This window comes from Alligator mississippiensis, chromosome 1 (genome assembly GCF_030867095.1).
Source record: "Alligator mississippiensis isolate rAllMis1 chromosome 1, rAllMis1, whole genome shotgun sequence".
NCBI lineage: Eukaryota > Metazoa > Chordata > Crocodylia > Alligatoridae > Alligator > Alligator mississippiensis.
This window is the reverse complement of record NC_081824.1, coordinates 59,180,648-60,170,710: the sequence shown is the minus strand read 5'-3', so window position 1 is coordinate 60,170,710 and position 990,063 is coordinate 59,180,648. Positions and strand designations below refer to the sequence as shown.

Genomic DNA, 990,063 nt, shown 5'->3' with positions numbered 1-990,063 from the left:
ATAAAAAATTAATTCAGATTAAACACAAAACAAAGCAGTAAATTCCGAAATGTTTCAATTTCTAGGACCATTTGACTTTAAACTCTGAACCCAGTAGGTGAAGCATAGATGGGGTTAAAGATTATAGGATCAGAACTAATACTTGAAAAGGATTTCCAGGTGCATGTTCAAGACTATTCATCTGATTGCTTGTGGTAATGTTGCCCACAGCATGTAACATTTGAGGGATGAGAGTGAAGACACTGTTCAGATATATATTTTGTGACAGGAGGATATTAAATTGTACTAGGTGCTTGGTGGTAAATGCTTTGCCAACTGTTTGAACACAACACAGACCATTTGTATGCATCTGTCAACCTGTTAAAATGAGGAGAAATGTGGGAAGATCTCCATTGGTTGTTTTTCACCCCCAATCCCTCTCAAACTAGGGTGGGGCAAGGGTTTATCAAGTACCTCGGATCCAACTTAACCAATTTAGTGCTTGAGGTGCACCAATACATTGGTTTGATATCAGTTCAGCACCAATATAAAGAAAAAATGACTATCAGAAATCAGCCTGACGTAGCCAATACTTTGGCTGATTTTTAAATGCCTGTGCAGGCAGTGAGGAGCACAGCCCAGCAACTTGGAAAGCTGCGTGCAGCTGGTAAGTCTGTTGTAGGGGGGAGGGAGGGGACGTGAGGGGGACAGATTGAGGCCCCTGTAGTGAGGGAGGGAGTGGGGCTGGGGTAGGCATTTCCCAGCTGGGGTGGGGTGGAGCTGTGGCTTGTCCAAGGGGTGCAGAGAGGGGGAGCGGCTCCTGCTGCTATGTGCACCCCAGGGAGAAGGGGGCATGTGCCCCCAGATGGGGGCTGGGGCCAGGGACCATGCTGGGCTCTTCCCAGCAGAGGGAGAGGAGCGGACTGCGGACGGCAGCAGCAGCACTGAGAGGGGAGCTATGGTGAAGTTTGGGAGGGCTGCAGCCCCCCTTAACCCTTCCTCCCTGCACCCCCTGGACAAGCTGTGGCTCTATCCCATGCCTGCCCCAACCCCTCTCCCTCCCTCATCATGGGGGGGAGGGAGGCATTGCTCTGCCCTCATGCCCCTTCCCTCCCCCTCCCCATCCACCACAACAGACTGCCAGCTGCACACATCTGTATCCGAAATCGCATCAATATCAGCTGATATGCCTCCTTAAAAATTGGCTATCAGTATTGGCCCCCCAAATCTCTGTCGATGCACTCATAATCAGTACACATAACCAACAACTTCAAGCTTGCCTACATTGCCCTTTCCCTCCTTATCTCCATAAGCATCAGTTCCACTGCAGTTATGCTGGATGCCACAGCTGCAGCAGCCAGCTCTAGGTAGTCCTCTCCTTTTGGTTTGTGAAAAAAATTTTCAATTCCCCTTTCCCATAGAATGGGTTAGCTTGCAATATCACTTGCCCAAAGGTCACTCTTTCCACAGGCAACCAGCAAGGAGACAAAAGAACAAACAGATTTATATAGGGGAAAAAAATATACAAGCAAAACTGATCCTAGCTCTCCTGGGTGTCCTATCAGTATCTTCAGAAATTGGTTCCCCCCAACCCATGGCTCCTGGGGCCTTGGATCCTTCTTCAGGCCAAGGGGAAAAAAATCCAAAGATCAATTGTATCATAGCTAGACCCTTTTAGTTGGCTAGTTAATTACGTTTTTAACCCCCTCATGAAGCCAGCCACTTTCCTTGCTTCCCCCTGCCCCAACATTTTTGTAATTGGTCATGAGTCATCAGAATCCTCCAGAATTTTCTGGTTTCCCTGAGATCCTTGGAGTTCCTGTGGTTGGGCTGTGTTTCTCGCATGCTTTTTTTCTATAGAGATGACTTATTCCCACTGCAGGCAGATCAATGCTTTGGGTGTTCAACCCAATAATATCCTCTTCTGCCAGGTTCAGGGAGTGGCATTTGTCCTTAAGTATGCATTCCTAAATTCCTTGCCTAAACAATGTCCAAAATAATAAATATAAAGTTGTCATGCCATCTGTACAATGACAGCAGTAACATAATTGGATTCAGCATAACATTAGCTTTCCAATGAAATTGCACATGACTTCAGTACAGAAAGACCCAAGAAAATATTAATTGCATCCTAGGAAACCCCAGAAAGAACATCATGGGGTTCAAGGAAATGTGGTTCTCAAATTCAGGCAATGTTTGTAGGCTATTTTTTCTACTCATTTTTGTAGGAAAGAAATTATGTAAAGGCTGTTGGTACTCCACTTCCAGGGGTCTTATTGACAATTGATGGTTGGGCTTTTTGGCTGCGAACAATGTTTCAAGACAAGCCTTTAGTTGTGAAAGTTGTTTGGGTGTCCTCCCTATACAGTTCTATATCTTCATACATGCTTTAAGTATAAGCATGTTACTATGCAGTAAATGGGGGTTTTAGCATAAGTCTTTGGGATAATTCTATATGCCTGTAATAGTTTAGCCTAAAGTACTATGTACTTTTAGTTGTAATTCCATTGCAATTCAGTTGTAATTTTAATGTATGTTATTGTCTGGGTATATAAAAGTCATGAAAGCTATGTGCAGAAATATCAAATACTGGTTTTTAAGCTAACAGTTTCCTCAAGTATCTTTACAAGCCCTGTCTATTACAATTAACAGAATATTGGAAAGTAAACCGTAGGGGATAGATCAACATTGACTGCAAGATGAACTGGGTAAGAGTCTTAACTAATCTCAAAGTACTATTTTTCTAAGAAAATTCAAACAGTTTTCTATAGTTTAAGTGGAATGTTCCTTGGAAACTCGGTAGCTCTCAAACTGGCAGGTTTTTCTAAGCTCCTTCAAGCCTATTGATTCTGTGATTTGAAGCTGGTCAACAAGCTTTGCATTTTCTGATGGAAAAATTTAAGCAACTTCATCAAAAACAACTTTAAGCAAAAGTGTACCAATTTTGATATTTTTTTAATTTTCCATGAGGAAAATATGTATACATCTTTGTTAAGGTAACTTCAAACCATTGTTTCAGTTTTATCAGTTAGATTGATTAAAGTTGTACTATTTAATATTTGATGTTATTGGAACATAATGTGCAACTCTGAACTAATTTTTTTCAGGATTTTCGTTCCATAAAAAATATTAAAAATTTCAGCTTTTCATTTTACTAACTAGCAAAGAGGAGTTGCATCTCTAGGCTCTGATCTAATCTCCATAGGTTTAGGAATAATGGATTGCTGGTTCTCTCATTCTGTATCCATGTGCACTGTACCTACTTGTTTTGCAGTATCCTATTTATTTAAATCGGGACTGACCAACTAGTGACCAGTGAAGGGTTAATATGTAATCCCTATCCTTCTTCCTGTCCACTGTTCTTCCCCCATGATTGTTCCAGCTACAATATCAGCCAGAGTCTCTGGGTTTCCCCTGAACCTATGCCTTTCCAAGCTGAAGAGTCTCTTGCCTGTATCTCTCCTCATAGGGCCTGTGCTCTTGACCTCTTATCATGTGTGTGGGGCTCTCCTCTGGACTCTCTCAAGCTTCTTCAAATCCTTTCTAAAGTGTGGAGCCCAGAATTGGATGCAGAATTCCAGCTGCAGCCTTACCAAGGCTGAATAAAGTGGGTTGACGACGTGCACCATGTTGACTCAGTTCCATCCATCGACTTTAACTCTTTGGGTCTGACCACAAAGCCAGTTCCCCAGCTGTTGGACCATAAGGTTGTCGAGGCTGCAGTTCCCCAGTTTTATTATGAGGACATCATGGGAGACCAAATCAAAGGCTTTTCTTGAAATCCAAGTAAATGACATCAGCCTTTGAAATCCAAATAAATTACATCAGTCTATGATGTGTCACCTGGTCATAGAAGGAGATGAGGTTGGTCAGGCACAACCTACTTGTAACTAAGCTGTATTGGCTGTCTTGCAGAATGATGCCTTTTGTTAGCCTGCTGTTGATGGATTCTTTTAATAATTTTTTCCAAGGATTGAGGTTAAACTGATTTGGCCTGTGGTTCCCCGGATCTTCCTTCATTCCTTTCGTGAAGATAGGCACCACACTGGTCCTCTTCCAAACTTCAGGAACCTCTCCTGAGCACTTTCCTGGGTGGTAGATGTCAGCTGCTCCATTGGATTTAGCAGGGGCCCAAAGTTGCCTTTATTTCGTTTTTGACTTCCCACATATCTGAAGACGGACTTTTTTATTGTTCTTGATTCCCATAGCTAGTTTGAGCTCAGTTTCGGCCTTGGCTTTTCTGGTCCATTCCCTACAGGTGTGGGCCAGTGATGCGTAATCCTCTTTAGAGGTATTTCCAATCGTTGTAGGCTTCTCTTTTTAAGATTCAGGAGGTCCATGAGTTCCCTATTGAGTAAAGGAGGTCTCCCAGTCCTTTTACTACCTTTCCTATGGGCTGGAATGGACTCCCCTTGTGCTTTTTAGGATTGCGTCCTTAAGGAGCAATCACTCATCTTGGATTCCCTTCCCTGTCAGATCATGGTCTTTCAGGGCCTGATCATTTAAAATAATTGATTAATATCTTACTAAGGGAATCCCAGGCAAAATTATTATAAATAATAAAGCAGTTGTAGTGTGACACCAGCAAAACTCTAAAGTTTAAAGTAGAAGCCAAAATGCCCAGAACAGCCCTGGTTTTTTTGGACAGTGATGTTTATACAACACTGTAACTATGTTCTAAAAGTCACTTCCATATATGCTTGCCAAGATTTGGGACTATGATGGCTTCAAAAGCAAATTTTATATAGAAGTAGCCGAAATTTATTATTGGCTAAGTATGTTAGCTTAGTAACAGTTCTCTTTCTTAGGTTTTTCTTCAATTTAGAGAAGACTCATTCAATATCATGAAACTTCAGGACAGAATATACACCAAATTAATGCAATTTAATCAATTATGTCTACTTTACACTCTGAACAGAAAGCTCTGAGCCCCATCCCCTTTTCTTGTCTGAGTCTTTTTTTTTTTTTTTAAAGAAGCATGTTTGATTTCACATTCCTACTCTTGTTCAGATTCAGGTAGTCAAAAGAGGATCATGGTATATTGTCTCATTGCTTTCAACTTGGAATGAGAAAGCTGCTCATATCACAAGGTAGCAATGTTTTCTTCAGGGTAAATATACCTAGAGGGTCACCAGTTCATCATGGTTTTCTTTTTATAGATGTTACTAGAAATTGTCATGAAAAATGGTTTGTTCTAAGAAAAGATCCTTGGGGACAAAATAGCTCTGATCCATTTAAATCAAGGTCTGTTAAAAAAATCCTTGGCTTTAAATTATGTTTTTTTTTCTAAGTGATGCATGGACTTGCACAGTCCTCAATGCATCTTGTATTAAAAAATATTAATAATTGTTTTTCACTCTTGAATTCTCTTGCCCAGTTTTTGTCCACATTTTAAACACTGTTTCAGACTCTGCGCTTATATCTCTGCCTGTTTGTCTCACCTTCTGTGAGTAGAAATGTAACATTTCTATCTATATTTCCATCAGAATTACAGTTCCACTGGGAGAAACAAGGGTATAAGCATTTGAGGAGTTTCTACCAGCCCAAAAATGGCAGGTCTGGTAGAAACCTCTACCTCCATTCAACAAAAGTCACTTCCAGTAAAAATGAACTCTTGTACACTTACATCTCTAATAGAAGTCTCTGTGCTGCCTTCCAACATCCCAGCATGCATTGCTCAGGCCCCCCATCTCTCCTCCACAGACAGTCTGTGATTTGGCCAAACTAGCCAAGTCACAGACCAAACCCTTCTCGCTGTCAGCTTCAGGGCTGGGAAAGCCCAGCCCTTCTCTATAGCCCCAAGATATGCAACTGACAACCTCTAGACTGGCCCCTGGGCTTTAAATGCCAGTCTCTGCCACTAGCTGAGCAGCAAGGGGCAGCATTTTAAAGCCCAGGGTTGGGAACCTGAATGTGGAAGTTACCACCACCCACACCCCAGACCAGAGTCCCCCGTGCAACAAGTGAGCAGGTAGCTTTGTCTGCTCTGCTTCAGTCCCTTTCCTGGGACCAATTAGGGAAGGGAGCAGGGGGTAATGCCCCATATCTCTTTCCCAGACCAGGGACTGCCTGATCTGGGAAATGGGTATGGGGGGGTTGCTCCTGTTCCCTCCACTCCTAGATGTGGACTGGATCTGGCTTACGGCCCTGATCTGGCACCCAGGCACATAAAGTGGGTTTACGTTTGGCCATGTGGAGAGGGACAGGAAAATGTGCAGGAAGACTAGCAAGTATGGCAGAAGACCAGCTTGGCTTAGCAAGGAACTCTTCAGTGATCTAAAACACAAAAAGAAAGCTTACAAGTGGAAACTTGGACAAATGACCAGGGAGTACAAAAGTATTACACAGGCATGCAGGGATGAAATCAGGAAGGCCAAAGTACAATGAGTTGCAGCTAGGAATGGATGTGAAGGGTAACAACAAGGGTTTCTACAAGTATTTGACAACAAGTGGAAGATATGGGGAACTGTGGGTCTTTTACTGAATAGGAGTGGTGACCTAGTGACAGATGATGCAGAAAAAGCTGAAGTACACAATGCCTTTTTTACCTCAGACTTCATAGGCAAGGTCAGCTCCCAAAGTACTGCACCGGGCAGCACTGTTTGGGGAGGAGGTGAGCAGCCAACATTGGCAAAAGAGCAAGTTAGGGCAGGGGTAGGCAATGTCTTTGCCCGGAGTGCCGACCCCCTTCCCCCCCCCCCCCCCCCAAAAAAAAAAAAATATATCTACGTTGTAAGGTGCCGGAGTGCTGGCATGCCATAAAGATAAAACCAGGGTGGGGTGTACATGTTAGGATGAACTGCATATTAATATAATTAATCATACATGTTACTTTTTTACAGTAAATACCAGGTTTTCTACGAATTCTAAACCTGGTGACAATAAGTAAAACTTCATATACTACTTTTGTGTATTCTTTTTTGGTTAAGCATGTTGGGATGATGAGAGAGAGAGGAAAAAGACAAAGGGAGGGAAAGGGGGGGAAGATAGAGGAGAAAAGAAAAAAAAAGGAGAGTGGGGAGAGAGAGAGAGAGAGAACCAGCCACATATGCATACACAGAGAACAAGACCTGCACACACTCGCTTGCTTTCTCGCTCGCTCTCTCACTTGCTCAACCAGACATAGACTCACATGCACACATACAGATGTACACAACTGCAGGTGCATCCATGCCGCAGGGCCGCAGAACAAACCATCCCAATGATGCCCCATGCCCACCGCAGCCCTTGTGCTTCCCAGGGAGTTGGCCCTCAACCTTCAATGTGGCCTCTCAAGGCCCCAGCCTTTAGTCTGCCCATCAGCCAGCTGCCTCCTCCTGGAGGTGGAAGGATGCCATGTTGGGCTGGGCTGGATGGGGCCCCCTGCCCTGGGGCTGCAGCTGTTCTGCAGCAGGCAAAAGGCAGCACAACGGGTAGGGAGCAGAGGGGCATGGGGGCAGTGCAATCCTGGCCCCACTGCTCCCATCTCGGGCTCTCCTCAGCCAAGTGTCTGTGATGCAGCTGCAGAAGCCACAAGGAGCCAGGGTGATGCTGCTGCCCCCTGCCCCGCAACTGGCTATGCCTGGCATGATGGGGCAGGATGCCCCCCCACCAGTGCCATCCTGCTCCCCACCCTTTACTCTTCCACACACAGGCACCTACCCCCAACAGTCTGTGGGAAGATGCATCAAGGCAGGCCAGGCAGGGAGGAAGAAGGGGGAAAGTCTGCTCTGCTGGCAGTAGTACAGCAAGAGCTGCAAAAGGGGCTTTTACCCTGGCCCTAATAGCTCTTCCTCAGGCCTCTTCAGGCATTATCTCCTGAGTCATTTGAAAGAGCCTGGAATAGCAACTTAAAAATCTTTTTTTGAATATTGTCTCTATCTGTGCCAAGGCTTGCCTTTCCTTGAGTTGGGTACTATTTTAAAAAGCTGGAAATGTGCAAGTCTATTGGCCAGATACAGTGCATCCAAGGGTGCTGAAGGAGTTGGCTGTTGCAATTGCAGAGCTGCTGGCCATCATCTGAAAATTCATGGCAGGTAGGAGAGGTTCCAGACAATTGGAAAAGAACAAATATAATGCCCATCCTTAAGAAAGGGAAAAAGGAGGATCCTGGGAACTACAGACCAGTCAGCCTCACCTCAGTCCCTGGAAAAATCATGGAGTAGGTCCTCAAGGAATCCATGTCTAAGCACTTAGACGTGCTTTGAAGAAGGTGATTATGAACAGTTGGCATGGATTCACAAAGGGGTCTCGCCTGAAAAGGTAAACCATGACCAGCTGGGGCTGGGAGTCCTGCAACTGAAGCTGCCAAGACCCAGCTAGGTTCTGGTAGCCAAGGGGTGTGGCTGCCACAGAGGTGTGTGAAACCCCTAGCCTTTCACCAAGTCATGCCTGACCAACCCAATTGCTTCTGTGATGAGGTGACTGGCAACGTGGATGTGGGGAGACCAGTGGATGTCGTGTACCTTGATTTTTAGCAAGGCTTTTGATAGGGTCTCCCCCATATTCTTGCAGGCAAACTAAGGAAATACAAGATGGATGAATGGACTGTAAGGCGGATAGAAAACTGGCTGGAGCATTGGGCTCAGAGGGTAGTGATCAATGGCTGTCTGTCAAGTTGGCAGCTACTTGATATTGGAGTGCCCCAGGGGTCAGTTCTGGAGCCAGTTTTGTTTAATATAGTCATTGATGACCTGGAAGATGGGATGGAATTCACCTTCAGCAAGTTTACAGAAGACACCAGGCTGTGGGGGGAGTACTAGATACACAAGAGGGTAGGACTAGGATTCAGAGAGACCTTGGCAAATTAGAGTGTTGGACTAAAGAAATCTCACAAGGTTTAATAAGGAGAAGTGCAAAGTCCTGTACTTAAGACAATCCCATGCACTGGTACAGGCTGGCAACCAACTGGCTAAGCAGCAGCTCTGTAGAAAAGGACCTGGGAGTTACAATGGACAATAAGCTGAGTACAAGTCAGCAGTGTGCCCTTTTGCAGAAAGCTAACGGCATACTGGGCTGCATTATTAGGAGTGTTGCCAGCAGAGTGAGGGAAGTGATTCTTTCCTTCTATTTGGCACTGGTGAGGCCACATCTGGAGTAGTGTGTCCAGTTTTGGGCCTCCCACTACAAAAAGGATTCTGACAAATTGGAAAAAGCCCAGCAGAAGGCAACAAAAATGGTGGGGGGGCTGGGGCACATGACTTCTGAGGAGAGGCTGAGGGAGTTGGGCTTATTTAGTGTGAAAAAGAGAAGACTGTCAGGATTTCAACAGCAGCTTTCACCTACCTGAAGGTGGTTCCAAAGAGGATGGAGCTGGACTGTTCTCAGTGGGAGCAGATGATAGAACAAGGAGCAATGTCTCCAAGTTGCAGCAAAGGAAGTTTAGATTAGATGTTAGGAAACACTTTCCCATGAGGAGGGTAGTAAAGCAATGGACCTGGTCACCCAGAGAGATTGTAGAATCTCCGTTCTTGGAAGTTTTTAGGACGAGGCTAGACAAAGCCTTGGCTGGGACGATTTAGTTGGAGGTGGTCCTGCTTTGAGCAGGGGGTTGGACTGGATGACCTCCTGAGGTTCTTTCTAACCCCAATTTTCTATAATTCTATGATGAAAAAAGGGGCAGGCTGGCCCTGATCCAGCCACATGGGGTGAAGAGGATTTAGCCTGGTCCCAACCCAGTTCTGCAAGGGGAGGGGGCATAGCCCAGCTCATCCCACCTGGCTTCCTGCAACTTCCCCCTGCCACTTGACACTTCCTTCCCCCCATGCCTGCATCCTCTGATACCTGCCTCTCCCTGTAGTGTATGAATTTTGGGCACCTGCCCCTCCCACAACTACTTTCCCTTCTTCCTATGTTCCTCCCCCACTGCTGCCTGCCCTCTGCTGCCATTTACCTTTCCCTTGCTCAGGCCCCGCTCCAGCCTAGAGCAGGGAGTACAGAGCATAAACTTGTTCCAGCTCCACACAGCTTGCTCCAGCTCCACACAGCAGCTATTGTGGCAGCAGCAACTGCAACTCTGGTCCCTGTCATGTGGCCAGAACTGCTATCACCACCACTATTGGCTGGGCTGCAGATGGAGGCAGCACATGCTCTCTGCCCCTAGAAGGAGCCAGAGCCCTAAGGGTAAAGTGAGCAGTGGTGAGGAGGAAAGGCAGGGGGGAGCAGAAGCTTTGCAGAGCATATGGAATGGGGTAAGGGTGAGCAGTGCCTGGGTCCAACTTGACCCTTGGCTTCGAGTTGGAGTTGCTGCCACTGCCCCCCTCTCCCCACCCTACTTGTACTTGCATCTAAAATAAGGGGCTTTTCTTTCCATGCTGAATAGGGGGAAAACTTTGTCTTGGATTCTAGCAAATACAGTAAAACAAACTAAACTAGCATGTGAGTTATGTAGTTGTTTATACCATATAACATTTTTTTTTAATTAGAAACTGACTAAGGAGAGAGAATTAAGAAGTGAGAATTGGGACATGCAGGAGTCTGTTTTATGAGTCTCAGACAACCAGCATCATGATCCGGGCCCTGTTGTTCTTGACATTCTGCAAACATGTCAGTAGAAATGACTCGTCTTCCAAATAGCTTCCAGTCTGATAGTACAAAAATGACAAAGGGAGGCAGATCAGGAGAAAGTCATACCTTGTGAAGGGATGGAATGGAATAGGGTTCTGTGGGAAGAAAGGAGTATCTTTAGAATGGGTATAAAAGGCCATCATTTGCTGAGAGATACTCATGAATATATCTTTTATTTCCCATGGAATCTGAGAAAGGATTAGGGTAAGACTGAAAAACAATTGGTACACAGGGAGACAGTTAATACAGGATATTTCATGAACTAATAGGGGGAGATAAGGGGCACATGCAAGCATTCAAATGAACTGGTGGAAGTTTAGCAGTTTAGTTTGAGCAGTTGTAAATCCTACTGGTGGAAAACTGTAGAAGTGTTACAGGGTCTGAGTGAGTCCTGCAGACACCCTGCCCCATTGATAACACCCATGGGGCCCCCCACGTACACATTCTTACATGCCTTGGAGGCTCCCCTTTCTGCCTGGAGACCACTGACAGTGGCTTAGCACACAGGTAGGGGCTTATTTGGTGGTCAGTCCAAGGGCTTATGCCCCCACCTTTCACACAATACCTCCTCTTTCCCCATCTGTCAGGCAGTAAGACAGCAGGCCTGGAACCTGTCTACTATCTTTTCAAGCCTCCAGCAGTCTGCAGTGGATTTTTACTTCTCCAGCACAAGCCAACAGACCCAGTTCCAGTGAAGGACAGGTGAGTCTGGTTGGGGCTAGATGCTAGTAGGCTGGGGTTGATGAGCTCCATTACTGGTGTGGGCTGTGTTTGGGCCCAGAGGGGATGAGATCAAGTGGCTACAGTGGCATGGTTTTGCTCAAAGTGCTGCTGAAGCTGCTAGTACACAAGCTCTCACGGGGGCTCAGGCTGTTTCCACAAGGAAAGTGTTTCAGGGCTTCTCTACATGTATAGGTTAAGGCGTGATGGGGTCTAATGCACAATCTGCAAAATCATACCTCCTGCTATGCCACACATGCATAGCAGGAGGTGTGGTTTTGGGATTGTGCATTAAATCCAATTGTGTCTTATTGCCAGTACAGGGGGAACCCGGTCCTGGGCTCCTTCTGCACCAGCAAGAAGCAGGTTTCTGCAGCTGAGAGCCTCAACTGAAGGGGCTTCCAGCTCCCAGGTGCTCCACACAGCCCTGTGGCTGAAAGACTGCAGCTTCTGCAATCCCCCAGCTGTGGGGGTGTATGAAACCATGGAGGTTGGGGAATCATGGTTGCTGCAATCCTCCAGCCTCAGTGGTTTCTAGCACCCCAAGACAGCCACAGTCCCCCAGTCCTGGGGGTTTCACGCACCTCTGTGGTAGCCACACCCCTTGGCTGCCAGGACCTAGCTGGGTCCTTGCAGCTTCAGTTGCAGGACTCCCAGCCCCAGCTGGGCATGGTGCACCTCTTCAGCTGAGACCCCATCAGCTGACGGAGCTTCTAGCCACAGGGGAGACCCTTAATTTACACATGCAAATTAAAGTTCAACTGGAACCAGCTATACAATTAGAGCATGTTGTCGAGGTCTACCTTTTATAACGGGTTGGAGCTTTTTAGGGTTTGATGGCTCCTTTGTACATCTAAGTGGTCTCAGGGTAACTGCTCAATTAACCAGTTAATTGTGTGATTCCTGTGAACACTAGAGGAGGCATGAAAAATGTTGTCATAAGCATGAAAAATGTTGCCTACATAATTAGTTGCCTTTTTCTGGAAAGTAATGGCACATTTCTTTAAAATGTCACAAAAACAAAAACTATACTCGATGTGAAAATATTTATAGACTGGAAGGGGCCTCGCAAGATCATCGGGTCCAGCCCCTCTGTACTAGGTAGGAAAGACAACTGGAGTCAGCTGACCCCAGCAAGGTGACTGTCCAGTCTTCTCTTGAAGCTCTCCAGGGTATGTGATTGCACCACCTCTGGAAGGAGTTTATTCCACAGTCTGGACACCCTGACTGAAGGAATTTTTCCTAGTGTTAAGCCTGAAACAGTCTTCCAGGAGCTTGTGGCCATTACTCCTGGTTTTCCCCAAGGGTGCCCTGGTGAACAGTTGTTTGCCAAGCCCTTGATGTCTTACCTTGATGTAGCAGTAACCTGCTACCAAGTCCCCTCTCAGCCTTCTCTTTTTTAGGCTGAAGAGTCCCAAGTCCCTCAGCTTTTCCTCGTATGGCTTGCCTTGCAAGTCTCTGATCAGACGGGTGGCTCTTCTCTGGACTCTCTCAAGCTTTTCCATGTCTTTGTTGAAGTGCGGCGCCCAGGACTGGACACAGTACTCCAGCTGTGGTCTTACCAATGCTGAATAAAGCAGAAGAATAATTTCCTTGGTTTTGCTTGAGACGCATTGGTTGATGCATGCCAGAACATTGTTTGCCTTGCTGGCTTCAGCATCACATGGATGGCTCATGTTCATACTATGGTCTGTTATTACTTCTAGGTCCCTTTCAGTTGTGGTGCTAGTCAGTTTGGCACCACCAAGCCTGTAAGTTGGGGGTTGTTTGTCCCCAGATGGAGCACTTTACACTTCTCAATGTTGAAGTTCATCTGGTTCTGATCCGCCCAACTTTCCAGCCTATGTCTGCCTGTATCTGCAGTCTATCTTCAAGCATGACCACGCTCCACCATAACTTTGTGTTGTCTGTGAACTTGGCCAGTGAGCTTTTCACCCCCACACCCAAATCATTAATAAATATGTTGAAAAGCACTGGACCAAACACAGACCCCTGAGGGACACCACTGGTCACTTCTCTCCAGGATGACACAGATCCATTCATTAGAACTCTCTGGGTCCTACCCTGCAGCTAACTTCATACCCACTTGACTGTTAAGCCTGCAATCCTCCAATTTTCCCATGAGAACATCATGGGATACCAGATCAAAGCCTTTTTAGAAGTCTAGGTATACAGTGTTGGTATGCAATGATGAGAGTTAGATGGAAAACAGTTTCCCCATCCCAAAATATTACTGAGATCTTTTGAAGATTTATGTATAAAACCAAAGTTAGTAAGACCCTTGCCAACCCCAAAATATCCAGTAGCGCTGTTGGGCTACTTACCAGCTATATGGTGGAGAACACTACAAAGCCCTTATCTGAATTTGTCAAGGCAAAGATTGTAACCTGAGATTATACTCATGCAAACAAAGAACCTCTGTATTTCAGTAATTTCAGGCTTGGAAAGTCCACTGATTCGAAGTCAGTCAGCAGGATATTTGAGGTCTTGGGTCAGTCTCCAGAAATTACCTCAACCCTTCTATAGAATTCCTGACTCAAAATATAATTTAAAAAATGCCAGGCTAGCAGAAGTTGGAACTGATGTCCTAGAAAAATGCCAATCATACATTCACTCAGCCATGTATGTAAAGGAGCAGTGCTTTATTCTTCTGTTTTTCCTGTTTTGTAGACAGATGCATACAACTTCCAGTTTATATGTTGGTACTCAGCAGGCATGCTTTGAACAGCAGTTTTAACACAAAATGTAAGTGCAGAATTACACTTTAAATTGGTCAGAATAAAGTCCCAATGCGAGTGGGGGTTCAATTTTTATTTGAAGCTTGTTTACATCACAAATAGCTTTACGGAGCTGCTATAAGGACTTCCTCATCACATGCAGTAAGACTTTTTGAAGAAAGCACCTGTAAGAGTTGGCAGTGGCATAACTATGGCAGGGCAAATGGGGCAACTGCTGTAGGTGCCAACTTGAGGAGGGAAGTAAAAAAAGCAGAAGTCACCACTGGTCCTTTGCCTGAGAGGCCCATCCATGTCCCTACGCTACTGGGAGTTGGAGACATATTCAAATAAAAAAAAAATTCTACATTTCCAGCGTGCCTTTTGGGAAGTTATGTATACTTAGTTTGTATAAACCAGAAACTATAATGCAGAAACAGAAAGGAAATTTGGGCCTCATTTGTAGAATCACCCTGTATATCATGGAAAGTCCTTACATATTTTCTGCGTGTCTGTCTGTCAGAGAAAGTGAGAGACAGATACTACCATGTTATCAACCTAGTGATTTACTTGGTTGGTACAAACTGTCCAGCCCAGGGGCACCTAACGCTATTGGGAGGGGAGTGTGGAAGAAGCATCTTACCTCTGCTACTGTTGGTGTACAGGCTGCTTATGTGGCAGCTGCTACCACAACAGTAGCAGCACCAGAGGTGAGACTCTTCCAAGCACAGTACCCTGACTCTCTGGCCCTTAGTTTCTTCCATCTGGGCCCTCAACCTCACAAAATGGCTCAGCGACTTGCTTCACCCTCTTAAGAACAACATTTTCAAAAACTAAGGGCCTGAAGCGTTTTTGTAGTTCCCTCAGCAATCAGTTTTTTTTCAGAAGGCAGAGCATAAAGTAGCTTCCACTAACTTCAGGAGGAATTGAAAATAAAAAAATGATGCTGCTTATTCAGGTGCCTAAGGCTTGGTATTCATTTTGTGAAAATGTGTGGGAACTAGTGTATACAAGGACACAGACCTTGTAAAGACCTTAAGTATTTTTTTCTTAAATGGGTATCTTGATAAATTTTTAATTAATTTTCTTTTACAAAATGGATAATTTCCAAAGATAGAAATTGCAAAGACAGTTGACTCGCAGACCAGCCCTTTAAACTGCTAATCTGTCTTGCTTTCAGGTAAAGATGGTGACCTCTGTCATGGGATGTCCACATTTATTCTTAATGTTGCTGATGTGTGCGTTTTGAGTGGCTGGTGGGTTTTTTCCCTGAAATCTTTAAACCAATTGTCTCACTACTTTACAGTGATTTAATAGAATTGAAGGCCCTTCCTATAAGAGTTCTGGATGTCAGCTTAAGTTCTTTCTACTCTAGTATGGGACCTTTAATTTCAAAAGTGGTCTGTGGTGCTTATCTTCCTTTTGATACTTTTGGGAGGATCACAATCTTACAGCATCTGTTGTATGCTCTACAGAATATTTTTTAAAACTGTTTAAGTAAACTTTTACCAATTGATATAGCCTAAAGATTGCCTAATTAACGCTAACAAGGTCATGTTTTCAAGTATCAGGTGTATTTGTTCCTAATTTGCCTGAAGGTAGTAGGGTACCTGATGGTGGTGCAATTTAGGGCAGGAGCCCCAATCACTGCCTTTGGTGAGGGTGGAGAATGTGTGTTTAAAAAAATAACCATGTTATACCTGTAATAGGGTGTAGATGCTCTGTTATGCCTCTGCCTGAAGGCCTAGGACAGTGCTAATAACCATAAAAAAATCAAGGTTAAGAGTGAGAGCCTTAACTAGTAGCCATATAAGAAGAAGCTATAGTTCTGACCCTAATGCTAGTTTAGGAGTAGTTAAGGGAAAACCACAAATAAGGTTGGAGTTACACATTGCATTTAAACCATGCTAAGGTCACTTAAAACATGAGCATCCGCACATTTAATTCTCGTTGACTCATGCTAAGTTCCCTCTGAGCATCACAAAATAACATTGCTTCAGGCAAGTGTTAACTCTGGGCCATGCTACCTAGCTTGTGTTAGGGTAGCTTCAGTCTGCTCCATGGTGATAAAACAAGCAATTTACAGTCCTTTAGCATCCCAGGATGCACTGCTCCCAGCCCTGCTTTCTGCCTCCTCCCCTAAGCAGGGATAGGGCTCTCATGTCCTGGCTGCTAGCCACACCCCTGCTTGACAGCCTTCTAGAGGTAAGCTTAGAGCTGTGCAGGCAATAATTGGTATTAACCCTTAACATGCAACTGCTCACAGCATTTTCTAACTGTAGCATCACTTAACACACCACAGATTTAGTCTGGTCTAAGCATAATATGTAACTTTACCACAAGCTTTATCTAATCTTCCTGTATCCTGAAGGCCTACCAACATTGCTCTCTAGTTCCTCAACCAGCTCTCTGGTAGTGCCAGTTCCCATTTCACAAGATAGGCAGGAAAGTCTGTGAATCCCATTACCTTTGCACTTTATTTCCTTTTTTAATTGTCTTTTCTGAAGTGGGAGATATTCTAGCATTTTTATTATTGTTTTAGCTTGCTTCTGGGCATGCATATGAACACTTCCTATGTTTAAGAATTCTAAATCCTGCCTCAGAAAATATTCAAAAGTCTTCCATGCTGTGTGTAGAATCCTAAGAAACTTTAAGCTGCCACCTGTAAATTGTTGAAAAGTTGCTCAATTTCTGTTCATTAGAGTGTTCAATGAAGGATGTACTGTCTGTGGTAGAGGAGAGGCAGTGAGAGGTTATCCATCACATAAGTTTAAATATAGGAAGGAAACTTGAATTGGCATTGAGGTTGTGGCTCAAATCTAAATCAATATTTTGGTTATATATCCTACTTTACCAATTGCAGTCAATTCAGATCTTAGACATTTTAATATTAAATTTCTCTTTAGGATTAATATGGATGGATTATTTGCTTTACTAACTTGCAGATTTAACTAATTTATTATTTGATTCAAATCCACTATTTCTGCTAGCATATCAAGCTTGGTATGAAAAATTGTATTGCTTAGTTCTTGGTTTAATGTAGCATTGTTAGTAGTAGGTTAGTTTTTATTATATGCTTTCTGCTTGTATTTTTATTTGTTTAATAGCTTTAATTCAGTTTATAAAAAGGTTCCTAGACTTTTCTTTCAATAAGTAACATGGCCTAGAATCACTGAGTGCTCAGCTGGATATCAGCTGGTCCACCCCAGAACCTAGCTAGTACATTCTTAAAACCGTTCCCATTCACAGTAAACCTCTAAATACTAGGGCTAGGGACAGACATTACACAGAAACCAGTTTAAGTAATCAAAAAGTGGTTTAAACCTGTAATAGAACAGATGTTCAGTGCACATAAACCAATTTGAAAATGGTGAAACCATTTTGAGATAAACCTGGTTGAATCTAACTTAATTGATTTGGGTCAAACTGGTTTATGCAATGTCTGTCCAAGATCCCTTCCTGGTTTAAGTTAAATCAGAGTCCCCCAGCATCCCAGTTGCTTTACAACCCTTGTCAGGGCTTTCTGCTCCCTCCCCTCTGCTTCCTGGCTGCAGCCTGGCAGAGACTGCATGTACAGTGGTGTCTCCCTGGCTTCCTCCTGCTCCTCTTCCCCCCCCCCCCACTCCCTCCTCGAGCAGGGATTCCCCCATCCCCTCTGCCTTACACAGACACCTCTCAGCATTAGCTAGCATACCACATGCTGGCTACAGTCCGTAGTGTGGGAGACAGGACAAAGGCAGACAGGACAGTGTCAGCTTAGGGCTTTTTGGAGTGAATCAACAGGTAGCTGATAATGTCCCTCCATTCCTTCCTTGGAAAAAGTTGTTTAAGAAGAGTTTGAACTAATGAGAGAGGCTGTTGTTTTGTTTGATGGGCTGATAAATGCTAACAACTCCCTGTGTAACTCCCTGCTTTGTACCTCAGTGCTCTGTTATCAACAGCAAGGCGGGGAGAACCCCTCCCTAATCAGAGCATCCTGGTAGGGCCTAGCCATGCCCCCCATCAGCTTGGCACTATGGAAGGGAAAGGAGGGCTACTCTAGCACTCCCCTGGCTTCTAGCTTGAACCACTGCAGAGACGTGCTGGCATTTCTTCAGTGCAGAGGGGATGTCTGTACAGTTACAAACTGGTTCAGCCTAACCAGGTTAGACTAACCTGCAAACATTGAATCAATTCAGGCTCAGGCTTTTTGAATGTCTATCCCTAGCCTAGTATATCTTTACTAGCTAGGATCTTTTTCACACCTCCTCATCACACTGCTTTGCCCATCACCTAATACTTGTATCACCTGCCAGAAAGCATCCTCTTCCACTCTTCATCTTCCATCCCATTCAACACTAACTCTCTCTCTTTTTCATACATGTGTGAATGCATGTGTTCTCTCTCTCTTCATCTGTAATATACACATTTCTTTCCTTCTTTTTACTTGAATTTATGCAAGAAGTTGAAACTGAGAGAGATGGACCACACCAAACTCAGCACATTTTAAATTAATTTACCATATGCATTTTAAATTAATACAGATCTAAGTGGAGATATTTTTACAAAAGAAAAACTTCCTTTTCAGCAGCCTCCACATCACCCTGCAGCATCTATCACTGCACATAGGGTCATGTATGAGAGGGGTACAAAACAATGAGTTATCTTACGTCATAGATGTGTTGCTCCAGCTGGCTGAGAAGGGGTGGGGGTGGGAAACCCTGCTCAGGACTGCAGCCTCTGCCAGGCTTTTCTCCACTCAGGTGCAGAGTGTGTGGCGAGACCCCTTTCCAGCACCCTCAGGCAAAGTAGGGGACGGAGGAGGGATTAATTACTCCTCCCTCCCCTCTCCCACTGGCATGGGTCCCCAGCTGGGGTCTGCCTGGCAGCAGTGTAGCAGCCCCTGCCAGGCTTCCCCCCTCCCTGCTCACTGCTTGGCTGGGGTACCATACTGGTGAGAGCAGGGAGGGAGAGGGTATTCATTCATCCCTCCTCCTTCCCCCACCTTTGCCTCAGGGTGCTGGCCCATGGCTGAAGACTGGCATGCCTGCCCCCCCCCCACACACTCAAGGGACAAGTGGGGAAAAGCCTGGCAGGGGCTGCCTCTCACCTTCCCCTGCAGGCACATGCCAGCTAGGGTCCATACAGGCCAGTATGGGGGTTTAAACTCTACTCCCCCCTGTCGTACTCAGCAGCCTGCCAGGGCCTAGCCACCCCCCACCCACTCTCAGCTCAAGCAAGGATAGGGGAAATGCCTGGAGGGCTTCCCTCCCAGCTTCCCTCCACCCTTCCTGCCACTGCTGAAGTGAAGGGAGGGCTTGCTCTACCACCCCCCAGCTTCTAGCCTGAACCACTGCAGGTATGTGGCTGCATTTCCGGAATCAAAAGTGAATGTCTATTCATTTGGTTCTAGGTCCAATCTATGGAGTTTAGACTAACCTGCAAAGATTGGAATAGATTCAAGCTCAGGCTTTTTGAATGTACGTACTTAGTCAATATGGCCTCCAGAAATCTGTGCTGAAATCATTTTGCTATTGAAATATGAGATTATGCTGGTATCGTCCCAAGGATGACACAGATCTACATTCTAATAATGCACCATGATGAAATGGTTTTGGAGTCTTGATATGCTCACATGAAAATTATTTTACCATTGAAATTAGACATAATTAGAGCTGCTGAAAACTGTTTTCCACCTAAGAGTGCAGAACGCTTCCTTTGAAATGTTTCCTCAACAATCAGTCAATTCGTAAAAGCACCCACGAAACACTATGTAATAATATGAAAATTCACTGCACAGATCTAGAATAGATTCAGTTTTGTTAGGAACTTGCAAAGGGAATAGTGCAAGTTTTGTAATGTCTAGAACTCCTGTGGTGTTGGATATATTAAAGGCACAGATACTTCCACACTCCTTTCAGTATCTATGTCCAATATTAGGCTCTCTTCTGCCTGGGAGAACTTAAATCTAGAGACAGAACTTGACTCTTAGGAGACAAGTCAAGTGTCAGAGTTCTCTCAGTCCATCCAGTTGGAGCCATGCCATTTTGTATATAATTTATAAACATTCATGGGCTGAAAGTGGGACAGAGTGTGAACAAAGGAGCATATGACTCCAGTGCCTAGTATAAGGTAGAACAGGGTGGCACCTAGTAGTTTTGACACTCCCATGGCAGGCAGTAGCTACTCAAATGAATACTTAATATATACTGGTAAGTGGGTTTAGAATTTGGCCCTTTAACTGCAGATGATGGCAATATTAGGCTGTGAAACAATCAGGCTGAAAATTAAAATGAATTAAGTCCTGTGATGAATCTATGGAAAGAAAAACCCTGCATCTGCTACATTATATGCAATTAATTGGTTGTTAGGAAAGACTCAGAAGAGAATTGACCATCAATAACAGTGAAAAATGTCTTTCTGGGTTTTTATTAAGTATTTAAAATCATGCATATTTATTATACTTTAAGATAGTAATGACTTATTTCCATATCGTTAGAAATTGTGGCCATAAAAATGAAAGTGTGCACATGCATAATGGGTTAGTCAATACCAGAATTTAATAAGAGATTCCAAAATATTCAATCAATTAGAAGAAAACAACAAATTGGGTTCTTTTAGAAAAGGAATCACCAGGCTATTTGTATCATGCTGAGAAGTAACAACCACTGAATTCATTTAGTTGTGTTGGGAAATTTGTTATGCTACAAATATCATAAAGTACGTGACAGCCAGCAATACATTACAATTCTGATTTTCAGGATAGTAGAGAGGATCACCGCATCTTTTTTGTGAGGGGCTGTATGAAGCTCTGAGTAGGTAGTAAGTGATTAACTCATGAAAATGGGCTGTTGGTCTCAGTCCAGTTGTTAATAGGTGGGCAGGTGATCAGATACTGGTGTGATGCACATGGTATAAACCATGGATGGGTCTGCCACAAAAAAGTGACACTGGGATTGCCATTAAATGGAAGGTTTTGTTAGCAGCCTCTGCTGAAAAGTCAAAGACAAAATGGACAAAAATTAATCTTTCATCTCACCCTTAGATAATGATAGTAATTATTTTTATAGTTTCTCCTCCCTTTTCATATACCTACTGGAACATTGTGTGGCAGTTTTTTAATTTGCATCTGTCCAAAGCTTCTTACTATTTCAAATTGGATGTGTTGGTAGTGTGGATCAGTTGGGTTACCATGCAGTGTGCATGTAAGGATTATTAGTAACTTTGGTTCTACCAAATTACCTCATGGTTGCTGTTCTGCTTGTTTTAAAGCACTGCGTGTGGGCTTGCTGCCATATAAATAGTTTTAGAAGCCAGGTTTATGTAACCTCAGTAGTTACCAATTAAAGCAGACTAAACTGTTATTTGGCAGTAATAAATTAAGTTAAATTCACACTTTTTCATGTTCACAAATTATCGATAGAAAGATCATAACAAAGGCATTCACTAAAACATGTTTAGGTAATTCTGACAAAATTTTAAGCTTTGGCTTTTTCACAAACCATTCATACAGAATATTCACTTGATCATTTGTTGTTCAGAAATCAGAAGTTATTATTTGAGCTTTGCTATGGATTGCTTCGGTAACCCTAATGATTATAAACCAGTTTGGTCCAAAACATATGTAACTGTGTTACAAAACTAATGGGTGATAAGTTGCCATGGTGAATAATGGATAAGTTCATGTTTAAAAATAGTGGGTTTTTTTCTTTTGAATAAACCTGGACTGCAGGCCTTTTCATATGAACAAAACTTTGATGCATGAAGGTTCTCAAAGTGACTGTGATGGATATGACGGTAGCAAAATGTGATTCAGAATTTGGAAAAATATTCTGAATATATTTCCTTTTATAAGCCCCACTGTACTAAAAATGAATTGTCCTGCACCTATCAGCCCATGGAGGACTTTTCTATTGAAGACATTAAAAATGTAGTACCATAAAATAATTACATTTGAGTTTTTGTTGCATCCTAGTGAAGCATTTGCTGTTAATCACCATTAGTGCTAACTTTTTTGTTTCTAATCCTTGAGGAAACATTGATCACAGTAAGGACAACTAAATGTACCTTTCTTTAAGTTTCCATGAATATGAAATCATCTTGCTTTTGGAAAACTTCAATCAAAAATGGAAGGAAGAGGGAGGAGTGCATGACTGAAGTGTAAAGAAGGTCAGTTTTAAGTTATAGAATCACATGGGTGTGGAAGAGACCTCAGAGTACCCTAATCCTAACTCCTTTCCAAGCAGCAGCAGCCCTATTTGAATACTCCCAGCCAAGTGACTGTCTAATTTCTAATTTCTCTTTTAAATTTCCAGTGTTGGATACTGTGTACTCTCTCTGGGTAACTTGTTCCAGTGCTCAACCACCCTCATAGTTAGAGCCCTTCCTAATATCCAGTCTAAGGCATCTTTTCACATGCTCCAGGGTGTGTGTTTTAATTAGAGTGGCTCTCAGTAGCTGCTTTAATTAAAATGCATACAACATCTCATGTGTTCAGCGTCCTATGCTTCAAATGGCAGCAGGGGCGCTTTAACTAAAGCTTATTTGACAAGCTTTAGTTAAAGCACCCCTGCTGCTATTTTCAAGCACAGGGACTCTGAATACGTGTGACGCTGAGGCTGCTGGAGCACACAAATTAGCACACTCTAGCCAACTCAATTAATTGAGTCTGTTCCTACACATACTAATTAGTATGCATTGGAGCAGGCATTAGGCAAATGTATAGGTGCCCTAAGTTTCCTTTTTTGCAGTTTAAGGCCTTTACTATATTTATGCATCTATGATATGCACCTTTTTCTGAAAAATAGCTATTTAAAATTGGAGTACATGCCTAGAGCAAGGAAAATGTAGCTAGGAACAGATCCAGGACAACTGCAATGATGCAGTCATATCCCCCTTAAATCCCTCCTTCACTCCTGGGTGCAGAGAACCCAATCACTACTAGTTGAAAAGTGGTGAACTGGGTACTTTTGTCCTCCTTTATGTAATTATGGAAGGCCAGCAAGCAGAAATTTACCCCACAAGCAAGCAGATACTACCATTTATGTCTTAAAAGGTCTATTATGCTTAATGGTATAAATGTTGATATGTTGGAGTCAGAAGTATTGAAATAATTTGTATCAGATGGTGAAGTTACCGAGTTAAAACATCTCAACAGTAAATGTTCAGAAATAATTTTATGCAAATTTGCAGAGACCAGATTGGGTTTCGGACTCAGTATTGGTATTCTCTAAGTAAATTAAAAGACACACGGTTAACTGTACCAGCTAATATTTTTTTTACTCTGCACAGAGTGGATGTTGAAGAGGATCCCAAAAAGTATGGTGACAATTCTATGAATACAGCAGAAACAGATAGTGAAGCTAGTTATGTTGCCTCTGCTGCTTTCAAAATTTTGGGTCATGGTTGAAATCAAAGTACCAAGATCACCCCTAGTAGAGAGTCCTGCAACAATCCCTGAGTCCACCTGTTTACTCTAATCCTGCCATTCCTATCCCTTTTTAGGGGCAGAGAATAATTGTTGAACGTTTTAAAACCTCAAAGTAAAAAATACAGCTATGCTTCTTACAAATTTCAAATTGTTAGTGGTACTAACCCTGGACCTAGTGGAGAAGTAAACTTCAGTGTCTGAAAGCTGCAGATTCAGCAAGTTCTGCGTGATCCTGAATTGACCTCAAGCAGAAAGAAGGGAAAGGTAATGGACAGTCTTCTCCCATGAGCTCTAAATGTAACTTTATATGTGGAATCCTCCACTACCTCAAGGAAAATGTATCCGGAACTAGAAAGGGTATATATTTCTGTGGTTAGTGCAAAGATATGGTCACAGTTTATCTCAATTTTTCAGATGCCAGATAAAAAGCCTTCTCAATATTTGACCAGATTGAGCTGTTGCATTACAAAAAAGGCAATAAAGGAAGTGTGGTGGGTCAGGCCCCTGATCAGGAAATAGTCCAACAATGTGTGAGTGGCTGTTGGGATGAAATCCTAATTACCCAATTACAACTGCATGACTACTTACATTTTTACATTTTATTTTATTTTGATTAGAGGCTAATAAGTGTTTTACATATATAGATGATGATTTTATAGTCACGACATCATAAACCATGTTTCATAAACCATTGGATGAATGTCAAACCATCATTTATGTATTTTACTTATTCCTCCTTCTGAAATGCTCCCAGAGCACTGGAGGGGCACCTGTATCATAACATTTAAATTACATAATAAAGGAAGGGCTGTCCATAAGTATGCCTGCCTCTGCCCACCCATTCAGATGAACTAAGGAGAAAGAATGGGAGTTTGTTGTCATGCTGAAGGCCAGCAGACCAAAGGTTAGAGGAAGTCCCAGAACTGAGGATGCTTTGTCAGTAGCTTCCTCTCATTTTTATTGTAAGAGCTCCAGCTTGAGCAACTTTGCACATCCTGAAGGTAGATAAAAATACCAAGGAAAGAGGTGATCTCCAGCCAACTAGATCCCAGATCATTAAGGTTACAAAAAAAAAAAATATCTTTGAGTTGTCCCTGGAAGCTAACTGGAAACGTTTACAGATCCCAGTGTACATGGAATATTGTGCTTTCACTACAAATCTCAACAGCATTCTTAAGGGGTTCAACTGCCTTATGGTCCCAAAACATAGCCACAGGTAATGTGCATTTTAATATTCTCATCTTGTGCAAGAAAGATGTGGCCAATTGTGGCAAGGTCTGCAATGAAGAGAAAATGTGACACTTGCATTTTTAGGTACAAGCAGACAAAAGCACTCTTGAAGGCAGCTGCTACAGGACTGTTGGCTACAAATGTCCAACTCGGGATCCTTAAAATTCTAGTTTATTAGGCAGATTGAAACACTGTAATCATAAACCTTGGGGCTAGTCCCCACACACACACACACACACACACACACACACACACACACACACACAGTAGCAGGCTACAGAGTCAGGTATACCTATCCTACAAGCGCTGGAGTCTGCCGTTGAGGCTTCTTTCAGTGTGGTGTTATCTTCCAGAAGGGGGTCGCCGGCTGGTCCTTCTGGCTGGACAGGTCTGGTCGAGTTGGAGATCAAGAGGCCGTGACTGAGGGTCACTTTTCACTGCCTTTTATCTGTCCCTGGCAGACTTTGGTGACTCCCCAGTTTTCAGGTTTGCCCAATCCAGGGGTCATTGACCCTCGTGGGACTTCCCCCCAGTGGCTACTGGACAGCATCTGTCAGCCCAAAGGGGTCATCCGCATGTACGTGCAGGTTTGCGAGTCCGTTGATGAATTTAGAATAGGGCTCTGGGAGTGGTCGATCTGGAGACATTCAGCCCAAAAGTTGGTCTCTGGCGTTGATTAACTCATCCCAGAGCTTCTAGCCTTTGATCAGTGACGTTTAGAGATTTCCTGGTTGTTACATTGTCTTCTATTGAGTTCTTCCATTGGTTGATCTGCAGCTTCCCAGGTGTTAATTGCTGTGTGCTACCTTGTTACATATTCAATCACTGATTCACTCGCTCTTTCAGGGGCCAGCCTGATACAGAGAAGGACAGTTTGATTCCTGCCCTTGTTAACATTGTTACAATGTATAACTTACTAAAACACATTTAGTTGAAAGCTGAAAGGTGAGGAGTATATAATATAAGCTACAAATGCCATGGCACACAAATAGATGAAAATACCAAACTACAAGGGGAGACACAAAATGCACACATACAAATTTTAAAACACAATTCCTTATCTTAAAGTGAAAGAAAGAGGAAGGAAGAAAGGTAGAAAAAAGAGAAACATATCCAAAGAAGGGAGAGCAAATGCAGGCAAGAGGAAAAGGGGGCTTTCTGCTACAGGACATCTTAGAACAGCTGAGGATGTGATGGCGCCCTTAATTCATATACCTGTTTAGAAATGGTGGTCACACACAGTGTTTGAAGTGTGCAGACATAAGGTCCACATGCTTTTCTGGATACTTCCTCTAGCCAGCTTGAAATGAGTCACCACCTATTAGTTCTCACTGAAGTCTCAAGTTCATTTCACAGCAGATAATTTGTTAGTTAAATGGGGTATCATTGATACCCCACTGTAGCTCACATCTTAGCCTTATCCCTCCTACCTACCCATCATATCAGTCCCTTCAGCATTCCAGAACAGACTGTCCTTGGAGTAGAAGAATAACTGTCCCTGGCCCTAGATTTGCTAAGAAAAATAAGAATGGAATTAGGCTAGAGAAATTTCATCTGCTCTGCTAGTGTCTGGTTGGTAGGGAGTCAACAAAATCTCCTGGTAAACTGTAACAAAGGCTGCTGAAAGGCTTAAAAGATTCAACATGGGCACTTTATCTTCATCTGTTGCTAGGAAGAGATCAGCGGCTAATGCAACCCATGCAATTTCTTGCCTGTAACGAGAGATCACAGTCAATAAATCTGAAATGTGAAGAAATAAAATAGTTTCTCCATGGGTGTTTCATAAGATTGCCTCTCCTTTAAGGAAGGTTTGAAACTAAACAACTTGATAATGTCCCTTAACGCTTCTTTTATGGAGGGAAAAAAATCTAATGCCTGGTTATTGAAAAAGTAATTGAAAACAAGATGTTGTAAATACCCTTTTTATCACTTTACTTATATCATTTAATTAAAATACACCTTGACTTTATACCTGCTGCATTTCTGGTACAATTCTTTTAAGAATTTAAACCAAACTGGAAGATTTATTGAAACATGTTCCTAGACACTAAAAACAATGTATGGTGATAATTTCCCTTTTGTGGTGCTAAGGTGGATATAACAAGACAACAAGTGAGCTACAACATCACATTTATATGGCACATCTATTGGACAGTGTCTCTGTAACATAAAGAAGATTTTTAGTAAAGGCCTGTATTCTGCTATCCTTGTCATGTTCAGCAGTGATTAGCAAACAAACAAATCATACCACTGCAAAAGTATATGTTAATGGTATATGTCACGGCGGGGTCCTCGCGGAGGGCCGTGATCTCCTTGAGGCCCTCTCACCGCGCTACTTCGGCCCAAGGGCACCCTCCATTCTCGCCCACCATGTCTTGATGGAATATGTAATAGGGAGGCTGCCTTGTGTTTCCTCGGGCACGTAAGCTCCTGGACCCCTCGTGGGTCTCCCCGTACAATGGGCACTACCCAAGCGCCCCAGCCTTATGGGCTATGCGTGGCTCCTACCTCCCCTGATACCACGCCCCAAGCCTCGCAGATGTAATGGACGTTGTCCGGTCTGTCTCTCTCGTGCCCAGCCTCCCGCTGGGCCTCCCCTGATGGTACGGTCCTGCTCAGGGACTCCCTAACGGGCCCCAGTCCTATGGGCCAACTGCACAGGCACCCTCTCTGACCCTGGCTCCCCGCGCTGCTACTCCCTGTCTTCTCGGGGCAACCGCAGCGCCCTGCCTCCGTCTAAGGGGTGTTACCGCACTAGCCTGCGGCCGGGCTCACTATGCCCGTCTCGGGCTCCTCGGTAATTGCCCTTCTCTCTAGGGCTCCTTAGTATGGTGCTCCCCCTCTCTGGGGCTCGCTGTACCCACACTGGGCTACTCAATAACATACAATGGCGCTCCCCCTCTTTGCGGTTCACCGTGCCCACACTGGGCTACTCAACAACGTACAATGGCTCTCCCCCTCTTTGGGGTTCGCCGTGCCCACACTGGGCTACTCAATAATACCGTCCCTTTCCTGGGGCTGGGGTCTATGTTCCCCCACACGCAATCCGGGGTCTAGGTCCCCGTCCGCAACCTACGGGTTGCGCCCGCGACCCACTGGCCACGCTCCTTGCCGCCAGTTGCTCACGTACTGGCGTGCGAGCTGCGCCTTCCCTGGCGCTATGAAAATAATGCGCCCTCTTGGCGCTAGGGCACCCCACACTCTATGGGGTCCCTATAATTGAGGCCTCCTCCAACCCCTACAGCCTCACCCAAGCCTCCGGGTGTAATAGCACAAACACAAAGCAAAACCACAAGCCCCTAGGCTGTAACCTAACCACAAGCCGCATGGCTAAACTCTAGTGCCCATCCTCTCAGGGCTATCATGAGCTGTACTTGCACGTCCTGCTCCTTTCTACATCTTCACTCCCAGAGCTCCTGCCTCCCAGGCTGCTGGCAGAGAACTGCCAGCCTGGCCTCAGCCCTGAGCTTTATAAGGGCCAGGCCCTGCCTCCTACAGGCAGCTGGTTCCCCTTGGTTGCTCCGGCAACCCGCAGCTGTGCTCATTACCTGAGCAAGCCTCAGCTGGGCTCGTTATGTCAGGCCAGGGCGCGCTCGCTCACTCCCTGGCAGTTTCTCCTCTATAGGAGCAGGGGCACTGAGGTGCCCTGCGACAGTATACTATTAACCAAATAGGTGTCTATTGTACTGGGGTAAGAGCCTTTGCCATACATCAAATGCCAGAAGAAATACTAAACTGAGAAAGCAAAGAAAGAACCGTTCCTCTTGACTGTGCTGTATATGAGCACTGAGGTTCTCTCTCAAAGTGCAGAAATACCAGAGAAGACTGACAAGTGGGACCAATGACCCATTTAGTGCACCAATCATAAAAACAGAAAAAAAGTAATATACAGAATTTTTTACCAAATGAAAAACTGGCATGAGTAGACATGCTCGAGGTAAGCTTTCAATGAAATATGGAAAGCACAAACCTTGGAACTATGAGCAATTTGAGTACACCAAACAGGGCTGCTGCCATCTGACAAGTCTATTTCTGCACTTTTCTGCAGCCTCATTTCTCTTGGCAAATGTGAAAATCTGATGCCTCTGGAGAGCTGGGCTTGTCGACATGCCCACCAACCCCTTGCAATAGTAAAGCAATTTAGGTGAAATTAATCTTCATTCAGCAGGGCCAGTACAAGTAATTTCTCAGTTTTAAACAGAACAGTTGTATAATAGATGCTTTACCAGGGTACAGTTCTGCACATTCCCACTCCATAGCTCTTCTTGCTCACTTTGTTAACTTGTTGTTTCAAGTGGGCAGTGACTCGCATCTCACCATCCCAATTCTAGCAGACCATCCTGTAAGTACTCTTCTGACAGCCAGTAGAGCTATAAGGCAGCCAATTACTATACTGTTCAATAATTCCTCCAATTATTTCACTGGGAAATTAGTCATGCTCTTCTATTCCATTGGTAATGCAAACCATATTTTTTACTTTTTTATTTTTCAAAAATGTCTAAGTGGTTCTCAAGGGTTTTGTTATTGACACTTAATGTCATGCACCTTACACATTAATACAGAGTTCTTTAAATTAACTACCTATCTCCAACACCAGAATCAGCAGTCTTGAACTAGACCTTTACCAAAGAGGCATTGGCACTCAGTTTCCTTGCTACCACCCCAGGCGATGCACAGACCTATCATCCCAAAAGAGAAACTGTTTTTTCCCTTCTATAACTAAGCTACATGCCCTATAAACATTTTCTTCCCCATATCCTTCCTAACATCCCCTGACCTGGCTTTACTTGCAGCTCACTCCCTCCTCTCACTAGAAGGACAACTAGTATATACTGCAAAGTAGAGATGTGTAAAAGATGACTCCTTTGGGTGGCGGAACTAGAGGGAATGGAGTCTGTGGTACCATGCACATTCTGATCTAGGCTGTACTGGGAGGCTTGTCATGGGGATGGAGGATGGGGATCTATGCAGCAACAAAAAGTGTGAGTCTGAGAGGTTAAGAGAGGCCATAGGAGCCATTAGGGCTTGTCAATAAACATCTGCATTCTCCAGATTATGGGCCACTCTGGGGCTGGAATGTCCACTGGCATAACTTCAAGAGCACTGGAGGGCAGCATTAGTCATAGTAATGCTACTCAGAATTGTTGTGTTGGTGCAATCTGAGGTCTTCCTTCTGCCCACACACTGTAACAGGGCTTGCAAAGGAGACTGTTAACTGACTCTCTTAGTTCCTGGTATGGGGGAGGGTTATTTATAGCTCTGTGTGTGTGTGTGTGTGTGTGTGTGTGTGTGTGTGTGTGTGTGTGTGTGTGTGTGGGAGGGGGGGCAGGGGGTATAGCTTTGAGTTCCTTTACCCTGCTTTGTGTTTAATCATCCCAGAAGGGGCTAGAACTGGGATGAGAATCTCAAACCAAGCCTACAGGTCAAATATTGGACTATTTGCAAAGCTAAATGAACATATATACCTCAATTCAGTGGCAAGAGACAGAAGGCCTTGCAAAGGATGCTTTATGTTATGATTGTATTAAGCTACGAATAGACATTGCATTTGTCCCTGGACAAGTTGTACCTGTGTTTGTCCTGGAAAAGAAATGTCCCAGGATTGGAGTGTACATACACTGCCTTTCTACTCAGGGTTTAGTGAGTGGCTGAATGTACTGCCATTTTCCTGCCATTGATGCATGATGCAATCCTGGGACAACCATTGAGGCACATTTTGCAATGCCACAGGAAAATCTGATAGTACTACTTATCCAATTAACCTTTTTTTAGGATTTATCCTGGGAGAATGGACATGGACAGCTGAATGATTTCACTTTGTCCCAGGATAAACCATTAAAAAAAAAAAAAGAAATGTCTGTTTGTACCTTCATTGTCATAAACAGGCTACCTGGGGCTTCAGTGGTATGTTGCAAGGTTGAAAGGGACATTTAGCTTTAACAGCAGCCTTGCTATTTTGTTTGGGGTTCAGATACCTGGACAAAAGTGTTGGGCTTGATTGAAAGTCTATGCATGAACTGATTCCACTTTTTGAGAACCATTTGTTGTCTAGTCAGGATTATGAACAGGTACCTTTTCTATAGGTATAGCATTATGGAGCAGGGCTTACTAAAGGGATAGTGCCCAAGCAGAAGTGCTCGTCATTTTGCATATGGAGTAGCATCTCATGGAATAAGTCAGGATCTCAATCTTGAATCAGTCTTTCTCGCAACATAATAGTATTTTAAAAGGAGCATCATTCTTCTTGTAATTTGAAAATTGTGAGATTAATATATGGGTACTGCAAGAGTGATATTATAGCTATGATGGTACAGAAATTATGCTAGAGGCAAGGATTTCTTAGGTTTATATCTTTTATTGGACCAACTATATAATTGGGATAAAGTTAGATAAGCTTTTGAATAAAAGGCATTCTTTGTCAGGTCTCTGATCACAGGAAGTCATGCACAGCATAGTGAAAAAGAGCAGAGGGGAAGGTCTGAGGGAGATTCTCAGGGGTAGCAGACATGAGTAGCAGAAGAAAATATGCTGATTACTGGGAGATCAAGGTCTATCAAAAGAAAGGAGGATCATTCTTATATCTTGTGTGGAAAGAATTCAGGAGTTAATTAAAATATAATATGCCACAAATGTAATATCAGTGTTTAGCCCTTGGTTCTTAGGGCACCTGTACACATGCAGGGAGGCTGCTCCAATGCATCGCAATTACAGTGTGTTGAAGCAGACTCGATTAATCAAGTCTGCGGGAGCATGGTAATTACCATGCTCCACCTCACTCTACTGTCATGTGTATCAGCATTCCCGTACTGAAAAAATGGCAATGGAGGCACTTTAAGTAAAGCTCATTCAATGAGTTTTAGTTAAAATGTCCCCACTTCCATATTTCAGTGAAGGGACACTGATGCACATGACGCTTTGGGCGCTTTAATTAAGCTCTTGGAGCTGCTCTAATTAAAGTGCCTCCCAGAAAGCATATCTATAAATGCCATTAGTCTCCATCCAGCTTTCCAGCTTTTGCATTTTTATTCCCAAGTTTACCTTTTAAAGGTGTTGGGTAGATTTCTCTTGAGCACAAGGATAATGAAGTCAGAGAGGGTATGGTTGTTCTGTGAGAAATGTGCTCCTAATGGCATGTATGTCTCTGGCCTTTATGTGTTTTCTTTGAGAGTTCATTCTGGTGTGTAGCTGCTGTTTAGTTTCACCTGCATAGTTGCCATAAGGGCACTTGGTGCAATACATAATAAGTCATTTAGTTTTGTCATTTGACTTCTCAGATTTGACTTGAAACTAAAGAACTGATTTTTTTTTTTAATGTAAGCCTTTGTTCACAGTCAAGAGGTCTCAAAAATAATGGTTGGAACTTTTTTTTCTGTTTTTGTTTTGTTATATTTTTAAATCAATGCTGGAATTCTGGTGTATTCATGTGCCCCAGGGTCTAGGATTTAAAAAAAACTGCACACACCAATTTATGTGATTACAATCAATGAGTGTTTTGCCTCTGTTGCTGAACAAGGGTCAAGACCAGTCTCCTAATGGGTTCTTAGATGGTCATCAGAGGGACACCAGCTTACCAACTGTTGACGCTGACTTGATGCAGAGTCACTTGGATGGACTGGATGTGTTTAAATCAGCAGGCCCGAATGAGCTGCATCCAAGGGTACTGAAGGAATTGTCTGGTGTCATAGCAGAACGACTGTCACGGCTATTTGAGCACTCATGGCACTTGGGTCAGATCCCATTAGACTGGAAAAGGGCTGATGTGGTCCCTGTTTTCAAGAAAGGGAGGAAGGAGGATCTAAGTAATTAGAGGTCAGTTAGTCTCACCTCTATCCTTGGAAAAGTCTTTGAAAAAATTATTAAGGTTCATATTTGTGTGAGTCCAGCAGGCCAAATAATGCTGCAGGGCAACCAGCATGGATTCACAGCAGGTAGATCATGCCTGACTAATCTGGTTTCTTTTAATGACCAGGTCACAAAATGCTTAGCTGCAGGAATAGAGGTGGATGTCATTTATACATGTGATTTTATGTTATGTGATTTTAGGAAGGCCTTTGATACGGTATCTCATCCCATTCTCATAAATAAATTAAGAGGCTGCGACTTAGATGATTACACAGTCTGGTGGGTGGCAAATTGGCTTGGGGGTCGCACCTAGAGAGTCGTGGTGGATGGGTCAGTATTGGCCTGTATGGAGGTGGACAGTGGGGTCGCGCAGGGTTCGGTTCTTGGACCTGTACTCTTCAATGTCTTCATCAGTGACTTGGATGTGGGTGTCAAGTGTACTCTGTCCAAGCTCACAGATGATACTAAATTGTGGGGTGAAGCAAACACATCGGAGGGTAGGGAACAATTGCAGGTGGATCTGGCCAGGTTAGAAAAGTAGACAGAACACAGTAGGATGCAGTTCAATGAGGACAAGTGCAGAGTGCTGCACCTAGGGTGTAAAAATATCTAGCACACCTACTGACTGGGAAATAACCCTCTCCATAGCACAGAAGTGGTAAGGGATCTCAGAGTCATAGTAGACTCTAAGATGATGTAAGACTGAGGTAAGAAAACTAGTGGGGGAAGCACAGAGGTCCCAGAGCTGGAGGGAGTTGAGTGTCCAGGAGGAGTGGTCGCTCCTTAAGGAGATGATCCTCCAAGCTCAAAGGGAAGTAATTCCTACACAAATCAAAGTGGGCAAGAGGGCGCAAAGGCCCCCATGGCTCACCAAAAGCATCTGGGAACGTCTCCAAACAAAAAAGGAGGTGTACACCCGTTGGAAGCGAGGGGCCATCACAAGAGAGGGCTATACTTCGGTAGCTCGGGAATGTAGGGGGACGGTCAGGAAGGCCAAGGCGGAAATGGAGCTGGGACTAGTGACCCAGATCAAGGACAACAAGAAGTTCTTGTGCACAGGGGGGCAAAAGAAGGTGCCAAGTAATGTGGGGCCTCTGCAGGACACGCTAGGAAATCTGGTCATCTCACCTGACGGTAAAGCTGACATATTCAACAATTTCTTTGCCTCCGTATTTCTGAGGAGGAACCCGGATATCTCCCCCACTGCCCTCCCCCCCACCCGAGGGTCCTGTGAGTGGCACACCCAGGCCTAGCGTTAATAAGGACCTTGTCAGGGAACTTCTGGAGGGACTAGATGTATTTAAATCCACAGGTCCTGATGATCTCCGCCCCAGAGTGCTGAAGAAACTAACAGGGGTCATTGCAGGACCTCTGGCACAGCTCTACGAGCACTCATGGCACTTGGGCGATGTGCCGGAGGACTGGAAAAGGGCCAATGTGGTCCCCATCTTCAAAAAAGGGAGGAAGGGGGACCCAGGAAACTATAGGCCCGTGAGTCTTACCTCGGTCCTGGGGAAGCTTTTTGAAAGAATTATCCTGGCACATGTCCAGGAAGGGCTAGCAGAGGAGGCTATGCTCAGGGGCAACCAGCATGGGTTCATTAGGGGCAGGTTTTGTCAAACCAACCTGGTGGCCTTCTATGACCAGGTCACCAAGTCCTTGGATGCAGGTGTCACAGTGGATATAGTCTTTCTGGACTTCAGGAAGGCCTTTGACATGGTCTCTCACCCCATTCTCAGTAAGAAACTAGGAGACAGTGGTGTTGATGCCTACACAGATGGGTCACTAACTGGCTGGAGGGCCATACCCAGAGGGTGGTGGTGGATGGGTCTTATTCGACTTGGAGGGATGTGGGCAGTGGAGTTTCCTAGGGCTCAGTCCTTAGGCCCGCACTATTCAACATCTTCATCAGTGACTTGGGCAAGGGGGTAGAAAGCACCCTATTCAAGTTCACAGATGACACTAAGATGTGGGGTGAAGTGGGTACGCTAGTAGGAAGAAACAGGCTACAAGTGGATCTAGACAGGTTACAGGGGTGGGCCGAAGAGAACAGGATGGGGTTCAACACTGACAAGTGCAAGGTACTGCACTTGGGGAGGAAGAACCGGCAGCATACCTACAGGCTGGGGAACTCCCTTCTCGCCAGTGTTGAGACAGAAAAGGATCTTGGAGTCATCAATGATGACACAATGAACATGGGCCAACAGCGTGGGGACGCGGTCAGGAAGGCCAACCATACCTTGTTGTGCATCCACAGACGTATCTCAAGCAAGTCCATGGAGGTGATCCTCCCCCTCTATGCGATACTGGTCAGGCCGTAGCTGGAGTACTGCGTCCAGTTCTGTGCGCCGCACTTCAGGAGGGATGTGGCCAATATGGAGAGGGTCCAAAGGAGGGCCACCCGCATGATCAGGTGTCAGCAGGGCAGGCCCTACAAGGAGAGGCTGAGGGACCTGAACCTGCTCAACCTCCATAAGAGAAGGCTGAGAGGGGATCTAGTGACAGTCTACAAACTAGTCAGGGGGGACCAGCAGGCAATGGGAGAGTCCCTGTTCCCTCAAGCAATCCTGGGAGTTACAAGAAACAATGGATACAAGCTAGCAGAGGGTAGTTTCAGGCTAGACATTAGGAAGCGCTATTTCACTGTCAGGGCAGCTAGGACCTGGATCCAACTTCCAAAAGAAGTGGTGCTGGCTGCTACCCTGGGGGTCTTTAAAAGGAGGCTGGACGAACATCTGGCCAGGGTTGTTTGACCCCAGTACTCTTTCCTGCCACGGCAGGGGGTCAGACTAAATGATCTCCTCAGGTCCCTTCCAACCCTACCAACTATGAAACTATGAATATGAGTCATCGGTTTGACTAAACCATCAGCGAAGCTAACCACACTTTATCATGCATTAGCAGATGCATGACAAATAAAACAAAGGAGGTGACACTTCCCCTCTGTGCGGCATTGGTTGGAGTACTGCATCCAGTTTTGGGTGCCATACTTTAAGAAGGATGTGGATAACCTTGAGAGGGTCCAGAGGAGGGCCACTCGCATGGCTAAGGGTTTGCACGCCAAGCCCTATGAGGAGAGACTAAGGGACCTGGACCTCTTCAGCTTCTGCAAGAGAAGGCTGAGAGGTAATCTTGTGGCTGCCTACATATTCATTTGGGGAGGGGGCGCAGCAAGGAACCAGAGATGCTCTGTTCACCAGGGCGCTTCTTGGGGTAACAAGGAACAATAGTCACAAACTGACAGAGAGCAGATTTAGGCTGGACATCAGGAAGAACTTCTTCACGGTAAGGGTTGCCAGAATTGGAATGGGCTTCCAAGGGAGGTGGTGCTCTCCCCTACCTTGGGGGTCTTTAAGAGAAGGCTGGATAGACATCTGGCTGGGGTCATCTGACCCCAGAACTCTTTCCTGACCAGGGTAGGGGGTTGGACTCAATGATCCGTTGAGGTCCCTCCAACCCTAGCATCTATGAATCATTAGTCTCATATGAGTTGGCAATGCAAAATATTGGATACAAAGTTTAATGCTAAACTACAACTCTTGATATAACCTATGTAGAGACATGGCCTAATTCATTTTTCTCTTCTTGTGACTGAAGTTCTAGTTAAGTGACAGTTTATTAAGTGATTGTTGCAATAATTCCGTTTTTTGTAACAGCTGTGATAATATGTAAACTTGCTTTCCATTTTTATTAGAAATTCATTGGCCCTGATGAGCATGGCTTAACTTCTCTGCACAGAAAAGAAAAGCATTTTTCCATGAAGAATTTGTTTTAAAGTACAAACTGCAGTGAGAATTTTAAATTATTGATTTCTACTGTGAATTATGACTCAAAGATTTATGCTTAGAGCCATGCATTCAGTGTTTATGTCTAATGCCAAGTTGCAGGGAAATATTTCTGACAATATTTTCCTTGTGCTCTGCACTGACTGATCTAAATTTACAGTTGACCTCTTTGACTAATTCTGTCAGTGGATAGGTCCTTTAGGCAAATTGCCAGTTCAGATCTGAAACACTGCAAATGGAAGAATGCAGAAAGTCTTCTGAATTAAAACTCTAGTGTGAGTAGGAGATGTAAATTTTTCCTGACAAAGCTGGCATTACAGTTCCTTTTTCAACTCTCTCCTTTATCACTTTTCTTCCAACCAAGGGGAAAAAATTGATTTTTTTTCCCCTTCTGGGTAGAGTCCAATCATGCTAAAATGCTGATGTACTAAATGCCAATTACTCATTATTACTCTTGAAACTTTGCCCTCATAGATGAAAATTTGTGGTCACTAAGAAAGTTTCAGTTAGTTCTTCACTCTAAACTGAAATAGTTTTTCTACAAACTACTGGAAAAGTTTAATTTTGGATTAGTCTGGAAGAAGAGCATTCTTAATAATAATTTGATGCAGGGGTCTATGGGCTATATATTAATGTTGTAATTTTAGGAAATTATTTGACTTATGTCTGTGTGTGTGTTCCATGCAGTTACAAATATTAATCTTAATCATATTTGTACCATATTTGTATTGTTTATCAGTTTGTTTTCTTGGCTACACATTCACTATTACAAATGAGCTATTAAGATGTTTTTCACAACGGTAATAACAAAAATAATTATCATTCCCTAGTGATGATAGCTATTTTCCATGACATAAAAAGAAAGCTTTCAGGGTATGTATAATTAGTATACATAGATAAGCATTTGTTCTGGCATCCATTGTTCACAGGTTATCCATGCCAAGTGGGAATGGTCAAATACGCTTGACAGGTTAGGACTCTCAATCTCTAACTAGTTTCTAGCTAGTGAGTAACTTAGACTTCATAGACAAGAAGCCCTTAATAACATAGCTGGATATAAAATGATGATTATTACTGACACATTTTCATAATTTCATATAGGTAATATGTCCATACCTGTTGAAATCTAGCTGTATATTTGCAGCCATACTGCTATCAGATCTCAAAATCAGCCAAGAGGGGTCAGGTTATTATTAAGTGTTTCATTTTTGTCTCTCTACAAAGTAAGTATTATAGGAAGAGGTGACAGTGATTTACTAGGAGATACGCTTTCTCAGTGAATGGATGCAATTGCATTCTGCTGCTGTAGTTGTTGTCTTTCAGATGGGCTGTAAAAATAGGACTCCGATTAAATCTTTAAACATCTTGGGTCACTTTGATAGATTTGGGTTTAACCCCAGTGTCCTAGAGAAAAACGAGCTTAGATAAATGCATTTTGCTTTCCTCAGATTCTCCTGTCATATAATTAATGCTTTACTTCAGGATCCAAGCTATTGTGTGATACAAGGCACAGGATGAATTATGTACCTTGGGTTGTGCTTCACCAGATCCAGCATTCACAGAGGGGAGATAGGTAAGTTAGCCATAAGAACTGACAAAAGGATCCATTTTAAATTCTGCCCTTTTGTGATGCTTAGACACTTTATTCAGGGAAGTTCTTTTCTCCCCTCAGGATTCACAGCCCTAAACTCAAAGTATTTTCATTCAAAACCAAGCAAAGGTCATGGTATTCTATATAAAAATAACCCAAAGTTGAAGGACTTGTATCTTCAGTGTTTGGAAAACTCACTCAGAATGCTGAAAACTGATTCCATTTCTTTTCCCTGCCTAATGGCATTTCAACCCACATTTCCCACTGCTCAGGAGAGTGCCCTAGTCACATTCTCAACCCTTCCTGCTGAAGCTTTTCCTCTTGGCATCAAAGAATTCAAGATGCATTGGGGCAGGTTGAGCTAGAGAGTGAGCATGATTCTGAAGGGGCAGGCCTGCAGATGTTGGTAACTAAAAGTGCATCAGACTAGTTTTTACAGTTTTTACAGTCTTAAACTAATACATTTATTTAAGTCAGTGGGGCCTAGTTAAACTCATCCTAGGGCACTGAAAGAATTGGCTGAAGAAATCTTGGAGCCACTGACAATATTATTTGTTGTCATGGATGGCAGGTAAGTGGACATGATATAACTATTTTAATAAGGATTTTCATACTGTCCCACATAATGTTCTAATAAGCAAGCAAGAAAAATGTGTGTTAAACTGAATTTTTATTAGGTGAATACATAATTAGTTGACCATCCATAGGCAAAGGGTAGTTATAAATAGATAGATGTCAGAGTGGCAAGAGGTCACCACAGAGGTCCACTGGGGGCTTTTCTGGTCCAGTGCAATTTACAATTGTTAATTGGTTGGATGCAGGAACAGAGCATTTTCTAATCAAGTCTGCAGAAGAAACTGAACTAGAAGGACTGGCAAGCACTTTGGAGGGTAGGATTAGAATTCAGTAGGGCCTTGGTAAGCTGGAGAACTGGACTATAAGGAATAGAATGAAATTCAAGACAGACAAATGTAAGGTGCTACCTGTAGGAAAGAAAAACACAATGCACACATCCAAAATGAGGGAGAACTGGCAAGGTAGCAGTATTACTGAGAAGGCTCTAGGCTTACAGTAGATCACAGATTCACCATGATTAGAGGTGTACCGATACATTGGTCCAATATCGGATTGGTACTGATATAAAGAAAACTGGCTGTATTGGATATTGGCCCAGTGGGGCCAATAATTTGGCAGATAAATGCCTGTGCTGCACACAGCTGCAGTGCAGCACTTAGGTAGTGAGGAGCACAGCCAGCAGTGTGGAGAGCTGCCTCCAGCTGGTAAGTCCAGTGTGGTGGAAGGGGAATGGGGAGGGAAGAGACATAGGGGGGCAGATCAATATCCCCCGTGGTGTGGGAAGGGGCAGGGGCAGGTGTTACCCAAGCAAGGTGGGGGGAGCCAGAGCTGTGGCTTGTCGCGGGGGGCAGCTCCCACCACTGCTTGCACCCTGGGAGGGCATGGGATGGAGTGCACCAGATCTGGGGCAGGGTGGGGCGGGCTGCAGCTGGGGCTGTGCAGGGCTTTTCTCGGTGGGGGCTGGACACAGAGCGGGTGCCAGTGGTGCTGGGAGGATACTGCATCCACTCTAAGTTTTGCTGCTGCTCTGCTCCCAGCGCCACCACTGCCAGTCGCTCAGCACAGCCCCAGCTCTTCCTGGCGTGTGGGTGGAGGCGGGGCATTGAGCCAGGGCTGTGCCAGGCGGCTGGTATTACACAAATTGCCAATTGCCTAAATCATGAGCGAGACTTTATAAAGGGGGATAAGGCAGAACGCCACGTTTTTTGATTACATGAGTTAGACATAGAGGTTGTGACACATCATCTATACAAGCACACAGAAAACACCATGCACATTATCACACACAGACATACATACACACAAAACAACCATTCTATGCATACAGACAGACACGAGATATAGTTACCAGCAATAGTTGCTCATTGTTAACATGGGGTGGTCAACCTGTGTTCACTGAGTAGCTGAGATGTTGTAGCTGATGATGGTGGTGAGCTGGAGCAAGGTGAGAAGCAGGCATGCCTGTGTTCCGGAAGGAAAACAGAAGATTTCTCACCCAACTTGGCATCGTTTGTGTTCTCCTTATATATGGTTTTTAGTCTCTGTTTTACTTCTTGGGCGTTTTCCATGCTTAGTCTGTGTTTCTAGCAGCTGCTCTGCATCCGTCTTTTCCTTATCTCACATTGAGTTCACTCCAGTTGTAAAAGATGGGTCTCAGCCTTGAAGTTTTCTTGTTGCCCACATGGCAGCATTTTTGCTTCTGTTATCTCCTTTGTGCCCTCAAGCTTCAAAGGGATTCTTCAGCCATTTGTTAGTTAGTTGCTGGCTGGTGGTTTACACCTCTGGTGCCTTATTACTTACATAAACAATTACATCCTCTCTCCTTTTCTCATGCAAGCTCCCATTCACTCTTCACTCACCCCTTGCCCATATCTCTCTCATGCCCAGGGCATACAAAGTTCATTCACTTGTGTCAAGCTGGAAGCATCACAGAATATAGACAAGCAGCTACTTTTTAAAAAACAGAAATCAAATTATTGCATTTGTGCTAGATTTAACTATACTAAGAAAAGTTTAAACAAATGCTACAAATGCTACACTGGTGGCAGCGGTGCTGGGAGCAAAGCAGCAGCAAAATTTGGGGTGGATGCAGCATCCTCCCAGTACTGCCAGCGCCTGCTCTGAGCCCAGCCCCCACTAAGAAGAGCTCCACACAGCTCTGGCAGCAGCCTGCCCTGCCATGCACAGAACTGGGTGGCACATGCCCCCCCATAACCTCCCGGGGTGCAAGCAGTAGCCCCCCATGAGCTACAGTTCTGCCTGCCCCTGCCCCCTTGCTCACTGTGGGGGGGATGTTGATCTGCCTCCCCCATACCCCTTTCCTCCCCACTCCCCTTCCACTACACTTGACTTACCAGCTGAAGGCAGCTATATCAGAAATTGGATCGGTATCGGCCAATATGCCTCCTTAAATATCAGCTATCGGTATTGGCCCCAAAAATCTCTATTGGTGCACCCCTAACCATGAGTCAGGAGTATCATGCTGCAAAAAAGAAACAAAACAATCTTGGGTTGCATTAATTAGGGGCCCCTCTACACATGCAGGTGAATGCGCAATTGGATCTAATGCACAATCCATACAGTTGCTCCTCCTGCTATGCCACATGCACATGGCAGGAGCCATGGTTGTGGGATTGCATTAGAGTCCATCATGCCTTATTGCTGGTGCAGGGGCAGCCTGATTCTGGGCTTCCCCTGCACCAGCAAGAAGCAAGCTCCTATGGCTGGGAATCCCCACTAATGAGGTTCCCAGCTGTGGGGGTGTCCCACACACCTCCATGGCTGGGAGACCAGCTGTTGCAGTGATCTCCCAGCTGTGGGGGCATGCCATGCACCTCTGTTGCTAGGAGATTGTAGCTGCAGTCTCCCAGCTGTGAAGGTGCGTGAAGCCCCCCTGTGGCTGGAAGCCTTGTCACCTGTGAGCTCTCAAGCTCTGGGGATACATGTACCCCTCCCCCTCTACCCAGCTGATGGAGCTCCCAGCCACAGAAGCCCTTGGCCACACGTTCAATTAATGGCATGATAGGAAGCAGCTACAAAGTTATCACCATATTTTGTGCAATAACTTTGTAGCTTATTCCTCTTTTTATCACACCATTAATAAATTGAATGTGTGGCCAGGTGACCACTTAAAGCATGATTAACTGGCAGTCCATAGAGAGGAAACTGGTTAATCACACCTTAAGTGTAATGTGTAAATGGAGCCTGGCAGTATAAGTAGGGCCTGATATAAGTAGGGCCTGATTTAAGTCATGGGCCCAGCTCAATAATTGTGGCCCTATCATGGTGGAGGCCACCATTGTTACCAGATTTGCCTATTACTTTGGGGTGTGCTCATTTAAGGGATACATTTCTAGGGTCTTGGTAATTCTGTCAATGTGCTGCTTGTGTTACTTGTGTTTCTATATGGAGCTGTATATCTCCCTTCTGCAAGTCCTCACCCCCAATGGAGCTATCTTGCAGGACTCTGTTTCAATGGGGCTGGGTTCCTCCAGTCACCAAATCAGTCATACACACAAACACACACAAATTAACGTGACACGCCTGACCCGGCCGGGTTGATCAGCATGAACAGGCTGACACCCTCATATGCCAAGAATCAGTTCATCAGAGCAACAATAAATTGCAGTCAGACACAAGCACACAAGTAAGCAGAATCCCTCTGAATCCGGCTGGGTGTCCAGCTGACACCCTCATGGGCCAGCATTCAGTTCATAAGGGCACATGTGAGTCAAACTGGGTCAATCAGCCTGTACAAGCTGATCCCCTTATGTGTTTCAAACTCAGCACGTCCCAATCTTTGGCTTCTTGATGAGCAGACCCCACAGTATTTTTGGGTTTCACAGGGATCTTTAGCTTAGGTAAAAGAAGTGTTGCTACAGAGCATGTGAGGAAGGAGAAGTAGAGAAAGAAAAATGTACCCAGTTACTATCAGTTTGACTATAAAAGTTATTTATTGCTAAGTATATGAAATATATAATGATACTAATAGTAATAGATGTGCAAAGGAAAAACAAACACAGACAATTACAATACTAGCCTGGTTTCACTAAGTATTTGGGGAAACTTAGCTCAAGCTTAAATAATACAGTTTTGGTTCAGATATATATGCCTAGAGAGAAAAGAGAGAGAGAGAGCGCTGGGATCTCACCAGTCCAAGGTACTCGGGTTGCAAAGCTGACAGGTAAAGTTCATAATACAATCTTTGAAGGGAGACAATGTTTCCTCCAGACTCTCGAGAAGAACAGTGGATGGTATCAGAGAGATTTTTTTCTTCTTGAAGCACACACACTGCTGCTTTTTACAGATTTTTATACCCTCAGTTCAGCTGCTTCGAAGCATTCTCAATAGTGTGTAAATCATTGTCTTTTCTATTGACAAGGGGTTATCTGGTTTGGAACATCTCAAGAAACTGATTCATAATCAGGAAACACATAAGATTAGGGAGTAACCAGATACTTGGGAGCCAGCTTGAAATTCCTATAGATAGCAGATATACTGATGGGATATCTCATGGTTTCTTCAGAAACAATAGATAGCTTGCAGCATCAGGATTTTGGATTTTCACTTGTTGTGAACAAGCCTCAGCTTAGCATGACTTTTCTAGATCTTACTATAGTCTTTTAACAGACTTAAGGCAATTATTGGAGTGTTCATAACCTTTGGGCAGGAGGACTTCCACCAGTTGTCCTGGGAAAAATATGACAACACTTGTGGTCAGGGCTCCAACGGGCTGGACGCTGTGATGAACCCGTTACCATTGTTCAAATGTTGCCCATACGCCCTATGACTCCGTCTCTTCCCTCAGCATTCCCTAACCCAGCAACTGAGTTTTAGTCAATCAAATTTAAATAGGCCTCCCATAGTGGGACTGGGGAATGTATGGTGCTAGATGCCTATTAAACTTAGAGGTGTGTGTGCGTCGGGGGGGGGGGAGAGGGGGAAGGAGTCCTTTGTAAATCCATATTAGAATTGATCTGATTAAATGCTCAACTGGGTGTGTGTAAATGTGGGTTGATTAGCATTTGGAGCACAGATTCCCCATTATGCAGTACTCCCCTGCTTCTCTGATCCCAGAATTCACTGCAGTCTCTGCTTCAGGCTTTCTGTTCTCCAACTTTCATGTAAATGAATGGTCATCTGGTTCCATCTCGGATGCAAATGAGACCTAGGGCAGTTGTTTCACTCTTGTCACCCTTATCTGGAGGGTTTTAGGTGCGTCTCCCACTGCATCTTAATCAGTTTCATTTATGTAGAGGAGGGGAGGGGGGTGAGTCCTTTGTGAGTCAGACAGGCTGTGTCCTGTGCCAGTTTTCCCTAAGAACACAGAGCTGAGACGTAACACCATTTTCGTGTCCATTTTCATGCCCTCTGCGTGCCCATTTTTGTGCCCTCTGCATTTCCCCCCCACCCCGATTGGCTGAGGGGGCAGGTTTAGGGCCATCTGGATAGCTGAGCCTGGCTCCCAGTGTGAGACTGGGGTTAGGGATCAGGGGTATCCAACAGGGAAGGGTGGAGGGATAAAGCTTCCAACTCACCTGGGGACCCACCTGGCTGCTGGGAAGGGGGGCGGGGGGTGGGTGGATTCACCTAGTAGCATGCCCAGCACCAGGCAGTGGGGAGCTTAGCAGGGGGGATGTCAGAGGCAGCTCCAGTGCCAAGTCTCTCTGCCCACCTCCTCTCCCCAGTGCTGGCAGAGCAGGGCCCCTCAAAAGGCAGTGGTAGGTGGAACCCCATGGTACTATGCAGTGGGTAGCGGGCAAGCTGCACACCAGTATGGAGAGGGATAGGGACTGAGAGCTGCACAACAGCTCAGGCACCCCCCCCCCCCCGACCCCCAGCTCATAGGGAACAGGCTATGAGGTGGAGCACTGTGCCTGTGCTGGTTGCCCCTGCCTGGGCATCTAGCATCATGCACCTGCCTGAGCCTTGGGGAGCTCAACTCTTGAGCTTCTTTTCAAACAGCCCCTCCACTACCCAGTGCCACCTTTGTGTACCTTTGTGGCACTGGCGAGAGAAGTTGTTTGAAAGGAAACACAGGGACTGAGCCCCTCAAGGCTCAGGCAGGCGCATGTGCAAATCACAGTTTTCTTGAAAATCACTTAATTTTGTGATTTTTCATGAAAAATGAGAAATTGTGATATAAACCAGATCCTATATATAAGATACACAAAGGTACTGCTCATCAGCATTGGTTAAATCAGCACTGTATCCAGTTCTTGACACCACATTTTAAGAAAATATAGAGAAACTATACAGGATCCAGAGGTGAGTGAGTAAGGAAAATTAGTAAAGGGGATGGAATTGAAGCCATATGAGGAAGGCTAACAGAACTAGATATGTCTAGTCTTGAGAAAATGAGATTAAGAGGGGACATGGTAATCATTTTAAAATATTGAAAGCTTTGATAAGGAAGAGGGAGAATAACTGCTCTCCCTTGCCTTGGAGGGTAGGACAAAAGGTAACTGATTTAAAGTGTAGCAACACAGAATTAAATTAAACTTCAAACAAACAAAAACAAAAAAACCCTCTTCCTTGGTTTCAGAATGGTAGGAAGATAGAGCAAGCTCTAAGAGAATCCATTTTCTGCCACAATGAGATGCAGGATACTGGGCTAGGTCCATCTGCAATCTGACTCACTTTGGTATTTCTTATACTTGTATATCTAGGAAAGATTCAGAATCTCCTTCATTGAAGGTTTTCAAGAGGAATCTACATAGAGATTTGTCTGTGATAATACAGGAATAGCACATCCTACATTCATGCAGGGGAGGAGCATGCAATTTTTTTTATATAGAAGCTACTGCTGTATAGAATCCTGATCTTCCCTGAGATCCCTCGATGTTACTGTAATGTGAATAATTAGAAATAATAATGTAAATCTAATTTGTTGTTTACAGATTAAATGGATACAAGATCATTTTATTAATTTCTTTGTATACTTGTTTTGACATGCATGAGAAACATTCCTGCTTCAATGAATTTCCCTTTTCATAAAATATTTCAAAACTGAGTAAATATTTATTTCACCAAATAAATCTTTTTATATAAAAATAACCTATTCCTTGACACATTACATTTATTGTGCAATTAACTGCTTAATTGTACAATACATTTAGACATGTAACATGTGCAAAATAATTATCACATGATAAAAATAGCCAGTTAGCCACAAAAATAGCCAATCAGCTCCAAATACCTTCCTTGAAAAATATAGAACACTTTTATAGCCTGTTTCTATCAAGCTTTAATTTCACACATTGTGTGATAGGTCTTTGCTGGGGCCTCTGGTATTTTAAGGTGCACTATGCCTTTCCCCACTTAACCATCCATCTATCTGCTGATGCCCCTACCCTGCAGGGGCTCCAGAGTAAGAAACTTTAAAATGCTTGGTTGCTAAGGAACTGGGCTGAAGATATGACTTTCAGATATGCTGGGCCCTGGGGAATGGCCCCAGTATCCTGAGGCTCTGGGACTTCTAAAACACTGAACATGCAGTTGGGCAGTCCCAGGGCCAGCTAATAATCAGCTGATTGTCACCAGGAACTGGACAGCCCAGGGACTCACACCTGCCCCAGGACTCTGGGATTGGGTCTATCAATCAGCTGATTGTCAGATCCAGCCCTACACAGTCTGGGGTCTTCAAATGGCTCTGAAGCTATCCCAAACCAAGTCCAACAAGCAGCTGATTGTCAGATTTGACTCTGGACAACCCATGGTCTTGAACCCTGGACTAGGGACAGCTTCCCTCTGCCTGATCTGAAGGACTGGGCTTGAGGCAGCTTCTGAAGGGCACAGCTGGGATCAGAGGAATTTATGTCCTATCCTAAACTTTGCGCCTCCTGCCATGCGTATCTGGCAGTTGAGATATGATACAGAGGATTCAAGTGTACATGGCTTTTAGCATAAAGACTAAACTAGATGTTTAAAATAAAGCCACAGTATGATCCCACATTATTGAAAAACGGATAGGCGAAGTGTGTATTTTAACCAACTTTAAATTCTTAAGTTTCTTTAAGTTGTGTCTGACAATGAGAATGGAATGCAATATGAGCAAAGAACTGGGTAGGAGAATTAATATAAATTTTAGACTGACAGGTAAAAATATTTAGAGAGGGGAAGTCAAGGAGAAATTAGCATCAGAAATATATTAAAAATAAACACTAAACATCAAGATGAATAGGGAGAATTCCCTTTAGTGCTAATTAGGAAAGTGAAAAGTCAGGACTATAAGGGTAGATAATAGTAAAAAATAATTAAAACAGCATGAAAAATGTCCAAAAGTTTGTGCATCAGGAGAGCTGTGTTCTCTGCTGTCTGCCTTCCCATTTAATTTCTTTTTACTCTTTAGTCATCTTATCACTAATAGATCTGGTCTTGAACTACAGATTTCAGATTAATTCAGCCATTGCTAAACTGGGGTTATATTTTTAGCCACCTCCAGTTTTAGAGAAGCTCTGCATATTTCAGTGTCTCATTTAAATACTAGCAGTCTCATTTAAATACTATCTATGCTTACCGAAAAAAACACAATCTGTTATAAAGTAACACGTCAATCATAATCCAGGCCAAATCCACTTCTTGCATCATCAGGTACATAATTTATAAGGGTGTTTATACACAAGTTCTAGGAGTAGGGCGGGGTGCTTTAATTAGAGCACCTCTGAGAGCCACTCTAATTGAAGCACCCTGAGTGAGCCATGTATCAGTGTCCCCATGCTGAAAATTGGTGGTGGGGGTGCTTTAACAAAAAATGGCAGTGGGGGTGTTCAAGCTTTACTTAAAGTATCCCAGCTGCCATTTTTCAGTGCAGAGATGATAATACACGGCACGTTGGAGTCTTCTCAATTAACTGAGTCTGCTCCAACGCGCTGTAATTACAGCACGTCGGAGTAGTCTCACTGCATATGTATAGGCACCCTATCAGTCAGTTTCTCCCAGTCTGTCTTGTCCTGGGCAGGTTCCAGTAATCTGCTCAAGTTGTTAACTTGTAAGGTTGCTACTTTAGACCTTAATGTACTGGAAAGATCCCTCTGCATCAACATCCCTTCCTTTTGTATTGAGGCTGCCAAAATAGGTCTTGTATGGGGAGCCCATTCTCAGAACATAGCCAACGTAAATACACCTTCTTACCTATATGTTTTGTGTGTCTGGTAATAACTGAGCAGTTCCAAGATCTCGGCATACTCAACTATATTCTGTCCAACAATTTTACTTTGACTATCCATTGTAGGCCTCCATAAAGAAAACTGTATAATATCTTCTGGATAGGCTTGTTTTTTCATAGCTCCAGTCCATACAAGACTATGCTTAGAAAGTACATGTATACATGCCAATTAATGCCCACAGTTATCACACTTAAAACACTATATTGCTAGCTGCCTATAAAGAGTGAACATACATGTTCTAATCCATGTAAATCTGAATCTAGTAAGAATAATGGCCACTTCTTACTACTGTGTACTAGTCAATCTATTTATTAGAAAACAGTTAGGATCACTGAGAAATGTTCCTAATATAGTGTAATATAATTAAGTGCACACACAGATGGACATAACTAGGACAGGTCAAACAGGGCATCCATGCCAGGTAGTGACTTGAGGGGGGTGAATAAATAAATATTGACATCCCTCATCTACATTGTAGTATAGTTAATAAATATTGTCTGTTTTTTTGTAGGTGTTATAGTAGAAGTGTTCTTGTAAAGGAATTTGAACAGTATGGACTATTGATCTGCATGGTATGGTAGCTGTTATGGTCAGATTATCCTATCTGTATAGAACCCTGGTAATGTCAAATGTAATGCAATGGAATAAACATATTTTATATTCTTACAATAAATGTCTCTCTCACAGGAAGCTTTTAGGCTTTTGCCTCAAAAGCATCTCACCTTTAAAATATCAGCAATTCCTCCCTCTCCTTTGTCTCCCCACCTCACCCAGTGAAAGCTGTTCCATTGAATAAAGAATTCAAGAGGCATTGGTTCAGAAAGACAAAAAGCACAAAAGCAAGTGTGACTATCAGTTAAGACACTAATCTAGAAGAACACATCTTTTGTTCCCATTCCCATAAGTTTTTATGCAATTTAAATAAATTAATTATTCCAACGATATTTTTACAACAGATCAATATATTTCTCTTTATTTTGATAGGTTTATTTAGAAAATAGAATACATATTAAGAATTTCAGATAAGAATCAGTAAAAATAGAGTAGTGTGCAAGATACAGAGTGCAAAATAACTTCCATAGATTATTATTCTATACAATGCACTGCTCATAAAGAATGTGTGTCCAAGACTAACCTACATGTAGAATATTATTCCATGACCAATAAAAATTGAACAAGAGAAAGAATTCATCTATTAATTTCTGGCCAGCGATAACAACCATCTTGCCAAGCCCACTAGAAAATTAATCTATCAGGTTCTTTGCTAATTTGAAGAAGATGCCCAGCCATGGCTCTCCATTTCTGGGAATAAAAACAAAAACAAAAATATTCTTAGCCAATGGCCAGAAAATGCATGAAACACTAACCTGGGGGTGCGATTTAGTTTCAAATTCTTTTAATTTTTCTCATATAAATAAGCCCATTGACATCAGCACAACTTGTACAGGTCAAATATACAAAATCACTCATACAAATAGTTGCAAATTTCCAAAGACTGCATCTCTATTAAAAATAAAATTCACAACTGTGCTTTTCATTATATGCCATATAACATTCATTCAAAAGATTTAGTTGAACTGTATAAAGTCAGATTAAAAATATACTTTCTTCTGAAACGGGTCTTCATATCAGTTCTTGAAATGCAACAGGCTTTTTCTGTTTCATTATTGTTGACCTATTGTATAATCACATGTTGGTGGAAAGAGACAGCAACCCAAAAGAATATTCTGTGTTGAACAGATTTTCATTGTAAACTCTGCTTTCTCTTCCCTCCCCCTCATAAGATGCAAAGCCTCCATGCTGTTATGCCAGATGAATGCAACTAAGTTATAATTGTCTCCCATTTTTCATGAAGGCCCGAAAGGACAGCGTTATGTTGATTTAATTAGGTATGGAAGGAATTCAGCATTGTTATGCTATATGGTGATTGTTAATATACAGCAGTTTTGGGGGGGAAGGGGACCATATTTTACCCATGTCTATGAATCCCTTGCAATTCTTAAAACAATGGCAGGAGGTTAAAAGAAGCATATGTCAAAGCAGCCTACAGGCAAGAACTGGGAAACTCAAAACAAAAAAAATGGCTAGAGAAACGAAGACAGATAATTTGGTCAGGCTCCTGACAGACCAGGGAGGGAAACCAACTTAGAAAACCTAAATACAGTTACATTTGCTTAGAAATGAGCAAAGAGAACATTTTTGTGGCAGGGAACAGACTACACCAGGCAAGAACAGGGGAAGCTCCTGTGGTAGGAGAGGAATAAAAGAGAAGCAAAACTCATTGGCCTCCAGAGGCAGAAGCAAAGCTGGTGTGATATACCCAGCTCCACATTCTGGGCTAGCTGTCCAAGTAGCTATTATAGAAAATGCTTCCTGTCAGAAGGCATAGTGTAAGGAAAGGAGCTGGTACTTCAATAGCTGCCAGCTATGCCTGATAGTAATCCAGTTAAAAGCCAGAACCAGCAGGGCAGAGGAGAATAGGAAAGATGCCCCAGAAATTCACAATCAAAAGGAATTCACTCAAGAAAGAATTATATAGCCAAAAGAAAGAATTATATAGCCAACCTAACACTGAGACTTTCTTACGACACTAGGGAGTATAGCACAAGTGTTTAGTTACATAGGAAAGAATTCCTTAGTGATAAATTATCTTGACAAACAGATCACTGCTCCTGAGTGTCCTAAGTACAATGCCATAAAAAGTCTCATAGACTACCTACAAGATTTTCCAAAATACACTGTTGATATTCAGGGTGGGTCAGCCAACAAATAGAGTTGGCAGAATTCAGCAGCATTGGCAGGCACAAACTGTGATGCCAATGCTACTGCACAGTAGCAATGAGTAGCTCACTGCTACTACGCCGTAGGGTCAGAAACAACCTGTATGCCTCCAGGACTGTGCAGTAATGGCAGTTACTGTGCAGTCATTTAGTACTTGTTAAAATAAGTACTAAATGACTGCCCAGTAACAACTGTGCAGTCAGGCACACATGTAGAAGCGCTGTGTAAGTATGAATGAGGGGCCTGAAAGACGGTGTAAATTATAGCAGTTCAAACTCCCCTGCATTTACTTGCAATCACCACTGAATTAAGCCCAATGAAGGCCAAATTTAATGAGCTGTGCAATGCAGTCTTACAACGCTAATGTAAACTTTTCCAACGTTGATTAGCAGAAGCAGCAACATATTAATTTTTAAAAGGGAATGTTCTGTTTAGTGAACCTTTCTGTCAAAATATATCTTGAAGTCCTTGAAGATGGAAAGCTAAACAAGGTGTCAAAGTAAAACATGAAATAGGCTTGTCAGCTACCTTTAGCAGGATAGACTGCATGATAGAGATTTCCAGTAATATTACATTACAATGAAATCCTATTCTAAGAATTACTGATAAAACAATAAAATATTTATTAGAATCAATTATCTATGTCTCAAACCATTTTATCTACCTATCCATTTAACAATAGCTTTGAAATGAATAAAAATGGATACATGCATTAAAAAGCCTCAAACCTTTATTCCTTCATGAGTTTTGCTCTCTCAAAATTTGAATACATTTTCCAAAAACCTCTGTTCTGAGTGAGCATATAGAGGCAATTTGAGTGTGCTCATCTGTGACTCTTCAGGAGGATTGAGATGGGAACAGTAATGGCACACTGAACTCATATGAGCTAATCACATTGTGCTTCATTACAGCATTGGTATAACTTGTAATGTTCAGGGAAAATGTGGCTGTCCAGGATAATTTGTAAAGTTCTGATCAGTGTGAGAATGAAGGATCTGTTCCAGATGATGTCCTTCTCCATAAATGCAACTGGGCAGGTACAGGTTCTTGTTCTGGAATGGGAGAATGTGAATAATAACTTTTTCTATGATCAGACACTTACATGGAGCAGTTTGATGTAAGGCAAAAATTGTTTCTGGTAGTTATGAGGATTTCTGGAACCAGTTCAGCCAGGTGCTTGTGACATAGCTGCACAACAACCTTCCAGTAGGGGGGAAGGGAGATGGCTGTCCATGTTAGAGGAAGGGGAGGGGGAAGAGGGTCAGAGGAAGAGAACTTACCAGGTTAAAGAGCACATATCTAGGGGAGAGTGAGGGAGAATAGGATGAAGAGAGTAAAGCAGTACCTGCTGGAGGGTAGGATAGGTGAAGAGAGCAAGGAGGACTGTGGATGGGATCAAGAGCATGGTGCAGGGCAGGGAAGGAGACTCGATGGGCTAAGCTGCTTGCTGCTGATTCCTTGTACTCATGGGCCAGATCCAGTCACTTCAGGGGCCAGATCTGGCCTGTGAGATGTAGGTTGAGTACCATGGCCCTAAAAGATTACAATATGTAGCAACATGTCAATGGCCTGGTACAGCATTCTTCTATGGTCACTCTTTTTCTCAGATACGCGTACAGTAGCACCTAAACATCCTTTTTCTGTATGTCATCTACACAGATCACTATAAATTTCTATTATATATTGCTTATATGTCAAGCTGTGCAAATTATGGTATCGTTGTGGAGGGAAAGGCTGTTCTTGAGATCTCTCTGAGAAACAGGCACAACTTGTTCATCATGGCTGTTGTTACGGAATTATCCACTGTACTGGTTGTTGATCATTCAATAGTAGATTTCTGCTTAGGACATGCAGGTTCGGTGACAATGTTGGAAACTGCATTCCATGTCTGACTGGCAATGGGAAAAAAGGAAAAAAAGAAATGAAAAGAGAATTACAATCCTGCTTTTGTCTGTGCTTGAGGCAAAGAAAATAATTTTCATTTACACCACTACATTTATGGAGCCTCGTCTAGTAGAACTGTTTCACAGGGAAGATGCCTGAAAAATTCAATGATCTGAATGACAACCTTTTTTTTCCTGTCTTAGTCATAGAAAAGTAGATCTGGAAGGGACTCCTGGAGGTCATCTAGTCTAAACCTTCCTGAGGCAGGATCCATCTATACAAACCATCCCATACCAATCCTTGTCTAACCTGTTACTAAAACTCAACCCCACAATCAGTCCTGTTCACAACTTCAGCTGCAAGGGCTGTTAAGAGAGATCCAAGAAAGAGGTCCACCTGCCCCCTACAGTGAAAAACAAAATCCCACAGTCCATACCAATTGACAATGGGGTACATTTCCTTCCTAACCCCACATGGTGGTTGGTCTAACCCTGAACAGAGGGGCAAGGTCCTCTAGCCAGGATCCTCTGGGTTTAAGTCCCAGCAGGAACACTGGCACACTCCAGTCACCAACACCCAATGCTTTTGAAGTAGTGGCATAACTAGTTCAGGGTGACAGGGTAAACTGCCCTGGACTTCAATGGGTGGGGGGGGGGAGGTGTATACAAACCTTTTACCACAGCTATGTAATTGTGATAATGGCAGCAGCAAGAACTAGTAGTTGCTTTGCCCCTGTGTGCAGCAGGGACCTGACTGTTTTCTTATGCTGTTCCTTCTGAGGAAGACAAAAAACCCATCTTTACACAACAGGAGGGAAAAATTCCACCCTGGCCCCATGTGGCAATCAGCAAAGCCCAAAAGCATGGGAAATACCCATAGAATAGCATAGGCACAACCTCTCCTAGATCATCCCTGACCAATGCTTATCCAACTTGTTCCTGAACACCTTCAATGATGGAGAGTCCACAACTTCCCTAGGCAGTCTATCCCACTGCCTTACTGTTCTAACAGTGGAGAAGTTTTACCTGATATCCAATCTAAATCTACTTTGCTGCAACTTCATGTCATTGGCCCATGTCTTATTTTCTGCAGCAAGAGAGAAACAACGTTTTCCCTCTTCTTTATGGCAACCCTTCAAGTATTTGAAGACTGCTATCATGTCTCCTTTTAATTACCTTCTGCATGCTTAATATGCCTATATCCTTCAGCTTCTCATATGTGAAGGGGCATATCTAGAGGGGTGCAGTGGTGCAGTCACACCTACTTTGGCTGTGCGCTACATGCACTGTGAGCTCTGAGGGCATGTCAGCAGAGCTCTTGCTGGGAGCTTTGCATGTGTGGTGAGCTCCGTAAGTTCACTGGCTGGTCTGCCTGGAGTCCCTGCTTCCAAGCCTTTCAGAAATCTGTTGCTGTTTGGTCTTCCCTTCCTTCCACTTGCCTTGAATTCAGTAGCGGGGAAAGGCAAGAGGAGGAGTTGCATCTGCAGCAGCATCAAAGCTCAGCCCCTGCTTTCTCCCACCTCTGGACTCTTTCTAACTTATCCATATTTTTTTTTAAATGTAGAGCCCCAATCTGCACACACTATTCTAGATGAGGTCTAACTGGTGCTGAGTAAGGTGGCACTATCACCTCCATTATCATGTCTTGCATCTAATGTTTCCATTGATGCATGTCAAAACTGAATTCACTTTTTGTGCAGGTCCTATTGAGTCTGTGATGAACCAAGAATCTCAGATACTTCTCCCTAGAGCTGCCATCCAGCCAGGTGTCACATTTTGTATTTGAGTTTTTGATTATTTTTCCTGGGATGTAGCACCTTGCATTTTTCTGCATTAAAATTCATTCTGTTATCTCCAGGCCAGCTTTCCAATCTGTCAAGATATTTTTGTCCTCCAATGTGTTCACACTCTTTCCTAGTTTCATGACATCTGCAAATTTGCTCAAGAATTGCTTTATTCCAGTGTCTACGCCATTAATAAACATGTTGAACAGCACTGGGCCCAGGACAGACACCTATGGGACTCCACTCAAAGCTTCCTGCCATTTTGACACTGATCCATTTGTAATGATCCTTTGCTTGTGGCTTTTGAACCAGTTTGTTTATCCACTTTGCAGTTAGATCCAGCCCACAGTTCTTCAGTGTATTTGTAAGAAGGTTATGTGGGACTTTGTCAAAAGCTTTTCTGAAATCCAGATGCACAATATCCATAGCATTCCCTTCATTCACCCAACTAGTTATCTTGTTGAAAAATAAGATCACATTTTTTGTCATGATTGTTTGTAGTAAATACATTCTGGTTGGTTGTGATAAGCCTTTCCTTCTCCAGATGCTTGCAAACAGATTTTCTTATAATATGTTCCAGTAAATTCCTGAGATGAGGCTAATAGGTCTATAGTTCCCCAGGTTCTCCCTTTTTGCTTTTTTTAAAGAGGGGCACAATGCTGGCCCTTTTCCAGTCCTCTGGTACCTCAGCTGTTTTCCATGACTTGGCACATATCATCACCAAGGGCTCCGCTGCCAGTTCCTTCAGTACGTGGAATGAAGTTCATGATGCCTGGCTGACTTGAATTCGTTCAGACACATGAAAACCTCTCTGACCATCTCTCTTATCTCACGTCTCCATTTGTGTCCTTCCTTACTGTGACAGGGCCCTTGCCCAGTGGCACTGTCATGCCCCTTGGTGTACAAGCAGCTCCTGCTCACTCAGATCCCTCAGAGTGCTCTTCCCTGTTGCTCATCTGCCCCTTTGTTGTTCAAAAACGGGTTGGGAGGCTGCCTCGAGAGTCCAGAGTGAGTCCAATCCACTGCAAATTTGTCTTCAGCCATATCCAAGATACAAGATAAATGATCTCAAAGTTGTATCCTCAACTTTATGAACCAGGTTAGAAACTTGCTCATTGTTTTATGTTTGGCTGTATTATTATTCCAGGTATCTGGAAAATTGAAGTCTTTCATCTGTACCATCTCATTATTTTTGGATAATTTTGTCACTTCCTTCAAGAGTGCCTCATCCATCCTTCCTTCCTGATTTGGTAGTCTATAATAAATGCCCATCATTTTATTGGTGGTGTATCTTTTGCCTGTTATCTTCACCTAAATACATTCTGATCTGCTATCCTCTTTCTCCTGATCCAGAGATAAGGTGTATGATTTTTTGATATATAAGGCAATGCTACCACCTTTTACTCCAACCCTGTCCTTCCAAAACAATCTACCCCTCAGTGTTGACGTTTCACTTGCAAGGGCTGTCCCACCAAGTCTTTGTGATATCCATCACATCATAGTTCTTTTCACAAGCTGTGACTTTCAGCTCACCTAATTTGTTCCTCATACTTATCACTTTTCTATATATACATAAGACATATTTTGTGTTCTGACCTACTTGTTTCCCTTTTGGATGCCTTATTGTTATTATATGACTCTCTGATCCTTTCCCCGAGTTGATCTGCTTTTTCTGGCCCTGTCTGGATTGCTTGTTTTGTTGCTGGATGGTTTTGTTCATCATTCCCCAGGAACCTAGTTTAAAATCCTCCTTACTAGGTTGGCCAAATGACACTTGAAGATCTACTTTCCAGTTCCGGTCAGATGAATCCTCTCTTGATAGCGGTCTTTCTCCCAAGAACATCTCCCCACTGTCAAAAAATTGAAAACCTTCATGGTGGCACCACCAATCTCAACCACACATTTATTTTCATGATACAATGTTTCTTGTCTGGGTCCTTACCTTTCACTGGGATGATTGACAAGAGCACCACTTGTGCTGCAACCTCCTTTACCCTTCTGCCAAGAGCTTCACAGTCTCCTCTGATCTGCTCACTGTTATTCCTGGCAGTGTCATTGGTGCCTACATGGACAAGCAGGAAAGAGTAGCTGTCTAAGGGATGGATGAGTTCTGGCAGTCTTTCTATCTATCTTCTTCATAAAAGAGCTAAGTTGTTTATAGACCGAGGCAACAGGTACAAAAAAGTCTATTTTTCTGGGGTTGAATTTAAGTCAGTGTTAGTCATCTTCATCCTAATCCTTAACTGGATAAATTGACATTCCTCCTCTAAAACCAGTAGAACTAAGCTAACTTGTACCAGCTGGGGATCTAAATGAAGCTGTGCCAGTTTACACTGCTTGAGGAGTTGGTCTTAAATTTCTGAATAGTTTGGGAGTTTCCTGTATTCATTTATTGGTCATGACTTAGTATAATTAGGTGAAGGGGACTTCAGTCCACTCTTGGTTAAGAATGTCCTTTCCTCCCTGTTGTGGGACAGGGTGTCATCTTTCATTAAAGTCTGAAGTTCATAGGTCTTTGCTCAAGAAGTCTTTTCATGGTATTTAGGATCTCACATGTACTAGCTGCCTATCTGACAGGTGTTCAAGGCTCCTATATATTAATACAAGGCCCCAGGAAATTCCTACGTAATGGTCTTTAATTATGCAAGTAAAATTGTTGTATCTAGAAATAAAATTAGGAACACATAAACAGCATAAAACCACATTATTACTTTATGTATGAAATCTGCATGAGAGGAACAGCCAAGAGAAACTTGATCAAGCAGTGTGTATACAACAGCTAAAACAGAACTTCTCTATTTACTTAGGTCAGTGGTTCTCAACTTTTTTGTACTCAAGGCACCACCCCCCATTAGACTCAAAACACCCCTTGGGAAAATGCCAGCTCTTAGTTTTCACTCATTTTCTCACTACAGAAAAAGAATGGAGCAAATCTTCTGTTGTAAAGAACTCAAAAAGCCCACAACAGGTCAGAATGTTTTTAACAATATTTAAACCTCTGGGTTTGTCTTGTGAATCAGGTCTGCGCACCTAACAGTGCTAAAATTATTTGGCCCTGCGGCACCCTTGAAAGGAACCTGCAGCACCTCAGGGTGCTAAGGCACCCTGGTTGAGAAGCTTAGAGTCAGCAATAAGTCTGTTTCCTTAGGTAACCTACCACTTATTATATATAGTCAGCTAGCCTCCTGCCTATTTAAAAGGAATAAAGACATTGCCTAGAAACTTGGAAAAATGTTACACACTGCCATGGGCCCACTGAAAGAACTTTTCCCCACTGCCCCAATTCATATTTTGCTCCTGGCTATAGCAGTATTAAAAACTCAAGCTGATACTTCATTTGGACAGTTCAGTTAGTGTTGACTGAAGGAATGATGTGGAAGAAATATGCAGTAATGGCAACACGTTCCCTCAAGTTAGTCTTCTGCCTGTTAGTAGCAGAGGGTGAGGACTTTGAAGTACTGGCTTGCTTTTGGTGAATAAAACATGGTACAGACATTGTTCCATTTTTACTTCTACGGAAACTTATCGAGCATATGGCCACTGAATATGTGGACATGACACTTCTGCTGTTATCAACTTCATTTTCCCAGTTCCTGCTTTTCACATCTGTACAGCATTATGGTGATTGGACAAGTAGCCTGATGCTTTTCAAGGAGGGGGAGATTACTGGCTGATGAGTGTGCATTACTGAATGATTTATTGGTTGCTGAGTCTATGTCCACAGTCCTGCAAACAAACCACTTTCTGAGATTGTATTAGCTGAGGAGCTAAATGAAGCTTTGCATACAGTGCGCACATGGTGGGATAACTTTTATAAAAATATAGCAAGCCTATAAGTATTTGCAGGAGTGAGAACTGTATTAGAAAGATGAAAATGGTTCTCTTGCCAGTACATATAGAAAAACTTCATAGGCAAAATATATCATGCTTAAGAGCCTTCATCATAATATCCGGGGCACTACTCATTTTTATATAAGTAAGAATGCTTCTTGTAAGAGTATTATGTAGATGGGTAGGATAGTCAGGTACTTAATGAACCAGCCTTGGTCTTAAGAGACTGTGGTTTTGTCTGACTTTGGGCTTATCTGGCCCCTCAGTGCCTCAGTAAAAGTGGGAAAATAGTATTTCCTTACCTCAGATATAGGTAGTGAACATAAAGTCATAAAGGTTAGAATGTGAGGTGCTCAGATTCTGTGGTAATGGAGAGCTGGGCAGAGAAGATTAAAACAGGTTTTCTGCAGCAAACTATGTTACATATTTACTGTCATAACCCAGTGAGTTTGGTGCCTCAGCGCTATGGAATTTTCTTGACACACGAGAGCCTCTTGCACAGCGAGGGTTTTTGCTGCATAAAGAACCCGCGTGCAGGAGAGGGTTCCCGCCAATTTGCAGCTGTCTTTGCAGAATGCATTTTCTCTTTGCAGCACACAAATGCACGGTGCAAAGAGTTCCCGCCATTTGGATGTAAATTTGTGCCCCGCAATTGGCTAGTGCTAAATTATTCACAAGTGGTGGCCGGTAATTGGTTTGCTGGCCGTTTAAAAACTAGCGCGACTTCCGCCCAAGTCGAAGAGCTTTGAGCACACTGCAGAGTGCCTCTTAGAGATCTGACTTGCGGCTAGCTGATCGATAGACTGATCACCTATCGATCCCTCTTCCCGTCGCCGAACGCAGTCCCAGACGTACCCTTTCCCCGCCGGCTTGAATTACGGACAGATTTACTGGCATTGGCCTCGCCAGCTGGAGCAACTCACATTGTTGTCCAGACGACCGAACTGTTTCCGTCACAGCCACCCGCGACGTATGTAAAGTTTTTTACAACCATTAAACCTCATCTGCCTCTCTGTTCACCAGCCCGCCCTGATGAAAGAGTAATTTCTGAATCCCCTCGAGTCGGCTCAGCCCGGCCGAGACATGGCGAAGAGGATGGGATTAAAGGGCACGGTGATGGAGAAGAACTTAATTGGGTGCTGCCCCTGGCGCACCGGGAACCGCCACGTAGAGAACGCTAACGATCTATGGGCGCATATCGCTTACCACCAGGCGGTAGAAGGGGAGGAAAGAAGTATTGATGGTTACTTCTCCGTAAAAAGAGAAGAAGCCGTGGTGAAAGAATGGAGAACAAAGCTATCCCTAGGGGAGTTCGGATGCATAATGGGGAGCGACCGGGTTTACTATCGGCCCCCGGAGGAAACATCAACAATATCTCTAGCCGGAGTGAAAGTGCGGAAGGCAGAAAAGCTGACCCCCGCTCAGGAGTTCGCCCAATGCACCCGATACTTAAAGGAGGGGGGGGAACCCACCCCCACGGACTGGTTCAACTGTCCGGATTTGGTGCCTGAGTCGCGGGGCCATGAGCTCCTCGTTCAGCTACGGGAGGATTTGGAAACTAAGGGCCGTCACAAGCCGAAGTGGGGTCTAATTAAATGGAAAAAGGGAAAGATGATAAATGTGCTGTTCCGTGCAGTAACGGGCCTATTAAGGGAATACGCGAATCTGGAGGCTCAAATGTATACTGCGGGAAAGGAATCGTTGGAGTGGACAGCAAAGGGCTCCGGAGCAGCGTTTGTTAACAGTGCCAGCCACATGATGCTGTTAGCAGAAAATGGCGCCGAAAGAAGCGCGAGCTACCCAGGGAACCCGGAAAGGAAGGGCGGAGTTATGGAAGACCCGGCGGGGATTCCCTTGGTGACTCCACCCCCTGAGGTGATGTCGTTCCCTGCAACCACGCCTCTTTACCACGGGGAGGGGGCAATGGGAGGAGGGATATACCCAATGCTCCCAGATGCAGAATTTAACCCTTTCTCTGCCGCAGCTTACCCGATAGCTGTGATGAAGCATGTTGAGGATGAAGATGGTGCTACACTTACCACCACTATCTCTCGTACACGCACCAGACCAGAGATACAAGAGCTTTGTAAAGAATCCAAAATAAGGCCGGAAGAAACCTTGGCCATATGGTTAGGAAGACTGATAGTGGAATTCGGATCAGACACTCTGGATAAGGAAGAAGCGAGTGCCCTGACACGACAAGCAGCGTGGAGTGGAGGGAGCGCTACTGATTTGAATGTGGTCACGGACAGTGCCCACTGGCCCATCCCGCTCCCGGCGCTTGTGGTAGGACAGGTAACCCACAAATTTCACACCTGGCACGAGGGTTGCCCGAAGAAGGCTACTGCAGAACAACTTCTCCTGGCTATAGTTGGAGTGTCGTATCTCTCATGGAGCCCAAGAACAAATCCAATGGGACTAACAGCAGTCCAGCGTAAAGAGAGATGGGCTCATCGTCACCTATCGGACCCCGGGGCAATTCCAACACCCTTGGAAGCTATAGATGCCTGCGTGGAGGTATACGGAGGAGCGAATGCTGTTACACTCCGACTCTTTTTGAACCCGATGGCAGGTCAACCAGTGGGAAATCTTTTAGGCCATCTCCCATGATTGCAGGCACTTATGAAGCAAGATGAGGAAGCTTCTAATGACACAAGGGATCGACCTTCAGCGTACCTGGCTGCAACACTGAGGCCTAGGCGTCCAGGGTATACCCCTCGACGAAAGCCATGGGGGTCACCTCCAAGGACCCCAAAAGAAAGAACCTCAAAGGAAAGAACTCTGAAGGAAAGAACTATGTTCAGATTTCTTCTCGCTCACACCGGACTAACAAAGGCTCAATTGAGACTTTTGGGAGACAAGGCCCAGACCAGTATGGCTGAAGCATTGGGATTTAATTTTGAGGATCCGTCAAAAAACGAGTAATGGCCGTCGGCTCCGCCGGCAGCCTTCCTCAACTCAGACCTGTTCCTACTGATTCTCAACCATACGCTGAACTCACTGTTTACAACCCTACCGATCCAGATGACCAACAACAGGTATTCTTTCTTCTTGATACTGGAGCTCAGACCAATGTGATCACCTCAACGATACCTCATCAAAAGACTACCAAGACGATCAAGGTACAAGGGCTTAATGCTATCGCTGTCACAACGAAGGTCAAGTTTTGGGTTCAGGATCACCGATATCCCCTAGAGGCCGTTCTAGGGGGCATCAGCATTTTAGGAATCCCAGGGATTAAAACGCTTGATCTTAAGGAACAAGTGCTACAGGCATTACCCATAATTATCCCAGAGCAGGACTGGCATCGACCAACGCTTCGTGACACTTCCACCTGGCAATATCGACCGATCCCAACTAAGGATTCTCTGAAACAGTCCCTTACTAACCTTCTGCAGCGACTTGAGCGATGAGGCTGTATTAAGACCATAACAGCCAGCACCTACCTATCATCAGGATGGGGAGTGGCGAAACCTGGGAAGCCTAATGAAGCCCAGTTGGTTGTAGACTATCGAGAAGTCAATAAAAGATGCCAAGTACTTCAACAACCTAATCCGTCTACTCTGCCACAGTGCATGTTTGAGATGGCACAGTTCCAGCAAAGTCCATGGGTCGGAGTTACATTAGATCTAAAAAATATGTTCTTTTCTATCCCAATAACTGACCCGGAAGGAATACTGAATATGTGTATTGATGGCATCATGTATAGGTGGATAGTTTGTCCGCAAGGATATCGCAACGCTCCATCATTAGCTACTGGTGCCATGAATAACACCCTGAAGAATTTTCGAGCATTGCATTCTCTTCCCCCAGAAAAAGAATTAAAAATTTGGAGTTATGTTGATGATATTGCCATCATGGGTCATGATAGCTCTGTAGTTGCCGGTGTAGTAAACCAACTGGTTGCTCACCTTCAAAGTGAGGGATGGACAATCAACGAGGAAAAGTCAAGCCTACATCCTGTAGATGACATTACGTTCCTTGGCACTCGATACATCGGTTCCATTCGCCACGGAGTCTCGCATGAGGGTCCTGACATCGATCCACTAAAAACATTCCACCCTGTCACTAAGAGGCATTTTCAACAGCTGTTGGGTCATTTAAATTGGTATCGACATTATGTTGAACCCAGCAATTTGGCACTCCTCACTAAATTACAGCGACAGATTCGTGACAAGTCCCGAAAGTTCACGCCTTGGACGGAAAAGGATCAGCAGAATCTGCTTCGCCTGCTAACCATGGTTAAAGGTACACAACTCCATGCTATCAATATGGGTGAGTCACTAACCGTAACCCTTGGATTCACCACCAATCACGTGTGGGCTGTCGTGCACAACCCCCGCGATGAGTTAGTATACATGGCCTATAAGACGCTCCAAGCGGCGCAACATCGATATGGAGCTATGGGAAAGATTCTCCTAGCTGAACAACTGGTGGAGCCATTAGCAAGGGGGCATGGGACGTTGCACGCTCCTGGTGCCACATTGTTACCCTTGCTGGACGCGGGAAGAATCGACCCACATTTTCAAGGGGAGTCTAAGACCTGGAATACACTAGTACTTACCCACCATTATAATTGGCATTGTTGGAGGTTGGAGGACACGGTACCTGATCCAAGCCCAGAAGATGAGGAAAAGGTTCCTACACTGTATGGAACTTCAGCCCCAGCGTGGATGGCCTCGGATGGAACCTCCTGACATGAAGGAGGCTATGGGTACTACTGCAAAGCTTGTCACGACAAGGAAATATTTCAAGCCGACCCAGATGACAATTCGTCCCAAAAATGTGAATTATTAGGATTCCTGAAGGTACTAGAACATTGTTTGATGTATCATAACGATACACTCCCAGTTCCGATCATCGCAATTGATTCACAGTATATCTACAAAATTCTTACGGGTATAGCTTTTCCCACTGAGAACTTGGATGATTGGCGAGACATCTGGAGGACATTAACTAAATTTGTACGCCTTCCGTTGATTAGGCATACTAAGTCCCATCATCCGGATACTGATCCAGTGCATGGGGTAATTGATAAGCTCTTGGAAGATCCACTCCGGACCGACATAGCTTTGCCTGTCACATCTACCACTGATCCTGAAGCAAATCCATTCCTCGCGTGGCTTCACGAAAATTGGGGTCACCCAGGACCACGGGCTTGTCATCAACATTGGTGCCGAACCATTACAGAGCCGGCCTCATATGGAGCCAGGTGGGATTGGGAAAAGGTAGCTCAGGCCTGTGAAACGTGTGCTAAAGAAAAGTGTCATAAAACCAAGCATCAGATCGGAGCTTTCGATTCTTCGCAGTTTCCGGGAGGAAAAGTTTGGCAGGTGGACCTGCTGGGACCCCTCCCAGGGTCTAAACCACCAAATAAAGGACTAGTTGTGGTTGATTTGGGGACCAGACAGTTACAGGTTATTCCCTTGCGAAAAAGCAATGCCACTGCTGTTATTACTGCCTTGACTGCTGTGTTTGCCACCTGGCAGCCTCCTCATGAAATTCAGTCTGATGGAGGACCTCCGTTTAACTCTAATGCTCTGGATAAATTTGCTCATCTTCACAATGTGGCATGGCATCTTCAACTGCCGTACCATCCGCAGTCCAACGGCGTTGTGGAGAGACACATAGGTCTATACAAGGAGCAGCTTCGCCTTAGAGGAGGAGGGACGTTTAAAAATTGGACTAAATTTAATCACGATGTCCTTATTTCACTAAACACTGCTAAACCATTATGGGATGAAGCTAATGTCCAGAAACCCCCACCTTGGGAGCCTAAGTTCCAACCTGACGAGTTAGTGTGGATTTCAATACCTCACCCTCATCAGTCTCATCCACAAGTTCACAAAGGGACAGTTCAACGGCCGGGACAATATCCCAATACCTATTCTGTCCAACTGGAAGAGAAGCCTGATTGTCCCCCTATTATTGTTCATCACAACTGGATGACTCGCCGTTCCGACGTTCACCCAGTATCCTTACAGTAAAGCCAATTATGATTCTTTCTTGTTGTGTTTTGTCTTGTTATTCTGTTTTCTTCACAGGTTTAACCCCAGCAAAAGCGGTAATTCACAACTACCTGATTGTGAGACCAGACTGCAGTCCATTCGAAGCCAAAGAGTGATGGTTGTGAGGGAGGCACTGAGACGGCAAAGAACCCATCTGCTCAGGACTTGTTATGGCACTATTTTCATGTGTTAAGTGTTTCATTGTCTGCTATAGGAGAAGACGGACCGAAGCGGATGTTGACCAATCAGACGATGATCAACAGTTGTTGTTATGTGTTCAAAGTTATTGCATGTTGTAATTTGTTAAGAAGACCAGTCTGTCAAGTTATTTGTTTATGTATTTATATATATATATATTGGTTGTGAAGGCTTTGCCAAGTCAGTGAATCCTCTAACAAAGATGCCGTATGATGTGCTCATGTGTCGAAAGTTCTAGTTGTGCCGTCGGCAAGGGGGCATGTCATAACCCAGTGAGTTTGGTGCCTCAGCACTATGGAATTTTCTTGACACACGAGAGCCTCTTGCACAGCGAGGGTTTTTGCTGCATAAAGAACCCGCGTGCAGGAGAGGGTTCCCGCCAATTTGCAGCTGTCTTTGCAGGATGCATTTTCTCTTTGCAGCACACAAATGCACGGTGCAAAGAGTTCCCGCCATTCGGATGTAAATTCATGCCCCGCAATTGGCTAGTGCTAAATTATTCACACGTGGCGGCTGGTAATTGGCTTGCTGGCCGTTTAAAAACTAGCGCAACTTCCGCCCAGGTCGAAGAGCTTTGAACACGCTGCAGAGTGCCTCTTAGAGATCTGACTTGCGGCTAGCTGATCGATAGACTGATCACCTATCGATCCCTCTTCCCGTCGCCGAACGCAGTCCCAGACGTACCCTTTTCCCGCCGGCTTGAATTACGGACAGATTTACTGGCATTGGCCTCGCCAGCTGGAGCAACTCACATTGTTGTCCAGACGACCGAACTGTTTCCGTCGCAGCCACCCACGACGTAAGTAAAGTTTTTTACAACCATTAAACCTCGTCTGCCTCTCCGTTAACCAGCCCGCCCTGACGAACGAGTAATTTCTGAATCACCTCGAGTCGGCTCAGCCCGGCCGAGACATTTACATATCAAATGCCAGTCATTTGGAGATGAGCTCTGTAGCAGTGGGGCAGCTGGGGATGCATGCTGGCCTCTAGTAGAGTTCTGAGAACAGCGTGTTCTCACAAGGGGTTGCAGGTTTCTTGTTGCAACTTGTACATATCCTTCCTTCCCAGGGAAAATGACTTCTGAGGTGTTTTGTTTTTTTTTAATAACAGAGCATCAGTGAGATAAAGCTTGCATAATAATACCTAGCATTTCTATATACCCTTCAGTTAAAGATCTCTGCGTGCTTTAAGGTCATTTATTAGTGCAAGCACAGGCACCTCTGCACAATACAATACAACACTTGCCATAAAAAGTTAACATTTGCCAGCAACTCTCTTACAGCAGTATTTAAGGGAGAATGCATTTCCTGTTATAGCAAAGTACAGCAGGATCTCATGCCTCACAGTGCTAACTGTAAATTCAGTGTTTAAATGGGGACCATTAAAGGAAAGTCCTTTTGCAGAACCTTATTAAACAGGGGAAAATATTGAGTTTCAGGCCAGATGCAAATGAAACTTGCATGTGCTCCCATGTGGCCATTGCAATATATCAAACTTGGGTGCCTCAGTTCAGGGTGGTGATCAGATTGACAAGATCAAGTGCCTAAAATCCCTATAAAGGCTGCAGTCTTTCTGGTTCCATTTATTGGACTCCTAGCTGTCCAGTGGCCCAGCTTCTGCAGGAAGGGTGGAGGGCCCTCCATCCAAACTATAACCTCTGTCCTATAATCCAGCACTCAGGCCTAATAGGTCCTTCTTGGCCTGAATAGGCCCCTGTAGGGCATTAGTATCCTTAAGGGCAAATTGCATGGCTCCTTTTCCTTCCCTACACCATGCCCCAAGCCTCACAGATGTTCTCTCTCTTTGACTTACTTATACACTCAGCCCCCTTGGGCCTGTGGACCCCCTGGTCCCTTATACCATCTCCCTCGAAATTCTTGGACCCCTGGTCCTGCATGCAGCCCCTCCTCTAGGCTCTTGGACCCTCTGGTCCATCTTAGCCTACTCAGGGCTCATGGACCCTCTGACCCAACTTAGCCCTTCCCTGGGCACATGGACCCTCTGGTCCAGATCTCAGCCACAGCAGGGCTCAAGGCTTAACTACCAGTGTAACTTAAACAAAGAGCATCTCAGCCCTCTGGTAGATGCCTCAAAGCTCCTATCAGTGTAACACAAACAAAGGCCACTTGCTTGTAAAACCCAGTGATGTTTAGCTAACTCTAGGTCCCTGCAGGAGCCCTGCAGCCAGGAGCTCCTCACTTTGTAGTTGCCAGGAAGAGACTAACTGACTGGTTCAGGCTCTGGGCTTATATAGCTCCAGCCTGAGCCCTCTTCTCATCAGGTGAGCCTCTCAGGCTGCTTGCTTTATTAAAGGAGCAGGCACATCCCAGTGCCCTGCTACAGTTGGGACCAGTATTTTTATTATGAGCTGTACATGCTGTCGCAACATGTATGCTAGGTATGTTCTGTGGCCACCTAAGCAACTGAGGACTTTGGCAGACTTTAAGCATGTCACAACATTGATCTGGATCTCAACAGGGCTTCAGGTACCTAGAAGCCCAATCTGGATTGCTTCTGAGCATACACAGTATCCTAAGAAAAGTTGCCAAGTCATCTTTTCAGGCCAAATTTCAGGCAATTGTATTGTTATGGCTGCAGGAGTGGAATCCTTCTGAATTGCTTTTTATGATTAAGGAGCCTAAATTCCATCCAAATCCAGTGAAGGTGTCTGCAAGGTTGATTTGGATGAGAACATGCAGCATGTCTGTGGCAGAGCTTTGCTTCTCTTGTCCAGTTAGAATCTAGGCTCCTTGGGGCAGCAGCATCTCTTACCCTTGTCTGCACAGTGCATGGGACCACTAGTTAATATCATAATAAAAATCGAAATGGTTAGAAACTAACTTATGATATCCAATACTATGTTACACTTCTTCCCTGAGAGACCACACATAGAGAGGTGCTTAGCATCTGACAAAGTGGGCCAGTGGTGCCCAACCTTTTGGCCCTTCTTCAGGTAGGATAAGTGGTTCTAGGCTGGTCCGTGGACTGGATCTGGTTCATGGGCCTGATCTAGTATGTGTGGGGACCTGTCCCTTGAGCCATAGTCTGCCCATGGCCCCAGCTAGATTGGGCACACCATGCCAGCCCCAGCACTGTGCATGCTGGATCAGGCCAGCCATCCTACTCCCAGTCCCACACATACTGCCATACCCCCATCTCCATACGCACTGGTTCGGCACTGCTGCCACAGCTCTAGCCCCTTATACACCCACCAAGTCCGTGCTTAGGGCCTTATCATATGGTCTGTGAGCCTTGGAAATTTGATGGTGGGGGAACAGTGATAGCATTAATTAGCACTGCTCCCTCACTGGAAAATTTCCATACCTTTGGGGGCCTGCAGGCCAGATCACACAACTCTACAGGGTTGGAGGTTCTGCATCCCCAAAGTAGGTTGCTGTCTATCTGTGAAAGTTCATGCCTATCTGAACCAATTGGTCTCTAAGGGTGTTTCCAGATGAGTGGGAATATGTGTGTCCTTGGGGACAAATAGCAGCAGCCCATAGTTGTGCTGCTGTTACTTGTCCCTGGGGAGCGCCCCTGCATGCACACTCTGGTGCATGGCAAATTGCCCCAGGTCGGGTAAGGGAGGCTGAGGCAGCACTTGGGCTGGCCACAGCAGCCTTACCTGGGGTCCTGAGGGACTCTCAGGGCTACAATAGTGGCAATGCAGGAGTGCAGAGCCTAGCTGGCAGCTGGAGCATGGCTCTGGCCAGCCAGGTTCCATATTTGGGCAGCATATGCTGCAGCCACATGTGCCACCTTGCTCTTTTTTTGGTGCATTTTTTAGAAACTGGGATTTCCCAGTATTTAATTTTGGCTCTGCCCTGCAAATATGCAGCGCAGAGAACCTTTCCATGTGCACCATGGGAGTTTTGTGGCACCTCAAAAACCTTTGAGGTGCCACAAAGCGCATATTCCTGCTCATCTGGACATGCCCTTAAGTGCCATCCTGACCTACCTTCCACACTTGTATCAAGCAACAGAAGGGTGAAGACAAGATGCAGCTTGGCCAAACTGAAATAAAATCTCTTGAAAGGTGGAAACAATTGTTTGTGAGCTTGACTTACGCATCACAAAGTACATGTTCTCCACCACAATTGCAAAGAACAAACATCCTATTGTAAAAATAATTTAAAAACCTTTACTACTTACAAATATTGCTTCAGCAGTGACATTTTAAGACTGAGCTCCAGAACGTTATTGAAAACGATAGCCAGGAGTGATAAACAAATGACTCAGCTTTGGTGCTGTACAGAAAAATGTCTTTCTGGAGCTGAACATTTGTACAGTTGGGTTCACAATAAATGGCGACAGATGGGGACTTCTACTGCTTTAAATATGGAGCAGGAAACCACAACAATGCTGTGGAGAGCTTGCCAAAGAAAACTCCACATTGGAGAAAATATTCTGGGTTTCCCAGAGATGTCAATACCAATTTCAGCTGAAGTGCTGGTGCTAGAAGTTAACAAACCATTGATTCTTTCATTTTTGGATGAGAATTACCCTCTCCCTAACAAAAAAGCTTATAGCCTTGAGGCCTTCTCTGTATCATAGGGTCTCCCCCTCCTATCCCCTTCACAGGCAATAGCAAAACTCACAAAGGAGCATGAAAAAGCCCTTATTTCTTATGCCACTCGACATTTAAAATACCCCGTTCACATGATCTTGCTGGGAATTTGCCTGAAGCTCAAATTTGAGCATGGAAGCTCAAATTGTATGAATTTCTACTGCTCTAAAATTAACAGCACTGTAAATAATGTGGGTCACAATTTGCTCTTTTCATTAACTGCTGAGTTTAGGGGTGTTATCAGAAGTCTCACTTTTATTTTCTCCAGCTCAGGAGATGCCAGACTGTGTACAGAATGCTCAGTAGGCATATTGGGCTGCAACAGGAGGAACAGACTGTGAAGGTTTTTAATAAGCCAGTGACACACGGCTTTCTAGCTCCATTTCATCTATTCCATGCAATGGGATTGAATGCCCAGTCCAGCACTGAGGGAAGTTCGGGACATGGATGAGAGCTAGTTCAATCAGATAGTAAGTACCAAAATGATGCTGATAGGTTGGTGAAAGCATGAGGTAGAGATGGTGAGGCTGAAATGTAGTCCTTTGGCTGAGGGGTGGGTATTTTCCTGCTTGGTTTTTTTGGTTGCAAATGTCCAGTTTGAGGATAGTCATTTTGGAGCAGAATCTGGATCACGTTTCTATGGAAATTATAACCAGTGTTCCAGATGCGGGCCTTGATACCATTATCCATGCATCTGTGATATCAAAACAGCATTATTTCGCTAAGACCATATTAACACCATGAAAAGAGTGTGTTAGACATAAACAGTAGAAAATACTGACTTCACACACTCCAGCAGGAAAGCCTGGAACAAGATCAAAAGGCTCACTGGAGAAGGCAAGCCCAAACAGCAATGCCTTGTGAAGGCAGACTCAATAGCAGCACAACTTATCCAGAACAGCAGGTTCACAAATCCTGATAAGAACTTCTTCAAAGAGATCAGACACCACACAACTGGAACGAAATGCCAGCCCACTGTGGACCTGCATCTCACTGGTTCATTCATACACCTTGAAATGAAAACTGCCATAGCCTTGATCAAACCTCATAAAGCTGCAGGATTGGATAATATCTATCCAGAATTTCTCAGGAATATGGAGTCCTGCTGGAAAGACTGAACCTAAATAGGATAACTGACATCACTGATCCACAGTTACCACCAGAACAGGCAGGGTTCTGCAAAAATAGATGCACCACTGACCAGGTAGTAAGACTTACTCAAGATACTGAAGATGCTTTTCAAAGGAGAGACAAAGCAGGTACTGGGCTGGTAGATCCAACAGCTGCATATGATCCCATCTGGCTGAAAAGGACTAGAGCACAATCTACTCAAGATTATCCCATATAGGAGAATGGTAGCCTTTATCACTAATATAATATCAAATAGATCCTTCATCCTCTCTACCAGTGGAAGAGATAGAAACAGATACAAGCAACTGTGTAATGAGGTACCACAAGGACCAGTGCTAGCACCCACCCTTTTTAACATCTGTATATTGGACATTCCACCCACTGCAGCTAAAAAGTATGCCTATGTAGATGACTTGGCCCTGTCCACCTTTGACACGTCCATCCCAAAAATAGAAACTTCCTTGTCTCAGATATGAATACAGTAGCCTTTTACCTGCACCATTGGAGACTCAAGCTCAGTCAAACAAAAACCATTGCATCACTGTTCCACCTCTGTAATCCTATGGCACATAAAGATTGACCTGAATGGTAATGAACTTCCCTTCACAGATAACCCAGTGTACCTGGGAGTAATTTTGGATAGAAGCCTTACCTACAGAGAACATCTACTGAAAACATCTAAGAAAGTCAACGATCACATTGTTGCCCTGAGTGGCAGGAACAACCTGGGGAGTCAGTTTCACCACTTGAAGGACATAGTAAATGCACCAGCTGAATCCTGCTGTCAAGCCTGGGGGCACAGTAGCCACGCCAGCAAAGTTAATGTTGCCCTGAAATCAGCAATGAGAATAGTAATGGGGTGTTTAACAAATTCTCCTGTCTATATGCTGCTAATACTATCAGGGACACTACCTCCCCAACTAAGATGACAGATGGCAACTCTTGGCCTTGTCCAGCGCATTCAACAAAACCAGGAGCACCTGCTTCATGAAGTCTTAGAGCAACTAGTACATATGCAACTAAAGTCAAGAAACTCATTTAGATGGGAGGTGTGGGTACTGTTGCATCAGTGTGGAGATGGAAGCAGTGCCCTATGGGCACTTGAACACCACCACACAAAGTGGAATGAGACTGATTCTCATCTCAAGCACTTCATAAGAAACCCACCACCCTATCCACCTGAGTACAAGCTCCCCTGCAATTCATGGAATAAACTTGGAGCTGGACGCTTTAGTACCACACTCTGTAAGACTGGCTTAAAGGACAGTTCAATATGTGAATGTGATGATGCACCACAGACTGCTGACCACCTCCTCATATGCGGCACACCTGCGCACCCAGAATGAGGATCTGGCAAGCATCAATGACAAGGCTGTTGTCTAGTTCTGCCACAATGATGTGTAGAGGGGTAAATAAAGTATACGAGAGAAGAAGAGTATTATTTCAATGCACAGGGGGGCGGGGAGAGGGGCGGAGGGTGACAGGGAAGCTGGGGGAAACATTTTAAAATCTGAATTTCCTGGAAACTCATTATCAAAGCAGCCTCATTCAGTTGGGGCACGTTACCAGTGCCCCAGTACTTGTCCTGAATGCCTGTTGGTTTTTAGGGGAGTTTAAAATATTGGTTTGGACCTGTAAAATATTGATGGCTTGGGATCTTCTTACTTAAGACATTACATCTCTCTGTCATGTTCTGCTACTGTTATGGTCAGGAGAAGCAGCTGAGCTTGATTCTCCTCCTTATGGAGCAATATAGGCCGTTGTCAGAGTGTTCTCTGCAAGGCTGCTCTACTTGGGTTATAGAATAAGTGGTATCTGGTGAAATTACAAACATACTGCAATGACTACCTGTTCAGTGGGCACTAGAAGAGGCAATGAAGGGTGGGATTTCTCTGTCATGGAAAAGTGAATGTGAATAAGGTTGGGTTGTAAACTGCATTGCTCACTTGACAGATCAGATTACATATAGTACAGTGTGAGTAACTGCTAATGCTTTGATTTTTTTCCCTTTTGTACGTGCTGTTTTCCTGCTTAAAATGTACTTCAGATGGGCAACCTTTGAGGCTGAACTTGTATGCAACACGCAATGAACTAAATCATTGGAATAGCTTAGAAGTCACTTCTGCCTGTGGAAATTAACACAATAATAAGCCTATACATATGAAAAAACCAGGCAGCAGCTATATAAATGTGCTACTAAGAATGTAGCCTGACTATAGTACCACTTATCTTTTGGGGAGTAAAACTCATTTATAAAAGACTTTAGTTCATTGGGTAGCCACTCAAAATGGCTAACACCTATAAGCATTATCCAATACACTCTCAGAACAGTTTTTTTCTAGTGTGTACTCTGTGTGCATTTCACTTATCTGATCCAAAAGAATGTGTGATTAGCTGGTATGTTCTGGATTAGATTAGATAAACCGGTGGATTCCCTGTCCTTCGTGTGAGCAGCAATGGGATAAATTCAGGTAATCTTTACCATCTTGGTATCTCAACTCTTTTTTTTTTTAATTCACACATTACTATGCAGCAGTGGAGCCATTGTTTATGTCTTAAATTCTAAATATATTACTCCAATCATAAGCACGTTAAATTTAACTCCTTGTTGGTCTGTCAGCAGTGGCATAACTAAAGGTGGAGGGAGAGGTGACCAGGGCATCAACACTGGGAACTGCCCTTGTGGGAAGGTGCAGAAGCAGCCACCACTGCTACTGGCACAGCAGCAACTAGTGTTGCTCAATGTCCTGGAGCAGCCCTGCTACTTCTCTGTCTATCAGGAATAATATACTGCAAAGTACCAGTGAAAACTAGTTTCCTACTTTTTAAAGATGATCCTTTGTGCCAGGTGTTGTTTAGTTACTGAAGCACTTATTTGTATTACTGCAGGACACCTGATGGGCCCTGTATGAGACCATTGCCCTATTGTAGTGTGTATTTTATACCTGCAAAGAGCAAGAAACTATCTTGCCCTAACCGGATTAATCCAAATAGATCTGACAAGGTCTCAAAGAAAGGAAGCTTTTTCAGCTCTTACTCAGGCATGTGATAAGTAACTTGGTCAAGCTAATGTACAATGTCTGTGGCAGAGCAGAGAACTAGCATCTAATCTCGCTAGTTACAGGCTAGTGCAGGGGTTGGCAAGAATGGCTCTTGGGCTGGATCTAGTTATGGAGCCATTTTTCATCCCACCCGGAGCCAGAGGGCCTCAGCCAGGCAGTGGGCTGCTTCTCAAGGCATGACGGAGCAGCCAGGAAGAGTGGTCATGGCAGCCACAGCCAGGTCCTAGTGCCAAGCAGCTTCAGACCTGAGGTGGGTTGTTTTGGCCAAAAACGTTGCCAATTGCAGGTCTTGTGTTTTACAAGATCCAGTGAAAAGTTTCTTCCTCTTCAGCTGCTCTAACCATTAAAAGAACACTAACTTATGCCTCACTAGTACATAGAAAAGAGTCCACTTTAGCTGTTAATATATCAGATACAATGCTGCTGCAGGTTAAGCAGAGAACACAAAAAAATCTAATAACCCCTTCCACATACATTTACCGTACCTACACTCATTTGATAACCATGAATATGCTAATTACTTTAGATAGGTATACTTTGGCTGGTGCATTTTAAGGGTTGTCAGCTGGTGCTGGAAGTCATCATCTTTCTGCATGGGAGGAAAACTAACTACAGTACAACATGATCTGAATTCCCATACGGAGTGAGCAAAATAAGCAAGAACTCTGCCAATCAGATAATGAAGCTGTGGGTGGTGGAAAATATCAATAAAGAGTCATCAAAAGCTGATCTAAGCAATGAGCTAATGAGCTCCTATTTTATAGCATTTGACTCTTTTCCTTTAAGGAGACACTGTCAAATAAATAAATCTCAATGTGATCTTTTATGAAGGTCATTTAAATCTGGTGGGACTGTTCCCTTGTGTTCAAGTATATAGTCTGTCTTTAAAATCCCTCACTCCATGAAAAATTTGAAGAGACTGTAACTGCTCATAAATAATGTTATGCCCTTGTACTCCCTTTAAAGTCTCCCCTCATCAGCCAAGAAATGTGCCCAGATTAAAAAAAAAATAGTAGTTTCATTACTGATGGAAACCAAATCGATTTCTTGTTGTTTACTAAGGAATTAATTATGGTTTAGAAATTAATAAATGGAAATGTCCCACAACCCATCCATCAAACCTAAAACCCCTGATTTTGGGCCAGGCTAGGGGCAGTGGAAGAATACCCCCTTGATTCAGTTGGAGCTATGGTGTTTCTGGTTCTAACCAAAATGAAAGTACTGAGAAGCACTTTCTGGTGCCCATTTATATAGGGTCTGTTGCAAGCCCTTTATTACAATGCTACCCAGCACCTACTTACTGTTACTGCTTTCTCCTCTTGTGCCTGCATCTTTTCCCCCAGAACCCTTCTTTCTGCTTGAGGGCAGGCGATGAAGAAAACTGGGTTAGGGAGGAAGGGAAGTGTTATGTTGTGAGTTCAGCAACAACACTCCTGTGTTGAACTAACAAGTATTTATTAATATAACTCTCTGAAATCATATCCAGGATGGATCTTAACAGTTGCCCTAGTATGTATGCAAGACTTATACTTGCTCTGTCCCTGACCTTGACCTGGCCCAGTCCTGGTGAGCAAGCAGAACCAAGAATATGTTCCCCAGCTCCTTGTGGCAGGGAAACATGGAGTCCCCAGTGCTGCAAAACAAAGGGAGCCCTGCAGTGCTGAAAATGAGGGCTTTGGCCTTAAAGGGACAGTGCAAGGAAACCACAGTAAGACGCAACAGGAAGCATGAAACTACCTTTTTTTCCATGCTGGCACCCCACTCCCTCCTCCCCACCCCACCTAAAGGGATAAATCTCCCTTCAGCCCCAAACAACTCAAGGGTCTTCTTACTTTCACTACCCTCTGGGTAGGTTGAATTGCTCCCTGTGAGTCCCTCTTTCCTGGAGGATGTTCAGGATCATTGATGTTGCTTAAGCACTCAGAAATTCCCCACAGCAGGCTATGGAATGGATAAACTCACCATAGGGAACTTCAGTACAATTTGGGGGAGAGGAAGAAGAGAACATTATCTTGCACCAGAAAGGCAGAGCTCTTTGGAAGGGAAAGGAGCTATGAAAAAAGCTTCCCATGTAGCAGAAGTTGTCATCTTTCTCCTCCTGATGAGGCTTTCCTAGAGAATCACTGCACCCCTGGGACTTTACTCATGTGGCAGCAATTAGTGAGCAGGAAAAGCAAATCAAGAGGGTCAGGAATTCATCCCCTGCCTTCAAAAAAAAACTGCACCTTACAAACGTGTGCCTCCTTGTGGGGATTTTCTGTCCTGTTTAGCTGTCTGTCCTCACTAATGAGCAATCGTTTCTAGCTACATATCCACTCAGAGGGTATATAAACTGTTGGTATTAGAAGTCCAACAAGAAGCTATTCTGACACGATGGAAGCACAAGAAGAATGGAAAGAGACTGATGTGGTAGCACAAGGAGATTCTGGGGTGCCATAGAAGAGGAGAAAAGAGCACAGCTCCACAACAGCTTAGTCATGAAAGAAGATCAAAGGAACTGGGATATGTTTATGGAAGGGATAGGCTTACAGAAAAGGAAATTCAGGCTTTCTAGGTGGAGGGTGTGATGTATGGAGTTATGTTTGTTGTACCCAGGATGCAAAACAGAATGGAGGGTGCTTGGTGTTTCCCACGTTTCTGGGCTTTGCTAGTTGCCACATGGGAACAGGAAGAAAAAATTTCCTCCTGCTGCTACAGGTGTCTGGGTTTTTGTTTCATTTTGTTTTTAATTTTCCTCAGAAATGGGTGTTGGGCACAGCTAAAACTTGGGGTTTTGATTGGGATGTGCCAATGCTTCTGCTGGGAATAAAAGCCAGAGGTTCTGGCTAGTCAGTCTTGCCCTTCTGCTCAGGCTCAGACCCATTGCCACCTTGGGCTCAGGAAGGAATTTTACCTTATGGTCAGACTGATATGGACAGTGGGGTTTTTGCCTTCGTCTGTATTGGGGGCATGGCTCTCTTATTTGGATCTCTCTATTGTATTTTAATAACCTTTGCAATTGCAGAACATTTTCAACCCTCGTTCCTGTAGTTTACCTGTGACCGCGTGGGATGCTCTTAGTGTTTTGGGGCAATATGCCTTGCAGTTGTGTAACAGGGTTGCTTGTGTTGGTTCAGAAATAGATTAGATAAGTATGTGTATGGGGTAGTTTGGGTATGACTGATCAGGGGTTTGGATTAGATGATGTCTCTTCCAACTCTACTTTTCTATGATTCTATGAATTCTTCCCTTGGGTAACATGAAGCAGTGCACTTGCTCTGTGTTCCCTTTATCATTCTTCAATAACCTCATATTGGGTAGGTCATACCTGAGGGTTTCCAAAGGGAAGGAAATTGGGTAGTTATGTGGCCCTAGAGGTTCTTTAGAAGCTTCTAGTGGTAGCTAATAAGCACAGGATTCTGCCTATAATGTGCATTTGCAAGAAGCAGCAATCGAATAGGAATTTTATCTGCGAGTTTTGCTTGTAAAACCTTAAATCTAATGGTGCATTAAGCCACTAACAGTTTTTTGTAGCAGGTTAGCTTAGGTTTTAGGAAAGCAATAAGTTTCAAAGGCTAAGGGGTATCTTTAATCCGAAAGACTTTTAAATGGAAGAACCGCACTTCTATTTGTTCAGTCATTAATCTGAATTGAGTTTCAGTCTCTGGGACTTGTTGATTCATATATCAAAGCTGGACTTAGAGGTAAAGGTTTATGGCTGTAGGCAAGGTCAGTTAATTGCTAACCAATGGTCTGAATCCTAAGTACCCTGAAAGCTGATTTAAGAGATGGATAATGGTGATTAATTAATAGATAGACAGGCTACAGTAATAGCAGATAAAAGAGAAAAAATCCCCCAGCAATATAATGAAAGTGAGCAGTTGCGGTGGCTCTATAAAGAAATATTTTCTTGTTTTCATCTCTGCAGAATCTGACAGGCAACTAGCGAGTCTGAGAATCCCTGAATTATTTGTAAATAGACCAGTATTTCTGTAACAGCGTGATAACTTGTTTTCTAACAGGTTACAAACACATCTGCGGAACTGGTTATTGGGCCAAGCCAGGAAGATAAATCTAGTAAGTCTTAGTTCATGAATATCAATTGTCCTCAATAGCCAGATGTACATTGATTTATTTTTATCATTTATAGTGACATTGTTGTCCCTCCCATGAAGCCAAAATTCGGTGGCTTTGCAGATGCAATGTAGGATCAAGGAAGACAATCACATGCCATTCTTATGATAATTGTAAGCAGGAATGATTTAGACTCATTATGGAGGATTTTGCCCTTTTTGAGTATTTAATGAAGTAAAATAATTTTCTAAAAAATATCCCCAAAATTTCTGTTTATATTTTGTCTGTTTACCTTTCTCTTTAAAGATTGAAGCCTCCATATTTGGAATGAGACTGGTGCATTTTGGGTGGTGTCATAATATGAATAATACTGATGAACCACTTTGTGAACAGCTCAAAGCATTGGTTTTTGAATGGGCATCCAATCTGCAAACTGATTAGCTGGCACTGCTATAATTTATTACAATGAAAATAATTATAGTAAAACATGTGAAAAGGAAAAGATATATATTAGTAGAGCTCGATGGACCCTCAAAATGACTCCATCCTATTATCCTCCTGGAGGCAATACCTGGAAACATTGATGGAACACATGTGGTGAGTTAAAAGCTATGAAGGCAACCTCAGGTGGAAATGCGCATCTTTCAGTACACCAAAGTCTGAAGTGACCACGAATAAATTAGTTCAGAAAGGCTCTAAATTGTCAAGGATATCTATTACTATTTTTAAATGCAGCCTAGTCTCTATAGAGAACATAAATAATGGCATGTATGGTGGATGCAAAAAACACTCTTTTCTAAATTCAAGGGACATTATATAGAATGGGAAGTTAGTTTCTCTCTTGTCCAAACATGATGTAGAACTGGAAATTTAGTTTCTCTCTTGTCCAGGGCAGAATTGTCTTCTGTTGAATATTTACTGTGGACTTGGTGACAATTATAACTAGACTAAATAAGAATTGGAGCTCTCAAGCTATGTTTGGAATGCCACTACAGCCAAGTAGATTTTACTGTCAGAGATATTTTGGTGATTCCTAGATTTTCCTTTCCTTAATTTGATTCTATTACTCCTAATGATCTATAATCTTCTCTTAATGAAGAGTTAAGCCTTGCTTAAGGCAGAGGTTGGATAGCAGTGAACAAAGCCATAGAATTGAATGTTGATTTCTTGCTAATGGTCCATGCTATTGCCATTTTTAGAGTGGATGATAGTATTTTTTTCCTGTAAAGAATGCAATGATTAACATTATTAGTAATGTATTAAGATCTGCTTTCTGCTTGGTTCCAAATTCTTGTAATTACTGGGGAGGCAGGAATTCACTCAAAATTGACTTCCACACAGATCTCTCATTAAGCCTTTATTATGAATACAGAACCCTAGTGTTATGGCAGAGACAATGCCAGGACAGCTTAATTCCTGGGTGCCTAAAGTAATTTAACCTCCGGGCTGCACAAACAGTCCTCAGACTTATGATGCAATTGGTTCCTGAAAACAGTGTCTTAAGTCGAAACTTTGTAACTGAGAACCAATTTTCCAATAGAAACAATGTTATACATGGGTGATTGGTTCATTTATGCTCAATACAGCTCTGTCCAGATGGTAAGTCTGTTGTAGTAGAGGGGGAGGGGAGAGGGAAGGGTTGTTGGGGTGGGGGCAGATCAGTGTCTCTGCAGCGAAGGAGGGATTGAGGCTGGGGCTGGGACAGGGGCTGGGGCAAATGCTGCCCACCCAGGGTGGGGGGCTGTGGGATGAAGGCACAGCTTGCCCAAGGGGTGTGGGGAGGTTGGGGGCAGCTCCCAATACTGCATGCTGCTGGTCTGGGAGCTGTTCATCTGGTGGCTCCCATCGCTGCTCTTGCCACTTCTCCGGCACGGGGAGGCATGTGCCCCCAGATCTGCATGGGGTGGGTGTGTACCATGCTGGGCTCCAGGTGGGTGGCAGGGGCCATGGGTGGTGCTGCGGTGAATTTTTGGCTGGCTGCAGCCCCCCCCATATCTCCCACTCAGCCATGTGCCTCACCCTGATCCAGAGACACATGCCCCCCACCCCATGCTTCCCACCACTCACCCAGCCAGGGTGGGGCAGGGGGGTGCAGGACAAAGGTACAGTTCATCTGGCAGGCATGGGGAGGTGGCAGTGGCTCCCGCCGCTGTGCACAGCTTGTCCGGAGGCAGCACAGCAGCTCTGTCCTGCTCCCCCCTGTCCTGCCCCAGTTGGGTGAGTGGCAGCAGGGCATAGCCCCCATTCCCAGCACTGCCACACCCACCTGGAGTATAGAGCAGCAGCCCTGGCTCCGCCTGCCCTGTGCAGATCCAGGGGCACATGCTTCACCCCATGCCCTCCTGGATGATCGGTGGGAGCAGTGGTGGGAGCCACTGGACGAACAGCTCTGGGACCAGTGGCATGTAGTGGTAGGAACCACCCCCCTCCCCTGCATCCCCCACATGAGCTGAGCCTTCATTCCATTCTCCCCCCTCCCCAACCCTGGCTGGGCAGTGTGTGCCCCAGCCCCAATCCCTCCTTCATTGTGGGGTGTTGATCTGGCCCCTGAACACCCCTTCCCTCCTCCCTCCCCTTCCAGACTTACCAGCTGGATGCAGTTGTATTGAGCGTCGTAAAGTTGAAACCTGAATTGGAACCTCGAAACATGGTGTCGATTTATAAAGGTTTTCAGTGCCGTTCATCATAAATTGAAAAGTCATAAGTCAAAGACTGCCTGTATTGACAGCAGGTCCAGCCTCAGCTCCTTAGTCCCAGATTAAGGCACCTTGTTTCTTTTTTGCAGTGCTGTTCATTTTGTATGCAAGTAGTATATGTTCAGGCTGCTACCTAGAACAGTTCTCTAGCCTCAAGCTTGGACTCTGCTGTTCCTGAAAAAAAAAACAAAAACCCTCTATTTTGGCTTACAGTATTGAAGGTCATTCCCCTATACCAGTTACAGGGGAACTGGCAGCAGCACATAGGGGCAGGATTTCTACTAGCTCTCTAGAGCGTTGGATAGGCCTAGAGATGACTTCTCTAGCCTGTTCATTTGTAGGCAATCAAGGTCTAGCCTTCACAGCATGGAATCTTTTCCATGGAGTAGGGGCTCCATACCAGTTAGAAGGCTTTCAGCAGCCAAAAGAGAACAGATCATTTCTAATAGGGGCAAGGGTTTCCATTATTACAGAAATGCAGAAGTGGAAGAGGGACCTCAAGAGAGCATTTAGTCTAATCTCCTTTACTGAATCCAGCAGGTGCTTCCCTCACTAGGCATAGGCTAGGTACAGGCATTCAAAAACTCCAAGGCAGAATATTTAAACCTTCATGGGTTACTCTAAGCTGCATAGATTGGATCAGGAGCAAACAGAACATGTTCACCCTTTGCGGGAGGGCAGCACACAGATGCCTGCACTGGCCAAGGCCAGCAGGCTGGGGGTGCTTCTGAATGCCTCAGTGTGCCAAAGACTGCTGAGGGTACCTGAATGCAGCTGAGTGGTAGGCCACCCTGACTGGCTGCTGGACACATTCCCCTAACCCCTACTGTCAGATGCAGGGAGGGGGAGCCAGTACAAAATCTCTCCACAGCCAGTGGCAGTGGGGAGAGGGGAAAGTGGAGACCCCCACCAAAGATACAGACCCAGGTCCCCTAGACCCAGCCAGAACCACTGGGGGCAGGAAGGGCATGTGGCAGGTGCTTCCCCTCTCCCCCACTGCCTGGCCCAATGCAGCTTCTGTTAGGTTTGGTGGGTAGAGAGGGGAGAAGCAGAACCCCCTGCCACATGGCACCTGGCAGCTGTTATGGCTGGGTCTGGGGGAGGTCAGATCCATGCAGTGGGGGGCCTTTGCTTGTCCCAATTCTTCCACTGGTGGTAGGGTGGGGCTTGACAAGCCATGCAGCCCAACCCTAGCCTGCCTGCCCTGCCAGAGTGGGGTTAGCAGGGCCCACAAAGCAGCTTGGGAGGCTGAAACCTAACTTGAGATGGGAGAGGATCTGGTACACAAGTTTGATAAACTGATCTAACCTAAACTGATTAAATTTGATACTACATCTATCCAGCTTTATCCTAGATTGAGTTCTGCCATTTTTAAACTAGTCTGTGTGCCCTGAACCTCTGTTTTGTTACAGGTTTAGACCAGTTTCTGATCATTTATACCAATTTATGTCTGTACCTAGCCATAGGGTACTTTTGATCACTGTCCCTTGTATAATATTAATGTATTGGAAGACTGCTATCAGGTTCCTCGTTTTGTCTTCCCTTTACTAGACTAAACAATCTCAAATCCTTCAATTTTGTCTCATAGTCTGTTTCCAAACCTCTTATTACTCTCTTCCTGTTTTTCCATATTCTGGTTTGGACGCTTATCTTCTTGTTAAAATTTAGTTAAGTGGCTCGATGATTACAAACTGAAGCAAAACCAGCTTTGAAGATTTTGGCCTTCTCTTAATTTTCTGTGGTTTGCTTTCCTTCTCTATTAAAGAGTGGATTTTTACTTTCCTAGGTACAAGATTTCCCTCAGGAGCTGTGTAAGGCTAAGTACAGACATCCAAAAAGCCTGAGCCAGAATTGATTCAATCTTTGCAGGTTAGTTTAACCTAAATAGTTTCATAGTTGGTAGGGTCAGAAGGGACCTGAGCAGATCATCAAGTCGACCCCCTGCCATGGGCAGGAAAGAATGCTGGGGTCAAACTACCCCAGCTAGGTGTCTATCTAGCTTCCTTTTGAAGACCCCCAGGGTAGGAGCCAGCACCACTTCTCTTGGAAGTTGGTTCCAGATCCTAGCCGCCCTGACTGTGAAGTAGCACCTCCTGATATCTAGCCTGAATCTACTCTCCATTAACTTATGGCTGTTATTCCTTGTGACTTCCGGTAGTGCTCGGGGGAACAGGGACTCCCCCATTGCTTGCTGGTCCCCCTTGGTCAGTTTATAGATGGCCACCAGATCCCCTCTCAACCTTGTGGAGGCTGAACAGGTTCAGGTCCTGTAGTCTCCCCTCATAGGGCCTGCCTTGCTGCCCCCTGATCATGCGAGTGGCCCTCCTCTAGACCCTCTTCATGTTGTCCACATCCCTCCTGAAGTGCAGCGCCCAGAACTGGACACAGTACTCCAACTGCAGCCTGACCAGTGTCACATAGAGGGGGAGGATCACCTTCTTGGACCTGCTTGTGATGCATCTGTGGATGCATGACAAGGTGCAGTTAGCCTTCCTGACCGCGTCCCCATATTGTCAGCCCATGTTCATCTTGGAATCAATAATGACTCCAAGATCCTTTTCTGCCTCTGTGCTGATGAGAAGGGAGTTCCCCAGCCTGTAGGTATGCTGCTGGTTCTTCTTCCCCAAGTGCAGTACCCTGCACTTCTCAGTGTTGAAACCTAACCTGTTTTCATCCGCCCACCCCTGTAACCTGTCCAGATCTAATGGCAGCCTGTCCCTCTCCTCTAGTGTGCCCACTTCTCCCCACATTTTAGTGTCATTCGTGAATTTGAACAAGGTACTTTTCACCCCCTTGTCCAAGTTGCTGATGAAGATGTTGAACAGTGCGGGCCTGAGGACTGAGCCCTGGGGAACCACACTGCCCACAGCCCTCCAGGTTGAAAATGACCCATCCACCACCACTCTCAGAGCACAGCCCTCCAGCCAATTAGTGACCCATCTGACTGTGTAGGCTTTGACACCACAGTCACCTAATTTTTTAATGAGAATGGGGTGAGAGACAGTGTCAAAGGCCTTCCTAAAGTCCAGAAAGACTACGTCCACCGCGACACCTGCATCTAAGGATTTTGTGACCTGGTCATAGAAGGCCACCAGGTTGGTCTGACAGGACCTGCCTCTAATGAGCCCATGTTGGTTGCCCCTAAGCATAATTTCCCTTGCTGGTCCCTCGTAGATATGCACCTGGATAATTTTCTCAAAGAGCTTCCCCAGGGCTGAGGTAAGACTAACAGGCCTATAGTTTTCTGGGTCCTCCTTCCTCCCTTTTTTGAAAATGGGGACCACACTGGCCCTTTTCCAGTCCTCTGACACCTCACCAGAACACCATGAGTGTTCGTAAAGCCGTGCCAGGGGTCCTGCAATGACCTCTGCTAATTCCCTCAGCACTCTGGGGTGGAGATCGTCAGGACCTGCTGATCTGAACATGTCTAGGCCCACCACAAGTTCCCTGACTAGGTCCTCACCAACCCTGGGCCTGGCTGTGCCTCCCCTGGGACCGTCAGGGATCCCGGCAGGGGGGAATGACCTGGTTCCTGCTCAGAAAAATGGAGGCAAAGAAATTGTTAAAGAGATTAGCATTGTCGTCTGGTGCGACCACCAGATGTCCTAGCATGTTCTGCAGAGGCCCCACATTACCCAGTATCTTCTTTTTACCCCCTACGTATTTAAAAAAGGATTTCTTGTTATCCTTGATCCAGGTTGTTAGTCCCAGTTCCATCTCTGCCTTAGCCTACCTAACAACCCCCCTACAATCTTAAACCAAGGAGGTATAATTCTCCCTGGTGATGACCCCTCCCTTCCATTGGGTATACGCCTCCTTTTTAGCTTTGAGACATTCCTGGATGCTTGTGGTGAGCCATGGGGGCTTTTGAGCACTCTTGCCCCCTTTAATCCGTGTTGGGATTGTCACCCTTTGGGCTTGGAGGATCGTCTTCTTAAGAAACGACCACTCTTCTTGGATTCCCAACTCCCATCCCTTCCGGGACCTCAGTGCCTCCCTGACTAGTCTCCTTACCTCATTGAAATCCTCCCTCCTGGATTCCAGGGCTGCTGCCTTGCTGCAGGCCTTTGCCACTCTGCGCTGGATGGTGAATTCCAGTAGGCAATGATCGCTATCACCCAGGTGGTCAAGCACCCTCAGTCCCCTCACCAGGTCATTGCCTGTGGCCAGGACCAGGTCCAACAAGGCATTTCCCCTGCTGGGACTTTCCACCTCATGGGTTAGATGGAGGTCCTGTAACTCGGCTAGGAACCTACATAAGCGGTCAGACCTGGCTGACTGCTCTTCCCAGCAGATGTCCGGAAAGTTTAGGTCACCCATGATCACCACATCCTTGACTTAACTGCCTCCGCAAGCTGACCTGAGAATTCCTGGTCTATCTCTTCTCCCTGGTTGCATGGCCTGTAGTAGACACCCACCATTAAGTCCCTTTCCCCCTGACCCCCTTGTATTCTGACCCAGAGCACTTCAGTCTGCCCCTCCTCTGACCCAGTGTTGTTTGTTGAGGATGTGTATTGCTCTTCAACGTAGAGCAACACACCCCCACCTTTCATCCCTGTTCTATCCCTCCTGTACAACCTATAGCCCTTGATGTTCACTGCCTAGTCATGTGTTGGATCCCACCAAGTTTCAGTGAGCCCTACTATGTCTGGGTTTGTGTTAGCTAGCAGGAGTGCAAGTTCCTCCTGCTTGTTCCCCATACTACGAGCATTGGTGTAGAGGCATTTAAGGCCTCCTGAAGGTGCATGCACCACCCCCCTAATCCCAGGACTATCTGGGCCTCTGTCTCTTACCTGGGTATTTCTTGTGCTCGTCACCTGTCTTAGCTGGGCTGTTCTTCTGGGTGACTCTTGGTTCAGTGTTCCGTGGCTCCCTCTGTCCTCATCCTCCCCTTCCCCCGATGAGCCTAGTTTAAAGTCTGCCGAAGGAGATCAGCCAACCTGAAAGAGAACACATGCTTACCTTTGGGGGAGAGATGAAGAACATCCCACCTGAGCATGTCTCTTGTCTTGAAGTATGGGTTGTGGACCAAAAAACCGAAGCCTGCCTCGAGACACCATTTCTGAAACTGCAGGTTGACCTCTCTGATGCAGGTTGCATGGCATTGTCCATGTTCGCTAACTGGAAGGACAGATGAGAAGACCACCTGTGAAGACCACATAGATTGAATGGAGAAGCAAGTGAACAGACATTTACTTTTGATTTTGGAAATGCAGGCACATGCCTGCAGTGGCCCAGGATAGAAGCTGGGAGGCACTAGAATGAGCCCTCCCTTCCCTTTGGTAGTTGGCCAGAAAGCTGGAGGAAAGCTGAGCTGGGGGGGGGGGGGGGGGAGGCATGGCCTGCAGGGACCCTAGCCAGGTTGTGCCTGGAGTGGGAAGGGGGAAGCAACCATTGCCAGGTTTGTTCTTGAGCAGCAGGAGGGGGTGGCCATCTGGCGGCCCAGGCAGCACCTCAGGCAAATGTGAAGGATGGAGGTGGATTAAATCCCCCTGCCTCCCCTCTTCCATTGGCATGGGACCCCAGCCAGGGTCTGCCTGACTTTCCCCACCCACTCAGCAAGTGTGTGTGGGGGAAAGCTGAGCAGACCCCGACTGGGGTCCCATTCTGGTGGGAGAGGGGAGGCAGGGGGGTTTAATCCCCTTCCCTTCCTTCCATCTGACCCTGCTGTCCCATTTCCTTGCCCCTTTCACTCCAGCAGGGAAAAGTCTGGCAGGGGTTGCTCTGCCCTCACCAGGCAGACCAGGCTGCATCCCCCTCCTTTGTCAGCCAGCCCTCACTGCTTCACTGCTCTGGTTGGAGAGCAGAGGAGCAGGGCTAATCATGTGCCGATCACAAGCAGACAACACAGCCCAGCCCAGAGCTGTAAAGCATCCTAGGATGCTGGGGGACTGTGATTTAACTTGAACTAGGAAGGGGTCTGAAACAGAAGTTCCATAAACTAGTTAAACCAAATCGGTAAAATCTGATACTACATTCACCCAGGTTTATCGTAAACTAGCTTTGGCCATTTTGAAACTGGTTTATGTGCACTAAACTTCTGTTCTGTTACAGGTTTAAACCAGTTTCTGATCACTTACCAGTTTCTAACCAACTACCCTAGTTAAATGAAGGCCAGTATGACAAAAGAAAATAAGCCACCCAGTACTAATTAAGAGTGACTTCTGCCAGTTAGGACTGGCACTGGCAGAGCCTTACCTTATTCCCACTGTCTTGTATCTTTCATGTAGATAGACGACTTAGATCTAAGTTCTCTCTTTGTGAGCTGGTTTTATGAGCACTACATTCATTTTAAGTTTTAGAATTTTTTTAGTCCAACTAACTAGCTAAAAGAATGTTTTCCTAAGCTGACAGCAAACATGCCTTGTTTGAGCCTAAAAGGGTTGGGTTTTTTCCCATCAAGTTATATAAACCCTTGAAAATAGACTTTGTAGCACATTCTATCCAAAGATATCTAGGATTCAACATTAACTGATTTAGCCTTAGTGCTCCTGTGAGGTAGGAAAGTAATATATATACTGCATTTACATGAGGGGAAACCAACGGGGAGGTTAAGTAACATATCCAAGGTCACAGAAGGCACATCTACGAGATGTTTACTGCACAGTTAAGTAATTAGCTGTGTAGTAAACATCTCAGCGTCAACACATGCACCCCTGTTAGGCTGGAATAGATTAATTTACTCAACAGCAGGATAGTACTTGTAAATACAAGTACTATCCTGCTGCAGAGTAAAAAATTCCACAGCAGCACATGTGTACACACTGTGTTGGCTGGCTAGGACATGAGGCTGTTTCAATGTAGGGGCTTTCTGCCAGCTAGCCCCACACTAAAGCATCCTTGTACCCCAGCCAGCCCCTCCGCAGTACACTGAGTCAGGGGTAGCAGCCCTAGGCTGCAGGCTGACCCCTGGGGCCCCCTGCCAGCTGGGGTTGCTCTGAACTGGCTCAGTGTGCTATGCTTCTGGGCACACATGTAGACACACACCTGGCAGTAATAAACTCTGGGGCAATAAGCTCTGCAGTTTATTGCAGCGCATTAATAGGCAAATGTAAATGCACCCAGAGAAAACCTGTTGAAGAGTTAGGATTAAATCTGTGCTCCCAACTCTCAATCTTTTGCCTAGGTTGCCTAATTTATTAATCATCCCCATTTTAAATATTTGCTTGTGGCAGAAGTGCCTTCCATATAGCGGATCTTTGCTATAACAATATTTGGAAACAGTATATGTAAAAATAAATTTTCTCTGTATCAAGCCACCATAACTACTTTTTATTCTTCTTTCAAGGACTACTCTGCCAAGAGGCCTCATTGAGCTGTTCTCTTTTAATTAGAACATTAATATTCCCGCTGTTTCTCTTCCAACTAAAACTAGTTTTAATTCTCCCCCTCTCCAATCACTTGGCAAAGATGAGCTTCTGTGCGCAAAGCTTTCTGAGTCACAATGTATAGGGCTGAGTGTTACACCTGTCAGATTTTTCATCTGCTTGTACCCATGCAGACAAATGTCACATTATCTCTGCACCACAGCAGGACTTCTTTGCTTTGCTCCTTTGCTCCCTTCAGTAACATTCTCCTTTATTTTGAACTGGAGGGAATTATGTAACGAAAGCATATTAAAACTGGTTGCAAGGTAACAAAAGTTTACCTCTCCAAATTAAAAAAATATGTTGTGCAACTGAGTACGTTGCTAAGCAACATGATACCGCAATTTTGAGCTACTGCTCAGGTCCATTGAAATTGACAAGGGAGCCACAGACGAGCCACTGAGCTCTGCTATTAAACAATTCTGAGAGCAGGGGTGGTGGGAGGGAGAAAGCAACAAAAAAATAAAGCTGAGAATAAAGAGAGGGGGAAGATCATTGTGAGAACAGGGAGAATGGGCACTCCAGAAAATAAAGAAATGGCAATAGCAGGAAACCAAAAGAGAGCGGGAAATGAAAAGATAAAAATTAAAAAAGAAGATGGCTTGAAGAAAAATTGTAAACATTGATTTTAGCCAGGTGATGTATTTAATGTGCATTTCTTAGCACTGCTGCAAACTTCACTTGATATGAAATGAGGTGAGTATGCAGGGATGTGGACAAAGGTGTTTGATGCATGTGATTAGGCCTGTACTCACTCGTGTGATTCACTTTAAAATGTAGCTGCGAGCTGTGTTGTCAGCACAATCATTGAACTATTAGTTGGATGGGCATTGATGAAAGTTAACAACCTGCATAAGCACTCTAGCCTAGACCCTTCATGAAGTTTTGCAAAGACCACAAATGCACTGAAGTAGCATATTTGCTATTTCATAGAATCATAGAAAATTAGGGTTGGGAGGGACCTCGGGAGGTCATCTTGCCCAACCCCCTGCTCAAGACAGGACCATCCCCAAATAGATCATCCCAGCCAAAGCTCTGCCAGGCCTGGTCTTAAAATCCTCCAAGGATGGAGCTTCCACCACCTCTCTCGGTAACCTGTTTCAGTTTTTTACTTCCCTCCTTGTGAGAAAATTCTTCCTAATAGCTAACCTTAGCTTCCCTTGCTGCAACTTGAGACCATTGCTCCTTGTTCTGTCATCTGCCACCACTGAGAACATCCTCTTTGAAACCTCCCTTAAGGTAGTTGAAGGCAGCTATTAAATCTCCTCTGTCTCGGACTAAATAAGACCAGTTCCCTCAGTCTTTCCTCATAAGTCAAGTCCCCCAGTTCCCTCATCAATTTTGTTGCTCTCTGCTGGATGCTCTCCAATTTGTTCACATCCCTTCTGTAGTTGGGGCCCAAAACTGACCACAGTACTCCAGATGTGGCCTCACTTGTGCTGAATAGAGGGGAATAATCACTTTCCTTGCCCTTATGGCAACACACCTACCAATGCAGACCAGTATGCCATTAGCCTTCTTGGCAACAAGGACACACTGCTGGCTCATATGCAGCTTACTGTTCTCTGTAAACTCCCAGGCCCTTTTCTGCAGAGCTGCTGCCCAGCCAGTCAGCCCCCAGCCTGTACTGGTGCATGGGATTATTCCATGCTAAGGGCAGGACTTCACACTTGTCCTTGTTGAACCTTGTCAGATTGCTTTTGGCCCAATCCTCCAATTTGTCTAGGTCACTCTGAATTGTAGCCCTACCCTCCAGTGTATCTACTACTCCCCACCAGCTTAGTGTTATGTGCAAACTTGCTGAGGGTGCACTCGATGCCATCTTCCAGGTTGTTGAAGACATTGAACAAAATCAGCCCCAGGATGGACCCCTGGGGCACTCCACTTGATACTGGCTGCCAACTATACATTGAGCCATTGCTTGCTACCCTCTGGGCCCAATGCTCCAGCCAGTTTTCTATCCACTTTATAGTCCATTCATCTAGCCCATACTTCCTTAACTTGCCTGCAAGAATGTTGTGGGAGACTGTATCAAAAGCCTTGCTAAAATCAAGGTATACAACATACACTGGTCTTCCCACATCCACAGAGCCAGTCATATTGCCTTTTATGGCTATCAAGTTGGTCAGACATAACTTGCCCTTGGTGAATCCATGCTGATTATTCCTAATCACCTTCTTCTCTTCAAAGGGCTTAGAAATAGATTCTTTGAGGACCTACTCCATGATTTTTCTGGGAACTGAGGTGAGGATGACTGGTCTGTAGTGCCCTGGATCCTCCTTTTTCTCTTAAATATGGGCACTGTTTGCCCTTTCCCAATCACCCAGGACCTCTCCTGGTTGACATGAGTTTTCAAAGATGATGGCCAATGGCTCTGCAATTTCATCAGCCAATTCCCTCAGCACACTCAGGTGCATCCCATCTGTCTTCATGGACTTGTATACGTCCAGCTTTTCTAAATAGTCCCTACCCTGTTCTTTTGCCTCTGTTGGCTGCTCACCTTCTCCCCAAACTGTGCTGTCTGGTGCAGTAGTCTGGGAGCTGACCTTGCGTGTGAAGAGTGAGGCAAAGAAGGCATTAAGCACTTCAGCCTTTTTTGCATCCTCTGTCACAAGGTTGCCTCCCCCACTCAGTAAGGGACCCACACTTTCCCTGATCCTCCTCTTGCTACTGACATACTTGTAGAAACCCTTCTTGTTACCCTTCACGTCCCTTGCTGGCGCCAACTCTTATTGCACTGTGACCTTCCTGACTTCATCCCTGCATGCCTGAGCAATGCTCTTTATATTCCTGCCTATTTATTTGTCCAAGTTTCCACTTTTTATAAACTTCCTTTTTGTGACTTAGTTTACTGAAGAGTTCCCTTCTAGGCCAAGCTGGTCTTCTGCCATACTTGCTAGTCTTCCTGCATATCAGGATGGTTTGTTCCTGCACTCTCAATAAAGATTCTTTAAAACATAGCCAGCTGTCCTGGACTCTTCTCTCTGTCAGACTGGCTTACCAGGGGATCCTGGCCATGAGTTCCCTGAGCAAGTTGAAGTCTGCTCTTCTGAAGTCCAGAGTCCTTACTTTGCTGCTCTCCGTCCTTTCTTTCCTCAGGATCCTGAACTCAATCATCTTGTGGTCACTGCTGCCCAAGTTGCCATCCACTATTATACTCCCTGCCAATTCTTCCCTGTTTGTGAGCAGCAGATCAAGAAGATCATAGCCCCTAGTTGGCCGCTACAACACTTTTACCAGAAAGTTGTCCCAAGTGCTCTCCCAAACCTTCCTGGATTGTCTGTGCACTGCTGTATTGTCCTCCCAGCAGATGTCAGGGTGATTGAAGCCCTTCATCAGAACCAGGAAACTTGTGATCAGGAAACTTCCACTAATGGTTTGAAGAAAGCCTCATCCACCACTTCTTCCTTGTCTGTCCTTCCTGAACAGTATGCACCCATCCATGACAGTCCTCCAGTCATGCGAGCTATCCCACCAAGTCTGTTATTCCAATCATGTCATAGTTCCATGATTGTGCAAGGACTTCCAATTCTTCCTGTTTGTTTCCCAGGCTCCATGCATTTGTGTACAGATACTTGAGGTAACTAGTTGTCCTGATTTCTCAGGAATTATGAAAACACCTCCACTGTTGCCCTCTCCTGCTTGCACTTTCTTGAGGTCTCCTGCTTCCCCACTTACATCAGGGCTTTGGTCTCTATCCCCTGATGAACCTAGTTTAAAGCCCTCCCCACTAGGTTAGCAAGCCTGTCTGCGAAGTTGCTCTTCCCTATCTTCATCTGGTGGATCCCATTTCTTCCCAGCAATCCTTCTTCTTGGAACATCATCCCATGGTCAAAGAAGCCAAGTCCCTGCTGGCAACACCACCTGCATAGCCACGTATTGATCTGCAGGATGTTCCTGTTCCTGTTCCTGCCTGGGCCTTTTCCATTGACTGGAAGGATCAAAGAGAACACATCCTGAGCCCCAGCCCCTTCACCCTTGCACCCAGAGCCCTGTAGTCACTTTTGATCTGCTCAGAGTCTCCCCTGGCAGTATCTTGGTGCCCACATGGATAAGCAGCATGGGGTAGTAGTCAGAAGGCCGGATGAGTCTTGGTAATCCCTCCATGGTATCTCGGATCTGGCTTCCAGACAAGCAGCAGACCTCCTGAGATAACAGGCCAGGTAAGCAGATGGCTCCCTCCATCCCCACAGAAGGAAGTCTTGAACCATGACCACCCATTGCTTCTTCTTGGTGGCAGTTGTCTCAATCCTTTCCACCTTGATGAAGTCTGGCCTGTCCTTCTCCACCAATGGAACGTGCTCCTTGCTGTCCGTTGCCAGGGCTGCATATCTGTTCACTAGATGAACTGGTGGAGGTGAAGATGAAGATTTCTGCTTGCTGCCAGAGCTCACAAGCTTCCAGCTTCCAACCTCCTGGGAGTCCATATCCTCTCTCTTTTCTAGCACTGCCTCTGGCACTTCTTCCTCCACAGTCCTGGAAGTCTCCTTCAGCATTGAATTGATGAACTCCTCATGGCAGAGAATGCTTCAGAGCCTTTTGACCTCCTCCTGTATCTCTCTTGCCTGTTCCCTGAGAGACACCACTAGGATGTACTGCTCACACCACAGGCACCCCAACCTGACCATCACTGGAAGGAACTTGCAAACCACAGTTCCCACAGTGCCAGACCCAGACCTGGGTGGAAACCTTGATGGTAAGCAGTCCTGCCTATACAGAAACCTCACAGATATAAGTAGAGGCAGTAGCAGTGGCTCTGGCATTGGAACGTCCTCCAGCCATTTCCCTGGGTCTCTTTATCTGCTTCTTCTCTCTTACTGCCTTTCTTCCAAACACACCTTCCCTAGTGAAGTCACCTGGAAGCTGGCCTGTTTACTGCTCATTGGCTCCAAAAGGTTTTCTTTTCCTGCTTCCTCACACCAAGGTGGGGAGGGAAAACTGTCCTGCAAATTGCTTACCCTGTTTGCTGGCTCTTTGGTTGCTCAGGGAATCTCCTATTTATATCCTGCTGGGCCTGGACTGGCTTCACCCCTCGTTAGGGCTTCTGTCAGGTCCAGGGAGCAATCACTCGGCAATCAACCCTCCCAGCTTCTCGGAGCACATTCCCCAAATACACACAGGCCACTAAACAAACATTCAGCAAACCAGAGGCACAGGCAGCTCTGGATCACTTACCTTTCCTGGGCAGGATTTGGTGCCTGGCTTCTCTTCTTCCTCCTCTTGCTCCCAGCAAGCTGCCTGCAAACTGCTTACCCTGTTTGCAGCCCTTGGTTGCTGGTCCCTATGCTTTGTAGGTTTTAGCATTTTGAACAGACTAAAACGTAGGCTAAATCAGCAGTTATCAATTAATACTTTGCAAAGTAACAATTCAGTGAGCACACAATTCAAAACAGTGAGGGGCCAGCCTGTTTTGGCAGATGTGCTACAAAGTAGCCCCATACCATTCCCAAGTGCTACTTAGATCCCTTTTCCTGCTTGTTCTGCTGCTCTGCTTTCTGCTTCTTGCTCTACTGAGGTCTACTGCTTGGTAGAGGTCTGCTGCTTCTTGCCCTCCTGAGGTCTACTGCGTTCTGCTGTGTGAGGGAAGATCATTCTTATCCTTACAGACTCCAAATTGCTTTATACTTTTAACAGTATGAAATATGCACTGCACCAGAATCTGCTTTCACTTAGACTAAGATCAATCCACAATAATTACATAGATTTTCATAGCTGCTTCAGATTTACACCACAAGTATGACCAGTTAATGTCTTCATTTATAGCTTTGGAGGTCCAATGAACGTAGCATTGAACCCTGAATCCATACAGGTAGCTTCACTGTTTCCTGAAAGATAATCATCTCTTGAGTTAAGTGTGACAACTCTTTAACAAAACACATTTTAGCTGTTTATATAACCCATAATCCTTTGGACAATGATTACAAAAACATGCTGTTAAATTGTCTTCCTTCAAATAGCTTAGAAATGTTATATTTTATTTCTGTTGATTAATTATAGCAATCCCTCTAGTGCTTCTGAAGAATGACATTTTACATCACATCTGTTATCGTTTTTAAGGATTGAAGTTGACTTAATATGTTGACATGATTTATTTAGATCCTGAGGTAAATGTTTTATTTTCTGTTGGTTCAGTCTATCCTTTCTGTTAGAGACAGAATATCATGTACATACATGCACTGTTGACTATTGCAGAAATATGTATAAAGAAAAAGCCACTGTTTTCCTTTCAATGTTATATCAAAGTTAAATCCATGTTCTATAAGTCTTTATTACTAATAAGGTTACAGGTAGTATCCTATGATTTTCAACATATTTTCTTATGAATTTTGGTAAAAAACTAGAAATTGATTTTGAAAAACTGAGAACCATGAAGATACCAGAGGGCTAAGGGGGAAAAGTTGGTTATTCTATTTTTGAAATGTGAAAGGAGGTCAATCCTTAGTAGTTACCATCTTGGTAAATCAATCATTATTTCATTCTAAATAATGGAATAAATAAAACAGGGAAAACTTCTGTAAACAAGTAGAGGTTTTTTTGTCTTCTGCCAAATATGAGTTCAGAGGAAAAAGTCGGCCATTTAGCTCATGTAGCTGGTTCCTTTCTGCTAAACTCCTGGAAGGTGGCATCTCTGAAAAATGCTTTCTACCATCTCTGATTGATTGGCTAGAATATTCTGTCCCATTCCAGTGAGGATGATCTGGCTTTGATTATATATGCCTTTGTGACTTCTTTTCTGATCTATGGCAACAATCTATCCCTGGATATACAGCCATCAGCCCTGAGGAAACTCCAACTAGCACAGAAAGTTGTAGCACATCACAGCCACCCAAGTGATGATGAACACATCAATTATAACTTTACTGGTTTCAGTTCAAGGACGTGATCTTTATTTTCAATGTACAAAATAGGTTATCTATCTACAAGATTTCCTAAAGCTTTGAGATCAAGACCAAAGTCATCTATTTATCAGGTAAAATGTAGCTTTATACCATCTGTGGGTCCAACAATTTTTTTCAGAGGCAGGTCTTTGTGAAACAAGTCTTCACAGGATCTAAGGATCATCCTTTTCTGTTCTAAGTGCAAGGTGCGCTTATTTGACTGTCATCTCCAACAGAAGCACATAGCAACATGTACATTTATAAAACAAAACAAAAACAAACTTCTCTACCTGAGAATGTGGATGAGAAACAACATACATTGATTTACATATGTTAATAATACTCGGGTACTAAGATGAGGGCAGTACAAGAACCTATAGAAGCTATTTAACTTCCCCTGTTCAAGTTTGATTTAGATAAATTCCGATTACTGATAGGATAGCTTACCCAGGATGTATTAGCGGGAACAGTAGATTATTATGAAAGTCTTGTTCTTTGCATTAAAATATAATTGCATGGGATAATGTGTTTTGCCATGGTCACTTTTCAAGGAGCAGCAACTTTTACTTCATGCTGTCTGAATATTTCATTTCCTATTGTATTACATTTATGATTGATTTAGTAGAAGGCTGAGGAAAAAGAATTTCCCTCTCCTCCCACCCCAATCCTCTTCTTCCTTCCCTTTCTCCTCTGCTTTCCAAATGTTTAAGTGATGAGCATAAAGGTCTCTCCCTTACATTTTGCCCATGATTCTGGTATACAGTAATTAGATATATTTAACAGTCTAGCATCTTTGCGCTGTGGTAGAGACCAGAGCTCTCTCTCAAAACTATTGGAGACAGTACACTTATTTAAAATATAGTCCAAATACTACCTCTTTGAAACACTACGTAATGAAGGCAATCTTGGGAGATCTCACAAGCACAGAGCTAATGGGAAGGGACATTTGGTGCTTTTTTTTTTTTTGAAGCAGCACGTCCTAGAACAAGTAGATTTTAATCTATTCAACCAATAAAAGACCCATACGCTATAATACAGTGTTATGAAGGGTCCTCTACATTAGCCACTTTAAAACAAATAAATAAATGAATAGAACTACCCTGTAGAGGGAAGTGAGTGCATTATTGGCATCTATTACATTGTCAGGGCACACTGCACTAAAGACAGATTTTTAGAAAGCCATCCAAAAAAAGAAAACCTATTTGAAGAGGTATGAGAAGCAATAATCAGATCTACACTTGTTTCCAGTGACTATTCAGGCGTAAACTGGAAAAGGATCATATGTTCATAGAGAAAGTAGGGCTAGAAGGGACGTGACAAGGTCATCTAGTCAAGCCCCCCAGCTCAAGACAGGATCATTCCTGACTAAAACCGTCTGAGACAAGAAATTCCACAATTTTTCTAGGGCCACTGACAGACATGAAAAAACCAAACCAAACAGAATTTTACTGAAAGAAGAAGAGCGTTAATTTGACCTGGCTTCCCAGTGTCTGTATCAATTGGGCGCTTTAGCAGGGTTTTTTTGGTGCTTTTATTTAATAGCTGATTCAATCAGCTCCTAGATAAAAGCACCAAAAAGCCCTGTTGAAGCCCCCGATCCATACAGAGGTTGGACAATCTGGGTCAAACTAACGCTATGCCCTGTCTAGGCATATGCTGCAGTAAAGCATCATTTTTTTCACACCTCTAAGCAGCCTAAGTGGCCTGTTCCAATGCCTGACCACTCATAGTCAAAAAGATCCTCCTAATCTCCAGCCTCAATTTCCCCTGCTGTAGCTTGGGACCATTGCTCCTAGTCCTGTCCCCTACAGCCACAGAAAAAAACCCATCTCCACCCTCTCTATAACTGCCCTTCAAGTATTTAAACATGGTTTTTAAAACTGCCTCAGTCTTTTCTTCTCCAGGCTAAATAATGCTAGTTCTTTCAGGGTTTCCCCAAAAGTATTGTCTCCTAGGCCCCTGATCATTTTTGTTGCCCTGTGCTGCACTCTTCCCAAACTGTCCACATCTTCCCTGAAGTCAGGGGCACAAAACTGGTCATAGTAATCCAAGTGAGGCCTCACCAGTGCTGAACATAAGAGGAAGAATAACTTACCTTGATTTGCAAGTGACACTCCTGTTAATACAACCCAGGATGCTGTTCACTTTTTTGCAAGAAGAGCACACTGTTAGCTTATATTCAGTTTATGGTCCACCCCTAACCCCCAGTCTCTGCAGTACTGGAACCTAGCTAATCATTCCCCAGTCTGTATTTGTGCATGCAGTTGTTCCTTTCCAAGTGCAGGACTTTGTACTTATCCTTGTTGATCTATTTGAATTGAAAAGGCTGTGGGCCCAGCCCACTAAAAACTGGGGGTCGCCACTGGTTGGGCAGGCCAAAGCCTTTAAAAATTCAACTGATTACAGGGGACAAATCATAAGAAAACAGGGTGTGCATGTGCAGGGTCAAAGGGCCAAAACAAGTGCTCCCTGGGGGGGACACTGAGCAGAGCATGCCAGACAGCGCCCACCAGCCCTTGAACTCAGAGTGCCAGTAGCTACTGCCCAGCGATGCTCCACCCGGAGACGTGTGTGCAGGACACTGAGGAAAAACGCCCCAAGATCTCCAGGAACCTTCCCAGCCAGAGCATCCCACCTGGATAACCAAATAGTGAGCTTGGCCAGAGCCAGGAGGAGGTTGACCAGGAGGTCCCAGGAATTCGTGGGGCAATGGGTGGGGAATGCGTAAACAAAAAGGTGAGGGGAATAGTGCAACCAGAACTTGAGAAGCAAGTTCTGGAGGAGGAGGTGCAGGGCTTGCAGCCTGGCGCACTCCAGGAACATGTGTGCCAGGGTCTCCTTCTGATGACAGAAGTGGCACTGGTCAGAGGCCACTTTGAAGTGCACCAGATACACGCCCATTGGGACGGCTCCATGCAGGAGCCGCCAGCCTAGGTCCCCGGTGGCCCTTGGGATGAGGGTGGAATACAGGCTCAGCCACCAGGGCCTGTCGGACTTGTCCTTGTTGAATTTCATCTCATTGATTGTGGACCATACCTCTAGTCTATCCACGTCATTCTGAAACCCAGCCCTACTCTCTGCAATTCCACCTAACTTGGTGTCATCTGCAAATTTGTTAAGTGTGCACTTGATCACATTATCCAAATCATTACTGAAGATGTTGAACAATACTAAACTCAGGGCAGACCCATGGGGAATCCCACTTGATACCTCATCTCTACTAGACATTGAGCTACTGAGGACTACTCACTATGTATGATGATCCAACCTTACAGTGCTTTCTTCTAGTCATAGAATCGTAGAAAATTAGGGTTGGAAGGGAACTCAGGAGGTCATCTAGACCAACCCCCTGCTCAAAGCAGGTCAAGTCTCAACTAGATCATCCCAGCCAAGGCTTTGTCTATTCTTGTCTTAAAATCCTCAAAAAATGAAGATTCCACAACCTCTCTGGGTAACTGGTTCCAGTGCTTTACTAGCCTCCTAGTGAGAAAATGAATCCTAATATCTAACCTCAACTTTCCTTGCTGCAGCTTGAGATCATTGCTCCTTGTTCTGTCATCTGCCACCACTGATAATAGTTGAGCTCCATCCCCTTTGGAATCACCCTTCAAGTACTTGAAGGCTGTTATTATATCCCCTTTCAGTCTCATCTTTTCCCTCATCTTCTCCATATTAAATAAGCCCAGTTCCCTTAGCTTCTCCTTAGAAGTCATGTGTCCAAGCCCCCTCACCATTTTTGTTGCCCTCCTCTGGACTCTCTCCAATTTGTCTACATCCTTTCTGTAATGGGGTCCCCAAAACTGGACACATTACTCCAGATGTGGCCTCGCCACTGCCGAATACAGGGAATAATCACTTCCTTTGATCTGCTGGCAACACTCCTACTAATGGAGCCCAGTATGCCGTTACACCTTCTTGGCAACAGGGGCATACTGATGGCTTGTATTCACTTGATTATCCACTGTAACCTCTAGGTCTTTTTCTGCAGAGCTTCTGTTTAACCAGTCAGTCTCCAGCCTGTACTGGTGCATGGGATTAATCTATATTTCCTTAGCTAGTTAATGAGGATGTCATGAGGGACAGTGTTAAAACCCTTGCTAAAATCAAGCTATGTCCACTGCTCTTCCCTCATCCACAGTATCTGTCATGTCATAGAAGGAAATCAGATTTGTCAGGCATGACTCGCTCTTGGTGAATTCAAGCTGACTGCTCCTCATCACCTTGTTCTTCTCTAAGTGCTTCACAATGGATTTCTGGAGGACCTACTCCATGATTTTTCCAGGTATAGAGGTTAGGCTGACTGGTCTGTAGTTCCCCAGAATACCCCATTACAGTCCTGAAAAGAAATACAGGCTTCCTGGTACACATTCAATTTCATAATTAAAAAGCTATAGTGCCGAAAGCAGTATATAACTTACTGTTTGAGTGGCTGCTGCATTTATCAAAATAGGCACTAGTAACACTGGTATCGGTCTTATTTTGGGGAATACCTTTGAGATATCTTCACAAGGAAGGGCACTTAGTGGCAAAGCCCAACTATTATTAACTGTAAATTATAGTGATAGAAGCACAACTTTGTTGTCTTCCTGTGTCCTTTTTGTCCCTATTTTTGACACATCCTCCATTGATTTCCATGTACACCTACACTTTTTAAAAAATTATTAGACACACACACAAGTCTCTATCACAACAACCACCAATAAACTGAAAGGAGAGGTAAGGGATATATTTTATTCAAAGAAAGCACATTGCTAGCCCCAGCAGCTTGAAAAGATTACACTGAAGCATTTTATAATTGCCATGAAATATAACTCATATTATGGTTCATTTATTTTTTCTTTAAAAAAAGATTTCTAAACTTTCATAAATTGGATTGGAAGGGTGTCTGGCATATTGTAAAACTGGCAGATAATGATGCATCTCTTTATAAAACTAAAGATTAGTAATTGGGGGCAGGGTAGGAGGGGGAGAAGGAGAGAAAATGCTAAATGATATTGTATATTGTCCCCATCCAATTCTGCACTTTGAATATAATAAAGTGACATGTCCTCAACCCTTTAAAATAGAAAGCAAGCATATGCCTCCTTTCTAATCTTGCCCTATGTCAGCCATTTACTTTTGACCTATGATATAAATCTATTGTATCTGCTCAACATACTGATTTTATTTCTTTCCTTGAAGGTTTTTTAACTTTGTGGATGGCTATAACAGCTTGCCTTATATTTTCAACTTACTGCCATATGTAAAAAGGATCAGTGATGCAACATAAGGTTGAAATTTTGGCTGTGTAGACAAATGAAGGATGAAAAATGACCTCTCTGCAAAAGACTGAGCTTTTCAGCCTTGGAGAGGGAGCAGACCAAGAGACAGACTGTGCAAGATTGTTGCTAAGCTAAGTACTTAAAAATTAGAAAATGCCAAAATTAAGGTTTCTTGATAACCTAAAGATTGTAAGCTTGAATAACTAAAGATTGATAATGATACAATCTTTAGGTTATCACATGCTGATTTTTCCCCACAGAATGCTTGCCTCATTCAGGACACAGGGTAGCTAATGCTTTCTTAATGCACAGCTTTTCAATATTTATCTTAATTGTTCAGTATGAAGATGCATCGACCAGTGCCTGCCAATACATTCATTTGTAGGCCAAGCACATGATCTGTTTGTTAGCAACATTGGAATGAAGAGAAAGGTAAGTGAAAATTATTATTTTATTAAAACAATGTAGGGCATATTATGAAAGCACAAACAAAAGACGGGCTATGAATATTATAAAAAATGTGAGACCCAGTCTTCTTAGATGTGCTTTCTGTAGGAAAGAATTGGAGCCAGAAGAAAGGCCTATTTCTGTAATTATTTCTTTTTATACTTCCTTTAGTGCACTATATGTTATCATTATTATTATTAAAAAGGATGATCTGTTTCTATCAGCCTTAGTTGATGTGTCAAACCACAAAAGCATAAAGATGATGGTACCAGTAACACTTGCCCCTGGTATTACCCTCCGGTAGGAATGATCATACTCACAATAAGGGTTTATGGATGGCAGTATGGATGTTTATTCAAATTGCCACTTGCTAATTCACTGATACTTGCTCCTGGGCTTATTGGATTTCACTCAGTCTGTCTGTTACCTGAGCAATAGTCTCCAATTTAATTAATTACTGACCAGTCCTAGCAATATCTTTTACTCTATTAAATTAATCAACTGTTCTTTCTTCAAAGCTCAGCTGGCTCTCTATAGCAATAAAGCATTATTTAACTTAATCTAAACCTTTTTACCATGCTTATCACATTCAATCTTTCTACCAGAGGATCTGTGAAGTTGACCTGACATCTTAAAAAGACTACTTCATTCCTTGGGCTGATTTCTTGAGTAATGCCGCATTTGCTGAGAGGCAGTGTAATTCTCCAAGGGCTCCTTAAGAAATTAGACACTTTCTTAATGGAGGGCTGAAGATGTCTGAGTGGTTAGTCTCCTTACTTGGCATTGTTCCACTCTTGAGTGATGGCAGGTTCCTCAGGCACTGATTCCACTGGTTTGACATCTACAGTCTTGGCCTTTTTACGAACTTCTCTTCAGTCTCCTGGGAAGTGTGGCTGCAGACTGTGCAAATTTATGATGTTTTGCTTGGCTGTACAATCTTTGCTGGGTTATGTCAGGCAAACACAGGGTCTGCTTTTGTGTGTTAAAGTTCCTTCATTTGTCCTTTGGATTTGCAGAGCTGGTGATCAGTTCCAAAATGGAAAGATTTATCAGGAATTTTAACACCTCAGGTTTCCCTCCACCTCGTCCTGCCCCTGGTAATTTTTGTCTTAGTTTAAATGCCTGTGGAAAAACTTCTATTTCTATTAAGTATTAACATTATAGTTCTTCACAGTCTTAACAGTCCAAAATAGCCTTTAGCAATATTTCTTGAGTCCTTCACAATTCTGTAAGGTTTCCCCAATGATGGGACTCAATGAAAGTAAACACTGCTTTTATAAAACCAACATTTAGGGTGCATCTACATGTGAATGCATGCTTAAATTTAATGCACGTTAAGCTAATGTGCATTAAGTGATTTTTGGCAGGTATCTACACATGCTACGACTTGGGACTAATTTTAGTGCCATGTCACTCCAGCTCTGCCATGTGCCCCTGTGGCCACTAGGGGGAGCTCCAGCCTCTGGCCAAATGGCTGCCAGCACTTGGCAGCCATGCTGAAGCCAGAGCCAGCTGTTCTGGCAGCCATCTTAAAAGCACACCCCTCTGCACTGTGACCCCTGGGCAGATGCTTCCTGTGTCAGAGGAGCAGCATGGCATAGATGAAGGCAGGATGTGCCAGTTGTGCTCCTGCCAAATCTGCACTTCCCAGCCCTGGCTGCTTCAGCAACTCACCGTGGCACCCCGGGACAGGTTCCCCCACTCCTCAGGGCCTCCTCAGCTGTACTGCTAGCCAGACACCTGCTGCCCCCTGTTGCCAAGGAGGACATTACTACTGGCACTGATGCCTTCCTTGGCATGTGAGAGGCCTGTGCCCACTCAGCTATGGGGACATAGATTCATAGAGGCTAGGGTTGGAAGGGACCTCAACAGATCATCAAGTCCGACCCCTGCCCTGGGCAGGCAAGAGTGCTGGGGTCAGGTGACCCCAGCAAGATGCCTATCCAGCCTTCTCTTAAAGACTCACAAGGTAGGGGAGAGCACCACCTCCCTTGGAAGCCTGTTCCAAATTTTGGCCACCCTTGCTGTGAAGAAGTTTTTCCTGATATCTAGCCTAAATCTACTCTCTGTCAGTTTGTGACCATTGTTCCTTGTTACCCCAAGAGGCACCCTGGTGAACAGAGCATTTCTGATCCTTTGCTGCATCCCCCTAATTAATTTGTAGGCAGCCACAAGATCATCACTCAGCCTTCTCTTGCGGAGGCTAAAGTGGTCCAGGTCCCTCAGTCTCTTCTCATAGGGCTTGTTCTGTAAGCCCCTTAGCCATATGAGTGGCCCTCCTCTGGACCTTCTCGAGGTTATCCACATCCTTCTTAAAGTATGGTACCCAAAACTGGATGCAGTACTCCAACTGCGGTCTGACCAATGCTGCATAGAGGGGAAGTATCATCTCCTTGGATCTATTTTCCATGCATCTGCTAATGCATGATAAAGTGTGGTTAGCTTTGCTGATAATTTAGTCAAACTGATGACTCATTTCATCTTAGAGTCTACTGTGACTCTGAGATCCTTTCCACCTCTGTCCTGCAGAGAGGGTCATTTCCCAGCTAGTAGGTGTGCTGGATATTTTTGCACCCTAGGTGCAGCACTCTGCACTTGTCCTTGCTGTATTGCATCCTGTTGTGTACTGCCCACTTTTCTAACCTGTCCAGGTCTGCCTGCAATTGTTCCTTACCCTCCAGAGTGTGCACTTCACCCCGGAATTTAGTATCATCCACAAACTTGGACAGAGTACACTTGACACCCACATCCAAGTCACTGATGAAGACATTGAAGAGTACAGGTCCAAGGACTGAACCCTGCGGAACCCCACTACCTACATCCTTCCAGGTCGATACCAATCCATCTACTACCACTCTCTGGATGCAACCACTAAGCCAATTTGCCACCCACCAGACTTTGTAAACATCCATGTCATACCCGCTGGACTATGTAAACATTTATTTATGAGAATGGGATGAGATACTGTATCGAAGGCCTTGCTTAAATCCAAGAAAACGACATTCACCTCTACTTCTGCATTTAAGCATTTTGTGACCCAGTCATAAAACGAAACCAGATTGGTTAGGCATGATCTACCTGCTACGAGTCCATGCTGGTTTCCCTGATGCATTATTTTCCCGCTGGATTCCCACAAATATGATCATAATCTTTTCAAAGACCTTTCCAAGGATGGAGGTGAGACTAACAGGCCTATAATTACTCAAATCCTCCTTCCTCCCCTTCTTGAAAATAGGGACCATATTAGCCCTTTTCCAGTCATCCAGGACCTAACCCGAGTGCCATGAGTGCTCAAACAGCTGTGCCAGTCGTCCTGCTATGACACTGGCCAATTCCTTCAGTACCCTCGGATGGAGCTTATCTGGGCCTGCTGACTTGAAGACTTCCAACCCATCCAAGTGACTCTGTACCAAGTCAGCTTTGACAGTCGGTAGGCTGGCATCCCTCTGATGCCCATCTAAGAACCCATTAAGAGACTTCTTTTAACCCCTGTTCAGGAACACAAAGGCAAGAAGCTCAGCCTTCTTCCTCCTGTCTGTCACTAATTGCTCCTTCTTGTTTAGTAGGGGTCTTATGCTGCCCTGCACCTTCCTTTTACTCCCTACATACCTAAAAAAAAAAGACTTCCTGTTGTTTTTAATTTGTGTTGCCAGCCTCAGCTATGTAGTTGTTTTGGCTTTTCTAACTGCCTCCCTGCAAGTGTGGGCCAAGTAGGTATACTCCTCCTTAGTAGTTTCCACCACCTGTATACCTCCTTTTTTGCCCTTAGGTTCTCCTGGATTTCCCTGTTTAGCCAAGGAAGTTTTTTGGGTTCTTTCCCCCTTTTCCCTCATGCTGGAATAGTCTCCCTCTGCACCCAAAGGATTGCTTCCTTTAGAAATGACCACCCTTCCTGGACTCCCATCTTGCCAATACTCTTATCCTGCAGTGCATCATTGACTAGACTTCTAAGCACACTGAAGTTAGTCTTCCTAAAGTCAAGCATTTCCACCCTACTAGTTATCTTACCCACTCCATGCCGTATGGTGAATTTGATTGATTGAAGGTCACTGTCCCCAAGGTGACCACAAATCTGCAGCTCTCCTACCAGGTCCTCCCCCATAGCTAACACCAAGTCCAGTAAGGCATTCCACCTAGTGGGACCATATACCTCCTGCATTAGGTGAAGGTCCTGCACAGAGGTTTAGAACCTACATGAATGGTTGGATTTGGCTGACTGCTCCTCCCAGCAGATGTCAGGGTAGTTTAGGTTCCCCATGACAACCATGTCCCTAGACTGTACAGCCTCTGAGAGCTGCCTCAAGAATCCCAGGTCTAGGTTTTCCTCTTGGTGTGGTTGTCTATAGCAGACCCCGCCACCAAGTCCCTTTCTCCTTGACCTTCATGTATCCTAACCCACAATGCCTCAGCTTTCTCCTCCTCTGATCCCATTTTGATTAGGGTAGAAGTATAATGCTTCTTTACATAGAGAGCAATGCTGCCCCCTTTCCTCCCTACTCTGTCCCTTCTGTACAACCTGTAGCCCTCAATGAGTACTGCCCAGTCATGGGTAGGGTCCCACCAGGTTTCCGTTAGCCCCACTAAATCAAAGTTATTTTCTGCAAGCAGGAGTGTGAGTTCTTCCTGCTTGTTCCCCATGCTCCTAGCATTATAGATTCATCGATTCATAGAAGTAGGGTTGGAAGGGACCTTGTAGATAATCGAGTCTGACCCCCTGACCCGGACAGGAGAGAAAACCGGGCTCAAATGACCCCAGCCAGGTAGCTGGGTAGATGTTAAGCCTCCTCTTAAAAACCCCAGGGTAGGAGCCATCACCACTTCCCTTGGAAGTTGGTTCCAGATCCTAGCTGCCCTGACTGTGAAGTAGTGCCTTCTGATATCTAATCTAAACCTACTCTCTAACAATTTGTGGCCATTATTCCTTGTTACCCCGGGGAGTTCCCAAACCCTGCTAGTCCCCCCTGGTGAGTTTATAGCTAGCCACCAGGTTCCCCCTCAGCCTTCTCTTCCAAAGGCTGAACAGGTTAAGGTCTCGTAGCCTCTCTTCATAGGGTCTGCCCTGCTGTCCCCGGATCATGCAGGTGGCCCTCCTCTGGACCTGCTCAATGCTGTCCACATCCCTCCTGAAGTGTGGTGCCCAGAACTGAACACAGCTGCGGCTGGACCAGTGTCACATAGAGGGGGAGGATCACCTCCTTGGCCCTGCTTGAGATGCATCTGTGGGTGCACGACAAGGTACGGTTAGCCCTACTAACCGTCACCTCACATTGTTGGCCCATGTTCATCTTGGAGTCAGTAATGACTCCAAGATCTCTTTCTGCCACCGTGCTCTTGAGAAGGGAGTTTTCCAGCTTATAAGTGTGCTGCTGGTTCCTACTGCCCAAGTGTAGCACCCTGCACTTGTCAGTATTGAAACCCATCTTATTTTCATTAGCTCACCCCTGTAACCTGTCCAGGTCTTGCTGTAATCTGTCCTTTCCTACTAGCGTGCCCGCCTCACCCCAAATCTTGGTATCATCAGCAAATTTAAACAGGCTGCTTTTTACCCCGTTGTCCAAGTCACTAATAAAGAAATTGAACAGTGCGGGCCCAAGGACTGAGCCCTGGGGGACTCCACTGCCCGCTTCCCTCCAGGTCGAAAAAGACCCATCCACCACTACCCTCTGAGTATAACCCTTCAGCCAATTTGCAATCCATCCGACTGTGTTGGCATCGATGCCACAGTCACTTAGTTTTTTGATGAGAATGGGGTGGAAGACAGTATCAAAGGCCTTGCTGAAGTCCTGAAAGACTACATCCATGGTGACACCTGCATCCAATGCTTTTATGACTTGATTGTGAAGGCAGTCAGGTTGGTCTGACATGACCTGCCCCTAATGAAACCATGCTGGTTGCCCTTGAGCATCATCCCTGCTGCTGGCCCATCACAGATGTGCTCCTTGATGATCTTCTCAAAGAGTTTCCTCAGGATTGAAGTAAGACTAATGGGCCTATAGTTGCCCAGGTCCTCCCTCTTCCCTTTTTTGAAGATGGGGACCACATTGGCTTTCTTCCAGTCATCTGACACCTGGCCAGAGCACCATGAGTGCTCGTAAAGCCATGCCAGGGGCCCCGCAATAATCCCTGCCAGTTCCCTCAACACCCTGGGGTGGAGAGCATCTGGACCTGCTGATTTGAACACGTCCAGCCCCTCCAGAAGCTCTCTAACCCGTTCCACCCTGACCTTGGGCCTGGTGTTTCTCCCAAGTCCATCTGGAATCCTGGTCAGCAAGTCCTGGTCCCTGCACAAGAAAATGGAGACAAAGAATTTGTTAAAGAGGTCTGCTTTCTCCTCTGGTGCAACCACCAGATTGCCAACCATATCGTGCAGGGATTAGTATAAAGGCACTTGGGACCTCTGAATGATGCTTTTGGTGCACCCCTGTTCTGTTGCCCAAAGGGCCCCTTGGTACTTACCTGGGGTGTACTGCTGCATGTCTTGCAGTTTTTAGGTTCTAGACTCTCCCCATCTCCTGCCTCCCTGGGTTGCTCAATAAAGTTTTGAACTGTGTCCTGTCTCTCTGCATGCTGTGGGGGGGAGAATCTGGGGCCAGTGGAAGTGCGAGTGGGCTAGGCAGGGTTTAGGGACAGGGGCAGGGCCAGGTACCGGGAGGGTCATTCTCCAGTTCAGGACTCACCATGTGTCTGGGGCTCACGAGTCTGGAGGCTCAGTTCAGGGCTCTCCATCAGCGATAGCATCTGGCTGTGCCTGGTGTCCATGTGTGCCCCTACTGGGGGAGGAGCTGGCAGCTGGTGGTGACATGGTGGCAGGGCGTGGGGCTGGGTCGAGGGTAAGGCAGGTGCTGGGCAGGGCTCCCTGAGCTGCCAGGGGGGCACACAGGGCCTGCTGGGCTTCTGCACAGCATTCCTGTCCAGGCTTCTGAGCAGTGTGCCCCAAGGCACAAAATGGCTACAGGCTTTTATAGTTTGCAGCTGGGGCCTACCAGAGAGCAGCCCAGCCCTGGGGGGAGAAGAGGCACCCAGCCAGGAGCCCTGGGGCTGGGCTCTAGCTGGCCCCTTAGTGGCTGGGCAGACCCAGCACTAAAGTCACTCTGTTAATTTGCTTTAATGTGTCTATATGTGCATTAACACAATTTAACTAATCACACCTAAATTTGATACCTGCTCTTGCAGGTATCAAATTTAGGCATGATTAGCCTCAATTCACCATTTTAAAGGTGCATTAAAGGCACACATGTAGACGTGCACCCATAATGTGCTTTAAATTGGGCTAATGCTCATTAAATGCACACATGTAGACATGCTCTAAAGGCTGAAATTTTATCAGTTTAATAATTAATCCTGAGTATCACCCAGTTTATCAATTGCTCATTTTGAGAAATAAATGGCCCCACTCCCAGCCAGAGTAAGTTTTCATAACTTTTTGTTAGTGAATCAATACCACCTTACATCACCTAAGGATCTGGTCCCATATTTCTATATGGGTTTATCCTGTTATGTTCACACCTCTGTCTGGCTACCTTAAAATAATTGTTCCCTGTCACACCCTGATGAGGTATTACACTAGACGCCTTTCTGAATTGCTAGGCACCAAAATACCTTAAAAAGACATTCCATGATTTGTTAAAGATAACACAAGATGTCTGTCAGAAATATCAGACCACATTTTAAAATGTATTCAGTCACCTGAAGAGGCAGTGAGAAGCCGAATGGGATTTTCCAAAGCACATAGGCACCTGACTGACTCTTTCAAATACCCTTACAAATCTAAGTCTTTCCGACTCTCATTCATTATCTTGCTCACAGGACCACAGAATGAATGTAGGACTGCAGAATGTAACTCTAGCTGCCATTGAATGCCATTTTTAGAGAAAAAATAAAAGATATAGATTAAAAAAATTATTCAAGCTGAGGGGTTTGTATGTGAGCTAGCAGACATACCAGGCTTTGTTTTGAAGGCTATATAATGATTGATGGCCTGCCAAGTTCTGTCATTAAAGAATACATTATAGGATTATATTATAGTGCTTGAAAAACCTCTCAACATAGATAGTTCTGACAATTGGTTTGTATTCAAGTTGTTAACATTTCCAGTCTTTGTTCAAATAAATACTTCTAGAGATTCAGACAATGACTTAGAAGAATTGTATTTTTTGTAATATATTGGGTTTTTTTGTATGATATTGGAATTGTTTTATATTAAGTTCCAGATATAAATGCTTGAATTTATTATTATTACTACCACTACTACTGCTGCTACTACTACCAACTACTCCCATTAATTTTGATAGTTTACCATATATCTGTTCCAAGGCTGTAGATGTCAATGCAAACAAGGTCTCTTTATTGAACTTAATAGATCAAATGGACATTCTCTTCAAGCAAAAGAGAAAAGAGAATGCATAAAAATCTCTCTACAGGGACATTAATAAAGGAATGAATATTCTTCCAGTATATTCATGATTATGTACTAGCCCTCTGCACTGCCTGGTACACGTACCCTAATGCAAGACTTGAATTGTGAGGTGTCTCCCTTCCTGATGCATCTCACTATAAATCATTCTATGTCTCCTGCACTCTCATTATGTCTTGGACTGCATTTCTGTGATATGCAGAGTAAGCATTAAAAAAACTCCATGTAACTGAAGAGATTGCTTGTTCATGCCCATAATAGCTATAACAAGAATATGACAAGATATTATATTTGTGTACTTTGAACACATAGGAACTCAAATATATATGTCAGGTGTGATAAACAATGTGTTATTTACTGTAAATAAATCAATAATTTAGGGTGGATTTCACTTGAATTTACCAGTGTCAGGCTGAAACAATGCAAGAAGTTGGAAGCATGTTTCCTTTCATGTTTACCCTACTCAGGCTTGAAAAAATTACAGGTAGGAAATTTCTAAAGTGTTTAAAACAATTTTTAATTATGATTATCCTGCTGGAAGGAATGTGAAAACTTACCAGAGAACTACATGGGAGCATCCACACATGCAGACACGTGCGCTTGCAGCAGCTCAAATAGGTGTGGCCCAAATTTGTGCTGGGGATTTTTGCCTCAGTGCACATGCCTGGACATGCACTTTGCTGTGGGGCAAGTTGTGCCACCTGGGGCAAAATAACCCTGCCCAGCTCCTCCCAGATCTGCAGCCAGGGGGAGCTAGAGCCTGGGGCCAGCACCTGTGCTCAGGGCTACTTGCCCTCAGGAGCTTCTGGGAGGAAGTTGGTCACACCCTTTCCTGTTCCAGGATGCTGTTGCTGCAAGCTTGGTTGCAAGAGCTTCTGGGGAGAAGATGGCCAGGCCCTCTCCTGTCTCTAGCTACTGCTAGCTTGGTCTCAGAGCTTTTGGGAGTGAGTTGGCTGCACCCCTTCCTGCCTTGGGCTGCTGCTGTTGCTGCCCTCTCCACAGTGGAGGTCCTCTGCTGCATACTGCTACCCCCCCTCGGGGAGGGACCCACTGCACTGCACCACACTCCAGCACCAAACCCCAGCTTCTGCAACCTTGTTCCAGTCCACTGCCAAGCCGTGGTCAGGGGACAGCCTAGGAGGGAGCCTGCACTGTCTGTGGGCTCCTTCTCCCTCACCATCACTGCTGGAGCCTGAAGGTGACTTGCCTGCCCCAGCTGCCTTGGTAGGCCACCCCCACCTTCATCTCCACTTTCACTAGAAGCACACCCTGAGTAGCTGAACTGGATGGCTTCCACTTTTGCTGCTGCCGCTATTGTTTCTGCAGCTGCCCCCTCTCAGGAGAGAGGGAGATTCCCTGCTGCACCACCTTGCATCACCTGACACCACACCTGCCCTTGATTACTTCCTAATTGACTGACTGCTCCTGCCCTCCCCCACAGCTACCTCACTGCATCTGATCCTGCTTTGTCTTCCTGCCTACTGCTCTGCTGCTGAATGCCTGGCTACAGACCTGAGGGGCTTCTGGACAGATCTTCAATAAACAAAGCCCCTCCACCAGTCCAGCCATCTTTTACATCTACCTTCATCAGCCTTCTCTGCGTGTTCTTGCCCTTGTGTGGTAAGTCCTGTGGTCCAATCCCCCTGCCCTGGTGTTTGTTGTATGGCTGAGTAAGCCAGCTCAAGTTTTCCCAGCCTGTGTGTGTGTTTCCCCTCCCCCACATTCTCAAAACATAGGCTTCCTGGGTTTTTTTTGTCCTGTGGGGCTGTAGCTCAGTGAGCTTCAGCTCCCTTTTTCCCTACCCTCCTTCTCCCCCACAACCCCAGCCTGCCCCTACTAGATTCACCAGCCCCACTGGATATTTTGTTTCTCTTTCTTGACTTCCCTGTCCTCATGTGAAACAATGGCAGGGCAGGAACCTTTGGGGGGGGGGCAGATGCCCCCACAGAGCTTCCTTCCACCCCACTATGGGGGTGGATCCTAGCCAAGCCCCCAAGGGGGTGCATGCCCCTGCAGCCTCTGCCCTGGAGGCAGAGTCTGAACAACCTCCTTTGGGGGTGGTTAAACCTGCAACCTCTGCTGCAGGGGCAGGTGGGACTCCAGCAGGGAGCCAACAGGGCCAGGGGGTCTCCCCTGGCCAGGCCTTCCCCAGAGGGGTTCCCAATCCCCCTCTCCTGTCATCGGGGACCAAGGCCAAGGGCAGTAGTAAGGGCTCCCTTCAACCTCCTTCACAGCTGTGGGTGAGAAGGGCAAGGGCCCTGCCCCCATGCCTAGACCACCAGCGTCTGAGGAGACCAGGTGCACTACACCAGCCAGCACACCCACTCAGCCTGTCCCTGGCCCTTGCCCTGGCCCCACCAATGTGACCCTCTGGAGGGAGAACCACAGCTATGCACAGGCAGCTGTGGAGAGACCTGATACCAGGGGCCTGGACCCTCCACCGTTGGCCCTTCAAGCTTGTGTGGCGGGGCCCCCTTTCTGGCACTCACCCGCAGGCATGGGGTGAAGTGCCAACTGCCCAAGAGGGAGAACCTGCACTTTGAGACCTGGGTGCAGGCCCTGGCTCGGGTAGTGGGGGCGCCCCAAGATTGTGGAGGCCTCCCGCTTTCATGGCAAGGGGGTCTTTTTCCTTGCCTCAGAGGCCACTGCACAAAAGGTGGTGGAGAGGGGACTCATGGTGGAGGGAGAGTACATCCCCCTCAAGCGTTTAGAAGAGCTGGGGACCAGGGTGGTCCTCAGCTCTGTCCCTCCCTATATCCCCTATTGGGCCCTGCTCCTCCAGCTCCAAACCCTGTGGAGAGTTATCTCCCTGGTGGTGGCCCTCTCACTGGGGTGCTGAGACCCTGACCTCTGCCATGTGCATTCTTTCTGTCAACAGTTATGATTCAGCTGGCAGTGGGAACACAGCTGGAGGCTGAGGGGTTCCTGGCAATTCTTTACCAGGGGGCACTGGTGAAGATTTTCTATACACTGGGGGACTGTGGTGCTTCTGGTGCTGTGCCCTGGGGCACTTGAATCATGAGTGCCCCATGGGACAGGCAGGGAGGGCATCTGTGGGTCCCACTGGCAAGAGGGGTGCCCTTACCACCAGCACCCCTTTCCCTCTCAGACCCCCCTGGGACCCCAGCAACAAATACGAACCCCCCTGTAAGTTCAAGGGACGCTGCCCTCAACATAGTTTTGTGGAGTCCTGGGGAGGGTAGCAGCAACCAGGGGGAGAGAGGGAGTAGGGCCCTGCTGCCCCTAGTCATGCCCCTGTTGTGGCTGCCCCCTAACCCTCACCTTCTACTGGAGTCTGTCCACCTGAGGACCACCCCATGGCTGAGTAGGTGCAGGTCCCCTCTGGGTGTAAAGGCAAGAGGAAGACCTGGGTGCAGCTGGAGCCTTCTGATGTGGAGGACTCCTCTCCCTCTTCCAAGACCACCACATGGTGAGGAAGGAGAGGCCCAGCCTCCGGGGGGCTTCCTCAGCTGTGCCTGACACCCCACCCCAGAGAAAGATCAAATGGGTGATCCCCGTGGAGGAGGTTTCGAGGCTGTTGGATATTCTCAAACAGGAGCCCATGGAGTAAGTCCCTCATTCTGCTGACCAGGGCCTACTCCCTGAAACCATGGGTGCTGAGGCCTTGGCCTACCAAAAGGAAGGCCCGGAAGCAGAGCCTCTTCCCTCTGATCTAGGGGATACAGAGGCCCTAGGGCTCACCCTGGTGAGTCCTGAGGGAGGAGGTCCCCTTTCCTAGGACCCTAGGCAGATGCTGAAGCCACCCCAATGCCTGATGGGTCTCTTCCCTTCCCCTCCCAAAAAACCTCACCTCCAGCCTGCCCCATAGTCCTGCACCAGAGGGGGTCACAGTGGGGTCCCCTAATCAACAGGCCGATCTCTTGTCGGGGACCAGGAGGAGGATGCCTGAAAACCAGCAGGCTCCATGGAGCCTGAGGACCTCTCAGTCCTAGCAGTCTCCAGGGGTGAGCTACTTATATTTCTTGACCATGACTATCTCCACTGGTCTACCAGCAAGGTACAGCTGGCCTTGGACCACTGGGAAGATTTTGACAGAGTCCTCGCCAGTGTGAGGGCACTGGTGGGGGAGGGCAAGGGGCCCAAAAGCTGTAACATCCAGATCTATAGGCAGGCCTGCAGTTTCATAGATGCCCTTTATACGTATGGGAGGGTGCTATGTGAACTGGCAGGTCCCACACTGAGCGTTGAGATGTGTGAGGCCCCTACTGAAATATCTACTCCATCCCCCCAGCCACGAGGTCTTTTAGGATCATGACCTCAATGCCCACAGCTCTAGGAAGTGTCTCTGGAGATGCTGGGTGCTCTCCTTCCCTCAGGAGGGGGGGTACCCCATGGTATTCTCGCAGGGGACCCTGACGACTCTTGCCAATGAGCCTAGCTGGCAGCTGGAGTGGGGAGACGGGGGCTTTTTTTAGTCACCACTCAGCCACCTCCTGAGCGGTGGCCACCCTGTTCTCCTCAGGCCTGCATCCAGAGGTTCTCCAGAAGGTTGAGGTGGCGCCAGGCTACCTGTTGCACCTCTGGGTCCAGGTGCAGGGGCTGGTCCTGAACTTGTATGCCCCTGTGGGGGACCTGGAGCTGGCGGATTTCTTCCAGGCAGCCACATATATCAGCACCCTTAACCCTCACAAGTGCCTGGTCCTTTGTGGGGACTCTAACATCATCCTAGATGAGTAAGACAGGTCGGGCAGAGAGCGGAACCAGGCCACCATGGGCGTCCTTGGGGAGATCCTGATAGACTATTCCCTGGTGGATGTCTGGCGTGCCTGTCACCCTACCAACCCCCTCCCTGCCTTCACCTATGTGAGGGTGGGGGAGGAGCAGGTATGCCACTTCCGGTTGGACTGGGATTATTTCTCTTTGCCCCACTTTGCCTGGGCCCATGCCTCTGGCATCTGGCCAACCCCTTTCAGCAATCACCACCTTGTCTGGGCCCAGGCCATGCTAGGACCTGGGTGTTCAGGGTCAGCCTGACCTGTGGGAGTCCCTCCTACAGGGTTCAACAGGCTTTCACATTGATAGGATCCTTCCCCCATCCCAGAATAGCCTTGCTACCAGCCCGCCCTATGGTCCCACCCCAGTGGGGGATGAGGTAGGGTCCCCTGACCAACTGGCTGATTTTGCCAGGGACCCCACACAGACCCCTCCCAGGGTTCCATCTTTGCCCTGCCATCTTGTGAGGGAGGCCCACCCCCACCCTTACTCCTGCCCCTATCCCATGGGGCTGCAGAGCTCTCCTAATCCCAACCTGAGTCTGGGGCCTTAGCAGATTGGGGGGTTCAGATGGTGCCCGCTCAGCCCCAGGACCAGAAGGAGGATGCCTGAGAACTGGTGGTCTCCATTGGAGTCTGCAGACTTCTTTGTCCTGGCGGTCCCCAGAGGCAAGCTACTTGCATTCCTTGATCGCGAGTCCACCCAGCGGTCTGCCAGCAAGATGCTGGGAATCTCAACCACCCTTACCTGCCCCCCTGTCCCAAGGGGCTGCAGAGCTGTCCCAATCCCAACCAGAGTCTGGGGCCTTAGCAGACTGGGGGGTTCAGATGGTACCCGCTGAGCTTTCTGCTTGGCTCAGAGATGGTGGGATGTGGGGAAGGTGTGGATCCAGCTTTTTTGCCGCAACTAAACTCGGGGTGGGGGGGCATTCCTGGCAGAGGGTGGTCTGGGAGCAGCTTGAGCGTGAAGTGCTATAACTGGAGAGGTGCCTGGCCACTGACCCAACCAACCTGTCCCTCTGTGGAGAGTTTTGGGAGAAGTGGGAAGAGCTTTGTGCTCTAGAAGACCACTGAACCCACGATGCGTTTCTCCACTTGCGCATCCAGCTCCTTTAAGAGATTTCTACCAGTACATCCTCTGGGCTTGGAGGCTGGTCTCTGCCTCCAGGTCCCCCCACAACAGTCACCCAGGGTGCTGACCTGCATCTCAAGCCCTTCCTCTGGAACCCCCCAACTGGAGGTGCTAATGGCAGAGGCATCCCACTTGCGACAGAGTTTGATCCTGGCTTGTGTCACTCATATTGGAGACCTCCTGGACTATAACAGGTGGAAGTGGGTGCACCCTGCTGCACTGGCCTGGTGCTTGGGTCTACCCATGACACATGCAACCTGCCATCTGGTCCAAGAGGTAAAATCTGCCCTCTCTTCTGATGCCCTTGCCTTTGTTGACCAGTCCTGTGTGGCGGCAGCCCCCACCTCCTCATGTCCTCCAGCCCACAGGAGTTTGTCATGGGGTTGGTGCCTTGCCTGGCTTCATGGCACTCCCCACTCCACCACCTAAGCCAGCTGGAGGACACCAGACTGGTCTGCTTTTCCACCATCCATCACTGCCACCTCTACACACTCATGCACTGCACTGTCCATCATGTTACCCTTGCATCCTGCCCAGGCACCAAGTGGTGAGACCTGCTCAGCAAGGGCATGACTGGGGCACCCCAGTGGCTGAGTCTGTACTCCACCATCATCCCATGAGCCACTGGGGACCTCAGCTGGTGGCTTCTCCATGGAGCCATCGCCATGGGTGTGTATGTGGTGAGCTTCACGGACACCCTGGTCTTCTGCCTCTTCTGCTGGCAGAGGGAGACCCTGGAACACATGACCCTTGAGTGCGCCAGGCTGCAACCCCTCCACCTCCATCTCCAGATCCTCCTCTTGAGGTTCTGGTTGAATTTCACCCCCCACCTTTTTGTTTTTGGTCACCCCATCCACAGCCCCACCAAGTCCTGGAACCTCCTGGTCAACTTCCTCTGGCCCTGGCCAAGTGGGCCCTGTATGTGACTACAAAGGAGACTGTGACTAGGATGTTGCCCAGGTACTGTGGGGCCCCTGTCCTCTCATTGGTCCACACACACTTCTGAGTGGAGCACCACTGCTCGACATCCACCAGCTCCTTGGATGCCTTTGAGGACTGGGGGGCATGGCCTGGTGGGCTCTGCTCTGTGTCCCTCTCGGGAGCACTGATTTTCATGTTTTGACCTGTTGGCCCACACAGCACCCTTGTCCTATTTTTCTTTGCCTTTGTTGTCCCCAGAATTTTGTTGTTTCATTCATCCATTGACTCTAGTACAGCAGGAGCTACTAGTTACCTGGGTGGGTCTTAGGGCTCCCAGTTATTGAATGAAACAAATAGACAGGAGCTTCTAGGGCCCGGCTAATTGGTATCTGGGGACACTAGCCCCTTGTGCCAGCTGGACTGCTGAACCAGCCCTAACCTAGAGTTCCCTGCACTCTCTACCCACTGCAGCAGTCTGACAGTGGGGGCTGCTGCCTGGATATGACCTGCTGCCACCTGTGATGGCATGTGGCCCCAAGGCTGCACACCTGCCAGATTTGGATGGGGATAGCACAGCTGCAGCAGAGTTGTCTGTACCTCTGGGCCAGCTGCCAGTGGGCTATGGCAGCACTTCTGCCAAATGGCCAGGAGATCAGCCACCTCATTTGCCCTCCATTTGGGCCCCGAGTGCCTGCCCTGAGCATGTTCCTCTGCCTGGGTCCTGCCACTTGCCTCACTAGCAGGAATCTCAGTGTTCCTTATTTCTGCAAATTCTCTGATTAAAAAAAAATTCCAAATTCACTCTTTAAAATCCATGTTCTTGCACAATTCAAACAAAAGACCTCTCTCTCTCTCTCTCTCTATATATATATATACACACACACACACACACACACACACACACACACACACACACACACACACAGAGATCACTTGGGCAATGTTTCATTGATATATTTACTATTTTAAAGCAATTTGGAAGCCTACCAATGTCTCTATCATCATAATAAAATAATTTCTAAATATCTGTATGCTTTGATGCTTACTTTTGGCTTTCTCATCATAGGAAAAGTAGAGACCCCTTCACTAACCAGCATGTGGGGACACCTGCTGCAGTGTCCCACTGCAGTGCCCCTGCAGCCACTGCTTCTTCCAGTAGGTCTCATCCTGTCTAGCAGCTGGGCATGCTGGGTATGTGATGGGGGGGATGTGAGGTTTGCAGGATGGGGGTGGGGGATGTGGGGGGATTTGGGGTAGTGTTGGCTGTGTGGGTGGGTGTGGAGGCATTGTGAGGTTGGGGGGGCATCACATACCTGCACTCCCACCCCATGCAGTGCCAGCCAGGCTATGCCCATGGCAGTACTATGGGACCTGCAGTCTGTGCTGGGAGAATGGGCCCGGACGGACCTGCCCTGATCCAACCCAACCTGGCCGGGCACAGCCTGCTAGTGCACCTCTGGACAGGACTGGAATGCATGGTTCCAAGACACGTGGCTCCTGTCCAAAGGTGCATGCTAGCTGGGTGGGCTGGGCTGGGCCAGGTCACATCTGGCCCATTCTCCATGAGGGTTAGGTGACGATGGCCCACTGTAGGCACATCTGTGCCACTGCGCATTGCTGCCTAGCCTTCATGAAGAATGGGCCCGACCCACCCAGCTAGCATGCACTTTTGGACAGGAGCCGCGCATCCCAGTCCTGTCCAAAGGCATGATAGCAGGCCATGCTGTGCCGGGTTGGGTTCTGCCAGGCTAGTTCTTCCCACACAGACCATGGGTCTGGTAGTGCTGCTGTGGGCATAGCCTGGCTGGTGCTGTGGGGGGTGGGCATGTGGTGCCTCCCCTCACCACTCACCACACACCCACAAACCCCTCTAGAAACCACAGAGCTCCCCCACCCCAAGACCCTGCTTACCTGGGACAGTGCCTGGGGCTGGGTCCCGCTGCAGCCTTGCCCTGCTTCTGTTTGCTCCACGTGCAAAGGGTGTGTGCTGGGGCAACAGAAGCACTATAGAGACACTCTGGCCAGATACCAGAGTGTCTCTGGAGAACCCATGGCTAGTTTGCCTCGGCATGGTCCTGGACCATGCCTTCCCTGCTTTTCTCTCCACAGGTTTTGGGGTTTGTTTGTTTTTTTTGTTTGTTTTTGTTTTTTTGATACCTGGATTTTCAGGTACCAAATTTAGAGTCGGTGCTGCAAATATGCAGTGTGGGGGAATGTTTGTTTTTTTTGTTCCCAGTGTGCCTCTTGCAGTGTATCAAACTGCTTTGAGATGCCTCAAGAGGCATGTGCAGGCTTGTCTGTGTGTGCCCCATATGTCCTTATTTGTAATTTATGCTGATAATGTTTTCTTTACATTATCATGTTTAGTTGAGGGATGTAAATCCCGCTCCAAATGGATGACCCAGTGTTACTTAAATATGGACTAACTTGGCTACCATGGAACTGAGATTAATATAACTTAAATTTGGAATATATGCTTTGAATATTTTCAAATTAAACTACTGTATTTAATTTGCACACCTTCAGATCATTTTAAAATAACATAATTGCCTTGACTGACTCCTAGACTTCTGAATCATGCATTAATTCCATAATTAAAGAATAAAAAGCTGCCCTTAAGTTTTGGAGTTTTTTTTAAATTATTTTTCACTTGAGAGTATTTTTCACTTGTGTGGACTATTTCCAGGGCTAAAATCCAAAGCACTCGGAACTGAAAGAAAATGTACAGAAGGTAGCATTATTATTAAATTCTTTAAGCTCTTGTTTTCACTCAAGGAGTTGCAAAATAAGATATGCCTAAACCTGTGGGACAGCTGTACTTCTACATTTATATTTTCAAAAAATCATATTCTTGAAAGGTTATGGAAGATGAAATTTTTTACTATTACAAATCAGTTATGTCTCCTATACATTTGACATTTCAAATACCTTTACAAAGATCTATATCGCATTCAAGTGCCTCAGTTTTAATCTGCTCTATGTGATCAAGTTTTGAAAATGCATCACTTGCTTTCATTAGTAACGTTGATGAAGCTCTCAGATTGCCTGCCATTGCTTGTCTCAAAAAGCTTTTTCTTGACATTATTGTATGATGACTTGTGCACAGCTTTCCATCACAAAGCCTTAAGAACTATCAACTGCAACACACACAAATTATGCTACCACCTCTTTCCTTGATTTCTAAACAAGTTATACACTCTTAGAGAGAGCTTTCTGACACTGCTTTTCTGTATCTTGTTACAGACCCTTATCTCCTAGACATTCTGTGATATGCCTAACACCATCAGATATGACAACCTCATCCCCTTCCCCAGATTTACATTTTGAAGTATAAAAGTGAAGAATATCCTGATGACCTTCTTTATCCTTCTCTCTCCTATGAAAATCATAGGTTTGGAGGATTTTTTTTCTTTATTCTTTTTAACACCAGAAAGCAGCTCACTGATTAAAGCCACTATTAGCTTCTGGGTAAGACCCAAGGAATGGAAGTGACAAGGTGCTGTTTTTCATTTTTCCATGAAACTATAGAAAAGACATAATTAATTCTCCAATTTAAATTCTTCAGTGCAGAGCTTCATAGGCAATGCAAATGTAGGGAGATAGCTCACATGCATTATGTGCCAAAATCCATATTGTTTCACACATTGTAAAGTTGAACTCGTTTCAATAGGTTGCATGGGCTGTGTAACAAGCTAAGGTGAAACCTGACATATATATTTGAATTCCTATATGTTCAAAGTACATAAATATAATATCTTGTCATATTCTTGTTATAGCTATTATGGCTGTAAACAAGCAGTCTCTTCAGTCACATGGAGCTTTTTAATGCCTACTCTGCATATCTCAGGAATGCAGTCCAAGTTATTATGAGAGTGCAGGAGACGTGGAATCATTTATCGTGCAATGTTTCAGGAGGGGAGACGCTCACAATTCAAGTCTTGCATTAGGGTATGTGTACTAGGCAGTGCAGAGGGCTAGTATCATGAATATATTGGAAGAATGTTCACCCTTTATTAACGTCCTTGTAGAGAGAGTTTTATACATTCTCTTTTGCTTGAAGAGAATGTCCATTTGATCTATTAAATTCAATAAAGAGACCTTGTTTGCATTGACATCTACAGCCTTGGAACAGATATATGGTAAAGTATCAAAATTAATGTAGATTTATTGAGTGTAGTTATCTTTAAATTCCTCTTTCATTTCACGGTTGCTGTTTGCCATAATTCACCAATAAAAACAATCTTGGTTAATGTGATGAAAATGGATTTTTCTTTTAAATAACAGTCTATACTGCATTGTACCCTACTCCTTTTCATTCTCTCAAATGGTTATGAAGGCCTTAAATATCAGTTATACCAGACCAGGTTCTAAACCCTTCCTTATATCAGTGAATAGCAATTCATCCGAGTAGTCTCAAGTTGTGACTCTCAGTGTGCATGTTTCTGGTTATCAATGAGAATAAAGGAAGCAGGTTACAATCCTGCTAATCACTGAAAGGGGCTTTTGTAAATAATTCTAAATATAATACAATATGCCCCATGGCATTTCAAAGCTATTTAGAGAGATTCTCAATTGCTTTGAATAGGCTTCATGGCAAGATTAGCACAAGGAAGAGCAGAATATTTCATTGGTTTAACTCTGCTGACACTAGAAAGGAAGTGTGATCTACTGTATAGGGCACTGCCATGGAGCTCAGGATACTTGAGTTCTAGTTGCAGATTTTTCCGTTCCCCTGCATGATTTACATATGCCACTTTGGTGTGATATTTAGAGATGCTCAACTCTGCTCTGTTTTCCCAATTATGTGTATTCATGTAAGTTCTTCAGAGCATGGACCATCTCCCATGTGGCACAAGTACAGTTCCTAGCAGAATAGGTACCTGACCTCAGTGGAAGCATCTAGATGCTACCATAATAGTGATTATTCCAGATTTATACTGGTTTATTTGAATTCAGAATCAGTACATTTATTGATGTAAGACAACTGACTTAAAGGTGTCATTGGGCTAGGTAGGTTCTATATTAACACAGGAAGATATGGCGTGTCTCTGCAGAATACAGTTTAAAAATGATCCATACAAAGAGGGTATGACAATTATAAGAGGAAGATGTGGAGGGAGGATTAGAATAAGGAAAAAAATCGTAGGTTGACCCTACAGACTACTTAGTAGTTTCTGTGACTTTAAAATGTTGGATTCTCTTTTAGAAAAGAAATGCATTTACGTCAGCTATCCCTGCCTGCCAAAGGTCACAGACAGATGTGTGTCTTGAGGAAGGTCTTGATGTAGAGATGGGATTAGTGGGGTGCACTGGAGTGTTGCATTCAAGTTTTGTTATTGCAATAATTAATATAAGCAATGATGACCTCCAGGTCATGTGGATTCTTATAGTTAATGACTGCCTGAGCATTGAATGTTGCATCAGACATATAATCCCTCCAAACAGTCATTTGGGTGACTAAACTTGACAGTCACTATTGCTCAGTCGCAATACACACATTTAGCAGGTCTCTCAGGCTTTTAACGCGAGGCCATGGTATACTTTCTTCTACCAGCTACCTTTTGAAAGCATGAGATACTCTTTCTATTTTATTTACACTTTGATTTTTAGGCTATTAGCTTAGCTTGTAGGAGGGTGGATAAGCAATTCATCATTTCCTGATATCTATTCTTAATTTGATGAAAAAACATGTTGGAATGAAAGGATTTTCTGTAATAAATAAACTTCCAATGGCATTATCATTAGGAAGATAGCTGAGAACTAAACTTTATGACAATATTCATCTTTTCTTGTTTATTTGTTTCCATATAGGCAGACATTATAGTCATATCAACTTAATGCAAGTACGGCATGAAGTGTTTTAATTCTCTTTTAAAAAACATAGGTATTGGATCCTTTCCTCTGTAGATTTAACATATAGTTTAGGATAATGTGTATTCCATTATACTGCATCTGCAAATCTTCCTATGATTCCTGAAAAGGTCTAGTATACTTGAAAAAATGTCTTCTTGTTCTGCAGCAAACAAACGGAAGTTATTTCAATAGACTGGAGATTAGATGGCAAGATAACATTTTCAAAGGTCATTCTCAGTATTTGGTATGGGACAGTTCACAACTGAAGGTGATATTTCTCTTATTACTTTGCCAGTTCAGGGTCTACTAATCAGGCTAGGTACCTCTGTATTCTCAACTAAAGATGAGCAACAATTAATCTTTCCTTCTTTAAAAGGAAATATTTCTTCTTCTCTCCTTGTCTTTAAACAAAGCAAGCTGAACTTCTCTCACTGTTCTTATGAAATAACTCGGGGAAACCTGTGAGAATGTAGATAGCTTAAATGCAGTGATATAATTAGAAGACAAGTTTGACAGCTTTTTTTGTCTGAAACTATATGGTAATGTCTTTACCTCTTGGTGAAAGGAGGAAAGCTGGTAACAACTTACTCATATTAACTGGGTAGTTCAGTTCTGTTTCAAATAGGAAAGACCTTCAATCATTTATTGTTTGTAAAGCTTGTAATGTTGTTGAGATTAAAAATTCAGTTCAGTTGTTTATTTGGCAATGTTATCAGGCATCAAGCTTCAATAGAAAAGAATTAAAATAGTTTGAAGAGGTTTCAGGATCATTCTGAAGAATGGACACTGAAGTGTATTAATGAAAAATCACTAATGAGGCTTCATTGGGAAAAAAAAAAGGTATAGATTATTACAAGGTAGGAATGAGAGGGTGGGTAGGGCAGGAAGCTTTTTGGTACCTCCGATTGTGCATTTTCTCAGGCAGAGTAAGTACCTTCATAGAAAAATAACTGCCAGATGAATTTGTCAGGCTTTAGATCCATGGTACGTGCCATGTTTTACATCATTCTCCTAGCAGTAATGAGTGAGTGTCAACACTCATGCAATATAACACTACATTTTCTCATGCATAACACCCACTTCCCCGAATTAGACATGAACCTGGTTTTTGAAAAGCAGACTGAAATCAAATAGATCTTTCCTTGAAAATACTAGTAAGTAGCAGTAAGTAACTGAGTAACAGATTCTTCAGTGGGGCTCTCTGACATCAGGGTGGGGGTAGTGAGAAAGTGTCCACAGCCAGCAGCTGTGCAGCACTGCAGCAGAAGTAGAAATTGCTATTACCATATTACTGCTATTGCCTCACTTATAATGCATATCTCAATTTCCAGAAGCTGAATGTTGGAGAAAAGGTGCATATTGTATGCGAGAAATATGGTATCTCTTCCAGCTGCACTAGTATAGGCTTCCTCAGTGTACCCAACAACTTTCATTCCTCTCCTCTTTCTCAAATTCCTATCTGAAACAAAAACCAACACATTTTAAAAATAGTTCTGCAAATGTGTCAGTCATTTATCAACAGCCCAACCTTGCATCCTTACTCAGTTACATTACTTATTTAGGTAATAATTATGATAATGGCTGAAGACAGCAGGATTGAATCTCAAATGAGACATTTGCTCATGGGGATATGAGAGAGAGTTAATTACCCAAACACCTTTTTCAGTTATCCAAACACAGGATGTCTTGGCAAACTGTGCGGTGTGTGGTACAAGTGAGAACATTGTCAAATAACAGAAAAACATTTTAGTGATGGAACAAAATATTGAAATAATAAACTAAAACTGAAAATATTATATACATGTTTGGAATATTATCTATATAAATCTTTGTTTAACATGTGTTTCATTAGCTGAATAATTTTATTTTATGTATAGGTTTCATTCATCCCAATTAGTGCCAATAATTGACTCTCTAGTATACTTTTATCTCCTTTAAACAGTATTAAATGCCCTCACAATGTGATCATGATTGTGGCCAAATTCTGTTCCAACTATTAGGCATCAAAGTAGATTTAGAGTGGTACAGATTACATTTAAGCCATCATAAAGGCATTTAAAATGGGAGTGTTTAGCCATTAAAGGGTGTCAACCTGCACTAAGTGCCCTCTAAATGTTTTGAAGTTATACTAATTCAGGTGAGGGTTATCTCTGATTTGTTTTAATCAGGTCATTCCAAAGTAATGTTGGTTTGCTCTTGGGTATAAAATGCTCTATTTTCATTCCTCCTGCATCTTAGGATGCAACATACCCATTCCTTCACACTCCTTTGGTCTGTGGCCAAACTTTCAACTCTTCTGAACTCTGCTTCCGAGTGGGTGGTGCTGGCCCAAACCAACACTCCCTCCTGTCTTTGGGGCATATAACCCCAGCATATCCTGACCCCTCTGAGCACCCAAGTGCTGCTTCCCAGTTTGCTGGTTGCTCTAGCACCCCTGTGCACTGAGCTGGCTGGCCACTGGTGCAAGAAGAGTGGCTAAAAAGCCAGTTAACTGCTAATGAGCTTGAGCAATTGGCTTTTAGCACTGGGCAACCATTTCCGTTCCCACCTATGTCACCTCTCCCCACAGCTGCCAATCACCATTTCCCTTCCCCCATGGTATGCATTTGAACTTAACAGCTATTCATTTGAAATGGCTCTGTCAGCAATGCCCCCCCCCGCCTTTACCCAACCTGTGAAGCGAATTTGCTGGGTCTCAGTTCTGCCTTGGTGTGGCATGCATGCAGCAAGCCCACTGGGTCTCATATCTATCCTGGTGGAAGTACTAACCCAACTCCCCTCCAACCCAAACCCAATTCAGTGAAACGTGTAAGATTTTAGTCTTTACAATTTTTCCCAGTCCTTTTGCTTTACTTCTTTTTACTTCTCCCCTCTGCCCGTTCACTTCAAACACTTTTTTCCCCAAGTTTCCCCCTATTCCACCCCCCCCCCCAATGGCTCAAGCTGGCTCCAGGTGGCTGCAGAGTGAAGGAAGCCATAGGTCTCATGTTGCTTTGTCTACTCACCAGCTACATCCCACTCACTGCCCTCCTCTCCCACCCCAGAGCAGGGGATAGGCTTCTTCTTGCTCCTGTTCACACCCCTGCACAATAGGCCTTTTAGTGGCAATTCACAGCTGTGCAGGTCTGAGATGGCATTAAGCCTTAACCTGTGACTGCTCTGAAATAGTTCTCACTCTATGATGGCATAAAATTGCACAGATTTAAAATGTTTTAAAGGTAAACTTTAACAGTGTCCAAGTGCAGTTCTGTTTCACCCTGTTCAAGGCCTAAAAATGCATGGATGGATCTACATTTGGAACACACCTGCTTATAAAATAAGATCAATCCAGGTTTATCCAAATCCTCTTGATGAAATTTAAATTAATACATACCATTTACAGAGGGGGATAGTTAGAAATTACTTCATTTTCTTAAGATATGTGGTATGTCATCATCACTATTCTGGACTGTGCTTTGATATAAACATGATAGGCTCCTTAAATATACCTAAGCTAATTACTTAATATTTAAATTGAAGCATTTTGAATAATTATCTATCACACATATGGCCAAAGTCAGTTATTGCTACTTTGGGCCAGAAGGACTGCTTTTCTATTTCAGCTAAGACAGCCAACATTTCAAGCCAATATGAAATAAACCTCTTAACTTTAAAGAAATGATTTTATTAGGTTTGTGAATCTTGGTCAAAGGATACATTACTGAAGAAATATAAAGGAATATTATGAAGAATGTACTTGTCATACACATGCCTACTTCTACATCAAACTCAAACATTTAACTTCTCTTTCAGACCTACAGGATGCAGCTACGTTACTGGTTTCACCTGCACTTGCTTCATTTTGCTATAACCATGCTCTACACTCGCCCACTTAAGCTTGTCTGTATGTCCTTTGTTCCTTCACAGTAAGAACTCCCTGCTTTTCTCATGCTGCCCTTTCTGTCTGGAACATTCCTTCCACAACCATTGTGCTATGTAAACTCTTGCAGGTCCCTCCCATTCTTTCTCTTTCTTGCAAAAGTCATTTTTGGCAGCCCCTTGATACACAAATGAAGGTCTTCCAGCAAATAGGGAAGTCATTGGTGAGTCTGTAGATGACTGAGGAGGCTGGTCTCAGATCCATAAGTTGAACTGCAGATATGGCAAATAGTTTCAGGAGGAAGGAATAGATCCTGGACATTTCAAATCACAATCTTTCCCTTTGTCTCCCTTGTTTATCTGCCTCCACAGTGAGGTAAATTTGTTTGAAATGATTGATGCTTTGTCATACATCATGGTGTGATTGGTGATGATTCATTGCTCAGATCTCCTGGGTATTAGTGTTAATATTGCATTTCTTCAGATTGGCCTTTAAGGTGTCCTGGATTCTCTTCTTCTGCCCACCTCTAGAGTGGTGACCATCCATGAGTTGGGAATATAGGACCTGTTTCTGAAGCCAGTTGTCAGGCATCCTTATGACATGTCCAGTCCAATGGATCTGTTGCTGTATAAACATGGCTTCAATGCTGTTGGTATTTGCTTAAGCAAGGATGCTGACATTTATTTTTCTGGTTTGGTTTGATGTCACAGTCATCAAAGACATGATTTTGAAGATGTGCAAACTCATGGCAGATTTTATCTGGTGCTGAGTATTATTGTCTGTGTTACTTTTTGGGAACAGTATATACCTAGATAGGGGAAATGCTCAACATTCTGAAAATAATATTTTGGGAGAAGAGCAGGCTGGTTTTACAGAAGGCTATTTCTGGATGGACCATTGCTTGGTATTACATTACTTGGCATTGAAATTATGTCTTGACAAAATCATGTGTGTGTAGCCTTCATAGATGGATTGAAATTATGGAAGAAACTGGCAATAACATCAGTAGACAGAAGTCTCTTACAATTACAGGCAGTCCTTGACTTACAACGTTCCGAGTTACAATGTTTTGCATGTACACCGTTTATAAATTGACACCGTGTTTCAACTTTATGACATCAGTTTCGACTTTACAACACTTGATCTGATGCAATGCTACGCCAGCGAACAAGTTTGCTGTGTTGCTCATCTCCCTGGAGAACATCTGTCCAAACTTCCTTGGACACTTTCTTTAAGAAAGCAGACAAGACTCCACAAAAACCTGCAGCCAAGACTCCTGAGAAGATTCCAGCCAAAAACCCTTCATAAAGTCCAACCAAGAGCCTTTAAAAAAGTCCAGCAAAGTCACCTTAAAGAAGTCCTTCCAAATCAATATGACTGCTATTTACAATATAAATACATTAATGTAGCTATATTACTCATCTATAATTGATCGAGTACAAAATTCTGGGGTAGTTTTGGTGAAAATAAGGTATCAGGCCTTGGTTCAGGAATCAATCCCCCATTTATAAAATTGTTTCTTATGAGAAAATTGGTTCTGAGTTACAACGTTTCGACTTCAGACATGGTTTTGAGGAACCAATTGTGTTGTAAGTCTGAGGACTGCTTGTACTTATCACTTTCTATTCAAACACAGCATCTAGGGTATCTTAAGGGATTGGTGGTGTCTTATCAATAGTTTCCCAACTAAGACAGGGGTAGAGAAAGGATGTTTGCTTGCTCCGCCACTTTTCAATTCCATGCACCCATGATTTTGAATGATCCTATCCCTCTCTTGCTTTATGTAGATGACACATTAATTCCATCACAATCCCAAATAGGTTTCCAAAAATTATTAGATACCTTTCAACAGTATTGCAACTCAAATAGTTTAGAAATCAATAAAGCTAAAACAAATTTACTGGTCTATGGAAATGAAAGAAGGAAGTATGGTGCTGTTGTGGAAACACACACAGAGTACTTTTGGGTCAGGTCAGCAGAAGCTTTTATTCAAAAGAAACTACAGCTGTAGGGGGAGTTCCAAAGTGACATGGATTTCCCAAGCACTTGGAAGGGGTCCCCCCCCAAGAGCAAAATCAGGAGGCTTACATACTTTTTAACAGTCGCTTACAACTCACGTGATCATATAGTGAAATTAGCATGAAAAGCGGCTATAATATTACTTCATTATTTCTTTGCTGTAATCAGGATGGGAATTATGGGGGAGGTGAGGTTAGTTCACAAACCTCCTTCTTGCACCTGGAAATCTACTTTGTACATACTTTTTTTTGCTACCTTCAAGGCTGCGGTGAGCGAAGCAGTTGCAGAAGAGTTACAAAGAACAAACACTTGCCCTTATCTGTTCTACTGTACAGAGCCAGCAATTCTACACAAAGCGGTTATGTCATCTTATAACTAAAATAATCAAAGTTTAAGGCATATATTTTTTCTGATTCCACAGCCCCCCCCTTTGAGACTATTTAGTCTCACTTTAGCCTTAAATTTCCATTCTCATGAGCCCCTCTATTTCATCATGCAGCCTTTCATGTTTTCTTTCAATCTGCTCACACTTTCGTAACACCATTATTCTAGGCTCTGCTGTGGGTTTTCTTGCCTTGCTAAAGCTTCTCCTGCTGGCTTTCACGCAGCAGAGGATCAGTTGCATTAAGACATAGAACATTATCAGAACTATCAAGACAAACAATATTCCATACAGGATTTTCTTGCCAAGGGCCCCGAAATCTGGGAGCCAGGAGGTTAGCCAAGACCACATTTCTTCTAGACCCCAGTCAGTATTTTCTGAGGCCACTTGATGTAGGACCCTTAACTGATTTCGGATTTTGCAAATGTCAGTTTCGATTCGCATGTCCTGATTGACATAGACACAACAGGTGGAGTTTACTAAGGCACATACTCCTCCCTGGGATACCAATAAGTAATCTAGGGCTATGCGGTGTTGTATAGTTACTTGTGAGATCTGGGAGATCTCTTTTTGCAGAGCCTGAATTGCACCCGCAGTGGCATTTCCCATAGCTTCCATTGTGGCTGAAATGTTAATTATGGCTAGTTCCAATTCTGTTACTCCAAGCCACGGTATGAAGGTTCTCACAAATCGATGGAACCCTGTGTTTCTGGTAGCTAAGGGGTTAACCGCCCTTTTCATGTGATGGTTGAAATTTTTTACTTGTTCCAGATATATTGCACTATGCATTTCGAAACCAGGGATAACACGTCCAAGAGTGCATGCCCCCACCCAATTCCAGGGCAAGATTTTATGAGCCCTGTTTCCGCAGAGCCAGTAAAGGCCTGGGGCAGAAAGGGTACTCAAATCTCGACAGTTGTTGTGCCCTATCCGGCACTTTCAACTGATATGCATCGTATAGGACGGTCCACGTTCAGCTGCTATCCTGCTGGACCGAGATATATTACAAGAAGTAAAATTGGAGTCAATGTAAAATTCCGATCTGTTTGCAATGAGAGCAACATGAGGTTCCTTAGAAAAGTTGTAGACCATGAATCCTGTACAATTGAGAGAGGGTACGTTACCCAACAGGATTCCACTGGTGATACTAGGGCTATAATCTAGAGTAGTTAGGCAATGAGGGTAGTGTCCTACAGGTGTGGCTTTATTATAAGCTCCAGTGTTGTTGGATCTGTAACAGAAAGGCGCCTCTACTCTTGGGGAGATTATCCAGTTAGCAGGGGCGGCCCTCCATTCTTTAGGAGCGGACCGATGGGCAGCTAACAAGTAGAGTCTAACAAAGCCGCTGTTTATTGTTCCCCATTGGGATTCCTTGGTGTAGGTGTGCTGGGCTGTGAGAGCATATCCAGCAGTCACTTTTATTTCCAGCTTGAGCCACTGCATGGGAGATCTGCAAATACAAATTTTTCTCCCACCCCCCTTGGGTGATACTGAGATACCCAAGTGTGATATATAAGGATATCAGCCATTTTTAGATACAGGAGGGACAAAGAATCTTAACAACAAACATAACCAGCACCAGTAAGAAAAAGAACACTACCAGCCAAACCCAGGATGGCAGCCAAAGTCTTTCTTCGTCCTCTGGGCTCAAGTTACCTAAAGGACTGATAATGTCAGCTCTTGGTCTTGATCGAGGTGGTGATCTTCCGAATGGGAGCATTCACTTTCTTCGAGGCCGAAGATGATATCTTTGTTCTTCAACTGATGAATCCGGCTGGGCTGAGGTGTTGGGTGCAGGGGAGAGGTTATTAGCACTTGCACCCTGATGCTCCTCACTTGCCTGAGTGAGGTCCTGAGGGTCTTTGTCCTTGGCCTCAGGGAAAGATCCCAACCTTGGTTGGAATACAGCTGCTTCGGGGTCCAATGGAGGTGATACCTTCTTGCAGTGCGAGGCGTGAGTCCACGTTTGGTGACCTTGGCAACGAACAGCAGAATTAGTGGTCAGAAGTACCTGGAAAGGTCCTTTCCATCTGGGTTGAAGTGCGTTTTTCCGTTGATAGACCTTTACGTAGATCCAATCCCCTGGTTCGAGGTTGTGACAGGGAACATCCAGTGGTTGAGGTAAGGCTTCTTGGACCTGTGAATGAACAGACCTGGCATACTTCATTAATGCCTTGCAATAATTTAGTACAGTTTCATCAGTTAATTGTAGGTCTGTTTGGTGAGGGGCAACAGGTGGTGTAGCTGGCATCCTCGTGGGTCGTGCCATGAGTATTTCATAAGGGGTTAGGCCATGTTTTCTGTTAACAGTGTTTCTAATGTGCATAAGAGCAATGGGCAGTGCATCAGGCCATTTGAGGCCTGTTTCAGCACAAATCTTCGAAATGCGCGTTTTTAAATCAGAGTTTTTACGTTCTACAGCACCACTTGATTGTGGATGATAACTACAGTGTAGGTGTTGCTGTATGTTGAGTGCTTGGCAGATGTTTTTTACTATCTGTCCTGTGAAATGGGTGCCACGGTCACTATCTATTGTGAGGGGCAATCCAAATCTAGGGATGAATTCTTTGAGCAATTTCTTTGCTACAGTGATGGAATCAGCATGTACGCATGGGTAGGCTTCCACCCATCCAGAGAACACATCAATAATAACAAGAATGTACTCATAAGAACAGCACTTAGGTAGCTGCACAAAATCAATTTGCAGATTTACAAACGGTCCCCATGGAGGGGGATGGGCTGCGGGTGTCGTTTTTACCCGTTGCCCAATGTTGTGAGCTAAGCAGATGGGACAGGAGCTACAGTACTGTTGTGCCATGGAAGGAAAATTTGGGGCAAACCAATTTCTTTGTACTGTAGCAATCATTCCTCCTTTGCTCGTATGGGCCACAGAGTGGGTTAAACGAGCAAGATGTGGCAAAAGCTCTCTAGGCACCACCAGGCGGCCGTCCGGGGAGCGCCAGAGAGAGTCGGGGTGCAGTGAACATCCTGCACGCAGCCAGTCATTTATTTCCTTCTTTGGGGCCTGATTTTGAAGAAGGGCCAGACTTGAAAGGCTAGCCAAAGGAGACTGGTCTGCTGAAAAACAAACAAAAACAGAGTTAGGAGCCTGTGGGCCAGAAAGGGCCGCATTTCTGGCAGAACGGTCTGCCAGATCATTTCCTTGTGTGACATCATCAAAGGGTTTCTCAGCTTTACATTTAACAATAGCAATAGCAAGAGGCAATTGAACAGCTTCTAAGAGCGCTTTTACATAACAACCATGACTGATTTGGGTCCCTGATGAAGTGAGGAACCCTCTTTGTTTCCAGATTTGTCCAAAATCATGAACAACACCAAAAGCATACTTAGAGTCAGTATAAATGGTTGTGGTTTGATTTTTTGCAAGAATGCAAGCACGTGTTAAAGCAATGAGTTCAGCAACTTGAGCAGAACGAGCTTGGGGTAAAGAATAGGCTTCCAAAACAGCATACTGAGTGCATACTGCATATCCCGCAACTAATTTGCCTGCATCATTTCTAAGACAGGAACCATCAACAAACAAAACAAGGTCAGAGTTCGGGATAGGAATGTCCTTGAGGTCAGTTCGAGGGGTTAACAATTGAGTTGTGATAGACAGGCAATCATGAGGCTCACCATCAGAGGCGATTGGCAGAAGTGACGCAGGATTCAGAATTGAACAGCGATTTAAGGTTACATTTGCAGCTGACAGTAGAAGTTTCTCATATTTAGTAAGATGGGAATTGGAAATGTGCTGAGTTTTGCCCTTGAGCAGAAGGGCCATCACAGCATGTGGAACTGCAACGGTTAAAGAGTGTCCCAAAACTAGAGAATCTGCCTTTTCAACCAACAAGGCAGCAGCTGCAACTGAACGGAGGCAAGGAGGAAGTCCCGCAGCTACGGGATCAAGGGCAGAGCTGTAATATGCAATTGGGTGATGCTTTTCACCATGCAGCTGAGTGAGTACTCCTAAAGCGATTCCTTCCCGTTCATGACAAAACAAGGTAAAGGGTTTCTTATAATTAGGAAGTCCAAGAGCGGGAGCAAGAGTGAAGGCTTGCTTAAGGGCCACAAATGCTTGTTCGGCTTCAGGAGTCCAAGGGAGGGGTTCCGGGGTGGTATCATGAGTGAATGCTTGCAAGGGTTTTGCAAAAGCAGCATAACCCAGGATCCAAAGTCTACAATAACCCGTTGCACCTAAGAATCCCCTCATCTGTTTTCTAGTCATAGGTTTGGGAATGTTGAGGATAGCTTCAACTCTACTAGGGGAAAGGTGTCGTTCTCCTGCTGAGATATCATGCCCTAAATAATGTACCTTAGACTTGCAGAGCTGCAATTTAGATTTTGAGGCCTTGTGGCCTTTCTGAGCTAAAGCTGTGAGGAGTGTCAAAGTATCTTGCTCACAGGCCTCTAAAGTGGGTGAGGCTAACAATAGATCATCAACGTACTGGACAAGGGTGGACCCCCTTTGAACGTGATAGGATCCAAATCTTTTTTTAGGATCTGGGAAAACAGGGTTGGGGACTCTGTATATCCCTGAGGGAGTCTTGTCCAGGTATATTGAAATCCCTGATAAGTAAATGCAAACAGATACTGGCTATCCTTATGAACGGGGATAGAGAAAAAAGCAGAACAAAGATCCACTACTGTGAAATATGTAGCATCTGAAGGGATACAGGAAAGAATAGTGGCAGGGTTAGGGACCACGGGGAAAGCGGGTAACACAGCGGCATTTACAGCTCGAAGATCTTGCACAAAGCGATACGTATCTTTACCAGGTTTTTTGACAGGTAGGATAGGTGTGTTGCAAGGGGACCGTATTGGGACAATAATCCCTTGCTCAAGGAGTGAGGAAACGACGGGCTTGATCCCTTCCTCAGCTTCCTTTGAGATGGGGTACTGTGGGACACGAGGAAGTGGCTTGGCAGGGTTCAGGATGATACGCACTGGTTCAGCACTCAGCATGTGCCCCACTTCATTCGCATGGGTGGACCACAGCTGTGGAGGTACTCGTGCCAACAGTTCCTCTTGCAAGTAGGAAGTGTCAGGATCAGAGTACTCCTGGGTTAGCAAAGCCACAAGCTCAGTTTCCCTTTGTTCCGGTACCTCAAGGTAAACACCATCTGGGCTACAATAAATCACGTATCCCAGTTTACACAGCAAATCCTTACCAAGAAGGTTGACAGGTACACAGGGGCTAAGAAGAAAGGCATGATTTTCAGACAAAGGGCCAATAGAGATGAAAACAGGTTCAGAGACGGGATGTGGGATAGGTTGTCCGCCTATACCGACAGCATTTACAGTTTCAGGAGAATAAGGTAGAAAAGGAAACTCAGCAGCCTTTAGCGTGGAGTGGGACACTCCGGTGTCGACAAGACAGGAGACAGGTTTACCAGAAATAAGGCATTCAACAAACGGACCAGATTGGTCAGTAGCAAGCAAAGGAGCAATGATGTCACTGTCCCTCAGGCTGTCCTATTCAACACTGGGAAAATTGACAGGAAGTGGAGGTGGGGGCTGGGGTCTGGGTCCTTGGCCGGGGCGGTTGGGGCATTCTGATTTCCAATGTCCTTCTTGCTTGCAATAATGACATTGGTTCCCATAGCCTGGGTTTTGTGGGCTCAAGGATCTATCTCTTCCCCTCAATCTACCCGGGCCTCCCCTTCCCCATCCTCATCCACTTCCTCTACCTGGACCCTGCAACTGAGAAATCTGTAAGGCCATTAACTTAAACTCGGCACTGTCTTTAGACCGTTCCAATTTGTTATGAAAATGGTTAGCCGCAGCAAGGACTTCGGTCAAACCTTTAGTTTCCCAGCCAATAATTACTGTTTGAATTTTCTCAGCAATTTTAGGGTTAAGTCCCTGGACGAATGCTGCCACTATTGCTTGTTTAGCATTTCCGACTGGGTTATCCATTCCTGAGTATCGTTCAAATGCCTGTTTGAGGCGTTCTAAATAGTCACTGGGGTGTTCATTTTTGTTTTGTTTACAGGTATTTATTTTGGTCCAGTCTGCCTTTTTTGGGCAAATTGTGAGAACTGCCTGAACCAAAGCATTTCTCTTGTCAATAAAGTCTTGGCCAATCCCTGGGTTTTGATCTGGCCAAGTACAGGCAGCGTACAGACGTAGCATAGTTTCCTTGGGCAAAATGGATCGCATGAGCTGATTAATGTCAGCCCATGTTGGATTATAACAATTTATAACAGTCTGCAATTCTTCCTGAAATTTTTCTGGGTCTTCCCTGATTTTTGGGAACTTTTGAGTTAAATTGTAGAGATCACCTGGAGTCCAGGGTGCATGCACAGTTACTATATTTTGTCCATCGGTGCCAATGCCTGGCATTTGTCTTAGGGGGTAAACTTGTGCAGTTCGGGATCTCAGATTGATGGGAGATCTTTCCATGCCTATTCCCATTCTTCTAAATACACCTGTGGTGGGTTGTGACCCAGGAGTAAATTGCCACACTGGTGATGATTGAGTGGCAGATATGGTGGATGAGTCCGGACTATTAAGCTCCGTGGATGGATTTACTGAAGGAGCTTCAGCTAATGGGTCACTAGCCTGGGCTGCAGCCTGATGTTGAACCGGTTGTTGCTGATGTGGGAGTCCCAGGAGAGCAGGGTTCGAACAAAGGTCAAGGATATCCTCTGCTGGCTCCGGTGGTGGGGGCGCCCCGGGCAATGCTGGATACATCGGAGTGGTGGCCAGCGTGTAATTTGGGGGAGCAGCCAATTTCTCCCAAACAGCTTTTAACTGCTGTTTTAATTTTTCTTGAGAGTCTTTTAGGCTCCTAGTTTGAGATTCTGTCCGCCTTTTGGACATTTCATCATACCAATAAAAGAACGCGTCCCACTGGTTTTGTGGTGTTTTGGATCCACGGGACTCTAACGCCCCTCTCAAGTGCACTATTTTATCCTGATCAAATGTTCCTTCCTGTGGAAAATGTTTCACAGGATCATCCCTAGTATACCAGTTCCACTTATCCAGGTACTTGCAAGTCTCGGGAGAATAGTGTGTGTACATAAAGTACGCCGGAGTCCCCTTAGGGGGGACAGGAACCTGTTTAGACTGACTTGTTCCCATTTTCAGTCACACAGGGAGACGTAGGAGAGGCTTATTTAGGATGTCCGGGCCGCTCAGTGCCCTGCCCCGCAGTTTTTCACTGCCCAGACAAAAGGCTTCTGACCCGACACCAGCTCATAAAATGGAAATGGGGAGGGAAACACTAGAGGGATCCTTTCACTCCTGCTTTTGGCAGAAGCTACTGGGACAAGGGGTTTGGAAAAGACAAAATCACTCAGACGCCCTGTCCACTGGGTCACGAGGTTCCAGTTGGGTCCCCTTGCTTTCAAAACTGCCCTGTCAGGCAGAATTGGGGCAGCTGAACCCAACTGTAGTCTCAGTCCTGGTCAGTGGCTCATATTTCTAAATACACACACACATTCATTCAATAAGCCCTGTCCACTGGGTCACGAGGTTCCAGTTGGGCCCCTTTGCTTTCAAAACTGCCCTGTCAGGCAGAATTGGGGCGGCTGAGCCCAACCGTAGTCTCAGTCCTGGTCAGTGGCTCATATTTCTAAATACACACACATGCACATTTATTCAGTCAGCCAGACCTCCTACCCCACACCGCCTTAGTTAATTAACTACAAGCCCGATGTGCTGTTGGATGAAGGTGCCTCAAACAGTTTCTCCCTAAAACGTACGTTACCAGACACAAAATGGGATCCTTTACCAGACAGAAAATTTTAGCCGGCAGTGAGGTTCAGACTGACCTGTTTTAACAAGGTTCAGATCCAGTTACCACGGCCAAGTTGGGAGCCTACAGGCAGTCCTCCTCCGAAACCCCAATAGAGATTTTGAATTAGGTCTCTTACCTCTCAAGTTTGGCGCCTCAGGGTTCGGGGGGGGGGGGCAGGTAGCTTGCGGTCCTCCTTCCTCAGCCTGTGTTCTGGATCCGAGTCACGGCACCAGGAATTGTCGTGGAAACACACACAGAGTACTTTTGGGTCAGGTCAGCAGAAGCTTTTATTCAAAAGAAACTACAGCTGTAGGGGGGAGTTCCAAAGTGACATGGATTTCCCAAGCACTTGGAAGGGGTCCCCCCCCAAGAGCAAAATCAGGAGGCTTACATACTTTTTAACAGTCGCTTACAACTCACGTGATCATATAGTGAAATTAGCATGAAAAGCGGCTATAATATTACTTCATTATTTCTTTGCTGTAATCAGGATGGGAATTATGGGGGAGGTGAGGTTAGTTCACAAACCTCCTTCTTGCACCTGGAAATCTACTTTGTACATACTTTTTTTTTGCTACCTTCAAGGCTGCGGTGAGCGAAGCAGTTGCAGAAGAGTTACAAAGAACAAACACTTGCCCTTATCTGTTCTACTGTACAGAGCCAGCAATTCTACACAAAGCGGTTATGTCATCTTATAACTAAAATAATCAAAGTTTAAGGCATATATTTTTTCTGATTCCACAGTGCGTTCTTTTAAATACCTTGGAGCATATTTTAGCAAAAAATTGAGCTGGAATAAGCACATTAAAAATGTAAATATTAGAGCAAAACAAGCTTTGGGTGGAGTTTTATCCTTTTACAATAAAAATGGCAAAGAAGTGGTTTTGGAAGCACTAAGGATCCAAGGAAGACTCCATTTTATTATATGGAGCAGAACTCTGGGGTGCTGACCCTGTGGTCCATGTGAAAACTGAAAAAAAGTCTAATTACTTTTTAAGGCAGCTTTTATCTCTGCCTAATTCTATGATGGGGGGCACATATGCTCTGAAACTTGACTGATAAATGTGAGCACTTAAGCTCAATTAAGAACCCCAAATTACTGGATGAAAACTAAATATTTTACATCTCCCAGATACCCCAAAAAGTCCATTTTAGAAGCCTTTCCTTTGCCAAATAAACCCTAGTGGATGGTTAAAGAACATTTATATGCTCCTGCAGCCAAATGACCTAGGAAATGCACAGGGGATAACTGACTCGGTATTTCCCCTGTGTTTAAAACAAGCATAGCTCCAGAAGTATGGCCTTCATAAACCAAAAATTCTATCTTCTGGTCATCCTATGTTTCCATGAGTGTGTAGTCCCACTACTGTCTGCTTTAAAACCTAATCCTGAACTGCTGCTGAATGTAGTGTATGTCTTTTCCCAGATGGCATATGATTGGAACAAAGCATAGATACCTAGATGGTCATATTGCATTGCTTCTGGCAGGTACAATGGACCACGTCTAGTGGTATACATGGTAATGTAATATGGTATAATGGTGCAAAGCAGCCATTTTTAAGTTGAAATAAGATTATACTCAGTGATTTAGCTGCCCCAAAACGCCCTAAATAGCACTTTAGATTTGAGTCTGTGTCTAATACTATTGAGTATAATGCTAATATCCTCATGAGGCATAAAAGCATGCTAGTGGAATAAGATTATTATTGCCAATACAGGACATATCTACATGTCATCCTACAGCATGCTACAGAGACATAATAATCGTGGTTCTACACGTGATCAACAGCTACATTGCTGTAGCGGTGCACTTTCCCAGTATACCGCGCCGCTATGGCAACGTAATGGCAATCTAACTGCCACCCACATGGCGCAGTAACCACCTGCCAAAAGGAAGTACTAAAGCATGGCACCGTAGCAACGTCGCTGTACAGCGATGTGTAGATGTGCCCATAGTCATGCTTTCTGGTGCTACCTGGCATAAAGATAAGTTTGTCAAGACTGACTTGACTGTGATGTGTACATTTTCTCAGTCTGTAAACTAAACTTGGGCCAGGGCCTTTTTTATATTTGTCTGTAAATTATCACACCTATATAGCACTGATGGTTCTCTATTAACATTAAATTAGCTTAGAAAAGATTAATTCAGCTACTTTGCCTGCACATTCGAGATTGTGGAACACTAAATGGGAGACCCCCCTTCCCCCCAAATATTAGTTCATTTCCTTCAATGAACTCTCATGATTGTTTGGAACATTTTTCATGATTTATTATCTACCAAGTGCACCCTATTCCCAGAAAACTAGCTCTCTTGACTAATTCCCAGCCACTGGGAAAGAAGTTTCAGCCATTGCTTAAGACATCAATTAATACATGGGTGGTGTACAGTTGTGTCATGTACTCACTATCACTTCTGCTATGTCCTGGGTTCTTGCAGCTTCTTCTCACAGCTGACTACCACTGTACTTTCTGTCTCCTTTTCATTTTTGTCTGAGTCATCTTTTTTTTCTGTCTACTGCTCACTCTGTAGTGTACTTCATCTACTGTACTGTTTGTCATTTTGTCTTGCACAGCATCTTGCCCAGCACCATATATATTTTATTTTCCAGTGACTCTTACACCTTCTTCTCAGAGGCCCTCATTTGTTTCCTTGTCTCTCTGCACTATTCTCATCCTGCACCCTTTTATATTAATCTCCATGTAGTTGCCATTTTTGTTTAATTTTTTTAAGAGCTTCTGTGCTTCTAATCCGTAAATCGCTGAAGGAAGGACACACTGATTGAAACCCTCTCTCTTCAGGCAGAGTAGTAAATTGCTTTTTATGATATTATTTAGATTTCTTGAAGTCTCTAGTTCCACCTAGGTCTTTGTTGTGGAAAAGGAATCCCATACTTTATTAAGAGTCGGAAAACATTGTGGAGGTAAAAAATGTTTTTGTATAGGTTTAAGTACGATTTAGTGCAGGAGTGGAAAAATGTGATGTTATGACAGTATTTAGTACTGAAAGCAAGAATTCAAATTTCCTGGCTAGGGAAAGAAGAAGAAAAGAACATTTCAGCAGAGGTCTTCTGCATAGCTAGAGAGGATTGTACCTAAGGAGTAGGCTGTTGTATTATTCCCACTACTATACTGTTAGCATCTTACAAACCTGTGGATATGCTATGCCACACAGTTTTTCTTTGTAATTTGAGCATCACAACTATAAGGCAGGTGGGGAGAGCTGGGGGAGCATTGCAAGAATAGTAATTCATACAGAGTTTTGTAATGAGATGAGCTGTTTCAGGACAGAGCTAAATAATCCATGATGGAAAAGAAATCTCTAGGCAATAATATCTGGAAGAAATGTCCCACTATCTGAACCAGATCCTGCATCCATTATTGTTCCTAAGCCATACTGTAATTTCTGAATTCAGTGGGTTCGTTCTGCCTCTCTTATAGAGCATGCCCTTGGAACAGTGCTAGGGATTACAATGTCATAGCTTAGTAGTAAGGTATTACTTGATGTGGGTGAGGCCAATGCTACCTGCTTCTGTGGAGCTGCTCCTAGAGTATGATGTTGATGCTACACAACATGAATGAGAACTGGATCTTGACACCTTGTATAATGGTGTGTTTGTTTTTTTTTTATTTCATTGCCTATATGATAATGGAATTTTTTCCAAAGGAATGCCTGCTTTAGCATACATACAGTTATGTAACAAAAATAACTGTTTCTTGGTTGCTGAGGTCTCTGCTTATAATAAACGTATCCTCCTCCTTTATTCAGGAGCCCACAAAGGCCATGGAACAGATTTTCACACAGAGCTCACTGATTCACTGTCAAATTTGGCAGGGCTGAGAAAGCACATTTTGGCCTCTTTCCCAATGGCTTTGTGTAGAGAGGCAAAAAGGCCAGAGAGATGATTTTACCAGCTCTTTATCTATGCCTAGGATATTGCCTGATTTACCAGTGTCAAAATCATACCTCACACAGCTGTGGAAGTTAATTTTTCCTTTTTAAAAAAATTACTGGCATCTAGCCCACCTCTAAGAGACGTGGAGGATCCAGAGTAATTTTGTAGCACTTAATTGGGAATCATCATGTTTCATACATGCATTGTTTGTTGTTGCTTAGCTCTGATATTCGTGCCAATCCGTTAGGATGGCATAGGGCCTATTTGCAAGTTGGTCAGGCCTTTGCCCTTAGGGAATCATATAATCAGCCAAGATTGGTATAAAGCAGCAGGCAGGAAACTACTAATACTCACTCTCCTCTTCAGAATGCTTCTTGTCTGTGACAACACCATATTGGAGACACATTGATCTGAATTCTGCTCTGTTCTGCTTGTTATTGATTGAAGTAGTCTGTGATATTTCATACTTGCTTACACTACTTGATATGTATAGCTTGACTTTTCAAAGAGACTTTTAAATAAAGCTAGAGCCACTCAAAACTAGCATGTAGCAAGTTCTTGTTCAGCTTAGAGATCACTCAAATTTGTAAGGCTACCACTTGGGGGGGAAAAATCTTCCTCTTTCTGCTCAGAATATTGAGAACTGAGTGGATTGAAGGTTGAGTGGTTCTATTCATGAAGGAGACACACATACAACATAATTCAAAAGAATGGTGTCTCAGCTTTGTGGAGCTTAAATTTTGACACCTAGAGTAACAATTTTGTAGTTTAAGAGGTTTTATCTTCCTGAGTTACAGAAACTGCAAATGCTTGGGAAAGAAGTGTTTATCAATAAACCAAGAAATAAAGTAGTATACCTATGATACACTTTTCTGAAAACCACTGTGATATTCATGCAGATATGTTAGAAACAATAATAAATTGCTAAAATCTCAACCATCATGATGGAAATTCCCATGTTTCAAGCCACTCCGAGCTTTCCTGGATAGGGCAGGATCTAAATCTAAATAATAATGAATAAATATATGTAGGAGGCTAGAAGAGAGGATCTACAGCAAAGTTCCATCATTGTCACAAATAGGTGGGAAAATGAGGAGAAAGATTGCCATTTTCCTTCTGCTTTTGGTGCAGGGTCCATGCAGATGAATGCCTTCCTTGTCTCATGAGTTTAAAAAAAAAAAAAGAGTAGAGCTGCTTTTCTATTCTCAACTTGCATTCAAGAAATGTGGAATAATTGTAATGAGATAGTTCAGTCTAATAAATATAGTTCAGAGAGAAGCAACACAAGTGCCAACTGGAAAAGGAATGGATAGTAAAACCAAACAACAAACTCTTGTGTTTCTTTTCCAAGAGGAGAGAAAAACCTGGAAAAGGTGAGACAGGTGGGAGAAGCACCAATCACTGAGCTGCCACTATTCTGGTATGGTAGAAACCAGATTCTTTATACGGCTAAGTTCTTTAGCTCTCTGCAAAGATTAGGTTTTGTAAAGTGTGTGTGTGTGTGTGTGTGTGTATGTACACATGCAACCCCCCCACACACAGAGCAAACAGCTGAATGGAGAAGCAGTGTCCATTGAAGTGAAAGCTGCAGCAATCATCTGAGTGGCTCATCCTGAATTTGGCAGTTTATAGATTAAGAGGTTGCAGAGCATCCCAATATGAAAAAAATTGAGTTCTGCTGTCTGGAGTTCCCAGTGGAACAAAGCTGGATGGCTGATTTTGTAACATTTGTGCTCTCTTCATTTACATTGAATATCTCTGCCTTCTCCTTAGGTATATTCCTGTGCCCATTTATTTTGGGGTTTTTACCCCCTATGATTAGCTCTTTATTTATATTACTGTATTTTCCCACATACCTTCAAATAAGATATGTACTTTATTCTGGGAAAGGCAGGATGAAGAAAAAAAGATTTTTCCAGAGGTATGGCCACATAGAGCAAGGACAGAGTCTCATCTTCAGCTCACTCATCCTCTCTTTCCTACTTGAGCAAAAACTACAGTTTTAACCCTTTTGCAGCTGAATTGGCTTCATTTACCTGAGCAGGAAAGGGACGATAAGTGTACTGAAGATTAGGCTCTATCCCTTCTGCAATTCAGCTGTAAAAGGGTTAAAACTGTAGCTGTTGCTGAAGTCTGGACTTTCCATCTCCATGCTGCCATGGTGCAGTGGGGAGGGGGAAAGAGAAGGAAAAGAAGCAGGAGCCATTTTACAGCATTTCTGTACTACTACTGCAGGCAGAAAAATCAGCCTCCCCACTTAATACATGGACTCCAGTTTTGGAGTGTTAATTTTTTGGGGAAAAGTTCATGTGGTATGCAAGTAAATATGGTATCCTCTTTAGCATCTGCACCAGTCAGTTACCATATTATCAATAAGAAGCATTGTGGTTAATACTTATACCAGGGGTGGGCAAAATACAGCCTGCTAGGCAATTTCATCTGGCCAGTGGCAACATCTAACAAATTATGCCCCACTCTTATGGATGGAAGGGCCCAGCCTGGCCAGTGGCAGCTTCTGGACGGGGCTCCTGCTTCAGCTGCCTGTCCCATGGGAACCTGCTTAGCTTCCTATACATCCAGCTCACTGGAGGAAGCATGTAGGGAAGTGGCAGGGCTGGTACTGGGAAGGTAGGGGTGTAGTTGCAGCTGGGCAGAAGCGTGGGGGGCAGTAGGAGTGCAGAGCTTGGCTAGGCAGGGTGTGAGTATGAGGGAGGGTAAAGGGTGTAGGGACTGCCCCCACACTCCCATGCAGCCCCCGCTGCCAGCAGCAGCAGCAGGCAGGTGAGGCTCAAGGCACTCTGCCCAGCCTAGCTGCTGGTGCCCAGTGGGGCACGACTCCAGCCAGTGCTGTGCAGGGTGGGTAAGGAGCACAGCCTGCCAGGTGGTTTCATGCTACTCACCTGCAGCTCCCGCAGTAGCACTGGGGGAAGCCCTGCGCTGGAGCTGGCTGCCTTCCCCATCCCTTGCTGGGCAGGTCCCTGGACTCTGCTGGGAGTGGAGGGAGGCCCACCACCTACTTCTCTGCAGAGTCCAGTGTGGTGCTTCCCTGGTACAAGTGTGGAAGGTGCAGTTGCGCACTAAGCCTCTGTGTTAGAGATGTCTGGGCAGGCTTCGCTCCTCGTCCCTCTCCCCACAGCACTGGCCGGAGCCATGTCCTACCAGGCATCATCACCTGCACCAGGCCCAAGTGTCCTGAACCTGGCCCCCTGTCTGCTGCTGCTGGCAGTGGGGGCTTCGTGCCATGTGGGGGAGTGTGTGTGGGAGGGCCCACACCTCCACCCTCCCTCACACTCCAGAAACCTCACACAGCCACTCCCTGCCCCCACAACCCCCACTGACATGTGTACATACCCCAACATACCCTGTCCCCTGCACACACCCACACCCCCTCAAAAATCCTACACCACACACACACACACACACACCCTACCTTACACCCCCCCACACCCTCCTACCATGCACACACACAAACACACCCTCCACCCCACAACCAAACCCTACACCCCATCATACACACACAATATAAAAGAGTGAGACTTTATTTTTGAGTTGTTACGCATCTTCTACATACAGTACACAAACCCAAATCAAGATAAATATTTTTTGTTATCAAATTAAAGTATGTTATAGTAGATGTTTGACTTCTACTGTATGAGTTGGTTTTTTCTGGTTCTAAGATGGCAACTCCCCCGCCCAAGGATTACTGGGAGGCAAGATGAGGGACTTCCGGTAGCAAAGGTCAGGGGTTAGTGAGTGGGATTTCTGCTCCCAATATGGTGACCAGGGGGCAAGACAGTTGTCAAAGGGCAGGGCTACCCATGCAGCCCTTGACAACTCACCAAAATTTGTTAAGTGGCCTTCCACATGAAATAATTGCCTGGCCCTGGCTTGTACCAAACTATTCTAAACCCAGCCTCAGAACATTAGTGTCCACATCTTCATTAACGATGTGGACACTGGAGTCAGAAGCGGACTGGCCAAGTTCGCTGATGACACCAAACTTTGGGGCAAAGCATCCACGCCAGAAGACAGGCGGGTGATCCAGGCTGACCTGGACAGGCTCAGCAAGTGGGCGGATGAGAATCTGATGGTGTTCAATGCCGATAAATGCAAGGTTCTCCACCTTGGGAAGAAAAACCCGCAGCATCCTTATAGGCTCGGCAGTGCTATGTTGGTTAGCACTATGGAAGAAAGAGACTTGGGGGTCATCATTGACCACAAGATGAACATGAGCCTGCAATGCGATGCTGCGGCTAGTAAAGCGACCAAAACGCTGGCTTGCATCCATAGATGCTTCTCAAGCAAATCCCGGGACATCATTCTCCCCCTGTACTCAGCCTTAGTGAGGCCGCAGCTGGAGTACTGCGTCCAGTTTTGGGCTCCACAATTCAAAAAGGATGTGGAGAAGCTTGAGAGAGTCCAGAGAAGAGCCACGCGCATGATCAGAGGTCAGGGAAGCAGACCCTACGATGACAGGCTGAGAGCCCTGGGGCTCTTTAGCCTGGAAAAGCGCAGGCTCAGGGGTGATCTGATGGCCACCTACAAGTTTATCAGGGGTGATCACCAGTATCTGGGGGAACGTTTGTTCACCAGAGCGCCCCAAGGGATGACGAGGACGAATGGTCACAAACTACTACAAGATCGTTTCAGGCTGGACATAAGGAAGAATTTCTTTACTGTCCGAGCCCCCAAGGTCTGGAACAGCCTGCCGCCGGAGGTTGTTCAAGCGCCTTCATTGAACACCTTCAAGATGAAACTGGATGCTTATCTTGCTGGGATCCTATGACCCCAGCTGACGTCCTGCCCTTTGGGCGGGGGGCTGGACTCGATGATCTTCCGAGGTCCCTTCCAGCCCTAATGTCTATGAAATCTATGAAATCTATGAAACATGCTAAAATATCCATCCATAGCTTGTGCTCATAACAGTCAACCTTTGATTATTCATTGTGCTTTAATCTTATGTTTTACAGTCACTTATTTGTCACCTATATCAAATGATGCCTTTGCCTTTGGCCTTTTAACTCATTCTATGTCTATACCTATGCTAATCTTACCCTCACACAAGTCCTTAGGCCTGCTGATTTGCCATTTCCTTGACAAAGCTATCACTTATAACTATCAAGGGGAAAAACCAAGAACACAATCTGGATCTGGAACTAATTTCCTTGCTACTATCATAATTTTATCTGTAATTTTTTTTTATAAATTTGGGAATACATCCATATTATTGTTTGCATATACAAGACAAGTTATATTTGTCTCCAGTAGTGCTTAATGAATGTCCAATCTCTGAATCAATGTGGAGCAAAAATATCAGTGGCAAATGTCACATCCCTTGCTGACGCAATCAGATGCTAATGATGCTCTGATTGAATGGGTTCCAAATTTTGCATGTCTATACCTGCACCTCCCAGGTGAGATTTAATCCCAGATCTGACTGTATTAGACCTGACAGGCTTCCTGGACCCTCCAGCTGTCACAAAAATAGATTCTATACCAGCCTTTTTATCTGTCCCAACTTCCTTGGTCAGCAAGGAATGCGCATTTCTGGTTCTTGTTCATCCGTAGTGACATGGAACAAAACAGGGTTGTAATAAAACTGAGAGTTGGTCTTCCCTGACATGATAGACTCATAGATTTTAGGATTTTTCTCTCATGCATGGTGTCAGAGTTTTCATGAGGTCCAATTCTGACATCCTGCTGAATAGCATAACACTAAAAAGCCTGTCAACTTTGCAAATAGGTGCCTGAGATTGCAAGAGCAATTGTCAGTTGAAGATGGATACCCGAGTTTAGTAAAACATTCACATCCCAGAGTAAATTGTATGCCAGTTTTTTACTGGCTTTGATGAGGAAGCAGTACTGACGAGTGTGCAGTAGTCTGTTTTTAAAGACATCTGGGAAATCAAGGCTAATCCTGAGACACAGACTTTTGAGGCTGTAGTGGACTTACGGATGGTTACTCCTTGAGCGTGGAAATCAGTGACTAAGGTTTAATTTCTGAATGGGAATCCTCACTTCTTGCAACCTCACAATTTTGCTGTGACCAGTACTTTAAAAACCCTGTCACCTCCACATGGGACCTTGAGTAACTAAAGTTATTTTGGGAGTGGGGGAGGGAGGAAGTGGTTTCAAGCATACAAGGCATTTTAGCACAGTAATTTACACTTCTTTAAGTCCTTATGTCCTTTCAAATTTACTTGACATTGAGCACTTTCTCTCCCATCAGGCAGCAAACCTCTTTTCAGGCAGCAGACCAGTGAAGGTGAGTCTGAAAAAGCAATTTATGTGCCTTTACCCTTCCCAGACCCTCAGGAAGGAGGAGAGGATATTCAGCTGCATGACACAAAGAATGGCTGGTGCACCCTTCAGGTCTAAATGAGTGGTATCACTAACTTTTCTACTGGCTTTGAGGCCTAGGGGAAAGTGAATGTCAGGATCTTCAGCTTTCTAGGCAAGGGCCTCTGCTATCTTTCCTCTTCTTCCTACCTGGCCTTGGAGCATGAAGGCAGTGCTTTTGGGATCTTTATTTCCATGAGGAGTGAGAGAATCAGGTTCTTAAAATCACATATCTTTTCACACCAGAACCACTAATCTCCCTCTCCACAGAAGGTAGTGCATGTGTAGCAAACCCCCCAGTTTTTTCTTTATTTTTTATTTTGAAACGCTTTTCCTCCTTTCCCCAGCTATTTCTGACTTTTTCTCTCCCTCTGTATTCCCTATCGATAAGTATGAGTAAACTAAGACATAGGATAAGCTTTAGCATTTTTGTAGCAAGTTTTTTTTCGTCTTTCTCTCCTCCTTTGATCCACTGTTTATCTTGATTGTTACTGTGTATTTACTGTTTTACTGATTTTTCCTGGGTTTTTTTAATTGATACTATATGATTTAGGCCTACATGTGTAAGTTAGCATAAGTGGTGTCAAGTAATGTCAAGTTTCCATTTTGAATGTCAAGCCTCCATCTTGTGTCCTCTGCCTGAGTGCAAACTATGACTCATGTCTAACCATGTGAATTGGTTCCTGAATGAATAGGGATGAATGAGGGTGCTTGAGATACAATGGTAGCAGGCCTCTACTGAATAATCAACTCAGTGACCAGGCCATTGCTTTCCATTGACTCACCCAGGAACCCCGGACTCAGCATTTGAAAGACAAAGACCCTACAGAAATCAGCCAACCCACTATTGCAACACAGACACCTGGAACTGCACGTCCTTGCCTGGAGTGCACATGCTCAGTACAGCAGGGCTGACCCTTGCCTGGGCATGCCTCTGCCACTAGGGTCATAGAAGGTCTGTCAGTTTGCTCTTGAAGGTGTTCAATGTAGGCTCTTGAACCACCTCCGGTGGCAGGATGTTCCAGACCTTGGGGGCTCGGACAGTAAAGAAATTCTTCCTTATGTCAGCCTGAAACGGTCTTGTCGTAGTTTATGACCGTTCGACCTAGTCGTCATCCCTAGGGGCGCTCTGGTGAACAAACGTTCCCCCAGATACTGGTGGTCACCCCGATAAACTTATAGGTGGCCATCAGATCAACCCTGAGCCTGCGCTTTTCCAGGCTAAAGAGCCCCAGGGCTCTCAGCCTGTCATCGTAGGGTCTGCTTCCCTGACCTCTGATCATGCGCGTGGCTCTTCTCTGGACTCTCTCAAGCTTCTCCACATCCTTTTTGAATTGTGGAGCCCAAAACTGGACGCAGTACTCCAGCTGCGGCCTCACTAAGGCCGAGTACAGGGGGAGAATGACGTCCCGGGATTTGCTTGAGAAGCATCTATGGATGCAAGCCAGCATTTTGGTTGCTTTACTAGCCGCAGCATCGCACTGCAGGCTCATGTTCGTCTTGTGGTCAGTGATGACCCCCAAGTCTCTTTCTTCCATAGTGCTAGCCAACATAGCACTGCTGAGCCTATAAGGATGCTGCGGGTTTTTCTTCCCAAGGTGGAGAACCTTGCATTTATCGGCGTTGAACACCATCAGATTCTCATCTGCCCACTTGCTGAGCCTGTCCAGGTCAGCCTGGATCACCCGCCTGTCTTCTGGTGTGGATGCTTTGCCCCAAAGTTTGGTGTCATCGGCGAACTTGGCCAGTCTGCTTCTGACTCCAGTGTCCACATCATTAATGAAGATGTTGAACAGTATGGGTCCAAGGACAGAGCCTTGGGGGACCCCACTGGTCACAGGACACCATGATGAGTGACTTCCATCAATTACTACCCTCTGGGTCCGACCATGGAGCCAATTTTCCAGCCAGTGGATCGTGGTGGACCCAAGGCGACAATTGGCCAGTTTCTCCAAGAGGTGATCATGGGATACCAGATCGAAGGCTTTTTTGAAGTCAAGATATATGACATCAATCTCTTCTCCCTTGTCCAGGTGATAGGTCACCTGGTCATAGAAGGAAATGAGATTGGTCAAGCAAGACCTACCCGCAACAAACCCGTGCTGGCTATCCCTTAAGATGTTGGCGTCGGCCAGTCCATTAAGGATGGCCTCTTTAATAAACTTTTCTAAGATCTTCCCCGAGATAGAAGTCAAGCTGATGGGCCTATAGTTAGGCGGATCCACTTTCCTCCCTTTCTTGAAGATAGGCACCACACTGGCTTTCTTCCAGTCTTCGGGCACTACACCAGAGCGCCAAGAGTTTTCAAAGATCCATGCTAGAGGCTGGGCTATGATGCTTGCCAGCTCCTTGAGTACCCTGGGGTGAAGATTGTCAGGGCTGGCTGACTTGAAGGTATCCAGCTTCTCAAGATGTTCCTTCACGAAGTCAGCATCAATGGAGGGCAGGGGATCACCCTCACCCGGACTTTCCTGTCCCGTAGCAGGCATGAGCGTCCCATGGGACTGATGAAAGACCGACGCAAAGTACTTATTTAATAGGTTGGCTTTTTCCTGGGCATCAGTTGTCAGTTGCCCCATCTGGTTCAGCAGGGGTCCAGTGTTGCCCCTGCTTTTCCTCCAGCTCCCCACATATCTGAAAAAGGACTTTTTATTGTCCTTGATGCTCAAAGCTAGTTGGAGTTCAGTTGCAGCCTTGGCTTTCCTGGTATGCTCCCAACATGACCGGACCATTGCAGAATAATCCTCCTTGGAGGTGACTCCCATCCTTTGTAGGCCTTTCTTTTTAGCCTCAGGAGGTCTGCTAGGTCCCTGGAGAGACAGGGGGGCTGCTATGCCCTCTTGCTGCCTTTCCTTCGAGATGGAATAGACTTAGTTTGTGCATTGAGGATTGCTCCCTTGAGGAGCAACCACTCTTCTTGAACTCCCCTCTCCCCGTGGTCATGGTCCCTTAGGGCCTCACTGACAAGCCTCCTGAGCTTGTCAAAGTTGGCTTTCCTGAAGTCAAGGACTTCCGTGTTGCTGACTGACTTGCCAGCTTTTCGGCAGATCGTGAAGATGATCAGCTCGTGGTCGCTGTCACCCAGCTTCCCATCGATCGCTAGGTCGCCGACTAGGTCATCCCCAGTAGCCAGTACCAGGTCGAGCAGCGCTTTGCCTCTCGTTGGCCCATAGACTTCTTGAGTCAGGTAGAGGTCATCCATGCACGAGAGGAAGCTTTGCGAGCACTCAGATTTTGCTGAGCGATCCTCCCACAAGATGTCTGGGTAATTGAAGTCACCCATGACAACCATGGTCCTGGAGCATGCTGCCTCAGCCAGTTCCTGGACAAACTCCTGGTCAAGCTCAGGACTTTGGGTGGGAGGTCTGTAGTAGACTCCCACCATTGTGTCCCCTGTGCCGTGTTCCCCACGGATTTTAACCCAGAGGGTCTCCAGTTGTCCACCCTGGTCGCCAATATCGGCTTGCAGGGACGTGTAGCTTTCCTTAACATAGAGAGCTACACCCCCGCCCCTTTTATCTATACGATCCCTCCTGTACAGGATATAGCCATCTATACCTGTGGTCCAGTCATGGGTGGAGTCCCACCAGGTCTCTGTTATCCCTGTGACATCATAATTATTTGCACTGAGCAGGAGGATGAGCTCCTCCTGCTTATTCCCCGAGCTCCTGGCATTTGTGTACATGCAGGCAAGTGTCCCCTGGGGGGCTCCTTCCTTGCCCACAGATTTTACCAGGGCTGGGGCAGGGGTGGGCTCCCTTAAGTGCCTTGACCTGCTGGCTTTGCAAGGATTGCTCAGCGGGCCAGCAGTGGCGGTAGTCCCCCCGACCCCCAGCGGGCTCATTTTAAAGCCCGGTGGAGCAAGTCAGCCAGTCTGGCTGAAAAGAGCCTCCTCCCTAGGGGAGAGAAGTGGAGGCCATCTCTTCCCAGCAGCTTGCTGCCTCTCTCACCAAAGAGCAGGCTGTGGTCATGAAAGCCAAAGCCTTCCCGATGACAACAGCGCTGCAGTCTTTGGTTGACCACGTGGATCCTCCTCTCCCTCCTCAGCCCATAGCCTGAGACTGGGAGGATCGACGAGAACACCACCTGTGCCCCCAGATCCTTTAACCCCGTTCCCAAATCCCTGTAGCGCCTCAAGACCCAGTTGGAAGCGCTGCGAGCCGTGTCATTGGTGCCCACATGAATAAGGAGCATGGGATAGTGGTCTGTGGGTTGGAGGAGCTTTGGGATCCTCTCCGCAATGTCCCGCAATGTCTTATTGACCTCCTGACCCTTCTCCTTGATTTCCTGGCTATCTCCCAGCTTTCTGCCTCTTGGTCTCCTCCTTGCCACCGGGCTTTTCCCCTTGCTTGCATCCCGGCACCAGGTGACCCCGGGTAACCCTGGGGCACATTAACCCTAAGTAACCCCAAACCCTGGTGACCATGAGTAACCCCGGGGCACTTGACCTTAAGTAACCCCAGCTTCCCCTCCATTCTGCCATTTCTAATCCTGGCCCCAGCAACTTTCACTCTCTTATTTTTCCCTCTCTCATCTTAACCCCCATCCATCTCCCTCTTTCCCCTCCTTCTGGAAATTTTTGATCCTTGATTTCCCCCTCCCATAGTCACCAAGCACCCTAGGTACCCCAAGTACCCCAAGCACACACATACACACCATACCACCCAACTTAGGAACTCACCTGTGTGTATGTGCAGGTGGGTGGTGTGTACTGGCAAATATATATATCATTGTGTGCATGATATACAAATTAGTGATTCATGTATGTGTATTGAGTGTGTGGGTATTGACAACTGATTTTTGTCTAATTTTTGGTGTGTATAGTGTGTATGTGCTTGAATTGGTGATAGGTGTGCATGTGCCTAGACTAGTAATCTTGGATGTGTATGTGCCTGAGTTGGTAGTGTGTGCACATGTGCCTTGTGTGTGTGTATGCACCTAATTGATTTTTGTGTGTGTATATGTGAAATTGTGTCAGACCCTCCGATCTAACAGTGACATTTTGAGATCCTAAGAGTTGGCCTGGCCCTACAGGACAACACATGAAGGAATTATTTTAAATTGCAGCAAAGCAGGTTAGAATCATAGAAAGTTAGGGTTGGAAGGGACCTCAGGAGGTCAGCAAGTCCAACTTCCCACTTAAGGCAGGACCAGCCCCAACTAGATCATCCCAGTCAAAGTTTTGTCCAGCCAGGTTTTGAAACTCCCCCAAGGATGAAGCTTCCACCACCTCTCTGGGTAGCCTGTTCCAGTGTTTTACTGCCCTCTGAGTGAGAAAATTCTTCCTAATATCCAACCTAAACTTCCCTTGCTGCAACTTGAGACTGTTGTTCCTTGTTCTGTCATCTGCCACCACTTAGAATAGCTTAGCTTCATCCTCTTTCAAACCTCACTTCTGGTAGTTGAAGATTCCTATTAGATCTCCTCCCAGTCTCCCCTTCTCTAGACTAAATAAGCCCAGTTTCCTCAGTCTTTCCTCATAAGTCATGGCCCCCAGCCCCCTCACCATTTTTGTCACCCTCTGCTGGACTCTTTCCAATATGTCCACATTCTTTCCTGTAGTGGAGGGCTCAAGACTCATCACAGTATTCCAGATGTGGCCCCACCAGTGCTGAATAGAGGGGAACAATTATTTCCCTTGACCTACTGGCAACACACCTACCAATATGGCCAGTATGCTGTTAGCCTTCTTGGCAACAAGGGCACACTGCTGACTCCTATTCAGCTTATTGTCCACTGTAACTCTCAGATCCTTTTCTGCAGACCTGCTGCCCAGCCAGTCAGCCCCCAACCTGTACTGGTGCATGGGATTGTTCCATCCTAAGTGCAGGACTTTTCATTTGTCTTTGTTGAACCTCATAAGATTGCTTTTGGCCTAATCCTCAAATTTGTCTAGGTCACTCTGAATCCTGGCCCTACCCTCCAGCATATGTACTACTACACTCAGCTTGGTGTCATCTGTCATCTGATTAGCTATCAGGAAAAAGAATTATTACTTACAGAACAAAAGCTTTCTTACAGTTAATGGAATGGGTTGTCCAGGGAAGCTGTGGTTTCTCCTTCATTAGAGTTTTTAAAGATAATATGTTGGATAAGTATCTGACCTGGGTGATTTAGGAATAGCACTTCTGAATTGGTGTAGGATGTTGGACCAACTGAGCTTTGAGGTCCTGTCCAACTCTATGATTCTATGGTTCTGTGAAATACTCACTCCCTTGGGGAAAGGAGGTTATGGTGGAGGTAGTGATATTCAGACCCCTGTGCTGTAGATAGGGGATAGAGGCCAATATTGACAGATTCCTTGTTAGAACACCCAAAACACCAAATTGGTATCGCTCCCCCGTTTTCTGATCTGATTTAGGTTGGGGGTAATGGGCCCAACTCATTGAAATGACCAGGGTTTCAGACTTGTTGGGTGCGTCTACATGTGTGCTCCATTGTGCAGTACTTCTGGGTACTGCATAGTCCCAGCAGCTCATGGGTTGCTTCTGATACTACTGCTCAGTAGCAATGAGCTACTGTGCAGTAGCTTGTTCCAACTGTGAGGTAGTGGTGATGTTACGGTTATTGCCCACTGACTCTATGTCACCATAGCGATGAGCTACATTGTTGTAGCTTGTTGCTACAGCAACATAGCATCTTGTATAGACGCATCCAGTAAGGAGTTCTTCGGGGCTCAGGTAACTGCTGTCACATGCCCAGATTTTTATCTTTATCAGGCTATCACCAAAGAACTTAGAATCTGAACAGAGCTTCAGATCCAAGAAAGCCCATCTTACTGAAGAGAGTTTTTACTCAGAAAAAATATGTTTCATAAGATTTGTGTTGCTTCTAAATGCATTTTAAGCTATCAATAAATATAATCATTTGAGCTTAAATAGAGTTTATATTTAATAAAGAAACCAAGAAAATAGAACTAATGTGGCATTATCTCTATATTTGCTGTCTTAGACTGTAAATTCTTCACTGCAAAAGTCTTATTTCCTTTTTGCCTGCAAGACATCTGCTACTCTTTGTATGCCACATAAATAGTATCTAACTATAATACCTGCCCAGGGTTGTTTATTAGATTGTAACTGAGCATCTGAACGCTGCATCTCTGTATACGCAAGTACAATGAGGTTTCTTCCTACTTACTGGGTCTATTGTATTACTCCACTTACTAGTGTAAGAAAAATTAGAGTCAATCAAGGTTGTACCACACTTTATTATATACAGTAGTGCAAATATACATTTCAAATCATATTCTTTAGTTAAAAATAATGAGTTTATACTTTTTAATGTATGCATTGACATTCTACATAAATGTGAGCAGTACAACATAAGTCTTCTAACATATAGTAAAAATTGTCAATGGGTCCTTAATATTGCATCATGATAACAATTATCATTCAGCCAGTTATTTTCTGTTTTAAGAACATGAAAAAATTAGCCTAGAGCCCCCATCCACTATATATGAGACTTCACTATAGTGAATGATTTTTTAATAATATCTGTATTTTCATAGATTCATAGATGCTAGGGTCAGAAGGGACCTTGTAGATCTTCTAGTCTGAACCCCTGCCCTGGGCAGGAGAGAAAACTGAGCTCAAATCACCCCAGCCAGGTAAATGTCGAGCCTCCTCTTAAAGACCCCCAGGGTAGGAGCCATCACCACTTCCCTTGGAAGTTGGTTCCAGATCCTAGCCACCCTGACTGTGAAGTAGTGCCTTCTAATGTCTAGTTTAAACCTACTGTCTAGCAACTTATGGCCATTATTCCTTGTTACTCCGGGAGGCGCTTGGGGGAACAAGGTCTCTCCCAAACCCCGCTGGTCCCCCCTAGTAAGCTTATAGATGGCCACCAGGTCCCCCCTCAGCCTTCTCTTGTGAAGGCTGAACAGGTTAAGGTCCTGTAGCCTCTCCTCATAAGGTCTGCCCTGCTGTCCCCAGATCATGCGAGTGGCCCTCCTTTGGACCCTCTCAATGCTGTCCACATCCCTCTTGAAGTGGGGTGCCCAGAACTGGATGCAGCACTCCAGCTGTGGCCTGACCAGTGTCGCATAGAGGGGGAGGATCACCTTCTTGGCCCTGCTTGTGATGCATCTGTGGATGCACAACAAGGTATGGTTAGCCCTACTGACTGTGTTCTTGCATTGTTGGCCCATGTTCATCTTGGAGTCAATAATGACTCCAAGATCTCTTTCTGCCACCATGCTTTCAAGAAGGGAGTTCCCCAGCCTATAGGTATGTTGCTTGTTCGTACTGCTGAAGTGCAGCACCCTGCACTTGTCAGTGTTGAATCTCATTCTATTTTCATTAGCTCACCCCTGTAACCTGTCCAGGTCTTGCTGTAATCGTCTTTCCCTTCTAGTGTGCCCACCTCACCCCAAATCTGGGTGTCGTCTGTGAATTTAAACAGGCTGCTCTTCACCCCACCATTGAGTCCGACCCCCTGCCTAGGCAGGAAAGAGTTCTGGGGTTAGATGGCCCCAGCCAGATGCCTATCCAGCCTTCTCTTAAAGACCCCCAAGGTAGGGGAGAGCACCACCTCCCTTGGAAGCCCATTCCAAATTTTACCACCCTTACCATGAAGAAGTTTTTCCTGATATCTAGCCTAAATCTGCTCTTTGTCAGTTTATGACCATTGTTCCTTGTTACCCCAAGAGGCACCCTGGTGAACAGAGTGTCTCCAATTCCTTGCTGTGTCCCCTTAATGAATTTGTAGGTGGCCACAAGATCACCTCTCAGCCTTCTCTTGTGGAGGCTGAAGAGGTCCAGGTCCCTCAGTCTCTCCTCATAGGGCTTGTCCTGTAAGCCCCTAACCATACGAGTGGCCCTCCTCTGGAATCTTCTCGAGCCTATCAACATCCTTCTTGACGTATGGCGCCCAAAACTGGATGCAGTGCTCCAACTGTGGTCTGACGAACGCTGCATAGAAGGGAAGTATCACCTCCTCAGTTCTATTTGTCATGCATCTACTGATACATGATAAAGTGTGGTTAGCTTTGCTGATGATTTTTAAAACTTATTTTACAAGCACTGGTAATAATTAGCTTTAATTCTGTTTTTTTTTTTCCAACTTTGGAAACAAGAATTACGTCTCTCCCTGCCAGGATAGTGTTTGCCTCCCTGGGCCACAGAGTCAGATTTGTTTTCTTTCTGGTCCTATGACATTTGCACATGTTTGTCCGGTGGACCAAGTTCAAGATGAAGTGTTCACAGCCAAGTCTGTGGGGGTTAGGACATTCTCCCATGGCACAGAAGTTATGGGTTGAGGCCCCAGAGTCTGAGAGGTGCATAAAACCCAGATTTGCTATGTCCTGGGCAAGTGATCAGTCACTAGGCCATTTATTGAGGAGGAGGATTCTTAAGTTATCCATGAAAATGTCTAGCTACCAAGAAAAAAAGCCCTGCTAAGAGAAATCTGCCTTAAAAAGTCAGAAGGAGATAATATTCAGCTCAGCAGAACGTGCCTTGGCAGAAGCTGTGTATCTCTCCTGGACAAAGTAGGATTTGTTCTGGAGATGCACGAGCTGAATGCTTATGCCCATTGATACATAAGAGATAAGGATTTTTTAGTGATATCTCTTCTTGGCATGTATCGCTGTGAGAGCTGACGGACAAGCTTTTGGCATTTGCCACTCATAGACTTCCTGGATCATCACGGCTACAACACACCAACCTTACAACACCTTGAAAATATAGGAAACCTACACATACACATAAGAAAAATAGATCGATTCCACCTTGGGCTTTTTGAATGTCTGTACCTAGTCCTAATGTGCAGTAGCCACCAAGGTCCTTATTTAGTTGACTATAATCAAAGAATCAAAGTTATTCAGTTTTCTGTAAGTGGCATAGTTTAGATAAGTAGTGAACAGAACACACATTTGGGTTTGAAATATTGGGGAATGGGGGGGCTGAGCATCCCATAAGAGTTGAGAGCCCCTCCCCCCCATAAGAGTCCCTAGCTTACCCCACGCCTTTCTAAGTAGCTCAGGTAGTGGCAGCTCCTTCCGACTTTTGGCTGCTTCCACCACAGATCCCTCTTCCCTCCCTCCAAGAGTCAGAGTATAATTTGGACCCTGCACACATTTGCCCTTAGGTGGTGGGGGCAAATCTTAGACTGGGTTTCACCATTTTTAAACCAGTCTGTGTGCTGTACTACTGTTCTGTTACAGGGATAAACTGGCTTTGTGCACCAAACTTCTGTTCTGTTACAGGTATAGACCAGTTTCCAATCACTTATACCGGTAAAGTGTAATGTCTGTACCTGGCCTAGGTATCTAGGGTGGTTTTCTATTATTTAGTCTGGGCATCTAGGAGTGCCATAACTAGACAACTACGATTTTTGGTGCTGTTCTGTTATTTTTCCTTTAGGTGTCTAGGTGTGAGTCCTGGTGTCTAGACCTGGCTATATATTTTTGTATCTACAAGGAGAATGGGTGGGGGGCAATGGCTCCATGTCCCCCAGGAGAGCAAGACCAACAGAGGTGGTCTTTCTAGGGGTCATAAGAAAGAGGGCTATAGCTGGATGGCTTCCAGTGCAAGAAGGGATTGTACCCCCATACTTGGAGCAGGAGCAGGTCTTCAAGAAGCAGATGTAATAGTATTTACTGAAAACATATTGTGGGGCAAGGCTGAAAATTGCAGCGGCATGCTTGCCTCAAGCACAGAAGCCTCCAAAGGAACACAGCTGCACAGGGCTGGCAGGTAGGTCAGAAAGCAGGCTGTGGTGGAGCAGTGTGCCCTGATGGCATCAGGCCCTTAGAGAGGGCTTAGAAAGGAACGGGGCAGGCCAGAGGCTCTTATTTCTTATGGGGGGGGGCTTATGGGAGACTCTCGTCTCTTATGGGGGGGGTTCAGCCCCCCCGCAAACTCACCCATATTTTGAACCCTGAATGTGTGTGCTGCTTTCCCCACACAATGGGCATCTCCCTCCTCAGACAGGTGAGATACCTGTTCTGGTATGCCGCATAAGAACATTTGAGGCAGCCCCAGTGTCAGTTTGGTGGTCCCCAGCACTTACTTCCAGGCACTGAGGCAGACAGCTTCCTCTTTGAGTGCCTAAAACCATCAAGGCACACTGCTTCACCGCAACCATGGTGAGCCCTTGCTGAAGCTGAGAGCTCTGCTCACTGTTCTACTAAGAGACACAGCTCTGTCCCCTACCTGATCCAGAGCTCCATCAGGGGCATCGCACCTAACCCTGGCACTCACCTCCCCATGCCCTGGTTTATTGGATGCAGCCTGGCACCAGATGACCCACTAACACCCCAAACCCCACCTCTATCTTAAGGGCAACATTCCCTGAAGTACCCAGCAAGCCATCACAGGGGGCATGAAGATTGGGGTGGACATGTGTGCTTGTCTATGATGGCAGCCAAGCACACAGTACTGCCTTCATGCAGACAGCCCCAGGCCAGAAGTCTGGCTGGTCCATGGGTGTATTCTGGGGGGCAGGCAGAGACAGGAAGGGGCTTCAACAAGACAGGGGAAGTGGAGGTATACACAAGCATGCACACATGCACACACACACACACACACCTCTCCATCTAGAAGGTTTTAATTGCAAGAGTCTATGCAAGCTGCCAGCACACATGGCAAAAGGTGCTACAAAGGGGCACACACACACACACGTCCCTCACAGCCACTTAAACATGCAGGCATCTAAACAGGCTCTGTAGAAAATGGAGTCAAAGTGGCATTCTATTGCAGTTTGGGCATCCAGACTTCTAGTTCATTAATCTCTGGGCACCCAGATGTTGCCCTGTGGGGTCAGGCCAATGCTCAGGATCTCAACATTGTGCTGTTAGACAGGAGGGCATGGTGTACATTTGCACATATACAAACACACAAATCAATTAGGTGCAAACACATCCAAACTAGCCTAGGCACATGCATACCTATCACCAATTCAAGCACATACACCTCAAAAGTTAGACAAAAATCAATTGTCTGTACCCGCACATTCAGTACACATATACAGATTATTAATTCATATATCATGCACACAATGACATATATATACACATACACACAGTCACCAGTTCACACACATACAACCCACCTACGCATACACATAGGTGAGTTCCTAACTTGGATGGTACGGTATATATGTGTGTGCTTGGGGTACCTGAGATACTTGGGGGAAAGTTAAGGTGAGAGAGAGAGTTAAAGCATAGGGAGTGAAAGTTACCAAAACCGGTGGACTAGAGAGAAGCTGGCTGAGGAACTGAGGCTTGGGTTTACTTAAGATCAAGTGGCCCCAGGGTTACTTGAGGTCTCTGGTGCAAGGGAAAAAGCCCGGTAGCAAGGAGCAGACAGCCAGGGAAAAAAGAGACAGGCAGAAACCTGGGAGCTTGGGGCTGGAAACTGAGGCAGACAGATGAGATATTGGTGGGGGGCAGATAAGTGGTGGCAAGGAGGAGACAGCCAGGAAAGAAACTGAGGCAGAAACCTGGGAGCTCAGGGGAAAAGGCAGTGGGGATAAGACAGTGGCAAAGAAACAGGGGGTTTGTAGGCAGAGAGGAGCTCAGGACAGGTGCTAGAGGTGGCAGTGAGAGGGAGAAATGAGACAGAAGTTAGAGGGGCGAGGAGCAGAGATTGGAGCAGGGCTGGAACCGTAGTAAAGCAAAACCCAACTCAGGGGTCCAAATAACAGTTTTATTAAACAGACAACACACTACACAGGCCCATGAAGTTATTGGTTCACACACACACACGCACGCACGCACGCACACACACACACACACACACGCATACAATGGCAGCAGGAGAAAGACTCAATGGAAGGGTTGGAGTCCAGGTGGGAAAGAGAAACAGAGTCTAAGTCCTTGGTTGAAGAGGGGATGGGGGATGATAGCTACCTATCCAGGCTGGAAAGAGGTCTTTGTCTAGTAGGTGTTGTCCAGGGGGGTCACAAGCAGGGCCTCTTGGTGGATAGGTGGCGTGGCATGGCGTGGGTCCAGATGGAGAGGGCATCCTAAGGAGTCAGTCTTCACTACCCCTTTTTATGGGGCAGACTACCTCTGATCTCCTATGGGGACGGCTTGTCCAGGCAAGGTCAGTCCTGTTCCAGAGGGTTCCAGGTGTTCTTACTGAGCATGTGCAGCCTTGGAACAATGGTGGGTTGCCTCATCTTTTGTTTCTTGAATACTGAGGATGGTTCCAAGGGCTGGGTCATTGGTCCAGGTATTAGTGTTGATGGTTCGGTCATTCAGAGGGAGCTATTTTTAGACCTACTGCCATTGTCTCTCAAGCACCCTCAATCATCCCCATTCATTCAGGAACCAAGTTACATAGGAGGGGTAGGTGTGAGTCATAGGCCAGGGGGCACAAGACAGAGGCATGACATTACAAGATAGAAACTTGACATGACTTATGTTAACTTATATATGTAGGCCTTAAATGGTAATCACACAATATAAAAGCAGTAGAAAAAATCAATACAAACATAATAATTATCATTTATAAAACAGTGGATAGCTATATCAAAATAGCAGGGCACTTATTTGCAAAGAAGGGAGAGAAAAATAAAACTTACTACCTAAAATAAAATGTTAAAGCTTATCCTACATCTTAGCTTACTTATACTTGTCTATAGGGAATAGAGAGGGAGAGAAAGCCAGAAATGGTTGGGGAAGGGGAGGGAATGCATTTTAAAATAAAAAAAAAGAAAAACTGGGGGTTTTGCTACACAGAGTCCAGGTGGTGTGGCGGGTCTCTGTAGTCAATCAGGTATATCTGTCTATTAGCAGGGCCCACCCAAGGGGCTCTTATTGGCTGCTCAGCCCAGCCATGTTGTCAGGCTTCCCTTAAAAGATTTAGAAGGCAGGCTACTCACTGTTGACCAGGTAATAATCAACATGGGTACACTAGTGCCAGCCTTAGCATGCCCAAAGCTTTCAAAACAATGGAGGGACCTCAGGTAGTGGGCAAGGTGGCACTTATTGGAGGGAAGGCAGAGGTAGGCAGCAGTGGGGAGCTTCAGCCAGGAGTTTGCTACCTGTACATACAGACTCCACAATCTCCATCCCAGAGATCAGGGTAGAAGCTTCTGAAAGGAAACCTCTGAGATGAGGTGGGTACATGGGAGCCTAGCAGAGGCCCCTTGCCTTGCTTTCCCTTATTGGCACTATCAGGCTTCTCTCTGATTAAGCGTGCCCAGCATGCCAAACACCCGAGTTACCACATTAGCCCCTGATCCCTAGAAAATGCAACTTCTCCAGTTCTCTGCAGGTGGACTGGCTGCCAAAAGTGCAACTCACCCCTTATAAGCACACCTGCAGCCTCAGGCTTCAGGCATGCCTTGACAAAACTTCAGTCTGTTCCGGCAAGCCTCACATTCACAACTCTTTATGGTTCTCCTCACTTCTGACCTTGGTTTGACTTCCTTAACCCTGATCTTGGATTTTCCCTAGAACTTGGCACTGGCTCTCTGGCCCCTAGATCCTGACCTCGGCTTACATCTCAGACCATGTCTCTTGGATCTCCCCCCTCAGCTCCCCAGGAGCCAGGTTGTACTCTCTCTGCTCCACTGACCTGATGATCTGATCACTTGTGCCCCTATCCTGATGACCTCCTAGTTGTTCCTCAGGGCCTAGCTGCATGTCCAGCTGCCTACATCCAAGCCTAACCCTCACAGACACAGGGCCTGGCATATGGTGCACCTAGGAGAAAATTAAGAACATCCCATAGGGAAGTATAGCCTTAGGGTTGCATGCCCATCTCTCCTTAACCTCCTACCTTACACCTCTAGGTAGGGATCCATGACCCTCTGGTTCTTGGATCCAGACAGCTCTGAGCCTGATATATTTTCTCTAGCTACACAGGGCCCTATAGGGACATCCTATAGACCATCTCTAGACACATAAGAACAGTTGATTGTGGAGACATGCAGCTGTTCCATGCTGCTCTTTTAGCAGCATACCAGGCAATGTATGCATAAGTTCCCTAGATGGGAGAAGACAAGTAGAAATAGAAACTAAAACTTGGATTTAGCCATGTTAAGTCACCTCTGCCCATGAATAATGTTCTTGAATTGGATAACAGAATGGTACCCCTAATTGGTAAAGTAGGAGTCTACCCTAAATATATAGCTGTAGAAAAAAAATAATATGTTTTTGATGCATGTTGTGTTTTAATTGCATTAGCATTCTGGAACATCCTTTAGGCTAGGGTCATATTCTCGGGGCTGATCCAGCATCCTTTTTAACAGCTCATATCTTGGCTTCTTACCAAGGAATTTTTTTCAGCTTATCTCAACCTCTCCTGACTTTGGCTGGTTCTGCAGCTTAAATCACTTCAACACAAAAGCTCAATTTTCCCCTCTACTTTCTGCTCAAGGCTTTCTGTATGCCCCTGTGTAGCTGTCCCCCAAACCCTCTTTCTTAGATATATTTTTTCTTACCCCTATCCCTTCATTCTACTCAGGGATTTTTCACTTCTCAAATCCTGTCCTGAAAAGGTCAGGAAAGGTAGGAAAAACTTATTTTCCAAGTCCCAGCTATCCAATTAGCACAGTATTGTTGGTTAAAGCCATGGTTGATAAAGTAGATGGGGCTGGTACATGATAAAGATCTTGCAACAAAGGTGGTTACAAAGGTGGCAGAGAAGCATTTTATAATACAGCAAACTTCTAGAGAAGTGAGATAAATACCACGGATGACAGCTGCAGACATGTGAGAGGTCACCATGCTAGATCAGATTAGTGCAGAGTAATCAGTATGATATCTGCTTCCTTGTTCCGCCTCTTCCACAAGGGCCTAAGGAATAGATTAAAAAAAATAAGAATATCAAGCTTGCGGAGATTTCTGTTTTCTTGGATATTGGCGTAGATCATATTCAGCTATACTGTAAATTCCTGGTCAGTGAAGTTTTCCCCTTGCTATAAGCAGTATTACTAAATAAATTGGAGCATATTTGTTAATAAACTGTTCTCTAAGGAGCAGGATTTGGTGAATAAGCTAATCTACTTGTTTACAGCCACATGCATAACTCCTGTAGAGAGAAAGGATGTGACTCTGTCTATAAGATAATTCTGAAGACTTGCTTGTAAATACTTCTGCCAATACATGTGATACATAGAGCCACAGATCAGGATTGAAAAGTTGCACACTTGAACTCTGAAGAAAAGCAAATACACTGAACTTCCCTGTCACATCAAAGTTTTGCTGCCAAATGATGTGCTCCAAATTTGATCAACTTGGAACACCTACCTTATTGAGACCACCACATGCAGCACTGCTACAAGAGTAGCAAAATTCTTCCAAAGGTGATTTATTTGAAGGTATTTCTGAGCTTTTCGCTTCTGAGCTGACTGGGGAGTGGAGCCTCCAAAAGATATTGTGTCTTTCAACTTTTCCACTGAGGGGGAGTACCTTTTGAACCAGATATCAGTGGAAAGGCCAGATTTATTGAAACTCATCATGTAATGGGGAAGATGGTCACTCCCGCCCACACCATGAAGGATCTATCATGTTGATGGATGAGGTATCTTTGATGTGTCTTACAGATGTTGTCTTCTTAGCTCTTATGTTATGCTGAACTAGAGTTAACATGGTGAGATGGGATGATGGTGCTCTTCTCTGGATTGATGTAAATTATTTGGTGGAGAAATAGATTTCTATATTGCCATGACAGTGAGGGAGGAGAGAGGGAATTATTGGGCTCCAACTGGCTTATTGTAAAGTTAAGAAAAGGACTGATGCGAAATTTCTGTTGATACAGAATAGGTGCCATAGTGGTGATCAGCTTCTGAGCTGGTTATTTTTCACCAATAAAAGTCAGATGGAAGTACTGTGTATGTCCTGTCAGGTATTGGGGAACAAAGCTGCCAAATTTTATCATGGTGATAATGATGATACTCTAGAACATTTATATTTTGGAAACATTGTATGATGCAAATTTATAGCACAATTTCAGATCAAGGATTGAGTTTGGCCCTCTGTATTTTGACGGTCTCTCAGAAAACAATTACTGTGATCACAGGAACTTGTCTTACAAAACTCTCTGCTCCTTTTATTTCCTTGATTCCAATGATATTATTCTAAAATATGTTTTTGGGGAGAGAGATTTCTATCTAGTACCTGAAAGAGACTACTTATAACACTATTCGTTTTTGTGGTGTTCCCTGAGGGTGTTTATACACATGCTCTGGGAGGTGGGAGGAAGGGAGGGGGCAGTTTAATTAGAGTGGCTTCAAGAGTTGGTGATGGGAGTGCTTTAACTAAAGCTCGTTGAATGAGCTTTAGTTAAAGAGCCCCTGCTGCCATTTTTCAGTGCAGGGATGCTAAAACACGTGATGACGGAGTCTGCTGGAGCATGGTAATTACCACTTGATTACGATGAATTGAGTCTTTTCCGACATGCTGTAATTATAGTGCATTGAAACAGCCTCGATGTAAGTGTATAGGTACCCTGAGGCTCACTGAAGGGGAGAGAGAAGGCCCTCTGCCCTTTCCTTCTTTTCCCATGCAGAGAAAGATCACTGTCTTATGGTGTGATAAGTTAATACTTTATATTTTGTTCTAATTTCTTGGCCCTGCTTCTGAAATCTCAGAATGCCTATGATTTGTAAGATCTCAACCCCAATCTAGATTTGGAAGAGGATTATTCAGTCTTAGTGTTGTTTTTGCAAAATTAGCATGTATAGGTCACCTTTTAGTTTGTTCTTTCCCAAAGAGCATATCAGAAAAGATATTAGTTCTTAAAACCATAACCAATGCTTGAAAACCTAAGTACCCTAAACTGAGTCCTAAAGTGCATCTTTTTATTACAATTTTGATAAAAAGGGCAGGTGATAAAGCAGTCATGCCCAGGGATACATTGGATAAGAAAACTAACACTATGCTAATCAATGGTTTCTTTTTTATACTATTAGGACTTTCAGGCATCACCATTTGCAAGTTCTGGAGTCAACAGTCCAACAATATAACATAGTAAATAATGGCATGAGTCAATGCTGGAGAAACACTCAAGAACCTTTCTTAAAATTGTTTCTAGTGATTAGATTTTTCTGAGAATGTAGGTGTCTAAAGACTAAGTTAGTGGTTCTCAACCTTTTAAGAGTCAAGGCACCCATCTTTAGACTCAATGCATCTCCCAGAAAATGTCAGCTGTTCGTTGGAAAAGTGGCCTGAGGAAAAGCTGAGTGTGGGTTGGGGGAAAGTGGCCCCCTCATCTGCCCCGTGGCCGACAATCTGTGCTGCAGCCTGCATGGGGCTGCCTGTGCCTGCTCTGGACAGCCCCACGGGCTGCCAGCAGCTGCAGTGTGGGGCGCCGGCCACGAGGCAGGGGAAGGGCCGCTTTTCCCTGCACTCAGCTTTTCCCCAGGCTACTTCCAAGTGCAGAGGAAGGTGGCCACTCCCCTGCCCCATGGCTGGTACCCTGCACTGCAGCCACTTGCAGCCCATGCGGGGCTGTCCAGAGCAGGCACAGGCAGCCCCATGCAGGCTGTGAGTGGCTGCAGCAGTCAGCACCAGGCACGGGGTGGGCTAGGGGCCACTTTCCCCCCACCCCCCATGCTCAGCACCACCTTGTAACTAGGCCCCACTGCCAGCCTGGGCTCTGCCCTGGCTCTGGGCTTGCCCGTCGGGGCTGTGCGTGGTGACAGCAGCTGTGGCGCCCACGCTTGCCGCGCTGGGCAGTGTTTGCCACCATTGCCTCTGGGCTGCCCAGCACGTGCGCTCCGGGCGGGCAGCAGCAGCCAACACTGCCTGACGCAGCAAGCAGTGGGGCCACAGCTGCTGCCGCCGATGGGTGAGCCCAGAGCCGGCTTGGAGCCCAGGCTGGCAGCAGGGCTGGGTTACAAGCTGGTGCTGAGTATGGGGAAAAGTGGCCCCTCGCTTGCCCCATGGCCAGTGCCCTGCACTGCAGCACTTGCAGCCCACATGTGGCTGCCTGTGCCTGCTCTAGACAACCCTGCATGGGCTGCAAGCACCTGCAGGGAGTGCCGGCCATGAGGTGGGCAAGGGGCCACTTTGCCTCATGCTCAGCACCAGTTTCTTCCCTGCCAGTGAGAAGGGGGTCGGGCCTGTGCGCTGCCCCCTGCCTATACCACGGGGCTGGTGGGCACTGGGTGTGTGTGGGTGCAGGAGCCAGTGGGAGCACAGGGCCCACACTGGCGTCCCGGGGCCAGTGCTGGCGAGGTCCATAGCAGGGTGGCAGGAGCGCAGGGTCCCAGCCGGCAGGGGCTCTATGGAGCTGGGCCAGCTCCCCACTCTCCCTGCTGGTGCAACCCAACCCAGCTCCACAGACCCCTGCCACATGCTTTGGGCCCCACCGGTGCTGGCCGTAGGACATTGGTCCCAAGATGGTGACCAGGGGGCGGGGCACCTGTCAAAGGGTGAGGCACCTGTGAAGGGGCGGGGCTACCCATGCGGCCTTCAACAGCCTGCCAAATCTGGGTAAGCGGCCCTCCACCTGAAATAATTTCCCGCCCCTGCCCTATGGTGTAGTCATTTAGTGTGCCTCAACACACGTGTGGATGGTGACTGGGGCTGGCTGGGGCACGAAGGTGCTATAGTGTGGGGGCTATCTCCACACAGTGACACCTTTGTGACCCAGCCCTCCTCTCCACCACCCAGTGCCGCTACCTGGAACACAGGGCTGACCACCCTGGCTCCCTGCCAGCACAGGGCTATTCCACCCCAGCTCAAACAGCTGTGGTTCCCCGGTGCACATGAAGATGCTGTGCCTGGGAGCAGCTGACTTCAGGGCAAACTGCACCAGAGTTTCTTTCCCAATGCTAATTGCACATGTAGATACATCCAGAATGTTTTTAACACTATGCATTTCCATTTGAAATCTCTGGGTGTACTCTGGGGTGGTGGGTGGGCACTTTAATTTGAGCAGCTCTTGGGAGCGCTTGGGAGCTGCTCTAATTAAAGCTCCCATTGCATCTCATGTATTCACCATCCCACACTTCAAAATGGTTGTGGGGGCGCTTTAACTAAAGCTTGTGAGATGAGCTTCAAAGTGCCCCTACCACTGTTTTGAAGTATGGGGGACACTAAATACATGAAACACTGAGGCTGGTGGAGCATGATAATTAGCAATCTCCAGCAGACTCAGTTAATTGAGTCTGCTCCAATGCATGCTAATTGGCACATGTCAAAGCAGGTGTCAGGCACATATATAGGTGCCCTATAGGTTTATCTTGTGAATCATGCTTGCATACCCAGCAGTGCAAACATTGCGTGGCATGCTGTGGCATCACTGAAAGGATTGCAGTGCACCCCGGAGTTGAGATTCACTGGACTGGAGCTGCAAAGGTCTTACACGTTGCAATGCTGAACATCACATTTGGATGCCTCGCTCCTTTAGGCATAGCCCTGGGTTAAGTGTCAAAGTTCCCCGCTGAGGCCAGTTAGCTACCTCAGAATGGGATTCACACAAACCAGTATACTGACTCATTCACTACCTAATCTAACAGGCACATGCTGAGTACATGTATATGTACCCATTTCTGGGCCTCTGGCGGGCTAGTTGTCAACATCTCTGAACTTGGTTGTTAAGTCAGTTAAGATTCACTGTCCATACTCCACCTCATACCCTACCTGGAGTTAGAGACATGTCATTTCTTTAAAAATGAAATGCAGAGCATTTCTTTTTTTTAAGCCTCTTTTCTTTTAAGAAGAAAAGCTCCTATGTAATAAAGGAACCCAGGTTGTTGCAGATCTGTTTATATAGCCACCATACCAGAGGAGATGCCAGCTCACTTCCCTCATTCCCCCCTCAGAGTGCCCTGCCTATAAGGTTATTTGGGAGAAATGACACTCTCTACCCCTTCTCTTGAAATTGTGTCACTTTGGAAAAAAGAACAATTCAAGATCCTTTGGGCCAGCACAAAGAAGCAGGTGGGACCATGATTATAACTAAGGTTCTCACCTGCAAGAGGGGGTGACCTGGGGAGTCCAAGCTTTGCCCCAAGGACTGCTAATGCCTTTAACATTCAACAATCATTAGATGGAAAAGCCCCATCAAAACTGAACTACTTCTGGTGCATTTCTTCTTCTGGATTAAGGAGCAGAACAGAGTTTTCTTAAGGGAAAGCTGCTTATGCTGAATTTAGTATGAATTATATGCATTTGGCTGCAAATTGCTGTCTTTCTGAGGCTTGGCCATCTTGGAAAAACAGGATAATAACCTATGAGCACTTCCTGTCTTCTGACAAAGAGGAGAAGCCTACTCTCTTGCTAGTTGTTAGCCCATGTATACCTTTTCCTAGTGTCTGACGGAAGGGCTATCAGAGGGGAGAGAGATTTCCTAAGTTCCAGTTTCATGGGAATTCATGCCTCAAAAAAAAGAAAATTTTCTTTTAAGTGCTCACTAGCACTTGGAAGAGGAGTGGGAGGCAAGCTGCAACTGTATAAAAGGTCATCTGAGTGGGAGTGCAATCAGTAGGTCTGAGATCCCTAGTGTGTGCTTTTCTTGAAGAAGGAGAGGGATTCATTTTAATGTTCCTGAAAAGCTTGAAGAGGAACAGGGAACATGAAGGATAAAAGGGCCATATCAAATCAGGCCTGCCTGGAAAAGCTGTCTCCTTGGTTAACAGCCTCCTGGATCCTTTTGACAGACTCACGCTCAAACCCTTGATACGCCAAAATGCCTGCTGTGCTCCCTGTAGAAGTTTCAATAAGTGGGTTTATTACATCCATACTTAGTGGGGGCGGGGGGAGGGGGCCCACAAATAGCGACTGTATCTTGCCTCTGCATAATAGAGATCATCTCCTCAGAAGTGGTAAGTTTTCCTGGTGCTCAAACTTGCATCTTCTGGCAGTGCAGAAGCAGCACATTATTTCCAAACTGGGGAAGTTTGAACAGAAATTGATATTTTTAAAAATGTAATCCATATAAAATTAATCCATTTTTAAATAATCCTGTCATCTGTTTTCCCTGCCACATCAGAAGAGAGTTTTCTGGCAGGAAAGTCTTGGCAGTCAGGCTTCTCGGAGAAACACGACATTGCTTCTCTGGGGCAGACAGCAAAACAGATAGCTGCTAGGACTCTCATCTGTCTCTCAGGATTTGTATGCATCTCAGCTATACAAGCTCAACAACACTGTGCCTGTGTTCAACCAGGCCATTCCCCTCCATGGCACTATCAGAATGGTGAAATTATCATTCTACCTATGGTAACTTAGTAGCAGCCGTCTTCACTTATACTCTTCAGTGCATGTCACAGAGCATGAAAGGAAATGTTCAACTGAATGACTCACAATTAACCTTCCTGGAAAATTCTGGATACAATGACATCATTTTGTACACTGCCATGGAAATTGTGCAATGCAGATCTAGTTTTTCCCCCCTAGTTCCTTCAGCTTGAGCACTTCCCCACTAGCTGTACCAAGTAGAAAAGACTTAGCTGTCTTGTTTTTCTGTCTGACTGATGTGGATCTGTTGAGGGCAATGTGCCCTGTAACCTTGGCTCCCCCATACAACAGCAGCTGGGCCACAGTTGTACAGCAGTAAACTGCTAGAAATCACTCCCTCACTCTGCTGCAAAGCTGTGATACATTTGCTTTTAAAGCACACATTTCAGGGATTCTGTTTTTTTAAACTGAGTTGTTATATTTTCATATAATGTTTACTGTTTAGAACAACAAAACCGACAAAAACTTTCTAGCATCTAAAATCTAACAGGTTGGGATGCCTAGACTGTTGAACTTTCTAATGTGTTTTTGGTCTTAAACTTGGTTTTTAATAGAAGAAAAAGCTATACATTTATAAAAAATATTACCAGCATCAGCTCCCTCTTTTAGTTTTTCCAGTGTCCTTGGTCTTCTCTGGGTCTAGTTTTTTGGCTGCAAACCCTTTAGGGCAAGGCATGAATTTTTGTTTGTCTATAGCATAGGTGCCACACACACACAGAGACAGTGCTTTAAAAATTATTAATAAATAACACATTTATACAGTCCATTTGTTCTCTTAGTGCTGCAATATTTCAGAGACAGTGAGAAACCACCTTCTCAAAGACTTGGCTGCATGCAGAAGACAGGAGAGCTCTGGTTTAACATTACACCAGACAAATAAATCATTGAAAGTGTTGTGCTCTAACATGCGCTTGAGGCCTTCAATTACTATAACTATGAAATATATTAAGACAATATTAATATATAATAATTCTTGTGTACACATACATGAAGAAAGGTAATGCAGCCAACAGGTTATCAATAAAAATGGGTCTGTGTTTAAGTACATACTGCAGAACAGAAGCGACTACAGTGCGCTGTAGAAATACCTGTCCTATCTTTACACTAGCTAGTTCAGGTACTGGCAGCAGCAGAGCTGCAAAAGCATAGAGCTCAGTGCAGTTAATTTACCCTTCTTCTTGGGTGGGTCTTGCAGCCTGCAATGAACTCTTTGCCACTGCAGCTACCAGTATTTGTGCTAGGTGGTTTATAGCTAATTCAGGGCTCAGTTGTCTCTACACTACACTGCAGTCACTGTGATTGCAGCATAAATGTACCCCGTTTTCCACATTGGGTTTAGGATTAGGTACAAATATTAGTTAGGGACTGGACTGTGGCTGGTGCCTGAAAATGGCATTGGATGGCGCAGAAATCTCCTGCACTGATGTTTTCATAAAACCTATTCCCTCTGAGGAGCTTCCATTCTCTTAGGCTGTACTACTAGGGGGCTGTACCCCCTATGCAGGGGGTCAGACTTGATGATCTATTGAGGTCCCTTCCGACCCTAACATCTATGAATCTATTGTGAGAATATGAATTTTTAGCAGCATTTGTACCCAAAGTGGAAAATAAGGCCTTTCCTGGTTGGTGTTTGATTCCAAAAACATAGGGGCATATCCAAATCCAGGACTTCTAATCCAAACCCACTCCTTCAAAATGTGAAGGAGTTTACATTCAGGACTAGGCTTTGGCCTCATCTTTCAGTCTGACCACAGTGATTTTATTAAATCACCCACAGTCAGCTCCCTCAGTCTTTCTCTTTTGATTCAGGATAGATCCACAAAGGAGACTTAGGCATTGCAATGCTGAATATTACAGCACCTAGTTGTTAGGCATCCACCCACATAACACAATGCACAACCGCCAAGTTAGGTGGCTAAGCTCTCTATACAGCATATTGGTACATTTAGGGTTCCATATGAGGTAGCCATTAGGGATGCCAAGACCAGGGCTGTATTTTTAAATTTTACCTTGAGATGGAGGGAGAATACAAAGAGTATAGAGGTAGATTTTTTTTTTTCCTGTGGCAATAGAGGACAGGAGTAGGAACAACGATCTCAAACTATGGCAGAGGAAATTTAAGTTGAAAGCTAGGAAAAACATTCTGACTATGAGGGTGATTGAACATTGAAACTGGCCATCTAGAGAAGCTGATAAATCTCCATTACTGGGATTTTCAAGAGCAGGTTTGACAGTAAATAAATACAGACACTTGACTGGGATGATTTAATTAAGGGCGATTCTTTCCTGAGCAGGGGCTAGACTAGATGACCTCATGAGGTCCCTTCTAGCCCTACTTTCCTGTGATCTTATGATCCTACATTCTTCCTTCTAACAGGATTCATAGCCCTAAATCTTTTCTTGAAGTTAAATGTCTAAGCCTTCAGTCATTTGATAAAGGAACTGGGGACATGCTTTCTTTTCTAAAAATGGCCAGAGAAAGAGTGCTTAATACCTTGGTGGCCTTTTATCCAATAGATCTTTTTTCAGAATACTGCCCTGAGATGTGGGAGACCTAGGACCTTTTCTGCCTGAGGAACACTGAATGCACATTTCTTTCCTTGCAGGAGTGTACCCTAACAACCAGATTAAAGGAATCAGTCTTCTAGTCCAAGCTACATTGAATATTTCCCCACTTTTGAGTAGTCAGTGCAGCAGGGACTGAGGCACTTTTAAGCATGCTCAGAATCAGACCTTTAGACACTGATGGAAGTTTAATCTCAGAAATGTATAGATTTTGGGTGTCTGTAGGTCAAGTGGTACCAGAGCAGGGATGTTGATTGTCTAAATATGAGATGTAGGCACTAAATATGGGATGAAGCAGCTGGCTGCCTACATCCATTTGTGGATTTAGTTCTAAATTTATAGTTCTTGATATAAAATAAATTACGTGTCTTTATTTATAATATGAAGCACACTCTTTTTTCCCCTTAAGAAATATGTTTGATTTTTGATTGTTAATTAGTGCAAAAGTTTTTCTTGTTGTTAAATAGCAACAAGAAGCACAAATGGCTTTCTTCTCATTGTGTACATGCAGAAAATTTAATGATTATCAATCAACATTTTCCTTTGGGTGTAGTGCATAGTAGCTTACTTATTTTCTATTAGTTGTCTTTCTGCAACAAGACAGAAAAAACATAATACTTATATAAAAGAACAATTGGAGCAGTATTCTGACACGTCCAATTTACATGGTACATTGTCTCCAAAGAATATCTGAGTAGAAAATACAGAATAGCTATACAAACCTACTATTACATTTGAGAAATTATTAGCCTCAAAGGAGTTATAACAGTATGCTATTACAACTCTGAATACATTTTCAGTATCTGTTTTTAAAGAAAACTTTATAAATATGCAAATTTCAGATCAACAAATCCAAAATAAAATGCACTAAAAAAACTGATATGTAGACAAAAGTTTATTTACACCATACAACATTTTAAATATTTTATACACAGCTGCAGCAGAGAAAGCTAGTCTGAGCTTTCCAGAGAAAACTGCAATAATAAAGATGTGAAATATATTATTCATATAAAAGTGAGATTATTACTTTATTGCATTTAAAGCAATGAAGAATGTAGCTCAACAGACATTCATTTAATGACAAAAACTTTGCTTTTATATTATAAAGTAAAAAGTGTAGTAATGGCCAAACAGACTGTTATAAACTTTAAAAACTGCATAAATATATACATTGTGCTTCATGGTGAAGTTTTTTGAAAACTAAACCAAATGAAGCTGTTACAACATGAATCGTTGCTTGAGGTTTATCTATAAAGATTACCTTACAAATCCATTCCACGGGTACTTACAACACACGATGGTAAGAATTGTACACCTGGTTCGCCACTAGCTTTACCAGTGGGAATATACTGTACGAAAAAAACCACTGACATTTGGCACATGAAGATCCTGACATAAAATAGTCACAATGTTCAGACAGGAATGTCAGGCTTCCCAAAGTCTCTTTAGTGTCAGTGCAAATAATTCATTGTGTTTGTTCAGTTTGTTTAAATTTTGCTAAACTTCTGTTTGAAAGTCACCTTCTTGCACATCTAAAGGCAAGTTCAGACACTTCTCCCATTCTGCTGGTCTTAGTTCTAAAGCATCTTTTGCCTCTGTGTCTAATACGTTTATCGTAGTATAGTGTTGGTATTCACTTGTGTTTTTGAAACTGTCCCATGGAGCCTTGTTCGGTGTTGGGTTTTCCTGAAGAAAGAAGAAAAGAGGAAAGGGAAATAAATCAAAGGAGGAAATGAAGTGCTTTCTGTTTATAATTTTGATCATTGAGGTAGCCTCATGAGATGATAAAGTCACAGAGAGGAAGTGACTTTGAAGGGAGCCAAACTGGCTGGTGTTCAGCACTACTCTGTCTTTCCCTCTCTGTGAGCAATCAGTACTTTGGCAGCCTCATTACCTGAGCTGCCAGCTAAACCCTTTCCTTCTAGCAAGTGCCAAGTTTGAATAGAAAATGGCAAGGGCCATGGTGTGGACTAGCACTGAAAGCTTTAATTCATTAACACTTTGATAGAAAAGGAAACAAGGGAAAAATAAATGAAAAGACATTCTGATCTTGAATTATAGAATTATGCAAAATAGAGGTTGCTAGCTTGGTTTGAAACTGGAATAACTTGGTGATCTGTTTATGAGATACCAGTAGAACTGCTCCCAGCTGGGATGTGAAAGGCCTCTTCCTGTAGACTACTAGGAGAATTGAGGGCTCTAAACATGTTGCAGGATGAAGCTGTTCCTGATGGGAGGAATGAATTTTGAGGCTAAAGGCTGACCACTATATTACCAACATGTTACTATAATTCCACATGTTAGAGAAGGGTTTGTTTGGGACTCCAATATTGGCCAGTTATGCAATCTAATATCTCATCTAGCACCTGAGAAACAGAGGTATAACACACAGAACAGCTTCCAGTTGCCATTGCACTGTGCAATTGTGTTTGTGCGGCTGAGTAACAGCTATTTTTCATCTCCCTGTGCCAAGTTTGTGCCCGGGGCAGCTGCCCCAGTTACCCTGCTCTAGACACACCACTGCTGAGAAGTGGAGCATTCCATTTGTCTGCTGCTTATTAACAAACCCTTCATAAGCCTCAGGCCAGTTACATGTTTCATATCAAAATCATCTTGGATTTGTGCAACAAAATTGTTCCAGCTAAGTTTTCCTTTGATAATTCAAGTTGGTTCAATTCTTTAAAAAAAAAAAAAAAAGGCATAATTTGAATTGGAAGGGAATGCCAGAATCAGATGTGTGCCTTCATGGACCACAGCTAAAACTTAACTAAGCCCCGAGGAACAAAAAATCTGGAACAGATTTTGGCTGGTGTAAATTGGTGTAGCTTCACTGACTTTACATTGGCTGAACATCTGTCCCTCAGAGCTGAGTGCAGCTCTAGGCAAATAGATAAAAGAGAAAAGACTTTGAAGCCAAATATTTTTTAACTTGCATTTTTATACTAGTATAGTATTATTTCTGATTAATAAATGTGGCTCAGTAAGTTAGCTATTTTAATTAAGGAGAATCAACTATTCCCTTTCCTACTATTAATCAAATCTAATCAGATTATAATTTACTTTTTCTTTCTATTTTGCTGTGCACAGACAACATTTAAGCAGGAATGACTGCCTTTTTTTCAAATGGTAAATATTTATAGATCTCTTGCAGACAAGAGACAGTCCTACAGGGACACTGTGTACTTCACAGAGTGTGTTAACTGTGAGTGAATTTAGCTGAAGATACTTTTACAAATGATATAATACTCATTTGACTATTACAAAAAAAAAGAGAAAAAACACAACTAACACCTCCCCCCCACACTGGACACATTAAACCATTCAGACACTTTTTTTGTGTTACATGGTAAATTGGGGTGGCTCCTGGAGCTCTTAACACCTTCACTGTCTGCACATTAGCACCTGAAACTAGTTCTGAGCACATGTTAAGTGGCTCATCCCAGGGCAGGATTTGATGTCCCTCTAATCTGTTTTACTCAGCTCCTGCTATATTAAGGGGTAGCCGCTCAAGCCTACACCTTAGTGTAAACACACCCACCACTGACTTGGATCAAACCCACTGCCCCCACTGCCCTCTCCATGCCCCAGATCCCTGCTCACTACCCTCCCCCCCCAGCTTACTTGTGTAAGCATGCTGTCTGCCCTAGGGGAGGGATAACAAGCCTGCCTGGCTACTGCAGCCAGCCTGCTGCTCTCTGGGTGGGCTCAGCTCAGAGAAAAGTGGCAGCCTAGTGTAGGGGGGAGGTAGGGACTGGGTAGGCAGGTTAACCCTTCTCTGCCTGCTACCTGGGGTAGTCAACATGGGCAGCCAAAAGTGGGCAAAAGGGAGCCCTGGGGGGCAGGGAAAGGCGGGGGGGGGGGGATGACCCCAAGGGACAGGGGGGAGTGCCAGGGGCAGGGGAACTGGGGGAGCTCTGGGAGGAGGTGGAGCAAGAGGGTAGGGGGGAAGCCTGGAATAGGCATTCTTACCTTTGAATCCTCAAGCTGAGCTAGCACTAACACCAATCAACATTTGAGTGGCTCACAATATAAGGCCATAAATCTTTTGGATCTGGTAGATGAAAACTAATTTTAAATGTGCTCCTATCAGTTCAGTTATTTGTCAGCCATATAAAAATGCAACATAATACTCACCATACTTCCTGATTTTGGTACATCCCGAAATCTGTCCAGAGTCTGAAACTTCTGATTTAACTCCTGAAACAATTCCATATGCCTCTTCCTTGTATGCATGACCTTCTGTAAAATAGAATGCAATTGCTTAATCTTTGTAGTTGAATCTGGGCATTTTTTAAAGCACCATTATTTTCCCCAATATAATAAAGTGAATTTGGGAGTACTGTATTTCCCCTATAGACTCAATAAATGGAAATGAATTGCTCTCAACCTCCTACCTGCTCTGTTTAATGTAATGCCCATATACAACATTTTTGGGTTTTTTTATCCTTGCTGTTATCAAATTGCTGAAAGCAGGAGATGCTCCCTTTTGTGCTAGTGCAGATGTATTATGTATGTGATGGCAGTCTCTCTGGAAGATCTTAGTCACTCACAAGTTAAAATTGGTTTCTAGAAATGCCTTCAGTGTTGAAGTTAATATTTTAATTTCAACATGAAGGGACAATAGGGTGCGAATGCAGCTTATAGGCATAATTTTTTTGAAAACATTGTTGGTGGGGACAAAAATCATAACTTTGATGTTATGGAAGGCTTGATTCGCTAATGTATATTGTCATCTCTGAATAATCCTAAGGGTCTCAAATGTTATCTTTCCAATCAAATGCCTTCAAGTCATTCATACATTCACAAAATGAAGTTTAAATAACATTTCAATTGTGCTCTGGAGGGGAAGATTTTCAGCAGTACATTGGGTTTGTATTCCAAGAGCCTGGAATGATCTGCTGTGCGAGCCTGTAATTAGCACTGCATCTGTCTGAGCTATGGGCCACATTCACTGCTGCTGAAAACTGGTGCAGTTCCACTGACCTCAATTGAACAGTGCCAAATTAATACCAGCAGACAATGTAACCCATGAAACTGTTAGAATAAATAGAGTTTTAACTGTTTTCAGAAAGATGCTACCCCTGGTTTAGTAGGCAGTCTTAAAATGTAGTAAACCCTTCAATTTTATTTCAATAAAGTAGTGAAAGAGCTGATTTTTTATTTTGTGATATCAAGGTTTACATGCAAATAATGGATTTGTGTTGTTAAAAGTGAAAAAATAACTCCATCCACCTCCAAGAAATATATGTGACACACTTGTATGTGGAACAGCTCAGATACCACATGTGTACATGGACCCTGCTTCTTTTTTTTGTGGCTTATATAAGCACTATTCATAGCTGTAGTCCCTACACTTAAGGGAGCCTTTATACTCTTATTATGCCTGCATTTGTTCTCTCACTAAAAGCAAGTAGTAGTCACTGCATGGAGTTAAGGTCAGCACTACTTAATACAGGCTGGTAGTAGCTGGCCCTGAAATAATAGTATAGCCATATGAAATTTTAATTGTTTTATCTTCCATTTCTAGCATTTATAAATGGCATGAAGGGCACCTACCTACTCTGTTAGCCATGCAATTTTACCCATGCAATATAACAATCATGTTATTCCCACCACTGCTACTCTGGGACTTGAGGAGTTGTTGGATGATAGATCAGACTTCCAAGGTCTGGAAATTGGCAACATTATTCACAGTAGGGACATGAGATATAGCTAGTAATTACAGACCGATTAAGTTAACATGAGTTGTATGGAGAACAAGGGAAACAATTTTGAAGGATTCTGTGAGAAATTCCTTGTGCAACATAATTTAGCTGGCAATAGATGACCTAAATTTATGAAAGAGGTCTCACTTAAGCAACTTGATGGACATTTTTGAAGATATTACTTCTATGGTCAGCAAGGAATATATAGCAAATTCCATATACACAGAATTTAAAAAAGGCAAGGGTCTACTTCTCAGATTATTTGACTAAAATAAAAAACTATTATAGTGAGAATAAAACAGATTTTGCAGGTTAAAAAAAATGGCCTTAGACCAGGAATTAGTATAAGTGTGTGAAACCCATGTCTCCATTTGGGAGGTTTTTAACCACAGATTAGAACGTACTGAATGCTTTTTGATATTTGTCCGAATCATTTACCTAAGTATTTGTTAAATAGTAAATGTAAATAATGTAAATGCCTTACTCAGTTTGTTACACTATTCCTGAAGAGAAGCAGGTGGGATGGGAATTTAAATACTTTCTGCAGGTTGTCTGCCAGAGAAATTCTTTAGATGTTATTGTTGTAAAATAATGAATACAATCCACATAAAGCAGTGGATCTCTTCTGTTTCTTTGTATTTTCATGGCCAGCTTTATTCCTTTCTCTCTAGTTCCCTATCCATCTCGGTGTTTGTAAAGAACAATCAATATGTTTAGCATGATGAGAATAAACAACACTGTCCATTTTTTCTCCATTGTTGCTTTCTTCCTTTAAATGCCCTACGTAATTCTTCTTTATATACTTCCTTGCTTTATCTACATTTCCTCAACCACATCCATGGCTGAAGTCCCCCATCCCCCTGAAAACAGGTAAGTAGAAAACAGGGTAAGTTAATATACTTTCTGATATATTAATGTATACCAGCTGCCTGCACTGAAAATGGGAAGGAGAAGGATCTTCAGAGGAGATGACCTGGCACCTCCCTTCACTCCCATCCAAGTCTGCATTGCGGTGTCTCTGCACAAAGCCTTCCTTAAGAGTGGGAGGATGGAGAAAAAAGCCACAGAAGCTGCATTCTCTTCTTCCACCCACTTCCCTCTGCAAGATGGAAAAAGCAGGTGGTCCTTTTCCCTCAGACAGGATTAGGTTTTTTTTTTCCCTTCATGACCTTTTTTACTGTTTCTATCTAATTTTCTCTCCATAGTTTTTTTTTTTGTTGCTTTATTTTTCTCATTTGGTTTCTTTGCTTTTGCTTGTTTTTATTTAGTTTCTCTCCCCTCCCAGGGTTTTCTTTGTTTTTGCTTCCCCGGTTTGGTGCCTCCAAATGTATTTCCAAAAATCCTTTTGATCCATCACAGTCTGGAAAGGTGACCTGAGCACAGTACTGGGATCCAGCAACTCTTGATTTCTAGCTCTTTTGCCTTCCTATTTGCCTCACAGCCTACTTAAAATATATGCCCTCTTCATTCCAGCTCATTACTCTCTACCAAACAAAGACCAAATTGTGGAACAAGACATAAAATAAGGCAAAAACCCCCACTGTTTATTCAGGAAAATTAAATCACAGTGGAATTCTTTAGAAAAGAACCTTTTTATAACTTCAGTTTTATGGCCAGGCCCTTGAAGATAGACTGTTCAGCCTCCACAAGAAAAGACTGAGAGGGGATCTGGTGGCCATCTATAAACTCACCAGGGGGGACCAGCGGAAAATAGGTGAGGCTTTGTTCCCCTGGGCACCACCTGGAACAACAAGGAATAACAGCCACAAATTGACTGAGAGCAGGTTCAGGCTTGATATCAGGAGACATTACTTTATGGTTAGGGCTGCCAGGCTCTGGAATGGGCTCCCAAGCGAGGTGGTGTTCTCCCCTACCTTAGGGGTCTTCAAGAGGAGGTTGGATACATATCTGGCTGGGGTATTATGATCCCAGCACTCGTTCCTGCCCAGGGCAGGGGGACGGACTTGACGATCTGTTCAGGTCCCTTCTGATCCTAGAAACTATGAAACTATGATTCTTTAATTCTGATATAAATATGTTTCTAAAGCTTTTATCAATAAAAACAAACTAACACCAAACTGGCATGGAACATGGATACTTTGGGATTACGATCAGTGACATACTATGACATGAGACAGAGTTGAAAAGTATGGTCCAGCTAGGGTCCTATAATAGCTAGATGTAGTAGTGCTATTAATTATCATGTATATTGGTACACAAGTTACCCTGCCAGATTGCTGCATAGTCTGTTAAAATATGAAGGATTAAGATGATGATCTTTTAATGCATTCTGAGATTACTTGCAACTGATAAAAACAGTTAGAGCCTATCAAAATATGAGCTGAATCCCATGTGACCAAAAATGCACAGGCTATTCCTTGCACTGATATAACCTGATGCTGCTGTACGAAGCATGACCCATATCTACTTATATTTATTTGCCCACCTACTAGAGGATGCTGTTTTGCTGTTAGGTTTTACTGTGTAATGTTTGTGAAGTACTTGGGAAATATGGGGTCCTAGTAAATCAGAAGTAATTTAACTGAAATGAAATTGAGGAAGAGGTAGAAAAGGGTAATAACTGTTGTCGTGTTGTCGCTTGTGACAGAGAGCATGACACAAAGTACTGAGTTTAAATAGAAGCAATTTAAATTAAATCACAGTGAAAGAAAAAACAATACCCCTTTCCTAACTGTAAGATCCATAGGACCAAGGAATAAACTGCTTAGGGAAGTTATGGAATATCCTTACTTGGAAGTTTTCAAAAAGAGGCTGAATAAGCAGGTGTCTAGGATGGTTTAGTAATAGCACATCCTGTGTCCGTGCAGGAGATTGCATAAAATACCTCTGAGTTCACTTTCAAACCTAATATTCTATGATTCAATACATTAAATATATATGAAAATAGTACAATTGAGTACTGCCCTGTCAAGCAGACTGCTAAGAACTACATAAAAGCTGCAGATATATTACTAAACTTGGAATCTCCATTTTTAAATGTTCTCATGGTCCCAGATGGGAAAGTAAATGTAAAATGTAGACAATCAGTGAAATATGGTATTGTTTAGTGAAAAACATGATCGAAAGATATTATGAAAAAACAAAGAAAAATAATTGATAAAATGAGCTATGGGGTAGGCTTATTTATAAACATGGTTCAGTTTTCTATTCCCATTGTCATTATGTCTAGTCTTATACTAGACTAGTTTAAAGTTGGGCATTTAGATTTCCATTGAGCAAATCTAAGTGCATATGAAACAGATAAAGATAGTAAAGAAAAAGATAGTCCTGTGTACAGTCAGACATGTTTCAGGTGATGCGTGGGATGCACGAAACCCATTCTTATGTGAATCCTGCCTGCTATTTTGGTAGCTAATTTTGTTTCATAGAGACTTTTAAACATTCTAAGTGAGGTGGTAGATTTTTTTTAAACAAGTGTCTTCCTAGATTGAGACCACTAAAGTCATGTCACTTTTTAATTTTAAATGGATTTGAATCTAGGTTTTCAGAATCTAAAGATAAATATGTTGCTCTTTTTGCATGAACTGAACTGACACAGACAGCATCTCTTGGGTATCATTAGTTACGGTGTTTCTGTTTTTATTTCATGAGCTTTGTAGGTCCTTTCTAAATCTTGTAAAATGGTGACTATAATAATAATTGGGAAGCAACAATACTCATATTTTTGGTTTTGCTCTTAGGATGGAAACATGGATAGTCGGGGGGACGTGCCCCCCCCCCAGTGACCAGTCAGGGACTGGGGAGGGCCCTGCAGCCAATCTCGCTGAGTGGGGGTAGGTGGGGGGGGTGGGGGTGTCAACCCGCGGCCAATCTCGCTGACCAGGAAGTAACCATGGTGCTCCCGGAAGTGGCCACAGCGCTACATCCAGTGCTCCCACGCCCTGGCCGACACTTGCACGTGGGGCACTGGTGCTCCCGCCTTTCCCCCTGCTTGTCGCCTAAGTGGGGAGCACAGCTGGTCTGGGGGTGCACCAGCTCTCTGAGGGGGTGCATGTGAACCCCCTACACATTGCCACTGGATGGAAATCTCTGCTATGTTTATCAGGAAAGATTCACAGTTAGTGATGTATCAGGAGTATTATTTCAGAAGATCAGAATGCTTTATTTGGTACACCCCAGCTCCTAGATCATCTACAGTGCTCTCTCAGAAGGTGTCCTTGATTTCTTAGCCTCCTTTCCTATTCATTTAATTAAATCTTCCTTTTTGTAAAAAAAGTGATTTAACTCAAACTCTTTCCTTGGGAGCAAATATTCTATTGCAGATTCTTGCCCAATGCCTACCTCAAATAACACGTTTTCTAATGTTCAACTTATCTGTGAAGTCTGCCCACTGTCACAAAGAAAGATGACTTCAAAGTGCAGTGGGCAATACCTAAAAAGTGCAAAGGAAATGCTTTAGTCTTCTATAATTGAAGTATATCATGCTTCCATAACATTGCGGGCCTTTCCAGTATTAAGGATGGAAAGCCACATTTCCCTAAGATCAGTAAGGCCATGGATGGGCTTTTTAACTTTCCTTACAGTGGACAATCCCTGAATATTGAACATGTGGCAAGGGGGCCATTTCGTACAACACTGGATGCAAATACATGTCTGTTATTTTTTTCTTCAGGGAGGGTTTATTAATTGTCCCCCTATGCTCTATTGACAGCAACATTTAAGATTAGTTTGTTAACCAGTAGTATGTGTAAATGTAAAAAAGACCTAGCGAATGGTTTTTAAAAGGTCATATTCTTGATGGTTCATAAGCATTCTTCATATACTTGCTATAGAAACATTTTCAGGAACCAGATATATTTTGTGATTGTAATGAAGTATCATGCAAAAGCCCATCTGGAGTTTTGAATAGGGATTTATGACTATCAAACCTGTTCTGTGTGATTTTTGTTTATAAAGATGGAGTATAAATACAGGAAAACTGCAACATTTTTATGGAGAGTATTCTGCCCTTAATTCCCTAAGGCAGACTGGCTACGGTTGGTCATAAAAATAAATAGTATGTGAATCTTATAGGTAAGAAGTATGATGCAGTAGAGTCCTAAATATAAATTCTGGCTGAGCCAGTAATAATTTCAACTTCAGGGAAAGATAGGAAGAAACATAATTCTAGTCTACACATAATAAAAACTGGCCATGTTTGTTATATTCTATTTCTTATTGCTTTTCTGTGATAAAATAGACTGCATATATAAATTATGGTAGAAAATTACTGATGAAAGACTGGAAAAATGCAGGATAGAAAGGGGTGAAGTGTTAGGATGAGGGGAGGCTTTAAGAAGTCTAAAACAAAGAACTAGCTGTACTTTTATGTACTAGGGGGACAGTTAGCTGTACTTATTACTATTAGTTCTAGTTTGTGTATAGGAAACCATTGAACTGCACTGAGTTAGAGGTACATATATGGTATCTTAAATCAATCTTTTGTAGCAGAGCTAATCCTGTGATTGGTCATTAGGAAGATTTCAAGAGTCAAAAAGATTGCATTGCTCTGTATAAACTATCAAAGCATAGTGGCAATGAAAGTGGCATTTTCCTCCTGCAAAATAAAACTCTTATGTTCTAGTCTGTGTTATAATCATAGTTCTAAGAACCAGCTGTGCTACCAAATATTAAACTGTTCACTGTGGAAATACAAGACACAGAGTGCCCAATGTGAAGATCTGACTCAAGGCAGGTTCTAGGAGCAGGGATAGCAAAAGGTTTAATATTACCTCTGATCCTGGTTATGGGCAGAGGTCAGATTCATCTCATAATGAAGCTCTGAGCAACCTAATAGCTATTCTAATGATTAATTTAATGGTTAATTCTATTAATTTAATGGTACAATGGGATCTGATCCTGGATCCCAACAATCACAGGTCCTGCTATGCTACACATTCATGACAGGATGCATGGTTATTGGGATGAGGGACCAAACCCCAGTGATGTATGGCTGTTCAGAGAGCCTGGCATGGGGGATTGGACCCCAAAGCCACCCTTCCTATGGTGCCCTTTCAACTTGCCAGCATGTGTGAAACCTAGTATTGCAATCCCAGGCTTGGCATGCACCTGAAAGTTGGAAGTCAGCCATGGTGCAGCCCTGCATGGGTCTGTCATATGCACGGGTTTGCAGGTGCTATTTGAGGAGAGTCAACTGGCTCCCTCTGATCAACAGGTTCAAAGCCATGCACCTAGCAGACCTGTATATGAGGCTATCCCACATGTGAGTCTGCACGTTCAAAGTCAAGGGCCCAGCAGCTCTAGTTGTGGGGTGTGCAGCTTTGAACTTGCCAAGAACAAAGAGCCAATTAACTCCTCCTGCCCAGCACTTGCAGATCTTTATGCCTGGCAGCTCCCATGTGTGCACGTGTGTGGGACTGCATGTGTGCTTCTTAGGGCACTTGGACCTTGATATTGGGGATAGGCTCTCTTATGCTAAAATCCCAGTGCTTAGGACTATTAAAAACTGTTCATGCAGTTTTTAGTCACAAGGTTTTGGAGGCCTGAGATCAGGAAGCCCCTCCCCCCCAGTCCTGGGGTCTCGGTTTGCCAGGGCATTTAAATATTATGTATGAAACTCAGCTGTGCTAATGGGCTTTCTGACATGCATGTCACATTAGCAAATTACAGTGTGATACAAAACAACCTTCAACATGTCCTACACTAAATTATGATTCAAATAAAAATTATTCTATTCTATTCTATTCTATTCTATTAAATGAGTCTCCCTTTGTGGGTATACAGTAGGGCTATATGAAGCTTTGGTCCCTGATTCAATCCTGTGGAGATTCGGCCTGATTTGGTGGCTGAATCTCCAAATCTGAATCAAATCGGAACCCTCCAAAGTGATTCAGAGAGATTCAGAAAGATTTGGCGATTCTGACATAGACACAGCTTTAAATGTTTTTTCTATACCTCAAGGTACCAGGCAGCTTGTGAATGCTGCGATGCTGGGGTGGATGGAGCATCCCACAGGAGTGTGGGGGGCTCCCCAGTACACTCAGCAGCAGACCCATAAGTGGACCAGAAGCACTTCCGGTCCACTTCCAGGTCCACCAGGGAGCATGCGGGGGTGGGGTGGGGTGGGGTGCCTCTTGTGCTTTTCTGGATCAGCAACTGGTGCCTTCTGGGTCTGGGGCGGGGGCTCCTAGGGTCCCCCCGTGGCCAAATGCCAAGCCGGGGGGGTGCAGAGGGGCCCACCGTGTGCTGCTTGGTGGATCCAGAAGTGGACTGGAAGTACTTCTGGTCCACTTCTGGCTTCACTGCCAAGCATGCGGCCTCCCCACCCCCCTGCACTCCTGTGGGATGCTCTATCCACCTCAGCATTGCAGCGTTCATGAGCCATGCCTGGTACCTTGAGGTATGTAAAAAAAACATGTAAAGCTGTTTTAAAGCTGGAATGGCCAAATCACTGATTCTCCAAATCAGCATCGAATCTTCAGATTCGGATTTGGACAAATCAAATTGGGACAGTGATCCGAAGCAAAGAATTGAATCACTGTCCCTGATTTGGGCTGAATCCGAATCAAATACGGCCCGTTTTACACACCCCTAGTATACAGCCTAGCTCAAAGCAACGTCAGAGATATATAAATGTGTGTGTGTGTATAAACATTATAAGTATTGCAGTAGCTGCTAACCAAACACAAGGAAAAGGTGTAGCATGCACTTTGTGAGTCAGTTGAAAATGTATAACAGGATAGATGACACTAGAGAACAGAATGTGAACAATATTGTCCCTGTTTGTGCTCAATTGACTGGTAGGAAGGATGCTTTAATACCTGTTGCCATAGAGAATGTTCTCAGAGAGAAATGCACTGAATTGCTGACCTTCTAAATGGAATTGTGTAATTCAGATTTCTTTTTTGTTCATACTGCTTTTATTTAATTTTAGAATTACTTTTCACCTAGACTTTGTTACTAATATATATTTTTCTTCCTCCTTTGTATGTGTGTGTATGTATATATATATCTATATATATCTATACGTATAGATATATCTATATATCTATATGTATAGATATATAGATATATATATATATATATATATATATATATAGATACATATACATATACATATCTATACATATACATATCTATATATATCTCCTTAGGAACTTTACTGATACTCTTTTCCTTTTTTTCCTTTTTTTGTGTGAATATATGTATATTTCCTGAAGGAAAATTGTATTAAATTGTGTTAAATTTGAGAGTCAATCTGGGGTGTGTAAGAGTAATTATCCACAAAACAAGCATTACAAACGCAACATATTTAGAGGTAATGTTAAACTTCAAAGGAATCCAAACAAGTTAAGATCTGAAAATGCATTTTAAAAGTCAAACAACCCTAACTCTTGCCTGCAGTGACACCATGGAATAACAGTGCAATTATGATTTTAGTGTTGTTTTCCAAAATGGAATTTAAATTGATTTATTAGAGAGACCTTTTTTGTACCTGTTCATATGCGTCCCCTCAGGGCATTCATATTTTCCCCCTCAAGGCACTGCCACAGGGCAAAATTAACCAATGAGATGAATTACTTCAGATACCACGATGGCTCCAAGTGCTAATGATCTGGGCTGTTGACCTGGGCCTGTCTAGATTCTATATAGTCACCCAATATGAAAGCACGGCCACTAGTAACATGGCTGAACTATGTCTTATGCTTAAAATGAGAGTTTTATAGGAATTTGAATTCTGTTCTGTTACCATTTAAAAAAAGATCTGAAATGCCAATTTTATTGGACCAAAACTGAAAATAATTTTACTACAGGCTAGACAATAGAGTTATTAGTAAATTCTTAGAAAATTCTGTAATTACACAGAAATGAATTTAACTTGTGGAGCTGGGTTTTTTTCATGTGACACAAAGGCTCTTTCTCATTCTAAGTGAAAAGACTCTGCTCTACATTAATGATTGGGTCCTGAAAAAATGCCTAAAATAATTATCTCTTTCACTGAATTAAGTTTTATGGAGGCACTATGGTACCCAATATGGTCTGTGCTTTAGGGTGTTTAAATGTTAAAGGTATTAATCCTGCAAATCTTTTTGGTTTAGTTGTCACGTTCATATTTTATGCTTCAAATTTCACACAACATATAACTCAAGAGCAAGCCATACCATCTACTAAAGGCGATAATAATGGTATTAATAAAGCTCTTGCAACCCATAAGCAATAAATGGAAGCCAGATTCTTAACTCTGATGCAAGATATGCCTCTCAACATAAAAAGAAAAATCCACTCTTGTGTTTGTCTCTGAAAACATATAATTTTTTTAAAGTTATGGTTGCTATATAGTGCTCTCTGGTTGTCAAAATTTGGCCTTGACTGACTGGTGCTCTATGCAAACAATATGAGAGTTCAGTTTCATTGGAGAAACGCATAATGAATTATATCAAACTATTAACATGCATGACCACACAGTTTATGCAAAACTTAAAATCCATAAATCATTAATATTCTGCTGAACGTTGTATGCTGTATTGCTTTGACTAGTGAATATAGTTACTTAGAGCCAAGCCCAAATAAACAGGAAACTGAAAGACTTCCACAGTGTTTGTGCCTGCATAAAATGGAGTAGCTAACAGCCAAAGCTATTTTTTTTCATAAATGACTACAATGTTTTTGAAGAAGTAGTTAGCTGTGTTAGTCTGAAGTCAGGCAGAAGGCAGGATAGATTTTAACTTCATAAATGATTTGAAGTAGAGATCTATAGCAAGAGCTTTCACAAACTGGAGCTTAAGCTCAAACTGTACAGCTCTGATTTAGTTAAAATGCAAATCTGTCCTGCCTTTTACAAAGTGTCTGCCTCTCAAATTTAGGGTTCCAAACTGAGAAATCCTAGAAAAACTCAAATTTCACAGAGCAGGAGACCAGTGATGGCCCTTGGGCATTCAGAACTTGACACAAGCAGAATCACTAATCAACTGTAAAATCTTAAAAGCCCAGTAGCCAGAAAAACCCCAAATGAAGAGATACTGTTAAATGAAGCAGATTGTCTTACTCACCATAACAGAGACAGTCTTTTTCAAAAAGAAAATCAACATTAACCACCACCAAAAATTAACAGATTTATAAAAAGGAAAAACAGACTAAACTTAAATGGTGCAGGAATTTAAGAACAGAAGCCACAATGACTCATTAGTACTATGCAAAGATTTGATCTGAGAACGTTTTACAAGCAACTCACACCAAAGTAATCTTAATTAAGTATCTATTGTGTTCTATGTAGCACCCAATTAAATTATCCTAATAATATGTACTATATCAGGTGGTTTAAAATACATTAACACTAACAGTTCACATTTTCTTTTTATTAAAACAGTTTTAATAAGTAGGAATAATTCAGTCAGACTTACTTCAAAGTCAAGGTCCGAGTAACGTGATTTTCTTCTCTATTAGACATTAGAAAAAGAAAGAAAATAGTAAGCGCATTAGCATGGGGTCTATTTATCATGATTTAAGTAACAACTCACTTCCTTTATTATAAATTTACATTAAGAGTTTCATAAGGAAGTTGAATATCTTGGTTTGAAAATTGAAGAATAACTCATGGCATCACAAAAACGTTTTTAGAAATCCATTAGTCTTTCCTAGTTTAAACATGATCAGACCCTTTATGCTATAAGATGCTGCAGGTGTTTGTGATCTCTATTGTATTTATCAGTTAGCTTTCATGGTTAGTTAGAATATATCTTTTTCTTACATCAGATTTATGCTAGTGTCGCTTTACTGATTTTAGTATAGTTGTACCTCATATACACTGAGGTACATGAAAGAGAATTAAGCTAAAGATCTTTGTATCTTCTATTGGGACTTCTGCTTGTTTGTAATAACTCCATTTGAATTCACATTAGTTTCACATTTATAACAAACCGTAGTCCAAAAATCTGATGAAAATTGATTCTTTAGTTGTGAGAATCATCAGATCTCACATGTAGAAGCATCTACAGATACCTGTGCTACAACAGTGTTACTTTTGATAGTGTGTTTTCTGTAAAATGTAACTCAGAATGCTTTACAGGTTTTATCATAGAATCATAGAAGTAGGGTCAGAAGGGACCTTGTAGATCTTCAAGTCCAACCCTGTGCCTGGGCAGGAGGAAAACTGGGCTCAAATGACCCCAGCCAGGTAGGCATCAAGCCGCTTCTTAAAGACCCCCAGGGTAGGAGCCAGCACCACTTTCCTTGGAAGTTGGTTCCAGATCCTAGCCGCCCTAACTGTGAAGTAGTTCTTACGGATGTCTAATCTAAACCTACTCTCCAACAACTTGTGGCCATTATTCCTTATTATCCCGGGGGGTGCTAGGGGAAACAAGGTCTCCCCCAAACCCTTCTGGTCCCCCTTAGTGAGTTTATAGACGGTCACCAGGTCCCCCCTCAGCCTTCTCTTGTGAAAGCTGAACAGGTTCAGGTCCCATAGGCTTTCACTGTAGGGTCTGCCCTGCTGTCCCTGGATCATGCGGGTGGCCCTCCTCTGGACCCTCTCAATGTTGTCCACATCCCTCTTGAAGTGGGGTGCCCAGAACTGGACACAGTACTCCAGCTGTGGCCTGACCAGTGTCGCGTAGAGGGGGAGGATCACCTCCTTGGCCCTATTTGAGATGCACCTGTGGATGCACGATAGGGTCCGGTTAGCCCTGCCGACCATGACCTTGCATTGTCAGCCCATGTTCATCTTGGAGTCAATGATGACTCCAAGATCCCTTTCTGCCTCCGTGCTCTCAAGAAAGGAGTTTCCCATCTTATAAATGTGCTGCTGGTTACTACTGCCCAAGTACAGCACCTTGCACTTGTCCGTATTGAAACACATCCTGTTTTTGTTAGCCCACCCTTGCAACCTATCCAGGTCTTTCTGCAGTCTTTCCCTCCCTACTAGCGTGCCCACCTCACCCCAAATGTTGGTATTATCAGCAAATTTGAACAGGTTGCTTTTCACCCCGTCATCCAAATCGCTGATAAAGAAATTGAACAGTGCGGGCCCAAGGACCGAGACCTGGGGGACTCCGCTGCCCACTTCCCCCCAGGTCGAATATGACCCATCCACCACCACCCTCTGAGTATGACCCTTCAGCCAATTTGCAATCCATCTGACTGTGTAGGCATTGATGCCACAGTCGCCTAGTTCTTTAATGAGGATAGGCTGGTCATCAGTGTCAAAGGCGTTGCTGAAGTCCAGAAAGACTACATCCACGGCAACACCTGCATCCAATGCTTTTGTGACCTGATCGTAAAAGGCAATCAGGTTGGTGTGACATGACCTGCCCCTAATGAAACCGTGCTGGTTGCCCTTGAGCATCATTCCCGATGCCGGCCCATCACAGATGTGCTCTTTGACGATCTTCTCAAAGAGTTTCCCCAGGATTGAGGTAAGACTGACAGGCCTATAGTTGCCCGGGTCCTCCCTCTTCCCCTTTTTAAAGATTTTACTTTTTTTTAAGTACAGTTCTAAAGAGTAACAGAAGGAAAGAGAAATTAGCGGTGTAGGGAAGGATAAAATATCTATTTCCTGTTGTATGTTGAAATGAGATAAAAGCAGAGGGAGGCTGGAAGGAAGTTCTAGATGGCAGGAGTAGCCGAGGCAGGATTTTGCTCTATGGTTGGGGAGATTTTGTGTAGGAAAAGAAAAGAGGTCACCACTAGACTGAATGAGGGGAGAAAAAGTTGAAGGGAAAGAGAAATTATTTCTATTGTGAAGAAATCAACTTGCAGTAATCTACTCTACACCTGTATATGGTGTCCTTAGCAGTTTTGCATCAACCATAAACTGCATACCTGAGCCTGGCCACAATTTTACTGATTTCATAAAAACATGCAGTTGTAGTATATCTCATTCCTGTTAATGGGACTTACTTGAGTCCTGGGAAGGTTGAGAATTTGTCTCAGACTCTAGTATCATGAACAGATCCATGATTTTGTAAAGGGAAGTGCAGGAATAGTGACTGGTGCTGCAGGGGTGGCTGTAGCTACTTCTCCCAGCTTTGCTTTTGCCAGGAAGTCCATACCATAGTGGCCTTGGACTTTTTAAGTTCCTGAATCAGGTAAAAAATCCAAACTCATCCCCTGCTTTTGGCACTTCTTCCCTTATCTTTGATGCTCAGCAGCATGTCCCCTCCCCTCACATTCCCTCCCTCCCCTGTCCACTGCTACCATTGTCTCTGGGTGCCCCAGGAGTGGGGAGAACCCCAGAACTGCTCCAACCCACTCCAGCTGGGCTGTGGGGGGAGTTGAGCTCAACTGGGGACAGTGGTGGTGGCAGGCAGTGTCCCCCTCTCTGAGCCTGCTCCTGGCCTGGCAAGGAACCCCCAAGGAGGACTCAGGCAGCAAGGAGGAACTTGCCCACTGCCATGCTGCCTCACTGCAATGGGACAGGAGTGGTTCTGGAGCTCCCCCTGCCCCAGAAAAGTGAAAGACAGTGGAGACAGCAGCAGTGGATAGGGGAGGGGAGAATGGGAAGGGAGCAAATGTGTTGTTAAGCATGAAGGAGGAAGGGGGGAGGGGGATTCTTACCTGATTCAGGGACTTTAAATTGTCCATGGCTGCTACTCCTATGTTGTAGTCTGAAAAGGACATGCAACCATGCCACTTCACCATCTCTGGATCCATCCCTATCTAATGCAAGTCCATTTTCCCACTCATCCCCAAAGACTTTTCTTGCTTTTCTCCTTTCTGGGCTACTTCCATGGTAGTAATTATGGGCATTTATACACATACCTTTTCATCCCGCAATGCACCGCTTTGCATACAGTGTGCTACTTTGCACTGCACTGCTTTGCACAGCACTGCTTTGTGTGCAATTGTATAAGTGGTGAAATGCGCACAGAAAATGGTATCAGTGTGCGTTTGAACCAAAACACCTCTGATGTGTTTTAGTTCAAAAGTGTGCCACCATCATTTTTTCAGTGCTGACATGCATTTCGCTGCTTATGCAACTGTATGCACCACAGCGCCGCGTGCTTTTAAAAGCGCCTGGCACTGCAGCGCAAACATGTGTAGAAATATCCAGCCTGGAGTTATATGATCAGTGGCTAGGTACAAACATTCAAAAAGCCTGAGGTAGAATCGATCTAAGTTATGTGATTTTTCTGTAAGCAGCATAGTTTAGATTGGTAGTAAATGGAAAACATGTTTGCCCTTTGGTGGTGGGGGCAAATTTTAAACTGGGTTCCTCCATTTTAAAACCAGCCTATGTGTGTTGAAATTCTGTTCTGTTACAGGTATAAACCAGTTTCTGATCACTTATACTGGTAAAAGTGTAATGTCTGTACCTGGCCATAGAGAAATAGGGCTTGAAGGGACCTCCAGAAGTCATCTAGTCCAACCCGCTGCCTTAGGCAGGATCATCCCTATCCAAACCATCCCATACAAACATAATCTAAAGTCTAAGGCTACCATCAACCCTGACACTACACGAAGTGCAGGAAGTGTAAAGTTGCATTAAAATTGAAAAGGGGAAGCTTGCTTTCTTCACTTGGGGCAAGATCCAAACTCATTAAAATTAACATAAAAACTCTTGTTGATTGCCACTAGGTTTAGATCACAACCTTCTGAGTTAGTTTGAATGCTTGCTGAAAAATACCATTCCTTGCTCATGCATTTAGGTGATGTCCTTTACATTAAAGTCCACAAGATATGTTAGCTAGGCCAAAATCTCTAGGTTTTAAAAAAGAAAGGTAATTTGAACAGTGTTCTGAGCTGACTGGCAATTGGCTGAGCATAGAAATGATGAGGTGCCACTGAAATGTTGATTTTCCCTGTGAAAAAGTTAGATGAAACCAATAATATTTTGTTTTTATTTAATATTTTTCTGTGTTTCATTAACATGTTTTATCATCTTGCAACTGAACACTGAAAGAAAAATGGTATAATAGAATTTTTTCACAGAAGTTTGATCTCCAAATGTTGGTGTCAAAATTCTTGACAAAAAAATGAAATGTTTTATTTTTCAAATATATTTCCATTGAGTGAAAAAGTCTTTTTTGGGGGGAGGGAGGGGGGAAGGGGGAGGAAGTATATCATTTTGGCTGAAACTAACTAGCTCCAATTTGTAACAATGTTAAGGAGACCAGTGTGGAATTGCTGGTATCTGGAGAATTTGGAAGAAGGAAATTATAATAGAATTTTTGAAAAATTCTAGATTTGTGGTTAGTCCTTTATTAAACTGCCAGCAAGGTTTGACTTTACTTGTCACAATACATAGATTACATGGGTTATGTAAAGACTAATTGGATCAGTTCTGTCACAACCCCCAATTATAAGAAAATCTAAAAAGAGCAAACATTTACAAAATAAAAAAACAGAAAGAGACTCTATAATTCTATAAAGGATTAGTATCGTAAGAGACCTTTATAATCCCAATAAGGAGGAATCTATTCTTAAGGAATAGTGGACACCTATGATATATTGCACTATTTTTGGTTCTATGGTCACAAAAGGGAAAAAACGATCCTTCAACAGATAATGAGGTAAAGTTTAGAAGAGCAGCTTTCCTTGAAAAAAACTATTTTAAGCCACAGCTCTGTAATAAACCTAATTTTACTGAACTGCTTCAGTGAGGATTTAAAGTCAAACATAGAATGTTTGCAAAAACACAGTTTGCCAGAAACAGCAGCTTGGAAAATTGGAGCATTGAAAAAAACATTTTGCATTTTGCCTGTGTGCCTGCTCATGGGCAGCACAGGCACTACTGGCATTATGTGTAAGCAGACCTGGGTGATTACCCTTCAGCACCCACACAGCTCTATTGTTGTGTGCTTTAAACTGACAGTAAAAGTGAGTAACTAGCATACTGCACCATATTTCACTGCAATATGATTGGAGAGATGTCACTGGTTTTGGATAACGCCAGCTCCTTATCACTCTGACTCAGCAAGCTATTTTGTCTGTCCGAATTGTTCTGAAGACCACAATGGATCCAGCATGAGGACATTTATTTTTTACCTGTATATTAAAGAATATTATTGCCATGCTTTTATTTTTTGATGGCTATATAAAATACAGATTCTTTCTAACAACATCAAAGAAATTCTCTGTCACAAATCAGAGTGGCAGTAGTGTTTCATAGTAGCTAGGGTCAGGAGGGACCTGATCAGATCATCTAGCCTGACTCCTGTGTTATGGTGAGAGTTTCTGAAAACAGCTCTGTTGGTAACAAAAATGGGATCAGGTCCTGTTGACCATTACACTGATAACATAAAACAATTTTAATGTTATTTTATGGACAGTAAATATGCTTAGGTGCCTGATTCAATTTGTACAGAAGTCATCAAGAATCTCTACACTGACATAAGAGAATCAGATAATTTCCTAACAAGCTAACTCAGAAGCTGTTATTTCTGGATCCCATTATTGCCATTTTAAATTTTACTGGTTTCTGTATGATGTAATGCAGGGATGATGTGGCATAGGTAATCTACCTCTTAAGCGTGTGTGTGTGTCTTAAATCCAGGATCATTATTCACTCGTGGGGTTTCCACTGGCAAGAAAAGGGCTGCATGCAGCCCACAAGCCGCTGGTTAGACAGCCGTGGCTTATACAGATATATAGTTTTTTTTTCAGTGTTCAGTGGTAGGCCCAGCACTATGTGGTATCTTTATTAATGATCTGGAAGAAATAGCATTCATCACATGAAGCAAAATACACTGATGATACCTATTCAGAGGTGTTGTAAATAACGGTGAGCTCTAAAGGGTCCTAGAGAGGGTAAAAATCATGCAAATATTCAGTGGCAGGGAGATATCTGAGAAGCAGTAAGGCTTAAAAAGGCCCAGGGGTAGTGTGGGCAATGAGTTGGATATCAATTTACAATTCAATGTGCTAACAGAAAAAGTCTAGGCTGCATGTTTCTCTGGCCAGGGAAGTGAATATCCCTCTCTACTCTGTTCTGGTGAGAGTGCTGTATTAATGCCCTGGACCTGGCAGTAATAAAGAAAATATCAGTAAATTGGAGAAAACACGAAAGAAAGCAATGAAAGAAACCAGTAAGGGTCTAACAAAACTGAATTAAGAGGAAAAGGTCAAAAAGCTATGTGGCTCCATTCAACAATGGTTTGTGGCAGAAAAAGACAAAACAGCTGTTTAAAATATTAGATGGGTATAAGCATCACATAATGAAAAAGAATACTGGTGAGGGAAATGTTTGAGAAGCTATAATTCAGGAGCAATCAAGGAAAATTTAGACTGGATGTGAACAAACTATTCCCCACCATGATGTTTGTTGACCTACTGTTCCTCCAGGAAAGCAGTGAAAGGCCCATCATTAGGGACTTTGACAATGAGGTTGGATAAGGAACTAGGGAACTACACCAGAAAAAAAATCTTGCATCAATAAGAGTAGCTAAAAGATGACCTGGCAGATGACTTTCCATTCCTAATTTGTACATCTGTCTAATTTTGATTGATAAAACCGACCGTATGCAAAAAGCTTTTATAGGAAAATCAGAGTAAAAGTCTGTGGAAAGAAGGTCTGCAGCAGTAATTCATTTTAAATCAATTTTGCTCTGTCCTAATTGTGTATAGCTTCTCTGTATAATTCCACAGCAACTTTGAGCTCCGTTCACTGGGGAACAAAAATAGAACAGTACTGAAGGATAATTTCCATACACCAACATGCCCTAATCTGCTGGCACCAGGAAGGAGCTGTTCCCGCTAAATGACTAATGCAATCCCTCTCCATCTGTGTAAACGGATGAACGCTTGGTTTTCTTCCTACTCCAGTCTGCAGTATATTGCTACCTGATTAATTATATAAGATATTCATATTGCTACCTGATTAATTATATAAGATATTCTTGAAGCTGTATTACATAGTGCAAAGCATAATTGAAACCAGGGATACCATATTATAGTGAAGGCTATATCTGTGCTTCCATTAATACAAACTGTTCTTATTAAGAGTGGTTTGCAATTCACTCTGAGATTAAATTTAACATAAAAGATCTCAGCCCAAGGGAGGATTTTTTTTTCTTTATGAAATAAAAAAACCCCAAAAAACTCACTTTAGGTATTCTGAAGATATAGAATTGCAATTTGAATAGAAGTTTTGATTTTTAAACTACCTTTTTATATGCATGTAACTGAAAAAAAAGCTCAGTTTTTCTATACAAGGTTGGGCAAGCAATTAGTCTTTAATGAGAGGTAGCTGTAAAGAATATTTTTATGGGGGAGAGGGACAAGTGAATAACTTCCTATATGTTGGAATTCTTGTGTGTTAAAATTTTAGAACACCAACCTATAGTGTAATTGCAACATCAAATAAACGTCAAATTCTAAGCTATTGTGAAAGGCTCCATTTTAAAAAGGCATATGTGCATTTAATTAGCAAACCATAAATATTTTTGAGCTGTTATAATCTTTGGGGAAAGTATGGCATTTCTTAAAAATTAATAAATTACTAAAATATGTTTTTTTAATGCCTTATTCAACTTTCAGTCCTGAGGAAAAAAAGACAGAGTTCTACTCAATCTAGATGGCCCATTAGCTCAGTGTAGTTAGGATATCACAGCTAATGGCACATGGAGGAGAGAGACCACAAGTAGAAAGTATTCTGTCTGGCTGCCTTTAACCCCCAGCCAGAATGGGCAGGTAACCATTTTCAGCTGAGCTGATTGAGAGTAAAGCATTGGCACAAGACTGAAGTTACACTTGAACTCATCTCTGGACCAATACCCCAACACCTCACTCCCTCTGGTGGCATGCCCTCTTGCTCTTGTAACAGTTACAGAAAAAGAAGTAATGGCAATTTTTGAACCGTAGCCACAGCCAACATTTATGGAGCTGTAATAGGAATAGACTTTCATTAGGGTTGAGAGTGACGTGGCTGACAAGCAGACATGCCTCTACAGCTGACTGAGAATGAAATGAGAAAAGGAAGGAAAGAGAGAAATCTGAGTTCAGAAGAAGATTTAAAAATAAAATCTGGAAGCACTTTCAGGCAGAAATTCCTATGATGCTTCTCCCTCTCTATTTCTCATTTTCATTCAATTCTTTTATGATAGGTCAAGAGAAGATGAGATTGCATTCTACTTCTGCACTGCCTGGTGCCTGAGTACTTTTTTGACAATTACAGTTTTACAGTATATTTCTTTTCCCCTTTCCTGTTCTCTCTCATTACCACCGTCTCTCTCATTTTCATAACATGGGTCTTAAATTTCTATTTCTAATTTCTATTTCTGTCATTTTAATTTTTAGATTCTTCCACTCTCCCCTTTGGTGTTCCTGATTTTGCCTTTCAAGTGTGTTTGCTTGTTGCTTCTACTTACATCTTTTCTATGTCTACACTCTTCTCATTTCTCTCATATTCTTGTCTGTAATAATATTCTCCTGAATCTAGACCTTCTCAGCCACATATCAGAACTGTGGTTGATGAGGTCTAGAAGGTCTTATTTTTTGGAATGTATTACTGTATTGAGTTAATTTAATGATGCAAATAACTTCCAAGACGCTGTATCCATAGGATGGATATGACTCCCAGGAGGCTGCATCAAGAGGTATGTCTATATCCATAGAACTCTCAGGATCAGGGACTAGAAAATGAATATGGGGAATGAGAGATGGAGAACTGAATCCCAGGATGGGATATAACAAACCAGATGCAGGGAATCCTGTATTTAAAGAGAACATTGAAGAAAGAATATGACAAATGAATATGTTGAAAGCTTGTCTAACTTTATCCCAACTACACAGTTGGTCCAATAAAAGGTATCACCCTAAGAAATCCTTGGCTATCACATAATTTCTGGATCACTGTGGCTACAACATCACTCTTACACTACCATAGCATGGAAGTTATATATTCTGGAGATTGTTTGCATAGATCCGCTTCTCCTTCCTCTTTAAGTCTTCCTAACCTTCCTCTGTATCAAAGTGGTTGAGAACACTGCTTCACTTCAAAGCAATTTGGTTTTAATGAGCACAGCACTTTAAAAGTGCATTTTCAAAACAAAAACCATTCCAAGAGTACATTCAGAGAGCTTTCTTCATTAAACTAAAAACACTTTGAACTGAAATAACATGCTCCAAGATACTTTGATGCTAAAATAGTAGTCATCTTCAATCCATATATATAAGGAAGGTATGGGAGATTAGCCAGATGGTAAATTACTCTGCAGAAGAAATTTAGTGGTGCATGAACATGCCTGCCATGTGTTTACAAGTATTCTGTGGTATGTACTTGCATGTTGATAATCTGCAGACTCCTAAATGTACATACTTTTGAGAAATCCTTCTGTGTAACTATTATAACACTATCAAAAAACTTTTTTCTTCTCTGTAATACAAACCATATAATTATTTTCCATCAAATGCTTTTTTCTTAAAAGAAAACATTCATTAGATAGTAGAGTTTCTAGTAAATTAGAGTGAAGCCTACGACAGAAAGAAGAGTCCATTTTTTATGATATATGCCTCATATATTTGACCTGAATTGCTGTTATGATAAAGCTGATACCCCTTGTTCTGCATGGAACATTATTGGAAGTTTGTAAACACAGAAACCTTAATAATGTTAGTCCCTGGTAGCAAAATACCTTCAATTTTCAAGAATATTATTTATTTTCTGTTATTATAGGTATGCTTGCACAGTATAAGACATTTGTTTGGTAAAAGCCAAGATTCTGATTTTCAGTAATAAGTGTGAAGAAGAATGTTAAAGTAAATGCTATATTTTGTTAAGGTATTTTAGCTACTAGCTTGAGTTTTTAAAATTTAACATCAATGCTAGCTCAATTGCATGGCCTGTAATACCTGTACCCATGAAAAAAAACAAAAATAACAGCGGGATATACAGAAACTACAGTATAGGTTTATATAAATTAGTTACCACTAGGCATGATTATTTTTGTGGTTCTGAATATTTGTGGGTGAAAAATTGCACCCACAAATCAGAAATTTAATCAAAATCCGAATCCTGCTGAAAATGGACTCTTAAAACTACTTCTGTACTGTGCTAAATAACTTCCCAGTTAATCAATCTAATTGCTTTATAAACAAACTTTCTTTCCTGTATTATGCATTCAATAATTACTGACCTTAATTGTTAAAATTTTGAATTTGACATAGGTCACAAATTATCCAAGTGTACTTTCCATACCTTATAACTGATGATTACTTTATAATTACATGGTAAAAATAATAGTGTGGCAGATGAATTACAGCAAGAGCATTACAATATCAGGGATTAAAGTAAGGAGGAGTGTACAGGAACTCAACTCATGTGTTGAATTTGCAAGTAGAAGTCTCCTCGACTTGAAGCATTCCCCCTCACTCTAACTGGTGACTGAAGAACCTGAAGTAGGAGCTCCCTGATAGAGGAGCTTCTGGATGTCAGCCAGCCCTTTCCTGATCTTGGTAGAACAGCAGCAGTATCTAATTGGGGAGGAAGGTTTTCTCATTTCTATTTGCATACTCTGTCTATGAAAAGCAGGGTGGGAGACAAAGATCACTTCTCTCCCCTCTGTAAGTAAAAGCAGATCAATAACATCTAACAGAGTTTTACTTTAAATCTGATTTTTGAAATGTCATAATATCTTCAACAAAGAGGAAGAGGGCATTGGATAAAAGATCCTCCACATCCTTACTTCAATTTGCCTTTACATCAATAAATTTTCATCCATTTAGTCAAATGTAATCAACGACATCTGTAGGAATCTACCTTGACTTCTTCCTACACACAATTTTTTTTGGTTAGCTACAGACCTGTTAGGAGTTCTGATATTCATTGGCATATACTTATTTTGGCCCCTTGTTTTACCTATGCTCTACATAATGTTGAAAACCATGATAAGAGCACAAAAGACAAAGCAGTTTCTCATTTTAGTCACTGTGTACCACCAGAGTCTCTATATTCTCCTATGTGTAGATTACATGTTAATTATTTTGGGTTCAATAAAATATTGTTTATAGAATTCTAGTAGTCTAAAGAATTCTGAATTGCAAATGCAATTGTATATATTTGCCAAATGTCTTATAATAATATGATGAATTGAAAAGCTTTTCTAAACGAAATAAATGTTTTAGAATCTAAAGGAGTAGAACAATATACTTACAGACTTCAATATGTATTTTCAAAGTAGCCTCAGGAACTGGGCCTATAAAAATGGGAAGTGTGCCTGAACACTGGATAACTTGACACATCTTTGAAAAGAGTGACATTACCCTAGGCTACAAAAGCATATTCTTTTTTTGCTTTCTCCCTTGGTACCATGACTCTTGCACAGCAAGTATATTTAGATGTGCAGTATTCAGCCTGAATCAGGTGCCCAAGTTCTGGAGAGGAACAGGATATCTCTGTCTTTAGTATGTCATATTGGATGCACTTAAGCCACCTCTAGGCTTTCTGAATCATACTCTGGTGGTGTCTATATTTACTCATTCTCTGAACAGAATACCTAGACACCTAAACTTGGTCAACTCGGATTGCTCTCTGGAGGTGCTTAAATTTCTCCATTGATTGTAATATCTAGGCCTCTACACCTATTCAAATTGGACTCCTGTCTCAGGGTGAGATGCCTACATTTTAGGCACTGGACTGCTTAAATGCATACAAAATTAAGCTAAATTTGTGCTCTAATTTATGCATGCATTCAACTGGGTGCATCTGAAAAAAAATTAAGAGGTTTGTCAAAGATTGTATACCTACATTTTAATACAGCTTGTAAAAAGTCATCATTCCTTTGCTTATCTAACAAGCCCTATATTCAATAATTGTTTTCTTTTAATTTATTTACTTACTGTATGCTTTGCATACAACAGTTTGTGATGTTACAAGCACATTACTATAGAAAGTGAAAGAACCGTTTTGTTTTCAAAGCCTGCAGAGACATCTCTTGAGAAAGGAAACTCATATCCTGCCCAAATTCTTCAGTCAATATAAATGTAAAACTTCTACTGACATCACTGATGGTTTGCATAAAGATGGCAGTATCTGATCTTTATGTAATAAGTAAAGAGAAAGTAGTTTTCACATATACAGTGATTAAAACCTACAGACTGGGTCTGGTAATGTTTTGGCATCTCTTTAAAAAAATGGGTCAGTTTACTTTTACATGCAGATTGACACCTAGGATACTCTGCATGATATGTATCAGCATCTGCTGTGCATATCAATTGTACACGTGTCTGCACAAATGAGCACCTATACATGCAAAGTGGATTACTGCATGGAGAGATACCATAGACCTGTGAACAAAATCATATCCAATATCCTAATTTGTTGGTAAAGCTTTATACACATTTAATGATAAATATAAATAAGAAATACTCTCTCTAGAATTTTGGCTGCATTTAGATTTTTCTTTTCTCATAGGAGCTCAGAGTAATCCAATGGAAATTATCTTATAGATCAATAAATACTTTGCAGCATAGATTAATTTTTTAGACTCCAAGACAGTATAATTCCATACTGAATAATTTAGGAACTTTACTTTGATATTTTTTCTAATTCTGACTGCTTTTAATATAATTTTATAGGACTGCAAACAGGAACACATAATTCCAAACAGTAATTTAGTCTTAATTATGATATGACCAGTACCCTTTAAATATAAACATGATTGTACTAAAGAAGCCACAACACTATTTTACTATACAATTAGAACAACTGAGCATGAAATTTGTTTATGTATCACTGACCTCTAAGGAACTCATTGATATCGTGGATCCAGTTTCACTTCTTGATAACCCCGCGTTGTCATCCAACTCTGAAGCTATGAAGTTCTTTACAGCTGTGCGGGGTTCAAAGGGCAAATTTTGCATATGTTCCTGTGTGGGAAGATGCTGATCTAAATTTATATTAAATTGGTCCATTACAGAGGGATTCATATTGAATTCTGGATTAACTTTGTAGTGCAACAGCCTTTCATGAGGCAAGGTATCCATGCCTATATTCATTTTGTTTTCATCTTTCAGTGATGGCTGGGTGCTTACAGAGCCTCTGGGCATAACAATATAGTCACTTTCCATCATTCGGTCTTGAGGATGGACTATGTCCATATCCGCACCTCTCAAGTTATCATCAGTACATAAATAAACAGTCCTCCGCAATTCACTGTTGTCTTTTTTCAAACATTGATTGGCAAGCTCGCTCATACTCATAGGCATATGGAGGCCTGTGGGCTGTTGAATGATGACTTTGGAAATGATGTTTCCAGGCAATGTTGAGTAGCTCATTCCTTCAGGGTTGGCTCCTTTCTCCTCTTCATCATCATTTAGTGATATTCTAGAGAGTGTTCCTGTTATTGTTGCTGCTCTACATGGTCCAATGTCTTTATGTAGAACTGTGAATAAGAGAACAGGATTCTAATAACAAGAAATTAGTTCTGGTTGCTGCTGCTCCTTTGACAGTGTTATGCTTTTGTTTACCCATATTACCTCCATGAGTATGATTCTGGTTCTCTTTTTCTATCCATTTAATAACTTTGTTTTATTTCCATACATATGACCTTAAAAGGGGTTTTATTTAATCAGTTTCTTCTAATCTACAGTATGTAACTGACTTGGATCTCTGCCTTAGACTGGATTATTTATATAGATTAAAATCAGTACTTCATTTATGTCTATTTCCTAACATAGCTCTTAGGTAACATACAGTTTAAGCAGAAGTCTATAATACGGACCTTATTTAAGGTCTTCCAAAAAAATAGTCTATGGTATCTGTGCTGTTTTTATCAACTCTGTATAACCCCTTGGTCTACAATCACGTGGCTTGCTTTAAGTGGTGTGACTGTAGATTGCGAGCAGTGTGTACAGGTGTTTGCTGGAGCTGGTAACCTGGTGTAAGTAACTTGGGTGGGAGGAAGGGCAGGAGGGATCAGTAGAGTCTAGCTGGTCTGGAGGTAGGGGTGATGGGACTGGGGCAACAGATCTATTTTGGGGGGGGGTGTTGGTGGGTGCATGGGTGGGGGGGATGCATTGTTTGTCCAGAGGTAGGAAGGATCAGGGAGCTAAAAATAGCCCAGTCAGGGTTGGAGGAGTAGACAGAATGCAGTCCCAGGGCTGAAGCGAGGAACTGGGGTTTCTCAGTCCGGGGACTGTGCTCTGAATGTGTGCAGACATTTGCTGGATAAGGTTAACCCATTTCTACTCAGGTGAACTAGCTTACATTGGGCCCACCATTTTTTCACCTCCTTTAACCTCTCTGAATGTCGGCACAGATGAGCATATGTGTTTTTCTGACTTTGCTCCTAAATGTTCTTTTCCACTCAATTCTGCAACCCTTCTATATTAAATTATTTTGTGAATACATGTAAAATTTAACTAAACAAGACAAGTAAACCTCTTACATCAATGAGATGTATTTCACTGTACCTGAAAAGTCTCTATATTATATAAACATGTATAATAAAACAGCCATTCTCTTCTTTCAATGCAGGTCTTGCTGGTCAAGGTTATAGTAGTGTTCAATTTTTTATGGGACACAGTTCCATTACAAAAGTTATCAATCTCTTCAGTGTCTACAAACCATTCAGGTGCACTAAAATGCCCAATCAAGAGTTGAGAAAAATGTATCCAGCCCTGTAACACTGTCATGAAGGTTTGTTTTTAAAAAAAAATTAAATGAAAGACTTGGTCCTAGGACTTGAAATGTCCACAAAATACAAAAAAAAAAAAATCAATTTAAAGAGTAATGCTGGCTGTCTTTTATTTGCATATGACTATTTCCCTCTTCCCCTTTTAAAGGTATGCATTAAAATATAATAGCTCTGGCATGGTCACCCAAATGAGGATTGTGTGGGTTAGATAACGTGAGGTCCAGAATTACCCAAAGTGGTACATTTAGTCTGTTTTCTGTATCCTGAGGCTCATGGTGCCCCAGATGCTACTGTATGTATCAGTTCCCTGATATGAAGAATAATAATCCCGTCTCTAAAACATCCCATTGTATTAAATCATACATGATTGTGTCTAATTTTTCAATTACAAGAATGAATTATTTGCCTTAAAGCGAAGATACGTAAGTGAGAACTTGGGGCTTTTTAATGATCCAATACAATTACATAGCAAAAATGAAAAAAATAAAAATAAAGTCTATTTTAGGTAATGCAAAGAGGTTATTACACTGTTACTAATCACACATGTCAAGCTACCTCAGCCAGTCACCTACTGTTAAATCTTTCATTATAAGAAACTGAATTTTAATCACTTAATTCTGCACTGTGAAACCCACTCATGTTTGCATTAAGAGCATCTTTCTTAAGGGTATCCTCACCATGACTTTCTGTGCTGCTTAGCTTACAAGTGCACCTACACAGATTAAGACTGAATGTATCTTTTCACAATGCAAGAGATAGGAATGCATTTATTTCTATATTTCATTGTTTTGCCTCCTCCAAAGTACATTGGTAGTAGTAAATATTAGTAAATAAGGAAAAAATGTTAATTGTGAAAAATATATCAGAACATTTCCAATGGAATGCAAAGATAATTCATTTTTTATTTTATTATATTTAAACTTTGCTGACTGGATAAATTACTGAAGAATAGTGTTTTTAAAGTGCACAAGCAGAAAGAAGCTGACCCAGTTATAATTCAGAGTGCTGAGATGCTGTAGCATAATAATTTGTACCTATAATGTGGAATTAAAAATACATTTTTTTTCCACTACTGTGCTGCTTAATCTGCCGTAAACTTTAGATAGATCTTGAGAAAAGTTGCCCTCTTTAGGATAAACACTGATTGATGTAGCCTCTGTATATTGTCTGCATAGATTTAAAAATGCCCTTTAGAAAACCAATTTTCCGTACTTTGTTTGCATGGCTGGTTCATATTTTGCATGTTAATGGGGAAGTAATTTTTTTTGTTTGTGTCAAGTTGACTGCACCTGTTTTCTAAGGTACAAAAATACTTGTGGAATGCTTATCAATTAACTGAATTCTATTAAAAGATACTTGGATGATCTTATTTTACAGTGAGAACAATATATCTGTGTAGTAGCATCGCTGCTGTAAAAAAATAAAAGAAAATATTTTTTTGTAATGAGGTAAACCCAGATATTTTTTATGTTTCTTTCCTTTATTTCCTAATGACAAGAATATATCTCTTTCTAATACATACTGTTCCAATATTCTTACCTGACCGACAAGCAATGTCCACATCTTTTTCAAAATCTGTCTGTAACAAGAACAATGAAACAAGACTTTTATTATTAACTAAAAACTTAACTGCAATATTGTCTGCCAACCTATGTTTCCAAAATGTCCTAGTTACAGAGTCATAGTATCTTATAAATGGTTTCCTGTTGCTAGGAAGATGGATTTTATTGTTTTATAACAGTAGAGTAATACAACATTTCCTAAAGTATAACTAGGTTGCTTTCAAAGTATGCTGCCTGACCAGAAAAAATAAATAGATGGAAATACTGTATATAATTTTGGTACGATGATACAGTGTATAGTTTTATATTTACTTGAAAGAGAAATTTCTAATATGCCATAGAAGGGTCATTTTAAAGGAAGCTTTTCAAAGTGATTAGATAAATAGGAGAAAAGAACCTGGACCACACATTATCATGAATAATCTTCATTAAATTAATTGACTATCTGAAATATTCTTATTAAATGTAGTATTTGTTATATTACATTCTATATATCCATGCAACTAAAGTAAGCTCATTACCCCCATTAATGGAGCTATTATTCATCTGAGGGGAAAAAGAGCCTGTCAGGTTTAAGAATAAAGCATGAATACTTAAAAATCCAAGGTCACCCTTCACAGTTAAATAAATACTATTTAACTTGAAACAGAGTCTAAGTACGTTTCAGTTTTGCCTTCATAGTTTGTACAGCTTTATTGATGCGCATATAATAAACAGCATAATGATAAATTGGTTCCACATAAAAGGTGTTTTTACAAAAAGTTGTTTAATTAAGGCCAACTCTTTCTTGTGGTATCCAAACACTGCCTTCCTTTGCTCCAACTGTTCTTTCAAGGGTATTTCCTAGGAGAGCATTGCATCTTCTAGGACCTGGCCACATTTGTTGAGAAACTCGCATTATCACCAGTAAGGTCAGTTTTTGGCACTACTATACATTAGGGCTCTGTAAGGCTTCAGGTGCTGATTTGATTCAGAGGAGATTTGGCCCAATTCAGTGGCTGAATCTCCAAATCTGAATCAAATCGGGAGACCAAGAAAAAGGCCTGAAACTATTTGAAGCCTCTGAATTGATTCAGAAAAGATTCAGAGAAAGATTCCGAGATTCAGCGAGTCCTTGCTCACCGTTGCAGGGAGCTGGACCCAGACTCCATCCCAGTAAGTAGGGGGTGGAGGTGGGCGACTGCAGGAGTAGGGATGGGACCTGGGGGGGACCCCCACCAGGCCCCATCCGCTGCCTGCTCCCCCAGCCCCCCTGAGTGCCCCCTACCCCTGCCTGCTCTCCCAGCACTGTCAATGGCTGCCCCGCTTGGCCCCAATGTCCTGGCGCTTTAAAGAAAAAAAAGCCCCGCACTCACCGGCTGCAGCCATAGGGGCTTCTGGGGATTCATGGCAGAACCCCCCCACATGGTGTGGATCAGTGGGGTGCAGCAGGGATCAGCCCCCACCCCCACCTGGTACCAGCCAGTGAGTGCAGGGTTTACTTTATTTTTTAAAGAGCAGGGATGCTGGTGTCGGGCAGGGCAGCCATTGATGGGGCTGGGAGAGTGGGCAGGGGATGGGGGCTTGTGGCAGAGCCCCCCATGCAGCATGGGGCAGTGGGGGCAGCAGGGATTGCCCCCCCTGCCTGGCAGGAACCGGTGAGTGTGGAGCTTTTTTTTTAAAAAAGAGCCAGGATGCTGGGGCTGGGCGGGGCAGCCATTGACAGTGCTGGGAGAGTGGGTGGGAGATAGGGCCTATTTGATTTGGAGACTTGGCTGATTCACCGGCAGCCAAATCTCCAAATCAGTTTTGGCTGAATCGATTCAGGACAGTGATTCGAATTGCTGGATTGAATCACTGTCCCCCAAATCAGCTGTATCCAAATCTGAAGCAAATACTAGAAGCTTCATACAGCCCTACTATATATCTAGGGTTATTAGGAAATCCAGAACAATGTGCATATGCTTTCAGTGACTCCAGCTAGCCAGTTCTCTACAATTCTCCTATAGAATCCCACCTCCTCCCCTCCCACCTTTCTCTCAGTCTGACAGTCCGATGTATTCTTTTATTTTTCTTTTGAAGCAGGGGAAGCAGGAAGCCTGTTAAGTTTCCTAGAAAGATTACTACTGAGCAATGGTACACTTGTGGATATAAAAATTCAGGAGGTTGCTCTCTTTTCTTCATTCAACCCTGACAAATCACAATCTACACAGATTTTGTTGTTCCAGTTTTCCACAGAGGCAGAATCTTTGATGCTTTAGCACCTTGGTATGCAGAGAATCAGAACAGGATAGTGTTATTCAACAGACTACTGAACCAACAACCTGAACTTTTCTAAGAGATTTCAGAAAACAGATAACAAGCTGAAGTCAGACTTATACTTACGAACTATATTAATATTTCATGTACACATACTTGATCTATGGCAGTACTGTATGTATGTTTTAATTTGGCTAGGAACATATATTTAGAAGTCAAGGTTAATATACAAACTAACCATAATTTGCGCATGCCCATTAGGAAAAGAACTTGAAGAATCTGCATTGATTGGATCTTGGCAGTTTCTTAATCGACATCTGAATGCATCTTGAACCTGTAAAAACAATATCAAGTTTAGTGTTTAATTTTGTTCCCATTTTTAATAATGTTATAAATGAAATTAAATGAGAAAATATAACCCTTAGCTTTACTCTAGGATACTTAGTATTCTCAGCCAATAAACACAAATGCTTAAGGCTACCATTTCACACTCTTGCTGTATGCTAGTGTTTTTTTTTTTAAATCTGTCAATATATCAGATCTGGTCCATAGAATTAAATGTTACTAAATGGACTAAGTGTTAGTCAGGGCAAAGTGGTTACTTGGAGCCAGTGTCTCCAGCAGTTATATTTGGTTATAGTCTCTTCCTCATTCTGGTATGGGGTCACAAGGCAGTCTTATAAAATGGACTTTTTCTTCACTACTATGAATGAAATTATATTGCATGCCTGACCAAATTTAAGACTCAGAGGGTACATCTACATATCGCCATATGGCACTGTTTCTATGGTGCTGTACTTTAGTACTTCCTTTTGGAAGTACTAAAGCAGTATGGGTGGTTACTGTTCCGTGTTCATGGTGCATAGGTAGATTTCACTGCTACATTGCCATAGTGGTGGACTATACCCAGGGAGCGTGCTGCTACATAGCTGGCAATCCCATGTAGTGTAGATGCACCCAAAGGGCAGCTATACTTCAGACATCAGAAGTACAGCATACTATTAATTACATTTTAAAAATATATTTTTCAGGAAGTTGCTAGTTCCTATTATATTCTTTAGCTTTAGGTAGAGGGAATAACCTTTAAATTTGTAGCACCAGTGACACCTTTCAAATGGGAAGAAATATGAACTATGAGCAGCTTGTTTGGTACTCAGTAAAGGTATACATTTTTACTATGTGCCTCTCTTCTAGAACTAACACACAAATGTTCATGCATCCTAATAAATACCACTTTTAGGGGGAAATATAAAGATTCATTCCAAAAACTTGAGCCTATATCAGGAATTACTACTTCATGTGAAAATATAGCATACACATTTTGTTAAGAATCCTTTGCCTAAGTATATTATTACCAAAGAGTAATTTCTAAAAAAAATGCATGTAAACAATGAGAAAAAGGGTAATGCAATATCTATTCTTCTGCCATCCACTGTAATCACATTTTGTTGCATGCTCTCAAATTCAAAATGGAGAAAGACAAAACAAGCTTTTGGAATGGGAAAGAACATGTTATTGTGGCTTGGGATCATAGCTGAGAATACCTCTGATAAAAACACTGTAATTTGTTTTACTTTGTTTCATGTCTTTTGTGTTCATTTACCATAAACTTTCTAGCCAACCACTTTACAGTGAAGAATATCTAAAGCTATGTGAGGTCTAATTACAACACGAGATTTGGTTTCCCATTGGAAGTCCTGGTGGAGCAGTTATCCAGGAACACATGACCTATGTTTAATCAAACCTAATCAATATCATTTCTATGATGAATATCATATGCTCTCAGTAAACTGCTTGTGAAAACTGAAAAGACCATCCCTTATCTGTAGAAATTATTTGGTGAAATCAGAGAAGATCATACTCTACTCATGGACATTTTTGAAAAGCTAAATTCATCAACTGAAGCTGAACATAAGGTCTTGTTTTCTAAATTCCATTATTTTCTGGTAAAAGGTCTTTGAGAGCTTTGACAGCTTTCACAGCAGGAGAAAAAAACAGATGGGAAACTTTTCCTTATTTTTGTAATTAGAAAGCACTGTTTTAAATTGTTCAACCTTAAATGAGTAAAAGTGCCTTGTAATCTTTATGTTTAAGTGAATTCTGCAGATGAAGTAGGACTAATACAGGTTAGAGAGAAGAAACAGCACATCCTAAAGGTGTGGGTTGATTTTAAAACACTGAGATTCCCCATATGTGATAGACTAGTTTAAAGTGGGCTTGACCTGGATTACAAATCAGATTTTGACTTTAGGCATTCCCTAACAAAATAGGGAATGTTATAAACCTCTCCTCAAATATCAAGCTAATTGAATTCAAACTTTTTATAACTTCAAAAACATGTTAGGTCACAACCTCTGAGCATATCCTCTCTCTTTAGTTAGATATACTCAAAGAGGTTTCCCTAACCCAGGGGTGGGCAATTATTTTGGGTGGAGGGCCACTTAACAAGTTTTGGTGAGTTGTTGAGGACTGCATGGCCACCCCTTGACAACTGGTCCACCCCCTGGTCACCATATTGAGACCCCAAATTCCACCCCCTAACCCCTGACCTTTGCCACTGGAAGTTCCTCTCTTTGCCCTGCAATACGCCTTTTGGGAGGGGGGTTACCATTTTAGAACCAGAAAAAAAAATCATACACTAGAAGTCAAACACCTACTATAACATTTGAATTTTATTACAAAAATATTTGTCATGATTTTTGTTTGTGTATTATATATAGAAGGGATTGCATAATAAATAAAAAATAAAGTCCCACCCTTTTATATTGTGTGTGTATGGTGGGGTGTGGTAGGGGGTGGAGGGTGTGTGTGTTTGTGTGCGTGTGTATGTGGTTGGGTATGTGTGTATGTGGTAGTGTGTGTGTGTATGCTGGGGTGTTGAGGTGTGTGGGGAGATTTGTGAGGGGGTGTGGGGGAAAAGGGTATGTTGGGGTGGTTGTGGGGACAGGGTACGGGTGTGTGAGGTTTGTGGGATGTGAGGGAGCGTGGGAGTGTGGGGACCACACACTCCCCCATGTGGTATGCTGCTCCCACTGCCTACAGCAGCAGCAGGCTCAGGACACTTGGGCCTGGAGAGGGTGCTGACACTTGGCAGGGCACGGCTCCAGCCAGCATTGTGTGGATGCCTCACACTGCACTCTGCAGGGAAGCAGGGGGCAGGGAAGTCCACTCCCAGCAGAGTTTGGGGACCCTGGCCAGCAGGGGGCAGGGAAGTCAGCAACTCCAGTGTGGGGCTTACCCTGGTGTTAATGTGGGAGCTTCAGGTGCACTGCATGGAGTCGCTTGGCAGGCTACATGCCTCACCCCCCTGTACAGTGCTGGCCAGAGCTGTGCCCCGCCGGGTGCCAGCACCTGGGCTGGGCAGAGTGACCTAAGCCTCCCTTGCCTGCTGCTGCTGCCAGCAGCAGGGGCTGCGGGAGAGTGTACGGGGGGTCCCTACACCCCCCACCCTCCCTCACATCCACACCTTGCCCAGCCGAGCTCCACACTCCCACCATCCCCCTGGTTGTGGGCTCCATGCTGCACCCTGTGCTTCAGCCCAGCTGCAACTCCACCCCCACTGCCCCAGCACCAGCCCTGCCACTTCCCCAGCTGCAGCCCCCAGCGAGCTGGACATACAGGAAGCCAATCAGGTTCCCATGGGGTGGCTTCAGCAGGAGCTCTGCCTGGAAGCTGCTACTGGCTGGGCCGGGCCCTTCTGCCCACACGAGTGGGGCACAATTCATTGGGAGACACCGTGGGCCAGATGAAAGTGCCTGGTGGGCCACATCCAGGCCACGGGCCATATTTTGCCCACCCCTGCTCTAACCTGATAGTTCTCTAGATGTCAAGAATTGCCTTTACTCTTTATTTGCATTATTAGCAATTAACTGATGTTATGACTTTATTAGATGCATTCTAGAATGCATCTAATAATAATCTAAATTATCTAAATAATCTTAAATACAAATAACATGTGATTTGGATGTTATCACTGAATGTCTGAGGTAAAATGACATAAGGTGCAACTTTTAAATACATACAGTAAAAATAAGTTAATTACGATTTTTGTTTTGTTTTTGTTTTTGTTACCCTATCTATCCACTCTTTAATCACTTTCAGGCCACCTCTTCAAGGCAGCACATAAGAGTTCCTCTGTAGCTGTTGAAAATTCCCACTGCTAGAATGATTCTGGGAGAAGGAGAAATACACCCATTCAGTCTGCACTTTCTCCTTTCCCTTGTTCCTCATGCCTTGCTCACCCTGGGATGATCCTGGTTTTGGAAAAGTATGGGGAGATGCAGCTACTCCAATTCTCCTGTTTTACAGAGTACTAAAGCAGTGGTGCAAAACCCCTGCTCCCCCACTGGGAACTCTCCTGAAACTATGGGAGTGGTCAGGGAGCAGCTGGGTGACTGGAGTGGCAATGAGAAGCTGGCAGATGCTCAGAACTTGGTGACAGCCTTCCTGAGTCTGATTCCTGGCCCCCAGGCTTGCAATCCCACTTCTGCCACTGAGCTGAGTGGCAGGGGCAGCAATAGGAACCAGAGGGAGCTGGCAAAGTCCCCCACCTCTTCCCCAAAGCAGAGACTGCTCAGTTTGGAGAAGAAAGAGCGAGCAGTAGGGGCAAAGCCCCCAGCCCATTCTGTTCCCCTTCCTTTCTGGACCAGACTGGGAGGGGAAGGGAGTGGACAAGTGCTGATTTCTGCAAGAGGAACGCTCTCACAAGTGAGAACTTTCAGGTTGTTATCTGGAAGATGTTCTTCAGAAAGGGACATTTTCTCCCTAACAGAAATTCAGTGATTGCTTGTACATTTCTACTAGGAGAATGGTGATTCTCCTGGTAATAATGGCACACTTGTTCAGTATTGGGGACAAAAATGTTCTGTACTTTAGTTTGCTAATTAAGAATACTACCAGTTTCCTTATTTGGATTAGGGTTGACTGACTGGTTTGGTATATTTGAGGTACTTGGTGAAAAGATGAAGTGATTGAACTTTTGTTCCCCTCTTCTGCAACCCAGGCAGAACCCTCACACAAGGCAGTGCAGAACAAAAAATGGGCCTCTTAAATACTTGCTTGTTTTCCAAAGTTGCCTTGTAGCTTATTTTGAAGCATAATCGTGTTTTTCCCCCTCCAACATCAAGCTGCAATATGTTCTAAGCGTCAGGCAGAGCAAGAGAGACAGATGTGATGAACGTGCTGGTACCAAGGAACTGGTTTCCCTAGCAACAGTAACCAATTTAAAGCTTCTGTTACTTACCCTTTCTCCCTACTCATGTACTTTTGCAATTTAGAAATGTGGGTTGTAGACTTAGACACCAAACATGTATTTAATCCAAATGTATTCAGTGAGTAGGAGCAGAGCAAAAGGAGAAAATACATGTGGGTTCCTCCCATCACCACAGTCTTTGGAGTTGTTTAGCATGACTCAAGCTAGCTTCAGAGGAGTCTGTGTTCAAGCAAGTCATGCAAACTGTACCAGCATTGTGGTAAGGAAGATTATTAACAGTAGGCTTTCTTATCCTTTTCTCCTTTATGACAGATGAACATATACCACACTCCCATTGTGTCTCATTAGTTACATTAATAGCAAGAATAAAATAATGAATAGTGGTATCTTCAAGTTGAAATACAAGGTAAAATAATATTACTTAACTCTTATTTAGCATTTTTTCAGCAATAGAAATAATTTACAAAGGAGGATAAAATATCATTTCTTTTCACTTTCAAGATGGAGAAACTGAGAGACAGAGCAGTGAAGTGGTTTTCCAAGAATCATATAACAGAGAGAGGGTATTCCAATTCCAGTTTATTGAACCATGAAACCCTAGCGCTTTATTCAGTGGCTCCACTGCCTCTTTAACAGGCTATTTTCATTACTGAGATGTTGAATATATATATGATAAAGTAGATATCTGTTTTGTAACATAACCATGAATGGGCATAGTAAAGCAGGCTGACCTTTACTTTTCTTTTTTAAATTTCATTGTGATATTTTTTTCATGTTATTTAGCAGTCAGAAGTATCATTTGACTTTGTTGCTACAATGTAAATATTAGATGAATCCTATGTAACATACAGTGAGATGGCTTCATTATCTGCATGTCTCTCATCATCAAAATGACAAAATGTTGGCAAGTTTTTAATGGCACATATGGAGGGGGAGAAGTGTCTTCTTTAGACCCTGTAAAATGACAGACTAGATTTCCAGGCATATTGGGCTAAAAACAAAAATACAGCTTGATTCACATTTGAGCATTTTGTGTTACAGCAAATCTCAGAGTTTACAGATGGACAAACCCATTGCCCCAATTTAAGTACCTGTGAATTATTCGAATTAACATTTTGTCTCAGAACAATCATGGCTAATTCGACTTAATTGCCATTTAAACCTAGCATGTAAATGGCTGTGTCACATCTGTTTTGATGTGAGTTGTATCCTGGCCTAATCAGGGCTGCATTAAACCATTTGTTTGTTTTTACTCTTAACTGATAGTGAGCACTAAACTGGGGACATCCAAAACTATAAGCTGAGACTATAGTTTGACTAAAGCTTGACCTAGCTGAAGCATTTTAATTCAAATTTTTAACTCAGGTTTTGGAGCTTTTGTTTTGATGCAGAATGAACTAAAAACTTGTTGGAATAGCCTATAGTTAGAAATTCTGAGTTCTGACTATTACAATATACAATTTATTGTATGTACCTTCCCTTCTCCCCCAGATAATTTTTCATGTTTCCCAACAGATGTGTCATACATTATGGGAAACATTGGGTAGATTTTCAGAATATAAATGTTCCCTTTCCCATTCTATTTGCTTTTAAAGGTAGTGAAATTGTTAATAATATTGATATCTAAGTAGCATCCCTTAATTACAGACAAGGTCTGGGATTTGCTGCAAGACAAAATGCTCAAATGTGAATCAAGCTGTTTTGTTTGTTTTCAGTCCAAGATACCAGCTCTCACATAGACATGTTCAGGGTGCAATACTGTCCTTAAATTGTATAGAGTACTGTACACCTAGAAATCTAGTCTTCCCCTAAGTTTAACACCTAAAAAAGTGAATGAGGTAATTTCTACCACAGAGCTATGATTTCATAGTTTCTGCAAACTCAAGCAAATGTCTCTGTCTTGGTTATATTAATTCATGGTTTGAAGGTTTTAATTGTTACTGTAATAGCCAGGGTGTTTATATTTTTTTTAAAGTTTAGTCTCAAAAGAACAGTGCCCCTGTCTAATCTTTGTTCCCTACTGAGGGGGATACAAGTTTGAGAGCCAAAGAACACCTAATCTATTTGAAAATGTCAGGGATGTTCAAATGGCTGGAGGAATGAGACATTGCAGCCTTGTACCACTTCACTGTAAGAATACATGTACATTCTATATGTAGGGATACATGTAAATTTAGAAATGTATGTCATATTGGGAAGGAAAGTATACTGTACAATGGGTGTGTGAATGTGCATGCATGAAGATAGCTCTGTGCCTGAAACGTACAAAATAGAACTGGTATCTATATTTTTAGGCCAGATACAGATGTTGAAAAAGCCTGAAGCAAAGGTGATCTAAGTTTTGTGCTTTACTCTAAATGCCCTGGGTTAGTTTGGGAGCAAACAGAACCCATGTTCGCCCTTTGGTTAGGAGGTAGGCACAGGCTGCCTGCACTGGCCAAGGCCAGCAGGTTGGGGGTGCTCACACCTCCCAGCGGGCTCCCTGTTACTGAGCACAGCCCAGCAGCCAGGCCACCCTTGATTGGCTGCCGGATCCATGCAGAAGAAGCCTCCATTCTCCCCTGCCCCTTGCCCCTCTGCTTGCTTGTGGATCACAGTTAGCAGGAGCAGGATTTGGGGCTAGGATAGAGATTCTGTGATTGCTTGGATCTGGAAGATTCTGAGCTGGGTCCTTGCAAGAGAACCCTCCATCTCCACCCCCTCACCTGCCTACCCTGACTGTCATGCGCATGAGCAAGTCCAGCATGCCTCCCTGCAAGGGGGGCTTAGCAGAGAGTTGCAAAGCAGCCTGGGATGCCAGAGGACAGCAACCTTACTTAAGTTAGTAGGGGATCCAGGACAAAAAATTGATAGAGCAGCCTAACCTAAATCAATTAAGTTTGATACCATATCAATCCAGGTCTATCTTAGACTGAGTTCTGCCAGTTTTAAACCAGTCTACATGTGCTAGACTTCTGTTCAGGTATGGGTGTAGACCAGTTTCTGCTCATTTATACTGGCTTATGTGTAATGTCTGTACCTGCCTTAGCTATCCTGTATGGATAGTCAACTGACAGTTGAAGTTAAACAAGTATACAATATACACTATAAAGATCAGTAACAAATGAGCAAAATGAGGCTGGATATATAGCTGAAGTAAAATGGAAAGTACTGATCTTTAAAGCACATGTATTCTTATAACTGTTCCTTTAAAACAACTGAAAACTTTAGTCCCCACCTCCATCTTACAAATGTACATTCTCAGATTTTAACTGAGCTCTCTTTGTATTTCCTATTTAATTAGCATATTTGGCAAGTTGACTTACTCTTCCCTAACAAACTGCATTACAGTAAGATGTATGAATACTGAAAAATAACTTTTGTAGAAATATATTTTTAAGTTCCACTCCTATGTAGTTGAATAAAAAAGTTTTCAGTCTGTTTTTTATGCATTAAGGCTGTAGGAGATTCATGCAGCAAATCCTTATGTGACTTTGTGAGTTGGAGGAGGTATTTTTGGCCTCTTGTTTACAGATGGGTAAATGGAGCCCACACCTGCACAATGTTATACCAGGAAGAGAATAAGGAAAGGTAACTCAGGAAACTCTTGCTTTAATCAGTAAACTTGATTCCCTCTTTTAAAATGTTTGCCTCTCTCCAGAGAACTGCTAACAGAACTCAGTAGCTCATAAAGTAATCTCCTACAGCCACCCCCACACACATATGCACACACATGTATGCACAGTGTAGGCTACCCATATAATACTCATACAGATTGGAACAGCATAGAAAAACTGAAACAGATTGTGTGATTCATACTGTTTTAGATGAATTGGGTGTGCCTGCATCCTTAGGACTGTGAATGATGGATAAAAGAATCACTGTGCAAGATTCCTCACTCAGCACTGCCAATAAACCTTAAGCATGGCCTGAAGTGTTCTGTTATTCCAGTCCTGGAGCTCCCTTGAATAACTGCTGCCAATCACTGGGAACTGTGCCAGACAATGTGGTATAGTTTAGTGATGTGGATGAAATATCCTAAAATAGGTAAATTGAAACCACACCTCTTCCTGTCACTCATGACTTAACAAGATTTGAACCTAAGTATGTAGAGCTGGAAGACAAATCCTTCCACCTACATTCTATCTAACTGCTTTTTTTCCTGCATTTTTTCAAAAGTGCTTTTTTCCCATTTAAGTTGAGGTAGGGTAACCGAAAGCAATTTTACATTTGAATCCATCTTTCATCATGTGACAAAACCCTAGACGCTATTCCTTTGGGAAAGGAATTGTGTTTTTAGGCTTGTCTATAACCACAATATCAGAGCAGCATAAATGTTAGCAATAGACAAGACCTATTGAGACTAATATAAAGGCCACCCTTAATTAAATTAGTTCATTTTTTCACTGACACTGACTTGGTTCATTTTGCATCTGAGATTAATCAATCTTCCCTGACTACCATCTACCTCTGCTCTTTCTTATTCATTCTGCTCTCTTCAGTCTCAGCCTACTATCTGTCCCTGTTCATTGAATTTCAACACTTGAGGGCTAGTCTCTTACATATATTGTGCTATCTATCTGGAACTATCTGCGTGTAAGAGTTTTAGTCACTTGTCCCTCTTCAAATCTCATTGCAAAAATATTTCCTTTCTCTCCTTTAGACAAATGCATATTTTTGAAGACTGCATTAAATAGTGAGAAATTAATAAAAAGCATAGGCATTAAGAGAATCAAGAAATTACTTCTCACCTCTCTTCGGAGAATGCAGTGGACCATGACAATAACAAAGCCTTGCAAGGAATCAAATACTGCAAAGAGTATCTGAAATAAAATTGATCTTTTGTCTGTCATGGCCAGAACTGCAGACATCCAGGTCAGAGCCAAAAGAGGTAACACAACACAGGAACTCCAAAGGGAAGCCCTATTCAGAGACAGAGAAAAAAACCACAACATTACATATTGCTACATGGGGACATATTAAAAACCCATTACTAAAACAAAACGTATTTAAAGACAGCAGTTAATCAGTTAATTTGGAAACCATAGACAAATATATAAGAGTTGGTACTTTATGTTCTAAAGAGTTTCCTATTTTCATTTAACAAACTCAGAAGCCAATTAAAAAAAAATAAAGGTCTATTTAAATAGGTTCAGTGTTCTAATACAGTATTAGCAAACACAAGTTTCATCATCATAGTATTTTCTCACATGCACTGTATAAGATTTGTAACAAGAAGATGTAAATGATTAGGACTAACATGGCATTACTGGCGGTGGTGGCTGACAAAGCTGTTGTTGAAACTACTCCACACTTGGCACATTTGAGCGTCAAACCGCTATGAGGCTCACTCATCTGACTGCAAACAAACAGAACACCCACAAAAAGAACAAAATATTGAATTTTCACCAAAAAAACGTTGCTACTGAAATTTAGCTTTTAAATATGATGTCATGCAGAAAAAGTAATTAGACTTATTCAGGATGAATGCTCTAGGTTGTTGCAAAACTCTACTTGTATTATACATTATTGTTAACTGTTAATGCTATGGGGCTGAATTTCATGCAGGTTCTTTCTATTTCTTCCATTTAAGTTAAAAAAGGCCCCAATGCCCAGATATCAAAGTTGCTCAATACATTGAGGTAAACATAAGCACGTGCTAGTGTAGACACACACAGTGAAATCCCTCTATTCAGACCATTTACAAATCTGAGGTTTCAATGCTGACTTACTTGAGAATGAATACAGGGCATACGCATTATCTGAGGATTAATAAAGGAAGAAACTTGCAAAATTCGTTCATGTCACTAGTTTAATGGGCTTAAGGTATTGTTAAGTAAGTAAATGAACTTGTACTAGTGACTTGAATGTGTGAGCTAAAATCTGGGGTCCCCAGGGTAGGACTTTGTCATGCTTTAGCGAGGTCTGAATACAGGGTTTGAAATGTATGGAATCTGATGAAAATAAATATCATTTGGGACTAAAAAAAAGGTGACCTGTTATTGCATTTTAATAAAACACAGTACACAAGCATTAAGCTTCAAGCATTTCATACAGACAATTGTGCTTCAAGCCCTGTCAAAGAGCTAAAGTGCAAAACCTGTATTTACATTTTCTTCTTGTTTTCAACATTTGCAATATTTCTTTGCAACATTTTTAAAGTTCTGATTAAAGAAAATATTTTACTGCTAGCCTATTTCTCTCCTGCCACCAGAACTGGATTTTGAAAATATAGGGAAAAAGGTTTTTACCTACACACAGCTGGAAACAGGGATTCTGTGTATAATGAAGAAAACCAACAATGGAAAAATACCCAGTATTTCATCTCACTTTGAGCTTTTTCTCTTAATTATATATATGTAATTCAAGGCAATAAAGGGATTGAGATAAATTGGCAAAATGGAGCCATGTGATCTTTCTGAGCTGAAGGCATAGCCTCTAGTCAGTTCAGCCAGAAAGAACTAAGTTTTTGTCTTAGTTTAGTCACATGACGTTAGAAACTTTGTTAGAAAATGTATCAATGGATTTATAGACAGCGCCGTCCTTTGTATACTACCAATGAGTGTTTGAATTACAAAAGAATGGAATATGTTTTCCTAAACTTAGAAAAAAAGCCACCTCAGGAAACACATTTCCACATAAAGAGATGTTTTGGTAACAGATGCTTATCTGGTGTAAATCACCATAACTGCAAAGACTCCCCTTCTCATTACATATGCCAGTTGATACCAGCTCAGGATCTGGCCTGTTCCTTTTACCTTCAGAGTTCATATACACTTCAGCAAGATGAGAATCAGTGGTTCTGTTAATGTGTCAACCCTATTTAAATGGCTTCAACTGCTGAAATCTTCAGTGAGCTTCAGGGGTGGGTGAGTGACCTTTGCTGGGATGAATGCAATTGTCTTTCTGAGTGCAGATAGCAGGAAATATTTGAGTAGTGAGTAAGGCCAAATGATACACACATTTTAGTGCTCCAAACAATGGCTTAAGAAACTGGGTTTGCCAAATTGTAGCAAACTATGCTGCTGTCAAGCCACCATCTCAGCCTATCATAGAAGTCAGACTGCTTCTTTCTTTGTTAGGACATTTTGTCTTGTCTTTTGTCAGGATTGTTTCTGACAGCATATTTTCTAGTGCTTTTTCCAATCTAGCTTTCAATAGACTGTTTTTTCTGTTGAGCTGCAAACTTTCAGAAAGTAAGCTGTTTGGTTCATCAGAAATGTATCCATCAAGCAAATAGATTTATAAGACATGCAGTGGAGTCAATAAAAAAAAATATTTGGTTGTTAAACATGACCTCCCCTACACCTTGATGTATTACACAAACCCCAACCCCCAGATTTGTAAGGCCAAATCCATCTAGCTATCAGAATTAGAGGTGTTAAAGCAGATGTGAATTTGATCTCTTGATGATCAAGTTCTCACCATTACTGAAACATTTTGGCTGGTTTTATAAGATTGAATATTTAATCAGAACACAAAGAATATATTGTAAAAGCTAGAAAGGTAGATAGAACTCTGTGGACAAGGGTAGAATTATGAAAGTAATACTTTCCAACAAGAAAAAAGAAAAGAATGAATGGTCCCTCTTCCCTCACCTACCACCAAAGAGAAAGGAAGGAGTCATAGAAGGTTTTAAAGCTTAAATAAACACCAAATGGCAATGTAATCCCAACAAAGTATCACATATGTATTGTTGTCTAATCAGTTCTCTGACCCAGTAAGAATGATACTATTACAGCAAATTATTCAAGTTCAGTGTTTAGAAAAAGTAGTGATATATTCATATAAGAAAGAGGCAAATTATTGATAGCATTGATAAATTCACCTACAAATTATCCAGAAGACAGACCACTGGAGTATGTGAGGAAATAAAAAAACCCAAACAAACCCTTATAGGATATCATTAGAGGAAACACTGAGATACATTTTTGCATACAATCAGAAAACAAGGCAATATTTGGAAAGGTTTTTGTTTAAGGTGGACCTCTGATCTGAAGCAGAACTTGAAACAAGAGCATCACACACTGAAGTCAAGGGCAATATTATTGTTACCTTTTAAAAGGATCCATACTGCAGTCCTTCCCTATTTTATTCTTGAAAATCCTGAATATGTATGTAGAAGTATGGAATATGTATGTATAAATGAAAGCAAATCATGAATATAGAAATGTAGAGAACTTTCTATTAATCATGTTTTTGTATTTATATTATTTTCATTTACATTCAAATTCTATTGTAACAATGTTAGACACACACACATATTCATATACAACCCACAGAGAGACAATTCTCAAAATTACAACAATGCCATTGCATTGACCTCAGTGGAACTATGCTTATGTAAAAGGTTGACTTTCACATTAATTAAGATGGAAAGAAAAAGATTTTGGTCTCCTTTGTAAGGACTCATTTATAAAACAATTTTCCTGATTCCAAGAAGAAAAAAGTGTGAAATTTCCATGAAATCTCTATTAGATTTGTAGTTAATCCTCATTCTTATTAACTTAATACTGTTGTACTTGTGTTTTATTATTTTCAGTTTGCTCAGTCACACTCCCTCAGGATAATGCAACTGCAACTCTTGAGATGAATGAAATCTGTTAGACACAACCATTACGCTGAGAAAAAAGTTCAAAGCTCAATCAAATGCATTTTTGGTGAATATCTGTAATTGAAAATATGTGATACATTTGTAATATGCTTAAAATATCCCAATTGCTGCTTACCCCGCTCTGTGTTTGAGCTTTTTATCTAGGATCCCATCTCTGGAAACAAGTTTATTAAATACCAAAATGCCAATCACCATGTTGACCTGTCAAACAGAAACAAACAGTTGACCTTTCAGTGACAGCGAGGGAAAATATTCTAACCCATTATTCCAGAAAATGGCCTCTCTTATATTGGCCAAGGTAATGGAATTGGAACATGGTTGGATGCTACACTTCTGAAGAATTTAGTCAGATATTATGTATCACATTAATCGCAGGACACACTAAGGACAAAATTCTACTTTGCCAAGTGGACTACAAAAGTGCAGCTTGAGACAACTCAGAGTTACCCAACCAAAATGTAGGAGTGATTATATTTCCTCCTCTCTATGTGTATAAATGTTGCCATTACAAGAATGGGGATATATCTGCTTATCTCTGGAGGGTGATTCTATTCCAGGGGCGGGCAATTATTTTGGGCAGAGGGCCGCTTACTGAGTTTTGGCAAGCCATCAAGGGCCACATGACAGGCAGCCCAGGGCAGATAAATAGTAATTTTCTACATTTTTAGGGGCCCTGCAGGCCGTATAGAATGGCCTGGTGGGTCACGTCGAGCCCCCAGGCCTCATTTTGCCCACCCCTGTTCTATTCCTATACGCTGTACTTAGGTTATCCACTAAGTAAAACAGAATTCTGTCCTAAAAGTGACAGGGCTACCCATGGCTTCCCATGCATATCCTCATATAGGGGATACAAACATATAAACCAACAACTGTATTAATTAAAGCCTAAATTATGTCTGGTATCCAGCCATAAATATGCATGCCTGCTAGCAAGAAGGTAGTGTGATGTGACTGTAAATATTGCTTAAATTTTAATTTTAAGAGTGCGATACAGGTGAAGTGTAGAATATTTGAAATATTTGAATTCTATGTGCAGCACAGTGGACCAGGATGACTTTAATCCTGTTTTTTCAAGAGATGTCATGCTCATGTTAGTCCATGTAATGTCTTTCTTTTGCTAAAACAGATTGTTTTTCCCCATTTCTCCCCTAATCCCAGAATTGATCACTGCTTTTCTCATTCACCAGAATGCCATTATGTAGGAAGGTTTCAGGGATGGAGCTGGGCAGTTGCATCCCCATTTGATTCCTGGGCCACCCAAAGTTTAAAACCCACTGCCCAGCAGTGGCATCAACATTTCTAGTCAGCCAGTGCTGAGGGAATTAACTGACTTCATGACTCTATAATCTACCTGATTCCTTCTAAACTCTTCATGCCACAGGTGTTAATGACTCTCTCTCCTTTTTAATGGTCTTTGATGGTTCCATTAAACAAGTTTTCATTTCTTCTGCAATTGTGCTGTCTGTTAGCTTTTCCTGGTAATGTAGCTCCTATTTTACAGCCCTGCAGACTACCTAGAATTATTAACTCTAGTATGGAAATGTTAACTCAAGTGAACATTAACTCGGGTGTGGAAATAACTTCCAATATGCATTGTCAAGATGCATATAATTCTGAAAAAGATGTATATCATTCTGAAAAAGATATATTTAATTATAATGACTAAAAGCTCATGAAAGAACATCTTTGGATTATTTTTGTTCATTTTATTGTGATTTTACACATATTATATGCTATAGAAAAAATAATGCACATTCCAATAAAGTTTTTTTTTTGCTTTGATCTTAAACTGAATCATATAACCCTAGCACTAGCCCTAACCTATTATTAAAGCTTCTAATTTCTTTTTAACTGAAAAAGAATGTGTTGTGTTATATGTGATGATGCACCACATCATCTGTACCCCTATTTCAATACACTAGGTCCACTCATGGAACATTTGCTTTCATTTTTCTTTTTTATGAGCCAGATGCTTAGATGGTATAAAATTGTGTCACTCTACTGAAGTGTATGGAGCTATGATCATTTATGCCGACTGAGGTGGTTAGCTGTGTTAGTCTGAAGTCAGGCAGAAGGTAGGGCAGAATGGCAATTTAGAGACTAATGAGCACTTTACAGATGCATGACCTTCTGTAGACAACAACCTGCTTCTTCAGATATTTAGTGTCTGATGAAATAATTTGTTGTTGAAAGAAGCACAATGCCTCTCTGAATCAATTAGACTCTTGGGCCAAATTGGAGTGCGCATGTTTCCTGCGGACATGTTTCCATGGGAAATATGGGCCACTGCTATTTGTCCCTGGACACACCTCTGCACATGTGCTCTGGTGCATGGCAAAGTAACCCCAGTGGGGTAGCAGAAGTTGGGGCCGCTACCTGTGCTGGCCCCAGCAGCCTTACCTGGGATCCTGGGGGTTACCCAGGGCAGCAGTGGTGCTGAGCTGGTGGGTAGGAGCCAAAATGTGTTATTGGATTCTGGCTAGCCAAGCCCTGGGTTCTGACAACGCAAGCTGCTGCTGTGTGCGCTGTGCTGCTTTTTTCAGTGGTGTTTTTTTTTTAACACCAGGATCTCCCAGTGTCAAAAAACCTGCCACATTGCAAATTAGCAGTGTGGCAAATGGGTGCATATATGCAGTTTGCAAGACCTCAGCTGAGTTTCTGGTGCTGCAAATGGCATGTGCACAGTTGCTGAGACATACCCTTGGGTGTTGCCCTGTGGATCTGAACCAAAAATCATGCAGTTCTGAAGGGTGAATATCCCCCTTAATTCATATTATATGCCTGATTACTTCCTTTTTTTGTGTAACTGTACTGCTTATGGCTTCCAGTCATGAAGCCTGGTCCATTGTTTGTGGCACTGTATTAAAATATACCATATTTTTAATGTAGCCTTTAAATGAATCTGGCAAATATCTTTGGTTAGGACTTTTGAGGACCTTGCCTATAAATGGTTTATATACCTTACCAATATTCCAACACTTTCTGCCTTTTTTATTTGTATTTTATTAATACTTTTACTTCTTTTTAAACTGAGCTACTTTTTCTTTCTTTTTTTCCTTTATATGCTCAGACCTGAAAACAGATCTGAAAACAGACCTAGATGAAACAGCTACCCCCACAGTTACTAAATAGTGGTAGAACAAATCATGTCTCTGAACTTCAGGCATCTTTGAATAAATATTGCCAATTATAAAGAGAACATACAATTCCATGTGGAAATTATGACTACCTTTTTAAAATCTCCTTCAATTCCCCATTGTGGATTATGAGTTGTACAAAAGGATCCTGGTTTGACTTCTAGAAATTGAGATGATATGCAAACAACAGCATCAGGATAATCTTCACAGCTACAGGCCTATATCTTTCATAAACTGTAGGCCTGATTCACCTCCCATGAGTGCTAATATAGGTTAAGTATAACTCCATTGAAGTTGATGAACTTATACTTGTGTAAAAATTAAAATGAAAAAAAGAAGAATCAGGCCCGACACTCTAAATTCCCTCCTGGGGAAAGGTCCTAGATTATGAATTGTATAACAACCAGATAAGATGCATAAGCAGGTAATTATTAGCTGATAGTGATAAATAGGGACTTATTTAAAAAGCTGTTTTGTGATTTTTTGCAGAAACCGCAAAAAAGTGATTTCTGTGATCACTGCGAAAAATGATGTTTCCCTCAATTTTATGCAGAATCACCCTCCAGAAAACAAAAGCTTACTGGGATACAAATAAAGTGAAGCAATCACTGAAGCTATAGCACACCTGGTTTGAGAGAGAGTTACTGAGAGGCTGAGCGAGTGATGCACTTAGTGAAGGCGCCAGTCAGGAAAGTGAAAGGGTTTCAGCACCAACTTTTAAGAAGCCAGATGCAATACTGCAGCAATGTTACACTCTGAAGATGAGTGATTGGTCTCTTGGCCAATCAGTGGTAAGGGACGGGGCTTCTGGGACCCCTCAGCCAATCAGTGGAGTGGGGGGAGGGGTCTCACTGCGAAAAGACCATGAAATGAATTCTGTGCACCTTGAGTAGCCTGAGAAAATCCCTTTGCTCAATGCAATTTAGGTAGGTCCCTAGCAATAAGACAGTACAGATCTTTGTGATATAGAAGATGGAATACTATTGTCAATGGCAGCAATTTTATCTGGTCATTTTTCTGAATATTTGAGCTTCAGAGAAGCCTGTTTTCTTCATGAGTCAGATTAACCAGTGTCTTGGTTAGTGTGTATGCATGTGAAAAAAAAGAAGCTTTATTGAACCAGGAGTGCCAGCAAGGATTATTACATATGTCTTCTTTTATGCATGAAATGAGACATACTACAAGAACAGCTCAGGAGGATGAGTTTATTTGTGAGATTGGAATTTAGCATGATAGGTTGAAAACATGAACAATTCCTGGGGACTGTCAGGCAGTCTGGTCTAACTCTATACTTCATCTCCTGGAACTTGTGGATTACATTTGGCCCTGTGCAAGGGTACTGTTATGTTAAACTAAAAGGGAAAACTGTCAATGAGGAAACCTAGAAAAGATTAATTATATTGATACAAGACCTAAAAGAACATTAATGCATTTTGCTTTATTGAGAAGATAGTGTGAGAAATAATGAGGTTTTAAAATTTATTTATTTATATTTATTCTATACAAGCCAAGCATGCACAGAGACACATTTTGGGGTTTGGAATAGTTTTGTAGCCAATAAATGAAGGTTTTTTTTAGCTAGAGTCAATGAGCTGCAAGGGATTAGCAAAACTAGGAGGCCAATTTATATTCAGAATATATGGAAAACCTAGTCATCATTGTATGTGAGAGCCAGGGGAAAGGATGGAGGAGGAGCAAGGTTATATGGGAATGTGTGACATGAGGGCTTTATAAGTCAAGTTTGCTTTGCCCACTCTGAAGGCTAATAAAAGAGGATCGAGAGGAATCACAGTCAGTACTTTCCTAGTGGTAAGGAGAATTACCCTATTAATATCTGCCTCTTCTTGGTAAAATATATATGCTAACTGATATGGTCCCTGGTTAATTTTACATGTATACAGCCAGATCTAAGAAAGGCTCAGATTAATATACAGGATCTGAAGATCAACTTTCTAAATGTTTCAAAAGTTTATGCATTAGTCTCAGTGTATGGACCTAGGTAAGTGTGCATGCAAATCCCCAGTTTACTTTCATGATTTAGATCAGGGCTGTCAAACTCATCCAGCTCTGTAGGCTGGATGAAGGTCTCTGAGCTGGTCTGTGGGCCAGATCAGGACCACATACCAAAGCCAGTGTGCAGGGCTAGTCCAGTGGGGCGTCACAAACAGCATATACCTCATGCCCACCTGCTGTATCAAGTGCAGCATGTGCAGCTGGACCAGGTCCAAGCACTGTGTGTAGCACACATTGGATCTGGCTTTGAGGGTGCTGCACATGGCACAGAAGGTCCAGGGTGCACGTAGTGTGCATTATCCCACCAGACCAGCCCTGTGTGCTGGCTTCAGGGCCAGTCTGGATTGTACCCCAGGCCATCAGTTCATGCCAGAGCCAGTGTATATGGCTGATCTGGCAGGGCACTGCATGCAGCCCGTGGCTTGTGGTGGCCCCATGCCCCATTCCCTACATACAGCACGAGCCCCAGAGCATAACCAGTGCATGCTGCACGTGGTGCATGGGACTAGGCTGGGTCTGGGCATTGCATACAGTACAGGGGGTTGGCACAGGGTGTGAGCTGAATGGACCAGCTCACACCCTATGCCTACTGGACCAGCCCTGTGCCTGAATGGACCAGCTCACAACTCACCCTGCTGGACCAGCCCTGGGTACTAGTTCTGGTGTGGCCCAATCCATGCCAACTCCAGAGCCAGTGCTCAGGGCTGGTTCGGTGCAGGTGCTGCACACAGCCTGTGCCCTTGACCAACTTCTATGCTGAATGCATGGTCAATCTGGGACCCACAGGCCAGACCATAGGGCTCCATGGGCTGGATCCAGCCTGTGGACAGTCTCTGGCATCTCTGATTTAGATGTTTTGTTAGAAAACCTTGTTATACAATATGTACACTAAAACCTTCTGTTCTGAGACCTTTGTAGGAGTCCAGAGATGATCAATTTACAACATTCTTCCAACAGTGCAAGATTTAGAATTTAGGAAAATTTCAAAGAAATGTTAATGTTTGCTTTATTAGTAACATACTTAGGAAAAAATAATTTCTCAGATGACCAGATACATTTTCAGACCTGTAAAAAGTGATAGGTAACATTTTTTAACTATTGTAAATTTTATTCTTTGAGGATAGTACTCCCAGAAGACCTGACCTCTAATTCTGTTCTTCCTGCCACCCCTGGAAAATAGTGTTACAGTGTCCAGCACAAGGCCATTAAGACTGTAACCAAACTTCTTTACATGGTGGCAATAGTTAAAAGGATGTGACTGACAGTGCTGAGAATTCTGTAATGCTAGTAATACATTTCTTGTGTCAGCAATCAGCATAACGCCTTTGCAGTTTATTTCTGACTGTATCAGGAACAAAATGCAGAAGGCATGTTTTTGTGGAATAATACTTGTTCAGATATACTCATAACCATTTTCTAGCATGCTGGCTTATGTCCTACTTTAAATATAATGAAATGTAGTTTTTTAATTCTTAAGTATATTTCCCCTGTCTTGTAACTAGGTCCTCTAGAGTAACAGTATGTTATTATGATGGATGACAACATTGGGTAAAATCTCAGTCTGAAAGTAATCGATAAGAGTTTTCCCAACAGGATTTCATAGTTTGTCCTTATTTTAGTAATGAACTTATGCCAATTCTCCTACCAAGAATTATTTTGAAATGTGTAGAGCACACACACTGCATAAACTTGTATGAATATATATGTACTAATACAAATGTATACACAGAGACATTTGTGCAGTGTATGCAAAAACATCTCTCATTATGCTTAATGTTCATATGAAACACGGAGAGATACACTATTGATGTAAAGCACATAATAAAATTGAATGAGAAAAAAACTGCATTCAAAACATCAAAGGAATCTTTAACTACTGTTCTGAGGATGCTTACAAAGAAATTTCATCCGCTGCACAGCTAACCACTCTCTACTTCAGATAGTGTATTCAACCATTTCTAATGAAAATACTGAAAATGACTGTTATGTTTACCAAGACAACAGCAGCCGCAGGTCCAACAAAAGCATAGAGTAACCCTCCTTCGAGAGACAGCCAGCAGCTGGAAAGAACATCAGAAAAGAACTAATACAAATTAATAATAAGTATTATACCATGAAAGTAATATGAAGAGAACATACACACTGGATATATGGTACCAGTTCTCCTGGCATAATGCATATATATTCATGGAGAGATTTATAAGCATAGAAAAAGAAATGAAATTACTTTGGTGATGCAATGATGCTCTGGGCAGTTGATAAGTAGCTTTTATTATTCAAACCTACAGTAATGCTTCCACAACTTTTTAAACACATTGTAATTATACTTAAATGCCTTGTGCTTATTCTGAGCCTGGAGTGAAATATATTTGGAAACTTTTGTGAATTTTCCTGTAGGTTTTTGAGTTAACGAAGCATGATAAAAGAGATGTTTCCATATCTCTTTGTCTGTTAAGACATTCTTTGGCAACTTATTTAGTTCATTTTTTAAATGTCAGAGTGGTCCAGAGTGCTTTCACTAAGGTCAAATAGCTGTGAAATTGTTGATGGAACCTGATTTAGAAAAACAAGTTCCCTATAAATTTTCATTGATGTCATTTGGTAATTAATGATGGGATAATGTCTTACATATTATATACACTTAGAAAACAAGAATGTCTATACCTTCTACGCTTGGCTTCTCTGGAAGGTTGCACAACTATTACAGCATTTAAAAATATATGAATATTATACATTTCTGGTGTGTTATTAAAGACCTAATGTTGCAAGCCTATTGCATCTCCTGAAAAGAAAGGGATTTAAAAAATACAGACATCTTGCAGAACTGAGTCGTAAATATTTAATATATCACCATGCTAAGCTTTAGAAATATCTACAAAGTATCTGGAGTTTCACTTACTAAAGTAAGTGCAGCTGCATTTTTTTTTAAATCAGTGATTATACATTAAAATGCATGTTTATTTGAATGTGTGAGCACACATACATATAAGAGCATGCAAGGAAATGCACTCAGATAATTTATTTGAATATCACTGTTAAACAACCTTGCATCAGAATATATCATCAGTACAGATCTCTCTATTCCCTATCCCTCCTTGTCTGCATTTCTTTTAAAAAACAAAAAGTTAAATACAGACCCGTCTTAGTATTACTATTCTGCTATGGCTGAAATTATGAATGCAAAAAATGGAAAAAAAGAGTTTTGAGATTCAGTCATTTCCCAAAGTAAATAAAACATATCTGGGCCTTGCCATGGACCCAACCGTATTAGTGTGTGAAATGCTAAAACAGTGACAATATGGATATATTTAATCAGTATTAAACAGTAAGCAATTGCAAATAGCTGCTGTGTAGAAAAAAGACAAAAATCCTAGTATTTCAAATGCGATTGTATGGGTTCTCCCTAGCAGAGTTTCTTATTAAAAAAAATTTCATTTAAAAATGTTTGGAAAAAAATCTGATTTTTTTTTCTGTTTCTCTATTAATTAAAATGTTGACATGACTTAACAGTTGAAAAGCTGGCACAAAGTTTTCACTAGAAGTGTTGAAAATATTTCTGCAATGTTTTCACCAGCTCTACTTCTTAACTGTGAGCATTGCACATAGAAATCCCAGTAAAACTCTCTTACAAATAAATTATTTTCCTTCCTTGCTCATAAAGTCAGTCCTTACATAACAGGATGTTACTTGAATTTTTTTGTCAGGAATTTTAACCCAGATGTGATTATACTGCTAAGATATCTAAGTGGCATTTACATGGTTTGTAGGTACTAAGTTACTAAATACATTCCTTGTTCAGCCAGCCCAAGACCTCTATAATGTCTAGATTCTGTATATATTCCTACTTTAGCTTGGGAAGATCCTGAAGTGACTAGACTTAGACAAATATGCATGTTGAGAAATAATCCAGAAAGGTACATCTGGGAAATTCATAGGGGCTCTTAATTCTCAGATGTAGAAAAAAACCCACTGAATAATTGTTTGAAACTGAGATGATGCATGCAGCAAAGAGACCAACCCATCTTTTGTATCCTGCCCACCGTACAAGTATCCAAGGGCCACATCCCATCCCAGCTGTATGTGTGGGAGCTGCATGCTGCTTCCTGGTTAGAATGCTTGCCTAGGAAGGAAGAGACCTTGGTTCTAGGCTCCATTCAGGCCAAGAATAATTGAACCCACATCTTTCATTTCTTAGAAAATGCCCTAATCACCCAGACTGTGGACTATGCAGCACCAAGAGTACCCTCTTTTCAGCCTGTTAAAGCTGGGTGACAAGGAGAAAGGAATGCAAGAGTCATGGGTTCAGAAGGAGAGCATGAAAGGAAGTCTGACTTCATAGCCCATCTCTGTGTCAAACATTCGCTGTCCCTAATTTTTCTTCTAAGGAACGTTGGTCCTATGTGGAATTTATGTTGATTCCCACGGATCACAACAATGCAGCAAAATACAACTGCAAACATATTAGATCACTTGTGAGCATGTGTGTCAAGTCTAGTCACCTATGAATCTTTTCAGGCTAAAAGAAAGGTATATCAGAACTAATACAACTCTGGCTGTTGCACGGTGTGCAATAGGATCATGTTTAGTGACTCTGAGACCTTAAAGCCATAAAAGTTCAGGGAGCTCTAAAAAAGGTAGTTTGAAAAGTCTCTTAAGTTTTCCACCACACCATACTGCCAATAGGGTTTTGTCAACAGAAAAAGTAAAGAGAAAAAAATCTGGCCACATGTAGTCTGAAAAGTTTTATAACTTTAAAAAAAGTTGCTAAATTTTAAATTTGTAGTTATAATTGTGTCTCTAAAGAAAGATTATACTAGGAGATATATATTACAGTGGGTTCAACATCAGTTCAATGGCAGTCATTTCTAACATTTCCTGCAGAGGAAATGGCCTTGTCCTTCCGTATAATTGTTGCCATCTTTTTGACCATTTTATCTGTATCCCATTTTTTTCTCTGGTGCTATTTTTTGCTTTCTTTCTTTTTTTCTGCTTCATAATTATTTTTATTTTTCTTCTCTACTTCTGTAGTGCCCTTGCTTTGTTTATCCCACAGTGGGAGTAGAGAGTACCTATGGTCAGTGCATGAGGCCAGCTCATATGTTCGTAAACTTTGGCTGGTTGCTACCTTGGCCTAAAGAAATAATCCTCTGAGAGAGGGCGGTCTAACAGCTAAGCATCCAAGGACTACATGCCACAAGGGCTATATTAGTGGGAGCTGCATGCTGCACAGGTGGCACCAGTGGGGGCTGCATACCATACAGGCCAGACTAGTGTGAGCCACAGGCCCCATGGAGTGCACACTATGCAGGCATCTCCCATACTGCACAGAGCTTCAGAAGTGCCCCAGCCCTCACCCTCAGCTCCCTGGCTATGAGCTCCCCTGGCACCACAGGCTGCACTATACTGAGTTGCTCCCTGGAGCAGTGTTAGGAAGCAGAAGGGGGAACCTGAAGACCTGACCTGCAGTAGTAGTAGCCAGAGAAATGGGGAGAGGAGTGGCTGGGTGGGAGATCAGGGCCCATAAATTAACCATTCACAGGCAGAATGTGGCTCACAGGCTGTCAGCTGGACATGCCTCTTTTGACCTATTCATGTTTTGAATAGTATGCCTCATCCTCAACACTGCTATAATGGAAACCCTTGCATCATCTTCAGTATGGTTATTTGTACCTAAAATTAAACTTTATGTCTAAATTTATCTGTAATGCCCAGTAATGCAAAATGTTATCAAGTAATGCAAATGGGCTGTAGGGCTCAGCTGCCCATCATTTGGAAATCCCTTCTGTGCATCTGAAACATCAGCAATAGTGTTAGTGGAATAATGGTGTTTTCATAAATAATACATAAGTAAATGTAATGCAAGTTACTTGTAATTAGGGCTATCTGAAAAGTTCAGGTAGAAACCTGAGCTCCTTTGGAACAAAATTAGGTGAAGCTGGCCATGTCTACATGCATGTCTGACTGTGCTGTTGTTACTGTGCGGTCATTTACTACTTGCTACAGCTGTAGCAGCTGCGCCGTAACTGCCGGTGCTGTGCAGTCCTGGCACTGCATGGGTCATGCTACTGTGTAGTAGCAGCAGCATCACAGTTCATGCCCACTGACACTACGTCACTGTAGCTCATTGCTATGGCAATACAGAGTCTTGTGTAGACACAACTGCTGTTTATCAAGCACATTAATTTGGGTGTACTACTGGTGTACTGCTCAATGAAACTGGTTTGGTGTGGCTTTTGAATGGCAATTTCATCCTTCCTAATCAGAGGTGCCTCTTGGCCACCCCTGCTTGGTATTTTCTTACCAGTAGGTCATAGGGGGTGAGAGGGCAGAATCAATTTTTCTGTTTCATTACTCTTTGTCTTGGAAAGTAAATGATAGAAACTAGGAAGACTGGTAATACGTTCTGTTTCTGCTGCCTTCACCTTTGCCACTGAATACAAGGCAAACAATGCCCATAGATTCCTTAGCAGAGAGTAGTTAGAGAATGCACAAGGGTGCCATACCTCCTGTGATCTAGGAAAGATGACAGAGCAATCCTGATGGATTTCTGTAGCCAAACAGGTATTAGTTATCTTTGCTGGGTTCTGAATGGTACAATTCCTCAATTCCCACTGTGTTGAATAAGGATGATATCGATTCAATGAGTATTTTTACACATGCTCTAGGGATGAGAGGGTTGTTTAATTAGAGTGGCTACAAAAACCTCTCTAATTAAAGCGCCTACAGCATCTAGTGCATTAACATTTCCACCCTTCAAAATGGTACCGGGGTGTTTTAACTAAAGCTCATCAGATGAGCTTTAGTTAAAGTGCCCCCACTGCCATTTTGAAGCACAAGGACACTGATACATGAGATGCAGAGGCTGCTGGAATGTGCTAATTACTATGGTCCAGCAGACTATTAATTGAATCTGCTCCAATGCACTGTAATTACAATGCCTCAGAGCAGCCTCCCCACATGTCTACAGGCACCCCAACTCTCTTTGCTAGACGAGGAGAGGTTGGGTGCATCTGCACGTGCGCTTTACTGGAGGGTTGACTCATTAGCTCTGCAGTAAAATAACACCGTCGACACGTGAAGTGCTATTTGGCTGTAGTAAACTAATTCATTCCATCGTAGGATAGCACTGCCTGACACAAGTACTATCCTATGGTGGAGTACTCACATGCACTCCAACAACTGTGAAGATGGTGTCTGGGGCTGGCTGGGGCATGAAGGTGCTACAGTACAGGGACTGCCTGCTGGCTAGCCCCATGTTGTAGTACCCTCGTGCCCCAGCCAGCCCCTCCGCAGCATGCTGAGCTGAGTCAGAGCAGCTCTGGGTTGCCAGGCTGACACCCCAGACCATCTGCTAGTCAGTGTTGTGCTGCCCCAGCTCAATGTGCTGCAGTCCCAGATGCACATGTAAACGCTGCACCTGGGAGCAATAAACGCCAGTGCAAACTGTTGGAGTTTATTCAAGTTAATTAATAGCACATTTAGATGTGCCCACAGTGGCCTTACTTGGGCCCCCCAAAATCAATAATGTAGAGGAATGTTCCCCATGTCAGGTCAGATGTAGAATTGGTGAAGTACTGGGAAAATGTATTCATAAACCCATTTGAAAAGTCCTTTTGTATTTTTGTTCTGCAAGTATTTGAACAGCTGATTTTTGTTCTGACTGATGCTCTGGATAAGACCTACCATGCATACAAATTCTCACATTCCCTTACATTCAGGGCTTACTCCTTATTACTGATGTACCATTCAATATTAATACTTCAGCTCTCTGTTTTAAAAATTTCATCCATACCAGCAGGAAGCAGGAATGAACACATGTGACTGAAGTAGCCTGTAACGCATGAATAATTTTAGCAGAATAAGTCAAGTGATACTAAAAATGGGCTTGATTCTGCAAGTAAGAGAGTCATAGATCCATAAAAGAAAATGCGGAGTGTTGTAATGCCTAGCTTTTAAGTACCTTGCAGACCAACGGAATCTATCCAGAGTGCCTAGGTACGCATATGATAAGGAGACTTAGGAACCTATCCATGGTATTCACAGAAGCCAGGAAACTGAGCAGGAGTCATGTAACCTAGCAAGTAGGAAATGATAAGGAGCAGGATGGGGGTCTATGCACTGCCCTTAAAACACTGGCATTTGAGGCACTTCAGCCCTTTCCATGAAGCAACAGATATATGGAGATACATCCCCACATTATTAAACCCAATAGCCCAACAACCCACCTAGGAGAGAGACAGAGCTGTATTCAAATCTCGAGTTTTCTAATTTGGATCAAGAACTTGAGCTCAGGTCTTCCTCATGGAGCAGAACACCCCAGCCACTTTCACTACTGGACTATGTGTGTAGGGAGATATTTCAATCTCTCTAATTGAAATTGCTCTTTATGTATATAATTAAACATTTACTGCAGAACAGATCTGACTCTGGTTCATCTACATCCCAAGTGAGTGCCATGGCACTCCAGGATATGGAATTACCCTCTCTGTTTTCTCTTACTTTCTGGCCAATGAATGGCAGGTGGGAGATGGAGATTAATTTATTGATCAAAATCAGGCAGAGGGGGATTTGCAAATGGTCTCTCATTTCACAGATAAGAGCCCTAATCTCAAGGCTGTTGGCTAAAGAAGCATGCATGCCAGCCTGCCATGAAGAGTCTTTTGGATATCTTTTATGAGAAGCCTGATCTAGAGGACGTGCTTTCAAAGTGCCAATTGGGTTGGCAAGCATGGGTGTGATAGGTAAGGGAATTTATAGCTTGAAAATTCCACTGGGCTTAGGTGTGAATTAGGAACCTGAGCATCCCAGCAGCATCCAGTCTTACGTGACTGTCTGCACACTCAGTGGCAGAAACTTAGGTACCTTCAGGGTTAGATGGAAACTCAGAAGAAGTTTAGAGGATCTAACTGACCTCGTTGTTGGACTTAGGTGCCTATAATAGCAGTTAGGTGTCTAAGTTCCTTTGTGGATCTAGCCTCAGGGTCCCCTGAGAGATGCTGGGTGACATAGAGGATTATTAGGATTGTACACAGTATATACTTTGGAGTATACTTTGTAGAACTAGCCCAATACTGGGTTCTTATTTTCTGATCTATTCAATGCAATACTCATTGACTTTGTAGGGGTGTTTTGCATATGAATGGATGTACAATAGGCCCTTGGACTGTGCTGTATGACTCCTGATGGGCATGGTAGCCTTGTTAATTAAAAACATATTTTGTCATTGAAGACTGACTTACTAGTGAGGCGTTCCATATCCTTTTGTCTTGGTAAAGCCTATCGAAATAGCCACCACTAATGCTGGTAAACCTGGAAAACAAACAGTAATTTCCATTAAGGCTTGGCTAAATAACCACTGTTCCCTCTCGGTAGGAAATGACAGACCCAACTACTTAATCTAAAATCACATTTTTGGTGGAATTAATACTTTCATATCTTTTTGCTGGATTTGTTTTCTGAAGCACTGAAAGGAGAGTGATCTCTTCAGTCTCAAATGCATCACTTGGATGTTGCTAAGTTACCAGTTTATTTGACATAGCTTAAAGCAAACTAATAACAGACATTCTGTGGCTATTCAGTGAGGGTTGTTTTTTTTTATTACGTTGCTTTGCAGATAGTCTAAAAAAATGAAGTTAAAAATACATGTTACAGCATGAAAAGTAATGCAAAATTCATTGCTTGTAACTTGAGCCAAATCAATAATACAACATTAATATTATATATTGCAATAAAATGACAAGTCTTCTGTACTAGCTTTCTGTGTAGTAACTGTGCTATCAATGACCAGTCAGGATTACTTCAATAAATATCAACGTTCCAAATTTTTCCTTTTTATTAAACAGTCAATACTAATGATTTAAGCTAAATGCTTTTTATGGACTTACCCCATCCAAGGCACAAGAAGCGCTTCCTTATAAGCCGTGTCCTAATTTTTCCAGTAACAGCCATATATGACTGCCACGCTTCTGTCAAAACCCAACAGAATGAAGCTAAGAAGAAGAAGTGTAAAAATGCAGTGGTTGTGGTGCAGATGCCCTGCAGGAAGCAAAGAAAAGCTCACGTTGAATACTAAGGGACAATCATTTCTCCTTCAAAGGGTTGTCATATTCTATAAGCTTGACCTTTTACCCTGTACATCACCTCTGTCTTTCTAGTGCAATTGCTACAGAGAGATGCTGATTTAGATTAGGTAGAAGAGCTCTGAAATACATGAACTGCATGTACATGGAGACTGGTTGAGAGATACTTAAATATAGAACAAAGCAAGTGTTTTTACATCTTTACTTTGGCCATTGAACATTGCAAAACTACTGCAGTGAACAAGTTACATTGTTATTGAATCCTGCAATCACACAGTATTAAGCAAAGAAAACATGGAAATACAAACAATCCTAAATGCCATTTTTATGGTCTTTCCTTCATGCAGACAAAACTTGACTGTAAAGCTAAACTCCAGGGGGCAGATTAAGCTTCTTGCCGTATTTGATTTTTCATTTCAATTTTACAGAATATAACCCCATGGGAAGTCTTTGAATAAATACCTAACATTCTTTTATTCAGGTTTAAGAAACAAAACCTTAGCAATTATTCTAGTTATTGTTTTTATGTGTGTCAGTCCTTTGTTATATGAAAGCTACTGTGAACTCATCCAGTACAGCCTCTCCACTGTCAGTGTAGACTTTAATTAAACTTGACATTGTGGCTCATCTAAGTGAGCTTGACTTTCCCTTGGAAGAAAATTGTGTTCCATCATTTTATTGCTTTGCTTTCAGTATGGAACTCTAGGTGTGGTAGTACTCGGACAATAAAATGCAGTTGGTTGAATGCTCAAGAACCAATATTATACCAATAGAGAGCATAAACAGCTAAGGTCCTTATTACAATTTTAGTAATGCATTAATCTGATCAACATTAAAAAATATAGCCCCAAAGACCAGATGTCAGCTGTACAAGAACATAGTTTAGAATTACTGGTGCTATTTTATTATTATTTAGATGGCTCAAAATAACTTTTAGTTATTTTAAATGCATATAATAAAAGATAAGCTCCTCATCCAAAGAATTTACAGGCTAAAGTGCTAGTTTAACAAACTACTGAGGAGGACTACTCAGATGCCTGACATGGCACTTGTGCTAAAGTACTGTGCTGAATAAAAGCCTAATATATAAGATACAGATAAGAAAGAAATGGGTGCAACACTAGATGATTTTTTAGTTTACACTTTTCAATTAGTTGTAAAGCATCCTAATTATAGGTTTTGTGATATGATTTGGGTTTTGATCATATTGATTTTGTAATCTCTCATCTGAAACCAATTACTTTCCTTTAATGTACTGCACATATTAGTTCTCTGGTTCTGCTTCTTGTTCATGGTTCAGTCTTATCTTCTATATTTTTTTCAAATACTTGGTTCAGTCAGACTTCTTAACTTGAACATTGCCAATATTTTTTACTTGCAAGACTGCATTCACAATTTATTGTTAAGAACTAAAGATTAAGCACTGAGAAGCTACAGAAGTATCATTTATGTATCTGAGGGTGGGGCAAAAGTAACAATTGAAACATTTTCAATATTTTCCACAGAAGACATGGGAGGGGAGGGGAGGAGGGGGAAGGGTTGGCAGTCATGTAGGCTGACTGACAGTTACCAGACTGTGCAGCTGTTGGGTCACAATCCCTGGTCCTGGCTGCTCCAACACTTGGAGGCTTACTGTTGATGCCTGTGCCTGGCTTTTCAGCACCAGTCAGCTCTATACCTCTGCTCTGATGACAGCAGGTGCAGAGAGGTGGAAGAGGCTGGAGAGTCGGAATCCCGGTCAAGGGGCAGAGAGCCCTTTTTACCACCCCCACCGACCTTCCAGAGACATCCCCTGCCCCCTGTGATGCCCCCCGGTAGAAGATTTGGATCTGAATGCCGATGTGGAAACCTTGAAAAGTACCAGCCAGAGTAGGGGAGAGCGGGGTTCTACATAGACTACATATGACCTCTTGCTGAAACAATGCCTATTTCACTTGGAAACATTTCACAAGTTATTTCAGTCTATACACTGAAAGGTACAGAAGAGGGATGGATCTGGTCATGCATTCTTTCCCCAACAATAAATCGCTGGGATCAAAACTGACCATACTTATACGGACTTCATACCAGTCTAACTCCAGTCACATTAAAAATAATACATTTATATAGGTACAAATTATATTAGATCACAATTAAGACTGTATGAGTCTGAGCACAGGGACATTTGTTGGGTTGAAAAAATTTGCCTGCTTCACTGAGTGTTTCTCTAACCTATCACACCATCCACATGAGAAACACTGAAGCTCTTAGCTTTCACAGTGATGTATCTGGTATAAGACATGTAATTGGAGATAAAAGCTGGTTTGAGGTAGCCTATAGAAAATCACATTGTCAAACAAAGACCTAAAAACAGGTCAAATCACAGTGTTGACCTGGTACATAGTGCTTTCAATGTTAGTTTAAAAAAAATAGTATTGCAATGACTGTAAGAGGCCTTTGTAATTCACATGGAAGCTAACAGAAAAACTCCAATTGTCTTCAGCAAATTCAGAACCAGACCCAAACTATACACCTCCATTTATTATCAGGCAGCAAAGACATAGTAAAATTATTTTACATAAAATTATTATTATTTGAAAACAACTCTATTTTATTCTGCTCTAGCAGGTAAGGATATCCTACTAAACACATGCCCATTCCATATTTCTTGGGAACCAATTACAGTGGTGGCCAGTGAACAAGTTTATTATCATTAATCCATCTATTTAGCTGTTCCAAAAGTATGTGAATTTATGAACTCCAACCAAATAAAGCCACAATGACAGCAATATTGTGCAATATATATTACAATAAAAGGTTACAATTTTATAATAGAAGGTTTGGCCAGATAAACAGATGAACTTGAAAGCAAATCAACAATAGTATCACAATCATGTAAGCACACTTGAAGTACTAAGATTATGAGGAACTAAAGTAATGCTCATGTTAAATCCTGGATGTCTATGCTTCAGAATTAGTTCTCTTTTAGTGTTACTATACAAACATACGTTATACACATACACACACACACACACACACACACATATATACATATACAAGTATGAGATTTTAACTCTTATTTCTAAATATGTTTCTGCAGACTTTAGATTTATCTGTATCCTCTACTGGTACATATAAAAACACTCCTGTAGGAAATTAAGTGGACACAATACTGCAATAAAAAAATCCTAAACTGTCTGGACTTGCTATTCAGCTGATGGAATTATTATGCAACATAACTTCAAGCCCCGCGATTTTGTATCATTAAACTAAAGCCCTTATGTCACTCACTTAACAAGAACTTCATTTTTTTTCAGGTCACTTACATCCAACCTCTCTCTTATTCCACAGTTATAAGCCAAGAAGTACATACAGTATCTGGGTTATCGCTGTCCTTCCAGCAGCTGTTGTTAATGGAACATCAACTGCAATGTCATTTTTAAACAGCAAAATAAGCTTTTCCTCTTTCTCTTTGATAAAAATCTTAGCTAATTCACTCACTTTCCTATTCCTTCTAAAAATGTCAGTAGAAGGGCTTCAGACCTCCTAGAACTTGTTGTTTAGGATTTCCCCTCCTGTTACTGATAAATTGGTTGGCAGGGAAAAACTGCCACATATAAATTGTTATTTAAAATCAAGAATACATAGAGAAATGTGAAGTATATAAAATGGCAGATAATACAGAAATGACTAGGCTCTATTATAAAGCTGGCTCACATATTATGAATATATACCACGTGATCTTATCATTCTTTTTGTAAAAACTGAGGCATGCTCTATGGAAGAAGGAATTCTCCCCTCCTCCAGGTGCATTTCCCAAGCAGAATCAATGTAGAATTCTTCACAAAAAAAATCACTTAGGTTGCAGTGGGCGCATTGTCACTGCACAGTCATTTAGCACTTGATTAACACTGGTTACTGCGCAGTCCTGATGCTGCATGGATATTTTTAGCAGCTAGTACACATAGCAATGAGCTACTGCACATAGTGTATTGTGTAGATTCACCTACAGAGTATTACTTATTTTGGAAGAAATCAAAGCTTACGACTGTTTATGTGAACATGCTAGACAGCTAATATAAAATGCTTATAGAGACTGAATCCTGCTCCTGAACCCTAAGTACTGGCTGCAGGATTTGCTCTGTAATTTATTTATGTATTGAAAAAACAATAGGGCTAGGGCCAGAAGTTACACATAAACTGATTTAAGTGATCAGAAACTAGTTTAAACCAGTAACAGAACAGAAGCTCAGTGCATCTAAACCATTTTCAAAATGGCTGAAATTAGTTTAAGAGAAACCTGGTTGAACGTAGTATCAGACTTAATTGATTTTAACCCCTTACTGAGTGGAAGGAGGCGGCTGAGTGGAGCCGGGCCAGGTCAAGCCCTGCCCAGGCCCCTACTTCGCCCAGCCCCACAGGGAGCCACACGACCGGAGCCGCGACTGGAGCCACGCGAACAGGCTGCGCAAACAGGCGTGCTTCTCTGCCGGCGCATGAGTTAGCGTGGAGTTCGCACGGGAGGGCCCAGGACCCTGCCAGAGCACCCCCCAGGGTAGACAGTCCCAGCTGTAGCCAGCCTCCCAGAGGCATGACACGGATGGGCACGCGCTGCACCCCGAGGATCCCCTCGGGCTCCACGGCCCCCCCCCTCTGGCACCTCAGAGACGGCCACCCAGACGGAGCCCCTGGTTCCGGGCTCCACGCAGACGAAGCCCCTGTCTCTTGGCTGCAGGGCTGCCTGTCCCTTTTTCAGGCTCTGGGGCCTGGGAGCATGGTTACCTCCCCTTGTGGGGTCTGCTCCCCTTTGGGGTCTCTGGTGCGCCAGCTGGAGGAACTCCAGGCCACAGTACAGAGACTGCGTGTCATCAGGAACTGTGAGCAGCAGATAGACTCCTACTGCCAGGCCCTTCTCCCCCGGGAGGCGGAGGGTAGACCACAGTTTCCCTCCAGGCCAAAGGAGGACTCCAGGACCGCCCGCTCTGTCCAGCCAGGGGCATGGACCAAGGTGGTCAAGGGCCCTAAGGCCCGCCGCACCAAGGCCCCTGCCCCGCCAGAGCTGAGCAACAGGTACTCACCTCTTGCCACTCCAGCAGAGCCTGCTGAGTTGCCAGCTCCCACAGGCAACATGGGCCCAACTGCAGCTCCCTCCCCTGCTCTCCCCAAGAAAAAACGTAAGGTGTTTGTTGTGGGAGACTCCTTCCTGAGGGGGAATGAGGCGGCAATCTGCCACCCCGACCCCTTAGCCTGGGAAGTCTGCTGCTTCCCAGGGGCCCACATCCGGGACATTGCGGAGAGGATCCCCAAGCTCCTCAAACCCACAGACCACTATCCCATGCTCCTTATTCATGTGGGCACCAATGACACGGCTCGGAGTGCTCCCAGGCGGGTCATGAGGTGCTACAGGGATTTGGGAGCAGGGCTAAAGGGTCTGGGGGCACAGGTGGTGGTCTCGTCGATCCTCCCAGTCTCAGGCTATGGGCTGAGGAGGGAGAGGAGGATCCACATGGTCAACCAAAGACTGCGGCGCTGGTGTCGTCAGGAAGGATTTGGCTTTCATGACCACAGCCCGCTCTTTGGCGAGAGAGGCAGAGAGCTGCTGGGAAGAGATGGCCTCCACCTCTCTCCCCTAGGGAGGAGGCTCTTCTCAGCCAGACTGGCTGACTTGCTCCACCAGGCTTTAAACTAAGCCCGCTGGGGGACGGGGGGACTATTGCCACTGCTGGCCCGCTGAGCAATCCTTGAAAAGCCAGTGGGTCAAGGCACTTAAGGGAGCCCAGCCCTGCCCCAGCCCTGGTAAAATATGTGGGCAAGGAAGGAGCCCCCCAGGGGACACTTGCCTGCCTGTACACAAATGCCACGTGCTTGGGGAATAAGCAGGAGGAGCTCATCCTCCTGCTCAATGCAAATAATTATGATGTCATAGGGATAACAGAGACCTGGTGGGACTCCACCCATGACTGCACCATGGGTATAGATGGCTATACCCTGTACAGGAGGGATCGTGTAGATAAAAGGGGCGGGGGTGTAGCTCTCTACGTTAAGGAAAGCTACTCATCCCTGCAAGCTGATATTGGCGACCAGGGTGGACGACTGGAGACCCTCTGGGTTAAAATCCATGGGGAACACGGCACAGGGGACACAATGGTGGGAGTCTACTACAGACTTGCCACCCAAAGTCCTGAGCTTGACCAGGAGTTTGCCCGGGAACTGGCTGAGGCAGCATGCTCCAGGACCATGGTTGTCATGGGTGACTTCAATTACCCGGACATCTCATGCGAGGATCGCTCAGCAAAATCTGAGCGGTCGCAAAGCTTCCTCTCGTGCGTGGAAGTCCTCTACCTGACTCAAGAAGTCTATGGGCCAACGAGAGGCAAAGCGCTGCTTGACCTAGTACTGGCTACTGGGGATGACCTAGTCGGCGACCTAGTGATCGATGGGAAGCTGGGTGACAGCGACCACGAGCTGATCACCTTCACCATCTGCCAAAAAGCTGGCAAGTCAGTCAGCAACACGGAAGTCCTTGACTTCAGGAAAGCCGACTTTGACAAGCTCAGGAGGCTTGTCAGTGAGGCCCTAAGGGACCATGACCACAGGGAGAGGGGAGTTCAAGAAGAGTGTTTGCTCCTCAAGGGAGCGATCCTCAATGCACAAACTAAGTCTATTCCATCTCGGAGGAAAGGCAGCAAGAGGGCACAGCAGCCCCCCTGGCTCTCCAGGGACCTAGCAGACCTCCTGAGGCTAAAAAGAAAGGCCTACAAAGGATGAAGTATGGAAGTCACCTCCAAGGAGGATTACTCTGCACTGGTCCGGTCCTGTAGGGAGCATACCAGTAAAGCCAAGGCTGCAACTGAACTCCAACTAGCTTTGAGCATCAAGGACAATAAAAAGTCCTTTTTCAGATATGTGGGGAGCCGGAGGAAAAGCAGGGGCAACATTGGACCCCTGCTGAACCAGATGGGGCAACTGACAACTGACGCCCAGGAAAAAGCCAACCTATTAAATAGGTACTTTGCGTCGGTCTTTCATCAGTCCCATGGGATGCCCATGCCCACTACGGGACAGGGAAGTCTGGGTGAGGGTGATCCCCTGCCCTCCATTAATGCTGCCTTCGTGAAGGAACATCTTGAGAAGCTGGATACCTTCAAGTCAGCTGGCCCTGACAATCTTCACCCCAGGGTACTCAAGGAGCTGGCGAGCATCATAGCCCAGCCTCTAGCATGGATCTTTGAAAACTCTTGGCGCTCTGGTGTAGTGCCCGAAGACTGGAAGAAGGCCAATGTGGTGCCTATCTTCAAGAAAGGGAGGAAAGTGGATCCGGCTAACTATAGACCCATTAGCCTGACTTCTATCTCGGGGAAGATCTTAGAAAAGTTTATTAAAGAGGTCATCCTTAATGGACTGACCAACGCCAACATCTTAAGGGATAGCCAGCATGGGTTTGTTGCGGGTAGGTCTTGCTTGACCAATCTCATTTCCTTCTACAACCAGGTGACCTATCAACTGGACAAGGGAGAAGAGATTGATGTCATATATCTTGACTTCAAAAAAGCCTTCGATCTGGTATCCCATGATCACCTCTTGGAGAAACTGGCCAATTGTTGCCTTGGGTCCTCCACGATCCACTGGCTGGAAAATTGGCTCTGTGGTTGGACCCAGAGGGTAGTAATTGATGGAAGTCAATCATCATGGTGTCCTGTGACCAGTGGGGTCTCCCAAGGCTCTGTCCTTGGACCCATACTGTTCAACATCTTCATTAATGATGTGGACACTGGAGTCAGAAGCGGACTGGCCAAGTTCACCGATGACACCAAACTTTGGGGCAAAGCATCCACACCAGAAGACAGGTGGGTGATCCAGGCTGACCTGGACAGGCTCAGGAAGTGAGCGGACGAGAATCTGATGGTGTTCAACGCCGATAAATGCAAGGTTTTCCACCTTGGGAAGAAAAACCCGCAGCATCCTTATAGGCTCGGCAGTGCTATGTTGGCTAGCACTATGCAAGAAAGAGACTTGGGGGTCATCACTGACCACAAGACGAACATGAGCCTGCAGTGCGATGCTGCAGCTAGTAAAGCGACCAAAACGCTGGCTTGCATCCATAGATGCTTCTCAAGCAAATCCCGGGACGTCATTCTCCCCTTGTGCTCAGCCTTAGTGAGGCCGCAGCTGGAGTACTGCGTCCAGTTTTGGGCTCCACAATTCAAAAAGGATGTGGAGAAGCTTGAGAGAGTCCAGAGAAGAGCCACGCGCATGATCAGAGGTCAGGGAAGCAGACCCTACGATGATAGTCTGAGAGCCCTGGGGCTCTTTAGCCTGGAAAAGCGCAGGCTCAGGGTTGATCTGATGGCCACCTATAAGTTTATCAGGGGTGACCACCAGTATCTGGGGGAACGTTTGTTCACCAGAGCGCCCCAAGGGATGACAACTACGTTGAATGGTCATAAACTACTACAGGTCCATTTCAGGCTGGACATAAGGAAGAATTTCTTTACTGTTCGAGCCCCCAAGGTCTGGAACAGCCTGCCACCGGAGGTGGTTCAAGCGCCTACATTGAACACATTCAAGAGCAAACTGGATGCTTATCTTGCTGGGATCCTATGACCCCAGCTGACTTCCTGCCCTTTGGGCAGGGGGCTGGACTCGATGATCTTCTGAGGTCCCTTCCAGCCCTAATGTCTATCAAATCTATGAAATCTATGATTTGGGCCAAACCAGTTTATGAAACTTCCGACCCAGACCCCTTCGTGGTTCAAGTTAAATCACAGTCCCCCAGCATCTCAGCATGGTTTCCAGCCCCGGGCTGTGCTGAGCTGTGCTGTCTGCTCTAGAGAGCAGGACTGGCTCCTCCCCTCTGCTTTCTAGCTGGAGCAGTGAGGGCTGGCTGACAGGTGGCGGGGGGAAGAGGGGCAAGCCCAGTCTGCAGGGAGGGAATTGCCCCCCAAGGCAAAAACCGTCTGGGGCCAGGGAGGTGGGTTAAACACCCTTCCTTCCACCCAAACTTACTGCTGGCTGCAACTGTGGACTACAAATCCCAGAGGCACCAGGAAGAGAAAGTGATGAGCAATCCGGCAGAGTCCTGCTACTATGATTCTGGATTGCAAATCTCAGAGATCATAGGAGCATCAGGAAGATAAATGAACACACAGCCAGAGAGCTGTGCTCTAGTGCCCCCTGGCTTCTGGCCTGAGGCACTGCAGGCATGTGGCTGCATTACCTGAACCAAAGGTAAAATGTCTGTTCACTTCTGTTTCAATTTAATCTGTGCAGGTTAGACTAACTTGCACAGACTGAATCATTTCAGCCTCAGGCTTTTTGACTGTCTGTACCTAGCCTAGATGCAAAAATTATGACATAAATATGGACCCAAGTGTTTTCAAGAAAAGGTATTATTTTCTTCATGATTTCTATGAAGTTGGCAACAAAACTTGAAACCAGGAAAAAAACAGTTATCTTTGAAGAGATGTTCATGACTAGCAATGTCTCAGGCTGAACTTTTAGGTCAGGACTCTGCAGTTAACATTTTTCATGTTTCTGAACAGTGTATGGGATATTTTATTATTTTGATAGGTAAAAACATATGTATCACCTATCCTATTCTGCCTGGTAAATGGTGCCTTCAGACTCTCTGAGGAGCAGGCATTAACTTGGTTCCAGCACCACTGCTGGTATTCCACCGCCTTCCTGTTGGATGAAATTTAAGATGGTGGAAAAAACAGTAGTGTCTGTACCATGTCAGACATTACAAACAACAACTTCCAATTGCACCTGTTTTAGGAGATGCTAGTCTGACTCATCAGGAAACAGGACCTCCAGCAGCGAATGCCTGTGTGCCTGGCAAGTTGTGACAGGATGAATTTTCCAGTCTAATCCAACTACCAGCTTCCTGTACTGCTGAGATGAAGGCAGCAGCTCCTCTTGCCATATACACAACCTTCCCAGTCAATCTGGAAGTAAGGGGAGCAAATGCCTTCCCAACGTCAAGGAAGGTAATCAGTTTCTACTTTCATTCTAAGGAGTGAATTTTCATGTGTAATTAATGCAAAGCAATAAACTCTGGTGTATATCATGCTGGATTCATAGATTCATAGATGTTAGGATCGGAAGGGACCTCAATAGATCATCGAGTCCGACCCCCTGCATAAGCAGGAAAGAGTGCTGGGTCTAGATGACCCCAGCTAGGTGCTTATCTAACCTCCTCTTGAAGACCCCCAAGGTAGGAGAGAGCACCACCTCCCTTGGGAGCCCGTTCCAGACCCTGGCCACTCGAACTGTGAAGAAGTTCTTCCTAATGTCCAATCTAAATCTGCTCTCTGCTAGCTTGTGGCCATTATTTTTTGTAACCCCCGGGGGCGCCTTGGTGAATAAATACTCACCAATTCCCTTCTGTGCCCCCGTGATGAACTTATAGGCGGCCACAAGGTCGCCTCTCAACCTTCTCTTGCGGAGGCTGAAAAGGTCCAGTTTCTCTAGTCTGTCCTCGTAGGGCTTGGTCTGCAGGCCCTTAACCATACGAGTGGCCCTTCTCTGGACCCCCTCCAGGTTATCCGCATCCCTCTTGAATTGCGGCGCCCAGAATTGCACGCAGTACTCCAACTGCGGTCTGACCAGCACCCGATAGAAGGGAAGTATCACCTCCTTGGACCTATTTGTCATGCATCTGCTGATGCACGATAAGGTGCCATTGGCTTTTTTGATGGCTTCGTCACACTGCCAACTCATGTTCATCTTGGAGTCCACTAGGACTCCAAGATCCCTTTCCACTTCTGTGCCACCCAGCAGGTCATTCCCTAGGCTATAGGTGTGCTGGACATTTTTCCTCCCTAAGTGCAGCACTTTGCATTTCTCCTTGTTGAACTGCATCCTGTTGTTTTCTGCCCACTTGTCCAACCTGTCCAGATCTGCCTGCAGCTGTTCCCTGCCCTCCGGCGTGTCCACTTCTCCCCATAGCTTTGTGTCATCTGCAAACTTGGACAGAGTACATTTCACTCCCTCGTCCAAGTCACTGATGAAGACATTAAAGAGTATCGGTCCAAGGACCGAACCCTGCGGGACCCAATGCCCACACCCTTCCAGGTCGAAACCGACCCATCCACCATGACTCTCTGGGTGCGACCCTCCAGCCAATTCGCCACCCACCGGACTGTGTAGTCATCCAAGTCACAGCCTCTTAACTTGTTCACCAGTATGGGGTGGGATATCGTATCGAAGGCCTTCCTCAAGTCTAAGTATACGACATCCACCCCTCCTCCTGTGTCCAGGCGTTTCGTAACCTGGTCATAAAAAGAAACTAGATTGGTCAGGCACGATCTGCCTGCCACAAACCTGTGCTGGTTTCCCCTCAGCATAATTTGTCCTGCCGGGCTCTCGCAAATGTGAACCTTGATAATTTTTTCAAAGACTTTACCAAGGATGGAGGTGAGACTGACTGACCTATAGTTGCCCGGGTCCTCCTTCCTCCCCTTTTTGAAAATGGGGACCACGTTAGCCCTTTTCCAGTCCTCCGGGACTTGGCCCGCGCGCCACGAGCGTACGAATGTTCCTGCCAGTGGCTCTGCAATGATGTCGGCCAGTGCCTTCAGCACCCTCGGATGGAGCCTATCCGGGCCTGCTGATTTAAAGGCATCCAGTTCTTCCAAATGACTCTGCACCACCTCAGGATCTACGTATGGAAGTCTGGTGCCTTGCTGCTGCCTCTCTACAACCCCAGTGAGAGACTTGTCGTGCCCCTCACTTAGGAACACTGAGGCAAAGAACTCGTTGAGGAGTTCAGCCTTGTCCCCCCTGTCTGTCACCAATTGTTTCTGCCCATTTAGCAGGGGTCCTATTCCTCCCTGGGCCTTCCTTTTACTCCCAATATATCTAAAAAACAATTTCTTGTTGTCTTATATATAGGACAGTGGTCCAGGTTACGAAATGCCTGGACACAGGAGGAGGGGTGGATGTCGTATACTTAGACTTCAGGAAGGCCTTCGATATGGTATCCCACCCCATACTGGTGAACAAGCTAAGAGGCTGTGATGTGGATGACTGCACAGTCCGGTAGGTGGCGAATTGGCTAGAGGGTCACACCCAAAGAGTCGTGGTGGATGGGTCGGTCTTGACCTGGAAGGGTGTGGGCAGTGGGGTCCCGCAGGGCTCGGTCCTTGGACCGATACTCTTTAATGTCTTCATCAGCGACTTGGACGAGGGAGTCAAATGTACTCTGTCCAAGTTTGCAGATGACACAAAGCTATGGGGAGAAGTGGACACGCCGGAGGGCAGGGAACAGCTGCAGGCAGACCTGGATAGGTTGGACAAGTGGGCAGAAAACAACAGGATGCAGTTCAACAAGGAGAAATGCAAAGTGCTGCACCTAGGGAGGAAAAATGTCCAGCACACCTACAGCCTAGGGAATGACCTGCTGGGTGGCACAGAGGTGGAGAGGGATCTTGGAGTCCTAGTGGACTCCAAGATGAACATGAGTAGGCAGTGTGACGAAGCCATCAGAAAAGCCAATGGCACTTTATCGTGCATCAGCAGATGCATGACGAATAGGTCCAAGGAGGTGATACTTCCCCTCTATAGGGCGCTGGTCAGACTGCAGTTGGAGTACTGCGTGCAATTCTGGGCGCCACACTTCAAAAAGGATGCGGATAACCTGGAGAGGGTCCAGAGAAGGGCAGTTCATATGGTCAAAGGCCTGCAGACCAAGCCCTACGAGGAGAGACTAGAGAAACTGGACCTTTTCAGCCTCCGCAAGAGAAGGTTGAGGCAACCTTGTGGCTGCCTTTAAGTTCATCACGGGGGCACAGAAGGGAATTGGTGAGTATTTATTCACCAAGGCGGCCCCGGGGGTTACAAGAAACAATGGCCACAAGCTAGCAGAGAGCAGATTTAGATTGGACATTAGGAAGAACTTCTTCACAGTTCGAGTGGCCAGGGTCTGGAACGGGCTCCCAAGGGAGGTGGTGCTCTCCCCTACCCTGGGGGTCTTCAAGAGGAGGTTAGATGAGTATCTAGCTGGGGTCATCTAGACCCAGCACTCTTTCCTGCTTATGCAGGGGGTTGGACTCGATGATCTATTGAGGTCCCTTCCGACCCTAACATCTATGAATCTATGAATCTATACATTTGCTTTTTTGATTGCAATGATTTTTAATGCCATCTGAAAGACTTACCCGCTATTATTAGTATCCAAAAAAGTTAGATCCATGGAATCAGAGTTATTATATACACCATTACTATTACTACTACTATTACTGTTACTACTAATAAAGTAACAGTGGTTTAGAATATAACAAACAAGAAGGGTCTAAAACAGCCTAAGAGCCAAAGTGGATGCAGAATGAACAGAACCGATGGCTAGAAAATGACATTTAGAGTTTTGTTTTGAGGAATTGGCTTGTAAATAAGATATATATGCATTAGAATAATGGTCTAGGGCAATGGCAAGGGTTAATTGGTTTCTAAAGGCCTGGTTCTCTCACAGTTTTACACAGCCTTCAAGGCAGACTGGGTGTCTAACCCAGGCAAGCAACAAGGCCAATGGATAGACACGTAGCCTGGGAAATTGTAGGCCTGTACCACACCTGTTCCATAACATGAGATAGGGTGGCACCATCTCACAAGGTCCAAGAGTGGGGGGCCTAAGAGTTCCAGTTTTGGGGGAACAGAGGAAATTAGGAGAAGACTGGGAAAGCCCAAATTAGGATCTGTGCATGCGATAGGCCTGTGAAACAAAGGAATAAGCTAACAGGACAGAATGTGGACAGAATGACAACCACAGAAAGACCAATCAGTGATGCCCATGGATGAAGAGTCATCGGAAGGAAAAAAGAATACAAAAGCAGAGACTTTACTGCAACAAAAGGCCACCGTTCCCAAAAGGGCCCTCCTCGAGAGGAAACCCGAGGCCGCATGGACAGAGGGCATACCACGAGCCCGTCTTATCCACCCCACTGGGCGGGAGGTTGGCTTTAGCCTCCGACTTCCAGGCTACTGACTTCTGACATTCAAGAGAGAACCTCAGAGTGAAGCTCACTTCTTGGCCAGATGTATTTTGACTATGATGACACCCCTAGGATTGGTAGCTACAGAATTGCTTGTATTATTTTTTCTGTTATCGCTGTGTATAAATACATTTGCCTACTATTGAATGGAAAGGTTATGGTCAGTTTGAAGGTTTTGGGTCCCTTCCGAACAAAGCATCTGGGTCCTAAATCCAGTGCCAACAGAACCTGCAATCTTAATAGGAATCAGGATCCATTTAATTGATTGGAAATGTGATGCAGCAGAAATGAAAAGTGAATCCACAGAAACCCATAAAAATGATGACACACCCTTTGAAATTAGAAAATTTACTTTCAATCCTAATTTAGATTTGTCAGTCAGGATAAGGCCTCATGAAAAACAATGAAACAGGTAGGAATTTTATTCCCAAGGAGCCTGATCATGGCAAGGACAAATTACCAAAAAGTGAAGTATAGTTTTGTGTTTAAGAGACTGGAGTGGGATTTCAGAGCCCTGAGTCCAATTCCCAGATCTTCTATATACTTCTTAGGCAAGTGAGGGACTTGGACAAATCTTTCAGTCTGTCATCTAACATCAAAATTATAATACTTTCTTTGCCTTATTGTTTTATCCAAACTAAACTCAACTATGCTACAGTCTCACTTGGTTAGGATCTTTGGACACTAACGTTATTCAAAAAACAAATAAGTGTTGGACAGATACCATTATAAATTCTGGACTAATATTTCACCAAACTATTAATAATGTTTCAGAGGCTGGGTGGCATTTATGTAAAAGTTTGCCTCAGGATTTTTTGGGGGGATGGTAGAAGATGCAAAAGTACCTCTGTAAGAAGTTAAAGCAAGAAAACATAAAGAAGGATGTATTTGATTCTTTTTTTACACTTTCACTATCTTAAGTTCTTGAGAACAAGGAGCTGCAGAATTTTTGGATTCTCAATGAGGATGACTATATTACCTAAAAGGTAACCTAAAAAGGGTTAAAAGAAACATTTCATTCCCCCCTCCCCATGTACTTTTCTTCTGTTGGATTGGAATGCTTATGGTACTAGTATGTTCCAGCAAAGGAAGGCTGTGGGTATATCTACATATGCACTTTACTGAGGAGTAGACTAATTAGCTCTGCAGTAAAACATCATAGTTTTACATGTGCGCCGGTATTGGGGTGCAGTAAACTAACTCCACCATAGGATAGTAGTCAGGGACAGTACTATCTTACAGTGGAGTACTTTACCACGCTGAAATGCATGTGTACACGGTGACTGGGGCAGTAAATTGCACTTGGTCAGCCCATCCAGCCAGAGGCCTGCTCCACTCCAGCTCAAACTGTTGCTATCCTGGGTGCATGTGTAGATGCTGTGCCCAGGAGCAGATGGCTCCAGCACAAACTGCTCCGGAGTTTACGTGTTGCATTAATTGCACATGTAGATGCATTCTGTAGGTCATACTTCTAAGGAGTATAGCATGGAGTTAATTTTCCTGAAATACAATGCTATTTACATTTTAAAACAGCTACAATAATCTCCTTTTCCAATGTTTTACAGATTAGCTTTTATATTTTTAGAAATTAGATTGGATTTTTAGAAGTACTGCAACTGATTTTTAAGGCTGCAATCTAAATTGATATGATTTTAGAAATATCTGCTATGATATCTGTATATGACAAATCTGACTATGTATATCATTTGGCAACACAGATGTTGATGCTGTGGGAGGCATGCCTCAAATGCCTTTTTGCGGGCATGCCACAAATTAGCCCAGGACTCTCCCTGAGTGCCACTCCAATCCCATTCCTGACTTATCTGCGGCTCTTCTTTCCATTCCCTACTTTGTGCTCCTTGACCCAACTCCTATTCTCTTTTCTACTTCTTGCCCTGTGCTCTTTGCTCTGTCTTCTGCTACCTGTCCTACCTGCTGCTGTCCTGCCTGTCCCATCCCTGATCTGCTGCATACCACACACAGGGGCTGCTCCTGCCACTTGCATCACTTGCTTCCCAAGTTGGTCATCCTTGCTATAGAGACACATACAACAATCCAGATTTGTCCATAGAGGCTGTGTCCAGGTGAATCTGGACATGTGATATGTGGCACCACAGACCCATCTGTGGCATGATACACAGCACATGAAGGCATTCTACTTGTAGGCTGCTACTTTGCAGCCCGCAGGGATGGGGTTTTTTTATTCATTAAATGAAGGCACAATTTGACCTGTAGACTCTTTATTGCTATTTATGATTCATGAGAAAGAAAAGAACTGACCCTCAGGACAAGTTTATAAGGCTGGTAGTTAGAAATAACTTTTACTTAAACTAAGCAAGTTAAGCTACAAAACTATTAATATATAAGAAACACAACATTCATTAATGCTATTTACATGTTGCTTTACAGGGTAGGATTAGCTATTAAGGAATTTAAAAAGGCTTTGTTTTGTTGGACTTGGAACATACGTGATACCTGCTGCCCTTAGCAGGCTTGAAGACATTTAATGATGAAGGCACATAATAACAAAACAATAGCTGTTTGACAACTGCATATTGAATGTGCTCTATATGTTAGTTTAAATCAATTTCATAAAGACATCAGGCTGTAATATTTATTCTAAATATTCATAGGTAGAAAGATTTTGTTGTATTCACATTTTCAAAGCTACGTATGACTGGAGAATAGTGTGGGATTCAATAGGCAACAACAAATTAGAGTTATGAGTAACCAGTTCTAATGAGTGTTCCTAGGGTTCTGAATCTTTTTTGTTTAAAAGTTCATTGTGGGGGTTGAGTGGCTGGGGGCAGTAAGCCAGCACCGATAATGAAGGGGTAGCTGAATTAAGTACTAGGGCAATGAATCAGCAATCATTGCCACTAGGTGAAAAAAAGCAGAGTAGTTTAAAGGAGAGTTCAGAGGGAGTTTCCCTAGGAAGCTCTGAGAGAAAAGGACTGAAATATCTGGGCACTGACAAATCCAAATAATTGAAGGAGCTCTCTTGAAGAAATGACATAATGAAAGCAGGTCACAGAATGGATATTGATGTGACTGAGATAATAAGATGTGAGAAAAATTCATTTTGTGAAGGAGGATCAAAAGCCTATATTTGCATCCAGAACAAGATGATTTTTTCTTCTGGAAGAAATAGTACAGGACTGAAAATTACTAGGAAAAACCAACACTGGGTGGGAAGACAATATTGCTGAGCATCATTCACCACAATGTGAGTGAAAACTAATCTGGATGTATCTTTTGTGTCTCAAATAAAACGATTTCTCTCTTTGAAAAAGTGTTATCATCACATCAGAAGCTCCCCTCTTTTATTTTAAATGGGGTCATCTATTTGCTCTATTGTCAAATCTGATCTTATTTACTAACAGAGAAATTGCTACAATTTTAGGCATTTTTCACAGCAATCAGAAAGATGCCTACAAAAAAGTTCAACAACAAAGCCTACAGTTGCCTTCCACTTAGTCTGACTGTGATGATTATAAGCCTACCATATGAAAACACTCTGTCTTCCTGTCCAGGCTATTGGTCTCAGGCACTATTCCTCCCCACCTTGTTCCCCCCTCCACTGTAACAATTTCATCGCTATTATTGATTACAATACAGTAAAGCAGTAGCAATGAAATTTCATTGCATGGCTATCTGCCATGACATAAAATTAAAATACTGTATTGATCAAATTGTTCAGTACAGTATGATTAAGCTCCAAATAATCTTTTGTCAGTGTGGAAAAAATAATGCCCACTTCTCTCAAAACTCGATGCAAACTACATATATTTCGTGATTTCTCATAGAGAAGCGACACTCTAAACAAAGATCTAAAGAGTTCCATAAAGGGGCCTTAAAATAATAACAAGAGTAAGCAATGTAATAAACACAAGGCCAACATTTTTCTCAAATGGGCTGAAACTATGAGGGCTGAGTACCATCAGCTTCTTTTAGTGGGATTTGTGATGTCACCTTATGTTGCTTTTTGTCTTATACAATCTGGGCTATAGAGAGTATGAGGCAGATCGTTTTCCAGAAAGCAGATTTTAAAAAGTGCATGACTGACTTTAATCTGCAAAAGGTCAAGTACACAAATTACTGTGATCACCACTAGCCTTTCCACTAGGTTTACTTACTGCTTATTTTTAAATAACTTATACGCATTTTTCAACAATAACTCTCTCATATGAACCCACTTTAAAAAAAATTATAGATAAGTGCTATTGAAAGTCACTATTATAACTTTCAATAATGAAATCTTCCCTCTAGTCATAGAAACAGTGTCTTTTACATAGTTGGGGTGAAAGCTTATCCTCTCTAATTTGTCAGTAAAAGACTAGCTCAGAAATAGAGTTAACATTATACTATCCCTAGGAGTCAGGAAAAGTTTAGTTAATCAGAGGAGAAGTGAGGAAGCTTTACCTCTGCTTTTAGGAAAAGGGGCACAACTGTACTCTATCTTCCGTTACATTAACCAGATATGATGCCAGCTAGCAACTGATCTAAGTTCATAAACTAATTTCACATAGGTTATTCAAGAGACATTTGGCAATGTTAGTCACCATTCATCTGGTCTGAACCTGAACAAGTGACCTAGAGGTGCACAGACGTTTAATTCATCATCATTTCTTTGAACAAGGTAGTCCCTTTTTCTTTTAGTTCAAACATGCTTTCTTCGAAAAATTATTCTTTGATTGTAGCACTAGAATCAGAGCAAACAATATTGCCAGACTTCAGAGAAAAATGAATGCAGAAAAGGCGCAATCTTGGATAGATTCTTTTTTCTTTTCTTTATAATGCAAAGGAAAAAAATGAGATAGGAAACAGTGTGGCATTTATATCATTATGTGAAATTACTTCATCTTGCTCTAGCTGAGGTTTGAAGTGCAGCCATATGGAAATTACAGCTCCTATAACAACAGCAGTCCAGGTGCTGGGCAGAGTCAGATCAGACTACAGCCCTATGAATTATAGATTCCTTATAGGATTTATAGTACAGTTCAAGATTCTGGCATGACGCTTCAAAATATCAACAAATTGGAGATGGGTTATCACCAAGACAGTCCCTGATTTCTCTATTCTTTCTAGTAGGTTACGTAGGAGCAACATGACGACTTCACCTCCAGGGTGTACTTGCAAAAGCTGGAGGCAGGAAATGCTTAACAGCAGGTCTGAGACTGTGGAAATCTAATAAAAGAAATCAGACTGAGCCTGTGTTAGCGTGCTAGGGGAAAACTGCAAAACTCCCTTTTTCATTAGTCTTCCTACCATGATGATAGAGATGAAAACTCAGTAGTTTTCACACAGGAGGAAGATTCTACAACAAGGCAGGCATGTAAAAGGCGCATCTACATGAGATATTTACTGCACAGCTGCCTAATTAGCTCCACAGTAAATGTCTCTGCACCTACAAGTGTGCCCCTATTAGGGCACACAAAACCATTAAACTCCAGGGCACGCTAATACTTGTAAACACAAGTACTAGCTTGTTCTGGAGTTTTTTTGTGCATAGCAGCACACGTGTAGGTGCTGCCCAGTTGGCTGGGGCACAGGGTATTTCAGTGCGGGAGCTGCCTGCTGGCTAGCCATGCACTGAAGCACTGTTATTCCCTAGCCAGGCCCTCTCCAGCACACTGAGCCCAGCTGGAGAAGTCCTGGGCTGCTGCCAGCTGGGGCTGTTCCAACCAGGCTCAGTGTGCTACACATAAATAAACTTTGGAGCAATATATCCTAGAGTTATTTGCTCCCAGGTACACATTCAACACGTGCATTAACTGCACATGCAGATGCACCCAAAAAGAGTCAATCTACTCTCTTGTGTTCTTTCCTTCTGATAGGTTGAACCAGGAAGATAAATGTCCTGTAGTAATGACAGCATGAAAGATTGTGATGAGCCAGCCTGGCCATTGGTTAGAATGGTATGAGACAGAAAAGAACTAAAAGTAATTATTAAACAATATTAGCTCATGTGCTGATTTCTGCAAAGAAATTTCAGGGGAAAACAGCACTTTCTGGGTCTTCCTTGCCCTGCTCTGCTTGGTTACCCATATGCCTTCTTAAAGAGCAATGGCAAAGAGGCTAGGCCAATCTGTTGTTGGCCTGATGCATATAGACTGAGGTCATATTTTTTCCTTCTCTACACAATCACTTGGGAAAGAACAGAGCCATTATTATTTGGACAGCATTGACTCTATGTTAGTTACATTATAGATAGCTATGAACACAAGTTTCATGCCCTGAGCTTAAATATATTCTAACTTAGAACAGGAATCCCCTAAGCATTAATATGTTATCATTTCTCTGCTAAGCCCTGATTCTGCTCTTTTTGAGTACAGTCTTCATGCTGAAATATCCATGAATACACCAGATCCCTTCTAGATGGAACAGTGGGAAGGAAGGATGTAGTATACATTTTGACCTGCTTGGAGGAAAGACATAGAATTGCATGTTACTTAAAATGGAACAACAGGATCAGTCACGAAGAGTGCTAGGATTCAAAACAGAAACATGTTTATCTAGGGCTAGGGACAGGCATTATACAGAAACTGGTTTAAGTGATCATAAACTGGCTTAAAACTGTAACAAATTTAACAGATGTTCACTGCACATAAACCCGTTTGAAAATGGCTGAAACCGGTTTGAGATAAACCTGGTTGAATGTAGTATCAGACTTAACTGATTTAGGTCAAGCTGGTTTATGCAATATCTGTCCCAGACCCCTTCCTGGTTTAAGTTAAACCAGAGTCCCCCAACATCTTGGCATGTTCTCTGGGCTGGGCTGGGCGGGGCTCTCTATGCCAGAGAGCTGGGCTGGCCCTTCCCCTCTGCTCCCTGGCTTCGGCTCTGGCAGAGACCTCACACACAGCAGGATCTTCCTCCTGCTCCCCCACTCTCCCTCACCACTCCCTGCTGAAACAGGGATTCCCCCCTCCCCTCTGCCTTACACAGACACCTGTCAGCACTAGCTAGCATACTACATGCTGGCTATGGTCCATGCTGTGGGAGATGGGACAAAGGCAGACAGCACAGTGTCAGCTTAGTTATTTTTGGAGTTAATCAGCAGGTAGCTAGTAACGTCCCACTGTTCCTTTCTTGGAAAAAGTTGTTTAAGAAGAGTTTGAACTAATGAGAGAAGCTTTGGTTTTCTTAATGGGCTGATAAGCACTGAGGTAGGGGTAATAAACACTGTTATTAACTCCCTGATGGGCATGTTCCTGCACTTCTGGAATGAAACGGGAATGTCTATCCACCTCCAAATTGGTTCAAGCATTGCAGCTTAGAGTAACCTGCAAAGATTGAATCAATTCAGGCTCAGGCTTTTTGTATGTCTGTCCCTAGCCTAGGTGGACTACTGGCCATGTCCCTAAAGATGTCTGCCATGGAGATGGGGAAGGTTGTACAACTTTTAATGAAAGGGCTTAATGGAATATGAAAAAAACACCAAGTCCTTCCGGAGGCCTGAAATTCCTGGTAGAGGGAAGAAGGCTATACAATCATATTGGAGAAGTCCATGTTTGTTTTTCAGAAATAAACATGAATAGCAATAAAATGAAAGGAGAAAGGGAAAATTATAAAGCCTTCTTTCTGAACAATTTTCTTGAAATTATTTTATTTTTGTGATCTATGAATTCTTTATGTCAAGAAAGAGGACAATTTTTTAGATGTTTCTCTTTTATGTTGTAACTATTTATCTACTTTTGGACTCCTGGTAGAACAGTGACCACTTGCATATGCATAGGAAAGAGATTAATGTGTATCAGGAAGGTATAATTTGTATTCCCTAAGAAGGATATGAGATCATTGTATGAATGGAATATATAAATCCTAAAGTTGGCCTTTCAGTGATAACCTACAAAAAAGGGAATGTACTTAAATGAAACTATATTTCTATCATTTTGAGTTTGGATAGTGTCTGATCTGTGTCTGATTTAGGCTGCAGTCTCCTTGAAGAATAAACTATTCAGGAAGGAGTTTATAGAGCTGAGCATTCATGGGGCACTGAATGAGTAAATAATATCAATGGTAGTGTAATTCTGAGAGATTCCTTTATAGCAATTTAATTTCAATATTGTCTTCCCCAGGGGAGATTTAATAGAGCTTTGTAAAAACATACATTTCCAATGAAGTCCAGGAATGAGAAGAGCAAGCACATTTATAGAACATTTGATTTTTTTAAAATCACTTAAGGGCACAGAAAGCAGCTAAGTTTATAAAATTGCTGATTTTTCTTTACACCATATATCAAAATGAGGACTTACTGCTTGTGCTTGCTTACCTAAATCTATCATTGCTTAATAAATTACTTATCTATTTTTGATTGCCTCTTGTCATTGATTTTGCTCTGCTTAGTTTTAAGTATGTTATTATTTCCTGACTCTTTCCCTCATTAATATTGCCTTCTCAATCTATGTTAGGAACACTGTTTCCAGGAGATAAATTGTTTTCAAGCCTTCAAGGTGGTAGCACTGCGACAGCTTTATGGTAAGTCCTTGTTACTAATTCTTCTAGAACTAAGACTACAGCAACTTCTGCTTGGTGAGGCTGATGGTTTGCTGCTTTTCTCTCTCTCTTCTGTAATTAACCTTGCTATTCTTAGCTGCTAACTACAAATCTTGTTTCAAGACTCTTGACTATTTTATTTTTCATTTGGATGGCTAGTTATAGGATGGTCTCCTCTCTAGACGTGGTGTATTATTATTGGGTAATATTATTAGTGAGGATGAATTGATTTTTTTTTACATTTATGCTGATGATATGCAACCCAATTGATTAATCAATTGATCTCACTAACCCACATCGACAGATACATTTCAGAATTGCCTTACACGTCTTCTTGTCCTGAATCACAAATCACCTAATACTAAACCTTTAATTAAGAAAATCCAATGTCTTAGCAGATTTGTAGCAGATCTGCTTGTTCCTAAAAGCAATGAATGCATTCTGAGGAAGATAAAATGCTGCTCTACATTTTGACATGTATTACTGTATTATGCCACTCACATGTAACAGATTGGAATATGAGACACAATAGACTACACTGTGAATCTTCAGTGCTGGACAGAGATGAGGGAAAAAATTAAAGGCAAAAGAACCTGCTTTCAGTTCTCGTTTTTTAATGTGCTTGTAGCTAACAAGAAGTTGAATATAAAGACAAGAAGCAGAAGTAGGTTTACTACAAAAAGCAATTACGTTTTAAGAGTAAAAACTAGGAGTCTTACCATAGCAGTTTAATGTGATATTTGTGTCACATCCTCTGAAGTAGCAAATATGCATATATATATAGAGAGAGAGAGGAAGAGGAAGAGGAAGAGGAAGAAGAGAACATCTTTTTGTCACCCCTTTACCCCAGTAAAACCTTGGACGAAGAGCAGGGTGTAGAAAACTCTACAAGGGTTCCTTTGCAGTGTTCCTCCCAAACTGTCACCTCTTTCCCACAGCTGCTCTAAGGAAACGCCACTGCTGATTCACAAAAAAAGTAAGGCAGCTCCTAATGCCTTTTCTTGAGAAGGTTTTCCTTGAGAATCTCTATTTATGAGTATGTCATCTGATTAATCATTGCCCTACTTCCCTATGCAGATCCTCACATGGGCAGAGCCCTACATGAGTCTTGCATTAGGAAGATTGCTGCAACAAAGGCTGCAAACCATGAGGAACCGGGTCTGTATCAAAGTGATAAAGGTCCCTTCCATATCTGCTGTGATGTGACATGATCCGGCCTTGGCATCATCACAGGAAAACTATGCTCTGCATAGGGTAAAATGTGAGTGCATGCAGTGCAAAATTCTAAAACTCTTGGTTCAGAGATGATATCAACATGGCCACCAAATACATCCCTGCAGCACAAATTGCACTAAAAGCAGATGTCTAATTCACTTTAACTGTTCCCTTGGTGGGTTTCAGAATTATTGCTTTCCCTCGTCTACTGAATGCATAAGTTTCATACCTCCTATTCTTACACAAAACACCTCAAATTACTATAACAGGAAGAGACTGGGTAAAAAAAAAAGCTCTTTTGTTTTTGTAGGGTTTTTTTTTTTCTCTGAAAACCTAACACTACTTTTAGTTCAATCAATTTCACCATATTCACTGTATAGTAAATTTACCTTGCTTTTATATGCATCTCCAGCAAAGCAAAGCAACAGACAAGAGAAAAACATTTAAAGAACAGGGACTTTTTATTGTAAACCCACCAAATATGGAAGGAGGACAAAAGGGTAAGGGGTAGTATCAGAACCAACATTTAGAATGAGATATTAAAGTTCTATAGATAAACTGCTGGACTGGGGGATATGAGGCCTGGCTTCTACTCCCAGCTCTGATTTATTGTGGGACTTTGAGAAATTAATTAGTTATTTAGCCTCTCTACAGCTCATGCCAACCCCCAAGTGTAAAAAAGGAATAAAAATTCTGGTCTATAGATGGCAAGTGATTTTATTTATCTGTCTATCTAAAATGCATATTTATTTAGATGAATTGGATTTCAAGTTAACAGTGTCCCTTAAAGATAAGCAAGGAAAGATCAAATTCTCATAATGCATCTATTGTAAAGAAACTTTAGTGAAATGCCAGGAAAAAAGCAAAACAAGGATAAGAAATTATTGCAAAGGTCTTACATTTTTATATAGCAAAATTTCCAGAGGTCCTTTTCTTATGATATGACAGTCAAGCAAATTATATAAAGAAGGAGGAAGGTGGAAAACTTAAAAAAACTGAAATGGGCGAAGAAGTGTTGCTACAGATACTGATTCACACACGATGGAAAGAGCATCACTTATTGTTGATATTGTTATTTCGATTTCTAGTATTCTGGGTTGTTGTAGCAACCAGCCACAGCAGGAGTTTTGGAATCTTCAAAAGAAAAGTAGCAAATCCATGCAGAATATCAGATGTTCATAACAGAGGCTATCTGCCAGTTTAGGTTAAAACTACCATCCAATAACGCAAACCTTAGAAACCAGCTCTAAACTTTTTGGCTCGCTACAGTTCCTTCAATATGTTCCAGCATCATGGAAGTTCTATGGATTGTTATATATAAAACTAAAGAGGAAAACAGGAAAAGAACCCTGTTTTGTCCCTTCACCTTAAAATTGGATTGGAGTCTTTTTTAGGGTAAACCTGTGTTTTTATTTTTTAGTGATTTGAAAAATAAAACATTATTCAGAGGCTTTCTGCACAGATAAATTTCCCAATTTTATGGCAAAAATCCTTGGATGACCTGTTAACATTATGTCCAAGTTTAATGAAGTGACAGACATGAAATAAATCTAAGCTAAATTGAATTAACAGATATATTGAATTTTCCATTTAACTCTGACAGGTCCAAATGACAAGAATAATTGCACACCCCCTTTCTGGTATGCTCTTGCTACATCTATAAGGAATGGCATTTCAATTTATTTTGTGTGTGAAACAAAATCATGTTAGAAGCAGGCTCGATTTGAGTCCTTTGAACCATGGACTGTTCTAGAAAGACAGACATGGTGGGAAAGATAGGCATATACATACTTGAAACAAACAATGCATAATTAAGTTGAATGCTACTCTGCTTCCCAATCTTATCTGCAGTCTATTTCCACATGGAGAGGCTAGGCAATGCCTAATTATGTTTTGTTTAACCTGACCACATGAATGACTACAGGTTAATATGACTTATCTGTTTTGGACATATAAACAATCAGTACTTGTTTATTTTCTACATGAAAACTCTAAAGTAGATAGCATATCTTTATTTTGTAGAAAAGTCATAAAACTCAACATGACTAAAATTGTTGAAAAATTCATGGCTGATTTTGACAAAGTAAATCCCCAACACAATTTAAACTCAGGACCTTAGTATAACTGTTTTTTACTGCTAGAGAGTTCTTTCAGCACAGGAAAACCTATTAAGATAACAGAGCATCATCTACTTCCTACACAAATGTTGAGGTATAGCCCTGATAAAGGGGTGCTTCAGGAGCACCCTTATATTCTAGAGAATTTTGGAAGGGGTTTTTGGATCCCTTGCAGCTGGGTGCAAGTTAGAACCTCTGCTGGTTACAGGATAGATGGGGGAGTAAAGAGGCAAAGTACAGTGGGGCTCAACCTGAGGAGCACTTTTTGCCCAGCATATCTTGCTAATAGTAAAGTGCCTTTGATGCAAACCATGGAGTAGTTACAGAATTCCCCGTCCCCTGCAGTACCCAGAGAGGTCTAGGATGTAATGCAGAAGGAGGAAAATAAGTTAGGGGAACTTGCAATAAGAAGAGTTTTCTAGTTACAATTCAAAACGTGGCTCTTCTTGTTCTTGTGGTCTCACCAGCTGGGAATGAAGCAATGTGATAAATTCTACTGTCTAAAGAAATACTAAAAAAAGAAAAGACCCCTTTTCATTCCCCAGAAAAATGAGCTAATTGGTAAAGAAAAAAATTAGAGAGTCCTATGAAAACTGCAGCAGGAAGGAGACAGCAATATTATCCATAGTGCAAATGGCTGTTAGAGGAGTCTTAATTATGTCAGACTTCGATGGGTCTGCAGAGCTGACCAGTACTAGCTTACTTCTAATTTAAGAGAGAAAGCACAAGAATAACAGCAAATGATATTTACCGTAGGTGATGTTACTGACTATATCTTTTAAATCCTAACTTTCACTGAGAAGGAAGAAAAAGGATACAACAAAGTAAATGATGCTTTTGATGCCTATTTCATGAGACAGAATATTATATATGCAAGAGCCAAAATTGATAGAAGGTTCCAGGAACAAGAGGAAACAGCTGAAGCTTTTATTGCAGCAGTTTCACAGTCTTGCTGAATATTGCAAATATGTAAAACTGAAAGAAAAACTAATAAGAGACTTGATAGTTGTTGGCATAAGAGATACCAAATTATAAGCACAGATTCATTTAGACTCAGTTCTTAAACACTAGCAGAAGTTATAGAACAAATGAGGAAGCATGAAGCAGCGCTGTTTGCAGCAGACAGGGCTAAGCTTGGTGCTTGGCTGGTACAGACCCATCTCCTGTGAGCAGTGCTGCAGCATGTGTCCATCCCCCAGGTGCCTGGCCTGCAATGAAGGTGCACAGGGGTCGGTATAAGTTTACCCCGTTTTTCTGATCCAAAAAGTTAGGTCAACTTCTACAACGGATTTACGAAATTCCTAACTTTTTGCATCAGAAAAATGGGGTCGCCTTATACACTGTGCCAACCTATACACCATGAAATATGGTAAATCTTAGACACTATACAACAGCATGCACAATAAAAGAACTACTAAGAAACAATGGTAGTAGCAGATACATCTTCATACTATCTAGGAACAATGTTCACACACGTGCACAGACAGAGAGAGAAAAAAAAAGTTGTACTCATATTGAAAAGCTTCACAAACCCATGCCGTAATACAGTCAAGAGAAAAAAGAATGTCTAGCAATCATTTGGCTCTGTAAAAACCTCAGTGCATTTTTTGGCTTGGTTTTTAACGCAGAGAGAGATCACAAGCCCTTAATGTCATTACTGAATGCAATACCACCAGATGATATTTCACCTAGCAGTCAACAATTTCAGCTTCAACTAATAGCATTTTTTGACATTGGACAAATACCAAGGGAACCACTCAGACCCTCTGTTTAGACCCCTGACTAAGCAGACACCAATGGAAGGAGAAAAGGTTATAGATAGGGATGTTAAAGTTTTCGTTGGCTTTGCTTTGGCAAGAATCCCAGCATCTGCCAGTTGATTGCAGCAAATTGGAGATGAGTAACTAAAGGATGAGTCTTGTCAGAAGCTGATTTAGTTCTGCCAAAGAGGGGTAGGATCAAGGGACTCAAGTTCCAATAGGCCTACAAACATATTGGGAAGACTTAAATAACTGATCCTTACAAGACTGACACCCTGCTTCGGAAAATATAACATTTTAAAATGCATTTGATACTTTAGAACAATTTGATCTCCAAACCTTCCAAGGGACAGCAAAATACAAGCAAGTGCAGGGCACAAGCACAGCAATCTGTTTGGTTTTCCACTAAAAAAGTAGTCAAATTCATACTCTACAGGCAGGATATGAGTAAGTAAGGGACAAGAGAACCAACCCCAAAACAGAACTGTCAGAATAATTTTTCTGTGCAAAGCTGCCTGACAGACCTTGGCAACAGATAGCACAGATTTGTATTTATGGAAAGGACACACAGGCATTTTTTAAATTGATTACTTCTCCTGATATATTGATTTGCTTACACTTATGCAACAATCTTCTGTACACCTTATCCAAAAACTGAAGTCAATATCTGCAAGACATGGATTTCCTGAAGTCCTTGTATCAGATAACGGTCCTCCATTTCCTTTTAAACCAGTGGTCTCCAACCTTTTTATGGTGAAGATCATTTTTTGTAAGTAAAGGGCACCCCAGGATCTACCACCCCTGCTGCACCCTAGTTGATTTCACTATGTCAGAGGCTTCATGATTGGGAGCAGTAGGACGCACATAGCTGGGCTAAGATAAGCCCCCTGCTGCCTGGGCTGCGCTGGGTGAGTGGGGTCAGAGCCCTGGTTGGTGACCACTGTTTTAAACAGAGGAACTTTACAGAACTTTGATTTTTTTAAAGTTTAACATTCTACATTAGCTTCCTAGCAATGAGGACATAGAGACAGCAGTGCCGTCTTTATGGACACTTCTCCAAAAGTCACTGAAACCCATATATAGCACTGGAGGTACACCAGTCAACGCTGCATCTATATTCTTTCTAGCAGAACTTTTAATGGGAAGAAGATTATGGATGCCTTTGCTTCTGGTAATGATGCAATTTAAGCATATATGGCATACGCTGAATAAATTTTGCAAATGGAAAGCTGAACTAAAAATTTTACAGCAACAAAACATCAGTGTTTGGTGCAGTGCTGAACCACTACCTGAACATAATGGAGACTTCAAGGTGACTTCTCTGGAGAAACTGGGCTGACCTTCACAATCCCCCAACACAGTAAGGGGATTTCTGGGCATGCTTGCAAGATATAAACTGCAGCTCCAAGAACTCTACAAGGAAAACTCAACTGAACTGAGTGGAAAACTGATCAATCCCTCTAGTATTCACTAAGGATTAATTATGTAGAATCAGATGACTAATACAATAATAGTGTAAATAGTTTATATGATTTGAAGTTCATTTTGAATTGGATTATACTATGTGTAATAATAGTTTAAGTTTATTATCAAGAAAAGGAGATAGGGAGACACAGAGTTCCTGGATTTCCACATTTATCAGAAGGACTCAAGATATTTTGCTGAGGAAAGGTAATAATAATAAGGAAAACTTCTTGAAAATGAGTTCTCATTGCAATGCAAAGTGTGGCTCTGTTTGTCTGTGTTCACATTATGAAAACACAATGTGATGGGAAGCATGATCCAAAGGCTGGGTACTAATCTGAAACACAGGTGATAGAATTCAGTTCTCTGCTTTGCTTGCCATTCACTTCCTGAGTGGGATCAAGGAAGTCTCTTAATACCAGATTCAAAGGGGTTTAAGTGCAGATAGGTTCTTAATGTTTTGAAATGCTTAGGTACTTAATATCTATTGAAATCTGTCAGTTGAATCTGCATTTATAGATTCCATTAAAATTTGGCTTTTAATCCACCGGCAGATCTAACATTTTGCAAAAGGAAGTGCAGATGGTTTGGCATGTCATCACATATAACAGCACATATTTTTCTCCAGTTAAAAAGATACTAGAAACTTTACTAATAAGCTAGGGGTCCGGGGCTATATTATTCAGTCTAAGATTAAAGCAAAAACAAATATAACTTTATTGGAACATGCATTAATTTTCTGTATTCATATATTATGTACACAAACTAAAACAAACTAGCAAAATAATCAGAAGATGTTTCATTAGTCATGTTATTCAAATCATATGTATATCTCTTTTTTAGATTAATTATATAAAATCTAGCCATTTTAAGCATCTTGACAATGCATCCAATGCTTCACTGAAAGTTATTTCTTCACCTGAGTTAATGGTTTTTTAACTAGAGTTAAAAACAGTCTGCAGGGCAGTCACATAGAAGCTACATTACCAGGAGCAGCTAACACACAGAAGAAACGCAGACAAAAGGATAGCTTGACTAGCGGAACATCAAGACCTTTAAAAAAGAGATGATCATTAATACTTATGGAATGAAGAGTTTAGAAGGAATCTGGTAGATATATGATGAGCCATGAAGTCAATTGTCTCATCCCTGCTGGAATGGAAATACTGCTGTCACTGCAAGGAATTTGATTTTAAACTTTGGGTAGACCAGGAATCAAAAAGAGGGGTACAGTTGCATCCCTGGATCTGCCCCTTTGTGAATTTCATTGCCCCTCTACTGCCCTCCCCCCCACTATAAAAAGGAGATAACTCCAATTCCCTCTCTCACTGGGGTAGTGAAGATAAACACTGAAAAGACTGTGGAACACACAGATATGGTGTTGGGGGTCACAGATTACTTAGACAGATGCTATGAATTATGATTCTAAATGAATTATGATGTGCCTTTTAAAATAGAAGGGATCCAATACTTAAATGAAGTGCATTACTTAATTCACAACACAAAGTCCTTACATGGCAAATTACACAAAACCAGACTCGATAGTCTTTGTTTTCTTTCCTAAATGAGCTGCAACAAAATATTGTTCCTAACTTTGGGCTGTATATCTTAATATATGTCACTTATTTATGAGACGTCTCTCCCCTGATTACCCATTGTATTCAGTTTTGCATAAACAGCAGTGCTCATGCTTTAACTTGGCTTTGCAACACTAATGTAGCTCTCACAGAAAAGTATATATGTGTTTGTTTTTTATAATGGCTGCTGTTTCTTACAGTAACCCTGGTAGAGCTTTTCAATCTAATTCACCACTACCCTGCTCCTTGTATAGGTACTTACACTTATATAAAATGTGTGTGAAGTGGGTGTAAAATTTTAACACTCTGGTTTGGCTGCTTTCTGCACAGGTATAAATGATTACAAAAAAGCCTGGCAGCAGAGAATCCAACTTTTCTATTTAAGGCTTTTAAAATAATTTTATGTCAATTTATTCAGAACACATTACTCCCTAATAAAAAGTACTGGAGGTCCACAATGCATTTGGCAGATGCCTGCCGATTAACTAGAGTTTTTCTTCACAATTATGTGGGAATGCTGTCATACTAAATGGAGGTTAAGCACTTAGCAAAATCTGTAGAGTGAATTCCTGCAGTTTGCTACTCTTCGCTACCTTTGATACTGTACAAAAGGTTTTGAGGTACCACTACTGAAGCAATTAACTTGGATGGTATGCAAAGGTGTGTTGACCTTTCCTATTAAAACCTTCATTATTCTTTTTAGTCAATAAAGGCAGAACAAAAAGCTTATGTTACAGCAGGGAAAATGGGGTAAATATTAGGAAAAAGCTTCTTGACAACAGAACAAGCTTTCAAATGATATAATTGAATTAGCATTATTCAAGATTGGACATTGCTTCCACAGGTGATGGTTTAGAATTAATGAGACCAGTTCTAGTGTAGAGTGATGGAGATGATGTCAAATTTAAGAGGAAAATTAAGGAAGTATTTTTCAAGCAGATTTTTTTTTTCAATTCTCTATGGCTAAATTGCACTTAAAAGGCATTGCAAACTGAAAGATTTTACACGTTTGAAAGATATTGCCTGCATCTGAAATGGAGATCACTTCTGGAGTTGGTAATCCCTCTCAAAAATGAGAGTGGTTAAATCCAGCTAGAATAAATACTACCGATATGTATAACATTGAGCAATGGGAGTTGGTGAATGATATAATTTAGTAAACAGACTGTATATTTCATTACTTTATTAAGAATCTTACAAATCACTTGTCACAAAACACTAAGAAGTTTGAGTCTTCAGTCTAGTCATCACTAGGTGCCTCTATACAAGGTTCTAACTACACAGTAGCCAAATAATACTGATCAGTAGCACATCCAGGACTGTCCCTGGGTGGTGCAAATCGGGGTGACCCTGCAGATAGTGCTATCCCTGGGCGGCGCTTTGGGGGCCCTGCAGATAGTGCTGTACAGGCCCTGCTGTGGCTGCTGTGTGCTGCTGGCTAGACACTCTGGCTGCTCCCCCCCCCCCACTCCGTGTTCTGGCCACTCGTCGCCCACCTCCCCCGCTTGCCACCCCTGGTCCTGCATGGGCAGATATGCCCCAGGCCCTGCACACCCCTAGGGATTGCTTTGAGCACATCACAGCATGGACAGTGCTAATATGCTACTGTGAATATTGTTAGGCTACTGTGCAGTAGCATCAAGAAAAAAGGCATTCACTAGTGCTATTGCACAGTAACTCCAGTTACTGTGCATTTATTTGGTACTTGATTATACAAGTACGAAATAAATGTGTGGTAACTACTGTGCAGTAGCATCTCACATAGACACACCCAGTAATTATACTTTTATCTTTTGCTGTACATTTATTCTGCTACTATGTGCAGTCATCCCAGATCCATGGACAGGGATGAGTCTTAAATCCCATCTCTCCTTGAAACTTAAATGCCTTTCTCTGGGCTCCAGTGAGGCACCTGCCTTAAACTGGGATTCATAGCTAGATGAGCAGGATGTAGAAGACTTGGGTTGAACTCCCTCCTGTGTCTAAAGGGAACTGAACTCCCTCCTATGTCTGAAGTGAGTTGAATCTATGTCTCCCATCCCCCAATATTGATGCTGTTTCATTTGCAGGGAGTGAGATAGCATGATTCTATAGCCTAGTGGTTAAGGTAATCAAAGATGAGGGGGAAGTCTTGGTTTCAATTTCTGCTCCAATGAAAATTTAAAATGAAATAGTGTAATATTCAATGAACAGGGACTAGGACAAGCATCTTTCCCCTTCCATGTGAATGCCTGAACCATTAAGCTACCAAGTCATGTTTATTCACTGGCTGCATATACATGTTCAAATGATCTGAGAGAATTCTCCCAGGTTTGTTTCCCAGTAGAAAAACTTATCTGGAAGTGCCTGAACAGACAGCTGAATGCTGAGCCACCAAAGAGCAGAGAGCATACAGTGCTGATGCTGTGCAGCGGGGTACCCCTGTGCACACATAGATTCATAGATTCATAGATCTCAGCACGCTCAAAGTTTAACTTAACTTTGTTTGTTCTTGGGTTATTTTTCGCCCGGAACAGCCATTTTTACTCTGGGAGCAAAAACCTGAACATCTGTATAGTTGTGGTTTCTACTGGGAGAGCAGAGGAGAAACTGAATGTCTGTACGTGGACACTGACTTATGTATATTAAATATTCCCATGAAGAGTGCAACAGTTTCAAGAGGATGGCACTATTTACAAGTCTCCTGTTCTCTAGGAGTAATAGGCCTGAGTTTGAATGTCCTCTGCCAGAATACAGTTTTGAACATGGTCTGCCACATCTTTGGTGAGTGTTCTAGTTTTTAGCTAAGGGGAGAGGTGTCTCATCCTCTGGATGTGTTGTGTCTAGTCCCCAGTCAATTTGATTTGCTCTGTGAAAGGCCTGCTGGATAGAGTCCAAGAGGTGAGAGAGGAGAAGGAATGCCCATCTTATGAATTCAAACTGCGTGAGGTGAGTCATTTTGCTGCTCAGCACTGTCAAGAGAGATGTTTCTAGGCATGCCCAGGGCAGCTCTGTAGATGCTTTGGGAACTTTAATGCCAGAAACTGATGTGCCTACATACTTCAGATGTCTCCAGTGATATGTAGTAGCTAAATAGTGGTTGAGGATAGACCTGTGTGAAGCAGCTAATATTTGCTTTGAATTCGGATTTGACTAATTCTGGGGACAGTGATTTGAGTCAGTGATTCAAATCACTGTCTCGAATTGATTCAGCCAAATGTGATTTGGAGATTCGCCTGCTGCTGAATCAGCCAAATCTCCAAATCAAATAGGTCCCATCCCCAGGCTGCTCTCTCAGCCCCGTAAATGGCTGCCCTGCCCAGCCCCAGCCCCTGGCTCTTAAAAAAAAAAAAAAAGCCCTGCACTCACTGGCTCCTGCCTGGCGGAGCTGGGGGGGGGGCAGGGTAATCGCTGCTGCCCCCCGCTGCCCCACACTGTGTGGGGGGCTCTGCCATGAGCCCTATCCCCTGGCCACTTCCCCTCTCCCCCCATGGCTGCCCTGCCCGGCCCCAGCATCCCAGCTCTTTAAAGAAAAAAAAGCCCCGCACTCATCGGCTCCTTCTGGGCGGGAGGGTGGGCATTCCTGCTGCACCCCACTGCCCCACAGTGCCTGGGGGCAGTCTGCCACAAGCCTCCAGAAGCCCTGGTAGCTGCTTCAGGAGCTGGTGGGTGCAGGGATTTATTTATTTTTTTAAAGAACTGGGAGCTGGAGCGGGCAGGGCAGCCGTGGTGGGTCTGAGAGAGTGGGCAGGGGATGGGGCTCATGGTAGAGCCCCCCACACAGCACAGGGAAGTGGGGGACAGCGTGGATCCCTCCACCCCTGCTGGCAGGAGCCAGTGAGTGTGGGGCTTTTTTTTTAAGAGCCAGGAGCTGGGGCCAATGGGAGAGCGAGTGGGGGTCAGGAGGCACTCAAAGGGGCTGGGGGAGCAGGCAGGGGATAGGGCCTGGCAGGGGTCCCCCCATGTTCTCCTCCTCCCTCTTCCAGCCCCTCCCCGCCCCCCATTCACCAGCACAGAGTCCGGGTTCAGGTCCCTGCAGCAGCGTATGGGGACTGCCTGAATCTCTAAAGCTCTCTGCATCTTTTCCGAATTGATTCAGAGAGCTTCGAGTTGATTCAGACCCTTTTATTCATCTCCCAATTTGATTCAGATTCAGAGATTTGGCTGCTGAATCAGACTGAATCTCCTCCAAATTGAATCAGCACCTGAAGCTTCGCATAGCCTTAGTTAAGGATATACGTTCCATCTCAAGTGGCTAATCAATCCCTTTGTGTATTTAGCACTTAACTCCTATTTGCATCTTCAGTGTCTACATACCCTTGAAAATCTGGCACAAAGCCACTTTTGAAAATGTGACTTAACTTTCTAATCTTTAGCCAATTTTCAAAATTTTACACAGGATATCTTTTCTTTTCTCCCAGTTTAAGGATAGACAGTAATTGTTTCAAACTAGGGCACTGCAAGTATGTAATTCATGGCACAATTTTTTATTTATAACATGCAGCAATATTACTTGAACTCAGTTACTGGTCTAGGAACTTCACACTTTAAAACACATTATTCTGTGATAATGAAATAATTTTTCATGCAGAGTAATTGTAAATACATCCTCTTTTTAAAAACAAAGTGCAGGATAGCTCACTCAACAAGAAAATCTAAACTGATGAAAGTCACATGGTTATTTCTACTTTTGGATATTTTATGCTGTTATTATTCCATTGTTACTTCTGGTGGGATTTCTTTTGCTTTTTTTCAGATTTTTATATTCTCTTTTCCTCATTCTGTCTGGTTCAGAAAATGTAGACTATATGTAAGCTCCTTCAGACAACAAAAATTGAAGTCTGGCTTTGGGTATTTTTATAGCTATATTTTTTTGATGTTTAATAATGCTTAAATATATCTATTGAATTCTGTTAGCCTTTTGCATAACATTATTTTAAATTAAATTTTAGATTCTTGTGTGATCTTTCATAATTAAATTTGATTTAATTTCCCAGTTTTTATCTAACTTCTATTATTGTACTCTTTCCTTTTTATGGCTATAATTTGTTTCTGAACAGATTCTCCTTTATTGCCACTTTTCCTCCTGTCATCCTTTTAGCTTCACAATCTTCAGGCATTTGCCTTTATCACCCAAAAACAACCTTGAGGATGTGCCAAAGAGCTCTCTGTTCCCTAATGCAGGGATTAAAGAAGTGCAGAATGAGGGCATTTAGATATCCATCTACTGCTCCAGTCCTAGCAGTCGTATTCACCCCTATGCAACTTCCGGCACCCAATGGGCATGTCTACACATGCATTAATGCAGTGTAGGTACTGCACATTAAGTTTAGTACCTGTAATAACACATACTAACTGAATGCACAGTAACCAGTGCCAGCATATGGCTTTTAAGTGATACTAATGCACAGTAGACTAATTCTACTGCACATTAGTGCAATAGCATGGCTTTTGCCATGATGTGTAAATGTGCAGTAGGATTAGTCTACTGCGCATTTACCAGTTCATGTAGATGCACCCAATATGTCTCATACAATAACTGTGACCATAAGCAACACATTCCTAGAACTGCAATGGAAAGACAACGTGTGCTTTAACCCTAATCTTCTGCCAACAGAGTTTGAGGCTTGCATCTTACTGGTGCTGCTAGCTCCCCCCTATTCCTTGTCAGAGTATTGAGTTTGCATTGGCTTCATGAGTGATGGATAACATATAATTATGTTGAAAGCCAAGTGGCTATGTTGTGCCTCTGTTTGTTTTAATGAGAACCTGTTCTCTTTTTTGTTCTTATTCTTGCATTTGTCCCTGGATAAGTTGTGGCCATGTTTGCCCCAGAACAAAAATGTGCCATGATTGGCATGTACACATATCATCCATTCTAATCAGGGTTCAGTGAGTGGCTGAATGCAGTGCTGCTTTCCTGCTGCCATTTCAATGATGCAGCCCTAAGATAACTATAGATGTACTTTGCAGTATCATGGGATAAACTGTTACTACCTCTTATTTGGGAAACTTTTTTAGGATTGATGCCAAGACACTGGACATAGACATTCTTGTCTCTTCTCATTTGAATCTCTGTACCCCATATGGTTGTCATCACATCATCTTGGACTTCTTTCACTTCCTTGTTTGCTTACTTTGGGTAGACACTTAAGTTATCATAAGTGGATACAGACACTCTTGCATTTTGTCCCAGGATAAAATGGTTTATCTAGGTATAAATGTGACATCTGTTTGCAAACTGTCTGTCACTAGTAAAATACTGAACCTCTGCATGAAACTCTTTTAGTACTTTTTAAACATATTTCATAAGGAAGAACTTTGGATTTCATTCAGCCAATGGTAATATTTTAAAAGGGGATCTGAATACTCTATATAATACTGAATTTTTTCCTAAAAGCTTAGAGTTGAAGAACACAATAATTCTAATTATTTTCTATTTGTACAAAAGTGAATCCAGAATGAAAACGAGATCCACGCACAAGGAATTTATAATAATCCTACAAACTGAGTGCAGCACGTTATTTAAGTGAAACCCTACCTCTAGTTCCATTCTTAATTGTGGCCTTATATTAGGACTTAAGAGATATTTTTGTTCTTCTCAAAACATATAGTTCTACTTTACTGAACAAGGTTTAATTAATCTTTGGTCCATTTATGAATACAATCTAGATACGGAGTTGGTAAAACAAATAAACAAACAAACATACATGCAATATTTAGGCCTTGTAGGTGCTCTTTGGGGAATCATTTTTTCCACCTTAAATATATTTCAGGCTACCAATGCTACTAAGTAGCTGTTAAATCCTACTATGACTTTCCATTGCACCAAACTGTTATGTTGTGCAAGATCTCATATTACACAGTGGGCATGTCTACATGCTTCAAGTGCAGGAGACTAATTTTACTGCACATTAGTATGGCGGGCAAAATCCATGTTAATGTGCTAATGCGCAGTAGATTTAGTCTAATGTTAATTTATGTCACAAAAGACCATTTGTTTGTGCTAATGGGCAGTAGCGCCGATTACAGTGCATTAAGTTAGTACCTGTCATAATAGGTACTAAACTTAATGTGCTGTAATTCGCATACACCTACCCACTGATAATCATTTATAACTCAGATACTGCATGAAGCAGACCTCTCTCTGTCAGATGCACTGGCTCCGAGTGATTTCCAAATACATGATATAAGGAGAAAAACAAAATAAAGAAAAGTCCTCAGTTAAAAGCCCATCAGAGTTGAAATTCTCCTGGAACGTGTTGGGCAGCTGGAGAAATTTTAAATGATATTTCAGTTTGTATCTGCAAGCATTGGGTGACTGCCAAAAGGAAAGTCATCAGAAGATGGCTCTATTTCTGAAGCCCCTGGTGTTTTTAATGATTCTGAGTTAATATAGATAGATCAGCCTAACTAGGAAAAAGTAATATATACATATGAGGAATACTGTGCTCTCCAGAAAAATCAAATATATGAGTGATACCTTTCTAAACAGGAACTTTTCTAGAGGGATGAATTATGGGACAGTTGGGCTCGTTCATCTCTATTCCCTATTCTGTCGAGAAGAGTACGAAATTGGACAGCTCTGAACTTGGGAGCACTGTGACACAGTGTAGCACCAGCTCCTACCATGCTGATTGTGGCAGTGTGTCCAGCCACTGCTGCAACATTGGCTGCTTTTGTGACCTTCCTAAAAAGGCAGTGCCAGGGGCTGTTGCCCCTGTCACCCCCTCAGTTATGCTACTGGTGAAAACATAGAATATGTGATTTATGAAGAGCCAGTCTTGCAGTTTTGGGGAGATAGATCAGCTTTTCACTGGGCTATCGGATGGCAAACCCTTAATTAATCCATCACAAAGCAATTGGAATTGGTAGGTGAAGGAATTTACTCAGTCCGGAACAAAGCTGTTGGAGGTTGGATAGTTCTCTGACCCTATAGATATAACAAAGGACATAAATTACTATAACAGAATACATTTCAAGCAGAGGCATGAGGAGCTTGAAGTCAAAAGTTCACAAAAAAATCATAGAGATTTGCATAAAGTATGGCAATCATCACAAGCCAAGACAACCTCTGGCATTTGGAAAAAGATGCAAGAATTACAAGGGATTGTATCACTTCCCAGGAATTTGCAAGTACTAACAGCGTGCATGAGCAAAGAGGACTATTACTTTAGTAGAACTGTTCATCGATTCAACTGACTACATTGCAGCAGAAGATGGATAGTTTGTCAGCCTGACGGAAACTGGAACCTGTATGAAGTTGGATGCAGCTAATCTGGTGCCAGAAATGGCATTAGCACTGAAAGCAGAATATAATTAGATGAATCTTAGGGCTGATAGTTTTCTACTTCCATATTTCCACTAACAAATTGGAAAAGATAATATTTGTAAATTGCTATAGAAACAGGTACCCAGGCTGTCAAGTCCTTAGTTTCATTTAAAAGGGTGCACTCATAAGAGATGCAAGGCCCTAGAGAGTTGAGGGAGCTCCAAGGAAGCTCTCAGCAGAATAAATAGAGATAAATGAGCCTCTAGGAAAGTTCCTTACATCAGCAGGACTGTAGTAGGTGCTCCTAGAGAAGCAGAACACATGTTTGTGCATGTTCACCACCCCTTTGGGAGAGCCTCAGCCTGCCACTTGGGTTGGTTTCAGCACTACAGGCAGATAAAACAATTTTTTGGTGGTGCAGATGGTACTAGGATCTACAGAGATGGCATTTTGATCTGGGAAAAAATTATGGTTCTGAGCAGCTTTGACGCTTGAGTTGGAGCTGCTGGACTAAAACTATACATTTTTGCATACTAGAAATAACTGGGGAAAAAGATGGAGGAAAAAATGTTAACACAGCAAGGTATACAGGCTAAATCTATTACCAACGTATAGTTGAGATGCCTGAATCCAAGGATGATGGACAAAATGGCTGAACCAGAACTAACAGACTGCCTGAAACTTGCAGTGCTATGCAACGTCAAGGAGGCTGTGTCTACACGAGAGGCTGACTGCAGAGTAGCCTGATACTACTGTGCAGTAGTATTAGGCTACTGCAGAGTCAGCAGCACAAAAAAGATGTTTGTTGATGCTATTGTGCAGTCATTTAGTACATGTATAAACAAGCAGTCATTGTCTCATGTAGATACAGCCAGAGCGTCTCAGGTAACTGAACCTTATTAGTAATTTTTTATATATTTAAAAAAAAAAGTGTTAATGCTGATTGATAATGGTTAGCACTAGTTGGCTGGGAAGGAAGGGAGTAGTGACTACACCTTTAAGGGACTTGCACAGAAACCCCTTGCAATCAGTTGTATCATGTAGAGCAGGGGTGGGCAACACGCGTCCTGTGGGCAGCAGGGAGGGAGGCGAGGGCGCGGTGGAGCTGCAGCTGGGCGGAAGCGGGAGCGCAGAGTGGAGCCTGCGCGCAAAGGGAGAGCGGAGCTCAGCTGGGCAGGGTGTGCATGAGGGTGGCGGTATAGGGACCTGCCCCTTGGCGTGCAGCCCCTGCTGCCTCGTAGCAGCAGCGGGAGGCGTGCTCATGCCTGGCACAGGCACCGGGTGATGCCTGCCCTATCGCCGGGGCTCAGCGCCACTGCCCGCAGCTCCAGCACTCGCAGCACGTGAAGCCCCGCACTGGAGCCTGCCGCTTCCCCCGCTTCTTGCTGCGCAGGTCTTTGCGCTCGGCTGGGAGTGGAGGGAGCCCCGCCTCCTGCTTCCCAGCGGCCAGTGCGGGCTGGAGGTGCGCGGTAAGAGGGAGCCCTGGGCATAGAGGTGGCCGTGCGGCTGCGCTCCTCGCCCCCAGCCTGTCACAAGGGCTCCGTGCAGCGTGCCTGCGCCCCCCATTGTAGCAGGGAAGCCCCGTACTGGACTCGGCGGGGGCGCGGGGGCTTCTCCCCTGCAATGCTGGAGCTGCGGCGATAGGGCAGGGGCCGCGCCCTACCTCACGGGTTCCCCACACTACCCAGGGTAGCTGGCGGGCGGGGGGCGGGCTGTGAGTTGAGGGAGCTCCAATCCACCTCCCAGCCCCGGCCAGTCAGAGCAGGCGACAGCTCTGCGCTGCCGCTCTCCCCGCTATTGCCCCCAACATTGACAACTCCACCGCCATATGAGAAATTAACCCTCGAGGGAACCCAGCTTCCCTAAAGTGCTCTGCTTTACAACCGCGTCTTAATCCAAGACCTCGTTTGGCCAGGGTAATGGCAACTGGCCATTTTAAAAGCACTCTGCATCCATGCACCTAAGTCAGGGCTGTAGAGCACTTTCAGGGGCCTGAGCACATGAAAAATGTAACTTATATAATCACTCTGTGTCAAAAAAACACTTCAGCATTTAAGAAAACTATTGACACTTGTTCCACTCATTCAGTTAGATTGCTGTGAGTCTAGGTTGCTTTCTTCTCCAAATGACATTTTCCTTTGTCATGCTAATTAATTGGCACACTGATACTTGTACAGGAAGAGAACTTTGAACAATCTGTATGTGGCACCTTTATTTGTATATACAATGGGAATCTCAAAGAGCATGTTGGTCTTACAACTCCAGTAAATGCTTTTCATTCGTTTCTTTAAAAATCAGTAACTTCCTACTACATTTGGAGGAACAGTCAGAAAAAATAGTTACTTGAGCAAATTCTGGGATTGCAGTTGTGGCTGGGACTTTTAGGGGTGGACATTCTCTTCAGACACAATGGGGTCTACTGCAAGAGAAGAGAGTTGAGATGTGCAAAATAGCATATTTATACCTGAGTCTTTTAGAACTCGTAGAAGCTGTGAATGGTGATGATATTACTTTCCACAGTGTGCACACTGAATTTTCTCAAAACGGGAGAAGTATCATTTTTACCAAGATCAGGAATACAATACTCTGCGGTAAATGCTCTCAAAAGTACTTTGTGTAGGTAATACATACTTATTAAAGCACAGACAGCCTGACTTTAAAATAGATTTTCTGGAAGGGTATATAATGCCATAGATTTGTTTCAGGTTGGCCTTCCAGCAGTGTCCTCTGTAATTCAAGACTTTTCTCATGGATTAGTTAGACATAAACTTGACATTTATGGAAAATATCCAAGCAGTACCTAAAAAATGACGGTTTTGTGCAAAGAATTGTATAAGAATATTTTCTCTTAAAAACGTCTGAACATTTTATTCTCCATTGCTATTACACCTGGAAAGGAACATGCAAACCTAGGTAAAACATCTAGATTGATATTTTTACTGATCAGCTTTGAGTGGAGGAAAACTAGAAATAGCCTGGCTGAGTTTTTTAAAAATTGCTCCTCTTCAAGCTTCTCAACCTCACCTGCTGCTATGGACCCTTTCAGTAATTTCTTTTAAACAAAATGTTAGTTCAGTCTTTAATACTGAACATCCTTGGCAACTGTGTGACTTGATTCTTTTGCTGACTCTCCCTTTGATTCCTGCATCGAGGTACTGAGCCCTGCTGGGTCACAATGGCACAATCAACTTGTTAAACTCACAGTAAGGTAGGGAAGAATGGTATCTACTGTCAGAGAAATCCAGTATTTGCCGCTGACACACTAGCAACAGCCAAAATAAGGGAGAAGGCAGGAGCTGGAGATTTATGGTTTTTTATTTTGCATTTAATTTATTAATAAAGGTGAGCTCCAGGAAATGAGTGAGCTTTTATTCAACAAACATATGCTGACTGTCTCAAATTCTGTCTCCGGCTCAGAATCTTAAATTGTCACTTCTTTTAAACTGCAATCAGAATCTAATAACCAGTTTGTCCTTTCTCTCTTTACTTTTATTTAAAATATGTTTTTGTCTTTTAAATTTTTTTCAAATACTATTTTAAATTTAAGCACATGTGTAATTTTCATTGTGGTGCCAAGGGATATTACTCAGTCATTTTCACTCATATTAAATGGGTTTACAAAGCCATTGATCACCCTGAAAATGTCCTGTGTTTGCACAAAACAGAGCTGTTTCATTGTCAGAAAAAATGGCAAAAGACCTTGCTACACGATGAAGTGCATGTTGGCTGTAACTGTGCATTTCCATTTTACTGATGGCTTTTTGACATTTGAGTGAAGATTATTACCTACAAAGGCAGGAAATTGCTGTAAGAGCTCAAGACAGGCAAGAGCTGGGTGGGCCTTGTTCAAGCTTTGCCATAATCAGCTTCAGTGGACCATATATTTGGCTTTCTTGAGCTGCCAATCACTTTATAGAGGTATCGGCTTTCTGGATATGGATGTGGTTAGAACTTCTAACCTAAGATGTTTTCTGGCAAATAATAGTTTGTGCATATATCTTGTTCCTAATGTTTTCATCCCAAGCATGTGTCCATACTCTTTGAGACTAGCAGGAATGGGTGTGTAATTTTTCTTTTTCTATTACCTTGCATTTTTAAAAGACTCTGGCGAGATTCTCAGCAGGCATCAAATCAACATAATTGTACTAAAGTCAGTGGAGTCCCTACTTAACACCTGCTGAGAATCTGTCCTTCAGGGATTTCCCCCTAATCCTTTCCACTAGATTTCTGCAAATATTTGGCAGCCATAATCTTAACCTATTCTTGTTTCCATCCTCTATGTTTGGATTCTGCCTGATTTCTCTTTACCTAGTTGGCATTTTTTTCTCTGCTTTTAACATAACATATCATCTATATGATCTCTTTCTTGAGGCCCATACCATGTTGTATAAGAATGAGGATGTTGTGTCCAGGTTTTCTGGCATGGTTCAGCCACATAGAGCCACACTGCTAGCATAATCTTCCCTAAACGCATTTTAAGCAGCGAGGATCATCTCCACAGGATCCTCTGAGTCCAAGAAATTATGTCTCAGGGGTATAGACTCATCTTAGGAATCCTTACTCCACACAACTTTTGTAGAAGCATGCTATATATACTACATTGTTCTGATAAATGGTACCAGTTTTGGCTCGGTTTTGCTACCTGATGTGCTTTAGAGAAAACTTCAGGCTATTCTAACAGCACGAATGAACCAACACCAAAATCAATGAAGTGAAAAGGAATGTTTTAAGTCATTTTTTCAAGCCATTTCCTTTCTGAGCGTTCCTCTCTATTGTTTTGCTCGACCTGAAGATCTGGCTCTCAACACTTGAGATTTATTAGATTAGATTTACCATATAGTCCTTGTCATGGGATGGGGTCCCTAGGGATGGCCATGATGCCCCTAGGGCCCTGTGATCTTGCCAGCTTTGCCCTATGGGTGCCCTGTATTTTTTCCTACCACGTCTTGATGGTTAAGATAATAGATGGTAGATAGGGAGTCTGCCCTAAAGGTGCTATGCAGTCACAGTCCTGGTGGATCCCACTAAACCACATGTGTTTTCAGACCCTTTGCTGGGTCCCACTCTAAGTAAGCACCCCAAGCCTTATGGGCTAGATGCGTGACTCCAAAACTGCCCCTTTATCACACCCCATGCCTCACAGATGGTATATAGACCTTGTTTTTCGTAATGAGGCCTCAGTTTAAGTTGGCCTCAGTAACTGCACCCTCTGGTGCTGGGGTCTCCTCACACTCTGTTGCTGTGCCCTCGGCGCTGGGGTTTCCTCACCCCGTTGCTGTGCGCTTTGGTGCTGGGGTCTCCTCACCCCTCTGGTGCTGGGGCTCTGCACGGTAGTGTGCCCCAATGAGGCCTCCTCCTCCCCAATAGCCTCAGTCTGGTCCACTGGATTAAAAGCAATAACATAAATATGAGCCCCTGGGCTGCCCTAACTGCCTTCAGTCCCAGCGCTGGAGCTTATATGGGTCCAGGGCCCTGGCTCCTTCCGGTCAGCTGACTGGTGCAAGTGTAGGCTAATTTTCTCATTAGCCTGCTGCCACAGTAACCTGCACCTGTGGGGTTTCAAATCAAATCAATAGGACTGTTGCAGGGCACTAAGGTGCCTGGCTCCTAGGGACCTCTCCCTAGGCAGTTTCTGTCCTTAAAGGAGCAGGCACCTTAGTGCCCTGCAATAGTCCTATATTACATTTAAAAACTATATGGATGACCATAAATAATAACTAGCTTAAGTTAAAGTTACAAGGTCAAGAGAAAGTCCGCCTACTTAATGGATGCTCTTTGTCAAATGAAAGAGAGAAACCAAATTCACCTCTAGTATCAACCAGTCCAACAGTGGTAAAAGTCAATGAAAGTGCACTTGCTTTCATCAGGGCTGCATGCTATGGGAGTAGTGTGGGGTGGGTCCCTACACCCCGCCCCCCCCATGCCCACACCCTGTCCAGCTGAGCTCTGCCCTCCCGCTGCCCCTCTGGGCACAGGCTCCACTCTGCGCTCCAGCTTCCACCCAGCTGCAACTCCAACAGCCCCTCCGCTTCCCTACCTCCTGCCCATGGTCTCAATACCATATGGGGTAATATTATTGTTGAAATTGCATTCTGTTTTAAAAGACAGAAGCTCATTATTCGAAAGCAGAAAATATGCATTGCTGGAGCGTGTTGTTACCGAGCAGTACAGAAAACAGAATACAGAAAAAATATTTATATTGGTTGGTAATAATTGGTAATATCAAAAACATATTAAGATACAAGGTAATTAAGAGATAATTTCAGTGGATTATAATGTTGTCACAAGATAATGGTCTCCCACTGCTAGATAAATCCTGAGGATATTTGCTTTCAAAGCAGGAGACATTTAACCTGTAACAAAATACTCAATTCATTAATTAGTTTCTACTATACCAAATCATGAATCAACAAATAAAAATGACTGATGGATGCTGGATATTGGAATGACAACCGCTGAAGCAAAGGCCAGGGTTCTCAACTGCCAAATTGCATTTTCTCTGGCCTAGAGTTCATAGCCATGGTCACTGACTGAGGAAGAGGACTACATCCCTCAATTTGAATTTGAGCAGAACTAGGCCATTGCTCAGATCCTTAAAATGGATCAGAAATGAAGTTGGTCATAAACAATCAAAACTGCTACAAGTTAACTGCATTTCATTTGAATGTTTCATTTTTTAACTGGCATAATATTATATTTTAAAGGTTTTACTATTGAACAGAAAATCACTCATTTGCCTGTGGGGCCAATTTGCTCTTTTTACTCACTCTCTGAAGATATCTAAATTATCTGAATTTCACTCTTCATTTGCATATATGGTTGAAAAAGTTGTTCCTTAAATTACCTGAGTACAATCCAATTATAATGTTTATGGGATCAAATCAATAGTGATTTCATGAATTAAGTTTGTGTGAATGCTTACAACACAGGATGATGGCTAAATTCACAAAAGAACTTTGTTGCCTAACTTCTGAGTTCAAAGTTCAAATCCTCAAAATCCTAGTCCTCTAGAGCCTGAAACATTTGCCACTGGTCATGTGAACAACTATCAAGTCCTGACGCTGCTCAATGCCTCAACCTGAGCAGGCTTCAGAAAGTATATGTTCCTCTACCTGTTTTACAAGTGGGGCCTGGCTTGGTAGGCATCTCCATAACATGCCTGTTAGATGAACTTTACACAATACACAGCCATGAGAGGCGTTAATCTCTTTTACCCAAGCACCCCATGATTAGAAAATTAACTTGGGATTTGAGAAACCTAGGTTTCAATCCCTTTGTCCAACTGAAGCAGCGACTTGACCTATAGCTCCTAAATTCTCAGAGTATGTTGATTACTGCTGTATAGAACAGTTTGAAGCAGGTGCTTTCAGCTGCCCTGAATGAAGCTGTCTCATTTTGTCTTCCAGAATATTTAAATACTCATTGATCCAAAAAAAAAGGGGGAAATGACTCTGGCCTGCACGCTGGATTCCAGTCTCTGTTCCAATGAATTTTTAAATATTTTGTAAAGTGTGAAGTCTCTTCAACGATAGAGAAAAACCAGTTCACACTACCTCGTAGTCCAGTGGCTAGGACAGTCCCTGGAGGGAGTACTGTTTCTGAGCTCATGCTCCAAGGCCAGGTACAAACAGTACCAGTATAAATGACTGGAAACCGGTCTATAGCCATAGCAGAACAGCAGCTCAGGAAAAAAACTGTTTATGCCAGTAACAGAACAGAAGTTCAGCATGCAGACTAGTTTTAAAATGGCAGAAGCAGTCTAAGATTCACCTCTTCCCCTTCCTCCCCACCTCCCCCACGGCCACCAAAGGGTGAATGTGTGTTCTGTTTACTACTGATCTAAACTCTGGCACTTACAGAAAACCATGTAACTTAGATTGATTCTGCCTTGGGATTTTTGAATGTCTGTACCTACATTGCTCCAATCAAAAAGGGGAGAGATTTGACTGCTTTAACTACAGGGTAACTGAGTGATGGCACCACATCATTATGTTTCTGTGAAGAAGGATGAGCTTGATTTAGACACATAATTCCAGACACTGATTCTCAAATATAGGGTGGTACTGTGTTCCTGAGAGATGTGGGACTCAGGCTTGTCTGCAACATTTCCCCTGGCTAGCTTAGACAGTTCCTGATAGAGCTTACTGGCTTTTATTGTTCCTGTTCTGAGGTGCCTAACTCTTCCCATACATTGTACATGGAGCTGTGGATTCCTCTAGTCAGCAAGGCATTTAAGAATGAGGTATTACAATGTTCAGTCTAAATTTCTTTTTGGATTTTGCTCTGAGATACTTCAGGTGAGTCAAATACTGCTTACTTTATTCAAGTCAACAGTCCAAAAAAGCTTTTGGTTAGTCAGCAAGTTCATTCAGTACATGGTCTCTAACATGAATAACAGAAAAGACTAATTTAAATTTTGCACACAGGGCATTGCAGCCATGACATCTGCGATCTGGCATATACTATATACAGATGCTATTTATTCTGCATATTTATTTAAGCTGCTTTTTCAACCTGACCATAATCATCAACTTAGAAATGAAGGACTACCATGCAAGATAGTTACACTATGCTATCTATCTATTCATAAATATATATATGAAAAAAGAAAAAGAATAAAGAAGAACTATAGGCACTGTGTATGCATAACCCAGGTACTTACCATATGAAAAGACATTATTTCATGAATGGTACAGCATGAATCCCCCAAATAAATAATATATTAAATTATTTGAATAGCTTAATGTAACTGTATGTTCTACTATATATTAAAGACTTTTAGAGAACTGTTTTTTTAAAACAATATATAAATCCTTCTTGTCTGTGTCCATACATGAATTTGTCTGCTACCAGCAATATGCCTGGCTCAAGGAAAGTTAATAATAAAGTTTAAATTCAAGTCAGCAAAAAACCCCAATGCTCTATACTCTACATACCTTTTTCTCTTTGTGCTATTACTACCTTAACAATAGTATGTTCATTTAGCATTCCACTGATGATTGTACTTGACATTATATACCAAAAGCTCTAATCATGAAAGCCTGAGTAATCTAAAACCCATCCCTGACAAGATTTCACTGCTGGAAGTCTAATTTCAAAATGTCAGCCAAAGCTGAGGAGCCATATATTGCATGCTTATTAAAAGTAATAAACTCATCACAAATGTCTAAAAATGTTCTATAATCTTGCCTGTAACCCTGAAATGAATGTAATACTGAGTCCTGTCACTTGTTCAAATTAAAGCTGGAGAAACCATGTATATAGTTGTTACACATTTAAAGCACTACCTTTCTAGCTGGTTGGCTCTTTTTATAGCTTTTTAACCATCTTTTTATAGATAGTTGTTTTCATTGTGTGATAAATAATTTGCATGTGTGGCAAATTATTATCTAAATTTATTGCGCAGTTAACCAGTTAATTGTGATAATTACTTTGCACGTGTGGCTGGTCTAAATTTATCACATGATTAACCAGTTAATTGAGTAATAAATGCAACATGTAGCAGGGGCCAATAAGAAAATGAAAAAAAAATGGTGCTTTTTATAACACGTGTTATATGAAAATGCCACTTAAGGGTAACTCCTTTTTCTGCTCAATTGTATAGTTTATAACCAAGTTTCACATTTTTGTGACTTAAATGATATTTCAAGTATTTATATGGCTAGGAATTTATAAAGTCTGAGACTTAACAGTCAACCTACAAAATGCCACACATTTTCTAAATATATTTTTTCACCCACATGCAGTATGCTGTATGTGCCCAGTGCCAGCAGGAAAAGAGGGAGCTCAGTGGAATGATAACATACTTGAGGAGGAAAGTGACCAGTGAAGACTTGATTCCTATGAATATTCCCTTGTATTCAACTAAAATGCTATTTGCCTTTGTGGCAGAAGTGCAAACAAATATTTTGTAACATGTCGTACCAGGGCATTTATTTTTTAAAATATTTTAGAAGATTCACAAAGTACAGACCAGGTTTTCAAAGTTCCTGTCTTACCTGCACATGCATTTCTTCTGTACCACACATGAAAACAGTCATTTAGGGACATGAACATGGGCAATGACTTGGAGGTAGATTTTGATTCAGGCTTAGTTATGAATGAGGTGCCCAACTACTCAGCCTGGTAATGATCAGGGTAGTTAAAAAAAACAACTTAAGACTGTAGCAGCAGCTGAACAGTTGTTTCAAGATTATAGTTTTTGATTTAGCTGTCTCAATCCCATGTTGTATAGCTCTTTCACTGGTTCTAGCTCAGAAATTGTATGCTAGAACTCCCACTGATTTCAAACAAATCAGGATTTTACCTTTCTGTCTTGTCACCTTACTTGTAAAATAGAAATGACATTTACCTTTAAGCTTAGGAGTATTCTGAGCATTAATTCATGACCATCTGACTGTTTTTAGCTGAAAAATTATATAGATTGAAAGTATCCTTATCTGCTTCAAATGAAACAGCTGGAAACACTGAAGTGGATGACAATTGCACTTGCATGTTATGATTTTCAAGTTAAGGAAAAATTATTAGCATGCTGCTTCATAATTAAATTCTCCAGTGAAATATTAAAAATTCATAATGAGACCCCTAGTTACACTTGAGAAAAAAAAACCAATTGTTTCTTCCTTAAAGGTACAGTAGATATGGAAAATGCAATTACATTAATGGTTTCGGTATGGCACATGAACTGCTCCAGTACATGATAAGAACCGCCACATTAAAGAAGTTTAATTTTTCATAAAAAATCAACACAACTGCGTCTAACTAAATATCATATTTCTTGCTGAAATCTAGGAATCCATAGCCTATGGAATAAAGGCAACAATCAGTCTAGAGAGCAAAACCTGTCATTTCTTTTTGTAGAACCATCGGAAAATCGACTGTCCCATGGGAGCCCGAAGACAAATCAGCTCCCCTTCCCACCCCCGGCTGCTTTAAAATGTTAATATGGCAACCTTGTCAGTATTGTGATTGCTCAGAGAAAAGCTTAATAGAAGAGTAAAAAATTCAGCTAGATATAATGTCATAACTACTTAATGTAAAACATCACTTGACTGTACTTATCCAGTACAACTGTTTCGTTGTACAAAATAAGACTCAATTTAAGCAGTTTGCTCATGAAAACGTAATATATTCATGTTTCTTTTTACCATGAAAACTACATATATTCACTTCTAACAAAGCCTAAAATACCATGAGTGTAAGACAAGTGATGCAAGGAATCACATGATACAGAAGACCAGATGTCACGTGCACAGTACTGTGTAAAACATGCTTTTACATTAAACACATTACCTACTACTGTCAGCATGGGTAAAAGACACAATCTTATTTGGAATGAGACAGAATTTCAAAGGAAAACAAGACACATGATTAATTGCATTTTAGATGATCAATAAACATTACTTTGATTTCTTCCAAATGCCATTAAAGGAATTTGTAAGTGATGGTATCTATTAGCTGAGAAATAACAAAGCTCAGACTCCTCTTTCCTTTGTAGGTATCCTTTAGTTTCGTTACACCGCCCACTTAAATTAATATTTCAAAAACAACTACGAAGCAGAAGGAAACCGTGTAAAATGATACATCAGTGACATGAATTCTTGCTTTATTAAGTTTTATATGTGGTAGGCCAGAGCATTGGATCCTTTAAGTCAATGATAAAGCTCCCATTTAAATCCTTTGAAATTCTAGCCCTTTCTTTATGGACTTTTTTCATTATTTGTTAATGCTGGAGTCAAAACCATGAATGGGGCCAAAGCAGTTTTGTATTTTTATTTCATACCGGTGAACTTTGATTGATAAAATAATCACTCAGACAAATTTGAGCCAATTATAGATTCACAGCTCCCTTTAGAGTCAATGGAAGCTGTATATCTGAAAGCAGAAAAATTCTATAGCAGTGATTCTTTCTTTTTTAGCATCAAAACATCCTTCCATAACTTTTCTGAATTTTGCAGCACCCCAGGTGAGAATCACTGAGCTAAAATCTAAATTCAGAAAAGATATGGAGGAGTGCCTTGAGGCTAAAAAGGTTGAGAACCACTGACCTAGCTGGTGCCATGTAAGAGCTGCAGAGCCTTGCTTTTTTTTTTTTTTTGCTGTGCCTTGCTTTTTCCACTGTTTGCCCCTGCCCCCTCTTGCATCTCCTCCCCACCTGGGGAGGTGGGGAGGGCAAGGGCAGCCTCCACTGCTGAGGCTGATCCTCACACACTGGCAACTACCCTTATGGCCCCTTCCACCAGCTGCGGGAGTGTGGTAAGAGCGAGGGGAAGATCCAGGCTCCAAAGTGTGGCTCTGTCCATGCATCTGCCCACTTGCAGCACAGTGTGCTTCTGGTAGCATGGGGCACGGGAGGGCAGCAACAGTGGCAGTCCCCAGAGAAAAAAGCCGCAGACACCTGCTGGAGTAGCTGGGGCAGGCACAAGGTGGCAGATGGGGGAAGACAGCTTTGCCTTCTGACATAGGGGCCAGGTGGTGCTATACTCTTAATAGGATCTTGTGGCAGTCCAGGGTGCTATAGCATCCCAGTTGAGAACTGCTGTCCTACTGGATGAAGCAAAAGGATTTCTATATACTTTAATAAGGTTCTACAAAATTTATCTTAAAAATCTCTGGAATTTAAGAGGGAAGAATATATTTTCTGTGGGCCATGCTTCAGCAACCTCCAACAGGGATATACTTTTACTTTAAATTCTCTAGGAAATGGTTAAAATATAGAATGCTCATAGATTTCTATTTGCATTATTAGGGATTTTCCATAAGGGTGTTTTACTATATGCATTGGTAAATATTACTCAGCAACGGTGATGTAAGGAAAATTGATTCAAAGACCTGTTTTAGTACTTTATAACTATAAATCATACATGCACTACTTTCTGCAGGTAGCCCTCAGCCACTGTGCAGCCCCTTTGAAGCCAATGCAGATTAGGACCCAACTCAATTTCATTTTCAGTGCCCTCCTACAAAATGAAGTGTATTTGATTACAGGGCCCATTTACTTTTCTTGTATAGTATAATGTTAGTACACTTGACATTGGACCCTTCTATTCCAACTCCCCGACACACTCAATAAAATAACATAGCAGTCACTACTTTAACAAGAATAAAAATGTAATCTGTTTTAAAAAAAGAAATCCTGGATAAAGACAGCTATCAGTAATACAAAAGCTGAGCATCTCTCAAATGAACAGATTAATACCATGACAAGCACAAACTCTGCTTTTATGTTCCAGCTGTCACAATTAATCTTTCATAATATTATCTAAAATATGAAATAACATGGGGTTGTTTTATTCTATCTGGAGCAGTTAGTGCTAAGGGATGCATCCATAGTGGCCCCTACACAGAATGAGCTGTGGTCCATTAACATTCATGGGATTTCCTGGGCTCACTTCTATCCTGATACTGCCATACTTTGCTGGAAATCTCTCTCTTGTTTTCATAACAGTGCATGGATCCTATTCAGTGTTATTCCTATTGTAATCAAGGGGCATCAAACAATTTAAAAACCTACACATTGTTTGGAAAATGTAGTCACAGATGAGACTTTGGAAGCACCTGATCTCATATTCTGGATTGCAGTAATGAAGGAACTAAATAAACTAAAGGAAAAGTGAGCATACCTTTTTGATAAGCAGCAAATGTAAATGAAAATGGCTAGGTTTACCAGTGGGGCTATTTTGTGCTATTGTGCTGACAGAAAGCAACCATAAGCTAGAGGTTTAATAAGGCAGTGGAGATGGATTTATGGTTTGTCTCTATTTCCAGTGGAAGGAAAAGCCACTGACTCACACATAGGGCTTGATTCTCAATGGTTTGCAGTTTGCATGGAAACTCCAACCTTCCCAAGATGAGTGCACAATTGTAACCATTCAGATCTGTAACTGTTCTACACTGACATGGCACAGGTGCTTGTGGCTATGCAAAGCACATGGCAGTGTCTTTGCTTTTTTTTTCAACAACCATACTGGATTGTAGCAGGCAGAATCTAGTGCACATGTGCATAATTTCCATGGAGAAGACAGACCAGGACAAGTTCTAATCACCATGGAATGATGTTCCCAATTTCTGACAGCTGCCACTGTGTGAAAGCCTGAAAAGTGGGTGTGCACCACAATCTGTGATTTATTTGACTGAATTTTTCTTGGGTTTTTTTGTAAAGCATGTATAATTAAAACAATGTTAAAAATAACAGTTCCATAATGGCAGGATGGATTAAAAATGCAAAAGATTTATTAATCAAAATATCTTGACTTTAGTTTAAAAGACCATCAAATGTCAAAAGATTTGATAAGCACAGGAGATGTAATCATAGAATAGGTTTGGAAGGGACCTCAGGTTTGGAACGGAGATCATCTAGTCCAACCCGTGCTCAAGGCAGATCTTGTTTGTTTAAACCATCCTTGTCAAATGCTGCATCTTGTCCCCTGTGGCCACACAGAATATCTCCATACTCCATATAAATAATCTTTGGATATTTGAAAACTATTAACAAATTCCCCCTTAGTCTTCTCTTCACTAGACTAAATAACCCTAGTTTTTTCAGAACATCCTCACAAGTTTTCCAGGCCTTTAATAATTTTTGTTGCTTTCTGCTAGACTCCTATTTTTTCACATCTTTCTTGAATTGTTGAGGGGCCCAAAACTGGACACAGTACTCCAGGTAAGGCCTCACCAATGTCAAATGGACTAGAAGAAGTACTTCTCTTGATTTGCAAGTGACACTTCTCTTAATACAGTGCAGTATCCTATTGGCCTTTTATGCAACAAGAGCACACTATTAGTTCAAATTCACTTATAGTTCATTGTAGCCTCAAGGTCCTTTTCTGCAAAACTGCAGCCTTGTCATTCCCAGTCTGAATTTGAGCATGTGATTGTCCTGTCCCAAGTGCAGGACTTTGCACTTGTCCCTATTGAATTTCATTCAATTGATTTCTGGCCATTTTTCCAGTTTGTCAAGGTCACTCTGAATCCTAATCTTACCCTTCACAGTGTCTGCAACTATACAGAGCTTGGTGTCATTGGCAAATTTGCTAAGTGTGCACTCAATCATATCCTCCGAATCATTAAGGAACATATTCAATGACATCAGAACCAGTATATATTCTTAAGGGATCCAACTCACTACCTCCTCCAACTAAACATTGAACCATTGATGACTACTCATTGAGCATGATGATTCAACCAGTTATTTATCCACTTTACAATACTTTCATCTAATATATACTTTTTTAGATTACTAACTCATAACCTTGTTGGCTATAGTATTATGAATAATTTGCAGAAATAAACTAGTCAGCAATACAAAACCACACATAGAAATAGGCTGATCACATTAGGGGATGGATAGACTTATGAATACGATACAGGACTTGGACTCTGAATTCAATTTCTGGTTCTTGCTATAGCCTTGCAGAAGTTACAGTTTATCTGTGCTTCAGTGCCCATCTCTAAAACGGGGATATTTATATTTCCTTAGGTATCATTAGCCTAAGCTAGTGTTTGTGATGTATTCAGATATTGCAGCAATACATGGAAAAACACTGGAATAAGATATTGAGCTAGTAAAACAGAGAGTTTTAATCAGAGTGCCTTTGACGAGTGCTATGCCATGTTAGTACTCTTTAGGTGTGGAATCACTTGCACATGATTCACAAGATGAATCCAGAGATTGCAAATAGGAATCCATGGTGTCAAAAACATTTTGACCTGTAGTGAACATTTTGATTTTGCTGAATTCTTTGCAGAAGAAGAACTGCTTAATTACTTTTCTGTATTAAAAAAACAAGTGAAAGCTAAGAGCTGGTATTTTCTAAGGGGTGTCTTGAGCCTAATGAGGGCTTGCTAGAGTTTAAAATATTGAGAATACACTAAGCAAAACAATTCTTTATTAGTTCCAGGACGGCAATGTTACCCCCATTTTCTTTTAAAGCACAGCTTATTTTAAAAAATTGGAAAAAAAAGGATATTTATTATATGGAAGCTGTGATCACCAGACCCAGACGGTCCCTTCAAGTCCTGTGTTCTTGTGCTCCTATATGGTTAAAATATCTCTCATCTGATAGGTCAACATTGGTGAACTGCTTGCACACAATGCATGTCCCACTGGCAGAAGATATGAGGGCACTGAATGTATCACAGCTTGTGACAGCAGCACTCTCCTTCATTTAGCTTTTATCTATCTGGGAAGGAGAGACGCTGTGGGTAAGTGAAAGTGGGTACATGCCAATAGAAGTCTTTAAGATAAAGGCAGCAGGATAGGTGGCCATCATCATAAAGAGTGAAAGCTGGATCAGGGAGCGGAAGACAAGACAAAGAGAAAGGATAAGAAAAATGCATAAGGACAAAGTGAAGGAAAATGTAATATGTTCAGAGAGGTAAGAGAGAAAGAATGTGGAGAAAAAGAAGGCGGATAGAAATTACAGAGTGAGCAAAAACATGGAACTTAAAATTAGGAAATACTGGAGGGGAAGTAGGAAAGACATTAAAGTAAAAAAGTCCAAGAAAAATGAAGGGAGAGATGAAAAAGGGAAGACCAAAAGGAGAAGACAAATTTTAAGAAAAAAAGAGATGAAGAGAAAAGCACTGAATGAAGAAAGAATAGAAGCTATAAAAAAGAGTAAGAAATAAAAGGAAGAGGGATATTTTCTCAGGAACGTGGGACTGCAAGGGGCCTACTAAGTGACTGAGTCTAGAAACACATGGCCTACTTATTTGTTTATTTAACTTCAAATCAAGTAACATCCTTTTCACTAGGTCCTGTAAGGGAACTCTCCAACAATTATGCTTGTGTCCTGCATAAAGGGAAGGGAACAGAAAGGAAAAGGTACCCCTTAGAAATAGGATTTTCCTTCATATGCCTCCCAAAGCAACACTTCAGCATTCAGAACTTAAGGTTGTGCCCCTAAATTTCAATCAGGCAGGTGCAAGAGAGAGGTGCTCACTTCATTTCTTTGTGCCTGATAGACAAAAAGAATGATCCATCCTCAATCTGTTCAGAATTTGAGCATTTGATCGCTCTCATTGCAGTCAAGGGAGATACAGAAACCTACTCTAGCCCTAAATTTACTATGAGTGGGAATCACTCTAAACGGACCATTCCCAAACCAATAATGTTACAGCCCTGCTTGCACAGTGATGATTTTCCCTTTGGGAAGGAAGTTAGGGTTTGAGAAGTGTTAGAGAAATTTGTGTCAATAAGATAGCATTTCTCCTGAACAGGGTGGTGTGCTGTGCATCTCTCATACTCTTTTTGGCCTGGAAGCCCAAGATAATTTAAGCTAGATAAACCTCATTGCTAGTAGCACATTATTTCAGTTTTTAGAAAATTTTCCCCTTAATTAGAAATCATTAGCATATATAAATATTCCCTTTCCAGAGTGCTTTGAGCTCTGTTCTAATTGGACTTACTTACTTTGCAAGGTAAATAACTACAAGTATTAAACAGAATTCAACACGACACATAATGCTTAAAGAAACATTGAAGGCAATCACACGTGGAAAAACAGCTTGAGGTTTGTAACCCCCCAAAACAAACAAACAAACAAACAAACAAACAAACAAATAAACAGCAAAACCGACTATAGTGTTTTCAGTTTGTGAGACTTCAAATTGCTTCTAAATAACACAATTATCATTGACTGAGTCTAGTGGTTTTATTACATACAAATTATGACTCACTACATTGTTCACTAGCAGCATTTTAAAGAAAATAAAATCCTTTTGGTTATTTTAAGCTGTTAACCATGTAATTAACCCCTGGCTTTTTGTTTGGCTGAATCAGAAATAAAACTAGGGATAAATGGAGTAAAAAGAGACCCCAGGAAAATTTATAACCTTTTTCACTCTGCTTACCCATAACTACTCTGTAAACTGAGTAAGTATAGTCCTTAAGGATATCCTTAGTGGAGCACAGTTCCCAAGCAAAGGTTTTACACTGATAACCTAATGTGCTGTAAGTTGTCTATTCTCAACTTGCAGATCCCAAAGGAAGTTGCTAGGGGGTCGGACTCGATGATCTATTGAGGTCCCTTCCAACCCTAACATCTATGAATCTATGAAAGTCAGATCCTCAGTCAGAACTTATCTACTTTACAGTTGGGGCTGCGAAGGTCCCCAGACTGTCCATGAATATGTTAAGTTCTTCCGAGCTTGAACTAAAATATGTCTGCTTTTATTTCTGTTTCTTACAAAATTCCAAAATAGTCTGGTTTATTTTCAGCAGAACACTGAAATTGCTACTTTATTTCTATGCATCAGTTTCTCCTGATGCAGATATAGCTTCCTGATCATACAGGTATCTGCTCTTTCTCTTGGAGAGTTTCCTGGATTTCCATGTAGCTGTTTTGGCCAATTCTGCCAGTCCTGTATTTGCATTTGGATAGGAAAGTGTTATTTTCTTTTCTGATTTAGGTTTCAGTAGTGTTCTAGCCTTTCACTACTGTAATGTGCTCAAACTGGGGTTCACAGTGTAGGCTAATTCTGAGACAAATCAGAGGCTTAAATTAAAGCAAAAGCTGGATCCTATTTTGTCTCTGATCCTACACTGCTTAAAGTCAATGGGAGTTTTGTCCTTGGCTTCAATGACAGGAGGATCACACTTTTTCTTAGTTGTCTAGCTATTGTACAATTCCTCAGCATAGACCAAGCTAGTCTTCTCTTTACTTAAGATATTTATTTTGTTCTTTAAAGCCTTGCAGAGTTCCAGCATTTGGGAAAGTCCCACCTGTGTGTACCATTATCTAGGAGAGACCAGTACATAAGCAGTCCCTAGAACTGAACTGCTCAGAACCAGAGTTAGGGCAATAGTGTAGTTGAACGTGTCCTCACCGTTTTCCCTCAAAGACAGCTCTGAAAAGAGAGCCGATAAAGCTCAAATATATCAATCTTGAGAGCACAAAACAAGCTTTCCTATGTGGGGGCTTTTTTGAAATGAGGTGAGTCTGTGGCAAGAGGGAAGAATTTTTAAAGAAGCTATAATATACATTAATGCATTAAACTGAAAGTTTATTTATGTTGGAAATACTCCCAGAGCTTTAATGAAGGGCTTCTTTTTACCAACAACAATAATAATTAATAATGAATCCTACAAAGCTCTCAGAGGCATTTGGGCAGCTAAAATGTCCAGCTTAAAATTATATATTTATCATAGATGCTTCATCTTGCAGACTCCTCAATACCATACCTGCATCCAGCTGAATCTTGCCAACATAATAAACTAAAATATCTCAGGAAATCTTGACCACACTGTGCTCTAGGCTCCCTTGGGAATTCCCTCAGTAAAGGGCTTCTGATCTGTGAAAGAAGACTGCTGCACCTGCAGACTGAAAACAAAGGGGCCCCGTGGGGGCAAAGCAGTCTTTCTGTGGAGATCCCAGTAAGGGATTCAGATATTTGTGTGTCAGTCTTCACTGGCAGCTTTCAGCAATGGGAGCTTTTTAGTTCAGGATTTCACAATGTGCAACATTCTAGTTCTATTAGTATATCTTGGCAGACATGACTGAAACAAAATCCTATCCCTAGCCATGAACAGAAAAACAGCTTGTCTCAGGAAAGTTTTATAATGTGAAATACATAAAAAGATGAAGAAGACATAAAGTAGAGTGTGCATTGAAAAGCTAATTGTTCTGTATGTTTATAATCATTCTCCCTCACCTTCATCATCACTTAGAGTTCCCTGCAAAAAATTAAGCTCTCAGAATACACTGGCAGGCTTCTGATTCCTACCTTCTATTAGCTGAAGTGCAATGGAGCCTTTAAAAACATAATAAGGACTAGAAGCAACAGTAGGTGAGACTCAGTAAAACCCTCATGGCTTTGGATGAAAACTACATAGCATAGACAGGCCAACTAGGTCACAGATGGATGCCTCCTGGGGATAAATGCTCTAAGCATATAGTTAATGGCATACTTCTTCAGCTATTCTCACCTTATCACACTAAAACTTACTTAAAGCAAGTTAAAAAAATTAGTCATCCAGTCCTCTACATGTTCTTAAAAATGTTTTGTCACTCTCTAAAACAAAGTATCCAAGAACCAACTTCCCTACCCACTTTGCCACTATGGCTAGGGACAGACATTACACATAAACCAGTTTAAGTGATCAGAAATTGGTTTAGACCTGTAACAGAACAGACATTCAGTGCACATAAACTGGGTTGAAAATGTCTGAAACTGGTTTAAGATAAACCTGGTTGAATGTAGTATCAGATATAACTAATTTGGCTCAAACTGGTTTATGCAATGTCTGTCCCAGACACCTTGCTGGTTTAAGATAAACCTGACTCCCCCAGCATCCTGGCATGCTCTCTGAGCTGTGTGGAGCTCTCTGCTTCACAGCAGGGCTGGACCCTCCCCTCCGCTCCCTGGCGGGAGCTTTGGCAAAGACTTGCAGGCACAGCAGTGTCTGCCTGGCTTCCTCCTGCTCTCCCTCTCACCTCACCACTCCCCGTGCCCTTTGCCTTACACAGACACCTCAGCATTAGCTAGCATTCTAAATACTGGTTACGGTCCCTGCTGTGGCAGACAGCTGTGTCAGCTTAGGCCTTTTTGGAGTTATGTCCTTCCGTTCCTTCTTTGTTTAAGAAGAGCTTGAACTAATGAGAGAGGCTGTATGTTTTCTGATGGGGTGATACATGCTGATAATAGAGCTGATAAATGCTCTGTTAACAAGGATGGGGGTATACCCCTCCCTAATCCTGCTGGGGCCTGGACACCCCCCGCTCAGCTCAGCCCTATGCTGATGGAATCGGGGTGACCACTCCAGGCCCCGTGCTTTGGGGGGCCCCGCAGAGCTGGGTGGAGTGGCCATAGTGACTCCATGCTGCCGCTGGCTTCATGCTCGGCTGCTTGGCCCCTCGCCGCCGCCGAATCTGCTGCCAGCTTCCTTGCATCCGGGTGCGGGGCCCCACACAGACTGATTTGCCCTGGGCCCTTTATCCTGCTTGGATCATCTCTGCCACCTGGAAATAAATGAGTTAATAACTTCTGCTTATTATAGATACGCAGGAGCTTTAAAGCTTCCTGTTTTTAAGTGAAGGAACATTTCCTAGCATTAAAAAGGAGTGTTTTATTCATATAAACCTATAAAAATTCTTAAGTGCCTATTGTTTAGTTAAGAAAGACATGTTGTTTAGATATTTGTGAAAGCTGAGTCAGTATTCTTTTTAGGGTTTAAAAATCTGGCTAGGATATATTTTGAATGGTATACAAAACATTATGGCTATGCTTGGATGGCAGGCCTTGATGATAAAAGTAAGGAAGCATCAGGGTGCTTATGGTATAATGGAAAAAGACAGTTTTTGCTCAATTGTTGAGGTTTTATGGATTGGTCACTCTAGGGGTTTTATGGGCAGGGGGATATGAATATATACAAGCAAATCTCATGACAGTTCTTGTATGACACTAATGCAGGCCTGACATGGATACTAGTCTGTGATTCATAGCAAAACCATTTTTATTCCTGTACCATACAATTGGAAAGCCTCAGTTCAGTGACATTTTATTACTATTCTGTATTTACTTTAAAAGATAAGCAGTCTGAAAATGAAGGTTTTATAGCAATAATTAAATTGGTAACACTTACGCCTGAATTCTGATTGACATGACATAAGAGGATATGCAGTAAATGGCAGAGACTTGAGAGTCCACTTAAATATAAGAAGTGTAAAATCTCAATGCAAATAACAACAGATTTAATATTAATCCCATCTTTTTAAAACCCAAGTTTCAATAACAGTAAGTTCTGACATGTTGGGCTTTGTTGTCCTGTATAGCTCAGCTAAGCTTGTTAAGGATACCATTCTTACTCTAAGCCCTTGCCTAATTTTAAATGGTATTTAAGGAATAATAAATCCACTTAGATGCCCTGGCTTGGGGAAATTATTTAATGAATATAGTATGAGATTGCGACTTTTACAAAAAAGAATCATTCACCATAAATTATATGCAGTTCTACTAATTATAGGCAGATATGTAATCACTTGCAGTACAACATATTGTGCCAACCTTACTCATACTTCCTTCCAACTGCTGGACTCCTTTTGCCAGCTACATTTCAGTTTTCTTCAGGAGAAAAAGATATTAAAATGTTTTTTCCATCCTGTTTTCAAAACCCACATGTCTAGTTCAAGCTGAACTTTCTAACATTACAAAAATTCTATCAGTTTTAACAGCTTGAGGCCTTTTTATTACAAAAGTGTAAGTTTCCCCACAGGGAAGTCTCATGGTTACATTCATTAAGAAAGGGCATGATTATAGCCAAATTCTATGTTACTTAACTTTACTTTGAGAATTTTCCTTTTACAATTATTTCTAGGACAATTTTCTATTCAGTTGCACAACTATCTATAATTATTTGCCCACAAAAGCCTACTTTGTGTAGATTCTGACAAACCCATCAAAAGTGGAAAACAATAAAACATAGCCACTGTCATGAAATTTAGATCCTAAACTTAGCCACATGAGAACTGTTATCATTTGGTGGGTAGTTTCCTTCACATTCTAATATTACTTTTGACTTCAGTCAATCAAAAATTAATCTATGTAAAACAAACAAACAGAAAACCCACTACCTGTGCAATACAAGGGCAATTTATCTTATGACTGCTCACTGCTGATCTTCCTGTGCCTTTCTGTGAAGCAGCTGGAACTGACTACTGTCAGAAGCTGTATACTGGACTAATTTGATTTAGTATTGCAATTCTTATATATATGGTTTTCTATGTTGAGATACTACAGAAAACAGAAATTCAGGCATAAAGGATTACTGATTAACTAGTAAGCTCTATTTCCAGAACTGGATATACAGAACTGGTAACTAAGAACAACAACAAAACAAAGTCCATTGTTATATTAGCTTATGATCTCCATCTCTGGGCCCAGGCTTGACAGAGATATACATGGCAAAAATCCGTGGTTCACATAAGCAGAACAATGTGCATGGTTAAGGATTATTAATGTAGCTAGGGATGGCAAGACCCAACCCTGGATCTGTCAGGCAATGAAGTACAAAACAGCTAAGGAAAGAACTATTATTTCCAAGTTTGTAATCAGTGCGCTCCAGTTGTCATTTCCCGTATAGTACGCTCACTTGAAACTACAAGATAAAGGGCCTGAGGAAATTGTTACTGAGATAGAAAACATATAAAAACAGAAATTTAAAACTGTAAAAATGAACTTGACAGTGTTTCATCAAGGTTGAATTTACCATATGTTCCTGAATACATATAGACACAACAGGGAGCTGTAGAGAAGTGCAGAAGGAATGTTGTACTGTAACCTTATTGCACTAAATTTACATTCTTTTGCATCTATATAATGTTTGTCTAAAAGGACTCCATATTTTTTACATTTGTTTTGGTTTGGTACACAGGAGGTATATTGATTTAGCAAATTTATTATTATGAGATCAGTTTACCATTAAATATGGCCTATATGATTATGTTTAATGTATTACTTTACTAAGCATCCATTTAAAAAGATTTGTGCTTTTATACTTATTTTGGTTTGTGTTACAAGAGTATTTATCTATATCTGAATATATGGAAGTGTGGTAATCCTGTTCCTTGAAGTGAAGGGTTAACAAGCAAAAATTTACCTTACCCAGCAGTACAAAAATCACCAAAAATTTGGATTGTTGGTGGTGGTGGTGCTGTTGCTGCCGCTGTTGGTGCTGTTATTACAATCATTATAATTATCATTATTATATGCACTTAAAAATCTTGCTCTACCACTTCTACTTTGGCAAAAGGTTCTTCCTCCACATTATGTGAATCAAAGATCATTTAAATGGTTCTAAGCTGATTCATAGCCCACTGATTACTCTGCTACTTAAACTGGAATCCAGTAAACAAGCCCAAAAGGAATGGAAGGAAGGAAGGTGTGAAACCAGATATAGCTATTTGAATCATCAACAGATTGCCTAAAATGACACAAACAGGTGTTTGTGTGGGGATGAGCTATTTCTCTTCAGGGTTGTGGGGATGACTTCCAGAGAAGAGGAAGCAATTAAAAAGAGGTCTTGAAGAACAGAGAGGGAGAAACTCCAGTTTCTGGAACAGAAAAACATAATGTCCAAGTGTTATGGAAGATGTGACCCTGTATTCTTCAGGGGTAAATGCTGATAACATTTTAGGATGCCTGAAATAAGGGCATTTCCCGTTTTGATACAGCTTTTCAGAACACCTAGCCAAAGTTCATAACAGGAGACTGAGTATTGTAGATAATTTTTACATTTTCTTAATTTCATTATGATATTTTTTTCTGTAACATGATTAAAGTGAAAAAAAGTCTAATTTGTTTAAGAAATCCCAAACTGACTGGTAAAGTTGACACATTTTGAGTAAGAGACTGACCAGCATTCTCAAAAACAATATTAGTGTCCTCTGAAACAGGTTAACGTTAACATGTTTACTGATCTTGGGTAAAAAGGACCTGTTCTCCAAAGACTCTTCTGAGAATCAAAGATTAGAGAGTGCCTTCTCCTGAATTAACAGGTTTAGTCAGAGTTTGACATGGTAAAGCAGTATTTTTAAACAGACTTACTTTTTTATTCATTGCCAAGGGCTCTATAGTAGTTAACTAGTTTGCAGTTCCTGAACGTGCAGAATTTAGTCACATATGGTAAATGCACACTACCTACAGCCCCTTGTACCTGGTAGTCCTTTCTTAAAGGATCTCACATAGTTTAATGACAAGTTGTATCTGCCCTTCAAAGAAGCCCACCATATTCTGCTTCCACAAAGAAGCAGTAGTAAGAATCAACGGGCAAGGAGTTAAAATAGCATCCGGGTGTTGACAAGAACAGGAAGATATTTGTGGCCAGATCTTCGGCTGTGCAGATGGGTGACACAGCTTAAATGACAATTTAAGATGTGAGTTACGGAATGTTACTTCCTCAACTGTAAATTACCTACTACTACATTGTTTTCTAACACAACCATAATGCTGTTTGAACAGTTATTCTGTATGTCCCAGCTGCTTGTGAGATCTCCCCTGAGGTTTTTTTAGATGTGCTGAAATTGGCTCTCCTAACTCCACCATATGTGGCACTGTCATAAAGAGGTGGCAGATATGGGTCAATTAACTCTGCTAGAAGAGCATGACTACCACATGGTATCAGACTTATGGCACATTATATTTTATGCAACTGCTAAATTCTTTCCACACAGGAAAGGTGTGAATGACCCTCCTCCCTTTCAGCAGGCCTTGATCTCCCAGTAACCACCTTTTTTTCTTCTGCTTAAGTGGGTGCATCTACATGTGCAATTCATGAGAAGGGATAAACTCCGGGGCTGTATGAGCAGGAGTACCCTGCTCCCGGGTGCATTATCTACACATGCCCCTGGGACAACAGCAATTTGAACTGGGCAGAGCAGGCACAGGCTGGCAGCAGGCTCAGGGAGTTAGCCCTGGGCTCTGGGTGCCCATTTTGGGTGGTGGAGGGGCTGGCTGGGGCATGAGAATGATGAAAGTGTAGAGTCGTGTGGCTAGGCAGCAGGCAGGTAGGGGTTAGGCTGACCTGGCACTATTTACACCCATGGTCACTGTCCCCCATGTACTTTTCATCACAATTAATGATTCTGTCATAACAGTACTGTCCCTGACAGAACCCACTGGGCACATCTACACGCGTGCATTTACTGCATGCGTCTACACATGTATGCCCATACTACACAGTAAATATGGTTACTTACGCTGACTTGAGCATAAATTTGAGACCTGCATCATGCGCAATACTGTTACTGCGCAATAACGCACGTGCAAAAACCAGTTGCTGTGCAATAACAGGTGTAGATACCTTACTGCGCAGTAACACTGCATGTGTGGACTGACTTTCCACACACAGAGTTAATGCACTGTAATACACATGTAGATGCTGGCCTAATCCCGCTTACTGTACAGTAATTTATTGTGCAGTAAATTAAGCTGGCATGAATGCATGTGGAAACACACCCACTGTGTCCCCAATGCACACAGTGTATATTTGCTACTCCTGAGAATTTCTCTCAGGCTGTGCTCCCCTGTGCTGTTTTTCACTATGCTGTGCCTGACTTACTGTGATGACAGCCTGATGAAGAATGTCTTACATTTGAAAGCTTGTCTAGCTTCTTCCTAACTACATAGTTGGTCCAATAAAAAGATATTACCCTAAGAAATCCCTGCCTTTTACATGGATATGGGTAGAATTCCTTGGGGAGTCTGCTTCCAATGCTAATCTAAACCTTGTGCAACCTTAATTACCCAAGGAGCTTCTTTAGAGAGTATGGTAGGGACATCCCATAGTGGAACCCATAGCGCTGATGGCTTTTCCCTTCATTTTCTTTGCTCACCCAGGTGCCAGAGTGGATGGGAGGGGCAAGGATTTCTTAGGGTGATATATTTTATTGGGATAGAGTTAGATAAGCTTTCAAATGTAAGACAGTCTTTATCAGGTGGATGGGAACATTCATTTTGTAAAAAGAAGCAATTTTATAGGATTACTTTGACCATTTGCTTAGAAACATCTAATGCAAATTACAGATTAATAACCTGCAAAATGTAAGGGGTGTTTTGCTTGATAATTAAGCTATCCTTATTCCTCATAAGCAGTTTATAGGAACTGCTGATTAAGTTTCTTTGTATTTTAGGCAGTCAAAGAGATTTTATTCAAATTTGCCGCCTTGTTTCTCCACCCCCTGATGTGCTCCAACTTTTAATAAGGAACAGCTTTTATGGCTGAATTAAAAATCATGAATGCAAAGAAGGGATTATCAACAAAATGGTATAACAGGCATAACAAATATGATGTTGCAATTAGACAAGGGTGACACAGAATATTAAGCATACTGTGATGATCTATCTACCTTTCACTGCCCCTGAGAGATACAGTCTCTTTCCCTGATAGGCACACATAACTCTTAATACAGTTAACAGAATCTGTAAGTGTGAACGAAGGGAAGAACATACACTCCTGAAGACACCTGTTTCTCAAGAACCCCCACACAAGCTCTATGTGTTAACTCTTAAAATCAGAAGCAGATAACAGAGAAAAGAATTAACTTCCCCCCATCTGTAGGATGTATCTTGCTGTTTATTTTAAACTTTATTTAGGACTGTTTTCTTCACAAGGAAAATATGCAAACAGTATTTATTTACCTCAGATGGCTAATGTGTTGTTATTTACAAACAACTGTTAATGAAACAGTGATAGTGTTTCTGACATGATCATTTCCAAATGTGCATACAGTGAAAGAAAAAAGGCCCAATACTAAGGCCCAATAACATACTGGATAGAAAAGAATCTCACTTGTTAAATTAAGGCTGGAGCATAATCAAGATTTTTAGCTTTAAGTAACAGTATCCATGTACAGAAGGAATCACCCATCTTTCTCAATTGCATAGAAAGCAACAACAAATGGATAATGTGAAAACATTTACATGATACACACAGGCCCTCAAATCACTTATACTTCCTAAAATAAATATGACAGTCTCTACAAAGTGAAAACACAGGATTGTGTTGACCTTCTGAATTCTAATCCTATTACAGACATTCTCAAGTTAAAGTAAAATAATGCAGTTACTATTTTAAACAATAGTTTTAACTAGGAAAAACACTACTTTGCAGAAAAAAGTATCCAAGTATTAAGAGTAATGCTTTCTATCTTACTCCATCTGCAACACTGATTATCAGAGCCAAATTAACCCTTTAGTGGCCCCTAGTAAACAAACTCTTGGGCCCCAGGCTGGTCAAGACCCCCCTCCTCACCCCAGCGCTGCCACCCGCAGGGAGCGGGGCTAGGAGCCACCACCAGGAAGCAGCCACCACAGTGGTGAGGCTGGTGGAGGGGATGGGAAGGGAGGTGAATGGGGTCATTCGCACAGCTGCCACAGGGGGTAGGACTGGGCTCCCCTGCAGCTCAGGGCACTAGGCATGTGCTTTGTTCGCCTACACCAGAGCTTTCCAAACTGTGTGCCGCGACACATTAGTGTGTCAGCGGCAGTGTGTAGGTATGTCGCGCGAAATGCAGAAAATTTTGCGGAAGGGCACCGCGGAGCTCCCTTACTCGCATCTGCTTCCCTTGGCCCCTCCCCCAGAACTGAATTACTGTGTCGCGAAATGATGCATATCTAAAAAGTGTGTCACCAACATGAAAAGTTTGGAAAGCTCTGGCTTACACATTAATCCAGCCCTGCTGATTATATTCACAAAGAATCATCAGGGAAATTTTAATCAACTTCAAAGCATGTGGGGAACCTTAGCTTCCAACAACCTGAACATGGGCTTAACAACAACATATCAAAAGTTGATTTATGCTTTAAGAGCATTTCAACAAGATTTTTCTCTATTTGGAAATTTTGTTGGAAACACATTGAAGAAAGCAAACCACTTTTCACTTAGGTCTTTCAATAAAGTTCATAACCTGTGCAGCTATGAAGGAATAAAAAGAACATGACTTTCTGCTGACAAAAGCTATTCTAACTCTTCCAATAGGTTCCATCCTTTGCTTGCACCAAATATCTTAAAACAAGTTAAAAGGCTTTATGGCCTAGGCCTCAGGTCTATTGTCTGAAACCTCAAGTAAAAAAAAAACAAGTTCACATACTGAGAAGGAGGAAATTCTGCCTTTAAACCTCAAGTATTTGAAATGTAAAAGCTCTTCCAGCTTTCAAGACTTTAAGCTACTTCTGCAGAACCTTATCTGTACACAGTGTGTCCATTTCTGCTGGTAGGAAATATCATGACCTTTTTTTTTTTTTTTTACTAAAAAAGACAGTATCTACTTTAAATAGAGAAAGTACAGCATTTCAAACTCGCTTAGTCCTCATGAATTTTTCATGAACATAGGAAAGTTATATAAAACCACAAAAGATACAATCATCCTTAAGATACGGTCGCTACAGCTAACATGCAGAATACTTGTGATATATTTAACAAAAAATAAAAATGAATTAATAACCTTCACTTTGGCAGTGCAGAAGAGCCAAATTTATTCATATATTGCCACAGAATGCACAGAAACTTTCTTACAGGAGCAGGGATTTCTCGAAGTTGGAGAAGTTTGTAAAGAAATCAAAACTGGTTTGTGAATTAGTTAAAGCAAAGAGAGAAATATACAAACTGTAGATCAAGACAGAGATATTCTTTCTGTAGCGGACACATCTTTGTTTTGCTTAAGTTTACATACTGCTCCAATTTATAATTAGAACTGGGTTCTCATCAGACCCAAACCTCTTATTCTCCATAAAGCACATGCATAAACAGAGAAATTCAGAACCCTGTTTCAGGTCTATATCCAATTATGAAAATCACATGTTGGCCTGTATAGCAGTTTGAATCAAAACATCAAATGTAATAAACATTCTCAAACTTTGTGGAAGTCATCATAAGCATACAGATACTGATTAAATGCCCAGATACCTGGGTGACAGTGGTCCTACAAGAATGAAAATGGAACAGAACAGAAGTCAAATCTAACAAATGAGGTCCATCTCTATAATACGTGGAAAAAATTCTTGTGCTTTCATGTTTTAATACTTCCAATTACTTTTTAAATACCAAAGCATGACTGTTCACCAAGAAACAATTCTTTCAGTCTTGAAATAAATTCTTCTCCTGAGTAGCAACTTTAGGATTTGCCACCCAAATCTATAATCTGCTCCACAAATGTAACTGGTTTTTATTTTTAGGGAATAGCATCAATATCAACTCAAATAAAAGATTAATTTCAAAAAGCCTTTTCTCTTCAATGTGGAAAAGATATAGTTCTTCTTGTAAGTCAAACTGATATTTCCCATTTAGCTGTTGTGGAAATCTAAACCTGGGGTCCAAAAATCAAACTATATTTTTCTCCATACATTAATATAAAAAATAAAGAACAAATAATTCATTCAAATCCAAGTTCAAGCAAACCACATTCTTAAGAGCATCGTCATTCAAAAAGGGACTTAAATATATGCTAAATTCACAATAATTTCATATGCTAGATATATGCACAGCTTTCTTTTCTGGAGCTTGGAAATGGGCATGGTGATTAAAACCCATTTTGATAAGTGACAAAGGAGATATGGCTTTAAAGAAAGAACCATGCTCGGCCCTTGATCCATCTAATATTCCCCCTTGTTATTGTCAATTCTGTAGATGTATCAGGGCAATTATGGATTGCAGAGAGTAGAAATGTACAGAGAAGAATGTATTTCTGTTGATTTGGGGTTTCTTTTTTTAAGATCACAGCATTTAAAATGTAAATTTTATTAGGCCTACATCACTACATCATTGATTGCCTTGGAAGATCCCCATTCATAGGTTCTCCTATTTTCAAAAAGAATTTGAGAAAATAGCCAAATATCTTTGGAGACTGAAAAACAGAAGTGGGAAGACTGAAGAGACATTTAGTAGAGTGAAGGTTTTCAAATGAGTTGGATTAGAAAGCGTGACACATTTCCAAGTGAAACACATTTCAAACATGACTTAGGCTCCTTAGTCACTTGAATAATTTTGAATATATTCTTTTTAAATCTGCAGTTGGACAGTTTCTGTTAAAGTCAGTGATAGTTGCATTGCTTCTTTCTGCAAACTCACAACAGATAATTATATAATAATTCATAATAATATATTAAAGTAATTTATATGTATATATTTAGTGGTATATTTTTCAAAGTATTACCATTTTGTCCTAATTGAATTGGAGCAATTGAGTTCCATAGCTAATTTCTTAAGTATTAGATTAAAAAGAATAAATAATTTGGAGGAATAGACTAAAGCAGTGGTTCCCAAACTCTGACAGATTGTGCACCACCAATTTAAAATGATACAACCTTAATTACCACCAGCAAATTTTTCAGTTCAACCTCGAGTACCACCAGTGTATTTTTGTCATATACAGTAATTATAATAAATCTATTAATGCATACCACTGACAGGTTGCCTGCGTATCACTGGTGATATGTGTACCACAGATTGGGATCTGCCGGACTAAAGGAAATTATGCCTGAACTTTAGGTTTTTTGTCAAAAATATATTGTGATTTGATAGCTGAATGATACATTTATTGCATGCTCAGTGAACTGTATGAATTTTATAAGAACAAGATGTATTATTTCTTAAAGACAACTCCTGTTCAATGCAAAATTTAACTGTATTCTATTACAATCCCACACAACAATTACATTATATTTTCTCAACCTTTTGAGCAGTTTTATTACATTTTAAAACAAGTGTTTTGTTTTTCTCAGAAAAGTTATCTGGTTTCACTTGGAAATGTGTGATCACCCAAAATATAGAAAGAACTTCAACTGGTAATGGTGGCCTGCTTTAGAGAAAAGGACAAATACTGATCGTGTCCACTAACAAGCTGAAATAAGGTTTTGCTGTGATTACTATCAGTTCAACAGTAAATAAGGTATACTACTGATCTATAACCATTTGCAAGCAAGTTTGAATAATTATGTATCTGTATTGTGCCCCTTCAGCCTTGCTATAACATTATTTTGTGCATGCGCACATTTTCATGAGTAGTACTCTTAACTTCTGAGCAATTTAAACCTGTCTTTGGAGTGTCAGGTTGTTAATAAAAAGAGAAAAAACATTGTAGCACAATCCTATTACAACTATTATAATGAGCCAGAATTTGTGCTTTTGAAGTTTCATGTCTTTGAACTTTTTAGGCTTTGAAATTTAGTTATAAAACACAAGTCTACCACAGAGAACACAGCTTATCCAGAAGGAATGGTACCAAAAGGGATTTTTGGAAGCAAGAAAAATATTAGGACATATGTTAAATAATTTCTTTGCCTGTTACTATTTTACCACAAAGATTTTCCAGTCTTGTTAGGATGGATTTGTGTCTAAATTTAATAAAATAAACACAAATAAATAAATAGATATTCAAACACAAATCAATATAATTGTTCATACCTTATTCTGTGTCTGGGTTTGTCCAACCAGTATAAGGATATTTGATGAGATAATAGATAGGCAGAAATTAATCAGAATTATTGATCTCTCAGATCTGATGTACCTGTCAAAATAGAAAAATACAGAATAAAACATTTCTAAAGCCATTTAAAATAAAAACAGCAGATCATTTATAAAACTTTAATGCAATTCGTAGGAATTCAGGCAATACTTTAAGCTGAAAGAGCTCTGTTGCCAGAATGTCAAAGGTAAATTTTCTATTAAATTGATACTATATAAACTTAGCATTTGGAAAGGCTATTTTTACATTACATAACCTCTGATTTTCTCAGTGTCTCAAGACATCATAAACAAGATTGTATTAGTGTTTCCATTAAGATCAGTTGGTATTCTTGATATGACATCATATGGATAATAATGTGACTGCATAAATTCAGATCAATAGTAAGTTTATATTGCTGCTCTTTAATGGGAATATTCAGAGAAAGGGAGGTCCACAGCTGGCATAAATTGGTATAGCTCCATTGCAGTAATTGACTTTAGTGGAGCTATGCTGATTTACATGAGTAAAGGATCTGGCCTACAATGTATAATTAAGATGTGGTTTAGTAGATTATACCATGGCAGTGCATTCTTAAACGCTTACTTTATTAGGGTAATTATAACACATAGATTAATCTTGAAGTTAAGCTACATTTAAAACATAATTTGTGTGCAGAAGCAGAAATACAGTAAGTCCTTCATGTTCATATGAGCAAATACCAAAAATAGCTGATTTTTGTATATATGTAGAGAGTAAATTATAGTAGTGAGCATTACATAGTCTCTATTGCCAACTTCTGTCATATTATTCATTTTACAAGTGTATTATGAAAATGGTTGATGGGATAACAAAGTACAAATTCTTCATCAGCTACTTCCTTACAAATTGTGAATGCTCTCATTTTAAAACATAATATATTATGTGCTAAAGAATACTAAAGCAATAACAAATATTTAACCTAAGCATATCACTGGTCTGCTTTTCAGAAATGCTGGTTATCAATATTGCCTATTATAATCAATGGGGGTTGTGAATGCCAATTTCCCTGAAAACTGTATAATTTAGTAATACAATTTGTCTTCTTAATATGGCTCAGCTGATCTGCACTTAGGTGCATGCTCATGAGTGAATTTCAGGGCACTAGTGAACATGGGCTGCATCTGTTTGAAGTGCTCTTTGCTCACCTGTTTTGATCTAAGTTAAGGATGCCATAACATTTTTCATAAAAGAGTACACACCAAGCCTGATACCATGGCAAGGGGATACGTGCTATTGTAGATAAATACAAAATAGTGCATTTGTCTATATAATCACTTCACTACCAATCTCTAGCTCATTATTAGTGAACTGGATCCCAACATCAAATATTGGAGCTCTAGGCAAAGCATAGGGGTATCTTCAAAGTGTGGGTAATTATAATGCTCATTAATTTAAAGACCCACAAGAGTGTTTTGAGCCAGGCAAAATCAATGTAAATTTAGCAAATGCACCTTATTCCAGTGTCTAGCCTTTCATTCCTAATGCTTTGGTTTTGTGAACAGTACCTGAAATGAAAATGAATGCTTTCTAGTTTTTCATTTGGATGAGGGAAAAAACCCCAATTTTTATTTTTTTATTAGATCCAAATAGAATTTTCCCCTGATTTTTCAAATTGGGGCCAAACCAAAAGATTCATTATTTATAGAGCACTACTTCTAACTAATAATACCACAGTTCTACAGTTGTTGATGTTTCCTGTGTGGTGTTTTGATTCAAGCCAAACTTCAGACATTTTCTGCTGTATAAAAATATGCCCAAGGATGATATGTTCATACTCATAGAAATGTAACAATAAGCGATGGGAAAATTATTAGCATCATAGTCTATCCTTCTCCTAGGGCAAGTCTGTTGACTAAAGTACATTCCTGCTTGCTCAATCCAACTTTAAATAATCAACATGAGGAGATGGCAAATCACCTTTGTACAGTTGAAACACTTAACTGAAAGGAAACTTTTCCTGATATCTGTCTAAACTGTCCTCTCTTGTGTTTCACTCATGCCATTGTTTAGGCCTTCCTTACCATTTTAAAAAATTCTTTTCCCACCTCGAAAGTAGTCACACTGGAAATCACCACTAGTGCCTATTCCCTGATGGCCTTTCACCAACAATAGAAATGTCAGAAGAGGCAGGAATAACCACAGAAAGATTTGGTATATTTATTAAATATCTGTCTAATTGTGTGTATATATGTGAAAAAGAAAGGGCATGTGTCAAATTCTTAAGCTGTTTACTTCAATACTTTCTGTTAGCATCAGATTTCATTGGTCAATTTTACATTTCTAAGTTTGTATTCTATTCATGCCTTTTTATCTTGTATTATGGAAGAGGGCAAACAGAAGCCAATAGTTCATTCCCACTCTAATATTCATTATTTTATCATGTGTTTCCTCTCAGTCTTCTTTTTCCACACTTATTTATCCTTTTATTTTAAATCCCAACCCAGATAAAATTTCTGTATGACTCTCAGTTGTATTTATATTCCTAGACAAGATTTGAAAGTAGGAAGCATAAAGCAAGTTCAATATTGGATTGTGCCAAATAGTCCTTCCTAAACATGTTTTTCAAAAGCAGACTGCTACATTTTGTGCCCTTCAGTGAATTATGTAGCTGAAATGGGCAAAGTAGGTTGAACATCTGTCAACCTCCAAAACTTGGAACTTCTTTGACTTTGAAATGCAGCTTTTTTATTACTCATAGACTTCATGTTCAAATGTAAATGGAGAAGTAGGTCAGGAAAAAGGCCATAGACCATGGATCAAGTGTAAACATTATTTAACTGTTTTACTTGTGAATGAACCCTGAAAAATGTTTATTTGTTGTATGACTATCTCACTGAAAGGGCAGTATCATTAAGTCTGAAGAACTAGGGGTGAAATTAAGCACTATATTGTCATTGACAGGCCAGGATAGACAAGAAAATCAGTTATACTAATTTGATTTGTTGTTGGTCAGTTGAAACATTCACAACATTTTATGAAAAGCAGATATTTTTTCTAAATAAAGGAGATAAACATGTAACTAATTGTGCCCTTAGCTACTAATTTAAATCCAGATAAGTATGCATTAATGTTCAATCGTATAAATGCATTACATACCTCCATAGTGCTGCATAGACAACTGCTAGGGTGATCAAGGCCAAACACGAAAGACCACTGCCTACTATTAGGGTTACTGAAGGTGTACCAGATGATTCCATGATCTGTAGGTTACAATAAACAGCTATGAGGGAAAACCATCTTTCAGAAATTAAAATGGCACATCAAACAAAAAAGAACAATATAAAGCAAAAAAGATAAAACACCAGTGTGTCAAAACTAGCCTCAGTACTATTACCTATCAAGCAGACATCTACTTCATTCCTAATCTGATCCATACACATCTTTAAGATCTCCTTAATTATTGATTATCATCCCCAAAGGCCTAGTAGCATTAAAATAATGTATTATACCACCTACATAATGTTTTGTAAAGTAAAGAACAAGAGTCATACTATAACTTAATAGGAGACTACAGCATAAATTTAGGTTTTAAATGCTGTGCTGTTAAAATTAATTAGAATACTTATTTCCTTTGGGGGAGAGAAATATTTTTAAAGTAATGTGATAAACAAGTAGCATGTTTTTATTGTACTCTGTTAAATGCCTTCTGGTAATTTGGCCAAAAATCTGATTCATGTTCACTGCAGCATTACCAAACTTTCTGACTTCTGATAACTTTGTCTTGAGTCCAGTATTCTCACACACTTAATTTATTTGGGACTCCACTCATATAGGAAAAATGGCAATATAAAGACCAGAAAATATCTTATACCCCTTATGAAGAAGCGGAACATCTAGAATTATTTAATTGAGCTTTCATTCATTAATTACAGCTGAAAATCAATTGATGACCTTGAAAGACAGATTTGCTTTTTCTGTGTGAAATGCAAACTATTCACTCTGATATCAATATTGTTCATTTTGTGCGTGTGTGTGCACTCTGAAATAAACCTGGTACAGGCTACTACAATCTAAAAGGTGTAGACTTAAAAGTTTGAAAGAATGTTCTGTATGATTAACCAATATGGTGTTTAAAGCCTCAGGGATGCATTGCAAATTACGTTTTATCAAGACATCTTTTGTCACTGAAACATGAGATAAAACTAATCTACTTTTAGGCCAGATTTTAGACAGAAAGTCACATTTTATTTCATCCACTTTGTTTTCAAGCAGCTCTGCTTCACTTCTAAAAACAGTCTCTGATCAGACACTTCCAAACAGGAAATCCCTTCTGGGGATAACTTCACAAATATTCCTTTTCCAACTATCTTAATGCAATGATGCTTAGATTGACTGCTCATACACTTGATGTCTCCCACTGTTTCATGCATGCTTGATTATTTTTCTTACAAGATGTCAACGGACAGCATAGAAAACCTGTGCTGAAAATGTCCAATGCAGATCTGCAATCTGTTTAAGTACAGTATTTAGGGTTTTCCTATCAGTAGCAATAATAAAACCTTCTCCATCACTCTGAGAGGTTTACATCCTTTTAAAAGCTGGCAAGTTGATAATGGTTTGATATGAAAGTTTCAAATGCATTTGCATTACAATTAGAAGCCTTTTCCTAGAAAATTGGGAGTTGTAAGAAACCTGAAATGGACTACGATTTAGTTCTAGCACAGATTGTGGAAATCATTTATCTGAGCTGCTGGTGTGAACAGGAGACGATCATCATTTTGCCAAACTGCAATATTAAAACAATCCCTCAATGCAACGTCTGAAATAAAGCTGGGAAGAATGCTACCCCCCCCCCCCCCGCCTTTGCATTAAACCTGGATTTTTGTCTTTGTTACTTACTATTTCTCTAGGTTGCTGAGCCAAAATGGCGAAGGTAGAGAGACGATCACATAAGCATTTCGTATGGGATGCATCGGTAAGCACAGTTTTACATCCCTGGGTGGACCAGGTTCCCAAAGAGTCGTTCCTGCAAAGGAGAGAGAGAGAGAAAAAAATCGGGATAATTACGCCTGACGGCCAATTCCGTGAGGAGCAAATGCAGTTTAATTGAGAGGCGAGTCTAGTGCAGCTCCCGGACAGAAGAGATCTACTTGTTGTTGAATAGGACTTAATTTAGATGCATCTCCAGCTGTACAGTAATGCGAGGGGAGAGGGGAAGGAGAAGCAGGCAGGCGGCTGCGCTGCGTGCCGGGAGCTGTTCAGCGTCCGTGGTGCTGAAACCTCGACTAGCTCTGTAGAGCCCTCTGCTAGCAGCAGCAGCCTTGTGCACTGCCAGCCACTTCCGAGCCTCCCCAGCTCGCTGCAAAAACTCGGAGGGGGAAGGCAGGGGGGAAGAAGAAGAAAACAAGGGGGGCCGATTTCTTTCTTTCATACCGGCTCTGTGTCTAGCTCCTGGTATGTGTGGCGGGCATTTATTTGTGTTGTCTCTTTTGTGTGCGTGTGAGCCTGCGTGCGGTTAGAGCAAAGGCAGATGTCTGTTCAACGTCTGCTTAGGTGACACTGGTTGGACTGGATGTTGTCGGATCTTCTTCTCTGCCGGCTATTTGTGTTGGGGATTTTTTGTGTGGTGGTTGTTTTCGCTGGCCAGCCGTGAAAATTTCACCCTGGAAACGGCAGCATCAGATGCTTCCAACTCTTCCCACTGCCTGGGCTCCAGAGGAGGGGTGGATTTCAGCACGGCAGCACACAACATCACCAAAGAGATGGGAGTTCGCCCTCCAAGCATCACTCAGTCCAACTCGCCTTTCGTATCTCCCTTCCCCCTTTCCCTTTTCTCTTTCTTGGGGTAATAGCACCGGGCTAACCCCAAGCCAAAGCGATCATTTGTTGGGACTTTCCACCGGCTGCCTCTACAGGAACAAGATTAAAACAGCCCCCGATTCAATTAGCCATTCAAAATGCTAAGGCGAGCTCTGAAACCCACCCCAGAAGAACAATAAAAATGGTATCAACCCACGTTTCCTTTGTGCGCGGGGAGGGGGTGGGGGGAGAGGCAATCACCTCCCCTTCCTCTGAACCATAGCGCTGGGATTATTTTTGCAGGAGAAAGGGGTCGTTTTCTACTAAATCAAACCCATTATCTTTACATATGTCATGTTTAGAGTATAACAATTGATTCTCTTTTTTTCTTCCTTTCATGTCTAGGGATTAACTGCAGGGACTCTGCTGCTAGCAACAGCATGTGTGTTGTCAATTCCTGTCAATTTCACCCTCGGTCACTAAGTGACTTGAAATAAGAAAGAAAACAGGAAGAAAGGGGGTAGGGAAATAATTTTATATTTAATCTCCTTTCACTGTGGTCAACCTTTGATTCATCTCTTCTGCTTCTGATAATCCCTCTTTCTGGGTGACCCTACAAACCAGGAACTTCATGAAGTGTTAATTTGTGATCCTAAATTGAGTGTCCGTGTACAGTTTATGCAAGCCCACTCTGACATCTTGCCTTACTAGCACTTCAATACCCAGCAGAGGCAACACTGGCATCATGTTGTACTCTAAACTGTCTCAGAAAAAACAAAGTAAACAGCTGAGGTTTATTAAATGAGAACAAACAACTGAATCTTTAAGCTTGTGAAGCTTTCTTTCAGATGCCTTCATTCACAAATTGTCCCTTGCACAAAGACACAATACAAAATCAACATCTACTTTAAGTAGTCATGCATTTTACTTAAAGTGAATACATTCTGAGACATATCATCTAGTTAACCTTATGAATTAATTTTATTAGCTTTCCTGCCTCTTATCTTATTGTGACACACAGCTAAGGCCAAATGAAACACATTTATCTGATTTGATTAAGTATTAAAGAAGAATGATAGTTTAAGAGAAATTGACATGTTTTAAAACATAAGGGTGATGTTATTCAGTTGGAGAGATTTAGTACATTGAATTTAACTTGTGTTGAAATGTATTGTATACACAATGTAGTGATCTAGCATTAAATCTTTCGAGATGGTATCCAATGCATAGCACTAGGCAAGGTATAATAATAAAAGGTAGATGGCCATATAGATCAGTTTTATTTAAAGTAAAATGGTTATGATTATGATCACAATTAAACAGGTGTAAATCAAAAGTACTCCATTGGCTTCAGTGGGTCTGATTCTGCTTTCAGATAACTAACGTAAATCAGAAATTAAAGTCAAGAATGAATTGAACAGGTCACTTTAATAAAGTCATTATGTCCCAACACACCATCAGGTATTCCATATGTGCCACATATTTCATAACACAACTATATTAAAAATACTGTAAAGATTTAGGATAGCATTTTAAAAAATATTCATTATAGAACTTAACTATTCCAATTGAACTCAAAGGCAAAACTCCTATTGATTTAAATTCAAATGTAAACATTTTTGACAACCTCATCCTACCTTTCTTTCCATCAAACTTCCACTTCTTGCCCTACAGGATTGTGACATACTGCAATTTCAACCATTTCATATTTGAGACTGACTATTGCTCATAGTTCACTTTTGAGCAGTGTAATTTTCTAGAGAAACACCATATTTTGAGGACAAGAATTACCATGTTTGTGGTAGGTTAATTATTTTGAAACTGAAGGTTGGTGAAAATTGTTACACTAAGCCCCCCAGAAGAGATGGGACAGTGATCAGATAAAAGAGGAAAATGATAAAAGATGAATGATGAATGTAGTTTAGCAAATGGTTCTGGTGCCTACATGTGTCAATATGTGCAGTTATATTCAGCTCACCTCTATGTACTTAATGTCATGTAATCTTATGTCTTGTGATCCCTCCCACCTCCTATTAAACTTTTCTTGTTCCTTTAAGACACATACATATAAATTTATAGGTTTTGTCAATAAGTCTATAAATCTCATTTGTTGCTATTTGTTTAAAAATTGATGCATGGGAAAGAAACCTATAGCTATCACACACACACCCCCAAAAAGTCCTTATCACTCTTTCCACAAACCATCATGTATTAAGCTATGGAGGAATTATAGGCATTATTAATACATATCCTATTTATAGCAAGGAGAGTTAGGAAATAAAAACCATAGTAATTCCTGCTATTAATAGTTTTGCTTTATTCTATTGTGCTAAAGATGATTTGTTCAGTCAGGATAGATTCACATGGTAAAAGAAAGGGAATTTCCAGGACCAGGAAGCACTGGTCCACCACTGCTGGTGCGCTGCTATGGATAAGCAAAAGGAGACTGTAAAGATCCAGGGTTACCATGACAAAGACAACTAGTACAAACAAGATCAATTTTTTGTCTTGAGACCTGTCTATTTCAGAGATTAGGAAAAGAGGCATGCAAAGGTTCCTTAACACCACCTTTACAAAGCTTCCCTTCTCACCCCCACCCTTTTGAGAGCAATGAGAACTCTTTGGCTATAATCAAAGATCAGGAACATAATGTGCCACAAAATGACCTTCCATATTGCTCACAGAACAGTTTTTATCATGCACAGAACACCAGAAGCAGTTATATTTTACTATTCAATAACTTTTCATGCAATATCTTATATATACTTAACAATTACCAAAAACAATGGAGCTAGTGCCTCAGATATTGCAGTGCGAATGCGTATTGTAAAGCAGTAGCATTTTTGTATAGTAAGAGTATGCAGATGTAGCTGCCAAACTTACATAGAATGATGATCAGGCCACATTTGATAGGCTAACAGCCACATTTTCCTTACTTTGCAGTATTCTTCCAGGTCTCATGACACAATATAACCATTTATTAAGATTTGGTCAAGTTAGTAGTATATATGTCTTATAAGTTCTGGTATTATTTTGTCAACTTAAAAATGAAAGATGAGTCAAAATCTGCATTGTCACTACTGTCAAAAGTTAGTGAAAATCTGCAATGTCACTACTGTCAAAAGTACTGTCAAAAGTGCACACTAAATAATGGATTTATTTTACAATGTATATCAGCTAACTTAGTTATTCTATTCTGATGAGCCCTATTCAGTAATAGAAAACAGGAAAGGTTTATTATGGGCCAGATTGTTAACTGTTTGGCCATACTGGTAAATAGCGACTCCAGTGGGATTCCTTGTCTGGGTAATTGATGACCAGTGTGAACAAGAGGTTTACCATTTGTTTTTGTGTATGCTGATGGTTTATTTTAGCAATGTTTGCTAGTGGATATTTTATATTCTAAGGGATGAAGAGAAACTTCATATTATTACACATATTTAAAACCTGTGCTATTTAAATAATGTGGTACAAAGTCAAAGCCTCAACTGTTAGGAAATGCCATAATTAACTTTGCCCCATGCAACCTTAATTCAGTCCCCTTCAGTTCTTGCATTATGATATACTCTTTAGTTACATGATGAGAAACCAGTGTTTCCACAGGAAATCTTTCTCCACCAGTGCTCACTTATAGACAGGTATTTTATCTTATTGGCTTTCCAGTTTGATGCTGACAAATAAAGGAACTCAAGAATCTGGGTTTAATTGCAGGTACTGCAGAGAAGTGCATTTTAAGGATTATAGATCTTTCTGTTATTGTATTCAACAAATCTTTCTCAATTCCCTGTGTACCTTCCCCTCCCTCAATTCTTCTGGTCCACTGTGCTTCCAGTCCTTCAAAGACTTTGAGGGACCTATTATATTTCCTTCTGCACAATGTTCTTTACCCTTCTGCATTTGATGATTCCTCAGTGCACTGAGCACTGAGAGCACAGATGAGATGGTATCCCCACTCACAGTTCTGGTGTCTAGCATTACAGCATGCTTATCTCAGTTTATCTACATGAGCTGTTTGGGAATAAGCATGCCTGGTTTTCTAAATGCAGCGTGCTTATTCCAGTCAATATGTCTGAACTGTTTAGGTTGGAACAAATTGAATTTGTTAATTTCCAGGTCAGCACAATTCTATCAAGCATGTGCAAACTGCAGTATTTAAGGACTTATACGTTATATGTTTAATCAGATTTTTAAGAACATGCCTAACGGGAAAAATGTGTTTACTAGTTTTTAGGTCTCTGATCTAAACACTTCCTTCTAAATTCTTACTCAGAAATGGGCAGAGTGAATTACTGAAATGAAACATCTGAAAAAATCCCCAACTCCCAAGTCTCTCCTCCTGCCAAACAAAAGAACAATGGCAACCTAAGCCATCATAACAAAATCACTGCCAGCTTGAAACAGACATTTGAAATAGAAAGTTTCTACTCTTAATGGCAAAAATTTGGTGAAGTTCTAAGCAACTGGAAAGATGGTCTTATAACAGAAAGTGTTAACCAACCTTATCTACAGATATTCCTACCAGTTCTGGCTGTCTAATATGTTTGTTCTGCTTATTACTTTTTGGAATTAAAACTAAGAACTGGAGATACATACATTGTCTTTGAGTTTTACCTAATATCAACTCAAATTGATACAAATGGAGACAAAGCAATATTTAGCCTTCAGCCTCTAGTCTATTCTTCATGAACAATACTACTACTAGAAAAACAGGAAAATAATCAGGCCATAGAATTTTACTCCCATCCCTTGCTCCATAAAGGTAGAATATCTATTTAAAATAGCTTCATGGGACAACCATTTGAGTAGATATGCTGCTGGCAAAATAGAGAGGAGAAAGCCAACGCTCCATTCATTTCCCAAGTCTTTTCCTATATGCTTACTCCTAACACACTTTTCCCTGAGGTCCACACAGGGTTGGCCTGGGAAAATAAAACTACATTGCTTTATATCTCTGCCTTATACACAAACTGGAGAAAGATCTAGCATAATTCTTACTGTGATCAATCTTCTCATGATCAATAAAATGCTGCAAGTATCTGGTTGATCACTGAATGCCTTGCTAGTTATAAAAAAATACAGAAACCAGACATTTGCACAACATTGTTATACAACAGGATTTTAGCAAGACAATGTTATTCAGAAGTAGCATTTCTATTAACATCAGTATTGGTTCATCCACTCCACTGAGTAAAAAAAAAAAAAAAAACCTAAGGGAAACATGAAAATGAAAGTAAATGTGCTGGACAAAAATACATTATAGAACATACTGCTTTCAAAATGCCCACTGACTTTGTGGGAGGCCAGCAGGCAGAACTGTGGTAGGTGGTGACTATGAAAATCTTGCAATGAGCTCCACAGTCAGACACTGCTTCTTCAGACACATAAAGAAATATGCCACTTTACCAATAGATACATGAAATGTTTTTTCTCAGTACTGTACTTGTAAATTTAGAAGTTTAACTTAAAAAAAAAAAGTAAAAATACCCCAAGATTTTGCTGATTTTGAAATAAGAAAGGAATCATCTTATTATTTTTTTCTCTTTTGTAAAACAAACATTGAACAAGGCTGGAAAACAAGTTTTATTTCATTGTGATTTGAGTAGACATATCTCCAGCACACAAAAAATGATTTATAATAGAGACACTACAATAATAAGCAAATAATAATTGTTACACTAACTGTCTCATAATCTCTGACCACCCGTTTTCACAAGGAAGATCCTGAGAGAAAATATCATGCTTGATTTTACTTCCAATATGGTACACAAAGGAAATCAGATTTGATGCAGCCAAAATAGAGCTGTGGAAGTGGGGAGTAATGTTTGGTTGGGAAGTATTTCACTCCCTCTAATACCTCTGCCTGTATCTTCTTCTTTTCTTGATCTTCTCACTATCAGTCATGGCTGTCCAACATCTTGACAAATGAAAGGAAATTCAATGAAATCAGTCAGTCAATGGTGCTTGCCAGTGGTGTGGGAGAAGAGCCAATGCATGAGTGGCAAGCCTTCCCACAGTGGCTACAGATCCACTTGCCAGATGGAAGTTGAAGTGCACTCTATTTTTGGCTCGCCTGTGGGCCTCAGCGTGGACTCTCTGGTGGCTCCCTGTGGTGACTGCACTAGGTTTGACCTGGCTTCTCCAGACTGAGCAGATGTGGGCAGGGTTGTCCCAGTTGTCAGTGGGAACGCTGATTTTCTTAAAACCTTGGTTGACCTTGTTGCTATAGTGGAGCATTGGCTTTCCTCTGCATAGTGGGTGGTTATTGAGTTGGCCATAGAGCACAGCCTTTGGCAGGCAATCTTGAGGCATGTGTTCCATGTGGCCAGATTCTTCTCTCTCAGTTGGGGTGGCCAGATTGTACTTAACCTGGGCCATATCTAAAGTATACCAGCTGCCTTATTGCCAGGAAAAAAATAAAGTGATTCTGTTATCTCCACTTTTCTGACTTTGCTAAAACTAGAATCTGAGCTAGGTTCACATACTTGGAACTTAAATATCAGTAAAAAGCTAAGATAACCTCTCTCCTTAGAAAAGGATTTCTTTGGACATGGGTGGGGGTCTCTCCACAAGTTCACTGCAGCTTGAGGAATGTTCCCTTTTCTTTTGTGAAGACCTACAGGGGCCAGACCTACAGGGGCCAGACCTACATTTCCCACATAACTAGATTCTTAAACAAGTCTCACATTTGCAAGTTCTGTCAGAACAATCAGCAGCTAAGTTATTTATTCTTTAGCTGGATGTCCCTATGAAACTTTGTTGTGGAAACACCACAGTGTTAACAAATAATAGGTAAAATTATACTGTCAAGTTTCTAACCTTATACTTCATTTCTTTGTGTAGTGAGGCAAATCTTCCCACAGATAAGATGTGTATTGATAAAATACTTCATATATGGCCAGATATACAGCTGTTGGTTTTCTTTGGGGTGCTAGTTGCAAACTGTTTCAGCTGTTTTGTCATTTGCAAATGAGTCTAGAATAAGAAACTTTTTTCCTGAAAATGTTGATGTTTTAATATTGTAAAGAGAGCTATCAACTTTAATTATTCTTGATTGCAACACCTAAAGTAGTTGTTGGCAGGCGGCCCAGCCAACCCACTTGCAAGACAGGAAGAATTCTGTTGCCCTGCCTTGGGCCAGCTGTTTTCAGGGTCTTTGCTAAGCCCATTTATTTTGCTTCATGCTCAAGAAGGTACCTCACCTGTAAGCTTTGACTCCTGATGATGCAATTCTCAGCAAGCAATCTCATAATTCTAATTGTCTACCCCTTCTTCATAGTGAGCTGCAGGTCAGCTTTAGAAAGGGATAAAAGCTTTCCCAGTAGGGGTTGGACTTCATGAGGGATCAGCTTCATGTCCCATTAGATGTAATGAGTTGAAACAACATGTAAGGGAAAAACAATGTATCAGGGAGCTTTGTGGCTGGATGCAGTGTCAAAGCTCCAACAGGCGTTGGCAAGGGGCTGGGTAAACTTCCAATATGGGGAGTGGACAGCAAGCAGTCAGAATAGAAGTGATGCTGAGTAGCAGGAGTGAAAAGGGCACTGTGGAAATGGAGACTAAGAGTCAATATCTTTTCACATAGAAAAGTTAAAGGCCCTGGGCATTACTGTAAGCAATGAAGGAAGCTTTGAAAGGGCTGTTACATGTTGGGTAATCAGTGAACATCCAGTGTAGTCTGCCTAGACTGTAGACCGGTCCTCTCAAGGATCTCATTGTTGGTGATCTGTTGGTTCCAACTGACTCCAAGGATTTTTCTGAGACAGTGAAGGTGGAAGCTGCTTAATCTCTGCTGCTGCTTAGACTACATGACCCAGCTTTCATAGCCATAAAGGAGGGTATTGAAGACACAAACTTGATAGATGGACACCTTTGTGTTCAGGGTTAACAGCTTGTTGTTCCAGACATGTAAGGTAAGTTTGCCAAAGGTGACAGAGGCTTTGCTGATTCTTGTGTTAAGTTCTCTGTCAAGGCTAAGTGAGCTGGTAAGAGTTGAACTGAGATAGCAGAAATGGTCTACACTGTGCACAGCTTCATTATTGACATAGATTGTGGGTGGGGTGTTGGTACCCTGCGACATGACAACTGTTTTCTTGATACTGATTGCCATGCCAAACTTGATGCATGCATCAGATAACTTGTTCATCAGGATCTGCAACTCATCAGGTTAGTTCAGGTGTTCTTACTATCAGTACCAGAGCATTATTCCACAGAAGCACCTCTGTAGCTATAGTAGTTAGGAGAGAAGATGACTCTCTCCTATTTTTCAATGTTTGGCATAAGGTAACGCTGACCTCTTCAGTATTATCTTAATCTGTCTGCCCTTCCACTTTATGATCTTTCTCTCAGGAGAAAGTTTAGGAGCGGAGGACAGTCAATTTGAAATGCAAATATTGCTCTAGAAGCAAACGTACTGCTTTGTAAAGGGATTTCCAGGGCAACTGTGCAATGACACTTGGGTAAAGGATCCATATAGATCTTGAGACTCATGTGGCATTTGAGAACTTATTACAAAGAACTCCAGGAAGATAAACTCTACCACATGATAAGATAAACAGAAGATGACATTATACGATGAAACCTTAGATGTGTCCTCTATGCCTATGAGTAATTCTCATACATTGGTATACTCATGAATAAAACTGAAGGACCCATGACTGTTCATATATGTCAAACCACTAATGGGACGACTAATCTCTACAAGCCAAAGCAACAGATACTGCCTAGGGGATAGTTGAGGCACAACATTGTCTCTAGACCTTGCTGACATTCTACAAAAAATCCTCTATAGGAACTCAAGCACGGTGAAGACTTCACAGAGATCTAGGAAGCAGTAAACTGATTTCTGGGGTTTGATTTGTTTCTGATGTTAATAACAATTCTGTGCTGAAGTTGTTTAGGAGTTAATTATAGTCCCTTCTGCTATGATAATGCTGTAAACAAGGAAGGGAACAGAACAACAACATAGGATGGTCCAGCCCTACTTCTGAGAATTTATGCTCCTTTTCTTTCTACAACCTTGGGACAAGACGAGATTATATACGTCTTTCTGCTCTATTCCCTCAGCATACCAGCCTCTACTCTTTTGAGAGGGAGGTTTATGTAGAAACCAGGGGTGGTCAAAAAAAGGGAAAATGTGAAAAAATTACCCTGGTTTTCCTTAAAACATAATTTAGAAATTTTTGCCCATCTCTACTACAAATTCCAGAGCTCCTTTGCTTCTTTCTTAGGTTTTCCACATTTGGGGATGGGTGAGTTGTGGTCATTATTGCTCTGACTGTTTTTTTTCCATAACAATACAGTTTTGTCAAGTTTGTTGACAGTTAAAAGGAGATTGTTTAAAATACCTGATAATGATTAACACAATGCTGAAGAATACTCCTGAGAGATCACACTGTACTCTGTAAGCATGTACTCCCTGTGTTGATGCTGAGAGATCTGGCACTTCATTTAACCCACATTATGAAATAGTTTGGCTTCTATGTGGCAAATACTGAAAGACTTGTATAAAGGATCTTGATATATTATAATATATCTCCTCTGATTTATATTTTTAGTGTTGAGTTTAGTGGCATTTCAGCTGTGATGGAAATCGTGTATGATTAATTAGGTCAATTTTTTAGGGGAGCATTACAAGATATTCAGTAGAAGAGTAATATGAAGTTCATGGTAGGAAAATCATTTTTATTAGCTTTTTCTCATCACAAAATAGGCATAATCTTTGGTAACCATTTGTTCAGGCTGTATAAATAATTATAAAGATTTATGGTGAGCTGAGGGAAATTTTGCAATTTGATATTTTCCCTATGATCAACCTGTGAAATCTGTCAAATTTTACCATTATTTACAAAGATCCTTAGCACCAAGGCACCTTGTTAAAATGCTTATTGCCAAGGGATGCAAAAGATTAGGTCAGAACTTCTTCTTGGAAGTTAAAAATGGAAAGTTTGCCAAAGATTGGAACAGGCCAGAAGCTTTCTTTAATGTTTTCTTCCAAATGACAAGATTAGCAATAAAAGTCTAGGAGTTATATCATTATGAAAGTTTTGAGGGCAGATATAATTAGCATGGAGAGGAATAGAGATGAATGGAAATAGAGGTGAATAGAGGTGAATGGAAAAGATAGAAAACCATGTTTTCTATTTTTGTTTTTTATAGTTGCACCGCTAAAGGCTAGATCCACAAAAAGTCTTTGTGTGTTGCCATGCCTAGCTAGTAGGTGCCCAGCTACCTTGTGGGATCTATAGTCCTGAGCTAGGCATCAGGGCTCTCTGTTAATGCAAGGGTAGAGACTGGAGCCTTAAAGAGGAATTTACAAAAGAAGGGAGACACCTAAAACCTACAGAAAATACTGAAAAGGCACGTGTCTTAAGTTTCATCCCTCTTAGGAACTTGGAGGCCTAACTAAACTTCAGAGACTCTAAAGTCACTCCACCCTAGCCCTCTTCTGGAGTTTGGTGCCTACCTAGACACTGAGAAGAGGATCAATACCTCCTTTTGAAAGATGGGCAGAGGTGAAGCAATCATTCTAGCCAACAGTTTATTAGAATACTCACTCATGATATGGAAAACCTAGATTCAGCTTTGTCCTTTTCCTGAGGAGATCCGAAGACAAACCTACTGGGTGAGTGCCCTCTTAGGATATTCTGGGATGGGGAAGGCATTTTCATTTCCTCCTGTTGAAGCTGTTCCATTTTGGAGTCACCAAGTCAAACATACACATGGCTCTCCAGCCCAGTGGTCAGGACCCTAATCAGAAAGAAAAGGACTCATAGGTTCTAGTCCCTATTCCATTGAATATTTGGGTTCTTATTATTAAATATTTAGTGGAACATGGATTGAAAATGAAGATTCCCCACTTATAGGTGAGAGCCTTAGCTCTATAAGCACATGGCCTATACAGTCATGTGCAAGCATGTGTGTTTCTCACCTAATGAATATTTAATTCTGCTACACAAAGTAGAACTGCTTCAACAGGAGCAAATGAATGTGCCTTCCCCACCCCAGAAGTACCTCCAGTCTAGTAGTTAGGCACTCTCCCAGGTGGTTTGTATGCAAATTCCCTCTGGCAGATGAGGGAATTGTACCCAAGTCTCTCATCTCTCAAGTGAATAGTCTGAGCTATTGGATAAAAAGAAGGCATCACCACTTCTAGTTGTTATGTTTTGTGTGGTACCTGAACCTTTAAGTGTGCTCTGAAAATGCCTATTAGTCTATGAGAACATTCCACAGTCAAGATATGTTGGGGAACAACTAACTTGTGAATCGCAGTCTTGGGACTTAGCCATGAGAAAGAGAAAAAACGCTGTCAGGACTTAGGGCATTCTAGGCATGCCAGTGGGGTAAGCCTTCAAAATTAGGTGGAAACTGATCAGAGACTGAGGTCTTCAATGTGCCTTTAAGTGCCTAAAGTAGCCATTAGGTGTCTATCTGACCGAAATCTCTCTGCAGACCTAGTCCCTGATTCCTTATTGAGATTCTTTAGAGCAGAAGCTGTATGGGTAATATGTGTTAGGAGTCTAGAATGAATTTCTGTATGTTCAGAGGGGTAAAGAAGTCATTATTAAAGAACCATTCTTAGGTTTAGAAGTAACACCCTTATTAGATTCACACAGCATGAATCTAAAACACGTTGTTCCAGGTTGTTTGCGGACTCTGGAAGATGACAGTATATGGGTCCCACTTGGCTCACAGACGGAAAGTTATCTTCACAGTCACACAAGCTAGAAATTGACATTTAAAAAAAAAAAAAAGATGTGGCTGACTTTGAGCAAAGCTGGCTGCATGTTTGACACAACTGTGTGAGACAGTGCTAACTTGCATGCCACATATAACATGTATGGAATGTGTGAACAATAGTGGCTGGAAAAACCTATATATTTCATTGGCCCATTTTATTTGTCCATAATCTCAAGTCTAACAATGCAATAAGGTATCTGTTTGCATGTAGCATGCCTCACTTTTTTGATGGAGGAGGGAAAGAACAATGATCACACACCCAAACAAATACATGGTTAGTTAACAGGTTCTCTTAAGAGCCAGAGATCTACCTGGCACAAGAAATAGAGACTGTAGACATCTTCAGTGCTATCTCAAACATTCACTTAGAGTTGTTGCTGGAAAGCTATAACACCACAGTTATCAGTTCCATAATAGAGCCTATGTTAGCAGAAGATAGGCACAGTGGAATAGAGAAGTAATTGCCCACCTCCCTTAAAGGCCCTGTCCAGATTCTGGAAAAAAATGTGATTAGTAAATGGGTGATTACAGTCATTACTGATACATTTTTCAGCACCACTTAGCACCTTAGACTGGGGTGGCCAATGTGTATCACTCAGGCCACAAATGGCACAGGCAACCTATGTGTGTGGCATGTGGGAGTGGGGGAAGGGACAGGTAGCACAGCAGAAGATAGGACAGGAAGCAGGAAGGAGAGCAGTAGATCAGGGCAGGGAGCACAAAACAGAGCAGGAGAAGGAGGAGGGGAAAGAAATCAAGGTGGCACTCAAGGAGGGTGCAGGGCTAATTTTTGGCATGACTTTCAGAAAAGTTGTCTCCCATTGCCTTAGAAAATGGCAGAAAAGTTTAAAAATGTGTTGCTAGTCATTTAAAATCCAAGAGGGCAACCTCTGGGTTGATACAAGTATGGTTATATACCTCAGTCTTTGTCTGCTTTTGAAAAATGCATCGGTGAACAAGCTTTAGCTAACACTAGCTAAATATGATTAATTTTCTAAAGCAGAAAAAGTGGTTAGGGATGAAGGACTGAAGCAACATATCTTTGTAAATATGAGTCAGCAAAGCAAAGATATGCTCTTTTTTCTATCATGCCTCTTTTGCTGGGTTGTTCTTGGAGGAAGCAACTCAGTAGAAGCCCTGATGCTCGTCGAATGCAGGTGATGTAATTCTGGCCACCCTTTCTGTAGGCGTAGAAGAGGAGGGCATTACAATGCTTTCTAATTGTGGAGCTGCAGAAGGACTGGCCAAAATTATTCTTCATTAATTAATAGCAACATTATTAATACTTTTACATTATGTAAGACTTTATCTGAAAATGAGGCATGAGGAATTTAAGTTTGAGAGTCAGGGGTAAAATATAAACTTTTAGAAGTTATGTTTCTTTTAGGCTACAATGAAAGCATAGCTAATACATACAGATATCCTATTGCTGATTTTTTTGTAACTTCAAATTATTCAGACCATACAAATGTTATATATCTGACCAACAGAAGTAATAACAGTAGGCAGTTGAGACTGCAGTATTTGCAGTATGCAACTAACTTTTCTCATTGAGATGAAAGGCATACCACAAGTTGGCTTTTTCTCTGTGAAGTACCCCAGGGATGCAATACAGTGCAGTTAAAAATTCAAACTCTGCCATGCCTTTCCCATCAGAGAGATGTAGCACTTCTGGAAACTGCTGTACCTTCTTATAGTTTGAGTAAATTGCATTCTGTTGTGTTCTCATAATTCATATTTCAAATTGTGCAATAAAATAAAGAATACAATTAATTTATATTAGGTAACTTGTCTTGAATTATATTATACTTAATATAAAACTTATTAGTTAGAATCTATTTCCCAGAAACTATATAATGATGATCATAATATATTCATTGCTTGTGTTATAGAGTATTTTAGGGAATGCCACAAATCCACTCCATGTCATTGAGCGCTGCATTAGCCTACTGACTTCAGTGTAATTGTATCAATGTGACATCACAATCTGACACTATATTTTTATCTCTGAGATAGATAAATAATATCTGAAATTACATGTAAATGGCCATCTTTGTATTGACTAGGTATCAAAAGAAGCTTACATTTATTTTTTAATTCAAGGATGCTATGGAATATGTCATAGATTCATAGATTGTAAGGGGCTGGAAGGGACCTCACAAGATCATCAGGTCCAGTCCCCCTGCACTAGGCAGGAAAGACAACTGCGTTCAGGTGATCCCAGTGAGGTGATCATCTAGTCTCCTCTTAAAGATTTCCAGGGTAGGGAGTTCATTTCACAATCTGGACACTGTAATTGTGAAGAAGTTTTTCCTGGTGTTAAGCCTAAAATGGTCTTCCAGTAATTTGTGGCTATTACTCCTGTTTTTTCCTAAGGGTGCCGTGGTGAACAGTTGTTCACTGAGCCCTTGATGTATTCCCCTGATGTAGCAGTAAGCTGCTACCAACTATCCTCTCAGCCTTCTATTTTTTAGAGAGACCCAAATCCCTCAGCCTTTCCTTATATGACTTGCCTTGCAAGTCTCTGATCATACGGATGACTCTTCTTTGGACTCTCTCAAGCTTTTCCACATCCCTGTTGAAGTTCAGCGTTCAGAACTGGATGCAGTACTCCAGTTGTGGTCTTACCAGTGCTGAGTAAAGTGGAAGAATAACTTCCTTGGTTCTGCTTGAGATGCACTGGTTGATGCATGCCAGAGTATTGTTTGCCCTGCTGGCTACAGCGTCACACTGATGGCTCATATTCATACTATGGTCTATTATTACCCAGAGGTCCTTTTCAGTCATGGTGCTAGTCAGTTTGGTGCCACTGAGCCTGTAAGTATGTTGGACATAATTTGTCCCAAGATGGAGCACTTTATACTTTTCAATGTTGAATTTCATCTAGTTCCAATCTGCCCAACTTGCCAGTTTGTCTAGGTCTGCCTGTATCTGTAGCCTATCTTCAAGCATGATCACACTCTCCCATAACTTGGTGTTGTCTGCAAACTTAGCCAGTGAGTTCTTTACCCCCACATCCAAATCATTGATAAAGATGTTGAAAAGCACTGGACCAAGCACCGACCCCTGAGGGACACCACTGGCCACCTTATTCCAGGAAGACACAGACAGTTCATAAGAACTCTCTGGGTCCTACCCCGCAGCCAGCTTCCTACCCACCTAACTGTTGAACAGTTAAGCCCGCAATCCTACAATTTTCCCATGAGAACATCATGGGATATCAGATCAAAGGGCTTTTGGAAGTCTACATATACAATGTCAACTTCCTCTTTCTTAGCTAGGTGGCAAGTTACCTGGTCGTAGAAGGAAACGAGATTGGTAAAACAAGACCTGCCTGCGATGATAAGCTTGCAGAAGGTAGGATTCTGAATGACAGCTGGCATGGCTGCCATTCAGAATCCTACCTTCTGCAAGCTTATTGTACATAGACTCCTTGATGAATTTTTCCAGGCTTTTCCCTGGGATAGAAGCTAGGTTAATTGGCCTATAGTTGCCCAGGTCCTCTCTCCTCTTCTTCTTGAAGATGGGCCCAACATTGGCCCTGAACCACATGGCTCAACATGTCAAGCTACTGAAATATTTTTCAGCTTTATTACTTTCAGAGAGGAGTTTGCAGTAACTATTAGGTAGGACTTAAAACTTTGTTTTCTGTTATATCACTTCTTGGTTTGGTGATCTTTGAACCTATGTATAGCAGCCATTTATATTTAAAACCATAAGGATCTTTGAAGGATGGAGTAACATGAGAAAGCAGCAGGGTTATAGTGGGAGTGTTACGATACCTATAAACCATGATTATTAAATTTCTTGGCATTGTACGTGGGGAGATACATAATCAGAATGGAACTTTAATGTTCAGAAGCAATTAACTAGTGTGAGTAAAGGATATCCTGGGCACGTCTATATGCGCATTAATGTGCTATTCTTGCTGCACATTAAATTTAGTACCTTACAGGTACTAACTCAATGTGCAGTAACCAGCACTACTGCACAGTAGCACCAGTACATGGTCTTTTAGTGATGCTAATGGGCAGTAGCCTAATTCTACTGTCCATTAGCATGGCTTTTGTCATGATGCACTAATGTGCAGTAAATTAGTCTGCGACGTATTTAAAGTCTCATGTAGATGATCTCCCAATTCTTTAATTTTTTAAACTGGGGAGGGCGGGTTCAAAATCGCTTTAATGATAACCCAACTTTACTAACATTGCAACGAATAGGAATGTTTTAATTGACTTTAGGATGTTACCACTCAGCAATTTTAAAATCCAAACTTGATTCTCTTTAATTCTTCTAACTGCATGTATCTTTACTTTCTTTCCTAAATGGATGTTGGAGGCTGTGTTTTCCCCATGAACAGAGTCTTTTCAATAAACTTGTGAAGTTTTAGGTCACTGCCCATATTCGCTACAGTGGGAGCTCAGGAAGTAATTGTTCCTTAAAGGTGTTTTTTGAGGGGCAAGATGTAAATATACACATATTTTATATCTATATGAGTCATACATGAAGGTGGTATCTGTCTGTCAGATTGCTGGGCCATGGGATAAATACCAATCATTTGCCCTGGGATTCATCCTAACAATAGCTTCATGCCTTTAAAGATAATAACAATAACAAACAAGAACAAAAATAATATTTTCAAAAACATTTTCTTCTCTGCAAGTATGGACTTTCTCTCCACAAGATTACACTTCCTTGGACCTTAAATTTGGCAAATTTTACATCTGGACCAATACCATTTTTTTTATGCTTAAAAAGGTCACTGCTTTTTAGCCCAATATTTTGCAGTTCTGCAGGGCTAGAGCCAATAGCTTGTAAAGGGAAGATTCCCACTTTTCCAATTGGAGACACAATATTTGCTTCTGATGGTGGAGGGCTGCAAGCCATCAGACCTTAAAGTCATGATGTTTTAAAGAAAATGTATAGAGAAGCTATTTTATAGGAATAGAAAAGTATTCTGAGTCATTTTGGGAAGTTTCTATGACTTGTCCTCAGTACTGTCAGTAGATAAGGAGCTAGCTTTACAAGTGGAAGAATACAAAAATATTACCAATAAAATGCGTTACAATCTCTATAGTATTCTAAATAAACATACTTATTGACATAACTATGTTTTATTTTTCATATTCAGACACACAAGTACACATATATGTATTCATACACACTCTTGTGGGGGGTATATATGTATGTGTGTATATTATGTATATAAATAAATATATGCATGCAAAAACAGCATTACTATAATTTAGAAACAGAGTAATCAAGAACTCAAAATCAGGCAACCAAAAAGAGAGACTGAGACCTCAACCTTCACTTCTTTTTACTTGTGCCTTAATGTTCCAATCTATCTCCCATCAAAATGAACTTAAATTTCTATCAGTACTGATTGAATTAGGCCATTTATTATATGATAATTAATATAATAAGTCGTGGATGTTTTTATATATATATATATATATATATATATATATATAAACACACACACACACACACACACACACACACACACATATATATATATATATATATATTACATTATAAGGAGTGCAAACTGAAAAAATGTCATTGAACTGATTTTCCTCAAACATGGCTTGTCTTTAGCTTGGATAATCCAACTCCAAGGCATCGCTTATCTATGAAACAGGATAATTTAAACATAACATTTTTACCTGATTAAATAGAAAAAAACTTAATACTTTTCTAGATATTGATTCAGACTGACACTTAAGTATCTCTTTAAGTTAAAAAATGTGAGTAGTTCCTTTGCCTTCAATGGGCTTACTCATATGCTTAAAACTAGCCATATACATTTGTATTTTGCCTAATCTCAGCTATAGTAATTTCCTTTTGAGAATCTCAAAATATTAATCTATTAAGTCTCAAAACATGCTTTGAAATAAATAAGGATCATTAACCACATTTTACAGATAGTGAAATTCTATGGCCTGTATTATATAGTATATGAGACTAGATGATCATAATGGTCCATCCTTAATGGCCTTAAAATCTGTGTCTATGAAGTCAAGGCACAAAAGGTTAATGGTCTTATTTACAAAACTATGCACATACAAATGACTACAAATCACAATATACAATATTGGTAATTGGTCATTTTCATGATCAAGAATGTAGATCTCATGGAGTTTAAAAAAAATCTGAAGCTTGCATGCACAGTAAAAAACACAGTGGTGTTAAGGGCATGCCACTTTGCACCCTATGGGCATTGACAGGCATTCATTTCTACCACTAGAAATTGACAGCATACAGGCATTCATGCAGTTTCTGCCATGGGAAACATGCTGATTCCAGGAGAAAAATCTTCCTTGTTCCAACACAGAAGATCTCCTCTGCAGCAGAAAGTCTCTTGCAGAAAGAATGCCTGTATGCTTCCCTCGCTTGACTCCTCCCAAAACTGGAGGAAGGTGCTGGGAGCAGTTGCTGCTCTGTTTCTCCCGGTTCCTGGAAGCAGTGGAGTGGCAAAGGTGGCTATGTTTTCCTTAGATCAGGGTGACCCCATCTGGAGACCCCACAGGGAGCAGTGGCAGCTCAACTCTTCCTGGTCCTGGAAAGAGTTGGGTTTCTGGGAAATGCTCTCTGTGTGTTTCCCAGACTGGCATGACTGCAGTTTGGGAAGGCATGTGGACAATTTCCCTGGACTGGGAAAGCCCAAGCAGGGAAGCATACAGGCATTTGTTCCTACAGGAGAGATCTTTGTTGAAATAAGAAAGATGTTTCTCCAGGGATCAGCATGTTTCCTGCAGGAGAAACTCCATAAGTACCTGTACATTCCTAGTTGCTAATGGAAGAGTGGAATTCCGCCCCCCTCCACGCCCCCCCCCCTGTAGAAATGCCTGTCCATACTCTAGGTTCCATTATTTCACACATACTTGATAATGATAAAAAAGAAGGTTTCCAATTGTAATCTGTTTGTAACAGGCACTTACTACGTGTATTTGTTTGCATAGCACCTAGCCTACTGAGGCATTCTGATTTGGGGTGTTCAGGGTTCTATTGCAATATAGATAAAACAGGAACATACTTCTAAGAGTGGCTCTAGACATTATTCTAATTGTGGCATATCTTTTCTTGCATGTTGAAGACATGGCGCTATGTGCATGACTACATGTGCATAGACAGGCTGTCAGGAGGAGGGAAAAAGAAATAAGAGGTTGTGCTGCTGCTGCTGAACAGAAGGGGTGAGAACTGGTCAGTAGCACCCCTGAAAGAATTAGATGACTCCACTAAAGAGTCATCCTCCAGGACTCCCGGGGTCTCCCCAGGAAGCGAGCTGCAGGGTGGAGGGAATCCTCCCTGCACTTCCTCCCATATGCACAGGGAGCTGGGTTAATTCCCCCTACCCAGCAGTGACAAGCAGGAGAAAGACTCTAGCCCCACTCACCATTTGATCACAAAGCAGGTGAGCACAGACATTCCTGGTATGCCAAACCAGGGTCCCCAGCTCCGTGTGCTTGTGGGATTCCTTTCCCCCCCCCCCCCCATTTTTGCTGCCACCCAGGAGAGCCTGGACTCAGGGTTGGCATAGCAGGGATGTCTCTGCTCACCTGCTTTGTGATCAAATGGTGGGTGGGTGTAGATTCTGTCTCCTGCTTGGCACTGCTGGGTAGGGGGAGTTAACCCAGGTCTATGCTGGGGCACAGGTTTTCTCCTTGACTTTTTTCAGAGAAGTTTACACTGGAGCAGGATCAATGTACCCTGGGATGCTGGAGGACCATCAGTTTGCTATCATGCAATGTATTCCTTGATACATGGGTAAATTAAAGCTGGATAGCTACTAGCTATAAAGCTAGTATACATTTTCAAGGGCCAGCTTTATAGCTGGTTGGAGCTTTTTATAGCATGATAGCTATTTTGCATGTATAGCTAGTCTCAGTTAATTGTGCAATTAACCAGTTAATTGCATAATAACTACAATGTGTAGAGGGGATCTCAATAGAAGATTGTTAATACTCATATTCTGCATGAAATATATTTGGTTCCCCTCTAAATTTCTCTTCTAAAATAACAAACAAACCAGTTTGTCCAGCTGTCTAGTTAATTCTGTAATGTGGAACTATTCAGCCTGGTGCCTCCTAAACAATCAACTTTAACGGAAGACACTTGAAGCCCAGTACTCTTAGCCAAGACCATGAGAACCCCCTGGTGTTGTTTATTGGATAACTGAGAAAAACATACCCTTTAATATTTGTTTGGTGCCTCTATCACAGGAAAGCAGAGATTAGAATTTCACATCCACTAAACACCTATTTAAACATTTGGCAATAGCCACAGTAAATTTATCCCCATTAAACAGAATTCATGCTAACACTGTCCCACTTAATTAGTAGTCATTGCTATTCACTGTTATTAGGCTGAATCAATTTCTTGGGAGAAGTCCCAATAAAGCTGTCAGACTGAATCAGCAGGTCCCAGTAAAGACTGTACTGTAATATTTTCTATATGGATAGGATAATTCATCCCCGAACAGTTTTTGAGTCCTCTCTATGCAACACCATTCAAGCGGCACAGCCTCTGGGGATGTATCTGCATTAGAAAAACTAGTGCCTACATAACATCTTCATTCAGCAATGGTATAGCTGCACTGGTACTTCCAATGGTGTAAGCACTAGTGTGTAGACAGGGCGTAGGCAATTTTGCTGAAACTTGATAGCAAAACCACCCAAAGTATGTACACACTAGCACTCACATTCTTAGCAGATGTACTTTTGTAGTAGATGTTGTACCAAGTGCAACAATTTGTTTTAGTGTATACAAGACTCCAAGACCTCTGAAGTGATTTAGGAAGAGTGTCTAACTGATTTTTGGTAGTGTAATGGCCCTGTTACACATTATTTTAGGTGATGCCTGAAGCATTGAACACTTGGATCATCCACACATTAACACTGGAAACTGGTTTTAAGCACTTGTTGGCAGCTCAATTTTATACCAGTCCAGGGCAGGATTATCTCTGATCCATGTTATTCAGCCCATGGTACACTTACACCTTAACATAAACACCCCACCCAGCACTCGCCTCTGGCCTGAATTTGCCAACTGCCTCCACTGCCCTTCTCAGCACCCCAGATTCCTACTCACTGCCCCCCTGCCCACTTGTGGCTGCCCACATTGTCTACCCCTAGAGAGCAGGAACGGAAGGGTTAACCTGCCTGCCTGGCCACTGCCGCACCAATCTCTGGGCCAGGATCAGCACAGAGAAGAGCAGCAGCCCAGTGGGGGTCAGGCAGGCAGTTTAACCCTTCTCTGCCTGCTTCCTGGGACACTTATACCTAAAACTGAATGCTGAAGACTTGTGCCTTCTATCAATCAAAACAGAGTTGAATAAGAAAAAGCAGCATAGTTTAAGTCTGTTTGTTTTTCTGACAGATCTTTTCCAGCTGACAAACTTATTTTAAAAAAGAAAAGAGAGACTTTGTGAATAGGTATTTGTGCAGAATGGTGAAAATCCAATATACTTATAAGGAAGTCTACATTTTCCCCTTAACGATAGCTAAATTGTATGTTTAAAAAGGAATTGATTTGATTCTTTAATCAATAATTGACATGAAAAGCATATCAGCTATTATTATATCTAGCACTTCCTTTTCCTTTAAATTAAATGTGCCTTCTTAAACCTAGTACCTTCTTTTCATAATTGATAAAAAAATCAGGAAAGCTAGACATAGACCTAAGGCTCTGATTATGCATACCTTAAGGTATGTGATTTCATATATGTGAGCAACCTGTTATTTATGCATGTTAATGTTTGATGAATCAGGGTCTATAATGTGGCTGATTACAGAAATTAAAACTATTTTAGGACTATATGCAGTGGTGAGATCTACTCATGTTCCCAGTTACACTTGTGAAAGTATGTGAAGAAACATATGTTGCCCAATGTTGAATTTGTGCCACCATAATAATTTTTATGGCAGCACAAATGCTGAGCAAATAGACATCAGTGGCATGACAAAAGGTGCTGTTTTATTATGGTCAACATGTATTTGCCACAGAGAATCCTAGGCACTATATGCCTCCATACTGGGGCCTGGGCCTCCATGAGACTCGTGCTGACCTATGCCTCATATGGAGGCATGGGTCACTGCAGGTCCTTGTGGGATGGGAGGGAATGAGACAGGTGCAGGAGCTGAGAAATCTCTCACTTCCATGCTAGGTGGAGACATGAGTCAGCCTGGGAACCTACGTGGAGGTACAGAGTGCTGGGGATTACCTAGTTTCTGTACCACCCTATCAGGATCCATGCTGAACCATGCAAGGTCCTGCACTGACCCATTTCTTGTTGTGAAGAATGGGTCCGGTCAGGAACCTATGTGGGGCAGCAAAGGAACTAGGAATCCCAGGGGAAGGGGGGACACTGCTTCTTATTGTGCATCATGCAGGGGGCCCAGTGAAAAGTGTACAAAGATCACATTACATTTTAAGGGAAAACAATTTGGAGAAAGTCCTTTGAATCCATAAGACAACATGCATGTGGCAAATGCATGTGCAGTGAGTACTTGTTTGTCACTACAAATAAAAAATCATATTAATAAAGGCAGAGGGCTTTTAGAAATTTTGTAATTTCTGCACTTTTTTTAAGCAATTGGCCGTGTTTTCATGAATGTACAGAATATTTTATATGCTAGAGTACTACAGTACTCATTGTTTTAAGTGACCCTTTCTATTTTTTGGATTAGTGTAGGGAGATGGCTGTATATAATGGCGAAGCAATATATAATGGGGGTTAGCAAGCTACAGTCCATAGGCTGAATCTGGCCTGAGGAACTGGCCTGCTGATGTGGGTCTTTGATGGCCTTTGGGAGCAGGGGACATCTTCTGCACAGACCACGTGGAACAATGTGAAATCTGGGACACCCCAGACTCCTGCCTCTCCAGTCAGCAGTGCTGCTGCAGGCAGAAGTGGGGAGGGCCAATGTAGTACAGCTTTAGTATTACTATTCAGGAAGCTAAGGGAGTCAATGGCCTATTAATGACACATTGTTCTTTACTATACAAGTTAGCAATCGTCTCCCCTTTTTAATGGTCATTCTCCTACTAATCAAGCTAACCTATTTTAGGGCAATTCTGCTGTTTTCTAGGACTTCCTATTTCACAGCTTGTGCTACTCTGCCTCCCTGCCCTGCTCCCTGCACTTGGGACAGTGGTTTTAATTTTCACTGGCTGTCTGGGACTGGCCTCTGAAATCTGGAACTATTCCAGCCAGACCCGAACATATGGGCATTCTCCCCATGCTGCTGAAGGGAAAAATTCTGGCTGAGGCTGTTTTCCTTGTGCTGTGGAGTCCTAGCACCCACCTTCCTGCCTTCCTCTGACCTAGGGTAGGTCATTCTGGCCCACAGCTGGAAAAGGTGGTATATAAAATAACCAAAGTTTTTCTTTGAAAAAGCCAATTCTTCACTGTCTCCCAAGTGAAAAGCTCATGAACTTAGAACATGTATATTGTCATGAGCCGAGCTATCAAGTTGCAGCCACATGCTATATTTCATTCCATATTCACTATCAATATAATTGCTCCTCTTCTCACCTAATCTTTCATTTGTGTAACTCCTCTAAGGAATTTCAGTAGATTTATAAATCATTAAAACATTGTTTGATCATATCACTCAAACACTTTTGTTAATCTATGTGTCAACTTTCTAACATAAGAGAGGAAGACCATTTTTCCATACCCTCTTTTACAATTTTTAAATATTTTATGTTAAGAAAAGATCTATTTCTTTCCACCTCCTCCCTTGTGCTCAAGGTAACAGGCATCTTAATTCAAGACTAATTTTAAAAGTGGCAAATTACACAGACTTCAAAGCTAGAGTCTAGCTTTGACTGACACACAAATATCAAAAACAACGCCTCTTCAGCAAAAGGCCACTGACTTATCTCTTAAAAAGAGATGTGTTACTTGTTCATTAGTGATAGCCAGGGGCCAGCAAAGGTCGGCACCACTGGTATAAATCGTTACTTCTTAGGACTTAACTCACTTCTGAGTTCCTCCATCCTCCCTTCTGCCCCAGAAGTTCTAAACCCTATATCTCAAATGTGACTTCATGATACAGCGAGGAAGGCAAAAAAGTCATTGAACATCAGCCAATTTGGATTAAAAAGGTAAAGTTCCTATAATCAGTGGGTGCATCTACACATTTATTAATGCACTTTTGCTACTGTGCATAAAATGTAGTACCTCAAATGTGAAGCACTAAATAAATGCACATTAGGCTGCCCTAATGCAAAGTAGAGAAAGCACACATTTTAAGTGATGCCTAAAGTGCAGCTATTTTTACTGCACTTCAGCGTATCAGGACAGTTTTTGATGTGACACTTTAATGTCCAGTAAAATAGGCTACTGTGCATTAAAGCACACATGTAGATATGCCCAGTGAGACCCAACAAATCCTGGGCACAGAACTCATTCTCTACCACTACTGCCATGATTGCTGGTGAAGATGAAAATGCAAGAGGACTGAGCAGGAAGAGGAAAAGATTTACACTGTCTGGGATGGGGAAAGAAATGTGACAGCTGATATTAGATACTATCCTCCAGCCCTGACCGGACAATGGAATGCAGTAAACCCAAGTACCATCTGTAACATGTCTCTCTTCTGCTCCCTTGCTCCTGGGAATATTACAGCCCCTTTTCTTGCCCCAACCTTTAAAATTCCTTTGATACAATAAGGTAGTTGGGAAGCTTCTTGCCCCCACCCACTTTTCTTCTGGAGACTGGACTTCTCTCAGCCGTCTGATGAAATATTCAACCTTAACTGAGATAAGCATGTTGTTCTTTGTGTTTGCACCGTGCTTTTTACTTGATTTCAGACTAACATGACTAACTACATCTCTTTATGCCTCACACCTATAGATGGAATACATATGAGTTCTATGTAGGTATAGAATTAATTTCCTGGTAAACGTATGAAGTTTTCAAAGCTAACAATGGGGTTCAGGTCATGACATCATTTGTTTTCCTTATCAAGTTGTGTTTGCCTTTTGGGAGACACAAATATGCTCTTAAATAGGCACTTAGAGCTGGATAGAATCTACAAGTAAAAATGTGAACACAGATGTCCAGGGCCAGAGCGAAAGCTCACGGAAGTCAATAGAAGTCTTTCAAATGACTTCAGAGAGGCTGTGGGTCTAGTTCTCAGTACATGTCTGTGTATATAAATGACATGGTCAGGCACTTTGCCTAACTTTGGAAATGTGGTACTTTGTGTATAATGTATTTAGTCTCTAATTCAGTAAGGTCCTTAAATACCTACCTAACTTTAAGCACATAAGTAATATTTTAATGAGAGCATTAACCAGAGTGGTGGAATTATTATGGTTTACAAAAAAGGGAGGTGGAGTTAAACCTTTTAAAAGGTCACACTGCATTTTTAAATGAGCCCAAATTATTTTATAAGATCAGAATAGTTCATCCAAAGTAAAAGAATTCTTTTGGTTAATAACAATTCAATAACACTAATGAGTTAACATCCTGAGAAACCCAAGTTTAAAAGCATTTCACAATCAAATCAATGAGAATAAAAAATAGTTTTGATAAATATTTTTATCTTTTATTGTTTCATAGAGGGGACATAGTAATCTTGCATAACATTGATTTTAAATGAGAAGTTCCCCAATATTTATTATAATGAAAGCCAACTGGATTTTAAAACAGAATTAAAAAATGGCTCAGGCGACAATAACAAGTTCTTTTCCCTAAGGAGTTAAACTTAGGTTGCTAGACTAAGTAATCAAGTGAGTTAGAGATCTAACTCATGAGTTTCTAAAACAAAGGTTAAAAATGGCCTATAAATGGCTTATCCCTGCATATATTCGGTACCTCCTGTGTAGTTCTGAGTGCCCTATGATATTATTTAGAAATGACAGACCATATCACCTCTAAGTGATATAGAGCCCTGTATGTGATATATACTATAATTTTGGGAAGCTTTATGGTCCACCTATTGTCATTGATCTGAGCGTACAGCTCCTATTGACTTCAGTGATAGCTGTTGAATACTATATGTCAGGGGTGCTCAACCCGTGGTCCATGGGCCAAATTCAGTCCACAGAGCCATGTCATCTGGCCTGCATGGATCCCCAGAGATCAGAAAATTTGGCAGCAGGGATTGATGGAAGCTCCACATGGCTCGATCCAGCTTTGCCTGGGCCATCGCCTATGCAGCAGCATCAGGGCTGGGCCTGTCCCCCATGCATTCAGATTGTTACAAGTTGCTCCTTCTTCCCCCGCATGTACAGATGGGGTTGGGGATGTCCCCTGCACACATCTGCATAGAGGTTGCTCCATCTGACCCCACCCTGCCCCATCCCCCACATATCCACATCGGGGCTTTGTTGCTCCCCCACACCATGTCCTGATTGGTGGAAGATCTGCCCCCCCACTCTCCCACAGAAGAGCAATTCAGAGGGATCTTGACAGATTGGAAACCAGGGCTGAAGTTAACAGGATGAAGTTCACTGCTGACAAATGCAAGGTGCTACAACTCAGAAAGAAAAGTAAAAAATACAAATACAGGCACTCCTCACTTAACGACCGAGTTCCGTTCCTGCGACTAGGTCGTTAAGCGAATTGGCCGATAAGCGAGGAGCTGCCCCTTGATACTGCGTGCCTTGGCTTGAGACGCCGCGCTGCCATTTCCACGACCAAAGTTCTCGTACTTACGACCAGTTCTCGCTGGTCATAAGTCCACGCGGTCATTAAACAGGTAGGTCGTTAAGTGAGGAGTACCTGTATAAAAAGGGGACATCCTTGGCTATATGGCAGCACTAAGAAGAAGGATCTTGGAATCCTAGTACATCACAGACACAATACGAGTCTGCAATGTGATACAGCTGCACAGAAGACAAATACTATTTTGGGATGCATTAACAGAAGCTTTAGGTGCAAGACATGGGAGGCGGTAGTGTCTCTTGTACTTCACACTGGTTGGGGCTTATCTAGAGTATTGTGTGCAATTTTGGACTCCACATTTTGGAGTTAAGCATGTTCAGCTTTCAGAAAAGGCTCTAAAGAGGGAACATGATAGCAGTCTTCAAATACTTTAGGGTTTGCCATGAAGAAGAGGGGAAACACCTTTTTTCTCTTGCTGCAGAGAGCAGGACATGGACCAATGACTTGAAGTTGTAGCAAAGTAGGTTTAGATTGAATATCTGGAAAAAAACCTTCTTCACAGTTAGACCAGTGAAGTAGTGGAATAGACTACCCAGGGAAGTTGTGGAATTTCCATAACTGGAGATGCTTAACAAGAAGCTGGACAGGCACTGGTTGCAGATGATCTAGGCATAGCTATGCTTGTGTTCTATGATGGGTATTACTTCTGCTTATGGTCTTTGCTGACTGTTACATGGGGCTGGGAGGGAATGTTTTCTCTTTCTGCTTCTACATGTGTCAGGGTTTTTTAAAGCCTTATTCAGGGGCTTTGGGTGTTGGCTCCCACCAAGGCTGGGGATTTTGACTGGAGTGTGCCAATGCTCCTGTTGGATCTTAAACCCAGGGGTTCTGGGCTAGAGGGTCTTGTTCGCCTGCTCAGGGAGGGCCAGATTGACTGTCTTATTTGGGATCAGGAAATAATTTTATCGCATGGTCAGACTGGTATAGTCTGTGGGGGGTTTTGCCTTACTGTGTAGTGTGAGGATGTAGCAATCTTTCTTGGATTTCTCAAGCATTTTTTAACAATCGCTACAGCAGCAAGACTTTGGTCACTGTGGTCCCCCTGCTTTACCTGTGGCAGGTTAGGGTATTGCTATTTCTTGCGGTTGTGTCAGAGTTGATCGCATAATTTTGTGAAGAGGTTAGATAATGGATTTGTATAGAATGGTTTGGACAGGGATGATCAAGCCTCAGGCAGAGAGTTGGACTGTATGACCTCTGGAGGTCCTTTCCAGCTCTGCTTCTCTATTATTCTATGAGTGGTGGACCCTGGAAAAATTCTGCCTGTATTCAACTAAGACCACTTATATATCACCTTCCTGGGTTCACCACTGAAAAAATCAGTCCTATCTATTCATAATGGGCTGCATTTGGAGCCTAGCAATCCCAGCCAATGTAAGTGGCTCACGATAACAGAAAACCTGAGCACAGTAATAAAAGGATGTGCTTGTATACAGGTTGTGGGGCTGACCCTGAGCTGGTTGCACTGTCTAATTATTGGTTCTGGTGCACTCCTAAGTCATAAGTGAATCTGGTTTATAGCCTCAGTGGTCAATGTAGCATTGATGGAGAAATAGTACAGCCATGGCCTTAGGGACACTTGGGGATTATAGCCTCAGCACTGCAGTTGGTGTGAACCTTATCAATCCAGCTTTGAAGAAAATTGTCACTTATTGATAGAGAAGCCATGTAACATGCAAGATGTTTAAGATGTGCATAGCTATGGTACTATAATGATTAATGGACAAATAATGGCTAATAATTAATTCATTAGATCTCATTTAATTAAAATACCTTTCCTACATCAAAAGCAATATCCAAGTTTGCTATGTAAATCTATGTCTGCTCTGCAGTCCTCGCCATCATATGAGATGATAATACAGTATAATTATTCAGACCTAGGTATCATTACTATACTGATCACACTGAACCTCTGAGCATGCCATTCTATCTGTTACCTATCTACTCTATCAGTGTGTGCAGGGTTTAGTCATGATTTGGCAGCTACACTCATCAAACTATAATAAGTTAGACTGTAACACTTCATTTTTAATCTGTCTCTTTAATGGAGAATTTAAAACTACCCACCCCCTACAGTTTTTCTTAAGGCTCTTGCAATCTTATTATCCTCAACTCAATGCTTTTGTTTTGTGTATATTACCTTTGCAGATTTGAATTCTTCAAGAAGGTGTTAGTCTCTATCATTATATTTCTAATACATAACTTTACATTATTTTCTTTGACAGCAGTGCTTTTTAGTGCTATTTAATGACAACAAACTCTAAATCATGCACTTGTAAACTGATGAGCTAGCTCCAATTTTCTTCAACATTTATTTAATTTTTTGTCATTTCAGTGGATGCTGCATGATTTGAATGGTGATGGATTGGTTGTTGGTGATTATTATCTCACATATGGTCCAGCTGGAGGCTTTGCTGCTTGACTCTGAAGTAATTTAGAAGTTCACATTCCTATTGTTGTCAAGGTTTTTTTTTCCTATTTATGGGTAATTTTAATTAACAGTCCTACTTATTTTGCTCTTCTGCATGGCTGCATTAAGGCAAGTTGGGCAACTAACTGTACCACAATCCAGGGCTCTACCAACATCCTGTCTACTTCCCATTTCGATCTGCAGTGGGCAAGGTTTCTCTTCTTTGAAAGGGGGGGGTGGCAGCAGAATGGGACTTTTTTCCAGGAGTGTAACCTGACAGCCCTCTAGCCTTATCTGTCTTGGGTCATTGCAAACGAGACATCTCTGTGATCAGGGAACTCTCATAAAGAAGGGTGCTGCCCAACCTGAAACTCAGTTTTTCAAGTGGCTCGTTATTCAGTGTGATATACATAGAACATAGGCCCAGGAAGCTGGCATCTGGCTTCATGTCACTTGAAAACCAAGCTTTGGGTCAGTTAGCACCCTGCCCAGGCTTCTTCTGGAATGCCCCCTGATGGCAGTGGTATATTGTTTGGGGTGACCCAAAGTAAATTTTGCCCCATAATCCCAGCTCAACTAGATTCCTTATTCAGCACAATGTTTTAGTTTTCTGATATAATATTACATTTTTATTACCAAATACACATGTTTGATGAAACCTGGAATTCTTTATCATCTCATTCACTGCTGACAAATTCATAACTGTGGAAAGAGCAAATTTAAAAAAGGAGCTGAAAGTGCAAATTCAGAACTAGAAGCTAGGAACCGGGAACGAGGAACCAATTTTAGCTTCATATTTGGTAAGTTGCGTGGAGCCATAAATGGAGCTCCTGGGAGCCAGCACAAGTGTGGCTCCGGTGGATGATCCGATCCACTCTTCTCTCCTCTCTTCCCTGTTCTCCTTCATGTGGCCAGCACTGCTGCTACTGCAATGAGAGAACAAACTGCCTAATATGAAACCAGTAGGGAATGTATTAAGCAGCACAGAGTCCTGAGCCATGCTCTTCAGCATAGCCAGCTGGGCTCATACCCCAATCTCTTGAAGCTGCACAAAGAAAAGCAGCAGTGGAAGCCCTGGCTTGCCTTTAAAAACAGCACTTTAAGGTGTCCCAAAGCCATATTGCTCTGACGCCTCCCTCACTACACTCCTGCCATGCTTGTTGCAGTGCTACACAGCACAGCTCTTACTCAGTCATGTTGATATTTGCTGCTCTTGAGGCAAGGATTTGTTGTGATATCATTTATTGGACTAGCTGTATAGTTGGGAGAGCTGTTGGACAAATTTCTGGTGGCATGAGGTCACTTTCTCCAGTGGCTCTCCCTACTATACAGCTGGTCCAATAAATTATATCACAAAAATCCTTGATACTTAAAACTTGGCTTTGTTCAGCGATGGGTGAAGAGTCTCTCAAGGAACTGGCCATGTTGAAAAGTAACTCAGATGTGGAAATAAGCTTGCAATGTATGATGAAATACTTTACAACATACATTAAATTTAAGACTTTCTTAAAACTGCAGTAAACTCTCTCTCCAGAGATATATGCACATTATGACTTATTTATATTTCTTTCGTCTTTCATATACTGCCCATTAAGTACACTGTTGACACCCATTTCTAATAAGAATGAGAGTAATTGACATGAAATTTAAGGTATGGTCCTGAAAAACTTTTTTTTTTTGTGTCCTTGAATAGAACAAACCTAGTTCTAGGTTTGATCACTGTACATTAGCACCCAGGCCCAGGTGGTTAATAGATACACTACACAGGTTAGAAGAGTGCAAAGGTGGGGTGTTTTTTGCTCTATCAGCCCAGGTTTGGGTGATGGTTTGCTTTTATAAGGTGACTCAGACTGTCCTCAAGGCTGCTCTAAATCATGCTAGCTCTCAAGTGGCTGTGGATCAGGGACACGCTGATAGCTCATGGCTCTTTTTCTCTACTCAACATGAAAGAAGGAAGGAACAGAAGCTTCTAGACTTACTTCACAATACAAGAGAATCCTTCTACATGGAGGTGATGTCCCATGGCTAGCTATGCTGATTTTAGGACTAATAATTCACTAGTCAAGCAATTCAAAGCAATAGGAATAGAACTAAAGTGAAACATTAGATTAGGTTTGTGCATATGAGTTATTTGACTTGCAAAAACAAACACAAAAGAATCCTGAAGGAAAATGTTCTTTTGAAAACTGTTTCCCCTGGTATACACAAAACACCAAATATTTATCAAGGGCTAATCACCTGTAAAATTCTGCCTTGAAGTGATAAATCTTTTTTTACATTTATAAGCTTAATAATTATTCAATGATACATATCATATTCTCCCTCTCTCTGGCTGTAATTGTACATTTATGATTGAAGCAATTAGGCAAGTTTTGATAAAGCTTTTCTTTAATCCATAGGTTATTTTGTTAATACAAGTTAATTTTAAACTCCCCATTTTTATTAATGTTATCAAGCATGCAGTTGCCATTCAAATTGTTGCCCTTCTGGAACGAAACTAAAAACATTTTCAATCTGGCTTTAAGGTCTCACACAGCAGCAAGGCTGCTCTTTTGAGAATAAAATGGTCTGCTGGTAAACAGTGCAAGAATTTTCCTTTCCTCCTTATTCTCTTGGAGCTTACTGCAACATTTGACATTACGAACCATGAAATTTTACTTTCTAGGACTGAAAAATGGGATGGAATTACTTGGATTACACTTGAATAGTTCCAATCTGATTTAACATACTATGGATATCTTCTAATCATCTATACAGTCATATTTGTAGCATCCCCAGGGCACAGTAATCAGTCTTTTATTATCTGTGATCAATATGTTTGCACTGGATACATATTGACTATTATAGTACTAATTTCCACAAAGATTAATGCTTGCACTTAAAGATATGCATTTGTTTCTGTCTGAGCCAATTTAATTTTCTGTCCTCAGTGCAAAAATTCAAGGTAACTCAGGAGTCCTGTTTGACACCTTGGATAAATATCTGCATCACCTCTCATTTTTGTAAAAAAATAACATTTATTTCTGTTTGCAAATTTAAGGTGATAAATCCCTCCTTATCTCTTACAGCTGAAAACAGCATTGCATACTCTCGCCATACTTTCTTCTCTTTTTGTATCCAGATTTATTTATGTTTCCAATCCTTTAAATACACCAGTCCTGAAAATATCTATTAGCTATTAATGAGCTAATTATAGCTTACATAGTTTACCTTTCATAACCAAAGAATGCTAAAGTGCTTCTCAAATTTAAATTGTAGGCAAGCTGTCTCTGCACTGTTCCACTAATGAGGAAATATTTACATATTACATATGCCCCTCATCTAGTCTGCTTTAGCTTCATGAGAATAATTTATTTCCATTTATTATGTACCATATTAATTTCTTCATCAGGGCTAGGGACAGAAAATTATACATAAAAAGGTATAAGTGATTAGAAACCAGTTCAAATCTGTAACATGACAGAAGTTCAATTTGCATAAACCACTTTCAAAATGACCAAAACCAGTTTAAGATACACCCAGATGGATGCAGTATCAGAATTAACTTGAGTTAGGTTAAATCAGTTTATTGAACTTCTGTCCTAGAACCCCATCAGGTTTAAGTTAACCCACAACCCCCAGCATCCCAGGATGTTTTGCACCTTCCCTGCAATGCCCCCTCCCCCCTCCCCCCCCCCAGGGTGGGTGGGCTAGGTGTGGCCCAAGCTGTCTGCTCCAGCCAAGCAGGAAGCAACCCCTGGGTTCTGGCTTGGGCCACTGTAGGCATGTGGCTGCATTTTTGGAATCAAAGGTGAATGCCTGTTCACTTGTTTATTAGTTCAATCTAAGCAGTTTGGAATAACCTGTGAAGATTGAGTTGATTCAGCCTTAGGCTGTCTGTACTTAGCCCAGAAATAGTTATTTTCATGTTCATGTCTGCAAACAGCTACATAGGACCTTGAAATTAATCTTAACTTCCATGACATCTTTAATTCTGAGTTTACAGCTAAACTGCTTACATTGCTTGTTTCTATCCAGTCTGCTTTCTGACCACAACTCAGTTCCAGGTCTATTTCATTCAAACTTGTCAGTGGTCTCTTGTACAATGCTGCAAAGTAAATTTTCTGCACTTAACCTCCTAGATATCATAGTTGCTTTTGACATAAGTAGCCACTTGATTCTCCTTAAATGGCTTGTGAGTTGTTTAGAGCTGGTGTGTTATTTTTTTGTTTCTGTTTCATTCTGTCCAAAGGAGAGCAGCCTACATCCTGTGGCTTGATCTGTTCCATGAAATCTTTTTTGCAGGTGTCACACTGGCTTCTGTTCTCAGCATCCTGATTTTTAATCTGTACATGCTTCTTCTACATAACCTGATCTGTCAACATGGGCTTAAATTTCATTTATATGCTGATGACAAACAGATTGATGTTATAAAATTAGCCCTTAATATTCCTTCTGCCACATCTGTGCTGTCTGCTTGCCAAACTGATGACAAGGTTTGGATGTCTAGAAATTTTCTACGATTTAATGCTTCCAAAATAGATATTACTTGGGGGAGATAGACACCACTTCACATCACCCTTCTCTGATAAGCTATCCTTTGTTGGCTATGAGTACATGTAATTCTCCAGTGATTTGAAACTTAATACTCCAAATGCTCTAACACAAAAATTATATGGTTGTTTAAATGATTTGCATTGAATTTGTGATGCCTTAGGAAACTAGTATTAGGTCTCAGCAGTGCAACTGGGTCTGCTTTAGAGGGCCTCTGTACCCACATAGTGCCAGTTGCTCAAGGTCAGACAATTTAGCATCAAGTCTTAAGTGTCTGGGTTGAATTAAATGTCACCTGCTATTTTGTAACAAGCATAAGACTACTTTCTAAATTGTCTTCTGAAAATTCAGATGTCTGTGGATCATTCTTCTAAAATAATATATAACTTACACAATTTCATCACATCTTTCGTTTTAGTTTTGAATAATTATTTTTATCACAATTTCATCACATACACAAAATTATTAAAATAAAGAATATACTAAAGGTAGCTGATAATATTAGGCCTGAACCAAGAAACAAAATCCCAAAGGGCACATAATTTGAATTGTGGAGCAAATATAATAGTTTCTGGTGAAGCTCTCTGAAATGATTGCAATTTCATGTGAAGCCATGAAAAACAAGCCTCATCTCATATTTCAGACCTGATGAAAAATGACTTGCATTCAAGAGCTTCTCTAACTCTTCTCCAACTATACAGCTGGTCCAGTAAAAAATATCACCCTAAAAATCCTTGCCTCTTGCATAATTTAGACCTGAAACTCAGCAAAGAGTTTTAGTAGGTTTAATGAGGCCTATGGATGTTTGGATGAATAGGGTTCATCTTTAAAATTTGCCTCTTTAATTCTTTTTCATTGAAATTATATGAAAGTTACCAGTTTGAATTAAAAAAAAATATTCAAAACTAAAAAGAAAGATTCTTACACCATTTGTATCACAATAATATTCTCACATGTGAGTGGAGACAAGATGATTTTAACCCTGATAATACAAATGAATGAATTATCCATAGCCTGAGTTGCCAGTTGTGTTACTCAATCTGTAATAGTATAGTACAGTAAAATCTCTGTTATCCGGCATCCCCGGGGATTGCCAGTTATGTAAAAATTCCAGCTATCTGAAAATCCCCAGCAGGGGTTTTCAGATAATGTGGAGCGGGGGGTGGGGAGGGAGGGTAGGGCAGCTGCAGATGGAACAGGGGAGGGGGCAGCAGCTGCACATGGAGTGGTGACAGTGCAGGGTGGTGGGTGGCAGCTGTGGCCGCCATGTGCAAGCTTTCCCCTACCCCTTCCCACCTCCCTCCCATATCCAGCCGGCTAGCCAGAAATTCCAGTTAATGGAATTTCTGGTTAGTTAAATGCTGGATAATGGAGATTTTACTGTAATATTAATCCCCATGAACATTATTATCCCATACTTCTAGGTAAAGAGAGGTCAGCTGATTACAATCCTCCATGTTACATATGAAGGATTGTATATGGTCACAGTAGATGGTTGTCTATTACTATGATACTCTTTAAATGCTTTACAGATTTACAGCTATGTATAGAAATATATAGTGATTCACCTACTAGAATACACATTACCTAGGAACCATGATAGTACATTTGACCGTTAAAAATCTTGTTTTGCCCCTTGGCTGATGAGTTCCTCTTGACTATATCCACACCATAGTGTTTGCATTCCCTAACTGGGATTCTGCTGGGAACTACTCTTCCATACACTCCCACAGGCATGCTTCAAAATCAAAGTACACTGGTAAGGCTGCTCCAGTGGCCTTTTGCAAAAACACCAAGATCAAAGTTTCAAAAGTAGCACAAAGTGATGCACCAAACAGCCTTGTGGAAGTATTCCTGGGCTTAGAACTTCTCTGCCTGTGGCAGTGGATGGGAGACACTCAGCAGTGCCAGACTGTGAAGCACCACCATGGAGGTATAGACATGACTTCTGTGGCTAAGGAAAAAGAAAAGAATGGGCTTAAAACTATACAGGCACAATTCATTCCTGGAGCAATTCTATTGATTGGATGGTTTTCTTCATATTTTTTGCTTGATACATTGATCTACTCTGCTACAAGCTGAGCTTCTTATTCAGATAGTTCTGGCTGTGGCACAATGTCAGCCCACATATGAGTTGAATTATTATTCTGAGGCTCAACACAAAGAAATAATTTAAAATGTAGAAATAGCATCACCTTCCTTTTTTGTCTTTGGGCCACCAGGTAGAGAGGTTTCTGATAGGACTGTGCAAATAGGGAAGTATTCAATTTGGATCTCGATTGAGCCAATTCAGGGGACAGTGATTTGATTTGGAGATTTGGATCACTGTCCCAAATTGATTTGGCTGAATTGGCTTCAGAAGATTCAGTGCTGATTTGGAGAGATTTGGTGATTTGGCCATAGACTATAATGGGGAATCACATAAATACCTATAACTTTGTAATTTTTTGGCAGATGTCGATGACAGCAGCAGGGATGGTAGCCCCTTCTGAGGGCATGAGGCCTGACAAGTTTCAAGGAGATAGGTGCATGGGTTCTTGGGAAACTGTACCTCAAACTGTTCAAAGCAAAACTTGTGATGTGTGACTTTGTGTGTGTGTTAAGGCACAGAGGGATGAAAACAGCAGGGATGGTAGCCTGTAAGAGGGGGCCTTCCCAGTGCCAGTTCTATCTCCACACACCTGTTTCTGGGCTAACTGCCTGCCTCTCTTTTGCTCAGGCAGAAACAGCTCACAAAAGGGACAGAAAGGCTGCAGACAGAGGCTTATATGCCTCACCAGAGCACTGTGATTAGAAGGGGACTCAGGGAAAGATCAGTCACTGGCCAGCTACAGATGTCAGTCTTCTCCATCCCCCTCCTCCTCTCTCGGTTTCTGTTTCCCTGCAAGACTGCCTTCCAAATCTCCAAATCTTTTTCTGAATCGATTCTAAAGCTCCACATTGATTTGGATGGTTTTTTTGTCTCCCAATTCAATTCAGATTCAGTGATCCAGCCTCTGAATTAGGCCAAATCTTCTCTGAATCAAATAGGTGACCGAAAATTTGCACAGCCCTAGTTTCTGAGGTTGTATCAGGTACAGAGGTATGAGATGACTCTAGAATATAAGGACTGCAAGAGGAATTTGGCAAGGCATGCAAAGAATACGAAGGGGAAAAAAAAATCACGATTGGGCACCCCAGAATAAGTACGGATGTTGTGGAAAAGGAGTGTCTTACTGCCTTGCTACACTAAAATTAATGAGAATGGAGAAAAGCCTACAAAAGAAGAAGGGGAGTCACTGGATACACAGAGCAGAACTATTTACACATAATGAACAGAGTGTAATCTGAAACATAATCTGACCAGGGCTTTCCATGTTTTGAATTCAGCCACAGGCAATTTAAACCAGCATTTGGGTGAATAACTGAGGAAATGTTTTCCACCCATCATTTCTGTAGGAAAGTCTTTTTCCTATGTCCTCAGTAATGGCAAATTGGAAGAAATATCCCCCTCTTAAAATGACAAATGGCACCAGATTAGTTACCATATATTCTCCTTTCAAGACAGGTTAATCATTTTTGATATGCTAATTATTTTTCAAATAGTTAGGTGGGTACCTCTTAGTCTTTCCAGTGGATTCTGTTTCTCTTTGTATAAAATATTTAAATGTTTATTAGTATAGAGAAATTCTATTCACTGGTGGTTAAGGCACCCATCTAAAGCACTGCTGAATTACTGTCCCTACTCCAAAGATTATATAAGCATCTTGGGCAAATAGCTTCACCAGATCAGTGCAGTGACTTGGATAACCTCCTAGGAAGGTAGAACTGAGGTTTAAAATTGCTACTCTTGATCATTACTACACATTACTACACATACTACACATTACTATACTACTATACTACTATACTATATACTATACTACACATTACTACACATACTACTACATAATCACTAGATTATTCAGGGTAACAGCACAATCCTATCCTGTGATTGCCTTTGTGTGAAGAAAGACATGTTCTGAGCATGCCTAAGGAAACCAAGCCCCTCAGGTGAGATAACTGGAGAATACCCAGTTTGCCTTTGCTGCTAAGCAAGATAGTACTGTTAAGACTTAGAGGTCCTTGTATACATCCACTGGGAGGAATGCAGGCAAGTCAGAACTTCAGGAAACTGAGAGTCAGGCAGGAGCTGAATGGGGATTTTCTGAATGCCAATGGCACTTAAAGGTCAGATTTAGGCACCTAAGTGCCTAACTGTCTGGCCATCTGTAGCTGCCTTTCATGAAGATAACCCATATGTTTAAAACAAAGGATAGCTTTGAGCTCCTAAGAGCTTAGGTGATTATGACAGATGGGGGAACACAAGGTGAAAGTGAGATTGCTAATAAGTGAATAGGTCACAGAGGAAAGTTTGTCTATGCTAAGTGTTTTAAGGGCTCTCAGCTGCTTGACTCAAAGTTGAACCAAAAGTTTAGCAGATTTATTTATTCTGTTAACAGAAATTAATTAAGGAAGTAATTGACCTAATTTATATTCATGTGTAACACTATGTTTTCATAGATCTTTCATCTTATTTAAATGCAAATGCAGAAACAACCTCATACTCTCAACATTATACCAGTCAATAAATATACAGAAATAACTTAGGAACATGTCTACTTTTAGGTAGAGTCATATTGCAGTCATTACTAGAAAGATAGTATATTCATATATATTTTCTTCTTTGTATCAAACCTGTTGTTTCCAATGTATGTGACACTGAGTCAGGTTTATTGATATACTCTGTCTAGTTTGTACCACGCAAGTGATATGCAACACCTATAAACTCAGTTTGGCTGCTTAGTACTGCTCTATACTAGCAGTACAAAACAGGAAAAGTCTACTGGTAAATCTGGTTCTCCAGCTTTGAAAATCCAACTTCAAATGTATCTAACTTGAGAATTCTCTTTCTCTCTTCTGCAATTATTCTTGTACTAGGCCTGTAGAAAATACGTGGCTCCTAACATTTTGATACCCAATGGTTTTGTTTTTGGCAACCATCAATCCTTCCAGATCCTGGCGCATGCATGAAAGGTCACCCAGACCTTCAATGCATATGCCTAGGCAGGAGTTTGGAGGAGTGGAGGCTGCCCAGACCTTCCATCCCCGCTTTAGACTGCTGGGACAGAATCTAAAGGCCATATTGACTCCAGATATTTGGTGTTTCCATGGCTGTAACTGCATAAGCATCCAGAAATCAAACCAAAGTTTCCTGTGTGGCAGACAAGGATTCTACCACTGAACCATGGTGACTCTAATACCCAATAGAGATGCATATTAATATGTATACACACATATATACACACAGAGTTATTATATACATGAAACAGTGTATAAATTAATTCCTTATGTGGATGTGTCAAATCAAGAAAACAATTTCAATCTCCACTCTCTCCACTCTCTCAAGTCTGTGAGAATTCAGATGATGGATTTTGGGTCCATTCATTATTGACAGAGTGAGGCAGAAAAAGTCTACTTGGGTGGGGATTATGAACCACACACACACGGGCTCACTGGCTCTCTTTGCCATGTGGAGAACTCGGGCACTCCAGTCCCCTGCCAGTCACCATGGGAGGAGTTACTGGGAGGGGAGGAGGGAGAGTGGCAGGAGCCCATAGGCTACATGATTCATAGATTCATAGATGTTAGGGTCAGAAGGGACCTCAATAGATCATCGAGTCCGACCCCCTGCATAGGCAGGAAAGAGTGCTGGGTTTAGATGACCCCAGCCAGATGCCTATCTAACCTCCTCTTGGACCCCCAGCGTAGGGGAGAGCACCACCTCCCTTGGGAGCCCATTCCAGATTTTGGCCACTAACTGAAGAAGTTCTTCCTAATGTCTAGTCTAAATCTGCTCTCTGCTAGGTTATGGCCATTATTTCTTGTAACTCCTGGGGCGCCTTGATGAGTAGAGCCTCACCAATTCCCTTCTGTGCCCCCATGATGAATTTATAGGCAGCCACAAGGTCGCCTCTCAACCTCTTGCAGAGGCTGAGGAGGTCCAGGTGCCCTAGTCTCTCCTTGTAGGGCTTGGCCTGCAAGCCCTTAACCATACGAGTGGCCCTTCTCTGGACCCTCTTCAGGTTATCCACATCCCTCTTGAAGTGTGGCGCCCAAAACTGGATGCAGTATTCCAACTGTGGCCTGACCAGTGCCCAATAGAGGGGAAGTATCACCTCCTTGGTTTTGTTTGATAACCCTTCAGGACGCTACAAGTAGTCTGCGGGCCATTAGTTGGACAGACCTGAATTAGACACCTGAAATATTTATACAGTAATGCAAGAATCATAAGGAAGAATAAGTGGTTCTAGTACAATCAATGAATTATTATGTAACTGGGATTACAGAGATACAGTGGGACTGGACTCCACATGACTGCAGCATGGTCAAGGATTGGTATAATTTGTTCAAGAATGACAGGCAGGTGAGAAAAGGAGGAGACGTTGCCCTATATATAATGGACACGTGTTTTGGGGTCTAGTACAAAATGGAAGGTTGGTTAGTTGAAAGCCTCTGAGAAAAGGTCAGAGGGGAGAGAAATACTGGGAATGTCATGGTAGGCACCTGCTAAAGGTCTCCAAACCAGAAGGAGAAGGTAGATTGAGGCCTTCTTTAATAAAACCTTATGAAAGCTTTTAAATTGGAGGACCTGGCTTTTAGGGCGGGCTTCAATTATTGGGGTATTTGCTGGGAGGGAAACAAAGCAGTGCACAAGCAATCCAGCAAATTATTGGATTGTACTTGGGATAACTTTTTGATACAGATACAGAGCTCTTTGTTACATGCTGCTCACAAACAGGTAGGAATTGATTGAGAATATGAAGGTGGATGGTACCCACCTGTGACCATGAAATAATAAAGTCCAAGAACCTAAAGTGGGGGAGTAAGGAGAATAGACCAAAGACACTGAACTTCAGGAAAGCAGACTTTAACAGACTCAGGGAACTGCAGGATCCTATGGGAGACAAATATGAGGGAAAAAAGTCCAAGAGAGCAGGCCCTTTAGGAAGGCCTTTTTAAAGGCTCAGGAGCAAACTATGTTGATATAACAGCAGAATGAAAACCTCCACAGGAAATGCAGACAAGGCTGAAGTAGCTAATCCCTTTTCTACATCAGTCTTCCCAAATCGAAGCAACTAACTATCAGATAATTGGCACATCCCCATGAATGCACATGTGATTTGCTGTGCCTCAAGGCCGTTTGAGGTGCTGCAAACCATACACAGCATACACACACCCATTTGCTGCACTGCATATTTGCAGCACAATGGCAAAATTAGATACTGGGAGTTCCCAGTATAAAAAACCCCATGATTTAAGAAAGCGGTGCGGTGCATGCAACAACAGTATGCACTGCCAGAAACTGGAGCCTAGCAGGCCAGAGCCATACTCTGGCTCTCAGCTAGGCTCCAAGTGACTGGCTCAGTGCTGCTGCTGCCCCAGAATGCCCCAGGACCCCAGAGAAGACTGCTGTGGCCAGCACAAGTGCTGGTCCCAGCTTCCCCTACTCCACCTGAGCCACTTTGCACACATGCAGGGATGTGACTGGGGTAAATAGCAGCAGCACAAATATATGCTGCTGCTATTTGTTCAGCGGGAAACATGCACCCCTGCACATACTTGCTCCTTGGGATGTGCCCTACAAGTGCAGCTGGCAGCAATGATAGGGAAGGAGTCAAACAGTTTAGAGTAATGGCAGAAAAATTTAGGGATTACTTAGAAAAGCTAGATGCTTTCAAGTTGGCAGGGCTGGATGGGCTACACTCTAGTGTACTGAAGGAATTGACTGAATTAATTTCAGAGACATTAGCTATTCTCTTTGAGAACTCATGGAGGTTGGATGAGGTCCTCTATGATTGGAAAAGGCTAATCTGGTGCCCATCTGTATAAAGGGAGGATCCAGGAATTTCAGCCTGTTACAGCCCATAATTACAGAATTAGTCTGACCGCAATACCTGGAAAAATCAAGGAATCTATTATGAAGCAACTAGAGGAGAACAAAGTGATCAGAAATGGCCACCATGGTTTTACCAAGAGTAAGTCATGCATGACCAATCTGGTTTTCTTCTATAATAACCTGAGAGGCTTGGTGGCTTGGAGAGAGGGCAGTGAATATGATATTCCTTGACTTCAGCAAAGCTTTTGACATTTTCTCCCATGAGATTCTCATTAATAAGCTAAAAAAAGGTTAAATGATATTACTCTAAGTAGATGCGTAATGTTAGATCACCATGACTAACAAGTAGTCATCAGTGGCTCAATGTCTAGTTGGGAGGAGGTTTCAAGTGGGTTTCCTCAAGGGTCTGTCTTGGATCCAGTACCTTTATGAATGATTTTGATGATATAATTAAATTTACATTTTGCAAATTTGTGAATGACATCAAGTTGCGGGGAGCTGCAGATACTCTGGAGGACTAGGATCCATTGTAATCTGGATAGACTGGAGAAATGGTTCTCAGTTGACCAGATGAAATTCAACAAAGACAAATGCAAAGTCCTGCGTTTGGGACAAAATAATTGCATGCACAAATACAGACTGGAGAATGACTGGCTAGGCTGCAGCACTGCAGTGAAGGACCTGGGGGTTACAGTACACCATACTGTGAATATGTGCCAACAGTGTTCTTTTGTCGCAAAAAAGGTAAGCAGTATATTGGCTTGTACTAACAGAGGTGTCACTTGCAAATCAAGGGAAGTGATTTGGCAATGATGAGGCCTCATATGGAGTACTGTGTCCAGGTAAAGAAAGGCTAAAAAATTGGGATTTTTAGACTGGAGAAGAGAAGACTGAGGGGGATTTGATAGGAAAGTTCAAATAACTGATGGGCAATTAAAGAGAGGATGGGGAAGGGTTTTTTTTCTGTGGCTGTAGGGGGCATGACTAAGAGCAATCACATTAAGCTGCAGCAGAGGAAAAGTAGATTGGAGATGAGGAGGAACTTTCTGAATACAAGAGTGGTCCAGCATTGGAACAGGCTACCTAGAGAAGTTTTGGATCAAGTTGAACAGATATTTGGGGTAGGTGCAGATATTCCTAAATCCCTAGGTGGAATAGATCTAAGTTACACAGTTTTCCGTAAGCGGCATAGTTTAGGTTAGTAGCAAACAGAACACAGATTCACCCTTTGGTGTTGGGGAGGTCCAAATCTTAGACCTGGTTCCATCATTTTTAAACCAATCTATGGGTGCTGAACTCCTGTTCTGTTATGGGTATAGACTAGTTTTGTGTACTGAACTTCTGTTCTGTGATGGGTATAGACCAGTTTCTGGTCACTTACATTGGTAAAAATGTAGTGTCTGTACCTGGTCTTGGTTTGAATGCTTTAGTCAGAGACAATTCTGCTTTGAGCAGGGGGCTGGATTAGATGTCCTTATGAGGTTCCTTCTGATCATAGCTTTTATGTGGCAAGACAGTATTCTTTCTTCCTATTTATAAATGAATTAACTAAGGATATGAGAAATGTTTCATGTCCTAGTATTTCCATACAATATATGTATACAGATACAGTGTTTGCATAACCTGGGAATTAGACAGAAAATTAATTATCAGTAATGTCATCTTTGTTGTTTCATACACATACACATGCACACATCTACCTGCTATTATACCTCAGCCCCTGGCTAGATATACTGTATGTATCTGAAAAGTACACATGAGCATGGCACAAATTGATGGTGGTGCCCATTCATTAGGAGATTATATCCTTGGGCATAAAACTATTTTTTCACAATGCTCTGACATTCACATAATTAAATAAAAAGTTTTGAATATAACAGAATTTAAAAAAATCTCAGTTTGATAGCATTGCCTTGACTTTATATTTAAACATTTTCTTTGGGTTACAAAATTTTAATTATGTATTTAAAAATAAAACTGAAATTGAAATTCAGGTCATGCATCTGGTATCTAATGATTAAAGGGTTTCAACTGTTGTATAAGCCTTTCACTTTGGAAAGATTGGGGTTTGGGATTTAGAGTATACAGCAATTTAAAGTTATTGAAGTGCTTCACAAATTGGAATTCCAATTTGAAAGAATGAAGATCTCCTAAAAATGTGAAGTACACCAATAAGTCTAAATTATTTTATACTTTGTAAGACCAGAACACTAACCATTTACTAAGAGAGACACTTATAATCTATAGTGCTACAATAATTCCAAATCACTGCATTCAGTGTAGAGCAATTTTAAGGCAGTGAAGTGCTACATGTTTTTTGGTAGAAGACCTTCAATCTGAAAGTAAGTTAGGAAGTCAAGGAGCTTTTTATCTGAGAAGATTCATTGCACATTGAATTTATTTGGAATGCAGGAAGCTGCATATTATGAAAGAGTACATAAAACTTTCAGAGGAAACTACAGAGAAGATACATATCTATAAATATGCATGTGTACATATAGTGTATACATATTTAGTTTTTCCTGAATTACATGTATACTCTTTATTACTCTAATTTATGATATACAGGTTTCCCTCAATATATGCGGTACAAGCGTTTCTGGAGAATGGCGCATAAATTGAATTCCCATAAAGTGAACCCACTTTACAATGTAACAAATAGGGATCGGTTCCCATGGTGGTGAAGGAGGGAGGAGGCTGGGACTTGGGAAGGGGCGGGGAAGGGGTGCCCCTCCCAGAGCTGCACAAGGCAGCAAAGCAGAGGGAGCTCACCCCAGCCCCGACTGCAGCGGCCCCGGGAGTGGCTGGCACTAGCTGCCTGCAGCTGCTGGGCTGCACCGTGCTCCACCTGTCCCTCTGCGCCTGGGCTCCGCTTATCCACACTCACCTCTTCTCCTGGGCTGTGCCATGCGCTGGTGCAGGCAGCTGGTGTCAGCTGCTCCTGGGGTCACTCCAACACGTGCTGGGATGAGTGCAGATAAGCAGAGCCCTGGGCGGCGTGGGGCATGGCACTCGCCCTAGCCCGTGCTGGAGTGGCCCCGGGAGCAGCCAACACCAGCTGCCTGCACCAGGGCATGGTACAGCCCAGCAGCTACAGGCAGCTGGCATCGGCTACTCCCGGTGCTGCTGCAGCAGGAGCTGGGGTGAGTGGGGACAGGCAGAGCCCCGGAGGGTTTGGGGCATGGTGCAGCCTAGAGGCTACAGGCAGCTGGTGTCAGCCACTCCTCGGGCTGCTGCAGCTGGGACTGGGGTGAGTGCTATGCCATGTGCCGCATGCTGTCCAGGCATCTGCTTGTCTGCACTCACCAGGGCCCATGCTGGAGCAGCCCCTGGAGCAGCTGACACCAGCTGCCTGCACCAGGGCACTGCACAACCCAGGAACAGAAGTGAGTGTGGACAAACAGAGCCCAGGCATGGGGGGAACAGGTGGAGCATGGTGCAGCCCAGCGGCTGCAGGCTGCTGGTGCCAGCCGCTCTTAGGGCTGCTGCAGCCAGGGCTGTGGTGAGTGGGGCCATGGCCCTTTCCCCTCCCTGCACAGGCTTAACTGCTTGGGTAGGAAGGGTGAGGGGGCGTTTATGCTTATTGTATAAGAACAAATTTACCTTGCATATAACGAATTATGGGTCTAAATATACCCATCACATAAGAGTGAATTAACATATAAAGAACCCGCATAAATTGAGGGAAACCTGTATTTAAAATCAGTTCACAAAGTCAGCCCCCTTTTAACTTTATTTCTCTCTGACTGACAAAACACACCATTGTGTATGTACACAGCTAGGTTATATATGAATGTAGAAAGCAGGGTAGATGTGTAACTTATAGACTAACTAAATCAGAGATACATAGCATAACCTTTGGTGAGCACAACTTACTTCATCAGATGCTGTGAAATGTTCCTAAAGAATTCTGGTGTTTAGAATGAGTTTTTCTTTGATAGACATTCCCTGAATAATACATAATATAGACCACTTTTTCACAGAGACAGGTTTTCAGTCTTTGCCTTCCGTTTGCAATATGCTTTTCCCATACATCTTGTGAGTTTGGAAACCACCAAGCAAACAGTCCATTCTATCTCCTTGATCTTCAGTCTACTTACCTACTGCCTTACCCACTCATTGTGCCCCCTCCTGTCTCTAGTCAGGATTTATTTTTCTATTTCTACTGACCCAAATAGCAGTAATTCATCCTTCCCTCTTATCTGCCTCTTCATGTAAAAGTGTCATATGATTGCTCCAATAAGAAACTGAAGATAGGCTTGTTGAAACCCTCTTGGTTACAGTCAGAGGAGAGAGCAACAAGGGTGATGTCATGGTGGGGGCCTGCTATAGATCACCAGACCAGGAGGAAGTGGTGGAGGAGGCTTTCTTTAAACAGCTAGAGGAAGTTTCCTGATCACAGGGCCTGGTTCTCATGGGGGACTTCAATCACCCTGACATCTGCTGGGAGGTGAATATGTTGGCTACAAATGTCCAACTCGGGATCCTTAAAATTCTGGTTTATTAGGCGGATTGAAACACCGTAATTAAGTCAAATCATAAACCTTGGGGCTGGTCTCCTCTCACACACACACACACACACACACACATGCACACACACAGTAGCAAGCTACAAATTTGGGTGGGGGGGAGGGGCACCAGAGTCGGATATACCTATCCCACAAGTGCTGGAGTCTGCCGTCAATGGCCAGTCAAGGCTTCTTCCAGTGTGGTGTTATCCTCCAGAAGGGGGTCACTGGCTGGTCCTTCTAGCTGGACAGGTCGGGTGCTGGTCAAGATGGAGATCAAGAGGGCGCCGCTGAGGGTCACTTTTCACTGCTTTTTATCTGTCCTTGGCAGACTTTGGTGACTCCCCAGTTTTCAGGTTTGCCCAATCCAGGGGTCGTTGATCCTCATGGGACTTCCCCCTTGGTGGCTACTGGATAGCATCTGTCAGCCCCAGGGGTCGTCCACACGTACATGCAGGTTTGGGAGTCCATTGATGAATTTACCACTGTTATGAATAGGGCTCTGGGAGTGGTTGAACTGGAGATATTCAGGCCTAAAAGTTGGTCCCTGGCATTGATTAACTCAGACCGGGGCTTCTAGCCCTTGAACAGTGACGTTTAGAGAATTCCCGGTTGCTACATTGTCTCCTATTGATTTCTTCCCTTGGTTGATCTGTGGTTTCCCTAGGTGTTAATTGCCACTTGTTACTGAAGCTTGCTACTGTGTTACGCATTCAATCACTGATTCACTCGCTCTTTCAGGGGCCCGCCTGATACATGGAAGTGGTAGTTTGATTCCTGCCCTTGTTAACATTGTTACAGTGTATAACTTATTCCTAAAACTAAAACACATTTAGTTAAAAGGTGAAGAGTATAAAATATAAGCTACAAGAGTAATGCCATGGCACACAAATAGATAAAAATATCAAAATAAAAGGAGAGATACAAAATGCACACATACAAACTTTAAAACACAATTCCTTATCTTATAGTGAAAGAAAGAGGAAGGAAGAAAAGGTAGAAGAGGAGAAACATATCCAAAGAGGGGAAAGCAAATGCAGGCAAGAGGAAAAGGGGGCTTTCTGCTACAAGTACAGTAATGCACAAGCAATCCAGGAATTTTTGGAGAGTGTTGGGGCAACTTCCTGGTGCAAGTGCTAGAGTGGCCAAATAGGGGCCATGCTCTCCTTGCCATGCTTCTCATAAACAGGAAAGAATGTGTGGGGAATGTAGATGATAGATGGCAACTTGGGCAGCAGTAACAAGACGACTGAGTTCAGGATCCTGAGAATAGGAAGGATGGAGAGCATCCGAGGAAGGACCCTGGACTTCAGAAAAGCAGACTTAAGCTTGCTTAGGGAACTCATGAGCAGCATCCTCTGGGAAGCTAGACTGAGGGGAAAAGGAGACCAGGAGAGTTTGCTGTACTTTAAAGAAGCCTTACAAGGAGTGCAGGAACAAACCATCCCAATGTGCAGGAAGACTAGCAAGTATGGCAGAAGACCAGTTTGGCTTAGCAGGGAACTCTTCAATAAGCTAAATCACAAAAAGGAAGCTTATAAGAAGTGGAAACTTGGACAAATAACTAGGGAGTATAAGAGCATTGCTCAGGCATGCATGGATGAAGTCAGAAAGGCCAAAGTGCAATTGGCGTTGCAGCTAGCAAGGGATGTGAAGGGTAACAAGAAGGGTTTCTACAAGTATGTCAGTAACAAGAGGAAGATATGGGTAAGTGTGGATCCCTTCCTGAATGGGGGGGGGCTAACTAATGACAGAGGATGCAGAAAAGGCTGAAGTATTCATTGCCTTTTTCACTTCAGTCTTTACAGGTAAGGTCAGCTCCCAGACTACTGCACCAGGTGGAACAGTTTTGGGAGGAGGTAAACAGCCAACAGTGGCAAAAGAACTTATAAGTGGTAAGCTGGGCATGTACAAGTCCCTGGGACTAGATGGGATGTACCTGAGGGTGGTGAAGAAGGTGGCTGATGCGATTGCAGAACCGCTGGTCATCATCTTTGAAAACTCATGGTGATTGGGAGAGGTCCCAGATGACTGGAAAAGGGCAAATATGGTGCCCATACTTAAGAAAGGGAAAAAGAAGGATCCAGGGAACTACAGACCAGTCAGCCTCATCTCGGTCCCTGGAAAAATCATGGAGCAGATCCTCAAGGAATCCATTTCTAAGTACTTGGAGGAGAAGAAGGTGATTAGGAACAGTCAGCATGGATTCACCAAGGACAAGTCATGCCTTGTCTTCTATGATGAGATGACTGGCTCTGTGGATGTGGGGAGATGGGTAGATGTGATTTACCTTGATTTTAGCAAGAAAAGGTACTTTGGGTAAATCAATTAGGTACTTTGGGTAATCTTATTAGACCTACTCAAATAGTTAGAGAAATTCTTCTTTGCAAGCTTTCAGATAAAATTACCCTTTGTCAGCTGAATCAGCATGGGGATTCCTGGGATGCGCTTTTCCTGCTTTTGCACCTTGATCCAAGGCATGCAAGTGAGGGAATCCACATGGAGGTTCCCAAGTTTCAGATGAGCATCCTGGGAATTCCCTGTTGGGGGAATCCTGGGGCATACAATAAGTGAACAGATATCCTCTCCTTTGCTCCAGCATAAAATATGACTAAGTTTGGCCACGTAAACATTTTGGGGCAATTGAAGTGTGACAAAGAGCAAGGAAGTCTTTTGCCTTGCAACTTGTGTCTCCATAAAAAAAATTATGGAGGCACAACAGTGACGTCTCTTTGCATTCTTAGTTAATCTTTACAATCAATTTATGCCTTCCAGTTTTGAGCTTCAGAAATTTCAGGTCTGCTTATTTATGAATTAATTAAACTTTATTTTTTGTTGTCTGTTTAAATGCATCCAAAGATGAATGTGCTTTGTGATATGCTTGTGTATACTGCTTATTCTCAGTGCTTCTGCTCACTTAGAACCAGTTTGTTATTCCTTACTGATACAAATTTCACTTCTAAAGGGAAACTAAAAACATTTTCTATTTACTGATTTTAAATATATGCGATAGGTTAAACTTTCCAGATATTTAACTTATTTGTGGGTGCATCATTTAACTCATTTGTGTGTGCAGGGTGGATTTATTCTAGAGTAAATAGAGTAAACACACCCTGGGCAGGCATCTATATGTGCAGGGATGCCGAAGCAGATTTTCTGCTCCCGGCAGTGGTCTCCTGGCAGGGGCTGAGAGATTACACCCTGCCCCCAGGAGCAGCCTGCTGCTGGGGTGGGCTCTGGTGATGGAACTTAGGTGGGGACAATGTCCCCTTGCCCTGGCAGCAGGAAGCTCCCAGACCTAGCTCCCCAGTTGGTGCCAGGGGGCTTGGAAAGAGATGCAAGGGAGGGGAAGGTCCTAGCTTGATGTCCCAATCCACTGGTGCAGCAGCTAGCAGCAAGCCCCCGGCTGGGCGGGAACTCGAGTGCAGGATTCCCCACCCAGCTGGGGGCTCACTCCTAGCTGCTCCACTGTCAGATTGGGGCAGGGGGCTAGGACCTGCCCCTCCCCTGCAGCTCTTTCCAAGCCCCTCACCTTGATCACCCAATCAGGGCATGGAGCTGCAACCTGCCCTTGACCGGGACAGTTCCAGGCCAGTCCCAGGCTGTGCAGGGAAATCTCCATATGCAGCTCAGAGCTGGCTGGGGACCGACAGAATTGGAATCAACTATGCTGTCACTATGTCACCATAGCTCATCGTTACAGTAACTTAGGGCTGGAAATGAGCTGTGTGGTGCTGGGACTGTGCAGTATTGGCAGGTACTATACAGTCATTTAGTACCTACTTTAGTACTAAATGACTGTACAGTATCAACGGCACAGTCAGGGGCAAGTGTAGACACACCCTGTAAGGGTCAGCACGTGTAGACGGCAACTCATACTATGCAATAATTAGCTCTACTCAGCAGTCACGCATCTCGTGTATATGTGCCTGTAAAAATGTAAACATAAATTTTGTATACTTGAAAAAATGTATTTGCACATATACATGTAATACAGTAGAAAACCACCAAAGGCCTGAGCCGAAGTCTATTAAATTTAGTAGGAGACTTCCAATTCATACTTGAAAATACCCATTTACACACATTACTGCAGTAATTGTTTGTGTCAAAAGATACATAAACAATTTTGCATTCACAAAATTACAAAATATTTTTATAAAATATAGTCCTTTAACATGTTTTATTGATTTGTTTTAGTGTAAAGACCATTGAAGTTAAGGGAGATAGAAATAAAATCAACAAAACACATGCTCATACACACATATATAATTAACATATATAAATGTGTGCGTGTGTGTGTGTGTGTATGCGCATGTGTAAGCCCACATGGAGTTCTATAAATGTTCTTGCAGTATGCTGCTGACATTTTGCTCTTCCAAGAGAAATCTTAGTCTGTTGACTGGGGAAAGCATTAGTTGTAATCATCTTATCTTGGGGAAGAACTTCTGAAGAGGTTACTTCTTTCTGCCCTGTCTTTTGAATGATACAAAGAATTGCAAATAGGTTGAACCAGATGGCAGCCAGAAATAACACCCCAGAGGTGACAATGTCAATGGACAGATTCAGCTCTAGTGTAAAGAAGAAGGTGTCCATAGGAGACTGAGTCACTGTAGAAAAATCTAAGCCATTATCAAACAATTTAGCAAAGGAAGATTGTTTTAATGATAAATAAAACATAACATTGTATATAGTCCATCTCCCATCCAACACACACAGGGGTCCTACTGAGAGTATTGCAATGGATGCAAATAGAGGGAAGCAACCAAGGGCCACAAGTGGCAGCTCAGAGAAACAAAAGCTGTAGAGGATCTAATGAGCAGGAGATCATGACATCAGGTTAAGTGTATTTAATCCTTTTCACTTTTCCTGGCAGCAATCTTTTTGTTATCTTTGTTTTACTTCTTGGATCTCCAGTGTGAATTCATTTCCCTGTAGTGACCTGACCAAAATTACACATGGTAAAAGCTTAGAAAACCAAACATTTTGAAATCATTTAATTAACTTGCTCTAGCCTTTTTTTCATATGGCCATTACTATATTATTTGGCCTTGTCAAACTAGCAGAACACATGAACTTAGATGATTTGAGCCTGGCAATATTCATTTGTAGTATAAGTGGTTGGGTTTGGGTTTTTTTGTATTCTTTTCCCATGAATACTAAAATCACTTAGGTAGCTTGCAGATGTGAAAAAACCCCATAATGGTGCTTTACTTTAAGCTTGCCACATTCCCGTGCTGAGCTCAGTGCATGCCCAGAAGAGGCATTATGTTAGTTGGACCCAGCTTTCCCAACATCTGTATAGATCGGGTGCTTTAGTGGGGCTTTTTTGTGCTTTTATCTAATAGCTGATTTATCTAAAAAACCCTGCTGAAGTGCCCAATCTATACAGATGCTGTGCAGCCAGGTTCAAGTAATGCGCTGCTGCTTTTGGTAAAGTGCATTTTTTCCCATGTCTGTCAGTGCCCTTAGAAAGGTAGTTTTGGTTATCCTAAAACTACTCATGAATTCTGGCCAAATTAGCTGAATTGTTGTACCTGGAAAAATAGGGGTAAATTCACAAAACTTCAAGAGGAGAAAGTGTCAACTCCTTTGAAAAGCTCAGGGACTAGAGAACTGAGATGGATTGCAGGAGACCCTGGTTATATTATCTTCATTGCCTGAGGGAATTTGAATGCACATCTCTCAGTTCCTTACATGTGAGGGCCTTATCAGGCTCTAGGTTATCCTGGGGCAGAATATCCTCAATCCCACCTGTTGGAGATATCAAATACTTAAATAGTCACCCTGACAAGAGTGTAAGACTAACTCTCTAGCCTAAGAGTCAGTACATTTTCCTGTATGGAAAGATATCTGGGTATTATTCTCAGTGGATGTTTAACTATTCATACAAAGTGGAATAGTACTAAGAGGATATATTTTATCATTCCAGAATACCCTTTTATTTCAGGGTTAGGACTCACTCTTGCAAGATACAGGCTTATATTCCATCAGACAGAGGAGAGAATTAAACATGGGTCTCCTAGATAGTAGGCAAGTGCTTTAACCCATGACCTTTTGGACTCTTCATTCTCATTTTTTTAACAAGTGCCGAAAATGACAATTTTTTATTTTAGGTCAAATGAAATTTTGCATGGAACAATTATTTTTTTTCAATTTTCTTTTTTGATGAGCAATACAGAATATCATACCTGTAAAATACAAGGATAATCTAACCTGAAGCTGAACCATGCATCATCACCACCACCACTACTACTATTATTACTCCTATTATTATTTTCTAGCTTGGCAGCCAAACTGAAAAAAACCCCATAATTTACACAACCAGGCCTAATTTGGATTATTTTAGTTTACAGTAATTACATAAGCAGTGAATTGCCTGTCAAGAATGATGGGGGGAAGGGTGGGCGAGGATGAAGCAATGCCACCAACCACCCCATGCTGCCGCTGCTTCCCAGGCGCAGTGGGGGAGGGGAAGCTTGCTCTGCCATCCCCTGTGTCCCCCTCTGCCAGCACCCTGCACTGCCTCCACCTCCAGGGTGGGGATGGAGTAGAATGGTGGAGCATCGCCATGATGGTGGGGATGGAGGGGACAGAGTCATGGCAGTGCTCTGCCATCCCATTCTGTCCATGCCGTCCCCTCCATCCCTCTATGCCAGCACCCTGCACTGCTGCCACCTCCAAGGAGCAGAGCCGGGGGAGGGGGCGAGACCAGCAGCACTGGCCTCACTCCCTGCCCCACCCCCTCCGTCCCCATCATCATGGCGACACTCCGTGGAACACTCTGTGTGGAGCACGCTGTCTGTGCGGAGTACTCTGATTGGTTGTTTCATTAAGCAATGTGATTGGCTGCCAAGACAACCAATCAGAGTGCTCTAAAAGCATTACAGACAAACACACAGACAGACAGACTAAGCCTTTTATATACATAGAATTTTGATTTCTATGGGATCATATATCTTTGGGAAGCAGATGTGTTGGCTTCCATGAGATCATCTCCAGAGACCTGGTATTTTAAATGCACAAATTACACTGATCTTCAAAATGTAGTGTTCGTGTTGCATGCAGCCTTTTGCAATATAGCACCTGGTAACACATACTTTTAATTTGAGTTTTTTCCCCCTAAGAGAAAGTTATGATTTATTCTTTACTCATTCTCCCTTTGGAATTTTAGAGATTGGGTGAAGCATATTGAAACAATGTAACAAAATAGTCATGAAATGGTATCTTGACATTGCACTAAAATAGCTGTGTGTCATCATGGCACACAGGCATGATTTTACATTGTGATGCAAAGACGTAAAACTGTGCAACACTGTGATACATGTTACAATGTGAAACATTGTGACAGTGCTATAATAGCAGACCACTCCCTCGTGACTTCTGCCATTCCATTCAGGAATGAAGTAGCTCTCAAGCTCTGCAAGGCTAGGGATCACTGAACAAAGGATTTAATTATAACAACATTTTTTCTAAGTGACTCAAATTTCTTAAGCAGCTAGCTTCAAATTTCTGATAAGAGTGCTCATTCTACATAACACAATACAAACATTTACCTTTACATGACTGCTAAGATGATAAATTATTTCCAATTATGGCCTGAAACAATCAGCAACACTTATGATTCTCAATTATAACAAATTTGTAAAGAATAATCAGCACATGCACTTTAATATCCTTCTACAGTCTTGTTTTTTGAAATAGAAAGGTAGATAGCTTGTGAAATTTAGTTACAACTTGGTTTTAGTTATACATATCTTGGAAGCCTTAGCTCAGACATTTCTTGCGTTTATACAATTTTTGTTCCATCCTTAAAATAGTTATATGGTAATTTTCTTATAATTAATATTGCAATCCATTTCCTATGTATAATCGTATAGTCAGCCAAACAAAATAGGTAGCTAATACTTAGAACTAAAACCACACTTTTGACCTATCAGTAGCCACCAATCAGGGCCATGGGAAGGAAGAGTTATCAGCAGTTATGAATGCTAATCAGCTAATAAACTATGGTGCTACTGAAATGCAGCTGGTCTAGCACCCAAAATGAGAGCTGCTATGCATGTTGGCCCCTGCATTTGCATTTATCCAGAATTCTGCATTGGAAAAGTGTGAGGATAACACAGCCACAGATAGCTATAGCATTTTGCCGCTTTCCTGGTACACAAGCAGTGCACTCTTTCTGAGATGTGCTCAACAGAAGTACAGCTATCAAATGCATGATACATCCTGTTCTGTGGCATTACTGGTTTTAGCTGCTTATACTGGGACATTTAAAATTATAGACTGTATTGGATCCTCAATTTCTGTTTAATTTGGAAAAGCTTTTTGCAAAAAGGTGATTTTTCATAAATGGCTGAATTAGGTCAGGCTTAGTTTGCCAAACAGATCAAGATTCTACAGATTTCTGAGCAATTCTAAGCCAACAATATATATCACCTTGGGTGTGTCTACACAAGACAAGTTATTGCGTGGCTGCCTAATTTGCTCTGGGGTATGGGCAAGTGTCTACGTGTGTACACCCTTACTGAGCAGTAAAAATGGCTACTTGCGACAATGAAGGTAGCAAATTTAATCATGATTAATTACTGCACAGTAACACACGGGTAGACGTGACCCAGCAGCAAATATGCTGCCAGGTCTGCCCTGCCACTAGGGGGCCAGACTGAGGCCAGCCCCAGGGCTCCTGGTTAGGAACCTCTCCTGGCCCGGAGCTAAGCTGTGTCTAGCAGCCCCTACCTGCAAGCTATAAAAATCTGAAGCCATTTTGTGCCCTGGGGCACATACCACAGACAACCTGAGGGTAGTGCAGGCTCTATGTGTTCTCCTAGGCAGGCCACAGCCTTGCTGTCCATGTCTTCCTGGAAGTGTATGCTGCAGCATGGCCCTGCTCAGGTTTGAAGCTTCAACCTGCTGCCTGGCTAGTAGCATGGACAACACTGCCTGGCTAGTAGCATGGACAACATTGCCAGCTTTGTCATCCCCCCAGGGCTGCCTGCAGACCACATCTGGCTAGCAGCAGCTGCCTGCTGCAGACCTCAGCAGTCTGCACGGAACCTGTAGCTGCTGTGGGGCATAGCTTCTGCCACCCGGCTGTCAGTTCCTTGCTGTGACCCTGCACTGGGTGCTGCTGGCAGCTACCCAGGGCTGGCAACATGGGGACAGCCACGTGGGGGCCCAGAAAGCTGGCATGGGACACAGTAGCATGGACTCATCCTTCCGTCCAGGTCCACCCCTGTTCATGTGTGCATACCAATGCCCTATACCCAGGGCCCCAACAGGAGCCAGGAGGAGGTTGGTGACCTCATGGTGCTCTTGGGCAATCCAGAGGTGCAGAGGCTGTTCTTAGATTCATAGAAGTAGGGTCGGAAGGGACCTTGTAGATCATCAAGTCTGACCCCCCGCCCTGGGCAGGAGAGAAAAACTGGGCTCAAATGACCCCAGGAGTCCTTGGCTCATTCTAGCAGGGTGAGAGCTCAAATGTCCACATTTATGAGGCCTTGTCAGGAGAGATGTGGTTGCATGGGCACTCCTGGTCAGTGCAGCAGTGCTGCATCAAGGTCAAGGTCTTGTGGGCACAGTGGGTGGCCATGACCAACAATAATCATTGGTCCGGTCATGCCCACAAGACCATGCCCTTTATGGGACAGATGACCCATATTTTGATGCTCTGGGACCCAGGCTGCAGCCGTGTGGTTTACAACAGCATGGGTGGCCTCCCTGAGTCCCTGCCACACCCTGACCCCTCCAGTGACATGTCACCAAAGGAGGGACTCTTGAGTGTTCAGTGTCACACACTGCCCAGCTCCTCAGCTGCTCAGTCCACTAGCAGCTTGGGGAGGGTTGGAGAGTGGCTGCCTCACCAGCTGAGTAGCCCTAGACCCTGCCACAAGGAGTGGCTGGCCATGACACTGCCAGCTGTCAGTAGAGCTAGGGAGGGTCCCTGGCTGGGTGCCTGCACACCATGCACAATGAGCCAAGGACACCAGGTGGAGCCAGACACCATCACCAATGGGGAGGACTGAACCAAGCCACCAGCCTTGCCAGCCCTGGACATGTAGTAAGCCCCACACTGAGGGGAGGGCTCTCCTGCCCTAGCCCCTGCCCCTACCCCCATCTCTGACTCCATCTCTTCCCCCCTTTCCTGCCTGGCCTGCCCACACTCCCCTGGCCCCAGGTCCCCCCCACCCCCACAGCATGCAGAGAAGCAGGACACAGTGCAGAACTTTATTGAGTGGCCTGTGCCCCTTGAGCTGGATGGACACAGGCCTCTCTCACCCCAAGGAAGGGGTCAATGCCAGTGGCAATAACCTCCTTGGCAAGGCAGGTGTCAACAGGGAGACGTGCCTGCATGTTGGTGTCCTGGCATTCCAGATAGGGCTGGAGCTGATGGATCAGGTCCCTGAAGGCAGCCCAGGTCAGCCAAAAGGCGTACACCCACTGCTTGTCATCCCAGGTGTGCTGCATCAGGTGGTACCGCCAGTGCTGTCTGGCATGGTGGGCCCAGAGGCAGCAGGACTGAAGTCCCAGGAAGGTGAGGGAAGCCCCAGAGGTGGCATCCTGAAGCCCCTTATTAGCATCCCTGGTGGCGGCAGCTATGCAGCGGTGGCAGGGGCAGTGGGAGGGTGCACTGTGGCCAGGCAGGCAGTCGCTTCATGTGGGGAAGCCAGGCAGGGACAGCTGGCCATTGGCCACCCATCAGTCAGCGCGGGGAGCCAGCACAATGACCAAGGCAGTCAGCAGGATCCTGGAAGCCTGTTCCTTGCTGCCAGGGCTAGGGGCTGGTGCAGCCATAGTGCAGGGAGGCACAGTGGGCACTAACATAGCTGCCGCGTACTGCCTCTGTACGTGCCACACTGCTCCTCTGAGCACAGGAACTGGTTGCCCAGAGAGCACAGAGTAGGCTAGGTTTTAAAGATGAGTGCCAGGTGCTGGCAACTGGGGCTGGCTTCAAAAATGGCTACCATGTGTTATCTGTGCTAACAGATGGGTTTAAAGACTCTTTGTGATGCTGAAACAGCAAGATGCCGCCAGGTTATACCAGTAAATTTGGTTCTAAAGCCAGAACTACAATGCATATTTTATGAGTTTTAAACTTATTGTCTCTTGTATTCACCAGCCAGTTTCTGAAAGAAAGGATGTGCAATTGCTGGGCACCTCAATAACTTTTCTAATCTGGAGAAGCCATCAAAAATTGCTGACAACATTACACTATTTTACTAGTCTATCAACAGTACGACTATCAAATGCATTTGCTAGTAAGTTAAATGGTAAATGAGAAGCTAAAGTGGTAAAAGCAAAAATACCCCAGTAACCTCTCTCTGCAACAATGAAAAGAACAAGGACTCATTATTTTTACATGTGTCATATAAAGGGTCATTATGATTGAGTAAGAATAGAGCAAGTCTAGTCATGTTGTATCATAGAAAAAATATTTCTTTAAGTGGAGGATAACTGAGGGAGGCTCTCTTGTTCTTGCAAATAGAATATTGCTAAAAGAAAGCACTTTGAAAGATATCTTGTAATCCCCTCAGAAATAATTCTCAAATACATTTTTATTTTTAATTTCTGGAGGCAGCAAATCTATTTTCTTTTTTTAAATAGTAGTCAGCACTCCATAGTCACCCACACTGGGTGCATCTACATGTGCAATTCAGTGTGCAGTAGCTTATTTTACTGCACATTAAAGCATCATATAAAAAATATGCAATTATGTTAATGTGCAGTAAAATAGGCTACTGTGCATTAAACATCACGTAAAAAACATGTGCATTTGTTACTGTACATTAAGGCAGCCTAATGTGTATTTCTTAATACCTCATATTGGAGGTACTAAATTTAATGCGCATTAAAAAAAGCACCTTAATGCACGTGTAGATGGGCCCACTGTGTTTCACCAGTATGTTGAACCCTGTGGACCAATTTACACCACTGCAAGGTAGGTATAAAATGCTGTTATGATTTAGTATTCATAACTATGCAAGGTAAGAGCAATGTTGACTGACACCCAAATAAAATCTACTGAAGTAGTCTGTAGCATACCCAAGCTCATGCTCTCTGAATGAGTTAGCCTATATGGTGCAACCCTTCCCCACCTTCTGCTTCACTTCAGGCTAGCACAGTTACCAACCTCTCTTGACTCTCAAATGCATAGAATAGGAGTAATCACGAAGAGGAAATAGCAAATACATTATAGTTTGCCTATAGCACATGTTGCACTAGAAATTACTATTCTGCAGTAAATATTTCACTCAGGTTTTCAAACAATGCAATTTAAAATAAAATGTGCAATTCTCACCACTTGTTATTTAGATACAACATATTCCAGATAATCGGCTGCTCTTTTCAGAGTGAGAGCATGCAACTCATGCTGAAGGTGGTCATGTATTTTCAATCTCTTTCAAAGTATTTTCAGGATAGCAGCCCAGAACTGAAAGGAATACAATAATGTCTCCAAAGAACATTGTGAGAAAAGCATTAAATTTATGTCATTCTCTTCAGTGGTGTGAAGAGTGGTTTATGACAAAAAGAGAAAGGCATATATTTTTCAAACCCCTTTACTGGTTTTAACAGTTTTGGAAGGCTATCTCTTGAAATAGGTAAGTGATTGTGTGTCTTTTATTTTATTGATATGGATTAAAAATAAACTTGCTGTCTTTTGTTTCCTCATGTGTGTAAGATTATACACCTTTTTATGAAGTTTTTCAACACAGTGGCCACATCTACACGATGCCATTTTGCCAAAGCAATGTGCTACGGCAACGTAGAGTCATAGTTTCGTAGTTGGTACGATCGGAAAGGACCTGAGCAGATCATCAAGTCCGACTCCCTGCCACGGGCAGGAAAGAGTACTGGGGTCAAACGACCCCAGCTAGGTGTCTATCTAGCCTCCTTTTGAAGACCCCCAGGGTAGAAGTGAGCACCACTTCCCCTGGAAGTTGGTTCCAGATCCTAGCCGCCCTGACTGTGAAGTAGCGCCTCCTGAAATCTAGCCTGAATCTACTCTCCGTCAACTTTTGGCCGTTATTCCTTGTTACTCCCAATAGTGCTCGGGGGAACAGGGACTCTCCCATTGCCTGCTGGTCTCCCTTGGTCAGTTTATAGATGGCCACCAGGTCTCCTCAGCCTTCTCTTGTGGAGGCTGAACAGGTTCAGGTCTCGTAGGCTCTCCTCATAGGGCCTGCCCTGCTGCCCCCTGATCATGCAAGTGGCCCTCCTCTGGACCCTCTCCATGTTGTCCACATCCCTCCTGAAATGCGGCACCCAGAACTGGACGCAGTACTCCAACTGTGGCTTGAGCAATGTCATATAGAGGGGGAGGATCACCTCCTTGGACCTGCTCGTGATGCATGCATGACAAGGTGTGGTTAGCATTCCTGACTGTGTCCCCACACTGGTGGCCCATGTTCATCTTGGAGTCTATAATGACTCCAAGATCCTTTTCTGCCTCTGTGCTGACAAGAAGGGAGTTCCCCAGCCTGTAGGTATGCTGCTGGTTCTTCCTCCCCAGGTGCAGTACCCTGCACTTGTCAGTATTGAATCCCATCCTGTTCTCATCCACCCACCCCTGTAACCTGTCCAGATCCAATAGCAGCCTGTCCCTCCCTTCTAGCGTGCCCACTTCTTCCCACATCTTAGTGTCATCTGTGAATTTGAACAAGGTGCTTTTCACCTCCTTGTCCAAGTCGCTGATGAAGATGTTGAACAGTGCAGGCCCGAGGACCGAGCCCTGGGGGATCCCACTGCCCACATCCCTCCAGGTCAAAAATGACCCATCCATCACCACTCTCTGGGTGCGGCCCTCCAGCCAATTGGTGACCCATCTGACTGTGTAGGCATTAACACCACAATCTCCTAATTTTTTTAACGAGAATGGGGTGAGAGACAGTGTCGAAGGCCTTCCTAAAGTCCAGGAAGACTATGTCCAGTGCGACACCTGTGTCCAAGGATTTTGTGAACTGGTCATAGAAGGCCACCAGGTTGGTCTGACAGGACCTGCCCCCAGTGAACCCATGCTGGTTGCCCCTAAGCATAATTTCCTCTACTGGTCCCTCAAAGATATGCACCTGGATAATTTTCTCAAAGAGCTTTCCCAGGACCGAGGTAAGACTAACAGGACTATAGTTTCCTGGTCCTCCTTCCTCCTTTTTTTGAAAATGGGGACCACATTGGTCATTTTCCAGCCCTCTGGCACCTCGCCAGAGCATCAGAAGTGCTCGTAAAGCTGAGTCCACAGAGAAAAACCATGATGCAGCAGCTACATCACTGTAATGATGAGCTCCCTTGTTCTAGCACACTGCTATGGTAACATAGTGCCTAAAAATAATCGAGCCCAAAAAGAAGTACTAAATGACAGTGCAGTAATAACAGCACCATGGGGGCACATGTAGACATGCCCTGCAAAGTCTTTAATCAAACTGAGATGTTCTTACAAACAGTTGGAGTCTATGTTTATATATTTTATTTTTGTTTTTTCAATTTTTGCTTCAGATTACTTACTTTAGTTGTTGCATTATATGTGGAATAAAAAAGTTTCATGTTATATGGTTTATAATTTCAAAGTTTAACTGTTTCAGGTAATTACTTTGAGAGGAAACAGATGTGGGAAAATGCGATAAATGCCCAGTACTTGTTGGGTGCTCATTGCTAAATGCCAATATCTGATTGCTAGGAGAGGACAACAAGCAGAAAGCAAATCAGATTTAGATCTACAGTTCTTTGGACTGGAGAGTTTAGATATTTTATTAAGGGGCAGCAATGAAGACAGCAATAAGGATTTATCATTTATGGCTGCCTATTAGACTAGGGACTAACCAGAGCTCTCTGCTCAGAACCCCTATAAGAGTTTAACCAGAATTAGTCTTATTGGATAAAAAATCTCACAAGAGTAGCAGTGATGTTGGCTTTACAAGAGACATATCTTTCAGGTTAGGTACAGACATTCAAAAAGCCCAAGCTGGAATTAATCAATCCTACATGGTAAGCAATGTAGGTTAGATCAGGAGCAAACAGAATACATGTTCACCCTTTGATTTGGGGGGCATGCAGGCTGCCTGCACTGGCCAAGGCCAGTAGGTTGGGGGTGCTCCTGCATGCCTGTCACAGAGCCAAGCCAGCACAGACTTTTTCCCCAGTGACTCTTGCCTCTGGCCAGCTGTCAGCCACACGCAGGTGGGGGGGGGGGAGGGAAGGAGTTCTGTGTTCCTGCACAAGTCCCAGCACCAGTGGCAGCCAGTGACAAGATGTGCCCAGTAGCCTGGGAGGCTCGCGCTGGGCAGTGGGGACAGGGAGACTCTTCCAGTGGAAGAATTGGGTCCTTCAGAGCTCAGCACTAGTGGCAGCTGGTGGCAGGACATACCCAGCAGCCCAAGAGGCTCATGCCAGACAGTGAGGAAAGGAGTGTTCCCTGGTTTCTTGCCACCACCTGCCATTTTCCAGAGCTTGGCAGAAGCCTCTTGGGCTGCCTGAAGTTTCCTGCCACCGGCTACCATTGGTACCGAGCTCCAAGTACCCAATTTTTCCCTCAGTGGAGTCCGGAGTCCCCCTGTTCCTGCTGCCCAGCATGAGCCACCAGCTGCTGTTAGTGCCATGGCTCATGCAGTGACACAGACTCCACCTCCCCCCAGCCTGCTGTGGTTGACAGCTGGCTGGAGGCAAGAGGCAAGACTGGGGAAAGAGTCTGTCCTAGCTCAGCTCTGTGAACCCAGGGGTGGAGCCTGCTGGGCACTCAGCCACAGAAGCCAAGCACAAAGCTAGTGCTAGTGCATCTCCCTGCAAGGCGGGGCTAGAGGGTGGCTGGAAAGGCACTTGGGATGTTGGCAGACAGCAACCCAACATGAATTGACAAGGGATCTGGTACAGAAGTTCAGTGCACTGGTCTATCCTAAATCAATTAAGTTTGAGTGCACACTGATTGAGGGCTATCTTAGACTGGGTTCTGCCATTTTAAAACTAGTCTATACGCACTGAACTTCTTTTGGATGTAGGCCAGTTTTTGGTCACTTAGACCAGTTTATGTATAATGTCTGTACCTGGCCTCAGTCTGAGGATGGGCTAATATTTGAAGAGCACCAAAATATTGGCGATCACCGTGCAGGAGTGGAGGTTCTTATGACTGCACATTTTTCCTATTTGAGAGTTAAGAAATCAATATGCAGATGTCTAGAAAATGGATCATCACTTCTGAAAAATGTGGATTTAAGAATAGAAGATTTTCTGTTCTTCTAAAATTTCTATTTTTCTAAACTGTGGATTTAAGAATACAAGATTTTCATTTATTTTATTAATTATTAATGAGGAGTACAGTTTAATCATGGTTACTTAAAGGACCTCTGTTAGTCTTTTAAAATGGTCAAGGAAGTTGAGTTTATATTTAAGAAATAGAAATGTAATTGTCTACAAAATGTGACTTTTATTAGGCAGCTGTTTTGTGAAAGGACAAGAGTAGGCACTAACATGTTACTTGTATTAAATGCCACTCATTTGTGTACAAATCTCACCTGCAACAACTATCAGATTAACAACAACAAAAAGGTAAAGTACAAGATTCTAACCCCATTTAAAACAGCAAGGAAAGAGGCATTAAAACAGCAAGGAAAGAGGCACAGACTTGAAATAATCTATTTATCCCTTTACAGTATGTTCTGACAAGAATGCATGTGCAGGGTTGCATATTTCCCGGGGGGACAAACAGCAGCAGCAAATATTTGTGCTGCTGCTATTTGTCCCTGAGCATGCCTCTGCATATGTGCTCTGGAATGCAGCAAAGGGACCTGCCCCAGCAGCCTTACCTCGGATCCTGGGGGCCTCCTAGGGCAGCAGCAGCATGGAGGAGGCTGCTCGGAGCCTGGCCAGCAGTCACAGTATGGTTCTGGCTAGCCAGGGTCAGGTTTCTGGCAGTGCACACTGCTGCTGTGTGCACTGCACTGCTTTCTTACACACCATATATATTTTTTTACACTGGGATCTCCCAGCGTAAACCGCCCCCCACTGCATTGTAAATTACAGCATGGTGAATGGGTACATGTGCACCACGTGTGGTTTGCAGTGTCTCAAACTGCTTTGAGGTACCACAAACCACATGTGTGCACTGATCAGCACATGCCCTTATGGGCTGATGAATTGAAGCAGGAATAGATATTATCCATTGTGTACATAGGTGATGCTGTGATGGACTGGAATGATGTACTACCCAAGTTTGAACACTGGTTCCTCCCACATGGTTTTTTGAAATCCCACAGTTTGGATATTAACAGTCCATAAGAAGCTACATATCCTCTTGAAACAAAAGGGTAAAGAGACAAAGTTTATGAAGCACTTTTCACTGTGAAACACTATTTTTCTTTTATTCAGCAAGTGCTCGAAGAACTGATTTGCCTTTCAGATAATAGCATTAGATTGACTGAGAAAGACTGATACAGGCTACTCTATGATCAAAATCCAGTGATGATTCAATTTTCTCTTGTATCTAATAACCTTTCTTTTATACACTGGCAGCTTAATGTTTTTTACAATGCAGAGTTTATAAAGCACTTTGACGAAGCAGATATGTTTATGGAACTTAATGACAACATAACATCAGTTGCTGCATCTTATGCAAAACCAATAAAGCCTGTTCAAGAAATTTATTATTTAGTTTTTGTCAAACACAGAAAACAAGTTTAAGCCTGTCATTGCCTTGGATAAAAATGGAGGACCTAGGTCTGGAATCTATTGGAGATTAAGTACTTTCTAGGGGTAGTATGGCTCTCTAGATATGAGAGCCATATTCCTAGCATATCATATGAGTGCTAGAAAAATCCAAAAGCATCATGTATAGGCCAGATTCTCACTGGTGTTAATGGTAGTATCTCAGGAGATGGAACATTCTAACCTGCTGGCTGAAGGGTACATGTACATTTCTGAATGAATCACAAGATGGCACTGAGAAATTAGAGATAGAAAACAATTTAGTCATCTGGGCTAGGGACAGACATTCAAAAAGCCTGAGCCTGAATTGATTCAATCTTTGCAGGTTAGTCTAACCTGGCTAGGACTGAATCACTTTGTAAGTGCACAGACATGCCAGACATGCAGGCACAGGCCTGCAGTGGCTCAGGTTAGAAGCCAGAGGGGGCGCTAGAGCAGCCCTCTCTTCCTTGTATAGTGCTTAGTTGAAGGGAGGTGGTTGGTGAGGCCCCAGCTGGACCTCTGATTAGGGAGGTCTGCCTGCACTATTCCAGGCTTTTTTTCCCCACTGGCTGCTCAAGGGGCAGGAGTGTTGCTAGAACCCAGCCTTCTGCTAGCACTCTGAGGCAAGGGGAGGCATGCAGTGCTTGCATCTGTTGCTGATACGGAGCTTTTCACTCTCCCTCCCTGTTTCTTTATACTGTCTGCAGCAAACTGACAGGCAAGCCAGCCAGCAAGAGACTGATAACAGTGTTTATCACCTCATTTGCAAAACAAGAGCCTCTCCCCATTACTTCAAACTCTTCTTAAACAGCTTACCTGCTGACCTATTAGCTCCAAAGAGCTCTAAGTGGTCATTGTTCCGTTTGCCTGTCCCAGTGAAACTGGAGCAACTCACACACAGAGACACCTCTCAGCATTAGCTAGCATGCCACATACCTAGGGTCTGTGGGGCTAGGGTTTGTGCTGTGGGAAACAGGAGGGAGGGAGGTGGGGATGGGGGGATCCCTGCTTGTCCAGTAAGTGGCGGGGGAGGGAAAGGGCGAGGCAGAGGACCAGGGCAGAGGAAAGCCAGCCAGACCCTGCTGTGCCTGCGAGCCTCTGCTGGAGCTGCAGCCAGGGAGCAGAGGGGATGAACCAGCCCTGCTGTGGAGCACAGAGCCCTGCCTAGCCCAGAGAACAAGCCAGGATGTTCAGGGAGCCTGGTTTATCTTAAACCAGCAAGGGGTCTGAGATAGACCTCGCATAAACTGGTTTGAGCCAAATCAGTTAAGTCTGATACTACATTCAACCAGGTTTTATCTCAAACCGGTTTCAGTCATTTTCAAACTGGCTTATGTGTGCTGAATATCTGTTCTGTTACAGGTTTAAACCAGTTGCTGATCACTTGAACTGGTTCATGTATAATGTCTGTCCATAGCCCTAGTCTACCTCACTTCTTTATGCCATCCTTTAGAATTTTTGTACAGTATACCTCGGGGCTTAGGGCCCCAAGCAGTGGGGCTTCTGCGTTATTTGGGATATTAATGCTAACAGAAAATTTATGCCATATCTTTTTCCTGTTTATTACTAAAAGATCATTTCCTTGGTCAGTGCAGAAGGTGTGGGGCTAAGGTTTACTGTCTCCAATCCTAGATTGGATTTATTTGAGGCATTATGTCACCTAATGGTACTATAGAGAAGATCATGAGATTATTATAGCAATGGCTATACAAGGACTTGTGGGCTATTCTGCCTAGTTTGACAAATATATATAAAAGCGCCTGTCACAAGTTAGTCTGAACAAATTCCTCACTCTTACTCCTTTCCAGTCACTACTGTTTTCCATATTTCTCTCCTCCAGTCAGCATGCAAGCATTTCAGATCTCTCTCCCCTTGAAGTGAATTAACTTTCATTTTTCAAAGATGAATACTGTTTGTTATTTCTGCCCATATTTGTAATCTGTCCAGGTCCCTTTCCTTTAGTTCTCTGTCTTACTGTTGTTTACATCTCCTTCCAATTTAATTTTATTTAGCAATTTCATTAGTGTGCTGTTTACTCCCTCTTCCAGATCATTAATAAAGATATTAAAAAAAACTCACACCAATCCCTGATGTACATGCTAGTTTCCTCCTCACAACATGGTATATTGGGGGAGGGTGGGGATTCTCTTTCTTTTCTTTCTTTCTTTCTCTCTTTTCTTTCTTTCTGTCTGCCACTGCTATTCCTTCATTCATGAGACAAGGAGCACTTTGGTATCCAGGAGTTGTCAGTGCACAGCAGTAAAGTCCATGGGAGCCGAATTAACATGACACTTGAGACATACAGATTTTCGAGGCGGGACGCCTGATCCTCGTTCTGTGATGCCACCGGCTGCTCAAGCCGCAGAGACGCGTCAAGCGGGCCGAGGCCCTGGACTTTTGCTCATGCGGGTCGACCCCGGAGGCCTCCATGGGTGTCCCTGCTGGCAGAACTGTAAATACTGTAAATAGTCCTTATGTTCGTTGTGTTGGTTGTTTTTTTTTGTCTAGCGTGTACGGGCAGGCCTTGCAGGCCATGAGCCCAGGCCTTGTCCATGAGGCCCAGAGCTTCGGGCATCCTTGTACATGCTTTTTACTGGCTCCGAGTCATCACCCTTCGGGGAATAAAGGTCTCTTAAAAGTCAAAAGTCTTTCTTTCTTTCTTGTGCTCGCTTCGGCAGCACATATACTAAAATTGGAATGATACAGAGAAGATTAGCATGGCCCTAAGGGGGCCACCGGCTTCCCCACCGGCCCGCCCGGCGTGGCGCACATTGTATAAGCCGCCGACCGCCAAGAAGATTGGCGACCTGCAGTGGCGGTTGCTGCACGGCATCCTAGCCACTGGCACGTTTGCGTCCCACTTTGACCAGCCGCTTCGACGGCCTGCCCCTTCTGCCCTGGGGGGCATGGAGGAGGATCTCTTTCACGCCTTCCTGGACTGTCCCCGCCTGCGGCCGCTCTTTGCCACCCTCGAGCTGCCGCTGCAGGCGCTGGGCAGGAGCCTCTCAGAGACCACCTACATATGCTCCTACCTGTACTGGGCGGCCGAGCGGGGTGCCATCTGCCTGGCCAACTTTTTGCTGGGCCAGGCCAAGATGGCCGTCCTCAAGAGCCACCGTAACTGGCTTGCCGGCACCGGCTCAGACGATGCCCCGCGGCTCTTTGGCCTCCTAGTGCGGGCGCGCCTCTCGCTGGAGTTTGAGCACGCTGTGCTCCGGCGGGGGGTGCCCGCCTTCGAGGCACTCTGGGCCCTCGGGGGAGCGCTGTGCCACGTGGAGGACGGCCGTCTCAAATACGCGCTCTGATGTCATGACCGGTCTGGGCGACCGGGCGGGCACGGTGGCGGACTGTGGCTTCCGGCTTGTGCTGGGCCCTCACCAGGCTGCTTTTGTTTATTTTCTTGGGGTGAGAAGTCGAAGGGTTTTGTACGTGTACTATGGGACAGGGAAGGGTGGAATTGTTCGTTTCTCGAGGGCTATATATATAAATAGCATGTTAGACACGATGTGTATTAGTGTGAAGGTGTTTGTCACGGTGTGATGTTCTGAATGTCCTGGAATGGTTTCTCTTTGGTGTGGTTTGATGGTTTTTTTGCTTTCTGTACCTGATCTTTTGTGAAATAAAGTTGTTAAAAAGTCAAAAGTCTTTTAGCCAGTTTTCATCTTTGCATGATCCTGTTGTTATCCAAGCCAGTATGCATCACATTTCTAAGCTGAGATTTCAGGAGACAGCATACCAAATGCTTCACTAATATCCCGATATATAAATCTACATCATTCCCCTTACTCATTAATTTTGTAATTGCATCAGAAAAATAACTAAGGTTGACTGATGAGATTTATTCCCTACAAATCTGTGCTGCTTACTGCTCATGGCTCCATTATCCTATATATTAATGATGTAATATTTATTCCAATGCTTTTCAAGATATTTAAGTTAGATTTATGGAATCAGTCTCATCTTTTCCTGAAATCAGTCCCAAATTTATTTTTTCTATCCATCTCCTTCCTTATTATCTAAAACTTCTTAAAAATGATTACCAGTAGGTTCGCTAAAGTTTGTAATTATTTGAATATCTAGAAAGCAATTCATCCAGACATGCCTGTTTGCATATATATTCCAAGTATGCTACTGCCATCTCTATGAAAAAAAACTTTACGAGTTAGTCTTCCTTTGTAACTACATAAGCACATACAACATAGGAATGGAAAAGACTCCTTGGGTAATTGTACCCCGGTATCCAGCTATTATTATGGCATATAATCATGTTTCTGTAGTCCTTGCAAAACTACTGATGATGTCTGCCCTTATTCATACTTGGAAGTGAGTATAACATTTCACTCCTTTGATAGTAAGTATATTTTAATTTCTAGCCTAAAATTTATTCACGGTCAATTTATACCCATTTTTACTTCTCCCAAAAGTAACTTAAGTTAAATTTTACCTAACTTCCCTTCTTCCTCCATGGTGTTTACTCCTTTTATCTATTTATAGAGGTCATATTGACTTTATTTTTGATTTTTATTTTCTTACTGATAGCATATTAAAAGTTCAATATCTCATGAATTTTGAATAATTATTCATCTTATCCCTGCCTTTATTTTTTTAACCTCTTGATGTATTTGAAGAACTCTTCTGAAACTCCTTCAGTAACTCATTGGCAGCTAAGGTTCATATTTTGTTCCTTAAAGAATGAACTATGAACCTGGGTACACACTGGTTAAATCTAAATTTGTGGATGGTTTACTTTTGTATGTACCCATTATTGTAAATTCCAGTATGTACAAGCATACATCCATATGTATATACATAGGCAAGTATTAATTTTGTTGAAGCAAGTTATTTTTAAAAGGTAATTTTTAAAGTTATTTTTAAGGTGCACCTTTTAATTTCTTGTACCTATAAATATTAAGAAAACAACTGACTTCTTCAAATCCAGTGCTGACACACACATCTCACACCTTTGTTTCAGGAAAACAAGAACATTATTGGCAGTATTGCTCCAAAAACCTAAGAGTAACTAAACCAGTAAATAAAATAAAGGAAACCAGAGGAAGAAAAAATTCCCCTGGTGTAGGATGTTTCCCTTTCTTTGGTCCATAGTGGCCGTTTCTAAATAAGATGTCCTGCTCCACACTCAGAGGCTTAAAAATTCTTCCAAATGTTTTCCCTGAAATTTAAGTTGGATCAGCTCTGTCTGCATCTTTTCATGACCCTCTTCTGAATTAGCATTATCTCTGCCTTCTAAAATTTCCTCACAAATCTAGGCTACATTATAATCTGTGAATTTCTTAAATTGTAGACATAAGTAATCTCTCCCCTCATTTCTTTTTAATCTGATGATGTGTGCTATCTGCTCAATCCAATGCTTTCAGAACCAATTGCATTGTTATCTGCATGCTCTTAACCTTCTCCACTTCTCAATCAGAAAATGGAAAGACTGACTTAAGGCAGTTCTCCATTCTTTTTCTCTTGTTCTGGGAAACTAAACTAAACTGTTTTAAAAATTGGTAGGCCGGATCCTTAGTTGCTGAAATTCTATGCAGTTCAGAGATGGCTAAGTCAATTGACTGGGCTAGCTCAATGTGAACAGCTGAAGAACTAGCCAGGTTTCTTTAGCTCCATCATAGATACCCATTTTCTATTTTAGTAGAAGGGTTTTCCACTTACTAGGTCTGTTAAAACTATTGGAAGAGATCTGTATTGTTAGTTGAATTATGCTCTACAATTCATCATTAAGTGTTTCTTTCCCCTCTTTTAATTAGCCTCTTAACCTGTTCCTCCTTGTTGTTATGGATTTCTTCCTCCCACCTATGTAGCCTGTAGTAATGTATCAATACTAGAGACAGATTGCTGATTTCTCTGAGTGGGAGTCAAACTGAATGTTCCTCTATAACTTCTATTAAAGCCAAATTTGAGGAGTACTTCTTTTACAAAAAATATTGGAGTATTTTATAGGGAGTTTTTCTATCAAAGAAACAAACAAGATGATTCTATCTAGTATTATTTACAACACTATCAAATGCACCTGTGATTTTTTTTTCATTCTGTTTTTTGAAGAAGGTAACAATATATTTAAACCCATCCTAAAATCTGAAAGAATAACTTTAGTGTAAGAGAGATGTTGTAGCCAGGATGGTCCAGAAATTACATGAAATGCAAGACTTTCTTAAGGTAATATCTTTTATTGGACCAATTGTGTAGTTGGGATAAAGTTAGACCAGCTTTCGAATGCAAGACATTCTTCATCAGCTCTCACAAAGAAGGTCTTGCAATAAAAAACATTCATCTAATTTTTTCCCAACTTCACAGTTGGTCCAATAAAAGATATAATTGTAAGAAATTCTTGCTTCTCAAAGAATAATATTTAGCAATATATTTTAATAATAATATTTTAGCAAAATATTTATCACTACATGTTCACAAGTGGCTGCTAATGTGTGCCTTGTGACAATTTTGCATATGCATTTAGCTGTAAGAACAAATCATGGAAACTAGGTAACCCATAACCTGAAATGATGGTACAAATTTTGCCCTGGTAATCAGGCAGTTATGTATGATGAGAAAGATTCTCAGCTAGTATAATCATGATAAAAATCAGGGAGGAGAACTGAATAGAACTATCTAATTTGTATCAATTGAGAACATCTGCCTGTTAGTCTTATATGTATCTGTAAATTGAATATTCATAGACTACATTTGTAAAACAAAAAAAACTTGCCCTAAAGCCTTTTAAAAATGGAGGCTCTTATATTTGACAAAAAAGAGAGATAGTGAGCTTAGTATTGTCCGCTCTACACTAAAGAATAATGAAAATAAAAATATCTCTACTTTAAACATAAAACTTTGAAGCATGGATATAGTCTGAGAAATTACTGTAAAATGGCACCGTGCCATCTCATATTTATTGTCTCAGTGACTCTATATCAAATATGCTCCATTTACAGCTAAAAAAAGGTTTCACATGTATCACACATTCCCTAATGGTTAGTGACAGAAATTACACATAAACCAGTATAAGCGATTGGAAACCAGTTCAGATCTGTAATACAGCAGAAGTTCAGTGCATATAAACTGCTTTCAAAATGGCTGAAACTGGTTTCAGATAAACGTATATGGATATAGTATCAGACTTAAGTGATTTAGGTTAAATCCATTTATTGAACTTCTCTCCCGGATCCCCTCCAGATTCAAGTTAACTCACAATTCCCCGGCATCCCAGGATGCTTTGCACCTCCCCAGCAAACCCCTCCTTGCAGGGTGGGTGGGCTAGCCTTGGCCCAAGCTGTCTGCTCCAGCCAAGCAGGGAGGCATGCTCTAGTACCCTACACCCTCTGGCTTTTGGCCTGGGCCACTACAGGCATGTGGCTGCATTTCCAGAATCAGAAGTGAATGTCTGTTCACTTGCTTATTGGTTTAATCTATGCAATTTAGACTAACCTGCGAAGATTGAATAAATTCAGCTTTGGGCTTTTTGACTGCCTATACTTAGCCAAGCTGGCTTGTGAAATCTTTATTGCTGGCAATGACATGTTAGGAATGAAAGAACTCAGTGGTGATCTTCTGCAGGGAGAATGGCTAAGAAAAATCTCTATATTTGTGAACTGGACAAAATTCATGTGGAATGTAAAACCCGACAATATTATCAGGCAGTAAGCAGGGTATGTTACAGAGTCTATTTTCTGAACAGCACTACACTCTAACTTTAAATAGAACTAATAATTTTGATCATGCAAGAGATGCTTCTGAAAATATGAACTTTTGAAACAGCTTTGGGAAAAAATAGGCTTCCTTTAAAACATTGTTTTCCAAAACATGGTCCACAGACCACTGTTTATTGAATTACCTTGCTAAATTGTTCAGGGATTGCATCCATTTCCCCAAAGCTTGTTAATTAAAGTTCCATGATGAAGTGCAGAGTGAGTTGTGAGAAACTCCGAGGGTTGACAATCATCCTTTATTCTAAATTTTGGGACGATTGTTTTAAAGCATCAAGGAACTCAGAGGAAAGAAACAGCATCTTTACATAAAAGTATAAGTCTACTTACTGAATGTCAAATCTCAATTATTTCCAGATAGATTAAAATTACCCCATAGATCCATAAGCTCTTAAATTGCTTTTATTACTTTTTTTATTTGCAGTATTTTAGGGAACATTTGTCAGCTAACTGTAAGTCAGGTTTTTATATCTGGTTATTTTGCTGATAAATATGATCCAAAATACTTCAAAATAAAGAAAATACATACTAAGCCAATTAAAGATATTAAGTCACTAAGATAATGTGTATGTAATCTTAACATTAAAATAAACTGGAAAAAAAATTTAGCCTACCAAAAAAAAAAAAATGGCTTCAAGGACCTGTTTTTTTGCTGCTGCCATTTCAAATCCATGAGTGGATGTTCCCTGTAATCCTATGACTGCCTAATTACGTTAAGAGCCTCTGATGGGGGATCTTGTCAAAGGCTTCTTTGAAGTACAAATACACTATGTCAATTAGATAGCCCTGATACACCTGTTTACTGACATGCTCAAAGAACTCCAGTAAGTTGGTGAGACATAATTTTCCTTTGACAAAGCCATGTTGATTCCTTCTCAGCAAATCATATACATCCAAGTGCTGGCTGAACCATTCTTTTTTTAATTATTGCTTCTACCAGTTTTCCAGAAACAGAAGTTAGCCTCACTGGCCTGTAGTTCCCTGTACCCTCTCTAGAGCCTTTTGAAAATATGGGTGTCTATAACAGAGAGCCAGAGGCTCCTGTTACTTTAAAGGTGAAGGAACAGCAGGGAGAGCCCCAGGAGGGGGAAAGCTACCCATTATAAGCAGTCAGGGAACAAGTACCTGGGGATTTACCTACTTCATGCCATTATTACAGCAGAGGCCAGCAACAGTAAGTTTCCCTGGAATTGAGCTAGCAAGCTAAATCAGAAATCATCTGCAGCAGCTCAGGGACTCGCATGACCAAAATGGGGTATGGCTTCTAGCCATATAAACCCAGGGCTTGAGCCAGAGGAGTCAGTTGCACTCTGGGAGCTGCTGACAGAAGAGCTTCAGGGTAGGAGAGTTGTAGAGGAGCTCCTGGCTGATGCCTGGACTACCCTGGGAGAAGTGCAAGTAGAAATGCTGCTGACTTTCAGGGGAATAGGATCAGAGTACGGGAGGGCTGAGTGATGGTGCCAAGGAGCTGGGGTTTTGGCACAAACCCAGTTGAGGATTTATAATATAGCCAGAAGGCTTATTTTTGGTTAGAGTTCTATACTGGTGGCTTGTGAGAAAGACTAAGGGGGATTTGGAGGTTCCAATAGTGCCTAAGAGGCACATGACCACCTTGAGTCCTGCCAGGGATCAGGTTTAAAGTATAGACTAAGGCTTGAGGGCCCAGGGCCCAGAGAAGGGCAGAGTTTGGGGCTAGAGGGCCCAGATCCAATGTAATCGAGATAAGAGCTCATGCCTAAAAGCCAAGTCTAGAACAGTGGGCCCAGGCTATAAGGGCCAGCTAGAGGAAAGAGGTGGAAGCTGGGAAGCCTAAAGTCCTGAGTTAGCCTGGTGGCTCTGGGGACAAATATCCCACTGGATGTGTGACATCTATGATGTATGGATATGGCTGTAGGGGAAATACAGAGGCTGTGATTCCATTATAAGGAGATGGGTGCCTTGGGGGCACATGTGGGCCAGGAGGGCTATCTTAACAGAAGAGACTGGTTGGACCAATGAAATCAGAGAAAGAGGGGATCTGCTGATGGGTTTTGACTACTGTTCACCCTAAGACCCGTGGGCAGCCTTGCTCTTTTAATCTCTTAATAAGATCAAGGCATGGCAGTTGAGGAATCAGGGGAGGGTATCTTCGAGATCAAGCTGAGCAGGAGCCATATGGCCACCAGGCTGCATCATGGCTACCCCTGGGAGCCCAGTTCTGTTACAGAGTCACATGGCAATGAATACCAGCCCAGCTTGCTTCCCAGTGGCAATTGCCCCAGTTTTCCCAGTATTCCCTGAAGAATAAAGACCATTCTTGCACTACACTAAAATCGGTGTGGTGATATACTGACTGGGGGTACTTAAGTGTATTTATGGGGGGAAGATGCCTTGACCCCCTCCCCTGCTCCTGGGTTCCCAGGAGCTGCATACACTGGGATTACCATAGCTTTCATGGCTTTCAAAAAACAATTTCCCCAAAGCCACTTATCAATTTAGTCCAAATCCTGGCAAAGTACCAGGTTTTGGTGTATTTCAGGCTGGTTTGAGGGTGAAGGGGTAGCCAGTTGGTAGGGATGGGGGCGTCCAAGGTCTCCACTTCAAATGCCAGAAATGGAATGAAATTGAGGAGTAGCTTAGGGGAAAGTGCTGTTTAAAAACTGTGAAGACTTTGGGCATCCCCCCCTGGGAATGGAGAAGCAGGGGGCCCCATCTATAATCCTAGACACCTTCTGTCCAAGTCCAAATCAGTGTGAGATGCAGTGAAGGTTAGTTGTCATCAGTGGACTGAAACTGACAAGTGGCTTGGAGGAGAGTGATGTTTAAAAGCTGCAGAGACATTGGGCCATTGCTTCAGAGCACTCAGCACCCAGTGAACCCAGAAAAAGGAGCATCTCTTCTCTCCACCTGACCACTCCCCTCAACCCAAACAAGTCTGGGACAAGTGCAGGCAATACTGGAGTAGTATTCTGACCATGTACCAGAGTTCCCAGTTGTCATGCATGGGTTGCAGCAGGGGGCTGAAGAGAGGTGCAATGTGGGATGGATGTCTAGAGGACTGACCAGATACTAGTCACAGAACATTTGATGCCTAAGTATAACACTGAAGTGGTTTGAGGAGGACCCATTGAAAATAATACTTGATTATCTTGGTATGCTGCTGAAATGTTCCAGGAGGTTCTAAACAGTCTAAATTGGCTTATAAACTGGACATTTGCAATTTAAACTGCTTTTAACTGATCTAAGTGTTGTGTCTGTCCCTAAACATTTTCCTTATTATTTTGGATAAATACATGTATGAACAGGAACTCTTCATCCAAATTCCTCTGAACTTTTGCTAGAAATGGATTCAGGCTTTGAGTCTACCCATAGGGGAGGCTAATATTCAGATTTGTGGATTAAAAGGGATAAAAACCCAAATCATTCTGCTTATGTTTTTCTTCTGACTCACCACTGTTACATCTTGGGAGAGATATCCCATACACCACCTCAACATTACCCTATTTCTTTCAACATCTGTTGGGAGGAGTTGATAACCTTAATCCCCTACCCATGTTATCTATTCCTTTCACTCCCCTTTTTTCTTCACCCTCATCTCTCTGCCTTAGTCATCTTTCTTTCCATCTTTGCTTTTCTCTTTCTTTCCTCACCTTTGTCTCTCCTCCCTTTCCTTTATTTCACCTTTCTTCTGTTTTTCTTTCTCTCCATTTTCAAGTGCTATAATAGAACATGATCGTTCCCTTTTTTCTCCCTAAAGTACTCGGTAATCATCACATGATCCTATAATTTAGGTGGGTAAGTGGTCGTTACCATTAAAACGGAAAGAGACTGACAAAACAAGGCCCCAGTGAGTATCAGGAATCACTGGCTTCCATCCCAAACCAAGACACTACTTAGCTTCTCTCTCAGCTTTCTTCCCTTCTTTTTTTCATTTTGTCTTTTGCTATTTGATTCCTCATATCCTTATTGCTACTCATTCATTCTATTTCTTATTTAGTGCATGTTTAACTCTTTCTCTTGTTTCTCCTTTTCACAATATCCATATTTCCTTCCTTACCTGTTACTTGTAAAGTTCAACTGATTGACTTAAACCGTTTGGCTACATCTGAAGGTTTACATCTCAACTGGTAACGTGCACTAAGGTCCCTTAGGAAGGGCTGAAAGCCCAAATGTTGACCCTAAAAGACTTTTAAAACAGAAGCTGTGTATCACTTAAAAAAATAAGAAAGAAAGGAAGGAGGGGAAAAAATGGCACCTTGCTGCAATTACTGAGAGTCTTTTTATCGATGGGCAAAGATGATATATATCAGGAAGTTTCCACAGTCATAGGTATGTAAAGCCACCTACGCAGAGTAACTGAGATTCTTTATGTCCTTACAAATGTTCTCAAGCTGCACTGTGATTCGAAAAACACTCAGATTTACCTTTTGAAAAATGGTTCAAGGAGGAAGTATTGCTACCACATTTACATTTTTATAGTATGGCTTGCTCTAAAAGTGTTAGAGTAGATTACCTGGCTTAAAGCCTGGCTCAGTGATTCCTGGAGGATATTTTTTTCCTTCAGTCTCCAACTACCATATGGACTGCCAAGTAGCATAAAATAAGATTTCAAAAGCAATTCTATGATTACAGTTACTATACATTAAAGATGCAGAAGGACTATTGTAAATGATCTGTATGGTTCCTATATAATAAATTATTCCCCTCAAATTGCAGGTGACAGACTTCCATTATAGCCCATTTTATTCAAATGCAAGACAATCTTTTAAAATAAATTACTCCTAACAGTTGAACTTTTGTGATTCTGGTAGGCTCTAATCCCAGCTTTGCCATTAAATGCCTGCTGTGTGACCTTGATCAAGTCATCTTCTTTCATTTCTCCCTTTACCCAGGGTTTGTCATGTGTGTTTAGATTGTAATTCTTTTGATACAGAGAGTATGCCATTATTTGTACAGAGCAGGATTTGGTATGCACCTTTATTTAGGCATTTCCCTACTAAGTCTTTGAGCATCTATCTCAGGACAGCAATTCCAAATGGCATGTTAGGTAGCAAGTAACCCCCTAAACCAATGGACAGACTTTGGAAATTAGAACTGTAGATTAGAGATGGAAAGGGAAGCTAAACTGAAGGTCTTCCCCATTAATGGGATGGCTACATACAACTAGACAATAGTGTTTAATCCAGGGCTATAAATAGAGTCATATGGGGGGACAGGAATAAAGGGTTGTGCTTAGGCCACCCAAAGTCAGGGGTGGCCTAGAAGCCTGAAGCACCTATAAGTCCCAGGTGGTCTGCCATCCAAGTATTACCCAGGTCCAGGACAGTTTAGCTTCTGAGACCAGACAAGACTGGGTGCATACAATACAGTGTTCCTGAAAGAAATAGACATTTTAACACCCCAGGACTGTACAGGGAAAATACAGAGTGGTATATACCTCCAGAGGGCACTTCAGAAAGACCAGAGGATTGTAGGGATATTGAATGGGAACTACTTACCAAAGAAACCTGTGTGAAGTTCTACCCCTCTCAGAAGCTAAGATGCATGGCTTAGCTTGTCTATTATACATCTGCATTCATTTATGTTTATAATGCCAAGTCTCACTTCTAAAGATAGTCATCATGGTGATTCACACTTTTTGCTTAATAGGTTGGAGCATTTATCCAGTAAACAGAGACTCTGGGTCTATGACCTCTCATAGCAAGGAGATTCCCTATGTTTCCTCTTTTTCCAGTTTCTAGGACAGTTCTCCACATCACCTAGCTACAGAATATGATGGGTGAAGGCATTCTCTATTTCTCCTTTAGAAGCTGGGCCACAGACAAACCAAGAGTATAGGAGACATAGGATTTAAATAGTGAAAAAGAGAGTCTGCTTATATAGCCTATGAATATGCCACTTTGCTGGGAGAAATACTAGAGAGTCTTGAGTTCTGGTCCCTGATCACAGCAATTGGCTACACAAGGTTTCAATGGTGGTGGTGAGTTCTAGGTGGACCTAGATGGTTCTGGGAAAGCATTCTAAGCAGTAGACTTCTGGGCAAAAGGAGTGGGTGGAGGAGGGCAATCACCACTGGCCTTGAACTGATTTCAATACTGTAGATATGAGTAAGTTGGAATTTTTAAGCCAGATATCTTTCTGGGGACTGGGCAGAATCCAGGTGACTCCCAGCAGCAACCTGAACCACAACAGAGCTTAGGCAGGATTTAGATAGTATAGAATGCCTGAGTCGTGCACTTGAATTGCTTCTTAGCATGGAAGTCTTAGTGTTGACACCTATAAAACTTTGCAGTGTAAAAAGAAGGTGGCCAAGGCATCCAGGCTGCTAGTGCAGGAACATTACAAATTGCTCTTGGAACTTTGGTAGCTAAGTCTCATTTAGGCACCTAGGTAACCAATCTATATTTGGTCTACAGTACCTAACTTCACAAAGACTGAACTGGATTCCAGGAATGACATGAACAAAAATTACCCATTAAAGTGGCAATATTAACAGGATAAGTTCTAGGATAATATATCTTGCAGAGTAAAGCAACAATCTAATTATTTATAAGATTTTCACATTGAGAAATTTGTGTAACCTTTTCCCTAAAAGAAGCTAACATAACACTCAGAAACATAAAAGGAAGCATCAAAACACACTGGGGAAGATTCTTTGTTCCTACCATTGGAACAGGAACAGAAATGTTGGAGGTATCAGAAAGAACCATAGCCTGAAATCCCCTTTGTATCTCCTATATTTTGGACCTAGACTTCAAAGAAATTACAGCAGCTTCCACATTGCCTTTAAGCTATGTGCAGGTATAAATGCCCCTTATGGGCACACCTTCGACGAAGGAAGAATTGGTACTAGCACACTTTGTATGCTTGGTGGCTGCACAGATTCATAGATTGTTAGGGGCCGCTCTAGGCAGGAAGACAACTGGGGTCAAGTGACCCCAGTGAGGTGACTGTCCAGTCTTCTCTTGAAAACCTCCAGGGTAGGTGACTGCACTACTTCTGGAGGGAGTTTATTCCATAGTCTAGACACCCTGACTGTGAAGGAGTTTTTCCTGGTATTAAGTCTGAAGCGGCCTTGCAGGAGCTTATATCCACTGGTCTTGGTCTTCCCCGGGGGTGCCCTAGTAAAAAGTAGATCACCAAGCTCCTGATGCACTCCTCTGATATAGCGGTAAGCCACTATCAAGTCCCCTCTCAACCTTCTCTTCTTTAGGCTAAAGAGGCCCAGGTCCCTCAGCCTTTCCTCATGTGGCTTGCCTTGCAAGTCCCTGATCATACGGGTTGCTCTTCTCTGGACCCTCTCAAGTTTTTCCACATCCTTAGTGAAATGTGGCGCCCAAAACTGGATGCAGTACTCCAACTGTGGTCTCACTAGTGCTGAGTACAGCGGGAGTAGCACTTTCTTAGTTTTACATAAGATGCTTTGGTTGATGCATGCCAGCATGTTGTTTGCCCTGCTGGCCACTGCATCGCACTGATGGCTCACGTTCATGCGATGGTCAGTCATTACCCCTAGGTTCCTTTTGGCCGTGGTGCAAGTCAGGCTGTCACCTCTGAGCCTGTATGTATGTTGAGGGTTATTTGCCCCCAGATGGAGTACCTTACACTTGGAAGTATTAAACTTCATCTGCTTCTGGTCTGCCCAACTCCCTATCTTGTCCAAGTCTGCCTATATCAGCAGCCTATCTTCTGGTGTGGCCACACTGCCCCATAACTTGGTGTCATCCGTGAACTTGACCAGCGAGCTTTTCACCCCTACATCCAAATCATTGATAAAGATGTTGAAAAGCACTGGTCCAAGCATGGACCCCTGAAGGACACCACTGGCCACTTCGCGCCAGGATGACACAGATCTGTTCATGAGAACTCTCTGGGTCCTACCCTGCAGCCAGTTTCCCACCCACTGAACCATCAGGCAGCTGAGCCCACAATCTTGCAGCTGGAAAAGAGGAATGGTAGAGCTGTTGCAAGTGATCTGTGGTGTCTGGGAGACCCTGCATGCCAGGGACATTCTCTAGAGACTGCTTTCACCATGTTTCTTGGGTAGAAGGCTACAGTCTACTGCAGAATCAGGATTACTATGGCAACATGAGCATTAATAACTAATTGTAGGTGTCAAAATAGCATCACTAGCAGAAGGGAAACTTCAGATTGTAAAAGAAATCTATTTTTCAGCTTTACCCAGAAAGAGCTGAAAAGACTTCACATTCCTTGGTCAACCTAACCACAGAGTTTACTACAAAGACAAGATAGAGGGTACATCTACACATGTGCTGACTGTGCAGGAATTTGCGATACTGCACAGTCCTGACACTGCATGTTTTTTCCCCCATGCTACTGCGCAGTAGCGTTGGCATCACAGTTTGTGCCTGGTGAAGCTATGTTGCTGTGGCAATGAGCTATGGTGACGTAGCTTGTTGCTATGGCAATGTAGCATTGAATATATATATGCCCAGATTATTTTTATTCTTAATGCTAGTAAGCTCATGAAGGGCTAGATTTAGGCCCCAAGTGAGAACATGTCTGATTTGTTTGGTAAAGAAGGCTTTCATGAGGAAACAGACTGCCAGGCTTAAGGGAAAGTTCTTCTCATATACTTACATTCCTTATAAAAAGGCTACACTGATAGAATATTATTAAGGTTGCAAAGTCAAGAACTTAAGGTAGGAAATAGCAAGTAATATTGCTTATGCTCCCCTTAAAATGGCCTCCCTGTGTATTTGTTTTAGGATACAATCTGTAATTACCTGCTTACATCCTATTTTTTTTCACAGGATCCCTGCCTCCTTCAGGGCACAGAATGGACAGTACTCTTCTCATGAATAGCTATTCAATATTTTGTTTCATTCTCACTGTTCAATGTATATATAGCCTTAGACTTTAATGCACAGATATTAAGAATTATTTTCCTCATGGACTTTTCTACAGCCCTCCCTCATCATGATGGTATCTGAATTTATCATGAATATTTAGTAATTTATTTTTACAATACCCCTATGAAATGTGGAAATATAAATAATCTCCATTTTACAAATGGAGAGTGGAAGGAGAAAAATGATTGTAGTCAAAAGTATCCATTCATTTTTAAATGCCCAATGTGATATGGCTATTAATTGATTTTTCAAAGTACTTAGCATTTATATTACTTTGTGGGCATGTCTAAATGTGAAATTAATTTGAACCAATAAACTCTGGCACATATTGTGCCACATTTACATGCAGGACTGCAGCACGTTGAGCTGGGTCAGAGCAGCCTCAACTGGCAGGTGGTCTGGGGAGTCAGCCTGTGGCTGTTCTGACCCAGCTCCACATGCTGTGGAGGCACTGGCTCGGGCGTGAGGGTGCTCCAGTATGGGGCTAGCCAGCTGGCAGCCCCTACATTGAAGCACCCTTATGCCCCAGCCAACCCCATCAGTGCCCATATGTACATTGCTGCATGGTAAATAATTTCCACCGCAGGACAGTACTTGTATGTACAAGTACTAATCTACAGTGGCATTTATTAGCTTACTGGGACCGAATAGAGCTGCACGTGCAGATGCAGACTTTACTGCACAGCTAAATAAGGAGCTCTGCAGTAAATGTGTTGTTAGATGCCCCATATATGGTTAAAACATAGCTGCCATTGAACTTATTTAAAGCTGTAAGGCAGGGGGTTTTGAACATTTTTGGATCAGTGTACCTGCAGTGGGAGTACGGGGGAGGGGTGCGCAGCCAAATGTGGCAGCAGGTGCCATGTGCGAGCTCCCCCTGCATCCGGCCAAGTGGGCAGCACCTGTGCAGCAGTGCGGGATGGTACAAGGTGGTGCTATGTCCCTGCCTGCCCACATATACCCTCTAGGACCTTCTCAAGTACCCTTGGGGGTATGTGTATCCCCAGTTGGCAAAACCTGCTGTAAGTGATCAGTACTTTTGAAACTCAAACACTGTGGTGTCATATCAGGGACACAGAAAATTAAGGAATAGCTAAGTGGTGGAACTGTGAAATGTGGTTTAAGTGATCCAATAAATAGATAGGAACTCTGTGGTGAAGGGAGAGAGAAAAATTATTTTTTCCAAGACAATATTCAACCATCTTAACTAAGAGATGGTCTTTTCTCTTGCTGTAGTCTCCTGCTTTATTTGCTCCTCCTTACAGTAAAACTTCTGTAACAAATGAAGCAGAAGCTTACAAGACAACAGCCTCCTTTACCACACAACCCTAGATTCAACTGTAGAGAATTTATCCTATGTTATCCTAGGATGAGAAATTGTAGGGAAAGTTTCTTTTTAGTATCTGAAGCTCTCGGTTGGACCATGCTCAGGACAGAGGGAATCTTTAGAGACCTTCACGCTCATACAAATCTATACTATACATGCAGAAACTGAGTTTTCAGAGACTTATCTAGCAAAATTTGAGCTGATTTTAGCAGTGATGGCTAAAAGCAAATATCTGTCAGCAGAATTACCCTCTCCTCCCCAGTGACATTTCAATTCTCTTCTCACAGACATGGAGGCACTAGAACTTTTCAGTGAAGAAGCCATATATTCTTTTTTAACCTGAGCAAAACAATATATTTTTCTATAGAATCAGCACAGAAGGTTTTGTTACACACAGAAGCTGATGGGTAGCTGGCACAATTATTTCTGAAATTTCCCCCAAAATTTCAGTCTGAAGGGGTCCACCTGGCATTCCAAAATTTGGCAAAGTTATACACAAGGAAAAAGTACTTTTTATAATGGAATGTACTGGGCAATTTCTAGCTGTGCTGTCAACAGTATACTGAAACAGACAGTCACTAGCTACTCTTTGTGGTTTAACTACCGCATTTACCTTTGCATTTGTATGACACTCATCACAACAATATTTGATTCTCTTTATGTGGCTGGAAGCTGAATGTGTAGGGTAATAATGATTAAAGCTTTATTTGTTCTCAAGCCTTTTCTAGACTGAAGGAGAGTGCCAATTACTTGAGATGCAAATCCCTTCTTTTGAAGGATTAGCTTCTCACATATCATGCCATCTCTTTTAGTATACTAAAAGAGATGAGACCTGTGAGAAAATGATTATCCCTTTGTCTATGGATAAGAAAAACACATCTAAGAACCAATTATATCCAACGCTGTCACACTGATGACAACTATGGCATAGCTTTATGTGTCGGAATCTTGTGAATGGAGGACTAGTCGAGGTACTGATTCTTTTATTTTTGCGGGAAAAAAGGCAAAGTCTTCAAAGAAATGTCTTTCTACTGCTCTTTAAATCAAGAAGTACACTTCTAAGAATTCCCAAAAAAGGCTGGGCAATCCAGAAGGAAAAGTAAAGATAAAAATACATACCAACCTCAGCATGCACAATTTGGAAGTGATTTGTACTGGGCTTTTATAAGGAAAAAATAAGTACTTGGAAAGTGGTTGGCTGAATAGCATGGCACTTTCAGGATTTTAAAGAGCCTACCTTTTGTTTCTGACTTGGAGTAAAATGCAAAAAGATGGTAAATAATAATTACCTATAGCTACTGTTACCTGGTGAATTTTAGAGGAAATTAGAGAGAATATCTAAAATCCTTTGAAGTCTGAAGTATTTTGTGTTTTACAACCTATAATGTTAAAATATGTAGGGAAAATGCTGTGGTGTGTTTTTATTAATAATAGGGAAATATTTCTGCTCTGACTGGACATTTAAATGACAAAATAATGTTTCAATTGTTTCAATATCTAACTTCAGAATGAAATATCATACTTGCTTTGGTAGTCAAAAATAGAACTGTAGTACAGGTTCATTTTTGGCCAATATTGTCTTCTCAGGATATACAAATAAAGCCACATGACTAGATAGGGTGATCTTGAAATGGGGGATCACTGTGATATTAGGTCATTAATGGGCTGTGGAAGTGAAATTGTATTCAGAATTTTTGTGCCTCAAAGTCATCTTGAAGATCACTTCGAATGTACTTCACCTGGAGCAGATATCTGAATTTCAAGAAATTTTAATACAATAAAAAACAACAAACTAATTGCAAGGAGTATGATTCCTACCCGCCCTCCCCCCATCCCCCTCGCCCCTTCCTGCTGTTGCATTTCTTTGAGCAAAAAGAACTAGATTTTGAATCCTCAACATCATCCGTAGTGACTCATAGGCCCCAGCAGACATTCATATAATCATGTGATTGGGGTCACAGGAATTTTATGCCGGGTCCCAAAAATCATGAGTCCTGACATGCCAAATGTGCATTGAAGGATATGTCTTGTTTGGGATCAGGGATAAAATTCTTCTGATCCCAGTCATGTGACTGCCGGCACAAGAAGCCCGGCACTAGGTACCTGGTCCTTGATGACATGCTCCCTAGACACCAGCAACTGGAAAGGCAAGCAAGCAGCCCAGTGTGGGGAAACCAATTTGTCTCTGGTAGGCTGCAGTTCAGCTTTGTTAAGGTCATGTGATGATGAGCCCAGGATCAGGGATCTGGGCTGCACATCTGCTTTTTAAAGCTCCTGGGGTACCATAAGCCTGACAGGAGACCCTGTCATGGTGCCCTAGGACTTTAAGCCTGGGATGCAGCTGCATGTTCTGGGACCCAGATAAATGGCCACTTTTAAAGGTCTCAACATGCTGTGAGCCCAACATCAGGGAGAGGCGTTGACTTTTATGAGCCATTATTAAAACAGAAATAACTGAATTTCCAGGGAGTTGAAGTAACTTTACTTGTCAATAAGGAGTTCTCAGGACAACAAAGACCTATAGACTTCACATCAGTGTGCAGCTTAGGAATTCTGGAACCACCTGATTAAAATCCATTGAAGTTAATGAAAAGATTTCCACTGACTTAAGTGTGGACATTTTCCTTTGTTTCCAGTTCTTCCCCCACTCCATCCTGCACACTGCCTATACAGTTTGAGGAAAATTCTTTTCAGAGACATGGTGGAAAAGGTATTTGTTTCTGTAGCTCTCCCATGGAGTGAGTCCATGGGAGCTCCAGTGGTAGTAAAAGGATAAAACTAAGAGTAAAATCAGATCTGAAGTCTTTAGAGATACTTATCAGATGCTTAATGAAAGAATTTATATTATTTCAGTTTATAACATGCTCTCTATATCCATATTTACTATTTGCACATAAATGTGAAAACCTGTACCAAGGAAATCCTTTCATGGACTTCAGGGGACACAAATACTAGAAGAACTCAATAGAGCTAGACAGAAAAGTAAATTTCATTTTTGTGAAAAATGTTGAGTTTTTGGAAAAAACATAAATCTTATAAAGACAACAAAGCCAAGTCACCATGTTTTCTGTCCCTCTTTCACACAGAACTATGTAATAGAAAGAGATCATGAAGATATTTCTTGTAGACAACTGTGCAGTGATACTAAATAATTCACTAGGTTACTTGTGCAGACCTAAGCAAAACTACCTGATTCTTTGCCCATTCTGGATACAACAAGTATAAAGGAACTAATTTAAGAAATCTGGATAATGTTGGGTTTGTGTTTAAATGAAATCAGAAAAATGAAGCAGGGAAGATTAATTAAAAAACTCTTAAATATTTAACATACAATATATCATTTGGCATATACTATATGATATAATGCTAAAAAAGATGCATGCTGGACAGTATCTTGGTCAATCCAAATGTTGTAAGATAACTACATTTTTTGCAGTTTCTTTTAGAAGGCATTTTTAAGGAGGCTACAATAATAAAATCTAAATAACTAAATTGCATATGTAAAAAACACTCTGCATATTTCAATAGGTAATAGGGTTGGGATTTCTAACAGAAAAACATACCAGATAGCAATAGTTTTTGTACCATTATCAGGAAAAAATGTAGTCTAATGGATGCTAGGAAATTAACAGATGGTTGCTTAATGATTAAATGTTGAAACATGACTAGATACTGCTCTGCTATCCAAGCAAACTTTCACTTTTTTGAAGCTCTGTTTTTCTTGCACCTCTTTATCTGTCTTGACTACTTAGACTGTATACTGTTGGGAAGGAACTGTTTACCATTCCGTGTTTGTATAGGTCCTGCCATTAGGGGCCACTGGTCTCTACAGCAGCAACAATAGGCCACAACTACTAGAAGCAACAAATGCACTAAAGCCACACACATATTCAAGATACGCATAAGAGAGTAGAGCAGGAGTCAGCAATGTTTTGCGGCAGAGAGCCAAAAGCACCCACAACCTCAGCTTGTAAGATGTTGGTGTGCCGGGGTGGACAGTGAGAGACCTGCAAGGGGCCCAATCCTTGTTGTGGCAGCACAGCCCAAACCTCTTCCCTGCTGTCTGCCCCAAGGTTTGCATGCCAAGCAAAAGGCTTCCACGTGCCATGCTCTTGCACCCATGCCAGGTGTTGCATACCCCTGGAGTAGAGTAAAAGTGAAGTCAGTATCTCTCTGAGCCACAAGAAAAAGAAAAGGTGGATTGCATTTTGGATCTGACAAATAACAAGGTTCTGAAAGTAATCTGCAAAATGTACAATATAACTTTGATAGATTTAAAAGGGTCAATTTGTCACAGGAACAAAGATCAAAATGTAAAATGACCCATCCAGATGAATCCTCAGACTATTTTATGCAGTATTTTAGGGGCACAAATGGATCTGGGGGCTTTTCCCCTTTATTTCAAGTCATAGTTCTCGATTCTTAATAAAACCAGCAGGAGAAAAGATCCTGCACTGATTTTAGAAGATATAACACTTTTGTGCTTAATGTCTTCTTTCAAGCTGTGAATAATACTGGTTCTCGTCCCAGTTTTTTCAGTCTCAGAAAATGTTAGCAATGGTAGAATGTAGGGTTCTAAAATAAAGTGCAGTTCTGGAAGACTGCTTTCATAGTATGTGGCCTGTGTAGGCTAACAGAGATTCTGCAAACATTTACTGGCAAATAATCTAAATAACTTGTACAGAAGCTCACAAATACATAATACTTTGGCACTACACAGCACAAACACTACGGGCCAGATTATCAGCTGGTGTAATTTGACTGCAAATAAATAGCATGAATTTTCATGTGTTGTCTATCTTTGCTATAACTCTTCTGTTCATTTATTAGAGATTAGTCTTTTGTGGAGATGAATGTTTCCTGTGGACGGCTGAAAGCTGCAGGTTTAGGGGGCATTCAACACGTAGAAGACTTGGCCTACAGTGTATTGTAGAACTAGTTAATATTTTTGCAATAGAATTTTTCTACCAAAAAACATCTTTTCATCAAAATATTTTTCCCTGGAACTCATCTATTTTGATTACATTTTTGACATAAAGGTTTTCAAGCGATTCGATTGGAAATGGATTTTTTTTTCTCATTTTATTTCATTTTGTTAAGATGTTCTTATTTCATTCATCATGATGTTATCTTTCATTGCACTGTATTAAGGTTTTAACATTATCAAAATACATTTTTTTTAAGTATCAAAGTGTTTCCTTTTGATTGAGGAGTTTTGATGTTTCTAAATTGGAATATTTCAGAATATTTGTTCTGGAAATATTGACAAAAATGTCAACTTTTTGGCTTAATTAAGGACAAAAAAAAAATTAAAACCATTAGGATCTCCCTTGCCATAGACTTCTACTTTCTAACCAGCCCTCCTTATGGAATCAATACTATGCATCTAATTCGTATAATTTAAAATGAATTATGTGCTTCCTAAATCAACATAATTCTAAATAGGAAGCTTTATAACTGGGTTATATTTTAGTCCTTTTAAAACTGAAAATAAGTTAATGCTAAAGATAAAAAAAAAAGATAATGCTAAAGATGACAAAGATAGCAAAGTGACAATTAAAAACATTTTCCCAGTGCCAGTGGCATGTTGTCACAAATGTTTGGACTCCTCTGGTACATTAGTTGTGTTACTCTTGCCTCTAGGTCTGTTATTTTCTAAGGGATCTTGGGTTGATATTGCTACTTTCTGAAATTAATTGCAATGAAAAAGTTGATTATTTTGATTGTATAATAGTCATCAGTTTTTTCTACTCAGAAAAAAAATATTTCTATAGCAAATATTAATCAAATGTGATCATTTGTTAAGGGAAAATTATTCTTGATATCCATCCTAAATATCCCTTGTTGCAACTTAGTAGTTTTATTTTTATCCAATTCCCTTTTAAGTTTCCCATCAACACCTAGAGATGAAAAGAAAGCCACAAACAAGCTGAAGTTTTGAAGTATTGAAGCTTTTTCACAAACAAGTGAAAAACTGGAAATTCCTAGGTCACCAAGTGTGATTCCTGTAGGATGATGAACTGATTACAGCAACCTTTAATCATTCCTTAACAGTTATTTTTACAACTATTTTAATTTTTACATTTTAACCAAAATATTTTGTTCCTTTTGACTTGTTCTTTCCCCCTCCCCCTGACTCAAAAATCAATTCTAGGGAAAAACAGATGTTTTTTCTCTACATTGATCTGTATGACTTTTGCTATATTTCCTTTGTTTCTGTTCTGCTCTGTCTGCTTACTGGTTATTTATGCAGCTTTGTCTGCAGCCTTTCTCTAAAAGTTCCCCTACTTTGCTTGGGGTTAAAGCTCCAGATATGTTTTTAAAATCTGACTTAAGGCTTTTTCAGACATCTTCCACATTTAAGTCCTTGCGTTGTCAGTTCAATTGACTTCATTAAATCTATTAGTTTGCATTTTTAAATAAAAAAGCTTAGTTGGCCAACTTTTTTTACTCTTAAATTTAATTTTATAGAATTACATCATAATCACTCAATCCAAGGCTATTGTCTATGACTAAATCTTCTGTGGCATCCTTACTGGTTACTGAAACAAAGGTGTGTCTACACAACATGCTTTACTGTGCAATACACTAATCTACTGCACAGTAAAGCATCAGCATGTAACTGTGCTCATAAACTGCTGCATAGTAAATTAGTCTACGCCGCAATTAGCTAGTACCTATAAATACAGGTACTAAACTAACTGTACAGTAGGGCTTCTGTAGACACTGATTGGGATCATAATTTGCTTCTGGCTCCCCCTAAGATCTGTAGGCTGATCAGCATGGCGATCGGGTCCCTGCCCTGACCATCCTGGAGCTGCAGGGAGCTAGGCAGCACTGGGACTGGGGAGCTCTTCCCTCTCTGCTCAGCCAGGGGCTGGCAGGATCTGTCCCACTGGTGGGGCAGCTAGCAGCGAGGCCCAAGCTGAGCAGGAAATCTGTCAATCAGGGCATGGGGCTGGGAAGCAGCAGGTGTGGGATGGCACATTTTACCAGCCCCATGCCCCAATCCAAAGACTGGGCACAGGGCTAGGAGGCAGCTACCCTGGAGGCAGGACAGCTTTCACCATGCTCTGGAGACCAGGGCCTGACTTTGGTGCCCCCTGCCAGCCCAGGGCTAGTACCCAAAGGATCCTGGAGCTCTCCCTGGATGCACAGTGGGGCTGGAGTAGCCCTGCACTGAATTGCTCCCCTCAGGAGCAACTTTGCTCACATCGGCCACATCCAGACAAGCATGGCCCGGCAGTATGGGGCGCTGCAGACACATCTGTGGCACTACGTACTGCATGTTCAGCTCTTTATACCACACTGCAAGGGAGCAGTGTGGGTGGGGCAGGGGGGTGCTGACCCCTGGATAACCAGGGGTCAAAAAACCCTGTGCAAAATAAAAGACAAGCGGTGCATGCAGGGGAATCATGCGCCGCTCATAACTGGAGCCTGACTGGCCAAAACCATGCTCTGGCTGTTGACCGGGCTCTGAATGGCAGGATCGCTGCTGCTGCAGCCCCAGGAGGCCCCCAGGACTCCAGGTCCAGTGCTGGCCCCAGCCAACCCTACACCACCCAGGGTAACTTGTCACATCCCAGAGGGCATGTGGCACAGGCGTTCCCTGGGGACAACTAGCAGTGGTACAAGGTGTCCCACTGCTATTTGTCCCTGGGGAACCAAACATCCACACTCGTGTAGACATGGCTATCCTGAGCAAACTTGCTCCCAATGGGAGCATGTGTAAGCACCCTGCTGAAGAAAGCTTTCTGGGCATTAACTGCATGTGTGATGTGCCCAAAGTGTACAAAAAGGGCCTTAGTTTTTGCTGGTTTAGCAACTATTTGGTGAATAAAAAATATTCAGATCTTATATCCTAGTATTATCCTATTACATCTTATTACTATTATCCTATTATTTCTAGAACTTATTTTCAAATATATATTTAGGATACAGTTTCCAGTAGTATCTTTCTCTCTAGTAATAGTAAGGAGAATGTTGTCTATATTTACAGATGACCTAGAGGTTAGCAAATCTTTAATCTTATGAGTCTAGCATCAGCCCTATCCAGTAGAACATCTTATGTCATCCTTTCCCAATGCAGTTTTGACCAAAGAAATTCTCTTTTATCTATGCTGGCACTTGGGTCTTTACGATCTACCACTTCATTAATGCACAACACTATACTACTGCACAATACTTGTCACCCTGGTTCAAGAAAGATTAATTCAAGCTGGAACAGGTTGAGGAAAAGGCTAATAGGACTAAAAGAGTTTGGCTTTTTTAGCCTAGAAGGTAAAGGAGGGATATAGTTGCTCTCTATAAACACTGATGTAACTAAATATTAGGGAAGAAAAGCTATTTAAGGGAAAAGACAAGAGAGACACAGAAACAAGTGGGTATGAACTGGCTATGTACAAATTTAGGCAGTAAATCCATAGAATAAATTAAACTATTACCACAATTGAGTTTTGGAATAGCTGTCCCATAGGAGAAGAGGGGCTAGGCAGTTTATTAGTTTTAATATGGAGGTCAATAAATTTAATACCAGGATTATCTGATGTGGTTGCCTGGAATAGGACTGTCAGTGACCTAAGAGGTTCCTTCTGGTCCTTTCCCCAGTGATGCACTGATTTACAGCCTGACATGGCAAAAAGTTATGATATCATGTTTTCATATTTTAAACACACTATTTTCTTGCTTTTTTGGCACTGTGAATTACACTAGAACTGTTTCTCATCTCACTTTTTATGAAAAGAAGCCTGTAGTATCAGAAATATTCCTCTAAATTTGGTTTCTTGAGAAATTAAGCATCCTTAATTAAGAACCCATACACATGAGAAACTTGTTAGTAGTTTACTGAACCAAAATAAATACTAGGGAGTTCAAAGATGTGTTTAAATTAGAGAATTTCTATGGAACAATTATTTCAGAGCAAAGAACATTTTCCCAGCACCATATGGATTTGAAATTTATTAAAGTCTGCTTGTCAAGAAGTCTCAATGCCTCAGTCTGGGTATCCACAACACTTAATGCTAATGTTTTATTTCAATTTGCTGTTAGAAGTCAGCAGCTGGAAAAAAATTATAATAATGTTTTAGATGTGATGAAGTTTAAAATTAATCTAGATAATTGTTTTTGAATGTAAATTTAAAATCAAATTTTGAAAACTACGTTTTGCCCTATTAAAATACATGCATTTGGGTCCAATTGGAGTATCTGTAATCCAACTGCTAGACACTATGCACATCTCTGAAATTCAAGTCTGTTAAAAGAAGCTGGTATCCTGGAAGACAATACGTCCTAAACAATCTTTCAGCAGACAGATTCTGGATCTGTCCCAGAGGCAGCATCACAATTACCAGTGTACCAATTAACGGAGCTAGGCACAGCACCAGATGCTTTTGCTGCTGCTTCTGTTGCTAGAAAATAATATATTCTGAATCTTGCCTTTGGGCCTTGAAATGTCAATCATGCCCTGTGTGTGACCTTGTGTACAGACTACATGCTTAGAAGAGGTAGGAGAGAAGGGAAAGAGGAGCAGGATTAAAAGTTTTAGCAAATATATCATGGCCCAGGTAGTCAATATTGATACTGTCTTCATATATCAAGAAACTATGATGATAGAGCTGTAAAATATGGATATTTGTATTATATATTTGGAGATTTGTAAATGTGGAGAGTTGAAATGGAGAAAGAACAGCCTCGGAGTCTCATGCATGTTGGCAAACTTAGCAAGAGACTCAAGTTTTGCTTACTGAAGAGAAATGAAAGCAAGCAGAGGGTACCCTGAGGGATGATACTCCTGTCACAGGAGGGCTCCCAGAGGCCACGTACAAACATTCAATTCCAGCAGTGGAAAATTTCTACTGCTAGAAATTATTCTAGGAGAGGCAGAAATACAGACATTCAGTCTGTACCTGTCCTCTTTCCCCTGCTTCCCTGACCAAGCCTTCCTGGGACAGGGGTGACTCCAGTCTGGAGAAAGTGTGGCCTGCTCCAGTTCTGCCATTCCCAGGGGACCAGAGCAGTGGGGCAAACCTGGTGTCACTGGTGTGAGAAGCTGGCAGTGTTTGTCTGCGGGGTGGAGGGAGCGGCACAGCAAAGCCCCTGCCTATGTCTTACACCAGGAACTCCAGTGTGAGAAGCAGATGGGGAGCAGCTGGTAGGTGCTTCTCTCCTTCCCTCCTGGTCTACAGAAAGGTCAAGAGCAACTACTCCCCATACCTTCTCCAGACTGAGGTAGCCTGTTCGTGAAGGCACAGAAGCCTTTCCTGTCTCCACTCTTCCCTAAAAGGAGTTAAACAAGGGGAAAGTATGCAGATGTTTGGTCTCCAGAGAGGAAAAAAACTCCCAGGAGTGATTTCAGCTTCACTGTAGTTGGCTTATTTTTCTCCTGAAGTGGCAATTTTTGTTCTGGGTGAAAAAGCTTGAAGGTTTGCACACTTTTGGTTTCTGCTGGAAAAACGATGATTCTCCTGGTAGAAACTCAACATCTGTGCATGGACAAGGAGAATTCTCTATACTAAAGAAATAAATTGCTCCTGGTTCCTTTACTGAGGAAGTTAATTTGTTTTGCTTGCTGTTCTTACAAAGTCCAGGCACTGTCTGCCATGAATGTTATTTATTTCTGCTATGATAAGGAGCAATATTTATTTCTTGTCATATTTTTGGTGTGAGATTTTGAATAAATTTGTTGTTCATTGTGATAAAACCTTGATAGATAAACCTTAATCCAGGTTGGGTGCATCTATGTGTGCTATGAATCTGCTCTAAGCTTATGGCACAGTAAAATAAGGTGCAATAAGTTTTCCCCAGGAATAGGTCTGCACATGGGCCTACTGGGAGCAAATTTTCTCCTGACAGGAGCAGTTCAGTGCCCTGGGCAGCATCTTGCTTCCCAGCCTCTGCCGATTTAGAGTAGGGGCTGGGAGGTAGCTGCCCAGGGGAGGGGCCAGTTCCCTTCACCCGCTGCCTTGGCTGACTGGAAGTTGCTCCTGGTCAGCTGTCTACACGTGTATTATTGCGCAGTAGTTACTGCACAGTAAATCTATTACCTATATATACAGGTAGTAGCCAACTGTGCAGTAAATGCTGTGTACATGTAGCAGATGATGCTCTACTGCGTAGTAGATTAGGCTACTGTGCAGTGAACTGTCTCATGTAGATGATGCCACTGAGGTATTAAAATGGGTATTGTTCATAGTAGCTTCAGGAATAGAAACCAAAAAAGTATCATTCTTATTTGTGCTAAAAAATACAAAGTATATTTATTCTGAGCACAATGCTCTGATGTTTAGCACTGCTAAATTGACTTTAATGGATGCATAAACTGGATCAGAAACAACTAGTGTTCAAATATTTGAATTCTCAAAGCAATACCATGAAGAGGCAAACATAAAAAGATGTCCCCAGCTACTATACAAGAGTGCTAGAAAGAGGTAACTTAGAGAAAAAAAAACTACCTGAAGTGATTGTTTTCCAAGAAAAGATTTTCTTAGGGAGAGAAATTCATTCACAATATCTTCAGCTATAACCTACTTCCACTCTCATATGGAACTTCTGGAATGCACCTAAAGAAATTGGGAAACTCTACACTTCAATAATCTGTTAGAAAATGTAGCAGTATGATATTAATATTTTGTTTTTATGCATATTAAAGGTAGCTCTAATCAAGTCTTGTACCACATGAGGCATAGAAATTGCTTGCAACCATGTTTTCTATTATTTGTTTTGTCTAGTTCTAAATTGTCTTTTGTAAGCTTGGAATTTTAGTAGAACTGTGAAATTGAGTTAAACAAATTGAGGTACTTCTGTGTGAAATACAGTATATATGAGAGGGAGAGCAAGAATGAGTGAGTGAGAGAGTCATTAACTGGAAGATTTCCCTTGTGTTTTATAGCAGAAGGGGAGAGATCATCATTTTATTGAAATTATACACACAAGTTTTAAGAAAGAAACATGAACTGAAATAACCGTAGAAAATATTGCTTATAGCAGCTTTTGCTGACCAAAAAGCAAATGTATATTTTGTACTTGCAGCAGACTGAAACAGATGACTTTTTTAAAGAACTGCTGACTTAGAAAGTTTTCTGGTTTTGTGTGCCTGTAAATCCACATATGTACAAGTTTAATCTTTAACGTTCCCCAGAAGGGCTGCTTTGAAATATTTAAAAAATTGTCCATAATGTGAAAAATGAAAAAGAAATGGCAATATTAAGAACAGGGTTATTTTTCCCCATTTTCTTATTGCAGCACTAGCAGTTGCCTAAAAATAATATTTACTATAGGCCTGATTATACTTTCATAGATAGAGAGAAAGATTCCTATTTACTTTAATAGGAGTACAAACAAGCCCTTAAATGGAATGGAACTCTTATTTTGATAGACTTTGATTTTTTTTCAACAAACTATTTCTCTCAAATTTGTCATTTTAGCCAGTTTTTTTCTATTCTACAATATTAATTAAGAAAGGGGGAAATATACACTATCTTGTTAGCCATGTACCATATATATACTCAATATGAAATACAATGATTGCTCCTTATCTCTTCAGAGTAACTGCTATTTCTGCCTTTAGACATGGTCCAGCAAACTGGGCTTCTTGATCAAAGGACAGACAACTATACAAAGAAGCAAGCCAAAGCTTCAGTTCCCACTATTCAAATAGCTAAGTTTCTTCCTATACAAATATTTTCCTCTCTTTCCAAACTCACATCTTTGGTTAGATTTTTAAAAATGAGGTATTAAAGATACAATAAGAAACAGAATTGGTATAATAATAATTTTCTGCTTCCTGCACATTTCAACAGTTGTTAGCTAACAGAGGTGTACAGAGGATTTTTTTTTTTAAATGAGTGATTATTAACTGCTGGAAGTAGGGATCAAAGAACTCAAATATGAAGGCAGAGCATATCCATATGTATACAAGAAAGATTTTGATCAATATAATCTTCAAAATAAAGGCTTGTATTATTTCAGAATATTATAGTAAAAAGAAACCTCTGAATGGTCTGTCTTATCTTCCTTAAAAGACCCCTTTACCTTTCATTCAAGGACTGAGTGGAAGCTATAAAGATATCTGAGTTATGTAAACTCTACTCCCATGAGAAACAGGTAGTTAAATCCATGAAAAGTTCATAATTGCTCAGATTAGTGTGTATGTTAGTCAAAATGTTTTTCCTGCAATGGAAACATGATAGCATATAGTCTCTTAAGAACTGTGCAGTCTTAACACTTACGTTTATTATATGAGGTACAAACCTTATGCTTCTTACTTGGGAAATATTCCAATGGAAAGAAAAAGGATTTTCACACAGTAAGGAATAAGAATTGCAAGATTTGACCTTTACTTATTCCTCTCTAGTAAATTTATCTTATTTAACAAATATTTATATAGCAGCTTTATACAAAATAAACACATTCCAATAAAAAAGAAAATATCTGACATAATTTTAAAATGATTGATACAAGTTAATAAGCAGCTACTTACATGCATCTAGAACCAGGAGAATGAAGCCTGAACTCTGGAAACTTGAGTTCTAAGCATTCACTTTCCAGACATAAAGCTGTAAGCACTAGTTTTGAGAAACAGCATCACACAAGAGTGCTATATTCACAACTGCATTACACAAATTATACCGGACAAGTTGAGGCGTAATATTAGCAATTTAGGCACCACGGACAGAGATGCTGTCAAGTGCCACCAGCTTCCCTTAAATTGCCTAAAAACTACCTAAGTGCCAGGGAGGGAATCCTGGGTTCTGCCTCCTCCTCCCAATGTTGTTATATATTTTAACCAATAATTATTTAATGTCAAGTGCACTGATGTAAATCTAAAGTAATACCATTGTAAGTAATGCTACCTATTCCAGCCCCACTGGGAGACAGTTTAAGACTTAAAAGGATAAAGTGAAGAAGCCTGCCCTCTTTCTGCAGTATTGTTTATACCTTTCCCATAACTATTTACTGTAAAATATACAAATAACATTAGAAGTCAGGGCCTTGCCTACCTAGATAAGGGCCACCTTCCTGGGCCATGGAGCCCAGCTTCCTCTTATTTGTTATCCTTCTTTTCCCAGGACTCCTTAATTCCTTGGCTTCAAGGAATTCAAGTTTATTATTCAAGTGGCCTAGATTCAACAAGATGTGCTTGGATTTACCTAGTCTGTAGCCTAGTGACCAGATCATTGTCCTGTAACATAAATGATCAGGTTTAAATCCTCTGATGGGGGGGGGCAAACCTATAGCCTGCGTCTCCCATGTACAAGGTAAGTACTGTAGTCAATGGGTACTAGGCAAGAAATGGAAACCATGACCACCATACTGCAAGCTGGGAAAAACAGGTACTAGCTATGGATTATTAATTATTATCCATTAATTTTGGGGCCTCATGAAGTTTTTCTGTATTTTTACAGTGAAACTGAATTGCAACTCAGTGTAAATGGAGCTGGATGCCTTTATGGCTATATGAAATCACTTCTGAGTATTTGTAGTAGATGAGCTTCATCACACATGGCAAAAACGCAGATGCATAAGAAATTTGTGTTATCGTAATTCATGCCGTTACATGGGCCAAAGCAGAATACTGTTTCCTGACTGAGCTGCCTAAAAACTAGGTAAGTGTCACTTGCATGCCTCATCAGTAAAGTGAGTTCTGCCCCTAAGTTTCTAAGATCTATTACAATTCTATATTCCTGAAGTTCCTGGAAAACTGGCATGCAGTCACTTCACTAAGGCTAGGTACAGACATTCAAAAAGCCCAAAGTGGAATCAATTTAAGTTACGTGGTTTTCTGTAAGTGGCATAGTTTAGATGGATAGTGAACAGTGCACACATTGTGGGATTGAGGAGGGAGGAGAGGGGAAACAAATTTAGACTGGGTTTGACCATTTTTAAGCCAGTCTGTGTGCACTGAACTCCTGTTCTCTTATGGGTATAGACTGGTTTTGAGTGCCGAACTTCTGTTCTGTGATGGGTATAGATTGGTTTCCAATTACTTATACCAGTAAAAGTGCAACATGTGTACCTGGCCTAATATAACTTCATCTTATCCTTACACCATACAGATCATGAGAAGGAGGCCCAACCACCTTTCATTTTTCTCCAGTAACTCAGTGACGAAGGCATTTCCCCAGGATGTTAGAGACCTGGATTCTAGGCCCTCAAAGACCTGAGAGGGTTTAAATGCAGTCCTACTTTTTAAAGGAGGTTATTCTAACTACCAGGCTTTAGGCTATGCAGGGCTGTGGGTTTCTTCCATCATTCCAATGGAACCTGGCACACCGAAGGGAAAGGAATGGAAGAGCCATGCGGACAGAACTAGCATATAAGGGTTTGACTCTATATCCCACACAAACATTCACTTTCCTAGATGGGAGAAAGTTATTGGGTCTTCTCCTCATCTTACCTTAGATATCTTGGCTGGATCTGGATGTGCAGGCACATGTGGTTTGTAGTAGTGAAACTCATCTCAAGGCACACCGCACCCCAGCAAGCTTCTCTGCAGCTGGCTGGGGAACAATGTGCTTCAGCATGGGGGCTCCACATGCCTCAGTACAGGGGCTCTGCAGTGAAGTCCCCAAGGCTGCCCAGTCCCCTGCCTCGAGGCACACTGTGCCCCAGCCAGGCAGGGAGCAGCTGGCTGGGGTGCACGGTGCCTTAGCATGGGGGCTTCACACTGCACAGAGATGGCCAGGCAGCAGACAGCCCTGGGCTGCTTGCTCCCGCATTCCATGTGCCATTTCCTGGCTGGCCAGGGTACAGGGTGCCTCAGCGCAGGGGATGGCTACTGCAGGATGGTGTCCCGGTGCCCTAGCCAGGCCAGCGTGCAGCACGTGGAGCAGTGGGACAACATGTCCCACTGCAAAGTACATGTGCAGGGGCAGGCACTGAGGCACCAAGTAGCGGCACAAATTTGTGCTGCTACTATTTGTGGGCATATCCCTGCTCATGTGGACCTGGCCCTTAAGGCTAAGATGAAGGTGGGTTATAATAGGACTGGAATCAGTGAGAAGAATACAGGTCTTCTCTTTCCTGGGCATATATTCTTGGATAAAAGGAATAGGGTTCCAAGATGATGGAGGCACGTAAGGTGCTGCCTAAGTGAGCAGTCTAATGGGGGGGATTCCCATGTCTAGCATTTTTGTTAGCTTCTTGAAGCTGTTTCCTTGTGTGCCTGGAGATGCCAGCTTCACAAGTCATGGGGTTTTGCCTTAAAACAGTTTTGTGACTTATGCTCACTCAAGTGCATACGTACAGAACCATGTACCTGCCTGGCCAGAGAACAGCCTACTGCCCATGGTCTGTAGCCATGTAAATGCCTATACATCCACACTGCATGTGGAGTAGGATTGCAAACAGTGATAAGTGCCAAAAATGGCAGTTCTGTGGCTGGGTAACTGCTATATGGGCATGTAAAGTGAAACAGGATTTTGCTGTATATGTCCAGCTGCATAGGCCTCTAAATAAGAAACGTAAACCTCTAAAAAGATTTCAAATAGCTTGTATACAAGAAAATATCATAGTTTGAAATATTTTGACACCTTTTGAAACAAAAATTCTGTCTCTATTAATAAAAATCTGACCATTTTCCTTTTTCAAGGGTGTGTAGAGTCATTTCTCACTCTGATAGGTTATACCTTCAATCTTTTATATATTTTAGGCCAGTGATAGTTTTTTGCCTGTTTTGTTCATTTGTGAGAAATGCACATAAGTTAGGAAGAGAGAATTTCACTAGAGACACCAAGAATGATGCATTTCTCTGAGTATCTCTTCACCATAGCACACTGAATGTTTGCAATGTAGACATACCTTTGAATGCTATTTCCCCCTGTGAAAGCTTATGCCTTCAGAGATGGCATATATCTGCAGTGATACTTGGAATATTGTGATCAATGTCACAGCACAGAGGAAATGAAAATCAAGGAAGCTAGAAATAGCAAAATGTGGGATGCATCTTGGTGGGTGTTATTTTGCAGTTCATCACAAGCAAAACACTGAAATTCTGCCAGTAGCCACATACAGTTGTTGCAATTTTTATACATACAAGAAAGACAAAGGGAAAAAGCACCTTTTTAGTTTGGTTCTCCTCTTAGTCCTTATTCCAAAATCTTTATGAGAGGAGTGAGCAGGAAGACAAAATGCCAGCATGTCTCTTAACTCAAATTTGAGGTGATTTGAAGACTGATTTTGAGATTTGGGGCTAATAAAAATGGATTTTAAACAAGGTTTGGGGAATTCTTTTAATTTTATTTTTTATTAGTTATTGCAAAATGTCTTGCCATAAATAGCAAAAGGCTTCAGTTCTGTTCAGCTATACACATTTAAAGTTTCCCCATTGATTTCAATTGGACTACTTATGGTATGTAAATTTAAGCAAGCTTACTTTAAAATTCAGGAGCCACTTTAAGACAGGGAAAGGCACGTTTGGGAATTTCCTTGCAGAGAATTAGAAATGTCAGAATGTTTTTATGGGCTCCATCTGTCTTTTAAAGGGCACCAAATGACAAGTGAAGGCATAGGCTCTGATCAAAGGAAATGTGAAGAACCTGATTCTGTTCATAGTCATACTGATTTCACTTCACTAAAATGAATTTTAAATCACTGAACTTATTGGAGTGACTCCTAATCTACATGGGAATTGTGTCAAGTCGCTAATCCTGATCCTTGCAAAGTCAGCCTTCAGGAAAACTAGGGAGTTTGTCAAAATGATTCTTTAAAAGTAGTAAAAAACCCCTCCAAAATGCAGTGTAAAACCAGTCAACCCTCATCAGATGGGCTCTTGCTGAATAATCCCATAGCCACTGGCAGCTAGAACTCCTGGTATCGTTTTCTTCTTCAATACCCTGTGACAGGGCTAGACATCAATAACAATTATACACATGCTTAATTATATACACTCTTAATTCCTGTGGCTGTGGCAACACTGTCTTACATAGAAAATTTTCAAATCTTTGCCCTAATGTGCAAGCTGATGTTGCTTCTTGCAACTTCTCCCTCAAAAAGTGAAGTACTATGGAGAACTTCAGATCTGATGCTTTCTGTCTAATCATCTTGACGTATTTAAATCTTTTTCTTTCTTGTAGCAGCCTTACCCTTTATCCTGCCAACTAGATCAACTTTTTCACAGTACTTTCAAAGAAAGTATTCTTTGTTATGTATTGTAGCTACTCACATAGGGCCTGATTAAAAAAATATCTAAGCATCTTAGAAAAAGCCAGAGGAATTTAGGCACTAAGGCTAGGTACAGACACTCAAAAAACCTGAGGTAGAATCAATTTAAGTTATGTGGTTTTCTGTAAGGGCATAGGTTAGATTGGTGGTGAACAGAAACCACATTCACCCCTTGGTGGGGGAGGAGGCATGTACAAATCTTAGGGTGGTGCCACCATTTTTAAACCAATCTATGTGTGCTGAACTGCTGTTCTGTTATAGATATAGAGTGATTTCCAATCACTTATCCCAGTAAAAGTGTAATGTCTGTACATGGCCTAAGGTGTCTAATAGCTTTTGAATCTGGCTCCTGGGCTAGAGATGAACATTACACATAAACTGGTTTAAGTGATCAGAAACTAGTTTAAACTTGTAACAGAACTGACATTCCATGCACATAAACCAGTTTAAAAATAGCTGAAAGTGTTTTGAGATAAACCTGGTTAAATGTAGTATCAGACTTAACTGATTTGGGTCAAACTGGTTTATGCAATATCTGTCCCAGACTCCTTCCTGGTTTAACTTAAACCAGAGTCCCTCAGCATCCCAGATGCTTTGCGGGGCTGTCTGCTGGAGCAGAGCGGGGTTGGCCCTGCCCCTCTCCTTCCTAGCCAGAGCACTATCACTGGTCTGGCTAGCTGAGGGGCTGCAGCAGCTGCCAGTACCCCCTCCCTCCCCCTCTGCTGGCTGCTCAAGCAGGGATCCCCCTTCCTGGCCCTCTCCCACAGCAGGGACCCCAGTGCAGGGACCCAGCATCTGGCCATGCTCCCCCCATGCTAGCTAATGCTGAGAGGTGTCTGTGTGGGTCTCCAATTTCACTGGAACAAGGGCAGACAGCTAGTAACTTGCACCCTGCAGATAAGGAGAGCTTGAAACTAATGAGAGAGATGTTTTCTTCTGTAGGGCTTGATGGGCTGATAAACTTTGTTCTCTCAAGCAACCAAGCCCATGGGGGGGCTTCAATCTGTAAGTCTTCAAGCAGGGACAGAGAAAAGTGTTAGAAATTACCTGGTTTGCAGACAGGCTGAAGAAGCAGGGAGACAGAGATTGAAAAACTTGATATCAAGAGATGCAGGGTCTGGCAACACTCCTGCTCCTTGAGTAGCCAGTGGGTAAAAGTCTGAGACTGCAGGCTTGGGGTTTACACCCCTCCTTAATCAGAGTGCCCTGCCAGGGCCTGGCCATGCCCTGCTTAGCTCACCACTGTTGAAGGGAGGGGAGGGCTGTTCTAGCACCCCCAGGCTTCTAGCCTGAGCCACCGTAGGCATGTGCCTGCATTTCTGGAATTAAAAGGTAGTGTTTATCTACCTCCAAATCAGTTCTAGCTTTGCAGGTTAGACTAAACTGCAAAGATTGAATCAATTCAGGCTCAGGCTTTTTGAATGTCTGTCCCTAGCCCTGGTAAATAATTGCAACTCACCATCTATTTTGCTTATTCTAGATTGCAGATTACTAAACGGGAGTTTTTAAAGTGATACAAAACAGGACAAAGAGGTTACAAGTAATAGGAAAAAGAGATGGCTTTTCTATTCATAAGAGAATGATCAAACTGTTTGTTGATAAAATGGAGAACTCTGCAGGCGTAGGGTTCTTTAAAGCCTCTTTCAAGGTGTGTATGCTTCTAGAATATTGAACCCCTGAGAAAAACCTGTGGAAACAACATCTTCACATATTAAGAGGTAGGCCTGCTTACACACAATGATAATGAGGATCAGAGTTGGTAAGAAGGTGACACACTATGACGGAGGTAAATGTGGAACCTCTTTTATAGCAACAGTGCTTTTTTGATTCAAGTGAAAGGAAAACAAAAATTCAATGACTTGTTAGAAACAAATGGAGAACGGTGGACACCATGTTTTCTGCAAGCAGTAGTAAAACAATTACTATCTCGCTGGTCACACAAGCTTAACAGAATGCTTTGGTATTTAAATAGTTCATCGGAGGCTACAGATTTGAGCCCTATTGCTTTATTGGAGTTAATTTGGAGGAATTGAAAGAACAGGAGACACTCCCTCACATAAAATAGGTTGGTGGAACAGGAATTCAGGTGGTTTGGAGAAAGTTATAGCTGCTTTCCTGGCATGGGGGAGCAGGTTCAGAGAAGCAGAGCTGTGCACCCTGCAGGAAAAAGAACTATGATTTTTGGCTGAATAAGAAACTCTGTTGAGAGTGTCTTATGACAGGTATAGGCACTAAATATTCTGTGTGCCACTAACACAACTACATTGTGTGTCAGATCACCTGACAAACATTGCAGAATCATTTTGGCTGCAAAGACGAGATTAAAAAAAGTATTACTATTATCATGAAAAAAATTACAAATGTTACAGTAACTGCACACCACAGGATAGGCTGGGGATACAGGCTGACTTGGACACACTCTCAAGGTGGGCTGATCAAAACCTGATGGCCTTCATTAGAGAAGTGTAAGGTAGTGCACCTTGGTAGGACGAACCCCCAGCACACTTACAGGTTCAGCAGTGCTACGCTCTCTAGCACCATGACCAAAAGGAACCTGGAGATCTTGATTGTCCACAAGATGAATATGAGCCACCAATGTGATGCTGTGGCTGGCAAAGCTAATCAAACCCCTGAGCTGCGCGTGAACAGAGCATGCAAACAGGCGCGCTCTGTAAGGGTGTGCCGGTGTTTGTGCCAGTGTTCACGCAGGCGGGCAAGTAGGAGGGGATAGGAAAAAGATTTCGGCAAGGGTAAGGTGAAGGCACCGCACCCAAAAAAAAAAAGAAAATGGTGTGGACACAGAGTCCTGCTAGGGCCCCTGCCAGGGGGGCGCCACCCACCCAGGGCTTCTCTGAGTCCTCCACCCAGACAGAGCCCATGGGGGGGCTGGTGTCACCCTGCCCCCTGGCCTGCGTGGGATGCTTGGTGGGACCAGTGGGGGAAGATGGGAGTCCCCACACCTGTCCCACAGGTGCCCATCTTAGGGCCTTGGAGGGGCAGGTGAGGGAGCTCCAGGAGGAGGTTAGCAGGCTGAGTGGGTTCAGAGAAGCAGAGGATGGAATTGACGGGTATTTCCTTTCCCTGCAGGGCCAAGCACCAAAGGAAGAAGAACCCCAGGAGGTGTCCTCCACAGTGGAATGGCAGACGGTTCCCTCCAGAGCCAGGGCTGCTCACAGCAGTGCAGTACCAGTTCCCCCAGTCCAGCTGGGGAACAAGTATGAGGCCCTGGCAGCATTGGAGGAAGAGGAAGGAGAGGAGGACACCTCTGGAGAGGGGGCCAGTCTATGTGCAGAACAGACTGAAGGAGGCAAGCTGACCTGGAAGAAGAGACACCGCGTGCTTGTCATAGGCAACTCCATCCTGAGACGTACAGAGGGTCCCATCTGTCGCCAGGATCCTATGTCATGTGAGGTCTACTGTCTGCCTGGAGCGAGGATTCATAATGTGACGGATATAATCCTGGCCATTATCTGGCCCACCGATTACTACCTCATGGTCCTAATCCATGTGGGCACTAATGATGCGGCCAGGAGCAACCCTGATCACCTGATGAAGGACTACCAAGCCCTGGGGAGCAAGCTGAAGGAGACAGGGGCACAGGTGGTCTTCTCATCTGTCCTTCCAGTCAGCAGACGTGGACAACGCCATGAGTCCTACATCAGGGAAGTCAACCTGCGGCTTTGGTAATGGTGTCTTGAGGCAGGCTTCAGCTTTTTGGACCATGACCCATGCTTCAGGACAAGAGACATGCTTGGGTGGGATGGGCTCAACCTCTCCCCCAAAGGTAAGCGTGTGTTCTCTTTCAGGTTGGCCAATCTCCTCTAGTGGGCTTTAAACTAGGCTTATTGGGGGAAGGGAAAGTTGAGGACGGAGGGAGCCATGGAACATCGAACAAAGAGTCACCCACAAGAACAGCCCAGCCAAGACAGGCGACAAGCATAAGAAATACCCAGGTAAGAGGCAGGGACGCATACAGTCTTGGGATTGGGGGGGGGGGCAGTGCATGCACCTTCAGGAGGCCTTAACTTCCTCTACACTAATGCTCATAGTATGGGGAACAAGGAGGAGGAACTTGCCCTCCTGCTAGCTAACACTAACTTGGACACAGTGGGGCTCACTGAAACTTGGTGGGATCCAACACAGTACTGGGCAGTAAACATCAGGGACTATAGGTTGCACAGGAGTGATAGAACAGGGAGGAAAAGTTGGGGTGTGGCACTCTATGTCAAAGAGCAATACATATCCTCAACAAACAACACTGGGTCAGAAGAGGGGCAGACTGAAGTGCTCTGCGTCTGTATACAAGGGGGTCACGGGGAAAGGGACTTAACTGTAGGGTTTTACTACAGGCCACCCAACCAGAGGGACGAGCTGGACCAGGAATTCTCAGGTCAGCTTGCAGAGGCAGTTAAGTCAAGGGATGTGGTCATTATGGGTGACCTAAACTATCCGGACATCTGCTGGGAAGAGCAGTCAGCCAGATCTGACTGCTCACTTAGGTCCCTAGCTGAATTACAGGACCTCCATCTAACCCATGAGGTGGAAAGTCCCACCAGGGGAAATGCCTTGTTGGACCTGGTCCTGGCCACGGGCGATGACCTGGTGAGTGGACTGTGGGTTCTTGACCACCTGGGTGATAGTGATCAACATTTACTGGAATTCACCATCCAGCACAGGGTGTCAAAGGCTTGCAGCAAGGCAACGGCCCCAGACTTCAGGAGGGCAGATTTCAAGGAGGTAAGGAGACTAGTCGGGGAGGCATTGAGGTCCCAGAAGGGAGGGGAATTGGGAGTCCAGGAAGAGTGGTCAGTCCTTAAGGAGATGATCCTCCAAGCCCAAAGGGTGACAATCCCCCCATGGATCAAAGGGGGCAGGAGTGCTCAAAAGCCCCCATGGCTCACCAAAAGCATCCAGGAACATTTCAAAACTAAAAAGGAGGCGTACATGCAATGGAAGGGAGGGGCCAAGGAGGATTATATCTCCATTGCCTGAGATTGTAGGGGGGCTGTTAGGATGGCTAAGGCGGAGATGGAACTGGGACTAGTGACCCGGATCAAGGACAATAAGAAGTCCTTTTTTAAATATATGGGGGGTAAAAAGAAGGTACCAGGTACCGTAAGGCCTCTGCAGGATATGTTAGGAAATCTGATGGTCACACCAGATAACAAGGCTAACCTCTTTAACAGTTTCTTTGCCTCCATCTTCTTGAGCAGGGACTGAGGCATCCCCCACACTGGGATCCCCAACAGACCCAGGGGAGGCCCTGCCAGGCCCAGGGTCAGTGAGGACCTAGTCAGAGAACTTCTGGTGGGTCTAGACATGTTCAAGTCAGCAGGTCCTGATGACCTCCACCCCAGAGTGCTGAGGGAATTAGCAGAGGTCATTGCGGGACCCCTGGCACAGCTTTATGAGCACTCATGGTGCTCTGGTGAGGTGCCAGAGGACTGGAAAAGGGTGAATGTGGTCCCCATTTTCAAAAAAGGGAAGAAGGAGGACCCAGGAAATTACAGGCCCATTAGTCTTACCTCGGTCCTTGGAAAGCTCTTTGAGAAAATTATCGAGGAGCACATCTGCAAGGGAACAGCAGGGGAGATCATGCTTAGGGGCAACCAACGTGGGTTCATTCGAAGCAGGTCCTGTCAGACCAACCTGGTGGCCTTCTACAACCAGGTCACAAAATCCTTGGATGCAGGTGTTGCAGTGGATGTAGTCTTTCTGGACTTTAGGAAGGCCTTCGACACTGTCTCTCACCTCATTCTCATTAAGAAATTAGGTGACTGGGATCGATGACTACACAGTCAGATGGGTAGCAAATTGGCTGGAGGGCCACACCCAAAGAGTGCTGGTAGATGGGTCTTTTTCGACCTGGAGAGATGTGGGCAGTGGGGTCCCCCAGGGCTCGGTCCTTGGGCCCGCACTATGCAACATCTTCATCAGCGACTTGGACGAGAGGGTGAAAAGCACCATGTTCCAATTCGCGGATGACACTAAAATGTGGGGAGAAGTGGGCACACTGGAGGAGAGGGACAGGCTGCAACTAGATCTAGACAGGTTACAGGGGTGGGTGGATGAGAACAGAATGGGATTCAATACTGACAAGTGCAAGGTACTGCACCTGGGGAGGAAGAACCAGCAGCATACCTACAGGCTGGGGAACTCCCTTCTAGTCAGCACAGAGGCAGAAAAGGACCTTGGTGTCATTATTGATTGGAAAATTAATGTTGGCCACCAATGTGGGGACGCGGTCAGGATAGCTAACCACACCTTGTCATGCATCCACAGATGCATCACGAGCAGGTCCAAGGAGGTGATCCTTTCCCTCTATGTGACACTGGTCAGGCTACAGTTGGAGTACTGTGTCCAGTTCTGGGTGCTGCACTTCAGGAAGGATGTGGACAGCATCAAAAGGGTCCAGAGGAGGGCCACTCGCATGATCAGGGGGCAGCAAGGCAGGCCCTATGAGTGGAGGCTACAGGACCTGAACCTGTTCAGCCTCCACAAGAGAAGGCTGAGAGGGGATCTGGTGGCTGTCTACAACCTGGCCAAGGGGGACCAGCAGGCTATGGGAGAGTCCCTGCTCCCCCAAACACTACCAGGAATAATGAGGATTAACGTTCATAAGTTGACTGAGAGTAGATTCAGGCAAGATCAGGAGACACTACTTCACAGGGCGGCTAGGATCTGGAATCAACTTCCAAGGGAAGTGGTGCTCCTACCCTGGGGGTCTTCAAAAGAAGGCTAGACAATCACCTAGCCAGGGTCGTTTGACCCTAGAATTCTCTCCTGCCCATGTCAGGGAGTCGGCCTTGATGATCTGCTCAGGTCCCTTCTGACCCTGCCTACTATGAAACTATGAACTCTGGCATGCATCCACCGATGCATCTCAAGCAAAACCAGGGAAGTCATTCTCCCACTTTTTTCGGCCCTGGTGAGACTGCAGCTGGAGTGCTGTATCCAGTATTGGGCCCCCCACTTCAGGAAGGATGTGAAGAAGCTTGAGAGAGTCCAAAGGAGAGCCACTCGTATGATCCATGGCCTGGAGGGAAGGCGGTACGAGGAGAGGCTGAGGGACTTGGGACTCTTCAGTTTGGAGAAGAAAAGGCTCAAGGGAGGCTTGGTCAAAGCCTACAATTATATAAGAGGGGTACATCAGGACCTGGGTGAACACTTGTTCACCAGAGCTCCACAAGGGATAACATGGTATAATGGCCATAAACTCCAGGAAGGCCGATTTAGACTGGATATAAGAAAAAAGTTCTTTATGGTGTGTGTGTCTGGAACAAACTGGTCTGGAACAAACTCCCCCCAGAGGTGGTGCAAAGGGGAGGGCTCTTTAAATAGAACTACTCTGAGAGCCACTCTAATTAAAGTGCCCGCAACACTTCATGTATCAGCGTCTCTGCACTTCAAAATAGTGTTGGGGTACTTTAACTAAAGCTCATTGAACAAACTTTAGTTTGCTGCCATTTTGAAGCATGGGAACACTGATACATGAGATCTGGAGGCTGCTGGAGGCATGTTAATTAGCATGCTCCAACAAACTTAATTAATCAAGTCTGTTCCAACACACTGTAATTACAGTGTGTCAGAGTAACCTTCCCCCCACATCTACAGGCACCTATAGATATATCCAAGTGTTAACAAAACAGAAGCTATAATTGCAATTCACCATATTCCTTACTAATTCTAAAGGGAAATTTTAAAGTTGAATTTCAAACATTATGACTGGGATAAGGCGACGGATTTTCCTGTTTTAATGGAATGACCAAAATGCTTGTTGGAGAAAAGAAGGATCTGTTTTTTGGGGGGGTTATTTTGTTTTTTCAGGCAGGTAGAATTGGTAGACTGAGACTAAAATTTTAGGCTGGACTTGACAACGCAGTACGATAAAACTCAGCAGACCATGAGATGTTAAGTTATATATGAAAAAAGGATAAGAAGTTTGTTTCCTATATGATAGAAGAATTGGAGCTATTGGAAAGAGTTAAGTCTCTGATTATCCATGAAGATGGCTTAGCAGCAGCAAATAAAGAGTATGGGTTCTGAATTTGCATTACATTAGAATGTGTTTTTTTCCTTCTGAATACCAGAATCTAAAGATGGAAGTCAGTTTTCTCATACATAAATTAGAGATTTGCCTTATCAAAACATTCTGAGATCCACAGATAGAAGCCGTATACATAAAAATCAATTTATTATTATTTTTACAAAAGAGAATGAACTAAAAAATAGCAGCAGCAGAACTGTGTACCCTGGTCTAAATTAAAAAAATCTTTACCTCATAGTATACAGAAGTACACACCTCTGGTGTACCTGACCACCACCTGTAATATCTCAATCAGAATGGATTTCCTGATGGGCTAGAAGGAACAAAACAATGCTTAACATTCAGTTCTACAGCTGACAGTTAAAAGAAATAACACTTTTTAAAACAAGCAAACAAACTATAAACTAAGCCAGTGTAAAACCAAGGTAATTGAAAGACAATAGATATGGAAGCCCCTGTACCACTTTCACAAAGTCATTTTTTTTAGTAGAACTGACTTCATGTCTCTTTATTTCAGTATAGGGGGTGTGTGTGTGTGTGTGTGTGTGTAATTTCATATTATATCTGTTTTGATGACAGTTTGAAACATGATAGTTTGAAACATGAATTCATGTTTTGTTTAAAAGGAACAAGAAAGGATTTTTATAGTTTTACTTTTCTATTCCCCACAACGAGTATGTAGGCTTTGATGGGTGGTAAAATGATGTAGCTAGAATATTATTTTTTTCCTGTGAAAGCATATCTTATGTAATTTAAAGCAAAAATATTTAAAATCAACACAGCAATTTATAAATTTGTAGTTCATCCTAACCTTATGGTGTAGTTGCATATATTTGAATCAGTTTAGATGAATTTGAACAAATAAAATGGGCATGGGTAGACTATTTGTTTCAGACCTTTGCTACAGTATTGTTTTCACTTATGTTAATGATATCCTACAGTTAAGCTTTATTTATTACCTATAACATGAAGTCTGAATCCAGAAAAGTATGGATTTAAACACATGAGCTGTCCTACTCATATAAAAAGAAAGTATTTAACATGTAGATATGAAGCTAAACTTATCAAAGTTAACATTAATGTGACTACTCATATACTTGAAGTTAAGAACATACTCAAGTGCTCTGTGACTTCTGTTCTTTATTTATCCACCAACATTTAGCTACATGGGCCAACTTATACTTTTATAATGAAGAACTTGACATCACTGATGACAACATTTGTAAAAAAACCACTAAAATGTACATCAAAACCAAACAAAAACCCACTCTCTTGAAAAGCTATTGAAAACTGTATTTTAAGCTTTGTATTTAGAAAAACAGACCTCATGCAGATGTTCAAAATGTTTAGAAAATAAAATATACACCATATGTCCTCAGTCCAAAAGGTAAGTTAGTTAGATATTTTAAAACTAAACGTCTGAATAAACAGGGGCAAAAATAATTAACTATGGAATTGTTTGGTACCCAAAGGAGATTTTCTGAAAATAAATTTTGTCCTTTATATGTTATTTATTTCCTTTTCACCACCCAAATAACTGCTTGGGAGTTTCTACACATTTCAGTGATTACATTATTGTAAAAGGCAAAATATCCCTCACACCAAAATGTCATTGTTGTCATACGTTCTTCTGGAAAGGCTGCATAAAATGCAATAAAAAAAGAAAAAATGTGATTTAACAATGATCCAAATTTATACTCTGCTGCACACTGAAAATAGGTTAAAACATGAGACCAGAAATGAGAACAACCAAAACCCAAATGTGATAGCATGTGGAACTATTCAATGCATGGCACAGAAAAACACAAGTTGAATATTTATAAGGCACGATTCATGAAACTTTCGCTATAATGCTCCTGATAATGTTTTATTGTTAATTAGTTTTCTTGCTATGTAGCCCTGTCTGCTGACACAGGTAATCCCTGCAAACAGGATGTTTGCCCCTTAATGGGATCTACTTTATATGTGTGAGTGTTATCTGTCTTGTTAAATTAATTTTAATACATAGGCAAACAGAGGTGCTAGTTTGGGAGGCAGAAAAAATGATGTGCCATTCAGTTCTAGTTCTTAAGTTTCAGAATACATTATTCACTCAAATTAAGAAAGATAGGCAGTGGAAAGGTTACTTTTAAGTTTTTAGGCTTTTTGGAGATGATTTAAGAGGCAATCAAAAACACTGAGATACAATTGTTATTAATAAAGCACAGATGGTTGGTCTCCTTTGTTTTCGTCACTAAGCAGAATGAGACTGGGTTTTTCTGCTCCACAAATTTCAGGCCACCTCAATATTAAGAAAATCTGACAGTAAAGCCATAAAACCAGAATATTTAGTCTGATTGATTCCTTCTCACATAAACTGATAAATGGCACATACTTGTTATGACAGCTATTGAAGCCTATGAAAAACAGCACTGTTTAAACAAACACACCAAATGCTGCTGTAAAAACTTAGGACTTTTCAAATATCTCTATTTCATGGGGAAGTTAGGGTCTATTTGCATATCAGAAGCATAGAAAATAGGACCTATGCTGGCTTTTAAAACTAAACTTGCCAGCTTTGTTCTATCCCAAGTATGGCAGTTGTGAAGTATCATAAAATTATAGTCTTCAGATTGCCATGAAAATGAAATTAGGCCACTTTATTTTCTGGTTACAATTGTTGTCATGAGAACAGATTGATTGTGTGCTTCTACTTTCATTACAATCTCTTCTTTGTAGGAAGTGTGACACAGTATAAGGCTGATATATATTACCCTTTAAGTTCTCTAATTATTCTGTCTCATGACAAAGCTTGTAATGAGAAGAGAAATTGCACAAAAGTGTTTCTGAAGCCAATCTGAAGATTCCAGGGTGACCAGTAAGTGCAGAAACTCTGTATTTTTATGCTACACAGAGAACAACAGAAAGGACATTTTGTTGTTGTTCTCACTCTTTGTTCTCTTCTGTTTCTGGCTGGCTGGAGCCACAATTGTTTGGACAGGTTGTCTCCAATACAAGGGAGCCCTAGTTGAGAATTTACATCTACTAAACAATCCCAGCATATTATAATAATCCCATTCCATATCTGTTCTTTCCTGATTTTGTTTTACAGATTGCTCTCTGACTGTATATCAGCCCTTTATTGTCCCCTGATGATTTTTTCTGATAGGGGATGCCTAGTATTCATCTTGGGTACGTACAAGTGTTACAGTATAATTGGCTGGGTGTGCAAGTAGTCACAAGGGCTTCAACCACCCTAAAAATGGTGCACCCCATCTGAAGTTAGTTTACCACAGCTCCAGGGCTGGGAAAGCCCAGCAACTCACCCCAGCTCCAAAGCTACTGTTCCTGCCTCTCCAACCCTGACTGGGCTATTTTTCACTCCTGACAATCTGCCCCCCACCCGCACCAGAAGGAGCAACTGTGCTGCAGACCTACCAACTCCATCCCAGATCTGCCAGCCACCCTGTTCCCTCCCCCACTCCCCACTGAGTTACGTCAGGCTGCCTTCAAAAATGTCTGTACATGTTGAACCCAGTTTAGGTTTAGGTGGCTTAAAGTAAGGTACTTTAAGCAACTGGGAATTCTTGTTTGTGTCCCATAACTGCAACAACCAACCTATCTAAAAGGTTTGGGAAATGACACTTTTGAACACATGCTACCCACAAAGAACTTCTGAAATTGCTTTTGATTCTGATTTCCCTGAAGCCTGCTCTGTCAGCTTAGCTTTTGTGATCAGTTTTTTTATATTTAAAAAATATTTTGATTTTTCCAAGAGTAAATAGTGATAGAGCTGTTCAAGAAGCCTTCTATAATGGAGATGAAAATAAAGCATGTTTTAATTTATTGAGGTTTTCCTAAACACAGTCTCTCTGAATGGAGCTAGGTCAGTTTATTTCCATATTTTTGCATAATATATATTACTAAAACTCATTTATAAACAGGCAAATATTATAGTAAGGGCTGCAGGTGGTCTATGCCCTCAAATCAAACAAAAAACAGAAAACTGCTGACTCTGTCTGTAGAAAGCACATTGTGAATCTCTTAATCCTTAAGTAATCAAGATGTCAGAATGCATAGTGTTGATCATAATCAAATGAAAACATTTAGGCCTGGATAAACCAAAAGGCTGAATGTTTACATAGGATCATGATGTGATATTCACACAATTGCCTGAGATGAAGGTAGTGGAGATCTATATCAAATTCACAGAGGAATCGTTTCTCCAGAAGGAAAATGCTCACTGTATATATAGATTCTCACTCTCAACCTGCTCACTGCATTATAGATTCTCACTCTCAACCTGTTTTTGCTTTGTGGGGGCTCTCTTTATACTTGTAGGATGATTGAAGAAGCCATCCCCTGTCGGCCCCTTCACTCTCCTGTGACTAATAATTGAAGTAGGCCTGTGCGAATAGGAAAGTATTCGATTTGGATCTGGATTCGGCTGATTCAGAGGACCATGATTTGATTTTGTGATTTGAATCACCAATCTCATTCAATTCGGCCAAATCAGAATTGGAGATTCAGCGCTGATTTAGAGATTTGGCTCAGCCAGGGAGAGGCAGGCACAGCCAGGCAACTGCAGGTTCTCCCATGGCTCCTCTGGCTGTGCCAGCATCTCCATCTCCAGAAGCCTCCATGGCTGCCCTGCCCAGCCCCATCCCCCACCTGGCCCAGCCTCCCGGCACTTATAAAAAAAAGGAAAAAAAAGTCCTGCACTCACTGGCTGTAACAGCGGGGATCAGGACCTTTGAGTGCTCATTGCAGAGTCCCTCCACCTCCCCGTGCAGTGCAGGGCAGTGGGGGGCAGCGGGGATCACCCCCCTGCCTGGCACCCACATGGGGGAGGCTCTAGGATGAGCCCCCAGAGGCCCCGATCGCTGCTGCCAAAGCTGGGGAGTGTGGGGCTTTTCTTTCTTTCTTTCTTTTTTTTTTTTTTAAGTGTCAGGACTAGGCTGGGGCCGGGTGGAGGATGGGAAGGGAAGGGCAGTCATGGGGGCTTCTCCCATGGCTCCCCCTGTTGGGGCAGAGGTAGGCACAGAGCCCCACCTGTGCAGTGGTGGGGCAGCGGGGATTGACCCTCAGCTTGGCACCCATGTAGCAGCTGCCTCATGGTGCGGGTGCAGCGCAGCTCAGCAGGGCACTGCATGCTGTCTGGGAGCTGGGGCGGCTCCACCTGTCACCCAGAGCCTGGCACCACTCAGCCCCAGTGGCCTGAGTTCCCAGACAGCACATGGTGCCCTGCCAAGCTGCACTGCACCTGTGCCATGGGGCAACTGCCATGCGGGTGTCAAGCATGGGGGGACAATTCCCACTGTCCCCTAGTGCCCCATGCTGCATGGGGGGGGAGGGGTCTGCCATGAACTCCCAGAGGTCCTGATCCCCGGTGCTGCAGCCGGTGAGTGTGGGGCTTTTTTTTTAAGGTGCTAGGAGGCTGGAGCGAGGTGGGGGATGGTCTGGGCAGGGTAGCCTTGGGGGCTTCTCCTGTGGCTCCCCCTACTCAGGGAGAAGCAAGCACACCCGGAGGAGCTGCAGGACAACCTGCAGCCTCCCAGCTGTGCCTGCCTCTCCCCAGCCGAAACTCCGAATATCTCCGAATCTTTTCTGAATCGATTTGGAGGCTTTGGATTCAATTTGGACCTTTTAATGGGTCCCTCGATTCAATTTGGATTTGGAGATTCAGCCACTGAATAAGACCAAATCTCTTCTGAATTGAATCAGCAACTGAAGCTTCACACAGCCCTAGCGACAGACCCTTTGCAGGCTACAAAATTGGAAGGTTTCCTTGCACTATTTCCATCACTCTCTTTTGCCCTTACACTATTGTGTTTCTATACAACTGTACAGAACAGAGAAGTGCTGTGACAATATCTTTTTTCTTTCATTTAATCACAAAGCAAAAGGAAGGCAAGGAAACATTCTTATTTTACTGAATACCTGGCGAAGTAAGTGGGACAGATCTGCACTTCTAAATGCCTTCTGCATTCTCACCTTTTATATGGGGCATTTGTATATAATTTTGATCCAGATGAAACTTTTCAAACCATAAGGTAAACCTCAGAGGACTGGAAAATCTGCATTAAATCTGAACATTTCTGTATAAATCAATTACAAATGAGGAAAAAAAACCGTATTTGTTGCAACCAAAAAACAAACGCACACAAATATCTTCAACAATTTACAGCACAAAAGAAATCAATCATAAAAGCTTAGTATCTGGCAAGTATATTATATTACTCCCCCTGAACTAGACTGAAAGGGATATAATGAAACTTGCATAACTGTGTGTTATTTCAAGATGTCAGTCTGCTATTATTCTTACTTACTGCTAAGAACATGCAGCATGTGGCATATAAGTATTGTATTCAGTCAAGCATGTCTTGCTCTGGAGTAATATTATCCATATTATATAATACCACTTTAGTACTCCTGCAAGGCCTAAATAAGTTCTACATCTTTCCTTTTGAACTAATTTCAGCAAGAGAGGTGTGTACGTGAGTTTGTGTGTCTGCCCATGCACACTGAGATGTATTGTGCATTAGCCATTATATATGATACTGTTTCTTTAAATGTGGTTATGCTGTGTGCCTCCTTAGCAGGGATCTGGGTTTTCCATTTCCTGTGGAAAAACATGGAGTTTACCTTTTAAAGGAGAAAACTTCAGATTTTCAGTAGAAATCTAGAGATGGAGCAGGAGCTCACAATGGATTAATTGCCTGGATATTTACCCAGCTTCTTGGGTGGATTTTATAAACCATGCTGAGGTCTATGCTGCCACATCTAGACTACTACTAGTAAGTGAGTTAATAGATTGAAATCTAGCTTGGTTATGTCCACAGTACTCTGAAATAACAATAATGCAGACATATCTGTTCTTGCATTATTGGGAAGCTCTAGTTTAGTTATGCAACTGAAGTTCACTCAGGGCTGCTTCTGCTTTGTGGTTGCTCTATGTGTGCCTGTGTACTAAACAGTGCCATTAAAATCAATGAAACAACCCATAGAGTAAGATAGCAATACATGACAATTAAGGTTAGATAGAATCTGGCTCTGTGGCCCCAAATATACTGTTTAAACATGCAATTTCAATGGGACAATATACATGCTTAATTGTAGGGGCACATTTATGCACATCAATAAGTTAAGGACTTTGTTGAGGGGCTTTTGATTCATAATTTGGTATTCAAATGTTACTGACTAATTTCTGAAATTAACATTTTACCTGTGTTTCAGAGAATAAGGGGGGTTGCAGTGGGACCCCAGATATACAGTATTAGTCTCATACAGACATTGAGTTTCTCCTGGGATAGTTACTGCTTTCCGAGAAAAAAACACAAGTGTACAGATATTCAGGATTTTTCTCTGAAATTAAAAAACTCCATTACAGAAGAAAAATAACCTGGGAACAACCAAAGTTGTTCACACTCCCAGGAGAGTTTTTTCCTGGGAGAGTGAATGTATGTATATACTGACAGATTGCAGCATTAGGATCCCATGTGCAAATGGGATTAACATCCATAATGTGAAATTTTAAATTATGATATTTTCTTCATTTCTCAGAATAATAACATAGATTGCAGAATGCTATTCCCTGCATGTGTACTTGAATGCATATGTATATTACATTAAGCTAACTATCTATACAAGAAATCTCTTACTCAACAGAATCAGAGATGATGTTGATGATAAAAAATAATCACAAATACACTGTGCTTTCAGTTGAAAATCTATTCAACCATAATCTTGCAGCTATTCAACATAGTATTTTTTAGGAAAATTGCTTTGCTTGAAGCTGTTCATCTAACATATTACTCTCCATTTAAACATATTTAAATCCTGAGATACATTTGTATTATTCTTATTAAGTCTGGTCATTCTGCATAGCTTAAGATTAATAAAAGGTCTAATCATATTAAATGGTAGTAGTATAAACATTATCCTCACTATCTTTAAAAATATGGAGATTTTAAGATGAATATAAATCAGTTATTTTTAATGTTTCATTCTTTTGCCAGTTATTTAATATTTATAATGAAATATATTCATAGTAAGTATATTCCTTTAGTCAAATGCTAAAAGATATAATGTTAACCTCTAGTATTTACCTTTCACAGGAATTACTCATGTGGAGAATGAGAAGTTAGTTAAAAAAAAAAAGAAAAGAAAGGAATTCAGTGAAAATTGTGTTTTGCTTCCTGGAAACAGTACAGTTCAGGGTTATAGTCAACTAAGGCTACAAATAGGTGTTATGTTGTCTCTCTCCTAGTAGAAGCCAGGAGCACACAAATGTTCAGTCAATGTCTGAGGGAACTTTCTTTTCTTTAAGTTTCTCAGTCAGATAAGGATTCTCCCTTCCCCTCCGTGACACGTAGTCTTCCCTCTCTTTTCCATGCCTGCCATTGCCATTGTCCCCATTGATCTGGGAGTGGTGCAGGAGGCTCCAGATCTTCTCCTTTCCTATTCCAGCTGGGCTGCATGTGGAGGCAGGCCCAGCCAGAGGCAGGAATGACAGTAGTGGTGGTGGTAGCAGTGTGTATGTTCCCTTCCCCTGTGCCTGCTCCAGGTGTCAGCCTGGAAAATCTCCCTTGTGAGAGGAAATTTATTTCAAGAAAGAATGGTTGTACTCTCCCAACCCAGCCGGGGAGGGGAGGGAAGGGGAGTGGAGCAGTGGGGCAAGCCCCTAGCCTGTTCCCCAGACTGGGGATTTCTAGTTAGGAGAGCAAGTGGGGAGTTTGGGGGGCTGCTCCAGCCCAAATAACTATTTGTTCTAGGTGGTCTGTTGAAATCAGCCAGACTTCTCACACATAGGCATGACTTCTCCTGTGACTTAAGCTTCACTAGACTGGCGAACCTTTTGTACGTATTTGGTGCTTAAAGTAGTCAGACAAAGGTAGTTAGTTGTATTAGTATGAAGTCAGGCAAAAAGCAGGGTAGAGTTATGCTTTAGACTAAATAAATCATAGACGTATAGTTTAAGCTTTCATAAGCAAAGAGCTTGCTTTATCAAATGCTGTGAAAGAACGGAGGACATAAAGGACAAAGCCACAGAGAACTCTGAAAAGCATGCAGGTCTATGCTTCCCTCTAGTGACTGGTCCCCAGAAAAGGTTTAATATGCTTGCTAGTACCTCCAACTAAAGGCCATAGGTCCTGATTCAGCAAGCATTTAAGTATGTGTTTAAGTCCCAAGCTAAAGGGACATAATCATTGGTTTAAAGGTAACTAAATGCTTAGGTGCTTTGCTACATATGAATTGTCTTAAAAAGGTAATCATGTGCTTATGTTCATTACTTGGGCCTTATGCCTTTTACTTAAGTAAAGGCACAACATTAGCACTGAAGGTCCTAGCACAAGCAGGTTCAGTTATGCCTGAAGGTATTGTGTAAGGTCCATCTTTTCTTTCAAAGTCCTGTCAATACACATCCTCCATGATCGCCACTCTTGATGTGCTATTCCTGGACTTTTTAATAAAGACTCTAACTTTTGTTATATTGAGTGAAGGCTTTGAAATCCAGAATAATGACTTGTTTCACCAGGTATTCAACCAGTTTTGGACCCAGAGCGCTGGAAATTAAAAAACAAAACAAAAGAACTCCATACGGCCTTAATTATTGTTCTATTCTCCCTACTTCCTAAAAATAAAAATATGTATGCTAGCTGAACTCCTGTTTGTGCTGTGATAGTATGCAATGAAGTGTAAAATTAACAGATGCACTGCAGTGCAAAATTGTGCACAATTTCACTTACTTATAAGCCATTTATGCACATGTTCTGTAATCCTGACCCTCACATTCCCATTCAGGTTTGAAACCATATTAAGTTATCTACATTCTTTTCTTTTCTTTTCTTTTATGCATGATTACCATAAGCTTTAGGTATAATGCTGATGAGGAAATTGAAATTGCAAAACCAAGAGACATCTCAGCATAATAATTATAACAAATACATTTATTTTCTGAGAAATGATAATTATTTTGAGGCACCAAAATTTATTTTATAGACTTTAGTAAAAATAGCTTGTAATATCCCTATCAGGCAGATTGCTATTATCAGCCATAAAATGATGGTATCTTAATATTCCTTACCATGTTGTTTATTGTATAACTACTACTTATATAGATGCAATTTATGTTTTAGTTCACAGTAAAAACCAAGATAGAATTTTATAAGGGGTTTCTTAGATTTCTAAATGTTATTCAGGGTTGTAAACATTTTGTTTCTATTGTAAGTGCTATTCAGACAAATGTTGCTTGTCTGACAAGTGAGGCTGAAGATGTGTAGAAAAGTCTTAAAAACCAATGGGAGACAAGGAAATCTTTTTATATGTGCTTTGAACTATCCTATAGGAAGTAACAGATTTATATCTAGGCTACAAAATTAAATAGAATGATTCAAAAACCTAAAGAATGTTCATTTGCTATTGAATAACATCTAGATGCATGATCTTAGTTTAATTTGTGTAGCTATTCTGTTTCTTCAAGACTAAGTCATTTTCATATCTAATACATTCCACAGGACTTTTTTTTAAGACTTGGAATAAATCTTTTGCTTCCATTTGCTGGTTTCCATAAAGGATTTGGGTAGAATACCTCCCCACCCTTCTGCTGCTGCCTAGCTGTAAACTCCAAGTCATGGAACCAGAAAGAAAACAAGTGAGAGAGAGTCCACCACTAGTCAGGAAAAGGAACCTGGTTCCAATCCCTGCTGCCAAGTTTATTTCTGTGTTTTTAACCACTAACTATCCTGTGTAAAATCAATGGTGCTGTGAGCAAGCAAAGGGAAGCTGCCTCTGTGACTGTTTAAGAACATAAGTAAACCTGGCAGCAGGAACTGTAACCAAGGACTCCTCATCAAGTGCCCTAACCACTGAGGAAGACTCTTGCTGCTACTTCTTCTGGCCTAATAATTCATTATCAGCTGTGCAGTGGCACAGCTTCAAAAGCAGGGAAGAGCATACTCTCACCTAACATATGCTTATTCTGATGGTTAGATCACTCTTCTAGTACAGTGGTTCAAATAGCCTCTGGTTGAGAAAGGCCTAGAATTTAGAGCACTGAGGAAGTGGAAGACCTAATCACTGAGAGCATCTTTACACATGCTCCAAGGTGGAGCAGGGCATGCTTTAATAAGAGCAGCTCATTTGAGCCTTAGTTAAAGTGCCCCCACCACCATTTTGAAGTGCGCGGATGCTGAATATACGTGATGTGGAGGCTGCTGGAGCATGCTAATTAGTATGCTCCATCAGACTCAGTTAATCTAATCTAATCAATCTCAATTAGATTAAATTAGATTAGATTAATCTAATTAGCATGTATCAGAGCAGATGTCTTGCACGTGTACAGGTACCCTGGCTCTTGGGCAAAACATGCATATCACCACTGATTTTGATATATAAATACTAGAGCCAGGGAATTCTTCACAAATTTATGAAGAAGATTAATCCCAGGAGCACTTTCAGTTTCAGTGCACTTCATGAAGGTGTTAGTTTCTTTGGTGCAGCTATCTACCTAACTGGTTTCTGAGCGGAAGCCCTAGTGCGGTTGCCTATGGAAAGCTGCAGTCCAAACTGGAAACACCTAATAATGTTATGTGCCTACTCAGTTTGGAGTTTCTGGCAAAGGACAGTTTTGAATTGCTCTTTGGCTCTTAGGGGTGTGTCCAGATAAGAATGCACATGTATTTCTCCATGGACAAATAGCAGCCTCACACAATTGTGCCTCTGCTATCTGTCCCTGGAAAACACCCCTGCACACACCCTTGAATTTGCATGGAGGAAATTCCCTGGGTGGGGTAGAGAAGGGTTGGGTCAGCACCGATGGGACTCCCAGGGCTGCAGCAGTGGCAATCTGGGTTCCTGGAGCCTGGACAGCAGCTGGAGGGTGGCTCTGGCTGGCCAGGCTCCAGTTTAGGGAGGTACATGCTACAGCCACATGCACTGCCTCACTTTTTTTTAGGCTGTTTTTAAAAATACCAGGATTTCCTGATATCTAATTTTGGCTCTGCAGTGCAAATGTGCAGTGCGGAGAATCTTTTCACATGCTTTGCATGCATTCTGTGGCACGTCAAAAGCACTGCAAAGTGCATGTGCACCCATGTCTGGATGTGTCCTAATTGCCTAAAATCCATCTAAATCCCATTAGGGGCTCAAGGAAACACTGAATCTTGTACCTTGTCAGAAACGCTGAGGAAGGGGTAGAACTTAGATATGTTCTTCTGCTCAGTATATTCTTGGATGCTACAAACCTTCCCCTAGCATTATATACCTAGACTGGATCAAACAGTTGTATGTGAGAAAGGGAAGTCGAAAACCTTCTGGTCATACCCAGTTCACTCTCTCTTTCAGCATCCACTCTCTGCCACTATGTGAGATGGGATACTGGGCAAGATGGACCTATGCTGTGACAGAGTAAATGGAACTTCTTATGTTCTGTTGCTTGCTATGAAAGGTGTGAAAGCTTGAAACTGGCTCATGTGCACTGAATTTATGTTTCGTTAAACCAGGTTTAAACCAGTTTCAGATCACTTAAACTAGTTTATGTGTAATGTCTGTCCCTAGCCCTATTGTATCCAATGTTCTTTGATCTTCGCTGTCTTCATAAGCCATTTGATGCAGGTATTAATTAGGCTCCATTGTTAAAATAAAGACTGAAAAATAGATCAAGAAGCCATCTTGCACCACCCAGTGCACAAGTGAAGGACCCACGCTCTGTAAAGCTGTACAAGAACTGCTACCTGCCTGCTGTGGGTAAAGATCTCTTTGCAGCTAAGATAATCCAAGGACTGTAATAACTCATTTATTGAATATTAAGGAAAATTCTTTTGTTTTTCATTTAGTTTTATAGTTTGTTGGGAGTTATTAAAACAAGCCTTTCTGCTATTCATCAACTGAGTGTTGTGTCAATTCTTAAAGTACTAGGTTTAGAAATTTGGTTTCTAAGTGCAACACTATGTTCTTAACCACCTCTTGTTAAAAAAAGAAGGAAGAGATTTTCTCTAAAAACAATGTTTAAGTCACTTTAGGGGGAAAATGAAACATCCAGATGCAACTCTTGTTTTCTACCTGATTTGGAGGAAGGATTTGAACCCTTATGCCTCACCATGCAGGTGGTGCCTAAGGAACAGCATTAGTGTATTTTGAGGTGGATCTCATCATACCTAGGGGCCCTCTACATGTTTAGGTAAAAGCACAATGGGATCTAATACATGATTCACACAAACATATCTCCTTCCATGCTACACATGCATGGCAGGAGGTGTGATTGTAAGATCACAGATCAGATCATGAATGACTGGTGCCTCCTGAGATTGTGGGGGCACCATTTGTAGGCAGCAGCGTCAGCAGTGAGCAGGGACCACCCACAGATGCTGGTGGTGGTGGTGAGGTGGGTGGGTGTAGCGAGCAGTAACCACCTGTGGAAACCGGCGGCAGCTGCAGTGGCAGCCAATCTCAGTGGGGACACATGGCCCCTGTGGCCCTCCTATGCATCGCCTATGAATCAGATATCATTGCGCCTGATTGCCACTTCAGGGGGAACCCAACACCAGATTCTCCTGCCCTAAATCAGCAAGAAACAAGCTCCAATGGCTGGAAATCCTATCAGTTGATGGGGTTCCCAGCTGGGGAGGTGTCCCATACACCTCTGCAACTGGAAGACCAGTAGCTGCAATCTTCCAGTCAGGGGGGTACAGCAGCTGCTGGAATGCATGGTATACTCTCGTGGTTGGGAGCTTGCAGCAGCAGTGGTCTCCCAGCTGTAGGGGTGCATTGGGCACCTCCACAGCTGGCAGATCACAGCATCTGGTCTCCCAGCCATGGGGATGTGTGGTGTGCCCCTATGGCTGGGTGATCACTGCAGCTGTGGTCTCCCAGCCACTGGGGTGCATGGTGCCCCCCCACAGCTGGGTAATCACAGCAGCTGGGTTTCCCCCTTTCCTCCCCAGCTGGGAGCCCCAATCAGTTGTCAGGGCTCCCAGCCACAGGGGTGTTTAATCACATGTTCAATTAATGTGTGATAGGAGGCAGCTACAAAGTTATTATACATATTTTGTGGAATAACTTTGTAGCTTATTCCTCTTTTTATCACACCATTAATTGATTGAATCTGTGGCCAGGTAACCACTTAAGGCCTGATTAACTGCTTAAACATGCCTTAAGTGTAATCTGTAGATGGGTCTTTTTACTGGCATACATCACTTATTTTAATGGTGTTGCTCATAATATTAAGCATGATACATTTGAGCAGAATCAAGACCCATGTTTTTTTGTGTGTGACTTCTATTATTGGACCAACTGAATGGTTGGGATAAGTCAGACAACCTTTGAATGCAAGGCACTCAGTTGCTCTAATGAAAAGATATCACCCACATAAATCCTTGACTCTCACAGTCAGAAAAATAGAAATTCTATTATATTTTTAAAAAAATATTTGAATTCTGTTTTGTTTAGAAGGAAGAAAAAAACCAATGACACAGGCCTCATCCAGTGAATGAGGCTGGGTAGATAATATACTAGACTGGACTCCAGGGCTCCATTCCTGGCTCTGTCACTGGCCTCCTAATCTTTGTCAAGTCACATTGCCTCTTCATGCCTTAGTCTCCCATCTCTACAATGACTGTAATATAAAGTACTCTAAAAGCAAAAATACAAACACAAAATGAGTGTTTTGGAGATATGGAACATATGATTCTGCATTCTTCCTATTTTATCCACCTTTATTGGTTACATAATGAACATATGCATTGTGATCAACTTCTGCCTGGTTGTGATTTTTATATTAACTGATTTGTCTTCTTCACGTCACATAAGGATATCATGTTTCCAAAAAGATTATATTTCAATCTTTAAAAGATGGGCACAAAGCTGTACCAGCTAACTATTTTTATCTACATTTGAACATTATAGTTGCCTGACATCTCAAGAAAATAATATTTTTAGTTCCCTAAAATTTACATTACACGCAGGCAATAAATAGCAATTAAACCCTTTACAAAATGGGGTTGATTCATCACTTAGCAGCAGAAATTAAAAACTTATCAGCAATAATTAAATTAATTTCCTTTTTTTGCTGCAATTCTTAGGAGGCAGTGAAACTCCCTATTCAGCATAGTGTAGGAGTTAGTGAAAGGCAATGTGACAAAAAGTGACTGAATTATGAATTCCACCCCAGATAAACTGATTCATTTTATAACAACTTAAATATATAAAAAAATCTCTCTCTAAAAAGACCCTCCTATTTCTCTAGTTCAACACACACAGAATAGTTGTGGAATAAGTACTTCTGCAAGACAGTACGATGCACCACAATCAAATTTTAAAGAATATCCTTACTGGAGCCAATTTTCATATAGGCCTGAATATGTCCTTTTCCTTATTAAGCAGCTGCTCAGAACTATCTAAACTGTGTATGCTATTGCTTGGAATTGTGGCATTAATTGAATCCATCTCAATACAGGAGTGTTCGAAAAGTTGTTATATGGTAGGGCATTATACAGATACAGATGATAGAGTTATATGCAGATCTCAAGAAAGAGAACTACTTGAAAAAAAAAAAAATTTAAATAGGGAAAAACCAAAACTTTAAATTGGGAAAGGAACCCCTTACCTTAGAAATACAAATAGTATATTTCATTTGCTATGCTAGAAACCAATGGTTTTGTTATTTATTTGTTTATTTTAAAGATGAAGTTATGTTTTACGTGCTGAACTTGAGACTTCTGGAGCTAGGCCTTCTTAGAAACTGGGCATTCACCACTCCAAATAATGTAAAAAGGTACTCATTGGGCATGTCTACATGTGTATTCATGCATGCCTAAACTTAATGCATCTTTGCTTAGGGTGCATTAAGGTAATTTAGGTGCACATCTACAGGTGGAGGCACTAAAGCACATTAAATCTAGGCGCAAGTAGCTAAGTCACATTAGGGCACATGCAGATGAGCTAATGCAGATTAACACTGTGTCTATCCAGTGTTACACATGCACTAATGCGACTTAGCTATTCGCACCTAAATTTGGTAACTGCTTTATGCAGATATCAAATTTAGGCTCACATAGACTTAAATTGTCATTTTTACAGTGCAAGAAGGACACGTGTGAGTAGACACGTGTCCTTAATATATGTTAAAAATGGCAATTTTAGGCTAAATTACTTAAAAGAGGAATGTGTAGACACTCCTATTTGGTATAAACGGATAGAGCTGAACTGAAACCAATTACAGACTAACTTTCATTTTGTACTTCAGTTTTTAGGGACTTGGCTAGATACACTTTGGCCCCAATTTTCCAAAAGCCTTCCTAACTCTTTTCAACAACTATTACAAAACTGGTCCTTAATAAAGAGTAGCAGTTATTCAGATGCGCTGCTTTTAGATTTTAAGCATAAAGATGAGAGGAGTAGGAAGAGGTAGTTCACTGTTCTTTTCAGCTTTATCATAATGCTAAGATAGAGAAATGAAAAAAAATCTCATGCTAGTGGGCTACACTTTTGTGGGTGCGAGCAGAACTGTAAGAACACATTTATCCTGCAGGCAAAATGTGATGAATTACATTTTAACTGGTAAATGTTTCTCTGTAAAAAACTATTTTCAGTGCAACACAGAATGTTTCTCTACAAAATTGAGTAAAATCAAATCAATGCCAACTTTTTGGAAAAAAAATTCTATCTGTTCTAGGTAAAGCTTCTTAAACATTATTTTTCACCTTAAATATTATTTTTTACTACCAGAATTGCTGAAATAGTCTGGATAATTTCTGAATTTGAGTAAAATCTCATGGTATTTATTTCATTTGCAGACAGGTATCATTTCTTAACTTTAAGGTAAAGATATGAATTCCCACAGTGTAAATTAGGAACAGGTAAACCTTTTGTGAAACAAAAATTAGTACTTAACCAGACAAAAAATGTTGTGATATTAAAAAAATCCAGTGTGTGCCTACCAGTTATATATTCAGTGGGAAAACGTATGGAAACATGAAAATCTGCTGTAATGTTGCCTCACCTTTGCTACAGAAGCTGGCAGGGAAGAGTTACCAAATACTGGTAAAAAAAACCTGATCCATAATCAAGTAAATGTATGTGTGTGACATTATATCATTCTATTTATCAATCCATCCACCCATTCATGTATTCATATAGCCCTCATAACCATAGTAGTTAAGGGCTACATCCACAAAGCATTTAGGTGTGGCAATATTGAGTGTTGCAACATCTAACTCCTTACTTAGTACAGGTGTTCACTGCTCTGAGTTAGGCTAGATCCACAAAGAGGGCATAGGAGTCACAGCACTTAGAGCCAGATATAAGAAAGTATTTAGGTACCATGTGTATTTAAAAGTATTTAGGTGCTTTGCAACCCATGATTTAATCATTCATATTCAAATAGCTGATTTCAACAAGAATTTTGAATGCTAAAGCACATAAAGTCCAAGGCTCACTAGAGCTTGAGCCTGGAATTTTTTCAATAGTACTGTAAAACTTTCCCATTTGGATAGGTGTTTGGTATATAAAGTTAGACTGAGATACTGTTTCGGGGTCTCTATTCTATGTTGATATCCTAGTCACTTTTAGGCTGTTTTGTTCTCTTATTGTAACTATCCTGAGCCTTCATTGGGAAAGGCTGCATATCAATCAATCAAACAAACACTTTTTAAAATATTCTCCCTAACCAAAAGTCTTGGATTCTGTATACAATGCCTGGAAAGAGTCAGGCTAGGTACAGATGTTTCACTTATTGTGTGTTAAGCATGCAGAAAGCACTTTACAGTTATAAGAGCATGGATGTTCACAGCACATGAAGTGCTTTAAAAATGGTGGATCCTGCTCTAAGTTAACCCAGGATGGATGTGGTCTCAGACTAAAGTGCTTTAAGTTAGGGCTGTTTATGACACATCTGTGCCACATCCCATTCTGAGTTAAAGTAGGGCACATTCCTCCAGCGTCCCGGGACCCCTCACTGAGTGGTTTGTTAACTTCGGCTGGTGCTCAGCTGCTCTGGGAGAGCGCTGGCCTAGCCCTGCCTCTGGGTTGTTACAGAGAGAAGACAAAAATGTCTCTGTCTCCTCTCTGCATGGCTGGGTGGGGGTGGGGGAACAGAATCTTGGAGGTGCATAGTCCTACCCCCAGGATGATGGGTCAGAGGTCTTGAGGGGGGGCTGACCTGGGTCCGTGTGGCAGGGAGGGCTTTGCCCCCCACACCCAGTTCCCAGCAAAGCCAAAAGCCAGAATTGGACATCCTTGTGCTACAGCTGTCAAGTGGGGGAGGGAGTCCCCCTGACATGAGCATCTGGTCTAGTGCCCTGGCAAGACCAAACCCAGCAATCTGGGGAGGGCCCATGTGGCAGGGGGGCTCCTTTCCCCCTCACTGCAGCCTCTTGACAGCTGCAGCCAGCAGCTGCAGCACAAGACTGCCTGCCCTAGCTTTTAGCCATGCCAGAAACTTGGGGTGAGGGAGTGAGTCCTCATGCCATGTGTGCCCTGCAAGACTGGTGGGTCAGGTCTTCAGGGAGGGGGCAGGCTGGGTCCCTGTGGTAGGAGGTTCCTTTCCCCGCCCCACCCCATCTTCATGACAGCAGCAGCCAGGAGCTGCAGCATGAGACTGCCCAGCCCAGCTTTTGGTTGCACTGGGAAGTGGAGGTAGTAGAAAAGAGCTCCCACCCCCCAATGTGGACTGAGCCCAGTCCCCCACAAAACCAACCTGGCAATCTGGGGGAGGGGAGCACATGGCACGGGACTCCCTTCCCCCATCTTAGTTCCCAGCATGGTCAAATGCCAGGCCAGGCAGTTTTGTGTTGCAGCTGCCGGCTGTAGCTGTCAACAGGCTGGGGCACCTGGGGGAGAGGGAGCCCCTTTGCTGCACAGGCCCCACCAAATTGCTGGGTCAGGTGTTGGGTGGGCCAAGCCAGGTCTGTGAGGTCCACTTCCTCCACCCCTTTTCTGTCTCCCCCACGTGCTGCTGATAGTCAACAGCTGGTGGGGGGCAGGGCTTGGGAGAGGGACCACTCTGGCAGCCTCCTGGGAGGAGTGAGGGACTGCCCCCCACCTGTTGGCCTTAGCAGTATGGGCAGGCTCAGCTGCCCCCACTGAACAGCAAGTGTTTGTTAAGTCTGCTCCCACTATAACTTATAGTGCTTTAAGTAAAGCACAATACTTATAGTTTCACCAGGGGCTTTTTAAATACTTTGCGTTAGGTGAATAGGAATGGAATCAACGCAAAACCCACCATGCTACGTGGGAGCCATTACACTAGCAGAGGAAATGCTGATGAAATACTGATAAGAAGAACATATTTTAAATCCTACCCTACTCAGATTCATGCACCTATGATCAGGCTTCAGAATTTCAAACCCTCCTTTTCTAAAACAACTGAATATTCATTTCCCTGGGGAAACCAAGTGTGAATTCCACTCTCTAGTTAATGACTAGGGCAGTCATCTGGGCTGAGGAAGAGATGCTACCTTTAAAGGAACTAACATAATATAGGTGAATGACAACTCCCAGATGGTTCCTCTATAATTTGGACTACTTGATGGTCTTATTTTATATCACACCAAAGCCAAGCAAAAAAATCAGCCAAAAATTGTTTTCTTCTGTGCAATATATTCGAATTGCAATTCAAAACATTCATATTTACTTGAACAGATGCTCTTCCCTTCCAATTGGCTTACCTGAAAATTGCATTTACAACTTTTGGCATGTGTTTTGTCCACAAAATTTTAAGTTTTTCTGATATATTCTTTAGTTTTGAGGTTGTTTAGTTAGATCACATTTTTCTTGTTTTCCTAATTTTTCTTAGCATACCTGTTATTCTCTAGAGGATTAACAGCTGTGATTTAGATTAGGGTTGTCAGTGGTATCCTGTGTTAGCCAAAAAACAAAAACCCTCTAGGCCCAGACCCTTTATGTACTGGAGTATTGTTTTCCTGCATGAATCAGTTTTCTTACTGCCACAAGTTCTCACCGAAGGGGCCTCCTGGGACATGAGAATCCATAGATAGCATACAGTTAGCATAAAAGCTCCCATACCATTACTTGTATTTGAAGAAAGTTTAGATTTCTATCCATCATATTCCACAGCAATTCCCAGATGCTATAATGGCTCCTTGTGGCATTTAATTTGTATTTGGGACACAAGCGTGGCCCAGGCATTGGGGCAGCTGGCATACATCAAGATTCAGTACTAAGGATGAGATTCACAAAGGAAATTAGAAATCTGGAATGGGACTCAGGTGAAATTCAGTTGCCCTAGAGAGAAACTTACAGAAACTCCACTTAAGCTGCGTATGTGCTGGAGACATCCCAGAAGACAGTTTTCAGGCATATACTGATTAGCTTCCTAAAAGTTGGCAACAAGTACGAAAGTACTGCCATCTTGGCTGAGTCAAAAATCTAGGGGCCTATGCCATCCTTGCATTCAAGACCTGAAAAGGACAAATCTGAGAAGTCACTTAGGAAAGGACAGCATCATAGGTTGGGTCTATATGAGCAGGGTTGTGCCCATAAATAGTAGCAGCACAAATTTTTGCCACTACTTTGTTCCCCAGTACACAACTCTGCTTGCATGCTTTGCAGCGGGACACATTGTTCCCATGAGCTCCATGTGCTCTGGGGGGGGGGGGGGGCATAGGGTGCCTCAGCAGGGGCTTGCCATCTCCTGCACTGAGGAACCCTGTGCCAGCGGGGGAGAGGCATATGGAAATGGGGGAGCTGGTAGCCCTGGGCTGCCTGCTCCCCCATCTCTGTGCACTGCAGAGCCTCCCTGTGTTGAGGCCCCTTGAGTCTTAGCCAGCGTCTCTCCACAGTGTGCCTCGAGACAGGGGAACAGGAAGCCTTGGACTGGCTGCTCCCCTGTTTCTACCTGCCTCTGCACAAGGGCTTTATTGCAGAGTCCCTGCACTAAGACACTCTGCACCCCAGCCAGCAGTGGAGCAACTCTGCAGTGAAGCCTCTGTGCTGAGGCACACAGAGACAGGGGAGCGGCTAGCTCATTGCTGCCTACTCTCCCATCTTGCAGTACACTGTGCCCCGATCAGCTGCTCCGTGGCTGGCTGGGGTGCAGGGTGTGTTAGTGAGGGGGCTCTGCAGTGCAGCCCCTGAACTAAAGCACATAGAGACAGGGGAACAGCCAGCCCAGAGCTGCTGAGTCCCTCATCCTGAGGCTCCCTGTGCCCCAGTCTCCCAGGAAGCAGCTGGTTGGGGTGCAGGGTGCCTTAGCACAGGGGCTCCATAGTGCACCAAGATGGAAGAGCAGGCAGCCCTGGGCTACCTGCTCCCCTGTCTCTGCATTTGTCCCAGAACTTGCCACTTTGGCATGGGTTGTGCAGCATTTTTTCCATGATTTTTTTTTGCTACTGAGAAATCCCAGTAGCAAATTCTGGCCCTGTGCTGCAAATTAGCAGCACAGCACACTGATTAATGGGCAACTTGTGCAGTTTGTGGCACTGCAAAGAGGTCTATAGCACCACAAACCACACATGTCTGCACATCTGGATCCAGACATAGGGTCTGTTCCCTATGCTATTGTGAATTTTATCCCATGATGACTAATGCAAACATGAATCTTCAGTCTCAAGGACTCAAGTCTCAAGGACTGGTGCCTAGGACTCCTCCTCTCCTAGGGGAATGCACTCCCCTCCTGCCTTTCTCTTGCTTGTTCTCTCTCTGGCCCCATAACAGCTGTTCTGGGAAACAGTCAGAGTTTCAGACATTCAGCTAGTGCAGTCATCCTCTCTTCTATGTATTGCACTGATTGGCTTAGAATTCCCAATTGATGCTTTTCATTTATAGTGCTAAACAATGTGAATCACCAGTCCAGGTGCTGAACTACCTCCATTTAAAGAAAAGGAACTCAGGCATTTGACTCACCATCCCCAAAGCTATTTCCCTTTGTGAAACTCATCCTGAGTGCCTGATATGCATAAAGTAGATGAGATTCCACATATATTTTTATTTCCAATTCAGGAAGGGAATTAAATTCATTGAGAAACTACAAAGTTTTCCTCTATTCTGTTACAGCATCAGAGGTTTTATCACAAAATGGAGAGAGTTGGCAAATAGTATCATAGTTGGGCCTGCATGCAGGAAAAGAAGCAGGCATTTTTCCAGAAGAGTTACTATTATCAAGGGGTTGCAGATGGATGCCAGAAGCCAGAGCCAGGAGTTACAGCAGAGTTTATGCAACACTGCTCGTCTCCTAGGTAGGCAGTTCTACTTGTCATCCCCAGAGAAGCTATATGCAAAAAATGTAGCTCTAATTTACCAAATGTTGTCAAGAAGTCCAAATAATCAGGAAGCACATATCTGCACTAGAAAATAGGAGGCAGATTGTCCAATGACTGCTGTCTATTTTGAAGGTGATACTTCTTATGTCATTTCATCTCAGAATAAATGATTATGCTGCTATTAAAGCCAAGTTTACAAAAGTAATGAGAAGCATGAAGAGGCTGAAGAGTGGAGACTCGATGCTAGTGGCCAAGGTGGCTGGCTATGACCTGATGATCAGAAGACAGGAAAGCAACCACAACAGATTATATGCACTGGGTTGCTATCTGTAGCTGATCTTTCTTGGCTTCTTTCTCTATCATTGTCAAAGATATAACACCAGTCCTCAGCAGCATAGGGCTGTGACTGAGTCAAAATAGTACTGATCTGATTCAGCAATGCTTCTAGGAAGAACAGTGGGATTCAGTGCCCTCAACACCAGGTTGGAGATGTGCTCTTCTTTCTCACTATGTCTCTGATCTAATTAATGATCCTTGCATTCTTGACTACACAACAACTTTCAACAGGAAGGCTGGAGAGTTGCCTCCCATCCCAAATCATCCTCCAGGTAGCTAGAGCAGTCTTCTGAATGGAGAGAGATGTAGGTTTGAATCCTGTCAAAAAGTCAGGAGGAAACTAAATCTGAATGTAGGTTCCCTGCTTCTTGGGCGATTTTTCTGTGTTAGGATAATATACTGTACTAGTAGTACTACTATCATCATCTGTTACTGAAATCAAGAGCAACTCAGTTGCCCATACCCAGAGCAATAACTTAAGTGAAGAAGTGGTTTTGGACTATAAATCCGCTCTCATGTAGATGCCTGACCCAGGGCTGGAAATAGGTGCTTAAGGCCACAATAGAGGTACACATACCTCCCTTCAGAGCTCAAGATAGTGGTATGGTTCAAATCTTTCCTTGTTTCCACAAAACTATTCAGAGCAATTTCTTTAAGGAATACTTCCAGGAAGTGGGAGCACTTAGGATTGTAATAAAAAATACTTTAAATGCTTGCAAATAATTTTTCCAACTCTTTGAGTTGGTCTAATAAAAGGGATTGGATTTACCCCCAAAACCTTGTCTGCCTTAAATGTTTTTCTATGCTTTAATGTGAAAAATATTTAGAATCCAAAAAATATTATAAAAAAATAGAAATTGCTATTTCAGGGCCAGAAATTTTCAAAAATAGAGATGCAGGTGTGGTAACAAATTTCTGAGAAAAAAATTGCACCACTTTATTCATCCTACCATGAATATTGATAGTCTCACTTACATTAATCAGCAAGGAAGGTGAATATACTGAAGAAGGATTGGTAATATGAGAGTAGTATGCAAGAGTAATATTCTATTCCATAGAAAGGAGTGAAATAAAATAAGTTTTCACCAAACAGTTAGATCAGATCTTCACACACCCCATAGCAAATTGTTTTTTAGATATATAGGGAGTAAAAGGAAGGCCCAGGGTAGAATTGGACCTCTACTAAATGGGCAGAAGCAATAGGTGACAGACAGGGGGGACAAGGCTGAACTCCTCAATGAGTTCTTTGCCTCAGTGTTCCTAAGCGAGGGGCAAGACAAGGCTCGCATTGGGATTGTAGAGAGGCAGCAGCAAGGCGCCAGACTACCAAGCGTAGACCCTGAGATGGTGCAGAGTCACTTGGAGGAACTGGATGCGTTTAAGTTGGCAGGCCCGGATGTGCTCCATCTGAGGGTACCGAAGGCACTGGCTGACGTCATTGCACAGCCACTGGCGGGAATATTTGAACACTCATGGCGCACGGGCCAGGTCCTGGAGGACTGGAAAAGGGCCAATGTGGTCCCCATTTTCAAGAAGGGGAGGAAGGAGGACCCAGGCAGCTAAAGGCCAGTCAGTCTCACCTCCATCCTAGGCAAAGTCTTTGAAAAAATTATCAAGGCTCACATTTGCGAGAGCCCAGCAGGACAAATTATGCTGAGGGGAAACCAGCACGGGTTCGTAGCAGGTAGATCATGCCTGACTAATCTAGACTCTTTTTATGACCAGGTTACAAAACACCTGGATGCAGGAGTAGGGGTTGACGTCATTTACTTAGACTTCAGGAAGGCCTTCGATATAGTATCCCACCCCCTATACTGGTGAACAAGTTAAGAGGCTGTGACTTGGATGACTACACAGTCCGGTAGGTGGTGAATTGTCTCGAGGGTCATACCCACAGAGTCGTACTGTATGGGTCGGTATCGATCTGGAAGGGTGTGGGCAGTGGGGTCCCGCAGGGCTCGGTCCTTGGACCGACACTCTTCAATGTCTTCATCAGCGACTTGGATGAGGGAGTGAAGTGTACTCTGTCCAAGTTTGCGGATGACACAAAGCTATGGGGAGAAGTGGACACACCGGAGGGCAGGGAACAACTACAAGCAGACCTGGGCAGGTTGGACATATGGGCGGAAAACAACAGAATGCAATTCAACAAGGAGAAATGCGAAGTGCTGCACCTAGGGAGGAAAAATGTCCAGCATACCTACAGCCTAGGAAATGACCTGCTTGGAGGCACGTAAGTGGAAAGGGATCTTGGAGTCCTAGTGGACTCCAAGATGAACATAAGTTGTCAGTGTGACAAAGTCATCAGAAAAGCTAATGGCACTTTATCGTGCATCAGCAGATGCATGATGAATAGATCCAAAGAGGTGATATTTCCCCTCTATCGGGCACTGGTCAGACCACAGTTGGAATACTGCGTGCAATTTTGGGCGCCACACTTCAAGAGGGATGTGGATAACCTGGAGAGGGTCCAGAGAAGGGCCACTCGTATGGTTAAGGGCTTGCAGGCCAAGCCCTACGAGGAGAGACTAGGGCACCTGGACCTCTTCAGCCTCCGCAACAGAAGGTTGAGAGGTGACCTTGTGGCTGCCTATACGTTCATCATGGGGGCACAGAAGGGAATTGGTGAGGCTTTACTCACCAAGGCACCCCTGGGGGTTACAAGAAATAATGGCCACAAGCTAGCAGAGAGCAGATTTAGACTAGACATTAGGAAGAACTTCTTCACAGTTAGAGTAGCCAAAGTCTGGAATGGGCTCCCAAGGGAGGTGGTGCTCTCCCCTACCCTGGGGGTCTTCAAGAGGAATGTTAGATAGGGATCTAGCTGGGGTCATCTAAACCCAGCACTCTTTCCTGCCTATGCAAGGGGTCGGACTCGATGATCTATTGAGGTCCCTTCCAACCCTAACATCTATGAATCTATGACTTCAGAAGAAAGATGCACAATCAAAATGATAGGAGACACAGAACCAGATATGATCAGACAACTCACAGTACAAATTCAGAACATTCTTCAAGAATGGATGGAACAAGAATTATCAGTCACTGACTAACCATCTGTGAAGGATGATCAAAACTCCTTCCCCCATTCCTGGAGCATATGTTAAACTGATAGCATCACTGGAGAAAGGTATTAGTTGCTACACACAGATTTGTGGTACACTGAGATAAAAATAATAGGTACTGGCCAGGTTAAGTAGCCAGAGACTTCAGAGGTTATGGATATCTTAAACAGATGCTGAGGGCAAACATTTAGAGTACTTGAAAGGCATTTAATTTAAAGCACCTCTCATTATTTGTGGAGCAGTGATTAGCTAAGCATCTCCATCTAAAGACTAACTACTTTCTTGCTGGATTGATTCCAAAGTGTTTGCCAAACCCGGATTGCAAAAAAAATCAGCCATTTTTAAAGGATGTGAATACATCAGAACTCCATGGGATATGCAACACTGGATCAGGCCATTAATTCATTAACTTTGATTGCTTGCCAATTCTTATTACTTTAAAGTGGAGGGGAAAAAAAAAGAACAAAACAAAGCTGCCTCAACAACACACCATCACTGTAATGCATCCAGCCAATTGTGTAGTGCTGTACATATTTATTCATTTAGGCTTATCAACATTAGGCACTCATCCAATGTGCAGGGAGCTTTCACAATAATTTTAAACTCACAATGTCAGAATACAAATTCCATAATATGGTCACAGGAACTCAGGTAAGGTGCACCAATGCAAGAAATTAGATGGCAAAAAATATTATTAATCATGTAATGACCACAAAATCTGCATTGTGGATTTTATCCCAAAATGAGTAAGAAAAAGAGAAGTATACAGCAAATAAATTCTCTTTCTTATCACCGGTGTTCAGTTTATATGCTGAAGGAAGAAAAAAACCACCAGCTTCATGAAAGAAAGTATACCTACACATATATACGCACGCATATACATACTCACACATATATAGAGATATAACATGGGGTTGAGGGCAGGGTATCTGTATCCAATGCACCTCATAGCCATAATAAATTGTACTTAAAATGAATCTTTGAAGGCCCTACCTATTCTTTCTTGATGGTTATCATTTCCAGAATATTCCTAATACTTCAATTTTTTGAGCAGCTGTAGTAACCATCATTAAATAAAATACTATAAGAAATATTTTTTCTTACCCACAACATGAACATGTCCCTTCTTTCCCCAAAGCTATGTTATATAAGTTATAAAAGTTTCAACAGTATTTACACTTTTCTCTTTTCTTTTGAATTCTTGGCTTCATATACAGAGAAATAGAGAAAAAAGTACTGAAAATATTTCTGAAATTTATAATAAATTAATTCCAAAATAAATGTTCTGTAAAAAAACATGGCACAGGAAAAAAAGAGGGCATCTGTTTCATGTAGTTTTACCACTAATTATTAACATGTTCATTCTGAACTCCTGTAGACTTTTTCATCAGAATGTCACATTTTAATCTCATCGTATATATATTCTCTTTACATAGAACTCGAAACACTTGGATCAAGTAAAGTCTCCTTTAATATGCTGGGTGCTGAAATTGCAGCATAGGCAAAGAGAAAGTGGAAATGGTAATTAGGGCAATACATCTAAAGAAAATTGGTAACTGAAGCATCACTGTGTCATTGTGTGAGTAAAATATTATAGAGACAATCAAAGAATATGCTGTAGCATGCTTAAATATACACATAAAGTAATATACTGTCATAGATTACATTAACTATTTTGAAGAGTTTATTCTACAGATATTTTACTTCGAGAAATGTGTTGGCACATAAACGAACTATGATCCAATCCTACAAATCTTTTTTCTTATATGAGTCATCTATGGAACTTATGGCATATAAAGAGCTTCCAGGATCGAGTGCATAGTTTTTGCTTATTCTCACACTGTCTGCCAACCAAGTTCGATTTAAATGTAGACTTAAAAATAACATAAATTATTTTTAACAAAAGACATACTATTTCTAATAAATATGTACAACATTCTGTAGCTAGATACAGGCACTGTATACTTAGAAAAGTTGTCATTAAAATAAATATAGCTGTAACACAGGGCCAATTTCTGAAGTCCTTAGTCAGTACTTATTCTCTGCAAATTTAATGGCTATTCTTATTCATGAAAAAAATAAATATAACAAAATACCTCCATCTCAAACGCCTTTTAAGCATATACAAAATCAACCTTTCTGCTTTGTTTCCGTTGACAGATTTCTTTATATATATTGTTACATTAAAAAAAGGAGTCACACAAAAAAAGTCTATCATAAGAGGTTTATACGTCTTTTGCTATTCAGTACAAAAGTTAAATGTTATTTTGCTTAAACTAAAATGGAACCTCCAACTGAACCTAAGTATCACTCAAGTTTTCATAATGGAAAATGGTATTCATCATACCAAGACTTGAAGGTAGATTTCCTTATTTATCACTCTGATCAATTACCTAATAAGCTTCCAAGGAACTAGCCATTCAGCAACTACAGTATCTAAACATAGTAATTTTAAGCTTTCTTATCATGACTGAATGGACAATCGAGGTAAATATACTTGTTGATGAGATATTCTGCTACTTCAATATTAGTTTGTTTTTCAGTCCGTGTAACAACATAACTGCAGAGTATAGAAAAGGAATATTTTTACTCTATAGATAGTACATTCTCCTTGCCCTCCTAATGACCTTTGTTGCCTGACTGGCTACTGAATTATTATGTGTTTTGGAGTATTGAATCTTTAGTAATAGAAGCAAAAAATCTGTGACTTACGTTCTTGAATCATCCCAAAGCACACAATAGGGATTCAGAGTGCCCTAAAACAAACAAACAAAACCATTAGTTGCTGATATACATGACAATAAAAGTGACCAGTACAGCAGTCCTGTTTAAGAGCTTGATCTAGCGAGACCATCTTCAGTTCACACTGAATTTGCCCATGGAATGGAACAAAGGGGCTGAAGCCCAGCACTACAAAAGGACTTAAGTACCTAGCTTCTGTAATGATGTACCTATTAGCCCAAAGGTGGGCAATGGTTTGGGCTGGAGGGCCACTTAAGGAGTTTTGGTGAGCTTGCCTGGCAAGTGGGAAGGGAGATATTAACCCAGCACAGTGTGATGGAGGGGAGGTGCCAGTTGATCCTCCACAGCCCTACACAGGAGCTAGGATTGTAGGGTGGTGACAGCGCTGGGCCAGGGGTCTGGGGCAGAGTCACGATGTGCTCCTTGCAAGGCCCTGCCCATGGAACCAGCATCCATGTCAGTGGGGTGTGGGGGGCAGATTGCAGATCGTAGCTCTGCCCTAGGCCTTCGCCCCATGCTGTCACCAGTCCATGATCCTGGCATGGCCCCAGTCCTGCCAACCTGTCCCACTTGTGGATGCTGCTCCCCACCCACCCACGGCCCCATCCAATCCACTTGGCTGAGCACAGCCTTCCTGTGGGGGTTTTGGGCTGGCCTCAATGGAGTCTCTACCTGGCCACAATCCACCCACTCTGTCTGGCACCCCTGGGGTTGGCGCAGGGTGGAAGGGCTGGGATGTCTGGGCAGTGGGGCTGGATCCAGTGGCAGAGACACTGGTAGCAGCAGCAGCCAGGCAAAGTGAGCTGCCATGGCAGGGGCTGCCAAGAAGCCAAGTCTGGCCAGCAAGCTGCCTTTACTCCTGCCCTGCTGTGCACCTGGTGGTGGCGGGGCCAGTTACAAGCACCTTGGCCTGGGCTGCTCCATGCAGCTGGCCAGGCAGGGCCAAGGGACCTGCCACAGGCTGGATCCAGCCCTCAGACCATATTTTGCGCACCCCTCTATTAGACTGAGAGCCATAAGTGAGGTAGGCAGAAGGAATTAGTTTGGGAACTTGATGCCAAGTAATTAGCAGCTTAGTCTTATCACAACAGTAGAAAAACAGTAAGCATCTGAAAACTGAGGGACCAATGGACTTGAGATGCTTCTAGAGCTGACTACGATTTACAAGCTTGCAATCATGGACTCAGACACTTAAATTTTATCTAGGTCACAGCTGTAGTGCCCAAGTTCACTTATGAATCTGAACATAAATCTTAGCAGAGATTCCGACCCAAAAATGTTAAATTTTTCTCTCATACTCTGGGCCCAATTCAACTACCATTGCAAACATTGGAACAGTATTGATTTGAATGGAAATTGAGCTGGGTTCTCTAAATCTCATTATCTCAAAAATCATTAAATTGGGGTAATGTTTCAGAAAATGGAAAACAATGTATTACTGCTCTTATTTACTTTCTCTTGCCCATTATGGGTTGACAAGCAATTAAAATTCATATTTTGAGACAAATTCTGCAAACTTTCCTCAGGCTAAACTGAGACTGATTTTAATAATGGCAGGACATTTTTCCTGACTAAAGACTACCATATAAACATTCATATGTACCAGGCCAGTTTTACACAAATGACAGTACATGAAAAAACCCGAACAAACAAAAGTTGAATAAAATACCAGCCATATAAAGAAAGAGCTGAAAGTTTCTATTTACATATGACTTGATATGACTTTTGTCATGATGTGAACATTATTGAAAAAAGAAGCTGGTACAAATTACTGGTGGTTCAAGGAATAAGCTATGCAATACTTTTTTCAAAGATAAAATGGAGTCATATTTCTTCACCCCACTACATGCATATGATTTTATACTACAGGTTTTATAGTTATAGAAATTGGCTACTGTAACTAATAAAAGAAAATATGCATTCCTTATTTTCTTAAATTCTTTCCAAAGTAATCCTTTTCAAGACCCCAACAACAGAAATATTTAGTGAAGTTCTGATTTTATAGACAGTTCACTCTAAATAACTTCATTACATTTTCAGGGCATTTAAAACAGCGTATTTCTGTAATGTATGTGTTTAAATGTCAGTAGTGCTTACATTCCATGCCTCAAAGAATTTATAATCTAAATAAGGAAGATTGGAAAGACACCTGTAAGATATAAAGATCAGAGTATGTGTGTTGTACAACTGGCCCAAAATATTTAAATGTATCAATAGCAAAGGATGTGGTAGAATCAAGAATAGGAACATTAGAATAAATAGGGAGTGATGACACATATCTTTCAGAGCAGACTCATTCTTTGTCTGGTGGAGTACGTTAATCCATTTTATGAGCATACATGAAGTAATCTGCGTATGTTCAGTGTTACACACTTATAAGCATATTTTAAATCCATGCCAATATCAGCTAAACTATAATCAGATGCCAATACGTAACTCATGTAACTGAGAATTTGGGTTTTTTTTCCCCTGGAGATAGATGTTGAACAATATAGTCCCTCTTTGCAAGGAAAAGACTTTCATATGCTTTAAGAAAAAAAAAGAGCAACTGTTCATACAGAGCAAAAGAGTGACAGTAAAAAGGAAAGGAATTTCAAGCAATGCTCCTCAAAAACAAACACAACTAAAAGACTGTTGGCAGGTTTGGGGAACTGATGCAACCGTGTTGCAGTCAGATCACAGACTGCCCCTTTTGGAGCAGTTTTCAAAAGCAAACAGTAGGTTCACTGGGTAATGACAAATAGTCTTAGGAAATGAATGTGTAATTTGAAAGCAGCACTGAAACTTGTCCTTTAGCTGATTTTGTACACCTTTTAATTTTCCCATGGATTTGAGAAATTATTATGTTAATAATAATTGTGGACCATGGATATTCCCTTGGCTGCTTATTGCATCCTCAGGAGGTTTCTGGGTTTAAACTCCTCAGCCATTCCTTGCCAAGCTAGGTGTAAAGAGTCTCCTTGAAGTAGTCTCCAACCTTTCTGGGAGCCAAGCCACCTTCCTAAGCCGCAGCCTTTTATCACAGCTGCTGGCAGATAGTTAATTAGCTTCAGTTGAATTGTCTATTAACCTCTTTGTGACTATTACTGGTAGGTTGTATACACACCAACAAAGGCTCTTGATACACTGGCAATAGATGTACACTAGTACTTTCAGTTAGCAAGGTGTGATCTGCAATTCTGGAAGGTATGCAAAACAATGCCATTGTGGCCTATGACAACTAGAAGGCACTATGTAAGAGGCAGTAAAGGTGGCACAAATTTTCACCTCCATAACATTGCTAGATTGCTGCTGTTATTGCCCCATGATATAAAAGCAGAGTCTCTGTAAAGTTATGAGTTATAAATTTAAATTTCTTGTAGGACAAAATGGCTTTTTGTTGGGGTCAATTTTGTGTCTCTTAAGGCACAGCATTATTGCCTCTTTCAACAAAACTAATGGAAAAATGTTTCTGATTAAACTAATCATTCACGCAATCTATGGTAATTCCTGATGGTGTCAGGTACTGTAACCTGGGCTAATCTATCTATCACACAGTACCATGGCCAGCCTTATTTTAAAGTTATCCTAATCCCAATATCATCTTGTATTTGAAAATACCCTACTCATCTGTAATTTAAATAAATATAAAATAATTTGATTTCTATGAATAACTGCCTAACTTGTATGTATAATATATAAATATTCACCTATAGAGGCATGTGATGTGGCTACTACCGCACAACACTGATCTCTTCCACAGCATCTTCCTCTGCAGTGCCCCACTTTTCCTGCTTTGTGTGCAGGCCTACTCTAGCACTCTAGTGCCCCCCTTCACTTACCCTAGCCATCAAGTACTGCTGATTTCTATTGCTAACAGCAATGTGGAGCTGCAAATTTGGTGGTGAAGGTAAATGGAGACTGAAGCAGTCCTTGGAATAGAACAGGAACTGGAGACTTTATGGGTGAATGCTGGCATGCAGCAAAAGAATGCACAACACAGAGCAGAGAAAATGCCTCTGTTGCCATGTGACACACTGATCCCCCTACCCAGGGACTGGTTCCAGTCTCTTTGCAGGCCAGATCTGGCCCATGGGCCATAAGTTGTCAACTCCTGACCTATATCTTTTCTGGATATTTTGAGTGGAATTTATTAGCAAATACTTTCTAGTTCAAAAGTAGATTCCAGTAATAGTTTAACCATAAACCACAGGTGTTATTACATACTGATAGGTCTTTTTCACAGTTACTTATTATCCACATTCTTGCTCTGAGCATTGCTGTATCTTGGATGTAGGCATAATGTTGTTTTGTTTGAGTGAGCAGGAGAGAAATAAATTAGCAAAACTAATGAAAGAACATACTCCCATACATACACAAATTTTATTGATTGTCTAAATAGTAAATTATTAATCCACTTAAATGAAGACATTTTGATTGGTGAAGGGCAAACAATAGCTAAATAGCAAAACTTTAAAAGGAACAGCAATAATAAAGTCCCAGAAATGATTGTATGGAATATATCGCCTGGATTTTAATTCCTGTTTATTAATTTAATTTAATTTAATTAATTTTAAAATTAGTCAATTTTATTGACATTGTGATTAATCCTTAAGAAATTAATGTATAACATTTTAGTGTCAACAGATGAAGTAAAACCACTTTCACTTTAATTTATGTGTGTGATGTATAAGGTTCAAAGATAGACTATTGTATATTAAAACAGTATAATTAAATAGATTAAATTGTAATTTTCAGCTGAGGTAAATTACAGCAAAAAGGAAGATGCAGATAACTCAGTCACAAAGTACAAAAAACACATATCAGGGAATGTGCCATTGCCTCTTCAGCAAAAATTCCTTAGGTAAAAAGCTTGAAAGCTTTCTTTGTGAATAGAAAACCACTTCAACGTTAAAATCATTAAATATTGTACTATCAGTTCCTGGTTCCAAAGTTTAAACCAGAGTTCTGCAGCTGGATCTTGAAAGACAAATTTTTGCATTCAGCTAGAATTAAACTGGGCAAAGAAGAAAGAGTGTTACTTTGGGGCTCAGAATAGGTGTTGCTTTTGTCCTGGGACAAGTTGTGCCTTTATTTATCACAGAACAGATAAGTCCTGGGATTGGCATGCATATACATTGCCCTCCTAATCAGGGTTTAGTACAGGGCCAGGGATGGGCAATTACTTGGGCCCATGGGTCACACAGGGAGTTTTGGTGAGCTGTCACAGGCCAGGTCAGCACTCCCTTCCCCACCCTTCCCTGCAACAGCCCACCAAAACTCCCTAACTGGCTCAGCTACATGATTGGCTGGGCAGCTGGAATGGGGCCATGGGCACGTAAGGAGTGGCAACCCAGAGCACGGTGGGCAGGCAGGGCCAGGGCTGGAATTGCAGGGCGTTGACAGCCAGGGGGTGGAGCCTGAGGTAGAGCCATGATCCACTGCCTGCACACCCCTGCAATGGGTGCCAGTTCTGTGGGCAGGAATGTGGATTGCAGATTGTGGCTCTGCCCTGGGCCCTAGCCCTGTGCTATCACTGCCCCAAGATCCTGCCCTGTGATCCTGACCTTGCCTACACATCCCTCTCCCTGCTTGCCTGCAGACCCATCCCATCTGTCTGGCAGCATTGCTTGCCCATGTGGGTCCCATCCCAGGCAGTGAGTGTGGGATGGACAGGTTGGGGTGCCCGGGACCTGCCACGGGCTGGACAAAATCCTTCAGTAGGCCAGATCAAGCCCACAGCTGGTATTTTGCCCACCCTTATTCAGTGAATGGCTGAATGCATGGCCAGTTTTCTCCCAGGAAAAATGCAACATCTATTTGTAGCTCGGGTATGTCTACGTTCACTAGTCAAGAGCCTGAAGAGGCATCACAAATGATGCCTCCAGAAAATTCTGCACATCAAATGGGAAGATCACTACACAAATGCCAGCATCCTTGCTGAAGCCAATGTTAGCAGCACTGAGTCAACCTTTTGTGGACTAAGACTATTGCCAAGGTTATTTTAGTAAGGTGATGATTAACTTAAATGGCTTCCACCTAATCACTTAAATCAGTGGTTACCAATCTGTCGTACGCATACCACCAGTGGTACGCAGACAACTCATCAGTGGTATGCATTAACAGATTTATTATAATTACTTTATATGACAAAAATTTGCTGGTGGTACTCAAGGTTGAATTGAAAAAATTGCTGGTGGTACTTAAGGTTGTATCATTTTAAATTGGTAGTGTGCAGTCTGCCAGAGTTTGGGAACTGCTGACTTAGAGGAAGAAATCACTGCAAATTAGCATTTAACAGGAGTTTGTTGATTCATCACCCTTGTATACCTGCTTTGAGGCATGGGAGCTAGGCTATGTCCAGAAAATGGTGAGTGTGCACTTTACAAGGAAAACTATAGCATGAAGTAATGCCTTGAAAAAGAAGAAAATTTCCTACTGAGAGGAAATTAGGAGACAGACAGTATACTGGATTATTGAATGTTCATGTCTCAAAGGATGCATATATTCCTGTGGTCTTAATGGTTAGGGGCAGACTTTACACATATATTGGTTTAAAGGATCAGAAACTGGTTTAAACCTGGAACAGAACATAAGCTCAGTGCACATAAACCAGTTTCAAAATGGCTGAAACTGGTTTAAGATAAACCTGTTTGAATGTAGTATCAGACTTAGCTAGTTTGGGTCAAAACAGTTTATGCAATGTCTGTCCCAGACCCCTTCCTGGTTTAAGTTAAATCAGAGTCCCCCAGCATCTCAGATGCTTTACAGCCCTGGGCTGGGCTAGGCTCTCTGCTCCAGAGAACAGGGCTGGCCCCACCCTTCTGCTCCGTGGCCAGAGCCCTGGTGGAGACTGCAGGCACTGCAAGGTCTGCCTGGATTTCCCCTGCCTCCCCACCACCCACTTTTGCCACTCACTGCTCAAGCAGGGATCCTGCCCTCCTTTCCATTTCCCACAGCATGGACCCCAGCTGGCATATGGTATGCTAGCTAATGCTGAGAGGAATCTGTGTGTGTTTATCCCCAGACTCACTGGGACAGGATAAAGGCAGACAGGACAGTGTTGGCTTAGGGCTTTTTGAAGCTAATCAACAGGTCAGCTGATAATGTCCCTCCCTTCCTATCTTGGAAAAAACTGTTTAAGAGCTTGAACTAATGAGAAAGGCTTTTGTTTTCTTGATTGGCTGCTAAACACTGTGTTATCAGTTCCCTGTTGCCTCCCTCACCTCTCAGGTTTGCTGCAGACAGTATGAAGTATCAGGGAGAGGGAGATTGAAAATCTCAGTATCATCAACAGATGCATGCACTACTCCACCGCCCCCCTTGCCTCAGAGTGCCAGGGGCTAGGGGATGACAACATTCCTGCCCCTTGAGTAGCGAGCAGGGAAAAGCCTGGGACTATACAGGCAGGGTGAAGGTTCAAACTCTTCCCTAATTAGAGCATCCTGCCTGAGCCTGGCCACACCCTCCCTCAGCTTGGCACTATGGGAGGGAAGGGAAGGCTGCTCTAGTAACCCCTGGCTTGTAGCCTGAGCCACTGCAGGCCTGTGCCTGTGCATTTCCTCAGTCCAGAGGGAATGTCTGTGTACTTGCAAACCAGTCTAACTTAGGCAGGTTAGGCTAACTTGCAAAGATTGGATCAATTCAGGCTCAGTCTTTTTGAATGTCTGTCCCTAGCCAATAGGAAAAAGGAAAAGCTTGTAACTTGGAAAAAGTGCACCACTGGGAGGCAAAAAGTTATTGGCATAGTGTAAGCCCCATAAAATTGAAGAGATGACATATGTAAATAGCCAAATAGGAAACTGTACTTAAACATGCTTTGAGAGCGTGGCTTTCCAGATACAGTGGAGTCTAGTGTTCCTTAGCCTGAGAAAAGCATGAGGGGAAAAACAAGCTCACAGGAGAACTTGCAGGAGGCCCCAACAGAAAGATCATAGTTAGGGTCTCCTTTTTAACCTGTTGAAGCTGACTAGGGACTGCACCTTTGGAGACAGAGGAAGAAGAGGTTATTGGTTATTGTTATGATATTTTCTCTTGCTTGTTTGCTCATATTTCTATCTGCATCTCAACATATGGTCACTGTTTTCTTATACTTGTTCTTGTTTTTTCTTTATAATAAGCCCTGTTTGTTACCTTTTTACAAACCACTTGCAGTCAGTTATATTTGTGATTCAAGAGTATCTGACCATATAGGCTTGCCTATTCTATAGAAAGAGGGATCCATCTTTTCTGACACATAATCAGACAAGGGTATGATCCATCTAGATGGCAATTCCCCTCTGCTAAGTGCTGGGCAGGCCTGAGCAAGACAGGTAGAGCTGAGACACCACAGGCCAATAAATTGACCTCTGGTACACCTCAGCTAGTTCTCAGTGGTCAAACAGTAGACAGCAGAGAGGGGTTTAGGAGAAAAGGGCACCCAATGTGTGGAAGTAGCCTGGAAATGTCTCAAAGGTACATCCAGGCTCCAACTAGAGCCAGGGCATGTCATAGTATCATTTGTGTCTGAGTGAGGAGGATTTTCACCTGGCAGGACAGAGCCAGACTCTGTTGCCAGGAGCGTCTATGTGTTTTACCTTAAAAAAGGTATTATTTAAAAAACAAAGTAACTCAAAATCTTTGAGGTTGATTAGGATCCAGCTCACTGACCTCAGCAAAGGGCTTTTTGTACATAGACTGAATTTCTGGAATAGGGCCTTAAACTGGATACAACTTTCAGATGTTTGGAACAAAATGTGTGAAAAATGGGCCAAAAAACAGTGCTAGTTTTAGCATCTATTGGCAAAAGTATTGTCATCTTGCTAGCTCAGCATTTCCTAGCCCTGTTCTAATACAGTAGATGTTAATATCCTGTTACAGAAAGATGAACGTAGCCAGATGACAATCAATGTCCTGCATTTCCGTTACTGAAATAAAGCTAATGAACTTTTTAAAAAGTGCTGGCAAATGTGCAAAAACTGGGTTTGTAAGTACTACAAAGAATAAGAGAATAAACAATCTGAAGAAAGAGGCCATTTTTTAAAGTCTTGCAGAGATATTGAATTAACCTTCCCTTAGCCTACCTTTGTTTGTGTTGTGCTGTATTTTATTGGTTGTGCTGGGTTATCAATTGATTTCAACACTGATACAAAGCTTACTGATATAACTGTGATTATTTCTTGCTTCTTATCTAACAGTAATGATCAAAGTCAATACAATCTTCTAATTTCCCTCCACTCATATGCCTTATGGTCTTGTGATTGACCATTCATAACAATTTAAGTTAAAAAACAATAAAACAATATTGTAGTGTTCATGATCCATGAAAGTAACATCAATAATGATCTATGAAAGTAACTCCAAAATGAATATTAAATTACTTTTAAAAAAATCCAATATCTTGATGCATCATTAGCTTATCTGAAGAACAGGGCAATCTGACATATCTAAATACTGTAAAGCAAACATATCTTGCAAAATAAATTCTAATAAATAGATATGAAGTCTTGGGCTCTAACTTCATGTCCCTTTTTGGTCCACATCACAAAAAATTCCAAATTATTTTTAGAAAATTTCTGGTCCTAGCACTACCAGATATCTATTTTTCCATTAACCCATGCTGGAACTAAAACACTGGCTACAAGAATAAACAGGTTTTATATGCTGCCTCACTGGTATGCATCAACACTATCTTAAACAGATTATCTTTAAAAATCAGAAGTTAACTCAGGTTCCATCCTTGTTCCATTCCTGACTTTTATGATAAAATTTACATTGAGGTTAGGGACAGAAGTTACACATAAACGGATTGAAGTGATCAGAAACTGGTTTAAACCTGTAACAGAACAGATGTTCAGTATACATAAACCAGTTTTAAAATGGTTGAAACCAGTTTGAGATAAACCTGGTTGAATGTAGTATCAAACTTAACAGATTTGTCTCAAACCAGTTTATTCAATGTCTGTCCCAGACCCCTAGCTGGTTTAAGTTAAATCAGACTCCCCGGCATCCTGGCATGCTCTCTGGGCTGGGGGAGGGGTGCTCTCTGCTCCACAGCAGGGCTGGCCCCTCCCCTCCCCTCTGCTCCCTGGCTGCAGCTCTGGCACAGACTGCAGGTACAGCAGGGTCTGCCTGGCTTCCCCCTACCCTACTCCCTTCACTGCTTGCTGCTTAAGCAGGAATCCCCTACTCCCATCTCCCACAGCACAGCCCCCAGTCCCATGGACCCTAGGCATGTCGTATGCTAGCTAATGTCAAGAGGTATCTGGGTGTGTCTCCTGTTTCACTGGGACAGGCAGACAGAACAGTGACTGCTTAGGGCTTTTTGGAGATAATCAACAGGTTAGCTGGTAAGCTGTTTAAGAAGAGTTTGAACTAATGAAGAGAGGCTATTGTTTTGCTAATGAGGTGATAAACACTGTTATCAACTCTCTGCTGACCTGCTTGTCTGTCAGCTTGCTGCAAACAGTATAAAGAAGCAGGGATAGGGAGATTGAAAAGCTTCATATCATCCACAGACACATGCACTGCACACCTGCTCTTGCCTCAGAGTGCTAGCAGGGGGGTGGGGGCTGGCAGCACTCCTGCCCCTTCAGCAGCCAGTGGAGAAAAGCTGGGGATGGTGCAGGCAGGGGAAAAGCTGGGGATGGTGCAGGCAGGGTGAGGGTTTACACTCCTCCCTAATCAGAGTGTCCTGCTGGGGCCTTGTCACCCCCCTCTCCCCCCCGCATAGCACAGCACTCTCAAAGAGAAGTGATGGCTGCTTTAGTACCCCCTGGCTTCTAGCCTGAGCCACTGCAGGCATGTACCTGAATTTCCTCAGTCCAGAGGGAATGTCTGTCCATTTACAAACCAGTTCAGCCTAGCTAGATTAGACTAACCTGCAAAGATTGAATTGATTCAGGCTCAGGCTTTTTGAATATCTGTCCCTTAGTGACAATTGTGATAGCCTTGATACCTGATTACTGGGAACTAAATGAGATCAGTAACTCCATTTCATGCTGCCCATGATGTTTTACTGTAGATATTTACAATGCTGTGTGCCCTTTAATACTAAGTATAACATTGCTTTTTTTTTGGTTTAAAAATACTTTGAACGGAAGATGAAAAAAAGAAGAAAAATAACTGCATGAAGGACCTTTTGAATTTATAGAAGTTGCAAACTAAACTAGAAGAAGGCTGAATTTTCATATTCTGCTAGTGAAGGTAACATATGAATTAGCTTTTGATATATCACATAATAGAAAGAAAGAGGGAGAAAGGTCTTGAGGTATGAGTTGTGCTATGACCTTATCTGGTAACAAAAGAGAAACCAATGAATAAATACCACATTTTACATTGTATCCATCAAAGCAGTTGGTATTTAAATGAAAATTTCAAAAATGCCAGAAACAAAGGCCAGGACTGTGCTGTATACATATATCATGCAAACATTCTATTTAGTATAGGAATTACTTCTCTGTGCTTTATTTTTACTAGATACATTGCTCTTGTTACTAGCAATACTTTTAAAAAGCTAAGATAAGGTGAATACAATTAAAGATAATTATTCACAGCATAAGTACTTACATTAGACAGGTGTGCCAACTCTATCTCTAGAAAGGAGTCAGTAGTTTTAGGTTCAGGCCTTATAGTGACAACGATGATTTTGGAATTAACAACAGTAAAATTTCTGAAAAATAATGATTAAAAGCAAAAGATTAAAGTTAGTATCAACAGGCAGTTATAATTTCATCAAATTAAAATGAATACCTTGTGGAAGTTTTCAAGCAGCATCAGTGCATAAGGATTAGGTTAGAAAATAAGTTTGTTTTAGACTGGTAAATATAGTCACTCATATTACCAACTGTACGAAACACAGCAAAGATTAGAGTGCAACCATAGTAACAGAAGTGCTATTTCTTGCGATGATTCACTGATTAAAAAGAAAGATTGATAACTCAAACCTTCAGGCAATCTTTAAATGCACTACATTCATTTATCTAAAGGTAGACCAAGTACTCTTGTTTTACAAGGGACAGAGCATCTTTCTTTCAAACTGCTTGCCTCGGCCTTTTTTTCTGATTGCTAACTATAAGAACGTGAAGATGGATGAAGGCATTGGGAAAGTCTATGAGGCAGATATTCTTGTGTATATGCAGAGGAAGGCTATTTATAATTATTGAAAAATCATTTTAATTTTAGTACATGTATGAGTGGCTGCATATTCAATAGTCCTGTTAGTGTGAAGTCAGGCAGAAGGCAGGGTGGATTTGCACCTTATAGACTAACTAAATCAGAGATGCATAGAATCAGCTTTCATAAGCAGAGGGTTTACTTCAGACCCATCATCAGATACTATGAAGGGACTGAAGGAGGTAGAGCTGATAAATAGGAAGTAGTGATTAGAACACAAAGGGCAGGCAAGGGGAAAGGAAAAAGGAGAGGAAGCTGCTGAGAGAGACAAGGTGGTTAGGAGAGAAAAAAGAAGTTAGCCTATTGAGGGATGTGGGATTTATAAAAAGATAATCCAGGTAATGGGATAAGAATCCATAACCTTGGTTTGGACCACACTTAACACAGTTCAGTCTGTGGATGATTTCTTGTTCTTGTTTCTGGTATTGATGTCAGATCAGTGTTCATTCATTCTTACAAGTAAGGATTGTGCAATGTAGACAGCATTTCTTTGTCACCTACAGCTGCCATCCTGAACACCTCAGACATATCATAAGTAACCTCCAATCCCTCCTGGAAAATGGTGACTATCTCAAGCCAGCCACAGGGGACAAAATGGTTTGCTTTCAGGCAGCTCCCCAACCATGAACAGCATCTCTCCAGGAACAGACAATGTAACTCTTATTCTCACCAAGGCACCAGGCCTTGGGCTGGATTGAGTTGCCAGGCATATCCCCTCATCAGTACAGGCTGAATCATCACTGGACCAAATAATATGGATTGTAATAGCCGATGTTCATTTCCCTGCACCTTTACCAATGTCACCATGTATGCCATAACCTGCTTACAGTACCTGACAGTATCCTCTGTTCTACAATACCTACATTGGACAGACAATCAATCCCTACGTGTAAGAATGAATGAACACTGATTTGACATCAATATTAGAGAGACAGATATGCCCATGGCAGAACACTTTAACCTTCCTGGACGTTTCATTGCTTATCTCAGGGTAGCGGTTCCTAGACAACAAAAATTTAAAACTAAATTGAACAGGAAATTGTGGAATTCTAAGCCTGTTACTTGGATTACCTATTATAAACCCTGTATCCCTCATTGGGTTAACTGTTTTATTTTCCTCTCTCCTACCTGCCTTGCCTCTCTCAGCAGTGCCCCCTCTTTTTTCTTTTTTCTACACATCCAAATGTATTTTAACAGCTAAATGTTAACATCCTGTAGTTTAGGAACCTGATCTAAGCCAATTAAAGACAATCATTGCTCTTCCATTGATATGTTTTAGATTAAGTTGATAATAATCTCACTTTAAAGTAGACTTGTTCTCTTAAAATAGTATTTTGTTATAGGTTTTCTATTTCTCATACCATCTCCATATCTGTCATTACAGAGAAAATATTTTATTGTCACCTTTTGTGACAGAATCCAGTACTTATCAAGGGATATCTGTGCTAGTGTACACAGATGTTTACATGATATCTATAATCCAGGCTGCCTGTGACCCCTCAGGCCCAAAGGAATCATCAGATGATGGCTGCAATTTTTCTGGTGACCCTGACACAATTTTGTTCATGCCTTTATGCTCCCGTTTCCCCTATACTCAGTAATGATAAGTCCAAATGTACATAGGAGCACATATTAATACAAAAGGCTTTACCATTTATCACAGAAAAGTCTAGATAATATAGATTTCTTTACAATAACAGGACATCAAAATGATATTCTATTTTTAAATTTGCCCTATGGGAGCAGTGTTTGGGAGTGGATTCCATTTTACTGGAGCACTGAGATATGAAATGCTATTTCTACAATATTAGTAATTTAGCACTACTAACAAGAAAGAATAAAACCATTTTTTTTCCAAAGCAGGGCATGAATTCTACGCTTTAAATTTATTTGGACAAATTATACAATGTGAGCTTGGATATTTAAATAGATACTAGTTCTTTAATGAAATAAAAAATGCCTTTTTGGTTAACCTCTGACTTTTTCATTTTGGTAACACTCTAGATTAAGACAAATCTATACACCTTTTGACAGTAACTTCTTTAGCACTATCACATAAGAGTAATAGGCAATTTTCAAATGCACTATATATAGAATTGTGAAGCTACTGAGATTGTTAATATGAGTATTTTTGTCAATTCTGCATGCATTTTGTAGAAAGTATATAATTAAATGCATGGTGTAATTTAAAGGAAAACAACCCTAAATCTTCAGGACATACTGATTTTCTTTTACATATCTACAAACTACAAAACTAGTTTACTAGCCTCTAAATATTACATCAGTTTTGCTCAGTTTACATAAGTGATTACTAATTTATATTTAGTCAAAAACTGTGACTGATTAATGTTTCCTGGCTGTGTCCAATATTGGGTTTATAATTTTATAGATTCAATCTTTATATACATATAAAGTATGTAATATATTTCTGCACATTCCCTGTATATAACTAAAGAGTGACATTATTCTTTGAAACTTTTGTTCAATGAGAATCTAGTTATAGTAAAAATATGTGAAACAGGAAACAAGTGAAAACTGGATGAAAGGCAGAGTAAATGAGTCAGCAATACATACTAAGCATGCCAAAATTCATCTTAGTGAAGAGAAAAATATCAGAGAAATATATGTAATATAGGTCTATTGGCTGTTCAGAGCAATGTATCACTGAGGATGAATCCTAGGGCATGTCCAGACGAGCGTGAATGTACAATATGCAGCACCACAGACCCATCTGCAGCACCACACACCTTACATGCCTGACACACAGGGGAGATCCCAGGGTCAAAAAAACCTGCCCCTAAAAAAAGCAGGGCAGTGCACATGGCAGCAGTGTGTGCCACTCAAAACTAGAGCCTGGTCAGCTGAAGCCACACTCTTGCTGTTGGCCAGCTCCTTGCTGCAGGACCTGCATGGCTGCAGCTCCCAGAGGGCCCCAGGAGCCCAGAGCATGAGTGACACAGGTGTTCTCTGTAGCAGTGATACACATTATACCTCTATGGTCTTTCTCCAGGGAAACACACATTCCCATTCATAGGGACATGCTCCTAATGTCCAAAGACCTTAGATATATTTTCAGATGTGAATTTATAATGGTATTTCAAAAAATCCACTTATGGCATCAAAACATTTATAGGTAAGCTGCATTTAGTACATAGATAACAGAATATTTATACCACCTCACTCTTATTTGTACCATTATAAGTAGAAGTAGAGATTTCATGATGATGTGATATAGATTGCAGAGTTTTTTTTTTTCCTTTGGAACAATGAAAGGTTAATCATGTTACTGAAGAGAGGCAATGATAGGAGCAAGGTTATCCCAAGCAAATAGAGCCATTGTTCATCACAATATCATCATGTATTATGTAAATGCCATATATATGCTTCAGGAAATGAATATTTTAGAAAGGTTTTAACACTCTGTCTCCAGCTCTACAAATCACCTGAACTGTCCTATGGGGCTAAGGACAGTGTAGCAAGGGGCAAGCTCAACACCAGATCTCCTGCTGGCCCGCCCACCTGTTTCAGTGTATCTACCTAGTCGTGCCTGCCACGTCTTTGTTGTTTTCATAAACTGTTGGTATAATGTGGGAGACTGCCCATTATTGCCCCAATGCCATGAGGCGCTATCTGCAGCTCTGTTCCTCCCCTGCACCACAACCCAAGCCTCTCAGATGGCATCCAGATTAATATTACTCCCAGTCTGAGACTGGAGGAACTGAGTCCAAAATTGGGCTCCACAAACACACACATTCAAACCACCTCCCCTTTCACAAGAGGCCTCTTCCACTCTGCCCCTCTCTCACAGGGGCCTCTGGCATACTGCCTGTTAATGGGTCACACTCCACTGCCCTGCTCCTTCTTGAGCGGCCCCTCTTGGGCCATCAGGCTTTGTTACTCCCATACTGGCCTTGCCACATAGAACCTTTGGTTCCTGCATGTTCCCCTATTCTATGTGGGCTGTCCTTATGCCAAACCCTGGGCTAATTCTGCTCCAAGCCTCTCACTGGGCACATCTTCTCATGGGGCTGGCCCTTGAGCCGTCCTTCAAGTTTGTTCTCATTCGACCCTACTCAGTACGCCCCTTGGGATGTCCTTCAGATCTACTCCAACTTCAGCCCTACAGAGCCCCCTCACACGCATAGTCCTTCAGGCCTACTCACACTTCAGTCCTACTCTGTGTGGGGACTCCCACTGTTCTCCATACTACCCACTCTGGGGTCTCTGGGACCTTATATCCCTGCTAGGCTCAGGTGCCTACTCGTGGGCATACCTGGCCCCTACTACTTCCCCAGCTGCCTCCAAAACCCACCTGAAGATGGGGGCTGGGGTTAAGGTGCCCCTCCTCACCTTTCACCGGGGAAGTAACTGGCCTGGCATTTCCTGGGGACTCCCATGCCACCAGGAGCCCCACCAGGCCACCCTTCCCAAACAGGGTGCAGTTTTAGGTCATGGCCACGACCAGGAGCCTCCAAACCATCCCTGTAAGCTCCTGCCCTTACCTTCAAGATTGTTCCTGCTGCAGCTCAGCTAGGCGATGTTTCTGTCTGGACTGCTAGCAGTGAACTACTCTGGTTATATAGGCAACCAGAGTTCTAAAATGGCAGCCATAATCAAGCACCTGCTGGCTGTTTGGCTCAGCCCTTAAAGTGGCAGGCACCAACAGTGCCCTGCCAAAGACAGACATTCAAAAAGTCAGAGCCTGAATTAATTCAATCTTTGCACTTTAGTCTAACCTGCCTAGGTTGAACCAATTTGTAACAATACAGACATTCCTTGTGGACTGAGGAAATGTGGGCACATGCCTGCGGTTGCTCAGGCCAGTAGCTGGGGGGCACTAAAGCATGTCCTCAGCTGCAAGGAAGCTGTGCTGGAGGGGTGTGGTCAGCCCGGGCAGCAGCCTTGGCTGAACTAGCCCAGGCTTTAAACTAAGCTTGCCAGGGGAAGGGCGGACAACCATCAGTGCAAGCTCACCAAGCATCAACCACAGGCTCAAGGGAACCCACTCCTACCCTAGCCCAGGAATGGAGATTTTACAGGAGTGCAAGGAAGCCTAGGGCCTCCAACAACACACTTGCTTGTCTGTACACAAATGCCAGGAGCTTGGGGAATAAACAGGAGGAACTGGTCCTTCTCCTAAACAGCAATGACTATGATCTTATAGGGATAACAGAGACCTGGTGGGGCTCCTCCTTTGACTGGACCATGGGTATAAATGGCTATACCATGTACAGGAGAGATGGTGCTGAAAAAAGGGACAGGGGTGTAGCTCTCTATGTGAAGAAGCAGTACACTTCTTTACAAGCAGAGATTGGTACCAAAGGAAGAGGACTGGAGACCCTCTGGGTTAGAATATGAGGGAAACATAGTGAAGGGGACACAATGGTAGGAGCCTACTACAGACATCCAAATCAGGAACAAGAGCTTGACCATGAATTTGCTAGGGAACTGGCTGAGGCTGCATGCTCTCCATGCATGTCTGTCATGGGAGACTTTAACTACCTGGACATCTCATGAGAAGAGCACTCAGCCAAATACTATGTCCTCAGATGCAAGCTGTGCTGAAGGGGTGTGGCCAGCCCAGGCACTAGCCTTGGCTGAACTAGCCCAGGCTTTAAACTAAGCTTGGGACACACTTGGGCTGTCCTGGGACCTATACTATTCAACATTTTCATTAATGATGTGGACATTGGTATCAGAAATGGACTGGCCAACTTTGCCAACAACACCAAACTTTGGGGTAAAGCGTCCACACCTGAGGACAGGAGAGTGATCCAGGATGACCTTGACAGGCTCAGGAAATGGGTGGATGAGAACCTGATGGTGTTTAACACTGAAAAATGTAAGGTTCTCCACCTTGGGAGGAAAAACCTGCAGCATGCTTATAGACTTGGTAGGGCTACGCTGGCTAGCACTATGGATGAAAGGGACTTGGGGGTCATGATTGACCACAAGATGAACATGAGACATCAATGTGATGCTGCAGCTAGTAAAACAAGCAAAATGCTGGCTTGCATTCATAGATGCTTCTCAAGCAAATCCCAGGATGTCATTCTCCTGTTGTACTCAGCCTTGGTGAGGCTGCAGCTAGAGTACTGCATCCAGTTTTGGGCTCCACAATTAAAAAAGGATGTAGGGAAGCTAGAGAGAGTACAGAGGCAAGCCATGCACATGATCAGAGGTCAGGAAAACAGACCTTATGGTGAGAGGCTGAGAGCCATGGGACTCTTCAGCCTGGAAAAACACAGGCTCAGGGGTGATCTGGTGGCCACCTATAAGTTTATCAGGGGTGCTCACTAGGATCTGGGGGAACATCTGTTCACCAAAGCACCCCAAGGGATGACAAGATTGAATGGTCACAAACTCCTCCATGACCATTTCAGGCTGGACATAAGGAAGAACTTCTTTACTGTCCGAGCCCCCAAGGTTTGGAATAGACTGCCACCAGAGGTGGTTCAAGCACCTACTTTGAACATCTTCAAGAGACAGTTGGATGTTTATCTTGATGGGATCCTATGATCTCTGCTGACTTCCTGCCACTGGGGTAGGGGGTTGGACTCGATGATCTTCCAAGGTCCCTTCTAGCCCTAATGTCTATGAAATCTATGAAATCTGATCAGTCACAAAGCTTCCTCACATGCATGGATGAGCTCTACCTGTATCAAGTTGATGGGCCAACAAGAGGTAAGACACTGCTGGACCTGGGGATGATCTAGTCAGAGATCTAAGAATCGATGGGAAGCTGGAATACAGTGACCATGAGCTGATCACTTTGACTATAAAGCTAACTTTCTTAAACTCAGGAGAAGTACCCAGGTAAGTGGCAGGGGTCCAGACAGCCCTAGGATCAGGGGGGTGGTGCATATACCCACAGGAGGCCTTAAATGTCTCTACACTAATGCTCATAGTATGGGGAACAAGCAGGAGGAACTTGCCGTCCTGCTAGCTAACACAAACCCGGACATAGTGGGGCTCACTGAAACATGGTGGGATTCAACCCATGACTGGGTGGTAAATATCAAGGGCAATAGGCTGTACAGAAGAGATAGAACAGGGAGGAAAAGTGGGGCTGTGGTGCTCTATGTCAAAGATCAATACACGTCCTCAACAAATAGCACTGGGTCAGAGGTCCCGGAGGACTGGAAAAGGGCCAATGTGGTCCCTATTTTCAAGAAGGGGAGGAAGGAGGATCCAGGCAACTATAGGCCAGTCAGTCTCACCTCCATCCTTGGCAAAGTCTTTGAAAGGATTATTAAGGCTCATATATGTGAGAGCCCAGCAGGAAAAAATTATGCTGAGGGAAAACCAGCATGGGTTCATAGCAGGTAGATCATGCCCGACTAATCTAGTGTCTTTTTATGACCAGGTTACAAAACATCTGGACACAGGAGTAGGGGTAGACATCATTTACTTAGACTTCAGGAAGGCCTTTGATACGGTATCCCACCCCATACTGGTGAACAAATTAAGAGGCTGTGACTTGGATGATTACACAGTCCAGTGGGTGACAAATTGGCTAGAGGGTCATACCCAGAGGGTGGTGGTGGATGGGTCGGTATCAACCTGGAAGGGCGTGGGCAGTAGGGTCCTGCAGGGCTCAGTCTTTGGGCCGATACTCTTCAACGGTTTCATCAGTGACTTGGATGAGGGAGTGAAGTTTACTCTGTCCAAGTTTGCGGATGATACAAAACTGTGGGGAGAAGTGGACACATCGGAGGGCAGGGAACAACTACAGGCAGACCTGGACAGGTTGGACAAATGGGCATAAAACAATAGAATGCAATTTAACAAGGAGAAATGAAAAGTGCTGCACCTAGGGAGGAAAAATGTCCAGCACACCTACTGCTTAAAAAATGACCTGCTCGGTAGCACGGAAGTGGAAAGGGATCTTGGAGTCCTAGTGGATTCCAAGATGAACATGAGTCATCAGTGTGATGAAGTCATCAGCAAAGCTAACTGCACTTTATCATGCATCAGAAGATGCATGACTAACAGAACCAAGGAGGTGATACTTTCCCTCTATTGGGCACTGGTCACACTGCAGTTGGAATACTGCATCCAGTTTTGGGCACCACACTTCAAGAGGGTCCAGAGAAGGGACACTCGTATGGTTAAGGGCTTGCAGGCCAAGCCCTATGAGGAGAGACTAGGGCACCTGGACCTCTTCAGCCTCCTCAAGAGAAGGTTGAGAGGCGACCTTGTGGCTGCCTATAAATTCATCATGGGGGTGCAGAAGGGAATTGGTGAGGCTTTACTCACCAAGGCGCCCTTGGGTGTCACAAGAAATAACGGCCATAAGCTAGCAGAGAGCAGATTTAGACTGGACATTAGGAAGAACTTCTTCACAGTTAGAGTGGCCAAAATCTGGAATGGGTTCCCAAAGGAGGTAGTGCTGTCTCCTACCCTGGAGGTCTTCAAGAGGAGGGAAGATAGGCATCTGGCTGGGGTCATCTGAACCCCTCACTCTTTCCTGCCTATGCAAGGGGTCGGACTTGATGATCTATTGAGGTCCCTTCCGACCCTAACATCTATGAATCTATGAATCTATGACTTGTTGTCAAGGCCCTGATTGGCCATGCTTTGACAGGGAGGGGCGTTCACGACGAGTGATCGCTCCTTAAGGAAGTGATCTAAGGAGCATAAGGGAAGTCCATTCCAGCCCGTAGGAAAGGTAGTAAAAGGGCTCAGCAACCCCCTTGGACCTTCTACATCTAAAAAGAGAAGCTTATAAAGGATGGAAGACAGGAAAAAGCCAATCTGCTTAATGATTACTTTGCATCAGTCTTTCACCAGCCCAAAGGGACCACCCTGCCTGACAATGTGCAGGATGACCAGGCAGAGGGTGAATATACTCCCACCACTGACATAGAGATTGTGAGGGAACACGTTGAGAGGCTGGACACCCATAAATCAGCTGGTCCAGAAAGATGGCACCCAAGAGTGCTAAAGGAACTGGCAGACATCATAACGTGGACATGGGCAAGGATATTTGAGAACTTATGGAGCTCGGGTGAAGTACCCGAAGATTGGAAGAGGTGCAATGTGGTGCCTATCTTCAAGAAGGGGAAGAAGTAAGACACAGGAAACTACAGACCAATCACTTTGACCTCAATCCCTGGAAAGATCTTGAAAAAAATTATCAAAGAAACCATTATCAACAGGCTAACAGAAGGCAACATTCTGAGGGATAGCCAGCATGAGTTTGTTGTGGGTAGGCCTTGCCTCACCAATCTCATTTGCTTTTATGACAAGGTGATGCATCACATGGACAAAGGGGAAGAGGCTGCTATCATATATATAGACTTTAAAAAAGCCTTTCACCTGGTGTTCCATGATATCCTCATGGAGAAATTGGGGAACTGCAGCCTTGATTACCCTACAGTTTGATGCCTGGGGAACCGGCTCCAAGGTAGGACCCAGAGAGTGGTAGTTGAGAGAATTGAATCAACATGGCACACAGTGACCAGTGGTGTCCCCCAAGGCTCCATTGTTGGACCTGTACTCTTTAATGTCTTTATAAATGATCTGGACTCTGGTGTCAGAAGCAGACCCAGGAAGTCATCTTCCCACTGTACTTGACCCTGGTGAGGCTGCAGCTGGAGTACTGCATCCAATTCTGGGCTCCACAATTCAGAAACGATGTGGAGAAGTTTCAAAGAGTCCAGAGGAGAGCCACACGCATGATCAGAGGACAAGAGATCATGCCTTATGAAGAGAGGCTGAAAGCCATGGGAGTTTTCAGCCTGGAGAAGTGGAGGCTCAGGGGTGACTTGGTGGCAGCCTATAATTACATAAGGGATGTGCATCAGGGTCAGGGGGAATATCTGTTCACCAGAGCGCCCCAGGGGAAGACAAGTTCCAGTGGTCACAAACTCCTGGAAGACCATTTTAGACTGGACATAAGGAAAAACTTCTTTACTGTCCGAGCCCCAAAAGCCTGGAACAGACTCCCCCAGAGGTGGTGCAAGCTCTGGACACTTTCAAGAAACATTTGGATGCCTATCTTGCTGAGATTCTTTGACCCTAGGAGACTTCCTGCCCCTTAGGCGGGGGGCTGGACCCAATATTATGAGGTCCCTTCTAGACATAATGTTTATGAAATCTATGAAATTTCCCCCTCCCTGTCCCACTGGCAGGGACCTGAGCCAGGTCTGCTGGGTGCTCCTCCTTCACTGCTGCATGGTGTGGCCAGGTGCTGGCCGACCTGGTCCCTGAGGAAGAGGGGATCGGTAGGGAGGTTGTTCCCCTCTCTACCCCCAGGGGACCACAGCAAGGTCTGCCCACCCTGACTGCCACTGCTGCTCACTCCCTGTTTTGGGCTAGCAGCAGAATAAGGCCCTTCCACTGGACGCTGGAGAGAGGGGAATAAACCTCATCCCTGCTCCCTGCTTAAGAAGCCCTGCTGGCTGGTATCTGGCTCATGAGCACTGAAACAGGGCTGATTAATGTAAGCATCGTAGCTCAATTAAACATTCTAAACTACTGAATAATTAGTAAATCTTTTATGCCTACCAGCTACCCTGGTGTTTAGAAGTGTGTTTTAGAAGTCCCTCCTTTTCCAAATAAACCCTTGTTTGGATGGTTAAATAACATCTATATTCTCCTCCAGACAAATGGCCTGAGAAATGAACTGGAAATCACTGACTCAACATTTTCCTTACATGTAAAATGAGATGTAAATTTATGATTTAAAGATGCTGGCATACATACAGATACACAGGAGGTGAGACTCTTGAACTTCCCCTTTTTGAGATTAATAAAGCTCTCCTTTGGCCTAGAAACCTACCTATCTGTGGTTCAAAACTAAAACAAGAGACCTTAGACTGTGATTCACTTGTATGAGCTCTGCATTGTAATGAGCAAGTGGTGTCAGACCCCATATTTGGACAAAATATGTTCCTGCAGGAGAATGTGAGATGCCTTAAATCACTATTTGCAGTCTTGTTTATTTTTTGAAGAAACAGGTGGAACATAGATTTTGCCATCAGTGGAAAATTTTAAATACTGGGCTACTGAAGAAAAAAACAATTTAGTCTCTCTCTAACAACGCAGAGCCTGTCCTATACTCAGCCTGTCCTATACTCCTTAGGAGCATAAGACAGGTTACTTGCACAAAGAATAATGGCCAAAATTGAACAGAATTCTCCAATTTATTTTACTTTATTGTACACTGCTTCATTTTATCTATTTTTGTATTAGCATATACCGTGTTTTGTTTTAATTTTGTGTAAACTGGTAGATTGGAAATTCTTATTGCTTGCAAAAATTATACCTCAAACTATACAAATACTATTGTAAAGGTGCTGGATGGTTTTTTCAGGGCTTGCAATTCCAATCAGGGATTCACACTGTTGGGAAGAGGATCTGCAGCAGGGAGTCCACACAGATGTAGCAGCTGAGATAACCAATTTGGAGCTAAAAGCTGAAGAACATGCACGTGATTGGACAGCTGGAACTCTGGGGTGGGAAGCCCAGAAGCGGGGCTGAGACCGTAGCTAAGGGCTGTGGCCAGAAGGTTTGCTTCTGAGAGGGCTGCTGCCAGAAGAACTGTTTGTAGGAGAGCTACTATGAGGGCAGAGGAGCTATAAGCTACTGAGTACCCAGGATCACTTGGTAGTCTTTGCTAACAGAGCAGGGTTTGTGCAAACCGTCTCTGCCCCCGCCCCCTTAAGTTCCCAGGGTGAAGGGACCCACAGACAGGGAGTCAGGGAAAAGGGTAGCTAGGGAAGATTCTCTGGGAGGGCTAAGGGAAGCAAAAAGAAATTGTGGCTTTGTGGGAGTTCTAGCAGAAATCTCAATAAAGTACAGCAGAGAAGGGGGATTCCAGGTGCCAAACACAGGGCAGCTGCTTTGGGAAAGTGTTTGGGGATGGTGTGATTGTTTGTAGGCACTAAGAAAAGACTGGGCAGAGGAAAGAAACCCCAGTCTCTGGAGCAGCTACACCTGAGGTCCTGACAGACAACTTCACTTTCTGATCAGATGGCAGCATTGCAATTTCGTTTCTGAGTCAGAGCGAGCACAGCTCCGATGGGTGCTCAACTGTAGCCATTACACAGTTGATTACTTTGCTGCTGGCACAGTGATTCTGCGGAGTTTCTGCTGATTAGGTGTATATGCCTGTTATAAGTTGCCTGAGTGTTGAAGTTAATTAATCTTTTTTTCCCTTCTATATAATAAGTACTTTCTTTTATTTATTAGTGTAGACTATTATTGAGTCTACTATTTTTTTTTTTTTTGATATCTATGTGATGTTGAACCTGCTAATATCTTAGTTGTTATTCTAAATAATAAATTCTTCTAAATAGTCATTCAGTATGTGATCCGGTGTGGAGAAAACCACATGAGAGCACTCCACTAAGTGGTGGCTCCCAGCCTGTAGTCGGGTTGGGAGCTGACTTATTGACACCCCAGGATCCCGAAAACTGGGCCGTGGCTGTGGGTAGCACTACAGCCAGAGTTACACTATTATAATATTATGTATATTTTTATTGTTCATATGATTGTATTATTTTAACAAAATATGTAAATAAACTACTACTGTGACTATCACTATCAAATCAGGTGGGTTTCTTTAATATGATTTAAACTGCTTTCTTTTTACAAGTGAAGATGCATCTTTGCATTTTCATATTTCACTATTACATGATTTCAATCACTACAAGTCTGGGATTTATTTAAATTAGAAATCTATATGGCTAGGGACAGAAGTGACACAAAACTGGTTTAAGTCATGAGAAACTGAATTAAACCTGTAACATAACAGCAGTTCAGTGCATATTAACCAGTTTCAAAATGGCTGAAACTGGTTTACGATAAACTTGGTTGAATGTAGTATCAGACTTTACTGATTTGGGTCAAGCCAGTTTATGAAACTTCTGCCCCAGACCCCTTTCTGGTCCAAGTTAAACCAGAGTCCCCCAGCATCCCATCATGCTTTCCAGCCCTGAGCTGGGTTGTGCTGTCTGCTCCAGCAGAAAATGGTTGTGTGGGGGAGGGGGAGATAGGCAGGGACTGCCCCTCCTCCCCCAGGCAAACTCCGGCTGGGGTCTGGGGCCAGGGAGGAGGTTTAAACCCTACTTCCCCTGGTTATCCTCCCTTTCCGCCAAGTACAGAGCTGTCCTGCCCTGCCCTGCTAAACTTACTGAAAGTTACTGCTGGCTGTGACTGTGGACTACAAAGCCCACATGCACCTGGCAGCAGGAAAATGAAATGATAAGCAACTCTGAAGAGTCCTGCTGGATTGGAAATCTCAGAGTCCTTGGGGCAGCAGGAAGAGGAAGTGTCAGAGAGCCCTGCTCTAGCGACCCCTCCCCCTGGCTTCTGGCCCATGCCACTGCAGGCATGTGACTGTATTTCCTGAATCAAAGGTAAATGTGTGTCCAGTTGTTTCTCAGTTTAATCTTTGCATTTTAGACTAGCCTGCAAAGACTGAATTGATTCAGTCTTGGGTTTTTTGACTTGTGCCTTACCTCAAGTGAAAATATAATTCCATACTACCAGTCTCCTGACATATCCACTCACTTTCCCCTATCCAGCAGCATTTTGTTGGACCAAAAAAAGAATTACATTTATAATTCCTCGTGTGAGAGAGATGAGTATAAAAACCATGAATAGAGAACAGCAAATGTTGCAAATATGTCACTGAATAATGCTTTGAAAATCACTCCTATTTGTCCTTTGGGAAATGCATGTTCTTGCTCATAGAGATGCATCCTTTGAGTCCAAATAAGGTGGCCTTTAGAGGTACCACATGTGGCTTCCTGCTTTGACTTAGATTTTGGTCTCTTTCTTTGCTTAACTTTATTTTCACTGTTTACATATTTTTTGGCAGCAGCAGCAGTAGCCATTTTATTTAGCACAATGCATTGTGGAACACTTATCCAACAGGATTTCTAAGCTATATTGTGCTTATTTACCCCACTTCCAGGAGTTATATAAAGGCAGACTGTATTCCCCTTGTTCATGATGAATAACACCTTGCATGCAAACAGCATCAGTGTGTTCAAGAAGGAAGGCATGACTCAACATGAGTAAGGCTTTCACAGTTCAGCTTAATACAAATGAATAAATACAATGCATGTAAATAGTAAGGAGAATGTAATCACAGTACCAGGCAGGTTTTTATTTAAAACCTAATCACACAAAAATAACTCACTCCAAGCTCCACTAGTCAGAAGGCTGCAACCTCTGCTTTAACATTCAAGCAATAAGGCTCAAGCAACTTTTCACTAAGGCAGTGGTTGCCAACCTTTTTGGGTAGGAGATAAATTTTTAAATTAAAAAGCAACCCAAGATCTACCCCCTCACAGGTCTACCCCCCCAACCAACCCCCCACAGGTCAGTCTGTGGGCAGAGAAGGGGGGGCAGATCTAGGTGGAGGGATAAAAAATTACTTGGGGATGCGCCCCCCCCCCAGCAGGTAAGTCTGTGGGGGAAGGCGAAAGGGCAGTGGGAGTGGTGGGGACATGGCAGGAGCTGGGGGGAGTGGGCCTGGCCAGGCTGGGTGGTGGGACAAGCAGAGACCTGGGGGACACATGCTTCCCAGGCCTCCGCTTGTCCCCCACCCTCCCCATCCCCTTTTCCTGCCTGTGCCCCACTCCCCTCACTGCTGGGGTCTCAATCTTCCCCCTGACCCCACAGTGGTGAGGGGGGAGTGGAGCAGGGGCCGGCACTGCACAGCCAGGGTGGGCGTGGGACAAGCAGCTCATCTGGGGGGTGTAGGGACTAAGGGGGAATGCTGCAGCCTGGGAGGGCACAGGGGGTATATGCTCCTGGATCTGCACACAGAGCAGGGCATGGTGGGCTGGAGTTGGGGCAGCATGCAGCGGCCATGCTATGGGGTGGGCTCCTGAAAATTCACCATAGTGCTCCCACTCCCTCCCAGCACTGCTGCCACTGCAGAGCCAAAGAGCCGAGAAATGTGCCTCCCCGGCCCCAGTCTGCCCCATCCCACATGCAGATCTAGGGGCATGCAACCCCCATGCCCTCCTGGGCTGCATGTTCCCCCTGCCCCGTACCCCCACAGATGAGCCACTCATGGCTCCATCCTGCTCCAACCCTGGCTCTGCATCACTGGCCCCTGCTCCACTCTCCACCTCACCACTGCACATCCCCCTCCCTAACCCTGCTGCAGCCACCTGAAGCTCGTGGCTGGGCTGCCTTGAGAACCTGCTGCCTATGCCTCCGTACCTCCTGCCACCAGATGAGTTGGGCTGTGGCCAGGCTGGGGGAGGGTCAAAGCCTGGGAAGCTCATCCAGGCACACAGTGGGCTCCTGCCACTGCATGGACCCTGATGGAGGCCTGGAGGACACATGTTCCCCCTGATCTGTGTGCAGGGCTCGGGGTGCAAAGCCCAATGTGAAGTGGCTGCTGCCTCTAGCCTACACACATATCTGGAGGGCACATGGCCCCTGGGTGTCCGCAAGGGTGTGTGCAGTGGCAGGAACCCCCTGCCCCCTGCATGCCTAGATGGACCGCCCAGGCTCTGAGCCTCCACTGGCCTGGCTGGGGCCCCTGTCCCTGTCCCTGCCCCTGTCCCTGCCCCACCCCTTCCCTCACCACAGGGCACTAGGGTTTGGAGGGGGATTGCCCCACCCAGCCCTGGTGGCAGGGGGCACAGCTCAGCCCAGCCACATGGGTCCCACCACCACTCCTGGACTGCGTCCCGGCCACTCGATCCTGGACCCTCTGACAGTCGATCTCAGTCTGGGGTGGCTGAACACATGCTGACTGAGATTGACTGTCAGAGGCTCTGGGATTGACCAGTTGATTGGGATCTGCTTGTTGGTGACCACTGCACTATGGGGATAGCATCCTTCACTTCATTCTGGAGTGGTAATAACCAGATCCTAAATTGGCATAAACTAGTTGATTTCCATTTAATTTAATAAGAATTGTTCTATTTTTCATTCCAGTTTAATGAATGTGTGTTTCAGCTCAGATTTTGGTTTGGGTTTTTTTTTGGAAAGAGTGTAATGGATGAAGTTATTCAGCACAAAGCATTAAAGGGTTTTTCTTTCAGAATTGGAGTTGTATCTGAATAAACATTGCATTAGAACAATTTAGAGCTGTTGTACCTTTGTTGTTATATCTTGAGGTCATGAAATCAAATTATAAATGTGGTTACCAAGGGCAAAAAAATCCCAAACACTTCATTACCTGATTAGTTGATAGATTTAAATTGCATATGTATCAGCAGTCTCATTTCAGTATAAATATTGATGAGGTGCAATGATGTATATAAGGCATTATTGCTGTAATTTAGAAAGGTTTATATATATACACACACACACACTAGAAAATGTGCAGTAATATTATACCACAAAATTAATCATGGCTTTTATTCCTGATTCACAAACACAATCGACATTGCTACTTTCATACAATTTGCATCAACATTCAAAATCAGCTCACAAGTTCATTCCAGTTATACCAAATACTTTAGAAGGAATAGGGAGGTATTATTTCTTCATATATGAACTTCCATAGCTTTTATTTATGAATCAATATATTTAGTTTACCAAGCCATGCAGTTCTGGCAGCTCTTGTAACCACTTTCTATGGGAGGCTGATATGTTCAGAGGTCCACCAGCCGAATGTCTTAAATGATAAAGGCAAAGAACGAATACAAAGAAGTCTATTCCCTTCATACTTCACAGTGCCCTATTTGCTTTACGTTTACGGCCTAATCCTACCTCCAAGAAATCTAGCTATTTAGGATTTTAACTTTAAATTTAATGGGAGCAGAAAAAGGTGAAAAATAACAAGTTTCCATAGATGGAAGAAACACTTTAAATGGCTTTGAATAGGCAGAAAAAATAGGCTTCAATGATCCAGACCTGTTTTCACTAAACTTAAATTATGGAGCTAGAAGTGCATGATCATTGATTGCTGTTTACAAAATACAGGTTTGAGAGATATGTGACCACTTCCACATTTTTTTCTGTGGCTGTCCCTGTCCCTAAGGTTTGCTAGGGAGTCCTAAATATTTTAGCCATTTCTCTCTGTTTCCCAGACTATGTAATAAAGGGATACAGCTGTTATAAGCACTTCCTCCTTCCTGGTTTATTTTAGGAATTGGCACATCGAACCGAAGATGCTCACCAACATTTTAGAACATTAAAATTCACTATTTAAGCAGTGCCAAAAATATATATGAGTCTTTAAGAATGCTTCCTGAGATGGTAGATGGTTTGTCACTTGAAGAAGACCCTTGGACAAATAAGGCTCCTTGGGACACAGGAGATAATTGTGTTATGTACCACTGTGGATATCACCCACCCCTCTATCCCCCTTTCCCCCCTCCTCACTACACACACATTGTATCCAATTGCTGTAGCTTCATAATACCTTAGAACTACATTAGGAGTAATTTGTATTCTTAAGCTCCACATGTCCTCCCCTCCTCCTCCCCTGCCCCCCAAGATTACCGCTGTGGAAAAAAAAATTACATTATGTTATTCTTCTGTCAAGCATGCCATACGAGGCAGGGCTGAGGGACCTAGGATTCTTCAGCCTAAAAAAGAGAAGGCTGAGAGGGGACTTGGTACCAGTTTACTGCTAAATTAGGGGAATACATCAAGGGCTCGGTGAACAACTGTTCACAGGGGCACTCTTGGGGAAAACCAGGAGTAGTGGCCACGAACTCCTGGAAGACCATTTCAGGCTCAACATTAGGAAAAACTTCTTCACAGTTAGTGTGTCCAGGCTGTGGAATAAGTTCCCTCTAGAGGTGGTGCAATTGCCTACCCTGGAAAACATCAAGAGGAGACTGGACAGTCACCTTGCTGGGGTTACCTAAACCCAGTTGTCTTTCCTGCTTGGTGCAGGGGGCTGGATCCAGTGATCTTCTGAGGTCCCTTCTGGCCTTACAATCTATGAATCTACAAATAAACCTGCTTCAAATATTTCAGTTTTTGGTCAAGATTTCCCCATTAGCTTTGGCTAAGTGAGAGGAGGCCTGCTGGATTTCTACTTCACTAAGATCTGTTGTGATACAATATACAGTAATTTGTTGAACAACACAACAACAGAGGTAGCAGTAGAAACTACTGTACAGGTTGGGCTAATGCTTGTGCAGCAAGAATCTGTCTTAACTGATGATCTGGGAAGGAAAAAGTAATGCAAGGGGATTATTTTACATAACTAGGAGTAAAATAAGCTCTTCCTCTCTGTTTAGGTACCTGTATTGGCCTAAAGAGGTGAATGATATATTTGACTGATATATTTGAACTGTGGAGATATGTGGATTTCTTCCTTCCCAGAAAGCTCCTTAATCCTAACGCAACCTGCTCTCTCATCCTAATGCAATTTTAATTGATAACATACTCGAAGAATAGTGGCTTTAGTGAAAATGAGGGCCAGCACTACTGGTATACCAGGTGATTCTTTCCTTGCTAGAGCATGTACACTACTAGAGAACAGCAGTATTAAGTCCAAGTATACGTAGCTTGAGTATTATTTTACAGCTGTTCATCAGTTGACATACTTACAAAGAAACTTTTATTTCAAGCTACAGTTCAGATAAAATGCCAGTTACATTATAGTAGAGTTGGAGTGTTATTGTAGCCATGATGGGCCAGGAAATGTGTAAGAGGTGAGGATTTCTGTGATATCTCTATGGTTGCAGGAGCTGTTAGACAAACTTTTGTCTTTCCTCAGGTTACAGTATACCAATTGGATTCACAGGTTCCTGACATCACATACCCCACAATACATAAAGGAATTGCAAATGTACATTTTTAAAGAATGGTACAAAAATGCAAATGATGAACACACATGTTCTTTGTTGACTGCTTTCATCTTGACATGCCCTAGAGTTATGCCCCTGAAGCAATGCAATCTATGGTATAAGCTGAAATAAATTCTTACCTTAAAGTGGGCAAAATAAGTTCCAGATTTTTGTACAAAACTGCTCCAAGCACGAATACAGTTGATTCATCTAATTCTTAAAAAAACAAAAAAACAAACAAAAAATTAATTGAATCCAAAAAGTTTAAATGTTTTAAAATATTGTCTTTACCAATACATTAGCCAGCATATGTCGCTAGGGATAGGTATGTGCAGGTATTTTATTTTAATTATATATTTTTTTATTTTAGCCCTTAAGAAAAATCATGTGCATGTTTCCTCCTCAGGAAACTGGCACCAGGCCTGGAGGTACTGCAATACCAGGCCAACACCAGGAGGACCAGAGCCAGCCCTTACACCTTTCTCTTGGTGCCAAAATTGCTACATTTGATGTGTTGATGGGAACCTACCACAAGGATAGGTTAATGCAGCCCATCTGAATAAGACATGTAGTAGTACCTATTATGCTCAATCTCCCTCAGCACTGACTCTATTTCAAGTCAAGGTTAGCCACTACATTGAATACATTTCAATTTCCTCTTCACTTTCACAGCTGAACTGTGCCTTTCTTCTCCTTGTCTAATGATTCGTGTTTCTTCACCAGCCTTAAATGCCTGGCAAACATTACCAAATGGGACCCCAAAACCATTAACTCAGAATCTCTCTGCCACCCACTCTCCCAGCCTGGAACATATGATTAGTGTAGTCCCACCCTCCATGAAATGAAGCCAGACCAGGTTGCCCTGCATCTCAAATTCATATAAACTTTTTAAGGATTCCAGGGCTTGTGACATGAACACCCAGTTCCAGTCATGAGTGGGGGGCTAACCAGCTACATTGATCCTTTGTGGGGTGCGGAGTATCTGAAGTACACACACATATTGAGCAGTGCTGAGCTGTGGGATCACCAAAGCTTGAAATGCTGTTGAGCCTGCTGGGGCCCAACCCAATGAACAATGTGGTAAATTATGAGCCTTTGGCTTTGGACTAATATCATGCGTAGTTTGTACGACATGTAATAGGTGCCAAAGTGATGCTCAGAAGTGTGTTTATGGAGTAAAGGTAACATGCATCAAGTCTGGATTAACTAAGTGTATGGGTATTATATGCAAATTACTATAACCATGTTTAATTTCAAGATTATTGTTTTCAAATTTGCTCCTCATTTCTCTGTGCTCAGGGAAAGTAGGCTCTGATAGTAAGGAGAGAGGGGAGGGGCTGCCAGGGGAAAAAGTTTGGGGGAAGCAAACAGCAAAGGGGCTACCTGACCCCTCAGATTTATTTTCCCTGCTGTAACAGTGGAAGAGGGACAAATTGAAAGGAAACCTCCAATAATTACATTCTGTGCTTGGAAAATTATAACAAAGTTATCATTTTTCCACATATAGTATTTAATTACTGGGGGTTTGTTTTATAATTGTCTTCTATTTGGGTAAATATGGTATGTGTATACTGGCATTTCATTTTGAATTAACTATAGGGGACATTTTTAACATGTAGGGGTGAGTTTGCAATATACTTGTTTAGGGTGGGAGAGTATATTGCATACTGGCCTTGGAACCACTGTGAACAGTTTAGAGAGGATCAGCCAGTAGAAATAAAATCAGTCTCTATGATGCTGTAATGTGGTGACAGGAAAATGTCCCTGAAAATGTCTACAGTAGAATCAGGAGAATACAATGTTGAGCTTTTTATTTTCTATGAACACATGAATGCTAAGATGCATGAATATTGTAAACTACAGGCAAGACAATGTAACTGGTAATACTTTGAATTTCTACAAGACCTTAAAAATCTCTTAATATATAAATCAAGCCTCAACAAATTCATATGGGGGATCAGTAAAGTAAAATATCCATTTTGGAAATATTAATACATTAAGAAGTAGCCATATGGGACAACAATTCTCAGATTCCTTAATCTAATGAGCAAAATTTCTCCTTCAATATAATATTGTGCCTGAATATTTATTTACCTGATGACATAGGGGTGAAGATATTTTTTGGAATGACAACCCTGTCTTCTGAGTTTCGCGCCCAGTCAACCATTCCTTTTCTGCCTTTCATTGGGAAATTGATGTCTGTTAGAACAGATGCTGCAGGAAGCTTCTGAATACTAGCCACTATTAAAAGAAATAATAAAATCAGATGAATCTCATGTTTTACACTTCAGAGCATTATGAAGAGATCATAACAGTAAACAATAACAAACATATGATAATGCAGCTCAAATAAGACAAGTTTATTACTTTAACTGGGGCCATACAGTTTATTTTTAATACTGTATTTAATCCAGTATAAGATAAGGTTTTTAACCCCCAATCAACATGGGGGAAAAAAATCCCCTCATCTTACATTCACATATGAAATGAAGGGGGGATCAGGTGGCTGTTGCAGCTCTGACTCTGGCCCTGAGCTTGGGTTGGGGCCAGAGTCAGACACACAGCAGCCTCCTGTGCCCTTCCCTCCACTTCCACTCTGGAGCTTCTGGCTTCCTCCCCACCCCTCATAGCACTGGAACCTCAGCCCTTACCAGCCAATCAGCACACTAACAGTGCTGCATGGCCAGGAAAGGGTTGAGTTTCTATCTGCTGTGCTCTGAGAAGTGTCTGACATAAAGGTGGGTAGGGGGAAGAGGCAGAGACTGGGAGGAGTTGGGAGAGAAGGGACAGAGACTGCAGGGCGTGGGTGGGAAGAGGCAGACTGGGAGGAGTGGGGGAGGAGCAGAGGGAAGGTGGGAGTGTGGGGTGCAGATGGCAGGGACTAGGAAGGCTGCAGAGGGAAGAAGTGGGCAGAACAGAGGGCAAGGGGCCCACCTGACTGTCCATCCCCACCACTGCTTCCTGTGCTGTTGCCGGGGGAAGGATTTAAGACAGCTCTCCAATACTTAGATTGTATACCTGGAAAATGGTAACAAATTTATAAATTCTCCATATATAGAAGCTAATTATTAGGGGGTCATCTTATATTCAGGATCATCTTATATTTGAGTAAATATAGTATATTACCTAATTTTACTGTGGAATAATGATATGGCATTGATTCCATCAGTCAGGTCATGTTAACTCTTTTCATGTGGATTATTGAATATATTAGCTCATGCCCTGAAATTCACATGGACAAACATATCTGACCTGTGTCTTCCTTGCAAATTATTCTAAAATGATTAAATGTGACAGTAGAAGAAAGGGAATGTTGCAAATTGTTTTGGGAGGCATAACTCCTGGATTCAGGCAAATGAAGCAATATAAATGCCTTTATCCGCTGCACAGGCACAATCATACTTGGGGGGAGACCCATCTAAGAGATTTACATAGTATACACACACCTGTGTTGTATCCACACAAGGCAGAATATTGAATATACCAGGTGACCTGTTCCCTTAAAACTGTAGCTCTTTGCCATCAAATATTAATTATACAAGTCTTTAATTGAAAAGCACCAAGTGACTATTTATAACATGATTGAGAAGGAAGGGCAGAGAGATACAGAAGGTATCCAATATTATAACAGGCCATTTGATTTTTGTTTACCCATCTTAGTTTACTTTCTGTTTATAACTCAGTTATTAACTAGAAATCGGTTTTATCTTTGCCTTGACATCTGAGTGCAACTCCATGGCAACGCTGTCAGTTTCTAGTGGGATGCAGGCTACTTTTAAGAAGCTGACATGACAGAGCTACTAGTCTTTTATGCACATTCAGAGAGATGATAAACAATCTGAGGGCACTAGCTTCATTCCTAATGTAAACCATGTTGATACTCATTTCCTTTGCAAACCTTTTCCTAATCAAGTTATGATAATATAATTGGTACAATTTGCACATGGAGTCTATATTGTGTTCTGCATAATTATTTCACTGCAATGGGCTCCATAGAGGGGTTAAAAAAAGACAATTTGGACATCTATAAAACCAATCACAACAGCAAAATTAAAGTAGAAAGCCATTATGCATCTTGTAAGTGGATTTCATTTTAAAGTAAACTGTAATTCAAATCTAAAAGAGGAGGAAAATTAAGATGTTAACAATATTAGCTGTACAAAAGTATTACTTGATAACTGGCTTTTAGCTCCAAATTAGACTGGTTATGTATTATAGCATTACATTAGTGAGACTGTACTTAAGGCTCTTTCAGGCTTTCCATTATAAAACTATCATCAGCACATTTACAGTGCTAGTTGCAGTCTCCTCTGGGTTGAAATTTGGCATATAAATGCACAGCCCTAAAGGGATGTTTTGTCTTGTAAAATTCTGGGGGGTGTACAGGAAAAAACAGTTCAGGTGTTTCAGAATTATTTGGAGCATAAAATGCACTGCATTTGTATCACATGCCTTTAACATTTTAATATGTTAAATACAATAGTCTTAAATACAATGCATTGTATTGGAGCCTAATTGGAATATTTTTTAAATTTTCAACAAAAAATTAAAACCATGGCTATTTAGTTTATAAAATTAAATATGTGGAATATTATCAGCATTTTAGACTACTTTAAATGTATATTTTAGTTGTAAAATATCTATCAGTTCATCTACAAATGTTTCTGAAGTTTCATTTATGAATTATCCTAGTCTCTACTTAGCTAGGAAGCAGGCACTGCATGAGCAACAGCTGTGGAAGTTCAGTTAGCAAAATGCCTGATTCTTGTTCTACAAAAACTTAAAAACTTAAAAACCCTTAAAGATCAGTATAGATCAGGCTTTTTCAACCTTTTTTAGTCTAAGTACCTCTGGTGGCTGGATGCTGAGTGGGGGGGGAGGGGAGAGTTAGTGTACGGCCAAACACCGAGGGGGGGGTGTTTAGCGCACACCCGAATGCTGAGTGGGAGTGGTGCATGGCCAGACACAGAGCAGGGAGGTAGGGACAGCATGCGGGTGAGTGGGGATGGAGTGCCAATGCCTCCTAGGAGCAGGGCCGGGGCAGGGAAGCTCATCAGGCTCGTGCATGGTGGTAGCAGCTGCTGCATGCGAGCTTCTCCACCCCACAGAGGGGCACCACTGCCCTTGCTTTGCCGCGGTGGTGCTCCTTCCCCACCTGTCTGTGCGTACCCGCTAGGACCGGTTCAGGTACCCCCAAGGGCATGCATACCCCTCGTTGACAACCCCGGTATAGATGGTTATTCTTTACTTATTTTGCTAACATACCAGCAGATTGTGCCCATTAATATAAAGTATGACAGTCATCTCAGATGTGGGAACAACTAACTACATCATGGATTGTGGCCTGTGGTTCAGCCCCATACTGAGATGCCTGCATGATATAAAAGGGTTCTGCTTCTATGTATACCATTCTTTCAATACCATTTTTCATTTGTACCATATTTTAGTTTCAAATCCAAATTTCATTCTTAGTGAATATTAATATATGACTCATCACTGAGAGATCTTGGAGCATGACCATCTGCATTTCCATTGTGAAACGAGGCTTCATTACTTTCAGACTAAATTTTAATTTGCAGCATAAAAATAATTGTTCACTGTAATGTGAGCACTGAAATCAGAAAACCATTTAGAGAAGAATACATGTAATTCAGGTGCCAGGTCATTCACATGCCAGAAACTCAAATGTCATTTCCTTACACAAGCATCAAACAGAGAATAAAATAGAATGGCATTTTATTCACTCTATATTGTGTTGTATACTCTGTATGGTATATATGCATTACGAAATGATGTTTCAATTACTGGTACTTGAATGAAAATTACCACGTTTTTATGCCCAAGCTCTCTGAAGTCAGCATTTTGTTTAGAGGAAAACAAAAATAATCCATATTTTTTTACCAAAATTTCATAACCTAAACATTAAACTTGTGAGACAAAAAATAAGACCAAAGGAAATTCACAGTAGCAGATATTTCAGTTATAATAATATTCAGTGGGAAAATATATGTAAAATACCAAAAATACAATCAAACGGCTTACATAGTTCCAAATACTTATGATATTCAGTGACTATATCAGCAAAAAAATAAACTGTAAAATGAATAAGATGGGAAAGAGAATAGGGAAGAAAGATCAAAAAAGAAGAGCTGTTTAGGAAATAGGAATGGAAAAGTGAGGGAGAACACATTGGAATAAAATCAATTTATCTTAATATATATAAAGTCCCCATGCATGTAGTTTATTCATTTTTTTACATAATCCAGAAAGTATTTAACTCTCTCAAATATGTTTCAGATAATGATGATCCTGATCCATTCTTTTCAGCTAGCCTGAGTCCCTAAACTTTAAATTTATTATATATTACAAACATAATATATACATATTTCCAGATTAGTTATTCAGTAAATCATTTTTATGGATTAATCACATCATGCAGTAAACATAATTCAGGGATGCAGGTGTTACATGACCATAATATGGCCAATTCTTATTTTTATTTATTTGTATTATGGGATACAATATGCCACTGCAATATACCAGGCAATGCTGAGAGAATCAATTGAGAGACAGAAGTGCACCAGCTAAAAGAAATACCTTAGTTTTGATGTAAACACCAGCATAAACCAATTAAAAGAAGGCTACCTGGAGGGTTTGGGGACAGAAGACTCGCAGCTAGTAGGACTGGGTGTAGAGATATGGCCAAGGTGTTGGGAGGATGTACTGATTTCCTGCATTTCCTTGACTGCCTGTTTTAATTGGTACTCTATAGCTTTCTGAATACAATTTAAATATAACTCCCCAAGGCAAAAGACCCAAGATATAAATTAAATCTCCTCTGGATACATGTAAACTGTCACAGAAGGAAATGGAAGGAATTGCCTGCACTTTAAAAGCATCACGATCATCCCTAATGTTCCAGATCAAATTCCAAATATCTTAAGTGAAAGTTCTGCCTGCACATATACTGCATTCTGGAGGAGAGTATAAAAAAGAGATCATTTCAATCAAAAGTTGTTTTTGCTATATGTTAGTATAAAGTATAAACCTAGAAGGATTAAATTCCACATATGTATGGATCCAAATACAAGGCTTCCATCATAATTATTGATTTAAAGCAGGGTTATTCAACTTCTAAGAGGCTGTGGATCTCATGCCCTAGGGGCTGCACACTGTTGAGGCTGCACTAGGGTCATTGGACCCCAAGCCTGATGCTGTGTGCAGACAGGCAAACACCCCCAACTCCAGAGCACCACATGTGTGAGCAGGTGCTTCCCCATGCCACTGCACTGTGTGAGCAAATGGGTGCTCCACCCTCCCACTGAGCCATGTGCATAGGTGGTGCTTCCCCACCTGTTGCACTGCACATGCAGGGGTGGGCACCCACACTGCTGCACAGTGAGGTGCCTTACTCCACCTGCAGCTTCCTGTTGGTTCCCCAGGGGCCCTTCACTGCAAGGCTGCTTCAGGCTACTGGCTCCTCCAGCAATGCAGGCTGTACTGTACTGCCCTGCCTCCTGGATCAGGCTGCAAAAACTGAGGGGGAGCCCCAGGACCCTGGCTGCTATTGCATCTGGAGGGATAGGAACAGTGTGGCTGAGTAGAAGCCCAGAAACTGCATGTTAAATCCTTGTGGGTCGCATGGAATCTGTAGGCTGTCAGTTTAAATCTTTTCCTATGTGTGCTCTAGTAAATAGAGCAATACTGTGAGCATTAAGTGATTCATTCTTAACAACTCTTCATTTCCCTTCATATTTTTGAAACCACAAGACTGGATAATCTGTGCAATATTCCTTTGTAGAAAATTGCAGAACACTGAGTTTGTTAAATTGCACAGGGTATAGCCAATTTAAGCATGAGAGACAGATTACTTAACTTGCTATAGCTGTGGGAAAGGGTTACACAGAAAGATTAAAGGGTCTACTGTTGGATACCCACTACTCCATTTAGCCCATGACTGAGGCCATGACTGTCAATGGCTAAGTACAGGAATTGAAAAAGCCCGAGATGAAATGGATCTAAGTTATGTGTTTTTCTGTAAGTGGCATAATTTAGATCGGTAGCAAACAGAACACACATTCACCCTTTGGTGGGGTAGGGGCAAATCTTAGGCCAGGTTCTGCCATTTTTAAACCAGTCTATGTGTGCTGAACTTCTGTTGTTATAGGTATAGAGTGGTTTCCAATCACTTACACCAGTAAAAGTGTAATGTCTGTACCTGACCAAAAAGACCAGGACATAACAATGTGTTCCTGTGACTCCTGAGTGCCAAAGAGAATGATTGAGGCCATAAGCAACCAGGTGGTATTTAGAGTAGCCTGAGGTGGCTTAAACTGTGGCAGCAGCTGAATGGTACCCCGCTGCCAAAAAACCCAAAAAGGCCTGAAGCCAACTTTGTTTCTTTTCTCATTCTGCTCCCATGCTGAACAGAGATTTGTTAGATCGAATAATCAGGCCCTTGGAGCAGTAGTGATCATATTAAAGCTACTTCCAGTTAGGGTATCAGATCCACAAAGAGGTTGATTTCATGGAGCTCATAGACAATTGACTTTAAGTATTTAGCTTTTGGTCCAAAATGCAACTTGGGCTTTGTGTCAGTGATCAGAATCTAGTTACAGATTTCACATTTGGCTCCTCAAATTCTATCAAGAACTGAAATGAAATCCTGATCTGAACACCACAAGAAAGGATGTTTGAAATCTGGATTTGAAATGTGCTTCTCTCCTCACTCTACAGTCACACGGGAACTGTGGCCCTGATTCTTCTCTCATACTGTTTTTACAACAGAGAGGAACAGAGACAATTCAATGCACTGGCAGTTTATTTCATTATGGAAACTAGATAGGAAAATGTATCTCCTGTGTGGCACGATGCGTACACAATACTAAATAGACTTAACCTCCATATCAGAACTTGAGAAAGAAGTTCTGTCCTTTGCAAGAGGATGGCTTAGAGAGCAGGGATCACTTGGTACTACTGCAATAAATAGATGTGCACAACCACAAACAGCTAAACAAAGGTAACAGTATGCTGATGCTGAAGAAAGTCCACATACCACATGTCAAAGCAGGGTGCATTTCTATGTGAAATTAATGCGACACAATAAACTCCAGTGCAGCTCATACCGGAGTTTATTGCACTTAGGCATAGTGTTTACATACGCACCTGGGACCGCAGCATATTGAGCCAAGGTGGTGCATCCCCAACTGACAGGCGGGGTCAGCCTGATAGCCTGGAGCTGCTCCACCCCAGCTCAATGTGCTGCAGAGGGGATGACTGGAGTACGAGAGTGCTACAATGCAGGGGCTGTCTGCTGGCTAGCCCAGCATTGTAGCACCCTCATGCCACAGCCAGCCCTGGTCACTGTTTATATGTGCATTGCGACAGAGTAAATAACTCCACTGTGTGATAGAACTTGTATTGGCCAGTACTAACCTACAGTGGAGTTAATTAGTTTACTTTTACAGAGACATTACTGCAAAGTTAATTAGTCAACTCCACTGTAAGTGTCTTGTGTAGATGCCCCCACAGCGTGAAAGAAGATTTCATACTTCTAAATATATTCCTCCAACTTATGGCCAAGATGAGGGGGAGCTTGGCTCATTTGCTATTTGAGTACCAAACTGTTCAAAATTAGACCTGCCTGCGGCTTCTGCCTGGGGGCAGCAGTATTGTAATAATTAAAAAAAGCTAACTTTTAAAAAAAGTTTCTATATTTTGCTTTTAAGAATAAGCAAAAATAAGGGCAGGGAATGATTGTTCACCTCACTGCCCTTGTTTCTCTTTTCTGACTTGCTCACCAAATGCATACTTGATATAGGTTTTTTCCCTCCTAATTGAGCAAGGTGATAACACCAATTGCTTTTGCTTCCTCAGATAGCCATCCTTTCCTTTCAGGCAAGTTATTTATAACTATGTGTTTATATTTTCTGGGAAAAATAGCCAACAGCAGACCTGTCATTGAAATATATTCAACGCATTTATTTTATTAAATTTCACAATACTGAGCGTATATATTTCTTTAATTATTTTATCATGTAAAATAAGCATCTGTATCACAAGGAAGAGAACCCACAACAACTGAACACATTTAGAATTATTCTGCTAACATGTCATGTAAGCTCCTGCTACTTCTACAGAATAAGTAAGCTAATTTTCCGTCTGTTCACCCTGGATATATAGGGAGATTTTGGCACATCATCAAAAAGCCAGATGGGTACATTAAAGATGATATTCATAGCAGATTTACCTTGTCCACTTAACAACCTTGCCTCCCCCGATCTTTCATTTTAAACACACTCTGTGATGACCAAAAATGGTCATTTACCTTTTCCACTTATGCCATGGATCCTCTCATACAAGTCAGCCCTATTTGGCACATAGATAATTTCACCTGATATTGTCCAAACAATAAGATATGAGAAGTGATGGAACTCAGTGCTGGAATAAACCTATATCAAAGCATTGTGAGTAACATTATCTCATGGAGCGATGTGCAAAGCATGAAACCTCACAATAGTATAAGTTTGTACAATGTAGCATTTTGTGCTGTGGTTAAACAGAAGCTATTTTTTTTTCTGATTGTAGCTATGTAAACAGTACCTAACTTTTAATGCAACTCTTAGGAAGTAAGACATCCCAAAGAACAGAGGTAGGAGTAGAGAGATCCATAGTACTGAACCTCTAGGCTAAGTACAGACAGTCAAAAGGCCTAAGGCTGAATTGAGTCAATCTTTGCAGGTTAGTCTAAGATGCATAAATTGAACTGACAAACAAGTGAACAGACATTCACTTTTCATTCCAGAAATGCAGGTACATGCCTGCAGTGACCTATGCCAGAAGCTGGGGGCCACTGGAGCACACCTCCCTGGAGCAGACAGCTTGGGCCACAGCTAGCCTGTTTATCCTGCAAGGGGTGGTTTGCAGGAGAGGTACAAAGCATCCTGGGATGCTGAGGGACTGTGAGTTAATTTAAGTCTGGATGGAATCTGGGACAGAAGTTCAATAAATGGATTTAACCTAAATCAGTTAAGTTTGATGCTACATCTATCCAGAGATGTGGGGTAGGTACTTTATTTTTCCATGGGAAATTTTCCATTTCCAAAAATTCATTGTTTCATAAAATTCATTAGTAACAATAAATGGATACCAATACAATATTAGGCAAGCTTGGCAGTTTCAAAGTTGTAATTAATGTTTTTCAGGTGATTATCCCATGGAAGTGTATGAGAGAGTACATATATGTTTTATTGATTTGTAAACAGGAGGGTAAATACACTCACATAATAATCCAAACCAAAAATCAAGTTATGAATTCACCTAATTGGCTCTGCAAGTCAAATAAAAACCAGAGCTAAAATTCTTATTTCATCTCAGACTGCAAGTGAAAGCAAAACCAGAATTAAAACTGCAATTATTTTTTGTTTCACTTTCAGTTCAGCAAACACACAGCACAGTGTCTCATTTCTTTTATGGATGTGGGAAAGTTTGAAGTGTTTGCATAAGTTCTGTTAGTTTTGTAGTGCTTTTGGTCTGAAGTAGTCATAATAATACCTAATCAGAAGAAAAATCTAATGTGTGGCATCATTACAATGAAGAAAGCTCTCTGTTGCTTCTCCTTCTCTTTCTGATGGATGATGCCAGACTAGAATAAGCTAAAATAAAAATCTTTTCCCCATTTTGTTGCAGGAACTTGGTAGCTCAAGTGAAATAGCAGATTTGCAAAAGATGGAAAATGAAAATGTTGAGCTGCCAGGTTTGGGGGAAGAAGAAGCAGGATCCTTGCTTTTAAGGTCACTGTCACCAGCTATGTGATCCACCATGAGAATACAGCCAAGACTGTCAACCTTTTTATCAAGCTTTGTGGACAAAATGTCAAAAGAAGAACAAGAAAAAGCAAATGAGACATTAGCATGAGCTATATTTGCAAGTGGTACACCTCTTTCTATAGCTGAAAATCAATACTGGAAGGAACATTACAAACTAATTTGCCTATCATATAAGTTACTGTCATATTATCACTTATCTCATTCTCTCTTAGACAGAGAGTATGACAGAGTTCAAACAATGGTTATTCAAAGGATTGGTCAAGCAGAATCACTGACTCTGATGTCAGATGAATGGACTGATATACAAGGAAATCCTTTATTGAACATTATGTTAGGAACACCTGAACCAACATTCCTGAAAGTAATTGTTACCAAATCTTCTCATCATACAGGTGAATACATAGCCAAATTACTGAGTGAAGAGATTGGAAGTGAAGGTCTCCAGGGTACAAGCCCTCGTAACTGATAATGCGCGTAACATGAAAGCTGCATGGTAAATATTAAAGGCAAAGTATCCTCATTTAATTGTATTTGGCTTTCTTGCTCATGGGTTGAATCTTCTGGCAAAGGACATAGTAAGTGTGAATACAATGAAGACAATATTGGCAAACTGTAAAGCAATTGTGAAGGTATTCAACAATCATCATATTGCTAATCAGACTTTGAAGAAACTACAGAAAGAGAAAAGGGGAAGAAAAGTGCACTTTTATTGCCAGGAGAAACTAGATGGGGCTCAGCAACAAAGTGTTTATATAGTTTGCTGCACACAAAGAACTGTTTGTAGTGTGCTTCAATAGATGACACAGTATCCCAGACTATTCCCGTGAACTTTTGGAAGCAGATTCTTGACAGCTATGTGTTCTGGGTTCAAGTTCAAGGAGCAGTCAGTTTGCTACTACCAGTTTCAGTGGCTATCAAGAAACTTGAAGGAGATACACCAAGCCTTTCAAATATTCCAGAGATAACTGAATGAAAATCTAATTGATTCATTTCTATCCAAAAAAGAAGTAAAACAAATGTTTACTAAGAGATCTGAGTATTGCTCTCATCCAGTTCATCTGGAAGCAAACTTTTTGGATTCTCAACACAGAGGATTTATCAGAAGATGAATTATCTACTGCTCTCGATACAGTTATAGAAGTAGTGAAGAATGTCCCCAACATTGACAAAATAGGTGTGATGACAGACATTGCTGAGTACCTTGCAAAAGAAAAACTTTGGAGCAAAGACATCATTTGGTGGGCAGCAGAGAATATGTCACCTCTCACATGGTGAAAGGGATACTGTAACACCCAACTGTTGTCCAGGATTGCTCTAAGGATCCTAAGCATTACACCAACAGCAGCTTCTTGTGAACAGAACTGGAAGGTTTTCAGCTCAATCAAGGCAAAAAAAGAGGAATAGACTAATGAATGAACACACCACTAAGCTTGTATCTATTTCTCAAAATCTCTTGCTTCTGGAGAATCAGTCAGAAGCACAATTAGCGAAGAAGATGCAGTGAAAGATAAGGTGCCCGTGCCCATAGACTCACTGGTAAAACCATCCTTTAGTGAAAGAGAATCTGGTTCAAGTAGTTCTGAATCAGATTTGCCTCAACCGGATTCTGAAATGGAACTAATAAGTAGTGCAAGTGATTCTGCAGATAGCGACAGTGAAACTGGAGGTGATCCAATGACCACAGTGGAAGAGAGTTAAACTCTGTTGGAGTATATGAGTGGAAAACCACAGCATATCATGAACATTTATTTGGGTGTGCTAAAATAGTGTAACAGTTTTCAGTGCCTTAATTTTTTACTTAAATTGAAACAAACAATGTAAGGAAAATATGTGCTACTGTATATTGTATTTACATTTTTACAAGTATTCCAATAAAAATAATTTTTCTTTTTTTAATTTGTTTGAATATAAAACTTAAAGTACATTAAGTGGGCTGTATTTAATTTTTTCCTAATCAAATATTTCAGTTGTAATGCTATTGGGACATCAAATTGTGCTACTAGGACATAAAAACTGGCTATTGGGACATAAAATTAACATGGGGTACTTTTTTAGTTTTGTGTACTAAATATAAGTCAAATAAACATGCTAAATCAGATCACGTTCTATTTAGGGCATTGGAAAATTTTCTGGAACATTTTCCAATTAACATTTTTCTGGAAAACCCACAACTTTGCATCCATCCAGGCTTATATTAAAACAGTTTTGGCCATTTTGAAAGTGGTTTATGTGCACTGAACTTCTGTTGGTACAGATTTGAACCAGTTTCCAATCACTTATACTGGCTTATGTGTAATTTCTTTCCTAGCCCTGAGCAGTTTCAAAATGGCTGAAATGGGTTTGAGATAAAACTGGTTGAATGTAGTATTTGACTTTACTCATTGAGCCCATTTATAGAATTTCTGTCCCAGATCCCTTCCTGGTTTAAGTTAAAGCAGAGTTCCCCAGCATCCCAGCATGCTCTGCAGCCTTGGGCAGGGTTGTGTTCTCTGCTCCAGCGCAGCAGGGCTGACCCCACTCCTCTGCTCCCTATGTGGAGCAAGGGTGGGAAGAGGCGGGGGCATGACCAGAAGCTAGCTCTCCTAAGGCAAAGGGGGCAGGGAAGAGGTTTATTTCCCTCTCTCTCTCCTGTCCCATGAGTATTTCTCCATTCCCTGCTCCAGTGGCAGGGGCATGGCTAGTCCTGGCAGTAGCCTCAAGTGAACTGGCCAGGGAGGGGGTTTAAGCCATGCATCCCTGTCCCACCTGCATGGATCTGAGCCTGGCACTCCCCACTCCCTGGTACAGGGGCAGGGGTATGGCCAGAGGCTTGCCAGCAATGCCCCCTAAGGCAGAGGGGACAGGGAGGCATCTGGTGGAGGTGGCTTATTGCACCACTTGCCCTGAGCACAGAGAGAGTGGCGGTGGTGGTGGCAGTGGCTGGGTGGGCAAACCCCACTATGATGCCATGAGGGCAGAGGGCAGAATAACCCCACTCCCTGCCACCCACCTAAGGGGCCCAGCTGGTGGCGCCTGGCCCTGCCCCCCCACCCGACTGCTGGAGCAGTGAGAGGGGAGCGACCATGATGGGACAGGAAGGGGGGAATTAAATCCCTCTCTGGCCAGTTCAGCCCAGGCTGGCCACGTTTCCCAACCCCCTCCCCCTCCCCCCTCCTGCCACCAAGGGCACATTCTAGCAGCTCCCAGCTTCGGCCTAAGCAACTGCAGGCATGTGCTTGCAGTTCCTCAGGCCAGAGGCAATGTCTGTGCTATTATAGACTGGTTCAACCTAGGCAGGTTAGACTAACCTGCAAAGATTGAATCAATTCAGGCTCCAGCTTTTTGAATGTCTGTTCCTAGCCTAATTACTTTTCAGGTATTTGAAGACTGTTATCAACTCTCCACCCAGTCTTTTCTTCTCCAGACTAAATAATTTTCTTTCAACCTTTCCCCATAAGTCATACTTCCCAGACCCCTAGTAATTTTTGTTGTTCTACACTGGACTCTTTTCAATCTGTCTACATCTTTCTTAAAATGTGGTTCCCCAGACTGGACACAATACTCTAGGTGAGGCTTCATCAGTGCTAAGTAGAGTGGAATCACTTCCCATGGTTTGCAAGTGACACTTCTGTTAATACAACCTAACATACTATTGGCCTTTTTTGCAACAAGAGCACACTGTTAGCTCACGTTCAGCTTATGGTCTACTGTAATCCCCAGGTTCCTGTCTCCAGTACCTGAGTCTAGGCAGTCATTCCCCAGTCTGTTTTTGTGCTTGCACTTATTCCATCCCAAGTGGTTGACTGCGGACCACCCTCCCAGTCTATCTATATCACCCCAGATCCTAGCCCTGATGTCTAAAGTATCTGCAACTCCATCCAACCCAAATTCCCTAAGTGTGCGCTCAGTCCTATCATCCAAATGTTTAATGAGGCATTCTTTAAAAATTAAAGAGACCACATTTGTTATTTTGAAAAATCTGTATATAAGGATGTATGATCAATTGGGCAAAATCTGAACTCCTCCCTTGTCCCTCAAATCCATATCTTGTTCCAGGTATGCGAAATAAAATGGAAAATTAAAAATTTAGCTTATCTTAGAGTTAAATTAATTATAATCTTAAAACATGTTGTTACAGACAATACAAATTTTATTATCCAAAAAACAAAAGATGATCTTGAAGGATGGAAACTATTAAATCTTAGTCTCTGGGGAACAGTTAGTAATATAAAGAGGGTCATGGCATCACAACTGAATTTTATGTTCCAGATGCTACAACTGTGCATCTCTTAACTCACTTCAGATACTTAGAAACAATCATCTTAGCATTTTTATGGCATAATTATTATTACTATTCATTCATTATCAATGCTCACCATAAGGTGAATATGTCTCTTTATGCTGGTCAATGTGGCGTATAAAAACATAATCTGTCATATAAAAACATAATCTTTTTCTCAAACCCACAAATTTAAGTCAGGAGTCTGTACAGTACACAATAAAGATGATTGCAATGCAAACACATTCCATATGCGTAGTCATAGAGGGGTGTGTTCACATGGTAGCTGAAATGCTCCATGAAACATGATTTTTCAGAGATTATTCTTAAATAACGAATGGAAAGAAGCAATCTTGGAATAATTGGAAGATACTTCCATGCATAAACAGGGATATTAAGGAATGTGTGAAGACAAGAGTAAAAGAATACGAGCCCAATCCAGCAAGTTGCTGGGTTTTTTCAAGAGGTACTGGGGGTACTCTATTTTCATTGACATTTGTGGGAATTCATGGTGACTTGCACCAGGTTTCTCTGGGTTTCTGACCTCCTCTAGCTACTCTTATTTTGTGTCCCTCCTTCTCACAGGGAGGGGAGAAAGGGGAGGTTTAGGAGGAAACAATTCTCAATATATCAGATGCTGCAGGATTATAGAGTGCCTTAGCATTTATGAGGATAAGTTCATAGACACAACAAAGGAATCAAAAGATGGGAGACATGGTAAGAATAGCAGAGCAAGAAAAGTGACCTTGACAGTAGCATTTTTAACCAACCACATATTGAAGGTACAAAGAACATCAGTTGTCAACAAAAATGGTGTCCCTTCAATATGAGCTCCCTCTGGCCCCCTTCCCACCCCCCCCCCCATTCTGAAAACAGCACAGGCTAGCAGGAGGAGAAGATATTGCTAGGAGAAACCATCTGCAGACTCCAAGACAGCAGCTGGATTCCCCTCCCCCCTGGAACCAACAGTGAACCTCTGTTTGGTTTGGGGGATCATTGTAACTCAGAACATTTCCTGCAAAGTGTTCTGAAACACAGGGGGAGCTGCACTTCTGTCTGCACTCTAAACTAGGTTGTTTGAAGGATGATGAAATCCTGATTAGACAAAAGGAGGAGGAGGAGGAGGAAAAGCTTGGGAATTTACTCATTCGTAAGATCTAGGGTGGTGATTGGACATTCATGATGAGATATTGAAAAACTCTGTGCCACTCAGAGCTGCCCCCGGAGTTGGAGATAGCTCCTACCTCACTCATAAGCCAAGCAACAGTTGTAGGCTCCTGCTGCCTGGGCTGACAGGGAGCAATTTGCTCTTGGGTAGGTAGCTACATGTTTGTTCAGGCACATTTATGTAAAGCACCATTGGCTAGTACCTGTATCTGTTGATAACAGCAAATTACTGCACATGTATTTAGTACCTGTATTAACCAGACTTACTATGGAGTAGCACTGGTGTACATATTTTAGGTGATGCTACTGTGCAGTAGCCTAATAATACTGTGTAGCAGTGTATTAGCACTGTCTGGGCTGTGACACACTACTGCACAGTATTTTTTGGCTACTGTGCAGTCAGCATCTCATGTAGATGCACCCATTCCATACAATGACACAGTTTAAACAGGTACAGCTTGATAGTAAGAGCATACTTCTAGGAATTTAGGTTTTAAACCTCTCACCCTGAGGAGGGAATTAAACCTAGAATGCCTGCTTTAACTACTAGGTTATTATATAAAAGTGGCATTTGCCCTACCTTTTCCTCCTGCCAACATACTATAAAAGAAAACAGAGAGCTCTACACAGTCTTTGAAAGCAAACTTGCAGGTGTCTACCCTGGGGGACTGTTATGGATCCAAAGGTATGGGAAGTGTTTAAGTGGGAGGCCTAACTCAGATGGCTAAATTAATGATAGGAGGGATCTTAGACATGCCCTAATGCTTTGGCATTGTCTAGTGCAGAAGTAGGCAACCCCCGGTACGGGTGCCAGGGTGTGGCACTCAAAGGCATTTTGCTTGGCACACGCACCTTGGGGCAGATGGTGGAGAAGGGGCAGGGCTGCACTGACACAAGAAGGTTTGGGCACCTCATGGCTCCCCCACCATTTGCCCCTAATGCCAATATCTTACAAGTTGAGGTCGCAGGTGTTTTTGGCACTCTGCCCAAAAATGTTGCTGACCCCTGGATTTGGCTACTTCTAAGAGGCCTTCTGCTCAAATGTAAGTTTTTTTTGGATTATGCCTCTCTGAACATGCTTCCTACTGAACCAGAAGCTATATTCATGTGTTACCACACTGAGGCTAATTAGTATTTCCATGATTTAATCTGGGCATACCACTGCATGAATTCATGCTATTTCTGGTTCAGAAACTAGCAGAACTACCTCTGAAACCCAACTCTGGGTACTGATTTCCACTATGAGGGCGAGGAATCTAAAAGGTGTTGTAGTACAGAAACTGAAAGCACCAAACTCCATAGTAACAATAAAACAAATAGTTATTCCCTGAGCATCCGAAACACATATTAAGTATAATCTAAACCAAAAGTTATGTCCCCAGATCCCCAGGATTTACAGACTAGATAAAAGATGGCCAAGAAAGAGTTTGTGTTTGAAACATAAAAGTTAATGTGGTTTCTTAAATTTCTTGTCCATATAACATGGAAATAATAATTTATTTCTAACAATCCCTATAATGCTGAAACAAAGTGATGATGATTATTGTTCCTTTTTATCAAGGAGAGATGGTGAAAGCACTTGGGGTTGGGCAATGGTCATATGGAAGTGGGGGAGTTCTAAAGAACAAAAAAACCCAACAAAAAACAGAGTTCAGAACGGGAATAAGTGGTGCCAGGGAAAGAATGTAGAGGAAGAAATGTATAAGGGCAAGAAAATATAACATGATGGACCCTTTCTGTGGGGAAACATTTGAGGAGAAATTTAACAGTTTTCTTGATGTTATAAGCCTGGTTTTATGAAGGAATTCTCCCCCTCTGCCTTAGTTACAGATGTTGGATAGTAAGATGGGTCTCTAAGGTGTGTTCATTTCTTAGAGTTTTGAATTTCTTTGTTCTGTATATGGTAGGGAAGTGAGAGCTCCTGGGATATTGTGTCTGATTGGCTTTTAGCTACGTAGTCAGGAATGGCAACTTATTTTCTCTTTCTCTCCCTCTGTTCTAGCTGCTAATATTTAGATATTAGTTTTGATTAGGGGTGTGAGAAACAGGCTGTATTTGATTCAGATTTGGCCTGAACTGGGGACAGTGATTTAATTCATTGATTTGGATCATGTTCCCTGATTTGATTCAGCTGAATCCAAATCTGAAGATTTGATGCTGATTTGGAGAATCAGTGATTTGGCCATAGACACAGTTTTAAATGTTTTTTCCACATACCTCAAGGTACCAGGCGTGGCTCATGAACACTGCGATGGTGGGGAAGACAAAGCATCCCACAGGAATGTAGAGTGGGGGCCCTGCATGCTTGGTGGTGAACCCAGAAGTGGGTTTCCAATGGGGGAGATCCCGGGTGCCCCTGAGAGCAAGGAGGCACCAGTCACCAAGCCAGGGGATGGGGAGGAGGGCCCCCCACGTGCTCCCCAGCAGATCCAGAAGTGGACCAGAGTGCACTAAGGACCCCCTCCACACTCCCATGTAACGCTCCACCCACCCCACCATCTCAGCGTTCATGAGACACCTGGTACCTTGAGGTATGTAGAAAAAACATTTAAAGCTGTGTCTATGTTTGAATCATCAAATCTCTCTGAATGTTTCCGCAAATCTCTCCGAATTGATTTGGAGGGTTCCGATTCAATTCAGAGATATTAAAGGGTCTCCTGATTTGATTTGGATTTGGGGATTTGGCTGCCGAATCTCTGCTGAATCGAATCAGCGACTGAAGCTTTGTGCAGACCTAGTTTTTGTTAACATGCAATGATCTCAAAACACCATGCAGATCAGATAATGAAAATGTAGCATCCCTACTAGACTTAATTATTTTTGTCACCTTTAACACCTTTATTATCCCTCATGGATAAACTGAAAGCTGAAAAGCTAAAATGTCTTGGGCAAGGTCACATATCAAGTCTGTGGTAGTGATGGAAACAGGAACAATCCCAGTTCTGTGTTTTAATCTCTTCCAATCTTTCTCCAAGGCATCTATCTCCATATCTTGTCCCATTCCCTCACTGAGACACCTAGATGCCATAATAAGACAACTGGTAAGTAATGCTAATTAGAAGGAACAATTTAAACTATCTGTACACATAACTGGATTTTAAATTCACTTTAATAACTCAGGAGAAAGATCCCAGTGTTATTATGGACATCTCAGTTAAGCATCTACAAATTGTACAAAGATAAAAAAAGACTAATTAGACATCTGGGCCTATGAAGAATGAGATAAAAAAATACTATATAGCATTTAACAATCTCATCTTGTAAATCGATGGCAAACTAACTTCTGTGCTAGACACCACACAGATAAATAAATATTTGGGAAAGGATGGAGCATAAGAAGAAAGTGCTGTTATTGATAAGATCCATCTGGTAGACAAAACAGTAAAGGTCTGTGCCTCATCTGGACAGGATTTAGTCAGTAATAAACAACCAAAATGTCTGAATACCAGTGTCAGGAGATCAAGCAACAAAATGCACAAACTTGAACTACAGGTGCAGAAGGAAAAAAAAAACATTATAGGGACAACAAACATAGTGGAATAGCACTCATGATTAAAACACATATACTGAAGGATAGGTGATAGACTGTGAAGAAATAAGTAAGACTGTAGTGTTCTTGGAACTGGTGCTGGGCGAGCGAAAAAGTAAGAAGCAAGATATATTTGGTAGTTAGTATGTGTTATTGAACTGGCTTTATCTTCACAAGACAGGTCTGGGAATAAAAATTCATAACTTTACTAGACACCAAAAAACATAGATTGAACTCAGACTATGTTTTTACAGCTTATTATACCCTATCTGCTCCCTCTCATAACCTTTCTATGTTCCATGGGTTATAACTTCCATTTCTCCCCTTGAATGATCTTATCTTTTTATATAAATAGATGTGTATATGTATTGTTTTTACTTTCTGATAACATCTCTTTCTTCTACAGGTTTGCTGCCCACCTTTCTCTTAAGTGATCCTTTCATTTTCCTAATAAGATTAAACAAAAGTACTGTTGTGACTAATATTTAGCTTAGGTTACTTCTTCCCCTGGCCTGAGGAAGGGCATTTTGTACCTGAAAGCTTATTTAACATCTCACCTAACTATAAAGTTGGTCCAATAAAAGATATTTGAAAACAAAACTTCTGATGATGCTAGATTGGAAATGGTTAGTTATAATGGAGACAATGGTGATAAGTACATTAATTATAAGGAGACAAGGATCTGACTATGGGGAGTCAGCAATGGTTAGTGCTGAAATATGCTAGAGGATAGTGTTGAAATAGTACTAGTGGGGACTTATTTAATATTTTATTAATGACCATGGAACAAAAGTAGAAGCATGTTGATGCCATTTGATGACACAAAGTTTGGAGGCATCATTGATATGGAGGAGGTATATCATCCAGAAAAGACAACCTTTAGGACTGGAAATGGCTAAGCTGTGTACCTACTCGTTATAGGATGACTACTAGCTGCCAATGAGAGACAGTTGAATGAAAAAAAAAAGGTCAAATGACATCAGAAGATGTATGAGGAATTCTGTTTCTAGTAAAAATAGGAAAGTATTAGTAACATTGTATAAAATCATGGCTAAATCTTACCTGGAGTAATAAGTACAACGTCAATTTGTTTCGTAATATCTTTCACTGGACTACTCATACAGGTTGGAGATACATTAGACAGAAAATATTGGGTATTTATGCACATTCTGTGGGAGATGAGGGGCGTGCTTTCATTACAGCAGCTCTGAGAGCTGATCCAATTCAAGTGCCTGGAGTCTCACATGTATCAGTGTCGCTTAGCTGAAAAATGATAGTGGGGGTGCTTTAACTAAAGCTCGTTGAACGAGCTTTGTTAAAGTGCCCCTGCCACCATTTTTCAGCATGGGGACGCTGATACACATGATGCTAGATCAGGGACAGTGCTGGGGGTGTTGGAAGCCTACAGTCCCCTCAAAATTCACCTTAGCTCCCCGGTAGCCACCCCTCTCAGCATCACCACTGCCTATCTGCCCACCCACTCTGTGCAGCTGAGCCTGCTCACCCACCCCACACAGCTGAGCCTGCAAAGGAGTAGAGCTGGGGTGGCACCAGCCTCTTCCTGGTTGGCGGGAGGCCGGGGCTGGGCTTGGAGCTTGGTGAGGTGGGCTCAGCTGAATGGGGTACGCAGGCAGGGGTGGTGGTGGCAGTGGCACTGGGATGGGTGTTGCCTTCTGGCCTGGCCCAGCCCCCCATTGGGAAGAGGCTGGTACTGCCCCTGTACTGGAGTCTGCTGGAGCATGGTAATTTGTATATTCCAGCAGACTCGATTAATCAAGTCTGCTCCGATGCACTGTAATTACAACATGTCAGAGCAACCTCAACGCATGTGTATAAGCACCCATCGTGGCTACAAAGGTATTACAATACTCATCATGAACACTCCAGATAGAAGAGCTGTAATGGATTCAGAGAAAAGTCATTAGAATAATCAAGGCAATGGAAAATCTGTTTTAAGAAAAGAGATTAAAAGAGCATGGCTAGTTTAGCTTAGATAAAAAAATGAAAATGATATGAGGGGTCTCTATAAATATACCAGAGAGGTAAGCATAAGGGACAGTATATAGTTTTAAAGCTAAATGTTAGCAAGAGAAGAAATGGCCATGAATTCATTTAACCTGTACATCAGAAGAATGTATTTTTATGGGAATAGCGAAGGCACTTAAGTCACCTTAGACACCCAATAGATGCAATAGAGCCTGGTCACTAATCTCAAACTGAATTTTGCTGATCTACTAGGTGAAATCAGTTTTGTGCAAGACATCCAGGATGTAAATGTAATCTGTCACAACTTTCAATCTCTAAATCCATTTCTTAGTTACTACTGTTTTGCTCTGCAACCTTTCTGTTAGCAGATATATGAGCAGTATCTGTACATAGTATATCCATCCACCATCTCTTCAGTGACTCTACATATGAAGTAGCTATACCCTAATGAATCCATCATAGATCTTTTTCTTCTTTTCTAGCTGTTTTTTAATTTGTTGTTCCCTTCATTTAATTCAAAATGAAAGAAGGATTGAGAATAGGAGCCCAGTGAAGTAGAAAACATTCCATTTTGGCCAACAGTATCCTTTATGTCTCAGAAGGTTTGGGCTCAAATGAATGCCTTGTTTACAGAAAATCCTTTTCTGGAATATGGAATGCCATAGATAAGGACAATTTCTGCATTGAAAATGAAACCAATGGATCTTCTTCACCAACTGCTCACAAACAGGGAAGAATTGATGGAGGATGTAGAAGTGGATGGCAAGTTGGGCAACAGTGACCATGAGATGACTGAGTTCAGAATGCCGACAAAAGGAATACTGAAGAAAGGTGAGCGGCCCAGTACGGACCCTGGACTTCAGAAAAGCATACTTTGAGTCTCTTAGAGAGCAGATGGGCAGGATACCCTGGGAGGCTATTTTGAGGAACAAAGGAGTCCAGGAGAGCTGGTTGTATTTTTAAAGAAACCTTACTGAGGGTGCAGGAGCAAACCATCCACATGTACAGAAAGGATACTAAATGTAGCAGTGACCAGCTTTACTCAGAAGAAAAATCTCCGGGGAGCTTAAACACAAAGAGGAAGCTTACAAGAAGTGGAAGCTTGGACAAACAACTTGGGAGTAGTATAGGAATATTGCTTGGGCATGCAGGGATGACATCAGGAAGGTCAAAGCACAATTGGAGTTGCAGCTAACAAGGGACCTGAAGGGTAACAAGAAGGGTTTCTACAAGTATGTTAGCGACAAGAGGAAGGTCAGTGAAAGTCTGGGTTCCTTACTGAATGGGGGAGGAACCCTAGTGATAGATGATATGGAAAAGGCTGAAGTACTCAATGCCTTTTTTACATGTCTTCACATGCAAAATCAGCTCCAACACTGCTGTACCAGGCAGCACAGTTTGGGGAGAAGGTGAGCAGCCCTCAGTGGTGAAAGAACAGGATAGGGACTATTTAGAAAAGTTGGACATGTACAAGTCCATGGGGCCAAATGCAATGCATCCAAGGGTGCTCAGGGAGTTGGATGATGTGATTGCAGAGCCACTGGCCATTATCTTTAAAAACATGGCAATTGGGGGAGGTTCCAGATGATTGGAAAAGGGTAAATAGTGTTCATCTTAAAGAGAGGGAAGAATGAGGATCCAGGGAACTACAGACTAGTCAGCCTCACCTCAGCCCCCTGAAAAATCATGAAGCAGGTGCTCAAAGAATCCATTTCTAAGCCCTTGGAGGAGAAGAAGGTGATTAGAAACAGTCAGCATGGATTCACTATGGGCAAGTCATGCCTGAACAACCTGATTGCCTTCTATGACAAGACAGCTAGCTCTCTGGGTGTGAAGAATGCAGTGGACATAATATACCTTGAGACTCCAGCAAGGCTTTTTATATCTTCTCACACAGTATTCTTGCAAGCAAGCTGAGGAATTATGGGTTGGATGAATGGACTGTAAGGTGGATGGAAAGCTAGCTTGATTGTCAGGTTCAGTGGGTAGCAATCAATGACGCAATGTCTAGCTGGCAGCTGGTATCAAGTGAAGTAAAGCCAGGGGTCACTCCTGGGGCCAATTTTGTTCACCATCTTCATTAACAATCTGGAAGATTGGATAGATTTCACCCTCAGCAAGTTTGCGGATGACACCAAACTGGGGGGGTGTTATAGATATACTGGAGGTTAGGGGTAGGATTCAGGGTAACCTAGACAAATTGGAGAATTGGTTCAAAAGAAATGAGGTTCAACAAGGACAAGTGCAAAGTCCTACACTTCAGATGACACAATTCCATGCACTGCTACAGCCTGGGGACTGTCTGGCAAAGCAGCAGCTCTGCCTAAAAGGACCTGGGGGTTACAGTGGACAGTAAACTGGATGTGAGTCAGCAGTGTGCCATTGTTGCCAAGAAGGCTAACAGCATACTGGGCTGCATTAGTAGGAGCGCTGCCAGCAGATTGAGGGAAGTAATTATTCCACTGTATTCTGCACTGGTAAAGCCACATCTGGAGTACTGTGTCCAGTTTTGGGCCTCCCTCTACAGAAAGGATGTGGACAAATTGGAAAGATTCAAATGGAGGGCATCAAAGATGGTGAGGGGTCTGGGAGACATGACTCCTGAGGAGAGACTGAGGAAACTGGGTTTATTTAGTATGCAGCAGAGAGACTGAGGGGATTCGATAGCAGCCTTTAACTACCTGAAGGGTAGTTCGAAAAAGGATGGAGCTAAACTGTTCTCAGTGGTGACAGATAACAGAAAAAGGAGCAATGGTCTCAAATTGCAGCAAGGGAGGTTTAATTTGGATATCATGAAAACCTTTCTCTCCAGGAGGGTAGTGAGGCACTGGAACAGGTTACCTAGAGAGGTAGTGGAATCTCTGCCCTTGGAGGTTTTTAAGGCCTGGCTTGACAAAGTCCTGGCTGGAATGACCTAGTTGTGGATGGTCCTGCTTTGAGCAGGGGGTTGGACTAGATGATCTCCTGAGGTTCCTTCCAACCCTAATTTTCTATGATTCTATGGGCTCCTATAGACATGCAGGGAGCCAGCTCAGATGCGCTGGATGCGCGTACCAGAACTCAATTAATCAAGTCTGCTGGAGCACAGAAATAAACGCACTCCAGCAGACTCTAGCATCACGTGTATCAGCGTCCCCATGCTGAAATACGGCGGCAGGGTGCTTTGAACTAAAGCTCATTGTACAAGCCATTTTTCAGCACAGAGACACTGATACATGTGGCATTCAGGTGCTTTTAATTAGCACGGCTGCCTAATTAAAAGCCCCCGCCCCCACCGTCCAGAGCATGTGTATAAATGCCCAATGATTCTATGAGGTAGCCATTTATTATGAGGTAGCCATTTATGTTGTTCAGCTGCAAAGAGGGCTTTTTTACTATAAATCATTGGTTTATTTTACTTGCCTTATGTTACTCAGCATTCAGCACCTTTTACCTGCCATTTGAAGTGAAATATCATACTAAGCAAAAACTAACTTTAATATTTAAGTATGAAATGAAGAGGTCAGAATGGAATTTCTTTTTTGCAACCAAACTAGAGTTTAGCCAATAGTAATAAAATACTATTTCTTTATTTAATTCTCTTTATTTAATTCTCTTTATTTCAACATAGTACTTTGGTCTAACTGAATTTATATGCCACATGAGCAGTTCATTTAGTAAAAACTTTTATAACCCACATTTTTGCTCTGAAAGAAAGAAAGAAAATGTCAAATAATTTACATCTGCATCCAGTTATACTATTACTCCTGTGCTATATTTGGAAACATCATTTTCTAAGCTATTGGCTCTATTATATAGTCAGAAAATAATTCATACCATTCTCCAATATTTGACCATTTGCCAATTTCAACCCATAATCCATGCATTTTTTTCAAACATAAATCATTCCCTTTTGAACTGGACAATCAAAAAATTCTATTGTATTTTAGCTTTTCCTTTTATGGACTGATTATAGAATTGCTACCTAATAAACAAGACTTTACAGAATGTTGGAAAGAAAATTGCTTTTGAGCCTTAACTTGCTTTTTTTCCTGTGCTGTATGTAGTTTTTACTGTGCTATTGCTTTTATAGAATATTTTTGATGTACTAAATTGGTTTTCTGTCCCTAATCCCAAAGCATCTAAATGGTACTTTATTGCAAACAAAGCTAAGTGCACTCCAGTGGCAAACATTCATAAAAACATTTATAAAATGAACAAAAATGGAACAAAGTTAAGGGTCAGTATAAGGCTATTCAGTTGTATTATTCCAAAGTAATAACTTTTTACACAAGTCCTGGGGTCCTGGATGCAATCTGGCCTTATTGTGATATGAACTGTACTTGTTAATTAAATCTTGATGATTTAAATATTTGAGTTCTATAGTTATGCTATATAACTTGCAAAAGGTCTGACTCTATTTACATAGTAATGAAGCATTCTCAGAAGGTGCTGAATGTCTCAGTTGGTGAACGAGACTTTGTGTGTATATGCTAAGGCAACATGCTGGTTGCACTTAGAGCAAAAATGTAATTGGAATTTGTGAAAATTTTTTTTTTCATAATGCAGTCCAGCACCCAAACAAACATTAAAATGGAAACAGACAAGTATTTAGCATAAACAAATATAAGGAAAGGAATCAGTAATGTACAACTGCTAATCTAATCAAACTGGTCTATAGGCAGAAATAAATTGAATTACTCTGGACTGATTCAAAAGAAGGATCATTCCATAATGGTGTATTATTTCAGTAAACATCTTATAGCCTTATCAGAAATATGGATGACCATCTTTGGAGTCTCACTTAACAGAAAGGCAAGAAATGGACGTTGCCAAATGAAGCAGATCAGCTGTGCCACAATGTGTCATGGCACAGTTGACTTACTTCATTGGGTGAGATACAAGTTGCCCCTTGTCCTGTCCTTGATAGTGCAGGAAAAGGGGTAATGGGATCTCCTCAGTGCTGTAGCAAGAGGAGGGCGAGCGGGGCAACTGCCCCAGGTGCTGAAGCAAAGGAGCACCAACAGGTGCAGCCCAGCCAGTGCGGGTGCAGGATGGAGCTGCAAGCGACTTATTTGGGGGGCTGTGGGAGGCCAGGGAAGGGAGGGCAGCTCCCGACGCTGTGTGCACTTCCAGGTAAGCATGGGGGGGGGGACATGTGTCCCCGGATCTGTGCACACGGTAACCACAGGCTGACACTGCAGGCTTTGCCCCAGGTGCCAAACTTTGCTGCTACAGAATTCGATCTCCCCACTTTCTCTGCTCATCCAGAGCTGCTCCCCAGGACAGATCTGACTGAGTGGTCTGAGGGGCTGTCCCTTTTATTAAGAGGCACTTCAAGATTCCTAAGAGTGCCTCTCTGTAAGTGGAAATAATGTGCAGGTGAGCAGCAGGCTGGAGGGCTCCTCAAGCCCCTAGAGCAGCTGCCTGGGTGGCTGGAGAGTATAAACAGCTCAGGCTGCTCATACTCTCCTGCCATAGAGCTAATAGATCTCTACCTCAGTAAAGTGGTGGAGTCTATTACTACCTTTTGTCTGCCACTGATTTTCCTCTGATATGGCATGACAAAGGGTAGAGACATGAATTTCTTTACAATTTGTGCTGCCATAAGAATATTATGACTGCACAAAAGAGACATCAGGCAACATCTGTTTCCATCTAAAGAGATCGCCTTTGTGTCTATCAGCCAGGGTGCAGACACAGAACACATTTACAATAGTGTGAGCTGCTTTTATGTAAAAATAAAGGTAGAGCAGATTGATGACATATAGCCTTTTCCTAGTGTAAGTTATTCTCCTTGTAGCAAAACCCCGTTTTTCTTTTTTTTTTAATTTAAAAATACATTCCCTCCCCTTACCCAACCATTTCTGACTTTATCTCTGCCCTCTCTATCTCTCATAAGTAATTAGAAGTAGTACTAGATAAACTAAGATAAGTTCTTATACTCTTTTATAGTAACAAGCCCCTTTTATATTGCAAATAGTGTCTTATTATGTTTGTATTGATTTTTATTGTTTTATATTGAAGTTATATGATTTAGGCCTGTGCCTGTAAAGTAATGTCAAGCAATATCAAGTTTCCATTTTGTATGTCAAGCCTCCATCTTGTATCCTCTGCCCAGGTGTAACCTATTGTATAGTATGTTGTAACTGTGACTCATGTCTAACCAGTCTCATGTAAACTGGTTCCTGAATGAATGGGAATGAATGAGGGTGCTTGAGGCATAATGGTAACAGGCCTCAACTGAATGATCAACTCAATGACCGGACCATCAACTCAACGACTGGACCATTGCCTTGCATTGACTCATCCAGGAACCACAGACCTCACTCAGGAATAGAGACAAAACCCAGCATTTGAAAGACAAACGACCTACAGGAACCCAACATTTGGAAGACAAAGACCCCACAGAAGCTAGCAACCCCACCATTGTGTCCCACCAGACAATGAGGACACCTGGATCTACACGTTTGCATCTGAGTAGGAATGTCCTTCCCTGGACATGTCCTTCCCATAGGAGACACAGGTAGCCCACCCCTATAAAAAGGGTGGTAGAGTGTGATCTCTTTCGGACACCCTCTCCATCTGAACCAGGACTATGCCATATCACCTATCCACCCAGCAGCCCTGCCGGCAACCCCTCTGGACAAGACCTTGCTGGAGAAGACCCCAACTGGCCATCAAGGATCAACTCACAGCCCAGGATAGATAGCTATCAACCACCTTCCTTTTCCAAACAAAGGACCTGGCCTCTGTCCCCACATGCCTTGACTCCAATTTCTCCACCAAGCCTTTCCTCTCCTGATACCATTGTGTGTGTGTGTGGGGGGGGAAACCAAGAAGTTTGTGGGGCTGTATAGTGTGCTGCTTGATTAATAAAACTGTTATTTTGAAACCCCAAGTTGGGTCTTTGCCTTATTGACCTCCCAACCCTTCTCCTTGATTTCCCAGCTTTCTCCCTCGGTTCTTTCTGCCTCATTTCAAGCCCTGATCTCCCAGATTTCTGTCTCTCCTTTCAGCCCTGATCTATCAGTTTTCTGCCTCTCTGTTTCCCGGCTGCCTCCTCCTTGCCACCAGGCTTTTTCCCTTGCTTCCACCCCTGGGGCACCTTGACCCCAAGTAACCCCAACCCCAATTTACCCAAAGTAACCCCAAAGGCACCTTGACCTTAAGTAACCCCCAGCACCAGGTTCCCCAAATGCCCAATATTGTTCACGCACAGCCACAGAAGTGCGTGTCTGTGTGTTTGTGTATGTGTATGTGAACTCAGTGGTGTATGTGTAGTTTGTGTGTATATAATTTTGTATCACCTCCTGTCCAACAGCGCAATATTGAGATCTCGAGTGTTGATCTGCTGTGTGCCAAGTGAACATACTCTAGTGTACAGTGAACTTGGAAAAAAAGAACTATAGCAACTATATATTGGCATAAGTTACACCACTGTATATATCATGTCAGCTGCCATTTCAAGGTTACCTTTGCTCAAGCTCTTACCTCCTCCATACCACCTACTCAACAGTCTGTTCCTCTTTGCTAACTTAGCTATTTTTCACACTAAATCCTGGTGTAATTTACATAATGGTACCAACACAATATAAATTACACTAGTGTAAAATGTATTGGATATTTGTACCTGGTATATAGAAAAACTGATTGTTACTAGGCCTGTGTGAAGCAGCTAGTATTCACGTCAGATTCGGATTCAACTGATTCGGGAGACAGTGATTTGATTTAGTGATTTGAATCACTGTCCCAAATTGATTCAGGCAAATCTGATTCAGAGATTCAGCTGCTGCCGAATCATTTGAATCTCTGAATCAAACAGGCCCCACCCCCTGCCTGCTCTCCTAGCCCTGTCAATGGCTGCCCTGCCCAGCCCCAGCCTCCTGGCTCTTTAAAAATAAAAGGCGGCTCCTGCCAGGTGGCGGGGGGCAGTCTCTCCTGCCCCCACTGCCCCATGCTCTGTGGGAGGTTCTGCCATAAGCCTTTATCCCCCACCTGCTCTCCCAGCCCTCTCAGTAGCTGCCCCACCTGGCTCCAGCTCCTGGCTCTTCAAAAAAAAAAAAAAAAGCCCTGCACTCACAGGCTGCTGCCAGGCTGGGGGGGAGGAAAAGGGGTGATCCCCACTGCCTCCCACTGCTCCACGCTGCACAGGGGGCTCTGCCATGAGTCCCCAGCAGCCTCAATGGCCGCTGCAGCAACTGATGAGTGTGGGGCTTTTTTTTTCTTTTTAAATGCTGGGACACTGGGACTGGATGGGACAGCCGTTGATGGGGCTGGGAGAGCGGGTGGGGGATGAGAGCTTATGGCAGAACCCCCCCCACACAGTGCGGGGCAGTGGGGGGCAGCAAGGACTGCCCCCCCCGCCTGGCAGCAGCTGGTGAGTGGGGGCTTTTACAGATTAGTAAAAGACACATTTCTTTTACTTTACTTATTTGTTGACTTTTCCAACCCCTTAAACAAATATTTTAAATACAGGCAAAATAAATTCTGAAAATTCCTGAATCTTCCCTTAATACTCTCTGATAGCATAAAATAATTATAAAAAACTGTATAAATATCGACTGTCCATTTCAAACTCTATACCTCTCTCTTTGAATAGCTTTGATAAATAGTCAAATCAACATAGCATTTGATCTCCTTATCCTTACCCTGCGTATGCATAAATCTCTTAAGGTTATATGAGAGTTGGATAGTTACATTGTTACATCAAAATGAATTCCAAATAGAATCATGAAAATGAAATAGATGATTCAATATAAAAATCACAAGCCATATTTTCTAGCAGTAAAATTACTCAGTTTGAGAGCAGTTGTAAGATAAAATTGCTAAAAGTAAATGGCAATGTTTTGCAGAAATTAAGTGTTCTTTGTATATAGTTTATTATGAATGAAGAATGTTGGGGGTGTTTTTGTTTATGCCACAATATAATTAAAAAAATAACCAGTCATTAAAATCTTCACTCTATGCCTCCTTAAAGATAACCAAAAGCAAAATAAGCTGCTCTCTTTAATCTTCATAACCGTATTCTCTGAGATAAAATCAGGAAGAAGGGTTCAATAAACTCACTGTGCTTTAGATAACTATTATACTCAGAAGGGGAGCAAATAAAGAATGTGCAGAGGTGGTAGACTGCAAAAGTACCATATTTGAAGTTATAACTACACTGAGAGGCTGCCCTTTTTTTCCTTTTTTTGATAGTGGGTTTTCTTCATTGATCTGTTCTATTGAAAAGAAAGTATTTTGGGATGATATAGTAAGGCAAAAATGCTGCAAAACATTTCCCACACATTAATACATGTGTGGAGAATCTGTCTTGGCTACTGGAGACAGCATGTTAAGAGATCAGATTCTCTCCATGTTCCAGCATATGAGGGCTCCAAGGTATGTACTACTATAGTACAGATATGTTAGTCCCCATAAACATTAGGGTTTCCTAAACCCTCTCCACTTGACTCCTCAGTAAGGCAGACATAGTATAGAAATCATACAGCTGGTTTCTATCTCAAAAAGAGTTTACAAATCATTAGTACTGGTAACAAATGACTAACTGACATCACAGTTTCAACACCCTATTTCAAAACCACAATCTAATGAAAAGTACATTAAAGATGTCGATTAGCTAAGAAATCTACGATCCCTGAATCGTAGGTTGGATTAAAATTCCGCCATTCATATTGTAAAACATGTGTGTCTTTTTATATAGCATGTATTCTTGAATGCTTATATATTTGCAGGTAAATATGCAAAATGTTTGAGTCAAGATGCCTTGGTTATAGACACTTTTTTTCTGAAAAAAAGAAAAAAAAATTGCCATACCTTTTTCATCCAAGGAAATCTGAATGATTTTGTCCCTAGCTGACTGTGGGCATGCCTATACGAGATGTTAACTCTGCAGTAGCCAAATAATAGTGCACAGTAGTGCATCACAGCACAAATAGTGCTAATATGCTACTGCAGTATTATTAGGCTACTGCCCAGTAGTGTCACTTAAAAGATGTTTGCCCACACTACTGTGCAGTAATTCCAGTTACTGCGCATTTATTTAGTACTTGTATAATAAAGTACTAAATAAATGCACAATATAATCAAGTACTAAATAAATGCACAGTAACCACTGTGCAGTAGTATCTCAAGTAGACCTACCTTGTATTGCCATTTTTCTGAAAATCAGAGGCCACACTTCTAGAAGTGAGGACACCAATGTGAGAACGCGGTCAGTAAGGCTAATCACACTTTGTGATGCATCTACAGATGCATCTCAAGCAGGTCCAAGGAGGTGATCCTCCCTCTCTATGTGACACTGGTCAGGCCACAGTTGGACTACTGCATCCAGTTCTGGGTGCCACACTTCAGGAGGGATGTGGACAGCATTGAGAGTGTCCAAAGGAGGGCCACTCACATGGTCAGGGGGCAGCAAAGCAGGCCCTATGAGAAGAAGCTACAGGACCTGAACCTGTTCAGCCTCCACTAAAGAAGGTTGAGAGGGGATCTGGTGGCCATCTATAAACTTACCAGGGGGGACCAGCGGGGAACAGGAGAGTCCCTGTTTCCCCAAGCACTACCAGGAGTAACTAGGAATAATGGTCACAAGTTGACTGACAGTAGGTTCAGGCTAGACATCAGGAAGCACTACTTCACAGTTAGGGTGACTAGGATCTGGAACCAATTTCCAAGGGAAGTGGTGCCTGCTCCTACCCTGGGGGTCTTCAAAAGGAGGCTAGATAATCACCTTGCTGGGGTCATTTGACCCCAGTATTCTTTCCTGCCCATGGCAGGGGGTCAGACTTTATGATCTGCTCAGGTCCCTACTAACTGCTTCTGACCCTATCAACTATGAAACTATGAAACCAGGAAGACCGTCCCATGTTTACAGTGGGACAGATTGCTCCTTGTCACTTTTAAAACCCAGGAAATGGAACTTAGCAAAGAAATAGATCAAGTTAATGGAGCTTCTCCTGAACTGCTCTGTGACAGGATAGAGTCATCCTGGCAGAATATACCTTAGCTTATCTCATTAAAAATCCTCAACCCCTGCATTGGACCCTTTGTATTGAGATGGAGCATCATAAAGGGGTCTAAAAATCAGAAGAAGCAGACATGAACTAGGTATACCCTAAAGTCTCAGAAACCAGTAGCAAACAAAAGGAATCCAAATTATATTTTAAAAACATTTCATGATTCCTAAGGTAGTCTTATGATTAGGGGAAGGCATGACATGATTTTATTTTATGCAAGTGTTTGCCAATATTGCATACTATTCCCTTAATCAGTTATGCCAGAGTGAGTTATTTATCACTCAAAGCCTGCAGAGGTATGTAAATACAAAATTTGGCTTGGAATGTTTTCTGAAAATAAGGTCAGAACCCAAATATCTATATTTTTTAAAGTTTATGTAGCGGCCTTTAAAAAATGGACCCACCTCAACAGAATGGGAAGGGCTGCCTGAGTCTGCCCTAGTTTCCCTGATGGGTGAGGGGCCCCAGGGGCAGGCAAAGCCCAGGGAGGGGCTGTATTTGCCGGGGCTGTGAGGCTGTGTAGGACAGGAGGGTTGTTACAGCCTGCAGCCCACACACTGCTCCAAGCAGAACCAGGGAAGGGGGTCAAAGGCAGGGGAAGGCTGTCTTGCAGGAACTGCAAAGGAGCTGCCGCTTGCTGCCCGGGGACTCCAGGAGCACGGAGGCAGACACCAGCGCCAGGGAGCATCCATAGACCACATGCAGGGACACAGACAAGCCCGCTCCCTGAGATACCCCGCCAGGGGCAGTGCACACGGGATCCCTAGTACGCTGTGTGCAAGTGAAAGACTGTGTAAATAAGTTCTTGAGGGTTTATTAGTCAGTATATCCATGTGCTTATTTAAACATTATTTGTTATGTTGTAAATAATTAAATCTTGTAAATAGTTTAAGAATTGTCTGCGAGGGTGCTTGATTGTAAAGGGAGGCTCTCCACTTGGCGGCACTGCAGCAGCTTCCCAGGGGGGCTGGGCAGGGCTACTGGCTACCGGGTACCCCAGGATCCCAGTATTCAGGTGAGGGCGCATGTAGTGTCATGCCCAGCGTTACATTTATATACATTACAAATTACACAATGTAATTTGATCAGAATTATGAGAGCCAAAAGATTTATAAAGTTTGGAAATTTAATCTTAACTATTTCTGTTACTGTATTACTAAAGCAATGCTAAACCGTTTATTAACTATAAAAGGGTTCTTGTCTTTATCTGACTGCATATGGCATTTAACCCCATAATGGAAAAATGAAAGGTGGTTATCCAGTTTGTTTGCACAATTGTTACATTTCGATTTTGCAGTGTGAAAGAAGGAAACACATTTTACAGTCATTTGTGATTAAAACCTACAATCATCACACAAGAACTAACGTTATAAAAGGACTTTTCCAACAGAGTGGATGGTTCTATTTCCCCCCTCTGTTTTATAAAAGACTATGATGCAAATGTAAAAGTTTAACAGATGGTAGGCTATATCACCAATTTAACTGACTGTAAATCACACTTAGCTCCACTGATTTCAGCGAACTACATTCAATTACACCAGCTGCAGATCTGCTTTGCTATGTTTAAAATATGTATTTTTATATTACATATGGAACTAATTTTCCTATGTTCATTTCTCATTCACTAAACAGTTCCTACTTGTAATTTTAATACTGAAATATTCAGGAGAACTTTCTCTGTATTAGCAAAGGATGAATAGTCCCAGTTACATTTCTTAGATAGCACTGTGCTTTACAAACTAAACTTAACATATAGTATTAATAGCAGTAGGTTATAACCAGAGTGGCCAATTAGGTTGCCTATACATGTGCTCAGATGTATTCTAATTAGAACACATTAAGGCAGGCTTTATTATGCATTCTAATTAGAATGCTCCCGTGTGCTATAGTGTTATGTGTATTCAGTGTCGCACATTTCAAAATGGTGGCAGAGGCGTTTTAACTAAAACTCATGAATGCCCCCACTGTCATTTTGAAATATGGGACGCTGAATACACATGACTCAGTAGTGATTAGATTAGAGCCACTCTATGGGAGTGTGACAGGTGAAAATTATGTCTGTGTGATAAAGGTGCTTGTTGAAGGCTCTATGAAGATTAGACCAAGTGTTTTTCTGTCACTTGTTCTGATATTAAGCTATATGTTGTTGCTAAGAGCCTAATTCAAATCAAAGGTTAATAAGGCCTTGTATGTAGTGAGGCTGAGTAAATTTAGCAAAGTCTTGTAGAAGCACAAGTAGGACCTGTGGAGTAATTAAAATTAACCTTATCAGAAGAATGCAAGGCTTGTACTGCTATTGGTCAGTCCTAAGAACAGTTTGAAGTAGGGAGAATCTGGATGGCTGTAAGTTGTCAGCATAGCTCAAAAGTTATAAATTGGCTAGTACATCCAAAAATCATTTAGAAGGAAGATGCAGCTCTATAAAAGAAACTACTGATTTGGAATTAGCTGCTGGCCTGGATTCATGGGCTAGTGGATCTCGAGGAGTCCGAGGACTGAATACCAGGGTCCTTCCGGTACCCCTTGGACATCGCTGATCGGGGAAGCCTGACTTTGCTGAGCTTTGCAGAAGAGAAACTTGTCATACATCAGGCATCAGAGAGGACTGCTGATAAGTTGCCGACATGAATTATTATTGTCTGTCATTGTAACATTATTGTTTACGTGTAGTTGTGTGTTTAATAAGTAAATAAACCTTTCTTACCTTTCTACCCGCCACCACACTCTCAATCCCGAACCCTCCATAGGCGGCTAAGACAGGGAACCACTCTCACTATAACACCCCCTTTCTCCCACTACCACCACCACCCCAGAGCGCACGTATAAACATCCTTAGGCTGGCTGCAGACATGAAAAACCAAACCAAACCACACTTTACCAGAAGAAGCAGAGTGTTAGTTCGACCCAGCTCTGCAGTGTCTGTATAGATAGTGCACTTCAGCGCAGCTTTTTGGCATTTTTATCTAATAGCTAATTCAGCCAACTATTAGATAAAAGTACCAAAAAAGCCCCACTGAAGTGCCCTATCTATACAGATGCCATGGGTTGAACTAACATGCTGCCTCTTCTGTATATGTGCTGGGCTTTGTGCAGGAGCACACCGAGTTTAAATTAAAGCACGGGGTTTTGTTTGTTTTTTTTAATGTCTGCAAGCAGCCTTAGGTATCTCCAACTTAGGCATTGGAATGTCTAAAAATTAGGCTACTGATTCCAAGATGCTGATTCAAAGAAATAGGATTAAGCATGCAGATTCTTGCATAGTCAATAGAGAAAGTGCACTCAGAGGAAACATGATCTAAACCATGGAACACTTTACTTTTTAATTAAAAATAGGAAATGGGTCTAATTTATTATAATATTTGGTACTTTTTAGCATAGAAATTATTCAACACTTCCTATTTGACAAGCCGTTATAGCTATCTAAACCATCCATTCTAATTGTATAGACTTTACATTACAGTAATAGGTGCATTAGAAATACACAGCGATACAAATGAGAGCTTTATATATGTTCTAGAACACTGGGCACATCTATACATGCCCCCCAACTGTGCAGTTGTTAGTTGCTTTAGAAAGTACTAAATGACTGTGCAGTAACTGCCATTACCGTGCAGTCCCGGTAGTGCACAGGTTGTTTCTGACACTACTGCACAGTAGCACTGGTATCATGGTTCATGCCTGCTGACACTATGTCACTGTAGCAATGAGTTATGTTTCTTTTGCTCTTTGTTACGGTGATATACCATCTCGTGTGGGCGTGCTCAGTGACTTTCAACCAGGGTGCTGTAGCACCTTGTAGTACATTGAAATACTTTCAAGAGTGGTGCCATGAAATGAAGCACTTTTAGCTGTGCAAATGTGATTCACAAGATAAACCCAGAGTTTTCAAATAGTGATCCATTCTGTCCTGTTGCAGTCTTTCTATGTTCTCTGCTACAGAAGAACTACTCTATTATTTTTCTGTAGTAAAAAATGAATGAAAAGTAAGAGCTAGCATTTTCTTAGGGGTGCCTTGATTCTTAAAAGGTTGAGAACCCCTGGTCTACATTGTTCTTAATTGTACATAATAAGTTTTTTGGAGACAAGACTGTCATTTTCTTATATTTTTGCAGTGTAACTCAGAGAACAGGGCTGGAGCCCTTTGGTGTCACTGTAGTAAAGAATAATAATAATTTCTTGGGTGTCCTATTTACCCCATTAAGTTGAGACAACCTATATAATGCTTCAGTTCCTAAGTCTAATGCTTTTTGGAGCTGCTGATGGAAAAACCTCAAGATGATGCAATTTGGGACAAATGAATAAGTAAACCCAGACCTTCCATTTCTCAGGGCAGCAATGAAGTGCACGTGTTAACACCTGAGCTATCATAAACAAGGTGCTTCTTTTTGAAGACATTTGCTTTTAATTACTCAGGACCAAAAGAGCTTATAAATAACAGCAAAGAAAAGATTTTACTGAAGCAGAAATTTAAGCAACAATATAAAAACCTAAAATGCATGAACTTAAGTGCTATAAAAGGTTATTTACACTAATGTATTGCGGATATTGCCTTCTAACTCAGGTTCAGTTATTCTTTTTGATTAGACTGAAGGCTGGTTGCCTTTATTTTTATAGCCAACACTTTCTTTAATTTGTTTTGAATCCTTTATTCTACTTCAAAATGATTTACTGAAGTTAGAGAAGGAAAACACATATTAGATCATGCTGGCTTAACGGGGTAGCCATTTTTAAATATTCAAGGATTGGCTTATTTAGATCCAGCTCTTTGCCAAAATAATAAATAGCCGAAGAAAAACTAACTGCTGAATTCTGTCTCTTATTTAGGATACAGCAGAAAAATTAAATTAGCTATATCTCTGTAGTTTTGCTGATGATTTTCATGAGATTCTGATAACTGTTCCCCTAGTTTTAGTCATTTCTTCTCTAAAGCCACAGTAAGTTTAGGTGATGAGTAATTTTATCCACAATTCTAACAGTGTTATTTCTTCAGGATCACAGATCAGACAGTTTTAGAAAGGTGAGGGGGAAAATTGCCTATACACTATTACACTATTACCAACTAAAAAAATCTCAGGTAAAATATCTTACTTATAATATGCTTGTTTGACATCAGAAAGGAAAAGAATTAAGGGCAAGGGATTAGATCCAATAAAGGATCTAAGTGCCTGAAAGTTTGTTGCCACAACACCCAATTTTTAGGCACCTATTGGATTTGTTCCTTAAGGGGATTTAGGCAGAGGAACACCCAGTTTCTGGACCATGACTGGTCTTAGAGAAAAGGCAGGCACTAAATCACTCTGACCACCCAGGAGTGGAACTCCAAAGGCAGAATCGATTTTTTTTACACATCCAAATAGCAGTTTTGCAGCTGCTTAATTGCCATTTTTGACACTTATACACAATTAGCAATCATATTCCACATGCACACTGGGTGCACAAGCATCCACAAGGAAACTGAGCATATTCTGTAGGCTGTGCTCTGCCTGAGCAAGTATATGAGACTTCATACATAGGTACCTACCCAAGTATAAATCCTAAAATTGTGACTGGGTAAAAACTCATGACAGGGAAGCACTCCCATATTTTAGATCAATAGACCTAGTACTGTATGGCATTTGTTCAGGAAGTGGAAGACTCAGGGTTAAGTCACCCACCCTCACTCTGGGGCAGTGGGGTACGGTTAAATTTACATTTCTTTGACTTCCCAGCACAGTGTTTTTGTCATCATTGGCAGTCCCTTGATATGAGGATGCCAGTGTTTTAACCAGCAGGCCACAGGTGAGACATGATCCAATTCCCACGTCCAACCCCACTTTTGGAGCTGGGATCCTGGGCAGCCAAGAGAAGGGGATATGTGGTTTAGGAGGAAGAAAGCCAGATAGAGATCATGTAGTTGAGCAAAATGGCTACGTCTGTGGAAGGAAAAAAGTCATATGTTCTGGCCTACACACTTCTAACGGGAAAAAACAACTTTCCCCACTACTCCTTAGTCATTTTACCCAATTAATATTATATCCAAGTTGTAGTGCCCAGCTTAAAGACAAGGGCTAGAAAGGAGACTGGTTAATACCTAAGCTGTGGCCCATGACTAAGAGCACTCTCTGGGTAAAAGAGGAAGGGCCTAGAACCTGCATCTCCTGCTTTCTAGGTGAGTGCCCTAACTATTAGGCTAAAACATAGGACAGTCTGCTTCTTCAAGGATTTTTGTCTGGCTACAATTTTGGAACCTATGCTCAGCTACATATGTAAGCATAGTCTACTGCACTTGCTCAGTAGCTGGGTGAATGCCTTTTCATCCATACTCCATATATAGTAGGATCACAGCATGCCAGTGTCAAAAGCAGCAGTTATATTTTGGCATGTAACTGCATAGAGAGCTTTGAATTCAGACAAGGAAGCAAAAGCTTTTGGATCAAAATATGGACTTAGGCTCATCAAGTCCTCCTAAATTTGTTTACTTGCTGAAGTTATTTATCCCCTGGTCTATGGACCAATCTGTCAGAACAAAGTGGTTAAATATAAATGAAGAAATGCTAACCATTGTTTAATAAGTAGTTATATTTTACTTTTTAACAATAAGAAAGGTTAAAACAAAAAGTGTAGATACTTTGTCTTAGAAGAGGAATTAGAAGTTGTCTTCATAATGGGTTCAGTCCAAAACCCATTTGAAATCAAGGGAATAAAGACCATGAATTCAGGTGTTTATGGTCTACAAAATAACTATAGGAACAAATTCAAAACAAGTCTCTGGCCTTATCTAGCCTTTTGGGCACACATTAAAAATTGTCAAGGTAGGTATCAATGCAAAATAGTACAGAGAAAAGAAGGTTTCAAAATATTAAATTGGTGTCAGAAACAAACCATCTGGCCCTGGCAGATTACAGACCTTCAAACCATGGAGAAGAGGTATACAAGGCTTTTTTTTTTTCCAAACAACTAACAAAAATACCCAAATTGCAGGACCTGGTGATCAATGGGGGACTTTAATTATCTGCTAGGAAGGTAACACAGAAGTGCACAGACAGTCCAGTAAGTTTTTGGACTGAGTTGTGTTGGGGATAACTCTTTGATCTAGATAGTAGAAAAGCCAACAAAGGTGGAAAGCTCTTCTGGATTTGCTGGTCACAAAAAGTGAGGAATTGGTTAAAAATGTGAAGCTGGAAGCCAACTTAGTTGATAAATGACCTTGAAATGATTCAGTCCAAAATTGTAAGGAAAGAAAAGGAGGAGAACAGCAGACTTTTATAAATCATACTCAGGGTATTGGTGGGTATGATCCCATGAAAGGCAAATCTGAGGCAAGCTGGTTGTTTTTTAAGGAGGCCAAGAAAGTGCAGGAGAAGGCTATTATGATGTGAAGAAAAAATAGGAAGAAGTTCAGCAAGAAACTGACCTGGTTGAACAGATAATTCTTTGAGGAATTGAATTCTGAAATTCAAAAAAAGAATCTTATGAAAATGGAATCCCAGCCATATTATTAGAGATGAGTGTAAGACTGTTGCATGGGTGTGCAGGGAAAAATCAGAAAGGCTGAGGCAGGCAATGAGATGCAGCTAGCAAGGGATATAAAAGTCAACAAGAAACATTCTATAGTCATGTCAGAAGTAAAAGAATTATGTTAAAAGTAAGAGGAAGACTAAGGAAAATCTTGATTCCTTACTAAACAGAGAGGGCAATCTAATATTTGATGATGCAGAGAAGGCAGAAGTGTTTAATGCCTTCTATACTTCAGTCACCATGAACAAATACACTTATCTCCCATGACATTCTCATTAATAAGCTAAGTAAATATAGTCTAGATGGAAGCACTGTAATGTAGATACATAAGGGATTGGAATGTTGTACTCAAAGGCCACGTACAGGTCTTTGAGTATAATGAGTACAGGGGAAACATTTCACCACTAGAAATCATTCCAGGAGCGGGCACAGTACAGGCATTCCGTCTCTCCCCTGCTTTTTTTTATGGGGAGCAGCAAGGCAAAGCTTTCAGAGTCTCTGGTCTGAGGAGCAAGTAGGGAGCAAGGAGCAGCTGCTCCTATGCTAGGCTCCTGGTACCCCATGGGATATCCATACCACCTCCAGCAGGGTAGCAGGGCAACAAGTGGAAGCCATCTATGTTTGGGCATGGGCTGGATTCCCAGTCTGTGGGTTTTACAATCCCCACCCTTACTGTCCACCACAGCAGCGAGGGTGGCATATATAGCCCAGGGACCAGGATCTCGACCAGGAATAGTTTCCCTGGGTCCTTGTTACCAGCTCCCAGGACTTTACAATCCCCACTCCTGCTGTCCTGCTAGCTAGTGGAGGTGGTAAGGAGAACCCAGAGGGAGCCAGCAAAGTACCCGCTTCTTCTCCTGCAAACCAAAGACTCCCCCCATTCTGGAGAAGAGGCAACTGTTGCTGCTTCCCTCCCAGACCAGACCTAGAAGGCAGTGTACAAATGTTCACTCTCGCAAGAGGGATCTTCCAGATTGGGACCTGGAAGATCTTCTCTCAGAAGGGACATGTTACCCCTGGAAGAAATTCAGTGAATGCTATATACTAGCCAATTCTACCTTGAGGATGGCAGTTCTCATGGTAGAAATGTTAATGCTATCTTATGTCTAATTGAGAGAGGGTGTTGAGTGGGGTTCCCCATGAGTCTGTCCTAGTTTAGTACTGTTTAATATCTTCATTTAGGATTATGAGGATGAGATTGGTTGCATGATGACACCAAGCTAAGTGGAGTTGCAGACTATTCAGAGCATAGGATTAGGATTCAGAATCATAAAGACGAAGGCAGACAGTGAAGAACTACAGATCTTGCAGACCTTTGTGAGTCAGCAACAGAATTACAGACAAAATTCAAAATTGATAAGTGAAAACTGATGCACATGGGGAAAAATAACCCAAAATATACATACACAATAATAGGCTCTACAGTAACTGTCACCGCCCAGAAAAGAGATCTTGTAGTTATTGTGGACACTTTCCTGAAAACATCAGCTCAGTGTTCAGTAGCAGTCAAAAAGAAAAACAAAACATTATGAATTATTAAGAAGGGAACTGAAAACAAAACAAAAAATATCATTATGCCCCTTTATAAACCTTTGGTGCATCCACACCTTGAATACTATGTGCAGCATTGCGATATAGAAGAACCTAAAAAAGAATATAGAAGAACTAGAAAAGGTACAGAGAAAGGAAACAAGGATGATCAGGGGTATGGAGGGGCTTCTACATGAAGAGAGACTTAAGGCCTTGTTACACGATAATTTTGGGTGCCTCCTGGAGCTCTTAACACCAGGACTGTCTGTACATTAACACCTGAAACTAGTTTTAAGTACTTGCTATGCAGCTTAAAGTTACAGCAGCTCAGGGAAGAATTGTCTGTGATCCATATTACCCAGCTTGTGTTACACTAAGATGTAGCTGCTAGTAAAAACCATACTCATCCCGCCTCCCCTGCTGGCCCAGATTGGGCCCACTTTCTCCTCTGCCGCTTACTTGTAACTGCCTGCACTGTCTGTCCCAGAGGAGCAGGGAAGGAAGGGTAAAAATGCCTGCCCAGCTGCTGCTGCTCCTCTGCAGCAGCAGTGGCTGGGCAGAAAAGTTAACCCTTCCTGCCTGCTCTCTTGGGGTTGCCAGTGCAGGCAGCCACAAGCAAATAATGCTCCAGGGCCTGGGGGAAGCAGGAGGTAGAGGGGAACCCCAAGGGGCAGGGACAGAGCTCCTCTGTCAGTCCTCCAGGACCCTGCTGGCCTAAAGTGTGACTGCTCCAAACTTGAGCTAGCGCTAACACCGATCAACATTTGTGCAGCACATATTGTAAGGTGTAACGAGGCCCTACGTAGGTTAAGACTTTTCTGCTTAGAAAAGAGATGCCTGAGGGAAGACATGACAGAGATCTACAAAATATTAAATGGCACAGACAAAGTAAATAGTGATTTATTCTTCATGATCTCTCAAAATTCTAGAACCAGACGACATAAAATAAAGTTACTAGGTGTTGGGTTTAAAACATTAACAAAAGGAAGGTCTTTTTGATGCAGGCTAACTCCAGACATTCAAAAAGCCTGAGGTGGAATCTATCCAATCTACGCGGGTTTTTCTAAATCTGCATAGATTGGAGCAAATGGAACTCACGTTTGCCCTTCGGTGGGGCAAGTCAGGTAGATAGATGCCTACAGTGGCTGAGGCCAGAAGACTGGGGTGTTCCTGCATACCTCCCAGGGTGCTGGGCATTGCTGAGGGCAGCCAGGTACAGTTGAGGCCATCCCTCATTGGCTGTCAAGCACACGCCTCCCCCCCATTGCCCTGTTATCTGTCAGGCAGTTCATAGCTGCAAACAGTCAGAGGAGGGAGGCATGTTCACCCCTGCTCAGTATCATGGAGGATCCTGGGCTTTATCTGGGGTAGGGGATATGGGGGTCTGCTACATGCAGGACAGAGGCAGGGAGGGAGTTGGGCTCATGTGCTGCTGAGCGATGGTGATGCCAGCAGTGCAGCCTGCATTCCTGACCAGGTAGACTGGGCACAGAATGTCCCTCCCTCATCCTGAGTTCTGGGAGTATGCACTGGAGTGGGTGGCTCCAGGAAGCTCTTGAAGGATTTCTGCCACCAAACCAGTGCCAAGTTCTTGGCTGAAAACCCCACCTCCTGTGCAGGCACGGGACTTCAGTTCCTGGAGTGAGGGTGTGCAGCTATGCTCTTGCAGCTGCAGCATTTGGCAGGTGGTGATTCTAGTGACAGCTGACAGCTGGACTGGCTCAGCTCAAGGAAATTCATTTTCCAAGGTTTGGGGAGGGGTGGCTGCCTGCTCATCCCAGCACAGACACCTGCTGCCCCACAAATCTCAGCGCTAGAACCATCCCCAGCCAGGCACTGTAGCTACAAGGGCATGGCTGTCCCTCCCCCCACCAGGAACCAGAGTTGCATGGGTGGAAGAAGCTTCAGCCAGAAACTTGGCACTAGCTCAGTGGGGTGGGGGTGAAGGGGTAGGGGATAATTCTCCAAGCCCTTACCAGAGCCACTCCAGTGCACAGACCTGTCTCTTGGGACAGGGGAGAGACATTCTGTGTCCCAGCAACTCAGTCAGGATTGCAGAGTGTGTCACTGGCATCACCTTCCTCCAGCAGCTTGCGAGCCCCGCTGCCCCCTCCTCCTGTATCCTTCCTGCAGCTGACAAACAGAGAGCTCAGAGGTGGGACTGACTAGGTGCTCAGCTGGAGCAAGCGAGCTATGGCTCCTTGTAAGGGGGGCACTAGAAGGGACTCAAAAAATCCCCTGAGATACCGGTGGACAGTTACCTACTTTCATTCACGAGCAGACCTGTCATTGATGTTTAATAGACTGGTATAACTTAGATAGAGTAAGTCTGCTAGATCAAGGAAGTCTAATACTACATCGATCCAGGTCCATCTTAGACTGGGATCTGCCATTTTTAAAGCAGTCTATGTGCCCCCAACTTCTCTTCTGTTATGGGTATAGACGGTTTCTGACTACCTAAACCACAAAAAGCATAATGCCTGCATGTGGCCACAATGTATAATTAACTTGTGGATCTCACTGCCACAATATATTGTGGAAGCTTGTGCCTTCATAGATTCATAGATTCATAGATGTTAGGGTCGGAAGGGACCTCAATAGATCATCAAGTCCAACCCCCTGCATAAGCAGGAAAGAGTGCTGGGTCTAGATGACCCCAGCTAGATACTCATCTAACCTCCTCTTGAAGACCCCCAGGGTAGGGGAGAGCACCACCTCCCTTGGGAGCCCGTTCCAGACCTTGGCCACTCGAACTGTGAAGAAGTTCTTCCTAATGTCCAATCTAAATCTGCTCTCTGCTAGCTTGTGGCCATTGTTTCTTGTAACCCCCAGGGGCGCCTTGGTGAATAAATACTCACCAATTCCCTTCTGTGCCCCCATGATGAACTTAAAGGCAGCCACAAGGTCGCCTCTCAACCTTCTCTTGCGGAGGCTGAAAAGGTCCAGTTTCTCTAGTCTCTCCTCGTAGGGCTTGGTCTGCAGGCCCTTGACCATACAAGTTGCCCTTCTCTGGACCCTCTCCAGGTTATCCGCATCCTTCTTGAAGTGTGGCACCCAGAATTACACGCAGTACTCCAACTGTGGTCTGACCAGCGCCCGATAGAGGGGAAGTATCACCTCCTTGGACCTATTCGTCATGCATCTGCTGATGCACGATAAAGTGCCATTGGCTTTTCTGATGGCTTCGTCACACTGCCGGCTCATGTTCATCTTGGAGTCCACTAGGATTCCAAGATCCCTTTCCACCTCTGTGCCACCCAGCAGGTCATTCCCTAGGCTGTAGGTGTGCTGGACATTTTTCCTCCCTAGGCGCAGCACTTTGCATTTCTCCTTGTTGAACTGCATCCTGTTGTTTTCTGCCCACTTGTCCAACCTATCCAGGTCTGCCTGCAGCTGGTCCCTGCCCTCCGGTGTGTCCACTTCTCCCCATAGCTTTGTGTCATCTGCAAACTTGGACAGAGTACATTTGACTCCCTCGTCCAAGTCACTGATGAGGACATTAAAGAGTATCGGTCCAAGGACCGAGCCCTGCGGGACCCCACTGCCCACACCCTTCCAGGTCGAGACCGACCCATCCACCACGACTCTCTGGGTGCAACCCTCTAGCCAATTCGCCACCCACCGGACTGTGTAGTCATCCACATCACAGCCTCTTAACTTGTTCACCAGTATGGGGTGGGATACTGTATCGAAGGCCTTCCTGAAGTCTAAGTATACGACATCCACCCCTCCTCCTGTGTCCAGGCGTTTCGTAACCTGGTCATAGAAAGAGACTAGATTGGTCAGGCACGATCTGCCCGCCACAAACCCGTGCTGGTTTCCTCTTAGCATAATTTGCCCTGCTGGGCTCTCACAAATGTGAGCCTTGATAATTTTTTCAAAGACTTTACCAAGGATGGAGGTGAGACTGACTGGCCTATAGTTGCCCGGGTCCTCCTTCCTCCCCTTTTTGAAAATGGGGACCACGTTAGCCCTTTTCCAGTCCTCTGGGACTTGGCCCGTGCTCCACGAGCGTTCGAATATTCCCGCCAGTGGCTCTGCAATGATGTCGGCCAGTGCCTTCAGCACCCTCGGATGGAGCTCATCCGGGCCTGCCGACTTAAAGGCATCCAGTTCTTCCAAGTGACTCTGCACCATCTCAGGATCTACGTATGGAAGTCTGGTGCCTTGCTGCTGCCTCTCTACAACCCCAGTGAGAGACTTGTTGTGTCCCTCACTTAGGAACACTGAGGCAAAGAACTCGTTGAGGAGTTCAGCCTTGTCCCCCCTGTCTGTCACCAATTGTTTCTGCCCACTTAGCAGGGGTCCTATTCCTCCCTGGGCCTTCCTTTTACTCCCAATATATCTAAAAAACAATTTCTTGTTGTCTTTTACTTGGGTTGCCATCCTCAGCTTCATGGTAGCTTTGGCCCGTCTAACTGCCTCCCTACAAGCACGAGCAGAGGAGGTATATTCATCTTTAGAGATCTCACCTTGTTTCCACTTTTTATGTGCTCCCCTTTTGGCCCTTAGGCTGCCTTAATCCAGTTAAATGGGATGTGACCAATTCTTGGAGTAAAGCTCCATCAGGAGGTATTGGACATAGTAGATAGGGGTGCAGTTTTGTCCTGAACCAGTGGCACCAAACCCTATGGTCCCATAGACCACATGAGTGGCACAGGGCTGGTTGACAGGCTAGATCTCACATTGGGCATTGTGCACAGGGATATGGCCCCCAAGCTGTCTTGCAGACCACCAGTCTTGCAGGCCAGCTGCATTCAGGACCAGGCCCCATGCACTCCAGTCCAGTCATGCACTAAACCAGCCTGGCTCAGCCCCATGCACCTTGATCTGGCCTCTGTGTGTGCACCAATTGGGCCCCAAGTGCAGGAATGATCAAGCACACTAGGCCACATAAGGCTCCCTATGGATCTGGAAATTTGGCATCAGAAGAGCAGCAATTAATGCTGCTACCGCATTTGACAGGAGCTAAGTGGATATTGTAAATTAGTGTATATGAAGAAAGAACATCTTGATTCTGTATGCAACCCTTTTTATTTGATCAAATATCTATCTCTAAAGAAACTTGTATTCCATCCATCTATCTCACCCAAGCATTTGGTGTCTGTCTTTGCAGAGTCTTGCAGCATTTCTGGTCAAAACCGTAACATATTACAAATGCCTCAATCTCATTTTAAGAATGCTTAACAATAACCTTCTCTGTTTATTTTTCTGCAGACTGAAATAATACCTTTGTACTGATTACTGGATTTTTTGTTGTCAGAGTTATTTCATTTCTTTCTAATTACAAAATTTCCTATTGTAAAAATTCTAACGCAAAGAATGAGCCTTGCATTTACTTCTGAATGTATCAATGCTTAAGTCAAGAATATGCATTATATTTCAAGAGTGAAAAATTACTTGTACTGTTCTGTCTTCAGCAGAGACAGAGTACAGAGTTACAATGTTGGCAGAAATTAAAGACAAGAAGGTGGCAACAAGAGCTGGTCAGAGGGTAATGGAAATCAGTCAGAAAAAAACACTAGCACGGAAGCAGGCTTTGCAAAGGGAGATCAAAGCATTGTTAGCAGCACAGGAGGGGAATCAGTAGTTAATGAAAGGTGATCTCAAGGCAAACATCAAACCTAGGCAGTCAGAAAAAAAAGCTAACTGCAAGATAAGATAGAAATGGTAAGATAAGATATAGAATTGCTTTTACAAAATGTCCAAATTAGAGTGGGAAAAAACATTAGATGGAAGATTGGAGCCTCAGTTTACTGAACAAGAAAGATAAAGTTTCAAGAAAAAGAAATACTATAAAAAATTCTCCCCAAGTCAAAGCTTCTTAATAGGAATGAGGTGAAGAGAGGATTTAAAGAGCATGAGAAGCATGAGGGAAAGAATATCTGAAGCTTACATATGTGACAAGGATGAAGAAAGCAAGCAAGCATGCAGGAGAATGACAACTATTTCAAGTCTTTTCTGTCCTATAGCACCCTACCAATGCACAGTGTTCGTGGCTTGGGACAGATATTACACATAAAGTAGTTTAAGTAATCAGAAAGCAGTTTAAACCTGTAACAGAACAGAAATTCAGTGCACATAAACTGGTTTCAAAATGGCTGAAACCAGTTTAAGATAGACCTAGATGAAAGTAGTATCAAAATTAACTGATTTATGTTAAACCAGTCTATAAAACTTATAAACTTCTGTCCCAATTCCCCTCCTGATTCAAGTTAACTCAGTCATCCAGCATCCCAGGATGATTTGCACCTCCCCTGCAAACACCCCATCTCAGGGTGGCTGGGTTAGCTTTGGCTTACGCTATCTGCTCCAGCAGAGCATAGTTGGCCTCACCCCAAGGCTGTCACAGAGCTGAGGCAGCAAAGCCTCTGTTCTGCAGTGCTGGTCCTTCCTACTTGTGCCCGTAAGGCCAGTGAGGCGGGGGTACAGACACCCTTCCCCAGCTCAGCCCCTGGCCCAGGCCCAGCCCTAAGCCCTGGTGTACAAGGGTTCTTCCCTAGGCCCACACAAGTCACTAATGCACAGATGTGAGGGGTGCAGTCTCTCCAGCCTGGGGCCAGCCCAGATCCTCAGGCCTCAATGGGAGGTACCCCCACCCCAGGCAGGATTTTGCAAGCCCTGCTGGCAGTGCAGAGGGGGAATTCCCCCTTTCCATCCCTCTGCATGGTCTGATGATGACTTAGCCCCCGCTTGTAGGTACAGGGCAGAACAGTCCTGGACTGGAATGGGATGGGGCAATTCCCCCTCTGCACTGGTGGCAGTACTTGGGGGACTCTGCTGAAGTGTAGGGATCCTCCCATGTGGGTTGATACTGAATGCCAGCTTGGTCCAGGGCTGGAGAGACTGTTCCCCGACTTGTACCTGTCAGGGCAGAGCTAACCCAGTACTGGATTGAACTGAGGGGTGGCAGGAGGGGAAGAATTCCATCTTTTCATAGGTGGTACAGCTCAGGGGACCCTGCCCAGGGGTAGGATCAGCCTCTGCTGAGGTGCAGAGATGCCCCCCTTTTAGGCTGATGCCTGGTGCTGACTGGGCCCTGGGCTGGAGGGACTGTTCCTCCCCTATAGGGGAGAAGGGGTGGACAGCAGGAGGTTGGGGGGCATGTGCTGGGCTGTTAATCAGGGGTGGGTCCTGCTTGTCTGCATTCAAGTGCCCTTGGCAGTGGTCTGGAGGCTGGGAGACATGCTCTAGTGCCCCTTGGCTTCTGGCCTGTGCCACTTGCAGGTATCTGACTGCCTTTCTGAGTTCAAAAGTGAACATCAATTCATAGAATCATAGCAAATTAGGGTTGGAAGGGACCTGAGGCGGTCATTTAGTTCAACCCCCTGATCAAAGCAGGACTATCTCCAGCTAGATCAGTCCAGCCAGGACTTTGCCAAGTCAGGCCCTAAAAACCTCCAAGGATAGAGATTCCACCACCTCTCTGGGTAACCTGTTCCAGTGCGTCAGCACCCTCCTCGTGAGAAAGTTTTTCCTAATATCCAACTTAAGCCTCCCTTGCTGCAACTTGAGACCCTTGTTTCTTATTTTTATTTTATTATTCACTTTAGTATTGGTTCAATCCATGCAGCTTAGAGAAACCTGTGAAGATTGAATCAATTCAGCCTTGGGCTTTTTGATTATCTGTACTTAACCCTTAGGTCAAGCTTTGCCTCCTTAAAAATATCTGAAAGGCTTATTTGACTCAGTCCACCATAAAAGGCCCACTAAATGGTTACAAATATAGGAGTTCTCGTCCCTGGATCAGAACGGTGCTTATTTCTATGTCTTTCCCATTTCTGATTTTGGCCAGATACCTCAAATGAAGGGGCAAGAGTTTACCAGTTAGGAGTTGGGTTATGTGCAGGAGCATGCTTTCATATACCTTCTAATTCATTCTTTTGATATGAATGCGGATACTCCCATTCTCCATTAAATAACATCTTGTTGTTTCAGCATTTTAATTCCAAGTCCTGATTCAAACAGCTTTTGTAGATACTTCCACTTAGGCATACCAGCACCTAAAAACTTGGTGCCTTCATGATACGTGCAGATTTGAATCACTTCAGGCTGAGAAGGGCCCTTCCTTCATGTGTCCCACTTCCTGTCCAAGTGTTTGAACTCAGTCCAAACCTGAAGCACTTGCACAGAGCCCAGTTGATCTGAATCACTTCTTGCTATACTGAACCAACATTTAGACACTTATAAGAATAATTTGGATCATGGCTAGAGAGTGGGGGACTGCACACCTTATGGGCTGTAGAACTCTACCCCCTCATCCGTGCCCACAGATTGCACAGCTTATCTGGCTATGCATGCAGTGCAAGTAACCTGGACCTTCCAGCCATGTGCACAGAAAGTAATCAGCCTAAGTCTCCAAGCTGTGCACAGAGCATGAGCAGCTTGGGTCTTCCACCTGTAAGCAGTGGCACCACTATATAGCCTCCTTCCTGATCCTGCTGATAGTGAAGGCAACTAGGACAGCCCACCTCTCCCCCTGTCACATGCAAAGCACCCTCCCACCACCCCACTTCTGGGAATGGGGGTGGGAAACAGAAGCTGGTGGAGTGAAGGGGAGTGTGAAGACCTTGGCCTCTGCAGCAGCAGGACCCAGTGGGAGGAGCATGGGGGATGGGGGCAGTGGGAGCCTGGGAACTGCATGTTAACCCCTCACAGGCTGCATGTGGTGACAGGTTGCCAGTTGGGCAGGACTGATTTGTACGTTGCCCAAAGTAACCAGAACTAAGCAGTTTTCTAGGTCATATGCATGTCATATATTCCACATTTCTCCTATGCTGTTCTTTTATACATCCTAATATTCTGTGTGCCTTTGGCCACTACTGAATGTTCATCTGGGCTTTCACTGAGTTATTTTGCAATACAGAAATATGTCTGCATAGTTTAACTAGCCCTTCCTACAGGTATTGTTTCTGCCACTGCATGTCCTTTCATTTTACCTTGTTATACCTCTTCTCATGGTCTACTCTAAACGCTTTGAACTATCTGCATTTGTTGCCATTCTATGATCACCTCCTTTAACATCAGTTTTTATTTAAAACAAAACAAGACACTAAGGGGCATGACGCTAGTAACCTTTTCTCATGCTGAAAATTGAAACCGTTTATTTTCTGTGTATTAGCCAACCACTGTGACAATACCTTTCATATCAGGACTACTTGGTTTCGTTAACAACCTCTTGTGAGGGATTAAAGCATTACACAGGGTTCATATAAATTTGTCAGTTGCTTCTCCTTTATCCATTCCTTTGCTTCTACTTTAAAATAAACTATTTGACATCAGAGGTACAATTTTCCTGTACAAAGCAATCCCACTTTGACCCTATCATATGAATATATAACTTTCATTGTTGCTTGAGAAAATTTATTTGGTCTAAAATAAAACTATAGTTTTATCCCAAGTTTGATCTATCACTTTTCTAAAGATTAGTACATTTGCTACACTCCAAACTTGTGGAATAACAAATGATTTTAACAAAAGATTGAATATTTCTTGTTAACAGCAGAGTAGATTTGCACCTTACAGGGCATGTCTACATGAGATGCTTTACTCAAGATTAGAGCAAATTACTGTGCAGTAAGCATCACCATCTACACATACAGACACTTACTGCATAGTAACTTGATCTTGCGAGTAAATTTGCTACTTGTAAATACAAGATACCTGCAAATGTGCTCTCCGTCAGCCAGGCAGCAGTTGGCAAGAGATTGCTTCTTGCTCCTGGTGGGCTCTGCTACTGGAGCCTGGGCAGGGACAATGTCCCCCTGCCCCAGCAGCAGTGAGCTCTCAGCCTCCGCTCTGTGATCACAGTTGTAGAGTGGGGGATGTTAGGATGTATACCAATTCCTTACTTCCCAGCCCCAGCTCTGTGATGGGGAGCAGGGGTTAGGAGATTCTAATCCCAGCCCCTGCTTCCTGACTGTGGAGCCAGGGATGGGAGGTAAGAGTCTCTCACCCCCACACTGCCATTGAGGAGCAGGGGCCAGGAGCTCCCTGGTGCTGGGGCAGAGGGACATTGCCTGCTCCTGAGCTCTTATGGTAGAGCCCACCTCTGAAGCAGGCAACTCCCAGCATCAAGGGAGCAATCTCCCAGTCCCTGCCAGGAGACAGCTCTCTACTGGCCCCATGCTCCCTGCCAGCCCCTGGGCTCCCTAGAGCTCCCCCTGGCCGCAGCAGGGGGCCAATGCAGGACTGGCGGGGGTGGAGCAGCAAATCTGTTCCCACTTCTGTGTACGTGTAGACTCCAGCCAGAGGTGGGTTTACTTGAGTAAATTACTCTAGAGTAAACCCATCCTGGAGCACTTGCGTGTGTAGATGCACCCACAGACTATCTGAAGTGCTCTCTCTCTCTCTCTAGCACAAGCTTTCATGAGCTGAAGCTCACTTCATCACATGTTGTGAAAGGACATGCAGAAAGCAGCATTTAATGAGAGGAACATGCCAGGACCCAAGGTCTAGGTAGCCAACATAAATCAGTAAAGAAGTCCAAGGACACACCACTAAATCAAACTCTGTTGGAAAACTGTTAGGTGTGGGAGAAAAGAGAATGGAGAAAAGAAACACTATGAAAGTTAGGTAGTTACCTGGTGTGGTGAGACAATTATATTGCTTTCAAGTTGGTGGGAGATACTGCTCATAAGAATGTTTCAGCTGATTATCTCAAATTGTTTTGCTTGTCTGCTTTTATCCTACAGTAAGTGAAGCTCAACCATAGTGATTTACCTCTGAATGAATTAGTATTAAACTTTCAGTTACTGCAGGATGGAGCTGACAGAAATAACAATTACAGCAGTTTCAGATGAACCATAGTAATATCCCTCTCTCCTCCCAGTTCCACTTCATAAGTAGAACTGTTTCATGCTCAGAGCATCCAGTGCAACGCATGGCTCTTGATTCTGTTAAATAGTTGTTTCCTACTTGACATGCTAATTTTGTGGAGGAAATGTACATGGAATCCTTTCATGCCATTCCTAAAGTCAATTTCCAGAACACAAATTTTCAGAACCCAAACAGATTAGGGTACAATAAAACATGCCAAAAAGTATGTAATAAACAATCACTTATTTTACTATATAAATTTCATGATCCCAATAATTGTGCTTCCTACCATGCCACATGTGCATGAGATCACATCCCAGGGGTGCCACTACTTCTTGTCAGTGGAGGAGGAGCCCAGCAACCCAGGCTCCCTCTGCACTGGCAAGTTGAAAGCTGGATAGGTGTAGCCCAGCTGAACCCAAGTGGTCCCAGGGCCAACATGAATAATCACTGCTAGTGATTGTTGGTCCTAGCCCTTGGACTGCACCAGAGCCAGTTCCAGACCCCAGTACAGTCCCAGGGATGGGACCAACTGTCAGCTGATGATCTTAGCCCTGGGAACACACTAGGGCCAGTTCGATACTCCCATGTGGTCCCAGGGCTGAGACTGACACCAGAGCTACTTCCAGACTGTCACATGATCCCAGGGCTAGGCCCAACAATCAGCTAACAATTAGTATTCACTAACATCCAACCAATACAAATCAATTCCTTTCAGGATTAATCCTACCCTCCCAACTTTAAAAGCTGAGAAAAATAAAGAAATATTTAATAATTTGTTAATTATATGTTATTGGCAATTATTCAACTGATATTATCAAATGACATGTATTATACTGATTTACATTGAGCATAAATCACGAATACTGAAATAAAGCCTCACATTTCTACCAGCACGACAGTATGATTACTTCGGTGATGTTTTAGGTTTTTCAGTAGAAACATTTCCTACTTTTTCTGTGATGTTTTCTAAAACCAACTAACTTTTAAATCATCACATATTCTGCCTCACTGTAATGACCTATCTTAAAACAGACTGATATTCATAGGAGGCAAAACATTAAATACTGAAACTCTGAAAGAACTTATTGATTTCAGTGTATTTACATCTTACATCTGCACTCAAGTTTGGAGACCCATTTAAAGAGAAGATTCATTTATAAAACATACTAAGCAAATGAATAATCAAGATAGCAAATGACCAAATATTAAAAGATAAGTTTAGAACAGAAAGAGGATAGCAATCTAAACTATCATATACTTGGCATCTGTAAAGTATGTACTTGCAATTTTTTATTTTTTATAGATAAAATATTTGATAATAGAAATTCCTATTTCTTACCTACATTTCCAGTCATTAGATATGAATTCTGAAAGTCCATCATCCCCATTCCAACAATGTGTATAAAATCTTCAATCACCTGCATTAGCTCTACTGATCCTGGATAGATCTAGTAAACAAAAGTAAGATACAAAAATAGCCAGAAGAACTTCAGCAATTCTGTAGCACTGAGATAAAACAGAAACTAAATGTAATAAAATGAGGTGGGACAGGACAAGAACTGTATACATTATGTTTTATTATCTAAAAGCTTAAGTGACTGAAACTACCATGTTTAGCTTTCAACTGACTTAAAATCTCCTGGTAAGTCAACATGGTCAGCCTTCAAGTTGTGGGAAAACAATTTAGGTTGGCCCAGACATCACTGCACTTAACCTAACAGGATTACAATGCTATATGGTGAGTACACCATAGCTCTCAGTAATGGTTACTATTTAAGACATAATTCAGGGGAAAAAAAGGCAGGGTTTTGGTTTTTTTAAACATCTGGGTAGGTAAACCCAATAATGTTGATAGAAGGGAATTTATAAATCTGAAGGCAAAATCTGGCCCTTAAGAATGGTAGTGTCATTCCGCTTTGTTGATTTAAAACAAAAGTTAACTAATAAAAATTATTCCTATGCTTTTAATGCTGTTATCATGGTGATTAAGTAAACAAGGGGAATCCATGGTTGTCTCTACAACACAAGAACCACATCCAGCTAGGATTTCCAAACAGGGAAAAGGCTAGCTCATTTACAAGAAAATGTCATTAATTTTCAAGGTTATATGCTAATATTTACCACAAAAATATTGAAGTGTATTTTATTAAGCAATAATGCCAATAGTTTAAAAACCAATAGAGTCATCAATAATAAATAATTCATCATAAAGACTACTGTCTGTTTCATGGACAAAGTGGTAATTTTCAGTAATCTGATACTATATATTTTTTTCTGTCTATTATATATATATATTTCTGTACACAATGCCCTTTTTTGCCTTATAGTAAAAGGGTTGTCAAAATGCAATCTGTAAGCAATATGCATCCTATTTATGTCTGACACTGGGAATATGTTACCTCCCCATGTTGCCTCTGGAGACTCCAAGTTTCAGTAACCAAATGCTCCAGCTTATTCCTTTTTTTTTAATAGATCCTTTGTCATTTAAACTAAGTTGGGTAACTTCATGCTGGGTTACATAGCTTGGCCAGGCCATTAAAGTGAAGGCATCGTGATGTTTTATGTTAATTATATGATGTGTTCAAGATCCTGACAAATAGGGAGAATTCACTGCCTCAAGTGAAACAAACTCAAATTCATTTTTTCTAATGGTCATTAGTAAGGTTACAAATACATTTTCACACCAGTCTCACCCATACTACAAATAAACACATGCTCTGTACTGAGGACCATGGCTGGTTTTTAATTAAAATGGTCTTCTGCCAGCATTCACTTTGTTAGCATTTCTTCAGCTGAGAAACAGTTGAACAATACATGTTACCAAGTCACTCCGTAGCTTTACAGATATAGATTATTTAATTAATAAATAAGGTGTTGGCAGATTGTGATGAAAAATATGTAGAATAGTTCCTGAGTGTGGTTGAGCCAATATAAACGTATCACTGGGGACTGCAAATGGCTTCTCTGCAGCTCTTTACATCGGTTCTTAAAAAGGCATGTATTAAAGTGGGTTCTTTACATAACCTGTAATTAATGGTTTCTAATGCTGGCATTTAATCTAGTGAAAGGATATGCTCTGGCACTGCAGCTGTATTCTGACTGAAAATCAACAATTTGTTGACAGTGAATGAGGCTTTTTTTTCTACCAAAAGATCATAGAGCACAATCTGAGGAATCTAAACTAGGAAAGACTGCAGAGCTCAAGGAAAGTATCTCAGGCAAGCTGGTAAAAAAAGATGGTTAAAGTACTCTGGCATGCACATTTTCACTTTGTTGTCTTTGAAAAGAACATTGATATAATCAGACTTCAAAACTGCAGCCATAATCCTCTCTCCATAATTTTTAACTAGTTAATACTGTTTACACTGGTTGAAATATGCATAACACAGGATTACATATATTTTTATTTTTCCTGATTATTTGATGTGGTTAGCAGAGGATAAGAACTTTTTTAAATATTCTGTACAGGATTTACTAGTTTCATATGTTGTTCTGTCACTTGAAATGTGTTTTTTGGCTGTAACTTTGGAAGTCTTGATTTCATGATACAGAGCATCCTAATGATCTGAAAGGAACTTGAAAACTCACAGGACAATGGATTTTCTCCATCTTTTCCTTCTTAAAAATGTTGTATAAGTGAACAACATAATAAGATGATTAGAAATCATCTACTTCACCTAATCTACTCCAAAAGAGACCAACTCAGGAAGGAAATCACCACATGCTACAACAATTTAAAAGAGAAAAATCCAGACATCTTCCCTAATATTATACAATGGATACAAAGAGACTACGAACAATTTTCTACAATATTCCTCCAACATAAAAAGAATTGGAACAAATTAATCCAAGAACAACTTCCCCAGCCACAAAACAACCATCGGAGGGACAACACCAACACTGTACAACATTCTAACTTCAGACTTGATGAAAATGAAGCAGGAACAAACCCTCAAATATCATCAATATCTCCACACATACACTTACCAAAACTGAAAAATCTGTCCTTTTTAAAGGCCTAAATTTCTGTCCAGAAAAATACCCTAATAAAATACTTCAAAGTGGAGAAGTAGAAGAATTCTTCCAATGCCTCTGCCTCAAGGAATATTTCTGCAACCAAAATTAATCCATTTCCAACAACAACTCATCCTCTGACAACATTGAGGAAAAGTTCAACCCAAAAAACATCAGATTGGACACCTCACAGTGGATGAAACTGTAACCTTGACTGCTACATCTAGTACTTCAGGGAAAGAATGAACAATGAAATAATCAACAACACACGCCACCATAATGACCTCTCTCTACCATGGAGATAGTCCATAGAATCTCTAAAATCTAACCACAAAATCCTAATAAAACCAGCAGATAAAGGAGGAGCCATAGTCATCCTAAACTGTGAAGACTATATAAAGAAAGCCAACAGACAACTCTCTGACACCACCTACTACAAAGAACTACAAGAAGGTCCTACTCCCCTTTTCAGCATGAAGCTAAAAAATACCATCAAATCATTTCCATCAGAACTACAAGAAAAATTACGGACCTTGATCCCCCCCCCCCCCCCCCCCACTACCCAATGCAGGAACTTTTTACATTCTCCCTAAAATCCACAAACAAGGGAACTTTGGCAGACCTATCATTTCCAAACATGGGACCCTAACTGAGGAAATATTAGGTTTCGTTGAATCAATCCTAAAACTGTTTGCCACCCAAAGTGCAAGTTTTGTCCAAGACGCTACAGACTTTCTATGGAAACTTAAAAACATAGACCACCTTCTCAGCAACACCTTCCTAAATGCCATGCACATTACCAGCTTATATACCAACATCCCACACCAGGATGACATCCACACCTGCCTTACATATCTAGAAGAGCAAGACTACAACTCAGAGTATAGACCCAAAAGATATTACTGACCTTATACACTTCATCCTCACACAGAACAATTTCACTTTTAATAACCTTCCTTCAGACCATGGGCACAGCTGTGGGCACCAAAATGGCCCCACAGTATGCCAACCTTTTTATGATCCACGTGGAAGAAGAATTTCTCAAGGACTGCACCATCAAACCCTTGTTATACTTAAGATATATCGATGACCTCTTCATCATTTGGACTGAAAACCTGCGATCTCTGAGTTCCATCAAAAACTCAAAAATCATCATCCTTCCACCCAGCACAGAACCAGCAATCACCCTAAGCACACCAAGAAAGCTGTGATATACAGCCAAGCCTTCAGCTACCACCGAATTTGCACTGCGGAGAACACTCGGGATCGCCACCTTCAAACAAGCACACAAACTTGCCACCTCACCGATCTTGAAAAGGTTTTCACCCAACAAGGACACTCCTCCAGAGAGAGAGATCGCACTTCTGAAAGAAATGCCATGTGAAGAATTGCTGCAGTACAGAAGAAACCCCCCCACGAATCGCACACCGTGTTATGACATATCGCCCCTCCCTTGAATCCACACAGCAAATCCTTAAACAATTGCAACCCATACTAGAAAAAGACCCTATTCTTAAAGAGTTCTTCCCAGAACCATCCATCCTAGCCTTCAAACAAGCACCGAACCTCGCTAACCTCATCACCAGAAGCAAACTTCCTCAGGCCCAGAACACACCGAATGGATCCGGACCATGCCATGACAAGAAATGCAAAACCTGTCAACTCATCTCCACCACCCCACAATTGCTACATCCCACAACAGAGCCATCAGCCATCAGCATCCCTGCATCTTACAGCTCCCTCCCCACCCCCGCCTGTCTCTCCCCCACTGACTCCTCAATTTACATCTTCACTGACTGCCTGTCTCACATGCATACCAGCCCAGCCTCTTGCTTCTTTACTATTCATTCCATCCAGGAAAAGCATATACCAGACCTCCTCAGCCTGATGAAGGGTTTTTAAACCCAAAAGCTTGCTAAAAATTTTTTTTCCAACTATTTAAGTTGGTCTAATAAAAGATATCAGATTCACCCAAAGAACCTTATCTGCCTATGTCCTTAGACCAACATGGCTACAACCTACTCCCTTGTATAAGTGAAATCACTTAGTCAACAAAAAGTAATGCTCAGTCATTTCAGTTACAGTGCATATTTTCCAAGTCTTCAAACATCAGGAATTATCCCATGGAACAAAATGAAACTGTTTATAATATAGGCCTTGTCATACAAGACACTTAGTATATGTTAAATCTATTCAGTATTGAAGACAGAATGTATTCTGAGCAGTTCCATGGCAATGTTTACTACAAGTTTTAATGTGCACAGGTCTCTGATTGTCAGTGCCAGCCCCAGCACTGTACCGGAGTCTTGAACTTCTGTTATCTCCTTGGAGAAGTCTGATGATCATAGAATCATAGAAGTAGGGTCGGAAGGGACCTTGTAGATCTTCAAGTCCGAACCCCTGCCTGGGCAGGAGAGAAACTGGGCTCAAGTGACCCCAGCCATGTAGGCATGGAGCCGCTTCTTAAAGACCCCCAGAGTAGGAGCCAGCACCACTTCCCTTGGAAGTTGGTTCCAGATCCTAGCCGCCCTAACTGTGAAGTAGTTCCTATGGATGTCTAATCTGAACCTACTTTCCAACAACTTGTGGCCATTATTTCTTGTTATCCTGGGGGGCGCTGGGGGAAACAAGGTCTCCCCCAAACCCTTCTGGTCCCCCCTAGTGAGTTTATAGACAGTCACAAGGTCCCCCCTCAGCCTTCTCTTGTGAAGGCTGAACAAGTTCAGGTCCCGTAGCCTCTCATTGTAGGGTCTGCCCTGCTGTCCCCGGATCATGCGGGTGGCCCACCTCTGGACCCTCTCAATGTTGTCCACATCCCTCTTGAAGTGGGGCGCCCAGAACTAGACACAGTATTCCAGCTGCGGCCTGACCAGTGTCGCATAGAGGGGGAGGATCACCTCCTTGGACCTACTTGAGATGCACCTGTGGATGCACGATAGGGTCCAGTTAGCCCTGCCGACCGTGACCTTGTATTGTCAGCCCACGTTCATCTTGGAGTCAATGATGACTCCAAGATCCCTTTCTGCCCCCGTGCTCTCAAGAAGGGAGTTTCCCATCTTATAAGTGTGTTGGTGGTTACTACTGCCCAAGTGTAGCACCCTGCACTTGTCCGTATTGAAACGCATCCTGTTTTTGTCTAAACTGATAGCTGAACAAGTGTCACTTTATATTATCTGGATATACTCTTCCCATGGAAAGTCCTAATTTTGCTATGATACAATCATTCTTAGAATGTGTTTTACTTCTTCAATGTGTGGATCCTCATATTTTAAGGACAGTTAATATATCCTACATTTAACGTGTGACATGTCTCTAAGTGTTCTCATTATCATAAAATAGTTTTGATGCCCAGTAGTTAGCAGGCAAGAAAAAAATCCTTTTCTATCCGGGCCTGATTATTTCAAAACATTTTTTCCATTCATTGTTACATTCACAGCAGAACATGCTTTATCCTAGCTTTTACAATATATTTTTTAAAAAGGTATTTCCTAAATAAACAAGCCTCACTACATTGATGTATGGTCTCCTACTCAGCAATACAATAAATGCTTTCTATTCATATAATTTGTAATTTTTTAAACTGAATAGCAACAGAAGCCTTACCTGTTGTGCATCTTCCCATTTTTCCTTGTTCTCTTCATCTAGGAGATTACTAACTATTTGAAAGAAGTTCTGAAAATTAAAGGAAATTAAAAAAGTCAAATTAAACTCAAGCATATAACAAATACCATTCATATCACTAAGTATATACCATTAAGTCATTATTGCAAATGATTGTTTTAGTGATGGACTTTTGAATTGCAAAATTCAAAACCGCTATTATAAGACATTATCCAGAGATTAAAACATTGAAGAGCTGAAGTAATTTTTTCCAGAGAGGGTCACATTACTAAACCATTCATTCCAATCGTACTTGTAGTCACAGGTTCAGTATTACTAGTATTAGTATTCAGAGATTAGTAGGTGGTAATCTCAATTTTTCTGAAGTTCCAACATACATAGTTAACAATTAGTCTTTCCATGTTTTCCTGAGTCTGTACATTCTTTGGTTTTAGTTTGCACAAGACTGGTAAAATGCTGAATTATTCTGCTATATATTAGTGTTATATTTCTAGTCCAGCTAAAATCAGGAGTACTGGAAATTTCTTAAAAGCCATATTTCCAAAACCATAACATCCATGAAAATGCATACAAGATTTGGATAAGGAACCAAACTGAAATTTTATGGGACTGTTTTTAGGTTTGCTTATGCATGATGTTTCCACTTTAGCACAATTTTTTTCAAGTAAATTAATATGTTAGAAATAACATCATAAAACTGGGAAAGAGACAAAGTGAAATAGACAGGGGTTCTTTTGTAATGCAGTAAAGAATGTACAAATAGAAAATAATTCCTAAACCTAGGATTAGAAAGTATTATTACAGTGGTATTATTTAACTCTTTAACATTGGAAGACTAACTTCAGATATATAATAGGCATGATAGTAAAATCTGTCTTGTACAAAAGCAAAAGCCCCATAAAGAGGTTTGCTTGAAGATCTTCATGAATTGACATTAATACATAACACATTTAATATATTGCAGTAAAAGCATTTTGGTCTTTTACGCACACCTATATCAATAAAATAGTCCAAACCCTTTGGTGTAGACATAGTTACACTGCACTGATATAAATGTGTTCATACAAGCATAGTTTATTCATTATGGGAATGAAAATAAACTAGACTACTGATCTAAACTATGCCACTTACAGAAAACTGTGTAACTATGATTGATTCCACCTCGGGGTTTTTGAATGTCTGTAGCCAGCTTATGCATTTAAGAATATTTATACAATAGTAAATGTATCTACTCTAGAGGTTGTACCAATGTGATCAGATCAGTAAAAAATAAATTCTAAACTAATTATACTAGTACAAAAACTGTGTGTAAGTGAAGCCTTAATAATGAATTTCTTTTTTAAAGCAAGGTATTCCCTTTCTTAAAAACTCATAAAGACATAACACTAATCAAAGTACAGGATGGAGGGAGATAGTGGTGCAAGCTGATATATATTAGTTTCCAAAGACCAACATGCACTGTTGTTCAGTCCTGAGTTATTCTTGATTTGTCTCTCTTGAGTACAGTACAGTGGTTCTGGGATATGAGTAAACATTTATTGGAAAGTACTGTGACAGCAGATTACCACATTGTTTTTCCTTGTTCCTTCTATGTTAGGAACAAGAGAACAGTAAAATAGAGTTGCATTAGAACAGTAAATATTGTAATCAATCACTGATGCCATCACTATACTCAGAGACTAATAAAGGAGACAAACTTAAACTCACTATTCTTCACATTATAGAAAAAAATACCAAGTTACCTTTTCTGTACCTAAAAACAGAAAGGTTAAAGGCTTGCAATCCAAAGGATGTTTTAGATTTGGAGGGTCAGCATGGTCTAAATTCAGGAGCTAGAGAATGGAGCAAGGTGTTGTGTGTTAATCAGTAGCCTTGGCTGGAGAGAGCAAGAAGGCTGTTTATTATGACATGGCAAAGGTGCCTGGTCAGAGGTCTCAGCTAAGTGCACTGACAGGGTTTCTTTTTTAAATCTCTCCTGTTTCAAGAGAACAGGCTTAGTGTACAGCTTGTAGATAAACAAATTACACTAAGTAAATGCCTGACTCAGAGTCACCAATTTCTGTTCAAACTGGAAATCTGAACTGCAAGGCCCTTAAAATCTTTTATTCAACAATGAAGCAATAGTATTATTTCATTATAAAGAGGGCAGTCTATGGTCTCTTTCCAACCACATGTGCCAGCTTTTGAAATGTTACATTTCCTTCTGTCTTTTTAGAAATTTAAACACAAAAGGAATAATTCCCTCTCACTTTTTTGGCCTCAAGCTGTTACTTACTATATTTGATTGTCCTATTTATTTGACTATCATAAGCAAATCACATGAATGACACCTGGAGTCACAACCATCTTTACAAGTTAGACAGCTTTTAAATCACACATTATTTTAAAATTAGTTTTACAAGTGTTCTGAGAACTTTCCTTTTTAATTCCATATGCTGCATCATCCTCACTTTAATTTACCATTTCTTTTCTTTGTCCCCAGAGGTTAAAGTTTCTAGTTGAGAGTCTGTTCAGCTGAAATCTGTACTGTTTTTCCTGAAGTTGTGCAATTTTGTCTACAGTCTGTTAATTATCTAATTGTTTTATATTAATTTACAAACGATGCATGTAGTTATCAATCAATCATTGACTTCAGTTAAAGTAATTGGGCTGAAAACTTCTGAAAACTTGAGTGTTTTACACAAGGTCACACAGTAAGTCTCTGACAAAAACTAGATTAATGTTCCCTTGTCTTTCTGACTGGGTGTTGTGAGGAACCATTAAGTAGTATTTTTCTAAAGACTGTTTACCTTAAATACAAAGCTCAGGCAGCCAAAGCTTAGGAGCGCCTGTCACAGAGCTATTGCTTCAACGCACTAACAAGTCCACACTTCTTGACATATTTGAAATCAATTGATTTTTAAAAATATGTAACTACAAAAGTTCCAAGACTAAATATTATTTCTTGGGAGTGAAGGGTTAAATTAAGCTGGTGAATTTTTTTGCATATAAAAGCATTTTCACCAATTTAACCTAGTATGGGAAACTTACCCTTGAAGACATAGTCTTCAAGCTTTTTCTCTGCATCATGTAAAGAAGAAAAGCACCAAAAGCATATGTTTTATTTCCTGAAGTAGTCTCATATCACCATGATAGAAAAAGCTAATAATACCAATAAAATAAATAACAAGTTTCATTATTAAAATGTACACTATTTTGATAATTGTTTTATTGAGCATTTACATAAGTGTTTTAGTGTTTTACTGAGTTGGGGGAAATACAAAATGGTACATAAATGATGGCATGATTCTTCTCCCACTGAAGCAGATGCTAAAGCTGAAGAGTGGGTTCAGTGACACAAAATTATATTGGAAGAAAGGAAATGATTCAACATTCTATTGTGCACTGTGAGGACCAAAGAAGTTATAAAATCAGAAAAAAAATAACCTCTAGGTTTAATCCAATATCCATTGACATTAATCATCAATGGGAATTTTTCTGCTAACATCAATGGCTGCTGAATCAGCTCCTCAGTGTTCACATCATCAACTGTTTTGAGTATTCATTCATATTCAGCACTTTGTTATAATGACTCTAAATACAATAATCCATTATTGAAAATTAAATATAAAAGAATTTAACCTACAGCATTCCATCCAAAGGTGATCCATTTTCTCTAGATATCTATTTTCAATTCTCAAGAAATATGCAAGGATGTAAGCCTCATAATGAAATATTTAAATGTCACTACATTTTATAAAGGTTAATGAAGGGGCATGCAAAGACACTTTCATGTTAAAAATGCCCATAGAATTTTATTGGCTATCATTTATTTTTTAACACGTATAACTAGCATAATATAAAATACTTAGAAGCAATGTAATTCTTTAATTAATACCATATATCTAAAACTAGCCCAGCTCCTCAGAATCATTTTTCCTTGAACAAATACCCATTTTAAATACCTAATAATCTCTTTTCTAGTAATAAACTTTTAAATTTGCCATAGTTCCCATGAATGTATCATGAGGTATTTAAGTAATTTGTTCACAGTACTTCTGTTTTATAAATTATTTCTAGGAATATTTGAGATGTTCATACTCCATAGCTGACTAAAAGTAGATTTAAGCCTAATTCTTTGCTTCATGGGAATTTTAGGTGCTTTACCTGCAAGGTTAGGCTCCTATATCTTAATCCCAATTAATGTTTTATCATTTTACCCTCGTGTAAAATACAAACTAATGGACAAATTCTGGGCTCACTTACACCACATACACCCCCACTGGTTTTAATAACATTGTAGAACATTGAAGTTTAATGAAGGATACAGTCCTAAGTGTCATAATTTATATATAGGCTAATGTATTATGAAACACTTAAACATTATAAAAAAGAAGACAATTCTTAGGAAAAATCAAAAGGCAAAGGGGTCTTTCCTATAGAAAGAGGTGGTCACAAGTAGAACTTACAAAAATATTAAACCTCCCAGAGAGTATGACATAGGCATCTTTATGAGATTCCATGTCACCTTCAACTTTTGGCTTCTGCTTTTGCAAACAAAGTTATGTTTGTCCTTCAAACAAGCACTGAACCTCACTAACCTCATCACCAGAAGCAAACTTCCTCAGGCCCAGAACACACCAAATGCATCCAGACCATGCCATGACAAGAAATGCAAAACCTCCCAACATATCTCCACCACCCCAACTATTACTACACCCCACAACAGAGCCATCAGCATTCCTGGATATTACAGCTGCACCTCCAGAAATGTGATATATCTCATCCAATGTACCAAATGCCTTGATGGAAAATATGTAGGAGAGACCAAACAACAACTGCGCACCAGAATGAATGGACACCGGAAACCTATCAAAGACAGGAATACCAAATTACCTGTGGGGGCACACTTCTCACAAGAAAACCACTCTCTCTCCAATCTCTCAGTTCCGATCCTAAAAGGAAACTGACAAAACACTTCCCAGAGACAAGCCTATGAACTCCACTTCATCAACCTCTGGATAGTAAAAATCATGGACTAAATATAGACATTGGATTTATGACACATTATAACTTGCCTGACACCTGACTCCCCAGGTATCTCTCCACTATTCATCCCCCTTCATCTCCTCCCTCCCCTCCCCCCCCCCCAGCCTGTCTCTCACCTATTGACTCTTCAATCTACTTTTTCACTTACTACCTTTCTTGTATGCATACCAGCCCAGCCTCTGGCTTCTTTACTTTTCATTCCATCCAGGAAGAGCACACACCAACTTCAGAAACTTTCTTAGCCTGACGAAGTGTTTTTGAACCCAAAAGCTTGCTTAATAATTGTTTTCCAACTATTTAAGTTGGTCTAATAAAAGATATCAGATTCATCCAAAGAACCTTGTCTGCCTAAGTTTGTCCTAGCTCTCTTCATGTCCTCAAGCCATGTGGGTTTATGTTACAGTTGTTTTGGGATTGGTTCCTGTATCTTTGCTTATAATATGAAAACTCTACTTTCCTGCTTTAGGCATATCTTCCTCCTTGCTGGCAGAGATTGTCTGTTGATGCTGATTTCTTTAAAAAGGATTTTAAGATAATGCATACGCATTTCAAATTTGAATGTTAGTGAAGTCTGTGCATATATATATACTTCTGCAGCTCTCCTCTTGAAGTTGGCCCACAGGGCAATCAAGGGAGGCAGAAATGTGTGACCAACAGGATGTATAGAAGGCATAGGGTGTGTACCTTAGGGAGATGGCTGGCCTGGCAAGGAGAAGGCCTTGGGTTTTAGAATAGGCCCCCATTCCCAATACAGCAAAAACTTGCCCAGTACTATGAATCTTGTGAATACTATAAACAAGGTGCAGTGGGCTAACTCTAAGAGAAAAGATATGAGTAATGTCTAGTCTATGACAGGGGTGCCTAAAAACAATTTTCTGGGAAGCAGGAGATGGAGCTTCAAACATCCCCGACTGAGGGGGGCTAAAACTTGCATACTCTACTGCCTGCAGAAGTGCCCTAACCACTAAGCAATTGGGTCACAAGATGTTTTTCCTGTGACTGAAAATTCAGGATTTACCTGCCCTTATATCTATATGTGTGCAGTTGCCTGGCCAGAGTGCAGCCCCACTGATCATGCTCGGAAAGCATCTGTCGCCTTGCACATACAGAGCTAAAGCCAAACTGTGAGTGCCAAGATTTGTGGTTAGGCAGCTGTGTATTTGCCATTTAGGAATATAAAGTAAAATGGGATTTGGCCCTGCATATCTAATAATGGATAGTAAACACATTTAGCAAGATGGATACCTATTATATGTCAAAATCTATAGATCTGAATAAAAAAATACACTGATTTACTGTATTAACTAACATTTTAGAGCACTTTAAGAAAGTTACAAAATTAACTCAATTACGCCATTTCTAAAAGTAGATTATGAATATAATTGGAAGTGCAATATTTCAAAGTTAGACAGTTCTATTTGGCACTTCTGCTTTTGCAGGTGTGTAAGAAAGAGTGAAGAGCAAAATGATAGTCTCTCATCACTTCAGAGAAACCATCTGGAGCACATGGGTCTGCTCTTTTATGCACGTGACACCCTAAAATGCTTAAGGAGATGTGAGAAAGTAGAGCAAAGACCCTGCCCTAGAGACTCAGATCAAAAGAGGCATATCTGTTTTGCCCTTTAAGGAAAATAGCACCAGACACTCCCTTATAGCATGTTGAAAAGACTTAAGCTTAGTATAGATTTGAAAAGGCTTGAAAGTATAACCATATCAACAAACCCTCCCATTATACATACATTTCATTTATAGTAGGGCTGTCAATTAATCACAGTTAACACATGTGATTAATGAGTTCATTGGTTCTTGTGTTAATTTTTCAAATGCATTAATCGCACATGTGGCTTTGCAGCCTGCACCTGGGCTCTGCTCCGCCACCATCACCGGGCCACCCAGTAGGACAGTGATGGCAGTGCAGAGGAGCCACAGGGCAGCCCAGGCATGGGCTCCAAGCTGCTGCAACAGGAAGGTGGGGGTGGGAACAGACACACACACACAAACACACACACATGAGCAGCCACAACATGCACATGGCCATGGAGAAAGGGATTTGGTGGTAGGGGTCTGCTACAGACCCCCACACCAAGGAGAAGAACTAGATTCAGGGCTCCTGAGGCAGCTCTCAGAGACCATAAAAGCTAAAGAGGTGGTAGTCATGGGGGACCTAAATTACCCAGACATCTGCTGGGAGATGCAGACAGCAAAGTCCCACCGTTCACGCAGGTTTCTAACCTGAGTACAGGACCTCCACCTGACACAGGAGGTACACGGTCCCACTAGGGGGAATGCCATACTGGATCTGGTATTGGCAATGGGGGATGACATGGTAGGGGACCTACAGATTATGCGGGCCGGGAGCGATCCGGGCCCTTTTTTGCGCCGCGCGGGCTGTGGCCGGCAGCCCGGGCATGCTGGGTCGGAGAAAGCAGGCGACACACTAGAATTAGGCACGGACGCGTAATGGTTGATTCAAGATTGTTTACTTACACCGTAGATGGTCGTGGTGTAGGCTGGACAGTTTCCCAGACAAAGCTCCGCTTAAATCCCCAGTTTGAGGACTCAGACTGTACTTGGATCACTCCTACAGAGTTGTCGAGGCTCCGTAGATCCTTTTGCGCGCAGGGAAGAGGGATACGTCGAGGATTGTGCTCGGTGACGGGGAGAAGCTAGAGGCTGAAAAGACCCCTGTTGCCTTCTTTGAATACGCTGGGTCCAATAGGCTCTGCAGCACTTAAGTGCTTCACAAAACATGAAGCCCTCCTCTTGCTCTTTTTCTCTCTCCAGATGGTTGTGGAGTCCTCCAACTTGGGCAGAAACCACTCAAGCCTCTTATACGGCTAGCAAGCCAATCGTTAGCTGCCACGTGGGAATATTTTAACACAAGCCAATAATGGGGCTCGAATTTTAATACAAATGGCGGGAACTCCTTGCAACGTGCATTTCTATGCTGCAAAGAAGAAATGCACCCTGCAAAGGAAGCTCCAAAATGGTGGGAAAATAATTCAGTGGTGCCAAAGCACACACAAAAACAAAATCACACCCTTGGGTTGTGACAGGACCTACAGATAAATAGCCATCTGGGGGACAGTGATCACCAAATAATAGAATTCTTCATAAGACATCGAGTGGGTAAGGTAACTAGTAGGGTGAAACTGCTAGACTTTAGGAAAGCTGATTTCAATGAACTCAGGTGATTAGTCAAGGACAAACTCCAGAGTAGGAGTTTTGAAGTGATGGGAGCCCAAGAAGGGTGGCTGTGTCTTAAGGAAATGATCCTTCGGGCACAAAGGGAGACAATCCCGATGCGAGGAAAAAGAGGGAAAGGGGCCAGGAGGCTTCCTTGGCTGACCAGAGAAATCCAGGGCAGCCTACGGGCCAAAAGGGGAGCACATAAAAAGTGGAAACAGGGAGAGATCACCAAAGAGGAGTATACCTCCTCTGCTCGCGCTTGTAGGGAGGTAGTTAGACGGGCCAAAGCTACCATGGAGCTGAGGATGGCATCCCAAGTAAAGGATAACAAGAAATTGTTTTTTAGATATATAGGGAGTAAAAGGAAGGCCCAGGGAGGAATAGGACCCCTACTAAATGGGCAGAAGCAATTGGTGACGGACAGCGGGGACAAGGCTGAACTCCTCAACAAGTTCTTTGCCTCAGTGTTCCTAAGAGAGGGGCAAGACAAGTCTCACTGGGATTGTAGAGAGGCAGCAGCAAGGCACCAGACTTCCATGCGTAGACCCTGAGGTGGTGCAGAGTCACTTGGAAGAACTGGATCCCTTTAAGTTGGCAGGCCCGGATGAGCTCCATCCGAGGGTACTGAAGGCACTGGCCAACATCATTGCACAGCCACTCGTGGCGCACGGGCCAAGTCCCGGAGGACTGGAAAAGGGCCAATGTGGTCCCCATTTTCAAGAAGGGGAGGAAGGAGGACCCGGGCAACTATAGGCCAGTCAGTCTCACCTCCATCCTTGGTAAAGTCTTTGAAAAAATTATCAAGGCTCACATTTGCGAGAGCCCTGCAGGACAAATTATGCCGAGGGGAAACCAGCACGGGTTTGTAGCAGGCAGATCATGTCTGACTAATCTAGTCTTTTTTTATGACCAGGTAACAAAACACCTGGACACAGGAATAGGGATAGACGTCGTTTACTTAGACTTCAGGAAGGCCTCTGATACGGTATCCCACCCCATACTGGTGAACAAGTTAAGAGGCTGTGACTTGGATGATTACACAGTCCGGTGGGTGGCGAATTGGCTAGAGGGTCGCACCCAGAGAGTCGTGGTGGATGGGTCGGTTTCGACCTGGAAGGGTGTGGGCAGTGGGGTCCCGCAGGGCTCGGTCCTTGGACCGACACTCTTCAATGTCTTCATCAGTGACTTGGACGAGGGAGTGAAGTGTACTCTGTCCAAGTTTGCGGATGACACAAAGCTATGGGGAGAAGTGGACATGCCTAAGGGCAGGGACCAGCTGCAAGCAGACCTGGATAGGTTGGACAAGTGGGCAGAAAACAACAGGATGCAGTTCAACAAGGAGAAATGCAAAGTGCTGTGCCTAGGGAGGAAAAATGTCCCGCACACCTACTGCCTACGAAATGATCTGCTGGGTGGCACGGAAGTGGAAAGGGATCTTGGAGTCCTAGTGGAGTTCAAGATAAACATGAGTCGGCAGTGTGACGAAGCCATCAGAAAAGCTAATGGCACTTTATCGTGCATCAGCAGATGCATGATGAATAGATCCAAAGAGGTGATACTTCCCCTCTAACGGGCGCTGGTCAGACCGCAGTTGGAGTACTGCGTGCAGTTCTGGGCACTGCACTTCAAGAGGGATGCGGATAACCTGGAGAGGGTCCAGAGAAGGGCCACTTGTATGATTAAGGGCTTGCAGGCCAAGCCCTATGAGGAAAGACTAGAGAACCTGGACCTTTTCAGCCTCCACAAGAGAAGGTTGAGAGGCGACCTTGTGGCTGCCTATAAGTTCATCACGGGGGCACAGAAGGGAATTGGTGAGGTTTTATTCACCAAGGTGCCCCCGGGGGTTACAAGAAATAATGGCCACAAGCTAGCAGAGAGCAGATTTAGACTGGACATTAGGAAGAACTTCTTCACAGTTAGAGTGGCCAGGGTCTGGAACGGGCTCCCAAGGGAGGTGGTGCTCTCCCCTACCCTGGGGGTCTTCAAGAGGAGGTTGGATATGCATCTGGCTGGGGTCATCTAGACCCAGCACTCTTTCTTGCCTATGCAGGGGGTCAGACTCGATGATCTATTGAGGTCCCTTCCGACCCTAACATCTATGAATCTATGAATCTATGGCCAGGAATGCAGCCTAGCAGCATGTAGAGCAGAGCACAGCAGATAAGTCTGTGGAGAGAAGGGGCATGGAGGGCAGATCGAGGACCCCATAGTAAAGGAAGGAGTGGGGCAAGGGGCAGGGGCAGGAGCTTGGGTGAATGGGACCCAGGGCCAGGGTGGGTTGTGGGATATAGGCACGGGCGGCTCATCCAGGGCACAGGGTGGGAGGCTCCCCACCACTGCGGGCACCTCCAGGAGGAGCATGGGAGGCATGTGCCCCCTAGATATGTGCATGGGCTGGAGGTGGGCTGCCTGCTGCAGGTTGTGGCTCTGCACCCCGCTGTCTTTGCTCTGGGAGTCACTTGATGCCATGTTGTGCCTCCTGCCACTGAGCAGGCAGGGGATGTGACATGGCCAGCAGGCATCTCCCAGGGCAAAGGCAGCAGGGCGCAGTGCCCCAGCCCACAGTGGGGAGCCCACCTCTGCCCTGTGCACAAATCCACAGCCTGCCTCTGCCCCCCATGCCTCCCCTGGGATGCGTGCAGCAGTGAGGAGCTGCACCCCCCGCTTGCACTCCTCAACAAGCCTCCAGCAGGTCTGTTCTGTGACCTACCCTGGCCCTGGGTCCCCATTCATCCCTACCCCTTCCACCCTCCTTCCCTCACCATGGGGGCCTGGATCTGTCCCCTCCACCCCTTCTCTTCCCTACATCCCTTTCCTCCACAGACTTACCTGTATGGTACTGTGTCTGTATGTGCATGTCTGTGTGTGTCTGTCCCTCACTCCCAAGCCACAGCGCCACCATCCCTGCTGCTGCCCCTTCACTCCTAACCCAATGTACCCCTTATCCTGCCAGGGCAATGGGGGACCCCACTCCACACACACACACACACACACACACACACACGTGCAGCTGCCTACACCTTCACAAATCCCCCCATGACACTCCATCCCCACCCCCAAACCATGCAAAGTACCTGCAAAATTTTGCATAATTTTGAGTTTTTCCACACATAATTTTCAGTTTTTAGCTGTGTGATTAAAATTGCGATTAATTGCAACTAATATTTGTAATCACGCAACTAATCATGATCCAATTTTTAAATTGTTTGACAGCCCTAATTTAGAGCAAAAAAAAAATCCTGTTAATTAGATCCAAATAGCCCTAAGCAGTCACTGTTCCGTCTGCCTGTCCCAGTGAAATTGGAGACACATACACACACATGTCTGCATTAGTTAACATACCACATGCCTAGGGTCCATGGGGCTGGGGTCCCTGCTGTGGGAGATGGGAGGGAGGGAGGGGGATATCTCCTGCTTGAGCATCAAGCGGGGGGGCAGGGGGAAGCCAGGCATACCCTGTTGTGCTTGCAAGTCTCTGCCGGTGCTCCGGCCAGGGAACAGATGGGAGGGGCCAGCCCTGCTGTGGAACAGAGGGCCCTGCCCAGTAGGCCTATGTGAATAGGAAAGTATTCAATTTGGATTCAGATTTGGCTGAATCAGAGGACAGTGAGTTGATTCGGATCACTGTCCTGAATCAATTTGGCCAAATCAACTTTGGAAGATTCAGTGCTGATTCAGAAAGATTTGGTGATTCAGATCGGCCAGGGAGAGGCAGGCACAGCCGGGTGGCTGCATGTCCTCCCACAGCTCCTCTGGCTGTGCCTGCCTCTCCCTGGGTGGGGGGAGCCACAGGAGAAGCCCCATGGCTGCTCTGCCTGACCCCATCCCATGCCTGGCCCCAGCTTCCCAGCACTTAAAAAAAAAAAGAAAAAAAAAGTCCCATCTCACTGGCTGCAGCAGTGATTGGGGCCTCTTGGCACTGGTGGCAAAGCCCACCCATGCAGCACAGGGCAGTGAGGGGCGGCAGGTATCGACCCCTCCACCTGGTACCTGCATGGCAGCTGCCCCATGGCGATGTGCAATGCAGTTCGGCAGGACATTGCACGCTGTCTAGGAGCAGGGGCCACTGTGGCTGAGTGCTGCGGGGTAGGGAGCTGGGGAATTGAAGCGGGAGCTGGAGAATCAAACTGAGGGCTGGAGAATTGAACAAAATGAAACACTGTCCCTTCAAAACAGTGAACCGGAAGTCAAAACAAAACGGTGCTGTTTTGCACAACCCTACTGCCCAGATGTACCTTCTCTCTGTGACAGCCCTAGATGGGTAGATATAGAATTGAATGGGGGGCGGGTATTTTGTTTGCCTCGCCTACATTGTTCTTATCTGCTGTTGCTGTGTATCAATAACATTTGCCTATTATTGAACGGAAAAGTTGTGGTCGATCTGAGGGTTTGGATCCGCCTGGAACAAGGTATTTGGATCATAAATCCAGTGCCGACAGTACATCTGTTCTTTTTCTAGGCCCATACTGTTTCCATGCCCTGTATGTGGTAGCTCTGGACCCTGAGATGTGCAGGGATTTTCAGACAGGTAAAACCAGTCCATGTGATTGAAAGAGAGGAGCTGTAATGTATTTTTCTGACTAGATTATGAAAAAATATGAACCAAGAATCTAATGCTGGTTCTAAAAGGCCTAAAAGTATTTCTGCAATTCTCTTGGTCTCAATAGATAAAGTATATATATGAGAAAGCATTTTACAGGACACAGATACAGGTACAATTCTAACCACTGGAAAATGTTTGATTTACCAGGAGAACTAAATTCTGAAGAGGTAATAGAAATACAAAATCTAATGGTCCCACAGCTGCTAGATGTACTTATGGAAGCTCTGGTCCCTCATTTCCTGTTAGTGGTACTTAGATACTACAGTAGTGGGCATTGTAGAAAATAGCATGATAGAAAGAGACAAATTCGGAGATCCATAATTTCCATCCAGTCCTTTCTCTGACTCACTCTGCTTACAGTCAGGATTGGTAAGCTATGGTTTCTTAATTTAATTTCCTTCCTTTCAAATGTTTTCTTACTGTAAATATAATGACTCTAATTCTCTGTTCCAATACAGACGTTCTGAGCCAATCTGTAAGCTTAAAGCTGCTGTAAATCTTATTATGCAGTTAGGCAAGAATTGCCCTGTGCACTGGAACTAAGGGAAAGCATTGAGTTTGGATCTGGGCTTGGATTCCAAAAAGGGAGTATGTCCTGAGGGAATGGGCTGGGGCAACCCAGCTGATCAATGGCTGGTCTAGTTGTTCCCCTAAACCATAAGTAGCCAGGCATAAGCTAAACAGCACTAGGCTGTTATAACATGCAGGAGACAAACCTAGTTCCCAGCCAACAGCAATATCAAGGAACCATAACACTGGCTTATAATAACTGTTGGACCACCCTGTTTAATGATAGCCCAGAGAATACGTCAATTAGATTTAATCTAGGTCTAAGCTAATATTCTGAATTGTTGTTTTAAAATTCATGCACATTTATTTACAAGTTTAATTCCCTCTTACTAAATATTTTTATTTACAAGTAATAACACAGTTGCCATCTGTTGTGTTCCAGTGCTCATTCATAATAGTATATGTTCAAATATTCCCCACGTGAAAAGAGTCCTTGCTTCTGGTGTAATTACTGTCCCCCTTTTTGCTATTCATCAGTGTGCTGCATTTTTCAGTCACTGATCCAGAATCCCATCCTATGTTGTTATACTGTCTCCTGCATGCTTATTGTTCAACTTGACACTGTGTGTGAGCAACTCAATTGTTGCAAAAATTTTTTCTTAAAATATGCAAAGAGAATAAGGTCTTTACAATGAATAACTTGGCACCAATGCTGCATATTTAACAAGCCCTGTATTGAGCTTACTATATTGTCTGCCTAAATAAATAGATCATTCCATACAACATCTGAAGTTGCAGCATTTTAGTTTTGTGTAAGTATGTTAAAATCTTGTAATTTCCTTGCATTCCTTTCATTATTCCCCTCATCATCTAAACTCAATAGATCATATTCATTTCAGCATCTACCTTTATCAATATTAGCACTGTCAGCAGATAAAAGAGTGAAAATCAAAAGAATGTAATACATGCATGTACATACTTTAGAGCCTTCTTCATTTTAAGATTTAATTTATTTGATAGTCTGGAAGATGACAATGATCTAAGGACAAATCATAGTAGCTTTTTATTGAGAAATACATATTTTAAAGTATAGAACTACCAGGATTCATAAGCTACTGTTCTGAAATTTAGCAAAATGCTAAATTATGACTTTCTGAGTATTTAGATCTCATTTTATGTAGATAAAATAAAAATAAATTAACATGTATGCATGTGAGTTTTAAGGTTTACTTTGAGTTACTTTGTGTTCCAAGAAGAAGGACTACTGGGAAGAGATGGGGTCCACCTGACAAAGACAGGAAATAATGTTTGCACCTACAGGTTTGCTAACCTAGTGAGAAAGTCTTTATACTAGGTTTACTAGGGGATGAAGAGAGAAGCCAAAAAGGAAATAAAGAGCCATGGGACCTGGATAAAATGTAGTAAAGGGAAGAAACAGTTGAAATCTTAGCAATGCTGTCAATGAGAAGACAGCATAATCAGTGAGATACCTGAAAGGTTTATGTACTAACACAAGAAGCACTGGGAATAAACAGGAAGAATTGGAAGTCCTCGTACAACTGAGGAATTATGATGTAATTTGGATAATGGAGATATGGTGGCATAGTTCACATGACTAGAGTATGGTCAAGGATGGTCACAGCTTATTCAAGAAGTATAGGAAGGGAAAAAAGAAGGGGGTCCTGACCTATATATAAAGGAGATGCACATATATCCTAAGGTGCAGTATGAAGTGAAAGGTCAGCCTACTGAAAGGCCTCTGAGAAGAGGTCAGAGGGGAAAGCACCAAGGGAGATGCCATGATGGCAACCATATCAGGAAGAAGAGGTGAATGAGGCCTTCTTTAAAAAACTGACAGAAGCTTCCAAATTGCAGGGCCTGGTTCCCATAGAAGACTTCAGTTATCAGGACATCTGCTTGGAAGGCAGTGCACAAGCAGTCCAGCAAATTCTTGAAGTGTGTTGCAGATAATTTTTTGCTAAAGATGGTAGACAGGTCAACAAGCAGAGAAGCTCTTATCAACTTGCTGCTCAGAAAGAAGGACTTGATTGAGAATGTGAAGGTGGAAGCTAATTTGGGTGACCCTGGACACGTCTACACGTGCTGTTGTTATTGCGCTATCATTTAGTATTGCACTGGTAGCACATGGTTATTATTAGCTGCTACATCACCATAGCTACATGCTATAGTGAGGGAGCACATTGCTAAGGCAACATAGCAGCAGTGTCATGGTTTTTGCCCACGAATGCTATGTCACATGTAAACATGCCGAATGACAACAAAGTTGAAGATCTAAGGGGAGAGAAGAAGAAGACAATAAAGAAACTGGACTTCTGAAATGCAGACTTAACAGCTATTTAGCAAGATCCCCTGGGAGGCAAGTCTCAGGGAAAAAGGAGTCCAGGAGCACTGGCTGCCTCCATTAATGATGCCCTACTGAGAACTGAGGAGGAACTTATCTTGATACAACAGAAGAATGAGAATTGCAACAGGAGATCAGTCTGGCTAGGCAGCAGTGTCTCCAATGAGTTGAAACTCAAACAGGAATCTTGCAAAAAGTAAAAATGTGGTCATGGTACTAGGGAAGAGTATTTGAGTATCACACGGAGGATCACATTCAGGAAGAATATTAGGAAAGCCAAAGCATATTTGAGAGGCAGCTGGCAAGAGATATAAAAGGCATTTTACAAGCATGTCAAAAGTAAGACAGCAAAGATAGAGATGGAGTCAAGCAGCCTAGAATAGCAGCAGAACAGGTTAGGGGTTACTTAAAGAATCTAGATTTCAAGTCGCCAGGGTCAGATAGGATTGGACAAGGTCAAATATAGTGCCCATCTTTAAGAAAGTAAAGAAGGAGGATCCAGGGAACTACAGACAAGTCTGACCTCAATACCTGGAAAGATCATGGGGTATGTCCTCAAAGATCATTGAGACTATCAAAGAAATTAAATTGTGAAGTACCAAGAGGAGAACAAGGTGATCAGAAACAACCAGTATAGATTCACCAAGCAAATCATGCCAAACCAACATGATTCCCTTCTATCATAAGGTAACAGGTTCTGTGGATGCAGGACAAGCAATAGATGTGATACACCTTCATTTTAGCAAGGCTTTTCACATTGTCTTCCATAGCATTTTCCATAACAAGCTAAAGAAAAGAAGAGTAGATGAAAGTACTGTAAGGGTGGTACATAACTGGTTGGATCATCGTGCTCAACAAATATGCTCAACATGATCATCAATGTTTGTTGGAAAGAGGTATCAAGTGGGAATCCTCAGGGGTCTGTTCCGGATCCAGTATTGTTTAATATCTTTATTAATGATTTGAATTATAGGATTGAGTTCATGCTTAGCAGATTTGTGAATGGCATCAAGTTGGAAGGACTTGCCGGCACTCTGGAGAGCAAAGCTAAGATCCAGAATCATCTGGATAGACTGGGAAAATTGTCCACAATCAACCAGATTAAATTCAGTAAGGAGAAATGCAAAGGCCTGCACTTAAGATGGAATAACTGAATACACAAATACAGACTGGAGGTGGGGGGTGTGACTGACTAGGCTGTAGTACTTCAGAAAAGGACCTGGGGGTTACAGTAGACCATAAGCTGAATATGAGCCAACAGCATGGTTTTGTTGCAAAAAAGGCCATCTGTGTACTAGGTTGTATCAACAGGACTGTCACTAGCAGATCAAGGGAAGTGATTCTTCCACTCTGTTCAGCACTGGTGAGGCTTCATCTGGAGTACAGTTTTGGGCCCACCACACTTCAAGAAATATGTGGACAGATTGGGAAGGGTCCAGTGCAGAGCAACTTGGAAGCATGACTTACGAGAAAAGGCTGAAAGAACTAGGGTTTTTTAGTCTGGAGACAAGAAGAATAAGAGAGGATTTGATAACAGTCTACAAATATCTGAAGACAGTTATAGAGAGAATGGAGATGAGCTTTCCTTTGTGGCTATAGGGGACAGGACTAGGAACAGTGGCCTCAAGATACAGCAGAGGAAATTTAGGTTAGAGATTAGGAAGTACTTTCTTACTGTAAGGGTGGTCAAAGATTGGAACAGGCTTCTTAGAGTAGTTATAGAATCTCCATTCCTGGACATTTTCAATAGTAGGCTGGACAAACACTTGGCTGAGATGGTTTACTGATGGATGATCCTTCCTTCAGCAGGGGTCTGGACTAGATGGGGTCTGTTCCAGTCCAACTTTCCTATGATTCTATAACTTACTGAATTTCACATTTTTAACTTAGCATCTTTTTCAAAAGAGGATTTTAAAATGAGTTTACAGTAGCTTTACACTCTATTTCCACTGGAATTCTGTGGGTTTTTTCCTTAAAAAAAATCAGTAATTATTTCCCCCAGGTTAATGTGATATTAATTGTTTTTTCCAGCTGGTTCAGGCAGAATTCTAATGAGAATTTAAGAGACAATTCTGGCAGGGAAGAAGGTTGGGAGCAGACAGAACTCAGATCTATATTCAGTCTGTGTATCAGGAAGAAGAGGTGAACCTACTCCAGGCTACTACATTCATGAACTGAATTGCTGGTGGCAACCACTCTCAAGACTAGTTCTCACAAAGTTTTTTGTAGCTCCCCCAAAACTTGAAAAACTAAAGCAAAACTGTCCTGTCAAATTGTTTAGTATTAGGGTTTGCAACCTACAGCACATGGATCTGGGTTATGAAGATGTCATCCAGCTTGTGGCAGAGTTTCCCTTGTCAATCTTATGGCTCCTGCACCCCTCATGGGAGACCTTGCTGCAGTGTGGCCAGCAGCCAAGGGATTTTTATAGCACCCTACCTGGCCCAGTTCTGCCAGTGACAGGAGTTGGCAGCAGTTGGTGACAGGGAGTGCATGGTGTCAGCACTTGCAGTAGTAGGTACCAGAGACTGGTTGCTGCACTGATGCCTCCCCACACTATAATGGTCTCTCTCATGTGGTAGGGGTCAGCGAGGCTAATGAGGAGACTGGACAAGCCTATGTCAGAGATGTGTCAGGGAGGGAAATACAGGGGAAGGGGGAAAATCACCTGTTGGGGTGGTATTCATGGTCTGCTGTTAAAAGGTTGCTTACTGCTGTTTTACAGCATGAAAGATTTGTTGTAAAGAACTCCATGTTTTAGGAGCAAACCTTTCTAAAATTACTGAAAGCCTTGCTCCCACAAAAAAGGAGGATGCAAACCTGATATTTCTAGCTCAGTTTCTACATCCTATTTTAATCAAACTAATTCCCTAGAAATGTGGCCATAAATGTCTGAATTGGCTGAGGGTCACATATGAAACAAATTAGGTTGATTAATTTAACTTGGGAAATGTGTGTGTTCAAAAGAGAGAGAGAGAGAGAGATAGAGAGAGAGAGAGAGAGTGAGTGAGTGAATTAGAAACATAATGGAGAGCCTGTCAAAATCTTAACTCCAGGGAAATTCTGACTAAAATATACCCATCCATCTATATTTATTCACATTTCCTACCTTTATATTTGCATAAAACATTAATAAGAATTCTGTACATTAAATTACTTTATTATTAATTTATGAACAATCATAAAACCCACCATTTAATAAGTGATGCACTACTGCATTTTATCTTAGCCTCCTTTTTTAAAATATACCTGCATACTTAGAAAAGTGCACATAAAATCCTAAATATAGACAAAATACTACTTGATCCTGGCATCCTGACAAACAGTCACTTTTTAGGGACACTATACACTGAGACAGGCAGCACATCATACAGAAAAAACCCTGGTGTTCATGGCACAGGCACCATTGTCCTATGGCATAAGAAAAGTTAACTGACCATGCAAAATACAAAACTGACATGACCTGTATTATATGTACTTATACACTCTTTCAATAAGCTCTACATTTTTGAACTGCAGAAGCAATGCCTGAATTAATTAGGTTTCTAAAAATCATGGGTAGATTTTTAATTGAAAGGAACTAGAACAAACAAAACTGTAGAGTTGAGTGATGTTAAAAGAATAGGGAATGCAAAGTTCTTAGAATAATCTTTATGTAAAAAGACTCATACTTTTGATGCTCTGTTATTCTTAGACATTTGCTATACTAAATGTAGCGGTGTCCTTTTGCTCCAATACACTTCATTTTATTCCTAAGTAATGTGCAAGTGTTACACTTAATAAGGACATTTAACTTTACAGGGTAAATAGATGACAATGAATGCTGAATAAAATTGTAAGCGGAATAATTACCTTGCTGTACAGTATTTCTCTTACCTGGACACCATCAGATGCAGGAATGTAACTTGCCCTTTTAAACGTGTCTGTAACATTTCTGAGGATTTCCACAGAAATAAGAAGATCCCCTGCATAAAAGTTTTTCCTCTGAGTTAAATCCAACAGAGTCTTTGTGACCTGGGACATTCCATCACCAGCCAGCATCCTTTGTCCCTTGGCAAGGTGCTCTTTAATCTGTGACAATCAGAAGAGTGAAAGTAAATATCAGAACCTACTTTACTGCACCTAAAAATCTCTGAACCAAAATAAACATAACACATTCTAAGGAGTTTTAGGAATCCATGGGTCAGCTGTGCAATTATAAAGAAATCTTATTTTAAAGAATGACATAAAATGACTTTACAACAGGATATGGTAATTAATGCACAATTTATCATAGAGTTATAAAGTTTAATGATAAAATGGATCATAAATCAATGAATCTTATTTCTATTATTTCATTCATTTACCCCTACATTAAATCTGATAACTTCTCAACAACTGTTCTCATACAAATATGTTGGATTGGGTTGCAAACACAGCCTGCTGTCCACAGTATTGTGAACATACAGTCTTTTTCCAGAAAAAGCAGCTGTAAAGCCATTGTGTTTAATACAGAAACCAAATTTACATAATCATAGTAAATTAGGGTTAGAAGGAACCTCAGGAGGTCATCTACTCCAACCCCTTGCTCAAAGCAGGACAATTCCCAAGAGGAGCTGTACAGGAGAAAGGGCCAAATTAGTCCAGGCTGCCTTCTTAAAATAAGTTTAAAATAATGTAGGATATTCTTTCCTATCCCAGTCCACTTGTGTTGGCCAATTTGAAAATGAAGGGACATGAACCACTCATTGATCCTCTTGTTCACTTTAAGTAAATTGGCATCCCTGAAATCTTGCAATAATAGTCATGCTTAGGAAGTGTGAAGAAATACGAACAAGAATCAAGGAGCAGAAGGCTTATTTTTAACTTATCTCCACCTGCAGTTCTATGCCAGGCCACTGACAAATATAGCTTGTGATAGGGATGCAGAGGAAAGAAATGTCTTTTGTCAGAAGGGAACTGTTTGTCAAAGTGAACTTGTGGATTTCAATAATTCCTGAACCCCAACTCAGTATATAAGTAGGATGTAAAGCATATCACAAGGGCAAATGTCATAATGCCAGCATACGCTGAAAAAAGAATGAAGAGGTTTAAGAAACCTGCTCTTTGTTGCATATAAATGTATAAATGTCTCTGCATCAAAGTTCACCAGACAGACCTTCATTCTAACCAAAGTAGCTACAGAGGCAACTCTATAGCCAGCAGCCATACTGTGTGGCATCATCTCTGAAAATGTACTTTCACCTCTGTTTTATCTTGGCCTGGTTTTCAACATCCAAAGAGAAGGATGACTGATATGATGTGGTGATGCTTTTATTTTTTGCTTTTGTTTAATTACAAAAAAGTAACACAAATTCAGTATCTTAAAATCTCTACATTTTAAGGAAAACAAATAAGAACGTAAGAACACCCTGATATATAATATTTAAGAATTTTTATTAATATGACTATAACATATTTGGGCTCTATCCTCAGCTGCTGTGGGATAGACTATATATAATTAACAAAGGGTGAGGGTGTGAACAAAGTCGGTCTTTCAAACCTAGGACTATATCCCAGCATAATTCAGAGCAGTCACAAGTTGCTCCAAGGTGTATCTAGATGTTTACACCTCTATGGAGCATCAGAAGCAGCTACCTGGCACCTAAGGGTTGTCCCTACTGAGAGAATCCTCAAGGATTTCTATTTGCTAGGTACCCAGCTGCTGTAACCAGAACAGGGTGAGGATCCAGTCTTATACAGTTTTATCCAGTTAACTACATTAGCAAAAAGATAAAAGCATTATTATTCAATTTCAACAAACAACTGTTTGTAAGATTAATTTAAGCAAATTACTTCTTTAGACAGATATTTCAGCAGAATGCCTCCTTCAGTGTTCAGAGAAAAGAAAAGGGAAATTATGTGATAAACTTGTTTACAGAATTCATTTTCAGTGATTTCCGTCAGATTTAAGAGTTGACTTTTAAAGCAATCTTGTAAAAATAGTATAGAATGAATAGGGGAGAGAAAGGAGACTCTTTAGATTAGCATCTCTAATCTCGGGAGCTCAGGAAATCTGGGTTGTATTTATTACTGAGGTAAATAAATCATTGCTCTTGGAGAAAGTGATCTGCTGGGGAAGAGTCAGCATGGTTTTTGTAAAGGGAAATCCTGCCTCACCAATCTGGTGGAGTTCTCTGAGGGTACTAACAAGGACATGGAAAAGGGAGACCCGATTGACATACTATATTTGGCCTTTCAAAAACCTTCCAACAAGGTCCCCATCAAAGGCTATTAAAAACCTGTGTTGGCAAGGAATTGACGGGAAGGTTCTTTTGTGGACCGAGAGCTGGTTAAGAGATAGGAAGAATATGAGGGCTAAATGGCCACTTTCCAGAATGAAGGGAGATCAAAAATGGGGTCTTGAAGGGATATATGCTGGGCCCAATTTTGTTCAACATTTTCACTAACAACCTGGAAAGGGGATGCATGGTGAAATCTCCAAATTTGCAGATGATACCAAATTATTCTGAGTATCAAGTCCCAAGCTGTTGGAGAGGAGCTGCAGAAAGATCTAATCAATCCAAGTAAGTGGGCAAAAAATGGCAGATGAACTTTAATGTTGACAAGTGCAAAGTAATGCACCTGAAGAAAAATAACCTCAACTATATGTATACAATACTGGGTTCTGAACTATTATGACTCATGGAAGAAACCTTAGCGTCATTGTAGAAAGTTATCTAAAAAGGTCATCTCAATGTGCAGCAGTGATTAGAAATGCAAAAGGGAATAGAAAGCAAAATCCAGAACATCATCATGCCATTATACAAATCATGGTGTGCCCACATCTTGAATACTGTGTGCAGTTCTGGTCTCTGAATCTCTAAGAGGAGAGGATGTTGTTGAATTGGAAAGGGTACAGAGAAGGGCAACTGAAAAGATCAAGGGTGTAGAACAGTTACGGTACAAAGAGAGACTAAAAAAGCTAAGACTTCAGTATGGAAAGGAGAAACCTGATGGGGGATATGATATAGATCTATAAAATCATCAAGTGAACAGGGAATTGTTATGAACTAAGTCCCAGAAAAACTAGAACTAGGGGGCATCCACTAAAGTTAGTAGGAGACAGGTTTAAAACTACAGAAAGTACTTTTTATGCTATGCATAGTTAACTTATGGAATTCATTGCCACAGGAACATTGTTACGAGGAACAATGGTAATAAGCTGATGGGGAATACGTTTAGGTTGGAGATCAGAAGGCAATATTTTACAGTTAGGGTGGCCAAAATCTGGAACCAACTTCCCAGGGAAGTGGTCCTCGCCCCTACCTTGGGCATATTCAAGAGAAGGTTGGATGATCACCTGTCTGGGGTCTTGTGAACCCAGCGTTCATTCCTGTCTGTGGCAGGGGGTCAGGCTAGATGGTCTGTTCAGGTCCCTCCTGACCCTAGCTACTATGAAACTATGAAAGGAAATGGTAGAGACAGATAACACAGTCAGGTTCACAAAAGGACTAGACAAATTTATGGATGATAGATCTATTAACGACTGTTGAACAGAACAGTTGGAGATTTTTCCTTTGGTATCTTTAAACCAATAATGGCAGATGCCTGAGAGGGTAATGCATATGGGACAGATCACTCTACATCTATCAAGTTCATTGCTCTTCATCTAGCATCTACTTCTGCTACTGTCAGAGAAGGATACTGGGCTAAATGGATATTGGTCTAATCTAGTGTGGCACTTTTTATGTTCTTACATTGAGTGGAAGCACAGACAATCTAGGGCTACCCTTCTTACTGGTGAAGTTCTTAGAACAATGTGGCTATATCCCATGGGTTCTATCCCTGTGATAAATCAAGATGTGTGACAAAATCTACCAGATGCCTAGCCATGTTAGGTATCAGCAGAGGTTAACAGATTGGGTTGAAGAAGGCCAGGGAGATGAATTTTACCTCCTCTGAAACATTTGGAAAGTCACCTCCTTGTCCTTGTGAAAGCTCTCCTTTATTATAATGCCCTTAAAATAGTTGACAGTAGATAGCAAGCTGTTGAGCTGTGACTATTGATCAGCATGTTCTTCAATACTGCATAACCATTTCCTTCCACTCCAGCTTTCATATGATAAATAAATTGAAAATTTTCTGAGAGGACATCCATCTTTTTGTTAATTTTGTACTCTAGCTGACACAGTGATCTCTTGATCCATGACTGGCACTCTTAGTTGCTATTAAAATACAAACAATAAATAAAAATAAGAACAAGAGTTCTTAATGTTTTTGAAAGAGTAAACAGATATAGTGAGGATGTGTTTACACTGAAGAATTCTGCAGCCCTGTAGCAGCATCAGTTGAAGTGCTAATGTTGACCATGTCCTGAGAATAAAGATAGGTGCAGCAGTAGGAGCCTTGACTACAGAAATTTTCCCACAGGCAATGGAATTATAATAAGACCAACGTCTTAAACAGGAGCCAATGTCAGGAGTGGCATCAGTGAAAGAGAAAACAACAATAGAGTAAAACAGTGAAAATGGATGCAAAGAATGTCATTTGGTAAAAAAGGTAAGTCTACGTGGAATAGTAACCACCAGAAGAGAGTAAGAAAATCTATAATGAGCAGCTTCCCCACCACCAATTCCTATTATGCATGCTCGTGTGTTGCTATTTACATCCCTTGATGTAATGTAGTTCTTTGCTGCACCCCTCAGCTAGTTTACCAAAATAAAATGTTGCTACCATTTATATCACCCTTGGATGGAGTGGGGACAGGGAAGAGAGGGCAGGAAGAAGAATGCAAAAGAATGTCTGCAGACGCTGCAGAAAGTAGTACATGATGTAGTGCCATTTCCAGAACTGTACACATTACCATTACCTGCTACCATGCCATTCAGGATCAATTCTGCTGTGTGAGATAACTATGCCCATGTGCTCAATAACGTACGAGTCTTGCAAATACCGTCAAGAGAAAGTAAATGTTAGGCCTGCAGCTCCTACAGAAATCTTTAACTATCACAGGCTAGAACCTCACTTGGTGTGAACTAGCAAAGCACTACTTACTTCAATGGACCTATAAAAATGTACACCACTAGTTATCTTGCCACATAGTACCCACTGCATGGGTACTGAAAGTCCAGAGAGAAGATAAATTATATTCCTCAGAAGCTCATGACAATATGCATTAATATTTCTAACCATCTGCTGGTTATTTCATTCAGGATATATTACATTATACCAGGGTTGGGCAATTATCTGGGCCTGAAGGACACTTAAGGAGTTTTGGTAAGCTATCATGGGCCACCCCACTTCCCCATCATGCCCAACAGCACAGCAAAACTCCCTAAGTGGCCCTCCAGCCCATATAATTGCCCATCCCTGATCTCAGGGCATAGAGGTGAGTGAACAAAGGTTAAAAGAACCTAACCTTTGTTCCCCACTTTTCCTTGCATCCCTTCCCCTAACCTGAGTGCCTGGCACATGACCAGGCCAGGTTGGTGCTGTGCCATGTTCTTGCGCACTGCCTTGGGACACGTGGGCGAAGCTGGTGCAGCCATATGCTGGGGACTAGGGGCAAGGGAAGGGCTGCAGGGAAAAGGGGGCCAGGAGACACAGATTACCTGGGCTTGGCCAGGCCAGTGCCACTGTGTGCTCCCTGCTTCTCCCTGCACTACTGTCCCTCCCCGAGTCCCTGGTGCATAGCCAGGCCAGGACAGTGCCATGCTGTGTTCCTCCACACCACTTTGAGCCATGTGGGTGCCCTGCCTGGCTGTGTGCCAGTGACTCGGGGTCAGGCAGAAGCCAGGCCAGGATTGGGCAGCCACTCCAGCTGCACCCACATGGTGCGGCCTGAAGCAGTGCATTGGAAAAACAGGCCACAGCCTGGCAGAACCCTGATAACCCATGGCTCCTGGTCCTCTTTCCCCTGAACCTCTTCTACCACCAGCAGGGAGAATCTTACTTGATCTTTGACTCACTTCCGGCTGGGGTGCTTGGTCTGCAAAGGGCCAGAAGGTTGGAGCTGCATAGACAGCTTCACTGGGCAGAAGCCTGGTCAGGAGCTCAGCCCCGCCTGCCTTGGAGCATACACTGGGAACTGGGGGGACAGAACAGGGTGGACTAGGCTGGGAGACTGGCTACTGCTACTGCAGCTGGCTATAGCATAGGGAATAGAGAAGGGTAGAAAGTGCTGAAAGTTAGGACAGCCATAGGCCAGATACAATTCTCCTACAACAGAAACAACCGCAGGCTGGGTAGAATCATTTGGCAGGCCAGATTTAGCCCCTGGGTTGTATTTTGCCCACCCCTGAATTATACACTGCCTTCCATTGCCCAAACAAGTTACTCTGGTCATCATTCCAGATCCTTGTAGCATTCTGTGAAGGTCGTTTTTTAGTAGTCTTTCAAGCAGGCTCATTAAAAATAAAGTTTATGAGCCGAGAGATGGTGAAATGAAGCAGCTGTTAAAGTGATACTTTAATTGTCAGCCCTACCTCTAGCAGCATGCATTATATATCTATGTACTTGAAAAATGACTGAAATGTTTAGCTGGACTTTGACTCAGGGTCTCAGCTGTCTATGTCCTCTGATTTGTCAGCATGTATGACACATCTAAAGTCTATACAAATTAATCCTGACAAAGTCGAGTCTTGGCTGCTGGCATCAAATTGACAATTTTATTTATGGTACTGTAATTAATGTAAACCCAAATAGCTATATGCAGTCTGAAAAGCTTGCAAACATCAGCCTCTAGGCAAATTATAAAAGATTTTAAAGCATCATACATTTAAAGAATCAGTAAGAGCAGTTCCACCCTCTATTTTTGTTAAATTTTGCAGTTTGATGGCTTAAGTTAAGATTTTGTCATTACTAATGTTGTCATTGGTCTACTCTGAGATAGGCATAGCAAATAAGTAAAAATAAAAATGAAATAAAATAATTGAAAGAAAAAATATATCTAAGTATCTTTCATTATCTGCAAAGATTTTCCTTTGTATTTCCCCCTCCTAGCTAGCACTAGATACTAAATAATTTAAGAAGAAAACTGTAGAATATTTAAATTGAGAATCTGAGGACCCTTAATAAATATTAAATTATGAATTATCTTCACAACATTTTTGTCATGTAATTATCATTAGTACTATTTAATGGGTACTAGGGATTAAGGATCAGAAAGTTTATAGACTTAATTTGCAACCTTGGCTGTCTAAAGTTAGGCATCTAAATTAAAAGCTTAAAAATGTAGTCCTGGGCACAATTCTGTTGTCATTCTAAGTTGCATAGACCTATTCAATATATCAATGTTTGATTTAGTGTCACCATGGCTAAGATTACATTTATCATGGAACCAGCTGTGACTATATTTGTCCCAGAACAAAAATGTTGCAGTATTCTTGTGTACACACATCAACCTTCTAATCAGGGGTTAGTGACTGTGTGTAACCCGTGTGCTCCGAAGCATGTGTGCTTTTGGCTCCCCCCAACCACACACAGAAGCATCAATCAGGTAAACCGGGAAGAGTGAGGGGAGGAGGTGAGGAGCCAGGCCAGCCGTAGGGGATTGGGAAGGGTTTTTTCACCCTCCCATCCCCGTATAGCTGAGCTGGGTGGGAGCCACACTCCTGAGCCACACGAATAGGCCAGGCAAACAGGCACGTTCCTCAGGGGCCTGACAGACATCAGGACAAGGGGATACCAAGAGCACCCATTGGTGGGCTTAAATGTCTCTGCACTAATGCTAGGAGCAGAAGGAACTTTCACTCCTGCTTGGAAGCAACAACTTCAATCTGGTTGGGCTAACTGAAACCTGGTGGGACCCTACTCATGATTAGGCGGTAGGCATTGAAGGTTATAGGTTGCACAGATGGGATAGGATACAGTAGGGAAGAAAAGGGGGTGGGGTGTAGCTCTCTATGATAAGGAGAAATATACATCTTCTATAATCAAGATGGGATCAGAGAAAGGCCGAATTGAGGTACTGTGGGTTAGGATACAAGGGAGTCGAAGGGAAAGGGACTTGGTAGTGGGAGGCTACTATAGACTGCCACACCAGGAGGATGAGCTAGACCTGGAATTCTCTGGGCAGCTCTAAGAGGCCGTACAGTCAAGAGATATGGTTGTCATGGGTGACCTAAACTACCCTGACTTCTACTGGGAGGATCAGCCAGCCAGAACTAATCATTCATGTGGGTTCTTAACCTGCATACAGGACCTCCACCTAACACAGGAGGTATATGATCCCACTAGGGGGAATGCCTTGCTGGACGTGGTGCTAGCTACAGGGGATGACCTGGTGGGGGATCTGTAGGTACAAGGCAACCTAGGGGATAGAGACTATGAATTGATTGAATTCACTATCTGGTGAAGGGTGGGAAAAGTAACCAGCAGGGCAGAAGTGCTAGACTTCAGAAACACTGACTTCAGGGTGCTTAGGAGATTACTTAGTGAGGCATTAAAGGTCAAGAGCATTGACAAAATGGGGGTCCACGAAGGATGATCATTCCTCAAGGAAGCGATCCTTCGGGTGCAGAAGGAGACAATCCCACTGCATAGAAAAGGGGGCAAAGGGCCCAAGAAACACTCCTGTCCAAACAGGAAAATCCAGGAAAGCCTAAGGGCAAAAAAAAGGGGCATACAAGCTGTGGAAGCAGGGGGTAGCTGCCAAGGAAGGGTATACCTCCTTGGCTTGCACTTGCAGGGAATCAGTTAAGAAAGCCAAATCTGCATTAGAACTCTGGCTGGCGACAAAAATTTAGGACAACAAAAAGTCCTTCAGGTATATAGGGAGCAAAAAGAAGGCGTAGGGCGGCATAGGACCCCTACAGGATAGACAAGGGCAGTTGGTGACAGATAGGAGGGACAAAGCAGAGCTCTTCAATGAGTTTTTTGCCTCTGTATTCTTGAACTTGGATCTAGATAAATCTCCCAAATGCATTACTGACAGTAGCAGAAGAAACACCAGCCCACCTACTGTCAGTGCTGACCTAGTAAAGAGATACTTGGAGGGGCTGGATGTGTTTAAATCAGCAGGCCCAGATGAGTTCCATCCAAGGGGGCTGAAAGAATTAGCATAGCCACCGGCACGGCTATTTGAGCATTCGTGGCGCTCAGGTGAGGTCCCGGAGGACTGGAAAAGGGCCAATGTGGTCCCTATTTTCAAGAAGGGGAGGAAGGAGGATATGGGTAACTATAGGCCAGTTAGTCTCACATCCATCCTTGGGAAAACCCCTGAAAAAATTATCAATGATTACATTTGTAGGAGTCCAGTGGGTAATATAATGATGAAGAGCAACCAGCACGGGTTCATAGCAGGTAGATCCTGCCTGACTAAACTTGTTTCTTTCTATAACCAGGTCACTAAAAGCTTAGATGCAGGAGTCGAGGTACATGTCATCTACTTGGACTTTAAGAAGGCCTTTGCCACGGTATTCCATCCATTCTTAAAAACAAATTGAATGGCTGTGCCATAGATGATTACACAGTCATGTGGGTGTCAAATTGGCTTAAGGGTTGTACTCAGAGAGTGGTGGTGGATGGGTTGGTATCGACCTCAAAAGATGTGGGCGGTGAGGTCTCCCAAGGCTCGGTCCTTGGTCTGGTGCTGTTCAATATCTTCATCAGCGACCTGGATAAGGGCATGGAAAGCACTCTGTCCAGATTCTTAGATGATACCAAACTATGGGGTGAAGCAAACACACAGGTGGGAAGAAATAGAATCCAGGTGGACCTGGACAGGTTAGAGAAGTGGGCAGAACAACAGGATGCAGTTCAACAAGGACAAGTGCAAGGTGCTGCATCTAGATGGAGGGAATCACCAGCACACCTATAGGTTGGGGGATGACCTTCTCAGTAGCACAGTGGCAGAAAGAGATCTTGGAGTCATTGTTGACTCCAAGATGAATATGAGTCTTCAGTGTGATGAAGTAATTAGCAGAGCTAACCGCACTTTGTCATGCATTAGTAGGTGTATCACGAACAGGTCCAGGGAGGTGATGCTCCCCCTCTATATGGCACTGGTCAGGACACAGCTAGAGTACTGCATCCAATTCTGGGTGCCGCAATTCAAGAAGCATGTGCACAGCCTTGAGAGGGTCCAGAGGAGGGCCATTCATCTGGTTAGAGGCCTGCAGGGAAGGCCTTATGAGGAAAGGCTGAGGGGCCTCGATCTTTTCAGCTTCTGTAAGGAAAGGCTGAGGGGGGATCTCGTGGCAGTATACAAATTCACCCGGGGGAGGCTACAGGGAATAGGAGATGCTCTGTTTACCAAGGCATCCCTTGGAATAACCAGAAACAATGGCCACAAGCTGATAGAGACTAGATTTAGGTTGGACATCAGAAAGAAGTTCTTCACGGTTAGGGTCTCCATAATCTGGAACAGGCTTCCAAAGGAGGTGGTGCTCTCCCCTACCTTGGGGATCTTTAAGATGAGACTGGAGAAGCAACTGGCTGGGGTCAAATAACCCCAGCACTTTTTCCTGCTTCTGGCAGGGGTTGGACTTGATGATCCTTTGAGGTCCATTCCGACCCTAGCATCTATGAATCTATGACTGGCTGCTGCTTTTCTGCCATTGATTTAGTGAAGTAATCCTGGGATAACTGTTCAGATGCACTTCACAATGTCTCAGAACAAAGTGTTAACACTTCTTGGGTGTGCCTACATGTGCCCCTATAGCGCCATTGTTACTGCGCCATCATTTGGTACTTCTTTTGGAAGTACCAAATGATGGCACAGTAACAGCCCATACTGCACCATGTGCACAGCACACTGTTATTTTTAGCTGCTGCGTCACTGTAGTGACACACAGACTGAGGGAGCACATTGCTATGGCAACATAGCTGCGGTGTCATGGTTTTTGCCCCTTATCCCACAAACCTTTTTAGGGTTTGTCCCAGACAACAGACATGAATACCTGAATGGCTGTACTTTGTCGAGGGACCAATGTAACATCTGTTTGTAGCCTGTGAGAAATCCATCCCTTTGAGACCTGACCAAAAGATCATAAATATATTTTTTCTCTATCAGTCAACATGACTTGGTATAATTAAGGAATATGGAGTCTGAAAAATTATGTATTCTTCTTTTAACTAAATAATATGTTTATTTTATTATATTATTCCTAAGATTTCTTAAAAATAGAAACATAAAGGGTACCTATACATGAGCAGGGAAGCATGGGGATGCTAATATATGAGACGTTCCAGGTGCTTTAATTAGAGCGGGTCTTTGAGCCGCTCTAATTAAAGTGTGCCCCCTCTCCCAGAGCACGTGAATAAAGGTCCAAATTGGCTAAAAAAATTTTGCAATCAATAACATTATTTCAGTCATTATTATTTTTTCAAACAATTATTACAGTTACACCTAGCATCTTAGAGGTACTATGTAAACATAAAAATATAGCAGGACACACTTGCTGCTTTGAATATCTATAATTTAATCCCATTTAAGGGCTCTTCTCTTTAGGAGTAAAAATTCTTTGTGAAGGAACTGCTAAAGGATTTTGTCACTTTGTTTTCACTGAAATTAGTCAATGGTTTCAGTCTAGTCCACAGTGGGTACATCTATATGTGCTATTAAGGTGACATGATAAACTCTGGTGCAGTTCACACCAGAGTCAACTGCTCCCAGGCATAATGTCCACATAAGTGCTTGGGACCAAGCAGCTTGAGCTGGTGCAGAGCAGACCTAGGCTGGCAGGGGGCCCCGGCGAGCAGGGAGCCCCAACTCTGGATGGCAGCAGCGGGTGGCGGGGGCGCTGGTTGGGGAATGAGGATGGTAAAGTGCAGGGCTAGGTGGCAAGCCTGCCAGACCTGGTCACTGTCTACATGTACATTTCAGCACACACAATTACTCCATAGGACTATCCTATGGTGGAGTTAACTGAATACACCCTAATACCAGCTCACGTGTAGACAGTGATGCTTTTCAGCAAAGCTAATAAGTCAGTTCTGCAGTAAAGTGCACATGTAGATGCACTCAATATATATATGAACCCCACATCACTATAGTTTGCATTCTCATCATAAAGGTCAGCAAAGTCTAAGGAATAAAAAGCTGTGGAAAATTAACTTTCCTCTTATCTATTGATGAATACCTCATAGGTATTAGCAGGGTAGTACAAAAGTTTTGCCTTGCCAATGGCCATCATCTGTGGAGTAATTGGGCTTGATCATCAACCTCTCTTTAAATTACAGTTCAATTCTATTGTCTCCAATGGAGTCATTTTTTATTTATACAGGAGTAAATAAGAACAAAAATGGATGCTTTTTAACAGACAATTCCTGCTTTGGATGTCACCTTTTTAGCACCTATTGCCTATTTCACACGCAATACATTTACCAAAACAATTGAATTACCAAACAAGAAGAAGAAGAAAAAAAGAGTTGGTGTGCAGGCCAAGAGACACAAACAACAGAACTGTACACTGCTCTACACAGTTTGCAGGAAAGCTGAAGCTTGGCACCAAAGCCAGACAAACTGTATGTGCTCAGTCCTTATGGTTTGGTGCATGATGCAAAAATAATCTCATAAAATTAGCTACTGTCTGTGCTGCATTTACATACTTTCAGAGGAAGAAAACAGCCCATAGGGCTACTAAGTTCTTAAACTACTTTCTCTCCTCCTCCCAATAGAGGGTTTCCACTCTCCCCTTCATGATGTTTTTTACTGCTCTCCCCAATATAACTCCCCCCCTCCCTCAAATGCTTTATTACTACTAATTCACGCCATAAAGCTTCGATCACCAAGGAGGTATTATGTGCAGCTGCAGTCTCCTAAGACGGATGATGCCTGCTGCATACAGGTGTACAAATATAATAGCTGATATACTTGGAAGTATGTAATGATGCATCCCTTAGTACAGAATATCATTATAAAGTGTCTATATTTTAATCTACCACAGATGCAAGAACATTTCTGAACAGGAAGATTGTAGAATTATTCTCCAATCCTAGAAGAAATAACTTGAAGGAAAACAGTCACTAAAGGGGCATCTCTTTCTTTTGCTGTAATTTCTTTCTTTCTTGAAGTTGTCACTGGATTTTGTTGGACAGGATTTTATGACTCTTTTTGTAAGTAATAAATGCAGCAATTATCTGGCATTAGTCCTGTTCACAATAGAGTGCTGTGTGTGGGGTTTTGTTGTTGTTGTTGTCATTTTTTCACCAGAGGGCACATTTCTACACTTTTGTGTTAACAATACATAATGCAAGTTGGCACAAGCAAGAGTTGAGGAGACAGAGAATAAGTCTGAAAGGTTTGTTTTCATTTTATGACAGAGCATTGCTAGGGGTTTCAGTCTCATGGCTGCCCATACTGAAGGAACAGCCAAAGCTGGGGGTTATAGAGATGGGATGCACATCTGATGATCTGTCTTCTGATACAGGACATCTTGATAACCAGGGCTCCTCATGCTTGTTTCCCTAAACCACCTCTCTCTTACTATACGTTACAACTTTACATTTTCTGTTTACCTTACCAGAACTAACTAGTCATTATTTATATCACAGGCCAGAGGTGCTAAATCATACATTGGAGCCTCATCATGCTAGGCACAATGTACACAGAAGAAAAGCACAACTCATGCCCCAGAGACTTTTTAATCTATGTTCAAGACAGGAGACAATAAGAGGATGCAGCAAACAGACCGGAGGAGCACAAGGATGATTATGTTAAGTGTAATGTCCTGTGATCAGTGCTTTCCAAACTGTCTTGCCAAATGCCTACAGCCATTTTGCAAGGCACATTAGAAGAAGAATCCTACAGTTTGGTAGGTTTTAGGGGATAACTGAACAAGTAGTTTTTCTATCTAAATCCCAAATGGCCTTCTTTTTTCTTTTTCTCTCTGCCAACAAGGTAGTGAAGTTCACCTGTTGGCTGCAGTGTTGGTTGGTTTGGAATATCAATGTGATCAGGGAGCACTCAGCTCTGACTGCTGCTGCAACATAACTCAGCATAAAGAAACAGTAACAGAAAAACCAGGAATAAAATTAATTCTACTTCCCCCACCCCCTTTTCTTTATAAATCAGCCCTGATTGAAAGGCCTGAGGATGGTAAATTAGGGAGGGATATTTTCTGGCATCCTGACACAGGGTATACTTGGGTTTTAGAGAAGGAATGTACAAAAACAGGAAGGATGAAAGGCAACTAATTCTCATTAAGACAGTCATAGCCTATATATTTTTCTGGGATTGCTGCATCTATTTGTGTAAATAGTTTCCTTTTTTCTTTTCATTCCCCTTTTTTATTTTTGTGAATAACTTTGAAAAATCTTGATGCAGAATGAGAAAAATTGGAATCTCAAGAAATTTCAATAGAATCATCAGAAAATAGGGCTCAGAGAAACCTCAAGGAGGTCATCCAGTCTAACCTCATGGTCCAAGGAGAATTATCTCTATATTAGCTCAGGTTATTAATCTTACTTGAATTTAAAAAACCTCCAATGAGAAAGAAACCACAGCCTCTCTAAGTAAAGGGACAGGGAAATTGATTCCCATTTCCCACTTTGTTCTTTTGATCAGGTGCTTTGGAAAAGGGTAGAACAGTATTTGCTGCTGCAGCCTCCTAACAAGTTACAAAGATGACAGAATAGGATCAATTCCTGTAACATCCTAAACATACTGATTTGGGAAACAGAAGGACCTGATTCACAATATGCTAAAAGTGGGAAGGAAACAGAAATAAGGAGGCACTGGTGGGAGAGACACATTTAAGTCTCTATTAAATAAGAATGCTCACTTTGCCCTGCAAATATCTAAAAAGAGTAAATCAGCAAAGTAGCAAAAGCAAGCAGAGGAAGCCTTTTTTATTAACATGGGTAGAACAGGCATTTCATTGAGGAATACACAGTCTGGCTGATAAACTGCCCTTGTAATGTAATTTGGAAAAAAATGAAATCATCTCTAATGAGCTGCAGCTGAGCAAATCATTATTCACCTCAGAGTTCTTTTGATCAAATTATATTTCATCCCAGCATTTGCAAAATACTGAATAATGTTGAGGAGAAAATGGAAGCAAAATTATGATGTAAGCTGGAAGAAGCAGAAAAGCATTTTATGGGAGATATCATTTTGACATACAAGATTCACCAGTGTAACTCCTAATATATTGGTATGAGACAATCTTCATAAGTCCCATATCCTAAAATCAATATCATAAAACTAGGCAGCTATTTTATGTACAGATTTCTGCTACCAGTGTCTCAAGAGTTAACATTTTTTTACCAATTAGAAAAACTGTGTTTCTCCTCAAGAATAAGAGCCTGAATTTCAAGCATAATATAGTGGGTAGATCATTTAAGATCACTAATCATGGACTTAGTTGTCCAACTTTAGAAACTGTTTAGGAAATAAGCTGTGATAATGGAGATTTTTCTGCCTAGTGGTTAAGTCACCAGGGAAAGGTAGGAGTTAGAATCCAAGAAGGCAGAGTTACCAGATGCAAGGGAGAAATACAGAGACAGAGTCCAAGTTCCAGACCTGGGCAGGGTTCTAGAGTCAGAGATCAAACTACCAAATCCAAAGGGAATTCCCAAAAATCCAGCATTTGAAGCAGAGCCAAGTGAGATAAGGAGTCAGAGAAGCCAGAGCTTGGGGCCTAGGAGGCTTTTATTATTATGATGAAGAAAATATCAAACAGCTTCTTTCTTCTCACTTTACACATTCTCTTTAGCCACTTCCAACTCCCTCCCCTTTTACTCCCATTTCCCTATAAGCCATGCCTACTTTGTTCCTCTTACCCTACCCTCAAAACTAAATGACAAAAATAAGTAGGCCAGGAATCCTGATCTTCTCATGACCAGATTCTATCTCACAGGGCACATCTACATGTCACTGTGGTTTAGTATGTCCTTTTGGAAGTATTAAAGCACCATGCAGTAACTGTCCATACTGTGCCATGTGCACAGCGCACAGTTAGATTTTGCTGTTGCTTCACTGTAGTGGTGTGCTAAAACGGGAGAGCATGCTGCTATGGCAAAATAGCTGCCAATCATGTGTACAATCATGATTGCTGCATCATCCCTACGGTTACATTGGGCAATGTGTAGACACACCCATGGTGTACCGCTATGGGTATTCCCCTACTTGCTGCCCCACTCAACCTACTCATATCCCACCCCATTCCACACCATTACAAGGACCAACATCCCTGTAGAAATTACACTGACAATAAATAACTGATTTAAAGGCTTAAAATCCAAAGTAAACTAGATATATAAAGCCCCTAAAATATTTTTTCTTACCACATCAAACACACAAAACCTGATGGACATTCTTAAAGTTAATCTCAAACACTAAACTTTTTTGTTTTTCTTTTAAAAAGCTGTAAACCCATTCCTTTCCCTTAGTCCTTTAAAACAAATAGAAGTCATGAGTCCTTTTTCTTCCATTTTTGTTTTGCTTCTTCCTGTTTGAGTTTGTCTTGCTCCTGGGTGCTATAAAAATCTCAGTTTGCTCAGTCCAAGTTTCAAACAATTTTTGACCACAAAAACTGGGTTCTTAAAAGACAGAAGATTCTGTGCCTTCAGCAGCCTCATTTTAAAACAGATTAAAAGTGTCCTGAAAAAGGTACTTTCTGGCCTTTTGGAATCTAGCCCATATAAAATCATATCTTCTATGAGAGTTTCGGTGCACCATATGTTGTCCAACCATTTGTCCACTCTACATCAAACATTTTTTTCTGTGAAAACAAATGCCAAAACATGAGAGTTATGGGTTTTCTCCCCTACCCTCAAACATTTCTCATTGCACTGGGGAGTCCTACCCAAGTGCCATCCACATTGGATCATTCTTACTGACAGGATGCCTCAAGCCAATATTGATGCTAAGTCAGCATGTTCCCTTGCCAGCTTATTGTCTGCAGTCCCTTTCTACACCTTCTTCGAAATCTGCCAATGAAGATTGCTGACGGGATTCACAGTGCTTCACACTAACAGTTCATATTATTTTTCTATGGTTTCTGAAAGCTGTTAGTTTCAACCTCTCAAAACCATACCTTGTTAAAAACTTTCTGTACCCTCATAATTGACCATGACCCTCCATGCCCACAGCTGGAAAATCAAACACTTTAAAACATTCCACTTCTTTAAAAGCTACCTTGCAAAATATCAAATAAAACACCCTGGCTTCATATCCCTTTGCACAGCAACTAAGCAGCATGTGCTCATATAGTTGGCATACACAAATAGGTCTATGTCCCAGAGCCTCCATCCATCCACCAGCCTCCATTTAAAAAGTTCCTACTGTGCCAACCACTCTCTTGGCCTGCCAAAGAACACACAGATCTCCCTTTGAATTTGCATGGCCTGTTTCCATGTTGGGGGGACACTATGCCTCCAATAAAATAAGCAGTAATAGCAGGGCTTTAACTGCTGCCACCTGCCCCCTCATGATAAAACTCTCCCCAATCACAGCTCCAGCACCTGTTGGACTCTCCAGATCTTTTCCCATTCCTGGTCTCCCATCATCCTATTGTTAGATAAAACCCACAATACTTTTATTTCCCCAAATTCCACCTGTACCCCCAACTCTGACTTATCACCCATTCCCCACCACCATCACTGTGCTTTTATTCACATGTAGTTTCACCCCAGACGCCTCCCCATATCTTTGTGTCTGCCCACCAGCCATTCCAGGGAGTCTACCCCTTACCATGAAACTGATATTATTTACACACAGCACTGCTTTTGTTTTTTTGCCCTCCTCCATCTTGCACTGGGACCCCACTAATGACTGCATCCCACCGCAGCTTCCATGCCAGCAGTTTCATAGCACAAATAAGAAGTCTGGGGACAGGGAATACCCATGCTGTACCCCAGAATGAATAGTGAAAGACTTGCTCAGCTGGCCTTTTATTAAAATGTGACTAACAGTGGCTGGATATAAAATCTTAATCTAACTCACCAATCTGCTAGGAAAACCCATTGCCTCTAAAACCTTAAATAAAAATGTATGTGCCAGTCTATTCTATGCCTTTTTTAAGCCTAAATTCATAAAGGCTATGTTCAACTACCTATCCTTACAATACATTGCATCAATACTTATCATTTTTAATGCATTTGCAATACACCACCAGCACTGTTGAGATGTATAACACCTGCTAACATTTTTCATATCCATAAAACTAGCACTTTTGCTGAAATCTTGTCATCAGTATTTAAAAGTGTTGGGGATCTTCAATTTTGCAGGGACTCCTGCTCTCCCTTTGTTTATAATAAAACAACCACTCTTGGGTTAAAATCATTACCCACGACCCCTCTTGCAGCACCTCCTTAAAAACTTGAGTGAGGTCCAGCCCTACAAAATCCCAAAAACTTTGGTAAAATTCCATTGGCAGGCCATCCTGCCCCAGGGTTTTATCCTTTTTGAAAGTCTTCAAACATTCCCCTGCTTCTAGTAAAACCACCTCCTCCTCCATTTTTACTGCATCCTCCTCCCTCACCTTCATCTCTGCTTCCCGCATAAAACTTGGCAGTTGTACCTCTTCCACTTTGCTCCTCTGGTACCATCCAGCATAAAAACTTCAGATTACCTCTATCACCTTCGTCTGGCTTTCTATCCAGGCTCCCTGCCACTCCACCACAGCTGGAGAAGTGGGATCAGCCTTCTCCCCTTTCTACTCATGCGGCACACGCTAAGACCTGTTTTTCTTGTTCTTAAATTAAAAACCACTCCACCAAGGCCCTGCTTGTGACATTTAGTTCTTCCTTCATGTACCAGCCCCACTTCCCATGGTGAAAGAGATTTTGTACCTGTGTTGCAACCTTCTCCTCACTCTGCTATGCCTCGCTACCATAACACCTCCCCCCACCCAAACTCTTTTTCTTTCCGTTTTACTGATTGTCACCATTCCCACCGAGGTCTAAAACAGATTTTAAGGATCTGCCAGCCCCTACACAGTTCTCTAAAATTCTCACACACCTCCTCCTCCTCCTCCTCCTCCAACAACTGTTTAATTTCCATAGGCCCTGCCCCCTCATGCTGCTTCACTTTGTCCCCACCTCTACTTTTAACATAAAATGGTCTGTAAAACCCACTGGTAAATCCTCCTTCTTGGCCACTTTAAAATCCTTTGAGCTAAAAACAAAACCAATGAAAGAGTGTACCTGAGCTCTATGGTCCACTCATGTCACCACTTTTTCTCCCTCCCAAACATCTTTTAACACTTTCTCTTTTAAAATCTTATGAAGTAGCCTTCCTGAGCTATCTAGGTTCCCAGCATCTCCTCCTCTTTGCCTATCCCCCTGCTCAATTATACAGTTAAAATTCTCCACCACCACCCAGGATTTTCCACTCATCACACAAACTGCCAGTTTTCTAAAGAGCTGTCACTTGGCCTCTTTCTCCAGAGAGGCATAGACAATATAAACTTCTATTTCTGTTCCACCTTCTTCTACCATTGCGTACAGCAGTCTGCCACTAATCACTTTTTCCACTCTCACCATTTTCACCTGGGGGCTTTTGATGAAAATTGCCACCCATGCAGTCCTATTTTCATGAGTACCTGACTACCACAAGAGCCCCCAACTCCACCTCCTCTCAACACTGTTGTCCCAGTTACCTGACAGGGCAGCCTGTACTTTTGCAAGCACAAGCTATCTGTGTTCATTTGGACCAGGAAGAACTCCACCTCATCCCAGCACTTCCAACTAAAAACACTTCTCATATTCAGTGATGCCACTTTTAAAACCATCACTAAAAATGCAGTTAAATATTCCATTTTATACATCTGCATTGCTACTGATATTTGAGCTATTCTCCTCCTTTACGCAGATTTCTGTTGCCTCCTCCAAATGTTTGATCCCTCATTTTTCTAAAAAAATCCCTCTGCTGCTTTACTGTTCTGCTTCTCCAGTATCACTGCCATTCATTCAGAGATAGAATCAATGACATCTCTAATAGTGAGGAGAAAGCCATCTCCTTCCTTGCCCCTACCTCCATATATCTTGGGCTTCTTCCCTTTTTTCAATTTTTTTCTTCCTCTTTCCTGCCCATTTTGCTCTTTCTTCCACCTCATCCTCCAACTCTCCCACTTTCTTTGCTTTGACATCCTGCTCTTGTTCTCCCTCCTTCCTGGTTTCACTTCCCTCTTTGTTTCCTGCTCTCCCCTATATTTTCTGCACCTGTCTCTTTCCCTACCTTTTCCACCCCTTGAGCCAACTCTTCTATGTTAACCTTGATGCTGTCTCCCTCTCCCTCCTCTTTGGGGGTCCCTTTCATCACTTCAGTCTCTTCTTCCCCTGTCTCTTTCCTTAGTTCCTTTTCTTGTGCTGCCTTTGGGGGTCTTGTTCTAGTCAAAAAGGACTTGGGGCATGTCTGAAACACATACCCCTCCTCCCTGCACAAATTACATTTCTTTTACCCCAGGACTCCTTTGTCATGTGCACTTTCTCCCCACGCTTAAAACTAATGGTGTTAAGGAAGTAGAGAGTCAGGTGGCTTGCCTTCCACACATCTGCTTTGCATTGCCCAAAGTAAATTACGTATCTGCAATGTATGCCTAAGGTAATCACCAGGAACAAATGCTGGACCCCCTCCTCTGTAGACTGGATCTTTTTTCAGCACCACCCTTGTTCATATGGCAAAAACGTCCCATATTTTCTTCACAAAATCTACCTACTCAATACATTTCTAACCATGGTTCCATGTCTTTGGTATTGTTAGATCTGTCAATGGCCTTGACTACTAATGATCTTAGCATCTTCATTCATTCCTTCCAGAAAGATCCCATTAGGTCCTGATAAGTAACTGCTCTTCTATTCCATTCTTGTCCTGCATTCTTATAGTGCCCCTTTTCTCATTTACAGTTGTTGTTCAAGGTGGGGGGCTGTCTGTGAAAAAATCTCTACCCCTTTCCTTCTTGCAGTCCCTACACCCAAGCAATACTCCGTCAGTTGTTGGCCCTAGATGAAATTGTGTATTCAGAGAAGTCAGCTACAGGATATTCTTAGTATTAGGATATGTACTCCTCTCAACAGATATCTATCAGAATTTGTGCAGAATCTTCCTTGCCACCAATCTACAAGCTACTTGCAGTAGAAAAATCCCTGATCAAACCCAAATTTAGTAATTAGTAGAACTCTGAGCAAATATGGAAGATACTCCAACTGGTCAACTAAGAAAGAGGTTTCTCTCCACTATATCAAGATGCCAGTGAGCCATTGGCTCTGTCCCATATTCACCCATGGCCAATATCTGATGTTTAGAGGAAGATGGAAAAAAATAAAAAAGCAAATAAACCCAAACAAAAGCAAAAACAAAAACTCTTAACCAACCAAAAAATCCCCAGAATACATCTAACCAATTGTCAATTAGGGAAAACATTTCTTTCTGACCCTGCAACTCAAGCTTTGAATCATGAAATTTGATGATAAGAAGTGCCTTCATGGAAAGCTGTGTTACACGCACAGTGAGGACAGCTTAAGTAATTGTGTTCCTTTGTAGAAGAATCAAAAAGGAAAGTGGTATATAGTCTATGAGGTACATGCCATTCTTCTATTGATCATCAAGTTATTGATTTCAGCTGCTCTTCAAACCACATGATTCCAGAGTGAAAAGAATAAAGGTTTATCACTTAGCAACCTCCAAAAAGAACTAAACCAATACTAATCCAAATTATGCTCACTGGGTGTATCTGCATGTGCATTAAATCTGGGAGCAGTTTACTTGTGAGTAAAGATGTCCACATATGCATGGAATTGGGAGCAGAGTTGCTGTTAATGGCAGCAAACTGCTCCTGATTTCTAGGGCCCTGCAATGGGCCCCTACTGCCACCAGGGGCATCTCTAGGCTGGCAGGGAGCACTGATCTGGCTGGGGCTGGGATATTGTACCCTGCCCCCAGGGGGCTGCCTAGTGCTGTGGCAGGTACAATGTTCCCCCTGCCCTGACAGTAGGGAGCTCCTGGCCCTGACTCATTGATCGGGGGCAGGGGAGTTGAAAAGAGCTGCAGGGGAGGGTCAGGTTCCAGCCTTGATCCACCAGTGGGGCAGCTAGTTCACTGCAAGCTGTCCCACCAGTGGGTCAGGGCAGGGGGATGGGACCTATTCCACCCCTGCAGCTCTTTCCAAGTCCTATGCCTTGATCACCTGATTGGGGCATAGGGCTGGCAGCTGCCCCTGACTGGGACAGTTCCCAGCCCCTGCTCCACAATTGAAGAGCAGGGGCTGGAGAACCTGTTCCCTACTCAGTTCCATGAGCATGGAGCTTGGTGGGGAAGAGGCTGAAGAGCCTGTTCCCCGCTCAGCTCCATGAGAGTGGAGCTGGGTGCAGAACAGGTTCCCCAACCTGTTCCCCACCCAGCTCTGCACTCATAGAGCAGCAGGGAACAGACTTCATAGCCTCCACCAGCAGGGAGCTATCAGCCCAAGCCCTGTGACTGCAGAGCTCTGGCTGGGAGATAAGGATCTTCCAGCCTCTCAGCCCCCCACTCCATCATGATGGTGAAGCGGGAGCTGGGAGACAGAGATCTCCCAGCCCCAGCTCCCCAATTGCAATCTCAGAGTGAGGGACTTGGAGCTCCCTGCTGCAAGGGCAGGGGGACATAGTCCCCTCCTGGGCTTTGAAGGTGAAGCCCCATCTGGCAGTAGGCAGTTCCTGGAGGTAGGGAGAAATCTCCCACCCGCTGGTGGCTGGCTACATGAGCATTACTGCACAGTTAGTAATGGCAATTAAATTCGCTATTTGCATTTTTAGGTAGCAAATTTACTCATGATCAGCAAGGTCTACTGAGCAGTAAGCATATGCACATGTAGACGCGTATGCTTACTTCACAGTAAACTACACTACTGCATGACAGCACATCTCATGTAGATGCACCCTATAAGTATCAATCATTAGAGCTGACCAATAATTTTACAGCAGTTTATTTGATGGATCTTGGCACCTTTGTCTCTTAAATTATTCGGTAAATGAGTTTTTTCATATTACTCAACCAGCTGTATAAGCTGGTCAGACAGTACTTGTTGACCTATTTGATTACTATTTTGTTACAAATGGATAAATTATTCATGAATAAATGGTTCTATTATTCAACCAGCTTTAATTATCACACACAATCTACAAATGGGATAATGCAAGCACAGACAGATTACTGATAATTCTAAAGAGGACTTAATTGATGGGGTGACCCACGTAAAACAGATTAACAGCAGGTTATAAGGAATCCTGGTGTCATACGTTAAACTTAAAATCTATTTATTTTACAGCCTATACCTAACTGATTTTTCCCTATAAATCTTCCTCAGTACCTTAACCTGGGGAGCATTAGGCATCTGGATTTGTATAATTTCTGATCCACTTCCAATCCCTATACCGCATCCCTATAGAACCACAGAGGAACGTTCCATGTAACTCAGAGAGCACAGAATTCTTTGCATACTTTTGTCATAGGTTTCCTCTTATTTCTACAGGTTTTGCTTTAGTTGGGATTTTCCTCACCCTCAGTGGGTGAAAGGAAGAATAATTCAGTGCTGTACAGAGAAAGGATAACACAGCGATTATTTAATTACACTCTATGTGCTTCTGTTCTTTGTCTTTAAAAAAATAAGATAGTAAAGTTGTGATGTCACAAGCAGGTGTTGAGAAGATAAATTTATTAAAGGTCTTACACACCATAATGGGGCTATATAAGTACCTTAAATAGATATTACAGTTCATACGCTTAGATCATACAATTTTGCTGTGGCCATATGTCTTTGTTACCCCAGTTGGGTCATCAGATATTCAGGGACATGTGTGGAATTTACCTGGACCTTTTGCAAGCTCCACATGCTTGGGAGAGCTCTGCAGTGTGTACTGTGAAACAACCAAACATAATATGTATAACAAATTTAGAGTTATGTGAGTATTTTAACTGCAGTAATTCTATTACCTTTTGTGAATAGATTTGCAAATGGCCTTTGAATTGAAAGCATCACACCCTATTACTGAACTTTATATATAAACTGTACTTGCTGTTATTATAAATAATGGTCCAGGCTGGTTGACATGCAACTTCTAAGAGGTTTTTATGTCTACAGATGTGAATAAAGGAGACATAAAAGGCCACAAATCTTTGTCTGAGATACAATGTAGGCTTTGAGTGAAAGTGCCTTCCAATCATTAGTGGCTAGAACACATTAGGGTCTCAAACCCTGTGACCTATGGCCAATATCTTGTTCAATATCAGCACCTGTAGAAGAGATTTGTTCAGTAAGGCAGACTTTTGAATACAATATTTTGAAATATGGCTGGTTGTCCAGGTTCTGGCTTGCAATTTACTGCTGGGACATTGCCCTATGAATTCAGGATTTCATACTCCCCTGGAAAAAAGGAGCTAAGGATTCTGGCCCACGCTCCTAAACAACACTGGGCACAGAATTAATGCTCTCTCTTTTCCATAGGGTGTCCTAACTAGGCCACAGAGTCAGTCAATCTCTGCCTTGGAGACAGAGACTCTCAGGAGGGATAGAGACTCTCAGGCCTTCCTAGAAAATAGGTTGGTGATTTTGGTGCTTTCCTGGGAATTGGGAGCTGTGGGGTCACATCTTCTCAGGTTGAGCAGGTCTGAAGACCCAGGTGTTCCACGCTCTGGGCAACGGCACCTGTAAGCTGTTGGGAACAAGATAGGTAGGCCTTTCTGTTTCTTTTCTGACTTAGGGCCAGATTCTATTCCATATATTGTGTGTGTAAATGAACTTTGGTGCATAAGCGTGATCCTATTTCATACTGCTCAAGTGTCTGGCCAATATGTCTCAATATGCCTATTTCATACTGCTCAAGTAGATAGGTCCTCCTCCTTGCTCGTTTGTTGTGACTGGGCCTTAAGGGTAAGAGGATGGTGTGTTACAAAAGTAGATGCATTCAAGGATTTTTAGGGACCTGAACAGGATGGTATAGATTTGTATGTAGGTTCCTAAATCTATTTACATGCCTAATAGGTGGAGGAAAATCTAGTCCAAAAAACTGTCCAAGTGTTATTTAGATGTCTAAGAGGTGGAAAAGAATCTGGGACTGTTGCATAATGCATCTGATTAATATGCATTTCACATACTGAATTTCAATTGGTTTAAATTTTTGCATAATGTGTGTGGGGGTTTTTTTGGTATGATTCAGAGCTTCTTGTTTTAAAGATATTCAACTCGACCTCAGATTTTGAGAATGCAGTTCACAGTATTTTAATATATAACATGCTTGCTTCCGATCAAAGCTGGTAAAATAATAATAATAATAACAAGGAAGCACAATAATACATTTCATTATATGACATCATCATATTTTAGCAGTTTCTTTATAAGAACATATTTTAAGGCATGCTTAGCATGACATATATGTTGGCTTCCACTTGCAGAAAGATGTACTGGATGATCTTATAGTTCTTTTTCCATCTCTATTGTCTATGATTCTCTAGCAGAGAGAGGTAGTTAGACATGTTAGTCAGAAGTTGGGCAGAAAGCAAGGTAGATTCATAGACTGTAAGGCCAGAAGAGCCCTCAGAAGGTCATTGGGTCCAGCCCCCTGCACCAAGCAGGGTAGATAACTGGGGGTCAGGTGACCCCAGCAAGGTGACTGTTTAGTCTCCTCTTGAAGATTTCCAGGGTAGGTGATTACACCATCTCTGGAGGGAGCTTAGTCCATAGTCTGGATACCCTGACTGTGAAGAAGTTTTTCCTAATGTTGAGCCTGAATAGGTCTTCCAGGAGTTTGTGGCCATTACTCCTGGTTTTCCCTTCGGGTGCCCTGGTGAACAGTTGCTCACCGAGCCCTTTATGTACTTCCCTAGTGAAGCAGTAACCTGCTACCAGGTACCTACTCAGCCTTTTTTTCTTCAGGCTGAAAAGTCCCAGATCCCTCTGCTTTTCCTTGTATGGCTTGCCATGTAAGACTCTGATCATAAAGGGGGCTCTTTTTTGGAGTCTCTCAAGCTTGTCCATGTCCTTGTTAAAGTGTGGTGCCCAGAACTGGAAGCAGTACTCCAGCTGCAGTCTCACCAGTGCTGAGTAAAGTGGAAAAATCACCTCCTTGGTTTTCCTGGAAATGCATTGATTGATGCATGCCAGAGTATTATTTGCCCTAGTGGCTACAGCATCTCGCTGCTGGCTCATATTATTAACTCCAGATCCCTTTAATTCATGGTGCTAGTCAGTTTGGTGCTGCCAAGTCTGTAGTTATGTTGGGGGTTGCTCATCCCAAAGTGGTGCATTTTACATTTCTCGACGTTGAACTTCATCAAATTCTGATCCGCCCATCTTGCTAGCCTGTCTAGGTCCACCTGTATCTGTAGCCTATCTTCAAATGTGACCATGCTTCCCCATAACTTGGTGTCATCTGTGAACTTGGCCAGTGAGTTCTTCACCTCGACATCCAAATCATTAATAAAGATGTTGAAAAGTAATGGACCAAGCACTGAACCCTGTGGGACACCACTTCCCACAAATCCATTCAATACAACTCTCTGGATGCTATCCTGCAGCCAGTTTCTCACCCACCTGACTGTCTTGGAGTTAAACATTCAGTTTCACTCTGAGCAGCACCAAGTGTCAGACATGTTGACAGTCCCTTGTGTGAAATGTCTAAGTGTAAAACAAATCTATTTGTCTCTTTTATTTGCGTGAGTTCAAACTAAACTAACATTTAGTCCAGCAGTTGAGTGATTTTAATTTCTTGTGTAACTCTAAAAAGATTTAGCTATTTGGCAAAAGATTATTTCACAATCTGGTTAAACATTTTTAATATTTTGAAAATGGAAAAGTACACAGATGGATAAAAACTGATGTGGGGGAAGAAGCGTTGCGTTGTTCCACTATGTTTTTTTCTGCCCAGAACGGCTTGCTAGGTCTCTACTGTGCCTAACGTAGGCAGACAAATCTCTTTGTTTAGTAAAATGAAGAACTGTTTACGCCACCTAGTATTACTTTCAGCCTGTACTGTCTCAGCAGTCTGGGACTGAGTATTGAGCTGACTCCATGGCAATGAAGAATACGTCTTCTGATATGTCCTGCATAATATAGGATTTAGGTGGAAGATGCTCAGGACTCTAGAAAGGATTAGAATAATTTCCAGACAGAAAAGCTGAACTCTTCTAGAGCTCTTCAGAAAAGATAAATGATGAAGTATCAAATATTCAATTCAACATAAAAACCTAAAAAAATTGTAGGTGTCAACATTTTCTCTAAAAAAAAAAGATTTTGAAAAGCCTCCAGTTTGGCTGGGGAAAACCCTTCGAGTTAGGGTTTAAAATACCAGACATAATGGATTATCATATATGGCTTTTCATTATATGGCCTGCCTCTCAAGTGAAGACTACCAAGAAGATGGGAGACAACATTCTGCAGAACCCTCTGCTGGTTAGTTAAAGCCATTACTTATGCAGGGTTTTTATTTTTTAAACATAAGAGCATGCTTGTACAGGGAGTCTTTAGATGTACCATTTCAGAAAAGAAAGTTTGTTTATGGGTGAGAAGACCCTTTTCAGAGTGAAAGTGCTAGCTCTTATTCACAAACATTTAATACTTAATTTTAGTGGAAACAATTCAGTTTCTGTATGTGTAACTTACTACAACTTTCTAGATTCTGTTTTGTGGCTATTCTATTTTGCCTTTTCTCTAGAACTTAGGTTCAATGAATTCTCTCAAGCAGTGGGTGATTTAGCATGTATTGAAGTTTGAAATGCCAAGAATTGCATTTGGAGATGTAGTTGTATTCCTCAGGTGCTAAACGTACATATATCATCTCAGTAGTCATGTGGACTTTTAAACAAAAAAACCTAACAAAACAAACAAAACATTTAAAACTCGACAAGTAAAATTCTGGCCTCATCGAAGCCAATGTCAAAACTCCCACTGACTACAGCGGAAGGAGGATTTAATTCCAAGAATCAGAGAAATCACCAATATAAATATTCTGAATTAGTATTTTTCTGATCTGGTTTAAAGACAAATGCCATTGTGAATATTATTAAAATTGTGTATTTACAACCCATAATACTTATATTAATTGTGGTATTTAAATAATTCCATATTTTAAGTAGAGGCAATGCAAAAAACCTGTTATTACTGCCCATTTTTAATGGAATCCACTATAAACACTGTCTGTATTATAGAGATAGCAGAATAAAACTTCTAAATGCATAATACTAAATAGTTTTCTTTGCTCTCTAAGTGAAGGATAAAGGTACATAGCAACACCCAGTGGAGCACTTGCAGGAGTCCAAGAGTGTTTATAGATGTGCTCTGGGAGTGGGCAGAGAAGGGGTGCTTTAATTAGAGCAGCTCCAAGAGCTGCTCTATTTAAAGCATCCAGAGCACTATGTGGATCAACATCCCTGCGCTGAAAAATGGTGGCGAGGGCACTTTAACTAAAGCTTGTTGCATGAGCTTTAGTTAAAGTGCTCACACCACCATTTTTCAGTTCAGGGACATTGAAACATGTGACACTGGAGTCTGCTGAAGCATGGTAACTACCATACTTCAGCAGACTCAAGTACTCGAGTCTGCTTTGATGCGTTGTAATTATAGTGTATCAGAGCAGCCTTGCTGCACTTGTATAGGCACCCCAAGAATCTTTCTCTGTTAGGGAGAATCATTCAGGACCTTTCTCGTTGTCTAAATGTAAATATAATACTTTCACTGGCTTACACTGAAGCTTCATCCTTTGCCTCAATTAGGCTGGAATCTAATGAAACAGAAAGGCAGCTTAGGGGGAATACATCACAGTCTCTTCCATGTGAAAAACTAGATTTCAGGAATTACAGTCACATTCCTATTTTTCAAGTCACTGAAAATTAAGCATGTCGGAGATGTAATGATATGTGGAGGGCTCCAGGGAAGCTGCCACACCCAGGAGCAGTGGTGAGTTTTGGTTGCTACTGCATCACCTGTGCAATTGTGTGACCACTTTTTGTTACCCCCATCCAGGTCAGTACCGAGGCAGCTGTCCCACTTGCCATACCCTATTCATGCCACTGATGCATGTTACCATATGTGTTGTGCTTGACTGAGAGACTGGGAAGCTGTCAAATACACAGCTGTATTAGTGTCCTACAGAACAATTAATTGAGCAGCATTAATGGTAGACTTTAGAAGCAGAGGGAGAGTAATAAAAATGTCAGAAAAATATATCTTGAAAGGGAAAAAAAAATCACCACCCAAGAGAACCTTGGAGTCAGCTGTGCCAGATGTTAGGATGACCCAGAGAGGCCTTGCCTGGCAGAAAGGAAATTTAACAAATACATTTACAAAAGCATCATTAACATATTTGCACCTATATTCTGTCAAGAAAACTTTCTCTAGTTCTATTTGAAATGCATGAAATAATTCTCCTGACTTTTTTTTAATTTTCTTCACAATCCAGTGCAGTAGCTTTACCCTTTAATCATTCTTCCTTTTATTTCACCTAAAGGTGATGTTGAGAATTTGATAGCAAGAAAAGGTATCAGGATCCCTGACTTGTCAGTGTGCAGTTAAAGGATTTTAAGAATTATAAAATTACCTTAGTAGGTCACACTTATAATAATTCTTATTTTCTAATAAGCCAAAATATGTGTCTTACCCTCTGCCCCCTATAAAAATTTTACACAGTGAACAGTGAAAAAGGGAGCCTGCATGATTCTTTTCACTGCAACAGTACGATAAAAGGCTCTTTCATTCAAACAGCAACAAAATATACCAGATCAATATATATCTACATATAGGATACAAATTATTCTCTCTCAGGTCCATTTCCCCCCCTGTTATTTCTCATGAGAAGTCTGACTGGAGAGTAAATAAGTAATTTCCTTAATGCTGATGATTAGCAAAAAATAAACAGAGCAAGTACTAAAGCTGGCTTTGCACCTACTGAATGCTGCAAGTGTCTGTACTCATTTGATATGCATCTAGCAAAGCTTGGATGTTCCCAGAAGGCCACTCCATGAACACTGAGAGAGCAGCGTCTGCTAGTGGTGCCTGTGAGTCACAAAGAACAGAGAAAATATTTATATAACTGAGAACAATCAGAAAGAACGAAGGATACATAGACCGACTTCTACATTCTTTAAAGTACAGAGAAAAACAGATTCATGCAAATGAGCAGCAGCAGCATTTACAGGGCAATACACATTTCTGTAACACATTTTGTCATTCATATAATTAGCTTGTAGGATTCTTTTTTATTTAAAAGAGCTTTCTGCTTTGCTCTATTTTCAGCAAAATGCCTGTTACATCTGTCAATTAATTTCTATTCCTATGTATATATTTATACACATTATACTTTATGTACATGTATCTTGTGCATGCATAAGTGTGTGTGTGTGTGTGTGTGTGTCTATACATGTGTGTGCGGCTGTATCTAGGCAATTATTAAACATTTCTGAATGTGGACAGAAGGACAATTATAGCAATAAAGCTATTTTTTCTCTTTCGTCAGCATAAACAATAAATGTAATACTGTACCTGTGGCATTGAGAGGACATCGATTGAATGCCATGTCCCCAGCTGGGGTCCTTTTCCACACCATTGACATCAAATAATCTTCAGGACATATTTCATAAGGTGCTGTGATTTAAAAATGAGAATTTGAATATAGGCTTTTGTACATTTCAATATAGGCTTTTGTAAATGTATATAGTGTATATCAGGGAAAAATATATCTTCGCCCTTAATCCTGTTCTCTCTGTGAAATGCTCAGTGTTTTCTTCAGGGGTTCATTTTACCATGACAGTGCATGAATGTAAGAATCCCTTTGATTACTTTAGAGGCTCTCTTCCTGCTGAGCTTTCATTTTAATCTGCTGCATTTATTCCCCCTCTCACATGCACATACACTCTACTATAATGCTTTTTTATCAACAACTCCAAACCTTAACTACAAATTAGTGTTACTTAACAGACTTGAAATATGAAGAAAATCATTTAAGAATTTGAGGTTTCTAAAATGTTGAAACACTTAAAACAATCAGCTTGACACACAATACATTTACATAACGTGACTCATTACAAGATTTCATTCACTTTGTAAGTCGATGTAAATTACACCAGAATCTGAAGTGGACAGACAACCAAATGTTTCAGTGTTTGCCTTTGCACTAAGCACTGTTATAGTGTTCTCCCATTAGGTGGCAAGGGGCACGTAACAGCCTAGTTACCTACAGCAGACAGACAGTCTAGAATAGCTCTGGGCACACAACACTTCTTCCATTGTAACTTACACTGATTTTACTCTGATTTTTCTTGGGGCAATTCTATACTGGACATTATACCAGTAAGTTATACCACTGTAGGCTTCTACACTCTGCCTGTTCTTTGTTACACTAGTGTAACAGTTGGTTACAATGGTGTAAAAGTGCTGTGAGTTTAAGCCCCTGAAGCCATTCCTCAATCATTAAAAGTAATAAGCACATCAATTTTGAAGATATCGAGGAAACAAAAGAATATGTTGCTTCTTTTGAAATGTGTTTCATTGTGACTTGGTTATTAACATGTGAGGTCAGTACTGTAAAATCGAGTGGCTATAAGCCAAAATGACCTTTTTACTGATTATCACAATGTTTTTTTAAGGAAAGGACGTTTTTCACATTCCCATGGTAACAGATTCAACGGGCATACATGGAAGCAGGAAAAGAAAGCTATATTTTTCTTGTTTCATGTTTGTTTTGTATATACTCAGGATTACTAAATTCTTTCTGTTGTTCACTACTTTTAGTGTAGTTTCCCAGCATGTTATTTTATTAAATGAAGCAGTAAACATCACAACAGATATCTCTGATAACTTGAGGTGATATGAAACATCAGCAGCTGAAATCTAAATCACTTAAACAGCTCCAAAAAACCCTGAGACTATTTTCCTTTCATTATTATTTGCATTACTATAGAAATTGGTGCTACATTGTTCTATACACCCTGAAGGTATACAAAATAAGAGGTAGTCTCTTCCTCAAAGCAGTTACATGACAAACCACAGGGTGAGCAAAAATAGGTATTATCACCATTTTACATACATGGATGAATATAAAAGGATTAAGTGGCTCATCTACAGTTACATAGGAACATCAGGATGAGGAGAGAATGAACTCAGACCTTCTAAATGCTGTTCCACTATTAAACCCATACAACTGTTCTTCCTTTCCCGTTACTTCTACTGACAAAGCAATGAAGTAGGTAATGAAACTGTGCAGACTTCTGCATCAAGTAGTCAACTCTGTAGTTGAAAAAGAGTTCCTTGCAGATGGCTCAGCAATACTAATATGAATCACAGTCCTTCAGAAAAATTGCTTGCTAAATTTGCTTCAGCATCATCATTCCTGAATTGTGAGTCAAAACAGCTGATGAAGCTAGAGAAGAAAGAATATCCTTAATGGCAAAACCCTAAGCAAGCAAGCTGTTTTACTTATGTAGAATGCTAATTTGCTTCAGATAAAGAAGTCTAAAAGTAAACACAAGTCCACTCTTTTAATGGGAAAGGCAAAGGATGCGTGATGACAAAACGGAGAGAATCTGGTGACATGAGCCAGTGCAATTACTGTCATACTAGGACCTTGTAAAAAATAATGTATTGGTCTGTGGGCTGTAAAGACTGACATAGCCTACTTGGGGGGATGACTCATAACTGAATGTCTTCTTCTCAGGGGGTCCTCCCTCAGCGATTGCTACATAATGTCTAATTTGACTTTGCATGACTGCCTAGTTCTGCCTTATCCCCCCACTCCATCTCCATTCATCACTCAAACAAAAAGCTTAGATGTAATTAGAGAGAACATTTGTTCTGCTGTTTTCAAGACCTTTTAATATAAAATATATATCATATAAACTATATAAAGTAATTTGTCTGTTATTTAAATAGGGTAAATTTGAGTTAGGTTTAAAACCATTTTCTTAACTCTTTTCAGGATAAAACTGAATGTTATGTTTTATTGAGAAGCAGCATGACAGGATAAAACAGTTTATATTTTGGATTATTTTTACTGGATGCACTACTGGCTATGGGCAAGTTTGACTATGGTGGGCTCATGCTTCAAGCAGTCTTTAGAAACATCTTGGGTGTTTATTGAGCGTGTCTGGCTCATGTACTTTGGTTAAACTGACAGCCTGATTTGGGGTCAGGAAGAAACTTTTCCTCCAGGCTAGATTACCTCCTTCTGTATGGCCCTCTTCCTAGGATCATCAGAGCATATTTGAATTTAGCTAGTTTCCTGATACTGTAGTGGGAAGGTATTGATGACGCCCTTCTCCCCCCTGCTCATTACCTTTGGCATGTGGTTTACTGTGCCTGTAATGTAAAAGATGGGTCAGAGTGGATAGTCCTGTGCATCTTTCAGACCAAAGGCTGCCCGGGAATGTAGATTAGACTCCATGGCCTGGAAGGTCGTTTCTAAAGCTATATTCTTATGATATTTCTATGCATAGAAAAACTGCCAGACTAAATTCTGGGTCCCCAGTGTTTTTGGATAATAGAGTTTTATGGAAAATCCCCAATCTGAGATTAAGGGATGTTTATTCTCCAAAAGTTAATTCTTTATAGAGGGTGGCTAATAGAAACTATTCTGCTTGGAACCAGAGACCTTGTGTGATGATGTCTAGGCTGCAGGTGGGTGTTTATGAATTTTGTGTTACTTTCCTGAAGGCTCCCCAGAGTAATGAGGTTGCAACGATGAGATGACAAAACTTGTGGAAAGATGGGAGTTCCGTTTGTGCACAGTATAAACCTGATATTTAAGCTTGCATTTAGAAGACCGAATAAACTACCAGTGAATCAAGTATGGCCCCAGTCCTTGCAGGTATGAAAAATTTAATTTGTACTCTCAGTGGAGATCTTCAAGAGTGGTTTGCATTTCTTTGGCAAGCCAAAGTCCTGTAGTCATGAAGGGAGGTGCATTATGATTGCCAATGCCATGAACTGAGAGGTGGTGTATCTATGGCTGCTTTCAGGGCCCTGCTAGCTACCAGCTGACCCTCTAAGGTCAGCAACACGGGATCTCCTTTCATTCCAAAGAAAGGGCACATTCCAGGCCTGCAATCCATTTGTATACTCCAAAACTGCAATATGCTAAGAGTACCTGGAAGTTCACAATCCTAAACTGCATATCTTTTGATTAATATAACCTTATCTCAAACTGGTTCAATTTCTTGACCTCCCTGTCCTTAAAATGTTTTGCTTTCTTGTTTACAGCTGACAGCATGAGTGAAGATGGCTGTAAATAAAGATATTTCATCCCTCCCTAGAGGGAACTTGGTAATAATTTTCAGCCTGCTTAGCTGACCAAGGATAAGATGCTGTCATTTGCCAAACTAGCTTTATGGAGTCCATAACCTTGTTAATCAGTGATATCATCAGCCAGCATAAAAACAAGAAATGCCATACTGGGCACATCTATACATGTGCTTTAATGAGCAGTAGACTATTTTACTGCACATTAAAGCTTTACATAAAAGCCATGACATTATGCTACTGTGCAGTAAAATAGTCTACTGCACATTAAGCATCACAAAAAAGCATGCAAATGCACTACTGTGCAATAGCACAGCCTAATGCGCATTAATTTAGTACCTCCAATTGGAAGTACTACATTTAATGCACATTAGAAAAGGAGCATTAATGAACATGTAGGCACACCCACAGGGTTAGATCAATGGCCCATCTAGACTATTATCCTATTTCTAACAGTGGCAGAGGTGGATGCTAGAAAGGGAGAACACTAAACCAGATACCTCTAGAGTGATCTATTCCCTTTTCAGTACTCTCTCTAGCATCCACCATTTATTGGGTTACAGATGTCAGAGAAAATATCTCCGACCATTTAGTTCAAGGATTGTTCCCCCTTTCAGACATGTCCTCTGATGAAATTTTACATGCCTGAAGAATTCATGTCATTAAGGCCTCCGTTAGCCTCAGGTATGCAGGAAAAGAACAGGAAGAAACATCAATGGTGCAGAAAGTTATGGAGAAAGTTCTCTCAGGGATAAGGTAGCAGTTAGCTCACAATGTTCCAGAGGATTTTAAGTGTCCTCCTAATAGATTAAAGCCAAATGAGTGTTGGGTGGATTAAAGTGAGGTCATCCTCTGAAAAATTACACTTCCAACTCAAAAAAAAAAAGAAAAAAAAAAGGACAATCAACCCTTTGAGACACTGAGGACAATTAGGACAAAGGAGTCTTGCCCAATATGATGGCACCTCATGATACAGCACAGTAAAGAGATGGGGGAAAGGCATGACAAAAAATGTGCCAAGGCACAGTCCAGTGGCTTATCTTGGCATCTTCTTCCCAGGCTTGCAAAGAGAGCTGGAAATAAGATAAAGGAATCATAAAAAAAATAAAACAGCATAAACAGGTAGTTAGTACAAAATTCCACAAGGAATAAAGTTTGGTACCAGTATAAAAATTAACGTGCTTCATCTCCAACCAGGCAGTTGGAAGGAATTGAGAAGCCCACAGTATGTACTGCCCTTTATTCTCTCTGTGTGGGCTACAAGACTAAGATCAAACCACAGGAGTATGAGGGATATCTACAATGAGACTATGTTGACAACTGACTCAAAAGAACACTATTTCTTTTCAACCTAAGACTGAGATTTGGGTACGTAATCCATCATCAGCACAGTATGGTGATAAGAAGAAATTTGGCAAACCTACTGTCTCACGCACTACATTCTTCACTTAAACTGACCAATTCAAGTCCAAATCCTGACTTCTGTGTATAACCTTCTTGGCAGTTCTTCACAGATGAAGAAATTAGGAAGGTAACTGCCCATGCCAGTAGCAGGCTCCCTGGTGACTGATTGCAGAGAGGCAAATCCTGCTGCAATGGTTACACGGGCATGGTGGACTGCTGCTAGATGAAGATGTATCTTTCCTCCTCCTCCTCCTCTATGGTGGCTCTGTACTGACATTCAAAGAGGGATGTTGCCTTTTTGATTTGGAGCTGCCAGGCATCACAATCTGCAGCCTGTTTCCCACAGTTTGAAAAGGACCTACAGGCAGAAAAGGACTTCTTCAGGGTGTTCTTAAAGCGCTTACTTGGGATCCCTCTGTCATGTTTCCCAGTCATCAGTTCCCCATACAGCACAGCCTTTGGTAGGTGGTTGTCATCCATCTGGGCCACATGGCCTGCCCACCGCAACTGAGTCTGGAGGAGAATCATTTCGATGCTGGTGGTATTGGCTCTCTGTAGCACCTCCATGTTGGTGACACAATTCTGCCAGCAGATCTTCAGAATGGTGTGGAGGCAGCCGTGATGGAAGTGCTCAAGGAGGTGTACATTGCAGGGATATAAAACCCATGACTCAGCACTATACAGTAGGGTGAAGATAAAAACATCTCTGTACACCTTAACTTTGGTCTATGCCTATAGGCTGTGACTGTTTCAGGCCCAAACGAAGAGTCTGCTGAAGGCACTACTGGCTTTTGAGAGTCTGTTGTCTACCTCCTTGTCAATTGTGGCATCATACAAGATGACACTCCCCAGGTGGGTGAGCTGCTTGACAACATTTATCTCAGTTCCTTTGATAGTCATCTTCGGTGGCATATAAGCTTAGTGTGGAGCTGGCAGATGAAGAACTTCAGTCTTCTTCAGGATGGTGGTGAGCCCAAAGTGTTGTGCTGCAGTAGCAAAGCTAGTCATGAGCTGCAGATTGTGTTGGGTGTGGGACACCAGGTCACAGTCATCTGCAAACAGAAGTCACGGATGAGCTGTTGCAAGGTCTTTGTGTAGGCCTGCAGCCATATGAGGTTGAAGAGGTTTCCATATGCCCAGAAGTGGGCATCCTCACCTTCCCCACGATTGTAGAATGCTTGTTGCAGCATCATGATGAAGAAAATGGCGAATAAGGTAGGGGTGAGTACACAGCTTTGCTTAACTCCACTGGAGATCAGGAACAGACCTGAGAGGCTGTTGTTGTACTTGACTTGTCCATGCTGACTCCATGGAGTTGTTTAAACATGGTGAGGAACATAGGTGGGCACCCAAGCTTCTTGAGAATCTTCCAGAGGCCATCTTGCCTTACCGCATCAAACGCCTTCGTGAGGTCAATGAAAGTGATGTACAGCCCCTTGTTCTGCTCCCAGCACTTTTCTTGTATTTGTCTGAGCACAAATACCATATCTACTGTGCCTCTGTTTGCTCTGAAGCCACATTCGATCTCTAGGAGGACTTCTTCTGCTATGGCAGGCACCAGCCTGTAGAGGAGGATTCTAGCTCAGATCTTCCCAGTGATGGACAGAAGGCTGATCCCTTGGTAGTTGGAACAGTTTGATATGTCACCTTTATTCTTATACAGGGTGATGATTACAGCATCATGCAGATCCTGTGGAATTTTCCCCTGGTCCCAGCAGGCTGTGAAGAGTTCATGGAGCTTGGAGCGTAGAGCAGTCCCACCATTTTTCAGGGCTTGAGCTGCTTAATTCAGTTGATGACAGACTCACGTACTGTGAGTTCAGTGCTAAAAAGAGTTTGAAAGTGCTCAGACCATTGGTCCAAGACAGAGTCTTCATCAATGTATAAAGTCCAACCATCAGAGCTCCTCAGTGTACTTTGGATCAGGAAGGTGGGGCCATAGGCAGATTTCAGTGCTTCGTAGAAGATTCTGGTGTCTCCATTGTTACCATACAGTTGCATTCTTTCTGCAAGATTAATCCACCATTTGTTTTGGATATCATGCAATTTCCAGTGATGGGTGTTACATGCCTGGAGGTAAGCCACCTCTCTCTCGGTTAGATCGCTGTGCTAGAAGGGCTTGATGACTAGTCCTCTCTTTTGTGAGCAGGGCTTGGATGTCTTTGTCATTTTCATCAAACCAGTCCCAGTTTCTCTTGATACTGAGCTCAACAGTCTCCTTGGTGGTCTCCAGGACTACTGACTTGATGTGTTTCCAGAGTCCATCAGGTGAGGTGTCTGCAGTATGGACTTGGCTTTCAAGCTTAGACTGAAGTATTTTTTGAATTTTTTGTTGGCAAGATTAGTTCTGTAGCTTGGAAAGATCATACTTCTTTGGTGGGTTGTCTCTGTGCTTAGGCTGAGGCTTGAAGTGGAAGGATCATAGTCACAGTATGGATGATCACTTATCAACAGTCAGTGTAGAGCTACAGAAGCTGGATATCTATAAGTCAGCAAAACTGGATGAACTCCATCTGAGAGTGCTGAACGAACTAGCCAAGGTCATTGCAGGAGTACTAGCAAACCTCTTTGAGAATTTATGACACTCAGGAGAGGTCCCAGAAGACTGGAAGAGGACCAGTGTTGTGCCCATCTTCAAGAAGGGGAGGAGAGAGGACCCAGGGAACTACATCCCGATCACCCTGACCTCAATCCCAGGAAAAACCCTTGAAACAATTCTCAAGAAGTCTACATGTGATAAACTATTAGAAAGCAAAATTCTGAATGACAGCCAGCACAGTTTTGTCATGGGTAGGTCATGTCTGACTGACTTCATCTGCTTTTATGACCAGGTTAACATCTTCATCAATGATCTGGATGTACGGGTGAAAATCACACTGGCAAAATTAACTGATGACACTAAGCTGTGGAGAAGTGCAGCCATGCCTCAGGGTAGGCTGATGATCCAAGTGGACCTAGACACATTAGTTAGATGGGCAGACCAGAACTAGATGCTGTTCAACACTAAGGAGTGTAAAGTGCTCCATCTGGGGAGGAAAAATCCACAACAAACTTACAGGCTCGGTAGTGCTACACTAGCTAGCACTGTGTCCTAAAGGTTCCTGGGTATCATAATTGACCATAGAATGAGTATGAGCCACCAGTGTGATGCTACAGTTAGCAGAGAAAACAATACACTGGCATGCATCAACTGATGCATCTCAAGCAAAACTAAGGAAGTTATTGTCCCGCTCTACTCAGCATTGGTGAGGCCGCAGATGGAGTACTGAGTGCAGTTCGGGGCACCCCATTTCAAGAAGGATGTGGAGAAGCTTGAGTGAGTCCAGAGAAGAGCCAGTTGTATGATCAGAGGCCTGAAGAGCAAGCTATACCACGAAAGGCTGACTAATAGGGGAGTGTTCAGCCTAGAAAAAAGAAGACTTCAGAGGGATTTGGTGGCAGCTTACAAATATATCAGGGGTGAGTAAGTGCTAGGCAAACAACTATTCACCAAAGCACCCCAGGAAAAAACCAGGAGCAATGGTCATAAAGTCCTAGAAGAAGGTTTCAGACTGGCTATAAGGAAAAACTTCCTCATGGTTCATGTGACCAGACTCTGGAATAGACTCCCAGTGGGGGTGGTGCAGGCACCTACCCTGGAGATCTTCAAAAGGAGACTGGATGCACACCTTGCTGAGGTTATCTGACCCCAGGAGTCTTTCCTGCCCAGAGCAGGGGGCTGGACCTGATGATCTCAAAAGGTCCCTTCCAGCCCTAAACTTCTGTGAATCAGTGACAACTCTGAGCAAATGAATTGGTGGTCGGTATGGCAGTCAGCACTAGGCATAACTCTGGTGTGAAGGATGTCCCCAAGATCACACTGATGCACAAAAATATCATCTATCAGGTGTCAATGTCTGGATTGGGGATGCATCCAAGTGGTTTTGTAGCTCTTTTTTCTGCTGAAAATGGGTGTTGGTTATTGTCATCTGCATTTCTGCACAGAGTTCCAGAAGCAAGTGTCCATTGCCATTACAATTTCCCAATCCACATCTTCCAAGCACGCCTTTCTATGCTAGATAGTCACCTCTTAAAACCGCCCATGATGATGATCCTATCTTTGGGTGGTGTTTTCTAGATGAGATCGTGGAGGTCAGTACAGAACTTAAGTTTGTCAGTTTGATGTTCGTCATGCAAAGAAAGGCATATGAACATGATGCGATCAGAAAGGCTTATTGGTAATCTTTGTAGCCTGGAAAGAATGGAGTTCTTTATCATGAAGCCAACACCTGAGAGGCACCATTCCACCTGCAGATTACCTGACCAGTAAAGGGTGTAACCAACACTGTGTTCTATTAGGCTGCCTTGTTCTGGGGGGTGCACCTCACTCAGGATTGCTATGTGGATGTGGGCAACTAAGGCTGAGTTTCACTTAGGGAAACTACAATCTTCAGAGTCCAGCATTGTATGGATATTTAAACATGCTAGGTGCGGAGGTTTTCTTTTTTTCCTGCCATTTGAGGTGGGGGTTGGGGATTTCGTTTCCCTTTTTGTTGTAATATGGCCACTTTGAGGATGCCTGCTGACCATGTGAGCCAGCTGAGTGGTAGGGAGATGAGTGTTTCTTTAGATCACCTTTTCTAGGCATTTTTCCTATTTAGAAGCAAGAAGTGCTATCCTTCAAAAAGGCTGCTCGGATGCTTAGGGTGCTGCTGGGTGACGACATCATCTCTGGGTCATCATCAGAATAACCCGTACTCCTGAGCTGCCTGCATGCAGGATTGGGACTGCAGCTTCCAGTGTCGTCTTACACCTGCCACTCTCACCCCACCCCTGGCGCTGTTGGACTTGGGGGACTTGTTTCCTTCCTGCCTGTATGTGGAGCTTTAAAGTGGAATACAGTTTGTGCTGACTGGCCCGACTCTTTAGGCCTGGAACTCATGAGTGGCCTAGCGAACTAGGACAGTGACAGAGACATCTCCAGGCTGTAGGTTTAGTTTTGGAGTATCCTTCTTCTAGGTGGATTGCTGAGCCAGGGCTAAAGAGTTCCGCCTACCCTAGTTATTTGGGTTGGATCACTATTTGTCTGGAACCTCACCTTTGACATTACCACCATGGAAACATTTCACCACCACCTTACCACAAAAAGTTTCCAGACAGTACTGCTCTCAGGATCACTGAGACAAGCAAGCCTCTCCACCACAACAAGGTTTTGATCCAGGGAGAGGTATATATAACCTCAGAAATGGAAATCTACAGAAATAGGAGCAAAACTCTACTTTCCTACTGGACACTGGGATTGACACTCCAGCTCATTTCCTAAAACTAGCCATGTTCAATTTCTGGATATACGTAACTAACCCTGACTTTGATACCTCTTTGCCCTTCTGCAAATTGTGTTGTATCAAGCACAACTCTGTGGCAAGAAAGCATGACTGATTTTTACATATGATCTCCCAAGATTTCATATTTCTGTAAAGCAATGCGGCCTCTTACTGGGCACTCATAAGGAGACAGGGCAGCATTTAACTTTACATGAATGTACCCAAAGCTAAAACTAATTGACTTATAGCAATATCTGATTACAAGAGGCAGACTTTCAGGCCTTTTTAAGAGGCAGACTTTTACTCCTCCATAGCTGTAACAAGGAATTCTTTTCCACTGAGACAGGCCCCCATATTATTTAACCCCATATTTTAACAAGTCTTTCATTATAAAGGGAACTGAAATAGCCAATGACCAGTATTCAGCTGCATGTAAACAGTGTCATGAATTACATTGTTAACACTGATCTGAAAGGCAGTGGATTAAAAATCTATGCCTGTTGTCACCCTGGGATAAGGGAAAGAAAAATGCATCTCTTGGACTGGCCAGACAGAAAAAAATGTAATTTGAAAAAAAATATTATAAACTGAAGCTACCAATAGAATATGCTCAAAAAATATAACTGGTATTCTTTCTGAACACAGATATTATCTAAAAATTCTCAGAACATATTACATATTTTCTTAATTTAAAAATATTGAACTCTTTCACATACTGACACAGCATTCAGAAGGACAACACGGTATCTGAAAAAGCCTGGTTAAAGCTCTCACTGTATATATTCTGTATAGTTGTGCATATTTGGAACCTCCTATACATTGGTACAAATGCCTTGGAATTCTTTTCCTTTATGCTACAAGAATGTTTGGCCTTTGCTACTCAAAGTGTTTTATGAAATTGGAGTTGGGGACATCAATGATAGGTAATGTGAGATGTAATTTACTTTTGTGCCTCTAAACGAAGTATTGCCATACCCCAAATTTCCATGCTGTACTATGGTAATGATAGGAAGTGAAATATGTGTGCCTGTCTCTGCTCAATGACCCAGTCCTGTGCCGTCTTTGCCTGGGCAACTGGTCTTGTTTCCCTAGGATGCTCGTGTAGACCCTGGAGGGCTCCTCGATAACCTTCTGGGTATCCTCCACACTTTCCTGCCATGACTTTGGATTGTTCTTCAGTGGAGGGGGTTCCCTTGGAGGATGCCTCCAGAGTTGTCACGTGTCTTGGTGGATGTCTACGGGGCTCCAACCTCCCCTACACCCCGGCTATACACTAACCTATGAGACGAGCCTCAGGATATTTTGCAACTAGCCCCTTTTGATGTCTTCCTCAGTTCCCACATGTCCTCCTTTGTGGATGGGCGCCTTGGGCTCTAGCCAGAGCCGGTGGGTCTGGTGATGCTCTGCCTTCAGGGCTGTCCCTCTCGATGCCCTGCGCATTCCACGATGGACACTGTTGGTAGTCGCTGTGTTCTCATGTGGTCTTCCATCTCCGAATGGGGTCTCTAATTCCCCGAGCCTGGTATGGTGTGCTAGGCTACCCTGCTCTAGGCAGGGAACAAAATAGATCTGACTAGAAAGAAAAACAGGAACAGAACACTCACCACCAGAAAAAACTCCATGCCATGAGAACACCCAATGTGAAAAGAAAAGGGGCAACGACAAGAAGTGCAAGAGGAAAGAGACTAAGAGGAGAAACAAAGAAAAGAGGGGCAACCGCGGGTAGAGTCCTGTGCTCCCTTTGCCCCTAATGCCCCTAGAGTAGCGTGTCCCTTGGGTTGGGACCCGTGCCTTCACCCCAGCTGGGGTTTCTCTTATCCCCTTTGGGATTTGCCTCTTCCCCAGGGTCATGGCACCCGCCACCTCCGGCCAGAACTCCCTCGCCGACTCTTCTTGTTGCCTCCGCTGGCCTCCCTGCCGGCTCCTCTGATCCCCGCCGGTCTCCCCGAGTGCGGGGATCTACCACAGCTCCTGCAGCCATTGCCGCTGCCGGCCTCTCTACTGGCCTCACTGACGGCCCTTTTGATCTCCGCCGGTCTTCTCTGCTGCGTAACTCTCTCGCAGCTCCCGCTGCCTGCTTTTACTGCTGGCCCGTTTGATCTCCGCCGGTCCTCCCCGGCACAGAGATCTCCCACAGCTCCTGCTGCCACCACCGCTGCTGGCTGTAGCGGCTGGACACGCTCCACTCAGCAGTCCCCCACCACTCCTTCAGCACTCGGCGTCCCCCTTTCCCACGCTCTCGGGGACAGTTTTTATCTTCGCTAGGTGATGTCTCTTTGTGACGTCACCTGGTTCCAGCTGGAGATAGGCACGGCTGATAAACGCTCAGGTGGTTTTCCCTAGTGCACCTCCTCACTTTTCTGGACCCCATGAGACATGTAGGTTTTTTTCTCCTTTTACAACTGGGATCTGCCTCTGGATGAGGCTTCCCCGTTGGTAGACATGTAATGACTATTTCATGAAAATGAAAAATGATGTATTTCATCAAAATGTATTTGATGGAAAGTTTTGAGGATTTAAAATTTGGTTTTAGTGCAGAAGGAAACCAAGATTTTCTAATTTTTATCACTCAGACAGAGAGATGGTTCCTACTCACTCCCAAAAACTTAAATTGTTAGAATACCCACATGTGAATGAGAAAATTCAAACTTCCTGCTTTCTGTGCCACTCTGAGATAGAGGAAAGACTAGAATCTAGGTCCTCTAGATGTCAGCTGAGTAGTCTAATTACCAGGCTAGCATCTCTCAGCTCTTAATGAGAAATTATATCTTAAGAAACCTTCCCAATGAAAGCCTAATCTAACCAATATCTTTCTGCAAAATGTCTCAGTTTCAAGGAATCATTTTCTGACAAAAAATGGAGGGGGGGGGTGGTTTGTGAAAAATTACCAACCAGCTCTAATAATTGCATTGGATTACCTAAATTCAGTTCACATAGAAATTATTTTTCAAAATTATATTGTAAACCCACAAACTGTTATTTATTCATTTCTTGGTATAGTGCAAGCCCCCGTACCTGAGTTTTTGAATTGGTTGTTACTTAATCTATTGTTTTAAGTGCTGTAGGTTCACATCACGTGTCAACATGAAAATCGCACTACTTGAAATTGCAATTGGAATTACATGCAGTGATTTCAGTAGGAGTGTAGGAGACTCAGTATGTTGTAGAATTTGCACTTCCAAATATTTCCTGGTTGAAAACCTTTTTTAAATCATTAAAAGTTAAACATAAGGTAGGAAAGGCAGTACCTTAGGCCGTTTGTATGCATGCTCCAGGAGTGGGGGAGTGGGCTTTAATTAGAGTGGCTCCAAAAGCTACTCTAATTAAAGCACCTGGAGCATTGCATGTATCAGTGAACCTGGACTTCAAAATGGCGGCGGAAGTGCTTTATCTAAAGCTCATTCGAGCTTTAGATAAAACACTTCCGCCACCATTTTGAAGTGTGAAGATGCTTGATACACAAGATGCCGGAGGCTGCTGGAGCATTGTAATTGTCACACTCCAGCAGACTTGATTAATCTTGGGGCCCTCATAGAGATTAACTGGCTCAGAGAGACATGAGATTTCATAGAAAACAAACTACTTCATAGGATGCTAGGAATGAACCCAAGTAATGGGAATATATGATGGTCTATTAAAAACTTTAGTCATTTTATCTTCCCAGTTGCACTGGTAGTGATAAAGATTGGTTAATCATTTGTTTATTATAGCTGTATTTTATTCTTTACCTAGTAGAGCATGCTATCTCTCAAGCAAAAAAAGTAATAATAGTTTTGTAAATCCTGTAAAACAGTGTTGTAGCTGGAGACAATTTCTTAGGCCTCTAAAAATACTTTGCATTTCGATAGAATTACTTATTTATTGATAATATTTTCAATCTTTATACCTATTCTCATATTCAACCCTGAAAGATTAATATCTCCACTGTAGAACCTTATCTTTGGTGGGAAATCATTAGTTATTCTTCAGAAGTACTTATAATGTCATCTTTAGGCTAATTAAGAAGATGATTTACCATCCCTTCCATTAATTAAGTCAAAGCAATTCCTATATTATGTTTTTTGCCATTGACAAGAAGTACATGTTGGAAATTTGATGCATTTGTTTTGAGTAAAAATTGAGTGAAGCATAAATACAAGGAAAAAAGAAAAAATTTTACAGAGACTTCTAGCCACTAAAATATTAACACTGAGCAAAAGATATTTTTGAAGTACAAGAAGAAAAGTACATTGCATTTTTTTAAATAAAATTTATGGAGGCTTTATTTATAAAGAACATTCAAAAATGGACTTCTTTAGTTTTTAAAAAAACATTGTTCTTAGATGAGAAAAATCTCTGTAATGGCTTTAAAAAATTGAAATTCTACTCACCTGCAATTAAAATGAAATGCCACTATATGTATAGGCATCAGTTGAACACAATAATGTATTGGTATATTTATAATTTTAAAACAATTTGATAGCCTACTAATGCCTCGATCATTATAATAAAATAAATTCTAAATACCTATATATTTTGGCGTTTGATTTTGTTTCTCTTATTATAAAAAAACAGCTCTCCCTGCCCCATTTGCTCACAAGGACCTGGGTCCAGCTACAGCTTTGCCCTCCATTGCTTTGCAGCACTGAGCAGCCCTAATATGCCGGTGCGCCCCTTCCACTGCCTCTTCAGTTTCATGAAAATATAGCCTAGTTTATTTATAGCAGCTGGAGATTGGCCCATTACATTTACAGAAAACTAATTTCATCAAGAAAAGAATCTGTGTCTGCCAGATGTATCACCTATCATAAAAAGAGAAATTAACTAATGACAATCCTTTTTTAGTGTTTTTTTTTTCTATACAAATTTGTTTTGGGCCATAAAAATATAAAAACATAAATTAGAAAAAGTGCTAAATTAGGATAATAATCCTTAGCGATTTCCATATTTCAAAACATTTGAAGGAAAAAGTGGAGACAACCCTTCTACCGTACTATTCAATGTTGTTTTGTTTTCATAAAATGCTGTTTTTACACACACACACACACACACACACACACACACACACACACACACACACACACACACACACACACACACTCTTAGTAGTAAATTACTATTCTTGCTTAGATCTGAGATGTACTTGGAAATGAGTATTAACTGAATCTGGAAGTAGTTAAATAAAATAAACAAATATCTGTAACTGCATGTATAATCTTCTGCATGATAATTACAGTGTTACAAGATTGGGTTTAGGTTATTGTTTCCGGTAGCAACCTGAGTCTGATATGAACTCAATGAAGTTGTAAGCAAATCTAGGGAATGGTACATAATGCTACACATGCATTTGACTTGTAAATACATTTGTAAAATATTTTATTAACAGCAGGTGGCAACCTTTGAAAATTGGATTGCAGCACTACAGTTTTACTTTTAAATTCAGAAATGCAAATAATTTAAGGACTTTTTTAGAGTTGGGACTCGTTTGGCTGAGTATCTGATTATCCAGATTTGTACTAATCCTATCCAAGTGTACTGTGCAACATCTGTACAGGAAAAATCATGTTTTCAGAGCAAATTATAATTTTTTTAGGATCTCAGTAGAAATAGATATTTTGAACTGCTTTAAAAGGATGTGCATTATATTAAAATAATACACCATTTTAATCATGTTTTATTTAATTACTTTAATGAAGTTTTATGTAATTACTTTAATGAGGTATTATTACAAATAATTACTCTTTGAACATAATTGTGATTCCCTGTTCTATCTCAGAGTCTTATTTTAACATTATTTTATTTTAATATGGTAATATTTTGAGTTCTGTTTTGGTATAGATGTCAGGAGATATGATTTTGCTGGGCTTGATAACATAGGATTCACATCCATTCCATTCCTCTATTCCTGATCTGAAGAATCCTTTCCATTAAAATCCTGTTTTCCTGAGCTTAGAATATTACCACTGACAGGTGAAGTGGAATTGTTCAGACTGTTGGATTTATTGAATCATTACTCCATTCAAAATTGAAAACACATGACTTCCAAGGACTACAACATAAAATCACTAGACCACCTCGAGACTATTTAATTATCAGTTTCTTTAATAATGCATTGTTCTACCTCAAAATAATGCCTCTATACAGAAAGGCAGAGTTGTATACATCTACTGTTTTTCTTAGTGTTTTAGGAGTGCTTCAACTTTGTTCTTACTCAGTTTAGGCAAATGTTTTAAATCACTAAAAAGGCCACATTAACAACTATTTATATATATATACACACACACATATATATAAAGGAAAAAAATATGCCCGTTTGACTTCAGCTTCCTTTTATAAAATGATGGTCACATACAGCATTCATTCATGCTGTACATTGCAGTACTGTTCTTTCTTTCCCCCTTATCTTCACTCTATTTGGCGTTTTCCCCAAATGTATTACATAGAGGTCTCTTGTAGGGAGAAAAAGGAGGAGACTGAATCCATGAATTACAAAAACAGGCCTTATATTTTCAGAACTTATGCATACAGGAATGATTTTCTAACACCTACCCCTATTGTCCCAATAGTGCAAAAATAAGCAGATGGACCTAGGTAATTTTTTGAGAGACAGTGACAGAGACAGACAGAGAGAACATTTTGGGTTTTGTTTGCTTGTTTGCTTTTTCCATTTAGATATTCCTTTTAAAATGGTTCATCTCTCATGCATATATTGTGCTAGGTGACGCCCAAGTCCATGAACACAAATCATACTGATGGAAGCAGAAGTTACTTGTCAGTATCTAAAGGCAAGACAGCGTGGTGTAACTAAGTGGGGGGTGGGGGACAATGGGAAGCAGTCTTGGGAACCCACCTAGGGAGGAGGCACAAAAATAGAAGCTCCATTGCTGTCACAAGCAGCTCCATTGCTGCCACATGCAGCTAATTCTGCATCATACATGCTGATGCTCCCCAGAGCACTGAGCTTCCCTGTTATATCTCTGTAAGATCGTATTTATGAACACAATTCATATGTGATCCTACCTCTTCTAAGTATGATAGCTTAAGGTCATCTGTGTCAGCTAGAAAACATACTTGATTGTATAAAATATTAATAATGATATTTGCTTCTCACCAGGACACCTCTGTTCACTGCATCTTCTAACCTCCTCACCAGTCCCTTCACATTGTTGTCCGGTCACAGCAGCACCTTGACAAATCCTCATTCGCCTTTCCCAGCCACCATCACATGATTTGGAACATCCACTCCAGTGTCCCCATTGGTTCCACTGACCATTAGCTGTTTGGAGGAATGCCATAGTTAGAATGGTGACATACTGTGCCCAACTAAGGATTTTCAGTATTTGTCTGCAAAATTTGGCCTAAGTGTATCTCAAGTAGTAAAAAAGAATCATCAAATACTTGTTCTCATACAAGCTGCTCCTATAAAGCCTGAACATAAATATTGTCACTTTTGTTTTTTTTCTTTCCAAAGGCACTTATTAAATGTCATTTTATAAGTATATATGCACTATAAAAATATATTAAAAATCCTAAATCAAAAAATCCTATTTAGAGGCTTGATTATATATTCTCTATCAATTAAAAGGCTTGAAGGCCTACAAGTAAGCATAAGAATAATTTATTTAAAAAATCATTTCTTTCGTGTATAATTTCTTGTAGATTCTTGAGATCCATTGTTCCATTTCTAGCTCTCAAACTTTTATTCTAAGATTTATAGTTTTAAAATAAATGTTTATACTGTAATGCTAAATTCAGGAATGCCAACCTTTTGGTACAGAGTCTTTATTTGTGTACACAGTCTTTATTTGTACATAGTCTTTATTTGGTACACAGTCTTTATTTGTGCAAATAGTCCTATTGTCTTCAACAGCTATCTTCTACAAACTCCTATGCTGCAGCTGGATTGCTGCAGAAGGACCTCTGGGCCCATATGCATAGTGACTAGGCTGTGTAAAACTCAATATAGGCTCACTGGCTAAGGCCAGAATAGGTCCCAAGATGTCTTTTTAACAAGAAATGAATGTTACACTACCTGGAATTTTTCTCTGGATCATCTCCTACTAGGGGATCCTACTTACCAGTACATTCTGGGTTATGGCACTCCCTGCTTTCAGCCCAGGGGCCTCTGCATTCAGAACCCCCATGAGCAGCTGCTGTACATTGTCGACTTCTCTGCTGAGTGCCATTGGAGCACGTCACTGAACACTGACTCCATGAACTCCATTCCTGCCACTGACCATCAACTATCACAGCAAACATAAAACAACAAAAAAACCAAAATTACCATAGTGTCTATATACTGCCAGTATACTTCATTGTATATTAACTTATGTCATCTCCCCTTGAAAACTAAGATAGAACCTGCAGCAAAAATGTTAAATATCATGCAATAATGGCTTATATGTCACTGTTCCCTTTTTGTTTAGAGGCCTTTACTGCACTGTTGATAATTATAAAACTTCACATGAGCAAATACAGAAATTGAGAAGTATGCCCTATTCAGCACCGGTAAGGCCTCAGTCAGAGTACTGTGTCCAATTTTAGGTACTGCACTTCAGAAGATGGGAAAAATTAGAAGGAGTTCAGCAGAGAGCAACAAGAAGGATTAAAGGTATAAGAAACAGGGTTTCAGAGAAAATGTAGGAAGAACCGGAATTATTTGGTCTGGAAAAGAGAAGATGGGATTTGATAACAGTCTTCAAATAACTGAAGATAGTTATAGAAAAAATGGTAACAGGCTATTTTTTTGGCTAAAGGGACAGGACAAGAAATAATAAATTGCAATAAGGGAGACTTAAGTTGAATATTGGGAAGAACTTTCTATAACGGTGGTTAAATACTTCAATAGACTGCCTAGAGAGGCTGTAGAATCTCTATCCTTGGACGTTTTTGAAAGAAGGTTAAAAAAAGCACGTGGCTGGAACTGTTTAAATAAGAACGATTCTGCCCTGAATAGGGGGTTGGACTAAAAAACCTCCTGAGGTGCCTCTCAGCCCATTTTTCTATGATTCTATGAAATCACTTTAATGTCTGATATCTTTTTTCCTCCAAAAATAAATGAGACCTCCCCCTCCCTCCCTCCCTTACAATTTATCCTAGTATCACAAAGAATACATTTTATTTCTGTTAACTACCAGTCAGGATATTTGACAAGACTTTCTGCTCCTTTCTGTTATGAATTCCTTGGCCATATTTCTGTGTAGAATAGAGCTCAGGTTCTGTAACATATAAGCCCTGATCCTATTGTCAAATGCATGCAGATGATCCTTGGCATGAATAGGCCTATTTCAGAGAAGCTTAGGAATGGTCATACTATGCCAGACAGAAGGTTCTTTCAGGATGGGCACAAGTAAGAAATGATCAGTAAGGGATGATTCAAATGATGCTGAAGAACCTTGCAGAAGGTAGACATGGAACAATTACCCTACCCTATTAGGTTTCATGCTGATCTTTAAGACTTAGGGACTGGGTTATTCCATGAGGAACAAGGTTTCATATCTCTTTCCAAATTGTTCTTATAATAAATTATAATTCTCGAGATAATTGGTATCCATATAAATATCCAGTGTATTTTTTAATCCTGTGATGTTTCTGGGTCAATGACTTCTTGTGGCAGTAAGTTCCACAGTTTGAATAACATATTGTGTAAACAATATTTTCTTTCATTACTTTAGAATTTTACACCTTTGCATTCCATTAAATGTCCCTTTGTTCTTGTGTTATGAGACAGGGAGAACAGGAATTCCTGATCTATTCTTTACAATTTATAATACATTTCTGTGTACCTTTCAAGGTAAACAATTTCAGTCATTTTAATCTCTCTCTATGAAAGATTTTTCCATGCCCTTGGTCAATCCTGTCATTGCTTTGTTAACCCTGGACTCAGAGAGACATTTTCTACTAAGAGAGTTGCTGCTGTCCCAGGAGAAACCATGAATGTACAGATATTCAGGCTTTTTCTCCCAGAGTAAAAATGGCTACTACAAGAGAAAAATAACCTGGGAAAAACTAAGGTTAAATCACTCCCAGGAGAGTTTCTCCTGGGAGAATGAATGTCTGCATGTGCTGTGGCTTCTCTGAGAATACTCCCCCTTCATAATACTCTCACAGTGTGCTCCAGGGAAATACAGGCTGACCATGGACAGTCTTTGAAGCCAATCAGGACTGCCTTATGCACTGCTGTCACCAGGCAGACTAAGGGAACCTTGACAGCATGCTGAGATGTGAACACCCCCCGCCTCCTGCCCTTCCCCCAGCTGTCATCACTGCAAGCTCTCCACTCTTCAGGACCTCAGCATTCAAATGTCTTTAAATGCAGCTGTGGATAAGTTTCTATACCAGTAGAACAAACCTGGGAGAATTCTTTCAGATGGGCATCAGAGGGACACCAGCCAGCCACTCTGACTTGGTGCAGAGTCACTTGGATGGACTGGATGTGTTTAAGTCAGCAGGCTTGGATGAGCTGCATCTGAGGGTGCTGAAGGAATGTCATAGCAGAACCACTGACACAGTTGTCATGGTGCTTGGGTCAGGTCCCAGAGGACTGAAAAAGGGCCAATGGGGTAACAAGGAACAATGGTCACAAACTGACAGAGAGCAGACTTAGGCTGGGCATCAGGAAGAACTTCTTCACACTAAGGGTGGCCAGAATTTGTAATAGGTTTCCAAGGGAGGTGGTGCTCTCCTCTACCTTGGGGGTCTTTAAGGGAAGGCTGGATGGGCATCTGGCTGGGGTCATCTGACCCCAGAACTCTTTCCTGTCCAGGATAGGGGGTCGGACTCGATGATCTGTTGAGGTCCCTTCTGGCCCTAGCATCTATGAATCCATGAATCTGAATGTGTGTACATTCCACAATATCCATTTCATAACATCCATTTGAGATGGAACACAAAACATGGGGCTGGACCTATCCCTCCAGGGATTTCAAATCCAGCCCCCCGCCCCACCCTCTCCCCCATTTTTATAGGCAGTTGTATCATACAGTCTTGTTCATGAATTTATCAAGCACCATTTTAAAACTATTTAAATGGGACCAGCAGTGCTGCACACAACATTCTAAATGAAACTGCAGATTTACTTTGTATAAACATTTTTCTGAGTATGGGTTGCATTAGTTTGAATGCCAGTTTGCTGCAGGAAAGAGCTTGTCAATTACACCAGATATCTTAAAAATATATATCCTTCAAAATCTCATATTAGTAAATATATATAGAAAAATACCAGGAGGAGATATTTATAAAGCAGGTAAGTCTTCTAAAATGCATTCATTTGTTTTGAAAAATTCTGCCATTATAGTTACAATAATTCTTTTTGTGCATAAAATTACCCAGTATGAATTTATAAATTCAGCTGCTAATAGCTTGGTATTTACTTATTTTCATTCTTTAAAAATCTGATCTTACAAATATATTTGCAATTAAAAAACAAACAAACAAGCAAAGTGATAGAAAAATCAATAATTTGACCAGATGACTCTTGACCTCAGGATTCTGTATTTCTGTTTGAGACAGAAAAATTCTGGAACTAAAAGAGCTCTTAGGAGGCTTCTCTTTCCTCTCTGCATTTTAGGACTTTATGGTATCAATAGTTATAGATGAAACAGAATTCTTAACTTAGTGATTTAACTTTTAACAAATTTGTTAAAAAAGTTGTGTGTCTGCAACATCTCAGTGAAACATCCAAGATGAAATATTAATCAGTAAGTCATTTTACAAGGACATCTGAGACACCACAGTTTTCCTTGGTACTTTACATTTAAAATAAATGAAATATTTCAGAGATCAATGAGTTGCAGTTAGTGATGAGTCACAGGGGTTTTTTTTAAAGCATTATTTTAAGTGTTCTTTTTAATGCAAGGGTTATGCATCACTTCTATATGTAGAAGACCACTTCAGGCCATGGAGCATAGTATATTGATTACCTGTTCAACAGAAAACTGAAGTCTCTTCAGGCATGGAAACAGGCTTTGTTCATTTATCATGAAACTTTATGCAAAGAAGAAAATATTATGGAAACTATATTTCAATTCTTGCTTTTGCTTCCCCCCAGTTTTACCCAGTATTTTGGACTGTTGTGGAGGGTAGGGTGAGTCAAACAGTCATTGTGAATTGAAGGTTTAGGAATCAACTCTGCCCCTTTAAAAATCAATGGTAGTTGAAATAGTACCAGGCAAGTCAGACGACCACTTTATCCAACAGTCTTATCTTATAGTCCTTTTGAAATGATGAATTTCATTATTTCTCTTTAGTTGCTCATGCAATGCCCTCACTTGCCCTTATTAACCTAAGGCAAACAAACAGTCATTAATATTCCATATCTGATATACTGAAGGGAACCAGACACGAACATCTCCACTGTAGAACATAGGGCTGGACTTGTAATTTAGTATTAAAATACTGTTCAAGCATATTATGGTTGCTGCTGAGCTTACAGAATCATAGGACAGGAGAGCTAGATGGCACTTCAGGTGGTCATCCGTTCCAACCCCGTGCTCCAGGCAGGATCAGTATTCTCTCCTGAGTCATGTTTTCTAGACTTCTAATATTTATTTATTTTTGCTTTCCAGTGAATTTTCTATTTTGTCCACATTTTTCTTGAAGTGAGTGCCTTAAATTGGACAGAGTAATCCAGGAAAGACATCAGAAATGTTAAACAGAGTGAAAGGGTCACTTTAATTGTCTTGCAAGTGATGCTTCTATTAATAGCTTGGAGAAGCTTGAGAGAGTCCAGAGAAGAGCCACACGCATGATCAGAGGTCAGGGAAGCAGACCCTACGATGACAGGCTGAGAGCCCTGGGGCTCTTTAGCCTGGAAAAGCGCAGGCTCAGGGGTGATCTGATGGCCACCTATAAGTTTATCAGGGGTGACCACCAGTATCTGGGGGAACGTTTGTTCACCAGAGCGACCCAAGGGATGACGACTAGGTCGAATGGTCATAAACTACTACAAGACCTTTTCAGGCTGGACATAAGGAAGAATTTCTTTACTGTCCGAGCCCCCAAGGTCTGGAACAGCCTGCCACCGGAGGTGGTTCAAGCGCCTACATTGAACACCTTCAAGAGCAAACTGGATGCTTATCTTGCTGAGATCCTATGACCCCAGCTGACTTCCTGCCCTTTGGGCAGGGGGCTGGACTCGATGATCTTCCGAGGTCCCTTCCAGCCCTAATGTCTATGAAATCTATGAAATAGATTACAGTATGCTATTATTTTGGTGGGGGGCGGGGAGGGGTTGCAATAAGAGAACTCATATCCAGGCTCACATTCAGCTTAACTGTAACATACAGCATGTAATCACAAGTGCCTACTTTTAAGGCTACGGGGTTATATCTATAAAGTCCAAATTGGGTTTATTTCTTCACCACAGTCTACAGTACTTGGATACAGAAACATTATCTGTAAACAGCTGCAACTTACTGAAATCTTTATGGGAATTAATAAAGACTTTTTTTGTACATTGGTAAGAATTCACAGCCTTTCAATTGACACTGGCTCAGAAAAGAATACCTGCCAATAGCCACGGACTCTTCTGCATATCTCTCATATAGTATTAAACATAGTCTCTCCACAGTATTAAACAAATGATTCAAAGCTGTAACACAGGTTAGGTGTACAGAGCTTATTAATGGTATCTTTTTTCCTCTCACACTGCAATACAGCAGCCAGAAGAGCAAAGGTCCATAACTCCAAGGCTAAGTACTGACAGTTAAAAAGACCGAAGCTGAATTGATTTAATCTTTGCAGGTTAATTTATGCTGCACAGACTGGCCTGATAAGCAAGTGAACAAATATTCACTTCTGATTCTGGATATGCTGACACATGCCTGCAGTGGCTTAGGCCAGGATCCTGGGGGTACTAGCGCATACCTCCCTGCTTGGCTGGAGCAGATAGCTTGGCCCAAAATTAGCCTGCCAACCCTGTTTGGGGGGGGGGGGCACGGAAGGGGGAATTGCAGGAAAGGGCAAAGCATCCTGGGATGCTGGGAGACTGTGAGTTAACTTGAATCTAGAGGAGATCTGGGATACAAGTTCAATAAACCAATTTAACCTAAATCTGTTAAGTCTGATCCATCCAGGTTTATCTTAAACTAGTTTTGGCCATTTTGAAAGCAGTTTATGCACACTGAACTTCTGTTGTGTTATATATCTGAACCAGTTTCCAATCACTTGCACTGGTTTGTGTGTAAATTCTGTCCCTAACCCAAATGATGAATAAGACTTCTCCATAACAACTTACCAGTAAGTGGACAAAAGTAAATAAAGGACTTTATTTACTTGTCTAATGTGGGGTATTTGTGTAGATTTGTAATAAGGTCAGACCTTAACACAGATCAGTGAATGCCTGTTCCTTTCTGGAGAATGGTAGCTAGAAAACCAATGGCAGGCTGATGCATTGGTAAGAAGTTGGTAAGAAGTTGTTCGTTTTCTGTTGGTCTGGGAATTAATGCTAAGATCACTGCCTTTGGATGTGAAATTTCTGTTTGTGGACATATGGGATATTACTATTTGTCTCACTCTAGTTATGCAGATTTTGTCAGAGGGTCAGGATTAGGGAACAACCATGCTCTGTGTCAGGTAAAGCTCCTGACCAGAATTACATACATACATCAGTGACCCTGTTCCCTTTAGTAATTCTGGCCGAAGTCTCTACTGCATTAAACATATTTAGAAAAACTAGAGAGGAAGAGCAAGTGAGTGTACTTCTAAAAGAAAAAAAAAGCACTCGCATATCTATAAATTACACCCAGTCTGAACAAGCTAATTATAATTTAGGGCTAGATTTATATTGATTCTTTAGGTGCCTAAGTGGGACTTAGGCACTCATTAGGTGTCTCCATTTTGGACTACAAAGTTCCTAGGTGTTAAGACTACCAGTCTCTGAGCATGATCAGGAGCAATTCAGGTGGAATGTCAAACTCCTGTCTAGGCAGACAAGGTTCTTTGGGTAAATCTGATACCTTTTATTAAGCCAATAAATACTGTAGTTAGAAAAAAATGCTCTTAGCAAGCTTTTGGGTTTAAATACCCTTCATCAGAGTGAAGTAAAGTTCACAGGCTCATCTGTGAAAAGTGTTTTGTAAATTTTCTTTGAGGATTAGAACTGAGAGATTGGAGAGAGAGTGGTTTTCTTGTAAGAAATGTGCCCTCACCAGTAACTGAGTATTCTTGTCTTGAATAGCTTTCCAGTGTGTGTTCATGCTGGTGTGCAGTTGTTGTTTGGCCTCTCCTATGTATTTTCCATCAGGTGCATTGAATGAGAAATATTACATTTCTGGAGGTGAAGCTGTAAGATCCAGGAATGCTGATGTTTCTGTTGTGGGGTGTAGCAATTGTGGGGGTGGTGGAGATACGTTGGCAGGTTTTGCATGTCTTGTCATGACATGGTCTGGATCCATTTGATGTGTTTTGGGCTGTAGGAAGTTTGATTCTGGTGATGAGGACAGTGAGGTTCGGTGCTTGTTTGAAGGCTAGGATGGGTGGTTCTGGGAAGATCTCTTTAAGAATGGGGTCTCCTTCTAGTATAGGTTGCAATTGTTTGAGGATTTTATGTATAGGTTTGAGGGAGGGGTGATATGTCATAACCAGCAGTATGCGATTCATGGGGGTTTGTTTTCCTTCTGTACTCCAGCAACTCTTCACACGGTATACAGGTTGCTCTTTCAAACGTGTGATCTGTCTCTCTGGAGGAGTGTCCTTGTTGAGTGAAAGCCATTTTAAGATTTGTAAGGTGGCAATCAAGGAGGTGGATTTACAAAACACTTCCCAGAGACGAGCCTATGAACTTCACTTCATCAACCTCCTGGATACAACAAATCATGGACTAAGAATTCTCCTCTTGTGCAGCAGAAGCACACAATCAAATATAGGCATTGGATTTATGACACATTATAACCTGCCTGCATCTGACTCCCCAGGAACCTCTCCACTATTTACCTGCTACATTTACTCCCGTTCCACCCCCTTCCCCTCCCCCAGCCTGTCTCTCACCCACTGACTCCTCAATTTACATCTTCATTGGCTTTCTTGCATGCATACAAGCCTCTGGCTTCTTTACTATTCATTTCATCCAGGAAGAGCACACACTAACTGCAGATGCTTCCTCAGCCTGACAAAGGGTTTTTAAACCCAAAAGCTTGCTAAGAAATTTTTTCCCAACTATTATTTGATCTAATAAAAGATATCAAATTTACCCAAAGAACCTTGTCTGCCTATGTCCTTAGACCAACCTGCCTACAACCCACACCCCTGTGACATGAAAACTCCTGTATAAGCTTTTCTGCAATTCAAATATTTTCTGGAAGGCACCCAAGCAACTTCTGAGTCAGAGGTCCACATCTGTAGGCAGAAACAAACCCCATCTAATTCCCATTAAAAAAACACTGAATTCAGCTAGACAGTGGTGATGATGCCCATCTTTTGCCCAAAAGCATAGTTAAATAACTCACCCAGGAAGCAGAAAACCCAGATCCTAGGCCCAGCTTAGCCTTAGGGGGTTCAAATCCAAATCCTCCATTTACTAGGGCAGTACCCTAGCTACCATGCCATAGAAAAGGCTAGTTTATAGGTTCATAGGAAAGTAGGGCTGGAATGGACCTCAAAAAGTCATCTAGCTCAGCCCCCTACTGAAGGCAGAACCATCCTTGACTAAACAAACTAAGCCAAGTGTCCATCTGACCTGCTCCTGAAAACTCACAAGGATGGAGATTCCACAGTTTCCCTAGGTAGCCTGGGAATGCTATGCCAGACCACCCTCACAGTCAACAAGTTCTTCCTAATCTCCACCCTAAATTTCCCTTGCTGCAGCTTGAGGCCATTGCACCTAGTCCTGTTCCCTATAGCCATAGAGAAAAGCTCATCTCCATCCATGGTGACTGCCTTTCAGGTATGTACATTATATGCATGTCTGTGAAAGTCTATTCCCACCAGGAAGCTATGCAACTAGAGTGCGTGCTCACTTGGGAAGAACTGGGTGACTGTAACTATGCCAAATCCCGAACTGTGTGTAAGTGCAATTCAGGCACATAAAAGAGAAATAGGTTCTGGTTGTAGGTTACAGAGATAGGTTCCCTCTGGATTGTTTTCATTCTGACCACAACTGTCTTTTATTCTTGGCTACTCATTTAGAGTACCTGCCCAGGAAGCAGGAGACCAAGGTTCAACAGGAAAGTGGTCTCACCTGAACTATACTATAGCTTGTTAATTAGGTTATTTTCCTAGTATGCAGGAGATACAGGTTGAAATACCGTCAGGGTGACACATGCCTAAAACCTAGGTGTCCCACTTCCTGGGTGAGTGCTCTGGCCAGCTGACTAGGAACAAGATGGAAGTGGTAGTAGCCTATATTCAGAAATCCTTATGAGGCTATCCTCAGAAGTGAGACTATGTATTGTGAATAAAAAATGAATGGAGAAGCCCTAATGGCATGAGTTAGGCATCTCAGCTCCTGAGAGGACTGGAAATCCAGACACGTCCCTCTGCTTAGCATTTCCTTTTGGGGCCTCAGGGCTTTATGATTCACCTTTTGAAGGTGCTGTTCTGTGTATAAAATCAAAGCACCTCTGCATGAATCATTCCTTAGTGCCTCTGAAGTCTCTTCATTGACTGTATAAGCAACTCTAGAGCCTATCCAGTCACACTTAATTGCTCTCCTGTGCAAGGAATCCTAACACTCAGGCAATGTAAAAATCTAAGAAACCAATTTGAATCTATCTCAAATTATACAGTTTCAAAATATTTACAAAGACATTATATGAGCGGTTTGCAAATAAATTAATAATTATGAATTAACTGGGTCCCCAGTAAGGTGCACAATAGTAAAAATAGACATGAGAAGATGCGAACTGTATACATTTTGAATATTTCCCTTCCCTTTGCCCCAGGTCTATTACTCATATTTTTTTCTTGGGTTTCTCCTGCATCCTCCTGGTTGTGCTGCAGCTCAAAAATAGATTTCTAATTCTGTTTACATTTTCTTGGTACTGCAGTAATAGTAAACAATACTAATATTCCACATATTTAGGCTTTAATTCCAATGTTTTTAGTTTGGAAAAGATAATAAAGGAAATGTTAAACTGCACCAAATGTACAACTATAAAGCAAAAGAGTTACTATATAGGCTCACCAGGGCAGAGAGCAATATTGCAAGGTTTATGCTGTGTTTCAGGTCCATCACAGGATCTTCCCCCATACTGGGGAGGTATACATGACCTTGTTCTAGTTCTTTGGCCTCGACCACATGTGAATGAACACAAACTCCAAGGTGACCATTCCTCCCAAACTCCATGTACTGTAACAAAGCAAACAGATTTCAACAAATAATGGACATGTATAGGCAAGAGAATTCAGAATAAGAACAGTGTTGTAAATGGGAATGGTTTTGCCATCACCAAAAAAAAATACATATTTTGAATTCGGCAGCACTAGCAATGTAAATCAGCTTTGAACTTCCAGTTGAAAACAGTGTCTTATTCCACATTACCCTTATTGAACGTTGACAATTTTCTTTAATGAGTTAGTCTAATCTCAGTGGTTCTTTTTGATTTCTTTCTGTTCTTTAAATTCCGTGACATGCATTTGCAAAAATGACTAATGACTTCAGATATCCAGCTTGAAAAATTTTACAAGGGCCTTATTTTCAGTAGACAAATGCTCAGTGCTAAAAAAATCAGGCCCATTTTGGGTAATCAAAGTCAAGATTCAGATTAAAGGTACCATGGTGGGATATGTCCCTAATGGTTTCCTTAAGGGTTTTTTTTTGTTTGTTTTGACTTTTTTAATTTGCTTCTATGAAAATCTTCAATGAACTTTTACAGTAAGTAATGCATTCATCTCTATATTTTAAATCAAAATGTGAATTATAATATTTCAATTACTTTTTTTGTGGCTACAGTAAATAATAAACACACACAACAAACATTTATATTTAAAAAATGCCCCTTAAATTAATTTAAAGAATCTGTGATAAGCATTATTTTATATTCTTTTATCTTTTCAGTATAGGAGAAACTGGAAAGTATTTTCCCTCTTAATTTGCCAATTAATACATTGTAGTTCTTTTTTAAATAGAATCTGAATCAAATTTGCAGAAGACGTTATAAAGATAGCATATTATAATTAACAGAATTCTGTTAAAACTTAATTTAATGAAAACAGTCTTAATATATAAAGTAAATCCTTCCAGAGAAAACTCTTGTTCTCTTTATTTTACGTAATCTGAGAGTAATTCCATTAAACTTGATCAGGTTGCCACACACAAGGGTACACGGTGGTGATGACAGACATTTAAGACTCAACCCAAGGACCTAAAGTCCTTAGAGGGCAGCCAGGTGCCTTGGAGTTTCTCTTCAGGGCTTGTCTCTAAACAGGTGCAAGAATGTCTGGAAAAACTAAATAATATGCCATGGCCTCAACACATTCCTGGCATAGAGCTGAGCATCAGTGTGTCAGGTATTGCCAGACTTTTCTGGCTCCAGTCTTACTCTCTCCTCAGCATTGGCTTCTGATTTACCCATGGAACTGGCTTAGTTATCACCAGAGATGCCACATCTCTATGCAATTTCTGCATACTAAGAATTCTCCTCTTGTGCAGCAGAACCACACAATTTCTACTACCATGTGATTCTCACTAAACATGAAATTTGTCCTGGGGGCATAATCATGGCATCATGAAATCATGTGTTCCATTAGAAATACAGAGTTGGCTTTTTAAAAGATACGTTGAGATGGAAAGTTTTGATAACTTCAGAGAATCACTTCTTGACAAGAAATGTCACTGTATATTTGCAGGTGTATGTAAGTGAATATGTTACATTTTTTTGTCAACGTGACAAATTCTCTGTTGCTGACAGGTTATTTAGTTGGCCAGATACAAGAGTTCTAGAAATACCATGATTACTCTACACTCTTATTTAAAATTTCTAACTTTATTTTCTCACCTTCTAAATATTACATCAATCATATTACATTAGTAGAGAAACAGGCACATTCTAAATGACTGTTAAAGTGACAGGTTTTAGACTAGTAATCTTGCAAACCTTGACTGGCCTTGACAACTTTGTTAAATGATGAAACTTAAAACTTCTAAAAACTAACAACTTGATGGATGTATGTTTTGTTAAGCTTTTATGGTTTCAACTATTCTCAACAGATATTTGTTTCATATGGAGATGCTTCATAAAGCTTTTAAAGTTGTTTTTTCAATTGCAATGTGTTACATTTTGAATCTATCCCGGATTTTAAGTCTCAAAATTCTTTTGATCAGATGAAAAGGATTTAATGAGGACGAAATTTGTCAGTTCAGCTTCTGGAGGGCAATTAATAACAACAACTAGGGAATAATTCATTTACTGAAATTATAGTGGTTGATCAAGAGGCTCAGGTTGAAACAAGGATCATTTTAAAGGAGTACAAAATATACAGAATCAATCCTTTCAGGCCAAGTAAAAAATATATGTTAACATTTCACAGAATTACTAAAGGTATTAAGTGGGAACATTCTTTGTCTTAACAGAAATGGGCTAACAGAATGTTCTTCAATTTTTAATACAAATTAAGCTAAAGTTAAGTTTTAGGCTTGAGTTCAGGTCAAAATATAATATGTCCTCATAAAACTGTCCTCATAAAACTTCACTTAAAATGACCCAACTCTTACGAGATAAGCTGTTCTTTAAAGGTATTGCATGAGTACCTGGAGACAAAACGACTTTTTGCACAAGATTTTCACTGCATCCAATCCATAACCAAAATAAAATGTTTCTTTATGGTTTGGAATCTAACCAAGAACCAGTTTGGAGCTGGGGATTCAACAATCTCTCTCTGTTATTTTAAAGGAGTTGTGTGTCCCATGACAAGCCTTCTGACGCAAAATTGCAAACTGTACAGTCTTTCCTCAGTGGGTATCCAAGTAACCAGGTCACAGTGTCCCTTGCTGTTTGGAGATGACATTTGCAAATTTAAATCAAAGGTAATTAGTCCATGTCATATTGAATGAAATAGTTTGAATGTTTGTAAAGGTTGCCCATTAGCCAGTTTCAGGAAGAAGATAAGATATATCTCCTTATCTATGTCATTGTTTTTGGACTACGTGCAAAAGGTTCTGACTTTGTTTAAAATCTTAATTTGAATTTTATCTTTAGAAGTCTTTTACAAAGAGAGCAAATATCCTGAGTTCCGAGAGATCAAACCCTAAGGCCTTTTGACCAGATTGGTAAGAAAAGGGCATTTGCAGTGATATGGAAGTTTCCCAAAGGTAATTTAAAATGCTCAACAAGGCAAAAGAATCTGTTGAGTAAGATCCGAGCCCAAATTTGGGAGCAGTGACAGGTTTGAGTAGGAGGAGCCCACTGACGGCAGCTCGCTCAATAAAAACTGTAACTTACTGTCCCAATTTGGAGGTGACGTCACATGCAGAACAATGAAGGAAGAATCGCAAGTGTAGGCTGGATCAGACTGATCACCTGAACCGACCTCTCTGTGAACACGAATCTCTTAGTTCACGCTGAAGCTGCAGAGCACCCGAAAGGGACTGAAGGAAGGGGACTTAGTCCTATCAGTATTGAGGCCAGCTCATTGAATTGTATTGCTGAGGTGAGCCCATTGAACCGTACTACTGAGGCCAACCCATTAAATTGTACTACTGAGGAATGAAACCATTTTTTTGGTATTTGGCTTCTCGGAATTCTAGGATTGTAAGTATATTATGAAAATAATAGTATTGATTCAAATTTAACTTTTAGTTGTAATTGTAGTTGTTTTTGTAATACTAATTCTTATAGCATTGTTTGGGAAGGAAGTGCATTTGGAGCATTGTTTCTGATATATGTAATTATTGTATTCTTAATGTTTGTGGTGTTTCTTAAGGCTAAGCAGTGTTATATGCGTAGCAAAGAGTTTTAAAATAAAATTGTGTTGTATGAATTAAGTGTGTAATCATTGTGAAATCGTGCAATCAGCTAACTACTCCCCCAGCCAGTGCATCAAAACGAATCAGTAAATTGTGTGGGATTTTCTCTATTCCATAACCCACTAGAGACAGTCCAGTTAAAGATAGAAAAGATACATATTAATACTATAACCAATGTTATATCAGTAACCACACAGGAGTCATCCCTACTGTGCATCATCTCTAGCATTGTCCAGATCAGATTTAAGCGGCCCCCAAAATGGTGTTTCCAGGGTCTAATAAGTCTTATTCAAGAATATATTTTGTGATTTTTCATTTAGATTTCCTTTGCATCATATCATTTCATAAATGTTAAAAAAGGCAAAATGCTCTGAAGAATGATGAGACAGGTGAGCTATGCCAATATATACCAAATGGAGGACTGGTCTGTGGTGGAGTTATTGTATTCAATAGTACAGTTTCAGCTGCAAATTTATTAGTTGGGATCAAAATGTTCAAGAACTGCAAATGCATCTGTCAAAAACCTTATTAGTAAAACTAGGTAAAGTAGGTCACTGCAGAGCAGGTTTTCTCCAGTCCTGGCACTTTCTGTCTCTAACCATGTTGAAGTATAAGGTCATACTGTTCACAATACTTAATTAGTATGAGGTTGATGATGGTGTGTGGGATCACTTTGGTTCTTCTCCACCTAAAAGATTTGGGGAGATTTTATCAGGATCTAAACACATTCATTTTCTTTGTGAAAAAAATAAAGATAAAGAGGAGAGGAGAACCAAACATAGACAAGTTTATACCTGATAGAGTATTCAGTAGAATTCAGTGGAATTACTACTAAGGACCTTCATTTTGTTACTCATGATCTAATAAGTAAACCTGCAGTATTTCAAAAATGAGCCCTGACAGCCCATTTACAACAAAGAAGTTAGCTAACAAGAGTGATTAGCTAAGCGGTACATTGTTGTCTGCAATTTAGGACCAACCTTACGATTATAGCTGCAACATAATCCAACAAACTGGTGAAATGTACACTGTTATTCTTCCCTCCACATATCATTAAAGCGAGAAAAAAATAATAGTGATTTCTTAAATTTAGTTTTAATATGGGAAGTAAGAGTTTGAAATTGAATGTGCTGTGTCATCACTAAAAATAAATATGAATGACATCCAACACACACAAAAAAAATCCGAAGTGATTTTCCAAGTAGCTTTGCTAACTCATTCAACACCTGTATGAGGATATTGGTGGCCCAGTTAATTATTTAGTGATAAAGCTAGTATGTACTATTTTCAATGCAGATCCAAAGAGAATATAACAGCTGTGATACTTTACTGATTTCAGGGAAAAGGGCTTGGAAAAACAAGAGAAATACAAATAGTAAGTGATAACACACTCTTATCATCAATGATCCTTTCTGCTCTATGATTTTGATGCTAAGTGCTAGAGATCCTGATCCTTGAAGCTTGTAGATAGGTTTTTGAGGCACATCCAATGATCCTCACTAGGTATTAGTTCTTGGGGATAACATTTTGTTTGAGGATGCATTGTTACAATTTTTGAACTGGCTTGCTATCTTCCATATGACATTGTATGCTTTGAATATTCCCCAGGAGGTAGGATGCTTCTGGATTTTAAGGTCAGAAGAGACCTGAGTGATATTTTTATGTGTGTATGGCGATTAAAGTGAATGCAAGGCATGGGAACTTCTAGTTTGCTATCCAGAGAGTATTTATGGAGATATAAAAGCTTGCTGTAATTATGGTGTTCAATCTACTTGAAATAGATGGAATGGTAGAAATGAATGGAATATGCACCAGCATATATATGAAGAGTTGTTGTTCTTAGTTGGACAACAAACAATTTATTTTGCTTTAAACCAGGGGCAATCCAGATTCATGTAGCTCTTGGGCTGAGACAGAGATAATAATAAACAAGGTTTGTATATGGAAATATGAGAATCCAGAGAGCTATTGCTAAGAAACATAAATGTTTAAAACTCCAGCCTTGCCAACTGCAATGCACACTAATCCTTGTATATATCCAGCACCACTCAATTTCTTCTCTATTGTTCCCCATTTATGATAAGTCTTATACCAGGGCAATGGAAGCCAGAAGGTCATGAGTATGACTGTGAGTGGTCTAGAACTACAGTGAAGGTATGTGCACATGAACCTTTGCCTCAGGTTGTACCTCAAGGAGTTAGTGGGTGCATCCCAACGAGCACACATGAGCTGGGGCATGAGTTTCCTGCGAGACAAAAGCATTTGCACATATTTGTGCTGCTGCTATTTTCCTCCAGGCATGCCCCTGCATACACCCTCCAATGCATGGTAAAGTGACCCGAGTGAGGTAGGGGAGGCTGGAGCCGGCACAGGTTCCAAGCCCTACCTGGGCTCCTGGGGGCCTTTTGGGGCAGCAGTGGTTCCACATTAGCTACTTGGAGCCTGGCTGAATTCAGAGTGTGGCTAGCCAAGCTCCCTTTCTGGTGGCTCACACTGCTGCCACATGCTCCACAACTCTTTTTTTAGCGGTGGGTTTTTTGGATGCTTACACTTCCCGGTGTCAAAAAACCTCACCGTGCTGCTAATTAGCATCATGGTGAACAGCTGCATGTGCACTGCCTGCAATTTGTGGTGCCTCAACCTGTTTTGAGGCACTGCAAACCACATGTGCATGCTCACTGGGACATGCCTAGTGGGGCTAAAGGACTGGGGTATAATTGTGTCTATTGGCTAGCAGGGATGGCCCTAAATTACAATTATTTATGTGAAATAACTCAGTGAATTTATAGAGTCTCAAGAAGATGTCAACTGTGGTGGTAGTGAAAGTGACTTTGTTCATTGTGTCACAGGATAGTCAGTCAGACATGAAAGCCTTTGCTCACTGTGAGTGTCCAAATAATGAAATATACCCAGAGGCTGAAGAGCTTCAGGAAGAGCCCTCGTATCTTTAAGGAAACGTACTGTAAGAAATAGAGCGTCATTTTTGTGTGCCTGCTTTTACAGCTTATTAAAGAACATTAGTTTAAAGAATTAATCAAATATTTGGATGATACATATCTTTGACTTTTGAATCACATGATAATAAATAGTCAGTTTTTTGCTTTGACCTATGAATGAGAAGTTTATAACGCTTTAGCAGCAATATTAGACATAAATTTATCCTATAAAATAAACCAAATTTAACAGATGCAAGGCACTTAGTGGTTCTTAGATAGTACTGGGAAGATAGTGAAAACAGGCAGAAAATGTGCCTCTTAGTGTACTCTCTGAGATTTGATGACTCATACAGTTCCTAAGGGGACTATACTGAAGCGGGTTGTTTTTTTTTTAGTTTGCAAATTTTCTTTTGTATTTGGCTAACTTTTAAATCAAGAGAAACCTCCATTATTCTTTGAGCTATTCTAGCCTTTTTTGGAAATAATAGGGATTCTTGTGTGGATGTATTTAAAATGATCAATTCCATGCTTGCTTGGGCTTTTACACCAGACAGTATTAATAAAGCCTATATTACTTGCTTATCTATAGCAAAACATAAAACCATCAGATATTGACACTATTGCTCATTAAGGCAGTCACTTACCTAGATATAATATTTTATATTTTACAGTATCTTTCATCTCATAAATTCCCAAAATGCTTATGAAATTGATATACAACCTACAGTGATCATCAACATTGAAATGATCTCACCACTCAACAATTCTTTAACACAAGCAATAGATTAGAAGGCTGATTCTGCAATTCATTAATAATATCAGTCAGGCACCAAGGACCTTCTGTATAAAGACATCTTCCCCTCCATCTCCCTAGAACTACCAGAAGGTTCACTGTGGTTCTGGGGTCATGTTCTTCAGGAGTTTTAGGGAATGGTTACTCCTTTCACTGCAGAGATTTAATTGTAAAACAATAGTCCAGTTAATTCTCTGCTTTCCACCCCATATGGTAAGTCATATCCCAAGGACATGGAAATCAGTAGATGATGAGTATGATTGTGAGAGGTTGGGAACTACAGTGGAGGAATAGGACCTTGCACATGAACCGTTACCTCAGGTTTCACTTCAAGTAGTCAGTGTGGCCCACCAGAAAAAGGAAACACAAGAAAGGGGATTACTACATAATGAGTATGGCCTGGCCATAGTAAGCAGCTAAATAATTTCATTGCTTGACAGTAAGTTAACTTAGTCCCCTTTGCTGATCAGTGGAGCGTTTGCATCTTCTTAGTTTGTTGGTGATAAATATTTCTTCCCCTAAAAATGCCATTTGTTGCCTGTTTTTTTTTCCAATCAAGAGGACTGAGACATTGGATCTGGAACTGACAGAAAATGTACCTGTATTCAGTTTGTTGACTGCTCTGAAAGTGGAAATAATCATCTATATAATAACATTTCACAGCTGAATAAGTATTGCACTAATCCATTCTACTTAATGTGCCTCTATGCAATTAAAGTTCCAAAAATATTTTCAAAATTTTAGCATTATACAATTCAAAAACATCCACAATTTTATTTATTGGCTGCTAACACTACCTGGACAGAGGGCAGTGTTATTGCAAACCCTTGATTCTCTTAAAGGGCCGCTGCAGTGTGTCCCGTAAGGTGATACACAAGTTCTGGTTCGCACCTGCGACCCTTGACCACAAGTAACTGAACACGTACTCCACTGGGCCCATTCTTCAACACCAGATTCACCTGCATTCAAGACAACAAACAAACATGAATATAGCCATAAGTATTAATACAACTTTTATGTTTGAAATTGTTATGGTAAGCATACAGTTGTGTATAATTTAAAGACAAACATACTAAAGTAAATACTTAAAATTTCAAGGAAAGAAAGCACCTATGAAAATGTGCAGTGAATAGAAAATAAATACACTCAAAAGCTGAAGGCACACAACACCTGCCAGAGTAAAACTATTTCATCGCTTAGCATCACTTATGGCTTTGTAAGAGTTATTGTCCTTTAACATTCCAGGGATAATTTTGCCCTCAGGACACTAAAACAATAGAGAAAAGTCAATTTTTACATAGAAAAGAATTCATTTTTGTTGTTTATGCTGATCTCTCCACTGTGCAGGCTAGGTGATAGTGTAAGGGAACATGACAATGGAGAAAAAATATTTTTTAATAAGCCTTATTTTTTTGTTGGGGAAGAGACAGAAAGAGATAAGGAAGGGTACAAAGCATTTGCAAGAAACTTCCTGACTAAAGAGGAACATTTTGCAGCAAGTACACAAATATTAATGTGAATAGTGGGATAGGAAATATGATTTGATATTTCATTTTGGGATTGTATTACCAGCCTTTGAGCTAAGATGCCCTAGGGTATTTGTTGTTTTAGCACTGTTATTGTTTACTACCATTACCCCTATTTTCAATGGACTCATTTGAGAGGTACAACTCAGTAGAGCTGAATAAATAATTCATAATTACTACTCTGTTCAACAATTTTTCAGCTATTTCTGCTCACAGGATATTCACATGCAGATTGTAGTATCCTCAAATTCATTATTTCAAAACAGCGAACAACTTTTTCCCCATGGATTTTCTATGGATCTACAAAAGTAAGCGAACTCCCAGTTCTACTCATAATGTCCACTACCATGATCACACTGAAATAGATGAAGGTATTCAGCATACTGCAATATTCAGTGAGAGCACATGTGCAAAACTAGCCCCATTTGGGCTATTTTTAAATTTCTTTGTTTGGTATTAGTGAGATGTATCACATGATATAACTTCTATTCCCTAACCTTATGAGCCCTACTCAGGCAAGGACATTTAAAATTCAGTTAACATGCATACTCCTACATGTAATTCTGAAATTCTGAAAGGCATTCATACAATGAAAACTCGGTCACTCCTATGTTGACAAAGAAGCAAACAGAAAGTGTGCAAAAATGGCTGACGAATTGTTGGTTGTAGGCATGTTGGTCTAAGGACATACTCAGGCAAGGTTCTTTGGGTAGATGTTATATCTTTTATTATATCAACTAAATAGTTGGAAAAAAGTTCTTTGCAAGCTTTCAGGCACGAGTACCCTTCTTCAGGCATTGGGAAACTCTGCTGTTGTTATGAGTTCTCCAAGGCAGAAAAGAAGCTAAAGTAAAGAAGAAGTCTGGAAAGATGCAAAAGATGGCTGAAGGAATATAACTGAATAATCTTAAAAAAAAAAAAAATGTGTAGAAAGGTATTCAGTTAGCTCCATTACATAATTATAAAATGTGATACTGTTGGCCATATCATGCAGCTTTTAAATATGAGGGAACTTAGTCCCAAAATCAATTGTAATGTATGACCTTGTATCTACATCGCATGCATCACTATACCTCTATCTATTCTTCCAAGATTTTGACCACAGAACTGAGTAATTATGGAAAATGTTCCAGTCAGAAAGATTCAGGCAGTATCCTCCAAGAATACATAAAGTCTTACATTGTGATTTTCCAGAAATAATTCTTCTGGACCAGGGCATCTGGCCCGCCCTTCCTTTTCTCCACTAGCTCATTTAGTAGGAGTCCTAAGGCTATTCAAAGCCTCACCAAATCCCTGCACAGAAAAATTTGCTGCATTTTCAAGAAACAAGGAAGTCTACCTTATGAATAGAACATACAAGTCCTTTACCTTTTTATTAAATTGTGTAATGTTCCAATAATATTTATGAACAACAAAATGGTTGAGATTCTCTAGGTGTACAAGTTCACAAAATGTGACTCTTAAAAGCTTTTCACTCATTTTTAAGAGGTTTAAGGAGTAAAATAAGCATGTTTATTGCTTTAATAACCTCACTGGTATGGCATTTTGATTAGGCTGTTTCATGATTTGGGCTGAAAAAATTAAATGAAGTACCATATAAGCAACCAGTAATTGTAGTATTTTAATATAACATATACGATAGACCCTAGGAAGAATGTAGTAAAAAAATGTATTTTCTATTTGAGGAAAATCCTTCATATTATTTTATTTTTTTTCTTCTTCCATTTTTGACACTTGACTTCGCCTTTGTTAAAGTAGTTTAAATGAAAGGTCAAACAGCACAAAAAGTCAAAGCCATCCTTCTCAATTTGTTCCTCATTATGTAAAACAGTCCTATATACTGAATGTAAATTATCCATTATCCTGCACAGAACTGGTAACAGTACACTGCTATTAAAATACGGAAATTAAGTATTAAAAATTAAAAATGCTGGAAATCTTAAACTGGAGAAAAGTTGTTCTTAACCTTTGTAATATGATGAACAAGAGTAGCATCACAGTACTGAGAAATGTTATATCAAGAGAATCATAAGAGTAATATTAATGAGTTGAAAAATGTATATAATTGATAATCGGTTATCAGGGCCCCAGTCCTGTAGGATACTTAAGCATGTGCTTAAGTTTAAGCAAATGGGTAGTTTCCACAAAGGTCAGGAGAAATTAAGCACATGGTTAGTTCATCATTGGATTAAGACTTTACAAAATATCACAATGTTTTCCTTAAAAGGAATAGGACTATTTCATGAGACTGGGACAGTATCCTGTCATGCAGTGTGTATCCTGGGAGTATGTGAGAAACTTACAGAAGCTACATGAGAAGGAGAAATAGGAAAGCATATGAAAGGAAAGGGACATGGGAATAAAAATAAATGAAGAATAGCTCAACATTGTAAACAACAGTATTTAGGTTGTTTGAGAGGTTACAGTGTGGTTGCAGTGAAATAAAGTATTATGTTTTTATTGTTGTTAACACAGCAACATAGATGTACACAACAGCATAACAAACAAAATGGGCTAAATAGTCAAATAAGTTTTAAGCAACACCGAACTATTGAAATCAAAGAACAGATGTCTCACAAAATATTCCCGTTTCTTTTGCACATTATGTTACTTTTATCATTTCACTATGGCTTGTCCACAGAAATGATTGACGTTATTGTATTTTTTTCAAAGGGAGAATGGTATAAAGACATGCTACAATAGGCAGCCAACTTCTTTTCTTTATTAGTAAATATAGCCTATTCTATTCTATATAGTCTAGATTAAATTTAGACTGCATAAACCCAAACCACACTTTTTGTTTTTCTCTTCACTTCATACTTCACTTTCATATTTTGCTTTCCCTTCAGTTCTTTATTCTAAACCTACCATGCTAAACCTGCGCTCTCAAATTGAGTGGCAAAATATTGACCTTTCATTCTCCACAGTTGCTAGACATGGAGGAGGAAATAAAGCTTACTGTCTGGGAAGTCTCATTGATCTATAAAACACTTACCTGTATTTATATTTTCTAAGTCCCATAACACCTAAGGAAAGGATAATTTCAGGAACAAAAAATAACAAATATTGGATAATTACATCATTAACAAAATATTTGTTTGAATGTTTTAAATATGGAGCGCTGCCTAGTATCATTCACAGACACATTTTTACCAATGCATGTTGTACCTCATCTAAATTCCAGTGAATCAGTTGGAATTTTTCCACTGAGTCGATGGGGATTGGATTGGTTCCACTTTTTAAAGTCTGTTTTTCATAACTCTTTTCTAGACCTCTACTCTTTTCCCACACATTATTTTAAATTTCTACCATCTCTTTGTCCTTACTTTGAAGACCAAGGTAGGTGTATAGTTTTACTACACATTTTTATTTATTCTTTATTTCATTTAAGAAAATAAACACGCTAAAATACAAGAACTGATATAAACTGAAAGAAACCTAAATTATTTCTGCTTTCAAAACTTCAGGTATAAAGACTATCATCTTCCTTAGCGTATGGGTAAAAACATGAATAATGTTAGAAAATCCTTATGGTTTTGTTTAAGACGATATCACATTAATTTTATCACAAGCAAATGAATGCATCACAGTGGTAAAATGATCACTACAAAGTAAAATCAAAATGAAGAGATGAAAATTAGTAACTATGTCCAAAAAAAAAGCACAGCATTATTTAAAATGACTTAACCTACAGTAGACAAAAGGTATGTTTCCTCAAACTTAGGCATACAATTTTATATGCTCTGCTCATATATCTTTTACATTTCCCAAATAAAACCCTGGACACCAAGCTTATATATTTTAACTCCCATCTCCCAGTCCACAGTCACAAAATTTCCAAAATAATGGTAGTGCTTTTAACATGTAATTCTCTAACACCCACAGTAATTGCACTGCAGTAGATATCTAGACACTGTTAGGTAGCAGATTTAGAATGTGTTTATATGAAGAGATAAAGCAGATTTTGACATACCTTTTAGGGTAATTAAAAGAAATCAAGTAGCAGCATACAAGCACAAAGGTTATTCTATATATTAAGCAGCTGGCATCAGAAGTCTCAATTAAGTATGTGAGTAACAAGCTCCAATTGGTCTAAACTAAAAATGTATTAAACAAAGGGAATTCCAGAGTTGTTTCTTCTGTTTGTGTGTGACATAACTGTAGGTATACTAGTAATGACTGTTGGAAGTTAGGCATAAAAATAGACTTGTATAACTAATGGGAAGACCACAGCACTCTTTTTCGTCAAAAAGCTTAGCAAAAACAGCATCTACCTTGCTATGTTAAACATATGTGTTCAAATTACTTAGGCCAGAAATTTTGTAAACCTGATAAAATAAAAGTGTAAAGTACCTTATGTCTAAGAAAGGTAACATGAGCAGTTATAGCTCATTTTCTCAAATGATTGTAAAACTGGAAACATTATACATGAGGGATGTAAACATTTTGCTAGGTTAGTATTTATGGTATACAGAGTAAGTTGGTTCAAATCCATGCAATGCTTACATGGTACAAAATTGTGATGGAATAAATTATTAGAATGCATTATGGTGGTTACCATTACCAGTCAATATTTACCAACTGTTACAACATAGCGGTATCTGAGATACAGTGCTAAGACCCTAGACTTATAATAAGTTGTGACTTTAGTATCTCAGACCTTCATCCATCTCCCACAGAAATCCCTGGGATCTTTGCTGTGGATTTTAAAAGGTTTTGAATTGTGATAATTGCTGGTAAATGTTGACTTTTTCATGACGACAGCTGCATGTATATAGTGTATTTTTTCTATCTTTATCAGAAGTAGATGAGGTTACTAAAATAAAGTTGGAAAATATGTCTTAGATATAAAATTGTTAGATAATTTACATATCCAATTAATAACTATTTATGGCCACTTTCATGTAGAAATTATGACTCTGGAAACTGGAGAATGGAGCATTATGTTGAGCCAAAGGTATTAAATGCTAAATGCATGCACATTAAAGTTTCCCAGTAATTAATTAATTTGATAAATGCCTAAATCTGGGATTAGACTTCATTTGTTCTAGTTATATTAAAATTGTAAAGTAATTCCTTAACATCTATTTTTTAAAGATAAACATATTTCACTGTAAGCTACTGTAGTTATCCCTAAGCTGTATGGTGCCTTTCATGTATGAGCCTGTTTCTATTATTAAAAGAAACTCATGTTCATACTAAATCATTTAGTATCCACATTGATAGCGCATGTTGTTTTTTTAATATGAACTACCTAATTCTCAGCTACTTTATTTATGGACTTTAACTGGTGAAAAAAAATAATAATAAATGGTTCAAAAAAAGTATCAGCTCAGAAACTGACAAGTATGCAGCAAAAGATCATGGAAACATGCAGTGGCTTTGCTAAAAATAACAACAGTAAATAGAAAAATGTAACTGATGTATTACCAGTTTGTGCCATAAATTTAGCAGCATCAGCTTGTTCCTGAGGGACCCTTTTCTCATGAACAGATCGAGGTCGCTGACTTTTAATTGTATGATCTCCCATCATTCCAAATTCTAAAGACAGAATAAAGGTTTATGAAAGCTGGTGTGTAGACATTTCTCAAAAGTTACATACTGTCTCATGCAATATGTTCCTAAACATACCTGGAGATTGCTGGCAAAGTTCAGACAAGTGAACATGGTAGTTAACATCAACTTTTTTTTTTGCTACACTCATCTTTTAAAATGTGTTTGCAGAACTTTAAACATGAATTGATTGTATGAAAGAATAAAAACATTCAATGTAGTGACATCCATACTAATAAATCAGCTGTATGACAAAGGACAAAAACAGTTATTCAAATGCAACATTGTTCTCTTGTAATATTTTAAATAAGTGCAAGCCATATCATAAAATTACCATCGTAATGTTAATTATTGCTGTTCTGTGAAACTACCTGGTTCCTTTTGCACAGAACTCCTGTACATGCACTCATCAGTCAGAGTGATTTTATCATCAGACAAGTAGCCTTCCTTGAGAATGCTGCCAATTCAAGTTCATAAATTGGCCAATAAAGTGCTTATTTTTAGACTGAATTCAACCAGAATATTATTTGTTACCTTTGTTGCTTCAGAAAACTGTCAGTTATACAGCCCAGGGCTGTATCTTGATGTTAGTTTTTAAACAGAAGTCCCCATTGAAGTCAATCTGCATAAAAATCAGTGGCATCACCTGGCTTTCAGTGTGGGAGCTAAGAGCTCTTGAGCTTTAATCCCAGTTCTGTCACTAGCTTCTTGTCTCACACTGGGCAAATCACTTCATCTTTTTACTAGGTTTCAGTGCTCTCCTTTTTGATTCATGATGCAGGGCAGAGCATACCACGTAAGTGGATTTTTGACTTCAGGATAGGATTCCCTCTTTTTCCCCTGCTAACCCTACAAAAGAACTTCCAGGGCTTGGCTGCTATAAATTCAAGCTTTGCTAGTTTAGGAGAAGACAGAAAGCAAGAGACATGCACAGGGATCTATGAAGTAATGCAGTAAATCTCTCCCTTCCTACAAGGAGACAACTCCACTGAAACAGATGAGCATGTCTGAAACTCCAGAAGCTGCAACATTTAGAGTTGCCTTTCTGTAGAATGGTTATTCCTAAATTTCCCTTTTGTTAAATGGTGGAGATAATCACACTTACCTACCTTTTTCAAAAGGTCTGAGTAAGGATTAATAAGTTATTATATTTTAAGCACTGTACAAACTAAATGCTATTGCTAAAAACCTTTATTTTAGTATAAGCTTTAAGCAATCTAACCAAGATTCATTTAAACTAAGAAGACAGTGTAAGAAAATATTAATAAACTATACGTAAACAATTTATCAGCAAATCAACTAATTATTTACATATCTAATAATTATCAAGACAGCCTTTCAAAAGTGGCATTTAATTCTGTAAATATTCTTTTAAATGGCTGTTTCTAATAAAATATTAATAATTAATTTGAGAATGACAGTGCATTTTGCATTCTAAAGAGAATATTTGAAAAATCTAATTAATAAAATATTTTGTGAATTTTATATGATACATTTTATATACAAGTTAGACTTATTTATTACTGTTGATTAAATTATTCAGTATACATTCAGTTTTTATTCCCCTCCAATTTATGGATTTACCTTCTGACTGGGAAGCCAATCATAATCACTAGCTTTGTGATTTACATGCTCTAATCTAAATAAAAGTTAGAATTACCGTTATTAGAATGATATAGGGACCTGTAGTCTGGATGTTCATTTAAACTGAAATAACCACCATAGTTTAAACCTAATCTATACTAGAATGTTTTCCTGATAGAGGTCAAGCTCTGTTGACAGAATTCAGACGTTGGTAAACCTATAAATCTCCAAGTCTGTGTGGGCTATGTAAAATGCCTCCCCAAGTAACTAAAGACTTCAACCATTAGACAGTCACCATCATAAAGCCTATATATGCTTAACGTTACTTCTACTGGTGTAGCAGTACTTCACTAGATAACCATTGTGGCTACAGTTTTGAGCTCCACTATCTAAGATCAAGCTAGCAGGAAGTCTTCCCTCCATTTAAACCTGCCCTTTATTTTGGAAAAGCATCTCTTCCTAGCAGTCCACATGTATGAATAGAAAAACATGGCTGGCTATGAAGAGACATGCACACCAAACTCTGTGCTCCTGCCTTGGGCAAGAAAGAAGTGCTGGATATCCGCATCTTCTGAGGATAGGAAGCTGTTGAAATTCAACTCCATGGGAACTGCAGGAATAGAGATGTCTATTAGGAGCCTATTAGGATGTCAGAGGAGAGCTGAAGGGTATGAGAGTGGGATATTAAGCAACACCAAGCCAAGACCAAGGATCTCCACCAGACCTATTACAGGATCACCCTTAATTAAGACAAACAACCAAACAAAACAAAATATCCAAAAGCTATACCATCTTTAAGGATTGTTTTCTTCAGGTTTAACAAGGTTTTCTCCAGCTCTACTGCAAAGAAAAGGAGGACAATTACTTTGGACAAGAAGGAAGGGGGTGGCAATGCAGACCCAGACCACCATTTGGGCAGCAACAGCCAAAGCCAGAGCTAGTCCCAATGAACACATTGTATCAAGGGAAGGAAAGGTAGTAGTTTTTCTTTCCTTCTCTCTCATTTCTTTCCTTTATTCCTTCTCAGTGACCCCAACCCAGTTTTAATACAGTGCTCTTTTCCATGTGCATAGACCAAAAGGACTTGTAGATTGGGCACAATGGTTTATTTAGTAGAAGCTTACCAGGATAGTAAATAATAAGGGCTGAGAAATCTAAGCTCCCTGCTACACTTGCACTTTAATGTGCAGTAGCCTATATTACTGTGCATTAAGCATCACTGAAAAAACTATGCTAATACACTAATGATCAGGAAAAATAGGCTACTGTGCATAAAGCATCACTGAAAAAACATGCTTTCACTACTGCGCAGTATGGCAGCTTAATGAGCATTTAGTACTTCACATTGGAGGTACTCAATTTAATGCACATTAAGAAAAACACATTAATGAACATATTTTTCCAGTCAGAAAATGGGGCTGGTACATAATATAAATAGATAATACAAATAAATAGTGTATAGTTTCACTGAGATGGTACATTGTGATGTTTTGTTTTCCCTGGAAAAATTATTTGCAGACATGTAAACATGGTCTTGTTCAGGTGTTTACTCATATCCTTACTGAGGTAGACAAAAGTGGGAGGAGTACAAGGGAGGTAGAGGCCTGGTCTCCAGCTTTTTTTTCTGGTCTCCAGCTTTTTGCAGCAACTGAAGGTAATGCTGCTTGCTCAGCCTGTGCTTCCTTGCAGATAATCTTGTTCACCTGCACAGAGATTTCTGTTTTATACAGTGCTCAAGCAAAAACAGCCCTATTTTTCCCTTGAGTTCCCTATACAGAGCTACTTTGTTTCTTCTACCATGACAGGACTCCTTTTGCATCGCTCTGCATGCTTTTCCATCAGCACCATCACTGATGGTGAACTGTGTATCAGCAGATGAACAATGAAGCTGCCAGCATTTCTTCTGCGTGCCTTGGAGCACTTGCTTTCTCTGAACCTTGGTTACTCTCTACAGTGAAGTATCAGCCAAAATCAGAACACCCTGTTATGATTTTCTTTAACTTTTACTTTTTTAAGGCCCTTTTAGCAATTCCCTTCCTGCACAATCCTCCCCCAAGGCCACCTCTGAAATATAGGAATGTTATTACTCAACTGAACTCACCATGACACCATGAGTTGGTGTTCCTTACAACAGGCTTCTACACATGCTGGCCCAGCAGTTCTGCCCATTCCAAATATATAGAAGAATACTTCATGAATTTTACAGGTACCTTTCCCTCTCTGCTAGTCTTGTAAGTCAACTTCCTCGTCTTTAAGAGCGTCCCTGGTTGGAGTGTTCCTGAAAAGAACATCCTTAACAGAAAGACCGGTATTGAGAAGGAACCAATGTACATGCTCCAGGGAGGGTATTTCCCTCCTTGGTGTAATGCTTAAGCCTGGCTGAGAAATAGTAGGCAGAAAGAGTGCTCTGGGAGAAGGAATGAAAAAAGAACATCTTCAAAGAAGGGCAGATGAAGAGGCAATTGCATAATTAGGTGGGAGGAGGACATTATGAATCTACTTAAGCATCAGGTAAAAATGCTGAAGAAAGTAGTTGATGTTGTACACTACATCCTGCACCACTCCATTTTTATCCCAAAGAAACCACTGAACCCACAAACAGTAGCACCACTCCAAGAATGCCACTTTATGTCTGTGGGTGAGAAAGAAAACTACAACTTTATATATACAGGCTTTAGGCAGTGTAGTGATAAACAACTTGCATTCTCTATGCCTCTTCCTTCTTGACTTTACAGACCATAATTTTGACAGTGTTAATGCAACAGACTTTCTTCCTACATCCAACAACATCATGATGGGCTCTAGTTTATGCCCTTGGGTAATGTATGACTCAGGGAAACACTAGCCCTGTACATGGAAGCTTCTAACCTGGAGGTAGTATAGCTACATTTATGCTACTCAGGCTAATTAGTTCTACTTCTCAAGAGGTTCAGCAAAGGTAATTAGGTCAGATGAAACACATGGCTCTATTGCCCCCAGTTTGGCAGCTGGCACTTGAAGTCCTAGTCCAGGTAGTTTTGCTTACCTCTGTTTTGTGTCCTATAGTCATACCCTTTGTAACTGATGTCGTGAAGTCCATAAAATCTGTCCATCTCTTCCTCTACCATGCTTCCCCTTTAGCCTTGCAACTACTGGTCTGGACACAGCAGGGAGAAATAATGATGGGGATGTTTGGCTCTTAATTCCAGCTTCACTGTGAGATATTCAGCACTCTCCTTCATATCCCCCAAAGAAGACCAAACTGTCAGGTTATATTTGGTTAGTCAGAAATTAAGCCCATCTTTGTTGCTGCCCAGGTTAACACTATATACTCTCAAAAGCTAGGGAGAAGGCTGGGTAGCCAGAGACTAGTAGGTAGGTTGGGTCTCCCAGAATGGAATTTTAGTACTCCCAATAGTGTCCAATTGGCAGTTTTGCATAAATGCCTGTACCTTCCCTGACCAGCCAATCTTAATGTCTGAGAACTGCCCCTGGTATCTACAAATGCTTGCATCATTAGAAAGGAGGACCCTTTCCTACTGATGTATTCAGAGGCCAGGAGTACCACAATCAGGATAAGTCCTGTCTTATTGCCTTTCCACAATTTGGGAATCCAACTGTTTCTGACATCACAATGATTTCTTCTAGACTGACTTAAGGTCATGTCCAATGGTTGTGCAAATCTCAGTGAAAATGGCCACAGCAATAGGGGACTTCAACATACATTAATTTTCCTTGTATGCTTCTGCATAGAGATCATAAGAACCTCCCAGTTTCATGCTCCCATTATCTATTTGGTGAAGAAACAAAAGAGAATGGAATCAAGCATGGTGGAATTCTCTTAAGCATTCATGCAGATGGCATGGAGAGAAAATACAAAGGACTAGGCTTTCAAAAAAACCGTCTGTAAAGTGTGGTAATACACAAAGGATGGATAAAATATCACTGCATGGGGTTAACTTCAAGGAGTCACCATTTCTTCAGTGCAGTATCTATTTCCCATGATGCACTGTTCCCACATTCCATGATACATTGTAAGAAAACATGCTATAAAACCTACTGGGATTTTAGTGGCTAAGTACTGTGAACTGCTATAAGCTGCCAAAACTTTGGTACCAAAATCTCCTAGTTAGGACACAGCTTTAAATTCAGGAGTGCCTATAAAGCTACCACCTGAACCCAAGGGCCTTTGAAAGCAGAGCATTTGTGCTACATAAATTATTTGGAGACAGCAGTTCATTTCCTGCCAGCAAACTGAGTGGTACTGGCATCATTCCTGCAGAGGGTTTCTTATCCAATCTTTCATGTCACAAAATGAGTGCAACAACGGGAGTTCTTTGCTAGAGAAAACTATTTCATAAGCTTCGAAAGAAATGGTGATAATTTAGGCCTCATCCTTGCAAAGAGCTATACGGGAAGTTCAATTTTTTCAGCATCTTCTGGAGCTGTTGCTCAGTACTTATGGTAATAGGATTGAGCTTCTTATGAAGAGATAAGAAAACTTACCTTATATCAGTATTACACGTAGATAACTCCATTTGCCACAATGGAGTTATTCATGAGCAGAAAGAGAACAAGAATGAAAACACACCACACTAAAGGATGTGACTAAGGGCTAAGGGACCTAACTTTATACAAACTCCAGTTCTTTTTACATTAAAAAAAACAGCAGCAAACATTTATTTTAATTCACAGACTGTCAGAGCTACTTTTGATAGCCTTTAAAGCAAATTTTATATCTAATCTGTCTTTAAGGTCTTAGGTATTTATAGAAGGCCAATCATTGTAGTATCTCTTGTAAATACCGGTAGTATAAAAAATTCTTTATATAGCTTGTTAAAAATATACCCCAGGAAATATGTATTCATCTCAATTTGCATATTTAGTTTAAATGTTTAGCCATATGTCCCACAAAAGAGAAACAGTAACAAGAAGTGTACTGTACTGGTATGCATGAGAACTTAAAAAGAAACAACTACAAAATAGAAAAAAGCAAACTGGGTATTCAGTTTTAGAAGGGTCAGGTTGGCATGTATTGGGTTGTGTTGTTTGATATTCTTTTACAAAACATTACAGGCATATTTTAATGAAGAGATGGCTCAGCATTTTGTTTTCCAAATGGTTACACCTTCTTGGCCAAGTGAGAAAGAGCATGTACTAAATAAAACAACAGCATCAAACATATGGCCCACAGGCTGCACCCAGCCTATGGAGTCCTATGATCTGGCCTGTGTCTCAGACCCATATGGCATGCAGAGCCATCTGGCATTCAGGCTGCTCCAGTGCCACAGCACTACATGTAGTACAGGAGGTCAGGCCAGAGTGCACACTGCATGAAGTGCTGGCGCTGGACTGGCCCCGGGCATTGGCTCTGGTCAAGACTGGGCTGTACAAGAGCCAATGTGCAGGGCTGGTCCAGGGAGGTGCCACATGTAGCACACAGCCTGTGCCAAGCCCCTGTGCTGCATGCAGTGCATGCAGTCAGTCAAGCCCCACACGCCATATGCAGCACATGCTGGTCCACTTCTGGGACACACTCTGCACGCAGCACATTAGGCCATCATGAGGCATGCACTGTATCTGTAACCCCGCTGGACTGGCCCTGTGCACTGGTTCCAACGCATGGTCCTGATCCAGTCCACAGACCGACCCAGCAACCGTTGTGTAGGCTGCAGGGCCAAATGAGTTTGACATTGACATCCCTGAGATAAAAGAAAGTGTTTTCCCTTCATGTCCACTTCCACCCAGCTGTTTGTTTCCCAACAATATGTTGAGAGAGCACAGCCCCTCAAAGCCTGCAGTAACTTTAAATACTTTTTGTGTTGCTGAAATATGGCCAAAAGCTGTTTGAGGGAGCTGCATGTAGGGAAAAATGAAAGAGGAACATTATATAGCAATATGATGCATCTGACACAGAGACATCTTGGGCTAACAGGTCAAGATGATGCAATGGAGGCTGCTGCTGTGTAATATTGGTGCTTTAAACTGAATTTCTGTGCAAGAGAAATGTGTCCATTCTTGTTATGTTTGGCTAGTTCATATGGCCCTATGTGAAAAGGCCACTAAGCGAAAGCCATGTCCTAAGCTGATACCAGAAACATTTGGAGATGTGGGTCTCTGACTAGCCCTTTAGCTAGCTGTACCACCCAACACTTTCTTGAACATTATGGGAATGTCCTTTCCTGTTCTTTTTCCCTATCATAATCCAGGGATATAAATAAAAATACTTCATGAAGTCACAGAACTTTTCTACTGAATGCCAATAGCTTTAAGACAGGTATAGAGTGAATAACCCCCCAGCATAGCTTTAAAGTTTGGTATTGCTATGATACCATAACATAAGAATCTACCTTATATGGAAATTCATCTACCTCTATTTATGACACAACCTCACTTTAACCTCTCCCCCCCAATGCACACAGTATGAATACTATGTTCTGGGGACTGCACAAAGATCTTGGCCAAGTCAGAAAGAACATGTATCTTAACCTATGGACCATATCCAATAACTCCTAGCTCATCATAATATGTGCCAGACTTCTGTTTTCTAGGTTTCAAGGAAGATCCTTGGAGTATTTCATACTAATGGATTAGGGTTTACTAAGCTCTGAACTATATTAGAGTCAGGAATGGAATTCATCCTTCCTTTCCTCACCTCAGTTACAGGTTAAAAGGTCAGACTTGACTCTATTTTAGCAACATATTGTGCACATTCAAATCCATTAATCTGGATGTAGTTTTATAATTTTCTGTCATATATAATTTTGAAATACGGTAATGTGGTCCCATGTCTTTTATTAGTACAAAATTAAATTATGACAGTAACTTTTAGAAATGCAGAATCTTCCAGGCAGGTGTTACTCTCAATGTTGTTTAGTTTTACTTTTTATGTTCATGTCATGTTATGGAAATTTTTATGCCTATTGATTAATATTTTTTTAATTTGGAGCTATACCTTGAGCCCAGTATAGGTATGCATATTTAGAATGGTATGCATTTTAGAGTGGCACCATGTGTAGGGACAAAAAGTCTGTTAATAGTACCAAAATGCCAATTAGGAAATTGTGCAACACAATATTAGATACTAGTTTACACGGCTGTAATCACGGATTAGCTAATATTTTTAGGGCAAATGGATAATGCATAATGGGTTTGTAGTTATTATCTTTAGAAATGAAGTATAAGAAAGCCAATGAAATTTGGCCTTGGTTCTTTAGCCCCCACCTTTTTTTATAATGGTACTACACATACATCCTAAAGATTAGATGACACTCCAAATCACTTTTACTTTGCTGTCATGAAATTCACTATATTATTAAACCCCACAACATGGACTTATTTTCTTACACCTATCTGTCTACTGTCATTTATGTAATATGAATCATGGCACTGTGAATGGAACTGCAAATAATGACATAATGAAAATATGGCATTGTTCGGTTGTTGTAGTTGTGGTACCGGTATGGAAGATCTCTTGGATTAAAGAAGCAATGATAAGAACTCTGCTGTTATTTTTTTTAGGTCCAGATTTTGAAAAGTGCCAAATATCTTCCACTCTCACTGAATTCATTTGAAAATGAAAGGAACAAAACAACACCCAGGAAATGATCCACCTTTCATAGATAGAGTTGTTGATTAAGGTCAGCTGCTTTTTTTTTCTCAACCACAGTATTATTCTAGTGTTCTTCAGAGCACTGCAAAATCCTCAAGTTGTCTCTTTTTGATTCTAAAATGTAAATGATGTAATTTTGCTTTTCAAATTAGTACTGACTAAAGATTTACTAGTAAAGTCCTTGCTGCCAAGGGTGTATATGATTTGGAATACCACAAATCCTACCTCCAAATTTATATACAAGCAGTTTGATTGTATAGCTCATATTAATACAAAAAGCCCTGCTTAGAAGGTGTCCAAACTCCAAGCTATCTGTAACCATAACAAAATGGGGTTTGGTATGAAGAGATGTGAGATGCATCAGGGCAAAGAGCCAGACTGCAGAATTAACTTTTGTGCAGAACTACTTACAGTTTTTGATAGATCCAACCCATCCTCAGACTGCAAGAAGATTGAAAAGTTTCCTGCTTAGATTTGCCTCTGTAGCCATTTCTTCAGTTTCTGCCACCTATTTAGCAGTGCACTGAAGTATTAGGGTCTCCTAATTCTTTAACATACATTTCTAATGCCATCTTCAGCTGGTCAATGCAATTTTTCCTGTCACTAGAGGGCAGAATATGTACTAACTCACAAGCACAGGTTTGTAGTAAATTTCAAAATCCTTTCCACTTGTTTTTTGTTAAAAGATGCCCCTCTGTTCTAACTTAGGCAACCTCAATTAACTTCTGGGGGTTTTCAATGATAGTGTGCTTTTTGTCCCCTGGGAAATGCTGGAATAAAAACAGTAGGCTGGGGTTGTTCCCACTTAAAGTAAAACCTACAATAGGGGACCAAAGGACAGAAAATTCCATGAATAGAGTTAGAGTAGAGTTGCTTCAACCTTTTTCCACTGGAGAAGTATTTCCCCCTATAATGAACAACTCTAAAACCTTAGACTGACAGGACACAAGGCACTAGGGTACCAGTGGTAATCTTTACTCCTTGGCAGGGACTCTCACAATGGGCTCCCCTGAGAATCCCTTAAAAGTTGATTTCCCCAGCAAGGACTAAGCTATGGATAAGTAATATAGAGAAAAGTAATATTAGATTTCCATGGACATTTCTGTTTAGCCAAAGTGAGGACAATATTTCTCTCTCAAATGCCACTTCTGACTCCTGCTACATGTTCCAAGCAATTCCTGCCTCCTCCATGCACACAGGTCCTGACCCCATCAAGAGTTATCCGTAAACTGCCAAGAGGGGTGGAGAACAGCTCTGAATAATTACATGTTGAACAGAGTAAGCTCTCCCACTAAAGTGTTGTCAAATCTGAAGTATGAATGCTTAACTTAGTGAACTGTATTTTTTAACATAAAGGGAAAAATACCTTATTACTCATGCTTATATTAAGAGGTAGTAAAACTACTAACTGTAATGGTATCTGTGCTAAAAAAGTTCTGTGTTTTAAATGTACTACCCCACTCGAGTTATGTTCAGGGAAAACCCACAGATAAAAAAATGTAGATAATCAGAGGATACAATAACACTTTCAACTCTCCCCCACATATGCATGCATATGTACCCACAATCTCTAAACAACCTGGATAGGAGCAGACATTCAAAAAGCATATTGAATTGATTCAATTTTTGCAGGTTAGTCTAACCTGGCTAGGCTAAATCACTTTGTAACCATAAAGACATCCCCCTTGGACTGAAAAACTGCCGGCACATGCTTGCCGTGGCTTAGGCTAAAAGCTCGGGGGCACTAGAGCACTCCTCCCACCCTTCCACAGTGCTGAGCTGAGGGGGCTATGGCCAGGCCCTGGCAAGATGCTGTGATTAGGGAGGGGTTCCCTCCCACCCTGATAACAAACCATTTATCAGCTCTTTTATCAGCATTTAGCACCCCCTCAGAAAACAAAGCCTCAATCATTAGTTCAAGCTCTTTATAAACAGCTTTTTCCAAAGGAAGGGATGCAGGAACATTACCATTTGAGCTGTTGACTAGCTCCAAAAATCTCTAAGTGGATACTGTCCTATATGCCTTACATACCACATGTTGGCTATGGTCTGTCCTATGGGAGAGAGGAGGAAGGGATCTCTCTTAAGCAGCAAGTGGTGCAGGGGAGGGGAGAGGGAAGCCAGCAGAACCTGCTGTGCCTGCAAGTCTCTGCTGGAGCTCCAGCCAGGGAGCAGAGGGGAGGGGCCAGTCCTGCTGTGGAGCAGAGAGCCCCACAGCTCAGACAGCATACTGGGATACTGGGGGGATCTCATTTAACTTAAACCAGGAAGGGATCTGGGACAGACATTACATAAACTGGTTTCTCCAAATCACTTAAGTCTGATACGACATTCAGCCAGGTTTATCTCAAACTGGTTCAGCCATTTTCAAACTGTTTTATGTGCACTAATTATCTGTTCTGTTACAGGTTTAAACCAGTTTCTGATCACTTAAACTGGTTTATGTGTAATGTCTGTCCCTAGCCCATAAATAATAATTATCATACAATGTACATTTTCGATAAACTTCAGTAACTGGTGTGAAGGATCAGGAATATAAACATACCAAAAATATGGTATGGACTGTTTTGCTTATAGGGACATTGTTGCATTACTGCTACTGCTGCAGTCACAGGTTTAGTTAAAAAAATACCACATTACTGAAATACAATACATATCACACAGATCTTGGTGAATTAGATTTCACAACAAGTCTAGCTGACATCTAACTAAATATCAATAGAGTCAAACACTGAGGTGTTATGGCTACGAAAACTGGTAATCAAGGAAAATATTACAGATCACCAGAAAATAAGAAGTACAAGAATGTCCCCCTTTAGCCTCTGGAATTTTATTATGGTAAAAGACAAAAACAGTGCACATTGTGAACATGCACAGAATGTTGAATCAGTCAGCTCAAATCCTTGCTGTCTGACCATCTTGTATTAGCAAATCTAGTTTCCCACTGTCTAGTGTAGTAATTCACACCTGTTCAAAATGGATATAGAATGTTGGCTATATCTGGAGAAGTAACTAAATAATGAGCAAGGCAGGATAAACTCAAGACCCAGTTTGTCAACTATGCTGTTGACACCTCTTTTGAATTTACCCCATATTCTACAAAGTATGGGGTATATGATAGTATATCTGTTTCAGTTTTACTGTAGATTTTTTTTTCACATCTAAATATTTTCCCAGGAATATTTTTTCTAGTGGGAAATATGGTAAAGGATATTCACATTGCCATAAATAAGATCAAAAACCCAAAACTTACAATGACCTGATTCACCAAAAGGTTATATCAGTGATATATTCCACTAGTCTCTAAGGAGAAACATAGGTTTCAATTGGAATAACAAGATGCCAACAAATTATCTTTATTTTCATAGGGTTTTTATATTGGATCTGAAATGTTTTTCCCCCCTATATTTTAGCCACATGTTAATTCTGAATCTTTAATGAGTTCTTCATGTGAGATCCCTTAGGAATAACTATGACATAGTATCATTTTAATATTTTAGTCTTTCTTTAAAATTTATACATTTTTTGTCTTTGTCTTACATATTTTGCTTATATGATTCAAAAATTAATTTATTTTGAATGCTGGGTACCATTCGTTTACCCTGTAGCAATTTTTGACAGCTTGAATTTTCATATAATACTCTCTTTTTAACTTAACATTACTGTACATAGCCTGAATATTTTGTTTATAGCATTATGCAAATCCTTACTGCTCTGTAGACAGAAAAAATTACAGCTCAAATTAAGATCAGTGAGGATCAACTGCAATTTTCTAAGCAATTCTTCAATCCAGTAACTTCCATAGCAAATAGCACATTAAACAACAACAACAAAACCTTGAACTTTCTTTTTTTCACTAGAACAACACTGATAAACAGGAAACGCTAATGAAGCAGCAGCAGAAGAACCAAATGAATTCTACCTAGAGACTTTATTTTTCAAAAGAAAGGTTATAGTTTACAGGAAACTATGACACTGAACAAAGAAATGAAAGAAAATTGGCATCAGACCTTTATATAAGCACATCACACCTTTCTCTCTATCTTTCTCTCTACCATTTATCAGAACGCATTTATTTATACAAAAAGATATTAAGGCTTTGTTTTGAAGCTAAATGTTGTGGTACATTTTTCCCCTGTGTCCTTTAAATATATTTTCTTCTCTTATTTCAGGCCTTCCTATTCATCCTTATGAATGAGGAATTAAAAACCACAGGGAATGCATATTGGTTCATAATAGAAAAGCTTTTACTAACAGAGATCTGTACATTCTACTTTATCATTCATATTGTAACAAAACTGTGGCTGTGTATATATAAATTTCATGGGCAATGGATAGACTACATACAAAAAGCAAAGGGAACAGGAATGAAGTGACTTTAGCTGCTAAAAAATGGCCTAATTCATTTTACATCAATAGAACTAGGCCAAATTACAGCAGCTGAGGATACAGTCTAAAGACTTCCTGCTCAAAAAACAAATATCTGGCTGCTTTTAAAAATCTTCATAAGCTGTTAGTAGTAATTATAAAAGACTTTGTAGGTCAGTGATTATAAGGTAACTTAAAAATGCAAACTTATATGATTCCATACATCTGAGGCCTATGATTCAAGTGTATACTTGCCAGCACTGTGCATTAAAATTTAGAGATGAACATGAGCAATTTGTGCTTTAACTCTCAAAAGTCTGGATACAAAAGGGACACATGTAGGGCCTGACTTTCTTCTGATTTAAGTCAGTGTGAATTAATTGGAACTTGACTGAATTCAAGGGTGTAAAATAATTCAAGTGAGTTGAGACTCAGGTACATGAAATATAGGCCCAACAATAGATTTCAAATAAAAGTATAAAATGAAAGGGCAAAGACCGCCTAATTCCTTTCTTTACCAAACAAGTGTATAAAATGTTAAGCAGAATATTTAAAGAGATTTGAGAGACATAAGAGATTTAGCAACACATGCTCTGATGAATATTATCAGTATTTGTATTCCTAAATCCTTTAGATGCTTTTGAAAATATCCTCTGAAATATTATTGGATTTATTGAAGCCACCTTCATCTTAGCACCTTATTACATGGTAATTTTGGGTGGCTCCTGGAGCTCTTAACCCTTGGATTGTCTGCTCATTAAAATCTAGAACTGGTTTTAAGCACTCGTTATGCAGCTCAAAGTTAGCTCTCTCCAGAACAGGGTTATATCTAATCCAAGTTATCCAGTTCGTGTTACACTAAGATGCAGACATGCCAGGCTACACTTTAGTGATAAACGCACCACCCACCGCCCTCCCCTGCTGGCCAGGATCCGGCCCTGTGTACCCCTAACCCCTCTGCACCCCACCCAGCACCACAGATCCCTACTCCCTGCCCCCGTCTTATTTGTGGCTGCCTGTCCTTTATGTCTTGGGAGAGCAGGCAGGGAAGGGTGCCACAGCTCTGCCATTCTCTGGGCCAGAACAGCAGCAACCCAGCAATGGCAGGGACCAGAAAGGCAGGTTAACTCTTCCCTGCCTGCCCCCTGGGACAGACAATACAAAAACCAAAGATAACTAATGTCCTATGGGCAGGAGAGAGGCACAAATTAGGGTGGCACCCCAAGGGGCAGGGGGGAGCCCTGGGGGTGGGAAGAACAGGGGGTGTCCCATGGCTAGGGGGAAGGATGGAATGGGAGGGGAGTTAGTTCATACTGTAGTCCTCCAGGCCTCTGCTGGCTGGGGTGACTGGGGCAATTTACAGCTGTTGTCATTGCCTACATGCTGTTTCAGCACAAGAAATTACTTTGCCATAAGACAGTACTGTCCCCAATATACAATCTTATGGCAGAGTTAATTAGTTTATTGCACCCTAATACCAGTGCATATATAGATGATGCTTTACTGCAGATAATTACTTTACTCCATAGTGGGCCTGTCTACACAAGATGCTAACTGTGCAGTAGCCTATCAACACTGCACAGGAGCACACTGGGCAAAACCCGTGCTAATATGCTACTGCACAGTAGTGTTAGACTACTGTGCAGTAAGTGTCAATAAAACCCATGCAGCGGTGCTACTATGTAGTAGCACAAGCTACTGCTTATTGATTTAGTACTTGGTTAAGCAAGAACTAAACTTAATACACAGTAACCATGGTGCATTAATGAACATGTAGATGAGCCTTGTAAAGCACACATGTAACTGCACCCTATGATACTAGTCTGTGTGGAATTATGTAACTATGTAATTTGCATTGGGAAAGAAAGAATGATCCAAGGGGTTAGAAACCTAGGAGCTATCCTGTGTGAACTTGGACAAGACACTAAAAAGACTTAGAAATGACTAAACAGGACTTAGAAGTAAGGTACCCAAGTTGATCTGTATAATCCTTTGGAACCTGGATCAAAAGTCAGGATTCCCTCCCAAGGGCTGTAACAAGAGGATACAGACACATGCTACCTCATTACTCTCCTTCTAGCCCCTTGATTCTTAAATTTCTGGCTTCCCTGGGGGCCAGCTTCAACCTCAGGAGGGGATGAGGGTTTATTCCATTCTATATCATAGTGATTAGGACACTTCCCTGCAGTGAATCTCCTCTGAGGAGGGCCTAGAACTAGCTCTTCCACTTCCTGGGTGACTATTCTAGCCACTAGGCAGGCTTGGCCAACCCATGGCATGCAGAAACCCCTCATATGTGGCATGAAGCAGGGAGGAAGCAGGGAAACTAGAGAAGATAGGGGAGGAACAGAGAACAGAGCAACAGATCAGGTGGGAGGCAGAAGGCAGGGAGCAGAAAGCAGAGCAACCAATTGGGCAAGGGAAGCGACTGGAGTGTCACTCAGAGAGGGTTTTGGACTTCACTTGTGGCCCGTCCGCCAAAAAGGTTGCCCCCCACTAGAGTGAAAGATAAAAAAACAACTTGAAAGGGAATTAGAATATCAAGATAAAACAAAGGCATCCCTAAGCAATATCTCAACCTAGTTCTGTTTGTTAGATGCTTACCCAATTAAAAGTTTGTTACTAAACTTTTGAAAGATGAAAGATGTCTCTGGTGATTTGAAGGAGGAGTTCCACTGTGGAGGGGCAACTACTGAGAACAACATCCCATACATTTTCACCAAGCAGACTTGGGTAACTTTGGCTTGCCATTGGAGCCTTGTGCCTCTCCCCATTCTCTTATAAAAAACATAGGTGCCTAAATTCAATCAAATTGGATCATTCTTCCAGGCTCAAGTACCAATGTTTTAGACAGTCTGGCATCTAAATAAAGGAAACTCAGAAACCAAACTGGATTGGACACATCTCTTGTGTGTTTCCATTTGTAAAGTGGGAATAATAATATTTTATGACTACAGAGGAATTTTGTGAAAAAAACAACATTTAATTGATTTGATTATGTCAGCCCTGAATATAAACTGACCCTGCCTCTTCAAGTTCAATTGTAGGAAAAATGGCTTTTCCCAGTAACTTCAGATAAAGTCTTTGAACTTCTGTTGCTCTTACAAGTCCACAGATGAAACAAATAATAAAGAAAAGGACCCCAAAGATTAATTTCACTAAAACTACTTAAAATGTAAACAAAAACAAAACAAAAAAACCCCACCAAAACTTTCTGTACCAAATATAATCCATAACAACATATATCAAGACTGATATTTCTAATAAATGGAAACCATTTACAGGTTTAAACTAAAACTGTCCTTATTAAAATGCTAGATGCAAATTGCCAATTTGGATTCAAGCAACATGTGATACGTAGAGCCAAAATCCTGGACCCAAATGTGCCTGGTTATAAGGGGTCAAAATCCAAATCTTACTTCTTTGAGGGACATAGGGAAGGGGACAGTTGCTTTCAGTATTTACCCCACTGTTACGTTCAGGAATCAGCTCAGATTTAACCTTTGCTAAAAGTGTGAGCAAAATTTGTGTTTTGGACAATTTAAACATATTGTTGTTTCTTAAATATTTTAAATTTAGCCTCAGTCATTTTTTTAGTTTAGTGCTACATATTTTCAGGATAATTAGTCTTTTCCAAATAATTAATGCATAATTCACTATAAAAAAATAATAGAACCCAATTCATTCTTTTAAATGTCCATGGTTCTTAAGTGTATCCAAATCTGTGCGGTTTCATGCCAACAAACTTTGTGAGTTCTTTCCTGGCTCTGTAGTCCATAGCTGAGGACTCAACATTAGTCAAATCCCACTTTCCTATAGTGATTCTGGAAGCCTCAACTTGCCATAGGGCTCTAAGGTTTTTCGATCTTCTACCATGCATGCTTCCTACTCTAGGCAGACAGGGAGATTCCTGAGATCTGTGGGGCAGTGATATAAATGGGTCAGATCTGAGCCTGCCACTCTGCCACCATGACAAAACAGATGACATGCCACCTTTAAGGGCTAACTCATTATACACCGTACATAGTAATGACAGAGCATATGACCTAGTGCAACATGCTTAAGGGTGGGGAACAGATGACACCATAAAGACTGGCCCTTAAGGCTAGAATACAGGGTTATGTGTTTTGTACATTACCACAATATTGCTCTGATTATTAAGTTGATCCTGCATATAATTTAACTCTGATTTTGATGGTTCTCTTTGAGGGAAAATAGGTCAACCTAAAATTGGAACAATATGGTTTATGCTGTATCTCTGAAGATTTATCATAGTGGAATTTGCTTTCTGACCCAGTCATTGTTTGAGAAAGTGATATAAATCAGAAAAAGGCAGACCAAAACATGATCAAATTAAAGTGGTGCTGATTATAGTAAGTAGGAAGATAAGATAAGATAAGATAGTGTCTTATTTAGGGGTAAGACTTTCATCAGATAGCATCACAGCATCTATTGCTTCTGAATTACTAATGTCAGTGCCTAGAAGTCCTTTTTAAAAGTTGAATTTGAGGACTTTATTTCAGTTTTTGTTCTTATGCAGAAACTGCCATGTCATGTATGCTTCTGTGAGCTCTAGAATGAATTACAGAAATGCATTCCATGCTGGGCTGCACTTAATGAATCCTCTGTACACACAACTGACCAGAGAATATTGCTGATACACATTTGGTAGTGTCACCAGTAAAGATCATATTCAAATATGTCTGGTATTTAAAGTCTTTTCCAGCTTCTGGAGACATTTCATTTTGTTGATTTTAGTCTGTATGTACAATATGAGTCCTGGTTACTTGCAAGGCCACCATTGTCACCATCATGCTCCAGCATTTGGGACAAGTTAACTAACAATCAGCAGATATGAATGCCTGCAGGTTGAAGGGCTTTTTGAGTTGAAGGATTTTAGCTTTAGAATATTCTTAAAATGTTGTATTTTGATTATAAATTATGTAAATGGGCTCTTTGGATGGGGGGAGAGCAGTGGATGTGACATACCTAGACCGTAGCAAGGTTTTTGGTACTCTCCTGGCATTCTAATTAACAAGCTCTCTATGTGAAGGAGCAGTACACTTCTCTACAAGCAGAGATTGGCACCCAAGGAGGGTGATTTGACACACTCTGCGTTCCAATATGGGGAGAACGTTGTGAAGGGGAAATAACTGTAGGAGTCTATTACAGTTTAGGTTTACTTTATGGTTAGGGTGGCTAGGACCTGGAACCAATTTCCAAGGGAAGTGGTGCTCGCTTCTACCTTGGAAGTCTTTAAGAGGAGGCTGGACAGAAACCTGACTGGGGTCATATGACCCCAGCATCCATTCCTGCCCAAGGCAGGAGGTCAGACTTGATGATCTGTTTAGGTCCCTTCTGACCCTAGCTACTATGATACTATGATATAGACATAGGCTACGCGTAGGGAAGGCATGTGGGGTGGGACTTGTGCCCACCCCCCACCCCCTGCCAAGATTGGCTGCCGCTGAAGCTGCCGCCGGCTTTTGCAGGCAGTCACTGCTCACCATCCGCCCCCCTCTGAATGCTGCCACCACTGCCAGCGTCTGCAGGCAGTACCTGCTAGCTGCTTACCACCCACTGCCACCGACACCACCTCCAGCATCCGCGGGTGGTCCCTGCTCACTGCCAATGACACCACTGCCCTGATCACCTCTCACCCCCTCCCACCCCTGCCACTGACATCCCCGCTGGCATTTGTAGGTGGCCCCTGCTTGCTGCCAAAGCTGCCACCTACAAATGGTGCCCCCCCCCCCCAGTCTCAGGAGGCCCCAGTCATTCATGATTACAGACTTCCTAACCAGAAGAAAGATCTTGACCATGAATTGACTAGGGAACTGGCAGAGGCTGGAAGACCATTTTAGACTGGACATAAGGAAAAATTTCTTTACCATCCAAGTCTCCAGAGTCTGGAATAGACTCTCCCCAGAAGTGGTACAAGCACCTACTCTGGATACCTTTAAGAAATGCTTAGATGCTTATCTTGCTGGGGTGATCTGACCCCAGCTGACTTCCTGACCCTTGGGCAGAGGGCCGGACCCAATGATCTTGTGAGGTTCTTTCCAGTCCTAATGTCTATGAAATCTATGAAGCAAAGGAAATACAGATCAGATGCAAAGTAGTGTAAGGTGTATACATATCTGGTTGGATTTTTCTACTCAAAGGGCATGTCTACACAAGGCAATTTACTCAGGATTAGCACAAATTACTGTTCAGTAAGCAACCCTATCTACAAGTGCAGATGTTTACTGAACAGTAATTTGCTCTATGAGAAAATTTGCTACCTGTAAATACTGTGTATTTACAGGTAGCACATGTAGATGGCTGACCAGGAGAAATTTGTTTCTGGTCTGATGTACAGCATGGCCCAGGACATTGCTCCCTGCTCCTGGGAGCTGCCTCATGCCAGGGCAGGCTCCATCACCAGAGCCCAGGCAGGAACAATGTCCCCCAGCCCTGGCAGCAGGGAGCTCCCAGTCCCTACTCCCCAATCATGATTGTGTAGAGAGGGCTGGGAGCTGCCTGCATAGGGAAAGTTCCCCACCCAGCCTGGAGTTGGCTGGGACCTGCCCCTGACCAGGACAGTTCCCAGCCAGCTCTAGGCTGCGCAGGAAAGTCTGCACAGGGAAGTCTGTGCATGCAGTCTGGAGCTGGCTGGGGACTTACCAGCTAGGGGTCCATTGCTATCTGCCCCACCAGCAGAGATGGGCAGGGGGGTGACATCTGTTCTTACCCTGCAGCTCTTTCCAAGCCTCCTGCCCCCCAATTAGGGAGCTGGGGCCGGAAGCTCCCTGCTGCCAGGGCACGGGGACATTGTCCCCACCTAGGCTTCTCCACCAGAACCCACCCTGGCAACACGCAGCTCCTGGGAACAGGCAGCTCCCAGGTACAGGAAGCTATCCTCTGGCCCAGTGCTCCCTGCCAGATCCTGTGATAGCACCCAGGGGGAGCCTGGAGCTGCCCCTGGCTGCTGCAAGGGGCTGGTGCAGGGCTGTTGCAGGTGGAAGCAGATGGCTGCCAGGACCAGCAAATCTGCTTCCACATCCCTGCATGTGTAGGCACCTGCCTGGGATGAATTTACTCTACAGTAATTTACTCTAGAGTAAACCCACCCTGCAGCATTTGCAGATGTAGACACATCCAAAGAGTAGTCATCAATGCAGAAATAGTCCACAGTCAATCAGATGAGACTGGGCAAGAACAAGTGCAGAGCCCTACATTTGAAATGGAATAATTGCACACACAAAACAGAATGGGAAATGGTAGGCTATGCCTCAGTTCTGCAGAGAAGGACTGAGGCTAAACCATAGGGTGAATATAAGCCAACAGTGTGGTCTCATGCAAAAAAGTTAACAGCATAGTGGGTTGTATTAACAGGAATGTCACTTCCAAATCAAGTTTAGTGATTCTTCCACTCTATTTAGCATGGGTGAGCACCTCACTGGGAGTACTGTGTCCAGTTTTGGGCCCCATACTTCAAGAAGGATGTGGACAGTTTGGAAAGAGTTCAAAACAGAGCAACAAAAAGTATGAGGGGCCTGTGAAAGAAGAGTTATGAGGAAAGGCTGAAAGAACTATAGTTATCTAGTCTGAAAAAAAGAAGAGTGAGGTGGGATTTAATGTACCTGAAGGGTGATTACAAAGAGGATGTAAATAGCCTTTTCTCTGTGGCTGTAAAGGATAACACTACGAGCAATGCCTTGAGCTTCAGCATGGAATTTAAGGTGGAGATTAGGAGGAATTATCTGAATAGGAGGATGGTCAAGCATTGTGGTAATTGTAGAATATCTATCTCTAAAAGTTTTCAAGAGCAGAATAGACAGACACTTGGCTGGGCTGGTTTAGTCAGGGGTGATCTCATGAGGTCCTTTCCAGCCCTACTTTCCTCTGATCATAAATGCATTCTGAACTTGACCTCTTGAATAAAGATGCCTAAAGAATTTAAGAAATTTCAAAATAAAATAAACACGGTTGACATGGAACAGACTATTTTCAGGTGAATTTTACTTAGTCTTATGGCAGCATGATAGGGCTTTGTTATATGTTAAACATTGTGCCACATAAATGTTGGTCAGTGTTAGTGGTCTTTTGAGTTTGGAGCAGTCACTCTTCAGGCCAACTGGGACCTGAAGGACTGAAAGGTAAGATACTTCCTCCCCCACCAATCTCTTCCCTTTCTAGGATTCCCTCCTGCCACTGCCATTCCCCCTACAGAGCTCTCCCTTGCCTCCTCCCACAAGCAGGGTTGCCCCCCACCCTCTCTGCCCCTGCTTACTTGTAGCTGCCTATACATAAGTGTTGATCCATGTTAGTGCTATCTTGAGTTGGGAGCATTTACTCTTCAGGCCAGCAGGGGCCTGAAGGAGTGAAAGGTAAGATACTCACCCCCACCCACTCCCTTTCTGGGCTTCCTTCCTGCCCCTGCCCTTCCACCTCTAGAGGTCTCTCTTGGCACTCCCCACCCCCAAGGTTGCCCCCCCCCCGCCTTCTCTGCCCCTGCTTACTTGTGGCTGCCCATGGTGTCTGTCCTAGGGGAGTGGGCAGGGAAGGGTTAACCTTCCTGTCCAGCCCCCACCTCCCACCCACCCTCCCCCAGCTGGGCTCCTGCTCTTCTCTGGGCTGTGCCAGCCTGGAGAGCAGGGGCAGTAGCCAGGCAGGCAGGCTAACCCTTCCCTGCCTGCTCCTCTGGAAGGAAGTGGAGGGGGAACTGGCAAGGGCAGGAGGGATCTGGGGAGCTGGGAAAGGTGGGAGGGGGACAGTGGGCCTGATCCTGGCCAGTGGGAAGGTGGAGCTGGGTGGGGTATAACATGAGCTGGGTAACAGATCAGAGATAATCTTGTCCTGGAGTGGTGTATGGAGACTTAAAACTAGTTTCAGGTATTGCGTGGGCAATCCAGGTGTTCGGAACTCCAGGAACTGCCCAAAATTATTGTGCAACAAGGTCCACAGTCTCGTGTAAGACACTTTAGTTAAAGATCTAGCAATTCATATGTATATCTTTTAAATTAGTGTTCTAAAACTTTGGAATTCCCATATTTTCCCCTGAAAGGTCTTTTCTTCCCAGTAGCAAAATTATGATCCCTCAGACTTTCCATTCTTTGAATTCTTTTTACAACTGGTCCTGTTCATGTATGTACACAGACATCTGTGAAATTCCCCTGGAGTCTCCCCCCATTGGCCAGGAAGGTCTGGATAAGAGTGGACTCCCTAAAGAGCTCAGCCTGGAATCTGGGCAAACATTTTTTATTTGAGAATACTCTCAAATAACAAACTGAATTTCTTCAAGTTATACTTGTGCCTCTTGTGTGTTGGCTCTCTGCAAATAATCTAACAATTGAGTTACCTGGAAGGAATATTCTCTGAAATGGGACAGTGTAAGGAAATATAATAGAATATTTGTGGTATATTCTGAACTCCTAGATATGATTATTCTCAATGGAGACCTGAGCATTGGAGTGATATTTTCCAGTCAGGGAACAGAATCAAAACCATAGGATGTATCTAGTCAGAACTAACTAACAGATGTTTCATTTTGAAAATTAAACAGTTACAATTAATTCTTGATGGAATGATTTTTCAAAATGAAATTTCAGCAAATAACTGCAAATATTGAACAAATATGATAAAAACTGTAAGTTTCCTGCTGAAAATTCATAAACAGAAATACTCAGGCTAAAATGAGGGCAGAATTTATGAACTATGAATTATTTGTTTAGACAATTGTTTCTCAAAGTTTTTAGATTCAAGGCATCCCTTGGAAAATGCTGGATCTTGGGTTTCACTTATTTTTCAAATGCATAAAGTAATAGAGAAATTTTTCTATCGCAGAAAATTCAGAAATACCATGACAGGTCAGAAGGTTTTTGACGCAATGGATTCCTATATGAAATCTTTGGGTTTATCTTGTGAATCATATATAGGGGGTTGCACATCTAACAGTCCTAATATTGTATAGCACCCCAGAGAACCCTTGAAATGATCTCATAGCACCCCAGGGTGTTGTAGCAGCCTGACTGAGATTCAGTGGTTTAGACCCTCTTCGGAGCATCACATGTTAACTAGCCAAAAAAGGCAGTGTTGAAACATATATGGTATTATTCCCCAGAAAAGTCATTATCCTATTGGCTCAAAAGCAGACCTCATTCAGAAACTGAACTCTGGCTTAAATACCAAGACTAGTCACAGAAGATTGGCTCTGAGAATACATTTTAAGGGTGGGGGAGAGAAAACCCCTTTGGGTAGGGCATATTTAAATTAGATCTGTATAAAAGTATTTGCTATTTCAGGCTGATTTTCAATTACACCTCAGGAGGAAATACAGCACTTGCCAAAAACAAAATTCCATGCTTCTATAACCATTTCTTTGTAAATGAAAATACAATTTTAGTTTTAAAAAATAGCTGAGGTATTACTTATAAATTCCACTAAAATCCAGGCAAGTAATTCCAGGATTCAAAAGAAATGTGACATTAATTTTAATGCAGCATTTCTAACTGCTGCAGCAGCAGGCCTGCAAAGCCTGACAGAACTAGTGTGCTCTATGGCTAAGTACAGACAGTCAAAAAGCCTGAGGCAGAATTGATCCAATCTATGCAGCTTTCTCTAAGCTGCATAGACTGGACCATTAATGAACAGATCTCACTTTTACTCTTCAGTTGGCCAAGGCAGACAGATACCTCAGCCATGGGAGGGGATGGCAGAGGGGGAATGCCCCCCTGCCAGCCAGGGTCTGCACAGCAGGTGGTGGGAGAAGCCCCCAAGGTGGGGGCTTCCCCACACCTGTTGCCCAGATCTGCTGGGATGTGAACACCCCAATCTCACCCCCTTGTCAGCCCCCAACCTATCAGCCATTGGGACACCTCAAGGGAGGGGGAATGGAATGTCTTGCCGCACGCCCCCCTCCTCCAGCTGGGGTCTGTACAACAGGTTGGGGGAAAGCCATTTTCTGTTTTTCTGCTGGCTGTGGCTGAGAGGCAGGGGACTGGCAAGGTGGGCAGGGCTGGGTGTTCACAACCTGACAGAGCTGGGCTGCAGAGTGGAAAATCCCCTTCCTTGGGGGCTGCCCCCCCCAACACCTGCTGTGCAGACCCTAGCTCTGGGGATTGGGGCCAGAGCAAGGGGCCATTCCCCCCACTCCCTATCTGCCCCAGGCTATGGAGCAGAGGATTTGCTGCCTCAGCTCTGACAGCCTAGGGGTGGGACCACCTGGCTCAGCTGGAGCAGATAATGTGGGGTGGAGTTAGCAGGGGAGGGTGGAAAAGATCCTGGGGGACTGCATCCTAACTTGTGTCAGGAGAGGATCTGGAACAGAAGAAGTTCAACTGACCAGTGATTCAACCAAAAGTGATTCAATCTGATACTACATCTATCCAGGTCAATCTGAAACCAGAGTCTGCCATATTGAAATTGGTCTATATGCACTGAACTTGTGTTCTGTTACAGGTTTAGATTAGTTTCCAATCACTTATGTCTGTTTATGTGTAATTTCTGTCCCTAACCTATACCAGTAATGATTCTTGCTATATCCAGGACGCGTCTACACATGCCTATATGGCAATGTTGCTACTGTGCTGTGCTTTAGAACTTCCTTTTGGATAGCAGCCCAAGTTGTGCTATATGCCAGGCGCATGGTTATTTTTAGCTGCTGCTTTGCCATAGCAGTATGCTATAATGAGGGAGCATGCTGTTATGGCAAAGTAGCTGCTGTTCACATGCAGACACACATGGTGGCATCATGTGTAGACATGTCCCCACAATCAGAGCTGTTTGTTTCCCAGGATAATGGCACACTCAATCCATGCAAGATATGGAGGTATGAATGCGCACATGTAAAATATTTCATAGATTTCATAGACATTAGGGCTGGAAGGGACCTCGGAAGATCATCGAGTCCAGCCCCCCGCCCAAAGGGCAGGACGTCAGCTGGGGTCATAGGATCCCAGCAAGATAAGCATCCAGTTTCATCTTGAAGGTGTTCAATGAAGGCGCTTGAACAACCTCTGGCGGCAGGCTGTTCCAGACCTTGGGGGCTCGGACAGTAAAGAAATTCTTCCTTATGTCCAGCCTGAAACGATCTTGTAGTAGTTTGTGACCATTCGTCCTCGTCATCCCTTGGGGCGCTCTGGTGAACAAACGTTCCCCCAGATACTGGTGATCACCCCTGATAAACTTGTAGGTGGCCATCAGATCACCCCTGAGCCTGCGCTTTTCCAGGCTAAAGAGCCCCAGGGCTCTCAGCCTGTCATTGTAGGGTCTGCTTCCCTGACCCCTGATCATGCGCGTGGCTCTTCTCTGGACTCTCTCAAGCTTCTCCACATCCTTTTTGAATTGTGGAGCCCAAAACTGGACGCAGTACTCCAGCTGCGGCCTCACTAAGGCCGAGTACAGGGGGAGAATGACGTCCCGGGATTTGCTTGAGAAGCATCTATGGATGCAAGCCAGGGTTTTGGTTGCTTTACTAGCCGCAGCATCGCATTGCAGGCTCATGTTCATCTTGTGGTCAATGATGACCCCCAAGTCTCTTTCTTCCATAGTGCTAACCAACATAGCACTGCCGAGCCTATAAGGATGCTGCGGGTTTTTTTTCCCAAGGTGGAGAACCTTGCATTTATTGGCGTTGAACACCATCAGATTCTCATCCGCCCACTTGCTGAGCCTGTCCAGGTCAGCCTGGATCACCCGCCTGTCTTCTGGCGTGGATGCTTTGCCCCAAAGTTTGGTGTCATCGGCGAACTTGGCCAGTCCGCTTCTGACTCCAGTGTCCACATTGTTAATGAAGATGTTGAACAGTATGGGTCCAAGGACAGAGCCCTGGGGGACCCCACTGGTCACAGGACACCACGATGAGTGACTTCCATCAATTACTACCCTCTGGGTCCGACCCCGGAGCCAATTTTCCAGCCAGTGGATCGTGGGGGACCCAAGGCGACAATTGGCCAGTTTCTCCAAGAGACGATCATGGGACACCAGATCGAAGGCTTTTTTGAAGTCAAGATATATGACATCAATCTCATCTCCCTTGTCCAGGTGATAGGTCACCTGGTCGTAGAAGGAAATGAGATTGGTCAAGCAAGACCAATCTCCTTATTCTGAGAGGAGAGGCTGGATGCTTATGTCTTGAGTTTAGGAAAAGGGCTGGTGTCACATAACAGCATGTTTGGGGTCTAGACCCCTTATCAGAGGCTTCTGTTTCTTCCTGCCATATATGTTGCAATCTCTGAATGCATTAGAAAGACCCAAAGGATATGAAGAGGTACTTTTTATATAAGATTCCTTAAAAAAAACAAACAAAAAAACTATCTAGAAATAATATGCAGACTACCCTATATTATTTATAGTAATAATTATCTCTTACTTAGCACATTACTCATTTAATCTTCAGAAGCCATCAACAGAGTAGGTCTGTCTTAATCCTCCATATCAGCTTTATAATTTTTTTCAAACCAGAAAAAATACACAATTAATGCTTTCATTTACATCTGTTTAAATCAAAAGTAACTGAAGTCAGTGAAACTACACTAGTGCCAAAATTGTATACGTGGCAGTAGAATTGGATCCATAGATGTTAATTCCTCATTTAGAAAGCAATACAGATGTCCCATTTGTCTCAGGAGAAAACATTTTATCTCAGGGCAAAATACTATAGTTCAGATGTCCATATCTGTTGTTCTGGGACAACCCCCCCCAAATTTTCCATATAAGAAGTGCTAACAGTTTGTCCTGGGACGTTGTGAAGTACATTTGAACAGTTATCTCAGGACTGCGTCACTGAATCAGTGGCAGAAAAGCAGCAGTGTACTCAGTCATTCACTAGACCCTCATTAGAAGGGCAATGTGTATACAAGGCAATCCTCTGATTTTGTCTTTGTTTCTTAGACTTCAAATAATCATGTCTCTTTTTGGTCTTGCTAAGGATATTGTAATCAACTAATAAACAACTTAATGTTCATCTCAACTGATTATGGCCTCCATTGAAAGAGTTGGATCCTTCTAGGTCTTGTTTGTAGGGGGACTTCACAAATGGATTAGTTTGTCATCATAACAATTGGAAGATACCAATTTAAGAGTACGACTAATTCTTGTTCCTATTAAGCCAAATGGCTCTATCTGGAAAGACTGCTGATCAAGTGTCATACTTCTCTAGGGAGAATGCCCTGTAACTGTATCCTTGTAGGACATTTTCCTTGATCACCAATATAGTGTCCCCTAAGCATCCTCTACCCTATATATCATTCAAAGGTCACTTTGATATAAATAAACTGTGACAGATGAAGCCTGTGGGTGGTGGTTGGAGAGACAGTGGTAGATATTTTGCTTTGAGTCAGATGGATTGCAGCATAGAGAGTTCTTAAAGCTTTGTGAACTGCACAAGACAACCAAAGGATTTTTTTTATTTTCTATCATTGCATCTGGAAAGTCTGATCCAATGAAGATACGACTGCTTACAAAGAGGTTGTTCCTTGGCTGACTGCCATCTCCTGGAAGCAGACAGGTTGTCCATGCACTGGGGAATTTTCTGTCTACTTTGCATACAAGTCTTATCTTATTTGAACAGGGCTGTCCAACATAATGGATGCAGACTTGTTTCTGAAGAGGACAAAAACAATAGTCTTTCTCCCCATGAGTCAACGAGTCTAACTATTTGATGATTTAGACATGGTGGGGGAAATTAGACATATAATCTATGTGTTGGACCCTTGAGGATAACAAAAATAAGCAGGAGATATTGGATACAGGAATTACGACACTTTCAGCACTTTCTTATGACTTTGTGAGTGGGGGGTGCGGCAAGAAGGGACATGATTTCAGAAAATTACCAAGGTAGCAGTGGGCAAAGTTCTGGTGTAATTGGAACCCATGTATTTTAATGGACAAGTGCCAAGTGTACAGAGGTCGAGAATTTTTGTCTTCTCCCTCTGAGGAATTCCGAAGAGCGTATTCAGAAAAGCACTCATCTGCCCACATCTATTCCTTTTTGAGCTTTGAATTTTGTGAATGACCATTACTCCCTGTTTATTATGTAAGAAAGTGAGAGGCAGGCAGGGAGATGTTTGGTCTGTGATACCTTCTGCGTAGAGCAGAAGGTTCATCACATCCTATTTTCTTCACACCCTAGTAAAAATAAGGAGCATGTTTTAAATACAATAATAATACAATACAGTAACTCAAACACTATCATTAATGGCTTCAAAATATTCTTAATGACAGTTTGTGCAGAGTCCTAGAATGTAGAGCTGATAATACCACTCTTTTCACCACTGTCGAAGCCTTACCTGGAGTACCATGTCCAGTTTTGGGCCCCACATGTCAAGAAAGATGTAAACAAATTGGAAAGAGTCCAGTGGAGAGCAACAAAAACTATGAAAGGCCTGAGGAGCATCACTTATGAGGAAAGGCTGAAAGAACAATGGTTATTTAGCCTGGAGAAGAGAAGACTGAGGAGGTTGGGATTGGATGACAATCTTCAAATACCTGAAGGGCAGTTACAGAGAGGATGGAGGTAGGCTTTTGACAGGACTAGGAGCAATGGCCTCAAATTATCCTATTATCTTTTAATCTGATTCATTTACAGGTAATGAATTTCATCCAGTTACCCTTGTGCTGAGTCCAATAGTTTGTGATCAACTGAAATATAATTTGTACTTAGACAAAGCATTTCTACCAAAAAGGTGTTCAGTCTTGATTTGGAGATAAACAAAATGGAGAATAATTGGCAATGTAGTAGTCATGTAGAGAACAATTTGTGAATTATAGCAGATTACGGGATGAACATGAGCAAACATGAGTCACAATGTTGTATGAACAGCAACGTAATACTGGACTGTGTAAACAGAAGTATTGTATCTAAGACCTGTGAATTACTTTTCCTATTCCACTCAGCAATGATAAGGCTAGTTTCAGAGGACCACACTAAGAAAGATTTCGATGAACTGGGGAGAGAATCCAGAAAACAGCAACAAACATATTCAGAGATCTAGAAAACGACCTATGAGGAAAGACTGAAAAAAATTGGGTTTTTTTAGTCTAAAAAAAAAACCTATGGCACATAACGGAGACATGATAGCAGTTCTAGAATTTATAATTGGTTAATGCAAAAAGGAAGCTTTGTTCATTGTTTCCATTCCGTATAGGACAAGCAGTAACAGGTTTAAACAGAAAAAGAAAAAGAAATTAAGCTTTGATTTCACGAAAACTATATCTGTAAGGTTAGTTAAAGTATTGGAATATATTACCTAGGGTGCATGTAAATTCTCTATCACTGGAGGTTTTTAAGATCAGGTTAAGCAAGTGTCTCTAAGGAATGGTTTAATATTCCTTACCTATTTTCTATGATTAGGAGATTGTCTATCAAGAGCTAGAGAATCTACCACTACCTACAGTAGTTTGTTCCAATCGTTAATCTGTTAAAATCTGTACCTTATTTCTTATTTGCATTCTTCAGATTTCAGATATCAGTTATTAGCTCTTGTTATTACTTGCTTCACTAGATTAAAGAATCTCTTACTGAATATTTTCCTCACTGTTAAGTTATTTATATACTGTAAACTTGCCACCTCTCAGTTTTCTTTTTGATCAGCTAAACAGACTGAGCTTTTTAAGCTTCACACTGTAAGGCATTGTCTTCAGGCCTCAGATCATATTTGTGAATCTTCTATTTTGCTTCTCCAATTTTTCAATGTCCTTTTTAAATTTGGATATCAGAACAGTGCATAATACTCGACTGTCAACTTCAACAGTTCTGTCCATGTATCATGATAAAATCCTGACCGTGTTCTTACTCACTAGTCCCCTGGTTACACACCCACCTAACCCTTTTTTGCACAGCCTCACACTTGGAGCACATCATTACTTAGTTAAACACAAGGCTAGATTAACTAGGGAGGCTGTGGAATCTTTGCATTGGAATGATTAATCCTGCTTTAGGGCAGAATGGTCTAGATGACTTCTGGTGGTCTTCTCCATCCCTCTTATATCTAGGAATTGCTTGTCCATGGTGATCCCTAATTTTTTTTCAGAATCACTGCTTTCTATGATAGTCTGTAAATATGATCCAAATTCCTTCTTCCTAAAAGTATTCTTCTTCTGTTTTAACACAATTTTTGCTAGACTGGGTGCAATGTAACAAATGATCAAGCACAGTATTCTGCCTATCTTTTGTTAGCTGCAAATGTTATCAGTCCTAGTTTTAAATTTGCTTCCAAATAATCAATAAGATATTTGATCTTTCTGGAAAATCACTAATAGCAATTCCCATTCTATAATGATTCCTCACAGATGAATATTCTTTGAGATCTGACAGTTTGCTAGAGTATAATCCATTTAACATCACTTTTTCAGGATCCTGCATGACCTGTATGTGTACAGGTGGTCAGACTAGATAACAATTGAGGTCCTTTCCAAACCCTATGATTTTTATTATATAATTATACTGTATAGTTTTAGTCAGGTTATCATATGCTTCTAAGCCAACATGATAACATCTTGAAGTATATTAAATCGGTGTGGTTTCATGTACCTGCACACTTAACTCTGGAGTAGACTAATTAGCTGTGGAGTAAAGCGTCACTGTTTGCACATGTTATGCTATTAAGCTGCAGTAAATGAATTAACACCACTGTAAGATAGTGGTGTCAGGGACTATCTTAGGGTGGGGTAACTGTGATTAAATGCACGTGTAGATGCTGAGTATGGGCATAAATTGCACCCAGTCTGCCCAGTCAGTAGAAGACCAGACTCCTGACTGCTGTCTAGCCACATGGCTCTGCACTTTTAGTACCTTCATGCTGCAACCAGCCCTCACACCACCTGACACCACCACCCAGAGCCTGGGGATGACTCTCTGTGCCCCCTGCCAGCCCAGGCTGAGCAGGGCAGGAGCAGCCCTGGCATAAACTGCTGTGTCCCAGATCAAATTGCGGCTCTCCTGGGTACACATGTAGACACTGCACCCAGGAGTAGTTTACTTTGGCTCAAACTGCTCCAGAGTTTATTTCTTCAAATTAATTGCATGTGTAGATGAACACTATGATTACCTTTATCATCCAAAACTATAACCTTATCAAAGATTGAGAAATTTCTTTGACGTGAACTGTTTAGCACACAACTATGTTGTCTTATATTAAAGTCTTATAGAAGAAGATCTGTTGTTGTTTTGTGTAACTTCCAGGAGATTCCCCTCCTCTGGAAAATATGACAATTCAAGGAATATTGTACATGGTTCTTTTCCAAGACCAAACAGATTGCCAAATATTACACATTTGTAGGAATTAATATGACATTTTTTACTACATTTTTCTAGGTTGTGTCACAGTGTCTACACAAGACGCTTACTGTGCAGTAGCCTAATAACACTGCACAGTAGCATGCTGGTCAAAATCCATGCTAATATGCTACTTCACAGTGTTATTAGGCTACTGCTCAGTAATCATCACAAAAAAACTGTGCGCTGGTGCTACTGCACAGTAGCACAAGTTACTGCACATTTAGTTAGTTTTTCATTAAGCAAGTACTAACTTAAATGTGCAGTAACTAATGCACATTAATGAACATTTAGACACGCCAAATATATTGTTAATGAATATTTACATATTTGGGGTTGTATTTTAGCTTTTGTTATTCTTTTGAAAATATCTATTTTATTTTTTTAAGGAACAGCTTTCAGATTCTGAAGGTAAGTATATTTTCTTTACCTTATTTTAATTCTAAAGTATACCCAGAAAGAAATCTTAATTCTAGTTTATACTATACATATACAGTTATAGTGGAAAATTTCCTAGAATAATATACAATTTTCATATACCAAATAAAACTATAATATTTGTAAAGCATTTCATACATACACTTTCCCAAGGAGCTGAAGTTGAATCGTTATCATAGCAAGGAATTTAAAACTGAACCATTTTCAGGACATCTTAAAGTAACATTCTATATCTCAACCATCTATCCATCCATCAGGATCTAGGGAAAATATGTTGGCTTTAAGCTTATCATTACACAGTCCAAGGACAATACAGATGCCTATATTTCTTGAGTAACAGGAGAAATAAATTCTTATTTTTCCTCCAAAACATAGGCGCATAATTTTACATTGTATTATAAATGAAAGGAAACAAGGCCTGGCTTATTTTTAGTCACATTCATTAAGGTACTAAGATGCCTTTGGTTAAGACTGGTGCTGATAATTTTATGCATTTTAATTACTCAGAAAAAGTTACCTAGTGCAAAGTATTATTCAGCATCTTGATTACTGTAAGAAAGCCATGAGAGAAACAAGTGAAGATAGGTGGATTTCATTAGTTTTGTGACAAGAAAATATGAAATATACCTTGCTGGAATTGCAAATAGTGAAGATCTAGCTATGTATCCACTGGATAAGTAAGCAGCTAAGGCAGGAAAGTGAAAGAAGCTTCACTATTTGTGGGAATTAAAGAGGAGAAAGAATTTTAAATGCCTTTTCAATTATATGTTAATGATACTGAAGTCTTCAATGCCAATTCACAAAATATAATTCAGCCCCATGCAATAACATACACAAATACCAGAAATGTTATACTTACAGCAATAAGATTTTCCAATAAGTCTATTGAAAGTTATACTTACAGCAATAAGATTTTCCAATGTCTAATAGGTATATCTGGTATATCAAGGTACAAATGAGAATTAGGATACATCCATATCAGATATACAGCCAAAATTCATTTTGGTTTGCAGAGCCAATTTCCACAAGGGATTTGTGTAATCTCTCAACCAGTTGAGGAAAGATAACAGGTATTTGCCAATTTAACTTCTTTAGGCTTTAGAATGCAAGGTGGAAACTTACACAAAATGAATTCAGCACTCAGTGACCCAGATCCTATTCTGCTTATTGAACATCTAACACTTAGCTGTTCCCAACAAAAAAAACCCCAACACTCCCCCCAAAACAAACAAACAAACAAACAAACAAACAAACAAACGACACATCTCATATCAGGAGTACAAAACTTATGCTGCCCCTTGGAAAAATATAACTCTCCCATTCCTTTGAGGTGTGTAAAGGTGTTTGCTATGCCCTGTCTGTGTTCATATGGCTTATTTTAAGATGTGTGAAAGTAGAGTGGGAGCAACATGTACAGCCAGTCCCAGGAGCTGCACAGGGAAACTGGAGTAAGTAACTCAGGCTGGGGGAAGGGCAGGCAGGATTGTGGGGGAAGCTAGAGGGTCTGAGGTAGGAAGACTGGTGGGATGGTGCAGGGGTTGGTAGGTCAACAGGAGGAGTTGTCTATACAAGGGGCTAAAAATAGCTCACTCAGGGTAGTGGGTGGTAGGAAGAGCACAGCCCCAGTGCTGGGGTTAGCAGCTGGGTTTTTCCAGTCCTGCTGCTGCACTCTGAATGCATACAGGTGTTTAATAAATTAAGTTAACCCATTTCTGATGAACTAACTAACTTTGGTGAACTTAGATCAAGCCTGATTTAACCTCCTTGAACACTTGCACAGGCAGATATGTAGATCAACCTGATAATAGGTTGCTCTAAATGCAATCCCTGTATGTACTAAATGTAATGCCTGTATGTACTCTCAATGGGACATTTTATTTACCCATTGTCATATTGGGATACAATTTACTCAGAAGGGACATAACTATCTGAAGCAATATATCTAAGAGCAGTGTAAGATAAGGCAAAGTACTAGAAGGAGCAAAAGGAGAGCCACACAACTTTTGCCCAATAGCTTACTGGTTACGACACTTGCTTAGGAAGTGGCAGACTTTAGTTAGAAGCCTAGCTTAACCTGAGTGCATTTGAACACAAATCTTCTACTTCCAGGGAAAGTGTCTTCACTGCCAAGCTGTGAGATAGGATGGTATGAACCATCTTCCCTCACTTCTGTTGAATTTGGATCACTGAGCAAAAAAGAGTGTAAGAGTCACGGAGTCAGATGTAAAGCGTGTAAAATAAAGTATGTCTCCCAGTGAGGAGGGTCACTTCTTTGGAAAGGGAAAAGCACTGGCTCATGCTCCCAATTTTGTTTAAGTATTTTGTCCAATGACTATTTAATGAAAATACATTAATAGTTGTAACATACATACAGATATTTCTAAATAATCCTGACCTATCTATATCAACAAATGCTGTGGGATTGGGGTGGCACATGTGCTAAGATGCACAGTTAACAGCCCAGAGATTGCAAGTTCAAGACCATGTCACTGTAAGGAGGGGCACATATGCTAAGATCTCCTGGCACCTGAAGAGTTAAATGTTCCCCCTTCCCTGCCCTCCCTGTTTTAAGGCAATGTGTCTCTGTACTTTCCTGCCATGCCTTGATGTAAATAGACATATAAATGCGGGAGGCTGCCCTAATGTGTTCTGGGCCAATTAAACAGCTCTGAGCCACCCCTACACTGCCCCCAATGCCTCACAGATGGCATTCGATTCCAGACTACTCCCCGGCCACTCGCTGAAACACACTTGGCCTCCTGGCCCCACTCAGTGTGCCTTGGCCTCCTGGCCCCTCACTGGGCCACATTTTTCATCCTTGGGCCTCAGGCCCACCACTGGACCTTGGCCCTGGTCCCTCCCTGGGCCTATATACTTCTCCTTAGGTCTCAAGCCCCACTCAGTGGGCCTTGCCTCCTCCCTGGGCCTTTCATCCCTCATACTTCAGGCCCCGCTCAGTGGGCCTTGGCCCCATAGTGCTTCATCAATTTGACTGTGGCACAACCAGTGCATTGCCGCAGTCAGATTCCAATAAATCTATGAATTCTGCTAAATGCCTTGCATAAAAACACGAGAAGAAAGGAAGACCAAATTTGTTTCTTTCAACAGGCTTCCCCATCATGGTTTCTGAGCTAAAGAAAAAACATTCCCCTTTGAGCACCATTTTTTGGTATCATATTTCTCTTAACATAATCATTAGTAAACAGGTCTATCCCATTTGGAAGATTACTCAGAATGATATAGATGAGAAAGAAGGAAAATTCAAATTAAAAATCCTGCAGCAAGATTAAACGGAAACATGGGAGTAGCTGTTAATGCAAAATTAGAGATTTAAAATGATTTCAAGCTTCTCAGCAAAACTGATGACACAATTAGGCACAAAATGTGTACACATGGCTAACATTAAAATTGGTGAATCGTAAACATACCTCTGAGGAAGGAATTTGACCTATAGGAAATATTGTCTTGTACATCTGTACTGTTACTGTTTAAGATTTTTGTCCAAAATAAATTAGAGGTAGACATGCTTTCTATTGTTTCTATTATTTGAAAGAAAGAACAAATGAAACCTACTGTGTAAACCAGAGAACAGGAAACATAATACCAGAAAGGAATACTGGAAGGTCTCCCTGGCATGAGTGACTGAGATGAATTTTGAAGACAAATGAAAATTGGCTTGCATTGTATTCACAATGTCTTTTCCCATAGAGGCTAGGTAAAGTAGATAAATGCTTCTCAATGGAACTTACTGAATACTGACAGCTCAGTAGTCCCTCAGCCTTCCTTTTCTGTTGACCAATCTCAAGGCTCTCAACTCTAATTCCAGATACCCGTATTAAAACAGCGGAAACAATCTCACGGAAGCAAAGCTGTCAGTTAACTAAGGCAGTTTGTTTTTATTTGTTCCTTCATAGTTTCACTTTATGATATTTTGTGGGTGTAGGTAGTTTTACAATGATTCTGATCCTAGATTTTTTTTTCCAATAAGAAATAGCCTACCTAGGAAAAGCTAACTCATCTGTCATTTGAGGCAATTTAGGTAACATTCTCTTCTTGATCCCCTTTCTTTTGATGAATTTTCATTTATAGCATAGAAATATCTTCTTTTTAATGTCACAGACTTAAACATTCAAAATTGGTATGCTAACTTTCCAATTGGTAAGCTAAATGATCTGTAACCTCCAAGCCTCCTTTTCCAGAGATATATGTGATTTTAAACATTGACTTTTAGAATACAGAATATCATTTTAGTTAATTTAAATGTTTATGAGTATTTCTAGATTTATTTTGAAGTATATTTTGAGATTTGGAAAGGATAATCTCTCAGATAACTCTTCAAAAGTATCCGTAACACCTGCAATATGAAGACATGACCTTATAAAATGTGTCCAACAGGCAGTAATGAACTATTATATAATACCAATTAATTAAGACTACATTCATAATATACATACCAAATAGTCAAGCAGAGTAGCGTATTCAGGATACAAACAACTAAGTGAGAACAGATGTGCCAATTATATGGGTGATCAGCATGGAACTTAGACTTGCTTTGAAAGAATAATAATTTGTTTTCTGGTATTTCCTGCTCCTTGTATCTGTATTGTGGAAATGCCTCTTATTTCATCATCCTCTTCTGGAGTCATGTTAAAAACCTGGCTGAGGTATCTACATGCAAATTAGATTAATTTGCATGACTATACTGTCTTACCTTTTGGAAGATCCTTTGCATAAGAACAGACCACAATATGCAGTATTTTAGACAACAGAATAAAAAAAATCATATTTTCTTTTCTTAAACTGTTGATTACAATAGTGTTACTGCAGATTTACACTACTCTAAGTGTCTACTGAATCAGGACTACAACCTCACTGTTTATGTTGTTCACAGCCTTTCCTACTGTCGGTGACACGTTGCTCATCTATGGGCTCCTTGTATCTCTGGCTTTAAATTTGCTGAGTCAAGGTATTGCATTATTTGCATGACCAGAAAGCCATCAATGTCAATCTCACACTCCAAACAACTATGATCTCAAGTAATGAGTAAATATCTAATATACGTATTAATATACGTATATATGCAAGCTTTTAGGGTAGCTTGTCATATTTTATGCTTTAAAATTGCACCTGTTTATAAATTGGTTAATTACAGCATTGTTTAAAGTTTTCTTTTATATTCAGCCTTATTTGATCATTGCTTAAGTTCTGTATAGCCTAATTATTATCTGAACTTTTTATTTTGCTGGTGTCTGCAGTATCAGCTGGCCTTGCCTCTCACAAGCATCTTATGGCCTTGAGTTTGCTTGCATGATGTTTCTTTCCTTTTCCATCACTGTGAGAAGATTTTTTAACATAACATAGTAATAGTTTTGTTACCAGCTCAAATGAACTGAACTTGGCACTAACCGGCTGAATCAGAGGGATGAAACGATTGTATATGAAAGATGAAAGGGAGACCAATGGACAGTGCCCAAAATAAGACAGCAGAAAGACCAAATTAAGAGGTGTGCTCATGATGGGTTTGTAGAGAAGAGAAATATGCTGACAGGATAAAATATGGACAGTATGCTGACCACACTGAGACCAATCCAAAAGCAAAGAGTCACTGAAGGAGTGAAGTTGAAGAAAAGCATAAAAGGGGGCAGCAAGAAATTTGTGTGTGCCGTTGTCATCGTTATAAATCCATCCTTCAACACCTGCTTGGACCATCCCAGCCAATGACACACCCTTTGCTGTCTAGAACTGAGCAGACACCTTTTCTGTTGAACAAAATAACATTTGGGATTGGGTGAGATCATTGCACTAAGTATTTTTCTCTCTGTGTACATAGAAACTGCTAAGATAACCTTTAATGCATTAATAAAATTAGACTATGATTTTAGGCCACTGAGTTGTCTGTGTTCATATTTCACATTCCGTTTAAAGTTTAATTGTGCTTTAACAATCCCTAAGCACTATCTGGTGCACACTGGTGCTAACAAAGCATCCAAGTGTGACTAAATGTGTGGCTAAAAAGGTTATATATTGGCATCCCAGTATGTATGCACCTCTGATCCTCTTGTCTCACAATGTATTCTCATACCTCTGTTAACTTTACCATCTCAAATTAATGCCTAAAATAAATAAATAATTAAATTGCCCCTTGTAATATATTCTTCTGCAGGGCTGGAAATTAGACATGTGCACGACTCCATTTAATGGAATAAAATGATGGTAGTTAAAACTATTAATAATTCATTTATATATACAGTAGCTTCCCTCAACATGCATTATATTTAATTAATTATGTGTTCAAGATATTTAGTATGAACCCTTTATAGAAAAAGTTGTTTCTCAGAAAAGATAACTTTATAACTTTATTTAAATGGGTTTTAGGGTGCTAATATGAGTGACAGGAGAGAAGCATACTATGAATCATGCTGTCTAAAGTAAACTATTCTTTCTCTTCCACCATTTGTTACAGAATCTAGATATTACTTTTGGCTTATCTCACCAAGGCAGCTTTGCTTAATTTTACGGAATAAATTTATTCATTTGGAAAAGTGAACTTGATTTATCATATCTTATTTGGTAAATCAAGCTGGACAGAATTAAAGCAACTGGATTGCTGAAAGAACGTGTTCACAGCATTCAATACAGTTCAAATACTGTTTTTTCAAGTCACAGCTTTAGATTAAGCCTTCGAGCCTTCCTGTGTAGACAAGCTCTACATCCACCCAATCCACTCCTGCCCCCGGCACTTTACATATTTATTTTTTCCATCTAGGCATCTACTTCTTAATTTTTTCTGACTTCTTTCATTTGCCTTTGGATCCATAAGGTATATAGATTTAATCAGCCGATCAGATTGTCACGAACAGTGGTATGTTGGGCTTAGTACAGTAAAAATAAAACTAAAAGTAAGAATGTGAAAGAAACATGTTTTTAAAAATGCCTGTTTGTTACAATAAAAATGCTGCAAAATCTTATGGTGGATCTCAAGGGAATGGCAATTTGAATGTTTACCTTTAAAATTCCCTTATAGCCCATTTCCACATACAAATGAAAAAAAAAAAGAAAATTCAGACAGAGGTAAATACACTGAGCCATTCTTAAATCCTTATAATGAGCTCCAAGTAAAGACAGACACGAGATATCCCTGCATGTGATCTGAAAGAACTGTAAAGGAACCCAGAATAGCACCAGAGTGAAGAAATTATAGTCAGAAGAGCATATACCAAGAAGATATTTACTTCCTGGTGAGTATTTTCTCTTTCTGTATATTCATAAAGTAGAAACATGTTAATAACATGATGTATCAGTTTGTTTAGGAAGTATTTGTCTTGTCTGCCTGCCTGGGTATCCCAATATAATTGTCTTCTTTCTACCTTTCTTTAAAATGTCCTCTTTTCAAAGGGAGCGCGCACACAATGTTTCTTCTATACATTGTGAGGTCACAGGCATTTTTAGCTATATAGCCTGGTATAGCTTCAACATTTTTTCGTATTTGTTCTTAAGCTTTTGGCAGCAAGAAAATATCAAAAATTGGAAAATGGGACCCATTTACCTTCAGTGTCACTCTGTGAATCAGGAAAATTATAGCACCAGCAGCCCCTAACACATTTAAGAGGGCTTGACATTTCTCTTTTTATTTACAAACCTAAATTATATAGCATGAAAAAAATTCTTAAGTTTCCAAAAAGATTTAAGAAATAAGGGTCTGGTCTGTGAAGACTGGAAACCTCTGAATACTGTTACTACATATTGAAATTCATTTTCAAAATATGTAGCTTGCTGAAATTTTGGGATTCATAGTATTATGTGCAGATGCAATTGAATGTATGTGCCAGTGGTCTTTGGATTGGATTTGTTTAATTTAGAAAAGAGAAGACTGAGGGAACAGCTTTTAAATACATAAAACAATATTAGAAACAGTATAATGATCAATTATTCTCCAAGTCTACCCAGCACTGGATGTAAATAATTGGCTTAATTTGCCACGAGAGAGATTTAGGTTAGATAACAGAAAAAACTTTTGAACTTTAAAGAGTTATATAGTGGAGGGGGTTACCTACAGAAGTTTGCAATCTGCACCACTGGAGGCTTTCAAAGCATGATCTAAGTATATTTGTCCCCACTGTAGAACAGGAGGATGGACTAAATTTCTTCAAGTTCCTTCCAGATCTACATTTCTGGAGTTCTGTGACCAGTGTCTTGTAGTCCCTTTGCTAGTAGTTCACTGAATGGAAGTATGAAATTCGAAAATCGAAATAAGGGATGAATAAGTCCTATCTTATCAAAAACATCTTCAGAATGTAGAAGAGAAACACTAATAAAGAACACAGGGACACAAACACATGCACAAGTAGTACCAGCCTTCAAAACATCTGTTTTTTAAATCATTTAAATATTTAACTACAAATCCTTGACCATTTGGGGCAATTAAATAACTATATAATAAATAGTAAGCTAAACTAAGTTGAAATTGATTTGGATATTTAGGCTACAGTTCTGACCCCTGTCACATCTGCTGATTTTGCTGAATTGGTGTAGCTTAAGACAAAATACTTATGTTTTTTGATGGTACCAAATTTGAATGTTTATATTATATGCATATTTACAGGGATTTGTTTGGGTCTGTCTTTTAAAATAATCCTGATGCTGTTCTTACTTCCAACAAGTAGGATTTTGAGATACAAAAATATCTCTTTAGACAACATGTATACTAAAAAACTGAACAACTTGGAACAGTGTTGACTTATAGCATCCTCTAGAAGTTCCTATTGCAAGATAAACAATGCTTTACCACAGAGACAAAGGAAATGCGGAAGGGGATAATGGTGTCTCAGAATAAATAAATGGGAACAGCTGTCTTCACTCAGAAGAATTTTCAAAAAGATATATATTTCTAAAACAGCATATAGACAGGGGAAGTACATTTTCATGAAAGAAAAGTCCATAGATTTGTATATTTTTTTAATTCCATACGTTTCTGAATAAACTTTGCATGGGACTGGATAATGAGCAGAGCTGCTATATGTTTGATCTTATCTATTTATAATTTTGTCCATGAGAGGCATTTCAGATGGTGGCAACCTCGTATTTGAAACTGTTCTCAAATGCTGCCACCTAAAGGCTAAAAAGCAGTATAACCAGAGAAGTGCGATTGTAAGGGGGTGGGGGGCAGGGAAAAGCAAGCAAGCAAATTTGACATAGTTAAAGCATATCCAAAATTTGTAATCTAGAAATATATAATCAGGCTTGCTAAATTCATTTTTATTTAAACCCATATTTCTAATTAAGCTAAAATGCTAAAATGCTTTTGAGATGTACTTATCTCAAAAGGCAGGTTAGCATTTGATACTAGAACATTAGCAGTCAAAACTGCTACATCATCATACTGGAAAATCAAGTTAAACATATCTAAATATCCAGTAAAATAATATCTTTCATGAACTGGATAGCTGCTAGGTTTAAGAAGTAGTTTAGAAGCATCTGTTTCCCTTTTGAGACACTGCAGACTTGATGCCTACTTGTATCAAATAGGAATCTTTTTATCTGAGTGGATTATTCATGGAAAGTATGAAATCCAGTACATTTAGACATTTGTAATGGAGATAATCATATAAATATGCCAGAAAAATGTAAACATCTATATATAAGTAGTTCTTTTGTATATTTTATTTTAATTTTACTGTGTAATGAAAAACACAAACTGATTTGGCCACTACTTGTTACCTTCTACATAACAGAACTCTTACAAAGCAAGTTATAAATAGAATAAATAAATTGATAGTTACTTTAGGATCACTTCTTTACTCTGATAAACAACATAGTACAGTTAAGGCATAATAAAAATAACTTAGCTAAACTTAATTACCATTTAATGCAATTCATATATGCTATCATTAGTGTTTTAAACTATTTAAAAATGAAATAATAGATTGTTTTTATCAAATATTGTGCTTTCTACATTTTAACTTTGAAATTATTAGATTTATTGACATGAAACATTATGTACTGAATGGTTTTGTGTGTGTGGTATGAGGAAGTGAGTTGCTAGGAGGACTGAAGGTATAGTTCAGGTGATACTTTTTAAATGAATATTTTTCACATTTTTCAGAAAATTAATCCACTGCTGCTGATCTTTATAACCTAGCTGCCAGTCCCTCTCTACTTCCCAGTGTGAAATTAACCATGAGCATGGTGAGTAGAAATCTAAACTAATGCAAACCAATTTTGCTGGGAGCTATTTTTTTCTCTCTCTAAAAATCTGTAAGTGAATTTAATACTAGGGAAAGTGAAGAATTAAAATATAACAAATGATGGTAGAAATATATTGAAAAAGGAAAAACTTGCAGTGTAACATTAGCATTGGATGTCTCACAATGAAATGGAAAACATGTCTAATTTTGTCATATGAAAGTATAGATTTACAATGCATTAAAATGATATTTAGGAGAAAGAACATCTAAATGTATCTACAGTGGGCTTAAATAAAATCTGAATTTAAATGTGCTAAAGAACAATGGTGAGCATAAAAACTTTTAGATATAATTCTGCATTTCCACAAGTCCCAGTTTTAATTCAACAGGCTAATATGGGGGAAACGGCTTAAAAGAAAAAAAGAAGAAAAAAACATTTATTTTGTTATTGCAGTAGACAGCCTACACTGAAAAATTCATAATTATTTATAAAAAGGAAGAAAGAATTCAAAACTGGTTTCTTACCAAAAGATTATTTTTTCTAAACTTCTCTATTAATTTTACATGGGTAACAAATATATGCAGTGTTAAATCCTTGCTACAGCTTCAAAAGGACTAACATATTTCCACCTACTACTCTAGTTTCCTTAATAAGATAATTGACCAATGAAAAGTGTTTTATTTTTATATCATATCTATTTTTTCTGGTCTAGAAAACCAGGACATCCAGACTGTATGCTCACTGGGAAAAGAAAAATTGTGAATTTTGATCCTCTCCCCTGATGAAAGTGACTCCCTGGCTGCAATGCAGTGCTGCTGATATAAATGATAATATGAATCTATTACAGAGGTTAATACTGACAAATTGGGAAGAAAAGTAGAGAACAACAGGTGTTAAGAAATGGAATTTTTACAGAGATTAGCATTCTATGGTATATTCCAAGGGGGAGGGTTTTGAGGCAATCAATCCAGATAAGAAAGCAGAGTTTAGGCAAAAGATTATATTTTATATCATTTTTATTTACATTAATTTGCACTAGTTTCATTAAGCACCAACCACTTCAAAGCCTTTGAAAACTGATCTAACATTAACAGCATTGTAGCAATAAGTTATGCAGTACAATCTGAAACATTATTCTCTCCAGATTACTAGCTTTAGAAATGAAATATGAACACATGATCTCTGCCCTCAGGGGCTTATAATTTATGTAGCTGTGATTTGATTTTTCACATATAATTTAAGAACCACAAAGTTTCAAATATTTCATTTCAAAGGCAGAGTTTCTTCAATAATACCAAAATATTTGTGGTTACTGAGGCAGCACAATTGCAGGCCCAGTGAAATAAAGAGATATTCTTCACTTTCTTACAGTGATCCTATAGACAGACCTTGCCTGGATAGAGCTCCTGTCGTTTACATCACAGACTTTGGGAAGCAAGTTGATAAGCTTTCTTAGGGCCTTATTTTTTAACTTTTCTTCTGGCTGAGTAAAGATTCTCCTTCAGGCCTTCAACACCAAAGACACATTTCTACTTTATTGTCCCTGAAAAATGTATTACTGAGGCCTTTTTCAAGAGCTATACAACCCCTAATTGTGTTTACTGATGAAAGATACTTAAATGGCTTAATTACTTTTTTTCCTATTCATTAGCTATTTCCATCATAATGATTCAACAAAAAGAAGAGTGGTTAATTGCTGAAGAGGCCAACCCAGGGCAAGTGCAATGTATTCTCATTATATCCCCTCACTCAGGGTTGCCATTTCTCTGCTTTTTAAATGTCTGTTCCTTGCTGCTAACCCACAAAATTCACACACTGCCTGTGGCATTTACTGTACCTGCATCTACTGGATTAAATGTTGTCTCAGCTACTGTACAATGTCCCTCAGGGATCAAAACTGTTACTAGTCAGAATACTTTCAGCAACAGAAACAGCATTAAACCAATGTCTTATCCAAACTAACATCACCAAGATGATATCTCTCTCTGATACTCACCTTCTCACCTTTTACTTAAGCTTCTATATTTTTTCCTTTTAGTTTATAGTCCATCCAGTAGCAAAAGGGGAGCTTAAGAACCAATAACTTTCTTAGAATTTCTAATCGAATATCATTATAGTTGACCCAGAAACTACATTTACCCCTGGAATTAGCTGTGGAGGGGTGGAAGTTTGGTTTCACAAAAAATTATCAAACCTTGTTATCTCTGATGTCATTGGTCTCAATGATTCAAGAGATACTTCCTAGACCTATTTTTTTTTTTTTTTTTGAGATTTCAAAATCACTATGAGGATCCAAACATATAAAAAATTTCTTCAGTGGAAAATTCCAACTTTTTTTCCACTTTGAGTCCATTGAACTGTTTTGTCCTACACAAACCACTAGCTTGCATTTTAATTTTGACTTTTTATAATGTATAATTTAAAAAAGGGCATTTCAAAATAGAAAACTTTAAATACTACCATTAGAAAAATGCCAAAATGGACATGGTCATATATTTTTCCCAGTATATTTTCCCCTTAAATACTAGAAAAATTAACTTAATTTAATGAAGCAATTAGGATTCATTAGACACATGTATCTTGATAAAATAAACTTCTTTCAAATTTCTCCAGACTGTCTTCCTCTTAGGTTTTGAAGAGAAATAGATCTGGAAATACTGCATCTGCCCGTTAGCTTTATGATATGGTACATCAAACCAAATCCAAAAAAACCCCCCAGACATTGGTTAAGTTGAGACCCAACTCTATTATTACTGTAAGATAATAGATTTCAAATAATACTGACATCATCTAAAGTACCTGCTTATTTCCCTTGCCATCTGCTTTCATAGTAAGTCTCTTTATAAAAACATTTTTAAGCAAAAAGAAACATGTAACTAAACCTTTCCTGCTTGAAAACCAGTATTTCAGAAGTTTTATTTTATTTACCATTCCCAAGGCAATACATAATTGCTGTAATATTTCACATCCAGCTACTTGATGTATTAATATGACTGGCATCACTTGACATAATTCATTATGGCAAGGCCTTAACAAATTGCGATTCTCTGAAAAACTTCTATTCAAAATATTCTGAACTATGTTCTTTTAGCAAGAAAGGTGGATATTATTATTTTAATAAAATAACATTATTATTTGATGAGGGGGCTGTGAGGGGATTAGATAAGTATAGGTTATTTCTGGCTAATGCTGCTTTTGTATCCCTGTAAACACATGGACATCAAAAATGTGAAGGTAGATTCCCTTTCATTTTAAAAGTTTAGTCACGGGTGTCATAATAGAAAGGAAGAAGGACGAACGTGAACACCATTTTTAGCTGGATATGCCACTGCTTACTATATTTCCAGCAAACACTAGCCAGCTGTTTTGCTTACTGATAGATATTAGATTTTTACATAATTATGAGCTGGCATAAATATAAACACTGGTGAAGGATAAAGCAACTGAAAGGAAATAAAAAATGAACCAAAGTCTGGGCTCACAATGTGAGCTTAACATTACATTTCTGAAGTCCATTAAACTTCAATGATTGCCTATCTTTTATCTTACTACTTTGAGCTATAACCTGAAGCAAGAAAAAAAAAAAGGAGATAAACGATTCTAGGTCCAAGGTGTACTGGAAACTTTACAAAGAAGTCTGTTCTCACAAGACTTCCCCTGACACTGGCAGAGGTGCAGTAACAAACTTCTTAACAGAAAGCAGGATTACAGACTACTTAGGTGTCACCTGGGCAAATGTGAAGACTATATTAGATTTCTGTTTCAGTGAGGCCAAATAGGAAGCTCTGGCTAGCTCCACAGTGCAGATGTACTTCAGATCAGATCTGGTCCTTTAAAGTTGTTGAAATTGAGAAAAGGATTAGAAGCAGTGCATCCTTTCAAATTGAGGCACAGTAAGTTTTGGATAGAGATCCTGTTTTGTAACCTCATAACTTATGCATAAATGTGGTATCTGCTGTCTTCCCTTATCCTTGTCTCATCAACAAGCATGGTGCTTCTTTACAAGTTCATCAGACCCTTGCCCTAGGACACAGGTGTCAAGCAATGAAAGGTAACTGCTTTGATGCAAGTGAATAATGAGTTTAAAAGGGAAACATTTCAAATGAGGTATAGAAGAACTTGAGTTTCTGACTTGTTTTCCATGCAGTTGAACTAATCTAATCTCCTAATTAATTCTGATAGCTTCTTGACATAAGAATATTTTTCCAATATATCATGAATTTGCAGATGGACTATAATTTAGAAAATAGCTGTGTTTAAAAAACAATTGTCAAAAGTTTTAATTCCCAATTCATATTTTCTCTCCATATATTTAACACTCTGTGGATGTGTCTACATGTGCAATTAGCATGTAGCAATAAACTCTGGTGCAGTTTGTGCCAGAGATTATTTCTCCCAGGTGCAGTGTTTGCATATGTGCCTGGGATTGGAGCATGTTGAGCCACGATAAAGCAGCCCAGAGCTAGCGGGAGGCCTGGGGAGTCAGCCTGCCAGCTCAGGGCTGCTTCGCCTCATCTCAACATGCTTTGGAGGGGCTGGCATAGACATGAGGGTGTTAGAGTGTGGGGCTAGCTGGCAGGCAGCCCCCACATTGTAGTGCCCTCATGCCCCAGATAGCTCTGGTCACTGTCTACATGTGTGTTTTGGTGTATGTAACTACTCTGCTGTAGGATAATACTTGTCCCAGACAGTACTATCCTACAGCAGAGTTAATTAATTTACTGTGCCCTAATACAGGTTCATGTGTAGGCTGCACAGTCAGCTTCACAGTAAAGCACAAGTGTAGATGCACCCTATAATTAATTTACTCAGCTTCCAAACTTTTTTTTACTTTGTTTTCTCTTTCTGCAGATTTCTACAAAACCTTTCCTTTCACTGCTTCACTTTCTGCTTCTTGACGTTCCAGTGTTCTTTCCTTCTCATTGTATCCCCTTCCCTCTGATTTCTGTTCCTTGACTCAATATGCTTCGTTGCTCAACACCCTGCTAACACTCCACAATTCATTCTTTATTCATTTGTTTATCTCTCTTCCTCATCATTTAATGTTTCCTTCTTCAGGCATTCATCCTTTCCTTACCATTTATCTTTTTTTTCCCCTGCCAGCAGAAATGTGGCTGTTTGTCACTAGAAACACTGTGGAACAGTTCCCACAGTATTTCATGAAAATAAATTCAGAGTCAGTGTTCATCCAACAGTTTTCATCTTATTTTTCAGAATTTGGGAAAGTGGGAAGGAAAACAGCAAGAGGACGAAGGGTTCTGACCCGAATGAGAAACAAATACTAACCATTGCTAAAATACCATTCCCTGTTTTCAATGCCCCCCACCTTCCTTTTGAAAGTCTTTAGGCATTATCCCTACATGCCTCCCTATAATCACACCTGTTGACAGTTACATGCCAAAAAATGATAACATTAAGAAAGCGAGATCTGTACTTCATGAGCATCTGAGATTGCCAAAATAACAGGCTGATTTGCAGCAGGTGCTTTAATGACTCACCACAGCCATCTGACTGTGCCAAAAATGTACCTACAATGGCATCTTTTGTGGAAGCAGCCCTCCTGCAGACAATGATACCAGAAGCCAAAATGAACCACGAAGAAGTCAATCTAGCAGAATTCAAGCAACACTTGTTCTAGTCCTGGAAAAAAAGTATAGAGCCATGTGAGACAGAAGGCCAAATGCTGGTTTCATTTCAGTCACTAGAAAAACTTCCACAATCTTGGTCCTTGAATTTGCCCTATTATTTTAAATACCTGCCAGACAGGAGATAAGACATGAGCACCTAATGCCATGTCTATGCTCCCTCATCCCATGCGGCCCGTAAAAAATACACTGCGGGGAGGCATCAGACAGAAACTGAACCCAGCATATCAGCTTCAGAGAAGAGTTCACTGGTGCACTACCGGATGGAAGAGTAAATGGGGTCCAGCCCAGTTCTGTCTTCCACCCCAGCATTTCCTGTCTTTATGGACACCCTATTTGAACACCCTCACAACTAAAAGGATCATCATCACCTTTTAGGTATGTTCCCAATTAGGTGGGTTCTGTTTTCTGAGTCACAAGCTTCACCAGAAGCTGAAACTCTGCAGCTCCTGAAGAAAGAAGTTAAAGCAGAAACCCACAGACAGTGATCCCACTCTAAACGGTCTCCGCTGTGCTGACTGATTGCTAGTCTCCTTCCTCCTGGCCTACCTTGTTTTACATTCTGCCTAACCTCACTGTTATATCAGGGTGTTTATAGCATTGGTCACTCAGTTCTGTTATAAGAGCCTTCCCTTTTCCTTCATCCTGTCTCTGTCATCTCCTGTAAGATCTCCAGGGCAATGCACAACACAAAATACCTCATTCTTTAGGTATTACCAAAATAAATATTGGGAATAGTTACTAATTAACACAATAAACATGATTCATTTTGTTACATCAGAGTAACTATTTTGATGGGCCACAGATGGGACATAGGACATGGTGTTTCAAGTGGGACTGACCATTGTGATGAAAGATAGTTCAGAAATCACTGCACCTGACACAGCATTGCATGTACCAGTTATCAAAAGCACCCAGTAAGGCAACCTTTGTGTTTTTTCATTCGGCCATGAAGTTGCTATCCAAGTAGTCTCCAAGAATACTTCTTTCTGGCTATGTGCAGATGTTAAATTTATACTGGTATATACTGGCAATGTGTAGGGGGGTGCATGTGGGTGCACGTGCACCCTCTGAGATTGGACATGCACCCCCTGGAAGCACCAGCCATCAAACTGGAAGTGCCAGTGTAAGTTCTGGGCTTGGGGATCAGCCACTCAGGGACCCTCCCCCTCATTAATCTGGTGCCCCCCCCAGATTCGAGAGGCACCAGTCGCCCATGTTGCTGTCAGTGATGATCAGAAACTGGCCTAAACCCATAACAGAACAGAAGTTCAGCACACACAGACCAATTTAAAAATGGTGGAACCCAGTCCAAAATAGACCTGGATGGATGTAGTATCAGACTTAAGTGATTTAGGTTAGTACAGGCTATCCAACTTCTTTACCAAATCTGCTCCTGACTCATTAGGCTGCAGTCCACCAGCATCCCAGGAGCCTTTGAGGCTCCCTTCTCTTCCTTCCTTGCACGCTAGAACTTGGCTTGTGCTTGGCTCCTCTGAGCTGTCGGCCACAGGCAGGAAGGAGAAGAGAGCATCTGTTGCTCAGTATATTTCTATATGCAATGTCCCTAGGTGGGAGAGGGTAGGTGCTCTGCAGAAGGAAGGATCAGGCCCTCAGAGCTTCAGGGAATGACAAGTGCCAAGCAACAGGCACCCAGTGTGATTGTAGGATTTGTGACTCCTGCAATCACACTGGACACCTGATGCCACTGCCTGCCAGGCTGTAGAGCTCTGAGGGGCCTGATCCTTCCTTCTGCAGCACTCCCCTTTTCCCACTGCATAGTGCGGGGCTGTGGGAGGTCCTGCTTCCTGGGGTGCACCAGCTTACACAGGACCAGAGCTGTGCTTGGCTGAGCAGGATTGTTATGCATGTGGCTGGTGCTGTTGGGGGAGGTGGCAGGAGGGCTGCCAGGCTCCGGTGTTGCTCCAGCTCATGCAGGACTGGAACTGGGCACAGCTGAGCAGGGTTGTCATGCCTGTAGTTGATGCTGATGGGGGAGGCAGAGGGAGGGGTGCTTGGCCAAGCCTGGCAGCCAATCAGGGGTGGTCCAGCCAGGGAGGGAGAGCACTGAGAGGTATGAGGGAGTGCCCCCAACCTCCTGACCTCAGCCAGTGCAGGCAGCCTGAGTGCCCCCACCACCAAAGGGCAAACATGTGGGCTGTTCCCTCCTGACCTAACCTCTGGTGCTTAAAGCATGAAACTTGGATCACTTCTGCCTCAGCCTTTGAACATCTGTCTGAATGTCAGTGTTTTGTCAAAATAAATTCTCTTGAGTTAGCCTGACTTTAACAATGTAGACTTAGCTATAGGTTTGGTCATGAAACATGAACTCTTACTCCACCGTAGAGGGAGGAGTTCCAAACCTCCACATTTGAAATAAAAAGCCTTGTTTTATAACTTGCAGGTCCTGAGCCCTGAATTTCATTCTGAACCAAAATTAAAGCAGTTCCATGGAATCTTTATAGCCTTTTAGTTACTGCTATTATTGTTCAGACTGTAAAACATTTATATCTCTAAAACTGATTTAAATTAGCTCTGAAAATATATGTTTTCCCTTCTATTGAGGCTTTCTCCTGCTAGCAATACAGTGTCAGGGAACATAACAATTGACGCTTTCACTTCAGCAGTATCCAGCCTACATGAGCCAAAATAATTCCAGGAATATAGAAACATTGTTCTTTCTGGTCCTTACTCCTGAGCTCTTAGACACAAGATGGTATCATAGTATTTAATTTCCCATTAAAATCAATGGAAGCGCTGCATGTGTACAAGTGCAGAATAAACTAGAAAGACATGGTTCTGAAGTAAGAGATTCACAGGATATGAATGGGAATACATCTTTGCCCTTAGCAGTTATTGAGGTTAACCAATCATCAAAATGGATATTTGTTACAGTTTTGTAAATGAGTCCTCTTTTAGAATTAAGGATTCTAGAATTTTCACATGTAAATGACATTTTATCTGTGTCCTCATATAAGACTGGAGAAAAAAAGAATTAAGATTCCTCTGTATAAATAAAACACACATTTCCTTTCATTTGCAATATTTATGAATTGAGTTGTCAAAAAGGTTTTGCTATGCAAATATTGTTTACTCTTTGTCATTGTCACCCTTCAGCTCCTATCACCATAAGTTAAACATTTAAAATTGAGCCTTGAAGCTTCTGAACAAATGCTAAACATATTTCCATGCTAGAAAATCCAAGCCTCCTTTCTACTAATTACTGATGTAAATGTGGATTTTTTCAAGCAGTACTTGAAAACCAGTTGAAAGTCCCTCCTGCACATCACCAATGAAAATTGTACTGTATATTATCCTTTTGCATCTTTGATCAAAAATCTGATTATACAAAGAAAACCAACAGCCCATCAAGTAAATTTAATTTAGCAACCATCTGTGTAACTGCAGATACTTTATCAACATTACAAATATGGTTACTCTTCAATAGCAAATAACAACAGAAAACTTTTGAGAAGATATTTATATTTACTTTTTCATTCTTATATACAAATGTTGAAAAATGGTTAAGATTTCTCATTCCACTGAGACTAATAGAATTTCAAGCTTCCTGAAATCAGTTTCTTTCTAATGTGCTTTTTTTCTAGCAAACTCATTTATCCAGAGCAAAGATACCATGGGTATCTAGCCCTCTGATTTCAATTGTTTCTGCTTTACAGTCACAACTGACTGCATGCTGCCTTGCAAAAATGCATTAATTTAGTCATAAACATAGTCCCCCTCCCCTGATAAAAGAAAAGAATCACAAAGATGATGTTGTCTTTTGCTACCCACACGTGGGGCATGTTTGTTACTTAAACTAGTTGTAAATTTGTTGAAATTCTATTGAAGCAACTGGCATAGCACAATTAGCTATGCCAGTTGCACATAAAGTGCACATGGAAAAAAAAACCCAGTCAAATCAGAATTTGCCACTCATTGGTAATATTCCATTCACTTTCCTAATAATAAGAACATAGAAATTACACAAGGGGAAAAACACTGGAGAAATAGGTCCGTATCAATACTTTTCCCTGAAAATATACAGGCAAAAAGCTTATTACAAGAAAACATCAATTTTGTATAACGGCATACAGCATGCCTTGCAAAACGTACATGTTGAATTTTCAGGAAGGCAAAAAGCTCTAGCAACATACATATATTATGGCCTCAACTGCTAAAAATAATTAACCAGATTGGGGAACATTTTCCAAAGCACAAATGGGTGTCCAACTCCCAGTGAAAATCACCACGAGGTGGGCAGGTAAATATTCTTTATGCTTTTAAAAATATGACTAAATGACTTTAACCTTTTGAAAGCAACTGAAATAAAATGGACCAAAATGAATGAAATGGGTTTTATAATAAGGGATGTATTTTTGCTCCATTCTTTACCAAGCTTTGTCTACATTTTGTACATGGATTTAAAAATAATGGAATACTTTCTATTCAGTCTCTTCCAAAACTATTATTTTCTGATAGATCTTAGTCTTAGAAAATGCAATCCAAAAATTTTTAGAGTTTTTTTAATAGACCTGCTCTGAGAAATGTTTTACCCTGTTTTAATAAAAATGACCCCCCTGATTTATTTTAATAAATTGCAGTGCAAAATATTTTTATTACAAAAATATGAAAACCAACCAAAATAACAGCAGCTACAGGGAAAAAAAGGCAAGCAAGCAAGAAAGCAAAACAAAATGGCAACTGAAATCTGCAGAAGTTTGGCTTAAAACTGTCAGGAACAGATTTTTCTTGGAGGGTTTTTTTTTTTTTTTTGCTTTCAAATTCAACCAAATATTTTAATACTTAAGTATTCAACTTTCCCATGAATAATAATTATATAAATAATAAAACTTCGGAAGCGGATAATTAATGGAAGCGTTTTCAGGAAGAACCATTTTAACCTGTCCTAATTCTGTCTTATGGATGCAAAGAGTTTGAATAGAAATCATTACTTAATCTTAATATAGTAGGAAATACCCAGAAATTTACTATAATGGTACATGAATGCAATACACACATAAAGACAGGAGATATAGTAGAAAATTACTAAAAAAGGTATATTACTGAATCTCACTTTATTCAGTTATCATACAATCACCTCGGATCACTAACTAAAATCTGAAGGTTATTACAAGTGTAAAAATTATAGCTTGGTGAATATAACAGAAAGTATGTAATGTATTTTAGTTTTTATATAAAGCCTTCCAATTAACTTGTATTTATAATTTATGTTTTTCTAATTATTCATGAATTTTGTGTAATGAATTTTATTCCAAAAATATTTGTAAATGCCAACATTTGGGGAAAAATGTTTATAGGAATATTTTAACTAGCATTCCTCTGTCTTTTGAAAACCTCTTTTAATCCCCACCATCAATTCATGATATAATTGACAGCATGATATAATATTCAGTTAATTTATAAATAGAAAAAGTGATCCCTCTCTCTCTATAAAGCTTAAATTATTCAATCATCAAAATAAACAATGCCTATGACAGAGGTGATCAATATGCTATAAATAAGAAGAAGCAATAATAAAAAGTCGCTGCTTTGTGAACATAAAGTAATCTAGAATTTGTTCATATGAACTATTTGTTGAATACTTCAGATCATATTAGGAAAAATCAGATGTTCATAGATAATTCAGAAACAGAAAAAGGGTAAGCAGATGAATTTCCCTAACTTCAGTAATGAGCCTATCACCACAAACACTCACATGTGCTGGCCATAAACCCAGAGCTGGCAGCAACAAAAGGACAAAGCCCTAATAACTTGCTCTAAATGTGCATGCAAGTCCTGCAAGATGGTAAGTACTCCTCTGAAATGCTGAATAATGCAAGTGGGAAGGCAGACACAGAAGTAGTCAAATACCTAGCCAGATTAGCCCTGTGTTACTTATATTCATAAGTAAGCAAGCATTTATCTTTGAGTTGGGCCAGCCACTAGTGGGAGCTATGAGATCACACACTTAAATCAGTATGTTTGTTATATAAGGCAGCAATTGTAGCATCTGGGTTCATGGTTCATAATAAGAATATTTAATAAAGGTATTCTACTAGGAATACATTCACTGTTTTTTGTGACAGTAATTGAAGTAGAAGTTATGGAGCAAAATTTTGTACACTGTTTCATAATTATGTGGTTACACCCAGAAACGTTTGTAAATGGGATTATTTTTTCACATAAACTGATATGGTTTTCAGTCAGCATATTCCAGTGCTTCCTGGGTTTCTCTTTTTCTAGCCTTTCTTAAATATTAAAACATTTTAGTTTTTCTGGTCAGTTTCTTTCAGGTTATAAGAAGCAATTCCAAGAAACAAATTCTGTATTGATGTCATATGGTTTTCTTTACTATCATCATAACTCAACCCAAATATATAATCTAGAAATCAAATCTCCTTATTTATTTCACTTTACCCATTTCAAGGGAAATATTACTTTGAAATTCACATTTCATTCCATGCCTTTATTACATACCATATAGATTCCAGAAATGCACATTTAACAACATTAATGGAAGTAATAATTTGTACACATTTTTAGAATAAAAATGAAATGTTTTACTTTTCTAAATTAGAAAAATATGAGAACATTGAAGGAAAAATCAAAAGTAGAAGGAAAGGGGGGGGAAAGGGTAATAGAGGACAGGAGTTCAAGGAGCACGAGGTGGTTAATAAAGTCGTAGCTGAGGTGCTCAAGTGAGGATGGAGTACATGCCCATTAGTCAGGAAAAGGCTATCTGATTTTTTTTTTCTTTTTATGAGATTCTACTTCCTGTAGAAATTAGACTGGAGAGGATTTGGGATGGATCTGGAATTAGGAATTGGGAGAAAGGATTTCAAAGGGAAATCTCAGTGACAGTGCCAGGGAAAAGGAGGACCATAAACTAAAGATTTGTCAGAACTTGTAATCTTTTTCATTAAAAGAAGATCAGCGAGATTATACTGTCAGAAGAAGAAGGAGTACACGAGAGAAAAATTTTAAGGAAGGAGTTTAAAGCAGCCAAAAGATAGCTGTGGTTGTGGTGCTTGTACGATTTTATGGGACCTGACAAAGAATATCTTGCACTTGAAAGCATGTCTAACTTTATCCCAACTACATAGTTAGTCCAATAAAAGTTATTGCCTTAAGAAATCTTTGCCTTTGTTATGATTTTAAAGCTATTTTGATGTTTTTGTCCTGTATGCTAAACCCACACAGACAACAAGAAAATAGTCTAAATAAACAAATGTCTTTCAGTTTTTCCTTTCATACCAGGTTATGTTGGCATATCTGTTATTTAGTTCTAGGATTTCTCTAGTTAATGTTATCTCTAAATTGTTAAAGAGTCGAGAGAAGGTTTAGTCTCAAAATCATTACATTCAAGGGACGTGGGCACTAAAATTGCTACTTAGCTGTAAAGAAATATACCTGTCCCAATTAAAAAATCTGTTACTTAAAACAAACATCCAAAAATAAAGGTCTTCCAAAGTGAAGTAGTAAAGCTAGGCACTGTCTCAAGGAACTCTCATAAACATTCATATTACGGAAAGTCAACTCATTTTCCCTATAATACACTTTGAAATACACACTATTAGTAACTGAATCTGTCACAATAGTCACACCAGCATATTTATGAGAAGTGTAAGGTAGTGGTATGAGCTACAGTTTTCACAGCCCCCAGAGGAAAATGCACAATAAGAATTCAGTGGTTCAAACAAGTTTAATGGCAGCAGTCATCATAGTCTCCAGAAGGGCTGCTTCTATTAAAGTCCATAATATCAGAGACCTTTTGAATAGAACTGGTTCTGCATATAAGCCTTGCAATTAAGTCTTTAATACAGTCTAAAATGTCTCATGCTTGACTTCACAAAACTAACCAAAGAGGACAAGTTTCCAAAATACCACTACATGCTGTCAAAAGAATTGTATGATTACTTTTATTACTGTATCTGAAAAAAATATACCAGGCAGGGGTAGGCAACATTTTAGGTTGGAGTGCTGAAAAAAATGCAATATCTACCTTGTAAAGTGCCAGAGTGCCAGCACGCCAAAAAACCAAAACTGGGGCGGGGGGTACATGGCAGGATGCATTGCATATTAATATAGCTAATGATCATGAATATTGCTTTTTCAATGTTTATACCAGGTAGCTTTTTGAACAGTAAATACAAGGTTTTCTAAACCTGGTGACAAGAAATAAAACTTCATATACAACCTTTGTTCATGCGTATTCTTTTTTGTTAATCATGTTGCAATGAGAAATACAAAAATGAAAGAGGGAAGAGGGAAAATAGGGAAGGGAGAGGGAAGAGAGAGGGGAGAGGGAAGAGAGAAGAGAGGGAGAGGAAAGGGAAGAGGAAGAGAGAAGGAGAGAGGAACAGGCAGAAACAGGTGTGGGGGGGTAAGCACCATAGTTAGGCTGACCTGGCCTGGCCCTTGGGATGGCAGCAGCTGGAGGAGAGGGGGTCTGCGCTGCCCCGGGCTCTGCAGACTTGGGCCACGGTGGCGGTGCCCAGCTGCACTTGATGTGGGGCCTGGTCCATGCAACTCCACAGGGATGGGGAGCAGCTGCCATGACTGTGAGAGGAAGCCACCTGGCTGGGACAGGACATCAGGCTTGCGGGGGCTCCTGGCTTGGCTTCTGTGTGTGCTGGGCACAGAGCAAGTAGGGCAGAGCCTCCCGGGCCATGGCGGGAGGCCCCCAGGCTCTGGGAATAGCTGCCATAGGTGGTGCTCAGGGCTGAGCTGTCCGGGAGCCTGGAGCGCAGCTGCCCTGTGAAGTGCCTAACCCAGCCCTGGCCCCTTGAGGGGAGCTGTGGGTAGGCAAGGTCAGGGCCCAGGTAGGCTGGGTCAGCTGTGGTGGCTGTTCTTAGGAGCCCCCATGGCCAAGCCCTCGCACTGGGGATCGCTCTGAATTGCTCACGCTGTGCCTCGTGTGCAGGGAGGCCAAGCCCAGAGCCAGGAGCTCCCCAAGCCCAATGTCCTGCCCTGGCCAGGCAGCATCCTGTCATGGGAAGGGTGGCTGGAGCCCATCCCTGGAGTTATGCAGACTGGACCAGGCCCCACCTCAGGTGCCACTGGGCACCCCCACCTGTCCACCATGACCCAAGTCCGTAAGAGCCCTGGGGCATCCCGTGCTTCTCACCCAGCCCCCACCTTCCTAAGGGCCCAATTGGGCTGACCTGCCTGCGGCACCTCCCTCCGCACCACCCTGCCCCTGCCCCAACCGCCTGGTTCCAGTGCTCAGCACCCCAGGTGGGACAGGGCATCTGTCTGCCAGGCCCACAGCTTGCCTACAGTAGTGTGGGAACAAATTTAAGGTGATCCTCCGATAATCATATTCTATACATGGAAAATTATAATACACTTATAATTTTTCCATGTATAGAATCTAATTATTGGGAGGGTCATTTTAAATTCATAGTTGTATTGTATTCAGATAAATATGATATAAAACATGTACTGTGATGGAAACTAAAATGTTGACGCTCTCCATTTAATATACATGGCATTAAGACTATGACAGAAACAAAATGCATGGTTGCATCTTAAAATATGTTAACACAAGTTACATATTACACTGATAACATACTAAATCTGTGGAATGTTAAGTGGTGTTATAGTCAGAACATGCTGTGAGCTGTCATACATTAAGGATTTATACCATTTCTTACCTGTGCATCTCTGACTTGACTCTAGAAGGCTGGTGAGCAGGGTTGTGACTAGTACATTTGGACTCTATCTCTTCTTTTAGTGGGATGGGGGCTGGGAGTGGTGCATCCTAGGATACTGGAGTACTGCACATAACACAAGCTAGTAGCCCAGAGTTAACCCTCACCAGAAATGTTATAATTCTGAGATGCTCAGAGAGCAATTATCACTAGTTAACAAGCTTAAATATGCAGATACTTGTGTTTTAAATGCCCTTCGAATGGTCTAAGTGGAATGGGAAACTTCATCTTTAGGGATGTCTCCTGTCAAAATCAAACCCCGAAACATAAACTCATGTTAGCTAACCTGTGCTAACTAACAAGATTTAATACTATACTATTGTGCTAATCCTGCAGCCCCAGAACCTGGCACAAGAATCAACAGGGAGTTTCCACTTTTATATAGAAAATCATATGGCTCACAAGCCAACAGGCCAAAGGGAAGGAACAGATAGAAAATAAAGAAACATTCACACCATGGTAACATATATTCAGCACCTCATTTTTCCCCTCATACCTCCAGAGGTGTCTCCACAGAAGCTTTTAGTCCCACAGTGCAGAAACAGCACCCTGAAGCTGCTCCCAAGCCTGAGTCCAGCTCCTTCTGTGTCCTGTCTGTGTCCCGTCTAGTCCTGTCTGGCTGAGCCAGTAGGATTTCCAGCTCCACTGTGCACCCATTTTGTGTAGGTAGGACTGACCAGGTTCCATGTACATGCTACTGTCTCTTCTCCTTACTCTAGCCTCAAGCTTTCTCTGCCTTTTTACCCTGCCCCCCAGCCCATAGGGGTTTCTGGGAAGTGTAGTCCAAATTAACAGTCATCGCAACTCTGCAGATTGCCCCCTGGTTCCTCTTGCTGTTATACATATGTTCATATCACACTATTTTTCTTATTCTAGACATGCCCTAAGAATACAGGTAGTGAAGTAAAAAAAAAAATAATTATTTGCACTTGAAATACATTTTTTATATATGAGGACTACAAAATGTTTTACAAACACTAATTAAGCCTCAGTACCATTGGCAAAGCATACTAGATGTAAGTACTCTTTTGAAATGCTGAATAATGTAAGTGGGAAGGCAGACATAGGAATACTCAAGTACATAACCAAATTAGCACTGTGTTACCTATAAGCAAACAGGAAGCAAGCATTTCTCCTTGAGTTGGGCCAGGCACTAGTGGGAGCTACACGACAGCTGCTCAAATCATCTATGCAGGGTTTTGAGGGGTACTATGGAGTCCCATTGTGTTTCTTCTCTTGCTCTACATACATATGAAACTACCAAACAGGTTAGTGAGATAGTGGGCATGTCTACATGTGCTTTTACACATGCCCAACCTTAAAACACATTAGCCTAATGCGCATTAAGCCAATTTAGACACATGTCTACACATGCAAGCGCTAATGCACATTAGCATGTCTGCATGTTCGCTAATTCAACTTAGCTATTTGTGTATAAATTAGATACCTGCTTTATGCACGTATCAAATTTAGGCTCATATAGCATAAAATCACCATTTTTAAGGCACATTAAGGGCAAGCATGTGTAAACGCATGCCTTTAATGCACTTTAAATTGGACTAATGCACGTTAAATGCATATGTGTAGACATGCCCACTCTAACATCATTCCACAAGCAGCTGTATTTCACTAGTTCATCTGAACATTTACACCTTGCCTCCCTCTGTCCCAGAAGACTCGATAAACTATCTTGCAATAGGTTTATGTACAAGGTGCTTCTTCCCAACCACCTAGGCTAATCTTACTACACTAATGGAACAAATGCAAGTCCTTGTTACTCTCAGCTGTCAGATTTCTTTAAAGGTAGGTTTTTTATCTATTCCCTGTGATCTCCACTGACAGAAGGGAACTACAAAGGCACTTTTTCTGAAGTTGTCTTTGAAGGACACAGATAGTTGCCTTATTTGCTGACTCTATATCTTTATATTTCTGCAGTTTGATACAGAAATAGCTTGTTCCCTAATTATTGCCATGATTGCTTTCTCTGCTATTGTCATCTGAATCCACCAATTACTTCTCAGTGGGTTAAACATGCCTCTTTCTGTCCCCCTATCTAAAAAGCCATTTTTCCTTCATCTGCTCTGAAAACAAGAAGAACATAATTGGACTGGACCTGAACTGAGTTAACAGTTAAATAGAATATTGAGTTTTTTGATTGACAATGTTAATCCACAATTTAGAGTGCGTATGATTGCCAAATTTGATGTCAGGAACCAGTATTTCCAGGCTCAGATTCATAAGGAATCTTCAGTCTTTATAGATAAAAACCCCAGTGACTTCAGTGGAAGCGTACACTTTTCCAGTATATCATGACTGGACCTAAATCAGGGGTCACCAAGAAATGGACTGTGGACTAGATCTGACCCGCTGAGCCAGTGGACTCAGCCTGCACAGCTTGGGTCTTTGCCTATGCTTGAGTGTGCCCACTCTGGTGCTCAACCTACACCAGAACTATGCTGTCAGGAGCAGCCCTGAGGCTGGACGATTTCTAGATGTCACAGAGCTGAAAGCCACTGCCTTGTTTCTTCCACCCACACTTAGCCTCCCTTTAGCTGGGGCAAGGGCACAGCTTCCAGCTAGTGGGAAACTGTGCCAGGGACTGGTATCTGGGAGCTGAGTTTATGCTGCCATTGCTTTCCCCTTTCTTCTTCCTCCTACCCTGCTTCCCAGCTGTGGTACAGAAGTGGTAGCAGCATGGGTGCAGCTCCTAGCTCTAGACCTGGCTCAGGTGCAGGGAAAGCTTCCCCAACTACTGAAACACTGTGGAAGCCCCTGGCCTGTGGTTGGACCAGAACTGTGTTTTTCAGCCTGTGGCTTGGAAAGGTTACTGACTGCTGGTCTAAATTATGAAATTATGAATTACTGATCTTTGGCTCTTCATCTTGTTAATGGTGCTGTAGAACAATATGCACGATGCCGTATTCTCTCAGTTGCTTTCTATATATAGGATGAGGTTCTGGCTCTCAGAGCCCTTAGTCATTTTAGAATTTAGTATTTTAATTAACTTAAAATTTTACTTAACTTCATGGACTGCTTAATACAGTAAAGATTTCCTGGAAACTTTTTTTTATATATAAGCTGTATATAATTATTCCCATTATCCTATTATAAAGATCTTCCTTATCTCATCAGATATAATTACCTCATGTTTGTATCCATTGTTTTTTTTTACTTACCTAAATTTTTCGTTATTAGAAAACTGATTTTATCAAGCGCATTCAGCTACAAATTCTCTTGCAGATTAAATGCATTATCAATAACTGGGTTAACATTTTAGATTTATGAAGAAGTGAATTCCTCTCCTCAGACTTCTGGTGTGAACAAAAATGACTCATTTGAGTATGTTCTCTCTCACCATTATTATTTATTCAGTAGACCAGTCATTACAAGACGTTCACTTGTTATTATTTAATAAGCCAAAGAGTACACCTTTGTACATAATGCAAAACCTAAGAGTTTACTCTGTTCTTGATGTGCATACAGTACAAATTAAATTGTGGTATAGCCAAACCTGTATCTTGAGGAAAATATATCCTTTAATATGCTACATTTGCAAACACCCAACAAATAAATGTGTACTAAATTAGGTGTTTGCAAATGCTCATTGTGCAGAACTAATAATAAGCTTAGATAATAAGCTTAGTAGTACCACAAACTTCTTGTCAATTGTTTATATGGTATCAATATATCTTTCAGCATTCTTATCTATAAGAAAAGATTGAAAATTAAATAATATATCTTGAAGGAATGCAGTTAATGTTAGTAGGCTCAATATTTTTTGCTCTTTTATTTCATGGAAAATTGCTGAATTGACATTCTTTGGTGGTAAAGTCTTGTTATTTATCAGAAGAAAATTGCAGTATGAACAGAAGCAGCATAAACTATTCCACAAATGTTTTTCAAACCCTGACTAGAGAGACCAAAGTATAGTATACAAAGGAAGTTCATTTACAAATAATTTGCAACTGAATAATAGAGGATCTTGTAGTTTTGTGGTGATGTTGTAGCCATGATGGTCCATGAAATATGCAAGAGGCATATTTTTGTGGGAGATCTCTTTTATTGGACCAACTGCATGGTTAGGATAGATTCAGATAAGATTTTCAATGCAATGCATTCTTAATCAGAGATAATCCTGTAAATGTTTAGTTCCGGTCTACCCACAACATTAGTACTGCTTGTATTGTAGTGGTGTAGTTAAAATGGTACATATCCTGTTATGTGTATGTTGTTATGTACCATGCATACATTATCAACTAATTAGGCTAGAAAGAGAGAAGAAAGTAAGATATCAACTCTCTATCCCAAGTGTCAGGATATTTATGTGGGGTGCGTTAGGCTCAGGTTCAAATCCCAAGACAGAGGAACAACAGCAAAGGGAAAGCCTGATAAAAGACTGTCCCAGAATATTCAACTGTCTGGCCAGTTAGGGACTCAAGGCATTCTTATGGGAAACACTTTCCAAAAAATAAGAAGAAAAAAATCTAAAAAAAGACTTCCCAAGTGAGGGCTCTAGCTATTGGTTATAACAGGGTAGGTCTGCTTACTCTTTCCAAAGAAATGCCTGTCTTGGCTTAGGCAAATAACTCAGGGAGAACTTTCTGGCTGAGAATCCTGTGCAGAAACGGTCCCTAACTACCACTTTTCACTTCTCTCCTTAGCATATCCCATTGACCAGCTTACATAGCTAAGTGTTTTAGCTTTTGTGGATCCTAGTTTCTCTTTGTGAATCCTAGTCTATATTGCCATTTTGCAATGCAATATAAAGATATGCAACTAAATTAAAATGCACTGGCTTAGGTACCAGAAGCAGGTCTGCAGCAGTACAGAACCCACCAAAGGCTAAATTTACCTTGTTTCTTAGGGTCATGGAAGGAGTGAGAGCAAATGTGAACATGACTATCTTAGTAGACGAAGTAAGCCTAAACTGGTTTGTTGAGTGGTCCAGTGAAAGTATATAGAGGAACAGAGAACTGAAACTAGTATTATAGGGTGCATGTACACGAGATGTTTACTGCACAGGTGAAGCACACTTGTGCCCCAGCCAGCCCCTTCACAGTACATTGAGCAAAGTTAGAGCAGCCCTGGGTTGGCAAGCTGTGCCTCCCTGGACCTTCTGCCAGCCAAGGCTGCTGTGACCCAGTTCAATGTCCTGAAGTCCAGGTGAACATGAAAATGCATGCCCAGGAGCTTCCCAGGAGCAATAAACTCCAGAGCAATTAGGGGCAGTTTATTGCTGCCCCCTAATGAAACATGTAGACACATCCACTGAGTCTCTAACTACTACAACATCCTGTTTCCTTGCTAATAGTTAAATTATGTTTGTTAACTTTTATTTACAAGGTCCATTTTATTATGGAATACTTTAAAATAATAATTTAATAAAGAATACTTCAGTGGTCTGTTTAAGAAGATCTGGCCTCATAAGTAATTGTGTACTAACATGGGTGACCAGTGCAGGAGCAGAGCATTTGCAAAGGAAAAGAACATGATTTGAAGCAATCCAGATACTATTATCACTCGTACTTAAAAAAAAACAAACATTGATTGTAATTTAGGCCAAATTCTGCCCTTATTATTACCTGTGTATTCATGTTCAGTTCCCATTACTGGGTCTTATGTGCATGTGAGTGAGTGAAGGATGTGTCCCTTTAATGAAAAAAAAACAACAAACCCCTCAAAAAACAGGTAATATGTATGCTACCTTCCACTTCCAGATGGCAGATTCAAATCTGGCTTGGATCATTAATGAAGAGGGTCCCAATTCATTAAGCTGCTTAAGCACATGATTAAGTTCCATGAAAGTCAAATTGGACTGATGCTTGTGCTTAAAGTTAAGCACATGCCTTTGCACTTTTCTAAATGAGACCAAAATCTTTACCATCTGAGATAATGGACTCAGAGATCATCTGAGTCCATGTCACTATAAAAATTAAAAATTTCTGCCCATATTAGAGGTCTGTGTAGGAAGTGCAATAATTTTATTGGCAGGGAGAACTATTTTCTTAATCATACCAATGGCTTTCAAGGACATGGCTGAGAGATAGTAGTAGAGCATCTTACTGAAATTTGTACTGCTTCAAAGCAATATTCTTAATATTCTATCATTCTTTGTTGACAATCTCTATGGAATAAAAAAAATATAAACAAAATTGTGAACATTTCATTTTGATGTCATAGGTATTAAAACGGTGTGTTTGGTGAAGGTCAGTGATATATTAACACTGAAAATGATATTTAAGTGAAACTGTTAAGCAGCTAATGTATAAAATGGAATTCCAACAATATTAAAGGAAAAAAGTTTCAATATTTCAAGAAGCACGAGTGCTAGTGAAAACAGCACCATATACTTGATCTTACCTTGGTTCACTAAAGATTTTGTTTACCAGTCAATTAACATTCGTGGATTTCTTTTAAACACATAGGAGTGATTGTAAACAAACAAACGGAATAAAAAACAAGGAAGGAAGAAAGAGGACAACTACCATTATTTTGTTGAGAATTAGTAACAAGTAGGTAAAGCAGAACCACTAGAAATGTTGACTATCAAACAACATACGTAAGAGTGAAGGAAAAAAATGAGAGAACAATATGCAGGGCTGTCCTGAGGAAGACATGGATACCTGAACAACTGCACATTATCCCAGGATAAAAATGGTTCCTCCTGGAAAAAAATGTGACTTCTGTTCATAGCCATTGATCCTCAGCTGCAATTTTTGGTCTCCTGTGCTTGTTGCAGCTGTTGAAGTTGTTCTGCTACAGCAAAGAGGGACCAGTATTATAGAGAATAGCTCAGGATCTCATGTTGAAGCTGTTCCATTTTGCATGGTTCAATTAAATATTCACTGAGCCAGAGAGCACAAATGAGTATGACTCGATAGCTCATTGGTCAGAGCACTCACTTAAGAAGTAGGACACCTGGGGCCTAGTCACTGGTTACATGAATTTAAGTATTTTATAGTATAACAGCTTCTACAGAAGAGACTGAAAGCAGTGGTGTAACTTGGGTGTGAGGGCTACAGGGGCTGACTTGGGGAGGGGGGTAGAAAAAACAAAAGCAGCTGCTGCCAGCAACCACATGTTCACATTTGCAAAATCACAGTGCCAATTCGAAACCACTACTTCCACTGTGCCCCAGGTGCTCAGCCATGTCTCTATACTGATGACTGAAGAAGTTCCATTTTAGAATACCACATTGCTAGGTAGTTAAGTTTTTCAACTGGAAGTTGGAAAACTAAAATTCAAACCTACTTTATTCAGCAGGGAGTACTGACTCAGTCATTATTTGACTTAACCTTGTAAAGTAAAGTACAGCAGCATCCATAGAAGAGATTGAAAACATGTCACCTCAAGATATCCTACAGTATGTTGGTTCCAGAATCTCCTGGGACATGAAACTTAGCTTTAAATCCCTTCAAGTAGTGGGGGGGGGCAGAGGGGAAAGGAGGACTGAAACTGGATCTCCTTTATTCAATATGAATGGCTAATCAAAATACCAAAAGGGTCTATTCTAGTTCCATAATTCTGTGACTTGAGCCGTGAAAATTTCTAAAGCCATCAGTGATTTTGATTCAGATTCACAAATAGTTTCAGAGTAACTGTAACTACAGTTTTCTTTTTTGGTGAATAAGCTATTTGCTGAGAAGAATTTTCCAAGTTGTTGAACTTCAAATTGAAATTGCTACAGCTTAACTGAAGGTTAATGTCTCATGGCTATCTCTGACATCCAAGCTAATACAACCTTGTAGACTGCCTATGGCCTCTTATGCCTAGGCCATCTTTATAAGTAGGTCATAAATACCTGCTAGAGAGTTCATCCAGCACACAATGGAGTCAGTAGAAACTGAAGGATTAAAACAATATGCTCAACACTTTTCAGGGCTGGATTGTTCAACTGGTTGTTCTGCTTGGCTAGAGAGAATTAGATGATGTTAAAAATCTGAGATCTAATATATCTCTACTAGCGACCTTTGCTGCCTTGTGATATCAAGAACTGCTTTATCTCCAAACTGTCTCACTGCTGAGGAAAAATTCCCCTTAATACAAAATCCACCTTGATATAGCAGTGGTATCATCCAGGTTCAAACAAAAGAATAGGAAACTACAACTATAAACAGAATGTGGTATAAAAAAAAGCCTCAGCCTCCTGATAATGTAAACTTGCAAGCACTACGATGAAGCTGATATTAAAAGAAAATGTAACAGGCCTGTAGAAACTAAAATGCCTAGTGGTTCAAGATTCAGATATAGACACTATTAAACATAACATGAATTTTCATAAGTACGTTAATGAAAAACAGAGTATATAGCTGGGTAGATAAACATGCTTAAAAGTAGTTATAACTCAATATCAAACTGGCAAAAGGTATCAAGGGTCTATTCTGAATTCAGCACTGTTCAGTATCTTTATTAATGACTTGGAGGATGGGGTTGAAAATACACTTAATAAATCCATGGGACACAAGCTGGATGGGATACCAGACACTTTAGGGAACAAGATCGGGACTAAAATATCCTAAATTGAAAAAAGAAAATCTGAAATAAATTGGATGTAATTTAACAAAGATGAGTGCAAAGTACTGCATTTAGGAAGTACATTTTATATAACACATGAATATAAAATAAGGAACAACTGGCTAGAGTGAAATACAACCAAAACAACCTTGGTGTTTCAGTGGATAGCAAGCTGAATTTGAGTCAATATTGTAATATTGGTGCAAAAAAGCCAACAGCATAGTGAGATGTCTTAACAGGAGTGTTGTAAGCAAGTCATAGGAAATGATTATTCCCCTTAACTCAGATCTTTTGAGGCCTCATCTGGAGCACTGTGTCCAGTATCGCTTATCAAGAAAAAATGTAAAGAGTCTAAAGTAGAATACCAAATATGATTAGAGGCCTAGAAAGCATGATATATGAGGAAAGTCTGAAAAAACGTGGTTTAAAAAAGAAAAGAACTAGTGGGGATTTGGTAACAGTCTACAAATACAAAAAAGGTCTCTATAAGAGCATGGTGCTAATAACACCAAGGTCATACGTTCAATCCTTGGTTGGACTAGGTGATCTTTTGAGGTCCCTTCCAGCCTTACTTGTCTATGATAAAGAGTATGGCCAATCATGTAACTGAGGAGGAAAACAAAGACAGGAGTCCTAGACTCTAACTTTATGAAAAGGTGCAAAAATAGCCACCACCACAGTGGTACCTGGTTGCACTGCCACATTCTGCATGGTGGCAGCCAGCACATTCATTGAGGCTACCCAGGGTGTAGAGCTGCGTTGCTATGCCTTTGAAGATGGCAGTCAATTTTTCTCTGTGTCCCCAGGGATAGGACAAAATATTAAGGTCTTAATTTGAAAGATGGGAAATGTACCTTAGATATAAAGAAGAACTTTCTAACTAAGGGTTTAGGTAAATATTAGAAATTATTACTTAGGGAGGTTGTGGACTCTCCATCACTGGAAGTTATTAAGCTCAGGTTGGACAAACATTTGCTTAGGATAGTTTAAACAGGAGTGACCTTCCTTGAACAGGGAGCTGAACTAGATGACCTCTTGAGGTTCCTTCTGCTTCTGTTCAGGCCCATCACAGGACACAGATAAGTCTTCAGGGCAACTGGTTAGGCTAGTGAAATTGCAAAGTTAGGTAGAGGTCAACCTAAACAGTTTATTTTAAGAATCGGAGAAGGTCCTCATGAATCATATGCAAATTGGGGACCTACCAGAAAATATTAGTGACAATCTGATAAATATGTTTTTGGCTTCTATAAAATATTATACAAATACATGCAAATACGGATGCCTCCAACATTATTTTTTGTTAATGCAGCACAAATGTTAATGCCTGCTCAATGTGCTTATTATTTCCCACACAGGACTGAACCATGCATGTAACAGAACCTGTTAGACTTGTCACTTGATATTCCAGCCACATTGGTGACATGGCTTCTCAAACTTGGCATTTCAGCCAGTTGAGCCTAAAGAAGTAACTCTTACTATTCTGCACTAAAAGCCAACATTTTCTACTTGAGACACAATTCCAACAAAATTAATGTCAGATGAGAAAAGCATTAATTCACTTTCCAAGTAAATTGGTTATCTAGTCTTTGACAGCTTGTATTGTTCCAGTGTGCAATGCTGCAGGCATCAGAAATCTTAAAAGAAAAGAAAAAGAGGAAGGGAACTTTCTAAGTATTATAATGTGCAGAGACACACTACAGGTAGAGAAGGGGAACTTAAAAGAACTCACAGATGAAATTTTGGCATCGGTCCTAGAAAAAGTGAATTTTATCCACATTTAAAATTTTAATAGAAGAAAACCAAGACTACTCAGTTCAGATGAAGTTTTAAGCACATTTATTTAGCTCCACTGAAATAGAATTCTTGATAGAGTTTGTGTGATTTTTGGCAAATAAATTCAGATTTTCCCTTTGTAAATACTGCCATAAAAATGAATTTACAAATTTAAAAAATAATAGACATATCTTGGCCATCTCATAATTAGCACTAATTTTCCATATTTATACAATTAGCACTCTACCCAAAGTGTCTCAACCTTATCTTTCCCAATACTCAACATGCACATTTTTGTACACTTTTCCTAAATATGGTAACTTTTCCAATTCATGGGACAAATGCATTTCCTAGAATTCTTTCAAGAAATGAAAGACCACAGTGGTGGAAAATAAAAGAGCAGATTATTATATGCCTCAAATGTGTAACACACACTGCAAAAGCATATATCCTGATTAGAAAAGGAATAGTAATAAAACTGTGTTCATTATTGATTTACCATTCTGTGTTTCTCTCAAAGATTTCTTATTCAGCAAGATATTCAGAAGAGTAAAACATCAGCTAGCTAATTTAAAAATACCCTAATTTAACTTCAGTAATAAAATACCCCATGGAGGCTAACTGCATAAAACTGCATGAAAACTAAAATTATACTACTACGCCTTAATAATAAAGTTAAGATAGAAGATAGATTGACTGAGAGAGAGAAAAAAGATCTGCATTTTGTATCTTTCTTTGCTTTCTTCACTCTCTATTAACTCATTGGGAGACAAAGGAGAAAAGAGACCTCAGCAGGCTGAGAGGTGATCCAGACTAGAATGTGGAACTTGAAGAGAAAAAAATTATACATCAATTAGTATTAATGTTTTTTGTAGATTCAGATTTAATAACAAGTCAATTCACTAGCAATATGTAGAGGGAAAATAAAATCAGGCCAAAATAAAACCACAGGATCCTTAATTAAAATTCTACTGAAAAGTAGTGTATAAATATGATTTAGCCATAGTGTCTTGATCAAATTCTGACATAGTAACAGCTGCTTATCTAAATTTATCCTGTAAGTTTAGTTGAATAATACAATTTCTGTTTCTCCCACATAATTATTATGTTGGTAGGGGGAAAAGAAGGCTGATGTTTTCCCTTTACAGTTGACTAATTAATCAGTTTCCTCAGCATTCCTGTAAAGTTGCTATCCATGTTTTTCAGATGGTAGAAGTAGTAGGTTAAGTGACTTGCTTAAAGCCATGAATAGGGATCTACTTAAGTTGAGGTCCCACAATTTCATGGAAACAGTGGAAAAAAAAGATCTTTGCAATCACTGTGAAAAATGGCATTGACTGCAAGTTCTCAGGAAATCAACCAAAACAACCAAACAATAAAAATAAAGGTAGCTCCCCAGTGGGAGCCAGCAGTCCTCACTTGCACTGCAGCCTGGTCTCGTAGTCTGCTTAGGAGGGGAATGAACTGGCTGGTGGTGCAGCACAGTGGACAGCAGCCAAGATGGTGGCCACCCCTTGTTCCTCCCTATCAGTCAGTACTGAGGGGTAGGGCCACATGCCATAAAAATTGGCTCTGCATGCTGTGAGCAGGCCAAGAACAGTGCTTTCTCCTACTACAAATTAGGTAGGTCCCTAGCCATGGATCAGGTTAGCACCAGTAAAGGATTAATACATTCTGATGGGTAAGATTTCAAGCTTCTAGATGGTATAAAAGTAGTGATTTCCATCTCTCACTCCTTTCATTATGTGTATTGCTTAAATCATGACACACATGAACTGTGGAAAAAAGTGAAATTATAATCTGAATGATGTATAATCAAGCTCTGATAATTTAACAAGCTGTCAGGATGAGACAGTAATCTTTATATTTATTCATATCCAGGAATCTCTACTTCCTAACAGCATATTTGTTTCTAGGATTCTTTGAAGTTTTGAGCCATATACTAGTTATTAGTCTCCCAGCTTCTTGCCAGCTGCCCATGACTGAATATTGCACGTTACAAGCTTTGATCTAGGTGATTTTTTAATCCTTTCACTCATAGCAGAAGATCATATACAAGTACTAATGGGATAGCTGAAAAATTCTTACATATGACAGTACAAAGTCAAATAAATCTTGGAGGTTGTCAGTTAGCACATGCTGCAGTGAGATATTACATTCCAGTGAAACTCATGGGCCACATCCAGATGAGCATGCATGTGCCTCTTGCCCCATTTCATACCCCTTTGAGGCGGGGCAACAGGCATGTGTGGGAAAGAAAAAATGTTCTACACACTGCATACTTGCAGCACGGGGAGAAAATTATACCCCTGGATATGCAGGGGTCTAAAAAAATTGAAGTTTAAAAAACCGGAGCAGGCAACCAGAGACTGGGTGCTCTACAGAGATGCTCTGGCTGCCTGGAGAAGGCGGAAGGGGACCATGGTGAGGACCTCCAATGGCCCCACCCAGTCCCTCAGCCCCTCCTCCCCCTGCCCTGGCCGGCCCCTCCCCGGCCAGCCCCCCGAGGACCCCAACTTCTGCCCTGGCTGGTCTCTCCCCCTGCCACCTCCCCGAGGCCTCCAACTGCTGACGTAGCCAGCACCTCCCCCTGCCAGCCCCGAGGCCCCTGACCCCTGTGCTGGCTGGCCCCTGTCTCCACCAGCCACCCTAAGGCCACCAATCACTTTTCTGCCCTGTCCCTGATCCTGCCAGACCACCCCCCCCCCAGGCCCCTGAACTCTGCTTTGCGTGGCCTCATCCTCCCAACTCCCCAACCCCCCCGATCCCTGCCCCCCACCCTGACACTTACCAGCAGTTTGGCTGCCATCTGGCTGAATGGGGCCCCACACGCATAGTGCAGGACAGGGTGACAGCCCCATCAGCCACAGCCATGCTGTCCTGCAGGGTGCAAACTGGGGGGTGAGGCTGGGTGGGGCAGCCATTGGGGAGTGGGGCTTGGTGTGGCAGCCTAAGGAGGGGCTGCAGCAGCTGGTGGGAGATGGGGCCAGGTGGAGCAGCAATCTGGGGGCTGGGGTGGGGCATGTGGGCCTTGCAGGGGGGGTGGTAGCCCTTGTGGGGGCCATTTGGCCCCTGTTGGGCCAAATATGAGGGCCGAACCCCCTGTTGCGGGGCCAAACCTCTTGTGTGGGGGCCAAATCCCCTGTTGGGGGGCCATAACCCCTGTGTGGGGGCCATTGCCCCTGTGGGAGGGCAGCAAAATATGTATTCATGAATTCATGAAACATGTATTTAGAGTTCACTTTATTATTATGATAAGAGATTTGCTTTAACACCGTAACATATATCAATAAAACATTGTCCAACTGATCGCTATCTCTGTCTTGCTCTTTCTCTCTCTCTCTTTTTATAGTGGTCTTTTGTTTTACTTGTGGAGGAACATGGATTTGGGGGTATTTTACAGAGTGACTTTGGGATTTTTTTTTATCAGGGATTTTTCAGTTTTCCAATAGGGAACACCAGAATTCCTGCTAGGGAGACCAGTGGCAGGACCCTGCCTGCTCAGAGCTAGCAATTTGGACCCAGCTGGCTGTGGCTGATCTCCTGGCCAAATGGGGCCAGGAGGACACGCTTTGACAGTTCAAAGCAGGCCACCACACCCAGAACATCTTCTGGGTGATAGCTTCCCAGATGGCTGGGCAGGGAGCACAGATGGCAGTAGTGCTGCACTAAGGCCAACCCTGCAACCATAGTCCACTGGCAGCTGGCCCATAGGGGCAGATGTCTCTACTGGCTGTGCAGTTCCCATCTGGGTCTGGCAAATGCACAGCAGGCACAGGTAGACAGTAGCCCCCACTTCCAGACTGCTGCAGTGGGTTGAGGGTGCAGGGAACTCTCAGGGCTGCTTCAGCAGTCCAGCTGGCACAAGGGGTAGTGTCCCCAGGTACCAATTGACTGGGCCGCAGAAGCTCCTGAGAACGAGTAGCCCTGAACTACTGGCCAGGGTGGCTTTTTATACTGCTGGGGCCTGGACAGGGCAGCTTTTTATATTGCTGGGGACAGCACAGGTGCTAGCCCCAGGCTCTAGCTCCCTCTGGCTGCAGATCCGGGAGGAGACAGGCAGGGTTATTTTGCCCCAAGTGGCACAATTTTCTCTACACCAAAGTGCATGTCTGAGCATGTGCACTGAAGCAAAAATCCCCGGATTAAATTTGCACTGATTCTATTTGAGCTGCTGCAAGTACATGTCCTTGCATGTATGGACGCACCCATGGAGTATAGCAATGGTCGCTATACTATTTCAGATTTGGCAATATAAAAAGTGCACCTCATACTATGGTACAGGACTAAAAACTCCAATATTCTAAGTTCCATTAGTAAAATAAAGAATTGTTAAAAGGAACATGGAAGCAAATCTCAGGAATACCATTTTTCTCATTAGGCTGATTATTGACATGATCCTGCAAGTTAAAGTGTAAAGCCATAACTAAACCTGAAATAATTTAGGTTACAAAGATTCCCATAGCAAATCAGAACAACACAGGGTACCGACAGACATGGAAAAAAGCCCCCCAAAACCCCAGCGCTTTACTGGAGAAGGAATCACGTCAGTTTGTCTTGGCTCCCCAGTGCCTGTATAGCTTGCACCGCTCAGTGGGGCTTCTTGTCACTTTTATCTAATAGCTGATTCAATCATCGCTTTTTGGTGCTTTTATCTAATAGCTGATTCAATTAGCTATTAGATAAATATGCCAAAAACCCCCCGCTGAAGCATGTGTGCTATACAGATGCTGGGTGAGCCAGGTCAAACTGACGTGATTCCTCTTCTGGACATGCACTGTGCTCACCACAGGGGTGTGCCGAGCAGAAAGTAAAGCTCTGTTTTGTTTTTTCTTCTATGTCTATAAGTACCCCTAGTTATCAGCTCAAGTAAAAAATGTCATTTTAAAACAAGCCTTAGTTCAAGCTAATAAAGAATGCTTTTCAGCATAGTGCAGGCCTTCATTAGGCTTCTAGGATAAAAAGTCTTTCAAGGTTGGGACATACCTCTGGTACATTTGATCTCCAGACTGACTGTAGCTTCTGAGACTTGAATAGACTTCAGAGCTCCAACAAAGCTCCTCTCCTAACACATTCCCAGTATTGTCAATTCTTAGTTTCGTAAAGAGTTTGTACAATTTTTGTTGCTTTTCTTAAAATTACCACTCTTGGATACATCTGAATAGGAGAGAACCTTGACTATCATTAAAAAAAATGATAATCCCTCTGGCTGCAGAATGAACCTTTCCTGATCTCCTGAAGGTCAGAACCCAGAAGGCAAAAGGACTTCATATGTTTGATTAAAAATAAAGTGAAACAAAATAAAACCTCTCACAATATCTAAGCCAAGAATCTCATGATTTTTCAATGCCTCTAACGTAATCCTAGATTTTGACCAGTGAAGTTCTTCTGTATAACTTAAAAAGGAACTTCCTAGCTAATGCAAATGCTGATACTTTCTTCTGATCCAGAATAACTCCAGTGACATGCCCCCTCTTATTTAATGTCAGCTCAGAAATAATGGAGAAATCAAGTTTGCATTTCCCCTGGAACTGAAATTTAATGCCAAGTACTCAGTTATCTTACACCAAACAACCCTGCTGATTTCCCTAGTCCCTGAGACAGACTATTCTGTCACACTTGTAAAACAGTTGTTGCACAGACATTGTAGAATGAAACTGAGAAGCGGCATTAAAATATTATTGAACAGGTAAAGAAAAAAACGTACATATTCCCAAATTATTCTCTTTGCAAGAAAGCTCATGTGGGTTTGGGTTAATAAATGTTCATGAGGGTTCTATAGTCTGTCATATAGAGATAACAAATTACATCAACTGTTTACCATGCTGTAAACAATCTTATTTAGATACAAGCCTTATCTCTCTCTCTCTCACACACACACACACACACACACACACACACACACACACATATATCGTATATATAAGCCTGTACAATTAAACACCAAGGGAAAAAAATCACGGTTTGGCATGGAACTAAGATGAGTTATATAAAATTTTAAGCCAGAGCACAAGCAGCTGAAACAAAACAAAAGCTTGTACGAATGTCTAAAAAAAGTTTTGATGCAATTCAGCAACTGCCAAGGTCGTGAAACAAGATGGAGGTCTGTTCAGGTTCAAAGCTAACCATCACATATTAAAGACATGGAAGATATTTCCTTCTTTTCCACAAGCCTAAGCAAGGGAATCTTGAGAAGCGAAAAGCAGAGAAAAGCTGAATTAATTCCTAAAATGTCAGGAACATTTTTCATAAAACGGAATTCCCTCCCACCCCCCCAAAAAAACTATTAGGAAGCAAATGGCAGTATATATTTATTAGGGCTGTGTGAAATGGCTGTGTTTTGATTCAGTTTCAGATTCAGCTGTTTCAGAGCACAGTGATTCATTTTGGTGTTTTGGATCACTGTTCTGTCTTGTTTCAGCCAAATCTGCTTCAAACAGGCTGCAAGGGAAGCTTCATACAGACCTACCCAGCCGGTGGAGCTTGGGACTGCAGGGCCCCAGCGGGGAGCAGGATTGGGCCATGGGTGGCTCATCTGGGGGCGGGCTGCTGCCCTCTGTGAAGGTAAAAAGACCCCCACATGGATCTCTGATCCCTGTCATGCTGGGTCACGGGGCAGGGAAGCAGTGCAGAGCAGCAAGCAAACCTGCTGGTCCCTGCCACGCAACTCAGCTCTGGAGGAAGCAGAGATCCATATCGGGGGTCTCCTCACTGCCACTGCCCACCCTGCACTGCTGTGGCGATGTGGGGCTGCGCGGGATGGGCAGTGATGGCAGGGAGACCTCGCATTGGATTTCTGCTCCCTGCAGAGCTAGATTGTATGGCAGGGACCAGCACTGCTCTGCCACGTGACCTGGCTCTGCAGGGAGCAGAGATTCATGCTGGAGTCTCCTTCCCACTGCTGCCCACTTCATGCAGCCACAGATCTCTGCTCCCTGCAGAGCCAGGTCATGTGGCAGGCATCAGCACTGCCCTTCCAGATGACCTGTCTCCTCAGGGAGTATAGATTCATGCCAGGATCTCCTTGCTGCTGCTGCCTGCCCTGTGCAGCACAGGGCAGACAACAGCCATAAGGAGACCCCCGGCGCGGATCTCAGCTCCCCCTGGAGTTGAGTCGCTCAGCAGGGCAGCAGTGTACAGCTGTTTGCCTGCAAGCCCAGCTCTGAAACTGAATTTTTCTGAAACATTTTGGATGCCTTGTTTCATTTCAGAGATGCTTCTGATTCTTTCATTTCGATTCAGATTTGGTGTCTCAGATGCCAAAAGGGCCTGAAACACCTCTGAAATGAAACGGCAGCTGAAATTTCACATAGCCCTAATATTTACAGTACAAGGCTTGCAGTTACAGATTTAATATAATATTAGCCCCCAATATAAAAAAATGTAAGAAGGTCTATGGTCATTCAAGTATCAATGAGAAAGACATTCCTTACATATTATCAGATATTTTTAATCCTTATATGTTAAATATTTTTCCCTAGAATTCTAATGCAAATACTTGCCCAAATAGAAAGACTGTCCTGAAAAAAATGTTATATATTACAATGTGGCTTGCTAGAAATGTAGTTGGTTACTTTAAAAGCAGACAAGAAATTCAAGAGTACTTTACACTATGGTCAATATTTTGGACTGATTTTAGATTCTCATAATTGGCATGAGATACCGAAAAAATAAAAAAAAAAATTATTGTAAACTACTCCTACTGGAAGAACTTAAGTTAAGGCCTTTTATGGTTTTCAACCTCTTTTTTTCTTCAGAATGAGGTATTTTCAGCCTCAAAAAGAAGCCAGATGGGATATAAATTTTACTTGAGGTCTACTTAAACAAACCTATCACAAATGCTTTGGTTACCTCCTGAGCTTTATTATGAGTCTGAGCAACTTTTAACTTTTATCAGTCATAGTAGACAGCAATTTTTAGTATTTTCTCCTTTGATCCCCTACAGATCTCAGTGATGATCTTTTCCTTTACTTGGGAGACAAATCAAATATCTGACCACTGATGCTAAAAATGGCCCCAGAATTTAAACTGTTCTGGAATGCATTAGAAATTCATCTGTATTGCAGGTGATTTAACTCAGGCAAGATAAGTCTGGTATCATTAAATGTGGAACGATTTATATTAATTTAAATAAACTATGACAGGTTTGAAGAGGAAATTGAATCCTGGAGAAAAATTAGACATACTATTTCTTGTTTTTTGTTTCCAACATTTCTTAAGTCTACATGTTTTAAAACATGAGTATTTGCTCTTCATTTCAAAATAAAGGAATAGACTGAGATAATTTTCTTCATGTATGTCTCTTCTCCTTGGAAAAGTAAATGTGTGGGGCACAGCATTAGGACTCCTATATGACATTTACAGGCCAAGAAAAATCTCCCTTATCAACCTCTACTTTCAACATTGATTTGAGAAGGCAAATTGGCATATGAACTTCAAAAGCATGTCTAAGACCATGTTTAGGAAGAAACCTAGTTTATACATCTTTAGACATAAAAAATGTTGTCAGCCATTTTAAATATTGTCTGGAAAACATCTGATGTTTTGGAAATAAAAATCCAGAATAGATAAATAGAGAAACATTTATAAATACATGCATATTGCTACAGGGATATAAATTAAATGTAATTTATATTGCTACAATTATGTTTCACATTTATAAAAGTTATAATCATTTTTAATTTTCTAATTATGTACAATATGTTTATGTACATATGATTGTACATTGTATATAGTAGATTTATTTTATATTCATGTATCAACTCTAAGTTTAACTGTTCACAAACAAAAGATAGCAGAGTGCTAAACTTATAAGCATACATAATAACAAAAAAGGTTATATTGAATCTCTGATGGGATTGCTCAAATGTGTGGTTCTGGGTGATACAACGCCAATATACTCATGAGAAATTAACTGTTCTTTACATAATACAGAAGTCCCAGACTGTGTGCAGGATGAACTTCCATTTACACAACCAAAATTATGCTCAAGTTCTTTGTATTGCACAATTTTGCATTGCAAATCAGTAACACAAAAGCAGTATGTCCCAGGGGCACAACCACGGGGGAGCTGGAGACCCTTCCCTTGGGGGACCCTGGGACGGGAGTAACACACCCCATGGGAAAACCCCCCCAAAAAGGAAACTACTTATTGGCCACAGGACACCAGACACCACAAGAAAAAGGAGTGAAGCCCGTGCGGTTCATGAGCAATGCTTATATACAGCTGGAGCTGGCAGGTGACATCAAAAGCAATCACCGGCCAGCGAAGATAAAAGGGACTGCTGGAACAGAAACGGGGAGAGCGGGAGAGGAAGCAGAGGTTGCGGAGGCTCTCCACATTGGTGACAGACAGCGCCGGCACGAAGGAAAGAATCTGGACCACAGAGCAGCAGTGGAGGCTCTCTGCCTTGGCAACAAACAGCCCCAGTACAAGGGGGCAGATTACACTTGAGGAGAGGTACCCTGAGCGGCAGAGAATAAACCCTGTGCTGGTTATGAGCAGCACCGGTGTCCAGGGGATGAGCTCACTCCTGAAGGAGCCATAGCAGACCCAGAGACAGCAGAGGCTTCCTACTTTGAGTTCTCACAGGTACCAAGCCATGGAGGGAAGCTGACCTGGGGAAAGGCAGAAGATACCCCAGCAAGAGCGCAGAGCGGAGCAGTGCCGGGGGATGTCACCTGGCTCAAGCTCTAGGGTGGAAGAAGGGAAGTAGTAGTGGATCCTGATCTCGTTCCATTCTGTCTGCCCTCTTATCCTTTTCTTTAAAAATCCTTTATTCTCCCTAGTTGCTATTGGGCTGTATTTAGTCTTCTGTGTGGCAGTAGTGGTCTGGTTTTTTTTGGGGGGGGGGTCAGTCCTTGGGTGCCTCAGTGGTTAGGTCTGCCTCGAGGGTGATCACGAGGCTCATCAAGTAGCCATTGATGACAGAGAAGATAAACAAGATGAGCTTATCCAGTAAGCCCATAGCCTATCAAAGAAATGAAGTTAATAACCAATCCTGAGGAGGGTGTGAAGATCAAAGGTCATCTAAACCAGAGGGACAGTTGCATTAACATCAAGTGGCCTGCCAGAGTTTGGCATGAGGAAGGGGTATAGGGGAGGTGGAGCCCCATGAATATCTGCTGGGAGGAGTGACCAACCCCGAGGGACCTACAGAGGAAGACCCCTTCACTGGAAATACATTCAAAGTCATGGCAGGCAAGTTTAGGGGCTTTCTCTGGGGTGATTGAGGTCCCTCTCAGTGGCCACATGAACCCTCACTGCACCCACCACCAGGCGCAAGTACTAAGGCACTGCATGAATGGATATTTGAAGCGAGGCAGGCACACAGTACATTAGAGAAGTCCCTTCATTATAGCTTGTTAGCCTATCATTCTTCAAAATGTCCAGGTCTTACAGAAGTTTTAAAGATATATAGTTTTAAACAGAATAATCCACTAACCACAACAAACAAAATCCCTATCCACTAACCACAACAAACAAATGACATTTTATATTTCAGTAGCACCTGTTGGCCATGGATCTCAAAGCACTTTAAAAACAGGTATAACAGCATCTCTGCAGGCATAATTATGCCTAGTTAAAAATAGTAAGCACACCACAGAAAGAGCACAGTTTAGAAATCTTTACACACAAAAAACACTCATTCAAATCAGTCAGATTGTAAAAATTAAGTATTCAGGAGTGAGCCCAAAAAATTATGTGATTAAGGATACATAACAAATTTATGCCAACAGAGCATATTAGAAGGGGTTTGCATATTGCACACCTGTTCAGCTTTGATAGATACAATTCATTTGTTCGACTTTGTTGTGATATTTAAGTACCAATCCATCATAATTAATTTATATTTCTCTACTATTTCTTTCAGAAGATTATCATCAGCCTATCAGAAATGGAATGAACAGATCTTGATGAAAAACAGATAACAAATGCCCCTTAAAAAGGATGGAAATGTTCAAGATCCAGGATGTTCAGATGGATCCAGACTTGAACATTTCACCTCTGTAAAGAAGCAGCTGATGTTTATTAGCATTTCTAGCAGAAGTTGAAGAATTAAAAACTATCAGCCAAAACCCAAGTCATTTAGGAAGGAAATGTATTGAAACATTTTTAATGAACAAAATTATCTACTTTTATTAAAATCCAAGTAGAATGAGATTCATCTTTTTTTCTCTCTCTTCTAGGAAATTCTTACCCTAACTATAATCCTAACACCTTGAGCATAAGGATCTTAGGTAATATATATTTTTATACATTAGGAGGACTCCATATTGGTGTTGTAAAAGATCTTTATCACATATTGACTAAGGAAAGAATAAGAAAAAAACAGGAGTAAAAATACGTGAGAACGTAATTTAAGGTTTTAATGAACATATCACAAAATTTTATTGCCTGCCACTTTCTTCCTGTGTATGTCCATTTTATAAAACCAGTTACCTAGTTATAGAATATGATATAATTATGAATTGCATGGATCATGCACAACAAGCACGTATATAGTAGTGGGTATAAAATGTGCATATTCTGCAATTCACATTTGCACTTTGCCAGATAAGTTAATTTAGATCAGGTTGGCCATTTTTTAGACCAGTCTAACTTTCCTGAACTTTTGTACAGTTCACATTTAGATAGACCTAATTAGGGATCTAAATTTAAGGTTCACACCGAGGGTGAGCTAAGTTTGATCAGGTGGCCATTTTTAATGTGATCTAGCCTCCCCCTAACCTCCACAGAGAACAGGTGTGTGGCAGCAAGATTAGAAATTAGATTGTTTCAAAATCCATGGGGTCTTCAAGAGGAGGTTGGATATGCATCTAGCTGGGGTCATCTAAACCCAGCACTCTTTCCTGCCTATGCAGGGGGTTGGACTCGATGATCTATTGAGGTCCCTTCCGACCCTAACATCTATGAATCTATGAATCTAGCCATCAATTACTTATTCCTAGGGGTGCACCAATAGAGATTTTGGGGGCTGATACTGATAGCTGATTTTTAAAAAGGCATATTGTCCAATACGGATCTGATTTCTAATACAGCATGGACAAATGTGTGCAGCTGGTAAGTCCATTCTGGTGGAAGGGGAGGGAAGAGGTGGGTGTGCAGATCAAGGCCCCTGCTGTGAGAGAGGGAGCGGGGCTGGGGCAAGGACAGGGACTGAGGCAGGTGCAGGCTGGGGTGGAGTGGGGCATGGGATGGAGCTGTGGCTCGTCCAGGGGATGTGGGGAGGGTGGGGTGACTCCTACCACTGCCCGCATCCTGGGAGGGCACAGGGGCGGCGTGTGCCCCTGGATCTGAATGGGGCAGGCTGCCGCTGTGAGCTGCGTCTGGGGCTGCGCTAGGCTCTTCCCAGTGGAGGGGGCTCAGCCAGGTTGAGCTTGGGGTGGGAGGCACTGGTGCTGGGAGGGAGCTATGGGGGGTCTGCAGCCACTCCAAAATTCGCTGTAGCCCCAAATCCTCCCTCCCCACTCTGCTGCCACCCACCCTGAGTGCAGCCCAGCCCCCCCCTGCTGGGAAGAGGCCTGTGCAGCCCTGGCCCCAGCCCTGGCCCCAGCCCTGGCCCACTGCACCACCCTGCCCCACTTAGCCCTGCCCCACACAGATCTGGGGGCACATGCCCCCCATGCTCTCCTGGGGTGCACGCAGTGGTGGGAGCTGCCTTCCTCGCACTCCCCAGATGAGCTGCAGCTCTGTCCCACCTCACCCTGCCCTGCCCCAACTGGGCAGCACCTGCCCCAGCCCCATTCCATCCCTCACCACAGGGCCCTTCATCTGTGCCCCACTCCACACCTCTTCCCTCCCCATCCCCTTCCATCACAACAGACTTATCAGCTGCACACAGCTCTCCAGCTGCTGAGCTGTGCTTCTCACCTCCTACATGCTGCACTGCAGCTGTGAGCATGCACTGGCCATTTATTGGTTACATTATCAGCCACATCACGCTGATTGATTTCTGATACAGCCAATTTTCTTTTTATTGGTGCTGAGCTGATATCAAACCAGTGTATCGGTGCACCTCTACTTATTACAGGCTTTTCTTTCTACAGAAAACCAGAGGTTGCCTATCTATAGCCTGGGGGCTGGATCCAGCCCATGGAACCATTGGATCCAGTCTGCAGCTATTGCAGCCTGCCACCAGAAAACACTGTCAACTACTTTTCTAATCACGTTTGAAAATAGGATTTTATGTTATATTAACTTTTAAAAGTACAGGAAAAGAAGATAAAACTATGAATATTAATATAGTTGCAGTATGGTCATTTATAACATACAATATATTTTGTATTAAAAATTATGCAAAACTGACTTGGTTTTATTAATTTAAGATTGAGTCTTAAAATCAAGTCTTTTTATTTACTGAGGTTAAACTCTCACTCAGAGCCAGCTCTTAGTCTGCTTTCAACTTGGCAGGGCTGGATGGGATGAACTCCAGAATGCTGAAAGAATTGGCTGAAGTAATTTTGGAGACATTGGTTATCCCTTTTCAGAATAAGTACATGAACAAATACAGACATGGGAATGACTAGCTAGACTTCAGTACAGCAGGAAAAGACCTGGGGATTACAGTAGACCATAAACTGAATATGAGCCAACAGAGTGGTCTTGCTGCAAAAAAGCCAAAGCATACTGAGATGTACTAATATGAGTGCTACCTGCAAATCAAGTGAGACAATTCTCTATTCAGCACTGGGTAGGCCTAACCTAGAGTACTGTGTCCAGTTTTGGGCCTAACATGTCAAAAGAGATATAGACAGATTAGAAAGACTCCAGCAGAGAATGAGAAAAAAATATTAGAGGCCTGGAAAGTGTGACTTATAAACAAAGGCTAGGGTTATTTTGTCTGGAGAAGAGAAGACTGGGTGGAGGAGGTAGAAGGCAGGGTAGGATTTGATGAATCTTTCAATGCCTGGAGGGTGATGATAGAGAGGATGGAGATGAGTTATTCTCTAGTCATAGGGGACAGGACTAGGAGAAATGGCATAAAGCTACAGGAAAGAAAATGTAGGTTGGAGATTAGATGGAACTTTATGACTATGAGGATGGTTGAGCATTAGAACAGGCTACTTTAGGGGTGGGCAAGATACAGCCCATGGGCTGAATCCAACCTGCCAAATGATTGGATCTGGCCCACAAGTAGGCATCCACCAATTAATTGTATCCAGCCCCACCCACGGCTGCCCCTGCTACACTCTGCCTAGAGCTGAGTCTCAACCGAGGCAATATGTGCTATGCTCTCAGCCTCCCCCACCAGCAGGCAGAGCTTCTGAGCAGGTTTCCTGCTACTGCCACTACCCAGGGAACTGCTGGGGTCCCCCAGCCTCCAGCAACTCCTCCTGTCCCTGCTGCGGTGCTCCAGGCAGCAGGTAAGGAGGGGAAGCTGCAGTGTTGAGGGGAGCGGGGTGAGCTCTGCCAGCAGCTCACTCTGGTCCTGCTCATGCATTGCAAAAAGCAGGCAAGGGGGAGCCCCCACATCTGCACATCCAACCCATCCACACTACACACATGCACTCACACACACCCACAAACCCCACCTCCCTCCATACACACACACACACACACATACACACACGCACACACACAAAACACTGTCCTACATACCCCACTATACACATCCCACACACATATACCCACACCCTGACCCCCACCATACCCACACCCTAACAACACACCCCACATCTCAACCATACACATCCCAAACCTACACTTCCCCACACATGCACCCACACCCCCTCGCACACCCTACCCCTCACACACCCTACCCCTCATCATACAAACATCAAACAGTCCCACAGACATCCACGTGATACCCCAAACACACCCCACCTGCACCATACCCCCTACACACAGAAGTCCCACACACCCCACACCTCAACCACACCCACACATACCTCTCACATCACATGCACACCTCCTGTGCCCCCATACACTGCACCTGCACCATACCCACACCCCACATATCCCCCCCAACCACACACCCCTACCCCTCCATGCACAATATACAAGCAAACTGCCCCCCACCCCAAAAGGATTACTTCCTGGGAAGGGGAGAGACTCCCAGCAGCAAAGGTCAGGGGTTAGGAGGCAGGACTTCCAGTCACAAGATAGCGACCAGAGGGCGGGGCATCTGCCAAGGGGTGGGGCTACACTTGTGGCCCTCAATGCCTCACCAAAACTCATTAAGCAGCCCTCCAACTGAAATAACTGCCCACCCCTGGGCTACTTAGAGAAGTTGTGGAATCTCCATCAATAGAAAATTTCAAAAGCAGGTTAGACATATACTTGGCTGGGATGGTTTAGTCAGGAATGATCCTGCATTAACCAAGGGGCTGGGCTAGATAACTTTGTAAGGTCCCTTCCAGCTGTACTTTCTGTTGATCCTGCAAACATGCGGTGAGCATTAAGTACATGTGCTTCCCTTGTATTTGAAGTTAAACATGGACGCAAGTATATGCAAATTTTCAGTGTTTCATTATTTTACTGTAACAACATCTCAGCCTTGAATACATGGAATTATTTTTCATTCCAAACACACATTTAACTCATTTTAACAATACAGTAAGATTATTTCTGTGAATCTAATTACTTTTAAGTGTTTGATACATTACTTTAATAAAATAAGAAGTTAATTGTGGATTTTTTAAAATTCATTCTCTGATTTCCAAGGCACTTATCTTTTCTTTGCCCTGGATCCATGAAAGAGTAATTTTTATATACAAATAATTTCTGAAAGGGGGAAGGGGAAGTGAGATCAATCTAAAGTAGCAAAGTTTACTTTCTTAACCCTTTAATCTGACATGCAACCAAAAGAAGATTAAACAGTTCTCAGACCACTGTTGCTCTGTGTTGCTTAGAAATAAACAGCAACTGGAAACTTGTACTGACAGCTGGCCTGGAATCTTTTTCCAAGCCTTACAGTACATCTGGGACATACTCTTTGATCAACCCAGAAGGGAAAGAAATCTTTAAAAATTCTCCTTGATAGAACTCTTCTAGCTGCTGCTCTACATCCTCCAAACAGTTTGCTCCCACAGAAAGGAAGGAATTTCAAACTCTTTGAAATGGTTTCCAACCAAAACACAGGATTTAAGCACTTTAGAAATTTGAGCCTACTAGATCAGGAGGTCCCTGACTGGATTAAGATGAGATGATCTATAAAAATCACCTGGAGAGGCTGGAATCCTGACTTGATTCTTCATCAAACAGATAAGAGCTTGAAAATAATAGCTGTTCTGGAAAATGTTTGACCAGCTTAGGCAGAAATGTGGAAAGAGCCTGAGAGGATGCATCCCCCACATGTACCACTGAAATGTAACAGTTCCTGAACTGAGAAAGGCAGCAGCCAAAGGAAGAGAAACAGGGTTAGAGAGGATATTTATGTTACAAATAAAGCATATTTTATGGTAAGGACCAGTGGTGTTCAAACTTTTTTGACCACATACTACTTTGTTTGCAAAATATTGCTCTCATACCCCCTACACCTGATGCATCCAAGTGTTCACTGATGCCAGTGTCTGGTAATACCATTACTCACCGTGCTTTGACCACTCAGACTCTCTACCACCATTATTAAAATTTAGGCACATACACCTTGTCAAATGTTGCACAGCCCCAGGGGTAAGTGTACCCCAGTTTAAAAATCCCTGTCTTAGAGGCAAAAGAGGGAGAAAAAAGGATGGAAGAAAAGGAGGGTGTTGGTGCCTCATGGGAAAAGGGAACACAAGTCTTACCTGGATTTTTATACCCTTGGCTCTAAGAAGTGTATTCTAGAGAGTCTATGCTGACAGACATATAGGTGGCTTGAATAAACTTCTGAAAACAGGGTACTAGTACAGAACTCAGATTTATGTGATTCCAGCAGGGTGGTCTGAATAAAGGACTCTTGTTTGGAATACCAGAATGGCCCTTTACTTACTCATTGTATTCCAGATTACAGGAGAAGACACTGACCAAATGATTTACATGGCCACAGGAGCATTCTACTGAATCTTTTATACATACTGGGTGTATCTACATGTGCACTTTATTGTGGAGCTGACTAATTAGCTCCACTGTAAAGCTTCACTGCCTACATGTGAGCTGGTATTAGGGAACAGTAAATTAATTGCCCCCAACAGTACTATTTTACAGCAGAGTAATTAAGTGCAATGAAACACTTGTGTAGATGGGTACACGGGCTGGCTGGGGCATGAGGGTGCTAAACTGTGGGGGCTGCCTGCCAGACAGCTCTGCATTTTAGTACTCTTGTGCCCCAGCTAGCCCCTCCACTGTTCAATGCTGCCACTCAGAGCCTAGGGCTGACCCCCCAGAAGCCCATCACCAGCCTGGGGCTGTTCCCCTCCAGTTCCAAGTGCTGCTATTTCAGGTGCATGTGTAGACACTGCACCGAGGAGCAGTTAACTCTGGCATGAACTGCACTGGAGTTTATTCTGTCACATTAACAGCATATGTAGATGCACCATCTATTCACCACTACAAGTATATTTTACTGTGACACTGATATGCTGTTTTATTTTGTCTAACTGTCTCCTTCAACTTAATCTAGATCATGCGTGCTTTAAACTAGCTTCGTCGGGGGAAGGGGCCACTTTGAGTAGAGAGGCTGCTTCACCAGCATGCAGGGTGACAAGAGGAAGGGAAGCCCAGGTAAGCATCAACGTCCTGGGAGTAGGGGTCCACAACTGTCCTGGGAGTGGGATGGAGGCACGTACACCTTCAGGAGGCCTCAGGTGCCTCTGCACTAATGTTCGTAGTATGGGGAGTAAGCAGGAGGAACTGTGCATCCTGATTGCGAGCAAGAACCCAGACTTAGTAGGGGTCACAGAAACCTGGTGGGACCCTACCTATGACTGGGCAGCAGGCATTTGGGGATACACCCTATACAGAAGAGACAGGACAGAGAGGAAAGTTGTGGGGGGGGGGTTGCGTTCTATGTCAAAGAGCACCTCACATCATCAAGGATTAGCTTTGGGTTAGAGAAGGGTTGGGCAGAGACACTATGGGTCAAACTACAAGGGGGGCATGGTGAAAGGAACATTACGGTGGGTGTCTACTACAGACCACCCAACCAAGGGGAAGAGCTGGACCAGGACTTCTCCAGTCAGCTTACGGAGGCAGTTAGGTCAAGGGATGTTATTGTCATGGGTGACCTAAACTACCGAGACATTTCCTAGGAGGAGCAGACAGCCAGGTCTGACCACTCACGAAGGTTCCTGGCTGTATTACAGGACCTTCACCTTATCCAGGAAGTGCACAGCCCCACTAGGGGTAACGCCTTGCTGGACCTGGTCCTGGCCATGGGGGATGACCTGGTGAGGGGACTGCAGGTCCTTGACCACCTGGGCAACGCAGGGCAACAAGGGCTTACACGAAGGTTAAAGCCCTTGACTTCAGAAGGGCCAACTTCAATGAGCTTAGGAGACTAGTGGGGGAGGCACTAAGGGCCCAGAAGGTAGAGGAGATGGGAGTCCACGAGGGATGGTCGTACCTTAAGGGGCTGATCCTCCAAGACCAAAGGATAACAGTCCCTGAGAGAAGCAAGGTGGGTAAGAGTGCTCAGAAACCCCCTTGGCTCAGCAAGGGCATTCAGGAATGCCTGAGGACTAAAAGTGGGGTGTACAACCAGTGGAAGGGAGGGGCTATCACCAAGGCGGAGTACTCCTCCTCAGCCCATGTGTGTAGGAGGGCTATTAGGAAGGCCAAGGCAGAGATGGAACTCAGGCTAGTGTCCAGGATTAAGGACAACAGAAAGTCCTTTTTCAAGTACATTGGGAGCAAGAAGAGGGCACCAGGCAATGTAGTGCCCCTGCAAGATGCAAATAGTAATCTTGTGGCTACACCAGACAAGAAAGCTGATATTTTTAACAGTTTCTTTGCCTCTGTTGAACATGAACAGGGACCAGGATATCCCACCTACCAGAGGTAGGGACAATCTTGGGGATAGCTCTATCAGGCCTTCAGTCAGTGCAGATGTAGTTAGGGATCTTCTGAAAGGGCTAGACATCTTTAAATCTGCAGGTCCAGATGCACCCCACCCAAGGGCATTGAGGGAGCTGGCAGGGGTCATTGCAGAGCCCTTGGCCCGGCTGTATGAGCATTCATGGTCATCTGGCCAGGTGCTGAGGGATTGGAAACTGGCTAATGTGGTCCCAATTTTCAAAAAAGGGAAGAAGAAGGACCCAAGTAACTATAGGCCTGTAAGCCTCACCTCAGTGCTTGGGAAGATTTTGAAGAGAATCATCAAGGAGCACATCTGTGGGGGGCCTGCAGGGGAGATCATGGTCAGGGGCAATCAGCATGGGTTCATCAAAGGCAGGTCCTGCCAGACCAACCTGATTGCCTTTTATGACCAAGTAACTAAATCCTTGGATGATGGTGTCACCGTGGACATAGTGTTTCTAGCCTTTAAGAAGGCCTTTGACACTGTCTCTCACCCCATCATCATCAATAAATTAAGTGACTGCGGCATTGATGCCTGCACAGTTGGATAGTTAAAAAAATTGGCTGATGGGGCGCACCCAGAGAGTAGTGGTGGACAGATTGTACTCAACCTGGTGAGATGTGAGCAGTGGGGTACCCCAGGGCTCGGTCTTCGGGCCTGCACTGTTTAACATCTTCATCAGTGACTTGGACGAGGGGGTGGAAAGCACGCTGTCCAAGTTTGCTGATGACACTAAGATGTGGGGCGAAGTGGACACACTTGAAGGGAGAGAGAGGCTGCAACTAGATTTAGACAAACTACAAAAGTGGGCAGACGAGAATAGGATGGAGTTCAACATAGACAAATGCAGGGTGCTGCACCTTGGGAGAAGGAATCCACGGCATACATACAGGCTGGGGAGTTCCCTTCTTGAAAGCACAGAGGTGGAACAGGATCTTGGAGTCATTATTGACTCCAAGATGAACATGAGCTGCCAATGCCAGACCGCAGCCAGCAAGGCCAGCCATACCTTGTCATGCATCCAAAGGTGCATCTCAAGCCGGTCCAGAGAGATGATACTCCTCCTCTATGCAACTTTGGTCAGGTCAAAGTTGGAATACTGCGTCCAGTACTGGGCATCACACTTCAAAAGGGATGTGGCCAGCCTGGAGAGGGTTCAGAGGAGGGCCACCCGCTTGGTGAGAGGGCAGCAAGACAGGCCCTACGAGGAAAGACTGAGGGACCTGAACCTGTTCAGCCTCAGCAAGAGGAGGCTGAGGGGGGACCTGGTGGCTGCCTACAAACTCATCAGGGGATATCAACAGCAAATGGGTAGAGTCCTTTTCTCCCCAGCACCACCTGGGGTGACAAGGAACAATGGTAATAAATTGATGGAGAATAGGTTTAGGTTAGAGATCAGAAGGCAATATTTTATAGTTAGGGTGGCAAAATCTGGAACCAGCTTCCCAGGGAAGTGGTCCTTGCCCCTACCTTGGGCAAATTCAAGAGGAGGTTAGATGATCACCTGTGTGGGTCTTGTGAACCCAGCATTCATTCCTGCCTGTGGCAGGGGGTCAGGCTAGATGATCTGTTCAGGTCCCTCCTGACCCTAGCTACTATGATACTATGATGTTAACTATATGCTGTGTTAATAACTGAAAACTGAGATATAGGGTGCATCCCCATGACAACACATGTGCAGTTCCTTGGAGACAAGTAGCAGCAGCGAAACTATGCTACTATGTGCTGCACAACTATGTGCTGCAGCTATTTGTATCTGGGGAATGGCTCTGCACATGTGCTCTGGCATGCGGCAAATTGACCCAGGTAAGGTAGGGGAGGATAAGGCCAGCACTTGGGCTGGCTCCAGCAGCCTTACCTGGGGTCTTGGGGCACTCCTGGGGCTGCAGGGGTGGCAATCCGGGCACCTGGAGCATTGATGGCAGCGAGAACATGGCTCTGCAGCTACATGCACTGCCATGCTTTTTTTAAAGCATTTTTTTAGATACTGGGATTTGCCCTGCACTGCAAATATATGGTGTGGAGAATCTGTTCGTGTGTGCCATGCACATTTTACAGACTATGAGGTGCTTCGAAGTGCATGGTTCCACTTGTCTGGGCATGCTCATAGTGATGCATTTAATCTAGTTTTTACTTAAAAATTTGTCCAAACATTTATTATATGGATTTAGGAAAATTGGAGCTACTTGAAAATGGTAATGAACTTAGGAGAGACAATACATGTCTCCAGCCCTGTGGAACAACCTGATTCATGTGCTTACACAAACACATGACACTACAGCCTTATCAAATGGACCACTGTTAAGGATGATAGGCAGTGAGTTGCCATGACAAAAAGGAAAACAAAAATAAAAAAAAAAGAAGAAGAATAGGCGGGAGGATGCAAGAGACAGAAAGGTGAAAGATATTATAGTGCGAGAATTCTTACTGTTCAACCAGTTTAAAAAGCAGTTCAGCATTCTTGCTGTGCACAGTTGAAATCACTTATTTCAATCCCTTCCCAGGAAGTGGAAAGGAAAGAAAAGGAAAGGCCTAGTTGGACAGTCAGTAAAGAAAAGGACTCTGAACTCTGCAGCTATTTGTGTGTGTGTGTGTGTGTGTGCATGTATGCAGGAATGTGTATTGTGCCCTCTCTTCTCTTTCCCGAAGACTGACTGTGGGATAAAAAGATATTGGACTAGTTTATAGGCCAACACAAATAACAAGAGGCTGAGGTTGGACGAAGGTGATTTAAAGGTATATTCATAATTTCTTAATTTTTAAAATCCTAGATACTGATATGGTATTCATGAGCAATTTAGCACAGGCTCACTATTGATCTAAGTTGTGTGAGCTCCATTGGTCATCTAGAATACTGCCATGCTTTGGCACACAGCCTCTTTATTTCAGTCTTGGTCCATACATGCTGGGAAATGAGGGGGTTGGAAGGGTTGTCATCAGGCCAGGTTCCCCAAGCCAGGAAAACATTAGGAAGAAGACTTAGTAGACTTCATTAAAGTTTTGCTGTAGTACACTGATGCAAAGTAGAAACAATTGGGCCTCTAGCTAGCCCATAAGATGTGTGGCACAAGCCAGTTTTTCACTGTATAATATTTTTAATTTTTTTCTGTTTTGCAGTATTTCTGCATATCTTATAAATCTAGTGTATAGTGGATATTATGAAGCTACTTCTAGAATAGGAGGATATCTACTTTTTCCTTTAAACTGTGTATACTGTGAGTGGGCACACTTCACATTTAGTGAAGTGTTAGGATTGGCAGCAGAGATAAAAAAAAAAACCAAAGGAATGTTAAAAGAGAGAGAGAGAGAGAGAGAGAGAAACCATAAGTTGTTACTAGTCCACAAAATCCTCTGCTTTAATTTTCACTTGTACACTTTCTGTTTTATGCTTTATTATGCCATCCATCTTACTTAGGTTGAAAAAAAGATTACATTTTCTTTCACGTCTAAGAGTGGCTTCATTTATTTATTTTTTATCATCTTATTTATTTAAAATTTTCCTTGTTTCATCATATGCTCCACCATATGTCAGTAAGTTCCAACTGTGCCTCTTGGGTGTGATATCTTGATGGAGGCTTCTGGCATCTACATTATGGGAATCTTTGATACAACTGCCTACTGAGATGTATGCAATTCTTGCAGTTTATATTTACAAAACAACACTGCATCAGTCTGTGATCCAGATCTTTACTCTCTGTATGAACATCTGATGATGATGTGATATATTCACACCATCATATTTAATCCATAAGAACTGCAAAAAAGACTTTAAGCTGTGTGAACAGGCTATGCTGTGAATGGGGCCAATACGTACACAAAGATAATTGCCCATTAAGATATTTTTAAATGTTCTTCATGTGGAGATGCATTCAGAATATGCAAAGATACCACCAACAAGCTTGCAAATCTACTGTGATGCAAGGCATTACCTGGTTAGTCTTCATATGGAGATTCATGTTTGGCATATGCTAGGAACTGGGTTTTCCAAATAATATATCATAACAGAGAGAAGCTAATTGTATTCAAGTGTCTGCTTTGAAGTAATGTGACTGTATTTGCTAAAGGTTAGACTGACCATTCAGTAAACAAAATCTTTTTGTGTGCTGGGGGCAGGGGAAGGAAATATTGCAAAGGCAAAGGTAGAGGGAACATTTCTTGAATGCCCTATGTTACACACTTTAGTGGGTTTAGTCTACATTTTTATCCTGATATTTTTCAAAATTATTTTTACATGGGCAGGAAGGAGCAGCTTGATTCCCTCCCCCCTCTCCCCCCCCCCCCCCCCCCCCGTGCAATATAATCTTTAATCTTCTATTATTACTATTGTTTGCCTGGTATGCTGAATGAGTAGGACCAGAGTGGATGATGAATAAAAATGAGTCAATTGACATTTCTGAAAGTAAGTTGTGACATCCTGAAAAAAAGTGTGCATGAAGTACCATTATGTGAAATGTGAAGGCAATTGATGTCAAAGTTGCAATTTACCACTAGGATATGTTCTGCTGGTCATAATATGATGACTGTAATGAAAGAGGAAGTGAGTCCTCTTTGCTTCTACAAATTCTGCTGAGCAGTATTGTAGGGAATTCTTATATTGCAGTCTGTCAGCTTCTGTCTCATATTTTCACCAAAGTTCATGATTCCCTTTTTCCTGCTTCTTTCACAGAAACTTACCATGGAACTATGATGATGTGAAAGGGGTGAGAGAGGCCTTACAGTGGGGAGAGGCAGGGATTTAGATGCATTTCTAGAAAGGGGGAAACCTCCAACAGAGACTCATGAATTCTATCTGTTGGGGGGGGAAAAAGCCGTGTATGGCAAGGAAAGATTAAGATTTATACCTAAAAGGAGAACTCATTCTGGGCTCTATGCAGCTCAACTCTTCACAAACAATGGCTGGCTCCTATTACTCTCCTCCTCAGCTTTCCTGAGACCAGGGGGGATACCAGTGTAAGGAAGATTCGGGGAGAAAGATATGCTGGATTCCTCCCAAGCACAGGGCGATCAAGCTGTAGCTTCCTCTACAACCTTCCCACTTGGGGGCACTCTAAACTGGGAAATGTAAGAGGCACTACCTAACACCTGGACTTCTCCCATGCTCAGAAGTTCAGCCCCTCCTACTTTCCCAGTCTTCTCCAGACTAGGAGTGACCCTGGAGAAGGCACTGGGAGCAGGGCAGAGGGGGATGTCTGTAGGCTTGAGCACCTTATGCTCCCTCTCTCAGGAAGATTTCCACTTCTGCACATTTCCCAAAAGTTTGAAGCAGTAGAAAAGAATGCCTGTCTGTGGGCTCAGTCTTTGTTTATCTTATGAAAATACAAGTTGCCTACTTTTAAAGAGATGTGGTTAAAAAAAAGTGTATGTGTGTACATGCATGTGCCCACACACACCCACACATGCACACAGAGGAAATTCCAGTTCTAGTTCAGTTTAACACTCAAGTTACTCAATTACTTCTTGTATGGAACAATAGTATTGAAACTGCAGATCATATTATTGTTTTTTTTATCCGAGTGGCAGAGCACACATAATTGTACGTTTAGGGTTTCCCTTTGCATTTCCTTTTTACATTTCAACATTTTGGCACCAATTGTGAACAGTTCTGTGAGTTTTGTTAACTTACCAATAAAGACAGTAATCTCAATTTTTCTTAAAGCTAAACTTTGTTGGAGATACAAAATAATGAACTAGAGGATATTCTTATTGAAATAACTCACTGTAGGTATAGAAAAGATTTTAAATATCAAAAAGAAAAAAATAAAACCTCTCAAATTGACTACATTTTTTTAGTGGTTGAAACCTGAAGATCTGAAATAATGGTCACGTCCAGACAAGCACGGCTGTGCAGTACGTGGCACCGCAAACACATCTGTGGCACCACATATTGCACATTCAGGTGTTCTCCCTGCTGCAAGGGAGCACTGTCCATGCATGCATGGCTTTGCTTTTTTCCCCCGGTTTTTTTTGTCCCAGGAGAACAACACATGCTTTGGCTATCCAGGAGTCAAAAAACCCTGCAGAAAAAACCGTGAAACACTGCATGCATGAGCAACACGTGCTGCTCAAAAGCAGAGCTAGGCTGTCTGGAGCCATGTTGCAGCTGCTGGCCAGGTTCCACATGGCAGAATTACCACTCCTGCAGCCTAGGGAGGCCCCCAGGTAAGACTGCTGGGGACAGCGCAGTGCTAGCCCCAGCCTCCCCTACCCTACCTGGGATAACTTGCCACGCACCAAAGTGTGTGTGGCATGGGTGTTCCCCATGGACAACTAGCAGTGGCCCAAGGTGCTCCCCAGAGAACCAAACATCCATGCTCATGTGGACGTGGCCAGTGAATCTGGACATCAGAACACCTCTATACTCATTAGGTTAATTACAACATTGGGTGTTTAATTCTTATTTTGACTGGAAGTGCATTTCAGTTAAGTGAATTCATTTGTTTACTTCAAGTCACTTCTCATACATAGTTTTACTTTGATAATTTATTCTTCAGATGGCAATAAAGAACAAGGTCTTTTCAACCCTCACTGATATGATTTTAGTCTTGGAAATGTCAAAAATAATGTTTGCTAATGGTGACTACTAACTGATGCTGATGACGATAATGCATCCAATTCAAAACAAATCAAGTCTCTTATTTTATATATAAGCTTCATCTACCACCATTCTTTTTCAAGGACAATGTTCAAGTTCTTTTAAACACAGCTGTTTCCACAATCTACAGCTCAGGCACTACTATATTGATTATTTCTTGTCCTTTGGTAAGGTATAATTTTTATGTTGCTTATTTTATAACTGAGTTTAATACAACATTGTGTATTCCAATTTATTAAAAGATTAACAAAGAGCTTTAATGCTGATACAAAACAATTTTGCTTTATTTTTCACTTATAATAAATCCCATTCAAAAACCTGTTTTCCTTCCCTGCCCCCCCCCATGACACTTCAGAATACAGTAGGTAAAACCAGTTGATAGAAAGGTAGCCGGAAAAAGTCACCCACAAATTGTGCCCTCCCCCCCAGTCTCGGGAAGCACCAGTCGTTCATGAAGGCAGGTGTCTGTGTCCCCGCACAGACTCTGTCATGAAGCACCCCATGATATATACACAGACCTGACACCGCGCCCAGGAGAACCCCCATGAGTGGGTGCAGCCCCATGGAGTCTGATGGGCCTGCCAGGCATGGACAGTCATTCTTGCCTGTCTGCAGCTGACAGATGCTTGTGGCAGGGTGAGGGAGGAATGCTTGCCCTTGACTGGCAGACAGTCAGGAGTGGCCCAGCTGCTCAGTTGCACTTGCAGTCTTTGGCAGCCCAAGGGAGCCCACTGGGAGGTGTGCAGGAGTGCCCCCAACCTGCTGACTTTGACCAGTGCAGACAGACTGCATGCCCCACAAAAGGGCAAAGGTGTGTTCTATTCGCTACCAATCTAACCTATGCCACTTACAAAAACCTACATAACTTAGGTCAGTTCTGCCTCAGGATTTTTGAATGTCTGTACTTAGTCTTGACCGCACCTTCTCTATCAGAATAATCATTTATAAGCATCTGTAAAAAAAAAAATAAAAATTCAAGAGCAGGAGAAGAGAGAGCAAACCTGAGAGGGATGTTAATTGCAGGGGTTAATGTACTACTAGAAGATATGCAGACACTAAGTTGATGAGCATGCTGTAAGAACTGATATAGAATAAAATGAGAAAACTAATAGCTGAATAAAATTTCAAACCATTTTTTTATTAAATTAAAAGTAGTCTTATACAAACCTGAGAAGTACCTTAATCTTTAGAGGTTTCTCTGAATATGTTGTTTTAAAACTATGATCTCCTTTTCTGTAAATTTCTCTTCAGCTAGTATATACACAAATTGATGGCATGAGTCATGTTGTCTGTGTCTGGCAGTAGGAGACTAAAAACCTTCTAAAAATATCTCTTAACTATTCTTTCCACCTTATCACCATTTTAGACTATTTCAATAGCAATAGGTACTTGTTGTGGATTTTTTCCTGTTCTCCGTTCTTCTCATAACAAACTTCCAAAGGAAGAACTGTTTGACAAACTTGCCTGACTCCTGAAAACTCAGCATTTTGTGGAATGGGCACTCTTTTTATTAACTGTCTGTATTAAGTCTAGTTCTGACCCTTGACAGATGTACCTAAACACTTACTATAATAAATAATAATACAAGTAAATAGCAATGGCTAATAAAAAACCCCATCAGTATACCAAAGGTACTATCGTTGCCATGAAAATATACTAGCGTAACTAGAACTCATTAGAAAAGGTTTCTCTCAACCCTGCAGGCAATTGTTATTTTGAGGTTTTGGGGTAAAAAAAAAATTACAAATCCAGATATTTAATCTGAAAACCCCAACACTCTAATCAAGTGCCAACTGCCAAGTAAGGAGCTGTTCAAGCACCTCCTGCTCCTCCTCTCTAAAGGCTGGACTGCCTTGGTAGATTCCATCTCCCTTGAGGCACAGTTACCTCAACTGTATGCAGAGTTGTCGTGGAAAGGAGGAAGTACATAAGAAATTCATGGGCATTGTCTGTACTGGAATATGATGTCCAGCTGGGGAGTCCGGTCCCTATAGGAGAATGAGTACATAATACAAAAAGTCTACATTTCCACTTCTAATGTAGGAAGGTATTCTCTCCCTGATGTCTAGAACGAGGCGAGAGGCAGTACTGTTAAAAGCCTTTGGGTAAACATAAAAAGTAGAACAAACAGGTGTGACAGCATGGTATGTGTCAACTATGGAGCACTGAAAAAGGAAGAGGATGTGATGACGGAGCAGTAATTGTTTATTTTGGAGATGAAGGCATCTACTAAGCAGAGACATACTTTAGATGCAAGTCTGGCTAATAATGATAGACTGGTTAAGAATCTGAAGGTGAAAAGCAATTTTAATAAAACTGATGACAAAATGTTAACGTATCTGATTGTAAGGAAAGGAAGGTAGGAGCATAGCAGAATAACCAGAATGGTCTTGAAAAAAACAGGTTTCAAAATTCAGAAAACTTAAACATAGGGTCTGATAGGACATAATTCTAGGGGGAAAAAGGAAGGCAAGTGCCCGGCAATATTAAAATATAAAAACAGACCATATTAAATATCCTGAAACAGAGGAAAGATAGAAAGTATAGGGAGAGTAATATAACTGTGTTAAAGACCTTTAATTCCCTTAAAATGAAATATTTAAAAAAAATGGAAAAATGGTCACAGGTCAGACTAGGAATAAAAGAATGACACAAGCTTCTGGACCCGCCACACATTTCTACAAACACTTCTAGTCTCTTTAAGTACATTAGTTCTAAAAGAAAGGTTTAGACCCATTGGTTAATGGGGAAGGTGAACAAATAGCAGATGGCACAGAGAGGATATGCATGTTCAAACCCTTTTGGCTTCAGTCTTTACAAAAAAGATGAATTGTGACCAGATGCTTAACACAATTTAAATTAACAACAAGCAGGTAGGAACACATGCAGAATGGGGAAAGATCTGGTTAAGGAATAGAGAGATAAGTTGGATGTATCTGAGTTGCAGAGCCTGATGAAATTCACCCTTGAGCATCTAAGAAACTAGCTGAAGTAATCTCTAAGCTATTTTGGAAACTGAAAAGTTTGAAAACTGATGGAGAATAGGGGAGATCTCAGAGGACTGAAGAAAACCAAACAGTATCCATGTTTAAAAAAGGGAGAAAAAAAGTAAAACCCGAGGAAGAAATTCAATAAAGACAAGTATAAAATATTAAACTTATGAAAGAAAAATCAAATGCAAAGTAGAGAATAACTGCCCAGGCAGCAGTACTAAAGAGAAGGAACTGGAGACCACAAAAAATGTGAACCAAGAGTTAGCCCTTAATATAATCTTATACTTTCTTCTATTATTCCTATCAAGGACCTTTCAGTCTGTTTGGAGAAAGGAATGAACAAGCATACACTGATATGATGCAGAATAATTAACCTATAAATCTTTACACTCTGTTAAAAGAAGAACCTAAAAAAGCTTATAGGTAAATATATTAAGAGCTATTTACAGGAATCCTTGCTGAATGCTGCATCTGCCATAATGTGTTTATGAATAACCCAAACTATTTTTCTCAGTAAGAATTAGGTACCACTAAGATTTTTTTTGGTTTGAAGACTATCCGGTTTTCTTTTAAACTCCATATGCAATTAGTTTTCCCAAAATAGACTTGAAAAGTCACAAGAATTTATTTTCAGCGGATCCAAATGCCACAAATTTTTAAATTAGGAAAGTCTTAACAAATGCTGGAAATTTCAAGACTCGAACTAAATAGTCAGTGCAGTTTCTATTCGGAAGAATTTCATGTGTTCAAAATTACCTTCTAAATTAGAAGAAATTTTTGTTCACTTCAGAAGATTACCATTAAAGTTATTATTTCAGCTTTGTGTGGGAGACCATGACGGAAAGGTTAGTTGAGTAAAAGGGACTTGTAACTCACTGACACTAAAGGCTTAGGAAAATTGCTACAAATGTAAAGCTCAGAAATTCAACTAATGCTGTGTTAAGATATGAAGAATTCATAAGATGTTTTTTGGTAAATATTGAGATCACAAGAGAACTGAAAATCTAGTCCAAGGTTTTCAATCAAACATAGCTTTTAAATATCATATTAATCCAAATTCATCAGTTATGCTATTCTTCTGACTGTGGTGTTACTTGACCTAGAATATTTGAACTGTCCTATTGATATATAACTAAACTGCTTTATTTTTAAACATGTAGCTTTAGGGTCATCAAGTATCAGGCTTTTTCAGACTAAATAAATAAATAACTTCAAGAAGCACAGAACCAGTAGACCACTGCTGAGGAACTTGCAACACAGGGAGTGATGGGGATGTAGGAAGTGCTAAGTTATATCAGACTAATGGTGCTTGTAAATCTGATGTTCTTTATTCAATAGTTGCTGCTATCAGAGATGGCTTTAGAAGATAGCATAAAACACCACCATCCCTTTACCTGGCCCAATGCTCCTTCACTTCCTACCTTCACCATTAACGTTTGCACTTAGGTTAAAAATAGAATTGTGGAAGAGAGCATTTTTTGAATGTACAACATAATGTTCTCCATTAATAATAATCAGAAGTGACTGATGACAGCTAGAATCCTAAATCTCTCTCCAGTAAAAAAAGGAATCATGTTTTAAAAAATGATGAATTGTAAACTTACCCTGTAAATAGCACTACCTGTTCAGACTTCTCTCAACCTACACAATTATCTCCTTTTCTCCCACTTCCAAGATCCTTATTTTCTGACACCTTATGGATTTCTAAATGGAAGCCACCATTTTCTGCAGACTGTGTTCTCTGCCTTTTGGGTGGTGGTATGGAAACCCTCAGGTTAGGGACAGCTGTTCATTTGTAGTGCTACGAATTACCTCAGCACTTAGTAGCACTACAGAAGTGTAGTATTGTGGGGGCACAGAGGTACGAAACCACCAGAGAAGTTCCTGAATCAAACAGGTACTTTTCTGTGGTGCTTGGGTTATGTTTGTAGCACTACAGACCAACTGCATGCCACATTTTGTAGCCCTACAAGGGCTTTTGTAGTGCTACAAATGAAAAGGCTGCCCATATCTTTAGCAGCATAGTCTGCTGCCTCTATGGTATACAATGCTAAAAGGAAGAGTGGGGAAGATACAGTAGTTCTCAATAGCAGCCAGAGTGGGCCTGCCTAGAATCTTTCTATTGGTCTGAAGAGAGGTACAAGGAGCAGCATCAGGATGGAACCTAACAAAAATGAACAAGAAACAGCACATGGGGTTTATAGAAACTGCACAGGTCTAGAGAAATCTATAGCATAGAGAGAATAGAACAAAGAGGATATGGATGTTGGAAGCAGCATGGGAGGGGTAATTTAGGATCTCTGGAGAGGATGGGAAGGTACATGTAGTGGAGACAAATGTAGGACAAGAGTGCATTTGGGTGGAAATGAAAGACAGATTAAAGGAAAGATTGAACAATCTAGAAAAGGAGCAAAAATAAAGTTGAGAGGATGGAGCAAAGTTTCATGTCTTTGAAGGTAAAAGGGAGGGAGAGGTTCATGTGACACACAGAGCACTGGAGAAAGTTTAGTACAGAACAGAAGGAAAATGATGTAAGTAAATTAAAGGCAATACACACTGAAAAAAGAATGCTGAAAGTTCAAATGAACAAAAGACAATTGAGGAGAGAAGAAAAGTAATAAGCAAATGAAAAGAAAACAGGGAGAAAACAAAAGGAGATGAGAAGAAAAGAGTTAGACAAAGTAGAACAACTAAGAAATCTGTAAAAGATTTTTTAAAAATGAAAGAAATATAGGCAGAATAAAAAGTAAAAGGCATAAGGGAAAGAAGAATAAATACAGGACACATCCATTTTTTAAAGTTTTAAAATAAAAGTAATTATTATGAAATGAGGTGACATTTCATGTTCACAGAAAAAGTGGTTTATACATATTTTAGACACTTTTGCACACTTTATTCCTTGCTTCAGTTGTCAAGAGGTATATAGGTTTCATTTTACTCAGACATTATTCTGGTCCCATTTTCCATTAATTATGCTAATAGAATACAGAGAACCTCTTTGCAATTTTGATACTGATGAATGAGAAGAATTTAAATTTTCAAACTTCCAAGTTATTGCAATGCTGAAACTCTTCCATAATATTCTAAGCAATTTCCTTCCAGAAGCCTGCTAGGTCAGGGGTTGGCAATGTTTTCCGGAGATGGAATGACCCAGCTTGGGTCAAAGGAAGGTTGGCAATAGGACCCAGACTTTGCCTCCACTTCTTCCTATTGGCACCTCTCTCTGCTGTCCAGATATGGTACAGCATAGGCAAAGCTCCATGCTACCTTAACACTGCTTAAGTCCCCATGCCATGGGCCAGATCCATTTTGCAAGCTAAAGGTTGCTGTAGGACCCTTGTACTACACAGATATTAAGGGATGGTGAATAGGAGATGGAGTCCTACTGCCAGACCCTTCACCCCAGGAAAGAACAAGGAAGACTTAGGTCACCTGCCAGGACCAGGGAGGCCAAGAGGTACTCCCATATTGTCCAGCCAGGGGGTTGGACAAGGGTTGTCTCCGGCACTAAGGCTCATTGTACCAGGGTCACCAGCCCCCTGGATCTCTACAACAGGTATGAACCTCTTACAGTACCAGTAAAGCCTGCAGAGCTGCCAGCTACTGCAAGTGAGGAAGAAACGTGACCAGCTATCATCCCTAAGATGAAACGCAGAGTAGTCATTGTGGTAGACTCCCCCCTGAGGGGGACAGAGGGAGCAACCTGTCTCCCCGACCTCTTAGCCAGGGAGGTCTGCTGCCACCTGGGAGCACATATCCAGAATGTGGCTGAGAGGATCTCCAAACGTATCCAGCCCTCCAATCACTACCCTGTGCTCCTTATCCATGTGGGCACAAATAACATGGCTTGGAGCAATCCCAGTTGGGTCACTACTAGGCTCTGGGAGCAGGGCTATGGGGGATTGGGGGTGCAGGTGGTTTTTTCCTCAATCCTTCCAGTTACGGGTTACGGGCTGAGGAGGGAGAGACAATTCAAGGCAGTAAACAGAAGACTGCGGTACTGGTGCCATTGTGAAGGCTTTGGCTTTTATGACCACAGTCTGCTCTTCGGAGACAGAGGCAGTGGTCTTTTGAGAAGATACAGCCTCCACCTCACTCCACTGGGGAAGAAGCTCTTCTCAGCCAAAATGGCTGAGTTGCTCAACCAGGATTTAAACTAAGCTCACTGGGGGGTGGGCGGACAACCACCAGAGCAAGCTCATCAAGCATCAACCACAAAATCAGCAGGTTAGGATGCTTAAGGGAACCCACTCCTACCCCAGGAACAGAGCTTCTCCATGAGCACAAGGAAGCCTAGGGCCACCAACTGCTTACTTACTTGCCTGTACAGTAATGCTAGGAGTTTGGGGAATAAACAGGAGCAACTGGTCCTGCTAAACAAAAATGACTACAATCTCATACGTATAATGGACACCTGGAGGGACTCCTCTTATAACTGGACTATGGGTATAAATACCATGTACAGGAGAAATTGTGCTGAGAAAAGGGGCAGGGGGTGTAGCTCTCTATGTGGAGAGCTACATGTCCCTACAAGCTGAGATTGGCACCCAAGGAAGATAACTGGAGACCCTTTGGGTTAGAGTATGAGGTGAACGTAGCGAAGGGGATACAATGGTAGGATTCTACTACAGACATCCAAATCAGGAACAAGAGCTTGACCAAGAATTCGCCAGGGAACTGGCCAAGGCTGAATGCTCTCGGTGCATGGTTGTCATGGGAGACTTCAACTACCTAGACATCTCATGGGAAGAGCAGTCAGCCAAATCCAATTGGTCTCAATGCTTCCTTACATGCGTGGATGAGCTCTACCTGTCTCAAGAAGTTTATGGGCCAACAAGAGGTAAGGTGCTGCTGGACCTGGTCCTGGTGAAAGGGGATGATCTAATTAGTGACCTAAGAATCAAAGGGAAGCTGGGTGACAGTGACCATGAGTTGATCATTTCACTATCCATCACAAAGCTGGCAAGTCAGCTAGCAATGCAGTAGTCCTTGACTTTAGGAAAGCTGACTTTCATAAGCTCAGGAGGCTTGTTCTTGAGGCCCTGAGAGGCCATGACACTTGACAGGGAGGGGAGTTCAAAATGAGTGGTTGCTCCTTAAGGAAGCAATCCTAGAAGCACAAGGGGAGTCCATCCCAAGCCATAGGAAAGGTGGTAAAAGGACTCAACAACCCCCTTGGCTCAACAGGGAACTCATGGACCTCCTACATCTGAAAAGAGAGGATTATAAAGGACGGAAGACAGGAAACACCACTAAGGAGGAGTATTCCGTACATGTCTGCACCTTCAGGGAGTGAAGTAGGAAAGCCAAGGCTGCAACTGAACTCCAACTGGCTATACAAATTAAGGACAATAAAAAGTCCTTCTTCAGATATGTGGAGAGTTGAAAGAAAAACGAAGACAACATTGGACCCCTGCTAAACCAGCTGGGGAAGCTGATTACCAACACCCAGGAAAAAGCCAGTCTGCTTAATGATTAACTTTGCATCGGTTTTTCACCAGCCCAAAGGGACCACCCTGTCTAACATGATGTAGGATGACCAGGGTGAGGATGAAGATATGCCCACCATTGGCGTGGATCTTGTGAGGGACCATTTTGAGAGACTGGAAGACCACAGATAAGCTGGTCCAGATAGATTGCACCCTAGACTGCTAAAGGACCTGGCAGACATCATAGTGCAGCCACTGCCAAGGATATTTGAGAACTCATGGTGCTCAGGTGAAGTATCTGAAGATTGGAAGAAGAACAATGTGGTGCCCATCTTCAAGAAAGAAGGAAAGAAGACCCAGGAAACTACAGGTCAATCAGTTTGACCTCAATCTCCAGGAACATTTTGGAAAAAATTATCAAAGAAACCATTCTTGACAGGCTAACAGAAGGCAACATTCTGAGGGATAGCCAAAATGGGTTTGTTGCAGGTAGGTCTTGCCTGACAAATCTCATTTCCTTCTATGAGCAGGTGACATATCACCTGTATAAAAGGGAAGAGGTTGATATCATATATTTGGACTTAAAAAAAAGCCTTTGACCTGGTGTCCCATGACATCCTCATGGAAAAAGTGGGCAACTGTGGCCTCAACTACTCCACAGTCTGATGGCTGGGGAACTGGCTCTGAGGTCAGACCTAGAGAGCGGCGGTTGATGGAACTGAATCAACATGGCACTTGGTGACTAGTGGTGTCCCCCCAAGGCTCTGTTCTTGGACCTGTACATTTTAATGTCTACATAAATGATCTGTACACTGGTGTCAGAAGCAGACTGGCTAAGTTCACTAATGACATCAAACTTTGGGGAAGAGTTTCCACACTTGAGGATAGGCTGGTGATCCAGGCTGACCTCAATAGGCTTGTAAGGTGGGCAGATGAAAACCTGATGGCATTCAATACAGAGAAATGTAAGATGCTCCACCTTGGGGAAAAAAATCCTGCATCACACTTAGAGGCTTGGCAATGCTACACTCACTAGCACCATGACCAAAAGAGACTTGGGGGTCATGACTGACCACAAGATAAACATGAGCCACCAATGCAATACTGCAGCTGGCAAAGCAAACCAAAACTCCATCTACCGATGCATCTTGAGCAAGACCCAGGATGTTATCCTCCCATTGTACTCGGCCTCAGTGAAGCTGCAGCTGGAGTACAACATCCAATTCTGGGCTTCACAATTGAGGAAAGACATGGAGAAGCTTGAAAGAAGATGTGCATCAGGATCTGAGGGAACACCTGTTCACCAGAGCACCCCACGGGATGACAAGGCCCAACGGCCACAAATTCCTGCAAGACTGTTTTAGGCTAGACATAAGGAAAAACTTCTTTACTGTCTGAGCCCCCAAGGCCTGGAACAGACTTCCCCCAGATGTGGTTCAAACACCTACTCTAGACACTTTTAAGAAACACTTGGATGCCTATCTTGATGGGATCCTTTGACCCTAGTTGGCTTCCTGCCCTTTGGGCAGGGGGCTGGACCCAGTGATCTTACATGGTCCCTTCCAGCCCTAATGTCTATGAAATCTATGAAGTAAAGATCAGGTAAATTATAGGTAAACCAATCAGGCCAGGTAGCAGGAACGTTGAATATGTATAGGTTGCCTCCTGAAGTGAAGCAGCACAGCTGCATCTAGGTGATGATTTGGGTAGGCTAATTAGTACTGATGAATAACAGTTCCAATTTACTTACCCTATGCTGAATAGCCATGCAGATACCACTACTCTCCTTCCAGTTCAGGAGGAATCCCAAATAGATCAGCAGCATATTTCAGTGCAAAGTTTGCTATGTAGAAATGGCTTTAGTCTATATCAACCATTAAGATTTTAATAAACGTAAAACATTTTTATATTTTACTAGATCAAACATAAAGGCTGCTCCCTTAAAAAAGAGAAAAGGAGCTTATCTTTTTGAGGCAATATCTAATCATTCCTCGTCAGCCAGCCCTCACTGCTCCAGCTAGAGAGCAGAGGGGAGGAGCCACCCTTGCTCTTTGCGGCAGAAAGCATAGCCCAGCCCAGAAAAGGTCTGAAAAGTATGCTGGGATGTTGGGGGACTCTAATTCAACTTAAACCAGAAAGGGGTCTGGGACAGAAGTTTCATAAACCAGTTTGACCCGAATCAGTTAAGTCTGATACTACATTCAGCCAGGTTTATCTTAAACCAGTTTCAGCCACTTTGAAGCTGGTTTATGTGCACTGAACTTGTGTTCTGTTACAGCTTTAAACCACTCTCTGATCAATTAAACCAGTTTCTGTGTAACTTCTGTCCCTAGCCCAGGAGAGCATAAAACTGACTTAGTCTTCTCACATACATTCATATCCAAATAACCTATGATCTCTTCAAATGCAGATGAGGATCTGGGCCAATACCAATTTAACTCTTCCCATTAAGCCCAGAAACGCCTGCCTTTCCCACTCCTTTATTAAAAGTTTTGTGAAAATTCTGGCTCAATAGCTAAGGCTTTGTAGCATATCATAGAAAAGTCAATAGTGAAGGGGAGGGGGAAAAAAGTAAAACTTGGCATAAAAATGGCCAAATAAAGGTGACATCTTGACACCATCTATATCCACTAGAGGTAAATGAGATAATGCCTAACTGCATTTGTCTCCAGCTAAATAGGCCAACAGAGCAGCTGAGAAAGTTCATTTGGCTTGCCAAGACCCTAAATGGTTGTTATCTCACACAGGACAGATTAAGGGACATTTATTGAAAGACTAGAAGAATCTTTAATTAAAGAGAAGAATAAATCCTTCTGTACAATCATAATATCTGTTTGACTCCAAATTGGAAAAAAAAAGAAAAAGAAGAGTGGCTCAAAAATGAACTTTTCATAGTATCTGGCATTGCCACAAAGCTTAGTTAAAGAAAGAAAATAATCTAAATAGCCAAAAATAAATATACTGATTTTTTAAACCAAACAAATCAGAGCAAGGAAAAAATGTTTCCTATTTTAATTTTGTCCTAATTAATTCTGCAGACATTATTCTTATACTTCTAGAGTTAATTACGAATGTTTAGTATAATTCAATGTTAATATCAGCAATATTTTCTAATAACTTTTAAGTTAATACTGCCATTGCTCAAAAGAGATTTTTGATGGTTATCAGCCATTGTTTGCAATCCTTACTTACTCACAGAGGCATGTGTAATTACTTGCTTAAGTGTTGCAGAAGTTGGGCCTTAAATTTGTAATTTATAATTGTATAGTGCTTTGTCTAATTTTTAAAATATAAACTTTAAATATTTAAGTGTGACGTAGTAGCATTCTTTTGTATTGTGAATAACATATTTTCTTAACCCTGATGAATAATTATCACTGAAAAATGTGTAAGATAGTTCTAAAATCATTATCTCCCATCTGTTGGCTACTTGAGAATCTTGCTTATATACTGCTTTTATGTACGTATGGAGTTGTACTCAAGCTTTTTCTCCATCTGCTACTTAGCTTTGCTGTGTCTACTTCTTCCCTAGAGGCCTAAGGAAGGGTACTGTGACACCCGAAAGCATATTTCTGTCTACCCCAACCATACAGTTGGTGCAATAAAAGGTATCATCCAGAATTCTTGCTTCCAGGTTTTAGTTTCCTCTCAGTGCTTTAGGAGATTCATAGAGACATAAATTTTAAGAGCAAAAGAGATCCAGTGTAGTCAGTCATCTATTCTGATATGTTTATATAACACAGGACACATCATTTTATAGCACAACAGAATCACAGGATTCAGAGACCTCAGGGGTCACCTAGTTCACCCCCTTGTATGAATACACAATACACTATTTCTATAGCATCCCTGACACATGCTTATTTAACACCTTCTTGAAAACCTCCAGTGAAGGAGATTCCACAACTTCCCTTGAGCATCTTGCCCAGTTTACCCAGTACAAATGCCCAGTTTACCAACAGATATGAGGGGGCAGAAAGAGTGCCCAGTCCCCCTCCCCACCTCCAGTTTCAGGCAGCTCCAGGACATGGTTTATAGTCCATATTGCACCTTTGGGACTGATAAGGGGTAGGGGAGAGGGAGTAGTACACCTTGGGTGCTGAAGAACGCAGAAAAACCCTATCACACAGTGTGGAACTTGCCACATGTTCAAATTATAGTATGATACAAATGACCCCTGATGTTCCACATGTAATGAGTAACACCTTTGAGCCTGGTTCACCATTTTTGCAACTGGTTCACCATTTTTACTGCACGATAAGTTGTCTGAACACAAGGCATGTTACAATTTATCTCAAGATTAACAAATTAACTTCACAATAAATGTAACATCTGCCAGGGGCTTCAGTAACTCCTCATTCCTGCGTTGACCATGTTTCCCTTCTGATTGTAAGGTAGCTGGGAAGCTCTTATTTCTCATCTTTCCACTTGTAAGATTAGTATTTTGTTGAGCCACCTCTACTATGCTTTATAAGGGCTGTCAGTTTTTCTGGATGCCTTTATCCTTAAATATATTATAGGAGGTATCACATCAAGGTTCTGTAAAGTCAACTAAATCATAGCCTTCTTGACATGTGACTTCCGATTCATTCTGCTTGTTCTATATACTCTTGATGTTTGTATATACACATCAAAGATACTTTTCCATCTTCCCCATTAGTTTTCATCTTGCATCTCTTTTGGCTATCCTTCTTCAGAAATAGGCCTCTTGGCCTACATCCCTCAGTACTGAATATATCATGGCCTTTGGTTATCTTTACATCCTCCATAGAACCTAATTTAAAAATCTTCACCAAGTTAGCTAGATGATGTCTGAAGTAATTCTTCTCAATGTCTGTCAGAGAAATCCTGTCTTTGTACAGTCCTTCTCTTTTTTAGAACACCATCCCAAGAATGGGAGCCTTCCTATCAACACCACATTGAGCTATGCATTTGCTTCTATGATGTAGTGAACTCTCCCTAGCCTTTACCTTCATTTTCACTCAATATTTCCTACAGCAGAGGGAAATAATCTGATATGTAAGCAAACACTAAGTACAGCATAGGAGATGGAACTGAATTGGAATATTATTTTAGAAATGTATCCTATTTAAAGCCTGAGAATTAAAATTAAAACTGTATCCAGTTCTGGGCACCCCACTTCAAGAGGGATGTGGACATTGAGAGGGTCCAGAGGAGGGCCACCCACATGATCCCGGGACAGCAGGGCAGACCCTACAATGAGAGGTTACAGGACCTGAACCTGTTCAGCCTTCACAAGAGAAGGCTGAGGGGGGACCTGGTGACCGTCTATAAACTCACTAGGGGGGACCAGAAGGGTTTGGGGGAGACCTTGTTTCCCCCAGCGCCCCCCCCCGGATAACAAGAAATAACGGCCACAAGTTGTTGGAGAGTAGGTTCAGATTAGACATCCATAGGAACTACTTCACAGTTAGGGCAGCTAGGATCTGGAACCAACTTCCAAAGGAAGAGGTGCTGGCTCCTACCCTGGGGGTCTTTAAGAAGTGGCTCGATGCCTACCTGGCTGGGGTCACTTGAGCCCAGTTTCCCTCCTGCCCAGGCAGGTGGTCGGACTTGAAGATCTACAAGGTCCCTTCCGACCCTACTTCTATGATTCTATGAAAATGAATTTACTATTTTATTTGGTATGGTTTTCCAATCTTTAGTTACCTTCAATTAATAAATAGGGATGTATTTCTGATTACAATTTACCTAGCTCCAATTCTGAGTCATTAGATCTGTCTTTCTTCATAAAACTTCATCTACTGAGGTTCAGAATTGCTCTGAAACTACTGGATTTAAGTGTGTGTGTGTGTGTGTGTGTGTGTGTGTGTGTGTGTGTGTGTGTGTACGTACACACATACATATATACATACATCCACACACACTTTTACGTGGTATTAGCAAATTCAGCCTTGATTCAGCCAGATTAGCAAGATTGCTTGAAAATTGAGAACTCATTATGCTGTTTTTAAACTTTGATATGCATTGAATTTTGATCTCACACTTGTTTAATATTCACTGACTTTGCTGTAGAGTCTCCTAATTATACTAGTGTCACCGAGAACATAATTATGCTCAAATAGTGTACGTGAACATGCAATGGAAAAACATTCTAAGAATATGTTCACTAAATCATGTTAATAAAACTCTTGTAGTAGCTTTTCTAAGAGTAAGCATGTTCTCATCATTTTCTCCCTATTTAATTCAAACACTGTATCTTTCATATTGTGCCCTCAAAGTATTGTCTAGCGTTTGTGTGCACTTGACAATGTGCCACTTTTACTCAAAAAACTGTTGTACCTCCATGTTTGGTGAAGGAATTCCTTCATATAAATGCAGTGGGTAAAGCCCTTTTGGAACCTTTATATAAACAGCAAAAAAAAAAACCCAACCCATTTTGAGCTTTTTTTTGCCTTTGTTAAAATTACATTTCTAATTCAAGAAATACAATCTATACATATAAAAGGCTTAGTCCATCTGTCTGTGTGTTTGCCTGTCCACAAAGCTCTTTAAATGCAAATAGCTTGAAAACTGTAAGAACAAGAACATTTGTGTCTTTGCTAAACCATAGCATTTGTTTAGTGACCATGTCAGGATGATCCCAACTTCTAGAATTGGGAAAAAAGTCAGGGGCCAGGGCTGTTTCTACTGAGCTCCTCCTGGGAGGGCACCAGCCCAGCACGTTGGGGAGGGCAGAGAGAGGGGCCAGCTGAGGAAAAGTGGGAGCTGGGCAGAAGCACGAGGCAGTGGGTGAGCAGCGGTGGCCCTGTCCTGAGCCCCAAGCAGGGAAGGAGGCACCTGGGGCGTGCCTGATGCGGTGGGGAGGGAAGAGGGAGGGGCCAGCTGAGGAAAAACAGTAGCTGGCAAAGGCACAAGGCAGTAGTTGAGCAGCAAAGGCCCCATCCTGAGCCCTGAGCAGGAAAGGAGGTGACCAGGGTAAGCCTGGCATGGTGGGGAGGGCAGCGGGAGGGGCCAGCTGAGGAAAAGTGGGAGCGAGGCAGAGACATGAGGCAATACACAAGCAGCGGTGGCTCCATCCCCAGCACCAAGCAGGAAAGGAAGTGCCTGAGGGCAGTGTGGAGGAAGCCCCAGGGTATGGGTAGCTGTTGCGAGTTGCAGAGCTCGCCTGCCCTTGCCTTTGCCCAGCAAAGAGGCACACAGGTGGCAGCCGGGTGGCAGCATGGGCATTTCCGCCTCCAGCCCACTGGACAAGAGCAAGTGCAGGAAGAGACTGGCATCTTCAAATGTTCAACCTATTTTAAGTTTTATAATATTTAATTTATTTAATAAATATAAAAAGTAAAATCTGTTTTTGTATAAAAAGGTACAGTAGAAAGATAACCATAGTAAAAATAATAATAATTAAAAAAAATCAAACAAGTTGCCTAATTCTGTTCTCTCTCTAGTTTTCACACTCAGAGAGAGTGATTCCTACTCTCAGTGGAGTTACTCCCAATTTTTACTATCAAGAGAGCAACTTATATTTTCTAAATTTCTATATTTTTACACATGAACATAATTTATTCTGTTCCATTTAATCTCATTAAGTGTGTAGGCAGAATACAGCCTGATACCCTACCTTGAAGGAGGTACTGTATGACAAAAATTTAAGCAGGAATTTTTCTTGGGGCATCTTTTGTGCCCCTAAATTCAATATAAATATTAATATCATACTATATATATTTTTAGAACTGAATTTCTAACTACATTTTATCATCATTTTACAGATATGCAGTTTTATGCTATACAGTTTTAGTCCACTAAAATCCACTGGGTGGTTTGTTATCATTCACTTTATTCAGTTTTTAGTGGTGAAAGCTATTTACAATTCTAAATACTGCATTATTTCCACTTCAGTGGTTTTATAGTTTAGCTACAATAGCCTTGATAGACTCTAACATGTATAGATAAAATTAAAGTTAACCTGCTTCAGCTATAAAAGTTAATTTAATAATCAGAAAAATATGAATCCAGTTCAAAAGAAAGTTTCAAAACCTTTCTAGATTTTAACAATAAAAAGAACTCAAATATGTTATTATTATTCAGCTAGGTCTGTTACTTCTTCACACTTAGATGCCATGACATCATGACATTGCATCTCTTCAACTGAGTTTTTAAATGGGTCTCAATATGAATTCACTGCCTTATGCATTTTTTTAGTTGTTTCAGATTTTGCAAATTAATTTTCTAAAATATATTGAGATCATGCAACAGAAAAGAACAAACAGTAAAGTATTAGTGCACAGAATTCCAAACTCCTAGTCCAACTGGAAAGTAAGAAAGTGGAAAGGATTCGCTGTACTATCACCTATGAATTATATTAACAAGAGATTATGAACTCCTTGAACCAGATCTAAGTTTGTTTGTGTGTCATCTAAAACAACCACACCCTGATCATGATCAAATTCCTTGAGTGATGGTATATAATGCCTCATAATAATAAAAGGAGGAAATTTTTCCTAATGGGAAAAATCTATACTATGTGCCAGGAATATTTCAGGAGCACTAGAAGAGTTCCAAAGGGGATCATAAAGTGCCCTGAAATTGGAATTTTGTTTCTTTTTTTCTTCTCATTTGTATGAGTTTGGGAGATAACAGGGGGGAAATAAGAATGGGTTAAAAATTAAAAAAATAATAATAAAGTTTATTTTTGGTTTGTAATTCTGCCAGTTGTACATCACACACATTAGAGTTATAACAAAAAAATAATCTATCTAAACAGCTATATCTTTTCATTCAATAGATGTAATCTTATGAAATCAAAGATTTGGGCTTACTGCAACTTGTTTATTTCCTGTTCATGGTACAGCGGAAAGGACAGATAACTCCTTTCAGCCCTATTTGACGATATCCAGTGCTCAAACTGTTGATTTTACAGTCCTTGAAGAATCTGAAATGTGAGCATCAGCTTACTTAGCCATGGAGTCACATGCTACATTGTATTAACAATGCTGCAGGTAGAAGAAAATGTAATGGGGAAAGTTGTGGCACAAAAATTAGGGGCAAACTGGCTAAAATCGTTAAATTAGTGACCATGAGCAACTGAAATTTCCTATGGCATATGCTTTCACAATGGCCAGAAATATGCTCATATTTTAATGCTTCAGGCGCACTGCTACAAATGAACTGAACTTTTCACTAAATAATTTATGATAAAATATGTATTTTCTGACATTATATTTTCAGTGCTTGGAAAGAATTGATCTGATTTACATAATATGCTTGAGTTGAGAATTTGACTTTTAAAAAAAGGCCCAGCCTAATAATGTGTTTGTAGTTCAGCTTCCAAATGCATGTGTCAAGTTAAGTTGCATCTTCAAGTGTTTTTCATTAATCAATGTGCCTGTGTTAAAGGATTTTAAAACAGACAAATTACAAAATTATCTACTGTCCTCTGGGATAATAAATATTTATGCAATTTGGGAATTCTTTTTTCAAATTCCATCATTAAAGTTTTTAATGCTGTAGAAACAGTAAAATAGGTTTTAAGTTTCCTTCACAACTTTCACAGACTCAGTGCGCACGTATACATGTGCAGTTTATTCTGCAGTGGACTAATTTACTTCTCAGTAAACTGTCACCATCTACACAGCATGGCAATTAGGCCAGTGTAGACTAATTTACCAGCACAATTGAATAGTCCTGTCAGACAGAGATACTATCTGATGGCGGAGTAAATTACTACACTTAAACAAACATGTAGATGGTGATGTCAGGATTGGTTTATTCTGGTTCAAATTGTGCCAGAGATTATTCAGTCGCATTAATTGCATGTGTAGGTCCACTCAGTGAAGACTTAGTTATCCTTTGCTCATACTGGCCAAGGAAAAGAAAGAACTCCCCTCCCCACCCCTTGCCTTTTTAGCATCTTAGCAGCTCATCTCAAGGTATAACTGGGCAGCTTTATCAGTGGTGCATGGGGCAGAAGCAGTGGCTGGGCTGTGGGTTGTGGTGGCACTGCTACTTTTGCACTCCCCACCTTCCCCTGCCCCCCAAGTCAGAGCCTCCACCACTTACTGATTTCATCATGCCACCATTTTGAGCAACACTCAGAGTATACTTTTGCCCTTGCATAAGTCCAATTTCATGCAATAGAGGTAACAATACTTAACATTTACTCCTTTTGCAGTGGCTTCCATCTGTATATACTGCTTTACAAAGCACTTTGGTATAATTATCCTCATTTTTTAAAGATAGAAAATTGAAGTATCAAGCAGTTAAGTTATACATCTAAGGTCACAATGTGAGGTAGTGTTAGAGACAGGAATAAAACCTGAGTCTCATGATTATCAATCTAATCTCATTTGAATGACCTTATAGCCTCCTAAGTAGAAAAAACTGGAAACACATGAAGTTTTTTTTTAACTTTTTATTATTTTTATTATTTAATTTTTAATCAAATATTGGGGGGTTTCTGATTTAATTCAGCCCTGTCTAGCCTACCTCTGTGATATGGCATTATTAGATAGCTAATCAAATTAAAAGGATGAAATATACTTGAAAAGTTTCTTTAGTGCATTACACAAATATTTATTCTTCTTTAGCATACTGCATGCAACTTTCTTATCTTTGTTTTTTATTAAATTTTTGTTTTGTAGAATGAAAAAAATTAACTACCCAGGAATTTACACCAACCCCTAACTCAGAGGGTTGGAATGCAGTTCTCTATAATAATTTCATTTAGTATGATAATACTCAAAGATATCAGTTAAGATCTCTTTTGTTCCATAGTATTTCATATGCACTTTTCATCAGTACCTTAATTTATATGACTATTATTTACCATGTTCAGTTTTCTCTCTCTCATCCTCTCCCCAGGGGAAAATGTGTGTGCACAGTGAGATTTTGTTTGTTTGATTTTTGATGGGGCTTTTGTTATTATGTGCTTCTGTGAAATGATTATATATTAAGGTCAAAGAAGTACATCTTGTTTTGGGAATAGAAAATAGGATTGTATTAGCATCCTTAATTCCTGTAGGATTTTGTTTTACTATCTTGAATGGTCCCTAAGGAAATGTTTGAACAGACAAGCTTAATTGCGGTAGAACGTTCCTCTAGTAGCAGAATTTTCCAGCATGGTCCTCATCTCAAAACTTTACATGGCCTTGAAAATACCTTGGGCTCAGGCAACAAAGCACCTTGAAAATAAGGACCAAGACCTCGAATTCGACTGAATATTTGATGCATAATCAGTGCACAGAATGGAGAATTAGATCACCATTGCCCTAGTCATGGTCTAGATATATGTGAAAACACTTCCTTTTCTTGACAAGCTTACAAAGAATAGTGTTCCACACTTGTCTACTGTGACAAGCTGCATCTTTTTCTGATACATTGGAAAATGGCTGTTTGGGAGTTCTATATCCCTTCAACCTTCCTATTTAGTGCTCTATATCAGATCCAAAACTGAAAAACAACCTGTTTTTTTTTTTTTTATAGTGCTTATTATATATCAGAAGCAGGTATAATTTTTCACAGTAAGATAGCAATTTTAGATTCTTTTAATTTTTTCCTTGTCAAGAGATTCTTTTAGCATCGTAGTATTTTTAAAATCCTTTTCTTAAATGTCTGTGAATACAGGGTACTGGACTTAATGGCAAAGGAGGCTCCTTCCTGTCCTATGTTCCCTGTAATTGTTTTAATTATATGGGTTCCTGGTACTATAAGTAGGCTTTCTTGAATCAGAAAATAAATCAACCTCAACACCATACTGACATTCATGCTACTGCATTGCACTGTAGGCAGTTTTGGAAAACCTTAAAATATTTGAAGAGGGAGATCACTTCAGCTAACCCCTGCTCTAAACTCAGATCCTTTTTAGACCTTTTGGGTGGGTCCCCACAAGCAGGAACATGCATTTCCCCAGGGACAAACAGCATCAGCACAATATGTGCCACTACTACTTGTCCCCAGGAAACCCCTGTGCACATGTGCGCTGGCATGTGGCACATTACCTTGGGCGGGCCAGTGCCTAGGCGGGCCAGCGCCTGGGCTGGCCCCAGCAGCCTTACCTGAGGTTCTGGGGGACTCCGGGAGCTTCAGCCCCAGTGATCCTGCAGCAGAAAGCCTGGTTGGCAGCTGGAGTGTGGCTCCGGCCAGCCAGGCTCCGTTTTTCGGTAGTGCATGCTGCCACTATGTGCACTGCCCTGCTTTTTTTGTCGTGGATCTCCTGGTGTCCAACCTCGCCCTCCACTGCAAAATTAGCAGTCCAGGGAATGGTTGCATATGTGGGCCTGTGGCGCCACATACCACACGTGTGTGTTCATCTGGGTGTGCTCTTTGTGGGTAACTTTCTCATATTCATGTTATCAAAGCTTTATATCAAGGTGCAACTTACAGAGTTAAAAAGTAATTCTAAACTTGGGTAAATATTTCAGAATAAATTTTGATGTCAAACAAAGATGCATTTTCTTACTTTCACTATTTAGCATTAGAATTTTCATTATAAGGATGAGTTTGGAAAATTATAATACAGATACTACATAACTCTACACCGAACTATGAGGTACTGGAAGGATTCAGCTCCAGATCCAACAAAACTGTGTCTATGTTCCTGTTAGTACTAGGGACATACTCACCATACCTGGAACAGCATACCTTGAGAAAACTAAGCTTCCTGTCACCTGCAATAAGAGCTCTTCATTGGAAGTTACACATTTTTCTCTCATCAATAGGAGTGCTTTTGAACTCAGACTTCTTAAACTCTACTCCTGCCTACCAGCAATAGATGGCTGTGGGTACATCAGCCACTCTCCCTATACCAATTAGAATATTTTGGAGAAGAATGGAGAGAAGAGGTTGTGGGGGTTTCCCCTGGGATGATTCCTATTAAGAGAGAAAAACAAGCAAAATCTCCTTTTTCAGGGAGGAACAACAGTTGCAGCAAAAGAGGGCCTGTGCATAGCAGATTGCAAGGTAAGGATCTAAGAAAATTAACTGAACTTCAGAAAAAGGTGTGAGCACAGTTCAAGACAGGAAGCATCTCACTGAGTTCCCACTGAGTTGCCTAAATCATATTCACAACATTTAAAGCCCCAGTTCAGAAACAGAGTAAGCACAAACTGAAGTACATCCATACTAACAACCTTATTTAAATGTGTCTTAACTTAAAACACCAATTTAGGTTTCAATGGGATTTAAACATATGATCCTGAACAGAGATGTTTCCTTGAATGAACATATTAATGTAAAACAATTCATGTAAGTATTAATTACTAGAAACCAAATGTAGTGCAAGATCAGTGAAATCTGTACTATATTTATTATACCTAATAAATAATGGTCAAACTTGTGGATCCTCAAAAGAAATATAGCTTACTTTTCTATACTGAGACATGTTCAATACATTCTCTTGTTCAATACACTTTTTCCTTTTATAATAGGACAACAACCATGAAATTTCACCCTCATATTCTCTTAACCACAAGATATCGTCTTTATATTGTTTAGATTATAAATAGTATTTATTAAATTAGTTGTTAAATTAAATGAGATCTTATTATCCATTTGAAAAGAGATTAGCCCATTTCTGCAGTCAAGAAAATTTATATTTTTGCAACTTAATGTTCTTTGTTGTTCAGGTCTAATGGAGAATGGGATTGATCCAACACACAGTGAAGTCAATGTGAGACTATCCATTAATTTCAATGGCTTTGGATCAAGCTCTGTGTAAACAGCTGTATGCACCTGATTAAGTTTCAGTACTGCAGAGTGTAAAATACATTTTATGTTAATCTTGTCCTTTTGTACAGCATGCATTAAGTTTTAATGTACTCAGGAGGATACTAGTAAAACTGCAATAATTATATGTGAAACTTTACTTTGCATTTCCATTTACAATGTATTATTAAATACAGTACATCTATTCTACAATCGTCTTCCAAGAAACTAAAGAATCTGGATATTATTAGAAACTGAAGAATCCATATATAATTTTAAAGTATTTTTCAAAAAATATCTTTATTAAAAAGATAGTAAATGTATATGGGTACCAGTATATAGGTGCCAGTTTCACAACAGACATGATGACAGTACCTAATAGAAATTATGCTTAAACTCTGCTGGTACCTAGTGACAGGCTGATAAATGATAGTATTTGCTTGTTTGGTTCTGGGTTCAACTGTGCTTTTGACACTGTTTAAGTAGCTGGTAGAACTTGACAAATAATTCTTTGTAATAAGAAAGTTTCAAAATTTAGGACTCAATCTTACTTTGCTCTACCAGATACCTAAGACTTTGTAGCAACTTACCCGAAAATGTCTTCCCTCATGAGGGTGGTCCTAAGGCTGACTCAATTGGATGGAAAAGAATGTAAGAGTCCTAGTTGAGGAGCAAAAGCATATAATATGGTGCCCAAGTATGTAGCCCAGAGATCTAAGTAATCCTTTGGGAACAAAGGATGCTTATGTTCCGCTGTTTATACTTTTTATCTATAGACTAATACAAAATGCATGAACAGTACTGGGATCAGCTTCCAGACCCCCTGGCTCCCTTCTTCCCAGGAGAGTGCCCTCTTCCCTAGGCATCCGAATCAGGCTCTACTGTGCAGCCTTTCCTTCTCACCCTGTCACTCCAGTGGACAGCTTCAGAAAATGGGATACTGAAACTGACCACTAAACCTGTAAGGATTGGGTATTAGTCTTGCCTAGTGGGTAGGCCATCGGGGAGAGCTAGAGACTGAAACTCGGGGGTCAAGGGTCACACAGAGAAAAGGAGCTAGGGTATAAGTTACCAAATCCAAGGGGGAGTTAGAGGTAGAGTCCAAGTCACAGATTGAGTCGGTGCTGTAAAGCTGTGCAGCTCTGTTAAGTCATGGCAATATACTGCTTTAAATGGCAAAAAAAACCAAACAACTTCTGTACACACCTTGGTAGACACCAAAACATAAGATGGTGAGGGGCTGGGGGACCGAGGGAATGTGTGCAGACAATGGCTAATATTAGGTAACTCATTTTGATAATGTTTGCCTAATTGTGAACTATAAACAAAAGTAAACTATAAAAAAATAACAAATGTCAGAAATGTATAACTGCAGTTTCTGGATTTGGTAAGCACTGAATTCACAAGAGTAAGTTAAAAAAAACAAAACAAAACAAAAAAACCAAACCTCTCAAAGCAAAAAAAAACCCCAACCCTATAACACTGATATTTTATATTGGTAGAGTAAGTTTAAATGTTTATTCTCCTCTGATTACTATTGCACAACAGCTACTGACTTGAATTTAAGTAAGCTATATTCATTAGAAGGACTAGCTCTCCTGGTTTTACTATTTACACACCAGGGTTTTTTCTTTAAATCTTTACAAAGATTATATAGAAAATGTCACTGTACGTAAAACTATATTAGGTTGTTTTGGTGTTAGAAGTAAGAAAATGAGGAACATCTAATCTTGATACTATCAGGTTCTAGTATTTGATATTGTTGTTTTAATTTTCTAATCTTGTGAAATTGCATACATGACCATTCTAGGAGAATATGTCATTTGTTTGTTTGTTTGTTTGTTTGTTTTAAAGAGTTAGCTTAATGTTTAAAGTATTTTAGTCATTGGAAGTGTTCATGGAGAATTAGGCACACTTCTCTTAATACTATTAATAGGATTTGCATGGTCAATTCTCTATGCACAAAGCTAAAGATATAACCCTTTAAAGAAGCTAATATAAGGTAAACCCCTGCTGGTAAACCTCATATTAGAAAACAAGACTGTTTTTTTAAAGAAGATATATGTAGTCCAGAAACAGTGGTAGGCTATCTAACGTATTATAAAATGAATTATTTTTAATTTAGTGTTGTGTCCTTTGCTTTTATTTTTAATCCTTGTGTTCTCTGCTCTTCTCAAATTGTACTTTACTAACTAAAAACCTCTCCTTATCTGATCTTTGAAATCTAATTTTTTTTAATAGACTACCTACACTTTTGACATGCAAAGTATATTACTTCATATAGACACCAAAATACTTGCAAGGACCCACCCTGGTTATGAGTCTTAACCTTCCTTATACTGCAATTTGCCATTTCTCTTTTAGCTCAATACCTCTAAAAGCTGCAAATTATGAGCACATTGCCACTAAAGTAAATAGACCTTCAGACATTTTAAGGTCAGAAAACTGTATTATGATGCTTTAGTCTGATTTTCTGCATCAACTCCATTATTTTACCCAGAGATTTCTGTATCAAGTAAAAAATTATTTTTTATTATAACACCCAGTGTAGTCAAAATTGTGGCTCTATTTTATTGGAACCTATACAAATATATATAAAAGTAGCTTCTTCCTGTAGAGTGGGTACACCTACAATTACTGCAATTAATGCTACTGAATATACTCCAGCTCAGTTTGAGTCAGGGTAATCTAATCTTGACATCACCACCTACATATTGGTTTAAGCACAGTAATTTACTACGCTGCTGAATACCACTTGTATGTGATGGGACTATCCAGAAGTACAATTCAGTCTGCTGGCTAGTTTCTGAAGTACAATTCTGTCTGCCAGCTAGCTCTGTACTGCCAGCTAGCTCTGCAAACCGCACCAGCAGGGGTGTGCACTGTAACACAAAGTAGTAGCACAGATCAGTCTACTGTGCTCTAGCTGTGACACATGTAGATGGTGACACTTTACTGCACAGCAAATTAGCCCGCTGCACAGTAAAGTATCTCATATAGACGCACCCAGTGAGCATGTCTATACATGCATTACTGTGCTGTAATTAAGGCACATTGGCCAGATCCAGACTTGCAGGCATGTGTGGTTTGTGGCATCAAAAACCTCTTTACAGTGCCACAAACCACACATTTCATGTTAAACTGTGCCCTGTGCTGCTAATTTCTAGGACTGGGGAAAAAATTGCTACTAGGATATCCTGGTAGGAAAAAAAAAAAAGCAGAAAAAAGGGGGGGGGGTGCAAAGCATGTCATAGTGCCATGTAGTGGGACAAACATGAAGGGTCGGGGCAGGCAACCCAGGACTGCCTGCTCCCCTGTCTGCGCACACTGTTGAGCTCCTGCACTGAGGCACCCTGTGCCCCAGCCAGCCAGGGAGTGGCACATGCAGAAGGGGGGGTAGAGCAGGCAGCCCCTGTCTCTACTTACTGTGGGGCCCCCATCTTGAGACACCCTGTGCCCCATCCAGCCACTCCCCAGCTGGCTGGGGCACAATGTGCCTCAAGACGGGAACAGGCAGCCCTGGGCTGGCTGCTCCCCTGTCTCTTCATGACTCATCGTGGGGACTCCACTGTGGAGCCCCTGCACTGAGGCACATGGTGCCCCCAACTCGAGGCACGCAGCACCTCAGGCAGCCACTTCTCAGCTGCCTGGCGCACAGCGTGTCTTGAGACACGGGAGCAGGCAGCCCTGAGCTGGCAGCAGAGTCCCTGTGCTGAGGCATGCGGACATAGGGGAATAGCCAGCCCAGGGCTGCCTGGTTCCCATCTCGAGGCACTCTGTGCCCCAGCCACCCGGGGAGTGCCTCATGACAGGGGCTTCACAGTGCACAGAGACAGGGGAACAGCCAGCCTTAAGCTGCCTGCTCCTCCATCTCGATGTGCCGCTTCCCTGCTGGCTGGGGCACAGGCTGCCTCAGTGTGGGGCCTGTCTGCTGGCTACCCCGCTCTGAGGCCAGCCTGCTCTGCAACACATGGAGCAGCGGGACAATGTGTCCTACTGGAAATCGCACCAGCAGGGGCATGCACTGCAGCATGAAGTAGCAGCACAAATTTGTGCTGCTATTTGTGCTGCTGCAAACACACACCCCTACTTGTGCAGATGTAGCTATTAAGTTTAGTGTCTGTAATAGCAGGTACTAAATTAATATACCATAACTGGCACAACTGCGCAGTAACTCCGGCAGATATGTATCTTTTAGATAACCCTAATGCATAGTAGACTAATTCTACTGCATATTAGCATGGCTCTTGCCATGACATACTAATGCACAGTAGAATTAGTCTATTGCTCTTCAAGTGTCTTGTGTAGATGTGCCCAGTGTCTGCACACTTCTCTTCTGTAAGCCATAAGCAAGTCTCAAAACTAAATCAGAGTGAAAGTTTTCAAGTGACACTTTTTTTTTCCCCACAGAAAACTGTACTTATGTCAACCAAAACAATAAATGATTCCCTGTTAAATCTGTCAAGTTGTATAAATATTTCAGAAAAGTTCAAATGTTAAATACTGTTATTTCCTAAGTTCTGTCATTTCGTAACAATTTTTTTTAAATGCTGTTTCACTTAGAGATTTACCTAAATTCAATGTTTTAAAAACCTAAAAAGTAAAAATCTTGCAAAAACAAAACAAAATCTAACTGCAAATCTAACAAACCATTTTGTTCCAGATAAGCCTATATTTTGTTTTGATTGTTTCAGTGGAAAACTGAAAACACTGTTTCACTTTGACCCAAAAGCAATTTTTTTTTCATTTGAACCAATGAACTGATTCAGGACTGAATGAATGTTGACATATCCTGATGGAAGGCATAATGCAAAAATCCATTATGTGTCAGGTGTGCAATCATGTTTTGTGAGAAAAGTTGTGTAATAGTTTTCAGCTCATGACAGGTATTACACAGTGTCATATGAATGCAGTCATATAGTGAATGCAGGAAAGTAATGATTTTTCTTCATGACAACAATAAATACCACCAAATTTTATTTTTAGAAATATAGATATCACCCATCATAAATATAATATAGGGCTGCTTACAGACATTAAAAAAAACCAAAACTGTGTGTTATTTATAGCTCAGCATGCCCCCGCGTCAGGTGCAGCCCATGCCTAGAAGAGCTATCTTGTTAGTTCAGCCTTGCTCACACAACGTCTGTATAGATCAGGCGCTTCAGCAGAGCTTTCTGGCGCTTTTATCTAATAGCAGATTCAATATAACAGCTGATTAGATAAAAGTGCAAAAAGCTCTGCTGAAGTGCCTGATCTATACAGAGGCTGGGGAGCCAGGTCAAATTAATATGCTCCCTCTTCCGGTAAAGTGCTGTTTTTTTATTTTTCATGTCTGTCAGCACCCATAGATTGTGAGCTCTCTAAATTTTAAACTGTGTCATTAAAAATATATAGAATTGTGTTTTCTTTATAAATTATTTAGATGGTAACTAAAGATAAACTAACTTAATTAAACCTGAATACTAACAGAAAATTGTTCATCATTAGTGCATAAGCCTAATTCCAGTCTGCATGTAAAAAAGTTTGCCAGGTCCATTTTATCAAAGACACCTTTTAGAGAAGTCTGTATTCTTAAAAAGAAAAGAAAAGAAAAGAAAAGAAAAGAAAAGAAACGAAGAATCCATGCTTTGTGCGCTAGAAATGCAATGGCTACACTTTGAAAAGAAATGGGTTCCTACTGACTTTTTGTCAGATTTTTTTTGTAAGATTGTAATATTTGCTTAAGTGGGTCACTGTATCTTATTCATTTGCTGGCCTTTTAAAAATGTGACTTAATTTGATTTCTGTATATAGCCATTTACTCTTACTCATACATATTTGTGTTAGTCACTGAGGAAAGCCAAATAATTTATTTGTGATTAGAAACTATTGGAATGCACAGAAAAAAAAAATCAATATACTTTAAGAGACCTGGCATGCAGCATAATTTTAACCAATGTGCTAGGCATTTTGTAGAAGAGTTTTCACTGTGGCGTAAGATAATTTTCCTTTTCCGTTCTTTACAATTATCTGTCCTAATTTGACCAGGATGGTTTAGTTAGCATCATCATTAAAATTCCAATCTGACTTCAGTTAAAATCAAAGAAAACCTTTCTGTTCACTTCCATTGCAGTTGGGTCAGGTCACAGTTACAAACATGACTAAGGACTCTTGACCACCTGACGCACCATTATTAATATCCAACTTATGCAAGACCTTAGCTTTCTGGAACTAAAACTACCAATGCTAATTTGCTATTTTCCCCTTTATATTATAAAAGGATTTAAGGAGAGTATGTTAGCATGTCAACACTTATGATGTTACTATATTAATTCTCAAGCCTTACACACGAATATATTATCTCCATTAAGTATGCAATACTTGTCAATACAGGTAAGATCTGGGCAAAGAACATTCATTTTTAAATGATACTACCCAGTTACTGGTACAAAGAATAAGATCCATAATTAAACCCATAGTCTGCATCCACACCTGCAGATACGTGCAGTCTGTGCTATCACACACCACACGCATTGCACATTAAACCATACACAGTGCTGCTAATTTGCAGCACAGGAGCAAAATTTGCTACCACCCAGTAGCAAACCCCCCCGGAAAAAAATGTGGCACAAAGCAGGCAAAAATAGCATGGACAAATGTGGAGACAGGGGAACTGAGGGCTGCCTGCTCTCCTATCCCTGCACACTGCAGAGCCTCTGCACTGAGGCACACTGCACCCCAGCCAGTTGTGGAGCGGCTGGTTGGGGTGCAGTGTGCCTTGAGATGGGGGAGCAGGCAGCCTTGGGCTACTCCTCGGTTGGCTGGGACACCATGTACCTCAGCTCAGGGGCTCCACAGCACATGGAGACTGGGCTGCCTGCTCCCCTATCTCCACATGTTGCTCCCCTGTTGGCTGGGGCACAGGGTGCCTCAGTCAGGGGATGCCTGCCGGCCAGCCCCACACTAAGGCACCCTGTACCCCAGCTAGCCTCCCTCCCCCTGCAGCACATGGCACCTGGCTGGGAGGCCGGAAGAGCACAACACAGGCATTTTGCCCACAGAGGGACATGTCCCACAACAAAGCTCAGATGCAGGGGCATGTGCTGCAGCACAAAGCAGTGGCATGAATTTGTGCAGCTGCAAGCATACACCCCTGCTTGACTGGACGTAGCCGTAAAGATGATCCTACCAAAAAAGTAGAAGGCATACTTTTTTCATGTACTTGCACAAAAATAATTGAAAGTTGGGCATGAAAAAGCAGCCCAGATCTGTCCTGGCATAGTCCATTCCTAAAAATATACTGTACTTGCTTGGATTAGCACTGAGAGGACAGTTACTTAATCCTAAGCAATATACACACATGGCTATTGGTACTTTAAGAACAAGACAGCAACATAAAACTAGCAGACTCAGCTATCTGCTGTATTAAATACTTATACTGAATGGGTTGGCTGGAGGGAGAATGGAAAACATATTACTATAGATTCTGGCAGTATATATTACTAGGATTCAAAGGATCTTGGTTTGTACTTCCAGCATTCTGATGATTCTCTTTATTTTTAAGAGGATTTCATTAAAATTATCACAATGAAAAGGAAAATAAAATCAATTCAAATTACACATTTAAATGATTTTTTTAATCTTCTGTGACTATTAAGGACTAATAAAATATATATTTCCATCAGTCTAACAGAAACATAAAGAGCATGTCTGCCCTTTAAAATTTCAGCAACTAGGACATGTTTACAGAGCAATTCTCCCAAATAGCCACATTTCAAACAGGGGGCTCATCTAAAACTGTAACTATGCATAATTATTTGTACGTCTGCACAGATCTATTGATATACAATATATAGAGACAAGATTATCAACCTACTGATTCCAAAGTGAAGCAACATCAAGATACAGAGTGGAAATAATGTTACTATTTTTAGTTAACTCTACTACTGTCCAGAAATATAGAATTAGCAGAGGGCAGGAAAAATGAAAGCACATCAGGAAAATTAAAAAATCATCACATAACAACAAATCTAATGCTCATACTCAAAGACAGCTGAGGAAATATCCATACAAGAGAAAATAGATTGCCTGAGGTCGATGATGTGAGAGAACTCATCACACACTGTTCTTTTTAGAGCCATATTACTGTTTAACTGTAGTCATGACACTTTGTGCATTAGATTGTTAAATCTCCAGAACCAGCATTAATTGAGGTCAAGCACATTTTGTTCACAATAGTTACGTGAAACATTCAGTCTTCAAAATTGTATATTAGGAATTCAGTTAAGGGAGGCATTCTTCCTTCTAAGTACTACTGAACAAATGTCCAAATACGCGAGGTACTGATATATGACAGCCTTCAGATGAAATATTAAAATATGGTTCTGCCGGCTCTGGCACTTTTAGAACTATGCAATATACACTAACCTTGAGGTCATCGCTGCAATTTTAAGAAAGCCAAATGAGCTAGTTCAGCCCCAAGTTCTCTGTACTTCATTAAGAAAAATGATCAGTTTCCCACTTCAGATTTAAGTGGTTTACAGGGATGCCTGCATTTCCATGGTTCTACTGCAAGAATTTACTGATGTACTTTTCAGCCATAAACAGAGACAAGACTATCAACCTGTGATTCAGTAGTATCAAGCGGTGTGAAATATTTATAGTCACCATTAGGGAGCTTCTTGCTATACTCTCTAGTGCAAGATACACAGCAAAGAAGATGTAACAATTTACAACAGTTAAGAAATTGGCTAATTTCAATGGATTTAGTAAAAAGTTACTGCAGTAACACAGTAATTCTTTAACACATTGACATTTGAGTGATTACCACTAAGGAAAGTGAAGCCGTGATTACAATAAAAGAACAAGGGGAAAAATCTTTGATTATCTAAGTTGTCATGCTCACAATTTAAAGAAAAAAGAAAAACAATGACATTTCATTCCACTTCATAATCACTTGGTGCTCTGTGATCAATTACTTTGCTTCAAATCAATTGTTCCTCGTCAGATTCTAAGCACAGCAGAGAACCTTTCTGTTTCTTTCTTTCCACCCCTCAGCACAAAATCCCTTTCCCTCACTTCCTTATGTAGTGCCAGCAGGTGGAGTTGTTCAGAGAATTGGTTGTCTCCACTTAAACTTGTAGGAGGTTCTTTAAAGGCTCCCTAAGGAGGAACTCTTCTATATGTTAATTTCCTTTTTTTCTCCTTTAAGTTGGTAACCTGAACCCCTGCTTCTCAAAGGTCTGTCTGCTTCTTGCCCCTGCTTTCCACAAACTGCCCCTGAAACAAGAGCACTAAGACAGCAGCTATGTACTACCATTTCCAATTATATCAGTCTGAGGGTTCTGCGGAGAGTTTCTGTCTCCTCTCAGAAGCGGGTTTGTACAGCATATGCTACCTTGCTCGACCACTAGCTAGAGAGGTCAGAAATTCATCACTTTTTCAATTTAGGAAATGGATTTGTTGAAATCATATTTCAAGGGGGTGTTTGATTTCAACAAATCATGAAAAAAAGCCAGTGAGGATTTAAAAACCTGCCTACCACACTGGTCTCAATCAGAAATCTGCCTACTTTCCTGTCTGCTTACTTCCCTGCTGGAAGGCCCAGGCTTCTAGATCTTTGGAAACACTCTTTTTGGGCTCATGGGAATGGGGGACCTAAGTTCCCATCACTCCCAAGTATCTGCTGCACATTTTGCTTGGCAAGCCATCATTAAGCAGAAGTCCCAGTGCTGCTTGGCTCCTGAAGAGCCTAGAGGGTAAATCAAGAAGCAGCCAGGCATCTGGAAAACCTGGGATCTGTACACTTAGTTCATCACCTAATAAAGATTACTGACAGACTTAAATTCTTGTGACCTTGGCCCAGTCCTTCAGCTCCTTCAAATGTCAAAGACTCCAGGAGAACCAACATGTTCATGGATCTGTGAGTCTGGAGCAGTCACTTGATGGACTGCCCCAAAACCAGGGAAGAGGAGAAACATTGCTTTCAGCTGCTATTATCTTTTTTCTTTACAACATACAGGTCCATAAAAGTTTTCAAGCTTTCTGAATCAAATTAGAAAAAAACTCCATCAGACCAACTGAGAGTTTTGCCACAGATCTTTCAAGTCCTGTCTGTCACTTTTGTTTCCTACACACCTGTAAATCACAATCAAAAACTCCGTTTCACCAGAAACAATTACTCTTTTTGTTTTTACTATTTTTGAAGTGCTCGTTTTGTGCTATCAGTCCTACTCATATCTTGCAAAATTTCTTTTCACTCTACTCTGCACTGATTCTTACTTGTAGCTCTATTTCCAATTCCAGTCAATGCCTCTGGCTACTCTCACTCGCCTGTCTTATAGTAAGTAATCTAATGGCTAGTCTGTAATGAGGAGGACACAGGTGGCTTATTGATAGCAGCCTTGTTAGTCTGAACCTTTTCAACTGCTCAAATGTTTCAGAGTCTTCATCTATTTTTCAGAGGAGTTTCTTAGGCCTGTTTCAGGTTTTGTCTGGCAATCCTCATTTTAGTTAAGTTACACAAAGAAAGATTTGCTGTTTGTATTTCTTCTAAGAATAATTTGGGTATCTGATGTCCAGGCAATGCAATTACTTTACATGACATTAAATTACGTAATGACAACTTTATTATAGCGTACTAAAAAGTTTTCTGATTATCAGTGGACTTTATTAGAGGTGCGCTGATATATCAGTCCATAAAAGATTGGCACTGATAAAAGGAAAATTGAGATTATTGGCAATCAGCTTTTTTTGGAAAGTGTAGCCGATGTCACTGACAAATGCCACATGCATGAGTGCAGCTGCAGCATGCATGTGGCTAGGAATGCATCTCAGCAGCTTGAAGAGCAGTGTCCGGTCAGTAAGTCTGTGGTGGGGAAAGGGCTATAGGGGAAAGATCGAAGCCTCCATGGTGAGGGAGGGAATGGGGTTGGGGCAAGTGCTGCCCAGCCGGAGTGGGACATGACATGGGGTGGAGCTATGGGTAGCACATCCAGGGGGGTGGCTTCCACTGCTGCACACCCCCCTATGGGAGGCATGGGGGCATGGGGCCCCCCAGATTTGTGTGTGGGGTGAGGGTGGGCTGCCCGCTACAGGCTCAGAGCCAGGGGCTGTGCCAGCCTCCTCTCAGTGTGGGGGGGGAGGGGGCTGGGCTGGGGCTGCACTTGGGATGGGGTAGGGCAAGGTGGGTGGCAGTGGCACTGAGAAGGGGGCCCATGGGGTAGGCTACAGCCACCCCAAAATTCATTGTAGCTCCCCTGTAGCCATCATTTCTAGTGCTGCTGCTGCCCACCCTGTCCCCACCGGCTCTGAGCGCAGGCCTGGCCCAGCCCGGCCTGGTCCAGGAAAAGGCCAGCACAGCCCCTGGCCCTGAGCCTGCAGTAGGCAGCCTGCTCTTGCCCTTCACACAAATCTGGGGAACACATGCCCCTCGTGCTTCCCTCTGGGGTGTGCACAGAAGTGGGGAGCTGCCCCCCCTCCTGATGCCCTGTTCCCCCCAGATAAACTATCCATGGCTCTACCCCATGCCATGCCCCATCCTGGCTGGGCAGTGCCTGCCCCTGCCTCAGCCCCATTCCCTCTCTCACCCTGGGGGCCTCAATCTGCCCCCTCCATGTCCCATCCCTCCCCCACACCCTTCCCCACTGCAGACTTACCGGCTGGACACTGCTCTCCAAGGTGCCAGGCTACATATCAGCAATCTGATCAGTATCAGCCAATATGGCTGGTTAATAATCCACTATTGGTAATGAGCAAAAAACGTTTATTGGTGCACCGCTAGATTTTATACAATCAGAAAACAGAATATTTCCACACAGTATTTACTGATCAAGCTCAGATAGAGCCCAATCAGTTTGTTAGAAGGAGATTTGTTAGAACAAGTTTCTAAAGTTGCAAGCAGTTAAGATAGTGAGTCTCTCCATTCTCAGGGTTTTTTTCTGGATTTACTTCTTATTTGTGTGAGCTACAGTAAAAATGTGATATGAATGTAATGTGTGATATGAATGTAATGTGTGTAAGAGCAGGAGGAAACAGGGGGCAGTCTGCAGAGCTGTGATGTCTGTTAATTTGAACTACAACTAAGAGAAACCTCCAGGGCCTGGAGGACAATGGAAAAAGAAACAGGAAATTTGAGGCTGGAGAAAGGGTAAGAGAGAGCATAGGCAATGTGTAGAGGAGGCACGAGGGGGGACACATACCCCCCCCCGAGTGCTGGTACCCCCCCTGATAGTGAGCGCTTCAGGTGGTAGGGGGGCATAGAGAAATTGGCTCTGCCAGTGGCACTCCCACTGCTGCCATGCCACCGGTGCACTTGGTGACCAGCCACTGGTGGACCCTTCCCCCTCCCCCTCCCATCCAGGTCACCGGCCAGCTGCTGGGGGACACCCCACCTGTTGTGCCCTGCTGGTGCACCCCCAGACATAGGAGGCACCAGTTGCCCATGAGAAAGAGCAATGTGCATGTGGAATCTAGTCAGCCCTACACAAATGAGCGCACAGTGGAGCTGGAGATGTCACTGACTCTGTCAGCCAGGACTGTGAATTGAAGGAGCTGAACTCAGATTAGGGGGCAGCTTCAGGCTGCGTTTGAGCGCTCTAGGGACTAAAGGCCTGTTTGGGGGCACCTCTGAAGGTGTGAGGGGAAGGAAATTAAGGTACTAATGTACTGAGGTACTAAGGTACCACAATGTTGATGTTTCTTTATTTTTTATGTTTTTCCTCTTTGGCCTATTGGCTTGTGATCGCTATAATTTTCTATATCAAAAGGAACTTTCCCTTGCTTCTTGTGTCAGTTTCTGGGGCTGCATGCAATAGAAACTCAGTGGCACAGTGACACTTTCATACTGATGCAAGAAGTTAAAACATTTGGAAGGAAGAGAAAATATCTTGCTCCTGGACAAAAGATTATTTTTATGTTAGTGCCCACTAGTTGTGGATGCTTTCCAAGGCCTCATTATACTTAGTGGAGATATTAGAAAAAAACTCTTTCACAAGGAGGGTAGTAAAGTGTCACAACCCAAAGTTGTGATTTTTGTTTTGTGTGTGCTTTGGCACTGCTAAATTATTTTCCTGCCAAATTTGTAGCTTTCTTTGCAGTGTGCATTTCTTTTTGCATCTAAGAAATGCTCGTTGAAAAGAGTTCCTGCCATTTGTATTAGAATTCGAGCCACATTATTGGCTAGTTCTAAATTATGCACACGTGGCGGCTAGTGATTGGCTTGCTAGCCGTATAAAAAGCTTGAGTGGTTTCTGCCCAAGTTGGAGGACTCCATGAACACCAGGAGGAGGGATCTTCACGCTGTGTGAAGATCTCTAAGCGCTGTGGAGCCTATCGGACCCAGCGCATTTCAAGCAGGCAACAGAGGTCTGATCAGCCTCTAGCCTCTCCCCGTCGCCAATTGATTCCTAGACGTATCCCTTCCTGCACGCAAAAGAGAAAGACCCACGGAGTTTCAACAACTCCGTGGGAGAGAGCGAGCTTGTCGTAGTCCTCAAACGAGGATTTAATTGGAGCTGTGCCTGGAAAACTGTCCAGCCTACACCGTGACCATCTTCGGTGTAAGTAAACAATCTTTAAATCAACCACTAAGCGTCCGTGACTAATCCTAGTTCGCCGCCAGTTTTCTCCGACCCCGCGTGCCTGGGCTGCTGGCCACAGCCCGCGTGCGCAAAAGGGCCGCGGATCGCTCCCGGCCCGCACATAAAGCACTGGAACAGGTTACGTAGAGAACTTGTGGAATCTCCATCCCTAGACAAAGCCCTGGCTGGGATGACCTAGTTGGGGGTGGTCCTGCTTTGACCAGGGGTTAATACTAAATGACATTCTGAGATCCCCCCCAATCCTAATTTTCTATGATTCTACATGGAGGCCTCCTTCATGATGACAATTACAATTATATTGGCCAGTTGATTTTGTGAATTGTGGGCCAATAGGTTTTATCCAACTAGAATCTTTATTGTCAGTTGTGCTGGATTAGATTACTTTAGGGCTGAAATCAGAATCTTCTGCTCCCAAATCATGGTCTTCATATGAATCATTCTATTTATCTGCTGTCTACAAAGATCCACAGCTACGAAAGTCAATTAAATATTTAAGATCTTGTTGAGATATACTGTTTGCACAAACCTAATTGTCAAAGAAAATTAGAAGCAATTTGGGGCTTACATGGGTGACCTAAAAAGGCTTAAAGACATAAATATGCAGATAAGATTTGTTGGGGCTACAAATGGTTAATAAGAGTTCTGTAAAAATATTCATTCAGTGGAGTATGTGGCTATTTTATTGGTAGAATATCCTAGTACTTAAATCATGTAATATTGTTGTATGTTTACCTAGTCTCCAGTACTTTTATTTTCTTATCACTTCAATGGAAATTGACTATCTTTGTCTGATACAACTGTTAGATGAAAGTATCTGCAGTTTCTCTTGGTTTCTCTTCACTGCTATCCTTCATATGCCAGTAGAAGGAAGAAGAAAAAGGAACAATTCCCAAACAAAGAAACAAGGGGGGGCGGGAATCTCAGGTAACAGCTATTTCCCTCTTGATTCCATTTTCCTGATGTTTTAAGTTTCCTTTCCATTTGTGGAGACATGTTTTACTGCTGGTTCCTTGCCTATTGTAATGGATTATAGGTGTCTACAAGGAAAAATGTAAAATACTTTTCTACCAATACTTTTCCCTTCCTAAAGAGGGCACCTTGTACCATGGATGGAACCAGGATTTTGTAAAGGAGGACAAGGGAGTAGCCTCTGGCACTACAGGGGTAGCTGCACCCAGCTCCTAAATTCCCCCTTCCAACTGGGACAGGCAGACTAGAGACTACAGGGAGGGGACAGGATGTGCCATGGAGGGGAAATGATGGAGTGGGAATACTTACTTCTTTCTGGGATTTAAAAAAGTCCCTGACTGCTGCACCTATGGAGCTGACTACAAGCGGGTGCATCTGCACCACTGTGCCCCCTCTGGATCTGCGCATCTTTCTAGGACTCTATGCAACCCCACCCACAGTGACACCAATTTATGTGGAATTTCTGTTGGATGGGGTCTGGCTTAGTCCTCAGATCTTCATATTGGAATCAGCTTTGCTATAAAACTTAATTTCCATTTTTGTATAGTATAAGATGTTAATGTATCAAGCATTCTGTGCAGAGATGGTTTATCTTACATACTACTTGTTCATTACAATTAAATGTTTGTTTTCCTTAGATATTGCTGTTGGCTGGGGAGTTGGAGATTATAAACCATTATCTAAACAGCTCCACCTGCTGGCAGTATATTATGAAGCTAGAGAGGACTCTTTTGTCTGGTTCTTAATTTTTAATACAGAGAAGCCTGCATGCTTGGAAGAAAAATCAAATTGTAATGATGAGTGGATTACCTCAGAGAAAGAAATATATAGATAGGTAAGTAAATTTACTTCCCATATCTTCCTAAAATTGTGAAGGTTAATCTCAGTTAAGAGAGAGAGAAAATAGGGATAAAAAACATTTATTATAATGATATAGTCTAAGGAAAGAAGTGCCATGATCATCCCTATAGAGACATTAGAACATCATTATTGTCAAAATAAAATTATGAAGCCTATAAAATAATCCTAGGACTGATTACAGGCTGTATATGGCAATTTTGTCATCTTAATTTTACATTTTTAGAAAATTGTGAATTACATCTTCAGAAAAGGAATATAATCAGTAATGGAAATATCTCAAAATTGTGAAATTATCAAAATTATCCCTATATTCCTGCATTGCCATGTTAGAGAAATGTAAAAATCTATGTAAATTTACATTTTGTTCCTTTTTGTTCATTGTTATTTCCTCTTCAATAGCATATAAAAATAGTTTCAGCATACTGGTAAAATAAACATGAAAAGATTGTCTAATAAATAAATAATAGTCTTACTGACATTGTATTAAAACTGCAGGCATTTCAAAATATTGTCGGAAAACCAAAGTAATACAATACATTTTAAAAACACTAAAAAGCATGCAGATGAACTGAAAACCATATTATTTTTGGATTAAAATAAGGCACTGAAATTTGAATATATTTGTTTTGTCTATATTGTATACTGCTTTCCTAATTTACTTTTATCTGAATATTTTTGTATTGCTGAAGAGAGACTGCCTCATCTGTGTGGAGCGATGTCATGTAGTGATTTATCAGATTAATCACTCTATTCACAAACCAGAAGTTGTAGCAGATATTCTGTTTTCTAGTTGATTAATATGTCCATTAACACTTTAATCAGAGATGATCTTCTTATGTGGAATATGGGCAAGTATAATTTAAACCTACACAAATACACACTGGGTATAAGCATTTACACAGATATTTTAGATACAAAATATATTAATGAGAGATTCTGAAGATGTCTGTCTTGTGAAAAATATGCTTTCAAAGGCAGAAAGGTCTAAGTTTCTCTATCAGTTCCTGGTGCACACATGAAATGAACACATCATGGATGTGCTCCATCCCTCTGCATTTTGTATTAAGAAATCCAACCATTCATTTGTCATTAGTTTGTTGTACATAAGAGGAGCCAGTAGTGCTAGTAGATAAACTGACGCTTTTTCTTCATTGGCTAAGAAGAACACAAAAGTTATAGAAACACAGAGATTTCTAACTCCTGGAGTATGCAGCTACTTTATTATCTGCCCAAATACATGTAGTCTTTGACTGGTCTTTCACATTCTGTATACAATACAAGGAGTCACTTCTCTTGAAAAGGTCTGCTAGCTAATTGAATGTTGTGCCAACAATATTCTCACATCAGCCCTTTAACAGCTATACCACATACCTGTCTCTCTAACTCTGTTACACTTTTCTTTGTTAGTCTGAGAGGGCCAAATAGGTTACCTTAAATTTATATTCCCTTAATTAAGAACTTGAGTGAATAATTTTGGCATACTAGATGTATTTTTCAATTCTGTGGAAATTTTTAAATTTGACTACATTCTTAGATTGTTTAACGTCAAGTCTAAAATTAATATAATTCTCAGATTGATTTGAATTACTCATGGGTTACAAATAAGCCTTTTGTCTCTTGGATAACTAGGTGAGCAATCATAAAAAAAAATTTCCCCAAGTATTCAGTGTGAAATCAGATTGTGGTCTCAGTCCACTGTTTTAAAAAAAATGTGTGTGGCCTCCTTTTCTGTAATTAACTGCTTAATTGTGCAATTACATGGGCCAGGAACAGACATTCAAAAAGCCTGAGCCTGCATTAATTCAATCTTTGCAGGTTAGTCTAACTTGGCTAAGCTAAATCACTTTGTAACTGCACAGACATACCAGACATGCAGACACGTGCCTGCAGTGACTCAGGCTAGAAGTCAAGGGGCGCTAGAGCAGTCCTCCCTTTCCTTCAACAGGGCTGAGCTGAAGGGGGTGTGGCCAGGCCCCAGTAGGATTAGGGAGAGGTTCCCCCCTCTCCTTGATAACAGAGCATTTAGCAGCTCTGTTGTCAGCATTTATTACCCTATCAGAAAACAAAAAGCCTCTCTCATTAGTTCAAGCATTTCTTAAACAAAGAAGGAATGGGGGGACATTACCAGCTGAGCTGTTGATTAGCTCCAAAAAACCCTAAGCTGACACTACTGTCTGCCACAGCAGGGACTGTAACCAGCATGTGGTCTGCTAGCTAATGCTGAGGGTGCCTCTGTAAGGCAGAAGGGATGGTGAATTTTTTGCTTAGCAGAGAGTAGTGAGGAGAGGGGAAGAGCAGGAGGAAGCCAGGAAGACACTCCGTGCCTGTAAGTCTCTGCCAGAGCTGCAGCCAGGGAGCAGAGGGGAGGGGCCAGACCTGCTGTAGAGCAGAGAGCCCAGCCCAGCCCAGAGATCATGCTGGGATGCTGGGGGAGTCCGGTTTAACTTAAACCAACTAGAGGTCTGGGACAAACATTGCATAAACCAGTTTGACCCAAATCAGTTAAGTCTGATACTACATTCAGCCAGGTTTATCTTAAACCAGTTTCAGCCATTTTCAAACCAGTTTATGCGCAATGAACATCTGTTCTGTTACAGGTTCAAACCAGTTTTGGATCACTTAAACCAGTTTGCGTGTAACATCTGTCCCTAGCCCTATAAACCAGCTCCATGAACAAAGTACTTATAATGCCATAAAAAGCTCTAACCAGCTATAAAGTTACACCTTGAAAATGTGTACTAACTTTATAGCTGCTTGCTATCGAGCTTCAATTTGCACGTGTAGCAGGGTTTCCCTTGTGGCTGGGAGTCATGGCAGCTGAATGGGGCTCTCAGCTGGAGGGGTACACTGTACCCAGCTGGAGCTGGGTGTTCTGCAACTGGGGGGACTCTCAGCTCCAGCAGCTTCTGACTCTGGGTCCTGGCAGCATGGGGACCAGACTCCTGCAGCTGTGGATTCTGAGTTACAGCAGTTGTGGGGCACGACTGCGATCTCCCAGCCAGATGTGCATTTGGAGCACCCAGGTTTGGGAGCTACAACCTTCCAGTTTGATGCACCCCTGAGGCTGGGAGATTGTGGCAGAGATTTTCCATCCTCAGGAGTTTGATATACTCCTGGGGTTGGGAGACCATAGGAGCAGAGGGGAAGCCCCTCAGCTGAGAAGGCTCCCACCTGTGGGAGCTTGCTTATTGCTCTGTGGCTCCCCCTGCACTGGCAGTAAGGCTCAATGGGATCTAATGTGTAATCCCACAATCAGTCCTCCTGACATGCACACATGGCATGGTAGAAGGTGTGATTATGTGGATTGTGCATTAGATCCCATTGTGCCTTTCTTTACCAGCACATGTAGAGGGGCCCTATTTCAGGCAAATATCCCTCATAATTGGTACATATGTTGATGGTTACAGCAGAAAGGTCAATGGACATGGAAAAGATATGAGCTGAAGCTTATAGACCCATATACATAGCATATATGTTTATTAGAGAATTTTCATCATACAAATTATAGGAAAACTTTTCCCATCCTTGTCTGCTTCTCTTTTTGCATAAATAATTATTCATTCTAGATAGCAATTAGTAAGTAACTAATGAGTATACATAACTACAGTTGCCTATAGGATCATAGGAAGTAGGGCTTGAAGGGAACGTGTGAGATCATCTACTACAGTCCCCTGCTCCAAGGCAGGATCATCCCTAACTGAACCATCCCAGCCAAGTGTCTGTATAATTGGCTCCAACCCTAGTTCAGGGATAGTGATTCCACACCTTCCCTGGGTAGCCTATTCCAGTGTTTCCCAACCTTTTCCAACCCAAGGCATATTTACATTAATAAAAATTTTCCACGGCAAACCTGTTAAGGCATTCCCCATCCTCATACCTATTGTAACTCATTGTAGCTCACTGTCATGGCAAAATTCCACGGCACACTTGTTCATTTCCGATGACACACTTTTGTGCTGCGACACACTGGTTGGGAAATGCTGGCCTATTTCAATACTTAACAACACTCATAGTGAAAAAATTCCAAATCTCCAATCTAAATGTCCTGTGCTATAGTTAGAGGCCATTGCTGTGAGACCTGTCCCCTATGACAGCTCCCCTGTCACCTGGCCACAGAAAATAGTCTATCTCCATCTTGTTTATAAGACTTCTATAATTATATTGTTACTTGTTATAACAATAATGTATTTGTTGATGTGTACAATACAGAGGTTCAGGCCAGGTGTGAGAGAGATGGAGATTAAACTGTGTGGAATCCTGTTGGTCTATAATTATAATCTTTAATCAATATAATGGTTAAAGAACTGTGATAACACCTATTATGACAATTGCAAATTGGCATATAATCCACTGTTATCTATTAGTATCAGAAACAGTTTGTCATCCCCTCTTGTCCTTTTCTTCTGCATCATAGGTCTGACAATTTTGGAAATGTCTGCACAGATTATCAAGTCTTCTGTTTTGAACTCTCCATATGTCAGACTTCAAACTCCATCATGATTGTAAACCTGGCCTTTGTCCTTTTACTGTCTTTTTCTCTCTGTCTTGGACTAAAATTACTAAGGAGTGTTGGCAAAGGGCTAAAATAGAAGGTCACTGACATAAATGCCATACTAGTGAAAATAATCTCCCTATACAATAAACTAGCTCCTACTGAGAAAAACTGGAAAAATCACTTCTATAGCAATCACCTGGTAGGGGCCTGTTATCACCTGATTGAAACTGATCAGGGAATCATTTGATACAGGAACTGGAGGATTACACAAGGGCAGGAGCTGAGTCATCCATCTTCTTATGGGCACTTTCAGGCTGAAGGGGGAGCCATCCTATGATCCTACAGCAGGGGCCACATGAGGTTGAAAGAAACCCTGACTTTCTAAGTTCAGACTGGCCCCCTCAGTGACTTCCAAGAAAAAACATGAGTTTAGAGTTTACTGTTTTCCTACTAGTCTATGACCAATTGTACATTATTCTTATTGTACATTACACCACGTTCTTCACACTCCAAACAGATCAAGAGATCCACGATGACGCAGAGGAGGAGGCGATGAGTGCTCGTCATAGGAGACTCCATCCTGAGAGGTACAGAAGGACCCATCTGTCGCCAGGACCCCTCGGCATGAGAGGTATGCTGCCTCCCTGGAGCAAAGATTCAGGATGTGACGGAGGTAATCCAGGCCAGGATCAAGCCCACCGATTATTACCCCATGGTCCTAGTCCATGTGGGTACTAATGATGCGGCCAGGAGAACCCCCGATCACTTGATGGCGGACTACTGTGCTCTGGGCGGCGTGCTGAAGGAGTTCGGTGCCCAGGTGGTTTTCTCTTCCATCCTACCAGTGACCGGACGAGGAAGACGGCAGGAGAACTGCATCAGAGAGACCAACTGGCGGCTTCGGCAGTGGTGTCTCGAGGCAGGCTTCGGCTTCCTGGACCATGACCCGCATATCACGACGAGGGACATGCTCAGCTGGGATGGGCTTCATCTGTCCCCCAAAGGTAAGCGTGTGTTTTCTTCTAGGTTGGCGGATCTCCTCCGGCGGGCTTTAAACTAGGCTCGTCGGGGGGAGGGGAGTACGAGGGCAGGGGAAGCTGTGGACCACCAAACCATGTGGCACCCACAAGGACAGCCCAGCCTGAAGAAGGAGAACATTGGGAACCTGAAAGCCATGGGGAGGCCAGCACAACAGAACAGGTAAGGAGCAAGAAGGTAAGAAACAATGGGCCCCATGGGACTGGGAGCGGGGGGGCAGCAAAGGCGCCAGTCGCAGGGCTCAAGTGCCTATATACTAATGCTAGGAGCATGGGGAACAAGCAGGATGAACTAGCGCTCCTGCTTGCACTAAACACCTATGACTTAGTGGGGCTAACAGAGACCTGGTGGGATTCATCCCATGACTGGGCGGTACATATTGAGGGCTATAGATTGTATAGAAAGGACAGGTCGGGGAAGAAAGGGGGGGGGGGTTGCACTTTATGTCAGTGAGCAATATACATCAACCCTCATCAAGACAGAATCCGAGGCTGAGGAAGTAGAAGGATTGTGGGTTAGGCTACATGGGGGGCAAGGAGAAAGAGATTTGGTGGTAGGGGTCTGTTACAGACCCCCACACCAAGGGGAAGAAATAGATGCGGGGCTCCTGAGGCAACTCTTGGAGACCATAAAAGCTAAAGAGGCGGTAGTCATGGGGGACCTAAACTACCCGGACATCTCCTGGGAGACGCAGACAGCAAGGTCCCATCGCTCACGCAGGTTTCTAACTTGTGTACAGGACCTCCACCTGACACAGGAGGTGTATGGTCCCACTAGGGGGAATGCCATACTGGATCTGGTATTGGCAACGGGAGATGACATGATAGGGGACCTCCAGATCGGTAGCTATCTGGGAGACAGTGATCACCTTATAATAGAATTCAACATAAGACGGCGAGTGGGTAAGGTAACTAGTAGGGTAAAAGTGCTAGACTTTAGGAAAGCTGATCTCATTGCACTCAGGCGATTAGTCAAGGAAGCACTGCAGAGTAGGAGTTTTGATGGGATGGGTGCCCAAGAAGGGTGGCTGTGCCTAAAGGAAACGATCCTTTGGGCACAAAGCAAGACGATCCCCGAGCGAGGCAAAAGAGGGAAAGGGGCCAGGAGGCTTCCATGGCTGACCAGAGAAATCCAGGGCAGCCTAAGGACCAAAAGGGGAGCACATAAAAAGTGGAAACAGGGTGAGATCACTAAAGATGAATATACCTCCTCTGCTCGTGCTTGTAGGGAGGCAGTTAGGCGGGCCAAAGCTACCATGGAGCTGAGGATGGCAACCCAAGTAAAGGACAACAAGAAATTGTTTTTTAGATATATAGGGAGTAAAAGGAAGGCCCAGGGAGGAATAGGACCCCTGCTAAATGGGCAGAAGCAATTGGTGACAGATAGGGGGGACAAGGCTGAACTCCTCAACGAGTTCTTTGCCTCAGTGTTCCTAAGCGAGGGGCACGACAAGTCTCTCACTGGGGTTGTAGAGAGGCAGCAGCAAGGCGCCAGACTTCCATGCGTAGATCCTGAGGTGGTGCAGAGTCACTTGGAAGAACTGGATGCCTTTAAGTCGGCAGGCCCGGATGGGCTCCATCCGAGGGTGCTGAAGGCACTGGCCGACGTCATTGCAGAGCCACTGGCAGGAATATTCGAATGCTCGTGGCGCACGGGCCAAGTCCCGGAGGACTGGAAAAGGGCTAACGTGGTCCCCATTTTCAAAAAGGGGAGGAAGGAGGACCCGGGCAACTATAGGCCGGTCAGTCTCACCTCCATCCTTGGTAAAGTATTTGAAAAAATTATCAAGGCTCACATTTGTGAGAGTCCGGCAGGACAAATTATGCTGAGGGGAAACCAGCATGGGTTTGTGGCGGGCAGATCGTGCCTGACCAACCTAGTCTCTTTCTATGACCAGGTTACGAAACGCCTGGACACAGGAGGAGGGGTGGATGTCGTATACTTGGACTTCAGGAAGGCCTTCGATACGGTATCCCACCCCATACTGGTGAACAAATTAAGAGACTGTGATGTGGATGACTGCACAGTCCGGTGGGTGGCGAATTGGCTAGAGGGTCGCACCCAAAGAGGCGTGGTAGATGGGTCGGTCTCGACCTGGAAGGGTGTGGGCAGTGGGGTCCCGCAGGGTTCGGTCCTTGGACCGATACTCTTTAATGTCTTCATCAGTGACTTGGACGTGGGAGTGAAATGTACTCTGTCCAAGTTTGCAGATGACACAAAGCTATGGGGAGAAGTGGACACGCCGGAGGGCAGGGAACAGCTGCAGGCAGACCTGGATAGGCTGGACAAGTGGGCAGAAAACAACAGGATGCAGTTCAACAAGGAGAAATGCAAAGTGCTGCACCTAGGGAGGAAAAATGTCCAGCACACCTACAGCCTAGGGAATGACCTGCTGGGTGGCACAGAGGTGGAAAGGGATCTTGGAGTCCTAGTGGACTCCAAGTTGAACATGAGCCGGCAGTGTGACGAAGCCATCAGAAAAGCCAATGGCACTTTATCGTGCATCAGCAGATGCATGACGAATAGGTCCAGGGAGGTGATACTTCCCCTCTATAGGGCGTTGGTCAGACCGCAGTTGGAGTACTGCGTGCAATTCTGGGCGCCACACTTCAAGAAGGGTGCGGATAACCTGGAGAGGGTACAGCGAAGGGCAACTCGTATGGTCAAGGGCCTGCAGACCAAGCCCTACGAGGAGAGACTAGAGAAACTGGACCTTTTCAGCCTCCGCAAGAGAAGGTTGAGAGGCGACCTTGTGGCTGCCTATAAGTTCATCACGGGGGCACAGAAGGGAATTGGTGAGTATTTATTCACCAAGGCGCCCCCGGGGGTTACAAGAAATAATGGCCACAAGCTAGCGGAGAGCAGATTTAGATTGGACATTAGGAAGAACTTCTTCACAGTTCGAATGGCCAAGGTCTGGAACGGGCTCCCAAGGGAGGTGGTGCTCTCCCCTACCCTGGGGGTCTTCAAGAGGAGGTTAGACGAGTATCTAGCTGGGGTCATCTAGACCCAGCACTCTTTCCTGCTTATGCAGGGGGTCGGACTTGATGATCTATTGAGGTCCCTTCCGACCCTAACATCTATGAATCTATGAATCTATGAATCCCTCTACCTGGGATTTCTTGAGCAAACTTTTATACAAGCAAGACATTGGCTGCCATGGTTCCATTGCCTTAACTTTGGCAGGTTGGGGTGTTAGGCCAGTGTTGTATCAGGGCTGACGGTATGCTTATGTAGAGTTTAGAATATTGATTATATAGCATGGTTTGGATAGGGATGATTCTGCCTCAGGCAGATGGTTGGATGAAATGACTTCTGGAGGTAACTTTCAGCCCCACTTCTCTGTGATTCTATGATTTGTTAAATAAAAGCAGCTACATGCCTAGAAATTCTATACAAAGACTGTCTGTCTGTCTTCATCTGTTTTATGTCTCTTGGAGAGTTGAACTAGAAGGTCAGGACTGGACCTGAAGAAAGTTAGACTGTTGTACCTGCTTTCTTTCTCTCTCTCTCTATAAAAGGGCTTAGTCCGTTTGTCCATGTATTTGTTTGTGTCTGTCTGTCTGTCTGTAATGTTCTTGCGGGGTGCGGCTCCCAGTGGGGCATGGCTCCAGCTAGTCCTGTGTCAAGAATACCCATCAAGAATGATGGGTGGGACATGGTTCCAGCAGAGTGGGCCAGGGGGACATGGAGCACAAGGGGGAGGGGGTTGGGGGGTGCGGGGCTGAACGCACAGTGTGGTGTAGTGCAGGGCTGGATGCAGAGCAGCAGGAGAGGATGCAGAGTAGCAGGGGGGAGTGGTGCAGGGCCAAACGCGGAGCGGCAAGGGAGCAGTGCGGGGCCAGACATAGAGCGGGGTGGGGGTGCGGCTGGATGCAGAGTGGTGGGGGGGGGGTGTGGGGCCAGATTCAGAGCAATGGGGGTAGGTGGCACATGGCCAGATATGGAGCGGGGATTTGGGTGGCACGCAGCTGGATATCGAGCAGCAGCAGAGCATGCTGGTGCATAGCTGCAGCAGCATCCATGTGTAAGCTTTTCCCCCCCCACCCTGCTCCTGGGAGGTGGTGGTGGTGCAGGGTTGTGGTGCTCCGCTCCTGCCCGTCCTCTCCTCCCATCATTCTTGACGGGCAATTTGCTAGTATATATACATCCAGCATACAGTCCAACTGTCTCCAGGGTCTCTACCTCAAGACTGAGCATCATACTGGGTCAGACCAATGATCCATTTAACCCAGTATCACTGACAGTGGTAGGAGTAGATGCTATAGAGAGAGCATTGAACCAAATATATGTAGTATGATCTATCTCCTATTTAATACCCTCCTTGGCAGAAACCAGTATTGGTTTAGAGATGTCAGAGGTCTCTAACCATTCTGTTCAATAGCCATTAATAGAGCTATCATCCACATATTTATCTAGTCCCTTCTTGAACATGGCTGATACAATGAATGGTGAAACATAAATATGTATATCACTGTTTAACACCCCCAGCTCACTCTGGATCACAGTGCCACTAAAAAGAGATTGATGGTATAGGAAAACACATGAAATGTAAAGATCCCAAGATAAGGAACTCTGGACTCTGCTTATTTCATAGAGGAGTCAATGGCTACTAGATCCCTTGACAGAAAGTTGGTAAGTGATCAACAGGGGCCACTATTAGATGCTGTCAAAAAGTCTACTGCTTGTGCCTGAGCAGATGCATGCAAAGCAGGCAGTTGTTCCTTATCTTACTCATAACTTTACTCGCACAGTACTTCACAGCAAGCAATTTTTTTAGTTGGTTCTTGAGTACTGAAATAGATATATTTTATATGGGATAGGAAATTACTTGATGCCATGATTACCAAAAGTCCTTAATGCAGGGGCAATTAATGAACAAGCCAAAGATCCAGGAATACTCTTTGCAATAAAAATACCTCACCCAGAAACTATATTTTATATGAATTAATTTTAAACTGTGCACCCAGTGAATAATTCCTGTGGCAATCTATTTTCTCTAAAAAGGATGCCTTAGGCAAGGCTTTTGTGGTACAGAGGAAATATTTCTGGATTTTATAAAATGTAGTGCTTGTGTTTATTTTCTACCTGTCCCAAGGATGTAAAAATTGCAGTGACTTCTTCAAGTGCTTTTCTTAACTAAACTTTAGAAAATCTTCATATGCTTGCATTTATTTGTTAACCAAAAGATTATTTTTGTTCAGAATATTACTCACTCCAAATCATTTCCTCTTTTTTACAATGTGCATTTATTGTACATGAATGGGTATGTTGGTCGTTGGACACAACAAAATATAGAGAAAAACATTGGACAACTTCTGTCTATACTTTTATCAGATATTCAAATTTATTGCTCTGGATTAATCCACATCAGATTCATAAAATTATTCAGGCACCTAAGAATGCAGATAAACATATGATAGGATTTACAAAAGCTGTTAATGGGTTGAAAGTCAACAGGAGTTAGGCTCCTAGCTTATCTAAATGCCTAGCAGGGTTTACAAAGTGCCTATCTGCATCTTTAGGCAAATCTTTGTACATCTGGCCTTCTGCTCTTGAGTTCAAACATATGCCGTATGTTTTTGCTTCATGTGGTCTCCTGTACCAGAAATTTCTTGTCAGTGGCACTGAGAGACAGAGGATGATGGAATAGTTAAGCAATGATATACATATTTTATGCTTCATGGTTCTCTTTGTAAGTCTATCTTCCTCCAAATGACATAGTGCTATATATCAAAACAATAGCACACATAGCACTGCACATTCACTACAATCCTTTGTCTGTACTATTCTTTTTTTGTATCTTGTTCTTGCAATGTTCTTGTTAGTTGGGCTAAGATTAAGTTTCAGTTCAAACTCAAATTAAAAAGTATATAAAATCACAAAAATCAAATTAACTTTGTCATTTAGAAATACCATATTCCCCAAACCAAGCATAGGTGTCCAAACCAAAAATGGATTCTAGGAAGTATCATGTAATAATTTCTATGAGTAGATCATTTATCAAGATAGAGTGAAAATCCACCACAATATGGTTAAGAGGGCAATAGAAATCCTATAAATCTTCAGATATGACAACGTAAACAAGTTATCATATGTTAGGTTGATGTTAGGTCACAGGCAGGGTAGGGCATCTTATAGACTAATTCTGAGAGGCATGCACTGTCATAAACAGCAGCTTGTGTCATTGTTGTGAGCTATTGCTATTAGCTAGTTACAGAAGTTTATGCCTTTCTGAATTAGTTACTGCATAGTAAATTAAGCTGTGTATGCATCTCCTCTGTTGTAATTGCACTTCTCTTAGGTTAAGAGATAGCTTATCCCTCATTAATAGACAGGATAAGATACCTTATGTTTACTGCAAGGTAAGAGTGTGCACGTGGGCAGTTCTAGCAGAGCTGATGATATGGTGTAAGCTCACACTGAAGATTGTGTTTTGGTAATTTGTTCATATAGCCCACTCTGAGATTTTTCTTGATTTTTTTTCAGATAGTGGATCCTGCTAATGAATTGTTCAATGACTGGTGTGTGCTGGTCCTGACCAGGATGACCAATGTCCTTGGAAGTCATGGAAGGATCATGCCTAATGCACTGACTCAATATCTACCTGTCACAGACCATGACCATCTGAATAGCCTAATAATTTCTGGGACGCTACCCAGTAGTATCAGTCCCTAAGAGGTAATACTTCTGCTAAAGCTTATAGCACAACACATTCAGTCTTTGTTTCTTCCACCAAGAATCTAAGGTAGGGAGGTGAGAAGACAGGACATGGGTATCCTGGCTTCTGCCATCTGATAAACTCTTTATACATTGGGAGAATTTTCAGCTGACAGCTCTGGCTGTTTGCTGATACTTTTGCCCTTTTCTGAACTGAAGGAGAACATCTAGTTCTAGGCCAGTTATTTATGAAGTGCCCAATCTAGGGCTGCAAATCTCAGATTCATTTCTAAGTCTTAAATTAGAAGTAATAATGTAATAAATTATAGTAAAGTATTAAATGGCAAGTCATTTTATCTAACCTGTGTACGTGTGTAGGAAGCACAATTGTGTGTAGTGCAGTGACTAATAGGGTTAATGCAATTTGTGGATATATAAAAGGAAGTTATTTACCAGTAACTATAGTTCTTCAGGATGTATTGTCTATACACACATTCTCCATGCAGGTGGGTCAACCCCTAAGATTTTCAACCAGACTTTTTTTTCTCCAGTACCCACCTAGGTCACTCCCATCACTCCCTTTAAGTTTCTCCCCCTGTATTGAGGAGATAAAGGGCAGAAAACTCTTTATCCCCCAACTCTAAGTTTCTTCAGAATTTCACAGAGGGATGTTCTGAGGAAGAGGGGAAGAAACATTGGGTTTGAATGTGTGACTGAGGTGGGAACTGAGCTTCTGCATTTCAGCTTTGGGAACATTCCAGCATCCAAGTGATCACATGGAGCAGTTGCAGAGCTGAGTGGCATGTTCTGCCAATTTCTTGAGAGATCAGATTGAAGAGAAGCAGGAAAATACAGTCAGATACCAATAAGCAAAGGCATGAAACTAGGGCTGTCTGACCCAGGCTGGTGCTATCAGAATGACGCAGGTTGGTCATGCACCTTCACGATGACTTTTGGAATTAAGGGGATCCCCCCCACAGTGAGCTTGAGCACATTTATGTGAAGGGCCATCTCCTGGTGCAAACATATAACCTGGAGTTGCAGATTTCCAATACATGCTTCTGAATCAGTTTGAAGGGGTTTATCCCCAGTGAGGTTATGGGCCTGAGGCTTTAAGGTACCTCCTTGAAGGCACTGAATGAGTCCTTTCACCTGGCCAATAAGGCCAACTTCTTAGCATTTACTTTCATTCCTAACCAACAACTTCCTGAATAACAGATCAGCTGTAGCCTCTGAGGTATGCTGTGGCATGTGGTATCCCAAACATTAAGGATGCCATCTGCAGAACTGTCCCTTGGGGGTGCAAATCGGGGTGACCGCCCCAGGCCCCACACTTTGGGGGGCCCCATGGACAGTGCTGTACAGGCCTCGTGGACAGTCCCAAGAGCACCACCACTCCATGCGGCTACTGCACATTCCCAGCTTTGTGCTCTGGGTACTTGCCATGCCACCCTCCCCAGCTCCACTCTCTGGCTGCTTGCCTCCCCCCCACTCCGGCTGCTCACCAGCCCCACCCTCCCCTGCAACACGCTCTGGCAGCTCACCACCTCCCCTCCATGTTCCCCCTTGCCACAGGCCCCACACAGGCTGATATGCCCCGGGCCCCACACACCCCTAGGTTTGGGTCTGGCCTTATAGGTAAGGAAAGTGAGGCAAATCTTCTCACCCAAACATCAGTCTCCTTATGGTGCACAAGTCCTTTGGCGGAAGGAATACCTTTGCTGACATTGTGCCCCAGGTAACATCTGGACTTCATAGGTGCCACACTGGGCTATTTTTGATTTTTAATAATTTACAATGAGACCCTATGAAAAGGAGGTTTATAGTAGTTGAGAGGTTGAACAATACATAGTCACTACTATGAGGTCTTTCATGAAGTTCTCAGGCCAGTACGGCTAGCAGAAGGGATAATAATAATCCTGGCAAGGCATAGATACCGCCTGTGGATGGTAACATGAAAACAGAATAATGGCTGCTAGTTTGACCATTTTAAACTTGACCTTGCAAAAGCAATTATTTAGGTTTGTCCAAACCAGGATCAATCCCCATCCTCCTTTTCTTTTTGGAACATGAAAGCACAGGCTTTAAAATCTTTTCTCTCTCAGTTACACACATACTACTGCTCCACAATAACAATGACAACACCTTCTACTGAAGAATCCTGTGAGAATGGCTCCTGAAAAGGTATCAGGAATGAAGATTTGGAGGAGAAAGAATAGCCAACTCAATCACATAGCCATCTCTGATCTCATCTATGATAAACTTCTCCATACCAAGATGAAGGCAGACATGCTATTGTGAAAGGGAGAAAATGAGAGTTACAGAGCTTTTTCATACATCATCAAAGCCTTGTCTGTCCTCGGTGACTGCAGTGGTATGTTGGAATGGAAAGATCCAGAATGGTAGTACCTATGGAACCTATCCCTCTGCTTCCATGGCTCATGCTGGTGAAGAAGCAGGAGGGGCATGTGCGGAGAGGAATGATGGACCTGTCAGAGTGTCTGTGGGTCTGGAAATTGTTGAGGTAGTACTTATATCCACAAGAAGATGGATAGATTCCAAGGGAGTATAGTGAAGCCCTGGAGACCTTTAATGATTAGGATCTTGTCTATGTGAGGACTAAACAACTAGGTTCCCACAAAAAAGATATCTGATACTAAGGTTTAAATCTCCTTCAGAACCCAAAATCCATTAACCATGATGCCCTTTTCATAATTACTACAGTGGCATGCCTACTCCATCCCAGACAGTTTGAGATGCCATTTTGAATTCATTTCTCCCATATATGTGAGAGAGAAACATGTCTAGAATTAGACGGAATCATATCAGTCAAGATGGATATTTGGTCATATAGTTCAAAATTGTATTGGTCCAATAAATATTTCATAATGAAGAACTTGAAATTTGCCAAGGATTAGGTGCCCTTAACAGAGCGGTCCAGATGCCTTCTTTATTAGAACTGACTTGGCATGTCCAGACTTTTCATTAGCTGCCACCACCATAGTCAAAAGGAGGCAGGTGGGAGTGAGTAGACGAGCCCATCAGTGGAACTCTTTATTTCTTGTGAAGATGTCTGTCTACTGACAAGGCTGATGCGGAGGAGTTCTAAATTATATGCACTGGCCATAAAAAGCCTTGTTGATAAGAAGTGTTATTTTTCAAGGGCCTATTTGGTATAGTCTGTCCATTATAGGCATCTCAACAAATTTCCTCTGGGGAGATGCTGTGATCCAATGCTGTGCATGTGAGGACATCAAGGAAGGCCCCAGATTCCTCTGTCAGAGGGATGGACAGAAGGATAGTGCCTGAGGAGCTGGTTTATTCTCTTGATTCATTTTGTAATGCTGAGTGGCCCAAGGAAACAGTACCCCATGAAGGGGAGGTAAGAGGGATCAATGTGATACTGGAAGAATGGGAGAAAAGTGACTTTAAACAGATGCACTGTCAACAGATGAAACCCAAGGCCACATGGCCCAGGGGGGTACACAGACCCACCCTGAAATGCACCAGGTCAAGTACTGGCACCTCAGTACCAGATATGTTTATGTGATGACTGCAGTGGCACCTGAAACAGAAGGACTGGGACAAGATCACCTGGGAGAAGAATATGAAGGAGGCTGCATCAAAGGGCTGTACTAAAGGACATATTAGCAAGGTGAGGATGAGGACAGAAGAAGCATCATTGAGCACCTAGTTCTGAACAGTGCAACAGTGTGGAAGCAAGCCCAACCAGGGTTGAAGTACGTTCTATACATGGATCCATGTGGGTAACTGGTTCAGCAATATGGGGGTAGACAGCACTGAAGAGGAAGACAGAACTGGCTTGGAGGATGTCTTCTGCTTCTTAGCATGGGAGTGGAATGGATCAGCTGGTGCTTGATGGCCCCCAAAAATTGAGTTGTTCTACTCTATGAGAGCCTGTGGTTGACATCTCAGTATAGTTCTTCTTGAATCCCAGAAGGATGGAAGTGCACTTGGTCCTGGAGCTTTACAGACTATCTCTGGATCTTTACATTAGTCTCATAGTTTCATAGTAGTTTGGGTTCAGAAGGGACCTGAACAGATCATCTAGTCTAACCCCCCGCCACTGGCAGGAGCACACACTGGGATCACATGACCCCAGACAGGTGTTCATCCAACCTCTTTATTAATTTACCCAAGATAGGAGTGAGGACCACTTCCCTAGGAAGTTGGTTCCAGATCCTAGCCACCCTAACATTGAAATAGTGCCTCCTAATCTCTAATATGAAGCTATTCTCCAGCAGTTTCTGGCCATTGTTCTTTGTCACCCCAGGTGCTGCTGGGGGAAATAGGAAACTTCCTATTTGCTGCTGATCTCTCCTAATGAATTTGTAGGCAGCCACCAAGTCCCCCCTCAGCCTCCGTTTGCTGAGGCTGAACAGGTTCAGGTCCCTCAGCCTCTCCTCATAGGGCCTGCCCTGTTGCCCTCCAACCAAGCGGGTGGCCCTCCTCTGGACCCTCTCAAGGCAGGCCACATCCTTCTCAAAGTGCGGTGCCCAGAACTGGATGCAGTACTCCAATTGAGGCCGGACCAATGTCACGTAGAGGGGGAGTATCACCTCTCTGGACCGGCCTGAGATGCATCTTTGGATGCACAAGGTGCTGTTGGCTTTGCTGGCTGCAGTCTGGCATTGGCGGCTCATGTTCATCTTGGAGTCAATAATGACTCCAAGATCCCTTTCCACCTCTGTGCTCACAAGGGAGGAGCTCCCCAGCTTGTATGTATGCTGTGGATTCCTTCTCCCCAGGTGCAGCACCCTGCATTTATCTACATTGAACCCCATCCTATTATCATCTGCCCACTTCTGTAGTCTGTCTAAATCTAATCGCAGCGTCTCTCTCCCTTCGAGCGTGCCTACCTCTCCCCACATCTTGGTGTCATCGGCAAACTTGGACAATGTGTTTTCCACCCCCTCGTCAAAGTTGCTGATGAAGATGTTTAACAGTGTAGGCCCCAGGACCGAGCCCTGGGGGACCCCACTATTCACATCCCGCCAGGTCGAGTACGACCCGTCCACCATCACTCTCTGGGTGTGCCCCATCAGCCAATATTTGACCCATCCAACTGTGTAGGCATCAATGCCATAGTTGCTCAATTTATTAATGAGAATGGGGTGAAAGACAGCGTCAAAGGCCTTCTTAAAGTCCAGAAAGACTACGTCCATGGCGACACCATCATCCAGGGATTTAGTTACCTGGTCATAAAAGGCCATCAGGTTGGTCTGGCAGGACCTGCCTTTGATGAACCCATGTTGATTTCCCCTGGGCATGATCTCCCCTGCTGGCCCCTCACAGATGTGCTCCTTGATAATTTTTTCAAGGATTTTCCCCAAGACTGATGTGAGGTTTATGGGCCTATAGTTTCCTGGGTCCTCCTTTCTCCCTTTCTTATAAATAGGGACCACATTAGCTAGTTTCCAATCTCTGGGCAACTGGCCCATGGACCATGATCGCTCGTACAGCTGGGCCAAGGACACAGCAATGACCCCTGCTAGCTCTGTCAACACCCCTTGGGGGAGGGCATCAGGGCCTGCAGACTTAAAAACATCCAGACCTTCCAGAAGATCCCTAACTATTACTGCGCAGACCCAAGGCCTGGCAGTGCTATCCCCAAGATTGCACCTACCTCTGGTGGGAGAGATGTCCTGGTCCCTGTCCAAGAAAACAGAGGCAAAGAACTTGTTAAAATTTTTGGCTTTCTCATATGGCGTAGCCACAAGATTACCATTTGAGTCTAACAGGGGCCCTACATTATCCAGTGCCCTCTTCTTACTCCCAATGTATTTGAAGAAGGACTTTTTGTTGTCCTTAATCCTGGTCGCTAGCCTGAGCTCCACCCCCACGTTGGCCTTCCTAATGGCCCTCCTACACTCACGGGCCAAGGAGGAGTATTCCTCCTTGGTGATGGCCCCTGTCTTCCACCGGGTGTATGCCTCCCTTTTGGCCCTCAGGCATTCTTGAATGCCTTTGCTGAGCCATGGGGGTTTCGGAGCACTCTTACCCTGCTTCTTTCTCTCGGGGACTGTCACACTCTAAGCCTGGAGGATCGTCCCCTTAAGGGGACGAAGGGGAATCATCCCCTTAAGGATCGTCCCCTTAAGGTCTCAAAGCTTGTCTGCTCAGTGCCCTGCTCATCTGGGGGTATGTTCCTGAGTTGTCACAGCTGGACATAATGGGTGGGGAGAGGAAATTAAAGAGAATTTCCTTTGGGTCTGGTTCTAGAATGGCCCCTGGGCAATGACCTGGAGCAGTACACCTTAGTCCCCAAGGCACTAAAAGTTCCTTGTATAGGATTTTTGGGAATCAGGCCCTCACAAGATAGGCATAAGCAAAAATATATTGATTGGAAGAAACAGTTGCAAAATGAAGACAGAGCAAGAGGCATTGTTACCAGGTCATAGAAATAAAGATGGTAATAAAAACAAAAGCACTAAAAAGTTCAGAAAGATAATTTGCCTCAAACACTGGGCTAAAAAATGGTGGCACTGTGTTGCACAACTGAAAAAAAACAGTAGAAGGCATGTCAGTAATCCTAAGCCCCTCAAAAAATAGGCTTAGAAACCCCCAAAAGAGAGAATGAAAAGAACAGACACTTAAGAGCAACAAAAAAGAAAAAGAAGTTGTAAGTACAAGTCTAATAATGGGCTGCCACATGTAACTAACAAGCCAAGCAGTTGAGAGAAACTGAGGACCAGGGGTACACATTTCACTCTTTGTTGCCCTCGGTGCAGAGGGAGTCTAAGGGTAGGGCCTAAAGTAATTTATACTGGTAAAAACAATTTCTGATCAAAAAGTTCAAGTCCTGAGCCCAATCAGCATGTGAGACTGTTTGTATGGACAGCTGCTCAAAGAAGATATAAGGGGTATGAAGGAAGAACAGAGATACAAAAGAATTGTAAGATCACCCTGGACATACTGTGTTCAGTTCTGCTGTCTACATGGTAAAAAGGATGTTGAAAATTGATGAGGGTTCAGAGAAGAGCCACCAGAATGACTGTAGAGCTAAAAAACATGCATTCAAATGCCAGGCTTAAGTGCTCAGTCTGTTTTGTATTTCAAAGAAAAGGTAATGTGACTCTGAATATGTTTTGTTTTTTTCCCTACTACTTAGTCATTTTATGGCCATTTTAATCACAAATCATCTCTTTGTGATGAACTCATGAAGGAATCCTTAACAATACATATTTTTTCTTACTTCTTAGTATTGTCTTACATTGTGCAATGAGTATACTGAAACATTCTGAGCTATCTAAATTATGCACTTTCTCAAGGAGAACAGGAAAGTGAGGAATTTCCCATAAAATCTCATTTCTCCACCTCTCTTATAGGAAAAAAAAAAGATCATACAGCTTTTCCTCAAGCTTTGTGACTGTAGGAATCTTCATGGAAAGCCATAGAAATTTGCATCTGAGACCCTGGATCTTTGCCACAGTTGTGAACCTTAGACTCTTTCTGATTAAAAAAGCCTCTCCTCTGCTATGGTTGCCACTGACAGCCACAGCAAATAAATAAAGACTGTTCTATATTTTTAAAGGATTTTATACAAGGCCAGGAGTAGGGCATTGCACATTGCAAGCTGCCAAGTCCTCACTGTTCCCCTTGTATAAATCCTAGATGAGTGATTTTCAGCCAGTGTGCCACAACATCCTGAGGTCCTTTGAGATCCTATCAAGGGTGATGTGAAATGATATATAAAGTTAGCACTGTTAGGTATCCAGGATGAACCCAGAGATTTCAAATAGGGAACCACAGTGTTATAAATATTCTGACCAGTTGTGGTCTTTCTGGGTTCTTTGCAGTAGAAAAATTGCTCTACTATTTTTTGATAGTCAAAAAACAAGTGTAAACTAGGAGCTGGGATTTTTGAGGGGTGTTTTGAGTCTAAAAAGGTTGAGAACCATTGTCTTAGACCAAAAGAGACTTTGTAGCATTGTAGGGGGAAAGGGCATTGGATTAGAAAGGGTTCCTTGCATGTCCTGGACTGTAGAAAAATGAAAATAAAAAGGTACAGGTGCCACTTACAATTATTCCTCTTTACCTGCTCAATATTATTGTCATGTTCCTGTGCACCATTAAACAGCTTCCATGTTCTACTCAGAGATTTAGCTACACTTCAGTGGTGTGTGAAGTAATCAATCTATATAGTTTAGAAAGCACTTAAGCTTCCTTTGGGACAGAGATTACTTTAAAATGGAAGATATTATTATTTCCTGTGTGTTTAACTTGTCAAGTATTCTTACTTTGTTTTCCTTCCAATCCAACTTTAAAACTAACTTCTTCAGTGAAGCTGACAAATGCTAACTCAATTAAATTAAAATGCTGTTGCCCACCCTTGATCTTTATAGAAGATATGTGCACTAATAGAGAACCTCTTTTTATCACATTCATGCCTTGTGTTACTGTAGTCTTCACTCCAGTGGAATTTCCAGTCTCAGTAGTTCAGTTTCTATGTCTACTTCTGCAAATGCTGTCCTCTGGGTACTTGTACACGTGGCAGGGGTTTAGTCCTCAGGGTTCTATTCTGTGTCCCTTAAATTGAAATGGTGGGCTTTTAACTGAAATCCACCGTTTCATTTTTTCCATCATGTTACCGCGAGGGGCCTGATCTTGTGGGTTTTTTTGAGCTGGAGCCTGTCCACAGCCAGAGGGCAAGCTGCTGGTGGGCTGATCAGCCCCTGAGCTGCAGGGGACACCGGGCCTTCCTTCTGTGGCAGGGCCATCTAGGCAGGCTGCTAGTGGGCCAGATGCTGCCCCAGCTCAGAGGCAGCACCCAGCCCTATCCAACTCTTCCTTGAGCCCACTCAGGGAACAGCACCTGGTGGGCTTCCAGTGGGAGGGCTCAGGGAAGAGTTGAATCGGGCTGGGTCCTGCCTCTGAGCTAGAGCAACAGCTGGCCCACTAGCAGCCCACCCGGGCAGCCCCCAGATGTGCCACCATGACAGAGGGAAGGACTGGGGCCCCCTGCAATTCATGGGCCATTTGGCCTGCTGGCAACACACCACCTGGCTGTGGGAGAGGCAGGCAGGCTCTACTAAAAATAAATAAATAAAGGATCAGGTCTCTTGCCGCTTCTGCCTTAGCAGTCACCTGTTAAAAGCAGAAGCAGCAAGGGCCCCAATCCTTTTTGTCTGCAGAGCATGGCCGGGGGCTGAGCTGACAGCTGCATCATTGCAATTTGCAACATTGCAAACTCATCTGAAACCCCCAAAACTGGCACACATTTAATGTGTGATGCCATTAAGCCACAGACATGACATTTTCATCACATGCACATCATGATGACCACCACGTGTACAAGCACCCTGAATAATTCCAGTGCAAGGTAAGTTAGTTGTATGTACCACATGGCATGTTGACACTGCTGGGGAGCAGAACTTCCAAAACATTCTGAGATCACCAAATACTAAATGAATGGAATGTGCCCACGTTACAGGGTATACCCATGGTTTTCCCAGTACTGTTGTAATGACAGTAACATTACATTTTTTCAGTGTTTGATTTATACACAACAGATACAAGTAGGTAGCATGTATGTTCATAGCAGTACTCCATATTACAGTCTGATATGGTGTGTACATCCCCTAAAACTCTGTTTGCAAGGATTAAAATCCTTTCTATTCTTCAATAGGTTTTTTCACCTGAATCTTTTACAGGACCTCTTAATTGTAATACAAACTTCTAGAGATAATACAGTAAGCACTACAGAAAAATGCTGACATTTATAATATTTTAGGAAATACCAGTAACTTCCACTCCAGTGGAATTAAGCAAGCAAGTCAACTAATTACATGCTATTGAAAATGTCACTGGAATGGGAAAGGATTCTTGGTGACACTCATTTGATTGTAGAGGATCTATACAAAAAACCATGACACTACTTAAAACCTGTATCAGGCCATATTTAAGTACCATAGGTGAAGTAGTTGTGTCAGAAATCTTTCTGCAACTTCTGTAATAGTGAAGGTTGCAACTAAGGTAGGTGAACTAAAAGAGGAACTGAGGGATTCACTAGCCCTTCTTACATCCTATGTAGGTGGTATGGTCTACTAATGCGGTGGCCTTATGGTGTAGGCCTTTCTGCCCCTCTAGCCTCAAATTTAGAAGTAGGAAGGGGCTGAATTTCACTGCAATTCCCAATGCCGTGTTAAAAATGTATTTATAGATGTATGTAAAATGTGAACATTGTGTGTTTTTAAATATTTAAGGTAAAATCCTGGCTTGGTAGTGGATTTTAGGTAAAAGAGCATAAGCAATTATTTTTAAATTACGTTTTTAAAAGTTGAAGGGAAAAATTCCCTTAGTTTAGGGTTAAAAAAGCTGAACATTATAAAATGAATATAACAGCCTAATAATTTTACTTTAATGTTAAAAGTGCAAGTCATTGTAGCGTGAAAAGCAGCTGTACTAATTTGATCTAAAGATATATTTCAAAGATCAAGTCAATAAGATGCATGTTAAACTTACTAAATACATGACACCACTCGGTCAGTAATCCATATTCGTTTAGAGATTTATTTAACTTTTTAATTAATACTGCAGTTTAACTTGTGTAGAAAAAAAAATCACCTAATGCTATACTCTGAGTCCCTTTAATAGAGGACCATCATCTGCAATATCTCAAACACAAAAAAGTGAGTTAAGGACAGACTTAGCTTTTAACTCTCAATTTCCTGCCTCTTGAAGGCTTAAGAAAGACCCTTAATGTTACTTTAATGTAGTTTTTGGTGGTATGATTCTCTTTAATTCTATCCATTGCAGTCCTTTGATACTTTATGAATTACTTATCTCACATTAATAAGGCTTAACATGGAGTATTAACCTCCTATACATTCCTAATTAGTTTTTAATGAATTTTAGTTTCCTTGTTAGAAAAAGAGCTAGCTAGCTAACTACCACAAATTTAATCTCCATTACTGGAGCATAAGACAACCACCCGTGGGGATGCATGTCCTTGAGATTTTTGTGTTAAACTAGCAGATTTACAAAAGTGTCAAACAAACTAATATGCATCTCAGCTTATCCCTTCCACTTTGATGGTGTAATAAGTTTTGAACTATTTATAACTAACAACACATCACATAATCTTCAATACATATACAAAAGATGTTAAGATACTGCACGAAAGCTAGAAAGGCTAATCTTGCAAGAAAGATATATTGAAAGCGACAAGAAGGATGAATCTGCTCTCCAATGCATGCTTTTTTATTTTGATAATAATAATAATTAGTTCCATCTTCTAATATTAAAATTCTTTAAGATGATGGGAAATAATATATTTTCCCTCTTTTGATACATATTTAATTAGCATAACATTTCCATTGCATAATTGCATAATTCAGGGATGTACTTAAAACAAATATAAATGTGTTTAATTTAAAAAAGTCCATGGCTGATAAGCAACTTTCAGTTAACCATTTTTGCGTGAGTTACAGGAATATTGACTATCAAAACCTGCTCTGTTTTGACAATATTTTAAATAAATATTAAGATACTGCATTGTCTAATATACCTGGATACATAAAATACTTGTAAATAAATGCACCTCCTTATAGAACACAACAGTAGCCATGAAATCAAATGTTAGGGTGAGACAACGTTTGGGTTACCACAACAGGAATTTTCTAAGGCAGAAACACAGGTTTAGTGCTAGTTGTTCAACTTTAGAACCATAGCCTCATCTTTTTTTAGTTTAGTGTATACTTTGTTATTCCCCTGGGCTTCTCCTGAAGGGGGGAAGGATAAATGGATTTACTGCGGCTGGTGAGAAGATCTATTGCAGAGGTTCAGTTTGAAAGACATTGGTCCTTACTGTAGTTTTTATACTAAGTGCATAGGCTTTCAACATACTAAACGAGTGCATGTTCATAAGCAAATGACATCTGCAAAACTATATGTTTAGTGAACATCTATTTATATTAAAGTGATAGGATATAATAGCATATGCTGTGGATGGCTGTCTAAACTAAATCAGACAAATTCTTTTCCAACATTACAAATTGTATTTGGTTCATTTCATTTTACCAATAATTAGAAGGGGGAAAAAAAGAAATTATGGTGTCCTAGACAGTTAAAATTAATACATGTGCTAATGTATGCAATTAAAGCATTTTAAGTAGAAACAACTCTATACAAAACAAGACCCAATTACATTTTATTTAAACAAGATCATTCTGCATTTTGATGTCCTTTTCATCATAGTTTTACATATTTACAAACAGTTGGATGAACATTATAAATATGTGATATTCATTACTCATGCTGGGTGAAATTTATCACTCCTAGGCAAAGCCTGAATAACAGGACACTATAATAGCTGGATTCCTAAGCCAAAGGCAAGCCTCACAGAGATGTAATGTACTGTCCCACAGCTGCTGCTCCAGGCTCATAGTCTTAACTTCTACTACACAGGTGTGCATCTATGTGTGCAATTAAGGTGAAACTTAGCACAGTTTAGGCCAGAGGCAACTACTCCCAGGCACACTATGTGTGCACCTGGGACTGCAGCACTTTGAGCCAGGCGGAGCAGCCCCAGGCTGGCAGGAAGTGTGGAGGGCCTGACGCTCCGGGTGGCAGTGTTGGTTGGTGGAGGGGCTGCCTGGGGCACAAGTGTACTAAAGTGTGTGGCTAGGCAGCAGACAGCCCCCTCACTTTAGCACCTTTGTGCCCCGGCCAGCCCCTGTCATTGTCTTTCAGCACAAGTAATTACTCTGTTATAAGACAGTACTGTTCCCAACAGTACTATCTTATAGAAGAGTTAATTAATTTACTGTACCCTAATACTGGTGCACATATAGGTGGTGACATTTTACTGTGGAGCTAATTAGTTCACTCTGTAGTAAAGTGCATATGTAGATGCACCCAGGGGTTTTGGACTACTGGATCCATGTAAACCAGGCTCACAGATCACAGACAACCCTTTCATGTTCCAGTCTCCACACAGAATATGGATTCCTCTGTATAGGCATAGGGAATGTGGAGGTCTGTTCAGCTGATGCCCACAATGTGGGACTTAACTGATGCATAAGTGAGGTATAAGATGTTCTTCATCATCAGTGAATTTCACACATTATTCTTATGCTTACACAAGGTAGTGATAAAATGCTGAATTATCATACATTCATTATTACATTGTGTATTTAACACTGCATCTTGAGACCTGTCATCATGCAGTAGCTGATGGAAAACTGAGACCAGGCTTAAGTGAAACAATGTACTCTCCAAATAACTGAAATGCTATTGGCAACTTAATCACTGAGTCTGACATGCAGGAGGAAAACCAAGACATATAGATGTGGTTTAACTGCGTCTGAAGCTTCATTAACTTAACTCATCTGGGAGCTATCAGCAATAACTTACACAGTGTAGGTCATCATTCCTGCCTGCTAGCAGGCCACCATCAGTACATCACTCCCCCCACTTGCTTCCATTCCATTTCTGGAATCTTACCACTCTCCCTTTGTATGTTAATGAACTGACGGAAGGGGTTCTTAGCTCATAGCTCTACCAAACATCAGGAGCCCTAACATTTATTTAGGGATTACCTTGTCCTAAATCCATTTCCCAGTCCAGCATATCAGGGACCAGATGCTTTATCAAACAAATATGTGCACTAGACATTTGATACCAGGATGTGCCATCAGTTATCTGGCCTCCCCTCTTCCTAGCCCTTGCTGGATTCCTAGGTTGTTGACCACTCCTTCCAGGCCAGAATCTGGAGAACTCCCCAGCTGGAGAAGTGTACAATCTTAACTGGATAAATGATGTGTAATGATACCCAGACATTTGGAGAAAGCTCATGTGGTCTCCCACTTCTGCAAAATTCATTGGCATCTGTTGAGCTCCTGTTTTTCCCCATCCCTGGCTGAGTACCCTAATCCAGAATTCATCTGGTGTGAAGAGGCTTGCCATTCACCTTGAGTTCTCTCCCCAAATAAATGATAATGGGAGGGGAAAAGATCATCCACTGATGGCAGTTTGAGGAGGAAGCTTTGTTTGGTTAAATATATATATATACATACAGCAAAAGCTTTGTTATCCAACACCCATGGGAATTGGGGGGTGCTGGATAACAAAATATGCTGGTTAACTGAGAGGCCCGAACAGGCATCTGCAGGCATCTGCCTATTCGGGCCACCGCCTCTCCCACTGCATCCAGGGCACTGCTGCCCTTCCCAGCACATCACCACACGTCCCACGGGCCCCAAGGGACAGGGAAGCAGGCCCTGTGCAAGCTGCTTTGCCTCGGGCTGTGGGAACTTGGCAGCACAGGCTGCTTTGCCCCAGGCTGTGGGGGCTTGGCGAAACCAGAAGTGCCACGGTGGGCACTTCTGGTTTCGCTTTTACCTTACAAGCCAGCATGCCGGTTAATAGAGCACACCGGCTTGTAAGGTGCCAGATAACGCAGCTTTTACTGTATATGAGAAGGGGCACGTCCACACAAGATGCTAAATGCACAGTAGCCTAATAATACTCTGCAGTAGTGCATTACAGCAGAAAAAGTATTAATACGTTACTGTGCAGTATTGCTAGGCTACTGTGCAGTGGTGTAACTAAAAAGGCGTGCACCAGCACTATTGTGCAGTGACACTGGTTACTGCATGTTGATTTAGTACTTTGTCTTACAAGTCCTAAAATAAATATGCGTAACTACGGCACATTAATGAATGTGTAGATACACCCACAGATTTTTAAACTTATTTTTTATTTTTTAGTGGATTCATAGATTGTAAGGCTGGAACAGACCTCAGAATATTATCACATCCAGCCCCCTACACCAAGCAGGAAAGATAACTGGGGGTCAGTTGACCCCAGCAAGGTGACTATCTAGTCTCTTCTTGAAGATTTTCAGGGTAGGTGATTGCACCACCTCTGGAGGGAGCTTATTCTACAGTCTGGACACCCTGCTTGTGAAGAAGTTTTTCCTAATGTTGAGCCTGAATCGGTCTTCCAGGAGTTTGTGGCCATTACTCCTGGTTTTCCCCTCAGATGCCCTGATGACCAGTTGCTCACCACGTGCTGTTGGATGAAAGATGCTCGTTTTCCTCCTCCTATTAGCAGTTTTGACTTAAAGTTCTGATGCTTCCTAGTGGCTCCATCTGAAGGAGGACAGTGCACAACACATATACCAGCCTAGAACAGAGTTGATTTGAATAGAAAGCCAATAAGTTGCTTAAAAAATTCTTGCTGAAAACCCCTTTTGCTCTTTTATGTTCTTGCCTAGTACTCTGAAATTTCTACAGGAGAATGCAGCCAACCACACAGCCTATATTCTGGGTTTGAGCCACTCAGAAAGCCATAGTTTTTCCCCTTGCAATTATTAGAGTTAGTATATAAGCTATCCATTGAAATGAAATCTCAGCAAAACAGTGTGCATGGGTGGATGGCAGGGGTAATGAATTTCAAAATCAGTTTTCTAACCAGTTCTACTAGTATAAAAGGGTTGGCAAAGTAGGTATCACTGGATTTGGCCCATAGCACTGGAGAGCTTTGCCTGTGCTTGTGGCTGTACCTACACCAGGGCCAGGGGGCTTCCAGCAGAGCCCATGCCACTGCTACTTCTCTACTCCCTCCCAGCTGCAGTCTAGCATGGGCCAGGTAGTCAGCAGAGCACGAGCATTACGGGGCTCTCTCTGTGACCATGCTCCCCCCTGCTGTCTGCTCCTGTCTGCTGGTTCAGTTTCCAGCTGATGAGGAGCCATGCCAAGGCTGGGCACCTGCAAACTGTGTCTAAGCTGCTGCCCCTTCTCCCCCTTCCCCTTCAGCTAGCAGGGAGCTGCTCTGGGGCAAACAGCTCTCAACTGTGCCCCCACCAGAGCCAGAGGGCAGAGCAGGGTGGGGTGGAAAAGGGAGAGTGGGGAGAAGTATCAGCAGTGCAAACTCGGTTTGCTGATACCTGGTCCTGGCTCAGCTTCCCACACGGTCCCATGCCTGCATCCCAGCCAGGGAGTGGGGTGCTGGGGGAAGCAGCAGTGGCGCATGCACAGCATCCAGTCTCCTGGCCCTGGCACATGTGTGCGGAAAGCCCCCCCCCCCCCCCCCCCAATCACTGACAGGCCACTGAAGCCACCTGGCTCTCACTGGACCAGAGCTGGGTTGTTCCCACCTGCAGCTTGGAAAAGGTTACCACCCCCTGTTATAACTTCACACTTAAATGTGCAACCATTAGTCTTGCTGAGCACTTATTCACTGGAGTAATACCATGGGAGAGCTCAGAGGAGTACGTATTCAATAGCAGGAGTACCAGTTGCACAATTTACCTTTCAGTCATTATAAAACAGGTTGCACATCTGTTAAGTTTAAATCTCCAGTCGTACTCTGTCTTTGTTGTAAGAAAATATGGATTTACTCTTTGGTTCGATGTTATGACCAATATGATTATGTTTATTACCCACAACCCCTAGCTTTATAGCTTTAATACATTTTTAATACTCTTTCACAATCCTCAGTAGACATCTTTGTTGAATCTTAAATGCCCTGTTTTTTAAATCATGCAGCAGCAGTGACGTTATCATTTCCACAAAAGCCAATGCTAACTTACTGTAGTGATTAAACTGCAGTCATTTATTATACTTTTTTGCTATACTATTTTTTATTTGACTGTTGCAGTTACTTTGGCCAAATTCATATTATCATAAAACTGCATCACGATGCAGTCATTTTAACCTTTACAGTATTTCACTAATGTGAATGCAACATTGCCAATAAAATTAAAATATTGAAAACTGTTATATTTTTCCCGAATGACAGCAAAATGTCCTAAATATTCTATGCTACCAATGCAACTTTTCCATAGCTAGCCTTGAACTTTTTACAGTTTATGGGCCATCATAAAATACATGAAATCTGTTCGATACTTTACTACACTCTCTCCTTTGTCCATTAACTTTAGAGGAATGCAAAAAGACTGGACTGATTAACCATCTCATGTTAAAATATAAGAATATCGAATTTATGAAGTCAAGAAAAGATCAGGAAAAACAAAATCAGAGAGCAGGCCATGTCATCAGTAAGAATTTGAGGAAAAATAGAAATATTTGATTTCCTCCTAGAAAGGAACATCTGAGATATGTTTTAAGAGACTGAAAGCAAGGGAAAGGATAAAGCATTAAATCCCTTTCACAAGGACAGGAGAATAAGAGCTTTTTGGAACTTCTCTGAGAGGAGGAGGAGGCAAGTGGAAGGGAAGAGAAGAAAGGTTGAGAAGACTTTATGTAGAGAGAATGTTGGAATAAACTTCTCTCAGCCAACAAAAAATGTACAAACAAACCCACAGAAAGTAGTCAGATGACACCCATCCTCTTCAAGGGTTCTTGCTGCAGCTGGTTGAGGGTTTGCGCCTTCTTGCTGGGCCTCTGCCCCAGACTGGTTCTGAATCTCAATTTTCTTTCTCACTGTGACTTGGGGAAAAATGTAATGTATTAGGATGGTCCCCGTGGTTTGCAGATTGTATCTTCACTATTTTGGGGTGATTGTAACAACTATAGTGCCTTTGAGTGAAATTCAGATGAGCCAACTGAATCCTGAGAGAGACAGGCTCATATTAGTAGTTCTACTTTCACCTCAAATTTGAGCAACAGAGCTTAAAATTCATACATTTGAGGATTTGTAGACTTGAACTATCACTGTTCCTTTTCTATTTTAAGTACACAATACTTTGGAGTTTCTCCAAGTACTTTGGATGTATCTAATGTCCGTAAACATTGTAATATGCCTAAATCTCAGTGACTTTGGTCAGATGAATTAGGGATGCAGTTAGCTTTTTTCTTCAATTCATGACAGTCACCAAGGTGTCATTTTTGTGAAAATGGATGAGAAAAGATGCAAATCCAATAGGACAGATTTATGTAATTGCATAAGTCTCCATCACTGTTTTCTGGTATTCCTATTGATTTGTATTATAGAGTGTAGAAAGGTATCTTTGAGTTCAAGAGATGCTAATCTGTGTGTTGCTAGAGTTGTTCTTTGGAATTCCATCTTGATATTTTAATATTTAACAGTTAGGGGTAAGTTTGACACTGAGGAGCTGCTGAATATTCAGAATAATTATTGTGAAGGAAATGATTCGGAAATGTGCAGGAAAGTAACTTATTTTATTTCTTATAACACACCCTTGAATAAGATATGCACCTGATTTTTAACAGGTAGAATAAAGAAAACAAATATTTCTTTGAAAACACTGGCAAGCAACATTAACTAACTGAATAACAGCTTCTGTAGCCAGCACCTCTGTGGGAGGGAGGGGTGGAGGAGGTGGAACAAAAAGTGTTTACAGCCACCAACTAGGGACCCCCATCAGCAGCACTGAAATATTATATTTCCCTCAGTAGAGGCAGAAACTGCTGTTGCGGTGTTTCCGCACAATGCACGCCCCATTTTCCAGCAATTGAATTTTGGGAAAAGATGTGTACTGTATGTGAGAAAATATGGAGTCTGAAATTCAATAATGTACTGAACTTTTATTCAGTGTTTCAAAAAATTTTTTTTTGCCAGCAGCTCTCCTTTCCCATTTCCTTTCATTGCTACCCCTGAGAACCTAAGTGAAGATAATGAATTGCTAGAGTTGCCCTTGGCTGGATTTCTAGTGTCCTTAGAGAGTTCTGGAATAGAACCAAGGATGTAAAACAAATATTGCTGCTGAAATTTAGGATTTTTTTCAACTTATTTTAGCTAGGTACGATAAAGGGAAAGCTCCAAATGCAAACCTATGTTGTGCTTTTCATAGATTTCATAGACATTAGGGCTGGAAGGGACCTCGGAAGATCATTGAGTCCAGCCCCCTGCCCAAAGGGCAGGAAGTCAGCTGGGGTCATAGGAACCCAGCAAGATAAGCATCCAGTTTGCTCCTGAAGGTGTTCAATGTGGGCGCTTGAACCACCTCCGGTGGCAGGCTGTTCCGGACCTCGGGGGCTCGGACAGTAAAGAAATTCTTCCTTTTGTCCAGCCTGAAACGGTCTTGTCGTAGTTTATGACCGTTCGACGTAGTCGTCATCCCTTGGGGCGCTCTGGTGAACAAACGTTCCCCCAGATACTGGTGATCACCCCTGATAAACTTATAGGTGGCCATCAGATCTCCCCTGACCCTGCGCTTTTCCAGGCTAAAGAGCCCCAGGGCTCTCAGCCTGTCATCGTAGGGTCTGCTTCCCTGACCTCTGATCATGCGTGTGGCTCTTCTCTGGACTCTCTCAAGCTTCTCCACATCCTTTTTGAATTGTGGAGCCCAAAACTGGACGCAGTACTCCAGCTATGGCCTCACTAAGGCCGAGTACAAGGGGAGAATGACGTCCCGGGATTTGTTTGAGAAGCATCTATGGATGCAAGCCAGCATTTTGGTCGCTTTACTAGCTGCAGCATCGCACTGCAGGCTCTTGAAGACAAGGTAAAAAAAGATCTAATCAAGCTGAGGAGTTCAGATAGAAGAGCTAGGTCTCTGACTTCGTCATAAAAGAACAGAGCTTCACCTCCTTTTGGATGAAGGGGGTGTGTCAGGAGAGTTACACAGAAATGGAGAAATAAAGATAAACAGGAAGAGAGCAAGAGACTCAGCTGATTGGCTCACAGGCACTGACAGCTCTGGCACCTGCTGCTGATCGGCTGGGAGGCAAAAACTGTTGTATACATAAAATGCGTTTTTGCCTCCCAGCTGATCAGAAGTGAGTGGCAGAGCCCCCAGGGCCTCTCTGCCAAGTCAGCGGCAGGGGGGTTGCATGGTGAAAAGAACAATATTAAAGGAGCCAATGTATAGAGCACTTCCAGTGCGATATAGGCAGATCTTACTTATACTGGTTTATGTGTAATTTCTGTCCCTAGTCTAGGAGAACATGATTAAAGAAATCAGAAAAAGAAAGAACCTCATCTTCTTCTGATTCACTTTGTGAAATATTTTTTCTCCCTGCTGCCAAGCTTTACATGGCAGTCTACATTTGTTTTCATGGGCAACCAGAAAATACTGCTTTACTGTATTGCTGATAAAGATTTCCTATTTTTTTCTTTCTACTGAAATAGTAATATTTGTCAGCTAATAGAATATCAGGGAATCTAACTGAAGAGTGACTAGATTGATTACCAGAAATAGTGGAAAGTGATTTCTGAGATGGAAAGAATTATATATATTTTTTATTGCTTGTGACTAGTCCATGCAATAGCACAAGTGCTAGGTTTAGTGACAACCATATGACTCCTCAATTTTCTTTCTTTCCAGAGCAGTATCCCTCAGCAGGAGGTAAAATATGCATTAAATAAGAAATAAAAAAACCCCCAAAACCCAGCAATTCCAACTTTATGCCCAGGATCATAATTTTTGTGATATTTAATCAGAGAGAATTCCTGAATTCTCAGTCTGACAGAAATCAATTGCAGCTGTGGTTGCACCCAGATTTTGCTCAGTAACTTAATGATTTACACATTTTGTCAGGACTTGGAAGACTTAGATTCTAGGCCTTGCTCACCCTGAGGGGTTTAAACTGAGTAAACTGCCATAATCACTAAGGTATAAGCTAGGCAGGGCTCAATACATCCTCCAAACCTCCTACTGAAATTGAGCTAGTGGGAGGCCAAGGGAGAGACTCATGACTTCAAGTAGAGAACAAGTAAACTGAAGTCTAATCTGTGATCTAGTGTGACAGACGCTGCCTCAAGAAGGTGGTCAATTCTGTCTGGTGCCTCCTGGGCAGAGCACTTGGCTCAATGCAGCTGAAGAGTGAAACCAGCTCTGGACAGCTAGCACTCTCCCAACATAAAGTAAAGAGATGTCTGGTGCTAAATAGCGGTACAAAGTGATACCACTTTTGTTGTGGCCACAATTTAGATGAGACAAGAATATGGATATCTGTTTGCTTGGCCATACCACCATAAAAAAATTATGGTGGCACAAAGGTGATGAAAAGCAATATCTGTTTCTGCCCTTAGCTGCCCTGGTTCTGGTAGAAAACTCCCCTGAGTGAGATGGATCCTGACATGACAGGGTCAGTTAAGGATGTTTTAGGGCTGCCCATGGAGATCTGGGTGCCTCATGGGTGCAATAGGATCTGAAGCTGGAGGCATGCAAGACTCAATTGCCAGGGTGGAAGAACCATGTGATTCTGCCTGGCAAAATAGGATCAGCCTCTGGATGTGCAATAAGAATGAGAGCTGTTCCTTCCTAAGTGGCATACTCACCCGAACTAAACAAACGCTTTGGGAATGAGAAGAAGCTAAGGGCAGAATTTATTTTCACTATTAAGCAGCCCAAGTCACATGCAGTTTTCAGATGCCTAATTCACCCAACTGCATAGTACTTTGCTTCATGTAACCAGCCAAATCAGTTATATAACAGTAACATTTCTTATGCAGTTATAGTTTTTCCTTATTGCATGTGCTTATAACTGATTCAGTGCTGCTTCAGAGACACTTAACTCCATGTATGCCCCATGTCAATTTGTTTCTGAAATAGATGTGCAGTGGTGAACTGTAAATCCTGAAATCATAGTTGACCAAACCTATGGCTAGTAGGGCTGTGTGAAGCTTCGGTCCCTGATTTGATTTGGTGGAGATTCAGCCCAATTTGGTGGCTGAATCGCCAAATCTAAATGGAATCAGAGAACCCTTTAATCTCTCTGAATTGACTTGGAACCCTCCAAATTGATTCGGAGAGATTTGGAAAAATTCAGCAATTCAGACACAGACACAGCTGTTTTTTTCTACATACCTCTAGGTAGCAGGTGGCTGTGAACGCTGCGATACTGGGGCTCATAGAGTGTCCCACAGGAGCACAGGGTGGGGAGCCCAGCATACTTAGCAGCAGACCCGGAAGTGGACCAGAAACACTTCCGGTCCACTTCCAGGTCTGCCTCCCCGACCCCTGGCTTGGCGACTGGTGCCTCCTGGGTCGGGGGGGGGGAACCCGGGGTCTCCCAGAAGCCAATCACTGAGCTGGGGGGGGTGCAGGGTGGCCCCCAGCATGCTTCCCAGTGGACCCAGAAATGGACCGCAAGTATATCTGGTCCACTTCAGGGTTCACTGTCAAGCACATAGACGGGCTCCCATACTCCTGTGGGATGCTCCATGTGCCCCAGTATTGCAGCGTTCACAAACCACACCAGTACCTTGAGATATGTGGAAAAAAACATTTAAAGCTATATCTATGTCCAAATCACTGATTCTCTGAATCAGCATTGAATCTTCAGATTTGGATTTGGCCAAATCGAATCAGGGACAGCGATCCAAATCAATGAATCAAATCACTGTCCCTGACTCAGGCCAAATCTCAATCTGAATCGAATAGGGCTCACTTCACACATCCATAATGGCTAGCAGCTGTGTAACATGGATGGGTGGTATTGACTATCCAACCATTGGACTAATTGCCTAGTGACTACAGTGCCTACCCAAGACAGGAAAGACATGGGTGAGCCAAATTATAGGTCCATTTTCCCTTTAAAGGATGCAGACCCTGACATCCCACTTTACAGGGTAGCACTGTAAACATCAGGAGAGTGGACAGACAAGACTGAGGGCCCCTTCTAAGGCTAGGTCTATATAGGTGCTTTTAAACATGTTCACTGTTATAGTAACTAGCTTCAAATCTTTTTCTTTCAGAATATTTTCTGATTACTTGTGCAGTAAGGTAGTACTAGAGGTAAGCAAAGGTAATCAGATTCCAACCCATGCTTAGTACATCATGTGACACCTCAGCATATTCATGTGTTCTGAAAATAATAATAAAAAGCTAAATGGATGTATAAATACTAAGTAAAACAAAAACAAAGTATGAATGTAAAATAACTGAAAATAAACTTCATGTTGAACTCCCTGGATGTTCAAAATATATTTTAATACTTCTCAGATGGTCTTTCAAATATGTATCCTTGGTCTGGTTTGGAGTTGTCATTGTAGATGCCTTCAAAAGAGAAAAAACTGGAGTCAAGGTAAAGGAAAAGCCTTGGTGGTTCATTATTGTGATTTATTTTTTTTTACCAGGAGGCTCCACTTACTGAGCTATATTTGCAACAGCTAAAAAGCTTTCCCCTTTTTAAAAAATATGGTCATAGCCATAATATCCGCAGCTTAAACTGATTTTTCTGAAGTTCAGCTCTATGACAAACTATATTTTAAGGATTACTGGCAATTGTATTTTAGAATCCAATCCATCCCAATAAATAGGTAATTTCCAGAACCTTACAAGCCTTAGAATACTGCAAAAGCTAGCTTCACAGCAAGTCAGCCTATTGCACCAGTGTCACCTATTGCACCAGCATGTCAATTCAGAACAATTCTTTAAAAATAAAACAAAACAAGATAAAACCACTTTAGTTAAAGCACCCCTAATGCCATTTTAAGGGTAAAGTACCACATCATTGTGACAGAGGATGCCAGAAAGGCTGACATGCTCAATGTCTTTTTCACCTCAGTCTTCACAGACACGGTCAGCTCCCAGACAGCACCTGGCAGCACAGTTTGGGGAGGACATAAGCAGCCAACAGTAGTGAAAGAACAGGGTAGGGACTATTTAGAAAAGTTCCATGGGGCTGGATGGGATGCACCCGAGGGTGCTGAAGGAGTTGGCTGATGAGATTGCAGAGAAAGTGGCCATCATCTTTGAAAACTCGCGGTGATCAGTAGAGGTCCCAGATAATTGGTAAAGGGCAAACATAGTGTCCATATTTAAGAAAGGGAAAAAGGAGGATCCAAGGATCTAGAGACCAGTCAGGCTCACCTCAGTCCCCCCAAAAAATCATGGAAAAGATCCTCAAGGAATCCATTTCTAGGCACGTGGAGGAGAAGAAGGTGATTAGGAACAGTCAGCACAGGATTCACAAAGGGCAAGTGATGCCTGACCAGCCTGATTGTCAAATGGGTCACTAACTAGCTGGAGGGCAGCACCCAGAGAGTGGTGGTGGATGGGTCATTTTCAACCTGGAGGGATGTGGGCAGTGGAGTCCCCCAGGGCTCAGTCCTCGGACCTGCACTGTTCAACATCTTCATCAGTAACTTGGACGAGGGGGTAAAAAGCTCCCTGTTCAAATTTGCTGACAACACTAAGATGTGGGCGAATGTGGGCACACTAGAAGGGAGGAATAGGCTGCAATTGGACCTAAACAGGTTACAGGGGTGGGCAGATGAGAACAGGATGGGTTTCAACACTGACAAGTGCAAGGTGCTGCACCTGGGGAGGAAGAACCAGCAGCATACCTACAGGCTGGGGAACTCCTTTCTTGTCAGTGCAGAGGCAGAAAAGGATCTTGGGGTCATTACTGATGCCAAAATGAACATGGGCCGGCAGTGTGGGGATGCAGTCAGGAAGGCCAACCACCCCTTGTCATGCATCCACAGATGCATCTTGAGCAAGTCTAAAGAGATGATCCTCCCGCTCTATGCAGCATTGGTCAGGCCGCAGTTGGAGTACTGCATCCAGTCTGGGTGCTGCACTTCAGGAGGGATGTGGACAACTTGGAGCGGGTCCAGAGGAGGGCCACTTGCATGATCGGGGGCAGCAGGGCAGGCCCTACGAGGAGAGGCTAAAGGACCTGAACCTGTTCAGCCTCCACAAGAGAAGGCTGAGGGGGAATCTAGTGGCCTGTTACAAACTAGTCAGAGGGGACCAGCAGGCATTGGGGGAGTCTCTGTTCCCCCAAGTACTACCAGGAATGACTAGAAATAATGTTCACAAGCTGGCAGAGGGTAGATTCAGACTAGACATCAGGAGGTGCTACTTCACAGTCAGGGCGGCTAGGATCTGGAACCAACTTCCAAGAGGAGTGGTGCTGGCTCCTACCCTAGGGGTCTTTAAGAGGTTAGACGAACACCTTGTTGGGGTCGTTTGACCCCAGTACTTTTTCCTGCCATGGCAGGTGGTCGGACTTGATGACCTGCTCAGGTCCCTTCCGACCCTACGAACTATGGAACTATGAAACTATGATTGCCTTCTATGATGAAATAACTGGCTCTGTGGATGTGGGGAGATCAGTAGATGTGGTATACCTTGATTTTTAGCAAAGCTTTTGATACAGTTTGCCACAACATTTTCACAGGCAAGTTAAGGAAGTACAGGATGGATGAGTGAACTGTAAGATGGAGACAAAACTGCCTGTATCATAGGGCTCAGAGGGTAATGATCAGTGGCTCTATGTCAAGTTGGCAGCTGGTATCAAGTGGAGTTCCCCAGGAGTTGGTTCTGGGGCCGGTTTTGTTCAATGTCTTCAATGGCTTGAAATACGGCATAGAATACATGCTCAGCAAGTTTGCAGATGACACCAAGCTGCGGGGAGTAGTAGATATGCTGGTGGGTAGGGCTAGGATTCAGAATGACCTAGACAAATTGGAGGATTGGGCCAAAAAAATCTTATGATGTTCAACAAGGACAAGTGCAATGTCCTGCACTTAGGACAGAACAATCCCATGCACCAGTACAGGCTGGGGGCTAACTGGCTGGGCAGCAGCTCTGCAGAAAAGGACTTGGGACTTACAGTAGCTTATAAGACAATAAGCTGAATATGAGCCAGCAGTGTGCCCTTGTTGCCAAGAAGGCTAATGGCATAGTGGGCTGCATTAGTAGGTTTGTTGCCAGCAGGTCAAGGGAATTGTTTATTTCCCTCTACTCAGCACTGGTAGGTCCACATATGGAGTACTGTGTTCAGTTTTGGGCTCCCCACTGCAGAAAGGATGGGGACAAACTGGAGAGTCCAGTGGAGGGCATTAAGGATGGTGAGAGGGGCTGGGGGACATGACTTATGAGGAAAGGCTGAGGGAACTGGGCTTATTTAGTCTAGAGAATAGAAGACTAAGAAGGGATTTAATAGAAGCCTTCAACTACCTGAAGTGGGGATCAAAGGGGGATGACTGTTCTCAGTGGTGGCAGATGGCAGAATGGTCTCAAGTTGCAGCAGGGGAGGTTAGCGCTGGATATTAGGAAGAATTTTCTCACTACGGGCACGTCCGCACATGCAAGCACGTGCGCTTGCAGCAGCTCAAATAGAAGTGGTACAAATTTGAGCTGGGGCTTTTTGCCTCAGCGCATATGCTTAGAAATGAACTTTGTTGTGGAACAAATTGTGCCACTAGGGGCAAAATAACCCTGGCTGGCTCCACCCAGATCTGCAGCCAGGTGAGCTAGAGCCCAGGGCCAGCACCTATGCTGTCCCCAGCAGTATAAAAAGCTGCCATGTCCTGGCCCCAGTAGTATAAAAAGCTGCCCTGGCAAGTAGCTCAGGGCTACTCACACTCAGGAGTTTCTGCAGCTCAGCCAATTGGTACCTGAGGACACTACCCCTTGTGCCAGCTGGACTGCTGAAGCAGCCCTGAGAGTTCCCTGCACCCTCAACCCACTGCAGCAGTCTGGCAGTGGGGGTTGCTGCCTGGCTTTGACCTGCTGTGCACCTGCCAGGCCCGGATGGGGACTGCAGAGCCAGTATAGGCATCTTTCCCTCTGGGAAAGCTGCCAGTGGACTGCGGTTGCAGGGTTGGCCTTTGTGCAGCACTACTACCATGTGTGCCTCCTGCCCAGCCATCTGGACAGCTATCACTCGGAAGATGTTCTGGGTGCAGTGGCTTGCTTTGAATTGTCAAAGCATGTCCTCCTGGCCCTATTTCACCAGGAGGTCAGCCACAGCCAGATGGGTCCAAGGCGCCAGCTTTGAGCAGGCAAGGTCCTGCCACTGGCCTCTCTAGCAGGAATTCTGGTGTTCCCTATTGGAAAACTGAAAAATCCCTGATAAAAAAAAATCCCAAAGTCACTCTCTAAAATACCCCCAAATCCATGTTACTCCACTAGTAAAACAAAAGACCACTATAAAGAGAGAGAGTGAGACAGAGACAGCGATCAGTTGGACAATGTTTTACTGATATACCTACAGTATTAAAGCAAGTCTCTTATCATAATAATAAAGTGAACTATAAATACAGGTTTCCTGAATTCATGAATACATATTTTGCTGCCCTCCCATAGGGCGATGGCCCCCACACAAGATGTTGGTCCTCCAACAAGGGCTATGGTCCCCCAACAGGGGATTGAGCCCCTACACAAGGGGTTTGGCTGACACACAAGGGCTACACGCCCCCAACAGGAAGTTCATCCCCACACAAAGTGTTCAGCCCCCCAAAAAGGGTTCAGACCGCAAGAGGGGGTTCATCCCCCACACAAGGGGTATGGCCCCCCAACGACGGCCAAATGTCCCTGACAGGGGCTACCACCCTCCCTGCAAGGCCCACATGCCCCACCCCAGCCCCCCAATTGCTGCCCCACCTGGCTCCATCCCCCACCAGCTGCTGCAGCCCCCCCAATGGCTGCCCCACCCAGCCCCACCCCCCAACTTGCACCCCCAGGCCCCCACAATCCCAGGCACCATCACTTAAAAAAAAAAAAAACAGAAAAAGAACAGAAAAAAATGGAAAATAAAAGCCTCTGCTTACCCTAGAAGCAGGGGGGGGCGGGGCTCCAGGGCCTCCTGGCAGAGCCCCTCAGGCAGCACAGGACAGCCAAAGGGCAGGAGGGCCCAGGCTGGGGTCACTGGGCTGTCACCCTGCCCTGCACTGTGTGGGCAGGGCCCCAGGCAGCCACACGGCAGCTCCAACTGCCGGTAAGTGCCGGGTTTGTTTGTTTTTTTAAGTATGGGGGGGCAGCGATGGGGGGGGTTGGGTGCATGGGGCTAGTCCCAGCAGGGATCGGGGGCCTCAGGAGGGCTGGCAGGGGGAGGGGCCAGCCCCAGCAGGAGTCAGTGGCCTCAGGGGGGGGCTGGCGGGGGGAGGGGACAGCCCTGGCAAGAGTCAGGGGCCTCAGGGGGCTGGTGGGGGGAGGGGCCAGCCCCAGCAGGGGTCAGAGGGGTCGGGGGGTCTGACAGAGGAAGGGGCCAGCCCCAGCAAGGGTCAGGGGCCTCGGCAGGCCTGGCAGGGGGAGGGGCGGGCCTCGTCAGTGGTTGGAGGCCTTGGGGGGGCTGGTGGGGTGAGGGAGGTTGGCAGGGGGACGGGGGCTGGGGGAGTGGGCGGGGCTGGCGGAGGTCCCCGCCACAATCCCTTCTCCCCTCTTACTCACCGGCACCAGGGCCCTGGTGCTGAAACACGCGGCCTAGCCGGCCGCATGTTTCAGCACCAGGGCGAGGGACAACCATAGAGATGCTCTGGCAGCCAGAGAATCTCCATGGAGGACCTAGCCTCCGGCTGCCCCACTTTTTTATACTTCACTTTTTTTAGACCCCTGGATATCCAGGGGTCAAATTTTCTCCCCACACTGCACACCTGCAGTGCAAGAAGAATTTTTTTGTTCCTACATGTGCCTTTTGCCCCGCCTCAAAGGGGTTTGAGGTGGGGCAAGAGGCACATACGCACTTGTGTGGATGCGCCCTACAAGGGTAGTAAAATACTGAAACAGGTTACTCAGAGAAGTTGTGGAGTGTTCACCCTTGGAGGTTTTTAAGCCCTGGCTGGACAAAACTTTGGCTGAGATAATCTATTTGGGAATAGTCCTGCTTTGAGCAAGGGGTTGGACTATATGACCTCCTGAGGTCCCTTCCAACCCTATTTTTCAATGATTCTATGTTTCGGTCAACCACATAGAGCTGTGCGCTTATGTAACATACTTTTCAGGTTAACAGATATTCAGCCACCGAGCAAAAACTCCTTCCTAGCTTTCAATTTAAAGGCAAATAAATTCTATTTTATCCATGTAGTCCTCATTAATGTCATCCTGTTCAGAATCCAGTAGATTTACCCTTTTTAGAGGAGCAGTTTCTATTTCAGGAGCCTGATTCTCAAATCTTTTTGACCTATCCCAAAACTCACACTGATATCAATGTAATTTTGGGGAAATAGGTGTAATTGCAACTTAAAATCATAGCTCATTTATGCTTCTTTAAACTGTTCAAGTACTTTTCATGACAGATAAAAGGTATCTCCATTTTTACACACTGCAGTAATATACTCATTTTGTGCTCTAGTTGTTTTCCCCTCCTTAAAACTTAGTATAACTAGCAAACTGAAAATACATTTGGAAGTTAGTAAATGTGATATAGACCATGGAAAATGCTTATATTTGGCCCAATGGGAAACTGATGGAAGAATGGAGATAAGAATAATAGAAAGGATTAGGAAGTAATATCATATCACTAATTCATTAGAAAATCAAAAGAACAAGAATGTAAAGGAAATGGGAGTACATTTTGGATCACAGGCAGAGAGATTACTATAGGGAGTAATTTGACCTTCACCAGTAAAATAACGTCTCTTATTTAAAGAGAAAGCTCCACTTGCTTTGTAACAGGGAACCCTTACCCCTGTTACTAGGGAGGTGGGAGAGTACAGACAAATCAGGGCTAGAAATGGCAGCAAGCAATAGCTATACAGCTGGACTGAGCCAAGGACAAAAAAAAAAAAAATGCCAGGCTGTTTAGGATGTAATTAGCAGCACCTGGCCCCTGGGTGTAGGACAGCAGTCACATGACTGGAACGAGGCTGGGCTTAGGCCTATAAACCAGTCCCTGACCATGTAAGGGGTAGTTTGGCTCTGACTGCAAAAGGACAGGGAGCTCCCGAGAGAGCTGGCTTCAATAAGAGGCCAAGTCGGCTTGACATAGGTGCTTGGGGGATGGAGGGATAGAAGCTAGCCATCCAGCTGGGGAAGCAGGGCTCAAGCCCCAGAGGGTCTTATGTTTACATTAGGACCAGTTAAACTGCTCTTTTGTATTCTTCAATTTTTTCTACTGGAGGGTCAGATTGTGGTTACAGGGTAGCAGGTCACAGGTGGGGTGCTGGGTGGGACTTCACACCATAAATGAAAGAAGCTAATAGCGCTGAGGCAGGTGGGGTGAAACTGGAGCCCCAGGAAGGGCTACTGCCAAGTTAGAGCCAATACCTATGAGCTGAAGTCTTAGACAGTGGACCAAGTTTGAGGGTGCAGCCAGAGAAAAAGCAGACCGAGGTGGGATGGCTGAAGCCCCAGTAGGTGTTCAGAAGCCTGAAGGAACACTTCCTTAAGAGGGAAGAGCTCAAGGAAGGAGCACAGCCCTCAGTTGCAAAGGCAGAGCCAACTGTCAAGGGAAGCAGCGAGGCTGCTCTTGGCCCCAGGGACTGCCTTCCCAATAATTCAAAAGGTAACATCAAAATCATGGCAGGTGAGAGACTAGAGGTGAGGTAGGCCCAGGAAAGAGCCGCCAGATGGCTGAGACCACAGCAGGACACTAGGTGCCAAAGTGGTGCCCTCTCCCGCCCCCCCCCCCCCCGAGGCCTCCTACATGTTTATAAGTACATATAATTAGAAAGAACAGTGTTAATGATAATTACTTGAGGTCAAGGAGAGGGTATGTTTCAATAAGGTATGATGAAAGAGGATATATTTTGAGCCTCACTCTAATACTTATACTGAAAGCATGTTACTCTGCGACCTGTCTCATTTACTTTAGTAGGGCTATACATGGAGTAAAGGCATTGGGTAATGTAAGGGCATCAGAATCAGGCTTGCAGTTATCAAGATGACTCAGGCTAAGTACAGACATTCAAAAAGCCTGAAGCAGAAGTGCTCCAAGTATTGCACCTTACTGAAAGCATCTTAGATTAGTGCAGGAGTAAGCAGAACTGACATTCACCCTTTTGGGGGGGGGCACAGAAGTAGCTTGCACCGGCTGAAGCCAGCAGGCTGGGGTGCTCCTGCACACTTCCCAAGAGGCTCCTGAGGCAGCCTCTCTCCCCAGCCCTAATCCCCCCGCCAGCTGTCAGCAAAGGCAGGGGGAGAGAAAGAGGGGAAACAGAGCCACTCTGCCACCCAGTACCCCCTCCAGCTGGCTGGCTTGACTCTTCAGGGGGACCAGGCTAGAACCACTGGCAGGACAACATTGTTCCCTCCACCACCACCATTCTGCCACCCTAGCCTTTTGAAAATGGCAGCTCAGAGCCATATGTGGAGATTGGGGAAATGGAGCCCCTCTGCTACATGAACTGGTGCTTGTCTGGAGCAGATGTGCATTGGCTCAGGCTAGTTTGTCACACTGTGAGAGGTCCCTGGGATGTCAGGAGACTGCAACCTAATTTATGATGCAGTGGGATCTGGTACAGAGTTTGAACAAAGCTCTCTAGACTAAAGCGCTTTAATTTGATACCCTATCCATCCAGGGTTATTTTAGATCAAGATCTGCTGCTTTTAAAGTGCTCTATGTGCAATGAAAATCTCTTCAGTTACAGCTGTAGAGTGCTTTCTATGCACTTATTGCATAAGTGTAATATCTGCACCTAGTCTTAGTGTCTTTCATGTTGATCAAGATGGCTTTAATCAATCAAGGAAAAAAATCTAAATAAAAGCAGTTAGGACTACAATAAATTGTAATTAAAAAATAATAATTTCTAAGCTATTAGGGTGTGAACAGATACAATACAGCACACATTGCTTTTTTCTGTTTGTACTGTTTAGTTTTTAAAAGTTAAATGTAAGTAATATAATCTGTCAATTGTTTTAGATTCTTTGATACCAAATATTAGGCCTTAAGGGCACCCATACATGAGCAGTGGTGCTTGAAGCAGACTCGATTAATCGGAGCATGGTAATTATTGTGCTCCAGTAGACTCCAGCATTCAGTCTATCAGCATCCCCATGCTTAAAAATGTTGGTGGGGCACTTTAACTAAAGCTTGTTCAATGAGCTTTAGTTTAAGGGCCCCCGCCACCATTTTTAAGTGCAGGGATGTCAATACATGAGAGGGTTCCGGTGCTTTAATTAGAGTGGCTCTCAGAACCACCATAATTAAAGTGCTCCCCCACTCCCAGAGTACTTGTATAAATGCCCTAAATGTCACTGGATGCAACCAGGTATCTAGATAGCAAGCCTTTTTATTTTAAAAAGTGTGCAGCAGAATGATCTTTCTTCCCATGATCAGTTTAACTCCAAGATAGTCTAACTCAGTAGGAGCTGGAAAACCTGAAATTGGGACTGTGGAAGAGGTATTGTATCTCAGAAACTGGGAGAAGGAGAAAAGCGATGATTCTAGCAAAAATGTATCCAGAAGAGGTCCTCTATGTTACCTGTTATTAGGGTGTAGGTTCACATGCCTGCATTTGCCATTCTCTAATAACTATTGAAGACCCTCCAGGGTCAAAGGTTTTTACGTGAGCAGAGGGCCAAAAGATGCATATCACCCTGCAACTAGCAATAAATAGAAAAAACAATGCAGACGGAAAGTGGTTTCATATTTTTTTCTGACCTCCCTCTTCCATATCCTAAGTTCAATTCCTTTGCTGATAGCATGGGCAACTAGTGCCACCTTACTCTGGAGGGGGTTCCCCCCATGGCCAATCTCGCCAATCAGGGGAGGGAAGTCCCCCTGTAGCTGATCTCACTCACTGGCTTCCAGAAGTGGCCACGGCACTCCTGGAAGTGGCTGCAGCACCTCTGGATGTGGCCGTGGCACTCCCACTTTCAGCAGGCACTCTTGGGGGGGTACTGGTGCTCCCACCAGCTCCCCCTGCCTGTCGCCTAATCAGGGAGTGTGGCCTGTCAGGGGGTGCACCAATGCTCTCAGGGGGTGCATGTGCACCCCCTATGCATCACCACTGGCTAGCAGTAAAGTTTCATTGGATCTGTAACACCAGGCAGACAGGAGGCTAAAATAATAGGTTCCTGAGGTAAAAAACAACTCTAGATGAAAGATACAGCACTTCAACAACTCTGTTAAAACACCAGGTAGCGGTCACCACTTACTTGCCCTATACTCTTCCTACTGTCTTTCACAAAATAAAATGAACAGATTCAAAATTCTGTCATCCTCTTCAAAAGAAAAGGCACAACATTGCAAAAGGATCAGAAGACTTTAAAATGACTCCAGAGAAAAGTATAGCTCCACCACCAAATAGTCTGTGATGGTTTTGGACAGACATGACCTGTCAAATGTCTATGAGCATACTATAATTTATGTGAAATTTATTGTGGCAGAGTAGTATCTTATCTTCTTCTACTAGCCTTTCAGCTACAGTACAACGTGAAATTGTTACTATAAATTAAACTTTAAATCATGTCATACTCATAATTTCTAAAATTATTTTATTTCTGCTCTTTTATGAACACACAGCACAGTCATACTTCAATATGGAACTATTCCCCTTCTTACATCTGTTAAGAAAGGCATTTGTTGTAATGTACATCTTTCTCTTCTTTTAGACTTTGGTATTTTTCAACCAGTACTACACTTTTGAAAACATTATTGACTTATTTTTTATTAAAATATGATCCCCCTTTTCTTTGTCTAGCTGCAAAATTAGTTTCTCTCTTTTGTATATTGGCAATTTAACCACAAAAGCAGGTGTTCATTGCTGCAGAGCTACCTCTCTCAATAAATCTGTTAAACTAATTTGAGGTAAAACTGAAGGAATCAGTGAGTTTTTAACATTACAAATGTAGATGGATTTCTTCCCCTGCTGTTCCAGCTATTTCAGTATTGTATATGTAGACCTGCTTGCCAATTGCTTAGCTTCTTCTGTAGTGTTTTGATCAACTTCAGTGGACAGTAATTTGCAACACTTTTTCTTGCACCTTTTTTTTCCAGATTTGATTTTCCCCTTTTTCACTTGCACTCAGGCAGGTTTGACTAGTTGTTTTCTATTCCATTCCCAACTTTTGCAACATATTCTAACATTTCAAAACTTTTTCTTTCCCTTACATGCATCCTTTTACCTCTATACTCCATCTTGAACAGGATTACCTATCATGCTACCTATTTAGCATGCCTCAACTAGAGGCATGGGAGCAATCTATAATGCAGATGCCATACATAAAACTGATTAAGTTACAACTGAAACAACTCGGAGCTGGTAAACCAAGGAACCTACACCATTTATTTTATCATTAAGGGCCAGTAATTATGCTTGGTACTCTACAGGATTCAAAATGAAATTGGTTTCTTTACCATTTGAGGCTCCAAATCCAGCAATCAGCTCCAAGCAAGCTAGCTCCTGGATAGAGACAACAACGCAGACAAATACAAGGTGCTACGCCTACGGAAGAAGAAGAGTAAGTACAATAACTGGCTCGGTGGCCACATCGCCGAGAAGAGCCTCAACATTAGTCAATAATATGATGCAGTTGTAAAAAAAAAGCAGGTTTCATCAACAAGAGTGTTAGATGTAAGACACAGGATGTAAGAATGCCACCGCACTTGATGCTGGTTAATCCTCATCTAGAGTATTGTGTGCGTTTGGGGCTCTACATTTAGAGAGGGTCTAGAGGTGGGTGACAAATGATAAAGGGGTTGGAAAGAGTGCTATGTGAGGAAAGATTGAGAGAACGAGACAAGTTTAGCTTGCAGAAAAGGCCATTAAGGGTGACATGATAGCAGTCTTCAAATATCTGAAAGGCTGCCACAAGGAAGAGGGAATACAGCTTTTCTCCCTTGCTGGAAAGGGCGGGACCCAAAGCAATGGCTAGAAATTGCAGCAAAGTAAGTATAGATTAGAACAATGTTGGGGAAAAACATCCTTGCCATTAGAAAAGTGAAGCAGTTCAATAGACTATCCAGGAAACTTGTGAGGTGCCTTCCAACCCTGTGAGTCTATGAGTGCACCGTAATTGCCTGATACATTGCAAAGTTCTGAGGAAAAATAACTTTAAAATATTTTTGTAGCTATTGGCCAGATCATAAGAACTTTGGATACACAAGACATTTACTGCGCAGTGGCTCGTTAATAAAAGATATCAGACTTACTCAAAGAACCTAGTCTGCCTATGTCCTTAGACCAACACGGCTACAACCTACACCCCTGATATTTGTTATAAATTCATTCCATTTAGTTCCTAATATTTTTTTCTGAAATGTTTATTTTTGGATCTACTTATGTATGTATGCCTTATTGTATGTAAACGTTTCACATCCCTATGTTAAGATAGAAATATTTGACTTGAAGATTCTTATTTTTAAGTTGGATATGTTTGACAACCAAGTCTTTAAAGCAGCTACTGCTTTTCCAATTTGTGATTTTATGTTCATCAGGATATCCCTACTGGCCTGCATGTTCCTGCCAAACTACATGACTTGATTTATGTTTGCCTCCTAATGTAGTGCTTAAGGTTAGAGTTGGGTTTTTCATTAGAATTCTTATTTTTTGTAATGCTAGACAATTATATGAAGAATATCTAAAGTACCTGCCACACAAACAAGCAAATAGCTGAGCTATTTACTAATCTCTGAAATCTGTTCGCAGGAAAAAAAAGTTACATTAACAGAGTTATGGCTAAGAGTATGAGTAATTTAAGGGTAAAAAAAGTTAAGGACATAGGAATTGTTTCATTACTAAGCATAATATACCAAGAAAATTCAAGGAATCCAAGCATATTCACATAAGAAATGCAGTTTCACATAAGAAATGCTTGAAGCTATTCAAGCAACCTTATTTTTTCCCTATTGTGAGGCCATTCAAGTTATCATCATAACTGTATGATTTTGACTAGGTAATTTTAGCATTTTGGTCCCATATTAGAATCTATTGATTTAAAAACCACAATGTTTTCATAAGCTTTTCCCTCAAGGGGAGTGTCCAGACAAGTGCACATATGCGGTTTGTGGCATCTCAAGGTTGTTTGAGGCACCATAAATCATACACAGTGCACATGCATCTGTTTACCACACTGCTAATTTGCAGTATGGCACCAAAATTTGACACCGGGATATCCCAGTGTAAAAAAAAATAAATAAATAAAATAAAAACTGAAAAAAAACCAACCAGTGTGGCGTGCACGGCAGCAGCATGCCCTGCCAGAAATGGAACCTGGCCATCCAGAGCCACACTCTGGTTGCTTGCCAGACTTCGTGTGGCTGGATCAGCAGTGATGATGCCCCAGGAGGCCCCCCAGGACCCCAGATAAGGCAGTTAGGGCCAGCATATCTGGTGCATGCTGGAGTGCATGTGCAGAGGCATGACCTGGGGCATAAAACAGAAGCATAAATATGTGTCTCTGCTACTTGTGCCAGGACAAACACATGTCCCTGCATGTGGGGATGTGCCCATGGTGTCTTTCAAAATGAAAGTTTTTCAAAGAAGAAACTGGCAACTTCTATATTTGAAAAGAATCAAGGACTGTAGCAAGCACTGCCATCATGAACATTAATAACAGTTATCCCCACTTTGCATATGGAAAATAAAAAAGAAATGTTAAGTTTTATGATTTGTATTTACAAATTATTGTGGGTTTTTTGTAAAGGTACTTATGCTAAATTGAATAGGATGCCCATAATGCTTGAGTGTTTATAGCAAGAAATGTAGACTTACAGAATCATAATGAAATAGGCTTTGAAGGGGCCATAAGAGGATATTTAGTACAGTCCCTTGCTCAAGGCAGGATCATCACTGTCTAAACCATACCACATAGCTAAGCTCTAGGCTTGCATGAGATGGCAGTTGTTTTTATGAAGCCATTTTTTGCAAAACAGAAAAACAGCAGAATGTTACTCAAACTTTATAGAAATTCATAGTTTCTGAGATGCAGAATGTTTGAGTTATTAGGTAGTATTGAGTTAAACAAATTGTTTAAAAAGTCAACATGGTCATAGAATGACTGAATAATCTGTATAACATTAAAGGAACATTTATGTAAGATACAGTATTTATAAACATGCTAGCTATTTAAGAACCTTGCTCCATTCAAGTAGCCTTGCGAGTTGGCTGATCAATTCCTTAACCTGATACTTTTCCACACTCAAAAGTATCAAAGAGATACTTCCACTGTCTGATATTACTATAATGGTCCTTTTGAATTTCTTCACCTTAAAATTCATTTCAGTCAGATCAGCTGAACCCATTTCTCTATTATTATGCAAAAGCTGGATAAAATGTGGCACTGTTTTCTTCCTCTCTCTCTCTATCCTCCTCGCACACCAACGCACAAATGCACACAAACTTTTAACTACTGAGAGCAAAGCAACTTTGTCAATTAGAACAGTAATGGTAAAGCACAGTGGGGTGATTTGTTGTTTACTCTCTGGCTCAGATCAAATGTAGTTTCTACCCTATTTGATAAATCTTTGGACTGCCGGAAAAGGAGGAAAAATTGGTTCTATTGGTTAGTTGATTTGGCAAAACTTTATATAATAGAATGTGTCTTTTTAGATGGCAAGAAGCCATATAGGGGTGGACAGTTGACCTAAATTGACCTAGATTTGGACTAACCTCTGGCTGTCAATATAGGATTCAATTTAATTTCTTTAGTGTACGCTAAGGGTGTACAACACTTTTTTTTAGGCTCGTAATTTACTTTGGCTCAAGACTATTGTCCTGTGTGACAATGGATTAGAGACTGGACTTGGAATACCTGTCTTGAAAATGCTTTAAATGACAAAGACCGGTCTTGGTTGTCATGACAAGGTGACTATGTTAATCTTCCTTCTTTTTATAGAACTGACTTGCCAGTCATTCTTTTATAGAATGACTGACTTGTCATTTTATTTTTAATGTTTGGAGCTTGTTGCCCACCTTAAGGATTATTTTTGGCTGATGGCTATGCCCATCCATTATCTTTATTATAGAAAATATACAGATATAGAAATTCAGTGTACTATAGCTATACAGGTAAAATGAAGCTTTTTTAGAAATTAACAACAGGATAAAGCAATCAACACAAGCATAGTTAATATGGAATTAGGGTCTAAGGATGATTCTCAGAAGTCTCCCTCCTACCATCTATATCAGCAGTTTGATTGTAGTATATAGCAATTTACAGTTGATTGTGGAAAAATAATGAATTTTTACAATTAAAAAAGGAAACATATGCACTATCTACACATTAGTGAGAGACAGAGGAGCAAGGATATACCCATGAAATTATAAGGTAAAGGACAGATAAATTGGAAAAGGAGTTCTGAAAAAAACACCCCTCTTACTTTTGTCTAAATCTCTAAAGTAAACCCAACCAGAACTTTTTTTACATATATTTAGTTTCACAAATCTCTCCCTGTTCAATTTTGTTTTTATGCAGTTTTGCATCTCCTGGTATCAACTGTATTCTGAAGCTGGATTCTTTATATACCACATGATAAGGAGAGTCTTAACTCTCACTATATTAGGCTTGAACAAAGGAGACCATATCACAATTTTTATAAATTGTACAAACCCAAAGTGTGAGATCTATGCTCCTGCTCTGGGATTTTAATGCTTGGTAAAAATGTTGGAACAACCCCAAATAACCCTCTAAATCCTAGGACTTCCACCACTTTGGAAGAGAGCTGTAAGACTGCCTTCTGATAACGCCACTGTAAGCTCTCCTCAATGAATTTTGGGGCCTTGACCTGGGGACAGGAAGTACGTATTCACCAGGGTTGATAATGGCGGCACATGTTAGCCTGAAGTCTATAATGTAACCCATAAGGCCTGGCTTCTATAATGTAAACCCTTAAAGCTCTAGATTCTTATCCATATTATAAAGTTCTGCCAGCATAGCTATGTTAGAAACGTGTAGAAAGGTAATAGTTTTATATCCAACACACATCTACTGGTAACATGCCCGCTGCAGATGCATCTCTGCTGGCAGAAGTTGTTTCTAACAGCGCAGCTTTTGTTGTTTGAGGAGCTGGTGTAACTCTGGTGGCAGAAATATTCCTTCAGGCAGAGCTGCATCTATATAGGAAGGCCTGCCTACATTAGCAATGCCACTCTAGCTGAAATAGCAGGAACCCCTATAGTGTAGACATGCTAATTTCTCTACAGTCCCCAAAAATCCTGAGAATCAGGAGGGTGAAGAGAAGGAAAAAGGCACCTTTTTCTGTTCCCTGGGCTGTCATTTCTGTGCTGGGTCCTTAACCAAAACCTTAAACAAGTCTTCATACATTTTTATGATTGGTCTAGCATTAGAATATTAGAGTAGGAGAGGCCTTGAATCCTATTTCAGAAATATTTTTGTATTTTAGGAGTGTCTCATATCAAATAAATGTTTTCATTCTTTTACATATGCTGGCTGCTTCTATAGGTGGGATTATGAAAAGTGATAAGCAGCTACATAAGGATATAAATAGATACGTGCAATTTTATCACACTATTATATCAATTATAATAATTATCAAGGTAAAAAAAATATATAATGCAACATAGAGATTATATATACCCTTGAAAAATTATATATATCCTTTAAAATATATTTTATATAGTAAGTCCTGGACCTGTTCCCAATGAAGTCAAATAAAGTCTTGAATGGAAGCTAAAACAGAAACCAAATATAAGAAAAAAGAACTCTTATAAATATCAATATATATAATCTTCCCTCATTTAATCACCTCATCCCTTTGCCTCTCTGTGCTATTTTATGTTATTCAAAATACCTTATGCTTTTGTTAATTTTTATATAATGTGTATATTATCATAACCCAGTCCCGGAGCTGGCCTAATTTAATAAAAACTGAATGCTGCAGAAACTGTGAACTGTAAGGATTTCAATAATTATGAGGTCTCAGTATAATCTACCAGCAATGACAATGGGTCAGGAAAAGGCCTCCAGTCACATTAATACTGAGGTAGCAAAAATAACTCCTACTGTCAAAGTCTGGTAATGAATGTAGAAAAATGGATAAATAGGAATAGATAAAACAGAGAAAGGAAAGAAACCTAGGGTGGTGAAGAGAAAAAGATTAGACTTCCAAGCTCTGCAATAGGATTATTATTACTGACTGAGACTTCAAATCATATTAGTCTGAATATCCAAAATGTAGAAGTTTATAATGTTTCTGTTTACTAAGGACTTTGCCTGATTTGAACCTCTGACATTCTACTCTCTGAAATCTGATACAGAATTTTTAAATTTCTTAGCCTTAAAATGCTTTTACCAGTCTTTGAATGAAAAAAAACAGATGAACAAAACAGCAGCTATACCCTCAAACAGTAAGAGATTAAACTTAGAAAAAAGAAAGAGAGACACTGAAGCAACAATAAAAGATGACAATAAAAAGTGGTTGACAAAATAGCTAGTGAGAACACAATAAAGGAAAAAAGTACTATAGGCAGAATACAATAATCAATTACAAGTCGCCGAGAGGCATTTCATATGTAAAAGGACATTTTTTTTCTCCTTCACTGTTTTGTTTTTCTACACACAAAGAATGATGAGATACTTTCAGGCCTGAATTATTTATCTAGTTTAAAGGAGGCAACCAATCAAGTAAAAGAAAAGAAATAGCTCTACAAAAAAAGCCCTGTGAAATATCAAGAAGAAGCATCAACTTTTCATCATAAATAGCAGCTGTTGCACACTCCTTGGAAATTGAAAGGTGCACAACAGAGAAAATAGTTATGAAAAAGCACATAGCTACTGGAGGAAGCATCAAATAAACTTTCCACTAAATTGATGATATTTTCATGTTTGCCACTTTCAGCCACAGTACTGAGGTTCACAGTGTAACTAGATTTTTGTCTGAAAGCAAACTCAGTGTGAGATCTCAAGGTGCCATTTACATTGTGCCAGTAGGGAACTTAAACATGCTGTGTTGTCTACCCAATCTGAATTTCTCATTGATAGTGACCAGACTGGCTATTAGTCAAAACTGTGTATATCTACTACATGAGGTTAACATGATTCCTGCACATCTGCATGTTTAACCACATGTTGTGTAATGATACACATTTTATAAATATTGATTTTATCACAGACTTCCTTTAAAGAAAATGAAATATTTTGTTCATTCAATAACCTTCTGCTGACTGGAAATCATATTATGGAAAAATGTCCTTTTGTATTGTCTATATAATCTCCTCTTTTATTTCCTTACTTTTCATGCTGAACAGTAATGCCCTGAGTATCAAAAGATAATGCTGAGAGACATCCAGTTTAAGGCTGCATACAAATAAGAGATATGATGTTGTATTTTTCTATTTGCATTTATCACTCCAAACTACAGAGACTTAAGCATCCACTTATTACAGTAAGTTAGTTTGTAATGAACAGTTACCACATATTGCAATATTTAAGTAAACATCCTGACATATTATAGGACGAATACTGCTTTTTGAAAGGCACCAGCCTTTGAGATGCTATCAAGAAGCTCTCATGCTATGATGATCAGTAGTATAGAAATGATTTTATAACAAAGTCTTAATATATCTGGTTCTCTACATCTCCCCAGATACAATTACATGCTGCATATTAATTTCAGGTAAAAATACATGTGACTAAAATGTTAAGTGACAAATCCCTTCCCTCATGCCTAAAGGAGAAAAGGTCTGAGGTTCCTCAGCTTCTTTTGCTGTTACAACTCTCTTTGTTGAAGGCAGAAGCCATCAACAGATTGAATTTGGGCAAAGGGGACCAGTCTGATAAACTCATAGAAGGTGGCATTAGCTGAGCACAAATCTATTGGTCAGTGTTTTTCCAGGAAATAGGCCTTTACTCTGAACTCACCTGACTGCTCCCAGATGTTTTGAGCTAAAAGCATCTGGTATACACTATGTGGCTACAATAAAAAGCAACCATACTACAAAGAATAGATATTTCCCTTACTATACTTAAATTTAAAATTGTCCTTAGTCACGCAGGGCTAGGCTTCATCATAGTTGTTAGAGAAAAAGAGGAGGATAGGTATGTCACTCAGCTGTTTCCTTCTGGCCCCCAAAATGCTTCTTTCAGAGATTTGGGCTTTTGGGGTTCCCCTCTCTATTGTGTTTGCACAAGGACATATAGAAATGTACACAGGAGAGATGATAAGAAACTATAAATGGTTAACAAGATAACCAGAGGTCAATAAATTCTCATCTAATAGTCTCTATAAGCAGGTGTAATCTAATGTGTAGTTGGATGTTATTAGTATGCAATATTGTAATTCAACTGAAAGAATTCAGTGTGACCAATGGAAATGGTATTTGCTATTAACTAGCCAAGACAGCAGCAGGTCTAAACTATCTGCATCTCATTTTGGATTTAATTATTGCAATAACATCTCATTTGCTCGGAGGTATTATAATTATCTTCTCATTTAAATGGAGAGGTATTTTAATATGAATGCAGTTAATGAGGCAAAAGGTTGAAAATGTCCGCAGCTCTGAGCTTTAAAGTAGAACAAACTATTTTTTAAATTGAACCTTAATGCAAGTAAAATGCATTTTCATTCTGCCAAATGCATAGTATACGCCCAAGTAATTTATAATGATTTTTGCAAATCAGAATGGTGTTAAGTTAAAAATTATGTATGGTTTTAATTGGTAACAAGTGCTGATATTTATCAATTTTTGTGTTCTTTGCCTTTTCAGATGTACATTTAAAAAATGTAAGTGCTCATTTAATTTGCTGCATTAAAAAGAAACAAAGCAAAACAAAAAAAATTCCAGTCGGTCACAGGTAAAGTTCAAATCCATTACATAAATGTAAGTATGCTGGCTTATTCATAATTCATCTGACCAAATATAACCTTAAAATACTAATAATTCTTGCACTTACATTCCAAAAAAATATCAGCATTGAAATTTATTATATAATTAACATCCATTACAGTGTATGCATCTAGTTTTATTGAATATTTATCATATTCCTGTCATCAAAATATCCAGGTGCACTTTCACAGGTTAGATAATATTCAGTATTCTCATTCAGATGCATGACAATTTGAAAACTAAAAATCCAATATGCAATCACACAGAACCAGTATATACAAATAATACAATGTCCACACACATCTGTATTAATGCACTCTCTCATATTCCCAAATAATGTAATAAACTCGTAAGTATCCAATCTGTCTATATCAGCTACTTCCCAAAGGATTCTTTTGAAGAATCAGAGCTAAGAAGTACTAACTTACCAAACCAATTCTGTTAGTTGTGAAAGGCCTCCACATTCTGCGTGTTTCTTTTGGCTCCTGGCTTTTTTCAAGTTCATAATGCCTATGTGGCAATTAGAGTTTACAAGGTACAAGTACAGTCAACACATAACATTATTCAGGATCACACAGGAAGTGACAAAGTTCCATTGTTTCTCTTCTATTCCTTTCATTCTATTCTGGGAGAAAACCCAGGCTTACAAAATGCTTAGTCATAATGAACTCTAGAGCTCTGTGATCCAATTGTACCAGTGAAGGATGAGCTCTTGTCTGCTGGTTGAACCAAACCCTACAGTCAAGATCTCTTTTCTATATGGGCCTGGCTCCATAGAATTAAATTTCCCTCCTTGTGTACATAACTGGCTCTTCCTTTAACTAATCTGCTCCTCAGTCTTTTCTCCATTGTAGAGTCAGTGCTTCCTCAGCTGATCAGAAGCTCTAAGCAGTCACATACTTTCCTGCTTCAAAATGTTTAGTGTGGTGCCACTGCATAGTGCTGCTATGTATTCTTCCTATAAACTGGCCTCTAAACTCTGCTACTACTCACAAATGAGGCCAGACTTCGGACAGGAAAGTTTATCATCCCCTATGATGAGCTGTACTCCATATATACATCACTGGAGTAGACATGCCCTTGACTGCCCTTATTTTACAGCAGTCTGTCTTCAGTTCCTCTACTCTGACCAAAAGGCTTGCTCAGTAATACTATTTTTAGAGGGACTTGACTTTTTGTAGTTTTTTTTTTAATCTTTTCATCTGTGTAAGAATCCCTGTATCTTGCCATCACAAATACTTTCTGATCTGTGCTGCTGTTTTTCTCAAATTCAATGAGGACGTTGTCTGCAATTATTTTTTCATCAGGTAGCCCCTTAAGTGCATGGATGGATATTCTCAGAAATGCATCAGTGCTCTTTTCCTTCCACAGGAAGGCACAACAATCTGTAGTGACAAAATGATGCTGCAAAAGTCACCAGCTTAATGAACACTTCATCCAGCTTTATGTGCCAGAACCCAAATGTCAGATGCCAGATTCCTGACATCACAAAGTATAAATATCCCCTTTCTGGAAAAGTCTCTCAGGATTATCAACAACATATGAAGTAGACAGTGACAACTTCTCAGTGCTCAATTAAGTATTTTTGGCTGTATTCAGATCTGTAATTTGCCTGACAGCTGTTTTGCAAGTACAGTTAGGAAGCAGTGTTATTTTCTGATTCTATAGTATCTCTTCCTTTTTAACTCTCACCAGAACTTTTCCCTTAGGCAGTCATCAACCCTGACAACATATACATTTAATACCATCTGCTGATGGATTGGACAAGGCCTGCCTTCTTGTATTGCGTATATGAAATTCATGGGCTGTTCAGATATGTGGCCTGAAGAGATATTTTCCCCAAAAAGTCTGTGGCACATACTCTCATCAATGACCACAAATTTCAGGAGCTATCTTTTGTTAGATTGTCATTTTATTATGGCGAGAAAGCATTTTTTCATTGTGTATTTTCAGAAACTGGTTTCTAATGGTCATGCCTATATCCAGTTCATCCTTGGGAATCATGTTGGATAAGCATTCCCCGTAGTTGTGGGTGAGGGCTTGTTGTGGAAAATTTAGGTATTCTTTTAATTAAACAATTGCCTAGAAATACATGGGACTGGATTCATTGGCCCATGAGGCCTCTTCCAGTCCTATGTTCCAATGTACCAGCGTTCTTCACATGCTGACATTGGTGTTGAATATGTTTGTATTGTATCAAGTCCTCCTTTCCTGAATAACAAATGATTATATGCAGACCTATTTTAGCAGAATTATTCCTTGGCCTATCTCCAAACCAGCATATGTGGTTAAATCACTTTTCATTGAAATATTCAGTGCACTTGTTACATCAGTTAATGAAACCTGCTATAATAAATACAAGTTACTATGGGTAAGAATTCCTGATGATTAGTTATGCATACTGTAAAATAACAATCCTTGAAGATGGTGTACTTCTATATCCAGAAATATATTAAATCCCCTTGTGAGATCAAGCAGTTCATGCTGATTGTGGTCCTTTGTACACTGTTACCACTACTCATATTACCAAAATTTCATATGGACATGATGGGCACTGTTCCCCCTCCCTTGCACTGAACAGAATTCACACCATTCCACAATTTCATCGTACTTTGGAGGGGAAAGGTCTTTCAAGTTTCAAAGTGCCTATTTTGAAGTACTCTAGGAAAACAGATACTGTTCCTCCCTCATGAAATAACAGTTTTAGTGTTCAGCATTACATTATCTGTAAACTCAGACTCTTATTTCTGCTGAGTTTGTGCCCTTGCTACATTCTTGTCGGCAAACTCTAGCAATCTTCAGGACTTTGGTGTATATATGTTCCCTGATTAATATTATTAGTGATACAGAGTAAAACTACAGGAACAGGGCTTTAACATGCATCTGCATGACCAATAGTCTGTACTGGTCTGTACTAAGAAACTTAGTTTCATATCATATTTGCAAACAACGTTTATTATTCCTATCCCCTTGTTCTCCAGCAATAAACACTCTTAATGAAGTACAATCCACTTTTTCAGTTCTATTAAAAACTTCACAAACATTTTTCAATACAAAAAACTATTTAAGGCTGATTTACAGAGAAGAGTATATATATATATCTCTCATATATATATATATATATCAGTCATATAGGATAAAATCATTACAAAGACAGGTTTTTTTTTCTCCACAAACACGGGGAATTCAGAATTAAGATTAAATTTAAAAGAAATTGAAATATGTTGAGGTATGGCAGCAAGAAATTAAGGATCCCAACCTCTTTCCTATATTCATATCATGCAAGGGCCATCTAGTTTCATTAAGACAATTATTGTTTGCAATTACTAATTACACTGAATTTAAAAATGGTAATTATTATAATTTCTATTCTCACTATAATGTAGAGTTTTATGTAGTAGGTGCCATACCCCAATGGCTAAATTCAACAGTGAAAAAACCTGAGGCAGAATGGATTCAACCTCTGCAGGTAGTGTAAATTGCATAGATTTTACTGATAAGCAAGTGAACAGACATTCACTTTTGATTCTAGAAATGCAGCCACATGCCTGCAGTGGCCCAGGCTTGAACTTCGACTGCAAGCCTATTATATAATAAATGCATAGTCACTATTGTTTCTTACCAGTCACATTGAAAATTATGGTTTTCCTAAAGGAAGTTTTGTCGTAGAGGCCAGAAATGAATTATCTTGTCTGTTTGCTGCACTTTTTCCAGAATGTCTGGAAAGATTCTAATTTTTGCCTGATGAAATGTGAGTAATTTCCTCACACAAAGAAGGCTGAATGAAACAGCCAGGAGAAACCTCTTCAATAAAATCTAGTTACTGCCAAAGGCCACGAGGGAGCAGGTGGAAGTCTGGTTCTAATAGTAAACTTGGGGTAAACTTGGGCCAAGAGTTTTAATGCATTTTTATTCTGTAGTCTGGTAGGTAACTCTCTAAATGGGATAGCAGGAGTTTGTTTTTGCATTTGTGTTCTCTCTCTCTCTTTCCTTCAAGTTTATCATTTAATATGAAGCAGAGATTTTTCTCCCCCTCTATAAACTCCCCTTAGTTTTTCCCCCTCTATAATGCTTCCTCAGTACAATATTCCAGTCTCCCATACCACTATCCTTTGCAGCCATGGCTGTCTAAGTGCTATAACTCCTGTGGGCCACTTCTCCCCAGTGGGGTGGGCAGAAGGAGTACAACAGACTGAGCGTGGGAAGCACTTATTTGCCTGAGTTCTCTTCCGGACAGTTCCAAAACTCCCCCTCACAGCACTTCTTTGGCTTTGTTTTTTGTTTTTTTGCTTTTCATGATAAGCCAAATTCTCCTCTCTGTATAGAAAGGCTGTGGGTGTATTGTGCTAGATCTGGCAGTATGAGTGTAAAAAAAAAAAAATCTAAAAGGTTTTTGTGTCTTAATAGGAAAGCTCCATTAAATCAAATCTTGTACATAAAACACCACTGATGATGTCAGTACGGGTTTGGGACAAGTGCTAATTTACAGATGCTGTGGAGCCAGCAGAGAGATTCATACATAATAAAAGCACAGATAATTTGGATGAGATGAATGGCTGGACCATTACATTTTAAAAGGTCAAATTTATGGCCTAAACTTATTATATTGCCCCTTTAAGCAAAACTTGTGAGAGAAAATTTACATTATGAAGACTGCACATATTAGTTTATTTGACAGCATTATGTTAGACATGCAGTTATGGCTGCTAGGCTTACAGTTAGAGCATGAGATTTGTTTAAGTTGAGAGGCATTCCATTGCCTCTCCACCCTGCCGTCCTGTTCACTCCTAATGATATTTATAAAACTTGATTTTTTTACAGGAACAGAAAAGCCAAAGAAATCAGTCAAAAAAACACATGTACCACAGCCTAAGAGTTTGCTGCAAATAAGCTTTTTCCAGTGATACTGAAATTTGAACTGTACCTTCAGCCTTCTTTGGAAAATTAGGTATCCTTTTTTTTTTTTTAAATAATCCATGCATTCACACATGTACACACCCACAAGCACATATGCACTCTTGCGTAGCTGTTAGAGAATTGACAAAATGTTGGCTGTTAATGTATTAACAATGCAGTACAACGCCAAAGCCATTTAATTGAAATTGAACTTAGGTGTTCTAATGACTACAAATTTTGAGTCAAACATTTTGTTTTGGTATGGATTCGTTTGATATACATATGAGTCCACCTGAGCTGCACAGTACTTCATTGCCCAGATTTTGCTCAAACAGACCAGCCAACTATATCATGAATTTCCCATGATGCACAGCATTAACTTATCTAAACAGGAGGTGGTAGCAGCTGGAGAAAAGGTCTAGGCACAGAGATCCTGGGTTCCATTCTTAGTTCTAAGAGGGAACATTGTTTTGTGTTAGGACAGAGGACTTCACAACACATTGCACAATGCACAATAACCACAGACATCTTGTAATGTACAGCAGCAGTTGAGCCAGATGGAAGACTGCAGTGCATCATGAGAGATGTACTCTGGCTAGGGAACACAGCCCAGAAAGGGAAATGGGGTTATGAGCCAAGCAACCATGCTTCTGAGGCACTGTCGCATCTCTGGAAGGCATAGATTAATATTGCACATCGCCAAAACAATCATTCTAATTCTACTTGACAAGCCAAAATGCTTTAATTTTGCCTGACCTGACCTGAAATCAAAGATTTTACTTTGATGAAAAACAGAAAAATCTCAACAAAATTAAAATATCCATAAAAAATGATTTTGCAGAAACTCTATGTTCTATCTAAAAAGATAAAACAATAAAACAAGTGTGCATGCACACACACACACACACACACACACACACACTCGTTTCCAATCAGATATAGAATTCCCTTTTGGAAACCTGATTAGTATCAAGGAAATGAGGCTAAAAATCTAAACTAAACTAACAAACACAATATTCTTTTCCTAGTGCATCACATATTTATTGAATGGTATCAAAAGACAAGTAAACCTTTTGCAAAAAAACTAAGAAAATAAAGCCATCTGAAACCTACATACTAGAAGAGAACTTGGCAGGGGACTGAATGCAAGTTCACCTGCTTTAGGGGCTGTCTCCTTGCCAGGGAGCATATGCTTCCAAATTTCAGCAGAAATATGTTCAGATTGTAATAGATATGCTGGCAATTATTTTTAGTTATGAGCAATTTCCTTAAAATGTTCATGAACAGAGATAAGTTTAAATAGAGACAGACCATGAACCACTGGAAACCATGTTACACTGGGCATAGTACCCACAGGAGTTCCTGGTAACTTTTTCAAGCCTGAGTCAGTAATTATTTGTGGATGATCCACAAAAAAGTGCAGGCCACATGACCAGTCACAGATTAAACACATTACATGTAAACATTATACATAAACCAGACATTACACATAACAGACAGACATTACACAGGACACATAAACCAGTATAAGTGATTGGAAACCGTTTTAAATCTGTAACAGAACAGAAGTTCAGTGCACATAAACAGCTTTCAAAATGGCTGAAACCAATTTAAGATAAACCTGGATGGATGTAATATCAGACTTAACTGAATTGGTTTAAACTGGTTTTTGAACTTCTGTCCCACATTTTATTGCCTGGAAGTTTCAGCTTGCTGAAGGTGATCTTTGTCCTTCAAAGGTGTCTAAGGTGTCTATTTTATTAACTGATTGCATTAGCTTGTGGTTGGTATGTCATGTTCTATTGCCTCTTTTTTAAGGAAGATGTATCAGTAGAGTAGCAATTTCTGTCATGTGAACTTTCACAACCATTTGATTTTAGCCAGAAAATAAAGATCAGTCTTTTATCTACAAGTCTGTATGTCTTGCATTTATTGCACCCAAGCCAGAAAATATGTTTTGCCTCTCTCTGTTAGTGCAACAGCCAGGAAAAGTTCCTTCAAAGGGCTTTATTCAGAAAGGTGAACTTGCCCATATGACTGCTCTGTAACAGACCTTTAGTTTTATCATGATTTACATTGTATTTGAGACCCTAGCACTGGCAAAAGGACATGGATGCAAATAAGAATTAGAAGTATATCAAGAGCAGCAGATATCTTTGGTGCTCAGAGCTAAAATTTTGTTTCTTTGTCCTTGCCTCTCTCAAGTTATTAGCTGAAAAATGGAATCAACATTTCCTTTGAACAGGTCAGTCCCCAAGCAACCCATACACAGAAGCTCCAGGGGATTGCTCACTCCAAATGGCTGTATATATTCTAGTCACAAGGGAGCCTTAAGTGAACTTTTGCTTACCTTGGTGCAATTATAAAGAGTGAAATTCATAAATTCACTTGCTTCATTGCTTGCCACTAAAATCAGCCAACCAACCAACCGACTGACAAAACAAAATGAAAGAAAAAAATACCAACAGCAACAAAACAAAAAACGAATAAAAAAAATGGCCAAGTATGAGTACACATTCCTTACTTGAGGCAACAAGGTCCTAAAGTATTCATTAACATCTTTGCTTCTCTTACCCTAATCTTTTTGCTTAGAACTACTGCTTTTTCTTTTTGACTGCATAGTCTTTTTTCCACAAGGAAACCATTTACAAGAACAGCTTATTCTCTGCATAACTTTTGATCTGAAGACAAATTAATGAGAGAACCTGAGAGAAACCCAGAAGCCAGATATCACAAAATGAAGAAAAAAATAATTGTTCCAAAGATTTCTCACTCCATATATCCTATCAGTAATAGAAAAGTAAAGTAGTGAACCAGTTCAAATTGGTATACAAAAAGAGTTTGAAATCAAACTCTGAACACAAAAATGAAACAGGGTCAGAACAAAAGTTAAAACAACATAGTTAAGTGAGTAACAACCTAAAATAAATGTAACTCTAATATAGATATTGGAATGGACTTAGGTCCCATTTATTTTAGGAGTTAGTACAACATGCCTGTTTACTTCAATGTCAGTTGTGTTTATGGAAGATAGTACAAAGTAATCTATCTACATACAGAAATTATTACTTTTTTCAATATCAATGAGGCCTGCTTAGTAATAGTAATATTAATAATAAATTCCAAGCAAAACTTTGTCAGTCATAGTTTCATAGTAGTTTGGGGTCAGAAGGGACCTGAACAGATCATCTAGTCTGACCCCCTGCCACAGGCAGGAGCACATGCTGGGATCACATGACCCCAGAAAGGTGTTCGTCCAACTTCTTTTTGAATTTACCCAAGGTAGGAACAAGGACCACTTCCCTAGGAAGTTGGTTCCCTAACAGTGAAATAGTGCCTCCTAGTCTCTAATCTGAACCTATTCTCCAACAGCTTCTGGCCATTGTTCCTCGTCACCCCAGGTGCTGCTGGGGGGAATAGGGCCCTTCCTATTTGCTGCTGATCTCCCCTAACAAGTTTGTAGGCAGCCGCCAAATCCCGCCTCAGCCTCCGCTTGCTCAGGCTGAACAGGTTCAGGTCCCTCAGCCTCTCCTCATAGGGCCTGCCCTGTTGCCCTCCAACCAAGCAGGTGACCCTCCTCTGAACCCTCTCAAGGCAGGCCACATCCTTCTTAAGTGCAGTGCCCAGAACTGGACGCAGTACTCCAGTTGTGGCCTGACCAATGTCACGTAGAGGGGGAGTATCACCTCTCTGGACCAGCTTGAGGTGCATCTTTGGATGCACAACAAGGTGCAGTTGGCTTTGCTGGCTGCGGTCTGGCATTGGTGGCTCATGTTCATCTTGGAGTCAATAATGACTCCAAGATCCCTTTCCACCTCTGTGCTCACAAGGGAGGAGCTCCCCAGCTTGTATGTATGCTGTGGATTCCTTCTCCCCAGGTGCAGCACCCTGCATTTATCTACATTGAACCCCATCCTATTATCATCTGCCCACTTCTGTAGTCTGTCTAAATCTAATTGCAGCCTCTCTCTCCCTTCGAGCGTGCCTACCTCTCCCCACATCTTAGTGTCATCGGCAAACTTGGACAATGTGTTTTCCACCCCCTCGTCCAAGTCGCGGATGAAGATGTTGAACAGTGAGGGCCCCTGGGGGACCCCACTAGTCACATCCCACCAGGTCGAGTACAACCCGTCCACCACCACACTCTGGGTGTGCCCCATCAGCCAATTTTTGACCCATCCGACTGCGTAGGCATCAATTCCACTGTAGCTCAATTTATTAACGAGAATGGGGTGAGAGACAGTGTGTCTAATTGACAGTAGTCAAGTAGACTAAAGCAATTCTTTTTCAAACATAATTCAAATTATTTCAGTATTTTTCATGAAAACTCTCTGCTGCATCTATTTACTGATCTTCAATCTCTTGTGTTTTCAAAGTGGCAACTTTTACTTTAGATTATGAACTGTATAGGATAGCTTGGATAGGGATGATCCTGCCTCATGAAGGGGGTTGAACTAGAAGACCTCCGGATGTCCTTTCCAATCCTACTTCTCTATAATGCTATTATTTTGAAAGATTTTTTGAATTAAAAAAAAATCTTTGAGTTTGTGATAATTATATGAAAATACAATGCCTTACATATAATTTCTACACATTTATATAATATAATATAATATTTATATAAATATAATACATTTTATATATTAACTACATTTATGATTAATACAATGTGCATATTATCTGTATATATGTAAATGTATAGGTTATGGATACCTGTAATTTTAATTAGAACTCACAAGAGATATTATGATGTTCTGTATCATTTTTGTGCTTAAAATAATGTTAGCATAATTTAAATTAGTATGAATACATCTTTGCTGGACAGTTTAATTTAACCAGCAGATTTAGCAAACTTTGCAAAAAGTCTATGATTGAGGATAAGTGAAAAGCAGATACAACATGCATCTCAAATTAGAAAAAGAAGTGGGGAAGAGAATGAACTCAAACAATCTAGCTGTACATATTTTTTTAATTTTTAAAAATTGTGAGTAAGGTAAGTTATGGTAGGCCAGAATACCACTTTAACTTGCATGCATGGCTCTTACACAACAGTTAAAGGCTCTAGAACTCATTGACCTTGTAGCTCATACTTGTGCACAGATAAAATGAGTAATTTCTTCCATTGGTCACAAAGTGCTAGAGCCAATTTCACCTTATTCCCCTAAATGGCAGTGGCCCAGCTATGTAAATGCTGTTTCTGGCACTTATGCACAGTGTTAAATTCTGTTCTGGGTGCAATGTAGGCATGGGAGTGTCTACAAGCATGCTCACTGGGCAGGAATGCAATGTTCTATGTTCATCCAGATACATATGTAGAAGTGGGCAATTCCCAAAATTGTAGCAGGTACCAGGAAGCAAAGAAAAACCTTTCTGCATTTAGCTCACTAGCCTACTGGTTCAGGCTCTTACCCAGTAGCAAAAGACCCAAATTCTAGACCCTCCTTACCTCGTTGAGTTCTGAACTGTGCTTCCTGTTTCCTAGAATAGTACTGTAACAACCAGGCCACAGGTTACAGTGCCCTCTTTAGCCTTTCCTTTGAAGCTAACCCACTACACATTTCATTTAATATTCACTGGATAAAATGGATGGAGATAAGCAGGAAAGTCACCATGGACCACAGTCCACACCACACTTCAGCCTTTTCTTTTCCTCCTGGCCCCATATATCCTTCTGTCTTTGCTGTGCAGGGATCCTAAAGTCTGGGTCTCCTGCACCATGGTTGAATGCACTGACCATTAAGCTACTGACTAAAAAATGGCATGGCTGCCCCACTTTTCACCACCTTTTCAGAGGTGTGCAGAGTGATTCTGTGCTGCCAAAAGGCAAAATAGGATCAGAAACTATGCATAAGTTCTAAAAATGGCACTTATGTGGCTGGGTAACTGCCATTTAGGTTTGTCAAGTGAAACTGCATTACTTATGACTTCTTTTTAAAGTTATATATTCTTCAGCAAATATCCTTGTAGGTGATGAAGATAATAGTGTCAGATAACCAGCTCTAAGGTCTGAGTTCCTCCTCTCTGGAGACTGTTAGCATCCTGTAGTAAATGAGTACATCATCAGGTTTTAGCACAATGGGTATTTTTGGATATTTCCTATTCAGCACACCACTGTCTCAGATCATGCTGTTATGTAACATAAGCTGTGTTTCTCACTAGATATAGATTAATTATCATTATATCTGCATATGAAGATCTATTGCACACCCCTTCCCTGATTACCTGTGGGAAACAATAGCAGAAAACATGCAGCTAGTGTGCGTCAGGCAGCAAAAGTGGCAGCATCACTGGGGGTAGATACCTTTTTCCTAATTAAATCAAACAGCTTCTGTTCAATACCCACTGATTAAATCTGTTGCATTTTTCATTGAGTACCATTCAAATGAAACATTATTATCATCCACCCTGTTCATCTAGGTAAACAAAAAATAAATAATTCTCTACATTATGCTGATAAAAAATGAAAAGGAAGATTTTTCAAATGCTAAGTAGTAGTCAGGTGCAAAAACACATGCACTTTTATGTAAGGGGACATAAATTCCTATATGGAGACATCTTATTTCTAACAGTAGTGACAGAACATGGGTAAGTACATTTCCAAAATGGGAAGAACAAGTACAGGATCCAGCAAGAGAACTGGGAAGACTAGATGAGTTTGGAGGACCAGCTGCATGCCAATCCACACCCGCTGAGTGAAGCCAACATAAAAATTTCTAATCTTTCTCAATGCTGAGCTGAAATCAGCATCTGTATGGGCAGCAGCTAGCTAAAGATAAAGCCAGGTAAGTCTGAAGTAAGGCTGGGAGAAACAGAAATGTTATTCAGAACTTTTGCCCTCTAGACAAACTATACAAACTCTGTAGGAAACTAGTACCTGTCTTAGCAGTAGCAGGACATTGACAATATTTTCATCTCCCTCCTTTAACTGTGGCAAGTTAAAGTGTTATTGATGTTTTCAGGCACTGCGCCTATCAGTTGTATACAAAGGTTACTTGTGCAATTTCAAAAATAGTTTAGGCCAGGGGTAGTCAACATGGGGCACGTCTGCTACAAGTGGCACAGGCAGCCAGTGTGTTTGGCATGAGGCAAGTCAGGAGAGAGGGGGACAGGGATCAAAGCATCAGGTCAGGGAGGAAATCAGTAGTGGCTCAATGGTTTGGCCCCATGGCAGCTGCTGGGGCATGTGCCACCAAATTTAGTGTTGATATGTCCTAGTGGTGATGGGATCAAGCAGCACTGGGTATTGGCAGTTGCTGATTATAAAATGACACTGTCTCATACTTTGGACTTGTGACATGTTTAACCAAAAAAGTTGGCCACCATTGTTAGACAAACCCTTCTATAGGATAGCTTAGGGATGATATTGCACTGAGCATGGAGTTGGACTCGATCTGAGGTTCCTTCAGGCCCTACTTTATGATTCTATAACAAACTCCATTATTGAGGGTATTTGTCCATAAAGTATTGCCCATAACCTGTATCTGTTGGTACGAACAAATGACACATGATCTGTAATTGCTGCACCCGTGTAAATGGTGATGTTTATTGTGCATTAAATTAGTCTAATGCACAGTAAAGCTACAAGCATTTGAACAGGTAGAAAATGTATCTGTTTCTGGAGAAGGAAAGATTATTCTTGATCTCTGCTGTTTGTAGGACTCAGAATATGCTTTATCAGCTCCTATTTCACTTGTATTTATACTTCCTTTCATATTGCTGACCAGCATTTTGAAAACTGAATTTGCATTCTCCCATATACATACCAAGTTTTTCAAGCTCAGGAAGTTTAATTCTACAGGTGTAACTGACAACCACTTTTTCCTACAGCACTTCCAACTAAAGACGCACATTGAAATAATTCTGTTTTTTAATCAGCATTTGGCATTACTACCTTTTGTTATCTTGGGATGTCCCCCAATATTTGGCATTTTTCAATGAAAGTGTCAGATTTTAGACCCTCATAAGTGCAAGAAAATCTCAGGTTTCAATTAAGAAACATAAGTTTCTGGATTTTTTTAAATCCATGGAGAACAAACAGCCTGAAAATATGAACCCAGAGCACAAAAACTTCAAATATTTTAAACCACTTGTGTTATCTTGGTGGGCCTGGTTCTGGTTTTGAATGCTTATGATTAGCTATGCTGGTTCTGCTTGGGTCTTACTGGCTTCAGTCAGGCAACTACTGATGGTAATAGAAACTCCATGATTTCTAGAGGTACTCTGATTTGCTTTTCAAATCTTGCTGTCAGATATTTCTTTACTACATTTGTGTATAGTAATGTGATTGATAAATTAGTAGTTAGAGACCATTCTTCCCATTACAGGTATAACCCACTGAAGAAATCCCTAACTCTACCTGATCAGCAGAGGAAATAAAACATTTACAGACAACTCAGGAAGAGGTTGACACTTTAACTTAAGTAAGAACAGTATAAGCTTTCAATTCTGGAGGTACCTGGTCCAATCCCCAGTATGGGTGCCACATAAGCACAGCCTGGGAACTGCACATTTCTAAAAAGCATGCTGGAGAAAGTGCCAGAATCCACACAAATTTGTTAAACTTGAATCAACCCAAGACATTTTTCTGGTATTTCTCTTGCAGAAAGCTTTCTTCATTTGGAGCAAAGCCAAAAACTGAAGACTCAAGAGCATTTTGTGGAATGGAACTTCTGCCCTGCTCACTACTGAGAAGGCTTCCCTTGGAAGTTACATAAACGTATCTTGGGACAAGGTTTTGCTTCTGAATTATTTGTGCACAAGTACAAGCCTCTATTTTAACAAATCAATCCATTTCTAGATGGCCATTAGTTTTGTTAAACTACAAACAAAAATTGAATTTTGGAGTCTTTGTATTTGCATGTACTCTCACATGAGTAACGTAAGAATGACATAAAACACAATATTTGTGGGCTAGTTGACATGTGTTTGGGTGAGTAGCAATCCCAAGAAACATCTGGAAGTCTTAATTGGCAATAACCCCATCTGCAGTATTTCTGTATTTTTCTTAAGGGGAAATGATTCAGCCATTCCACATTTATCTCCCAATTACCAAAATGCCAAATCATGATTGTAAGCTTCTGGCCTCTCCACATAGATATGACTTTCCATCCTTATAAACTCAGAAGTGATTTTCAGCTTTTAAAAGAGTAAAACAGAGACCAGAAGACATTTATCAAAACTCAGGCAGGTACTAAACAAAAAAATGGAAACCACAAATAAGCAAACATTATGAAAACAGGATTCCCACGAATATGACTTGAACACATGAAAACAAACAAGTATATAAATGTTGAGCCAGAGATTAACTTAATCCTTTAATATATAAATTGCACCAGAAGGCATAATCTTACTGATAACTAGGCTCAATGACTCAAAGATTCTGGCCCTAATTCTACTTTCCTTTGTACTATGGGTACCTCCTGATTATTTCATAAGAGTTTCACCTAATTTACTGTTGTTTAAATGAGAATAGAATCAGGCTTTTTATTCCTGCATGAATAAATTAGGTATGGAAAAAATCTGATGTGGCAATGTGAAAATTATACCTCTTTTCAGAGAGGAATTGTAGTCCACCCCAATTAGAGAGGAAAGGGGTATATTAATTTCCTTCAGACCACTGCGGGAATTCTGGCAGCAGAAATTAGAGAGGCAAGGCATTAAACCTGTGAATTTTCTAATCACCCAAACTCTCTTTCCTACCCACAGTGCCAATGCTTAGGTTCCACCGCCTATCATGCTCCTTTCATTCTTCAAAGAAGGGAAGTTACAGCCACTTCGCTTTGCTCTAACCTGATCTGCTGCTGTATTTTTCCCACCGTGGCCTCTTTGCCAGGATTCATGCCAGCCTCAGATAAACCTTAACTGAATACAGTACAGTATTTTATGGAGTTTTTCAGTTTCATTTGCAGCCAGATTTTATTTCACTGTTCTTAACAGGCATCAGCAAAATGATGATGAAAAATCCAATCAATTCAGATTCATGTACTGCAGCTTTTAATCACTCAAAGCTCTCACTGATCTCAGCTGAAATTTTATGTGCATGAATACAGGACTAAGATTTGGTCTTAAAATTCTAAAACAGTCACTCTCTCCAAAAAAAGGTTTGAGAGTTTTTTTCTTGTTTTCTTAATTTGCAGTCATGAGAGAAAGGGGCACTTGCAGCCCATAAATGAGTCATTCCAAATCACGGCTCTAATCAAACTTGAATTGCTCAGTTGTGAAGCTCAAGAAAAAAAGTGGGTAGAACTGAAACACCCTTAAGAATAATTGAATAAGCAAGGGCTGCCATGATACAGGGAATAAATATTGGAAAAACAATAGTCTCAGAGGCTGATACTAAGAAAACTAAATTAAATACCCATGGAAGCTAATTATTGGAAGAGTAAAATGTGCACTGAGAGAAGCAAACAAGAGAAGATGAGAAATAGACCAACTATGAACTAAACATGATTATCACATACTTTCTTCTGTACCCTGTTGTATGTAAATTATACCAAATAAATTGACTTCAGTGGACTCATGCCAATTTAAGACATGGCACCATCTTCCGGTGACAGATAAAAAGTCAGATTCTGGAAGACAGACATCAGTTTTACATGTGTAATTACATATTTCTACCTCATGGTTTCCTTTTGGCAACAAACCTCCTAAAATAAGCTACAAATTTTATACATAACTTATAAATTCACAACATTTCATTGCAACTCTAATGCTTGTTCTTACCAGGAGTTAATTAAATAGTGAAATATTATTTTAGGTTTCATTTTAATTAGATTTTACTAAAAGAAAAATACAGATTTTAGATGGCTGAAATGAGATGTAAAGATGTACATATAAAATCATTAATAGCCTGTGGTCAAAACTATCTTCTTTAAAAAATTCTATGAGTGCTAATATCCTAGCACACTTTTACGCAGACCCCATAATGTCTTAAATATAACAATGACTGCTTCTATTAAGGGCTTAAATGAGAAATAAGATTCAATTATGCTGTACTTAAATACCACAGTGATGGGCATGTCACATGATCCAGACTAGAACAGTGTTTGCTACCGTTTCTACTCTTCCTTCATATTTAACCTTTTATTGTAAACAAAGGATAAGTGTTTTAATTTTTTTATAATTGAATTTGTTACATTTGTATGTGGATGGGGAAACAGTTTTGCCATCCTATGAACATTTGAGATATCAGAATAGTTTCCTACCTCGTAGTGAAAGGAAAAGTCAAAAGCTTTACAACATTCAGAAAACCAACATAAAGAGCAAGTCAAACAAATTAGCTGATTTCATTTGTTCATGTAAAAAAAGATATTTCAGAATATTTCAGAATTAAAAATTATTTAAAAATTTTTTTTTTCCTTTTTCAAAAAGTCAACAGGAAATGCTGAAGCTTTTGTTGACATTGTTTATGAACCAAAACCGTTGCCCAAACATACCCTTCCGAACAAAAATATCAGTTCTAACAAATGAGCTTTTGAATTAAAACTGTTTGGCAAAAATTTTCCATTCAGCTCTACTTACCAGCAACATTTTGACAGACAGTATTGGGCCATAAGGATTGAAGGGATGCAAAATCCTCCTATGGGGGGACCCATATGCCCCCAATACAGGCAGCCTAAAAGTTTGTGGCAGGCCTCTAAAAGAAAGGTACAAGCTTCTCCGTTTCTGATTCATACACATGTTGATACATTTACCATCGTTCTTTATGAATACTTGGTAATAATCTATGCAGACACATTAGTCCAATCCTAATTATTAAAGTAATTGTTGATTGTTTTAATATACTATAAAAATCACAGAAAATAAAAATAGATAAACACTAAATGCTTTTCAAAAAGGTCCTTCAAGTTGTAAGCCCTTCAAGCTACTCGACGTTAGACAGACTGGAAATAACTCTGAAAGGACAAAAAACAACAGCAACCCTTTCTTCTTTCATGCTAGTGAGTATACCCATCTGTCTCAGAATGGCTGTCTTTCTCAGAGATTCAGCACCTCTGGCCATGACATTTTTCCTAGATGAATGTCTCCTCCACACTTAGCTAGATGTGGCATACCAATGTGTTGATCCCCAAAAATGACATAATTACAGGAGGTGTTATTTTTTCATGTTGTCAAAGTACAGTGCAACTTTTCTTTAAAACATTCTTTCCTTTTTAAAGTATTCTCAGTGCTCCTTTCCTCTCTGTTTTTTCTATCTTTCTTTCACAAATCAGTCTTTTGGGATAGGATACTTTCCCACCTGCTTAAACAAAATGCCATGGAATTCCCAACCCCAAAACAGAGTGAGTTAAACTCTTTGCACAGGTGGTTGTTATGCTTCTCTTGAAGAAAGCTTATGTTTAACAACTTTCTGTGAATGGACTTAAATCAACATACTAATTGCATAACCATCAAATTAATAACTTATTAATATTTAAATAGACTGCAGTAGCATACAAAGTACTTAGCACATTCTAAAAACAGAGGGAGGCAATTTCCTGTTCTAAATCATTAGTACATTTCTGAAATTGTAAATGAATAAAGAATTAAGAAGAAGAGTAATCAATAGAAGTACATCAGGTAGGCTATGACAACAGACCAGCAATCTGATGTGTGTGGTGGATTACAATTCAGAATCCCACTGTAGTCACAGAGGCTCTACACACAAGCAAAGTTCCATTGACATGGATATAATTACACTATTACAGCCTCAAATTGCTCGTGTTGGGCACATTTGCCACAACTTCTAATTTATCTATTTTTATAAATAGGGCGGGTGAAATCCTGGGTCCACTGAACTTGAGGGCAGGATTCCCATTTTAATTACACTGGAGCCATGATTTCACTCAATACATGTGTCCACTTGAGGAAGTATAGACAAGATGTGTGTCAGCTAGACATCCTGGGAATCACAGAAAAAGGAAGGGACTTCAGAGGTCAAGCACCCCCCTCCATGTTTCCCCCCACAGAAAAAGAAGCATCTCTATCCAAACCATATATATATGATATGATTATATATATAAAATCTGGTGCCTAACCTATTCAACATGACCTCTCAGCAAGGGTTTTAGAGAAAAAACTGCATTGCCACAGCATTGGAGGGAAGATTCTGTTATAGATTAGGAGCTGGTTAAAAGACAGGAAGAACAGGGTTAGGGTTAAATGATCCCTTTTCAGGATGGAGAGAGGTCAAAAGTGGGGTCCAGCAGGACTCTGGGCTGGGCCTTATTTTGTTCAACGTTTTCATCATTGACCTGGAAAAGGGGGTACAGAGTGAAATCTACCAGTTTGCATATGACACCAAATTATTTCAGGTAATCAAGTCCCAAGCTGATGGAGAGAAGCTATAAAAAGATCCCACCCAGATAGGGGACAGAGCAAAAAAATGGCAGATGAACTTCAGTGTTGACAAGTGCGAGACAATGTACTGGGGAAAAATAACCTCAAATATATGCACACATTGCTGGGTTCTGAAGTACCTGGGACTACTGCAGATCCCTCTCTATGAGAGAAATTATCACTCCGCTCTGTTGTCAAGGACCATCAAAAGATGGAGGCCTCAATGTGGAAAACTGATGACTTGGCTTCTCTGACGCAGGGCATAGATAGAGAGAGTGAAAGCATTAAAATTACAGTGAATAAGACAGGAATGTGTTATGCATGCTTTGTTGGGTATCCTGGAGAAGTGGATTCAAGGGTTAGAGGACAGAGAATCTGCCTGCAAAGATCAGGCTGTGGAAGTGGACAGGCAAACAGGCTCTTATGACAAAAAGTTGCAGACTATGATAGACAAAGTGCTGAACTTGGAAGGTAGATCCAAAAAAGAGTGATCAAAATTGCCAGAAGAGTAGGAAACCTGACATGGGGTGATTCTGGAGTTCATATAATGCTGTTTCCTGATCTTCCCTGTGAGCATGCTCTTTTTGGAGCAGCAAAAATTACAGGCCAGATGCAAGCAGCTAAGATACCTCATGAAATACCCGACTATTCTGAATCTGATTCATCAAAGGAAAACCTATACTTTCTCTGATCCTAAACAACTAGAACCCTTTGTTCCATCAATAGGATGAAGTTATGGAATATTCTGAGCTGTACCAAAAAAACCAAACAAACCCCAAAGGAAAAAAGCAAGGGGTTTTAAACACTGATCAATGAGCAGCATTTGTATGATATTTGTTAATGTCTTCTTCTTTATTGTCAAGAGTGGTGGAGAATTTTAGATTACATCTTCCCAAACCTTCCTGGTGGATATAGTATGACATCTGGTTAGGATTTCTTGTGCTTTATGATGTTTTACATTTCCTTTCTCTTTCTCTTCACACTCATGATCTTGGGAATGCATGTTGTTATGAGCTCTAAATATATGGCCAGACATCAATATTACAAACAATGGTAGTACAGTGAAAGCTCTGTTATCCAGCATCCCCTGGGAATGGGGGATGCCAGATACCAAAATATACCAGTTAATTGAATGGCCCCAGCCGCCGCTTCTCCTGCAGCGTCTGGGGTGTCCCTCAGCCCCTCCCGCAGTACCGCCGCCCCTCCTGCTGCATTGGAGCCTGTCCCACAGGCTGTGCAGGCCCCATAGGACAGGTAAATGGGTCCCACACAGTCCTGTGCACCCTGTTATGCCCCCAGATGGTGGGTGCTTGGCAGTGCAGGCCGCTTTGCCCCAGGCTGTGGGGGCTCAGAGAAACCAGAAGTGCCACAGTGGGCACTTCCAGTTTCACTTTATCTTACAAGCCAGCGTACCAGTTAGTGGAGCATGCTGGCATGTATGATACTAGATAGCGCAGCTTTTACTGTATATAGATAAATGTTGTTCATTGAAGGAAACTGGCAAATTAATAAAATACCAGTTCTAAGAAATGCTCTGATGCATTTGACACAGATACAAATCAACCAACAATTCATTCAGTTCTATTCAAACTTGTACACTGAGTATCTGAAAGTCATCAGTGAGGAAACAGATATGTTCCTACACTTTATACCCATACAAAAATTTCAGAGAGAGAGAAAATTCCCTAAGTACATAGATGAAATAACTTTGACCTTAAAGGACATGAACATTAATAAATCTCTAGGCAGTTATGGATTGCCTGTGGAATTTTATAAAAAACTGAAAGATATCTCGTTACTTCAACTATTGAATGAATATAATGATAATAAAAAAATGAGGTGCGCTACTGACCACTCTTTGTGAAGCTATTATTTCTATCATCATCAAATCAGGCAAGGATTACATGAATTTTTCTAACTAAAAATCAATATCTTTAATTGATGTAGACACCAAAATCCTAGCCAAAATGTTATCACACAGATTGGAACAAGTCCTCCTGAAGTTAGTTCACAAAAATCAAGTAATCAGTAGAATTTATCAAAAAAGTCATGGTTCAGAAAGTATACACCAGGTTAATGCTACAGTAGTAGAAGTACAAAGTTCCAAAGTCCCTATGGCTCTTTTAGCACCTGATGTCAAGAAGGCCTTTGATTGTGTTTTGTGGAAGTATTTTTTTGTGAATTACAAAAGATGGGATTTAGTAAAGAATTCATAAGGTGGATAGAGTTGTTATATACAAATACTACTTCAACAGTTTGACCAATAATATGTTATCAGATCATTTCCCTTGCAATGACAATGGGCAACTTGACATAGTTGCCCATTATTCCCCTTCTATTTGATCTAGCATAGGAACCATTGGCTACAGCTATTCTATATATATATATAAAGAGCTTAGTCTGTCTGTCTGTGTGTCTGTCTGCAACACTCTTGCAGGGCGTGGCTCCCAGCAGGGCATGGCTCCAGCCAGTGCTGCGCACAGGGTGAATTCCCTGTCAAGAATGATGGTGGGGATGGAGCTGGAGGGAAGGCTGGTGCGAGGCCAGATGCAGAGCTGGGGTGACGGGGAGAATGACAGCAGGGATGGAGCACCGCCATGATGATGGGGACACAGGGTACGGGGCGGGGGATGAGGCCAGTACCATTGGCCTCAGCCCCTGGCTCTAATCCTTGGAGGTGGTGGGGATGCAGGGTGGTGGTGGAGGGGGACAGAGAGAATGGTGGGGATGGTGTGGGATGGTGGAGCACCTGCCATGACAGCAGGGATGGAGGGGATGGAGCGGGGGGACAAAGCAAGCATCGCTGGCCTCACCCCCTCCTCCCCTGGACCTGCTCCTTGGAGATAGTGGTGGAGTGGGGTGGTGGTGGCACAGAACTGGTCTTCCCACCGCCCCCCCTCTCCATCCCCTTCATCATGGTGGAGCGCCATCCCCGCTGTCATTCTTGACAGGCAATTTGCTAGTAAGGAATAAAGGTGATATAAAAGGCTTTAAGGTAGAAATAATGAACACAAGATCCTGTTGCATACAGATAATGCACTAATACTTCTGTCACAGCCTGAAAGATGAGTTCTTGCCCTCTTATCATTAATACAATTATAGCAATCTATCTGGTTATAAAATTAATTGGACTAAATCTGAATTATTTGAACTAAATAAGTATACCACCAAGAATATGTTTAGCAAATAAGTTTTAATTGCAATCAGAACACATAATATACTCTGGTACTAAAACATCCAAGATTTAAAACATTATTTTCTACCAAAACATTAAAAAGATTCTCTGTGTTACATTACAAGATATGAATAAATTGAGTGGTTTTAGAATATCTTTGTGGGGAACATGTTAATATGTTAAAAAATAATATCTTACCTCATTACCAGGGATCTGGGTTTTCTGATTACTGAGGAAAAATGTGGATTTCCTCTTTTAAAGAAGAAAGATGCAGATTTCCTCCTTTAAAGGAGAAAGACCCAGAAAACTGTGGGTTTCTTCTTGCAGGTTGGCAGAATTCCAGCCTGCAAGGGACTGCTTGAGACACAGGGGAGTGGGGTGCAGGGGTGCCAGAAGCATGTGTGTATGCACAGACAACACATGGCAGCCAGGCAGCGGTGAAGAGCAGCTCCTGCAGCTCCCTCCAGGTAAGTCTATGGAGGGCAGGTGCATTAGGAAGGCAAGGCAGCACAGGCCACATGTTGGGAGGACAGGGAGGGCACAGGTGATATGTGCAGGGGGCAGGAGGACACATACCCCCCAGAATTTCTGCACCCACAGTAGGGTGTGGGGCTGCAGCCAGGCCAGACCCACTCTGGGCAAAAGCTGCCTCTGCAGCCCAGTGTGAAGGACCCACTGTGGGAGGGAGTGCCATGCTGCCATGGCCACCAAGGTGAGGTGCACTGGCGGCAGCAGCACAGAGTTGTGCGTGCCCCCATCCCGCAGTGCTGTTGGGCCCTGGCAGCCATGGTGGCATGGTGCTCTCTCCCATGCTAGGTCCTGCGCACTAGGCCACATAGGTGGCTCCTGTCTAGATCTGGTTGGGCAGCCCTGTGACCTGCTTTGCATGCAGATACCTGGGGAGGCACATATTCCCCCTTACTCCCCTGCTGCATTGCATGTGCCGTCTGTGACGTCTCCTGTGCCCGCATCCCCCCTTCCCCACACACCCACCCTCTTGCTCATACACTGGGGGACTGGAGGAGGGGGGCAGCACATCAGGAGTGAGGAGCACCAGCAGGGCTGGGGGGAGCTATGGGTCAAGAGTTAAGGACATGGGCAGGGCCAGGGGAGTGTGGATGAGGATTGCGGGGAACCAGCAGGCCTGGAGGGGGCAGGACACCACCATGAGGCAGCAAGGGGGAGAGCTGCAGCCAGACCTGCATCCTGGTGAGTGAAAGAGGCAGGGGGAGCTTTGATTTTCCATGAAAATAAAACCAGAATCAAACACCAAAATATATATGTACTTAGAATGTATTTTATTATAATGATTGAAGCACTGGTAGGCTTCTAGATTGCCTTAAAATATATATGTGTGTGTGTGTGTGTGTGTGTGTGTGTGTGTGTGTGTGTGTGTAGTAGTAGTAGTAGTGTGTATAGTAGTGTTATTTTAATTGTGGAAAAATGTGGATTTGGGGGTTTTTATTCAGAGAATTTGTGATTTTTAAATGGAGAAAACCAGGAGCCCCGTGTCATTACCTCACTTAATTTATCTGTTGCATAACCTACCAGTTGTAATCTTATTTTGTTAAAATCAACCTAATGTGCAACTGGAAGAGAAAAAAAAAGGCTTGACTTTCATTTAAAAAACAAAATGTAACTAATTGATGACTTTCATTTTCCAAACAATATCACAGTGTTTTCTTGGTATGTCAGACTATATGCTGGATGATACTATTGGTAACTCTCCTGTATGGGTAGAAATGTCTAGGCACTTATGTTTCCCTTTGTATTATCAGCTGTCATAAGCTGTACTTATAATAATTTTTCTAATTTTCTAATCCCTACAAATTTTGCAGTGCAAAAAGCTTGAAAAAAAATTGTAAATTTACCAAAGTTTCATCCTTTGTTACATCATAAGGTCTCTATTTAGAACAATCTCTTTTTTAAGTATGGCTCTCACAAACTAATGTAGAGAAACTGAATGGATAAGGCTGTGCATGTAAGAACAGCTTCTAGTAGGAAATCGTATTAAATTCCTTTCTGAAAAATGTAATGAATTTAATCTTCCAAAGACAGCAGAAAGTGGTCAAAAACAATATGCAGGCACATCAGTTATTAGAAATATCAGTTTGGATCAAAGGCTTGAAGTATAACAATTACTTCAGATACACTATTTTTGCCTTGAAATTTGCTTGTCTTCCCTATACCATCACACTATGCATACAAACTGGGCACAAACAGAAGTGCAGGTCCCCACTGTAACTGAGAATGCTTTTCAGGAAGCATTCTGAGTTATAATAAACCCCTGGACCAAACAGAAGTTTGCTGTTGGTTCCGGGGGAGAAGGGAATCTAGCTGCTGCTGGTTTCCCTTAGCAATGACCCCTGCTCTCTCATCCCTGTTTTCAGAATGGGAAGTGGGAAAGGAACAGAGGGAGCTCATTCTAGGGGTTCCCCAGCTGGCTCTGTGGGGGTAGAGTAGATGAATTGCAGCTCCCCACCTTGGGCTGAAAAACCCCACACTGAACTCCCTCTGCTCCCTTTCCCCCCCCCCATCTCATTCTGAAAACAGCAACAGGCTGGGAGGCAGCACAGACACAAGTTACAGAAGATGCTATGTTTTGAAACATTTTCAACCTACCCATCATGCATTAGATTTTCACTCGATCAGCCATTTTTTGAAGTGGTCTGCAGCCATACACATGTGTTTGGTCATGGCTATTGACCACTTTCTGTGGCCAGATCAAGCAAAAATTGTCAGTTCTCTCTGTACCCACTGTTACATAACAGACTTGATACAGGCTATTTAAGACTAAAATAGAATGAAGATGTAGCTATCCAGATGACAGAATCCCAGTGGAAATAAAGGAATTGCCCTTTATTACTTCTTGTTTGTGACAGACATGCACATAGCTCAGGTTGACATGTGACATACATTTATATATGTATTTCTGATTTGTGTTTCATTTAAAAAAATGGTTTCCAAAATACCTAGCTATAGAAATAGGGATGGAAGGGACCTCCATAGGTCATCTATTCCAACCCTCTGCCTAAGGCAGAGTCATATCTATCCAAAATATTCTTTACAAATCCATAATCTAAACTTTGCAAAACTACCAGAAACCCTAATTGGATGCAACCTATGATACCCTAATACGTACAGGTAAAGCAGCAGAACCATGGCAGCCAGTGTCATGCTTTTATAAAAGGATTTTGATATATATTCAAGAGATCCTGGGTAAAGTGTTATGCCCCCTGCTACAGAGGCAGGCAAAAACCCACATAATCCATACTAATGCGACTATGGGGTAGAATTCCTTCCTGACCCCAAATATGACTATTTGGAATGACACTGAGCAGAGGGTCAAGACCTGTTAGCCAGAAACCTCCAGCTTTAAGTCCCATCAAGTGCACTGGCACATCCCATAATTAATAATGCTGTATTTTCTGCAAAACTTAAGTAAACTATCTTTAATATATTCTTCTTGGGAAGGGAAAATATACACCAAAGTAATGTCTGACCTTCTTTGGTAGTGTTCCAAGAGTGGATTATTTATCTACTTACATGCTACAACTAGATAGGGATAAAAATCTCATGGAAGCAGGAAAATGACGATAAAAATATATCCTACAAATGTCATTTCTGTATCAAATTCTAACTGCTTGTATAAAGTAAATTTATAGTTGTGAATACTTTGAAGAGCTTGGGCTCAGCGGAAGCCCTATTTTAAGCTGATTACATTAAGAGTGTTTAAGTCCATGTTTTAAAAGTATTCATAATATTTTGAAAATATTACAAAAAACACAGATGAAGACTCAACATACAGTCATGTAAACAAAAGTGCAGACTCACAGCTTAAGAGTTACTTATCCCCCTGCTATTTGTATATTAACAAGAAAGCCTAAGTAAAGGATATTCAGGGGCTAGATAAGCTAGCTGTTATAGTTCATCTTTCTGATAATTAAGTAAAATGAACTCATATTAATTACTAATACTTAATTGCTTTCAGCCCTGACTACAATCTACAACTGTGAAAGGATTCCAGTAGCAGGTTTCATTCAAATTTTGAAAGCACAATATTTCCTAATGAGTGACAGGATGACAACAGAAGCCTGACCTGAGTACCATTTTTGTAAAGGAGTTTCTATTCTCCAAGACAATTTAGTCTGAAAGCTGAAATACCTCATCTGAAAGGAACCTTCTATGTTTTGAGATAGTGACCCAAATAGACATGTGTTTCTAAATCTTGTCACAAACAACAGAAGGGAAAGAAGCTATTTGAAGGAAATTATTTTTATTAAACAAGATGGGTGTATTGCCAGGGTATAGAACATCATGACGTTAACCCAATAGGATAAAGAATTTGAAAGTGACAAAGCAGGGAAGACAGAAGGCTATTCTTACCTTGATGCCTGTTTGAATTTCACTGCTCCTTGCAGTATTCTGGTTTGCATAATTTCTACTGTAGCTTTGTGTACATAAGTCTATCCTCTTAAATAGTGAAAATACTTTATATTGCCTTTATGAAATAAATTGTAGGGGTATGCAAAATGGGCCATATTTGATTCGGCTTCCGATCTGGCCCAAATCGGGGACAGTGATTCAATTTGTTGATTTGGTTCACTGTCCCTAATTTGATTCGGCCTAATCTGAATCTGAAGATTTGATGCTGATTCGGCCAATCAGCGATTTGGCCATAGACAGAGCTTTAAATGTTTTTTCTACATACCTGAACCTTCAGGTGCAACTTGTGAATACTGCTATGCTGGGGCAGATGGAGCATCCCATAGGAGTGCACCCCCCACCCCACCCCCATGTGCTCAGCAGCGAACCTGAAAGTCAACCAGAAGTACTTCTGGTCCACTTCCAGTTCCTCCGGGGAGCACACTGGGCCCCACCCCAACGCCCCTCCAGCTCAGCGATCAGCCATGAGGAAACCCCAGGTGCCCCCTCAGACCCAGGAGGCACCAGTCGCTGAGCCAGGAGAGCATGGGGCGGGGGGGCGGCCTGAGCACTCCCCGGCAGACCTGGAAGTAGAACAGACGTGCTTCTCCTGCACATTCCTGTGGGATGCTCCATCCACCCGAGGACCACAGCATTGACGAACCACCTGGTACCTTGAGGTATGTAGAAAAAAAACATTTAAAGCTGTATCTATGTCTGAATCCCTGAATCTTTCTGAATCTCTCTGAATCAATTTGGAAGGTTCTAATTTGATTCAGAGAGATTAAAGGGTCTCTTGGTTTGATTCAGATTTGGGGATTCAGCCACCGAATTGGGCCGAATCTCTGCCAAATCAAATCGGGGACTGAAGCTTCACACAGCCCTATAAGTTAGTACTTGCAATGGAACTCTCACTTCTAGATTTGTTATGAGTTACCACAATCAGTTTTACAGGATAGTATGAATTACTACAACCTTCATGCAGAATTTATCTCTTGAGTGATAGTTCATTTAAAAAGATTACACACATTTTACAAACATGTTCATTACTAATATATTCCAGGTATGTCCAACAGATGCAGTTATCTCTATGTTACCAGTGAGCTATGTAAAAAAATGCACTGATGGATTAATTAGGATATAAAAAACCTTATAACATCTAGGGCATTAAAGAAACACAGCTACCAAGATATCAGCTGCTTTATCTTCCTCCATTCTTTCTTTCATATACCTCAGTAAGTTTAACTAGGTGGATCAAGTCTCATCTTTTTAACACTGATATCTATTACATTTCTTATGTGCAATGGTAGAAACACACCAATCAAATAAAATGAAGTAATTTTCATTAGCAACAATTAGGCAACCCAAGAACAGTTACAATTAATTGATCAAATTCTGACAAAACAACTGAAAAAGGACAAATCACATTAGAGTGATACATCCTTAAGCTACAATGTTAGTGACTGCACAAAATACCAAAATAGATTTTCCAAAATGATATTTTTGGCAAGGCTTTCTTTTAGTTCTGTTTATCCAAACTATGCATTTTAGGTGCTATCCTGAGAACTTTACTCAGCTCTAATTCAAAAAAATGATTACTACTTCAAATAAATGATCTCTGATGTCAAGGGGTGGTTGCTTGAGTAAGAACTGTCAAAAGACCTTGAGATTCTGGCATTAGAATCCAGTCCTTCTTGCCTTAAGCACAACTTGATGAGCAAGAAGATAAGAATTAATGAGTTAGCAATAATTTATTTTTGTCTATTCACTTCTAAAATTCTGGGAAATCCCTTTCTTGTGAATATAGGTATAATGAGACCTAAATATTCAACAGTAAAGCCAATAAATTAAATTTAGCCTAGATTTATTTTGGCTTCCACCATACAAACCCAGGTGTAGAGACCCAAGGGAAAAACTCATGTATAAGCTTATCATATCTGAGGGAAAGAGATGAGTAGCTCACTCTACTACAGAAGTGTCAAACTCACCGTACCCTAAGGTAGATCTGGACCAGGGAGCTGGATTTGGACCACCATCCTTGTAGGCTGGATGCAGCATAAGCCTCAGGGTGGTACCATCTTGGGGCATGCAAGCTGCAGTGGCAGCTGTAGCTCTGGCACGGGTCACATGGTGGCTTCAGCATGGACATCAGTGGAGCAAGTGGCCAAGGAGGTAGAGCCATGGCAGTGGCAATGGGTGAAGTGGCTGGAAGGCAATGGTGTTGTATCAACTCTTGCTCACCATCTTGCCACAGATTACCATGTGCGCCAGGGCCCAAGAGGCCCAGGTTCTGTGCCAGGCCACTCCTTTTGCCCTAAGCACATTCCTCAACTTTTTGTGGCCCAGCAGGACAGAAAGAGTGGCTCAATGGACTAGATTTGGTCAGCACCTCTCTGATGATAGAAAACTCTGATCTGATGTGTAAATTGATGCTAAAATGGATGTAGATATCTGTATTCTAATTTATAACTATTTTGATATATAAATTATTGAACTATGAAAAAGAAAGAAAATGGATTCAGTGCTCTCTGAAGTCTATATGGAGGATTTTGCAACCTATTAGTGATGATTCTGCTTGTTTTCTTCATAAGTTCTATATATTTATTCAGTTCCATTACTATAGGATATAAATACCTCAAAATATTTATAAATGTATCCTCCTAGATCCATTTTAGTTAAAAATATTTCATTTTATAGACAGGAAACCAAATAAGTGACTTGCTACAGTACATATAGGACTTCTGTTCAAAAATTGGGAGTATGACCCCTATGTCTTTCTAGTTCTTTTATTACTTTCTGCCAAATAAATCAAACCCCAATTACCCCAAAGTGTTGATGACAATTCTTAGCAAGTTATTCATTTGGCTACAATCCCTATTGCTCCTGAAGCAAATACTAGAAAATAATGCATATAAAAAAATTCTGCATGCTTTGGAAGATAACTAATAATTCTATAGTAGGCTTTTTCATCTTTACTCTTGATGGTCTATGGATATTATCACACTGGGTTCACAGTTTAAAAGAGAGAAGAGATAATATAAAATAGGTTTTAAAAACTGTTACTGATCCAAATTAAATTCCTAGGAACTATGCTGATATTATAATTTAAAAAGTAAAAGCAGAATAAGAAATAACAGTATTGTTTTTTAATGATCTGTTTTACTAAGATCCTAAAGTTAATTATATATTAAACCTAAATTAATGAAGAAGTAGGTCCTATAGAACAGATGACTATCAAATAGGTTTTGGTAATCCCTTCATTTCTAAAATATGTAGCCCATTTTAGAAAATGTAGGTTTTTGATGTTTTCTCACAGATATTTAAAAAGATTCTCTTTACCTTTTAAGTCCTTAAAAAGAAAATTTGGTATTCTAAATCACACTCAGAGATTAGGTTCTGTCTCTGCTCTAAAACAATTTGGAGTAGAACTACTTGGGCTTAAGGGTCTAAAATGGGAATTAGGAAGTACTTAAGCAACCAAATCCATAATGCAGATATTAACACTTTGGCCAGGGACAGAAATTATACATAAAGCAGTATAATTGGAAACTGGTTCAAAACTGTAACACAACAGAAATTCAGTGCACGTAAACTGTTTTCAAATGGGCCAAACTGGTTTAAGATAAACCTGGATGGATGTAGAATCAGACTTAACTGATTTAGGTTACGTTAGTTTATTGAACTTCTGTCCCAGATCCCTTCCAGATTCAAGTTAACTTACAGTCCCCCAGCATCCCAGCATGCTTTGCACCTCCCCATGCAAGCCCCACCTTGCAAAGTGGGTGGGTTAGTTTTGGCCCAAGCTGTCTGCTGCAGCCAAGCAAGGAGGCATGCTCTAGCAACCCCTCAGCGTCAGTCCTGGGCCACTGCAAGCATGTGGCTGCATTTCCAGAATCCTAAGTGAAGGTCTGTTCACTTGCCTATCAGTTAATTCTATGCGGTTCAGACTCATCTGCAAAGATTGAATCAATTCAGCCTCGGGGTTTTTGACTGTCTGTATTTAGCCTTAATGTTCTGCTTCTGGTTATATTTAGAAGGACCTTGGTCTTGACATAGTACAGTACCTTGGCAACTACCTTAAGCCTAATCCAAGGATCCACCAAGTAGGCACTACTTTCATCTTTCTCGTATGTGGGGTGATCCAATAGCTGTTCTCAAAGCCTGTCTATACTCCTGTGCTCTACCCAGTTAGTGAGGGGGTGCTGTGGCCCACACTCTTATCAACTGGCTCAGCTATTTGAAACCATCACTCAGGATGTAGGATAATTGGGTTTTAAGTTCCTTCCTTGGCCTGAGGAAATTCAAAATTACATCTTCCAGGAGGGTAACCTAATTATATTATGGGGCTTGTGGTGAAGCTGAATGAATGAAGAGAGAGAATAGAAGATAAAAACTGACTGAGATAGATGGAAAGAGTTCAGACATGATTCTGTGGAGGGAGATGGAAGAACTGTATTTCCTATAGCCCAGGTCTTTCCCAGCCATAGTCCCTGCCACTCTGACTGTATACATCTGTCAGTCTACTTGCTTTATGTGTGGTGCAATATCTTCAAGAAAGGTGGAGGACCAAAATAACACAGTTTAATAGACAGGGGACTTTCCTATAAGATTGAATTTCAATCTTCTCAGGCTACCTAGACCAGTTTCCAACTGACCATTGAGTCAGCACACTGGGTTTTATAGTCCATTCTAACACACCTAACATACCTCATGCAATGTACAGGAAGCCTATATGCCTAATGTAGAGCCATAGTTTCTAGTCTTAGGACCAGAATTCATAGAATAGTAATGCCAGATGCAAGTACTATCCTGCGGTGGAGTTATTTACTCTGCTGCAGTGTATGTGTAGACACTGACAAGAGCACAAGGGTGCTTCAGTGTGAGGTCTGCCTGCCAGTTATTCCCACATTGAAGCTCCCTCACGCCTATTTGCCAGCCCCTCTGCAGCATGTAGAGATGGGTCAGAGCAGCCTCGGGTTGGCAGGCTGGCCCCCAGGCCCTATACCAGCTAGGGCTGCTCTGCCCCAGCTCAACATGCTACGCTTCTGGGCGTATGTGCAAATGGGATACCTGGGAACAACAAACTCTGGTGCAAACTGTACGAGAGTTTATTTAGCTACTTTAATTGCATGTGTAGATGTACCCTTTATGGATCTGAGCTTTATAAGTAAACAATAAATTTAATGCAGATTCTGAGCTGATATAAATCAGCTGGGTCTTATTACTTCAAGACATTTTACACCAGCTGAGAAACTAGCCCTGACTGTACAATTAAAATGTAGATCCTCAGTAAATCATGTCTTCTTACATGTTATAACATTTTAATGAGAATGTTGAAAGAAAAACAGGATAAGTTATACTGAAAAAATTACAGTAGGAACCTTTTCTCTTTGGGAAACCACGAGTAATTAGGAAACAAGACACCAGCTTGACAGTATAGTGCTCTTGTACTTTTGCACTTTCAGATTAACGTTGGCAATGAGTCAAATTGTGACAAGGGATTTGCACAGATTACCTCCTAGCCTAAAGGAAAGAGTTATATTTATGCGAAGTGGTCACTAGGTAGCTGTCCTACTATAAAATGACAAGGGATTGCGAAATACAATGTAAGTGCTCTGTTCTTATTAAAGAAAAGCATGCTGTGGAAGACTTTTACTTCTCATTCTAAAGTGCCCACTGTGGAAGCTAAGAGATAATGAATGTATAATTTGAATAAGTATTCTATGGGGGAAAAAAAGCATTGACCACCCAGAACCACAATCTGAAAAATACCAAGGGTAAGTATAGATTTCTTCCATGTTTTTCAAATGATGATATTGAATTAATTAATAAGTAAGTCCTTGAACTATCTTACCTTTCATATATATGTAGGATGGCAAATCAATCAATATGTGTTGATTTAGATGGTATATAGAATATACAATTGAAAGCATATCCTCTCCAAAAATAAACTAAACACTATCTAGAGATATACACCATATACTGTATGCTGAGTTATCTGATACTTTTATAATGACTCTTTGGTCACCTTACCTGAAGTCTGGTCACTAATTTTCTGCATGGTTTGAAATGGGAACTCTGGAAAGGAGAAATTACCACCTTCCAAATGGGATACACAGTACCTACTTCCAGTGCTGAGACGTGTGAGATATTAGATATTAAGCCTGAAATAGGAAAATACTGCCATCTTTAAACAGTTTCTATGACTCTCTCCAATGGATGGATGGTAATTAAGGACCAAAAGAATTTAGGCCTCAAAAGTAGGCTTGAGGTGAAATGTGGGTGTTTAGGTCCAAAACTGCAATTCAAAAAATTCCCATGCAATGGCTGCTTAACCCCAGAGATATGTAAAATCTCTAGGCACTTCTGTTTGCTCTGAACATTCCCCAGTCACTAGGAACTCTGCCCTACAAGTAGAACTGTCCTAGGCTAAGCCTGCCTTAGCCCAGTCAGAGAACAGCTAATGCACATCAACCACATTGAACCTTTGCTTCTGGGGTGGTGTTTTTTGTTTGTTTGTTTTTGGTTTTTTAATCAGTATGTTCAGGGGAGTTCACACTGCCTATCTTTTGTATAATAACCTAGTAGTTAGACCACTTACCCAGAAAGGGGGAAGCCTGTTTTGATGAACTTTGAATTTTTTGTGATATTTCTCTTTCAACTATTCACATTATTCTCTGGATCCAATGTATGGGATCCAGCTGCAGGCCAACTCAATCCAGCGACAGGCACTAGCCCAGTCTGGCATGTTGTTGAGAAGGGGGCTTTCCATGGGTCTAGACAAATGGCAGGGTGGAGCCACACCAATTAACCCTGCCACTACTCTACCCCCACTCAAGTGTCTGGACCCATGGGGAACCCTTTCATTGTGTAAACCATGCATTCCAATTTTCCCCTGTTGGTTTGAGGAGAAAATGTGTGGATTATATGTGATAAAATATTGTGTGACTCAGTTTGCCTTCTTTAGCCTGTGCACAGAGAATGTAGCATTAAGTGCCAGGCGGGCTACATGCTGGAAGAGGCACCACTTCCTTGAGGGCCATTGAGAACCAGGGATGGTGAGAGACTGAAAAGCCAGGATCCTCAGAGTGTGGAAGGAGGCTGGGCTTTCTCCACCCCACTCTAGAAGCCACACCTGGGCTGGCTTCTGGCGATACATTCAGAGGCCAGACAAAGCTGTAGCAGTCCTAAACAAGCATCTTCCTGGGGGGCAATTTGTGACATCTGGGTTCTATCCTCCCTTTCTCACTTTGGGCCTTCAAACCCATCTTGCATCCTTGAGGACAATATCTTAACCACAAAACTCTTAGCTATAATGCATGCATTGTGGGGTGCCTTTTACCTCCTGTTAAAGTTGTACTTTTCTGCAAAGAATCCAAAATTCAAGGGTCCAGAATTGCGGTTAGTTCACTCAGCTGGGAAGATTGAGCCCTAGGGTTTGGTCCGTACTTCCAGGATTATTTTTGTTTTTTTATGCATACCAATTAGCAGTCTTTTGAAATGGGTCTCCCAGTTCATAAATACCCTACCCACTAAGCTATTATGTACAGGTGTGCACACTAACCCTTCTTTCCCCTCCAGACACATTTGAAAATGGAAACAGATCCATTCTTTTCAACAGCAAGATCAGGCACCAACTCTCAGCGCAGGATTGCAGACTTTGAAGCCTCAGAAGATACAGGCATGTAGCCTAAACTCCAAAGCAGACTCTCAAATACTCCTCCATGCTTAGTTTTTCCTACTGGCCAGTTCTGGCAGCTCCCAACTCATTGTGTGGGATTTTTTACCCACACTTTTCAGACACCTGGTTTTCTCCATGCACTGTATATAGAGATTAGGTACCTAACCAGGGATCAAAAGTTTAAATTTTAGGTACTGCAGTGCCTATCTTGCAGGCATCTAAGTTTTTATTGGATACTACCCTAAGCTACCTCATATATAACAGATGAAGGATGAATACATAAAATTGTCCTAGCTATATTTTCTAAAACATTATTATTAGGAAAAACTCCTTATAATATATGTGGCATAAACTGAACATATGATGGTTAAAGTTGTTTTTGTAAATCTGATATAACCACATGATTTGTGACTTTGTCCCTTGTTAATAACACAGCTATTACAAATGCATGCTTATAAATGTTGTATTATACCATACTTTTGGGTACCTATACACACATGCATGTACACAAAAACACACACACACTCCACTTCTTATCATCTGAGTTACACCAATTGAAACATGATGTTCTGCTTTAAAGTTTCAGAAACAAAATATGCTGCAACAGTGTAACAGTTCCAGGGAAAACAAACCTTACTTTCAGTTGTTAAATTATCAGAATGGAAGCCCCCATTTTATTTTCAGTAACAGAGAATTCTGAACAGTGTAAATAATGAAGAAAAGCCAAGGCTTTTGTCATCTCATCAATAGCTTTGCTAGATTTAAAATTAAACCCTTCTTAAAAATTAACAGTTCTGGAGGAGAGCCAGTTCTCTCCTTAGCAGAACATAAAGTCAAATTGAATGAAGAGCAAATAAATGAAGGCACAACACTAACCAATGTCTTAAAGAAAAAATAGCTCTCCATCAAACTCAACAGAAAAAGTCCATTTTGGAAACTGAATAACTTTATCATAATTGGTTCTATTTAATTGTTGTTTAAACAGCCAAAATAAACAGATATAAATACAAAAATATGTAAGGTGGTGTTTGGGAAAACCATGGATCTGGACAAAGAGGTCACTATGAATTAAGTATTTTGGAAGGAGGAATTCTCTAGTCTGTTCAGATTTGGTGCATTCACATATTCCCTCTATTTTCTATCAATAGAACCATACAGAATCCCATTTAAAATACAGAGCTAGTTTAAGCTCATCAGAGGCTTATTAATCATGTAGTCCTGGCAGATGTCTCATTCTACACATTACCTATTATATAATGATTTAATACTTTAACTTTACACTTTCTGAAACAGACTTGTTTCTTTAGCTCTGATATTCCCCATTGCCTTTCCCTTTCAAACCCTTGCATTGAAGATCAGGTATTTGAACATTTACTGATTGTAAATATGATTAAAAGTAGTTAACCTTTTAGTTGAAATTTTTCTCAAGGTTCAAATGTTAAAAAATGTTTTAGATATCTTTGTGGTTACATTGTTAAACTCAATAAATAGTATAAGAGGAAGTGTAAAATAAAATCAGTATTAATGCCTTAGATCTGTATAGTAGCTAGTTGTGAGGCTGCAATTAAAGTGTGTAAGAAGATTCCTACTTTTGTGGCCTGTGTGTTAGGCAATACAGAATCACAGATTGTGCCCTTTAGGAAGTAGGGCTTCTATGAAAAGCAATAAGCAGATTGGAAGTGACAAAGAATATAGGGAACCATGGCTCTCCCTTGCCCTTGTGCTGCCATCACAGATGGCCCATCGTGGTAGAAATGAATGTTCTGCCTCTATGCCCCTTAAAGAAATGCCATAATGCCACTAGGAAGAGAAAGTCTTATAATGCTCTTACTGAAATAGTACATTTAACACTCTTCCAAATTTAGTTTGTAATTACTTGTACAAGCTCTTCCAAGGGAAAATATTACAATTACATTCTGGGTAAAATTTTCAAGAGTTTCTAAGTGATTTAGGAGCCAAAGTTCCATTTTCAAAGCACATAAGTAGTTTTGGAGCTTTGAGTCCCACTGAAAGACAGTAAGATTTAGGCAATGTTGACATTTTCCTTATTGTGAATAATTTATTTATAAGTATTTACCTTTTTTACATGAGAAGAGAAAATTAATTTTAACATTAGCAAGTGGAAAGTAATACACAGTAGAAAAGGAAGCTTACGTAGGCATTTACAGTGTTGGGCTCTACACTAGCCCTTGACACTCATGAAAGAGATTTTGGAGTCATAGATAGTTGTCAGAAAAAGGTCAGCTGTGAACAAAAAAAAGCAATTAAATGTTGAGCATCATTAAGAAAGGAATTGAAAACAAAATGGAAATCATTATGATGTCACTTTATAAATCTATGGTTCACTCACATGCATAATATTTTAAATACCAAAACTGTACATATATCAAAAAGATGTACCGGGCTTATAAAAGGTACAGAAAATAGCAACAATGGTGATATGGGGTATGGAGCAGCTGCTATACCAGGAGAGACTGAAAAGACTAGGCTTTTTTCTTTTGGAAAGGAAGGGGAGGGGAAGCATTTATAAAATCTGATAGGGCATAGATAAAGGCTAGGAACAAACATTGAAAACGTCCAAGGCAGAACTGATCTAAGTTATGCGGTTTTCTGTAAATGGCATAGTTTAGATCCATAGCAAGCAGAACGCATATTTACCCTTTGGTGGGAAGGGCAAATCTTAGACCAGGTTCCACAATTTTTAAACCAGTTTGTGTGCTGAACTTCTGCACTGTTACAGGTATAGACTGGTTCCTGATCACTTATACCAGTAAAAGTGTAAAGTCTGTACCTGGCCAAAATGAATAAAGAACTGTTATTCATCAAGTCCCAAAGCAGAAGAACTAAGGGGCACCCACTGAAATAATAAGGTGCTAAGTTTAAAGGAAACAAATGGAAGTACTTTTTTACACACTGCCTCCTTAACATTTTTTTACACACTGCCTCCTTAACCTGGAACTCATTGCCAGAGGAGATTGCAGAGGCAGATAATGTAACTGGGTTTAAAAAGGGTTAGATAAATTCATGGACAACAGATCCATTGGGAGTTTTTAAATAAAAGTCACGGATATATTCTCTGATAATTTTAAATTATTGATGGTTAATACCAGAGATGGTATAACAGGGGATGGATCATTTCAGATATTCCCCATTCATGTATAGTTTCCCTTCAAACCATCTACTATTTGCTACTGTCAGAGACACAATAGTGGGCTAGATGGTCTGACATTTTTCATATGCTTATGAGCTGGAGTTGGTTCAGGCCTGAAAGAAACAAACTTTGTAAAAGAAAAAAATAAATGATTTTCTGGCTTTTAGTCAAAATTCAAAGATCTTATATTTCCCACCTAGAAGTTTTCCTCTAAAAGTGTATTTCGTTAACAGTGAATATGTAAAATACATGTAAAAAAATTAGCAGAAGTTCAGTAGAAAAGGATATTAGTCATCAGAAACCATGGGCAACTGGTGCCACCTTAGTCAGGGGGGGTACATGGCCCCCAGCAACCAGTCAGTGATCAGGGGGGCGTCCCCTGTGACCAATGTCGCTGACTGGGGTGAGGGAGTCCCCCCACAGCAAAACTCACTGATCGGGAAGCAGCCGCAGTGCTCCTGGAAGTGGCCACAGCGCTACATCTGGTGCTCCCACTCCCTGACCAGTGCTCATGGGGGGGCACCAGTGCTCCCACCTACCGCCCCACCCATCGCCTAAGCTGGGAGTGTGGTCGGTCAGGAGGTGCACCAACTCTCTCAGAGGGTGCACTTGCACCCTTGTGCACCCCCTACATGTCGCCACTGTCAGGAACCATTACACCCCCAAATTAAATAACTCTTTAATAACATCTGATAAAGTAGGTTGTTGCCTATGAAAGCTCATGCTTCTCTGAACTGATTAGTCTCAAAGGTGCATCCTTCTGACTGATTAGTTGTCAATGACATTTTGTGAGCTTCTATCACCAAAGTGTCAATTTCATTGCACTCTACCAGAACCCATCTAATATGCTACTCATATAGGAACCGACACATGTATTATATGTAGGATTGTTTGGAACCATTGTGTAAATCATGATGTATAGCAGTTTGAAGACAAATAAAATATTTACTTCTGAAATTGCTGAGCTTGGGAATCGTCAAGAATTGAGGACAGGGACAAAGGCTTCTTAGTTAGTTATAAGTAGCTCCCTATTAGAGCTATACAGGATAGAGCTGTACTTCTGATAAACTCTGATTCAGCCATTGAAATGAGATTGAAAAAAGGTCAGTTTGGGTTTGACCAAAAGCAGGATGTTAGTAACTGTTTCAGAAATTGCAAAAAGCATCTAACGTGACCTGTGATTTTTTTTATTTCCCAAAGCGAAAGGAAAGAAAATAGTCTTCAATTAATTAGTAATTTCACCTTCTTTTAAAAAAGTTGTCAGTTTTGCAATGAAATTCTATTTCAAAATGAAAAGTTCTTTCTTTGTTATAAGACTGCCATTTCATTTAAAATAAAATGTTTCATTCTGAAAACATCAAAATGTTTTGACTTTTCAAAATTCCCCCTTGCCCCCCTTTGTTGTAAAAGCTATTCACTGAATTCATAAATCCTTTTTTGGTAACCCTGGAACTGCATTTTAATGATTTTTTTTTTTCCAAAAAGAGTTCACCCAGATCTACTCCAAAGTTGTCACTCCTGGATATAAATAAGGATGATTAATTAGTAGTCCTAGCATAATATTATAGTACTATCAAACTATTTTTTTTTCTTTCCCTGTATCATAATAGAGTACGAAGCACTAGTGACTTTCATTTGAGGTAAATTTTAGCAAACACTTTCAAATTTACTAGGATGATAAAGCAAAAATAAAACTGACAGCAAAGCCTAGAAAACACATTTAATCTACACATAAATCAACACAATTGCCTCCCCAACTTAAAAAAATGGAGTAGTCAGGTATTAACAAGAATGGTGATTAGAGAGTAGCTACTAAATCAGAAGTAGGCAATTATTTTGGGTAGAGGGCCGCTTACTAAGCTTTGGCAAGCCATTAAGGGCCACATGCCAGGCAGCCCAGGGCAGATAAATATTAATTTTCTAAATTTTTTAGGGGCCCTGCGTACCGGATAGAATGTCCTGGCGGGCCGCATCTGGCCCCCGGGCCACATTTTGCGCACCCCTGTACTAAATGATTCAGATTTTTAACCTCAGCAGCAGAAAACACTTATATTGCTCTGGAATTTTATGAAAATATACCCTTGCTGATTGGACTTTCCCAGGTGCTTTTGATGTTAAATGCAACTCTAAAAAATTGTGGCATAATGTTAGAATCTGAAAGATACAGATGTCAGATTTATCTAATGAACACAAAAAAACGGGAAACTTCAGTACATAAACTGCAAGAGTGTAAGATCTTTTATATAGAACTAGAAGTCATTTTTTTATAATCAGGAAGATGAAGGATTGATCTTTGATATTTTTTCACATAAGCTTTTATCATCTCTTAATAACATAACTTTTATGTAACTTTTGATGTTTCAACTGATCAAACAGGAGAAAAATTAAAGTAATAAAAAGGAACATATGTAGGCCATATAGTAAAAAATATAGAAGAGCACAATTAAAAGCTAGAAAAGGAAGCAGGCACACATAATATTAGAAACAAATACATTTAATCAAAAGTACTTTAAATAGAAACATGAAAATCTGTCACATGCAAAATTAGAATACCACTGGAGAGTACACATTCTTAATGACTGCATAACAAAGTAATAATTTTAATTATTAGTTGAAGAGGTTTTCTTATTTTGTCTGTTTAGTGAACACAATTACCCTTTCCAAAAATTGATGTCAGTAGGATTCATTAATTAAGTGTAATATAGCAATATGCCCCTTAGGAAAAAGTATTTTGTTAGTTCCTAAAAGGGGTAAAGGAAGTTTTCAAATTAAAGAAGAGTATATGGTACAAATGCAATCTTTGCATATTAAATCTAGTATTTAAAGTGAAAGATATTTGAAGCATCACCTGATAAATCACTTGCTGGAGAGATCATCAGTAAGAAATTCAGCAATAAATATAGGCTAATATTTACAGAATACAAACATAAAATAAATATAGGAAAGATTTATTGTGGGCTCTGTAATGTCTCAGTAAATAAAACCTGCAAGTTATGCATGCAATCTGTCAGTTAACACAGATACAGGCACCTATTCTTATTCTAAGGTAATTCCCTCTTAGAAAAAACCACAAAATATTCCTGGAAGATATGTTTTTCTTCCTCCCTGATAGCTTTGGCATGGAGCTAAAGCCATCAGTCAGAGAGAACCTTCCTTCTTTAACTAGACAACCTCCCATTTTGATTACAAACATGTTGCCCTGTACTCCTTCCTCTTCACTATCTGATAGCATTCAACACAGTGCTGTGGAATCATAATATTTTACTTACCTATTTGGTATTTTACTTAAAGCTTCCCTCCCCCAATGCCTTGAGACAATAAAGTAACTGTGTGAAATTCTCAGTTTCTTTGTTGAAAACAGTTTCTAGCCTTATACTGATTCATGGTACACTACCATAATTCCAACTGCCCCTCTGCAGTCGGAAGGTTGATTCTTGTCTGGTGTTTGAGAGAAAAAAATAAAGGAACAAGCAAAAAAAAAAAGCAAAAGCTAAACCAGTATCCTTGTATCCCAACACTGCAGCATTTGCTCCCTTGGGAGTGTGTAGTCCTGGCAGGGAACAGGAAATTTATCCCATTGATTTGTTATACTACAACATTAGTTATGCATCATTCCTAAGATTTTCATTAAAAATACAGGAAACTCAACTGAACAGTCACAGATCAAATACTAGAAGTACAGACTGGTAATCCATCTAATACAGTATTATGTTTAACAATAAACTGCAGCAGATACTACTGAGAAAAAATTAATAAAACCTTACAGTACTGATTTTTGCTAAGCCTCTTCAGTTAGCATTTGGCTTAAGCCATAAAATATGATTATTTAATTTTCTTCTAATATTTTCAGTGTTATATAATCATTAAAGTTGTTTTGTATACATTTCTACATTTAACAGTACTGGCCTTTTTCACAAGCACTTACAGTTCATTTAGGATCCAACAGAGCAGATGAGCAGCTCCAATTATTCTTTCCAATGTGCATTAGCATATATTTGTCAGCAGTGATTTCTATTTGCCCTCATAATGTTTATTCAACCACCTTTACACCCCTATGAAGTTTCTCACAGTCTTCACTAGCCCAAATTATTGTGTCACTGTAATAAGGGACCCCAAACCTGTTAACTACACTCCCAGGAGGGCACCAGACTTTTGTAGCCCACAATGAGGGCAGCCAGCCCCAGCAAGAATACAGACCCTGAGGCTACGGCCTGTTAAGGACCCTGGGAGGGTGGGTACAGGGTAGGAACAGCTAGAGCTTGTTAGACCAAATACAGTCAGCTGAGCAAAGCTGCAGCAGACAGAGCGGGGCAGAGGGTGGGGAACAGGCTGATGATAAAGCAAAGAAGAAACCCTTGTGTGTATCTGGAGAGTCAGCTGAAAGGATCAGGTGCAGCTCTGGGGCACATACAATCAAGGCCTGGGAGCTAGAAAGGCAGTTTGACCCTGCAAACAGCAAGGAGCAGACTCCCGAAGGGAACCACTGCAAGATACAGGAGGTGATAAGGGCAAGAAATATCATATCGCCCATGGACTTTCTACCTGGTGACAGCTGCCAGGTTGTGTGGGAGCAAATCTTCTGTAAGGACCTGCAGAAGGAGCACAGAGACATAAATTGGCAGGCAACCCACTGGGCACTCCCTATGTGGACATAGAGAAACAGTGTAGGGCAGAGAGGTCCATCAAACTGCCCCAGACAGACCTGGCAAGCAGAAACGATCAACCACCTCTTCTGAGACTGCCCATACACCAGAGAAGTGTAGAAGAAAGTCTGGGCACTCCTCCTGGTAGTGACAGGTTTCAGAACCCTGACCAGAGAAGCGGTCCTCTATGGGCACTTGACCAAACAACAAGGGGTCCCGAAAGTTTGCTTTGATCAGTTCAGTTCCTGCTTCAGGTATGCCTTGCGGAAAGCCAGGAACCTACTCATCAATAGACACTCAGACCCCACAGTCAAGGACTGTATTAAAATGGGGCTGAGTGAAATGTATTGGTACTACAGAAAGATAGAAGAGGACAATGGGAAAGAAATGGAAGACCTCATCTGGTGGAGAGTGGACTGGCATTGACTTTTTCAAAGGCAAACCCTCTGAAAGGACAGTGGGTGAAAGTACTGGAATGGTGATGGGTGCACAGGTGTGAACTGTTTAATGGACTACAATAGTTTAACTATCAAAGTATGTTTTGATCTGCCAAGTGAACCATAATATTCACTTGATGGGCAGAGGTAGATATATATATATATATATGGAAATAAATATTTTTGCAAAAAAAAAAAGAAGGAAAGAATTACAGGTGGTGTGCCAGCTGATACCAGTGTGGTCTCCTAGGGCTGTAAGGAGAAAGCCAAGGGGAGCTCAGGGCACATGGTGAGGCAAGGAGCCAAGATGGGGTGCCTCTTGATTGGAAAGCAGTTTGCTTGTGTTTATGTTTTGAAAATGCATAACACTGGAGGCCTAGATTGTGCCTGTAGGAGCAAACAAGCCACAGGCAGAGTGTCTGAGGGGCACTCTTAGCTAATGGAGCTGACACGCAGAAAACTAGGGTGTAAGGAAGTAGACCTGGGCTGAAGAGATTCAGCCAAATAAAAAGAGCTGAAGCTAGGAAAGTGGAAGCCTGGACAAGAGTCTTGGGGCCTGATGGGCCCAGTGTCGATTTGGCTGTGGAGGGAAATAGATTTGGCTGTAGTGTGATCCCTTCTACTACGAAGGGACAACTAAAAGGCATCTGTGAGGCATGGGCATGACTATAGGGCACTGTTTCTCAGGCTGTGGGTTGTGACCCAAAAGTGGATCAGAAGAATATATGAAAGTGTCATGAACAAACTTTAAAAATGGACCATCAAACTTTAAAAATGGGTTCTCCTTTAAAGGAAAAAACATGGGAAACTATGGCTTTTCCCTTGCAGGCTGGCAGAGTTCCAGGCTGCAAGGGGCTACTTGGGGTCCCCCATTCCCCATACATCCCACCCCCTGCCCCACACACTCAGGGGCTGGGGGCTGGAGGTGAAGGGGCAGTGGGTTAGGAGTGAAGGGCACTAGGTCAAACTGGCCACCGATGTTTACAAACAGGTCCTGGTCCAAACAAGTTTGAGAACCACTGATAAAAGGAAAACTGGAGGTCACGACTCTAGCCCCTAAGGTGACCAAGGCACTCTTAAAATGGGAGTATACCTATGGGATGAGAAATGGAGAGGTAATAGACTCCAAGAAGTAGGCCACCCTGATTTTTGTAGGCAGCCTCCCTTTTTATATATTTAACAGCAAGTCATTGTAGGCAAGAGATAAGAGGTGGAGAGGTTGGGTAACATGGACAAGCCAGCCTGACCACAAAAGGAGATTACCTGAGCCTGTCATAGTCACATATACCTGTTAAAGACTATATGCTGGAATTCGAAAGAGTTTATGCAAATGCCTTAATGTTTTGATTTGAATGTTTGATGAATATGTATTACATCGTTTGTCCTGATTACCAGAATCTAAGCCTCAGGCCACAATCTGAAGCATTCTGCAAGCAGAGGCACAGAAAAATGTCCTACAATGTTAGCAAAACTAATTTCATCAAATCTCTTATGGCAGGGAACATGCCTGCATTTTCAACCCAAATTCTTTCTCCTACAGATTTTATGATGGATAATTTTTGTTATTATCCCACCAAGTCCATTAATTGCCTTTCTCTCCCTGTCTGACATATAACTTCTACTGTACTAACTAAATTCATCATGTCCTTTCTGTCTACTTAATGCTCTTTTCCCCTCTATGTACCCTCTTCATTTCTATTTCTCCCTATTTCCTGAGTTTCTCCAAAACTCAGTAATAAGTTTCACATCGCTGTTCTTTCCCAAGAACTGCAATATCTTTTTCTCCACATGCTCTGAAACAATAGAAATCAGATTCTCTGTCTTCAAAACTTCAGTGGACTCTTGCCTCTATCTTGCTCTCCAGAGAACTGGCTGCCTAGTAAATTAGTTTAACCTGTATTGCCCCATAATGTTCAACAACTAAGGAGCAGAAATTTTTTCAAGGGCAGTAGCAAGAAGGATGAAAATTGCTGTATTAATGTTAGATGTCCAGTCTAAACTGGACCATCCTCTCCTACATTTACTACAAGGCTGCCTGGAAAACAGGAGACTGACTACTACTCAGGAGCCCCAGAAAAAGCAAGGTAACTTGGAAATCTCTTGGAAAAAACTTAGCAGATAAGGTTATTTGCAAATAATAAGGTTATTTGCTGTCCATTTCCTTTTCCTGATCATTGATAAAAAACATTAAACAAGATTTATCTTAGTACAGCACCTTAGACAGCTCACTATTAACCATTTGTTTCTACTCTGTTTCCCAGTTATTACATAGCTTCTAAATTAAAACAGATCTTTACAGCTATTATTTCAGCCAAGTCAGTAGCCATTGAAACTTTATAGTTCTTAATTGTTTCACATACACTAGAGGACATTGATTCACAAAGCCCAGACCATATAATTTGAATTTGCATTGATGGACCCGACTCGGAAATGAGAAAATTCTGATGACATTTTTATGGGCTGAATGGGTAAGCGATTAAGCTCTCTCTTCCTTGCCTCTTTTTATACATAGGAATATAATTTCCTCCCATATCCTTGGGAAATACAGAATTTAAGGATTAAGATTAAGGATTTCACTAATATTTATTTTGCACTAAATAGTTAATATCTCTGCCTTTTAAACAAAGATAAATGTTTCATTTTAAGATCTAACCAAATTTATTATTTGCATTTTCTCTATGAACTTTAACAAGCTGTTTGAACTTACCAAAAACTAATGATTTCGGACTCACTTATGCAGAAATATGGTCAGAACCGAAGAAAGCATTCTCTACCAATCTCCAATTCGGGAAGCAGAGTTCACAAAAAGCAAGGACAGTAAATATTACTTAATTCATGAGAGAGATAGGAACATACATGATCATATGAATGAAAGCACCTCAGCACTTTTGGGGATTTGACTTTGAATCAAGGAAACCGTTTAACTCTAGTTACACATTTTAAACCTGCTGAACTCTGCTTAATGTAGACACTTATATATGATTTAATAGTATTAAGATTTTATACATCCCCCTTGTGCTTGTTCTATTTGCTCTAAAATCCAGAAGCCTCTTTGCAACTCCTCATCCCAGTATTTTGATACTGTTTCCACTACTCAGGAATTCCTGCTAATATGGAGAAAAAGGGTCCCAAGTAAACATGGCTTTCCAACAATATTAATTGTAGCACTGTTAATTTATTAGAGAAGGGCCAGAGAAGTAGGAAGTAAGAGACTAAGCTTAAAAATAGTCTTGGTACAGCCTAGGAGTAATTTGAAGCCAGTAAAGGAACAGAAAATAGCATAAAATTGTGGTGCCCACTGCTCCCTTGCCACCAAAATTTGGACCTGGGGCCAGCAAATGACATGGGTGTGTGCATGTGTAACAACCACCAAAAAACAAGAATAACTTCTATTAGTTTTTCTCAGTGCCTCTATAATCTTATCTCTTGGAGGAAGGGGGTTGGGGATTGTGCAAAATTTACTGGCAGTGTAATTTTGCTATTGACTCCTATGTTTCAGACAAAATTAAATTGCACTGAAGCCTACCTACTGTAGATATTTTATTCTGAGTATTTTGTAATTTATACAAATTATAGGTATAGTAGATGGTTCACAGTATGCTAAAATCTTTGCAGCTCTTGTTACTTGTACAGTATTTATAAATTTATCAGTGATCTTTGTAGGTGCACAGTGAAGGATAGAATGAATTTAATGTAAATTCTGAATTACCTCTGGATTAAGTGCATATCAAAATGCAAAATTGACTCCTTCCAAGCAACTAGCAAGTACCTAAATTCTATTCTTCACTGCATCTCCTTTTTGATCAAAGACTAAAGATTTGCACTGACAAAATCAAATCCTTTAGTTAGCAGACCCCTGTTGCAATGCCATTGCCCAACACTGGGTGCATCTACACATTTATATTAATGTGAAGCAATAATGTTAACGTAAATCAAATAATGCAAGCATATTACACCATAGTTTATGACTCCTGGAGTTTACACATGCACCCAGGACCACAGCACATTGAGACAGGTAAGAGCTGGCTGGCTGGAGGTCCAAGGGGTCAGCCTGGCATCTTGTGACTGCTCCAGTCTGGCTCAATGTACTGTGGAGGGGCAGGCTAGGGCACAAGGGTTCTTCAGTGCAGGACTAATCAGCAGGCAGCCCCCACCCACACTGAAACATCCTCATGCCCCAACCAGCCCGATCGTCCTCATGCCATGAAAACTCTGCAGCAGGACAGTACTTGCATTTACACATACAAACCTTGCACAGTTAATTAGTTCCCTGCAACCTAATGTGTAGATGCTGAGATGTTTACAGCAGAGCTAATTAGGAAATTCAGCAGTAACGTCTTGTGTAGAGGCAGTCGGACATTTTAACCTTAAAGAATTGGACAAAATACATTCTTTCTAAGTGATGAAAATGAAATATGGCTGTAGAAATATTTATATAGTAATATCTTGAACAAATTTTAGTAGTTATAAAAATTCCAACCCTAGCATTCCAGGTCCCCAGAAAAGTCGTTGAGACATTGTCATATTACATCAAATACCAGACATGCAGTCTCTTTACAATATGTCCTCATCCCACATTTCACACTACCACTTTATGATACCTTCTTTCATTCAAAACCTTACACTCAAAAATGCCTCTCGCATTAATGCACACTAATTGCTGTATCTTGTTCTTCCTTCAAATTACACAAAAAGTCACCAATTTCCAGAGTGTACGAGCAACCATGCCTGCAAGCCACTCGGCCTGTCTGCTCTACTTAACAGGACCACTCTTTATCTTTAGATTACAAATCTTTTAGAGAAGAGATGTTGAAGTTTCTGCTCATATTTTATCACCTGTAATGTGCAGTGTAAAATTGTAGCTCAGTATAAATAGGAAACCAGTAGTCCCAGAATACTGTCCACCACACACACCTGTTTTTTCCTACCCAGTTGTGCCTTGACAGACATTGAAATCTTTTGCCCTTTTTTTTCTGTTTACATTGTCTGTGCCTACTTATTCACAGGTGTCCTTAAAAGGATATATGGGAAAGCATAGACAGGAATCCCATAGAGTGGATTAGCATAGCCCTACAACAGCAATTCTCACCCATTTTAGACTCCAGCCCCTCCCCCTCCCTTCATAATTTTTTTTATTTTAGCAGTACCCTTTGTGGATGTGGGCAGAGGGAGCCCCTCCCTGAAAACCACTCCACCTCTGCCTTGATGCAAGAACCTTTCCTGCTAGAAAGCACAGGAACAGAGGTGGCACTTACTGTATCCTATCTGTGGTGATGGTAGTGCCAGTCTGGGCTCTCAAACAGGCCAATGTCTTCATACCTCTATAAAAGACAGTGTGGATGACTTTAGAACTATGGAACAGATACAGTCTGTAACAAAACTTATGAGCAGGTGAAGAAGCGAGATGTAAGAAAGCGCTGCATTATTCTAATATAATAAAGGGCTTAGTCTGTCTGTCTGTGTGTCTGTCTGTGTGTAACACTTTGGGCCAACTGCATGTGCCACCGAGAGGGAGGGAAGCGATTGGTAGAACGGGCCCTGACTGCACGGGTCTAAGTCTGAAGCACTGCCAGAGAACTGGGGGCAATGACAAATACACACCAGCTGCCTGAGCAGCTCCCTTCCCCATGCCTCCCTCCCTGAGGGTGAAGGGGGGGATGGACAGTGGGGGGAGGGTGCCACCTGGCCCTGATGCCCTCCAGAATAGCCAGCCAGATGGGGGAGGTGGTGGGCAGGGTGGGAGGGGGGGGAGAAGGAAGGGGGCCCCAACAACACCCAGCGTGGAAGGGGAGGCAGTGGGGAGGCAGGGAGGCTGTGCAGGCCTGGGTGGAGGGAGGCGAAGCGGTGGGGTCATGGTGGCGGCTGCTGTCAGGGCTGGGTGGCAGGGAAGGAAGGGAGGGAAGTGGGGACATGAGGAGTGGAGGGGCGGGTCACGGTGGTGGCGCCCTGCCACTGCCCAGCCCCAACAACAGCCAGCAGGGAGGGGGAGGCAGCAGGGAGGGAGGGAGGGAGGGGAGCAGGGAGGGGAGGAGAGGCGGGAGGAAGCCATGCTGCAAGGTGGAGAGGATCTGGGGGAGGAAGCCCTCATGCCAGAAGCTGAAGGAGGAGGTAGCAGGGGGAGTCTTTATGTGGTTGGCTCCAAAGAGTGAGTGGGGGGTGATGGGGGACATGTAAACACTCCCTGAAATCTGTCATTCTTGATGGACACTTAGCTAGTAAGTTCATATTTAGCATGTAGTAGTTTAAGCCCTGCCAGAGCTAAGCTCCATTCTCCTAAAATTGTTGAATAATTCAGAAGAGCTCTATTGCATACATCCAAGACATCTTGCTTTATAAATTTAAGGTCCATCATGATCATAACATATGGGAATTTGAAAGTGATAGCAATTCCAAGGGGTTGCTTAAAATTCTTTATTTTCTTTTTGTAAGCCAAACAAAACTACAATTTACAATAGGTGTTGGGAAGATATGTCAGGAACTTAGTCTGGAAAGGAACTAAAAAAAGAAGGTGAGTATGGTAGGTCAAATTTAGCAGTCTTTTCCCTTCTACTAATTTGTGGTGCAAGTAGAAACAACAGTTGCTATTTATTCCAACTTTTGATTAGATGTTCAAAAAAGATTAACTGTACTGATATAACATTTGTTAGGGTTGCATGGGTTGGACTGGGCCAACACACGATTTGTAGGATAACTCTGTACCTCTGAAGATGAGATCTTGTTCTCCAGAATGACAGTTTTCATATGAACAATAAAGAAGGAAGTATCTAGCTGTTATTGTTATAAAGATAAAACAGAGCCTGCAGAAGCCTCAAATGAGAGCTCAGACAGGTCTGAATTTTCATAAATCTCACTGAGATGTTAACTCAGATATTCAGTAACGATCTCCTAGGGAAGACTCAAAATGGTTTTTGTAAAGAGAAATCCCGTTTCACCTATTCGCTGGAGTTCTTTGAGGGCATTAACAAGCATATAGGCAAAATGGATCCAGTTGACCTAAGATATTTGGACTTTCAAAAAGCATTCAACAAGGTCTCTTACCAAAGGCTTTTAAAAAAAACCTGTGCTGACACAGTATTGGAGGAAATATTATTTTTGTGGATTGAGAGGTAGTTAAAAGATAGGAAGCAAATGGTAGGGCTAAAGGGTCTCTTTCCAGGACAGAGGAAAGTAAAAAGTGGGGTTCCACAGAGATATGTGCTGGGCCCTATTTTGTTCAACATTTTTATCAATGACCTGGAAATGGGGTGCACAGTGAAATCTCCACATTTGCAGGTGACACCAAACTATTCCAAGTAGTCAAGTCCCAAGATGATGGAAAGGAACTCCAGAAAGATCTCACCCAGCTAAGTGAGAGATGAAAAAAATGTCAGATGAATGTCAGTATTAACAACTGCAGGGGAAAAATAACCTCAACTATGCATATACAATGCTCGGTTCTGAAGCTATTACAACTCGGGGAAAGAGATCTAGGAGTCCTTATAGCTGTTTAAAAACATCAGCTCAATAAGTAGCAGCAACTAAAATGCCAATAAAATATGGGGCTTCATTAAGAAGGAAAACAAAAACAAAACAGAAACGTCATCATGCCACTACACAAATCCACGGTGTCCCCACATCTTGCATATTGTATGCAATTCTGGTCCCCACTCAAAAAGGATGTAGTAGAATAAGAAAAAGTTGAAAAGGGCAACCAAAATGGAACAGCTGTCATACCAGGAGAGATCAAAAACACTATGGGGAGTATATGATAGAAGTTTATAAAATCATGAAAGATGTGGATCAAGTAAGTTGTTTACCAAGTCCCAGAATACTAGAACTAGGGGGCACACACTAAAATTAGTAGGTGACAGGCTTAAAACTAATGAGAAAAGGTACTTTTTATGCAACAAATAGTTAACTTGTGGAATAAGGTCACTTTTGCCACAGCAGGTGGTAGAGGCAGATAGCAATAGCTAAGTTCAAAAAGGGACTAGATAAATTCATGGATGATAGATCTACTAATGACCACTGAACAAAATGGTTGGAGATGTTTCCTCTGGCATCTCTAAACCAATAATGGTGGATGCCAGGGAGGTAATAAATAGGGCTCAGATCACTATAGCTATAAAATAGATCCTGCTCAATACTTTTCCACTGAAGTATACATTTCTGTCACTGCTGGAGACAGAATACTAAAGCAGATGGACCATTGGTTTGATCCAGTATGGCACTTACTGCTTATGCTCATTATTAATTATTCTAATTCCTCATGTAAAAAATGGAGAGGACAAAATCACAGACTTAGAACATCTCATTTGGGTACCACATTTGAGCTGCGTTTGAGAGAGATCAGATTTTTTTCCTATAATAAAGGATTATTCCTGGAGTCAAGCCCAAGGACCCCACCACAGCCAACAAAAATATGCAAACCCCTATTACTGTAAAACTAAGCCAATTAGTCCAACAGAGTTTAGAACACATAATTACATTGTGAACATCTACACAGGCTACTAAGATTAGCTCTTCACTTTGGTGATTCATGTGGAAAAGTTTATTTTCCAGGCAGAGCTTGGAAGAGCAACATTCTCCCCCCTCAAAATTGTCCTTTCTTCATAAACATTTATTTATAGCTCCCACAAATTTTGATCAGGATAGTGGGTATTTGTGAAACAACTCTTCCCAATTTGTTTTTCAATATGTTTGGTCACTTAAGCGGCATTGTTTCTAGCTGTTGATGAGATGATTGAAATGTTTTCCATAGGAGAAACAGGGTGCAGAAAATTCTCCAGTGCAGAAAGTGAATACAAATGTCCTATGCATCATCACATCATTAGAAATTATCTTTTTTATGGGTAGAAGTTGTTCTATAATTTGTTTCAGTGAAAATAAAAATTAATTTGAAAGCTTAAACATATAAATTATCATATACTCAGGACTACAGAACTGCTCCAAAATTAATAATAGATTAATTAGCACTTATTACAACAGCAGCACAATGACAAATGGATTCTCATTATACAAAAATACAGTTATACAAGATAAAATTGATGAGAATAATGCCTCTTCCTAAAAGTTCAAACTATTATTACATTATATGCTATTAATCTTCTTCAGTTTGATGCTTTTCTACCCATTTTATTTCACTACATGAAGTATCAAGATCAAGAGACTTGCCGTTTTCAAAATGTTTTGCAACAATTAAGAATGGCAAAATTTAGCCAGCTCTATACAAGCAAATTAAGTATCTGGAATTGAAAGAAAAAGAAAGCTAGCAGTTTCATTTGTTAACTAAAATTGCTGAGTGATATTCTCAGAAAAGCTGTGGTATTTCATATAAAATGACATTATTTTTCCTCTAAGGTATCTCTGATTTGGAAACATTGGGGAAGAAAAGTATAGCACATGAATACAGACTTCACCTCTTTTAAGTTTAGCACACAAGGAAACACAGCATAGGTTTTGCATAGTCTTGTACAGCTGTCAGTATAGTCTTCAGTAGCTGCATTTCAAAAACTATTTTAGTGCCCTGTATTCCAGGAAAAGGAAGCGTATTTGTTATTCATCTAATTTGTACTATTCCCAAAATGACTAATTGGGTCTGCAGCAAGAACAGAACAAAAAAGTACACTACTAATGGTCCTGTACCAACCAAGGATTTTCTCATATCTTAATAAAAAAAAGTATGTGTTTGAAAAATAAAATAGATTATTAGGAGACATATACTAGAACCATCTTAAGATATGAGGGTCTTAACTACTTAACATTTTTTTCAAAACTAACATATTTAAATACTTTTATTTTTTGTTCCATAGAAATAGAAATAAAAACAAATTACCAAACTAGCTTTGGTAATAGGGATAGTCTGGCTGTGGCAGCACAAAATTCCAAGTTAATTTCTCAAAGTAAAGGCAGAAATAGAGGTTGTTCTGTAATGCATTTCACAGAAAATGGAAATTAACTGTAAAAAGCTTAAACATCACAAAAATAATAGCCACAGCTAGATTGCTTCTAGCATCTTAATTAGCTCTGGTACCTCTGTACTACACTGTAAACTGCAGAGTTGACATACCCTAACAATTTTTTTGACCTAGCTTAAATTGTATATTTGGTTGCTACAGATCAGTCTGACGCATAAAAGATCTTGCTTGCGGCTGAATCGGCTTCAACAAAATTTTTAGTTTCATTAAAAAAAAAAAAAAAAAAAGAGTAAGCTTCTCAGTTCATATCCTTTTGAATACAATCCCATGCCCTGCAAAGTTTGCCAACAAACAGGTGGAAAAATGAACTCTGAAGGACAAACTGCATAACCAAGTACTTACCTGTGTTACTGCACGGTAGTGTTCCCACATGGCTTCCTGGTGATACTGACTACACAGTAGTTTATTACTACTCGTTACTACTGTGCAGTAGTGTCATGTCACAGATAGTGTCCTGTGACACGACTGTGCAGTAGTAACAAGCTACTGCACAGTAAGTATCTCGTGTAGATGCAGCCAATGCAAACAAATGACAAGACATAACACTATGTGGATTCAAAGGCCTAAATGCAGTGGTGCTTAGAAGGCACATGAGTCCTAACTACTATTAAAACCTATAGACAATTACAGTGATAGTGGAGCTGCTGTGGGCTCACTCTACACAAAATTGCTTTGTTGGAAGATCCATTTTTTTTTTTGTCCTGCCAACTTGTCTTGCATCCATTGAACAAAAGAACCCATTATTTGGTCCTAAAAGTAAAATCTCCTTATTTTATCTCAGTGCGGTATTAAAGCTACTGCATAAATCTTAACCAGCTAGAGGAAGCACTTCCTATAGGCTGATGACAGTCACAGCCTCAGTAGGCACATCTACACAAGATGCCGTAATGCACAGTAGACTATTCTACTGTACATTAGCGCATCATGGCAAAAAACATACTAATGCACAGTAGAATTAGTCACAAAAATACTGTTTGCCTTTACTGCACATTAGCACAAGTTAATGCATCTTTATGCACCTCATATTAGAGGTACTAAGCATAATGCACAGTAGCAAAGGAGCATTAATGAACATGTAGGAGTGCCCGGTTAGTGGGTACGGAGAACATACTGTAAATCACAGGAGACAGTACCATACAATGTAGAACTGGGCCTAAGAATAACAACACATTCCTAGTTATCTAAATAAGAGATAAGAAACTGATCTGCTGAAGACAGAAAAGGGACATAACTAAGTATAATATGCAGCCCGTTTAAAAGGAAAAGCGCGCGCGCCAAAAAGCTGGGACCCACGCCATATCGGAGAGGCCTGATCACCCTCACTGGAGGTCCTGTGTCCACGAAATCCCTTCCCTCCGGACGCCCCCATCACGACCGAATTAGAGCTCTCGAGTTAACAACGAATTTATTCTTGAAACTGCTGTAAAGGAAACCACCTATACGAAAGTGTGAGTAAAGCATTTATTTGTTATACCGCCTCCTTGGTGTTTTCTGTCGACGGAGAAAGAGACAGGAGAAGGAGGAACAAGGCCCCGTAACCCTTTCGTCCCCGGCCTGTTCGCGTAATACTTTTCTGGGTCCAACCACCCACCGTCAGGTTGGTCAAAAAAACCCCAAACATCCAGTGATTTCTTCACTAGTACCTCTGCCCAACATAGTATTTTAAACTCAACTTCTACAGGCTACTAAATTTCACTCAGGACTAACAGTAATATACATGTATTTCCAAACACCACAGTGCAAACATTTTTTTTTCATTTTGACTTGACACACTGTTCTTCATTACAATAAATCCATATAGTTCAACTGACTTCTTTTTAAACTCAAAGGGTGCATCCAAATGAGAATACATATGTGTTTTCCGGGGACAAAAAGCAGTAACATATCGTTCTCCCTAGAGAATGCCCATGCATGCGTGCTCTGGCATACAGCAAGTTGCCCCAGGTGGGGTAGGGAAGGCTGGGGCCAACACCTGGGCTAGCCCTGGCAGTCTTAGCTGAGGTACTGGGAACATTCCAGGGCTTCAGCGGCAGTGATCCAACACACAGAGTATGGCTCCCGCTGGCCAGGCTCTGGTTTTGGGCAGCACACACTGCCACTACATGTGCTACCCTGCTTGTTCAAGCATAAGATTTCTTGACACTGGGATCTCCTGATGTCAAAAAACCTCACCACAGTGCAAATTAGGGGCATGGCGAATGCCTGCATGTGCAACTGATGAGGTTTGCGGCGCTGCACACCACACATAAGCACTCATCTCAACACACTTACATAGGCCATTCCATGCATTAGAATGCTTGCACACATCCAAACAGGGAACACAGGCAATGGTATCACGTCACCTACTTTACCAATTATAAATATACAACACAACTCAACTCAATATCCAAATATGCGATCAATCCAAAGACTGCATTCAGATACTGAGTTGTATTATATATTTGTAACTGGTCAGATAGGTGCTATGGTATACACACACACATCTATAGAAAAACATATTTATTTATTAGATGTATATGTTGCTCTAGCCAAAAACAATTCAACTAACATACAGACCAGGTACAGACATTACACTTTTATCGGTATAAGTGATAGGAAACCTGTAACAGAACATAAATTCAGCACACATAGAGTGGTTTAAAAATGGGAAAATACAGTCTAAGATTTGCAGCACCCCACCAAAGGGCAAATGTGTCTTCTTTTCGTTACTGATCTAAACTATGCCATTTACAAAAAACAGTATAACAGATTGATTCTGCCTTGGGCTTTCTCAATATCTGTACCTAGCCACAATATATGGAGAAGGAGTATGTTTATACATGTTCTCTGATGAAGAAAAAAAGTTAACTGATTTAGAATTATTCACTCAGCTTGGCTAATAAGTAGTTAGAAAATAAGGTTTTAGGTGTTGCTTATCCTTATTTTCTTCTTATATCTAAATCACACAGCACATCGATTTTGTACAGAAAAAAAAAGGAAAGACCAATTTATAAGAAGGTTGAAGTTTACTTAGGAGAAGGAACATAATACTTACTGAAGTTTTATAATATTTCAGAAAAGAAAACATGATTTAGAAACTATTGAATAATTTTCTGTAAATAGTTTATGAATCAAACTGATGTTAGTGTGAGATGCTCATTTAGCAATAAATTTGAGAAAAAACTCTCTACAGAAATAAATGGCACAAGCAAATTTTATATGCAGATTATATGACCTTCAAGCTTGATGCATTTTCATTATCTTTATAATTAATTTATATTTCTATATTATCTATATACTTTCATGAAATGTTTTAAAAACCATCCAAGTTGTTACATAACAATCTACACTACTTTTCATTTTGATATGAGAGCCTACTTATCTTTGTTTCATTATCTCTTGAATATCACACATTGAAAGCTGCATCTTGACTGCAGACAACGTGCAGGTCAAATATGTCATTAAAAATTATAAATTTAAACAATTAACACTTTCACTGCAACAGGATAAAGCTCCATAGAACCAAGACACTATAAAAGATGAAATACTGAATGTATCAAGTTTGGCAAGCCTATTATTCTGTTGGCATTTAAATTGAAAAGGAGAATTCAACTGAAGACAAAACACCAAAATAAATCATTTGTACCTTTCTCTGAAGCAGTTATGACAGGTTAGATCTAACTGATAAGACTTCTTGAATGGAGAAGTGGAGTTCTAGTAACAATTCATCAAGGAAGCCAGAAAAAGACAGTTTCATTTTAAGAGATAGAAGAAAGGTTTGTGAAAAGAAAGGCTGGGCAAATCATTTTCCCTAGAGACGCACTTAATGGTGTGTAATGAACAAGTTCATTTCATTGCTTGTTTTTAAGAATAACTTTATAGCTTTATATATTTGTTTTCATGTATTTGTGTATTACTATTCCTGAAATTTTTAACATTTATTTCCTAGTACATTTAACTATCTTATTTATGTTTGTTATATGTTCAATTTTAAATGTATGTTTTAAGTTTAAATTTATCTTTGGCATCACCATGTCCTTGTAATCTATTTCATTAAATATAAGGGAATACAAATATAAACAAACAAGCTAAAGCTCACACATACTTGTGCCCAATTTAACATTCTGTATACAAAGAATAAGAATGTTTCAATCCTAGTCTGAACAATTAGCTACTAACCTGAAAGACAACAGCAATATAAAAAAACAGTCTTTTAAAAATGAGTCTACCTGGTAAACTAGTATACAAAATGCTCCAGCTATTTCTTAAAAGGAAGCCTCTGTTATCTATTTCTCATGGAGAAGAAAACATTTATAATTATGCAGGTCCTTAATATACTATATTGTGAAAATACATGTATAATTAAAATTTTCTACAGAAAGCACCTCTCACCACATTTACAATACCAGAATAGCCTTTTTCCAGGTCTCATTCTTCCATACCTTTTTTGCCCTTTTCATTTCAGAGGTCACTGGGTCTTCGTAAACAGCATTTCACATCTCCATGTGAAGTATAGGGAAACCTTTTAATGACACACTTTTGATTAAAATGTTCATTTAATTTATTTTAGAGTATGTTACAATAAGGATTTATTTTTCTTCCAATATATTATTCACAGGAGCATAGGAGGTGCTAGAACTAATCAATAATGATCTAAACTTAGCACCCAATCATTAGATTTGTCTTGACTAGGATTTAAAGTTATACTAGGTGTACCTAACACATAACTAAGAAAATACAGACTACTTTTAGAACTTAACATTACTAAACAGGGAGATCCTTCTGGGCTTCAGCTCAACCCACTAGGCATATGTTAAAATACATGCTGCTTTGTCTACCATAGATTTTTATAAATCATATTAGTTAGAATGCATCAGAAAACAACTTCAGTTAAAGATGTGCTTGTATGAAGGTGAAAGAAACCCAATGATGGTGCAAGAAAAACCAACTGTGGATAGTTACGGAATAACCCACTGATAGAAGAAGGTTCTTCCAGTTTACACAAATTAATGTCTTTGAACCTTCTGAAATACAATTTTTAGACTCTTATCTGATGTAGCCCTTCAAATGTTCTGTTCATCACATAACTGTCTAATCATTTCTACTAAGCTCTTGGCCTCAAGAAATTAATTCTTTGCTTTGGTATGACATGTCTTTTTAGCCCTAAAACAATCTAGAGGTGACACAGGAAATCATTCTAGTCACTCCCCACTGTGTATTCTTCTCTGTTCTTGGACAAATTAATCCTACAACGGGAAATTGAGAAGACAACAAGAAGTACTGGAGGCTTGAAGATTGGTTTTATCTTAATTCTCAAAAAGAAACTCTACTGAAAGGGAATAGGAATTCACTATACCCTGTAAATCCTTCAGAATCCCTCAATGGTGAAGGAAACCTAATTTGCAGATACGACAACTGTGCAATTGTTGAAAACTTTAAGTTAATGAATGTGGAAAATTTATTTCTGTTAACAGTCAGAGTGCCATCCACTCTACACAAGAGTATCCGCCAAGTCCTATGCACCAAGCAAGTCTCATTTAAACCCATTGTAAACATTTTAGAGCATAATTCATTAATTGTCCCTCTTCACAGAGATAGCAAGGAGCAATATTTCACCCAAAAGAACCAAAATTAATTTTCCTCTTTTGGAGACGTTTAGTGTTTTGTATATTCTGTTTATCTATTGTTATTGTTCCCTATTTTTCTTGAAGGATAAAAGGTTTACTTATTTTGTTAATATTTGTAAGTACAGGCATGAACATTTTTTTTAGTGATAGAGACAGTTAAAAGTATAAACATCCAAAGACAAAGAAACTAATGTGGTATTTTTGAAGAGATGCTACCTGAAAGAAAGAAGGATATATATGGATACAATCCATTAAATCTATAAACTGAATAATTACAAGAAGATGTTATTGCCTCTGTATGCAGCAGGAGTTAAACTATGACCAGATACTGTATTCACATATAAAGTAAAATGTATAGGAAGTCCCAGCAGCAGGGTCTGGAACCCACAGCTTTCATTACTCAGGGAATGCCCTTCTCACCAGATCAGAATCACATTTCCACTTTCATGCTCCCTAGACTGTGCATGCATTTTACTGAGATCACCATTTAAAAAGATAAATAATCCTGGAAGGAAGTGACAAAGCCCAGGACTCCCCCTCCTCAAGAGAATGCCACAAATATTAGGTTACAGAGTTAAATGATCTCTATTTTGCTCTCCTTCATGTCCCATTAACCATGTATTCTTGTCTGTCCAGTAGCCCAGATTCATCAGGCAGCTGGGGCTAACTCATAGCTCACTGTTTAAGCTTCCTGCTCCTGGGAGATGTAGGTCTAAATTCCTTTAAAGCCGAGGAGGGAATAGACCCAGGTCTTCAACTCCCTGGGAAAATTCTGTAACTTGTCAGCTATTGGGCAAAACGTGGATACCCACTCTCACACCTACACACCTACTGTGCACAAGTGTGAACAGGGATGTTGTCCTTTAGTACTCATGTTTAGCTACAATCCCTTGCAGCTCTCTGTCAAATGCTTAAGCTTCAAGAATTAGCAGTTCAGGGCTGTGATACACCTGCCACTGTGAGTCACACAAGCGTTGATGGGTGTTGAGCTAGCTCCAGTCTGCAGCAGTCATACTTTAGGCCAGCAGAGGCCTGGAGGACTGAAGGGTAAGAATCCCCACTGCCCCATTCCAGACTTCCCCCTGCCCCTCTGGGGCTCTCTTGGTTCCTACCAAACCCCAGGGCTCTCCCCCTACCCCTCAGGGTCCCCCCTCCACCTGCTTGTAACTGCCCAGGACAGCCAGCAGAGGCAGCCACAAGTAAGAAGGAGTGAAGGAAAGGGGGGCAGTGAGAGGGGATCTTGAGTGCTGAAATAGATCTTGATTGCTGGGGGGTCAGGGAGAGGGAATGGGGGTGATCCAGGCCAGTAGGGGAGCTGGGGTAGGTTGGATGTTAACACTAAAGTGTAGCCTATAGTGGCTACACTTTAGTGTCACATAAAATGGGTAGCCAGGATCAGAGATAATCCTGGCCTACAGTGGCATAACTTTGAGCCATATAACTAGTGCTTAAAACAATTTTCAGGTGTTAGTAGGCAGACAATCCAGGTGCTAAGAACTCCAGGAGCCACCCAAAATTACCATGGAACAGGTATCTTTTCCGAAGCTTTTCCGAATCAATTTGGATGCTTCGAATAGATTCAGAGCTTCTAACTGGTCTCCCGATTTGATTCGGATTCGTAGATTCAGTCCCCGAATTGGGCTGAATCTCCTCAGAATCAAATCAGCTACCAAAGCTTCACACAGCCCTACTAATTAACATATCTCCTGATGGTGGGATATCTTATATTCCCTTTCACTTGGAAAATTATATCACAATCTAAGAGATACCTTTGTGCGTTAATTTTCCTGATATTCAGCCTAGATTTTCTTTGTTTTAATACAATTCCTTTAAGCAACCATAAATAATTATTCTCCATCAGTGACCATAATACCCTTCAATTTATTTTTTTGATTTACCACTTCCCTTTCTTAGTCAAACTACATATAGCCAGTGCTTTTTTAATCATTTCTTATTAATCATTCATTTTAATGTACTTTTTATTGTGGTTATTCTTCTCTGAATTGGCTATATATACCTATATCAATATTTGGCATGAAGCTTCACAAAATTAATCAGCTAAACATTCCAGGTGTTTTAATGTCCAGAGACATTAAAAAGTTTCAGTTCCTGCTTTATATGTCATATTATATTTCTCTGTGCATGATCCAAAGCAGCATTGGCATTTTATTCTGATTTTTCATTTCCATTTCATGTCTAATTACCAGTCCACAATCACTTAGTCTTCTTCATTGTTACTGCTTTCAAGGTATTTCATTCAAATTATATTTCACATTATTTCCCTTAGAAGTATAAATTTACATCTTTCCAAGTGGATTTTCATTAGATTTTCTGCCCATATTTCTAAATCCTTCTAAATCCTTCCAAATGTTTCTAATTTTTGTATTCTATCTGTTTTCACTGTTATTGGCATTTATACCTAAGTCATAATCAGTTTTGACTTTCATTAAAAAGCAGATTTTTTTTTTACTAGTTGATTACTCAAGTCTTGCCAAATTTCTGCAAGATACCACGATACAGTACCATTGTCCTTTCCTCGTGATCTTTAAGGTCCAGTTCACTCTTGTAAACAGTATGCTACACCAAGGTCATTCAAATGAAGACTTCAAGTAAGATAATATAGGATATATTCTTATAAGAAATAACAACATTTCTATACATATTTCATGAATTCACTTCATTTGTCCATTCACTTTATAATTCCAATGGCATAAAAAGACAATCAAGTTTGTCAGGCAATCTTTATCCTTTTTGAATAAATATTAGAATTTAAAAGCCCATACTTATTAAGTAGTTTTGTTTAAAGTGATAGTCTCTCAATACTTTTCCATAGTTTGACTAATACATGAAATTAAGTTGTTAGAACAGTAACTAAAAGACTTATGCTTCTCTGATTAAAAAATGATACTGCATTTACTTTTCTCCAGTTTTCCAATTCCACCCAATTTTACATGTTTAAATTGCATTATCAGTGCTAATAACTTTGCAGCCTTGTGAGCTAGGACAGACATTACACATAGACCAGTTTAAGTGATCAGAAACTGATTTAAACCTGTAACAGAACAGATGATCAGTGCACATAAACAAGCTTGAAAATGGCTGAAGCTGGTTTGAGATAAACCTGGTTGAATTAACTTAACTGATTTGGCTCAAACCAGTTTATCCAATGTCTGTCCCAGACCCCTAGCTGGTTTAAGTTAAATCAGACTCCCCCCGCATCCTGGCATGCTCTCTGGGCTGGGGTCGGGTTGCTCTCTGCTCCACAGCAGGTCTGGCCCCTCCCCTCTGCCCCCTGGCTGCAGCTCCAGCAGAGACTTCAGGCATCTTCCTGGCTGCTGCTCCCCTTCTCCCCTCTAAGAACAGATTACACTGTCCACTCTGGTTTACACAGACACACAGCATTATCTAGCAGAACACATGTTGGCTATGGTCCATGCTGTGGCAGGCAGGACAAAGGCGGTAGCTGGTAATGACCCCCTTTTGTCTTCTTAATGGGGTGATAGACCCCATTTTGTCTTCTTAATGGAGTGATAGACACTGAGTTAGGAGTGATAAACACTGTGTTTTCAGTTCCCTGCTGGGCTGCTTGGGGGGGGGGGGTAGGGAGGGAGAACCTCCCTAACCAGAACATCCTGCTGCGGCCTGGCCAAGCCCCCCTCAGCTCAGCTCTATGGAAGGGAAGGGAGGGCTGCTGTAGCACCCCCGGCTTCTAGCTTGAGCCACTGCAGGCACATGTCTGCATCTTTTTCAGTACAGAGGGGATGTCTGTGCAGTTACAAACTGGTTTCGACCAGCCAGGTTAGACTAACCAGCAAAGATGGAGTTAATTCAGGCTCAGGCTTTTTGAATGCCTGTCCCTAGCTGTAAAGTCCTAAAGTGCATACCATCTGGACCATGTGATTGCAATATATTCACATTTTTTAAGTGTTTTCTTACTTTTTAAATTTTATTTCCTAGTCTAATATTCTCCTGTGTTTTTCATACTTTATATAAGAAGTTTCTATCTGAGCCATTTTCAGTTATCATTAATATCATCTTTCTACCATTCGCTAGTACTTGTTTCCCTTCCAAATGTTATTAGGAGAACCTTTTATGCTATCTTAATTCCTTTAGCTAACATTAATTTATTAATGCCTTATCCTTTCCCTGAAAGTCTTAAACTTGAATATTCTTGTCTAGTTGCCTCCCTTCTTTTCCATTTCTAGAAGAATATTCAAAAGTGCTTATTTATCTTGCCTTAATGCCAGAAGTTACCGGAGGCATGGCATAGCCTGGTGACATATCACCAACAAAAAAAGCAGGCATGTGACAATGCTTTTCACTTCTCTTATGCATGACACAAAATGCAACAGAAATTACTGATTCCTTTTGAAACTTCACCTCTTGGTAACAGTGCACATGCTTTGATTAAAGTTTCTGCTAATACTTACAAAACCTGCAGCTTATGCTTCATATGTGCACACTATTTAAACATTTTTTTTTTAAGATAATCATTGTAATTTGTCAGAGTATTTGTTATAACTTTCAGCAAATCATCAAAATAATCTTACTCCCAATTTTTCAGTCAGGTCAAAGAATAAATAAAGATACCATTATGGGACTGATGAGTAACAAAGCTCATTGACAACATGGGGCATTTATATACATGCTCGGGGTTGGCAGCGGGGGGAGGAGGGCTTTGATTAAGGGGCTCTCAAAGCTGCTTTAATTAAAGCGCCCACAGTGCAACACGTATTTAGTGTCCCGCACTTTAAAATGGCAGCAGGGGCGCTTTAACTATACCAGACTCCAGCAGACTCACATCAGACTCAATTAATTGAGTTTACTCCAATGCATGTTGTCACAACCCAAAGTTGTGATTTTTTATTTGTGTGTGTGCTTCGGCACTGCTAAATTATTTCCCGCCAAATTTGTCACTTTCTTTGCACGGTAGAGCTCTCTGCTGCTAGAGAGAGCTCTGGTGCAACGGGGGATTTCCCGCCAAATTACAGCTTCTTTGCAGTGTGCATCTCTTTTGCATCGTAGTGATACACGCTGTAAAGAAGTTCCTGCCATTTGTATTAGGGTCCACACCATGTTATTGGCCGACTCCTAATTTAGGCACACGTGGTGGTTAGCGATTGGCTTGCTAGCCGTACAAAAGGCTTGTGTGGTTTCCGCCCAAGTTGGAGGACTCCACGAACACCGGAGGAGGCAGGAGAGAGAGAGATTCTGTGTGAAGATCTCCAAGCACTGTGGACCCTCGCGGACCCGGCGCACCTCCCCTAAGCAGGCAGAGAGAGGCAATAGAACCGAGCCTACGGAGCTTTCACTTCTCGCCTCTCCCCGTCGCCAAGCGCAATCCTAGAAGTATCCCTTTCCTATAATTTCGGACCCCGCGGAGCCTACCAAACTCCGGGGAAAAGTATCGGACCCGCGGAGCCTCAATAACTCCGGGAAAACTTTTCGAACCCAACTTAACCGGACCCGCGGAGCCTAGCAAACTCCGTGGGAGCAATCGTTTTGTCAGAGTCCTCCAACGAGGGTTCAAGCGGGAGCTGTGCCTGGAAACTTATCCAGCCTACACCGATACCATCTTTGGGTGTAAGTAAACAATCTTTTCAATCAACCGTTACGCCTCCGTGACTAATTCTAACTCGCGTGCACAAGACCATCCCGCGGTTTCTCCCACCCCACATGTCCGGGCTGATGGCCACAGCCCGCGTGCACCGGAGACGGGTCCGGTACGACCCCGGTTCACCCCCGGCTTGCCCATGGCGGCCAGAATGGGATCAGAATCACCACCGCGCATGGCAACGAGGGTGGGCTCGGGGCCCGGCCCGCACATGGCGACGAGGATGGGATTGAGTTTGGGAGAAAATTCGCACATGGGATCAAGATCAGGAGAGAGTGCGCACGTAACAACTCAGACGGAATTAAGAGAGAGCACGCTTGAGTTAGAGTTAGTTAGGAATTGCCCTTGGCGCGATAACCAACGCCAAGTGAAAAATTTTGAAGAACTAGAGATCCATATCACTTACCACCAGGCGGGCGGAACGGGTGAAAGATTTGTAAGCGGCCGTTTGTCGCTAAAGGGAGAAGAGGGAATCTCCGAAGATGGAACCCCGAAAGAAAGGGAAGTGTATTTGCTCCCTGCGGTGTTTGGGTGTATGATGAGAGATGAGCGGGTCCTGTTTAGGCCCCTCGATACCGTGTCCCTCGCCAAACCCAACCCGGCGGGCAAAACAAACCCGACTTTCACCCGGGAGTGTGCCCGATGCCTACGATATGCTCAGGAGAGTGAAGAACCGGAGCCCATCGGCCCGTTCTCTCCGGGAATAGTAATGTCTAGATTACAGGGTCGTGAGCTTGCATCCGAGCTCCGTGAAGATCTGGAGACGGAGGAGCGCCCCGCGGATGAAAGAATAGCTTTGCGGTACGACAAGGGGGGAGAAGGTAGTGCAACTATTCGAACTATAATGAATCTAATGCAGAGGAATTTAAGTTTGAAAGCCCAGCTGCAGATGGCGATCCGATCGGTAAAAGAAGCGGCTGAGAAAAAAGAGCCTGAAACGCCAGCCCAAGATGGCGCCGAGCAAGAGGGAGACCGCATGGAAGAACCGGAAAAGAAGGATGGAGCTTCTAACGAACCCACGAGAGTTCAGTCAGCGACTCCGCCCATCAACGCAGCGTCGTCGCCGGCAACCCCGCCTAGTGACGCAGCAGCGTCCCGGCCGACCACGCCTTCCTGCCAACGAAGGAGAGAGTCAAGCGGAGGAGAGCATCCGCCCCTCCTGCCTGAAGCAGCAACAGCAGCAGTAACCCCAGCGGCAGCAGTTCAGCCTAAGACAACATCGACTCCCGAAAAAACAGCTTGCCCTGCACTCACGGTTGGCCCGGCAATGGATGGGCGAGATGTTGTCACCAATCGCATCCCTGCTTGGACAGATCTACAACAATGGTATAAAGAATCTGAAATGGAATCTGAAGAAGCTATAATTTCATGGCTAGATCTTATGGCCACGGAATTTAAACATGATTAGTGAGTAATCTTCTTTGTGAATTGCCAAGACTGCGTATCCTGATGGAGCCAAGATTGTCTTATGATCGGGACTGTCAACACCCGACAAAGTCTCAAGGCACCAGACGACATGGATCCCATCTCCCACCACTGCCACCGAGAACCCTAGAGGAGCGATACATGTTTGGATTTCTCCTACAGCGTTCCGGACTTAACAAGTGGCAGCTTCGAATTTTGGGGGACGCAGGCCAATGGCAGTTAGCTTATGAGTTAGGTTTCCGTTATTTAGAAGAACCAGATGATGAATCTTTGACGATTTCATCTAATTAGGCCATAGGAATCATTTAAGATTGTTTAAGTTTATTGAATCAGATCATTAATCTGTTTTGAGAGTTTTCTGTTTACAGATCCAAGATTCAGAGCATGTGACGAAGGGAAGCCCTAATAGGGATGACACCACCGGAAGAAGTGAGGGCCTGACGTATGACTTCATTACGACGCCCACTGAAGCCCTGATCGTGTAGTGTTTGTCATGAATCAGATTATGTGTTTGTGTTGGTTATTATTTCTTGATTGTCATGTAACTTGATCCCAGGACAGCAAATTTTATGTTTGTATATTTGTTTGATGGCTTGTTCACTCATTGGACGATCACGAAGGATTTTAGATTGCTTGGAAGAGTATGGCATAATTTAGCTATGCTCTCAGCAAGGGGGGATGTCACAACCCAAAGTTGTGATTTTTTGTTTGTGTGTGCGCTTTGGCAATGCTAAATTATTTCCCGCCAAATTTGTCACTTTCTTTGCACGGTAGAGCTCTCTGCTGCTAGAGAGAGCTCTGGTGCAACAGGGGATTTCCTGCCAAATTACAGCTTCTTTGCAGTGTGCACCTCTTTTGCATCGTAGTGATACACGCTGTAAAGAAGTTCCTGCCATTTGTATTAGGGTCCATGCCATGTTATTGGCCGACTCATAATTTAGGCACATGTGGCGGTTAGCGATTGGCTTGCTAGCCGTACAAAAGGCTTGTGTGGTTTCCGCCCAAGTTGGAGGACTCCATGAACACCGGAGGAGGCAGGAGAGAGAGAGATTCTGTGTAAAGATCTCCAAGCGCTGTGGACCCTCGCGGACCCGGCGCACCTCCCCTAAGCAGGCAGAGAGAGGCAATAGAACCGAGACTATGGAGCTTTCACTTCTCGCCTCTCCCCGTCGCCGAGCGCAATCCTAGACGTATCCTTTTCCTATAATTTCGGACGCCGCGGAGCCTACCAAACTCCGGGGAAAACATATTGGACCCGCGGAGCCTGAATAACTCCAGGGAAACTTTTCGAACCCAACTTAACCGGACCCGCGGAGCCTAGCAAACTCCGTGGGAGCAATCGTTTTGTCAGAGTCCTCCAACGAGGGTTCAAGCGGGAGCTGTGCCTGGAAACTTATCCAGCCTACACCGATACAATCTTTGGGTGTAAGTAAACAATCTTTTCAATCAACCATTACGCCTCCGTGACTAATTCTAACTCGTGTGCACAAGACCATCCAGCGGTTTCTCCCACCCCGCGTGTCCGGGCTGACGGCCACAGCCCGCGTGCACCGGAGACGGGTCCGGTACAACCCCGGTTCGCCCCCGGCTTGCCCATGGCGGCCAGAATGGGATCAGAATCACTTCCGCGCATGGCGACGAGGGCGGGCTCGGGGCCCGGCCCGCACACATGTTAATTTGCACATGTCAGAGCAGAGCTCCATCACATGTATCGGTGCCCATATACACTTGAACATAGCTCCAATTATGGGTCCAGTTATTGACTAAATATGACCTGCATTCAAAGAATTAGGGTCAGAAGACAACCCTCCACAATTATAAAACAAATCTAATATTCAAAGGAAAGGGAGTCTAAATAATTCCAAAAGTTCTACTCAAATATATGGGGGATCTATTCACACAAATAGATTTCATCTTTACATTACTAAACTTAAAATTGTTGAGGTTAACATTTACTTACAAACTTGCTATAAATGCAGTCTTAAATTAATGTTATTACATTTCTATGATGCTCTCCCACTAGGACATATTAATCTTTCAGTCAGGAAAATTGCACAGAAATTAACTTTAAACCATTGTGCTTTCTTGAATATACGCACTAATAAATGTAAAATAATATTCATTGTGTAAACTGAAATGAATTATATAAATGAAAAAGAATTTAATAAGATGGCACAGACTGAAAGTGTTTCTGAACACTTCTCCTCTGCATGTCAATCAAAGCCACAAAGATCTAACAGTCTACCCTGGAAAGGTCATCAGTCCATCTGTTTCTTTGGCAGGGAGGTAACAACAAGTCCACATAAATTACTTCTTCCTAACAGTATTTAATATTCTGTAATCCTCAGTTGAAGTAGATTAAATCCTTTAAAAGTCTCAGAAACTACATAAACAATTCTGTTATTACAAATAAAGTTGTATAGAAAGAATCCTAAACATAATCATAAAGTAAAAGGTACTCAGCTCAATAGTTTATGATAACGTGGTATCTACAAAAACAAAATAATCATGATTTGGGGTAACAGTAGATTCAATAGTCTGTATTTAGATTTAATGTGATTATAAATATATGCAATAAATAAATGTATTACTGAAAATAATTTCAACAAAATGTCATTTTAATTTATCCATAATATATCCAACTATACCTTAAACTCCCTTCTTTAAAGTTTAAATGACTTATTACAGATTTGTATTAATAAACTAAAATATTTCTTCATGTTGATTATACCTAATTTGATTTTAAAAATCACCAAAGAAAACTTAATCATAACAGTCTGAATTTCAATTGAGACAGTCAATTAAACATAACTAACCTTAGCAGATTAATTATTAGTAAAAATATACGTCAATAGTTCATATGAAATTCTGATAAAACTAGACTTGTCTCCTTTTGCTACTGGGATTTCATTAACCTACAGAAAGAATGAAGTATGCTGCTGTACAAAAGCAGACAGAAGTTTTACTGACAATTTCATGATAAACTTTGTGACAAAAATGTAGTTTTAATAGCTATTCTTATTTTTATGTCATCCAAAAACAAAAACACAAATACAGGATACAATACTGCTTACCTTACTTATTCACAAACCCTACTGAAGTCAGTCGAAATCCCCTGTATCATAATACAGACAGGATTGGTCAATAATTTTTTTTTAAGTATACAATTTCTGCTTATTAATTGCACTAAGAAATTAAAATGATGTACAGTAAGCAAAGTTTTGATATTTTAATACATTAAAATAATTATTATATTGTATTTTTAATTACTTAGCCTGTGTACAGTAAAGCTATTTGGTTTCCTTAAAATTTTGAAGGAATTTAGATAGAAGAAATATGATGGACCTGATCCTCTCCCATGCACAACTTAATAATGTCACTCAATTGTATGAGGTGCCAATATCCCTCACCTCCCTCGCTTTAAAATGAATTGAAGATATTCACAACTGATATTAAGAACATTATACGATTGAATCTCATATTTTTAACTGATACAAAATATGATATCTCATAGTAAAGTACAAGTATCTAAATACATTTTTTAAGATCCAACCTACTCAAGCATACAAATGGCCTACAATGATATTAAAGCTGCCTTTGATATCGGATAAATTATACGAATCTATTACAAATTATCAGATAGATTTTTTATCAGATCAGATAGATACTTCAGCTAGAAATAACCACAAAAAGATAGCTCTCCTCCTAAAACCCTCATAAAAAACCTTACATGGGATACGTGAGTGATTAAGCAGAAAGTTGTCAGCTATGTTAGTTTCAAGACAGGCAGAAAGCAGGGTAACTAACTATATAAGATAACATCTGAAGTGAGTTAAAAAATGATCTTCTATATGTATCTTATTTAGTTAGTCTATATAGTACATATCTACCTTGCCTTATGGTTAAGCAGAATCCATCTGGTACTTCCATGATGATTTGGGAAATCTCTTTATCTACAGGTTATATTTTCAGGTTGAGGTTATATGATTGCAGTATCAGTGAATTTGCCAGTATATGCAAAGTGACACACATGCTGCCAGGGCTGTGTCACAGATCTCCTAGATCAGGCACAAAAGGTCTTTAAATCTTGATGGTGCCTACTCAAAGGAAAATACCTTGTAAAAACAGGATGGCAACATCCTGGGACAAGGGTGCTTAACCCCTTGCTCATGGACCAGATCCAGTCCATGGAGCTACATCATCTGGCACTTGGGGCTCTCCACGAGTCTGGAAATTTATGACGAGGGAGTGGAGGCACTGTTCCCCAGGTGCCAAATTCTCAGACCCATGAGGAGCTGTGGGGCCTGCACACTACATCAGGTACCTGATCCCAGTGTGCAGGGCCAGTCAGAATAGTGCCAGTTTAAAAACTACAGAGTGTGAAAGGCTCCCAGGTTTTGATTTGGATCAATCACAACCACCTCAAATGCAGTGTCTGTTGATCTGGAGAAGTTATAGTCTCACCTCAGCTGAAAAAACACTCAGGAGTGGTCAGGGAACAGAGGCAGTAAGATGCATACATGTATTTCATTGTTTTGCCTGCATTAAGTATCACAAGAAATACAGAGGTGTAATGAAACCTTTACCAAGCCTATATGTACATTAAGGGTCCTCAGGAAGTATAGGAAGGGGCTAAAGAAAGAACAAATGCTGCAGCCTATTCACACCAAAGACATCTTAAGAGCACATGGGCCTAATGTGGTGGAGGAACATCCAGGTGAGCTTACCAGGGCCGTATGACAACTTCCAGTAGAGAAGTATGAGTCACTGCCAGCAATGTGATGGTATACACTCCACAGCCTGAGGGTTAGGGTTCTGAATGAAAAAGTGCTTGGCTATCCTTCAAGTTATTCTGCCATCATCTTAATATATTATATGTTCACCAGTATCATTAACACCACAAGTAATGTTCATCTACCGAAAGGAATAGAAAAAGAAAAAAAACCTGAACCTCCCCCCACCCCGATATGTTTACCAGCCTGCCAGAGGGAATCCTGTCCTGTAATGGCAGAATTCCTGATAAAGAGGATGTGCCAGACAGTGCCTCTCTTTCACTTCACAACACAGGATTGTGGAAGGAAAAGTAAGATTTGGGAATTAACCCATCTGGCCCATGCAAACCTCTCCCAATATTTTTCTCTGGGTCCTGTCATACATCTACTTTCAGTATTTGTGAAACAGATAGACCTCTCTCTGGAATATTATGACAATCTTTCCTTGTTTGCCCAGAAAAATCACTTTTGGATAAAGGAATTCCTCAGAACAGCAAAGACTTCCTATGCCTGAAGAAGGGTGACTGTGCCCAAAAGCCTGCAAAGAATTTTTTTCCAACTACTCAGTTGGTCTAATAAAAGATATCACATCTACCCAAATAGCCTCACTTACCTTCCTCTTCAGCAAGTATCAAAGCCCTAAATGGCCACAAAATAAAAGACTAACTTGAAACAATATTTAAAAAATGTAACATCCTGATATTGATACTGCTATGTAAACCAATGGCTGATAGTATACATTATGAAGATCCATATCATTGTTATGATAATGAATAGATCTGGGAATCTCTCACAACATAGAAGTCATAGAAGTCATAGAAGTAGGGCTGGAAGGGACCTTGTAGATCTTCAAGTCCGACCCCCTGCCTGGGCATCTCATGCACATAACACCTTTAGGGATTACCCCCTGCCCGGACATCTCATGCACATAACCCCCTGCCTGGACATCTCATGCACATAACACCTTTAGGGATTACAAAATATATATTTCTAAATCTCTCATATAAAAACATCAAGTAAACCAAGCAAAAGCTTTTTTCCCCTCTTTCTAGTAAATATGCCCAAACCAATTTTACTGACATTTCATGCAGAAAACCCTTGCTAGGCTGAGATTTTTTAAATGCAGATTCATTTCAGAGTGAAATTTTATAGGCAAATTATAAACCCAAATTAAAAGAGAGCTCCATAATGAAAATACTGATAGAATTTACTAACCAGTGGCTGACAGTACACCATAGCATTATTTGACAATATATACTTGGGGTTAGGAAAAGATATTGACTTACATTTTCAAGTCTGATTATATAAACTCCATATTTCAGAACAGTATTTCAGCAGATCATTCTAACTTATTGTTACATGACTTGCTTTTCTCAGCTGCCTACTTATCTGCCCTCCAGTCTATTCTGAATGCTAGTGCTGACATTTTCATTACAGCTCATTGTTCTGATCATCCCTCTGGCGCATACCTTTCTGAGCAGTGAATCTCTTTGTGGCCCCACTCCCATACTTAACTTTAATGCCTTTTATAATTTAATCTCTCCCTCTTGATTCACATGAAAATCTCACCACTTCACTAATGGTGGCAGCTTCTAATACCTTTTTGTCCACTTCTCACACAACTGCATTTTTGCCTTTATATATTTACACAAAATGAAAGTCACAAAAGAATCAGAATTGTTAAGACTATTCCTCCAGAAGTATGTGTAATTGCTATCCAAAACTTGAATGACTCCAGTTTTTTATCCAGATTGATCTACTGTAATGTGTTTGACAAATATAAATCAATAAACCATTTTTCAGTATTGGGTTTTCTTCAACTAATAAAAAGTACAGAAGCTTTTAGAATCCAGGAAATCTGTCATAAATGCCACAAAAATTTCTGAACATATTCAACAGAAATAAAAATGGACAACAGAAACTGAAAATGCCATTCTTGCTGATTAATTCTACATAGACCTTAGCTCTTGAGAAGAGAACAGAGAAAGATTTATAAGACGGAATTGCTCTAACAAGTCTCTGTAGATTTTAGGTGAACAGAGAACGCAGCTACACATCTCTGTACAGTGACATTGCTACGGCACCGTGCTTTAGTATTTCCTTTTGGAAATACCAAAGCACAGTGCGGTAGGGGTGTTTACTGGTCCGCGCACACAGCGCACGAGTAGATTTTGCCACTACTTTGCCATAGCGGTACACTATACCCAGGGAGTGCGCTGCAACAGCGACATAGCCGACAATCGCGTGTAGAGACACATGATCGCCGACTACAGCGCCATAACATGCCATATGGCAACGCAATGCATTACTACGTCGTCATAGGGCAGTGTGTAGACACGCCTACAGTATAAAGTCACTTGTGTAGGAACAGAGGGAAAGGATAATTAGCTAATTAATTGGGAAGAAATAAAAAAGGAGAAGAAATTATAAATTATACTGTAAAATTAGACTAGTCAGATATATTAAAGTATCCTAAATGTCAGGGTTTTATACTACTTAAAATATTAGATATTGTATTGTAAAGGATTAGGAGCTATCCAGGAAGTTCAAAGTTTCTCTTCTACTACCCATCCTGCAGAAGAACAGATGACTAATCCTTAGCATCTGTTACAGCATATCTAAATTCTAGAACCAAATAAATGGACACAATGTCCATTTAACCTGCTATATAAAACATATAAATGAATAATCTGCATGATGTGGTGAAATATTTCAAAATGATCTTTTGCTCCACTTAACCTGATTGCTTATTCTTAAAACGAAACTCTAGCAAATATATAACATATATGTTATATGTTTATAGTTCTCCATTTTTGCCATTTTTCCAGATAATTTCAGCCAAACAAAACATTTATGTTTTGGTTTTCTGAATTTACTATCCTATTATAATCATAAAGAATGACTTATTGTTGTAATACTGCTTTGCTCTGCTTATCGTATTTTAATATACAGTAGTGGGCCCCAAGCATGGTCAGGCCATGTGCAACAATACTGAGCAAGTAATGCACAATGGACATGGTTTGTTTTTCCCAACAAACTCAGTTTTAACATTTTTATTTTGCGTGGCCATGACCAAGGAGTAAAGTGTAAAAGGTAGGGTAGCAATGGGCTAGGACCCACAGAGCTACTGAATGTCTTGTTTGAGAGCCAGCTTCCTGTTGGCCTTCTTCATTTAGATTCTCTACCCCTGAGTATGAAGCACACCTATCAATCTTTACACATATCATTATGGATCACCTGCAAGTTTGCTGGTCACCAACTAATCTGGTGGTTCTCAACTTTTTTAGAGTCGAACCATCCTTTGTTAGATTCAAGGCACTCATCCATGACTCATATGAATTGAGCAGCAGCCCATTTCAAAAACTAATTTATTATAGTGCTTACCTCTCCAGAAGGGCCAGGCAGTTGGAGTAGGGCAGCAGCAGGCAGGGATGAGCCTAAGTCTGCATTTATCTCCTCATGCCTCGTAGCGCCCTTCAAAAGATCTCACAGCACCCCACAGGGTCCCCCAAGACCCTGGTTGAAAAGCACTGATCTACCCAGTTCCAGGAACTGAATCAATGGGGTGAAAATATGATTTTTTACAGGTAAAGTTAAAGAACAGGATCACAAAATGAGAGGTGTTGCTTAAGACATGCACTGGCCAGTAAGAGACAAGAGCTGACTGAAATGTAGAATATATTTTGATGGTTCACCCTATCATTTTGCACAATATTGTAACTTATAAGTGCAAAGCCTACTTGGAAAAGGTCTTTTCATTATGGGCATTATATACAAGAGAATCATCTTTCCCTCCAATGTCCTTTCCCTCCAATATCAGGGTTTGAAGCCCCTGAATTTTAAATTCCTAGCTTAGATTTTACTGGAACAATTGCTAACTGCTTTATACACCAACCACAGAAGAACACTTTGATGCACACTATCACAGTAGCTTGCACAACTCCTTACTGGTCAGCAATAGAATATGAATGAGTAGGGCTTATGGATCATGCCCCTAGTTTTGGGAGAGGAGGGTTACTGACAGCAAAAGACCAAAGCTGATTTAGTCATTTGAGAGTCATTTGGGAAAGCAATTCTGATTCTTGTGTGAAACATGGCACTAAACTGTGGTCACATCTATATGAGCATGGACCTTTGTTTCCCAGGGGACAAGAAGCAGCTGCATACCTTGTGCTGCTTCTGCTTGTCCCTAGGGGAACACCTGTGCCACGTGCACTCTGCCATGCGGTAGGTTACTTCGGGTGAGGTAGGAGAGGTAGGGCTAGCTCTGGCCTGGCCCCAGAACCCTCACCTGGGTTCCTGGAGGCCTCCTGGGGCTGCAGCAGCAGCAGTCCCACCACTCAGAGCCTGGCCAGCAGCTGGAGTGTGGCTCCAGCTGGCCAGGCTCCAGTTTTGGGTGGTACACTCTTCTTCCACATGGGTTGCTCCACTTTTTTTTTACCTTGGCTCTTTCGACCCTGGGATATCCTAGGGTCAAAACACCCCATCCCCCATGCTACTACCCTGCAATGCAGGGAACAGCTGAACATGCGGTATGTGGTGCCACAGATGTGGCACAGCCATGTTTGTCTGGACATGGCCTGTTGAGCAGCTGTTTCCTGATAACTCCCTAAATGGAGTATTATGACCGTAGTCAGCAATATTGAGTATTATAACCTTAGTCAAAAATTCTCAACAGCATAAAGCAAAAACAGTGGCATAAAGCAGGACTGAATAATATTTGGGGTATTACACTGAATTCTAACCACAGGTAGAAGAAGGGAGTTCTCAGTCTGTTCATCTTTTTACTAAGTCAGACATCCATCTTTGAAAGTAAAGTGATATTTGATTAGTGAAAATGTTATCACTGACTTCTGGGGGAAAATGTGAGAGCAGCTCTCTAAAGTAGATTGCCTTTCAAAATCAACAGGTTTAGATTAGCGCACAAATATTCAGTCATGACTGAAACATTAAAAGCTGTTCTACTTACAAAATACTATCTTGATATAACTGGTAGCTGGGTAAATCAGTACAAAAGGAACAATGTGGGCTAAAGACAGATTTCAAACTTTTTAAAATTATTGAAAATGGATGCAAAAAAGTGAAGCATGCTACTTAAATATTGCTAAAATGGATGATTTTGATAACTTTTCTTTTTGAATAATTTCATTTTCCATCAAACCTTCATGAAAAAAAATCAAAGCTTATACTCAATACTGTGTTTTTGATGTTTCAAAGAAAAATTTACAAAATAAATTTAAAACTGCTACTAAACACAGCTTACTTCCAAAAGTCATCAGTATACATTATCAAAGAAATCGATAGATTTCAATTATGCTATTTGTGCCATTTGTTTTTCAACCTTCACTTCTGGATTATATCTCTACAAGAATAAGAAGGGGGACACTGAAAGACAACATAATGGGAATTACAGTATTTACCAGCTTTTGGTGGGAGGAGGAAAAGCAGAATGGCTACCTTTGAGTTGTAGCACTTTCATTTAAATATCAAAGTTTCCAAAATGAATCCTAGAAAAAGTTTGAGTTAGAAGGTTACAGATTCAACTCAAAACCATCAAGTCATGCTGCTGGCAAAGCTATTGTCATTACAATATGCTTTCTCAAATAAATTATACCATACTTATTTAAGCCAAATTCTATAGCTAATAATGGGAATCTGCCTCAAATAGGAACTAAAATATTAGCCCCCTCCAACTCAAATATCAAACCCAGTCATATACATTGCTTATTAGAAACTATATTTATTAATTCTAATGATGGGTTAGCCCATCAAAGTGAACTTTTTTTTATAACTCCCTTAGCAGATTAAAGAAACTGGAAACAACCCCAAAAATCCTATTTTCTTTTCCCTTGAGCATTAACTAGCATCTAAAACAGTTCAGACACTGAAATATTCATAAATTATGCATAATTTGTAAATTTGTATTTTACCTCATGTTCAACTTTATTATAGAGTGCATTTTATATTTCTTGTTAATAATGAACACAAATCATGCTCTCAGGAATTCTGCAGTGACCTTTGTTTTACTATAATTATTGTATATTTATAGATGAACAGCTAAACTTCAATTTGAGATTTCAAGAACCACAACAACTGTGTTTGAATCCTTTGATAAAGCTCATAATATGATTGAATAAACTTCATAAAATTAATTCGCCAAGAAGAAAGTATTTCTTCTTCTCTGAACAAATTGCCCTTTGTATATTGATATGTAAAATAGATCTATGCTTTTGCAGATTAAAAACTAAACAAAACTGCAATCTGACAGACTTCAAGATGAGATTTTATTTCAGAATAACTATGGAAAACATGTTAAAAATAATTCAGTGAATTAATATATAATAATAGAAAATTCATTATATACATTATCATATAAAGACAATTCAATAAAATATTATTGGGATCTCATATCTTCAAGTTCTCAGTAAACAGAATCCCAGTTGTCTTTAATGACAGCTCAAAAACTCAAAATATGAACATTTACAAATCCAATCTGATTGGGCATATAGTTAAGGAGTTAGTCGATCAATCAGTTGACTGTGTGGAAGAGGCAATATCATCTGATGGATATCTTAAGAGACTGAGATCCTTGGCAAGTTTTGCCACTCTGTCTCCCTTTCAAGTGTTTTTGCCTGTCCTATAGATAGGCATCTTCTTGGGTTAGGGCAGATTCTTCATCTGCTTGTGTACATCCTGGGGTTTCAACGTCAAATAAAAAGATCACTATTGAGGTTCTTGTGATGTGGTAGGCAAGCTTGCACTGTATGGTTTTACTTGAATCACACATTCTACAGTTAAGTATCTTATTAAAAGACTAGTTATCCTTATGCTACAGTACAGGAGACATTCTTCTTCCACTGAAACTCCAGAAACTACATTGACTTCAACAGGATGACTCTACCCAAAGAAGCTGTTCGCTGCTCATTTGTTTGTGAAAGCATGAGCATAGTAAGCCAAGCAAGATAGTTGATCTGCACCAAAAACAATGGGCCAAAAGCCTCTATCTCTGATATCACAGAAAACGGTATTCCAGCTTAAGTACAAGTAATTAATAGTCATGTAAGCTTTTTCTCTGATATGGATTCAGGGGCTGTTCCAAAGTCCACTTAAGTCAATCACTGAAGAAAAGCATAACTGAATTTTTATGCATAAACTCTGGTTACTTTAACCCCCCCCCCCCAAAAAAGAAATAAGTTTTTGTAACTTATTAAAATAAAAGCAGTGAAAATGATCAATAACACCACAAACTAAAGTACAATCATTAGCAATAAGAGTATATTATGCTTGAAAACAAGGGTAGGGGCTATTGATTATAACAGAATCTAATCATTAAATGTTTTCCTACAGTGCATCGTTTACTTCAAAGAATATCTAAAATCAAACTTTCATGGCTCTACACTGTGTCCGAACTTGAGAGTTAAGAGGCACAAACATGCTTTAAACATTCCAAGAATTTAAGGGGTTCATCATTTACCAACAGAATGGCTCAAGTAGGTGCCAGATCCAAAGCCCTTCAAAGTCAATACAATATAAGCCTTTGAATCAGCTTCAGTGGACTTTGAATCAGTCATAGCAGGTGATGTGTACATGAGTTTACTGTGCAGTAGATTAATTAGATGCACAATAAACACTGCACATCTACACGTGCGCCCCTGTTAGACTGGAATAAAAACTAATTAATTTGTTAAAAACTAATTTAACTTGTATTTACCAGTACTATACTGTTTCAGAGTAAAAAACTCCACAGCAGCACATGTGTAGACACTGCCGCAGCTGGCTGGGGCCTGCCAACTAGCCCCACACTGAAGCACCCTCCTGCCCGTCAGCCCTTCCACAGCACGTTGAGCCGGGGTGCGGAGAAGCAGCCCAGGCTGGCATGTTGAACCCTGGAGGCCCCTGCCACCTGGTGCTGCTCTTACCTGGCTCAATGTGCTGCGATCCTGGACTCTCATGTAATCATGTGCTCAGAAGCAATAGACTCTTGTGTGATAAGCACTGTAGTTTATTGAATGGTATTAATTCCACATACAGATGCGCCCATTGAGTAGAAAAATAAAGCTGTAATAAATTATGGAAAAAAGTAACCATGATCCTATTAACCACAGCCATTTTAGCAAAAACAATACTCACTATATATCATGAAAGTGCTTTTTGTATTTTAGACTCTGGATGAGCTCACACTACTTGAGAACAACAGCGTTCCAAGCCTGTCTTAGAATGTCTTATATCTACAACATTTTAGTAAGCTGTAAAGGTATGACAAAGTGGCAGTTTTTTTCTTCTAAAAGCTACCCATACATAGATAAAAAGCTTATTGCTCCATCCATGCTCATCTTCCCTTCTCTGACTGAATTCTCAGGTCATGGATAAACTATTGAACCCATAAGGACAGGAACATTGTTTTTCTATAAAAGCCTTCTAAATACTTCTTTATGCTGACTCCGTGCTTTGGAGGACAGATCTAATTATTGCAGTTCTTTTATTTTTTGCACTAGGCTGGAGTACTAGTTGTACATTAAATACTGCATATTCTAGCAGAAGCTATTATACTCTATCCTGTGTTCTTAAACCTTGCATAAACACATCTCCCCCATGTCATCTGCATAGTATAATAATCTAAATCCTTTGATGAAGATATATTATAATATATTACTGCTGTGTGGTTTTTAGCTTAAGCTTCTTGTAGGATACTCTGTCACAAATTGGTCTCCAGGAAAATTTGACCCTGGATATGTATTATACCCTAATTGCTTTTTAAAATATGGGCATAAAATTTAGACATAAATGGAGCAGTATACAAATATATTATATAATTTTTACAAATACTTTGCAAACTCATTTTCTATTTCTGAATAGTGCATAATAAATGATTGATTATAACAGAAGTGTGTTACAGTAAGCTTACCCATCTTATGTACTTTATGTCTGGAATCAGTAAAGAGCTAGCCTTTTAGTACTCAGATGTCAGTACCCATGCATATTGCTGGAATTTGTATCAAGAACAGTCCTTGTGTACTGAAAAATCCCACTGAAGTCATTTCATGCTGGGTGAGCAAGTAATGCAAGGTCAAGCCAAAGGGCAACCATGGATTTCCAGATGCTGTGATCTAATTAATTTGAATTTCCCATCCCTACCATTCTCAAATAGAATTACTATGGAAAAGAACAACACATACCTGTGGTTTTTCTAGGGTAGTGGTGTGCTGAAGACATTTTTTTAAAACGAGACAAGAATGTAGAATAAGATTCCACACGTTAGTCAATGTCTTCATAAGTCGTATTACACCTTGGAATATCTATGAAAATAATATATAGCCCTGACCCTGCCACTCCCAGCCACCAAAATTATTCCTATTCAGTTTTTCTGGGTACTTTCTAATGTGCATAAACATAGTGGAACTGGGTCTATACTGGCTGAATAAACATTGTATATGATGACTGCATGTGTAGCACTGAAGATGAAGAAGAGAAACCCTATTGGGCCATCCACTTAGCTTTCTGCCAATGAGTGACTGTTCTATAGAACAAATTTACTAATGATCTGTCACATCTAAATATCTCAGAAGAAATGCTGAAGGAAAAGCCTGATTGTCTGACTGTGACAAGCTAACTTCAGATACAGTGGATATATATCAATAAAAGTGACCGTTATTATTGTTCCCTTGATTTATAACATCAGTGATTCATCTAATGAAGAACTGCTACTTATACTATCTATTTCCAAAATCGTTTTATTTGGAGAAAAACAGATCCAGCCTTCTTGCTTAAGCTAGTTCCTCCTATTGTTCAACATTCTGTATCATGTTGGGAAGCAAAAACACCAACTGTGTAGCTGTCAAGCATGTTATAAAATGCAACAATTTCTGAGGGAAAATGCTGATTAACCTTTAACACGTGAAAAGTGAAAAACTTGAGAGGCAAAAAAGAAGGAATGACAATAGTCCTAACTATCCTACAATGCAGTTCTAAGCTGAAGTCATAAGGGACAATTCCCCAAAGGCAATCAAGACTTCACCTGCCCAACAGAAAGCAGTTAAAGTTAGTCAAAGATACTAGAGAGGACCTTGCAAGAGATTGTCCAGCCTTTGTCAATCTCTCCCATTGTCCTCACTGAAATTTCAATACTACTAAAAAGCTTGAAAGAAGACTATGTGGTTTAAAATATGTTCCTACAAGGCTCTCAGCTCCTCCCACAAATTGCTGAACACCCTCATTTCCCATGAAATGACAAGCTATGCTAACAAAACTTGTGTTTGTACTTGTACGAACACTACTGCAAACAGCAATGTTCCCCTTTTTCTTTACTGTTGGATATGCATTATTTTTCGACTGTCCTGGTTTAACTTGAAACAGATCACCTGCAGAAATACACTTTGCATCTTGTGTAATAATGTTTTCAGATGCAAGTGACAAAATTCATAATGCTTATGCTAGAAATATATTTTTAAACCTTAAATAAATGCCAGAGGGTTCAAATGTCCTATAAATTGCTACTTTACATAAAGATACCATTCCCATAGGCTTAAGTGTAAGTTACTGATACTACTTCTGAGCTTTAAATTCTATTTATAGGCTTATATGTAAGAAACATTCAACCATATTTCTCTTGTGTTTTCTTTTTGTGAAAACCAGGTAAAATAATACTTTAAACTAAACGGGAAACAAATTAATTGTTATTTGAAAGTTACCTCCAGGCCTTAATTTTATGCTTGACAAAATATTTCTACCTTTAAGCTAACCATGCCATGAATAAAATCCAAAGGCAGAAAAAACAACACAATTAAAACGTTGAAACAATTCTATTATTTTGTTAAAAACTCCCAACAGCATAAAGCAAACCAAACTGCTACCTACACTGAAAAAAAGACCTGAAGGCTATTTCTCCATCTGCAAACCAGTTTTCCCTTTACAATAATGCAGTTTGGCTTTCTACCGTGACCCTGAAAAAACAGAGTTAAGTTGGGACAGTATTAAAATAAGATATGACTAGAATTAAAAGTGAAATGCATTTGTGGCTTATTCTGGAGCATTCAGATTTGACATACAGAAATAAAAATTAGTTACAGCTCTTCATTCCACTAAACATTTTTAGAAGCAGGTTTTCACTGCCTGCTGTGGTGTTCAGCTTATTTTGTGAGGGGGAAAAAATAAAACTAGAGAGGTTCTGCAAACACAAGAGCTGCCATCTCTGGGCTCACATTTCCCATTTAATCCATAAATGCAGCAGTGCCCGGACGCTCTCGTGCTAAAATTATAGCCAGGGAAGTGTCATCTCTGTTACAATTAAAATTTAATCACTTGCAAAATGCAGCAGCTGAGGAATGACACCACAAACACTCTGCCTTGCACAGCCCCTTCATGCAGCTTATTGAATCTGTCCAGAAGCCTGAGGTTTTGTCCAGGAAAAAACACAACCTGAGAAAACATTTAAGCAGCTTTAAAACAGGTCTTCCCAGCTCACTTGAGAGTTGGCTTTTTCAGGTCTATTGAAATGTAGGCAGCCTTAATCCCACGAAGGCTGTTTGGGGGAGGGGGTGGTTTCTTTGCCCAGGGAAATTTAAGTGAGGGGTTTTTGGGTTGCTTTTTTTTTTTTTTTTTTTTTTTTTTTTTTTTTTTGAATCCTTGTAACAAAAAGAAAGCCGAGCTATATTTGCTGTGCCTGCCATTCAACTTCTCCCCCTCACACAAGAAGCTGGCAGCCCCTGTAAAGCAGATGATAAGGCAGGCAGGGCTGGAGCACCTGGGGCTGCGGCGGCTGCTGGGGGTTTGTTTCCCTTTCCCCAGCCGGGCCGGGAACAAGCCCGCTTCCTTCCAACAGTTACTGCCTTGAAATATTAATGGAGCCCCTCAGTCTCCGCCAACACAGAAACCGAGACGCTTTCTCTGCTGCTTAATTGTCCTAACAGCCAGCTTCACAGTTTAGGGAGGGGGGCTCCTTCCAAGGGACACTAATTAAGCTTGAAATGGGAAGTCCTGCCAGGCTAGGGCTAGTCGGGGATGTTGACGAGGCTCGGGCAGGCCGGGCATCGACGAGCACGTTGTTGCGCTCGGTCCCGGCTCTGGACCCGTTTGCACGGCCCCCCCCTGCCCTTGGCAGCGCCTCCGGTTCAGCAAGTTCAGCTTTTCCTCTCCCTCCCCGCTCCGGCTTGGCTGCCCTTAAAGAAAATCCTCCCCTAACAACGTGCCAATGTTACAGTCCTCCACAAAGGCAACTTCTATGAGGGGGGGCTGGGAGCTTGGCTCGGCCTTCCCGGAGACAGGGAGCTTTGTGGCCGCGTAGGAAGCGAGGGGGAGAGAGGACATTTTCTGCATCAAAGATGCAGGGGCCTGGCGGGCAGCAGCGTCGTCCCCCCCCTCGCCAGGGAGCTGGCTCTGCTCAGCCCTCGGCAGCTCACCCGTGCGCCCCCACCTCCCCGCTCCCCTCCCGAGGGCCACGGCGTGGTACCCGCGCTCCCGCCTCGGCCCCCGGCCAAGCACGTGCCGACCCGCGCCCGGGCCAGCCCGGGGGGAGCCGCCGACTTCGGAGCCTGGCCGGACTGAGGACTGGGGGGCCCGGCCTGCGGCTCCCCCCTGGGCTCATCCAAGGGAGAAAGCGTGTGGTTGCGATGCCGACGAGGAAAGAAGGGGAAAAAAAAAAAAGAGCTAATGACTTGGCTCCCAACCTGTCACCATCGCCCTGTGAGAGCTGCCAGAGCTTCGCATCCCCACTGAAGCAACGGGGCTTCACATCCCGGGCGTCCCTCGGAGCTCTGACCCCCCACCTTTCCCCGGCCGGGGACATGTCTTGGGGGGCTGCAGTGCCTTGCGGTTTGAAGGCGATCAGCCCCCCTGTGAGATGCGTGGGGTGCGAGCCAGGAGGTGAAGTACCAGGGAGAGGGGAGGGCTGGGGTGGCAATGGGACCCGGACACCCCAGCAGCAGCACCTACCTTCTTTGGGTGGCCGCTTAACTTCTCTGCTGAGGTTGCAGACCTGGGTGGTTTGCAGCTCCTGGGTCAGGCAGCCCTCGGTCTGCTCGTTAAGGGGCAGCACCACGTTATTGAGCAACACCAGGGACTGGTCGTCTATTCCCCATTCTCCCAAATGCTGAGGGCAGGTGCATTTTGTATACATGATCCCACAGGACTCGGTTCTCCCGTTCTCGGATTTCAAGCAGCTCTCCAGCCAAGTGCATAATACGTGGCAACCAAACTGGCTCGGGCTCACCTTGTTCAACACCAAAAACTCAAAGAAGGATTTTTGGTCGTCTTCCTTTTTGTGTAATCCTGGGAAATCGATGGGATAAACTCGGCGGATCTGAATGAAATTCTTATCATATTGCAGAAATACAAAAGCATTCTTGGAATCGCAGAGCTGCATTATAGAGTGGTTATTTTTTAAAAGATCCTTTATTTTCTCATGAGAAAAATGATCGAACTGATAAGCCAAGAGGGAAAAGTTGGAGCAGCTGAAGTCTTTTTTGGAAAATTTCAGGTAAATGCTATATTTGGTCGGATCTGGATTTTCCAGCGTCCAAGTGCAGTTTGTAAAGTTTTTAGGAAACATCTCACTTACAGAATACGATCCATAAATGACCCCCTTCACCAGCGTGGAACACCAGAAGTCTTGGGCAGCATTAAATCCAAACATAACCAGTAGATAGGTGGAAAATATATAAATCAGCAAATTACGAACAGCCTTCATCCTATGTCATTTGGCCTGCAGGAAATGAAATGAAATAAAATGCAAGTAGAATCCTTCACGCATTGAAAACCAAACTCCTTCCAATAGTCCAGCCAGCTGTTTTCAAGATTCCAGTTAGAGCCCTTTTAAAAAAGAAGGGCAGGTAATTTTTATTTTATAACGCAAGGAAATTGTTTGATGCTGTGTGAACAGCGCCATCACGTGGCCATCACAACAGTCAAATTCCCTAAATTCAAATTAAAAAAATAACATTTATTAGATTATTAATAGGAATGCCCTCACTTATCTATCACGTATTCATCTTGGCGTAATCCGGAACTCTTCAATGTAGATAAAACCCAGGGGGTTTTATCCCATAGACTAAGAGAAGGGGTATTCATTTTTAAGTCAATACATGTATAAATGTACTATATCTATAGAGTGTGCACTATATATATATATATATATATGTGTGTGTGTGCAAATATATATATGCATATATTTGCATATATAGTATGTGTGTGTGAATGTACACGCAGATAATCTCTCTAGACCAGATCAGTAAAGCCGGTAACATCTGTTGTTACATATCATTGTTTCTATTAAATCTGAGAAGTAATTGTGATGAATTACAACCATAATTTTAAAAATGCACAAATTATTATTTGCTACCGATGGAACATTATCTCCCATATGTCTACATGCCTTTGCAATGGCCACCTGGTATATAGAGGTCTCTATAAAAAGAAAATCCTGGGAGGAAATAACTAAGATTAATATGTGTTAATAAAATCTTGAAACTGGTATCTGGGAAAGGCATCTAGGTAGTTAGATGGAACTAGTGGCTGTCTGACACTGACACTGAGACCCAGCATTTTAGACAATCATTTAAGTGTGATATAACCTCCGGGGATATATCAAGTGGATCAGTATATTAGCATCGATAGCCAAGGACAGTATGGAGTGAGCCTTGCTACGCAAGGATCTCTGTAACTGGACTGAGTTTCTTAGCTGCCCTTTGATGATAACTATTTTGTTCAGTGGGGTTATCTGCTGTACTTTGCAGATGTGCACCTGAGCGATGAAAGGCAGATGTCATTTTCTGTGCTAGCATCTCCAAATAAAGCTCTTCGTGCACCCCCTCCACAGTTACAGCCTCCACATGCTCTGCTTTAACAGGGGCCTAGGACAATAAAGTGAACCTTGGTTATATTTACCTCTGTAATGTTATCCAAAAAAATTAAATTTGAGAACGTTTTCAGCTTTAAGAAGTTGCTAATCTCTTACAACTGAGTAGCTTTCCGCTGTTTACAAGTGTGAGCAGACAAAAGTGATGCCAAGTTAATCTAGAAACTCTTTAGACTGCAGCCTCCTCGACGGTTGCTCTGGAAGCAGAGACAGAGACAGACCCAGACACAGTTACTGAGTTTGGACGTCTGTCTTTGCTTGGCTTTTCATCCCCCCTCCAAATGGCAAGGCACCCTTCGGCTCCGGCTATTGCATAACGCTCAACTCATCTGGGATTAAATTCCTTTGCAGAGAATCGTGTATTTCCCAGACATAATCCCAACTCTAAATCTTGAGATGGGCAAAGCAGCACCAACTCCAACCCTTTTTATAACTGCAGTTTAAAAACAACATCCCCCCCCGGAAACAAACAAACAAAAAACAAAACAAAAAACCGAGCTGCCGACGGATCTACCCAAACCATTGGATTTTGCCTTTCCAGATCGCATCTCTCAGCAAAGAGCCGGGTCCTCTGCCTCGAAATCGGGTCGAGGAAACGTTTAAAGACGGGAAAAATAGAAACTCAGAGGCAATTCTAGATACAATTTCCTCTTTGCTGGAGCACTTCTCAGGCAATGCAGCTCTACGCAGCGCTATTCAGGATGGTGGAGGCGTTGAAAGCCAGGGTGACAATAAGTGTCTAAATTCGGATTCCACCCATGAAAAAGGATTCATGTTATAATCCGAGAAGCGAAGGGGAGGGGAAGCGAGGAGGGAAGGGGTTATTTGGTCATTTATTTTAAAATAAAAGCCCTCCTCTTCTTTCCCACCTATGCTGGGTGGAAAAAAAAATAAAGACGTCTGCAGTGCCAGCCTGCTTTCTACGGGGGAACCTAGTCAAATAGCCATCATTTCAGCTGAGCGTTGGTCCAAGAAGACTACCGAGACAGAAAATGATTTTAAGCCGCCCCCCCCCCCCCCCCCCAGCCTCTCTCAATTTCTACAGATGCATGTAACGCGCCGGCAGCATTTCATTTAGCCTACAATACTGCTAAATACACTCGTTGAACCGATTAGGCACTCGGATTAAAAAAGATCTTTCTTTCCTGGGGAAGGGGGGGGGGGGGGGAGCTGTTTGCAAGTGCGGCCACCGAGGTTTAAGGTTGCCCGTTTGGGGAGAAATCTCTTTAGCTGAAAAGCAAACGGGCGTTTAGTTTGGATATTCCCCAAACTGATTTTCTAGGTGACACTGTAGTTTAGCCGAACATAGACGGCGCCATCACTCCACTTATTTTTCACCCAACAGAAGATCCACTGACTTCCCTTATTTTAACTTCCTATTAACCTAAGATTCCCCTCCACCCCACCCCTTTCCCAGAAAATTACCCCAATCATGAACAAACCTCAGGTTTTCTTGGTCTCGCTGGAAACGACTCCCGGGGAAGCAGCCCTGCCGCCACCCAGACTTCTCTTAACTTTTCAACCGCGGGCTCGGACCAGGCAGGCAGCGCAGAGCCGCGCAGCGCTGTCTGGAGCTTCAGCAACAGCCTGTCCTCCTCCGCCGCCGCCTCCTCCCCGCCAGCCCCAGCTCCAAGCTCTCCACTCACATCATCCCTGGAAAGGGGAGAGGCAGAGATGCCCCCGGACACCCTTACCTTCCACTCCGAAAGCTGGCAGGCTCTTTCTCTAAACCACTAGCGCCACAAGCACGCTTCCCAACACCAGTGCTGGAGAGATGCCCCTTCTGTCGGCAGCACGGATTCCCATTTTCCCCGGCTTAGGTTCAAAACCAAGATCGGAAGAAAAAATAAAAGGCAAAAAAAAAAAAAATAATAATAATAAAGGCAGAGAGAAGCCCCCTTGCACGCCCGGAGCAGCTTCGCCTCTGGTTTCGCTACATCCAAGCACACGGAGGGACAGGAAAAGCCCCAGCCCCGGCACCGCAGGAGGGGGCAAAACGGGACTGGCGGAGGACGAAGAAAATTGAATACACTTGAAACAAAGTCTGAACACGAGCAGGCGGCGGGCAGCGATGCCAGGCGAGCCGGGAGCCAGGAGCGCAACTACTGCCCTAATGCAGATTGGTGGAGGGGGTTGTTGGGTTGTTGTTGTTTGGTTTGGTTATTCTTTATCTGGATATACTTCTTCCTCTCCTCCTCCCCCTCAGGTGCCGATGGGTGGACAGCGGTTGGGGGGGGGGGGGCAAAAAAGGGAAAGGAAAAAAGAAAAGAAAAGAAATCCTTGGCTGATTATGTCGGCAAGCTGTTTGAATGCTGAGCGAGGAGGGAGGACAGGAAGGGAGATAGTGGAGCTGTGCGCGCGCGGTGGAGAGCGAGGGAGCGCGCGGGCGTGTGTGTGTGTGTGTGTGCGCGTGTGTGGGAGTGCGCTCCAGTGTGCGCCTGTGCGCGCGGCTCCCCCTCTGCCTCCGCTGTGCGTGTGTGTGTGAGTGTGTGTGTGTGTGTGAGTGTGTAAGGGAGGGAGAGAGGGAGCCTCTCGGCTCCAGCGGGCGGCCCGCGGTTGCGTTGCGCACGTCACGGCTAGTCAAACCCAAGCACGTCCCCAAAACGTTATTTTTCTGCGTCTGGGAGGTTCTTCCAGCCTCAGTTCCCACCGCTGGGGCTGGCTGGGACCGACTGGGGAGAAACTTGCAGCCTGGGAAACAGGCAGATCAAGGAGGGGGGGAAGAATAAATCCAGCACTTGATCTCCTTCCTCTTGGTTTTTGGGGTTTGTTTGTTTTTTCCTTTTCTTTTAAAGCGGAATCCCCCCGCAGGCCCCCGGGGCTCTCAGATCCCCACCGCCATGCAGATGAAGGGATGTAGCGCTCCGAGGGAAAACACAGCTCTCCGCTTTCAAAGGGCCGCCTGCCTTCGCCTGCAGCGATAGCGGTGCTCGCCGCCCGGCTGCAGTGTACACCGTGTGGACGTGCTCGGCCCACCCCGCCGCTGAGGCGCTCGGGGAAGCCGGCTCCCTCCCGCCATCTCGGGGAAGGTGGCCTTGCTTCCCTGGATGCTGCCCGGGGGCGGGGGCGGCACAGGCGCTGGAGCAGAGATGCAGGGATAATGTCCTTAACAGCCTCATCTTAGCTCCCGCCTGCTGGCTCCCGCTGGAGCGCGCCAGGCAGACAAGTGCTTCCCAGCCCCAGCTCAGCGGAGGGCTGGGGGCTGGAAGAAGGCGAGGGTCGAGAGAGGAGTCGTGTCGGAAGAAAGAAGGAGCCGCTGCTCTGGCGCAGCTAAATCAAGTTGAATATGCAGTTCCCCTCCCTGCTTCCCTTGGTCTCGCACTCCCGGGGCTGCCCTCTGGCTAGAGCCCACTGGCGTGAGAGTAAGGGGCATGATAGCGGATGTCGAAAACGGGGAAGGCATATTCCTGTCAGCCAGCGGCCCCCAGTTGCTTTGCTCTACAGCTCACACATTTCTACCTGGCAGAAAGAACAAAGCCTCTCGGAAGCCTGTGTGGTCCAGTACACGCCATAATCACGCTCACTTTGAAAGTTCATTTGAAATACGACTGCCAGGCTTTAGAGGTACTTTTTCCCCAGATGGAAATAAATAAATAAATAAATAAATAAAAGTCTGGATGCCATCCAAGCCAATCATTTCTTAGAGCAAACAGTTTGCTTCCCCCTCCTGAAAGGCTTGAATTCAAATAATGCAGGACTTTTATTATTACAATTACATGCTGCACAAATTCTGATAAGAGATATTACTGGTCACAAACTACTCTTGACCCAAGCAAATAGGAGCACATTTATTGCTCTTTGCTATATTTTTTCCTAGGTACAAGTTGTAAACCACATCCATTTTAGCTTTTACAAACATGAATAGTTTATACCTCTTGTAAAAAAAAAAAAAAAGTGAAAGGTTTGCATGATCTCCTCCCAACAAAACATAAGACAAGGGAAACCAAGCAACTGCAGATTCAGAACTAGCTACAGTCCTTCACACTCAGTGACACTCCACATTATCTATGAGTGATGACCATAGCTTTGTTTTGTTTAGCAATCCTTTAGGAATCATTTGGTTCACTGGCATGCTGACCCCGGCACACTACCCTAAAGGTGCGTGTACAATGCAGTCACTTTAAAAACATCTTTTCTCATTCACATTAGATGTGGGACATGATGATGGGTCAAAGAAGAAAGCTTCTCTTAATGAACTCATTCACCCTGCACATGGAGTCCCATGACCCTCGCAATTTGCAGCTCACTTGATTGTGAGTGAAATGAGGTGTATTTATAAAACATGATTTATAAGTATGCAGTGGATAAGCCACTGTCTCTAGCATCCCCCTAGATATCACAACCCTATAATTAACTTCCACAAAGAGGTCAGCTTTAGAAACCTCTCAGTGAATATTCAATAACAAACGATTGGTGAAGAGCGAGGTCAAGTGAAGATATGGCTCAGAGGGAGACAAATCCACGAGGACAGCTCTTCCCTGACTACTTCCTTACAACTCAAAGCAAAGGGACCTCGGCAGATAAAGCATGGAGATTAACCAAAGACCCTGAAGACTACAATGCTGAGAAGGCAGTGCATGCTGTTATGCAGATCATAGAATTCATTCTAGTCAGGCTTGGATGATCCAGTTTTTTTGGGTGGTCCAAATTTTGCTACAGTGTGCTCCATCTTTTATAAATGCACAGTTATCAACCACATACATGCCTGCAAATGTCTAATAAGAAAAATTCTGGAACAAAAGGGAACTTTCAGATATACATATATTTCAGACATCAGAAACTGTCCCATAGGGAACCTTGAAGCTTAAAAATAGTGAGGATCTGGGTATGGCTGACAGTGAAGAATTTCTCTTGAGGAAAACAAATTTATCTCACTTGCTGCATCTACACATTAATGTATTACCTAATCATTAATGATAAATGTGCATGAGTAAACTCTGGAGCTTACTGCTCCAGGGCATTTTGCTCCCAAGATGCACCATTTGAACATGCATATTGCTCCAGAGTTTATTCATGCACGGCACATGGAGCCCTGTCAGACCAGCCTGAGCTGGCAGGGGACCCAGGGGATCAACCTGCCAGTTCATGCTGCTCCAACAGGGTTCCATGGACTGCAGAGCAGGTGGCTGAAACACAAGGGTGATTCAGAGCAGGGGCTGTCTGCTGGCTTGCCCTGCACTGAAGTACCCTGTGCCTCAGCTAGCCGGGGCTGTGTCTACATGTATGCTACTGTACACAGAAGTTGCATGTGCCCTACCTAATACAGGCACACATATAAATGCCAAGACATTTCTATGATTTGCTGCACAGTTAATTAGTCAACTATATAGTAAACATCTTGTGTAGACTCATCCACTGTGTAATGATGTATGCAGATCTCTTACCTGAAATAAAATAAGCGGATCTCTGGTTATTAAGAGTTGCATCTTGGGAAAGTGCAATTTTGAAAGCTAATTTACTAATTGTAATAATTTATAGAAGCAGAGTTGAGTGAAAGTCACTAGTGGGCATTGCAGAATGAAAATACAGTATTCTAACTAACCTGGATATGTTCTACCGTACATCTGAAAAAGGAGAGTCCATCCAGTTCCTGCCCACACTGTCTTAAGTTTTTTCGTTTTTACAGGGTTGCTATTAGAATTCCCATCTACACTCTAGACAGTTTGTATTGTTTTGATGGCATGGGCAGATTTACTTTGGATTAGCACAGTTTAGTTACCATCTTGTTTACAATAAAGCCCTCAAAAGAGACATATCCAAACTGTGGGTTCAACATTTTTTTCCCCAAGTAGTTGCTTTAGTGAGAGTAAGAGGAAGAAACTTCTATAACCAGACTTAAAACTTTACTTGGAGTAAATAAGATGATTTTTCATTTTGCTGTTACACTTTTAGAATCTTTGATTCACTCTGAGACAGGTGCTGGGTGGTTTCAGTTCAGTTTTCAGTAAATAGGAGCGTTCATGACAAAATTTACTTCCATTGCAATTGAAAGTTTAGGTGCTAGATTCAGCATCAAAGATAAAATCACATGGCCTTGGAGAATGAATTGTTCTATCATTCACTAAACCCTAGAGATAGATTAAATGCAGGTGATCCCTGTGACAGTGCTAATACTCCTGGTATTTGCACTCCCACAGCTCGTACTCTCTCTTTTGTGGCCAATAGAAGAGTCTCTATGATAAAAGCACCTTTAAAAGAAAACCAACATGGTTTTCAATTCCTTTCCTGAATTTACCTTGCATCTTATGGCCATTTTTACTATTATTTAGTCAAAATGGTTGATCATCTTGTGGCCAGACTTCCAGGGCTACCAATTAGTCTCACCTGATGCTGACTTCAGTGGAAATAAGGTGACACTGAAAGCTTTCTTTCACTTTCTAGTTCCCAGGTCTTAATATAGTGCTATCAGTACTCTAATGCACTGGCCTAGAGCTACCACAGTTATATTCTCTTCCGGCTTTAGCCATATCTCCGCCATGACCTCAACTCATCCAAAGTACACAGATCACCACCACCATACTCAAGCACTGGTCTAGAAAGCTTTGCTCACTCCTTCTCATCCTTAACAGAACTGTTTTTAAGACTGTAATACTATTTCAATATTAGTGGTAATGATACAGTTTCCTAATATTTTTTGTGGCTCATATTAAAGCAATTACTATCTCCTTGTATTTTCATATTTTTGTTGTGCTTTATATTTGCAAATATTTGAAGGTGAGCTAGAGTAATGCTGAAAGCTCTCAATAGCCAGGCGTTGGGCAGTGATATACCCTGGGGATGACAGCAGTATAACAGCTTACATAGTAAAAGAAAGATAACAAAAATAGATGGGATTTAACATCACAAATATTAATCACAGACCCCAAAGCTGAGGCTCTGCTTAATGTGTCACCCCTGCATGCACTACTGACAAAGAGCATAGAGCTAAACAACTGAAAAGAGACAAGTGTTTTGGACTATTTTTTGGTTTTTCTTTAGCTGATTAGCTCATGTAGTGGTGGCACTGACCTTTTTCTCTTTGCACTGCCTGCTGCTCTGCACACATGTCCATACCCATACACAGGCATATGTGATCCTTTCAAATTCCCCCTTATTTGTTTCTATCTTCCAGAGTGGTTTATTGGATAACACTTGAGTTCCTATAAACATCAGCATTCTCGTTCTGCAGGTCAGGAACTATTTTAAAACAGAGATTCTACGCAGCTATCTTAAAAATAAACATAATTGAGTCACTTTGGACAAAAGTGCCGTGTCTATATGAGACACTAACTGCACAGTCATTACTGCACATACATTTAGTTCTTGTATAAGCAAGTACTAAATGACTACACAGAAACCTGAGTTACTGTGCAGTAGCACCAACGAATGTCTTTTTGTGATACTACTGCACAGTAGCTTAATACTACTGTGCAGCAGCATCATATCATAGTTGTTGTCATGTGATGCTAGCGTGTAGTACTATTGGGCTACTGTTCAGTCAGCGTCTCATGTAGATGTGGCCAAGGAGAGTTTTTTTCAACACATAATTTGGTTGTTTGAATTTTAATAGACAATATTTAGCTCACTATGTTTATTAACAATTTAAAAAAAATAGGTGCCTAAACATGCCTAAACATTGCAGTATTCAGAAAAATTCAGCCTGGGTTACTTATATTTCTCTAAGCAAAGGAGAACAAGAATTTAAAAACAACAATTGGGTGGGAAAGTGCTCAAGAATATACAGCACTTTTTGCAGGTAGTGATGGTTAAAAAAATTCTCATAAAAATTCTGAAAAATTTTAGACAGTATCTGTTTCCTTCAAAATTAAATATATTTAAATTGGAAAAGCAAATTGCATCCCAAATTTCAAACCAAAACTGATTTTAAATGTTCATTTTTTTCAAACAGATGTTTCATCTGAAAATTTCAATTTTTAAATTTGTTTTAATTATAAGAAAAGGAATCCATTTTTCAGACATCTTCTATTCCTGGTACTGAAATGATTTGGTCTAATTCACTCATCTACTAGGTTGTTGGACTAGATGCAGGAATCTATGTCACACAGGATGTGATACTAAGATCATAGAAACTGCTGTTCTGCCCCAGATTCAAGGTTAATATAGTCCAGTATCCTATCTCAGCCAGTGACCAGCAATAGATGTAGCTCTCTAAAGTACAACAAAGTAATGTCTGACAGTCCTCCTTCAATGAAAATCCTACGCTAATAGTTGAGACAGGTTTAAACATTCTAACATAAGACTTTATTTCCCTCCAATATTTTTTTTTTGCTAGCATAAACTACTGTAACAGGATATTCTTTTTTCAATGTAAATACCTAGTCCCTCTGAATCTTAATGTTTTCAACCCAATTTTATCATATAGCAATGAATCATGGTGTGAAAATACATCCTATTATTTCTGTTGCATTTTCCACCTTTCAATTTAATTGACTGTCACCTTGCTCTTGTATTATGAGACAGTGAGAAATAAGCTCCTGACCTACCTCTCTAATCCATTAATTATTTTTTTATACTTTTATCCTGTACCCTTTTATTCATTTCCTGTGAAAAATAATCCCAATATTTCAATCTCTCTTCATAGGTGTTTTCCTTATGACCTTACCACCATGTCATGCCCTGAATTCCTTCCAGCCTGAAATATCCTTTTAGCCATGTGGAAACTGCTCCATTCCTTCTGCATAAGGTGACCATACTTCCCAGTTTGCCCAGAGCAGTCCCAGATTGCAAAGGCCCTGGACAGTTGGTAAAAATTAAAATGGAAGCCCTGGAATCTCAGAATCATGGGGCACAGCAGGGAGGCATCATGCGTCAGGCAGCTCCACCTCTCCATTAGATTGCACTTGTGCCAGCTGCCCCTGCCTCCTGGCTTCTGCCACTGACTGAAGCAGCACTCCTGACTTTTGGGGCAAGGGAAAGGAGGAACAATTTTCTGAATGTCCTGTTTGCCTCAGATTTCCTTATGGTACCCTACTTATGCATCATAACATTATGTGTGCTTTTTTGACAGCTGCTGTATATTGAGTAAGACATTCAGCTAATTAATTATCTAGGTCTTTCTTTAGCAGCCTCTTGTAGGATACTTTGTCAAAATTCTCTTGAAAGTCTAAATTATGTCAAGTGGTTCTTCATCCACAATTTTATTAACATATTCAAGGAGTTCTAATAGATTAACGAGACACAATTTTCCTTTGTGGAACTTTATAATATCATAATCTTGCAAGTGTTTTATTTTTCAATTTTTAATGATCATTTCAATCAACTTGCTAGATACTAATGTAAGACTTACTGGTCTACAGTTCCTTGGATCACCTTTAGATCCTTTTTAATATATATGAACAATAGGTACTGTCTTCTGTGCCTCCAGTGTGGTAGGTGTTTTGAATTTGCAATTGTATATCTCAGGTTATTTTATGCTTGAGTTTCTTCATACTTTTAGGGATTAATATACAAGTGCCATCTGGATCTGGCAATTTACTCTTTTTTTAAAATGTTTGGTTGGTTTCAAGACATATTCATCTGACAGTACAGCGTGTTTCTTATGAGAAAATATCAAGTATTGGGTAGATATCTCCCTAATATTATGTGTGGTGAAGACTGTTACAAGTAAATTATTTAGATTTTTTGTTTGTTTGCTTGTTTGTTTGTTTTGCTGTTTTCTGGTTTGGGGTGGGACAGGGGAGGGGAGGGCAGCAAGCTATGTATTTTTGCAGGAGTCCTGCTTCTGATATACTTAAAGAATTTATTTTTGTTTGTTTTGTACCCAACTAATTTGGTCCCTGAAATCCTTCCTAGTCATCCTATGAACTATTTATAGACTACTATGTTATTCTTTTATTGGTCTCACGAGGGTTGGATTTCCAGACTTTGACAGAACACCCTTTGGTTTGAATAATGTCTCAAACCTTGACATTTAATCATATTAGACTTCCTGATTTCCTGTTTTTGTTCTAATGTATGCATGACTTTTAAGATTACTGTTGGGGTTTTTTAAGGCACTTCCATGCTGTATCTAAGGATTTTGCTTCCTTTACTTTTGATAGTACAAGGGCTTTGTGGTATAGAGATTAAGATACCTTGCTATGGTTTCAAAGGTGTGAGTTCAAGCTTTTCTTTGGACTGGTGTCAGAGGCCATCCCTAATCAACCCAGCTTTCAGTAGATATAAGGTCACTTGGGCTGAGAAGTCAGAAGTAACCAAATATGATGTTGATCACCTGGCTTCCTTGTGCACCTTTGGCTACAGATATCAGATTCCTTAACTTTGATAAAACAATGAACTATTAAACTTTGACTAGCTTGTTCATTTTTTTTAAAACCTACCTTTCTAAAACTTAGTTGTCTCAATTTTTGGTTTCTTACTCCCTGCTAGGATTGTGAACCTAATTACCTTATGCTCATTTTTTCACAACTGCTGTTAACTCTTGAACTACCTCCTGTTTACTTATGGTATCTCTATATTTACTTCAGTCAAATGAGATTGGGCCTGTCTAAACATACCCAGGCATGTATTTTAAAGGTAGCTCAGGTATGTTTAAAAAGCCGCAGTCTGACCATGACAATTCCCTTGGGTGTTCTTGACCACAATGTTTCAAGAAACAGCCACTTAAAATGGCAATGAATTACTTCTCTAAATGTTGCTATATTGTGCTATTTGACTACATTGTACACAGATAGTTGAAGTTTCCCATTATTTTGTTAAATTTTTCTACCTTCTTTTTGCTCTTAGCATCATGCTTTTAATTACCATTTCTTGATTTGCAAGCCAGTTGTATTGCTCTATTCATATATTTATATTGGATCAGGGGTGCATTATATTCATACCAATCTCTATGGTGCTCTCTTCTCAAAACTTTTACCTCACTAGATTCAGTGGACTATTTTACATACCCACTTCTTCCTCATATATTTTGCATTGTCTGTCTGTTTAGTATAGTTTATAGTTAGGTAACACATTATCCCTTTGTCCCATTGATTTTTTGTCATTTCACCATGCTTCTATAATGCTTATTCTCCAAGGTCCTCTTTCATTGCAAGGATATTCTATTTCACCTATTTTGCTTTTAGACTTCTTTCAATTGTATATAAACATTTATAGTTGTTATTTTTTACCAGATGCTTGTTTTTATTTATCTCCTTGATATGACATCTTTGCTGATTCCACAGAAATCTCCTATGTGATGTCTTCCTATCCTTGCTATAATTCAGTTGTATTTTGCATACCCTTTACTGGATCCTCAGATGCTTTTATATTACTGACATCCTTGATAGATGACTTATATGCTCCTTGGCTCCTGTCAACTAGAGATTCATAACGATCCCTTCTGGTCTTTATATCTATGAAGTCTACATTTTCAATACTTTGCCTCCCTCAATTGACCATTTTAGCTATTGCCTCAAGCTGTCTGAAATGAATTAATCACCAGCTAATTATTGCACAATCTTCAGTAGCAGAGTTTAACTAGCTGTTCTCTGCCAAAACTAGCATGGAGCTAGGGATGGACAGTTCACAATCCTTACATGTGTTAAGCCTTACCAAATTAATTGGAGAACAGTTATTGAAAGATTAAAGTAAAAACAGGTCACAATTTTCATGTTAATTGTCTAAATGCCTCTGAATCCTTTTTATACTCAGAGGAAGATACATTTTAAAAAATGCCCTTCCATCTCCAATGATGATGTTCTTCTGTAAAATGTTCCTTAGGCATTAGTCAAATTGAACAACAGTAAATAAATAAATAACTAAACTGTTATAGCTTGGCTCACCCCAGTAAAAGATGAGAAACTCAAAGTTAGTGCTGAATCTGTCTTTGACCTCCTTCATTTTGCTTACACATTGTGTAAGTCTCCAGAGCGAGTGATTTTATGTACTCTGTCTCATTGAGATTTCTAATAACAAAGGGCAGTGTTAAAGATGTAGTCTTAGGTTGCTGTTTTTCTTACATTAGTGAAAGTGAGGGTCTAATAGCGTTGGCTTGAATCAAGTTTTGTGCTATTAGTAAGGGACTGATTGTTAAGGTGCAAAATTTCATTATTGCAGGCTTAGCCAGCAATAGGATGATCATCCTCTCTGAAGATAAGTGCCTAAGGTGACTTAGAACTTCCATAGCAACTTCTATGTTTCACAGAAGGGGTGGGTGACAAAATGGGATTTGTAGTCAGCAGTCCATAAACCTGCTGGTCCCTATGAATGGGTCCTTAGACCAATGGTGCAAGGCAGAATTGTCTGAAAGTTGCACTCAAATGTACTGGTGGCCAGAATTTAGTAAAAGTGTTCCAGGATTTGGGCAATGCTCTTATTTCTCTTTGCCTACTGGCCAGTGCATTTCAATATAATAGTAATAACCTACAAAGACCATGCTTTTTCAGTCCTTATTTCTTCTGCTTAGAAAACCTAAATTATGACAGTTTTTGGTAGTTTTGTGGTGTTAACAGATGCCCACAAATGGATAGGCTATGACTACTTAATGTTGTTGGGGTGTGGGCACACATAACTACTGAACTATTCCTAAATGTCACTGATTGGAAACTAGTTCAGTTGTCATGGGTCAGATGAGTCCACACATACAGTAATCTAGTATTCCAGGTAGAACAGTCATCTTTTGCATGTTGAAGTGCTGTGGCTCTGTCACCACTCCAGCATACCTTGCAGCAGGTGAGTGTTTGGAGCACTGTTGCATCCACATTTTGGAAGTCCCAGGGATGGATCACTTGTGGCTGGGGTGTTTTATTTTATTCTTTCCTTCCCACCTGGACATGAGTTCAATGAATGTCATTAGCCTGCACTTGACTGAACTCTGCAGTGTGCTTTTCCTGACTTGTGGTGCCTGGTGCAGGGGAGAAGAGCTTAGACCCACATTTTTGTAGTTGCAGGGGATGGGGAGGCATGACAGGGGCTGTGGTCAAATAGGCAGTGAGGAAACTACTGGTTGTTCGAAAGATAGCTGTTATTGAAGTAGCAATGCAAAGGAGCTTGTTGATAAGAAGTGCCAACAAAATGGAAAAAGGGGGTAGTAGAGTTTTGGCCATTTACCAGGGCAGCCCGTTAAAGCAGTTGGGAAACAGGGGAAAGGAGGGCAGAGAGGAAGGAGAAATGCAGTCTGGGATTGGCTAAACCCCTGTCACAGAATGCTTGGTATCCACACATAAACTGACCCAGTTCACAGTGAACCGGTTCAATATAGTATTCAATGTTTTAGGTACACTTTTGAACTGTGCCAGGTAGTTTAAAACCACTTAAAGAGGGTTGCACATTTGTTGTTTTAAACTGCATTTAAACCATTCTAAGTGTTACATGTGTCCATACCTTTTAGACTACACAAAATAACTAATTCCAATACACATTTCTAAGTGCTTCAAGTAGAGCTAAGTGGAATTTAGAGGCCTAAATGATTCTGAAAATCTCAAATTATCTTTGAAAATCTCCAATTATTACCCAGCTCTGGAGGTGTTTTAAGTAACTTCACAGGTACCTTACCTTTTGCCTTTACAACTCTTCAAGTACCTAAGAGTTGCATCTTCTCTGCTTTCCAGAATGACTCAGGATGAGCAGCTTAGTTAGCTCTTGCTGAATGCCTTCTCAGGACCTAGGTATCCCTTGAAGGGCCCTATCTGGTAAGCATCCTCAGAGTATGTTTTTTAAACATCAAAAGAATTAAAATTATGTTTTACAGCTCAGATTCTAACACTTGTGCAAATGCAGCTGGTTGTACCCACCAATATAAGCATGCCCGTAAGTGACTATACATGCCCAGAGACTGAGTACAGGCCTGGCTGTACATCTGGTCCTCAATGTTAGACTGAATGTAGATTATAAATTTATGAATATCTATATCCCCCACCACGATATAAAGCCAGTCAGTTCAGAGGTAACACAGAATAAGATAGGGCCCATGTTTCTGTTTAATCTAGGCATCTATTAGGCTTTGTTACATATCAGTTTTAACTCTGTATTTGATTCCTTTGGGCATCACTGTATGGCACCGCTGCTATAGCACTGTGCTTTAGTACTTCTAAAATGAAGTATTAAAGCACAGCGCAGTACAGGCAGTTACTGCACGGTGTGTGTGGCGCACAGGTAAATTTTGCTGCTATGTTGCTGTAGCAGCACTCTATACCCAGGGAACACACCACTACAGAGATGCAGCTGGCAATCACATGTAGACACATGTGATTGCTGTCGCTGTAGCGCTCTGTATGGTGATGTAGTGTGTTGCTACATCACTGCAGGAAAATGTGTAGACATGCCCTTTGTGTACTAATATTGTTTTACATTCATATATACATATTTTATATTTTATGTAGATTAAATAATCTAAGAAATGTAAAAACAATGGCCCACCTAGCATAAAATACATCAAATGTTAACAGTTTCAATCTCTGTCAACCTGGACTTTGTTCAGAAGCACCCTAGAGGTGAAAAAGTTTGATAGCCTGTTTTCAGCCAGCCACTTATACTATCATATTTCTATTTTATATCCTTTTCTTTAACACATATATGTGTGGAGAAAAAGAAAGACAGAGAGAAATATTTCATGAGGAGATTTCTAAAATAAGACATTCATAAAGACAGATGAGCTATTCTAATCTCATTTCTTCCTCCTGCTCTTTTTCATACCCCTTTCTTACCACAAAAGCTAAAATCCTTTTATCCCCATTTGCAGGGCCCTACATAATCCTGACTCTCACTTATCTTGCATTTATTTCCCTCCCACCCCCTGACTCATCCTCTGTCTCCTTGGCTCATCAGACTTTTTCACCTTGCTTCTGTTATCTTCCCTCACTAATGGCTTTCTGCCTTTTACCATGCTACCTTGTATACCCCTAAAGAATAAGCACTTACACATGCCATGTGACTCAGCTAGATTGCAATAACTTGAAGCATTTCACCTTACTATCTAGGTAGGTCTCTAGTCTGCTGTAGGGAAGGGGAAACATCCTACTTTACCCCTCCCAATATGGCAATGTGGGAACATTTCTTCCTTCTAAAAGGACAGCCAGTGCAATGCCATAGCACACTAAAGAAGTCTGGTTCTACACTAATCATGGGTGTGAAGAGGTTAGAAACCACTACCCTGTTTGTGAAACTGGGCTCAGCATGGAACAACAGAGTTTACATGCCCTCCTATACATGATCAGAAGGACAATGGTCAACCTGAGGCTCAGTGTCCCACTCAACAACTAAGATATCTTCTAATCACTGGCTTTCCAATTCCTAAGCAGTGGGGAGGGTAAGATAAAACAATGATAAGATAAAACAAAATTTTACACTCAGAAACATTCATAAGGTTCCATACTTTTAAGTGCTTATGTGAGGGCAAGGCAGACCTAATACTTAACCTGTAAAGTGTATTAGCTGGAAAGGTCAAGCTGAAACGTGGGTACTCAGCCCCCAGCTACCAGGCCAGATCTGGCCCACAGAGCCCTGATATCTGGCCTGGGGCTCCCCAAAGATTCAGAAATTTACAGGGGGTTGGGGGTGGGGGCAGAGCCATGACAGTTAACGCAGCCACCAACCCAGTGCTGCCAAATTTCCAAGCCCTACAGGCCACGTGGCATGTCCCTGCACGTGGGATCCCACCAGCATGTGCAGGGCTGGGGCAGCACAGTCTGAGCCAGCAGGTGACAGTATGGGGCTGAGGCAGAGGATCCCAATCTGGCATATGCTGGGCTGGGAGTGTGGCAATGTGCCACATTTGGCATATGTGGGGCTGGGGTGGTGGGCTTGATTCAGTGTGGGGTCACAGCCATAATCCAGGTCCATGGACTGTATTTGGCCTGCAGACCCATCCTGCACCACTCATCTGGGCCATGGGGCCAAAAGACCTGGCACCACAGAGTAAGACCAGCACATAGTATGGATAAGAACTTTGAAACTGTAAATTTAATTGGTAGAAGTTATGAACAATGAAGTCAATGTCTGTTTAACTACTTTTAAATTCTGTTTTTCTTATACAATAGTTCATATGAGCTTAGTTGAATGATTAAGTTGGTAATTGTTGATATTGAATTTCCAGATTTTTATTGTCATATATTTATTATTTAAAACCCGTTTTACAATTTGGTATTAAACCAATGCTTAATTTAGAGCATTTAACAGTAAAATATAGCTGGGTTATATAAATACCATGTCTTTTGTGGTACCCCTTGGTGTTAATGATTAGGTTGAGCTTTTTACATTGAAATAATAATTTTGTGGTTTTTATATAGAAAACATGTTAATGATGATAATATTCTTTAAAAAATCATCACATGCCCTTTCTTCTTTCAGTTTTGGATACATAGTGTCAATTGGGCTATTTCTGTTTAAAGCATTACTCAGTGTCCCGAAGAGTGAATACAGAAAGGGTGAGCAGCCAAGTCCTTAAATAAGGAATTTTAGCCTAAGGATTTTTTAACAAGCAATTTCAGAGGCCCAAATGTACATCCTTTTTTTTCTGAAATAAATTATAAATGATGTATTTTAAATGTCATTAAAAATGCTTAATGCAATCTATTATTAAGATGCAAAGCCATTTAATAAAATACATAAGGATGACAGACTGCAGAATTGTATTTTAAACTTTTTGATGAAATGTCATCACTTACTGTGGTAAACTTCAGTCCATTTCATACTTGACATACTCCTTTTGAATGCATTATTTTGTCTTGTTTGACCAAACCTTTTACACATTGCTATCTTAACCTGACCTTTGATAATTTATACCAACTGTCCATTTGCTTTTCATTCTACACAGCTGGTTGACCATATAATAGAAATAAGTGATAGCAAAATCTCTGCATCTGAAATATCATAGCAGCAAAAGAAATATAGGATATAATGACTTCCTGAATATTCTCAATTAAGACAAATTTAGGGAAAAGGATGTGCTGGATTGGTTTGGTGGGTAGTTCAGAAATGTTTACATGAGGAAGAACTGTAGGAGTTTCTTGATAGGTCCTGCAAAAGCTGTCTGCAACTGAAGACTGAAAATTGCACATTCAAGCTATATCATGGAATTAGTAGACTATTGTACTGTACTGTTTGATTTGACACCTGCTGTGTAACTAAGCTACAGTAGTAGAAAAGTAAACTGGCAACCAATGAAGGTACAGAGATTCAGTACTGCAGGACTCAGAAGACAGGATGATACAAGTGTAGCAGTATCAAAATGCAAGACAAGTAAGCCAAGTGCTATAGTGTATATTCCAGAGGAATTCTAAAAAAGACTATTGAAGATGTTTACAATCTATTTGAGAAAAAAAATAATCTTTTTATAAGATAGTCATGTACATTTAGAACCTCTCAAAGGTGCTAGATCTAGATTAACAGTCTATGGGCACATCTACCCATGAAATTAATGTGACACAGAAAACTCTGGTGCATATCATGCCAGAGTTTATTGCTTGTGGGTGCTGCATTTGCATGTGTGCCTGGGACTGCAGCAGGTTCAGCCAGGTAAGAGCAGCTCTGGCTGGCAGGGGGCCTGTGGTGTTAGCCTGCCAGCCCAAGGCTGCTCTGACCCAGCTCAATGTGCTGCACAGGGGCTGGCTGGGGCATGAGGTTGCACCAGTGTGGGGTTAGCCAGGAGGCAGCCCTGGCATTGAAGCACCTGTGTGCCCCAGCCAGCCCTGTCAGTGTCTATACATGCATTACAACACACTAAAGAATACCACAGGATAATACTTGTATTTCCAAGTACTAACCTACATTGGAGTTAATTAGTTTACTGTGGCCTAATAGGGCCACACATGTAGATGCTGAGCAGTATCATAGCAAGGGGGGGCAAGTGGGGCAACCATCCTGGGTGCCAAAGCAAAGGGGCACCAACAGGAACTGTCCAGCCAGGACAGGGCATAGGATGGAGCTGCAAGCAACTCATTTGGGGGGGGTGCACAGCGATGGGGGAGGGCAGCTTCTGCCACTATGCGTGCTTCCAGGAAAGCATGGAGGGGCATGTGCTCCCAGATCTACGTGCAGGACAAGTGTGGGCTGGTACTGTGGGCTTATCTCAAGTGCCAAACTTCTTTGCTACTGTACTGATGCTGAGACTTAGTGTGGAGCTAATTACTTAGGCAACTCTACAAAAAACATTTCATATAGATGTGCTCTATGAGTCTATTCATTCTTCATCCTTCAGGCTTGGTCACGGTGTGTGCGTCTATACAAGATGCTTAATGAGCAGTAGCCTAATGAGACTGCACAGTAGTGTTCTGGGCAAAAACCATGCTAATACACTACTGTGTAGTAGTGTTAAGCTAAGGGGAAGATGTGGTAGGTGACCTGAATATTGGAGGTGCTATGGGTGACAGTGATCATGATTTGATTATATTCACCATCCACCAAAAGGCTGGAAATTCTATCATCAAAACAGAAGTCCTAGACTTCAGATGGGCAGACTTTGGTAAACTCAGAAGTCTAGTTGGTAAGACCCTTCTCAACCACTGATTGGATGACCTGGCAGCTCATGAAGGATGGCGTTTCCTTAAGGAGACTATTTTCACTGCTCAAAAAGAGGCCATCCTCACATGGTCAAAAAGTGGGAAAGGGGCCAAGAGACCTGCCTGGCTCAACAGATAAATTAGGGAATTTCTCAAAAAGAAAAAAAGAAGCGTACATGCAATGTAAAAATGGATTAGTATCCAGAGAAGAATACACTCATGCGGCCAGGATCTGCAGACATGAGACAAGGAAATCCAAGGCATGCATGGAAATCAAGCTGGCAACCAAAATTAAAGACAACAAAAAATCCTTCTATAGGTACACAGGGAGCAAGAAAAAAATTGAGCTCCACTGTGGCATTCCTACTGAACACAGGGGAAGCCCGCAGTTGAACCCAATGGAAAGGCAGAACTCCTTAATACTTACTTCGTATCAGTATTTCTGAAACCAGGTGAGAACTCGTCACCTGTCCAGAGGTGCAGAGAATATGGTGATGACAGCAGTCCCCATAAAATCAGTCTTGAACAGGTAGAGATACTCTTAGGTCATATGGAGGTTTTCAAGTCAGCTGGGTCAGATGACCTGCATCTGGGAGTACTGAAGACACTGGCCAAGATCATAGCAGTGCCTCTGGTGAGGCTGTTTGAAGAGTCATCAAACTCAGGAGCAGTCCTGAGTGACTAGAAGAGGGCTAACATGGTACCCATCTTTAAGAAAGGGAAGAGGAATGACCCTGCTAACTATAGACTCATCAGCCTGACTTTGGTCCTGGGAAAAATCTTTTGAAAAATTGTCAAGGAGGCCATCAACCATAAGCTCGCAACTGGTGGGGTACTAAGAAACAACCAGCATGGCTTTGTTGAGAGGAGGTCATGCCTAAGAAGTCTGATGTCCTTTTTTGACCAGGTAACTAACCAGCTGGACATGGGACAGGAGGTGGACATTATCTAACTAGATTTCAGCAAGGTCTTTGATATTGCTTGCCATGAAATCCTCTCAATTAGGTTGGAGAGTACTGGTCTAGACCAGGCTACAGTGAGGTGGGTTGGCAACTGGCTCAGCGGTCGATCCCAGTGATTGGTAATTGATTGGGTAGCCTCATCCTGGCATCAGTGCTTGGGCCCATGCTCTTTAACATCTTGATCAATGACCTGGATGAGGGAGTGAAAAGCATAATAATTAAGTTTGCAGATGCTACCAACCTGTGGGGACAAGCGGGTACAGCTGAGGACAGATCAAAGATCCAGGATGACCTTGACAGGCTGGTCCTATGTGCTGATCACAATCAGATGAAGTTCAACAAGGACAAGTGATGGGTCCTTCATCTGGGTAGGAAGAACCCTCACCATATCTATATGACGGGTGGTGGTCCACTGGCTAGCATTGCATCTGAAAGAGACCTGGGGGTTACAACTGACCAGAGGATGAATATGAGCCACCAGTGTGATGCAAATCAACAGAGCAAATAGAATTCTGGCATACATCATCAGATGTGTCACCAACAGATTCAGAATGGTGCTTCTCCCCCTTGTTTGGCATTGGTGAGGCCACAGCTGTGTCCAGTTCTGGGCACCAGGGCTGTGCAAGGCTTCGGACCACGCTTTGGATCTGGAAAAGATTTGGGTGCTTCAGACACTGAAGCAACACATCCAGATTGAAGCACTCGCTTCTTTAGGCTTTCTGAAGTGGTTCGGAGCTTCCAAACTGCTTCGGAAAAGCTTTGGAGCCACTTCGGAGATCCAGCCATAGGGTATAATGGGAAATCAATGAAATATCTATAAATTTGTTGCTTTTTGTCTGATTTGGATGAAACTTGCACAGATGGTAGCCTCTTCTGAGAGCATGAAGCCTGCCAAAGTTAAAGAAGATAGGTGGTGGGGTTTTGGGGGAACTGCACCCCAAATTCTTGAAAGCAAAACTCATGTCATGTGTATGTATTACACCACAGGGGGGTGCAAACTGCAGGGGTGGTGGCCCCTGATGAGGCCATGAAGCCTGCTAGCTGTCAAGGAGATAGGGGCAGGGGTTTGGGGGGAACTGCACCTCAAGCTGCTGACAGGCAAAACTTGTGACATAGAACACACTTCTAGCAGAGGTGGTGCAGTCACCATCCCTGGTGGTGTTCAAGAGGAGGCTGGACAAGCACCTTGGTGAACTTGTTTGAGCCCAGTTACCTCCTGCCCATGGCAGGGGACCAGACTTGATGATCTTACAGGTCCTATCTGGTCCTTCTTTCTATGATTCTATGACTCTATGTGAGTAAGAGTGTTACATTCTAACCTTAAGTAGCAAAGCTATAACATGACTGTGGGAGTAGAAGTGGAAGTTTCACAAATTGCTCCATCAATGTGCTTCCACTCTTGCTCTGGAGGAAATGCTGTTAAGCATTATTGATAAACCCATTTACTATTCAATTCAATATTTGCATTTTTGTGCCTCTGGCAACAGGAGTACCAGTTACTGCTAACTGTTGTGGTATTTATATGTTAGGGCCACCTCTTTATTAGGAGCAAAGAAAAGAGAAATAAATCACCTGTTATGATTAGATTTTTATGTTTGGAAAAACAGAAAGCTTAAAGGGGTTTAAATACTTTACTTCTCTTCTGCTTTTCAATAACCATTTAATCTTAAACATTATTTTTAAATTGGACTTTCATTTTCCATAACCTATTAATTTGATCCTTCATTCATACTAATGCATTTTATATAGACTCCTAAGAAATGCTAATATCTAGCAACCACATAAAACTTTTCATTTGCAGATTCCCAACTATCACTATCCCCAATTTACAGATAGGCAAACTGAGACAGAATGAAGTGGCTTGACCAAAATCAGAAAACAGACCCAGTGGCAGAGTTAGAAATAGAACCCAGCTCTTCTTCTCCTTAGCTATAACCTGTGTCACTGTGGGCATGTCTGCATGAGATGTTCACTGTGTAGTAGACTAATTAGCTGTGCAGTAAACATTGCACATCTGCACCCCTATTAGGCTGGAGTAAACTAACTTACTCTACAGCAGGATAGTACTTATAAACAGAAGAATTATTCTGCTATGAAGTAAAATACTCCGCAGCAGTGCACATGTGGCTAGTACTTGTAAACACAAGTATTATCCTGCTACGGAGTAAAATATTCCTCAGCAGTGCATGTGTGCACAAATTACGGCTGCCTGGGGCATGAGGGTGCTTCAGTTCAGGGCCTACCTGTTGGCTATCCCCACAATGAAGAACCCTTGTGCCCAAGCCAGCCCCTCTGCAGCATGTTAAGCCAAGGGGGAGCAGCTCCAGGCTGGCAGGCTGACCCCCAGGTCCCTTGCCAGCCAGGGCTGCTCTGTCCCTGCTCAATGTGGAGGGGCATATGTAAGTGCTCTTCTGGGAGCAATAAACTCTTGTACAGTAAACAATGGAATTTACTGCATCGCATTAATATGCATGTGTAGACACACCCAGCTGATACAGAATTATGACATTGCAGTAAGACCAAGCATAAGGAAAACCTAGGATGTGAAAGAAAACATCCTTTTAAAACATGAAAATATGCATTAACCTTATGGAGATTAATGACTTTGACCACTTATGCACAAGACAAAAATGGGGCTAGCTTGTCCATCAGGCTAGCATGGATAAAATGTACCAGTTTTTGAAATCAAAAGCACACAAGGGGTGACATGGCTAGCACCATCTCCAGCAACCTTTGATTTCCCAGCCCAAAAGGCTGGGACCTCTTCACAGCAGGGTCAGCTAGGAACAGTATTCAGTATGAGTTCAGAGTAAGGCTTAGAGTCATACCTCTGAACCTATAACAAAGTATATTGACTGTTCTTTCATTGTTCCCCAGACATGCACAGAAATAAAGAGCAAAAGGAGACTGTTCATGTGCATAATGTCAAGTATATGCTTAATTTTTACAAGACTAAATGTTTATTTTGAATAAGTTGCCTGTTTTCAAAGCTATTTTCCACTTCCTACGTCCAGATTTTTTACAATTAATTCTGATTTAATATTTCATCTGTTTGTTCCAGAAGATACTTTTCCCAGGACAACTACAGGAGAAAGGGACAAATTTGCCTTATATATAAGTTGAGTTTAATTTGGCATATTATAGGGAACACATATAGTACAAATAAGAATAAAGTACATTGCAAAACCCATGAATATTTGAAAATCATGATGCTGTCATATACAATTTAAAAAAATGAAAGTTGTTACTGGCTTATTATAAAATAATACTTTTCCCTAATATACATCTATATTCAGCATTTTACTGAACTCTTGTTTCCTTCCTTTTTGTTAATTTGACTATTTTTATTTCTGTCATTCATTTGCAACATATTTTGCCAGGTAGAAATTGGTGCAGCTAAATTTACCTCTGAAGAGATTATACATAAGTGGTTTAAAATGGACACTTTTAAGAGAACACCATCTGGTGAGTATTTCAAAAAGCACAGGGAAAAAAATCCATTAAAAAGCAGTATTAACATGGAATTAAATAAATATAAAAACTATATTAATGTAAATTCAAAATACTTATTGTGATTCATTTTGTAAATGCTTTGCAATTGTCTATTATGACTCAAAGTCAAAATTCTTGAAATGCTAGAGCACCTATTAAATATGTGAAAAGATCTAGAACACATAGAAGACACTCAGATTCATACTTAATTATTTCCATTGTCTCAGCAGCTTTTATCAAAACAATATTTATCCTCATTAAATATTTGTATATTAGGATAGTTTAGACTAGTTGGCCGAGATTTTCATGAACTCTTAAGTGGTTTCGGAGTACAAGTCTCACTGAAAGTTGCTATATGTTAATTAAAGAACACTGATGTATAATAATTTTGTGTACATTACATGTGATCTAGTCATTGATATAAAGTTAGTGTATAACTATGGTGAGTTATTAAAGTTTTCTGCCAGAGTGTGCTGAGTCTAATAAATAGGGGCTGAGGAGAAACATACAGAAAATCCACAAATACATACACTTAAGCACATACCTCTCAGATGAGAGATATTACAAGCCGCTAGATTCAAAGATCCTGCCTCTGACAAACTGCAAACCTTATTTTGCCAGATATTGGAGTTGGGCTGTGAACAGTTACCAAGGGTATGGACAGATTTAGCATTTGATGTGGTACAAGTTGTCATGATGTTTAACCCAGATTGAAAAAGTTGCAATACTGGTGTGGTCACATGTGCCCCTTCCAAGCATTACTCAGTGAGTGGTGACATGCAGTACTGCCTGTCCACCATAGCTCCTATTCTAACCATTTCTCAGTTCTGCTTCTAACATTGCTGGCTTACTGCTACTACCTTGACCATGGAATGGACCCATACTGGCTCCTTGCCTTGCAAGGCATGGTTGCCCAACATCAGGCCATCACGATCAAAATATTCCAGGCTAGGCAAATCCTGTGATCTATGGAGGCTAACTTGGTTGCAGCCACCAACAATGTGTACAATGTGGGACATGTCTTGAGCGGGGAACAGATAAGAATTTGCTGGAGGATACAGAAAGGTGACCATCTCCAGCTCTTCTTCTCTGCCAGAACATACTGCTCTGAATAGGTGGTGGCAATATGGCAAAGTAAAATGCCTGGGATGCTGTGGCAGTGACTTCAAAACATGGAGTGGCATTTTTGGTCTAAGGAGACAAGCAAAGAATGGTGGGAGCAGCTCATTCTGGATATGTGGGGCAATAAACAGTAGTAGATGAATTTCTGCATTCCAGCTGACCTTTGTTAAGATTTGAGATGAGCTGGGCCCCAGCCTTGAGCAGCCCCCCCTGACTATTGTACATTGCACCAAGTAACGATCACCAGATAGAAGCTTGTTACATCCAACAGCCAGTGTGGGGAATAAGTTCAGAATTGGCAGGTTTATGTGGAATCTGTGTAGTGCACTGCTTCTGAGTGAATTGTTGAGCAGGGAGGAATCAATTTTATATCTAGAGCCATTGTGAAACCTTCAGTTGTCTGAACTAAAAGACCAACTTCTGTAAGTTCAAATCCAGTACCAGATTCATAAATCCAATGTGAGCAAGTTACCAGAGGCCACCGGAACACCTACATTATGTTGGAACTATAAGTTCTTGCTCATCTGCAGAAGGGGTACAGGCCATATGTGACCTGTGGAGCTCAGGCTTCTGCAGCATTAGGTGACAGAGGGCCTTAGTCATGTTCAGCAGAAGGCCTTGGTGGTGTTCAGCTGTGAGGGCTTCTGCCTAAACTGCAGTTGGATGGACAAACACTTTCCTATGCCACACTGCAGCTAGGCGGTGAGAAGAATCAGTGGCAGCAGTCAGCTCTAGCTCCAGCCTGCCAAGGACCCAGGCTGGGTCATTTCTAAAATGTGGGATCATGCTGAATAGGAGGGTGATCAACCCAATTTATAATTCCTCCTTTCCATCCTGCTGTTTAATACTTGCCAATCAAGTTCCTTGTTCCTGGGTTGCCTCTTTTACAAAACCTGCCTCCTTCTCTTCATCTCCACCCTCTGGCTTTGAAAGACACTGGTTGCATCTAGATATATGCTTTGCTGCAAAGCTGGCTAATCAGCCCCACCGTAAAGCATCACTAGCTACATGTGCATCCATTATCAGGGTGCAGTAAATTAATTAACTCTGTTGTAGATTAGTACTGTCCAGGACCAGTCTTATCCTACAGTGGAGTAGTTATATGCACTGAAACACACATGTTGACAATGATCACTGGCTAGCCCCACACTGTAGTACCCTACTGCACCAGCCAGTCCCTCCGTACCACATTGAGCCTGGATAGAGCAGTCCTGGGATGACAGGCTGACTGTAAACTTTGTACATGCTAATTGGATGTGTAGATAGACCCAGTGGAGTTAACTTGTACTCCAGGTAATGGGATAAAAATCTATAGTCGCTGTTGAGACCATGCAGACCAGACACAATACAGTCTGTGGATAATTTTTTGTTATACAATTTTGTGCTCAATTTTGTTTGAACAGCTATTGGACAGCCATTGGACAATTATTCTGAGGTCAGTGATGGAGTGGCCATGGAGGATAATGTGTTCTTCCAAAGCCTTTTAATGGGAGACAGCAGTAAGTGGGAGACAGCAGGTTGCTTGTGAAATTACCATCCCCCACCACACACACACATGCATACACACATGTGCACCAACTGCTGCACAAACATATTTAAGTCTTGTTTGTTGTTTTGCTTTGCTTGCATTTGTCTCCACATGAGAGTGAGGTAATTGCAAGTACAGCTGAATTAAAACGTGCTGATGAAACAGAATTATGTCAGAAATGCCAGTTTGTTTTTCACCCCAAACAACTTGGATTCAATGATCTTATGGGATGTGGCAGTGAGAGGATAACTACCATCAAAGATGATTTACCAGAAGTATTGGGGCAGCCTCAGCGGGAAGATGAGCTGGCTTGAGTAATGCTGACGATGAGAGAAACCCCACTGCTAGCACCAGCAGGCTTTATGAGTATTTGCTGGCTCTGATTGGCAGAGTGAAACTCAAATGACCAGATAAAAGCTGCTCGGAAGAGCACGGCCAGGGGACCGGAAGTGAGTTCCTTGAACCATGGAGAGCAGTGTCCTGGCATGAATTACCCCAGGAGGGGTAACTGGTGGGAGCCAAAGCGGCATCTTATGGAAAGAGGCTCAGAGGAGCCTACCTACTTACCCAAAGAAGCAGTGTGGAAGCCTTGTGACAATGACTGGTTGTCAGACGGTGAGGTTTCTGCAGAGAGAGGAGACAAGCATCAGAAGTGTGAGTAATGGGATTGTGAGCTGACGGCATGCAGCTCTCCCTGCAAATATCTGTACTACAGGTGGAATGAAGGCAACCCCCCACTACAGAGGACTTATAAAGTAGAATAAAAATGAGAGACAAACTGAAGGACTGCATAGTTCTAAGAGTTTAACTGCTTTGTGTGGCCCCTGTAAGGAGGGAACCACAGAAGGATAGTGAGACTGTATTTATTTCACTGAGACTTTAACAGCAGGTTGGCATGATGATTGTAGGGGAGGCAGAGCCCCAGGAGATAGTGCCTGAGTGGACTGAATGTCGGTGCAAAGGGATAGAAGACCTTCCTCCCATTCTTACTAAATTTTAACAACAAGTCATGGCAGGAGAGAGCATTTGGCACTATCAAAGTTAAGTCAACAGGCCAAGCTGTCTACCTGTAAAGACACAGACACAAGGAGCCATGCCAAAAGAGGTAAGTGTCCAGCTAAGGAATGGCACAGACAGTTACATGGGGCATGATTAGATTGCTTTCCCATTGTTTCTTTGCAGGTCTGCTCCTAAGCACAGACTCTTTGCACCCCTTCCCACTTGGTGAGGATGCTCTGGGAGCTTCCTTCCATATTCATTCTTGAGATTACAATCTCTGGAATTCCTGAGAGCAGCTGATAAAGATGTCCACAGAATGGCTTTATCAGCACTTTTCCAGGGTTGGTCTGTGCAAGTGGGAGTGGATGAGTGGGACATGCTAAAGCTGAGGGCAGGATGTTGGTATATCTATGGGGAATCAAAGGCAGGGTTCTCTGATTGCCCTTGTGTACTTCCTGGGGGTAGCCTCACATGGAGCCAGGAAACAGTCCTGGAAGCTTTAAGATACCCTGCTCAAATCTTTAGTACTTAGGGCCACAGAATGGATCTTGAAAGCTCTGAATATTTTAGCCAAAACATGTAGGCATTCAGAAAAAAGCAAAATATGAAAAAAATGCATCCTTTGTTGAACTACAAAACATACCTTTAGCCAGTCTGTATGTACATTGTGTGTGTGTGTGTGTGTATATATTATATACACAACAGTCCTAGTATACACACATACACACACACACACACACACACACACACACACACACACACTAGGACTGTTATATGTTTCTGAACTGTTTCATTTGACATTTTCTTTTAGAAGTGGGGTAGCATTTCTTTGTCCTCACCAGTGCTCATGTATGCACATATGCTGCTTTTATAGAGTGGGTGCTGAATCTTTAAGAGAACAAGTAGGAGATTCAATCTTTTCAGTTCTGTACACCCACTCTTTGAAGATGGCCTTGGTTAAAGAAAAGTGTGATGACTAAGATACAAAAGTGTGTTGTGATGCAGAAAAGCTCAAGGACTATTCTATGAGGATTTTTATACCACTTGAACCATTGAAGTTATACAAAGGTGTTATAGAAATCATGAAAGAAAACTGTTTTTCCACTGGGGCATATAGAAAACAAAACAATAAACTGATTTTGAATATGAAATTATAGACTTTGCTATGTTAGTAATATTAGTAAAGAGTTCACATGTAGCTTCTGAAAAATGAAAATGGAATAAACATATATTTATTTTTAATTATTCCTGAAGAAAGAAAAGGCTCCAAGAAATAATGGACACAGATGAGCAAAAACCAGATTTTTCACTTGAGGATTTTTAAATTCTCAAAATGTGTACTGTTCTAGGACAGAACAAAATCAAAACATTTTTAATTTTTTTTTTTTGGTGAATTAAAGTTCCCTTAAGATTGTGTTTTGAGCAAATTGAGATTGTTTTAGACAACATAAAATTTTAAATTTTTGGTTTTATATGATATATACTATATACTATTATATTATTATATGCTAGGACTGGCAAACAGGTAGCTCACTGACAACATATTCAGCTCATGGGGAGTCAGCATGTGGCCTGCAAGGTGTAGGTGGCTTACAATATCTGTGAACATGGGCTGCTTCTCCTATTGCCTATGGGTCCACCTCCTGCTTACACAACCCATGTGGCACAGTGACAGGAGCCCACATGGCCTCCATAGTGAGGGGCTTCTGGCACATGGCTCACATGGCAGAGGGAGATCCTAGGGGAGATAGGCATTGCCAGCCACGCCAAAGATGCTCTGCTATATACAATGTGTGTGTGTGTTTACACATTGCTATACATAATATATATTTATATAATGCATAGACGTATGTACTATATGTATTCTGGCTGGGATGCTACTATGTTTGCCTTGCCCATTCACTCCTGCTTATATGATCCAACTCAGGAAATGTGAGAGTGAGGATGTGTCCTCACTATGTCCTCTGGAGCTATTCTCAAGATCTTGCTCTCCAGTGGGCTTGAGAGGCCTTTTGGGATGACCGCAGAGCATTCTCACCAATGTATTTCTACATTTGAATTGTGTGAATGGAGGCTGGGTTGTATTTGGTAGTGTCATGGCTGGGAAGTGCTGCCATTGTGGTGTAGACATGCCCTTGGGAAACTTCATTAACAGACTTAATTTATGCTAATATTAATAAATGATGTTCTGTCCATATGAAATATCCTAGTGAACTACTTTTACTAGCTTCAATTTTTTTCTGCCATCTGCCTTCCATCTCTAGTCTCTTTAAGGACATAGTGAGTATATCTAGACTACCATCATATTGTATCCAAGAGCACTATTGTGAAGTATCTATATATATAAAGGGTTTAGTCTATCTGTCTGTGCGTTTGTCTGTCTGTAACACTCTTTAAATGCAAATAGCTTGAAAACTGTAAGAGATAGAACATTTGTGTCTTCAGAGAAATGTCTCAGCCTGGAAGGGTGTGGGCAGTGGGGTCCCGTAGGGTTCGGTCCTTGGACCGATGATACTCTTTAATGTCTTCATCAGCGACTTGGACGAGGGAGTCAAATGTACTCTGTCCAAGTTTGCAGATGACACAAAGCTATGGGGAGAAGTGGACACGCCGGAGGGCAGGGAACAGCTGCAGGCAGACCTGGATAGGTTGCACAAGTGGGCAGAAAACAACAGGATGCAGTTCAACAAGGAGAAATGCAAAGTGCTGCACCTAGGGAGGAAAAATGTCCAGCACACCTACAGCCTAGGGAATGACCTGCTGGGTAGCACAGAGGTGGAAAGGGATCTTGGAGTCCTAGTGGACTCTAAGATGAACATGAGCCGGCAGCGTGACGAAACCATCAGAAAAGCCAATGGCACTTTATCGTGCATCAGCAGATGCATGACGAATAGGTCCAGGGAGGTGATACTTCCCCTCTATAGGGCGCTGGTCAGACCGCAGTTGGAGTACTGCATGCAATTCTGGGCGCCACACTTCAGGAAGGATGCGGATAACCTGGAGAGGGTACAGAGAAGGGCAACTCGTATGGTCAAGGGCCTGCAGACCAAGCCCTACGAGGAGAGACTAGAGAAACTGGACCTTTTCAGCCTCCGCAAGAGAAGGTTGAGAGGTGACCTTGTGGCTGCCTATAAGTTCATCACGGGGGCACAGAAGGGAATTGGTGAGGATTTATTCACCAAGGCGCCCCCGGGGGTTACAAGAAACAATGGCCACAAGCTAGCAGACAGCAGATTTAGACTGGACATTAGGAAGAACTTCTTCACAGTTCGAGTGGCCAAGGTCTGGAATGGGCTCCCAAGGGAGGTAGTGCTCTCCCCTACCCTGGGGGTCTTCAAGAGGAGGTTAGACGAGTATCTAGCTGGGGTCATCTAGACCCAGCACTCTTTCCTGCTTATTCAGGGGGTCGGACTTGATGATCTATTGAGGTCCCTTCCGACCCTAACATCTATGAATCTATGAATCTATGTCTTTGCTAAACCTTAGCATTTGTTTAGTGACCATGTTACGATGATCCCAACTTCCAGAACTGGGAAAAAAGTCAGGGGCCAGGGCCATTTCTACTGAATTCCTCCCAGGAGGGTGCTGGGAGCCCAGCATGGTGGGGAGGGCAGAGAGAGGGGCCAGCTGAGGAAAAGTGGGAGCTGGGCAGAGGCATGAGGCAGTGGGAGAGCAGTGGTGGCCCCATCCTGAGCTCTGAGCAGGGAAGGAGGCACCTAGGGGCAGTGTGGTGGAAGCCCCGGTGTGTGGACGTGTAGCATGGCACTGGTAGACCCCCAAACCGTGTAGGCAGGCAAGCAGCCTAGACCTGACCTGAGGTACCCGACTGGTCCATGCTTTGGCCAGGACCCAAAAAGGGGTCAAAAGGGCCAGGGGCCCACTGCAAGGGATGCCCACAGAACAAAGAAGCTTGTGGTCCCAACTGGCCTGAAATGGGGCCAGGGCCTAAGGAGGAGCCAAGGTCCCAGAGAGGGGACCACAACTAATGGGTGAAGGGAATAGCTGAGTTCAGCTGCCTGGGATGCCATCTGCAAGGCTTACCCCACGGTGTAGGGGTGGAACGAAGCTGCAGATATCCCCTAAACCTCAGGGTTCAAAATGCGCAGCCTACTGCCTAATTAACACTTCAATACTAATACATCAAGGCGTGGCAAGAGAATGAGGTGGGCAGCTGGCCCATAAACAGGAGGAAGGCCAGTGCTTTCTCTGGGCATGAAAGCTTGCCCCTGTCACAGGGCAACTGTTGTGAGGCACATAGCTCACCTGCCCTTGCCCTTGCCCAGCAAAGAGGCATGCAGGAAGTGGCCAGGCAGCTGCACGGGTGGGCCCACCTCCAGCCCTGTGGATGAGAGCATCTGTAGGAAGGGATTGGTATCTTCAAATGTTTAGCCTATTTTATTTAAATTATATAAATATTTAATTTATTTAATAAATATGAAAAGTAAAATCTATCTGTTTGTGTTTGTTATTTGAAATTCATCTGTCATTCTTGACGGGCAATTCCCTAGTTCTATATATATAAAGAGCTTAGTCTGTTTGTCTGTGTGTGTGTCTGTCTGTCCATAATGCTCTTGGGGGGCATGGCTCCAGGCAGGGCATGGCTCCAGTCAGTGCTGCATCAAGAATGCCCATCAGGAATGATGGACAGGGCAGATGGGGATGGAGCACTGCCACCCACCACCCCGCATTGCTGTTGCTTCGCATCTGGCCACATGCAAGCTTTCTCCCCCTTGCTCCTGGGAGGCGTTGGCAGTGCGCAGTGGGGGGAGGAGAGGTTGCTCAGGGCCAGACATGGAGTGGGAGGGGGTGGATGTGCAAATTCCCCCCCTGCTCTTGGGAAGCAGCAGTGATGTGGGGTGGTGGGTACTGATGCTCTGTCCTCACTTGCCTCCCCCCCCCCCGGTCATTCTTGACACGCAATTCGCTTGTGTCTTATATACTAGCTGGGCACACGTACATGTGCATTTTAATGCTTAAAAGCCTATTCTACTGTGCATTAAAGCAGCATGTAAAGAACAGTGCTAATATGCTACTGCACAGCAGAATAGGCTACTGTGCATTAAGCATCACCTATAAAGTGTGTGCTTCCACTACTGCACATTAACACAGCTTAATATACATTTATTTAGTACCTCATATTGAAGGTACTAAATTTAATGTGCATGAGGAAAAATAAATGAATGCACATATAGATGCACCCACTCCTGCTTAATGTCTGCCAAATCCCTGAAATGAAGCAATGCGGCTGTAATAGATTGGCACTAAATGGACATTCTAGGGCTGTTCTTAGGCTCTTTGTCTCTGATGTACTTATTGGTACATACTGACCGTGTCTACATGAGACACTGACTGTGCAGTTTTTACTGCTTATTCATATAGTACTTGCATACACAAATACTAGATGACTGCGTAGTAGCCAGTGTCACTGTATAGTAGTGTCGGCAAATGACTTTTTGATGATGCTGACTGCACAGTAGTTTTATACTACTGTTCAACAGTGTTGCATCATGCTTTGTGCCACATGGTGCTTGCGCAGTAGTAACAAGTTACTACACAGTCAGCACCTTATATAGACATGGCCATTCAGTGCTACTCTTTGGTTGTTACATGCCTTATTTCTGGGATATGGTACATGTAAAGTGGGACCCTGTGAGCTGGACATGCCTTATGCCAGCACTCCCAGGAACAATACAGAGACATAACCAGAAAGTATGTGTGCAGTATTATTTGGTAATGTACCATGAGATCCTGAAACTGTACCTATGTCAGATAAATGGAAATGGAAAGTCCATTCACTCTTTTTAAGCTCAGTCCCACTAGCTTATATTGGTCATCAGCCTATATAGGTCTTGAGCCAAAACCCACTGAAATCAGTCTCTTCTGTAGGTTCTTCCTTTCCTGAGAGTATTGGATTTAATTCCAAGCTTTGAATTAGCCCCATAATTAAAATTTTCTCAAAATTTGTCAAGCAATGCAAAATAAAAAAAAGAAAAGAAAACAGTTAAGTTAAAGAAAATTCAGTTTATAATTAATACAAATATTTGTTGATTCTTATTTGGTTTTAAGTTGCCTCTAATAATTGGTAACCATGTAGAGACAAACGTGTCTTCAGACTCTAGCCTTCTATATAACTGGTGAAGAGTCCAGAGCATCAAAAGACTTATCCACGTTAGACCCTGACTCCATGCGGTACCCAACAAATAGGGAGATGATGATCCAATTGCTCAGAGAGCAAACACAAGCACACATTGCTTGACAACAGCTTTATTCAGAATGGAGACAGCTTCAGGCAAAGGTCCAACAAACCGGGGACCTGCAGTGAACATTAGTTTTTTTCCATATTTATATACTTTGGTTTATACTCATTAACATTTACTCCACCCTTGTCCCTCCTTTGTTCTACCCATATTCCCTCCTATCTTAAGCTCCGCCTCTGTTTACTGTTTACTCTATTAGCATGTAGTTGCCTATGCATCTCACTCATTTACATGCCTTTTTGCTATAAGTGCATGCCTAAGACTTTGACCTCTGCTTCCTCTGGTCACTTGCTGTTTCTTGCTGACTCCTTCTTCATCTCCAAGGTCTTACTTCTGCTGTATCTCCTGATGATAGCTGGTGGGCTGCATCTTGTTCTCCTTACACAATGAGCTATATATCTTACAACACTACATTGTTAGAAAAATGCTTGCCTAAGCATCTTGCAGTGTTTTTTTTTTAATATATCATTTTGCCTCATGGTTAGCAGCTTTGCTAGGCCACAGGCTAAAGACTTTTTATTCAGCTGAAAATTCAATATTCCCCAAGATCCAAATGCTGTCACCCTAACACAACAGACAAGAATTTCAGTTTCTGTCCTGGAACAAGCAGGGGAAATTGTGTACAGGCAACCATTTTGGACTTACTGTAGTTAGTAACAGGAAGTAGATTAAATCTTGACTTGAATCTCCCACAAACAGAACTTAAAACATATTAATGAAGTGAAAAAAATTCAGAATTACATTGTTTGTTGCTCTCCTGTTTGGGAAGCATTTGTCCTGTTGAGAACTAAAACAATAATACCATGTAATTTAGCTGAGCAACCATACAACACTAAAAAAAAAGCTGAAAGGAGCAGTTTCAGAACAAGCCACATAGGGTACTTACAAATGTTCATGGCAGACAGTCTACAAACATGCAGCTTACTTTATAGTATCATAGAATTGTAGAAAATTAGGTTTGTAAGGGACCTCAGGAGGTCATCTAGTCCAAACCCCTGCTCAAAGCAGGACCATCCCCAACTAGATCATTCCAACGAGGGCTTTGTCAAGCTAGGCCTTAAAAACCTCTGAAGATGGACATTATACCACCTCTCTAGATAACGCATTTGAGGGCTTCACCACCCTCTTAGTGAGATGGTTCTTCTTCATATTCAACCTAAACTTTGCTTGCTGCTCCTGATTCTCTCACCACTGAACAGCTTAGCTCCATCCTCTTTGGAACCAGTCTTAAGGTAGTTGAAGGCTGCTATCAAATTCCCACTCAGTCTTCTCCTGTGCAGACTAAATAAGCCCAGTTCTCTCAGCCTTTCCTCACAAGTCATGTGCCCCATCCTCCTAACTATTTTTGTTGCTCTCTGCTGGACTCTCTCCAACCTTTCCATATCCTTTCTGCAGTGGGGGTTCCCAAAATGGACACAGTACTCCAGATGTGGCCTCACCAATGCAGAATAAAGGGTAATAGTTACTTCCCTTGATTTACTGGCAATGCTTCTACTTATGCAGCCCAGTATGCTGTTAGGCTTCTTGGTAACGGGGGCACACTGTTGACTCATATCCAGCTTATTGTCCACTGTAACCCCCAGAGCCTTTTATGCAGAGTTAGTGCTTAGCCAGCCAGTCTCCAGCCTGTACTGGTTCATGGGATTCTTTTGTCCTAAGTGCAGGACTTTGCACTTGTCCTTGTTGATCCTTGTGAGATTTCTTTTGGCCCAATCCTCCAATTTGCTTAGGTAACTCTGAACCCTAGCCCTACTCTCCAGCATATCTATTACTCTTCCCAGGTTGGTGTCATCCGTGAACTTGCTGAGGATGCACTCCATCCCATCTTCCAGATTATTAATGACTTACTTTAAGGCATGTGATTATAGACTGGAAGCAGTGTGGGGAAGCCATTGGAAGTAACTTGGTGTGGAGGAAGGGGTGGGCAGCACTGGGAGCAGGGACTAGTGGATCTGTGGGGGGAAAGTGTTAGGAGGGTCCAGAGGGGGTTTGGTGGGATCTGGAGAGGGGTGGGAGGCTGTCGGGCCTGCAGTGTGGATTGGTGGGTCTACAGGTGTGTTAGTTTATCTGCAGGTGGGATTGGGCTAAAAATAGCCCAATGTCAGGGGTAGAGAGAGTACAGCCCTGGGGCTGGGGCAAGTAGTTGGGCTTTCTTAGCCCTGGGGCTGCACTCTAAATATGTGCAGACATTGGCTAGGTCAGGTTGACCTGTTCCTGAACTAAGTTAGCTCACCTGCTCAGATTAATTTATTTAGATTGGGCCCACTGTTTTTGGCCTGATGTAAAGCCCTAAACATCTACACAGATGGGTATTTATATCAGCCTAACCCTAGTTAGGTTGATTTGAATGTGACATCTGTACGTATCCATGGTCTGAAATTTAACCATCTAAATCACTGTGTAAAATATAGATGAATAAATATGTAAGAAAGTCAGAATCAATTCATGGATACATTGCTAACTAGCATAGGTACAAAATTCATTACCAATGTTATTGGTAATAAGCAGTTTGACCAAATTCTGTCCACTCAGGCTTCCAGGGTAGAACCACAGTTCAGAAATGAAAAATGAATACTGATTCAGAGGAAAGCCAGGCAATTCTATAATACCAGCTCCCAGTCACTAGACAGGAGAGCAGCTTGACTGGAGGAAAAATTCCAGGTCTTCTTCCTGAAGGATGGGGTTGTAGTCTGAGTAATGCATTTATCTTTGATTCTATGTTTCTTGTTTATTATAATAATGTACACACCCTACACCTTAGCAATAGTTTCTTTGAGGAAAAACTTTCTTGATGAAAGATTTTTCTGAACTGCTGAATTAGACAGTTCTCTACCATCTTACAGCATATCTATGCACTTTTTGAAAACAGCTGTAGGCCTTGTACTGTGCAAAACAGAACAGGCTTTCCAGACATTTCTTTATCTTAGATACCATAGACCAGCACACAACGGTGCTTAGCATTATATCGGAGATAAGTGCTGCCAAGTGCGGACTACAGGGGCTAAACAGCTCAGCCAATACATATTGTACCAGAAAATTTAACATATGGAACACTTGCCTTCATTTCTCATCCCTGTTTTTGAACTGTGGCAATCAGAAGATGAATATAGCTTATCTGACCATTATGTGTTGCACTGTTTGATGTAGAAAAAATTTATAGTCTATTCATAGCTGCTTCAGAACATAAAGAATATTTTTAATGTATAATGAGTAATGTGTATCAAATTATACTAGAGTTATTTATTATACAGAATTATTAAACATTAATATGAAGAATATCTGCATTGTATCCGTCACAGATGAATAAATTACATTCATGGTTCAGTGTAATCCATTCATTGGTTCATGGATCCCAAAGTCCTTCAGGCACTGTGACAAATCCATCTAATGTCCTTGACTACTAGGTTCTGCATTTGTTTCTCTGATTTAGTTGAAAGATGTGTTAAAATAGAGAAATCCTCGTGTAGCCAGAGAGCTCCCTATGGCTACACTTCTGAGAAATCTCAGGAGCATTTTATTATTCCAGCAAAAACTGGCAGTAATTTATAGTCAATAAGTTGCTTCCAGATCTTCCTGTTTCAGATGATATTATAGGAAATAAAGTTTTACTTTAAATTAATTTACCTTTGGTCATAACTATATTCTCTGAGCAGATTTGCCGTCACAAAGCAAATGACATGAAGACAGAGTCTCCCTTGTTATCTGAAGCATGATACAATTATGTGGATCCATGATTAAGTGTGGTAGCTATTGCCAGCTCAAACATAGAACTTTTCCAAATTTTAGAAGTGGGAATTCAGTGTTGACTGCAGGATCAAGTTGATGGTGTACATAATTTATAATCAAGCATTAGTAAATGATCCACTCTCAGGAGTTTGGAACAGAAAATCTGTGAAAGAAATTGCAATGACTTTAGCAGGCTGCAGGATCCTAAAAAGATTGGGCACAGTTTTAAATAAAGTGTAGGGTCATATACTTTTATGTAGGTAGGCCCTTATCCACAGAAATACTAGTGTTATGAATATACTGAATGGCTTTGGTGGACTGGAGCTTTACAGAACACTGTTGGTTGTTACACATCGGTTGAATTTTTCAGTAAAGTTCACTAAAGATGCTAATAGGGAGACATTATTTCTGCCTACAAGTACAAGTATCTGAACATGTAAATTACTAGAAAAAATAGTTATTTTATAGTTATATTACTTAGGATTGTAACAAAAGAGATTATCAATCAAATGGCAGTATGAAATCAAGAAAAGGAAAATTTACATTAGGACCATAGGAAAGTAAGGCTAGAAGGGGCCACATGAGGTCATCTAGTCCAGTCCCCTGCTCAAGGCAGGATCATCCCTGACTAAACCAACCCAGTCAAGTTTCTGTCTAACTTGCTCTTGAAAGTTTCCAAATACAGAGATTCCATCACTTCTCTAGGACATCTGCTCCAATCCTTGACCATCCCCATAGTCAGAAAGTTCCTCCTAGCCTCCAACCTACATTTCCTCAGCTAAATTTTGAAGCCATTGCTCCTAGTCCTGTCTTTACAGACACAGAGAGTATACTTCCATGCTCTTTATTATTACCTTTCAGGTATTTGAAGACTGTTATCAAATCCTTGTTCAGTCTTCTCTTCTCCAGACTAAAATATCTTTCATCTTTTCCTCATAAATCTTGCTTCCTAGGTTTCTAATATTTTTTGTTGCTCTCTGCTGGACTGTTTCCAATCTCTCCACATCTTTCTTGAAATGTGGGGCCCAAAACTGAACCTAGTAGAATCACAGAATCATACGAAATTAAGGTTGGAAGGGACCTCAGGAAGTCATCTAGTCCAACCTGCTCAAAGCAGGACCATCCCCAACTACATCATTCCAGCCATGGCTTTATCAAGCTGGGACTTAAAAACCTCCAAGGATGGCAATTCCACCGCCTTTCTGGGTAACCTGTTCCAGGGTTTCACCACCCTCCTAGTGAGAATTTTTTCCCCTCACATCCAACATAAAGCTCTATTGCTGCTACATGAGGCCATTGCTCCTTGTTTTGTCATCTTTCGCCACTGAGAACAGTTTAGCTCCATCTTCTTTGGAACCACCCTTCAGATAGTTCACCCTTTGATAGGCTGTTATCAAATTCCCCCTCAGACTCCTCTTCTGCAGAATAAATATTTGTAAATATTTGTAAATACCTGTAAGGTTTTCTATCCACCTTAGCGTCCATTCATCCAACCCATACTTCCCCAGCTTGTTTACAAGAATGCTGTGGGAGATAGTATAAAATCCTTGCTAAAGTCAAGGTATATCATGTCCACTGCTTTCCCCACATCCACGGAGCCAGTCATCTCATCATAGAAGGCAATCATATTGGTCAGGCCTGACTTGCCCTTGGTGAATTCACACCTACTGTTCCTAATCACCTTCTCCTCAAAGGGATTAGAAATGGATTCTTTGATTTCTCCAAGATTTTTCCAGGGACTGAGATGAGGTTGACTGCTTTGTAATTTCCTGGATCCACCTCCTTCCCCTTATTAAATATAAGCACTATATTTGCCCTTTTTCAATCATTTGAATTGCCATGAGTTTTCAAAGATAATGGCCAGCGGTTCTGCAATCAGACTAGCCAACTCCCTCAGCATCCTCAGATGCACTATATCCAACCTCATGGAGTTGTACACATCCAGCTTTTCTAAACAGTCCCTAACCTGTTCTTTCACCACTAAGGCCTGCTCACCTTCTCCTCAAACTGTGCTGTCTGGTGCAGTAGTCTGGGAGCTGACCTTGCCTGTGAAGTCCGAGGTAAAAAGGGCATTGAGTACTTCAGCATTTTCCTCACCATTTGTCTCTAGTTTGCATGCCCCATTCAATAAGGTCACTTTCTCTGACTTTCATTTTGTTGCTAACGTATTTCTAGAAACCTTTCTGCTACCCATCCCATTTTTTGCTAGCTGCAACTCCAATTGTGCTTTGGCCTTCCTGACTTCATCCCTGCATGCCCAAGCAATATTCTTATACTCTTTCCAAGTTGTTTGTCCAAGCTTCCACTTCTTGTAAGCTTCCTTTTTGTTTTTAAACTCACTGAGCATAAACAATGCATACTACCAGTGGCTGGGGGGGGTGGTGCATGGCTGGGGGGGAGGGTGCATGGCAGTGGCGGGAGCATGGCAGTGGTAAGCAGGGAACCTCCTGCAGATGCTGCTAGCACTGTTGGTGGTGGCGGGAGCAGGGTGGCGATTGCTGACCAGGGGTCAGCAGCGTTGGCAGTGGCCAAAGGGGATTGCTGACCACACACAGATGCTGTCAGTGGTGGTGGCAGCGGGGGAGGGGGTGGCAAGCAGCGACCACCACACTCAGAGGGTGCATGTAGGGGGTGCACCATCATGCTCATGGGGTGGACGTGTACTGGTGTACACCCCCTATGCATTGCCTCTGCACTGAAGATTTCTTTGCTAAGCCAAGCAGGTTGCTTGCCACATTTGCTATTTTTCCTGCAGATTGGGATGGCTTGTTTCTGTACCCTCAGTAAGGTTTCTTTAAAGTCTAACAAGTTCTCCTTTCCCCTTCAGACTGGCTTCTCAGGGGATCCTGCCCATTAGCTCCCTGAGAGAGTCAAAGTCTGTGAAAGTCAAATGCTCCAGGTAAGGTTTAAGCTCACAATCTGGGCATCATTTCTGTGGTACAGCCTTATACATAACATATACTAACCTACTGCACCACTCGAGGTGATGCTTCACTAGTGTTTCTTTACTGTACTAGCCAATCATTCCACATTCTGCATTTGTACATTATTTATTCCATCCCATGTTCATGTGCATGACTTTGCACTTTTTCTTGTTGAATTTCATTTGATTATTTTTGGACCATTTCTTCAGTTTATCCATGCCATTCTAGATCCTAGTTAACTTGGTGTCATCTGGAAATTTGCTAAACATGCAGTCAATCCCATAATCCAAATCATTAAGGAAGATGTTAAATAATATTGTATCCAGGAGGGACCCCTGGGAAGCCCCATTTGATGCCTCCTCCCAACTAGATATTGAGTCATTGATGGGTACTTGTTGAGCATGATGATCTAACCAGTTATGTATTCCCCTTACAGTATTTTCATTTAGTCTGTACTCCCTTAGCTTGTTAATGAGAATAGTGTGGGAGACAGTTTCAAAAGCCTTGCTTCAGTCAAAGTATATCACATCTACTGCTCTCCCCTTCACAGAGCCTGTCACTTGACTACCTTGCTCTTGTCTACGTGATTTCTTGAGGACACGCTCAATGTTATTTTCAGGTATTGAGATCAGAGTGACTGGTGTGTAATTCCTTTGATCCTTCTTCCCATTTTAAAAGATGGGTATTACATTTGTCCTTTTTCCTATCATCTGGGACCTCACCCAAACTCCATGAGTTCTCAAAGAGGATAGAACAAGGTGGAAGTAAAAAAGACATTAAATATTTCAGTTTTATGCATAATTCATAACTAGGTACTTCTTCTTTTTGGTAAAGGTTTTATACTTTCCTTTGAATATGATGTAATAATTATTTCTTGTAAATTGTGGATACCACATTTCTAGGAGGGACAAAAGCTTTCAGGTCCAAACAGCCTTTGTCAGGCTGAAGAGAATTCAAAGATTGTAAAAGTTATCCCAGGTAGAAAAGAAACTTGGAGAAATTTTACAATCTTTGAATTCTCCTCTGCCTCATGAGGTGCATCCACACAAACGTGCATGTGTGTCTTGCAGTGTCTCAAAGCCCTTTGAGATGCTGAAAGAGGCATGTATGGGAATGAAAAAATGCTCTTTGCACTGCAAATTTGCAAATTTGGAGCGTGGGGGCAAAATTACAGCCCTGGATATCCAGGGGACAAAAAGAACTGCAGGGAAAAAAAGCGGGAGAGGGCACAGTCCCAGACCATGCCCTGAGGCAACTGGAGGTTCAGTCCTTAACAGAGATGCTCTGGTAGCCAGCCACAGCATCTCTATGGCTGGCCTTCACCCTGGTGCTGAAGCACGCTGCCTGCCTATGCAGGGCAGGCAGCATGCCAGTCGCAGGGAACTGGACTTGGGCTCCTGCCAGTAAGTAGAGGACGGGGGGGGGGGCAGGGCTGAAGGAGGGGGTAGGGGACCACAGGGGGACTCCTACCAACTCCACCCATTTCCCCATCTCCCCAGATTGTTGCCCCACCTGGCCCCATCCCCCGCCCACTCCCCCAGCCCCCTCAATGGTTGCCCCATCTGGCCCCATCCTCTGCCTGCCCCCAAGCCCCCCTGATCACTGCCCCACCCTGCCCCATCCCCTGCCTGCCCCCTGATTCCCCCAATCCCTGCCCTGCTTGGCCCCATCCCCTGTCTGTCCCTTGAGCCCTCTTGATGGCTGCCCCACTCAGCCCCATCCCTCGCCTGACCCCCCAACCACCCTCCAATCACTGACCCACCCAGGACCAGCATGCCAGCAATTAAAAAAAAAAAAAGCCTGGGACTCACAGGGAGTAGCAGCTGCTTTCGGCATCATTGGGGCCTTGTAGCAGAGCCCCCCCCCCAATACAGCATGGGGCCTGGGTGAAAGCAATAGTGGCCCAAGCAGCCCAACAGTGCATGGAGCTGTACAGTGCCCTGCTGACCCCAGCCACACCCTTGTGATGGGGCAGTGGCAGTGCAGGTGCCAGGCAGCTGGAGCTGGGCCCTGCTACCCCCCACTACTCTGTATTAGACAGTGAGACTTTTCCACATGGCCCCAGAGCCCCCACAGCCCTTGCTACTGCTGGTGAGTGTGAAGCTTTTTTTTTAAGTGCCAGGAAGCTGGGGCTGGGGGGGGGGGCGCAGCCACTGGGGGAGATGGGGGTGCAAGTAGTGAATGGGACCGGGAGGGGCAGCCATTGGGGGGTCTGGGGGAGCAGGCAAGGGTCGGGCCAGGTGGGGCAGCTGTTGGGAGAGCTGGGGGTGCAAGCAGTGGATGGGGACAGGTGGGTCAGTAATCTGGGGGCCTTGAGGAGCAAGTGGGGTGGGACATGTGGGCCCTGAAGGGGAGAAGGATAGCCCTTGTAGGAGCCATGTGACCCCTGTTGGAGGGGCTTTAACCCCTGTTGGGGGGGCTGTATCCCCTGTGGGGCACTGTGGCCCCTGTTGGGGGGATGTAGCCCCTGTTGGGTTCTGTGGCCCCTGTGGGGGGGATGTAGCCCTGTGGGGGGCAGTCCGTGAGCTGTGCAGGGGGGCTGTGCCCTTCAGGGGGAAGGGGACCCACCCCTTCTGAGCAGCCCCCCACACAGTCCCACCACAATCCACCCTGGCTACCCACACACCCCACAGCCCTCACATCTGTCCACAGCCACCCACATCCCTCCCACACCCTTCCCTTGCCCCCTTCTGCAAACCCCACATCCGCCCAGCACACACCCTGCATGCCCAGCTGCCAGATAGGATGACACCTGCTGGCAGGAGCTGTGGCTGTAGGGGCAGCTGTCCCCATATTCTGGTTAGTGAAGGGATCACAGGGAGCTCTAACAGCTCTATGGTAAAAAAACCAAACAGCAAAACACATATATATCTATATTAGAGAGAGAGAGAGAGAGAGAGAGAGAGAGAGAGAGAGAGAGAACATATAGATATTTAGAATTTATTTTATTATGATGATAGAGACACTAGTAGGTTTCCAAATTGCTTTAACACTGTAGATATATCAATAAAACATTGCCTAACTGGTTCCTGTTTCTCTGTCTTACTCTGTCTCTATTTTCATAGATTTCATAGATATTAGGGCTGGAAGGGACCTCAGAAGATCATCGAGTCCAGCCCCCTGCCCCAGGGGCAGGAAGTCAGCTGGAGTCATAGGATCCCAGCAAGATAAGCATCCAATTTTATCTTAAAGGCATTCAAAGTAGGTACTTGAACCACCTCTGATGACAGGCTATTCCAGACCTTGGGGGCTTGGACAGTAAAGAAATTCTTCCTTATGTCCAGCCTGAAACGGTCTTGCAAAAGTTTATAACCATTCGATCTTGTTGTCCCTTGGGTGCTCTGGTGAACAACATTTCCCCAGATCCTGGTGGACACCCTTTATAAACTTATAGGTGGCCATCAGATCTCCCCTGAGCCTGTGCTTTTCCAGGCTGAAGAGTCCCATAGCTCTCAGCCTATTGTTGTATGGTCTGTTTTCCTGACCTCTGATCATGCACATGGCTCTTCTCTGGACTATCTCAAGCTTCTCCACATCCTTTTTGAATTGTGGAGCCCAAAACCGGATGCAGTACTCCATGTAGTGGTCTTTTGTTTTAATTGTGGAAGAACATGGATTTGGGGGTATAGAGTGACTTTGGGATTTTTTATAAGGGATTTTTCAGTTTTGAAATAGGGAACATCAGAATTCCTGCTAGGGAGGCCAGTTGGAGGACCCAGGCAGAGGAGCCTGTTCAGAGTTGGCACCTTGGACCTAGCTGAAGGTGGCTAACCTCCTGCCCAATTGGGGCCAGCAGGACATGCTTTGGCAATTCAAAGCAGACCACCACACCCAGAACATCTTCTAGGTGAGAGCTGCCCTGATGGCTGGGCAGGGGGCACACATGGCAGTAGTGCCACACAAAGGCCAACCCTGCAGCCACAGCCCACAAGCAGCTGGCTCAGAGGGGCAGATGCATCTACTGGCTGTGCAGTCCCCATTTGGGTCTGGTGGGTGCACAGCAGATCACAGCCAGGCAGCAGCCCCCACTGCCCAGAACTCTCAGGGCTGCTTCACCAGCCCAGCTGGCACAAGGGGTAGTGTCCCCAGGTACCAACTTGCTGGGCCCTAGAAGCTCCTGAGAGTGAGTAGCCCTGAGCTACTTGACAGGTCAACTTTTTATATTGCTGGAGACAGCACAGGTGCAGGCCCTGAGGTCTAGCTCCCCCTGGCTGCAGATCCAGGAGGAGCCAGACAGGGTTATTTTGCCCCAAGTGGCACAATTTGCCCCACACCAAACTGCATGTCCAGGCATGTGTGCTGAGGCAAAAAGTCTCATTTCAAATTTGCACCACTTGCTTTTGAGCTGCTGCCAGCACACATGCTTACATGTGTGGATGCGCCAATGAAGGGTTTTTGGACCCAAAAGCTTCAAAGAAAGAAAAAAATTGCTACTGTTTAATTGATCTAATAAAAACTATCACCTCTAGCACAAGAGTTTTGTTTGTCTCAATTTCTTAGACCAGCATGGCTACAACATATATCCCTGAAACATGAAAGATATTATATTTAGCTATTTGGAAATGCAAACTTCATTGCTAACCAAGAAAGAAGAAATTATCACCTCCCGGCCTGACATCTGATACCTCCAGGGAAGAAGCCTGCCTAATATGCATATCACAAAACAACTCTCTCACAAAAGTACTCTGAGGAACCCAGGGGAAAAAAATTCTACTTTTTATCTGTCCTATGTAAAATGAAGCTTCTTTTCTACCTGGGATAACTTTTACAATCTTTGAATTCTCCTCAGCCTAATGTAGGATGTGTGGAACCAAAAGCTTGCAAAGAAAGGATTTTTTTTTTTGCTACTATTTAGTTGGTCTAATAAAAAATATCACTTCTAGCCCAGGAGTTTTCTTTGTCTGCTGTAGGATAGTACTTGTGTCAGGCAGTAATATCCTATGGTGGAGTTAACTAGGTTACTCTGGCCTAATATGGGTGCATATGTAGATGGTCATGCTTTACTAGGCATGTCCACATATGCATTTATGCCAGCTTAAATTTATTGCACAGTAGGTTATGGAGCAGTAAGTAGGAATAGTCCAGCATCTACACATGCAAGTGTTAAAGTACATTTACTGTGTGTGTGGACCGACTTGCTACTAAAGTTAGTCCCAAGTCAGTCCACGCAGACAGTGTTACTCCACAGTAAGTTATCTACATATGCCTTACTGCTCAGTAACTACTCAGACATAAATTTGATAACTGCATGATGCAGATATCAAATATACACTCAAGTCAGCATAAGTCACCGTATTTTCTGCACAGTCTGGGTGTGCATGTGTAGACGCACACCTGTGCTATCCAGTTATTTCAGTTACTGTGCAATAAATGCACAAGTGTAGATGCTCCTACTGTGGAGCTATTTGGTCAAATCTGCAGTAAAGCATTTCATGTAGATTCACCCACTTTGAGTTACCTATAAAGTGGGAGGGATTCTATTAACCACTTAGGGAAAGTTATCGCCCCCATAATAGAAATCAGATTGTCTTCCAGAGATGTGCAAATATCTCCCTATTCATACAAAGGGGACATAGGTTCATAGATATTAGGGTCAGAAGGGACGTCAGTAGGTCATTGAGTCCAATCCCCTGCCCTGGGCAGGAAAGAGCACTGGGGTCAGATGACCCCAGCTAAGTGCTTCTCCAGTCTCCTCTTGAAGACCCCCAAGGCAGGGGAGAGCACTACCTCCCTTGGAAACCCATTCTCCACATCCCTCTTGAAGGGCAGTGCCCAAAACTGGATATAGTACTCCAACTGCTGCCTCACCAGTGCCACGCAGAGGGGAAGCATGACCTCCCTGGACCTGCTCAACATACATCTGCTAATGCATGATAAAGTGCGGTTAGCCTTGTTGATCGCTTTATCATATTGACGACTCATGTTCATCTTGGAGTCAGCCATGACTCCAAAATCCCTTTCAGCTGCTCCTAGAGGGGGGTGATGCAATTACTGGGAAACTCGGAGTTAGTCACAAGCTTCATTTTGCTCAACCATTAGGTGAAACAGAATTCAGTATTCCCTCATCTACATTAATGTAAACAGGCATCATAACATTTTCTGGGTTACTGACAATGCTGTTTTTTGTGGTGGCTTTTTCTCTCTTCTCTCACAGAAGGTTGATAGGACTTATTTCTAGAATATAATATATTTGCCCTTTTTTGTGCTTGAAAAGCATTAATTTGCATGTATTTGTCTTTTTATTCATATCACAGCTTTGCAGATTGAGCTTTATTTGTTGAAGTGCTTCTTTATGCAGTTCCTCAGAAGTACATCAACTGTATTAGACAGATTTGTGTGTAAGATCCTTTTGCTGAAACAAAACTTATCCAGTGTTTCTTTATACATATGCACAGGATATCCAGAGCTTTCTAAAGCTATCAGGCTGCCCTCAGGCGGAATAGAAAACTTTCTTTAAAGGAAGTGTTTTTGTGTGACATATTAGAGTTATACTCATTCAATATAGGAATTTTTTATTTTCATTCCAAAGCATTCATTTTCACAAAATCACAAATAAGCATTTTCTTTGGATTTAATTGTATTAGACTGAATTGTTTACTGACCTCCTCATTCTTTTTTTTTGTTGCAACATTCAAGAAAAAGTGACAATGACTGCATTTTTCAAATCAAGTATCCCTGACAAAAAGTTATGGAAATATCAGTGTCCCTTTCCTCCTCATCCTCTTTCTTCCTCTTCTTCTTCTTCTTCTTCTTAAGTTATCTTAGGATTTTAACCTCTAGTTAAAAATAAACATTTTTTTAAATTAATATGGTACCAATACAAAGAAATAACTGAAAAGGAGTTAAATGTTGCAGATAGTAGAACATAGACGGCCAATTTCATAGCAAAGAGTCAGTTTCAGAAATTCGTTTGGAATATTGGATGTATTGGAATGACTGACTGTGTAAAAATATATATAGGACCTCTGTAGAATACTGTCCGTGGGAGCATCCAGACAAGCACGCACATGCATCTTGCAGCGTCTCAAAGCCCTTTGAGACACAGCAAGAGGCATGTGCAGGAACAAGAAAAGATTCACTGCACTGCAAATTTGCAGTGCTGGAGCAAAATTAGACTCCTTAATATTCAGGGGTCAAAAAAACCTCAGTGAAAAAAAGTAGGGCAGGGCATGGTCCTGGACCATGCCCTGAGGCAACCGGAGACTGGGTCCTCCACAGAGGGTCCTCCACAGAGATGCTCTGGTAGCATCTCTATGGTTGGCCCTCAGCCTGGTGCTGAAGCACACTGCCTGCTAATGCAGGGCAGGCAGTGTGTCAGCCACAGGGAGTTGGACCTGGGATCCTGCCAATAAGTAGGGGATGGGGAGCTGGAGGAGAGGGGAGGGGACCATGGTGGGGGGGATCCCCACTGGCTCTGCCTACTGCCCCAGCCCTTTGGATTGATGCTCTGCCTGACCCATCCCCTATGCAGTCCCCATCTGGGTCTGGCAGGTGAGCAGCAGGTCACAGATAGGCAGCAGCCCCCACTGCTAGACTGCTGCAGTGGGTAAAGGGTGCAGGCAACTCTCAGAGCTGCTTCAGCAGTCCAGCTGGCACAAGGGCTAGTGTCCCCAGGTACCAACTTGCTGGGCCCCAGAAACTCTTGAGAGTGAGTAGCCCTTAGCTATTTGATAGGGCAGCTTTTTGTACTGATGGGGCCAGGACAGGGCAGCTTTTTATACTGCTGGGGACAGCACAGGTGCTGAACCCAGGCTCTAGCTCCCCCTGGCTGCAGATCCAGGAGGAGCCAGGCAGAGTTATTTTGCCCCAAGTGGCACAATTTGCCCCACACCAAAGTGCATGTCCAGGCACGTGCACGGAGGAAAAAAGCCCCAGCTCAAATTTGCATTGCTTCTATTTGAGCTGTTGCAAGCGCACGTGCCTGCATGTGTCGACGCGCTCATGGTGGGCACCTGAGCCTCATGGAAAACAAGCCCTGCTGGCCCAATCCGGCCCAGGCCGTGCAGCAAATGTGCCTTTGAACAGGAGCTGCATGACCCGCTCCAGTGCAAAACTGGACTAATGAGTCGCACAGTGCTGGGCCAGGCCGGGTCCCACTGCACGCCACCAGCTCTGGCCACTCGCTCCCCCACACCCATTCTCCACCCCACAGCCCTGCCACATGCCTGCCCCCGCACCTGGCCCCAGTGGCAGCGGTGGCAGCAGGCAGCGTGGCTGTGGCTCTGCTGCAGGTACAGGTGGACAGTGATGCGGTGCTGTGTGATCCAGACTCCTACATACTGAATGGACCCAGCCTGGCCCATCCAAGGTCGTGCACTAGTGGGTCAGGCTGGGTCCATTCAGTATGTAGGATCCCAGGTCACATAGCACTATGAAACTGCCCACTATGCCTCCAGCAGAGCCACAGCCACATTGCCTACTGCCACCGGTGCCGCACCCTTCCATGTCCCCACCCACTGGGACATACCCACCCTGCCACTCCCCATCCCCCTTCACTCTCCATAGCCCCCAAGAACCCTGTTCACTCCCAATACACCCACAATATCCCCCTGCCACCCCTCACACATACTTACACCCATAAACCCCCCGACCCAATTCCCTAACTTACCTTGGATAGTGCCGGGGGGCAGCAGGAGCACCACAGAGATGCTTTGGATGAAACCAGAGCACCTATTCTGGAGGACTGACCCCTGTGTTTGCTCCAGGCATGGTCTGGGACCGTACCTTGACTCACTGTTCTGCAGAGTGGTTTTTTTTGACCCCTGGATATTACATTTTTTTGTTCCCAGGCATACCTCTTGCAGCATCCCCAAGGGGTTTGAGATGCTGCAAGAGGCATGTGCACACTCATCTGGACATGCCCCATATGTTTATTCATGTTGTCCTGAGGGACAGTATTGCCCTCAGTGGGAAAGATTTATTGGAGCAGTTTGCCATTTCTACTCTTAGGCTAAAAATAGATGTTGGATTTCTCCCAGGATAAATCCTTTTATTCTGGGAACCTAAGGACTTCCAAGGCTACTGTCAAACTTCAAATTCCTGTGAGGTATCCAAGATAAAAAATGTTCATGGGACAACAGGGGCTAATTTGAGTTAGTTGTCATTCAAGCTAAGTGTGTCCCCTGGTTGTGTTTATGCGAGTCAAAGCCTGGAACAATCAGAACCAGGATAAATTTGAAGTCTACTTTACAGCTAGTATTAGCAAACCATTGTTTTTATTTAGCTGGTGGCATCCTGTAATATTTTGTTTTGACTGGGAAAAGAAAGTATTTGTAAACTTAGTTGAATCCTAAATGAGGGGAAGGGAATGGCATTCATCTTATTCATCTTTTTCAACAAGAAGGGACAAAATATTGTCACTTGTAGTAATAGACACATCTGAGGAAATGTGGACAGTTTCAACCAATTTGTTGTATTACAGGACAAAAAAAAAAAAAAAGAATAATATCGTGGGCTATCATAAGTCTTTTGGGATTGTGGTATCTTTGGTTTCTATGGAAGGATCCTGGGCTTTTACTATTTTGTATTAGTAAGGAAGTTCTCTGGCTCATTTTATTTAGTCTTTGTGAGATACATAAAAAATATTCAAAATGATGTTGCCCGTAGGTTGAGATGGAGCAGGAATAGAAGAGTGCTTATAAAAGGTCCTTTCCTCTGAAACACAAATGCTTTTTTTATTTTCCCTATAGGGATCTTGTGAATCCCAAATCTGGCTCAGGTATTTTAAAATGGAATAGAAAGACAGTTTACCAGTTGAGTAAGATTAGCCAAAGCTCTTTGTATTCAGATCCTTTGCAAAATGTAATACATACTGCTAAACATTTTGGTTTGGAGCTAGGAGCAAGGTCCTGCTTCCAGAACTCCAGGAAAATAATGTTAAAATGTAACTCAGGTCATAGCTTTTATCATTTCTTACTAAAATGAGGAGATTGCTTAAGACTTTTTAGATATTAAATAAAAAGTTATAAAATAAAAATGTCATAAATTCTCAGATAAATATGTTGGATCTTACACCCCAGATGGTGTGAAAAGACATTCATCTCTGCCTTTAAGTCCTATTATTATTCCTACTATTATTACTATTATTACTAGTACTATAATTATTATTTAGTTTTATATCCCATAGGTTATATTTTGGTTTAAATTAAATTTCATTAGTACCACTCTGGCTCTGCTCCATTGTTTCTGTAGAACATTATAGCATACTGTCAACACACAAAACTCTGTGGCAACAACTACAATGATAGAATTAAAAATCTCCTGTTCTAAATGCACAGATCCATACCCTTTGAAGTATATGTGTGGGCAGAGTTACTGCAAGGTAGCTTATCTCATTTTAATTGGGAGATAAACAAACTTGTATTTACTGTGGGGGTAAGTGCAGTCTCATCTCTCTAAACTAAATGATGAACTGGCCAATGTGTATGTTATTAATCCCATTATGTTTTGAGGGTTTCTGGCACATCAGGGACATTTTCTTGTGCTTTACTGTACTGATATGGCATGTGTAGTCTTGCTGGAAAGCCCACGTTAGGCTGCATTAATTTATGTTACTATTATAGATTATGGTTTGCTGGCTATGTATATCTTCATGATTTTTTATATAGTTTAGTCAAGGGAAGATAGTTGGTAGAACTGCTAAATCTTTCTCATTATTGTGATTCTAGGGCAAGATGAACTGCCATTCCTAATGGCAGACAAAACGAGTTAGGTGCCAAAACACTGTCTGCCTATAATGGCATAGAATCATAGAATCATAGAAGTAGGGTTGGAAGGGACCTTTGTAGATCTTCAAGTTTGACCCCCTGCCTGGGCAGGAGGGAAACTGGGCTCAAGTGACCCCAGCCAGGTAGGCATTGAGCCGCTTCTTAAAGACCCCCAGGGTAGGAGCTGGCACCACTTCCCTTGGAAGTTGGTTCCAGATCCTAGCCGCCCGAACTGTGAAGTAGTTCCTACGGATGTCTAATCTAAACCTACTCTCCAACAACTTGTGGCCGTTACTCCTTGTTATCCCAGGGGGCGCTGGGAGAAACAAGGTCTCCCCCAAACCCTTCTGGTCCCCCCTAGTGAGTTTATAGACGGTCACAAGGTCCCCCCTCAGCCTTCTCTTGTGAAGGCTGAACAGGTTCAGGTCCCATAGGCTCTCATTGTAGGGTCTGCCCTGATGTCCCTGGATCATGCGGGTGGCCCTCCTCTGGACCCTCTCAATGTTGTCCACATCCCTCTTGAAGCAGGGTGCCCAAAACTGGACACAGTACTCCAGCTGTGGCCTGACCAGTGTTGCGTAGAGGGGGAAGATCACCTCTTTGGCCCTACTTGAGATGCACCTGTAGATGCACGATAGGGTCTGGTTAGCCCTGCCGACCGTGACCTCGCATTGTCATCCCATGTTCATCTTGGAGTCAATCTGAGAGCAAAGGCATCTGAGACCAAAGCCATGGTCCTTTAGCCAGAGAGGCTCCAAGCATCTCATGGAGACCAGAACTCTCTGGAGGATTCTTGTGACTCATCAGCATTAAAAACAAGGGGAGGAGTGGGGGTTGTCCTTGGAGGGTTTGTAGAGACTAGCTTGGATAGAATCAGTGAACACATCTACATGTGTATTAATGCACTTTTCCTAATGCGCATTAATCCTTGCACCTTCTGGTGCCTGTACACGAGCCTGGAGGCTGCTTTGATGCATTGTAATTACAGCGCATTGGAGCAGAATCAATTAATTGAATCTGCTGGAGCGTGGTAATTACCACACTCCAGCCAGTCTCTGCATCTTGTGTATCAGCATCCTTACGTTTCAAAATGGCAGGGGTGGGGGCACTTTAACTAAAGCTCATTTGATAAGCTTTAGATAAAGTAACCCCGCCACCATTTTGAAGTGCAGGGACACTGATGCATGAGACAGTCTGGGTAATTTAATTAGAGTGGCTCTCAGAGCCACTCTAATTAAAGTACCCTGCCTCCACTCCCCGAGGAGTGTAAAGTACTAATGTGAGGTACTAAATAAATATACATTAATGTACTAATGTGAGGTACTAAATAAATGCACATTATGCTACCCTAATGCTCAGTAGTGAAAGTGCACAGTTTTTTAGTGATGCTTAATGTGCAGTAACCTATTTTACTTCACATTAATGTATTTGCATGGTTTTTATGCGATGCTTTAATGCTCAGTAAAATAAGCTACTGTGCATTAAAGGGCATGTGTAGAAACACCCAGTGTCTTTGAATTTCAGACTTTGGGGGGTTTAATGGTACCACTTGCCAGGACTGGTAGAGTCAGAAGGAAGGCTCATCTCTAGGAACATTGGCAGGTCTCTCAGGAGGTGATAAGCTGTAGCCAGAAGAGAGGGTAAAACACTTTGCTTCTTTAGCTTTTTCTGTCTCCCTATCAATTGTCAGTTTTGGCATTATAATTCTTTCATCCTATGTAATAAATTCTTCTGTTGTTTTGTCTCTACTGATTATTTATAGAAAGAGTGATTTCTGAGTAAGTGATACTCCAGGCTGCCCTTTTCCTAGAAAGAGCAAGTGGCAGCACAGTGGGGAGAAACTCAGGGATCTGGGTGTCTTCTGTGCATGGGTTTGTGACACGGTATATAATAATCCTTACCCCTCTCATTCTTTTTAGACTATAAACTCTTTGGCACAGTCTCCTTGTGCTTAACATGTTTGCATAAATGCCAAACGTCTGGCCCTAGATTAATAATACTGACAATGATGGTGACACAAAAATGCATTCAGCTTCATCAGATATCTAAATGTGTTATTAATTAGGGCCAACAAGAGAGCTTGGGACTCAAGGTTAGACACTGGATGGCACAGTAGCATAACTGAGGTGGGAGGGGGTTGACTGGGGCAGCAGCCCTAGGTGCCACCTTTGTGGAGGAGCACAAAAATAGCTTGTGACAGCATCAGCTGCTGATCATGCCACTGCGATTGGCACTTTGGCAGCTGATGCTTTTCTGGGCATTGTTGGTTTTCCCAGGCATGAAACAATCCAGCTATGCCTCTGGAATGGCATATTTTAAAAAAATGTGTGTACAGCCAGGAAATATGGTATGGTACCAAATTTATATTCACTCACACATGTGCAGTTTCAGTACCATCAATGAGCTTGCAAATGTGAGTTAAGTAATCACAATTTGGTTCTTAAAGCATTAGGATCACAAGGCAATGGAAAGCAGCAATGAAGGTCATGTGCAGACAAAACGAGAGGCATGTGTGTAGAACATTTTAAAGTGGGCTAAATGCTTTTGCACCGCTTTAATGGTGTCAGTGTTTGCATGCATTGGCGGCGTATTGCGCATTAATTCCAGCTGCTGTAGGAAATTCAGCAGCATAATTTACCTTAAATGATTTGGGATGCAGAAGAGTTTTAGTTTGCTGCCCTACAGCCATGGAGTGAAGTACCAGGCTTTGTGCAACTCCACGGCTCTGCAGGAAGCCCTGCAGGCAGCCTGGCAGCAGCCTTGGAAAGCAGTTCTGCCCAAGAAAAGCGGTGATCTTTCCCCCCCACCCTCTGGAGCCTGCCTGCCTGCCTGAGCTGTGTGGGGGTCCAGTGCTTCCCTCCATGGCTGCAGTGCCCCCCGGGACCACCCAAGCTGGGTGCCTGCAGGGGGGGGGTGCTGCCTGGGGGGCGGGGAGGGGTCCTGCTGCCGCAGAGGGGCGCACCAGCCTCCCCCACAGCCCAGGGACCGCTCTGCTTGCAGGCAGCTCACCCTCCCCTCCCTGCTGGAAAGGCAGGTAAGTCAGCAGGATGTGTGCACAACACAGGGGTTTAATTGGCCCTAAATTGAAGCGGTGTTTTTTAAAACCCACCACTTCAATTTAGGGCCCCTATTTTATCTGCACATGCTTGAAGAGTTACAAAACAATTTACAGATCTTCTAAGAAACTAAATTAAATTAAAAAGCAAACTTCTGTATGTATTACAAGGAGAGGTCTTAAAGCTGCTTTAAATTTACTAGTAGACTGGTATTTTTGTGCTAGAAATAGTATTCTCTAAGCATTTTCTTCAAATCTTTTGGTGATTTTAAATACACAATTTATATAAACTCAAGCACCCTTGAATTGTAATACATATGACCTATTTTGCTAGGGTATTATGTCTGTGTCATTCTCTTTTACTATTAGTATGCATAATTATAATTAGAATTGTGGTTTTGATTAAGGAGAATCATAATGTTAACAATATACCCAAATATGAACCAAACCTTTGAAGTTTTTCTTATTCTTACTAATAAAATAGATGTAATTATAAGAGGATTGGAATGGTAAGGAAAATATTTTAAAGATAATTTTGCTTATAGTAAATCAAAATGTCTTTTATGTATATTTTCTACAGTGATATCCCTTTCCTTAAGTTTTGTCAGCTTTTCTTTCTGCTTGTCTTGATTGTGAGGGAACAGCCCATAAGCCCTTATTGACTGTTTACAAATCACTTTAAAATATCATGTATGCTATTTTAAACAAATCTTAAAATATAAACATTAATAGTAAAGAGTAGTAACTGAAGATATAAAAGGCAGTAATAATAATTGTCAAGATCATGTGTTTTGAAATTATATGTAACTGAGTGGACCTTATGCAGCAACAGAACCTTTTGTAGACATTTCTAAAACTGTTTATGTTAAAGAGTGATGGAAAGGCAATTGGGTGATTTTGGAATTGAGAATATATATATATTTCTTTAAAAAACAGTATAAAGAACCAACTTTTGTGAGGAAAACTCCTATCGTAGTCCCAAAGCTTCACATCCCTCTACATTTAGGGTGCTCTCCAGATGTTATGTTTGTTGCAGGTTAAAAATGAGTGTCCCACAACTTTTTTGTAACATGCCAGATGTTCAAAAAAGTTATCCCATGATAAAAAAGGCAAATAATTTGTGATTAGCTTGGAGCATTGTTTAACTTGAAGGGGGGCAATGTTACAGCCCTGACATGCAGCCCCATGCCAAATGCATAGCGGGGCTTTAAACCTGGTGGCAAAGGGGAACCCATCAGTTCCCCCTATTCAGGAACATTTAAAGCTGTCCTGTGTAGCCTACTGCATGATGGGGCTTTAAATATTCCCATTGTGAAGCATTTATTGGCTCCCCATGTACAGGGACATCCCTGATCCCCAGATGCCTCCAACCTAGCACATATGAAGTTGGCTGAACGTGGCTGCAGAATGGGGAGCCCTCCAATCCACAGCACATGCTCAGCCAGCTGCATGTGCAACATTTCAAGATGCAGAGTGCGTGCAGCTGTGGATCAGGGAGCTCGCCAATCCACAGCTGCCTGTGCTACTGACTTTTACCAGAATATGTACAGCTGGGTGCACCCACATTAGTATTGAGGAATACCTTGATCTATAGATCCCTTGCCCACCCTGGTGCAGTCAATGGCATGCCCCAGCAGATGTATGATTCGGATCAGAAAAACAAGCCAGGTGGAACTCTTAATGGAAGATGCAAAGAACTACTCAACAGCTCCTTTGCTTCAGATTTCACAAAGCAATTAAGCTGCAGTCAGACACCTAATAAGGTTTATTTGGATAAAGAAGGGGACAAGCTGAGGGATGAGATAACAAAAGAGATGGTCAGAGAGCTTTTGATGGGTCTGAATTCACCCAGGGTATTGACGGAACTGGCAGAGATCTTGGAGCCCATGGTAATGATTTTCACAAAAGCGTGGAAGATTGGCCAGGTACCAGAGAACTGGTAAAGGGCGAATATAGTGCCCCTCTTTAAAAAAGGTTAAAAAGAGGACCCAGGGAACTACAGAACAGTTAGCCTGACCTCAATACCTGGGAAGTTACTGGAATATATCCTAAAGAAGGCCATTTGCAAGCATAGTAAGCACTGGAGAAGGAAAGGATGATCACAAGCAGCCAGCAGGGATTTATAAAAAACAAATCACATCAAACAAACTTGATCTCCTTCTTTGATAAAGTAACTACTTGGGTGAATAAAAGGAATGCTGTGAATATATTGTTCCTGGACTTCAGCACAGCTTTTGACAAGGTCCCACAGATCTTATCATAGACAAATTGGAAACATGTAGGCCGGACAAAAACATCACAAGGTGGATAGATAACTGGCTCAATAGCCACAAACAAAGGTTAAGTATTAATAGGTTCACATCAGAATGCCAGATGGTTTTGAGTTGAGTCTGACCAGGGTCTGTCCAGTGTGTTCAAAGTGTTTATTAATGATTTGGATGCTGGCATAGAAAGCTTGGATAAATCTGAGGATAAAACAAAACTGGGAATGACTGTGAAACACATTGGAGGTTGGAAATACTATTCAGAATGAATCTTGACAGATTGGAAAGTTGGGATAGAGCTAACAGATTGTAGTTCAATGTGGACAAATGCAAAGTGCTACACCTCAGGAAGAATAATCAAAAACACAAATATAAAATGTGTGACTCCTAGTTGCATGGCAGCACTACAGTGAAGGATCTGGGAATTGTGCAGTGTGATGTAGCTGCACAAAAGGTGAATGTGGTTTTGGGATACAGCAATAGAAGCATTATATCCAAGATGCAAGAGGTGATAGTGCCTTTCTATTCAGCACTGGTTAAGCCTTTTCTGGGATGCTGTGTGCAGTTCTGCATTCCACATTTTAAAAAGGGGGTGAAGAAGTTCATAGGTGACACATAGGAGGTATGGGGGGCCTGTGCCCCCCCCCCCCCGCGATTGGCCTTCATCAGCTGGCGAGTGGGAGGCAATGGATGGTGTCCCCCTTGAAAATGTGAGGGTGACGAGAGAAGCACCAGCAGCACTTCTGACGGTGGTGATTGGCCACTGGGGGACACCCCCCCCCCCAGTTGGCGATCAGCCGCTGGTGCCCTCCCGTAATCGGAAGACACCAGTCACCCATGGAGGACTTAAAGGTGGTCCCGGGGCAGGCAACAAAGGTGATAAAGGGCTTGGAAGCAAGTCATATGAGGAGAGGCTGAAGGAGTTAGGCATGTTCAGCTTGTTGAACAGTTGCTTAAGAAGAGACATGTTAGCAGTCTTCAAATACCTGCCATAAAGAAAAGGGAAAGCACCTTTTTTCTGTAGCTGCAGAGAGGAGGATGCAGAACAATGGCTTGGAGTGGCAGCAAAGTAAATTTAGATTGGATATCAGGAAAAACTTCATTGTGAGAATAATGAGGCAGCAGACTGCCTAGGAAAGTTGTAGACTCTCCATCACTGGCTGTGTTCAAGAAGAAGTTGGACAGCCACTGATTGGAGATGATATAGGCATAGCTATACCTATGCTCTTCTATGGTTATTTTCTAAACTCCTGGGCTTTGCTGGTTGCCCACAACACTCTTTCTGCTGCATGTGTCAGAGCATCTCCCTCAGAGCCATTGTGTATTGGCTACAGCCAAGGCTAGGAATTTTGGCTGGAGTGTCCTGCTAGGACCAAAGCTGAAGGATCCTAGTTAGAGGTCTTGCCCCTCTGCTCAGTGTCAGACCGATTGCCATATTTGGGGTCAGGAAGGAATTTTACTCCATGATCAGATTGGTACAGATGGTGGAGGTTTTTGCTTTTCTTTGTTGCCATCTTTCCTGGGATCATATATTAATTATGATCACTTGAGCATATATTAACAACCTTTTATAGAGGCTGGACATTGGCTGCCATGGTTCTGTTACAGGGTGCTGCAGGTGGGTGACCCCTGGATTTCCATTCCTGGCTGGCTCTGCACTCTTTTGCAGACCTGCCACACCTTGGGCTCTTGTACACGTGACAAAAATTGCCTGTTTTTATGGTTTAATTGCATCACACTTTATGCATACAGGGTTTTTTGTGATTTAAATTAATTTATGTTGCAAACTGAACCACATCCACATGTAGTTTAGTTTGCAATGTAGCTACTTGTAATGTTGCAGCCTTAAATCTGATAGCTTCCTCCCTGGCCACAGGAGTGGCAGGCTGAAGGAAGAAGTGGCAAGGGACCCGATCCTTTTTTTCCCCATGGAGCCTGTTCTCTGATCCTGCCCACCTCTCCCATGACTGGGTGGGGGGGCAGTCCTTCCCTCCACAGTGATGGTACCCCCAGGGCTGCCCAGGCAGGTTGCTAGTTGGGCAGGTGCTCCCCAACTCAGAGGCACCTGGTCCAATGCTTCCCCAAGCTTGCCCAGGCTTCCAGCACACTGTGCACTGTCCCTGTTGCCTTCTCCAGCCACCAGCACACCCATCTACCTTCCTTCTGCTTCCCCACAGTGCTCCAGGGGCAAGTCAGTCTGTTCCTGGGTGGTCCCAGGCAGCAGAATGTCAGCAGAGACAACGAACAGGGTGCTGCTCCCTGGGCAGGCTCGGGGAAGAGATGGATCCAGTGGGTGCTACCTCCAAGCTGGGGCAGCATCTGGCCTGCTAGCAGCCCACCCAGGCAGCCCTGGGAGGGAGCCGCCATGGAAGAAGGAAGGATTAGGATCCTCTGGAGCCCAGGAGCTATTTTTCAGCCGAACAGCAGCATGCCACGCAGCTGCAGCAGGCTCCATGGAAAAACAAAAGATGGATTGTGCCCCCTGCCCACTTTTTTTTTCTGGTGGAGCCTGCCCACACAAGCTGCCAATGGGCTGAGCAGCCCCTGAGCTTCAGGGGGCCCCAGTCCTTCCCTTCACAGTGGCAGTGCCCCCTGCCATGGACTGCTAGTGGGCTGGAGAGAAGGACCAGGGTCCCTCGCAGCTCACAGGCTGTTCAGCTTTCCAACAACTGATGCCCCCAGCCATGGGAGAGGAGGGCAGGTTTTGCAAAAAAAAAAAAAAAAAGATTGGGCCCCTTGCCGTAACAGTGATGGAAGCCCATAAATTGAAATGGTGGGTTTTTAATCATTAAAATTAAAACCCACAGTTTCAATTTAGGGGACTAAATCCCCATCATGTGTACAAGCGCCCCTTTATGTTAAATAATTTGGGGAGGTTGCCTCATCCTAAGGGGGGGGGGGGGAGTGGAGGTGGAATTTAAAGCCAGGTGTCACTGCCTAATCCTAGTTCACATAACTGCTGTCACTGGTTGTGTTCAGGCCCCCTTCCAGGGCCTCAGCCTTGCTGATTGCAAGGTCCCTTTCTGACCTGGCTGGGCCAACTGCTCTAACTGTGTCTATTCTGGGTCTCAGATGCAGAACTCTCAGCTCTGAAGGCCAATGAATCAACCTCTGTGTGTTGACCCTGGTCTCAAAACAAACCCTCCCAACCTGCTGAGGGTCAATTCTAGCAGAGACCCTCATTTCAGTTCTCTGCTATGTGGCCTCCACATTGCCCCTTATAGCCACCTCTGTTCCACTGTTCATTAATGCTGGCACTGGAATTATGACCCAAATACCTTGTTGGGGGCAGACCCAAACCCTTAGACTGACCATGACTTCTTCCATTTGATAATAGGCAAATTTTATTGATACACTATGATAGCAGATAAGAGTAATGCAGGCAAGGCAAACAAAATAACTCCCCTGATTTTATATCTACCAGTTCCAAAGTTCACAGAGGGACTGTAGGTCTGACCAGTATACAAGCTTCACCCTGTGGTTCTTTCTTGAATGTCAGATGCCAGCAGTCTTGGAGGTTGAGGATGGAGACCAACCCCAACAAGGGAGTGGGTGAGATGGGCTGGTGGTGCACCATCTGCCCACTGTGACCTTGGGTTCCCCACTCAGAGGAACCTTTCTATTCTGAAATCCCTCTTTTTGTATTCTTTCTCTTCATGATGACTCTTCATTTGTGGGTACCATTGATTGGTTGCCCTATGGTTGTTATACTATCCATGTTATGTTCTGTCAGCATGTTCCTTTGTTCTAACAAACCCATCACATGCATACATCTTAATTTGGTCATTTACCGGTGTCTTGATTTGCACATGCCTGGCCTCCTAATTAGGTATGTTCACCAAAACCAGAAATCCCAGGGGCTTTGCAGCTGGGCATTGTGATCTGGTACCAAAGTTGCAGAATCCCTTATTTTTGTAATGGGTTTTAAGGGAACAGAGTGTTGCATGTCTTCAATTTCCCAGCCTATTTATCTGCTGGATTCACATTCAGTGGGCCTTGAAGTAAACTTTGTCACCAACTGGCTTTTAGAAACCAAGTAACCCTTGCTATTGCTCTGAACCATTGTTCTAATGCAATATCTACTCTACCTACAAGCCTATTCCTAAAAGCAAATCTCTAACTATCATCTTCTAGCCATCTGTTAACAACAGAGATTTTTAACAAACTGTTCTGCTCTCTGAGCCACCAAAAAGAGTCCCAAACATAAAACTTCATCCCCTTGGGCCCAGCAAGACAACAGTGATAAAATACTATGTAGCTTACCACCACAGCAAGCCACACATCTTCAGTCTGTTCCTCATGTGCCCTGGGGCACTGCTGATCAGCTTTGGGGGTGTCTCCCCTCCCCTCTCCTTCCCTCCCCTCCCCTCTAGAGGGCAGATAGTCCTGGCTCCACTGCTATGCCTCTCCTCTCTCTGCACCAGGGACCAGCTTTTATGCCTCTAGGTGCTCCCTTTTCTGGTCACCTGGCCCTACCTGGTCAATCCAGCATAGAAGATCCTCATTACCAGCATCAAGTCTCTGGGAAGGGTGGGCCTGCAGCTTGTCCCCAACTGCATATCTTCATCCCTTCTGCCTCAGAAGGTCTCTGACTTTAAAGAGACCTAGCCCTGTTGCTCTGTCCCATGGTCTCTCCCTAGTTACAGGGGTGAAAACTTCTATTACAAGTTCCTGTGTTTTACCTGTGGCAGGTTAAGATATTATGTCTGTATTGGGTCAGGGTTGATGGTAGTCATATGCAGAGTTTAGATTATCGATTGTATAGGATGTTTCAGATAGGGATGATTCTGCCACAGGTAATGGTTTGGACTAGATTACCTCTGGAGGTTCCTTCCAGCCCTACTTTTCTATGATTCTATGAAATGTGTGGTATGGCGGGAAATGCAGTTTTTGGGCTCTGTGTAAAATTAATCAGAATCCAATTGTGGGATGAAATTAATGAGGGAGACTAAAAGTAGTCTTCCAGTTTTAATTATTACAGCTGTTTGAGGGGATAATTGGCTTTGCTAAGTAGAAGAAGTAGTTAATTCAGAGGTAATATCATGCGAAGGCAGTTATACTGTTTCCAGTTCAAGAGATGGGTGCTTCCTCATGCAATGTCTGGTGGTGTCATACTTCATTTTTTCAGAAGTGCTAGGACCAATCTGAAGAAATATGATGTTAACATCAATATCTGGGACTTGAGCATTGTCCCCAATGGCACCATAAAATATGATAAGACATTGACCATTTTGAGCAAACTTGCCTCACTATGCATGCAAATAGGCGAGCGAGACAAAGTGAAAAAGCTGCGAACCAAAGTCTCCAGGATCCACTCTTTCCTTCTGGGGCTGTAGGCCATATCTGCAGTCGAACATACCAATCTTAGATTAGCCTCTTCAGTCATCTCTGGATTCACTGATAACTTCCCTGTTGTACTGGAAGACCACTATACTTGTAGAGAGGGACTGCCTGCTGCTGCCACTGCTGCTGACTGCTAAGAAAACATTCAGGGGAAAGAGAGTTAGCAATTCAAGACCAGTTTTTGAAATTCAAGAGAAAAGTCCTGTTTCTGGAAGTCTTTAGGGGCCCTGAGACAGAGTCTGTCATTCAGGGCTGCCCCAAAAGTTCAGAAATGCTGGTCTCTGTAAAGAAATGTAAAATTTGTTTAGCAATGAATATATGTTTTAATTTACATCAGATACCCATGATCCACTGAGTTTAATGTAAATATTGGTCCAGGGATGTTAATTTTTAAGTACTTAAAATATGATTGCCGTACATCCATAGTTATCTAAACCTCAGTTATCTAAACCTCAATATTCTGAATGCCAACTTTGTTTTTACCAACTTGTAACTGTTAGCATTGTGTAAGAAACTGTTTCATTTTAAGGTTTATTTAATTCAGAACTGCATCTTCACTTTTAAGTTTAATACAGGAACCTATACCTGTTAGTACTATAAAATAATTTTTTTATGGAAGTATTATTGCTATATTATATATTACTATTTATAATATATATATATATAGTTGTTTGATATGGTTTTAGATTACATGTCCTTTGCTAGCACATAGTATTCCTCATAAGATGCCTCATTTTCAATTATCTGAACAATTTCGGCTATCTGAACAGTTTTTCAGAATATACTCTTTGGAGGGTTTCAGATAATGGAGGGAGTACAATATTGTTTTCTCACATAATCAAGAAAATTAATTATTAAGGGTTTCATGTTTTCCTTCTTTCACTCATGGCGATGTTCTCCCATGAAAAATTTCTATCTACAATTCAAAATTTAATGAGCAACATGCTGAATAAGGAAAACCATGCAGTCAGGAATTTGAAGAGCTGCTCCTTTTACGTAAGTATTTTTCTAAATCTCCCTTTTCCCTTTTTTTTTCAATATTGAATGAATCTATGGCTTGGTCTAAACTTCCATCACCCACAGGCAGGGCGGGCTACTAAGCCCTTACTGAAAGGTGTTTTAAACCCATGGGGTGCATCCACACATGCAAGCAAGCACGCTTGCAGCAGCTCAAATAGAAGTGGTGCAAATTTGAGCTGGGGCTTTTTGCCTTAACACACGTGCTCAGACATGCACTTTGTTGTGGAGCAAATTGTGCCACTTGGGGCAAAATAACCCTGCCTGGCTCCTCCCGGATCTGCAGCCAGGGGGAGATAGAGCCCAGGGTCAGCACCTGTGCTGTCCCCAGCAGTATAAAAAGCTGCCCTGTCCTGGCCCCAGCAGTATAAAAAGCCACCCTAGCAAGTAGCTCAGGGCTACTTGCTCTCAGGAGCTTCTGGGGCCCAGCCAATTGGTACCTGGGGACACTACCCCTTGTGCCAGCTGGACTGCTGAAGCAGCCCAGAGAGTTCCCTGCACCCTCTACCCACTGCAGCAGTCTGGCAGTGGGGGCTGCTGCCTGGCTGTGACCTGCTGTGCACCTGCCGGACTCAGATGGGGACTGCACAGACAGTAGAGGTATCTGCCCCTCAGGGCCAGCTGCCAGTGGACTATGGTTGCACGGTTGGCCTCTGGGTGGCACTACTTCCACGTGTGCCTCCTGCCTGGCCATCTGGACAGCTATTGCCTGGAAGAAGTTCTGGGTGTGGTGGCCTGCTTTGAACTGTCAAAGCATGTCCTCCTGGCCCCATTTGGCCAGGAGGTCAGCCACAGCCACCTGGGTCCAAAGTGCCAGCTCTGAGCAGCCAGGGTCCTGCCATTGGCCTCCCTATCAGGAATTTTGGTGTTCCCTATTGGAAAATTAAAAAATCCCTGATAAAAAAATCCCAAAGTCACTCTGTAAAATACCCCCAAATCCATGTTCCTCCACAAGTAAAACAAAAGACCACTAAAAAGAGGGAGAGAGAGTGAGACAGAGACAGCAATCAGTTGGACAATGTTTTATTGATATATAGTTTCATAGTTTCATAATAGCTAGGGTCAGGAGGGACCTGATCATCTAACCTGACCCCCTGCCAGAGGCAGGAATTAATGATGGGTTAACAAGATGCCAGACAGGTGATCGTCCAACCTCCTCTTGAATTTGCCCAAGGTAGGGGCAAGAACCACTTCCCTGGGAAGTTGGTTCCAGATTTTGTCCACCCTAACTGTAAAATATTGCCTTCTGATCTCTAACCTAAACCTATTCTCCATAAGCTTATTACCATTGTTCCTCATCACCCCAGGTAGTGCTGGGGAGAAAAGGTCTCTACCTATTTGCTGTTGATCTACTCTGATGAGTTTGTAGGCAGCCACCAGGTCCCCCTTCAGCCTCCTCTTGCTGAGGCTGAACAGGTTCAGGTCCCTCAGTCTCTCCTCGTAGGGCCTGTCCTGCTGCCCTCTCACCAAGCGGGTGGCCCTCCTCTGAACCCTCTCCAGGCTGGCCACATCCCTTTTGAAGTGTGGCGCCCAGAACTGGATGCGGTACTCCAACTGTGGCCTGACCAAAGTCACATAGAGGGGGAGTATCACCTCTCTGGACCGGCTTGAGATGCATCTTTGGATATCTACAGTGGTAAAGCAAGTCTCTTATCATAATAATAAAGTGAACTCTAAATATATGTTTCATGAATTAATGAATACATGAATATATATTTTGCTGCCCTCCCACAGGGGTTTTGGCCCCCACACAAGGGCTATGCCCCCCCAACAGGGGGTTCTGCCCCCACACAAAGGCTATGGCCCCCCAACAGGGGATTCAGCCCCCCAACAAGGGCCAGATGGCCCCTGGATATCCAGGGGTCTAATTTTCTCTGTTTCTCTAATTTTCTCTGCAAGTTTGCAGTGTGGGAAACATTTTTTTGTTCCCACATGTGCCTGTTGCCCCATCTCAAAGAGGTTTGAGATGGGGCAGGAGGCACGTGCGTGCTCATCTGGATGCACCCATGTTGTCTGACATGGAAACTGAAGATTCAGACTTTCCAAATGGTCCTCAGATCACCTTGTCTTTTGCTTTACCCCATTTATAATTTCATTGCTGGTGGTGCAGAGACCTGAAGCTCCTACCAATTCAATCCGACCTATTTCTCTCTTAGTCTCTTCAAGTTTTTCCTAATCTCATTTTAAAAGCGTATTTTTTACCTCTCACTGATTTCTCCCCAAATCACTCTCCTGTTGTTAATATTACTTTGGCCTTTATGGCCTTGAATTCCATGCAAAGCTCTTATTAATTTCACTGATAATAGTTCAAGTCCTATCTTTTCCTCATACAATGCCTTTGTGCACCTGCATTTCCTTAAATTATGCAATATGCTTCAGAGGTGAAAGAAACTGCATAAAAAACATGTATTATCATTCTCAAGCCTGATCATCTTCAGTCCTGTCCAATTGCTCCACTTGCATCTTGATAGAATGAATTAAAGTTATTATCATGGATATGTCCTCATTAATGATAATAATGTCAAGAAAAAGGACAGGTGCACAAATTTTTACAATAATCTGAAAATGGAGAGTCAGTTGGAGACAGTGTTAAATTATAATTGTGGGATCACAGAAGCAACATTAGATTTGTCCTGAAGATGCAGGAAAAAATATGTTGAGGGAGATGCCTTATAATGGCTATGTATGTTAAAAAAGATGCTTAAAGGGCAACATGATAAGTGTTTACAAAATACTAAACAGCAAAGAGAAAGTAAATAGGGATTTGGGGGTTGCAACAGCCCAGCCCTGATTGCTTGATGGATTGACAGTAGGGAACAGAAGTTCCATAAGGCACTCCAGAGTAGAGTACTTTAATCTGACCCCTCATCTGATGAGAGCTAATTTGCCGTGTGATCAAACACTTTTACAGTGCTTTGCAGCTGTGCATACGTATCACAGAAGGCCAATCAAGGCCGATCGATCACATAACAAATGTAACTTCTGTCTGCACCCTAAATGTTGGTAGCTGCAATTGAGAGAGGAACAGTGGAAAAAGTCCTGGCCATGCCCTCTTCACTCTCCCTTTCATCATTCTCTGCCACTGTGTAACACAGGATATAGGGCAAGATGGACCTATAGTCTGACCCAGTAAATGGCAGTTCTTATGTCCCTTTTACTGAACTCCCATATAGGACATACAATTCTAAAATATACATACATTTAAAATTTTCATAAAATAATTTTTCTATTGCAATGTATTATTTTGGGGATTGCATGTTACCAATAAAAATACTATTCCATTCATACAAAAGTCTACAAGTAGGAGTGAACAATACTTAGATAACTGTTTCTTTCTTCGCTTTTTTCGGCAATTTTCTTCTCATGTATGAAGTACATGTAGGCACAATATTTATAGTACTGCCAGCCACTCAGCCCACTGCTGGTTAATTCTTCTTCACAATTACCCATATCCTTTATGCTAAATGGATTAGCTGGATAAATAATTACAAATATTAATTCATTTATGCACATATTGAAAATCTTTCTATTTAACTTAAAAGAATTCAAAATGTCAATGAAAATTCTTGGATTCCAGTGGAATAAACCTTACAAGGAGCACAAATCAGAGACTTTCATCAGCAGAAAAGCCATCTTTCTCCTGTGATGGAGACAACATATGGCTTGTGACTATTGGGAGATCAGTGTTGAAATGTAAGTTTCTAACAAGGTTTAAAGCAGTGTCATGCCATTATTTTCACGGTCTATGAATCTATTACATGTCCATTAGGATACTTACCAAACAGCAAAAAAGGAATTATTTTCAGTTTGTTTTTATAATAGATGAGAACTCAGAAAAAAGTTCCAGATAGTGAAGAAAGAATCTGTAGAGGAGAACTGAAAAGTTTTGGAGTTCAGCTGCTGGTCACTGTTACTTACTGAACAACTTGTGATGAAGACATTATTTAAATTATAATGCATAAATTAAGGTGTGCATATACATATGCATACTACTATGTGTGTGCATATACACTCATAGTGTCTGTGTGTCTGTGTGTGTAAAATGAAAAATGATCCAGTAGGGTGGTAAACATTTTTGTGAATGATGTTTCATTCGATTAACTGCATGGTTGGGATAGACTTGGACAACTTTTTTGAATGCAAAGCATTCTTCATCAGGTCTAAAGGAAGAAGTAGGCACAGCAATGATTAAAAATACTGGGGATGGCTGTAAGATTGGAGAAGAGAGAAATTCCCAAGATTAGCATACAAACAATTAACAAAAGAAGAGATAGCTTGATTGGTGAGAGATCAAGACCTTTCAAAAGGGAAGAGGGTCATTATCACCTGTATTGTGAATAAACATTTTCAAGAATCAGGTAGATTCTTGCTATAAAATCAATAAAACACAAGGGTAGTGAGGTCAGAAAGCGAGTGGTTGTCTGTGAAAAGATGTGCACCTATTGGTGTTTGTATGTCTCTGTCCTTTATATTTTTTCTGTGAGAATTGATTCTGTGCATAGTTTCTGTCTAATTTCACCCACAGTTACCATAAAAACTTTGGTCCACTGAATGAGATATACCACATTTTGGGAAAGAGCTGTGTAGGAGGGATTCTGATGGGTTTGTGGGGGGGTGTTGATTCTTATAGCAGCAGAGGTGTGTTGACAGTTTTGTATTTATTGGTAAAGCAAGGCTGTGTCCCACTTGATATCTGTCGTACAGTGGGCAGTTTGCTTTTGATGATGAGTTAGGCTAGGTTAGGGGGTTATTTGAAAGGCAGGAGCAGTGGGGCTCAGACTCTCTCAAAGTCTGGTCTTTGTCGACTACAGGCTATAATTGTATAGAGATTCTTCTAACTGGTTCAAGTATGGGTGGTTGGTGACCACCAGAGGGAGAGAGGGTTTCTGTTTGTGTTGTCAGTCCTGTTGTTTTCACTTTAGTGGTCATTTCTGTGTTTAGAGTTAGAAACAGCTTGTTATAGGTGGATTCTTTGGCATTTGTATGATTTATCTCTGCTGACAGTAGGATTCAAAGAAATGCATAAATATCTTTTATATGTATGGAAAACAGGGGAAATTGCCAGGCAAAAGATCTCTATACCATCTTAGTCTTTGTTCTGATTTTCTAGTGTCTTAAATATTTGGATAATTTTATATATTATTTATTTTCTTTATGTAAACTATAATCCTAATTAGCAGGAATACATGGGGTATTACTAAATAATTAGGATAAGCAACAAATCTAGAACACGTCAGATCTGTTTTAAAAACAAATAAAAAAGCATTAGATGTAGTCAGAAGTAAATTTTGGCCTTTCCTCTTCCTTTTTAGACATAACAGACCGAGCACACTTCTGCCAAGTAGTTTATTGGGAGGTTGTCTTCCTGCATGTTATGAAGTTCAATATCACAGAGCCTTAGGGTAGAATTTTATTTTACTTTACATGCAAAAATGGTAGGGCTGTGCAAGTCGGCAGCGATCTGATCTGGCTTCAGATCCGGTCACTTCGGATGGCCATGACCCAACCCAGAGCTCTGGACCGGGTTTCCGCCTTGATCCAGCCGAAGCAGCTTAGAAGCTTTGGAGCCACCTCAGAGAATTGGCCATAGGGTATAATGGAGAATCAATGGGGAATCTATAACTTTGTTTTTTGTATGATTTGGACGAAACTTGCAGGAGTGGTAGCCTCTGCTAAGAGCATGAAACCTGCCAAGTTTTAAGAAGATTGGTGCAGGGATTTGGGGGGAACTGTACCCAAATTCGTGAAAGCCAAACTCATGTCTTGGCTGTGTGTTACACCACAGGGGACTGAAAACTGCAGGGATGGTAGCGTGTACTGAAGCCACAAGGCCTGCCAAGTTTCAAGAAGATTGGTACAGGGGTTAGGGGGGAACTGCACCCCAAATTCTTGAAAACCGAACTCATGTCATGGCTGAGTATTACAACAGGGGGGTCAAAACTGCAGGGGTGGTGGATCCTGGTGAGGCCACAAAGCCTGCCAAGTTTCAAGAAGATCAGTGCAGGGGTTGGTGGGGAACTGCATCCCAAATTCCTGAAAGCAAAACTCCTGTCATGTCTATGTGTTACAAAACAGAGGGGTCAAAACTGCAGGGGTAGTAGCTCTTACTGAGGCCACAAAGTCTGCCAAGTTTCAAGAAGGTTAGTTCAGGGGTTTTGGGGGAATTACCAGCTGTGAGTGTGTGGCCTACAGCAGGCCTCAGTGAGTGCTGGGCCCTGCCAGGCTGCAAAGCCTGCCAGCTGTGTGTGTCTTGCTGGGGGAGTCTGTTGTCCGGGGCCCTGCACCTCAAGCTGCTGGCAGGCAAAACTCATGATGTGGGTGGGTGACACTGTGTGTGTGTTAAGGTGCGCCCTTGCTGGAGCTGGGACCTCTGCACAACACAGCAGTGCACCCCACTGAGGCCTCCTACTCCCCTACAGCCTCACGCCCAGTCCTCCATTTTACGTGACAACAGGTACAATAACTTAGCTGGCTCAACACCAGTAGCATCAGCAGCAGCATCAAAGGTACCCACACGGAACTGTCACAGAGCCTGTCGTTTTATAAAGGAATTGACAGTAAGAAGTAAAGATGTTGTGTTGTGTTGTGTTGGACATATGATGTTATTCATGGTGTGTGATGGCTTATCTTATGTTTTTATGTCTATATGTGTATTATGAAAAAAAGGAGTACTTAAAAAAAAATGTATCTTTGAAAGCTTAGGATTGAAAAGCCCTTTGTTAGGCTGAGAAAGTACCTGCAGTTGGTCCTGGATGGAAGGAATAGTAAAGAAGCCAGAGGCTGGCCTGGCTCGCAATGCAGGCAAGAAAGCCAGTCAGTGAAAATGGAAATGGAGGCATCGGGGGGGGGGGGGATTGAGAGGCTGGTGGGGGGGTAGGGGGGCGTGTAGCAGTGTAAGTAAAAGTGCAGAGGTGCCAGGGGTGTCAGATGTCCGGCCAGTCACAGTGTGCCAGACTTCCACTGTCTATATTGAGCCCACGAGTTTCTGTACCTACTACCTAGGAGGCTGATGAAGGGCAGTTCATAGGCCTGGCTCTGAAAAGTGGTTTGTACATTCAAAGAAGCACCTAACCTCATCACCAGAACTGAAGCCAACTTCCTACAGCTCAAAACACAAAACCTGCCAACTATCTCCAGTACCCCCACAAACTGCACACCAGAATCTATCAAAGACAACAAAACCCAACTACCTGTGGGGGCACATTCTTCATCAAAAAACCACTCTGCCTCCAGTCTCTCAGGCCTGATCCTGAGACGGAACAAATTACAATGCAAACCACTTTTCAGAGCTGGGCCTATGAACTGCACTTCAGCAGCCTCCTAGGTAGTAGGTTCAGAAACTCATGGACTCCATATACACAGTGGAAGTCTGGCACACTGCGACCTGCCGGACATCTGACACCCCAGGCACCTCTGCACTTTTACCTGCACTACTACATCCCCCTTTCCCCCCACCCCAGCCTGTCCCTCCCCCCCAATGCCTCCATTTCCATTTTCACTGACTGGCTTTCTTGCCTGCATTGCAGGCCAGGCCAGCCTCTGGCTTCTTTATTCCTTCCATCCAGGATCAACTGCAGGTACTTCCTCAGCCTGACAAACGGGTTTTCAACCCTAAAGCTGGCATCCCAGGCAGCTAAGCTGAGCTCACCGGGAGCCTCACCACTGCATTGCAACCAGCAAGCATCAGGCCTGTCAAAGATGTGACAGGTCTGGGTGGTCCTGAGCCAGGACTTTGTGCGTGCATGCGTTAGCTGGAGGTTATGGCATCTCCTACCCTTCTTTCACCAGGAGATCATTGGTCCTGGCATTTACGGGGCTTCCGCACTGCCAGCAGTCCCACCAGGCCTCCCTACCCTGGCAGGGTGCAGTTTTAGTGGTCATGCCGAGGACCTGGTGCCTCCTCCTTCCCCATAGCCCCAATCCCATACCTCCAAGTTTGCCCTGGCAGGGGAATGAGCTCAGTAGGGACATGTTCTTCCCCTGCTGGCTGGTGATGCAGTTAGTGCACCCTCCAGCTGAGAGCGGGCATTACTTGGCTTTTCAAAACCTTAAAAATGGAAATTGGTGTAGATGGAGTGAGGAGGTTGGCACTCAGTCCATCTGCAGGTGAAGCTTGGGGAACCCCAGCAGCAGGAAGTTAACTTTTAGGAACACCAGCTGCTCCACCAACATAGGATTCAAGCAGGTGCAGTGGGGTGTCACAACATCCCCAGCAATGTTGAACACCCTCTCGCTTGGAACACTGGTTGGCGGACAGGACAGGTGTTGCTGGGCAACTGTGGCCAGATCCTGCCACATCTGGCTGTGACTTGCCCAGTAGGCCAAGGGGTTGCGTACCAGTGGCTCCACATCCTCAGCGAGACAAGTAGCCACCAAAGCCTCAGCACTACCTCCCCGAGGTTGGGGTCTGGTGCGTTTGGACCCCAGCATTGAAGCCATGCCCATGGCCCACATTGGCAGTGGCTGGCATGGAGGAGACTGGATAGTGCTGGTGCTGGCACTGGTGCTGGTGCTGGGAGTGCTGGTATGCCCTCTTCCACATCCCCTTGCCTCTGCACTTTGGCCTCCCTGACTTTGTTCACCAGCACCTGCATCCAGTGATCAAGGGTTTTGGGGCTGCCAGTGCACATGCTCCCCTTCACCCTCGGATCACACATGCCTGCCATCATGTGGACTGTACTGGACTGCAAGGGATCCAGCCCACTCCTGATGCCCTCCTTCATCTGCCTTACCAGTGCCTGCACATCTGGTGACAGTGGCCTGCCCCAGCCAGGAACATTGATCCCCTGGAACTTCTCTATTTGGTTCTCCAGTTCCCTCACTAGGAGGATCACCTGGTTGAGGAGGGCATTGCCAGCGCTAAGGGTCTCAGTGGCCTCGAGGAAGGGCTTGAGGACCACCAGCATCTGGGAGATGGTACCCCATTCAGCTCTGTTCAGTGGGCCACTGATCCTTATCTCCCCAAGCAAGGCCATCTTATGAATGGCCTTCTGTTGCTCCACCAGCCTCTCGAGCATCAGGTATATGGAGGTCCACCGAGTCTCCACATCCTGTATGACTCTGTGCTGCAGGATGCTGAGCTCTGCCTGTTTCTCCCGCAGCATCTTGCCCCCTTGATGCTGCGGTAGAAGTAGCCCGCCACCTTCCTGCTTTTCAAAATCAGCTGGCTTGTAGCAGTACTGGTGGCAGCGCCATCACTGGCAGCCCTGTCCCCCTTCAAGGTATCCCTCTCTATTAGGTGCAGCCTGTGTGCCACACAGCGGATGCCAACAAAGTTGGCATGATGGACAGCCTTCACCATATTGACCCCATTGTTGGTGACCATGAACCTGTGGGTGAGCTCGGCCTGCCCAACAAGCCACCACTGCATCATGCATTTCGTGGCCCCCATGATCTCCCTTGCTATGTGGGAATCATCCAGCACCTCAGCTTGCAGTAGAGCCCACCGACGGCCTGACTGATTGCACCAATGCCTCGTGAGGGAGAGGTAGGCGTGATTGCAACCCCAGCTGCTCCAGATGTCGGAGGTGAAGTGCAAGGCTACCTGCAGCCCTGCCTTGTGCAGCTCCTCCTTCAAGTACTTCCTGCATGCCTGATACAGGGAGGGCACCACCGCCTTGCTAAAGGTGGTGCATGCGGGCACTTTGTATAATGCGGCCAGAAGTGCTACAAACTGCCTGAACCCTGGTCGCTGAACTAGGGAGAAGGGGGTAACTATCCAGAGCAAGCATCTCCCCAGTGCTCTGGGTGATCTCGTGTGCCTTGGGAACACCCCCCCCTTTCTGTCCAACTTTCCCCCACTGGTCCAGGGTGGCCTGCCTCTGCTTTGGGGTAAGGAGGCTTTGGAGTGAGCGGGGGATTTCCCTTTTGGCACACTTGCACTGGTGCCAGGTTGAGCAGCAGGAAGAAGGGCAAGGGGGTGGTGCCCCCTCAGATGCAGCAGCATGGCCATGGTGAAGTGTCTCACGTCCTTGCCATGGCTCATGTGCCTTTGGCAGTGCCAGCAGATGGCAAACCATGGATCATCTGCCACCTCAAAATGATCCCACTTTACACTACTCCCCTGCTTCTGGGTTGAGGGCAAGAATCCTGCCTTTTCCCCCGTCTTAGCAGGCTGAGACTGAACAGCAGGAGTTGCTGCCTTAGCTGAGCCACTTGCCTTCACAACCTCAGCCTCCTCCGAGGTTCTGCTTTCTGGAGGAGACCTGAGTTTAGGGGAAACATGATGGGTGTGAAGTACAAAATCTGATTCCCCCTCAATCCCCAGAATTGCCTGAGCCAGTGCACTCAGCATCCCTGGTTCCACTCCTCTGGCAGTGGGAGGCTCATGCTGAGAGCTGAAATTGGGGTGGAAGAGGCAGTGATTCCACTGCTGGTGCCCACTTCTGGACTGAGCGGAGGTGGTGCAGGTGCAGGGACGTTAGGTGCAGACACTGCTCCCAACTCCTGACTTCCACTGCCAGCATTGATGTCATGGCTGCTCAGGAATAGAAAGTGTCTGTGTTTTGGGGAAGGGGGCTTGCATCTCTAGCTTTCTCCTTACTCCCTCTCCCTCTCCTGCCAGAAGACCAGGCACCTGCCTTTCCAGCACACTTCATATTGATCTTTCCTGTGCAGCAACAGGTTTCTCTTTGTGTGTGCATCCTTTTGTATATTTGTCTGTTTTGTTCTCCTGTGAATATCTGTGTCTAATCTTGTGCTGTGAATGAAATTGTGTGTCTTCTTTCTGGCTCTCACTATATTGTCTATCTTGTCTTGTGCTGTGAATTAAATTATTTGTGTGAATGAAATTATTTGAGGACCTTGCTGCCAATAGCGGCATGGCTGGCCACTCCTTGTAGCAGGGGCTGGGGCTGGGCTCAGCATGAGGTAACCATTGGGCAGGGCTCCACGAGATGCCATTGGCTACAGCAGCCAGGGAGGTGGGTGGGGAGGGTGCTGAAGGCCTGAAGTCCCCTCCTCCAGTGATGCATCACTGGAGGTGTCAGGGTGGGGTGTGAGTGAGGGCAGGCTGCCCCGGGTGGTGGCACTCAAAGCGTGCTGCTTGTCTCCCAGGGCACCAAAATACAGATCAGCTCCCTCATGAAGGGATGGTCTTCTAGGCATGACTGGACCAATGACTGAAGTTGATCATGGACATCCACTGTGCCCACAAGACCCTGGCCCTCATGCAGCACTGCCACACCATCCAGGAGTGGCCTCATGAATGTGTCCTGGCTGAATTGTCCTCATAAATGTGGGCATTCAAGTGCTTGCCCTGCACAAACTGCCTCTGGATATTGGCTCCACTCCAGTGTGCCAGGAGGTCATACAGCTCCTTTCCAGTCCAGTAGGGGGTGCTCAGGATGGGTGTGGGCATGTGGGTGGAGCTGGGGCTGGCCAGGGATGATGTGCTAGATGTGCTCCCTGCTCTGGGTCTCTGGGCCCCCTCATGGCTGTCCCTGTAGTGCCAGCTCTGGAGAGTTGCCAGGAGCACCCAGGACAGGGATATGGGCAGGGGCTACGAGCCACACAACAGAGGCACTTCAGCACAGTGCCTGCAAAGAGACAGAGACAGAGCTGGGGTTGAGCAGCAGTAGGGAGCAGGTGCTGGCCCTGTTGCCACAGAGAGCAGGGCCAGCAGCCCCGGGGGGAACTTCAGGGCTGGGCAAGGCAAGGGATGCAGCAGACTGCAGCCCTTTGCAACACTTGCCTGTGGCCAAGGAGCAGCTCCAGCTAGGGGACAGGACAGGCAGAGGCTGCCTGGGTCCTGTCCAGGGAGGCGCACGAGGCCTGGTGGGCTCCTGCATACATCACTGTCTCCTTCAGGCTCCCTGTGCTCTGTGCCCCAAGGAACAAAATAGCTGGAGGTTTTTGTAGCCTGCTGCTGTGGGCTGCCAAAGAATAGCCCAGCCCTGGAGGAAGAGATATGGCCAGCCAGAAGCCCTGGGGCTGGGCTCTGGGTGGCCCCTTACTGGCTGGGCAGACCCAACACTAAAGTCCCTGCGTTAATGAGCATTAATATCTCTACATGAACGTTAATGTGCTTTAACCAATCGTGCCTAAATTTGATACTTCCTTTATGCAGGTATCAAGTTTAAGTGCAATTAGCCTAGAATTGCCATTTTTAAGGTTCATTAAGGGCACACATGTACAGACATGTGCCCTTAATGAGCCACAAATCAGGCTAATGTACATTAAATGCCAACATGTAGACACGCCCAGAGGGTAGTAGTTAATGGCTCAATTCCCAGTTGGCAGCTGGTATCAAGTGGAGTGCCCGAGGGGTCAGTCCTGGGGCCAGTTTTATTCAATATCTTCATCAGTTATCTGGACTATGGGATGGAGTACATCTTCAGTGAGTTTGTGGAGGACACCAAGTTGGCAGGAGGAGTAGATGTACTGGAGGGTAGGTCTAGGATTCAGACACTTCGACATATTGGAGGATTGAACCAAAAGAAGTCTCATGAGGTTCAATAAGGAAAAGTGCAAAGTCCTTCACTTAGGATGGAACAATCCCATGCACCAGCACAGGCAGAGGACTGACTAAGCAGTAGCTCTGCAGAAAAGGACTTAAGAGTTACAGTGAACGGTAAGCTAAATATGAGCCAACAGCATATCCTTGTTGTGAAGAAGGCTAAAAGAATACTGGGCTAAATTACTAGGAGCACCCCAGCAGACTGAGGGTGTTACTTCAAGTTTTAACTGAAGTTGAAAATGACAATGATGATGATATTATCACTGTCTACAGTGTATGCTCAACTCATTTCATAGGTCAAGCTCAGATCACTTCATTACATGGTCTATATATAACATGGCCCATGCTACACACTGCCTACAATGCACATATGACCTACAGATGAAAGTGATTATTCTCCTCTATTTGGCACTGGTAAGGCCACATCTGGAGTACTGTGTCTAGTTTTGGGCCCCCAAGGCTGCGGACATATTGGAAAGAGTCTGGCAGAGGGCAATGAAAATGATTAGAGTGCTGGAGCATGTGACTTCTGAGGAGAGGCTGATGGAACTGGTCTTATTTAGTCTGAAGAAGAGAAAACTGAGGGGGGATTTAATAACAGCCTTTAACTACCTGAAGAGCAGTTCCAAAGAGCATGGAGCTAGACTGTTTTTAGTGATGGCAGATGACAGAACAAGGAGCAATGGTTTCATTTTGTAGCAAGGGAAGTATAGGTTAGCTATGAGGAAAAGCTTGCTTACAAAAATCTATGCCATTTATTCTCAACCAGGGTGTCATAGAACCCTGGGGTGCCTTGACACTCTTTCAAGAGTGCTGCAGGATGCTACACAATGTTAGCATTGTTATATGGGCAACTATGATTTACAAGATAAACCCAGAGTTTTCAAATAGGAATTCATAATGTTAAAAGCATTGTGATCTGTTGTGATATTTCTGAGTTCTTTGCAACAGAATAATTGCTCTATTATTTTTCTGTGGTCAAGAGTGAAAATTAAGAGCTGGCATTTTCCAAGGGGTGCCTCGAGTCTAAAAAGGTTGAGAACCACTGGTGTAGGCATTTGTATAATCCCATGTTAAATGTCTCAAGAAATGCCTAAAACATTTCATAGAGATACTGTACTATTCTATAATTTTATAGCAGTCTCCAGCTGCTTTGCAACTGAATTATGGTCTTTGGAACATATTTATAAGGTTTCTCTTGAAAAGCAACTTATTATACTCAAACTAAACCTAGAGGAGGTTAAATTATCTCTTCTAAACACTATTGCATACCTGTCATTCTCTTGATTATAGCTGTCATTTTATCACTCTCAGGTATATTTACTCTGCAGGCTTATCCTTCTGCCTTTTGTTGGCAGGTTAGCCCAACACCCCACCTTGCCCATCTTTATATAAAACCCATGTGGTAGAGCTTGTGTGTATTTTGAACTCAAGCTTACTTGCATAATTGGGAGTATGGCTAAAGTCAGGATTGTGGTGGAAAATGGTTTTTACCCATTCACTTTGCAATGTGGATGCATCAAGCCTGGATAGCTGAGCTCATGTTCTAATAGTTATTTAGTGCTATCCTATGGTTTCTGTATGATTGGGCCTATATACTACCATTGACCTCCTATGGATTAGAAGCTACTCACTACCTATATACTTAAATCCGTATTTAATTGGTCATTGCAAGTGGCCCACCTCATTTTCTGTGCAGCTTACCTAGATAGTCTTAGAAGACTGTCCCAGTGTGCAGCTACCTATTCACAAGTGCACAGTAGCAAAGCTGTGATATACAGCCAAGCTCTCAGATACCACCGCAATTGTACTGAAGAGGACACCCGGGATTGCCACCTTACCAATCTTAAAAAGGCTTTCACCCAACAAGGACACTCCTTCAGAGAGGTAGATCACACGTTTGAAAGAGCCACCTGGATACCACGTGAAGAACTGCTGCAGTACAGCCCCCCCCCCAACAAATCGCACACCGCTGGTTATGACATATCACCCCTCCCTTGAACCTGTATGAAAAATCCTCAAATAATTGTAACCCATACTAGAAAGAGACCCTATTCTTAAAAAGATCTTCCCAGAGCCACCCATCCTAGCCTTCAAACAAGCACCAAACCTCGCTAACCTCATCACCAGAAGCAAACTTCCTCAAGCCCAGAACACACCAAAAGGATCCAGACCGTGTCATGACAAGAAATGTAAAACCTGCCAACACATCTCCACCGCCCCCACAATTACTACACCCCACAACAGAGCCATCAGGATCCCCGGATCTTACAGCTGCACCTCCAGAAATGTAATGGATGGAAAATATGTAGGAGAGACCAAACAACAACTGTGCACCAGAATGAATGGACACCGGAAATCTATCAAAGACAGAAATACACAATCACCGGTGGGGGCACATTTCTCACAAGAAAACCACTCTCTCTCCAATCTCTCAGTCCTGATCCTCAAAGGAAACTTACACAACATGTCCCAGAGACGAGCCTATGAACTCCACTTCATCAACCTCCTGGATACTAAAAACCATGGACTAAACATAGACATTGGATTTTTGACACATTATAATCTGCCTGACAACTGACTCCCCAGCCCAGCCCAGCCCCTGGCTTCTTTACTTTTCATTCCATCCAGGAAGAGCGCACACCAACTGCTGAAACTTCCTTAGCCTGACGAAGGGTTTTTGAACCCGAAAGCTTGCTTAATAACTATTTTCCAACTATTTGGGTTGGTCTAATAAAAGATATCAGATTCATCCAAGGAACCTTGTCTGCCTATGTCCTTAGACCAACACAGCTACAACCTACCCCCCTGCAGTAGCATTCTGGTAATTTTAAAATAATTACAGCAAAGAAATAACTTTTGAAGAAGAACCCGAACAGGTAGGGAGAGTGGGGATCATCCGGTCATCATTCAAGCATAGGAAGTGCATCAAAAAACCTAAAATGTGCATATCACAAAGCATGTTATAGCAACAGCAAGACTACTAACTCTGCAACTATCTATCTCTGCTCTGAGTTGTTTGCAATGTTGTCCATTGTTCCTATAAAGAATTCCTGTGAGGTAGTGTTACTATCGTTATACTGTTTATCTATGTTTTGTACAGTTTTCTGACACTTCTGAACTCTTGAAAAGTGAGGGAATTGTTTGCAGTTCTGTTCAAGTGATAGGTATGGTCTTGATTTGTCTGCCTAAACTATTTTCCTTTTGGATTCTTTATTTTACTCACAATGTCAGGAGCAATGTCTGCTCTCTGTAAGTTTGAGTCTGCTGAGTAACTTCCTTTGCTGAGCATACTCCAATTTCTTTGTGAAAGGTTAATTCTGGGTCTTCCAGTTAGCTCTCTAAAATTACAAGATTCCCTTCTAATCCTTAGATCAGTCACAAATTCTTCTTTGTTTCCCTCTTCATTTTGTGCTCCTGGCTTAAAAGTATATCACTTATATGATTTCTTTTCCATGGGGTGCAGTGCTCTTCAAATTACAGTTTCATAGGTAACCTCCTTGGCCCAAGATAACTGAAAACTAGTGAAAACGTCAAGTACTTAAGAAACAGCTCTTGTCAAGAATAGTGATCTTCTGACCACCTTCCTTTTTTCTGTCACCCTTTTTTGGAAAGTATATTTTGAAGTGCTGCTAAACTTCCTTTAGTTATCCTCTTTGTTTCCATAGATTTTCAGTCTGGTGGGGCTTTTAATTGCAACTGAAGTCTAATCCAAGATACTTATTCTAATCTGAAATAATTTTATGATCACTCTTCTCTTTTTTTAGTATGTTAGCTGAGTCATTAACAAGACAAAGGAAAGAAAAGATTTTTTTTTTTTGCTTTACCAGAGACCAGAAAAAGAAATGCTGCAATGCCTGGAAGACACCATGGCTAGGGACAGACATTACACATAAACTGGTTTTAGTGATCAGACACTATTTTAAACCTGTAGAAGAACAGAAGTTCAATGCACATATACTGGTTTCAAAATGGCCAAAACTGGTTTAACATAACATAATATCAAACTTAACTGGTTGAGGTTAAACTGGTCTATAGAAATTCTGTTGCAGATCCTTTCCTGACTCAAATTAACTCAAAGACCCCCTAACATCCCAAGATTCTTTGCACCTCACACACAAATCTCCTTGCCAGGTGGGCAGTGTAGTCTTGGCCCATGCTATCTGCTTCAGCCAAGCAGGGCTGGCCTTGCCCCCAACCTGTCATAGAGCTGAGGCAGCAAAGGCTCTGTTTTGCAGCCATGATACTTCCTTCACTGCTGAAGCCTGGTGGGGCGAGGGAGTAGACAGGGTAACAGAGCCCCAGCCCCAATCCCTGGTGTGCAAGGGTTTTCCATCCCCTGCTCATGTGAGTCACTGATGTGCAGGTGGGTGGGGGGAGCTGTTCCTCCAGCCCAGATCCATCCAGGATCCCTGAGCCTCAATGGGTGTTCCCTGAGCCCTGCTGCTGGTGAAGAGGGGGAATTCCCCCCTCCCATCACTCCATGCAGTCTAGCACCAGCTTAGCCCTGCCCCTATAGGTGGAGGGGGGGAACAGTCCCTCCAGCTGGAGGCTGAGGTGGTGCCCCACATCAGTCCACATAGGGGGATCCTCATTTATTTGGTTGTTTAGTACAATTACTGTGTTTGTGTATAAAGGACTGGCTGAGGAGCTGCCAAGAGAGCAAAGCCAACCTACAAGGTAGCAAGCACACCAACCTGCTTGCAGGCTCCAGCCACACATGCTTTCTTCCAAGTTCTGGTCTTGATTTGTGAAGATTGTGTGGTGGGCTTGCCAATCCTTGCCCAGTGCACCAAGCTTGGAGAATCTCAATTCTGATTGATGGACTATTTGTACTAATCAGGGAACTCGTGGGGAGGGACTTGCTACGCCCCTATCCAGGGCGAGGTCAAGAGCCCGGACCTGGTTGTGAACCAGCTCCAGCTCACCTTGATTGGTCCATTTACAATCTGGGAGCAAAGCCTCCAGAAGGGATAAAAGGACGGCATGCCTAGCACATTGGTGGGTGCATCGAGGGAGGAAGAAGAGGACCTGGGCCAAAGAAGAACTGACAAGAGCTGGCCAGTGGGGGGAGGATGGGGGGGAGCTGTTGCCCTGAAGCTCCCAAAGACCCTCTTCACCAGATAGGAGTGGCAAATGGCCACAACCTGCAGCCCCACTGCTGAGTAGTGTGGTGTCGGTGCATGGATCGGTGCACAGAGCAAGACCCTAGGAGATGCATGAGGCAGATCAGGTCTGCAACCCCTTGTGTGTGGCCAGGAACATGGTGCACAGGCCAGTACATGGAGCCAGACTCTGGAAACTACATGAGGCAGCTCGTGTCTGCATCCCCAGTCAGTCAGTGCATGGGATGATACACGGAGCCTGTACTCTGGGAGCTGCACAAGGCAGCTCGGGTCTCCAATCCATGGCAAGTGGCCAGGATGCAGCATGGCCTGGAGTGTTTCAGGAGGGATCAGGACCCCTGAGAGCCAGTTGGGGTGATTTGGATCTACAGATGCTGGCACAGGGCCAACAGCTCAGTGCAGACAATGCTGTATGGAGGGTCTGGGAGTGAACCAAGTTCCAGCACTGCACAAGGCAGCCCAGGCCTCCAACCCATAGCAAAAGGCAGAGTCCTTGGTGCACTCAATGGTGCATAGGGCCACCGGGGCTGGCAACCCAAGGTGAGACAGTGGCCTTGGAGGCCTTGCATGTGAGGAGCAACTCAGCTGAGGGGGATGTGGTACAACTATCCAAGCCCCAAAGGCATGAGTTGCTGGGGAAAAGGATTCCCAAGGTGAGAGGCAATTCCTCCTGGCTAGTAGGGGGCTTTTAGAGGGAAAGCAAAGGGAGAGGGCCCTTCAGTTTAGAGGCTACCTCGGGGTTGAGAAAGGCCCAAGGGGCATTAGGGTTTTTTCCCCGACACTGGTCCCTGGAGTGATGGCGAGGCCTCAGGACCCATCAAGGCCTTGGGGACCCTTTAAAGAGTTAAGTTTTATTTCTAATGCGATGCACCTCATATTTTGTAACATAGCGCCTTATATTTTGTTATTCCTGCATAATGATAACTGTCAATTCATTGACATATAATCCCACTGAAGTCCTTGCTGGGACCCCTTCCTGCCATCCACCTCGTGCTTATCTGTTCTTGATTTGTGCTTATCTGTACTGATTTATTACTTACCTGTGTTTTACCCGAATTTAGATACATGGTATAAGTTCATATAGAATTTGCCTTTAAGTTGATTTTCATATTATATACCTGTATATTATATATATTTATATATGTTTATATTTATATGTATCTGTTACTAACGTGTGTATTAATAAATTTGTATATTGTTAAGTTTCAGGCTGTCCTGGCCTGACTCTGTAGGGACAGATGGAAACTGTGCTCAGCCTGCAGTTTCACCCACAGCACTCTTGCCAGCTAACAATGCCTTTCATTGGAGAAGGGAGTACATACCTGAGTATACTCAGGCTACAGTTGTAACCTCCATATCCCTGCCAAAGGCATTCAAATGTGAAGGGGTTCTGGAGTGAGGTGCCTTTCAATGGAGTCTCTCAGGAACCAGGTAAAGGATCTACAAGGGGACGTTGGCTGAGAAGTCTTTATGAATATGGTCTGATTGACATGGGAATTAAGAGACTTTCTCAGAAAGGCTAACAACATTCATTTGCTCCCCTGACTACTATCCTATACAAATCATGCATGGAGCCACTAAACAATGCTGCCAGGGAAGATCCCAAGCAAATCAAAAGTGACTACAATACTACAAGTGTGAGAACAAAGGCAGAGGCTGAGATTGCTGTCATAGATTTCCCAGAGAAGAATTTACTTGGGGGCCCCCAGCTTTACAGAGCATTTTACAAATCCTGAGACCATGGTATCCCAATATGAAGGAAGGAAGCTTTGTAAGAAACCTAGTTTGCTAAACCATGAGATCTTAAGTGACTTAAGACTTAAAAAGACAAGCTTATAAAAATGTGAGCTTGGCCATAATTGTTAAGAATGAGTATGAGTATAGACAAGCAAGAAGGGACAAAAGTAGAATGTCCAAGGCACAAACTGAGTTGCAGCTAGCAAGGAGTAAAGGTACAAAAAATATACTGTAAATAAGTTAAAAGTAATAGGAAGATCAAGAGTGCTGGTTCTTATTGCAAGGCTTAAGGAAGCTATTGATGAACAAGGAAGAGAAAGGTGAAGTGTTACCAGGGAACACACATAGTAATCAAATTCTAGTTTACTTAGAACTGTCGGGACCCAGGGCAGCCAGCCAGCAGCTCTCCCTGACTCCCACCCAGGCAGATAAGGGGCTGGGGCTTTAGAAGGCCGTCAGGCGGGTACTTGTGACTCTTGGAGTGGAATTAATTAGGCAGACGCTTATCGGTTGCAAAGCAAGATTATTTACTCACGCCGTCAAGGTGGTGAAAGACAGAGGTCAGATATACTTGGTTAGTTATAGCTTAAGGTTCGTAGGTCGTAGGTCTGTCTGCATAAGAGTGTGGTGGTCGCGCAGAGAAATGGTCGGGCCGGCAGGTCGTCGACTTACGTCTGAGAATTGGGTTGAGACGGGGGAAACTGACAAGTGATCAATTTGTCAGTTACTCTTACGCATACGTTCAGAGGTTTTTTAGGTGTGTGCGCGGAGGTCTCCCACTTCATGGAAGTGAAGACGGGTTTTATTTGTGTAATAGCCAATTGCTTTTTGCCACGTCATAAATTTAATTAGAATTGCCAATTATCTAGTGGTCTTCGCTAGGGTGTTATCATAGGGTTACTCCTTGTTTTCTTTGACCAGTTATAATGATTTATGTACAGCACAGAAGGCTAAGTTCTATTTCATGTTGGTGTCGCAGCAATAAATTTATTTTTGACATGCGCAGCAAAAAAAGCGGTTACTATCATTATTGTTAACCCTTAGTTAACCTAGTGTAGAAAAAAAACTGTTTTGAATGGTTTTACTTGTTTGTGACATGGGCACTACTTAATTTGGTTGTGACATGCCCCCTTGCCCATAGCACAGCAAGTCACATCATGTTTACATACAGACCATTTTGTTCATCATTGTTAGTGTTTGGCAAGCGGGTGTATACAAAAGCAAAAAGCGTGGTTAACTTCGTTTTGAGATACTGTAAAATTCAACAACCAAAACACACAAATACAACAATGGCTATTATGATCCATGGTAAACACAAGATAATCAAAGACGCCGACACTTGAATTAACTTAAACTCAGTAAACTGTAACCCTTGATTTCATGTAATCTTCTCTAATTCGATTTTTTAAGGTAACTGAGAGTGAGGTATCAGATTAATGCCCCCTATACGGAGGGTTTTTAAAATTGTGGCTTATTATACTTGAGTTAAATCATAGCTCTGAAAACACCATTTTTTCGTGCCATCATTAGCGGCCTTTCTTCATTCCTTTGCGAAACACATCAACCTTGTCATGTATCACCATCTGCTTTTCCCCTTCTTTTAATGTATAGGTTCCTTTAGAACCTTGACTACTTGCCCCCTTCCATCATTATCTCCCTCATCTCTTTCCTCACGTTCTTTCAATCAATGCTTCTGTCCACACCCAACCTTTCTGCGATATCCCCCAAACCTTCAGACTACCAATGCTGTTTTCTCTTAATAATTTAGAGCTTTCCACTCAAAACATTATGACTTGGCTTCACTGTGTAAAGTCTCAAACAGGCTTTAAAACAAAACAAAACAAGTATGTACAAGATCATTAACAGGAAAAGAAAAACCATAAAATGAGTCGTTAGTTATGTCTTTGGCCTAAAATGACAGAAGGTTCACGATCGAGTTTGAGGTTTCGAAGTCAGCTCCGTTTGCCGAGGAACCTGTTGGTAACAGCAGGAATAGAGCGACGACCTTGTTTGCGACATATGAGTAGGCGGCCATTGTGGCGTTGACCTGGGTGTGTTGCAGGTTGGTGCTCGGTGATTCTCGCGATCGGGCAGTCACAGATTGCTGCTTCGTCACCGCTGGGCCTGTAAGGGGACAAAAACAAATGAACAGACAAACAAACAAAGAAAACTAAAAACAATAAAGGACTTGCATAACTGTTGGCTTCTGAGAACCAGTGAGGTCAAGTAAGGTCTCAGAAGACTAGAAAAAAGACAAAAGCATATATCTTAAAAATGGAAATAAAAGGACCCAGGGAATTAGAGACTGGTAAGTCTAACTTTTGAGTCTAACCTGGAAAGATACTGGAGCATATCTTCATACAATCAATTTATGGAGGATGATAAAATGATAAGCAACAGACAACATAAATTTGTCAAGAGCAAGTTATGGTAACTAGCCTGTTCTCCTTCTAGGATAAGTTGATGGACCTTGTGGGTAGGAAGAGCAGTTGATGTGATGTACCTGGACTTCAGGAAGGCTTTTAATCCTATATATCATAACATGTTTTAGAAATTAAGGAAATACAATCTAGATCAGGGATGGGCAAAATGGTAGATCCAACTGGTGGCTGGACTCCACTTCCCAGCAGCCCTTGCCCACATTGCAGTTGGTTTCCATGGAGACCCCAGAGTGGTGGGGCTGTGACAGCACAGGGCCAGGGTTTCTGTGGAGACCAGCCTGGGCAGCACTGGCAGGGTGAGTGGCTGGGTGGAGAGTTGCTCTGGGGCTAGGGCTGGGGTCAGGATTTTGCGGTGGTGATGGCATGGTTTGAAGTTGGGGCAGAACTGCTGTCTTCTGCCTGCACACCCCTGCCTGAGGTGTGTGGCCAGTGGATCACAGCTCTGCCATGGCTCTGGCCTGTGCTGTCACTGCCTCAGGAACCCAGCTCCAGCCCAGGCCCTGGATCTAGAGAAGCTTCTTGCCCAACTACGCACTATGCCAGTACTGCTTGGGCCAGTCTCCATGGAAATCCTGGCCCGGCACTGTCACAACCTTGGTGCTCCTGGGGTCTTCATGGAAACCTGCCGCAGCAACACAGGTAGGGGCTGCTGGGAAATGAAGTCTCCTGTTGGCCTGATTTGGCCCATGGGCCTGACTTAGTTTCATGTAGACCAGGAGTGGGCAATTACAATGTGGGTTTAAAACTAGCTGTATACTCAAAGAATAGTCACCAATGGCTCAGTGTCAAAGTGGAAGGAGATATCATATGTCAGTTTCCAGTGGTCTGTCCTGGACCTGGTTCTGTTCGCTATCTTCGTTAGTGATTTGGAGGATGGAATTATGTTCACTTAGTAAACTTGTGAATGACATTAACCTGTGTTGGATTGCAACACTTTAGAGGGGAAAAGAAGGATTCAAAATAACATTAGCAAATTGGATAAATGGTGTGAAATAAATAAGATGACATTTTGCTAAGGACAAAAAGTAAATACAACACAATTTTGCACTGCCAGTGTGGTTATATCTACAAAGGTATGAGTTGAACAAGGCCCTGAAGAATGGACATTCACAGCACAGAGTATAAATATACTCCAAAAAGTTTGCTAGGGTTAGATCCTGCCAGAAGGGCTTTCCAATCTAAATTTTATAGGCAGTATAACAAATGAAGCTTAACTAGTGGAAAGAGGATGAGAGTGGGGAAGGATGAGAATTATTGCAATATGAGTAAGTAATTATTAAGTGTCCAGATATGTGTGTCTTAATGGCTTGTATAAATTTTATTTTTTTAATATAAAAAATAGGGAACATGAATTACATGACAGAATTCTTCAATGAAATGAAATCTCCTGCTACCTGCTGTTACAGACTAATTGCTCACAATCAGTCAACTCTTATCTTTTTCACTGTAAAATTATTAGTGTTACTTTGATTATTAGTATTTCTTAGGATTTAATTTTTTTCTTACTAAATTAAACTACAGTACATTAGATTCCTACACAAATGAAAAGTTTAATTATTTTTCCAGAGAAAAACATTTAATTGAAGTTTATAATTACTACTCCTGTCGAATACATCATGTATCTAACAATAATAATGGCAATTCCAGTGCATTTACAAAATAACTGAAAATTATTTTTGAATTATATGTCAGAATTTTCAAGTGGAAAGATGGCACTGTCAGGCTGTAAAGTCTCCCTCATTTCTAGTAACTTATCTTTGATTTAACCTTACATGACTGTTTTAACCTCCCATGAATGAACACTGACATCCAACTTTACTTTTAAAAAACCAATATTCCCTTTGTCTAATCCTCCTGCTATCCTCTAAAACATCTAGCCTATTTGATACTTACGTAGAAAATAATCTTTTTTTTTCCTATTGATGAATAAGGAAGCATGATTTTTCTATCCTTAGTCCTGCTTATTGACACTTACCTTTTGTGCTATCATAATTATAAAGATGCACCATTTTATCTTTCATTCAATATTGCATCTTCTTAGCAAATCTACTTGATTAACTTATGAAGTTTAACCCATTTCCAAATTGCCCTTTTCACGAAAAGTTATAGAGAAAGCCCAGGTACAACACTATAATCTCCAGCTATATTGTTCAACATGATCTTCCTGATTATTTTGGTTATAGTGGCTGACCTTTTTCAAAGAACTGAGACTGCGTATCTTATTAGGTAGATGTTTCTAATATTATATCTGTTTATTCACCTTACTTGATTCAGGATGGAATTTAATATGCATTGACCATTCTTTCCTTGAGTATCTCAGGAAAGATCTTATATTTCCAGACTATTCCTTTTTTACTTTACCCCTTTTTGTTTAGGTGTGGTGTTTACATCTCTCCTTCATCCTGTCTACGGCATAATACTTTTTTCTTATAAAAGTACTGGGAGATGGAGACAAATGCCCAGAGGTAAGTAAAGAGCCTGGAGACCTGGATAAAAACTTAGTAAGGGAAACCAATAGTGAAAACCTTAGTAGTGTTCTCAAGGAAAGCCTAGGACAGGCAGATACCTGAAATGTTTGGACACTAATGCAATAAGTATGAGGAACAAACAGAAAGACTTGGAGGTCCTAGTAAAACTGCAGAATTATGATGTAATTAGGATTATGGAGACACGGTGGGATAGTTACATAACTGTACTATGGTCATAGATGGGTATAACTTGTTCAAGAAAGATAGGGGGGAAAAAAGAAGAAGGCCCTATATATAAAGGCAATATAATACATATTCGGAGGGGAAGTATGATGTGGAAGGTAGACCTTTTGAAAGGCACTGGGTAACGGTTAGAGGAGATGTGAGCAGGAGGAGGTATATCATGGTGTATATCTGCCACAGGTTACCAAACCAGGAGGAGGAGGTGGATGATATCTTCTTCTTCTTTTTTAACTGACAGAAGCTTCCAAGTCACAAGACTTCATTCTCATGGGGTTTTCATTATTGGGGCATATCCTAGGAGGGAAGTCCCTGGAGTATGTTTGGGATAACTTTGTGTTTCTGATGGTAGAGAAGCCAGTGAAGGGGAAGCCCTTCTTGACTTCCTTCTCACAAACAGGTTGAGAACATGAACGTGGAAGGTAACTTGGGTGGCAATAACAGAAAAAAATGATTGAGTTCAAGTTCTTAATGGGAGGAAGCAAGGAGAGCACTGGAATATGGACACTAGATTTCAGAAAAGCAGGCTTTAACAAACTCAGGGATCTGGTGGGAAGCATCCTAGGCAAGTATGAGATGAAAAGTAGTCCAGGAGAGCTGACTGTACTTTAAAGATGCTTTCTTATGGGCACAGGAGCAAGCTATCCCAATGAGGCAGAAAAATGAGAAGTGAAACAGGAGGCCAATCTGACTAGAGAGCAATCTTTTGACAATAAAACTAAAAAAGGAATCCTATAAGAAGTGGAAACTTGGTCATAGCATGAGGGAAGAGTATAAAAGAGTATCACACAAGCATGCAGGGGGGAAATTAGGGAGGCCAAGACGTCATTTTGGAATGCAGTTGGGAAGGGACATAAAAGGCAACAAGCATTCTATAGGCATGTCAGAAGACTAGAAAAACCATAGATTTCTTACATAATGCAGAAGACAATCTAGTTACAGACAATGGAGAGAAGGCTGAAATATTTAATGCCTCTTTTATTTCAGTTTTCACAGGGGAAGCACAGTTTTCATCACCAGATGAAAAGTGCAGTTGGCAGCAGAGATGTGGAAGGAGACAAACAACCTAGAGTAATGGAAGAACAGGCTAGCAAGTACTTAGAGTATTTAGATGCTGTCAAGTTGCCAGGGCTGGATTGGATGTACCTAAGGGTACTGAAGGAATTGACTGAGGTAATTTTGAAACCATTGGCTATCCTTTTTGGGATATCAGGGAGGTCAGGTGAGGTCCCAGCTGACTGGAAAAGAGCCAATATAGTATCCATCTTTAAGAAATAGAAGGAGAATCTGGGGAACTACAAACCAGTTGGCCTGACCACTATGTCTAGAAAGACCATAAAGCAGATCCTCAAGGAATCCATTATAAAGCACATAGGGGAGAACAAAGTGATCAGGAACAGCCAGCCTGGACCTGAGAATAGGGCTGTGCAAAGCTTCAATTGCTGATTCGATTCGGAGGAGATTTGGCCTGATTTGGCAGCCAAATCTCTGAATCCAAATTGATTCAGGAGACCAATAAAAAGGTCCAAATTGATTCTAAGCCTCCAAATTGATTCAGAAAAGATTCAGAGAAGATTCAGAGATTCAGGCAATCCCCACTTGCTGTCACAGGGAGCTGGACCTGGTCTCTGTGCCAGTAAGTAGGGGGTGGAGGGGGGTGAAGAAGGGGGGAGGGTACCAGGGGGGACCCCCACCAGACCCCATACCCTGCCTGCTCCTGCTGCTTCCCTGAGTGCCCCCGACCTCCCCTGCTCTCCCAGCTCCAACAATGGCTGCCCCACCCGGCCTCAGCATACCGTCACTTTAAAAAAAAAGCACTCACTGGCTGCTGCAGTGGCCACCAGGGCCTCTGTGGGCTCTTGGCAGAGTCCCCCCCCACCCCCACCATGCAGTATGGGCAGCTCACACCTATTGCTGCTTTGCTCTCAGATTCTCTGCAGCTTGCCTCTGGCTGCACCCTTCACCCCCACCTAGTAAGACGGTAAGGGCTTCCTATTACACTTTCCTATGATCCTATGATTTTTTAAAATTATCTTTGACATATCACAGTGTAAGCAATAGTCTAAATGTAACTGTATATTTAACTTGAGTCTTTTTTTGTCTTTCCATTACTGTGTGCAAGTTTAGTGTACAAAATATAGTTTTATAGAAATATTATTGAATATTGTATTCTAGTAACATTTTGTTCTCTATCAAGCTTTTTATTTACATGCTGCTGGATTCCATGACAATTCACTTTTACTATCTGGTGGAATCTAAACTTCCTATCTGGTCATCTGGATAAAAGGTACTTTTTGGGTCCCATGTTTCAATGCACAAGCAGGTTTCTCAATTTAGACATCAGTATTTTGGCCCTATTTGTCACATGTTTGATATTTAGTCTAAGTGGATCCACTGAAATAGGCTTCCACACCATCCAGTTCCCATCTCTGCAGTAAATGCTGGCCCAGGGTGGAATTGGTGCTGTGTTGCTTTTTTGTATAGGTTAGTTTTATATAAATAGAATTGGATAACTCCATTGTCAAAGAGTGACATTATTGTGATCAAGGCAAGAAAAAAAATATTCTTGATTATTCATTTCTTTGATGGTAAAAGGATGAAGAGTATTCTAAAAATGGTGAGAGAATTAAAATATGATTGGAAAGTTGAAAAGTATAAGTGAATTAGGGGAAAAATAGTAATAGAATATTGATTATGTTGACTGTCTAGGAAATTAGAGAACCTTAAGTCTTCTGATCCTGGAAAATGGTGCATACAGTAAAATATTTCATCTATGAAGTTATTTGTCTTGATCCTATGTTCTCAATATTTTTAGACCTATGATGTTAGAAGAAGGATTTGATATTAAAACTGTCAGTGAAAGGGTTTATGTTCTAGAATTTTCCCATCCGGAAAAGGGCAAGTTCTCAGCT

The 990,063-nt window shown here is 41.9% G+C and overlaps 1 protein-coding gene and 1 pseudogene across 4 annotated transcripts; one reads left to right on the top strand and one right to left on the bottom strand.

Moving 5' to 3' along the window:
• Positions 1–170,373: 170,373 nt before the first annotated feature.
• Positions 170,374–903,457, bottom strand: ADGRB3 (adhesion G protein-coupled receptor B3). Of its 4 annotated transcripts, none has more exons than XM_059730825.1 (31): positions 902,566–903,456; positions 898,951–899,719; positions 631,213–631,323; positions 625,054–625,215; positions 616,748–616,912; positions 606,705–606,869; positions 605,738–605,902; positions 588,191–588,292; positions 587,598–587,704; positions 557,712–557,906; positions 538,126–538,194; positions 531,848–531,956; positions 478,990–479,136; positions 477,036–477,111; positions 457,559–457,661; positions 446,003–446,046; positions 309,236–309,362; positions 307,493–307,596; positions 304,315–304,417; positions 233,370–233,520; positions 232,725–232,794; positions 225,479–225,545; positions 218,451–218,536; positions 214,982–215,080; positions 214,473–214,644; positions 204,769–204,864; positions 202,270–202,309; positions 198,833–199,476; positions 185,563–185,598; positions 173,631–173,735; positions 170,374–171,182 (listed from the first exon to the last, which is right to left on the bottom strand). In XM_059730825.1, the coding sequence occupies exons 2-31, from the start codon at positions 899,702–899,704 to the stop codon at positions 170,994–170,996; spliced, it is 4,563 nt and encodes a 1,520-aa protein (XP_059586808.1). In that variant the 5' UTR covers positions 899,705–899,719; positions 902,566–903,456; the 3' UTR covers positions 170,374–170,993. The 4 variants fall into 4 exon arrangements, with proteins under 4 accessions (XP_059586808.1, XP_059586812.1, XP_059586814.1 ...); XM_059730829.1 differs by lacking the exon at positions 902,566–903,456 and adding an exon at positions 902,314–902,393; XM_059730831.1 differs by lacking the exon at positions 214,982–215,080 and having other exon boundaries at positions 902,566–903,457.
• LOC132248021 (U6 spliceosomal RNA) lies at positions 376,253–376,314 on the top strand (annotated as a pseudogene).
• Positions 903,458–990,063: the final 86,606 nt, after the last annotated feature.

Excerpts from the sequence above, each read along its gene's own strand:
- ADGRB3 (XM_059730825.1), bottom strand. The coding sequence starts at position 899,704 with ATGAAGGCTGTTCGTAATTTGCTGATTTATATATTTTCCACCTATCTA. Across the intron at positions 214,645-214,981 it reads ACCACCGCCAGTAATGCCAT|GGCTTCCCTTTGGAGTTCCT; the intron begins GTTAGTCCTAAT and ends GTCTCTGAATAG. Across the intron at positions 199,477-202,269 it reads GGACATTGCTTGTCGGTCAG|TTCTACATAAAGACATTGGA; the intron begins GTAAGAATATTG and ends TCTTATTCACAG.